The sequence below is a fragment of the Strix uralensis genome, chromosome 4 (assembly GCF_047716275.1).
Source record: "Strix uralensis isolate ZFMK-TIS-50842 chromosome 4, bStrUra1, whole genome shotgun sequence".
NCBI lineage: Eukaryota > Metazoa > Chordata > Aves > Strigiformes > Strigidae > Strix > Strix uralensis.
Window position 1 is genome coordinate 12,469,399 of NC_133975.1, and position 1,145,262 is coordinate 13,614,660.

At 39.3% G+C, this 1,145,262-nt stretch overlaps 9 protein-coding genes and 1 long non-coding RNA gene across 28 annotated transcripts; 5 read left to right on the forward strand and 5 right to left on the reverse strand.

Annotated features, from left to right (window-relative positions):
- The first annotated feature begins 877 nt into the window (after nt 1-877).
- On the forward strand, nt 878-150,810 carry ABLIM2 (actin binding LIM protein family member 2). Of its 8 annotated transcripts, none has more exons than XM_074865675.1 (21): nt 878-1,004; nt 44,363-44,506; nt 60,059-60,242; nt 70,044-70,159; nt 74,918-75,044; nt 77,058-77,151; nt 95,084-95,171; nt 98,420-98,478; nt 102,447-102,524; nt 107,152-107,298; nt 109,242-109,274; nt 111,950-112,070; nt 119,412-119,513; nt 120,767-120,820; nt 125,835-125,887; nt 126,502-126,649; nt 132,377-132,435; nt 134,795-134,849; nt 136,221-136,285; nt 136,458-136,538; nt 149,059-150,810. In XM_074865675.1, the coding sequence occupies exons 1-21, from the start codon at nt 989-991 to the stop codon at nt 149,170-149,172; spliced, it is 1,938 nt and encodes a 645-aa protein (XP_074721776.1). In that variant the 5' UTR covers nt 878-988; the 3' UTR covers nt 149,173-150,810. The 8 variants fall into 8 exon arrangements, with proteins under 8 accessions (XP_074721776.1, XP_074721778.1, XP_074721779.1 ...); XM_074865677.1 differs by having other exon boundaries at nt 125,838-125,887; XM_074865676.1 differs by lacking the exon at nt 878-1,004 and adding an exon at nt 35,968-36,229.
- Nucleotides 150,811-161,682: 10,872 nt separating this feature from the next.
- Nucleotides 161,683-286,543, forward strand: AFAP1 (actin filament associated protein 1). 5 transcript variants are annotated; one of them, XM_074865684.1, is made up of 19 exons: nt 161,683-161,795; nt 215,408-215,536; nt 220,722-220,819; nt 234,098-234,206; nt 237,341-237,552; nt 240,582-240,761; nt 252,576-252,668; nt 254,243-254,327; nt 257,474-257,623; nt 262,283-262,494; nt 263,969-264,114; nt 267,585-267,702; nt 269,137-269,394; nt 271,176-271,290; nt 276,360-276,524; nt 277,122-277,312; nt 278,046-278,207; nt 280,146-280,196; nt 282,849-286,543. In XM_074865684.1, exons 2-19 carry the CDS (start codon nt 215,410-215,412, stop codon nt 282,873-282,875), a joined length of 2,499 nt encoding a protein of 832 aa, XP_074721785.1. In that variant the 5' UTR covers nt 161,683-161,795; nt 215,408-215,409; the 3' UTR covers nt 282,876-286,543. The 5 variants fall into 5 exon arrangements, with proteins under 5 accessions (XP_074721785.1, XP_074721787.1, XP_074721788.1 ...); XM_074865685.1 differs by lacking the exon at nt 161,683-161,795 and adding an exon at nt 162,618-162,717; XM_074865686.1 differs by lacking the exon at nt 280,146-280,196.
- A 15,943-nt stretch (nt 286,544-302,486) lies between these two features.
- SORCS2 (sortilin related VPS10 domain containing receptor 2) lies at nt 302,487-875,514 on the reverse strand. Its single transcript, XM_074865689.1, has 28 exons — nt 875,161-875,514; nt 684,151-684,218; nt 547,312-547,411; nt 408,414-408,578; nt 403,154-403,227; nt 391,634-391,698; nt 389,341-389,459; nt 385,145-385,234; nt 373,667-373,846; nt 370,245-370,391; nt 368,757-368,859; nt 358,746-358,822; nt 352,514-352,605; nt 350,937-351,044; nt 337,538-337,658; nt 336,062-336,195; nt 335,352-335,480; nt 333,787-333,958; nt 330,183-330,369; nt 326,180-326,313; nt 324,726-324,849; nt 322,844-322,956; nt 321,095-321,220; nt 316,305-316,404; nt 314,731-314,833; nt 305,097-305,254; nt 302,863-302,942; nt 302,487-302,523 (listed from the first exon to the last, which is right to left on the reverse strand). Exons 1-28 carry the CDS (start codon nt 875,512-875,514, stop codon nt 302,500-302,502), a joined length of 3,447 nt encoding a protein of 1,148 aa, XP_074721790.1. The 3' UTR covers nt 302,487-302,499.
- A 46,031-nt stretch (nt 875,515-921,545) lies between these two features.
- On the forward strand, nt 921,546-928,028 carry GRPEL1 (GrpE like 1, mitochondrial). The gene is made up of 4 exons (XM_074865714.1): nt 921,546-921,683; nt 922,655-922,823; nt 924,711-924,792; nt 927,129-928,028. The coding sequence occupies exons 1-4, from the start codon at nt 921,610-921,612 to the stop codon at nt 927,473-927,475; spliced, it is 672 nt and encodes a 223-aa protein (XP_074721815.1). The 5' UTR covers nt 921,546-921,609; the 3' UTR covers nt 927,476-928,028.
- Nucleotides 928,029-929,870: 1,842 nt separating this feature from the next.
- TADA2B (transcriptional adaptor 2B) lies at nt 929,871-936,060 on the reverse strand. The gene is made up of 2 exons (XM_074865713.1): nt 935,769-936,060; nt 929,871-934,592 (listed from the first exon to the last, which is right to left on the reverse strand). The coding sequence occupies exons 1-2, from the start codon at nt 936,036-936,038 to the stop codon at nt 933,600-933,602; spliced, it is 1,263 nt and encodes a 420-aa protein (XP_074721814.1). The 5' UTR covers nt 936,039-936,060; the 3' UTR covers nt 929,871-933,599.
- Nucleotides 936,061-936,436: 376 nt separating this feature from the next.
- On the forward strand, nt 936,437-938,160 carry CFAP184 (cilia and flagella associated protein 184). The gene is made up of 2 exons (XM_074864927.1): nt 936,437-937,291; nt 937,555-938,160. The coding sequence occupies exons 1-2, from the start codon at nt 936,437-936,439 to the stop codon at nt 938,107-938,109; spliced, it is 1,410 nt and encodes a 469-aa protein (XP_074721028.1). The 3' UTR covers nt 938,110-938,160.
- Nucleotides 938,161-941,494: 3,334 nt separating this feature from the next.
- On the reverse strand, nt 941,495-1,017,421 carry TBC1D14 (TBC1 domain family member 14). 3 transcript variants are annotated; one of them, XM_074865698.1, is made up of 14 exons: nt 1,017,400-1,017,421; nt 1,010,846-1,011,581; nt 995,320-995,440; nt 973,172-973,290; nt 970,446-970,528; nt 968,203-968,320; nt 966,735-966,841; nt 965,744-965,824; nt 964,244-964,338; nt 963,208-963,279; nt 961,758-961,886; nt 958,691-958,800; nt 948,816-949,074; nt 941,495-944,838 (listed from the first exon to the last, which is right to left on the reverse strand). In XM_074865698.1, the coding sequence occupies exons 2-14, from the start codon at nt 1,011,517-1,011,519 to the stop codon at nt 944,773-944,775; spliced, it is 2,034 nt and encodes a 677-aa protein (XP_074721799.1). In that variant the 5' UTR covers nt 1,011,520-1,011,581; nt 1,017,400-1,017,421; the 3' UTR covers nt 941,495-944,772. The 3 variants fall into 3 exon arrangements, with proteins under 3 accessions (XP_074721799.1, XP_074721798.1, XP_074721800.1); XM_074865697.1 differs by having other exon boundaries at nt 1,017,138-1,017,400; XM_074865699.1 differs by lacking the exons at nt 995,320-995,440; nt 1,010,846-1,011,581; nt 1,017,400-1,017,421 and adding an exon at nt 977,744-977,864.
- Nucleotides 1,017,422-1,017,474: 53 nt separating this feature from the next.
- On the forward strand, nt 1,017,475-1,057,114 carry LOC141942458 (uncharacterized). The gene is made up of 3 exons (XR_012628628.1): nt 1,017,475-1,017,678; nt 1,018,274-1,020,440; nt 1,057,006-1,057,114. It is a non-coding gene; the product is annotated as an uncharacterized LOC141942458 (long non-coding RNA).
- KIAA0232 (KIAA0232 ortholog) lies at nt 1,025,773-1,091,203 on the reverse strand. 6 transcript variants are annotated; one of them, XM_074865693.1, is made up of 9 exons: nt 1,090,949-1,091,203; nt 1,071,796-1,072,299; nt 1,057,569-1,057,706; nt 1,043,949-1,044,015; nt 1,042,480-1,042,561; nt 1,037,600-1,040,897; nt 1,031,394-1,031,475; nt 1,029,355-1,029,452; nt 1,025,773-1,028,560 (listed from the first exon to the last, which is right to left on the reverse strand). In XM_074865693.1, exons 2-9 carry the CDS (start codon nt 1,072,024-1,072,026, stop codon nt 1,028,510-1,028,512), a joined length of 4,047 nt encoding a protein of 1,348 aa, XP_074721794.1. In that variant the 5' UTR covers nt 1,072,027-1,072,299; nt 1,090,949-1,091,203; the 3' UTR covers nt 1,025,773-1,028,509. The 6 variants fall into 6 exon arrangements, with proteins under 6 accessions (XP_074721794.1, XP_074721796.1, XP_074721792.1 ...); XM_074865695.1 differs by having other exon boundaries at nt 1,025,773-1,028,400; nt 1,072,258-1,072,299; nt 1,090,949-1,091,202; XM_074865691.1 differs by having other exon boundaries at nt 1,025,773-1,028,400; nt 1,090,949-1,091,201.
- A 41,929-nt stretch (nt 1,091,204-1,133,132) lies between these two features.
- On the reverse strand, nt 1,133,133-1,136,616 carry S100P (S100 calcium binding protein P). The gene is made up of 2 exons (XM_074865033.1): nt 1,136,479-1,136,616; nt 1,133,133-1,133,337 (listed from the first exon to the last, which is right to left on the reverse strand). The coding sequence occupies exons 1-2, from the start codon at nt 1,136,614-1,136,616 to the stop codon at nt 1,133,188-1,133,190; spliced, it is 288 nt and encodes a 95-aa protein (XP_074721134.1). The 3' UTR covers nt 1,133,133-1,133,187.
- Between the last annotated feature and the right edge of the window lie 8,646 nt (nt 1,136,617-1,145,262).

Sequence of the window (1,145,262 nt, forward strand, 5' to 3'; positions counted from 1 at the left end):
ACTTTTAGATAACTGTTGGTGGAAAAAGAGCATAATAAGCACACTGCTATAAATGCAAGGCAAGGCTTCACACCCCTGTTTCCTCCTGCTGTCACTGTAACTCCAACCCAGCCTGAACTCAGCATCAGAGAAGCTGTGCTATACTTATGTAACCATGGCTGGCTCCTTCTGGGTTTGTTGAAACAGAGGTTTTCTTTTTTAGAAAACATTATTTCTTCCAGAACTATAGTAGATTTTCGGATTGATCGAATATGAAATAAGCTGGCTTTAATGAAACATTGCGTGTCCTTGTACCTTCAAATAGGAAGGCTCAGTGAGAGTTCACCTGCTCCAGAAAGCACTGCCTTCCCCTCCTAAACAACCAGACTTGCTGCCAAACATCTGTGCGGCGCAGCGCTGCCTGGAGTCCAGGCTGAGCCCAGGAGCAAGGCAAACACCCTCCTCGTCATTCCCTGGGCGCGCTGGGGACACGCCAAAGCACCTGTGCACCCGTTTGCTTTGCTCGGGCATCAGACAAACCGAGCGCGGGTAGGGCAGGAAAATGCAGCGGCAGACCTCACCGCCGGCGCACGGCGGGGCTGGAGGGAGAGCTGGCGGGCGAGCAGGTGAGGGCTCTCGCCCAGACGGCGGGGAAGCCTCCGCCGGCGGACGGCGGGGGGGGAGCGCTGCAGCCGCTCCGCCCGCAGAACCGGCGGGGCCGGAGCCTCCCCCGCGGCCGCAGCAGGGCACGGAGGGGGATGTAGTCCGCGGGCGGCTGCGCGGGGCGGCGCGGAGCTGCCTACACTTCCCAAGGTGCCCGCCGCGCCGCGCCGCGGCTGTGGGTGCGCGGCACCTGCCGGGGGGGGCGGGGGGGCGGCGCCTGCCCCGCTGCGCGGCCGCGGCGGCGGGCGGGGATGGTGCCGGTGGCGGTGCCGCCCGCGGGGGCGCGGTGACGGGCGGCGGCGGGAGCGGCGGGGAGCGGCGGCAGGCGCGGCTCCTCCTGCGCGCCATGAGCACCGGCACAGGTAGGCGGGCGCGGGGCGCAGCCCAGGAGCCCCCTCGGTGTTTGGGAAGGGGACGTGGCCGCTGCCCCGCTGTGGGGTCTGTCACGTCACGTTGCGGCGCGGCTGCTCTGCGGGGTGCGGGCAGGGGGAGCCGGCTGAAAATTGGTAACCTAAAAAAAACCCAACCAAAGAGAAAATACGCGCCTGTATGTATCTCGGGGCGGGGGGGGGGGAAGAAGAGCTGCTCCTGCCGCAGCCGCGGACGCTGCCGGGCGGGAGGAGCTGCGGCTGCCGCCGCCGTGCCGGGGCGGCCGGACCCTGCGCGGCATCGCCCCGGGCGCCGCCCGCGCCCCGGCGGGAGCCCTGCGGGACGGGCCGGGCCGGCCGCGGCGGGAGGAGCCCCGGGTCCGTGTACCGCCGCGGCCGGTAGCCCAGGGCACGGCTCGGCGGGGAGGAGGGTGTCTCGCTGCTGCCTCTCTCCCCGCCCGGTGTCCCGGGGGGTGGGAGCACGCGGCTCCGCAGACGGGGATATTTGGGTTAAAATCCCGGCCTTTTCTGCTGGCCGAGATACCGTGGTGACTGATGGAGAAGGTGAAAATCACGGAGGGTTCATGGAGCCCTCGCTAGCTAGCGGTCCTACCCGGAGGGATCCAGTTGCCCAGGGCAATACAAAAGTAATTTATCCTGTGATACATGAAAAATTTGAGAACTGACTTGGAATTGTGTTTTCCAGCGATTCAGCATTCATCTGCGTTGTGTGGCAGCGGGGGGTGGTTGCTCAAGAGCACAGCTGATCGCGAAATATTACAGTCTTTAACGCAAATACAGGGTTGGGCATAGGGGGAAGGTGGAGGCTTTGAGAGTTGACTGTGTATTTTGTCTCTGAGGGTAACTGTAGCTGCTAAATATACCCTCTGCCACAACAACAGGGAGACATTGAATAGCTACAATTACGTGGTGACTCTGTATGTCAACATGCTTAATCATATCACATCCTCATAGCGAGCCAAATGAGAGCCTAGGGCAAACAAAGAGGAAAACGAGCTCCTTGTAAGAACAGTGCGAGACCTGAGGTCAGACACCTGCCAGAGACTTCAGCTAAAAACCTAGTTTGGCATTTCCTTATGTCTGTTGAAGGTGTAAATATTTCCATGTGTGCCAATCATCCACGTTCCCACGTGGGCTGTGGATGAAACATTCACTGCCAGCACGCCAGTCCTCTCCAGAGAAGTGCCCAGGCCAGGGCAGGTGTCTGGGGGTGCAGGTGAGAGCAGAGTTTCAGGGTGAATCGAATAGTGTGCTGGAAATCCCGTCTGTTGTCCATCTCTAAGGGGAATGGAGATGGTTAATGCAGCTGGCGACATCTGCACTGGAGATGATTAAACTCCAGCACAGAATCCTATCTTTGGCTACTCGTCTGTAATTTCTAACTGAAGAACATGAAATACTGTGAAACATTTAAATTCTGTAGCAGTAGAACGGATGTTGGCAGAGGGTGTGTTAAAGTCCAAAGTTGTATCTTTATAATATTTAAAATGCCTGTAAATAGATTGTAAAGTTATAAACCCAATAGAAAAGTTAGTGGATAACAGTCTAGTGCAGGGGAGACTTGACACAATTCTATCTCAGTAATTGCACCAAACATGGTGTAAATGAAATAGCAAAAATGAACCATGCCAAGATAAAAATAACATCCTGGGAAAAAAGAGAGTGGAAAAAACCCCTGAGAGTTCTTAGCTCTCATTTGAAAGTATAACTGGCAGTTTTAGGAATATTGGTTTTAAGTGTAGGTTTAGCTTTGATGTTTCCAAATTTTGATTTTGCATGTCTGTGTGGACTATGTAAACAATTTACAACCAATTTTCATGATAAATTAAATGTGAGGAGCCCACATCTACTCTGCAAAATCAATGGAAATTTTCCATTAACGTCAGTGGGGCAAGTATTGTACAGCAAATTTAATGCCACAATTTGACTAAAATCCCTGTTTCCAAAAGATTTCCACCAAAATTACTATGGAAAGGCTTTAATTCAGAGTTTTGTGTTTACTGTACAGAAGGATGTTTCTGGTTCTGCAAAGAAAATAAGGGTGCAATGAGGTATTAAAATCAGCCCCACAGAAGGTACGAGGAATTTCTGCACTGTTTTCATAATCCAGGAGAAATCTCCGCTCTTCCTGTTACTGTTGAGATGGAGTAAGCTGTTGTGGATCTGTCCTTGTCACTCCAGAAACCTTTGCTCAGTCAGTCCCCCCTCTTGTGCCGATGCAACACATCATTAGCTATCTCTATCAAGAGGGTTTTAGGCAACCCTGCGACCCTGCCTTGCCATTTTAACCCTAAGATTTGGCTTTAGATATACAAATGCTTATGTTTAGTAAACATGATTTAGTTTGTAATACATAGATACAGGCAATAAAATTTGAAGTGGCTCAGTAGTACATGCTTTGAACCATCATTCTGTATTAATGGATTGCAGACTCATGCTGTAATTTAAAATCTAGAAAGCATATGATCATGTGGCATAGTAAAACACAGCTCAAATGTGTTATTACATACGTTGTAATTAGATTTTTCCACACATGATTTTCCTCAGCTGCCTTCCATATTCCAATCCATTGATCTTGGCTGAAACTTTCTGAGAAAGAATCCATTCACTGCTTTTTTATACCTAGGAGATTTGTATAACATGGCTGTACTTTTAGGATTCTATATGTACTTTTTAAGAGTTTATAATATGGTTATGACTCTGATATTTCAGTTCTTTGCCATCTTGAAATCATAGCAAGAAGAACAGAGTATGTTACAAATTTGAAATTGAGAAAACTAGGTTCCCATCAATTCCCAGAAATAGGATATCATGGTGTCTATTATTTAAGTGCAAAAAAAGAGGAATCGCAGAGCTAATTACGTACTAGGTGAATTATCTTAGATTAGATTAAATTAAATGTCATGACACAAATTCACACAGCTATTTAGTCTTTAAACTATTATATTAGAGGAAAAATTTGATTGTCTGGATCAGAGAACAGCTAATGGGAGTGTCGCAGCCCAAATGAAGCAGGAACATAGTGATTCTGGTTACAGAAGAGGTTACACAGGTTGGTCACACAGGGTGCTGCTCTGCTTGGGAGATGCTTAATTCCTTTTCAAAGTTCACATGCAAATATGCTGACAGGAATCTTCTCTGGAGACAATAGTATGACTGTTTCAGTGTGTAGTATATTTTATAGTTAGATACAGTGTTTTGCTTTCAGCCCTTCATTTTGAGCACTAGTAGAAGAGAGTGTTGAATTACTAGATAGGAGCAGTAAGAGGTTGACTTGCTTTGGAGTTCTCCAAGAAATGAACGTGTACAGATTATAGCATGCAGTCCTCCAAATTTTGTAATTAAACAGAACTAGAACTACTTCATTTCATTGCCATTTTAGCCATGTTTCCCGGGGCGGGGGGGCGGCGTGCGGGGAAGGCAATGACACGTATTTCCTAATGGTATTTTCTTCCTCTGAAGTTGAATTGCATAGACTGTATATAATTTCTTAGACTGTAAAAAAGAGGAAGCCATATCTTAGGATTCTTTAAGGTTTTTGGTTGAAGATTCTGAAAAGGATCTCAGCTCAGTGTATGACATCTGTTAAATGGCATCCTGTTCTTGGATTGTAAGAATGTACAGCACAGTTACGAGAGGATGAAATAGGTCAGAAGAGATTATCAGGTGATGGTGCATCAGCTGGTAGCTTCTGACTGCAGGACATCCCGTCTGCCACAGGCCTTCATGTGCTGCCCCACGCTGCAGGAGATCTCTGGAAAGTGGCTAGTTCTGCTTTAAAAAACCCAGACATTTGGCTTTGTGAGCAAGATCTATTTCTTGCCAAGTTGCCTGTTTGCAGTGCAGCATCTGTACGGTAATGAGCATCCTCCATGGCTGGTATCTGTACACACCTGACTGTCATTTCAATGCAACGTTAAAGTCAGTATACTTTCAGTTTTGCTTCTCAGGACATTAATGGCTTATGTATTTAATGCCCAATAATCAACTTTGTCATAAAAACCTCATAAAAAAAAAAGAAATGCAAAGAAAACTGAAAAATTAATCAAAGCATGGCTACTGAGGTAACCTTTTCCCTCTTACCCTCTTCTATGCAATGGGCTGGCCTACATTCAAGGAGAAGTGAGGAAACTGATTTTAATTCTGCCTAATTTTATAAATCATTCCCCCTCTACACTACAGAAACTCGGGCTTTTAGCAATGGAAACACATAGCTCTTGACTGTTGTTAACTTTAAGCTCATCACTGCATTTTCCAGTCCTCCTAGGGGATTGCTGGTGCCATTAACTCACCTTCAGACCTTGGGTTCCCAAACAAAGCATCCACCACTTTCAGTAATGAATTAAACACATTTGTGTGGAAATGGGCTGCGCTGCTTGGGGCTTTTCGAAGCAGAGCTCTGTAAGCGCCGGGATGAGAGGGGACACAGCCAGCAGAGCTGTGCCTCTGCACAAAGCCCAGCGTCAGATGCAGGGCAGCGGATGGGCCTTTGAGATTCTTGGACAATTTGCTGGCTTGCTGTCTGCATCCAATGAATATAACCTTAAGGCAAATATTTCTGAATTTAGATTATTCCCCATGTCAAGATCCATTAGCAGTGTGTCAAGGTCCTTAACTGTTACTGTCTGAAATGTTGGAATGTTTTTTTCACAGCTTATTAGTTGATGGTCGTGCTCTGAAATCTAGATGGAGTATTGTTTTGCACGAAGCACGGTTACTTATTTTTCCATTTCAGAAAAGCTATGTGACAGGAATATAAACACCATTCAGTGAATATTTCTGTCCGCTTTAGGAGCCGTTCTTCTCCCTTTCTCTGTAAAAGCAAATCATTCTTCTACTGGCATTAATCAAATTGGTCAATAACTCTATTTTGGAGATTCTCTTGATCCTATAGGACAAGTTGTTTGATTTGTTGTTGAAGGAAAACAAAGTCTAAATGCAATTGGCCATGAAAAATAAACATTCCTGAATTGTGAGGTATCACTAGTGATATTTTAAAGACTTTAATGTTCTTGTAATACAGATTTTTTTTTTTGCTATTTAGAAACTGTTATTTTTAGACTTAAGTAATACTGTAATTGTAAAAGAGTAACAGACTGCAGTTGCTTCTCATGGTGGATATGAGGAACAAGTGTGGTATCTCGGTTGTTACTGCATAGCAGGTGCTCACAAATAACAGCATCCGGTTTCTTCGAAGTTTTCGAGTACCTCTCATTTCTAGAATGGGGAACTCTCTGATACTTCAGAAGAGGATGAAATGTGATGGTCCCACATTCTTCCTCTTCTCGCCAAATTAATTTGAGCTTCAGGGAAAAAAAAAATTAGAATTCATCAGCTGTACTGGTTTATGGAGTGAAATAACTGTGTATAGTATAAACGTGAAGCACTAAGCATACAGTAGTTGCGTTCCTTCAAGTCTGTTTCAGAGGATGACAAAGTAAAATTGAATCCCTGTGACATTGTTCATATGTTGAAATCCTTGGTGAAGTAGAAGGAGTTAAAGTTTGATACATATTATATGAAGAAGAAGCCACAGAACCTGTCATACAAGAACTTTTGCCACTTTAGAAAATAGGTCATATACCTCCCGCCCTTCACGGGTATGTGACTTGAGGATTCATGGTTAGAAGGGCATTTCAGAAGTAATACATAAAGCAGTTTACTAGTTGTTGTCTGAATATATACTGGCATCTTCTCTGCTGAGCAGCGCTAAGTGGGAGTAAATGAATAGGCAGCCTTATGCAGTGATTAATTTGGAGAGTTCTTGATCACAGACCACTTCGGTTTTTGCTTGACTTATTTTTACCTCTGTCAAGAGAGTTTATTGAAGTACATTTTTAAATCCCAGATTGCTGCAAATATTGCTGTTTAAAAGGATGTGAATGCTCTAGAAGTCATGAAAAATATTTTTACAGTTTCATCTTTATTTTCATCTCAGTTACTTTCATTTGCTTTGCTCTGTTTACAAATTCTTTACCTCTCTTTTCCTGTTGATGTTCTCAGTATTGCAAACTTAGCTGGGATCTGCAAGTCAAACAGGAAATTCTGTTCTTTACCTTGTAACAGACTGCTGAGGATTTTTGATAGAGTTCAGCTAAGTTGGGCTTTACAGAGTCTTGTAGGGTTTGCCTTGCTTTGGTGTTTGGTTTGCAATGCCAGCAGCACTGAAGCAATCACTGGGTTACACTTTTAGATGCAACACAGACACAGAGGATCTGATCTTTAAGGTTGCATATATAATTGTGTAGGGCACAGAGACCAAAGGAAACCATAGATATGGACCATATTGCCACTATTACCCTTGATGACAGGAAGACAGGAATGGAAAAGGGTTTGCAGCCAAATCCCGCAACTGGGATACAAGGCAGTCGGGAACAGCTGGGGCTGCGTATGTCTGCACCGCGAGTTGTAGCGAGTGTCTGGCAGCAACTTGAACACCTCACCCCTGTGACTTGCACATATGCTCTCCGTTCTGCTATCTGTTAACCTGGCTGTAAGTCAGGCTCAAAGAGTGCCAGTTGTAGGGTTTCTGCTTGTGTTCTGAGCCTCGCTGTACTTAGCGGCTTCTGCCCTGCTCAGACTAAATTAAACCCCATGTTCTGCCATTGGCTTTGGAGCAGTGACAGAAGTGTGCCTGAGCCCAGACAGTAGGTAAATACTGGTGATAAGAGGGCAGCACTGGTTTGCATGCTGTCTTGAAGCTCTCCATGACTAATAGTGTAGACTTAGGTACAGTGTTCCCACCCAATTGGTCAACAAAGTCCAGCCCCAAATCCTACCGGGGTTCGTGCAGCGAGAGGAGTTGCTGTGTGCATCCCTCGAGTGTGTGGCCTGCAAGGGGAGGTGGAGAGATCTGGTTTTGTTCCACCTGGAGAAGAGAAGGCCAAGGGGAATTGAATTGCGGTCTTCAACCTCTTAATGGGTGGGTACAGGGAAGGTGGATCCAAGCTCCTCTCACAGGTGCGTGGAAAAAGGGCAAGAGGCAGCAGTCAGGAGGTGTAGCAAGGGAAATTCTCACTGGTTGTAAGGAAAAAAAAAAAAGCACAATGCGAGTGCCTGAACCCTGGAGGGATGATGCCTGGAGAGGCTGTGAAATCTCCAGCCTCAGAGATTTTCAAAATTTGTTTGGCAAATGCCTGAGCAACCTGACCTAACTTTGAAGATTGACCTGCTGTGAGCTGGACCTCTGGACATCTGGTCCAAAATTTTTTGTGGGTATCTGAAGCCAAACTTAAGCATGACTGCAGAGCTCCTGTTGAGCTGCCACAGAGATCTACAGGTAGATGAATCTTGCATGTTTTGTGTGGCCATTTACCAGCCAGTCTTCCTGGCTATGCTTTGATGGCTCATTCCTGCCTTGGAAAATTGGAGAAAAACTAGTGTCAGCTTCATGTGTGAACGTTTGTAAGCTCTATTGCACCAGGCCCTGTGGAGAAACAGGGTTTATGTACCACAAATCTGTTGAACAGTTGCCGAAAGATGCAGACCTCCCCTGGGGGTTATGTATGTATGTATGTGCAGCTGCAGAGCTCCCCCTCAACTGGGACAGAGAGTTTAGTGTGAACATCCGACTTCTCCATCAGTGCTGGGACTTTGAAGAGTGCTAAGCATCCGTCGCCCATGGGTGAAATCACTGTGAACTGCAGAGTGTTCTGTCACTCTGAAACCAGGGCATTTATTTATGTGCCTTAGTACAGAATTAGATGTAAAAATTTTAACTTTTTTATTCTAATAGCTATGGCTTTTTATGGTACAAGACTAAGATAACAAGCATCTCAAAGACTGTCTTAATTGTTGGCTGTGAGAAGAATCAAAGCTTTTCTAGCATCTTCTTTAAGGCTTCTGTCCTTATGAACCATAAGACCTTTAGTAATAAGCATTTATGTTTCGGCTTGCTGTATGCCACATCTATTGTCATTATTTAAGATCATAACGCTGTCTGTAGCAGCTCAGATTAAATGTCTGTGTGGTCCAGTAGCCTGTGTCCAGCTGTGCCCATCATCCTGACCTGGGAACTAATGACCACAAGTGGCTAATTGTGTCCATTTTGGTCTTGAATGTTTTTCAAGATGGTACTGATGCATCACCTCAAATGCCAAATTTTAGCTCATTTTTAGTAGCGTGACCTAGATTTCATTGCAAAAAGCCAGCCTAACAATAAAGTTCTGCTTATATATTAATAGAGCTTAAAATCGTAATAGAGCTACCCAGTTATGCTGCTGTATCTTTGACTGTTGTGCTGGGTTTGTGTGTGTGGCAGGGTTTTGGTAGCAGGGGAGGGGGCTACAGTGGCGGCCCCTGTGAGAAGCTTCTTGAAGCTCCCCTGGCTCCAAGTCGGACCCGCCTCTGGCTAAGGCCAGGCCAATTAGTGATGGTGGCCATGCCTCTGCGATGATCTATTTAAGAAGGGGAACCTGAGAGGATTGGGACTTGTGAGGAGGAGTTGCGAGGAGGACATCTATGCAAACACTGAGGTCAGTGGAAGAAAGGAGGAGGAGGGGGGGAGGTACGCCGGAGCAGAGACCCCCGTGCAGCCCGTGGTGAGAGGGCAGGCTGTGCCCCTGCAGCCCATGGAGGCCACCGGTGGAGCAGATGCCCCCCTGCAGCCTGTGGAGGACCCCAGGCCACAGCAGGTGGCTGCACCCAAAGAAGGCCGGGACTCTGTGAGAAGCCCGTGCTGTTGTGGTTTGGTGCTGGGAGAATCGCAGCATGCGGGAGGGACCCACACCGGAGCAGCATGGGAGCAGCTGCATCCCATGGGAAGGACTCACACCGAGGAAAGTTTGTGGAGGACTGTCTCCCATGAGAGGGGAATCACGCTGGAGCAGGAGAAAAATGTGAGGATTTCCACCCCACCCACCCACGCACCCCCCTGAGGAAGAAGGAGCAGCAGGACTGTCCTCACTCCCCATCCCCTGCCCCCCTGCACTGCTGGGCAGAGGAGGAGGTAGAGATATCGGGAGCAAAGCTGAGCCTAGGAAGAAGGGAGGGATGGAGGAAAGGTGTTCTTAAGATATGGTAATGCTTCTCACTGTTCTACTCTGTTAAGTGTTGTTGTTGTTAGTGTCTGAATTAGTTTTATGTTCTTTTTTTCTTCCCCTAATGAGTCTGTCTTTTGCCCATGATCATTATGGATTAGTCATTCCTCTCTGTCCTTATCTCAATTCCTGAGCCTTTTGCTTTATTTTCTCCTTCCCAGTCCTGAGTGGGGAAAGGGGGAGTGAGTGGCTGCGTGGTACTCAGTTGCCCTCTGAGCTCAAACTGTGGCAATTGTGTCTATATTATTAATTGGATTTGACCTAAGACTGAAACCTAGGTTGTGCTGAGGACCCTTACCTCCTGTTACTTCTAAACTTTGGGGTTAAACAATCTTTCTGGACTGAAGTGATATGCTACAGTTTCAGGAAAACTACTGAAACAATAGGCACCCATTTCACGTTTCTTTCCATAGATTTATAATTTTAATTTGCGATATGCCTGAGTTTTTTTACCAAGGTCAAGGCTGATTTTCCGTGGGAACAACATGGTCTGTGTCCTGTAAAGAATATGAGACTGACATTAGGGTAATGCTGCCAGCTCTGAAGAAATGCTCGACTGGGCTTTCTGCATCTTGTCTCTGAAGCACATAAGGTCTACATAGATCTAGAAGCATGCCATAGTTATGCCTATTTTAGAAAGCAGCAAACAGCACGAGCTGCAAATTTAAGTTGGCAGAAGAAGCCTGACTGTTAATCTAAAGCTGTCAGAAACTGCCGTAACGTTGGTTGGATACTTGCTTGATTTACCCGTCCTGTTATGAATTAGAAAAAGGAAACTTCTTAGAGCCTTTCTAAATACAAGGGTACTTAATATTTTTGGAAATAGATAGGAATGCTATATATTGGAGGCAGTCCCAGCTTCAATTCTGGTAATTTTGGTCTCATACATGTGTTTCCTAAGGTCAGTAATTATGTATTTAATAGCGATGGATGCTTTCAGTATAGCTGCCTGCACTGTGGCCATCAAAAAGCTCACCAATATTAGTTCTGAAATTAATTTTTAGTTATCTGTTTAAACTATTTTTATGACATTGTCTAGGTTATAGGTCAAATTCAGTTGCTAAACCATCCAATCTTCTACTATGCTATATAACTGGTTGTTTTCACTCACATATCCCAATATTAAGTTGTCTGCAAAGTCAGAGCTGTCTTCCCTCAAGATAATAAAAAATAATGAACCTATTGCTTCTCCTGGTGGTTCATTTCTGTACTAATCACTCTGCTTGCTTAGAAAATGCTGTACTGGTTTATATTTTTTTTAATAAAAAAATAATTTTCTATTTTCTCTAATTGAACCTATTTTCCATAAATGAATCTGTGAATGTATTTTAAGGAGTCGTGCATCCAGTGTCGCTTACAGAGACTTTAGCAGTGAGTGAAGAGCAAACCTTGGCCTGTTAAAACAAGCTTCCTACTCTTAGTCTGCCCTGTGGCTCCGTGCTGTGGATCTGGGAGGCAGGTGATGACTATTGTGCTAGAAGGCAAAAGACTGAAGTTTAACAGGTAGCCCCTATGAATTTTCTAGGGAGATTATGGTAATTATGCTATGGAAAAAAAAATTATAATATGGGAAGTATTTCCACTGCATTGATATTACGGTACTACAAGGAATTAACAGTTACCAAAGAACCTATATTAGTCACAGTCTATTTGGCATTTCAACTTGATAGCTATGTATAGCACTTGAGCAGTAGGGAGGAAGGACTTTGGATGGACAATAAGAGCTATCCAGGAGAGCTGTTGTACTGACCCGTAAACAAGTCACCCTACGTGTTTCACTCCTTGCTGTCTCTAGGCTGCCGTCTCTTCTGCTGCTTCTGAGATGACCATTGCATCTTGCTGTCAGAGTTAAAGTCTCTTTTTATAAATTTATTTAGACTTTTTGTTGTATGCTTCTGTGTAAGCATCTTAAAATGTTATGCCTTAAATTATTAATGCAATAAAAATCAGAAAACTTTTAAATACAAATAATGTAATTAAGAAGGTAATCACTGTTATATTAATATTCCCTATATTGCGTCTGACTGCAGTTTATGTTGTTTGTAAACTTTTGGGAGGAGGTGCTGTCTCTGGCTTTGTGTACTGTATAAACAAACGTATTATTTTTGGTCCCAAGCTGGAAGATAACATCATCTCTTTGGGAAAGCTCTGCCATATTTTGCAGGAACTCCTCGCTTTTTTGGTAGTGTGTATCACTCTTTACATTTATGTTCTTTGATGTCAGGGTTTCTTTTTAGTAGAATTCAATGACTATATTGTTGGTGCTGTGTATTTTTGTAAATATATTTAGCTTTTTAATAGTATTTTTGGTTAATCGACTGCAGAGCTCTCACAAGAGAAGGGAATTTGTTTGTACACACAGGAGAATTGAGAAGACATTTGTGACTTGTGTTTGGTAGGATTTGTCAAGAGGAAGAGAATCTGAAATACCGAAGTCTGAATTAAATGTTGCATCCATTAGGTCACTCTGACTTCATGTGCGTAAGGCTTAACGCGGTTTGAGTTATTTTTGGCACTGGCATGAGTGGTTGACATTTGTCTACAGAAGTAAGAAAGGAAAATGAAAGCTTAATTTGTTTGCCATCTTCCACTAAGTTTTGAAAAATAATATCTGGTCCTTAGCTTCTATAGTGGCTCAAGGAGGGAGGGAAGGGTTGGGATTGTAAAAACCAACTGCAATAAAGCCAGTTTCCTGCTGTTAACTCCATGCCCCAGGCAGCCTAAATATTTCCCTCCCCCTCCCCCCGCCCCCCCCCCCCCCCCCCAGTTTTTTGTTTCTGTCTGGATCATATCCATGAGGAAATTCACTTGAAAAAGAAATCAAGATTGCAGCTGGTGTCACCCATCAGATAAGACTGCACACGTACAATACGTTAAAAAGAAATCCCACAAGAACCTAATCCAGAAAATGTTCTTTTAGTTTTACATGGTAGGAAAAGGCTGCACATACTGGCACCCGAGCTGCAAGTGTGCAGCCCCACCAAGGAATCTGTGCAGCCCACAGTGATGACTCTCCCAGCAGACCCTTGCCAGCAGCTGCCACTGTCACTTGCCAGTTGTTTAAAGCTCTCTAAAGGTGACGTAACGCAGCAAAGAGATAAGATGCAGCTCTTTCCTCTAGAGGCAGGCTTAAGTTAATAGTTCCCCAAAGGCCAGTGTTACAGATACATACAGAAAAGTGGAAAAGCCCCAGCTTTTCTCTCTGCTCGCCCATCTCCTTTTCCTAGCCCAGTAGGGAAGCTGGGGATGGAGGCAGCTTTCCAATTTTTCAATTTTTGCAGCTTTCATCAGTCATAAGCACATAAATACAGTAGGTAATTTGGAAAAATATCTGTGATCCATTCCAGATCAGACTGATAACAGGTGTCAGTGACCTGAAAGCTTAGTTATTGGGGTGGAGATTATTTCAGTCCTGAAGACTTGTACTGAGTCGAGCTTGTTTACTGGGTACATTTGTATAAAGTGGACCTACTCCAAGCCACACATAGCACTTCTGTTCAAAAGACATCGAAACAACCAAGTTCATTTTATGAAAAATCTGACCGAAGTGCATCACACTGATTGTCCCCTAATGCTCTCTGTATGGCAGCATCAAGTGCCTATATTCTTGTGTTTGCCATCACCTTGTGATCATTTCATAGTTCCAGAAGAGTGTAACCACTGGTATAGTAAGACTGTAACCACTGGGGCTCGTACACCTCCCTTATGAGGACAAGCTGAGAGACTTGGGGGTGTTCAGTCTGGAGAAGAGAAGGCTCTGGGGGGACCTTATAGCAGCCTTCCAGTACTTAAAGGGGCTACAGGAAAGGTGGGGAGGGACTATTGATCAGGGAGTGTAGTGATAGGATGAGGGGTAACTGTTTCAAACTGAAAGAGGGTAGGTTTAGATTAAATATGAGGAAGAAAATTCTTTACTGTGAGGGTGGTGAGACACTGGAACAGGTTGCCCAGAGAAGCTGTGGCTGCCCCCTCCCTGGCAGTGTTCAAGGTCAGGTTGGACGGGGCTTTGAGCAACCTGGTCTAGTGGAAGGTGTCCCTGCCCATGGCAGGGGGGGTGCAACTATATGATCTTTAAGGTCCCTTCCAACCCAAACCATTCTATGATTCTATGATAATTTAATACTGGGGGAAAGACCATCTGCATAACAAGAACCATGTAAATGAAACGTGGAGCAGACAGGTCAGACCAGGGGGTGTCCACTGGGGACCAGTGCAGCACCAGCACTGGGTAGTTACGAAGAACTGCACTGTTGAACAAACTCATTTCAGCTTTTGTGTTGTTTGAAGCCTTTCTCCAGTGGGTTGTGCCTACACTTGTCATGCATATGGGTCATTGCAGTTTTGTTGATGAGGAGTGGTTGTTTGACCTCCATCAAGTTCAATGGGCCTGGTGTAAGGAAAAGTGCTGACATGTGTTTCTTTGCAGGAAATCCTCAATATCATACAATAATGGGCTTTAACTGGGCTTCAGACCACAGAAGCGTATGTTTTAGAAGCTATATTTTGAAAAGGGTACTCCAAAATTTGTTCAATTTTATAGTTTATTTTAAGAAAGTCGTAAGGGTTATTTTCAGAGCTGTTGACATGAAGCCACAGATGAAACAGCAGCCAGCCCTGAAGCCTACAGCCCCCATAGGGAATGCCTGTCAAAATGTGTCATGGCAGAGCATCAGGGTAGGGCACTGGCAAATTAAATTTCTCTTACACGTGCCCAGAGAGTCTCAAGAAACCAGAAGTGCTAATGCTAGGGATGCTGGCTTATCAAAGCAGTGCAGCTACATGCAAGAGGATTAATTGTACTAATACACGCTTATAGTTCATCAAGCTAATAAGGCTCTGCAACATCTGATGCAAATCCACAAAAGAGCTAAAGTTCATAGGCATTATATTGAGGCTTTAGTTTGAAATGGACATTATTCATGTTTACGGCTTGGAATTCCTCATCTGTAGTGCTCATCATAATGTTATAAAAGTTATTCTAATACTGATTCCTTAAATGTTTTGAGGTGAATAATTTTCTAATTCAAGACTAGATACACTCTTTGTCACATATAGTCCCACTGAAGCATAAAGAACTACGTACCAATATAAGAAATAAAACTGTAATATGCTGTAGTTATTAAAAGCTGCCCCTTACCTTACAATTGAAAATTTGAAGAATCATTTTTTGAAAAAGTTTGATTCAAATAAGAATATTTTAGATTTCAGAGATTTTTATTGATAATATTACTCAGAGACCAATTCCAGATACAGCTTTGGTCAGCTTTCTTGTGCAGACATAGATACTAAAATATTGCTCAAAGTTGAGCCCCCAGAGCCCACTCATCTATGAACTATTGTGCTGCAAATTATTAATGGAATACGTTATTCTGGAAGTTCTCATCTATTTTGTGTAAATTTTAATGCAAATGAATTGTAGATAAAATATGCTAGGACATTAAATGTTTATTTGAGATAATAGTTCTGTTTATTCAGCTTGGGAAAACTGAAGGTGAAGTTAAGAGTACACTTAAAAAATGTAGATAGGAAGCAAGAAAACAGGTTTTAATTATGATTTAAAATAAAATCAGTAAGCAAATAGGTCTAGAATAAAATTATGAAAGATTACTGTAGGTTGCTACTAAACTATTTGAAGTGTGCCGCATTTGCCACGTTAGAATTAAACAAATAGCAGCTTAATGCGTTAAGTCATTTCAGTGACATCTTGCTTATGGGTTGGAAAATTAAGTGTTATGACAAAAGGTACATGGACAGATCCAGCAGCTCAGGATTGGCTCCAAGGGGTGGAAGGCTGGAGGACAGTTTTGGGTCCCTTGTTACCAGTCACGTCGGGGAGATGCTTTTGGCCCCTGCCTTGGATTGGTGGGAGATTCTCAGCTACATTTCTCAGGGCATTGTCACCGCCATCCTATTTCCCCCACCACAGCAGCAGAATTGGTGAGTGGAATGAAGGGACCATTTCTGGTGTTTCCGAGAGGAATATCATTTGCTGTGGGAGTATTTTTTTCTCTTTTTCCCTAATATTTTTGCCTGCGATTGGGGCTACACTGGTGAGTGGAAGTGCCCTGCTTACTTTGTCTGCTCTTCCTCGCACCATGGAAAGGTGGCTTCACAACAAAACCCACGTGATTAGCATTCTTGCTCCAAAGCAAGGTATTGTAGTGTAGCTTTAGGACTTTAAATAATCTTATACTATTTTTTTTTAGTTACTGTAATATCATCAGTTTACCAGATAGTATACAAACAGCAGCAAAAACCTTATGAGTATCTCTGAGATCTATCAATTAGGCCATGTATACTCACAAGAAAATTAAGGGAGAAATTGCAAGCAGTAGCACCCATGTTCATAAATCAGAATACAAGTTGGAGCTTCTTTTTTACCATTTAGATTTTGTTTATGTTGTTCACACAGGAAAGGAATGATGAGACTTTTTAAAATGTTAAAAACCTTTAACCTTTTTCTGCAACTATGACAAATAGAACCAAATTAAAACAATAAAAAAATAGAGAACAGATTGCTGCATAATCACTTATCTCCCAGTGATGGTACTTAATTTAAAACGTCAAGTATTTCAAGGCTGTGATAAAATTGTGAGACTTAACAATGCTTATATTGCAGTCAGAACTCCCAGAGCTTCCATGTCAAACAGTCAGCCAAAATGGAAAATGCAACCAGATTAGAGGTGTTAATCACATCGCCTGTTCTTTAAATTGTAAGGAACCTGTGCGGGGTGTAGAGTCTGGAAACTGGGTACCTGTGCAGTAAGGCCTCAGACCCATCGGATATGTGGTTAGGTGGGATTGGTATTTACTGTCTCAACAAAATCCCTACTTCTAAGGTAAATTACGATGCCAAATGTGTAATTTTGTAAACCAGGTTGGTTTCTTTGTATGTTTGGTGTATGCATAGATGTAAAAAGACATCTTGACTTCTCTGCTTCACTATGACTTTTTGGTGGTGGGATCACCAGGGTCACTGTATGTCTAATATTTGGTTTGTAGGATTGTAATGAAATTCCTCCTGAATTCTTGGGGTCAGTCCTTGGGCCAGGCTGCTGCAAATCTGAAGGTAGGAGGTGTAAATGGAAATAGGCACATTCATTGTGATTGATAGCACCATGGGACAAGAAATTTATTCTGACATTTATATCTGAAAAAAAAAAAAAAGTCATTCATTTAGCCATCTATACATGAGTGTGCCTAAAATTAGCTTCTACTCTGTTAGAATCCAGTGGTCTACAGCTACATGCTCAAATCAGAAATGTTGATCCCCCAGGACATCCCAAGTTCGTTATGGCAGATCCAGAGAGAAAAGTTTTGCTTTATAACTTATGTAATATGATATTATCATGGAAGGTGGTATGTAGTATGATATTATGATGTAGTATGATATTATGATGGAAGGTTTTGTAAAGAAACCTGGATGGGCAAAGATGCTGCAAGTTAAAGGTGTTCAGCAGCACTGAACACCAGGTTACTTTTTGATAGATGCTAAATATGAGTTAGGAAGGCTAATTTTAATCACCCTGCTTTAAAGTGTGTGTCCTCACTCACTTGTGATGATGTTCATGTTAGGAATTTTTGACAGGTCTGTTTTGCTGTCGTGCCAGGGTCCTGCCACTGTGTCCTAGTTTAACCAGGATAGGGTTAAGTTTCCCCAGCAGTGGGGGGGGAGCTCTAGCCGGGTTATTCAGATACCATGCCACGTCACATCCTGGCAGGTCACATTTTTCCTGGCGGGAGCGCGGTGCACTCGTGGTCTTGTACATCGTGCTTCAAACTGCTGTATTTGGTAGCTATTTTGCTCTGTTCATTGCTGTCACTATTACTGTTATTGCTGTTGCTTGTTGTGTTGCTATTGCACTGTTGTATTAAACCTCTCCTTATTTCAGTCTTGGGGCTTTGTATTTCACTCCCTTTGTGGGGGAGGGGCAGTGGCCGCGTGGTCTCAGACCCCGGCAGGGGCTAAACCACCACAACTTTGGCGCTCCAACGTGAGGCTGGAGAAGACTGAAATAAGGACAAAAGGAGATTACCCAGGCAGTGGCTCTCGGGCCAGTCCGGATTGGGCAGGAGATTAAGAACGTGCTCTACACCGCAGCCGGGGAGAATGGCCCTTCCTGGAGCCTTTGGCAGAGAGCAGATGGGGAATCCCGAGGCCAACCTCTAGGCTTTTGGAGCCGGGGATACAAAGGCTCTGAAGCTAACTATACCCTGACTGAGAAGGAGATACTGGCAGCGTATGAAGGAATTCGAGCTGCCTCAGAAGTGGTCGGCACTGAGACACAGCTCCTCCTGGCACCTCGACTGCCGGTGCTGGGATGGATGTTCAAAGGAAAGGCTCCCTCCACACATCATGCAACAGATGCCACGTGGAGTAAATGGGTTGCGTTGATAACACAACGGGCTCGAATAGGGAACCGCGACCCCCCAGGATTAGTGGAAATGATCATGAACTGGCCAGAGAGCAAAGATGCTGGGATGTCACCAGAACAAGAGGTGAAACGTGCTGAGGAGGCCCCACCATATAACGAGCTGCCAGAGGAAGAAAAACAATATGCCCTGTTCACTGATGGGTCTTGCCGCATTGTGGGAAAACATCGACGGTGGAATGCTGCAGTGTGGCATCCCACACGAGAAACCACTGAAGCTGTTGAGGGACAAGGGGAATCGAGCCAGTTCGCAGAGGTGAAAGCCATCCAGTTAGCTTTGGAGATTGCTGAATGAGAAAAGTGGCCGAGGCTCTATATCTACACTGACTCGTGGGTGATGGCAAGTGCCCTGTGGATGTGGTTGCAGCAATGGAAACAGAACAACTGGCAACGCAAGGGCAGACCCATCTGGTCCGCTGAAGTATGGCAGGACATTGCAGCCTGGGTGGAGAACCTCGTTGTGAAGGTGCGCCATGTGGATGCCCATATACCCAAGAGTCGAGCCACTGATGAACATCAGCATAACCAGCAGGCAGACCAAGCTGCTAAGATTGAGGTGGCTCAGGTGGACTTGGACTGGCAGCGTAAAGGTGAACTGTTCATAGCCCGGTGGGCCCATGAGACCTCGGGCCACCAAGGCAGAGATGCAACATATAGGTGGGCTCGAGATCGAGGGGTGGACCTCACCATTGACACCATTGCAGAGATCATCCACGGATGTGAGATATGTGCTGCAATCAAACAAGCCAAACGGGTGAAGCCCCAGCAGAATGAAGATCGATGGATGAAATATAAATATGGAGAGGCCTGGCAGATCGACTACATCACACTACCACAGACCCGCCGAGGCAAGCGCCATGTGCTCACAATGGTGGAAGCAACCACTGGGTGGCTCGAAACTTATCCAGTGTCCCACGCCACCGCCCGAAGTACCATCCTGGGCCTTGAAGAGCGAGTCCTGTGGCGACACGGCACCCCAGAGAGGATTGAGTCGGACAACGGGACTCACTTCCAAAATAACCTCATAGATGCCTGGGCAGAAGAACACGGCATCGAGTGGGTCTACCACATCCCCTACCACGCACCAGCCTCCGGGAAGATTGAGCGCTACAATGGACTGTTAAAAACTACATTGAGAGCAATGAGGGGTGGAACCTTCAAACACTGGGACACACATCTGACAAAGGCCACTTGGTTAGTGAACACAAGAGGATCTGCCAATCGAGCTGGCCCGGCTCAGTCAAAACTTCCACGTGTTGTGGACGGGGATAGAGTCCCTGTGGTGCGCATGAGGGACCTGCTGGGAAAAATGGTCTGGGTTAGTCCTGCGCCGGGCAAAGGCAAACCCATCCACGGGATTGTTTTTGCTCAAGGACCTGGGTGCACCTGGTGGGTGATGCAGAAGGATGGAGAGGTCCGATGCATGCCACAAGGGGACTTGATTGTGGGTGAAAACACACCATGAGTTATACTGTGCTTTTGTCAATTTTTTCTTTGTCAGTGCTAATTGCTAAGTGGCAGCTGGATGTGACGCACATGGTATAGAATAAAGGGGTGGATTATGTCCTGGTTTAACCAGGATAGGGTTAAGTTTCCCCAGCAGTGGGGGGGGAGCTCTAGCCGGGTTATTCAGATACCATGCCACGTCACATCCTGGCAGGTCACATTTTTCCTGGCGCGGGAGCGCGGTGCACTCGTGGTCTTGTACATCGTGCTTCAAACTGCTGTATTTGGTAGCTATTTTGCTCTGTTCATTGCTGTCACTATTACTGTTATTGTTATTGCTGTTGCTTGTTGTGTTGCTATTGCATTGTTGTATTAAACCTTTCCTTATTTCAGTCTTGGGGCTTTGTATTTCACTCCCTTTGTGGGGGAGGGGCAGTGGCCGCGTGGTCTCAGACCCTGGCAGGGGCTAAACCACCACACACTGGGATGAAGTGGAGCAGGTCCATGGACAGGCTACCTGGACTGTCAGAGGCTGGGTGTGCAAGGAGGGGCTGTGGGAGCCAGGCTCCTGCACAAGCCTGAGGAAGAAAATCACAGAATCACAGAATCATCTAGGTTGGAAAGGACCTTGAAGATCATCTAGTCCAACCGTTAACCTAGCACTGACAGTTCCCAACTACACCATATCCCTCAGCGCTATGTCGACTCTACTCTTAAACACCTCCAGGGATAGAGACTCCACCACCTCCCTGGGCAGCCCATTCCAACACCTAACAACCCGTTCTGTAAAGAAATGCTTCCTAATATCCAGTCTAAACCTTCCCTGGCGCAACTTGAGGCCATTCCCTCTTGTTCTATCACTTATTACTTGGTTAAAGAGACTCATCCCCAGCTCTCTGCAACCTCCTTTCAGGTAGTTGTAGAGGGCGATGAGTTCTCCCCTCAGCCTCCTCTTCTCCAGACTAAACAACCCCAGTTCCCTCAGCCGCTCCTCGTACGACATGTGCTCCAGACCCTTCACCAGCTTCGTTGCCCTTCTCTGGACACGCTCAAGTAATTCAATGTCCTTTTTGTAGTGAGGGGCCCAAAACTGAACACAGGAATTGAGGTGCGGCCTCACCAGTGCCGAGTACAGGGGTAAGATCACTTCCCTGTCCCTGCTGGCCACGCTATTTCTGATACAAAAAAAATCACTGTCTTCGTGTTTGTACTGGTGGGCTGTAGAAAAGATGGACCTGGACTCTTCTTGAGGTGTATGGCAAAAGGACGAGTCACCATGACAGCTTGTGACATGGCAAGTTCTGACTAGGTATAACGGAAAACAACATTCCCAAGAAGGTGGTATAGCACTGGAACAGGTTGCCCAGGGAAGTGGTGGCCTTCCATCCTTGGAGGTTTTCAGATCTGGACAGAACAAGGCCCTCGGCAACCTGATCTAATGGGATCTGTGCTGAGCAGGAGGCTGGACTATATGACCTCCAGAGGTGCCTTCCAACCTAAATTATTCTGTGGTTCTAAATATAGCACGTGGGAGTGCTAAACTTGACTTTGGCGTGATTAAAATTGCATTTAAAGCTGGAGCAGGGCAGCAAGGCAATGCTTCTGGGACTCTCATGCAGCACTTCCAAAAAATATAGACACACCTACATTTTCAATGGAAACTCAGTTATTCTGTAGCATAATGATATACCAACTGAGAGTTATATGAGTGTTTTAAAACCATAGCTATGTCTCAGGGTGTCCATGATGCTTAGATGTACTTTGGAAGAGGTCAGATTTAATTCTCCAGGTCATAAACTGAACAGCTGAATGGATTCAAGGCTTCTATTTCCCATTCTGTGACAGATAATTAAAAGATCTAATCTCTTGTACAGCTGACCTGAGAATAAAGACAATACATTGCTAATATTGTATAGATTTTCTGCATAGTAGAGTACTCAGCTTCTCATTTTTAATTTAATATGTGGCTACTACAACTAGGCCAATTTTAAGATAGTGTCTCGATTTCAAGTTGAATCTTGGGACCGTTATTTTCTTGTGGACTGAATGTAAAATATAGTGAATTCCTAGATAGGAGAGGTAGAATCTCATTAGTATAAAACTGCCTGTAAAACGATTATAAAAGGTAATGAAGAAAAGGAATTTTTTTAATGATTCCAAGTTTGAAAAAGCAAAATTTATTTTATTACATTTTCTAATTATGTCCATACTTCATCATAGGACTAATAAAAGGATTGATACATACCAGACTCTAGGATTAGCATATAAGCATTAAAGCCTTTGAGCAGGTCTGAGTGTGTTTGAAAGGTTTTTGGATCAGTGCTTTAAGTAAAATAATTAAATCTTACTCTGTGAGTAGAAGAACACACTTTAATGTGATTGTTAGAATTCTACCTTTGTACAGATGTAATCTCACTGTTTGAAAAGGGAACATAGAGAATGAATGAAAAACTCCATCTCAGTAGCTTTCAGATTGGTTATAATCAGATTATTTTCTGTCTTTTCCCAATCTCTGTTAATTATTAACAGACCAAATGTGGAAGTGGGAAATATGTCAGTCTGCTGGAGGATCCTTGGGGACTGCTGTTACAGTGCTACAGTGTCGGACGCATAGGCTGCCTATCTGGAGGACAAGATGATTTAAAGCAATTTTCCTTTACCCTTCCCTGCTGCTAAGTGGAACTCACAACTGGAATTGGCCTAATCAATTTGTAAATACGTGTTGATTACATTGGTATAGGTATAACCTTACTGGCAGACTGTCAGTAATTGTTCTGATGATGAATTAGGTGACAGATTTGACCTGCAGTTGGAAAGAAAGTTAAATGAAGGCTTAAAAGAAGCAAGTTGTAAAGCATAACAGAAAGTTGTTCTTGAATTAGAGGTGCAGGGATTTTGCTGCCTTCTCAAGTGCCATACTGAATGGCACTGTGTTAGTGGTGTATTTATTAATGAAGATAATATTATTACTATGTGTATAGAAAACCTCCATGACACTATCTTGACCAAAGAATATTTTATCAAAAGATCTTAGATTTTCAGATAATACATAGTAATCATAGAATGACAAAGCATTGCTCCTTTTTTCACAAATGGTTAGCTGGCATTTTGGGAACTTTTTATTATTCTGGTTAGAAGGAAGAATTGACAACAAATGCAGATATTCCTTGCAAAATTAAATTTTCTTAAAAAAAGAACATGAAGAAGGGCCATTTTTTTCGTTGCCTCCTGTTCTTTGGACCTGCACAAAAAGGAAGAAAATGGTACAGTGTATTGCTGAAGTAATGGATTGATACTTGATACTGAAGTGTTACCAGTCTCCCCAAATTGTTAGAAAATCTAATTTCCAAAAAAATTGTATTTGTTTAAAATTATTATACACAATTCTCAAGTAATTTTGGATTAGAAAGCTGTATTTTTCTTTTCCTAATGAAGGATAAGATTTTCACATGTTTACAGGACTCCCATGCTGGAATCACAAGAAGCATTGATGAGGAGGATCAGGAGAGCTGTCAGCTGAGTGACAGGGAGATGTGGGAGATTCAGACATGGTTTGCATAGGAAACAAACTCACAGCCCCAACAAGAATTTTCAACAAGCACAGAAAACAGAGCGAGCAATTATGTGCTCAGGTTTGAATTTATCTCATCTGACTTTAGATATCTCAACATTAGGTGTCTAGCCTGAGCTAGTCCAACGTTGAGTGGAAAGGAGGCACTTCCAGAGGATGTTCCGTGCCAGCCTATGGTGACGGACTTAATGGTGGGAAGTTTCTGTCTCTTTCATGATAGTGGGAACCTACTTTAACTACTTTCCTGATTTCTGGATGCTTGGAGTTGTGTGAGATGACTCCCACCTAGCAAACAAGGGAAGACTGAGGTTTTACCTGATCTCTGTATTTGTATAAAGTTCATGTTTTCATAGAGTGAAGAACTGAAAACTTGTTCCTTTGATGATTACAACTGCTGTTGGAAAAGGTGCCGTGTTAGTCTTGCTCATAGTGCTTTGAAAATACAAAGCTGTCTAAAAGCATTGTTGTTATGATATCAGTGATATGATGCATGGTGTTAAAACCTGTCTGCCTTGGGTTGTCAGTGTGGTGTCAGACGGTGAAACTGTGACATGATGGGGGTTATCAAGCTGTATGGCTTGGGGCATAAGTGCATGTCATTCCCATCTTCCAGACTGAAATTCAGACCAGGCTTTTCAACTCTGTTTCAGCTCAGTGTTAGAAGAAGGACTAAAATTGAGATAGCGCTGGGATTTCTAATGCTTAGTTATACAGGAAAGTATTACTAATAGAATAGTTTAAAGACATGGGACTGGTTTGTGATTGACAGTATGAAAAATGTTGTTAGAATGACTGAGTCTGAAAGTTAGGTCAAATTAAGGGTTTCTGCAAGTCATGGTGGCTAATTTAGAGATTTATGCTTTTGGTGCCTAATGTCTCACTGGGGTGTGCAAGCAACTTGGATAATCAGCAGACAGAAGCACTTTCAGAAGATGTTTCATTTTGCACAACCCCAATGACAGTTGTAGCTAAAATTATTGCAAATGTAAGGATTGGATTGCATTAAGGAATTGCTCCTAGTTCTCTGCTTATTTAACATGTTAGCCCTTACTGTGTCCTTTTTCTAGCTCTTATGTAAGAAACTATTGCTGAGATAATTCAATCACATCCTATCATTTTTCATACCCTGAGGACCTCATCAGTCTTTTCATGGAGTTGGATATCATCCTTTGAATATGAAATTGATGCCTGCTTCTTCCAGCTTGATCAGATTAACTTCATTAGACTATGTTTTTCTATGTTTTACTTAGTGCTATGTTCACGTCCATGTTTTAACAGTACCCAGGAAAGCAAAATAACTTGTTGAAATTCAGGCTTGCTCCTACAGAAACACTATTAAAAACAAAAGGTTTTGAAGTACAGGTACTGATAGTGCTTAGCAGTGCAGAAAAACAAGTCATACTAGAGCAAATGTTGATTTCATTCATTACAAAGCAGAATTGTCCTTTTTTAATTCAGTGAGAGCAGGGCTGTCACTCTAAATGATAGAGAGCTTTGGGATGCTATAGAAAAGGTATTTACCATCTGAGTCATCATTTACTTTATGAGTATTTGGACTGGGAGGACAATTATCTTTGCTTATGTTCTGTTTTAGAAATAAACACTGGAAATGTGCTGTGGTAGCATGGATCACTTGTTCTTTCTGTGTGTCACATTAAACTAAAGTTGGGCTTCTCTCTCATTAAAACCAGTGTTTTTGTGTGATGCTTTGGGAGTAGAGCAGAGCCAGATTGTGGCCTGATGCTCCTTTGGTATATGGTCTGCAGTGGGGAAGAGTAAAAAAGAGGTCCCATGTTTTGCAGCCCTGCAAAACAGTAAGGGAGAATCACCTCCTCCAGCTCCACAGGGAGCCCTAGGGCTGGTGGAAGGAAAGCATGAAGAAACTGTGCACCCAGGAGAAGGGAGATGTCCAGCAGAAGGTTCGAAGGTGGGGAAAGGAGGCATCAGGGTGGGTCAGGGAGGAGCATTTGTGAGAAAATGGAGAGAAATTAGGTATAAATTGGGATGGTTGCAAGTAAGTTGGCTGCTGGGCAGTGTCCTCCTCTGGCCAAGCCCAGTACCTGGTGGCCACAGTTTGTCCTGTCTTCTTCTTAAACTGTGTGTGGGTTTGGTGGGGGACTCTGTGCTTATTGGGACTGGCACCCACCGTCCTTGCTGGCTGTGTGTGGGAGGCATCCCTGTGTCCCATGGTCACCCAGATTTGACTATGCATAGTTTATCCTGCTTCTACATAATGCCAAGTGGCCGAACAGCAGTCATCAATGCATAGACCAAAACCATATATAAGCAGTTGTCCCTTTTGCAGAAACAGAAGGAAGTCTGAAGTGGTTAAGGAGGAATGACTGTGAATACAAACAGCCTCAGAGCCACATACACAGCAAGAAGGGGATGCAGTAAAACATGTAGTGTCACAAGATGAGTCCGTGAGCAGGATGGGTTTGTCAATGATGGCTCAACAGACCGAGTCTTGCTTCAGTGGCATAAGGGTCAAGGAGTGGCATTCTAAGTAATTGTCATGTTAGTAGGTTGTTATTAAAGACTTGAATTGTTAGGATTATTGTCAATTGGAGCAGCTTGCAGCCAGATGAAACTCCCCGTTTCCTTCACCTTGCACAGAGGAGTGGCCTACATCTGCCCAGTGGGGTGTACAGTGAGGCTGCCAACCTCCATGTTGCAGCAGCTCACTAGGCTTTTCTGTGTTAGGGACAGAGATAAAGTCTTCTTGAGTCCAGTCTTCTTGAGTCCAAGGAAAATAAAGGTTTTTCTAATGCTTCTGCAAAGGTAGCTGGTGTTACCACACCTTGGTTACAATTTCAGATTAATTGTGTTTTTTGCATGGAATGTGAGGATTTACCAGGTTAGTCCCAGTGAAACTAAAAGCCAATTTAGGTTAAGAAAGTACTCCAAAACAGTTTCTTTTGCTTTCTCTTCACTTGAAAAGCATTCTTTGGTGCTTTCCTCCAAATATATTTTACAGTTTCCCCCCATGGTGAACAGAAATGAATTTCTGAATCACACTTTTCATCATGCAGGGCTGCATCTATTCACAGAATCATAGAACAACTCAGGTTGGAAGGGACCTTGAAAGATGACCCAGTCCAACCTTTAGTGGGAAAGGGAGCCTGGATGAAATTTCCTAGCACCCTTTCTAATTGCATCTTGAAAACCTCCAGCAACGGGGACTCCAGCATGTCCCTGGGAAGTTTGTTCCAGGGCATTATTGTTCTCACTGTGAGAAATTTCTTTCTTATGTCAGGATGAAACCTCTCCCAGTGCCACTTGTAGCCGTTGTCCCTTGTCTTCTCTGTGTGGCTTCTTGTGAAGAGAGGGCCTCCGTCCTTTTCATAGAAGTTCTTTAAATACTGCAGTACTGTGTTAAGGTCCACCCTGAGCCTACTCTTCCTCCTTTTCCAGTGAGTTGGGACTAAGTAAATACAGGGAATGTGAAGTCTGGCAACTCCTGTTTGTGCTCACCACAGGCTCACCCTGACATAGCACTGGGACCAGACCTTGGCCACCAGTTCCCCTCGCCTCCTCTAAACAAAGGTCTCCATGCAAAAGCAACCTGGGTACAGAAGATGGATGGGGACTAGTGGGTTCCAGCATCTCCTGCCCCTTGACCACACGTATTCCACTATTGTTCCCTTGGCCAATGAACATCTTTTGTCTGTGTTTCAACCCTGTTGAAATCAGGGGAGTGAGTGTAACGTGGGATTTGGCATTGCATTTTCATCTGTCCTTCACTGAATTGCATTTCTGTATATTAACTGGGAAAAATGGTGTGTGGTATCTTTCTTTTATAAATAAGACAGAGTTTTACCAGATTATGTTGCTTCTTCCCCTTCTATCTGCAAAAGGGAATATTGAACTTCAGACCAAAATACTCAATTTGACATAAAACTCATTTGCTGTCTGAATAAGGTGGCAGGTTGCAAATTAAGCAACCCGAAACTGAGTCAAAAAGCATGTTGTATAGATAGCTTAAAAATGAATCTGTCAACAGTAGAACTGTTAGTTGCAGAACTGTGCAAGTAGCACAGTGGCTGGAGGCTCCAGGGTTGTGTTTGTGTGAATATAACACATTTCTTCTATGAATGTGGTGTGGAAAGATAATTGATTGCAGAAATTGTATAGCCTGAATGTGAAAAGGGAGGAAACATGCTGATGTGTCTGATGGGGATGAAGCACAATTAGATTTGCATGGGTGTAATTTAATCTAAGAAGAAATCTTCATGCTGTGACAACTTCACCAAAGTTAACAAATTTGCACCTGTGTAAGGTAGTGTGACTTCAGCACCAGCACTTCAGTAACGTCAATACCTATATATATTTGAAGTAACTGTATGATTGCAATAAAACAGCAGCTAATCCTTTGCAAATTAAACAGAGCAAGTAAAACCAGGAGTTCAGTATTATATTTCAGAATAATTATTTACGACATTTTTATATGCTGTAGAATACAACATAAAAAAGAAAGAACCTTTGGAAAGGTCCTTAAATTATTGTTTGTATCCTTTTAGAAACACCATTTCATATAGTGTTAGTGGAAAGTTAGTAAATTATAATTTAATTAATGATTGGGGGTGATTCATCATGGCTTGGCTAGCAAAATGAACTGTTATTTTCTACATTACTTTATCTTGCCTTTGCTTTAACAAGCAGGCATTGTTATTATTATTCTGTTTGTACCAGGAATGGAAAGAAATGAGCCATGGAAATTCCTTCTAAACTGTTTTTCCACAGTTGCAAACATTTGCTCATTTCCGAGCCAGGGAATGTGCTTGTTCCCCTCCTCCATTTGATGACACAGATGGAGCAAATACCAGCATGAAGAGTGATGCCGAGCAGGGGTGCTGCCCAGTCAGTGTTACAGACTTGGGGGGAGGAAATAACATTGAAATGCCAGTTTCTGATCTAGGGTCACAGCTCTCTATAGCTTAATGCCCTGAAGAGGAGAGAAGTGGCAGGAATATGGCTTGAGTAACTGGTGGAGGTGCTAGAAGTGATTATGAGGCAGCCAGGGAGCTGCAGAGCAGTAACAGACAGAGTCCACTGATTTTTTTAATTGATTCTTAAAATTTTGGAGCTACTTATGCTAGAACTGAGCAATAAAGACTATTAATTAATTTAGATAATACTCTGAGAAAAAAGAAAAATCTTTCTGCTTTGTTTCTTGGTATTAAAATGAGCTAAGAGACATAATTTAATTTCAGATACTACTGACGAGAAACTGTAACCTTAGGCAAACAGGGGAGAGGCTGAACTTTCTGGTAGTGATGAGTAAATTGCTAAGATCAAAACTTGGCTGAATTCAGGTCAGAAATTAATGCTGTTGGAAGTCTTCCACTGAGATCAATAGTAGTTTTACTGGTGGGCTTCACTGGGAACAGGGTGAAGTCCAACAGCATCACATTTCCACTTACTTCTTTTTTACCTTTTTTTTCTTTCAAAACAGCACTCCATGTTGTTGACAAATTCCTCAGTGATCATCAACCAAAATGAATGTATTTAAGTAGGCTTTGGATCTGACCTGCTGCTTTGCAGCTACATCCCTTTATAGAGAAAGGGATTTGAAAAGCAGGCAGAAAAATGTTTTCTGGCATGATCACTGTGGGCTAAATGCAAGGATTAAAGCTCTGGGAGTCAGGCGCACGCGCATGGGATGTGGAGAGCTGAAGATAAGGTCGTGTCTGAAATCCCCTCTGCCCTCTGGGGAAGGTTTCTTGCTCAGGGCTTCACAGTCTGGATCCTGAACTTGATTTCAGTGTCTCTCTCTCCTCGCCTTTGTAAACCTAACAGAGCTGTTTGTGCAAGGGCTGGGGTTAGACTCGGAGCCGCTCGAGTTCCTGAGTAAGTGGGATTTGCAGCTGTGGTTTCCTGTTGGATCTATCAGGGTTAAATTTACCTTGCCACTTTTTTGGATTGCCCTAATCCGGAGATGATAGCCAATTTTTTGCAAAGAGTGGTTTCTGCATGTGTTTTTGGCCATGCATGCCTGTCCTGGTAGTGCTATGCATCAGAGGTGGGCTGAGATGCACGGCCTTGCAGCAAGGCAGCCCAGGCTCAGGGTGGGAAGTGTCTCTCTGGGTTTCCTCCAAAAAATGTGTCAAGGATCTGGAAAGGTCTCTTAAGTCATGTTTTCCTGGGAAACAAGGTAACTCTTCAGATGGAAGATTCTCAGATCTGCTGGATGACACCAAGTAAAGCGCTCGGTACTCCACACTCACCCAAAGGATATAAGCTGCAAACAAGCACATATAACTGCTTTACCATCCACTACATATGGAAAAGGGGGGGAAGCTGAAGGCACTTTCTTTCAGTCCTCTGTGGACAGCTGGGAAATGAGAAGTGAAAAATCAGCTCGCTCTGCCTTTGAACGTGCTGAGGAGCAGGCGTGAGAAAGGGGTTTTCAGTCTTCCAGCTTTGGACTTAACGTGTGTGGTATTTCAGGCACATCAGTCTTTCCTTAGACTTAGTTCCAGGTCTCTTAACTCTCAAAATCTTCCATTTTTTTGGGGGGTTTTGTGTACATTCTTTGATTTGTCTTTTTCTTTGAGACACCTCCAAAATTAAATTTCTGGATTCTAATTAACACACATGAGAGCTTGAATCTTTTTTCTAAATAGCATGCAACCCACATTAACATTTGATAATTTTGTACGATGGGTAGTTGGTGATTGCAAAATTATGGCAGTGGCAGTGTCTGTGTAACTTTTCAGAAGAGAGCGAAGCAATGAAGATCCTTTAAGTCTATCTAATTACTTTGTTAATACTTCAGTTTATTCTCTAGGCACTCTAAATTTCCATTGATTAAAAATCCAGACAATTTAAATGGTAATTTTGTATGTAAAACAATGATAACATTTAGTGATCTTTTTCTCTCTTTGTGTGCATGTACATCAGTCCACACAGAAAAATCCATCCTTAAAAACCTGCTCCATGCATTAATTTACTCCCAGAAGAAATACCCAAAAATGATCTTGGCATCTTTGCAATGCCTGTCATCTTTCTCTCACCATTCACGATCCCTTAAATGTCAAATTTGTATTGTAGTTGAATTCCTCCCGTATTAAAGGATATAAATGAGCTTTTCTAACTTTTATGCGTACTACGTGTGTGCAATTTTTGGCCACACCAACTGACATTTATTGCCTCATTCTGCTTCTTCAATTTCCCTCCCATAAAATGCCAGGCTTGGATTCTAGGTTTTATCTTGGTGGTTCTTGTTACAGTACTGTTTCTACTGCAGCCAGCATGCCTTCCCTTAATACAATACATCCCCTTATCCTGTTCACTTTCCCAGTTTACAGCTAGGTATTCAGCAGACGGTTTAAGTTTCCCTCTTGCACTCTCAAGTCCTTTCTCTGATTAGTCCATTGTAGTGCCTGACCTTTTAGAAACTAATACCTTATGTTAATTGCTTGCCTTATCCTTACTACAGGGCAGTTTTTTCTGCGCTAAATGGTAGCCTATGACCTCTACTTAAGCAGATCTTTCCTTATCTGACATCTACTCCATTTTTACTGGCCATCCGTATCAATTTCATCAGGTGAGCAGATTCCCAGTGTGGCAGGTTCATTTCTGAAGGCGTGTGACCTGTGGTACCACTGCTGTGGCTCATTGTCTCTTCACTGCTAACCAGACCATATCCCTGTATCTCTCTAACCTGTGTTACTTTGCAAATGGCTTTCTGGATGTGCCAGTACTCTGTCCCCTCATTATGAGACAGGTTTGGTTTTTTTTTTTTTTTCTCAATCCTCTAAGAATTTTCTTGCACCCTAATTATGGGTTTGATATACCACTTTTTCCCATTATAAAATCTCTGCTAAAGGCTTTGCAGGCAATATGTTTGAATTCTGCTCAGTATTTCATGTGTACAGTTTTCCGAAGAATACTGGATGGTGCTTTTATTCTAGTTGGGCGAGTAAAAGGGGATAATGCACCCTTCGGTCTGGATATGTGTCTGCTGTAGAGAGGTCCCCTCTGGGAGAAAGGAGCTGAGAGTGGGAGAAGTTCTGGTTTCATTCATCCAACTTGCTGGCCAGCAGACAAGGGCTGTCATCATGAATTTCAGGGCTGAAGGAATCTCTTTATTCCCAAGAGATAGCAGGGAGCAGAGAAGGACTCATGACCCAGTTACCTCTGGAGGAAGCACAGCTGCCTGCTCTCCATTGTGTAGAGCTCAGAGTGGATTCTCAGCCTGATTTCACATTTTCAGTTTTCCTGCTTCATAAATATGCAGCATTGTCAGTTGTCTTATACTTCAGTGTCTTGTACTACAAAACCCCACGAATTGTTATTCTTCTTTGACTTGCTTGTGTGTGTGTTTCAGTTGAAGATGACCATGTATACAGCTCGTGACTCTGTGGGTGATGGGAAATGTTTTCTCATGCATGGACTTGAGGATGGAGGTGTCTAAGAGCCAGAAGTTTAAGTTCAGGCTGTTTCTGAGCAGGATGGATTTTGGCAGGGTGCCACTGGTCACTGAGGGCATGATTGGGTGACTGTAAGTCCATTGTCAGCAGGAGTGGGATTGATGCAAGAGAGGGCAGAAAGTTGGAAGACATGGGTTTAGTTGTAGAGACACTATTTATCCAACTCCATCTCATTAAACCTTTACCCTTTTACTGTTAGTTTTCACTTCTACCATGGGTTTCTCCTCTTTATTTGGATTGTAAGTGCTTGAGGGCAAGGACCATTCAGCAGTAGTGCCAACTTTGAACCCAACCACTAAGGATTGCTTCAGTTCAGCTAATGACAGTTAAAAGGAAACATCCGTTTCTTAATTTTTTTTTTTTTGTTCTAGTGATCAAGCATCTGCATTGTTACATACAGACATAAAATAATTTTGTGGCATTTTTTTGTTTGGGATCATATTATATAGTATCTCTGATATTATCCTTAATAGGAAATCTGAATAAGCACTAACCTGGATCAAACCCACTGTAAGTCAAAATGAACATGAAGCAGCACTACAGCCAGTTTTTACAATTTAGAAGGAAAGGTACCTTAATGCATACTAAGAAAAATCTGTGAAATATGATGACTTCTTGTATTTTCCAGCATTTTCAAAGTAAAATTCATTAATTATAGATTGGTTTTTTTGAAAAGTAAATTTCTTAACCTGTATTGAGACTGGACTCTGTAGTCTCCATTTGCTGTTAAACAGTCCTACATGCATTTGGTTAGAAACTTAGCGAGTGACTTCAGAGTTCAGGGACATAGAATGATAAAATAGTAGAAGATCCTGAGTTGGAAGGGACTCACCAAGGTCGTCAAGTCCGACTTCTGACTCCACACAGGGCAACCTAAAATTAAACCAATATGCAGATCGCAAGCAGCATGAGAATTGCTGTATGCGAGTAGGTACGTACATGTAGTATATTGTGAAGTCCCTGAATCTCAGGGGCTGTTTTAGCTCTGGTTTTTAAAAATTCTTGATTAGAAAGTACTTCATATTTTATAGTGAAGAAGAACATCTATGTTCTTCCATATTTAATAAAATAAATAGTTGTTTCTAAACCTTTTCAAAAGACAGGCTATGGAAAAAGCTCAAAATGGGTCTGGTGAGGTGCTATGATCGTGGGAGAAAGGAACAGGATTAGACTGTATACCTTTGCCTTCAGTTACTATTGACATTCACTTTAACTTTTGGTGAGAAGATGATGCTAGAACAGGAAAAAACATGAGTTAATTAGGAGCGAATCTGAAATCTTTTAAAAATGCTGTTTACAACCAATGGTACCATTGGCTATAAAGAGTTTGCAGCCAGCTAATCCATTTCGGCGCAGCCTAAATGCATTGCTAAGCTGTCTGGCTGCTGCTTGCAAAGACATCAGTAAAGGCGTTGACCTTGGTAATGTAACCTTGGTGAAAAGAAACCTGAAACAGAGGATGGGTGAGGGCATTGCTGTGGCTACCAGAACTTCGCTTGGAGTTGTAAGAGGAGCCAAGTGCCTCATCCTTTTTGAAAGCAAGGGCAGTGTACTGTTACTACTTTTAAAACAGGGTAGTTACAGGTGTTTGCTTTGTGTTGATTTGAGAAATCGGGCGTTCTGCTTTCTGGATCGTTTGCAGCAGGAGTGTCAGCAGGCAGTGCCTGAGCTGTCTCGCCTGTGCTGCCATCACTGCTGTCTCTTGTCATGCTCCCCCGAGTCAGTCCATCTCACTAATGAAGTGCAGTAGTCTCATACTTTGTGCCCCTGAAGCCCGTGACTGGTGCTGGAGTTTCACAGCAACACCATCAAAACCCTTGGAGTTTGATTTTTTCTTTGCTGTAGCCAAGCGGTGAGGCCACAGGGGGGGCTTAGGGATTACATCTAGAATTGTAACTACAAATTAGTACACTATGTGACTGCATTATGATCATATAATGTCAAAATGTGGGTTATATAGCATTTAGCCTTGAAAGGGAGAAAGCCTGGCGAGCGGAGGGGAAGGCTGTGTTATAATGAAAGCGCTTTCACTTTTCCTGCCTATTAATTTACGTTCCTTTAGAGCGTTGCTATTTAGCAAAGTGCCTTCTGCATTTCTGCCAAGCTGAAGTAGCCGCTGGGAAAAACTAAGTAGGCCAAATCCTGCAAATATCTGGAGAGCTTGGCCAGTGTGGTTGATGATGATCCAAAAAGAGTGCAGGGACAAATTTGATCGAACACAGACAGCATAACAGTATTGAACAAAATAAAATATTGCCATAAGGTTTTAATGCTGAAAGTCAGTTGCTGCAAGATAGCATATATATAACAATTTAAAAAAATGGAATAATTCATAGTTTTGATTTAATGTGCAAAATCTGGGATCTTCAGATCTGCTCTCTGGGTCTCAGGCCATGTCAGCCAGGGGCTATTTAAAGTTACAGACCATGTGTGGCATGGCCCAGGACAGTGGTGTACTCACCGTGTAGATTTCTGAAGTCAGAGCTCCTCAACTGTCCTTATAGAATGCTCATTCTGTCCAGTTCCAGTCAATACTGGACAAGGAATGTTTTGTTTTGTATCCATTAAAAAATGTAAAGATGTTTTCTCGAAGTAATAAACAAAAGGGAAACATTCTGAAACTCAGAGGAAATTCTTGATTTCTGCTTTAGGTGATGGGCATTTCTGTAAGATCTACAAACTATCAGCTGTTTCTGGTTTCTCATGATGAAATGCTTTCAAACCTGATCCTAATTGCATACAGAAGCTTTTGAAGCATTGATCCTTTTTGTTTTCAAAAAACTCAAAGAGCCTCCACCCCCTTTTTATATAGTTTTTATAACAACAATTCATCCATAGTGAGCTGGTTAAAGCTTAAAAAAATTCGTAAGAGCTTCACTAAGCCATAAAACTCCCACCTTATTCTATACAAATAAGGTCTTTTTTTTTTCCCCCAAACAAAAAAAAAAAGAAGTGTTTCGAGTTTTAAACAGAAGTTTGTTTTTTGATGGAGGTTGGAAGGTATTGAACTTTCTGTGAAATGATTTGGCATTGACTGTTGAGGTCGATGGAGACTCACCCTTCAACATGCATGCAGATTGTATCAGTTCAATAGATTTTAATATGGTTCAGTGCAAACTATTCTTCAACTTCTGCGGCAGAGTGATTTTACTGTGCTTTTTGCGCATGGTGCTACACAAGCTGTGCTGCTTTCACAGCCCTCCCTCTGCAGCATCAGAAGCTGCAGAGACCCGTTTTCACATTTACACCCCTGACTAGTTTCTGTTTGCTGAAGGAGAGAAAAAGCTGCTTCTTTGCTGGTTTGTAACCAAGTAGTCGATGACTGGGTAAAGGATGATGAGCGATGGAGAGTGGAAAGTGTTTTGGCTTCTGTGAAGCCTGCAGGGAAAAAAGTGATCTGCATTGTGAAAAAGGGAGGTGCAATCCTGTTCCTGTCCCAACACTTTACTCCAGGTTTAGCCAGTTTGTTCTCCAAGCCATCAGTCCCCTTTCCAGTGCGCAAGCCACGTTGCTACCTTCATACAAATTTAGTCCAAAGCAAGTAAGAGCTACAGATTTTAATCCTCGTGGAATATTCACATGGTAACTGGGCAAGCAAGTATTGCTTTAAATAGCTCAACACATTGCTGTTATTCCAGTGATACACAGTCCAACTCCATATGAGCAATCAGGGGAGAGATTTTTGGCTGCCAGGTATCTATCTCACTGACCACCCTGGGGAGAGATGAGCTTACAGCATCTCCTTCTGACATCAGTGCAGTGCCCTCCTGCCCCAGGGGGAAGGGAACGCCTGGACTCAGGGGATGGCTAGAGGGGTTTCCCAGCTACCTCATCTTGTATTTTTAATTTGTAGCCGGGCAGTTTGCAGGTTTTCCTTCTTCGACCCTTTTTCCCCTGGTGCCCAGCACCACCCTGCAGTGGCCATGGAAGGTGGCATCACCTGATGCAAAGCCAGCCATCGCTGGCACGTCCTGCGTCCGGGACCCTGCCAGCAGTGGCCTACCCTGAGGACGTGACAATATTTAGGCTTCTGCCGGATGCTATTTTTACACGGCGGCGAGGTGTTGGCTCACCTCCCGCCTGTGAGTGGGTGCAGCAGGAGTCATCTGACCCCTGGGTGCGTTGGTGTCGGAACGGCTGCCGGGACGGCACGCTGCCGCAGCTCCCTCGACGCTCCGGCGGAGCACCTCGCCGCCGGCCGGCCTCGCAGCAGCCCTGCTTCTGGTGACATTTCCCTTCTGGAAGGGAATTACCACGGGAATGCCGGAAGATACAGGTACAGTGTGATGACTCCATATTTTGGAGAGCCTAGACCTGAAATGACTTGTTTTTCACCTGGAGCTGCGGTAACTAAATCACTGATACTATCATGAGAATAATTATTCTGTGTTTATGTGGAAATGCAGCAGAGTGGAGGAAAATGGTTAAACATTGATTTTAAATTATGCTTCATATTCTTTTAATTATGTGAGTGATGATTTGGGAATTATAATGATATTGTCACTTTGCTGACAGCTAAATTTGAAAACTTTTCTCCTTTTATTTAATTTAAATTGACTTTAGAGTTTATATTAGATTGTAATGAAAAAAACCCCTATTGCTTTATGTAGATATATTGGAGTGCTGTTCCCATATCCTTTCTCATCGTAATCTTGCTAAACCCATACAAAAATAGCCTTTACATTGCTGCAGTAGCGTTTGCTAAAATTCAGCAGAGATTTTTGCTAACTGCCTTTGGATTTGGTAAATATTTTATTATAATAATGTGGGCAGGAGGTTAGCTCGTGCTAGGCTTGTTTATGTGATGTGAATTTTGCACTGAGCATATGGAAATTTGGGGGTCTTATGTGCCGAGTACTTGGGCTGTGCTGCATCTCATGCATGGTTGTATTCACATTCTGCTGAATAACACCTCTCCTTCGCCTCTGATCCCATAAAATCTGTAATTAGCAGTGAAAGCAGAGCTTGCTTCAGTTGTGCTGTCTGCCTGCTGTCCTGTATCAGCTATAGGCTTCTGTTTTGATTATGATCCATAGGAAGTGCTAGAAAAGGCATGCAATCCTTTCCCCAGTGCCAAAGGAAAGGCACTGTAAAAGCTGTTGTTTATAAGTAGTAAAAGCAGGTATACACTTCAAAAAGGAAAGTGATTCTTGAGCTGTGTTACTTTGTATTTTTGGACTATGTGATAGAATTCAATTAAATAGAGATCTCTTGACATAAAGATTTATTGAATTTGCTGAATTGCCTGTCTTACGGTATAGGAACTAAAGAGAGAAGCAGTAATAGTGCTTTGCTGTAGGGAGCTGCAGCAGAGGTCTTGGAAAGAACAGCGAGCATTTCTGGGGGTGCGGCTGGACCCACTTGGTGCAGAAAATCCCTGTCGGGGAAGTGAGCGAGCTCACGTACACTGGCATGAGGACAGCTTAGCCCTCTGTACGGCCAACTGGAGGGCTTGAGGGACTACGAAAAAGTCATTGTGTTATAATGAAAAGGCACCGTAAGGCATGCAAACATGTTTGAAATGGCTTTTAACACAAGCTGCTAATTGAGAAATAAGATACACCAGGTTACCACTAGTTATTTAACATGCTGTTGTGGAACGTCTAACATGTCTGCTCCTGAGCAGGTTCAGTGCCTGTCCATTTGGGCATACTGTGCTCCCTCCTGCCCCAGTGGTCCAGACAGGGCTGGGCCTGGGGAATTGGTCTTGCCTGCTGCCAAGTTCAGTTGGAAGGAGGGATGGGGAAAGCTTGTGGAGTTACTCTTTCACAATCACTCTTATTCTTTCTGTGGAAAGGACCATGGAGGTCTCAGGCCCCCACAAGGCTCCATGATGAATCACCAGTTCTTAGGAAAAAAAACAACCAACCAAAACTGAAATATCCCTTATCTAACGTAAATTTATAGCTCACACCCATGTAGTTCTCTGAACACCGCATGTATTACTGTATTACTTTTTACTGTGTTATATTACCCTTACTCCCACACTAGCACTGGAAGAACCCCTAGTCACTGTATTTTGCAGACACAAGACAGGGAGGGAAGCAGGGGCCAGCTTTAGGCACTTAAAACCAGGAATAATGCTTCACGGGATATTAAGAGGCACTTAAATGCTTGTTTTCTTTGCTTTCATCTGGGTGTTTTTAAATCCAACCCCAAGTGTTTTGACTGAGGCAACACAAGAAGGGTTTGACAAAAAAACAACTTTAACTCCAATCTCTAATTCCAGTTGGGTGCTGCTGCACTCATCTCCTCCTCCTTTAATCCTGCTCGGAGAAGACTGCAAATTTAATTCCCCTTGGGGTTGCTGTGAATCACACCCTCCCTAAATCGCTTGGTACAGAATTTCAACAATCAATACTTCTGTTCTGTTTCTCAAATACTTAGTGAGTAAATGGCATTTGGGTCTCATATTTGTTTATATTTATTTTCAGTGACCACCTCTAGCTATAGAGATGAAACGTTTCTGTGTCAACACAGAAATAATTTTCTGCTAATTCCTCCATGCAGAATAATATCTGTTGTCGGAAGTGTGCATTTTTGATTCAGAGTTGGAGTGTGGCCTTTGCCTTTGTTGAAAAAGCTGAACATTTTAACGAACTAAGCAGCTGATATTGATAATTTTAGATACTAATGTCTTTCTAATAATTTTTTTTCCCCTCAAACAAAATGTTCTCATCTCATGAAGCAAGTGTAATGGATTGTGAAGAATGGATGTTCCTGGTGAATTTATAGGGACGCCAGTAGCACCGATAGTTGCTAAAGAAAATTGATGTAGCTTTTCTGCTAATGTTGTTGAAGGCAAATGATACTATATTTGTGTTATCCTGAAATGAAAGGCTTGCACTCTTTTAACCCAACCTCCAGAGCACAATGAAAAAACCCCAAACAAGCCACAAAAAGAACAGGGGAGGTGATCACCCTCCCTAACCAACCCCTTTGGTTTTTCTTTTACTGTTGCCTTCACGATCTGGTTCCGCACTGTCCATCCAGGAACCTTGATGAGGAATTAGCACTTTCCCTGCATTGAGGGGTAATTGTTGTGATTACAAAAACTTGTTCTTTAGGAATAAAATACTTATTCACATAAATGTTGTCCCTCCATTCAAATTACACCTTAGTTTAGTTCACAGTACTCTTTAAAATGTCTGTATGAAATATCACATAAGGCCAGGTTGGACGGGGCTTTGAGCAACCTGGTCTAGTGGAAGGTGTCCCTGCCCATGCCAGGGGGGTTGGAACTAGATGATCTTTAAAGGACCCTTTCAACCCAAACCATTCTATGATTCTAATATTAAATTGTGTCATTTGGCCCTTTGTCATTTCAGGTTTCTGTAACCACCAAGAGCAGTAAATCTAATAAACTGTTTTTTCGTAACAGGGTTAAATAATGTGGAGTAAGTGGGATACGTGGCCTTATTTCTGTCCATATATTGAACGAAGCAGGTGAAAGTCTTTATTATTAAACTTCATATTTGAGGTTTGATCCAAGATTGAATGTATATTCTTAAGCATGACACTTCTTCGCTTTTCAGTACTCTATTTCTAAGCTCAGTGAGGACTTCTATGGGTTCTTATGCTAAGTTAAAACAAAATGCACCAAACTGGAAAAAGCATTAGGACTGTGTCAAATTCTGCAGTTTCTGGCCATATGTTTCTCGATTAGGTCTGTGGTCCACCATGAAGATTTCTCTCATTTGGCTGTCAGAGAGCCTGATAGCAAAGGGGTTTGTTATCCTCTGTGTGGACCAGTCCTAGATGGGATCTTCTGGTAAGGGTTTAATTTCCCTCAGCAGTTTGCTCACAGCAGAGACAAGGTGACATTTTCCATCCAAGGCTCCAGAGTGGAGCATGACCAGAGACTTGCGATTCTTCCCCTTTCTGCCACCGCTATCAGCTTGTCTTGAGCTGCTTCCAGAACACTCCTGTCTCAGCCAAATCTTGTCCTCATCCCTGGCACCTCATCCTGGTCCCCATTGCTGTTAAATCCTGCTTAGTATGGCAATGCCAAAGGAGATGTGCTTGTTCAAAGGTGCTTTTTTGACCACATATTGTGGATTTTCATGGATACAGTGTACCTATCACAACATCCGTCTCTGTCAGGCTTCAGCCTTTACTCCCAAGTACTTCCCAAAAAAAGGTGCTATGCTTTCTTTTTAACATTGAAAACCACTATATTGTATCCTATCCTTTTTTTTTTTTCACCTTTATAAAAAGCTTAAAGAGGTTGTCTGAAATTTTCCCTGAAGAAATGAGCTTGAGCACACCAAATGTCAATAATGTCTATTTAAATGGTTGAAGTTCGGCAAAGTTACAAGCACCCTGAAGACATCACTTTACGTTGCCATAAGGTGTGTAATGCAGCTATAATAACAAGTGATACCACTGTCCCCTTTTCACCATACTTGCAGCAAGTGCATATGTCTCGAGAAAGCAGTATAGAAGTAAATCTGAGGAATGTATCTTATTTGACATTCTTTTAATAAACCATTGCTAATTCAGTAAGCCCTACTTTATCCAGAACAGCAGAGTTATGTACTGTGTAGCCTGTTGGAGAGAGGCAGAGTGTTGACATCAGTAGTATGTGAGCACTGAACATTTGGCAAGATTATTGGCAGAGATGTCCCTAGCAGACAGGTCTTGCACACCAAAGTGCTGTGGAAAGTGTTTGGTAGTTCATTTCTTGCCAGTTTTTGTCCTTGTCAAAAAGTAAATGCAGTCAGGTCTTTTTAGGGTTTAAGGATTGGTGGCGGTATCTCTGCTAGAGGAGAATGCAGTCTGGGAGAAAGGGACGTTTGGAGAATCAGGTGTTCATTTGTATCTCTGTTTAGAATAAGTCATTTAAAGGTAAGGGGAAATTTCTAGTTTCATTAAATTCTATAAATCAGGGTATAATATAAGCATTTAATTTTTAATGAGCTCTTTAGTTATGATCCGATGAGTAGTCTCAGATCATTACATTCCATCAGTAATTCACTATTTCACTCATTAAATATGTCAATTGTATCTTCTGCTGCTCCAAAGACTGATTTTTATACATAAAGGCATAAAAGTAGAATGCTTAAAATTACCGTGTAAACCTATTTCCTTAAATATGATTTGAAACATGAAATGTTAAGTTCACTAGTATAGTTACTCAGAAATATCAGCAGTTGCAATTTCAACATAAAACACAATATATTTTAAAATATTGAAACTTAAACTAATATATCATTAATTACATCATTTTGTTGTGTTGGATGAAAGAATAAGTATTTAAAACTCTCTTCAGAAGCACAGTTTTATAATGAGCCCAAAGGCACTGTATTCCCACTGGGGTTTTGTGTGAAATACTGAATATCTTAGTTCTGAACTGAGAGAAAAGCAAAATAATTGTTCATCTGTCTACCATGCATATTTTAAATATGATTTGTGTTACTTCAAGATTAATGGAAGAATTCCAAGAGAAATACTACATCTTTTTGTTTTTAATTTATTTTATAGCTGAGTTTGGTTTTTTTGAATTCTAAACCTTGACCCAGAGACCTGAAGAGAAGCAAATATGTGAAGTTGTCCTGCCCTGTAGCTCTGGACACTGACCACCACGTGTACCGTGGAAAGCAAAACTTTGTTTTCTGCCACTTTGCAACAGTTTTCAGTTTGCAACAGTTTTCACAATTCAAAAAACTTATTTCCAACAATTTTCAGTTTCATGCTTCTATGCGATAAAACCATCATAGAACTTCCAGGTGCAAGAAAACAAAGAGAAAAATTAATTTTTCTCTGGAAATGTTACAATATTTTCAGTTTAGGGAAAGGAGGTATGTTTAGCATGGAGGGGTGCCTTCAGGGCTCTGCAGCAGTGCATCTGAGTCCCTCCGCTGCAGCTGGGGCTCCTCAGCCAGGTTACTGCCCTGCCCATGGGACAACACCACTGTATGAGACTGTGGCCGTCTGCATGCCTCCGCACCGGCCAGGCATTGATGCCTCTGGAGAGATGCTGTTCAGAAAGCCTCAGCCATGGGAAGAGCTGAACGTGAGAAAAAGGCAAATGTTTAATCGTTGCAATCAGAATTTTATATTTCAAATTTAAGCCAAACTGTTCTGGGTGTGGTCAGCTCTTAAATCAAGTCTTCCATGAATTAAATGCTGTAAATCTCATGCTTGTTAGTAATTCTGGAGGGAGCAAACTTTCTTCACCCATAGTTATAAACTTTTAGCAGCTACTCTACTAAGTAACTCAGGAAAATACTGTTTTGGTTTCTTACAGGGTTGATTCTTTTTCAGGGTGGGTAGTTTGTTTTGGGCAGGTTACAGTAAAGAGAAATTCTCATGTCAGAAGTTAAGTATTGCAAAGTTCAGAGTTCCCTCTGTTTTCATTTGAAGAATCGGTCAGACCCTCGTATTAGCTTGAACCTTGTGTGCTGTTTGCTCTGTTGTAAATTTGGGCATCTGCCTTTCTCTAAGCTTCTAATTGCCTGTCATGCTGTGTTGTTTTTATTGGACATGTACTTAATTATAACCAGGGCTTCAGTAATAGCTCCAAAGTTCATATTGCCTTGAGCAGGACTTTTTTCACAATCCCAGAATGCATAATTTCAACAGACAAGGCAGAATGCTAATGTATGGTGAATAATTCTATGGGCAGCTCAATCCCATATATCTTCTTGGGAAAAAAAAACACTTATAAGAGTAGAAAGTGGCAGTTTGGGCAAAACTTGCAAAAACTCCCCTGGAAGACTGGGTGAAAGGCTCAGCATCTCATTGAAATACTGACTCCTTAAAGCTGGTGGATGTGGAAAGACCTTTTAGGTATCATCACAAGGTGCCAGTGGTGGGGCTGAGGTGAGAATAGAGGAAAAAGAGCATCAAGGTCAGATGTTAAAGAACAAGAGCTGGGTGACGCTCACTTACTGATACTTACTGATTTTGGTATTGTCTTGTTATCATATATGTTCATAGTGACAGTACCATCACTGCCTCTTTTTATCATCCCTACCTATGTGAAGGTATAGACGTTACTGTTGTTTTGTTGTTGTTCTTTTTTAAATTAAATTCAATGTTGTGGGTTTTTTCCCTCTTTTTTTTCTTTTTTTTTCCTTTAGAAGTCTTTTTTCTGAAATTGCAACTCTGATATTACAGTAGGAATAGAAACTAAAGATCTTGGCTGGTCTGAGTTTAACTCAGCCTCTTACAAAGTTATTAACTGTTTTGCAGCAGTCTCATACAAAAAGTAACTTCCGTTTTTTGTTTTTTGGTTTTTTTTTTTTTGAATGTTGATGAAAGAAAAGGGTTACACAGCAGTGGCATTATCCCTTGACTAAACCCTGAAGGGAAACACATCTGATTCCCATTTATACTTAGTCTATTGGCCTATGAGAGGTTTGTCCATCTTGGCTGGTTGGTTCATAAGTTTATTTTGAAGCTAAATTTTAAAAAAATTAAATCCCTTTGAAATAAGCAGTCCAACCTTAGAATAACCATGCCACATTACAGAAGAAGAATGTAATTAAATATGTAATTTACTTAAAATGTTTGATGTATTTTCCTGTTGTTAGTTGTTCTTAACACAGAAAAAAAGCCAAGTCTATTGACATATAGTTCAGCCCCTTTATAATTAACTGCCTTCATGTTTGCTCTTTAGGCTCTTAAGTACACTGCAATAAAAAATTGATGCAAGTACCGCAGCAGAATTCTCAGAATAAGGTCCTATCTTACCTGTTCCACATAACACATTGGGATGCCAATTTATATTGTTATTATCAACAGCCCAATAAATGCAATTTCTAATTTACATCACAAGGTGGCAGCAGATTTTTAATTCACTTAATGTTTTGCTAACCTAGATAAACCTAATTATTGTTTTCTTACGAAACGACAGCAACCTTTGTTTAATGATCCGATGTACATGGTATTTACAGAGATGTCAATGTTTCAGAAGTATGAACTCAAAACATCTACAGAAGTGTATTTCTAGCTTAAAATGAGTTAAAAAGGCGATTACCTTGAACTTTAAAGATCAGTAGCCCACAGTGTAATAGTTGCTAAATCCCATTAAAGGTATTTTGGGTAAAAACAATAGCTTTTATCTATAGTCTTTGACTTCTTGAAGAGAAAATGTGACAAAGCATTTTTTGAAATTCAGGTAGAGGCTCTCAAGACTTGATCATGTGGATTCTTTCCTCTATAAGCAATTCAGATTTATGTTTGAAATGTTTGCAGGCATGAGCTTCGAAAGTTATGAAATGAGAAGCTTGGCTCAGCTCCTTTAGCAGATTTTTTTATCCTGTGCTGGCCAATACCAGAAGTTAGAACTGTTTAATCTGCTTGTCCTGTTTCGTCCCAGGTGTTAACTGTCATTATTTGTAGGTCTTGCAGAAGATGCATCTTATGACCTTTAAAATGCTCTACCTTTTGTTTTTCCTTGCAGTTTCACAACCACAGGCTGTACACAGCCAACTGGAGAAGCCATCAAGTACTGCAATTCTCTGCAATAACTGTGGAAACCCGTGCAAGGGAGAAGTTTTGAGAGTTCAGAACAAATATTTCCATATTAAGTGCTTTGTTTGCAAAGGTAAGTGTTTGTGACAGCTGTTCCTATGAGTAGGTTTTAGCACTGGGAATGTGACTTACTGGTCCTGGAAACTTCACAAACATTTTACAATCCAATCCATGTCTGAAAGGATTTACTGTAAACTCGATGACTGCTTACTGTAAGATTATAAACATCCTAAGTCCTAAGAGTGGAGTATGTTTTAAACCGATATAAACCTGTGGAGTTTACTATAGAGTTGGGACCTGAGGAAGAAGAGGTTGGGAGAACTGCTAGTGAAACACGGTGCAGGGTTAGGAGACAATTAACATTTACAAAGAAATGCGGCAGTTATCCCTCTCCCAGCTTTCTAATGCATGCCATGGCGTGGGCCATGGCCATGTCTGTTCAGACTCTTGTGTTGGACTGTGATGTTTGAATCCCAGTGTGATCCTCTGTGCTTTCCCATTTTTGGGGGATAACTACTTGGTTTGCTTCAGGTTGGTGCCTGATCTAATATTGACACATTGTGAATGGCAGAAGGATGGTCAAGGAAATAGGGAATTCACCAATACACCACCCCTTCTGTAGATACGTGGTTGTTTGAAAGATTCTCAGGCCCTCAACATAAGAAGGACATGGACTTGTTGGAGCAAGTCCAGAGGAGGCCACAAAGATGATCGGGGAGCTGGAACACCTCTCCTATGAGGACAGGCTGAGAGAGTTGGGGTTGTTCAGCCTGGGGAAGAGAAGGCTCCAGGGAGACCTTATAGCAGCCTTCCAGTACTTAAAGGGGCTACAGGAAAGGTGGGGAGGGACTTTTTACAAGGGCATGTAGTGATAGGACAAGGGGTAATGGCTTTAAACTGAAAGAGGGGAGATTTAGATTAGATGTAGGGAAGAAATTCTTTACTGTGAGGGTGGTGAGACACTGGAACAGGTTGCCCAGAGAAGCTGTGGCTGCCCCCTCCCTGGCAGTGTTCAAGGCCAGGTTGGACGGGGCTTTGAGCAACCTGGTCTAGTGGAAGGTGTCCCTGCCCATGGCGGGGGGGGTGCAACTAGATGATCTTTAAGGTCCCTTCCAACCCAAACTGAAAGTTGCAAAGATCTAATTTTTTTTTTGAATATACAAATGAGTAAATGTTAACTGATGTTTACTGGACAACCTGCTAACTTTATTACTAAGCAGTATTTCAAATGACATTTATTAATCCTTGTAGCACAGCCTAGAAACACAAGCATGGCTCTGGTCCCAGCTGTGTTAATGTGACTATCTCCATTTCTGTTTAGAGGAAACTATCAGAAAAAAACCCTGTTCTTATTTTTATAAATATTTTTATAAATCCCATGGGATTAAGTATATAGTGTTCAATACCTGACTCAATCTTTAATGAGTTATATAGACAGGATTAAATGTTCAGCTCAATAATTGTGTTCTTTGCAAAATCACAAAGCAAGAAAAATAAGCATAGTGCAGTATCCTAAATATCAAAAATATTTTGGTCACCTATTCAGAACCAGAATGGTATTTAAAGCAGAACACAGCTCATACATACATCTTTCAAACTCTTTTAAAGCCACCTGTTGTTATGGCAAATTTTATTATCAAATTAGTGTTTCAGACCTGACTCAGGAGGAAAGCAGCTATTTTGTTATTCAGGAGTCTTGTTTCCTGCTTGAAGTCTCAGTAATATACTGGTATGTGCTTCATATAATTATCTTAATGAAATGCAAGTCCCCTTTTATAGAGATCTGCTATGAGAAGACATTGACAAGTCCTATGGAAGGAACATGACAACTATACATCCACGTTTTCATTTCATAGGGTATCTCCTTTTAGAGGTTGACAGGTCACCTGCAGATACAGCAAGCAGATTCTGAAACTATTCACTGATCACAAATTTAAGCAGTGTGGAGGTTTTTTTTTTCTCCCACCCTCATGCAGAAGATGATGGTGAATGTATTGTAGAAGCTGCATTGCCCCTACCTCTCTGTAAGATGTAAGGAGTTTGTTTGCTTCAGGCAGTTCTTGGATAAAATGAGAAAAAAAATCACTATGTTAACAAGGAAGAAGCAGAGTAGCATCTGTCAGCAACCCATCAGACTCTCAGCTGGCAGAGGAGATAGTGTCAGAGATGCGTGGTTAAACTGCATCTTGGTGTCAGGGCTCTTGGAGTACTTACACTCCTTACTAATCATTTTGCTAAGTGCTAAATTTGCGCACATGGTTGTGGGGTTTTTTTCCCTCTTTATTTAAATGTCATAATTTCTTTTATCACTTTTCAAGGGTTTCCATCAATTTGCTGGCATCCTTCTGGTATCTGTTTTTGTTTTGTTTCTGGGTTTTATTTGTTACTTAAGAAGCATAAGTTGCGTTCTAGTGTGGATTTACCGTGTTGTTACATGAGAAGAACTTAGGAACAGAACAGAGCACTGAACATACATTTCACTAGCTAGCATAAAGGGGGGAAAAAAAACAGGTTAGACATATGTGAATTGGGTTTTTAATCATGCTCAAATCAGTGGATGAAAAAATATAGTTAATTTAGCAAAACATGGTACTCAGTTCTCCTGGTCAGTTGACCACTTACCTCATTTCAGCCTTGGAGGAGAGGTTTGTGCCACCACCCCTTTTCTGAACCCCTTTTCTTGTCATGCTGTTGTGCATGGGCAGGGTGATAATTCTGGGAATGTATTTACCTTACAGTTGACTCCTCCCTGCAGTGCATTTATTTTGATGGTAGTCCGTGATGCAATTTGTCCCCTCTCACCTCATCTGCCAACGACAGCACCTTGAAAGAAGCTCTGTGTGTCCAGTGTACAGTGCAGCCTCAGGACAGCCCCAGGACAAATAATCCCACATGTGACCTGGCTATGTTTCCCTGATAAGCTGCGTGCCTGATAGGTTGACTGCCTCTGTGTTAATTCATGTCATAACTTTTGTCAGAAAACCTTAGGTACTTGTAAAACTGCAGAAGATTATGTTCCTTCTCATAGTATTTACAGATGTACAATGATGGAGACCACAAACTGACAAAGAGCCCATGAAGAAGAATGACAAATGACTGTGTCTTGAGAGGGTGTCTGGAGGTATTTGAGGTCTGTTTGAATGACTTGAATAGTGACACAGGATACTACACTGGAAGAAGTCACACTTACCTTTTTGAATATGTGTGAAATCTGAAACCGTTTATTTGATAGTGTTGGTTAAATTATGAGGTTTCAGGGGCGCAGAGACATTTAACTGTTTCTTTTTTGTTAGGGTAGAAAGGTACTTTTGCATATTGCCATACAGCTGTCTGATTATTCCTCTGGGGACTGTGAGTTTCAGAATGGTAACAGCAAGTATGTAGGTGCCTTTTGTATTTAAATTAAATTGTATAACCAATGAAAGTTAGTATAAAGTCACTCATTCCCATCCAGTTCTTCTTGTGTTCCCCGGATAATGGTTGTAAACAATTCTGAGAAAAGATTTAAAAATCAAACAATTCTTATTATTCAAGATTGAGATGCACATTCAGATTAAAAATATTAATAGCAGTACTGTGAACATCTGGTAGTTTTGCTAAGTGTCAAAGTTTAATAGGATTTATGGAGGTAAATAGGCAGCATAAACAAGGTTTTTACTCATAGTGATTTGTGTATATTATTTCTTGTTAAGGTACACACCTAATCTGCTAGTAAAAGGCTATAGGGAACATGCCATCTAGCCTCACTTCAAATTTTACTTTAAAATATCTCCCATTTTAATTGAGTTTAATGAAAATGCAGTTATAATAGAAGTAGATGCCTTTGAAATACTGAGGCAAACACTTCAAGGGCTTTGATTCCCATGTTTGTGAATTCTCTTAGTATTTCTTACCACTATAATGAAAGCACCAAGGAAAAAGACAAAAGGTGATAAAATATTGATGACTCAGTCTATCAAATTAAAACAAATTGTGTTGTCTAGTTCATTCTGTCAGGTCAGGACTGCTTCTCATACAGGGTATGATATTAAGCAAATCCTCACTTGAAGCTCAATTACAACAGTATAATTTAGTGAGCCAGTGCAGACACAGACTAACGTAGAATTGTAGGTAGGAGAGATGTAGGTGCTGCAGTTATATTATCCTGGGTAGCCTCTTTGGTCTTTCATAAAGATAGAATTACCTTGTTTTAGGAATGTTTGTCAAGTATTTCTTTTTCTGTGATGTCATAGCATCCTGGCACTTCCAAAGTAGCAGTATTCCACGTCAGATAGAGTATTTAGGAAATACTGGAAGTGTGAGTCAAAGCCCCATGTTTCTAGGGGGTCTGGATAATTGAATTACTATAGCTTTATATAAAATCAGAAAGTACACTTTACAGTGTTTTATATAGTCACTCTAGCAGACCAAATAATGGACAATCCGTAACACATTCGCAAATATATTTGCATACAGAAATCCTGCAGCCTCCACCCTAATTAAATGGAAAAATCTGTGCAATCCTGCAAAAAAATGTTCTTTGTACAAGATTACTAATACATGAGAAGAACCCTAACTCCTATCTTTGTCCCTTACTGGTTTGGTCTTGATGAAATGGAGTAAGCTTGCAGTCTGAGCCACAGATGTAAAAAACATGACCATTGTACTATAGCAGCTTTGCTATGTATGTGTCTGTCCTGTTTTACCCCTAATCAAAATTCCCTGGATTGCTGTCTTGTTATGGATTCAACACATGCAGTCTTCCACACTGGCACAGCTAGCAGTTTCAAGTATACTTTTCCCCCATGAATTTTCATTTATTTGTTTAATTAATCTGTTAGAACATATCACATCTTCAGCTTACATTGGGTATGTGGTTCTGTGGGTCAGTGTTTCTGATTCTTGTGGCACTACAGTTTCCTGGGAATTGTGAAGAAGCCCTGGGCTGGATATATCACTTCTGTACCATTTTTTCAGTAGAACATACAACACAACCCAGAGTTATGTCATTTGTTGTGAAGCCATGTTAATGGGGAGGGCTAAGACAGAATATGTGGTGAAAAAGTTAAAAGCATCAAGTAACTTCGTAATAGGAGTGATTTGTTTGTTGGATCAAACGCATCTGCTAGGATATAAATATGTTAAAAGCTACGCTGAGTGACCTGAGGGACTTGCGTTTGAACATAGCTACAGGGTTTCACGTTTCGGAGTGGGAGTCATTTACAGGAAGCTCAGTAGTAAGATCTCTGAGTCCCAACTTTTGGCCAAGCAGTAGCGGCTGATGGCATGTGTGGCATCTTAGGCGCTGGGGGTGGGCGTAGGCGTTCTTGTTCATCAGGTGCTCTCAGCAATGTGCCCATCGCTTCCCAAGTCCTTCAGGAGTCTGCAACCCCGGATCATATTAACTCAGTATAATAGGAAAAACTATGCTTCTGATGCAATGCTCATAGGGTCTAGCTTGGATAGTATGGTAGGTTTGGGGCTGACTTGTCAATGTCACATGAGCTTAATGTTTTATTTCACTGAAATAATGATGATAATCACTTTTGCCTGTGCAAAAGTAATTTAATGCAGTGGCCAGTGGTTCTGTGTTGTGGTTTTGATATGTTTAAACTTAAACTTTAAAAATAATTAATCACTAACTTTCTAAAAGCAACTCAATAATTAATGAATGAAAAAAAATTTTGGTCAGTTAGTGAACTCTCACAATTACAGAGTAATTGTTAATTTTTCTTTTGTTTTAATCACATTCTTGTTGCAACCTTTCTTTGTATTCATAAAGACCTTTCTGCAGTCCCTCATGTCTTTGTCATATACCAATGAAATCAATACTTTAGCGAAAGCTTTGTTTCATAGTATATGTTTCATCCAGAGTCTAATTAATTTTTTTAAGAGTATCTTTCATGAATTTACATAATTAGTACAGTGTGATAAAAGGGACAAGTGAGGAATCATGGTTACAAGCACTGGTAAAGGAATATCTTCCTAACATTTCAATAAAGGTTAGCTAACTATCTACTACTACAGGAAGCCAAGCTTCTGTTATTTCTGGTTTCCAACTTGATTTATTTCATTTAAAGATACAGAGTTTCTGGGGTTTAGATTTTTAGGGCATAGTAAAGCTGTACATACTTTTGTCTTTATACCCCAAATATTACATAATACCCCTGCTTTATTTTCTTACTAATTATATTTTTCTTTAGTTTTTTAATTGCCTTGCTTTTCTCCTTATTTACATCCTTCTAGTCCAAAGACTGAGAAGTTATACTAGGCAGTTAAGTGCTCATTAAAAACATGGATAGGATTTTCAAAGAAGTAATTGCTGAAATTTCTGGGGGATGATCCAAACTGCAGATACAGCTATGTGCAGAAGATGTTTGCATTGTGGGGGGCTGGTTCCTAACTGGGAAGAGAGAGGTACCTGGGAGAGGTGCTTAACTGTGCTGGAAATGCTGAGGTAAATTTAAACAAAGACATCAAACAAGTGGAGAATAGTAAAACTCATCCTGGTTGAAATCAAAGTAGAACTGGGACAAAACTGAGTGCATTTACAAATTATGCCTGATGTTCATTAAATAAAGTTTTGGGTGGTAACATAAACTTTGCAGGAAGTAAAGGTACTATTCATATAAAGAAGAGCATACATAATTTCAGTCCACATTAGATAATGTTATGCCCGTGAAGAGCCTGTAATTCTTTTGATTTACTCAAATTCTCTTTTTAGGGTAAAGTTTTTCCCCACACAAAAAATGTCAGTGAAAGGATGCCTTTATGCAGGGGGACTTTCTGTCTGTATCATGCCTTTTCACATGGGGATATAGCAGGGATACAGCCAACATGCTGGAGTAGTTACTGGGCATTTTGATGCACTAAGGTGTTGTGAAGCCTGCATGGAGACCCAGAGAGAGTTGTTGCATGAAATTCATCACTGCCACGGTGGTGTTATTCCACCTCCTGCTTTCTGCGACTCATTAACATGAGACCATCTGCCATATCTGTGCACAATCAGAGCAAGCACTTAATTTGCAAACCTGTAACTGGCACCCAAAGCGTCATTATGAAAAATCAGAAAATATTTAATGTTGTTACTTTACATGTGTTGGTTTTTTTTTTTAAAAAGCAAACAGTTTTAATTAGTCTGGCAAATGACAGCAGTATTTTATCATAAACACTTAAAATGCTATTAGGTTGAAAATGAATTAAAGCACATTAATATGTTTCTTAAATCTCTTTAACATGCGTGTAGATTTTAAATAACTAGATTGATACCTTAAAATAATAAATCAATATAAACCAGTCAGCTTCTTCAGTTTTCCTGGGGGTTGTTTTGTTAGCTTGGACCAGGCATGTACATAGCACTGTGAGGATCTCTCTTACCCTGAACAGTATAGGAGAGCTTTTATAAGGCAGTAACACTGTCTTTAAGCTACTGGGAAGTTCTGCTTTCCAGAAGGGAAATGGAAAATGGAAATGCACTTTCTAATGCAAAAATTACTAGATGTGTAGTTCCCATAAATTATAGGAGTCAAGTTACATAGTGCACAAGAAACTCCCCAGACTCCTTCATTTTAATTAGTACACCTGAGTCATTAATGTTTTGTCAGTCTCATAAGAGCATTCTGAATCTCTAAGGGTTTTCCTCTGCTGAAGTGTGTACTCCACAAATTAATTTATGGGTATCATGGCCAGTCTAGCCTGAGAGCTTGTGTAGGTGTGCCGTATGCTGTATCCTTTATAGCTTTATCAATGCTACACATGCATGGTGAAGTGTTGTAAGATGGATAAGATAGAGCCCATGGTTCTCTGTCTTACCCATTCCAGAAAGTTGGTGTGGTTTTCCTCTGGCAGAACTGTCTGCCTTCCTGCAATTCCTGGTTGGGAGCTGAGGAAGGGCCCAGCAGGTCTGCCCCAGACTTTCCTGGTGTTGCATACCGCTATTTTTCTTTACCCTGGACTGTAACAAAATGTGGTGAGATTCCAGTCCTTGAGATTATAGCTGGTATTTCAGATATTATAGCTAAAATGCTGCCAGTGACTGACAAGCTTCGGTGTTCTTGGTTTCATGGACATCTGCTTGGAAAGACTTAGATGTAATCATTCCTGCCTAGGAAGAGTGATTGCATTATATGAATTATATACCATCGCAAGGTTCCTTCTGTCTTGGTGCTGCCTCACCTATAGACAGAAGTTACAGGTGTGAATTGTCCAAGAGGTCAAGCGAGATGATATTACCATGCAGACCTTACATGGTAAGCGAGCTTCCAGCTGGGGAAGACTTCCCCAAAACGTTTGTGAAAATCTTAACCTGGACTCATCCACACCAGAGCATGCAACAGAAAGACTATCACAGTGACAGTTATCTTCTGGAAACGGGCTTAGACTGCTTCAAATTAGTTGCAGGTGAGTTTGAAGTTAAATTAAAGCTGTAGTGATGGAAGTTTGCCAGGTGGTTGCTATTGCTTCTCACAGGCATAGTGGCCAGGAGGAATGTTCCGGATATAATCATGGGCTTTTGGAGAATGGGCTCCCAGACTGCATCAGCAGTGTATGAAGGCATGCAGTTTAGCTGCCAAAAGAGAATTATGTTAACAGCACACTACGTGTCATAATTGGGATCTTAGTCAGCCACCAGCGTCCATCTCGGAGATGGAGGAAAATACTAGAAATGGACAAAAAGCTACAGTGCTGAGGAAGAAAACTTTTATTTAGCTCTGAGCAAGCAGAGATCTTTTTCTTGCTTTCTCTATAACAATGTTATGAATGGGTCTTTGTTCCTTCTTTTATTTTCAGGGTCTCTGCCTCTCTTTCCTGTGTTGGATTCACGCCTGGTTGCTTACATCAGGCAACAAAGGGATCAAAAAAAAAGACTTCATACATGCAGTTGCAGGTTGAAAGGCAGAACATTTGGCTGTCTGGCAGGCTGAAAGCAAAATGACACTGTTTGGATGGCAAGATGACCAGTGCATTTTACTGTTTCAACCTGCTGTAGTGTACGGCAGCACAGCGAGCATAGCATCCCCCGAGTCTTTCAGTACACAGCTGATTTTCAGGCCCAGCACACAGACAAAAAATTAATCTACTTTCAGTAGGCTTATTTTCCAGCAAGGAAAATAGAGATGCATTTTATATTCGTACAGTGCAAATGGAATACTGATGACATACAATAGTGGGCTAGCAACGTGATTAAAGTGCATTAATTAATTACTGTTGCTGCTATTTATTTTTGTAGGCTGTAGGCAATAAAGAATTATGAAGTTAGATTAACTGTGAAATCACACAGCATAAATGACAGTGCTCCAGGTACTGTTACAGACACCAGGCTGGGGTAAAAAGTAGCCTGTTCCTAAGCAAGTAGAGGAACCTCAGATCTGTATGAGGTACTTTGATGTCAGGTAACTGCAAATCATTTTAATGAGTGGAATTACTAAATTGTCAGAGAAGCCATCCTGAGGTACCCCCCTCAGAAATGGTGTGGGTATCTTCCACTTCAAGTTCCACAGCATGTCCAGGTACTGGCTTGCGGCCAAATACCATAAGAGGAGACAAACACTTATTTATTCACTACTTTAAAATTACTCCTACAGCTCATAACTGTTCAGGATAGGGCATTGGCTTGGTATGCAGGGTGATACCAAGACAAACAGCTGAGGTAGTATTAGTCTCTTCGTTATCATAAGTGCTATGTTTGCAGTGCTTTTCTTGTTTCACTAGGATGAGTGTCAGTAATGGTTGGAAACTGTTTCTAGGTTTTAAATAACCCTACCTCCAGATACTCATTTTGGATGACAAGTGTTGGGTAGGAGTGGATCTGTGACATAACGCTGGTTTCCTATCCTAGGAGAGTAAGATCTGGTAGTTGCCTTCGAACATGCTCCCTAGACTTCCTACAGCTTTCCTTTCCCTGATTTGTTGTCTCTTCAGGTGTGCAGGATCATCTCAGCTGGGCAGTGTCTCTGTCCATGTAAGTAGCAGGCAAGGGGCACAGCATCTCACCCGAGGGATGGTACATAGGTCTGTTTTCAGAGCTACTCTTCTCAGCTTTAAAATGGGAGTGTTTTAATATCCAGGCCAGTATTTAACTGGAATCCCTGTGTTCTCCTCTAGTCAGCTGGTTGTCACTTTAAATCATATCATATGGTTTGAAGAGTACGGGAGAACGCAAGGGTTCGTGACTCAAGTTGTGGCTGGTGGAGCATAGCTGGTGGTGGATGATGTGTGAAGAGCATGGGAGGAGTATTTGACTTGTGGGAAAGCAGTGACTTCCCCCATCCTGCAGTCAGTGGGAGAGAGGGAGAGTATAAACAAGACTCCTCCTGTGCTCCAGATTCACTTGTGAGCTAGATTTTTCTTCATTCATGAATAAATATAAAGACTTTGCAGAGTGTAGCACCTCTGTGAACTGTCATGTATGTGGTCTCTGTTATGGGTGTGTACCAAAACAAGATGGAAAGAAAGGGCCAACAGCCCACTCTGTTTGGTTTTCTGTGCCAAAAAATGCATTAATGCATCTTTCTTAGGAGTTTTGCTTCTGGCTAATCAGTTTGGAGGGAACTCTAGAGGAAATAAAGACCATTGACACAAATTGAGAATAAGGGGCCAAATGTGGCATCAAGGTTTGACACAAATGATTATTGGAACCTCTTGGAATGCTAAAACACTGAAAACCTGTGTCAAAAGAGGTATCACTAATACAAATAAAAACTTGTGTGATGGCTATGCCTGTTTGAAATCTTTTCATCCCAGCTTTTTTCTCTGAAGAAATATTTTACAATGTACCTAACATTTTTGCATGAAAAGCCTGTTTTCATTTAAAAGCTGTAATGGAAAACATTTTTCTTTAATATGGTGCATGTAAGATTGCTTCAGCTAAAATCTTCACAAGTTATGTTTTTAGTGACATAAAAGTGGCTGGCTTTATAAAAGAAATATTCAAGAAAATTACAATCCTCTGCCTAAAAATGTTCTGGCACTGAACTGAATCAGTAGTCATACTGATGTGCATCAGGAGATTTAATAGCCTTGCTGAGCGGAAGAGGTTATCAAATCTCTGAAGAAGAATAAGCATGTCGGGCACTAGTCTCAATTCAATTTGTTACGCATCTAATTGGTTCCAAATAAATTTATGCTATAAACTGTTTATATGTCAGTTTATTTCTACTACTGTATTACTCAGAAAGTAGTACTGTCAGTGAAAAAGAGCTTCTTTCCTTATTTCCCATGCATTTTGTGCTGTAACCAGAGAATACAAGAACTCGAAATTTCATGCAGTATTGGGGAACAGTTGAATAAAACTGTTCAGGTATTTGTTATATTGTCATGTTTGCTAAGTACTGATTTTATGGAGGATGACAGATGCATCTACTTAATTAAGCAGAAGCTCTGTGATTTGGAATGTTGATATTTACATTTTATGGATGGTATTGGGTTTAAGGTACCCAAACCCTAAGAAATTTTAAAAGATTTTTTTTTTTCTAATTTCATCCAAGCTTGTTTCACATTTGATGCTTTTTATAGTTCTATGATACCTCTTTCATTATCCTTTAAAAGGTAGTCTCTTTGGGCTGATGTTTTAACCATATCTCTTAATCCCTTTTAAACATTGCTCAGACTTCATTCCGAAGCTATAGAGATCTGAGGCCTTTTTTTCCATCTTCTTTCATTCTTACTGGGATGCTGTTCCACAACCTCTTTCCTGTGATGTTAAAACGATTTTTATTAATTTGCAGCCTCCATTTATTCATAGCCAGGGTTTGTTCTTGTGACAACATTCTCAGTGTATTTAAATAGCTCTTCATCTTTTCTTTAACTTGCTCTGTTTAAACCTCAGACGTATGTTGAGATACTAGTTGTTTCCCAAGGTTGGTTTTTTTTTGTTAGACTAAACAAGCCAAGTTCTACTTGTCTCTTAACACAGACTTTCGTCCTGTAGGTCATCCTGATAGTCCTGCTCTGCTGTGAATCAGTCTTTTGTGGAAATATCTGAGGAAGTTATACCCTGTGCACTAGATGAGAGCTCACAAGGTTTATTGTCTTTAGTATTAGCTAGCTCTGTGGGACCTGTTTGGCCCACTGCATCCTTTCTTGTTCCTTCAAAATATTAATGACTTGTGGTTGTCCCGTGATTGTCGATACTTGAAGGTCTTTCTTTCCTTCTGCCACTCAGAAGGGAATTTTTTGTTGCTCCTGTCTGAATGGAAGATGTTTCACCTTGTACATTTAAAGTAAATCCCTTTTCCATGTCTCAAGGTATCCAACTCCCCTTCTATCCAAATCTCTGTCTGCACTGATAGTGCCTGTGGGCTCTGGGTCATTGACACAATTCATTGCCATGTGTCTGCTTTGTTGTGGCAAGAACATTATTCCTACTGGCATTTCCGTTAGTCATTAATCAGCTGCACTAATAGCCTTTCTTGGTTCTGTGCTTCCCCCTTCTTCTCAAACCACTGTCATCGGCCCCTTGGCCAATTACATAATTATGATCTTAACCTGTTAATATTTTCTATCCTATCTGTTGCTCTAGAGCTACAGGTTGGTGAGATTTGCAACACTTTGTTTATCTAGAAAGTCATTTATCTTGAAATAGCTCTTTGCAGGAGTGAAATCATTGACTCTGTATTGTGGAGCAAGTAAGTTGATAAGTTATTTTTCCTTTTCACAGGCCACTTTATTTCTTGCATTTCTTGTATGAATGTCACTGTAGTGTGGTGTGTAGCGAAAGCCACTAGAAGAACCCATTACTTTGGCATGCACTTCACTTGCAGTGTACCTGTTATGACTGTCAGGCTGTTAATATTAATTGGAAAGTACAGTAACAGGTGTTAGAACAACTTAGGTAGCAAACAATTCTTAATCTTCATTCTGCCGTTCAGATGAACGTGGAGCAATTTGTGTTCCTCCTTACTGAATTCAGGCACTCTGTGTACAGGGAGGCTGAAATGACAGCAATGCAGAAGGGGGCCTGATCAGAGGATGCTGAACTCAGCTTTTATTTTGCAGTCCAAATATCTTGTTTTTCTGTCTCTCTTTGGGTGAACAGTTTCACTGCAGGGTTTCCTGAGAAGCCAGAATTAAGTGCATTGGTGCAAACTGCTTTAGAGTAATACACAACAAGCAGAGTAATTGTAACCTTGGTGGCAGCAGAGAGAAAGGCAAGTACCTTCAAGGTGAGACAGAGTGTTATCAACCGCCAGTGGCGGGGCTGTTGCCAACCCCACCTGCCCCAAACCTCACACGGGGGCCCTGTTAGCAGCAGTGAGACAGGGCCTGCCTGGCCTCCCTTAAGGACCCACGTCAGCCGTAAAAACATACAGATTTGCTCATGCTTACAGCCCAATTTAGCAGGTGAGTAGTGGCAAGAGTATGTGACAGAGCAGTGGCAGATAATTTGTGGGTACGCTATCGACTCCTCGTCTTCCTCTTGTTATGAAGCCCAGCTCCAAGTCCCTCTTGGATGGCACAGACCAAAATGTGTAGGTCAGTGCCTGCCCTGTAGCTCAAAGTGGTTCTTGGTGGCTTGTTCAGGTGCACTGCAATAAGATGTTCCACTACTGGCATAACGAAATACTCTATAGGGACATAACCCCTCCCTGCTTACTTTCAGAAATCCAATTGTCCTTTAACTTTTTTCTCTTATGATCCACTCTGCAAATTTAAACACTGTATGATACAATTTAGAACTGCTCTAGTGCCTCATTTTATCAGCTCAGCATGCTGTTCAGCATCATCTTAAATCCATAGTTGATTTGTGCTTCTGTCACACCAATATGTACCTAGATGAAATATATAGACTGAAAGAAACTCATAATATTCAGCAAATCATGCCATATTTTTGGAAAGTCTGTACAAAAAGCATGTCCTTAGTAAAAATTAGAGCAAGAGTGAAAAAGAAAAATATTCAAGTGAATGTATTAAGCCTGTGAGATAAAGCACAGGAACAATGTATTGCAAGATAAATCATCTAGTCCATAGTTGTTGTCCATGACAAATGCAATATAATTGAAATTATTTTGCCTTATAAGAAAAGTTAATTAACCCATGGTTCTTCAGTTCTTGGTCATATGCTAATACAGTTTCAGAATGATTGTTGTTTTCCATCACTTAGTGGTTAGGACCATCTCCAGGGAGAAAGATCAGGATTTAAATGCCCACTCAGGGTTTAAAGAGGGCCTTAAGCCCAGGCCTCCTGTATTGTGGTCTCTACTAAGAGACAGTAAAAAAAGGGCGAGTGATTGGATGTGTTTTTGAATGAATGCTCAGGATCCTATGCTTTCTTGGGATTTCTGTGCTGTGACTATGTGTTATTTTGTGCCTTGAACATGCCTGCTGTGCTCATTTCTCATAGTTTAGATGCAAGATGACTGATTCTGGCATTGCAGGCAGGCTTTGGTGTGAGTTGGGAGGCTTTACGTTTGAAAACTGAAGTACCTGTGCACTCTCAGGTACCTAAGCAGAAATCTCAGTCTTGAACTTAAATGTTTAGGTACCTCTGTTATTTTGGGACCAAGGCAAGCTCTTCAGTGTTTTGTACATGCAATCCACATTTCATAAGCAACGTTCCCATTTTTCTGTGTGCTGGATGTGAGTAGTGATACTGCTGTGGTTGTCTCCTCAGCCTCGTTTGTCTTTAAGCACGGTTTGCTGCTGGAAATACTTCCTTAACATGCACACCTCCGGGAGCAGAAGTACATAATAACAAGTTAGATGCTGTGACTTAAAGTAGTAATCAGCACAGCAGCAGAATCACCATTTTGAATTCCAGTTCTCCTTATAAATCAATTCAAGTCTGTTTTCAAAGATCCTGATCAGTATGGATCAGCATCATCATCTGCATCTCGGTCTACTTCTGTATGACTTCAGCCAGTCTGTTGTATCTCTCCTTTCCCATCTTACATGTTCACAAAATGCCAGCCTAGCTCCATCCTGGTGAAATGGAGAAAGCCCCTGAAAAGTCTCGCAAGGCTTTGGTTAATCAACTTTAACCCTTTCCTACAGATTTAGCTTTAAAAATATAAATTGACAGATAGGATTAAAAACTCTACTTTTGCCAGGAGCAGATGGTTATGGAGATCCCTCCAATTCATGCTTGGTGAGTGATGTTTATCAGGTAAACATAAGATCTGATTTTAAAAAAGGATCTTGTAAATTTGTGGAAGTTTACAGCAGTTGCCATGCTCATAAAACCCCATGTTTGGAGGGAGCAATATTTGAACCACTTTTTTGTCCAGGAGGAATATCAGACAATTGTAATCTCTCAGAGATGTTTCTTTGTAACATTGGTGCTTTAGATTTTCAAGCTTTATATCCTTCATGCATTTCCTTTAACCTATTAAATATGACAGATGTCGTATATACTAGCCCTGAACTCAACTCCTAAAGACTTAACTCTGTACTAGCAGCCTCTGCACTGAGGTTAATATTTTTACATGGAATAAATCCAAACCATTAGTGTACGAAATACATCACTGATGTAATTTACTATAAAAGTAGTTTTTCAGATGCACAGCTGCTCTGTGATCATAAGCCCATATACTGAATGCTCAAATACTCCACCAGGAACCATACTGACCATAGGTGAAAAATCAGCATCGTCTGAAAGAGCAAGCTTTGCTTTTCCAGCCTTCTGAGTCTGCCTTTTCTCTTCCTGCAGCTTGTGGATGTGACCTGGCTCAAGGAGGATTTTTTGTGAGACAGGGAGACTACATCTGTACTTTGGACTACCAGAGACTCTATGGCACACGGTGCTTCAGTTGTGATGAATTCATTGAGGGAGAAGTGGTCTCAGCACTGGGCAAAACCTATCACCCAGACTGTTTTGTGTGTGCTGTCTGCAGGTATGTTTTCTACATGAAGTTGTGTTTCATTTAAAAACTAGATTTTTAAAGACCAATGCCAGGCTTCAAACTTATAGCCTATAGATGGAAAAATAACCCAGTTGTTTTCTATTATCCACTCCTTAAAAAGTAGCAGAATTTGGGGGGGAAAAAAAAAAAAAGGCAAATTCTGAGTTGCCACTTTTTGTTGCCACTTTTTCTTTCAAATACTTTTTCTGGTTTATGGTATCTTATGTGTGAGGTTTTCAAAGTATTTGAGAAACTGCCACTGCCTCTACTGTCAGACCTTTTACTCCAAATGTTGCTTTATTTTTCCGATGTCTGCTATTTTGTCTTTTGTTGACTGAAGTTACAAAGGATAGAAATGCCAGTGGCTGAGTCTTCAGCAAGCTGAGTAGTTACTGTATTAATAGATTTGAACTGAAGTTTCGCAGTGCTGCTTCCCAGAAACTCCGATAGTCATTTAAAGTAGGACAGAAAGGTCCTGGACTCACAGACATGTACGTCTTGGATTTCACTGAGGATCTCCAGCAGCCATGGAGGTGACAAGTGATACAACACACAAGATTCTCCCCCGCTACAGCCCAGGGTATTCGGTGGGATCATTTCTCACACGGGTATGTGTGACGTTGTGACCCAGTGTTGGTGGGGATGTTTGCAGACTCTGCAGTACAAGTGATTGAAGTCTGTTTGACCTGCATCTTAATCCTTTTCTGTGGAAAGAACACAAACAAAACTGTTGAAGACTTCAGGAAGAAACTTTTAAATCCACCAGACCTTCAGGAAATGCACTGTTACAGCAGTTTGGAGCACATGGAAATGCTGTAATAATTCCTCTGGCTAAACTTCAGCCTTTAGCAGTACAAGAAAAGTAATCCCATGTTCAAAGGGAAAGCACAATGGGGCACTGATGCACCGCATTGTAGGTGCTGTATATGCTGGTGCCTCATTCAGGTGACTGTGCAGTCCAAAACCAGCGTGTCTGTGTTGCGGAGGCTGTCTGCCAGCCAAATCTACCCAGCTCATTGGGCCACTGAGCTCAGATGTCCTCCTGCACTGATGCAGATGCAGGCCTTCAAATTCCAGAACAGCCATGGTACATGGCAGGATCTCGATTTAACGTATCAAGTGCAGGAAAAATTAAATAGCCATATTAAGGGGAAGACTCTGAGACTGACAAGCCTTTATTACATTAAATTCTGTCTGTTCCAAGTTTTGCTATGTTTAATAGGAGATTTTTTCCTTTTGGATACTTTAGACAAACATGAAGAGTGAAGAACAAAAAAGCCTAAAATAATTTTCTTTTTTTTTTTGAATAGGATGAGAAATTATTTAATTGGGTAATCGGAGATCTCATGAGTTAACTGCTGGCTGCACATCCTCTTGGCCTGCAGCCTGTCAGTATTACAGCTCTTCTGCTAATTCTTGGTACCTTTCTTCTTAGCACTAGTACCTTCTGTAAAGTGAGGTACTTCTTCATTTAAAAGAAGAAGAACTGGTTGACTCCATTTACCTGCTAAATGTGCTTGTATCCTCAGCCACACCATTAGGGTTTAGCATTCAGGCATAAATTATTTACCTGTGTGTTACTGTACTTGGCAGCTTGGTACATAACTTAGGTTTCAGTCAGGCCATTGGATATACTAACCACCTGCTGTATTTAGTCAGTTGTTCAGCTGATAATTTAGAGCTTGGTGGTACAATTTATTTGGTCTCCCTGGAAATTCAGAATAATTATGACTAAGCTATTTATCCTTAAGTACCTAGCAATTCAGGTGAGCTGAATTGCAATACAGTGAAAATACTCACTAGAACGCTACAAATACTATATGTAGTGAACACATGCTAAAGCTTTTAAAAATTAAGTTCCTGATACAACAGGATTTCATATTAAAAAAAAATCTGAGATGTTCCTTAACCTTCTGTATAACTAAATAGTTGGGTTAAAAGCTATTCCATTGATGAAGTTTCTAATTGCTGCTATGTAAAACTTCGGTAGGAAGATCTGTATCTGCTTCCATTGCTTTGCTTAGAAGGACACACAAATTCATGTGGTGTTTGTCAGAGCCAACTAATGCCCTGCTGACTAGCAGGATTCAATTAGTGTCTCCCAGGGGGGTTGTAACACTGAATTTGGTGCAGAGCAACAGAACAATCCTATCATCTGTTTATAGTAAAAAAAAATTGACCAGGTCCTCAGCTGCTTTAAATCAGCATTGCTTCAATTACCCATGTCTTTGCAAGTGAGACATAATTTATGTTTTCTATGGGAAAGAGTGTCCTATCTAAACATCAGCAGCATTTATTTTATTGAGTGATATCCTTAGTAAAAATAAGGTGGGTAGACTGTAAATGCATGTGGTTTAACTACAAACAAGAACTTTTTTCTTTTGTTTTAAAAAAATAAATATTAAAAGGCAAAAAAAACAGAACCATTTGATTTGAGGTACGTGATTGTAAAGCACTCTACCTTGGCATTTTCTTTGGTGGGAAATCAGGAGTACCATTTGTGTCCTCATTTCTCACAGATGGCCAGAAACCTTAAATAATGGGCCGAAAGCATGCCGTCTGAGGCAGTTGGCTGATCGCACAAACTGCATCTGACATTACCTTTTACAGCTGTACTTTAATGTGGGTGCTCTAGAAATCTGATTTCTAGAAGGGTGTGAACTCAAGAGGTGATGACGGACTGACAGTGGGGCTGATCCTGCTCTAATGGAAACCAAGCAAGGCTCTTACCAACTTCAGCAGGGAGAACATTGGCAGCAGAAGGCAGTCTGCACTCATGGCGTGGGTCTTCAGAGTGGTGCAGGATCAAGTGCTTTAAATGAGCACTTTTATAACCTGTATTTCTGTAGCTCTGAAGTATCTCTTTTAAACTGTTGCTGTGTTGCCACTGTGACTGGTTTACTATTCAACTCCTTTTTTTCTTATTTTCAGAGAAGATAAGATTTGAATAGAAACTGGTGGGAAGTGTATATTGCTTCAGAGGGTAAAATCAGTGAGAAGAATCGAATGTGTGCATACTGCTAGTTGGAGGAGTGAGAAAAAGCCAGTAACACAAGCCCATTTGTTTTCTAGAGCTCCTGATATTACTGCTTTTGAATGCCACATGACCTGGTGTCTCGGAAATGAGCTGTGTTCCCTGGTGCCCTCTACACTGTGTTCATAAGCTGCTGCCCTCTGTGAAAAAGCTGGGTGTCAGAAACCCAGCTCATCCTTGGGACTCAGATGCTATTGCGCAGAGCTGCCACAGGTCAAAGTGTGAAAAAAAATGAATTCAGAGAAAAACTATTAAAAGCACAGTCAAATGTATCATTCTGTGTGATTGTTTATCTTGCATTGACCAGTTGGCTTCTAAACAAATTTTGGTTTCAATTGTGTGTTTGTTCTGGTGGCATAAAGATTGAGGGTTTGGCCCCTTCTTCTTCCAGTGCTGTTTATAGTCCAATGGAACAGTTTTCTGCTGTTGTGTTTCGTGATGATAATGTCTAAAACTAGGAACGAGTAGAAGAATAATAATATAGATTAAAAAACATTGCATATTAACTAAATTTTCAGGAAGTGGGTGAACAATCTTATTCTTACAGTTTCATTAATTGGAAGGGGCTGTGTCCTCCAGAGGCCTACCGGAGACATTTCCTCCAAAAGGTTCACATGTTTGTAAAAGTGAAATAGAAAGAGGGAGAAAATTAAGTCTATCTGTATCAATAGAAGCTGAGTTTTATTAAAATTGTGCATGCAGCTCTTATATGGATGTCAGAAACAGGACTGTACGGCTCCCAGGAGTATCTTATGCAGGATGGGAAGGGGCAGGAAATGGAGTCTTTCAAAAAGCAATGGGTAATCATATCTGTGATAATACCTTTGAAAATTGAATTTTCAGGAGAAGGCTTAGTGTGGTAAGTTATATAAATATACATCTGTGCAGACCATGCATACATAAGATTCATGGTCTGCATAAGGTTGTACTATATATAGCCTCTATATTTGATTTCAATGTTACTGACATGCTGTGTATGCATAGGGTATCAAAATTCTGGGTTTTGGTTTTAAGGGTTAATGTAATTAGTAAAGTTGGGGGTGTTGTTTATTTCATCCAGTTGGAGGAATGTATATAATAGCCCTTTAATGTCAATATTCTTTCAATTAAAGGTTGGAGAAATACAGCTTTTTGTGCCATGTAAATGATGAGAGAAGGACAATTTGACTCTTACTTAGCTGGGGGGGTAAATTAGCACATATGTTCCAGGTTAATAAAAAAACAGGTACATGTTTGCTTTACAGAATTTGGATATCTGAGGTCAGTATTTTGACTGAATTTGGGAAGCTTTGTCTTGAAACAGCATATTGACGGAAGTTGAATATGTGCCATGCAGACATGAATAATGTGTGGAGGGGCAAAAGGCAGTTACATATTCAAAGAGTTTTGTGCCAAATCCAGATCTAAAACTTCTCTCAATCCGTTTTGTATTTTTGTTATCTTCAAGAAGGTAATTCACTGTGGTCAGGCAGCTGAATATAAAAATTCAGAAAACTGAAAACTTTTTTTTTTCCCCAGCAAAGGGTTTTATAGTCCTACACTGCTATTTCTAGAAATAAGCTGGGGGCTTTTGTGTATGTATGTCTTAAGAAATTAAGACAATACTGAAAATTAGAAGTTAAAATTCAGTTTATTCTGGAACATAGCAATTATGTCAGACTTCTTGAATATGCTAAACCTTTTTAATTGCTCACTTTTTTTAATACTGCTGAATTTTGAAAGAGTTTGGTTCCCATTTAAGCAGTACTGGGTACTTCTCAAAACATCTCATGATGCAGGCTTCTTCATCAGGATGTTGAGGCCAAAGTTTTGAAATCAGACTGAACGTTCTTGGCATTTTGATTCTGAAACAAATACGTTTATCAATATATGGTGCTTCCTGAACAAAGGAGTCTTGCTATCCTGCTCTTCAGGTTTATGCATGGAGCATACCTATTGCCCTAGAGTCATGTAAAATGGAGGGGACCTGTGGAGGTCCTGTGGTCCAGCCCCTGGCTCAAGGCAAGTCCAGTTCAAACAGGGCATTGCCCAGTCACATTTTAAATATCTCCAAGGATGGAGATCCCACAGACTCTCTGGACAATCTGTTCCAGCATTTGAGCACACTTGTGGTAGGTTTCTTTTCTCCTTACAGTGAGTTGGCATTTCCCATGTTCCAGCTTATATCTGCTGCTTCTTGTCCTTTCACTCTGTACCTCTGGCAAGAGCCTGACTCCAACTTCATATACACATCATCAGGTAGTTTTAGACAGCAATAAGATCTCCCCTGAGCATTTTAAGTCTGAACAAGTCCATCTCCTTCAGCTCCTGCTCATGTGTCCTGTGCTCCAGCTCTGGATGTAGCCACCTCCACTGGTCTCCCTCCAGTAAGCCTTGTCCTGAGGAGCCCCAAATGGTACACACTGCTCCAGATGCAATCTCTCAAATGATGAGCAGAGGGAAAGCTCACTTCCCTGGACCTGCTGACTACACTAATGCAGCCCAGTGTGCAGTTGGCCTTTTTTGCTGCAGGGATACTCTGCTGACTCATGTTCAGCCAATGTCATGTGACACCAGTCCACCAGAACCCAACATCTTTTTATGCTTTCCAGCTGATATTGGTGTATGGGGTTATTCCTCCCTGGATGCAGGACAGTATTTGCCCTTATTGATATTCATGAAGGCAACAAAAAGCAGGTAATGTCCACTTTGTCTCATGACGTTTAACACCCTGGATCAAATTCGTCCCTATGGAGCAACCTTGAGGGATGTGATTGTACTAGGTACAAATTAGAGTGCAATTTGATCCTGTGGGTCCTTACGTTGCAGTCTGACATTACACCCGACCCAGTGTAACTTCAGTCTGCTACTGAAATTAATAGATTTGCTCTCCCCACAACCCTGACCGTATGCATATGTTAATTTTCTTATATCAAATTTAGTTGACTGTTCAGCCACAGAGTCAGATGAGCAACTTAAAGAACAGAAGGACATCCAGCTGCTCTGAAAAAATTGAATGTTTTCATTTGGCCCAGAAAGCTTGAATGATTTGCCCAAAGCTGTATAGGTTGAGGCATGGTGTGGAGAAGGACAAAACCAGGACCAAACCTTTCAGTGTCACACAGTTACCCTGGATTAGGCTGACAGTTGTTTGATGTTTTACAGTATAATTTTGTTGGTCAGCTCCAGTCATTGCTGTGTTTTACAAATATTGTAGGCAGGTGGATAAAACAAAATTCATTGGGAAGTGAATCATAGAAGATGTATTACAATCCTACAAGTCATTTCAGAGAGCTCCTTTAAAGATGCTCTTAATTCTCATTTTAAACATAGATTAGCCAACTGTGAAAATCACACTGAATATTTTTAAAAGGATATGTAGCTAATTAAAACCCATACCTAGCAATGTTCAGTGGGTGACTGGTTGTGAGATATCATTATATTCAAAGACAGATACACTGCTCTTAACCTACAATGCTATATATAGTCCTGCTCACAAGTTAAAGAGCTCAGAAACTGAAACCTTGGTAATTGACTGTTATCACCTTCTGTTGTGCCTTCACTCGTATTGGCGCTGAAATCCTCAAGCAGGGCTGCTTGTGAAAGGGAGCGGTCAGATGTTACAGAAATACTAGCAAATGTGTTGTGTACGAATTCTGGATTCCCAGTGAACGAAATAGTGAAGCAAACGCTGACACTTAATTACAGGTTTAGAAGACCAATGAGGGCAGGCAACGTCTGCCTGTATCTTTGGATGGACAACTTCCAAGGAGGATTTCCCTGTTTTTATAGAGCAAGATATCTTGCAGACGTGGAAAACTTAATTGAGAAGTGGAATTGTTACCCTCTCCCTTCTGAATGGAAGGGCACAGTGGCTAGTTACTAAATTTTCAGAAAACAAGCCAAATATTGTATGTTTGTAGAGTAGGAAAGCCCCCACATGCCTCCCCCCACCCTTTCCCCGTAAGGAGGCTCTGTGGCATGCTGTGGTGCCTGTGAGCTTTGGCACGTTTTCTGGGCATCATCTACCTGGCTCTGTCTTTGTGCCATAAGAGGTCAATTATCCTGTTCTTCTCTAGCTTTAATTTATTTTCTTTCAGATTGTCCAGTTGCCTAACGTAGATGAGCCAATTCAAAGTGATCAGTCCCTGCTTCTACTTTACTTAATGCTTGGTGCATCTGTTTGAGATGGGCTTCTGTGTTCAGCTGGAAGTTCAGCTGCATTTTTGTTAGGTGAATCACCTAGTCAAAAAATATATTAACCTTCTCTCTGGCTACTGCTCCTAATATACTAGAGACAAGAATGCTCAGTAGTTGCAGTACTTCTTCAGAGTAGTGAATTGTTCATGGCTTACAGTACATCACCATCTCCAGGATTATTAGTGGTGCAAAGCCTGCTGTTTTACTGAGACATCTCATGAGAGTCCAGCTGGGTCATTAACTGAGTCTCAGTCTTGGTCCCTATAAAGACACTGGCAAAACATACTTGATGGTAATATCCTGCCCAGGGCGTGCAACTGTCGATGAGAATGAAAGATGTTGGGGTGGTTGTACAGCGGTGTACAACAGTAGTTGTGTGATTGTATCTGTGGAACAGGTTACCATTTTTGTGGGGGGTTAATTTGGAGCAGATTATCAGTGGTCATAAGTCATCTATGGGTTCTGTAAATCAAGATGAGATGTCTTCCTAAAAACACGTAGGAGATCGATTACAAGTTCTTGTCTCAGTTCTGGAACAGTTGAAATTCCTTGTCTTGTGCCTTTCCAGATCAGTCAATAATACTAAGTTCTAGACTTGATTTTGTAATAGTTTGTTAAAATGAAAACATGATTAAATGGTTTCTTTCACATTGGCAGTAGAAAACTAGGACAGCATTTGAATTATATCACTCCATTTTTGAGACAGTTTTTGGTAATTAGTCATTAGTTTTTATTATCTATATAGAAGTGTATCACATTTACTAATTTTTATTCAAATGTATGTATGTTCATTTGAATAAACTTATGGGTTGGACCAGATGACCTCCAGAGGTCCTTTCCAACCTCAACTGTTCTGTGATATTCATGAAACTCTTTTATTTATTACATATATTAGAAGGCTCCATGACTTCAAGCAGTACAAAAATTCATTGTGAGTAACAGTTATTATCTAAAAAGAACATTTTTTTTTTATACATGACACAGGAGCTTGCTGCTGCTGGATTGCTGCAAGATGGGTCAGACTGAGTGCAGCTCCATCATATCCTGTCTGTACACTAGAGACAGTGTTGTCATCTTCTGATCGGGTTATTGAGTAAAGTTCATGGTAGAAAATCCTCTCTTGAACAGGTGGAAACTTAGGACTCCTGGATCTGTACTAATATGGTGTTGGGCCTGTTTGTACCAGAATCACACATGGAGCATTTAGTTGTGTCAAAGAGCAAGGCAGTTTCAAAGGCTATTTCCATAAAATATTTTTCCATATCTTAACTTTAGGTAAGTAAGAAGGTAGCGAGTACTTGGAGTATAAAGTCATTAGTGAAGAAAAAAAAGGTGAAAAGCAGAATTAATTATCAGATATCCAAAGATATAACAATATTAAACTCCGTGTGTCCTCGTAATTTTTAAAGTATTGCCTGTGGTCCAAAATGGATGACAGTGTTGAACACTTACTTAGGTGGTTTAAAATAGATTTTAGTAACATTATTTAGAAACAAAGGACAGTATTGCTTTTATTATCTTTTTAAGTAATAAAAATTTTATTTTAAATGCAACACAAATGTAGAATAAGCCACTTTTGGATGGTTTAGGGAGCAAAATAATATTTATGCTTAGAAAGAAGTGTCTATGCAGCTGTTTTAGTGAAGATAACCTCTCAGTTGGTATGAATTTGTTTGTGGGGAAATATGCAGAGTTTTAATGAAATGTTAATGAAGTGATCAGATGGACTTCACAATGAGGCAGAAGGCCTGTGTTATATTTGTGCCCCACTTAAGCCATGTTTTGATAGCTCGCTTGGGATTTAGTTGGGCCTGAGCTTTGGGTGGAGGAAAATGTGTTTCTAAATCCTCACCATCTTTTGCTGCATTATGAAGTGATTTGTCCATCTGGTCCTCTTACAGAAAAAAACCTCAGCAGTGCCCAGACAAGAAAGCCCATGGCGGAAAGCTTTTTGTTTTAAGGACATTGATAAAAAGGAAGGATTTAATTAAGCATAAGGAGAGCTGTTGTTGAGTAGAGCAAACAAGTAATGTAGATGCTTTGGGTTTTATAATTGGGGTAGATTTTCTCTTATGAGAGAGTTCACTGGAATTTGCTTTCTGAGCATATAGATTAAGAGGGCTTTGATGTGATCAAAGTTGGGAGGACAAGTGCTGGTTTTATAATGTATAAAAGTCATCACTCTCATGCAGCATTTTAACAACATAACAGCAGCTGCATTTGCCTGTACTTACTCCCCTGTAATGCCAAGTTCACTTTGATTCTGTAGCCAATCCTGTTAGTGATCAATGCTTGCTGATACTACATTTCTTAGATACACAAGGATTTGGACTTGCTCAGTGTGTTGTTGTATCTTTAGGTATTATTTTTTTACTAAGTAGATGTAACATCTGCATTTAAAATTGTCTGATGTGTCCCTTCAGTACTTTGGCCTCCAAGTGGCTGAAAAATTGTGAATGAGAATTGGGCAAGCAGAGAAAAAGAAACCAGACTAATAAGCAGTTCCGTTATGGAAAGATGTTTCATTTCGATAAAGGCGTGAGCCTGTAACCTGTTTGCTTTTGCTTCCTCTGTTGTAGGCTGCCTTTCCCCGCTGGTGACCGAGTAACATTTAATGGGAAGGAGTGCATCTGCCAGAAATGTTCCCTGCCCCCTTCCAGTAGCACCGGCTCTTTCCCTGTACAGAACCTGCGAAGTAAGTTTATGCTCTTTTCTGTTGGTACTTCTTACTCTGCAGAGGTTTAAAGAATACAGTTTTACACCAGTATGTGTTAACTGGAACTTCTACCACTATGCTGCATAAAAGAAATATAGTGTAGCCATGTGAAAAAGTATATGGTACCTTTCCAGGAAAGTGATATTAAAAAGAAACGCAAATGGTGCCATTATAGGGTTAACAATACACAGAACCTCTCAATACATTTGATTAAAATTGGAGGAAATCAAATTATTTGCAGAAAAGTGTAATGTAGATGTTAATATTTTTGAGGATTTACTCCACCTCCAGCTAAAATAAAATCCAATGTGAGATTTAATAATTTGTACATGTTTTGGTATTGCTTCAGAAAATATCAGTGACAGGATCACATGGCTAAATACTACACAGGAAGGGTTAATGTATGCAATGTGACCAGAGGGACATGTGCCTTGACCTCAGTACTATCGTGTGCTATTAGAAGATACAAACACTGCAGAGAAGAAATGTGGTCTTTTCATACCATCTTTTTTGCAGCAGATCAGAGTGCTGTTATTGCTTTGAACTCTGTTCCTCTGCTTTAACAGTCAATCACTGCCTTTATGTAATTAAACAGTAACAGCAATTCAGGTAAACAGCAATGACAGAAATATGTTTAATGACTGTCACATCACATTGAGCTGGATTCAGCAAGGAAGGACCCCATAGATTGCTCTTCTTTGTATATAAGGAATCCAGCCCACTTCAGGAAGAAGCTTCTCTTTTTTTTTTTCTTTTTTCTTTGTTTTTCCCTGCATCTGTCTTTTTACAGAGGTTTTCACTCTCTCCTTTCTGCAGTTTTTCAGCAAAAGCTGCTGTGTGAATGCAGTGAGAGATGCTGTGCTGATTCCTCTCTTGCTAATGCTGTTCTCTTCTGGGGGGGCGATGTCCCTCTTTTTGGTGCTTTCTCTTGTCACTTATTCAAGAGATGGATCATCCTCAGCCATCTTGGCTGGCAGCATTTGCAGATCTGTACTTTAATGGCCTATCATCTGTTTGTCTCCTTGTCTCTTGGAAAAGTGGCTTTGACTTTAATGGAAATTATTTGCCTGGTTGAGTACTGACAGAACAACTTTATTTGATTATCTGTGATACAGAATCCTTTAATGTATTTACATTCCCTTTCTCTGTACACACACACATACACCCTATGGAGAGTTTTTCTTGCATTGCATTTCCCCAGCCGAGTCTCCCCAATGCACAGGTACCTGGAAACCTCAGCAAACCACTTGCCTCAAAGGGAAGCAGCACTGGAAGCATATCTTTGTGGCAAAAACTGACCTTGGAAACCAAAAGTTTAGCTTTTCCACAAATAAAATCTCAAACGTATGTATTTAAACCTCAAATACAGATCTGCTTTAAATCTCATCAGAAATGGATGAAGCCTTTCCACAGGTTTCAGTGGAATTGGTTAAGAGTCTTGGTTCAAAGTTGGATGATATCTGTCACACTTGTAGACTGGACTTCTAAAGGAATTTGATCTCGTCTTCACCTGAGACTAACCAGCTCTGCTTTTCAAATGATATACTGGTGGGAGTGAGCTGATAGACATAATGATTTTTCAGAGGGCAAAACTGAAGTCTATATCTGGCCTGCAAGTAAATTGTACCACGATTCTAGATTGTTTCCAGGATTCTAGACAAATATCATCCTTACCTGTGTAGACTATATCCTTTCTCATCTCTTCCTTGCTCCATTTCCCCAGCGTCTTGCAGCGCAGCTGCAGGCCAGCATCTTTTGGTTTCATGGTGATGTGCAGCACCCAGCTGACCCAAGAGCTTTGAGCTCATGGGACTCAGGAAATTGGATAGCAATTGTATAACCCCTCCTTGGTGTGGGGAATAGAGCTTTGATGGGTCAGTGAGAAGCACTGCAGCCACAAATACATGTGTATGTAGCAACATATGTAAGAGCCTGACCAATGACAATACACAGAAAATTAAATATCTAAAAAGATAATAAAGATTTTGAGAACCATTCAGATTAATATATAATATGTAAAAGACCAATATGCAATACAAGCTGTTTTCCAACCACATTAATCCTTAGGCTAGAACCAGTGTTTCAGGAATAAACAAGCAGCATCAGAGACATCTTCGTTGAACTGGAAAATGGAAAGTCCAGAATGGCACTCTGTAGCTAGGCTACATATTACACAAAGCAATAAATGGCATGTCTCCTTGTTTTAAGAACAGTCTTCTTGGAAAAAACCTTAATGTTTTAAACAATTCTTTTCATAAAAGAGCACTAGTGCACAAAAGCGTGTGACTTAAAGCAAGCTGAGGCAAGGACCAAGTAATATGTTGATCCACTGTTATGTTGGTTTTGCTTCTGGCTCAGAACTGCCTGATATGTACAATGTATGTTATTCATCAGCCTATTTATCTCTGACTTGAGCTCAAGAATGCTTTCAGGAGATCTCTTGGGACTCACTGAGCTCCCAGCATCACTGCCCCCTCTGACCAGTCCTTCTGTTTTTGACTTCTGACTTTGGTTTTGACCTCCTTTATGCATTACATTTGGAAGAAAGGAAGAATATCAAATAGTAGCTTTTTGTTTGAGTCCTTGAATTTTTTATTATTATATAAATACCTACCTATCTGTTCTGTTTTGTTCATAAGTGCTAGCTGTGAAAACCTCTTGTGGCAGTATTGATGATGAAAGAGTACTCAGGAAAGAATATCAACATGTAGCATCAAATTGATGTGTTCTGCAGAGTTATTGGTTGAAATTAGGTGAGTCACCAAAGGATGCTGCATCCAAGATAGGAAGACAAGGACGTTGCATCAGTAGGCATGTGTTGGCATAGCAACCAGAATATTTGGTTTTAATTATCGGGAATTTAACAGAGAAAATGGCAGTTGGAAGTAAAAAAGTAGCTCACAAAATCCTGCATTTCTGCCCACTGAAGCTTAAAACAGATGAAAGGTGAATGACATCTGAGCATATGGTGTCGTATTAAGTTTGTGAAATAAACTCTCAACCAGTGAGATTAAATTAGATTACCAAATGAACCCCAGTGCAGGGGAGATCACAAACAAATTTCTGATTGCAGTTAAAGAATAGATACTGCAGAATGCAGCAGTATTTATTCTCTTGTGGGACTAAATCCAGGCACACACCCAAATGTTCTCTTTTATTAGCAAAACTCAAATGTTCTGATCTGTGGTGCACATGCTTTTGCACTGGGCTTGTTTCCACATATTGGTGCTCTACAGGGTGACATTAGAGAGACATGTTATTACTCTCATAATCCGTTCCAAATCCACTAAGGGAAAATAAGAACTATCCTTTATTGTTGTGCGCTCAGAAATGAAACATTTACAATTGTACTAACAGAGTGTCTCATTAGTGTCACGTAACCAACTAAATAGAATCTTAAATCAGAAAGTTTTTAAGAGGACTGTTTAAATCTTTTAATGAGATCCTGTGTTTGGAGTTCTTTCTTAGTAACTAGATAAATCTTTTTTAATGCTTTGTGTATCTTTCTCTTCCATGCAAGACATTGTTGTGTTCTTTTTCTCTTCTGACATCTCTAAATGTTTCTTCAAGTTTCTTTCAGGGTTTGTGTTCTCTCTATGAAATTGTTGGTATACATGAAAAATTCCTAAAAAATGTATTTATATATGGTTTCACATAAGATGGAAGATATAATCATATGGAGGATTACAAGGGTTACTGAGATATTGATACTAGAATCAGTTTGTTACTGATATTTATCCCTATTTTTCCACATGTTCTGACTATTTTAACATTTAACATTTTGTAAGGAAAGTTATACATAGACAGGAATCTACAGAGTAAAGAGTGAATGAGAGATGGACCCTGAAGGGTATTAGACAATTCATTTGGGATATAGAGAACCAGGTTCAAATTCTATGTCTATGTAGCATCTCTAATCATTGGTGGACTGTTGATATGGAAACTGAGAGTAGATTTGACTTTTACTAGCATAATCAAAAGCTTCCATTGTTAAAAAAGCCCAAAAAGCAACCAACCCCCCCCAAAAGTCTTGTCCTCAATTACTTTTTCTGGGGAGTATAGGTAGTTCACGTATAGCCTGTTTAACCAACATAGTCTAGCCTATGTTATCCAGTTATGACATATTTTGCATTTAATTTTCGTTACCACTTTTTGGAGCTTTATATAAGTGAATTTCTATAAATAATATGTAGCCAGCCATCACTTTCACATATTGTCACTACTACTCAGGAATTTGTAATGCCTCAGATATTGGTGTATTTTTCCTGGTTACGGAACTTCAGTATTTAATCTTAGCTTTTTTTCACGGTTGTAAAAAGAATTTTGAAATAATAAGTAAAGCTTTCAGATCCAGAAGCAAAGTCTAGTATGAAGGTTCAATTATTTCTTTTAATCTCATGACTTCACGCCTTTTTTATTAACCTTAGTGGGCTGATTTGTGATGCTTGAAAACGTAATCAGCAAAACTTCGTATCTTTTAAACACAGTATAAATTAATTAAAATAAAACCTAGGTCTCTAGGAAACCTAAGTCATTAGGTTTTTTTCTTTGAATGATTCATGTATTCTAGCAATGTTAGGACAATATTAGGGCCGCACCACTCGTCACCCATCAGTGAGCAGCAAGCTTTAGAGCCTGTTACTAGGACACCGATGGATCCTTGCACTGCAGTAACCAGTATTGTTGCGTGACCACCTGAAGTGTGTGATTCACTCCTACTGGATTTTTCTCTTGCAGATTGTGGGGGCTGTGGTTCAGAAATAAAAAACGGGCAGTCATTGGTTGCCTTGGACAAACACTGGCATTTGGGCTGTTTTAAGTGCCATACATGCGGCAAGCTACTGAATGCAGAGTACATAAGCAAGTAAGTTGAGGAGCATTTTCACTCATTTTCAGCATTCTTTTAATACCAGATAAGTAACTTAGTATTGCATATCCTTTAGTTTTTGTTTATGTATGTTTGGAGATATATAAAAGATTAGAGATTATTATCTAAATTGTATTAAAAGCAGAAAAAATCCAATGAAGAAAAGTAGAAGTCAAATTTGTCCGTTTACCTGGAATGGGACTTGACAAAACAGATATGCTATGGAAAGGCAATGGGTGGAGTATGCTTCAGAGCCCTGTAGATACACCCTTAGTTTTGTATGTTTGACTTTGCTCTATGCAATGCTGTAATGTGAACAAGCAGGTATTATCCTTTCTATGTGTTTCACATGAGCAAAAATGTTCTCAAAAAGTTCATTGAGGAGGTACGTATCATGCTTTTGTGCTGCTCCAGCACCTTGTGCTGTCCGATTTGGACTGCATGTGATGACAGCAATGAGAGGCAGCACGAAGTACACACACAGACCAAGTCCCATGTCAACACTCGTATCAGTCTGATGAGATACAGGGCTTTCACTGGCCAAGGCACCTGGGATTAATTTCTGCTTCAGAGAAGTGTGTTGATATGATGAAATTTTCCTAAACAGCTAAGTAACTCAGTCAGCAGTGCCCAGAGATGATGGAATTTCAGAGCCGGTGTCCCACTGACTTTCAGTAATTCTTTGGATTTGGATTAATAAGAGTATAACATTTAATTTCACAGCTTGCAGTGGAGAAACAATATTTAACAAAAGGGTGTTCTTAAATAAGGTTTTGCATTATCTCAAATGTTATGCTACTCTGTTGTATTTTGGTACAGTGCTTTTTTTGCTTGTCATTTAATAATAAAAAAACCCTCATAAATTGCAAAGATATAGTTATGGTGAAATCCTCTTTTTAAAAACAAATGCCAAGCAAAATAACTCAAGAGAAGAAACATCCTGGCTTCAGTTAATTCAATTAATTATTGTGATAACTTATAGATTAGTCTCTAAGCAATTTAACTTGTATGCTGTAAAATTAATTTTTATGTTTCTCCAGAGAAATGTCCAATAAATTTATGCCTCTGCTAATAAATCTGTCCAATCATGAGCTATTTTAGCATAACACACTAAACATATTTAACTATGTTTAACATGCACTTTGAAACAGAAGAGTCTCCAGTTTCTTCTAGAGCGATTTATTTTCATGCAACTTTTTAATGGTCTAAGTGTAAAACTTCGTAAAATTGTGATCTAAATGTAAAATTAACAATTAGGTTCATTTCAGAGCAATAGCCCAAGAGTTCTGGTTCTGACTTTTTAGAATAAAAGCTAAGACTTCTGTTTTTATTATTCATATTTTTAAATTGTAGATTATCTTAAATCACTTGTGGTGGTGAAATAACTGTTTGCATCATGCATATGGAAAGATTTCTTCTGCTGCTCAGGTTGAATTCCTGTAGTCATTACTGGCTTCTATGGAGCAGGATCAATCCATAACTGTCTTTAAGGAAGTCAAGAATGTCAGTAGACTTAAATGTTAATCAAAACTTGGTTTATAGTCAAGATACTCAGTTGAGAAATTACTCTGCAGTCTAAGCTAAAAAATTAGATGATATATGTATAGATGATACATATATTAGGCGAATTAGATGATAAGAGGGAAAGAATAATATGTAGAAATAACTTTTTTTTCCAAAGAGGGGTAAACATGTGGAAGAAGTTAATAAGTAACACTATCAAAACAAATTGTGTGAGGGTCTCAGAGACTGAGCGTTGTGACAAGGGGGGAGTCAATGACTGAATTTGTTGACAAAGCAGGAAAGTGGGATCGTGGTAGAATTGGAAGGGCCAGAATAGTTCCTTAACTATTCAGTTCTTTAGAAAATTAATAAAACCAATTATTTGGTAGGTGGGAAAGTCCATAAACACCCTATGAATTGTTGAAACATTAACAAATTTTAGCTGTATAATCTCCCAGTAAGAGCCTACATAAAGCAATCTCTGTATGGCCTGTTGTTCTTCCCTAGGGATGGTGTTCCATACTGCGAAACAGACTATCATGCAAAGTTTGGTATCAGATGTGACAATTGTGAAAAGTATATCACAGGAAGAGTGCTCGAGGTAAGGAGAACCTGTCATTCAAACACATCTCAAAGTGTACAAAGAGACTTGCTCTTTTGGATGTAGTTGTATGCTCACAAGTGAGTGTTAACGCAACAGTTTAATGTTGTTTTTATGAAATACTACAAACTTTTTCTATAATTCTTTTTTGTTTCTTCTGTTACTGATTAGATAATACACACACTCCGTAAATGGATATTTGTGGTGCTGGAGAGTGTTCAGTTAGCAGAAGTAATATGTGAATGGGTTGTTGGGCACATTTTAATACTTGTGCTAAATTCCTTTGTCATTTCTGCTTGTTGATTCTGTATCATATCCCCAAAGTTAGGATGAAGCTGTTCAAAAACTAAAATGAATCATTTGAAATGTATTTTTGCGCCCAGAAATGAGCTATGTTGCAGGGATTTTTTTGAGTTTGATGTTCTAAAAAGCAAGGAGGTTGTTTAGGTGCATGTTTATGCTTTATGAAAAAGAGATTTCCACATAACTGATCCAGAGTCAGAAATTAATATATTCCTTTGATCTGAATAGAATTCATCCTTGCATCTAAGTGTATTGTTATCCTATCAATGTCATCGATTATCCACTTTTTCTCTCTGCACTTTCCCTGTGTCTGGTGAAGCCTTAGCAGTATTGGCGTTAGGAAGAGGTTCCCCAGGTCACATAGTTCACTTCTTGCTCCTCCCCAGTTACGAAAGCCTGGAGAAGTCCCATAGGACTTCCACCAGAGAACAATCTGCGATGAGCTCTACAAAGACTTAACTATCCAAATGATGGACAATTATAGCTAGGTAGGAACTGAGAAGCAAGTGGAAGGAAACAGTGAGTCCATACTAAGGTGTTAGGGTTAGACAGGGGAGGCCTTCTCATTAACAGATGTTTTTACAGACATCTCAGAAAACAGACTTCTAATAAGGGATTTGAAAGAGTATAAAAACAGCTTTCTCACTTTTTACAGATGGCTCTCTCAAGTGGGAGAGGCAAAACAGAAGAAAACATTTTAAAACTTTAAAAAATGTAAGAGGTGACCAGTGGAAGCTGCTACATGTTTTCAGAGTGGGAGAGGCAAATCAGAAGTGTGGTGGTGTGTTGACACGAGTGGTGTCCCCCAGGGCTCGTTTTTGGGGCCACTCCTGTTTAACATCTTTATTGATGATCTAGACGAGGGGATCGAGTGCACCCTCAGTAAGTTTGCAGATGACACCAAGTTGGGTGGGAGTGTTGATCAGCTCGAGGGTAGGGAGGCTCTGCAGAGAGACCTGGACAGGCTGGAGCGATGGGCTAAGGCCAACTGTATGAGCTTCAATAAGGCCAAATGCCGGGTGCTGCACTTGGGCCATAACAACCCCCAGCAGCGCTACAGGCTTGGGGAGGAGTGGCTGGAGAGCTGCCAGTCAGAGAGGGACCTGGGGGTGTTGATTGACATCTGGCTGAACATGAGCCAGCAGTGTGCCCAGGTGGCCAAGAAGGCCAATGGCATCCTGGCTTGTATCAGAAATAGTGTAGCCAGCAGGGACAGGGAAGGGATCTTACCCCTGTGCTCGGCACTGGTGAGGCCGCACCTCGATTCCTGTGTTCAGTTTTGGGCCCCTCACTACAAAAAGGACATTGAATTACTTGAGCGTGTCCAGAGAAGGGCAATGAAGCTGGTGAAGGGTCTGGAGCACATGTCGTACGAGGAGCGGCTGAGGGAACTGGGGTTGTTTAGTCTGGAGAAGAGGAGGCTGAGGGGAGACCTCATCGCCCTCTATAACTACCTGAAAGGAGGTTGCAGAGAGCTGGGGATGAGTCTCTTTAATGAAGTAACAAGTGATAGGACAAGAGGTAATGGCCTCAAGTTGCGCCAGGGAGGGTTTAGACTAGATATTAGGAAGCATTTCTTTACAGAATGGGTTGTTAGGTGTTGGAATGGGCTGCCCAGGGAGGTGGTGGAGTCTCTATCCCTGGAGGTGTTTAAGAGTAGAGTCGACATAGCGCTGAGGGATATGGTGTAGTTGGGAACTGTCAGGTTAATGGTTGGACTAGATGATCTTCAAGGTCTTTTCCAACCTAGACGATTCTGTGATTCTGTGGAGAAAACTTTAAAAAACATTAAAAATGCAAGAGGTGACCAGTGGAAGCTGCTACATGTTTTCAGTGTCAGCCTTTGACACTGAATGAAAGGTAGTAAGAGGGGGGTGGGCTTTGAAGGTAAAGCTAATTAAGTTATATTTGACACGATAAGAGAGGTGAATGCAGAGAGGAGTGTCATGGTCAAAGGTAGAGCAGATTTAGGGTACACTTACTCATAGCAGATTACAGGGAACAATTAATACTGAGATGGGAGAACAGAAGCTCCAATTTCTGTACTGACTCTTGGTTTCACAATATTGTGTTTTTCTGTCCTGGTTCTTGCCCTGAAATAACTGTACAAAAATACTCTCTTTATTTGGTGCTATTTTACCTGCAATAGGGTTAAACAATAGCATGTGGTGTGATGTGATTAAGAACTAAGTCCTTACTGTCTCTGTGGATGATGAAATGAAAAAAAAAAAAGTTGAAAAGATTTGCATAGTAACAGCACTGAGTTGGATTTGTGGGACCTGGGGGGACGTGTGGCTGTGTCTTTTTCTTCTGTTTGGTGGGAACATACTGAACAGGAGGAGAGTTCCTTGTTTTTGTTATAGATGGACCAATAATAAACTTGAGAAAACTGATTTCTTTAAAGCTGTTGTAGGAGTTTTACCAATACTGATTACGTATGTCATTGTAGTTCTAGGTGATGTTTTCAGTTAGTGCATGTGTGCCCTCCTCCTCTCCCCTTCCCCTGTGTTGCTCTGATGACAGTGCTGTAGCACTGATTCTCTTCTTACTTTGGAACTGATGCAGACTGGGAGTGACTTCAGTTGAAGTCTGTGGCATTTAACTGTGGAAAAAATACTCATGCAAGATTCTGAAACTTTTTTTAAAGAAAATTTAGGAGAAAGGACTTTCACGATCTGTAAAAGCACATCAGTGTCAGATAATGTCACTGTCAAATAGGAAAGATAGGATGAAGTTAGTATGAAGCAGGCAATGGATTTGAACAGGTACAATGATATTTAATGTCTGAAGGCTTGTTACAACAGCCTGGAAACTTTATGGTCTCTAATGTTGTTTCCATAAGATTGTATAAAACTATTTGGTGTTTTGCGTGCAGCAAAACTAATGAAGTTTGAATATGGGTGCGTGTCCTCTATCCTAGCATTCTGCTGTCATGACAGATCCTATTCCTCATGACATCTCCCAAATACCTGCTCTCATCCCCTCTTTCTCCATGAAGTATCTCGGAAGCTTTCTTTACATTTCCACTGCCTGTTTACATGATCAAGAGGTGACAACACAGTGTGAAGCTCCCGTAGTGATCAGTATGTGATTTCCATGAGCCTTTGGACCTCTGTAAGGGACTGCTTTAAATGGCTGTTGAGCTTCAGTGTTGACCGTGGAGAGCGGTCAGATGAAGGAGGTAGTGTGCACACCTCATTTTATTAGGAAGCTAGACTAGAAGTCATGACCTAAGCAAACAGATTTAAAAGAATGCAGAGAGCTGACACAGTTAAGTCATTTGTTGTTTGTCTGCAGCAGACGGACTTGTTCAAAAGACGTGGACTTGTGGCTGATATCTTCCATCTGTCTGGTATTGAACTCGGCGTGTGTTTGTCACTGGCCAACTTGTTATGTTTGTGTATCTCAGGGTCAGAAGGACAGAAAAAAAAAAAAAAAGAAAAGCAGCCATGGCTATTTTTTGTTGTAGGATATATTGTTTTTGTGGAATTGTCTGGAATCCTGAAACATTTTTCAAAACTTCAGTATCTCTTTTTATCATCTTGAATATAATAATTTCTGACGATGCACAGAAATAATAGGGCAAATTGCTATTAAAGTGGGGGAGAATCCTGACAGCAATACTTACTAAGCAGAATAGTCTCCCATTTTAGTCTCTGGAAGCCCTCATTTAGATAGTATTAAAACAAGATTGGACAAGGCACTGGAAAGTCTACGTTAGGGAACAGTCCTGCAATGACAACGGGAGGGACTATATGACCTAATAGGATTTTTTCCATCTCTGATTTCTGTGATAATGTCAGGAGGACAGCTGCTTCCACAATCACTCTGTGCCCAGATTTTATAATATTGTCTCCCTTTCCAACACTTGTTCATTTTGTATATTCAGCAGAGGAGGAAGGGAGAGTCAACTAGTGTGAGTTACTGATAACTTATAAAAATATGGCTGTTTTTGTAGGTTAAAAGCCAAATACAATGATGATTTAGTTACTTAAATTCTTCCTTCAGTCCATTTTCTGAGGGTCAGATTCATTCCATGTAGTAAATGGGCTTAAACACAGGATAGCTGTTTATAATTCCTTTCTTGTTTCTTTCTTCCCCTCAAGTCCACCTTGGCTTGCCCCCAGTCTCCCAGGGAACTTGTACTGGAAAAGCTACAAAGAGGCTGAGCAGCTAATTTACGGAGACCATAAATTCTTCTAGTGCTTTTAAAAGCAACAGTTTTGCTGTTCGTTTTACAAAACCCTTGCCCATCAGTGCTTTTATGGGCAAAGTTTGCTTTGCTTGTGAACTATACAGAGCACTGTTTAATGCAACATCAGTCCTCTCCTAGGAGTTGCTCCATTTTGTCCCTGCCCATATACCCCTGACCATCTTAAATGGGGAGCAAGAGGTGGCTGAAGTTAACTTTATAGTTTGACTTAAGATGCAGTGCAACTAAAAAACTTTAGGGAGAAAAAGGGTTTATTTTAGTGCTTATGCTATAGCTCTGTTGCCAATCCATCAATAGTTAAAATCATGCAATAACACAGAAAAGAAACACATTTAAAAATAACAGGCTGTTGATTTTTATAACCAGCCATTTCCCTTTTGTTGTGTTGCAATCTATTTCTCTGCATTTAGCACTAAAAATATTTTTTTCTCTCTTCTTCTATCACAAGCAGTTATTTATTAATTAAAATCTCAACTTGTGCTAAGGAGCATATCATAAAAATAGACAAAATAAGTGTAATTGCCTTTTTTCTAAAAATATACTGTATTTTGCATGATAATTCAGAGCCGGATACAGACCCCTTTCAATCAAGAAAACACTTTCCATTTGTTTTGTGATTTTTTTAATCAGTCTTCTAGCTGTGTTTTGCTCAGAGGCAGTAGAGATGGGTTGACTACCTAGTCCTGCTCCTTCCCACGTGACAGGCCATTCAGAGGCTTGGAAGGCTCTTCAGGTGTGTCGAGGAGCTGTGTGGCAGCCACTGAGTCTTTCTGGTCCCCTCCTGGGGAACATGCCTGGGTTTCCTTAACATCCTTAATGTATTTAGAAACTGAATTCCAGCACCTCTCTATTTTGAAGTCGTCTGTATATAATTACCGATTCTTTGGGTACAGATTGATTTCTAGCTTTTTTTATCTTCTCCCCTTTAATTGATGAACTCTTAAGAAGAATTTATAGAGAAGTCTTAGTTCTTCTCAAGTTCTATTTTGCAAAACTGAACGAACGAAATTCTCTGCTGCTCATAATCATTTCCAGGCTTTTCTGGTGACGCTGGTGGACCTTCTCACTCTCTATTCCAAGCTGGAACCACCTTCTCTCAGCATGGATGGACATTGTACTCCAGATGATGCCTTACCACTGCCTTGTGCAGTAATAGTAACCCCTTCCACTGTTTCTGAAGAAAGTACTTTCCCTGGTGTATCTTGCACTAAGTGTGGTTTATTTCTGTGGCTTCGTTAACATTTACGGCCCATAGTGAGATATGACTTGGGGGATTTTCTCTTCATCTGCCGTTTCAGATAGTGATACCCTGCGTCATTAGAGGAAACCTTCATATCCAAAGATAACCTCCTGGGGATGTTTTGATGGCAAATGCAGTATATGCTGTAAGGGGGTCAGGTGTGATTGCTTGGATAGGCAACTGCAGCCCAGTAATGGCCAGGCGGAGCTGCCTCATAGCAGGCCTCCACGACCAACTGTACTGGTAGCCGATGAACAAGCTGGCTCTCCACCACTACTTGCTGGTGTTTTGGATTTCATGTGAATAAAATTTGACAGTGTAGCACATTGGAAGTTATGCTTTTGGAAAGGTCTCTTGGGGGTTATTTACATGCAACCCAACTGCTTCAGTAAGCAGTGAGGGCTATTTTCAGGACTTGACTAGACTTCTGTCTACAACCATCCCATTATTTACAGTTACATGGCTGTGGTGTGTATGCGTCCTACAAGCGCTGGTGAAAGTGGCTGTATCACTTACTAAACATAAAGATGGGTCCAACTGCTGTAGCAGGCATCCTAACGTGACAGTGTGGCACTAAGTATATGTGGGGGAAGAAAGGGTTAACATTTTCTGCTTTACATGTCTGTGTAAATGTCTGGGAAAGCATAATCAATATATTTTTTTAAAAATCTATTAATCACAACCATATGTTACTTTAAAATAAGGGAGCAAATACAGTAGGCACTAGGCAGGAATGAGACTAGAAATGTCAATAATTTATATGTCACTTAAATGCCACTTATACCTCAGTGACTTATTAATTAAAGCGTGAATCTTAATTTTTGTAGTTCATTTTTTGCTTTGCCCTAGTGTTGAGCTGCTTTTGTTTACAGCCACATATACTTTGGAAATCAATTGCCTTTCCCTTTGCAAAAGTCTCGGTATAGCAGAGAGACGAGACTAATTCTTTACAGCAGGGTGTACAGATTTCTGCCTGCAGCGTGGAAGAATGGTTCATTCTGAAATGTCTGTTACCCTGCTGTTTCACTAACAACAAAACCTAGTGATGTGTGAAAGGTACTTGAGCAGCTTATAATATAGGCATTAATACTGAAACGTGCAATAAAAGCAGCTTGGTCTATACGAACGAAGGGTTTCCTGTAGCATGGGCAGCCTTGCGAAGGCTGTCAGAGCAGCAAAAGGATCCAAGTTTCAGTACTGATCTTCAGTTAGAAACTGCTCTCTGCGCCAGTTTTCTCCTATCAAAAGAGAAGAAGGAAAACTGTTGGAAAAGATACATCTAAATAAATCAGCATTAGTTCTTGCAAAAGGAAACCATCTAAGGTAGGAAACATTAACTCGCACTTTCAATGCATGGATGCAAGGCATTTTGCAGCTTGAGAATGGTCTGCGTTTTGGTGCCACTTGCATTCGTCTGGGACTGATGGTTTGCAAAGGCAGGTTAATCATCAGTGTATCTGAACTTGGCTGGGTAAGTGTTAACTGACAGTTGACTTAAACTTTCTGCTTTAAAACAGGGAGTTGGGCTGGGGATGGGTCCCTTCCAACTTGAGATATTATGTGATTCTATGATCATTAAAAATACTACCAGCAAGCTTATAAATAGCAATGCAAATGTTTTGACCTTAGCTTTTAGCCTTTTCTGTAGCCCAGGTGTATTGTTTTAGATGCATTCGCTTTATCTTCCACCCTCATCCCTTCCCTTTTTCAACCACCTCTTCTCTTCAGAAAGAGATACAGCTACACCTTTCCATATTTATTGTCTGAACTGTTAAAATCTCACAATTGTTGACATGTCAGGAAAAAACAATACACATTAAAAGGAACTGTTTGCATAGATTTACCCTCTAAATCGGTTTTTAGGTTTATTGAGGAAGAGCACTGAGTAGGATTTGGTGATAAGCTTAAGCCTGTTATATTTTTACCAAAGCAAGGGATTCTGCAAGCTATTTCTGAATAACACAAAAGAGAAGTTTAGAATTTGAGGGAAACTGGTTGATAGAGAAGAAAGAATGACTATTGCAGGTTTTGTGGGTTTTTTTCAGTTACTTGCTTGCTTTTCTGTTGAGGATTTCTCAGGAAAACTCCCCGGTAGTGTTGCTGTGCATTTGTGCCTGTGTGGGTTTGTATGTGTTAGAGTTTTAGTGCATAGTTTGACTCTTGAGTCTGGCAGACAGGTGAATGGTGTCCACTGCCTTTTTCCATTATGCAGAAATGTAGTACCAGTTGTCTTAAACTATCTTAATTGATTAGTCAAAGCATCAAAGCAGTGATTCCAGTAGTCATCTTACACCTTCTGAGCCTCAGACACAAACAGCATACAGTATGCCAGTTACAATGGCTCTCTAAGTGATATGTTGCTGTGGTGATGCATTATTGTCTAGTGCAATTTGCCAGCATTTGAATATTTTGACAGTGTGAAACGCTGCACTTTTTGGATCTGTTCAGTTCCTCATCCTATTACTTTGATAATTTATTTAATTCCTTGTGGTCTTCTGACTCCTGCCTGGGGCATGCTGCAGTCGACCAGACCACTGCTCTGCAGTGCCCTGGACCTACCCACGATCCAGTCGACAGCACAAGCGCCTCCCTCCAGCTTTCTCCTGTAACCATGACAGTGGTGCAGCAGTAAGTGCACTTAGTGACAATTGACTTTGTTGATAAAGTATCTCCAGAATGCTCTGGCCCATGTCACAATGGTTCTGTGTGTCTGCTAATAGCAGGAAAGCAGCCTATGTGACTCATTTCTTGTATCTTTAAGATTTTTCATCCTGCCAACCTTCAGCATTTTTATTGCTTCTTCAAATTTCTTTTTCTCCCCGCAGTAAGAAATTCTGAATGGTACCTTGAACTGGAAATGTGTGGATGAGTCTGAAAATAGCAACTTCCTACTTCCAGGAAGGACTATTAATGTGAGTTCTGCATATGACAGCAGCATTTCCAGTCCCAGCTAAATTTGGGGATCCAAAATATCAGTCCTTATTCAGGCACAGAATGAGAGTCAGCTTCTGTCCTCAGATGTTTGCAGCCTGGATCACCATGACCAGTGTGAAAAGAGCTGTGCTGGCTTCATCTGATAAATCATGCTGCCTCTCCAGGGCTGTACAGTGTTAGCTGCAGCTTCATTCTTCCCATCTGAAATGGGTGGGCTAAATGCACAGCTGCAAAGTCAAAAAAGAAGGGGAATATGTCTGCAAGTCATCTTTCTCCTTCTTCACTCCCTCTCCCCTATCAAGGGATGACAGAAGTGAGAGCCAGCTGCAGCTTGTCTTGGCCCGTAAGTGGGTTTTAAGGAGTGGGAGAGAAAAGTGGAAAAGAAATGAAGGGGATTGTTGAGCAAAATGAAAACAGAAGCCTCTTCCAGTCTCAGTGGGTGGCAAGAAAAATTTGCAAAGCTGAGAAGAAAAAGACAAAGGGGGCAGATCACACATTGCATAAAAAAAGCAACTGAGTGCAAAATCAGTGAATTTAGGCACGACAGACTACTTTGATTTACAGAATCATGTACCAAATCCTGTAGAAAAAATGTGCTATTGGCCTTTTCCAGCTTTTGCCTGACTGCAGCAGGGCTGAATTTGCTCCTGAGTCAGAACTTGTTTGCAGATGTCACAGAATGAGATGACAGTTTATAATAGTGCTGATTTTTCTTCCTATTCTTTCTTTTTCTGAATTTTTCCCTTTAGGGATTTTTAATTATTTTTTTATTTCTCCCACAAGCATCAGAAACTTCTCCTTCTGAGAGTCCAGTATATAGTAGATTACTATCATTCTGAGATAAATGTCCCTGTTGGTACATTCAAACTGCACTTTATACCTGGGAGAATAAAGAGTGTGTGGGAGGCAGTAAAAATGACTCAGATGTGGGTGGGAAGTCTCAAGGCTCTGCAAAGTACAGCGGGATGAGCCAGAACCAAGACAATATGAAATAACTGTACATGTGAGACAGCTAGAGCTGTAAGTAATGCTGCAGGTGCATATATTGAACATTTCACATGACTGTTTCTTGGCATCCAGTGGGGTGATAAATGAATCCAGTAAGGAGAATATGAGGAGAAGGATTGATTCAAAACATTACACTACATTTACGCTGGTGTAAACCCCGTTGAAAATGGTTCGTTTGCCCTGGCACACTGCTGAAGTGACTCAGTGGTGAGTCAGGTCCACTGTGACTAAGAGAATTAGCAAGAACTTTCCTCTACATAATTCTCTGTCTCCTGGCTCTCACATTTTTCTCTCCTCGGCACTGTTTTGCCAGTAGATATTTTGCCAAATACCTCTGTCTTGATAATGTTGTATGCCCCTTCGTACCCAGTAGATGACATGATAGCTGTTTATGAAATTAGCCGTTATTGTATACAATTATCACTGTGTAATCCTTGAAGTTACTTTGTAGCATATGCAAAACTGACTTTGCTAGGACCATGAATGGAGATTTATGTAGTTACACTTAAAACTGGTAACTGAGGACAGTATTCTACTGCAAGCACCAAAGGTTATCAGATTTTCTGAATATTGTCACTCTAATTTGAAAATATCCCACAGAATCCATTTTATGGAGCCAGTATAGTCCACATAATATGCCACTCTGTGGATGCAGTGGCAGAGTTAATGAGCACGTGGCCATTGAACAACACTTGATGGTGCAGTGCTGTGCACCTTCTCCATGGTACTCTTGAGATAAAGACAGAAGGACAAACACCTGGGCCCTAGATTTTACACAGCTTTTAGGATTAAATTCACATTGCACAATCCCATGTTGATGTGCTGGCCAAGAACAGGAGGGTTGTGCTACCAGGTGGGAATAAGCAAGAACAACCCCCGATTTCAGCCTAGTAGGTGGAGTAACTTCATGGGAAGATTTTCTGGGCCAGTTCTGTGCTGCTAGGTCAGAGTTATTAAATAATAACTAATTTAGCTCTGGGAGCAGGAACTAAAACCTTAGCTCAGCCGAAGTTAGGGAACTGCATTTACTTACGGAAATTGTGAATTTGCCTCCATAAATCAATGCAATGACTGGTTGGGCCATTTAATGTCAAAATGCTATATCTTGTTCAAAAACTGTATTAAATTTCATAAAGGTAAATATCCAGAGTTCCTTTTTATACCTGTATTTCGTTATCAGTTTCTTGTAAATTTCTGGCACCCAAGAAAAAGGACAGTTCATTCACATAATAGTTTACTATACCAGTAAAAACAGTCATTTGAGGAATGAATGAGGAGGTATAAACAGGATGAATTAAATATCCACTAAAGGAGTTTAGTAGTTTTCCGCCTTCTTTGACTTGCATACTCTGAAAAAAAATTCCTAGTGAAAGTACATACTCCTCAATTTTGAATTTAAAATTGTACATAATGAACTTCCCTTACCCAGTGTTAAGATGGCTTTCTCCCCAGATCTACTCATATGAACGCATTCAACACAAACTGAAAGCAGTAGTGGATTCATTTATCAGGGAATTATGTCTTGATTTTATGTTCTGTTTCAGTATGATGTATGTACCTCAAGCACATCTTGATTTAGTTTAATGTCTTATATTCAATTATCAGTGCTTGGAAATGCATATGGGATATGGTGGACAGTCAGCTAAACATGAGAGCAGTGTGCCCTGGCAGCGACGAAGGCCACCAGCCTAGAGGGCAATTTCAACAAGTAGATATCCCTCTTCTATTCAGCATTTGCTAGACCACATGAAGGATACTGCATCCAGCTTTGTGCCCTCCTATAGCAAAAGATGCTGGTTAACTGAAACGAGTTTGGTGAAGGACCACCATGATAGTTGAGGGGCTGGAGCACATACCCTGTGAGGAGATGCTCAGGGAGTTGGACTTGCTCAGACTGGGGAAGGGATGGCTTTAGGGGGACCTAATAGCATTTTCATACCTTTGAGGAGGCCCTCAAGGATGTGGAGACAAGCTCCTTACTGAGGTGCATGGTGGGAGAGCAGGAGACAACTGTCATAAATTAGAAGAGGGGAAGTTCTGACTGGATATAAAGAAGTAAAAAATCACTGTAAGGATAACAAAGCATTGGAGCCATGTTCTCAGAGGTGGTGCAGTCTCCATCCTTGGAGGTTTTCAGTACCCAACTGGACAAATTCCTGAGCAGACTGATCTGAACTGAGCATCAACCCTGCTTTGAGCAGGAGGTTGGATTAGATGACCTCCTGAGGTCATTCCCAACCTGAATTATTCTATCATTCTGTGGTGCACTTGAACACCTCCTGACTTTAAACTGAATTGTAATTCTACTATTAGATGTATTAACAATGGGCACTTGAAGAAATCTCAGTGCCCTTTAATGAATGAATGTGAATGTCCATGTGAATGAAAGTTATTCAGGTAATTGAGACAACAGAGACAACAAATAGAAAAAGGAAGAAGAATTTATTGTCTAAATTGAAGTTTTAAACTTTTGCCCATCACTACAGTGTTATGGAGGCTCTCAAATAAACAACCACCAAAAATTAAAAATTTCATTGTCAACACAGTTAACTAGCCCTGCACAAATTACAGGTTCAAATGTCTGTGAGAGGAGAACAGAGCAACTCCTGAGGGTTTAATGACAACCCAAAACGCAGAACAAAGCCCCACTCCCTAGGGTTTAACGACAACCCAAAACTCTCTATCACTCACCTAACAAGTGAGGGCTTTCAGCCTTGAGGACCTTCTCAGGGCAGTGTCCTGACCTAAGTCACCTCAAGGAGTTTCCTTGGGCAGTGTCCCGACCCAAGGGAAGAGTCCTCAACCACAGCATGCTGCTCCAGGGGACAAGCTCAAAATGGCTCCCCCAGGGGACTCCATTTATACCTGTGCTCAATAGCAGCTCCCATTGGCCAAAGGCCCCAACTACCATCAAGCCCCAAGAGCAAAGGCAGTCAGGAGCTGCTACACTTCAGCAGCCAAGAAGCCCTATTTTCATTGGGTGGGTACACCTGCCACATACAGTATCTAAGTATTTTTCCCCTTCCCATCCCAAACAAATAGTAACTCCCTTCCACTTAAACAGATAGCAGCAGTCAAGTCATATGTCTTTCACAAGAGCTTTAGCCCTTCATTTCAGGGTGAGAAGCTGCCAGATGGAAAGGCTTATTGGTTGTTGGCAGTTTTGTGCTTTATTCTGTTTCCCTTTGCTTGGACAGGTGGTTGTCTGATGATGACCCAACTCTCCAACAAATTTGTTCCATGTGAAAAGCTTTTAACTAAGAATGCTTTATACCAGTTCTGTGGGCTTTGTTTCTGGGTCATGCAACTGCACCATGCCTTGGCATACCAGCAGGCTCAGTGTTTTGTAGGCTGACTTCCATTACCTTTGTTCAGGATAGGATACAGTTAGGACTTCATTTGGAGATTTTAGAGTATGAGGGTGTCAGGGTTTGGACCTACCTCGATAGATAACACTCAGTAGTAATGCACTGTTACAGCAATCTATATTGTATTCTACCCTTAAAATGGAAAATACGCTTTGATATGATTGAATCATTGCAGCAGTCTAACCCTTTCTCACTTCCACAAACTCTTTATTCCCAGCAGTAAAAGGTGTCAGTTACTACTGTGCATTTTTATAACAAGATAGATTTTTTTATTACTATTTTTTTATTTTAACAGGAAAAAGTTTACTGAAAACTTTTCATTCTCATGAAAGGAACCAAGTAGCTATGTATGAGTTTATTTAACATATTAAATGACTTTGTCTACTTTCTTTCTTCCCTTTACTAGCCACTTTACTGAGGAATGCAGTGAGGTAGGATGTACTTAGACTTCACTGGTGAAAGAGTCATCAGAAATGTTGAGTATTCTTTCCAGGACTCAGCTTGCACTTTGAGCTTTAGGCTGCTCTGGTTCAATCCCTCCCTCCCTCCCTCCTTCATCCGTAGGCAGTTGTCACTCATCAACTGCAGTAAAAAAATTACATCAGTCACACTCCTAGCAATGGCATGAGAGGCCAGATGAGCAATGTCATTGTAATAGAGTTACAATTATTATACATATCATCTTTTATCTATTCTTACCAATTCATCAGTTATTGCAGCCATAGCCAGAGAATGAGCAGAGGTTTTTGCTGAGCTGTCTGCAGTAATGTAGTATCTTTTTCCTGAGTGATGACAGCTAATTTAAAACCCAACCTTAACTAGGTAAGGTTATTCATTCTGGTATGAATTACTCCGGTTTTGCTAGCATTGCATGTTTTCCATGCCTGGTGTTCATAATGCTCTGCAGACTTTAGGATAACACCCCTTACTGTCTTCAACTTGTGCTTTAAATGATGTGATTCACATCTGTCACATCACATTCATTCCTCTTTTATCTAGTTCAAGCCCTGAAGTTATGAGAAATGAGAAAAAGCAGGTTTATGTACTTTGTTTCAGACCTTTCTTGTCCTGTTTTATGTGAAGCATGGGTTTACTTGTCAATGTGCTGCGGGACAGGTAGCAACACTGTGGTGCCCCCATGCGTAGGGCAGGGAGTGCGGGGAGGTCCTTGGCTCTGCTGGGAAGAACATTCCTCATGTTGACCCAGCCCAGAAGGCTCTGCTTGCTGTGCAGAGGAGATTTGCCATTCAAAGCAGTCCCTCATACCTAAAGGGAATGAAGTAATTCATGATTCTTTGTCTCGGAGTATTAAGGACTGTTTTGACTCCACGTTTAAGTTATACACCAAAACTTTCCCTTGGTGATTGTGGAAATCTGGTGTAGTCACTTGAAGAGAAATTAAGCTGTTGGTAGTGTACCGTGTTGCTAAGGCCATACTTTGCTCTACATGTTTGAGGAAATCTCAGTTGAGAATCAATCTTTAAATTGATCTTTATAATACTACTGTCTTCACATGTGGATGCTTGAGCACAAAGACCTGATGCGGTCTTGAAGCAAATGTAGGATATTGAGAAGGTTTCTTACAATCTATAACTTGAATCATAAGAAATCTCTCAGAGATGAATGTTACTTTTTCAGTGCTATGTGTGTGTTGGTATTTTATTAAACACTGAGACAACAATCTGTCAAACTAAGCTTTCAAACTGTGCAAAGAAGAAGTAACCATATGGTTATGAATTTGTTGCTGCATTAAACTCCCTCACAACATTATAACCAAGAAAAGAAAAGATAATGAGGCCATCATTACAACTAAACTGAAAACATAAAACAGTTGCTGCCCTAAGCTTATAAAATTTCTGGGTTCTGCTGGAACTGATTGTTCATCCATGAGATGAAGCCTCTGAAATAGTCTGAAGAGAGAGGAGAAAAGGGTACTGATTAAAGCCTCCTTGGCATGTACCCAAGTGAGGCTGATTCACATTCAGATTCATCACATCCAGGTCCTAGGTTTGAATATAATTTATAGTATCTAATCAGGCTAACTGTATAAACATATCAGGGAATATTATTGATTAATTCCCTCATCAAGTCTCTAGCATCAGATTCAGCTATCACCTCACATTTAGAAAGATGGTGAGATCTGTTTTAAACACTTAGTGATGAAGAGTCTGCCATGTCTTGTCTTCTGTGCTTTGGTTAGAAAAGGAACAAAAGAAGTTTTAAAAAAGGGGGAACAAAACCCACTGTCAGCACTTAGAGTTATATGAAAAGTTTGAGTATGCCCCATTTTAATTCAGAAGTAATTATGGAAAATCCATTGGAGTTATCCTGCTGTGAGCATCTGCAAAAGGATCACTACACCTTTGTCCCCTGATTTTTCTGTTGTAATCATATCTAAGCTATAAAAGAGGTCTATCTGTGTAATTCTACAGCTAGTTGATATTACATACTATACAGAGTGAATTAAAATGATGTATTTGGTTGTACTGTTAAATTTGGGGAAATAGATTTTATTCTGTGATGCATCCAGGTTATCTGAGAATGTGTTCTGACATTCTGACATAGCAAAGGAGTAATTGAATTCCCCTAGAGAGTGTTAGCCTGGGAATTGTATCAGCTGTGCTAAATCAATTGAATTATTGAGGCTATGCATTGCATTAGCAATGCTTGTGCAGTAGCAATCTTCCAAGGGAAATGATATTTCTTTTCAGCTTGATATTTCAAACCTGAGTTTATCTGGTAATAGCTAAATACCCTTCTGTGCTTAAACACCTGCACTCAGGCAAACAATTTTAAACCTGATGTTTAAGCCTTATGCTGATACTTCATGGTCTGATACTTTAAGGTGTCAACACAGTTAGTAGTGACCATCTCCCATGTCTAAAGTTGCAAAAATCACTCAGTGGTCTGCACGAATGGCACCATAAAATAAAGAGTGAACTGGAACAAGCTGTTTTCAAAATAGCAGTTCTGATGTGATGCATTGCTCTTCCTCATTGCTGATTTTAAATGCAGCAACAGGTTTTCAGGAGTGAATCAAGTTAACACTGATGAAGTAAAACCAGAGAGCCTTTAACCTAAATTTACCACACTCCTATGTTTGATATTGAGAAAAGCAAAATAGCCCCCAAACACAGATTATGTTCTTTAGTATAAATACCTCTGAAAGTTTTGAAATTCAGTCAGTGAAAAAGAGTAAGACAAATCATCCCTGTATTAACAGTGTTAAATTTCTAGATTAATAGAAGGGAATTTACAGTACAATGCTGTGAGAGCATATTTACATGCTGAAGACAGTGGGGCAATACTTGATAGTAATTTCTTAAAGGCACACACAATCCTAGTAGCACTTTCAACCTTTTTCAGATAAGCAGGTTGTGAGACATTCTACATGGACCAAAATTTGCTTATTTTTAACTCCAGGAGAATTTCTACTGTAGTCAGACTTAGCTTAACTTTAAATTAAACTTAGTTTAATTTAGCTCTAAGCTTTAGAGTTACTTGGTCTCCTGGCTTTTGTTCATAATGGAAGTAGCCTTAAGCCACTTAAACCATGGGCCATTCTGTCTAGCACAGAAGAGTGCAGGGTCAAAGAGGAGGTAGGAGATGCCAAGATTTGGCTTTCAGTTCTGTAAGGGTTTTGAAGAATGAGGAGTGCTGGGAGCATGCACAAGAGCCGGCTTTGGGCTGTTGAACTCTGTTTTGTGAGTGTTATCTGAAAGATGGGGTAGGGGTGCAATTTTGAGGGGTGGGCCCACGTCATTCACTCAGAAGAGCACACAGAGTGCTATTTTTGTTACTGACTTAAGCCAACATAGCTTTGTGGTGCTGCTGTCCTTGCCTCTGGGAACTGGAGCTAACAAGTTTGCCCACAGTCAGCCATAGTACTGAATTTTGGACGAGCTACCAAAATTGAGTCCTGCATAAACACCTTGATCCAAGAATCTTGGCTTTTTTTTCTGATAGTTGTTTGAGGTTAACTTCACCCTTGTTTGTGTTACACATTGATGTTTTGACATAGACAAGCACTTGCTCCTTTCTAGCAGGTAGATGTCTCCTCTTGAAAAATACACTGAGGTCAAGGGTGAAACAGTTTAAATTAATGGGGTTATAAGGTAATTGGAAATTTAAATTTATGAAAATTGATGAGTTACTAAGATGTTCTGAGCAAATATAGGGCTCAGTCCTGTGCTTCTTCCAGCAATGAAAATGGTGGTATTAAATTATATGGATTAATCTCAGAATAATTGGCAAAGCTCCTGGCAAAGCTCCTGGCTTTGAGGAAGTTAGTGCACAGTACCCAGAAGTGTCAGCTCAGAACTTACAGTCCTGTAGGCACACCACACACATTCCTTATGGAAACCCTTTAGTACCTGTTACCTGCAAAACATTTCCAAAGCAGATACAAACATTCTTTGCACAAGATGGTTCTTGCTATGCATTAAGATTATAAATTCAGTGGGATCATGACGACCATACAGCTGAGTTACAAATCCATGCTCAAGGTTATGACCTCCCAACTTCCTTGTGCAGGTAACTCCTCAGCTACCTTACACTTGATGCACAGTATGGTTGTTTACAGGGAAAATGTGTTCACTATATAAAATCATTTCCATTCTGTGAATTCAGAGACTTAACTATTGCACATTAACTTTTCTGTGTAGGTGAGGCCTTAATTACATTTTAAATTATGAATTGTCTATAATCAAAAATAAGCCTTGTGGTTGTAGGAGATTGTTGAACTAATTGGCATTAACTCATTTATTCTAATTAGTCATATCCTAGAAGATGAAAGAAAAACTCCTCATAGTGAAGCTGTTAAATTAATCAGTATACTTAATCATCTGTACTTTTTTTCCCAAACAGGCAGGAGAAAAACATTATCACCCAACGTGCGCACGATGTGTCAGGTGCAGTCAGATGTTTGCAGAAGGAGAAGAAATGTATCTTCAAGGTAAAAACAAAAACAAACAAGCAAAAAACCGAAACTCAAACCAGTTACACTTGGCAGTATGGCAGTCTTGCCCATACCTGCTAGCATAGCTGAGCTGCTTTGCACATATTCTCACTTGATAACTACCAAAGAAAGTGACGAATGCAATGTGTAGGCTAAGAAAAAGCAAAAACAAACCTTTGTTGCTTCTTACTCACCTATTACTTCTCTCTCAGTTCAAATCCAATAAATAGCAAGAGTGAGTCACAGAAACGATGAGTGGAGGCACTTATTTCCTGCAGATGGAACTAATTGACAGAGAAGATTATAAAATTTCCCATTTATTAAAAAAATGTGATTTTTTTGCATTGATAAATGGTCCAGATGAAAGTCAACACGCATGTGGGACAGCAGGTTCTCTAAGGCTGCTGTTGCTGTCCTAAGACCAGATCTGTACCCATTGCCCATTTGGGTATGAGGAGAAAATCTTAAGGTCATTACCTGAATTCCCCTCAGACAGACCTAAGTGCTCTCAGAGAGTGGAGAAGAGAATGCCATGGAGCTCAAGCCCTTACCATGCAATATGCTTATACCTTATGCAGCCATAAGCTTGCATAGGAGAAATTCAACGTGTCTTGTCAGGTAATAGAGAAGGATTTGCACAATAATTTATTCAATAGAAAAAAGAGTTATTTAACATAGTTATGAGCTAAAATCTATATTTCATATGTAGCAACTTCTAGCTGTACTAAACTGATCAAAGAAAACAACGTCTACACAGTTAAATACAGGGTTGGACACCAGAGAAAATGAAGGCTTTTGCGTATGTCTTTGACTGGCAGTATCTATTCAAAGGAAAACAGAATTGAGAAACTCAGTAGGATGTGGGAGCTGCAAGTCTGGTTTATTATCTTAAAATCACATGCTTGCCCAGATCGGTATTACAACTTTGCAATTGTCCTTAGTTTTCTAGAAGCTTACTTTGAAATTATTCATTAAGCCAGAAGAGTTAGACTTTATTTAAAACACAACAGTGGTCTCAGTAAGATCTAATTATAATTTAGTATGTTATTTAAAATGACAGTTTTATTGTCACTTTGGTTTGCAACAAGAACTGGCTCGTTAAAGGACATAATGATCCTTGTCTTTGCTCATGGATTCTCCCTCAGGAGCCAGAAAATGCTGTGGTTCTTCCAGTTGAAAAGTAGCTTAGCAGTAGTAAAATCCCCTGGGAAATCAATGCTTTAAAAAAAGATACCAAACTACAAATTTGTTTCCAGATTTCAAACCCTTTGAAACTGGGTTGCTAGTGAATCTTCTCTTTTAAGTTCAGTTTGTTATAAGGGTGGATATTTGTTATGTTTTGTGCTGATTTTTAGTTCAAATAATCGCAAAGTATGCTCAGGTCCTGTTAATTTGGACCCATCTTACTTTATTTTCTGGTCATGAAACACTGCTACTGGCTTCCTATCATACGCTTTTTGTCTTCACATGAAGAACAGTTTTCATTAGAAACTGGTGTTAACTTCATAAAAGATCTGTGATTAGGTATTTGGACTGCCTCACCTGATATGTTAGATAATAAAAAATGTCAGTGTCCAGGGTTTTATAACTTGTTCTTTATCCTCTTAATAAAGTACTGTAAAGTTCTTTAGGTGTTGCATGTTCCTTAGCAGAAATTGAGTCATCAGTGGTTGTTCAGCAGATGACTTTTGGGTGAAAGGACTCTTTTTCTTCTGTGAAAAAGTTTCCCAGATAGTTTTGCTTGATCATAGGTGGGAGTAATTAAAAAAAAAAATTACCTAAGTACTTCTTAAAACCATTGGGAAGATTTACATCAACTTATGCAGCAGTTGGGACAAACGCTTTCAGTGGGCAAGCTCAGACCCCCTTGTAATTGGAAGATAAATTACCATTGAATTAAAGGTGTTATAAAGATGTTCCTTAGTGGTTCAGTCCCAAAAAACTTCAGTAACTTAGTAAACAAAATCTGTCTGGTCTGTACTTATAGATAGTCTTTTACTGCTGGAGTTTGGGTTCATCTGGGTTATTTTTGCGAAATAAATTCTAATGATCTCCATCTGTCTTCTGGGAAATAGACTTTCTGTTTCTATCATGTTTCCAAAATCCACTGGTTAGAAAACTATCAAACTGCTGTGAAAACAAAGTATTTCCGATAACTCTTCTTGGTGCTCTCCACCCAGTATAAACATTAAACATTTATAAGACAAAGGTTCTCAACTTCCCATTTAGTGAGGCAGAAGTTGCAGTGCACTCACACTGTTTAACTGTGCGGAGCTTTAGTTTGTGGCTTGTCCAAGCTCAGACTGGCATAAACATAGAGGTTCTTTTTTACTATTAAAATTTGTAAATATTTCTTTTGTTTATATAGTTACACACATTCCACTTCCATTGAAGACTAAGTACTTCTTAAAAGATTTTTCTTTTCCTTTTGTGACTAATGCAAAACTATTAAGTTTCTTTCTCACACTTAATGTTTATTTCTATCTCTGTTGTTCATAATCCTCTGTTTAATACTTACATGCAGTAGATAATTGGTTCATTCTGTATTTCCTGCTTCCTCTAGGATATTCTCCTGAATTTATGCAGTTATTAATATTTGACTTATGAGAGACAAACATATAGGAAGTGCAAAATCAGTACAGTGAATAATTCAGAAAGAAAGTCTGGATTTTCAGCTAGTGTTAAATGCCACAATGCTATTCCATCCCATCACAGTGTGCTACTTAGTATGACCTGGGCCAGACTGTTAAAAGACTATGTAAAGTAAGAGTACAGGTAATTCTAATTACATATAAGAAAAAAAAAAATTGCCATGAAAGTGGAACGGGTTGCCCAGAGATGCTGTGGCATCTCCATTCTTAGAGATACGCAGAACGCCACTGGGCACAGCACAGCCCTGAGCTGCCTGCTGCAATGGAACCTGCTCGGAGCAGGAGGTTGGGCTGGAGGAGCTCCAGAGATCCTGTACCACACTTCTTAGGACTCAGGTTTTGATGTTGATCTCACATAGTGAAGTACATGTAACTTTCTGTAGTGCATCTAGTCTCTAAAATGTATGTGATCAAGCTTTCTGATGTTGAGAAGCTGTCCGTTTTAGCTTTGAATGTATCCATGAAATAGTGACTGCGGTGGAATCATCTGTCTTACAAAACCTTATAGGAAGGTTTAATAAGGTTCTTATTTTAAACATTTTAAGGTTCTTATTGGGGAGCTAAACTAAGCAGAACTTTAAATTTACTTTCCAGGTACATCCATTTGGCACCCAGTTTGTAGACAGGCTGCAAAGGCTGAAGAAAAAAACAAGGTAAAAAGACCATTTTTACCCAGTGTTGTTCCATTGTTGTGTTATTCTCTATCCCTTTTTTTGCAGTGTGCATGAAGGGAAGGATTTGGAATTTTTTCACTATTGTAATTTTAAATTTTAAATGACAGAAATCTAGTAGGTTAATGTAATAATGTAATATAAATATCCTGCTTTTACTTAGTGATTAAAGCTACAGCTTCAGGAGAATGCTGACCTAAGAGTTATATGTATAAGCTGAATAAGGAAAAATGTGAAAATATGAGTAAGAAAAAAAAATTAATTTTAAACTTCTGTCTGATTATGATGTGATCAGTGCATGACCTCTTTTTATGTGGCTCTGCACTTAAAAGTTCAGAGGACTTTCGCGTTATTTGTTTTACAAAAAAATCTCTCCTTGGAATTTCTTTTTTATTATTTGTTTGTAAAATGTTGGCAAGCCAGCCCCAACTTAATTTAATCTCTGGCTTTAAGTACCTCCTTAATTGGATGATTTGTGCATCTGTCTGTGTGCAAGGGGAAAGGGGGGGAGTTCTGGCAACCTTAATAATTACAAGGTTAGGAGATGAATAAGCTGGCCCTAGGAAATGAAGAATGGATCTGTAGCTGGGGAAGTGATCCCTCTGAAGTGGTGGGACTGAGATAGAACTATCTCATTTAATGCAGAGGCCAAGTATGGGGTTTTTCAGTTCTGATGTTCTCTGATGCTCCAGCTGGTACCCTTGGTATCCTTGTTTGAAAAAGCTCTGCTTTGATTTATCAAGGCTTAGACAGAAGGCACATGGGACAAGTCAGAACAGCAGGCAGCAGCTATAAAAAGAGTGTTTACAAATCTGGTGTGTTAGCAAGTGCAACTTTGACTAAATCACAGTTTTGAAAAAAATTTGGTTTGGGCTTTACCCTGAAAGATCTTGGCTGTATTTTCTTGTACCCATGTGCTTGGGAAGCAACTGCCCTGGTATTCTTCATGGCAAGCTCTGAATATCAAGCAAGTAGCATTTCAGTATAAAATGTATTTTTTAATACATGTATATTTAAAATTGTCAAAATACTTTAATAAGTGCTGTGATTCAGCCTAATACTATTAAGCAGTATTTCAGGCTTCCTAAGGATTTTATTCTGGCTGAATATACTGAAACTGAAAGGCTAAAACCCAGTGTAATTTATTGAAATTTTTTTCCCCTCCTTCAAAGACAGACCGCGGACAAGATTGTACTTGGCTGCCTTTTTCTCACAAAGGCAAATAAAGTGTACTTTTAAGATACTGTGTAAAGGCTAACTCATTTATAACACATCTCTCCTGAGTGCTGGGAGTTTGCCCCTTCCTCAGCAGAGAGGAAGACATCTGTATCTGAAAGTCAGTGGGAGTTTTGCCTGAGTAGGAAAAAAACCCCAAATGGAGCTCAAAGAATTTTCCCAAGTCTAGTCATTTTTCCTTTTCTTTGAATTTTTCCTCTTTTTTTAGTCTTTACATGCATTACGGAAAAAAAGGATGTCACTTCAAAGAGGGTAGTAATGGACTTTTCAACGTAACTTGTAAAGTCAGAAATGGGATGTACTGGTTGAGTTTGTTGGTTTTAAAAACCTTGTTGGTTTTAAAACTTTGTTGGTTTTAAAAGTTACCTTTCTATATATTTATATAGATATATGCACAGCATGTAATTAAAGTAGGTGACAAAGGCAGAAGGAGTAAGTGGCAGCACACTCCAAAACTTTGGAGATGGAGTGCAAGGGAAAAAGAAGTTGTGAAAGAGAGTGACAACAAAAAGAAAAATGATGGGAGAGTGAGATTGTAAACAAAAGGGATAAAGCTGGAGAAGACAGGAGAAATCAAAGTAGTAACAGAAAGAATAATGATTATTAAAAGGCATAAAGGAAAAAGAGATAGATGGAGGAAGAATAAAAATGTGTGTTAGAGAACTGAACAGAAGCAATGGAGTCAACTGAGATGTGAGTTTTTATTGCAGAAGCTAGGAGATTATGTGTAGCAGTCATGGACTGAGGATGCTAAAAAAGGGTAATGGATCATGCAGGGAATAAAGAGTATGTGTGAGATGTGGAATGAGCAGGTTTTAATCACTAAGAGGAGAAATGGGAAAATTTGTGAGAGTAATCATAGTAAGGAATCATGGAAGCGATCTGCAGAAGTACCTTAGAAAGATGAGACTCTACACTTTGACTGCAAAAGCTAGAAATTTTAATGAATTGTAGATCTTCCTAAAAACAAGATGGCACCTCTAAGTTGAGGAAAGTCCATGAAAAAACTCCAGGAATTTATTAAGATTTATTAAATATGTTCAGCCAGGTATTTTATGTGTTTTAAGGTCATGCTACACTGTGTGACCTTAAAACACACTCCACTGATGCACGTGACACACAAAGAAGCTCTGAAGCTTTATCTAGGAAATCCTGAGGTTAATCCAAAACTGTCATTTGACTTAACAGGGTTTAAAACATTGGAACAGTGCAGTTTTCTTCTTTTTTTTTTTTTTTTTTTTTTTTTTTCCTCTACTGCATTGGGCCTCCTGTAAGGACATCATGAAGGAGAATTATGGTTTGCACATGACATCAGTACATTGATGACACTTTCATGTCATTTACACAAGTTCTGGAAAACTGCAGTGTGCTTTAACTATGCAGAAGAGCAGTGCAATTACACTGTCTGTGTTAAATGGTCATCTCAGCAGCAGCCACAAGTATTTCTGTCATTTCCTTGCTTGTCCCCTTGGACCTGTGTGTATACAGAGCCTCAGTGTGAGACAAGTGAAAATGAGAGGGAGAAAATTCGAAAATCCCAGTCAGACATGCCAGAACAATTGAACTGAATCTTTTTTATGTGGATAAGTATCTCCACATATTGTCTCAGAGGAGCCACAGGAATATTTGGACTAAAGAAAGTCAGTGGAAGGATAGTTGTGATCGTTTACTTTGTTTGCTCTGCTAACAGTACAGGTATATTCACATATTGCTTGTAAAAGCTGGTAAATACTTCAAGTAAAGACTGGAGTAGTAGGAAGAGTGTTACCTTGACCTGACAGCTTAATAATGCTAAAATCCTTTTAAGGGTTTGAACCGTTGTAACCTCCAGGTAAGAAGTGTCAGCTTCCAGTGGGACAGTATATGATGGTCATTCTGACCATATGGAAAAATATGTACTTTTTTGCTATCAGGGACGTGTTTTTCCATAGATGAGAAAGAATATTTACCCAGAATTAACATACCTGGATAAAAGAGGGTATAAACCGATTGATTTCGTAGTAAGATTTGTTTAAACTTCAATTATGAATGTCAGGTCTGTTCACTCATGGTTAATACCACTGTGTCTCACAACCCTTTGTTATTTAAAAGTAATTATATTTTTCATCATAAAGGAATCTACCAAAAAGAAAGCAATAAAAGTCTGCCAGTCTGAATGCCAAAATGATTGCAAACAGAGCTAAACCAGTTGAGTATTAAAGTTAATCTGGTAGTGTTATGATCAGAGAGGGGAAAGCTAACCTCTTGGGTGTGATTCAGGATGCTCTGCAGGTTGTTGTGCTGTTTGTCGTGAGTGAATGGCACCACAATGTGACACGTTCCAGAAGCAATGTAGATTGGCTTGATGGTATAACCTTAGAGTAAAAATGCTGCCACTGTATCATCTTGTAATTTGACCTGTCCCTGGTAGTGCCCAGAGGCTGTCCTGGCAGCTCAGAAGTGGTCCAGGCCATTTTGTTCTGAAGGGAGGGGAAAAGAAAGTAAAATGTAAAATAATGCTTGCATTTCAAAAGTTAATTTGATTGTCTAAAAGTGCTCTTTCATTTTTAACTCCTTGGTATGCCTGTATGTTTCGAGCTAGCTGTAATATGCCATTTTTGAGTGGTAAAGGTTAAATTAAATGAAATGTCTGGCATATTCTCTTTGAAGTAACAGTTACATTTTCTCCCTCTCCTCTATTTCTTATCTGTTTCACTTCTCTTCTCCTGCAATAGGAAACAAGGACTTCCTCTGAGAGTATTATTTCTGTACCTGCTTCAAGTACATCAGGTTCCCCAAGCCGTGTGATCTATGTGAGTATTTCACAGTGAAATTTGTTCTGTGGGATGGGGAGAACCCTATGCTTCCTCCTACAACTTAGCACATTGTGTGGAATGTTAGTGTCTGCAAACCACTGCAGTTGGTGATTCCTCTAAAATGGGATTTACTTTCTCACATTTAAAATGTTTGAATACTGCATTTGCCATAACAGAATTCTGGCAGTTTCCTCTTATTTTTTGTGGTGTATTTATAGCACTTACATTATGACTAGAGCTGGCTTATACCAAAGCGTGCAAAATACTGCAGTGCGTTCTAAAAAGAAAAGTTTAAATAAACAGTACAGCCCACAGGTAGATTACAAGCTTAGATTTGAATGCAACTTGTCTAAATCGAGCTCTTGAGCCTGCATCTGATTGCTTATGAAAATACTCATGCATGTGATTGCAGGACTTGGGCCTTGACAAATGCCAGTCCCTAACCTCAGAGGACCTTTGATGTGTTTATGGTTTAAGAAGTGCTGGCTCTGGAAAGCTCATAGAGAGAATTTAAAATAACAAGTATGATGAAAGTTTATGCTGAGTATTTTTTCAATACCAGGTGTACCTTGCTTGTCATAATTGCTGTAGCTAATGTTCATGGCCAAATTCTCAAGGCTACCACCAGTAGGTAAAAAATATCCACGAGTATCATGATCCATACAAACATCTCTTGGAGAGCTCCAGTATTCCCAGGCCTCTTTGTCCTGTCCAAGTATCCCTCAGGTAGGCAGGTCGTTCTCATTGGATAGGACCATATGTAGAAGAAATTGCTGAAAATACGATTGACTGCCAGAGAGGTTATTACACAAAGATTAAGAGATTTTATCTACTACACTAAGACAAGTAAAAGAGTGCCTTGGAGACAAACTTGTCTTTTTTCTTCAAGTAAAAATTATTTTGAACTCAATATACCCTTTATCTGAGTAAGATTGAACTAGAAGTGAAGGAACCACCCCTTATCTAAATGCTTATTGGTGTTTCTGAGTTCTCTTTCCAGTAGAGCTCCATGCTGGTGAATATCAGTGGTATATTCCCAGTAAAAAAAAAAAAAAAAGTCATTGCCTCAACTCCTGTGAAGACAATTCATTGTGCTAGGAGCCTGTTATCATGTAATATAATACTATTTTGGCCAGATGGTCTCTATCTCTCCAGCCATGTACTACTTCATTGTTTTTATAAACATGAGCATCCTTCTAAGATTTATATGTTTTTAGTGACATTTATCTAACTGTTGGATGGTACTGTTTTTCTTGATGTTTGTGATTACAGCTTTAAATATGCTTCACAGGCTGTTAAAAGTCAAGGACAAACCTTCCTTCTCTTTTTCTGTTTCTTTCAAAGGATATCATTAAATCGGCACACAACTCTAATGTTTGTTACTGTACTATTCCTTTAGAAGCAGCTGGGACTGTGAAAGAATAAAGTTGTCTCACAAATATGAGTCAATTAGGAAAAAAGATTTCCCAGAGGCGTGCAAGTTCTTGCTATATCTGTCTCATCTCTGACTGCTTAATTGTCAAAGCTGTGAGATTGATTAAATCCTATTTTGGCTTTCACGAACAGGAAAGTAAAAAGAATTAAAAACATGTTACTGGACTTCTATATTATCAAAATGTTTCTTTGGCTATCTTTTGCATCTGTTTTCTATTACAGGAGTGTTATGACTTACAGACATGCTCAAGATTTGTCTTGGGTGCTTTCGTGATTGGTTTTACCAAACCTAAAATTCATGCTGCCACTGAAAGGAAGGTCCCACCCACACATAGCCCTGTCCGTCTGTGGCCATGTCTTCCCATCTCCTCTTTGGTGCTGGTGGGTGCACAGAGGTATGATCGGTCAGATTTGAGACCAGATTCAGTTAAAAAATAACCCAGAAAAAAACTCCAGCCAACCAAAGAGGCAAAAAGAGACCCAGCCATCTACATGTCTTCTAATGCTAACATAGAAGACAGAGCAGAGTGGGAAGTGGCACACAGGACAGCCACTTTCAGTAGCATGGATTCCGATCATTAAAACCAGCAGTAAAACTGTACTTTAACAACTGGTGAGCTCTGTGAAGTATTGTGTTGGGACAAAAGAGAATTTAGAGGAAACAGTTAAAGCTTAGGAACCATGCATTCATGGTGCTCTTACTTTCAAAGGCATCAAGTCAGAGCAATGCAATCATTCTGAACAACGCACCATCTCATGGGAGACATGTTTCTGGGTCGTGTTGAGCGGTCAGCTAGGGAAAGATGGAAGAAAGCATGTTTTGTCTAAACCTGAATGTGGTTCATACAGATGGCTTACTAAAGCCATACAGCTTTTTCTTCATCTGTTAATATCAGACTTTGGTATCTTCTTGCACTCTGAGAGAGCACTGGCCAATGCCCTTTGAAGTTAATGGACATCTTTTCATGACCTTTGGTGATGGCTTCATTATATCCAGACTGAAATTTACCCTGGTGCTGACATCCCCTCGGAGTCCCTAAATACTACTTAAAAATTAGTTGATTTCTAAATTATGCCATTAAATAAGGCTTAAATAAAAGTCCTTCTTTATCCTTAGCTAAATTTTATGAAGAGAGAATTAGGTGCTCCAATCTAATATATCAAACCAGAAGGTTTAGGTTAGGTTGCATAGCTGTGTTGTATGTTCTTATACTAGAAACAGAAATCACATTATATTTTTATACAGATCATATTTACAATTATACAATTGTAAAATTACATATTCCAAATTAAACAGATACTCTAAGCTTGGAGCATGGTTTTAACAGACTCCAAAATACCAGATTATTGAAGAAATGGCTTAAAGCTTTTTAACTGCAATTTGAGCTTTCCCTAGCATATTTGAATTCCACTCACATATTTGAAACTAGGTGAAACAAATAAAATAAAAACCAATGTAGGCTGAAAGTAGAATTGAGTGTTTAGAGAGCTACTGTATCTCTAAGGTGTTTTTTCATCCAAATTTGCCTACATTTTGTGTAACTAGATAAGTTTTACTCCTGACAGTTCTGAAGTCTAGTGGGAGAATCTCAAGTTGCACATCTAGATGGAGAGATAGGGGCTAAAATTACTGTAATTAAATAGTCCCAATTCTGAACTTCTTTGGGTTCACTAGAATAATCTCCACAACCCTGGATACCTTAAAAAAAGAAATTATCACAGCCTCCTTTGCCTTCCTTGTAGGTACAGTGCTGCCCAAAGTCTTCCTGGAACAGACCTGATGGACAGATTCCTCCTTACCTTTGCATGACCTGTCTCTGCATCAGATCTTGCCACTGGCTTCTCAGTAGGGAGGGATTTATTTTCTTTAAGGGGCTATTTAATTTCTCTTCAATTTCTTAAAGTAGCTGCAAGGAAGGTGAGATCCGTAGCTCACCGAAGAATCACATATTTGATTAAAACACATTTTTTCCTGAGTTTTGAGGATGAGAATATGCGATGGTTATGGAAGCTTTGTTCCACTTTCATAGTTAAGAGGAATCTTTCTCCTTTGCATGTTGCTTACATTTGCACAAATTCATACATTGTTTTAGAAAAAGAGATAACTGAAAGTTGTCACACTAAATTTTTCCTGTATGACTAACCTAATAGAAAACTTCCCTGGAAAATATAATTTTTCTTAGCTCATCCTAAGAAAAACTATAATCACTGCACACAAATCCTGGGTACTTTAATATTTTTACATGTGGAAAACATTATTACGGTTTTATAGCTGATCATACCAAGATTTTCAGAGAATAGCAAGTTTCACTCATCATTTTGTTGCCAACAAAGAGCTTATAATTATGCAGAGCCTGAACCGAGAATGAGACAATTACGCTGCCCATTTCTCCACTCTCAATGTGGCCAATCTGTCGTTGTATCTAAAAGACAGTACATACTGGATACATTTTTGGTGCAAGTTACCATTATCCTAAAGATAATCTGTGCAAATGTGGCATTTTGATAATTATACTCTTGGAATAAGTGTAGTAAGAGGAGAATGGGGAGAGACACAGCCCTTTCTCTCTGTTGGCTGTGTGAGTCTCATGAAAGGATTTGAACTTTCCTTAAGTGGCATCTGTGATCTTTCAACTAATCCACCATGGTGCAAATCCATCATCTGCTGGTTTGTGACCCATAATTAAGGGATACTTAGACATAGTCAGGAAAGGAGTTGAAGCTGTGGGACACAGCTGAATGGGAAAAATAAAAGATCTGATTAATGTTTTTACGTTGGAAATACATATTTGCTTATTCACTACTGCTTATGGTAGGAAACCCTGCACACCAAAACTACTTTAAAATGAAGGGTGTTTTGCCTGGAAAAGACTACAATATCTGTCCCCCATGTGTCTCTGTGCAGCTAGCAGTAAGCAGGATATAACCAAGGGAAGTAGAATGATGCCATGCTACTTCTATTAACCAAATGTGAGTGACAAAGAAAAGGAGAAAGCACCAGTATATAAAAGGAAAGCGGCGGTAATATTTAGCATTGTGTAGCAAGTACAAGAGATTGTATTACAAGATTGTATACAAGAAATACAAGAGATGATGATGACTTTTCTACCTACGCTTACTTGTCCTTTTCTGATTGCATCCTGATCATATTCTTTCTTATTCTCACTGCTTTCTTTCCTCCTTTTCTTAGGCAAAGCTTGGAGATGAAATTCTTGACTACAGGGATTTGGCTGCTCTTCCTAAAAATAAAGCCATCTATAACATTGACCGCCCAGATATGATCTCCTATTCTCCATATATCAGTTACTCTTCAGATGACAGGCATAGTTACGGGGAGGTACTGAAACATGGGTATTTTTTTTTACAATGAATTTGAGATTATCCGTGCATCATTAAACATGTTGCTGAACACTCTTTAACATGTTCATAATTTAAAAAAACCGCAACTTTTGTATCTTCAGTTAATTGAGTCATGTCATCCATTCATTCACACCTTCCAAAAAACAAGCGAGATATTCATTTCACTTTTTAGCTTGTGGAAATTAAAGAATTGTTTTCTGTGATCATTTTTTTAAACAGATGACATGCAATTAAAATATGTTTTTCTGTGAGAGGAGTTCTACATGCATGCAGTAGGAAACAGGAGCCATTGCTAATTATAATGCAGAAATCAGAAGCAAAGCCAAATGTCTTTCGTGATTTTTAAATTTTTTTTAAAGTTTACCATGTTATTTTGGTAACACAACAATGGTATCACTTTCCTATGTGTAAATTTCTTTCAGCTGTCCCTAAAGTTCATTCTCATGTCATTCATGCATTTCAACCTATTCATATGCAGAGCTAATATTACGCAGTTTGTGCTAATGAAATCTAATTTAACATAATCTTACTAATTCTGGTTTTTGTGAAGCATATTTGTATATAACCTGTCATGCAAGTTAGCTTTTCTTCCCTAGCCATATCTACCTTTCCTTTGAATTTCTGATTTCTTTTATAATTTTAGATACATTTTTACAAATCAAACCTCTTAGATATACTAGGTATATTAGCAAGATAATATATAGTATATTAGCAAGGGTCTAGAATGGAAGTCTGCTTTGTTCTCTATAGGTGTAAGTGAATGGGTAGAAATAAATGTTACAAATAATAGCCATACTATTTATAATAGCCGTAGTCCTGCTATCACTTACACCATTTACACTTTATCAGTACCACTAAAGTCTCAGTACTTCTCCCAGGTGAAGTGCAGCCCATATTTTAGGTTTTGCAGACTCTTTTCCAACCCCTCTCTGTACTATGCTGAACCACAGTAGCTCCATTATAATGCATCCTAAAAGAATTAAGACTGTATCTGGTAAAGGGTTTAAATGGTATTTAGGTTTCTGATTTCACAAAACCGAAAGTTGCTGCCTAGCCCTGAACTTATGGACTATAAACACTTCCTTTCTGTGTCAAAATTCGTGGGTGCTGATAATGTTTGTGGGCCTCCTCAACTGCTCATTTTCATCTAGACTTGGCAGAGGTGCATAGACTAAACAACCTTCCACCCAGCTCCTGTGAGGACTCAGTCATTGCACCCGCTCTGAGGTGATTTTGGGCGGTGCTCGCAATCCAACATACACATTTTCGTGGTGCTCCAAATATTTATATCCTTGATATTGGCAGGGGAAAAAAAAGATCCTGTCTTCCAAATTTCAGCATCCTGGCTACTACCTGCAGTTGCACTAGTTTCGGTAGATTTGCTCAACTCACAAAACATAGCGTTTAATTTTGAAAGGAAAATGACTAAACAGCAAATTGTCAAATTACATGATGTTTAATTAAAAATGAAATAGTACCTGGCATTTAGCCAAGGTCAAACCACCACAATAGTACAGATATTTTACTTTCCCTTAGAACAATCAGCTCTGAACAACAAAGTTCTAGTCTAGATTTGCTTCAAAGCAGATTTAGCTGGGGCTTATGTGTAGTTTCAGGCAGTTGCTTTAAATGGGAGTTTCCCTACTAGCAGTACTCTGTGACACAGGACTGGCCTCACCAGACCCAGGATTTTGTAGTAGAGAAATCAACAAAAGCTTCATATGAAATTATTTATATCTTATTCCTTATTTACTTATTAAAAAACAAATACAAAGAAAAATTGCCCTGACTTAATTGACAGGTGTTTTTCCTAAGTCTATCATGTGTTATACATGGATATTGATATTTTAAAAGTAGTTCTCACAAGTAACATCATGCATGAATTTGTATCACTAATTTGTTGTGTGTTGCTGTTTGCAGTCACCTCAGTTGCTCTCTCCAACACCTACTGAGGTAATCCCCAATGCCTTTGTTCTCCTGTTCTGACCCATTTTGTGATGCATAAACCCAGTCATATTGATTACCAGCAGCATCTGAAATGTGGGGTTTGCCTCCTACCTCTACAGTGCATGGGGTTTTATCATTTATGTTTTTCACAGTGTTACTTGTGTTGAATACGTGCTCTGCTTCTGGATTGTCATCTGTATGCATCTACCTCCATGGTCATCCATCTTTCTGCTTTCCAAAATAAAGGTTGTATGGTGGTCACTTCTCCAAGCTCTACTAAATAAATTACATTGGGAAATATGATTTAAGTTTACATTTAAAGCTGCCAGCTTGAGTTGGATTAATGCTTGGCATAGCTTTCTCTTCTTTTTTTCTTTTTTTTTTTAATTCCACAAATAGTTAAACTACTTATACTATTTGTGCACACATAATGTTAAATCATTTGTGCATACCTGAACTTCTAGGTCTGTGTATTTTATTGAATGTGTATTAATGATCAAAGCCAGTCATTGTTTCAAGAAACATCACCTTGGAAGCAGGGATAGCATTTCACATCATTTCCCAGATAGTAGCTCAATTACATATCACAGGCCTGGCTAATTTCTCCATTATCCCAATTTTATGTATTGCAAAATTTTGGTATTGGTGGAGAATGGAGAATTTCTGTTAAGGATTATAAATCACAAACTGTGACTATAACCACTGGTTAAACAGAGAAGTTAACCAATAGAGATGTAATGTTATTGATAGTTTAAAAATAAAAACGTGCTTTATTTAATAATGGATGTCATGAACATGATTGACTGTTCCTTACAGAGACACAAAGTACACAAAAGGTAAGTTCTGAAACAATCAATATGAAATCTTGATGTTTTGGAAGATTATAATAATTTTGTTTAAATTAGCTACCAGTTATCAAATTGTCAATACTGTTAAATTCCAAAAGTGACTGGTATGGAGGTTGGTGCTGCCATGACTTGTGTTATGTGAATGCTCCCACATTATCCAGATTTGCCATGCTTGCTGTCTTTCTCTAAAGAGTCTATGATCAGGGGCTCAGGAATCATCATCTGCAAACTTGTCACCAATTTTGTTGCAGGATTTTTATTAGGGGAAAATTCCACTGTATCATACAATCAGACACATCATCAACCATTAGCTAACACTCATATAATATTTAAATATCGTTACAAGACTTTCTAGAGGCATTGCTATAGTGCTTATAAATCTCTTCACAAGGGTTATAGTGGGTATTAACTAATGTAGTTACTTTGTGAAGGAAACATCTCAAACTGGGCATAGAGGGGTTGGTGGCAGAATGCCTGCAAAACTGCATGCTTGGGAAGACATCATTTGTTCTCACTTTTTTGTATAATTTCTTCTGAAATGGATATTAAAGCAATAATGCTACTTACCACTCTACAAAACTGATTTTCTGTTTCTGAAAATGCAGTCAGTGACTTTAGGGTGAGGTGGAAGGGATGGAGCATACCTGAAGATGAGAAAAAACAATGATGGAAGAACATTCTACATCTCTGTGGAGTCAAGGAGAAGCTGAATAGGAAACCGCATTCATCTAAAAATGAATGGATGGATATAATTAAGTTGTCCTGATAGGAATCTGGGAGATGATGATGGGGCTAAGTAGGATATCCTATGTTTAAATGATGAATGATCCAGTGGGAGTCATGCAGATGCCTAAAGAAGTCCCAGTATTCATGACAGGTGACTAATACCTGCTATGGTATAGCCTGTCTTCACTCACTCCTACTGGAACAGGAGAGGGGAAACATTTTTTGGAGCATGACTTTCCATAAGGGAGCATCTGCAGGTTACATTGGTTTGTTCTAATTTGTAGTTAACTCAAGCCAGTTCTTGCTTGTCTTAAAAGAAACAAGAAATTTGAATTTCCTTTTATAGCTAGTTTACAAAAAGTAATTTCCACATCTGATTCACTCAGTAATGCTTTTACTGTTAAGAAGACACTACATGCAAATTGCAATTGTAATTTAACTAGCTATAGGGAGTGACGAGATTGGAATGGGTGTACATGGTTTTAAGTGGTTAAAGCTAAGGGTTTAGTGGGAATGGGTTGTATGACTTGCTTTGCACAATGCTGCGGTATTAATGCTAATGCTATATATGAGTGTTTATATCACTTCCCTAGCTAGTAATGACCATGTTGTAATATGGTACGCTGGGCAATTTGTACAGCAGACACAGTTGTTTCTGTGATGTAATGAAGCCAACAAATGCTGATTTTTGTGTTGCCTGTAGCCATTATGCGTCCATTCATATGAGTACAAAGTGACCATAGCAGTATCACGCTAACCTGATTTCATCTTCCACCCACTGGTGTGTGTTCAGGGAACTATACTGTCCTGAAACAACACTTCTACCGTGTTATGTTCTTTTCAGATTACATTGTCATTTTAAATTCATGTATGTGCTGACTTTCCTGGGAACATGACTGTTCTCTGATACTTGGCAGAGCTCTTTCAGTCACACTGTGGTAGAGGTGCTTACAGCTGAAAGCAACCTCATTTCATTGAGATTGCATGGAGTGTTGACAGCATTGACTTCCATCTACACTGCACAGAAACGTACGAAATGTCATATTGTGCCTGTTTCAGAAGTTATTTCTCTTCCCTGATGACATATATTTCCTTTCTTCCTCTCAGGGTGACCAAGATGACAGATCTTTCAAGCAGTACAGGACTTCAAGTCCTAGCTCTGCTGGCTCACTGGGCTATGGTCGCTACACTCCAACCTCCCATTCTCCTCAGCATTACAGCAGACCAGGTAATTGAAAAGCAGCCCTACTTATTCTCTAGATTTTTCCACTACTTTGTCTTATAAGTAGAGCAGACTCTTGTAGACAGGGGTTTAAGGTGGAGTAGCAGTTCATTGCAGTGATTTATTTATGGTGAACAGAGTCCTATGGGGAGAAAGGAAACAAGTACTTCAGGAATGAGCATCTAAGAAAATGAAAACAAGTATCTAGAAAGATTGATTTTATGTATCTGTAAGCAGAAGATAGAAGAGTTTAAAGGGCTTAATTGTGGTCCCATCCTGCCTGAAGCTACACATTCAATCCACAGCTCTTTCAAGGTACAGCATGGTAGCAGTGAATGCACGCAAAGCCAAGAGGGTGACCAAGTGACTTCATCTCCTTTTTTGTACCTCAGGGTTATGGTCTGTATGTCCTCTCCATAGTGCAAGAGCTGGAGGAGTGACTAGGGGTTCTAATGACTGGGTTTTGAAGGCCAAGTTGCCTTAATTGAGAACTTACAGCAATGTTTATTGCAGCTTTGGGCTGTAGTAGCAGTTGTGTTGGTGCTCTTATCACACAGAGAGGAGGGGTCACCTCCTTTTGATCTTTGCATGGGAGTCCCTTACAAAAGCCCATTCATATTTGGGCACTGTACAGAGTTTTATCCTTAGAAATAATCAACTAAACTGCTCAAAATTCATTCTAATTTTTCTCCACTCCCATCATTTGGGTGGAGAATACAGAGCATTTATATTATTTTCTTGGTGTCTTTTAATTTCATTGGGGATACATTATAATGATAAACTAGTTTGGAAATTGGGAGTTCTTAATCTTTCCAATGGAAATGAAAATTTTACGGGTAACAGAAACAGTTTTTACAGGAATTGAGTATTTGTACTGCATAAAGTCTTTGACAAAGTGAAAATGAGATTGAGTATCAAAGATCTATTAAAGAGAGGAAAGATTAGTCTCCGCTGAAAGTTTGGCAGCTGTGTGATGCTTAAGCTTAGCTGCACACTGTTAAAGCAAGGAGGAAGGAGGAAAGAATTTCCAAATTCTAATGTTTTACAGCTAGATGATAGTCATCATAATTGCCACTTTTATTAATTGCCATTAGTCCTCCAAAATATGTTATCAGGATGTTATTACAACAAAGCAAATAGAGATGACTTTTGAGAACATTTTTTAAAGTACTTAATAACATGTCTAACTCTCAGAGCTCAAATAACTTCATGATGTTTCTTCAAATGCTTAAACTAGCCATGCACTTGAGTGCTCTGGTGCATTGTGAACTAAATGCTACCAGCGTGCACTGACGGCAGTGAGAACTGGACCCACTCATAGCACAGTTCTCAGCAGAGACAAGGCTCTCCCCATTTCATTTCATTAGATCCATTATGAGCATATATCATTCCCTCTTGCAGCTTTTGAAAAATGCAGGTTTTCCCCTGAGTGCAGCTATGCTTTTTGTGGTGCCTTTTCTGGAATATTTTCTGATGCGTTACATTATCAGCATTTCTGTCTGCAGAAGGCCCATGTCCCTTGGCCAACCACATAGTATGGCCACTGTGATGTTTTTAGCAATAACTAGAGAAAGATGAAGTCTTAAATATAAACTATATGTTTTCTAAGCATCGGGAGGAAAATGTTCCTGAAAAAAAAGGATGGCATTGTAATTTGTGGCTTTCAGTAAGTGAACTAAATAGTTTATTTTCACTTACTCTCTGTTGCCCCCAGCTGGTACTCAGAGTCTTGGTACCAGTAGCTGCATCTCCCTGCCCCAACACCCAAGCCCTACATCTACATTCAGACATCATTACATCCCTTTCTTCAAAGGTAAGGTCCAGGAATGCAAAACCGTGCTGTGATACTGTAGACTTATTCAGATGTGTTCCACTTTTATGTCTGTGCAAGCATGGCTTCCACTTGGATAAAATTTGTCTTAATTTTGTGCAAGTGCTTTCTTGATGTACTGTGTAAGTTTTAAGAACTGAGTGGGTATGGGTTGTTTTATTTTTGCTTTTTTTCAGTAAGTGTTAAGTGTCTTTCAAAGGGGTGGAGGGAAGGAATTAGCTTTTATAATGAAAATGAGGGAGGGAATAATTTAAAAGTCTGTTCTAAAATACAGTGCTTACCCTATTTTGGTGATGCTAAATAAATATTATAACAAGCTTATACATGGGATCCAACATTGGATGATCAGTTATCTATAACCATCTAACCTACATTTATCCTACATTTAGATATCTTCATATTATTTGTAGCATTACCAAAAATGATGCTAGATAATCTAGTTAAATCAATATAACTGCACTGATTAGTAAATAATCTGTGCCACACATTATAACAGAATAACTGAATCTATTCTCCTTGCCATTATTTTTTTTTTTTTGTAGTGGATATTAACTTTTAATCACCTTCATGTTGCAGATGTGAGACAGTACTGAGGAATGCCAAAAGCCTTTGAGGCAAAGGCTTTTTTTTTTAGCTAGTTAGTTAAATGTCAGAAAGAGAAGACATTCAGCTACCACATGTCTTCCCCTGTGTCTGTCCTCTCTAGTAACAATATGAACTGGAAGGAGACATGAATGGCAAATATTTTCAATGCCTGTTCCTTGACTCTCATGTACTGTTTGATTTAATAAAGCAAAACTGTTGTTCTTGCCCTCGTAACCATAACAGAAAAGGAGGTGACCCTCTGCAGGAACCAGACTTGCAAACTCAAGTGAATAGCAGGCACTCATTGCCCTTGGAAAAATAACTAATGCATCTTCATTGGGCACTAATGCATCAGTTCTGCCAAAGTCAGCTGAATGTCACTAGTATAACAGGAACAGAATCAGGCTTGAGTCTTCCAAATATGATCCCCGAGAGAAAATTTTGGAGGAAAAATCTGATAAGATTAAACTGTTTGTTGTCATTTTAAAGTCTACCTGCAAAGCTTCTTCCCACAACCACAAGCAGTCACCCCCACTGCATTTCTTGGAAGGCTGGCACACACCCTGGTATTCTCTGAGGCACTGCTTGAACAGTTTTTTGATCTGTCCTCTAGATTTGGATGATATTATCCAACCCGATATACTGAGTAAGAAAAACCTTTTTTGTGTGCCTCAGTGCACGATTTCACGTTATGGAAAGCTCTTGTTTGAAAGCCCGCCTGCAGTTGCTTAGCAGCACTCCTGTTAAAATGAGTTTCTGTTCGGCGCTACCTGTTGTTGCTCAGAGCAGCAGCAATTACTTAGTGCTGCTGTTTGGAGGAAGAAATCCTCAAGTGGCAGCTCTTTGTGCCCAAACAATTATTAATAGTGTGCTCAAAATTATAATATTTTGCAATTCTGCAGCACTTTTTATCAAGCAGCTAAAATGTTTTGCAAGCAGTAACTTACAGTGCCTCACAGCAATCCTATGAGGCAGATGGGTCCGTTTATAATTTTCCTATATAGGTAATCCTGAGCCCTGCAGAGGTTGTATAGATTATCCACTGTTTTACACTGAGTTAACATCTCAGTCTGAAACGAGTCTGATTTGCCCCCATCCTCTTCAAGGTCTCTGAATTCTTTTCTTTGAGTTGCAGACTTTTTTCCTTATCTGGAGAAGTCTTTTGAGGGTGTCAATGTACTACTTTTTTCATTTCAAATTGGTTAGTGTGGGAAGAGTAGGATTGTACCAATAGTGGCTTTGTATCCAGACCAAGGATTATGTTGCCACTTCAGTTTTAACAAAGTGAAATCATGCTCATTTAAAAAAATGTGATTAAATCCAAAAATAATACACAGCTTAATAATGCTAGAAGTAATCTTTGTAAAACCAGCGCTCCACAATTGTCATAAAAATATTTCTTTTAAGCTTCCAGGAGACAGAAATGTTACAACCCTAGGGAAATTAAAACAGGCAGAATCTTCCTTTTGAATTCACTGAGTTTGCTTCATATTCTTCCTGAGAATGACATGGTTCATCATTTTTCCAGTGAAAATATGATTACCGAGTTCCTGTTCTTTCTTCAGTATACTGTAGTCTAGCTCCCATGAAGGGTAATAGTATGAGCTATTCTTTATCATGCAGACAAATGATTTGCTTGTGCTCTTTTAAGGATTTTTGTCTTCAGAATGTCTTAAAAATAAATCCTGCGACAGCCTCACTTCAAGAAATCTTTACTGTTCATGCCTTGTGAATCATAGGGTGTGATATTCCAAGTACCTACACTTGGTGTAACTCTTCCTTTTGAGGTGATGGAGTCAGTGAGTGACCAGGCTGTGCTGAGTCCTGCTGAGAAAATGCTTACTTAAAATGTGGTGGAAAGTATCTTGCCTTTCTAGTGCAGGAGCACAGCTTGCAAAGCCCATTTATTTGGCTTTGAAAGCTTGAAAAGAATTAGTCATCAAACTTCAAAAAACTTTGTCTAGTTTAATGCACCATGTGCAGAGATATTAAAGGATTCAGTTTCAGGAGTCGGCGTCTGACATCTCTCTCATTAGGCCAGTGGTATCTGTTTGTTCAATCCTGAACTTAGACAGCTCTTACTGTATCTTGTTAGCAAATTTCCCATCCTCCCAGATAAGATAAAAGCTGACTAGAAAGGAGGTATAAACAATATCATGCTTTTGCTGACAATCCCTTGAAAAGGGAGCATGGTCTGAGCTCTGGTCAGTTGGCTCCACACACAGAAGGTTAAAAGAGCAGCCTACCCCGTCAGCAGCCAAAAGACACAAGGAAGTTTTTGTGGTTGACACTCAAGTTCAAAGTAAACCTTTCCAGATTCTTTCCAAGTTAAACAAAATCCAAGGAAGAGTTCATGATTCTGGTTTTTGGCTCTGCACTGACCAGTAGAGCAGATCACAGCCTTTAGCTGCTTGTGGCAGAAGGCAAAACCAAAAGTTTGAAAAATCAGTCTGGTAGTTGTATTTTCTCTGAGACCTTATTTGAAGTTCTTCTTCAGTGTATACCAGGCAAACCTTGAAAGAGACAAATTCTTGGCAAAGTCTCATTTTAGCGACTTTAATTATAGGCTAGTTTAAATGACTGACTGTAGTTCCTCCACATGAACTTTCTACACGGGTTTTCAGTTTGTATTCTTGTTGAATACTTATTTTTGTATGCAAAATGTGAAATACAACTACTCTTGTGGGTTTTGTCCAAATCAGTGACAGAATTAAAGTTTAAATGTGCATCGGCTTGTACGACTGGGCTGCAGGAAGAACCTTTTCCCTCATTTCATCCTTAATTCTTCCCTTTTGAGCAAGATAGAGGTGATGGCTATGCAAACTGCTCCACACAGATGACCCTTGCATTCAGCAGTTTGCAGATTTGCTGTCCTCTGGTGCTTGTGCTTGCATCCTGTTTTCTTACAAGTTTATTCCTCTTAATCAATGCTTCTTCATGATTCCTCACTGACACTCTACCTTATCCCTGAAGAACGACTCGCTATGTGTGTAAGATACCAGCACCTTGGGGTCACTGCTCAATTAAGTGATTGTTCAGGCAGGTCATATATGAATATATTTTATATATTAATAATATATAATTAACATATAATTTTTAAGTAAATGAGGAATGAATACACTGTGAAAATCACTTGAAAAATTTCCTTTTCTTTTTCAAATAAAAAATTCCAATAGTAACATCACATTTGGATGAATGACATTACAAGATTTTTTAAGGTTTTTGGAGTTGTAAGGGACCTTACTTAAGTGTCTCCTACTGCTCTTTGCATTCAAACTGGCTTCTTCCATTTAGTAAGGATGATCACGCATCTGGGCAGCAAGCAGCAAAGAAAGAGGAAATTAATAAATGTGCAGTGAAAACCTGTCACCACTTCTTTCCTTCCAAGAGCAAAGCAGGAATCAAGAAACTGAATAATTGTCTGGTTCCTTGTCTGAGGACAACTTGACTGCAAGCTGGTGGTGATGCACCAGATTTTTAGTAATTCCATAATTCTTCCCTTACTTTTTGGAAGGACCATTGGCTATCAGCATGTGCAGTTGAGATTTCAGTTTCTCAGCTGCTCAGATTACATTTTTTCAACAAGAAATCACTGTTATTTGGTATACAGTGGTAACAGCTGAATAGTTTCTGAGTTTTAATTTTTCACCAACTGTGAAAATAACAGACACAAAATGTAGAGCTGATTAGTTAGTGTATCATCATGAGATGCACAGCATTCTCTTCTGATGTCGTCTGGCCTGTTTCTGCTCCCGCTGAGCTCAGTTGCGGTACCCAGCTGACTTCAGTGGTGCATGTCAAGTCTGGCTTTGGTGACAGACCGATGACCATGCATCCACTGCTTGTCAGCAGAGGCAGAGACCACCTCCATGGGCATGGCCTAGACAGTTAGGGTAATCCAGCAGTTTTATGGTTATAAAACTTCTCCTCCCTGAAGGCAGAACTCAGTTACAGATCTCGTGCTCTGAGCTGCTGCACTTTCTTTATCCCCAAAAAACTTGCTATAATTTCATTGTTACTAGCCATTAAATTTGTGCTTCATCCACACTAAAACAATAACAGTGAATTAACAACCATTTTATGTTAGAATAAATGTCATGTTTGGCTTCCAGTTGCTTAACAGTGCTGTAAATTAATAGGATTTTACAAGTCCCAAAAAAGTAGAGCTTTACTTTTTTGTTTGCCAAGCAGCACTATAATGCCATAGAGTATGCTTCAGGGAAATAAGCTAAGAGGAAATGAATGACACCTAATAAGCATTTGACAAAACAAGTGGAAAAATGGATACGGATAAATCCTATGTATATCTTGAAATCTGGTGAAGTGACTATGGCATTATAGAACCATGACTTGATAATCCAACTTTGTTTGCATAAATAAAAAATGCTGTGGCATGTTACTTGTGGGAAAAGTTTGCAATTAAGAACCAAATTTCAACATCTGTTTTTGTCACTGATATATGCAGGAATGTTTGACTTAACCGTAACATCTGTTTTTTGGTCTAGTCCTGCTTTGAGATAACTTAAACACTACTGAATTATTTCATTACTGGTTTCAGGGGCAGGCCATGAGCCATAGCATTAAGCTTTTAAAAATATTCAGTTAAGGCTATGCAAAACACATTACAAGACTGTGGATGTTCTTATCCTTTTTTTTTTTTTTTTCTTTCCATTAAAGTGTTGTTGAAAGAGGAACTTCAGTTTCAAAGTGGGGCAGTTTAATCTGATATTATCGATCAGGTATTCATTATTGATGAGATGTTTGGAGATTCAAGCTAGTACATTGTGCTGAAAAATAATGGGTTTTACGAAAACCATATATTTAAAACTGTTGGATTAACAAGTCATTCTGGACAAGCTTTTATGCTTGAAATACTCTACTTTGCCTTCCATTTTTTCTTTTATCTGCTTTCTTTGCTCTTCCCCTTGGAGGCAGTGAAAGTGGTCGGAGCACTCCAAGCTTATCCATGTACTCAGACAGCAAATCTTCACCTTCTGTCTATCAGCAGGCTCCTAGGCATTTCCATATTCCAGGTAGGCATTCACTGCTTAGCTTTTGATCTTCAATTGCTGACACCTGTTTATTCTCTTCTGAATGTATTTTTTTTTTTGCACTGATTTGTGAATTTCAAACTGCAAGAGAAGAAAATGTCTAAGTGAAAAATCTGTTACCTGTTAAACTTCATGTCAGAAATAAAGGAGTGAGAGAGCTGTGTGCTTATGTGTATATAAAAAAAATTGCATTAGAGGAGGCACACAGTGACAAATGTTATTAAGCCTACAAAGATACAATTATTTATAGTGCCATGGCTGCATAGGTCTGTTGAATACGTGTGCAGGAGGGAAGGCTGAAGGTGTTTTGGTTTTGGCTTTTTCCTTATCCGTCTACTCTCTGAATTAAAGAGTCATATTAACATAGACTTTGAAAATAGCTGGAAGACTTAGAACTCCAGGAAGCTCACTGTGGCTGTGTCTTTGTATAAGTACTATACTGTTTTCGAGTTACATTCAGTCAACAAGCACATTAAATTTATGTCCACACTGTTTAGCTTTTTGACTGCTAAGCACATCTACCTGTTCAGTGGAATAGTCTATGTATGTTTAGCTTCTGGGGTTAACATTTGTGTAAATGTACTGTAATTAGGAATTGTATCTGCTCAGGTCTGTAGTACTAAGTAAATCTGATATCTGTACAACATGGTATGGGAACCCTGGACTGTGCCTCTGGGGGCTTTCAAAAAACTCCTCGAAGGCCGTGTTAACAATACAATTCAAAATATAGACAAACTATAAGATTTCCTATAAGAATATTGGACATTTCCAGTATAGACATCCAAATCTGAACATGTACACTTTCTTCATCATTAATGGAGAAAGTGCCTTTTCAAGCGTGACTATTATAGTAGTCTGTTGTACCTGTATATGAATTTTATTTTAAGTAGTGACAAGCAGAGCCAGTTCCTCTTTGATGTCTATACATTGGCAGTGCAGATGTAACAACCTACATTTCAGTAAATAAATGCCATTCAGGGTGCCTTAAAGCATTTTGAATGACTTAGGGAGGATTATGCTGCATAGGTGGATATAGCCAATGTTTTAAATGTATAAAGATGATGAATAAAACTTCACTATCTTGTAATAACCAGTGAATGACAAACCACTGAATGAATGCATAGTCTTTTCTGAAGCGTTTGCATTTTTAGTGTTATTGAGAGGAGACAAGAGCAGCATGGTCTGAACTGCTTGCTTACTCTCTTATTCTTTCCTTTCTCTTTCCTCTTCCTCAGACACTGGCGTAAAAGATAACATCTATAGGAAACCTCCTATCTACAAACAGCATGGTACAGTCTGCTTTTCTCTTGCAGTTTTCTCTACATGTTTTCGTAAAGAAATGCTTATTGACTTCCAAATTAATTTGCTGTAGTCTTTGCATTCCATTATGTTCCTGTAATCTCAAATAGAAATGAAAAAAAAGTAACGTGAAAATTAAATAGCATTTTGTATAACATTCTGTCCAAGGATTCAGTAAGTTCTCTAAGACTAGGGTAATGATAGTTTTATTTGTCTTGGTAATTCAGAGCTGTTAGTAATTTAGTTAGTTTTCTTACTTACGGAATTATATAACACATGTAAATGTTGAAATTTTCTCTCCTGTTTTCAGACCATGACTTGGGGTATCTAGTTTTTGCAAATAATTCTGACTTCTACATTGCTGGGGAAAAAAAATGTGCATTGATAAGTTGTGTATATGAAATATCTACTTTTCATCTGCAAGTTCTTCAAGCTGTAAAATATGAAGAACAAATGTAGTCACACCATGGCAGTTAGAAACAAAGTCAGTAACTGATAACATTGGCAAGATGTAGTTGGAAAACCTTTGGTAGACCCAGCACTAAGATTGCTGTCTGAGTTTCTAAACAACAGAAAGAAATATGTGATGTTTTATCTGTCTGAAAATCTGACTTAAGACCCTAGTAAATATGAAAAATAGAAATATAAAGTCTGCATTCTTCTGTTCTTGCTTTATATTTCACTAATTAACATCAGTGCAATTTTCGTGTTGGTTTTGTGTGTTCTCAGTGATGTTTGACAACGGCCTTGGTTCATGATACAAGATTAGTAATAGGGAAATCATTTTTTTAAACTGAATTCCACTATTAATCTTTAGAAACAAATATGTAGTGATTTTGCTGCAGTAAGGGTGCCTGAAAAGTGCAGAAGTACATTTCTGGTTAAAAGAGTCATGATTGGGGTACTCTTGTACCCAGAAGCAAAGGACAAAAATAAAAATAAAATAGGTAATATAAATCTGCCCCACACCAAAAACTTTATTTTAATCATGACTGCACCCCTGCTTGGGAACAAATGAGAATAAAATAAACATGAGAGGTGTTCATCACACTGTGAGCTAAGGCACTTTGGGGATGTAAGCATGTATCTTCAGGGATACAGGAGTGAGAGCGAAGCTACACCACTCCTCATGGCGAGGGAAGGTCCAGGCTGTGCCTGTAAGCAGTGTCTCTGCTGGAGCAGCTCCTCCCATCCTACTGCCTTCTGCAGCACTGTCCACACAGAGGTGACTTCCCATGTTGATGTAAGAGTGAGAAAGCTCCATGTGTCTGTTCTCCCGTGCTCTGGGTTTAGCTGATAGCTGGTAACTTTCCCTGAGTGAAAGGTTAGGGAACTGCAGATACATCACTGCCCTCATGGTTGGAACAAGATAAATACATTTAACATTTTTCTTTAGTGGTAACAGGGCACTTTAACTGATTTTAAAATATCCAGTTAACCCAGTTTTAAAAATTATGCTTTTATGTAGTTATCATTTGTATACTATCTTTCGTGGAAAACAACAGTTATTTCTGTTTTGGATGAAGTTCTAGTTTGGATCTGATACAGTAATAGGAGAAAGAAAATTGTCAACTGATGTCTCCCAACTGAGTGAGTCAGCCTGTGCACATTCACTGTAACTGGTGCTTCATGATAAAATAACTGCACGTTCAGATCATTCAGATTTAGATAACCTCTGTGTTTTTTCTGGGTATGGTTTTGAGCAAAGTCAGACTTGCTGATGTTTCAGTGCACTTTAGGTCTGGGTAGACATTTTCTGCTCACAATATCCTAATATTGGACAAACTAGTATGTTACCTCTAAGGCAAAAAGATAGTATCTGTTCGGTTTAGTGCTTGATTTCATGTAATCTGCCAACTTTATAGTCTGCCCAAGCTCTCTAATTTCTTCTTGTCCTTAGATATACAAATCATTTGAGGCAACTACTCAGGCTGAGCAAAACAAAAAGTTACTGACAAAGGAAAAAGTTGAATAGTGTAGTGGTGTTTGGAAAGATCACGAGCGAATGCAAAAGTGCAATCATCTGGTGTAAATCAGCATAGCTTCACTGATTTACACAAACTGATGAAATGGCTCTGATGTCCGGTATCCTGGCTGTGTCATTTAATTTTATAGATATTTTGGGTTTGCAAAGAGGATTCTAAGCAGCAGCTTTTTCTTCTTCCAGGCCAGGCATTTTTATAGCAATTTTTTTGTCCCTCAGATATGCAGTCAAAGTCTGGATTATGTCAGTTTTGCTCTGCTGTATGGAGTAATCACTGGAGTGAGCGGAGAATTAAATTATCAAGTCAGCAATCTCTATAAATTAACAAGGATATATGTTTTAAACTTTCTTTTATAGATTATAGGTGTTCTGAAAGATTGTGTTGAAAATACATGCTCGTTGTTTTTCTACTGAAGAGAAAAACATCATTAACTCAAAAAAAACCCCCCAAAATCAATGAACTTTCTTTCCAATAAAATAAATTTTAAGATAAAAATATGAATAAAATTTACCTTTTGTTCTGGAAAAACTCCCAGCTAAAGCATGAACACATGAGCAGCTGATGATTCAGCTCCTCAAGCTAACAGGACACTGAACTAATACATGTTGAAAAGGAGCCAGAGAACATTCCTTCACTGAAGAGACCAAGTTTGAACAAACAAGCACAAAAATGTTCTTTAAAACAAAACGTGCAAGAAGCTCTTCCAAAACATTTGCCTTTAAAAGGTTTCAGTTACAGCAGTGCCCAACAGACTTGCTGTAGCTACAGCTTCTGTGTTTCTATTATAAACACCCAACTTCAGAATGAAAAAAAAAAAAAGGTGGTGGAAAAATGGGACATATGAGAGATCAGACTGAGAGCTGGGGTCAGAAAGTGAGGAGTGCGGGAGCCTGTGTTCATGTTTCAGAAATATTTGAACATCATTCAAAGTTTAAAAAAAAAATAATTTAAGAGGTTTGCTCTTGGGCAATATTAGCATTGATCCGTGTGAAACTTGCAGTTCACATTGGGGTTCCCAGCAGAACCAAGTATCCCTTGTAGTGGTGAAGCTAATGCTCAGTACTGAATGAAATTCATGCCACTTGGATTGTATAAAGCCCTCTCGGGAACTTGGGAGGAGCAGGCCTTCATGGCCCTATTGGTTTTGGTTGTACTCTTCTTCATCTCTTTGAAGTCAGATGCTCTCAAGATCCTGTGGAACATTTGAAATCTCTGAATAACGGCTTTGAATTAAACTTGGTTTTTTCCTTTGAAAACATCAACATCTTGAAACAAAAACAATTTCCAAAAATACATTAGATTCTCTATATGGATTTCTGATTTAGTGAGAGCAAGATCCATACATATAACCTAGAACACCTGGTTGACTGGTGATTTAAGGTATGCTCCCAAAATAATCAGTGAACCAGGTTTAAGTCCTTCTTGCAATGTAGGGACTTTATTCTTCACCTGTCATATATGGATATTTCTTTCTATTTATTTCTCAGACAAGCAGCTTCCCATCTTGGGAAAATGCCCTCATCAGGGTGCTATTAGTTTACTGTGAAAACCTTGAGGTTTTTTCATAATGCTGTTTTTATTTTATGACCCAGCTTTGTTTTGCCACATTAAATTGAGAAAAAAACAACTCTACAGTTAGAGATTTTCACCTCTAACCCATAGATGTTTTCCTTACTGCAATTTGTCATTTTGTAAGTATCACATCCTCGACAAAACCAGTTAAGGTCTGTATGTGAGCTGTGTGATGGCACCAGGAAATGAAGCAGAATAGCATTGAAATGCTGATGATGGTGGCCTTTTCCCCATGTGGTTTAGATGTAGGGCAGATCCTCTGCAAACATGCTGGCTGGGGAAACAGAGAGGGCAGAGTTGGTCCCAACTTGCTGGGAGTGTTGCAGTACTTCTGCAACTTCTGCAGTGGTGCAACTTAATCTCCTCTCCACCTCTAAGAATCTAGTCTGAGACTTAACTTTTGTACCATCATACTATTTTTATTGTTAATAAATATGTTTTCTGGCTACACTGCGTTGCATGGGGCTCTTTGTGTTGCCCTTTTCCTCAGGCATTGCAGACACCACCCTTGTTACGATGACTTCTCATGGGCTTAAAATCATGGGCTAGATCATTGCATTACTCCAGATTTGTACCATTAAAACTCTCCTCAAAACAACACAGAGTGATATGAAGGCAAGTAGGACTCTGATTTTGGAAATTTATCTGAAATTGTGTGAAATTTGGCACAAAAAAAACCTTTCTGTAAGATCCTGAGGTTTAACTCAGTGTCTGTAACAATAGACAAGGAAAAACACATTTGATGGTTGGGAACTATCTAATGAATAGCTTTTAGGTTTACAGTTTTGAGTTTTCTTCTCAGCAAGTTGGAAAGTTACAAGAAAATAAACCAACAGTAAAATAGCAACGATACTTTTTTGTTAAAAGACTCTTTAATGGGAAAAAGAAAAGTGGTTGGTCAAAGAATTGTGAATTTTGGAGTCTGACACAGCCTCTCTTGCAGATTACATAAAGAGGTAATACCAGATTTGTTCTTCTTTACCATCATTGCCTGTCCTTTTTGGGAGTGTAGGTGGCCCAGGTGTGCAGAAAACTAAAGTATCTGTGCAACCATATGTACTTTTCAGGATCATAGTAACACAGAAGAATGGGGAAATGACTGCACTGTGACTGTATAAATGTGTCCCTAAGTTATGATGTAGGTTTCTTCCCACCAATCATTCCCCAAAAGTAGTTTCTTCCTAAAAAGATAGGTTCAAAATCCAGGAAGAATAGATTGTCTAAATTCACTGTATACCTAAAGGATGAGTGTTACTGTAATAATTTCAAAACTATTTTAAGTAATTCTGTGAAACCATAGCTCTACACATCAAATTTCCTGCCCAGCTCTGTGGGTTTTTTTGGTTTTATTCCCCTCTTAAAAATACTTGGAACATAACCACAGTGAAAGCAGAAGACAAAAAAGATGTAATCTGTTCTACTTTTTAAAATTAACTTAATCTTTCAGCAGCAAGACGATCAGAAGGAGAGGATGGAAGCTTGGATCAGGACAGTAAGAAGGTAATGATCAGAAAGAACAAAAGAGTAGTTTATTGATCTCTCTTAAGCAGCTGTTTTTTAAAACACATTCATACGTAAAGATATTCTTTCATATAACTGAAATAATCATTACTACTTTTAGGTCTTTCCAGGAAGATATAGAAAAGCTTAATCTCTCACTCAGAGGGTTTAGAATATACATTCTACAGTAAAGAAAGTAGTAGCAATATTGAGATTAAGAGCAATAAGCTTGTGGGTTTTCACTCAGTCTCGGTATATACATTGGTGATTCAGCTAAACCTGCGGACTTTTACTTAGGGTGCATATTAACATACCAGAAAAAAGTTAACAGCAGATTAATTTTAAGAAAATGACAGTGCATCTTCTAAAGTGGGGCACAGTGGGCAGATTAATTAACAGAGGAACTATCCTCAGCCCAGCTGAAAGTTAAAAGTTTTTGATAACTGTGATGTCTAAGTCATGATATAGTCAACTTTTGTAATCTGACAAAGGATGGTACAAGTTGCAATGAGCATAAACATACAGTCAGTTCACAAGACTTCCTGGACAGGTGAAGTAGAACTGCATTTGGATGTTAAATTCTGAATCTTGTAATAGGCTTTTACTCTCTCCAGCTAAAGACCAGTTGGCTTATTCTGAAAGGGGATATGGACACCAGAACTAATTCCCCGGATTCGGACACACGGTCCCTGTCTCTTACTGCCGGAACTGACAGAGAAAACTTCCCAAGGGCACAGGAGGGCATGACTGCTGGCTACTCCCGTGAGTACTGCATCTCCTTGCCCACCGGCACTATCAAGTGGGAATGTGGCAAAGGAAGGTGACCCTGCTGCAGCCACATCCACATAGATCTCTAGTTGGCTTTATGCTTCATTATCGTAGTTACACCTATTTCTCAGTTTGTTTTGCTATGGCTTGTAAACGTTCAGTGCCTTCAGACTTCAATAATGAAACTATTTATAGTTTCATATTAGTGAAAGAAGAAACACTGCTTGTATAAAGAAAGTGTATTGTCTCTTTGGAGACTGAGCAGAGATTCCTTACCACAAAAACCTGCCTCTCATTAATACATGAAGGTGCCTATTTATTATATGCTATTTTCAATAGACAGGATAGTAGTATCAGGCAGATTGTTGACTTGTGCTAATTACTCCTGGATACAAACTATGCATTTTGAATATTGGTAGAGCCATTTCTTCCATATCGTGATAAGCATAAAGAACACTTTGCTCCAAAGACTAACTTAGAATATGCCTTTTTTGTTACTGCTCACATTATACCTATAAGCTCACAGAAATCTTCCAGGTGGAATAATGGTATAATTTTCTTACTAAATACTGGTCTGAAGACCATATGTCAGTACCTGTCAGTACCAAAAGCGTATTCTGCACATTTCTTACTCCACATTTCAGCAAGTCAGGAAGTGAAGGAAATGGTCATCAGAATCGGGTCTGAATTTTACTTTTAGATTGCATAAATGACAAAAAATAGATTAAATTAATTTTAACAGATAACTGGGCCATTTCTCTCCCTGCCTCCTCCACTTTACACCATAGAGCAGTAGCAGGTCATCTGGGGTAAACAAGTTGGGGATGCAGTTTTCCAAAAGAATGTATCCAATGCAAGGCATGTCTGGCAGCAGGGCTAGGATGTCAGTCTTGTGGGCATTTTGGTAACGTGATAGCTGGCTCCATCAACTTATATTAAGGAAATTATGGCTTAGCTATGCAAGGAAGAGGAAAAACAGATGGTACAAAGTCTGTCACAAGGCTGTAACAAGATAAAGAAGAAAAGTTATTTTGGATCATCAGTCTTACTGGTCTGCCTTGAAGGGATTTCATGCCTTAGTCCTCACCAGACATCGCATACATGTGCACAAGGTGTATTGTAGGATTCCCTGTGCAGGGGACACCAAGTCTGGCCACCTCACCTAACATCTATAAGTCATTGCTCCGAAATGAACACCTAAACCTGTCATTGTAATGTGCACATTGGGTATGTTTGGAAGCTTTCTGGAGCTGATCTGATGCTTTTCTCCATATGTATTGAGAGAATACTCCTTGAGTGCAGATTTTAAGTAGGAGAAGTATGTGGCACACCAAGAACTGTGTTATACCGGAACAACATACAGTGTCAGTTTTTTTCATGAGAATATTGCTATACCTGTCACTCTTCTATGCCAGCATTTCTTTTATGTTTTTGATTATCTTGGAAATGTGGACTTATTAAAACTAGAAATGCAAAAGGTGGTTCACACCTCTGTCAGGGTCAATATCACCTCTGTGCCATATGTTGTGTAGTTCATTTTCATTTTTGTCAGCATTTCTCTGTCCCTTGTGAAAGTTTGCCCTGTTACCCAATTAGCAGCTACACAGAAATGACATTGAGGAAGTTTTCTTTTCATGACATTTACACTGCTTTTTATCTTCCTTTCTTTATGATTTTATTCAGCCCCCTGACTGTTTTAATACCTATGGACATCCAAAATAATTCCTTCTTTACTCAGTGTTTCCCTTTTTAGTTCTGAATATTTGTAGTCTGTCACATGCCCCGTTGGCCATGGAAGAGTAGCTTCTCTGCCGCTTGCACTTAGGGTTGAGAACTCTGACATTCAGCCCCATCTCTGTGGCACAGACAGTGAGTATCAGAGAAAATAAACTTTTCAGATACAGGTTTGGTGCCAAGTGGTTACATGCAGAGTGGAGAGGGTTAGAAGGTATCAGACTGTGGAACTCTGATGCTGTGTCCAGACATACTGTGCAAACAGCCCTATATTCATCCGTCCAGCCTCTGAGCAAACCAGAGAAGGGTTATTCTGCTCTGGAAGATATTTAGCCACATTACATTAGCTGTATGTCCAGAGGAATGCATCTAACAACAAAGCACATCACTACAAGGTTTGTGTAATTAGCAGGCATCTAGAGTGGAGCTTGCATCTCCTTACATCCATGTGTGTAAATGCGTCTTGTTTCTGTGGATGTAGATGTTTAATAGCTAATAATTTACCATAACTGATGATTTAAAATGTCACATATTTAGAAAAGCAAACATCCAGCAAGGTGTGTAACCCTTGCTGTTCATGTCTCCCTGATGTGCTGAGAGGCAACCTCAGAATATCCAGGTTGGAGTGAATATCATATTGGAAAAAGCAGAAGCCATATCCTTGCAGAGAGTATCTGATGTTCAGATAGTGCCTAATTAGAGAGAAATACTGCTTTATCTTGGCCAGTTACTCCAAAAAATTCACTCTAACAGTACAACTGCAGTTGGATGTGATAATGAACAGTATGTGGTTGTTGGCTTTTAGTGTTGTATTTTTCCTTTATATTAAAAAAAAGAAGCAAAATAAGATGTGTTTAACTTTGTAACTAAGTTAATGGGAAACAGAAGCTAAGTGAAGTACAGTTCCCACTGGATTCAGTGGCTCTTGATAGCTTATTTTGGGCTATTTCGGCTTTATTTGCCTCTTGGATTTTTTCCAGCCAGCCACACGATGTCGCTTGAGCCCGCGAATGTGGCTCAGCCCTGGCAGCCTGGGAGGCAGCTCCTCCACTGCTACGTGCTAAAGTGAATTGTGTTTGTTTTCAAAGTGGTCTTTAACTTAGTGCATTTTTCCTTGGTAACAGTAGTATTGTTTGGCGATAGAACAAAACTGTCTCACCCATCCTCTCTGTAGCCAAGAGGCCAAGAAATTGAACTCTGCACTGATGTTCGACACCAGCATCTTTTTCCAGGCAGGAGCAGAGATGATAGTTTTGTTGCAGATACATTCATTCTATCTCACAGGTATTATACTCTTTGGCCTCTGGTGTTGCTACCATTCGGATAACAGGCAGTGATAAGTTTCTAGTTTCCAAACTGGAATAGCTAAGTGATCCATCTAATTCAGCATTCATCACTATATCCCTGTATCAGATGTGGAAACCCCCTGTGGGACTGAAAACAAAAGTTCTGCTTGTATTTTATACCACTCGTCAGATGGTGGTTGATTATATTTCTAAAACATCTCTTGCTTTTATAGATCATCTCCATTTTACTAGATTAAGTAAGTCAAGTTTATCAAGCCTTCTTTCCTGCGATGAGCTTTCACTGCCCCAGTTATCCGGTAGGCTACTGGTCTGGTGGAGTTAATTTAACCTTCTTGAACACTGATGAACAAGAACAGCACAAAGGATTTCTACAGGATCTCCTGTCACTGCCTGAAAATACTGTTCTTTCTGTATCTTACATGTATCAGGACAGACATTTCCAACTTTTGGGGTTTTTTACACTTATATTAGCAACTCAAGGTCATCATGTAGTTGAGCTGTATATCTAAGCCTGTCTGCTTCTCCATCATTTCTAATTATGAGCTCTCAACTTAAATAGTAGAAGTTTGGGGTATTTATGAGTCCCCAAGTGCATGACTTCTCCCATGAATTACTAAATTTTATCCCATTTCTATTACTCTAATGTTCAAGGTTATCCCAGTTCTTTATGATAATCCCAGTCCTCCTCTCTATTGTCAGTGCTTTATAACTCTGTGTAGACAGCAAAGTTTATTAGCCCATTACTATTTTTGGTGTCCAGATTATTAGAGAAAACATGAGTGAATTTCAACTCAACACCAGTCCATGCTGACACTTTCATCTATGAGCTCTGCTCAGTTCTCACTACCCATTTCTTACATTTCATTATTTCCTTACTGACCTTGTAATTCCTCTGATAAACTTCATCTTCTCCAGATTTGCATTAATTCCATATGCAGCCCAATACCAAACACAGTAATGATACCACATTAGATAAGATCCAGTAAAGTTTATGTTGTGCAGAAGTCATTTTTCTTACAAAGAAAGCTACCAAGCCAGCCTGGTACGGTGTCCTTAACTTATGTCAATCCAGTTAAAATCTATGTGAATATAATTGATTTTCTGTTTATTTTGATATTTTTGTTCAGTTTTTCCTTAAGTTTTTTGTTGGAAGCAAACTGGTAGCTCCTCATTATCTTTTCCCCTCTTAAATATAAAAACTATAGTTGCTGTTCTGAAACGGTAAGAGGTATTGGACTTGTAATTTGATGTAAGTACATTAAGTGCTTTGAATTATGTTTCCATCACGACTGTGATACAATGGCGTACCCTTATTCCGTTAGTTTTCCCTCCTTATTCAGTAGTCTACATTTTGTTCCTAAAACCAGAGGTGAAATACTCCTTCAGTGTTGGACCCCTACCTAGGTTATCTTTTACCTCTGCTGTGTACTGACATAGTGTAACTCCCAATGATCCCATTTCTTCTTTCCTTGTTCTTTTTTTATTTGGATAGCTGGAAAACCTTTTGCTATTTGTTGTAATATCATTTTCAGTGTTTAACTCAGCTTGACTTCTGGCAGTTCTCTCTTTATCTCAGCACATTGTGAGCTCTTTGCTGATCCATCTTTTGTTTTTTCTTTCTGTATGCTTATTCTTAACCATCTCCTTGGGGTATTTATTAATCCAGTGGGGTCTGGATTCCCTTCCCTCATTCCCCTTTGGACACAGATTGCTAACATTTTTGACAGGAAGAAGCTTTGTACATTCAGTTCTTTGAGCTAACTGACTTCTGTATAACTCTTTGCATCAATTTATCAAAGTTTCCTTTAGTGGAATCAAGAATGTTTATTACACAAGTGTTTGTTCATCTTCTGTTTAATTTAAACTGATTCAGCTTCTCACTTCTATTCAGCATTATTTTTATTAACCAAAAACTAATCAGAAACACTTTCTGTCCTTTCACTCACAAAAGGAACTTCCAAAGTTTCTTATTAGACTGTCAATATTAAAAGTAGGCTTTTCAGTTGTTTTATAGTGACAGCACACGGTTTCATCACCATATTACACCCAGTTTGTTCATCATGACACCACTTTGACAATTTTGTCTATGTTGAAACTTTCTTTCTCTTGAGTGTTTATACTCTCACTGATTTACTTTATCCATTGTCATATCTTCATTTATGCTTTTTTCCACTTGAAGCAGTAGAAGTTTTAAAGAAAGAAATTTTTGTGGGTTAAGTGGTAGAATACTGACACTTCTTTTTAAAAAAAATAACCAAAACCAGACCACATACATCATGGTCAGAAGTGATGTAAGTCTAAAATGATGGTACTTTTAATCCATTTTCAAGTCATGGTTTAACACCAAGTTGGAGGGCAGAGATTTCACAAGCTCTCAAATCTGCTTTGCATCATGTAGCTGCATAAGGCTTCTGTAACATGAGTCCCACACCTCTCTTCACGTCCTGCCCAGTAAGGTGAGTGCATCCTGGCGTGCTGTTATTTATAGACATTGTTACACGTGTTCATGTACATCAAATATGGAGAAAAGATGAGCATTGCTTAGTTATATTTCATCCCGCTAATAGAATGTACATATTGCTATTGTAATTGCTACTTTTGGATGTTTTCTTGAATTCTGTGTTTTAGTAGGCTGTAAAGGATTCACAAAACATATAGCTGTATGTTATATCTTTTACAGGATTTCCATATTCTAAATCTGCTTCTCTACCTGGCTATGGAAGGAATGGCTTACATCAGGTAGGTATACATTTGAATGCATTCTCCAGGCAAAAGTGTACCATAAATAGGCAGCTTAGTAACTAGGTTGAAAATTTACACAGTAATAACACTTCAAAGGTGTTTTGGCTGCCAGCCCTCTCTGACAGATTCATGCCCTATGTGGGTTACAGTTTGTCTGTCTGCAAGAGTAAGACAGACTGAGGCTTCTCCTTTTAATTGTGTGCATCATGAGCATTAGGAATCTTGATTCTCCTCCCAAAACAAACGAAGGTCCAAAATGTACAGGCTGCACATATTAATAGATCACGGTATAGTTTGAATTAATGATAGAGAGGGTTGGGCTTGTAATTAGGCAAGTAATGATCTTAGAGCAAAGGTGGAACAGCCTATGTCCATTGCATTTCTTGAACCGTCTGTTCTGTTTTTTTCCAGTATGCTTGTGTGTATATATATTTATATATATGTGTATATACACACACAGTCATCGTACTTTTAAGGCGTGGAGAGAGTGATACAGAGGGAACGGCAGGCAGCAATCTAAAAACCAAAATGCATAACAAAATTACGATCAGATCAGACAAGGCATTATTTTTCTAATCCTTTTTTATAACTTTTGTAAGTCTTTAGGAAAAAGGCATCTTTGACACTGTGGGCTCTCTTTTTCTCTGGCATCTACCATTATGGGTTCTCTGTTCATATTTTTAGGTACAAAACCATGATGGTTAGTAGTGATAAGCTGGCAATACATAGATGCACATGCACTTATATTTTGAAGATTAATTTGTGTCTAAATTACAAGGGCAGGACCTCATTACAAATTTCCTCCTTTCTCCAAAGGAAGATGTGAAAGCTGCAAAAGTACATGAGCAGGATTAAACTTCCCCAATGGTAAGAGTCAAACTGCAGGTCATTCATTGGAAGAAGCTACAAGAAAGCTTCAGAGAGTAGCTAAATGAATTTTTCAGTAGCTACTGAATGTCCATCCCTTTGAATTAATATTACAAGACTAATTGTGCCCGTGTTGCTTCAATACCTGACTGCTTGAATTCCTCTCTGAAGGAACCAGTGGCACTGCAACTTGATCAACTGAGATTTAGGAATTTGAAAGGGTCTAGATAAACCTGTCCCCACCAGCGAGTCAACAGCTTTTTTCTGACTTTTCAGAATAACTGTTACCAGTAACCTGAAGCGAGTGAGGTACCAGCTTGCGCCCAGCCGTTGCGCTGATGAGGCACCAAAGCCATCAGAAGGCTTCACACAGAGGAGGCCAAAGCAAACTCCATCAGCAGTGGAGTTGGCCGCGCTTGTGGGCTGAAGCTGTGCAATCTAATATGAAAGCAGCAGATGGCAGCATTTGTCCCGCCTAAAGAGTCCAACCTCGCAGGCGAAAACTGTAGGAAAGTTGAAAAGGTTGCTCATGGTCAAATCCTTGAGGCCAAAGTTCTTCTCAGAATGGATGTCCTCTGTTTGGATTGCAGGTTCTTACCAGCTTTTGTGGTTTGTTATTTTTAATCATCCATCCCAGTGCTGCGTAACAAAATAAACCAAAACCAAACAATAAGGAGCTTTGCAGGTTATTGTGAGCATAGCTGTGCACGCCGTTGATATACCCTAACAGGCAAAAATGAGAGTTGGGGAAAAAAAGTCATATAACAGTGCTTTTCTGATCTCCTGTAATGTTTTTCATCATAGCATTGGCCAGCAAAGGAAAAAGACAGTGGGTCAAACAAAGCTATGGCACGTATTCACAGTTCTTCCTGGTCTTAGTGGGATCAGCATTGTGAAGCAGAAAGCAGAATGAGACAAGTTTCAGTGCAGCATAAGTGATTTGTGATGATGGCACTAAGACGTCTGCATCACAGGGAAAAGCATATGACAATTTCAGTCTTACCTTACTGCCAGGTCTTCAAACAGGGGTGGCTGGTGTCTTTCTGACACCTTTCTGCATCATTAAAAGCTGCAAGGATTCAGAGCTCAAAAACGTCCAAAGGGCTTGGGGGTGAGGTGGGTTGATACGACACTGTAATTGCCTCCCTGAGTGACATCCAAGCTCCAGCTTTTGCTGGTCTGTGGGAGTTCACGGTAGGCAGCAAACTGCACCTGCAGTGCCTATGAGGACCCAGGCACTCACTTGGCACTCCATCCTCTTCTACAGACAGAGCTCCATCTCTGCAATCATAGATTGATGGGTGTTGTGAACGCTCAGGATGCCTGCTTGGAGCAATTAGGTCAAGTTCAAATGAGACTTTATTCTCCTCCTCTCTTGCAAGGATCTATATTTTGATTGTGTGGTACCAGCTGGTTTTCTTTTTTCTCTCAACAATGTGCAGAGTGGTTATGTGGTGTATTTTGCTACTACATTGTTTCTTTCTTTCAGCCTGAAAACATGGGCCAATACGACATGGACCAGGAGGCAAGCTGGGGGATGAAAGGTACATTGCAATATCATTTCCACTCCACTTCATGTTTTCTTCCTTTGAGGATGCTCGTTAATATATTACCATAAAGGTTACTGTTCTGAGGTCTTCCCATACTTCATATAATAATGACTAGAGAGACCCAGCTCAGTATCATGTTTATCACAGGGAATCTTCTTTTTATCTAAGCAAGCATAAAAGCTTGACTGAAGTCCTGCATCATAAAGTGGTGCAACCAGGCTGAGTCAATTCCAGTATCCTTAATATGTGGCAACAGCTTCTGTGGTGGTGTTCTTATATCAAAGAGAAGAAGTAATTTAAGATAATCACTCCTTCAAGACATATCTAATTAAAAAAAAAAATGTCCATTGTGCTTCTTGTTTGTGCTACAGTGTGGTTAAAATGTACAGAATTCAAAAAGCAGAATTTATTTGCATTCATTTTTTTTATTACAGTTTAAGTGGACTGTGAACTTAATATGGAACTTGGGTTGGAATTTTCAAAAGAGCTGAGCAATTTAGGAACATGCATCTACTCATGGGGAAGAGTAGGATTTTGTTTCCAAGACACTTAATCTCATTTTAAATATGTTACTCTAATGCTTCACTTCGTGCCTCTTGTTGATACAAATCTTTGTCTCTATGTCTAAATAGTTTAAAGTACAGAATTTGAAAAGTAGATTTATCTCTGATTTCATTTCAGACCATAAAAAGGTCTATGAAAACATACTGGCTATCCTGGTTGCATTTAATCATCGTTGTGAATAGATGACCTTGTGGTAGTCATATCATATATAGTCATATACTGACCTAACTGGAATACTCTTGTGCTAGTTTAGATCCAGGAGTCTTTGTCCCCACACCTTCAGATCATCTTTTCTTTACTATCGTTATTCCCACTGCAGTCAGCCCAAGTCATTCCAAGTGCAGGATGTTGGCATCTTGGAATATTGTATTAACTCAATGGTATATGTTCCCAAACTGACATGCCTGTAATAATCCATATATTTTAACTATTTTCAGTAAAGAACAATAAGGGCAGGACTTTTGGATAAAAGACTGATCTAACTCTGCACAAAAGCCTCCTGTAAAAAGAAATTCCCACTTTTGCCAGACATGCTCACTGTGTAACCCAATGGCATCAGGAGATGGATTTTTTGTAATAAGCCTTTGATTTTAAGGACTGTTGCTTTGGTAATAGACATTATTATACGCATTCAGAGCATGGGGGTCAAATGCTTACTATGCATGCAGTTATCCAACAACTACTGAGAAGAGAGAAATATAGTAGCATAAGAAATTGCCGATGTACCTAAATATTCATTGTGATGACTCCAAAAGAATCCTATAAATTCTAAACTGTGACCCTGTTCTCATTCTTTTGCAGAATACAAGGTAAGAAGGGCTTTTCCAACACTGGAAGAACAATCAGATTCAGCACTTCCTAGCAAGGTTACATGTGTTCCTTTTTTTATTTTATTTTGTTAATTTTTGTGCCAGTGAAATAGTTGTCAAATCAGGATGCAAGTATGTACCGTTTAAATTAGTAAGTTCCCCACACTGTCATTTCCACACATCAGAATCAGATTTGTCTGGAGTTCATATGCTTTTGTCTTTTTAACAGATTTATCCTTATGAAACACTTATTGTAACAAACCGAGTTCGTGTGAAATTGCCTAAGGATGTGGACAGGACCAGGCTCGAGGTATGAATGAGATTTGTTTGATGGCTTTGCAAGTCTTTGTCCTGTTTGTTTACCATCTTAGATGTTCCTGTGCCCAAGTAATAGCAATGAAAGGAGAGAGGAGAGAGGAATAACATTATATATTATATTTTATTTCAAAACACTAGTATTTAGGCAATTTAATAAAATAAGAACAGCCAAAAACCCTGGCAAATGTCTGACCTAATGGTGTTTTACAAAGGTACTGATGAAAGCCATTAGTTTTGGATGTTTATACAGGATATTGAAAGTGGGTGGGTGGAAACTTTTTTTTCTAATTCCTATGAAAAACACCCTCCTAGAATAAACTGAGTATTATTAAAAAGCTCCATTTATGCTGCAAATACATGGACCTATGTTTCTGGTCCATTGTCTTATTCAGCCTTTCCTTTGGCTGTGTGATCCATGATCACTGTGCTACAGATTTGCTGCAGCATCCACCTCTCTCAAAGAGTAGTATTATAAGCTGGAGAAAGCGGATACAATTTATCATAAATAAAACCTTAGTTTCCAAAGGCCAAATCCTGAAGTTGATGTTCAGGCAAAATATATGAGGTTGATTTTTTTGACTCAGTAATGACAGGACTGAATAAAGACTCAACTAAACTATTAAACTAATGTATCTTTGTGTGAATTACTATTAAGAAGAGGAGATAGTTCAATAAAAATTATGCAATAACAATATTTGGCTTTGGGGAAGATTTATATTTAGATAAATTTATTGTATTTTTAACTTGGTCATGTGACAAGAAGAAAGAAACTTTAGTCTTAAAAAAAAGAAGAAAAACTATGAAGTAGCAGAACATTCCTCATTAAAGATCAGTTTTTAAAAACCAAGTAATTTACCAAATTCTTATACATGTAGTATATTTTGGAAATGGTGTTATGTTCTTAAATACTTCAATGTGTTTGTTTCTTGATTACCCAGCAAGTGGTATTGATTTGATTGTAAGGAAAAAAGAGCCTCAAATGTATGCTGTTTTAAGCCTGGGGTATAGCAGGGCATTATAGCAATAATAAAAAGCATAGTGAGTCCAGAAAAAGGAGCAGGGAGTTGGGGGGATACTCATCTGGACACATCCTATAAAGGATTCTTTTATATATATACATATAAGTCTGTGTGTATTAAAGAAGAGAGCCTTTGTTTAAACACATCAGACTGGTCTGAATAGCAAATGCAGCTCCAAATTGCTTTTTTAAGACAATGTATAGTTTGCTTTGGATGATCATGCCTGCCCTGGCTGCCATTATCCATAACTCATGCACTGTCCTCAGCTGGGATTGCTGTTTGTTTAATGTTGGACTTGCTCAGTCTGCCTCGCACCAGGTGCAGCCCAGTGCCTGATGGCTCAAGGAGCCCAACCACTTCAAAGATCTCACAGAGGTTTGCAAAAAAGAACAATAAACAAGATCTGCTTCAAACCTACACCAGAAAAGCGATAAGGGGACCAGGCTAATTAATCCTGCTGATTGCTGCACTATGTTAAACATGTGTGTCTGCAGGAAGGACTCCTTTGTAGACCATCTTACATTTATTAGGGATTAGTAGTTTTTTAAACAATTAAATTAGCAGCGTTTTAATAGGATTATAACTACTGGAAAAACAGAGGTAGCAGCTCATCTACACATTGAAACCATATGCAGCAGAGTGACAGGCACAAACTTGCCTTCCCTGCCAGCCTCTTCCCCTCCTCTCCATCCCTTCTTTCTGCCTTACAGAATTGCTGGAAGTAAGAAGCTTTGGGTGGAAAAGCATTTTATCATCACTTCCTCTTGCAGCAGCAGAAGAAAAAGATTGTAACTTAGTTGCTGACTTGTGCATTCAGCAGATTTCAGGCTTGGGCAAACCCAGGGCTCAGGGAGCCCAAGACTGTGGGTTTATAGGTTTGCACAGGAGTAGACACGCAGACACAGACACAGACACCATCTGTTAGTAGAGGACCCATTTAGCATATCTTGGTATCTTAAAGCTTTTGTGGGCAACACTTGGGAATACTGGAAGCAGGTACTAAGGTTAGATTTAACCTTGAGCTCCGTTTCACATTCTCTAGAGGGTGTGATTCAATGCTCATGAATCTCTGGGAGGGAAGTGCTCTCTCCGAGCAGAACTGGTTGCTGACTGACCTGTTTTCCCTCTGCACAGCCAATATCACTTGTGAAAGGGCTGGATTGTGGCTACAGAAATGGTGAAGGTGATAGCGCTGCTAAGCCCATGTATTATCCAAACTATAGAGTGATTTATCTAGGAAAATATTTTACAAAAAAATCCATGTTCTAATATTCTAATTTTATTATGATCTGTTTTGCGGGCTGAAGCCTCACCTTCCTCTCACCGCTGCAAATCAGAACAAGCTCCTGGGTGTGATGGCTGTGGATGGGATATGAATGGTGTCAGTGAAAGGAGACCTAGAACTGTTGTGTTTTGTATCAGCTGTCAAACCTGAAAATGGTCTTACCATGTCTAGTATGATTAGAATATCTCACACGTGATGTTTCTGATTTCCTGTTCTACTTAGGAGCAATAAGGTGACTAAATCTTCATGAGCTATATTTATTTAACAGCCTTCTTGCAAGTTGACTTGAAGCAGGCTCCTGTTTGTAGAGTTTGTTATGAACTTTGAATGATCTGGCATAGATGTCATGGAGAAGGCACTGATCTTTGATTCCCTCTTCCAAGGGAAGTCTCCTATATTGAGTGTTCCTGTCATGAAAAGTGAACTCAAGTAAATGGTCTTTGGGTCTTTGGGTCAAATTAAGGGAGACCGCAATGAAGGCCTCGGCTAATGGTCAAGAACCACAGGAGGGTGGGGTTTTAATGGGTGGTAGTGTTTTTCTAACTTTTCTCCCATTGTGAGTATTTTTTAGATTATGCTGTTGTGTAAGAAATTTATTTTAAGGATTATAAAAAATACTTCCTTGTAAAAATGCATATTTTTCTAAGCCCAAGAGGTATCTAGAGATTAGGAAGGCTCAACTGGTAATAAATGCATTCAAATAGTAGGAATTCTTTCTTCAAAAGCACATATATCTAAGCATAGAAACACTCGGCATGTTTTTGTTAGCTTGTTTTAACTCAACAGTGAGGCAGAAGTACTCAGCTCCTTGTGCTCCTCCAGGAGATGTTTATGCCAACAGTGAACTAATACATGCAGCATTGAGACCTAGTTATAATAAATGACCTGCTGATTTTTAAATACATTACTGGCACTCTGGCTTTTGAACGAATAGCCTGGATCTTTGTTTAGTATAAACTGATCAGAAATGTAAGGAATTTACACGAGATAAGGATTTGGCCCAGGACTTTTTTTAGAAGTTTCTGTCTACCACAGTGCTGTTTATTCTGACATTAGATGAACAGAGAAGCATTCCTGTGAGCTATTCTAATGGGAAATGGTGAAGATCGTGTTAATTCACATAGTGTTGCAGAACAATAAAGCAGTAGCACAGGGTTGGATTATACTATCTGTGTGAAGAAGAGAAATCACACCCTCACGGCGTCTGCAGATGACACAAACTTGAGGGAACAGCAGTTGATGCTCCAGTGAGCGGAGCCTCTGTTCAGAAGGACACGTCCAGGCTAGAGGAATGGGTTGACAGGGACTTCATGAAGTTCAATGAAGGTAAATCCAGATTCCTGCACTTGTGACAGAATAACACCGTTTGTCAGCACAAGATGGGGGAACAGCTCTGCAGAAAAGTACCTGATGGTCCTGATGGAAAACAAGCTGAACATGAGTCAGCAGCTCACCTTTGCAGTAGAGGGGTTATAGAGGAAAACATAGCCTTCTCAGAAGTAGACACTGGAAGGCCAAGAGGCTACAGTCACAAGTTGCAGGAAGGGAAAAAGATGTAAGGCAGAAGTTCTTCACTGGGAAAGTAGTACACTGGAACAGGTTGTCCAGGAGGCTGTAGAGTCTCCATCCCTGGAGGCATGCAAAACTCAGCTGGACAGAGCTTTGAGGAGCATGGTCTAATTTTAAAAGTTGGCCCTGCTTTGAAGACCTCCGTAAGCTCTAATTTGCTTAGGTTGGTATATTCTGTGAAGACAAAGCCTTAACATAATATAATTGCAAAATAGGATTCTTTGGTGCTCTTGCTACAATAGCATTTGAAAAAATACATCATTTGGTCTATCTTGGAACATTTTATCAAAAGGATTGTTTTATTATGCAGGGACTTAAATATAAGTGTCCTCGAGCAAACTTCCCTGTTTTGAACAGCTTATGTCCTGAGTTTCCAAGGACTAAGACATCACCTTCGGATGGTACACGTGAGCACATTCCTTACCTGCTGGGTTCCCAGTGGTGTTCTACATGACCTGTTTTTATTTTTTCCAAAGGAAGGTGGGCATGTGGACACTTTTGAAAATCTTGATACCTCTTTTACGTACTTGAATACCTTTTATGATTTAGGCCTAGGGCTCCTAAAAGCATGCACTTGATACATTTATCTTAGATTGAATATTGTTTGCCTGTTGTCCAGTCACAGCAATGTGGTTCAGTGCTTGCACACCCAAACTGATAGTTCATGCCCAGCTGCACAGATTTTTTTTTTCCCTCCTGAAGTTGCTTTTATCACAGAGTATAAGATTTCTTTTGTGGTCACAGGCTGGTAGTTTTGAAAGGCAACATAGTTAGAGTCTTACATTTGGAAACCATCTTTTAGTGTTTCCATTTGATTTTCTTATCTTAATGTATCAGAGTTTCTTTAGCCTTTTCTTTTAAATGTCAGAGAGTTAAAAGCATTATTCATTCATGCCTATCAAATACAGTACAAAGTAAATTATTCCACTTTTGTTTGAGCCTGTTCATTCTTTGTTTAACAAGGATACACTGAAACAATTGCTAAGGAAAAAAATATTCTGGAATGTCAAGTAGCAAACCTTCATCTGCCACCTTGTTCTCTTGTAAACAGAAATGAGAGATTTAAACATGGGTGCGGTCTTGTTTGAATAGAGCACTCACATTAATTCAAACATGCTTTTCCTCCTGAAACTGCTTGTCTGGATTTGTTTTAGGGATGACATTTTTTCCACTAGTTTTTATTCAACAGTCACTCTGTGTTCTAGCCATTTGGGCTGCAACCATTTAGGACTGGTTTCCAGTAATTGAGCCTGAATTTATAACAGCCCCAGCTCCTAGATGTCATTCATACAAGTAGTGTTGTGTGTCCCACCTCCTCTTAAGCTCAGATGGGGAACATCAGAGCAAGACTGGAATGCTGTGTTTTAACAGAGAAGTGCAATTTGTAGTTTGGGGCTGGATTTGAGGTTAGGGACTCACTTCACGATGAAGCTCATAACCTGGAGTGAAAATGTGCAGGTTACTGACTTCAGTGGAACTTCACACTGTTTAACTTGAAAAATGTTTGTGTCGTGTTTCTTATAGTAGGCATATGCTTGTGTTGTGATCAGTGCTGGATGTCTATATCATCTTTCAAAGCCCTTATGAAAGAAGTCATTATAAAATGAAAATATGCATTAGAAATTATGTGATATGTACGAAAGCTAATTCCTATCAGAGTGGGAACACTGTGGGAGTGAACAGAAATTAGATGTGGAGCATTCATATTACAGATGCACTAAAGCCCAAACTAAGGGAAACTGGAAAATCTGCTTTAAGAATAAGGTATTTTGTGCCTAAATAAAATGAAATTTTTGGATCTCAAAATCTTTTATATATTTTAATAATCCATTATGGATTCATAGTTTTAGTTTTATTTATGAATTATTTTCTTAATTATGTAATTTTTTTATCAGCAGTCTGCTGAAGGCAATTACTTATGTCAGTGTCAGTATGAAAAAGCTCATTTGGCTGAATGACAGAATGATGGCACAGGTTATTCTCAGAGATGTGTACCACTGTGTAGGTAATATATTGATATCCCTGAGAGAAATACTTGTATCTTTTCAGCTTCTTGCATATTTATGGATGACTCAGCTGGGGAAAATATTGAATGTACAACGGTACTACAGAATATTTTGTGTGCCCTGTGATATTTCACAAGAGGTTAGATTGTAAGTACCCCACAGTAGTAGTGCTGAGTGGAATGCAGCTTCTCTGTGAAGTTTCATGATACCCTGAGATACTAAACAAGATACATCGACAGATCCAGGAACCTTGTATAGATGCTTGGGGTGACATGGGCATGGGGAAGGACTTCAGACTCCTTTCCTTGCTCCTTCTGTTACACTACTTCTCCTGGGAGCCTTTTTGGGGACCCACATTGCTATGTGGAAGCAGAGGAGAGAGGGGGATCTATACCTCCTGCCAAGGTTCGGTTGGACAAGTGCTCCAGCGGTTCAGTGTTGTGACTAAGTGCCCTCGTGTAGTGTAACCACAATTGTAGCACCTACTGCCTCATCCCCTGATCACTGGAGCTGCTCTAGTTATCTTTTGATACCTTTTGAAGTTCATTAGGTAGAAACTCAGACCCTTTCTTAACTTTCCCTCCCCTATCACATAATTACTTAATAGTTTGAAAGATTTATTGAGCATGAAGCTTAATTACTCCATAGATGAGCATAACATTCAATACTCCCTTGGGAACGTGGCACAGTAGGCTTAGAATGGAGGGGGAGAGGTGAGGAGAAAAACTGGACAAGGGAGGAGGCTATTAATTGTTCCAATGTTGAGATACTTCTAACATCCTAAATCTTAATACAGGAAAAATCTATGTCCCACCAGCAAAGCCTCTTTAGTACACTAAAGAGCAAAGATTTGGTTATTTACATGAATGCTTGCTTACCTGTGAAAAAAACATTCCCAGTAAATCCCTGTTTAGTTTGAGTATTTTGCATTTTGAAGACTCTGGAAAAGATCCTGTAGCTTTTACTTCTGGATTTTGTTGAAAGTGTTGGAAGTGTTACAGGGACTCTGAAAAAAAATGAAGTGGACAACTATTTAAAGTTACACTCTATAAAATAGAGTTCACGGTAGTGCTTCAGAGAGAGACTAGCTGAAAGATTCACTATGGATTCAAGCAAAGGCAATATAATGCTCAGCTGTCATTTCCTATGAACATAATGTAACAAAAAGCAAACCAGAAACAAATACGAAGTTTTAAATAACCTCTAGGAATTAGGACTTTGAATTGTCTAGTCTTCAACTCATCACCTCCTGCCATCCACTGTGTTGGTTCCTTGGTTCAATATTGACTCATGAGGAAGTATGATATCCTCTAAATTTTCTACATTAGCAGGTTTTCACATGAGGACTCCCATCCAATTACTAACACAGAATAAACATGCTTGTGCAGCATGACCTGGTCACAGCTTACTGCAGTATGGCTGTAGGTTAATTGCAATTTTCCTTTCCTTTGACTTACACTAATGCCATATTTCTAAGTATTAGTTTTCATGATCTCTGAATTTCATTAAAAGCACAATTATTCTCGGGGAAAAGAAATCTCATTGAATTAAATAAACATTGTAACTCTATTTAGAATGATTAGTGCCTTTTTAGCAGGCCACAGAAAAAGAGAGACAAGCCTTATTAATTTACAGCGAAAAGCATCACTTCTTTCTGAGATAACACTGTGAAGCAAGTATTTTAATGTGCAATTAATTACTTCTGTTCTGTACTTTTTTTTACCTACCACTCATTTTAATAATCATGTTTCGTAGAGCATGAGGATTTTTCATTATAGTGCTTGCATTGCAGTAGAGAGGTTTAGCTCAGCCCTTGCTTAGTTTTGTGCATCTTAATAAGAAACATTTGCATTTTAATTCTTCCAGTGTGCGTTTGTATGTTTTAGGAGAGCTAGCTATGTAATTACAGCAAGGTGTGGTGACCCTTCTTACACAATGCTGTGCCCTAGAGGAAACATCCAGGTGAGGAATTCCAGCAGCAACATTCATTGGGTTCTCAAGCTGCAGGCCACCTTCGGGCTTCCCAAAATGGGATCCCAAGGTTGTGATCCCATATCTCTGTTCCAAAATGCTGTCAGTGCAGGTGAGAGATTGTGCTTCTGGAGACACGACTCTCCTCTTCCATACAAAGCCACTGCTGTGACCCGTGGACAAATCTGGTGGATCCTCAGCACTGTACTGAGCTTGAGTCTCACTGTCTTTTTCTGATTTCCCATGCAAGCTGACACAAAATGCTATCCAGAACAAAAGACTGAGCACTATTGACTTTATAAGCCTCGGATTAATAAAATTTTATCCAAAAAAAAAAAAAAGGAGTAGTCCTTTCTAGTGTGGCAATTTCACACTTGAACATCATCATTTTGGATATATTTTAATGCTGCGAGCTCCAGTATAGTAGTCTTTTTAGTGAAGAACCATCTCTAAACTGTTTACCTTATCTTTTAGCAAGGTCTTCAGGTAGCATCATGTTAACATCATTATGCAGCTTCCAGACTAAGCTCACTTAAATACAGTCGTTTCAGAGAGTGGGCAGAAAGGGACCTTAATCTGGTCCTCTGTACTCTCCTCAGTGTCTGCAACGTGCCCAGCTTTGCCGTTGATGCAGAGCAGAGAAGTAGATTGAGTTAAGCTGCCTGAATATGGCCAAATTGTCACAAAGGGAATTAAGAATCAGTTACTAGCACACTGTAAAACACCCAGACTTCCTATGTAAACAAGGCCAACATAGTAAAAAAAAAAAAAAAGGAATGAATGTTACTTTTACTAATAAGTTTGGCCATTCCTTTAATGGCCCAATGATGCACTATTAACATAGCTGGATATTTTAAGCTGATCCAATCCTAAAAAAAAAGAAATAATGTTCTTGGCCTTGTAAAGCATAGCTTTACACACACATCTTCTTTCATACCTCAAAATGAATATCCTCCCTATTCCCTATGCATAATTTTCAATTTCCCTTCTTTTGTTTGACTAATGAGACGAGGTAACACTTCAGTTAAGACAAATTAATATTCAAATAGCTGAGAAGGAAGATAAATCAATCTAAGATTTCTTAGTGGTGCATTTTCTCTGCCTGTGTTTGGGAAGAGCTCTAGGTCTTAAAGCTATAAGGTTTAGGAAAGTCTCAGCAATAGTGCAGACAAAATTTAACATCACACATACAATGAAAAGTATGAACATAAACTTCCCACACTGGCTTATTCCCATGGTGTTTAGACCCTTCAAATACTTGTAGACATTTACCATATTTTCCCTTAATCATCATTTGGCTAAGCTTACACATACTTAAGCCTTTTAATCTTTCCTCATAAATCAAACTCTGCAACCCATGATTACTTTTGTTACTTTTATCTGAAGCTTTGCCAGTTTGATGACATCTTTCTGGGATCAAGGTTTATTCCAAAATTTGTAGACAGAACTGTAATTATTGCTGCTTCTAGGGTCAAAGCTGAAGCCCATGATGCTTAAGAAAGGGATGGTGAAAGTTTCTGAGATCCAGGGAAAACAGTGGGAATTATGCTACACTGGGCACACACTGGTGTCCTCAGAGAGAGTTCACACCAACGGGGAAGTGTTCCCTTCTACTAGAATTAATTTTGCGTGTGGATAATGCATTGATGGAGTAAGAAACTTTGCTAATATTGCAGTCTGGTTGTTAGTCCTTCAGATGAGGAACAGTATGTGGAGGAGAATTAAAAGCAAAGAAACTGCCCAGCAGAATGAGAGGTGGAAATAGGTGAGCTCATGCTTTACCTGTCTCAATCTCTGCTACTGTGTCCTTGGGCTGGAAACTCTCAACTGCTTTTGGACCAGGTGGCGCCAACTGAGAACTTCTGGGAGGAAAAAAACCATGGTGCTGGTGTAAAACAAAACTTCAGCATAATTAGAAAATGAGTGCATGCAAGGAATGAAGGTGATGTCATCCGGATACACAAAGAGGAGCAGAGGGCACATCTAATTCATACTGGCTTGGATAGATGTGTGTGGACTGAAAGTTCACTAAGCCTGAGGACAAAGCAAAATGATAAATGGCAAAGTACAGCCTTAGAGAGGAAAGGGCAAATTTTAGAGCTTGTACTGAGATTGGCGACAAGCTTCATTGGGAGGTGAAGGTGTAGCAAGTATTAGGCACCCTGCAGAAAAGGCTTGAGGCCTGATGTAGGGCTTGCTGGCTCTCCCTCCATTGACCTTCGGTATTGAAACAGATGAGACCACAGCAGTTTCTAGGAAGGCATGGTGTAATTTACCACCAAAAAAAAAATGGTAAAAACATTCCTTTTAAAGTTTTACATTTCCTGTGGTTTTGGATGATTGACAACATGGATTTACCTACAGAGTATAGGCTTTCTGATTTTCTGTTTGAGTATGAACTAGAGTTTGTGACTGCTTTCTCCCAAGTGAGGGGACCTCTCAAGTCTTATCCACAGTCTAGAAAGTAAGATAAAACACAATATGATACACTTTGCTCATCCAGACTTCTTTTTCAGTCCCACAATTTACAGACGTGTTCCTTGCTGTGAGAAATTATTGAAGTTAAGCTTTCTCACATTCGTCCATTGGATTACCAGGAAAATATTTTTTAAAAATTAATGCAGAGAGAAGTTACTTTTTATTTCCAAACCCAGTAGAATTAAATCTCTCAGTGAGAGATTGTTTCTAAAATACATTGTCAGATGTTGCTCATTTCCATGCGAAACAGGATCTCCTTTGCCAAATATGCATGGTGTGTTTGTTCTGTGCTATGCATCGTGCTTAAGTTGTGTTGCTATCATTGGTCAAATGAAAAATGAAGGCACAGTTCCAAACTCTTAGTCACTGTTCTTCTGAATATGTGGAATCTCAAGGGAAAAAAAACCAAGGCTGTCCTTTTTTAAGAAACCACAAGGGCCCATGATGACCACTCAAGGTAATTAAATGTAGTGATTTCTTACAAACAATTTCATTAATTTTCCTTGAGTAATTTACATTACAAAGATAAATTCATTGTTAATAAGTGGAATGTAAAGCTTTGCTTTCAAATTTGTCAAAAAAATAGGTTTATAAGATAGGGCCAATGGGACTGTGTCCATCCTGGTCAGGTAAACCATTGTGGGATTACCAGGGCATGTTAGTATGCTCCCTGCCACAATTTTGGCTAATAGCAGCAAGTGCTCTTCCAGCCTGGGCCTATTTGAATTACCAGTAAAAACATAGTCTAAAGAACCCAGTGCCTCTCTCTCCCCTGGGGAGTGCTGTGCTCCCCACTACCTCCATCATCTTGCACTCAACATTTGCTGGTAACATTATTCACATTCATGAGGACTGTATCTCCTTTAAAATTAGCCTCGTGGCTGGCTTGCTGGAATGTGTTTTGAGAGTGAGTAATGTGGACTAGATGGTGGTTTTGAGCCTCCTCCAAATGATGAGGACATTGAACCCAGGTTTCTCACCTCCTGGGGAGTCCTGACCAGGAGGCAGTGAGATGAAAGGAAAGGGCTAATATCCTTCCCTTGAAATAATGCAGTTGTCTAATGTGTGATGAGCCTAATTCTGCTGTGTCCAAGCATTTCTTGCATTTAGCAGGTTTAAGGGGGGACCTAATTTTTGGATGCAGGTGGTGGTTCAGCAGGAACCAAGGCGCTCAGGCTGGGGCTGCCCGGTTATGCCTGGAAGGAGAGCTGCGTCTGGGGAGCTTCAACTCAAAAGCTCGGCTGGGGAGGAGTGGGTTAGATTGCAGGGCTGGTCCCGTGTTTCAAGGAATCTTTGTGCAAGAGGAGAGTCCATGTTTAAAAATTGCAATTTGTAATTCTCATTGCACTGAATCTGTCCCTTTCAGTGTGTGCTTAACACATCAGAAACAGAGAACCATGACTGGTACTACTGAAATGCTTGAGCAAGAGTTAGTCCACAATTATCAGAAGAATTTTATATGCTACTCATTTCTAATTCCCACATTTATCTTTTCTGCCTTTTCTGTGCGTATACTAATAATTGTTAGGCAATTGTTAGCCTACCTCCTTCCAACTCTTATCTTGGTATTCTCCCCTTTCTTTCTCTCTCTTTTTAAAATATTGAATCATGAAAACATCAAATAGAAGCATAGTTCTTGGCATTTAAAAAACCCCAACTTTATCCAGCTTGGACTTCTGATGTGAGTCTATCCCCATGCATAAGCACATTCTGGACTTAAGAATTTAGCAATGTGCTCTCTCCTTTGTTACAAGCCTGCTATTACTGGACCAGTGTGGTGTCCACTGCTCTCATTAAAGATCAAGGCAAAACAAATCCAACTCTGAAATTACATTGTTATCAATCTCTTTAAAGTCCTGAAATAGCTTAAATTTATCTCAGTGTGCTCTGTCATCAAGCACTGTGTATAAATGCATCTTATTACTGAAAAACCATAGCTTCTGCTCAGTTGGAACTATATTGAAAAGATCATATTTTTTTGAAAGTCACTACTGCCATCAATAATTTCATTTCCTGGCTACTCTGAGCTCAGTTGGTTTTGATGCACTCTTTTCTACAACCAGTTTGGGAATTTAAATGCAAATCCTAATGCATTATTTTGTGATGTGTTTTAAAACTTAGGAAAGACAAATATTCCTGTGCACAGACGAGCTTAATGATACCTTTTGTATTTTCATTTTCAAGAGGCATTTATCCCCTGAAGAGTTCCAGGAAGTCTTCAAAATGAGCATTGAGGAATTTGATCGTCTGGCACTTTGGAAGCGGAATGACCTGAAGAAAAAGGCCCTGCTTTTCTAGCCCCTCCCGGATAAAATATGTGCTTAATCAAAACAAAAATAGTCTTGCCAGAACTATCATATGCACTAGCTGTTGAACCATTGTCCAGCTTCATTGTGTTAGTATGTGTCAGGGGAAACAGGACAGAATAGATGGCAATGCATTGGAATACAGAGAATTTGCTAATCTTGCATGACCAGCTGGTTTTGTCAGTAACTCCTGGTCCTACCCAGTTTACAACGTGCAGAAAATCTAGCTTTAAATTTATTGTTGCTTGCAGTTATTGCTTGATGCAAATGGAAATTCTGAAAGGAAGAGAAAAAAGTGTAGCTGTGACAAAGGAAATGCATCCAACATTTTGTTCCATTAAGTTTTACAACACAATTTTTACAAAATCAAGTAAGTAATTAATATAAAATTCTCCAACAGGGGATCACATGCTATTAAAAATATGGTAAAAGCCAAAGAAAAGCATGTCCGCAAGCAATTATTGCAATTGTTTATGTGTGGTACTTTTTAAGAATGAAAACAAAAATATGGAAGCACCTTAATTCTACTTATATTTAGACACAGCCTACTCTCTAAAAGGTCATATTTGTCTAGAAGGTAACTAGCTATCTTTACAACACAAGAGTTTTTATTTTGTTAAGAATATATTGTGACATAAAACAGTTATAATGACTAAAATGTATACAGACCTACCTAAAAATTTAGTCCCATTCATCAGGAAAACTGAAGCCTTATACAAAACTGGTTTAAGAGTGTATTGTGCCAGTTGACTGTGTTTTCCTACTAGTTTGGGGTGTTTGGAGAACTTTTTTTTTACATTTCATGCTGATAAAAATACCACGTAATCTTAATTATATGTAGATAGATATATCTATCTATAAAAGTATTATTTTCATTAATATATGTCCTAAATAAAGACATTTTTACTTTCTCCATTTTCTGGCTTTACATGGTAAGCCATGAGAACTGTACTGGCAATTGGTAGGTGTGGAAATGGAACAGTTCAGCATAAAATGTAACAAAAAAAGCTTGGTGTGCTCTATCAGTAATACATCCAATTATAATCAAATATATAAAACCCTCATGCATTACTAATTGCATGTTTCTGTACAAATCAATTTAAAAAAACCCCAAACTTATGTAATACTGATGCAGTACCTTGAAACTGTCTTAAATAACAAGCAAAGCTAACAAAATCTAAGCGTTTGATATGAGTGTTAGACCTTAGTATCTCTTCCAGCTGAAAGACTGTATTAAATTTAATAATTTCATACGGTCAGAAGTATGGTTGCTGACAAAGAATGTTTTAAAGTGAGTTGCTAGTTTTGTGTGATACTAAAAGAGCATTGCAAAAAGTACATTTTTCAGCCATGTGTCAGTATTCTGCATTTTTACTGCCTTGAATGTTTGTACTCACTTCCTACTTCACTATGTCTTTTTGCATTTCCGTAAAGTAACTGATTAATATATGCACTACAACACACTATTTCAACTGACCCAGCATTGGAAAAATCATAGCATTGAACATGCCTTCTTCCAACTACCTTTCGAAGTCCATGCTGTTGGAAATAAATATTTTCTCATGACCTAAATGTTTTGTCTGATGATACAAATGTTCAGAAAAGTCATTAAAACAAAGACATAACTGGATGACTTTGCTAATGTGTGTATAATTTTTAGATTGTACTGCTGCTCTGGATAGGGTCTTCCCATGATATTAATGTAAATAATATGCAATTTGCATTAGATTTGCTCACTGAGAGCGCTCAGTGTACTTCTGAATGTCAAGTTACTGTAAAGTTGATCATGAGTTAAACGATCCATCTAGCAACTGTCACGTCTCACTAAGGAAAAGCTGCTTCAGTGGTGATGTTCAGTGTACATAACCATTAGGCAGTCTTAACTGGGAGCTCCTCATCACCTGTAGACCACATCCATAATGCTCAGAACCTCGGAATAGCATGTTATGTTTTGTCTACATGTGAAAACTGGCAGTGCACTGAAAGGGGCAAATCCAAAACGTGATCAGCAAGGTACTGTGAAAATCTTATTCCAGGAGAACGCTTGGTTGGAGAATGATGATGAGTAAGTTTGATGTTGGTGAAAACCACTACACCTTTCTGGGACATCAGATTGATTACAGGTATCTTCTCAATGAGTAAAAAAATTGCAGGTTGATCAAAGAAATCCATATACCGGTGCAGATCAGGTTCAGTGTGGATTTTCATAAATAATTTTAAAATTGCTTAACCACAGCAGCTATTGTACTGATGTAGTATTCAGCCTGTGCTGTAAGGAAAATGTGCATTACTAAGCAATACATGTGATCAACAGCTTCATGCTACTGTACTGTATTATGCAGATGTATGGCTGGTGACAAGTGAGGACAGTGAGGGCATGTGAGCTCTGTTCAACCCATTTATGCTGTTTTGAGCCACTTAGTCTATTATAGTGTCAGCAACCTTAAAAGTGTTTCCTGAAGGTCATTGTCCTACCTGAGCTAAATCAGATACAACTCTTGTTTTACATACCCCCATGTAGACCTTTTAGCACATGAGCATCAGTTATCACAGTGCACAACTGTACCTCGTAGTGGTACCTCATCCTCTTATCTATGTTTGCTTACAAGTCAGTTTGTCATTCTGTGCCCCCTAAAATGGTCAGTGAAGAGAAAAGCACTTCAGTCATATCCTAATGTTCAAAACTAGTTATATGAATTGCACCTATCATATTTCTGTCCACTGGATACAAAGAAAGCCAATCCAGCTGCAGAAGTGTACATTGCAAGCTGTCTAATCTTAGATGTATGCCTACAGTCTGTAAGTGACAATAATTTGAGAAATTTTACCAAGTTGGTGGAATACCAGTCTTACAACCACTGGCAGTTCCTAGACCAAATTACCAAATCACTTTCAAGCCATCAGGACAGTACTTTGAATTGCACACAACGCTTTAACACAGTAATTCTTCATGTTCATTATACGATTCACCAAATGTATTCGATGCCAAACACGCAAAAATGTTTTAGAAGACAGTTTATCAACTCAGCTTCCTATTACCAGCCAAAACCAAAAAGGAATTTTGGCTTCCATACACAAAACCTTTGCTGACGTTAGATGAACAAGTACTCTTGTGTGTCCTTCTTATTTCGTTTTCCTGAAAGTTTGAAATGATTTGTAGATATATGTTCTGTGCAAAGTAACGTAACTCAATAAGCTGTTCTGTTTTTCAGATGATACATGTTGGTGTATCACTATATTTAAAGCATCTACTGTCATATGGTGTAGTGACCTATTTAGTTATGCTTTCTAGACTGACTAAATTCTCATTTACAGTATGATACTGTATGCAGGATTTGGCACCAGTCAAATATACCAGTGTAAAAGGGCCATAAAAGTGAGTAGTGTAATTCACTTCACTGCTAAAGTTTCTGTACATCACCTCAACTCCGTAAACCAGAACATGGCATACCAGAGAATACAACATTTCTGTTTCTAAAATTTATCATATTTTCCCTATTTAAAAACTGCAAATTTGAATTTTAGTCATGTAGTTTTCATTCAGGAACTTAGAGTGTCTTATTAAATGTGACTGGACTAATATGGGCATAATCAATATTCCGGTTTCTTTCTAGAGTTCTATATGCTAATCTTAAATGGAAAATGCATTTCAGAGTAATGAGATAAATCTTTGCCAGAATATTTCATCTGATAGTGTGGTCTGGCGCTGGCAGTAACAAATGGAGAGTCTTGATAAATCATTGGTTGTTTTTTAGATAATGCTCTTTAGAGTTCTTAACATGCTGTTCCATAGTCTTGTTTTCAAGGAAATGCGGTCTTTCAGCATTTTGGTAAATACGGATATGTCTGTGCAGCTCAAAAGGATCAGTATAGCTCTTGAAGGAACCTATTTTGATATGTATACAAGAAGCAAGGGAATGCTGTCAGAGATTTCATTTTCATACTGGGATCTGAGTTGTATGTCTCAGCTGTTCATGACAACCCTGATGTATGACCTAATTCTCACCTCATGTATTTTAAAGAAGGCATGTCTCAAACACAGCAATGAAAGAGCCGGTTTATTTCATCATCATAGTCTTTGAGACAAAGGAACACATGGATTTTTGTGGTTGCTGAGGAATATCTGACCAACAGTTCCAGATAGGAAACCACGCATGCCAGATTACCATTATAGCTGTCTGAGAAGGCTGGACATTTTTGTCTGACCTTCTGCTATTTCTTTTCCTTGTGGTTCAGAGGAGAACTCTGAAAACTCGATTTGCAGAAACAAGAAGATACATAGTTGTGAGAAGCTACCTGGAATCTTATAACTCTCTGAGACAAGGTTAGTTTTACATGAAGCAAAAAAAGTTCAGACTGAGAGAGATGCCTTGTCTTACATTCCTCATTTTGATGAGGTGCCATCTATTTGACATTTCCGAAGTGTGACCAAGCCAGACCATTAATTTTATTAGCCTTTTTGTAGATCTGCAGGAAAATGCAGTTCTGCTATTTGCAGGTGAGCAAGGTGAGATCCCAGGCACTGCCATCTGTATGGCACATGGGGTTCAGAGTGTCCTTATAGTGTCCTGCTCTTTGACTTGTATGTGAGGGAAAGGGTCATGTTATTCTAAGCTTTCTAAGGTCTAGACTGACCCTTGACCAGTGTGATTACTTACAGGCCTGACTATCATTTTTCAGATATCTTGAATATCTGAAAAAAAAAGACAACTTCTTCATATCACAGTGACAGACTGCAACCCTCTTGTAGATGTAAAATTAGACTGGAGGCTTGCATTTCTTCTTCATATCCAGGCCACCTCTGAGGTATGGCCATATCCTCACAGGCTCATGGGAGGTGCTGGCTCAGGCTTTTGGAATCTTTGTATCCCTTTTCACATTTTCTGTTCTGTGAAAAGCCATGTTAGAAGAGGTGGTACTCAGTAAAAATGCGTGTCTTTGAAACATATCAATGTTTACTTCTCTGGTCATGAAGCACACACAACAAATTGAAGTTTGTTGGGTTATTGCAGTTGGTTACCATTTCCTCCTCACAACCATGATCTCTGTGAGTTACGGCTAAGAGAAGTAAGTAGTTTTGTGTTTTTCTAAGCACTCTTATTTTTCAAGATTTAGCACGTTTTCTTCCTACCACTCGCTGTTTAACATCTTGACTACTATGCACACATGTATTTGTAAGTACGTAGGTTCCATATTTTTTTAAATGGTTGAACAACTCTATGCAGCATTCCAGCAGTTTGGACCAGTCACTAGTCCTTCCGTGCCAGACGGCCCAACAGCAGCAGCTCCAGAGTGATCGGTAGGACAACAAAGATAGGCAAAAGCAACATGTCCCACATATCTAAATGTATAATGGTTCAAGGCTTTAAGGAGGAGGTTTATTGTCTCGGCTATGATGTATTTACCATTTGTTAGAAGAAGTCAGGATATCCTTGATTTCTTTTTCTGAATCTTGTTACATTTGTGTCCTGAATGATTTGCTGTTGACCTGTTTTCTCCACTTAACTATGATGTACTCCTTTATTATATCCTCTAACTCTTGCCTCCACTAAAAATTGCAATGTTTTCAATTTCTTTTGAGATAAAAAACTTTCTTTGCCCTCGATAATTCTTCTGCAAGCTCCTTTCAGTCCATTGTAACTTGTATGCAGGAGATTGTCTGACAGAATAAAGGCACTACAGGATTTGCTTTATATTCACTGTGTTAGGTCAAACATAACATCTTTTGTTACAGGAGAAGAAGAAAGGTAAGAATAACTTTGACTTTTTCAGTACAAATATATATTATGCTGAAGCCCTGCTAGAGCTATTCTCACTATTGCACGCTGCTGTTTTGTTTTGTTTTTTTTTTTTCCCTGAATGGACATGCTTCTGAACTCTGACATGAGTAATTTCAATTTTTTGTACTAGTATCTATACATTTTTCTGTTAACTGATAATTAAATAAGTAGCATGATTGATAGCAAATTAAACAACTGAATTTGGTAATGGTCTGTCAATTTTCCCTCTGGCCTAGATGAATTCAGTTGTGTAACCAGGTTAATACTCTTCATGTCACTTGACAATTTTGCTAGTCAGACTTAAAAAAAAAAAAATCATCTCAAGTTAAGGATGTGGAATACAGACCCTTTGGACTTACCGGTTTTTGCCAGTTTTATACTAGATATTTTTCATCTCCAAGTTATTGTTTGATAGATGGCAGTGCCTGCAGGACTTTATGAGTCATTGTATAAGCATCATATTATTCAAATTGCATTTTTTTCTTAATCCTTTTTTTCAGTGTAATAACTGGTTATTTTTATAGTACAATAGAAAAAACACAATAATCAAAGGCTACTGTGATACTTTATTCCATTTTAAATGAGCCAGAAGACAATATAAATACAGAATAGAAGCTAAAATGTATCTTTTTATTGAGTAGTGTCTAAAATTAAAGGGTTCTACAGAAGAACATACTCCTGTTGTCATCAATAGGAGGACTGTGCTGCTGTATGTTATTACGAGGTGCCAAATTTCAAGGCAGGCACCTTCCTCCAGGGTCTGTAAATGTTTTTGAAAATGTTCTATAAAAATATAAATATCAGATTATGTGCTTTCACATTTACTTTACATTTGTACCTCTGAAACAGGATCGCACAAATTAGCATATTTCAGGCCTTCTACTCTGGTGAGATGATGAAAAATAGTATTTCTATACTAATATCAGTTTGACAACAGTTATTCTGAAATTAGAAGTATTTATGAAAGTTATCTTGCTTACTAAAAAAAGGCAAAACATCTACTGTAAGAAATTCAGACACCTAATACTTGCAAAGCAAACCTTATAAAGATAGTTACTCTACATCATCAGACCTTGATTTTCAAACATTGTACAGAGGGCAAGCATTAAAGTAGCATGAGCCCAACCATAAATACAGTCTTTTTCTTTCAAAATTCTTCTGATACATTTTCTTAAAGGAAAAATTGGAAAGGGTTTTTGGAGCAGAAAAAGTATGGTTTTCTAACTTGTGAAAGTAGCATTAAAAGTGAACCTGGCCAAGCTTTCTTGAAGGTATAAGAAAATTACTCATGTATAAAAGTGACATTGTAGCACAGTGAGTCAACTCAAAAGTAAATAAGGTGTAAATATGGAGTAACTTGAAGTAGCTTTTTCAGTGCTTATGTAAATGTGCTTCTGTAGGAAAAAAAGTGCAAAGTAATTGTATCATAGAAGAACGCAGTGTCTTTATCTGAATAGTTGAGATTTTCAACAGAATTACCCAGGCTCCCTAATCTTGATGATAGAGGAGAAGGAAGGTATAGAGTTTCATACCTTGTTGAACAATGTGGGGGGAAGGGGGGAATAAGAGGCAGAGAAGGGCTGAGATTCCATTTTTGGCTCAATCCTGCTTGAATTCCAAGAAAGCAGGGGCAAGGAGGTGAGATTTACAGCATATCTTGTCCCAGTGTGTTCAACCTTAATAATATAAAAATAAAAATAGCAAGATAAGATTTAAAAAAAAAACCAAAATATTGCACTACCCAAAGGTAGAGCTACTTTTCAGTGATGCTGGGGGTTTAATATGCAACTAATAAAAGGATGTTAGCATAGCATTTTGAAAATGTCAGGTGCTGAATGCTAAGCCCACTGAAATCACTGGCAATCTTACTTGCACAAGACTGCAAAGGTCAGGTTATATAGAATTTCTTCTAAAACTGAAATCAGAAGGAGGAAATGTTTATGTTTAGCTCAAACAGAAGAATATGAATGGGAAGTAACCATTTTTTACCCCTTTGTATGTATCCCTCCTTCACCCAGATTCAAAATCAATTTGTAGTGGAATGAAGAAGCTCATTTAAGATATTTTACATCTCTGTGAAGAGGAGTTAGTTGCAAATAGTTTTGTTATACAGGAGAATACCTATCTGTGTAGGAAGTAAGGAGAAGCACATGCATTATGTAAAAGCTGCATGAGCCCTCTCTTTGAAGTTTCTATGATGCACACTTTTTCAGATTAGATTTCTGCAGAAAGGTGAATGGCATTTCTATAAAAGTAAGTCTTTCCTGTGTAAGAAGTCCTTTTGGGATGCATACATACTCATCAACTGTGAGATTCCTGAAACAAATTTTAAAAGTATATGTAAAATACGATTTTTTTTTCCCCAGTGAACCTGGAAAATACATGGGACCCAAGGAAAAACAACTCACTGAACAGATGCTTCAAAAAGATACTCTTAAAAACCAATCAGAAAGATGCTGAGAATTAGAGTGTCAATAACAATAGAGTCTGCCATAACAGGATCACAGTATATGATAAAAAAGAAAGAAAAAAAACTCCAACCTTTATCAAGAGCTTTCTGCTGTGGGTAAAAGACATTTATTCCTGGTTTATAAATGCTTCAAGCATCTGAGACAGCTGTAGAAACACTGATGTTTTCCTTACAGAAATATCACAGTCTCAAAGTAACAGAAGAAGATTTTTGTTCTAAAAAGCTATAACTTGACTTCTGTTTTTGAAATCCTGCCATCATTATGTTTTACTGAAGAGAGTGGCAATTACTGTAATGTCACTCCATCTCTTGACAGCCCAGATTGCACAGTACTTTTGCCTGCTTTTCACTATTCCCTGAGACCATCCATTCCCCCATGCCAACACAATGCAAGGGCAGGAGGTTGGATATGGGAGGCAGCCGCAGCAAGGCTCGCTCCAGGGACCCCTCGTCTCCCCTGCCTGACATGCCAGTGTCTTCTGCACAGGGCAGTGTCTGGTCTCCACACAAAGTCAACATTTTGCCAACTAGGTTTTTGATGTCTGTTCAAACAACAAAAAACCCCCAACCTCCCCCCCCCCACCCCCCGCCCCAAAAAACCCTACAGAGGCAGGTTGTTTTGACAGCGTTTTTGGTACCAAATGACAAGAACATACAGGCTCTTTCTTACAGCTATGATTTCACTTTACGATACTGAAAAAAAACAATCATATTCTTTTAGAGGCATCTTGAAAGGTCTTACTGAGAAGTATTGAGCAGACTTTCAGGGGATACCAGTCATCACATCATCCAATAGCTTTTCTTGTTTTCTCACCAGGATGTTGCTGAGGTTTTGGGGCCTCTTAAACTAGTGAGTTGTCTGCTTATGGACTCAGTCCAAGGCAGATTTGAAGTGGAATTGAGTGTATCTTTAAAAACTGACCTATACTTTTAAATGTTTAAAGTACTGTTTTCCTGCCTTTTTACATTAAGTCAGCCAAATCCAAATTGCTTGGAGTTCCTTACAAGACATAAATCACAACAAATGGTTGGAGATTTTATTTCTCATGCCTGTGTTTCTCAGATTTCATCCAATGCTGATTTTCCAAGGGAAAAAAAAATCTTAAAACATGCATAATAACTCTTCTAAGCACATCCTAAAGATAATAAATACGGCCTGTCATTGTAATGACTTTTCTCCTTCAAAACACTAGGGATTATCTGATGTTAAAGTCCCAAACTTGTAAACAACCATATTTGGGTACCTTACTGCTGGGACTATTAGATTATTTTCTTTTTCTTTGTTCTGATCCTTTTTTGTGATAACCAGTGGTAAGAAGATTACAGGAAGATAATGGCATCCGTATGACCTAGGCTTTATCGCCTAAAGCTTGTGAAGACAGTTTCTATAGTAATGAAGTTGCCCTTGATAGAGTGGAAATGTATTATGAATTATTGAGAACAAAGACAGTATTTGGAACATTGAATGGATGTTTGGTCTTAAAGCTACAAGGCACTTTTTCAAGCATGGAGGATGTGTGTTTCAAACAGGGACATTTATACAAATTTGCCTTCTACTGCTTTGTGTTAGAAGATGAATAGTTTAAGAAGTTTATTGGGTGCAAAGTATGACGTACAGTTACTGTGAACCACAGATTTTCTATTAATGATGTGACTTCAGTTTCCATGCAAGAAACTCCTTAATAATCAATTGATTTATTTTGATGATATTGTGTTCAAGGTGAGTTATATGCTGTTCCTTTTAATTCTATAAAACAGAATTCGTATTTAAATAGTGTCATTACAGACTCATGGGAAAGAAATTCACTGAATCGCTAAGGTCTATTTTGCAGCTGAAGTAGCTTATGGAATGCATATGGCCAAACTCAGAACTGGGGCTGGGGGGGGGGGGGGGGGGGGGGCAGGTGGGGAATGCAGCATTGTGGAAACTAAGAATTTGAATAAGAAAAAAGTTCTTTTGAGCCCTTCAGCTTTAGAAAGAGTTTGTCTTCAAGAACTGTTTGTTGCTGTCTGATGTTGTCTCTGTGATAGATGGCTCATTCTTTAGTCCCTATGGAGTTACCTCCAAAACACAAGAAGTCCTTACCAATCTCTCCAACAGCCTAAGGACAAACCCTTCTTATCTCACTTTATCATCTGGCTAAGGGCATAAAGTATTTATTTTCTTGCCGGTCTTGTGATTATTTCTCATCTTCGTTTCTTTGCTGATCAGCTTCCTAACATCTTCAGGACATTTCTGTGAAAGAAATACTCTGCAGTATTGCTAGAACCAAGCATGCTGCTTACAGACTGCAGAGTTGACACACAACATCGTAGGGCAGGCAGAGGCTATACACTGAAATGTTACTTAATGTAATGTGTCCATTAAAATTTATCAAACTAGAGGCAGTAAAGCCAGCAAATCCTGGAAGTGCTCACTTGAAGCATACAAATCAGTGGTACTATGCACGGATTACACTGCATTCGCCAGAGCAGCCAACGGCTGTGCTTTTACAGCAAACTTTTGGACTGTTCTCTCTAGTGATCATATTTTACAGGTCATGATACAAATCAAGGAGCTCTAAGGCAGCAATAGCTGAAAGCAATTGAACTGTGGAGAAGAGGAGCTGTGGTTTAATTTTTCAAGGCCGACTAAGCCCTTTAATATTGCCAGAAAAATAACTACTTCTAAGTACTCCAAACCTGACTCCTGCCAGCTCCCAACAAGCAAAATGAAAAAAGGCAGGTAGGAGCAGGCTGCTGCTGTTAGAGGAGCTCATCCAGTAGGCAAGTCCTTCCCTGCCCATACCCAAAGGCATACAAGAAAGAGAACAGCTGAAAGTGAGATTTTAGGCTAAATAATTTGTCCTGACAAGGTTGAGCTGTGAATTCAGCACTCCTGGCTTAGGCTACAGAGATCTCATGCATATCCTAGCTGGCCATGCAGTGTAAATGCTGAATAAACAGTATTTTCCCTGGTTGAACCTGTTACTTTGGGTATCACCCTATTGGAATGACTGAGGATGATGAAACAAGGCAGAAAGCCACATTAAATGTGTCCAGATCAAACCAAATTTTAATCACCAAAAGATGCTCAATAAGTTGTATGCTCAAAGACGTTCAACAACATAAGCTACAAGTTTGTAGAGAATGGTGAACTTGCATGTAGAATGCTCCACAAATACTTCTCACAAGAGAACATTTGTGCATCCAACTGTTGAAGTAAAAGAAAAGATGCACTAACACCCAGCTGGACTACAGATAAAGAAATATTGTTGCCTTAAATAATGCCCTTCCTTTAGTAACATTTTTCTGTGACCTCAGTTTTCCAATTTCTTTATGGACAGAGAAGAAAATAAATACATGAACTTGCCAAAGTTAGAATATGTTTACCCACCTTGTCCATGTGCAAGTTTGCACTGGTTCAACCTGCAATTTTGTTAAAAACTGAAGCCTGCTTTAAGCTGTTGGAGGGCACTTTTAATCAATATAAATGTTAATCAACATAAACTTGCACTCTTGATTTAAATTTGGTTTATATCAAGCTAAACTAAGATGATGGAACCCAGTTTTAAATCCATGTCGGGTCTGTGCATGGTTTTACACCATTTTAACAAAAGGGCTTAAATTGTAACGTTAGATAAATGGCAAGATGCTCAGTATGCTCCAATTCCACGCTTTGGGTTATTCCCCCCACAGCTGAATGCCGGAGTGACAGCATCTCCTGGGCATAAATGGGAAGGGGATGGATTGAAGCTGCAGGTGTGATACCTGATAATAGTAGTATCTGGTTGTACTGAAGCTCCAGGGATGATACCAGAGTATTTCAGCATTTACTCGGGGAAAAAGCTTCCACCCACCGAGGATGCTTGACTCGGGGGAAGGGACTTTGAACTGGCAGCATCCGCCTCGCCGGGGGAGCACTTCGGCTCGCCTGCCCCTGCCCGGCGGGTCGCCGCGTCCCCCGGAGCCCCCTGCCCGGGGGCTGCCGCACACACTGCCCGCCCCCCCCCCATCGCCCGACACCCGGGGTCCACCGCCCCTCCTGGGGGATGCTGCAGAGGCACACCGCGCCACCCCCCCCCCCCGCCTTTGTTCCGCTCGCTCCGCCTGGGCCCTGTCCCCTCCCCGCGGGGCGGGGGCTGCGGGACCAGGGGCGGTGGGACCGGGGGAGCCGGCGCCTCCTCCCCTCCCCTCCCCTCCCCTCCCCTCCCCTCCCCTCCCCTCCCCTCCCCTCCCCGTCCCGCCCCGCCTCTCCCCGCCCCCGGCGCGGCGCGGTGCTGGGTGCGCTCCGCGGCGCTGCGCTGCGCGGCCGGAGCTGCGCCCGCCCCCGGTGCTGCGCGGAGCCCGCTTTGTGCCGGCAGCCGCGGCAGGACGGCTGGAAAGGTAGGGGGGCTCCCGCATCTCTCCCGAGTTCCGCGGGCGGGCAGGGAAAAGAGGAGGAAGAAGGAGGGAGGGGAAGGGCTGGAATCAGAAAGGGGCTTTTTCTGCCGAGGCTCCGCTGCCGCTCCAGGCAGCCCTGTGCTAGGAAAGCTGCGGGCTTACTGGAAAAAAGCCTAAAAAAAAAAAAAAAAAAAGTCTCGCTCGTTTTCTTGGCTGGGAGAAGCACATGGAAAAAGCTGCGAGGGAGCCCGAGCATCAGGCAGCGGCAGCTCCGGGGGCTGCCGCCCCTCGCGGCTCCCCGCCGGGCTCCGGCATCGCGGCACGCTGCGGCCCGTGCCCGGGCTTTGAAAGAGCAAAAAATCTGGCTGAGCTCCTCCGGAATGACACCCTCTGCGATCCCGAAACTCGCATCCCTTCCCGGGGAAAGGCACCAGCCTGGCAGCCGCGCTGCTGCTTTGTACAGCTGAGAGTTTCATTATTGTCTGCCTTTTAGGGTGGGAAGAGGTGGTCTCTCTCCAGACTTTGCCATTTGAACCCGTTTCATCATAGCCGAGAGATTGCATCATGTTACAGCCCTGGATTCAGTAAGGGCAAAGGCGAAGAAGCCATCCCTCCAGATCTGTCCCACTGGCTTCCCCATCCGACCCCCTCCTTTTTATTTCCTGTTTAACAGAGAGGTTAAGGCTAAAAAGCAGCCTGCCATTGGTAGGCGGCGGTTCAGTTCACAGCGACGTATTTTGATTTCTTCCAGTGAGGGTTTTTTTGGAAACTCAGTTTTAACTTTGTTGGTTCTGTGCGCGTTATGTGTCTTGTGTGGGGCGATAGAGGAAACTTGCCAAAGATTTAGCCGGTAGAAAAATAATAGGCAGCGAAAGAGCCAGATAAACAGCCAAAGGCAGGCGGCACTTTATAAACTACAGAGGAGGTGAGTGGATTCAGGCGGGCATCCCTCAGAAACCGAGGCGTTCACCTGCCCGGAAAGGCTGTGTAGGTGAGTGAACACACACTTCTGAAAGGCAAGACATCTGTCTGATGTCAGGAACAGGGAATATTTGGCTAATTTCCCCTCTGGATCCTATATGATCAATCTGATGCAAACACTTGGTGTGTCCTTGCCTGTTTTATTTATCACACCTTTGCAATGATTGATCTTTACAGCTGAGATCTGACTATAAAATAATACATCTCAAAGACAGAAAGATCCAATTAAATGTTGTACTGCACTGCAGGGCTTCCTAAGCCGACGGATTCTGCAGTTCTTTGTGCAGTTCTTTGTTTTGTTCCACGGGGAAAAAAATGTCACAGCACGTCTTGGTTCGGCTCTCAGAGGTATTTTCCATAACTAGTATCTTGCCGTTGCAGGTGCTCTGTCACTGTTTGCTCTGAGTGTTACAGGGACATTTTTTTCTTTCGTGAAAACAGCGGTATTAGGAAGTTCTTTTTCTCTGTTTTTCTGGGAAGGGTCGGTGCAGGGGGACAAGGGAACAGCTTGGCAGCCAGATGGATCCATCCATCAGCGCTCTCCTATATGGGCACTTGGTGCCCTTCAGTCATCCCGTATGCCTCCTGGTGGTTTCCATGGGAAGAACTGCACAATTACTTTCTCCTTTTGAAAAATCCATTTTTCCTTTTGGAACTGGGGTGGAAGAGGAGCAAATTCTGCATTAGAGCCAGAGGGAGAGCAGTCCTGTCTTTCTGCAGCTATGGGCACCAGATGGGTTTAGGAAGAATTTGAAACGGATTCTGAAAAGAAGCATCTACAGTTTTCTTTGTGTGTCTGGATACCCAGTGATTGCAGTGACAAGCCTGTGCACAGAACAATAAGCAGATATTCACTGCCTTTGGTGATATGTGGCACTGTTCGGTGTTTCCCAGGAAATATGTCAGCCGAATTCAAAGTGTTAAGTGGTGTTCCTGGGTCTCAGGTAGATTTTTAGATGAAGGGATTGGGAAGATCTGTGAGGTTGAAATTGCAGTGTTTGTTGAAGGAGTGCTAACAAGGAGGGGTAAAATGCAATGACACTTCAGTAGGTCAGCCACTTACACTATTTTAAAATCTTCCAAGCTTAGTGAGGAGTTTTTCATTTCCTGAAGCTCTCAAAATTGAAGAGGTACTGTGAGAGACATTAAAAAAAAAAAATAATTGAAATCTCAATGGGGGCAGGCTGTATTTGGTACACATATGACTAATTGTGCTATTCCTTTCAGTGTTGCAAAGAGAACCTGCTGTAAGGTCACATCAGGAATTGTCTTGCCCTGCTGCTCGCTGTAGACTTCCTTGAGACATTGCCCCAGGACAAAAAGCCAGCGGTTCAGGGCTGGTTTATGCAATCTGGAGTCGACCAATTTAATTTCCGTCCATTTTCAAAAATTTCGTATCTGATACATCAGTCAGCGGGAGTATGGTATCCAGGAGCCTGCCTGGTTAACTGCATTGTTCAAAGCTGCACTCTTTGTTTTGCAGGGAGGGGGTGAGGAGGAGGAGTGGATGTGCTTTATGTTCATTTGCAAGAGATCTCTTGCTGAAGTGGGAGGGTGGGATGCAAGGACTTAACGCTTCCAAACTCCCATATCACTCTATGCTACTATGGTTTTACTCACACTAAAGCCTGCTGTGTCAACTTTTCAAAAAATGTATGCATCCCTTCCAGATATGTAATTCAACTTGGTTTAGATGTGAATGACACCTGGCTACTGGTATGACCCTGAATTTCCTCTGATTCATCAGTTTATTGACAAATACAGTGTTTCATCTGGCACAGGAACTGTCTGTCTGGGCTGGGCAGGTGAGTGTGTTACATACTCAGTAGATACTATTCTAGGTTAATATAATATAAAATGTTCTTAGGCTCCCAGTTGAACTCTTAAGAGTCAAACCCAACAAAAATAATAGAATAGTGGAAGTCAACCAAAGGACTACAGAGTTACTGTGAACTCTGAGCCAAGACTGAAAAAGCTAAGTCTTGAATATACTCCTATTCTACGTCTATTAAGGTTATCTATTGAAATTTAGGAAGAGTTAGCTTTTCTACTGTAAAGCAGCCTAAGCTGGACTTAGACCAAGGTTAAATTTTTAATATCATACTAGGTGTCTTTTTGGGGAGTGTCTGTATAAAGCAATACCCAGAATAGTTTGTCAGCACTATTAGCAGGTGTGAAAACACGTAGCTGCAATCGCATGGGGGTGACTGTGAGTGCAGTGTGCAGGTGTTACACCAGCATGACTGTTGGACTGCACCTATCCAGCTACATGTGAAGGTCTTGTATTTGTATTGCATATGCAACAGCAGTGTAAAATACTACGTATAGATTAAATTGCTCTTACTCTATGATTAAAAGTTAACTCTTGACTCTCCAGGTCATGAAACACGTGCTAATGCTAGTAATGCTAATAAATAGTATTGCGGGAACATAATTGGGGTTTGTGGAAAGGGAGATATCTCACAGCAGATAACAAATGAAGCTTCTGGGACATAAGCCCTATTTTCCAGAGATATGGTAAAAGATGTAGTCCTGAATGGCAAAAAAAAAAAAAAAAAAAGATTGTCTGCCATCCATTACCGCTCTGCCACCTTAACAGAAAGTCAGTCATGACATGTGGTGTGTGGTAAGGTTTGACTGCTCAGGGTGCTGAGCACCCTTAACACACAGCAACATCCAAATGAGATGATGATGAGCACCTCTCTTAGAGTAGCCTGGGAGAATACACTAGGCTGTGAAAATGATGAATCAATGTCTGTTGTATATTTTACCAGTCTACATCAAGAAATCTAGGAAAGAAACCCCTAAGAGAACTTTATAGGTTTGGTTTTGTGCAGATACTGCTCTTTACCGTGTAGTGGTGTGTTAAAAGTTGATTGTGTATGTCTGGCAGTAAAATAAGCAAAACTGCATAGAACTGTCTTCTTTAAATCTCTTTCCTAAACTGAAAAAGAAATAAAACTTTTTAAAAAAATCAGTGCATTATTCCTTTCATGGTGACATAGTGGTGAGATTTTTTGACTATGTGGGGGTTTTTTGCTGCCAGCATCTCTGCCATCATATTTTTGAGCTGAGTGATAAAGGCTGTCTTTCTCTAGGACAGATGTTGGTAATGGCCTTATTGTGCCAAAATCTTTGAGTAGAAAATGCTGAATAAAAATATTTCCATCCATTAATAATAAGTCCCAGAAAAGAGTACACAAGTGGTTTCAAATTTAATCTGTAATATAGCTCATGTCTTGAAGATAACAGCATTTGACCCCCAAGAAATGCAGCACTTTGTGTATGTGAGGTAATTGCTATGAGTTGCACTAAATATATATTATTCATTAGGGGACTGTCATTGTATCATGTTTGTGAATTCCCCAAAGTCTCTTACCCCTGTCCTAATCACATCTAAACATTTATGGAAAACAAGATTTTGGTGTCCTGCTTGACTGGCTGATGTTCTGATTTATTGAATTTATCCTGAGCTGGTAGCCACTTTTAATGAGCATGCTTGCTTGGTTCATTTAAAATGAATGAAGTTTGGGAGAGGAGCTTAATTCATGTATTCACATTATGAGAGATAGCACTCCTTCGCAGAGAATATGTAGTGGTATGTTATCTCAGTTTTGCAGAGAAGCAAATAGAAAAAAAAGCTCTTTAATGTGCCCCTTTTGTGCTAAACTACTATGGGCTGTCTTCAAATGTATAAAGACTCAATATTTGGCCAGTTGCTGTGGGTGGATTTTTTCTTTTGTCTATTAAAGTATGTTTAAGTATCTCTTTGAAACTTACCTGATCTCTCATCGGTTAAACGAGCTTATGGTATCGTGTTGTTCAAAACTGGAAGAGAAGGCAAGGTAAGGATGGACTTTCCCTGTTATTAGCAATTAGCGGATCCAGATTCTATTTTGCTGTACCATTTCTTACCAGGAGCAGCTGCAAAGAGAGAATTACAGTGTGACCTTCATAGCATTTCCTAGTGCTGTCATCAATCAGATCTGGCAGGAGCTTTATCGCATCTATCAGTGTGGCTCATAAGCCACATGCTGTCTAGTCTGGGGGGAAAAACAAACAAACAATGGAAGCTACTGTAGGTTTTGTGTAAAATAAAACAACCAGGAGTGAGCTTTTCCCATATGTACCAGCTTTGTAGGCAGATTTCAATTTTTACCGTGTGCTGTTGGGCTGATTAATAAAGTATAATGATTGTAAAGCAGTGGAAGAGACTTCCACTACGTCTCAATGGCATTGGCAAATCATTCACAAGCTATTGCAGCTTCAGCCTTTCGCAGTTGATGCTCTCCAGTCTCACTGTAATCCTCAGCATTAGTTTTACGAAGAAGCTGATGCAGTTAGATTACTTTAGGTGTTTTCTGCACACATAAATGTGAGGGAATAACAAAGCTTTTTCAGACTTCTCTGCTTCTTGTATGAAATAACACAGTTTTCTCAGATTAACCAGTTTGCTATTTTTTTTGTGGGAACATGTGTGCCTTCACAGGCTGTTCTAGGGCTTTTTTGGAGGCAAGTTTATAATGAAGTGGCCAAGGTCAGCGGATTAGCTCCAACATCCCACTTTTAAGCATGCAGAACATTAGTAACAGCCTCTAAGTGTTTCCTTTGTTTGCTTTGTGTTTGGTTGGTTGGTTTTCAGTACTGATCTTGGTCTGGTTTTGGAGTTTTACTGAAATTTAAAACATTTTGTATTCTTAGATTTTTTTTCATTGTTACACCAAGTTCACTGCCACTTTCAGATTGCTTTGCTCTCCTTTTCTTGCCAGCTGCAGTAAGTACAACTTTATTGCCTTCCTTTCCAGGGCTCAGTACAGTGACAGGTTGTCACTTTGTGTCTGGCTTTCTTGCAGGCAAAGTCCTAGCTAACAGGTAGATGGGAGAGCAAAAAGCAATGGTGACAGGCAGAACTGCTAGTGTGTAATTCTAACTTCATGGGCATATGTTTGTGTGTATATATGATAGATATGTAGACAGATATAGAGAGAGTGTGTATGTATAGTTGATATATATTAGAGCTGTCTTTGTCACACAGATCTTCTGAGAAAAATGACTAATCTAATAAATATATGGCTATGCACTGTTCTACTATCAAGTAAAAGGTTAAGGCCCTGAGCTTCTAACAGGTAATGTTGATGGCGAACAGCAGGGTATGATCTATAATTTCTGTGGTTTTTAACCAGTTGATTCTTGATATAAGTTACCTTGGTACCAGATTTGGGCAAGGAATCTTGAAATGCCGTAAGAAATGTGCAATAGCAAGTGCAAGGAAAATGCTCATAAAATGTGAAATACGTTTAGCAAAAATGGTTATCTGTCAGGAAAAAAAATCACGTGAATTGGCTAGCTGGCTATGGAAAGAATGACTGTTGTGGTTTTCCTCTGTGTGTGCCTTGTCAGTTTGACAGGTTTTATGGCCCCAGCTGCTGAACTGGCACTGGGCAGGGCAGCAGCTACAGCTCCCAGTCCCTGCCCCAGAGACCAGCAAACCCGAATGAAAAGGAGCCTGCCCAAAACGATGCTGCACGTCATCTGTCTTCAAACACTGGGGCTGTCCCTGAGGATTCTGCCAGCCGAGGGGAAGGGTTTGACAGACAGACATCCTTGGGTGGTTTCAGATGGTGCTGTCAGCCCCTGCGTGCCAGTGGTGCCCATCCTCACTGTTGAGCTGGCATCAGCCCCTGGGTCCCAGCCCAGCATCTCTGCCTGAGCAGGGGATGGGACCAGGAGGGGCTGAAACTCTGGACCATGAGCTCCAGCAGCCAGGCACCACAGCTGCACTTGGTAGAGGGGTTTTAAGAGGCCAAAGCCATAAGCAGTCCTGTTCCAGCAGGAGGAGAGGAGAAGCTGCCCGCAGGAATCGGCCTCAGGAGCTGAGTCCTGTGTCATCGTTTGGGGGCTCCTGCTTCATAAGCACACAGCAAACCAGCTGGCTGCCTGCTGCTGGCACAGACTGAACAAAAAGATATCACTTCAGCCCTGCAAGTAGGGTGGGCTGCAATGAGAAAATGATAAAATGGCAGGAGTTGAAAATAAGATAGGTAATGTAAAAGACAAAGTCATTAGATAAGAAGCAGGGCTGCTGAGTGTCATTGGGGCAGTGGTGGCCAGGAGCTGAGCTGCAGAGGGGCCACTTTTTGATGCTTTTTCTGGCACTTGGGCTTAGCATAGATCAAACCAAAAGAAATTGCCCTTGTGGAGAGTGGGATTTATTCTTGTAAGCCAAGTCCATGCTAGAGAATAGAGTGAAATACTTAACTGGATGTCGTTGCTGACTGTAGGAGACACAGACAGAAGAAAATAAATACCTGAAAATGTTAGGAGCTAACTGATTTTCAACTCTGTTAACACACAACATTATCAAAGAATACCCATTGGAAAATGAAAAGATTTACTTCTCAGAGGGGGGAAAAATAGTCAGGCTGAGGACCTTCTGTGAATATACTGAGCTCTTCTCCTCGCCTGATCCCTCTGTCCGCACCATGTGTTTGCCATTAGGACCATGAAAAACTGTGAGTTTCCTTGGGCAGGGGATGATGGGTGCATGGTGGGTCCTTCAGGAAGAACCAGGAGAGCTGAAAGGAGATAGAGGCTAGGTCAGACCACGGCATTTTGTTTTGAGCTTAACAGGAATGAGATCCACCCTGAAGAGTCTTGGGGAAAATTCTGGATGCAGGCCAGTGTGAATAATGCTGACTGCAGATGGGTGGGACCCCACCTGGTTACAAAAACAATCCTATTTCCAAGGTTAGTTAGTTCTTCTGAAAAAAAGCAGCTTTAACAAGTAAGGTCTCATTTAAAAGGAAAAAAGACAGTTGGAGACCTTAAAAAAAAAAAAAAAAAGGCAAACCCAAAAAACCTAAAGGTCTGTCACTTCAGAAATTAATGGATACAAGCCCCCAAACATGTGGACAGCTGAAAGCACACACCAAAAACCTCAGATAAACAAAACAAGTGAAAACAAGTGTCCTCTGGGGAAAGGAAGAGATGTTCCCTCTCTGGGAAAGTTTGTCTGTTCCTGTGGCTTGTGAACTTTTCATCTTCTCTGGGACTTTCTGCTGTCCTTGGTTCACTTTTTGCAGCTTCTTGGTCTCCTGCACTCCTTTCCCTGGGGCTCAGAGAAGTGTTTATGCAAGTGCTCAGCTTTAAATAAATGAATCATCTTATTTGATGTTAGTAAGATTAGCGCTTGGGGTTGCGTGCGTGTTTACGCTGGTCTGCTGAATGGGAACCCCTGCCAGCAGGAGTCATCTCGGAGGGTGTGTAAGTGTGCTGACCCCACATCAACCTTTCTGCCCCCAAAAGGAGCCCTCCCACCAACCTCCACTGCTGCGCCTTGGAGCCACCAAGACACCTTTTCCCTTGTGACAGCCACATCCTGAGCCTGATCCCGGAGCTGATCTGGATCAAACTGTATCCAACAAGCCAAAAAGACACAACAGTTAATTTCAACCTGACTCAAGTCCCAATTAGTCTCTTGGTGACTGCTGTTCCCATCTGTCTGTCTGTAGTGCATGAGCTTCTCAGCCTCTCAATGCTGCAATTTCCTTCACATCCCTTTGGATCTTCTCCTTTATTACTGTTTATAAAACACCGAGTCTGGATTTTGCATGTGAGAAAAATCTTGCTGAGAGCTGTCACCCCTTTGACCTCATATTCTCTCATTTTTCTGTCCTCTTACTTGTAGTCCAACTATGTAACTTTTCAAAGTAATTTGAGTGTAAAAAATAAGCTATGCTGAAGGCTTCCCTGTAAACGGTGGCTCTCTCTACAACCGAAGGGCGATTACAGGTATGTGTAGAAGGCCCATGTGACAGTCTCACCCAAAGAAACAACTGAAATATTGATTAAATTGCAAGAAGAGCAAAAGCTGTCTTGAAGAGGTGTGATGTTTGGGATTTTTAGACTTCTTCAAGCCTTTTCAACTCATTCAACTTCTTTTTCCTACCACAGTAATATCTTTTTAAGAATTATGGGACTAGCTCTGCTGTACTTGCACTTGGGGATTCCTTTCTGTTTATGGTCAGCACATCTACGGGCTCCAAGATCTAAGTGCAAACTCAGATTGCCCTAAAGTTTATTCTACTTTATGGGAGCAAAGGGTGAAATCTCTTTTTGAGACTTGGGGTCATTTGGGCTAGGTTTCCTGACATATCAGCCCTTACAAAAACCCAGCTGTTCTGGGGTTGTCATTCTGCCAGCTTTAAAGAGAAACAACCAAATAAAGAAAAAATACTCTGCCAAATAGGGATCAAACCTTAGCTTGGTTTGAGTGTGCTTTAAGTAGTCTCGGTCTTTGCATTTGCACTAGTTAAGTTCTTTCCCTTCAGGGAGGTGACTTGGAAGCAGTATTTATGAAAGAGTCCAGCCCTTTCCCTGTACATCACTGTAGGGAAGGGCTGCTTCCTACTGAGGTCTAAGTGCTTTCCTCTGTGAGTCAGGATCTGGACAACCCAGAGCAAGATCTAAATGTAAATATGTGAAAGTAAAGATACATGAAATGAAGGTACGCAGCTTTCCTAGGTGTGACTGGGGAGTTGTTCTTGGCCAGGAGGCATCACCTGGATGGTCCAGTCACCTGACTGAGCCAGGACCAAAGTTGCCCAGAGACAACATAGCAGGAAAGTGCCCTTGCTCAAGCTATAGCTTGAGCTGTACATATAGCTAAAGAAGTGTGTGCCCTTCTAGCAAGTTGTCATCAGTGACTTATGGAGCACTTGGTACCCTAGAGCAGCTCTTTACATGTTAATAACTCATAAAAAATTAATGACTTCAAGAGATGGGATGGGGAATAGGAAATGGAAATGACAGATGCTCAGAGTGCAGAGGGAAGGAGAGAATGGACTTAGTCTGCCTCACTGCTTGAAAGAAACGGATAATAAAGTTGTAAGGATTTTGGTACACTGGTCATCTCCCTCATCAGTCCTGCTAGTGCCTCAACGCTCCCAAGATTTCAGTACAAAACCATAATCTTCACTTTAATGAAGTGCATAGGAGGGAGAGAAGCGCATAAGAATCCTATAGCATCTTTTCCCTTTTCTGCTATAGTCACCCCTCATTTATAAGCTTTCATCTTAACTCCTGCAACTCAAGTGAGTTTAGGAACACTTCTAAACTCTGGGATAAACAAGCATTTATCTATTTACCTGGGTAACTTAATTTTTGGAATAATGCTGGGTGTTATATCCATAAGACCATTTGTCACACCACTTCTGAACTTCAGTTTACACGGGTTAGCTCACCTGCTCCTTCTGTCAAGCTGTCTATGGAGCAAACATCTCATCTGTTTTACAGCCTTGTACTCCTTACGTGAGCAGTGTCACGTAATGCTATACTATTTGCTATTAAAATTACAGACTGGGATCTTCTCCCAGTGAGCCAGTGGAGAAGAGCTGTGCAAGTTAGGTCATTGACGTGAGACATGCTGGGACTCTCCACACATATGTGCACTTCTCTTTGATTGCATTCACTAAGGTCAGCTATAGGGGGTCATGACCATCCCAGATCATTTCACTTCATTATAATAGTCTGCCAAAATAATCCTTCCCTTATTCAACTAAAAGTGTGTGTATAATTCTAGAAGGCTCTTGCCAGCTCTGGGAGGGGTGGAACAAAGCATGGCTCTGTGTGTACCATAGCACTTGACAGGGTGGTTTTGCTACAGTCAGTAATAAAGAACATTTTTCAATAGTTCAGAAAGGCACAAAATAATATTGAGCAATTGTACCTTGTGATAATAGAGTCTGTCAGGGTATAACTACATGAAAGCAGGCAAAGGGTGTGACAAGAAGTTTTTTCCTTGGATTGGAGAAGTCATTATTGGTGGCATAATTCTCAAAAATTGTAATTAATGGACATTTTCTGAGATAAGTATACCTAGGAAAATGTTAAATTCCTTTTGTCATTGTTTCTTTATGAAACTGAGAATTTCTTTCCAATGAGATTTTTGTAAGGAGGAAACAGATATTCCACATTCACCAGTGGAAGTTGTCCAAAGCAGGAGAAAATGCCATTTCAAACTGTTAAGAACAGAATGATAAAAGCCACCTGGAAAAATAAATGTTCAGTCATTGCTGATTTCACATGTAAAGTGCATTGTCCTATGGAATTACTATTTATACAGTAGTAAACCTAATACAGCATTTAATAATTTTATTTGGTGTTAGAGTGATGCCTTTTTCTTCCTGTGCCTAAGAAATAGCATCCATGCCTACAATGACTATTCCTCTGCCTGTAGGCAAGTGAATTTTTGTCACTGACTAATAACAGAAAGATCAGGGATTTGGGACCCTAATAATAGGACTGCTGGGAAATCACTGAATGCCAGCAGAGAGCCCTTTGAGTGAGAATTTTCATTGTCTGCTACCTTTATCTTGTTTTACATTCAGCTTGTCTGACAGCTTGTGACTAGTAGTGAAGATTAGTAGGATCTGTGCTTCTGAGGATACCATTATTTTCCTTTCTTTATCTGATTGCACCATGGAATGATGTCACTGAATTAAAATTGTGATGGTGGTAGAGTGTGTGTCCTGGATGATTAAAAGTTTAGTCAGCATGAAGTTGCGTGTTCTTTAATTTAAGGATCAGAGGGCTGCATCTCATCTGTTCCAAGTGTGAGGGCTAAGGAATGGCATTATTAAGCTAGCTAAACAACTGTAAAATGTGTATTAAGACTAGCAGAGGGATTGATTCGGGTAGTTTTGTATTGTCCTAGGTTCTTTCTCTTCCCAGAGGCTTTTTTGTACCTTCTTCATATGTGCACCCATTTTCAGAATCTTTCAAGGCAAAAATTGTGTATTCTGTAAGGTAAGTAATAAATAATGTGTCGCAATTCATTTGCTGTATTGTTACTGTAAGATTTTTACTAAGATGCTTGTTAGGTCAGATTGCTATCAGTTTCTAGATTAAAAATATTAATTTATGAAGGGATTTAAAGTGGCTTATTGATTGTGACTGATAGCTGCTTTTCCAAACACATTTCCAAATTATCATCTATCAGCATCTACTCATACAGGGCACTTTACAATGTAGGATGAGCTCAATCCAACTCCCATCTTCCAAAGATGACAATATTTCTGCTGGACTTGGAAAACATTAAACTGGTGTGTCTCCACAGTGAAATCACTTCACTTGTAAATATCCTACCCCAGAAGAATCATATCAATTATTATTTATGTTTATGCTTGTTCTTAAGCAAAAGCCTGCCCCATACTGGAGTTTTTTTAGACTTGGCATATGTTCATGGCTGGATGGTACCCTATCCTCTATATAATTGTCTGTCATGCTTTTGTTTGGCCTTGTCTTATGCTTTATTTGATTGAGTACCTGCATTTGTTGTGAATTTTCATGTGAGAGGAGATTATGATAGAGTTTGTATCCTAACAAATTGCTTTAGAAGACAAATGGTGCAAAAGTCACTCCTTGTAAGAAATGAGACTGAGGTGCTCCTGCATGGTAATTTTCAGTCCCACGATACAGTCCTGCCAATGGGAATTTGTTGGGGTCTGCTTTCTTATCAAAAGGCCATGGGTAGAAATTATGTAGGGGATTTAATTTCAGATTATTTTCAATCACTCTCCTTCAAGGACAGAGTGTGACTTGACGTGTGCAACCAAAGGCAAAGTGAAGCAGAGGACAACCAACTTGGACATTGATTGAAGAGGAGAATGATTTCAAATAGTAACAAGATTTGTGAAATAAATACATTGATGTTTATCTACATCGGGTGTAGAAAAGTAGTAATGGGATATAGAAGAGCAGTGATGGGATATATAACTGCATTATTCAGTGCACTGCAGGGGCTGGAGCTAAATCGACAAACTGAACTGGTGTTGATAGGTTAGGAAAAGCAAAGGGACTGAGTGCAGTGCAAACCCTTACCCTGCTTATCTGTGGGATTTGAAGGCACAGGCATGCTGTTTGTTAAAACAATTTTCATTATGTGTGTGGTGGCTTGTCTCATTGGCTGTTCTTGATACACGGATGACAGCTATGAGCCAGAAGTGCTTCCTTTCCCTCCTTCCTTCTCTTGGGGTAGTGGGATGAAATCTTTCATTCGTATGTCAAATCTGTTAGTTTTTCACACCAGAGTTTTGAGGCTGGGAGAAAAAGACCCGTGATGAGGCTGTGACAGGGGGAAGCTGAAGTTAGAGTGAAATGAGAATGCATTTTTATGAAGTAATGTTACATTTACTAATCTAGAAGATTAGCATTTGGAAATGTGCTTTCTAACTGAGGAGAAACTGTTTTAATCTGTTCACTTCTAAATTAGGACTCTACTATTGATACTTGCAAAGCACTGAGAAAAGCACTCAATCGGACCATCTGTATTGAAAAAATGGGAATATGAAGCTAAGTGTCATCACATGTTCACAAGTCCTGTCTGTCCTTGGTGCTTGTAACAGCAGCCTCATGTGCATGCTGAGTGAGTCAGAAACCAAGGAGACTCTATGTGAGCTCCGCTGTGGCTCCCAGGAGTGCCAGTTAATAGGTACTTCAGAAAATGTAAGTCTAGATATTTCTTTTGCTTCTGTTCTCAGTAAAGCTGGTTAACCACAGGTAAAAGATAACTTAAAAATGACAAGAATGGCACTTTTAAATATGTGTGTGAATATAACATGACTATTTAAACAGCTCCTTAACTGTATTTAAATAGATTTACTGTAATGAGAAAGCTCCTTTTCACTTTTCTTTTAGTAAATATGGGATCAGATTTTCAAACTAAAGGCATGTGAAAGCAGATAGGCTCTTAGAATGGTGTACATCCTGCTAGACTTCAGCCACACACAGGAGAGCAGGTCTACAGCTGAGCTTATTCCCTGTAGACTTCCTTTATGATCAGGGGATAGAAATCTGCTTCTCTAGGATGTAATTAATCTGATCTGTTCTAGATGTCTATTTTAGGAAGCCTACATTTCTCCATTGAGCCTAGGGCAACTAGCTGAGATACAGATGACTACATTGTAAGCATTGGCAGTCAGTCAGAGGAATGTCAGTCACCTCTAAAGCTCAAGTGGGCTGCCTCCCTGCTTTCAACCCTATAAAATAAACCCTAAAAGAAAAAGAATATATTCAGGAGACTTCTTAAAAGAAGATGATCGTTGTTTGGATTTGCACAGATAGGTGGATTATTTGTACTCTTAATTTGGGTTTACTCAGTGCTTACAGTAAAGCCTGTCACAACATCTTTGCATGGCTACTTCAATGCTTTGAAGGCTCATGGGACTCAATGAAAACATCCTTGAAAAGAAGCTGGAAATGCAGGAATGGTGACTGAGATAGATTCTTGGAAAATGAGTTTTATGATATAAAATTCTTAGCAGCGTATTTCTGAGCATTGTTGTATAATTTTAGTTCTCTGCTTTATGAGTAATTTGCCATATTGGTCTCCTATAAGATCATTTGTATACCAAATGTCGGTTCATTCAGCTGTGAGATTTTTATTTAGACTGGTGTGCTCAGTGCCTTACTAATTAAGGTGTCTTGTGTTTGGGTCACTGAGGTTCTTAATCTGAAATGTTATTACCACTATTTAAAATCAAAAAAGAAAAAAATGTGCTGTCAAATCACAGAAAAGCATGCTCTGAAGACAGAAAAAGTCAAAAAGAAACTGGCTGTAGTGGCTTAGGAGCCATCACAAGAGAAACTACAGCTAGAGTTTGGGAAAATTTTGTTGCTTGTGTTCTTGAAAAGGTGCGCATTAGAGGCTATAATTTCTGGGTAATGTCAGGGATTTGGGATTTTGAAAGGATGTCCAGGGAGATCCAGTGGGTTGAATTTTTTTATATTTTAAATTTGGACAGAAAGTACCGATATAGATAATTGAGAAATGTGGCTTTCTTTAGCAGAAATCCATATATAAAGTATTGTATTGCAAGTTGATCTCCTTAAAGGCTGTTTTTTAACCAAACTTTTGTTTTTTATGATATACTATATTATATTACATATTAAATACAATATATATTATATATATATTTACTATTCTCAGGTAGCTTAGTAGAGCAATAATTTCCATAGAATTTAGTGAGGAGATTTACACAGAGATGGCTGGAAACTGTAAACCCGCAACAGCACTCAAATGACACCAGTAGGAAATGAACACCTATAAAAATAGGTTTTTGCCCATGAGACTCAATCAAGCAAGAGTTCTTTACACGTGTGTGTTTGCATTGAAGTCAATGGGAAAATTCAGAGACTTAAATATGTCTATTAACGTGCCAGAAGGTCAAGTAAAACTGCAGACACAGAAGATGCAGAGTGCCTTGTGAAGCTCCTTTGTCCTGGGGTTAACTTCACCCCTAAGGCAAACAGTGTACATAACCCATGTTCTGTATTTCTTTTCCTGTTGACATTTGTTTACTGGTATCAGCCTTCGTCTGAGTTTTTGTTGCTGTTTAAGCCTTAAAAATAGTTTAAAGACTTAAAAATAGTTTAAGCTATTTTTATAAAGAATGTAGGTCTTCAACACTGCTTCAGGCTGAATAATTGCTGCCTGGCTATATCTTGCTCGTATTACCTATTGTAGGTGACCTCCCAGGATTCATTGTTGTTTGAAACATGATGATTATTGCTGTATTGTTTTACCTAAATAATTTTTATTGAAAGAAAGAGATATGTTAAATATTTTTAAGAACTGGTGAGGTAGAACATTTATTATAAAGTGCTATTCATAAACACATCACATTCACTCAAGTGTAGACCACCACGTGGTTGCTGTTTACTTTAGGCAGCGTGCATTTACATCTTCTTTACAAGGTCTTATGACATTCTGAGCAGCTGGAGTTTATGTTAACGTTCTGTGTTAACCAGAAAGGCAAGATAGAGCTGAATGAAGGCATCAAGCCCTGGTAGATATTTCTGTGCTTTCCCCAAAACTGTATCCAGATCTCTAGCAAAGCATCACAAGCTGCTACAGATGTTGGTAGGAAGAGATCTGTTGCCGATATTCATAGAATCCACCTTACCTTACTATCCACAGAACTGCTGATATCTCTTACAGGTTGTAGTGGTTTAACCCCAGCTGGCAACTTAAGCACTATGGAGCTGCTCACTTACTCCTCCCCACTCCAGCCCGGTGGGATGCAGAGGAGAATCGAAAACAAGTAAAACTCATGGATTGAGATAAGAACTGTTTAATAATTGAAATAAAATTTAATAATTATAGTAATAATAATAATAATAATTGTAATGAAAAGGAACATAACAAAAAGAGAGTGAAATAAAACCCAAGAAAGACAAGTGATGCACAATGCAGTTTCTCACCACCTGCTGATCAATGACCAGTCAGTTCCCAAGCAGTGATCTGCCCCTCCCGGCCAGTTCTCCCCAGTTTATGGGGCTTGACATCACTTGGTATGCAATATTCCTGTGCCCAGTTTGGGTCATTTGTCTTGGCTGTGTACCCTTCCAACTTCTTGTGCCCCTCCAGCCTTCTTGCTGTCAGGGCATAAGAAGTTGAAAAATCCTTGTCTTAGTATAAACACTACTTAGCAACAACTGAAAACATCAGTGTGTTATCAACATTATTCTCATACTCAATCCAAAACATAACACTATACCACCTACTAGGAAGAAAATTAACTATCCCAGCTGAAACCAGGATACAGATAAAGACTTTAGATGCAACAAAATTTAAAGGATTGGGCAGTCATTAAGAATCCAAGTGCAAGGAACAACCTTCTGGAGATGCCTCGCTTTCACTATTGACATTGATTTGGAAGAAACTGGTAGGTACCTGCAACCATATAGTACATAGGTGCTTATATTGCTTCGCTTCATGAGGGTATTAATAAATCCTGCTTTGGATAGGATTACTTGACTTAAAACTAATTTGCAGCTGGTCTTCTGCCCTGGGAAGTAGTGAGGTCTGACCTAGTAATCTAGTAGTGTATTGCAAGTGTAGTTCTGGAATAAAACCATATACTGTTCAGCAAGCCTAGATCAGGAGACCACAGGCTCTCAGTTTCAAAAGGGTGGAAACATCTACATTTTTTTTCTTCAAGCAGTCTCATTTGCTGACCATAAATATATTTGGGGAGAATTGGTCCCAGCTTCTTAAATAGATGACTAGCTGGTACACATTACTCCTCCCCTTTCTGTTGCTATCCTACTGATGTCCTACAGAATATGTATATATATATATCTATCTGTGTGTGTGTATATATATATATATATATATCTAAAACAAAATATATACTCCAGGTGCTCTTCTTGGATCAATGGAGGTTGGCTGGAAGAAACCACACTCTGAAATGACACTCAACTCTATGTCTACCCTTGCACTGCACTGCCTCATCCCTGGCACTGAGATTCCTGAGTAACATCTTTGGGTCTTTGCAGTGGACCTGATTCTTGTCATCTTAATTTAGTCAAGCTTGCCCACTTTCTGTGAGTCCATGATGGAGCTGTGGGATTTTGGTGCGGAAACAGTAGCACTAAGTAGAGCTGTGTAGTGCTTCCAGTTGATGAATAGGTTTAGCTGTGGGATAGGAAAGACACAGTTACTTAAACTGTGTTATGAACAGCTGGTTTTACATATGAATGGATGTGTTTGTGGTGTCTTGCATTAACACTTCTGTATGCATTTATACTCTGTAACAGACATCCATAGATAAGCAACTAGGAATACAATGTCATGTATAACCCATTGCAGGGAAATTCTGAAAGCCTTCAGGAGACATTTCTTCCTATCAGTTCAAATACATTTCCATTTTCTTGTATACTGGAAGCACCAAAGCTTTCCATACTCTATCCTTAAAGGGTATGGGTTCTTTTTGTTTGTTTGAGTGTTGGTTGGGTTTTTTTTCTTTTTTTTTTTTTTTTACTGCATTCATTTGCTGTCCCGTTTGTGGATTCCAAAACCTTGCCAGGAGGTGCTTCAAAAATTGCTGACTTCTCTTGGTTGTTACATGTCAGCACAAATCAAAATACTTGTCAACTATTCTTCCAGTAAATAGTTTTATTAAATTCATCTTACAGTGTAAGAATATGTATGTATTTTCTATTATTACTGCTTCTGTAAGGGTTTAATAATATGGTTGAACCATACTTATGGGAAAAAAGAGTGTAGAAGGAACTGTATTGTACTCAATTTCACCTGGAGAACAATGTCCTGATAGTTAAAATACATCAAAAAATTAAATAAGTCCCCTTCAAATGTAAGATGTGAGTAACTGTGTGCGTTCCTCCATTATGACATTTGCTTATCCGATTTCAGTCTGTTCTGTTTAATTATCGGGTAGAAGCACAAAGTCAGAAGGATAAAAAGTAAAGGGTAGGTGTGGTAGCCCACTTGTTCATTATTTTCGTCAAAAAAAAATATCTCTACTGATGTTGTATTTATTGACCTTAAGCCAAATTTCAGAAGGGAAAATAAACAATGTCCCTAATGTAAAACATGAAATACTACTGGACTGTTTAATTCTCACAGAAATGTTCAGAATGAACTTTACTACTCTTTGCATGGTTGCTTTGTAGTCTTGAAAAGCACAGAGCTGCATTGTTATCAGAGCAGTTAATGCTTTCCACAGAGATGCAGGATAACACCCCTGCTAGGAATGCACTGCCCCAGGGAGAAGAAAGCTAAATGTGAGTCTACTTGGAGCTATTGCTTTCCTTTGAAAATAATTATAACATTTAGGCTATTGGTGACATTGCCTCCAGTATTTTCAGCAGTTTAGAGTGCCTGAGTGTATTTCACATATAATATACAGAAGTATTTTGCATATGTGTTTAATAAATACCATTTTTTACCTTCAGGTCTTTTGTTACAATATGGCTATGCAGCCCAAAATTTCTATGGCCAAGTCATGTGTGCTCCAAGAAGCTAAGTGTACTGCATAATAAAAACATCCTTATTTTTGCTTCCACATAGCTACTGAGTCCTACACATAAACAAATGAAACCCCACAGGACTAGGGACTCTTCTCGGAGGAGCTTGGGGTGAGCTGCAGCCTTCCTGCCATACCCCGAGTGCCTGACCCAGTAGACAGAGATGTTTTCTCCCACCACAGATAGCTGTCACGCTTCCACCGAGGAAGCTGTCACGCTTCCACCTAAGGACAGTCACGTATGTATGTGTGTATTTTTTTGTGTGTGTATATATACACACATATATATAGGACTAGACCATGTGGAGAGGTACCTTCCAACATTAACCACTGTGTGACATCTACACCAGAGACTGTTGTTTCACAATAGCTTTAAATCTAAATGTAAGCTGCAACTAAAAGAGATCATCCAACTCATCCTCCATTCCTTGCTCTTGCCTTGCCTTGGCACCAGCAGAAACTCCTGCAGGCACATGGTGAGCTGGCTCTATGCCCTCCTCTGGCTCACCCCGTGGCCCAGAAATGCTAAAGTTGGCCCAAAGGAAGGCATGAAAATGAGTGATCAGAGAGGAGATCAGCACCTCTCAGCAGCAGCCCAGACATAGGTTAACTTAAATTTTTTGTAAAACCGCAGCTTGCAGGAAAAGCAGGGAGGAAAAAAGCAGAATAACCATCTAATTTGAAATACAAACATATCTGCACACTTATACGTGGTTCTTTCACTTGTGCAGAGTGTGCTTAAAGTCAACTCAGTATCTCAGAAAGTGACTCCCCAGTTACTGTTTTCTCAGAGTACTGGTAACTGTTGTTAAGGAGAACATCCAGCCTGGTCTGAGGATCACAGTTTCTCCAGGAAATAGTTAAGCTGAAAGCACACTGTGAGCATCTTGGAAGGGAAGGAGGGAAGTGGAGAGAGCATCAACAAGAGTTTTTTATTTACGTTTAATTGTACATGTCATTCTCTCACAGAGCATATTATTTATCTGTTACAAATCTAAAGAGAAGTAGATGAATGCCTTTTGAATTTAAACTCTTAGCAACATCAAAACTACCTTTTTCTGGTGTTTCCAGGTATATTATTTGGATGATATGTTACAGCTAATGTCTAAATAACTGCTACTCCTTGACAAGCATTTGACAAATTCCTTAAGAACTTGATTTCTTCCTACTTAAACAGCACTTGTCATGATTAGATCTAAATCATTAATGAGAAGCACTTATTTCCTGTGAAAATTATATCATGTGATAAACTAGCAAGAAAGGAGTGTCTTAGGAAAAGATTGGTTACTTGAAGATCTGCTCAGGCTTTTTTAGTGGTAAGCCTTTGAAACCCTACTTGGTTAAGAGCTCTGGTGTACCCTTCACAGTCAACTGAAGTTAATACTACCTGTGCATGGCTGAACTACTTGTGACTCAGCTGCTGGACTGCGGTGGCATTTAAATACTAACCAGAATTAGGGATCTTCTGCATTAATATGACTCTTCAGCCACAGTGGCCCATCAGCTGAAATAAGACCGATGCAGCTTCCATGTGTGGGGAAGAGGGAGAGTGATATCCTTGGCAACTGTGCAAAGGTTCGGTCAAGTCCTAAGAGAACTGTGTCATTCTTTTGAGCTGACCTGATTGTGAGGGGCCTGTATAATGTTTCATCCTGTAAATATCCTGCCTCTTTTTTCCTCCTGCCTGAACTTTTGTAATAATTCAGGACAGACAGAAAGGAGCCTATAACCTATTATCTCCACTCCATAATTAGGCTTTGTCATGTGTCCACTTCTTTAGAACCTACTAATTTGTCATATTGGCAAAGGAATGTTTCCTCATCACAAGCTTTTTTATTATGAAAAGATAAGGTCAGCTGGGCTATGTATTTATTGTCACTGTTGATACTTCAGACATACACAGGCTGTTTTTCTCTGATTAAAATGATGTGCAGTAGTATCAGGAGGTGATAGATTATGTCATGTTCTTTCCCCCAGCTGACACTGTTACTCAAACACTGCTTAAGCAGAAAAGTAACAAGTCCAGGCTAAAAGCTGTTTGTGGACTCCTATGCACCTCATTTGTATCATCCATTTACAATCCTTCCTTTTTCCATCTTTCTGCTTCTCATAAAACTGACTTTTATAACATGGAGGAGGAGTTAGCAGGTCTTCTCCAAAATCTTAGCATGTGGGAAGGGGTCTGTCAACCTGGAGCAAAGTGGTTTCTTCAGACAGCTGCCAGCTGGGACATTTGCAGCTCTTTTGTCATCTTTTCTCATGCCCAGATGACAAAAAGATCTATTATTCTAGGCAATTAGGGTGAGTTTTCTCCACTCCTTTTTCATCTTTGATATGATAAATGTCATGAAGAAACCCTTAAGACTTCTTTCTCTTTGTATTGCTTATGCAGAGACTGAAGGCCAGCATCATTATAAAATGTCATTCCTGCCCCTCCCCTCTCTGTATTTAAGTAATAAGAGACAATTATTTAGACAAAAGGTGAAAGTAAGTGGTATCTTTTATTTTGTTGCATTACTTATAGCAAGAATAAAACAACTATATGCACTGCAAGATACGTAGATGTGACAGCCACATCTTGGCCAAGCCTGAAGGACTGGTGTCATGCCTTTGCCAGAAAATCAGGCAAACATTTTACTGGGAATGTTGTCTGGACGAGGTGTGAAATAATCCCCTGGGCCCAAATAACCTTAGGAAGGCCTCAGCTGAAGCAGTGTGTCATGTGGGGTGCTGTACGTGAGGGATAATATGGACTGTTGGAGAGATTTCAGAGAAAACAACAGGCATAATCAGAAGGCTAGAAGATGCAACCTGTGAGAGAATGGTGATGGGATTTCAGTTGTTCAGCAGAGAGAAAACTGAGGAGAGACATGATAATAGTCAATTATGTTAAGGCTGCTACAAAGAAAAAGGGAATGTGTTCCCCATGTCTTCTGTGGACAGAACCAGAAGAAAATGGGCTTCAAACTCAGCAAAGGAAATTGATATTAGAAGCACTCTTTCTTATGTTAACAATGATCAGGGTCGGACTTGATTGCCAGCAGACATCAAAGGTTGGACTGACTTCCATGAGGAATGAGATAGGTATAGTTGATCTCACCTTGGATGAGAATGATGAACAATATCACCTCCTCAATGTTTCTTTCAGCCATATTCTTTGATTGAACAAGAACTATTTATTTTGTGTGCATTCTCATATTTTTCTAACCTTCTCCCACCCAAAAGATCGGTTTTTCCTCTGTCTTTTAGTAATGGCTTTCCTCAGGCTAATGTTTAATGATGTCTTAACAAAGTGAACTTAAACATAGTAAAGAACATTTTTCACGATGGTAACTTGGATTTCCTGGCTGCTCTCTTCAGACAATGACCTGACAGCTTCTGTTTCTCCATCTTAAATAGAGTATGATGGTCATACAGTAACTAATGCAAAATGGTTTTGACATCTTGGAGGAGGCTTTAGTTGCAAAACACCATTGCTTCACTTTCATATCCTTAGTTCTGTCTTCTCAGATCACAGTTTCATATTCACCCAAGTTTTCCATATAATTTTAGAATTGGAATTATTCTGTTCTTTTTTCTTCTTTTATTGTATTGAAAATGAATTCTGCAATTCTTAGCAAAACTGACACGGACTCTTCACATTTGGTAGCAGCTGCAGGATTAGTTGCTTTGTCACCTCTTCTTGACAGCAATACCTTCCCTTTCTCTCCCTGCAATTTTCATCTCAAATGGGCATAAATTGAAGAAAACCATCTGATGAAGCTGCTGTCAGGCTGGGACACGTTTACTGTCCCCTTCTTTCAGTTTTTAGTGGCTGGCACTTCTCACTTCCTGATGAGAGTACACCGTTGTACTGAGTCAGCCCACCACTCATCCTTATGAGATGCAGCCTCTGAGGGATATGACTTACAACAGACAGTCCTTTCAAAGTAATGTAGAAGTCTGTGATTATTAAAGCCTAACTTTTTAGGAGGAAAGTATCCAGCTGAGCATTTAAAGGAACGAACGTTGGAGAGGGGACATCTCATTCTGCTGTTGTGTTCTGTCCTTCCTCCCCTCTGCCTCTGTTGTCTCATCCTGCTGCTTCTGATTGCTGCGGCTTTAGAAGTGGCTTTAGTACAAAAAAGGTTTTCTTTGAAGTATTGTGGAAATACCATTTATAAGAAAACATGACCAGCAAATGTTCAACTTTCTTTTTCAGCTGTCTTGTTAGAATACAGCACCAGTATTTGTGTTTTTCCCCCTCTGGTGTAACATGAAAACTTCCAGTGACTTTTACGGTTCAATTACTTTTGGCAGTCTTCGGTTCCCCATGTTAGACCCACGCACTTGTATAAACATAACTGGCTTCAAGCTGTGTTACATATAATCACTTAGCTACAAAAACAAAAAAACAGAGATAATGATTAAGATTCCACTTTTTATAAACATTTTTGGGCTGAAAATGATGATTTGGAGTTGCCATCACACCGTACTTGCTAGTATTTTTCCCTTTTGCTTCTTTAGCTCTTGCATCTTTCCCTATTGTCATCCTCTTTGTCTTTGCTAAAAGTGCATTTTTCCTACTCTGAACCCCACAGAAATAGATTCTGCCTAAACTGTGTCTTAAAAAACACAAGAAGACACATGACAAGGGGAAATATAAAGCAAAAGCTGAAATATGATACCACCATTCCTTAGGGAGAGGAATACTGAATATTTAAGTGAAATCCTAAAGTTCCTTGTGCTGCTGCCTAAAACCAGCTTGATACGGGTGGTGAGCATTAAAAAACAAAATATATTGTGGAAGGGACAGAAATCAGTAAAAGAATTCAAAGAATACATTTGCTTTATGTTGATGTTTGAGAGTAAATATATGTTCTACAGTACAGCCAAATAAGAAGAAACTAAAAAATTTTTTAAAAATCAGTGTTCAGTCAAAAAACCCATCAGGATGGGACAGAAGAGATTGCGGGTTTTATTTTTAAAGAGGATCTTGGGGTGTTTGTTAAAAATGCCTCCCTTCCACACAGTCCTCCAAAGCAATGGATCGCTTTAGTCTTTGTTTGAAAGTTAAAAAATTACCCAAAAGAAAAAAAATATCCTCTGCTTTTTTGAAAACTGACACTAAAAGAATGGAAATGTTTTTCCTTACGAACGAGGTCAAAACAGCCTCATCACTCCCCCAGCACTGCCCAGGCTTGAACTCTCTAAAAGACACTTCCTGAAATTCAGAAAACCCAGTTGCACATTACACAAACATCACAAGCTGTAATAAGAATTTAACTTGCTTTATATCTGTCTTTGTAATTCCAGCCTTTAGTTTAGAGAAAAAAAATAACTGTGCCAAACAGTATTGTTAAGCCTTGAGTTACCTCCCATTAAGCTGCAGCTCTGGGACTGCTCAGACTCCAGGAAGGACTGATGGACATGAATTAGCTGCTGCTTCTTCTGCAGACTTCACTCCTACACTTGCCCAGGTGTGAAGTTGTCTAGTTCACTTCCCAAACACACTTTAAAACCTCTGAACAGAGCTTGGTGCTGCTTTCAGTGTAGGCAGGCAGGTTGACATGAGCAGATAAGCTAATAGCTGACTGGGTCATTGGTGCAGGCTGCTATTCTTGCTTCTTCCCAGCAAGGATTGGGCCAAGCTACAGAGGAGTTGTTCTTCCTGTGCGTTCCCAGAATTTCCTATATGTGCCTGATAGGATGTGGTGAACCTGTGGAGATATGCTCCCAGAAGCTCTTGCAAAACCCATCTAGAAAGGCAAGAGGTATCTTGTGTATACTTGGTAGGCCTCCCACACCTGAACTGGGTAAGTCTGTTGAGCAATAAAGCAGATGTTCTTTCAGCAAAATACATGTTTTAGCAGATATTTAAATATGAGTTTCATGATGATTGGTTGGTCAATTATATGGAAGGTATTAACTGCTGAACAGCCTCTAAAGATTTGTTTAAACTGCAAAACTCACAGAGAACTTCACTGAAACATTCTGAGTAAGAATAAAAAAAATATATTTGAGGATTCTTTCTAGCTGTTTGTACGTGGTTGTAAATTCAACTGTAAGTTACATTATTGTCATCTCAAAAGGATAAAATACTTCAAATTTCATAGTAATGTAGCTGAATTTTTGAGAAGTCCAAAGGGTCGTTTTCTCTGTCATCTAATTTGCTCTGCTGATGAAGAGGAAAGCGTGTGGTTACTATTACTAGAGAAAGTACACACTTTTATTGATGGCACTACTTTAGTTTACTTGGTTTTGTAAGACATGGATTCACTTAGGGAAAATCCAGATGCAGATGATTAGATGAAAGGGAAAACTACCAAAAACAATAGGATGAGACTAAATCTGTGGAGCCACCATAATATATCTGCGTATCAGGATCGCTATTTTCTCATAATGAGTAACAGGACCCGGAAACCCTTTAACATATGTTACATTCACAGTGAATCAACCCATGGTTTTACTCATATCCTTTTTATACTTTTATAAAACAAAATTTGGATCTGGTTCCAGCAATTTAGAAACATTTTATGGCAACTGAGTCAAAGAATTTGGCAGGTTTTGCAGTTTGGAAGGCCACTGGAATGTTTTGCAAAGCCATGCTAATGTCTTAGTAATAAGGAGGTAAGAGTAATAAATTTTTCTGTGTTGCAAAAAGTAGGATTAATTCTAATTTATATTTGAATATTTAGAGGCTATTCACTCTCTGGGAGATTCCTGTAGTTTTTCCCTTTCAAATGATAGATTCTCTGGAAGAGTAATGCTGGAGGAGTCCATGGGGAGCCTTCTTTTTATTATATTTACATGGGGATGGATGGTTTGATTTGATTTGGCAGAGATGGACTGCGCTGTTTTGTTAATGTCTTTCTTTAGAATAGTTTGTTTAGAAATGATTGCAAAAATTTGTGGTCTCTTTACTTACAAAATGAGAAAAAAATAATTATACGTATTTACTGGTTTTCTAATCCCAAACTTAGTTTTTCAGGGAAGTAACTGAGAAACAGTGGAGGATAGAGTTTGTATGTTTAATATAAGGGTCAAGAAGGTACACAGTGCTCCCTAGAAATTGTGAGAGTGTAGTAACATCAAAAAAATCTCACCACTCTTCCTTAGATATTTTAATGTCAGTGTGAACCACCATGTCCAAACGTTTAATGTGGCCTACATGATATTGGCATAAATAACATGATGTTTTTTCTATTAAATTTGCTCCCTAGCTTTTTTTGGTATGTGTGTTTTTTGGCAGTAAGTATTAACAATTCCCGACAAGCAGAATCTGTCACTGATACTGCACTTTTCCAGAAGCGCTGAGATGAACAAAGGGACGAGGAACGAGGTTTTTTGCTGCCACTGTACTGTGCTAAGGATTTTAGGAATATAGCTGGATCTTCTGGTAGACGGGACTAAAGCAAGGAATAAATGCATCAATGTTAACAGAATATTATGTGTTTAAAATCAGTGTGTTAAAAGTGTTGTTATTTACTCCATTGATACCAGCTGATGTGGCATATGAGGTCCTAATTGTACAGGAGCTGCTGGATAATTTTGTATCTGTAGAAGTTATATTATCAGTAGGTTGGTTCTGGTGTCCTTTCTGAGAAGCAGACTGTTAAATGTTTGATGTGATGGTTGGAAGGGGCATGTTGGCAGTCTGACGACTTCCATCGCTTTTATCAGAGGACTTCCACGTATTGCAATACTTGTGAAAAGAAGGTGGCAATGTGTTAGTGTTTTCAGAGACCTTAAATAATGTCAATATAGGCTGTACTGGAAGACCGTGAAGAACCTGAGACTAAAATGTTGCAGTCTAAATTTCCAGCCTCCCCTATCTGATAATTGAAACCACTGGTTCCTGATTTATAGAGGAATGAATCTTGAAAACCACCAGGAATGCAGCAGTGTTATTCCATCTTTAGATCAGCTTAAGCGGAGTGGGAGTTACATGGAATTCTTGTCTTGTACCCACCCTGAGGGTCACTCCTTAGTTACCAGTAGAGAAAAGATCCTTTTTTGGCTCTGTTAGACCTTGAGACTCAACAAAAACCTTGAGATTTTGATTTCCTTGTTATCTGGTATCTGTCTGATATGTATGCTGCTGGGACATGTACAAGATGTCTTTGGGGTTTAATAGACCTTCCCCTATACTGTGATTAAAATACACCTGTGGCATTCTGGTGTGCAGAGCAGGTGTCCCATCTACTGGGGACAGCAAAGGCAGGCAACAGGGACTTGGGTTTCATAAGCAACAAATGTGCATGAACATAACTATGCAATAAGGAGGAGTGGCTTCTCCTTCGTGTTTCTTAGAATTAACAGAACTTCAGGGAAAACCAGTGTATGTTCAGCATATTCATATTTTGTTATAAATTATTAACTCCTTTATTCCAGTTATGATCATAAGTGGTTAATTTATCACTTTTTTGTACTCTTCTGTGTCTTCACAGAGTGTGTTTATTTGTAGGATAGGAATCACATTCTCACTTGAGCATTGAGAAGGAAATAGATCTGGTAATAGCAATAGACTTGCATAAATTTGAAACAAAGAATTTAGGGAAAACAGAAGAGCAAGCAGTCTTAGACTAACCTTTAGTGTTTAAAGAAAGCTGTATTTACTTCAAAACCTATAATTTAACATAATGTCTTTGTTTTTGTTGTATTTTTAGTTTTGATTACTCTTTTTGGTGCCATATAATCTGCAGTTATTTTAACTAGCACTGACATGATAAACAGTCTCTACAGGTTTTTCATTCTTGGAATTCGTATTTACCAAATACTGCTTTTTCTGTTAAAGCAGTTTACTCATAAATTATTTACTTGTATCAAAACAGAATGTGAAATAGTCTGTGTACTTCTTCAGTAGATGCTCAAGAACGAGAAAGGAAAGTTGGACCACACACCCAGCACCGGGAACTGTTACAACTATTATCCTGCATTACAAATTGCTTTTACTGAATATCTTTTTGATTGGCCACCAAGCCTTTCCTGGACTTTTAAGATTTGAAAACTGAGTCAGGGATGTCATTTGAAAGATTACAGTCAAAATTTGGAGTAAGATTACAATTTTCTGTGTGTTGACTTCATGGCAATTCTAATTTTTAGACTATTCTTTAAACCCATAAATCTACTATTTAGTTCATACAGTTGCCAGATAAAGGGTTTCTGCTAGCCTGGCTAAGAATTTTTTCCTTTTTGCTCTCTGAATACAAAGATGAGTATCCAGTTAGTGTCCATTTGAAGGGACTCAGTTAGTAATTGGATACTTAAGATTGTTCATCTTTAGGTAATTAGCTGAAATCCAGCCAACCTCGAAGTCATTAACATGGCTGAGGCTGTTTCTAGCTAGTGTGAAATGAGCTGGAAGTTTCATCCAGTTATTGATAGGCATCTATAGTAAAATGCTTTTGCTGCAACTGGTGCAGAAAATATATTTCTAGTGGGTGTAATTAAATACATAAATAACAAAATAATGCAACTTCCTAGGATGTGAAAAGGTTTTTACCTAGAAAATTCTTTCTCCGTATCATGTTTGAGGTGTGTTAGTGGAGCATCCTCTGGAGTTTTTTATTGCGTTACCATGCTATACCTGCTGGGCTTTTAGAAAGAAGAGTTCAGTTTTCATGACTGAGGTATATTTCAGACACAGTAGAATAACCCTCACTATAATTACTGTGTCTGAATGAAACCTTGAGATGAATGTAACTTTCATCCAGAATGGAAAGGATGTAAGAACTGACTCTCTCCTAACACTAAAATGAATACTTGAGGCAGATGAGATTATATGTGGGAAAACCAAATTGAGCATCCAATCCTGCAAGTAGTGGTACTGTCTTCTTAGCTTTAAAAAAACTTCAGTTAATTTCACCCCATTTTGCAATCTTGGGTATTAGCATAATGAAAATAATAAGAGTATTGTCAATATGCTATAAGTTGCCAGTAAATGTTACTGAGCCTCTGGCTCTTCATTAAAAGGCTTGTCTGAGCCTTCTGCAGAAAGATCTGTGTGTGTAATTCACAGCACATCACTGGCATTCAGTTAAATGAATTTAAACAGATTAAACTGAAAAAAAAAAAAACCAGCATTTGCCATTGTAGTTGCGAAAAGGTAGAATTAAATGTCTTTTGAAGTTTAGACTGATTAACAGGATGGGATCTTTTCCAGCCATAGACGGTAGAGAGAAAATCGATTTACAAGTTGGATGTGGCTTTCATTCAATTTACAGAGAAATTTTTACATACAGATATAGTCTAATAGCAGCGATGCGGAGAGAGTGTATTAAGCTTGAGGACAGTCTGTGACATGGGATGGGAGGATTGAACCACGTGAAAGAGTCTTGCAGTAGTTTTCAACCACCAAGACTAGAGGACATGGGGAAAACCTGTAGCATTAAGCACTGCCTCCACTGAGACAGCAGAGAAAGGTTTCAGCTCCCTGGCTTCACCCTTTCCTTGGAGTGTGAGTGAGGGGGAGTCCATACAGCCCAATGCAGTTTAGTCCTGGGCTGTGGAGGGGAGCATGGGGAGCTTTGCGCCCTGCTCCAACTTCAGGCAGCATCTGATGGCCTCAGGCTCTCCAGACCAGCACTTACTTTCTGCTCCTTTCATTTACTTAAAATGTGAGTACTATGGTGATACATTTTGTGCATTAGCTGTCCTTGAGGGGATGACAGGGTGACTACAGAAAAGAATGGGAATGAATCTCTGGCAATATGTGTCCTGCTACACTTGGATGCCTTCATGCCAGAGTATGTACCAGTCCTCTGAGGACCCAAGAGAAGGGTTTAATCTCCATGAATTCAGATAATAATGCATGTGTGTGGTGTATTTTGCTTAGTATCTTGTAGGAGCAAACCTTAAAAGAGAGTAAAGATGAGGGTTGAGGGTTCCCTAGCTGCCATCCACCCTGCAGCAGTTCTCCCCCAAAACATCTCAGGTCTAATTCTATTTCTGATTTGAAACTATGTTTTTGACTTTTAGAAACCTTTTTTTTTTTTTTTTTTCTTCCCCTTAACTACTTAAGCACCAGGAAAAAAAGCAAGCACTGGCCCTGCAGCACAAAGGGTGGTTTCAAGGCATGGCTTTGTCTATGGACACATTTGCACAGAGCACTCAGAGAGCTCTGTAGGAGAGGCTCAGACACTGGCAGAGTTGTTTTGTGCCTTGGGAGATGCAACCTGTACCAAGATCAGGCCTGTAGTTTCCAACAAACAGTGACCTAATACAGAACTGCTAGCAGGAAGTATTTAATAAAGAATTAGAAATCAGTTCCATGAAGACAGCTCCTAATTTTATGTTTCTCCATGTTAGCAAAACATAAGAGTGACCTGCTGAGCTGCTTCTGGCTGCCCTCTGTTGTAAATTATCTGACAAAATTCAGGGCAGTACAATTGAGCAAATATCGGAGAAATGCACTTTTTAAATATAAATGGGTTTTGTGATTAAACCCAACTATCGAAAGTTTGCATTCTTGACTTCAGACATTAGCAAGCAGAACAAAAAGTGGTTGTAAATTGAGTAGCTGCAGAATCATCGTAAAATTAAAGTCACCAGCCCTTGAAGATTACAGCACCTGACTAGATGGCTTTACCAGTGACTTGGTTGAATTCATGATGGATGCACCAGGTCTAACAGTTGTGCAGCTGTAGGGTGAGATGGCTCTTAGTCAAGGAAAAGGAATCCTTCCTTTTGCACTGAATAGAGGCACTCTGCAACTGCTCAGTCTAGTCCTTAATGCAGGAAAAAGCCAGAAAGCCACAGCAGAAAGTGGAGGGCAGAGCAGCTCCATCCTTTCCCAGCAGCCCACAATCATACTGAAGTAGGAGCAGCAAGGAATTGCATTTCCAGCTAGATGTGCCATGAGAAGATGGTTCAAGTTAACTTTTGGGTTCTGCAGATCTGTTCAGAGCAACATTTCCCACATGCCTGAAGAAAGAGAAGGCTTTTTAGGACTATATCTTCTCTTATAATTGTCTCTTTGATATAGTGGGGATTTTTTTTTTTTCACATTAAACCATATAAAAATAGTACATTATGGTATTGGCACTAATACTATGTCCAAATTAATGTTTTTATTTTATTTAGAAAATGTTCCAAGCCAAAGGCAAAATGCCCCAAATTAGCTTAAAAAAATACAACCCAAAGAAAAAATTGTCCCCTGGATAAAGCCCAGCTCTGGGAACAGAGGGAATTAGATTATCGTCCTAACTGGCACCAGCTCCAGTGCAGCATTTGGAAGATTACTTAGGTCAGACTTTAGCTGTAGTGTTTATGATTAAGTGGAGAGGCTCCGGTTTCCGAACAGGTTAATATATAATGATATTTTAACTGATATCAGGGGCCAGTTCTTAAAAGTGCTGAAAACTTTGAACTTTTGGGGAATTTCAAAATGAATCAATGAGATTCATTTTTAAAAAGATATATAACATAGTGATGTAAAGACAGAGACTTCAGTATCTTTCTATTTACAAAATTATGTAAAGGTATTGTAATGCCAAAAATTAATAGGCATTTGAAAATAAGGAAATATATTGCTCTTAAAAAGACACAAAATAGCCAAAAATAACCAGACTGTTCATTTTTTGCCCTCCAAAAATAATAACTTCTGTTCATTACAAACACTACGGTTAGGGAGGTAGTGCAAATTACAAAATCTTTTATATACTTTGTTTTGAAGTACAATTGAAATCGATTTCTGCTTCAGAACAAAAGTTTAGAGGAAAAAAAAAGAAGGTTCTTATAACAGACGATTTTAATTTATTTCTAATGAATATGATTCGTAGCATACTCATTCTTCTGGGCTCTTATTGGAAACTGCCTGAGCAGAAAGTTCATTTTTCCTGAAAAGTCACACTTCCTTCTGGATGTGAGTAATAACGTGTGTATGTTTATTTAGTAAAAGGTTCTTTTTTCTTTAAAATGAAATAAAAGACCTCTCCAAATACAAAAGGCTGCCAAGAAGTGGGTATTTGCTGGTAACCTACATGGTAAGTTTCCAGAACATCTTTTTCTAACATTTAATACTGTATTATTCTGAGGTGAAATAAAATGTTCTTGTGCCTTGAAGGCATGAAGAAATGTCTCTGGAGCACTGTTTGTAAATGAGGGGACCCTCTGATTCTATCTCAGTATCTCAGGCTGGTAGGGCCTTATGTTTTGTCCTGGTAGAAGACTTCTGAACAGGTCCAGTTCTCAGAGGAGGCCTTTCACCACCCCTTGTGATCCTGTCTATGCTTGGTATGTTGCAAATCTCTTGGTGTGGCAACTTCTCATGCTCTCGAAGAGAAAAGAGAAGGATGGTTGAGGAAGGGCAGAAGATCACCTGTTCCTTGTCACAGCATGCAGTTCCTGATGAGAAAATGGTTGTGTAACCCTTCACAACCTCCTCCTTCTAGTACACCAAGACATACCTCCATCAGAATGGGATATGAGGCTGAATTCAAATGATTCTGAAGCTCCTGAAGACCCTTGGCAGTGATCTAATATGTATGTGTTTATATAAAACTTGTCTTTCACTGGAGGGTCTCACAACAGCTCATTTAACAGGAATGTGATGTTACAAACTGGGTAACTTTGCATTTCTGGGATGGGTCTCCTTTTCTTCCATCCCTCTTGCTGCCATGGCGAAGCCGGTGGCTATCGCATACAGTTCAGCATGTCTTTTTTGTGAAGAGCACAGACGAACAGCTGCATTCCCACTAGGCTACTACATAAATGCTTGTCAAAATTACACTTTACCTGCTTTAACATACCTAAATCCTACTGTAGAGGAGACTTCTGTTTTCAGGAACACAGCATATTCTTTTACAATGCCAAAATAAATAGGGGGTAGGAGACGGGGATAAAACAGAGCTAACGAGAATTTTCTGCTGAGTGAATGTTTGGATTGTAAACTCTATGGGGGTTTGGACTGTGTCCACGCTTGTGTTCTGAGGAGGCTGATCTCACTACCAGTGTCCAACAATAAATAGGGTCTTGCAAAGAGAATAAATAAAGTTCTGCAAAGGGAGATGAGGCTGCAGCCTGTCTAAAGCCAAAAGGCAGCAAAGAGGCTCGTTAAGAGGTGCAGAATCTATAATAAAACACAGAGAGGCAATGCTCTTGGAAAACATGAAAATTCGAAAAGCATTTCATAGAATTAAGTGAAACACAAAGTAATAAACAAATTATGACCCAGACTATTCCTTGCACTCAGCTTCTCCCTTGTCTTCTCTGCTGATTCACTGGTGCCAGGGCATGCTTGAAGTGTAGGGGCAGAAATAAGGACAATTAGTGATGATGGAATCAAATATTGCTAAGATGCTCCCAAAGCAAATGCAACCCTTTATTACTATCTTCCCTTATTTGAGTGCACTGTTGCCAGAGATCCACCTCATCTAACAAATGCACAAAAAGAGGATGCCTCACCCCATCTGTTTGCCCATCTTGGCATAACATGCCCTTCCAAAAAGTTTCTCCTTAACCCCTGAGAAATAGATAGCCCTGTTAGGTCTTTGTCTACCCAGTGATCCAGAATTAATAGCAAAAAATACATTCTTTGCATCCTTGCTTATATGTTATATCCATACTTGTCACATGACAATTTTGTATAATTTCCTTTTATCTGTTTATTGTCTTTCAGTTTTGCTACCTTCTTGCTGTTTCACTATCAAAAGGAGTAAATAGAATCCCAGTCTTACATCATTATCTTGACACTTTTTCCTTTCCTAAGACAAATAGATTATGTTTTTGTTTTTTCTCTGTAGCAAGTCTGCCTGATCTTTTAAGTGTTAATAATAATGAATAAATTATTAATTAATAATTTTAATCATCTATACATGAGTTCTGCCTGATCTTTTAAGTGTTAATAATAATGAATAAATTATTAATTAATAATTTTAATAATCTATACATGAGTTCTGTGAGAAGCATGTAGCATTATAAAAATGTTGTTTCTGTCTCACCATTTATACATTCCCTGTTCTGCTGCTGCTCATGGTACATGAAGTAGATGTGTTCACTCAATTTTTCTTTTTGTCACATGGGATGGAGTGTGGAGTCAACATGGCAGGAACAGGAGGAGACTGGGGAGGTTCAGTGGGGCCCACTGGGAGGTGCTGGGGTGTCACTGAGAAGTGACATGGTGCTTTCTCCTCCATGTGGGCCATGCTGGGGAAGAACAGGAGAGAATGACGTGGGACCCCACAGCCTAGCAGAGCTGATGGGAATGGGCATTTCTTGGATTCTGTGTCAGCTCGTGGGTGAAAAATGGCAGTGACATTTCCCATCAGCATCATGCAACCTGGCAGTTAAGGCACCCTGTATGAAAATGCAGTGTAGAAAGCAGCTTGTCAGAGCTCCTTCCTAAACTTTCTTCCCAATTTTCCCTTTCCTAGACATCACATTTTTCAGGTTTCTACCATCTGTATTGCCTCAGTGTTTTTCTTTGATTTGTTTTTACCCTGATTAAAGTTCTTGTGTTACTTAGCTTCATATTGTTTACTTTTAAGTGGGAAAGGTTTGAAGATACATATTTATTTGTTTATTTGGAAAAACTTTCCCATTACTTAGACCACCTAGAAGATTAAACCCTGCCAGAGTACCAATGATCCTTGCTGTGTCCTTTACTCAAAGGAATATACTGTAGATGAGGATAAATAGCAACTTCTTTTTTTCTAATGCAGGGAAAGTTAGAAATTACTGAAGAAATAAGACATATTTCATTGCTTGCTGGCAGACCTTTGGGATCATACTCTGGTTAGCTAGCTTTGTAGCACTTTTTCTTCTTGTCATGCTTTCAGATTTGCATGGTTGCAAAACCATTAAACTGTTAGATGGCATACGCAAGAATTCTTATGTTGCTTTCATATGTGTGTTTTAAAAAACATGATGTAATGAGACTTAACTCTAATGCAGTGTCTTTCTTTAGTGGATATCAAGGCTCAAAACAAAAGCGATTAAAGTTATTATCTTTATGTCCAGCTATGTGGAACCTTGAAGACAGAGAGGAGAAAACAGTTGCTTCAGTGCACCTGACAGATCCATGAAGAACGAGAAGAAGCAGGTCTACTGAGTCCTCTAGTATCTTCCTTTTTAGTCCTCTAGTTTTTGGGGGGCAAAAGTGTTGGGGCACAGCATATCATGTGACTGCTTCCTAGGCGTTCCACACAGACTTTGCAGCCAGGATTGTTTCTTCTCTAAATAGGTTTTTGAGATGTTACTGAAACTTCTTGAAGCAAAACTTTTTGCCCCAGTGTTTGGCTGAAAAATGCAGATTCTCTAACTTACACTTAAATAGATGCCCATCTCTAACTTACACTTAGGGAGGTGTTCGCCGTGGTAGTCCTCAACTGCAAATCAAAATATTCAGGGATAGCAAGACACTCCCTGACAAAATGTTATTTTCCAAATGAGATATTTTCTGAAAAACACCATCTGACTGTGATAATTGCCAAAGAGCAATGTTTTTGAGACACCGTTGCTGAACCTAAAATTTATGTCAAGAGCTCAGTGAACCCTTTTCTTTTAGCTTTTAATTTGAAGCTCTGCTGACAGCACTGCTCCATTGATCAGCTGCATGGATCATTGAACTGTGGCCTCACAGAGCACGCTTTGGGAAACTGCTACCAGAGCTCGTAAGAGTGATATTAGCTCATGATTTGCTACACTTCAGTAGTGTTCCCAAAGGGCCAGGGTACTGGACTGAGTTTTCAGAGCTCTGAATTCATCTCTGGCTTTGCCATTTATTTTTGTAGTGGTTTTAGGCAATTGCTTTTCTCCACAGTCACTTAGTTGTTGCTCTTTCTACCTTAAAGAAAGATAATTCTTAAAAGACTTGATGAGGCTATGGAGAAACTACAATCCTCAAGTTCCACTTAGCTGTCTGAAGCTGGGCTTTTATGCTTTGTTTTTTCTTCCATAAAGGGAAGATATCAACACTCCGATCTGAAACCTCCTAAGCTGGGAGGCTTAATGAATATTCATGCAGTGCTCTGAAGAATAAGTGCATAAGAATTTTCCAAATAATCATCACACCTGCTGACTTTTATTCCAAACCCCCTTCCACCCTTGCTCTTTCATTATTTCAAAATATAGTCTCTCTGTGCCGCAGAACTGAGACCATTGCTTGGAATTTTATAATGAACGTTTCAGAGTTGTGCATGTGGTTTGCTTGAATATGATGACAATTTTCACGTCTTGTTTTACTTCTCCGTGTTCTTCTTGTTTCAGTCTTGTAGGCTAAGCAGATACAGTGGGGTACAATTTCACCTAGCCTGTGAAATAATTTTTGTCAGTGTCATTGTGTCAGAGAATTACGCTAGCCACATATGGCCGGGCTGCGCCCTGGCACATGCAGCAATCAGTTGGTGGCATTGGTGGGGGAGATGTATTGGCTTGGTTGAGCATTTTTATTGTGAAGCATTTATTCTTTCTCAGTATGGGAGAGTAAAAAGTGAAATCCAAGTAGTTTTAATTAATCCATGCTGCAAATAATCTCTGTCTTGGCTTGAAATCCAATCCTCCTCCTCACTACTCCTGGATTTAGGTAAGCCATTTGCCTGCAGGCTAGTGCAAGCCAGGAATGTAGATCTGGGGGCCCAATGTGGCCTGTGATTGTCCTCCCAGACCAGACTCCTTGGGTTCCGTGCAGAGCATCATATGCTAAAATTGGGTGTCCCTCTGAGCCTGCACCTCCCCGCTTGGCAGCAGCACAGCATCCTTCTGCTCCATGTCAGGCTAATTAGGTGAGGGGCCCCGGGGGCTGAGAGCGCTGCCAGGATGGCTGTCAGCATCTGACTTCTCGCCAGCCATCTGAGGCAGTTTGGCGTTATAGATCGAGTTGAGGCTGGAAACTAGAAAATCATGAACGCTTACATGGTTCTGCCATCATCATCATCGTTATTATTATTTATTAGATCTGCACATCTGGTCAAGCCATGCTGCAGCATGCTCAGAGGCAGGGTCTGCCCCCATTCACAGGGGCTGTGGCCCTGGGACAGCCCTGCAATGCCAGGGATACCTGCAAAGTGGTGTAGAAATTTATTAATAAAATGAATTATTATTAAAGTTATTAATAGTGTAATAGTAAATTCTATTTGAACAATTGTTTCTAATTCTCTAGTAGAATTGTCTAATCATTTACTATGTAGGGGTTTGGACTTTTTTAGGCTATAGGAAAATTTATCTCTTCTTCAAAAAGTCCTTAAGGACTTTCCACTGCATCCAAGTCAGATGATTTAGATCCACATTTTAATTACAAAAGCCAAAGACAAAAATAGACAACACTGTCAAAAAAGGATAAAACTATTCGGATTATCTTGAGAGGGCCACAGCTTGATTTGGGTTTTCAGATGTGCTAAGGGTTAGATCTCAGCAGCCGTTGACATTGGGAGATCTTTGCCATTAATGGCAATCGTTAGACAAATGCTGTTTGGATCTGAGGTTTTGTGTCAGACATTCAGTGTTAGACATTCAATGTGTATATATTTGGTCCATAGGGCTGATTTGATGTTGTAGTACACAAATGATGTTGATGCCAAATTTGTAGATTAAGAGAACTGCAGAACCTGCAATTTTCCCCATCTTTTGCTGGTGTCCCCAGGAGGGAAGTATCAGGTATTCCTGCTTTAGCATGTGCACAGAACTGCTCAGTGTGCAGTGTGGATGGGACACCAGCCCTCAATGTGTCCTGTCTGTCCTTGTGATATGTCAGGGAATTGGACACAGAGGACCACCTGATTCTTTCCTACTAAGATCCTCCACTATTGCCTGATCCTAGGATAAAAGGGATTTCTAAACAGCTGGAGTTTGAGACTACAGGCCCATGGAGCTCCACAGAGCATTAATTTAGGTACAAATAGACCTATGGTAGTGTTCCAGCATAAAGTTACTCTAGCATAACTAGATATTGCACCTAAAACCTGTATCAGTCCTCTGCTCCAGTCCATCCTGTGGCTGCACAAGCACACATGCCAGCCCAGAGAAGGGGCAGGAATGACAGCCTGGGTTTGGGAAGGGTGCATGTGGCTGCTCCTTTTGATGGAAGCCCCGACTTCTGTTCCGTGAAGGGCTTTGTGGTACTAAGCCTGCCTCAGTTTCCCAGCTGTAAATCAGGGAGAGTGCTACTTACGTAACCCAAAAGGGTGGTAGGAAAATTTAATAGTTAATGGGTCTACAGTGCCTTGAGAATGTAAATGACTTTCTAAAAGTTAACGTCGTATTTGCTCTGCTGCTTTTTTCACTTGAAAAATTGCAAAGGTTTGTTTGTTTTTTTTTTTTTAGAATCCATGCCTTCATCATAATTCATTTCTTGATTTGGCTATTAGTCAGTTTTTATCAGTTTGCCATCCGGAATGAAAAGAAAGCATAAACTGATTTTGCCTTTCTTTGTATGTCTCTTAAGAAAAATTGGGGGCAAAAAGGTGTAATCATGGGAAAACAGATTAAAGGAGCATAGAGGAGAAAAAAACTTTACCACAAGTGCATGTTTGCATCTTTCATAAAAAGAAACTATTTAACTGAGATAACCCTTTTTGTTTTTCTTCAAGGAATACTGTTAAGGTTCATGGACTCGAAATGATTCATCTCTTTCTTGTTTTTCTTCTCATGCTCCTTCCTATTCACAGGACAGCCTGGCCTTTTTGAAGCACCTTTCTGCCATTCTCAAATGCTTCAAAGCAAAGGCTTATTTAAATAGTTTCCATTTTTCCACCCGCCTTTTCTGCCTTTTGCCAATTGTCTGTCATTGTCTTGCTGTTAGGAGGTGCAGGAGGTCATCTTGCAGTAGTATCTCATTGCTAGTGTGTATATATGTTGTGAGCCTCTGCAAATAGAGGGACAGAACTGGAAAGGACGTCATGGAGCATTTTATCCTTTCTTACATTTTTTTTAGTTTTAACAGCTTATTTGCTATAACCACGGTGCTTGAACTACAGCTTATGAAAAAAATGGTTGCAGACTCTTCTTAGAAGTTTGTTGACTGCATTTTCAACATGCTTTGAACAGGAGGGAAGGGGTTTTTTGGTTTGTGGGTGGTTTGGTTTTTTTTTTTTTTTTTAGATATATACATTTCTCTAGAATTCCCCTAAAAACTATCAAAAGTGGATTTGACTGCTTGCGTTCTTATTGTAAATAATTTCTAACTTGAATGATAAAAAGTATATGTAGGGTAACATCATTTTTACTAGGAGGCTTTTAAAAATACTCATTTTGATAATGTTCCTATAAGCAGTTTACACTGTGTTTTCCATGGGCAAGAGAACAGATTTCTGTCTCAGAGTTTTTCTGTTAAAGCCTGTGACATTAGTCCTCTAAAACCAATATGTTGCAATTTGTATATAGGGAGTACTTCTTTGAGACTTTCTCTGGATTAAAGGCCACAGAATTAAGATTTGTATGAGTATGCTAACCTCAAGGACTTTATGGCAGTATATACTTGGTTCTTCTCACATTTCTGCTTTTCTTCATGCAGTGCAAATCAGATGCAAATAGGAAACTATTAGGAATAGATGATCAAGATGATAAAATGCAATTTTAGTTGTTTCCTTAATGTCCATGATTGGTGAACAGCCCCTAGAAATTAGGCTAGGAGATGTAATTTATACAAGCAATACCAGCCCTGAGTTTTCCATGCATTTGCTTGTGAAAGACCTTTTTATGTTCTTTGAAAGAGGTTTACACTTTTATTAATTTAGTTCTTAGCTGTGATGAAAATGTATGGGGGAAGAAGGGAAAATAGGGAACACAGACTACGAGGAGAAAGATTGAGTCTGATTTGTTTCAGGGTCTACGATTGCAAATGAAGCATTTTGGTCCTTCTTGATGAAGGACAGATCCTGTCAGATTAGAGGCCACTTGCCCCATTTGAGTTGCGAAAAGGGTTGCGTGTGTAGTCTAATAATTATTGGTAATGCTAAGGAAAACAGATGTAGCATTAGCTTTTGATTCAAGCAACCACCGTATTAATTTTCAAGTGAGCAGCAGCAGAAGCAGATGGTGAGGCAAGGATGCAAATGTCTGCCATCGATAGCTTTTACCTTTAATAGCTGTGGCTGGTGCTGGGCTGAGCTGGCAGGGCCTGATCGCTGCCCGGCTGCACCAGCTGGTCCTTCCCCAGCCTGGCTGCAGCGGGATGCTGCACAGGGCTCATCTGTGCACGGCTACAGGCATGACATGGGTTGTTTGTGCTATGATGCAATGGGATAACTTTTATATAGAGTCAGCACATTTTTGATAATGACTGAGACCAACAGATGCAGCAGTCTGTGGTTTTTCTAGTTAGGTTATGAGTCTGTGAAAAACAAAGCACATAAACCCAGGAAAATATGCAAACTTGCTATAAACTGAAATCCTTGCTGTTTTTTTTTTCTTGGGGGAGGGTGCTGGATTTTTGCCTTTGAGATCTCAGTGGGAGGACATTTGGCAGTGCATCTTCTTTGTTACTCAGGAATACAGGAAGAACTGGGAAGCACCTTTTGGCAAATATTGTTAAACAAGCCATCCAGGACCTTATCCAGAGATACAAGGCTCGAGATCTATGCCACACCCAACCCTTGGTGAAGCTCATGTTGATCAGGATATTCCCTCAGCTGTGACAGAAGTCTGGTGAGGACAAATGGAGTCACAGTGATTCTCCTAAATGTGGCTTCCTTGCCCAAGTGATATTGTTGAAGTATGCTCAGAGGTAGCTGCCTAATTTGAATAGAGGGTTTTGTTCTGGATCCAGTGGTCCATTTTTATCTTTATAGTATCCATCAGCTGATGCAAGTGGGCAATCATGGGGAGAATATGCTGAGGATATGTGTAAAGTGCATTTTTTTCTCTATCTGTGGCCAGATATGAAGTTTTTAGATGCTGTAACAGTGAGAAACTGGTGTTGTTTGTGCTGTTCCGATCTGTGGCAGCACATTTTACAAACGGCAAATTACCTCATTGACCTCAAAAAATGCACCCAGACCCAGGGTGAGTGAGAGCCTCTGGTAACAGTAACATTTTGGACATACGTCCTCAGAGCTTTGAAATACTCTTGTATAGAATAAGAATTTTTTTTTTTTTTTTTAATATCACCTCCCTGTTGGAAGGGGCCAGCTGTGAAGGGGGAGGATGGGGCAGGGGCGGCCAGCTGGTCAGTGCCCATCCTGGTGCCAGGGTACGTCCAGGCAGCTGCCCTGTTCTCCCATCCTCAGTGCTGCATCCTCCCACTGCTGGCAGGAGGAACAGACATGTGACTTTGTCTACTTTGCTCCTGTTGCACAGGAATGAAATTACTGCCTTTTAAATGTTAATAGCTAAAACACGGAATTTTTTTTTTCTCTGAACTCATCCTGTTGTTGTAGTTAATGAAACCAATCAGAAGGATTGGGACTTTTTTTTGTGCCCTGGGAAAATGTTTACAAGGTCTGGCCTAAAGGTAGATAAAAAAACCAGCTGCATGACGAGACACGGCGCAACTGTTAGGCGAGGGGGAATGTGAGGATTATTGTTGAAGGGACTGCTGAAAGAAAGAGGGATTTCATAGGAGAGAGGGAGGTTGCTTGGCAGGGAGAAGGGAGGTTGTTCCAAACATATGGGGCAGCGTAACCAGATGTAGAAAAACTGGATAATGTGCAGAAAACAGAAAGCGGCCAAGGGGAGTGAAAACCATGGAGGTGACTTTTCCCTGAGATCTTGTAGGTAAGTCTGTCGAGCACAGTCTGTATTCCAAAGAGGTGCAAGGGTGATTGCATAGAAGAGGAAAGGTGGCTGGAGCAGCCTCAGAGAAAGGTGTTGGCAGCGGTTTATTACTCTTTGTTAAAACATATGTTTTCTGGTTTCATGATAAATGCAAAGCACATCTATAATTAAAATGAAATCTCTGTAACATAGAAGTATTAGCTGTATGTCCTAGGTTGCAGTGAATTAGTTGAGCATCACTGAAACCATGAGAACTACAGCAGAGAAGGACCCAAAGGGTTTTTTGTATTTTGTTTTAAGCTGAATTTGCTTATTTTATTCTGTATCCTTAGAATATAAATATAGATTACTGTTTATTTTGTTTGATGAGGGAAATTCAATTTTAAGTCCAAGGTTTGTATTCAGGCAAATTATAGATAAAAAACCCAAACTACAAACAGTAATTAAACAAATTTGTCAGAATCTGCGTTTTTTCAGGCAAGGGTTCCTAGCAGAACTTTGTACTCTGAAGAAACATCCCAGCAAACAGAACTAAGAACACAATAGTCTACTTCAGTGTCCAGCCTTGCAATTCATATTTCTGAAGATCCTGCTCATCATAAGTCTTCAGAATAACTGTTGGTAGTATGAGAAGGATGGAGTTTTCTTTGAAAGCTTGTCCAGTATCCAGTATTTAATGTTTCAGGGATCTGACTGTGCATTTTGAAGGCTACCATGAAGAAATAACTTCACTAATTTCAGTGGTCCTGTCCATTTTATGTCACACTATACAGTCAGTAATTACAACGATGTATCACTTACTGATTTTTAAAGGAAGAGTTCATGGTTTGTATTTCATGCCATGAAATGCCCAAGTCTCTTGAAATGTAGTGGTCTGATACCTTGTTTTCTGCCCAGTCAGTGCTAGAGCCAAGAACCACCATGTATCAGTACTCTGGTTATTGAAAATATTTGGTTTTACAGTTAGTGTATTTCATATGGTTCATTGGGTGGCTGTTAGTGACACAGTGACAACTTGTTACGTCAGGTTTTTGAGGTCTGAATCCATTTATGAAAATTGTTCCAGAGCGTTTGTGATCCTTCCTCTACATCATGCTCAGATTTAGGCCCCATCACGATAATACTGCCCGTGTTTTGCCAGGGCAGTGAACCTTACGTGCATACACCTGCATTTCTTTAAAACTCTCATAGGCACCTCCAGCATTGTACTAGAATATTTAAATAAGGAAGTTTCTGCGTATTTTTAAAGGCAGCGGTATGAGATTTTGTGACAAAATAGCATTTAAAATTCCAGCAGAGTCCTTAGCTCAACTGGCAAAATTTCTGTTGTCTTATTGAACCAGCTTATTACTAGTGTATTCTTTAGCACCTGTTCTCTAACAAATACATAAAAATGCACCTTTTTGATTTCTAATCCTCCTCTTTGAAGGAAATATAATTTAGTTTCTGGGACCTAAGCTTTCATAGATTTCTAAAAGGTACTTGCAAAATTTATCTGCATTTAAGAAGAAAGTGTAACTTTCACTTATCAACACATTTATAGAGACAAAAAAGGGGCCTTGAAGGTTGCTCTGTGGAGCTTCATTGCCAAGTGTGAATCCCACTCTTAGCTGATCCCTAAGAGTGGGATTGGTGTGTCTGTCCTTTCGACCAGTCTCTGTCCAAGCCCAGAGGCACCCAGACCAAATCCAGGCTCCCAGCACTCACTGTGCCAGCCAGCACAGTGCGGTTACATAGGGAACCAACCTTTGGTCAGTCTTGGTTTGTCTGATGTGGAGGTGTGCTGGGTGAAGGAACTCAAAGGAATAATTTGCCTCTGTGTGGCTGAGGTTGATTTTTTTTTGTCAGAAACCATAAAATTAAAAGTTTATTTAATTTTCCTGTCTACATATTAATCGTGAAGCAGAACCATAAAGAAGAAATTAGAGAGACATTGATGTATTTTGGAGAATTAGCTTGAGGACTACAGGAACAAAAGGAATTGAAATACTCCATTTCAGAATTACAACTTTCCTACTTTATCACAGCTAGCTGAATCCAGTGTTGAAATGCATATATTGCTGTTTACAGTATTTGTCTATATTTCTATATTCTGTATTTCAATAGAGAATATATTTCATGTTTACATTCAGAGATCATGTGTGTCAGCCAGGTCCAAGTGAATGCTAAACCGAAGAAGTTCAGCAAAGTGGTGATCAAAGTGGTGTGTGTGCATGCTGGAGAAAAAGCTCTGAAGGCGTAGCTTAGGAGGAGAGCTGTTCCATGTCACCCGTTGATGGATTTGCTTAGCACATAGGCTCTGCCACCACCCCTACCTGTGTGTCACCAAACAGTAGGTCCTCACTTTTCATTACCTGCCTAGTGCCTCAAACCCTGCTCTCTATTATCCACTGCAGACTGGTGTCAGATCTGGTACCGAAAAATTTCTCCATTGGTACCACACAATTCCAGTGCCAGGGGCTACATACCAAATATTATATTATTATTATTGTTACTACATTGTATATGCTTCTTTGTGAACACTTTATTTACTGTTACCTTGACTATGTCTTGGTTTATGAGCTGGTTTCAAAATGTTCATTTTCAGTTCTCCATAAAACTATGAATGTCCTGGGACAACTTGCTTAAGACATTGTTCCTTTTTGAGCATCAGACTGTGAAAAGCTCTTTTAGATGTGTGCTTGTGAGGGAGGGCCAGTGTTATGAAAGAAGATGCTTACTGCAGGATATTCTCCCTTAAAGTCCCATACATTTGCAACTGCTTCTCAGTTTGGTCTCTAAAAGTCTATGTTTGAGATGTAGCAAAGCTCACTTTCTAGCCTGAAAAATATGTTTAGAGGTACAGACTATTTAACTGGGAAGTTTTATGATGATATTTATCGCAATGGTGGGATTTTATGAAATTTCGGTTGCATTTATGTCCTTATTCAGAACAGAGGTCCATATCCCACTTGCATAGTGGGAGAATCCGTTGATTTTAGGGCACCTGTTTATGTGCCCTCCAGGTTTTTGAAGGAGACCAAGAATTGCAGCAGAGAAAGGATACTCTTGTTTTTCTGGCAGTTAGAACATTGGCAGTTAGAACATTGCCTTAGAACACTGAATCCTCTGTGTATTCAGAGTTGCATGATGATCCAAGCATTTTAGACTTGACTTCCCAGGAGGCTGATAGTGACCAGGTATTCCTCATTCCCTACACATGGAAATCAAGGTCCTGTGAGCCACCTGATAGAAGTGCAGAGCACTCCCAATCAGGTGGTGTCCAGGAGAGCTCTGCTTGCATGAGTCAAGTTCTGCATGGTTTCAAGCACTTCGAAAAATTGGTTATTTCAATCAGTGTCCAGAATCAGGAGCTCCTTCCATCTCTACTCTTTCTTTACCTTAGTTCCTTATCTAAAATGAGGTAATACTGCCTGTGCAATCGTGCGTTGTAGCAAACTTAATTTGTGAATCACTTGGACAATCTAAGGGTGAATGACACTGACAATTATTCTGCTAATATTTCTGCATTTCATGGAACACATAAAAGACTGTGAAGTCCCTAAGGCCCAGAGCCACCCCTGGATAAGGAACAGAGCACAGAAGATACTAAATAAGTGGTATATATCTCCATGATATTCACAGGGTTCAAGCATTTTTTGCTATGAAGGATTTGTTGAAAGTTTGTGGAATATTCTCTACAGATTTTTTTTTCTTTTAAATTCCATTTTTATGTTAATAGTTCTTCACCTATGGGGTGCCTTTTTTTTTTTTTTCTATTGACTATGATCTACTTCTCACATAATGAAATTCTTCAAAATAAGAATAAGGGGTGACACTAAAGGAGACAGAAGTTTCTCAGGGAACTGTTGTAAGGTGGGAAGTGATGTATTTTCTACATGAAGAGAGATTTCAGCTCTCGCTATTCTACTCTGTCAGTGTAAAGAATGTTTCTTTAGTCTTACTTTCTTAACATAAATCTGTATCAACGTGTACATTTATTTAAAGAAGTTTTTATTTAAAAACATTTATTTAAAGAAGTTTTCAAAAGCCTGACAGAAAAAGCAGAACATGCTTCTCTCCTTGGGAAGAGCATCAGACAGTAACCAATGCATGGTAGAAGTTACTCATTGCATAATGGACCCAGCAGTGAGAACTGTGGTATAAAGAAGTGTTGTAGGATACAAAACCAATTGTTTTTTTTCCATCTTCATGCACAAATGTGAGGACTTCTGGATCTGTTCTTATAAAACACAGTATTATCTCATTTCTGGCTTTAAATTAACTGCAAATTGGAAGACTAGAGCACCAGATTCACAGAGTGCAAACTGTTCTTGGATTGTACTGCACGTATGGCTGACATGATCAGACTCAGGACTTCTTGAACAATTTTTTAAGTTTGGTATTTGAAATATATAATAAAATTTGTGTTGATGAATACAAAAAAATGCCAAATTATAACATGCAGTTCCTTCCATTGCCATATTTGTATTTCTTTGTCAGTGTTTTGCTATTCTGTTTCTCCATTCCATTAACTTAATTAATTTACTGTCTCACATTTCTGCCTGATATGTAATTATTCTTAACTTTGAAAGAAATCCTGACCTAAAAAAGGATCTGTGTGCAGCTGAGGGCCCGAGTGAAGAACTCACAAGGTGCACTGCAACACTTCTCTTTCTTTTTACTACCACAGGTAATCTGCTTCTGTGTGTCTCAGCCTTAACTGAGCCCCATCTCCTCCTGGGACTTGGAGTCTGGGGCAGACTTTCACCCCCTACCACAGATTTTCTGTTACCTTTTTGCATCATGAGAGAACCGCTTTTCTTTTGTGGAATCAGAGCCCGTTTATTAATTCTGTAGTGGCTGCTTATCTTTTGTGGTTTGGAGTAATGGAGGAGTTGAGCTAATGCAGGAGCCAGCGAGCAAGACCTGGAATGTCTTGTCCTGACGAGATGATGTCAGCTGATACATTTGGAAATGGTTAAATGCAAGAAATTTCCATTTTCTGCCCTAGTAGGTAATGGGAGTCTGAAAAGAAAACTCAGCCTGAATGTCCACAGTGAGCACAGAGATGGGAGGGTGAGACTCTTGCCCAGCCTACTGGGCATGCAGTTGGAGTGAAATCCATGTTCATTTGCCTTACAAGGTATGTTACATTTGTTTTGGGAACAAAGAAACGTCATGTGGAAAATATACTTTTAGAGAAAGCCTTCAGCAACTTGATAAAGTCCACTGTGAGTTTCTGTAGTTAGTTATCAGCATTTAATTTTTTTTTTGGCTAACATGAGTTCACTGTAGATAATTAGTACTTAAATAAAAATGTAATACTATTTTTTCTTTTTTCTTTTTCTTTTCTTCTTTCTTTTTTCTTTTTCTCTTTATTTCTTCTACATGATTATTTTTTTTCTTTTTTACCTTTTCCTCTTTTTCTTTCTTTTTTATTTTTTATTTTTTCTTTCTTCTTTTTTTCTCTGAGTCTGTGAACTTGCTTGAAGGGAGGCATTCCTCTCCAAAGTCTGTGGCAATGCTCAAACACTGGTCTGGACTTCAAAAAATAAACTCTTTATCCAGCTACCTTATGCTAATGGCTTACACTCTTGCATTGCTGTCACTCATTGCATGACTCTAGCTGATTGAGTAGGATTTTTGGCTGCTTGTTTCTTGTCCAAACATTCCTTAATGCTCTCCCACCTCTTGTTTTATCACCGAAGTATTGCAATAGCAGCAGTTGGAGCTCTGATAGCTTTTTTGGAAAGCTGTTTTTTTAAAAGCCAATTCCTTGAAAACTGAAGCAGAGGGAAGAAAGAAAAAGAGGAATACATGTGGGTTGTGGCTGAAATGATCCCTTGACACTCATTGAAGTTGATCATAAATATGCATGAGACAGGAGGAGTTTTTAGTAGCTGTGTTTTGCCTCTCTTGCCCCAAGCTGTCTGGAAAGAGAGTTTGTGACAGTCTGGGGAGTTCCAGATTTTAAACAAAAGATCGTTGTTATGAGTTTTTAGAGAGGCTTAAATATCATTATTTTTATGTTAAAACACTCTGATGACAATAATTGTATGTGTGTTACTTGCTCCATGCTAATTCTTCATCTTTAGGACTTCATCCACTATTTAAGGTTCAGTCCTTTTTCATACACTTTTACCATTCCTTCCTGTAAGGCCATGTAACCCCGAGATTATAATCTCTACTTTCTGGAGCATATTTTTAGCCTACACCTTGTATTATTGTTTGGGCAACAAAGAAGGACCAGTGCAACCAAGAGAAAACTCTCCTAGTGAAAAGTCTTTTCACTCTGTGTTCTTCAAACAGCATGCCTTTTCATTTCTTGATGGATAGGATTTTGATACAGTTTTCAAATAGGTCATCTAGTTTCTGGTAGCATATTGAAAAAAGTAAAAATTTTTCCTTGTGCTAAATGTGCTATCACTGCCTGCTTCCAGATTTTCTGTATTTCTGTGTGAATTCTTTTCCTGAATAATGATAATGTAGTCATGAAAGGAACTTTTTCATTAATGACTGGATTTTTGTAACTGCATTATAGGATTGAGTGGAAGCAAGTCAAAGTGATTTTGTGGTTTTTTTTTTCATAAAGATTTTTGTCTCCCTATGGCTCTATATTTTTCATAGTGTCTCTGATATTTATATCCTTATAAAATACAGACATGGTTTCCCCAGCAATATTCAGTTATGAGCTTTTTAATGAAATATTCAAATGACGACATCGAAAACTAAGGATGATGACACTATTTCAATAGAAATGAGTATAAACATGCAGTTCACACTCTGGTTTTGATTCAAAACGAGATCATTTATCTGGTTTCTCCACTGTTGCTTGTGTACCCAAATGCCAATGAGGCTTTTTTGGCAGGGTGGGAGAGTCTGTGTTTCCAGAAGTTTTTACACATTGGATCTTAGTAGGCTTTAATCAGATTTTGAAGCAGAATAATTTTTAATCATTCAGCCAGCCATCCATCACCAGCTTTAACTTTTTTCTGAAGTCCCGATGTTTTATACTGCTAACAGAACATGAAAGCTTAGATTTTTGAGAAGTGAAAACATAGATGCATTGAAATTGGCCCATGAGGTGTATGACTTAAAGAACATCTTCTTTAAGTAGTACAAAATTGCAGCATGAATATTTTTCAGAGAATAAATACTATTATAGAATAAGGTATGTATTTCATTTAATATAGCCTTGCATAAAACAACCATAAAAGCAAGGTTAAGGCAGAGACATCCACTTTGAAAACCTCTCAGTGGTTACCAAATATAGTGCTTGTGTGTGTGTGTGCGCACGTGCGTGCGCACACGTGCATGTGTGTGCTTGAATTATTGGGTTGTATTCGGATTGTAGCACCCCTATTCTCAACACCTGATTTTCATCTATAGCTTGAAGATTAGAGTCAATATTATCCATAAATCCAGTCAAATTTGCTTCGGGAAGTTAAATGGGACATAGATTTTTGGCTTTCCTGGAAGATGTGCTTTAGGTAAATACAAGTCTCTCTACTAACAGGAGTAGATAAATGAAAGCCTCTGGCCTGTATTGTACAGAAAGTCAGATGAGGTGATTTCTTCTGGGGGATCTCATTGACATGGTCTGTTCTGGCCTTTAACATCTGTAAATGACAAACTAAACAGAGAACAGAAAATTTAAGCCCAGAGAAATTTGACTCAGCAATGTGCAAGGAACTGATCGAGAGGATCTTCTGAAAATTTGAAGCTCAATTTTAATTGATATTTCTATGATAGATTTGTATACTGACATATTTGTATACATGCATTTATAATAGACATGCAAGCATGGAAGTGCATTTACTTTGTGTGGGGTTTGTGTTGCATGAACAAGACAATAGTTAATAAAAATACTTCTTGTCCTCCTTCCTGGATTTGTATTTATTTTTCTTTAAAAGTTCTTCAGCATATATTAGTCAACTGGAAAACACTTTTGTGTCATTTGGGTCATGGTACAGTTAAGATATACTGTAACAGCTGTGAGTGACTAAAAAACAGACTGACCATTCTTTTAATGAGCTCATCCTTGTCTTTTCTTCTGGGTTAAGCAACCTTGAAATCATGTGTGTGATATAGCATTGCTCCTATGATTTTTTTTAATCAATTGGAAGTGAAAACTTTATATTCTTTAAAAAATGGTTATAGGCTAGTGCCCATAAATGTAGATTTGGAATAACTGCATCATCATGCTCTTTCAATCCCAGTTGGTTTTAGTTCTTGTTTGGAACAAAAACTGCAGTGTGATGTAATTGCCTTCCTCTGATTATTTTTACCTTGGTGTATTCCATTGCTGGCTTGTGTATATAGTTTTTATGTGCTGTCATTTGAAAAACTTTAAAACTCTTGAGAGCCACTCTTGGAAACCCTTCTGGATGTATCATTGTTTTTTTATTTGTGCATGGCAATTGCAGCAGCCCATTAGGGGCCTATAATTCCTATTGAGCATAGAATGGACTTCTCATCATTTAATATGGAATGTGATTTTGCTCCTCAGTCAAGCTGAAATCTGCTTACTGTTGTGATTATCATCCCTGGGCTCCACCCTGCCTTTCACCACCTGCCACTTACATGTAATTCTTTTGGCAATGAGAATACAGCCAAAACTGTCAAATAAATTGGCCCCTTTTTGAGAGCCTTCTGATTATTATTCTTATTTTGTGGTGATGTCAGATTTCCAAGGGTAATCTCTCACTGAAGGAGTATGTTTTTCTTTGGGACTTGCATCACCCTCTCATTTTTAGTCTCCATTTCAGAAGTAATGATTGCTTACTGAAAATATGCATTATGTGGATTTTCTATTATTTAGTTCCATTAATTTTTGTGAGCACATCATTACATTTCTAGGAAGGAGAAAAGAAGATTCTTTAATTCAGAGAATAAGCCAAGGATTGACAACAGGCAAACTTGTTTTTTTCCTGTGTACATACAAGTTTTTTTGTTGTCATCTTCAGAAAAAGAGTTTTCAGCTCCTTATTTTAAGTACTTGAAATTCACTCCATGCACTATTTCTGTTCTCTGCTTAAGCAGCAAAAGTATTAAAAAAGTGCACTTTTAATATATGTGGAATGAGTGTTTCTTACTAGCTGGGAACAGTGTTTCTTTTCTTTCTTTTGAGATGTTTGACATCATTACATACATATAAAGTGAAGTTCGAAATTTCCTTCCTTCACACTTTGATGTTTATGATACTATTAACTCCCACAAAAGAAAATACACCCCCAATTTAATTCTGGTAGAAAAATAAGAGAAGTGATGTTTAAATGTTCATGCCTAGCATTTTACAACAGCTGCTAATAATTTTATTCTGTTGTCATACTAAAATTTTAAACTGTCATTTATGATGGCTAGCTTGAGGTCAGTGTCACATATCTGTAAGCTTACAAAGGCAGGAAGAGCAAGTCTTCTCACACTCTTTATTCCTTTATGATGCACTATTAGATGTTGGAACCACAGTGCTGGACACCAGGCCAAATGTAAATGCAGTTATGGTGAATGCGTTACTACGGCAGCAGTTTTGAGATTTTCTAAGCATTGTCTCACTGGTATCAGTTTCATCTTGTCATCCTCTATCAGTCTTGACCAAGGCTTTTTTTTTTAAATCCTCTGCTGGGACAGTGAAAATGATTCCAGTAACTTAGGTGGCTTGGTAATTGTAGGTCAGTGGACTGTGGTCACCAGGAAGGCCACACATTTATGGGATGAGGCCTCAGGAGAGGTTTGGGCTGATACCAGCTCCCAGGAGTCTCTCCAGCAGCAGTTTCCTGTGTCCTCTTCTCTTGCTTCCCTGTCTCTTTGCCTCATAATATATACAATTACTGACAATAATTTATATGGCTGTAGAATTACTTGAAAAACATACATTTCTTGTACGGTATACTGATTATATGACTGCCTAGATTCTGTGGTAATGATGGCATTTGAAATCCATGTATTAAATAAGTAAATATTAGAAGATTCATATATTCCATAATTAAAATAAATCTCATAACAACAATAGTAATACATCTAACATTCAAAGCATACTTAAAAACAGGAGAACACTATACACTTAATGGCATATACATCTTATTTCTAAAGTGTATCATATAGCAAAACTCTAAGAGCTGATTATTTGGGTATTACTGGTTTTTTTAGGTCATAGGTCCTCTTTTGTTTTTCCTCCTTGAGTCTTGTGATCACTTACTGCTTTGTAAATCTGAACCTATACCTTTTTGCTTCAGAAAGCTGTACACTGTAGATATATATGTTGTTGTTGTTGTTCCATAATCTGAACACCACTGAAATTAATAGCAGTATTGTGAAATATTTTGGATTTCTGACAGAGTTCTAGACAGCTTAGCTACAAGTGTGATGGCAAAAAAAAAATTATCTGTAGCCAAGGGATGTTTTTCATGAGCTACATTGTGAAGTGATGTAGACAGTTTTGCTGTCATTTTGGATACCCTCTTCCTGTCTATATATTGTAAAAAACTTTGAGAAACATATTTCCTGAAAATTTGGACAGTTTATATAATGGCAGTGCTACTGCTCAGTTGAATAGAAGAACATATTCACCAAGAAAAAACTTGGGCAGGATTGATGTGTATGTGCAAATTAATGGTGTCTTTCAGAAAATATTTGCCCAAGTGTACTTCTTCAGGGATTTCTTTGTTAAGACACTATCGTTCCTTGGTATTGTGAACTGGCATGTCTTCTGTGCCTGCTGTGAGTATGTCAGGTTTGCCAGAGCAGCCTGAGCGTGCTTGCAGGTACAATCTGCAAGTAAGTGGGAAAATCTGCATCCACTGGAGACAAGAAGGGGGCCAACAGCCTCTAGTAGGGGTGTAGCTGGCATCTGCAGGTTTCCCTGCACAGTGCTATTTTCAAGTGTAGGATAAAACAAGTGCATCTTGACCAAGGATTGTTTAAACATCTGGACACGTTCTTAGAAATGGAAAAAAGGATTGCAGGTTCGGTTGGGTAAACAACTGTATCAGAAAAGGTTTTAGCGGTAGGGAAGAGCTGGTAAGGAAGTAAGCAGCAAAAATGTACTTTTTAGAGGTCTGAAGAGGCTTAGCAGCGGTCACCCTGTTAGGCCTTGAAAAGATTATAAAACCAAATGTGATTAAGTAGAGAAAAATTTAAGTAAAGGCATTTTGGAATGAAGATAGGACTGCAATTAATCCTAGGTGTGGCACTGAAATGAAATGGATGTTTCTCCTCATCTTTTAATGAGGATAATGACATCAGATACAGAAAGTATGGAAATGGGAACTATTCCATCCAAGATGAAACCAAAACTAAAAATAGCGAGTCCGCTTAAGCAAAGGGACCAGAGAATCTCAGAATTATGAGAGAACTGAAGCATGAAAATGAGGTTCAGTACCATGGGCTTCTCATACACCTGCTGAATAGGTATCACATGATTAGGCTGTAACAAATATGTTTATATATATGGTCTGAGCTACTGCAGGTATTAAGACAATGCAAGACTTTAGAGGTAATTTGAAAGGAAAAACATAGAAATGTGCTTATAAAGTTTGTTGATAAAATAATGGAGAAGCATTGGGAATACAGAGAAGGAATGTATTTTTTTCTAGAACAAATTGGAAAGCCATGTGATCTGGAATAATAGAAATAGGATGAAATATGAAGTGCATCATCAGGAATCTGAGGAGTAATAAGAAATTATAAGACAATAAGAAATTTTAAGACAAATCACTGTAAAAAAGGAATACCCACTCTTTTTTATCACAGCAAACAGCAGAAATAAGATGAGGAAAGAGAGACTGTCCCCAAAGATTTATGAAAATATTGATGTGTCTAGAAGCTTTGTCAAACTTTAAATTTGTTCTGCAGTTAGAAATTATTTGTTAAAGGGAGAGAACCAGAGTGGCAATGGTAGAAAAGCAGATGGCCACAACTTCTGCACTTACTTTTGTCTAGTGCTGGCTTGATGATGTGGTATGTGAAAAGAACTGTCTTTTCTGCATCAAGTTTGAGATAACCTCTACAAATGTCAGTAGTGCTCACTAATGGACTATTCTGTTGGTTTTACTAATGAATAGTCTGTTTCCAGCAGGGAGGACCATACATTTTTAAGGAATGCTAGAAAATAGCTATGAATGTGAATAAATGAGAATTTGTCTTTTTTTTACTGGGACTTTTTAGAAAAAGTAATTTTCTTTTTTTGTCTTTCAGCCATGGAAGAGTTAATAGTTGAGCTGCGCCTGTTTCTTGAACTTCTGGACCATGAATATCTAACTTCCACTGTCAGGGAGAAGAAGGCAGTAATAACTAACATTCTCCTGAGGATACAGTCATCAAAAGGTCAGTGTCAGGGGTGGGTTTTCTTGCTTGCAGAATGCATAGAATAAGTCTGTGCTCAGTGAAATAGCTTTAAGAGCTAAAGACAAGCCCTAAATTGAAGCAGGACAGAGAGGGTGAAGCCGAAGTGTAACTTTCCTGAATGCTTTCCTTCATGTTCTGCAGTAAAATAGAGCAAAAGGCATACTGGAAGTATCTTGGGTGCACATGGGTGAATCCAACCACAAAATTACGTGCTAGATAGAATGTTTTCACTTCTGCTGATAGAGTGGTTATTTTATTTTATTTGTGGCAGCAATGCTATTTATGAGTTTTGATGAAGAAGTAATACTGCGTCAGGCAGTGCTGGCCACAGCACCATTTTATAGATGCGTGGGTGCTGCATGCTGCATCTCAGTCAAATGACCCAAATCCATTAAAAGGCTTGATATTGAGGTGGTCTCTGGTGCATGGCTGATACAGGAGTGCCAAGCCAGAGTTGAGAAATGGCTGTCAGCATGTTTGGTTTGCATTTTGCAATTAGCGTTATATTCACTTTCCCCTTTTCTTCCTATCTAAAACCATTTTGATAGTGCAATTGCTTTTGTCTCTGTCTGGATTATGGCACTGAAATACAATATAAATGATTCACTGTGTACATCAACCTTTCCACAGAGCTTATACAAACAATATTCCTCACAGTTTTCACTAATAGTACTCTTACTTCCTTACAGCACCTTTCTGTATGAAGTGGCATCTGGGCTATGAGACCTCTGTCTCTCCTACATGTGACAGAAATACTGTCAGTGTAAACCCTCAGTGTTTAGATTTTTTGAAAAATTACCAGAGTGTGTTGAAGAAAAATGCCACATTGTGAGCAGATGCATTTTTCATGATTTGTTTCTTTTCCAGTGCTAAAAAAACATGTTCTTGTTTGATGCAGTGTTTCTCCTCTTCAGTAATCATTTTTGCCACAGGATTCAAGTCCAAGGGGATCAGCTTGAAAATAGTGATTGTCTTCCTTTCCATTTTGACATTCTTAAAGACCTATCACTATTTTTACTTCACCACTGAGAGAAGGAGGCAGGTACCAATTTCACATATTGTGGAAGGAGGCTTCATGTTCCAAAGTTGATCAAAATACACCAAACTCCCCAAAACCAAACTCTGTAGGTGAGAACCTGCAATTTGATATGTTCAGAAACAGCTGTATTTTACAGGAGTTCAAAATAACCTCAACAATACTGATCTGACACTGTATGTTCTTCTTGTAATCTTTTCAACTAGATTTATTAAGACAAACATTTGACTTCCTCAAGAAGTCAGATGATATTCTGTTGCCAACTTTGCAAACACAGGGAAGGGTTGTCATATCCTTTCCTTTTGGATTGTAGATGATGTTTCAAGACACAAAAGCTACAGCTCTACTAGTAGATTAAACAGTGCTGGGTATGTTTCTGGACCCTAGAACTCAATTATTTATGCTGTTAAATTAATGGAGTGGTCCTTGGCATGGGTTTGAGCTGAGCTGACTCATCTCCTCCATCAGTTTCTAAGCATGATTTGGGAGTTAGCACAGGCAAGGATCTGTTCCCAACAGACAGCTCACCTTGGTTTTGAGAAGTGAGAGATTTTAACCGTATGGATACCAATTTCTCTGTACCAGAGCACCTTCCTAGGTGTGTTTAATTTATGACTCTAGATGTGGCCAAGGATTAAAAAACCCAAGGACCATAGCTTTCTGCTTTTCAGCACTCACCATTTAGGTTTTAAAGCCTGTTACAGGATCTATAACAAGATCCATTACATCCTATTACAGGATCCATCCATTAGCAAGATCCATACAAGATCCACATATTAAGTGGTAGAGCTTAGCTCAGTGCAGTTGTTACTGGAACATTTTACCCACTTCTAGCACCTATATTCAAGGAGATAAAATTTAGACATTTCGAAGGAAAGTCATAAAAGTGATTAAAGGATGCAGAAATATGCCTTCAAATTACCCAAAATGAGGTATCATAATTAATCTTGATGTAGAGAAGGAATGACTAAAAACGAGCTCTTAAGACTTATAACAGTAAGTGCAATGGCTGAATGTTTGTTTCAAAGTGGAAATAAAGCACATGTTGTGAGCACTGAAGCTATGAACTAATGGAAGAACTTCATACGGTCTGCATGCCATTGCTGGCATTTTATCAAGATGGAATATTTTGCTAAAAGATATGCTCTAGTTCAAACAAGAATTAATTCAAGGAAATCCCATAGTTCAGTTAAGCAAGAGGTCATAGGACTATGCTTTATGTGTCTATAAACTCTAGTTTATGGAACTGCAGTTTAAATAGAGTTTAAGCCAGCATGGCCTCTAAAAAAGCATCCTGTTTCTCTCCCCAGGCTACTCATTCTTGCTCATCATGTACTGCATCCTCCTTTCTGCTAGCACAAGCATTATTTGATTTTTTTTGCTGGTTTGGTCTTAACCAGTGTCACTTCCTTGGTCTGGTTCAACCTGAGGCCACACACATGCTTACGCTGGCACAAAGGAGAGGTTGGTGCAGGGACAGGAACAAGGCAGGGAAGGAGAGGATCTGCATCCTTGGGAGTACTGCCATCCCATGCTGGCTTCAAGTGTGTGTGAAACTACCTGGGGAGTCATGTTCTTTACTGGAACTGACCCTGCTGGTTTTTTTATCAGTACTCCCATCCCTTTGAAACTATTCATCTCTTCATTAAAATTAAAAGTAATAAAAGATGCATAAACCCACAGTACTTTGTAACTAAGCTGAACTGTCATTTGGAGTCTGTTTTTCAAAATGTTGTTTTACTCCACCCACATAACTCCACAAGAGCTCTTGGGTTGCTGGCACAGTTTAAGAGGCCTGAGGACTATGCTGAGTTCAGACTCTATATGCATTTGCAAAAATCAACTGTGTGAATCCAACAGGATATTTCAGTTGCTGGAGCAAACCATTTAAGATCAATGTGGAATGGCAATGAAGGATCTGGGCAACTGGGAACTGGCTGGGTTCTTTATAACATCTGGAAATGGACAATTATATTTTTCTTTGTAAGGTGTGGAAATTATAATGGGCTGGTTAGCTTTTAGTAAAACACTTTAAACTCTGTAAGTTCTTACTTGGGGAATTCTTTAGAAGACTTTTGCCTTCTTTTACTCCATCTCCCAAATGCACAGTGTTTTCTTCATTTATAATAACTATCAAGCAGAGAGTACTGGGCTAGGCAGATGTGTTCTTCAGGTCGTAGCTGCCTGTCCTTGACCTGCCCCACATCCAAACCAGTGATTACTCTGAATAGCTGGCAAAACTATAAACTTTATTTTTCTTCCTGAGCCTTGGCATGCCCAGTGGATTGTAGGTCTGAAGAAAACACTTGGCATTTCCTTCTGAAACTCAGACTTTCTTCTAGAAAACAAAGACACAGTTTATTTTGGAGTAAGAACTGTTGCTGGATTTAGTCATTTAATATGACTGTCAACATTGCCTGTTTTCCTTAAAGGGACCTGATGCAGTAAACCTATAGTGCTCAGTTTGCTGTGTGATTTGGTAGAAGAAAATAAATGTTAGAGCAGGGTCTTGCTGAAACACACATAGTTTAAAACTGGGGAAAAACTAGTTTTACAGTGTCATTAGAATTCACTTGGAATACTTCTTTTTTGCAGTAAAAACCCCTTCATATCTGACTTCTGGTTGTTATGGAAAGCATGGGAGACAGATATGGATGGCAGTCATAATATGGATTCATCCTTCATAAGGAGGAACAAGTGAAAGTTATACTGAAAAGAAAAATTGGAATGTTTCCCAAGACTAATCCCCCTCTTGATTTGTGTGAAGAAAGAAGAATCTGTGGCCCTTGGAGCTAGTTTATTTTATCAGTGTTGTTTTTCAATCCATGACTTCACAGCCAGTGGGACTGGGGTATTATGACAAGAAACATTTCATCATTGATTACATTTTTGAGAATTACATGATCTTGACCAAAAGATACCCATTTGACTATGTAAATATATATTTTAAAAACTAAACACTGGGAGCTAAATTCAGTCTGTGGGTAAGCAGGGTACCATCCATTGACTGAATTTTTGCCAGAACGTTGTGGAGATGCACCCTGATCTCCCTTTTGATATTTAGAAAAATAAACTATTTCATGTTCCTGTGAAGTGAGTGCAACTGTGATTTAAATTATTGTGCCAAAAACTCAGAACGAGTGGGTCGCTCCTCTTTTCCCCTGGGAGGGAGATGCAATAGTGATACAAAGGACCCTCAAAGCAGCTTCTACATTCAGATTCTTTTCCCTTTTCAAATTCACCTGGCAAACTATGGGATTATTTTAAAAAAATGAGAGAAAGAAGGAAATGGTGGGAAAACATGCTTGGTATGTGGTTCTGTTAACAGTGAGTTGCTTAGGGCAATGTCCCCCCAGCAGCAGCGTGCTCCAGATTGGGGTGTCACAGCATCCTGCATCTCCCAGGACTTGGGCAGACTCACACCACGGCTCCATGATCAGAGGTGGTGGCAGCAGGGACTGCAGGGAACATGGGTGCTGTGGGCTTGGCCAAATAGCTGTCACCATCGCTGCCAGGAAGGGAGGCAGGCAGGGTCTCTTCTGCCCTCTACCTCACTCTTGTGGCATGAAGGGTTGTTTTGGCCTTATTTCTGCATGACGGCCTTGCCCATCCAAAATGTGCCATGGGAGCAACAGTTGCTCGTCTCCACTGGTAAAAGGCAGACAGCCATATACTGCCCACAGGCTGACCGGGTTTTATTCACAGTATGGTGCCCTTAGGAAATACCACAAGTGTGGTATTTTTCCCCCCATAAATGGTTTTATCTGTATGGTAGACGCCTGGCAACATATTTGAATGTTAGTTGTTTAAGTCTTTCAGTTCCAGATGGATAGGCAGTTCAGAATGATTTCCTGAAAATTTTTTCTATGTCTGGTGTTTGTTGATCCAAATAGCATATATGTCATTATCATATAGAGTAAGTATGTGTTTGTTCTGCTTGATTAAATTCCTGAATTCCCAGCATTCTTCTTGTCCTGCCTCAGTAACCGCGCCTGGGAGGTGGGCTGTGAACAGAGCTGTGTGCCAGATCTCGGTGTGTGACAGTCAGACATGGTGTCCACATGTGGAAAAAAAATGTCCCATTTACATCCACGGAAATGTTAAGTGATGTCTGTTGCTCTTCCACAGGTTTTGAAATAAAAGAACATGTACAGAAACAAGAAGTCGCCAACAGTTTGCCGGCACCTCCTCAAATGCCTCTGCCAGAAATACCTCAGCAGTGGCTGGTGAGTGTTAATTTAAATATATAACTATATATAAGAGAGAATATATTTGTGATAAACACTAACAGAAATGGTTACAAGGGGAAGGAGCCTGCAGGTCCAGCGAAACGATTCTCCTCTCACCTCTGCCATGGCTGAGGGAATTATGTTCAATTTGCAGAAGAGAAGGCAAAAAATTCTATATGGTGAAATAAGCCTGGGAACAGGTCATCTGCAAAGGCTGTGGAATTGCAATCTTTGGTGATTTTCAAAATTCAAGCAGCAAAAGACTGACAACTTAATCTTAACTTCAAAGGTTGACTGGTCTTGTGTTGGAGGTTGGCCTGGCCAAGCCCACAGGTCCCAGCCAGATTCTTATGATTTTAATGATCAGCTTTTCCTGGAGCAAGGAGGGAAAGACTTATGAGAAGACTTCCTCTTGATAGCTGATAAATGAAGATTCAGAGTTTTAAAATGAAAGAAGAATACTTCCTTTTTTTTTTTTTTAATAAAGTCTTTAGTGCCCTTCTGTGCCCAGTCTCTGTGTAGGAAATTCCCTGCAGAACAAGTAGAAGTGCATGTTGTTGGAGATGTTTATAGCAGAGATACTGATTGAGATCTGTAATTCAGTTCCTCCAGTTGAGAGCAGCTGTCTTATTATAGAATAAACTATAAACAAGTTTTAATGCTCCTCTGTTACTGACTTTACAGTAGATTAGAAGAAAACATTTTCAACATTTTTTTTAGGTGAGCGTAAGCAAATAATGATTTAACCTCTTGAAAGGTGAACATGGCCTTAGCCCTAATACTGATAAATTATCCATCTTTGTATTCATTTGTGGAAAATTTTTTTCATGGTAGTAAGGACAATCCTTGGAAACCTACATTGATTGGCTGAAGCAGGAAGTACAGATGCAGTTTACAGGGGCAGAACAATTGGATGGCTGATGTTCTGCTTCATTTGTTGCTCTGTTACCACATTTATGCCCAAGTCTAAGGATATATAAACCAATAGCATTTTATGAACATAAGAACTAATTTATCAGATCAAACTCTAGGTCAGCCTCTCATAATAACCTTTATTTGATGGTGAATAATGCTATGTATTGCAGAACAAAGTAAAAAACCCCAGCAAGCATGTATTATATAGAATACCTTAATCATAGTTTCTCCCTAAGCACTGACATCTTTTGGTTTGTGACCTGAACATGATTTTTCTTTTTAATTTTAATTCTACCTAATGTAATCGGGTATGCTGAAATCATTATAGGAAGGGAATGTTTGTGCTAGAAACATTCATATCCAGAGTTGGTATATATACTGTAGCAAAATTCAGCTAAAAGGGATGCTGTAAAGTAATTATGCATAGTTTCGAATGGATGCAAAAGTGGTGTTATTAATATGCAGTGAAACTTGGAGAATCCATTTCATGGTTAACAGTGCCTGAAAATGATTATTTTTCTTTAATTCAAGATGCATATAGCATAAATTACAAGGGAAAGGGTTGATGAGAGGCAGAAAAATTATGCAAAATGCACATGCCTTTGAAATGTAGACTTAAGGTGCTAGCTTCGTAAGCTGAAGCCAGTTGAGATCCTCATTCTTTCATATTTATATAGGTTCAGGTTAATAATTTGGCTCTGAAGATTCAAGTTGTTTTTCTAAAGACAACTGACCTACTTTTCCTTTCTCATACACTAATGTGTAAATTCCCTTAAAGTTGGTACAGCTGCAGTGAGTGAAATGGTGTGAAGTATGAATTAGGTCCGGGAGGTCAGCACTGTTTTTTGCAGTAGTTCGGTTTGGTTTGTTGAATAACAAAAATACTTCTATGAGATATAGTGGAAATTACTGTAGAAGTTGACACAGTTAGAGCTGGCTGGTCTGGAGCATGGTCTTCCCATGTTGAGCCTGGCAAAGTGGAGTTTGAACATGGCCCTCCCCTCTGACCTGCCCATAATGCTGCAGACACTTTCATCTCTGTGAAGTCACCAAGCTGAGCAAGTTTTTCCATAGCGGTGGAAGCTGATTTTTGCCAGTTTTTTTGCAATTCTGTTGCTGCTGTCAGGCAGTGGTAGTTTTCATCTTCCTTTCTGGTGTCAGTGCCACTTTGAGATCAGCCAGGAAATGTCCCAGGACTCTCGTTGTCTTGCATTATCCAAATACAGGTTACAAGTGGTGCTATTTTAAGCTGGTAGCACATCATAATTTGTGAAAAAGATGACAGACTGCTGCTGTCCTGCAGAAGACCAGGTGGAGTCAGAAGGAAAGGACAAAACTGTCAGCTTTTTGACCTTTGAACACTAGGGAAGCTCAAACCCCAGTCTGACTGTTTAAAAACTTCACCTGAGATCACGTTGAACTAATGGAATTGATCATTAGCTGATTTTTGGAAACCTTTCTCTGTTAGATACCTCTTTGTTAGCCCCTCATTGTTATTAGATATGATCAGAGACTGTCATATTATCTTTCTTTTTATACCAAGCTGGACATCAGTGGTAGTGGCCAAGATTTAATTTTCCCTTCCCTTAATGCTCCTGCATGGTGATCTTCAACCTACCCTGAATCAATGGACTGCTAAAAATTTGTAGCTGATGATGCCAATCTCTATAAAAACTGTACATGATTACATTGCTCAGTGACACAAATACTGAGCTACCTTTCCTAGCCACTTTTCATACACCGTGCTTTCATAGTCAAGTGGAAGAAATCCCCTGGGCCCACCAGAGGCTAGGAAATTCTGCTCCAGGTTGCCCTTCTTCACATGGCAAGTTGGAAGTCATGTTGTATGGCATCTCTTTTTGCCAGCCATTCAGGACAGAAACTTTTTTCCATTTGCTGAATAACATCTAGTGGTGGTCCCAGCCTCCAGTGGAAACACAGTGTGCTGCTGGAACACAGGAATTTACTGGAAGTGGGAATCAATAACTTTAAATAAACTATGCACTGTTTTAAAATCTATGTTTTTAGCACATCAGTTATTGAGCGTGATGGAAATTAAAGTTTCATTTACACCACTGTTTCTCTTTATGGCACTCAAGGGATTCTGCATTCAAAAATGTTTAGTCTGAATTATGTTTAAGCTTTTACTTATGTAAAGATGTGTGGGTGGGAAGGAATTCAATACTCCTTAAAGTAGTGCCAGGAGCCAGAATTATATGTGGGCAGGTGCTGTGCAAGGTTTCCTTTGTAAATCTGTAAACAGACCTGCATATTTTCTCAGGCCAAATCTTGTATCAGTTTTGTTACTCATCCACCCATGAACAAAGAGTATAAAATTCATATTATTTAGAGACATGCTGTTAATAGTTTAAATGAAGTCTCCAGTTATTAAAACACATTAAAGCCCAGAGAGTTTTCCTGGACTCAGTGGGCTTTGGACCAGGTCTTAAAATTGAGGGACAAAGTTGGACCTTGCATATACTTGAATGAAGCGAATCACTAAGCACACAGTCATTTAGTAATTCTGTATGCATGCCCTTGCCTACATCTGGTCTAGCAGACTTTCTGTCAGGCTTAGAAAGCACAAATCCTCGCTTGCTTTAGCCTGTGCCTACAGCTCCTTCAGATGGCCGGCAAAGTAAAAGCTGCAGATAAAGGATGTGAGTTTAAGGGCAACTCGGAGTCCTGCTGCAGAACTGAAATGCCACTTGCCTGCTTCCTAGCATGAACACAGTGCCAGCAGCTAGGGTAGCTTTGCCTGCATCAGCAGCAGAGGAGGGGATCACCATGTCTGAAATAGAGTTATATTGGTTCTCCCCTCTTGAATCTGCTTACTACGAGGGCTTGTGTCTTTTAGCCTTCTTTCTCCATCTCTACATCAGCAGCCACTTTTGTGATATTTCCCTGCTCTTGAAAGGCAAGAAGCAGTGCCAGATGATGGATTTGGAGGAGTAACAGAGCCAGTGCTCTGTGCATACCTCAAAGTGCTGCTGATGGTTTAACACCTGGGATCCCATCACTGCACTATCACCAAGTTGCCTTAAAGTACATTTTCCACTGAGGCAGGAGGATAACATCCGGTGTGTCCTGCTGCTCAGATGTGCCTGAGGATTACTGGCATAAATTATCCACAGCATGACAGTGACAGAATACTTCTAGCCTCCAAGCATTTGGTTGTCATATTACATGTGACAGTTGGTGATTTCAGTGCACTGTGCACTCCAACAAAATAAAACACAGCGCACTTAGCTATTTTGCATGATTTTCACAGTAAAATTGAGTAAATGTTTTGTTTTTCTTGGAATATTGACAATTTAATAGTTATTTAACTGCAGCAAGTGTCCAGCAAGATGCCAGAACCCCTGTAGATATAAATCAAAAGGATAGGTCATCTTCCTCGAACCCTTTGCTGCAATGTACAGAGTCACTCTGTAGGAGTGTTTCACATAAATGGGTTTCCTATTGTGGAGAAGTGATTTGACAGCCTCCCTTTATCTGACTGCCTGTCAGGTATACCCTTAGAAAATGCTGAAAGGAGACAGTGTCCTTGGAGAAGAAAAAAAATCATCCTGAAATCAAAGGGATTTTTGAGGTGATACATCACCAGTTACATTAATCATTCTTTGAATAACAACCAAAAAAGTGCCAGTCTTAAAGCTTTTTCTAAAATGTGCAGCGAGAGTAGTGCCATAGCAAAAGCAAGGGGCTCGTGTGCCAGGTGGGTACTTATGAATCTTACATCATCTTGCTTTTTCTTCTAACACTGAAAATCAGTTGTTATTTTCTGTTCTTAAAAGATAATCTTAAGTTAGTATTAGCCTTGGGCTTTTTTCCTTGCAGGAAATTTTTAAAAGCCACAAAAATAAATTCAACAAAAATTCAGTTGTTTCATTCAGAGCTGGCTAATAGTTTCAGTTTGCAGAGATCTCAACAAGTTCTTCAGTAATGAAGAAACAACTAAACGGGCCTTTATGATCATTCAGTGCAGTCACTTTTACTGAAGGCAATTATAAAATATTAACCCTTTCAGAAACTTACCAAAATCTATTCACTAGCATATAGGTTTCTTTAACCCACTATTTTAATTTGAAAGGCTGTTCTGCCATCTCAGTGTTCGTTGTCAGCCTTTTCCTTGTGTTTAAGTAGCTTTTTCTTCCTCACCTTGATACCTGTGCCTCAGATATCCTTTGAAGTCACAATCATATTCCTCTCAGGTTTCATTTCAATCCATTACACATAAGAAAGGCTCTGTCAGTTTCATTTTGAGCTATAGTTTAATTCTAGTGAACTATATCAGTATTTCTCCCATGAACCTACAGTAAGGTTCATGGGAGGTTTGGTCACGAGTGACCAGAACAGCAGAGTCTTCTGGACATACAATCACAGAATCGTAGAATCATTTAGTTTGGAAAAGATCCTTAAGATCATCAAGTGCAACCTTTAACACTGCCAAATCCACCACTAAACCATGTCCCTACGTGTCACATCTACACATCTTTTAAATACCTCTAGGGATGGTGACTCAACTGTTTTGCTGGACAGTCTGTTCCAGTGCTTGACAACTCTTTCGGTGAAGAAATTTTGCTAATATCCAATCTAAACCTCACCTGGAGCAACTTGAGTCCGTTTTCCTCTTGTCCTATCACTTGTTACTTGAGAGAGGAGACCAGCACCCACCTAGCTACAACCTTCTTTCAGGTAATTGTTGTAGAGATTGATAAGGTGCCCCTTGAGCCTCCTTTTCTCCAGGCTAAACAACCCCAGTTCCCTCAGCTGCTGCTCATAAGACTCATGCTCTAGACCCTTCACCAGTTTCATTGCTCTTCTTTGGACATGCTCCAGTACCTCATTGTCTTTCTTGTAGTGAGGGGCCCAAAACAACACAGTATTCAAGGTGTGGCCTCACCAGTGCCAAGTACAGGGGTAAGATCACTTCCCTAGTCCTGCTGGCCACGCTATTTCTGATACAAGCCAGGATGCTAATGGCCTTCTTGGCCACCTGGGCACACTGCAGTTGTGGAATACCTCCAGTCATCATATGTGTTTGCATAAGGAATAAGGATAAAGAAATGGTTGCAACCTCTTTTTTATGTTGGTCATGTCTTGCAGGACACTGTAGTTGTCATTGCCATTTCCCCTGGGTGGGGTTGGTGCATTATTATTGATGATTTATTTCACATTTGCAAATATTATCACAAAATGTTTTAGTTAATTTCCTTCTCAGTTCATTTATAGTATACCTTTATAATGATGCATATCACCATATTTCAAAACTTTCTTCATATCTAAGCTGCCAGAATGAACCGTTCCCAACTGCCTTTAACTGGAATTTGCATTTAAACTGGATGAGTTCAGGTCAGGTTCAGAGTAGGATTGAACTGCTTTACCAGATTCTTTCTGTGATCATTGTGAAGCTATATGCCCTCTTTCCTGCTCTTACTAGATACTGATGATCTTTGACCTTCATATAAGAAAGCTATTAAATTACTAATGCCACAGATTTGATAGGATATTGTCCCACTATTTTTCATAACATGCTCACACTTCTGGCCTCAGGTTTTTCATTTCTTGTTTCTGTGCTATACCTGTCCATAAAACACCCTCTCTGTGCTGATAGTTAGGGACCAGCCTATTTGCTTTCCTAACCATGCTCATGTTCTGTGCACAGACACATGGAAAAGGAGTTAGGCCAGTAAGTAGCAAGTCTTCTCTTGTTTTTGTTTGATGCAGGGCTCAGGCTCTTAGAGAATATTGTTCTGGTGGAAATGGTGTTGCTCACACTTTTCTCACTGTACTGCCTTGTCTTGTCCTCACTGTCATATTAGGTACCTGGATGAGCTTATTATTAACTCCTGGAAGAGGAAGGTGATTTTGTTTTTGCTGGGGAATACAGACACTTCTTTGAGCTGTTACAATAACCACCTCTGACTGAGGGCCCCATGCTGCTTAAAATTCAGATTCATCTTTCTCATGCAATATGCATGAAAGTGTTCCCTAGTATTAATTAAAGCCCATTTCTTCTCTTGGTACACCCAGACTCTTTGCTTGGTATGAGTCAACTCTATTGTTTTGTCTGAGTGATGCTTCCAACTGGCTGTGTAATAATCTTTTATTATAAAATCTGAATGATACAGAAATACCATGTTTTTGTTTCTAGCTCATTCTTTTTCACTTCCGAATTATTTTGTTAGATCTTCTGTTACTTCCATGGAGTCTGGAGTTTGCTTCCTCTCCTGTCTTCCATAAGAGTTTGGGTGTGACTCCTTACAGCTATCTGTCCTTTCAGTGGTGCAGTGTGTGCTCCAGTCTCTTCAGTTTTATTTAATAAATGTTAATTAAATACAATAGCAAGAATTGACACTTAAGCTTATGCTGGGTTCTGCCGCAGGCTGATGTTGCCATGAGAGAGATGCAAGAACCATGTGTGTTCTCTGTTCAGTCGATATACTGTGTTGGTTTCTTACTGCTTCCATTTGGTCCTCTTCATTGCCATCTTTAGCTTCTTGTTGCTTAGGTAAAGGGGTTATTGGGTTATCTAAGCAGAAATCAGATGTGTAACTCAGTTCCTGGTGAGGTTCCTGTATAAATGCTCTCCAGACAATCTTCAGATCAAACTGTGGAGACATAGTATGCTCTGATTCATTCTTTAAATGCAAACAAGTCTGTTCAGATCCCTTTCCCATCATCAGGCTGTGCCTTCTGAGGCTGTGATCTGTTTGTAGCCACTATACATACTAAGCACTTTTCCAGAGATACCTTTAATTAGGCATTCACCCCTGAGTCAGCAGACACGCTCTTAGGCTGTGTGAGATGTACCTCCACTCCCTGGAGGACAGCTTGCAAAGCGTGTACCTTCTTTTGTTCTTAGTCTTAAACTTGCTCAAGTCACTGTTCAGGATCACCCTAAGGAAAGGCTTTGCTTATGCTTATACTCATCCACCACCTGGTAATTACTTCCACTAGCATTTCCTCCTTGCCCTCATCTGTTCAGCACTGCAGTAGAAACTGGTGGGTTACCAGCTGCTGAGTGTTGCTCGGCTTCCCATCATGCCTGACTCTGGCTGTTGATTTCTTGGGCAATTCCTTTTGTTTTTTTCCTGGTAGCACCAGTGTCCCAGAGGTGTGTGCTGTAATTGCATGGGTACACTCAGCGATGCTTGTGTGAGACTATGCCAACAGCCTGTCATGCAGTGGTGTTACCCACCTTGTGGTGGGACTGACAGGGTTACTCTGTTCCAAAAAGCTGAGTTTTGTGTCTGACTGGATGGTTTGCTGTCTTTTGTCAGATGTGCTGAGAAGCTGAAAAGAGAAGTTGAAAAGAGAAGCTGAAAAGAGAACTTCTTTCACATTTGGCTCCCAGTTTTGTAGCATCCAGCTGACAAGCTGAGAAATGAATAACCTTAGAATATGGAGCTGAGGTCAAATGAAGAGTTATTCTCAGCTTTTCCTTGTCTACACTCAGGCTAATATTTCCTTCCTGCACAGCTCAATATGGTCTTAACATCCCATATAGTCAGCACTTTTGTCCTGAATAAATCTAAGGTCCATCCAGGTCCTCAACTGCTGGCAATAGATTTGTGTCTTAGTGATTTTGAGTTTATCTAAAGGCTTAGACTTTCATACCAAGTGCGTGGCAAGTACTTACGCGCAATTTCCATCCTTTGCAGTGGTACAACGAAGCCTGGTTGAAATGTGCGGTCAGTAATTTTGCCAATTGTATTGATACCCTGTTGATTCATCTTACTTTCTGGACATCGATTTTTTTGCATGTGGGGAGAGGGATCATAAATGTTTGAGCACTCTTCCCCCTCCAGGCTAAGGATGTGGTGGGGTTGTACAGAGGTCAGGTCTAAGCTTGCTCCAAAGCAAATGGCATGTGCATGTGTCAAGGTTTCTTCTTGACAGCCCGCATTTGCCTGCTGGCTTCTGAATAGCTTTATTATGCATTACCAATGTGTGACCACTTTTCCAGTCTCATGTTGCTGCTTTCAGTGTTGAGGGGTTACGTAGCAGCTGGCTCCACAGTCTGGCTGGATCTGAATTGGTGGTTGATCTAATAACACACATGCGAGCATGGCCTTTGAATTGCTGGCAGCCTTTGCCTGCAGCACGAGTGTACTGACAGTCTTTGCTAAAGTCACTGCTTTGCACTGGAAATCTCCAAGTCCTAAATCATTGCATAAAGGGAGGTGTTTCTATTTCCTACAGAGTGTAAGTCTTCACTGGGGTGTCAAGTGATTTTATATCCGCAGGCCCCTATATGATGACATTTATTTTCCTTTGTCTTTCATATTGCTTTCCACACGATATACTTCCATATCGTCAGCAGATCTCAGCTAGACTATCCCTAAAAAAAAAGTTACTGTCTTGTGAGGGACCCTTGGACAGGAGGGGGAAATAAAGTAATTTATCTCCTAGCATAAAGAAAGAGTTCATTTGTGGTCTGTGGAACACAGACAGGCAAGTGGAGGGGAATATCATGATACGCCATAAAATTAATATTTCCATTAAGTCTGTTTCATAGAGTCCGATAGAATAATGAGTTTCACTGTCCAGGTAAATACTGCTTATTATTTGGAGGTTCTTGTTTCTTACTCTCAACAATCCTTCCTGTAAACTGGAGTTGGACGTCCTGTGCACGATCCAGTCTTTAATGTCTTCAGAGGTCTCAACTCTGAGGTATAATTATCACCCCATCCGCTTCTTGGTTTCAAATAAAGCATCTCTCACTTGGTCTCAGACCCAACACCTTCATTGGTATTTTTTCAGTATTACTGGTATTATTCTGGGCAACAATCTCACTCATCTTTGTCCCTTTTCCTCCTTCTAACTGTTCCTATTCCTGTGATTGAACAAGATTATTTGTCTTGAAAGGCAGCATTCTCTAGTTTTCTTCCCTGTTGGCTGTTATAAAAAAAGTAAAGGTAGAAATCTGCGCTAATGACTTCTTTGCAGGTTGCCAGGTCTTTCCTCATGATACCATTCAAACTACACATGTTCTAGGGTTTTTTGAGATTTAATCCTTTTATAGAATACGTAAATAGTTTTGCGGGTTTTATGGCCTTTCTATTTTTCAGGTAAACTATTGAACACTTACTGAACCAAGAATTATTTCAGTTCATAATTCATAACTGCATCAAAATTCTTCCACTCAAAATTGCCAAGTTGAAAGACTTAAACCATACAGCTAGCAACAGTAAAAAAATTAAAGCACTGTAAATATTAGTAAGTAATACCAGAATGTTCAGATGTACTTTTTACATTTCTTTATGCTCAAACTCTTACATATTCCATAGCTCCCAGAAGATGAGGTTGTTTATGGTACAGATTTGAGTGAGATATTTTTATTTTGTTTTTAATCAGATGGATTTTCCTTCAATATTAAAGCAGCCTTGCTTTAATCAGAAAGTATTTAATGTTGGATGTTTCTGTTTCTCCTAATAATTTTTTTTAAAAAAATCTCTTTTATAATTGTTTTCAACTTTGCTATGGCAAGCACTGCAAAATGCATTTCAGAGAGGAGGGCCTGGCTAATTCAGCAATGGATTCCATCTGTGTTGACGTTGGCTGCACAGCCCAGCCCGCCCCAACTGTATGAAGTAACTGGTGCTCCAGCAGGGTCGAATTCAGACAAGCACCATTTGTGTTTCATTTCCTTTTTTCTTTCTTTCTGAATAACATTTTGTCTAAAAACAAGGATTTCCCCCCCCCCCCCCCCCCCCCCCGATCTTTATTGGAACCTCTTATTTGTTTCTGGATAAAAGATAGCTTTGAAACCTCAGTACTGTGTCAAGTCAAAATTGGAATGACTCTCGGATGGGTATTTCCTGGGTGAATTACATTTAATAATGATAGGAATTTCATATACTGTATATACACCTGACGGGAAAAATAGTTTAAGGCTAGACCAAGATATTAATATATCTGTCTAATGAAAGGAGTGGTATGAATCTCCACTGCCCTAGGAACAAACCTTGACCCCAGCTCACTTGAGCAAGGCTCTGCTCACCTGCATGAAGGGAGAAAATACAAACTCTTTGGGGGCAGTTCCACCTATTGTGTGTAGCAGTTCAGGCCACACGGAGCTGATGTGTGCAGGTGTGTAGGGCAAAATTAATAATTGCTGACAAATTTCCAATATTAACATGTAATATTTTTTAATGTCACTTATGCCTGTTGCGCAGCAGCAGCTAACTTTGAAAGATTCATTTCTTTTGTGATGATGTGCAGATTTGCTGTTCGGGGGGTGTTTTTCAGCAGAATAACAGGGACACTATGCTAAAAGCCATTTTTTCATTATTTTAATTCTTTGACAGCTAATTTTTCTAGCAAAACTGATGAGGAAAACTCATTTGGCTGACATAGATAACAGTAATTGCCATCTCTTATCTGTAATTGAGTGTGACATATGAAGTTGGCTATATCATTTGATATAGTAATATTAGTGTAAATCTCAATCTGACCAAGAATTTCTGTGTTCAGTCACGAATTGGTTCATTGTTCATGAGGAAGTTTCTGATTTTACTAGGTGCACAAAGGGAAGTCAGTGCTGGATGAGCTGAAGGGCAAGTTTAATCACTAGCTTCTGGCCTTCCTGCACATTGGGAATACACAAGCACTTACCTGCAAGGTGGAATGACCTACTCAATATGAATTTAACTACAGAGCACACTAAGGGTGGAGCTCGTCTAGCTGATATTGTTAAGAATTAGGTGTCTGGCGTAGGTGTGTAATCAGTAATGAGATTTGGAGATGTGTAGCTTTGAAATATGCAAAGGTGAATCCAGACCTGAAAGCACCCACAGAACTAATTTCATTACAGCTAATGCCACGTGCTATTAAAGCTCAAGTTCCTCCTGGGTAACTTTAGGTCTGTAGGAAAAGAGGAGTGTAGTCATTGTGGCTTCATCTGTATTATGTGAAAGAAAGCTCTATGCCTCTGCTAGACTGTTCAGCCCACCTGAGTAACAGTCTAGAAGTGTCTGTATCTGACCATGAGCAAAGCCCACCCTAACTAGTTTCTTATTTCAGTATCTCTGTTTGTTCTCTATTCTCTGAGTTTAGACAAACAGTGTTACATCTCTTTCATTACATGAAAAAAGAGAAAGGTGTATTGAAAAAATGTTACTGCAGAAATGAGACTCTGCTTAGAAGTTACATTTTTGTGATCATACAATAAACCACTGGTGCTGGAAAAAGACCAGTATTTTCTGTAATACAAAAATATGGAACTCAAAGCCTGTGGCATATATGAGTGAGTTCTATAAAATACAGTTGGTTTGGTACTTGTTAAGGAAATAGAACAGTAAAGTCATATGGAAGAAGTCACAGAGTACTAAATTTACTTTGTTACTATATCAACATACCAGCAGTCGGTCAGTTTTAAATTTAAAACAGGTTTATATTTAGAAAAGAAGCATTTTAGAATTTGACCTGGTATTTGAAATATTTATTTTATCATATAATCGTTTCTTGATGTTCCAGTCTTTTCATTGGTTGTAGCTCTGTTTTCGCTATGTAGAAATAGCATTTTAAAAATTAATGTCTATATTAAGACTTGATTTGCCATTGAAAAACAAAATGCATCATGAAAATATGGTCTAAATTACCTAAATGTCCTTGATCTCTGCCAGCCCAGGCTATTTAACTTTTCTGAAGTGTCCAACATTGTTTGCTGCAGTAGTATGAATTATTTTAGGTGTAAAACACCAATAAATAAGCCTTAACACTGTAAATTGGTCTATGCACAGAAATCTCTTTCTGATGTAGACCCTTTAGATTTCTAGTTCTTAAAGAGAGAACTGTATCTTTTCAACATTTTTACCACTTAATGCTGTTGTAGAAAGAACTTCTTTTAATGTAGCTATCTTGATTTTGCCATCTTTAACAATGGCAAGTAGGATCCTACTGTCCTTATATTACCAAAGGACTCAGTTGGAGACGTGCAAGAAGGTTTTGCTTCCTTATCTCGAGTGGAGGTAAAGGTCTTGAGAATAATGATACATTTAAAAATGTATCATTATGTTATAATGCATAATTAAGTCACTTTATTGCATCAAATCTCAACCTATACATATTATTGTTTAATTATAACAACATAAGAGGAACTTGAGATTTAGGCTTGTTTTCCTTCTAAAAGATGCTACCCTGAAGAACATGCCTTATTCAAAGGTCAACATCTAATTCACCCCTCTAGAGCCTTGCCTTTAGAGATAGTTAACATAAGAAATAGTCACAGGACCAGCCACTGGGTTTATAAGGCTGGTAACATTAGCACTGATCATGAGCAGATGTTCTGACCATGTTAAATTTAACACCTTGTTGGTCTGTAATCACTTTTTTCTTTTTTTCTTCATTTAGCCACCAGATAACGGGCCTCCACCATTACCAACATCTTCCCTTCCTGAAGGCTATTACGAAGAGGCAGTGCCACTTAGCCCTGGCAAAGCTCCTGAGTATATCACTTCCAGTGAGTAATATATTTCCAGATCAGTTTCTGAGCAATTGGTAATTCCAGTGTCCTTCAACTTTTTTAGTATTTGACAGCTACATTTCTATCAGTGCTGTGGTGACATGTTGTAAGTGTGGCTATGACCATTTGGGGCCAGTTCTGGTTATCCTCACTGGCTGTGCATTGGCTTGGTTTGCAGAACTGTTTTGGTGTGCATAAACCAGGCTCCTTTTAGAGGAAACTAAACCTGAAGCTTAAGTTAGGAGCACATGAATATGTTTCAGCTGCTATTGGAGACAGAGGGTCCAAATCAGCCACTGGTCTTTTGAACAGCTTTGAACCATGAACGTGGTTGGGGGCATTGGGCCAGGAGTCCAGAGTTAAGTATCATCCAGAGTAAACTCCTCTAGAACTGGCGATACTGTAAATGTAGAGGTAAACTGGTAAAACTTGCTGTAAGGGGGGAAAAAAAAAAGGTTCAATGCTATGAGGAAAAAGCAATGATTTAACCCAGTAACTTTGCTGAAAAGAAGGTGAGATTATTGCATGGGGTTTATGGTAAGAAAAACTTCTTTTTGACATATGGCAAAGAGATGACCTGTAATTTTATCCAACGTGAAACCTTCTTTTCTGCAATATGAAAAAGCTAAATCATGTCCTAATGAGGAAGAAAAAACAGTGTGTTAAAACAGATTCAGTTTTTGCATCCTTTTGATTGATGCACTTAAAAATGCAGATGGAGAAGGCATGTTTGATAGGTTATCCTCTGATAGGAAAGTCTTTGACACTGTCGTGCTAACATCCCTTCTTCAGTGTGTACTCAGAGTGTAGAAAAATGACCCAACTCTACTCTCTTGGGAAGACTATATTTGAGGAGAGTCCCCCCTGTACACTCATGTTTTAAGTTGATCTGATGAAAATTAACCCCCAGACACTTACATTGAAAATGTGCTTTCTTAATTTTGGAGGAAAAATCTCGTTAGTAATTAAACAGAAAAATTCTACCAGAATAGTATTTCCATGTCTCAGTATATGAGTAGTGACTTCTTACTTCTGCTTCTTACCTCAAAAAAATTAAAGTTTCAGAATAATATTATTGTGAAAACTAGAATAAAGTAACAAAAGAGGTAAAATAGTATTGTAGAAAGGGAGCAAACATCAAGGTGAACATTGTGACAGTGGCATAGCTGCAACAAAGATCACTGCTAAATTCGAGGAAGGGCTGAGGAGGTTATGGGCACCTAAGTATTAATTTTTTGAAAAGGCAAGGGCATGAGTTAAAGATGAAGTTTGCAGAGAGACAGCAACTTCAGATTATGGCAGCTTGCCCCTTAGCCCGTGCCTTTGGGAGAAGGCCTTCTTGAAGATGCTGATTTAATGACTAGACCTTGCATCTTCATATTTGGTAACACCACATGAATCATTCTGCCTCTGCTTCGAACAGGCTGACATGCTACTGTGTGTTTGAGATTGGTCAGTGATCTCTCAAACATTTCCTGATGTTTCTCTGTGAAAGTTTGGGGATAGCCTCTCTGAGAGGAGGTTGGAGGAGAGAGAATGTTTTGCTTTGGTTCTGGTTTTGGTGGGGTTTTAGACTTTTTTCCTGCTTCATGGGGAAGAAGGAGGAAGAGATGGATGAAGCGGCAAACTGCCAGATCTTACACATTCTTTTAAACAAATATGCAAAAATACTCTGAAATAAATGTTTCCAAATCTGTCAGTTTAAACATCTACTCTAATTTTTTCCATCTTTCTCTTGATTTTTGTAAAGCAAGTAAAAAATTGTAGTGTTTTCCCATTGATAATGGTCTGAGGCTTTTACCACTTGCCCATATGGAGCTGCCCCAAACCAAACACTCTGTAGCAGAATTGACCAGAAGAGGGCAATTAAGTTAAAAAAAAAAAAAATAAAAAAAGTTGCCAAAGCTTCAAATTTTATTTTCATTTCATTTTGGAATGAATAAGTGCTGTTTCATACACTTCTGTGAAAACACAAATCGGATCAGAATATCTAGTCTTGATTCAGAGATGTGAGGTCTGGGTACATCTCATTCTGACTATGCACATAGGGAGGAACTGATATAGAATGAGCTTTCCAGCAATCCACTCTCTTGTCCTCTTCCCAATAGTCCCAGGTCTCTTTCCTACGTATCATCTGTGTCCTAAATACCTAGCTAAAGCGAATGAGAGATTTTCTTCCAATTTCTGGCCTAAAAATGTATCAAAATCTACTTGAAATATTCTGATGAAATTTCAGCTGTTAAAAATATTCCGATTGATTCTCCTCCATGGAAGCATGTGCCAGTAGATAACAGACATGCCTTCAGGTGTTATTGTCTGAAGGGCTTTATATATATACACCCACATAAATAAATAAGTATGAATAGTGGATGAGGGGGTTCTGTGATAATGACAGATTAGTTTTGTAGTTGATGGCACTTGTAGAGCTCACTGCATTGTTGAAAATGAAAGGCCTGAACAAAGATTATTTAATAAAAAGGAATCTTGCCATTCCATCACCAGACTTGGAGCAGGATTAAGCTGTTTAGGCTAAGCACATAACAAAACGTTTTTTTCAGAATGCCTTTTACCCCAGCAGAATCTGTAGTTCAAGGAACAGCATTGTCTATTCAACGTTAATTGTATCAGTTCAGGTGCTGTATTTGAGAATTATATGAAACGTTATGATAGGTAGATAGCGCCCCATAATGTACTCTTTGTCATATTCAGTGTTTGTTTCTTGATACGCTGTACTAATATTGACATTTCTGTGCCTACATGTTGCATTATGCAATAGGGCAAGATGAAGATGTTTCTCTGTAAAAGAATTACAGAAGATTAAGGTATTTGCAAAATAATATTTTGAAGATAATAGAACACTACCTAAGATTCTAGCTATGTATTGCCAGTTTATTCTTTCAATTAAAATTCCCAAAGTATCAGTATGGGTCTTCTATAAAGTTTCATAATCAACACCATCTCTTACTCAATTAACTTAATGTATTGATACTACTAAGCACTGAAACAGTAACTTGTTCATGGCTGACTTTCAAAAGACTTAACTTAAAATGAACCCTGTTGAGATTTTTAGTTATTTCAGTACACTTCGTGGCTAAATGTTTTAACTTGACACTTTTATGCTTTTCTTAAAGATTATGACTCAGATGCTATGAGCAGCTCTTATGAATCCTATGATGAAGAGGAGGAGGATGGAAAGGGGAAGAAAATGAGACATCAGTGGCCTTCTGAGGAGGCCTCTATGGATCTGGTGAAGGATGCCAAAATCTGTGCCTTCCTCCTTAGAAAGAAACGATTTGGGCAATGGACCAAACTACTGTGTGTTATCAAAGAAAACAAACTACTGGTAATTTTTATTTTTATCTAGCTATATTTTCTTTGTACCTTTTAGGTGATGTATTTATTTTTACAGGAATCTAGTTTTTGGAATATTTTCTGCAAACAGTGGCCAAGTCTACAGTAACCTTACCAAAAAGTTCAGTCATTATTTGCCTAAGAAACAGAGAAGCACTGAAAGTGTATCATTTAGCCACTTAGAACTTTGATTTTTATTGCACTTAAACACAAGCAGTTCCCTAATATTGGAAAGAAAGTCTGGCCTATTATCTTCTAACATATTTCATTTGGGAAAAAAAATTGCTGAAACTGTAAATCCAATCTTTCATTCCCTGTGGACAAAAAATCTCATAGGGAGCTTTGTGTATGAACTGTTGGATCAGACCGCTGGAGAGAACAGTCCCTTGTTAGACTGAGAATTCACTTGGCAGCATATGCCGTGGTAATGTATACACTTTAAACTAAACCTTTGCCATCTGTTCTGCGGTAATTACAGATGCAGTATTCACATGATGCACAGCTGCATTATAGAAAGGAAAGAAACAAGTGGATATATTTGTTCCTTAAGCAAATCTGTTCTGTTTCTTTCTGATTGGAGACACCAGTAAAAGATTCCATACGTTAGTAAATTATCTGCTCATAGATGTCTTTTTATTTTCTGAAAAGAGAGCATAATTGAGGGAAACATTTCTGTGTCATTATAAGCAAACTAATGCTTACAGTAATAAATAAGTTGGGGTCTTAGGCACTCTGTGCCTTCCTTTCTGGTGCCTCCAACAGTTGTGACTAATTATGGAACTAGTAATTACTGCAATATCCCAAATGTTAAAAGCTGATTAACAGGTGATAGAACATTTTCTGTAGAACCTCATTATTCTACACTAGTACAGTGTAGCTTAGGTGTGTTCACTTTCCAAGTATATTTGTGCTTATGGCAGTATAGGAAATGACAGGATATGAAATAGAGGTAAGAGATTTCTGAAAATATAGTTGGAATGAATTTGCTAGTTTTCACTGGTTACTGAGGATTTAATTTTTGTATCGTCCTCTATTTAAATGTTAAAAAGAATGTTGATTCTGATTCAGTTTTTATTATATTGTTACACTGCCATTATCCTTAGTCCACATTTTTATCACTATATATCAGGATCATATCAGGTTTCAGGACTGTCTGATAATAGCTTGAACAAAAGAAAGAAAGAAAGAAGGAAGGAAAGAAACAGATTTTTCTCTGAAGTCACACAATATTTCTTCTACATTTATGTTTGTTGTTCTGTATAAAAATGTTGTTTTTTCTATTTTCATTTCCTTTAGCCACATGTGTGGTCTGAAAAGCTTTTTTTTTTTCCTTATATGGATTGTCTTTCAGTAAATCAGTAAAGGGGATTAAGAAAACAAAAATCACAATAGGAGTCTAACGACCAAGTTACACAAGATTGGTTTATTGTTTGAAGGAGGACTTAGACATTTAACTTATGAGATATGCAAGTAAAACAAATATATGTTCTTAGGGATTAGTAATTGCTTGTGTTATAAATGCAGCTGTCATCGTAAAACCAAAATATTTCAATTAGATTTAGACATTAGAAATAACTTGTAGTAGGGTATCGTTTTTCACTTAATGTCCTTTAAATACTTCAGTTTTAGTAATGTATAATTATAAATAAAATTTTTAAATTAATATAAAGGGAATTATATGCTGTTTATTGCTTCTTAAAGTGACTAATGTTGTATGTTTTCAAGATTTCGTAGTTTGAAAACTTTTTTTTTTTTTAATGTTACAAACTTGAAAGCTGTGACCAAGCTAGGGAAACTTTGAGTTAATGGGCTTTGAAGAGGGAAGGAGGATTATGAGTCATTTGCAGAGGCCGGTTTTGCAGGGTGCCTGTATTTGCTCAGCCTAAGTTATAGTGTTTATAACATTCTTTTAACAGCTACTGTCTTCCTGACAGTTGCATCGTGACATGAATACTGCTGTAGACATGCAAAAGTTCACATGCTTGTCGCTGTCACATTTATACTCAGCTATTCTATGTATGCATATACTAATTAGTCTTCTTTATTAGCAGATACATTCTTTATTATCAGATATCTCTTTATCTGTCGTGCTTACTTGTATGAATGAAAGCCCAATTTACAAAAGTACATAAAATAACTGGGCATTCATATACACAGTTAAACATTCTGTAGTCTGGCACTACGACAGCTATAGGAACCTTAGCTGCACTGACGTGTTGGAAGGTGAGAGTAGGGACGGGATCTATAGGACAAGTGATGTAATGTGGAACCCTTCGTCTTTAGATCACCAATTCAAACATAGAGCACGTCATCAGTGGTCCAGCATGAAATGGCTGTTCAATGACAGCATTTACTAATGAGGGAAAAAAACATCACGTAAGTCATATAGTTTTAGCCAGGAGCTTACAAAGAAAACTAACATGCAGATTTATGCAGTTTTGTGCAGTGACTATTAAACTGTGTTAGGTGAAAAAGTGGGACTTTACCCCCCTTTCCACACTGTGACAATTTTTTTTACTTATCTCAAGAAAAAGAACAGCTGAGTAAAGCATGTGCCAGTGTCTTTGCAAGAGCAGCATGTAGGCACTGATGTAGATTTGCCTTGATATGCTGGGCTGTTGCTGGAGGGCAGGGTAAACATCTGGGCTTTAAAGTCGTTAACTGTACAAGTTTATTCTGCTGTTACAAGTGAATAGATATCCTAAATCACCCTCTTCCTACCTCATCAAGGTCAAGGTTGAGTCATAAGGATAACACAGAGAAGCTTAATGCTCTCCATATGTTGTACCTGTCCTGCAATAAAAGATGTCTATTAATGTCAGTCTGGAAGTAATTTTGCTTTACAGAGGGAATAAGAAGGAGATAAGCAAAGCTGGCGTTGGCTGAGCAATGTGGTATGTGGTAAAGGGGTGCATGAAAAATATTAAAAATTAAAAAGTAGCATTTCTATATAGTAACAGCTTTCCCCCAAGGTTCAGAAAGGTGATAGCTAACTTTTGAACTTTCCTTACATTTATTTAGTGTTACAAAAGTTCCAAGGACCAGCAGCCCCAGATGGAGCTGCTCCTGAATGACTGCAGTATCACATACATTCCCAAAGACAGCAAAAAGAAGAAACATGAGCTGAAAATCTCTCACCAAGGAGCAGATGCCCTGGTTTTGGCAGTGCAGAGCAAAGAGCAGGCAGAACAGTGGCTAAAGGTAAGGGGGGATTTCTGACTAGGAGCTTTTCCACCCACAGACTGCTTCCATTACCTGCTCAGTTGCTGTTAAAAACTGAGATACAGACAGCAACTTTCAGGTAAATCCAGAACACTTAAATCCCATCTAATTTGGGACTGCAAAAATACAGACTTAATGTTCAGGCCTCAAAGCAACTTCTTGGGCAACCAGAAGCTGAGTATTACACAGCTGCTGCTGCTGCGTATGGTTTTCACTGAAAATTACACAGTAATCTGGCACTGAGAGGGGAGGTGACAAATTCCCTTCCATCTTCATCTCCAGCTTATTCTCAGAATGCTTTGGTGGTTAGGGCACACTGGTAAGGAGCTGAAGGTTCAAATTACCTAAGGTGGAGGGGGCTGACGGACAGGTTGCTTTTTGGAATGGCCTGTACTGTAGGCCTATGGCTACCACTGTAGCCTACTGCCATAGGCTACCCTTCAAAAATTGGGCATACCAACATCACAGTCACCTTTTTAAAAAGGAGCTCCAAGGAGATACCTTTTTGAATTGTCTGGATGGAGAAAAATCCTTCAGCTTCCTGAAGTCAATTCAAGTTTGCTAATCCTGGTTGAGCAGTGTATTATCTGTTATGGCTTGTTCTGGGAATGCAGACTTCTGAGAAATACAATTTTGTCATAGAGTCATAGAATAAGTCATAGTATGGTTTTGGTTGGAAGGGACCTTAATGATCATCTAGTTCCAACCCCCCTGTCATGGACAGGGACACCTTCCACTAGACCAGGTTGCTCAAAGCCCTGTCCAACCTGGCCTTGAACACTGCCAGGGAGGGGGCAGCCACAGCTTCTCTGGGCAACCTGTTCCAGTGCCTCACCACCCTCACATTAAAGAATTTCTTCCTTATATCTAATCTAAATCTACCCCTTTCCAGTTTAAAACTGTTACTCTTTGTCCTATTACTACCCTCCCTGATGAAGAGTACCTCTCCAACTTTCTTGTAGGCGCCCTTTAGGTACTGGAAGGCCGCTATAAGGTCTCTCCAGGCTGAACAACCTCAACTCTCTCAGCCTGTCCTCACAGGAGAGGTGCTCCAGCCCCCTGATCATCTTTGTGGTCCCCCTCTGGACCCATTCCAACAGGTCTGTGTCTTTCTTATGTTGGGGGCCCCAGCGCTGGACACAGCACTGCAGGTGGGGTCTCAGAAGAGTGGAGTACAGGGGGAGAATCACCTCCCTCCACCTGCTGGTCACACTTCTTTTGATGCAGCCCAGGATACAGTTGGCTTTCTGGGCTGCGAGCGCACATTGCTGGCTCATAGTCAGTTTTCCATCCACTAATACCCCCAAGTCCTTCTCCACAGGGCTTCTTCTCTCAATCCACTCATCACCCAGCCTGTATTTGTGCTTGGGATTGCCCCAACCCATGTGCAGGACCTTGCACTTGGCCTTGTTGAACTTCATGAGGTTTTCATGGGCCCACCTCTCAAGCCTGTCAAGGTCTCTCTGGATGGCACATCCCTTCCCTCCAGCACATTGACCGCACCACACAGCTTGGTGTTGTTGGCAAAATTGCTGAGGGTGCATGCAATCCCACTGTCCATGCTGCTAAAAAAAGATGTTAAACAGCACTGGTTCCTCCACAGACTCCTGAGGAACACCACTCATCACTGCTCTCCACTTGGGACACTGAGCTGTTGACTCTTTGAGTGCGACCATCCAGCCAATTCTTTATCCACCGAGTGGTCCATCCATCAAATCCATGTCTTTCCAATTTAGAGACAAGGAGGGTGTCATGTGGGACAGTGTCAGACACTTTGCACAAGTCCAGATAGATGACATCTGTTGCTCTTCCCTTATCCACCAGCACTGTAACCCCATCGTAGAAGTCCACCAAATTTGTCAGACATGATTTGCCCTTAGTGAAGCCATGTCGGCTGTCACCAAACACCTCGTTATTTTCCATGTGCCTGAGCATAGTTTCCAGGAGTATCTACTCTATGATCTTGCCAGGCACAGAGGTGAGACTGACTGGCCTGTAGTTCCCCAGGTCTTCCTTTTTTCCTTTCTTAAAAATCATCTTCCACTCCTTTGTGTTCATTTTGCAAATGTGGAAAATCCCAACACAAGGGCTGCAGTTTTAGATCCTAGCCAGATTACTAGTATTTATGTTGGACTTTGCTGGTTTCAAATGTGGAGGTCAGTGAAGTAGTGTGGGAAACTATCACTGCAGTTTCAGTAGCTTGTTTTAAGACCTTGAAATGCAGCCTTTTAAATGCATGTAAAAGTCTGAATGCGTAAGACTCATCAGGCATTCCCCATGCTGTGCTGTGATCTAACCTTATAAGGTACTTCTTTTGTATTTTCCAAATACTATCGAATTAAACATGTAGGAATTTCCTGATGGCAGATAGTTTTTCTGCAGAAGAAGGAGACATAAATTGCAGCTTAAGAGATACAAGTTCTGCTGTGGGCTGTTCTACTAAATGGAAAATTAATCTATAATATCTTATTTTGCAATATTTGAATATACCTTTTGGGGGTTTGCAGTTTGTGTATGTGTGTGTTTGGTTTTGACTGTGAGTTTGTATCTTAGGTTAGAAAATGCACTCCCTGTGGTCTTTTAATAGAAACTAATCACAGCTATGTATTTGTTTGTTAGGCTTCTTCTAACATCAGTATCTTGTTTTAAGTCTTAAAATCTAACGCCATCTAAGTGTCCTACTAACTCACCTAGAGTTTCAGAAACACTGACTGGAATGAAAAGAAATTCAGAAGTCATATTCTTTCTCAAGGGAATTCCACTCTAATTAGATCATAGTAACTGCACCATTATTTCCTGTGTTGTTCTAAACGGGTTTGGTAATGCTGAATTCATTGGTATTTATCAGACTTTCATTCATAAAAATGAAAGAAAATGTTTAAAATTTTTTTTTTTTTTAAGTTGTATATCAAACATTCCCCACACAGGCACACAAAGCAGTGCTAGATTTTTCCATATCCCAGATGCACTCCTGCTACTTTAAAAAAACAAATTATTTTGTACAGTTGCATGTTAACAAAGTTGCGTGTGCCGAGGGTGTATGGCAGGACAGTATGTTATCTGCAAAGCACTTGGAGTCAGTCTGACAGCACTTTATTTAGTTCCTTCATGCTGCAAAGCTCTCTATTAATAAAAGCTCTTTCAAGTCCATGGCAACGCTACTGTACGCTCAACTTCCAAGTACTCAGCACTGCTGCAGCACTCTGTTCTGTTTAGTACAGATTGCCTATCCAGCAGTATCCAAAAATGGCCTGTGCAGCCCTTAAAACAGCTCCAGTGTTTTCAAGAAGTATAGCTTTTTGAGGAAAAAACCACTGTTTTTTGTATTTTTAAATGTAGCAAAATTTAAGAGATTTTTTCTTATTATGAAAATAATCATCTTTTTGCTCATTCAAACCTTACTTAAAATGAGCTTCTGAAAATCATGTGTAGGAGTGCTTTGTGTAGGGAGTTCCTATACTGAGAAAGAGATCACTGCTTGGGAGAATTGGTTTGAGCTGTGCCTCCCTGTCACTCAGAGGGCCAGGGTCCACTCCAGCACTCTGTCACCTACATGTGATTTCTGTAGTTAATAAAATGAGCAGATTCAGAGACTGACAATGAGAAAGTCCGCTGCAACCACATTTTTAAATCATATGATTCCTTGTTTGTCAAAAATACTGTACCAATATGTGCCAGTGGAGACAGGTTAGCACTCAGGAACAATGGGTTCTCATGAATGTATATATAAGTGTCAAATTGAAGCTTTACTCTTGAGCCTGAAAAGCTCAGAATGGTTTGGAGGCCAGATTTTACCATGAAAGCTAAACCAGATGATGTTTTTTAAAGTCAGATATAATCAGTATGTAATACATTTACTTAAGCAAATAATTTTAAAATATCTATTGGAAGACAAGTGCAAAATAAATGCAGAATATTTTAGACCTTTTTTGTAAAGATGACACCAAAAAACCCCAGCTGATAAACCTAGTGCAAATTGAAGTCTAGACTGGAAACCACAAAGGGAGTTTCAGTTTTACCAGCTAACAAATGCTTGATGAAAAAAAGATAGCTGATGTCACCAAAGAGCCTGTCAGGATTTCAGAGCTGGGAGCGTAACTAGTATAAATTCAGGATAGAGCTGAGATCATAGCAGTAATATGGTGGGCAACATAAAGTGGTGGAATTTTCCAGACTTGAGTCCTAAAATGTTCCCACAAAAATGTACATGAAAAAATGTGTGCAGTTACACGCTGACCCCAAAATAAGCTTTTTCCATACACGCTTGAGTATATGTGCATCTGTGTGTGCTTTTGTGCATTTGTGGTCAAGTAAGGTCTTAAATCTGCCTGTTTGTCTCAGCACATCCAACGGACTGGTGAAACTATACTTACTTGTCAGCATCCCTGGGAAATGCTACATTAAAAACAAAAAGACTACTTAGAACATGGTATTACAAGAAGATGCTTGTTTAGTGGCTTCATTCATACAGATGAATGTGTCCTGTGTGCAGGACCTTCAGACTAGGCCACAGAAAACTGCTCTTAATATTAAAAATACATGGATGCCAAAGAAATTAAGTTCTGAAGTAGCTTCTTGTAGAAGACCTGTAGAAGAAGGAAATGGTCATGGTGTCTGGTCGCAAGGCCTTCCCCTTAGCATTGCTTCCTGCAAAAATGTATTTCTGATTTATCATGCCAGAGAGATAATCTATCATTTTGGAGTACTGGCCTTGATTTTCATTTTTCCCTAATGTTAGGCACCCTTTGTTAACTTTTCTTCATTTTATGGTGTGCAGCTATTTTGCAGCAATCTCTTCAGCTGAGGGCCTGTAATTGAGCAGTGAATCTTTTAGGCATGTTTCTGCATCTATCATTTTGACAACGTTCAGTCAGTTCTGAACTTGTTGTAATAAGAGGGATTTTTTGCCCTGAAGAGAGAAGAAAGCCAAGGCTGTGACTATATCCAGTCATCCAGAGACCCTGCAACATTCCTCATAAGGCTGTTAATCTGGTTGTCTTAATGAGCTTCCATCTCTGATAACTGCATGTTGTCTCCCATAAAAGTCTTTGAAAACATTGTTTTTTTCACTGCCCTGAGCTTAGTGAGGGGAGTCAAGTAACTTCTGGGCTCCAGTCTTACTGTGGACTGAGTTTTACTGAAGAATAAACTACTGACAGCTTTTCTTTTACCAGTTTAAATCAGCACAAAACTGTGCTTGTAACTGTAAACACTGTGTGGCTGGTTTTACTTTCTATGGGAATTTCCAGCTAGAGCTCTCAAAACACTTCATACATTACTTTCTTGTCTTAAGTAATGTTCCCCAAAGAGGTTATTATCTCCATTTTGTAGCTGAGTAGAGTCACGTGCTGAATGATCATGCCTTAAAACTGAGTGGAAAAAGTGTGTTTGGGGATGCATGCTCAGTACAAGTGATTTCCATATAGCGTTTATTAGTTTATAAGTAACTTCAGGAACATACTGTGTCCCAAGATAGTTGGGCTGGGTTCTTTCTCCACTGCACATCAACACCAACAGTGAAGGGTTTGCAAACTAAATTAAACCTCCCAGGATTTACACCTCTATTGTCTCAAAGAGATGGTTTTAGATACCTTGGTTCAAATCACAGCAAGGTCATTATACTTGCATAAGAGCTATTTAGGGACTAACCTGGAGATGCGATGGACCGAGTGTGTGTCAGAGCTTTGATGAGCCTGCAGGGCTGCTGCCAGCGTGCTTTGACAGAGCCAGAGGACCCCAGCTTGACTGTGAACCAGTGTGTGACTGGCACCATGGAAAACAATATGTTACTTAAAAAAACAGATGCATATGTAAATTTAAAAAAAAAAACCCAAAAAAACAACACACCAATGAATACAGAACCACAAACATCCTATTTACTTGTTTTATCAGGGATAAGTTTTCTTTAGGTTCCCAGCTAAAATGACAAATACAAGCTGTAGCAGGTCTCAGCAGAACCCAGGAGGGCCAACCCACTTGGTCCCCTGCTTTCACAACTAGATAGTCTTCCTCCTCTCTCCTACTCACAGCTTTGGATGGAAAATTTTTAAAATCATACCTAGCTCAGATTTATGGCCTAAAGTGTGGTCTGCATCTCTGCACCGCCTGGGCTCGCCTTGCGTAGGGTGCCTCTCCCCTTGCAGCAACAATGCCCCCAGTCGCCCTCCCAGGCCACCCAACACCTCCTTCCCTGGGCTCTGCCCGATCCAGTGGCCATATATGGCAATAGACTTCATGGTAATAATGCAGGAGGAGAAATGATACATGGGTTGTCTTGGTTGAATATGTCAGCAAAGTATTTTTAAGGGGATATGCAGACATTAAAGATAGGCTTGCTGGCTGCTAGTCTGCTAGAATCTCATCCCCACTTTCCTCAGACAAATGGCAATAAGGCAGAAAGATTAATCTTTTCAGGCTAGGGGATGCTTGAGAATGACATTTTCCAGTAGAGAAGGTAAAGGGGGTTTCTTTTTGAGACTTAAAGCACAAGCTATGATGAGAATAATGCCTGCTTTTCCTCTAATTTATCTAATTAAACTCCTTGGGTCTTTTCTTCACTGCAAAATTCTAAGAGAGTTTTGGTGCTCTCTTAAGGAGGAGGAGATTGACATTAACATATGTAATGTGTAAGGATCCAAAAGAGAGAGAAAATGAGAATTCAGTCATGCCAAAATGACAAGGAGCCTCAGAAAGTCAGTACTCCTCCAGCACTGAAAAAGGAGTGTTTCAGGAATGAGAAATACTAAGTTAGGTCTGGAGCCAAACCCTTTTCCCTCTGCTGTGTTGTGTTGTGCATAAGCAGATTTCAGCTTTACCATATTCCTATCTTCAGAGTTAAGCAGCAGAGGTAGGGGATACAGCCCATCCCATTTCTAGCAAATCCTGTATTTGCAAAACATTTGGGTAGATGGGGACGAGGGGGTGGAGTGGCTGGATGGAGTTCTAGCCCGGTTACATACGGAAGTGAAGCAAATGTGCAGTCAGGCTGTCCGCTTTCTCCCTAGTCACTTCTGAAATCCATCATATTAAGTGTGAGTTTGTCCTCTGAGTTTCATGAAAACTCTACACAGATGCTGTAATCACACCCCTGTGGTAGCACAGCCTGTAGCCTGAACTCATCCCACAGTACCCACCAGGAGAGAGGTCTGCCAGCTCCTCGAACGCAGAATGACTTTCAGTCTTATTTCCTTATCAGGTCCCAAAGAGATCAACCACAAGGAGCTATCTACAAGTTTAGTACTTCCACTCATAATTTGTTGTGTTGCTGTGTGGCAGGGTCTCGCTAGTAAGCTGCTGGCTTTCTGATTTTACTTCATAGCCTGTGCCTTTTATCTGAAGCCTGTATCTTTGAAGGTAGCTGTAAAAATCTAATTTGATTCTTCTGACGTTGAATGTAGAAAGAATAAATGTCAGGCAAGTATATTGCCTCCAGTCCTGGTGTGTCATTTAAAATAAGGTACAAGAATTATAGAAATTTGTAGGTGAGTGCAGATACGAAGGTTTTATAGTAAATGTTAGTGCTTGTGTAGTAAGATAGTTTTAAGGAGAGAAATATTCCAGAGACACCACGTGGCAGAAATTCCACTGACTTCAGCCGTCATTGTCAAGGGTTTGGGGCAGGGAACCTTTCCAGCTTTCTACCAGCAAATATTTCCCCTCTATGCCTCATGTCACTACACTCAGTACAATACACTGGTATATATCCTCATCCAGCTGGGGATTCAAGACCTTCCTATACCATAAATAAGGAAGAATAATATAGTTCAGGCTGCACAAGCTTCTTCCAGGTCTGCATTTGAAAGAGGCAGTTCTGAAGTCTATTAATTGTAACATTGTAATGGTAATTGTGGTATTTAAAATTCTTGCAAAGGAATAACAGAAGATTATTTTAAATGTATGTAGCTTTGAGGGCTATACAAAGAAATGAAAGGTCTTCATTCTTCTGATTACATTTGCTCGTATATTTTAAATATTTGAATACATAGTCTGTTTATGATCTCAGTTTGATTTTCCTGGCAGATCACCCTGTGTGTATACGTAATGCACAAAGGCATTTGTGGTGAGAAAAAGAGAATGATTTCCTTTTTCTAATGTATGAGAAAACTTAAACTATTAATGAAGTATGTGCCATTACGAAGTATTTTCAGTACAGCCTACCAGATTATGCCATTTTATTAAAAAGAACACATTTGGGGATTCCTTTTATTTGCTTTCTAGTTTTGGAGCCATTGAGATACATTTATTCAGTTTCACACATTTCATTGCAGTGGATAAAAGTTTGCTGACCTCCTTTCCCCACTCTGTCACAAGTATTTTTTAACAAAAATAGTGATCTTTTGTTTTCATATGGCTCCAGGAGATGGAACATAGAAAAAATTGACAAGAACTCTGAGTCTTGTGATTGAAATTATGCAAGTTGGCAACACGGGTGGAATGTTTTATCCTTAAAATTTTGAGTTAAAGCTATAAGCATGTGAAAACCACATTTATAATGGCAGCTGTCTGCAAACGTAATTATAGAGAGTGCATCCAGGCAACCATTATATATTAAAGGCGTTTCATCCTGGTGAGCTGTAGAAGTATGAGTTTTATGCTGTGCATCGAACACAATTACATTGCACATAGAAGGTGATGAGCAAGTCTTTGCCAGTGAACCCCTTGAACCTAAATGAAGTGTTGGATCCTTGAATATGCATTTACTTCAGATCTTGCCACAAACTTCCATTTGATAGTGTGTAATTTTTTTAATCAAAATTTAATTACAACCCAATTAAACACTTTAAATTCTCCTTAAATATGTGAGGTATGATAAGAACCGGATTTACTTGAGTGCATGACTTTGCACATACTATTCAGTTAGTTCTGCCAAATCATTTCCCTCTGTTCTGTCTGTAACTCCCATTACTATCTGCCTTTGCCAAAGTTAACTAACTGTGTGGTGGGAGCAGATGCTGAAAACATGAGCCATTGAATCAGGGTCATGCAGGAGACAGAAATGAATGTTCCCAGAAACCGTACAGTCACATTTCTCTAGGAAGAAAACAGCAGTGTATTTACACCATACTGAGGACCAGCAAGTGAAAATAAAACAACACACCTAAAAAAACCTCTTATGATTTTGGGAAATTTAGGGCTATGTTTAACTTTGAGGTGCAAATGCTCTGCAACAGATACATCTAAATTTTCTGTTACAAAGGACACCAAGTGCCACAAAATACTGTTCTTATGTTTCTGGGACAAGATACAGGGAAGTTCAGACAGTCAGGAAAAGATGCTAAAGTGTTTCAAGATACTAGCTCAGAAATAAAAGTGTAGGTTCATTTCCCTGCTCTGCTTAGATTTTTTTTATGTGACACTGAGTTGAGTGATTTAATCTTTCTTTTGTTTCCGAGTTCTCCATCTGTAAAATGGGGCTGGTGCTCTTTCTTTATGGCATATAATGCCTGTAATTTATGATGTGCTCATGAGTTGTAGCAGTAGGGTCTTTGTAAGCCCATAAACATTCAATTTGTTTAGCTTCACCCTTAAAGGGAACTGTGAAAGGACTGTTTGGTGCCACCTTTAGCTCTTTAATAGTTTTCACATCAAAATTGTTCAGTTCAAAACTAAAAAGATGTTGTTTGTTGTTTTTCTTTTCCTCTCCTTGAAAGAAATCTGGATTTTGACAGTTAGCTAATTGCTGTTTTCCCTGGAACTAGGAATTCTCAGGCCAGATCCTCCTCTGCCAGCGGGCTGTGCTATAAACAGTGTAAAGGGAGGAGCTGGATATGTAAACACATACATGTACATGTACAGAGAAAAGTTTGCATGTCTAGTGGTAATGCTTCCAGCAGAGCAGGATGCCTTTCTTAGCTTGCTTGGCTCTGCCATCCTTGCTTGGCTGCATGGTTGTAATCAGTGGTATAGAGTTGAGCACCCCTCAGCATGAGTCTGGATGGAGAGTTGGAACCTGTTCTCATCAGCACAAGCAATTTCAAACTGATGGTCTGGTCATACCAGGGCTGGTGGTAACCTCACAAGAGATAAAAAACTTAATTATGTCCATGGGAATCATCAAATATCTTTATTCATCAAGTATTTATACATTTATATAGTCTCATGTTTTTAAGTTATCATAGAATCATAGAATGGTTTAGATTGGAAGGGACCTTAAAGATATCTAGTTCCAGCCCCCCCCTGCCATGGGCAGGGACACCTTCCACTAGACCAGGTTGCTCAAAGCCCCGTCCAACCTGGCCTTGAACACTGCCAGGGAGAGGACATCCACAACTTCATTGGGCAACCTGTTCCAGTGCCTCACCACCCTCACATTAAAGAATTTCTTCCTTATATCTAATCTAAATCTACCCTCTTTCAGTTTAAAACCATTACCCCTTGTCATATCACTACACTCCCTGATAAAGACTCCCTCTCTGGCTTTCTTGTAAGCCCCCTTTAGGTACTGGAAGGCCACTATAAGGTCTCCCCAGAGTCTTCTCTTCTCCAGGCTGAACAACCACAACTCTCTCAGCCTGTCCTCATAAGGGAGGTGCTCCAGCCCCCCGATCATCTTCGTGGCCCACTTGAGCAGGTCCCTGTCTGTCTTATGTGGGGGACCCCAGCGCTGGACACAGCACTGCAGGTGGGGTCTCATGAGAGCAAAGTAGAGGGGGAGAGTCACCTCCCTTGACCTGCTGGTTAGCTTTCTGGGCTGTAGGTGCACATGGCTGGGTCATTTTGAGCTTCTCATCACCCAGCACCCCCCAGGTCATTCTCTGCAGGGTTGCTCTCAATCCACTCATCGCCCAGCCTGTATTTGTGTTTGGGATTGCCCCAACCCATGTGCAGGACCTTGCACTTGGCCTTGTTGAATTTCATGAGGTTTGCACAGGCCCACCTCTCAAACCTGTCCAAGTCCCTCTGGATGGCACATCCCTTCCCTCCAGCGTGTCGACCGCACCACACAGCTTGGTGTCATCATCAAACTCGCTGAGGGTGCACTCAATCCCACTGTCCATGCTGCTAAAAAAGATGTTAAATCCTATACAGACCCCTGAGGAACACCACTTGTCTCTGCTCTCCTCTTGGACACTGAGCCATTGACCGCAACTCGAGTGTGACCATCCAGCCAATTCCTTATCCACTGAGTGGTCCATCCATCAAATCCGTGTCTCTCCAATTTAGAGACAAGGTCTTCAAATTCTATCAAAATCTGAGTGAATTCAAGGTTCTGGATTTTTCTTCAACTTTTTAAAAGCAGACTGCCATTCCCATTTCCTTTGAACACATTTACATTTACGTTGTAAATGTGCAATTATAATACAAAAATGCCATGAAATACCCCTACACAGTATTAACTGTAAGTTGATCAGCACTTGATTAGTTCTCCAATAGCAAAAAAGCAGCTGGGTAGTGTATTATGCAAAACTCTTGTCCTTTGACTTGCGGGACCTTGGATTTGATCCTACTTTTTCATCATCATAATGAAATTAATTTGGTTGTGTCAGCTGAGTTCATATTGCAAAACTAGCACATGGAAATCAGCAGCACTGTTGGTTTCTTTACTCAGGAGAGTCTTGGAGCTTTTCTTGTCTGGAAACTGAAACCTTCCACCTCTAGACATTATGTCTCCTCCAGGTCGTACGTGAAATGACTTAGGGAGGCAGTGTGGAGAGGTTGGTGTAGTGACAGCCTGCCTGACACCTGCCAGTCTAACAAATGTCCACATGATTTTCCTTCTCCCTTCCTATTCATATATAATTTTTCTGATTTGTATTTTATGAATAATTAACAAGTTTTGCATTGTCTCCTAAGGTTATCAAAGATGTATGCAGCAACTGCACGGGAGCTGTAGACTCTGATGGGCCATTGTCTAGTTCTCCAGTACACAAGACAGAGCTGGAAAAGGTAAATTCATGAAAATGATGAATGCAGAATTCCTTATGATTACTTACTAAAGAGGCACTGCTAGACGCTGTATGTAAATACTTGCTGACTTTTGCTACTGTTTCAGACTATTAGTCGCTGTGTTGTTTTTGTTTGGCTGGTTATGCACACACATCCTACAGAGTTAAGACTTCTGCCATGTCTATTAATTTGGACACAGCCAACCATCAGACTGGCTCGTATCCATTAGCAGCTTCTCTTTAGGCATTTACAAGGGTGTAGACTAAGGGGGTCTGATACATGTGCTGTGATGCAGAGCCGCTCTCTGTCAAGTGCAAAGAGCAAGCAGGGATGTGCCAGTCAGAGAAGAATAGCTGAAGATTATACAAAAGTTTTAAGGGAAAGTCTTTTATTTTGAGGAATTTAGTTCTTGAAGAGGGCATGCTGAGGTCACTGTTTTGGCAGACCCTTTCAAGCATTCGTGCCTCAATACAGAAACTTGTATATTCACATACGGTTGTCTCTGCTGCCTTGACTCAGCAGAGTCAAGGATTAGGAAGAATTAGAGAGCAAGAATTAGGAAAGAGAGCAGCTCTGCAGTGAATGACCACTACATTACCAGCACCAATTTAAGCGCCTGCTCTGTTACGGCATCCATGTGAACAGACCCCTCTGTGGGCCCTGCTTAAAAGTCCCACTGTAAAGGTTTTGTCACCAAATTCCTGATGGCAAGTTCTACCCCGGTGGTGGAAGGACGACACCACTGTCAGTAGTGTCATATTGCTTTGTACCTGGGAATCCAAGAGCAAAGCATGTTCCATGACAGCTCAGACCTCCTGATCTCACAAGGGAAAAGATGTTGTGTTTGCATGCTTGCACACACTTGCACAGTATTAACAAAGTAACTGAAAGTGTCGTAAAACAGTTGTTTTCTAAAATGCATGCCATAAAAAAGTGTAGCAAAACTTCTCATTTGTTTTTGTGATAATCTGTGCATCTTCTTCATGGCTTCACAACTCATGAGTAATGTTACCAAAACTGTGCTGACATAAGCTCTATACTGCTTCATCCCGTTTCTCATACACAACCCTTATGGAATAGAATAATCAATGCTAAAAATTTATTTCAAAAGCCTCTTTTTTTGCACCTATTGAAAGTATTGAAGCACCTTGTGGGAATGCAGTATTTTCTGATAGATTGTAATTGTAAATGCATATATGAAGCCTTATTTAAAGAAATAATTTAAAAATTATTCTTATCTGATCCATGTAATTGTTCACTGCTTAGTGGATTAATAAACAGCAACATTTAGAGTCTAGAAATTCATGAAAAATATATTGTGTAATAAGAGGTATTGAATTGTGATTGCTTCACCATTTTGACTACACTTTCAAATACAGACCTATTTTGTGATTTCCATGCTTTTCTGAAGCCTCTAAAACTGATTTTTCTACTATCTTCCGTTTGTCTTCCAAGTGGATGAGAGCTTGAAATGTGTTTTACTTCGTAATAAGCATACTTTTAAATTCACTCATGACACTGCATTTGACAAAGGTGCCAACACTGTATGTCAGCTAATCTCTTTGCCCCTGCAGAAGTTGTCATTTGAGAGGCCAAGCTCAGATGGGGAGGGTGCTGTGGAAAATGGCATCACTACCGTCTGCAATGGGAAAGAACAAGGTATGTCTTAGATGCTTGGTGTAAATAATATGTGCATATAGGGAGTGATAGGTAGTGAAATGCCTGGCCATTGTCTTAAAAATAGGCAGTAAAGTTTTTGAATATTTTTATTAGGATTCAGTTTAACTGAATTATGTCAGGAGTGATTCCTTAAAATTTTGCAGTTAGAGAAGACATGTGATGTTATTGTGCAGGAAAGATCAGTGTAATTAGTATAAAGAAACAGAATATAGAAATTTTGACTTGGCCTTTTGTGTGTTCAAAAGTACAGTTTTTCAGAGGTTGGGCAACCACTATAGGCAACTAACGGTTGTTTTTAGTAACTGTATAGTGGCAACATAAATAGTGGGTGTATAGCTTCTAAGCAAAAAAGCTATCAGTGAATACTAGAAGGAAAGAACCATGCATATTTTATATCTATATGTATGTATACATACACATACATACACAGTTTATATATGTGTGTGTGTGTATACACAGATAGTTACATATATAAACTGTTATGTATGATTATTTATATTAACATACTAAAATGTATATAATCATGTAATATCAGTGGGTTTGTGAGTATATATGTATATAATTTTACATGTGCTACTTCAGAGCCATGCGTGTTTTATAGTCCTTATAATCTAACAAAGGCAAATCCCAAACCCAGAGGGAATTTTGCCTGGGTTATATCTAAAACTCTCAACCCCTGTGCTCTCTTCCCTGTCCCATTCACTCCTCCCCAGAGTGGAAGAAATTCTGTGACTTCGTTAACTTGCCATATAGCAATGGTATCGTTTAGATAAGACATTTTTCTGCAGCTGTCAAGATGAAGGGTAATGTGAGCTGCAGTGAGCACAATGTCAATACTAGCCTTGGTGCCAGCACTGTCTCACCTTTTGACTCATTTCCTTTATCGTCTCCCCGGATCATTTTCCAGTACTTCCTGACTATACCGATTTCTGACATACCCAACAGTATGGAACATCATCAGGTTTTGTGGTTTCTAGAAGTTGTGGTACATGGTTAGATTTCACCCTATAAAATCTACTGAGCTTTCAAAAAGCGCAGTCCTGTTTTAGTCTCTGAAACTGCTGAAAAACACCTGTGACCAAAAAACTGTGTTGTCTATGATGTCCAAAAGTGCCTGGTGGCTCAGATGCCCTGCGGGAGGCATGCTGATGGCCCGTGTGCTGCTGGAAAACCAGCCCAGCTTAGATCTCTTGAGAGTAATTTAAAATACCAATTGCTTTTGAAAATTATGACCTTCAATATGTAGTAATAAAAATAATAGGCATCAATGACTGCAAGGAGATCAAAATACGCCTGGCATCATTTTAAGGGGTTCTGGATGAAGTTACACTATCTTTTAAACAATGGATAGGAAACGCTTAGGGAGTACATGGTAAGGGGGATTCCGGAGAATGGTCATTGCCAGCTGTCACCCACCAGCCAGCCTCTGTTCTGCTCTTAACCAGCTGCTCATTTTGCTGTGAGGAAAGAAATGAGAAGAAAATACTTTTGTGAAAAAAAAATGACTGGCAGTCAGGCAATCAGTATATTTTTTTGACTCAAAAAGATTAAGTCATGAAGGCCTTATTTCTATTGCCTCTCAGTTCTGCAGGAGGATAAAACAACAGTATGAAGGGAAGATAGGACAGAAAAGTAAAAAAACACTGAAAACATGAGCAGATGGGACGGGTGGCCTTCCTCCCTCAAACATGGGAGCTTGTTGCTTGTTTAGAGAGCACAATATATGTTGTGAACACCCTTCCGTTAGGAAGAGAATTAGACTCTTGCTTGCACATGTGCATCTCTGTTTTGGCGTTTGCTGGTAAACAGCTATCCGCACCTGAAAAGTTGCCTTTCCCCCTCAGCGCCGCACACAGCAGGTGACAGATTTATACAGTGTTGGCTACAGATACAATTTCTAAATAATGTTCTATGAATCCTAACAAACTAAATATGATAAATTATCCCATTGTGAGTCCCAAACTGTTTCTCTATTTTCCGTGCATTCTTCTTCCCAGTTCATCAGTTCATACAGTCATTTTTCATTTTGTCCTCTTTTCCTCAGTTTACACAAGTCCGTAACCACTAAATGTTCCTCGTTGAAGGGAATTGTTGCGTCAGGGATGAAGATACAGCAGCTCAATCAGTAACTCTCCTAAATGTATTTTTCATCAAAATCATGTATCAGGGCAAGTTGATGGATATTTTTGCTGCCCTGTCAGTTAGCAGAGAGACTTTTGCTCTGCTGATGGAATTCAAATTAGGCCACTGAATGCAATTTCTGAAAGTTTATTTCATTTACTCTGTTCTGCAAATAGAAAGTCTTTTTTTCTGATTCTGTTTATTCTTAGATACTTTTTTTTTTTAATTTGTTAGGATTTTAGTCAGGTAGGCACTTCTAAAAATGATATCCATTGCCCTTGCCATGTTACGTTCAGCAGTTCAACATGACTCAGTGCACAGAGCCATAGTATTACTAGTATCATATTAAGTTAATGGAAGCATAGACGATGTTAGCAAAACACCTTTTCAGCAGAGCTTTTTCTTTCCAAGCCCTCATGATCACAAGAAAGTGCCAACTTCGAACCATTGAATGCTTATACTGATCCCACTAATTTAATTGTTAGCAGTCAATTTATAATTCTTGTCTTTCTAAAAGGTCCATTGTGGTAAGATACCTTAACCTAATTGTACATGGCAGGAGAATTTTTGATAGCAAGCATATTCTGTCTTTGTTATGTACTTAACTGTTGAAGTATTTTGAGGTAAATACTTAGTAACAATGAAGGATCATCTGACTGGATTTTTAGTCTTGTGTATATGCAGGTACCTCAGTCATACTGATAAATTAGGTGGTGGCTGCTGTGGAAGGGGACTTTCAGCTTGATTAGATCAAATTAAATTAGAAGCTTGATTTTTGTTTTTCTTATCCTTCTGAATGCCATGATTTTTAGAGCGTAGAGGTTATTTATAGGCATCTGCATTAGAGACAGCATATAATGTTTATCTCTTTGCAGTCTGCAATTTTTGTACAAATGGTCATCTTGCACAGGGTTGTTTGTCTGAACTACTATTTTTATTCAGGTTCTCTCTTTTCATTGGTTAATTCAAACACACTAAAATACACACTTTTGCTTTCTTGATAGTGAAGAGGAAAAAAAGTTCGAAATCAGAAGCCAAGGGCACTGTGACTAAAGTAACAGGGAAAAAAATAACAAAGATCATTAGTTTAGGAAAGAAAAAGCCATCAACAGATGAACAAACCTCATCAGCTGAAGAAGATGTTCCAACATGTGGTAAGTGATTTTTCTCCTTGAGTCTTAAATGCACATTGCTACTAAAACTTTATAAAATTCTTGCCTATAAATTCCTCTAAAATTGCTTTTACTGCTATAATTCTTCCCCCAACATCAGAAGAATGCACTCAGATTGGAAGAGGAGTAATCGAGAGCTTTAATTTGGAAAGAGACTAAAAGAACTTGACTTTTTAAATAAAATGGTAGCACAGGCTCAGAAGGAATATCATTGCTCTTTGCAAAGGTGAGGGGAAAGAGGAGTGTAGACAAAAATCAGAAAGAAACGGGAGCTGTTTTCAAACAAATGGATATAAAATTAATATAGGCTGGACTATGAAATAAATTTAGTCTAGGAATTAGAAGAAGGTTCTTGGGAGGGATCAAGTCTTTTATGATGGCTCGTGGATAGATTTTATGGGATAGCAATCAAGGTATCAGTAGACTGGCCTCAGCCAAAGTGATTTGAGTTTAATTGTGAGTTCCTAAAGTGACCTCGGTGCCAGGGAAGGTCATGGAGCAGGTCATCTCAAGTGCCATTAAAAGTCATATAATGAACAACCAGGGGATCAGGCCCAGTCAGCATGGGTTTATGAAAGGCGGGTCCTGCTTGACAAACCTGATCTCCCCTTCTATGACAGGGCGACCTGCTTATTGGATGAGGGAAAGGCTGTGGATGTTGTTTACCTTGACTTCAGTAAGACCTTTGACACCGTTTCCCACAGCATTCTCCTGGCGAAACTGGCTGCTCGAGGCTTGGATGGGCACACACTTTGCTGGGTAAAAAACTGGCTGGATGGCCGGGCCCAAAGAGTTGTGGTGAATGGAGTTAAATCCAGTTGGCGGCCGGTCACGAGTGGTGTCCCCCAGGGCTCGGTTTTGGGGCCACTCCTGTTTAACATCTTTATTGATGATCTAGACGAGGGGATCGAGTGCACCCTCAGTAAGTTTGCAGATGACACCAAGTTGGGTGGGAGTGTTGATCTGCTCGAGGGTAGGGAGGCTCTGCAGAGAGATCTGGACAGGCTGGAGCGATGGGCTAAGGCCAACTGTAGGAGTTTCAATAAGGCCAAATGCCGGGTGCTGCACTTGGGCCACAACAACCCCCAGCAGCGCTACAGGCTTGGGGAGGAGTGGCTGGAGAGCTGCCAGTCAGAGAGGGACCTGGGGGTGTTGATTGACAGCCGGCTGAGCATGAACCAGCAGTGTGCCCAGGTGGCCAAGAAGGCCAATGGCATCCTGGCTTGTATCCGAAATAGCGTGGCCAGCAGGGACAGGGAAGTGATCTTACCCCTGTACTCAGCGCTGGTGAGGCCGCACCTCGATTCCTGTGTTCAGTTTTGGGCCCCTCACTACAAAAAGGACATTGAATTACTTGAGCGTATCCAGAGAAGGGCAACGAAGCTGGTGAAGGGTCTGGAGCACATGTCGTACGAGGAGCGGCTGAGGGAACTGGGGTTGTTTAGTCTAGAGAAGAGGAGGCTGAGGGGAGACCTCATCGCCCTCTACAACTACCTGAAAGGAGGTTGCAGAGATCTGGGGATGAGCCTCTTTAACAAAGTAATAATTGATAGGACAAGAGGTAATGGGCTCAAGTTGCTCCAGGGAAGGTTTAGACTGGATATTAGGAAGCGTTTCTTTACAGAACGGGTTGTTAGGTGTTGGAATGGGCTACCCAGGGAGGTGGTGGAGTCCCCATCCCTGGAGGTGTTCAAGAGGTGGGTTGACATAGCGCTGAGGGTTATGGTGTAGTTGGGATCTGTCAGTGCTAGGTTAACGGTTGGACTAGATGATCTTCAAGGTCCTTTCCAACCTAGATGATTCTGTGATACATATTGGGCAAAACTTGAATGAAGTAACAAATTTCTAGTAAGCTATTTTAACTCCTAATGTTGATCACTCCATATATCAGCTGTGGTGCTTGGCTGCACCAAGGAAGTCTATAAAAAGGCATGCAGAAAATGTTTCTGTTTTGTATCTTAGCTGTTAAAGTTTCCTCACAATTTGGGAGTTTGTGCAATGCACTTAGCTGATGTCCTCACAGCTCTGGTATTTTCAAACAATGCCATGTATTTACATTCTCCTGTTTGCCTTTTGTGGCTGCAGTATTAAGTAACACTTCCATACATGAATAAGGTCTAACCCACCCTTCTCCCAGTGTCTTCCAAAAGAAATTTCCATAGAAAGAAAGCTGTGAAGCACTCGCACAGGATTCTGAATTTGGATTTGCCTTTTCCCCTTTAATTGACTAGGAACATTTTGGGAAATGCAGAAATCTGTGATTAGGCAGCAGTTGGCAGAACTCATCGATGCATTAAGTGTGATAGATGCTTGCCCACTGTGAAAGAAGCAGATCCATGGACCACCAGCAAGAACTTAAGTGGCTCTCAAACCACACTATGGGAATCATTCACATAAGCAATCTTTGATTAAATAAGTGTGTGTGTGTATGTGTGTATATCTATATCTATACATCAGCTAAGTACAGATGTGATTTATCAACCAAAAGAACAGCTGGGAAAAGCTGTGTCCAGCCAGATGCATTGTCCGAAGCATCTGGCTTCCATAAAAGTTCAAACTTCCGGGGTCTCATACTCCATTGATTAATCTGTATTATGTGAGACATTAACCACAGCTGTACAGTCTAATTCCTAGTATTTCTGTCATTATTTTGGATATGGACATAAACATAGCCATTATTATTGCCTGCATTTGATTCTACTCAACACCACTTGCAGGTTTTATAGGAAAATGTGTAAGTGTCTAGGCTTTGGTCACTGCAGGAAGTCTTTGCAGAAGGAGTTTCTCACCACCAGAAATTTGGCTCAGTTCAGTGCCCTCTGGGAGGCTGCTCCATAGTTGAAGGCTTTTACACTTTTGAAGGCTCTACCTCCCATGAACAAAGGGAGAAGCCCAGCGGGGCTACAGGGGACACCCAGCTAGAGTGGAAACTAAAACCCACCTGCACTTGGAGTCATGGCAAAGCTCTTCCCTAGAGCATCACTGGTCTTTGACCACCTGGCCTAAGATGAAGTGCTAATCCCCCAACTGGGACACTCAAGGCATTTTGGTCATGTTAACTGTTGAAGGTTTAAGTATGGATATGTGGGAGGAAAAGCATGGGTTCCTGCTTAGTTCAACTGAAGTAGGAGGGTTTGGAAGAGCTTTTCTGAGAGGTGCATTGGGAGCAGAGGGGAAAAAAACAAGTACTGTCTGAAGAAAAGGACTCTCACTCCAAAACAAGCCAGCTGGCTTGCACGTGAAGGGTTTTCCATTTCTAGGGATTATAGTATAATGCACAGCTATACAGGGTTTTGTTATGAGAAGAGGGAGAGGAGCTGGAGAGTGTGATAATCACAAGGAGCCAAAATCAGAGGATTGTGTACATCCTCCTCTTTTTATGGCACCTTCCAAGATGTGTGCAATTCTGATCTGCTATATCCTGTTGGATCAAGCTTTGACATTTGAACCATAATGTTGGAAGGGAAACCCAGAAAATTAATGATAAGTCATCGTTTTAATGAAAACCAAAGAGATCGCTATCCAACAGGATTAAATGAAAATCATACCTGAGATAGAAGACAATTTTTTTACATAAATTCTAGCCTGTGTAAGATATAATTTGTTTCCCTTCTCATATCCTGTTTGGAAGCAGCAACATGCTGAATTCATGTACCGTTCATAATGTGGAAGCAAAAGATTTTTTTTTTTTTCATTCCCAAAATAAATAAGGCAGGAGAATTGGGCATTGTCTTGATTTTAAGGTTTGAGTATGGAATGATTGTTGCTGTGGGACAGAGAAGGAAAAACACAAAACACTGCCCATTTAATGTTATTATATGCCTAGACACTGTATCCGATATAGAGCATGATAAGAGAAGCGGGGTTTTTTAAAAGGCAGTTTGTTCATGAAATTTTGATTTGTTGTAAGGGCACTGTGTTATCTCTGGAAAAAAAAAGATAATCTTTGTTTAAACTTTTGTATTAAAATTTAGCTAAATTTCATATACAGTTACTTCTTGAATTTTAAACCAATATGAATTTTATTTTTATTGGCATCAATAGCTATCTTTTGAATTCTGATTTAAAAGTGTTGCAAACCAAACATGCATTCTTCTTTCTATATGAAATTAGAACACATAACATCAATGCTTAGCAGGTCTTTAAAACACTGATTTTGGATGTTACAGAAGGTAGCTCATCACTTAATTATAAAATCTGAACTGTAATTTTCCCAGAAGTTTTTGGTCAGTCACAGTTACCAAAGCCATTACACACAAAGAAGGTGGGTCTTCTGTATGAGCACATCAGCTGTGTACATACATTTTTATCACTGCCCCTCTCCTGTTCTTACTAAAGTCTTGTGAATCGGTGTGCTGCTGCTCATCCAGCTGCTGCAGTGACTAACACAGAACAGCCATTTGCACATGAGCATGATCACATCTTTATATGCTGTTTTCTAGGTTATTGGCACAGTGAAAGTTTTCATTAAAAGAAGTGAGGCAGGATCATTTACTTGTGTTCCTAAAATCCATCTGGACTTTCTATTATAAGAGGAATAAGTTGTTTAAGTGCTAGCATTACATTGAAAAGTAAGTTTCTTTTTTTTTCTTTTCAAAAAAAAGTCGGGAGTAAAATATCTCACATTTCATTTTATTGCAGGATATCTCAATGTGCTCTCAAATAACCGTTGGCGTGAGCGCTGGTGCAGAGTGAAAGATAATAAACTCATTTTCCACAAGGACAGGACAGATCTGAAGACACACATTGTTTCTATCCCTCTCCGTGGCTGCGAAGTCATCCTAGGACTGGATTCGAAGCATCCCCTGACCTTCCGCCTGCTCCGAAATGGGCAGGAGGTCGCTGTGCTCGAGGTGTGGTGGTTGCTAAGGGCTGTGACTTGTAGGAACACCCACACGCTAAATTAGAGAAGCACTTTCATACAACCTGGCCGTTAAAAAAAAGTCTTTGGAATAATATTACAGAGCTGGATAGTAAATACTGGAAGGAGAAAAGAAATACTAAGAGTTGCAGGCAAAGAGAGAACTGAGATTTAATGCAGTTCAGAAATCTCAGTAAGATGCTTTTCTCTACACTGACCTTCCCTTGACCTGTTACTAAAATATCCCTGCTGCTTCTCTAGGCACACTTTTACATCAGGGATATAATTAGTTTGGGTAAATAAGTTAGCAATAATTAAATAATGGATCACTGTTGATGGGAACTCTAGAGCTCTTAATTCTCAGTTGTCTGCTACTTATGTGAACTCCTTTTGCTCAGTCTGTATCCATATTAAGGTAATTCTGCAGTAAGAAAATAGTGTGCCAGCAACCTGGTGAGTCTCTTGAGACACTGCACGTGTACACACTGGCATGCTCCTTGCACTACGCAGGTTATACCTTCACCTGTGTTAGGTGGGCCAGGATTTTTTGAGAGGCTTTCTTCATCATATTTTGAAAGCTGAAATGAGAAGATACTTAAAGCCGAATATAGTGAAGATATAAGAGGAGACACGCTTTTGCTTTTGGTGGCAGGATGGACACTATGACCACTTTGCATTGCCAACTGCAAGTCACATCAGTCTCCTGTCCTGACAACCAAGCCTGTTGTATGTGAGCAGTTCAGAGCTGAAAAACTACAAAGCAGCTCAAGGGGCTGCGAAAGGGAATGAAGTATTTAAAAAGAACAACAAATTTAGAAACCGCACAGTTTCCTTCTACCCCCCCTTTTCCCATTAGTTATTTTGCTACTGTTTAACTTCACAATTGGTGACTTGAAGAAAAATATGAAAAATTTAAAAATATTTTAATAGTATTCATATGTGTACTTGGGCCATTAGGAAAATGAATGCAATCATCTAGACAAATTTAGTGGAATTTTACAAAAAACAACATTAAAATCTCTTCTACTATTTAGTTCCCACCCACCTCGTTTCTACTTAGCACTAACGTTTTCTTCTCAGGAGTCATGCTAACTAAAATCCCCCAGCCTAGCATAGGAAAATAATTCTGTTATAGCTTTCAATTTTCTGAAGTCTAAAATAAGCATGACTTGAATCTAAATCCACTAGCCTTAAATGATTAGGTTTTTTTCTTTTTTTGAGATTGCCTGCTTTGTATTATTACATCATAACTGATGAGCACATAGCTTTCTTAAAGTGCACTTCTTCTAGCAAAGCAGATTTAATAAGAAATCCTGGGGTTTTTAGGAGCTCAGCAGAGAGAAACCAGAGCTTCTCATACAGTGTGGTAGCAATTTGTCAGCCAGGAAGAATGCACCTTTTTGCAATAATGCTCAGCTCAGTGACAGAGTAAGTATCTGACCTATGTTCTTGCCCTCTCCTTGCAGGCATCCTCCTCTGAAGACATGGGCAGATGGATAGGAATTTTGCTGGCGGAAACAGGGTCTTCGACAGACCCCGGAGCTCTGCACTACGACTACATCGATGTGGAAATGACGGCAAGCGTCATCCAGGCTGCAAAACAGACCTTCTGGTGAGAGGCGTTCAGCTACCCGGCTGTTTCCAGTACTCTGAGAATTTATATTCATATGTTAACTCTGGTGCCAAGACAGTTTATCAAAATCCACCTCTGCCTTTGCCATATATTGAACTCCTGAAGTGTTTCAGCATCACAGCATGTTAGATGTGTTTATGATTATTGTGTTGGCATCCTGCTAAGTTTGTAAAAGATGCAGACACTATCCAACTTTATTCATCTTTTCAGTATATCAAATGCTATATTTTAAACTTTTATTTTGGCCGAGGACTTAGAACTATCTCTGGAAGAGCACAAATATGCTGAAATATGCAGCTATGTAGTTCATGTTTTACACTAAAAATGTATAGCAAATTTAAGTCTTCAGTAGTCACATTCTCAGTGTTACCTTCTCAAGTTCTTTATGATTAATTAAAAACTTCATCAAGCTCACACCAGTCGGATTAATTTCTGGGTTTTAATTAGGAGGTGGAAATTGGGAAGGTGTCTAGGGTGCCGCACAGGATCTCTCTTTAAATTGCAAATCAGTACAGTGAATTCTCCATTACTGATCCTGTGCTAAGTAATGCATACTTAGCATATATAGTGCTATACGTGTTCAAATCAGTTTAGGAATTAAAGCAGTCTTCGGTGGGAAGAGATAGTCATTTTTCCTTCGCTAGATGAGGTTGTTTAGAAACGGGAGCGAAGGAACAGTTGGGACAGGTGGGATGCCCTGCTGCAGACCTTCCCCATGGTTTCCCATGGTCAGAAAGTGAATGGCCTGAGAAGACAGCTGGCAAAGGCGTTATCCCTCATCTCGCTGCAAAATGAGACTCCATACACAAATTTGGAATTTGTGTGACTTAATACATTAGAGAATCACACCCCATCTGCATGTCATAACTCTAAACAGCCTGAAAATGCAAAAAAAAAAAAAAGCTTCAGAGTTTTCCAAAAGAAGATTCTGCTGCCATTAGTGAGGTGTTAAGAGAGCTTTAACGAGGGAAAATGCACAGCTTCAGTCAGGAACTGGTTTGAATGCCTTCTGATAGAAATCAAAGTGACTCAGTGTTACCACAAGCCCAGTTTTGTAAAAACCAGATAATTTTGATAGAATCAAAATGCACTTAGCTTACAGACTTATGTTAATACTTGTTTTGAAGTTAATAGGGCTCAAAAGGTTTATCCTGTGTTGACATGTATTTTTGCTTCAGTCAGCATCTAGCAATAACCACATTTAAGAAAGAAATAGAATGGAAACCTTTTCCCCCTGAATACTGCGTGGCTTTCCTTTTCTGAACAAATCTGATATTAATTGGAGCCAAGTGAAAAAACATATGCAACTAGACCACATGTTAAAAAAGGAATGTCAAACAACTTGCAAAATAGCAGAATTCCCCTGTTAAGAATTAGTTAACATTCATTGGGTGTCTTTAAAAGACTGGAAGAGCTTGTTGATAAACAACTAGAGTAGCTGTCTGCTGATTTTCAACTGCTCCTAGAAAATGAGGAGAAATTAAATGATACTTAAGTGTTAATAAAATACTATTGTACTTTATAGAATGAATATCAGTATTCCAAATTAACTGCAGTTATCATTACAGCTTTGATTATTGCACAGTCACTTCAGGATTATTGGCTATTTGTTTACTGAGACTGCATTTGCAAAATGATCAGCTCTTCATTAATAGTCCAATCAATTTTCTTCATCTGAATCACTAGGTATTTTGGAAAGGCTGAAGAAAAAAATGCTTCCAAGCAGGTTTTCTCCATTTCCTTTCCTATTTAGCAGTTTCAGAATACAGTTAGCTTATGTGGATGCATTTGTAAACAGGATTAATGAGGCTTAATGAAATAATGCTTATGAAGTGTTTGCAGATACTTAGATAAATCTTAGCTTCCTTTGGTGGTAGAAATAGTTACTACAGGTGCATCAGATGTCATTAATGAATATCACAGTTTTCAGACATGGTTATTATGCATCACTCTCATTGAAGCTACTTAAATAGAAAGAAATACAGTAATGACTCCAATGCAGTCATTCAGACTAACCAGAAACACTTGAGTAATGCTCTTCATTAAGAGGAATGGTAAATAAATGCAGCCCTTTAATAATGTCTAATAAAGTATGAGATATGATAAAGTTAAAAACATTTTTACCATGGAATTTATCTTGGGCTTTTTGTTGTTTGTTTGTTTGAAGTAAGAAAAGCTTCTGTCTAATGATTATTCCACCCCTGCACTGCCCTAAAAGGTTCACACCCAACTGGGTAGGTTCGGCCCTCCTGTGAGCCTGGGTCTCCTGCAGCTCAGGTGAGCCACAGTTGGATGAGGTCTGTCTCCTGCTGAAGGAGAAATTCAATGGTCTCCATGTTATTCCAAAGCCAAAAGAAAGCAACTGTTGAAACCACAGCATTCTTGAGCTCCAGCCAGCGCTACAGAAGACCCACTCTGCTTTAGTAGGGCTTTATCATATTTTATGAATGTCAGCACAGAGTCTGAATAGTTCCATTGTTTGGGACGGAAAGCTTTGTTTTCCCATTCATGTACACCTGAAGCTATAGGAATTATTAGGGATCTCACTCTATACCTCATTCAATTTTAGCAGTTGCTACAAAGGAAAGCTCACCCTTGGGGTGGTTATCACTACAGGGCATGATTCTGCCATTTTCTGCGTTATTAGACCTTTGCAAACCCATTGTAGTCCATGATATCTTGCATGTGTTCTGCGGAATTCCAGTAAAACAAGCTACAATGTTGATTGAGGGGGTGGGGGAATACATATATGTATATCTATATGTATATCCTTTTTGAAGTTTCCAGAAGACTCAGATCCACTGTGTGAAACATAGCAAGAATGAGCAGAGAGAGTATTTTGCGTGCAGTTACCCAGACAGAGTTGGGAAGTATAGTGCCATTGTGCACACTTTACCCAGCCAAAACTTCTGATATGAAAAAGAAAAATTCCCAGATTTTGAGGAAGTAATTATTCAGCAAATTTTGATAGATATGTTAACTTAGACTTCATCAAAGTTCCACTTTTTTTTCAAATTTTTGCTGGATTTGATCCTTGTTTCTCTCGGTTCCTAAGTTCACATACCTCCTGAGAATGCATGCACCCAGAAACACCTGCTTCTCCCCAGTGCAGACAACAAGGGAACTTTTATGAGACACTGGCAAGCTGATTTATAAGATAGATCAGCAGGTTCCCATGTAAACATGCCACTGAGCAGTTACAGCTGTTGCCCTCCTGGCTTTTACACAGTCATATCCCCACTGTAAGAATGGAGTACAGGAACATATGGTGTAATATTGGCTGCTAGCAGCAACATGTGAGTAGCAAAAGAAGGAAAACTGTCCTGCAGAAAGTGAGAAGATATGTGCTTCCAGGCTACATAATCAGATACAGGGAATGTACCACTGAATCATCATTTAGACTTAGGTTAAAGCACTGCTTTTTATTATTTTTATTTTGCTTTACTCAGTTTCATGAACAGGCGAGTTATTTCTACAAATCCGTATCGGGGAAGCACTGCCAATGGCTACGCCTGTCCGAGTGGAATGGCACTTCATTACGATGATGTTCCCTGCATAAATGGATCGGTAAGAATTGAATTTGCACAGAACAAATGGTTTGCATGTGTTGAATGCATGGACATCTGAAAATTGTATTATCTAAAAAGCCGCACTGGGCAATTCCCAAATGAACTCCTATTTTTTTGGTTGAAGGCTGCAAACTTCACTCACACCTACAGAGTATTAGGAGTATAGGACATACTCTTTACATTAGCCTGCACATGAGCCAATGTGCATTTAGAAAGGAGTTGCGTGTTGACAGTTTGTTGCTAAGTCCTTGAATATAATACTCACTTGAGGGGGTATTTTTTAGATCACACTGGACCTGGCAAAATTAAGGACTCACTTACACCAGGCACTTTTTGGTGTCTGTTGAAAAAAAACCCAAAAACCAAACACTTCTTAATCCCTGGGGCTGCATTGCTTATGACAGCAGGTACTGCTCATCCCAAAGGAGAACAACAGTGATTACTTCCATCTTCATAAATTGCAGAGCTGATCCGTAGGCCTATGTGTAATAGGATTTAACACATAGTGGATGTTTACGCATAAAAATATGTGGTCCTCAGGAAGATTTACAGGGGAGCTACAGCCCGTTTCAGCTCTTAAATGGGTCTGCTCCATTATGGCTTAGTAATGTCAGAAGGATGGTAGAAAGCCCCTTTTGGGAACAGCACACAACCACATGTGTGGTGAGTAGTCTGTTTGTGTAGTTCTTGGATGTGCTCGTGCCTTTGTATGAGTAGCGTACTGCCACAGCCAGAATGGATTAAGGAAGGATATTTGGCAACCAGGTTGGTTTCTTTTAAGATGAATTGAATGAATCACTGAAGTATTGTTGTTGAGCTTTTCTTTTTCCTGAAAAGACAAAAAAAAAAAAAAAAAGAATGGCCTGTAGCTATTTTAGCTGACTAGCTCAGAATAATAATTCTCCAGCAAATAAAATGCTAGCATACCAGCAGCTGGTATTCACTGGAAAGACATAGCCTGAAGAAAGAAAGAAAAAAAAAAAAAGAAAAAAAAAGAAAAAACCCTCTTGGCTTCTGCTGTTAGGCCATATTACTTTTAACAACTCATGTACCAGATGTAATCCCACAGATTCACCTGTGTAGCCTGTGAGTATCCCCCTGTTAACACAGTCTGCTTGTGCCCCCTCAGTGCTAAAGCTAGTAACTGAAGGTGCAGTCTGTGAAACAGCAAGGTTGATAGGATAGTACCAGTTTGCTCATACTATGGAAAATGCACAAGACTGAGGCTACAAGCCATGTAATGCAATGCTTCCTTTCCACGCTGTGTCCTTCCACACTTTCTAAATAGTTTGACTCAAGTGTAAGCAATAAGCATATGCTTGCTAAACACCAGGGGCTTGCTACAGTCTAAAGAATTACTAATGTTTTAATTTCACTTAGGAGGTTCTGCATGGTGTATTGTTTACTAACTGCCAAAGTGTATGTGTTGCAGTGGGAACCAGAAGATGGCTTTCCTTCTTCTCGTAGCAGGAACATTGGAGAAGAAATGCTTTATGATAACGCAGGCCTGTACGATAACTTGCCATCTCCAAAAATCTTTGCGCGCTATCCGCCAGCTGACAGAAAACCCAATAGGCTATCTACTGACAAACTCTCCTCTAACCATTACAAATACCCTGTCTCATCCAATCTGTCTTCTGCTCAGTCTGTCACTAATACCTCTGCTGTGGGGAGGGGATCTGGCTCGCAGGTACTGTACTATTTAATACTTAACAAAGCTTTTTATTTTTTGGCTGTTGGGTTTATCTGGTTGTTATCTTAAGGGCCTTGGGCTATTTCAGTCCCTTAGTGTTAGCACTGAAGTGCGTGGACTTAAGTCATGAGCCCACTGCAAATGAAACAGGTTTGCTAAGTTGTAAATTCTGATGTGGAAGTATTGGCACCTGGGAAAGGCTTTCCCACAAGTTCTTGATGATTTACAGATTGCGGATAATAACAAAAAAATAGATGTGACTTTCCAAATTTAACCTGAATGCATATCTAGCCGCCTAGTGATGACTTAAAAAAAAAAAGTGAAGTATGACCTGTCTGTGACAGCAAATTTGCCCCTCTAGAATTTTACTAATCTGTATATTGTATATACTATGGTTATATATATTGTCAATATAGATATATATCATAACATATATTATATATATACTAAATTATATTATTTATAGTGTATGTACCATATTTAAATTACTGCCTGTTATTTTCTTCCCCTGAAAAAAACTAAGACTATGTCTGTGCTGCTTTCTGAGTGTGGCCTCAGGCTTCTGGATCTCAGCTGAAATGCGAAGCTACGGAGCAGATGAAATCCTGTGTTCTCAGACTCAGGAGCAGACAGGCAGACCCCAGCAAGGGGGGGTAGAGCAAGCCTTGCTCACAGCCACACCAGGGACCTTCTTGAGAGCCTGTAGCCAGTCTCCAAAAGCTGGTCACTGGCATAAGCCTGTGAATATACCACAAAGATGGGGGGTTTTCAATCTAATCTGAAATTGAACAGTTAGATAAGTGTTTCCCTTGTATAAGGTACCTGTCATATTGCATGTTAACTCACTTAACCCTTACAAAAACTTAATATTGGGATATTAAAATTCAGTAAAGTTGCAGAATTTGTAGAATTCAGTAAAGTTGCAGTGGACCTAAGCAATAAATTGCCCTGATCCTTGACTGAAGCAGCAGGCTTCTCATTGCACTCCCAGTTTAGTCCTCAAAAGCTTTTGAAAGCAGGTGAACAGAGCATGGCACAGGCATCCTGTGCTCAGCTAGGGCATCCCCATGGAAACACTACGATTAGTCAGGACAGTGTTGCTCTTCCCAAGGTTCAGTTCATTGCAGGGGAGCCCTCTAAATGGAAACCCCTCAGACATAAAATGTGCTGTTTCTGGTAATCTTGTGAGCTTGTCTGGCCATCATGAGAGGTTTTTTTAGGTAAGAAAAGCTTTTAATTAGTAGTTAGAGGTTGTATAAGAGGAAATTGATATTTTAAAATATGTAATAATTATATTGTGTAAAAAAAAATCTATGCACCACAAGGATGGCAAGGTCATATAATAAATAAGAAACAGTGTTGAATTTTTGTATGGCAAACCCTGTTGGGTTTTTCTGTATGAAATTAACTCTGACAAACCTGTGTTTCAGGAGTCTTCACTGTATAAAATTATTCGAAGGTACAACTCTTCTGCCTCACGATGGCTTTTTTAATACAGTAAATGCAAGGGTTTTAAATAACTTGGAGACCATGATGCCACCAGAGATGGGGAGTTCATCCCCTTGTTATCCTGTGGTTGCTGGTGCAGCTCCTGATGAGCAGGCAGCTCTCAGAGACAACATCTCTGGAGGAGGCACAATCTCCAGCTCAATCAAAGTGCTCTATTAAGGCTCTCCAAGCAGGTGGCTTTTTGTCAAGCTTTGCCCTTGATGGAAGGGTGACTGATGCCAGTGGCACAGGACTAGCTGGAGCCCATTTGTACTTTTGTTTTCAAACAGTTTAAAGGTAAGAAGCCTCCTGCGACTGCTAACGGGATCACTGGAAAAGGGAGAACTTTAAATAGCCAGCCAAAGAAATCTGAATCGGTATCATGTGTGAAGCGCACTGCATCCAGTAAGTATCTCTCCTTACTGCTGCCTCACTTGTGAATGGAGTCATGAGGATACCCAAAATAGCTGTCTTAGCAAACAAGATAAAGAACCATTGTGGCTCTTCTGTGGCTGAGAAGCTGAGCAGGAGACTTTAAGCAGGAGATACTTTGTGCATTAGTGACTCATTAGTACTCCAGCTATGCCAAGACATAAAAGGTTGTCATATGGGAACAAGAAATATGAAATGTGGACCTGTAGCTGCAAAGTCATGAGGGCACCAGGAAAAAAAAAAAAAGGGTAATGATTCTTCATTTGGAGCAGAGAGTAGTTCTGTATTCCTATTGGAAGAGGAGAATGAGCTGGGAAAGACATGAGAACATTAGTTTGCTCAAAAGTGGACTTACTATTATCACTAATGTGAAAGAAAAAGTTATAACAAAATAATGAAGACAACCACACAGCTCAAAAGCTTCCTCAGAGAGAGGAGATTTCAATTGGTGAGTAGCATGATCAGAAAGAGGGTTCATCTGGTCAGCTGGTTTGCCTCTAGGAAATCCCTAACAGGGATTGCTTTGTGTAAAGAAGATGACAAAAAAGAGCTATAATCATATTTTTAAATACGGAATCAAAAGTATGGCTTCTAGAGAAGGAGTGAATGTGTTTGTTTCATTCCATGATAAATTTTTAAGAAATCATGGATTTAATGGCAACAAGAGAAATTTGGGATACGCTTCAGGAAAAAAAGTATGTATATTTCTAACTATGCAGGTCAATTGGTACTGGTATAGATGGTTGTGGGAGTAAAGGCATCTCAGTTACTAAAGAGGAGCTGAAACTGGTTTGACAACTATTTGTCAGGAATGGCTTAGTCTCCTTGAGTTTGCTTTCAGTTAGGCAGACAGATAAAGTGATCTGGTAGCTGACCTATTTTCTTTGAGTCTGCAACTGAAGCATAGGTAGAGGGGAGGCTGTGATTATAAATTAGACCACAGATACATAGAATCATAGAATGGTTTGGGTTGGAAGGGACCTTAAAGATCGTCTAGTTCCAGCCGCCCTGTCACGGGCAAGGACACCTTCCACTAGACCAGGCTGATCAAAGCCCCATCCAGCCTGGCCTTGAGCACTTCCAGGGAGGGGACAGCCACAGCTTCTCTGGGCAACCTCTTCCAGTGTCTCACCACCCTCACAGTAAAGAACTCCTTTTTTATATCTAATCTAAATCTACCCCTTTCCAGTTTAAAACTGTTACTCTTTGTCCTATCGCTACATGCCCTTGTAAAAAGTCCCTCTCTGGCTTTCTTGTAAGCCCCCTTTAGGTACTGGAAGGCCACTATAAGGTCTCCCCAGAGCCTTCTCTTCTGGACAACTTCAACTTTCTCAGCCTGTCTTTGTAGGAGAGGTGCTCCAGCCCCCTGATCATCTTCATGGCCCCCCCTCTGCACTCACTTCAACAGGTTCATATCCTTATTGGGGAAAGGTTCAGGGCCCCAGAGCTGAACAAAGTACTCCAGGTGGGGTCTCACGAGAGTGGAGTAAAGTGGTAGAATCACCTCCCTCCACCTGCTGGTCACACTTCTCTTGATGTAGCCCAGGACACGGTTGGCTTTCTGGTCTGCAGGTGCACATTGCTGGCTTATAGTCAGTTTTCCATCCACTAATACCCCCAAGTCCTTCTCCGCAGTGCTGCTTTCAATCCACTCATCACCCAGCCTGTATTTGTGTTTGGGATTGCCCCAATCCATGGGCAGGACCTTGCACTTGGCCTTGTTGAACTTCATGAGGTTTTCATGGGCCCACCTCTCAAGCCTGTCAAGGTCTCTCTGGATGGCACATCCCTTCCCTCCAGCATGTTGACCGCACCACACAGCTTGGTGTTGTTGGCAAAATTGCTGAGGGTGCACTCAATCCCACTGTCCATGCTGCTAAAAAAGATGTTAAACAGCACTGGTTCCTATATAGACCCCTGAGGAATGCCACTCATCACTGCTTTCCACTTGGACATCAAGCCGTTGACCGCAACTCTTTGAATGTGATCATCGAGTGCACCCTCAGTAAGTTTGCAGATGACACCAAGTTGGGTGGGAGTGTTGATCTGCTCGAGGGTAGGGAGGCTCTGCAGAGAGATCTGGACAGGCTGGAGCGATGGGCTAAGGCCAACTGTATGAGCTTCAATAAGGCCAAATGCCGGGTGCTGCACTTGGGCCACAACAACCCCCAGCAGCGCTACAGGCTTGGGGAGGAGTGGCTGGAGAGCTGCCAGTCAGAGAGGGACCTGGGGGTGTTGATTGACAGCTGGCTGAACATGAGCCAGCAGTGTGCCCAGGTGGCCAAGAAGGCCAATGGCATCCTGGCTTGTATCAGAAATAGAGTGGCCAGCAGGGGCAGGGAAGGGATCTTACCCCTGTGCTCGGCACTGGTGAGATCGCACCTCAATTCCTGTGTTCAGTTTTGGGCCCCTCACTACAAAAAGGACATTGAATGACTCGAGCGTGTCCAGAGAAGGGCAACGAAGCTGGTGAAGGGTCTGGAGCACATGTCGTACGAGGAGCGGCTGAGGGAACTGGGGTTGTTTAGTCTGGAGAAGAGGAGGCTGAGGGGAGACCTCATCGCCCTCCACAACTACCTGAAAGGAGGTTGCAGAGAGGTGGGGATGAGCCTCTTTAACAAAGTAATAAGTGATAGAACAAGAGGTAATGGCAAGAGGTAATGGGCTCAAGTTGCTCCAGGGAAGGTTTAGACTGGATATTAGGAAGTATTTCTTTACAGAACGGGTTGTTAGGCATTGGAATGGGCTGCCCAGGGAGGTGGTGGAGTCCCCATCCCTGGAGGTGTTTAAGAGTAGAGTTGACATAGTGCTGAGGGATATGGTGTAGTTGGGAACTGTTAGTGCTAGGTTAACGGTTGGACTAGATGATCTTCAAGGTCCTTTCCAACCTAGATGATTCTGTGTTTCTGTGATTCTGTGATCCAGCCAATTCCTTATCCACCGAGTGGTCCATCCATCAAATCCATGTCTCTCCAATTTAGAGACAAGGATGTCACGTGGGACAGTGTCAGATGCTTTGCACAAGTCCACGTAGATGACATCAGTTGCTCTTCCCTTATCTACCAATGATGTAACCGCATCGTAGAAGTCCACCAAATTTGTTAGGCACAATTTGCCCTTAGTGAAGCCATGTTGGCTGTCACCCGTCACCTCCTTATTTCCCATGTGCCTGAGCATAGTTTCCAGGAGGGTCTGCTCTATGATCTTGCCAGACACAGAGGTGAGACTGACTGACCTGTAGTTCCCCATGTCTTCCTTTTTTCCCTTTTTAAAAATGGGGGTTATGTTTTCCCTTTTCCAGTTAGTGGGAACTTCACCAGACTGCCACGACTTCTCAGATATGATGGATAGTGGCTTAGCCACTTCATCCGCCAGTTCCCTCAGGGCTCAGGGGTATGTCCCATCAGGTCCCATGGACTTGTGCACCTTCAGGTTCCTCAGATGGTTTCAAACCTGATCTCCTACAGTGGGCAGTTCTTCATTCTCCCAGTCCCCGCCTTTGCCTTCTGTGTCTTGGGCGGTGTGGTTGGAGCACTTGTCAGTGAAGACTGAGGCAAAATGTCATTGAATACCTCTGCCTTCTCTGTGTCCCGGGTAGCCAGGTCTCCCGTTTCCTTCTGGAAAGGGCCCACGTTTTCCCTAGTACTTCCTTTTATCACCAACATACCTATAGAAGCTTTTCTTGTTGCCCTTGACGTCTCTGGCCAGAGTTAATTCTATCAGGACTTTGGCCTTCTTAATGTATCCCTGTCCTCTCAGACAGTTTCTCTGTATTCCTCCCAGGCTGCCTGCCCTTGCTTCCACCCTCTGTAGGCTTCCTTTTTGTGTTTGAGTTTGTCCAGGAGCTCCTTGTTCATCTGTGCAGGCCTGCTGGCGTTCTTACCCGACTCCGTCTTTGTCAGGATGCATCTCTCCTGAGCCTGGAGGAGGTGTTCCTTGAATATTAACCAGCTTTCTTGGGCCAGTCCTCCTTCCAGGGCTTTATCCCATGGTACTGTACCAAGCAGATCCCTGAAGAGGCTGAAGCCTGCTCTCCTGAAGTCTAGGGTAGTGAGCTTGCTGTGTGCCCTCCTCGCTGCCCTAAGGATCTTGAACTCCACCATTTCATGAGCTAGGGCAGCTTTGGCTGCCCTTGAGCTTCACAGTCCCCACCAGCCCCTCCTCGTTGGTGAGAACAAGGTCCAGCATAGTACCTCTCCTCCTTGGCTCCTCTGTCACTCAGAGAAGGAAGTTACCATGAGCATGTTTCAGGAACATCCTGGATTACTTATGCCTTGCTGTGTTGTCCCTCCTGCAGATACCGGAGTAGTTGATGTCCCCGTGAGGACCAGGGCTTGTGAACATGAGGCTGCTCCTATCTGTCTATAGATGGCTTCATCTGCTTGGTCTTCCTGATTGAGTGGTCTGCAACAGACCCCCACTATAATGTCACCTGACCCTGCCCTCCCTTTAATCCTGACCCATAATCTCTCAGTCAGCTCCTCATCCATCCCCAGGCGGAGGTCCTGTCATGTGAACCATGAAATGAAAGCATTTATATGGGAAACTAAAAAAAGAAAGCTCTCAAGTATCAAAAAAATGAGAACATCTTTGTATTCTGTCATGTCAGGTGAGAAAAGACATTTGCATTAAGCACCTGAAGTAAGAATGGAAACAAGGCAAAAGGGCAAATGAGTTTTTCCTCTGACCCTTTCCAATTAAAAATCAAGGGTTCATAGCTAAAGAGGAGCCTTATTTCCTTCCTCTGAACTCCATAGAAAGGCAAGGCCATTTTTCAAAACCAGTGTAGTATAAGGTAACTGGTATTTCTCATCTTCCCCATATAAATGTAGAGGAGAAGCTATCTATCCCATACTATTTCCGTAGCTGTGCTGCAGAACTGAGCAGGAATCATGGACCTTGAGAAAAAGACAGTGGAAGAGGGATGGCAAACCAGTTTCTCAAACCATGACATGCTTCATGTGATGTTCAGTCTCAGGGAATAGTTTATAGAGTTTTACTGTTAATTTCAACCATAAATAACTACAAACCAATACATACAGATGCAGAGCAGTACAAATACGGCAAAAATCGGGTGGAGGCAGATGCAAAGAGGTTACAAAGCAAAGAGGAGGAGCTGCTAAAGAGGAAAGAAGCACTCCGGAATAGGCTGGCCCAGCTCCGAAAAGAAAGAAAAGATCTACGCGCTGCCATTGAAGTCAATGCTGGTATGAGGTGCTTTTTTGCGCTGAATTCTGCCCTGGGTAGCCTTAATTATCCAAATACCTTTGTATTCTATGCTGAAGACATGCCACTACATGAGGTTTGGGTTTGATGTTAAACAATACTCTGTAATGTACATTTGCTTTCTATATAGATATAAAATATATAAATATTTGTTTATATTATATATATGTGTAGGTGTATATACTTATATACATACTTTATATATATGTGTGTGTGTGTGTATATATATATATATATACACACTCCCCTATGAAATTACACTGATGGGGACTTCAGACAAGCAGAACATGGGAATAATTTTATTGTGACTGGCTAATTATATTTTCATGACATGGAAAAATAAAAAAACAAATCCTGATTTGAAACTAGACTAGAAACCTAGGGAAGACACTGAAAGAAAGCATTTGATTTCTGTTACTAAGCTTACTACATGAAAAAAGTGTTTTTTGCGAAGTACATAATGTTTTTGTGGTGTCACTGATTTTTAAAGACCTTGTTCCTTTTTTTAAAAGACAATAATTTCTGTAAGTGTCAATTTAAGCTTCTTACTGAAATAATAACATTGCTGTGGATGACAGGTAGGAAGACCCAAGTGATTCTTGAAGACAAGTTAAAGAAGTTGGAAGAGGAGTGTAAGCAGAAGGAGGCTGAGCGTGTAAACCTGGAGCTAGAACTGACCGAGGTGAAGGAGAGCCTTAAGAAAGCCTTGGCTGGTGGCATCACACTGGGCTTGGCTATTGAGCCCAAGTCGGGAACATCAAGCCCACAGGTATGCAAAGCCATTAAACACAGAAATCCCAGTACCATGGGCTGGGAGTCTTCTGCCTTCTGAGCTCCAGTAAAATGAGTGGGTACTGAGAGTTTTCAAAAGGTTTATTAAGACCAGGAAATAAGAACATAACTAAATGTCTTTGTCCATTATTTGCCTTCTTCATCTACATCTGGTGTACTTTCTACAGCAAAAGGGAGCAGGTAGACATGGGAATCACAGGCAGTATGTGTTAGGATAATGTGCAAAAGTGAACACCTCATTGTCCTCAGTGATTCTAAAAGTGCATGAACTGAGACATTGCTCCATCCCAGGGAGATTTGGGTGCACCAAGTCATCATGCAGTGATGGAGACCTACTTGTGCTGATCCCCTATCAGTCACTGTCACTTTTGGCAAGGGCTGCATCTCACATGTTCATGATGGAGCATGGCAGTCCTGGCTTATGCTATAGATCTGTGTCTGAGTAGCTGCAGCAGAAGGATCAGAGAGGGATGTGTCAGTTCCTCCAGATGACCCAATATTGTTTAATCACAGAAAACAAACTCTAATTTTCATCGCAGAACACACACTTTGTTTTGTTTTCTTTTGTTCTAACCTCTTACTCATTTATCCATCATTATTACGAATACGGTTTCTTTAAAAAAAAATCTGCAGTTCTAAGTCTAGATAGAAAACATTGCCCGTGTGACTACTTGGAGGAAACTCATTGTAGGCTTTTCACTCTTCATTAGTCTCCAATTTTCAAGCACCGAACTTTGGAAAACTCTCCAATCTCCAGTTGTGATACCAGTGATACGGAATGCTCAATACCTGTGAACAGCGCAGCGGCTCTGAAGCGACCTCCCTCATCAAATAATTCTCCATGTCGAGGCCATGTCCTTCGAAAAGCAAAGGTGAGAAGACTTATGTCTAGTTTTCTTTTTCTGTCCTTGTTATTACTTCATTAAAAATCTTATTTGCTTGTGGAGAGACAGAGTCAGAAAAGGAGGGAGGGAAAGATTGGTTCCTGCTGCTTCTGTGGGTGAAATTTAGCCTTAAGACGAGAATGTGCCGTATCTAAATTTATGTATTACTACATAAATACTGCTGATTTTGGGGAACCTTTTGCAGAAAAATTGGTAAGTAGTTTTGGAGACAGATTTTACTCTACTGTCTCATTCTTTATTTTTCTCTGTTCCTGTATAGATTTAATTTGCAAGGTAAGTGGTCTGTGGTGTGGACAGTCCATCTAAAATTTGTAAAGTGACACTAATCTGTGTAGCAGAGCAGTGGTTAAAAGAGCACAGTTATAGTAAGTGTTCTGAAACAACACAAGATTGGGTCTCTTCTTTGCCAGCTGGTGCAAGAACAGAGTAGTTATACATTAAAATAATCAACAATTTGTTGTGCAAGTATCTACTTTTAATGTACACCTAAAGTAGAAATTTAATTAATTTAATATAATCTGAGAAGTACCAGCCTGAAGTTTGCAGTCCTGTTGTGTTGTTACAGTTTTCTAATTTTTGTGCTTTAGTTTAAATGGGATTTGCATGACCGTTCTTCTGGGCTAAATTTGCTAGCAACATAAGCATGTGGGCAGCACGTAACCAAGGGTGACAGTAATAGTGTTGGCCCAAGCTTTTGCTGATTTAGGAGTTTACTGCTAATTGTAATTATAAACAATAATAATCATAGACATTTGTCTTTCATGCAGTCCCTTTGTTTTTTCAAAACAATGAAGTATTCAGTATAGGGGGTTTTTTAAGTAACTTTTGTCTTCATTGATGATATACATTTACAGTGACTGAGCATGAGCCTGGCACCTAAATGTAGTAGATACTGAAGAATGATAATCTCAACAAATTACTTGGTTTTCTGGCACATCCTAATCTCTCCATTTCCTCCCCCCCAGCCCCTTTACCTCTCTACATTGCCCAGGCCATGAATTACTTCTCCTGCTATACCTTATGTGAGAGCTTTCTCCCCCTTCTTCTACTACCATTTCCCCCATCCTTTCCATGGACACCAACTGCTTTTCCTGTCAGTTAGCTTGATTCATTTAAATTCAGATAAGACTAATTAAACTCAGCATAATAGGTTTCAGTTCTATTTAACTTTGAAGTTTGCTGCTTGTATTTCAAACCTGAAGAAGGATTCATGTGCTCTAAAGCTTATCTGTATTCCAGTTATCCCCTAATTTGTCTTATTAAGATATCATCTCTAACTATACACTGTGTCTTAGATTTGCATGTTAGGACAGTGTTACTCAGGGAATGTGGTCTAGCAGAGCACAGTCCCTACAAAAGGGAGCATGGGTTTGTGCTACGTGCTGGACAGGCACATTAAAGCCAGCCATTTAATCTTTACAGCTGGATAAACCAGGGCACTATAAAAACCTAAACATTTTTGGTGTAAAGAATACCTTCCAGCTGTAGTACATTTTTCATGTTCAGCATATACCATACAGGAAAAACCCTGCTGTGTTGTTTGGTATCGCTGTGCTTTGGATGGCATGATAGGTTAGTCAAGCTCTTTTGTAGAGGAATCTTGGATATAAGCTCAGGCTAATCAAAAAGGATATGCTACTAAGCATATTTCCCATCCTGGGAAAAACAACTCAAAGTATCCAATTCAGCTTTAACAGCTTTTTCCTAAAACCTCATGCACTAAATATTGAGTGAAATTCTGCTGAATTAGATAGTGCAACCCAAGCTGTACTCAGCCCATTTGCAAGGAGCTGCAGCCAAAGTCTGCCATCAGGTATGCATCTGCAGCACACCCTGCTTTCGGGGGGGGTAACTGTACATGTGCGAGGGTGGAATTTGGCTCTCAATTCTTTTGGCCTTTTACAGTTGCAAGTGAGCCCAGGCCTTATAGATGTGGCTAAGGAAAGGGCGTCACACGTGAGTATCCCAGAGCAGAACTTTCTTGGCTCTCCATGCATGGATGTCAGTGCAATATGTGGGAGTGAAGCAGATTTCATGTCTGTGCTTGCGCTTGCATCTTCAGCAACTGGCAAATCTCCCAACTTTATGAGGGAGTTGTATAAGTGTTCAAAATGTCAGGGGTTTTTTTCCCCTCCACTATGTATTTGAGTGCACTGAATGCCTCCCTTCTTGCTCTTTCCTTTCACAAAGGTTGCTGAGTCTGTCACCAGCCAGCCTTGTGTTTGCAGCCACCCTCGTGTCACCATCGTGCTAATGAGCCGCACGACCGTGCCGCACTCTGCTAGGGCAGCAGCTGTCAGAGCTGTGTGCGCACCAGTGCCTCGTGGGAGAGGCAAGGCACCTGACACAGCAGGTTTGGAAGGTGCTCCACCAAAACCTCTTCTCCTCTCAGATGCACTGACATGAGAAGGAAATATAGACAGAAGCAAGAGGACACATCTAGTGCTAAATCTAAGAAGTAGCTGCAATTTGGGGACTGTTTAGGACATACACTGCATACATATATGCATACATATATTTTGATTTTTTAACTTTTCTGTTTGTAACATATGCTTTTAATTTTTTTCATAAAATAATAACGCATATTTTTAATAAGTCAGAAGGCATTTTAATTGCGGTTTTGTTAAATCTCTACTTGGCTGGAAATGGAGAATGTATTAAAATGTGGAAAACAATATTCTGCATTAGCATTCCTAGAGAATGATCCAAATATCCTTGCTGTACAAGAAAAACAATTATTTAAACATTTCACATTTCAAATTACTTTCTAAAACCAAATTGTTATGTATAACAAGGAAACTACAATGATTATTTCTGATTTGTTTTCAAAACTGGTGGACTGGTGAATGTCAGCAGCTTACATTTTGCTTATGTTCAGCGACTGGAGAGGAAAAGGAGCTTTCCTAGTTTCCCAGCTCCCAGTCAGTCTGTCAGTGTTGACTTAAACATTCTTTCATTGGTGTGAACCTGCTGGTGAAATGGAAACACAGAAAAAGTTCCTTCTGCACCTGCAAAAGAAGCTACTGCTTTCAAGGCTTATTTAACACTTTACAAAATTCTCCTCCCAGTTGCTTAGCCAAGGACCTCCTTTAGAGTTTTAGTAGCATATACGTAGGGAATATATATTTAAAAGCCTTCTTAAGCTAGTTTTTGCTAACACTGTGGTTTAAGTTTAGGTTTACCATAATTTGAAGGGTAAAAGTGAATATTTAAAATACATTGTATTTTAATAAAAGCACCATTTAAATGAAGGAAAAAACCCCCCACAAGATTAAAAAAAAAAAATTTCATGTCTACCTGCTTTAAACCCAAGATTTTTTTCTTACATTGCTAAAGCAGCCTCCATGACCTTTACTGCTGCTTTACAGGGGTTGAAGAGGTGTTACGGTCATGCAGCTGTTCAGCCAAGCTAATGCTATTACTGCTTTCAGCCACAGAAACAGATATTTACATGCATAAGTAACGGTTTTCAGTCAGAGCTCTTAAATGTTGTGGAATGAGTGTTAAATTCAGGAATTCAGGTTGGGAGCCAAGTCAGCAGGCTGCCTGGAGAGTATTATCTGCAGAGTAGATGGGTGTGAGAAGAATCTGTAGATCCCAGTGCCTGGCTAGGAACAGCTGGGTGGTTGCTCCATGGGGATTACTTCAGCAAGAGGCCAACTCCTTCATATCTTCATTGGTTCTGGATCGCTGTAAGGGTGTGATTCAGGGAGGATGTACAGTGTGGATGTCCTAAGATGAGCTCATCCCTCTTCAGCTCTTCTGCTCCTGTGTACTGTTAAGAAATACTGTAGGTACACTCAATAGCCACAAGTTTGATTTAACTGGGTGTTTAGCTGTAGCAATCTCATCATTTTCACTTATGTGGCAGAAGACATGGCAATACCTTGCTCTGAGACACATGGATGAAAGCATTACAGATTACGTGCTTTGCTGTGGATGGTAGGTGTCATTGTCCTCAGCTAACATGTGTGGAAACTGAGGCACAGAAAGGCACAATGATTTCTTTAACTTGCTGAGAATAGCTCAACTTGGATTATGTATATGGGAAACAAATGCAGTGTAAACTAACTTGTTTTTCTTTACCCTGCCTGTAAGTCTCTCTGCCTCAGTAAGTTGCCTTTTTTAGCCATAGAAACATGTGTCTGCCATAATAAAAAATTGAAGATTAGTAAAGCAATCAGTTGGTGCCAGCTATGAGAGATATTGAGTGCTTTCTGCTGTCTCCTGCAAGTTAAGTTAGAAAGCCCTATATGCTAAATCAGCCTCTCCCTTATTCAGCTCTAGCTGAGTGCTTTCCACCAACTGCGGGGTGAGAATTTGCTCCGTAAGTAACCTTTACAGAAAACAAACGTGGCTTATTTGCTTTGCACTAGGAAAAAAGGTTGCCGTACGTAGTTGCGGAGGTGTGGAAGCACAGACACTACCAGGACATACTTGTTACCATTCCCTAACTCATTGTGGGCAGAAGGCTGCATCCAGTGAAGTCAATGGAAAAACTGTTACTGACCTCAGATGGCTTTGGCTTAGGAGATCTGATGACATCAGTAGAATATCCTGATTTCTCTAACATTTTTCATATCTTTTTTTTCTTTAATACCCTTCCAGGAATGGGAGATGAAAAATGGAACATAAATATAGAAAAACCACTCGCTTTCCATAAAGGCCTTACCTATTATGGACCAAGACATAGGCTGCAAAAGACTCATCTGAAAGGTGGTATCAAGCGATACGACAGAAGAGTTTTTATAATTCTGTTAAGTTAATGGTAGCTTGGCGCTAATTTGCCTGTATTCCCTCTACTGTATTGCTGTGTAACTACATGTGCCCCTTTTTATTAGCTGTAACTCTTTATTTCCAACTTCACTGGTAAAGAAAATGAAAACCAAAAAAACCAAACCAACCATAGTAATTGAAAAGGAGCATAAAGTCACAGTTGAAAAGTTTACTTTGCTGAAACAGCATAGACCAACAATGTTAATTATATCACATCAGGTGGCCTGAACACCGCTGAAGACTGGTGTGTTAAGACCAAGGTGAAACCATAACTCTTACAGCTTAAAACTGACTTTTGAGGTCTGCCACAGAGGTGGCTGAGCGACTTCTTGTTCGTTAGCAGTCACTTTGCTGTTAGCTGTTCATGTGGCAAAGAAAACTGAAGAAATGTATTCACAGAAATGTCGTGGCTTGTTTGGCCAGGAAGGCAGGAGCTCTTCAGTGTCGCTGTCCTCTATGCTGGTGTAAGACCGTGGGATAACACAATTCAGCTGTGAAGCATTTCTGGATACTTTTTAGACAGATGCTTTTGTCATTGGAAGATGAAAAGCTGCCATACTTTGAACAAAATTCATTTTAGTACGTTCTCTTTAGTATTATTCTGAAGCACCAGTCATTTTCAAAGGTCATGTTGTTGAACTATGACTTGTTCCTGATTTTTTTAAAAGGCAAACAGGTATTTTTAGATACTGCTTCGTTTCTATACTTTTTGAAAATAAGAAAGAAAACATAATTGAAATTAATCCTCAACAGATAATGGCAACTCAGAATAGCTTATGCAGTCAGTCTTGTTTTGTTTTTTTATAATATAGTATTGTTAAACTTGAGTTATAGAACACTGCTGTACTTAAGTTTCTTTCATCTTTTCAGACCTCAGCTATTATTTTTGAGGAAGACGGACTGAAAAGATGATAATTTCCTGACTCTTCTATAAGCAATTTTACAAAGAATTGGGGATTTTCTCAGACAGGAGTCCATTTCTGTTTACTAGGAAACAGCGTCTTGCATTTTAGTCTGTAAAATTAGAGAAATCTGTTCTTTGTTTCCATTCGTGTCATTCGTAAGAACTTACATGCAGTAAATTGCCAACTAAAGTCCTTCAAAAGCTCAAGATTGGCTTTAAAAAATCAAGAGAGAGGGAAAAAAAACATTTAATCAGTTGGGTTCTTTTAATTTTTTCTCTGCGTTTTTTTTTTAAGCCTTTGGAGAGCCTTCAATCACATTCTCAAGATTTTTTTCCTCCTCAACTGTGAGGACTAGAAAATTAAAAAAATTAAAATACTACTCATATTTTGAGATAATCACAGATGTTAGGGCTGGAATCTTGATAATTAGTTAAGATTTGCAATTAAAACCACAGAAGTTGGCAAGACAGCAGTTATCAAGGATCACATCCCTTTGTGGCCCAGCCTACGGTTTGTCTCCTACCTTTAGGAATGAATGGGTGTGCATAACTCCTGCAGGGAACACTGGGATTCCCAGCTGAGCTGGACTCCAGAGGACTTCCTGCAGGATCTAGTGGGATTTGAAGGCACAGAGCTATCAGAAAGACCTGATAGCTGCTAGGACACAGGGCTGTGTCCTGTTCCCAAATGCAATTAGTGCCAAGGATCCCATTGACCTTAGCAGAGTAGAAATAGGGCCCAACATGAGAAAAGGCTCTTTGCTTCTTGGGACTGTGCTTTGTACAAAGTGCCGCAGGAATGCAGATACAGTAGGGAAACAAGTGTCAGTGTGGTTTTCACTGAAAACAGGATTTTTTTATATTATTTTAGGTCATCTGCTTAATTACTAACTCTATAAGTAGAGGGCACATCCTGTGCTCTATGACTATGGACTAAACAGTATCAAGTTCCCATAAATATTAGCAGAAACAAATTTGAAGCAAAAGTAAGTTCATTTAGGCTTTTTATTTCAAATTAAGTTATTTATTTGTATATTTCAATAAATATTTAATTTATATCTGTACATATTTATGATGCAAATTAGGCTTCTAGTCAACGTTTGCAATGATGTAACAGTTGCCATTAAGAAGTGGTCCCACATTAAGTAATGCAGAGTACTCAAAAGCCAAATCACTTGTCTTGTTTACCCAATATTGGCATTTTATCTTCCACCCCTATATCCCATGGAAGAAAAAATAGTTCCTTGGCAAGGACAGGTTTTAATCCATGCCTGATACAGAAGCGTGCAAATTTCTGTCCAAGCAAACAGAAATCGCATGGTGCTGGGGCCATGCACACAGCCCCAGCCCCAGTGCTGCAGCCTTCTGCTCTGCTACAGACGCCGGTCACCCTCGGCACCTATAGTGCCCTCGGCACCTATAGCACCCACTGCAGCAGGAGCTGCTGGCAAAATTAAGCCTCTTTCGCCCTTCTTCCAGCAAATACCACCACCCTCTCACCCCCCAACCCAGCACGTACTGTAATTGTATGTCTCTAATGGTTGAGTACATCGGTACCATTGCAATTTGCATTAGTGGCATGTCTATTCTGTATAATGGCCAAGGTTTTGAAAGGAGGAAAACAAAAAACCTCTGGAAATAACCTCTCTGTAGACCACATTCAGTGCTGTGAAATGTACTCTGTTTTCTTGAATAGTACTATTGCTGCACAGTTTTTTATAAAAAGCGACAGAGCTTGTATTTTCACCATTTTTAGATTTCAGGATCACCAGGCAAAGTCAGCAATAGAGCGGCATGACTTCTGTTTTAAAGAAAAACTCTTGTATTTTAAACCATTTCTGTCTTTTAAGAAAATGTTACACTTGTGCTTCCTCAGCAAACTCCTGTTACCGTACCAGGTGCTTTTTTAAATTGTTTTTTTATGGGTGATGCTTTTTTTAAAAAAAAACAGATCATAACTTTGGGGGATCAAAGCTGTTTTTTTTAATGAGATGATTGTGGCAATTTTTTAATTTTTCAAATGGAGAATACTTAATTTAGTATCAATTTTTGTTAAAGACACTTTCAAATTAATTGGCCCAGGCTGTATGTTGTAAGATAATGTTCTCATATTAAGAATGTAATTATTTCCTTATTGTATTTTTAAAAAACAAAATCATATTTAAAAAAAATCTCTGTGAAAAAAGCATGAAAGAAACATGAAAAAAGTTTTTGTTTTATTTTTGTTATTGGATATGTTGGCAGTGCCCATTATAATTGACTGTAAATATAGTCTTTCTACTGTATTTCTCACTGTATTTAAGTTTTTTGACACACATTCATGGAAACTTCTGTTAAAAAAAAAAAGTCCAAAAGAGACCCACCTTGTGTGTCTCTCACACCCACAATGTGTGTCGTAGTAGCTTCAACTAACTTTATGCCTTTCTAGTTTGTTCTTCAGAAAGTCTTGCAGAGTGTGAAAAAAGACTGGCACCTGGTAGGTGCGACAGATCCAAGACCATTATTAATAAAGTTACCTGTCAAAAAAAGAAGTATTTGCATTGTTGTTTCTTGGTATTTGTCAGTATAAGTAGGTGGGCACCTTAGCAGGACACCTGCAATAGTCAACCTCAGCCAAGTACCAATCTCCCATGCCGGTCAGTTGAGAAATGCTTGGACAGGTTATAATTAGTGGGTTTTTTTGATAACAGTTCTGTCCCCTTTTAACTGGGCGATGACCTTCTGCAATTTGAATGCAGTCTATCTAAGGGCTTGCCTGGCAATGGAAAATGGAAGTTCAATGTATTCAGAGCTCATAGCAGAAGTTGTCACTTATCTAGTGTTACTGTATCAGTTTGCTTACATGTCAACCCCGTTCATAAATAATGTAAAATGTAAAACATTAAAAATTACCCCTAAGAAATTAATGTGGTTCAAAAGCAAACTGAGCCAATTATCAGGCTACTTAATGATGAATATAGCAATTCCTTATAGATGACTGACAGATGAGATTGAAAAGTGATAATAATTACTCCTCGTGACTTTTCTTAGATTTAGCTGTTGCTCCTATTACACTAAATTATTACCAAATGTCATGCTTAAGTAGAAAATACATTTAATTTTACCAAACTCAGGGAAGCACTATTATAAAGAAGTACAATTGGTTTCCCTTCTGTACTCACTGCCTCCTTGACCTCAGGAGAGAGAAGTGGTCAACATTTGTAAATTGTCATGGTAGTACAACTAGGAAGAATTGTCTCTCAAGTAGACACAGCTTTTGCTCTGCTTAATCAAAGCTTATAACCCTTCTCTGCCTTTTGACAAGTAAAAGCCTTCAAAAGCAAAGCAAATTATTAGTATTTCTCTAGAGAAAGAAAGGTCAGTAGAAAAGATACATATAGGACAGGTTGTATAAATACATATATGTTATATGTAAAAATATATATTTAGAATAGTACTATATAATATTATTATAGTATAATAGTATATATGCAAAAATGAGAAAATTAATACCTTAAGTTACTCAGGCTCATAGCCTAGAAAAGCCTTAAAGAGAATCTTAGTGTTTTTCTGTAAGCTACATTTAATATTTGGTCTACCCAGTTGCATCCCAAAGGCATTCAATATGAAACACGCCACCTAACTTACTCCATTGTGGTTTATTCCTGCAGGTGGGCACCCACATTGTAAGCATCACAGTGCTTTACTGTTAAGTTATTCTCTTATTTTTTATTTAAATTTGTGCAGAAGTTGAGCACCATCAGACCCCTCATTACTGTATTTGAGCACAGGGTTTTATAAAGAAATGCTCCTGGCTAGAGAATGAAGGATGGCAAATGTGGAGAGGGAAGAATCACTCACTTTTACAGCCATATTGGGCAAATTGACAGATGGTATAATAAAGTGAAGAATTAGTGAACAGACTGAGAAATCACTGTACTGGATAGAGTCAACACAGGTTTTCTACTGGGGTGTCATTGCTCATGAAGTGCTAAGAGATCTGTGAGGCTGTTAGGGAGCATCCAGGAAAAGAATATACTATGGTTGGATTACTTCAACACGCTTTTGACAAGGGCCGTCACTAAAGAGGTTGAAGTAGCTACTGGAGAAAAGGAGAAGGCCCAATAGGATAACTAACTGGTTGATAAACAAACAAAAAATAGGGCATAAATTCTCTCTTTTCAGTCAGCCTTGGGATCCCAACAGGGCTGGGGTCTGAACCTTGTGCATACCAGAATATTCAGAAATAATGGGGGGAAAAAAAGCAATGAAAAATTTGCTGTTAGTAATATATTCAGGATAGTAACAGTAAAAGCCAACTACAGGGATTCGCAGAAATACCTTTCACAGCTTCACCAGTGATTAAAATGGCAGAAGAAGCTCAATGTAGAGGAATATAGAAAAAGTTACCTGTGGTAAGAAAGAAGAAAAAAACCTCCAAAAACCCCAATCTAAACAATTATGAGTGCCAAAATAGCACTACACCCAAGGTGATCATGGAGTTTTAATAGTTAGGTCTATGTACTGCATAGTAACAATAATTAGGAAAAAACCCCATAAACCCCAAACCCTACCAAAACCCTTGCAAATACCTTGTGGTCTAAAATGCAGCAAATAGCTCTAGACCCTGTCTGACCTGCACAACTTGCACAAGCAAGTGGTAAAAAAAGAAAACCGCCCATCTATCATCGCTGATACCTCCATTTTCTACTTTAGGACATAGAAAACATTATCCAAAGTCTGGCCACTGACTGTCAGAAATAGATCAACTCATATGGACAATGGTACAAGGGGTACAAGGGGTACAAGGGTACAAGGGAAGAAAGAAATCCAGAAGCATAGCAACCCCTCCATACAAGGAAAAATATTTTTGATATTACAATGGAATTCAAGGGGAAAGCAAAGATAAGGCCTTTTCAGTGTGAAAAAAAAATCTTGAGGAGGGAAAGGAATATGTGAAACAGTCATAAAAATCAGCAGCAGAATGGGGACTGAAATAGTCCCTGTCACTAACAGGGTCAGTGTTAGGTTAATGGTTGGACTAGATGATCTTTCAAGGTCTTTTCCAACCTAGATGATTCTGTGATTCTGTAACAGTACAAACTATTGCGAGTATCAAAATTAATGGAGCGGGTTCAGAACAACTGCACAGAGGTACTTTCATTCACTGCCCAATTCAGCTATGGAATTTGTTGCCACAGAATTTTATGGATGCTAAAAGCTTACATGGGTCCATAAACAATAAACAAAATTCATGGCAGAAAAGAATTGCTTAAGGCTATCAAACACAAAGCTACCAGTTCCAAAGCAGAAAGGTCCAGCTCCAGGGTGGACGGAGGCTGAAAGCGCATACTGGGTAAGTGTCCTCGCGTGCTCCCGCCCTTGCCCTGCCATACTGCTATTGATAAATGAAGCTGGTTTCTTTCATAGACGACTATTTAATTTTTCCCACCAGCAGTTACAAAAGCGTTCTCTCCTATAAAATAATGTATCATATTCTTTTTAATTTGATTTTTAAAGCAAGCATCTGTCTTAAGATCGAGACAATGCAGTACCATTCCTTCACAATATATTAGATAACTGAAATAATTAAATTACATCAAGGATATTCCTCTTCAATAATCTGTCCTGATGACAAGGAAATAATTTTTCTATTAGGTTTTGTAGAATTACAGCTCAGTAGAATTAAAGCTACATAGTCCTGAGTGGAACATAAGTGAAAAGCTTCATTCTTCGTTTCATTATTAATTTTAAAATAGACTGATAATTGCTGTCACTGAATTATTCCTTGGAATTATCACTTTTTTAACCTTTTTTTAAGCATGTACTGCTGTTTTTAATTTTTTTGGAGATCACCTTTCGGTGTGATGCTGTAACAGTGAGAACAGATCCTTGTGTCATGTTAAAAATACACTAAGCTGCATTTGCAGCATTTTACTTCAGCTTTTGTAAACCATGAGGATCAGAATACAGTAACATTTTCACCACAGCAGCTGGATTCATATGAAAGCAAAGCATCTTTCAAGGCATAAATCACAGACAGAAAAAAATGGAAAAGAAATCACTGTCTTAATGGAAAACAGGAAAAAATATTGGATGGTGTTTATGACTCAGAAGTTTTATTATAGAGACATAATTTATGATGATGTTGAAAACAGGCTTAAAAATAGTGTAGCAATTAATATGGCTTTGATGAGGACAGCAAAGGATACAGAAGTGAAGTGATTATCTTATTTTTTCCATGGAAATTGGTTTTTGAAGTAAAGCATCCCTTCAGGTTAAATATTAGCAAGTTTCACGTGGTGTCTCATTTATGGGAACAACTTGTCTGTGTCTGTTCTCACTCCTGCCCTTTCAACTCAGGAGCTTTCCTCAGAAAGAACTATTGTAACATCATTGAAAATAAGAGACTTTAGGGTCTTTTTAGTTCTTTTGCTTTTTATTTGTATCAGAGCACGAAATTTGGAAAATGAAACCCAGTCACTTGAGATTCAATAGGCTGCTTTTTTTAGTGATAAATTGCAGTTTAAAGTCTCACCTAGCCACGATATAGGATTAGAGGACCTGAAATGACCATCATCAGAATGTTTTCTAGCTGAGTTACACAAGTAGGGAAAGCCTCAAGCTTCATTTCTGAACCCAGTCTCACATTTAGCATGATGTGCCTGTCACAGGGTAGGATCATACAGCCCATACCGTGGGGTTCCTCTGGCTGCTAGGTCTTTCAGCAGGGACTATGAGAAAGTGCTGAACTAGGACAGACTGAGAAAATTAAGTTTAAACTTATATTTTGGAAATTTTTCCTTCTCATTTCCCATGTTCTGATCCTCAAAATATACCCACTCGATGAATAAATAATGCATTCATTCTCCCATTAAAACTTCATTGTAGACTATAAAATTTCTATGGCTAATTAAAAAATTGGTAGATAATAGTTTATGTTGCTGCTTTGTCCCAGTATGAGGTTTCATAAGAGTTCACATTGCACATCCACAACCACAAGGCTTAGCAATATCTCTGTTCTTCCCTGTTGTGAGTGTTAGGTAGTGAAAAGAACCATGAAGTTTTTCTTTTACCAGAGTCAGACTTTCCCTGGGAAGGCCAAGCTGCTGTACCAAGCTGCTGTACCAAGCTGCACAGCAGCAGCTTTGTGTCGGCGAACCATAAACTGCATTCTAGCCCTCAACCTGAGCTAAGCCAGTAGCAGCTTGCCTCAAATTTCTGAATCAGGGAAGAATGTACAAATTGCAGGGATGCACGGCATAGTCTGACTTCAGCAGTTCAGTGACCTTTGCAAAGATAGAGAGCACTTGCCAGGATCAGTAACAGTGTTTTGAGCGCCAGGGCCACATCCTTGCATACAGATAGCTTAAGGACAAGGTTTTATTTCCAGACCCCTCAATTTCACAAGGTGGATGCAACTGCTATACAGCACGGGCAACTCTTCAGGAAGAGAGTGGGATAAAGGAAAGACAACACAGTTAATAAAGAAAAAAGAATAAATAAGGAGCAAGTAGTGTGTGAAGCCAATGAAAATGGAACAGATTGGAATAAAAACACAGAAAGGGCAGAAGAGCACACACAGCTTAATTTTGTTTATGTCTTTCTATTATAGAGAGATCAAGGTTGAACCCTGCTAAATTCTTTAATTCTTTAGCCAGACAGAAATATTCAGCCTTTGATGCAGCAGAGTTCCAGATTTATTTTTCAACTGCAGCTGCATGGCTTCCGTCTCACCACAGAGTGTCACTCTCATGCCAGTTATACTGCAGCAACTCTACTTCTAGGAGTGGCGTTGAGCTGCAGTATAGGAGGATGAAGCTTTGCTGCAGCCTTTGAGTTCAGTGCTGCTGACGTTGAGTAGTTTGACACTAATTACTGACAAATCAAAACATACACACAAACTCTGGGGACTGGTTAAACCATTTCCCTTCCACAAATCCCATGAAGCCCTCCACAAGAAAAACAAAGCAACCAATAGTTTAGAGCCAAATTTTATTAAAGAAAAACCTGTAGTGCAGGTTCTCAGGACAAATGCATACCTTTGGATGCAGTGGAGTACACAGGTACGTATACAGTAGTTTGCCTGCTACATGTTTGGAAGCTGAAAGAGACCGTGATAATCTGTACTGCACAGTTCATCACCATCATCAAAAGTTGCCAAAAACTTGGTTGTGGATCACTAACAGACACTTGGTTATGTGTGTGCACTACATATTGCACAAGACTTTTGATTAAGCTATTAATTGTGCAATTGAATCACAGTTAAGTGTTACATTAAGCATATTCAAACATATATTTGTGGGTTTTTTCTTTTCAAAAACGGCACGTCACTACAAAACTGCCATTAAATGTTACATATTTACAAAAATATACAAATAACACTTTTCCCCATTTATGACAATGCACCAGTTATGGATTAATTTCATTCTTCCCTTGAGCCCTGATACTGTATACAAAGAAACCTGCTCAAAGTCAAGGTCTCCTGAAACAAAATTAGGAAAAGTCATGTACCGTTTTCACAAATACTAGAATGTGCAAAGGCAGAAGGAGAGGACTGCGTAGCCATGTATGTTAAAGGTATGGACTACAGCATACTGATGACCGCTGAGAGCTTCTACATGGATTGGAAGGGCCCCTTTGTCAGAAATCCAATTAGAAACACAGTGTTAAGCATTTGCTGATCATGAAATGCTTTCTGGAAAAGCAGTTGCAAGTAGTTCAAAAACTAAGTTCTACCTTGGCTGTAATTAGCTTACACTAGCTGATGTACTCTTGTGTTAGCCACGGGAATTACAGATGAAAATCAGCCGGGCACCTCTGTGAGTACAGACGCAGTGAGATGACCAGCGATTTCAGCCTACGGCTGCATTTCAGATTCATCATGGCTGAGCACCTTTCTTCCATAACACAAAGCTGAATTGACAAAGTCTGTGGAACTGCATGGTCATAAATTAGGGTAGAATTTGGCCCTGCAGTGGCAAATAAATAATGCTCCACATGAACAACAGGAGAAATACTTTGTGAATCTTCAAGTGTAGTTTTTATTTTATTGGCTTTCATATCTTTACCAAGAGCTGTAGTGCTAATTAGCCAAAAAATATGATTTGGGTTTGGTTTAATTACCAATTTTTTCTCCTTTTTTTCACATGGGTAATCTATATGCTTTATCTGTCTGAGCTAGAATGAGAGATTTTGGACCCACCTGTGCTGAAACAGCCACAGATGCATTGTAAATATACCAGTATTCATCCTTTACTCTTAAAATGGAAAATGCTCCCATTCCAATTCTCATTATCTCTCCAAAGCTTTCTTCAATACTTAATCCAGGGTGAATTGATATTCCTAGTGCAGCTTCATACAGAGCAATGCTATATGATCATTTCACTTAGGTGAGGAAGGGTGGATAGTTGATGTCTCCTAAAACCACACTTGCAATGCACTAGTGTGGTATTCTTTAGAACCACCTCCCCTTTTGCAAAGAAACATATCTATGGTTAATGGAAAGGTAAATCAGGTAAATTATTTGTCAAAATAAGAGGGTGGAAGCTTCCCAAAGCGGCCTGCCAGTTGATAAGTGTCCCACCTCTTCCAATCTGCTATTCCTCTGCAAAATTTTTCTTGTATTTTTCTCTCAGCCACACAGAAGAGGATAAAAATGTGTTAATCTTCTTTTGACATCAACCCACCTTACTGGCAGAACTACAATCAGAGAAAAGCAACTCAGAAGAGACTGGGATCAAGAAGGGAGAATTCAAGTATACTTCTCCATTTGATAACATTTTCCCTCCAGAGGCTTCTGCACTGCAGCAAGCGCAGCCCATGACTTATACCCATGAGGAAATAAATCATAGCTTGTCAATGACAAATAAAAAAAGGAGCTGTACTCAAATGCCTAGTGTGTATATGAAATGGAGGAACTCCGTGTTCCTAAAATTAACATTTCTAGTTACATGTTCAGTAAACTCCAGTGGCTGGTGTTTACCCTCAGGAATACTATACCAACTCCATTCATCCTCTCTAAACATTATAAAATTACAGCTCATAGAGGGATTTTAGCAAATTATATTTAAGCAGTATAAATCCAAGACACAGACCCTATAAAATAATTCTTCTTCCTTGCATCCTCAGTGCTGTGCTAAGGAGGAACACCATTAGTAAATGCCCTACAATCACCTCAGAAATAAACCTACATTGGGAGCTACCTCTGGAGCACACATACATGCATCCTGACTCCTGGGAAGCAACCTCTTTTCCATGCACCTCAAGTGGGATGTTGCTGTGAGTCAGATCCCTCTTAAATTATAGGTAGAAATGATGATAATTTTGCACGCTCCTGATGTTGTGTCAGTTTAGACTCATGGTTTAAAGTCTCTGTATGCATCCAACAAAATTGAAAATAGTTGCCATGACGAATTAAACTCCAGGGCTTAAGCAAAACAAAATCAACAACTCGTGGCAAAACCATAGACACTGGTAACGCTTTCTCCCTGTTCTTCCTTGTCCTGTTTAGTCTTGTGCTTCTCTTCCCTCCTGCACCTCTCTCACATACACTCCCTCTCTGACAGAGGCTCTACCCTTTAAAGGTACCGCTGAGCTTTTCAGTTACCTTATTCCCATCAACTTCTCCAAACTCCTCCAACAAGAAGATTCTGTCAAACCCATCTGGTGACTTTACTTAAACTTTTATTTTATGGAACTTGAAAGCAAGCCATTTGCCTCTGCCTCTAGGAAAGATTGCGCATAGACCTGTCCCACAAACATGGTAAGTCAAATGGCTCCCAAGAGGAATGATCCCTGGTCCTGCTCCTCTGTTAAGAATGGACCCTCTTTACCTCACCTATTCTTCAGCTCCAGGTTGTAACAATTTATCTAAAAGGCTATGTACTAGCTTGGGCCTCAGTATTTCCCCTACTGAAATACAAGCGCAGCCCAATGGTCTAGCAAGGTGTCTCTGCCCAACCTTGCTGCAATTCTGTAACTGCCAGATTGAAGGGCTAGCAAAGCCAGCCAGCCCTTGCTGTCCTCCAGGAAACTCATGCAAACACCATGTCTCATCCCCATAACCCAAAATGAGGCAGAAGGAGGCATTTGGGAGATAATGGGCATAGCTGTCTCAATTAAATATATATTTTCCACTGCAGACCAACAACAAGGTCAATATACACATGGATGAGAGAGGAAGTTACTTATTCTTCCAGGGAGTACAACACTCATCTACATTGCAGACTAGAGGTATTTGCTCTCTGGGACAAGCAGCTGAGAGGAAAGGCAAGAGGGAAGAGTTCTAGAAAGATTTAGAGAAAATGAGAGCCAAAATTAAAAGTGAAAGGATTAAAAGAATCAAAAGTGGGAAAGAAACAGGAAGGATGAGTGAGGAAGGTAGTGAGACAAAGCACAGGGGATCTACATCAACCCAGATAATACAGCAGAGCTCAGAGGAGAGACAGGGATGGGGAAGAGATCATGATTCTTGTTATCACATAGTAGGGTGCATATCTAAATAAAAACACAGATAAAAACAGAACATAAAGCAAAACAAAAAGCAAGGAAGAAAAAAGTGGACTACAGAGAATGTCATCAGGAGGAGGAGGCAGGCAAGGCAGAACAACAAACAGCAGCAATAATGAAAACAAAAATACAAAAAAAGGAGGAGGGAAGAAACAAGGACAAACACGATTGGAAATTCAGAAATTTTTTTCTCTAAAGTGTTAATTACTTAGCAAAAAGTTGGAAACATTAAATAATGCAGGTCACTTCTCTGAAGAGTTCAGCATATCAAAACTCCAAGAAGAGTGTATTTACAAGCAAATGGAGCCAGTGAATTGGGTAACTTTTGATGTTTATGATGATATTCTGTAATCTTAAACATTTAAATGCCCTTCTGTGAATCAGGGACATATAAGCAGTGTATTAAAATATTCTCATTTAGACTAGTTTTATCATTTGCAAATTGCCTATATGCATGTCACTGATGTTTGGGGTGTACACTTCTCCTTCTGCATAGTCCTGCACTACTCAGAATCCATAACAAGAATGCCTCAAAAACCGTATGGATACAAGTCTGATGTTTTCCTATATGAGCTGTTCTCGTTAAAAATCATCTCCTTTGCCATTTCAGAAAGATTTGCTTTTTAAACTGCTTTAATTAATAAGCAAACGGTGTGAATTAATACTTTTTTTTTTTAAAAAAAAGAGACTAAGCCAATTCTTGCCCTTTGATCTGCAAGAGCAGATGCTGTCAGTAAGAACTAAATATAAGTATCAAAAGCTGGCTAAAATTAGCAACAAATAACATAGAAATATAAGACATGCTAAGAAAGTTATTTGGAATGCCTGGCCTTCCTGGTGATTAATATACTCATTACACCATTAAAAATATGTGCAACAAAGGCATATTATTTAAGTAGCACCATGTACTGCTGCATGTATTATTGCTGCCCAATAGGGCTTTATGTCCACTGTATTGCAACAAATCAGTGTAAAAATGCAAATTCTACAGAAACTCAGAAATCAAGTCCGATCAATAAAGCTCAAGTTTGTGTAATGCTTTCAGGTGTTGCAAGGAAATAATTTTAAACAGAATTACTTGTGTAAGGGAAAGAAACCACTTTTTTCAGGGCTAGTAAATGTTGCTGCTAAAAGAAAATCAATCTGCGAGGAGAGAGAGAGAGAAAAGAGTATGCAATTAAGAACATGTATTTTTAAAGATACTATTAAAAATCTACTTTAATACAAACCATAACAGCTCTTTGATAGGGATTTTGTTCACATAGCTTTATCATTGGACTCCAGAGTACGTATTTCTAAGCCTTCCAGTATTTCTTGTCTTAGATACTGTCTTCCAGAAGACCATCTCAGCTACCAGCTCATAAACTAGCTGAAAACAGCAATTCTGACAAAGTTCACATAAGGAAAAAAAAGATATGAAAAAAGTGAAAATCCTTCATTCACAATTTGTATTTTAAGTAATATGCCACTCCATTCAACAGGAGGAAAAAGGCTGGGACTGAAGACTTAAAGAAATGAGATCTCACATATTAAAAATCATGAAACTAACTTGCTGTATGTATCATTTTCAGAGGGGGAAAAAAAAAAAAAAAAAAAAAAGGACATTTCTAAGAGGAATGCATTCTTTAGTCTTCACATCACCCTGAAGTACCATTACAGGTCCTTATTTCCCTGATGGTATCTATAATCCTATCTGCTCTATGCAACATACTTGAAAAGAAAGGAAAAATAAAAACTTTGTCCACACGACATTCCCGTTCAGATTTGAGAAATGAGCTGGTTTAGTCCATCTTGACATTGAGAAACCCTTCTGCACACCCTCCAGCTTAAGGTTACAAAAAGAATTGGAGGAAGAGCTGCTGAGGTGATCAATCTGGTAGAAGGGCTGACTTAGGAAAGAAGATTAAAAAATTAAGAGTGCACGGATGGACATTTCCCAAAGACTGCGGGTTGGGCTTTTAATTGCAAAAGTTAACTGGGAGGCTGAGTTATTTCAAAATTTGTCACTTTGACGATTATAGTCTGAAAATAAGTGAAAAACATTACATTCCATGACAGGAATAAACAGGCACTTAAATGTCACTGAAAGGGCTAATACTGAAAGGAAATAAAGAATATGAAAATACATACTTAAAATTAAGAAAATGGTCTGAGCAGATCCTGTAACTACTTCTAGGCAATTCGATGCTATTCTAATGGAAGTTTTAGAAAGACTCTCAGACTAGTAAGATTAGGTTATATGCCAGTCTCATAAAGAAAGTTGTAGAAGCAATGTGCAATTGGGACTAGAACAGAGAAAATGAACCAGGAAGCAGCTTTTTGTATAGACTTAGAAAACACAACAAAATTTTGCATCTCAAAAATCAATATTTATAAAGGTAGATGCTTATAAATTTCTTTCTGGTGGAAAGCCAATATTTTGAGAGAAATGTGCACTTACTTTCATCTAAAACTCAAATAAAAATGAAGATGGAAACAATACAGTGGTATCAATCAATATACAATAACAACTCCAACTGTCAGGGATTGCACAATGAAATAAAAATGTTAGTCTCTCTTTTCCCCCCAAAGTCTCATTAATGAAAAATTACAAAACACTCTTTTATAGGAAACATAGGAAAAATCTAAAACTGAAATTGTCACCGATTCTATCAACTTAGCAACACTGTATTTGACTTGAAATAACACTAGAAATTCAAAGCTTATCAGAACCACTGGTTCATCATCAAAAAGTTACTGCAAACAAATGCATGTATTTAATTTCTTAAAAATAATTTTAAAACCCCACATTTCTTTAAGCATGTATTTGTGTAAGGAGGATGGAAACCACTGCAGTTCCATTTTACTGACCTCTATTAAAGAGACAGCATACAGTAGTAGAGTATTCCAACTAAAGGGATGTCTCATTGGACCTAAAACACAGTTAAGCATCATAATCATGTCAGATGAAATCTGCTTTGCACTAGGAACTACTAATGGCAAAGTGCTGATTTGTCTATGTCTGTCCAGAAGACAGTAACTTAACAAATCATCTACTTCATATGAATAAACACTTCGATCTTTACACTGGTCATTGAAAGCAGAAAACTGATCAAGAAGGATATAATTCAATGAGAATATCCTAAAAGAGTTCAGAGAAATTGGACGTGAATTGGAGATAACAACAACATCTTGCCTCAGGCTGGCACCTTCTAATTCTTCACAGCCATTTCCACCACTCTCTTCTACAGGATATAAAAACATACATTGGTTTATATTGCTTTTATTTTTGAGAAATTAATTTATAATCTGTGTGAATTTTCCATAAATGTCTTCTGAGCATTTCTGAGCACTTTGTATGGATGGGCCACTCCAAAGCTATATAAAACATTCAATGTCAAAAGGAAAAGCAAAGATAGCTGTAAATTTTGATGGCTCTGTTAGAATATTTCAAATCAGTACTGCTTGGAGCACTGTTGAAAGTACAGGGTGTTTTTGAAATTGAGAATACATCAGAGTTTAAGAAGGCCAAAAGATGTAAATGAGGCCAATACACCACCAATTTTGTCGGTTTCAGTAAAGTTCAATATCAATGTTGATAAGTATCACTGTACCCATTATTATAGGGCTTTTGACCAAATAACACGCAGAAAAGTAAGTTTAAGATACTAGTGTGTAACAGCAAAATCACAGCCAGTGTTGCAATGCTCACCACGTAGCCATATGTTCCAACAACAGGTTTTAAATAAAATTACCTTTTTTTTTCAAAAAAAAAAAAAGTGATGTACCTTTTTTGGGTTATGCATTTTTTATATTTATACGTAATTGCAGCTGGTTTCAGTAGACTACCTTTAATAACACTAATAATTACAAGTAAAATAATGAGAGTGAAACTATTAATAATTTATACTCACAAAATTATTTCACTCTGAAGATCCTGAACAAACAGTAATTAATTTAGCCTCACAATACCCCTGTGAGGTAGGTAATTACTATCAGCCCCATTTTACAGGTGGGGAAACTGAGGCACGTACAGGTTAAGTAACTTACCCAAAGTCTGGGTACAGAATCCAGGTACCTGACAGCCATCTTCTGTTTCTTAGCCATCAAATTACCCTTCCTCACTAACAAATTTAACTGGAATATGTACAAATACTGCATGTGTGTGTGCATGCATGTGTGACTAGCTTTTGTGCATAGAAACAATTCTGTGTTTCTGTATACACCTGTATCACCATTTTGGATACATATAAAGTATAAAATGCTAAGATGTCGTGGATGTACTTCAAGAGATTCAAAACCTAGCACTAGTGAGACTTTTCATTTAAAGATAAACCAAGACACCATGAATGGGAAAATGGTAATGATATTTTCTCAGTTTTAATATAATTCATTTTAAAGTTATTCTTGCCAGGGAATCAAAGGCTTCCTTTATTATCTGCTGGGTATTATTAATACAGTTACGGCAATACTGACATCTCTTAGAAAAAAGTGTTTTTAAGACATGACAAACCAACCTTGCAGGAGTGCTGCATGAATCAAATTAATAAGCATCGAAAAATATTATTACAGGCACTATATTGTGCTAAGTGTTAATTAGAGTACCAAGTGGTTAAATATTTTACAGTGTTCCAAAAGACTCCTGTTATCAGAGACACAAATCACCCTGTATTAAATGTATGAAAGTAGCTGTTAAAACATAAATTAGATGTGTGACCTAGTTCCAACAGTGTCCTTTGCCAATCAGACAAAGTGTGGGAGAACAACCCCAAGCCAGAATTTCCATCCCATCCCTTGTCCATGAGGCTAATCTGCCACTCACCTGCCCTATACTAATAACCCCCTTCAGATTTATTTCACAGGAAGAAGTAAGCTGTTTGCAATACTATTCTATTCTCTGCTCTAGCTCATTTCCATTAGAAAAAGCCTAAAGAGCTGATGAGGAGGGAAAGCCTCTGGTGCAACAACCCCAAGAATTTCCAATGCACAGCACATTTTGTATTTGCACTTCCTTTCAAGAAACCCAGACTTAGATACATGTCACACTTTAGATTTCTACACAGTCAGACACACAACAGTCAGCTAGAGCACTGCTGCTCCATAAATCTGTTTGCATGGCACTCTACAACTAAATAGGCAGAAATTTTAGAACAATTTTTGAAATTATTTTCCTGAGCAGTTTACAAGCACTTTTCAGAATCTTCACTTTAAATTTTCCACCTAGTTCCTTACAGTAAATTTATAATCTAGATTTTCTTGTGCTTTACACATATATCCTGTGGTGTTTCAAGAGCCTACAGTACTACACTGAATTATTACATGCCAGTCCGTTGTATTTGATGACAATATGCTCTAGGATATCCACAGATACATGGAAAAAAGACTCCAATGAATACAGTAATTTTAAGACAGTGTTTTTCTGTCTTACCAGCATTCATTATTTTTTGTTTGTTTATTCAGAAAGATGTAGTTAGCTATCTGTACCCTCATTCAGCAAGGTGGTGTGCGAGCTTGCCACTAGCATCAGTATGACATTCAGTGAGCAAAGAGCTATTTATTCTCTATCAAAGGCAAAAAGTGAAGAGATTATATAGGTTTCTGAGAGAAACATCCTAATCCCAGGCAGCTGGGACACATAGGATGCCAGATGTTTAAACTCATCACACCACAGTCCGTTTCCTACACAACTCCATAAACCACAGGGAGAAGACCAGAGGGGTGTGGGTTCACCACACTGCTGCTTCCCTAGGGATGCAGAGGTCAGGACTAGGAAACTCTGACCCAACTAGCAAAATTGGGATTAGAAGACTCTGACCTGACTCACAAGCCTTTCTGCAGCCAGCTCCTTCAGAAGCCTCGCTGCCCTCCCTGCAGAAACAGGGGCCAGCAGTGGTAGGGACTGAGTGACACCCTGCAGTGATGGAAAGGAAATATGAACCCCTAAATCCCAGCCCATCCTCCCCATGGCCCTCCAGATTGTCAAACCTACCCGAGCGGAAAACGTCAGGTCACAGTTTGCCCACACCTGCCTGCAAGACAAACAGCCAGGGAAAAATCCCAAAGAGGGATGTGGGTGGGAAGGGGTGGCAGTGCACTACCCAGTCCTGCCTGGAGGAGAGCTCTGACCTGCCCGGCACCTCTGCCCTAATAGGAAGTTTTAAAAAAATAACCATATAAAGAAAGTGACTTAAAAGAGGTATTTACACACTCTGGAAATTTAAAAAGAGACAGGCCACCAGCATGGGGTTTTACAGGATAACTCATCTATCATCCTAGAGGTGCTCGCTCAGGAGACAAGAGAACAACTGAAATAACTGTCCACAAGTGAAGGCACCTGGTCTGGAAATAGCATCAAGCTGGTGTTTTACTTTCACACAGGGTGGGATTGGGGGAGATAGTGGTGCTGATGGTTTGTCAGGACTTGCTACACTTACAAGTGCTTTATCCTATATTATGAGATACCTTAATTAACACTTTACTTCCTTTAATTGACAGAAGGGCCTAAGCCTAAATTAATTAGATTGTCTCACATATGTTTAAGTGAAGAGCTTGTGTCAACTAGGAGTGCATTTGTCTCCTCGCTCAGTCCTCTCCCAGAACAGAAACACTTGGCCTCCTAAAAGAAGTCGTTGTGATCAACCAACCATCTGTTCTGGTCTAGTCACTTGTGTAAAAATCACCTTTTTGGGCTAAAGAGTCCCAGCCTTCCGCTGAATACCCCAATTAAAAATATAATTAAAAAGTTACAGTCAATCCTTCTAAAAATAAACATAAAGAACTAGAGCATATACAGAAAAGAAATAAGGTGGCATTGAAGGTGCCTAGGGCTACAAATTTGCTACCATAGTTTGAGTTTCAATCGTAATGAGTTCCCAGGCCATAGAGTGAACACACGACGTATTATCCTTCTCCCTTGGTAACTGATGATGGATGCTTTTTTCCATGGGAGTGATAAGAAACCTCCTCTCCACCAGCACTTACAGCCATATTTGCAATTTTGTGACATCACCAGGGAAAAATAAAACGATACAGAGAAGAGTCTTTCGTTTTTTGTGTTCAGCTGTAAATATCAGCTAACCAGGTAACTGTGCATCTCTCTGGAGTTGATGCTCAAAACCACGCCTGAGTGATTGCCTATGAAAATATAGAAACAAAAGGCCAGCATTAGTGTATCTCAGGCACTTCACAATAAATGCCTCTTTTATTGCAGGGACAAGTCAATCGCATAAAGAGAGTGGCTTTATCAAACAACAGGTCAGGTGAAGGTTGGTGCAACAGCTCCATGTACCTACAACATACTTTCGCGCAAAGTTTTTGCTCATGGTGGTGAATTTGTGGTGAATTCCTAGGGTTTCTATCCCAGTGACAGCATAAGTTGGTTCTCTTTGTGGCTTAAAAAGGTGTAGTTGTCTCGAGGGGTGCAGGTGAGGGAGGAGAATGGAACCTGAGGCGTCCATTCGACATGCCACTGACCTGGGACTGGACACTGACCGGCATCAGCAATAAGGGAACTCTGTAGCTGTTCAAGTTGCCACTTCTCCCAGAAGGAGTCACTGCAAGGTAATGGTGTTGAGGAGTCCCAAGGTGGGGGTTGCGATAAAGTAGGCAACATAAAATATATAGAAAACAAAAAAAGTGGATGGGTGAGTCTGGAAATACTGTACTGTGGAAATTCAAAAGTTATGAGAAGAGAGAGAACAAACAGAAACCCAGGCCTGTAACTCCCTGCTGTGCATGGAGTGGCGGCTGCTACTGACATCTCCCAACAGGGAGGGAGAAAGCTCACCAGAACTAGAAGGGGTCTCCATAGCATAGGAACCTTCTGCAAATAACGTCGTAAACCAGAATTTAATATAAAGCAGGGATTATAACATGTTTCATACTCTAGTCAGATAAAATAGAGGACTATCATTAACAGGAATATTTTCTTGGCAGTACTGAGCAATACCAGAGCTAGTGGAAAGAAAATAACAAAATAGTACAGCGACCAGAAGTATAGTTTTATGTCTTAAATAAAGTCTTGTGTCTAAAAGCTGTACAGTAGCTGACAAATATGGATGATTATGATTCACAGAAATGAACTGTTTATGCTCCGCTGGAAATGTTGCTGGTGTTGACAACCTGGCAGTAGCACAAACCATCTCAAGATCTGCATTTGTTGACTGTCTTAAGTTTCACATCAAAACATCATGATCTTGCACTCTTTAACCCTAGTAATGCTCTGCCCAGATAGAAGATTTTTTTTTTCTCTGAGTAAGCAGTGCATGGCAACTAGAGATTATTTATGAATGCATTACAAATCAAGGTAGCATTTTTTTATTCCAGAATCCCAAGCTGCTTTATATAAATAGGCCATAAGGGGTTTTCTGCCATTAAAAGAAGTTATGCTTTTGTACATTACTAGAGGTGTTTGAATGCTCCACTTTAATAGGTATGTCTGCAAGGACTTTGTCAGCATTCAGCCTTCTCCTCTAAAGACCCTGGAGATGAGTTGATCAAACAATTTTAACACAAACTTTGTTTTTCCAGGGTTGTTGTCAACTACTCCGGTAAAGTCAGGAGTGCAGTCAAGGTCATCTTGCACTATCTGAATGAAAATACAGTGATACTCATACACAAAGGTTGTCAAAGAAAAGATAGAAATACACAAAGTAAAGCAGGAGGCTGAATTATTCCTTTGTGCTCAAAGCTAACACCTCCAAGACCTAGAAGCGGCACACAGCTCAGCAAATGAAAATAAAGACATCGACAACAAATGATAAGGTGAAATCCAAGATAAAGAAATCTTTCCTCTGCCAAAGTTCTGTCCTTCCCCAGGCTATCTCTGGTGCAGCTAAAACACATCTTCTGTGGGTTCATGAAAACATTACAGTTGCCTGTTACACATGAATCTACTGCTACAAATCTCAAAGGCTTTGGGTTATCTGATTTATTTTCACAAAATGTGTGGAAATGGAACTGGGGAGCTTTTTCCATTGTCCTACACTTTTCAGACTGTGACCTGAAAGCAGTCTGAACACAATGTTAAATTTTACAAGAAATAAACTTTATAGATCAGCACTCCATGTTACATTAAAAATAACCAGAGTGTGCCAGGATACACACTTCCACCTGACACTGAAATCATCTGCACCAAGAGATATTCACAGAAAGTTTCCCTCATCGGTTCCTTCTTACCAGTCCATGAATACTAGAAAGTTACCAGCTAAATTAGGGAAGATTTGTCATATTTTTATACAGAAATAAATTTAATGTTTCTAATCACGAAAACTTTAAATGACACTGGAATATGATGGCAAATATAGCAATGGGTCTAGATACAATTCACCTGAAATCGTGGAAACATTGACTCTACAAATCCTTCCGGCCCAAACTCCATTTTCCACTAATTCAGAGGATTATTGAGTTAATTCAACTGTTACCTATTATATCCTGTTCTACCAATATAATTTCTCTCTAAAATTGCCGAAGTAAGTCTCCTGACATTAAACTGTACCACCTCTGCACTCATGCTCTATATAGCATGTCATCAATACATTAGCCTGTATTACAAGCAAGCCAAAAGATAATTGAGATAATCCTTTGTTAGTGGTGTACTATTTACTTCTTCCTGAGACTGAGCAGAAAATGAAAAAAGATAAAATGAAAACAAACATCAATTAAAAATCAATTACTTATGAAAATTTATAAACTAAAAATGAAGTTACCTCTTGCGTTACCTAGTGTTTGAGAGTCCAGATCATCATCAATAAACTCCTCACCCTGAATGATGTTCTGGGTATCCTCACTGTGATTAACAGGGCTCGTCATCTCCTGCTCTTTTTCATTGTGCATCTGGGCATAGACATTTCTGCCTGGCAGTTTCCTAAATTGGACAAGGAGAAAAAGTTTTGTGATGGAGTTCCTTCGTTTTGCACACATGCTGGCATGAGAGCAGAGCTCCAGCAGAGGAAAATCATTCCAGAATCACAAAACAACACCGATCCCACCCTTCCTTAATTTTGTGTTCATAACCTAAACTTATCAACTCCTTATTCTCAGTCACAGTTTTATGTAACTGCCTTATCATGATGTTCATACCGATGTAATAATTAAGCATCAATTTCTGACGAAGACTGATAGACAATGAATGATAACTGAGAAAAAAAATTACTAAGACCACAAAATAACTATTTTAAGAACTCAAGCACTAAAAAAGCCCAACAGGAATCCATTCCTGGTTCAAGGTGTCTTCACAAACATTAAGCTGGGTCCTAGTCATCATCACATCTCACTGGTGAGGTGGGCTGACACTGAAGGAAGGGTGTTAGCATCAAATGTCACTCTCATACTCCATCAGGGTTGAGAAGAAAGAAGCAGGAGAAATCCAGGAGACAGGGAATGTAAAGGGAGCAGAGTGTGAAGAACCAGGAGGCCAGGATCAAGGTGTAAGTAGTAAGGAGGTAAACAGGCATCAGTAAGGGCAAAGAAGATGAGAGGGGAGGTGTAAGGGACTGTGTTGGACTGTATCTGTCTCAGCATTGCTGTTGCACCGTCACCACTTCCTGGACTCAGCATCCTGTCGCCGTGGAGGAGTACGCTCTGAAGGAGACGAATTGTCCCCGACGAAACCACGATATCCGCCCGAAGTTAAATCGGGGTGAGGAAGACGTGCAGGCCGGCATGACCACCGTGAATGCCTGGGCATGCGCACATGGAAGACCACGGGGCAGCACATATTACAATGAGCTCCGTGGAAATGGGCGGACTCTTCGGAGAAATAGTGGGGACTGGAACAATAAAAGGACTGCATACTCCTCTCTTGGGTTGCTTGTCATCACTCTTGTCACTCTTGGAGCACCATCACCTGCACTGAGACTGAGCCAACAGTACGTCACTGGATTCGTGGTGGTGGAAATTAATCTTGATGCATCTCTACCATTTGCTTGCTTAGGGATTCTGATTTTTCTTTTCCTTTTCTTTCTGTCCTATCACTATTACCAGTTGTTTGTATAATAAAGTTCACAAGGTTGTATGGCATCTGACCTCATCTTAATCTCGCTCTTGGGATCGTTTAAGAACCCTCCCCGATATCGGATTGGGACAGGAGGTTGGTGAAGTCAAGCAGGCAGCACTTGAAGCAGACAATGTAAAGCTTGGCCCAGGATTACTGGGAACTGCTGAATTAGACAAAATTCTCTGTAGCAGAGAGTGTTTAATTCATTCATTCTGATCTGAATCTAGAAAAACCCAAAGCAAGTTATTAAATGGTTCTGTTGGCTCTAATGAACAATTAGCACCGTGGCTGAGACTGGGAGGCTTAAGACTTAGTATTGATAAACAGTTCTTAACTAGATTATCTTAAATTAGACTTTGTAAAATCAAAGGGAATAATCAGGGACTTCTAACTTTGCAGCAGAATTTATGGTTTAAACATTTATTGAGAGCCATACACTTTGGTTTAGCTGCATTCACCTGAAATCTGCCTGGGGACATACGGACATCCTTTCCTAGCCACCAAGCAGACACTTCTGATTAGGGAGTTCAAAGTTGTGAGCTCCGTTTCTTACATTTCAAGAAGCAGCTTGACAGCTTGATCAGCATGACAGCAGATCATGGCTGTCAAAGTTGGTGCTTAAACACAAATTATTGCAACAGGCAGACAACGAGAAGAAAAGAGAAAACGGGGTTGAACTTCTAAGGTTAAGCTGCAGTTTCTGCTGAGCTCGTTTAGACAGTGAGAAGATAGAAAAAGTGACACTAATTTTTAGGCATCTCTCTAAAAACAATCACCTTCTGCTCCATATTCTGGCAGCAGTTTGAAAGCTGGATAAATACACAGGTTGCTCTATTTTCTCTAGGCTTTTGAAGATGACCTGTCTTTAAATGTAATTTCAAAAGAAAGATTCTTTACCAGGTGGCACCATCTTAGTTTGAGATAAAAGTTACTGCAGCAAACTATTTTGAACAGCACCTTCCATTGTATCAAAGTAATTAGAATAAATAGAAATTGTTAAATAATGAAAGATGACTGAAAAGGATCTCCTCCCTTTAATTTGAACTATCCAAGGGATGAATTGCATCCTATATACCTATGTATGTACACACACATGCAAATCTGTATGGGCATGTGTATACACTCCCCTCCCATTAAATGGATAAAGAAAGCCACATTGAAAGGGGGAAGGACATTCCTCATTAACAAAATATATACATTAGGTAATTAATTTTGATTTTTTTCTTTAGGGCCAGTAACTCCAGACTATTTTTAATGTGTCTGCTAATGAAACTGGTCATGTGGAAAACAATATCCCTCTCAATCAGACCTGCATCAAACCTGTCAAATTGCTCACTTTCAGTCCACTGCCAAATGCCTAAGGGAAACAAAACCCAGAAGAATGTCTTTGCAACACATCTGCAAAATTAGCACATATGTTTCTGCAATAATTAGGGGACCTTCTTAAAACTGTATTTCTGACAGGTTGTAGAAGTATCAATGGCATTATCAAAATATTTTTGACATAATAAAAATGTTACCCATCTCAAATCCATATGGCACATCAGACCTTTGCAGTTAAGTAAAGGGAGCAGAGCTGCTAGTCTAACTGTTGTCCGCCCAGGCCGAAGGTCCTGTCAGAAACCAGGTCAACAAGGTGTGTCCTTTGGTATAAATCCTGAGGCTTCAGCTCACGTCTCTGGTCAGACTTACTAGTTAGAGATCACAACACATACTACTAAACATATTAAGGGGTTCCTGAATGAAGAAACCTCAAAAGTACACAAATAACCATTAAACATATTGTTGTTAAGAGCACTGCTTTATGGCTAACAGGTAAAAGGCAAAAAGGTGTAAGCTTTATTTCTCACTCACTTAAATCTCATAAACCCAGTCCTGCTAAGTACAGATCCTTTTTCAGAGGTATAAAGTTGAGGTACTTCCATACTTTGCTCTGGTCCTCACACTTAGAGAGGAAAGTGGAGTATGGATGGGAGTATGGATTTACATACATGGAGTAAGGATGGGAGGAATGAGAATATTACAGGTCTTGTGAAGGCATACAATGTAGACTTTTGACCTTTTATACATTGTAGAGATCTCTATGTATTTCATATTGGTTCAGTTTTACAGGGAAGAGACTCAACCAGATTGAAGAAAATGATAGTCTAAGCCTTTTCAAGTGACATTTCTAACACACGTGCCAGATGTTCTGTTTATAAGGGACAACTGCTCTGTGCGATGAAACAGGATGCGGATACTGAATCCTTGCTGAAGATGGGCCTGATTCTCACAATTTTCCAGTCACTCCTCACTGCTCTAACATGTAGGGAGGAAGCTGCTACCCCTAATTATACAGAGAGAAACTCTTGTGTACCCTGATGTGCTTTGCTCTTCTTAAGGAAGCAATTTATGTTGAGTCCAATGTAACTGTTTGAAGTAGGCAGAGCTGAAACGCTTGGGTCTACATAAAAGACTACTGTGAAAACATGACAAGACATGAAATTTGACCCAAGAGATTTATATCAGCAATATGAAAATTGAAAGCACATTTATAAGAACCAAGAAAAAGATTATGCAATAGTTTCTTTTGAGGGTTTAGTCTTCAGCTGCAAAATGCATGTGCTCACATCCATCACTGGAGACAATTACCTCTGCTGAGTAGCACTCCATAGTTTACATTTTTAGTTCTTTTTGTTTTCTCTGTGGCATTTTATTTCAATCATGAAGAAGAAGAAATATTCATGCCTGCTTTGAGGACCATAAAAATATGAACTGGAGACTTAATTTTGCACAGAACTACTAACAAACATCACAGCACATGGCTTTCACCAAGATCTCTAGGTCCCACACTTAGAATATATTCCAGAAAGTACTATTTTTCTTCCCTATATTCACAAATTCTAAACAGTTCATACCCGAAACTGTTTACACTTAAAAACGTTCAGCAGTAAGGAACAGCAGGAGGGAGATGAGCTATTGATTCCCACTCATTTAAACTCTCTAGTTTATTTGACTTTCAATTCCTTCCTTTTGGAGACAATATTCATTGGCCTTTATGCAACTTCATTTGTTTTCCAGAGGCTTCATTAAGATTCTGTTTACTATAAAAAATAGGAACATATTCACATGGCAAAGGATATGGAATAATGTACCATTCTCTTGGAACTTAAATAAAACTAACAACAATAATAATTCATTAAATAGAATACTTTATTGTGGTGTTGGCTTTATTATGTTTGGATTAATGTTCAGATGACTGACTTCTTTGTGCTTTAAGGCACTCCTGATTTACGTGCCTCCTTCATTTCAGAAATCTTTTCTACATGCTATTACTTTGATTTCTGAGGAAGTTTTTATGAAATATTATGGGTCATTAAATTAGTGCCTGTTTTTTTATAACTAAATGGCATGGATTGGGACTAAACTTGCTCTCATGGAACATAAAAGTAGTATAAGCAAGGTGGAGAGAAAAGATAGCTTTTCTTCGGAGACTGAAAATGAGATAGTAAGTCAATGAGGCAGAAAGATAACACAGTTCTGCTCCAGATTGTGGAAATGACCCAGGAGGGGGTTCATTTACCAAAAGTGGCACTTGATAGTAGTGGGGAAAAAAAATGAATACACAAAAAATGGTGTAAATTTGGCTGAAGAAGATCACGGCAATTTGTGAAAACAATGTAAGCAGCTTTAACTATGCTGGCAGTAGTTTGCATACAAATTAAAAGATGAAGATTTTCATACTCTTTTAGAAAATTAAATTTGCTATTATCAACCAGGTAAAATACTGAAGGAAAAAAGCCAACTATTTGCTCTGGTTTGGCTACTCTAATATCCTGTTGTTATACAGAAGTGAAAAATAAGAAAAGGATGATTTCAGATCTTCCACTAGTAACATAATGATTACATGGCAGCTTTGATGCGGCTAAAAAATAATTCTCCTTTCCTCCACTTTGACTAGTGCAGACAGCTATTTGTCTTCTGTATACTGTTGCTTAGGACCCCACACCATAGAAGCTTACTCTGAAAGGATAAGAACTCTGTTCTGGATAGCAACTGGAAACCCACAAAAAAATATAAATATTATTTCAAAGGGAATGGAAGAAATTTATTTTTACTGAACCAAATTTAGAAAGGTGGCATGGTATAGAAAAAATATATGCAGGTCCCAGAGCGGCATTAAAAAATAGACCTGATTTCTCAAAAATATTTACCAGCTGCTTCATATTTTTCAGTTCAAAAGAATCACCTGTAGTCCATTTTATCTGGATGCTTAAACAACTGAAGCATACTCGTGAGTATTGTACATGCTGTTTGCTTGAGGCATCAGATTAGCGATTTCCATACTCAGAAAGTACAAACAAAGAAAAGGCAAATTATTCTTGGTTTGCCCACCATTCATGTTCGTTGTCTGCACTGCCACAGCCACAGTCAGATTTAGCAGCTGAGGTATTATCTCTTGCTCCTTGCTGCCATGCTGAGAATTCAACCCCTCCCAAACTATCTAAACCAATCTTTGTTCATTTGTGGGATACAGCTAGAATTAGTTTTTCAAGCCATCAGCATTTATAATTTAAAATTTACTTTTAATTTACTACTCTGAATTGCTTACCTACTTTGATCACAAAGGATCAGAACTCTGCATGTCTCAAGATTTTCTGGCTTTCTATTTTTTTTGTCTAAAGCAACCAACCCCTCTCAGGATTGCCAGGAGTCGCTCCACGAGCTCTGGGGACTCCAGTACCAGTTTTATGAGCACATGTTCCTGGTGAGAAGTGGCTGGATGCACAAATAGGCCATTAGATAAAACGGGGGTGGGGGTGGGGTTGGGGAGGGCAAGGAGATGAAATGATAAACGCTTGCAATTTTACTGCATATAAGAACAGAGGGGAGCAGTCTTCCTAGTCAGTGTTCAAGTATCTGGGATTAGGCCAACCAGAACGGATGTAACCTACAGTCACCTAATCATTAGCCAGACAGCCATGACAGCTCTGATTATCCAGCAGACATTACTATTTTAGTTTTGATTAGGGTAGTGGGAAATCATACAATTTTAATCTTTTCTTTTTAATGGGCATCCCTTCAGGAGAGATGAGATGGCATTGGTTTTTACTATGCATATAACCAATCAGCCAAAATCCCAGTACCTCTCTATGAATCTGCCTCTGTTTTCCCCCTACCCTGCTACTTAACTAAATAAAACACTCTGTTTGTTTTCTGCATATGAGGCATCTGACACAGAATCTTATGCAGGATTGTTATTTTCAGATTACTGTTCTACCCCAAACTAGTTTTGTGAGATTTACTTCTTGTGAGGGATACCAGTTTTTAGTGCTGGGTATTGCAGTTTTCAGAAAATGGGAAATTAAACAGGACCAGCAAGTTTTATCACAGCTGTCCTGATTGCCTTGAAAGATTCATAAAAAAGAGGTACTAGATTAGTCCCTTATGGCTTGTCAACACCGTCTTTCATCTCTCAATTCTGCCTGACAAAAATTAGTGTAAATTAAGATCCAAGTTCTTATGACATTAACTTCAGAAATAATCTGGGCAGGTAGGACAGGTGACCATGCATGGGTACAAGGGGCTTCGGCACTCAGGAACCATTGGGCAGTTTGTGCAGGTTTCTCCATTTTCTATTGAACCTATAAGATGGTCTACACAGAAGTCCTCTATTTTCTCTTTACTTTTCATCACAAGTCCTGAACGGTGCCTCTGCTCGTTGCAAATGGATGAAATGCTCTCACATATGAAGCCGTAACCTCCCTGCCAGTCCAGTCACCATCTTATCTGCAAGCAAGTCTTTCCATCTTAACCTCAAGAACTGTCCTTTGGGCTGGCAAAGAGAGAGAAAGAGAGAAAGAATAGTCCAAGGCATGTCCATGCAGTCTTTTGCAGATTATCTGCTTTGCCTGAGCCCCAATGCCAACTGCAATTCCTGTAGACACAATTACTATAGTGATAAAACTAAGATTAATAAACATTTCTGTGACTTGGGGAAAAAATGAGTTTTAACCCTTTTCTGAAGGGAGTATCTGACTATCAACTTACTTAAATGAAAGGAAAGCACCACCAAATGTCTTTCATCTCCTCCTTAATTTTGTGACTCATACATAAAAATTATGGACAGTATTAACATTTCAACACCTTATACATGTCTGTAATTTCTATGTGGAAATAATTCATATTTGTATTTGTATGTGTTGTCTGAGTTACCATATGGCCTAGTGTTATTCTGCTGAAATTATCTCCTAAAATTGAACAATTTTTTTTGCCTACGGCATTCTTCCAGCAAATTAATTTTTAACATACAGGCAGATAATATTGACAGCCTGCCTTTGTGCATTACAACTTGCAACCTTTATATCTATAAAGGACACTCAGTTTCATAGCCTCAGTCCCTATGGACCAGTTTGTAAACTTACATACTCACTGTACTGACTTTAAAGTGACTATACTTGCAAGTAAGTATTCCGTGGGGATCCAGCATTTCACCATCCGTCTTTATAAACACAGGAAAGGCTTTTTTTAAGGGATTAAAGATTTGGGTGGGAGAGGAGTTCACAGGGAGCACATGGAGAAAAAGTGATTTTTCAAACATAGCACCGATTAGACACTCAATATTCTCTGAAGATCAAATTGCAAATGAAGGATGCAACCAAAAAAAATTGTCATCTTGGAAAAGCTTAGCAGGAATATTTAGAAATAATTCTGTCAAATATATCAGAAACAGATATGATACGGACTAAAATTGAATACTACCGCATGGTCATCCATCAATGCCAACAGCAGTTTTCAGGCTACTGAGAAACATTTGAATATATCTCACAGTTCTCCTCACTTGCACCTAAATTAAACCCCCACAAAATTTAAATGAAAATTATTTTCACAAATTATAAATCGAAGTGTGAGAGACATTAAAGTTCGCAATCTGCAAATTGTACTATAGTTTCCTCCTTAATAAAAGCTCTATTTATAAAGCAATGGTTCATTGGGCATTTTAGAAAGAACTCAAAGAAAATAATTTTTTTTCTCCCTTTCTTGAATATTTTATAGTTTTGCCATGCAGTAATTGTGTCTGTTATTTAATTGTTCTCATTTAAGAGCTAATAAAAGATATAAATCATACAGCTTTCGGAAGATAACACAAGCAAGCTTTATGATCCCACACTACAGTCAGCAAATCCTCCATGTATTGCTGCTGAAATAATATAATTACATCACATCAACCATTTTTATGCTTTTCCTTGCTGCAGGCACCTAAAATAATGAAATGAATTTTTATTCAGTTGTAGACAGTCTGATACGGCATTCTGTGCTTTGTCCTTTAGAGCAATCAGCCACTCTGAGCTCTAAGAAACAGGTGCTGCAGCAAGAAAATTAAGAGATTCTTGGAAAAAAAGGTTTTCTCTATTCACTTAAAAACTCTTTAACTAAACAAACTCTTACTTAAATGCTACCTATGCTTACAGCTATCACAAACTCAGTGTCGCACCCACTTCTATAAACTTACATTTATTTCAAATAAAAATCTATCTTTAAAGAGTAAGACAAATCAGTAGGAATCCTCAATGAGTGAGGACATCAGGATTTGACGATGATGAAGGCTTGTTTCCAGTATGATCAAACCCAATAGCTTCTAAATGCTCCAGAGATACAAACTAACAAGAGCACAGCCAATGATTACACAAACATGTCAACAAAACCAAAATTCTTTAAATTGCACAGCACCCTAGTAGCTACGATTAAAATAAATTGCAGACTAAAGACCTATCAGACCATCAAAGACTGGCATGGTATCCCCTGTCAATTTTGAGAATGCATCTCTCATAAAGGCCATTTTCAGAATTATTTCTTCCCTCAACATGCTCTAGTGTCAAATTAACGCTAATCTGTTTCCATCACTCATGTATGAGTATTACATCACAAATGTAATGTGTGCAAAGAGAAACTCCAGAGCTATGCATTTTGATAAAACTACTTTTTTTTAAGCAAATCAGCATTGCAGATGCACTCACTGTCCTGATAGCTTTAGTTTGTTCATAACTGCTAGGAGTAATGAGGGAGGAATTAATCAGGAATAATACTTTAGCTCAGCTCTCTTTCTTCATGGTATTATTTAGACAAGCTGAACAAACTCTCCATAGTTCCCATATCACTGCTATTTATCTTGGAACACAGCAAGTGAAAGCAAGCCTCAGTGAAGTACCTTGATATCTGAAAAGTTCAGAAAAACATAATTTTCAAAGCAGTGGACTCTTTGCAATTCTTCCAAGAAATCTCCTTTTCAAATAAACTCTGTTTTGCTGATCTGCGGACAATTCTAATTCTTAAAATGTATATGTTGTTGATTAAGGTTTACTTGCCTTTTGAACTTGTAGAGGATGAAAGCCCCAACTGCGACTAGACAGATAACAAAGAGAACCACAATAGCCCAGTAGCCACTGCCTCCTCCAATCCTCTGAGAGTCTGAAATACAAAATAAGACAGCTTAGCATGTCCTCTTTCAGGTCAGTCACATTCTTGGGCTTTCTTTTCTATCTAATTGTCAGGTCAAAACCATTTTTTGCTATTTGTGTAACCTCCTCTTTTCACTCCATCCGCAGCCTCTTCAAAAAGGCAACAACACAAAATTAATTGGTGCCTTGTGCCTGAAGGACAGAGGACCAATTAAAAACCCAAAAACCAAAGCCCCGAGGTCTTAATTATTTGCATACTCACTGTTTGGTTTTTTTTCTGAGAATCTAGTTATCGTAGGAAATGATGACATACCCTAAGTACATGCATGGCAAAAGCAGGGCTGTATTAATTCACAGATGAACTAAGATCGTACATTGGTAAAGGCTGGAATGAACATGGGCTTCTTCCAATCCCAGCCTTTTCTGCTGGCTAACAAAAGTTAGCCCTTTAAACCAGAGAAGGTAACACAGCAAAACTGCAGCACGATTATACACTAGAGACCAGATAAAAGAGCTCTGTCTTCTACAGAGAGCCGACAGATAAAATATCACACCAGTATTTACAGAAATTGATTGTGGTCAGCTAAGCTGTTCTCCCACAACACACTGAAACAAGAAAGAAGGATATATTATGGGATATGATACACAAACAAAAATTACAGGACATTCTAATACAAGCTTCATGTCAAAGCTGAACCTTCTGTTTAAAACATCTTTTTAACGTATTTCTGTTCAAAATACACACACATATATGCACACATACTCTCTTCAACCAGTTTCCAGGTACATAGTGAATACAGAGATGCAGGAAATGCATGCAACCCCCCTGTTTCCATTTGTTTTAAACACATATAGGCATATAATTTATCTCAGGACAGGATTAGCTATGTGGAGACCCTACAGCAAGCTTCACGTCAGTTGATTTGAAGATCTCAAACTGACTTCCACTGCAAGGCAGAGATGCAAGGCTATGTCCCAGATCCCTGGAGTTATATCTGCAGAGTTAATGGCTGAAGTAAAGAAACTCTGCTTCCTTGGCAGCCAAGGCAGCCGAAGTGCTTCACCAGATGTTTTTTTTGAAGCCTGGTTGGCTCTTCCTTCAGAGCACTGTTTTCTATAATATAGGTGTTTAGTTAATCTCACGGTTACACAGAAAAAAGCAAGAACCTTCTGAAACAAATCATGATGTATGACAAAAATGGAAATATGTAACAAATATTTATTTGGTGATTGTTAACAAGTACCAAATGAAAATATACCCATATATACGTGTGTGTGTGTATGTATATACACATTTACATACATATATATACACATACATATTTATGTGTGTATCTACACCTAACAAGTACCAAGTAAATATATCTGTATGTGTGTATATGTACACATCTATACTGATACAAAGAACTTCTCCTTAACTTATCAGAACTCAGACAGGCATCCAAAGGTTGGTCTGTTGGAAGCTTTGTTTATATATTTACCTGATCTGGAGTCAGCTAAAGTCACTAGGACCCAGTATCCTCCCCTCAGAAAGAAACTGATGTTGTGTGCATTCAAGGCCTGCTTTATAGCCGCTATTCTCTGAAAATACAAGAGAGAATTTCAGATGTCTTGCACTCTGTTCCACTTTGAGAGACTCAATGCTCTAAAAAGGAAAACCTCTGGTTCATTAAATGGTGAGAAACTCATAAAACATTTGTCAGCAGTGAGCTGAAATCTTAAAGAAATTCCATATTTAAAAATCATGCAAAACTCCACAAGCCATAAAAGCTGAAAATGTCAAATCTTTACAGCCAAATCTTTCTTTCTGCTTCCCAAAGCCTTTACATTTACCCAGGATGTGACAGACAGCATGTCATTTGCATGCGCTATTGGGTTTACCTTAGTCATAACTCACACAGTGCATAATCCATATTAAAAACTCTCCATTCTTCTAACCTATCAGAAGAAAACCTGTGATGTCACTTTAGATTTCTTGCTATGAAAAGTAACTGCTATTTGATAATGAACTGCACATCGTAATTTACCTCATCTCCTTACCTATAATGGGATGAATTCCATTTATACCTCATTTTTAACAATACTCTGTAGAAATATATACATCCATCCATGTGGAAAAAATCAGGATTCCTCCTATTTTTCTCCAGTGGATAGAGCAGAGTAAAATATGGTCTCTCACATTTTTATGGAGCAGAACCATTAAATATACCATCATATCCTAACCCCAGATGACAAATTGTCTGAATTTTCCCTTCTACTTGCTTGTGTCTTCAACATGAGTAATTTTCTAAAAGATCAAAGCTAGTTTTATACTCTATGCCTTATAATTTAGGATACGACTTCCCACAGGATGCCAAATTAGAAATACGCTTTATATCCATGAAACCTTCACGAGTAACTCGTTTTATGATATTATCAATTACGGTGCTCATCTTTGACAAGCCTTTGCAGTATAATAGATAGAAATCTCTGTAGTCTCTCTCATGTTATGGACAGAGACAGTACAGAAGTTGAAATTCAAATATCCTTACTCATATTGAGGAATATCTAACTTCTGAAGCCATTCAACTGACTATTACTTTTTCCTGTGGGTAAATGACTCAACATAAGGGTGATGTGAGCATGGCCTCAATTATTTTACAAGACAGCTACTCCAGATAGCTCCTTAGTATTTATCTTTTTGCCCAAAGTCTGAAAAGAGAATGGATATGACAACTATACTGATTAGCAGCCTTTAAAATGATGCAGGCACCACTGAAATAGAGTTACTTTGTCTCAGTCCAGGTTAATTCACATGTTCATGGTATACAATGCAAGAGGGACCAGTACTTTAGGCTAATCTGACTTTCAGCCAGTAAATGAAATGACTGAGCCCCACAGCTTTGGATACATCATATTATCCTGGCAGGAGTTTGAAGAATCCAACATTTGCTCTGGTTTTTGCTTAAGTGACTAACACTTGTTCGTTATTTCTCTCTCCACCCCTGGGCTCCCATCCAAGCCTATACAAACTACACTTCCACAGGTCAAAAATTTGAACCTCATGTGAATCCAGACAAAGGTTCTGGCTTATTTATTTCACTGTTAGATTTATGGTTGTTTCAGTACTCATGGTTTTTTGGTTTGTTTTTTTTTTTTTTTCTGTCCCAAGGTATTTATTGAGCACAGTGCTGCGACCTCTTCAAGTTTTTAAAAAACAAATCCAGTGTTTGGAGTTCCTCCCTAGACTCTCTAAGTTAAGGTTCTTATACCAGCATTTGAATTTTCTATCATCTTTTTCTACGTCCTTTCCAATGCTGATATTTGAAGATGTGATCACAATGGTTCCTGCACTGTGGTATAAGAATGCAAAAATAATGACTCTATTCAAACTCTTACCCACTTATACATCTGGATGTCTGACTTGCCCTTTTTGCCAAAGTAACTCACTGGGAATTTTCATGTAGTAGTTTGTCTAGATAGAGCCCCAAATATTCCTCAGAGCCACTGCTTTCCAGGCTATAGTTTAAATGAACTTTAATTAACCCTTTCAACTGGAGTCATCCCACCTGACATTAGACATGTAACAGATGTGCATAAATTAAGCAACTGAGTCTTCCTCTAGAGTCAATGATTAGAATGAAATAATTTTGAAATTGCTGTGTTCTTAAAACCAGGTTAAGGCACACTCAGCTTTTATTTCTACATGCATAGATTTGAAAGAAAAAGGGCTTTTGTCAGAATGGAATCAAATTTCAGAATCATTCAAAGGGCTCCTAATATTACACTACCAACTTACTTATGATCTTTGTTATTGCTGGCTACTTTTACCAGTAATAACTCCTATTCCAGATCACTAGCTTAATAAATAGCATCACATCACAACACTCCATGTAAAACACCAATAGAAACTCCACCAAGCAGGTGTTCTCTGCCTAACGAACAAATTATTGCCTTTAACAATCCTTCTGAAATCACATCCCAAATCTAAAAGGTTTTCAGCCAAGAACAAATAGGTTCTCTTTAAGGGAAGACATTTCATAAGTATGTCTAAGTTAAGGATTTTAGGAACACCTCCTCCAAACGTGCAGAAAACATTTTGCATTGGTGAGTCTTCACAACAGTGTCACAACACTGACTTTGAGAACTGGCACTAGCAGGATGACAAAACACATCCTTCCAGTGAAACATGATGAAGACCTTCAAGATTCTACTCTGGTAACAGTGACACTATGAGTATTTTCCTGTTGAGTTAGCCAGTTACTGCTTCTAAGTTTATTTACATAGGCTATATTTTCAGGATATTTCCTGACTCATAATGGATTCCAATACAACACACATTTTATCAAAATTTATGCCATTCAATTCTAAATCAACAAATTTATATGCACATATCAACAGCTAAAGTAGTGTCCCTTGACAATAATACAAAAATAGAAATGTAGGCAGCTGACACTAGAAGTCTGGCTCTACAGCATTATAGTCTTATATAAAACAATTGGTGTTGAAGTGTGATACTAGTGTACCTTATCACTGAATAGCACAGGTCACTGTAATTGCTTCTGTTTCCCTTTGTTCCTGCTCCAACGAAATGTAGGTTGTACCATATTTGGTATTTCCATACATGTAATCCCCAACTACCACTGGTCTGACCTGGTACATCCTAACAATGTCAGAAATGTACATCTATTCTCCAGATTATACAATTACTTTCACCTTTCAGTGCTCCTCTAGTTTCAGAAAACCTTTGCAAGGTCTTACCAGAGGACTACTTGTTACAGAAACTGTGTCCTGCTAAACTACTGTAATTTCCCCATAGCCCCACTGAACAGAAGTTTTCGCAAATCATTTGCAATATGTGATTGTTCTTCTTTATGCTTTGGAGTAACTCACAGGATATTTCAGACACAAACATGAAAAAAACCTTGCAACAGCATTAATTATAATTGATGATATTCTTTAAGCTGCCTTGAAGCACAGTGCTAATATAACATTTGAGATTTAAAGGGAACTAATATGCATAACACCACTTTGAACTGAAATGAAATGTTTGCACAACCTATGATCTATCACCATCAGTTCCCTTAAATCATTAAAGACGTCCATTCCATATATGCTCAGAATGAAGAGAAACAAATTCCTTCAGAGGCTACACCTTGCTTCTTCAAGAAGTGGAAGGACACAAATAATTTTGAAGTGGTAATAGTCGCCCGTCTGAAAGCCATAGTTCATGACTGACTCTCTACTAAAGAAACAACCCATTAAAATTAACCATTTCCTGTCATATATTCAGGATTTCAGACTTCCAGGAATTCCCACTGTGATAACAGAGGGAGAGCAGTAGGGGTTTGGGGTTGCCTCAAAGCAGAAAATTTGGTACATTTACACTGTATTCTGTGCATTTTAAAGACACCTGTTGGAGTACTTCCACATCAACATACTGCTTTGGACCTTCCAAAGTGTGCCCCATCAATTCCAAACACAATCTACTGGTTTTGTGTTAATAGGAAGAGCTTAGTTTTACCTACTTCTCCAGCTCTTTGGATACTGTGACCTCGTCTCAAAAATGCCTTTCAAAACTAACAATAGCTTACACTGGTATTCTTTGTAACTGGCAGGACTTGAACTGCAAGATACAGGCACAGTGTTGGGATCTGTTCCTTCTCTATCACAGCAAAAGGACAAATATCATAAATTGTAAGTGTCAGTCTTCTGATTTTCAACTGGCATAAGGTCTTTTATTATGGAAGAAATATGGTTTGGAAATAAGTAGGGAGAAACTAATGTTTGATTTTCATTCCTGTGTTCACTATATTTGATTCCTGCGGATTGAAAAGGACATTTGCTCATAAAGGCAGAAACTACTGCTTGATGCTCTTTACATTATAGGTCAACTATTAAGGTTCTGTTTCTGTTTGACCTGAAATGTAAATCTAAAGACAGTGCAGAGATGGTTCATCCTTCTTCAGAAATATCAGTGTTCTAAATACACTCTTTGCTCTACCAGATCTTCATAGACTGACATGCCATCACTGTTGTTTCTGTTTAAAAAACAGATCATTATTGTTTATTCTTGAGTAACACACTAATACCAGTAAGCAGTAGATTATGCTGTGTCCAGCACAGCAGTCATAGCTGTTGCTAGCTTTTACATGTCTCTTGTCAGGTGGGAGTGAGATCTTCACATAGTTAGGAAGCACCTTTTAATTTCACATAAAGACAAAGAGAGTACAGCCACTGATTGAAGAACAGGATGGAACTGTCCTAACCAGAAATACATTGCTCTGGTTACCTTATCACTAGTTACACTTCTCTTCCTTTTTGGTTGGTTTGCTGGTAGTAGCACATGCAAGTCAGCAGTTGTGGGCAGACCAGGTTTCACGACTGTCATGAGTGTTTCTTTGGGTATATTGGTTTCCTGTGAAGACAAAGGCATATGACCAATTATAGGACAGCGTCCTTTATATGTAATAGAAAATACATAAGGAAACTCCACACGTCTTTTGGTTTTTGGTGTTCAGATCCTTAATATTTAGAGGGGATTCCAACAGAAGCTAAAACATGAACAAAGCCAAACATAAATTAACTGAAATGTGAGCTGCTCTTTGAAGATTGGAAGAGCTAAGCATTGTTATCACATTAAAGCAATTTAGTGGCATCATGGAAAGAAGCAAAATGAAGTGGTATGCAGTTTTAGCAAAACTCTGCAATGGTTGTGCATTTCCAGGGTAACATAAAAAAAAATTCCTATGTGATTTAGGAACCTTTGTGTGCCATTCAGACATTTAGTAGACTTAGAAGGGCACATTCATTACAGCTAACTTTAGCTTAAGGAGGCTACTTTTCCATCTGTGTTTGATGGATGGAAAAAAGTCTTCCAGGGTGAGATTAAGAGCACTAAATTGAGTTCCTGAAATTGTAATGAATACCTTCATCCCCCACTGAAAGTCAAGTGTATTCCTTTTCAAAATAGTTTGGCCAAATTTTGCTTTTAGTCCCAAATTCCTCCATCCAATGTATAAAACAGCCACACAATTCTAATGACAACACCCTGGGCACTTCCTGTAGCCTTCCTCAAACAGATTCTGAAATTGCATTAAATCATTCATATGTGTTTGCAAATCATTTAACAATTATTAAAATGCAAGGGCTATTTTATAAGGGAGTAAAATATTTGTTTGACTGACACTGTTTATGGAATGGGTTTAAGTTGATAAAAGAGGGAAATTAATTTGACATTTGATATGAACCATTAAAAAAAGGCAGAAAACGGTATAAAGTCAAAATTGTAGAACTGATTTGCACAACTACAAATGCAGGAAAAGTCAAGTGATTTCAAATGCAAGTATTTTAAAAACATTATCAACCTGCACCTCAGTGCTATTGCCCTCACAAAAGTCAGTGTGTGCACACTCGGTTGCTTGCAGCATGTGTACCTGAAAGGCACAGCTCTAAAGCTCACAGTTTTCACGGGGTGCTCTTTACTTACCTCACAGCAGTGCTGCATGACTTTGTCCTTGATTTAACCTACAGGGTTCAGCTGCTCCCAATCCACATTTCTTTTGTGAATGTGATCTAAAAAACCAGCTGTACGATCTGTGGGTCTACATCTTATATAGTATTTCCAAAGTTACACTACTGACATTGTAAATTCTTTCTGCTTTGCTATTACACAAAGACTATGTCTTTTATATTACACAGCATCCTTTGCTTAACTTCTAAATATATCACATTTAAGCTACTCTTCCTGTTTTGGAGTCAGCAGTATTTGCCAATATGTCTATCCCTAATCCCAGAGAGCAATATTTAGCATTAATTGCCAATTAGGCTGTGTTAGTTCTGAACTGTCTATGCTACAATATCATCATCTACAGCCTGCATGTAAAAGCAACACTAGGCTCAAACTTGTTTGAAATGTGGCTCATGAGGTTCACTTTATTATTTTGCTCTGCCTCCTTTTTTCTAAATGAGAAGGCATTAACTTAACCTTCAAGCTTTACAACTGGTGAGGGAACATTTTACGAGCAATCTGAAAGAGCACCTTTGCAAGAAGTCGTGTTACTACCCGCCCTATGTCTTCCCTCCACTCTGGTATGTCGGGGTTGTACATGTCCAGGTGCTTAGTAAACTTCAGAGGAAGAACATGAAAATGATCTAGAAAAAAAAAACAAAACAAACAGCCAAACATTTTTGAACAAGTAATAAACCACATTGCAAAAACAGTTTTGTAGAAATAAAAGCTGAAAATATGTGTTTGGCATTATTTGCTGTGCAGCACAGCAGTATCTAGGAACCCCACTACTCTTGCATGGAGCAAGAGTACGGTCCTGTCAGGCACTCTATTTCTTTCTGTATTTTCATCAACATCATCTAATTTGTGCCTAAAGATAAAAAAGTAGGAAGAAAAAAAATAACAAAGCAGATTTACATACATGCTCTGGGGTCATAACCTTCCCAATAATTTTTCCTTAGGACAATACACCACACAGACATGGTTAGTTTCTTTTATGTGTAATGGGTATGCGCCAATGGATTTCATTCTCACTGAATCATAAACATATGTTTTTTGCCCATTACATGTTCCTGTTTTTCATGTAAAATGAATACTTTACATACTCCATAAACTAGCTACAAAAATAAGAACATAAATGAGATGACAAAGGCTAAGTACTGCCCTCTTTGAAAAAAATAAAAACAAGGTACACCCACAACATTTCTTTGGATATTGTCAAAAATGTCTGAAATACTGGAAATGGGCTGTTCCTCAGTAAACAGTAAAATCTTCCCTTTCCCTTTATAGGCTCTTGGATGAACACCTGGGGAACTTCATGCAAAGCAGAGAAAGAGATCCTCTGGAATTCATGAGTCAAACCTGGCCTCCCCAACACTTCCAACAGAATTGTATTTTAATGTGGTTTTCTTTTCCAAAGGTTTCTTTATTTCCCTCATGGCCAGTACTTTCTTGCTCTTGGTATCAGGATTGGTCAATACTAAGAGCAGAAGAAGCATTGCAAAGCCAAAGTCATTGATCTAGTCACCCTTAAGAGGGTTATACTACTAAAGATTTCTAAAAAAGTGGATGTACTTATAAGTGGTATCCGAAACATTAAATCCATTTATCTTAGGAAAGGAGAAGGTTTGTAAAAGCTCCATTTAGCATGAGTGTGATTTTTACCATTATTTTAAGTAAATAAGTACGCTAAAAGCAAAAATAACAGACAATAGAGATGTATCATGTTATGTATTTCATGATATCTGAAGGCTTTTAGCTCTGCATTAAAAAGAAGGTTTTTCACTTATCAGAATTCCCACATGTGACAGCACAAATACAAATGTAAATAATCTGTCGGCACTACATTTTTCACAGTATATTCTGCCTTGTCACCACATTGTAAGACACAACAAAACACACCAGGGCATAATGTGAAACAAGAGCTGAAGGGTTATTCAATAATTACAACGGAGCTATATTTGATCCAAACTCTCAGATAAACATCAAAGGAACAGTGATATATTGAGATAAAAAGCAATTATTTCACATAGTTTTTAATGCTGAGAGCATATATATAACTAATTTTTTTTTTCAGAGATATTTAAACTACTTTATTTAGAAATTCTAAGAAACTTTCTAATCATAGGCCAAAATACTACTTAAGCACTAGTGCTACATATAGCAGTTGGGAACCACAGTAACATTTAAAATAAGCAAAGGAAACAGAATGTTTTGGATAAAACCCTTCCATACAATCACACTGTTCAACTTCACAGAGTTACCTAGTGACAGTTCACCCCTCTAATTTTAAGAATTAAATGCGGCATTAGATATAATTTTACAACAGGTTCAGTGGTGTCAGGGTTGATTTAAGAGGTATAAGAAACAAGTACTCATGAAACAAAAAAAATTAAGAAGAGGAATGTCTCACCAAAAACGTGGACAACTTTTGAGTCCTGAAGCATGGAGCTCCCACAGGAAGCTTGGACAGTAACTCTGATGTCACCTGTCTCAGCAAAGTTTGTCACCAGAAAACTCTCCAATGTAAGGAGTGGCTTTAAAAAACAAGGAAAAATTGAAAATAGAATTTCAGCAAGAACCATGAGAACAGTGTCTGAAGAAAATGTCATTAAAATTTTATCAAAAATTCACATCAATTACACAGTCAACATTTTATCAAACTCTTCAATTATAAGTTTCAATACAGGATTTCTTTCCCTAAATGAATCCTTTATAAACAGAATAGCTGACAGATGAGGCAAACATTTCTTTTAGAATAATCATTAGAATATTAGGTTTTCATTCAGATCCCACTGAAATAAATGGATTTTGAGGCAGGCTCAACAATCCCAACAAGATCATATGTAGCAAGTCATTTGCCTCAAATAATGTAGGGTATGTCAGGGTCAAAAGGATTAATTCTGTTGATTTAGAGCATGACCCATGAAGTACACCAGTCCACCATAACCTCCAAGATGGAACTGAAATACTCTGTTCCTTGATCACATCTGTATGAATTACAAAACCCTTCACAACACTACACTGATCTGCAGTGCCTGTTCTAGCAATGGCAAAGTCAACAATAATGAACAGATACAGGCTGGGATTATGGTAGACAGCACATTTACAAGAAGAAAGTTCATTGTGCTTATCTGAAGCATTCCTCTGTCACACTTGGTCTATCCCATAAAGAAAATATTTTACTTATCTGTTATTGAAAGAATTATCTTAAAAGAAATTAATCCAGATTGACAAGAAATATTGCCAATAGAAATACTTGGATATTTATTGCTCTAGGATATGTTTATCCAGATTTTCTATCCCCAAATTAATATCATTAGATTGTCTGAGTGCTCTCGCTGTTTTGATATCTTTTTAGATATCTCAGTTATTTTTGACATGTCAGTTTATTTTAGACTCCCAGAAAATATTTTTCTATATAATGAATATATATATTTCTGTATAGCACATAAATTTACAGTACTCACATTATCAACATGAAAGTGCATAAATCTAAGTTTCATCATTCACCAATGCTATGATCCCAAATGCATTCCCCTCCACAAGTTTTTTTCCACAGGTAATGAAATAGAATGAATTTTTGTGCACCCCAAAGAAAATAGTTTAGAAATACAAACCAACTCTATGAGAGAAATTTCCATTTCCACATAATTAGCAATAAAGGGAAATTAATATCTTAAACATATGTGATAAAACAGAGGAAGTTTGATAACACTTGCCATGAGACATAACTGGCTATTTGGAATGAAAGATGGTCTAAAAGAAGTAATGCAACATGGTAGCATTTCTATTAAAGTAAAAGGTGACACTCAACTTTTATTGGAAAGAGACTGAAAATAATATCAGTAAAAAATGATCATCTACCTGAAGATTGTTTCCTATCCACCAGTAGAATACAGTCAAATTAGGGTTCTTAGGCAGTATGATGGCTGTCAGGTTGACCTCCTGGTTTCTCCCAACGACTGGAACCACTTCTAAATTTAAAGCCTGCAGTGGAGCTGAATAAAAGTTCCAAAAACATCATTGGACAAGCATCCATCAATTTATTAATGCCTCTTTCCCCAGAAGTCTCTCACCTACACACCATAACGTCCTGAATTGATTCTTCCCTCCCTCCTGCTTTTACATCTGCACTGAAAGCTATGGGCATAATTGGAAGGACCTCATTTCAACTAAAAAAACCCTTCAAAAAACCCACAAAGAAAATCCTAGAGCAATGAGACCAATGACCAAAATGCACCTCTGATGCACTTTTTTTTTGGTGCATGTCCAGTTCTATAAAACATAAGCAAACATCCTAGGTTAAAATATGGAAAAGGCGATCTCAGCTTTTTTTTTTTAAAAAAAGTAATAAAAGATCAAATTAATAGAAATCTAAAAAATCTCAAACTGCTAAGGGAAAAGCAGAAAACTGAAAAAGAATGTTGCTGACTACTCATTTTATTATAAAATATCAGCTGTTAGGCTCACACCACACAAACTCTCATTAATGTATGCTTTAAAATACATGTGTACATCAGCAGAGCGTTTATTTGCAAATCAAAACAGATAACCTCTGTACCTCAAAATGTGCCTTAGACTAAGTTTATACCTTTCTGAACTTTTGCCTACAGATGCTGTAAACATTATTATTTGTATAAAAGAAATGCGTCATTACGGTGATTTTATCTGCTTCTTAATGTTGTATTTTGCTTCATAGTACAACAACTTTACTAATAGAAAATCTTTCCCTTGGAGGTTTCCGAGTATATCTTTTTCAGAATGTCTGAAGGTAAAAGCTTTATAATAGTATAATGTGATAACTGGAATTTCTTAACTTCAGCTGCACCATCTATCCAGGATACCAAACCACTGGATGGTCCAAAAGGCATTCGTTACATAGAATGAATACTAATCCATCCATTTTGGTTTCATTTTAAATATCTTTTAACTCATTCAAAAGTCTTTCATCTCAGTGCAAACTTAAAGGTAATTAACACTGATCCAAAGTCTTTCTCTTACTCTCTTTCATGAATTGAATCATTGCCCGTTCACTTCTAATTCACTTTGACTAAACTGATTGAACTTGAGACCAAGTTGATTGAGCTGTGCACACCCTCTTTTTCCACCTCACTTCAACCATCCTGTCTGCTGCTTCATCCAAAGCGCTTTCATTTTGTTTTCTCCGATAACTCTTTAACCGCCCAGATGAATTCAAGACATGTTGGGTCTTTAAACAAATGGTTACTTCAATAGTTTCTTTACCAAAACAGAGTTAAAATGTTCCTCCTGTTGCTGGTGTTTTGAGGAAAATTCAGAATTTATAGGAATTAAATTTGTTCCTCCTAGAAACAGATTTTCCTTCTGACAAGGCAAATCAAAGAAGTCTGGAGGGATCTGCATCACTGTTTTTATTTTGCCATAAATTTACATTTTCCCAGAGGAAACTGATAGTTTTGAGATATGGTTTTGCTCCTGAAGAAGGTTACTTTCTTTTCCAAAATTTTTAGAGAAGTTGTTTGGTACTTGAATGATGACTGTTATTTCAAGTTTACCATTCCTATATATTAAAGACCTAAAAGTAATTATTGTGAGTCCTTCTGCTTGTTTCAGCCACACAATTCCATAATTCATTTGAACAAGCTACATAGCACCCTTAAGTGTGTACAATAAGGAATGAAGTTGACTTACTTGATTTCTGTTTAATGAAGCTACAATTTCAGTACAGTTTTCAAAGCTCCATGACTATTCGCACACTATGGAGACTACTGTTTCATGATGAAGAATATATATGCCTGGTTCTTCTTCAGGTCTTTTTATTTTGGGTTACCTACTACATTTATACTACCAGATTTGCTCTAATTTCTCTTACAGTTCATTGACAAGTTGTACATTGTGTGATCTGGATCAGAAAGCATAATCTGGACAACAGGACAAAGTTCATATAATTGTCCTACATTACAGAGCATCCCATAGCAACAGAACTTGGCAGGAGTACAAAATATTCCCTTTATCATCTGTTCCTGAAAAAATTCCCTGAGAATACACCAGCTGGAGACAGAGTGAAAGCAGGACTCTACAGATGTTTCTGCTTTCATGGTATTCCACAGTAAAAAATGTAACTGAATGCTATTAGCGTTCCTCTAGAATGTAGAAATAGCAGTTTAATTAGTGCCAGCTAATTTCCTCAGATCTTGTAATTTACTTAAAAAAATTAAACAGAATAAATCACATAGAAAGGATTTATTCAAGTGGGCTGAGTAACACGCTTCCATGAGTCTTTTAGACCATGTGCGGCACCCATGGACAAGCTCAGAATTGGACCACATGTGCTTTCAGTGCTCTGCTGCCTCTGCACTTCGACACCAAAAACCTCTTAATGCACCAGTCATTTTATTTGTGAAAAATACCTCTGGCTTCTACAATTTGTAAATCCACTGCATAAAACACAATCAACATATTTTATTTTTAATGCTTATCCTGATGTAGGTCACACCAGAAGCACATTTTGAGAAAACGCCTGTTCCGCTTTCCGTCAGGGCTTGCTACTGCTTGTCATTCTCTGAACAGTAAGAAGTTGTTCTCGCTGGAGAGAAGGTTGTTACACAGAGTTTTTTGCTGTTCATTGCTTGTACAGATCTGTTCCTGTGCTTAATCTACTTCTCAGTACCTAGAAGCTCCTAAAAATAAAAGTAATGGTGAAGCCTTAAGTAATTTATCTGAGCTCCCTGGACTTGTCAAATGATTTAAAAACCAAACACAACAAAGAAAGAGATAATGAAACAGAGGTGGAGAATTTAATTCTGATCCTTTCCATTTGATTTTAATAGGAGATTGACCATTAGCATCAATGGGTTCCGCTCCATCTGCTAATCAAAGCAGAACTGGAAACTCTGGACTCAAGGACTCTGACTAGTAAAATACATAAATATCAGCTGTCACTAAACAGGCTGACATAAAGCACATGAATCTGTGCATAGCCTTGTATGTGGCTCCAGCAGTTTCCATTGCTTTGGGATTAGGATGGAAGACACGCCACTCACAACAGATGGAAACAGACACCTGGAGAATGCAAGATGAGTATCTTTTCTTTTGATGTTACTTGTCTCTGAATTTTTGACACATCTGAAAACAGGCAAAGCAATAGCTCTCTTGAATCTCAAAAGAAGAAGAAAATTCAGTTCCATTTATGAGTATCCTTCTTCATTTCAATTATGAGATAACTGAGGTACATTAAGTTTGCGATGGTGCATGATATTCCTTGTGCCATGCTATTCTTTTCTTTTAAATCTATTTGATGGGGTTTTTTAGGTCTTAATTAAGGAGAGGAAGAGAAGTCAAGTAATACTGCCTGCCAACATAAAGTTATACCTAAGTGCCACTTTAAAACTTTGTGAGAATTAACTACCTCAGATCTTGATTCTAGTACTTTAATAAGTAGCCTGACTTTTAGAAACACTGAGATTTTGATTATTTTTTAAAATAATTCAAGAGCTAATACATTTCTCAACACAGCTCTTCACTTGCTTTGCAGCAACTAGAAGCTCCTAAGAAGACATAGCTTGAAGTGTTAAATTTTATCTGCTAAGACTGCCAATGAGGTATTGAGTCAGGAATATGGATCAAATCTGAGATTTGAACTGAGGTATGCTTGCTATATAATGATTAATACACCATCCTCCCAAATCCAAACAAAACTAACTCTGACCTCCTAATACATTAGGTTTACAAGTCTCTGCATTAACATACAGCACTGCAAGACTGCATGAGGTTATTGAAAAAATATACATTTTTCCTAATTGTAATTAGTAATTTTCCTTACTACTTCACAGTTGTCATGAGGCTTTTACCCAGCAGCAAAAGTAAGAAAAAAAAAGAGCTGATTTACAGTTGACTTGGATGAACACCACAGCCTCATCATGCCCAGCCACATTCTCAGCCTTCACTGATACACGGTAAATCCCAGGATTCTCATAGCGGTGACGGATGGGTTCTCCAGTCATCGTAAGGTTCACATATATCGCCTTAAAGCCATCTCCAAGATCTACCTGGTATTTGGTATTCAGTGTATCACCCTAAAAGGAAAATAGATCAAAAATATTTTAAATGGTCAGAACTGAAATAGACAGGACACATGATTACAACCATTTCCTGAATCACAACAGCATCTCCAGCCCCAGCCAGATATTTTGACTTAATTGCAATAGTTGCAATAAAAGCGCTACACCCATGGCAAAGATTTTAGTGCAACAGATGTTGTGTGCATTAGTAGATATAATAGCACCTTACTGTGGAAATTTGGTATCTTAAAATAAGACACCCCAGATCACTAACCAAGTTGTGTGACACAGAAGCCATCACTCTTGTCTCAATGCAGCTGGACATTAACTAACATAATGAACGGTGCAGGGCAACACCACATTCAGTTGCAAACAACTGAATATTGTTATTTTAGTGAATTACCACTCATCCAGTGAATCTCTAGCCTATGCAATTATAAAGTAAAATCAATTGGTTTAGACCTTCTTCAGAGCACCTTTGAACCACACCCTCTGAGTGTCAACCATATCGCCTTCAAGATCCAAGCTGGGATCTTCACACAGAGTTGTACTGCATTATACAGAGCTACCAGCATGTCTAGAACTAACATGCTCTACTGCAAAATTAGATGCATGCTTAATGAAGCAGATTATTGAGCTGAGTTTGGGAAAGGGTTTAAAAGACTAGCTAAATAATTCTGTCATGTCAAGCATCTCACAGAATTTATAATTCACTGCACTTCTGCTAAGTGCTCCTTTAAGTGACACTGTCTTCCCAAACTCAGGCCTAAAATACTGCAAGAGTGATTCTACTGTCAGAGGATGAACATATGCCCATCACTCATGTTGTCACAGTGTGGCTGTCTGGGAGAGAAGTCAGGCCTGTGCTACATGGACTGGTGATGGGGATGGAGTCAAAGAAAAATTCATTTTAGCTGCGAGCAGCAACACTTTCTCAATAGTACTGGGAGCACTGTCTTAGCAAGCTGTCCTGCTTCCCTGGTCTTCAGTAATACGTTCCTGCTCCCTTGCCACAGTACACGGCCATGACAATCATGCAATTAAAACAGGCTGCAGGGCCAGGCTTGGTAGAAAATCCTCCATATCATGAAAACAGATATGCCTCTAAGAAAGGAACACATACATCCATATGCTAGTCAGGTGACCTGAATGGCCATCAGATCAGAGAAGGATTGTCACCCATCAAAGTATTCAAAAATCACTTCACTTCCCATAGGCCACTCTCTGAAATAGGTTTATATCAAAATCTAAACCCAGAAGGCAGCACTAATGTGATATCAAAGGAAGCAACAAAGCCTAGAACTTACATACCCTGGCTTTACAAAGGGAAGGAAAACATACTATTATTTCCTCTTTTTATTATTTTGCAGTTTGGTTGATTTTCTTCCATGTTTTATCGGATGAAAGAGCATTGCTTATAATGTAAAAGAATACCCATAATAAGGAACCCTACAGGTTATCAAATATGTAAACACCATATTTCAACACACATAAAGGACCTTGAAAGCTTCTTCACTGTGAATATTTTTTTCCAAATAACATATTTCTTTTGACAACAGATGGGTAGAATTTAGCAGAGGAGATAATATGTTATTAAAGTTTAAAGCAAAAGAGATGCCTTCTTGACAGCAATATGCCAGTAAGTGGAATCTCTTTAGATGACATTAGCTTGCAAACAGTTCTTGTTCGCTCTTCCTTATGTTAACAAGTATACATGCATTTTTTCTTTCTAGGTGAGACAGAAATCAGTGTTGAAAGCCAGTAGATGCAAGCTTCTCTTGATGTTTTATTCTAATAGCTTCTCTAGTGTAAAGATGAGAGTGCTGTCTTCAAAACACTAAGGCACTTCTGTTTCCCTGACTAGGAAAGACAGAGAGCAGTAGACAGATAACAAAAGTCACATATGGAAAAGGCAGCTAATTTTAAAAGGAATTGAGGCTTCCACTTCCATGCAAAATAAATGACTGTCATGACATTATTTATTCATACATTCAGCCAACAGAATTTGGGAAAAAATAATTACAATTACAATTATAATTATAAATTATTATTTTTTTAAGGTCACTTACAAACTGCCCAAACATATCCAAAGTCTGCTTTCTTTACTCCCTGATGTCTGGCATTCTTGCACCTAGTAACATGCATCCACATAAACTAGTAAATTAATTTTGTTCAGCAGAGAAAGGGGCATGTTTTGGTTTATCCTAGTAGAGCTGTTTCTTAAACGCAGTAATTGTTATGAATTCTTACTAGACCTTGTTGTATAGATTAAATCCTAAACAACGCTCAGGACATTTGAGTATAAATATTCTTCTCAGCCATAGGGGGCAGCAAACTGCTACACTTCTAAATCTGCCTTCCACGTCAATGTACCGAGCAACGACTGCATCAGAAAACACAACACGGGATTCCCTTCAAGATCCTTCACTTCTGAAGATTTTTGAATAGTTTTAAATGTTTTACATATTGCCACAGAGATTCATGAAAGCTTCAGTAGGAAAGTAAAACTGCCAATGAAAATCATTAGAGTCCAAATTGCAACCAAATGCTCTAGTCTTACAATAAACATTTCTAAACAAATTATAAAAAGAGAAGGCAGCGCAACTTGCCACATAAACCGTTGGGGCACTGCAAGCATTGGGGTGCAGAGCTGTGAAGCGTTAAGCAGCCTGGTGTTCTGCATGTAACCTTGATTCCATTACAGAAATAAATCCCAAGTGTCTGATTTATATTGCACAGGTTTGCCAAAATGTGTGAACTTTCTTCAAGTTCTTGCAAATCAGTGGGGTTAGCCAGGAAGTACAATAGTCCAGTAACATGAACACAGGAGTTATAGCCTAATGCTAAAAAACTAGCTTTAGGAAACATACGCATGGCAAACAATTCATCCAAAAGTTACTCACTGCTGTTGGTCAGGGCCTTAGGGCATTGTCTTTCTCAATAAACAGAAGAAAACATACCTTTGGCGATACAACTAATATATAATAAATGTTCTTATGCTGTGCTCTTTGCTGATTTCTGTAAAGCTTTACCTCATTCCTGTCTGAAAGGCAGATTCTCAAAAACACTTAAACCAGAATACTAAATGTTCTCTGCATTTCTGTTCTTCTCTGATACAGCAGCTGAAATTTTCAGTCCAAGGAGACCTTCATAATTTACTTCCCTTGATTTTCCAAGAAGCCATTGCCTTTAAGGAATAATGACTGGCTAAGCTGCTGAGGAGACAAATTCCATTCTCTGGACAGAACTTGGTGGTTCACTGAGCTTACTAGATCGTCCAATTCACTTGAAAACAGAAGTTGCAATATTTAGAGAGTCATTCATCTTTGTCTCAAGCACAAATTAATCTTCAGTCAGCAGCAAAGCAGGTAGGAGAGAAATGAACCCTAAAAATAGAAAGGAAACTTTCATAAAGCCAATGTTCATTACTACCTGCTCTTGTCTGACGATGAAGGTGATGTCTTCCCCAGGCTTAACAGCCAGGCTTTCTTCTCTGATGCTGATCTGAAGTCCCTTGGGAGCAATCAATGGACACATATGCTGTGCTAAGTTCTGCTGCAGGTCTATGCCACCTTCACACACATTAGAAACAACTTTCCTGTATCTGCAAAAACAATAAGCAGTGAGCACAGTGAATCGGAGGTGAGCAGAAGAATGCCATCAGGGCCACCAAATGCAAGTGTGATGGTAGCTAATGAACATTCCTTTGGTTCACAGACAAGATCGCAGATGCTCAAAACCGACTCATGATGCAAATACTTTGATGAGGGACATTGCCTTTACTGAGTAAAACCTGTTGAAGAAAGGATGTGAAGCATGAGCAGGATTCCACTTGCATGCACTGCAAGAGTCTGCCTTTTCAAATTTAGAAACATTCCTGACCAGCCCTCCAGGAGCTAGACACTCTCCTGTCCTCTCTGCCATACCCCTTCCTAGTATTCAACAGTCTTCAGTGTTCTAGAGTTCTTGGTTCAAACCCCAAAGATCAGGAAGAAATTAGATCAAGCAGCTTCTGCATTAACCCAGAACCAATTGCTTAACTGCTGCTCTCAAATCTATGTCTTTATTAAAACACTGAAAGTATTTATTTAATGTAACAGTATAAAAGAGTGAAAGGCCTAACACTTTTAAAGAACTAATAATGAAATACTTGGATGTGTACAGATTTATTTACAGATCAGTTTCACTCAGGTATGTTATTTTTAAACATCCTTTAAAATCAGAGTCAGATTTCACTCTTTTGAATTCCTATTCTGTATATCACAGCTGTCAGGCGCAGCCCAAAAGGCATCATTTTCCTCGGTAAGGCAAATATACACAGAGACCATGATTCTAGTGCCAGATTTGACATTTCATCATTTGGTTCTCATCTCCGCAGCCGACAGAGATGATGTTATGATAAGCCAGAATAGATGCCAGCTGCAAGTTATTCTCAGCACAGACGTCAGACTATATTGTAATGTATATTCTATGTGGTATTGTTTACAGTTACTAGTGCTTTCCTTTGATTCTGAGTGTCCCATATGGTCAGGAAAAGAATCTATTCTCCACAGAACTCCTTACCCCTATGGAAGTGAAAGGCTGGGAAGTTCCGTGAGATGTTACTGGCTTCTTAGAGTAATTAATTGGATTCAGTCTGAAAATTGGTCTGACCCCAAGCAATGGGCTAAAAGAAAAAGCTCTGAATGGACTTTCCTATAAGAAGTGTAACAATGGCTACAAAACATTACAAAAAAAATAGCAAGAACAAGACAGCTCCCCCTCTTCTCAAATGGATTCATTTTTGATCTCCTGTGAACATGCAAAGTTACAATTTCTCTTTCATTAGTCTGTAGGAAACTTCTGCACGTGCTCTAAGTCAGAGTCAGAACTTTTACATTTCCCAGTTTTTACTGTTTGCCTACAGCTCCTTCAAACCACTTTTGCGGCCCTTAGTCAGAATGTTCTCCTCTTCTCTGGAAGGCTTTGCAAGCCAGCTGAAAGCAAAATCAGCTTACCCAGTGCTGCTGGTGTATGCCTGCCCCAGCATGCAGTCCTCAGGAGGCGCTTCTGGGTTAAACCAAAAGTCAGCAAAGCATTTGCTAGACTCCGACTTCAGAGGTACAGAGCGCTCAAACCCATAATCACTGAAAAATATCAACACCGAGTATGTTACTATCCCCACTTCATTTAGCAGTCTAATTTGGGGTGGATGAGATGATGTTTTTAACAGTAAAAAGATTTTGTTAGTATTATTCTACCAATTGAACATACAAGTTGATGAAGCCAGTTCTGTTCTAAGTCTAATTTCAACGGGAGTTGTGTACTCTTGGGAAAAACTTGTTGTAATTACTTTGTCAGTTCTGCAAATTAATTCTCTTGATAGCTTAGATTTTTAAAAGGTTTATTTTGCTACTCAGACCAACACATTTCTTCTGGTTTTTTTTGCTTCATTTACAAATAGAAGGGGTTTGCTTGCCTTATGAATCAATCCAATGGTCATTTTTTAAGTCTTGATCAACACAGAAAAACATCAAGATTTGTTCAGTCAGGTGAAACAAATACTCAAAACATGGCAATGTTTTTAAACAAAGGCAAATGCAAAAGCAACCTGCCTATTTGTTTATACACAGCTATCTGGGGAGAAGGGCAAAAGGAGGAAAATAAATCCATCTGAAATTCTAAGTAACTATTTACTAGCAATAAATCAAAAGGTCCACAGACTCACCATAAGAAATCAGAGTTCACACATTCACAAACTTTGGATGTGAGAGCTGATGTGAAACTTCTCCCTTTAATGCACCATGATGAAATCTTCCTCTTTCGAAAGCTCCTCTGCTGGCCCATGATGCAACGATCACCCTGAACATCAAAGCACCGGACTTAATGCACACCATAACTTACACCACACAGACGTGACCTTATGTTGTACTGAAAAAGGCTGGTCTTGCTGCCAAGACTGTAAACTTGTATCGACTCTCTCATATTCAAAGGTATAGGCATAGAAAACTGTCATATCCGCTGCTGTCCATTAATGGGCCCTTACACAGTTGCAGCATATGCTGTATTTCAGGGCATAAATCCAAAGATGTACATGAAAATTCAAGCGCAATTTAACCCATGTTTCATCTGTGCACAATCTAGGCACAACCCTACAACTGGCCATTTAAAACTTCTGTGTGGATGCAGATGGCTGAAGTTCTATCTGAATCACCGTGTCTCTTGTCAGCAGTCAACACAAAGCACCAACCATGTGGACACAAGTAGAACGAAGACTATCTGAACACACTCCACTGGTAATTGGGCAGCTGCAAGTACTCTGTCAAAGTCATTTTAGCAGTTTCTAATTTCTGAAAGGCATTTCAATGCCAATATCCAAAGAAACTGTTATTCTTTAGGCTCAGATCTGCATAACATTCTTTGTAAATACACAGCATTCCCAAACAAGAAGTGTAAAATTAGGCATGAGAACCAGCAAATGAGAGCCGGAGAGCTGAAGTAACATAGAGTAAGTAGTATGCAAAAAAACCCCAACCCTGCAGAGAGTAAGAGAACAAATGTACTGGAAGAAGCAAAACATAATAATCAGAATAATTATGAATAAATATGACATATTCCCTTTAATGTAAAAAAACCCCTCACATTGGTCTATTTAATCAATACATTGAATAGAGAATGTAGCTTCCCAAAATTGGATTTGGCCAGAGCACCAGGATTAGCACAGCCTTAATGCATTATTGCAGAAATGGTATTGCCCAAAACAACTGGACCCCATTACATGATTGGTCCACCGAGATCCTAAATTACTTCTGGAATGGGCTTTACTTATAACAATTTATATATGAGTACAGTATGTGGTCAGGAAGTTGGCAGAACACATAAAGTGCATGTTGAAATTGCTTCGACCAATATTACACATTTTAGTTTATGGTATATGCTTCACAATCCAGCAGGACCACCTATTATTGTGGCAGACCACCAGATGTACTTGCGCCTTTTGCAGGACACAGATCACACAACCAAAAGGAACACGGAATCCTCTCCCATTTTAAAGTATTGTAAAATCAGCAAATACTAACATAAGGAGATCAAAGCTGGGGATGCAGCATCCAAACTCTATTTGAAAACATTTTCCTAGCACACAGGAAACGTGAATCTGAAAGCTACAGAAAAGTTGTGGCACTTAACATAAGACCAAGAATACCTGTAGATTTGTGAGCTCCCAAGACTCGTAGTCATCATCCATGCACTCCCTGGGGAAGGATGGTCTGAAGTCCACCTTCACCAGTTCCCAGTCCGAACGGTAACTAATATGTCCAAAGACTCTGAACAAAAGGATCAAAAGGAAAATCTTACTGCAAAGAAATATACATCTTACATTCAAATTTTCAGTTCTATCTTTTCCTTTCCACAGTCATGGTTTCCTACTAAAAGGTTCCTGGTTAATTTTTCTTTTATTCCTCTTCATATAAATGTGTCTAGTTAGAAAACATTTGATAATTGTCTATGAACCCTTACAAAGTAAAAATAATAGTTTGTAGATTAGAGATTTTTTTTTTCCCAGCAAACTATCCAGAAATTTAATGGGAAATGTACTACCTTTTATAAACCCAATATTTTTGTCTATTATCTTGTTATATGAAACATACAGAGCTCTCAGATTTTGATGGGGAGCTCAGATCCGGGAGCAGAACCCAGGATCACCAGATTCAATTTCCAGATCTGTCACTCATTCCTTATAATTATAGTGCAACTTCTTCAGTTGTTTTTGTTGTTGGGGTTTTTTTTTTAACTTCTACAGATTTCAGATGGCAATTTGCTATTGTTTAAACTCACAGCAGTATAATGAAATTGTATTCATTTCTAAGGAATACACTGCATCTGCACATTGTGCTGAAGAACTCTGAGTCTCCATTTCAGATAGTCCAATGTACAACAAAAACCAGCCACTAACTAAATTTCCTTTTTTTAAAAAAATAAAAGGAAATTTCATTGCTTTAAAAACCAAGCTGCACTTTCAAAGCAGCCAACATTTTCAGTCAGAATATTTATTTCCAAAACAAAATGGGTAAGTATGACATCCAGCAACAAATTAGAAAGGATAAGGACTCTATTTGGGCAAAAGTCAAATATATTTGTGGTTTGTATCAGGCTTACGTGGCTTACTTGCCAAAGAATTTAAGGTTGATTCTGAAGCCAACAATCTCTGTGCAGTTTATACTGCACAGAGTTCATTTTCCAAGCTTTAGTAGCATTCTCCAAACTAATTCATTCCTTTTGTTTTGTCCTCAGTTTTGTCCAAATCCAGACACAGCAGGAATGGTACAGTTTTGCTAAAAGCATTCTGCTGTGCACAGTCATTTCTCTTGTCCTTAATACCAGGTTCAAAGTGGAACTAGGGTAGACCAGAAGTGAGGAAATGGTGGATTCTCTGCAGCACAGAGAAATCATCATCATGCTAAGCACCTTCTCTGGCAGATGGATGTAGAGCTCTAAAGTCTACCAAAGAGGCTGAAAACCAGTTGCAGAGACTAAAGGTGTACAGTGATTTCCTCCTTTCCTTTCTGGTGTCTTTGCTTCCCAGCCATAGCACAAAGATGTAGATATCTATAGATTATTGCCCATGCTACTCATTATAATAACTAAGTAATCCGTGGTCACAGGAAACTTCACCATCAGAAGTGCACTTAATTAAACAGAAACATGTGCATATAGTTTGTATGTCTTACACTTTTCTTGTAAGGCTCTGAGATTAAAGGACTTGGATCATCTACTTTCTTTCCTTCTAAATGTACCCATGGCTCAGAGACAATACACAAAAACTAAAAAATGTGGCTCAGTCCACTGGCTGTATGTGCACATAGGTGTGTGGTCCCACTTCTCTCCTTGAGACCTACAGGTTTGATTCCTTCTTCTGGTTCAGCTGGATCCTGAAAGCTGCTGTCACCATATAATCTTATTCACTTGTAGTTACACACCCAGTAAAGCAACTACTTAGGTGGTCTCATGCTTTTTCCACAATGCTTGCTTCAATATGACTGGCTTTGCTGACAGGCATGAAGTGTCTTTTGCATGCTAAATACTTGCACTTTTTTATTTTAAATATTTTTTTCTCCATACAAGGTACTAACATAAGGCAGACTTCACCATGTGCTTATGCATCTACCTACCTCTGTGAATGCTTCTTTATACACCACAAAACTTTACAAAATGGTTACATTTCTTTTATTAACTCATTTATCAACAAATATGTTCAAGTGCAAGGAGCCAAGTCCTGTCAAAGATTCACTCCTGCCTCAAGAAAAGTATTTGCTACAGAACAAATGAAATTTTCTTCATTCATGTTAGCTATCAGGCAGATTAGTCAGGAAAGGAGAAGAAAGGAGATGGTTGTTTGAGTTCAGTGCAGAACAGAATAATGAAATTCTCCTGTAAGTATAAAACAAAATCTCTGAACTATTAATCATCATCTTTGAGACCTCACAGAGGATGAGGGTGATTCCAGATGACTATGGAAAAGGAAACATTTTGAATATATTTTTTTATATATATATATACACACATATCTATATATACACACACTTACACACATATATATGTGTGTATATATAACCACATACATAAACCAGCAAAACAGAGCCCAGGGAGTTACAGAATTAATTTTGATAACCACAAAGATACCAAACAATTAAGCTATCCAGTTATAAGTACCTTGGAGATAATTAAGATGATAACAAACAGCCACCATGGATTTGACAAAACCAAATCATGTCAAACTAATGTAATTTACTTCTTTTACAGGGTAACTGGTTTAGTGGATAAAGAAAGGAGAAAGTGTAGCATATTTTGACCTTTGTTGACTGTTACAGAGTTCTAGTTGACATTGTCTCAATGTAAAAAAGAAAACTGTGCAGATAAAATCATTGTCATGAGGAATGCGAGCACATATCCAATTAGAAGAATCCATTTTCAAAAATAATTATCAAACAAGGAAGTATTTTGAGATATCTATCACAAAGACATGATGGGTCCACAGTCAATATTTTCATTAACACCCATGTGGTCAAATAGCAAACACAGAAAATTTTGCAGATAACACAGAAGGAAGGGTGAGGACACTGACTGATGGAAGCAATGTTCAGAAATCAACATGATGAAATACCCATGACCAATTGCAAAAAGTACACCTAGAGAAAAAAAAAAAAAAAAAAAAAAAAACAAACCAAAAACCAAAACACAACAAAGGTGCAAAACCACAATGGAGAATAACTTTCAAATATTGAAGAAAAGGCTTGGGAAATTGTGGGGAATTAAAACGAGAATACAATGTTGCTGCAAAAGAAGAAAGACTAATTCTAGGCTGTACTCAGAACTGGAAAACAGAAGACATGGAGGTAATTATTTTGATGAACCTGGCACTGGTGGAGCCTCTGGAAGAATATGGTGTCTAATTTTGGATGTTATATGCATATTTACACACACACTAAAAAGGAATTTGAAAAAGGGCACGGGTGACTCATAAGCTGCTTTGAAAATGTAACCAATAAAGAAAGATTGAAAGAACTGGGCTTTTCTCTGGAAAAAATAAAGCTGAAAAGTACAACAAAATGTTTCCATCTTCAAAGAGATCAATAAACTTAAAAGACACAGCTGCGCAATTCCTTCTCTTCAGCATTGGTGAGGCCACTCCTGGAGTACTGTGTCCAGTTCTGGGCTCCTCAGTACGAGAGAGACATGGACAGACTGGAGGGAGTCCAACAAAAGGCCGTGAAGGTGAGGAAGGGACAAGAGCATCTCTCCTATGGGGAAAGGCTGAAGGAGCTGGGGCTGTTCAAGCCTGGAGAAGAGAAGGCTCGGAGGGATCTTACCAATGTATATAAATACCTGAAGGGAGTGTGCAAAAAAGATGAAGCCAGGTTGTTTTCAGTGGTGCCCAGTGACAGGACCAGAGTCAAAGGTCATAAACTGAAACACAGGAGGTTCCCTCTGAATGTCAGGAAACATTTTTTTACTGTGAGGGTGACTAAGCACTGGCACAGGTTGCCCAGAGAGGTTGTGGAGACTCCATCCTTGGAGATACTCAAAAGCTGTCTGGAAATGATCCTGGGTGACTGACTCTTGGTGGCTCTGCTTGAGTAGGGGGTTCGGACAAGATGACCTCCAGAGGTCGCTTCCAACATCAACCATTTTGTGATTCTGTGATGGTAATGCTACAAGATATTGAGATTGTTTCCTCTCCCTCACTAGAGCAAGAAATTAGTGAAACATCAGGATTAGAGCTAGAGATTAGATAAATTTTTGAGATATTGCCCAGTCCCAGATCTTATAATGTTATAAAAATTATAGAAATTACTCTAGAAATTATGCAAATTCTACTAGAGTAATATGGGAGCTATGTGCAAACTCTCTATATATACAGCAAAGGCACTGCTTCAGTGGGTGAACTATAGGCCTCTCTGTGGATTTTTAGCAAAAGACAGAAATAACTTTTCTGCCTGTTGGTCCAGTCTCTTGTAAAAAAAGTACTCATTTCCATCATGGCTATTCTGATTCTACAGACTGAAAACCATGTTTTGACAGAGCACAGTAACTGCACCACTGATTTCACCATTCTTTGGCTTAAGTAAAATTCCTGAGATTCAAGAAAGTGTCCCAGCACAGTCACAAATCCCATGAAAAATGCAGCCATGCAGCTTTGTAATTCCTACGGTAAATTTCCTAAGGAATCTAGTACTTTACAGCACCCAGTTTAGCAAACTGTTTGAAAAAACCACAATGATTATTAATGCTGTTGCTGCAGTAACGCTTGTTGCCCTATTGAGGACAGGGTTTTCAAGACACATCAGAAGACCCCATTTAAAAGTATTGCCAAATATCACTAGAATAAAAAAGAACTATTTTTCCAAAGTAAGAAAGAAAGGCACGTATTAAGTAGGATTCAATGGATTAGATGAAAGCGTGAGCTACAATAAAGCAATACATAACAGCAATCACAATCTAATTGCTCAGGTGCAAAACATGTATGCCCAATAAAATCATACGAATGGAAAAAACTGGAATGGTGCAGCAAGTGTAACTGATGATTAGAAGTTAAATATCAAGATGATAGTAATTCATAAGCTACTAAAACCTTCCTCTTGATTAATTAAATTTCATTAGAAAGCCATCAAATCAATTCTGTTGGAACTATGAAAGATGATGCTGTGATAAATAATTTTTGAAAGAAATTCCAATTACCTTGGAAATTAATTTACTTTTATTTGTAAGAATTTGGGATCCATAATTTTTACTTCAGTGTTTCAGTTGCCATAACAACTTTGTACATTTGTTCCTAGTTCATCTATGAGCACATCATTTTTTAATTTGATTGCATCATTTGATAGATAAGACAGTTTAATGCAGTTTTTAAGCTAACTCATTTAAACTATTTGCTGGAGGATTGCTGGTTATTTCTGTTCCTGATAAAGCTCATAATCAGGGGAGCTAATTTAATAGAAATTATATGCAATGATAATCTTTTCCAGTAAATTCATGTTTCTATTCAAGAGAAAAGAGCATCTATTCATTAGATGTTCCTATTTCAGGTGAGCAGTCATAGCTGTCGGCTGCTGTCTGCGTCACTTGCAAACCACCTGACTGCAGCTATGATGGTGCTGATGCTGGAGACTCCCAGAGACTCATCAGGTAAACATGCAGCTTCCATGACTTCATTCAGGAGAAATGAGGCTGATTTTGACAACACACTGCTCATCTCAGATGTCACAGACATAGCTTTTTATAAACACTGCTCATCTCAGATGTCACAGACATAGCTTTTTATAACCACCACACTTCCCTTCCTCTTTAGCTTTTCTGCTGTGTTCTTCAGGATTTTGTTCATAGGCTGTCACAGCATCAAAACATTATTTGCCAGAGCAGATGGATTTTTAGCTAGTGTCCCATACCATGGATCTCACGCCATATACATTAAGACACCTTGAGCAACCTTTTGTAGTATTATGCTAGTTTACCTTTGAACTGTTTGGCATATTGTCTCCAGACAAAGAAAATGGCTTTGAGCAGCCTGATGTCTGGATCCTCAGAGCAGCACAGCTGAACCTGCAACTGTTTTGCTTTATTGATGAATGTCTGAGAATGCTCAAAGATGTCAGAGTGGCGGCAGTGATCCTGCTGTACTACCCCACCAAGGTTATAAAGACAGCACATATGGAATTTATTCAGATATTTAATGTAGCAACTTAAATTCTTCAAGTTTTGCAGTCATACTGAAGACCAGTGATGATAACTGCATGATGCACAGCTACTTTTGTTTGAAATCAGATGCCTCTTTCATTCTAGACATGCTGCTTTAATCTCCCAAGTGCTGCGTTGGCTTTTGCTCTCTTCTATATGACTTTGTCATCAACCGTAATGTTAGAAACAGCATACAGCCAAGGTAGCAGAAATTGTCTTCACAGTGCTGTACTGCCTTGTTGACACATTCTGCTAAGTTGACATGCCATCTGGGGGTGGAACAGGACCTCTATTTTTTTGGGACAGTCTTCAAATGTGTAAAACTACTGACAATAAAACCTAGGGTTTGAATCAGTATCAATTGAGGATCCCACATACAGGTGATATGGGCAGTCTGAGTGGCTCTATCCTGGATAACATGTCTAAATTCCTCTGGGTAGCACTTAAGCAAAGATGTCCAAACATGTGCAAAGAGGCAGGTACCTGAAATTCTTTATGGATCTAAACCTCAATATCCAACAGTGAGTATGTGACCAAGCTGGTAAAGGAAACTAGACTCTCAGAGATGCTAGTTAATTATTTTAACAACTCTCAGTCTGTCTCTTGGAAAGTATTCATTTAAATGGAAACTATCATAGACTATGCTAAGAAGTTATACTTAGATCTTGTTCTCCATATAAGGCTTCCTTTCCTGTAGTAAATCATATTAGTAGGAAATATAATTGTCAGTGAACTTACTGTACTGTTAAAATATTTTTTTAACTGTCACACCTCCCTGATTATTTTCATAACACAATTGCAGTTGCAATTTCAGACTGAATACTTAATCCACCTTACAGTTCACTAGATATCAGAAGCCATTTACATTAAAACAGCAGCACCTTTCTTGGTTTTACATAAAGGACTAGCATTTTAGAAGTTTCTTGTCAATTTACAGTGAGATCAAAGAGCTGAATCCTTTGCTTCACTTAGGCCTTTACTACAAAAGATGGCAATATAACTGAAAAAGCAAATATGACAATCTTCTTTTTGTGTGGTCTAATGTAGTTCATATTATTACAGTGCCTCTGAACATACAGCAAGACACATGACCTCCCCATGCCAAAATCTGTAAAGAAATTACCCAGTTGAGGGAGTAAAGTGATGAGGTTGTGGCATGGAAGGATGCACTTCATCTCTAGTGTAACCACTGCCAACAGGTAGTGTTCTTAAGTCACAGAGCAGTAACATTACTAATGAAAGATTTTCCAAGGGGATACTTGGGTTGGAAGAGTGGGTTACTCATGACTGTGTCCTACAGTGCTATTTAAAGCCTACCATTTCCAAAAAGAAAATGACAGATGAATCTTTATAGACATGTCTTCCTCCTAACAGTTGTCTTTGCTTCCTTTACACCATTGTAAAATCAACAAAAACTAGATAAGTCAAAGGGTTCATACCAGTAAAATGGATGAAAGTAATGTAAGATTCAAGCTGCAATCTGTTACACATCAAGATTATAATTCAGCATATTTTTCTAATTCTCCAAAAGAACGTAACAGAGGTCACATTTTCTTCCCAAATTGCAACTACAGAAATGATGAATGCTTCCACGTGCAAAAGTAGACACCTGTCTACATAAAGCAACTGCACATAAACAGTGTTTGTGTACACAACAGATCATGTGCAAGTATACTGAGACACTTATGATTTAAGTGCCTTAAACTACAAACACATGCATATACTTAATGCACTAAAGAGAAGAGTAGTTTTGGGTTGGTGGTTTGGTTTTTGTTTTTTTTTTTTTTTGTTTAACTGCCAAAGTGAAAAATGAAGGGAGGAAACAATTTAGTTAAAATTGAACCAAAATATGTTTTTTCATTGTTTCCTGCCCCCAAAAAATAATAATTGCCATTCATTCTTTTATGCCAAAACATCTTGATTTCAGCTCTTCTGGGGAAAAAGAACGGAAATGAATGCTTAGATTCTGAGAAGTGCTGGGGAGGAGCAGGATGAGCATGTTCCCATTTATCCAGAAGCTCAGTGGCTCCATGATGTTTGTGAATTACCTCCAACATTTTTTCCATCTATTTGGTAAATTCCTGTCCAAGAACAACCTTTTAACATGTAAGCTGTTTGGAAAAAATTGCAGATTTAATGCCTAGCCTGCTGCGTTATACAGAAGTATATACAAGTGAACAGTGAACAAAATGCATTAATTTAAAGAGAAACATATGACATTCTAGAGGATAGCTTTGCATCATTCAGCTCTCTTGTGTCATTTTACTTAAAATCAAATTCATTTGGGATACTTACAAAACTGTATAATTAATTCTTTAGCTAATAATTCTTTTTTTTTTTTTTTTTCTTCCCTACTCACACATTTAAAAATCTGGTCTCTTTTGTCACAGGTAGGAAATTCTTCATTCAGACTTGACCTGGCAGACCCAGAGTAAATAGCCTATGGTCATCTATACTATGGCTCCTTCATTTTGAGAGCAAAATATAGCAAAATGGAGTTCAAGACCCCCCACAAAATTAAGTAAAGTGCTGAACAATTTTATTGTTGGCCTAAGTTTCTAATATCTACCTCATCACCACCATTTATTAGAACTAGAAACTAAAATGGAACTGTCTCCCTGAAAGAGAAGTTAGAGCACCACAGCTATAGGCACTCGGTCAGTGACAGGGGCTCAAACTGACACAAAGACTCTATCTGAATGACCAAGTCACGTGTCACCCTTTTTCTGTCCCTCTCTTGTCCTTTAAATAGGGACAAGATGATAAAAGATACTTACAGAACATGGATTCCTAACCTTTCAGCTCCTCTTATTCAAATATATTTCCAGGTCTGCCCTCAAAATGTACTAAATATGGGCTTTAGCAAGTCACTGAAAGTATCATGCTTCTGCATATATTATGAAAACTTTACAGAAAGAAAAGCAAAAAATGAAGCTTTACCCACTGAACAACTTCTGAACAGAGGGAGAGACAGGAGCAGTCCCATGGCTCCAAGACCACAGGTTGGCAGTGACACTACAATAAACTGACTTGCTCTGCTAACATCTGTGTCCACAGAGATGCCAGCAAAAGCATTAACTTGCCATTAAACAGGCATCTGTACATCTGTATTAGACAATATCTAGATTAGATTGAAACAGAGTAACCAGTTTGCTTTTTCAATGCTTTTTTCACCATTCTCTTCCCATCTTTCTGTGTGTTTCCTCCATCAATTGGCAGACATATATGTTCCTCATTACGCAGAGAGCAGAACAATCATTTCATAACTGAGCAATGCTTCTCAAACAAGAGATTAACTAGCTGCAAATAAAACCTAGAATTTGCCTTGGGAAATCAGCTATTCTCTTACATAATGAAGCTTTATCTACCTTTTTTAGGGGTTGAAATATGAGAAAGTTAGTAGTGAAGAATTCACAACTCAGAGAAGTATCTCCACCTAGTAAGATGTTATCTCTACTAATTTATGCAAATTTTGACATTGGACTCTTTACTCAAAGTCCTTACTCAAAGACAACAGGAAAGGTAGCATGCTGCCACGTGTGGCACAGCAATATGCCCCACAAAGTACACGTAGTGTTGACAGTGATATTGTTAAAGTTGAGGTTGACATTCCTAACAGAATCGACAATTGCAAAAATCCAGATGGTTTTCTGTAATATCTAACACCTGTTAATATCATATCCACTTTGTTTTGAGTAAGTTTAAACTAGACTATTTTCTTGCCTTTCATTATCACCTAGGAACTCAACAGGAATGCAACGGACTTTCAAGACAGTAAAACACACATGCAGGAGTACTGCAGTTCAGAGGTGTAATAAAGTTCCCAGCAGCATCTTAAGTTGTTACTCTATGAGACCTTAGGAAAAAAAAAACCTCTGGAAAAAAATACAATTACCCATAAGGAGGATTTTGATTCTACCTGACATAAAGAAAAGCAGTCCTTTTATGTAACCTCTTATTGGCCTTTTAAAAGGCGTCAAGGTCTGCAGGATCGCATGATAACCATGGTTATTGCTCCTACTGGGTTTACACTGCAATCTAAATAACCTGGTTTGTGAAACACTCTCAGAAGCTGAACTGTGATTTAGAAGTCATTTTAACAGGTTTGAAACTTTCATTATATGAACTACTTCCTCTGAAAAGGAACATCAATATTTCAGACACACAAAAATTCTTCCTTTTTCCACTGAGTTAGGCCATTACTCAACCCAGCGTTATTAAGTCATTTTTCCTACATATAATCTATTGTTAAGTATAACACTGGCTTGCAGTAACTTTCATTCTTAAAAAATTTAGAACAAAATAAAGCCTACTAGACCACGCACTATTTTGATGAATATATATCAATTAGTTGAGAAAATTTCTTAGCAAACCTTACTTATTCATTTAGCAATAAATGGTGAATTTAAGCTCTTCATTTAGAAATTGATTTTTACACAGATCGAGCTTCCTAAACTTTATGAATACTTTATTGCTTATCTTCCCTAAAACTCTTAACTAGGTCTATTCAGAAATTGATTATTACATAGAATCAGTTTCCTAAAGTTTTTAATACTTTACCACTTAAAACTCCTACAAATCTTAACTAGGTCTATGGCAGAGAACAATGGAATAAAATACATTTTCATTGGCATTTGAGTCTACATATTTTGAATACTGCAGGGGATTTGGATGAATGATTTAGATTAATGTTGACTGGTAGATAATAACTCAGTTTTATGAAAACTTTTGACAAGTCAACGTTTGTTTTTTCTCTGTTTTGGAGAAAACACAAAACTTTCTGAAATGAAGACTTAAGGCTACCAGTTTCACATTCCCCTGTTTCTTCAGTAAAGCTTTCCAGACCACTTCATTTTGGATAAGTTAGGACAGAACAGGAATTCAAATGGAAGTCCCCTATGAGTCATGTTAACATCCCAGTAACCATGCTAGAGAATGAGAAGTCTCTCTTACACACAGTGTTAATAGGTCCCTTAAATGTCTTTCCCAAATAATATTTTTTGTGGATTTTTTTTTAATAAAAATTAAAAACCTTGAGGGAAATCCCTAACCTTAAGAGAACCTTAGGAAATCCCTAAGGAACCAGGATTTTACCCTACAGTAACAGCTGCTTTCCGTACAAGTAGAATATTCTTTGACTCTTTTGTGAGTTTACTCTAGAAGCCTTAAATAAAACACTCTTTGCTCCATAATTCTGCTGTATGCTTTTTCATTTATTACCTTCCCGCCTCAGAATTATGTTATCTCTACTAATTTATGCAGATTTTGACATTGGACTCTTTACTCAAAGTCCTTACTCAAACAAACTCTCTACCAAAGGGAGAAAATTAAATTCCTGTAGAAGTAAAAAATGTCAGACTAGGTCTTTAGTAATGGATTTGGAGATTCTTCAGGGTGAAAGACAGTTAGTTTATTCCCATTACTATACACAAGTTCACCTTACCATGTTCTACCCAGAAAAAAAACCCACCTTTTATCTAATAAAATGCAAAAGATGGCATAGTTGATTTTTTTTTTTTCCCCAGGGAGTGCATATCAGTGGATGACAGTTCTCAGAAGAAGCAGATCACTGTAGATTAAGTCATGCACAGAAACTTAATACAAGTGTGAAGGTTTGAGAGAAAAAAACTTAAGCCAGACAGATCTTGATGTAAAGTCAGACAGAGTGTCACTGGGCAGACAACGTCATCCTGAAGGTAAAACCCAATCCAAAGCAGTAGGAAGCTGATATAACAGCAACAAGGAAACACATACTGTAAATTTATTCTTCCCATTATCTTTAGAGTCTGGTAGGAAGGTGGAAGTCTTCTCAGGGCCAGTCTGTGACAGTAAGTGGTTGATGTCCTCTATGTTCAGTAGAACTAGCTGCAAAGTAAGATCCTACAAGCCTGGCATTGAGATGCTGGAGTCAGACTCTTGTTCTGCCCTTAGAAACATGCAAATCACATGATGCTTTTTGTCAATCTAGCCTCAAGTACCAAATCTAGATACAGTTTTATATATTTCAGATGGATGACTTCAAAAAGGTAATCATTTTACATGAGCTCTTTAGCCTATTCAGCCAGATATTTAAATACATCTTCACAAAATCACTGGTTTTAATGATACTTAATAGTAAAAATATCCACAGAGCATATAGTCATCACACACCTTTTTATCTGACAGTAAGTACAGTTTAGGATAAGCTTTTGATCCCTCTACTTCCACTGAAATCAATGGAAATCCTTCATTCAGAGGCATAACTATCTCTGTGTGGCATATATTATACCATAAAAAACCCCTATGCATGACAGAAGGGGAAGATGGTGGAGTAATACTGTTCTTCTCAGGTCATATACATATAAGAGAGGATAAATGTAACAGTGAAAGAACTAACAGACCAAATTCACCCCTACACAGTATAGCATTATGAACTTGGCACAATGCTTTTAAGTACATTGGGTGGGATTTCTGTTTTGCTGAGGAACCTTTACACAACTCCACACTGGGCTATTTATTTTTTTTTCCTGGGGAAAATGCTACTGGTACACATCAAAGGCTCCTAGGAGAAAAAGCTTGTCATGAACACACTGAGCTCCAATACAAAGGATCACACAAGCTGTTCTGATAGGAGCACATGTAACAACCTGCACATCTCTGAGTGCATTCCCCTTTCCTGCTGCAGTCAGCATGTGCCTTTCTCCCTAATTGGGCAGGTGTTTTTTACAGTCACTTCTGAAATAATAGCATTTATCCTAGAGACAGAGCAAAACCTGCAGCCCAGATCCAGATGTCCTTGACCCTTTGGAAAAAAAAAAAAAACGATAAACAGGGGATTGCATTGCAGAATTTGGTTATTTTTAACTCTATTCACAGCATCTGCCTCAGTCACTGCACAGAATAAAAATGTGCATTTGTTAGCCCAATGTTTGGTTATACAAAGTACTGTAATGCTAGTTACTAGGACAACAATATAGTTGTTTACAACATGAAAACAATTTTCACAAAAAGAAAGGATAGCTATTTAACATCTTTGAAGTCTGCCTAAGAATCTCTAGAAAACAGAAAAACTGTAGGAAATAGTTATTTTTTGACCTATGTTTCTCAGATTTGTATTTGCAGTCCTATTATTCCACTCTCCCCGGTGGTAACTTTGCAAAATTTCATATGAACATAACAGTTCATCTTTACAATGTGAAATACCTCACTCAGGTAATTTCAAAGACAGGTTGCATACTAGGGCTGTTTGGACATCAGTGTAAGAGTCTATGTGACTGCAAGAAGCAAAAGCCAATGACTCGAGGACCATCTCAAACATCCACAACTAAAAATATGCTCAAGTGCATAAGCAGAGAGAGCCCTGAAAAAAAGAGCTGAAACCAGGAACTTACGTCATGACTAGTGTCTCATCTCCAGGTTCACTAAGTAATCCATCTACAAAGACTGAAGTGCTGGTAAAATTATGTGTACTCCAAGTCTGGCCTTCATCTATGCTGAACCTGTAAAAAAGCAGGAATGGTTTTCATTAACAAATATTATTATACAAAACAGAATTAATTTATTCAAAAAAACATCCCCTCACTACTAAAGCCCAGGATTTATGATCACAAAAATACAATATGCCAGGACAGTATATCATATTAATGTGATTTTTTTTCTCAACAATGTATCCAGGAGCTCACGTCTTTATTAGAAGTTGTATAATAAATTTGCCACAACAATGGAAATTCTCAGGCAGATAAAAACTAAGGTCTGTCAACAAACTATCTTGCTACCTTCTAGGTTCAAGAGTAAGTGAATTTACACTTTATTCTTTCTAGTAGTCTCTGAATTACAGACCTGTTAAGCAGAGTTGAAACATGAGAGGCAAAACAGCCCAATTGCTACAACATGTGGGAGGTGCAGTAAATGCAGGCACCAAGATGATGGCCCTTCACAACCCATACCATCCATTTAAAAAATTTGCAAAAGATGCTGATGAATCAGGAAAACATACTCCAAATACTCCGTGCACCCAACATTTATAAATCAAAGTCTCTTTCCTTCTGCACATTTCATCCACATCTTTTGGATAGTAGGTTAGTGATGACTTTCATTCTAGCTAAGCAAGTACAGAGCCTAGTTCCTACTAGTGCACACAGTATTACGTAAAAACGAACCTAGTCACAACTGTTAAAGGTCTCTCACATTTTTCATGCTGAAGATGATAGTTTTGTATGCCATTACATAAGGTTACGATATTTTGCTTCACTATCATGCAGTTTAAATCTTGGTATTTTATAATAAAATGTTTTGCAGCAAACCTTTCCTGCCAAACTAGCTGAGAAGGCCATTTACTATGTTATCACTATATGGCAAGATCTACGCATACTTCAGTTAATTTGTGCATGAGTATCTCAGATGAACTGGGCTTCTTGTATACTGTGTTACACAGTACATAAGCACTCCTAAGTCCTTTCCCCACTGGCTCCAAAGTCCACATGATATTGCTCTTGCCAGAGCAACTTAAGGCTATTCTCCAATGTCTTCACTCACTGTGGCCCTTGAAAGGGACAGAGTTTTACTACAGTATGAATGAACTATCATGACTCGATATCTAAGCCATATATGCATGATAGGTTGAGCATCATTGCCATATACTGCTGGTACAAACCAGTAGCAGATAACAATTATGCTGAACATGTCTTGTAGTGTAGAGTTCCAGGACAGACTTTTAAGCCAAAACACCTACACACTGACGCAAGAAAATTTTATTATGATTAATGCATTATGCCATGGTACCTTAAGCACCATGAAGTGATCTTTAAGAAAACATCCACCTGCATTTTGTTGACTTAATGAATGTTAAATTAAGCTGACTCCACCTGCATTTCATACATGATCACATTGAAATGCACATCTCAAACTCTGAACTTTGCCTGAGGTCTTGAATACACCATAGCTCTACTCTAATTAACTGTAGGATTACTTGAGTATTTTCAGAGGGATAGATGTGTCTTTGATGGCCACAATAACTCCACCATGGTCCAGGTACAAGATATGGTGCTCTTCTTCAAAGACCTACAAGGCAGACAAAAAAAATGCCAGCTAAGCAAATGTAAAAACAGCAGAGATAAAATGTACAAGCAAACCAGGATTAAAAGACTTATATCTTTTACAATGTCCACACTTAAAATTGAAAAGGACATAAAAGTCAGTTTAACTCTTATATTTCTCTCAGCTGTGGAAAAAAAGAAAGTTAAGAAGGTGAATCAGAAAACGTTCAGGTTCAAATCACAGTCAGATTAAACTGTCTAAAGTGATTTTAGCCCAAGCTTGTATTTCTCACAGTATGCATTATGCAATCCTTCCTGTTATATATCACCAAGTGACCTATCACCTTACTTCGGTATTTGCCATATTCTGTGTATCTTGCAGAATAAAATGCTTTGTAGTCTAATTCTAATAAAAATAGGAAAAGTACTGCTGTCTGTGACTTTCTCACATGTTCTCCATATTCTGCAGAACTGGAAATAATTGGTGCAAGCATGTTTTCTGCATTTCCAGTGTCAATGTTTTATTTAAATTCAAACTCTCTGTGATTCCACAGAGGTGCTCTGAGTTCTGAACCAAAATACATGTAATATTGATTTAATGATGTAAAGGATTTGAAATTTCCTGAATTATTTTCATTCATTTTCTAGAGTTCAGCAGCAGTACTAAAATAAACAAACAGGTAGATATCTTCCCTTTTTTACATCTGAAATCTGTTTTAAGACAGGGTTTACTCGTGTTATTAACCAATGAAAGTTCATTTAACATAAGCACAGGTGATAAAGTGAGAGTTACTACACACACTTAGCAGTTAATGGACAAACATGCAGCCTCCTACATGCTTTGACAAAGCAAAGGTGAAAAACATAAAGGTTAGCTTTACTTTGCCTTGTGAATGAAAACTTACAATACTAAATGCTTCTTTTTTTGGCAATACTAAATGCTACATTTAGAGGATTTATCAGCAAGACTGAATTGGAGTGGGGAAAAAGTATCTTACAGCACATTCACAATTACTTCAAAAAGAGTAAGCATGTAATTTGGGTTGAGTCTTCCTCTCATCTAGTAAGAACATATTTTATGTGAATCCTAGGGCTTCAAGTGTCTGATCAGTTTTTCAGTGTTGCCAATTTACAGGCAAAACCCTGATATGAGGCATTTTACAGTCCTATCTACTTGTTCCACACAGCTGCATATTTTAGAAGAGAATTCAGTAAAGGACAGACATTAATTTTAGATGCATTTCAAAAGGATGAGATCAGCTGGAGTCAGATAAGCAAGCAGAGTTTTGATCCTCCTCTAAACTTTGAACTTTTGTTCAAATAAAAATGAAACAGTATATGCTGGTTCAGGAAGTCTCCAAAAGCTTCACCATCATACTGATGATAAAGGAAGCTGGTATCTGCATCACTTGATCCAAATTAGGTTTTCCCAGAAAAGCACCATGGCAGTTCCTCATGCAGCATTTTAGTACCCCAGTTTTAGCACGCCATAAAGCACAGCCGACACATTACAGGCACATTAATGCCATCTTTATATCATGCTCTTCTTGCACACATTTCAAACATTTTATAACCAAAATTTATTAAACTCCTTATGAAATATCTTCATCTTTAGTACATTGAAAAGAATTAACGATTTCATGCTTGTGGAGTGCAGCACAATACCAAACATCTCTACTTTCTGGAAACAAAACCAAGACAGTTTGCAAAGAATTCAGGTAAAGGTGGTCCCAGTGTCAGAACAAGTTCAAACCCAGGAACAAGAGACATGTGTTCAGTCAGCCACAAATTCTGATGTATGTCTCTCCACTAGCTAAAGCCAGGTAATAAATTTATTATGATCCTTGCTAGTAGCCAGCCACTCCAGAACTAGATTTTTATAACCTATTTCTATTTTTTTCCTTCTTCTGTAATTTTTCGAGCACATTATGTGCTTTATAATCATAATGTCAACTTCTTGTCCGTCCCTCTCTTCCCTCTAATCTAAATATTTTTCCTGTGTCTGTCCTAACAACTTCAGCAGCTATTTTAGGACAGAATATCTGCTGGGGGAGCAATTAGGAGAGCTCCATGAAATCAATGAAAACATGTTTAAATTATCTTAGAGAAATTTGCTCCACACAATTTTACTCTCAGATACAGAAGTTTCAAAAGTAATCAAAAATGCCCAAAGTCACTCGCTTCTCTCACCAAGTGACATCCATTTCTAAATTCAAATCTGGAAACAGAAGTCTTCCTACACAGAATGAGCCAGTTAGACCTTCCCAGGGGTGAGAGGCTGGGATCGCAGCCCTTCCTGTTGTGCTTAAAAGGTGTTAACCATCTACCTCTTAAGATGTCTGCAGAAAAACAAGTATTCTCACTTAAACAAAGGTTTCCCAAATTGCTTTGATACAAAAGGATTTGACATAGAAAAATAATATTTCAACAAAGCACTGGACTAAAGCTCCAGAGGTCTAGATTCAGTTCCTAGATATACAACAGACTTTCTGTGTAACCTTATTAGTTTAATTGAGCGTTTTGTTGCTACACTAGCTACTTTGGTAGCAGATCAAATATGAAAGGCTTTTTGCTGCTGATTTTTTCCGTTTATTTAAGCCATTTCTTTTGAAGGCCAGACCTTTCTCTTAGTCTGTTTGCCCTATTTCAAGCACAGTGCTTTAACAGATGCTGTTGAAATAGCAATGGCAACCATAACTGTGAACATAAATCATTTTTTTAAAAAATAAATAAAATAAACTCATATCTATACAAAGGTCATCCTTAGCATATGACAGTGTATTGTAATATTTTAAAAATCAGGACTGAAGAAACAGGCCCCACAGGGGAAAAAATAGTTTAAAACCTGTATGGTCTGAAATTGTGTTCAAAGGTAGCCCATTTCTCCCAAGATGCAAGATTTATTTATCTATCTGACTTGGTATCATGTTTATTAATGAATTTTATGATATTGTTTGTCTGGTGTAATAGACAGAGAAACCTTCCAAATAGACATATCTGTCCCAGGAGTTCACCTTTAGGCTGCATCTTCATGGTTCACTTAAGATGATCTAAGCCCACATAGTTCATGATAATGTCAAGGTGAGATTCTCTTCTCTTACAGGCCAGATCACGGCTGCTGCATGGACATTTAAGCTACTTGTCAATCAGCTCCTAAACTACTGCTATTTACAGTGCAATGTTGTACAATACGCAGTCACAAATTTCAGTTTGCCTTAAAATGGTACGCAGTGGGGTGATGGTTTCAGGAGATACCAACAAGCAGCTCAGGTATCATGCAACAGAAAGCCAGAACAACAACTGGAGCCAGCCGAAGTGGTATTGTGGCTACTTATAATCACAGTCCTTGTTTTTACTTTTCCATTTATCACCAGTATTTACTTAATTTCACAAAACTCTCATTTGGGAATTTTTATTTCTACCTATAAACACTGGCTGTATATCCTACCATAGTAGGATATGAACTCTCATATGACCTTACCATATGCAAGCTACGGAAATAAGGGTTCCATCGAAATCTTTAAGTGTATACAGCTGGTTAAGAACTCATGGAACGAAAATGATCACTAGGTCATTGTTAAATTGAGAATGTATTACAAATTCAGGAACTCGGGGACTGGTCCCAGTTAGAATCACAAACTGAATCTGAGTCTGTGATGGTAGTGCAAAGAAGAGAAATCTTCTGAAATGAGGTGCCAGCAATGTCAAGACATCAAGGGCAATCATTTCATTCTGTTTAGTACTGATAAAATTTTTAATTTTGCATTCAGTTTTACATGCTTCAGGAGAGGGATGTAATGTTACACAGTCCAGTTAACGAGCAACAAAAAGTAAAAGTGTTTTAGAAATTTGATCCGTTAAGAAAATAAATGGATTTGAGTTTGCTGTTTTCCAAGGGGGAAAACCCTATACTCTGGGTAGAAATGGTAATCACCTTTCAACATCTGAAAAGGTATTCAAAGGTGACAGGAAACTACTACTCTCCAGAGACAAGGAGAAATCAACTTATCTTGCAGAACTTGTAAAACTGCAAGAACAACAGCAAAAAGCATAGTCTGCTTATGTTAAATATTCAGAAAAATCTATGAAGAGTGGTGACACACCACACAGTCAGACTGAATAATCTCTTACAGTGAAGGGTTAACAAATAGGCCTGGCAAACCTCTTTAGAGATGTTCCTAGTATGTTTGATGTCTCAGAGCAGATGTTTGAATTACATGATCTTGGACCTTCCTCCCACTCCTATGAACCAATACTGCTATTATTTCAGTAAAGCTTTTAATTAATTTCTTGAACTACCTGTTCTTCTAAGTCTTTTATATTTACTTTTCTGTGTTGCTCTGTCACTCTATGCAAGCACAGACTGCTTCTCTTCTAGTCTGTAGACAGCTCTGCAACATGATGTCTGGCATGTGAGAAAGGTTACAGGCATTCACTCGTGGCAACCACAAAGTTTCCAAGTCAAGTGACTTAAACCCACCTGAAGACTAGTGCCAAAACATGAGCTTTGCTCTGCTTTTACCAGCTCACAAGACCTGTAATATACTGTCTAAATAACTCCCATCTCAGACTGAAGCCTTTTCTTTTGTTGCATGAACTCCGACAGAGAAAGGAAATGTACTGCTGTCCATTGAAAGAACTGTTTGATCATGAACAGTGAGGCCATGAAATACATACAATAATCTACATTTTCACTCTGATAACATATATTAAGATTGAGTAAGCCCCTTCAAATGCCTTGTAGCAGTTTTAATTAAAATAAAACTAGCAATGGTGTTTTTCATTTTGACTGTCATAATGAGGGATCAGGTTGTGGTTGGTTTTACAGCAGGAATAGTCATCTTAAGGTCAAGTTTCATCACATATCATTTGCCTGAGTGTCTCTCAAACAAAAAGCAGCAAAAATGTGAATTTGATTCCCTTAACTCTTTTCTTCTTATTTTTCACCCCAGAAAAACTATAGAACTTTGGCAAATTGTGACAATAAATTATTAGAGAGTCCTCTGTGAAGTATCAGACAACACAGTACCCACTATAAATCCTGGAAGGCTTTTGCATTTAAACACCTATTTATCATATGCTAGATTTCAAGAAGGAATTTGGCATAACATTTTATCTTTTAAACCTCAAAGGACATTATCATGACAAAAATAATGTATTTCTTTTAAAGTCTTTCTGCGGAGTACTAATAGCACCCTACAATAGCAATATAAGAAACTGTATTTTCCTCTTTTAATCTCAAACTCCTCAAGCTTGGTAACACTGGTGAGAACATTTTCACACTTACTTGCTCTCAGAAAATAACACAACTTAGTTTTATTTCAGCTGAACACTAAACCACTATTTTAACTGAAATTAATTGTCTTTTTGACACACTTTGGTCCTTTGAGGGTGTTTTGGTTTTTTTTCCTGGATATACATTATAAGTGGATTCCAGATCATACTGTCTGTTGTTGCTATATACACACAGAAAGAAAATATCCCTGTGATTAAGCATTGCTGAGACAGAGCAATTTAGGAAGAAATACATAACAAAGGTGCAGTGCTTAAATTTACACTAGGCATTGGAAGCAAAAGACATCCAGGATTCAAATGGCATTACCCCTACTACATGACTGTTCTTTTTTAATGCTTCGGTGTTTGTAGTCACAGAATTGATTAAATCATATTAAAAGACATTCAAAGGTTTATTGTTTTTTTAAAAACATTTTTTTACTTTCTCAGTTTCAATGAAGAACAAAGTTTAAGCTTCAGTACCAGTTTTCAGACTATGAAGCAAAAGAATTTCTGCCTTCGTACCTAAACCATGTCTTTCAACTTGGAATATTTGTACTGCAAAGTCTAGCCCAAGTCCACTGCTTCATTAGCATAGGAAGATTACTTAAATTACTAAAAACCTAAACAGACTCTATGATTTTATGCAAGATGCTTATAATATTTTTAAAGATACAAAAATATTCAAGTTTTAGCTGAACCTGATAGCCAAATCAATATGAGTCTTTGCAAATCATCTTCTTAATCTCTCCCAGTTTCCAAAAGAAATGGGGATAATAACAGCCACTCCCTCAAAAGAGTGGGTATATAAAGACAAATTAAGCATTATAAAATTAATCACATTTGGTACATTAAAATTTCCAGATACCTTTGATGATTTTTGTTTCCTACCTGACGCCACGTGTTCCCACAGTCAGATGTTATGTACATCTCTTCTTTATACTCAACCAGCTGAGACCCCAGGTTACCTGTCACAAAACAGGAGGAAACAAGAGTTGCACCCACATGAGCACTTTAAACTGTTTCCTTTACATTGCTAGCTATCCATAGGTGTGAGCAATAAGTCTTAATTCTAATACTGAAATGCAGATGCCAAACCAACATTTTAGTTTTGTTGCTGCATGCTGAAAAATTATTATAAAAGATCACGTATAAGATATAAGTCTGAAACCGATAAACTCAGAAGCCATACCTTAACCTTAATCACATTCTATAAAATTATTCATCTTGGACTTAAATTGTTGAAATAAAAAATATTTTATCTGTAAGAGTTTATGAAGTGGTAGCAAAATCTAGGATCCGGAGAAATACGTAACACTGAAAAGATGGGTCATGGGGTTTGAAAAAGTGTGTAAATACAAAAGAATCTAAAGTAGAATTATTTGATTTACCTAAATATTGACAAGGAAGCTACTGAATATTTTGACAAAAAGCACTGAGGAGCAGTAGCTAGCATTCAGCATGCTGCAAAGCAAACAGAAGTGTTAAAACAAACTTGTGGAAGATGATCTTGGCAGATACAATCCCAAATACTGTAATCTCCATGTTTTGAAATGTAGTATTTCAAATAACAAACTATTAAACTACTAGGCAGTTTGCAGTGTTCTAGAGGAGAAGCAATCATAGCACAATATTCCTTCTAAATTATGTCCTCCAGGGGATTTTGACTTAAATATATGGTTTACATGTTTTTACAGTAGAAATAAAAGTTAGCAGATCCTCTCAAGCTGAAGAGAAGAGGAAAGAAAACACTTGAGATTACGATAGCAGTATGAAATTTCACTTGTGTTATATAAATAGCTGTTTTTAAACACCAAACCAGATCTGTTTATGCAGAACGTGCTCACTAGTGCTGAAAGGTTCCTGAGAGGAATGACAGCACCCACTGCTCAAAATACATGCTCCGTTTGGACCATCAAGATTGCACGTTCTCCACTGTTTAATGGTATAACTCTACATTATTTAACCCTAAATACAGTCTAGACAGGATTAGGAAATTTATGTTGTATCAGGGAATTTATAGGAGTCAGTTCATTTCTTTCAACTGCCTCTAACATTTCAGAAGATGTCACTGCCCCCTCTTGGGTTTTCATCTTTCCAACCCACTTCACATGCTGTCATTTATCAAATAATTCAGCACAGATTTAGTTGGTCATGTCATTTTGAAAATAAGACCCTATTCCTGTAGGCACTGAGGAGATTTGATAAGGTCAGTACAGTATGGACAAAGGTGATGTGGACTGAACACCTACTTAAGAACCAGGCTTGTATGGATGAAGTAGATGTATGACCTGCAAGACTAGAAATGTGCCAAAACCAGTTTAGCCTTAAAGTGCAGGGATGACCCTCATGACTACTACTGGATGTGACAGCAGTTGTGCCAAGTGAGAAGAAAAGAGAAAGGTAACTGTGGAGTGAACAGCCCCTGTTCTTTCCCTGAAACATCTTCATCTTTGAGAAGCAGCCCACCCCTAAGTCAGCACCGAGGCTGTGGGGTGCTTGCCTGGCAGACATGGGGTCTCACTTTCCCACTGCTCTGCCTGCTGAGTTGGTCGCTGCAGCTGGGGTAGCAAGGGCCATCATATGGCTTCATAAAAGGGTTATCATTTTCACATGTCTAGCTTTAAGAAACAAAGGCTCTAGTGATACCAGCAATCAAAACGAAACCTCGGTGACAGAAATTGGCAGAAAGTTACAACTATACCATCAGAATTAAGGACAAAGGACCATAGGCCTAACAAAAGTTTCAATTTATGTTTAAGAACAGATTCAACTTTAGGTTTTATTCTGTCCAGTAGTCCTTGGAAAATTACATATTTTAGTTACAGTCATGTTGCATTCATTTAGGCAGATAATCCAACATAAGAGAAAAAAACCCAACAACTAAACAAATTAAATTTATATTAATGAAATTAAATGAATATTACCTAATGAGACAGTTCTGAAATGGAAGCATCACACTTGAATTCAGTTATATTTTCTCCCCAAATACAGGTTTATTTAAAACCGTTTGGTTAATGTCCATTTTGAACTTACTATCACTTTGAATCCTAAAAACCCATATGAGCAAAGATCAGGAAAAATTATCTTAACTAGAAGGAGGTATGGATGAGAAATGACCTTCTCAGGATTGAAGGAAGGGAAGTGAGGTTTGATTTGCTGTTTATAAAAAACATATTTCTTTTACAATTCTTACTTTTCTCTGTATAGTTTTCACTGATATATATTTCTGCAAACAGGTATGTTCTCGTGCTTCTGCAATTACTTGCAGATCTCTTTCTTTGGGATAGCTGAGGATAGAAGTATTTATTTGCTTGCTAGAATCTAAAGTATTGCTGTCAGTCCACACCCTTCTTTGCTCAGATACCTTTAATGAATGCATTATTAGTTTTGCTCCAGAACAAAGCTGTTTATTCTACCTCTTTACATCACTTACTGAAATCTACTTACATGAGTAGGTCTTTATTTTGAGAATTACTATGGATCTGAACTTTAAAAAGTGCAGTGGTAAATTGCCTTAGCTAATGGAGAATTAGTCTGTAAACTAAACAGCATCAACTTGTGCTCCATTAGAAAGCCTTTTATATCCAGCTGATATGGTAATGACTGAAAGATATTAGCAACAGCTTTGTAATTGCAGCTCTGCAACAAGACAGGCTTGACTTCTCCTAGTTTTGGTTTTACCTTTATTGCCTTTTCTTGGTAAATGAGCAAAAGGAGTTGGTGGACACAGTTATAATTACAGAGAAATGCTATTCTGTCAAAAAACACAACTGATGACAAACTTGGCATAGAGGCTGGTGTACTGCTTTGGGAAAAAGGACTTCACTGCTCTCTGACCTTTGAAAGTAGTCCATTCACAAGCAAAGGGTGAAAACCTAGAAGTGGTGCACACAGGAATTTCTGATAGCTGACATAATGTTCTGCACATTACAGAACACTGTCATTTCCACTAGTTTCAGATTTTTTAGGAGATGCAATTATATTCCATAATTTTGCAGACTTTATAAAGTCAAGCCTTCAAGAACATAATATAACCTTTTCTGTAAGGGAAGATATAACTTGTCAATTTAATTGCAGTTTGCTACGTGGGTACTGTAGACAACGTCTTGTTGAAAAACAGCATCAGTGGATTCAGAAGGAAAAAGCAGGTGAGACAGGGAGCAGGAAACGTGCATGACCAATGGAGACAGGGAGGCTCCTGCAAAGCACAGCGGGTTATTTGAAGTGGGAAGCAACCTCGCAGCCAAACCTCAGAGGTGACAGGCAGAAGGGAATTTCCATAGGAACACGTGTGACGAGTTTGTTAAACCAATGATATCTTTGAAAGCTGTTAGCCTAAAAAAGTAAAACCAGAATAAAACTAAGTCCTTCAAAGAACTTATCAGACTCACTACAGTTTTATGTGCAAACCTTTCTATTTAACATGTGTCACACAAGAGTTATGAGTTTTCTCTATTTAAAGAGTTATATTGTTTTATCTTTATTTTTTATGATCTAATAAAAAATAACTTCAAAGGTTTGGTGCATTCCGTTCTTCTTGAGATGTAAAATAAAGCACGTGATTTTAGCCTGCAGCTAGATCACAGTCTGTCACATTACTGGATTAAGCCAGCTAACTAAACAAAGCACATGCAATAGCACCCTGTAAACCCCTTTACATCCAATTCACATCAAATGAAATGCAAAAAATCCTGACCTTAATAACATTACAAACAAACAACTGCGAAGTCACGGAACCACTCAAAGTAGAACTGAGACATCCTGAAATTTTCCGTGCCGTATCTGAGAATTATGAACCGTATTTTGGTAAGTGCGGCAGCCAATAACACACATGCACAACTGACATCTCAATCAAATGATACAGAAGGTGAGAAACAGGCAAATTATGCTCAGCCCTGACTGGAAGCCAACACTTCCAGTGTGTAAGTACCATTCCCACCACATCCTGAAACATTTGGACTATACCTCACACCCACAAACATCAGTGTGCTGTTTGTCTGGCGAATCACACCAAAACCTGTGCTCCTTATTACAGCTGTAAATATCTGCAGTAACTCTTCAGGTGTACCATTACAACATGGAAACTTTTCTATCATTTTAGTGGGTCTGTGTTAGATCTCAAAATCCACCTGTGGTAACAAGTAAAGGTAATCTAATACACTGAAGGCAATTCAGGTTCATACTGAAAAAGTTACTGTAGCTGGAATGGGTAATCCGCTGCAGACTCGTCCTGGTTTTGGCTGGGGTTGAGTTAATTTTCCTCATAGCAGCTAGAATGGGGCTACGTTTTGGATTTGTGCTGGAAACAATGTTGATAATACAGAGATGTTTTTGTAATTGCTGAGCAGTGCTTACACAGCATCAAGGCCTTTTCTGCTCCTCACACCACCCCGCCATGGAGTAGGTTGGGCGTGCACAAGAAGTTGGGAGGGGACCCAGACAAGATAGCTGACCCAACTGACCAAAGGGATATTTCTTACCATATGACGTTGTGTTCAGCAATAAACCTAGTGGGGAGGTTGGCAGGCAGAGTGGGGTGGGTGGGTGTGTGGGATTATTAAACTATTCTTACCTCAACCCATGAGTTTCTCACTTTTACCCTTCCAACTCTTTTCCCACGCTGTGGGGGTGGGGGGGGAGCAAGCGAGCAGCTGTGTAGCGCTTAGTGGCCAGCTGGGGTTAAACCATGACAAGGCTATTTTAGCCAGAGCTATAAATATTATCATTTTAACATCACTTTTTGATCTAAAGGGCCTGAAAACTCCTCCGACATGACACAGACTGTTTTGCCATCTAGTTTCAAGAAGTTTTGTTTGTAATACAGAAGTTTCTCAAGTTTGTCTTATTTTATATTCTTTTTGTAGATAAATGATAGGAACAGGAAAGAAGACCCTTCAATTACTGTTTGCTTTAACTTTGCTTTCTACATTTCTCATCCAATTTAAATATATTGTTGTTAAAGGCATTGTTAGATGTTCATACTTTGTCCCTAATAAAGGGATGGCATTGTTGCAAACACCACATATACATCAAATAAGAGAAGACTGTCCTGCAGCCAAGGCCAGCTGGCATGACCTGACCATGTTCACACCACATAGTGCTCAGCCCTGGCTCTCCCCAGGTGGTGTGCCATGGCCAAAAGATGTATTTTTGTGAGGTTCCCTCTTCCCCACTCAGTTCAAATTACCTGAAATAACATGAGAGATATGTTATAGGCCATGAAAATTTTGTTTTCATGTGATGAAACTAAGGATGTGTGTGGCATGCCCCTAGTCATGAGGGGATGTGTCTGAGGGCAGAAGGCCAAGGTATGCTAGTTTTCTTGAGCTGTGTAGGTTAGGAGAGGTAAACCTTGATGCTGTCTTGACCTTATTGTCTTGCACTTATCAGAAACAGTCTCATGTGTGTGCCTTCTCCCAAAACATGGCCTGGGGGACCATATACATGTGAATTGTTCTTAAACACTTCCCCAAAAGCTTTTGTCACCAACAGAGCTAGGGTACTGTGCTAGATGGACTCTTGGCCTGATTCTGTATGACTTTCCTGCTGTTAAGTTCTGGCACCTTGTTTCTTCAATTTAGGAAACATTTTATTCTGCATTTTGGATTTTTTGATTCAGCACAGTCATTTTTCATTCCTGTTACTTGCATTCTTATAAACTTTTTCAGACTGTGCTTTGGGATAGAGGAAATGCTCTTTTGTTTTTTTAATTGTCCTGAGTAAAGGGTAATTTTAAAGTAACTGGGTAAAATCAGACATTCCATCCTGTGGGGATGGAAGTCCCTAAAACTAGAATACAGGGGTACTAACTACCATGCAAGATCGTTCTTCAAGCTATTTGTAACTTCACACACGCCAGTTTAGTAGTTGGTAGCACAAGGATGTGAAAGAAAGCAATGTATTTTAGTGATGACTGATGGCCAACCAAGCTCTATGGAAAGGTGCTATAGCTGTGAAAAACACATACAGATCTCAAGAGAGTAATTAAAAGTTTGTCTTTGCTCAGGTATTTTGGCAGGTTCCTCCTGGGTCACATAAATATGGGAGATTACTTTCATTACAATTTACTATTAATTTACATGGTTTAAGTGCATTTTTCACTGCATTTACCCATATTTTTATATGTGATTTTAGACATGCTTACCGTGAGAAGAAATAATCCCCATATGCAACACTTTGATAATCTTTCCAATATGGAAAATCTTTTCCAGCTACTTAAATTTAGCATACAGCCAGACACCTACTCCAAAAAGAGATGTGCCTTGCCTAGATTACTGGTAATTAATACAGTCGTAATATCCCTTCAGTCAATGCACAATAAACTGAAATTTCATGGTATGTAAACTTGTAGTCACAGCGTAGAACAAACATACTACCAATTTGTGTTTAAATGTCCCAGATAGACATTTTTGGCCTGGCAGTCTGAAGAAGTGTTCAGCTGAGGGCTGAGGGAGCAATTCACACCATCAGAATGGGGGAACATGTTGACATGACAAAAATCCAAGGGAACTGCGGGATCTTCACTCCAAAATGCACTGGGAAATGCTCAATAATCTCCCTGTTCCCTCATCCTTTTTATAGTGACATCCTAGTATGCTACTTGTGTGAAAAATGACAGAAATTTATCACAATGTATGCAATGTATTTGGGCCTGACATGACAAAGAGTAAACGGAACTTTTCCAGCACTTCCTCAGTTCCTGTGAATGTGCAGAATCTACTGCTTGCTTGATTTGCCATCTGGATTGGAAGCTAAGCAGACAATTACTGTAAACTAGCACCTGAAAAATCTACACTGCTCTAAACATTTTTCATAGAAAACTCCTTTGCAATTTTATAGTAAAAATTTACACATCAATTGACACACATTTCATAGCTGATGCTGTGAGAAATAGAAGCTGTTGCCAAGATTAAAATGCATGAAAATCAAATGTAAATGCAAAATCCTATTACATTTCTTAAAGAGAGCAAAGCAGTTATTTAAAAGAACACTTTAATATGCAGCTATAAAATGTAGTATTCTGTCTGTACAATTTATATATACACATAAGCCAAAAATATGCATTCCTCAGAACTATTTATGCAACTTTAATAGAGTAGAATTTTTATTTGTAAATATGAGTTTAAAAAGATGCAATTTTAACATCCTATTATTGCATTTTTCCCAAATGCTCTAACCATTAATGCTGTTCAGCATTTAATTATCTGTTAAATTAAAACAATATTCAGTAGTCTCCGTGCTCTTGATATTCAAGCACAGTATCAAAACTATCCTTAAATCACAGGTTAGGTTTTCCATTACCACAAGCTTCCTATAAAGTAGACAAACTCCATGTTAAAGGGATTTTTAATTTTTTTTTTCTTTTTTGATTGATAGTCACACTGCTCTTATTGAGAGGATGAACTTCATGGAGCTTACGGTTATAAACTGTTTTCTAATTTCTAGTTCTTATCCACTTGTTTACATCACTTGTTTCTACTCCATGGTTACACTTTCATGAAAAAAAATCAGATTCTTTATTGTCCTTTATTTTTCTCAGCTAATGAGGTTTCTCTTGTAAATATTCTCTATTTCCATCAACTGCCAAGTAGTCCTTCTCAGCACCTGCTCACTGGTCCTGAAAATTGATGATCAAAATTGTACACATTTTTATTAATAAGGTCACTGTACAGTATTTTGCCAGAGTATTAATATTTCACTCTCTCCACTGGCAATTATTTACCCACTTCACCCTCAGAATACATTTCCCTTTTTCACAGCAAAAGGCACTGATGTTTCCTAGACACACTGTGATGAACTGACATTCCACAGATCTTTATCATCTTCAGTCATTTCCAGAAGATGTGCTCTACCTAAACCTAACACTAGAACTCCAATAGTGCGTGATGCAGCCCAAATAATCTGATTTCTCTATGGGCTAAGAACCTAGTACTTCTGTTGATTTGCATAGGATTATCAGTTTCAAGAATCAGGCCAGAAGAAATTCAAGCTCATTGTATGTAAATTATTTCTGATAGGAAGTGTAAGTTTACAAGGATATCAGGTTTGCCAGATAGGACTGAACATGAGCACTGAATCCAGTAATGTAAATGCAAGTCAAAATCAAAGTTGATTCAGGTTGTCTGTTAGCAAGGGGATGCAGTTGCTCTTTAAGATTTTTAAGACTCCAAAATAAGTCCTTTGGCTCTGTTTGCAACTACATGACCTTCTACCTGAGAAAGAACATACTGCACTACTCTCGGGCAAATTTTTCCCAGTTCCATAGCATCCCTCCCAGGTTTTTAGCCAGCTGCTATGAGGGAGGGTGCCTCTCTACCATTTCCATTACATTACAGGTTTCTCCACAATCAAGTCAAATTTAACATCAGTCCAGTTCTTAATGATATCTGGACGTCATCGCTCTCATATTCAAATTGAGGAAAGCTGTTGATGAATTTACCTACCGCTACAGTAAAAAAAGGTCACAGTGACAAAATATTGCCTGATTCTAGGAAAGAATTAAGGGCAAAATACCCTTCTCCAACCTGCCATCCCTGATAACCTCTCAGAAAATAGTGCACTTAAACTCCACAAAACCGAACCAAATGAAAACAACCCAATATCTCAAAGAATATCAGTTCACCACATCAGATTATAATGCAAGGACAGAGAAAAATGCAATAGAAGTAATGGACTAATTAATTAAACCTCACTGCTTAATTTGCTACTAGAAGGCATTCCAGGTACAGTACGGTGAGGCTAAAATTAAGAACCTATATTAAAATGTAGGAAGAAGATCCCTGAAATGGATCATTGGAATTCATAAAATGTGAATTAAACACCTAACAGAAATGTATCTACAAGGGCACTGCATAAATTCTTAGTCTCATCAGCATCAATAAAAAGAGTAGCATTTTACCAGTTAGGCCTGCCTCCAGTAAAACACATTAAACTCATTTACACTAGGGGAAACTTCAGACCTTCAGTTATATTGACATAATGGCAGCTGTCAGTCTCTTTCAGCACCAAATATGCTCATCTTGATATTCTCAGAAAATTTTCAGTTTAGCAAGCCGTTTATATGGGACTAGTGTAAGCTAGAGCAGAAAGCACTACTGGTTACAAACAGATATACTTTTAGGAAAAGAGAAGCAGTTACATGTGTGTATTTCACCTAAACATAATCCATAACATAAGAATAAAAGAATGCAATTTAAAAAAACCTTGGAACAGTTAACATTTCAATAATTTTGAAACAAAGAAACTGAAAATTAAATGAAGTTAATAGATGAATCACAAGGATACAAAGTAAAACAGAGTTATGAGAATATTTTTCTGGATGAGTAGTCAACAATACAATGGAATTCCTTTTATTAAATGCCACTTCACAGTACCATGGCTCCATGTGTATGTTATAATGGAGAAGTCACAACCAGCATTGATCCCATCACAGAGACGCCTTTGCCTTTTTCACTTCATCTCTCTTTAGGCAAAAAGGGAACTAATAAAAACTTCAAGACAATTATCTGTATCTTAGCATAAAGAACAAAGGCTTGGCCACTGTTTATATCACTTTATTGGATTTGCTGGGCTACTCATGATGCTGGAGGCCCTACACCTCACTTCTAGAGAAAAAGAGTGCAGGACAAGTCCTTCACACCACACTGATGGGGAAGGAGATACTACACAGCACAAGGAAGCATAATGTATCCTGTTATGTATCTATCCTAGAAGACACAACTCTGGGACTTTAATTTGTTATTAAATTGTATGATCAAGAGATCCCATGAAGGCTTATCCTGCAGGGAAAGCCTTATATTGGCAATGTTTCTAGCATGGTATTGTTATAAACCAGAATACTAGATCTACAAAGAACTGCTGCCACATTTCAGACCTCAAAAAATAATTTTATGCATTTACCTGCCCCCATTATGAGCCCTGGTGCAGTGTCCTTCGTATGGACTGTTCCTGACACATAGGGATTGTCTGCCCAGCGGAGATGGAGGTGAAGGTAGCAATCAGGCTTGTGGGGGAAGAAGACAACAGGTTTAAAAAAAAACCAAGTGGTAACAGTTATGGTCCTACAATAATGGAAGCACAGTCAGAGAGCAGCTTCAGCAATGTATGTCTTCGTAGAGAAAGAGAATGGCTGTTCCCCATGGAGCAAAAGTCCAGTCTGAAATATCCAGTTAATATTAGCCATCTAACTAACAAGAATCACTGGTGATGTCTGTGTAGTCTGCCACTGTCTCAGCAAAAAGATATCCAAACTCAAAAAAGTCAGGATGAAATGATTGTACAAAAAACCCTTCTGACAAAACAGTTGCTTAAAAATTATAACTAACAACAACAAGTATTGCATGGTTTTAGGTCCCAGGTAACTGGTAAAATGATGATTAAAAACAACTGTTTGTACTGAAATTTATTTTTGAGAAAAAAAAAGTGCTATGAAAAATAGCATAATGACTTTTGGACACATCCCCCATCTCTCCTTGTTAAACAACTCCCTGCTGCTTGCTTTTTGTGCACCGTCACTCAGAGGTCACATTGCTCACAGCAATCTGACCATGAACTTTACCAGGAGCGGGCTGCCAGCACCATCTGGGAGCTGCTGCCACGGTGATGCCTCCGCTCCCCTCAGAAAGCTCTGGATCAGGCCCTGCAGGCTTGAACCACGTAGCAGAGTCTTGAACTCTTCAAAAGGGAGCCAGCAGCTCCAGCCCTCCACTTCTGGAGAGGAACCAAAGCTCTGTCAGTGGCAGGACTAAAAGCATTTACTTCACCCAGCAATGCAGAACTCGAAGTCCCAAGGAACAGAGAGTCAGTGAGAAAAACACAAGGTTTTCAGTACAGGTTCGCAAATAACAAAATATTATGGGTAGCTGGGACATCTACACAAACTGACATATCATCTTAGAAAAGGATTTTTTTGATGCAGTTAACTGTGGCATTTATTTCCAAGCAACTGTCAAGAGTTCCCTTTAACAGGGAACCAAGGGTTACCTTAGTTTAAGATGAAACAAAAATACGAAGATGGAAAGAGAAAAGGTATTGATGAGCTCTATTTGACTGATGATGTGCCCCTTATATCCAGACACAAATGACTGTTGTCATGATTATTCTGAACTGGGTTGTGTGGGTGACACACAAGAAAAAATGTCCTCTTTGTGTCAAAGTGATCTAAAATATGAAATGCAGTGCAACAGAGTCCAGACTAGTCACTCTACAGGATGACTGGATTACCAGCTTGTGAAACCACTACTCATGCGATGCAAATAGATTTGCCTACTAGTTTGGCTGGTAAACTCAGTACAAAGCTCTATGGGGCTGTTGGAACCACTGTAAATCCTACCATACAAATAATTCTCGTGCACTTTAGAAAAAGATAGGCTAAAAAGAGCCACTTACAGGTTTGCAGTTTGTTGGTTTGCCATTCATATCAATGTCTGGAGGGTTTAGAAAATCCCAGTCACGGCCTTTGTTGTAGGTTATCAGAGTTGTAACTTTCCCATCAATTTTCTGGTTGGCCAAAAAGACTCCTTTTACACCTCTGACCTGAAGCATACAGGAGAGAGGGTTAATGACCAGCACTTACACATTTTTTTCAACAAGGATTATCCCTGATTAACTGCTCTTTTGTGGCTCAGAACTGTGTACCCTCAGGTACTTTCTCCACTAGGAAAGTGAATGATACCTTAAAAAAAAAAATAAGGCAAAAGGATAAGAGGAAAGCGAGAAAGGGGAGGACAATTACTAACTGATTTGTATTTCTAAATGTATTTAAAAAGGATATACAGTTCTCTCAGTGTCAGAAAGCTAATCAAATTACATGTAGTTTATACAGCAAAATACAAAAATTACAATAGCATGGTATTACTGCATATTACTGTTAAAATTACAGCTCTGCATTTTTTTTTTTAAAACATGGACATCTCTAAAATGTTATTCTACAAATGATGTAAGCAATTTATAACAGCAACCTGACTTTTACACAGAAGTCATGTGACCCACATATAAATAGCACACAAATAGGTTACAGTAACAAAATACAGTATAATATCCTTTAAAATAACACTGAATTAGGCAGCACAATTGCCTTTTGTAGGAAATAAATGCAGACAGATCATCCAGGGAAGAAACAGTGAGGGCTGAATCAACCTCTCAAGCATCTGAAATGCTTCCACACCCAGTCCACCTCCACACATTTAGCCTCCCTTCACCTGTTAAACCTCTGGGGGGGGTGGGGGGGGGGGGTGGGGGGGGCGGAATGTTTACAGGCTCTCTCTTCTCTTGGGCAAACTTAGTTATTTTATTTCAAAACAATCCGTATTAGAACATGATTACAACTCAGATTGTCAAAGTTAATGAGTATAATTTTTAGAAGCAACCTGACAGTAATCACACGTTAATATGTTTAGTTCTGTTAATATTTCACCCAATGGCATGAGATAAAAATCTTGTATTATACTTGAAGGCTTCCTTAAGAGTGCTATAGTTTTCCTTGAGATTATTTATGAGGGTCCTTGAATTTCTGAAAAATTCTTGACAATGTATATCAACTCATACACCATTTTTACCATAGGACAGCTCTCTAATCTACCTTCCAGATTCAACTGTGATGCAAGCCACCCAAATTCTTCTCTATTTTCTGCTCCTTAACTCAGTTCCCTAATCTAAAATTGGGAGATTAGTATCTTTATACCAAGAAGGGAAAAGCTCCACACTAATAATAAGGTGCTATGGAAAAGAAAACATTTCAACATTGTGGAGTGTTCAGTTACTCTGATGAACAGTCCAGTAGCTACCCAAAGCCAGATGAACACAAAGAAATTCAAAATTACCTTTCCTTTGATTTTCTTTGGACTTTTGGATTAGTTCTCAGAGCACCTATTTTCCAAAACAGTTCAGGGGTTAGTTGTTCCCCAGTATTCTTAGAAAAGCACTTTGTACCTTATAAACCTATTTTCTAAACAGGTTTTCTGCTATGACTATGTATTCTGTGACACATTAATTGCCGCATTGTTACATTACTGATTTTACAGCTAAATATTCTATACTAGTAGGTAGCAAGAAGCACAGTTCAGATGGCCCTACAGTATTTATTAGCAGCAGTTACTGAAATACAAAAATATTACTATATAATAAAAGTTTGTGATTAGCATTTAAATAAATACAATTTGTTGTTTGGAAAAAAAGCATGAAGAATGCGTACTGCAACTTGTGTAGCTCTTATCTATATGAGGAGTCACAGCAAGATCCAATCTAGAAGTATTACATTAGTATGCCCATTTTGCAAACATGTCTATGTCAAATTTGTGAGTGGTTCACACTGGCAGAACTTGATACAATTTCAAGAATATACTCCTTTTGTATAGTCACAAATTTCAAGGGCGTGTTCCTTTTGGACAGTCACTTAATACTTTACCTTTCATTTTCTTTCCTTCTTTGAACAATTATTTGGGAATTATTCCCCTTTCACACATGCAACGTGAAAAGAAATATGGTACCAAAAAAAGATAAAGTATATAAAAGAAAATGAATGTAGATAGTAGAAACCTATAAAAGATTTTATAGCAAATGTACAAGTGAAAGATGAAGTGAGGCTAGCAGATGATAATGACAGTGCAAATTTTAAGGAGAATTACATGTTGGTGGAAAGGGAAATTGTCAATCATTTAGGACTGTCTCTTCCCAAGATGGGATGCTTGCATTAAAATGCCCAGAGAGAAAACCTAGACTAGACCAAAAAAATCCCATCCTCAAGGACTGCAATATGTGTTACATTTCTAAAAAGGTAGAGTTTAGACAGTAATCATTGGTAATGATAGACCTTTTTGTTGTACTACAGACATTTGGAAAGAAAAAGCTAAACAAAGATGGAGGAGATAAGGAGGAAAAAACTACCATTGTTTTCCCCCACCAAGAAGAGTCATTTAACAGCTCTGTAAGTGCATGACTACAAACCTTTTCCAAAGAAGTCTGGTGCACGTATAAAGATATTTTATTTTTAAAACTGATACCAGTCAGATTAGAGTGTAACAGTGGCCAAACTGTGTCAGACCAAAGGTCCATTAGTTTAATGTCTTGATAATGGCCAGTCCTATGTCCTACACAAAAGAACAGAACCAGAGCAAATGTACACCTTATTACATTCAAATATTGTCATCAACAGGAACAGAATTGAGAACAGTTTGTGCTACTCTTCCAAAACACTATATTCTTCAGTCTTTTATTTTGCCAAGTGCACTCATGTTAAAATCCAAGATAGATTTGTTTACAGGAGAGTTTGTCTCATAGCAAATGCTACTGGCACAAGACACCTACTGAAAGCAAGTGGATTTGCTGTCCAATATCTAATTTTGTTGATTCTTTGCTTGTCAGAGCTGACACAACCTAGCACAAGGCTCACAGGATTACTATTTAAGACCCTACTGGCTAAAAGATGTTCTGCTCTAAGTCAGGAAGTGTATCAGAGTCACCTAAAAGAAAAAAGCTGTATGTAGGCAGCTGCATAACTTCTTACTTCAGTAATAAATTGTGCTGCCAACTTCACTTTCCAATATCTTAAAAAAAAAAAAAAAACAACAAAAAACAACCCTCAGCCAATTCTGGTTTTGTACATCCATGGAACCCCATACCTAGAATCTAGTTCTTAAAGCACACAGCACGTTAGCAGGGCAAGAGGGAAAAATGTAAGTAGTAAAAATAGATACTAGTAAAGATAGTAGTAAAAATAACTGTGAAAATATATCAATGTAAAATTAATTATACTCATAATCAAAATTAAAACTCTACACAGACTACACACCTTGGAAGAGATAAAGACCTACCTCCAGAATATCTATCAGGACATTCTCTTCTGGCTGCTTTGTGCTCCGGACATTCTCCAGCAGGATAGAGTAGTAAACACCTTGCGGGTCAGACTGGTAGAGATTATACGTGTCTGTCTGGTACCATTCCTGAACAGCCACAAACACCTGGTTTTCATCTGTACTGATTATCTGTAAATCCTGTAGAAAAATAAGGTACAAATTGACTAATTTTTCCATCGTTTCTATTTTACAAACAAGTTGGCCCGGACAGTTTAATACCACAGGCAGGGCTGGGGCGGGGGGGAAGAAATGTATCTGAAAGTTCAGTAACAGTAATCTCTCAACATAATACTGATGCAACATGCTGCATCCCACCACTCTGAGGTGGTCAGTCACTGCCTTTTGGCTACAGGTTATTAGAGTGCAAATAGCTTAGTGGAGACCAAAATCATGAAAGTGCAACAGCTGTGATCTGCTTTTACTCTTATGGGGAATGACTTCTTGAAAAGAAGTAAAAAAAAAAAAAAAAGGAAAGGAAAAAAAGAAGTAAATTATTTTCCAAAATCTGGATGACAGTCAATGAAAGATTGAAACAATATAAACAAAGCTAATCTAAAAAATAATCCTCAGATACCTAGAGAATTAAGAAATATTTTGTCCAGGGTAAAGCATAGCATAGCACAAAGAGGATCAGATGTAATTTACAGCAGTTACACACAGAAGTAGTACATATCATGCACACAGTTCATGTATATTATATACATAACACTAATTTATCTATCTATGTAGACAGATCTGCTTAAATATTCAACAGTAACAACATGGGAGTCAACATTCTGCATTTATTTCTCAAGAATTTCAGGCTTGGATATTGCAAGAGCTTGCTTTCAGTTTTCCCAGCTTCTTCACTCCAAACTTCTCAGACAAACAATGCACAGCTGGGGAAAATAATTTAACACTAATATTAAACAGAAGAAATAAATCAGGAACTAGCAACACTGAACTAAGCTTAGCAAACAGAAAAAAGGACATGAGTTGGCAATAGGATATGGCAGCATAAAGGCAGATGTTGGGACTACACGTGAAATGACATCTAGTTACGGAGACTGAAAGCTTGTAAACTCTTTATGACCTTGGTACTTAACTGGAATACTGTATCCAGTTCTGGTCACCTTATTACTGTAAAAATAACTAAGGCAATGGAGTGAATATTAAATAAAGCTACCAAAATGTAAAAAGAATATGAATTGGGGGCAAATTGGCTTTAAAAAAAAATTTAAAAAAATAAATCAGGAAATCAACTTTGTAGAACTCTAAGAGAGAAAGAAAACAAATTTTGTAAGAATCCAGTTAAGACTGAAGAAAATGTGAGTAACAGAGCAATACTGAATACTTGGTAAAGCATGGCAGTCATGCTTTAGGCAACATGTATGATGTGATTGAGGCACTTAGATTAAAAAAGACATGAATAGAAATAATACAAGAGAAAGACTTTTATTATGAACAAATATGTTTATTAAATAACTAATCATTTAGTTAAAGTATTTTTACATATATGACACATCTCAATACAAAAGAGCCTAAGTGAAGTTTCTTGTCAATGACAGCTCAATGCTGTTTTCAAAGACTTTCATGTTGAACTATGTACTAAAGTAGATTTTTGTTTAGCATCGCATGAATAGTTCTCTTTTTCCTTATACTCACAAATTACTCAGAAGCAGGGAGTCTGGCAGAAATACCAGCAAAACACAGCAACTGATCCCAACAGGTTCTTTAAAAAGCCTTTGAAATGTACAGAATGCTTCATCTCCTGCCTTAAACCATGGCAATGCGAGGCTGGGTAGCCCACATTACACCACATCTAATACTGAATTCACCTCTTCTTTTGCAGTGTGAGAAAAGCTCCCCTGATTATCCGATAAGTAAGGATGGAAGTGAAGCAGAAAGTCAAAAGAGGGAATAAAGAAACAGTTCTCTATTTTATGTGAAAACCTCTAGAAAACCCTTACTCTCCTGTGATGCCAGGAACTTTCAGTAAAATTATCACCTATATTTATATATAATTATATGTTATGCAAATATAACATATAAAATAATTTATTATATATACTAGATGATATATAATACCAATATGTATTTGTAAAAAATATAATAAAACATTTATACAGTGCCATAAACAAATGCAAATCTCCAGTGAATGTAGGTAAGGTGCTCTCCTTGCCCCAAGCGCTGCTGGGGTGGCAGTGGTTGCACGGGTGGCCCATGTGGCAGGGGTGAGAGCTGGGAGGATGGGCACAGCTGCGGTTCTTGGATCTCAGGGTGGGGTAGGAGCTGCTGGGTCAGCAGAAGCAACACACAAAGAGCCAAAATGTGTGGTGTAGAAATACAGGAAAATTAATTTGGGGCAGATTGGAGGGATCAGGTGAAAGAGAGAGGGACTGGACTGCAGAAATTTACTGAAGCAGATGAGAGTTTACTTTTATCTTGGCAGCAACTGTTACGAAGAAAGAGGTTTGTACACTCAGACTGCTAGATGCCAATTATTTTCTGAGGCAAGAACTTAACAGATTCTGGTTTTAGCTGCCTTGGACTTTGTTCCTTCCGTTCAGAATTTACACTTTCAGATTTCCAGTTCAGTGTTACTGCTATTTTCCTTTCACAGTGATTTCTTTTCCCTCAAGAAGCAAATCAGTCCTTCAGTTCTACTACCTTGCATTAATCCTGCACAACATTTTCTGTCTAGTCATGATATAATCCTCCAGGAAAATTAATTGACAAAGTAAGGAAAACTGCAAATTTCATGCCCGAATCTTAAATTTATCTTAAAAAAAATCCCGGATGACACAGACTGCTGGAAATCTAACTAAAACAAAGCTAAACTGTCATGTCAGTCTTACACTATTCCTATCCTGGAAAGGTGAATTTAAAAAGAGGAAAAAGAAATTGATTGACAAACACAGAGGCTGTGTCTTCAGTGTGCTAAGTCTAACCCTTCACCCCAGCTACCCACTGTTCAACAGATGATAGCACATAAAGATGGGATGTCAGCAAATATTGCTAGTCAGAACTTACTGTCACTGAAGAGTTAGCTAGTAAGGACATCTGAGAAAGAAGAAATATCTTGATGAAGGGAATGCAAGTTATTATTGCTTTATTTAATTCATGGCCACAGATACTAGTTTAGGCTGTAATCTCGGCAGATCCTATAAGGAAAGCATTTATTCTTTGATGATTTCATGCCTGAACTACTGCAATTGCCTTCTTGCTGGACCTCCTGCTTTCCCCCTCTGCATTTTGCAGGCTACTCAAAGTCCTGCTGATCATCTAATTTTTCTGTAATTATGCTATTCACACATGATTTCTTCAAATTAATTTATAAAGATCATCTTTACTGATGTTAGAGATCTTCAGGATTTGGAACATTCCTTATTGTCACTAATCAGATTTTTGTTTATCTCCAGGCTGGTTTTTCTGTATACGTTCCATATTTGAGCTCTTGTGCTTTCCTTTCATTTCCATGCTCAAATGATAGAGTCTGTGTACTTTCAGGTGTCCCAAGACAGAATCTTCTCCCAGATTTGGCACAGAAACCATGTCATTTCCTTTATGGCATGCCCATTCCTCCATGGACATCCTTTCTCTCATCTTTACTACTTTACTTTTGCTCTGTACAGTATGACATGTCTGCTTTGTTCCATGTCTTGCTGATCCAAGCACCCATGCTCACCATTCTCACTTCTCTCTCTTTTTTTTTTTTTTTTTTCCCAAAGCTCACCAATGGTAATTTGTATCAGTGATGGAATGTGATTCCCAAGTACCAGTGTTCTCCATTTACTTTATCTCATCATCTCAGGTTGTAAGTTTCTACAGTTCTGAGATGCTACTAGCTGTATTGTCCAAAACTCCATGAGATCTCTGTGTTCTGTTTGCTAAGGTACTTCCTGTGCACCATATTCTATGAACTTCTTTGTCACAATGTTTCCTTCGTTTTCCTCTCTTTACTGGGTAATGTTATACCTCACTAAGCATAGATGTCTAAGTTAATCACTAAAAATCTGTGGAACAACTCATAGATCCAAGACAATGGACCAACCCAGGGCCATAGATAGGTCTACCTACAGGTACAATCAAAGTAGCCTGAAAGTGCTGTAAAATCCACTATGTAATCAAGTCCACAGAGTCGTTTTCCCATGGGTGGATGAAAGTAGACAGAAACTAGCCTTCAAATGATGTAAACAGTCACCTCAAGGGAAATGGAAGAAACTGTCTTCTAAGTCTACTTGGAGTTAAATACTGGGTATAAATCACAGCTAAGGAGATTCAGGTTAGACATCAGAATATCCTTCTATAGTAGGGCCTGGTCATACACACTGAGGATATATGCTTAGGGAGGTAAAGTAATCTTCATCCCTGGGTGCTGTTAAGAGTAGATTAGACAAATATCTGTCTAGGCAGATGACCATACTTTGGAAAAGGACCTCTCAGGATCCTTTCCATGTCTACTGTCTATGATACTGTGAAAACAGAGGAAAATAAAAACACATATTACTGAGTTTGCTTGAAATGTTACACATACAATTAAAAATATTATTAAAAAGACAGGATTTGGATTTTTGGGTTTTGCGGGTTTTTTGTTTGTTTGGGTTTTTTTTTTTTCAATTCAAGCTTCTTAACTATGCTAATGAAAGTAAACAATTTCCAGACAAATAAATATTTCCACTTTGCAATCTTTTAATACTGTGGTTGGGCAACAGGTTAACCTGAAGCAAGTGATAAATTAAACACAGAATCATGAGGAATAAATGTATCAGAAGTGCAACAGATGTAAGCATTCAAGGCTGTGTAGTCTCAGCCATGACCTCCAGATGCACCACATTTATACCCCTGTAATCTCTTAAACACAATCAAGGCAACTACATAGCACATAAAGGTAATCTTTCTAATCTTCCTTGCCTGGCCAAGTAAAACAGTGCAAGGAGAGAAATCAATAAAATTTACACTCTGAAGAAAAGAACAGTTCCTTGAATCCACCTCGGATGGATTTGCACAACCAGGGAGCCAGACACCTGCTACAGCTCAGGTTTCACTGGCTACTGCCTTGACACCTCCTGGAAAAGGAATACTTCTCCTGCATCAAATGCCACTGCTACCTGTATTTCTATTTTGTTCCCCTTTATTCTTTGTTTAGCAGCCATTCCAATGGACTTTCAGAATAGGAAAGTACTCCTGCTGCAGCTGCAAATGGCTCTTCTGCCTGGCACAGAGGAACAACCACAGCTGAAGCCTCCTGAGGCAGCAGACAGCAAAGGTGGTGAAGGAGCTACCCAAATGGAGAAACAATTCTCGGGAGACTAAGAGCCTTGCTAAATGAGCTCTCATAGTCTCAGTACTTCATAATCCAACCATCATGCAGCCAGAGCCCCTAGAGAACTTTGAGGACAAAAGGGCTGCAGGAACCTCTCCTGCCATTTCTGCTGTTAATGAATGGGCCCATTTAAAAAATCCTTGAAAAAGTTATGGCAAGAAGGAGCTCGATAAAGGAATACATGCTTCAAAAGACTGATGGCTATTTAGGGAGAACGAGTAAAACTGCTCAAAATAATTTACTCCTGATAGTGTTATATCTATTATTGAATGATACAAGTTTGGGAAAAAACCTATGGTTAAAACAGCAATGTATATCTCAGACTGAGGCAAGGAAGAGGTGGGCCTGTTTTGAGCCCCTCAGAAGGGCACTAGGTGATAATCAAAATAAAGAGAATATATGGAGTTGATTAAAGGCATGTATAGAAGATTGGTATTACCATTAATACGTTAAAGACCAACTTATTTCTAAGGCAATAGGATCTTTTTCTTCTTTTATTTTTGTTTATTTTTCCCCTGTACTCTCTTTTATCTTAGTTACCTGAAAAATTTTACATTATTGCCTATTTCACAAGATTGAAAAAAAAATGCAGAGATAAAAATAGACAAAAGAAGCTTTTACCACACCGTATCTTTTCAGAACTAAACTTTGTGAATTGCAGTAGGATATAACAGACAACAGAGCTCTCGCATTGAGATTTTGTAGCCGGCATGAACAAATCCAGAATCAATGAATGTCTTGTATCAATTCATAAAAGGAGATCATTAACAATGGAGTTTACTTTACCAGAGGTGGGAAGGGGACTCAGAATAATTAAATTCTCCCAAATTGCAACAGTAAAACTACCATTATTTGTAGGAGATCCTTGGTTTGGTCAGCAATTTTGTTAACAAATACTTTGCTTAAACTCTCTGAATGAACTAGTTCCAAGTTTTTTTTTGTTAGTCACATTAGAGCATGACTCAAAATCCTGAATAAGGACCAGAACCCAACATAATCCTTCTCCACACCACACTTCTCTAGGCAAAGCCAATCAGAACTTCAAAAACTTTTGTGCAATACAAGTGTGATGACTCTCCAGATGGGGCTGCAGCCTGTGCCGCTCGGCAGACCTGCTCTCCCAGCAATGGCACCTGAACCCTTGCTCTAGGCTGAAAACAGCCCAAGGGGGATTGCTAGATCTCTCTGGAACACTCCTGCATGCCTAGCCAGCCATCTTGACACACAAATGCAATCCTTCTTCTCTTGGCTTGGTTTTGGTATTCCCTTCCTACAAGTTATTAACTTCTGATCTAGTTTTAGCAGCAGAGAACAAGCAATCTTGGTAAAATGGAATGTAGTATTAAAACCAATTTATTTTTAAAACAACAGCTCCAGATTTCCTCTTCTGTTTTGGGAAGCATATAGGCAACCTTTAATATGGTCTCACCAACCTTTGCTACCACCCTGCTTGGCAGCAGCCAGTACTTGACTACTGTCAATCGCAGGAGACAGCTATGTGATTCAAATGCAGTGTCAGTATCAAACAGGCTACTAAAATAAAAAAATATCTCAACAGCATGGAAAAAGCTGAAAAAAGAAATCTGAATTCTGTTCATTACATGGCCCCCAACAGCTCTTCTCTCTGTACATATGTGGAGCTATGGTATGCTACAAAAAGGTGACCTAAGTGGCACTGTGGAGCTGGAGCCTAGAAACTTAGCACATGTAAAGCTTGGCTGGAAGCTGCTTTTAGCAGCCTTTGATTCATAAGTAAGGAGGACTTGAGATATGTCCAAAGACAAACACTTATCCTTTTCTAGGTTCCTCCTTGGTGATACATTTGGACAAATACAAACACAAATGCAAATACAAACAATATAAAAAGAATTGAATAATCTTTTTTTGCAGATTTTCAACCTCTTCATATCGAAAGGAAAACAAGACATCATTAACATTTGTTAATTACTCAGTCTGAAAATGTTCATTCTATCTCTGTACATAAAATCACCATGAAATGCATTTGTGCAGCAAAAGAATACTATCTGAAGAGGCCAGCACTGTTCCCTCAGGCTACAGCCTCCTGTTCCATCACAGCTCTCCTAATGTTGTTAGACACATTCTTGACCAGCCTGTAGAATCTTCTGACTTGGCTACAGGTTTCCTTCCCTGTACACAATCACTGCTCAAAAACTCTGGCCAGTGACATGAAGCACTTGAAAGGAGATTTTTTGAAGCCTTGTTCAATTCTTTGGAGAAAAATGAAATACAGACTATTTCAGACCCACTTCAATCTCCTGGTTAGGAGAAATCTAAAACCTAAAAAACCTGGAAACTCAGTTCTTTCAAAAGCTAGTTTTTAATCTTTAAAAAAATGTCTTTGTAAATTCTTTCATTCTGTTTATCTCCTACCACCGTAAAAGTAGCAACTCCACATTCACATGTTCTAGATGTACTCTTAATGTGCCAGCGTCTTTGCTGATATTCTGCTTCTTTGCAGGATTTCATCAGTAATTTGCTGATATGAATCTTTTCCCTTCTGTTCAAATTGTATTGGAAGATACACTTCTACTGCACTCGGATGATTCCTACTGAAATACAGTCTGATGAAAAACTTCAGAGCTGTGTTCTTACTTCAGTATCTAAAATTTCTGCTGTAATGCAGGTACCAAATCACTTTTTAAAAAAAAGTATCTTTTAAAGAAGTTAAAATCTCTCACATTCACTAGTGTTCTAATGGATGTCTGGCTTCCAGGCCCTCTAAGTGAAATTTTCAGCTCTGTTGTGTGCAGATACCAAAGAAACTTCTCTTGGAGGCACCATCAAAATACTGAAGAGATACATTTTATTTCGTTCCACTCATCGGGTACTGCCTGAACTAGGAAGAACACAAAAACATCCCTTTCCAAATGACACAGTCATCCTGTTCCTAGCTAGCTATTGACGCTATCCAAAATGAAACCATTAACTTCTAATTTATTTATTCAGTCAAGCCTGGAGTTAATCTGCTTAGCAATAAAAAAAAAAAAAAAAAAAAAAAAAAAGACAAATAAACAAAAAACATATTTTCCAAGACAAAGAATTCAGCATGCAGAACTATTTCAAACAATCCAGACTACATACGACAGAAATACAAGGGAGTTATACCTGACACTTTTTGAATATGTCAGAAACGTACTCAGTAAGAGCATATGCCCAGTAAACTAAGCACCCTTTGCAGATTAATGCATTTTAAGGCTAGAAGTGATGATTAGATCCTGTAGTCGCTCTCTCCAATCTTTCCAACCAGAGAATTTCCAACAATTATTTCTGCATATTTTATAAGATTCACGAGGAGCAAATAACTTCTATATGGTTAGAGCAAACCTCCCAGAAAGGCACTCAGTTACGATTTGAAAATTTCAAAACCTAGAATATCTGTCACTTTCCTTGGCACTTTTTTAAATACATAATTGCCAACACCATTAAGAAGTTGAGCTCAGTTTCGAATTTGGAATCAGCTCCCAGCTACAGTGGGTCTTCCTCTACTAAAGTACTTTTAAGACTCAGTATTTTCTCCTCAAGAGGAGGCTTCTTCATTACTATCAAGTTGCCTCTTGATCTGCTTTTTGAAAAACAAATTACACATTTTTCAGGGTTATTTTTCACTGAGATCACTACACTGATGTTGTTTATAGTGTGTTTTCTCAAACACAGCAGAGATCATCGTGAAGTGTTGAAGAGCAGTAGAAATACGTGACTGTGGAGAACTTCTTGAACTGATTTTGCTGCCAAGGAAAGCTCCACGGGACAGAGATCTAGGTTACCCACTGTGTGCTGTTATCTCTACCCCTCCCATAACATTTGCTGCTCTTCACAACTGATGCAAGCTCACCTATTACAAACATGGATGCCTACAAGACAATAGTCTCATATAGTTCTTGAGTTCTGACAACCTCCACTGGTTTATTCAGATCTGTCAGACAGCTATATCTGAACCCAAATAACATGCCCTTTATTAATCAGGGTACTGTGATATTGATATTTAAATCAGAAGCATGTGTTATTAAGGAGGTACAGTACACATCCAACTTGTTAAAAATAATTCACTGTCCTGAATGCTTGAAGTAATCATCCACACATCAAATATTAACTACCATCTATAATAATAGCACTCTGTACAACTACTAAAAACTTGAGTTAGCATGTCCATCTTCTACATGATGGCAGTATCAGGAAGGACAAACAGCGCTGCCTCGGTCAAATGCAGCAGATTATTGGGCGTGAGAAGGAAATTGCATTGGAAAGGTACAGATTCTTCCTGTACAAGCTATCCAGAAGCAGAAGGAAGAAATGCCCTTGTCTCTCTTACAAGATTTCTGCCCTTCCATTTCCCAAGACACAACATTTTCCCACACAAGTTAGCATAGTCAACACTTGCACTAATGTGCTGACACTTCAGGAAATTTGTCATGGGCAAAACTTGGGGAATGTTACCTGATTTAATTTATTGCCAGCTAACACACACCTCAAATTACTGATTTGGGTATTGAGAAAAAAAAAAAAAAAACAAACCAAAACAAACGTATAAACAAACACTTAGGGAAACATCCTTCCTCCCCATTCTCTAGGTTCAGCTTAATCAAATACCTCTTCTCCACCCTTCCTACTCTCAACTCCCTTGTTCCAGCTTGTGTTAATCTGGTTCCTCTCAACTCCTTCAGTGAGGCAGTCGGCTGTGCAGGAGGTTGGGGTCATCTGTGGAAGTTTTTCTTTCTCAATCCTTGCTTATTCTTTGCTTTCCTCCCTTGCTCCTTGCTTTCTTCTGTCCCAGTGTGGGCCATCCATGGCCTGCAGTGCCTTGGGATGTCTACATTTGGCATGGTTTAACATTTTAAACTGGCTATTCTTCTGCTGTTTTCCTACTTACAAATGCCCCCAAGAAAGCATAAAGGCTACTTTGAAGGCCTTAAAAAACCTGAAATAATATGTGGAAGGGTTGATGTATTTACCTGTCCTTGGCTATACATTTTGTGTCAAAACAGATAGATTGATAGATAAATACATAGCTATTTCTATAGTGCTAGTAGGAGCATATCCAAGTTTTAGATTCTTGTTCAACTGATATCTGAGGATTTGATTTGAGGATTTTGTTAATATGTTGTACATTTTAAACCAGAATACTTCAGACCACCACTTAGACTAAAATAAAAATAATTAAAATAAAATCAAAGGCAAAAAAACCAATATTAAACACATTCTTTACTTCATAACAATAACAGCAGAAGGAAATACATTGTACTCCACTGTCCTTCATCAGATGAGCAATGAATTAAACCCGTGCAATTCAACACATGCAGAGGTAACATGTCTTAGTTCTCTGCTAAGAAACAGAATCACATGAAAAGGCAGGAACCTCAACAGGTCTCCAGACTGACCTCCTGCTGGGAGCAGGATGAGCTGTGAGGCCAGACCAGGTTACTAAGAGCTTTATCCAGCTGGGTCTTTAAAACTTCTAAGTCATTATTCTTCAGGACTGCAGAAGCCTTCTAACTATAAAGTTAGGAAACACACTGTGTGCAGCACAAAAATTCAATTGCATCAGTTAGACAATATGTAAATATCTGTGTTTTATTGCTGATTTATTATGCAAATATAGAAACCCTGTCACTATAAAAATATGCTAGACTGAAGGAACCTCTCAACAAGCCTTGCGATTTTGTAAGTAATCAAAGTTCATATTGGGATTCTTTAATGAAATAAAGCACCATCAGCTGGTAAAATTCTCATATATTACTTTTCATGCTTATACCAGAAAGGACCATGTGGGATTAAATTGTAATTGATTCTTGAAAGAACACTCGATCAGTACCATTACATTGCCATTGGGTGTGAAGCACTGCTTCATGGAAGCAAAGCTCAAAAACTGTTGTGGTAACTGATAACAAATAAGCTATCGTACATTCTTGCCCTCTATGATTTATGAGATACTACATTCCTAGAATAAAAACAGTAGGGTAAGAATATACCACAAATGGGATTCAGAAATCTTTGCAAGGAGAAATTGTAATCTCAGAATAATGAGGTTTAAAAAATAAAAGAACAAAACTAGTTTAGGCAGAAAGAGAAGATGAGAAATATATATAAATAGAAAGAAAAACGTGTATACTTACTTTTGGCAGTGCATATTTTGGCAACTTCATCTGTACAAAGCCATTTCGGCGGTAAGACACATAATACTTAGTCCGATTTGCTGATGTTGTCTATACAAAGGAAAAACAGAACCCTGTGACAGTTTATGTTAAATCTAAAGAGTCTGAGATGGAAGATTTTTTTCTTTTTAACCTGCAACTGAAATACCTAGCTAATACTTTTACTGCATGCAATTAATTTGCACAGTGTACTCCCAAAAGAATAAATCAAAAAGTTGTGACAAAATAGTGTCCAAGTAGACTCAAACTCTTCTTCTCTCCTCCTCTTTAGGAAGAAAAAAGTGATTTACTTCCTTCTTTTGCCATTTCAGCTGTCTTGGGTGATACCTGAGACTTCAGCATCTCATTTTCCCCAATCCTTACTGGTATCTCTGATATGTACTGGCCTCCCACATCTTTGCCCTTTCATAGAAGTCCAGGCAGCAGAACCCTCCAGGTAAGAGGTACGGAAGAGATACACTGCCTATGAACACCAGGTACATTAAGGGCAAGTGGTACTCCAACAGCACAACTCAAAGCAGAGCTCAAAAACCTGGATAAATCATGCTCACACATGTAAAGCATTCACTATATTTGACTAATATTTTCTACAGAGGATAAAACTTTCCAGTGCAAGATGCTGACATGCCACATGGAAGATAATGCTGCAATTTTGAATCCATTGGTTGGTCAGTTTACAAGTCAGTGATGTGTCCTGAAGACACAGTTATATGCTTAAATAGAGAGGTAAAACACAAATTTCAACTGCTTGCATGTGTGGAACTGAAGACAGATCAGGTTTTAGGTAAAACACTTGGGGGTTTATGGAGATTTTCACTAAAGAAAGCCAACAGAAACACATATTGAAAGAAACACTGCTGTATGACTATTACCCGTTAGCCTCTTTCTCCTCTGTAATAGCAGATACACTGGTCATTTTAAGACTTTTCCCTGATTCACAAAAAAAAATAATAACGCAAATAATGTTGCAAAGTACCAAAAGGAAGATTCTAAATAAATGTCAATGAAAATACTCAACTAACAGCCTCCCTAGCTTTTTATAGTCAGAAACATAATGCCAAAATCTTTGCTGGTATATAAAGAGGCATATTTCCAACTAAGCCTCTTGAGAACCATCAGATTAAATTAGCAAAGGTTTTAGCTTTTGGTAAATAATATTTCATATTTTTTTCCACATTATTTTCCCCCAGAAAATCAGCTAGGTAATGGCTAGTCAGTCATTTTCCCTAAGTTTATAAAGTGTGGCTGCTTTGCAGGAATGGACTGGTCAAAAAAAAAAAAAAAAAAAGTAAGAAGTGAAATGAAACGTCCAAAATTTTTCTCTGGTTGTCCATGACAAATCAGATGGTGGAACAGAAGCACAGACTCATCTTCTTTCGTTGATTTAGGAAATCCATTTAAAATCCTACCCCAATCTCACTGCTTTTCTCCTCAACTTTTGTGTTTAAAAAGGGAAGCTGATTTGAAAGACAGGCTACCCTGCAGCATGCAAACTTGGCTTGGCTTGGTAAAAATAAAGTTGATGCATTACAGCAGGTCCACCTGCCTGAATATTTTAAAGATATCAAACTATTTAATATTGTAATCATTTTCACTCTTTCTTTAAACCAATTTCCTTTTTTGTGGTAGAAAGAATGTGATGCCCTTTAGGAATCTGATTTGTTAAATGATGGATTAAACCAAAACCTTCACCATCTATTTAATTAGTGTTAAATAGCAGTCTTATCCATCTTTTCATAGCCTTCTTTTTCATTATGCATTTTTTTTATGTCACTCATTTTAAATGACTGAAGATTATGCAAGACAGCAAAGAATCGGAGTTAAGTAACTAGTTTTGTCAAGCCTCACTGACATTAAAGGCTGGTCTGTGCTTAAAAACAGTATTGAAACTTTAATCCTCCTACTAAAATCACCTCTGAAACTGACTGTCAGTACAAACTGGAAATGAGTATTAGAAAGTTCCTGTTCTTTGTGGATAGAGACATACTAAAGAAATGGGGTTGAAATCTTCCTCTAAGATGTTAAAAGTTTGAGAGCTGGGCCAGGATTAGCAGCACAGACCTGCATCTGATTCACAGCTGCACAGCTCAGGGGATGAGACATGCTAGAGGCAATAAGACAGTCTCAAACTCCCCTCTCTTTTTGCACAGATGATTCTGTCCTATCTTCTTTCTCACAGATATTGCTGTGATATTAAGAGAAGTCCCTGGTCTGCTTCTAACTTACATGGCAATATTTTAGTGTAGTGATAAAAGAATTTTCACATGGTTTTGAAAGTATGCTGTTTCTCAGATGTGCAGCTCTGTGTGCTTTCACTGGAGCAGGTAAGTAGTGTCCTGCATCACACCTCAGGGGGCAGCTACGCTTCAGATGTGACTACAGGATCCCAGTTATCTTCTAGCCTCCAGTAATATAGAAATGTCTAACTGTAAACCAATTTAGTAATAAGAGAGATTTATGTTACATACTGTGATTTACTGCAGAGAAGTTGGAAAGGAGAAGACTAGAGATGTTTCCCCTTTATATGGAATACACGCGCATCTCATCTACTGGCATTGACAGATCTCAAATCTACAGAGACTACTTTACCAATGGCATAATTTTCCTAGTAACAACTGTCTATTACTTTATGAGCACGTTTCCAGGTTGCACTTCCATTTTATGTCTGCCCATGCCTGGCATGAGACTGAATAACAACAGCTCGAGTTGCAATTGTACAAGACGTCTGGCAAAACAAAATGCTTGAAGAGGAAGCAGCTGGTGTTTTGCTGAGCACAGCACTCTGGAAGTTCACATGGTGAGAAGCACTTCTCACTGTCTACACACCGTGAAATAGATTTTAGAGTGTGCCTGGGAGAAGCCACAGGTAATAATACCTTTGAGCAAAAAGAGTGCCATGAGTGCTAGACCTGAGCTGAAAAATGCCTACTTTAATTCAAAAGCTCTTTCCCAAATCCACTTTGCTGTTCCTTTGTGGTGCTTAATGTTCTAAGCCATATGGACGCTTGAAACGGCTGTGACAATCAAGAGGAGGACAGATCTTTGGTGTCTCCATTAATTTACAGATACTTTTGGAAGAAACAGCCACAAGTGGAGGAAAGCTGCAAAGAAGCCAATCCGATGTACATCGAGGCAACGGTGGGAAGACCTATCCATTGCCATGATATTGCTTTCCTGCAAAAGTCAATAAATAGACAAGCCTTGAAACAAGCAAATCATAGCAAAGTATGGGAAAATTGTACCAACCGTTGAGGAAAGTACAAGCAACTTCCCTAGTAAAATCTTAAAAAACAGGGAGGACATAATTATTCATTGAAAAATTTGCAGCTCTGAGAGATTCAGATCACAAGCACTCCCAAGCACATAAAATGGAATTTTCAAGTGTGCCCGAGTTGTACTGGTGCCATAAGGCTGACAGAATTCGAGCCCAGGTTTCTGCACGCAGGTCTTGTAGTTTGGGAATGAAATAACCCCAATGTAATTCAGACCATCACAAGTTGTAGACTTAGCATTTAGAGACATGGTTTAGTAGTGGACTTGGCAGTGTTTGGTTTATGGTTGGACTCAATGATCTTAAGGGTCTTTTCCAACCTAAATGATTCTATGATTGTATTCTAAGTTGCTCCCCAGCTATGGTCATTTTACCCTTTTGGTTCCTACACACAGCCAGGTAAGTTCTTCCCCAGCAAAACCTCTTCAGAGAAGAATCCACATGAAGAAGCTGAGCCACTACTCTGTCAGTGTCTTTCCTTGGATGCTTTTCTTAGGGAACCTTTTTGTGTTATGGTGGTACTGGAAAGGACCCAGAAGAGGTTGTAAGCATAAGAACAAAAGGGTAGCATTTTGCCTAACACAAAACAGTATTTATAAAAAGTAACTTTGCACTACACAATCCACTGGAAAATTTTATATAGTTAAAGCTAGGTCAGTGAGAAATTAAAATCAACCATATGAATAGGGAACTGTCCACACAAATGAAAGATGTATTGTCTTTTTTGACTGATAAAGGAATGCTTTGTTCCATGTAAAAATTCATAAATCAACATTCATACTCTGGAACAGGTTTCTCCATGCTCCTAAATTACAGTGTTGCTGCACTGTTTAAAATTTTGTTTTTGAATTTGAAAATGGGCCGTCTCTCCAGAAAGTGGCAGTACCTGAAGAAATATGTAGTCATCCTGCACAGTCAGGGAATCCCGATCAGTGCCACCAGCAAACTGGACTGTCATTGTCTTATCAGAGCAATTTTGAATCTGGCAAGTGATGTAGCGATAACCTGAGGGAAGAGAGACAGAAACATATGACAGGGCTATCAAGGGAAGAAGCAGCAAGCAGTAGAAAATGTTATTCATGTAGGGAAAGTGCTGCCTTTGCCAGGTGAGTTAGTTGTAAAATTATTATATTAAACCCTCATACAAGAGTTTTTCAATTTCCAATGTACTGAGAATATATTAACTGCTTAAAGTTCAGATCATTCCCGGGAGGCAGCCTGTTATTATCCAAATTTTGCTGGTCCAGAGAGATTAGGGGTTAGATGAATGAGACATTCATGGGTGGGGATAATAGAAGGAGCCTCTTTTCTCACTTAACCTATGCACACAGACAAATTATTCACTTGGAGAAATGGCAGCCTGACACAACATAACCGAAATCAATAGATCAACCCCAGTATAAAATTGTGATAAGTGAGAAGAGAATCAGACTCTGTTTAATAGACAGTGCAGAATTTTAAAGGCTATTTTCAAAGCTCTGTAGGTGAGTTAAGACACGTTATTAACATGTTATTGGAACTGCTCTGTTGGGGCAGGACTTCTATATTCAGAGCTAAAACTTTACTGAAAAAGCCTGTATTAATTTATATCAGTGGAGGCTGTGGCATCTCCCTTTCTCTCCAGTTATCAATGGACAAGGAATACCCTCTCTGCCTGGGCTGTTAGAACAGTATCACCACATCTTTGATGCAATCTGCTCTTATCAGAGAGAGCAGAGCCAATAATCATATCTCACACCAGGTATGGCCCAAAGACCTTCTCCTAGATTCAAACCCTTGTACAGCTCACCCTTCGTCACAAGCTTCTGAGCACAAAGTACTTGGGTGACTTTCCCAAGCGTAGCGAGAAAAATGTTATATACACAAGCCTATCTATAGATCACTAATTCTCCCCACACTCCAGATACAGTATAAAAGAGCAAATAATGCACGCCCATGATCTTCATTACTTTTGCAGTGTGATAGTAAATGCATTCCACACTTTATGACTTTCAATTAGAAAAGTCCAAACCAGTATACTAGATACAAATCTTTGTTTTAAAATCTGGATCTGTTTAAGAGATAGAGTCAATCGAAGTTCTCCTGCTTATGTCCAAATCATCACCACAAGGATATTGTAGCAAGCACAGCCATGGGGCATCAAGAAGTCTTGCAGTCATTCATAATTCACATGACAAGCATTATAGCTCTTCATCAGATAGGTAGTACAAAGATGCTGTTTCCACTAAAATCAATGCCAATGCTTGTACTGGCTATAAGTCAGTTTGTTGAGAACTCATCCAGGAGATAGTTCATGAGAGTTTTTCTTTTTCTGCTGTTTCTGTTAAATAAATAATAATTAAAAAATCTCCATCCAGCTCCTGAAGAATCTTCTTATGCTGTCTCTAAACAGAGCAGCTGGTGGGGCTGCATAGGGGTCACCACATCTCAGAAATCTCACGACTAAAAGATTTAGAAACTTCATCATCCAAATTTTAACATGGTAACTGATTCTTTAGTAGGGTTGAAATGAAGAAAAGCTACTGGATATGGGGAAATCAGACTGTGCAGTCTTTACAACTCATTTTTAAGACTGCACAGGAGCTTAGATGATCTGATTCAAGGAATTAAATTGTCTTTCAAGAGTACAGTTGGTAACAAGAAACTATTCAAGTTTCTTGGAATTCTTTGGAATCATGGAGACTGTTTAATACAGCACATTTTGACTGCTAATCTGCTTTTTCATTTCTTTGCCTTTTGAAGTCTCAAAGTATACTGGATACTATAACATGAGGAAATTCTGGTAGATGGTGGTTAGTGCAGTAAGGCTGTCATACGCAACGATTCACTTCAACAGACACTTACCCAGCACTAACACTGTATTGCCAGTTTTATTTGCAAATCAGGGAAAAATGTTCAATGTTTAACTGCCAGAATAAATTGCACTGTTAATGGACATTTTCAACGGAGCATAGCATCTTGACGTCAATTCATCTTAGAGTGGAAAACAAGTAAATTTAAAAATATACTATATTTTTATACAACAGGACAGCTTTGCTGACTACAGATAAACAAAAAGAATCTGACTTGCATAATTTCTCTTCTGACTAGTTTTAAAAACAATCCAAAAAGTACTCTCTAAAACAAAGAGAAATTACTATACACGAGGGTATCAACTGATAACATTTTCATTTGCATACCTCCACTGGGGTCCTGGATTTCCATATGAACTAAATCAGAGTCTCCGTCAACTCCAGCAACGGCCCTGAGAACATAATATAATCAAGTTATGCAGAGCCAGCTACAGAATAGTAATTATGTGGATGGAAGAAAAGAGAGGATTTCATACTAACCAGCTTTAACATTCTAGCTGGGAAATTAAAATAACCCCATTTATTATGTCCTGTTACTAATGTCTAGATGGAAACTATTTTTTCTGTACTTGACATTATGTTTTTCCTTAAATTTCTTTAGAATCTCTTTAACTAAAATATGCATACAAATAGGACCAACTGGAGAAAAAACAGAAATAGGTATGAAATTGGAAACAAAACTTCATAATCATAAATTGATATATATAGATACATATACACACACAGAGATACACACACACTCACTGGCAAGCGCTACAGCATCTTTTTACAATTACATTTGACATTTGAGACTACAAGGCAGATTTAGTGCTAAAAAAGACTTAGATTCCATCCTTATTAGAAATATCTTGAACTTGACACATGGCTTCCATAGCGAATTGATATATCTTTGGTTAGTATATTCAAGAGAAGAGTAGATTCCACTCTGATGAAGGAAGAGTGAAGAATAATTTTGAGAAGAACATCCTGAGAAGGTAATTCAGTCAGAATTGATCAGGGTGCAGTTTAACTTTGAAAAGGTGTAATGGGAATAAAGGCTGATTTTCTCTTAATATCTCCCATGTCAAATACACTAAGTAAAAAGATGAGTTTTCTACCCCCAGGGCTTCCATCCCAACCTGGGAACAGCAGCCCCAGCTGCACTGTTTTCTGGCCCTTCCATTGTCATTAGTCAGGTAGATGCTGCAGAGAAAGTTTTGAGCTGACAGTTGTGCTGTCACTAAACAAAGCAGAATCCGGACCCACTCCCAGAGCTCTTCACAAGGCTCTTCACTGGCACGGTAAGAGTCCATCAAGTCGGCAGTTGTGAGTTGAAGACACGCAGAGGAGATACATTGAGTGATAAAGTGCAGCTGGATGCACATATTAAAAAAGCCCATTAAAATACTTAAGAGAAAATTATCATTTTGATACAATTATTAATAATCAAATGCAATAAAGCTATACTTTGGATTGAAATTACATCATTGTTTAATGATTATAACAGCACTGATTTATGAGGAGCGGTTAAAACTCAGACTTGCTAATTGGTGGCTCCTTGGGAACGCAGGCCAGGGGGAAGAGACTGGATGATTTCCACTGCTGCATAACAACCAGAAATAATCACATATGCTGTTTTTCCCTAATAAGATAAATGATCAGTCTAAAGGAGGAAGAGGAGGGGGAGGGATGAGCCCCCGCCAAGCCATTAGATGTGAAGGAAACTTCTAGTGGGAATTTTTTAGTAAATGCATGGAAAAATCTTGCATTTACTAAGAAATAGGTCCCGAAACACAAACTATTCTAGCATTTCAGAGGCAACACATTAAGTCAGAGAAGATGTTATATTCACTGCAGTCTGATAAGAATATATATGAGCAGAGGGAAGGATCTCTGAACTTTTTTGCTGTGTGAGCTGTATATATTTTTCTAGATATTCACAACACCAAATCAAACCTGCTATCAACTCTGCAGTCAGAGTTTTGAGGGAAGAAAATGATGTTTGCTGAATATTTTACTTCTTGCGCTGGACCTCATGCAGCTGAACCACAAGCTAACAGAAACTTTAGGGCTGAAATTTTCTGAGGCTCAGCCTGACAGCATCAATAATGCAAAGATAGTTTTTGGGTACTTTTGAAACAACATCTTGCATCTATAATTTATCATACATGATTTCACAGCACAGTTTGAGATATTTGTCAATATCTTTACCTTCTCATACTTGTTTCGACAGCTCAGAAGTGACAATGATCTCACATCTACCATGTTCCAACAGTGGCAGCTGGCACAAGTAGCCTCTAATCTTGTTTCCAGTGTAATCTTTTAGTGCAAGGGGTTGTAACTGATCTGTTTTCATGAGCACTGCATGGACACAGAAAATGGAAGTTTCCAACCCAGACTACTTTTCTCCTTTAGACTTTTATTTGAGTACATGTTAATAAGTCACAGGGAAGGTTTTTTTTTAATGCAGCCAGGAAAAAGTAATACCTCTTTTCCCCTGAAGTTCAGAGATTTCCCCTACCCCTCCTTTTAAAACTACCCTTCGTTAACCAGGAAAACAGTTACTTCCAAAACGTAAGTCCTCTATTCCTAAACTAGCTGGATCCCCTCTCATGGTGTCCATTGACTATAAAGAAGGTTTAGGATGACAGCTCCATGCTGCAGTTTGACAAGCATTTCTTCTCACTCCTCTAACAGATTAAGCCACACCATTCTGTGTCCCCAGTCTTGCCTCTCCTTCACAACCTCAGATGTCCCATTGAACTTGCCAGGTCCCAGCGTTGGGAATTGCCTAATTTAGAGGTGACCCTTAAAAGATGTAAGTCCCAAGGCTGCCAAAAGAAATTATCATTAAGCATACCTGTAGATCTCTAACTTCAGACAAGTCTAACACGTGAGATGCACCCTTTAAGTGCAGACTTTATCCTTTCTGAAAGGCATAAATTAAGTAAGCAGAATATTTCAAAAATGTTTTGAGTTTTTCAGTACTTGAATTGTACAGATGAGCTGTTAATAGCAGAAACTCAGTTTACTCACCGAAGATGTTACACCCTCAAAGTCTACTTTTGAGTGTCAGCTATATAGCAGAATTTCTGAACTCTGAAGTCCCTTCACCCAGCCTTGCAAACACCTAGGAACAGTTCATTCTTCTTTTATTGAAAAAAAGATGCCATCTATCATGGTTGTTAAGAAAATCTTCAGAACAGAGTACAAGTAATGCAGGGAACTTGAAGCTATATCCCCGAAGAGTAAACTAATCTACTCATTTCAGTTGACTCTTCTGCCAATAGTACTTTAAAAAGCAATACTGTTATTTCTCTTGTGCTTACATCATGAATGAAACGAAAAGTCGTATGACACTGTGCAGGCTAAACACAGTCTAGGTCTCTCTGCCCATGCAACACAGCTTTCTTAAAATGATGGGCAAATGATGTACATACAGGAACACATATAGTAAATGATCCACTTAAAAGAAAGGTTCAGTTATATGTTTTTTTTCATACTGAGGGAGAAATTTTGCATTTTCATTTACAAACTTACTACTACCACAACATAAATGCATTGTACCAGTGTGAGGATTGTGTGCACACATCCTCTCACAAGGACAGTTCACTGTTTCTCAGCTGGCTTTAGGATAGGAACTCTTCTGTCTTATAAAGCAGAGACACAATCCAACAGCTTCCTTTTTAGTTGATGTTTCAGCACAGTTTTTAAACTTTTTTTCCTCAAACAGAAGAAGAGCTTTCTCAGAAACTATCTATTTTTCTCAATTTCAGCAGGGTTTTTGGTTTGGTTTGGTTAGAATCCCCCCACTTTTCTTCTCACAGTAGTTTGCAATGAAAACGTTCATATCTGAACGATCTAGGACCATTTCTTAGTTTATTTGTTTTACTTGGTAAAGGAGAGCTTGCCACTGAATTTAGAGTTTTCTGGTTTGGGTTGTTTTAGCATTTTATATGCAACCATTGAAATTTCCAGTGAAATTCAGACTAACTTTAATTTTTCATCAGACAAGTCTTCCTCTAAGAAAAGAAATATCTCTTGACCAAGCATACCATGCTGGATAAAGCAAGTGCAACACACCAGCACTTCAGATCATGTAACAGCATGGTTACAACACTTCAGAACTAAAATAGCCTAACTTGATTGTAGGGTGGTGTAAATATATGCAGCCTCAATATGCTCCTTCCCTTTCCTGTGAATATAAGTTCCCATTATCTTCCTTGTGCTTGTCTAACACCATGTTGAGCCTCTTTGGAAAACTAGTCCTACAGGGATTAGTTTTGTTTCCTAAATTACCTGATCATGCCAGAAGTTAAGCACCAATCCTGCAGAAGAAAAGCAGAAACATAGCTCTTTTGATGGTGCAGAGGTGAAACTGCCTCAGCCTCGGTGCAGCCTTTGTGCGTGTCTAATGTTGCTAATGTAAAGCTGCATCTAATAAAACATGATGAAAAGCAGAGGGAAATCAGGGCACCTTTGTTTCCATTCAGGCATGAATTTGGTCTCCTGAGGGACAGTAGACCCCTTTCTCATGCATATGGTTTTTTAGACCTTAGGGAAGTTCTCCTGAAAGAGTAGCATTGTATGACCTAATTCTTCACATATCTGCATTAGTGCTCTGCCATGTAATTCCACTGACCTTAACAGCATTATATCAGCATGAAGATGGTGCAGCAGAGGGGACTAACAAGCCCTCTGCATCTGCCTTGGTCTGTGTATAAATGTATACTCCATGATACAACCGTTAGGTATTTTATATTTTTAAATAACTATGCTAAAATTCTAAGAGTTTCAAATTTTCTGTTAAGAATTCCAATTATGAGACCTTTGGCATTATTTTACTAATTATTTTTCTTTTATTCAGCTACCTCTCTTCTTCACAAACTGCCAGAGTATTTTCTTACTGTAGTTGCATGCAGTGTTATAAAGACACGAATAGTCACCTGAAATTTGATATTTATGTAATATACATGAACAAAAATTACCACTGACATGTAACACTATGTATCTCAAAATGTGAACTGTAAGCATCAGTCCCTTATATGATAATTATGATTCATATTTTACTTCAAGCAGGAAACACTTATTTGTTTACAGTAGTCCAGGCTCATTTTGTAGGGGAGTAGTTGTCTGCAAACACTAATCAAGTAGAGTCTGCTATGGACATATATTTTCTCTACCTCCAATGGATCCCTTCATTGTTAAATATTTGATGCGGTTAACTTGGGTGCATATTAATGAAGAGACATCTTCAAACTGGACATCTGAAAACAAAACCAAATCAAAACAAACCTACTTGCTCCTAGCTCCATCAAAGGCCACCTGAAAAGTTGCCAGTCTCCTCAGTCTGCTCCTATCATAATCTCTGAATATGAAGTTTATCCAAAAAGAAACAAGTTCCCAGTTTATACTGACTGATTTCTAGTGATTGGCTTAAGGGCACTGCCTTCCTTAGAAAGCAAGTCAAAAGCATGCAAGTGTTTTCACTGAATAGCTTAAAATGGCATTGACTCTTGGCAACCTGTTTACTCAGGGACACAAAACTATGATTTGATTCATACAAGCTAAAAATACGTTTGATTATGACTGATTTGTCTTTCAGGCCTTGCTGCCTTCGCATCTGCTTTGAAAGACAGACCTTCAATGATTCAGTCGATGCCCTACACAGCCAATGTGTGCTGCTACTTATTTACTCCCTGTGCTTAAATGCTTTTTAACAAAATCATTTTTCCTGCCACCTTTATCCAAACATCAGAGCTGGAGTGGTTTGTCATTGCCATGGCTTGACCCTGGCTGGCTACCAGGTGCCCAGCAAGCGGCTTGTTAATCCCCCTTTTAACAGGACAGGACAGGGGGAGAAAAAAAAATGAAAAGCTCATGGGTCAAGATAATGGAGATTGCTCACCAGTTACTGTCACTGGTGAAACAGATTTGATTTGGGAAAGATTAATTTAATTTATTGACAATTAATAACAGAGTAGGATGGTGAGAAACAAAAAACAAACTAAAAACCCACCTTCCCCCCACCCCTCCCTTCTTCCCAGGCTCAGCTTTGCTCCCGATTGCTCTACCTCCACCCCCACAGCCATGCAGGGGGGCAGGGAATAGTGGTTGTGGTCAGTTCATCACACATTGTCTCTGTCACTCCTTCCTCCTCACACTCTTCCCCTGCTCCAGCGTGGGGTGCCTCCCATGGGAGACAGTCCTTCATGAACATCTCCAACATGAGTCCTTCCCATGGGCTGCAGTTCTTCACAAACTGCTCCAGCATGGGTCCTTTCCATGGGGTGAAATCCTTCAAGGAACAGACTGCTCCATGGATCCCCCATGGGGCCACAGGTCTTGCCAGAGAACCTGCTCCAGAATGGGCTCCTCTCCATGGGGTCACAGATCCTGCAGATCCTCACAGAGCCTGCTCCTGCATGGGCTCTTTGCAGGATCACAGCCTTCTTTGGGCATCCACCTGCTCTGGCACAGGGTTCTCCATGGGCTGCAGGTGGAGATCTGCTCCACCATTAACTTCCATGGGTGCAGGGCAGAGCTCCCTCACCATGGGCTGCACCACGGGCTGCAGGGGAATCTCTGCTCTGACACCTGGAGCACCTCCTCCCCCTCCTGCTTCACTGACCTGGGTGTCTGCAGGGCTGTTTCTCACATTTTTCTCACTCTTCTCTCCCATATGCTGTTGTGCAGCTTTTTTACCCTTTCTTAAATACATCATCACAGAGGTGCCACCAGTGTCAGTGATGGGCTCAGCTTTGGTCAGCAGTGGGTCTGCCTTGGAGCTGGCTGGAACAGGCTCTGTCTGACAGGGGGCAGCTTCTGGTCTTTTCTCATAGAAGCCCTGCCTGCTTCTGCTACCAGACCTTGCCATATAAACCCAGTACAGTCATACACATCACCACACAGATAGAAATAGAAACAAATACCATCCCAAGTGATTAAGTCAAACATAAGAATGACTGCCCACACAGATTCTTGGCTTTGCACACAAGTGCCTTTCACACAAAATTCAATGTTGAAGGCTCAGTGAAATCCTCTTTGCATTTCTCTCTCCTTCAGGGCATAACATTGCTGAAATTCCCCCTTTCAGCTGACACTTGAATAGCCAGAACCCACTACACTTGACGTTAATGGGTACAGCTGTGATTGATTACTCGTATGGGATTTCACGATGAGAACAGCACTTTGGTCCCCTGAGAACAACTGCTCTACCCAAATAAACTCGTCATTTTTTATTTTTATGTTCTCACCTCTCATGAAAATGGAGAACCTATAGCTAAAAATAAGACTAACAGATACCCATAGCATAGGATCCACATATCCTAGTGAGTCGAGCATAAAGCATTGCTAAGGCTCTAGACAGATTCATATAGGAAATGTGCTGGGCCTAATTCTCTGGTAATTACCGATTCATGACTTACTGTCCTGGGGTATATTTTTGCTGGTGTAGACAGCTGATTCACAATCTGTTCTTTGCTTATGTATTACTATCTCTATTTTGAGAAACCAAAAGGAACTTAACTGGCGCATAAGCCTTGGGGACTGAGAAGAATAGCAGCAGAGCCAGAGGAATCCCAAACTGCACTGCTCTTTCTTCTTCTCAAGGATTACCACATAATACACCATTCTTTTTTAAAAATGGACTTGATGTATAAAACCAGTTATATACCGTGTGATGTGTGGGTGTTTAATGTTTGGCTGGGATAGGTCATATCTCTTTGCATTACCTCCTACAAATACACCAGGAACTAGAAAAAGTACTTATAAAAGATGGGTACTGTAACATCTCTTAAACAGAAATCATCACATTGGGGCAATACTGCATGTCCAGTTGCAGTTTATATGCAGCAGTAAATCTTGTCATGGTAATCGAAGTTTCTTAATTTTAAAGCACAAGAATTTGCTCAAAATTAAAACTTTTCACATTAAAAAAAAAGGATTTGAATCTCCCTAGCTAGTATTTATACACAAATAAAACATTTATTTTCTAAATGTCCATAAAAAATGAAATTTTTTGTTTTTAATTACAGTGTGACAATATTTCATTTTATTAAGTTAATTTCAAATCCATATTTCATGATTTTGCTTTGAAAAACTAAGAAAAGCTTGTCAATGAACAACGTTAGAGCATTTATTTTCAGTATTTCTATATTTTCTGAACAGGTGTTTTTTCTATACTTTGATTTTATCATTTCAACTTGAATGAGAAAACAAGCAAAGAAAAATAAATTTCTAGAATGCATCTGTTTTGCTACCACCTTTACATCTATCTGCAGCCTTACAGCTCTTTTGTTTTTAGAATAGAATCGAATATTTTCAGTTGAAAGAAACCTACAATGATCATCTAGTCCAACTGACCGACCACTTCAGGGCTAAGCAAAAGTTAAAGCATGGTATTAAGGGCATTGTCCAAATGGTTCAAGCACTGACAGGCTTGGGGCATTGACCATCTCTCTAGGAAGCCTGTTTTACCTCCTAAGATGCTAAGAGAAGAAAAACTGTTATGAAGGATCAGTAAACTTCCCTTTCTGAATGAATAAATGAAACAAATTGGGAAAACAGCTGGGAGGGGTTAAGAAAATGCCACACTATATCACAGATGGGAAGAAAATATTCCATGCTCCTAAAATAGAGATGGTAGTATACACTATCCACTGATACCAATAATCTCTGCATTAGTTCCACTATCATGAAAGACCAAATTCCATACATTAAATCTCCAAAGATACTTAAGGGATGGTCCAGAACACTTGAAAAGCAAATAAATCCTAGAAGATTATTTTAATGTATTGCTCATAAACCTACAGTGTAAGATCTGAATATAAATAGTTTAAAATACTCAGTCCCTACTGACCTTCCCTTAATATAAATACATAAGGCATCCCATTAAATTAATTCCATTCAGATTTTCACGGAGTAAAAAAAAAAAAGCTTCTTCAGGAAATACATGAAGATCTGGCTGCTGCTGAAGGCACAGGAAAAAATTGTTTTTACAAACCACAGGAAAATATTATGACTGATATTTGTAGTTACCAGGCTGAAATAAAAGTCCTGGACTGTTTTATCAGCCTCAGTGACAAAGCTTGACTGAAATCAGAGAAGAAACATCTGCTAAAGATCTGCACAGTGAAATGTTCTTGGCACAAGCAGCCAGTACCAGCAAGACCCATGCCCTCATTTATAGTTGGATGTACAATTAATTTGAATTACTTTCACCTATCAGATGTTATATATTGCCAAGAAATCAATACTGGACTTAGTGTGCTAATAGTCAAGGTATGAAAAAGCCCACATTCTCACATCTGTTGAAAACTACATTTCTATCTACTATTTCTATTTAGCACTCGGATAACTTAGGTGATGAAGGCCATAAAGTAGTGGAAAGTTGCGTATGATGACAGACAAACTCCCACTGGAAGGCCATCGCGTTCAACTCTCCACCTGCAGCAGATTCTTTATATATTGCAGTGTCTCATATGATATTGGAAGTAAAATATATTTATATAGTTTTATTTCTATGGAAGTTTAAGAGAAGGATCATTTGGTACTGATTAGGCACTAAATGTCTGCTCCCAAATCCTTGCTGTTGCTGGCTGAAATACTCCTTGAGAGAAATCAGAACGGTCTATATACAGAAAAGGGGAAAACAAAAACCTAGAAAATATTTCTAACAGTTGTAAATGTACAGACTCTTAGAATTTATTATTCTTATCTGAGAGGAATGTGACATTTATGAACAACCATTACTTTGAAGTACTACATGGGAGTTATTTCTATCGAAGATCCAGGACACTTCCCTGATTGTGTCTGAATGATATAAGGCAACATAAGGATTTTGAAACACAGCAAAATACAGACTTAATATTAAACATGCACTTGCTGGCTTTAATTCTTACATACAAAAACCACTGGCAGATTGATCGAGTCAGAGTAAAACTGACATATATTTCAGTGGTATGCTATGTTTTTCATAATTTAAGTGTGCTAAATATACCTAGACTCAGATAAGAAAACCATCATTAAAGATGTCTGCAAGAGAGAGGCTTCCACTGTTCTTTCTTACATGTTAGTGACTTTGATGTTTTTCAGACCTAACACATTTTAAAAAAAATTTTGGTTAAAGACAGAGAACCACATGTCCTCCTGATTTACACCCTATATAATCTTGTAAGGAAAAATCAGTTATAAGGCGGACATTTCTGACCCACTGTGTTATTTCTACATGATTATATCCTTTCACATGGTAGTTAAGAGACCTGTAAAGTGTATTGCCTATGAAACTCCAGCTGCTGTGTAGAAATAAGTTCATCAATAAGGCTATATTTTGTAGGAGCAAGTAAGCAGAAAGTGTCAGGCTGACTCAAGTATTTAAGCAGAAAAGGTTGAGACAAACTGGAGTAAATCAGATGGGTGTTACTACAAACCAACTGCAGGCTGGTTTTCTAAAAGTAGGTTGCAGATTGAAAAAGAGATTGACTTGGAAGTATGAAAAACCTCCCTTGATATGTCCAGGGATAATTATACCAACAGAGCAGCAGGGCAGGTTAGATCTTGTGCACCCAGATCTTTTAAACAGGGTTTAATCTGTCCACATATCCCTGACCTGGGTCACAACCTCCCCCCTGGCCAGCTTCAGCAGCAGCACACTTGCCAGCACACCTTTGGACTCCCCAAGTTCCATTTTCAGCCAGGGGCCAATGTATCTGTAGGTACTGTAACAGCTCTGCATGCTTTAACCTCTACACCAGCAGTTTAAGCAGGTTGGGATTTTGTTTGGTTTGTTTTTGCCAGAGTATGGCCAGGACGAGTATCTATTTCAGCTTAAGAGAAAAGCAACTACACGAAGAAGGAGAATCACAGCATCAAGGCCAAACACATTGCAAATCTTGCAACCAAGATCAGGTATATCCATTTCAATACTGGCAACACCAATAGCAAACCATAAAATATTGCTGGAAGCTAGATATTGCTCCATAGACATACAGATAATTACACTTTACACAAATGACATTGATCAGAGTTCTTCTACAACCAAAATCAAAAGTCACTTAGGGAACAGAAGTGTCTAGCATATTATGACTAATCCTGTAATAAAAAATACTGATTATTGGTAATGATACAGATATGCACAGTCCATACTTACATACAGAAGTAAAAGTGAAAGAGGGAATTCTCTTGCTTTTTCAATAGAAATCAGAAAAATATTGAGTGTGCAAACTGACCATTCTAAAATATAAAATTAATTAAAACTCTATTGAATGGTTAATTTTGGTGTAGAAGTTGTTACACACTTTTCAAATTAATTTCATTTGTATAAAAAGCAGGCACTGACTTATTCTTCAAACATTCTGTCAACCTGCTTAAATCACTTTGTCAACATTTTGAGAGCGTAAAATATTTGATCTAAAAATGAAATCATTTGATGTATGTGTACTCGATAAAGCCATATTTTTCACCAGTTTCTTTAATAGTATAAGTTTATATATGACTCCAGTTAATAGGTCTGATTCAACCTCTCTTAAAAAAATGTTATAGATTTTTCTCTGAAAAAAGACTGCTCTCCTTTCTAAAGATCAATTTCACCAGTAAAACGAAGAGCAATTTCATTGGACATTACAGCTCTCTTTAAATCTTGGGCTCCATAGATTCAGACCTATAACCCTCATACGTGCTGACACTCAGTATGATCACCGGCATGAGTATGAATTTGTAATAGTGGATGCAGCAACGCTGACATACTCAATCTGTAAAAGATGCCAAGGCTCATACTGCCCCCATCAATACCTCTGGAAACATCTTTCTTGATCAGAATGGAATACTTCTGCTGTTCATTTTTTATTTGGAAAATAGCAGGCTTCTTACCAAAAAATATGATCTTTTGAAACTCTTTCCTGCAGAAGGATCCATTTTTTCCCCAAGTCAATGGATACATAAACCTACAAAAGAAAAAAAGAAAAATTAGATGATAGGAAACTGTTAATGTTGTACATCTTCAAAGACAGGTCCTATGTCACTATTAAAATGACAGATTGCACACCAATTAAAAAAAATAAAATCATTACCAGGAACTCTCTACAATGTTTTTCAGAGTAATAACCCTTCCCAGAGAAAATATTTTAAAGTATAATATATAATGAACAAAACTCAGTGACAATGTCTTCTTGTTTACCATGAAAACAAATCACACTTCATTGTGGGTCAGATTCTTTTTTACCTCAGCAGGGTTACACAAGAGGGATGGTAAAATGACACTTTTCTTCTCCTTCTTCCCATTCATTGACCAAACAAACACAAACATTCCCTTTACGCTTCAAGCCTTAATTCACCAAAATACTTAAGCCAAGAAGTCAGTGGACTTAAAAATCTTCTAAAATAGGACTGATAGTAGAGAAATGTTTAAGAGATTTGATGAGGAAAGGTGCCCTTAAGGGCATGAATACCAATTTGTCACCCATGAGAAATGGTCACTCAGCACAGAATCAGAAGATGACCTGGAGGAGGAGGACTCCAGATCCAGCTTCCCTCTGAAGAGTTTACCCTGGTAAAAAAGCCAAATGCTAATGATATGGATGGATATCAAGAGTGCGGATGAAAGCTGTTTTCCCCCAGAATAAAGTGGGATATAAAACACCTATTCAAAAATCTCCCTCCTTCAGCATTTGCCTTCGTTATGTGTTTCCTCTAGTTAAAATAGGAAATACCTATCAGACTTCTAAAGAGACAAATATAAAGTCCCCTGCTGTTTGCATGCATTTCTTATTTGTTCCAATTTACATATGATGAGTTTTCTTTTAATATCTCTAATAGCGAAAAAAAAGACAAGCAAAACTGTTCTCTGATGTGGGAATAAGTCATCGGTTCAGTCGCTGATAGCTCTGGGAGAAAGTGTCTTATGAGGACTAGTGAATATTTTTTTTTAAAATGACGAGTTCAATAACAAATAAAAAAACCCCAAAACCTGATTATGTATTATGTTTTACTACAGAAAACAGGAAATATTAATATGTAAAGATAAAGGCTGAGGTAACATATCAGCATAAACTCTATGGAAAAGTTTACTAAAATTTGAATTAAAGATAAAACAGTATTTCTCATTCTGCACTTCACAATGACTGGGCTTTGTTCCACTGTGCACACAATTAAAAGAGGTAGACCACAGTTTGGGTAAGAAACTACAAACGGGACTTGGATTGCTTACTTTAACATTCACCCAGTCAATGCAGAGACAGAAATGATCAGGGAGCAGAAAGTCTTTGCCCTCAGAGCTAAATGGGTTAATGAGAGGGCTGCAGAGCCAAGCTCCTGATTTGCCTGCTAACTTTCTGATCTTAGTTTTATTAAGTGGGTTAGGGTTTGCTGCAGCCAGTGTATTTTATAAGCATATAGCTTAGAGCAACCTCCTGGGAGAGAGGGATGTACCTTTGATTGGGCTGTGAATGGGCTTTGAATGCAGGACAGAGAACCTAAGCTTCTTACTTCAAACATTTGTCACCACAGGCATTGCAGAAAAAATAACCATTGGTCTGACCATCTTTCTAAAAGGGCGGACCCTGGTCAGCTAGATACCTGCCTCAGCAGACTGCTATAAATGTGAAAGAGATGATCGTTTAATGTGCTGCCCTAACCCTGGTGTTCAAGCTGCAAAGAAAGCCAAGAATTCAGAGGTTCCTGGCAAGAGGGGAAAGAGCTATTTAGGGTAAGGCACATGAACAAAGGTATATAGTTTTGTCATGGAGGAATATCAGAAGAAAATGAGAGAAGAACCAGTCATTAGAACAGTGACGCCTGTGCAGTAGGGGCCAAAACAGACCAAACCAAACCCAAACCCTCGCCACCAAACCCAAACTACCTCCCCTCACACACATTTAAGACTTAAGTCTGGGAGCTTATGAATGAACAGTTTGGCTTAATGTAGGGGGAAGCCCTTGCAATATTACTGTAAGGCAGAGTGAGGTAGGATTAATAAGACATATTCAAACTGAGAGGAATTTTTAACTGATGCAGTATTTGAAACAAATAGTTTCAAATCACCCCTCACTACAAAAAGGACATTGAATTACTCAAGCATGTCCAAAGAAGGGCAACAAAGCTGGTGAAGGGTCTGGAGCACATGTCGTACGAGGAGCAGCTGAGGGAACTGGGGTTGTTTAGTCTGGAGAAGAGGAGGCTGAGGGGAGACCTCATCACCCTCTACAACTACCTGAAAGGAGGTTGCAGAGAGCTGGGGATGAGTCTCTTTAACCAAGTAATAAGTGATAGAACAAGAGGGAATGGCCTCAAGTTGTGCCAGGGAAGGTTTAGACTGGATATTAGGAAGCATTTCTTTACAGAACGGGTTGTTAGGTGTTGGAATGGGCTGCCCAGGAAGGTGGTGGAGTCCCCATCCCTGGAGGTGTTTAAGAGTCGGGCTGACATAGTGCTGAGGGATATGGTGTAGCTGGGAACTGTTAATGTTAGTTTAATGGTTGGACTAGATGATCTTCAAGGTCTTTTCCAACCTAGATGATTCTGTGAAATAAAAAATAATGTGTAACTAATGTACACATTCAATTGCCTTTAATTAAAATATGACCCATATGTGTTTTGGTTTTTAACAGGTAGATATGATAAAACTACTAAATAAGATCAGATATGAGGTGAAAACAGTTATATTAGTGGACAGCTAAAATCTCTGGCTTCAGCAAATACATCTAATAGATCTTACAATTCTGTTTATTACCACCCATTTTATAAATGTGTGGAATCACTTTTCTAAAAAATTGAAAATGCTTTTCTCAGTTTTGCCATTTTTTCATCCTTTCAGATTCCAAATGAATAAAATCTACTGCATCTCTGTTGAGTTTTTAAAAAATCTAGAAGCATTTATATACAGTCAGTGAATAGCTGATTGTATTCCTTATAATTGAGGCAGCCAGAAAAAGAGAGTATAGATTTGAGGCAGTAAATGGATTAATCCAGCCATGTTGACTGTCTTTGCATTCATTTATAGTGTCAACTGGAGGCTAGAGCTTTATTTAAACAAAATATAGGGTTCTGAATGAAAGAACAACGCATATTTTGCAATATAAAATAAGCCCTAAATCAAATCAGAAGTGAGAAAGGCTGTGATGCTCCAGTAGACAGAAAAGCCTTGCTGATAGCTATTTATGATGGACATGATCCCATATTCTCAAAAGTGCCTTTGTAAGAAATCATTTGAGTAACAGAAGGTAACGGCTTCTCCTGAGTTTTAGATTATGTTACATCCTGATACTACTTTATTTCAGTGAAGGTAAAGTTACTTAATTCAAAAATCTAGAGTATATCATCTCCCTAGGCCAAATTCAGATCAACACTGTCTCTCAAGACTGTTGATTTTAGTACAGCAACCTTTTCTTATATCAAGTTGCAATTTTGGTTTTCAACTCCTCCTTTGTCAACATCACTTCATCTTCCTCTCCCTCCTATGCCAAATATATCAGATCTTATATAAAATGTAAGCATGCTACTGACCCAGTTATAGTCAAAAGCAGCCTTCATTCCTACACATCTCAGGTAAAGATGTAGGACTTGTCCCATTAGTCTTTATGGTTGACTCCTTTTACTGTCATATTAAAAGTCTGTGAAAAATCCATCAGATTACCTAACCCTTCCTGTTACTCCTGCAGTTATTCTTTACTGAATATTTTGTATTTTTTTTTTTTGTCCAGTCACATTTGAAGAGTGGCAAATAATAGCATCACTCCTTTTTGGAAGATTATCCAAGTATAAAATGCCTGAAATCTCCCTATCATACATATTTCATCAAAACACAAAGCAAATGCTTTACTTTGTGCTTCTACCTCCTTCACTCCCCCGGCAAATATTTCTACCCACTTGTTATGGGCTGGTCAACTTCTTGAATACATTTCTTCAGACTCTTACAATTAAAGGTTCTGCCATTCCATAATTAGACAGAATTCAGGAATTATATCATAAACAAAAGTCAAACTGAAAAAAGAGGTTTTCATAACAGGCATTTCATAACTTCAGGCTTCCCTGAAGTATTTTGTTTACATAACATGCATTCAACATATCTGTAATTGTGTTAGGATTTCAAATTGAAGATGCTAAATAAAATATTTAACGTGATTTGTGACTGAGTTTGGTTTGCTATGTTTTTTTGTTCTAGTTCTATCCTTATTTGCAAATGCCTGCAAATGTGAATTGTATAGGGATCAGCTATTAACTTACATATCTCAGAAAATATCCCAACAAATGACTTGATATAACATCACTGAAATCAGTGCAGTATTTGGCTTCAGGATGAGCAACTTTCTCTGACTAATCTCACCACCTAAATATACGCCTTATGCAAAGTCCGACAAGGATTAAAATGGACTAGAGTTTACAAATTTCAGTTTAAAACAGGAGAAATGATGGGAGCCAAGACCACTACCAAGACCAGAATCACAGTGATTTTACAGCTGCAGTTTTGTCACCATGAAAAAGAGATGAACTACACACTTACAGACTGTGTGCACACTCATCAGTCCTTTGCCTAACCCATCCAGAAAAATGACTTTATAATTTAACCAGAAGAAATCTGAAAGATGGTCAGTATTTACAAACATGATACAACTGAATCTGAAAGTGGTATAAATACATTGTAAGAGAGAAAATTATTCTACATTTCTGCAAATTCACTGTATATTCACTGATTCTCCAAATCCTCTTCTGCTGAACGACTGTGCCATTTATTTTATATTACTTTATTTTACATCCAATGAATGGCCTTTGGAGGCACTATTTCAGCTTCATTAACTTTCTACTACACTATAAATTACAGAGCAGTTGCTTATGGTCGGTTTCTAGGGAGAAGCACAATTCAGAGGTACTATTTAACTATATTATGCAGGAGGATAAATATTACCAATATCCATATCAACTGAAAATGCCAAGATTGAATTTACTGTAAAAACAAAGATTTGGACACAAAGACAATAAATATTTAAATAAACCTCAAAACCAGAATATGATTCCCTTCTGGGCAACTGATATTTCATAAAACCCAACACTAATCAGCACATATCAGAACTGTTTTATATCTCCTTAGCAAAGTAATTCCTAAATTTCAAACAAATGCAGTATATTCAAACTTTACCTTTCCTTCCTTGGTGTAAGCGAGTACTTTATCTTCTTCTTTTGGGTGAAAGAGGAGAGTTTCCACACAGAAAGTAATGGGTTGTTTCTGGAAAGTGGCTCCTTCATCCGTGCTTATGAAAAGGCTTTGGTCACGGTCATTATGGGAAGAACTTACAAGAATTATCTAAAAGACAAAAGTGACAACATATATTCAGTAGACTGTTTTCTCTGTAACAGACAATACAGCCTTACTTTTCTTGTGTAAATGTCAGATTTAGTACATACCTTATCTATTAAAATTTTGTGGACAAGAAACTCAAAAGCATCTAAGAGATAAGGACTGCAAGATCCTGTTAATCTTTCCTGAACAAATCTGTGAATGTTAAATTCTATAACTTTTCTTGCAAATCACACCAAATTGACCATGCTCCTCATCTCTACTCAAAACTACTGTCTTAGATTTTGGTCCTTGTGCAAGGTTCATGAGGCCACATGAGAAAATCTCCAGACTAGCCAAAAAAGAATTAATACTAGTATTGACTCATTCTAACATGTCCTTATAAATACATCACTTTATCTAGTAGGGCTGCCTTTATAAATACTAAATGTAAAAATAATCACTGCTATAGTTGTATCAGAAGAATGTCTGAGGAGACAGAACTAGTTTATAATGTCTCTCTATTGCTTCACCATTCTTCTGCTGACACATTTTGGATAAAAAGACAATTCGCTTTGATGCAGAAAAATATGCCAATCAATTATTTGCATTTCCTTCTCAGGTCCAAATAATACCTTGACTCAAATATAGTAAGAGCTTGAGCTATCTCCTTGTGTGAGCTTCATGTCAGGCTTTCAGCAACAAAGAAACTCTCCCCACATAATTTAATCAGAATTTCACTTTTTTCAACCTCTTCACCTTTTGCAGTTAGCTAGTGTGTTATAGCATGGTTCTAAAAAACCCAATGTGAGCATGCATTTTTATTGTCTTTCCAGATCAAACAGGCCCAGTTTGCATTCAAAAAGGTGCCTTTATCAACTGATAGCCTATAAACAAAACATGGATTTTCAAAGCCCAGCTGGGGTCTATTTGGCTCACACTTCAAAAACAACTAAAAAAATAATCCTGAATTCAAAATGTATTTAGACTATTCAGCAAATGATGCAGAAGACAACACTAAATGCTGATCACTGTGATACAGTGACTGCAAATTGCTTACAGAGATAAATGTCAACAAGTTATGCAAACAATTACAATGATGTGAATATAGAGAAGGAAATAGATAAAACAGTACAATTTTTATGTAGTCACTTTTTTAGAGTAAAGCCGAAGTTAAAAATTTAAAATTTCTAATGAGTTACACAGATACAATGGCTGGACTGAGCTTTAACTGCAACTGGTCTTGGAGGAAAAGCTAGAAATACCACATTTGTCGATGGTCTGATTTGACAGGTTACTTAAGCATGTGCACTTGTACCTGAAGCTCATACAGAGTTGCACTAATTTCTGTGTAGTTTTCATATAACTAAAATGGGGCACATATTGAAGTATATTGCTGAACAAGAGAGAGAATTACACATACTTCAGGGTCCACGGTCCACTGCTGAAACTCTACACTAAAGCATATATTAAGCCAAATCTACTTCTATTAGCTGTGTGACTAAGAGCAGAAAGATAATAGCCCATAACCTTGCTATGATCTTGTATTTTTTTAATGATATACTTTACCCAAGAGTAGGAAACTGTGTCATTTTTATCAGAAAGCCTCTATAAATGACACCTTCACAAATGCCATCTCTTATTCCTACTGCATCCAATAGCTTCCTGACTCTTGGTAAACTCTTTCAAACAGTGTCTGTTTAATTTATTACTATATACACTCCAAGTATGCTGCTGGTGACCTAGATAAAACATTCAAATATTCTTGTAACACACTTATTTGGCAGGTTTTCTGCAGAGGGTATGGCTGCCATGTGCTGCCCTATCTGCTTGCTTCTATTACAAGATGGAGTGAAGAAGTGTTTATGCCCAGCACAGAGACTTGTACCTTCCTTGACACACTATCATCTGCAACTCAGGCTCAAAATACTTAGTTTTTCTTGGAAATAAATGAATTCAAACTGTCTGCATGCTGAGTGAGCTATACAGTGCTCATTCCTGTTGATCCCTGATCAGATCACAGAAGGAAGGACCCACTCCTCTGCTAAAGTAAACTCCACAAGCAAGGTGTGGTGGTGCAATTCTTACCACCCCCACCCCCCCCCCTCTTTGTTGGGCTGCTTGGTGCTAGGTGCGATTTCACCCACATTCCCTGAGCTATACACCAATCTGTGGAGATAAGGACTGACAATGTTAACGAGCCTGGCTTCTGCCCCTCCCGATTGCTCGGAAATGGTTAAAATGGCCCATCAACTCCTAAGGGCCTGGCACACCTGTGCCTGGGATGTGGTCAAATGGGAACAATAACAGAGTCGCACATTAATCAAATTCTTGTGTAACTGCTGGAAGGCACCAGAAGGTATTTGACAAAAGTCAATTATCTTGGACCCTATAAATGGCGACCACCAGGGAGACCCTTTGAGCTCTCCTGGATCGCAGTGGGCCTGTGACCAGCATCTCCCCTGAGCTGGGACGCCTCTCAGGTACCAAACCCTTAAGGTGTCGTCTGCTCCAGACGGAAGGCCAGGGCGAAGTCCCCCGCTTGAGTCTCAATTATCGCCCGTTGAGAAATGCCAAGGCATTGTGAGTATTTGCTCTAATCTCGAGAGGGAAATTTTCTTTGAGCTAGCTTCTCTTTACTCTGTGTGTGTGTGTGTGGGTACGTACCCTTGTTTCTCTGTGTGTGTCCGTTCTGTGTTCATTCTACTGAATCCAAACACCTTTGTTTCTGTATGTTTGTCCATTTTGTTATGTGCATGCATGTGTGTATATATATAGGTACCGTTAAGTAAGTTAGTGTGAATCTTGTCATTTTAGAATCTGAATAAGTCGCTTTTCTTTCTTTTAGTATTTCTGAATTATTTTATAATTGCTGTTATTAATAAACCTAGATTTCTTACTAAATATTACCGTGTCAATACTTTCATCCGTGACACAAGGCTGCCATGTAGGCTCCACAATCCCTGATGAAGCTTACGTCCAGGCATGTCCTCACATTTCAACACATGCACAAGGCTGGTGCCAAGACCCACGCTTAGCCTGCAGTGTGTACAAGTCCTTCCATGATGTATCACTAGAAGCAGTACGGTAGTATTTCCATACAGAAAGCTTAATATCTTTGGATACAGTCTTCTAGTCCAAATAACACTTTCTGTAAATATCATTATCTTAATTCTCTCCTGTTAATGTTTTTTAAAATGTATACAACTGAGACAACAAATCAGTATAGTATATACTCCAGAAAAGGCATGAACTGCATGTGTACAGAAGGGTAATCTCTGGGCTACAGCGCTATTGTTTCCTTTCTTTTTTTTGGCCCAGTAAATCTTACACTTCCAAAAATACCAAAATATTGGCTTCAAAATAATAAAGGAATGAGGTTTACAAATTTGGGAGTGACTTTCACTGTTAATGAGCCTTGAGTATAGGCACGTCTAAGTTTCATAATGAGGACCCAAGAGCAGCTTGCAGAGAATATAATTCTAGAAACTGAGTCATAAAAAAAATACTAGCTATAATGAAATGCAAACACATGGTGATATTTGCTAATGCTGTCCTTCAAAAATATTATGTATCATTCGGAGTTAAATCTCTCAGAAAAAACATAGCCTAAAGACTGTAGACATCTAAGCATATATGGCAGAGTCCCTAACTATACTTTTATTCACACACACATCATAATTCATTTAATGAATTATTCTGAATTTCACTCAGTGTTCTGATTTATATTTCAATAGTTTAAACTGATCATTATATGCCAGGCATACAGATTTGCTTCCCACAGCTAACACACTGGGTGCTCAGACTTGCCTGCTGGCTAACAATTCTTATTGAGGAAAATATTCCAGAGTAAATATTGTACCCACATTAAATGCTTTCCATAGCAAGTTTTATTTACTTTGTAAGTGGAACAAATAGCAAAACCTTCCTGCTAGCAACTGATGAAGGGGTGCAACTGGGACATACTATCTGGAGAGACGACTAACAGTGATTGCTGAGGGTTTTAACTCAAAATAAACAACTACTTGCTTGAATAATTTTATATCCAGAAACAGATTCTAATCACATCTAAATTTCACTTAAGCTTTTTTTAAACAACTTCTTACAGAGCATTTCTCCCTCCTGTGAGACTCTTCTAATATTTTTTAGTAAATTGCAACTTTATATTATGCTGTTTATCCCTGACCTCGCTACTTAATCTCCCATCAGCTAAATCAACAACAATAACACATGTGTATACATTGAGATAGATGTAAATCTGCAAATACCAGTAGTTAAGCAGAGGTAAAAAAAAATATTTCAAGGAGATAAACTATTCCATGGATTGTAAAGAAAATGAGTGAAAATAGAGTATGTTATAGATCAAGAGGGAGGAAAGCAAAAAAGATTTCTAATAAAAATGAAAAATACTACATCATGCCAACATATGAGTTAAAGCATTCCAAAAATAAAGAAAAGCTATGCTTTTCCTCATTTCAGGAAAGTTAGTGAGGCAGGAGGTAATATAAAAGCCAAATAAGTCTGAAAACAAAAAATGAAAAAAAAATTAAGCCCATTTATTTAATCTCTCTTTCAGGACTGATTGGCCAATGTGCATGTCTAACCATTCCCTTTACTGGGTGGAATGACAATCTGAGCCCCAAAGGATGAAAAGACTCTGACAGCTTGGGCTACAGTAGCTTGCATATCATACTTCTTCCGCTATTACCATGAAGACTTGGAATAATCATAGTGATTACTAGGGAGTCTTAACTGTAGATTTGGCAGCAATTCAAAGCAATGCTGTAATTTCAAGTGGCAATAAACACAGGATATTAACATGCATCATTTGCACTGTGTCTGAAATATAACCACCCTCCCCTCAGTTTAGGTCCAATCAAAATGTAAACTCAAGATAAATTTGATCTTAATCAGCACTTTCTTTAAAACAAGGCAATCTTCTAACACATTACAATTGTGCCATCTCTTTCAGCTACAGCAACTGATCTTAATTTTAATTCTAGCTTTTATTTTCCTTTCTGTTTCTCTATTATTTAAAAAGGAAAATAAAAAGTCAAAATGTCCATCACAAAGAAATTTCTAGACTCACAGCATCTGACCTACCACAGGAAATTTCTGCATTAAGTGGTGAGAGAGGAGACACATTTTTTAATTCTATAATCCTGCATATGGTCAGAAATCAAGACACCTCATATTCCTCAGCACTCTAAACTGACCTTAAAGGAAGAAACCTCGTTCGGGCTGAGTAAGAAATCAAAACTCTTCATTTAAGCAGACAGCAGCCATGCACTGAGAGGCCAAGCATGCCCAGAAAGCACCTACACCTCTTCAGTCACCTCCAGTAGACTGAACTCCCACTGGACATAGAGGATTTTGCTATGGGGATTCAAAACTAAAGAGTGCTGGACTCGCTCTAGCAAAAACTTTAAAGGTGCAGACTTATGAGCCATCCCCATTAAGGTCAAATAATTTCCATTAAGAACATGTAATGTTAACGCTTAGATGAAGGTTCTTAGCTAAACTGAAGATAAGGCTGCTGGGCACAGGGGAGCACCAAACTCCTAGTGATACCATCACATAAACCTGTATGCCTACGTGTGTTTTGAAGATAAATATTCTTTGTGGCAGTACTGCCAGTCTCAGGGCAGTATTCATAGATCTTCACAGCATTGCAGTCACACCCTCAACATTTTTGAGATTAAGTAACGAACTCAACTATTTTTCTTGGGTTTACAATTTACATTATTTATGTGTTATTAGATATGCTTGGCTGATACAGAAATTACTCTAGCTCCTCATCCCAATTGTAAATGCAATGTTGCTTCTCAGGCAGCATTCATAAAATACACAAAGTGGATTGCCAAGGGTTATGATTTTTATCTTGGATGGTATGAAAGACCTGATAACTCAAGAGCGGCAAAGCTACAGAGTGAAATATAGTCCCTTTACTCTCATAGTGGTAAAAACAATATCTAAAGAATCAACCCAGGGTAATTCCAAGCAGACTGTAAAATAAAATGCCTTCCAGATAGCAGTTGAATCTTGTAGATTTTTCCTGGAAGTTGCACCCAAAAATCACTCCTCACAAATGTTAGTTATTAGTGAATCTAATCACTAACGAATCACTGAAATTTAACAAGAGTTAGAAAATCAGCTTCTGTGTACAACTGATTTGTGTAAATAAACATCGATGGAACACATATGTACATGAATGTACACACACCCCAGACAATGTATTATTTTTCACAGTAGGCATTCACAACTTCCTCTAGAATTTGTATTTACTTTCTCTTGAAGAGCCCCTTTCAAGCTGTCACACAGATGCATTTCAAAACAGCAACTAGTCTCTATGCGTACTGCCATAAGGGAAGTGAAGGTGGGAATGTTAAGGATGGTTCCCAAGAAATATCCGCTACACTGATCACATTATCTCAGGAGACAAGCAAAGGCCATCTGAAGCAATCCTGGTGGGGCTAACAGAAAGCATGTATTACAGTTTCATCTCCCCTGTGTTATGGTCAGCTCATTAATCATTTGGAATATCACAACTGAAACTGTAATATTATTTATCTAGTACCAGCAACATATTAGGCACTCTAGGATGTGGAGTGAATATTAAGAGGTTAGGATCTTAAAATGAGCTAGTTACCAACTGGGGCAGCTGATAACATAAGACATGCTGAAGAGGCAATGAACATCAGAGTTAGCACCTTAACAGAAAAATGTGTTCAGAGCAACTGGACAGAGAACAACTGGCTCACACTGCACCTAGGCAAGTCTGAAATTATATAATCTGATCATAAAAGGAAATAGTTTTGAAATAGTTGGCTTTTCTCTAGGGCATTCAATATAGTGGAAGCAAGTTTAAGGGTGGTTACATATCATAATAATGATGCCCACAGAGAAACAGCTACAAAAGTTCTGACTGATTTTGATGACCAGCCTGAAAATCCTGCCCTGTTGCACTTGTTGGCAACCTGTATATATCTAAATCTGCCAGATCTGTACAAGTGAACACCTCAAAGGTTCTGTGTACGCCAGCTCCCTAGGGGATACCAATTACAGCTCAGTTCTTCAGTCTTCTTATTTAGAGAAGTGTCAGGTAGGATAAGCAAACTGATCATTAGCTCTTCCTGCACAGGAACAAATCTTATCCATCTATAACCTGCTGGAACCAAAAAATTATTGCCACTTGACTAGCATGGCAGGCCAAATTTTCATGAGGAATTGTTATGGTTTGAGCTCAGAGGGCAACTGAGCAGCACGCAGCCGCTCGCTCAATCCTTCCCTCCTAGGAAGGGGAAGGAGAAAATACAACAAAAGGCTTGGGAATCAAGTTAAGGACAGAGAGAGATGACTCAACCATTATGGTCACAGGCAAAAACCAGACTTGTTAGGGGAAAAAAAAAAAGAACATCAATTTAACCACCACTTAACAGAGTAGGACAGTGAGAAATACAACCACATCTTAAGAACACCTTTCCCCCAATCCCTCCCTTCTTCCCCAGCTCAGCTTTTCTCCAAATTTCTCTACCTGCTCCCACCCAGCAGCACAGGGGGCAGGGGATGGGGTTTGCGGTCAGTTCATCACATGTTGTTTCTGCCGCTCCTTCCTCCTCAGGGTGGGGACTCCTTGCACTCTTCCCCTGCTCCAGCGTGGGGTCCCTCTCATGGGGGACAGTCCTCCATGAACTCTCTCCAACATGAGTCCTTCCCACAGGCTTTAGCTCTTCACAAACTGCTCCAGCGTGGGTTCCTCCCACACATTGCAATCCTCTCAGTGACAAACTGCCTCAGCATGGGCTTTCTACAGAGTCTTGGCCTTCTTTGGGTGCAGTCACCTGCTCTGGCGTAGGGTCCTCCATGGGCTGCAGGTGGGTATCTGCTTCATGTGGACCTCCATGGGCTGCAGGGGCACAGCCTGCCCTCTCACCATGGGCTGCAGGGGGGTCTCTGCTCCGGTGAACCTTGCCCCACCCTCCTCCTCCTTTCTTCCACTGACTTCAGTATTTGCATAGGTGTCCTCCTCACAATTCCTCCTCACAACTGCAACTCCTCTTCCCAGGTTCCCCTTCTTAAATATGTTACCACAGAGGTGCAACCACCGTCACTAATTGGCTCAGCCTTGGCCAGAGACGGGTCCAACTTGGAGCTGGTGGAGCTTCTTGAAGTTTCTCACAGGGGCCACGACTGTAACCCCCTCTCCTGCTACCAAAACCCCACCACACACACAAACCCAACACAGGAATGCTCTGTTCAAAACCATTTCAGAGCAGTAACTCATGCCACCAGCCCAAGAATTCTAAAAAAAAAAAATGGCACATGTTAAGCAGATTTGGTATTCCTTCAGTATACTGAGAGAGGTGTGAATATGTCAAAGGTCACAGCAAAAGGAGAGGAGAAACAGTACTTCAACATCTTCATAGACAGTCCTTTCTTTAATAGCTAATTTTTCTAGTGTTATTTGCACCTATCTTGCAGAGCTAAGATACGCATACGTTGTTCATCTTCTGCAAAATACATTGGTATTGTTATGAGCAAGTAGTTAATTAATAACGAATATCCTTAATATATGCAATGGATCTCTTGGCACAGGTTGAACTTACACTGACAGGAACAGAAGCTTTACTAGGTACCTAAAGTTGACATAAAGGAACCTAATACTATTTGTTACAGATACTACTTTTTCGTCTCTGTTTAAAGTGAAAACAGAAGAGTTCTTTGGTCTCCTTGCAAGGTCCAATGTTAGCCTGGCTATTGCTAATTCTTTAGCAAAAGTGATCCTTTAATGTACTCTTTGTACAGTTCCTACATCTAAAAAGAGCAAAACTTAATGCTGAGCTGTTTTGTGGGATGATCATCATATTGATATCTTTACATATTCAAATGGTTTAATTTAAAACTATGCACTACAGTGTACCAGGAACTAAATCAGATAGTCTTTCCCAGTATGGCCTCAATCAGCAGTTTGAGCAGTGAACAGCACTAGGGGAGGCATAGCGCCGATTCTTGTCACAGCAGGGGAATGTTCTCTAACCAGGTTTTATATTGCCCATAAAATAAGGACATATTGTATGTCTTGGAGGAAAAAATAAGGAAGTTGGATTGCACAGCAGAAATGGACAAGTTTCACTCTTTCTCACCAACATCTCCACAAACATTAGTAGTTCCCAGACAGAACATTCACACAGTGATCTTTTTAGCTTGGGCATTCACAGACTAATCTAATTCAAGAAGTTATTTCGCAGACCTCCAATAAACCTGCAAATTTTTTCTGCTTGAATACATCACAGAGCAAAAATATAAAACAATGTTTCCCAAACAGGATAATGCACAATAAATGACTGCATATGTGTGTTGATCTAATTTAATGAAGAAACAGGTCAAACAGTTCCTAGTTGCCAGCCATTAATTTGTCAGCAGCAAAAACTGCACTAAGCTCAAAGAAAAAGTCACATGGATGGTAATTAGTGGATGGGGAGAAAATATGAAGGAAACAAATGCAGTTGTGGTGATTAAAAATACCAGTCATATGGGATTTATCAGGACCTCGCTGTCTTGTGTAATACGTAAACACTTGTCTGCCTTAAAAATATTACAGGCATGCCTTTTTGTCTTTTTTATGAAACTCAGTTCTATCATAAGTCTGCATAATAATTTTCCGAGAAAACTGGAAAAGGAAGCTCTCAAAGCATTACTTTGGGGAATCTCACTTTGCACAAATTGTCCCCTCCAGTTGCAAATACTCAACAGGTTCCTGGTGTTCTCACAGCCAAAGGCCTTCCCATAATATTCCCAATATACCCCTACCATCACTTGAGGTATCAACTTCAAGCACCTCTGCTCCTCTCTCTCCCAATTCTATAGAGCACTTCTTATGGAGATCAATGTACTTAACGACTCCGTTAATCATGAAGAATAAGTAGCATTTTCAAAACCTGAAGACATGTGTGTGCATATATAGGGGTGTGTGTGTACACATCTGCAAATACACACAGGTTCATGAAACCAGATGGGCTACATTCCCAAAGTTGCTGGAGCAACTGGCTGAAATCACAGAGAGCTTTGAAAGGCTTCAGTGATTGGGAGAGGTTCCTGAAGACTGGAAAACAAAAAAAATCATGCCCATCTTAGCATCATCTACAAAGTCTGAGATGTGTCTCACACTGTATTTTGAATTTGTCCGTTCCCATATCTAAAGAGGTAGCTGGCACTATGAAGTGAGTTGTTAATGTCCTTACCCTTCAGGAAGCACCTGCTTCCTTTTGCGACCTGTAGGCACTCTCCTTAATGGAGGTCTGGGTATAGTTAAAGATTGAACAGCTGTTCTCTCCTAGACCTCAGGGAAAAACCCAAACCTGGGGGAAAGAGCAGCGTTGAGCAAGTCTTTCATACATAAGGCACAACTGATTATGTGGTTTTGAAGGGGAAAATGGAAGGGGGAGAAGAAAGGGAGGCAGAACAGCAGTAGCAAGTGCTGGAAAAACAGTAATTATTTTTCACTTGAATTTGGCCATATCTCCATTATGTAGGCTACAAAGCTTAATTATAAAAGCTCTTGCTATTGAAATATTTCCCCTTATCTTTGATATCCAGTCCAAATGGACTGGAAAAAAGCCCTTGAAAAGCAGAAAGGAAATGTCTTTTAAAGTAATTTTTGGTCCCATTAGGGTGAATCTCATTAATAGAAAAAGGACTTCACTGAAGAATAGAGCTTTTATATTCAGAAGCATACCGTACTGCTGTGCCTGATTCTAGCAGCACTGTAGATAATAAACCTTTCTCCATCAGGGCTTAGATTTTTGAAGTTGTAAAGTACCCATTTTATACTGAGGTAGGGTTTTAGTAAATGCACATGCCTGGCACTCATTGCACTAGTTTTCTCCAGATGTAATTGGGATGGGTGTTGATTGGAGCTTTTGAAAGATGATGTATAAAACATTTTTTCTATTGAAAAGCATCATTTTGCCATAACTGAAATGTATTGCTGAAAACTTACATCAGAAGATTTACCAGCATGATTCCTAAGGCCCATGAGGGAATTAGGGGGAGAGGGTATTCCTTCCGGGGCTGTTCCACCTTATGCACATAGGTAGAAAATATTTGTTGGGACAGAGACACTGACTTTGTGGATCAGTTCTTAGAGCACTCTCATGTGTTGTTGCAGGAACAAGTCTTGGTATCTTCCCAGTTGAATGCTGTGATTACTAAACTTCAGGCAATTCCGTACCTATTTTCATATATATGACACACAAAAAGCTGCATGTCACCAAAACCAAGACAGAAATAGAAACAATGTTCTTTTGCTCATTTGTTTGACGGGTAATATTTAGAGGGGCAAGGGTTAGTGTTAGCTATATTTGTTCCCAAGTATGTTACTCTGGCTCTTTTTCAGTACATTTTAATGAAAAGTTGAAAAATGAATAGGAAAGAAAATTAAATAAATGCACAAACATTTCTAATAATCCCCTTTCTTTCACTTTCACTAACATTTAATCCTCATGAAAAGTTTGTAATTAATCCAGTGGATTTTCTTTTTTTTTCCAAGCATAATATTTTACTGAAAATGAGAAGTTGGAGAGCTCGGATCCTGGCAGTGTGTTTACAGACACAGAGGGCATCTAGGAAGATTTCAGGAGCTTTCTCTTTTGGCAAGAATATTGCTAGAGATTCAGCTATGAATTATGGCTGATACTAAAAAAGAAAATCCAGGTGATATTGTTATTTTTCCTTCTAATACAGACAGCTACACAGAGCTCCAAAACTATCAGACCGAGGTTAGTCTTGGGGTACCAATTCTGTTCTCAGTCAGCAGGAACTTTGCAAACTGACCGTTTTGCAGACCCTGGGACTGTCGCCATCTGAAGCAGAATCCAAACAAAACATTAGTCTTACCACCACGTTGGCACTTAGAAGACTTTACAGTAGTTCTTGAGGCTGTAGACAAATGTCTTATGAGACTTTACATATATAACAGTTCTCTACATTTCATATCAGTACCAACAAGACAGGAATAAAAATATGTATGTGCTTACAGGTGGTGTTAAAATGGAAATGAAGGAAGTGCAAAACCAGAGAAATTTGGGAATGGGAACAAAATACTGAAGAAGATATATTGGCAGGAACAATTGCATTTCAACAAAGAAAGGAGGAAATAAACCTCTCCGCTATTCCCCAAATCTCTGTATTGTTCATATTTTGATTTCATTAGCAGAACTTACCAGATACTATACAAGTCACTGGATTGTCTCAAGCATATTGGAAGTAAATATGGGGCTATTGGAAGCAGCCCCGTATTAACAAAATTAATTTTAGGAGTAAATAAAAAAGAAACTTCTCCCACTTATATACCACCCCCCACCCCAACGCTGTCAATGAAATAAATATCAATAATGAAAAAATGTTCATATTTATACCAGGAGTTGTTCTTATGAAAAAAAAAGAATCCAAACCAATTGCAGTGTAACTTCAGACTTTCAGTTTAAGGTACCGTCCACTTCCAACAACTGAATAATAAATTTCATCCCTTTACTGCACATTACGACCACATTATACTGATACATATCAGTATCTTAGAGTTAACTTTCATGAGGGAAGAATGCCTTACTGCTCCAGAGCCAATTTCTAATCTCAGCTGTGCAGATGTGTATGTTTTTGATTAAATCTACTGGTCAATTGGCATGCACGTACACAGCAAACAGAACACGGACCTGTATGTCTTTGGATTTGAACAGGCAGTCTTAAATAAACTGGGTTAGACAGAAAGGATAAAAGCAATTCATCTCAGTCGGTAATTAGGTATCATTCTGAGACGCAGTTCTAGTGTTCGATAGACCCAAATGGATACTGCCCAGGCATTGCATTAGAATGCAACTCTGAGTTGGAAGTTGCATGTTTTTACAGCCTTTTCCTTCAAATGAACACGTTCTTATTCCTAGGTAAGAACTTCAGCTCATCTCACTGTTTTTCCCCTCAGATCATCTATTGTGCTAAGGGACAGGCTAATGTGGCTACTGGGAGTTATTTGTCCAGTGTAACTCCCAGAAAGCTGAAGAGAAGGGAATAGTACAAACATATAGGTAGGAAGGGACTTATGGAAGTCATCTAATCCAACCTCCTCCTCCAAGCAAGGCCAAGTAGAATATGTAGCTCAGGATCACATTCCTTCCAGTCCCAAATATCTCTAAGGATAGACATCCCACAGTCTGGATGGCCTGTTTCAGTGTTCAGCTTGCCCTCATCACAAAAATTGGTTTCCTTGTAAGCCACTGGAGTTTTCTGTATTCTGGCTGGTGATGTTGGTCCAGACCACACCGCTGAGGAGAGTCTGACTCCAGCTTCATGCACAGCCAGTTTGAGGCAGCAACAAGATCTCCCCTGAGCTTTGTTAAGGCTGAACCAGCCCAGCTCTCTCAGCCTCTCTTTGTGTCTCTTGTGCCACAGCTCTGGATCTAGCTGCCCCTCCACTGGGCTCCCTATGGTATGTCAATGCCTTTCTTGTCCCAAGGAGCCCAAAACTGGAGTATCTATTCCAGATGCAGTCTCAAAACTCCTAAATAGAGAGGAAGGATCACCTCCCTGGGCCTGCTGGCTACACTCTTTCCAGGGTATGCAGTTGGGTTTCTTTGCTGCAAAGGCACACTGCTCTGCACTTGAGTGTTCAGTGAGGAACCCCGGATCTTTCCCGCAAAGCTGCTTTCTAGCCAGTCAGTCCCATTCATACAGTTGTTGGAGTTATTCCATCCCAGATAAGGACTTTTTTTTGTATTTGCCTTTGTTGAAATTCACATGTTTCCTCCCAGCAGATTTCTCCAACCTGCATAGTGAACATGACTCTGAAAGTACCATCCTGAAAAAAAAAAAAAGTGTGTAGATGGAGGCACCTAATAATTGCTGTTGACTCAACACCAACCACCTTGTCCCCCACAAACACTGCTCCCTGTACAACCCATAGCAAAGGGCAAGCACTGAAGCTGGGAAGACTAGAAACCTCTGAAAAATCCAGAGAGCAATCCAACTATCTTATTGGAGAAAGCTAAATGCTTAGGTAAAGATGGGTCAATTGCCCCAAGTAGTCCAAGCCCCTAACACTTTGATAAGGTAGGATCTCAGATTCCTAAATTAGAAGGATGTGATTCCACCCTTGATTTTCTAGCCTCAGTTATAATGAGGAATGTTGAACTGCTCATCTCTGTTCTACAATATATTCAAATGACCTTTTCTGGTCCTCAGATTTGTTTCAAAATTTCTTTTTGTTCCTTTTTTTTTTTTTTTTTTTCTTCCCCCTGTTGGTATTATCCCTGCAAACAACATAGTGTACTTTTTAAAATTTATAAAATCCTTTCCAGTATAACTTTCCAGGATGCCTTGTCCTTCACCTCTTATGTTTTAATCCATTGCAGCCCTGGACCATAGTTAGCCACTGATAAAAAGTGTAAGATTTATAGTCTTTTATATAAATTATATTTGAGGTAATGCTCCTAAAAACTTGGAAGCACCATCAAATTCACTGTGATAAAACACAACTTATAGGGTGGAGGCTGGGTGGTGTGAGTTAGCCATAAAGGATGAGACATAAAAAAATAAACACTAGGAGATATGAAGAGCCTCTTTCACACAATTAAAAGTTAATTAAAAACTCAGTATAATCTATATCCAGAAAAAATGGCCTTTTGTCATTTCTACAAATGAGTTTCCAGAAAGAAGCACTCATCTGAGACTGCAGCCCATTCCAGAAAAGTAAATAGGAATCACACAATAATCAACAGCCTGTCCCAGGTGGCATACTAATTTACTAACAGTTCTTGATAATTTATTGCAATTTAAACAGTCAGTGACAGGCGGGGGGGGGGGGGGAATAAATAAATAAAAAAGATAGGTTTATTTACTCTCTTGCCTGACAGTGTCTCACAGTCAAATCTACCTCGCTTCATCAGCTTGCTCCTAGGAACTTCTTTGAGAGAATTAATAAGCAGACAAGAAAAAGTTTGTAGTGAAACTCATTTATTGCTACTGAAAACAAAAGGGTCTATGGGACTTAAAAAGACATCAAAGATGCTACATTTACAAAAAAACCCCACCAACCCCCCCAAAAACCAAGAGATAAAAAATAAGCCTCATTCAAGAAGAAAGATTGCCCAGGTGGATGGTTAGTCTTCCCAAATTGCCTCCAAACAGATCTCTGTGGTCTGTGAAATAATTTGTCTTTGTTAACTAAATAATATCGCATGTTTATATAGAATCCTAAATCAATCTGAAATTACTTCAGAAAGTAATAACTAAAATTTCTGTGAGTTTTAGCTGTATAAATCAAGGTGGTGATACTGAAGTTAGAATTCATAAACAAAGCAGCAAGAAGATCCCACCATCTAAAATGTGGTCAGCATGCCTATAGTCCTATCTATGTTTTCAAAGGGCTTCAGCATATCCATTTATCTGTCAACCTGATTACAAGTTGCCCAGGGGAAGACTCTGTCTCTGCTTTACATCTGGACAGTGCCAAGCTCAATCATACCTTTCCCTGTAGGTGCAACCACGACAAAAGTAAACACAGCTGCAAAAATCAGACTGCTCACGCAGAGTGCTGAGAGCTGTTGAGTGTTTTTTGAACTAAGTTCTATTTTTTTAACCCCTAAATGAGAACTTGACGATTTTTAGAGATATCAAATCTTTATGGCAAATTAATTCAAATGAGCTACAACACGGCCCTCATTTCCACCATCATATACAGAAAGCAGCTCCATTAATTTCATTCACTGTACTACTGCTGATACACTAGTGGTGTGATTTGCAAACTGCTCAGCATCAGAAATTCCCAATTGTATCATCTTCTTTCAAGCTTTCAACAATTTTCAAAGATTTTAGATCTATGCCTACAGAGAAGCCAGAGTCCGCTTAGCCTCCTATTCCAAGCTTCTTTTCCAAGGTTTATCACTAGGAAGAGTTTTCAGTATCCTGGAGCTATGAATGTCATTTTGCAACCAATCATGACAGCGGGTATTAATGAAAGGTTACATGTGATTCAGGCTTTTATAATCACTGCAGCCAAAGAGGAAAAGGGAACAACGCAGGTTCACAACTGAACAACCTGTTGTTGTACCATGCTAACTGACAGGAATCACTGCAAGCCATTCAGAAACTGAACTGTTCACCTGGAAAACAAGCTCTGACTAAGGAACGTCATATTGCCAACAGCTAGTTGAAACAGGATGAAACAAGCTATGTTTTTGGAATGGACCATATCAATTCTGGGGAATGGCAAATCTCTGCAAATCCTCAACATACCCAACCTGTCAAGTCAAGTCTCAGGTAAGACCTGCTCATCTGATTCCCATCTCTCTCTTGGTGACACTGGGGGACTCTCAGGTCCCTCTGCTGAACAGGCACGTCATCAGTACAAGTTTTCACAGAAATCCAACCAGGTAGGGCAGCTACAGCATGATGTCAATGTTTTTCTAATACAAAACAATTGTTGACATCTTTCTTATCCACATTCAAATTTACAGTTAGTATGTTTAGTCTTTGGTTTTATGACAGAATTTGTGAATTCAGATTTAGGCCACAGTTTCTTATGGAGTATGGAACCTACATCCACTACAGAGAAACACTTTTCAGTGAACTGGGGACATATGGCTCAACCATAACCTGGTTCCAACTAAAACCAGTTCTATAATCAAACAATCCCACTGAAAAACATCTGTCTCATATTGAGACATTTCTCAGAAAGACATGAAACAGCTACACTTTGCAGCCTACCCACATGTTCACACCATAACCTATTAACCAGAGGTTATCTCTAGTTTTCACCAGTAAAATAAAAATGGACAGAGTCTTTACATGTCTGCAAGGCTTTGGAAACATTCATGGGATGCAGATCACGTTACGATAAGTTTGTATTGTCATAAGTGTCCAAGATTTAGCATGGTCAGGCTGGGAATTTATGTATTTTGTTCCCCCAAACCCCAAGTACATCTTTTGACTTCTCTCCATTATTCATGTTTAAGTGAAACTGAAGTTGATGAACTATCACTGAAGGAGAAGGAGAATGAGCAGGGTAGGTTATAGGTAATACAGACATTCATATAAGCATCTCCATGAAAAGTTGCCGTTAAAGTGATTTGTGCTGCTCTGTATCTTTATCAGATCTGGGCCCCCCAGGAAAGCATTTGTTGGTCTGTAGTTCCCATTACGTAGCACAATAGCAATGGCTGATCCTGTGATACTCCACATTCTCATACAATGAAAAATGGTTTGATTTTATACCAGTATTCTGTCTACACTTGTCTTCAGAACTTAGGAATGCATTGTATTTTTTTGTATCTATTCCCAAATTCAGCTGTTTTATTTTTAGGCAAAATAATCAGCTGTGACTTTATTAATACATACTCACTTTGTTAAATATAAGGGGGAAAAAAATCACCTTCAAAAGTTTACTTCACTGAAGAGTAGTTTTTGCAATAGAGTGATGGTAACAAAACAATTTGCTGTGAATGCTGTAACATAATGCAAGCTGACAAGGTACAGTAAATGTTTCCCAAAGCACATCACACTCTGCAAACATAGATCACAGCTGCACAAACTACACAGCCTTTTCTTAATAGAAGATTTGTAATAAAACTACATGCTCACAAAGACCTCCCCTCAGCCCAAGACCCTAAAGCTATTCCAACACTGCTGTATTTTGAGATGGATGTCTGCAACCTCTCTGCCAAAGGTTATGTTCTAGAAAAGGAATGCTAAAAATGCCTGCTCTGGTCACAGACCAGTATATTACAAGAAACCATGACATTGATAGTTAAACAAGACTCACCAGAAGATGACTCTTAGATCTCAACAAGGAGGTGGCTGTGATGGGCAGGCAGCAAAACCAGGCATTAGAGAGTCAGGATCCCAAGGTGTATTTGAGATTTTCTCAGCAATTCACTATAAGACTTGGGGGACTGTTTACCCCACCTCTCTGTGCTTTACAGTACCCATCAACACAATGGAGATAATACTTATTTGCAATGTAGGTCTAAGATGATGGAATTAAAGTATGGTTTAACATTAAACTGTCCTCTGCTCTAAGTATTTCAGAATATCCCTACTTACACTTCTCAAAAAAGTACACAGGTTTCATGTTTATTTTCCATGATGGCATTTTGACCATTTAATGTAAAACCATTTAATGTTGTAATGGGCATAATGTAGATCAAAATAGTAGCCACTGAACAAGGAAACAAACAGTATAGTGAAGAAAAATAAACCTCATCTGTGCTGTCAAAAGAAGTCTCAAAAGCAGATTTTCCATAAAGTAAGTGTAACCTCCACCCATTCAACTTCACAGATCCCTCCAGAAATGACAAAGCCAAATATGAAGACCATTAAATCTGCTGAAGCTCAATCTAGGAGATATGAATCTTTACCCTGAGAAATAAAATCCTTTGCTATAAAAACTGGTTCAATCACATCTGCTAGTGTAAAAATTGTGGCTAAACCTATGAAGTCCATATCTATTTTGACCTTTCCAAACAATGGAGAGCTGGAGGTAGGAGTCTGTACAGTCCTTCTTCACTTTAATATATGAGGTGTTTTAGTGAAATAAGTAATCCTTTCTCATGTAAGAGAAGGCTGCAGAATCAGGTTTGCTGTGACCATCTGTTGAAGAAAACTTCAACTTTGTGATGACTGCCTTGGTTTTCAGAGGTCTAAGAATTCAGGCCTTGGAACTGTTTTATCCTCTATAGCACACCAATATTCCATGACTTTCATATTATCAAGAGGTCCTCAATTCGGCATGAAAAGTTAACACTTGTCTTAGCACTCCATTTCCCCTCCCCCTATTTCTGATCAAAAAGTTAGATAAAATATCTGTTTTTAGGTCTAGTAATTACCACTAGCAGTCTCACCACTCTAAAGAAAAAGCAGAATCACAGCATTCACCATTATATTACAAATTCTGAATGAACGTACTTGACTTACTCAGAAAAAGGTATCAAAAGTCACATCATGTCAAATCATGCTGACTACAAGTCAGTATAAACCAGTCTTTGCCTCAGAAGACTCCATCAGCATTGTCAGTTACCGCTGTTTCTGGATGTTGAGTTCTGTATTGGTCTATTTGAATAAATGGAATGATACAGTCTGATCACAGAGAGATCCTTAAAAATATTTTTCAAGGACGCATTTGTGCACAGACTTGATCTGCAGTTTTATTAAAATATACACACTTCTGTACTCTGGAGAATACCAGATCAAGAGTGCCCCTTGTAGACAGAGAGAAGTCACAGAGCTTGCTGAGGATTCCCTCAGACCAAATCCCAAGAAAGCTTTGTTTTCTTCAAAGACAAGCTTCCCCATTGGGCTAGGGAGTAATATGATAAAGAAGTACTTCAATACCCATGGAGACCCACTGCAAATAAATAAATACACAATTTGCAAATACTGCTGAATTATCAGAATATTTGTCTCCCTCACTCCCCAACATTTCTCTTGAATTCAAACCATTCAATTCTGAATAGCAATTTGGAAAGCATTAACTGTGTACTTAATGTGTGCCTTCCACCTTGAAATGGTCATCTTGTAAAAAAAACCCAAAATGGCTAAAATGAAGGAAAATCACGTATGATTCTTACTTCAAAGCAGTAGTAGTTGTGTACTAGTATTTGCATTGGAATGCAAGTGGGAATATATACCATGGCAGCAAAATATGGCAAAGAAATACAGCAATGCAAATCATTCTAAGATTTAAGTTATTTTGGTTTTATCTACATAGAAAATGTATTTACTAGAGTAATTTTAAGAACCTTTGAAGAACAGTATTTGGCTGCTTGAGAAATATTATATCCCAGAGTGGCTTTTGTATAATTTGGGCAGACAAAAATTGCAGGAAACCTTACAAGTCCTGCTGCCTTCTGAGTAATCACAGGGGATATGATCATTAGTCACATCACACAGCCAGCTTCTCCCAAGTCATAAACAACTGTAATTAAGGAATGATTGGAAAGTGTCAAAATTTATCTTCAGACTGGACTACCAAAATGATTTTCTTAACCACCTCAAGAGAAGTATAAAAAAACCCATTGCCAGTAATAGAAAAGATTTTTTTTTCTCATTTCCTACTCTATACATAAATAATTCCATTTTCACCAAACTGGATGTCTATTTGCCTTGTTTTCTGTAACAAATACAGATACAAACTGAATCTCAGTCTTACCTGAAAACAATACGGGTGCTTTTTTCCCTCCTTCATCTGCTCTTTACTATCTGTCAGCCTTGCTTATTTAATTACATCCAGAACAGAACTTGCTACATTTTACAGGGTCAAACATTTTTTACATTTCAATAGAGGCTTTTAGTAGTTCAACCCAGCTCCCTGCTAGTCAGACACATTTATTTCTTTATTTTCATTACAATGCTGAATGAACATACATCCCAACATTCAACAAGGAGCAGCACTGTAGGTGGCTTGGTTCAACGTGGCTGAATTACTGACATGACAGTTGCTTCCTAAATCACTTGTCAAAAGCAATCTCTAGCTTCTACAACTTCCTGCTCCTTCTCCTCCTTTCTCGCCCTGCTCTTGCACCTTTCTTGATTGCCCTTGGAGGGAAAGTCTTCCTTTTTAAACCCACCCTGGCTTGGTTGCTCCCCTGTTAGAAGCAAATCTAAGACTCCCACTCCTCCTGACTTTGACTGGCACACATATTGGCCATATTCTCAGAAATCCCCAACAATTAAAAGCAGTGTAATCCTGTCCCAGAAGGCTAAAATACAACAGATAGATCTGAAGGACCTCTGAACACTTCTATGACTCTGTACCAACCACAGCAGATCAGAAATGAGAGCACAAAGGAGAGGAAATAGATCCAGACCATCATTTGCAATGTAAAAAAGAAAAACAGACTGAAGTAGAAGGGAAGAATATTATCATCATTCTCCATGTTGTGAATTGATGGAGAAAAACAAAGACCAGCTTTCGAAAAACCTTACCTTCTATTGAAGCATATAAATAAAGACATGGTTTTCAAAAATGATGAGCATACAACAACTCCTGCTGTGACCCCATGAGTACATTTTCCAATTATGTCAAAACTCGGTACTCTGAGCTCTTGAAAATCTGATCTTCATCATAGGCACTAATCAGTTCGATCCTTTCTCTCCTCTCCCACCATCTCCCAAATCTGCTCCCAAAATGATTCTGTAAATGTGAATTCAGTTGCAGAGATGGGTATTAATACAGTGCATTTTCTGTTTCACTCAAGAATTTCATACAACACATTTCTTAGTTTCATATATATATATATGTTAATAGTTATGGCAGTTAAATATCTGTTCTCAACATGTACCACTAATACCAAGCACCTGCAGTCTGGAGACATCACTTCAGAACACCACACTGTTCTTATGAGTAACAACTCATCCCTCCCATCAGATGAAAGAGAAATAATAGTTTCTGATCTCAGATTACAGCTGTGATGTTGCTGGTGGAAGAATACTCTGTGTAATAGAATGACCTGTGTTACCTTTCGTTAGGTAAGTGTCAATTGTGAAAGACTTCATTAAAAAGGGAGAATGAACGAGCAAGACAGAAAAGCCCTTTAAGAAAGTTGGGCTGTCAGGTTTTCTCCAAGGGAAGTAACAGTTCTTTTCACACTGCTGTGTGAACTGAATTATATTTGACATTTATTCCAACTCAAACCAATGTAAAAGTTACACAGTCAATCAACATTCATTAGATTCAAGAGTTAGGATTTATTAAAGTGTTTTTCTCTTCTGAATTTCACCCCCCTTTACAGATCCTCCATCAATAACTTTCCAACTCAGCATCATACAAGACAGTCAATTTTTTACTGAGCTCTGTGCATGGAATATCCTTATCCTTGTTTAGTATATTTTATGAAGGTGGTATGTACCCATGAAACTTCAGGGATAAGCGTAATTGAGAGGGAGGTATCACTGCTGATACACAGCTGACACAGATGTGCACCACTGCCCTTTACTGGACCTGTTCAAGCCTTTGCAATAGCAACCTACTGCTATCAGCTATTTGCCACTAGCATTTTTCAAGTGAGAGTTCAAAAGGTGTAGCATTTGAGATTCCTATCCTGTCTCCCCAGTTTCTACCTCTTAATCAAGTTTTGATAAGCTATCACTTGTATAGCAGGTTGTGAATTTACAGATTAGACAACAGAACTGGCTCAGCTGTGCTCAAATCATGACAGTGTTGGTTTTAGTGCAATGAGCTTGGATTGCAGTATGATAGCGTTAAGCAGTGTTCCTGTTCAAATGCAGGGCATGTTTGAGAAAGAAAAACCTGAAGGACAGAACCCTTTATCTCTCCTTCTGTGATATAAAAAAAGACAATGAAGCCCTGTAAGAAAATAATAAAATGTTTTGCTGCGTGTTGTGCACAAACTCTGAGCACCAGACAGTGTGAAAACATATCTATTACGAGGCTTCTATCTGTTGGAGGAATTGATCTAAAAGTCAGACTGCAACCCATATGTAAACAGCTGAGTCAGCTATGCATTAAATTACTGACACCAAACAATTTTTAGAAGTACTTATTCACCATAAAAATACAGAGCAATTGCTATATTTTCCCTAACTTTAAAAAAATCTCACAGATTCATACCTTCTAAGGCTAAAAGAGGCCACTACAACAGTCTCTTAGGAGTGCAACACTGCTGAAACTGTGTGTAGTAATATTGTAGATTTCTAACATCACTTTTACACTGGCATAATTTTGCTGGCTTGCTGGATTTTCCCCAAATCTCTACTAAATATCTCTTTAATATTATGCTGCTTATACCTATTACATAAAAACACTGCAATGTAGAGTAAAACTAGAAAATGGTGCAACTCTATTTCCTAGATTAGGGTTCACTGCATGAGTTCTGCTTTGCTGTAAAATGAAGTTTATCTCATGAAGCAGAACCATCCAAAGATCAAGAGGGGCTGGTGAGAGTGATACTAACACCATCCTACTCAACATCATAGCAAATTAATCCCCTGTGGGGGTATGTAGGAATACATCAGGTCTTATCAGGAGGTATTGGGAAAATATTAGTATCCAAGTAACCTCAATGCATCTCTACATTAATGGAATCATATTTTAACTGAGGAAAGGTCTGCAGCTGTCAAGGAAGAGCATTACCCACATTAGGAATTGCAAAGGTAGCCATGACAAATAAATGGTGCTCCTGAATTGTGCTATATTTTTTGCCTGTGGTCTATTTCCAAGAAATTTTTCAGTGCCATTAATGACACCAACAAAATGAAATACTTTGTTTATATCAGACCTGAAATTCACACTTTAAAACAAACAAAAATTCCACTTTGCATCATAGCTCCTTTCTTTAATCTGTATCTCAGATAAGGACCTCTGCACAATCACCCAAAAACATTCTCTCTGGCTTTAGAGCATCTGAGGGGAAAAAAAAAAAAAAATGTGTACAGTGAGATGCCAGACACATATGATTGTTTGCCATCTGAACTGTTCGCTAAACACCGTATCTTGGTTGAAATCCAAAGACTTTCCATTAATTTTAATGTAGTGACTTTGGAATTAAACTAACATGAGAGCACAATTCATCCCTTAATGACAGTTATTTGCAAAAGGGAAGCTGTTTTACGTAATCAATCTGAACACCTGTTTTTGTAATCAGCCTATGTAATCAGACAGATTACATGATTACTACCAAATATTGTGCAGATACATTCTGAGAGAAGAATTCATTGCCATTTCACATTTTTAATCAAGGTGTCAGGAAAAAAAAAAAAAAGCATTGAAGAAATAAAAATAAAATTCCATCTCAGCAGGTACTCATAAAAGGAGGATGGAAGAAGCGTAAATTTTGGCTGAAGCATGTTTTTGGAATAGGTTTAAAACCTTTAAATCTAATTTTCCCCAAAAAATTCCAGAGAAAAATTCATCATTTGATACATAGAAGCTACACACAGGGCCTGAAATCAACCAGCAATCCACTGAGCACATCCTTAACTTTAACACCATTTTAGAATAGAAAGGGAAAAAAATTGGCAGTGGGCAGGATGTCCCCTCAGACTCACAGCAGGATATGAAGGACTTGCACAAATAATAAAAATTAAGACACCAAGATCTTCAGAGCCAGCTCTGCTATAAGAATTCACCCTTGAGTAGAAACACTTGCTAGAAAACATGAAAAGTATAACTTTGGCACAGCCTCCACCGAGTTACTGGGCCTTACTATCATTTTTGTTGCTCTTTTTAATTTCTAATTCTGTTGTAAAAACAATTTCCTGCAAAGACCACACTCATTAATAACTGGGTAAAATATCTGACATCAAATAAGTTGAGAAATAACACCAATTCAAAAACCTTGCAGATAGTAAACTTCATGTTTGATATGTATAATAATTAGCTCAGAAGTAAGGAATCAGACTGCGTAAAATGCTTCAGCATATTCATAAACAGGCTGGAAAATTACTGAAGGAAAAATAAATCTGCAATCTATTATCCTGATACACTGCAGCAATATGGAGAATCAACTAAGATATCTGATGGGATGCAACTCAATCGCAGTAACAGTTATGAATATTTTCAATATGAGGAACTGAACTCTGTACCTTATATACAATAGAAACATTCCTTGTATAAGAAGAATGTTATTGTCTTGAAGGTAGAGGATGACTCAAATCTTCAAAATTATATTATGAGCTTATCTTAGCATTTTGAAAAAATCTTTGTGTGATGTTTGAGCCAAATTACTTTGCTTAGAAAATTAAGCAAAATGCAAGTCTTGGAGCTTGTTGATTTGTTGCAGACAAAAGTTTTTCAGTAAGAAAGATCCTTGGAAAAAACACTGGTTATTTTAAGCATTTTAAGAAAATTCCTCTAGTTATAAAAAAACATGAGCAGATTCTAGCCTTTTTTTCAGCTTGGTTAGGGACTATGGCATGGAAATGCTACTTTTCTGCACCTTTTTCATGAAAAAAAAACCAAAAAACCAAAACCAAGCAAATGATGGTTCTCCAAAGAACTGGTCCCCAAAGAACACATACTATTCCAACAGCTGAGTTCAGCACAGAAGGACTTAGGTTCTCATGCTTCCAAAGTGCTGCTGGCACTATCTACAATATATCAGCTTTCCCAGTTATCTGGGGACTGAAGTGCTTTTGTAATCATAAACTTGCCAACTATATTACACAAATGGACATATTGTCAAGCATGCTCTTGAAATATTAAGATAAATGATCATTTTGTGAGTGGCAGAGTAACCATAATTATGAATGACTTAATTTTTAAAAAGTTGTATGCATAATTATGCATGCAAGTAGATGCAGATATGTAACTGGATGTTTATAGGAGCAACTACTGAATTTTCATCATCACTATGAACACAGGTTAGAGCTTTGTACTCACAGAGATCTATATACTTTTATAAATTCATGTTCCAAAAACATGAATAAAGTCACTGAAGACTGTTACTGAAAACAAAATATAGTCTTCTGGTTTCATATGCTAAGATTAAGATTAAATGACAATGCATATTTGATTGGATAGTGATTTGAGGTTTATAAAATGAAACATGTTTGACTTGACAGAAAAATGGATGCACAGACATCAAGCAGAAATATAGTTACAGTATATTTTCCTTAGTATTTTACCACAGAACCACTCAATTTCCTCTACCAAAAGCATTTCTAGGTTGATTACTGGCCCATGCAATATGGCATGATGAAACCACACATCATGTCTTGCTGGAAAGGAACACGTCATGTGTCACCACTGCATCAGGTTGACCGAGCACAATTATATTTGTTTGGTCACCCATGCCCATAACTGCTCACATGGCTTGTGTGTTGCTATATTTGCAGTGTGCTGAGCTATTAGTATCAAAATATCTCTTTTTTTCCCTTACCAAGAGAAGCCAAATCTTGATATGCTACCTCTGTATTCATTTCCTCCACATTCCTATGAATTCTTGCTAGCTTTAACAGAACGTAGATGTCAAAATTACAAAGAAATAATGAAATTTTTTTTTTTTTTTTCTTGCCAGATCTTCTGTCTGGTCCAATGTTAGATAACCACTTCTCTGCGTTCACTCATGGTGACAGACCTCTTGCTCTATGAACAGACCCAATGAATCCAGTCAGGCTACTTCTGGAGCTACATGCTAATGTACATGATGAGTAAAGCCATTGAAATTGCGCTCCAACATGTTATTTGTTGACAATAAAACCACACTTGTTTTCACTTCTACTTCATGGGGAAGATTAAAGAGGTAACATGTCTACCACATAACTGTCCTCACATGTCAAAAGGCTAAATCGATCAACAAGGGACATATTCTTCAGAAAACAGAGTCAAGTCTCCGATTTTGGAAGTGGGAGGAAGGAGGAGGAAGGAAAACCAAGTAATACTTCTATTGCCACACATGCACAGGAGGGTGAACCACATACAGCACATGAAGAGAGATCCACGGAATTTGGCACTACCTTCCCTGGCACTCCAAGGAACAGGGAATACCTCTTGGTTATCTCAGGCGCAGTGTGACACTTGAGCTGATTGAGCCCTCCAGGATTTACTTGTTTAGTGAACAAGCACACAAATAACTGATTCAGAGTTGAATTCACATGGGCCCCCACTGACATGTTTACTCAGCCCTTAATATTCCAGCACTCCTGTCCCTGAGATACTGACCAGAAATTCTGGAGCTGTAATTGCCAAAACTTATACTGACGTTGCTTGTGCAACTTTGGCTCATCTTCTTAAGTATCTATTACAAATGAGTCCGAGCATATGTTCCTTTCCTTTTTGCACATAGTTCCACATATCTCTTTCATTCACTGGCAAAAGATGTACACCTAATCTTCAAAGGCCATTTACTGCCTATTATTACAAAAAAATGCTAGAACTTTCACAGTTAATTAAAACAATGACATAACAGACACATAACATAAAAATTCAGTCTAAATTTTACCAAACTAAAGCCAGGCAGAATTATAAGTAACTGAAAAGTAAGTCCCATATTAGGAATCACTAGGCAACTTTAATGACAACCACAAATACTTGGATCATCCCTTTGACAAAACAGACAGCATGATCCCATGGTTCCAGTACCTGTACATTTTATTTTCTAATGCCATGGTATCTGCTGGCAATAATGCATTGCCATTAATGGGTTATGAAATATGTCTGGTATGATTTGCTTCAAACCCTTGCTATCTAGTCTGTACATGATATTAGCAGGAGGTTTGTTTAGGATGCTGTTGTTTGGTGTTTTGTACATGAGCCAATTCTCAGCTCCATCACCTTGCAGGGAACCCAGAGAGAGGACTCTTACTTTGCACCACCAAAATCCTTTACCAGCTTCTTCACTTCCACTTAAGGTAAAATTAAATTTTTAGCTGATTTTCCCATCTTTAGAGCCTGCAATATGTTTCTCCTTTCACACGGACTGGCTTTGTTTCAGGATTATTTTATGTCTTCCTTACTGGCCCTTTCACGGACATGTTAGGGCCAGACCACATTTTGGCTAGCAAGAACTTGAGTCTAATTTATGGCTATCATGCTGAAAAAAACCCTTTATCTACCATTGCTGTCAATATGACACCATTTCTGGTTTTTGTTTGATTGCTGAGTATATAACCTGGTGCATACTCTGTACATAACACGCTACATTTGGTGAAGCTCAAGTTCGAGAGGACTCATGACTTTTGTTCTCCCGTTTGAGTGCTCCTGTCCTAGAGCATGTCCATAGGGAGGATGATGTTTCTACCCTCTAGCTGTGTTTGTTCTTTATCATGTTCTTGTTGTAGAGCTAGAGGTTTAGGCAGGGAACACCATGCTTTTTGGGGGGCATTTTCATTTTAATGGATTCCACCTATTCTTCTGTTTTAAGTCATCAGAAGCCTTTAAGTTACAAGCCTCCAGTAATCCAGTTAAACATTGGGAAAGTGCTACATAAGCATTAAATGCAATTGTTAATATCTTCTGGGGGCTGCAAACAGCTCAGATCACTCTTAACTGGCCCCTCTGGCTGCCACACAGGGCTGTATTATTCATCTCTGGAGGGAGATGTGTCCAACTGACTTTATCCACAGCCAAATATGTTTATTTATTGCAGCACTTCAGTATGTTCTCTAAGCTCTTCTGTTCAATTCTCAGGCATTGCTGGTGTAAGAGGCAGGATTAAAAGAATGCTTCTCAGCATCTTTGGTTATCTTTAAATTTTTCTGCAAAGACGTGTACAGAGACAGAAGCTACCCCATGGCTCTTAGGAGCACAGATGATAAGTGATCCTCTTTGGCTTTAAAACATACCTTGCAGCTGTCCCTGATTTTTACCTCAAAAGTTCACTATCCTCCTTGATCTCAATTGTACTTTACTGAAAAAGTGAGGCAAAGAAACGTCAGATAATAAAACAAGGGAACATCCTTTTGGCAACAATTTTCTGTTTAAATAAAACTACAACAAAAAGGAAGGATTTCATGGCTTAGTGCAGAGTTTAAGAGTATCTCTGCTTCCAAGCAAAAGCATATTAAATTTTGTTTAAACAATTTTTCTGATGTTACAGGCTCTTAAGGTATTCTCTACATGGAAGGGGCAGAGAAAGCAGGAAGCCAAGCATCTTTGAAGGTACTCACTAGTAAGTGAAAATTAATGTGTCACTTTTTTCCTTTCTTAACATGCCCATAGGGACTGCTCTACAAGCCAGAATACTGCCAACTGGTTTCACTATTCCAAACATCATCACCATGTGAAAGCACAGGTTTCCTCTGAATAGCCTCCAAGTCCAGCCCTCTCCTGTCTTCATCATCCTCTCTTTCTGGCTTCCTCCCACAAAGGGAATCCTTCAGATTCAAAGGTGGCATATAATGAGTGGAAACCCAAATGCAAGGGGGCTGTACTTATTTGATTTATGGAATAAACTGTCTTTTACAAGAGCTAACCTGAAAGTATCTCACTCCATGATGTCACCTTACTCTTACAGCTGGTCTTTAGACATGTTTGCAAATAAATCTTCTGCCTGTCTAAAATAGCTTAGGTAAGACAAAAATTCACTAGCTAGCCTAAATCCAGATAACAAAGCACCAAAATAGAAGCACTCACCTTGAATCCCTAATATTTAGCATAATCCAACAATATTTTATCTATACATTAGCTCAATGGGAGTAATTTTTTCCCCAAAGAAGCAGTTCATTCTTATTAAAGACCAGTAAAACCATACTCATGGGGTACAAGGAGCGTGAAACGGTTGTCTTCTCAGAGGCTGCCACTCATTAAATATTCTGGAAGGCTTATTTCAGATAGGATAGATTTATTGGATAAGGAAGATTAAAGAGGCTAGAGCTCCTCAATTATCACTAAACACAGTGGTATATATTCCTGAATCACGTGACATGGTCACAGTTGTGTAGATATGTAGCTTACCTCAACCCTTCACCCTTCCTTCTCTCCATCTATACTTGGACTACAGGCGCTTCTAAATACCGCATATTCACTGGGTAGGGATTACCTTACATTTTCTGTGGGTGGCACAAACATTAGCTTATTAACCTTCATAATAGCCATGGGAGATTCATCTGAAACCTATGAAAAACCCAGTGGAGGACAGAGGAAGATTCAGCTTCAAATGAGGCTCTCATATAACAGATAAGTAAAGCAAAACATAAGATTCTGTTTAGCTTAAGACCATATAGAAATCCAAACTTCAGTCAAGGTCAATTCCATTCTCTCAATTATTTATGGATGTTCCAACTCCTCTGGCTGTTCAAAACATTCCTGTTACTTCGACTGACACAGAGTGCTACAGCAAATCTCACAGAGATGACAAAACGTTCAAGGCTACCTTGTGGTTTCATTAACCATTTTTAATATCTTTAAAGCAGTGCTTATGCTCTGAAAATGCAGATTTTATCAAAATCATTACTGAAGGCATCGGCGTGCTTGATTTGACTGTAGCACGTTTTGCCCTATGCATTTATAAAGTAATTTAGTCACTTAAAAAAATTCTCCTTGTTATGGTTAATTAAGATGAGCAATAGAAAAATCAATCAGGGTGAGTATATCTGCTGTGATTATTTAATGAAGTTTTTAAAACTTAAAATGCACCTAATATTTAAAGTACTTAAGTCCTAATGTAAAGGCCTTTTCTCATTTTTTCTTTTGTTTTGGATTTGGGGTTCTTTTGCAATCAATGGTAGGAATTCTTAAACTGAATGCATGTCACTAAATAAAAAAGATGCTAAACCATGATATTATCTTAAAAGGCACAAAGAGACACATTGATTCTGCTTGGTAAGGCATATCACTTTGTGCCAAACAGTTAAATTCTTCAGGTTCAATATGAAAATCCAGCATTTATTTCCCAAATGACCAAACAACTAGCACAAACTCCCAAAATCAGGTAACACTAAGGAAACCAGCCCGTCATGAAATGGGCCACTGTGACACTTCCCTTTAAATGTTAGTACATAGAAAAAGGAAAACTACATAATGATTATGTATCATTAAACTAAGTGGCATTGTACTCATGTATTTCCCCAATGCTTTGTTCAGAATTCACAAACCAAAACGACAGGACTGAGATAAACCGAACCCAGGTTCAGAGTGAAAAAGTTCTCTTGAAAACTCAAACAGCCATCTGGTAGTTGAAAGGCTTTAAAATGTTCTAGCAGGACTTACTATCAGAGGAGAACAGATGCCTGCAGTATACATTAGACATGTCATCTAAGGTTTCCCTGCCAAAAAATCAATTATGAAAAGCAAACTTTCAACTAGAGGTCAGATTTGAAAACGAAACAAACATTTGGAGAAAAATAAACCACCTTTGCAAGAAGAGCAAAAGAAAAGCTCATCTGCTTTTCCACGCTCTTACCACTACTCTATACTACTGCAATGATTATTCATTCCCTTCTCTTTCAGTGATGATTATTTTGAGAAAATCTGAAATTTCTTCAGTAGACAGTTGTACAATGGATAAGTGGCTCAGGCAGGAAAACACTGCTGTAAAAATCCTTCTGTTGGAAGATCTGTATTTCTGATTCATTGGCAAAGAATGTGCCTATTAGAACAAGAACACAAGGCTCAGTGTAAAGTATAATATAAGAGGAGTTATTGAAAAACTTCTATATATCATCTGCAAGTTAAACACTGTATCATAAACATAGATAAAGTCAAGTTCCAACCCTGAGCAGCTGGTAAAAACAAGTATGATCAGTACTTCAACAAATATACTGATGCCCTCCTGCAGCTCCTGGTTTAAGATTTTCTCACAATCAGTGATAAAACAAATTTTCCATTAGACTATATCAGAAATTTGGTAGATTGGATGACCTTGACCCACAGCATGAGATGCTATCCTGTCACAAACCCACAGTCACGATTTTAGGCAACTGTTTTGACCTCAAACTACAGAACTATGTAGTTCAAACTACCATCCTAGGGTAGGAGGTTCTACTTTATTTCATCCCTTGACTTTTCTCACACACACAAGCTTGTCAAAGACTGAAGTAGTTGAATGCTCTATTATCTGACAACTACAGCTACAATGGGGATTGGGGAAGAATTTCAGCTGGGTAATTTTTTTGATGATAAAATTTCACTATACAAAGTCCTTAGGACTTCTCATCTACAGGAATCCAAAACTCCACACACAACTTTATATTCCCCTTCAGCTTTTCTCTTTTAATATGGTACACATTTGACAGGCTTATCTTTTACAGAAAGGTACATTATGCAGCTAATTTGCTAATAATTTTTTGTCATGTTGGTCAAACCAGATAGGGGGGCTTAAGTGGGCTTGAGTCTGAAAACAGACAAGACAGTAAATGAACATGAGCTACTAAGGCTACAGTCTTCAGAAGAGTGAAGGAGAAGATGGAATATTGCTACTTTCAGAGAGAAGTAATTGCTTTAAATTAGTGAGACAATAAAAAATACTCATTTCTATAGCTGGTATGAGGTAAAACAAATTCTTTAGAGCAAAATTAGCAAAGATTTAAATAGAAGGAGATCTGTAGACAGTAAAGGGAAATGAGTAGATTTCATGACCCATGTCTTGAGTAAAGGAATTTCATACTTCTGTAGTCCAAAATCCACAGCTGTAGAATCCCAAAATCACACTTGTTTTCACTTCTCTTACACACATGAACAGAAGAAAACCAAAATGTGTCATACACAAAATGCAGAAGACAGGAAGAGACCAAAAAAATGTTTATTTTTCAACCCAAGTTCGAGTGTTTGATTTCCATGTATCAGTAGTCTTCAGTTCCTTATTTCTTTACATATCAGTGACAAAAATATTCACTGTAACACAACAACAGACTGAAGGCTAGTGTGAATTGGAAGAAATCTCCTTAAGCAGGATCTCATCGGAGTCACAAAATACATTTGATGTCCAATCAGATTTCTTACTTAAAAAGTTAGTCTCACTAAAGCTGAAACAAAACCACTTCTGAAAAATCTAACTGGAAACTGGTCACCTACTGGATGGATTCAACGCAGAAAAATAGGACGAGGGCAATGAGGAATTACTGAGATGCGATGGCTATGCTTGATGCATGCCCTGCAGAAGAAAACAGAATAGTTTCTTGGAACTAAAAATGGACATTATATTCAGAGATTTAGCTCCAAACAGATTGCACAGCCCCCTTAACTGTATAGAAATAATTAGAAATCTGGCTGAATATTTATGCTTTCACTTCCCTGGCAAGGAAATACAGCAGCTATATGCATCTTGCAATAAATACTGCCTCATTTCCTAATGTAGCTGTCTCTGGCTACCTAGCAGTTCTTATTAAATCCTTTCTTACCTCTCCTCCCGGCAAGGAAGCACAGTTCAGTAGTCAGAATTGCACACTAGTGACCATCCGCTCTACTCTGGGCATTGTCATTATCTAGGGCTGACTCTCTGCCAGTGAATCATGATGAAGAAGCCTCTTCACTTTCCTGTCTGTTAGACTTTTTTGTAAAGATGATGATGATGATAATACCTTTCTCATCACAAAAATGAAAGGGAAATGACAAGGACTGTTAATGATTTGTACATCACTGATAATGTGGAGCATAAAGCGTATTTCAGTTATGTCAGCTATGAAAAAGAGATCACAAAGGCATATTGGAGCATGGAGTAACATTTTATGCTAATTATTCGTGGAGAGAGAATGAAGAAACTGGCCTTCCTATATCCAGCGCTAATGAGACTCAATTTATGCCTGCTTTTACATAATCTACTTATGAGAGCAAAGAAAATCCCCACCCTATCTGCTAGATGCATACTGGAATAAATCTCCTCCCACAGAGATTTACCTCAATCATGGAAGCAATCAGAATGTTTAGACTTTGATGTGAAGAAGGAGGCCAAAGAGGAAAATCACTCTACAAATTAAAAACTGTGCCTTCTAAAATAACAGAAAAATTTCTATAATCCACACAGTGTGAATGGTCGATATCAATGTCCCAGACCACAAGCCAGCCAACACTTTTCTTGGGCACAATTGCTTTGTTTTTGAAAGCACTTATATATGCTCTGAATAAACTTTCTTTGAAGTTAATACACTAGTTTGTCCTTTTTTCCCCCAAAAAACCTTACACACATAAGGTTGTATGTTGACAACTATGGTTAAGTGAATCATTCTTTCACGTGCATGTATTGGAACAAATTGAAGAGTGTGAGAGAAAATATTCTCTTGTAGTATCAATACCTTTCCTAGTCAGATTTTACTTAACCATTTTCTACAGAATAAAGCTCACTAGTTCTATCAAGCTCATAATCAAGCTACTGCTCTTATCTGTCTGTTTAAAAGCATACATTGCTTTTTAGCCTCAGAACAAAAATACTAAACTACAGAAGTTCACAGAGTAGCTACAATGTAACACTAAAAAACACTGAAAAAGGAAGTGGAGACAACATCCTATACACTTGGAGGACAGTATAACCAGCAAAGATGGTTTATCACACGTTTGTTGAAGGATTAAGCCAAAGGTAGACTGGGTATAGTCAACGACAGATTTTCTCCAAAGAATTTTTCCAACCAGAAATCAAAACAAGTATATACAATAATAATAGCTAATATAAAAACCTTGTTCTGTTCTGGCACCATTCCACACACTAATCTTTTTGCCAAGGTATATTCCCTTCAGGTACTTACCTAATGGCGATGTTCTCTGAAGTGGGACTCAGAGCTGTCAGGGACCAAAGCTACAGGATTTCTTGGCCAAACATCTGATCACTTTCAGAGATTAACCAATTTCTTCTCTTATATGACCCCAATATAATTTTGAGATTCATATATATATATATTTATATGTGTGGATATATACCTATCCGTATACATACACACATGCATAATATGTCAATAGTATTTACTGACATCAGTGCTAGCTAGGCAACTTAATGAAAACAACAGCATTGTAAATTCATATCTGGTGCATGAAAGTTGACTCATTACATACACCTAGATGATTTTAAGGCACTTGCTTGCATCTACTAACTTATCTGCTACTACTACTTGCATCTACAACATCTACATGCATCTACTACTGATTTAAAAGCATGTAAATGATTGTGTCAGTGTCTAATATGGCAATCAAATTTGAAATCATATAAAATTTACCTGATTTGTAAACACAAAATTTATCTATTTTGAGCAAATCAAATGAACCTGAAACACATTATGCAATTACCCCTAAACATAAATTCCAAATAGAAGATGATGTGCTACAAATATGCTAAGAATTAGAAGATCTTTGTTCCTGAAGTAACCTGAGTGGAGACAACCTCAGTGATTTTTTTCTTTAAAATCACTTTAACTACATATTTTGGTGCTAACTCAGGTAAGTTGAGCAGTTTTGAATTTTACTATAAGGGTCTGTGGGTTTTTTCCTACTAGAACATTAAGAGAAAGTTGTTTATTGTTACACTTCAGATCCAAAAATTAGGATAAAGTCTTTAAACAGATGCAGAAGAAATAAAATCACTGAGATTTACTCAGCTATAGCTGCAAAGCAATTGATAAGTTATCTTACTTGTAAAGTGTTATCTCTAAATATACATCTTTTTTGCATGCCATCCCTGGATGTCTCTGCATATTACCCTATACTCTTTGCTTTCACCAGTTAGTTCTGCATAGAGAAATAGTCAGGGTGAAAACTTACTGACCAACACTTCCACAGTAAAGCAAAAAGACCAAGGTAAATTTTAGCTATTTTCTGTTAAAGTTTTAGCTGATTAAGGTAAGTGATGACACGATTTGACCTCCCATTAAGAAATGTGAGCAAGTGTTTCTTTGCAGACAAATTATCAATAACATTTTAATTAAGGTTTGATTGAGCCAAAGCAATTATCACATGGCAGCAGGTAGTGAGCAACGAAGTGCTTGGGGTATCATTCTTTCCCTACAAGGGCTGGTGGAAGAAGGAGTATTTACTGTTGATGAGACTAATCTTCCAGTCTTCTAACATCAGGCATGCTCAGATGAGACAAATCCCACTCAGCATTCCTTGTCTACAAATTGGTCATTTACATAAACATGTTTTCTAGCCAACATATGCTATTGTGGTAGATTACTCAAAGATGGCAGCAGGCCAGCCACTTACTCAGCAGCCAGTGTTCATATCTTTTGCATAAACATATGTGCTGTTCTAGCCTTTACATACAAGTTTGGAGACTAAACCTTACTAAGGGCAAGTGGAGCTTTGGGTCAAAACCTATTGCCTTTGAAGTCACTCCCTATCACCATAACAGCACACAGCTATAATGCTTTTTTTTCTGCTTGACATATCCTGTCCCCCCAAGGAAACTTTGAAAGTTTTTGGAAGTAAAATTACTGTTAGACAGACCATACACCAATTTTTACACACTGGTTTAGCTGTCCAAAAGCATTACTTCAACACTGCATCTACATTATTCACACAAAGCAGTAACCCATGGCATGCCTTCCCCACGTTGTTTCAACACAGCTTACACATTTGTTTTCCAGATACCAAACTAAAACTGGGGAATGGCATTATTTTGTTCACACATTTTTTCATGTGCAGATGCCATATTTATTACTATTCACCTCCTCATCCCCACAAAGGTCAGACTGACTCCATTCTCAAGGGATGAGAGCACCCTGCCAGGATGGTTACCTGCAATGTGACTATTGTAGATTATTTCAGTAACAATTACTTGTAATAGCAACTGTCCATCCAGCTCCTTCATATTTCTGTGGTCCTGTACTTGGCTTACTCTGTTCTGTGTGAAGGGACAAGGTATTGGAGCGGCGGGGGGGAAGGAATTTACAGAAAATCCCCACATCTACCTCTTATTCTGCCTTTATTTCTTTTTTTCAAGACTAAACAGACTCAAATGCTGCAGTATAAACTAAATGTCTACAGAAAAACGTTGACACAACTTAGACAGATTTTTAAAAAGTGACCTCCGTCACGCCCTTCATACTGCTAGCTGTCGCTGATGATGAGCAGCTATCACATCTCACAAGGCTTCAATCCCACTAAAAACAGGATATCTAACTATTCTGTATCCATTACCGGAATGATCTAAGCTTGGACTAAGAAATAAGCACCAAGCTGTCTCATTTCATAGTAGATATATTTAAAAGACTGATCTCTACAAAACAGATTTCCTCGTACAAAAAAAAAAAAAAACAAAACCACACCACCAAATAATCATTTCTCTGCAACCAATTTAAACATTCTGCATCTTCTTAATTATTTCCACAAGGAAATTTGCAAATGCATTTACAAATTGTGATTACAGTCTTCCAAAGTCTAAAATTTCAATTGTCTTATATGATTTTTTTCCTACTCTGCTGAGTAAATTTCTCTGACCAAGTGTCCCTGACTTCTCACAGCAGATCAGGTGAAACTTTGTTAGTATTTATCACATGCACAATGTCATAAAGAAACAGTAATGTACTTCCTACAGAAAGCTAGACAGTATTCTGAAGGGCATAAAATCAAACTAGGTAAAGAAAGAAAAAGAGAACTGATAAAAGCGTGGCTAAGCTCAGTACACATTTTGTTAGCTCAACTATATTTGCTTTTCCTTCCACATCTGCACACATTTCTTCATAAATAAAGTCATTGCATGTTAAAAAGGTAGGCAGCAATGTGGATGAATCCTGCAATATACACTCCTCTCTGGTATCATCCATGCTGGGACTAAATGTTAGAATGTACAATGGGCTAAATGTTAGAATGTAGAATAGTACATTCCCAGGCTGTCTATTATGACAAAAAAACCCCTGTGTTTTGCTCAGGTTACATTACTAAGGATTTTACCTACATTTTACACTATGAAAGCAAAAACTCACCGAATGGGTCTTTGCTTTCAAAAGGAAATTGTAAAAATTCAGTATGGTGACCAGTGTAACAAAGATACCAGGTATATTTGGATACAGTTAGTATCAAGGATACAGGTAGTCCTGTGAGAAGCAGGGAGTTGGACTTGATGATCCTTATGGGTCCCTTTCAACTCAAGATATTGTATTATTATATGTGTCATGGCTTAACCCCAGCCAGCAACTAAGTTCCACACAGCTGCTTGTTCATTCCGCCCCCCCCCAGTGGGATGGGGGAGTAAAAGCGAGGAAACTCATGGGTTGAGATAAATACAGTTTAATAGGTTAAGCAGAAGTCATGCACACAAGCAAAGCAACATAAGGAATTCATTCACTACTTCCCATCAGCAGGCAGGTGTTCAGCCATCTCCAGGGAAGCAGGGCTCCATCACATGTAACAGTTACTTGGGAAGACAAACGTCATAACTCTGAACATACCCCCTTCCTCTTTCTTCCCCCAGGTTTATATGCAGAGCATGACAGCTTATGGTATGGAACATCCCTTTGGTCAGCTGGGTTCCGCTGTCCTGGCTGTGTCTCCCTCCAGCTTCTTGTGCACCCCCAGCCTACTCACTGGTGGGGTGGTGTGAGAGGCTGAAAAGGCCTTGACACTGTGTAAGCACTGCTTAGTAGTAAGGAAAACATCCCTGTGTTATCAACACTGTTTCCAGCACAAATCCAAACCATAGCCCCATACTAGCTGCTATGAAGAAAATTAACTCTATCCCAGCCAAAACCAGTACATTATGATACTCAACAAGTAAAAATGGAAAAAGTAACTACCTCAAATATAAGATGTATTTATTAAACTTCACCTGACAATTCAATCTCTTTTGTCCTTGAAAAGTTTAGTTACAGCTTAAAGATGACAGCTGTAGATTTCCCTCCATGGTGTTTCAGAGAGGTTTTCTCTCAATATATTCATCACACACTGATACCTTTATAGGGCTAACGCGGAGATTACACTTTCTCATATCTGTTGTCAGATACCAATAAAAAGGATTCTAGTAAGTCTGGAAGGATTTGGTCTGAAACTTTTTACTCTGTGTAGCAGTTCCTTAACAGACTCTTGGGGATGGGGTCAAACAGAAGGAAGGGATAACGCACTGGCTCCTCATAAACCAAGAGTCGCCTCAGTGGCAGGCACAGGTAGATGCAATTAGTCACCATGCAGCTCCTGGAGCTCTGCATTTACCAACATGACTGTAATTAACCTTTCAGCGAACACATTGCTGTTGCCATGGGAATCCACCCTGGACATAAAGACAGTTTCATTATGTACTGCATACGGTGAGAAAAAGTTATGCTTCTGACAACGGCATCATCACGAAAGGGTGTCAAAGCAGTTGTGAGCATCATCACTTCGTGGAGAGACAGGTTGACAGCTCAATAGGAAAGTCATGATCAATCTAGAGAAATTAAGGCCACAAGAGGTGCCGGGGAACCCAGAAAGCCATGTCACAGCAGTTCAAATCACCTTTTTTTCCACTTCTCCAGAGTAAGTAATCACTGCAAAAAATAAAAATTTCAGAGCAGAAAGAAAGAGGAAAGGAGGGCTCTCTTCTGTATCTCTACATATAAATGGAATCATACTAAACAACCTCACAAATTTAAAAAAAAAAATTAGCGCTTTAACCTAATGTACAATAGGCACAAAAACTCCATAAGACTATTTATTTTTAAAATGAATGCAGTAGGTTTATCTGAGAAAATAAGAATCATAAAATCTAAACAGAATAGCACCTTACTAGCTAATATTTAGATTGCACTCCACAATTTGCATTATAATCACTGTCTGCTTTCTTCTCAGAAAGGATTTCTAAAGACTGACATAATGAGATTGGCAATTTACTGTATATTACATCTCAAGGTTTACTGAAATTTATGAAATAGTAGTTATTAGTATTCTAGGAAGCCTTTAATTCCATATTCATCTACTTTTGTCAAATAAGGAACTAAAATACATTTTGAATTGCATTATCTTTTCTTTTAAAAAAATGAATTTGTATATTCACTAATTTGCAAAATTCAGTGCCTATTACATCTTTAGATCATTAGCTCCTATTGGATCCCAATACACTTCTAATGAAAAAGAAGGTAAAAAAAAAAATCCATCTGTAAATTTGAGAACTAATTTTTAACATAAAACATTCTATAGCAGTGTAAACGTACTATTTGTGTGCCTCAATTTTCCCCAGACATACTTTTTCTGTCCATATTTAGGGGGGAAAAAAAAAAGCTCTCAGACATCCAAAATCCATACCAGGCAAAATTTAAGTAGAGTCTAGATGCGAGAGCTACAAAATAGTTATCATTGTAACACCTTCCATACCTAAAGATCCCTGAGAACTTCTGTTTTCCCCAGAAGAATTACTGGGTGCTTTGAGTTTGCTGTTGTGCATTTGCCATCTTTCCTCAGCTGTGTATGTAAATGCACGCTAACTCCAGCTCAGAATCATAAATTTAAGCATCCATGAGTCTAAAATTTCTGTCTACTAATCTGGAAGATGTACTTAGCACATGCCCCTAAGCATGGACAGCACCAAGCACAAAAAGGAGGAAAACAAAGAGCAGAAGACAGCAGCAGTGCTTACATTTCCCTAATAGCGTGGGGTGGCTGAGGCTCCTGCCCAGGAAATACAGACCTGGCTTCTAGATCTTCACCTGAAAACTACTTATTCATTTTTCATTGAAGAGTAAAAATATAAAATGCATAAACCACAGTCAGACAGAAGCTGCAGCCCGATTTCTTCACTACCCTCTCTCCTGCCAGCCGGCCTAGCTTTCGCAGGGAGGCAGGGCTGCACTGCCGAGACAGGGGATGCAACTGAATCCAGCTGCCTGGTCGCGGAGAGGGCATACAGTCATGAGGCCATTGCACAAATGGCAGAATCTTCTTTCTTTACATCCCGACAAATTAAGAAAAAAGTGATAAACATGATTAAATTCCTGAAATTCGAAACAACGAATACCTACCCCAGAAACAGTCCAGTCAGACCACAGACATATTTTTGCACCCTTTGCTCACCTTTTCCTGTCAAATGACTCACGGGTGATTCCAGGTTTCAGTATTGTTAGCAATTCAATTTTGAAGTGGCAACACAGTGGTTTACGAACCACAGAAAAGGCAGAAGCAGGCATCAGCATTTCAAGGGCTAGAGAGGCTGATGGGGCTTGTGTGGGAAAGGCTGACGGCAGGAAGAGTACTGGGATCTGCCCGATTTGGAGGAACTGCGTTTGAGGGACCTGGGATCACAGTTAGTCAAGCTGCAAATAGGTGCAGATCTCTTTCTTTCTCTCCCCCCAAACCATGTCCCTTCTGGGATCTCACTCTCTCCCCTCACTTCGTGATACAGCTGACAGCCTGCAGTTGCTGCTGAGACATATTAGCATTACCTCCTGCTGCCCCAGGCAACTGGCTACAGCTTTGAGCTCACTTAGACAGTCCTGCACAGCTCACGTGCTTGGACACCTGACAGTCTCCATGCGCTTTATAAAGAGCAGGTGCTGGAAGGTGGGCTTGTGGGCTCTGTTCCTGGAGCTGGTTATTCAAAAAAATGACTGTGATGATGTTCAGCGATGTTACAAGTCCTCTTTCAGCTCATCTGCAGACCCGCTGGGTGATATGATATGCTCTGAAGGAATAAAGGTGAGGATGCCTCATTGTCCCTTTAGGGGATTCAAGACTTCAAGGTCCTTATTCCAAACTTGTTTCAGTCAAGATGAAAATTGCTTTTCTGCTCTTTTTGTTATTTGTTTTTGTTTTTTTTTTTGGTTTTTTTTTTTTTTTCTGCTAGGGACCTGCTCCCATTCTCATGGGGTTGGTCCAAAATTCAGAGGTCAGTAGGAAGTCCCGTAGTGACAACAGTTTCTTCAAGCAGGCTATTTGTTATTGACCTCAACAGTGGTGGGATCAGGCCTCCCCCCCCATTCCATCTCCCAGTACAATGAAAAAACAGCCATAACAAAGAGTTAAAGTTGCTCTCTGTGCCAAAATGAAATTGAAAGGAAATATATGCTATTGCCTTCATTACTTCACAAATACATAAAACACCCCAAACCATGGTATTACTCTTCAAATGAAGAAACTGATAAGAACATGGTTCATCTGCAGAATTTACTGTCTGATAATCTGGTTTATGGACTCATGAGAAGCAAATCAGCAACAATCAATCCCTCTCTAGGCTTTTTGAAGTGTGTTCAATGGCTGCCTGGTTCAGGCCAAAAGCTTTGCAGAGTTTTTTTACCTTGTCCAGCACAGACACCATTCATGCTTAAGAACAGTTACTAGAGAGCAGGTATCAAAGCAGTCCTATCACCTCAATTACTAAAAGATAGAGAAAGGATTTCTATATGTTGTTGCTTCCAGCTCATTTTTAATGAGACCATGCAATCAGGTACTTAAACCAGAGGATAAAAAGCCTAGGGAAAATTAGGCACTGAACCATGAACTTTACTGGGTAATATTAGACAACTTTTCCTTGTGATTCATCCAATTTATATATTTAAAAGAAAAAAAAAAAAAAAGACCCCTGTAAAAACATTTCAGGTCTTGCAGAAAATTGGAGGTGACATGTCAGCTGATCTTACCTTCCAACACCATTCTATTGTGGGGCTGAGCACATTCCTGGGATTTCAATTTTATAAATTATGTGTGCTGTAAACTGCAAGAAGATGTAAGTGCAATCCTGAGAAGTCAGCAGTGCCAGCTTGCTAAATCACTATATTTCTTTAAACTTACATTCTGAACGTAGAAATCACCATGAGAATTTCAATTATTGCTAACTATACTGTACTAAAAAGCTGAGTACAAGTAAACATCCTTCTAGTTTGCAGTTTTGGTGTAACAAATTCATGAGCTTACCAGTGAAACACAAATAACGTTGTTAAATAACAGATGTATCACAGAGAAATCAATCTAATACAGAATTTACTCAGTTAACACTGCAGAGCCTTTTTTGAAGCCATGTGTGCAATGTCTCTTTAAAAGGTGCAGCAAAGATTTAGAACATCATAACATGACCCATCGTTTCCAATCCATGACTTGAAAAGATGTCCTATTTCTGGAAATATGTTTGCTGCTATTTCTTTCCCTATGTATCCCCACTTCTTCATCACCTGGGTTTTAAAAATTTATTGCTTATCCTCTATTCCTCCAAATGTCATTTTCTATCACTCCCTGCTTTCTTCCTCTGCACTTGTCTGGAGCTCTGAGTTGAAATGGATTATCTGAACTCAGCACTATCTCCAGAGGAGTCACCACAATGACAAAATCCAAGGAAATAAAAACATCTCAGTCACTGATTAGCAGGAGAAAAGGGTCAGACAGGACAGGTGGGGAGGAAAGGGAGATGATGACAGATTATTATAAATGTCCCAAGTGAGTCATGATGAATAAAACCCTGTGCCCAGCTGAGAACTAGGAATTTAGGAATCATGGATGACATACTTCAGTAAACTGATTTACAGTGTTTCCCATACAAATGTCTCCCCTTGAAGCACAACAGAGTTGCAAAGGAAGTATTTCTGAATTGTACCTTGTACACTGACAAGTACACAGCAACACACGTTCACAATTCATCTGTTTGCATTAATTTACCAAGAAAAACCATAAAATGAAGGAATTCTGGGTTCTACTGCTGTGTAAAAATGATGGAGCTCATTTCCAAAACCAACTGCGGTCAGGTGGAAACAGACCCCTCAGCCTTGTTGAGAATGACAAGCAGTTGGAAAGAAAGCTTATAGATAAAACCACAGACTGCATCCCTTTGCTCTAAATGGGGGTCAATACTGTGCTCTGCAAAGGGTGAGGGGAAAAAAAAGAAAAGAAGTTGTCAGGGACTGAGGGAGCAGCACTGATTCAGTATCAATTTAAAAAACAAACAAACAAAAAGAAAACGTCTTTGTACAGATGTATAGCTTGGTGCTGGATTTTGTCCTAAAATAGACAATTTCCAGATATAACAGCCTAGCAGTACCAGGAAATCACTTTTGTGAGAAACTTCTTGTTTGGTTATTACGGATTTTTTTTTCTATTGAAATTATAGATGTTCTGATTTACAGAAACCTCTATAATAAAATTCTATTTAAACATAAAAATAAATTATTTTAAAACCTAAACAAATGCCTGCAATGAGCAGGAAGTGTCTCTTACTGAAGAACAGCTATTATAATTATTATTGTCTCATGCTATAGCAGACATTTTTATAATCCTTATGTATATTACCCAAAGTACTTCTGCATTTTAGGTATTATATGCCTCATAAATCAGAATATTTTAGTAAAAGTTTCTGAATTAATAATCTAATATTTTGATAATACTCAAGGCATCTTGTGAACAAACTGCTTTGCCTACAAACACCTGACAAGTTGCTTCAGCTCATCACACTGGCGACATTCTGTGATCTGTATTACATAAAAAAGTTCAACGGACTTTCAGGCCTAAGATTTATGCATTTGCCTTAAAAAGCAACACAACAGCAGCAGCAGTTACAGCTTCCTCACAAATTGGTTCAGGTCTCCTATTCTTCACTGATTGTAAGTAACTCCCTCTACCCCAAAAAGGTCTGAGTTTGACCTGGTAACTTGGTGAATTCTAATAGTCAAAAGCTATCTTCTGCTAAAAAAGAAGAGAGAGTTCTGACATACTTCACTAGTTCTTTTAATACACAGCATGAGAAAGGTGGAGAACCCTCCTCCCCTTCTCTTGATGTCTTTATTGAATGACCATCACTTCATTTCATTTCTTGGACAGCTTTTGTTAGACACAAGCATTTCCTTAAGAAATTTGCTCTACGTCTGTTATCTCCTGGGATATTCTGCTCTTCATTCTATTCATTTAGTATCATTTGCCCTAACCTTCACAGAATCAAAAAATTTCAATCAAACCATTCACAAATTAGCAGGCAACTAATAAATCACAACATTATTACGATAGTTTACAGGAGAAATATCCCTGTTCAGGGTGATCAATATGAAGAAACACCTATGAATGTCAGAAAGTGACCCAAACTTGATGGATTGACAGGCCTATTCTAGCAGCTGCAACTCAAGCAATATTACCCTTGTAAAGCTGGTAACATCTGCATGAATGAGGGCAGGGGGAAGTTAAACCCTGAGGAAAAGATCAGGTCCAGCACCTAGTAATGAGAGTGACAGCCATGCTATTACAGGATCAAGTCTTAACATTATCATTAGCTCAGATAAGAATCAGAAGAACATAATTTCTAAAAGAGAAAATTTGGACAAATTTGCAGCCATCCATTTAAGGTAGAGTTGGTCAAGTCTGACAGAAAACTAATTAAGAGTAAGAGATAGCTCACCATTAGACTTGGAAAATTTAAAAATGAAAACAAAATTTTCAGTCAGTTCTAAAGAACTGGATACAAAGTTTGGGATAGAGTCCACTAACAGTGACATAGACAGCTCCACTTATGGTAACAAAGATGATGTGCCAACTGTTTATTCTGTTTGGGATGTAGGAGTGTAGAACAAGCCAGATGTAACTGCCAAGATCTCATGAAACGTTTATGATTTTCAAGTCCCCTGTTTTTCCAGATTGCAGGTTTTCTTTCTGAAATGAAGCTTAGTTTCATTTTTTGGTCTAACTTTGCCAATTTATTTTTAATAAGTATTTGAGAGGTCAACATTACCTTAATTTTGCCAGAGATTTTTATTACTTGGGAACCACTGATTCACTCCTAGCCTAAAATAAGTGCAGTAAAGACTATGCAATGCCACTTCTCAAGTTCAACTAGTATTTGCCTATATTATATTTTATATTATAGAATAAGTCACTAGTTTCAAGCCAGAAACCTCAAGAGGTTAAAGTCACAAACCATTAAAATTTGCATGCAGTATGAAGCTTAAATTGTCTGGCTTCATGTTTCTTGAAAACTGTCTCTGGTTACCATACTCATAAATCATAGTCATGCCATATCTTGGGTATTTCTTTTGATAATCTAATGAGATTGCACTACTTGAAAATTGTTTTAAAACTATACTATATATATAATGTTCCCAAAAATATGCAGCTTTCTAGCAGCAAAACAGTCACATAATTTGTGATAATCTGGACTTTTTTTATTATGCTGCAAAAGATTCCAGCTCTGCATGAACTCATGAGCTACAAGGTGTAACTGAAAACTGTCATCTAACTCCCAAGTCCACTGAACGGTACTGGAGGTTACTAGTGATTTTTAATCACTTGAGAGGATTACCTCTACAGTTTAAAAAAAAATTTGCAGGCATTCAATCTAAGTGCCTCTCTTATATCTTGCTTTCTGAGACAAATAAAACAAAAATATGCATGTCTTTCCCTGATGCCAAAGAAAACAATGAATTGATCTCGTTTAGAGTAGGAGGAAATATTGGAGTATTGCCTTTGATTTAATTGCTGGCATTAGATGCTGATAAGGTTTTAGTACACTGGTATTGCTTAAAAGCCTGAGAAGCCATCACCAGGATGGATAACTGCAGCTATGAGAGAGAATGTGAATGAGGGTGAATACTTAGAGATCCTGATAACAACACACAAAATCCACTTGAAAAATACACTTGAAAGGTTGATTGTTAACCTGACAGGACTGAAGAAGCACTGCATCCTCAACTGGTGTTGAACATTCAAAGCATACATGCAGGACATCTTGAGTACCTCTCCTTCTCCTACAGCCTGAGGGCCACAACTGTTACATGCTCACCGCCCAGTTGCATAATGCATTCTTACTGCTCTGACAAATGATTTGGCTACGCTCAGGTTCTGAATCCTCCTGCATTTCCCATCTGCCTTCTCCCTTACCCCTCTGCAATCTTCCCTTACCAAATGCCCAACAGAAAATCCATCAACTACCAAGTGCAAAAACACCCTTCCAGCAGAGTAATAATTTTTTTCATTTTTCTAATCCAGCTCTAGAGATGATCAGTGTTCAGTATGATGTGCCTTGAACCCAGCTGAAGATTTAACGGTTAATATCCTGTCATCATGCACCCGGATCCCCAAAAAATCAAATCACATAGCATCCGAATTCCTGCATGTAGTTTGCAGATGTGATGTCGTACAAGCTGTGATACTCTCATGCCCATAAGGAATTGTAGCTCCTTTGACTTCTCTCCAACACACTCCTTTTAGTTGAAGCTGTAGCTTACACCAGTAGAAAAGAGTTGTTAAGGGAGGAGAAGAAATAAAACACCTGCCAATATGTCTGACAGAACATGTTAAGATAAGCCCTAAGCACAAGACTACACTGTGGCATTTTTGTTGAGTATGTGCCACAAAAGGATCATTTAAGATATGCTGGTCTCAGAACACTGCCTTTTTTACTTACTTATTTTTTAAAAGAAACAAGACACAGAAGTCACAGTAAAAAATTCTTCAGGTTGAAGAAACTGTATCTTCCCACCAGTAACACTGCTCATTGTAAGGCAAAGTCATGATAAAGCATCCAGTCTGCAGAAAAATTTCCTTAATGTTCTTATGAAGAATATGACCAAGCTACATTTAGTTATTTTTTATGTTTAACTGCCATATATCAAGTACTCAAAACTGAATTCTGCATCTTCATTAAAAAGTAATAAAGAGAGGAAAGACTACAATAAGGATAACTTTATCAAATTCTCAAAAGACTATGCATACATATTTCTCAATGCTACTGCCAATTAAAAAGAAATTGTATTTCTGTAGTAATGAGCCACCAAGCTCCTCTTTATCTACAATTTATTTTATACAATAAAACTTCTAGAAGATCTTCTATTCCTTACCCTGAGAACACACTGAGAACACTGATAGGAGGAAAGGATAGAGATGTCATATATCCTCTAAAATAACCACATGTAAACACACAGAAAACCAGATGACAGAATAGCACAAACTTTTATCAGAATTCCATCATGAGTGTACAGAACACAATGGGGACTCAAGTGTCAAATCTCTCAGTGGTGGACTTCATCAAAGAAAGAATTACAGCTTTGTGTCTTCTTTGAATAGTAGACCAGGATTTTCTTCAAAGCTTTCCATGAAATCCACTTCTAACGACTCCAGAAGTCACCTTTAATCTTTAAAGTCAGAACCAAAAAAAGGTGCAATTTTAGCAATGTTACAGATACAAGAATTCTTTAACCAGTTGACCATTTTTACTAACACAATTGAATTTTAACACAACTTCCTCTAAACCTAAGCAATAATGAGATCTAAGAATTCAAGCTTTCTCATTAAAGGAACATATCTCAAGGCTTTGCCTTGAAAACAATACACTCAATGAGATCTACTGCAAGCACATTTGTTCTCCAGAAGAAAACAAAATCTGTTGTTGCTGTAATGTGATTGATAATACCTTGTTACCACAGAAAAAACAGTGTGATAAGATAAAGGGATTTCCCTGTAGCATAGGATAAATCTGTCTGTACAAGGAAAGAACATTCCTGCTTATCCTGAAGTACACATATTTAGTGAAATTTGCCTTATAAATATGACTGCAAAATTTCATAACAAAAGACATTCTCTTTCAGAGATTTTCACAACTATTTACTGGTCCTCCACTCCAAACTCAAGCTGGGATCTCACAGTCAAGCTGAATTGCTCAGAAGTTTGTCATCACCAGAAATACAGCTTCATGTATTAAATTATGATTTTATTTATTCAAACACATAGTACTCAACCCTGACTTTACTAATATGTCAAACCAACTGCTTTCAATGTATTTTTGTAAGTACAACTGCTTTCAGGTCAGTAAATAATCTGACTAACATATAAACTGAAACATTAATGAGTTTTCATGAAGATAGTAAAATTTAGTATGATACAGTATAAGACTGATGCTATAAATGTGACTGTTTAACCTGGAGAAGAGAAGGCTCAGGAGGGATCTTATCAATGTATGTAAATACCTGAAAGGAAAGTGCAAAGAAGACAGAGCCAGGCTCTTTGCTGTGGTGCCCAGTGACCAGACCAGAAGCAGTGGGCACAAACTGAAACACAGGATGTTCCCTCTGAACATCAGGAAATACTTTCTTACTGTGAGGGTGACCAAATATTGGCACAGGCTGCCTGGAGATGTTGTCGAGTCTCCCTCCTTAGACATACTCAAAAACTGTCTGGACACGGTCCTGAGCAACCGGCTTGAGCAGGGGATTGGCCCAGATGACCTCTGGAGGTCCCGTCCAACCTCAACCATTCTGTGATCACTACCAAGAGTAACTATAACCCTGAACTAGTGCTTGGGCATGAAACTTTTCATTACACATCTGACAACGCAAGATCTTCCCGAAGTCAAAGCTTCATCGAGACAGACCACCCAACACACAGATGTTAGGGCACTCATTTGCTGTATGGGAAGTAAACATTCCTATCTCAGGAATATTCTATATGCAGAAAAAAACTCAGACCTCAGTCTCTCAAATTACATTCCAACTTTGTTGTTTTGGTTTTGTTTTTGTTTTTTTGTTTGTTTGTTTTTGGTGGGGTTTTTTGTGGGTTTTTTTTGTTGTTTGTTTGTTTTTTGGTTTTTTTTTTTTTTGTTTTTTTTTTTTTTACACGTTTTATCATAAGTGAGCTGCGAAATACATTTCTGTTAAAGGCTATTGACATAGCATGACCGGAACAACTTAATTCCAGATTTCCTTATCCAGTGAACAGGAGCTCTTAATTCTGAGATTAAACAGAATTTTGCATAATGATGAAAAGCTCTATCTTTAAAAGCAAAGTTTATTCTGAAATTTAGAAAGACTAAAGACAGTCACAGGGGGTCATGAAGTCTCAGATGAACAGTGTCAGCAAAACATCAAAATTTGTCATATATATTCTGAAAAAAACCCACATGCCAATTTCAGTGAAAGACCCAATGTTAGTTACATAAAAAATATTTCCTACTACTTCTCTCACCTTCCTCGAACAAAGAAAGTTTGTATTTGCCAAAGGACTTGATGTATTTATCCTAGACTAATTCCAGTACCTTGAAGTGTCACCACTGAAGGATATTGCAGTAGAGGCTCAGCTACATACTACGGATCAGTTCAAAATCAGAAACTCAGTGAAGCAGCACCCATCCACCTCCTTCTTGCCTTTGAGTCACTTCTGAACAGCCCAGGTTTCACTAGCAATTCTGTCACAGGTTATGATGCATACAGCACTAGCTAAGCTAGTGACAAATTGAATTACGACGCAAGTAAGTATTTAGAAGATATGAAATGTGATAAATTCATTCTGGGTTTTAAAATAAAGTCTGTTTTGGATTAGAAGAAAAAGCCTTATATTTTGGATCTATACTAATATTTAAGTAGGCTAATAGTGATTATTCTGGCTAATACTGAAATTAATGAGGTTTTCCTATTGCAATGCTTTTTTTTTTTTTTTTTTTTTAAATTATTCACTGCATTAAGCTGTTTTACAAATATGCCAAAACTACTGCTTTGAATGGCTTTAACAACACAGGAGCTCTTGATTTTTGCACCCAATTCCAAGAGCTGATGAATGTCCTCTTTCCACTTAAGGAGAAGAGAGATGACAGCTCTTCCATCTGTTGGGACTGAGAACCTTTGTGACTGAAAAACAGCTAGGTCTTTTTTTCCTCCTGAGGGAGGAAAACAAGAAAAAACTGGCCATGTAGATGTTCTTTAATAGGCAGTGCTTAAATTGAGAGTCTGTAGCAACATGAACTGCTTTCTATAGCTGGTTTGTTTATGTCTCAGGCACAGGAGCCAAGGGAGACGGCTGCATTATTTTCTGGATGTTGCTGTTACTGCAAGATAAATACAGCATTCTTCTTTTTATCTCTGAAGTGCCTTTCAGATAAACAGTGTGACCTGAAGTGAAGCCCTTCACTGTTTAAAAACAAAACCAGAAGAGATCTCTTTTCCCAACAAAAGCAGGACCAAGCAGAGAGGTGGCTTTGGACCTGATGTTTAAGAACACCATTTGATAGCATCCCAGCCAGGGTTACACAAGCAAGAGGGGAAGAAAAGGAAAAAAAAAAAAAACCACACCACCACAAAAAAAAAAAAAAAACAACAAAAAAACCCCCCAAAAAACCCAGCTTAGTGCCCACTAAAGAAGTTATGAGACATAGAAACAAGCCTATAACAAGGCTGGAATTTGCAGGACCTTTCCTGTCAGGTTCTGCAAAATCAAAGTCAATAACAAGCAGTGGCCGAGAAGCATTGGGCCCAGTGGTGCCATTAGGACGGGGTTAGAACAGACCTACAGCTCTCCAGTGGAAATGTCATGCTCTGAGCTGACAAGTGCTGAACCAGCATTTTAGTACAAAAACATCTGTAAGAAAAGCAGTTCAGATTTGTTCTCTACTTCACCTCTGAAAGACTTAACAGGTAGAAATGCCTTTGCACAGAAGAATGAAAGAACAAAGGAATAAGTTATGCTCCTTTTCTCAGGTTCAACTCATATTTAACAACATTACATCCTAGCATCATACATATCAATATCATACAACAAACATTCAATTACAAAGACGCTGCTTCCAAGAATCCAACATAAAGCTAATAGATGTTACTCAATGAATCAAATTCATATACATCTATTACCATAGGTCAAAGATATCCCCATGTTCCTGCTGTATTCCCCCAATACCAAATAGAGATATTTGTTCTTGAAACCTCAAATAATGGAAACCTCACATTCTCTCTAGGCTACCTGTTTCAAAGCTTTACCATCCTTATTGTTAGAAGTTTTTTTCTGATGTATAACCTAAATCTTCCTTGCTGCAATTCAAGTCTGTTTTTCACTGATCTCCCTGTGAAAGACTGTGAATATATTCTCTACCTCTTTGCAACAGCCTTTTAGATATTTGAAAGCTGTTATCATGACACCTTAGTCTTACCTTCTCTGTATTCAAAAAAATCCAGTTCCTCCAACCTTTTCTTGTTAGGTTTGGTTTGGTTTTTTTTTTCCAAACAGACTTCTGAGGACTTTCATCATTTTTCTCTGAACTCTCCTAAATTGGTCCATATCCTTTTTGACCTTAGGAGGTTCAAGAAGGGCTAAAGAATTCCTTCTGCTGTTTAACACAATGTTGCCATCACACACTCCAGATGGTGTTTGACATCATTGACGAGGTGTTGTTTACCTAAATTCAGCTTAAAATTGACTATTAACCCACATTTTTTTCTTGTATTGCTGGTGCCTAAGGAGTCATTACCCATCTTGTGCTTGTACAGTTAATTATTCCTATCTAAATACAGAAGTTTAAATCTGTCCTTTCTACATAGCAACCCAGCTAAGCTTATTTTATTTTTCCCAGAGTGTTTCAGTAACAGAACAGCTAGAATGGTCTTATGTTCACAGAATTCAGACCTTGCCTCCCAAACATCCTTGTACGTTTTCTAACGTTGTCACCTGAAGACTGAATAAGCAGTCTCTATCCTTTGTTCCAAGTATTTAATGAAAATACAGCATAGTAACTGGGCTGAAGTCAGGTTCCGGAAAAGTCCCACTTGATGTATCTGTCCATTCTGACAGGTTTTCTAATGTGTACATATACAGACATCTACGGCTTCTGTTCTATCTACCAGAACTGTTAAACTGTCAGAATAGAGAATTTAATTCATATGACACTTCTTTATCTTGATTAACCTTTATTTCTTGATTACAGTTATTACACATAGTTGTAATCTTCTAGTTGCTTGCAAAGAATTTATTTATTTGTTCCAATGCTTTTCAAGAAAAATTAGTTAAACTAACAACCTTGTAATGCCAATATTCTTCCTCCTTCCCCTGTTTTACAGATGGCCCTTTCCACTCAGGTTTTGCTGAAAAAGTATTGTGGCACTGAAGACCAGCCAGTTTCAAAAAAACTAGGTAATTTCTTGTCTATATGCCTCTGGAGTCTCAGTCTGGTAGGTGTTCTCAAAGTACTAGTAACATTTACCACCATCATAAAAACCAGCACAAAATGCAGTTGTGAGAGAGTAAAAGATTGAAGTCCAATGTCTTCCTCCACCTGAAAGGATTCAGATCCAAATCTCCTACCAAAGCGCCTGTAACTATGAGATTACCTCTGGGGAAGATAGAGCAGGGAGGAACAGTGATTATGAAGCCTTAAGTCCCTGCTTACAAGACCACTCATATATTTTATAGTAAACAGTCTTTGCTTAATACAGAAGCTGAGTCAGAAGGATTCATATCACTCCTGTGTCTTCCTTCCTCCCCACTTGCTTTCTCTCTTGTTTCTTGTGCCCCTATGCTCGGCACAATGGGACAGTTTCAACAGGAGTGGAGAGTCTCATTGCTGTTTTGCTGATGACAAAATGGAATCGGTCTCTGTCATCTCTTAAGCAAATGCACCACTAACATAAGACATGAGTATCTTCAGAAGATTCCTCTAAACTACAGTTAGAAGACCACTGTCTGATTCAAGACTTATTTTCCTCACTTTTCTCTTATTAGTCTGTGCAAAGGAACTGACAAGTGAACATGTAGCAACTCCTCCTGCCCAAATGCTTGATACTTCGTTTGGAACAATTAGCTCTTTCTATTTCCTTAGTCTGCCTATGGTGCACCCATCAGTACGGCTTCTGTGACAGATGAGGAGATTGAACGTGAGGTGCTAGGGCTCAGCTCTCACCCTCAACCTTTCTGCACCTGGCCCCATTTCCACTGAGCAGACTGCTGCAGCAACTATTGCAGTGTTATTTCAGACTAAGCAAGACATTCAGACGTGGTTATTGCACTGGCCAAACTCAGTGAGTGCAAATACTGCAATGTATGGTAGCCTGCTTAAGCACTTTCTTAGCAATCCTGGTATTGATTCTTGACAGTTCTTTCATTTACAGTAATGGAGGCTAGGTACTTAAAGAATCCTAAAAGTTCAAGTTCTTGCTACAGTGTGGGTGTCTAATAAGGTTTCACATGTTATGTGGTCTGTCTAAATTATTATAATTGACAATGTTTTAAAATATCAATTATTATACATATATATTCTTACAGTTAATGCTAATATTTAGGAAATCCCTTTAGAACAGTATTTTCTATTTCACCCCAGTGTATTAGATTCATTTAAGTCAGCAGAACTGAAATCATCTTGCTAGAAAAAGCAAGTGAAGCCATGCACTTAAAAGTAAAGGCTTTTATTTTGTGTGCCTAAAAACTTCTTCCAGAATGCTTACTTGTTCCTTAGATAAACCTCAAGAACAGAGACTGTATTAATTTCCTAATCCATAAAAATACCTAACTCATACACACAAACCAGTGATCACATTCAACAAGCATAGCCTAAAAAGTAGTTAATTGACAAAAAAACCCACAAGCCCTATCCCCCCCCCCAAAAAAACAGCTTTTGATGTTATCTGTCTACAGTATTTTTAATATGCTTCGTAACAGTGACAAAAAAACCCTGCATTCAACACAGCAATTTTCTGAACACCAGTCATCGTCCATGCTGGATTGCTTTAAATCTTAAAAAAACCCCATGATTACACTTATTGAAACAAAAGTATGTGGAAACTATTCAAGGTTCCTTACTTCAGGATGGACAGATTTAGTGCAGGCAGAGCAAGGAAAGCAGGTAACATAAGCACTGAAATTTACTGTAACTAAGTTAGAAAACAGTAAAAATGGCTACATGATAAGGTACAAAGCATCAGTAATTGATTAGAAAAGACGCTTGCAAAAGACACTATCCTGATGGTCACGGAATCACATTACAGGGGAATGTCTGTGGGTGTTCCCCTTATACCTCTGTGATTTAGCAGCAATAAAATGAATACAAATAAAGGAATAAGAATCTTCTTCCAACTTTGGTTTAGTCCCGCATGGCCTCCTCTGTCACTCGACCTGATCAACTGGCTTTTAGTGTTAGTGAAAGCTTATCTTGGATTGCATTTGCATGTTGGCAGGTTTATTCAAACTGTACTACAGTAGCACCTTTGAAGCAAGAAGTTGACAATCTTTTTGGAAGTAACCATGAGATATATATAGCTACATAGTTTATAAATCCAGGCCAATTATAAGTTCTTTGGGCTGTTTTATCCATTCCTCTTTGAAGTCTATTCTAAAAACCTTTAGCAGCAATTTAACAAAAAGTAAGTTTCCTCTTAAATTAATGGCTCAGACGGAGAATATCTTCAACACACAACAGCACAGGAACACAATCTTGCCTTTGAATTCCACACACAGAGCAACACTTCTGAGTGCAGCAAGAAAGTCCCAAACCTGAGAAGAACACTATCTTCATAATGCAATGGATGAAGAAATGACCACATTTGTTTTGCAGAATATAGACATGCATATTGCCATATACACACACTAGTTCCTCTGCTTTTCTGCAGTTCCTTTAAAATGCTGAAGTTAACTCAGGTTCACCATCACTTAATTCATAACACACAGGGTTTTTTGGGAATAAAAGCCCCAACAAAATTAAACAAAAAACAAACAAACAAAACCACACAAAAAAACTTCAAACCTACAAACCAAAAAAATCCCCAACCACCTTGGGAGCAGTAAAGTCAGCAAATCCCAGTTTACGTACTGCCTGATCCCACACAGCATGCTCAGTACTCCAAACAGAAGGCTGGCAGTAGCCCCATTTAACTCAAGGGAATTGGTAGCACAGCTGGAGTTGAGCTGATGACTAGGGACTATGCTGGAGTGAGGCCTTAGTCCCTCAAAATGTTATTAAAATCAATTAGGTATAAGTAGAATCAAAGGTAGCTCTGGCCTCAGGGTAGATCCCGACCAAGTGGGTTTGAATCCACTCATTTCCTTCCGCTCTGTAATACAACAGAGTCTAAAATTCAGAGCAAACTAATTTTTCTTTAAGCAAATGCCTACAGGACTTCATCAACTTTATACTGAAACAGAACTCTAGATGCACAAAATGATCCAAAAGGAGCCTTCCACTCAATGACTTTATGTTCTCTGTTAACAGAAATACTGTCCACGAAACAACAGGCTGCATGCAAGGGGTTACTGAGCTCCAACACCAACTTTCACTGAATGGGAAAAGTCACTGACTTCACTTAAGTGCAGTAACCCACTAGAGGTCAACAAAAAAGTCTCTGATATAAATGTTGAGTACCTGTGAGCAGATAAAACACACTGTCATATTTCCTAAATTTACAAAGAGCAATTAACATAGAAGCAACTTTCTTTTAAAAAGATAGTTTACATTTCTACAGTCTTAACCTCCTTCTCCCTGGAGAGAACAACTCAGCCTTTTCCACTCCATCCACAAGTACCAAACTACCTTCTCCCAATGGTCTAGCTGGTATCAACATAACTAAACCCCAGAAAACTTTTCTTTTTGAAAAAAAATGTTTTGAACTGGAAGGCCTAAAAGCTTGTCCACGTTTTCCCAACTGAGCACAACAAAAAGTAACCCAGATATGCTCTTTTCACAGAGCATCCAGCCCCCATGAGAGCTGGAATGTACAGCTTTTTCATGGAGTTAACATACAAACTCAGGGCACTTTAGTTTATCATTTGAAGACTGATTGCTGACAATATTAAAATCAACTACCAATATATTCATGCTATCTCCTTTGTAAGTCTTGGATAGAAGAGACAGAAGGCTAGGTCTGTAGTTCACCAAGGCAGGCTTTCAAGTTTTAAGTAGAATTCCTGTTTCCAAGCTCAGACCATGTCAGTTCTGCAACTCGGATCTTTGAAGCAACAATGCAAAAATTATCACAGTAGTTTATCAATCAATTGAAGAGTAAATCAGCGCTTGAATACAACAGAAACATTATGACAGGTAGATAAACAGATAAAATTTGCAATTTTGCTAATTTCTCCTAGGAAATTAGAACACATGGTATAATAACCCAGGCTTCACCACAGCTTAAAACAATCAGCTTCTCCAGCAATACTAATTTCACACTGTCTATTAAATGTATCAAAGGGGAAAAAAAAATAATCTATGGTCTGACTAACCAGAATTTTTCCTTTCTTCTTATTATGAATAATGTTGAAAATGCTACAATAAATTCAAATACCAGGATCTATCAAAAACTCCTTGCTTGAAGAGGTTTGATTTTTAAGGGAAAGAAATCCATAGAGATCTGACTTATTAATGGTTTATTAAAAATTAATTCATGCCAAGAGCACATTATTCAGGAAAATATAATGATTTCAGTGAAGATAAAATAATCTTACTAAGAAAAAGATGGTAAAACATATTTATGGGATTAATATTAAAGATGTATTGTCTAGAAACACAACAAATGAAATGTTAACATGGTAATGAAACAGCAGTTTTATATTAATATATATATTCTCCATAGTTATTTTGAAGTTAAGCAAATTTCAGAAGCATTTATTTTGCTGAGACTTGATCACTTAAGCCCAATAATTTTGATACAAGGAAAAGAAACTGTTCAGAAATCCTTTACTTAACCCCACAGTGCTCCTACACTTAACAGAATTTCTTTAATGAGGTTAACACAATGTTACTAAGGAAACTGGTGTTTGAATTCCAGCCCTTCATATTTCTTTTGTAAATGTAAGTAAATAATTTTCTTAAAATAATAATAGCTTTCTAAAAGAGGGTTTAAGGATAGAGTTTTGCAAAATGTAAGGCTCTCAGGTATGATTAACATGCATATAGAGACAGAGGTATAGACAGTAAGTATATTAAGACACGCATACAGATGTTAGTATACTTCTATCAGAAGCAAAATAAGGTATAAAAACAAAGTTACAGAGTAGATTACATCCTTTTAACAACAATATTCAAATATGATGCTAAACTACTTTTACCAAGAATATTTGCTTTCTCATTGTTACACAGAGATGAAAATTGCCTTATTACAGAACTTCTATTCTGATCTTTTCAAATGATCAATTAAATGATATTTTACCCATTTAAATGATAAAACATCATTTAATACAAGAAAAAGTTTACGGCTAGGTAGAACAGATATATTAGTTGTAACGCTGAAGTTGAAGTTTTAGCCAGTTGTGACATAAAATATCTTTAACATTTTATATAAAAGATTTGCACTTTTCTCAAACAGATATTATGTCCCCTTTCATCTGCATGGACTCTTTAATCCAAATCATTAGACAGAAATATCACACCTTAAGTCCTAAAATGGGCACCGAAAATCAAATCTTTTTCAATTATAATCATCAAGAAAAATCGCAAACTCAGTGATCTGCCATGCTTTTTATTCAGCCACAATTTATTTTAAACTTTAGGAAGACTGAGGCATTCTTCACTTATTGCAACATCATTACATTTTCCAGGTACCTCTCCCCATGTAGTCATATTATAACTTTTTTCCTGATCTGCTGCTGCACTATTTTCCAAGTACTTACAGTACTTCTCAGTTTGGCGTCATCTACAGATTTAATAAGCACATTCTTGACACACGCTTCTTTTTGACAGTGAAATATTAATAACACTCCCCTATTATAGCTTTTTCAACAGTTTTCTATCCACCTACAATAATTTCTTCTGCTGAAGTCAAAACATACAACATCTACTGCCTGTCCTTTACCCACAAGACCTGTTATTCTACGGAGAATAAAATTAAATTGGTTTGACACATTTTGTTCTTGGCAAATGTATGTTTACCATCACTCATCTCCTTTATTTTTCTAGGTGCTAACAGGTACTTTTAGTGACTTCTTCCAGTATTTTTCCAGGAATTGAAGTCAAGTATGGAATAAATCTCACTGAATTGCTGAAGTCCTGTGTAGAATGGATATATCAGCTATTAATTTTAAATGAGGAACACTTCTAAATGCTTAGTTGATTCAATTTTCATGCAACCTAAAATACTTAGGCTTCTTAATCCCAGACTATTTTCTTCTTAGAAATACAGTTGCGACATTTGAAGCATTGGAGAAAATTACCTTATTCAAATACTTCACTTATTTAAACATAATAAAAACATAACACTCAAAAACTTATCCAATTTTCAGTGACACAGGTTTCAGCATGCTGCAGCAAATTATTTGATGAACTTTTTAATGGATTGATTGTATTGAGTTCTCAATTACTATGAATTTTATTAAACCCAGCACAGTCTTTGAATGTACTAATACTGTAGACATGTGAGATTATATGCATATTGTCTGCCCTACAGCAGACCAAACAGCTGTTATCACACTATGGCTTCGAACAGAGGTGTAATTAGCACAAAAAGTAGCTCAGGTGATATGTTTTGCATCAGTTGTAATCACTTATCGTTCATGAGAGACAATGCTCACCTTGCTTTGTTTACAAGATCTGTAAAAGAGCTGTACTAAAAAGATGTCAGCAGAATTGTATTTCTACAAAATACGGTGAGGCAAATCACTTCCTCCCAATATTTAAAAACAAAACAAAGCACCAAAACCCCCAAAATACCCCGTTCCTTGGAAGTTTAAGATACTAAACCAGGGACATCATAAGAACAAACACACAGTTTTTCCATTTTCTGCTTTATGACCTCCTTCCTCAGCAAGCCACCTAACTGCATGCTTGACAGAGAATGTTTAACACATTCTCTACTTCAACTTACAGCAAGACCCTTCATACTACATTGGCCAAAATGCTGCTGTAACTTCTGATATTATTATATCATCACTTCTTCAAGTGAAGAAAAGAAAGTAAATCTGGAGAACTTGTACTATTAGATTGTTCACAAAACCATCAAGTTTTCATATTAAATGGCATAACTGCATATTGACAACTGGTATTTCACTTACTCTCCAATGCTTACAGTGAGAGGAAAAAAAGATCACGCGAACATGATCTTTCTGTTCACTTGAGTAACGTTTTCACATATACAAAATCTGTCTTATTTTCAGTAGACCATGACTTATGTATTGTATTGATATGTAACATGCTTAAGTCACACAGTTTACTACAGACTTACAACTGCAAATAAAAGCAGTTAGGTGACTGTCTTCAGTGTAAAACTGGGGAAAGGAGATTATATTCCTAGCAGAAATATCCCTATTCACAACTAAATTGTGTCTTTCAGGCTAAGAGCTTTAAGAAAACGCATATGCCTTTTCACAGCACCAGGATTTGACGCTGTGATGGTTGTATTAATACCAAGCTGTCAGAAGTGATTAGTAACCTCCTGTGGGTGCAATCAGCCCTGCTCACACTCACGTCATCCAGAATGGGAAGGACAAGTGAAAAGAGTATTACCCCTTACCCTGTGGAGCAGGGGAGGGAACAGCTTTACAGAGCAGCTGAAGACCTAAAGGGGCCTGGTTTGTGTCGGATACCTGCCTAGTATAGCTAAGTCTGTGACTGAACACTGCTGCTACATAAGCCAGTTCACAGAGAGAGGTAGCAACATACACATGTTCTTGTTTTGCTTTTAACCAAGGACTCTGTATCCCCTTTAAAAAAACAAATCACCAGCAGCAAAAGCTTCCAGAGAATGACCTAGAAAGCCCCAAAGTTAGCAAGGAGAAACCTACAGCTACACGAGGGTTGCCTCCAAATTCCTGCCATGCTCTGAAGCAAAGGCACCTGAGTAAGGGCTTAGTAGCTCCTTCCACTTGAGATCCAGGTGCCACACTTGCAGGTAGGACTTGTATCTGTAAGCCATGTCCAATAATGGGTGACAACAGTTGCTTACACAGTGTCCTGTAGGTTAGCATATAAAACCAGGAACGGAAGACGTGGGATCTGGGTTTTCCCTTGGGTAGCAGAAACTCACACCCACCTGTCATGCTTCTCAGAGAGGCAAGTCTTCCTCCATCTAATTCTAAGCTGCTTTCCTAAACTTGGAGAGAATTTGTTGTGGATCTCTCTGGGTTGAGAGGGCATATAAATAGGTGTGTACATCCCATGGGCAATTTACCTGTAAATAAGTTTGATGGAGAACTGCTTCTTTTTCCATTCGTTATTGAGGTAATATCCTGAACTCTTTCTTACATTTCAGTTACGCATCTAGAATTTAGTGGGAGGAATACAAAGCAGAGAACCTGTCTACCAGGCTACAGGAGAGCCTGGTGAACTTGCATTTCATGGCTGCACATTAGAGGGGTGAAGGTATTTGCAGGAAGAGTGAGCTGTTTCTATGGCCTCGTACTCAGTGGGAGAAACCAGATTATACTCCCTGCTTAGTTTATGCGTTGTACATTACACAGCCACCATACGAAAAACAGAAATAATTCCAGAAGCAGGGCTCTTAAGTCAGGTCTGAGTCCCCTGACATTTTACTATGGAGCAGCTTGTGAAGGTGACATAAGTCGCACCACATTTCCATTACGTATTTGTGACTGAGGTGCATGAAGCAGAACAGAGTAAAAGAATTACATTGCATCCCTCACTTCCTATTAAAGGATAACAACAACAAAAAATAAATCTGTCTCACACTTTGTATTGCAGTCTGCCAAACATTTAATTTTTGGAATACCATTTGTCCAAGGTAAAAACAGAAATCTATTAAATAAATGTACTCATTTAATGGCTGCAAATGTTAAATGAATATTTTTCTGGGAATTGTTACACTAAGTGCCACAGATCATCCTCATCTGTTTCCAGCTGTGGTCTAATGCTTTAGAGGAATGCATAAAACCTCATGCACCTGGAGATTAGGAGATTTCTCTTACTCCAGTTGATCTGCTTGCAAACCCAAAGTTTACGTCATTTGTACTTTATATTAACAATAGTACATGATGATTTCACATTCAGTAAATTTTACTGTACTACTTTTCACATTCCAAACAATTCTTCATGTTATTTTCAGATTACTAGTTACAATTCATACCTTTCTAAGAGGTGGAGAGGGTAAGAGGCATCTTGCAAAACAAGCCTGGTATTGTTGCTGTCACAGAAGGGTTCCTCCCCTCCTTGGGTCTATTTAATAGATTAAGTCACTCTACTGAGACTAGAGAGTACCATAACAATATTAATGACTTCTAAGAGAGTTCTGAAAGATCAAAATGGCTTGTAAATAAAAAAAAAAAAAAAGAGAGTGGGGGGAGGGGGGAACAAAAAAACCCACAAAACTATTTTTACTGATGTGCTCACACTTACTTTATCCTCATTTTTAATGCATACTTGGTGAAATATTGCCTTATGGAAGCTGATGGCAAAACTCCTTTGATGAGATATATGTAGGAGGAGAGGTTAAAAAAAAAAGAACAAAACCTGCATTTTTCTAAGCTTGTGACTGTTACTGGAATGTTGTGGTGGAATGAGGTTATGCAGAAATAAACTGGGATGTGTTAGAGTTAAATGCAGTGCTCAGAAAACACAAAAGAAACTGGAATGTTAATGAACCAGAGAGCACAGCTAGAATGCAGAATTAATTTGTAGTCAAGTGAAGCCTGAAATTTGCTATTGGATTCTGCTATTTGTTGACTGCGTTTTGTGTTAGGTTCTGAGATTTGCTTGCTTACTTTTTTCTTCACTCTACTGGGATTCAGCATTAAAGAATAAACAAAACTTAAGTATATGAGTCACACATATGGCCAAGAAGGACGAGGCTTTAAAAATCGCTGTTTCTTGTCCAACTGAGGTTGATTATACTCAATCTTTTGATAATAAATAAATAAATGAACATAAAGAGAAGAAAGTCCTTTAAATCGAAAAAGCACAGGGTAGACGTGATGAACAAGAAGCTCCATATAGTTCCAGGCACACCAATACAATCGTACTTATCTGCAGTTCTTCACAAAACTGTAAATTTTCCTCATATTTTTCAAGTTTAGTGTACGTAGCAATACCAGACATACCCATCCATATGTTATGCTTCTACATATAACTTTACTTTCCCAAGCACAGCGTTCAAATGTACCTGTCTCATTTCTGCAGTGGCACTACTGGACTACTTATTCATGCTAATTTATTCACCCTTTCTTAGCAGTACCAGCATCTTGTGTATTATCAGCACCAATTTCCTATTTTACCACCCTGGGCTCACTCATAGATGCTCATTCCACAAACAAAAGGTACTAGAGATTCTGAATTAAAAAACATACACTGGCTGCTGCAGGGCCTTGTGGCCCTTGGAAGCATCAGTATTTCACACCATTGCCTCTTTGTTCTGTGACTAGATAGATGTAGAACCCCTCTAGCACCCTGAATCCATGGAGGTAGGCCCTCTCCTCATGGACATAATTTGCAATATCTGAACATGATGAAGTGTTGCCCTCAAGCTTTGTCATTGCACATGTCCCCTGAAGGTTATCCTTGCTCTCCATGGTGAGCTGCATGGCACATCTCTGCAGCTTGCTTACAGGATTGGCAGTTGATATGCAAAACACTGCTTGCTGCCTGGTGTTTAGCTACCCCCTGCTTCTGCTGCAGCCCTACAACCACTGCCAGGTTCTGCTAGGTATGCAGATCTGTTTCTTTTCTTCTGTGACTACGTGTCCAAGACAACAGTCTTGTGTCTTACCCATTGGTGAACATGCTGCGATGTCCTTGCTCAACTTGTGCAGTCAGACTGTCTGAAGTTTCATAACCTGATAACCTTATCTTTTTATCTCAATTCTCAATTATTTAAATTCATGGTATAAATGTTTGCTGTCAAATATGGTTCACATTTAAATTAATGGAATCCCCAAAAGAAAACTATAGCCATTAATTTTTATAGGTTGTTCATGTTGAATGGTACTTGATAGTACAACTCATTCCCACCACTCACTCATACTGATTGGCAACGGCAGGAAGACAAATCAACTACAAAATCTGGGAACTGACCTCAGCGTGGAGAACCTGAGCAAGCATTCAGACTAGTGAAAATGATCTGGCAATGAAAGAAAACCCTTCACAGATTACTCAGGACTATAGCTACTCACGATTTCGCTAATAGGTTCCATTTCATATTCTTAGCAGAGAACCATGTAACAATTACTAGGTGAAGAAGAGAAGCTAAGAATGGGAACACAATAATTTAAGATATTTTTCATAGAATTTCACAGAATCATCTAGGTTGGAAAGGACCTTGAAGATCATCCAGTCCAACCGTTAACCTAGCACTGACAGTTCCCAACTACACCATATCCCTCAGCACTATGTCAACCCGCCTCTTGAACACCTCCAGGGATAGGGACTCCACCACCTCCCTGGGCAGCCCATTCCAATACCTAACTACCTGTTCTGTAAAGAAATACTTCTTAATAGCCAGTCTAAACCCTCCCTGGTGCAACTTGAGGCCATTCCCTCTTGTCCTATCAATTATTACTTGGTTAAAGAGACTCATCCCCAGGTCTCTGCAACCTCCTTTCAGGTAGTTGTAGAGGGTGATGAGGTCTCCCCTCAGCCTCCTCTTCTCCAGACTAAACAACCCCAGTTCCCTCAGCCGCTCCTTGTACGACATGTGCTCCAGACCCTTCACCAGCTTCGTTGCCCTTCTCTGGACACGCTCGAGTAATTCAATGTCGTTTTTGTAGTGAGGGGCCCAGAACTGAAAACAGGAATCGAGGTGCGCCCTCACCAGTGCCGAGGACAGGGGTAAGATCACTTCCCTGTCCCTGCTGGCCACGCTATTTCTGATACAAGCCAGGATGCCATTGGCCTTCTTGGCCACCTGGGCACACTGCTGGCTCATGTTCAGCCAGCTGTCAATCAACACCCCCAGGTCCCTCTCTGACTGGCAGCTCTCCAGCCACTCCTCCCCAAGCCTGTAGCGCTGCTGGGGGTTGTTGTGGCCCAAGTGCAGCACCCAGCATTTGGCCTTATTGAAACTCCTACAGTTGGCCTGAGCCCATCGCTCCAGCCTGTCCAGGTCTCTCTGCAGAGCCTCCCTACCCTCGAGCAGATCAACACTCCCACCCAACTTGGTGTCATCTGCAAACTTACTGAGGGTGCACTTGATCCCCTCGTCTAGATCATCAATAAAGATGTTAAACAGGAGTGGCCCCAAAACCAAGACCTGGGGGACACCACTCGTGACCGGCCGCCAACTGGATTTAACTCCATTCACCACAACTCTTTGGGCCCGGCCATCCAGCCAGTTTTTTACCCAGCAAAGCGTGAGCTCATCCAAGCCTCAAGCAGCCAGTTTTGCCAGGAGAATGCTGTGGGAAACTGTGTCAAAGGCCTTACTGAAGTCGAGGTAAACAACATCCACAGCCTTTCCCTCATCCAATAAGCGGGTCACCCTGTCATAGAAGGAGATCAGGTTTGTCAAGCAGGACCTGCCTTTCATAAACCCATGCTGACTGGGCCTGATCATCTGGTTGTCCCGCATGTGTTGTATGATGGTACTCAGGATGAGCTGCTCCATCAGCTTCCCGGGCACCGACGTCAACCTGACAGACCTGTAATTTCCTGGATCATCCTTCCGACCCTTCTTATAGATGGGCATCACGTTGGCCAATTTCCAATCTGTTGGGACCTCCCCAGTCAGCCAGGACTGCTGGTAAATGATGGAAAGTGGCTTGGCGAGCACCCCAGCCAGCTCCTTCAGCACCCTCGGGTGTATCCCGTCTGGTCCCATAGACTTGTGTATGTCTACGTGATGCAGTAGGTCACTGACTATCTCCTCCTGGATTGCGGGGGGGTCGTTCTCCCAGTCTCTGTCTTCTGGCTGAGGAGGCTGGATTCCCTCAATACAACAGTCTTGTTATTAAAGATTGAGGCAAAGAAAGCATTAAGGACCTCAGCCTTCTCCTTATCACTTGTTACCATGTTTCCTCCTGCATCTAGCAGGGGATGGAGACTCTCCCTGGTCTTTCTTTTGCTACCCACATACTTACAGAAACATTTCTTGTTGTCCTTGATTGCTGAAGCCAGAGTAATTCCCAGCTGGGCTTTAGACCTCCTGATTTCCGCCCTGCATAGCCTCACAGCCTCTTTGTAATCACTGTGAGTCTCTAGCCCCTTCTTCCAAAAGCTGTAAACTCTCCTTTTCTCCCTGAGTTCCAGCCAAAGCTCCCTGTTCAGCCAGGGTGGTCTTCTCTGACGCCGGCTTCTGTTACAGCACCTGGGGACCGCCTGCTCCTGAGCCATTAACACTTCCTTCTTAAAGAGCGCCCAGCCTTCCTGGACCCCTATACCCTTCAGGATCATCTCCCAAGGGATCCTTTCAAGCAGGTGCCTAAACAAGACAAAGACAGCCCTTTGGAAGTCCAGGATGTCAATTCTGCTTCCCCCTCTCCTGGCCTCTCTAAGAATAGAAAACTCTATTATTTCATGATCGCTGTGTCCTAGTCGGCCTCCGACCGCCACATCATCCACCAGTCCTTCTCTGTTCACAAAGACGAGATCCAGCAGGGCACCTTCTCTGGTCGGTTCACTCACCAGCTGCATCAGGAAGTTATCTGCCACACATTCCAGGAATATTGGGGACTGGTCCTGCTCTGCTGTGTTGTATTTCCAGCAGATGTCTGGGAAGTTGAAGTCTCCCACAAGAACAAGGGCAAGCAATCGTGAGATTTCTCCTAAGTGCCTATAGAATATTTCATCCACCTCTCTGTCCTGGGTGGACGGCCTATAGTAGACTCCTACTACAACATCTGCCCTGTTGGCCTTCCCCCTGATTCTAACGCAGACACTCTACCCTGTCTTCACTACACTTGTATTCAAAGCACTCATAAGAGCCCCTAACATACAGCGCCACCCCACTGCCTCTCCTTCCTTGCCTGTCCCTCCTAAAGAGCTTGTAGCCATCAATTGGCCACTCCAGTCATGGGAGACATCCCACCATGTTTCTGTAATAGCCACATCATCTTAATTTTCCTGCTTCATCACGGCTTCAAGCTCCTCCTGTTTGTTACCCGTGCTGTGTGCATTGGTATACATGCACTTTAGATGGGCTGATGTTTTGCCCCCTTCCCCCTTCAGATCTAGTTTAAATATAATGAGTTCATAATGAGTTCTTCCATTTTTTAATATATTTTTCCAATAATAAATATCAGAAAAATGTTGGCAACATCTTCTTTCAGCTAAATATTTCAAGCAATGCATATTGCTTTTGGAACAGAAAAGAAATAATGGGAAACTTAAGTCCTATCCTGGTCTTCCTTTATCTGTAAACTGTTATTGAATTTCCATGTTTGCAAACAATAAATAATAATAATAAAACTGAGCATTTTTATGGCTGTTTTCATCCATAAACTCTGAGGTACTCTTTAGTACACTTGTCTAACTGAAGCCAATAATTTTCCCCTGTTGACTGGTGTGGAATTCTAAATGCAAGTGTAGTCCATTAAAAGGAAATGAGGAGAAAGATTGTCTTGTAGTTAGTGCCTGTGACAGGGAGTAATAATTCTTCAGTTTTATTTCCACCTCTGCCATTGACTCACAGAGCAACCCTGGGCAAGTCACTAAGGCCAAGAGACAAAAAAAAGAACAGAGTTAAGCTCCTACATTTGATTTAACCATCAATCAGAAGTTTGATTTTCATAACTGCCAACTATCTGCAAACTCTCTTTGTGGAAAAACTTTGCCCTAATCTCTTGTTCCAGTAGTTGACCCATCTGAAATTCGATCTTCATGAGAAATTGAACTGGTTTGACTTGAATCAATTTTAAGTTGATTTCATTAATTTGTTATAAATCTCAACTGTATACATGCTTAAACCATCTAAACTCTCTGTTAAGTAACACTGAGGCTTATTTGGTAAAATATATGTTTTATTAAACAAATCTCAGCAAAGTTCAGCATTTGAGAGCTTCTGGATTAGGAGATGGCACTGTTTTATCCTGGTTCAGACCCAACTTTCCACTCAGACACCTTTTTATCAGGCATCTACATTTTGCAGACACTGTGTGCCAAATCTAAGATATGACTTTCCTTTAATATTATTCAGTCCTGTTCAGTATATTACATTGTCAAACTGTTACTGCAGATTCCTTTTTCCTGGCCTTTGCAAATGCAGTCTTCTCCCACTGATACTCATCTAAACCATTTTCTTATCCTCCTCTTTGCTCCCCTCTCTGGCTCCTTTTTTCCTGTTCCTGTGAATTACAGCATTCCTGGCTTCACTTTTGAGTTTTAACTACCTTTTGCTCAACTTTGACCATTAAATGACTCCTGGGATGTCTGCTCCCAACTCCCAAATCTTCCTTTGCAAATGTCTTTGGAAAAAAAAAAAAAATATCAACAATCACACCTGGAAAAGATTCTAACTGGTAACATCAGTCTGACAAAGCCTTCTGTTGCTTAATTTACTGTCAGACGTAAGAATAGTGAGGACCTGTCAACAATTTATGTTTTTTAGATCAAAATGTAAACAATTTGTTTTCTCAATAAATGGAAAAGCAAAGCAAAGCCATGTGCTAATATAAGTGACATTGCTGCCAACCTTTTCTATTGATTACTAGTAAAACCCAACAGAATATCAATGGCACCTAATTGAAATTATCTCTACCCACTCAGAGACAGAGTGCCTTGTGTGTTTAATACATTTAAAAGGAAATTATCATTAATGAGTGCATACAATTTACAATCAAATTATCCACAAATAGAACCTTCCTGATTTTCATAGTTTAACCAAAATTGTCACATTTATTAACATTTCAACACAGTGAAATATTGTCTGCAGCAGAATTACTTCCTCTCCTTCCTTGCAATGTACTGCAGTTGGCAGAAAAAGTTCATGCACTGAATGCAGTGGGTATCACTGCAGACCCTGGTTTGAGAAAGAAACTGCCACCTTGAATTTTTCTAGATGCCTTTTAGATCTTGCTGTCCTCAAATCATACATATAACAAAGTAATTTGTTTGTTAATTGACATGGCACTATCCCCAGTAAAATCGATGATCTTTACTTCATTAATTCTGAGGTCAGCAGACCCTTTCAAGACATTTAATTTCTTCATTTTGAATTCTTGAAAGTCAATTTGTCAAATTGCAGAAGAGAAAAGAAATAATACAGAAATATATGAATCATTTACCTTTTTGACTAATGGCAGTATATCATGCTGGATATTTGTGCAAACAGGGTAAAGAAATTTTCCTTAAAGCTACAAGCAGCAAAGAAACACCATTCCTAAAGAGAGAATACAGGGCTGAATGTCCAACTACTCCGCAGATGGGTCAAACGGGAATATCTGTGAATATGTTAAGTGGAGAACAGGAATTTTACTTCTACCTCCCTCCACTGTAGTGGGTGCAAATTTGTCATTTTTCTGTAAATTCACAACTCCAAATAGAATGTGAAAACTATGAGTAGGCTGTGGAAGATTAGGCTGTTTTTACAGGAATGGAAATTCTGTAGACAGAAAAGATGACAAACGGCAGAGGACAGAAGCTGGTGGTCAGAAAGGTATGGGCACCACACAAGAGAAGCAGCAGTGGTAAGGACAGATAGGAAGAGAGAGACTTGAGATAAAAGAACTGAAATACTAAACAGAATTCTGTTCCACAAAACCAACAGCCTTCTTAAGGATTAATTTGCTCATTGAGCAGTTTTACAATAGGATGGAAAGTAGCATATAAATTACTGAACACCTTTGTGAATAAAAAAGATTGAAAAGATACCCATCTGTTAGGCTTTCTACATAAAAAAACATGTGCCTATAACACTGCAAGAGCATGTTGACATTAGAACTTCACCAGGAAGAAAAGCATTACTTTATAATACTTAACATTCATAAGATCACAGAGTCATTCAGCCTTTCCGATATATACATATAGCAGTTTCAAAAACTGTAACTACCAATATATTTTATATCATTATCGAAAATGAGTGAACTCCTTTCACCAAATTTGAACCCTCTCCATCATGATGGTTTGATCTTGAATATCGCAGCACTTACCTGGTCTATAAGAAAGGGGAGGAAAGATGAAAGAAAATATCTGAAACATTAGGAGTAACACTGGGCAATAATATAAAAGAACAAAAATTAAGTTCAGTGTTACTCTTCTAGCTAGGTTTAACAGTAAAACAGGCACAGAAGCTACAGACTTTAATGGCAAACAGATGACAAGAGGGTATCTCGAGTCTGTACTATGTTATTACTATGCTACTATTACTACTGTCATCACACAAAACCTACAGTAATTATACCTAATTTGCATTTTTTCGATATGTTGCAGGTTCCTCAGGTAAGGACCATGTGTTTTCCTGTGGCTTGTGTTGTGTTAAGTTTAAAGACAATGAATGGTACTGTAAGAATTTAAAACCCTAATACAAGTGAGCATGTGGAGAGAACTGTCTTGGCTCCTCTCCTAGCAATCATTCTTTTATGAGCATTTCCACTGATCTGCATGCAGCTATGGACTGTAAATGAGAATAATAAAAAAAAAAAACCAACAAAAAACCCAACCAAACAAAAAAACCCCCCAAACCCCCAAAAGTATACATTTATTGGAGGTTTAAGCTCCTGTAGTCAGATTTATGAAGATATTGAAACTTCTCAAATATAAATATGTGCTTAGAATGAGCTACAGCAGTGCCCACAATGGTTTAGCTAAACTTTGGTTTTAATCACCAAATTGTTTAAGCATTCATGCAAATTCTGGAAGAAGTCTGCTTCCTTTGGTCCTTATAAACCTTAACCACAGTCTCCAGTTCTGTTCACATGGCCTTAAAGCTTCATGAAATCCTAAAAAGAAAATCAACAGATCTACACAGAAGGGAGCCAGATCTAATTCCAGAATCACTACTGAACTATTTGATTCTCCATATATGGCATGATATATATTTAAAAACAAACAAACAAACCCAAACAAAAAAAAAAAACCCACACCAAAAAAGCAGCCTGTGGTTTGTCCCTACAACATTATCCCAACTTTGTCCAGGACTGACAAGACACTTCATTATACAAAACAGCATGTGTACAAATTACATATGGTCACAGAGATGACATTGATAAGCTCTGCATGAAATTTTCAGTGGAAAGCCCAAGGGAGAAGCCCATGTTATTTGCTATGGTTTGGAACAAATTTAGTTCATTTTTAAGCAACTACTGGGTCATGTTGCATGGTAGATTACCTTTTTCCTTCTAATCTAGGTAGCATCTGGTTAATGAACAATTCAAATACACTGGGGATATGCTAAATCACTGAGAAAGAAGAATGGAGATAGGAATGCTCTAATTTCTTTAGAAAAAAGTTCTAAGGTAAGAAAATGGTAATTACCCTTACAGCACAGAATCATCAGCATCTATGCTTGAATAGCTGTGAAAAATTGTCTAAAAAGTGGTTGTACTTAAACAGTCAAGACAATACCTACTACATGCTCTCTTTGGGGTTCAGACCTAAGTGGGACAAGTGAAAGTGAACAAACAAACATAAGAGTATAGTATTCCAATTATAACAGCATGTCTTAATTACTTCCAGCCTTTTCTCCTGCCCCTTCCCTACATAGCACAAATTCCAAAGTCAGGCGGATTTCAAAGATTCCCAATATGTCACTTGACTTACACCTGCTGTGAGATATTCATCACCACTTTACAGTACCTTTTTTTTCCCCCTTGGTTTTCTTTTTCTCCTTTTTTTTTTTTTTTTTTTTAAAAAAACAAACTGCAATTTGGTACTTCAATTGGAATTAATCTGATTTCAGCCTAGCGATCTAAAAATACAAAACACCTAGTTTCTCTATAATGTCATAGCAGAGAGGTAGGCATCTTGAAAGGGCAACTTCAGCTAGTCATCTTAGACATCTATTTTAGGACAGAACAAATCCTCCTCTGTAGATGCATCTGTCCATTGACTAGACAGAAACACTAGAAAATCAGCTCTAGCTGGATGCATAACATTTATACTGCTAATGCTAAGCCAGATACATTCCAACCTTTAACATTTGATGTTGAGAATGCTGATGTTTATGGACTATTAGTTCTAGTAACAGATGTTAAAGCCCTAATTGATATTAAACTCAAGCTTGCCTTTTTTTAAAAAAAAAAACCAAACCTGAAGAGATAAAGCTCTTCCACGATTTTTGTAGATATCCAGATGGCTGGAAATATTCTCAAAGGCCATCCAATTAATTGCAGTATATGGTACATAATGGAGAGCAGATAGTCACTTTAAGCATGTACGGCTAATTTTGAATGCCTTGAAATACCATCATAGTCTCATTTAATGAACCTCTCTCCTAATATTGCCAGTTTGTGATGTCTCTATTTGGAAAGTGATGAAAAAAGAATCACCTCACTTGCAGGCAAAGACAAAGGTGATAAAGGAAAGCTTTGGTCACCATTTCAAAGAGAGTAAACAATAATTTTGAAGTTTTTACTAGTGCCACCATGAACATATCTATGACTATTTCTGCTGAGTCTCAAAACTTAGATATTAAAAAAGCAAAGTTTGGATGAAATTTCCATTCCTGAGCCCAATCCTTTTTTTTTTTTTTTTTTGAAATTAATGTAACACAATTTTAGAGCTACAGTCACTGGTACTCTGTGGGTGACAACAATGACATAGGAATAGGTGCCATTTTACTTTAAACTCACTTTAAACTAGGCTTCCATTCAGTTTGCATCATTGGAGCATACCAGGCACTAAGAAGGTACAGTGATATTCTGCTTTCTCATCAAATTTACATCAGTATCATTTACATTTTAAAATAGTGTCAAAAAAAAAAAGAATTAAATCCAGCTATTTGGAAATAAAACCTTCATTCTGCACCAGCCATATGTTTTTATTGCTCCTACTTTCACTTCTGAAGTCACGTTGATATTTTTTCCTGTTTTTCTCCGCACTGGCTGTGACCACTTTGTGTGCTCTGCAAATCCGCCCATAGTTGAACTGGCACCAAAAGAATACTTAGACAATCACAAAGCAGGCATATATATAGGTAATATCAAAAAGCTTCAATATTAAGTGGTCCAAAAAAACCTCCAAAAAACTCTATGCCAGGGTTCCATTCAACAGCAATTAGCAAGAAGCATCATTTGAAAAAGACAGACAGATGCTTCACTGGCTCGACAGACCAAGTGGACGTGCTCTGTGGTCTGCCAGTCACTGTGATACATAGAGCAGCACTGACAATTTAAGATAACCATCTCCCAATACCTAAAACTTGCCATGACACACTTATCTCTCAGCCTATCTGTGACAAAGCACAGGTTATTACAGGACGTTGTTCTTTTATTTTGCTCTGACTCAACTCTATTTTTTTAAAATGCATGTTTCCTAAATCTTCATTCTGAAACATTTCTTCTGCTACAGATGTAAAGCTTTCATTCATTTATCTATCTATATACACATACTGATTATAGACACTTTCTGGCTGCCTATTAGGCAAAATAGATTTACTCTGATTAATACATGCCTATACTGATATATATGCATGAAAAAAACTTTGCCAAGTATCCTCATTAGTTTCAGAGTTTGAGCTTTGTGCAGAGTTATAATCCTTCAAATTCTTTCCCCCTGCATTATCTAAACACACTTTCTCCTCAAGAACTAGAATACAAAGAGCTGCCACGAATCTAGTGGTCTATATTCAGTTCTTGCAGAATTCAAACCAAGTTCAATTTAAATATGCATCCACTCTTTTTTCATTTGGCAGCTATGAAGTAAATACAATGTCTTATACAGTGATGATATTTAAATCTCCATCACTTAGGACCTGAATGCAGGAATATTTATAGTTTTTGTATTTTGAATAATTACATTATTATCACTGTTAATAATGGAGCATAATAGAAAAATGTACATGAAATATATTTTGTTGTGAGAATTAAGTCATTCAAAGGAAATTATTATTGTTACTTTAGAAATGATGCATCTGGCAGCAAGAAGGTTAAGAAATCTCAAGCAGAGGCTCCCACTAAGTCTAACATATTTGCATTAAGGTCTGGAAACATAAGGACTGATTTTCGGGGGAGATAACCAGCATCACGTTCCATGGAAGTCCTAAGAAACAAGACCTCCTCAGGACCCTTGCAGATCAAGGCATTACTTGCTATGTGCCCACCCCCAAATGGATTTAAGAGATTTAACATAAGGCCCCAAGACAGGTTTGCAGTGCACAAAGATAAAGAGCTACTGTGCTGGATTGTTTTGCCCTGACAGGTGTCATTTTACCCATATCAACAGTATGAAGACACATAAGAAAGAACTACAGCCAGAATGGCTGGAGAGACACTATAGAAGCAGCTGGGAGGGGCTGTGACAAGGGGGAAACCAGAAGCACTCAGGCAAAAAATTCTGTACTACTACAGCTTTTGTTGTTGTTCTTCTGTTTTAAATTTAAGATTAAGAGAGAATGCCAGTAAATACATATGGACTCTGGTCCCCTGTGCTATGGAGAAGGGCACAAATTTCTGCCCAGCCACGTGGAAATGCTTTCTGGGTTGGTTTAAGAGAGCATAATTATACTGCTTATTCCAATACCACAATAAAAAAAGAATGTTAAAAAAATAACACACTTCATCAGTGAATATATGAGAGTTTGCAAGCTCTTCATTTTAAACCTGTTTTATGAAAAAAGAAGTGAATAGAAAGAACATCAGTGAAATTGGAGGGGGAAAAAAAAGAAAAATTCATTTCAGCAAATGGTTTCTAAGGTGTTTGGGGCACAGCTATCTGTGGTACGCACATACAGTATCCAGCACAATCTTTACAGGCACTCTCGAGTTTTTACTGCAAGTCTGTGAAAAATAATAGTACTCTCAGTGACATTCATTTTTCCAGAGTTTAACAAAATAAATCTGAAAGATGAATGGCCTTCCTTTTTCAAACCAGTCTCAAAATTAGAGGGATTCACCAATACAATACAGCAGTCTCTTTGAAAGCAAGAGAAAGCAGCCATAAACCTAGTTTAATCTCATGATCTGATGATGTGTTCATACCCTTCACATCAACACAGAGCAGCTGGTATGCACTAATGAATACAGACCCATCAGTCCCAGTTTTGAACTCCTCCTTGCTCATTCCAAGTCACATTCTAACCCAATTTGACACTCACAGCAGCAGCAGCTTCATGAAAATTTTCAGTTAGTAACAACATTAAGGGTAGGACCACAGAAAACTACACTGAGAAAGGGAAGAGAAGTGCACATAGCCAGAATATCATTCCAGATTAGGAAGCAAAACCCCACATTGTTTATTTCCAAGCAGCTCCTTTTTTGTTGCTTCCTACCACCCCTAATCAGTGTGCTACCTCATACGTTATTGTCATACCCTTCTGGAAGTGGTCTCCCCATACTTTTTCCCCCATGGACCACAGAATGACTGCAGGAAGCTGCTGTGTTGCCTTCTCATGTCAATCCCATACAGCCCCAACTCCATCTCAGCTTGAGGTGAGAATCAGGGAATTGCACAGCACAATGCAATGCCACCAAGGGGAGAGGGCAATGAGACAAGGACAGAAATTCCAGATCTCCTTGGCCAAAAAAGTCACAGAGGCACTTAAGAGAGGGTTCAAGGAGCACCTTGATGGGAGGTCCTGGTTAAAACAAACTTTAGGCTTTCAGAAAACTTTGTTCTTAGCTCAGAGAAACAGGACTTCATATAATCCTTGTGGAATAGACCAAAGTGGACATAGAAATGGACTGCATTGCTACTTTTCATCCCACAACCAGAGCAATCAACGACAGCTCATGTTTTTGCTACCTGCTTAAGTAAAAAAAAACCACCAATATTTGCAACAGATATTTAATGACTTTCAAACAGAACAAAATCTAAAACATTACATTGACCACTAGACACAAGATTGAAATGAGCGAAATTGGTTTGATAAATCTAGACTTCAGTAAGAAAAAGTATAGCTCCCTTTAATTCACTTCCTCTTCCTTAGGTTATTCACATAAAGAATAATGAATTCTCATTCTCTTCCTTTGAGGCTCTATCAATAACATTGCAGACAAACCCAATTAGCATTTAAAGGCTGCAACCTGCTTGAATTGCTTTGAGATTCCTTTGAGCTCATCTCCCAGCCAGACAATATACTGAAACTGATTTAGCCCACTCTTTTTAAAATATTGCTGCTATTTTGCCCTTAATATATCACAAACAAAAATATGCCTTCATTCTCATAGAGGGCCACAACGGATTTTGCATAAAGTTGAATAAATGAGAGCAGATGATAACCAAGCATATTCAATCTGATGGTTCTAAATAGTACATTTATTTTGCATAAACAAATTAACTAGTAAAAAAAAAAAAAATCCTCGAAACCATTTACTGTCTACTTGGTTCAAAAGTGGTGAAATCTAAATCATCCCAAAGTCATGTTGTTTTAGGAGCATTGAAATTGCTTTGAAAACATTCAAAGCTCCTCTCTTGTTTTTGAGGGGGGATGTTGAATATTATCAGCACTGCAGATGTTTCTCTTGTTCCCATATATACATTTCCAGACCCTTTTTCCAAGGCTGGTACAACACTAGCCTCAGTGCCATTTTAGGGAAATGACTGTCATAGGTTAATTACAAAAATGTGTGAATAAAGTGTTGTCTTCCATCAGTTTTCAATTTCCCCCTTCCAGATTCAGTCAGTATTTCCTTGTTCTTCTATTCAAGCTTTAAAAATAAAATACAAAATTCTCATCCTGTTTTTCTTTACTGTAATCATTACTTCGGTTAGTTTTACTGTTTCCTTTTTATTCACCTCTTCCTAAATAATCCAAGTCTTTTCAATCTCTTTTCCTATAAGAACATTTTTCCCCATACCCCCATCATTCTCATCTTCTCTCTCAACCTCTCTATTTGTCTAATGTGTCTTTCTGATGCAGCAATTGGAACCAAACAAAATATCCCAGGTGAGGGTACAGCACTGACTTTTCTTGTTTTTTAATAAAATCATAGCCATAGTGTTCTCAGTATTTTTCTCTCTCCCATTCTTTTAAATTTTGAATATTTGTTTATTCCTTGGCAGCTGTTGCACAATACATAGAAGCCTGAATTCAGCTGTCTACACTGATGTCAAGGTCTATTTTTGACTGCATGCTGTCAAGTTAGAGCACAAAATTAATTTCTAAATTTAAACATTTACATAAATACCTAGATCTGAGTTAGTTATCCAAGCTTCTCTAAGCAACCAAGAGAAATAGGTACAAATTCAGACATCCAGTCTATGAATTGAACTGCATCTTAAAAGTGCAATTACTTCCACCAATTATAATTAACTGAGATGTTACCATCTATGCCTTAGGCCTGAGGAATCCCACCCAAAAATTTAACCATTCTTAATTTTTACAGTTCCATCCATTCATATTTCTAAAAATGTAAAAAAAAAAAAAAAGTAACAAAAAAGCATGTTAAAACAAAAAATCACAATAATAATTTTAGGGGATTTTCTTCCCAGGCTTGAAGCCAGTTTTGTGAAATGGTCATTACCAAACCAAAGAAAAAGAGGATTAGCAGAATAGGTCATCAATGTTTATTTTGATGACAACATTTCAAAATCAATGTTGTTCCAATTCACAAATTATCACAACTTTGTCACATTTTTCTGAGGAATTGTTCAAACGAATTTTTTCTTTCCTTAGAAAAAAAGATTCCATTTCTGTTTGACAATTTCCAGCTTGTATTAGAGAGTTGCATTCTCTGTTACTTTGTTGAGTCGGTAACACCTTCTGAGTGCAGGAAGGCACACAGATAAGACACTCAAAGTGCAAACCAAAGAGATCAAGAGTTTTTCTGAGAAAATGTCATTTAAGAATACTCCACTTCTTTGCAATTTGGTTGACATTTATGCCATTGTAAAGAAGTGGAGTTGGGGATGGAAGTGGAAGAAGAAAAGAGGAAAGGGAGCAAGAACATAGAGCTGAATTTAAAAAAAAAAAAAAAAAAGAAAGAAATAAAAGAGAGAGAAAAAAAGGAAAACCTTTCCAAGTAGAAATTACTGCATTGGTACAGCACATACAAGAATATGTGATTTATTTTCGACAAAAATGAAGAAATGAAGTAGGCTGTGCTTTCTGTAAAAAAAAATTTTAGAAAGGTCCCAAAAAGAAGTCAAATTCAGTGTAAAACTCTAATGGCATTGCTGCCCTTCTGTGCGAATGCTGAAAGTTGAAGGAAGATTTCGCTTCCCAATGGCAATGTAAGCAGCTGCGTTCAGGAGCTTTCCTGGGTTTTCATTTTGCTTGTTTGTTTTCCAATAAAGTACTATTGATTCCGAGTCAGGTGGTACAAGAGGGCTGTATAAAACAGTCTTTGAGAAAACAACCACAATATCTTTATTCACCTCCCCTGTCTCCTTCCACCCAACTTAAACAAAGGAGATTTAATGATTGTCCTGCTTGATGCTTTGGAGAATTGGAAACTGCACTTAAAACAGCAACTGCTGTTTGCTTACCAAGTCTTTTATCTTAAATGCAGGCCCTTTAAGAATATGTTGAGCTGATTTAAAAAACTACAGAAAAAATTTAGAAGCTCCTTCTGTATAATCAGACATCAAAGTTTGATGTGGAATATGGTTTTGCAATAAAATTTCGTCCTCTCTCATTTGCATTTCAAATAAACCATTAGTATCTTACAAAAGGACTGAGAACTGAGATAAAATCTACTTTATGCTTTGATATGTCAGCTGTTGTTCATCCCTGTGGCTTCAACTTTTTTCTGCTACTAGAGTTACTAGAACTTCACACCACTTTTTTTTTTTTTTTTTTTTTTTTAATTTAACCTTATGCCATCACCAGTATCTGAAGCTGAAAAAGCTGATCTGACATGGGTTTCTAAACACCGCAAAAACCTGTAACAGAGGATTATGGCTTCAAAAGCTTTCCAAATGGACTTACAGCTTATTTTTCTCTTTATCCCCATTTAGTGTCCTCAAACTCCATTCCAGCCCCCTTTTGTAGCAGGCAGCATCTGCTGCTGGACTCTGCATCCGTCTCCTATTGTAACCTTCTGTAATTTGAAAACAAATTTAACAAAGATTAAAAAATCCCATATACAACCTAAATTATTAGCCTGAGTTGCTTCAACCAATGCTGCCAAGTGTGCTGCTGTATGTAATTTAGGAATGCCACCAGGAATAGAGGTCTGGTCATCATGGTGGTGCTCATTCCCACTGTCACCACACGTTGTCTGAAATACAAGGGAGTTCTTATCAGTAAGGTCCTAAAGCAGCAGCTATAAGTTCACATCACTAATTTACACCTGATTATGCACACCACATTAAGGAGGGGAGAGCAGGAAAGGCAACACAATAATGATCCAGAAAAGATCTGCTTCTTGCCTATGAGACTTGCTTTTTTTTTAAAAAAAAAAAAAACAAACCACCAAACATTTTTAGGTTATAAAGATCGTGAGACTACCTCGTGAGTCTGCCTTTGATTCAGTGAAAGGTCATTTCCGTTTTGTGTGCAGAACAGACAGTCTTGTGAGAGAGATGCACATCTTAGAAACACTAATAGAAAGATGCTTGCAGTGCATTAGAAGAAAAAAAAAAAAAGACAAATACAGTCGCACCTCATCCATGTTTCCCAGGTGAACAACCTCTGGTCTCCCCACTAAACAACTACAACCTGACTCTCACCATCGCAAATAGAGATCATTACCATCATCAACAACAAAACTTCTGCCAGCATATTTCTAGCCAAAGCCTATATTATCAGAAATCCATCAGCCATAATGAGGATGCAGACTGCAGAGAGCTTTGGCATGCCAGGCATTAGGTTAAAATAAAACTTTACAAAGTTAAACCCACCAAAACCATTCACAGAGCATCATCTGGGGATGAACGTTAAAGGTCAAGTTGAAATAGCCTTTTTTACTTCTAACTGGGTCTTTTCCATCATGTATACCTCCTCAAAAAGCATGCATCTGGGACGATCTTTCTTCTGCCTGGTCTTGGTTCCAAAAGAAAATACTGTGGGAAGAGTAACACAAAATCATCTTGCCAGTCTTGAGTTATGTGTGCTTTAAAAAAAAAAAAAAAATTCTGTACTTTTCTGCACACTGACAAATCTAAACCTGGTATTTTCTGTGTAGTTACTACTTACTGTTTGTTTAGAGTGCTGACGATATGCTCTGCACTGTCATGGATGAGAAGTAATCCTTTCCCCAGAGAATGAGGATGATGCGCAGTCTTAAACTCACAGGTAGTCCCCACTGAATTAAGAAAGCTTACTCGTGTGTGTAAAGTTACCACTTATATTAAAGGGAACAGATATTCAGAGTTTAAATGCTGACAAAACACCCCAAACCAAACAGCCAAAAAAGACACTGCAAAAAGGCAGAGGATGGAGTGGAAAAGGGAAAATCGGAAAGAACTTCCTACCCCTAAAGAAACCACCTGAGAGCCTGAGCCTGCACCACTGTTCAGTTATTCTGTAGCATAATTAGCCACAAACCTTGATGTTAATAAGACTGTTCACATGGATACGGTTTCCCCAGCTGAGCTCAGGTATTTTCAGCAAAACATACAGAAAAAAACTAATGGTTGGAAAGTATGCTTTATTTAAAGTAATAATAAAAATTGTTCTTTAAGGGAGCATTTTCATACTGTTGGTATTGCATATAATCTAACTCCTGATGCTTGTATTTGTGAAAAAAGCAAACTGGAAATTATTATCCTTGCTTATACATATAGTCCCACATGAGACACATCTCCCAAGTCAAGGACAGAATTAGGCTTTAACATGCTGTGTTTGGAAACCACCTATTTCTCTGCATTAGGAAGGTGTTGTATCACCTTCTCACATGAAACTCCCAGTAGCGTTACCAGGACTAAGATCCCTCAGGATAATACAGGAGAGCTATATGGTTTTCTGCAAACCAAAAAAATTTAAAACATTACTTTTTGTGCATACATACTAAACAACATACTCTGAGATCACAAAGGCCATCTTTGGATCAAAATTACTCTTGTATCAGTTATGTATTTCAGATAAAAGGTTTGCATTTCTTTTGCCTCTTTACCAACTCAAACACATACTGTATCTACACAAAAATTCGGAGTGCCTCTCTCCCATCATATTTCCAGATGAAATATGATGTGTCTGCTCTCCAGTTCCAGTGTGTTTTGTATTTACATGATGTCATTACTTTCTAATTCCTGATCATGAATTTCTAAATCTCTCTGATTTGGTAATGTTATGAAAAACAAATGGTTCTGAGACATGTTTCCTTTATTCCCAAATATTTAAAGTAAAAACTGTGCATAAAAGCTGTGTGGTGCAGTCGACACACTCAAGGGAAGGGATGCCATTCAGAGGGACCTTGACAGGCTTGAGAGGTGGGCCCATACAAACCTTATGAAGTACAACGAGGTCAAATGCAAGGTCCTGCACATGGGCCAAGGCAATCCCAAGCACAGATACAGGCTGGGCACTGAGTGGATTGAGAGCAGCCCTGCAGAAAAGGACTTGAGCCAGCAATGTGTGCTCACAACCCAGAAAGACAACCATATCCTGGACTGCATCAAGAGAAGTGTGGCCAGCAGGTCAAGGGAGGGGATTCTCCCCCTCTACTCTGCTCTTGTGAGACCCCACCTGCAGTGCTGTGTCCAGCTCTGGGGCCTTCAGTATAAGACAGACAGGAACCTGCTCAAGCAGGTCCAGAGGAGGCCACAAAGATGGTCAGGGGACTGGAGCACCTCCCTTATGAGGACAAACTGAAAGAGTTGAGGTTGTTCAGCACTGAAAGAGGATAGATTTAGATTAGATGTAGAGAAGAAATTCTTCACTCTGAGGGTGGTGAGGCACTGGAACATGTTGCCCAGAGAAGCTGTGGCTGCCCCCTCCCTGGCAGTGTTCAAGGTCAGGTTGGACGGGGCTTTGAGCAACCTGGTCTAGTGGAAGGTGTCCCTGCCCATGGCAGGGGGGTTGGAACTAGATGAACTTTAAGGTCCCTTCCAACCCAAACCATTCTATAATTCTATCTTAATGCTTTTTCTTTTTTTTTCTTCCCAGTTAGGACAACTTAAAAATTAAACTCAATTTTAAAAAAATAAATCAGTACCTCACCACCTTTTTCTACCTGTTATATAACAACGGTATTAATTCAACACAAATTTAAAAGTAGCTTTATTAAGCAAAGTTCTGCATTTTTCACTGGATACAATTATTATAAGCAACATAACACTTCCCAACTTTACTAAACTGTCATAAAAAAGATTGCAGAGGGGCTGACATGATTTAAGCATTGTACAGGGAGAATGAACTATAGTTCCATCTGGACTTGAACAGAGAGTTTTAATAACCAATACTGTCAACCTGAAGAGATGTTGCTAAATTCAAGTAAAGCGAAAAAATGAAAATCAATATTATTATAAATTATATGTTTTCTTGGAATTTGCAGTCATCAGGAGATATTTCTAGAAAGCCAGATATCCATTTGTTTGTAGTGCAGGCCCTTGCGCAACAAGGGTGATACTAATAAAACACGTATGTGTGTCAATACCTGAATAAGTAGTTACTAAAAAGGTTACAAGTGCAACAATTCTAATCCAATTATAAAAGTAAAAAAAAAGTCCATAAAATCTATATCAAAAACTGAGGTATTAGTCTAAAACTTCCTTTCATTCCACAGTGACGGATGAACGTGATATCGTTCTTAGCAGCATCTACCAAGAGATGCATTTTTTGCTATCATTTAATAGTCTAGTTATATAAAATCAATACTCCCACACATGCTGTCATTCTTCTCCTTCTGTCCCATTCAGGGCTGTGGAAGCAAAGAATCCCCATATGTAATTATAAATCCATTTAAAACAAAATATTGAACCATGTCTTCAAATTTTCTTCATACTATATGGCATTTTCAATGTAATTAGTTTTAAAACTTCCACAGCTTAAGTTACTTTCCTTATAAAAGGCTTAGGAATACTTTAGAAATGCAGAAGAGGATGAAAATACAGGTTGAATTCTAACATAGGTATCAACATGGTCCTTTGGTCATGTCCGCAAGGGGAGTCAAGACACCTACTTGTCAAAGAAGAATTAACAACCCTGCTTTTTCAGAAGCATAAAAGTTTGTCTAACCAAGAGCCCTAACAGGGCTTTCTGAGCCAGCCCTGTAAGCAGAAGAATGATGCAGACACTCTTACTTATCATGCAAACAGACATATTGATACTAGAGGTAAAAAAGGTAAATATGTGTATATTGCATCTTGGTACTTGGGTCTCCCTTGGCTCTGTGCTAATTCTTCTAATATCTTTTTTTAAACCCACTCTATTTTGAACATAGGACTGAGGTACCTAGAACGGAATTCAACTACTATTAGTACACTGAAAAGGGCAGAGGATTAAGAATGCACCTCAAGTAACTGAGATAAAATGGTCAAAAATACCACCTCTTTCTAGAGATTATATGCTGAGGAAAAGCCTCCAGTTTGATACCGACAGAAGACTGGGATTATCAGCTTTCCCCTAAATTAAAAGTTTCACTTTGTATAGACAAAAGTGACATATGTTCTTCTTTTTAAATTGGAGGAAGGGGTGTAAGAAATGTTATTTACTATACTATATGATAAGCTACTCACAACGTTAAGGAGCATGTCACCTATCAACTTTCAGCCAAGCTGGACAAGGGCACACGTTAATGCTTGACCATTGAGTCAGGAAGAAGAGGAGATTTAGGGAGGCAAGAAGGGGAGAATAGCAGGATCCTCTCTCTAGGTCCCCTCTTTTGGGAATCATCTGGGAAGGCAAAGTTCTGGATTTGGCCCTGGTTTTCAGAAGTACATTCACTGATCACTTAGTATAAAACAGAAAATCTCATAGGAGAATGGAAATTTAGGGGGCACTTTTCAAAGTGCGAGCTCTGTCTTGAATTCCCTCTAACTAAAGCAGTCCTAATATCCTGGTTTTCCATTCCCTGGACAGATGCTTTTATCACTTACTTACAGGTATAACCACCACTCGTAGCAATTACACTAGTCATAGCTTTGCAGCACTTTCAATATAGGTTAGACATGGGCTGAATATACTTATTAGATTATTTGTTTAGGGGATTAAGCAGTGAGATGCCAGCAGTGTGAACCACACACTGCCTCAGACACCAAGTAGGTGCCAAGGCATTCAGCTCAACTGGGACTGAGGCACCCGTGGGTTTGCATGTCAGTAAAAGCCTAGGCACTTTAGTTACTCCACTCATAAAACAAGTTGGACTTCCAGGGATTGTAACTCACTCAGTGACATTCTCAGGATTATTCTCCTGCACTTTGATTCCATCAAAATTGTATTTAGATGCTAAATTTTGAGCTAGGCTTAAGAGAAAGATGATGAATGTGCTATAAGAAGCAACAAAGAAATGAATAACTGAGGAGAGGCATGTGTGTCATTCGCATAGACGATTGTATCTATATCTATCTGCTGAAAGAAATGAGAAGATTTAGAAAGTGATGAGAAAGTTTAGCACCAAATATCATGTTCATCCATTGAATCCATTGCTTAACAAAGACAATATATAGAAAACATTATATGATAAACCTATAAGGGAATTCCATTCAGAATATTGAGAAAGAGTATGTGGAATCATTTCAGGAGCATTCAGGTGTATTCTGGTACACCTTCTTCTGAACAGAATCATACATTGTGTGATACATATTTCATACTACTGGAATAGTTTTAAATTAAGTATTTTCAGTTATAGGAGAGTAAATGTTCAATAATAATCTATTCAGAGAACAACTATAATATTTAACTTAAAAAATATATTGGGTGCATTTATCATTTCACTTTAAAAAAAACAGCCACGGGGAGCACTGGCCAGTGGATGATGCAGATACTATGCCGGGGCTTTTGCAGTTTTATACTCTTCAAATATTCATAAGATTAGCCGCAATGGTGCTGGCAGAGGTTTCACATCAATGTCTTTTCTCTAGGACTGGAGAGAAACAGTTTTCTGAGAAAAAATACTATAGGAAAGTAAATCTTTGCCTGACACTTTTTGCCCTGCAGATTTTCTACACTGTCATCTTCCACCAACTCACAGTTCAGTAGTTTCCAAGACAAGAGTAGCAGCTTTGTGTGTAACAGTCTAGATGCACTTTTCCTCCATGAATTTCTTAATCCCTTTTTAAACCACTGCAAATGTTTAGCTTACACAGACTCCTGTGCCAGTACTGAAATACACAAAGCAGCTGTAGAAGGAAAGTAGGACCACTAGAAAATCCAAGTAGACTATCAAATAAAACTTTCTTGTTCAAATATTGGTTGGTTCCTCAAAAAACCCTCTAACATATTTTTGAGACATTCAGATTCATATAGAATCCCTTCAATATGAATTTTGTTTATTATTTTTACTGTTTGAAAGTGTTTTTAATGATTAGTTATGGGTATTTGGCTTACCGGGTAGTTCCACAGATCACACATTCCCCCTTTTCTCTCCCCTCCAATTCTGAGGTATATTTGACACCCTGTAGTCCTCTGGTGGCATGTAAGATTTCAGTAACAGGTACCAGGGACAACTATTTCATCCCTAAGTTCCTTTTGCCTCCTGGGTGATTACCATCAGCTCCTGCTAATTTATTTTATTATCTCCTCTACTGGCACTTCAGTTTCATCCTCTCAGATGTCCCCTGTGAACAAGGGTGATGGTAGGAGGACTTTTGACTCATTTCAGGCATTCTCTTGATTATTTCAAAGTTTACACCTGACAACAGACACAATCAAACCAATTGATTATCTTCAATGTACATCTGTGAAGTAGTGAACACCACAATGCCTACCTTCCCATTGATGGTTATAATTTAAAATCAGAGTAATTGTTAACTGTTCTCACTCTAAGATGCTATTTTACTGCAAAAAGGACATTATGTATTACAGTACAGCAGAAAACAAGTAACTATCCTGAACAGCAATTAAGTTCTTTCACAAGCTCAAGTTAAAAATCTCTTTCATTCATGCTACATTAAAAGCATTAAGGAAATGGGCCCAATCTGATTGGGAAGGGAGAGATCAGTTTTCTTATTCTTTGCTGTCAAGGCATATAGGAAACACTACAATGCCCACAGACATGTTGTGGCAGCTTTCTCTCCTGAACTACTACTTGCTCTATATGTTTGGACAAAGCAATTACGCTAACTGCACTCTTACTCTGGTTCCATGTATTCAAAATGATTGAAGAAAGACATTAAATGAGTTACTCGGATGTAAAACTGGAGACAGTCCTGAACTGAGTAGCTTGGTTTGGACACATCAGTAGCTTGGAGGGCTTAAATACAAAGTTTCATCTCAACCAGGGAGTATTATTTAAAAAAAAAAAAACAAAACAAAACAAAAAACCCAAAACCAAACAACTGGATTTGACCTTTGTAAAGGTATTTCCATTAAAAAAAAAAAAAAAAAAAATCACGTTTAAGCCATTTAAGCCAATATATTATGTTTAATTTAGGGGGAAAAAAAATTGAAAAAACAGGTGTTCTGTTTTGGTTTTTTAATCATAAAATTTAACCTTTCTTCTGTTAGAAGATTTCTGGACTTCTTGGATTTTTCCCAAGAAATCCAATGGCCTATGGAATCCTTTAGTTTCTGCAGCAGATTTAACTATATAAAGTTCTCTAATGATATTACTGTAAAGCCATGTTATTTTATACGGGGGAGTTTGTTTGCTATATGTTTTTGTAAAGCCAAACACTTTCTCTGGCAAGGCTGCAGCTCACCCTACAAAATGTTTATTCCCTTTAAAAAACACTTTATCACATTAGTAAACTTAAATTGGAGCCGTCAGATTTCTTCAAAGCATCCTGAAGAATCTGTCAGCAGTGTGACCAAGTGCATAAATTCTGGCATTTCTTTTCACAGTAGATAAAAGGAGAGATGGATGAATGATCTGAAACTATTATATGTGTGCTGCTGTCTGAAAGAGTTGAGCTGTTTGTTTTAATGCCAGACAAATGTTCTTCCAGCTGCACTTATATGACATAATCGTGATGTACAGTCAATGGTCATATTTATGGTCTGTGATATAACACTTTTAGATATGTGAAAGCACCAAGCAGCACACTGCCCATTCAAGTTTTTAGTTTTAAAAAGCAGCCTTCAGTCAAATAATTTTCACAACAGACACAGTTCTCTAATGCAAAGGTCTGCACCAGCCATCAGCAAGGAGATGGTTAGAAGACTTGGTTTGGACATTGAGAGGTTGGTCCTGCCATTAGCCCTTGGTGTCAAATGGTGATTTCAGGGAACCATGCCTGCATTTACTTCTAGAGTAGAACAAATAGAAAAACATGCTCATTGAAGTGCATTCAAATACAACAAACATTTACTGCAATCACAAACGGCTTGTTGATCAAGTTCAACAGCAAGCGTGCCTTCAAGTGTATCATCTTGACCATCAGAAGTATATGGCAGTGCAACCAGAAAGGAATTGCAAAAAGAATAGAAAGAGAAAAGGTGAGTCGCCAAATGTTATCAGTAAGATTTAAATATATTTGATCTTACAGAGAATTTTGACAAATCAACACTTCATATAAAGGAAGATACATGAGTAGAGCAGCACACAACAGCAACCTGCTGTGGGGTTAGCAAGCACTGTGCACTTTAAATGCTGGGTTTAGGCTTTTGCTACTCAATTGTACTAACTGTGATCTGGCCTCTCTTCATCTGGCCTCTGCTCAGAGAAACTGATTCAATCACTTTAAAATTGTCCAGCCATGGAGGAAAGTGCTCCAAGCTGAACTAATTGCTGTCGCTTTTCTTCTTTTTCTTTTAAAAAAGTTCTCTGTTTTCTCCCTGTTTCAGAATTCCAAAAATTGTTACCAAAGTTTCAATTCCTGTAGCTGCTGGTTAGCAGTGCTGAAGTCTCAGAAAAGAAGGAAAAAAAAAAAAAAGAAAAAATTATAACTGGAATTACATTCTTAGATATCTTAACTACTATCATATTGAAGTATATCAAACGCATTATACTTTGCTATAGACTAAAAACTATTCTAAAGTCTCCTACTACCAATGTTACGTAATTTCTTGAGCATTTCCATACAGCTTCAGTATCTTTTAAATCATTAAGTAACTGGGTAATTTCTAGAAGAACTGTTCAAAATCTCAGACTATCTTGGGAAACGTTTGAAGTTGCAATGATTTCTCCAACACTAAAAGGAGATACACCCATGAGAAGCTCTAGCGCTATCCTTGGGATCTTTATAGCAATTATTGCTCATTTCTTTAGATGGCAGAAATGGAACACTGATCCTTCAATTTAAATGGCAGCCAGACATCAGCTACATCATCCTATGTCCTAGACCCAAATATGTGAACTAATACGGAAGCAGACTGCCATGGCTTCTTTCCCAAATAAAGGACAGCTGCATGACAATGGATTAATGTAACTGTACAATTGTGTGTACTGAATGTCTCGCCTAATGTAGTATCAATGAGCAAGGAAGTGCAAGATTTAGTAAAGGGATCTTTGCTAAACTTAAGTTAATTAGAGAATATGCAAAATTGTAATTTATTCAGCCTTTATATATTAAATGGAGGACACCCATTTTGCATTTTCCCAGACTAACTTTGATCGTGTTTTTATTTTCACTGACAGAAGAGAAAGATTTCTTGTTCTCCTTCAAGAATTATTTTCTTGCAGCAAGATAATACTAATAAATATAATGAAAAGCCTAGAAAAATCCATATTAAAAGTTGAATTACATTTACAGAACACAAGTTGGAACATGGTCTACTTTGCACCCATTTTATCTGAATTTCCCTAACGTAATACAAAATTCAAGCAATCTCTACTGTTTTTCTACAGTGGCAACAGCAATCCATTGCAGATTACAGTGGGAATGTATACTCTGAGACACAGTAAAGATTAAGTCCTTTGCTCTCTTCTTTACTATGTAAAGACTACTCAAACAATGTATGTGCAGTCCCTGCTGCACACAGCCATGGTCTGGCAGCACAGACACTAGTTAAAAAACATAATCCCCTTTGTAGCATCTTCTGACTCCTTGACAAACAATAAAAAGCAGTATATAGGCAGATGTACCAACAACTTTTGACTTACCCATGGGCTGGTCGTGAGTTGCCTCTTTCTGACATACCTTTTTGTAATAGTTACCCGGTTTTGACTAAGACTTCATTACATGGAGTTTGACAGTCTGAAACATTTTTTTAAATGAACGCCGATATATGGAAACAACTGCTCCTATCAAACTTGCTTTTTCAATCTTTTTTACATAAAATCTGTTTCATCAAGTTGTCAGATAGCTCAGATCTATCTCCCAAACTGAAAGCCAAGTTTTGAGATGTACTTAAATCTAATCATTTTCCAGGATGCGATAACTGTTAGGCCACAGTTCTGCAAGGACTCAGCAAGTTTATGTTTAATTTTATACCCCATAATTAATTCCAATGACTTTATTTGTATTGTAAAACAAGTCATCTATTGCTATGCAAGAAATATATTAAGCTGTAAAACCTAATTTAAAATTACTCTAATGCCTTGGTCCTTTCAGAATATCATTGTGCCTGTGCAACAGCAAACTAAACAAATCTTGTGATTTGAAGAACATCCTGACATGCATTCTAATGCTCTTGAATGCTCCTTCTCATCTGCAATAATAAATTGAGTGCCAGTGCTCGAGTAAAAAAAAAAAACTTATCTAAAAGACCACCATTGTCATAAGAGACTTCCAACTGAAATACTAAAGTTGCGAGGTGTGAAAAAAGTCAGGTTTTTACAGAGGAGCCTCTTTTCTGTTCAAATTCCTGATATATACACCCTCATCCACCCTCAAGGTCACATAGCTCTCACTGCTCATTCCATAGAACACTTGAGTTCTAACTCTGGTGTTCTGATTCATACCTACCTTACAGGTCCTCAATATACCAAAAGGTTGCCTAAGGCAAACACTACTAAGCATATTCATATCATCTCTGAGTATGTTGAAATCATTAAGCAACATAATGTTTAAAAAAAAATAATATGTTTAAGTATGAAAAAAGATGTCTAGACAACATGGATGAGGATGACTTCACCAGTATTAATTAAGAAACAGATGAAGACAGATAAAAAGGGATTCTATAATTGGAAGAAGCAACTGAGACAGCAAAAAGTAGTTGAAATGTTGTCCTTATTTATTCTCATAAATATGTAGATTGTCTTTGTTCCTCCAGTGACTGCATTGCCTGGTTTATGCTTCCCTTTGTTATCTGTTTCTAACACACTGCTGAGGAACTGAGCAGTCCAGCATCTCTATTCAAAAACCCAAAAACACACAAACTGTAGATTTAATAGGAAATATGTTGCCATCTCCCTATCCTCCAAAACATAACAAGATAGATTTTCTCACATCAACTCCAGCAATCTTCAGTCTAAAGGTAGCAGCACCAGGTCAATGAACAGAAAGGGCATTATTTTCTGACTATCTTGTTCCACAATGCTTTGTTGTAATAGTAATGTCACATTTATCACATAGTTTGTGTCTGGAAGATACTTTTAAGGTTAGCCATATTTTAAGGAATTCTTTGTAAACAGAGCTTCTTCCTTTGAAGTGGGATTTGAAAACATTGATAGTGTTTATCCCAGAAGGGAAATAAACAAGATGATGCATAATTAATATATGAAAAATAATGAGTTACATTGAGAGGGAGCTTTAGTTCTCTGTCTTATAACAGAAGAGTAAGGGTCATTCAGCGAAACTGACTAGTGGTATATTTAGGGGGGAAAAAAAAGATAGGAAACATTTTCCCTTTCACTCCTTATTGTGAGCTACTGATATTTTTCACAAATTTCTTTTGGAGACAGGATATTAACCTAAGCAGATCACATCTGTCTACCTTAGATCACAGCTACTAATGCAATTCTTGGTTTCTTAGCACACAGATACTTCAATAAAGAAGTTCAATAACAGTAATACTCTTCATGCACTCATTCAGCCTGAGATTAAATTCCAAATCCGGTTGTTATAGTTTATTCAGCTACCAAATATCACCTGACCCATGGCATAGGTGTGCATAGTCTTAGACCATAATAAATGCAAATTAATGCACTATAACTTAATATGCAGTGAGAGATTGTTAAAGATAACTTGCATGACTTTGTCAGAGGCAATTTGTTAGCACAGTAACTTGATGCATGTTTGAGCTGTTAACACCAAATCCATCCCACCTAATTGTAGACAACCAAGGGTAATACTTAATATACACGTATGAAATGGCATATGGTCCTTCTACACTAAGTGAAAAGACCAAGCACAGGATTATTCACATCCTAGATGGAAGGAAATGCACCCTCAAAATGCCAGTCCTTCTCTACAGGGAAAGACACCTGTCAGGTTAGAAAGGTAAAACAAAGATAGTTATGCAGGTTTTGAAACGAATCTGAATCCCAATGTACAAATCTCACCCTCTCCAACTTTCTTCTCCAAGATTAAAATAAACCAGGAAAACAATGAAGGCTGGCATTTCCTATGGCTACATGTTTCTACAAGGTGCAGGCCTTTCCCTTGTACAAGTTCTCTGCTAACTCTTTGGCTGGAGATGACCCCTCCTACTGTTGATTGAGGAATTGATTGTATAAACATCCCACCTCTTCATCAGCACAGATTCAAATGGCTTGACTTGGATAACTAGTGAGACCTGATTAAACAAAGATAGTTGATTTTGCACAAAAGCTGCTGAACAGCATCTGGACGATTTGTTCTGTTACCTCAACTGCCTTCCAGCCCAACCTCTGGTGCAAAGGGTGAACAATTCAGGGATGATACCATTGCAGCCCACTACAGATGTTTCTTGAAGGTCATCTGACCCCACCTGAAATCCCACTGATTTCACAGAACAAAGTATCATTCCTTCAAGGAGGACGGGACCAACCATGGATTACAGGCACACTGAACTGGCAGCATCTCTGTTAAAAACTGTTAATAATTCATTATCGCCATTTTATACCAGTCAGCCCCTGGAGAAGTACAAATTAATAATGCTGCTTGAAATATCATCCTTAACGGCAATACTGGGAAAAAATGCAACTCCTTTTCCCTACTTACTGCATGCAAACACACAAATAAAATGGCCTTCTTTAAAAGAAAACAGTTGCTGACATTTTACATTTCTGTTCTTACTTTATTTACAGAGGACTCTGTCTACTGGGAAATGACATTTTCCTTCAGCTAAGAAAATGAAAATATATAGAAAAGAGCTGACATTTACAGGAAATACAACCAGAAAATTACAGGGGACAAATAACCACCTATGTTTTCTATAATTATACAAAAATATGAATTAGAATTCGTATTATTGTGGTATATTTAGGATTCTATTTGTGACCTCCAGAAAGCAAGAACGGAATCCTTTTCGTAATCTACCTTTTATAGCACCAGTCAACAATGACTACCGCAAAGAACATTTCTTGAAATTACAGTCTTAGAGTGCAATTATAAGTTTCTGTAATATGGTGACAAAAACTTTACATTGCATAATGATGAATACACGTAAGCATAGATCTGAACAGTTGATCAAAATCACCAATTAATTCTTATGTCTTATCCAGGAATTACCATAGATTTTCATTGTAAGATAATGTTCAAATTATAACATCAATTTATCTATAGCCGTGAAAATACAGGCAGAAAGATGAAATACTAAACTCAAAACAAAATTATTCAATCAAATCTATTATATTCCACCCAGAAGTAGGAAATCATGCTAACAGTATACTGGGGTTAGACAGCACAATTTGACTAAAAATGTGTATTTTAATTCATGACTTCTACAAACTGTCAGCAGCTGTAGGAATACAGACTTCATGTTGCCAATGATAGCTGACAGCACAAGCGAAGTAACCAGCTTTCCCTTCTCTACATGCTTTAAGAATTGTAATATCATCTATCCACTGAAAAAGTTTACAAAGGCTTGACAGAGTGAGATTAATATGCTTCTTTATGAAGCAAACATCAATGTTTACATCCTTCCTTCTCCCCGAGTAGCATCTGACTGCAAACCCTTTGTATGATCAGGCTTTGTGGGCGTTACTGGACACTCAAAGTAAAATAAATGCAGAAGTCACACTGTAAAACAAATGGGAGAGTATTAACTCTTTGTGGAAGAACTACAGAATTCAAGCAGCGTCTGCTATATTTCTGGCTTTCAATTTACCTTACATTATATGGCCGGCTTTTCCAGCAGAACAGTAGCAGAGCATTGCAGACATCCCCATGCATTTGCTCTGCAAGACCAATGATACCCACCCTGAAAAGCGGAAAGACTGTATTCTCAAGACCTTCAACTCAACACATGAGAAAAACTTTTCTGCACACTTGCCAGATAAACTCTGAAAACAACCAACAAGTGACACACTCGGTCTCCTAGGAGGAAAAAACCAGATGCCTTTTACCCACAGGAACTTTGCTACTTCATTCCCAAGTGACATATTCATCAGCCTCCTACGATGCTACAGCAAGGGGGAGATGAACTACTAGGAGTCACAAGTCACCAGCAACGTGAGTGCTGAACCTTGTTAATCCACCCATGAGTAAAGAAAGCAATAGGACACCACAGGTTATATTGTGCTTTCACATAAACGCACAATGAAGTTAGTACGGATTTAGTAAATTTAGTGGAGCTGATCAGGATCAACTCTGGTTTAAGGGTTAAGCGCAGCACAGTCCTGTGTATGTTGCTCTCCTTACAAAGCAACACATCAGACTCCTTCTGAAAATCCAGCTTTCTCTGCAGTTCTGATGACAGCAATTTACTTGCTTATATCAACAGTCTCACTATTTTGTAAACTGTAACTAAAAGATTTCCAACAACTTAGCTAACAATAGTCAAAGAATTGCACTACTTTAGGTATTACCTGTTAAAAAAAATGTAATAAGGATTCTGCAGAAGAGAGTAACACAGACTCTTGAGTAAATGTTTCTAATTCATCCCAAGCAGGGCAAAAATTTACAGTTTCTGTGTATACATCCAGAGCACACAGGCACATGCTTATATGCACATATTCTCTTTCCAAAGCATCCAACACTTGTTCCTCAGCCCTGGAGGTCCAGAAATGACAGGCCTATAACTGCATCTTTGTTGAGGCATAAAATCATAGAATCATCTGGGTCGGAAAATACCTTTAAGATCAGAGTCCAACTGTTAACCTAGCACCACCAAGTCCACCACTAGACCATGTCCCTAAGCACCAGATCTACACATCTTTTAAATACCTCCAGGGATGGTGACTCAATCACTTCCCTAGGCAGCCTGTTCCAGTGCTTGATAACCCTTTTGGTGAGGACTTTTTTCCTAATATCCAATCTAAACCTCCCCTGGCACAACTTGAGGCTGTTTCCTCTCACCCTATCACTTGTTACTTGGAAAAGAGACTGACACCCACCTCACTACAATCTCCTTTCAGGTAGTTGTAGAGCACGATAAGGTCTCCCCTGAGCCTGCTTTTCTCCAGACTAAACAATCCCAGTTCCCACAGCTGCTCCTCATAAGACTTGCTCTCTTATGAAAAAGAGCTCCTCTAAGTTATTTTTAGGGTGAATTCCTCCCTCCTCCCCAATCATCTTGAGTCCTACAGAATCAAACTCCCAGTGGGTGGCTTTGCTTTAAAAAAAGAAACCAAAGACAACCATACGCTAGAAAATTATTTTTGGTTGTAATTGTAGGGTGCGATTTTCTAAAGCTCTCATTGCCTGCCTAACTTTGCTCCCACTGGCTAGGAAGAGAAGTTTACTATGGTCTCCAGCAGGAGCAGAACTAGGCCAACAAAAAAAAAAAAAAAATCTCTGAAAAGCCAACCTCACAAATACAATTACATATTTTGTAAGGACCTGAAGAAAGAGTCAACTGCCGCAGTTGTAGCCTATATAGTTAAGCAGCATTAAAGGTTCTTTATCTCCTAGTAACTAGTCACCATCACTGATCATATAAATTCTTTACATAGATTCTTTGCTGATACCATTTGTAGGTGACAAGAAAAACCTGATACAGAGTATTAGGTAGGTAGAGCAGGTATATAGTTAGCAAATAAATTTGCTCAAATGTAAAATGTGATAATGTCACAGAACTATAAGGAAAAAAAGCCACAGAAATGCTCTCAGGGCTGAAAAGTCAGCTTTACCATGTAAGGCCTCCAGAGCTCAAGTTGTTCAGCAAGAGCAATCTGTTGGTACCCAGACAGGGTAAAGATGTAATGAAAGAGAAATGCTCAGTTTCGATGATGTGTGTATGTTATGATATGATAACTGAAAACAGAAATAAAAAGACACGATGTTGTGGCAGCAAAAATAAACCAATTTTTAAGTTCATGGTTTTGTTTTCTCCATGTTCACATGAGATTTAGGATTAGAAGGAATCTTACCCCAGACCATGCTGACAAAGAACTGTTCAGCCAAGGTGTGCAGTGCAGACATGGAGCATCTTCTGACACTTCTGAGGCTTCAGGCACTGGCCATGACTGAGCCTCCCCTGTTTGCTTGTAGCGTGCAGTGCTTTGGGGCAGCACTGGTTTGAGCAAATCTCTTGGGTCCAGTACAACACTACTCAACACAATTTAATAGACAGCCCGCACTTTGCATGATGTCATTCTCCCCTTTCTGGTCTCAGGCCATGTGAAATAAGGATGAGTCTACAGTCAGTCACTCTCCAATATGTAGCCCTGTGCTTCCTGTGCTAACAGTATCAGTGCTCTGGTTCTTCTTACACATCTAGCCTGGCTTTTTTCCACCTCCTTTCAACTGCAATTTTACTCATTTCTAAATACAGAGATGAACTTTTTGCCTATGGCTTCCTGCCAAGTGCTCTTTCTTTCATGTTCTTGGCCCTGGCTTTATTAGCCTTGTCTATCAGTATGTCCAGAAGATGCTCTCACCAATGCACCTGACAGGCTGTTTCTAACATTTCCTAAAGTACCATCAGCAATGAATTGTCTTGTTTCTTACTCTGAAAGAATTTTAAGTTTCCCCTCTCTCCTTTAGTCTGTCAGTGTGAAATATTCCCTCGCTGGCATTAGGCATTCTGGTGACTGATCCAGTGCAAAGAAGAATTACAAATGTTTGGAAACTGAGTTATTTAAAAGTTCAGTAATTTTTGAATATGAAAGTTTGACTACAGTAATTCTTTAAAATTTTCTTTAAAGATGTTAATAAAAGCAGCAGCTGCAGTTGGCATTAAGATTATAATTAATACATTTGTATTTTGGTGCAGATTTTTACAGTAGTCCAGATGCAATCAGGGTTCCCCTCTGCCAGGCATTCAGTCAAAATTTGACACTGGGGACTCCTGAATCCAACAGTCATGCGTTAATATGCAAAATCACTGCTTTCCAATAGATTTGCTCTAAGGAGGATTTGCTGAAGGGTGATGCTGGGTTAGTTATTTGAGAAGTGAGAGGTTCTGGCTACTTACAGGTGATCTAGCAACCAGCCACAGACCATGGACAGCAAGGGTGGTACACTGCCCACTTTGCTGTGCCCCCATTTGCTCTTGTTGCCTCAGCAAAAGGATGCGTTTTTTTCACATGGAAACTTCAGTAGGTTGGCTTGTACTCTGCATACAACTTTTAATCCAAGAGGAAATGTCCACCAAATACCCCACCATGCAACCCTCCCCACCCTCCCCACACCTCCCGAAGTGACACAAGCTTTTTACTGGCATCTCTGACACCAGTAAATCCTAGCCCTCTTACTTACATGAGGTTTTCACCTTGCTTCCTAATTTTTCATTTCTGCACTTTGTCTTTTATCTAACATGACAAGACTTTCTATAACCATTCAGATAAACACTCACAATTCTCTTTAAGAGGTACTCTTCCTCTACGTTGGATATGATATTTTTGTAGCAAATATGAGGTCAGTTTAATTCAGCCTTTTTTTTTTTTTTTTTTTTCCCCCTTTATCAGAGACCTGAATACATCTGGAAAAACAAGCTTAAGATAAAGCCATTTGAGTATTGGTATACACCTGTCTTCTCTTCTTATAAGATGAGCTGGTATGCATCCATGCATACAGCAAAGACCCTGCCCTGGTCCCTCTCTCTAGTTTTTTTTCAAGCCTTTACATTTAGATGCCTTCCAATTTCTTTTATAACCAGTCAGTATCAATTTGTGGTACCTGTCTTCTCCTTAGAGCCTTTACGTCTTCCCTCCTCCAGGAGCTCAGGTTCAACACGTGCACCAAGGGATGGACACGTAGCAGATCCATGAGGTGCTGCTTCCACAGATCCAGAGGGGCATCAACAATGGGCTCGGCCACCTCACAGAAAACAGCACCAAGGGGATTAGCCTTTCGGCAGGAATAACAGATCTGTCTGTGTTTTTGTCGTCAGTACTCCAGTAGTCAGGCTTTGCCACAGAAACTGCTGATCCAATTGCCAAACTGAAGTAACTGAATCTCCGTCATATGCGCATTTGTTGAAGAGAGAAAAATTAACATCTTCCAAGTGACAAAGTTCATTCTTTCATATCACTGTTGTGGTAGAAATTCATATCTTTGCCTGCTTTATCACTGAGTAACCTCTTGAATGTCCAAGAATATCACTCACTCACCTCCCAGTATAAGCCTTGAAGCTTTCTGAAATCCCTATTGATCCAGCGCTAACTCCCCTGAATTCATAAGTCAACAGCAGCAGGGGAAACTATAGCTTGCAGGCCTTACTGCAGAAACCCATCTGTCAAAAGCCTGGTAGCACACACAACTGTTTTCTCAAAGAATTGTTAATTTGCCTCTCTGCCATCTGTGACACTTTGAAGAGTCAAAAGCCAATGTTACTTATCTCAATACCCAAATCTCTATTGCTGATGCTTCTCACAAAAGGTTCACCATGTAGGATCTGCACATTCTGCAGATCTGAAATTCCCTCGATAACGTGTCTTTTGGTATTTACATTTTTATTAGCAATACTTTAACACAGCAGTTCTGCTCACCCCAGAAGGCTTCAAAGTCACGTAAAGTGCCAATGAAAAGCTCCAGCTTCTGCAGAGTGACAGCTGACAGCTAAAGAATGTGCCTAACAATTACAGACTTCAGCAGATTGTAATCTTAATGGCAGAAAAAAAATCTACCTTTACTAAAAGAGCCATGGAATCTAAATATCCTCATCAAGCAGGTAGCACTCTGATATTTCACCTTCAGAGGAAAATATATATGTGTTAAATTGAACAACTGACAATTAACTTGCTTCAGAAAGGAGATGATAATCACACCTGCTGCCAAATCTGACGTGTACCACACTGAAGTAGTCCACTGATTATGTATTTCAGAAAGCATGTATTGGTATGCAACTGAGGAAGCCACTGAAGTTCTACAAATATATCACAGTAATTTTCAGTACATCTTGAGTGTTAAAACCATTAACATATAACCTTTATGAAGAATCTCCTTTCTTCATTAATCACATTGAGACTTTCATTAAAGGTTCATTCTAAATGCATTTAATTACTTCAATCATACCTTATTGACCATAGTTTCTTGTTAGAATTACCACCTTTCTCAGGCACTGTACCATTATACTCTATTAAAACAATACCCACTGCAAATTCTTACCTAGATCAAAATGACCTGAAAATGGTCTGGATCTACAAATATAGACTTATCTTTATCAGGAGACCACCGGCCTATTCATTTTTAACATCTCTATATGATTAATATTAGACACAAAACTGTTATTGTCCTCTATTTGCCATGTCTACAGGAAAACCTGCTTAATATTAATACCACCATGGTCTTGAAAAAGAAACAGACTGTACTTCAGTAGAGCCCTTCTAATGGGAACATGGAGCAAACACCCTTATGTCCTTTTAATGGACAGAAAATGGCCATGGACAATGAAGACTATTTAGAATGATGTGACATCATCTAGCTGCATATTTTCTATTAAATTTTTTTTAAAAAACAACCAAATTACTGTTAGTAGGAGTGAAGAGTCACTTCAGGAGCTCAGGTCTAATCTGCCATGTGTGTACATAATTCTGACTTTTTTCAGGTAGTTTCTTGCTGAAGTTTAAGTGTGCACAAAACTGAGAAAGAACATAGCTTTTCCAAAGACAAAAAGACCTGGACTGTAGGAAGATCAGCTATTAACAGACTAAAAGTTAACACAGATATCCCCACTTCACTTTGTTCATCTCCAGGCGTGCTATGATCTTGCCAAATAAAGGGACCCTTCTAGTTTTACTATTTTTTCTGTACTGCAGCACCCTCATTGCACCAGTTTGTAATCTGTATCACAGTTCTCCAGGTTCAGAAGTAATATTTTACTGCTTTAGGAGGTGTTCGACATGTCTCTTGATGCAAGGAGAAGTACCAACAGCAATGGACATCCAAACACCCACCTAACATACTCTTAAGAGTAATGATAACAGCAATTTATACTAGAAGACATGAATGACTGAGCAACCAAGAGCATCGATCTATCATTTCAAACCAGTTTATGATGCACAGTAGAAATGCAGATGGAAATCAGGACTTCTTCGTTAATAGTTTTGATTTGTCAGACATGGAGTAAACTCTGCAAGCAAAATTCTGCTTTGGTAGTATTGATTTAGAAATGCAAACTTAACACGAGATTAACTTAACACTTAAGGTTTTAACAGCAAACACACACAAAGTAGTAGTCAATAATGACAATGAAAGGCCAGTTTCTAAATCTTCACTGGTTATTTCTAACAACCTGCCTCTCAGTGAAGATCTCCTCAGTCTCTAGACAAAGCTGGTCAGCTCCGTACTTTCTATATTCAATGATGTATTTCAACTTTCTCTCACTCCAATTCTATGATGTGTCATGTTGAGATGCCATTGGCTTTTCATTAATTTCGACAACTAAAATGCACTAATGCCTAACTTTTTGGAGTGCTACAGTTGAAGGAAGAGAGTTCCTCCTCTCTTCTAGATTACTAGTATGTAGTTAACCAGTATCACTTTTAGGTCTGGCCTACTGTGTACAATATGTCAGAACTACAGCAGCAATAATTTTATTTTTTCCTTCTTAGCAATCATTGAATCAAAGAATCATGAGGGAAAAATGACATTCTTTAAAAAAAAAACAAACCAAAAATCATATACAGTTGAAAAATTTCTCCTTTTCCTAAATCATGAGGAATTAGAGCTGCAGTTTAACAAGCAAATTTTGCTTTCCCCCCATTCATCTTTTCTTTAATATTTTGCAAGCTACTTCTCTGTTCAATACACTTGATCAGTCAGGACCACTGAGTCCTTGCAGTGATTACAAGTGAAGGACAGGGGAGTCTCAATAACTATGTTTAAAAACTGCGAAGTTAAATGAGCCATAAACACTGGACTGTTATATAGCAACCCTTGAGTTCAATTTAAGGATAACACAGCACACAGATTTTAATACAATAAATGGTGTAGCAGGAAACAAGATGAGCAACACTCATTACTGTGACTATAAAACCAAATACAGGAGCAAGCTGGAAACACTGGACGCACACTGCTGGTGTAGACAACACATTCCAATGGAATCAAACCAGCACCAGGAGACCCAAGTTATAATATCTGCCTCCACAACCCAGCTCCTGTCTGACTTCAGGGAGATCAGTCTCAACTTCAAAAGTAAACACTGTAACATTTAGAGAGGGGGAAAAAAACCATCTCTAAAATGGTTTGATTACTGTTTAATAGAAAGGTTTGGGGTTTTGCTTTAAATGAATGGACAGTTGAACCTATGAGTCAAGTTCTGAAGTCGGTGAGTGCATGGGAAGGTGACAAACATGAAGCATTTTGAGTAGTGCTTGCCTTGCATTTAATGCAGGGAAGGTAAGAGCCACCAAGGTCAGGTCTGCTTTCCCCTGATTGTCATGAAGGTGGAAGCTGTCAGATTTTCACTGGTTGTACATATATACTTAAGCGACTTTACAGTGATAACGGCTGAAACATCAGTCTCTGTTCCCGCCACATAAGTAGCTGTTTGCTAACTGAACGCTTAAAAAATCCAATGACCTTTTATAGTTGCAGCAACGGCTATGTTATCCTGCCAATATCTACTCTCTCATGAACACCATGCTCATTAGTTGACATTAAGCGTGATTGCCATAAAGGTGATGTAGCTGAGCTTTAAATGGTACCTGCATTGTCCTATGGATACTTATTCCACAGCTACTCTGTAATTAAAGGCTTTATCATGTCCTTTGAGAAATTCACTTACAAATAGAGTTAAAGAAATGTGAGTTGTTCTAAATTACTGTATTTTCACCAAGCAATTCAGCAGACTGCCAGAAAACACAGCCAAAAATCTCAAACACTTTTTAGACCAGGAAATGAGATTAGCAACAATCAGATCACACAACTACTAAGTTATTTTCAGACCATTCAAGGTACTGACCTAAACATCAATTACCCTTCTGCCTCACATGCATACAAATAAGTGTCTTGAATCCCACAATTTGGAAAACACAGCTGGCGATTCTGATGGTTGAACAATACATTATGTTCAGGAAAAACCTCCAGAATGCTTCCTTGCAGCAAAACAGAATGAAGTCTACAGTTCCCACTCAACCAAAATGTTGCTGCTCCAACAGCTGAGAGACAGAGCTAAGCTCAGTCAATAACTCTTTTTGATACGTTATCTGGGTAACAGTTAAACCCACTTCCTATCCGTTCATAGATAATTCTTTCCATTTTAAGTGTGGCTAAAATAAATCCACAGCAAATCAACCCAATATAAACATGAGATATCACATAAAGACAGATCACCTGAAATCGACAAAGCTCTGCCCTACAAATCAACTCATTGTCCCAGCCCTTGATTTTAGAAGTAGTGACACAGGTTAAATGTGAGGAGGCAGACACACAGAACGTTGTATCTCCATTTTAATCTTTCTTAAAGGGCAGTAAACTCAGTTATTTCAGTGAAGTATGCCATACAGATTTAAAAGATTTATTTCTTTCAACATCCATCAACGCTCATTTTTAGTGTAATTAAACTGCTCTCATGGATCGATGAGCACAGATAACAACTGAAAGTAGAGCGAGTGCATCCACCAGCAATCTTTTTCATGAAGTACATAACCAAATACTATTTGTTAGGCTGAAACACAAAATGCATCCAAAGGATCTCGTTTTGTTTGAAACCTGAGGGACAGCAGAACATGTGACCTTCTGAGAGATGAGGACATACAACTGAAGCATTCAGGAACAAATAAGTCAGTCCTTAGTACTGCCATGAGGTTTAAATCTAATTTCTACAGATGAGGCTCCAATGAAAATATAAACCAAATGAAAATGGTAGCTCTTAGAATTTGGCCCTTAGCAATAACATCATGACGGAATAAAATAAATCCAAAAGTTTTAACAAAAAAAAATATTTTGGATGTGTATAAACAAATCTAATTTTCAAGTTTTGTCAAGTTGACAGCTCTTTAAAATCATCATATAATCAGGAAATTCAGTAGGACGTATCATTTAGGAAGCAGAGGAAGAGTAATGAAAGAGAGTGCAGAGAAAGTAATGTTTGGTTTTTTTAATCCAGCCCCTTGACATGTTATTTTTTTCTGTGTGTTGCTTAAAATATTATCAGCACTAGTTGCAACACAAAAATCTGCTTTATACTAAAAACAACAGAAAGAACACCCACCAAAACAACAAAAAATTACTTCTAAATACCTAGGACACCATTTTTTCTCTGGGGAACAAGGACATTTTTAAGTTAGTTCACCTACCAAAAGCTTCTGTCTTTAGAGACCCTGAATTTGGACTTCGGCGTTCTTTTCTGGCTCTGTCCCAGTATTAAACCAATTCTTGCCCAGACCTATCTTATAAAGGTCTGTGTCTTAAAAAAACCTCCACATTGGGTACAGATCCTGCATGATCAGCCTTTATACCTAGGATAGTGACAGTGGAGTCAGCAGAGAAAGCACAAAGCATCACAGCTACACAGTACATAAACCAGTGAGTGATGATGTCCATTTAGTAAATCTTGTGATTGCTCTATTTCTTCATAACAACAAAAGCCATTTCAGTCAATTCTAGAACAGCAATATTTCAGTTTTCAGACAATCCTGGCCAGAGATACATATTTTAGATGAGCTTGCATGGTTTTTACATTTGAGTACCGGCAGAATTTAAAAGCATTAGCATCATTGGTATTAATAGACCTTGCATGCTTAAATCCCACAAAGAGAAGAGGGACTATTTCCCTTAACTTTCATTATTCAATGCTTTGACTGCTAAAAGTGTCCCTGTTCCAGTGCCCCTGCAAGAATAACTGTACTAGGCAAGAGACTATTAGAGTTTTAGAAATCTCAAGAGGCATCCTATTCAGTTACATCATCTGAAGATATTCACACTTTACCTGTGAATGACACGGAGGCCAAGACAAGGTTAGGACAATGATCTACCATTGACTCATTAATGGCCCTGCATCACATCTGTGGCAGAAGTGGTTATTCAATTTTTCAGTATGATTGGAAGCTTCATATTCCAGGTGTAAAAAGCAAGTCTCAGTCCTCAGTATTGCTTACATTTCTAATTATCATAAAAATATTCTTCTGCTTTTCTGAAGAGGAGAACTGTAGCTGACAGGGTAATCCCAATGAGCAATACAATTACCTGTGTTGGTCCTCTCTTCCTTAACAGTTGCTCATTAAGTGTCTTGATGCTAGTGAAAATTGTGTCAACATTTTCCCTTAATACAAAGCAGTAGCTTTCCAGTCACTGACTATTTTGACATTTCTAGATGAAAGAAAAAACATTTCAAAGTCTGTATTGTCTGTAAGGGATACAGAGAGTGGACAATCTGTTTATTCATGCACATTTGCTTTCAAGGTTTATCACTTAGTCCATGTATGAAGAAAGAAAAAAGCAAAACATGCAAGGAAATCACAAAGGGAATACAAGAAAGGAGCTTATCGGCTTACGTACGCTGTGAACAAACTGTACAATTAGAGCAAAGGGGGGATACAGAGAATACGGGACATTGACCCCATTGCCTTCCTCTCATCCAAAGCCGGAGCCAATCTGGACAGAAACTTTCCACTGCTAGGTGGGCTAAAGATCCGACTCTGCTCCCTTAGTATATCGTATATAGACTACAGACAGTATCTCCCATAGGGTAACATGCATCAGCGGTCTCCACAACACCCCTGTGAAGGTAACTTACAGGACACATTTTGTGACTCTACACTGAGAAATCTTCTGCAATCAAAAGAATACATGTCTCCCAAAGGCAAGGATGCTGTGGTGCCCACCACAAGGCTGCCATGCTGAGCCGCACAGGGGAATATGGAGAAAGCCTCCCACAGGCTGGGTTCTGCATCTGCCTCACATCCTTGGACAGCCCCAAATGAGTCTCCTAACCTCTCTGAATGACACTTTCTCAATGTAATGTTTGAAAGTTGTACCAAAATGCTTGGGTGGGAAGTGCCACAGACAAGCTGATACTGGCAGTCTGCAATAAGTACACGTGCATCGGGTTTCCTGCCACAGGACTTCACGTGCTAGCTTACCCCTTGAATGTGGGGACCTATGGAGAAGGCAACAAAATGCTAGGCAATAAATGGCTTAGTTTCTTTGCACTAACGTATTTTCATTTTTTACCATCTTTTTCAGCATTTCTGTCTCCTACTCTTTATTCTGGCCTGTTCTTTTGTGCTGCCCTTGATGCTTTCTCAGACATGGCTAAGGAAATATTACTCAAATATATAAAGCTGTTTCTGCCACTATTACTAATACTAAACAATACCATATAACATATAATTCTTCCTCTATAGCCTTATTCAGTATAAACAAAGGAAATAAATCCCAATCCGTATAATTTAGTAGAGTATTTTCTTTCAAAATAGTTTTCAAATTTACCTATAAAATTTTATATAAGGAATAGAATTTATCTAATACAGTACAATTACTCCACAGAGAGACGTCAAAGGGTAAGGAAAAGTAAGAAAGTAAACCCTGTCAGGATAGGCTTAGATCTCACCCTGCAACTTGTCCCACACATAAAAAAAACCATAGCCACAGAAATCAACATATACTATACAATATTTATTATCAGTTTATTGATATAAACATAAAACTATTCATTTTAAGAAAGGATATATCCATAAGTTTTGCTTTTATGAACAGTTAACATCTAACTGAACTTTATTTTAACAGAAAAATCAATGATTTCAAAAGGGTTAGTCTTGCAGTGACTGTTTTGTTTATTATTAGATATCCTAATCTTACTTTCCTACCCATGATGCATCTCAGAGTAGTCAGTGGTGGATGTCAGCTACCCCATACCTCTGAGCCCATGGAAGTCTCAGTAAAGCAGCTGACCACTTGTGACAAAAATCTCAAACATGGTGAGTCACCACAGCTCCCCTGACTCCATCAACGCCACCAAAAAGGGGTCTGGTTCTCCTGACGCAGATATATTTGACACACAACTCTGCTATGACAGTGGCCTTATTAAGCTCTCCAGCATGCCTCCTCATCCTCACCAGCATGACCTCCTCTTCTCTGATGCAGCTCTCATTGCCACCACTCTTCTCTTAACCTTCAAGTCACCAAATCAGCTTGGAGACAGCCCTACTTTATTTTGCTGCACAGTAGTGCAGACATGGGTGCCTTTTGTACATCATCTGCTGACGGCTCAGAGGTGTACCACTCTCCTTCTTTCTAATTACCTTGGGCTAAACGATAAACTAGTTCTGAAAAAAAGATTCAGTGTGGGAATGACTATTAATGCGTAACAAGAAACTTAGTATCTGTACCCATACTCTTAAAATTAGTCTCACTTTCAACAATCAGTCTCTTCGTGCAACACTAAGCATCCATTCTTAAAGAAGAAGCAGCTCCAACTATGACAATGCAGCTATCATGCCTATTCACCAGTTAATATGCTGCAAAGACCTACAGAGATATTTTATCTTCTTTCGCAAAACAACTACCTGCTCCATCTATTCATTCAATCTCCAGTTTAGCATCATTGCCTCTCTAATATTTCTAGTACTGAATTAACCAGCCTCTTTAGTCCCCACAAATGCATTAACAGAGCTTTCCATCAAAGTATTACCCAAAGTACTATTATTAGCTTAGCTTTAATATAGCACAGAAATTAAGAATGGCTGCAGCTAGAAAAAGTCTATGTAGATGTTACTCATCTGACAGCTTCAGGCTTATCCTAAACATGTTAAATAACTCAAAAATGATTCAGCCAGCTATTCACTGACATCAACCCCTGCACAGCTGACTAAGTAATGTTAAGGCCCTGTAAATGGAAGGAAATCCTATTATGAATGCCAGGAGGGGCATCAGTCTTTCTTCCAAGCCACTGCTCCCTAAGAATGAGGGGAACACACTAAGAACCAAACACAAAGCCTGATCTCCAGCAGCTACAGTAAAGCCATACATTCTTCAAAGGTGGGGACACTGGGGAAAAAGGTCCAAAAGACTCAGGAGCTGCTGAAATACTGACAGTTTCAGAGGCAAATCTTAAACATTAGAATTTCTACAGCAATAGAAACTTCACAGAGACTATACTGGGTAAACAACACCTGGCTGTTCAAGCTTCTTGCAGTGCTTGGCTTTTTTAATTTGCTTTTGTCGTTTTTTTTCCTTCAGGTCCTAAGAACCCCAATGCATCGGCCAGTCTGCAGCTGGGCAGGCAGGGCAAAGCTGGGCTCTACAGCCCTTGGTCTGCAGCTGAACCATCTATAGTGCGAGTTATCTTTTATAAAGAAAAGTAAATTGTATTTCTGGGATGTCTCTATCTGCAATGCCGCCTTCTGCTGGATACAGCCCATCCAGAAACCCAGCAGATGTCTTACATGTCTCCAAATAGACAGAAAAAAAAAAAAAAAGGGGGGGGGGGGGGGGGGGGGAGTAAATGGATACACAAAGAGAAACTTTTAGTCACCACAAAATGTCCTGCCAGGGAACATTTGGCCAATACTGTTATTGAGGTGCATGTAAGCATAAGCAGATCCTTTCTGTCACTTCAGTGACTGAGGAGAGGGAGGCTAAAGGAGGTCTTACAGAAGGGAATATCCTTGCAGAAATGGCAGCTAGTCTGGGCTAACCGGAAAACACTAGCTCAACCTCAAAGCCAAAGTGTAACTCACCATTCAGAGCAAAGGAATCAAATTCCATTCTGGTTTGATCTTGGCACAGATCCTTTAGTTCAACCTCCGAGTTATACCATTTTCTGTGATTAGGACTCAGTGCCATGATTTCTGTCCTTTAAAAAAAGGACTGAACTGAGCTGAGAGTAACTATATCTCACATTAATACAAGTTGGGCAATGGGTAAGCTTTAACTCAGATATATTTATCAAAGAAAATTAAAGCAATGTAAAAACATCTGACAATACACAAATTAGTGAGACTAAATGTCTCACTTCTCACACTAATTACTTCTGGGATTAATGAAGGAGCTTTCTCTCCTCTCAACTGTCCTGGAAAGGTTTGCATTTTCCTCCTTTCTTTGAATCCCTCTAAGGTACTGCTACAATGAACATTTGCCCTGGAGACTGCTGGACAGATATGCAGCATGTTTTGTGGTAGACTTGACAGTGTTAGGTCAATGGTTACACTTGATGGTCTTGAAGGTTTTTTCCAACCTAAGTGATTCTATGATTCTATGTTTTGGCTACCATTTCCATGTGACTACTAAATTTCATCAGGCAAGCTCACAGGAGCACCACTGCAACACTTGCTGGACTTGACCACAGTGCAGTGATGTGTTAAAAATGGGAATGTTTCAGCTCATCCCCTCTGAGGCTTCTGCTATCTCAGGAGTGCAGAGATCAGCCCTGTGACACAACACTTCCCTGTAGGCAATCAAACAGCCTTTATATTATTTTCCTCATTAACTGTAAAAAGAGAGAGCTGCCCATATAAGCCCAAGGAGAGTCATATTTCTTTATAGATTCACTAGGAAAAGAAGGAAAAAAAGCATCTGGAGTGGATTACATGTTTTATAATGGCATCTATTTCTCTGTCACAAGCAGCCTGACTGAGGCTTTTCCTCTTTACAGAAATTATAAAATACTGGTGGCATAGTCCCTTAAAATAACTCTACCCTTGGCTCTTGCTACAAGAATTTCATTCTTCCAGTGCTCACACACAGCTTAAGCTTTATTTTCACCAGTAAAAATGAAGAATATTTAATTTCAAGATTATCTGAATCATACTGAAAATAGTCCATGTAACTGAAACTAAATCACAGACATGGTCTCAGTCACACTTCAAATTTTGGTGTAACTTACATGAAGTAACATCAGAAGACATCATCTCTGAGCAAGACACTCAGACTCTCAGTTTACTCCTCATTTACCACTAGAGGCCAGCAGTTCACCTGCTGCTGCTACACCAAGGAGTACCTGGCCACCTGAAGGTAATTGTGCTCCCTCTTCCACCTGCTAAACCATATTGAAATAGGCTAGAAGCACATAACAAATAGCTCCCCTTGGTCATAAGGGATGCTATATATTGGGAGAGAGAAGTAACTTAGGCAATCATAGATTTAAAGGAGGTACACACACAAATCTTTAAAGATAAATATAAAAGTATTGCATTGGGAGGGGGGGAGGAATTCTTGGGTTTTGGTTGATTGTTGTTTCCCCCCCCCCCCCCCCCCCCCCCCCACACACACACACTTAAAGATATCAGTCCAAGGAAAGGTACTAATATTTTATGAATTTTAATGCTGTCTCTGAAACCACTATCTATGGCCTGAGACATGTCATTTAACATTTGGCTGCCCTTCCCTCTATCTTAACAGGCTGCTTAAGAAACAAAGACAAAACGGATCTGATATCTCATTCCAGCACATCCACTTGGAGACAGTCCCTACTTTAGAAAATGGCAAGTAGTAATCATCGGAAAAAATGTCTCAGTTTAGATCTCTAAAAAAGTAAAGATGGTCTAAATGTCTTTAGCATGTATTTATTTACCTTTATTTCTTCTGAAGACTTTTACTTCTACATATAGGAGTAAGCAAGGGTTACTAAATATCACCACTATCACAGAGCTATTACTTCACAGTGCCAAAATAACAAGGGAAAAACCTCAGCTTATCAGACACCTTGCACTATTGTAGACAGACATTGAAAAATGCAGTTTTGGATGAAAGCAGCTTAGCACATTTTTCAGGTCCTTCTGGACTAGCACCCATCTCCCAGGAATTCTATAATGTAAAATTGCTACAAGAAAACTACTTAAAGAAATTAAGCTATTAATTAAAAACTTTATCTGATATTAAAAAGCAATCAATTGACTGATTTTTAGTGGAGACAAATCTGTCTGAAGGAGAAAGCTTTAGTTATAATTTTCCTAATGAGTAGGCAACCTGGAAAAGATGAGCCCACCAATTTCTTCTCCTTATTTCCACCTACCTGCAAGCTAGTGGGTAAGACCACAATGCAGATGCTGCGCATGTGTAAGTATCTTCAACTTGTTACAGTACAGTTTCTCCTTGAAAACAGGGCCTCCTTTTCAAGTGTTTTTACACTATGAAGTGTAATAACATATCACATGTATTTATGCCTACCTCAGGGAGGTTCCATATCTGTGACCAGCAGGTGCACTTCCAGACAAGCAAACAGTTTTTGGCTGAGCTCTTCAAGAGCTGGGAAGCATTAGAGGTGGCAAAAGGTTGAATTCAGGAGACTCTTCAAAATCCAAAAGATCAATCTCTAAGACTAAACCTAGATATTTGCACCTTCTCACAAGAAGCAAAATAGCACAGCACATGGGGAAAACAGCAATCACATGCTGCATACAGCCCCAGAAAAGCCCCAAATACCAGACCCACAGGTTCATATAATGAGCAGAGCTCCCCTGAACACAATGTAATTGCATCAATTTATACCAGCTGTGAATCCAGGACATGTTTTTTTCTAACTCTCTATTAACAGCTGGTATAATTCTGTTAAAACTGTGTCTTAGCACAGTTCAGCTGCAGGTCAGTCTGTTTCAAAGAAAGCGAAGATGATAATTTTGTTGAAACGGTTGTCTGAAATGCAATAAAATACTCATTAGGAAACTCAGGCTGTTTCTACCCTTGAGAACGTTTATTAACCCTTGTATTAGGATCTTCAAATCCTTTCTGTTTGCTGTGTAAAACCAGCCCTGTTTCTCAGATGCCTCCATTTTGTACTGTCACAGAGTTGATGGGAGTACTTGTGTGCTTGAAGCTTCTCCTCAGTTTTAGAAGTCACTAAGTAGGTTTCAGGACAGTGGAGCATCAAGCCCCAAGAATGATTTAGAAATGATTTAGAAAAAAAGACATAATCCCTAAGAGAAGGCAATTACAGCCATTCTGCATCATTGAGTCCTTCCCCTCTTTTTCCATGGATTTTCCAGGGGTGTCAGGTTTGCACACCCAGCAAGAGGGATGGTCAAGCTATTGCATTTACCAAAAGAAATTATGCAAGCTGGCAAGAAAAGTTTCTTGCAGAAGTAACAACCAAAGTGCAGGAGAAGGCATAGAAAAGACAGGGCTCAAAATTGAGTGTTGTTATCAATGAAGCTATGTCTGTTCATGTCAACAGAGAATCTGTGCTCCAGAAGAAAGGAAGCAGGGAGGGAATGGCTGTAATTCCCTAGCAGCCAGCCAAATTAAAGAAGGACATACCTCTAACAGAGCTACTTAGGAAGTACTTCAGAAATACGCCTTAGTCCAGTAATTGCAGCATTCTTACAACAGTAAACAGATTACTAAAAAACAACAGCAATTCTGTGGAAAATGTGATTACAGGAATGGAAGTTCTCGTCTAACTGTTTTGTGTTATTTAACACATATTTTTCAAGTCGTACATGACCTGCATTTTCAAAGAGGAGAATAAGTTCTTTACCAAACCTAGGGAGAAAAAGGCAGTTTGAGAGACTTGTCCATTACCATGTACTATAGTGGTTTGCAGATATCTAGATAGGCTGGATTAAATGAATGAATTACCCTCAGCTCCAAGACTTTAACTATCAGTTTTTCTTGACTGGTATTTAGTTTGCATGAGAGGCCCAACACTTAGACTAAGCCTAGAGTTTTTATGTGTACTGGAGACTTAAGACTCCCAAAACTAAAGAGTGACATGTCTGCCAATGTACAGGTGACATAATGCATTTCAGAGTTCCTAGCATAGTCTTGGAAAATTAAAATCAGTGATAGTGTAGGTCAGTTGGATGTACTATAATAACTTCATTTATTATTAATTTGTAGGATTAGTATGCTATATAAAGACAGTCTATCTCTTTTTTAAGGTAGCTCACTCAGCTGTCACAATCTACCCTTGTAAAATCTCAAAACATTTGTTTCATATTATGGTCGCTGCTCTGAAGACTGCAGTGAAAGGCTCAGATTGTAAAAAGCATGTTTCTCCTTTTCTGTTGAAGAAGGTCCACCAGCTCTCAGCAGTGTGGGAGAAGAAAGAGATCTGAAGTGATCTGAATCCTGTCTTGTGACACATGTAAACTGACAGGTGTGGTTGGATATAGCTGCTAGAAAATGTAGTACACTGAGCAATTACAAACTCGCTGTTTGTCTCTGGAAAAGAGAATTGTGTAATCAGTAAATCTAACTGAGTTTTATTGATTGAGCTAGCCAGAAACCTGATGAAAATGCCAACACAAAGTCCATCAATAGGTGCTCTACTGTTTACAGGGAGAGCTGAAAGGGGTTACCAAATGTCCTGTACAGAACATACTTTGCCTATAGGTACTCTGCAGATTCTCACAGCTTGCCCGCTTTAAAAAGACTTCAGGAAAAAAAAAGAAAAAAAGTCCTATACAGGTCTACCTTCAATACCCTGTGTGAACAGCCCAAGACCCAGCAGTTAATGCACTAACAGTGAGGATATACACCTAAGAAACTCAAGGCTGAGAATATGGTCTATTAATTGTCATGCAATCAGCACTCTGTGAGCAATCTCTGATGTTGTCACACATGGGGTGTGACCCACCTTGATGGACTCTATCTTCCTCTATCTCTTCTTCCATGATTTGGAGTTGCATTCCAGTACCTCATACTCAGTTTTGCCATGGGTTTAGACAAATTTGTAGCATGCTTTGATGTTTTTGAATGAACAACCTGAAGTGAAAAGTATAAACCAGTTTACCCAGATAGCCAATTTCTAAACAAAATTACGTGGAACAGGTGAAAAAGATCCATCAATAAACAGCAAAGTATGTAATGTATAGTAGAAGAAAAAAATCTACAGAAGAGTGGGCTGCTCTGGAAGGGGGTAAATACTCCATGTGTACACTGTCTTTCTCTTTTACCAATGAACTTGGTACAAAGGCCTTTGCAAACCTTTTGCTTAGAGGGAAACCATAACTAATGGCATCCGCCACAGGAACTGATCAACATTCACTGAATTGCAAATCACAGCTTCAGACACTCTTAACTCCCACACAATAGATCACCAGTGTCTCTTGGGTTTAACTGGTCTCCAGTGTGCTACTAGAGTTCAACACAGGAAGGTTGTTGAGTGACAAGTCAGCCAAAGGACAAAAGAACCAATATCAATATACATAATGCAACAAAACTAACTGAACTTGTGTCGTCTTGCTTACAAGAGCATGGCTTTCCATCCCTCAAGACTTTGGGATGCTCTCAGCCTTACAAGGCACTGATTCTTGTCTCAGTAGGGCTCCGTGGGACACAACAGGAGCAATCTTTTGTCCCATCGGGGAAGGGGAGGAAGGAAATGCCACAATCTTGAACAACTTTGTTCAGATACTTAAAAAAGGGAAAGGATATCAAGGAAATGAGAAAGAGATGTTTAAAATGGGGTCTGTGACCAACTGGAAGATTGAACCAACACATTTTTGTACAGTGACCAGTGAGAAATTGGTGACTTTGAGACTCAGAGGATCCATTTCAAGGATTTATACTGCATGCTCATATAATTTTCCTTTCTCATGGTGTCTTAAACTCTGCAATATATAACCAGATTGTATACATAAACGGCCCAATTCATACTGCTCATCTTACCCAAAAAAGAGTCTTAAGCAATTTTGAATTTAAGTTAAACAACTAGACATGTAAAATAAAAACACATTAAGTAAATCATAACCTCTGACTGGAAAAACCATGAAACTGAATTCTGAACATGTGTGGCATTCAGTAACCCCAGAAGCCCAGCAGACCTCAGGAGGTCTCCACTCCAGTCCCTTGCTCAAGCAGACCAGCCTGGGGGCTGTCCGATGGGATTAGCAGAACAGCTATCTGAGGTTGAAAATATTTGTGAAAATTTTGGTGTGGGAGGGAGGAAGAGGCTCCCAGATGTCCTGTGGGGAGGCCACAGCTAGGGCTGACCCCCTTGACTGTGGCCTCCTCACCATGGATGTGCCTGACAATCTCTGTCCCTGCCCCACCGGCCACAGGATGCCCCTCGGCTCCCAGCTCCCCATCCCACAGGGAGCAGCCGCCCCGCGCTGCACCCTGACACTGAGCATTGAAGCTGGAATAAGTTATATAGACTTCCTTAAGTCAAAGCTGTTGCTCTGTATGGTGGAAATAAAAACTAAGTAGCACTCTGTAGAATTTAAGTATTAATAGGAGGCTTAAAAAGATGACAGTATAACTACAATAAGTAATCAAGTGGCTCCCCCAAACCTGTGTGCAAAGGCAAGAGCAAGGTCTATTGTTTAAGATCTAACAAAAGTTTCAAAGTGAAAGAATTGCTTTTTAGAAAATATTTTAAAAAATATATTATAAAATAAGATATTAGTTCATAGAAGGTATTTTAAATAATGCAAAGAACTTAAAGCAACTTGAGTCTGGTTCATCAGCATTAGACAATACATGCTGTGGTGCAGAACCACATCTCTACTTACTGATTCACGTTAGTAATTTACCCAAAGGTAATAAAATAAACCTCTATTTTGCAGATTGGATACATTACCAGACCAGTAAAAAACATGTAGATGTGTTCCAGGCTTTCTAGGGCAAGGCATGTAGTCTACTTATAAATGGCATTTATGATTACCTAACCAAAAAAATAAAACTAACGGTATATTTCTTTTTAATAATCTTATTTCGATTATTGAACAAATACCACATTCATAGAAAAACAGTTGCACTTCTATAACAGGCAGCTTTAATGAGTCTATTTCCATAAATATGCTTGATTTCCAGCTTCAAACCACTCCAGTGCCCTCCCTTAACTCCCTTGTTAGGCATCTTATTAAAAAGAAATATTATTAAAAATAGTCACTATTTTATTTAAGGTTTATTCCAGGACTATTCCCTGATATTAGCCTTACTTATTTCACAATGAAATACTCCACGCATCCATTGCTGCTAAACAGACACATGCACACACACACCCCCCACCCCACTTCAAAGAACATGGATTGAGTTATGGATTGCAAAATGGTCTAATATTGCTTACAAAATCTCCTAGCTTCTACTGCAATGAAAGTAAACAAAGAGTCACCTTCACAATAGAGACTATTATTTGCCACTTCCACAAGAAATGGAGGTTTCTTTTCTCTACTCTCTGACTTTCAATTTAGCCATTCACAGCTATGCAAAGCTAAATACACACCACTCTGCCCTCTCACCAAAAACTGCTGGATCCCTGCCAAGCTCCTGCAGTGTAAGCAGAGTAGCCAGCCTCATCTGCACCATCCCAGGCAAAAAGCACCACCTCTTGCAGGAAGGCTGCTGCATCAGGCTTTATTTTAAAGCCAAACAGAAGAAACACCATGACTCAATCCATTTAAGAACCCTTGGTCTGAAACTTTGCCTTTCCGTCATTTGGGGGACATATATTTCTCTTTGTGAGAAGAGCTCCTTTGAGGCCAACCTGATGCTCCCCCTTTTTAGGAGAGAGGGAGAGGGGGAAAATCCTTTTCTGGAACTCTGTGCTGGCCTAAAACCATATTTAAACTCACTGACTAGGCCCTGGAACAGATCCCAAGCATATACATGTCCCTTCATTACAGACCAGCCGTGGCACCTCTGCGTGGTCCAAAGCCAGTCATCTTCCCTATTTTGGCAGTGCTTCTAGTAACAGTACCTTAAAGCCTGCCCTTACTATTGGCAGCATTTCAAACTCCTTCACATTAGATTTGCCTGAGTTTAAACAGCACTGAGCCACGCAGTGAAGATACAGCCCAAAATTCAAGCTCTTCCAGAAGAGCCCCAATGAACAACCAACCAGGAACGTAATGACATTACAATACTCCTTAAATTCCTCAAGAAAAAATAAACACTTTTTCTCAATCATTACTATGATCTTTACCTATACTACCATATTTTAAGATTTAACATTGCCCTGATTCACAAGCAATACATGAGGAACAACGAACAGCAAGAGCTCTGTCAGGTCTGCTGGTCTGGTTTGGGTTCTTTTCTGGAGTGTGCAGTTGCTTTTAGAGCAATGAACTGCCTATTGCTGCTGAAGACGCTGCTTCAGGAAAATCCACAGTAGTTTTAGTCCTTTTATCTCAGCAGAGGTCACCCTGAAAGCTGCACTGAAGAAGCAAAACAAAATCACATCTGATGTAATAAGTCTGGCTACTGAGAAGGAAAAGCCCCACAAGCTTGAAACAAAGCCTCCAGCAAAAGATTTCTGTGTGCCCTGTGGCACAAGCAGTCATAAGCAATTTATGACTTCTAAAAAAGTGCTAAGGGAAGTCTTCAGATAAACTGCATTTTGCTCTAAAACAGTAACTTCATTTGCTTGGAAAAAAGCTACTTTTCTCATTTATAAATTAAGATATTGAGAGGTTACTGTCCCGCTCCTCTGGTAAAGGCTAATTTTTGTGCATTCCATTTTATTCCCCAGTTCCCAAATGCAATTGTGCAAATGCTTAACGTTACGCACTGAACTGAAGTCAATAGCATCATCCATGTGCTTAATGCCAAACATGAACAGTTTAAATTTCTGTCGAAGCAGAACACAGAAACCAACCTGAAGTTCAGGTCTCCATTATTCAGTTTTGACAAAACTCCAACTGATGCTGGAGGCTGCAGGACGAAGGGACCATTAAGAAGACTGTCCTTAAAACCCATCTTAGAGATACAAAATGACACAGCAGCAGAACAGAGAAAGGACCCAAGGATTTGTAGCTCCTATTCATTTCAGACTGAATCTTTAATTTCTCAGACCTATATGCTAATGGAGTAGTTTGTTGAGCTGTTTCAGTCCTGATCCAGACGTGCATATCTTATTCCAGACCTTCGCTGAAGCTGCTTGAATTAAGCTCAATGTAAGTGACATGAGAAGCAGAGAGTAACAAAAATGTATCACAGGTTCCTTAAGCCAAATTCTTACTGATTTTACAGGACATGTGAAAAGCTGAAAACCTAATTAAGAAATTACATATATGGATGCTATATAAGTAGTATATGTTTAATAACTGAACTCTCTTAAAAATTTGTATTAGCCCAATTTTACAATTTGAACATATGAAAATACATACTGCAGTCTGTGTGTACGTGCTGTATAAAGCTATCTGACACACAAATATGACTTTCTGAGGCCATGAACAGCAATTATTTCCAGAGAAGCCAATGGGAAGAGATGCCGCACAGCATCTGTGGGAGATGAGGCTCATGATCCACAGGATCACCTCCCTGGAGCTCCAAGAGCCTCACACCCCTTTTCCCATGAGTTTCTAGATCAAACCTGGGGTAAGGATATGTCTTTTCTAAATAGCAAACCCTGTTCTGAGATGGCAATGGGTAAGGGGTGCTAAGCAGGACCCTTTCATTAGCAGTGGTTACAAGACATAACACTGTTACACAATGCACCGCAGCAACAGCGTACAAGCAGGCTTAAAACATCCAAATATAAAGCTAGTTTACGCTATAGGTGAGCTTAATATTACTAAGCAAGTAAAGATATTGAAAATTGAATTTATAGCCATTTCAAAATATTCTTTTCCAATAGACAGGACAAAACTTTCAACCTTAGCACAAGCAAAAAAATTACTGCATTTCAGTACAAATACTTGTTCACAAGTAACTGAATACTTGCAGTTCTTCTCCCCTTCTTTTACTGAAAAATCAATTGTTTGCTGTGGAAAAACATGTGCAAGAAAAACATTTGAATCCCTATTAATAAAAGTGCATAGCATTTAACTTTCATAGAAAAATGCTATTCCTTGCAAAGATTTATAAATCAGCTAGAGATTGTTGTCACGGCAGGCATAAAACAATCTTACTGCACTTAGAGGCTCAGGAATGCTTTTGTTTGAGCACAGAACTTTTCTAAACACACTGAAGCTCTGCTAACAGCCACCAGCCCTCAAGTGAAAGCCCTTGGAGAGGTATTACCCTGAAAGCTATTTATCTTTTACTTCAATTTGCAAGCAAACACCAACACAGAGAGCCATTAGAGAACAAGTGCTCTCTGGATGCTGAAAATCAATGGAGGAAAATTAAAAATCAACAAAGCTCTCACATACAGCCTCCTAAATGAAATGGCCTGTGATCCAGTCAATCCTTGTTAAGAGGAGAGTAAAATAAATTCTTAATCAAGGATGAGATCTAGTGACACTTCTTATCATATTTATATTGCGTATCATACATCTCTAGCTGTATTCTGTGTCATAAGGATATAATCTGATAATAAAGATACTCATAGTGCATAAAACAATTAAGAAACTATTTTCAACACTCAAGTTCTAGAGGCAAACAAAAGGTTTAGGCTCCAAGAGGGGTGATGACATGTGAATGAAGTGACCCAAGTAAACACAGCAGAAGTTTTGTATGATATTTTGATAAATGCCCCTTCGCTTACATCCTGAAGAGTAAATCTACCTAATTTACATCATTCCTCTTTTTTTTTTTTTTTTACAGTATTCAACTAGTTATCAATCTCTTTCAGTCAGCTCATAAAGCAGCACTGGGAGCAACACACTGCCTGTGATGCTCTGCCATGTTGCTCACAGCCATGGAAAAGTCAAAAAAGAAAACACTAAAAATATTTAAAAGATGTGTCTATGTTGTCATACCTACTAATCACTGTCACCCATGAACCAGTCAAACCACTGCTCCTGAGAACTTGACCAAGTATTGATATAAAGATGTGACCTGGTTTGAGTGAGTGGCAGGTTTTTTCGTAGCATGGGAGGGGGCTACAGTGGTGGTCCCCTGTGAGAAGCTTCTGGAAGCTCCCCCAGCTCCAAGTCAGACCCACCTTTGCACCAAGGCCGGGCCAATCAGCTGTGCCTCTGCAATATCATATTTAAGAAGGGTAACCTGGGAGGAGGTGTGGGAGTTGTGAAGTGAAGTGGCGAGAACATCTGTGCAAACACCAAGGTCAGTGGAAGAAAGGAGAAGAAGGGGGGGAGGTGCGCTGGAGCAGAGACTCCCCTGTATCCCATGGTGAGACGGGAGGGCCATCCCCACCGCAACCCATGGAGGTCCATGGTGGAGCGGAGGCTGATTTGCAGCCTGTGGGGGACCCCACACTGCACCAGGTGACTGCAACCAAAGAAGGCCGGGACCCCATGAGAAGAAGGCCCCATTGTTGTAGTTCAGCGCTGGGAGGATTGCAACACATGGGGGTGACCCACATGCCCGTGGGAGTGACTCATGTCATGACAGAGAACTGTCTCGTGTGAGAAGAGGACTGTGCTGGAACAGGGGAGGAATGCCAGAAGATCCAACCAAAACACATAACCCCTCCACACACTTGATCGTTACCTCTTTTGACCAGGCTGTTTTTCTCAGCAGCAAATGAAGTCCCTCATCCTTGCCTAGCATTGGTGATGAAGGTTGTCGACCTTCTAGAAACATATGGACTTTGAAAACAATTTCACACACCTTTCATCTTTATCTTGTACAAGGACTGACTATTTTCCACAGTGTTTGCAAGCTGCTGGGCATAAAAAGTCTCTAATGATTACAATCTTGTCTTTTTACTAGTGTGAGGGTGCTAAAAATGTGGGCATTGCTGGTATCTTCTACCACAAAATACAAACTCTAAACTTCCCAAGGGTTACATATAATAGATTTCTTATAATCATGAAGACAGATGGCATGGCCTATCTGAACACAAACATGACAAATTTAGGACTACATACATCTGCAGAATTGACTCTTCAGGACATTTGTTTGGCAGGCAAAGTGTTCTTCAAAATTATAAAAAATGAAAACTGACAATTTATTTTTACCAGAATAAAGCTAGATTCGGCAGGTGTCCCCTCTGGTGACCAACTCAGTAAATCTTAGGTGAGAAACTCAGTAATTTTTAATAGGTAAGAGAACAGAAGCTAAAATACAAACTGTATTTTAACATTTTATTTTTTCACTTCTGAGGTTAAAATTTCAAGACAGTTGGGTGAGAGAGAGAGAATAGCTCAGGGCATCTTTCTTTACTGTAAAGCTCAAGAAAACTTTTGAGAAATCACAGTAGATTTTCTCTGATTAAAAAAGGCAAAGGTAAAATGGCAGTTGCCAAATTCTTGAATATGTTGCTTGCTCTTCCCTAGCAAGGTTCATTTGACTGCAACTTGACTCATCAGATGTTGTTTTAACACCTCTTGAGATGCACAAAGTTGATGTCTATGCTCCCCTGAAGACAAGAACATATTTTTCAAGGCTCTAGGCTGCCAGACACACTGCAGTGAAACATATGCTGTCCTGTTACTTCAGATAACAAATGACTTCTCTTTTGTTCAGCAATTCAGCCACACAAATAACTTACTTTGTCTCCTGAGACTTTTGAAATGAGTGAGGTCTCTTCAAATAGGTATCAACTGCACTGTGTTTACTGGGTAACATACTTCTAATGCAGGGCTAGATTATTCCAACCAAGGTATGCTAACTGAGCTGTAAGTAGCAGCTGAGGCAATTGGCTGCTGACTCTGAATCCACTATTCCCAATGGTAATCCTTATGTTGACTATAAATATTGCATAGCCACCATTACATGTGATGAAAAAATATTGACAACATACTGTATTCTGAAATGGTTGTTAAGTAAGATCATTCACATAAGAGAACCCCATTTACAAAGAGTTTTTTAGAATGAGTATTCAAGATTACAAAGACATCTGGTGACACAGCTTTAGAAACATGGAGTACTGACAACAGTCACCAGCTCAACCCCATGAAGCACCACTTCTCCCCATACTGTTGTTCCTTTGGCATGGAGAGCATTTAGTCTACATCAGAGGTTCTTTGCATAGAACTAGTGTCATATAAAGAGGATCATAAGGGGATTAAGAACACCACAGCAACCATCATCACACTTTTTGTCTTTGGTATTTGGAAACCACCCATCACCATGGTGCACTTAATCCCCTCATCCAGATCATTAATATCTTTATCAATGATCTGGACGAGGGGATCGAGTGCACCCTCAGTAAGTTTGAAGAGGACACCAAGTTGGGTGGACTGTTAATCTGCTTGAGGGTATAAAGGCTCTACAGAGGGATCTGGACAGGTTGGATTGATGGGCTGAAGCCAATTGTATGAGATTCAACAAGGGCAAGTGCCAGATCCTGCACTTGGGTCACAACAACCCCATGCAACACTACAGGCTTGGGGAAGAGTGGCTAGAAAGCTGTCTGATGAAAAAGGACGCTGGGGTGTTGATCAATAACCAGCTGAACATGAGCCAGCAGTGTGCCCAGGTGGCTAAGAAGGCCAATAACATCCTGGCTTGTATCAGAACTAGTGTGGCCAGCAGGACTAGGGAAGTGATCATCCCCCTGTACTCGGCACTGGTGAGGCCACAATTCAAATACTGTGTTCAGTTTTGGGCCCTTCACTACAAGAAAGGCATTGAGGTGCTGGAGCGTGTCCAAAGAAGGGCAGTGAAGCTGCTGAAGGGGCTAGTGAACAAGTCTCATGAGGGAACTGGAGTTGTTTAGCCTGGAGAAAAGGAATCTCAGGGGAGACCTTATTGCACTATGACTACCTGAAAGGTCTCTTCTCTCAAGTAACAAGCAATAGGGCAAGAGGAAACAGCCTCAAGTTGCACCAGGGGAGGTTTAGATTGGATATTTTAAAAAAATTCTTCACCAGAAGGGTTATCAAGCATTGGAACAGGCTGCCCAGGGAAGTGGTTGGGTCACCATCCCTGGAGGTATTTAAAAGATGTGTAGATGTGCTGCTTAAGGACATGGTTTAGTGGTGCACTTGGCAGTGTTACAGGTTTACAGTTGGACTCGATGATGTTAAAGGCCTTTTCCAAGCTAAATGATTCTATGATTCTATAGCACCCCAGTGTGAACAAAATTCATACCCCAAAGTTTTAGAAAGGGAAGAAGTGAATTTACATAGAGATTCAAACATGACAATGCCAGCACATTTCTTCATCCAAAGCAAAGAAACAATACGTAATGAAAGCAGAGCACCATTTTGAGTTGATTCTTGACCAAAACTGCATCTGATAAGTAATTCTGCATCTGACATGCAACTCCCTTCACTTCCAATGCTGCATCCTCTAGCAGTGCCGGTGCAAGGCTGCCCAACAATAGAGGCTGAGCTGAATGCTGCTGCTCCTGGGGTGAGGGTGCTGGGAAAGGCCCCTTCCAGGCCGACCTGCAACTCAAAGGGTGGGAGGAGAAAAAGAGAAGGAAATTAAGCTGGAAAGCTGAAGGGAGATCCAGTTACACCAGGGAAACACTTTTTCAGGGCTTTCACAAAATCAAAGGAGAGATGTGCCATTTCCAGCAGCCCACCGCTCCCGGGAACTGACCACTTTCCTAGAGCTATACAGGATAAAAACAAACCAGGTCACAGTGATGCCAGACCTCCACACGTTATTATTGCAGTTCTCCCTATCTGGAAAATCAATACTCAAAACACATGAAAGCCCAGATTACAGCAATGTACACTGTTAAACAACAGCCCTAGATGAAAGGTCATCAAGCTGGAGAACCCCTGGTTACCATATACTGTACTATAACAGAGCTAGGCGAGTCTAAATTGGAGGTTTCCTCCTGATTTCTGTGGTTCCTTAAGAAATCAAAATAATCTGGAATTTCAAACCCTTCAGAGAAAAAGCACAATAATGTCTTACTGTGCAGCCATCAACATATTATGGATTAAAACATATATGGATTAAAAACTGGAGTGAAAATTTATTGTGCATTCTTATCTTATTCTTCACCTTTCTAAGATCTACTAAAAAATGGTTACAGCTTTGAGAACAGACCTTCTTCTGAGATTTCTGATAAAAGCCTGTAGCCCCTCCCACATTAGATGTCATTGCCAGTTTACAACCACAGTGTTCTCTCGGGATAATTTTGTTAGTTGAAGTTTATAAACTGCAGAGAAGGCAGAAAGGGGGACTCTTGGGTTCTGCCACCGCACCACTGGTGATTTTTAAATGAACTTATTTTGCTAGCATGAATATCTAGAGATTTAGCCTTTTTCTGGTTTCTACCTGGGTGATATTTAGCTTACGTTTGTGAACATGGCTTAAATGTAGTGGCAGGTGACACAGTAGTATTTAGGAACAGTGAAGTATCCAACCTCAGCCACTGACAAGCTGCAGTAGTTTCTCCAGTCAAAGAGAGCAGACAAGAGACAGGGTAAAAATCCACCACAAACAAAAGTCAGTGTGCTATCAAAATATTCAAAAAAACCCCCAAAACTTGGCAATTACCTAAACCATGGACGACTGAATACAGGAAAAAAGAAAAACATAGCAGTGTCACCTGCAGATTGTGAGCATCAGCCTAATGAATTTACCTCTTAACATCTGAATTTAAAAAAAAAGAGGGCAAGAGGATAATCCCCTTATTAACAAATCAAAGAATCCCATGGAGAGAAAAACATATAAGTAAAACAGAATACATTATAGCTTTTAGATAAATTCAGAGTTATAAATATTATGTAAATCAAAAATTTACCAGCTATCAGAGAAAAAAATGTACAGGATTCTGGCACTTTACTGGCTATTAAAATGCCAGGGCACTTTCAGAAAAAATAAATTTTGGTCAGAAAATGCTGAAGTGACAAAGGCAATGTTTTCCAAAGCACATTTTAATTTTGACAAGTTTCCAAATTCAAATATTAATTTTAATTAGGAGTATTTATTATTTTTATAAGTAAACCCTGACATACTTTTAAAACACTACATTTAAGAGGGTCACAATTTAAACAAAATATTTCACTTAATCTCATCTGGTTTTCCTTATCTTGGCTCCATCAACTCTTTTTCAAGTTCTTTATTTTCATCTGTAAGCCAGAATATAATTTTTTCTGAAATTTTCAGAGTATTGATAAACATTGTCCTAACCCAGCCATGTTTTACATGGTCACTAGTTTATAGTAGACAAGCATTAATAAAAAGTGAATTCTATGAATTGTGCAGAAACACAGGGCCAATATTTTCCAACAGACTGTCTAAAATTAAGGTCCTAGATGTAAATTCAGCTCCCTTTTTTGTTTTCAAGTATAACTTTTTGAAGTTGTAGTTCAAATTGCCTCTAACACTTTAGAAAAGCTTTAAAACTTCTTGTTATCATCACAGATTAGCTTTCTATAAAGTTATCAAGAAATTTGGCTCAGAAGTCACATCTTCAGTCTTAGAAGAGATATTGCTGAATATTTTATCAAATTCTGTGTATACACCAATTTAATGTACCAAAATGATAACACAAAAAAGTGTAAAAATCTACTTTGTCCTTGCTTAAAGCTAATTATGATCTTACCATTGAAAATACTTCCCAAATTTCAGTCCTTCATTCTGAAAGTATTAACCATTCTGATTTTTTTTCCAAAAAAAATCTTTAATATATTTGACTACTAATAGTATTTATGGTATTGATAGACCTTCCACAAACCCATACTCTCCCTTGAATTGGTAAAAATGGATTTAAATAATCTGTTATTTTGTTGAGGGGCAAAAGGGTAGTTTCATGCTTCAAGCATAGAGGCTGGCTTAGACATGTGGCATATTATTAAATTTCTCTCATTTCTTTCCCAGGCAAGACATTTACATCTTTCTGTTTCCACATCTGTAAAAGGGAAATCATATAACCTCTTCAGAATTCCCAAAGCTATTAACAGGAGACACCAAATCATCTACACACATATAAAATTTTGAGATCTTATGGCAGAGTACAACTCACAAGTGGTTTTAATATGGTCTTACAATATACCAAGTAATATTAAAATGGAACATTACTACCTCCTGAACAGCATTTTATTCCGGAAAGGACAGTTTTATAGACTTTGTCTGCTTAAGTCAAGTGAAAAGTTATGGCTGGAACTTGCAATAATATACAGGACAGGAGAGTTTCAGAGGAGACTTAGGGCTTCGCAATCCCAAAGTCCAGCAGAAACACTGTATCCCTGAGCTCTTCGTAGCAAAAGTGTAAAAAAGGGAGCCCCAGATTTCCTGCTCCTGTGTTTTAGCATCTTGCAGAGCAGAAAAGCATTTCTCCAACCTTCAGCTGCAGCAAGTAAGAGAGCCATTGTCTTTGCTGGAGTCCACAGAAAGAACAAAGTGCGAGACGCTTATTCTCAAGGACAGTCTGGAACCTTTAATCACTCCACACACACCCCACACCCCCCCCCCCCCCCCCAATTTATGCCTGCCTGCACTGCACCACAAACTGTAAAAGCATTTAAGCACAGAAAATCCTGTAAAGTGATGCAATGTAAAAAAAAACTTAGTTCACAAGCATGGCTGAATGAAACAAACATTACATATATTAGCATTAAAGAACAACTCCAGTGCATTTAATATCTTAAATTGACATGAGATGTTTGCTTATTCCCAAGGATCCCAGTCTGGTTCCTGTAGTCATAGTTACACTGAAAGCACAGCTTCTTATGCAACTAGCAGTTGTCCGTTTTTGGCACCAAGCTTTACAAGATAAACACTCCACAGTCCCTCAGTGCTACCTGAGCCACTTCCCTCACCAGACCTTTCCACCAGATCTCCTTGTGTCAACTTAGTGTCTTCTAGAAAAGAACAAGAGCATTTTGAAGTCAAATCTGAATGCCATTTCAATGTCCACACTGATAATATTGTTTAGAGGACTGAGAATAAGATCGTAAACCTGTAAATTGTAGATCCAGCAATTTCAGCAGAAATTAATCCTGCTCCATTTGGGGCAAACAGCTTCATTTCCTCATTTATGTGAGAAATAAGTCACCATCTTCAAAGTATTACCTATGTCCTGAACCAGACATGCCTGATAAACACTAAACAGTCTGGAAAAACATAGGAACGTACTTATAACTGTTATTTTCAGCATGCTGCAGATCTTAAGATGCTGTTCAATACTGCAGGGATGTGACACTAAAAATACCTTATAAATATGCATTCCTCTTGAAATGGGATCATAAAAATACTTAGCATTTACTTAGGGATCACAGGTGCTCTGCAGACTTCAGTATTATTGTCTTAAGTTTATAAATAGGGAAACTAAACCAGACTAATTCTGTCCTTTTTGCAAAACCTTGTAATTTGACCTCAAGGTAGACTGTCAAATCATGTCATGTCACTGTTTTTGCACAAGGCAAATGATATTACAAGGTGCGAGGCAATGAGAAGTCAGGCTTCAGGGAGGCTCAGGCTTGCTCAAGGTCACAGAAACTGAAATCAGGTCTCCTGGCTAACAGCCCCCTGATCAAATCATCCTGCTACCGCTGTTGAAGAGATTCATTTTATGAATTATAGTTCGGGATGTGTCAGCAGTTTTATTATGATCCCAAGAAAACTGTGATATTTTTAATAGAAACATAGACCATTAGCTACATTCTTCTGAATATTTTTCTTTAGTAATTGTAACTATGAAAGAAAAAGGTTTAATTCGGTCCAGAATCTACTTGTGAGGTGTAGAAAGGAGTAATGCTCAGAAATGGAAGAAAGAAAAGCAGGAAAACAAGAAAGCCTTGGAAAGAGATTAAGAGACAGAAGGACAAAAAGAGGTGATAAAAGGCTGCAAAGAATCATTATGAAAAAAAGTGGGAAGAGAAAAATACCGGTTAGGCACAAAACAAAACAAGCTTGCAGAAGATCCCTCCTCAAAGCCAAATCAGGAATTATGAAGAATCCACCATAGAAGAATCTTCTGCTATGAAGGGACGATAGCAACCCAGTGTGTTACTCCCACAGATGGAAAAAATCTGTCTCTAGCATGAGCCTGAAAGAGGCTACCATCAAGAAGGCTTCAGAGGCGGCTTTGTTAAACATGAGACATTTCAGTTTCCAGGACCAGGAATCTTCCTCTGCCTGACAGAAACACATAGTGTAAAATCAAAAAAAAAAAAATCTTGTTTTATGTTTGCATGAATTTTTGCTGACTGTATGCAAATAAATAGGTACAGGCTGCATGAGAAGAATATGATTAAAACATATTTGTCACACAGGTCCTGCCTTTTGAGTAGAAGTTTGTTGCTGCAGGCTGCTGGGACTACTGGGAATCAGGGCTCATTTCAGAATTAGAAACAGGTAAGAAAACACTTGCATTCATCCCTTCTAGTAAATACCACAAAGAGAGTGGAATAAACAAAATGACTGGAATACTTAACTTTCACAGTAGTTTAGGAGTCCTGTAGAAAATATTTGTGCCATGACAGCAAGACTGCGACTGGTTTAGGCAGCAGTTTTACTCCTGGCAGTGTAGGGGGGCAGCCACGGGGATTCTCAGTGGGGCAAGCACACTGCCAGCCCTGCAAAATGGCCATGGCAGCAATTTAAACCCTGCTCACTTCCACTGTGCTTCCATGCCAACCCTGGGGAAAAAAATCCTGCTGCATCTCTGCTCCTGAGAGAGCCAGAGGAGTTTGTGTGGTCAGCATGAGTGGAGAGAAGTCGAACAGCTGCAGTGAAAAGAAGCAGAATTTGACACATCAGTAGATTGGAAAATACTAGCAGAGCATGAAGTGTGGAAGCTGGGACTTGTGCTGCCATTCCATCATTGGGGAAATGAGGAGGAAATGCACAGGTCTCCAGGAGATGCAGAAGATCCATCAGTAAGCATGATGAATATGTTTCAAACACACTACACCATTATTTTCGGGCTGTCTGGGGAATACGCCTACTGTATATTGTCCTTGCAGACATTCTGAACAGTATTACTCATCTTTCTTCAGATACTATTTAGTAAAGTTTAGAAGTTTTCATACAACCTCCTTACCACTGCCCTATTGGTTAGCTGTTGCTGTGGTTAAAGTCTGAGTTAAGGTGAAGGAGTTCCTGATTTCCCCCCTTCTGTAACTCAGGAACACTGATACATGCATCTAAGCATGTTGTGATGTTCAGTAAATAATTAGGTGAATGTAATCTCAATATACAGGATAATTGCAATAGATATAAATAATCTAAATTAATCACAAAAACCCTTATGTTGTGTATGCCAGTTTTGCAGAAACCCGACTCTGTTCTATAGACTTACCTGGACTCATTTCATCCCACTGTACTGGGCAAGCAATTAAATACTTATTAAGTACCATAAGATGCTTGTTACTAATCCTTTACCATTTCCTCTTTACAAATAGCTTCTCTCTCTTTTCTTCTCCTTCCTTTTTCAGGATTCAGCACTGCTAATATAACCAGCTCTTCTTTTCTGGTTTTATCTGTCACAGATTTCATGCAACCCAGAATCAGTAACTCTCTATTCACTCTTCATATGGATACCTTCTCCTTCTGACACTATCCCATATATTATAATTTGCATTCTTGTTATATTGAATTCTGCAAGCTCCATATTGCATCAGTAAATCTTCCAGGATGATATTCCCAAGGAAATGCATAGACTTAAAAAAATATGTGCATGATCCTCATAGCTATTGATTACAGAATCACAGAATCACAGAATTGTCTAGGTTGGAAAAGACCTTGAAGATCATCCAGTCCAACCATCAACCCAACATTAACAGTTCCCAACCACACCATACCACTCAGCACTATGTCGACTCTACTCTTAAACACCTCCAGGGATGGGGACTCCACCACCTCCCTGGGCAGCCCATTCCAACACCCAACAACCCGTTCTGTAAAGAAATACTTCCTAATATCTGATCTAAACCTTCCCTGGCGCAACTTGAAGCCATTACCTCTTGTCCTATCAATTATTACTTGGTTAAAGAGACTCATCCCCAGATCTCTGCAACCTCCTTTCAGGTAGTTGTAGAGGGCGATGAGGTCTCCCCTCAGCCTCCTCTTCTCTAGACTAAACAACCCCAGTTCCCTCAGCCGCTCCTCGTACGACATGTGCTCCGGACCCTTCACCAGCTTCGTTGCCCTTCTCTGGACACGCTCAAGTAATTCAATGTCCTTTTTGTAGTGAGGGGCCCAAAACTGAACACAGGAATCGAGGTGCGGCCTCACCAGTGCTGAGTACAGGGGCAAGATCACTGCCCTGTCCCTGCTGGCCACGCTATTTCTGATACAAGACAGGATGCCATTGGCCTTCTTGGCCACCTGGGCACACTGCTGGCTCATGTTCAGCCGGCTGTCAATCCACACTCCCAAGTCCATCTCTGACTGGCAGCTCTCCAGCCACTCCTCCCCAAGCCTGTAGCGCTGCTGGGGGTTGTTGTGGCCCAAGTGCAGCACCCAGCATTTGGTCTTATTGAAACTCCTACAGTTGGCCTTAGCCCATCGCTCCAGCCTGTCCAGGTCTCTCTGCAGAGCCTCCCTACCCTCGAGCAGATCAACACTCCCACCCAACTTGGTGTCATCTGCAAACTTACTGAGGGTGCACTCGATCCCCTCATCTAGATCATCAATAAAGATGTTAAACAGGAGTGGCCCCAAAACCAAGCCCTGAGGGACACCACTCGTGACTGGCCGCCAACTGGATTTAACTCCATTCACCACAACTCTCTGGGCCCGGCCATCCAGCCAGTTTTTTACCCAGCAAAGCGTGCGCTCATCCAAGCCTCGAGCAGCCAGTTTTGCCAGGAGAATGCTGTGGGAAACTGTGTCAAAGGCCTTACTGAAGTCAAGGTAAACAACATCCACAGCCTTTCCCTCATCCAATAAGCAGGTCACCCTGTCATAGAAGGAGATCAGGTTTGTCAAGCAGAACCTGTCTTTCTTAAACCCATGTTGACTGAGCCTGATCATTTGGTTGTCCCGCATGTGTTGTATGATGGTACTCAGGATGAGCTGCTCCATCAGCTTCCCGGGCACCGACATCAAGCTGACAGGCCTGTAATTTCCCGGATCATCCTTCCGACCCTTCTTATAGATGGGCGTCACATTGGCCAATTTCCAATCTGTCGGGACCTCCCCGGTCAGCCAGGACTGCTGGTAAATGATGGAAAGCGGCTTGGCGAGCACCCCAGCCAGCTCCTTCAGCACCCTCGGGTGTATCTCGTCTGGTCCCATGGACTTGTGTATGTCTATATGATGCAGTAGGTCACTGACTGTCTCCTCCTAGATTGCGGGGGGGTCGTTCTCCCAGTCTCTGTCTTCTGGCTGAGGAGGCTGGATTCCCTCAATACAACTAGTCTTGTTATTAAAGACTGAGGCAAAGGACCTCAGCCTTCTCCTCATCACTTGTTACCATGTTTCCTCCTGCATCTAGCAGGGGATGGAGACTCTCCCTGGTCTTTCTTTTGCTACCCACATACTTACAGAAACATTTCTTGTTGTCCTTGATTGCTGAAGCCAGAGTAATTCCCAGCTGGGCTTTAGACCTCCTGATTTCCACCCTTCATAGCCTCACAGCCTCTTTGTAATCACTGTGAGTCTCTAGCCCCTTCTTCCAAAAGCTGTAAACTCTCCTTTTCTCCCTGAGTTCCAGCCAAAGCTCCCTGTTCAGCCAGGGTGGTCTTCTCTGACGCCGGCTTCTGTTACAGCACCTGGGGACCGCCTGCTCCTGAGCCATTAACACTTCCTTCTTAAAGAGCGCCCAGCCTTCCTGGACCCCTATACCCTTCAGGATCATCTCCCAAGGGATCCTTTCAAGCAGGTGCCTAAACAAGACAAAGACAGCCCTTTGGAAGTCCAGGATGTCAATTCTGCTTCCCCCTCTCCTGGCCTCTCTAAGAATAGAGAACTCTATTATTTCATGATCGCTGTGTCCTAGTCGGCCTCCGACCGCCACATCATCCACCAGTCCTTCTCTGTTCACAAAGACGAGATCCAGCAGGGCACCTTCTCTGGTCGGTTCACTCACCAGCTGCATCAGGAAGTTATCTGCCACACATTCCAGGAATATTGGGGACTGGTCCTGCTCTGCTGTGTTGTATTTCCAGCAGATGTCTGGGAAGTTGAAGTCTCCCACAAGAACAAGGGCAAGCGATCGTGAGATTTCTCCTAAGTGCCTACAGAATATTTCATCCACCTCTCTGTCCTGGGTGGACGGCCTATAGTAGATTCCTACTACAACATCTGCCCTGTTGGCCTTCCCCCTGATTCTAACACAAAGACACTCTGCCCTGTCTTCACTACACTTGTACTCAAAGCAATCATAAGAGCCCCTAACATACAGCACCACTCCACCACCTCTCCTTCCTTGTCTATCCCTCCTAAAGAGCTTGTAGCCATCAATTGGCCACTCCAGTCATGGGAGACATCCCACCATGTTTCTGTAATAGCCACATCATCTTATTTTCCTGCTTCATCACAGCTTCAAGCTCCTCCTATTTGTTACCCGTGCTGTGTGCATTGGTATAGATACACTTCAGATGGGCTGATGTTTTGCCCCCTTCCCCCTTCGAATCTAATTTAAAGCTCTGTCAATGAGCCCAGCTAACTCCTGCCCCAAGATCCTCTTCCCTCTCTGGGACAGGTGCATCCCATCTAATGCCAAAAGGTCTGGCGTCCTCTATACCAATCCATGATTGAAAAATCCAAAGCCCTGATGCTAACACCAGTCTTAGAGTCACAAGTTCATTTGTTGAGTTCTCCTGTATTCTTCTTCATCTATCCCCGCAACTGAAGGGATGGAGGACAACACAATTTGTGCCCCCGACCCCTTAATCAGTTTCCCCAAGGACCTGAAATCTCTCTTCATAGCTTTAGGACTTCTCCTGGTAATGTCGTCACTACCTACCTGAAAAACCAAGAGAGGGTAGTAGTCCTTGGGTCTCACCAGAGCGGGGAGTTTTGTCATGAGGTCCTTGACCCGGGCAGCAGGGAGGCAGCAGACTTCCCTATGAAGTGGGTCTGGTCTGCATACTGGGCCTTCGACACCCCTCAGAATGGAGTCACCCACTACAATGACTCTTCTGGGGTGCTTTTTAGAACTAGTTTTAATACCTGGTCTGGAATGACCCAGCCTTGGTGGACCTTGGTCTTCCTCCTTGTTTGTCTCATTTTCTTCCTCCTTCTCTTCTTCACTCAAAAGTTCCAGGGCCCCAAATCTATTGTGAAGGGACACCATGGAGGGTGAGGGTGGTTGGGAGAGGATTTTCCTGCCTCTGTGAGCACGGACCTGTTTCCAGCCTCCCCCATCTCTTAGGTCCCCTCCTTCTGCCTGGTAGCAAGAGGATGAGGGATTGCCTGCTTCGTTTGGAGCCTCCATTTGCTCCTGTTGCTTCATTGGTGCTAAGGTGCTACTCCACGAACCAATTTCCCTTTTGCACTCCCTAATACTTCTTAATCTTTCGACCTCTTCTTTGAGTTCCGCCACCAGGCTGAGCAGGTCATCCAGCTGATCACAGCACACACAGGTGTTGTCACTGCTGCCCTCCAGCAGGATTGACAGGCTCAGGCACTCCCTGCAGGCCGAGACCTGAACCGCTGCATGTTTGTGTGGCAGCTCCGTCTGGGTCGCCGCATTCTTTCTGGTGGTGGTTTTGACACGAGTGGAGACCGTGGTTCAGTCCACTCGTGGAGGACGATAAGATGAAACTAGCTTAGATAAGTTCTAGAGCCAGATGGACTGCGCCCTGTCCGCTCGCCCTGCCTGCGCGAACTGCCTCACAAACTACCGTGCCTCACCCTTCTGACGCGCCAGGCCCTGTTTGCCCGTCTTGTTCACTGCGTTTCTGGTCGCTCATGCTCCCTGGGGGAGGCGACTTGAGTCTCTCCCTCTTCCCTGGGCTTCTTCCTTCTCGTCATGCGGTTTTGCCATGGGTTTTTGATGCTTTCAGAAGGGTCCCCTGCTGCTATCCTCCTCTTCGAAGCCCCTCCTCTAGCTAGGACATGAGAAAGTCTCTGTCATGCTGGAGAAAAGCCTAGGTCTCACTCAGGTCTAGAGACCTATAGAAAATAATTTTTGTTGATTAGTTGATTTTGGTTTTTCCTCTAGTTGTTATCTCAAGCACGGGAGGAATTAAGAAGTACTTTCAGGTCAATGAGCCCATGGGCAGGCTGGACTAGGGAAACGCATGACTTGCTTAGTGTCCTGCACAGCAAATCTACCGCCACCCCCCTAGATTTTTCTCTGGCATATGGCTCAGATTTAGATTTGGGACTAAGTATAATATATACATAATATATACAATATATAATATACATTTTAAAATAACGAGCTTTGAAATGACAGCCTGGTCTAAATTTTGCAAAATTGACCTTATTTTCAGACATACCCAGATCTTAAAATCCCTCTAGTGTGGAACATTATGCTTTCCTGTTTACAGCTCCTCTCGAACCAACCACCCGCTCAGCAGCACACATCACCACAGGTGCTGAGGGTAACTTCAGACCTGCTTTCTACTATATGCTCTTGATTGACTATTCCTATTTCTCCAAGCAATGACCCCTGCTCGTCATAATAGGAAATAAAACCTTGCTGAAAATATGACGCTTGGATTCCTTCTCTTCCCAGAATTACCAGCAGGGAAATGGATGTCTCTCAAGTGCAGAATCATATGCACAATGGTCTCTTAACACTTGCTCACAGGTCTTTTCCATTATCACATAAATCTTTTTTATGTTGTACTCCCACCAACTAGTCTTTTTATTTTTGGCTTCACTACAGTAAACTTAATTTAACATTACAGCTTTTTGGTAGTTGTTGGTCTGCTTTTATGATTAATGAGTTTTAGACGGGAAATTCATAAAAACAGAACAAAAGAATCTATAATAAACGTGCAGTAAAGACAGGACTATTTTTCCTCAGAATAATTGTATGCCTGAGCACAAAAGAACGGGAAAGTTGCACATTACGCTACACAATCACAGCAAAAGGTCAATCTCAAAAACTTCAATTGAAATCTCTACATTAAGCATCAAATAACTTATAGGATAGAATAATAACACAGAATGTCTGTTCAAGTAGGCACCCATTTAGCCCACACACCCTTTACCTTGATGAGTAATCTACATATGGCAAATCTACACACTAGTCAGGGCAGTCTACTGTTCACTCATACTGTTAGACATGCTTGTTCGTTTTGGTTTTTTTGTGTGTTGTTTTTGGGTTTTTTTAAATAGAGGTGCAGCCTTTGACAAAGTCTACTACAGGTGCTGGACCATAAAACATTTATAGGTCAAAGGAAGCAGAACTGAAACAAAAAGGTTTAGAGGCAACTTCAGTCTGCATGGTTCATTGTTTTGGTAGACATACATGCAAAAAAGTATTCAAAGACAACAATGCCTTTAATCAACTAGAGCTGGGGACTCCATTCTAACTTCATATGTAGAAGACTAGCATGGAGAAATGCACAGAAAGTGTCTGCAAAATTTTTATGGAAACCAAACCGAACCTTTCCCCGTCACACTGTATAGAAAAATGCATTCATAGTCTACTGTTTAAGAGAGAGGCCATACCTAAAACAGTAACACTGCTACTACATTTGACTTATTGGAGGAGTTACAAGGAGCTGGAATATGAAAATCACATAAGAGCTACACATTTTTGATACAGCCCTGTTTACATACAAAGTGTGAAAAAGCCCTGATTTCTCAAACATAGCAGAAATCAGTCAGGGAAAACAAAAGCCTCCATTTAGCCAGTAAATAGCTCAAATACTTTTCTAATAGCCAGATTCCTAGTGATTGTTCCATATATGTTTTTAATTTTCAATGTTCCACTCTCTGTTTCTCAAAGCTTTATCATACTTTTTCCACATATACATACTCACACCCCATCAAATAGCATCCATCACATCTTCCCCCTGTATGGCTTGGTTTCATCAGTGCTACATGAACCTCTGGTGACTCCTAGCTAACAGCTCAGTGAAAACTCTGACTGTTTTAACCTGTTGAGTTCCACTTGCATTTAATAGATTCCTGGCTGTCAACTAGGCAACTGCTCATCAGCTGTGTGTGAATAAAACCTGGGATTTCTGCATAGGACTGCCTCCCACAGCAATCCACTTACTAGCAAACTGTGGGTGGAAAAAAAATTCAATTACTGGGCATACTTCTGGAAGCATTTGGAAAAGCTGAAGATGAGCTGAACAGTCCTGGACAGAAGTCTTAAGCAAAATGATGCAGTCAGGTTACATCAGTGCTCTGGTGGTGGGTGCATCACTAGAATAAAACTGAATGGTGACACTGCTTATAATGAAAGAATGCATCGTGGTAGAGAGATGATGCATCACAACATACAGACTCATATTCTGCAACTTCACAGTGAAACCTTCCCAGAGTAACTACTCAGGTTATTGAAAGGAATATTCCATAGTTGACAACTTCTACTAATAAAAGTGTAATGTAATTCTGCTCTCTATGTTTGCAGACATTCTGGTATGGTCTCTAAGGAAACTGATACCTGAATAGAATTATTCCTTACAACTAAATATAGTCATACTGCATTTTGAAAACTTCCACTAACAATTGTTTTGCTCTGAAAAACAAATGTCAAAATGTGGTAGGACTGCATTTACCTGTAAGTGCTTACAAACATTGCTCAAGCCAGTTGCATCTCAGGAAGTGCTTTTACAGCTGTGGCAAATACCCTTTTGCAATCATATATAAATTATACTCTTTTAAAGTATCAGGAGTTAAAATGTTGTACAGGATAGCCTATATCCTTATTACTATCTTAAGTGTTCTGTATGGTTTGTCAAGCAAAAGTACACATTTGTCATCTCGCCTTTTAGTTTGGAAAAACATGCAGCTATTGGTTACTGTGACAGCTGGGAAATATAAGTGGTCAATCCATTTGACTAATAAGTCAGTGTATGCACAATCAACATTTATTTTCTCTTAATATGAAAAGCCTGAGTACACATTGCTGAGCTGCCTCTTTTCCAGAAGCATATAAACAGAAAGATGGATGCATCAGTTGCATAAGCGCCAATGAAAATTAAAATATGCACTGAATGTGGGAAAAAATCACTGTGTTCATTCAACTCTCCAGCAACATTATACAAACAGAATTAAAGCAAATACGTAAATTCTACATCCAATGGTATATATGCTCTACAAAAACGTTAAACATTTTGTTGATAATTTAGCTTAGAGAACCTGATGTCTGCTAACTTTTGTCTTCTGTAGAAAGAATTTACTTTGTTCAGCTGTCTTCAGTTTGACACTATGGAAAGCATAATGCCATACTCCATGAGTCATGGGCATCACTTTCAAATCACAATTATAATGCTGTTTTGGAAAACAAAAGATACAAATAATTTTTCCCACATGGAACATTATGGGATGCCTGCACTATTTGACGCTATCGGTATAGAGCAATTACTGAAAAGGAGATAATTAGTAAATTCTGGTTTAAAGTGCAGGAACATCCTTTATCAATGCACAGCAGTTCAAGGCCTGCATAGAATAAGGCTATTTTATGTCACAGATCAATGACAATGTGCTTTGAATGGAGAAGTTAGCATCACAGAGCTCACACAGGATAACTCACCTTCATTACTCTTCTTTCCAAAACCATATCAGAATAACAGTTTCAGTGTCTTTGGTTGCAGGTTTGTACTACACTAAAAACAGCCCGAATACAAAACAAATATTAATGCATTCTTAGGAAGCGTGAACTCTTAATAACAGCATGAACACTTAATGACAGCGTTATCTCACCTATTTATTGTTTCATAGCATTTCGGGTGAGCTTACATGGTCTTTTGCAGGTAGGTGCAAATGTCTTCTGTTTGTGCTGCTGGCTGACTGCAATTCAGCTCTGAATCACTAACAATACAGCCACGGTTCACGCCTCCATCTCACGATTCCATCAGAAAGACTCGTTGAGAGCGATACATGAAACCCTCTAAAGCTCTACCCTCAGAGGTTTGTCATCATTTCTTGTTAAAACTGGGTTTCGTAGCTTGAGTCCTGTGGTAACCGCAGCAACACAATTTCCGCATCAGAATTCTGCTGTGTTCAGCCAGAAAAAGACCCAGACTGAGTGAATTTACCTCCATCATCAAGAAGACTGTGTAGATATGACCTTGATACAACTCCTTCCCAATTTGTCTCTTAGACCTATGAACAGTACTTACCACAACTTGTTCGTAGAAGGGTAAGAGAGAAAAGGAATGTGTCACTTTGTTGCATGGATTTAGTGGGTTTTATAAACAATTTCCATTCTTCCACCAGCTACTTCAAAGTCACCAGCGTTCCTATATTTTACCTTGTAATTTTGTTCTTTTTTAATACAATCTCTTTTCCATGTACCGCTATGTGAAAAGGATGCTGTTGTACCTTCTGCATCTGCTAATGCACTTCTTCATGAGCAACATTATAATTCTATTGAATTTTAACTTTCTTAAACAATGGGGTAGAGAAGAAATAGCACCTTTTTTTTTTTTTTTCTTTTCAAAGCATCTTAAGAAAATGCAAACTAAAGTAATTCACAGGGAGTGAAAATTTCTAGTACAGTTTCACATTTGCTGTATAAAGCTCATTTATAAGTCCATTGGTCTGTATGGTATAATTGCAGCTCACAGAGTGGAGGCATGTTGAGTGAAACTCTTAAGTCACTCCAGGAGCTGGTATACTGGCAGAGATAAACTGAAGAAATAATGTCAATCCAAGAACTAGACTGAAGCCTTCCAGCAAATATTTAATCTAATTGCATTGCAAAACAAAACAAAATCTTCCATCTTGTGCTGGTTTTGGCTGGGGTGTAGTTAATTTTTTTCATAGTAGCTAGTATGCAGATATGGTTTGGATTTGTGCTGGAAACAATGTTGATAACACAGGGATGTTTCAGTTACTGCTGAGCAGTACTGCACAGAGTCAAGGCCTCTTCTGCTCCTCACCCCACCCCACCAGCGAGTAGGCTGGGGGTGCACAAGAAGCTGGGAGGGGACACAGACAGGACAGCTGACCCTAACTGACCAAAGGGATATTCCATATCATATGATGTCATGCTCAGCAATAAAACTAGGGGTGGGTTTGGCAGGTGGGCTGCTGCCCAGGGCTGGGCATCGGTAAGTTGATGGTGAGCAATTGTTTCCATTTGAATCACTTGTCCTTCTTGGGATTTATTTCTCTATTTTCCTTTCCATTATAATTTTTAAAAAGTATTATTATTAGTACTACTACTATTTTATTTTATTTCAATTATTAAACTGTTCTTATCTCAACCCACAAGATTTCTTACTTTTACTCTTCCAGTGCTCTTCCCTCCATGCCGCTGTGGGGCGAGTGAGCCCGTGACTGTGATACTTAGTTGCCGCCTGGGGTTAAACCACAACTCATCTCTTTGTATGTCTGTAGGAAGCTGCAGTGAGACTCTGTTCAGACCCACAATAGTGACAAGTAATTTAAAGGAACCTCCACAAGATCATTCAGTCTTATTCTTGTAAGTGATTTTATGGTTTTAACGAGATGAAATGCCTGGAGGTACCCACATTTCTCCTTTGACTATAGAGGGAGGGGGCATGACTAGACACCTAAATTCCACAGAGCTAAAATCAGGTGAGGTTAATGCTCTGATAACATTGAGGTGGAAATGATGAGCATTAAATTTGCAGTTCTTCCACAGATGAGGTCTACAATGGGTAAATGAAATGAATGCACAGAACAATGGTTAATATGCAAAGTATTCAAAAAATCCTCATCAATGTCTTTTGTCTTTTCTTTCATGCATATTCCCAGTCCCTAAATGCTAAGTGGTAGCATGGGATTACTTATGCTTTAAATTTAAAGTGCATGCTCAGTTCTAGTACACATGGTCAGCACTCCAGTTTCCATTTCCAGCATATTTCAGAAGATGTGAATGGGTTGAAGAAAACCCACACCATAATGATCTGAAGTCTGGTAACATCAGGAATGAGTGAAACCCCAAGACTTCTGCTCAGTTAGAAAAGAGAGTCAGAGCTCTAAATGTTCTATTCCATCCCAATGCAATTGTGATGAAATGGACAGATAGGGAGACATGTTCTTCCATCTTTCTAAAGAGCCTTTGTGAAATAAGCTTGTAGTCTTAGTTAGTGTCCTAATCAAATGTCCATCACCAGAAAAGTTCCCATTACAACTGACAAAGTTCTTATGACATGGAGAATTCCCCCTTACCTGCCATGTGTGACTGCAACACCTCCAAGACCACTCTGAAGCTGTTGGCTACAGCATTTAACCCCAATTTTTTCACCATTTTTGTACCATATATGCCTGTATGTATGTACATTTGCACATATAAATGTATCTCCCACTGGCATCATTTACAGGCCCTTGAAATCCTTTCTGTTCTGCTGTTTTTGTTGTTTATATACTATTGAACATCTTCACAGAAGCAAATCTGAGCATAAAAATTGTGTATTTAATGACTCAAAGGGACTTTCTGCAACAGATGGATTCCAATATGATATTCGTTTACTAAGGCAGGGTTTGTATCTCTAAGAACTTCAACTTGTCTTGAGCAGAGTATAGATTTTTCTAAGATAGGGTTAACATGAGATTTTTTTGTGAACACTGGTGTGTCCTTCAGGCTTGATATTCAGCAGTGATCTTACCACTGTTTATTTTGCCAGACAACTGGTAAAACCACATTGTCACTGACTACCTTGTGCTTGTGCAGGCTTTTATATTGTAGCTGGATGAGCTGGGAAAAATCCTCCACAGAGCTCTCATACATCTCATACTTTCAGCCTTTATTCCAGAAACTGAGATGGGTAAAGATTTTTGTTTTTATTCTTTTTGATGTGAAATCACCAGTAGATCTTATCTCTGAGACACACAATCTGCAGAAACATTGTGCTTGGTGGTAGTTCCACTTCAAGAAACAAAAAAATAATTTTTGTCTTTGCAGCAGATTAGGAATATATTACCAAGCTCGGGCATAGCATAGCTTGGGCACAAAAACTCCAGTGACAATTGCAAGAGAAATAAAATATGTGCTTAATCATCCAGGCAACCTCACCGAGTTCCACTGATTTTTGATTAAGCAGAACAGACAGATAAACACAACTAACATTGTCCTTCCAATCAGTGGCCTCTGCATGAAATCAATGCTTCTGTATAATACTGGAGTTAAAAGGCCTTTATCAAGAGAAAATTCTTATTTCATGAAAGACCTACTGTGCTTGTGTTATTCACAATGTATTTCACAATTCTTGCCGTTTAAATCCCAGGCATTTTGCAGACATAGAAGGGTTGTTATTTTTTTTTTTTTCCTCATAATCACTCTTCCTGTTGCTTCTAATATAACATCCATTGTAAATATACTCAATGGGTCGATTTCACTCTCACTTATAAAGTCCACTGAATCTTCCTAGGCTCCATGAAAAGCTTTTCGGTTCAGTAATGATGCAGGAACATTTTTTAAGAAAGAGTTTCAAGGAGAGGGTTTTTTATTTTTTAATTAAGGTTTTACACAGGATAAACATCATTCTCAATGACAGCCTGCCCAATGTCTATGCTATATTTTAAGGAATGTGCAAAGGACTTTGTGCATAAAGGATGAAGAGGTTGAATGTTAGTCCCAGAATTTGTGTGGATGTGTGAAAACCAACAGAAAACTCCATGGAAGCTCAGTTACTAGGAGTTAATGACTTCAAAAGTTTTCAGAGTCCATCAAGGCATTTTTTCCTTTCTATATTATTCAGAAAGAATAAATATCCCACTTCCTTGTGTCACAAATGCACCAAAGGTGACCTTCAACTTTGTGAAAACCACTTCCCTATATTTTGAAAACCTGTAAAACACACTTCACATAGTTGCAGAATCTCAGCTGCACTATAAAAAGTCATTTTTTTGCCACATACCTTTTTTTTGTTGGTGGGACAAATGTAGAAATTGTCAATAACAGTGGCTATCCCAGGCTGTAGATTCAACTTTGTGTATAACGTCCCAAAATCTGAGGACCTGAAAGAAATCAAACATCTGTAAGTGCTCTCTTCTAAAGGCTTCAGCATTGAAACTCTGCAAAAAGAGCTCACTTTGTAGCACTAGCTATCCATTTTCAATGTTTCTCTGCCATCCCTTTGTTCTTTTCAGTGCTCATTAGCTACCGAAAGAAACCTGCCACTGTTAAGAATATTTTTCTAGGTTTGAAAAAACATGGCTAGTTCTTTCTGTATTTTGCAGTTCTGTGTGGTGTTGGTTTTCATCCTGACACTGCACTGTGCAGTGACTGAAACCCAACATGTATACCTTTCCATCACCACCCACGAGGTGGGAAAAAAGAGCTAAGCAGAGCAAAGGCTCATCAGCAAGTACTAACAGCACCTCCTCAGCTATGCAGAAAAAGAAGAGCTGACTTCACAGCCTGGTGTTGCATAAGAGAACAATTTGGCCTGAGATCTGGAAGACTTGCAATGGACCTCTACCAGACTTCGAACTTCATAAGGGTATCCATCCAATTCTCCAGCTCATTTTTCAGAGGATCACTAATGAATGAATAAAGTCAGTACTTGGACATCAGCATGTCATACACACAAATCTATGAATATTTCCAATGTGGGCACTCTGCAGGAATTGTTTCATATTCCTGAAAAACCTACAGTGAAAATAGCATCTGTGCCACACACCTGTATTGGCAATGTCTAGTATAAGAAGAACTCACGAGTCAAATGTTAGTTTAGGAAAACATTAGTTAGTGAAACTCAAAGCAAGTTACATCCAAAATTAAAACACGTTGGATGAAGCCTCGTTTGTTCTATATAGGATCAAATTGCACCATATGGTCTCTCCTTATTTACAGTTTTTCCTTTCGCATTTGGAAGGGGACTAAGACACATCTAAGGCACCTGTCCCTTCTTCACCAAGAAGCCCTCCCTAGGACAGACGGTTGGTGGGAGGACTTCTACTCTGTACTCCCTTTTTTTTTCACTCGAATAACAATCTCCTTTAACAAAGCGGGCTGAAGATGTGCTGCCCGGTATCTCTGCATTATTCAAATCGGGAACATGCAACAGCTCTCATGTCCAAGAGAACCAGGATGAGACCTCTCTCCCTCCCAGTGTGACATTGAGGACTGCCTGTGCAGTCATTTCCGCCCTATTGCCCCATTCTACCATGTTCATTGCTTCCCACTGGACTCTGTTGTCTCATACTCCTCACCCAGGGGAGTCACTGCTGACATTCATAAGAACACTACTGAGTACAGCAAGACAGTAAAGTGAGAAACCAAATCCCTGGCTGAGTGTATACACCTTGGCAGGTAGCCCACAGTCTAAGGTCTCCTCCAAGCCACATGGTCCCCAAGGGACTGGTGCCTGCAGGAGGCTGCCATGAGCACTGTGTGCCCACCCTCCACCCACCTGTGTCCCAGTGACACCAAGGATGTGAGAGGGCATGTGGTACAAAGCCAGAGGAGGCAACTTTGCTTTTACACATCCAGCTTTCCACATGATATGAGAACTTTCAGCTGTGATTGTGGAGCAGCTTTCTATGTCTTTGGCATCACTAAGCATATTGAGCACAGAATGATATGCCTGGATCAGGTCCTAAGGGACACTAAGTAAAGAAGGGTTCATATTTACCTCGCTTTTCTTCCCTCTCTACCACTCAAAAAATGACTGGGCATAAGCCTACGACACACAGACCACATTCACAGCCTAAAGTTGAGAGCTTATCTATTTCACAGTGACATCTGAATGGATTTGATCCGTTATTTTCCCCCCATAATATTGCTTCGCCTGCAGATATACAGCAATGCATTACAAAAGCTAATGGAATCATAGCAATTTAGTTTTGACAAATAATTTTGTAGAAATCAAATACATACAATTGCACTGCACTAGGTATTCAGCACTGAGCTAATTAAAATTCTAAGGGGAATAGGATGGACAGAGCTAAACCTAATTTGCCAGAGGTGTTTGACAGAAAAGAAATTAAAGCAAAGACTAAAATACTGACTTCAGCCAGATGTACTGAAATCATGCAGAACATGTATGATGGAAACAGAACCTAGTCCATTCTCTTTGAGGAAAGAATATCAGGTCAGTGGCTTGCCCAGTAATAACATCCAGAAATAATTCTCTGAACCTTAAAGATGATCCAATTTACTGTGAAGAGGCAGTTCCAGGATTAATACAATGGGACCACTGGAGAGTGACACTGCGGGAGGGATGGTGGCAGCAACTGTATCAAGGTATGAAAAGAGTACAGGCAGGAAGCCCGAAGAGGATAAGCCATTTCAAAGATAAAAAGTTCCAGGCTAAAACTTCCTCTTCTAAATCTCATGACTTATAAAAAGTACTACAAGAAAAGAATAAAATTGTAACAAAAAGAGTACACTAAGGGAACTAAGGTATTTTCAGACCTTTCAGTAGAAAAACTATATAGTCAAAAATCTTTTATTTTCTGCTACAAATCAAAAAAATCCAATTCCAACCTGAGACAACAGGCTAATGCATATCCATAAAGGTACACCATGTCTAAACAGGAAGACCTGGATTGGCAGAAGATCTGTGGATCTATGGAGAAATTCATTCAGACTCCCAAATCTTTTTTGCTATAACCCAACCTTGAGGGAGTCCAGGAATGTCAGCTACTCTTTGAGACATTTACGTACAAGAGGACATAGTTCAAGTACATCATTCAAGGGAAGCACTGTCCAAAATAAATGGTTTTCCAAATCTGCTATAATCCAGAGAAAACAGGTCACCACAACTTTTTTACACGAGATATAAATTCCAAGTTCCTGACTCTGCATATATAAAGAATTAACATTTTGTAGCACACAGCTAGAAGAGAATTCCCTGTAATTGCACTACTGGGCTACAGATAGGGTTGGGGATGATGAATCTCAGATGGATCTCAGTGCATGCCTGTTTCAAGAATATATTAAATAGAAGCACAAAATGTATTTTGTACCAAATTCAGGAGAGGAAAAGCCCTTTATGCTCTTCCAGTCACAAAGAGATTTTTGTGTGTGTGTTAAAAACCAAACTTGGCCTGTGTCAAAAGTGTTAAGGAGAAGAAAAAAAAACAAAACAAAACCCACAAATGAAATTTCTGTGTTTATCGGGATAAATACATTATCTTTCCTCCCTAAAAATTCATGAAAAGATATTTCAAGGTGCAATGGAAAGAGGATACACATGTACCTGGTAAGAAGAGTAAAACATCCTTCTATAGTATGGTTTATTTGCAGTGGTAGCACAACAGGAGAACTCCATAAAACAGAGCAAGAAGTGTAAAGTCTGATTTCTTAAAGATGGGCCTGACCTGCAGTTCTGAGTGATCTGGATGCAGTTAGTGAGCATTTGGAATACAGCAAGCTATCCACAGGCTGCTTCCTGCTGCTGCTTATCCACCTGTGCACTACAGACTACAGATGGTATGGATGTTTCTTAGTAGAGCAAAACTCAGTGGAGAACTCACAGGAAACTCATCTTCCAGTATTCAAGTGATGGGCCATTCAAGAGCAGTAGGACCACTGGATGCTGGAACGACATGATTACTCATGTACTGATACAGACATCACACAACCTGTGTCTGACAGGGCTTGCAGCTGCATAATAACTTCTTTGAAAGTGTGTACATCTGCTGAAATATGTGCCACTCTTTTTTTTTTTTTCTTTAAGGAAAAATCACTTGTCACTGTAACAATGGTATGTTCAAGTAACATGTAAACATATATGTAAATCATACAATGATATTGCAGCACAGATAGAATTATGTCTTTTTAGCTTGTTTTAATTCTGTGAGCTGAAATAATAGTTGGGAAAACTTTGAAGTGGTACGGAAATGTACCATCATAAAACGAAACTCCCAAAGCCCCTAAACTCTGAGGAAATTTGGTTCTTGTCCTTAAAAATGTAATTTTTTTGTAGTTGAGCTAAAATAAATGTATGCCTAACATAATTTGGAACTGTATCTAAATGTTGAGTTTGGACATCTTCCAACAGAAATATTGAAAAAGAAGGTAGAAAATTAACAGATACCAAAAGAGAAACGAACCAAATGTCTGCCTGTCTAAACTTCACTATGATTATACAGATGATGACTCACACCTATGATTCAGTATTGCTCATTGTTATTTTTCCAGACTATATTTACAAGTATATATTAATATATATAAGAAATATTAAAATATATATAGTAAGAGGTTAATGAAAAATTTTAGAGAGATTAAAATTGCATTCCCAAGTCAAATTTAATACTCAAAGAAAATGTCAACTGCAAATGCTTCCTTCCCTGTTTTCTTTTATTTTTAATGAATTGAGAGAGGCACTGGAAAGAGAATGGTTGGACCACATAACACACATGTTCATCGGATTTCCTCTACCTTTTCTTCTTCAAGATTAACTCAAGCTTTATGCTAGCCAAATGAGCCATACTGTACAAGCCCTATTAACTGAAAATCCTAGAAGGCAACAATGAAGAGATTTCAATTGACTCACAGATTACTTAACTAGCAAAACAAAAAGAAAGCCTTTGACAAACAACATGCAAAACATCTGCTGGCTTAGATTACTGATAAATTGTTGAAAAAACAAAGATTCAATTGAGATGCATGTTACAGAATCAAGGAAGAGTGGATCTGTGCATAACACCCACTGGACTTCTTCCCACTGAATTTTCTCCAAACTGTATGCAAATGTCATCTTCTCACCTTCCTGTCCTTTTGGTCAGAAGAACAATTCAGTATTTACACTATAAACTTTGAAGTGCAAGAGAAATTAATTTAGGTTCTTGCTCTATCACAGACTTATGTCTAACACCAGGATTTCCTTTGTTTTCTGGCCCCTCACCAGAAAATAGAGAAAACACTATTTCCTATACCTCAAATGTCTGTAAGGAAACCAGATATTTATACAGTAGAGAACTGGCTGATGGAGTATCTAAAACAGATAAATCAGAAGTTCCAACAAATGCCAGGACAAACCTACTGAAAGGGAAGCAAACAGAGGAATATCATTAAAGCAGTGGTACACTAATGTATCTTCTTTACTTAAACAGCACAGAAGATTTCAAGGGCTCTTACACATACAATGTGGAAATTGCAGAGACTTTAGTTAGCCTCATAAAATCCTTTTAAACAGAAACAAAAAACCTCCAAAACCCCAAAGCCTTTCTTCAGAGTAGAAACACATTGTAACGCTGGGTTCCAATACCTGACTCATGTATTGAGGAATTCATGAAGATGAAAGTTTCTTCAAAGGCTGTAGAAGAGCGTGACTCCTAGCAATTCAATTAACAGATTACTCATCAGCTATCAGCTCTGCTGGAGTACTTTCTGAAAATACCTCTCTCTCTGCTTTCCAGAAAAGTTGAGCCTTTTTGAAGTTACATATTTTTCCTCTCAAAACCAGAAAATGTTTCTTCCTTAATCCAGTTTTACACTAAAGAATCAACAGTGTAGGCAAGAGCCAACATAAACAGTTAAGCAACTTCACATTTAGGCAATATAGTGTTTACGTTTTTTTCCAAAAGCACTACAAAGATGAATGCATCCTGTTTTTACTTACCAATCTAGTACTGATAACATATATTGATCACATATGCTGATAACATAGATATTTTTAAGAACTGTGGATTATCATGACAGCCTTTTTAGCTGAAGTGACCTGCTCTGTAATGCTCTGATGAGTACAGAACATGATGCAACTCTGCATTTATACAGTTACAGACATTTATTCCCATTTTTACGGGTATTATGTGCACATGAAGAGCCCTACAGTCTTGGTCACTCCACGGGAGCACAATAAAGGACAGACAACCATTCGTAGTGGGTTTTTAGTGACCTGTAAATATATATTTGCTTGTAAAATACTGACCTAAAAAATCCACAGAAAAAAACCCAAATAAAACCAAAACACTGAACAGCTGCATTCATACTGAGTGAGAACTCAATGAGGATCAAAAGGTCACAAATTCTAGAACTGGACTTTTATTCAATGCATTGAATACAGCCAAAACTGGCTGCACTGAAAGGGAAAACCAGTCCTCTGTAGCCGATAATAAAAGCAAGGATTACCTTGCTAGGTGACTTTAGGGAGTCAGATCCCTCCTCAGGAACAATGGTTACTAACTTCACAGTGAGAAATAGGACATGGCCTTCTTTTGCAATGTATTTAAAAATCACAGAAGACAAATCCTAAACAATGCTACATGTTGAGTTGTCCCCTGAGGGTTTGACAGCAAATTCACCTGAGGCTACAGGTACCTGGGCTGATTGTGCCCCATAGTGGCATGCCAGGCTACAACTTTCTATCCTGATGTTGCAATTACCTTTGCAGCAAGTGTTTCAAAGCCCATGTTTTCCAGGAATTACCCTGTCTCAGAGCTGTCTGGACACAAAATTTCGCATGGTACAGGGACCATTCATGTTTTCTTATGAGGGAACATGGAAGGTGATAAACAGAGCTCTGTGTACAGATGGTGGTGTTACTTGCCACAGAACTTCAAGTCTATAATACGTACTTATGTACTGTATCGTGTTTTCCCTTACTGGTATCTTCTGTCATGCATTTATCATGTACTGGTTTTGGTTAATTATCTGATCTGTACAATATACATACACACTTAAACCCCTAGAGTTAGCAGCACTGTGTCTTTAGTATATACTACATATCTTTCAGTGCTGTATTTAAACATTCCTGCTCTGCATAGTCTCACTGTACACAACCACAGTTATCTTTTGCAGACCTTCATTAGTCCTTCAGTATACCACAAACATCCTGCTCATTAGCCTATAATCGTGCTGCCTATCAGTTACATTTTCAAGCTCCTCATTACGTTGCTTCACAGCTCCAATAATTAGCCTTTATATTTTACAGGCCCGCAAAATATCACATTAGCTTCTATTACCTGCAGCCATCACCTTTTCTCCCAGAAACTGTTTAGGTAAGACACCTATTTTGAAACTCCTGCCCTGGTATATTAATTCCATCACCAACACACAGCACTCGCTGACAGCACGTCTTGGAAGGTACAGCCTGTAGCCACAGTTGCAGTACACAGATATTTGTGATGAATCTGTTCAACCATGAAACAAGCAGTGTCACAGTGACAAAGCAGACAAGAAACTGCCAGGAAGACAGGGTTATGTCTTACTTTTGTAAAAAGTAAAAGCGCTGTGTTATTTCTTCCTTCTTGGAAGACCTAGGCAGGGCTGGGGCAGGCAGCAAAGATGCAGCCCTTGAAGTGCAGCTGCTGGACACAGCTGGGCCTGGGGGCACCTTAAAACCCCCCCACCATTGTTCTACCCCAGTTATTTGCTTCTGTTAAAAACAAAACGACTGAAATGATCCACGATCAAATTAATGGTTTTAAAGACTTGCTTTTAACCTGGATCATTTCAGTAATCCTGTTTAGAACTCAGTCCCACAAAGTTGTAGTGACCTAAATAAGGGAATAGAAAATGAGAATGAAATTGTGGGAAAAGGGAAAGATCATTTTTTTACCACACTTTCTTCATTGAATTCAACATATCATGTAACTAACCATTAGTGTGCAAGCATTTATCCTAAGAAAAGTCTTGTGTAGATTTAGTTTCAGCAGCTGCAAATCCAGCATTGCATTAGTAGATGTCAGCAAGGAATGGCATATATCATGAGGCATTTGAGGGGTTTGCTACTGAGAGACAGCTCTGGCATATTAGAAACATAAATAAAATGCCATAACTGATATCTCACACAGTGCTACAAAAATGATTAATATTAATTTGGGGGGTTTGTACACTAAAAATGTTAGCTGGATTAGAGTACAGGAAGAATTTTACTGTTAGGTGTATATTTTTTAATAAAAGGCTTTCCTTCACAAGTTCAATTTATTATTTCTGAAAGTACTGTGTTGGAAAAAAAAACAGTGGCTTCATTTAACTATTTAATTACTACCTACAAAAGAAATGAATACTTTACTTCCTAGATAGCGTTAACTTCCTTCCACCAATTTGAACAAGCAACAACATTTGAAAAAAATGTGTGTTTGTTGAAAATTTAGGGAAAAGAAAAAAGAAAGAAAAGCCTTTGGTATTAAAATGCAATTTTCCAAAATTGTGCTTACTAAATGTATTGCCAGAAGTGGAAACATCCTTATATCACTTCCAGTACAATTCCTTTTTTATGAGTGCTGTGATTGGAAATGAGTAATTACAAAGGAAAATTTCTCATCTCACATACTTGTGTTCTTTGGGGAAAGGGGATGGTTTAGGAACATTTTCTTGAGGTTTTCAAGGAACATTAAAATTCTCCACCATGGAAAAATGCTAGGTATTTACCACAGCCCAGTCTTTTTATTTAAACAACTACACGCAGCTGAAATATTTCTGAAACAACTTTATTCTCAGTCAGGCAGCTCCTTGGAAGGCAAGAAGGATGTTGGGATCTATGAGAAGAGAGAATCTGGCCTTGTGCTTTCTGACCAGAACTGCAAATTTTCTTGTAATCACTGGATAGATCTAGCTGCAACAAGAACATTTATGAAATTAAAAAAGAACTAATAATAATTTAATAAATGTATGTGCACATTCACATGGGATTATGTATTTCTCCAACAATGGGCTCTGCCAACTATAATAGTCAGCTACTTACTCTTAGGTAAGTGGAACTCTTCTTTAACTCCATTTGCAGAAGTTTTTGCTTTTGCTGTTAAAGTGCTGACCTCAACTTTATGATTGCTCCGGGGGAGGTGGGAGGGGGAGTGAATTATATGGCCAGGTTGTAGCACTTTATAAAAAGGTAAATGAAGTCAGTGTTTTGTCAGTAATTTGACTGTGGTACTCTGCACCCGAAGCCAAATGCTTGGCAGAACTAAGGGAGTAACTGGACATTTTTATAAAGAATTAAAATATCCTGAACATTAAGTAAATACAGATAAACATACTCTGGAAGGTATCAAGCCTTATGCTGCATGCATTAGAGACCCATCAACTGCCCCACAGCTGTCTGTGGTGGGTTTTCTGGCATGCTTGTGCAAAACTGCTAGTACACATCATGGATGGAGGCTGGGCAGTGCTCAGATACAGCACAAGTTCATCCAGGATATCAGTTCCCATGTCCCCAGTGTCAATGGAATCATTATTCTAAGTTATTACAACTGGATTGCGAACAAGACCATTACAAGGAATTTTAAGGCATCATTTTGAATTCTTCTCCTGCTACAGAAGTTCACTGTCCATGCTGAAAACAGCACCTACCTCACCATGTCTGCCCATGAACAAGGTTGCCACGATGTGTCTGAAGTCATGAAAACGTTCTGACAAGATCAGGTTTTCTTAACAGCCTTTAAAACCACTGTGTGTCTGTGCCACCTGAAGATGCAGTTTGCAGAACAGTGGGAAAGCCTGCAGTTAGGGATGGGAGGAGGCACACCTGAGGGTGCTGCAGTAATCAGGGCACCAAGGGAATTCAGATGCTCACAACCACTTCAGCAGGATTTGTTTCTGTTACTTGCTAATGACCCCAGTTGTAATCTCCTAATAGCCTTCTACAATTGCTGAACCTTTTTAAAAATTTATTTTTTTTAGAGCTTTCAGTAGCCAAATTTCCCTTGCAGTCATTCTCCTGTAACTGCAATGACATTGGGGGAGGGCCGAGCCCATCAGCTGCAGTTTGGCCTGCTGTTGAACTTGGCAAGCCAGCAGCACATAAAGCCCCAGCAGATGTTTCTGCTTTTATAGCAGCTCTTCCAAACCCTTGGCCAGACATAAATCCAAAATAGATCCAGAAAGGAGACAAACAGTGCCACCATCATGGCTCTTAAAATTAGGAGGCAGAACCAGTCTTTTCTGCAGGACTCTGAGAGACCAGCAGCAGCAGAAGGTGCCATGAAGTGTTCCCATAAATTATCATGACAGATTATGAGGGCCAGCCACAGAAAATGCAGCACATTTTGCACGGCATCGCAGTTTGCTAGGAAACAGAATCGTAAGACAAATACATGCATTTACCCAGGAGTTTCCAAACTGACATCACACTTTATAACAATAAGTCCAGGAAGCAGGCGGTTTTATGGCCATTTACACTTTCACATGGATCTACAGTGCTTCCGTGCCATGCTACTGTTCTAAAAATAAAACAGTAAGGAGATGATCTTTGGTAGAAGACCTCTGAATACATGCCATGCTGGATCTCTTCTGTAAAAAGAAAGTTGCACTGAGCATGTTCACAGCTGACACTGTGCTTTATAGGAGAGAGGGTTGATATATACCAGGGTGACATGCTAATACATTAATTCACTTGATGATGACTAACCGCTCTTACAGAAGCTTGGTCCATTATAAATTGTTGCCATGTAATATCAAATGCAAGTGAAAACAACCCCCACAGAGGAGCTGAAAACCTCAATCACATTCTTATCTAGCATTAAGAGAGACTAGGAAGAGAAAAAAGTGACCCTACATCTGAAAATGAGTTCTTTTTGTAGGAGTGAAGGTTATTACATGTTCTTCTGCTTCCTCTACCATTCAAGTTCAGATGGAGCTGCCAGTAGAGGATGCAGCTCCACAGGTCTGGGGCTGTTGGGGTGTCTGGGGTCTCTCACTGAGGCTGGGACAGCAGGAAATGGGGCTCCTTCCTTGCAGGAGACTTGTGGTGGTGGAAGATCTGGGTCACTAAGTGAAGACCTGCAAAATGGACGTCAGCAGACTTCACAGCTTCTGAGATGAGAGGAAAGAGATCCAGATGATGATGACAGCAAGTTTGTAGATGATACAAAACTGTGAGGAGTGGCTCATACATCAGTGATACATCTTGGGGAGATATGGGCAAACAGGAATCTCATGAAGCCTAACAAAGGGAGGTGCAAAGTACTCCACCAGGAGAGGAATAACCCCATGCACCAGTACATACTGGAGGCCAACAGGCTGGAAAGCAACTTTGCAGAAAAGGCCCTGGGGGTCCTGATGGACATCAAGTTGAATGTAAGGCAGCAATGTGCCGTTGCAACAAAGAAGGCCAGCAGTCTCTCAGATTGCGTCAGGAAGAGCATTGCCAGCAGGTCAAGGGAGGTGATCCCTCTCACTCAGCAGCAGTGACATACACCTGCAGTACTGTGGCCCAGTACAGTATGAGAGAGGTATGGACTCAGTGGAGTAAGAACAGCAAAGAGCCACAAAGATGATTAGAGACTGGAGCATCTACCACATAGGGCAAGGCTGAGAGAGCTGGGACTGTTCAGCCTGGAGAAGAGAAGGCTCAGGGGAAACCTTATCAATGTGCATAAATACCTGATGGGAGGGAGTAAAGATGGAGCCAGACTCTTATTGGTAGCGCTCAGTGACAAGAGGCAATGGGCACAAATTGAAATACATTAAACTCCATTTAAACATAAGAAAAAAAAATATCTTTTTTACCACAAGGGTGGGTGAACACTGGAGCAGTTTGCCCAGAGAGGTTGTGGAATTTCCATCCTTGGAGATACTCAAAACTCAACTGGACAAGGTCTAGAGCACCGTGCTTTGGGTAAGGGAGGTATATTCAATGATGTCAAGAGTTCCCTTCCAACATCTATCCATTTGTGATTCTGCAGTTACTGAAAATTATGTAACATGATTTGTCTTTGTTGAAGATACTGTGTAAAAAAAATAATTTTCTCTAGACAACCAACACAATTAGAACATCACCAAGTCACAGAAGGAACTTATCTTAATATTTTCTAGGAAATCCACAAATTCACATAAAGTCTTGATCATACTAAAAACAAAAGCTTTATCATTTTGTCTTGTCTCTAAATTCAGTGGAATCAGATCTCTGCCTGCAGTTCGCTTGTGCCAAAGAAGTGCCCAACTGTGCAGCAGTGTTGGTTAAGCCGATAAAAGATACCCTCACATTTACTGATAAGCAAAGTACAACATAAGTCCTGCACAATCTTTGGATATGAAGTCTGAAACTATAGTCATATCCCAAACTCTACATGAAAGGTGGCACAGAAGCATTTTATCTACATTTCTCTTTGCAATCATATAACTCTTATTCAACTGCCCAAAGCAGTCAAGCTTACATGAAAAAAAAAATGTGGTTTTGCCCAATGAAAGCTTTCCTTTTTTCTTTTCTGCTGTTGTTGACTTCACTCAAAACCACCACTTTGGGGAATTTAACCTATGAAACCTTTGGCAAACCTTTTGGTATGTGCAGTCAAGCCTCAGGTTCATAGTGAAGTTCAGCACAACACCACTACTCTACAAAGAAATGTACAGATCCCAAATGCTAGCCACTAGTCCCACCAGGCATATTTTATTAAGTACCTTTTATACATGACTCAAAAAACAGCTTTATCTTACACCAATAAAATGAAAACCAACATGTCACTGTTTGGGGAGAGACTAAGATACCTTTGCTGTTCTTATTTCCAAATCACATTCACTCCAAGGCAATATTTTTCTAAAAAATCAAGACTCCAGCTATTATTGGAGAAAGCAAAAGGAGTGGGGTTAGGAGGAGTCACTCAATGCAATGCCTATTGCCCCACATTCGTAGGTAATCCCATGGAACATATCAGACTGAAGTCTGCTTCCTATAGTAAAGTAAATTTACATGTAAATGTATCTTGTGTTCAGACTGGATCTTCAGGTATGAACTGACTTGACTTTTGTTTTCTGTTTGCTGAGACAAACTCTCATTGTCATCGAGATAATGACCAAGTGAAAAAACCTCACAATGTATCTTAAAGACACATGCAATATCTTGACTACTGAACACATCTGAAGTCCTTTCACATGTAGGCATTTAAATTTTCTCTAATTTCTAATATCCTGTGTTAATAAAAATGAGATATCTGAGTCATAATTTTGTTGTTCCTATACATTTAGTTAGTAGATAAAGGGAATTCCTTCTTCCAAAGCCATGTGTGTAACTTTAGACCTTGTCCTACTATTAAGCTGGCAGACTGGCTGTATTTAACATTACCACTGATTAACCTATCTGTAACATCTAACCCTGAAGAATAAATGCCACAGAAGATTTAAGGAAATGAAACATAGCGGTACCACAGGGCAGGCTAAGAAGTTCCAAAAACTTTCCACAGAACGTTAGAGGAAAATGACCTAGCTTGTGAGCTGTGCATTTGCCAAATGCATTGACAGTGAAGCTTGCAGACTCATACAAAATAGTACTTAATAAATGAAATAAAATTGTATTTAATGGCTGTAAATGACCATCTTTGAGTTATCAATACTAAAACCCGACAATTCTTAAATGAAATTTAACCATCTTTCTTATTTTAGTTACTTTAATATATCATGTTCAGAAAGTTTTGGCATAATAGGTTTTTTCAATTTCTGAATTTCAGAAATTTTAAACTGCAGAAGAGGTTCTCCTACAGGAGACTAATATATTTCCAAACTATTTATAATAGTTGTTCATCATTAACTACTAGTCCAAGGATACCAAAATGGATGTCAAGCACATATATTTTCCAAGATACTATTTTGTCATGTTCTGATCTCTTTTCTCTATTAAGAAGTTGCTAGTAAAACTGATTGATGGGTAGTCTTATTGTACCAGGAGGACTTGCCATTCAACTCTTTGACCTTGTCTTCACACTAACGGTCGAGTGTCTTTGAAATCTGTTTACTTCGGAATACAAGAGTATTAATGACAAGATGTCAGCACTTCTCAGGTTTGAAAAGATCTAAAAATAGTAAATGAGTTTGGACAGTAGGGTCATCTGTAATGTACTTTTAGAAAGAGAGACAAATTTCATTATTCCACCTTATGATTAAGGACAAGTAAAACAATCCTTAAACCACTTTTTATTCTTTGGTGTTTTTTTTAATTGAAGAACATTCTTCATTTCTTTAAGGTCAGCATAGACCGCATTACGTGAGAAAAAGAAAAAAGCTATACTGTCAAATAAAGGACTTGACAGATGCAACACCCGTTCCAGAAACAGCTAGAGAACCTAAAAAGCTTAGTCACCTCTTATTGGGCAAGCTTTGGGCAAGTTTGAGAAGCAGCCTACATGACTTAAACCTGTTTTACTCTTTCATCATTATGTACAATGTATAAAAACAGGCTATTTTTCCCCATGTCACTAGCATGGGGCCTGCACTCCTTCACATTCATGAAAATGAGACATTTAGACTTAAGGAGGGGTATGGTGGAAGGAAATATTTTCCAGTGGTAATACCTTCCTTCCTTCATTAGCAATATTACATAAAAAATTACATATGGCAATAATTTTCTCTTGTGCTTGCTAAAGGCTCTTTGCTTTGCTGCATAACTGTCTCATGAGAAAAAGTGATCTTTTGTTCCAACTCCTTCCAATATAGTTGCACTCTCCATATTTACCTGATCACAAATTCATCTACTCTACAGCATGAGATTAGTAAGAATAATACAAAATATGATAATCAGATGACCCATCAAATCCCAGAGAAATTGTCCTCCAACATTCGTGCTGTGGCTTCAGGAACAGACTAATCTAGCAGAACAATGAACAGTCATGTCACACCTGTATTTGCATTGGCCACATACGGCCTATTTGGAAGCTATGTGTGGACAGCATTTTGATTAGCACTTAAAGTTTCTAATTTTTTTTGTTGGTTATAGCTTTTGGATCTGTCTTACTCCTAACATTTTGCATATTTTACATAGATGAATAAATGTACATTCAACACAACTGAGTTTCAGATTCCTCAAATTTCCTCAAATATTATAAGAGGTCAGAGAAACTTCTGGTTTTGCCTCAATAAAGCATAAAAATAGAACAAAGTTGTTACCTGTTGCCTCTAAGACACTGAAGGATGTAAAAGTGAAGAATATTACCATATGATCAAAGGAAGCTGTAAATGGTTATAAAAAGAAGTAAAATAAGAAGTAGCTTTGAGTCACTCTGTTAAGAATGCAAATTATAAGTAAGGGATATTAGCTGATGGACTCATAAGAAATTTTAAGTGATTCCAAACCATTAAGTTATTCACACTGATATTCAGAATGTAATTACTTTCAAACCACATGATAGAGTTGGATTAATGGAGCAAATACTTTATGAGCAACCCATGAGTCATGCCTACTCATTATTATGAGGTTTTGGTTACTTATCATTTCAGCTCTGTGGCTTTACTAAATAACAACAACAACAATAATAATATATAACACCACATTCAGACTCACATCTTTACACACATGCTGTCAAGTGTAAGAGGAAAGAAAAGAAGAACATTTATGTCATATTTTCAATGGAGTATCTTCAAGAAAATACAGCTTGGGTTACACATACTGTAGGTAGATGTTCAGGCTTCAATTTTATGCTTTGCAGTTGTGTCTTCAAGTCTTTATATATAGATTTTTTTGGGGGAAAAAAAAAAAAGGTGGTATTTGTTAGTAAAAGTGTCAAATGGCATAGAACAATGTGGGAGGGAATTACTTCTGCTGTTCCCCCATCCCTCGAGCAGCAAATACACAAAGGCAGAGGTATAATGAAACAGGAATGGAGCAGGGTGATCCATGCCTTGAAACCGTAGTGAATAAGCAATACTGTCAGGTATATGATAACTAGAGATGTATGTGATTTCATCATTAGAAGATCTAAGGTCCCGAGGAGGAAAAGATGATCTGCTATCTTCTTCGGCCCACCCTATCCCTACCTGTTACTTCCTGTAAGCCTTTCCCTCTCCGCACTTACAAGTCCATGAGCAGCAGCGCAAAATTTGCCTTTGGAGATGGCTGACCTTTAGTAATTACTTTTCAAATTATTATCACAGCACCAATTGCACATACAATCTTTCTTTTATACCTATCTTTTTTTCTTTCTCCATCAGAACAGCATTGGTTTTTGCTACTTTTTCTTCCCATTTCATTCTTATCTTTTGGCAGAGATTACACAAGACTCTGTGTGTAGCATCAGCAAGGAGGGAGAAATGCATTATTCTTTATTTTGAAAGCTGGACATGCTAGGCAGAGATTTCATCTAAATTGCAGTTAGAGCATCACTAATATTACTGATAGCAACATCATACATCCTTGGCACACAGACAAGAAGGCCTATTTGTATTTGCTTTGGAATTTTCTGTTATGTTCTCTTTTAGCATATCAGTACTCAGTGTCAATTTACTCTCCCATCATAGAGAAGAGAAAACACAAATGCCTTAAATATCAGTTATGCTGTCTGCAGACAACTGGTTCCAAAATTTTTGGATAAATGGAACTCTGTCAGAATATTTCAAATATCACTGTACTTTACACTTCCAATGGGAAACAACACACCTGCAATATAGTTCCACAGCTCAGCTGTGAAGCATCGGCCCATGAACTTGCAGACCACTAGTGGTCCATACCCACTATCTGTGAACCACTATATAGGGAGCTTACAGATACCCCTAACAGCTATCGCTAACTATTCAACAGTTTTGATGCTCTGCCATCAATTCTGGAGAGAAAAATAGGACAGATGGCTGGAAAATTGTTCATCTAAACCTACATTAGTTTGTTTATTTAACTGCATCATTTCCATGTACTAACTCTAGATTTAGCCTATCCTCCTTGAATTCACTTGCCACCCTCACCACCCTGGTTTCCATTATAACAGAGAAAAGCTGAAGCTCTGAGAATGGTGAGACAAATTGAATTTCCTGAAAATGGTAAAGATTCTGCAAAGATGCATACAGGAAAGGAAGAGATGCTGAGAGGTTGAGAACAGTCTATCCTCTAAGTCCTCAATAAAAAGACACCTAAGTGTCACTTGGAATTCACTTGGAATCAAGCCCTGTGCTTTCTATGTATATGAGCACTAAATTCATCTCAATACACAAGAACATCACAGAACATTGCATTACATTATTTATTCAGACAAATTACTCTTCTGTTTGTAAATTATCTGAAAAAACAACAATAATTGTCTCAGATTATTTGTAAAGTCATTCTTGACTTGTAGCTTCTTAGGTATAAAATACCTGAGCTCTGACAGGGCATAAGGTAATATGTTAAGTTCGTTTTTCCCTGATCAACTTGTGACTTGTAGAATAAACTTCGTTCTTAAGAATTTGTGGTTATAAATTCCAATTACCATCCTCAACTATTCTGTAATGTATAGTTAAAATGCTATGATTTGTCAAATACCGCCATTTGCTGGTCTGTTTGTAGAAAATGAACACAGGACCAGTCTAGACAGGATTGAAATAAATTAATTCTCAAATATGAGCTAATATTCACAGAAAACTTGCAATATTCTGTTGCTCGACTCAAGCAGAACAAGAGATTAAATTCCTCGTGCAGCTTCTTTGGGTGTTCTGTGTCCCAGCAGTGTCTCGTCTCCCCAGCCCACTGCCATATGCTTCCTGTCCGAAGTCAAGCTCTATCGCAACCTCAAACACACTCAAACATAGGGAAGACTTCCAAGGGAAAACTAATGGCCATAGTCACATCTCTGGGTTTCACCTTCACTGGTTCCACAAAGGTATCATTTGGCTTGTCAATTAATCTTTGGTGTGAGAGGAACACTAACATTTTTGCTGCTGGTTTTGCTAATAGGCTCTGTGTTGCAGGGAATATTGTCCATCAAATCACACCATTCACAGAACAAAACGATGCCAGCTCCTAACCTCAGAAGGAACACCTGCAAACAGAAGCAGAGTACCAACACTTGCTCCAGTCTGCTCCTAGAAAACACTCAGTTTCGAAAAACAGTAATACAAAAAATTGAATTGGCTCTACATGCCATAAAGTTACATGGGAATAACTACTAGCAGGGCTGATTCTGTTTAAATGCCACACTGTGAAACCTGAGTACACATAGGAGCTTGGCAGAACTTGTAGCAGACGAGATCTACTGACAGCAGCCCTTCTCAGTCACAGAGGTTTATCATAGGAGCCAGAGCTCCTGGTCACTTTGTGCTCCAGAGGAAAGCCACTTGCTCGTCCAGAGCCAAGTAAATATTCCAGCGTTACCCTTCCATTTCCCCACCAGCTACCACTATCCCTACTGACATAGAACAACAATAGTTTTTAAGTTACAATTCATTCTCTAAAGAGTGCTTCAAAATGTAAATGTTATTTTCCTGTTGTCATTCAATATAGACATTTCTAAATACATGATTTCATCCTGAAATCCGCTTATCCAAGTGGTTAAAAATCATTTCAATTCAGAATATACTACCATTCAAAGCAAAAGTTATTTCCATAATCAAAAATCATTGTTTCTCCTCTCCAACAACTTGAGTCCAACTCAACCGAAGTGTGTAGGGGGAGCAGTTTAAAAGGTTTCTTAGTTCACCTGATGAACCCCTTGCAACAGAACTTTCTACCCTTAAATGAGGCCTCTAAATTAATCCTTGCACACTGTGTATGTACTAAATAATGCATGCCCTTTTGCCTAAGTCCTCCTCAAACATGCTGCTTCTCTCTCTGAAACTAATAGTGACTGAACAGAACTATAAGCAATAACATGACTGAACAGAACTGTAAGACACACGAGTGATGTGTGCTGCATTTATGGGAGACTAAATACTGTCACCGTACCTGTCCCAGCAAACCTAACCACAGAACAAGTTCTTCTTCATCTGGTCTATGCTTCTGTCTTTTTGGCAATGTTTTGCCACTTGGAAACATCCCGATTTCAATCTTAACCTTGGAATTACTTGTTCTAACATATTTTTGAACCTCCAGCTTTCATGAAAATTTCACTGCAGAACATTACAAATGTCATCAGTCAGTACCACAAACACTTCTTGGCTCCTCTTCTTCACATACTTTTGGAGAGTGTTCATATTTGTCTGAAAATGTTTTCAAGTTGTATAGTTGTATAAACCAAGCTCCAATGCTAGTCCTGCAAGCGTTGCCATGCACGATGCTTACAACCTCCAGTAATTGCAGCAGGCTACTGTTAATACTAAAGCCATTGACTGCTTTCCTTTTTTTAAAAAATGATAGTGAATGTTAGTCTCAGTGATAACAGGATCTGATTTCACTGTTCTACCTTTATAATGGAGCTAACACCTGCATACGATATCAAATTCATTTACAACTTTGCATGGGGATCCAGGAGTGTTTACTATATTTGATGGGATAAAACCACGAAGTAATGCTGCAACTCAGAACAAACAAGTCTGGTGGAAATTGTCCATTCTTCCAAATCTAAAAGATGTAACGAAAAGAATTGAAAATGCATTATGGCAGAAATGTGAACAACCGCAAAGCATGAAAAATCTAAAAGAAGCTTCTTGATTTGAGCATAAATCACAATTAGCAGTCAGAATTCCAGTTTCCTGTCACAGTGCCTATAAATATTTCTCTCTTGTATACAACTACTGTAAAAATAACTTTTTTCTCAGTGAAAGTGTTTCAGTCCTTGATCCTTCCATTACTGAACTGTGGATCTAAACACATTTCCCACATACCTGTAATCCACAATGAAGGAAGCACCTACAGGATCAAAAGTTTGCTTTCTCTATGAAAAATGAAAGGTCCTGAGGCCAGGCAGAACAGCTGCCGACCACTGGATTACTGGTGAACTGCTCACCTCTGCAGAGGATTAATTCAGGTGTCACATCCTCCTTAAACATCATAGGGCATCCCGTCTGCTCTGCCATGCCCATCTCCACTGTGGGAAAGGACTTACAGGGAAAAAGAAATGGAATCCTTTGCCTCTCCCAAATTCCCATCAGATCCTTTTGTAGGTTATTCCTCTGTGTGATAAAGATGTCACATTTCTTTCCAATCTCAGTTTATACTACTTGACACAGAAGTATCATGCCACATAGAACAGCACATCAGTACAAATGAGACCAAAGGCACTGAGGCAAATTCTGCTTTATTGTACAGACTTCTACTGAAGTTAGAAATAAACTCTAAATAAACTCTAATGCCACATATGCTAATGTGCCTGTGGAGCCTATTAACATTCTTACTGTGTTTTCCAAATTACCACTTTCAGGAGGTCACAGTAGTAATCAGAATACAGCTGACACTTAAAAAAGAGCTATAATACTAACAATATATTTTATTTACCATCAAGATGTCAGAGCAGATAAAAGGGTTTATTCAAGGCATGGTCATAAAAGGAAATTCTCCAGAAGGAATATACAATTTACCACATACTGAAATGATAATAACATCTGATTTTAATCTATTGCAGATATATTAAATAATTATTGATCAGCATACCAGTATTGATCTGCTTAATTTAAGAAACTCTCTTATCACTTAAATATAAGCAATATTACCTGTAGGTGTGAAATTTTTCAGGCTGTAAGTACATAAAGAAGTAGTCCTAAACCCCAAAATTTATTTTCTGATATCAATTTGCCATAAGAATCACAACAAACAAACAAAACCAGAAAGAAATCCAGAAAACAGGTCTGCAAATTTCTTCAAAGAAGCTTACTTCATTTCTACCACTGCCAAGGTAGGTGAATTATACTTCTGTCATCCCTAACAAATATTTTTATATATATTTATTAACCTCCAGTAATGAAGATTTTATAATCTCCTCAGGCAAATAATCCAAATGGCATATCATTTTATAAAGTCTTCCCTAATTTCTAATTTGTGTTTTCTTTGCTAACATGTAAGCCTGTTACTCATCACCTAGAACTATGCATTTGGAGACTGTATCCTCTTTGCTGACATTTTTTAAAATATTTGAAGACTCTTAACACACCGCCCATTGACTGTTCTTCTCTAAAATAAATAACCCACATTCTTCTGGTCTTTGCCACAGGTCACGTGTTAGACCCTCCTGCATCCCTGATGCTCTTCTCCAGGATCACTCCCATCTGATGCCCTACAAAGTTGAATTGACCAGAAGGACTAATTTGTATCTTCTGAATGCAAACTCAGACAAACTTATATTCAGTGTGAAGTCTGGCTTTTCTGCATCACCAAGAAAGGACTGAAGTTCATTGTGGTCCATTTTAATACTCAAATTTTATTTCTGTAAAATTTCCACTTAATCAGTAGCTGTGAAGCTGTCAGTTCCTGTTGAAGTGCAATAATTTGCACTTATACCTACTAATTAATACCCTCTCTTTTTCTGATCACTTCCTCCATTTTCCAAGATCATTCTGAATTTCAATTCTGTCTTCCAATATGCTTACAACCCCTTAAGATTACATGACATCGACAAATTTAATATATACACTGCCTACGCCATCAGTCAGATCACTAATAAAAATTGATTTACCCTGAACACACAGATCTCTAGAGAATCCCATTCATTTCACTTTTCTGTTTTCCCAGTGAAACAGTAATGACTCTTCAGAGAGTCTTCAGACCAGCTTTCTACCACCTCTGTAGCAGCTGCATTTGATTATCAAGCCCTAGATGTTGGGTTTTTTTCAGGAGGCCATCAGAATCTTGTGACAAAAATAAAGAACTGGATACTCCAAAATTACTTCATGGAAAATCACTGAGTAAGGCAATAAAACATAACAATGCTTTTTACTGAACTCGTACTGATAATCCCATCATCCTACATGCCAAGTTTTCATTGACTTCAATGCTCAGCGTTGGAATATTAACTATTCACATTATAATTCTGGTGCTGTACTTACAAGAGAGATATGGTACACAACAGCAAAGGAGATGACTTACTTTAGTCCTTTGCATGCTAACCACAGAAAGAGAAATTAGAAACTGTAGCAACTGTAGAGAAAATATGTTTTCTAGATACTAACTCAACTAAGCCTCGTGACTAGAACTATTTTTGGTAGAGAAATCTTATAGCAGAGTATATAGTTGTCACTTGTAACAAGTATAATCCCTTGCAGTGTGAGCTCAGGAGATTTCAGATTTGTGACTGCAGAACAATCCAGCTCCATATGCATGAGAGCCCTGTGCCCCTGGCCAAAAGAACTGTAGTCTTGCACATTCAGAAGCCAATTTTGAATGTAATCAGTCTGCATTAGAGTATCTACATGAGCTAAACTTCCACAGTTCACATTCCAGATGCATCACTTTTCTTGTGCTGGTTTTATTCAAAATAATTATTCACATTACTTTGTTTATATCAATGCTTGTAGGATGCATAACAGAAGATATAGCAAGACATTTGGAAAAAAAATAGAGAGCAGATGTAGTTCATCCTAAAACTAAATAGAACAAACAAATATGAAGCCAGACCTGAAGAGCTGAATTCATATAGCTTGGGAAACAACGAGCGGCAGAGGATTTTGACAGAGCAAATACAACAATGCCAGCCAGTATAGCATGCCAACTATTTAACAAAAGCAAACAGCCTCCAATGTTGACATATTTGGGCCTCATTAAATCCAAAATACCAAAGCTTCTCCATATTTAAAGCAGAGGTGGTTTATTCAGCATTAAAAAGACATCTCTCACTTCATCTTTACTGGGAGAGAGTTTCCCAGGTTTCCACAGCGCCACCAGCATATGCTCAAACTAGAAAGCTTAAACAATTCTAAATACTTTTTCAGCTTACAACTTTCTGTACATCTGGGCAGAGGGTAGGGTATCTGTCTCACAACTAAGGGGAAAGTAAGGATTTTTTCATATGTCATGACAAAAATTTAAAAGTGATTTATAAGAAAGTGTTTCATGATACAAATTCAGGAAAAGGCAACTTTCTTCTTTTAGCTTCCTACCGAATTCTTTAAGGGGGTGTCTATGATGATGCAAACCTTGTGTTATGTTTGATAATGTTCCACCATATCCAGAAATCCAAACTAATAGAAAGAATTAACAGAAACCAAATTTAATAAATGAGAGAACACTGCAAGGAAATATTTCTGTAGTGCATCTCGTGCTTACCTTCTCATATGACAGAACACAGCACAGTGCAACACTTTTTGGCAAATAAAATAACATACATAAATAAATGCATGTAAATATGTCATCTCTGGCTATGACCTGAGAGGAAACAGTTGGAAACAGATAACAACTCCCTAGAACATATGAACAAATGACTGAACAAATGGCAACTGCATTTCTGAAATAATACAAATCCAGAGCTATCACATGGCAATAGCGGCACAGTTTGAAATTCTTGATCCCCACTATACTTATACACCAGAGGATGCATCCTACTTGATTTATAATGTGTGAGACAAGCTTAGATACACATCTTTAATCTGGCTCCCTAAGGAAACTAGACTTACATGATCATTCGTTTTGTCTTCCAGTTCCTTTCCCCTTCCAAAATGGCATTTGGACCCAGATTTCAGATGAAGAGCAACCTCAAAAATCCTGAACTCCTACGAGTTTTATGAATAGCAATTGCTGGATAAAGGATACAGACCAAATTAGCATTTCCACTGAGGGAAAGGCAAATGGAAGAGGCTATCAGGGGTTGTGGCAGGCAGCAGCCAGCCAGCTCACTAGCATCATCACCAACAGCTCATAATCGGTGACAGTATATACTGCCTCTTGCCCTTCCAAGAAGCACATGGAGATGGCACCATGGGGTATTGCAGGAGTCAAAGAGAAAGGTCAGGGGAACGTAGCAAGGAAGTTTGTTATTACAGTGGATAGAAGAAAAACCCATAAGCAAAGTGTTCTGTGATTTCAGTATCAGAGCTACTTCCATGTGAATATGGTGTAAATGACTATACAGTGCAGACATGTACTAGAATAAAAAGTAGAATGCCTTAAGATATGGGGAGAAACTTCCATGGCCTTTCTCTGCAGTGTGTGGGGTTATCCAATGTCCCACATGTACACAGCAGTCTATAAGCACAAATAGTAGAAGTTGAGCATTCTCTTCTTATTTGTTTGTGATCTCCCCGTTAATAAGTAATTGCAAAAACAGCTATAGCAAAATCCAGAAATAAGCAGTTCACCTGTATTTAGTCATCTCTTCCAAAAAGTAGTTTATTTCACTTCTTATTAAAAATACCCTCTTAAAACAAAACATTCATACACTGTTTTGCTGATTAAGTACCACTTATAATCCCATGAGGAAAAAAACCACAAAGAAACAAAAACTGACTTATGAACAGTTTCTAAAAGATGAGTTTTCTTTTCCTTTCTTTTTCTTTTTTTTTTGTTTTTTAAATCCAGTCCAGAGTACCACAGTATGATGGGTCTTCTGTACAAGTTACTTAGTGTAGCACATTGAACATACTAAGCTTCTTTAGGCTAATTCAGTGTTACACCACGTATCCATCTGAGTGGTTCTTCTTGATCAGAATCTCACAGCAAGGTGGTCTATACTTTTATTATTAATTTGGAAATTGGGTCAACCTACCCATACACACTTCATTTACTGAGATTGTATAATTTCCTTTACTAATATTTCATAATCTTTCTCACCTTACAACGATGCCTCTCACAGCTCGGCAGGAGACCATTTTCTTGTTATATGAAAGTTTTGAGACTCCATAAATTGCCATGGTTTGAATTATGATGAAAATAAGGATGAAATAAGACATGCCATGTTTTTTCTCAAAAAAACCCAACCCAAAACAACAAAAACCACAGAATGAGCAACATCCCAGAAGAGAAAAAAGCCTTATGGTGAAGATACCCACTAGTCCTGTGGGAACCTCTGATTCAAGTTCTTGATCCTACACTGCCTACAGGACGACCTTGCTTTTTCTGAGATAGGTGTTTGCCTGTCTATATGTGGCTCCCACTCCTTTCAGGGTGGAAATTCCAGTCATAAACCAGAAAAGCTTGTAAAAGCATTCTTGGTGAAACCAGTACATTCCTGGAAAAAGCTTTCATTTCAGTAAATGTAAATGTACTTTCTAAAAAAGTGACCGTCAGCCACTTTCAGACTGACCTTCATTTTATGTTCTTACTAAAAGCTGGTGAAAGCACAGAACCAAGAAGACAGTACACACACATTTTCCCAGCATAACTGTTGGCATAGTACAAGTAAATTCAAACGGGAAAAACATCTCTGTTTAAGTCTGTAACTCATTATTTTGCTTTAAACCTATTCACAGTAACTGACTGATAACAAGGAAACAAACATGGTTTTAGTTCAATTACTAAAATATTTGAGTTTTAATATAGTGCTTTTTAACCTATTTATTTATTGTTAGCTTCCAAACCTGTACAATCTTTATTTGTGAGCTTTTTTATTTTAATCACCCTAGCCATCTGCAGCACATCTGTTACTTGCTAGTATACAGTAATTAACTTAAATGTGGACTGGGTGCTCTTCTGCATCAACAGATATCAAAGCACTTGCTTTGATAAGAGACCAGCACCTCTTTATCAGCTACAATAGTTGGTCAGGTTAGAGTTAGATTTACTATCCATCCCCTAAACTTATGTGATATATCTCAATGTAGTCATTGAAAGCAATGTCTGGGTTTTTTAATGTTCTCCATTCTAGTGGCAAAATGTTGTTTCTTGAGAAAGAGATCTCACATTAAAAGACAGATACTCTGATACCAGTATGTATTTGGTTTTAAACACAGTCACTCAATTAGAAATCTTGTGTTACAGCAGATTTTCTGCTGAGAGTGGAGAAAGGGATATATCTCTCTTTGTGATCTCTACTGGAGAGATAACATTTAATGAATCCATTACAAAAGTTCTTAGAATCGTAACCAATTCATTAGGTTTTGAAAAACTCCTCAGGATCATGCTGAATCCACATAACTACCACCACTTGGGAACTTTGCAGGCAGCCTTGAACTGGCCACACGACTGCAGCCATTAGACTTCCAGGCCAACTGGATCTGTCTTTAATTGCATACTTAGTACAAGTCAGTTTTGACAATCCTGTTACATTTTAAACAAGACATAACTGAATCCATCATGAATCCCTGGATAATTGCATTTAGTTACCTTAGAGGTCTGTGGCTCCTATAATTAATTGCATTCTTTTTAAAGTCAGCCCAGAAAAGAATGGCTTTCTGCCAAGAAAGTTTTTATAATGTTCAAAGACTCATTCTGAGGAACAGCAGGTGCTCTTTGTTTTTATTTCTCAGTGTGCTAATGCCAGAGAAGCAGGGCATTCAATTGCCATGTGTCCACAACCTAATGCTCTCTCCATCTCCATAAAAGAGAGGGATTATTGTATCATTCCGAGCAATACCCCAATAAACACAGTAAGGATCGGACTATTAGGTAGGCTGTTTCGGGAAGTTGTTCTCTTGGGGAAACACAGTTCGTAGGTGCATGTGAAGAAAGTCTGCTACAGCATTTGTGCATCAAACCTTTCATCGCATGTGTTACATCCTTAGTGAGGGTCCTCAGACTGTTAGTTCTCTGAACACAAAGCATTTCAGTCTGCCTTCCCTGGGCAGCAGGGAGCTCATTAGTATCACCAGCTCACCATCTGTCTCTGAAGGAGGAAGAGAGGGAATTAATATATGATGGAGGGGAAAGAAAAAAAAAAAAAAAGAAAAAAGAGGCAAACAAAAAATGGTTGGGAAGCAGCAGGATGTCATCCAGAAAGGCACAGAATTTTTCTTTTGAAACCACCTCTCCTTGTCTGCACAAAACATGGAGAATGGCTTGGGCATGGCTATGAAATGTTCACAAAAGCGTTTGTACAGACTGAATTATGATAATTTTAACTACAGGATCTTCCAAAATCCACAGAAAACCATCATTAAATACAGTTGTTCACAGATGAGTCCTGTGAAACCTTCCTGGTTCTGTACTGCCTGAACCACAGCAGCAGACAGCGGCTGAAATGATGCCTTTTCTAGCTTCAAGGCATAATGAGAGAAAAGGTAACAAAAGAGAGCAGCTCCTGGTATGGACCAAGCAGCCATCCTGCAGCACAGACCACATGTGGGGTGAGTGACAGAGGAGAAAAATGATCTACAACTGGGAGGCATCATGTCTGGTCTGCACACCTGAAATGAAAGCTGTAATCACCCAAACGTAGAACAGTCTCCTTCCCAACTCCAGCCCTTACAAGTGATTGGGAGAGCAAAAGGCCACAGGAGAAAGCCAGGGTGGGACTGAGTCACTGAAGACAATGACAGGAAGGAAAGGGCTGTAGAGGAAGACTCCACAGGGCAAACACAAGGCAGAGCACAAAGCTGTGAGATAAAGGACCAACCTTCTGAATAGTGAATTAATCGCAATATTCCTAAAACATCTCTTTTATTATATGTTAGTAATTTTAACAATACAATTATCTTTATAAGAATATTGTATAAATACACATAATACAATATAAACCAATGCAAATTCTAGAATACCCAGCTAATAGGACAATATCTCTCTTGAGTACCTGAGAATTTTAAAAAATCGTATTTAAAAAAACCTCAATTTATTTGGAGAAGTTTTTCAATTACTAGCAATTATGTTTGTAACTATGCTTACTCTGTATCTACATTGTGTCTTAAAACTCTAAGGAACAATGAAGACTTCAAATCTGAAACACACTTAAACTAACCTACTTTGTTAGTATAGTCATAAATGGTCACAGCTAAAACATCTGAAATCACAAAATAAAAGTCCAGGGCAGCCCGAAAGTCAGTCACTGAGTGAATTGTCTACCATCTAGTCCTTCAGGAATCTCAATATAAATATTCAGAAAGAGAATACATCTTACTGAACATCAGGAATGGTTGCACAAAGCATTTAGGGCTTTTTTAAGAATGCGAAACAAATATCAGCCTTTCAACTGATCCCACAGACATTTGGGTCAGTGCAGCAACTTCACAGATGGACAAAGATGAACAGCTCAGATATTAAATGTCCAAAATCTGAGAATCCTTCACTTTTGTGGTGCTTTATACTTATACACTCAGATGTGAGTATGTTTTCTTTGGTTATTAACTTCTGTGTCAGGGAAAAGACCCTCAGGCCATAAAGAAATTATGGAAAAAAAAATACAGATAACACAGAATCCTTAAGTCAGACAGTGGCATTTACACTCATGTACCTAAGCCTTTATTTTCAGAATGGTTGAGCCGCTGCCAACAGGTATTGTCAGACACCACCATTTTTTGGAAAACCAAATTGTTGACCTACAAGGTACTACAATTTGGTTCAGGGTTATTTACTTTATTTATTTCAAAGTCGCGTTCAGTTAAAAGGGGGAAAAATGCATCTAGCTATGAATGCCAAAAAATGTTAATGGTATGACCTCAGTTTTCTGCTGATCGTGAACTATGTGGAACACATCCAATAAACATAATAGAGTGGGAAAATGAGTAACCGAGTTCTTGAAAAAACAAAGTGACTATGTCATCAGCACACAGAGTAAATGCACTTCTGTGCTACATTCTGGGACACAGACGCTCTCACAGCCCACAATAGCCTCTTCTTGACTATCTCATACACTTCCATGGGTCCAACCTACCTTGACAGTATGTCATTGCCATCCACGCAACTTCAAAGAAATGAATGCAGTTACAAAAGCAGCACATTACAGTAGCACATCAGCAAAATCTAATCTTACATCTGAAGAATTCAGCTTACATCAGTCAAATTCATCTCTATTTTACAAAGCTGTACAGCTGGAGTAGTTCCCTGAACTTCATTGGAACTGCCCCAGAAATGTAACCACAGAACCCTTTTCAACATTGGTGTAAGAAAGAGGTGAATCCAGTTCACGGCACAAGTGCTCTTACATGTCCTTGAGAAAAGGGTATCCAGGTTAGTTATGGAAAACAAATATTTTCATTTCTGAAGTTCTACTGTCAGCGACGAGCAGATTATTTTGTTGCATTACATTATTTTCTGCTTCTCATGGCAGGATATATAGCAATGGGATACAGGTATGGCAACTATTGAATGCAAATCCCCTGGCATAGAAGAAAATACAGATATACTAATCCCAGGACAGTAAGACAAGACACAACTGTTCATACTGTTTTTTTATCAAGGAATGGAGTGGCTACAGCACTGGAAGGCATATGTTTACAGGGTGAGGTATATAAAATTTGAAATCACAGAAATCATAAATAGGGAGACACAGGTCAGATCAGGTCAGGAAATACAATTGTGCTTGTTACAAACAGTCATTTGCTTCTTCTGAAGACATTAACATAAGGTTTATTCATGTCATTGCTGTACACTCCACTTTCATTGTTTAAGTGCTGATGTTTGTTCATAAAAAAAATAAATAAATGAATACTGGCTTTCATGATATATTTAACAAGTCTCTCAAGATCTGTAATCAATAATCTTAGTGCTACCCAACTAAATTGCCACACTGCCTGCCTCTAACACAGAACTGTTAAGATTCTCTACATACAGTAGTTGACCGTGACAGCTGATAAACACCTAAATCTCTTGTATCTGTTGGCACACAAAAAGCAGCTCTGTAGTAATTTATGACAACTGATGTCCCCATAATTAGCATTTTGGTTCTGCTCAATAAGTAGTCTGTTAGGTAACAAATGCAACATGGAAAATGATGTATGAAAATGAACCTTCCCCTTTTGGTTAATTATGACAGAGAGCGATTTTGAAGAAGGTTGTTGCACTTTTTGAGTAGGGAGTTTGACTAGATAGATGACCTCCAGAGATCCCTGTAAGGGCCTGGAAAGCAGCCATCCTTCTGAAAAAGAAGAAGAGCATGGGCCAACCCAGAACCAACTTCCCAGAGTAATCACTGTTGTTGCAGATTTTTATCTGCTGAGTAGTATAGATGGGTGCCCCAAAGCTGGAAATACAATCAAACACACAAGAAAGAAGACAGAACTACTGCCAGTCCTGAAAGTAGAAGATGTTTACAAAGAGATTCATATACAGGTTCACAACATATTTTGTTTTGATGAACCTCCAGAAAGCAAAAAACTATATATACACTTATAGACCATTAACATATTGCTAACATACCTCGCATTTTTCAAAAGGGGAAGGTACTCTCCACTTTACTGGTACAGTCTCAAAGTAGAGTCCATTCTTTTTGTTTGATGAGCTCTTGCCTTGAAGCATTTTTCAAGGTTTTTTGTTTCTTTATAATAATGCTCGGCCTCCTAAAGGTTTGGAATCTTGTTTGTTCTAACAAATTGCACTCATAATTAATAAATGTGCTAAACCTGCTGTCAACCTAACTGATAAGGAAAATTTGACTGGATCCTAGCAGGGAAGGATTTTTCCCTATTGTGCCTTTTTTAAAAGAAAAAATCTACTTCTGGTTGAGAACAGAGTTATTGAAATGAGAGGAATTATGTAGAAACATTTTAAAACCCCAGAGAAGTTAAAAAATAATAGGATTTTAATATTAAAGTCAAACTTAGGGCAAAATTTAAATCATTATTGGAATCAGATTATGTCCTTAGAGGGCATTAAAATGGCAAGTTGAAAACAGGAAATGGTTGTCCTGGTTTATGTATTGTCTCTTCAAGAAACAAACTTCTACCTGATCTGGTCTGCTGATAGCCCACCATATTCTTGTTAGCATTTCTTTCTCATGGACATCTATAACTACTTTTCCCAAAACTACCTAATACCCACCTATGAGTTTTGTGGAAAAGGGGGGTATTATCTCCATTTGGTTACCCAGTGCCCAGAACTTTGTTCACAGAGCAAATGAAAAGCCGACAGACCTGGCTGATATTGCAAAGGCACTAACTAACATAACTGAATCAAAAAGTGATGGTGTGTTTTTTAACCTTGTGCTTGACTTGCCTGTTTGACAAGGTAAGCCTATCTTGGTACAGCTCCCTATATATAATCTCATTTTATATACTGCACTGATTGCTGCACCAAGGAAGCTGATGTAAAGTTAATACACAATCACAGTGAAGACTCTCAGACTTCATCAAAAGAAGCTCACCAAGACCTACACCTGATAATATATTTGGGCTCCATAAAACCAACAGTAACTTAGGAACATCCATAGGTGCTAGCAGGCTAACACACAGTTGTGTAGAAGTGCCTTGCAAAGGAAAACTTCCTAGCAGTACACCAACATAACTCAGTTTTTCAGTGTTAAGGGAGTGAACTGTGAAGTTCTCAAAGAAAAAATAACAGGTTAATACGAGTGGTTTCATCATCGATGATTTTAGTAGAACCATGCCAGCCCAACCATTTGCCAGTTCAAAATGCAATGCAAAGCTTGAGAAGGAAGTAACACCAAGCGCTTTGGGGGTAAGGAGACATACAAATTTTCTACCCTCATAATAACAATTACCCTCATTTCTAGGGTGAAGGAAAAAGAAAATAAAAGGGAAAAGGAAACATAACATGAAAACCTGACACTCTATATCAGGTGTCCCATGTGCTAAAAGCCCAAAAGCACCTTTCTTGGCTGTTAAACTTGTTAGGATTTTCACCAAACGTAGTGCAATAACCAGTCATCAATAGATAACCATGCTGAACACTTAGGATTCTAAAATATGAGGACAGCATATGCTAACTTACCCATTATTTAGATATTATTTAATTGGTAAATAACTTATTACATTAATTAGGTGGACTTTAGACCAGGGTTCCAGTGGTAATTGTATTTGTCAGGACAAAGAGAGCCATACTCCACAATTTCAGTATAACATTCTTCACAAGAATGGGTATTGATTCAATCTAACTGTGCTTATCTAATTGTAGCTATAGGAATTATGACGCCGTTTTCAGAATAGACTGTAAGTAAATGAAGAATATGCCTGTGATAAGAAAACAAAACCAATAATGCTATTAGGTTGCACACAATGCGTTAGAAGCTTGCCTGGAGAATTCCCTGAAGTGAAGCTGGGGATAATATTAAAACCAGTGAATCATAACAGCTGCCATAGGGGAATTATCTGGTACGCTATCCAGTTCTGGTAACCTTGCACCCCATGGACAGCTAAGTACATGAAACCACCCTCTGGGGGAAAATACTCTATTTCTCTATGTGCTATTTTGAAAAAGCCAGAAGTGACAATTTATATTTGTTGTTCTACCTTTTTTCCCCCCTTCTTAACACTAAGCCTCTCTGATTTCACTTGCTATCGATGATGCTTAGCTCAGGGCCATAGAAATTAAATTCTTTAAGGATTTCCTTCACCTGGAATTTCCGTAATTAAAGGTATGCCTTTGCTGGGAAAGTTGGTGTGAGTTTCTGACTTCCTAGTCACACTACTGTACACATACTATTTGCATCTCCTCAAGCTTCATAGCAATACCTTGAGTCAAAATAAACCATTGCATCTGACAGCAGTGTTTAGACATCCGTGTAAGTATTGCCCAAATCCGCATGAAAGATATAGGGTCCCAAGCTCCAAAGTATCCAAGTTTCTAAACAGAAAGGTAGCTGAGCAATATGATATCTTCATACACCCCAGAATACATATATTAAAAAACTGTTAAGCACAAAGGTTACGCTGTATTTCTACCAGTTTTATTCAGCATGGTCTATCCCTGCTAAGAATAACTCTCTGCTCCAGTAACCGAGAAAGTGGAACAACATAGTCTGCTTTAGCCCTACAGCTAGTTATCCCATGCGGCATTTACACAGGCTTGTGTTTAATCTCTTTGCTCATATACTACATTCTCAAATGAAATAGGGTAGTGAAAGCAGAACAGATGTGACAGGAGACAGCAAAAAACAGGAAAAAAAATGGTATTTTCCCCATAAAAGCAAGAAGCAACTATAGGTAAGAAAGGAAAAAAAATTTAAGAAAAAAATTACTCCGCTGTACTGAAGCTGTAAAATTTGCTGCAAGCTCTTGAGAATCTACTTTGAAATTCCTTTTTTTATTAACTTTCTCAGCAGCTTAAAACATTTTTCCAGTATAATTTTATGGCTAATAAATTATCATTATTTTGAATTGCCTGAAAATCATGAATCAATTTAGTCACAAAGCAGATCTGTTCAATTTAATGTTCTTGTTACTTACTGCCTCAGTGTTGCAATTTCCCCCCATCGCTTCCTTTATTTCTCTGCGTCTCCTCACATCACCCTGTTGTAACGCCTTTAATATAAAAGATGGCCTTCATTCTCATGTACTATTTAAATTCATCATGTCTGACCTCTTCAAATGCAATGAATGCATAATTAATTTTCATTATAAATTTAGAACACTTCCTCTCTTCTTGCCACTTTAAGCTTCCCTTAGCTTTCAACAGCTATCATGTTTTATTTTATATTCCTTAAAAAATTCTTTCTTGCTGTCTTCTTTCCAAATTTGAGTTCACATACAATTTGACTCTTTGGTACACACACACAGCAGGAACCTGCCCAGAACCCAATGCAAGAATCACTGGTAAAAGAATGGGTGTTTGGTCCATCACTAAAAACACAGACTGTACTCATCTGGCTGGAAAAACAGCTGGCATAGCAACCTCTGTGTGCATCATCTTCCCAATAAAGAGAGGTTTTAGGATTAATATGCAGAGCCCCTACTGCTAATACAAAGTATTTAAGAAACAGCTAGACCACAGATCTAAAAGTATACATTTATTCCTCTCTTTGAATTGTGTCATTACTTCAGCATTTTTTCTTTTTCACAGTCAATAGGAATGCTCTTACTTCATACTCACACGCGTTTCCAAAATCCTGGTACACGGGCTTTATTTGGATATTGGTTCTATTGTTAAAGTAAGTTAACAATTCTATTTCTCCGAAATGCTCCCAATTGCATCTTCAGCATGACAATAGGTGAGTAACACGAATTTATGGAGACAGGGTTATCAGCCAGAGACTATAGGAAAGGAAAGCAGCTTGCTCAATTTTGATTTCAGCACCCTCCATGTCATGGAGACTACTGCTTAAGGGAACTTTCTTGCAACTTTATGGTACTAAAAATTAAGAACTTTGCTGAGCAACACCAGGCTTATCTAATTGACCAGAACAGTTTTGAAATGTACTTCAAGCTGAACAAATAGACTTGTGGAACTGCAGCACTTAAAATGTTTTCCCATGAAGGACACAGAGTGGAAGACTTGGTTAGTACACATTTATTTCTGCTCAATATTCCCAGTTTGTAGGATAAGCATAACAGTACACTCCAAAAAGTTTTATGATTTGACTAAACCAACATATTTCTTTTATGACAACTGCATTAACTTTAGTTTCTGGATTTCTTTTTTCCTGCGAAATAGTCTTCAAAAAAGTCTTTCAGAAGATCTAAAACTATTGCCAAAGGAAAAATAAACAAACCTTACAAACTGGTGACTAGTCATCACTAAAAGATCAGGAGACCTCTAGAAACATTGGTCAGTTTAGCTGCCTTCCACTCTGTAAAACAAACCATTTTAAGACTGGTGCTTTAGTTGATGTGTCAGAGCTACTGTAACTTCACAGGAAAGCTCTCTATATGCAAATTAAACTACCATTTAATTACTTTCCAGTTTACTTGTACTGCTTTTTCAGGACACTCCTCTATTATACCCCTTCATCTCTACTAGCTCACTGACTTGAAGAGAGCCCTGTTTCAGATCAGTAAAGCGTGAATTGTCCTTGAAGTCTTTCCAGGCTTGTTCTGTTAAACCACTTTTTGTGGAAAATACGTCATTTTGCTGGCATTTCCACCCTACTGTCCAAACATATCAAATTCTAATGTATAGGCAAATTCTTGCCAAACAAGGTCTCAGTGACATGACATCAAGGCAGAAAGGTCACACACTGAGAATGCAATAGAGGCTGCATTGTAATTGTTGTTTTGATGGATTGTCTTCGGAGTGGTTTTGTTAAGGCTTGAAGTGTTGAATTTTCCTGTTTATCCATTTAAAGAAAAAAAAAAAAAAACAACAAAGAGACTGCAAAAATACTGTGAACTTTACCTTCTCAGTACAATTCAGATAAACTGATCACTTCCTAATGGAAAGCTATCTGCTATGCGCACTATATTGCTGTTCCTATCTACTTTGCTTGGATTTAGAAAAGCTGTAACGTGGAACTGAGTGGCGTTAAAAGCAAGCAAACAGTACAAGGTCCAGAGATTTAACTTATGCAATGAACATTACTGGAAAAATGGCAAGACCGTTATTTCATGCATAGTATCTGTTACAATGAATGGATATAATTCCCTTCAAAAAACACCCTAAACAAAAGAGCCCTTAAAAAAGTTATCCCAGTCTCTTAATCACGGTCTTGACAAAACACAAACACACTACATAGACTGCAAGCCTGAAGTATGACTATGTGCCAGGAGTACCTTGTATCATTTTCCTGGTTCTATGAAGAGATAGTGAAGTGCTTCATATGGAAAATGGCATTTCTTTAAGGTTAGATATTGACAAAACTACCCTGGAAAATATCCTGGGTAGAAGGAGGAGAAAGAAGGGAAATCCTTGAGTGGCAAGAAGATTTATTGGATAATTTAGTAGGATTTTCTCATCACTAAATTCTATTTTTCTTCTGTCCCTAATCACCTTTCTTCTACCTCATTAAATCCAATTTCATTTCATCATATCTTTCTTTCCTCTCTAATTTCATAGATCATCATGTAATTTTTCTCTCGCCAAACAGCATACTTTCTTTTTTGCATCATTCTTTCCACATCTACTCTTTTCCACCTTATCATTTTGCTGCCTCATTTCCTGCTCATTACCTCTCTTGTCATAAACTGGTCACTCCTATAATGCTGTCCAGTCTGCTTTCTGCAGCATTGTGAAAACATTGCGAGAAAAAGTGCATCTCTACTTTGCTCAATTTCTTCCTTCCTTTGTTGACTGAGCCATTTTGAATTTCTTCTTTTTTTTTTTTTTTTATTTCTAGAAACATATACATACAGAAATTATAAAACCAAGCTATGCAATCATTAAATCATATTACAGGGAGCTGTATCCATGCTGCTGCACACATTGTTAACTATACTGAGGGTTCACTGCACAGGAGTAAAAATAAATTTAGTACTTCCATGTAGTTTGGACCAATCCACATTGTATTCATGCCCCTGAATTACGCTTTACATTTCAGAAATGAACACTTAAGTAATTCTGCACATTTTCTGATTTTACATAAAGAATGAGACTAGTTGAACATTATGTCATCTTGCAAAGATTCAACGACATACTTGAAGCAGCATTCAATCTTGACTGCATTGGAAAGACTGAATCCTGTCAATGTCTTGATACCATATTTTGTAATGTCCCCCATATATTTTTAATGAAAGTGAAAATGTCTCTTTACATACACACAAAAAAAACCCCTTCTTAGGCCCTGCTCCACATCTCTCAAGGTTGTAAAGGAAAATATGACAAAAGAGAATAACTACCAGCACCAGTAATTCTTTTTATCACCTTTGAAAGAGTCCCTAGTCTATAATTTTAACAGATCCTTTAAATGAGCCAATTATCATCGAAGGCAAGGAAGGGGGCTGGCACACTCCCAAGAAGGGCAAAACCCCAAATAAACAGACACTGTAGGAGGTTTGACTTGTTCTTGTAATAAATACATCTGTCTGTAGGAAGCCAGCTTGGCTTGGGTATTTGCACTACATTACCATAGGCACAGTATCGTGAAAGAGAGCAAACGAAAATCCTCCTAGAAATGGGAGCATGGGAATGGATGCAGAGAAACCCCAGCAGGACCTGGGTAAGTATCAGCTTTGTGACATTTGGCTCATGCATCACAAAGGGAGGGCTTATAAACTAGAAGATGAAGCCCCACCAAAGGCCCCCAGATCAGGGGCTGGGGCAGAAGGAAAGGCTTCATCTGGTCAGGTCAGGACTGAGGTGGAGTTTGCAACCTGTCTTTGACCCAAGCTGGTCATAGACTACACAGCATCAGTTTGAAGTCAGGTGTGCCTCACCACCCAAAAAGTATAGATGCATTTGTGCAATGTGCTCCTGAAGTCCTAAACTTTGATTGAGCTGAGCTGTCCCTGCACAAAGCCAGTTACCAGAAGATAACACCAATCACCAACAAGCCTGCCAGCTCTTCAGAAGACTGTATATTCAATCAATCATCCCCAGTGGTATGGGCAACCTGGGAAAGAGAGTATGTACTAACCACTTCCCTAACTATACTTAATGAAAGAGGGAATAGATGTTCAGGGGACAACATTACCAGCAAGTATTAATTAGGGATGACAAATTAATAAAAGATATTGAGCCCTTCTGATTTAAAACCAAAAAAGACCTAGGGATGTCCAATCATCAGATAATCAACAGAATATTTTCAGTAGCACAAGCAGTATTGTCTGGAACTGGGCCTATTCTCAGTTTGTCTTTGGCAAAAGGCTAAAATGTAAAATATTAATAGCCAGATATTGTCAATGTGTTTGGATGTTCACAGAGGACAGTTTAAACTGTATCTCTCTGTATTTACTAACAGAAATTGGCATGAAATGTTTAAACATACCAATTTCAAAATAAACACTGCACAACTTTTGCAAGAAGCCCCCAAGAAACCCTAACTTCTCTTAGATCCTTCTGATGAATCTGTTTTGTATACAGAGGACTGATGACACAGCTACAGAAGGATGCAAGTCCAAAGCATCTGCAGAGATGTAAAATGGTTTCCAGAACATAATAATAAGTGAAGTTAAAATAAATTTTAGTCAAATTCATAGGTTCAAAACGACAGTATGTGAATAAATGGAGTTCTGGGGCAGGCATGCCATTCCCACTGTTCTTTCTTCCTGCTGAAAGTGCCCCATCTTCATATTTTACTATTTATTGACTGTCAAGAGAAAATTTTACTATTATTAGCATCCCTGGTAACATACCATCTCCTTAAAAATCAATGCTCAAATTCCCTGGTTCTCAGAGACAGTGTTACAACCTTGATGAAGAGACAACCAATGACCATTAGAAGGGCTTACTACACAGTACATACAATTAATTCACTTTACTATTCTTTTTCCCTTGAGTTTTCTGCAAGGAGGTTTTAAGGAATGACACTCCAGTATCACTTGTTACTTTCATGTTCCCAGTTGTTTCTGAATGGGATACATTCAGCCAGTAACAAATCTAATAAAATGACACTGCAGAAATGCAAGCTAGCCAGCTGTCTGGCAAAGGCTGTACCTGCAGGAAGCTGATCCAGAGGTAAACATTTTATTTAAGTGAGAAATAACAATGTCAATGCTAAACATACCATTGATATTGGTTAAAATCAATGTCGACATGTAAAAAAAGCTACACTGTGACACTGGCAATCCCAAATATGTACAATTACCGGTCAGATTTCTCAAAAGTAGGATTTTATAGAACTGTTTTTAATAATGAATTTGCGGCCTAGTTTGTTTAATTCTTTAGTTTATTTTTGTTGCATTTAAAGCGTTTCATCTTCTCAAGCTTCCATCACCACAATCACAACACCTATCAATTCCTTAAGACTCTATGATAATAATACAGTGTAAGAGCAGAGAGTATTGGGATATGTTTGACAGAAAAAAACCTCCAAAACCAAGATCACAAAGCAAGGACCACCAATAAACCAAAAGAAGGCAGGATCATGAAGGCAGGACAGGGTGCCAGATATCAAAGTAGTAAAAAAATTCTTATAAAAAAAAAAATCTTATTTACTATTGTGTACTTGGTGTCTGTCTGCTGGGTAGGCAATGTGTTTGTAGCAGGCTTAGTATGACCACCGGTTAATGAGAACAATTTATCTCATAGTTGTATTTGCACTTAAAAATAAATATTGGAGAAAAACTCCTATTTTGGTAATATCTCTGTAAGATTTTAAGTTAATTCATATAAAATCATGCTGATCATATAAAAAATGTGAGTGCAGAAAAAAACACACAAAAATCAATTTCAGTTTTGCTGTACTGTATTTTCCAGTCAAGGGTCTAATGTTATGTTTTATCATATTTAACAATGTATGACTCTATTGAAATCAACTTAACTAATGAGATGTCAAAAATGTACTTTGTTGCATTTATCTAAGTCAGTGAGAAATTTAAAATTCCTTTAATGACAAACTAATATATTTTCATTTTGCTATCAAAGAGTCTTTGAGGTTCTATATAAGTGAATGTATCTGTTGCATTAAAATTCTTGTGTAAAGTTACATTCATCATTTACTTTGGAAAAAAAACCTCTCAACCATAAAACTGCTTCATCTGGACATAAAAATGTAGAGCACCAAGAACAGAAATAGGAAGAAGAAATCATTTAGAAACAAAGATAAAATAGTGAAAACTGATGCACTGCTACATTAAAACGTATCAGTGTTCAACTTTATTTTTGAGTTCACTGTACCAGTAGCTAGTGATTAAAAAGCTAAAAATAAAGTTTCATTACATTTGAATACTATACACCAAAAAAGCAATATAATTCCACATATCTCTGCTCCTGATTTTATCTATATAATAAAGAAAACTTCCATATTTCAGGTCATAAGCACATAGAGCATGTGAAAATCAACATACAGATGGCATCAGTCAATTCAGAGCCAGTACATCGACAGCTTCTCTGAAGAATGGATTTTGTCTGGAGACAGATACTAGATTACACAATCTCAGAGAAATTCTTATACAGGACCAAGAAGATGGAAACCTACTCCATGGGACTTTGAATTGCATTTGTACAGAGAACATAAAAATTCAGTGAAACAAATGCAACATCTGTGCTTCAGCATTGGAAAATATTTTGGATTTAGGGCTTGAGAGTACCAGTCCATATTCAAACATCATACAAAAGTCCTCTAGCCTATCAGCATGGGAACTGGCAGTCAATACTGTGGCAACCACTGAATGAAATGAGTGAAAATACAGAAGCAAATGGGTTCTCATTTGTCACAAGCATAAGAAGATGGCAGAATTTTAACACCACCATTTTAATATTTTAACATGTAATTTAGATTTCCTCAAGAATACAGAAACATTGAAGTCTACTACAGAAAAAATGTTAATTGATGTAAAGCATTAACTTGTCACTGCTGTTTTCTAAAAGCATGTGAGCAAAATATCAGTGGGGAGAAGGGGAGGGATTCAATTTTCATTCTGCAAGATGTACATTAAATCAATTCTCCTTTCAGGTCATCTTCTTTGTACTTTTAAAGCTTCATTCATAGTTGTCTATATTCTGCTTTCCTTTCAAAGCCTTTTTTTTCAGCCACAACTTTATATGCCTCTGGTACATCAACATTTTAGTAACAGCATAGGACTGGCATTTGCTATTTTCATTCATTCTGTGCAGTATCTCGTTATTCAAACATGGTCATGAATCCCTTTGGGCCTGCTCACAGTCTTAACTGAGAGTAGGGCTATAAGTATTTAAGTGTCTGAAACTGTCAATTTATTTGGAGAAAACTGATGATAAAATACACAATTTATGCCATTTGAGGCTCCTTATTTTCCATAAAGAATTTACATGAGCACTGAAACAATAAGCTAATGTTCCCTAAACCAAGGGTAATTAAAAACACAAAGTCTATAAGGAGTACCAATCTCATATTAAAGACAAGTTTAGATTAAGCAAGTCACTGAAGAGATGGGAGGCAAAATGACAACACTGAGGATGATGTTGTTTCCTAGAAGTTGAGTATTTTGTGATATGAATCTTAATAGCCCTGTAGTGTGCCTCATAGACAAGATTAGTCCAGGGCTTGTAGTTCAGTGTAGAGCAGGATGAGTGGCAGCAATAACATTCCTGCTATGGAGGGAAGTTCTGGGCCCAGAAGGTCCTAGTTCTGTCACCGGACATTAGTTCTGTGGCCTCAAATTGCTTAATTTCTCTGTTCTTCAGCTTTTCAGCTGTAAATGGGGGTAAAATTTTGTTTTTTTCCCAAACACAACTCCTCTTGCCTGATGAGAATACAAAGTCAAGAGTTGCACACAGACATACACATAATATTTGCACACACCTAAACACTCTGGCATAGAGGACTCCCTCTCCCACAGAGAAGCACTTCATGTCAATGTATACTAGGAAATATTAACTATCGGACATGAATTTAGTAGTACAACACATAGGAATCAACATTGTTTTCACAGCTATCAAAACTATTTTTCTCAGATTATAGCTCTACTCTACTATGAAAACAAAATAATATTAAATGAGTTAATTGCATATGGTTATATTTCTTCCTCTTGAGATGAGTGTCTAGTTTGGTGATCTTCTCTGCCTTCCAATCAATACTGCTTTTCTCCATCTGTGAAAATATGTTATTTTGGATGGCTACGGTGTAATGATGGCCAGACTGATGTGCCTTGGAAAGAAGAAAGGCTGTATTTTAAAAGAACACAGCTAGAATACTTAAGAGGGTATTACAGAAAAGAAGGACCCTGTAGAACTGTATAACTGAGGACGTATCTCCTTTGGTACTATTATCACTATGTCTAGAAAGAGGAATTTATAAACATGACAGATATTGAAGGATTCAGTTCTACCATTCCTCCTGTTACATACCCTGCTTTCATCTACCCTTACACACTAATCTCCTTCTAAATCTTCCTTCTTTTTCCCTGTTTCACCTCTACAGTTGAAATAACATCACCTTTTGGAATAGAGTGTGTGTTAAACTATACTTTGTATGGAGTACTGCTGTCTCCCTCTGTAATTGCATTCTTTTACTTCAACTGTAGAGAAAATGGTGTGTTGGCTTATAAATGGACAATATTTTGTTCCACCACAACAGTCAAATGTAATAAAAATATTACATACCGTACACAAAAAGTAAATGAAATGTTAAAGAGGCCAACATGCTTTTTTGCATATTTGTATTGCATATGTAATTTTTTCAGAACTATTCTAGTCAGTGGATTTCAAAAAGAGTGACATTTCTGCTTATTCTTGTGTCAGTGTTATGCCTTTTTCCTTTCTTCACAACCAATTAGTTCATGTAACAAAGTTCTTTGCCCCTGCAGAGCTTAAGTGTAAAGTCCTACAGAATACAGAACTGCACAAATATTCAGATGACAAGTATTATTTAAAGTTGTAACATTAAGAATCAAGCTAACATTTTCAAGAGACCAGACTTCATAACTCTTCAGCAATAACTGGAATGTATTTCCAGCTTCCTAGGTAAATGCTATCTTTATCAACATTTAACTTTTTTTAATGGCACAAGTTATATTACCCCATTAATCAAATTAATAGTGGTGGGTTGAATTTCACATTAAAATCAAAAGTAATAACTATACAACTGTGAAGACATTCTAGATTGCATGTCAGTCATTCTCTGAAGCAAACATAGCATATAATTCACGGCACTTCATTTAGAAATCATTCAAAATGTCTGTTCTAAAATCTTCTAAATCAAGATTCAGGAGTCATTCCAACAGTACATATTATCTAAAAAGCTTCTGCTGACAAAATACCTTGTTTGATTCCATTGGTCTGAGAATAAATGTAGCTGTAAGATCATTTTTAAACAGTTAAAAAAGGGAATCACCTTTCACAGAGATTCAAATTAAGAAAACAGAGAAGTGAAACACCCCATCTATTAGTCAAGAATACCATGACTTGTTTAGTGAGGGTAACATGATCAGAGCTGCATGCAAGAGAAAGGAAGACAGGAACCCTGCCCCAAGGCAGCTATAATCACATACAAGACAGACACATAAAGCATTACAGAGCTGAATATGACTTTATCTCAAACTGTAAATCATTTTAAGAATACCTAAAATAATTTTCATGGCTTATCAGTATCAATCATACACAGGAGACAAGTTCTCAGAAAGGGGATGAGTGAAGAGAGCTCATTTCCCCACTGAATGAGGAAAATCTTCCAGGTGTAAATAAGAGATCAAAGTTCAGAGTGGAAAAATAAAACAAAGAGAAATGATTTAATATGAAGAGCATGCTGTGGAAATAGAAAGTGAGAAAATCAGAAATGTAAACAGCAGCAGAGAACAGAATATAGATGGATGACATTAGTTTTGCTAGCAAGAAGATCCAGGGAAAAAGAGAGTAGTGGTGAGGACTGGAGGAGGGATGAAGAACAGAGAGAGGTCAAGGGCACACCAACAGAAATAAAGATAAGGAAAAGAAGTTCTAATTTTGGGAACAGAAACTCAATTCCACACAAGAAATTACAGTCCAAAAAAAAAAATGCAAAAAAATACAAGAGGGGGAAGAGAAAGAACTTAAAAAGAAACTCCTCTTGTATATAGGACCTTTCTCTTAGTATTTATTGCCACAACAGGAGACTCATCTGTAGATATTGATCCATAGGTATGTTAGGTAATTGAAACTTTAGTTTACAATTATTGTTCCTTTTATTAGAAAGGTCACTTAATCTATGTCAGCTTCTGCTTTCTCCAACATTATTTACACTTGTTTTCAACAGCTGGAGAATATTTTTTGTACATAGCAAACAGAGTAGATTAAGATTTATTGTACATGGGCCTAATAAGTTAAAAACTATCTACTATGAACAGAGGAGCGTGTAGGTGCTATATTTGAATTTTTATCAAAATTTTATATTTCATACAGCAATTTATATGAGTCCAGAGAGAATTAGTAAGTACCTATTATGCTTTAGCATAAAACAGAGCTAATGACTGTGTACAGCTGCTAAGACCATGAAAAAGACTACTTCATATGAGAGTGCTATTTTCTAGGGGAGAATTATATTGTTTGGACCAATGGCTACAATAAATTCAATAAATTAATATATTTTAAAGCTTCTTTTCAATGCCTCATTTTTTCTATTCCTCCATAAGGTATTGATCTTTCCTGGAGAAAGGAAACCGGGCTGGGAGGACCCCTGCCCTGAGCAGCAGTTCTTATGTTCATTCCTGAGCAAAATTAGGACATTCTGAGAAAAAAAAAAAAAAAAAAAGATGACACATTCTGGAGAGAAAGGCTGCTTAAAGGCTGTTAAACTTCATATTTACTAGAAGGGGAAGGAAGAAGTGGCCAATGCCCTTGCTAGTGTTCTTGCAGTTTTACTGAAATGGGTCAGGATATTTATAAATCTTTAAAAAGTAGAGGTATTCCAAAGAAGAGCAAACATGAGGCCAAGAGAAACAGATACCAAGTCCTATACCAGTTTACTGCTAATGAGCACACACAAATTCTCCAGCTATAAAAGGGAACTCAAGGAAACAAACAGTATGTGCCAAAGAATCATCCAACCTAGAAATTGAAAAAAACCCACAAATTAGGAAGTCATTCATATTTCCAATATAGTTTTCTAAAACATGTTTTCTGATATTTCAGTGCTATATCAAGTTCAGACTACTAAGATACCCTGTCCAGGTCTATCCCTTCCCTTTTGAGATCACTGGTAAGTATTAAGCCTAGAGAAACCACTGAAGTGACTAACAGAAGAGTCAAGCAGGGGTACTTTAAACATTTTTCCCCTTCCCAAAGGACAGGGATTACAAACTATGGATTGGTTTTGACAGTCACCCAGGGAATGCATGTAAATCCCAGCCCAAAGCCCCATTTCCCTAATTACAGTAAAGAGGTATCCTGTGTCTTTCAGAATGAATGGTATCCTAAAGCCTAAAATGAAAATACAGCCTTCTGATTAAAATTGCAAGGATAGAAAAAGGTGTTGAATAGCGAACTTAGATTAGAAAAAGTCAGCCTTCCCAAAACAAAAACGTGGCTGGAGCTCATTAATAAAGGTGGAAAGAATTTCATATATCTGACAGGATAGTGGTTTCACTTGAATTTTAAAAGAGGGAATGAAAATTTACTGTTGACTGACTTCAGCTGTCTCAGGTTAGGACTTTGTCAGTTTTAAGAAAAGATGGAGTCTAGGTATAGAATATAGCAACTGGTATTACATGACTAACTGGATGTAGTTAAACAAGGAAAATCTATCAGTAACTTATTTCATAAAGGTCAGCCAGAACCTCCTCTGTATCTGGATTTTACCCACAACATTGTTCTTCATTTTAGAAATTCCAGCTGCAGTTGAATTTCATACAGTTGAATGCCATTTTTGTTATGAATGGGTATGACTGGCATTTCTGAAAGGAGAGTCTAACTGTTCAAGTCTTCCTGTTACTTAGAGTTTTGACAACTTTGCTTGGTTTGCTGCAGGTAATGGTCTTTGTGGATATTGGTCTAAGAAGCTCTTACTTGCGTGGCACTGTGGCCAGCGGCTCTCACATCATAGCTGCTTTGCAACTTCTTGCGCAGACATGATTCCCCACTGGTTTAGAGCCTTAATAAGTGAACTCAAAGTCACTCTTCTGTAAAACATGTTATGAGACGCAGTCCATTTCAACACAAGTGCAGTGTGTCACTGCAATAAATTACCTTGCAATTTATATTCTGTGTGGCCTTGATATAGCCTTCTCGGCTGAGAATTGAGCTTGCATATTAAAATCAGAAATCAGGTAAGGTTTGGGGGTTTCTGACTTCGCCATGCCAATGGTGGGACTCATCTTGCCAAACATTATACCTCTACAATGTAAATGCCAACATCTGAGACAGTCACCTGGGCTCACTTTATCACCAATGAGGAGAAACAGGCATACGACGGCTCTGGTTTGGAAAACTGCTTTGGGATTATGTGACTAGCACACAATCTTTATACAAACACATATAAAACAGAAATCCAGACAACGTACATGGACATCTACATTGCCGACATTTAGATTAGATCACGAAGTATCTGATGGCAATACCCTTACACCAAAAATCAGGTTTTGGCCAATATTGGCAATTTATTCCTTATTTAAATTAATTAGCAGAGTAAAAATACCAAAACATGGCTTTGAATAACTTTGACCGTTTTATATTTAGAAACTTCCTATGCCTGCAATACTTTCCTACACCACTACCACCCACGAGTTATTTCCCTATTCTGAAAATCCAGTGGGAGCTGTTGCCTGGATGTTGACAGTGAGCCCTAGAAACATGGTACACGTTAGCAGGCTCTCCGGAGTCAATCCACAGACGCTTCTTTCTCAGAAGCACTTGCAAAGAAGATCCACTCTCAAGGACTGGATAATTTTACAATTACAATTCTCAGCCATTTGTGAGCTGCCTGCTTCAGTTACACTGAGAGCATTTTGCTTATTAAAGCAACTGGATGAAGTGCAGTGTAAGAAGCTTAACTCTCATTTCATTTCCATCACGCTATTGCATGAACACTACCGACCTTGCAGTGAATCATGCCCTGATCCTCAAAGGGATGAAGTTAAAGAATCTGGACCTTAGATGTTTTAGTAAAATGCAGATTACTTAAAATGCTGTTAGGAAGTGGAATAAAACACATATTCCACAAAAACATAGGAGAAATATTTCAATATTTGTAAGGATATTTCTGTAAGTGAAAATACAAAAAGAAGGCTGCCAAATAACCATGATACTGAATATTTGTTTGATCTCTAAAACAGGTAAAAAAGTAAATCTATGCCTTAAAAGACCTACACAGAGGGCATTGAAAACTAAATTACAGTAGGCTTGAAAATGTGTACTACACTGAGATGTGTAACTAGAATTTTTAATGCTAGGAAGGCTTACATCACCAGATGGCTTAAAACCTCAATCCTTTTATCATTCCATGGCATCTATTACAGACATCTGGAAGAACTAATGGAGGTGGAAAAACAGAGAGACAGAGAGTTCAGTGAAGAATTAAAGCCTTTCTCCATCATAGTAAGACACAACAGAAGGAAGGTGTTAAATTATTAGTAGTGTACATAGACATCTTTAACTGAATTATAACTGAAGGTATGTCCAGAAGAAGGTAATTCTTCTCTGAGTGGTAATCCCATGACTATAAAATTATTTTCTAAGACCTTTTCCCATCTGGGATTATAAACATTTATTCCCTAAAATCATGACCCCTGTATAAATTAGAGCTCTTGTATGTTGCACAGACTTTTGACAAGCCATTTTCATGGACTTCTCCCTTCTCTCCAAGACAGAACAAATGTAATTTATACTTTAATTGTTTAAAAGGTAGATACGATTTTAGTTCAATTTATGGATCCATTTGAAACTTGAGTGTGGTGACTCTAAACCCATGTGTAGATTAGATTAGGGCAAGCAGACTCCTGTAAAGCACAACTGTTTTTCCATTTGGAAACTATGAAGGCAGAAGTCAGTAATCTGTTTATAGACTTTAAAAAGGATACAACATTCTAAATGCCTATCCCAACCCTCTCCTAAACACTCTCCATCTGCCTTCTCAGTTCTTTGCTTTCTATCTCACAATTTTAGGAATACCATAGTTATCTTTCCTTTCTTGAAACTAGATAAAAAGTAAACAGAAAGAACAATATTACCTGCAACTGGTAATCGTGACAAAGTTGAAATGTCTTCACAGGTGACAGATGAGTCTCCTCAGACAGAAATAAATTCTTCTTACTAAGAGCTGAAAAACAGAATTCCTGTCTTCCAACCACACGATGCTTAGAGCTTCTCTCTCCAAATAATGTGTTTTTTAATGAGAGAGAAGTATGGAATAAAATGCACAACCCACAATATGTGCTGGTAAAAAGAAAGTAGAAATAAGTCTTAAAGCCAAGTAATTTTTGCATCAATCTAATTCCTGTTGAAATTAATGAGGAATCTCTCCACTGGCTTCTAAAGGTGACAGACATGTTAGACTTCAAGGCATTTTAGGAACAAATTCCCAGGGATCAATATTGGGCCCAACGCTGTTTAATATCTTCATAAGTGATCTGGATTATGGGATCAAGGGTACCCTGATGAATTTTGCTGATGGTACCAAACTGAGTGGGGAAGTGGACACTTCAGAAGGAAGAGCCACCCTGCAAGAAGACCTGGATAGGCTGGAAGAGTGGGCTAACAAGAACCTTATGAAGCTCATCAAGGACAAGTGTAAGGTCTTGCACCTGGGAAACATAATCCAGGAGTGCAGCACAGACTGGGATCTACCTGGCTGGGGAGCAACTCTGTGGAAAGGGACCTGGGTGTCCTGGTGGACAACAAGCTCAATATGAGTGAACAGAGTGCTGTTGTGGCAAATAAAGCCAACAGGATGCCAGGCTGCATCAGCAAAGGCATCACCAGAAGAGGTAAAGAAGTCATGATCCCAGTCTACCCAGCGCTTGTCAGGCTGCACCTGGAATAGTGTGTTCAGTTTTTGTCCCCGCTATGCAAAAAAGATGTGGATGGGCTGGGGAGGGTCCAGGGGAGGGCCACAAAGATGATCAAAGGACTGTGAAGCCTGTCATAGGAGGAAATGCTGAGAGAACTGGGTTTGTCCGCCCTGAGAAAAGAAGGCTTGGGGGACACTTTATCACCATGTTCCAGAATTTAAAGGGTGGCTACAAAGAAGAGGGAGACTCCCTTTTTACAAGGAGTGAGATGGAAAAGATGAGGGGTAATGGGTACAAGTTACTCCCGGGGAAATTCCAATTGGACACAAGAGGAAAATTTTTCACAGTGGGAAAAATTAGCCACTGGAATAATCTCCTCAAGGAAGTGATGGATTCCCCAACATTGGACACTTTCAAGATTTGGCTGGACAGGGGGCTGGGCCATCTTGCCTAGACTGTGCTTTTGCCAAGAAAGGTTGGATCAGATGATCCTTTCCTACCTGGTATTCTGTGATTCTATGATATTGCATCTTACCACAGTTTTGGCAGTCAAACAAACGGAAACATGCATAAATGACAAGTCTAATTGGAAACAAATTAATCAATTATCGATGTCTTAGCAATACAGCAACTGATGGAAACTTACTCTCTTTTGAAATTACAGCCAAATTAATGGGAAACATTAATGTTTCTTACTAAATTACAATAGCTATGTCCTTATAACTTTAATTCATAAAGGACCATTCAGGGGAATTATGAATGAGGGCCATACTCCTCTATCCATGCTCATGGATTACAGATCCTGAAACTGGTTTGCAGTAAAATTAAAACTGCCTGAAGGGTATATTTTATAACACATGACATAAAAATAAGTGAAATTATCCTTAAAATATACAAATGAAAGAAAGTGGTCTTGTCCCATAACCACCGTGTTTGGAATGCAGGGTGCACAGCCATTAGGGTTGGGCATTCTCATAATTTCTTCTTTCATTTGATGCTGAATAGTGTATTTCACAAAAGAAACCTTCGCAATCATTATAAGCTACTGACATAATTATAATGTGACTTCTTAACAGCAGAGATTTACAGAGAGTTACATGTTATCAGTATCAGCGTTACTGAAAATGACTGCATTCTTAACAGGCAATAAACTACACATTAGTAGAAATGTGAAGTACAAGCAAATGAGTGTGAGAGAAAACCAGAAAAAGTTCTGTGTGTCCAGGCTAGTAGGACTGGAAAGTTTCTGCCTAACAGTACAATGAAGACACAACAAGTTCATATTTAAATCCTCTGCAATTTCAATTTCAAAAATATTTTTCAAGTTTTTTTTTCTTTAAAAAAAAAAGTCCTCTGTAAACACCTCACATTTTTGAAGCTTGTTAGGCTAATTACAGGTTCAAAAGCAAATTTCTAGTGCATGTTTCTGATCCTTTGATAGTGTTTCCTCATAATATCCTAATACAATGGCACTTCCTTTGAGCATTTCTCATATTCTTCAAGTAAAGTTATTCCTAATACCACATTTCCAATGTCTGCATCCGGAGAATTTCATTTTCATAATGAGGAATCTGAGAATTCAGAAGTCTGAATAATGCCTGCAAATTTATATTCATCTTAACTTATTTTTTACATCTGATTCAAGGTGAATATCTTATTAATCATAGGACTATAGTGGAAAAAAAAAAAAAAAAAAAAAACAGTTGAAAGACAGGAGTGGTTCTTAGGACTTTCACATATGATAGAGAGTGAGGAAAAAGTGGTGCAATTACCTGACTTGAGACAGGTGTCTTCCTAATAATAGGCCTTGAGATGGTTCATAGGGAGCCTCTGTTGAAAAGATTCATCAGGATGCTATACACGAGCTTCTACAAAGGGTATCTCTTGTTATTGTTCTAAATACTTCTAATAAAATTCCTAAAACTGCCCAATGATAATGAGACATGAGATCCTATTGTACGCTTGCCAATATTAAACAGGGAATCTCCTGGAGCTGTGAAAAAAGCATTATGCTTCACTTTATCCCACAAGACTAGGGTCTGAAATTAAAGGTCAGACCCATTATTTCACATCAGTGCTAAAGGCAGGAGAATTTATTCACTACAGAATTAAAGATTAACCAGATGCCTCACCAGCCATATGACTGCTCATAACTTACCAGACAGTAAGAGAAAGTAGAAATCTGAGAGCACCCTGTAAAAGCTGATGCTGTCTCCAATCTTTTGCTGGACTACAGAAAGAGGCCGGAAGAGCTATAATAGCAAAGACGTTATTTGTATTTTCAAAGCCAACCTTTTTAGCATCACCCGACTCTGGCTGCAGTTTGTGCAGTACATCAACCATCAGGACAAAGAAGGTTCATCTGCATATTTTGACAAGTGGCAAGATGGCACAAAACCTAAAAGTACTCGAGTTACCTTTATATGTAGTACGGTTAAACAAAATGAACTCGTCATGTTTTCCCTCCTTCTTTCACTTGGAAGATGAGCAAATAGAGCAGTAAAATAATCTGTGTTGTCTAAAAATGCTATACTTCAGGTGTTGCTTCACTCTCTTTCTTTTGTTTTTCTTTGCCTACTAGATCCATATGGTCTAAATAGTTTTGAATCTAACTAGTCTGCCACCTAGCTTTTGCCCAAACTTTCCACAGTATTCCACAGGCCCCTTGTAGCCTAGATACTGAACCACTGAGATCAATGTGATCAGATTTAGGCCAAAACCAGTAATATCATTCTCTACACAGTCATCTCAGCCTGTTTTCAGCTGGATTGCTTTCTTCATCTTCCCATTTATCCAGCCTATCAAATTCAGTCCCATGCTAGCCTTTGCTTGGGTTAAAGGCCAGAATTTTAGAAAACTTAATCTAATGCAATTTTACAAATTTAGAAGGATTACCTCCTTCCTGTTAACATTCTTGTTCTTATGCTCTGACAAGAGCATCATTTCACACAACTGCCCTCTTCTGCATTCAAATGTATAACATCCATAGAGGCCAGACATTGCTTCAGTTGCCTTACTAGAAACAACAAGTAACTCTACTGAACTAAACTGATCGACACTAAATTTGCATCAAGTTAAATGAAAGGATAATCAAGGCATGTAAGATTTTAACAAAAAAACCCTTCAACTTATATTTTGCAAAATGTGTACAAAAGGACTCAACACCAAGGCCTTAGCATAGGAGATCTTTACACAGTATGTAACTCTTCATTCCCTTCAGTTATTGTTGCACCTGTCTTCTCTTGCTCTTGAAAAGTGATTTATTTGCTTTCTGCTCCAATGGATGAGCAGAGCTGCTCTATCCATAACTGTGTCATTATATTTCCAGCTCTTAGACGCTTCTTGGATACTCCCTCAGGCATTACATATTGTTGCAGAGCATGACCCATTTCCATAATCTGTTTTTTCCACCATCTCTCCAAATGGGACACGTTCTCCTTTTGCCTGAGAATCCGCAGTAGATCTCCCATGCATATCCAAAATTCTCTTCTTGCTTACAGGTTTCATCACTGGCTCACTCATAATGATGTACCAGCAGCACTACTCTGACAAGCAAAAGGACTTTTGTGACAGTCAAAGGTTTCCCTACTGATCTAAGGCTGACTTAGCCTTAGTCCCAAACATGTAGATTGTGAAATGATGACAAATTGATTCTGTACCAATGCACGTACATCATGCATAGCATCTTAATAGTGTGTTTTCAAAAGCAATCACCTAGGTATTCCATTGATTTTTACAGATAAACTTTGAAATCAATTAAGAAAACATTTTTACCCTTAAAAACATATCAGAAAACATGAGGGTTTCTCATCAAGACAAGTAAGGTACATGCATCCAAATGTGATTTAACAGAGAACACTTGGTAACTCTTCTCATTCTAGGGCCGAGTTCTGCCTTTCTCCCATGTAATGCTATCAGAGTGTCATTATTCATGCACTATAGCAGGTCTCGAAACGACCATGCGCAGGCAGGAGTACACATGTGCAGTGCAACGTACCCCAACCTGCCTCACCACCAGATGTGATTGCAGAACACGTTTTGGTCTGGAAACGAAGAGCATGAGGATTTAAGATGGCAGTTTTACTCACAGCTTCTTCACTTACAGGGAACTGGACATCAGTCTTTGTGACATTAAAGGCAGGGTCTATCTGCTGTTTAATTTTTCCTCTCAATATATCTTCCAGCTCATTAATCCGTTTCCCAGCAACCTGTCCCCACTTTCTATTCTTACATGCAACTCTTCTCTGATCTCCTGCTGGGAGGCATCCATCTTTCAAAGCAGCCAAGCTTTAATTTCTTCTTGTCTAGCTTGAGCTTCATCAATCCTCCTCCTTTTTTTCTGTCCTGCAAATTCAAGACTTGTTCTCAGATTAAGATGATGGTACTGGAACAGGGACAACTAGCCTGAGTAATGGACACCCTTCCTTAGAGAATAAGCTTCCAAGTAGCTAGAAAAGGAACACCCCATTTTCTAGTAGAAAAATGCTAACACCTCAATAAATAGAGCTTCATTTAGCATAGCAATTCTTCAAAGAACAGAGCAAGTGTCTTCAGCAGCAAAGAACCTTCTAGAACACAATATATAAAAACATTTTTAAATGATCCCATCTAAAAAGCTAACATATATCCTATCAGGTTCCCACATTTGAAGCTTTTCATTTATCTAGAAGACAACTAAACAATTCAGATGTTATTAGTTTCAATTCCCACCACACTGATATCAGTGAATATAAATAAATGAAAACTTTTTAGAGAATTTGCATATACTGCCAATGCACATTAGGATGTTGGCTGCTGTGCTACTTTTGCTATGCTTATGCCAACAGTGGAAAATATTTCTAACACAAAGTGCTCCAGGTCACTTCTTGTACCTGATGCAGAGAGAGATAATAAAAGGTGTTCTCATAAAGACTCCTTCACTTTCAGTCCCAGCTCAATTAAGAGATGTGTCTTCTTCACACACAGTTTTCTTCTCTGTCCCCATATCTCATTTTGCACACTTAGGGACAGCTGCCAGACTAACCAAGACAGTCCTACTGCTATCATAATGACTGTAGGGAAGGTAACGCGACTCCTGCTTGCTTCAGTAAAAGATACTGCTGCTGCAACACTTCGCTATCTCCCTCTTGTGCTACTATTTATATTGTACTATTTAGGCAGACACATGCCATATATTTGGAGGTAAATTTAACAGCAAAAAACATTGTGGTTTTTTTTTTAATTTAGGGGATTTTTTTTCCTTGCTAGCAATAACTCCAATGTAGGGCTATGCCTACAAACAAAAGATGGTTTGGATAAGAGTTAACAGATAAGATTAAGGGAAAAGATTGATTTCCCTCTCCAGTACTCCTTTTTTATTACTATTTTAGAGATTGAGGCATGAAGTAATTCCCTTATCTGGACCAATATATTTGACCAGAAGTAGCTCAAATAATAGAAGCGGCAAGGAAAGCTACACTAAAGAATACAGAGCAAAACTGTTGGAGACAATACACCTGGGGAGGCTCTACAAAGGCAGAGAGATCGTGGATGGGGAAATCCACAGGAGATATCATATTGAAAATGAAAAAAATGAGAGAAGAGGAATAAGAAGCAACAACCTAGCTTGAACCTTTTTGTATTTCCTCTATACTCCAAGGCCTGATGGCACACAGCCTCTCACCACCAATTCCTTCTTTATTATTGTTTTTTCTATTTCATCAAAGATTCTGGTCCCACTAGAGGTGCTCTGGCCATGCCTATACTTAGGCTTGCACCATCCTTCCACATTTTCTTTGTGGACAGTCTGAACTGCTACCGCAGAAATCCATCTACATTTTTGGCACATAAACTTGGTGGCCATTTAAGAAGTACTGCATGAATGTCTGTTACATGTGTGCCAGAGGCACAGGAGACTGCCAGGCTGCATACAAATAAATACACACTTGAGTGTGAGCTGAAACAGGAGTTCCCAGAAACACTACTGTGATACCTCAGAGGCAACCCTGAAGGCATTGGAGAAAATTAAGTATATAGATGATGAATTTGGCCTCAAGTCTGGCCTCAAGGCTGCTCCTGCACAGCAAGAAGGATGCAACCTGCATGTAGAAATGCTTCCTGCTGTATAAGTGGTATCACATACTTATAATGCAAAATTTTTTGCAACTCCAGGCACTATAAAGGGATGCAGCGTCTTTCAACATTGCACAGCTTAGTCAGCCTCCAATGTTGGGTGACAAACAGTGTTAACCATGACTAATATGAAGACAGGAATACGACTTCGATAGAAGACTTTTTTTTTCCATGTATCTAAGCTAAATGATAATTCACAGAGTATGCTGGGCCATGTTTAGAGATATAAACTATTAAGATGCTAACAGCATCTACATTAGAGAATACTTTTTTCCACAGCTAACTAGCATTAGATGATTCACTGACCTTGTGTTATGAACAGTTCACTGCCAGTTTCATTTGGAATGTTGTTACTACGAACGAGCAGTTTCTGGGGAAATTTTGAGCAAAAAGTCTCTCCAATACTCCTTAAAAGTTGCAAGGTCATAATTATAACTAAGATGGATGTCCCGATTTCTATTCATTTTTCACTACAGTCCTCTGGAGAAGACTTCTTTGCTATGAACAACAAAAGAATGAACAGATGAGCCAAAGACCTGGGAAGTATGACAGAGTACAGGATTCAGCAGCCTGAAACAGTATAGACTAAGCAAGCATGCTGGAGAACAAGTTTATTTCAGTGCTTGATGGAGTGACTCTCACAAGCTCTGTATCTTAATTTTTCCTTTTTCCTGCTTGTCTTCCTTTTACTGTTTGTTATAAACCTTTTCATGCTTGATATTCAGTATCTCTCTTTTCTCCTCCAAAGGTATTTTTTTGTACGATGTGGAACCAACTTACCCTCATATAATCTGTAAAGAAAACCAACAGAAGTCCGTGATTCAAGCTGTGAGTCTTTGAAACAGCACAGCATCAAATATTTATAACACAACAGTGTGCTCACATCTATATATTTCATCATGTGACAATATCGTAAGTTTATTATAGAGCAACTATCACTCCACAGTAGCAGCTGAGACTGGCTTTCAGCTGTATGTCCCATAAAATATTTTTTATAGAAATAAAAGTTGAACAGTTCATCTACCTCTCTACTACAATATAATAAGTTTTTTGCTTTGCACACACATTATGTCCCCTCAAAAATGGCAAAATACATGTGCCAACTTCAGTAGAGCTAATTACTAGATCGCAAATAAATATACTTCCAGTTGAAGGTTAAAGTCTACTGGAGGCATGAAACATTTCTATCAATAACTTATGTAAGCCTGGAAGGACACTATGTGGCCACTAAACCATGCATTAGTCAAATTTCTATTTGCTTACATGCAATCAGTGTATTTCTTAGCATCACCAGCTGAACTACTGCCATTTCATTAATCAAAACCGATTTCTGGCCCATGTGAAAATCTGTGGCTCATGAATGTAAAGCACATCTTGGGACTACGTCCTTTTTAATATTTATTTAGGATCAAATCCAGACCTTATTAAAATCTTGGAAAGATTCTTATCTAGTTTTACGGTGCCCATTTAACCCATTGGGCAGTATGCACTGGCCCAGTCCACAGCTGCTACAGCTAAAGACCCCGGCTCAAGCTCAAGTCAAAAGTGTGAAGATTTCCATTACCATCTCCTGCACAAGCCAACAGAGAGCCATCACACTTCGATCAGACTTATAAGAAACTCTCCATGCTATGTTCCAAAGTGTAACTGTATATTAAAAAGAAAAAAGGATGAAAGGTAAGCCTTGACAGATGATGTATTTCATTGGCATAAAATGTAATGTAAGAGCACGTAATAATGAAAAACTGGCTGGATCCCTCAAAGCCCAGACATCTCTAGAATAAGTTTATTTCATCTGATTTTTACGATTAAAAAAAATAAATTAGAGAGAGAAGAACCAGAGCATTATCCACCTCGAAATACAAATACACTGAACTAGCAGAAGACAAGAGCTAATTGTTAGTGCCTGATAATGAGCTAACCATCACCTTGGGCAGAGAACAAGTGAGGAAGAAACTTTCTATATATTAACAACATAAACTCTGAACTAGTTTAAAGACTATAAATGTATTTTGGCTTTGGCTCAGAGAACTGAGATATTGCTTTTTAACATTCTCAGATCATAAAGCAAACCATAGAACAAGAATACTGTTATCTTTGCTATAATCATCCCAACCTTGAGTTTCAGAACAAACTATGGAGTTATTCTCAAACTCTCATGGGCTCTCAGATTGTGGTCTCAAGCCTGCTTATGGGTTGGCAACAGAAACATGGCAAGTTTCCACAGCTGATTCAGAAAACTGTGTTAAATGGTCATTTCTAATTTAAAAAAAAAAAAAAAAAAAAAAAAAAAAAAAGGTGTTCATAAGGCAGCCCAAGTCAGATGAAAAAGAAAACACCCTGAAAATACAATTTCAAGCATTACATACAGCAAGATTCAAACATTACACTGATTCTTGTCTTACTCTCTTAAATAGCCCAGGTGAAAGCAACAGGATGACTTTATATAAGGTACAAGCAATATGATCTTCAGGTTAATAAAAGACACACATTCTTCTAGGTATTCTCTTATAAAGATGAAGCTCAAAAAGAGATTAAGTGATTCTGAGAGGCCTTTCTTCCCTCTTCCAAAATTCATATTCCTCTTTTCAATTTCACTTGAAGTTGCACACTTAATACATTCAATTTATGAATATGAATGTGGTCTCTACACTCTTACACTACAGATCATGGCCCCTCTGGAGCGGGGGCAAAGGAGCTGAAAGAAGATTGAGAGTAGTTAAGCAGCAGTAATCTGCAAAAACTCAGTTCTTCCAAGGCGGAGAAGCGAGAGCAGGCTGTGATAAGTGACTGCACATGGTTTTGCTAGCAGGGGAAGCACTCACCTAATGTAATTGTTTACAACAGCTCGGATCCTCCAAAATGTTTGAGTGAGCCAGTAATTACAGCTGTATCTCAGTCTTCACATTGTAGAGGAAATAAGTCATTGTCGACTCAGGGGGTCACAAAGACAGATAAGCCAAAAAGAGGTCAGGTATTTCAGTCTGAAAACACCAAGTAGTCAGATCAAATATGCTGGAAGTCTACAACAGAATTTTTTTTTGGCCATACAAAGTGATTCAGATTTCCATAAGCAGAAGTGACAGGGGCTGAAAGTCAATGGGAGCTAGGCTGCAATTACACATTCACCAGCAGCACTGCCTATAGCAGCTTAAGTAATCACCTCCTCAGTCCCAGCTGCTTATTCCTGCCCTTGCATGGCATGCAGCGCTGTGCTCAAGGAAGTGTTTGTGTGCCCATCTCATGACTAGAATGGGGAAATTTGGTCAAGCTGTAAAACAATGACAGTAGAAAAATAACAGTGATTGTTATTACAATGGCAATGGCAGAACATGGAGAGAATCAAGGAGATAACCCAGAGAAGGAATCGATGAAGTTATGCTGCTACCACAGCGTTGTTCAGCAGCTACATCCTTCAAAGAAGAGTTGTTGTGTCTTCCTGAAAAGCTCTACCACATCATGTGCCAGTGTCCTGGATGCCAAATTTCCCGTTCTTGTTTTAACAGGAATATAAGAATAAAGAGTAAAAACAAGTAGCACACTGAAGATGCCTGCGGCTCAATATATTGGTCTTTACATATTCACCTATCAAAATATCCACGTATTAGGCTAAGAATTTATCAGTATTTACCTGGATTAGAAGGTATGCTGTATCTTCTACTATAAATCAGCTTAAATTAGCAGGATAAATGTACAGTCTCTTTGCAAAACTGCTTAATCATTTGCTTTTCTTTCATAACAGAAACCTCTCTCTGTGTTTTTTGTGTTTGTTTGGTTGGTTGGGGTTTTTCTTCAGAAACAAAATCAAAGCCAACATTCCAATGGGTTTACAGAGTCACACAACAAGATAGCAGAAAAATGATAGAGGCAAAATACCCTGTAAAGAAAAAAGTTCAAGCATCCCTGGCACTTATTTATGTAACAGATGCCATTTTTTACTTACTGCAGTTTCAATATGGGAAAATAAGTCTTTGACTATGATCTTCTGAAACTCTTCAGCCCAGTGTATTCTCTATCTCCAGATGGGTTGATCTCTGTTCGTTCTCAGATTTGTGTTCCAGAAACCAGCAGAACACACGGCGCTTTTCTCAGAAGGAAGTTAATCATCAGCATAAGGAAAAGTGGTTCTTCAGACTTCCATTTTCAGATAGGACATTCTCTTTAAATTGTTTTGCAGAGGCAGGCAACAGAGCGTGTAGCTTGTGTATTTTGTGTTCTTTCCTCCCTCCCCAGGATTTATAATAGAATGAACTTAAGACAACTACTGAAACACTGGATTGCAGTGTTTGAATTCATGCAGAGGTTGTTCTTACTGTTCTAAAATACATGGAATAATCCTTAATTTGTCAAGGAGTAACAAGGGGTGACTGCTCCCTGAAGCACAAGGTCAGCAGGGCTAGAATCTCACTGACCAGGACCCCATTTTACCATGTCAAGTGAAGTTAGCTGGACACACCGCAGATGGTGGCCAGGGCCAATCATGAGTCCAGATCATAAGGCAATGTCACGGCAATGAGGCAGGTCTGAGATCCAGCCAACAAGTCAGCCTGCATGGTGGGGTCCAGATCATCAAGGCTCATGGCCAGGCAGGGGCATGTGGTGGCAGAGCTGAGACAGGTACAGCTGTGTCATGGCTCAGGCAGGGCCAATGATCCCAGGATGAGCTGAAATGGGGCTCCTGGGCCCACATGCAGGGGATGAGAGATGTCCCAGGAGAGGTTGGTCAGGGCCACCAAGGCCCATTGGTACCTTCAGAGCACACAGTTCTAGGAGAATTGAATGGTTTTTGCTGTTGTTTTGATTTTGGTTTTAAAAATACTGAAGGCTGAGGAGATCATGCTTAAGCTCTTCTGAGTGCTTTCCTGAACTGAGTTCTTAACATCCATCTAAGCTGGAGGATTCAATTTGCTTTGCTTTTAGAATATGTTATAATCTAGAAATAACAAAAGGATATATGTGTTTTCCTACAGAAGATGCTACTATTTGTTATTCTCAGTTCATGATTACATAACACAATCACTACAAAATTTCAAAGATTTTATTGTGAAAATAACTCACATACCATCAGGTCTTTAAAAGATAATCATGGGGCATTAAATAAATATTATCTTTAATCAGGGGAGAAGTCTTGCATAATTGTCATTCTACATTTGAAAGTCCATGTTTACCTGCTATTAAAAAGATTCTCCAAATGACACTGAATCAGTTACAGTCTACAGGGACTACAGAATTGGGCCCAGTGGGCAAAAAGTAGAAAATAACTTTGACACAAGTACATTAGCTAATTTTCTGTCACCTACTTACACCAGTTTGCCAAATAATCTTGATCAAAAATCTATGCATTAACAGTAATTATTTTTATCATCATCAAACACAAATAATTCCAAAAAAGCTGAGTTCTAGTGTGCTGGGAGCTGCATGCCACCACAGATATGCTAAAGCAAACCTTTGAAGTGTTTTTTTAAAGATCTCAAATAACTATAAAAGGATTCAAATGTTGTTCTGTTTTACTTCTGCTATTTCTGAACACTTTAAAGGTTCACCTTTTTTCTCCTTCAAGTTTTTTTGCTTTTCTCTATTTGTTAAATCCTAATAAAGCCAAGGTACAGTTTTGTACTAAAATTCACCGTAATATGCTTGGTTTTCATTATACCCATCTGAAGTTTCTCAGGAACTATTTGTAGAACAGCTCTCAGTTATTTAATTCCTCTTGGTCCAACCGTGAATACCTCTTTGTACTCCATCCTACATCTTCTTTTGATATAGTTTCTCATCTTTATGCCTTAGAGCAGACTTTTGTGTACTTGCCAACACTTTTTCAAGTTTTTAAGCTATCCACACTTCCTTCAGGCACAATGACCAAGACACAAAGTACTTCTTGGGACATTTAACCTTTGTTGACAATCGATTCCACAGAAATTACTTTTACTCACTTTATTGCTGTTATAAAAAAAATTAAATGTGATAGACATATGGCTATTTTTAAGCAATGTGTTTTAAATTAACTCTAAAGAAGAAGTAATAAGCTGTACACTAGCCAATCAAATACCTTGATATGACTCCAGATATTCTATTAATTCTGAATTATAGTTCTCCTTACTAAATCTTCTTTCAGATCTCATGTCCTTAATATACAATAGAAGAGCACTTATGGGAATTGGAAATAGAGAGTTCATAGTTATGGCTGCAATTCATTTTTTTACTAGAAGTCAAAATTAGTCCATCAGTCAAAGAAATGCCATCCCCTATAACTGTTTGTGAGGATGGGATAGAATTTTTCTACTACTTTTGAAATGCACTTTAAATGGCTTCCTTTATTGAGAAATCCTAAAATCAGAGATAGTAACCAAGACCAGAATGATGTTTCAATTTGCAGAAAGAGGAATTACAACTGATTTGCCTACCTGAAATCCAATCTTCATGACCAAAGTCTGTGGAATCTTCCCTTCAGAATATAGTATCAGAGATATTTCATCTCTAAATTTAGATATATTACATGCTACAAGACTGTTTTAAATCTAGACTTTGATATTCTGAATTTTTTTATTTAGAGTGGCTGAATTAAAAAATACAAATTATCTATAGAGCTAAACTAATATAGAATTTCAGTACTACTATGTATCTGTATCACTACATTATCTGTATCACCCAACCTGAGGCAGACATCAAAGCATAGAAGAGGAAAATGGTCTTGACATAAGGTCTTACAGTCAAGGCAATTAAGCCATTGAATATGAAGTCAAAATAACAAATTGCTTGTTAAATAATTTTAAGTGATACTTTCCTTAGAATATTCTTGTGAGAGCTTGTTACAAGATTCAATGTCCCTGTCAAAATTCAATGTCTCCAGTCTCACAGACTGTGGCAAGCAGATTAATAACAGAAAACGTTATCCTTCGTTGACTCACTGACAAATGATGAGGTCCCAGCTACATCTTTTTTTAAATCTTGTATTTTAAAAATGATTTAATCATCAGTGAAACCACTCCAAATTTTACTCTTGACACAATCTGTGAAAGACTATGTTTACATTGTTAGATGTTGCTTCTGTTTTAATTCTTGGAACAGGATTCTGATTATGATTATTGGAACAGATAAAGGATTCTGGTGATAACTCCTGTATTTGCCTGTCTTAGCAGGACTGCCTTGGTTTCTTTTCACTGAATGGCACTCCATAATCCTATTTTCTTGCAATTTCACTCTTGCAATCCTGGCACACGGACAGGACTGGATTGCAGAATGGCATTGCACTTCTGCAAGGTGTTTGTATCTGCTCTCACTTCAGCTTAAGACATGTATTTATTTCAATTTAGCTGAAGTTGCTTAGGAACACATTTAGGGTAAATTAAGTTTAGACATGCAACCAAGAATACAGACGTACGTGCTGAAAATTTGTGAGCAGTAACAGCTGTATTCAGTCTTAGATTAAACCTGTGTATCTGAAGGGGAGGCAAAAATCTCGTTTCACATTTGTGATGGACAAAGATCATAGATTCTGTTTATGAAAATGAGCTGATGACCTGAACTTGTAACACTACTAGTACTCAAGAGCACGTTAAAGTCCTTTTAAGACATAAGCCCTTTGCACCACTTTAACTAAGGAAGATTATGGTAAAACAAGACCTTATGTTAATAGTCATATACCACCAAAACCAAACAGCTGAACTATTCAAGATCACATCACCTGTAATTTGTTTGCACAAACAATTTGGTGCACTTACAAACAATGGATGCTTCTGTGAAGGCAGGATAAGTTCATTAACAGAGCATGGACTGAATTATTTATAGAAAATAAATTATTTAGCACCTGTGCTTTTAAGTACTGCATGCCATTTTGGGCACTTATTACAAAAAGGACATTAATAAATTAGAGAAAATTTAAAGTAGGCAAGCAAAACAATGAAAGGGTTGTAAAGGTAAAGCTCAGATGAGAAGGAATGAGAATGCTTTATTTACACCTGGCAGGAAAGGTGAGAGTACACCTTTTAAGAATAATCCCTTGTAGTAAGGCATTATTTACAGTAGTAGAAGAGAGAACTAAATGGAGTAGTAGCTTGAGTCTAAAAGTGGTCAATATTAAAGCTGATCAAAGACTCAGAAAGCTAAATAGGTTAAAAAATTACTGATAATATAAACCTACAGTTAATAGAAACAGAGAAGTAATGAAATTGTTAATGACTTAGAAATACAGAGATGTGGTGAGATAGGTATTTCAGATATTCTCCTGTACTCTACAGAGAAATGCAAGCTACAAAGCCTAGGTTACAAATAAATAAATACCCATGGAAGAGTAATAACCTTAGTAATCATCTGCCACAAGACACTGGGGAGAAGAATCTAAGTGACAAAAGCCTAAAACGAACAGATCAGTCTGAATCAGTGTCATACTGAATAAAAGGAGACATGTTGTGAAAGAAGGGGGGAACCTGGCCACAAAAGGCATCAGAGGGATTCATTCTGCACAAAGACTTGTCTGAACAACATATAGAATAGGCTGTCGGGTAGCTATAGGATCTCATATAAGGTGTTTAAAACATAGTATCACAAAATATACTGGGTCATTAAAACTAGTAATACAGCTCAATCAGGGAGGGAAGGGGAGGGGAGCAAATCACCAGGCTACAAATTCACTTCTTTCATAAGAAATCTCTTGTTCTGCAAACTTTCCCAGTGGGTCTGGGATCTAGTGAGAGGTGACAAAATCCTCCACTCTCTTACAAACTGTAGTCCCCTTTACTTGACTATAATAATTACTTCCATCAAAAAAGTTTTGGGATGCAAATAAAATTGTCTTTATAAAACAGATTGAATTCCTGAGACGACTTTTTATTGCAAGTTCGATACCTCTATTAATGCTCTAGCATTAACAGCAAAAATCACTTTCAACAGTGTTACCTTACCCCATTCTTACAATCTGACAATAAATTTTTGTTTGGATTGTCTAGAGTGCTTTTCTTTTCCTCTTTCAGACAGAAATTGTGCTACTCTGAGTTTGATTCATTCTAATATTAACACAGTCCAATTAAAAAGCAGTGTTCTGATGTCTCTTCAAAGAATGGGACTTGAGTCTTGTTTTTCCCACTGTACTCTATTTACATCGGGAGAAATGCTGCCCCACCACCATGGAGCAGTTTGCATTCTGAGTAGTATAAAGAACGAATGAGTCATTTAATCATTTAATGCACCCAAAATTTGATAGAGCAGATCAAGAAATGTAATATTATGAGGTAAGTCTGTTCAGTTCGGTGTTACAGAGTAGGTATGGCTGAAAAATCATTAGAAACACTTAGCTAATTCTCAGTCTGGCTCAAATTTTCCAGTCGGGAAAGGTCTTGCCCTATTAAAAAGGCCCTGACTATGCATTAGAGCACCAGAGTTGTGAAATGAAATTCCCTGCTGCTCCCAGAGCGTCACAGCAGCAATGTATGATGGTTCTTAAGAATGGTCCTGATACATCAGCTTGGTGAAAACTGTTTGATCCCTTTGCCTGACAAGATGAATTCTTATTGCCAGAAAGATTTACAAAAGACATTTCCTCAATATTCCAAACCATTCCATATCAGCCAGTTAAGCAACAGGGGAAGTTTCTAAAGAAGACATAGAGAAAGGCTGCGAGTGAGCTAGAAACCACTCTTTTCCTAGAGGATGCTGAAAATGTTGACACTGAAATTTGTATTGTGCTATACATTTCTAACACCTGAGCTTGCATTCAGTGAAATCGATAACAGTTATTTCACTAACACCCAAAATTTAACAATTCTGTTCCATTCTGTGGTTGGACTGTTCAACATCCTCAAATCTTTGAGCCAAATGTCTGCTGTGGTATATATCAATAGCAAGTCACCCCATTCTTGAGAAACATGAGATTACAGCAGCAGATTGCAGAGTAAGCACTCTGACACAAGCAGGGGAAGAAAAAGACTTTGTAATTGCTCCAAGTCTGGACAAATCATCCCAGAGGATGCAGCCAAGCCATGGACTGTAATTTAGACATTCTGCTAGGGCCTAAACACAATTTAGTCAACTCATAGAGACACAAATATGTCCACTCTAAATTAGTTCCAAGTTATTTTAATATAAGACCTACAGAAAGATTTTCTTTGGTGTAAGGTGGGAACCTCATCAACTTCTAATTCTGCAGACTCTACTTTTGTCCCAGGAAAAGTATGCAGAGCCATATCAAAGGGAAGTGCAAAGTAATTGACAACGAGAAGCCCTGTACCAACATTTTTATACTCTATCCTCTGGCAGTAACACTGCTTTTCCGCCTTCTCATGCTTCATCATCCAAATGGGCTAATGGGCTAAGTCCATAGTGGATATGCAGAGGCATAGCCTCAATGACTTGAAGTTTTAGCTATCATGACTCATTTATTATTTTACCACATTTTTCTGTTGTAAAAACATTTCAGAAAATTTATCCTCCCTATCATCAGAATGATCAATTCAGCTTCCTGCTGTACAGAAATTTCACATACATTTCAGCTTTTCACTGCATTTGAAAAAAATTAAATGGAAAGAAGTAGCATTAACAGCTGCAGCCTTTAACTACCTCTTGGAGCTTTTTAAAGCCTTATTATCTTGAATATTGCAGCCTGATAAAAGAAAATAAAGTATTCTGAGTCTTTGTTCATTAATAGGAACTCTACAGATCTTTAAAGAGAGTTTCACAAAACAACAAAGTCTTATTGTTATTAAAAATCTCACATTAAACCTGCTCTACTGACAAATACTGTTTGACAACCAACAAGTTCAGCGCATTTAAAGACTATCGTTGCCTAGAGCTCGCCGCCAATCCTGACTCAAGCACCACAGTAATCCTTCCATTTGTTACAGACTGATCATAGCTTAATTTACCTAAAGTAAAAAATCAGAAAATTACATTTCAATTTCATACATTTCCAAAGTAAGTAACAGGTAAAACCAGAATGATACATTTTCCCATTTTTAATGCTCTCAGTCAATGAGACTGCAGATCCAAGAAGTGCTGATTGCATAACAACTTTCTACACACATTATAATTCCCTGCAGCAATGCCTCTTGCTCCCAGTATAGCAATAGTGTAACCAATTTCATGCCAGTGTTGGAAGAATCAGTATGCATGAAGTGTTGGTTTCCTACTGAAAAATTAATTAGTGCTATTTGTATGCATCACTCAACTTTTTGTAACAGTGAACAAGAACTGCATAGCGATTTCCTAAATTCTGCTCTAACTTTTTTGTGCTGTTTTAAAATTCAATAAGCACAAATCACTGCTGTTTTATACAGCTAAACAACAAATTGCTTTGCTATGACTCCTACATCTATTTACTTAATGGAGACACTTATAATGGAAAGTCCTTTGAATACCAATGCTTGTTTCCATAGATGATCTGTTGTAATTATAAAGGTTGTGAACGAAGTATTACAAAAGAAAAATATAAATTACACTGTACCCTAAATTCCTCTACACTTTCCATATATTATGCCTGTAATTTCAGAATTCGCACTTCAAACATGGATATGGCTCAACACCTCATGCAAAACACCAGACACCATGTCAAGATGTTGAGACAATTGATGTCCATGTCTCTAACTGGGATTTTGATCTGGGATCATTTGGCACAAAGAAAAGAATGATGCCAATAGACTGATGAAACTCTGCACAAAGCAGCAGTATTTTTATTTTACACTTATTAAAAAATAATTCCCACCTCACTTAGCATTATTAACATCCACAACATTATAAGTAGTACAATAAAATACTGGATAGCCAAAATAAGCAGCCTTCCCAAGTTTCTCAGCAAACAGACAAAACTCCCAGCAGTGAGAAGCATTTCAATAATGAAATTTAAATACAGTACCTAGAAGTACTATGTATGACTGATTGTTATATTAACACAACTATAAGACATGAGTTATTTATTTAAGTCTTTAGTAATTCTGTATCATATCACTGATGGCCTTATCCTATTCAAGATCAATCTCAAATGCTTAAACCTTTCAGATGGGTTAATGTTGCCTCTCAGTCTTCATTACAGTGGGAATGAAGGGCAAACTAAATGATTAATGGAGCATTTTCTTAGTTTTTTTATCACAGACTGTGAATAGGAGTTTCCATTTGACTGCCCAATTTCAGCCCATTTGGAAAAAGGAGACGATATTGGCTAGATCAGTTGGGACACATGGTGAGTAGCGATTCACATGCAATGTGTTTGTGGAGAGAGAAACTCAGTGAACCAAGACAAAGCCATCGACCAGAGGAGTAACAACCATCATTCTTTTACCACCCACTACCTGAAGTCCAAAGTGGCAGAATTTCTGCAAGGAATATTAATGTTTGGCTATCCAAGGACTTCCAGTATTCAGTTTTTTCAAATATGGTATTATAAGAAAATGCTGCTAACATATTCGCACACAAAGCAGGTTTAACTCCCTAGACACAGGATACTACAGATTTCAAAAGCAATCTCTAGTCTGAAACATATCCACGCAAGCAACACAAAAATTAAAATCCTTACCATTAGAAAGTCCTTAAATTTGTAAAATTCTGAATATACCAGCTGAAAGTTTTGTCCATGAAGGCAACTGGCAAAGCAAGTATGGGTGAAGTTAAATATTTGCTTAACTCTGTATTGGCAATATGTAAATGGCTGAGCTGATAACAATATTTTGTAACAAAACAATTCAGTGACTGATAATATCATGTCTCTTTTCTGAATATCAAGTTCAGCAACAGTTCTGGAAGATAAAAAATTAACAGTTAAGGCAAACCTCTGAAAAGCTAAATTCTACTCCTATTAGATCAGAATACTAGGAATAATCTGCCGGTGTTCCAGATACAGTCAGTATTTAAGCAATCACCAGGTACGGCACCTTATCAAATCAAGCTCCAAAATTACAAAGATGTTAGGAATAATCTGTGGTCCCATATGCCTGTGGTGGTATCTGTAATTTCCAATAAATTAATATTGAGATAGATACGGGGCTAATTCAAGAGGGTTTAAGGTTTGAGTTCCCCCCACCCTCACTGCTACAAACTTTAATATTAACATCAGGAAGAAGAGGAAAGTATGTGCTACATCCTGCATGTAAAGCTCCAAGTGTTATTTATCAGCAAAAATGAACAGCTCTTTTTGGAAGACGTCTCAAACTCAGTTCAGATTTAAATGGCACTTATACCTGACAGACAAAATGAGTATTTCAAATTCTTATTAGGAAGTGTTTGTATCTCATGAGAGGAGACCCTATAAGACCATCAAAGACTCAGATGACATAGATAAACATGTGACCACATGTTTACAGTCACTTCCTTTTCTGTATGCATTTTAAATCATGTTGTCCCTCCATAAAACACATTCGTATGTGTTGCTTGCTTTCCGTACAGCTATTTGGTACTGGCTGGCACCTGTCTATTGGATATTAGATGCTTCTCTCCAGGATCCCTTAAGTTTTACCCAAATGGAAGGCTATTGGCATAAATTCACTTCATTCTAGGCTTGGCCACTTTGTCTTTCTAAACCACTTTTAAAATTCCCAGAGCAGAGGAACAAGCAAGCTGACCACACAGCACAGCACCATCTTGCAAGTAAAGCTCTCATACTGCCCACACTGCCCTGTGATTCCTCAGTTGTCTCCTACCCAGATCCAGCTGACCACTGGAAGCTCTCACAGTTCCAACTTCTTCCTTTCATTTGCAAAACATCCCCTTACTTCCATGGGATGTTTTATCACCCCAGACTGGTGAGGCTCTCACTAGTGCTTTCAGATTTTAAAAGATTTTTGGCCAAGAACAAAAGCCAGCCTTTATGCAATTCTGAAATGCTCCACTAAGATGTGGGGTTAAAGCAGGGCACTCTGCTGTGAGAGTCATTATCACAGGACCCTGAAAGCATTACGTTGTCCCTTCTTCCTTCACGCCAAGATTTAAAACACAAGAAGAGAGCAAACTGATCTTGACTGAGCTGGCTGCATTGAGAATGCTTAAACAGGATGACCACCAGTGTGCTGTATCTCCCTTCATGCTGGCCACACACTTCCACTCTATCTTCCCTTGTTTCTGGTCCATACTGGTCAACTGGAATATGGCTCAGCTTGGGGGATGGATTCAGTCTTTCCTAAGACCTGCTCCAAACCTCTATTTTTGTGCTCCCAGGCACCTGCCACTGCCTGGTTTTCATCAGAGAAGTCAAGACCTTAGTGCTGAGAACACATAGTTACAGACTTGCTACTTGAAGAGGCACTTGAGCACACCCCCATAGCTTAGATAGGAATTTCACTATCAGAACCAACTCTAACCCACAGGTGAAGGAAGGGTCTGGAGCACAGGTCTTACAAGGAGCGGCTGAGGGAACTGGGGTTGTTTAGTCTGGAGAAGAGGAGGCTGAGGGGAGACCTCATCGCCCTCTCCAACTACCTGAAAGGAGGTTGCAGAGAACTGGGGATGAGCCTCTTTAACCAAGTAACAAGCAATAGGACAAGATGTAATGGCCTCAAGTTGCACCAGGGAAGGTTTAGACTAGATATTAGGAAGTATTTCTTTACAGAACGGGTTGTTAGGCGTTGGAATGGGCTGCCCAGGGAGGTGGTGGAGTCCCCATCCCTGGAGGTGTTTAAGTTGGGTATGACATAGCACTGAGGGACATGGTGTAGTTGGGAACTTCAGTGTTAGGTTAATGGTTGGACTAGATGATCTTCAAGGTCTGTTCCAACCTTGACGATTCTGTGATTCTGTGAACTGCAAAACTGCAGATTTGCTATTTTGAGGACTTAGGACCTAAACTCCTCCCCATCCGTTGCCAGTAACTCCAAATATCAGCACTAAAATCTGGGGGAACACCTGGAACAGTCTTATGGACAGAAATACCTAATGAGTATTTCTAGCACTACAGCAGCCTTGGTTGGATTAATTTTCAAAGTGACTTTTATTGGTGAAGACTAGGGACTGCTAATTAAGAAATATTAATTCAGGCTTATTATTTTGTTCACAGAAAAGGGCTAAGAAAATTCAACTATGTTCAGCTGAGCCATAAAGCACGTTTAATACCTATACAGAGGACAAAAACTAATTTCATAGCAAGTAAAACAAGGTGATACTTACTCCTCCTGGAATATGAACTAGCAGAGCATCATTATAACTTTGAAAAAAGCTCAGATGAAACACTGCTACCTGATCAAGAATGTATGTGCTGAGAGGTACAGAAATACTTCTAAAGAGATCAAAAGAACGTGCATGAAACTCAAGCAAATAGCTACAAAACAGAGTCCCAAATCAGAGGAGATCCTGCGCCACTTTCCACTCGAATACACCAGAGGAGATGTAGGAATAAGAATATCAAAATTGCCAAAGCATTATTTTTTTCTGTCAAACAATACATTAAAATACCACTCAAGCAAATCATGCATCAATCTTAATCAGTATCTAAATTCATTAGCACTAATACAGTCCTAAACATTCTGTTACCCATCCTTTCAGTGGCCTTTGACAAATGGCAATGCTATCCTGCTTATCGAAATAAACTGCTGCTTGCTGATGCCTTCAGAAGTAGATACACAGGCTGTCTGTAGCCCTGCTTCCCTGCCACAGGCCACTGCTCCCACATTTGTACCAAAACCCCCAGCAAGAGAAGTGAGCCAAAGCAAGAAACTGCTGCAAAAAAACCTGGCTGTAAACTGCTCCCCTTCCCAAAGCCGGTGACCAGCCCCACGCTCTGCCCTGCTCATCTGCAGCTGCACCAACATGAATGCCTGCACAGGGGACAATTTGAGTACAAGTGGCCCATAGCTGGGGAGGGAGAAGGAAAGGAGTTGCTCCTTTCTGTGCCAGAGGAATTTCTGATCATTAAAATGCCTGTGCAACCCCAGCCCTAAGATACCAGCACCAAGCACATGGAACGTAACACGGACTAAGAAACCAAACACAGCACCTAAAGTGTACTCCAGTTTTGCATCTGCAGTCCACTTACAAATAATTTGAAACTATTCGTAGTAGAGTTTTTATCTTTTTTTTAAAATGTACAGCAACGTGAAGGCAGTGCTGCTGTGCGGAACATGTCCACTGCCTTCTAGAAGGGAAGCTGTGTGACATATTACAGTCAAAGACAACTGACTGCACATTCATCTAATCCACATGACTACCCTTTCATAGGCGGCTCCCCCAAATATATATGTACGTAACAAAGCAAAATCTCCACATTCATCACACAAGCAAGATTATATTCAAAGTCAGACTTCTTTTTCAAAAAGATTAATTTTAATGAACTTACAAATAAAACCAACGAAGGCCAGACAAATTGAAGAGATTAAAGTGTAAGACCAAGATGGGCTAGAGAAATTGTGCTGTGAATAATTAATCACAAATCAAAAGTCTTCTGAAGCCAATTATTTTCCTAGGATTCTTTCAGTTGTGAACATCCACTACTGAACAACCTATGCCTTTCTCATTTATGCTTCTCTGAAGCACATTACAGGTACCACTAGCTGTATCAAAGAACCCCCAATTCAGGACAAAAATCCTTGTGGTAGCAGGGGTGGGGGGGGATTGCTGCTGATTGATAAATCTTACAATTAACTCCTTTGCAGAGATTTTCAGCTGTGAAAAATCTGTGAGCACAATAAATCTCGGGATATCCCATCAGTTCTCAATGATAGGATGGACAGAGGCTGAATGAAACAATTTTATCTAAGTAGAACGATGCTGGAAGCCTCCTAATTTCAGCAGTACAGAGGGGTATTACACACTGCCATGTAAGCACATGGATTTCTAATGCAAACATGCACAACTGTACTCAGGTTCTCAACGGCAAATTGGGAACACTGACCTTTTTTGCATTGCTCACTTTTTTTTACAACACACATTTGCTTAAGCAATTACTATCTGCTGTCTTCTGTGTACTAAGCATTTGGAGTAGCCTGCTTTTTTACCTCTCCTGTACATCTTCAAAAACAAGGTCTCAGCAGAATCTTCCCTCTTTTAATTGCCTAGTTCGATGCTTTAGTCTTTTCAAAGTGCTCCCTGCGTTCTTTAAATATTTAAGGAGGATACAAACCCCTTAATCTTTTGAAAAGGCCAGACTGTCATCTGAAATTCTTCATTCCAGTTTGAAACTCCATTGAACTTGGAGCAGAAAGTCCAGGAAACTATCCTAATCACTCATGAAGTTGCTCCTGTCTCCCTCCTTCACCGACAACGTGACTTCCCTTCCCTCCTTCCCATGTCTGTTACACATGAGAAGCTCTCTTAAGCAAATGATTCCTCTACAGATTTCTCATTGCTCACATCCCTCCTGAAGACCCACTACTGCCATTTACACTATTAAAAAAAAAAAAAAAAAAAAATCTTTCTTTTCTATTAAGGGCTTTGTTTGTCCAACATATTGTGCCTGTACATGACAACCTCTTTAACTGATTGCTTTCTCCAGTGGTGCTTTTCAGTCTGTAAGTTCTCTGAGGAAGTGTCTCTACCAAAGCACACAGCCCCAACAAAACAAGGCAGGCTAAATACTGAAACTCAGAAAGATGCATTTATCAATACATTGGGCTCTTTCTTCTGTTGTTTTGTTTCATTTCTGACATTAGGGGATCTCAGAGGAGGATTGCTCCTGAAAGGTTTTACAGAATGAGGGTAAGGATGCAGGTGAGGCTATTTGATGCTGAAAGAGAACAAAGGAATTCAAATTAGAAAGGACAGGGGGAAAAGACATAGAAAAAGACACAAGTACATATAGAAAAGATATATTTGGGAAGGAAATATGAAGGCTGAGCAGGCAGGGAGATAAGAATAGGAAATGCAAATAGTAATCTTAGCAAACCACTGAACATTAGAAGAAACTGTTCATAATTGAAGAGCTTGTCCAAACACTTTGAAAGGTCAGTAAAAATTGGCTCATCATGTTTTAGCTATAGGACAAAGCTCACATCCTATCTATGATTTTTTTCCTGAGTCGGAATCATGTAGGTGAAATCAAATGTTGTTGCACAACACTTGAACTAACTCCACTCACTGCATCACTGGACCTACATAGAAAAAATATGCTGCTAAAGGCATGATTAGGAAAGGATGTGTATGAAATATGTTTATTTAACTGTTTAAAATATTGATATAGGATCTACTGTTGTTTTCTTTATTTTTCTGTTATTAAAGTACCTGACTTTTGAGTGATCAATAACTCAGATCCACTCTAGGTTTGTGAAGATGCTTACAGCAGCAGCAAGTAGGCTTTAGATAAATACATAAACTGAAGTTGGTTTTGCCTTACCGATATAGGGCCAGCATGGGGGAATGTGATGATTTCACAGTATGGCAACACTTCTCTCAGCGATTCACAAAGCTACTATTATTGAATCAAAAAACTGCAGACTTCACAGCTTTTTTCATTAGCTTTCCTGTAATTAAAACACACATTGCCTGATACGTTTTCCACACTGTGGAAAATTTTCACTTCTACTTCTAGTATCACTTCTGAAGGTTTATTTCATTGTCAAAGCTTTTTTTTTTTCAAGTGTTTACTGAGGAAAAAGAAAACAATTCTCACCTTTCAGCCTCCTACAAGGTTCCTCTGTGAAAACCTTTCACAGCCAGCAAGCCCAGCTTGCATCCGCTCCCCTTAACAGCAGCTCTTGGGAGGCAGCTCGGGAGGGAAGGCAGAGGGCAGACACAGGAAACAAGGTAGAAAGAAAAAGGAAAACAGGGAGAAAAAGAGCAGGTTCAGAAAACTGAAGACCTGGCTCCGTGCACACCAGTTGAGACTATCAGCCCAGTGGCAAGCAGGTTCAGGAGGGCACCGCAACACTTGCTGGACATGGGTTGCATGAGGGAAGGCCAGAAGCAGAAGGTGTCCCCGCTGTCCCCTCAGCACATCACCTGCCCAGCATCCCTACTGACAGTAGCCTCCACAAGCAGCTCTTTGGTAAGTATAAATAGAATGAAGTGCAGAGACAAAATAAAGGGTAAAGAACAAAGGAATTAAAGGGAATGTGCTGGATTTACTAAATGGTATTTTTAAAAGAATATATTATGTGTACAACCTGTCAGTCACTGGTGAAAGGAATTAAACACACACTCAAAAACACTACAGAGAGAGAGAGAGAACTCATCATGAGCTTCACAGGTGCTTGAAAGTGGTTTCTTGCAATGACTGGACCCAGACTTACCTCTCCCCCACTCCTTTTTCACTCCTCTCCCTTAGCATTTCTTGTGAAATTCGAGTCTGGTTAGTACTGCTCAACCCTGTGCACTGAGTGACATGAACTGTCCAGGAATCGGGGCACCCTTCGTATCTGCTAGTTCACTGCTGACTATGAACAGAAGAACAGATTGACAAGAGTTCCTCCTACAATTGCAGCATTGACTGAGAAGCTCCTAACACTTTTAGAAGGTTTCAGACCCTATTCCTAAGCCTCACAGTGACAGGGCTGGGGGACAGAGGCTGTCCTCTACGGACTGACTGCTACACAGCTTTTCAGCAACCACCTCCTCTGGAGTGGTTGTTCAAGACAAAACCAGTTAGAATTAATAAAAGACAGATAGGGAGAAATCTCTTAGAGTGAAGGTTTTGATTGAGCTAAACCCAGATGAAACAAATCAGTGAGGGATATGCTTGTAGTTAGTTACTGTTGTGATTAATATTGAAGCTAAGTATGATATCATCTTGGTTTTTGCCTCCTTAGTATGCTTAGAAACCCTAAACTGGAATAGAAACACATACAATGTCCTGCCTATCCTAGATACACAGAATTTGAAAATATATGACAACGTGATGTAGTATTTCTATGGCAGTATTAGCAAAAAGATTGAGATACTTACTAAAAAAATCCCTTTAATGAAGTATTTTGATTAAAACAGACCTCTCATGGGAAAGAAGCCACCAAGACATAAGGTCATTTTTAAAAAATTGATTAAAATAAGAAATATGAACAATCATCAGACATAATAAGGGAATCCATTAATCCAATCATAGAGATCTCGTCCTTCAGAGGCATTGCCAAAACAGGAGTATCCTACCTGAGGATGCACAAGAAGCCAGAAGCAGAGAGTAGTGACTCAGAAAGTTGACCAAGTCGTACAAGGGGTCTTGGCAACATGTTGAAGATCTCCAAATACATTTGTCAGCATTACTCTTTTTGTCACTCATTAGTGGGTGACTCAAATAGAGAAAAAAAATAAAAAAAGAACAGTGCAGATGGGCAATGCTCAGTATTTGAATAATGGATCATTTCCATTAAGTTGTAAAAAGAATGTAAAATTGTATGGTGATCTATTAATCTGATTTAGTGATGGATAACTAAAATGATGAATATGGATTATATATTTTTAATGAGTGTTACATTTAACGAGCATGAACATTGGTGAGTGTGAACATTAGTGAATGAATAGCAAGGCTTATAAAGTTTTGGATCTGACAAATCTAACTAGAGCTCTTTTTAGCATGCATATTATTAGTATCTTCAGACTGAACAGTACCTGTTGGAGCACGTAATTGTTGACAGATAAAGAAATCTTAAGTCATGTTAAGTGGTATGTTTCCTCGTTTGATGAATATATTTTAGTGCCCATGTTGCACTGCAGCATATTAAACCATGCTGATCTCTTTCCTGTCATTTACCACGCTGGCAGTGAAAAGAAGAATGAAAAAAGCAGGGGTTGCTCAAATATTAGTATAAGCCAATTATGAGGTATGAAAGGAAAACTCAGGAGAGGCAATGAAGTTGAGACTAAGTTTCATTACAAGACAACCAGATGTCAGGCTGTCCATGCTCCAAGTAAACAAGTCCTGGAAGACAGACTGCCCCACACCAATCCAGCCACCCTTCCAGCTGCCAAGCTCTCCTACAGCTGTTGATTACCACATCTCACCTCCTCCACAATCTCCCAAGCTGCTCATATCCCAATTCAAGCATGTTATTTTTCATCTATTCATGCACAGTGCAATAAAGATCTTTCCTAGTAGAGCTCCACTAGCTCTCTACCCACTTTTGTAGCAAACACAAAATACACTTTTTTATCACCTATTAACTGCTTCACTTTGTGGAATCACTCCTCCTAGAAAAGCCTAGACTTAAGCCTGTTCAACACTGCCTTCTTTCCTTTTTTCTCCTTTTTGCAGTCCTCCTCCTCCTCAAAGCTCCAATGATCACTTTTGAAGCTGTACCAAATAAATAACATGTGTTTCTAGACAGCTTGATGGTAATAAATTGCAAAGAACTTCTTACATGTACAGTTACTATTTCACTTCAGATATTTATCCTTCACCAGTCCTTTCATCTCTGTTACTCTCGCTACTTTTTTGGTATCATGGTGGTTGTACACTACGAGATGAAGGCATGAAAGCAACGATATTATGTTATACAATGGAAAATACTTCTTTAAAAGAGAGAGACAAAGAGCTCTTTAGGCAAAAGGTGGAAAAATATTTCCTCTTTGCAGACAGAGAGTACCAGAAACAAGGCATGACAGGTCATGAGAGGAGCCTCTTGTGAAGCCAGAGATCAAAATCCAGATTTCTTGGCTTTTTGTAGCAGGATCTCATCACTTGACACTCTTGCACAGTCCCTTTATATTGCAGCTGACGTGTTTGAGGCTACTTCTCTGGTTTGCTACTACAGAGCTTTCTAGCCCATCCTTCCTCTCAAGTGTTCCCATGGATTTTGATCTTAAGTCCCTTTTTTCCCCCCATCATCTACCTCAGTCAGCCAAAAAGAAGTTAGTTACAAAGAGCAGTAAGACTTGGCTAAACACCATGACCAATAACATACCAACTTTGCTTGGTTCCCCAATTTTGTTCATTCAGCCACAGAGCCCACTATGTAATGATAACTACGGTGCAGTTCTTTGTTTCATGTATCAGTGAATACTGCTTTCAAGAAGGTGATTTTCATTTTCTTTAGCACAACTGAGGATTGTTTCTTTTTTGTTTTCCCACCGTAGGAAGAACAGTCTGCCCTGAACCTCACTGGTAAGCAATTAAAATCTGGAAGCTTGCCAGCCTCTGTGGTACTGTGAATTCATTTCCCAAGTAGACATGTAATTCTTGGAGCTGAAGTTGAGACAATAAAATGTGTAAAACCTGACTATAATATGACTCCTCACTAAACGACAAAGCTCCTTTCATATAAAGAAATCGGAGCAAACCAGTCCATAATGAGAAAGTGCAGGCACTAATTATTTTATTACAAATCTGGAAATGATGCATAATTTAATTTTCAGAAATTAAATGTTCTACTGATAGAATAATAATTTTTTTCAGGCCTGACATCATTAGGAGTCCAGTTATCTTTAATATCTCTCAATAACATACTTATTCTCACCATTAAAGCTGAGCAATATTCCAAATGTCTGGACTTCAAAAGCTCATAGTCAGTTTGCAACTATCAGTTTGATACTCTCCAGATACTGCAGAAAAGGGGAAGAAAACAGTGGATGAAGGGAAAGGACATTGTAAAAGCAATGTTTTAAAGGTAGCATAGCCCAGCAAATGCAGTTAGTGAATCTTTGCCGCGTATATTGAATGAAATGCAGAAAAATGGTAATAGACTTGTTAGAGGGTTCACAGGAAGGTCACAGCCACAGATGTCAGAGCCCCAGACCAGTCACGTTTCCCTGGAAGGCTAATCGACTCCCAGCAACTTATCCCTGTGGATTGGATGTGGATTTGGGAAAGCTTCAGGTTTCGGGCTGGGAACCAAAGAAAAAAAGGGGAGGGAGCAGGGGAGAAAATGAGACCCATCAGCCAAACAATATTACATTTCCCACTGTACTCCCACTGCACAGGCAGCTCAGGCCTTGAAAGGAGGTAATCCTAACAAATCCACGTTGTAAAACTTTTTTCACCTAATTCATACAATCATTTTATTGTTTGTGTATGTGTACCTATCCCTCGCAAAGATTTAAACTGTGGTGTGCCTTACATATATTGGAAGATTAACAAAGCTGCTACAGCATGTGGCTTGTTGGAACCAAAGGCAACAGATTTGTTCCAATGTTCTAAACTGTTTTAACGTAAATTATTTCATCTGAAATCCTATATGGTGTATAGTCATGATCATGACATTATCATTAAAGGTCAGTCAGGGTTTCTTTTATAGCCTTTGATAAGGGGAGGACTTATTTTCTCAAATGCTTTATATGCTAAAATGTATGATTTGGATCGTTCACTAAATGCACGTTTGTTTCTGAAATGTGGTGATGATCCATTAAGGAGCAAAAGAAAACAAGATCTGAAAAAAACACATATTTAGATGACAGTGCACAAGAGTAAAAATATTAGAAATAGTCCTTCATGAAATGCTCAGTAATTTTATTTAACTTAATCCAAAAATAGCTAATAAGAAATTAATATTCATTCACCAGTGTCTGCATACTAATTAAGAAACACTTCTGATTTAACCAATGTATTAATTTAGGCCAAGGTTCAGCAAAACATTAAAGTACAAGTTTAAATCCATTTCTAGCTGCAGAATTAGTCTGCTTTGTGAAACCAAATGGCTAAATCCTTTCACTGAGCTGAAGGGGGTTCAGGAAGGGGGGTATAAGATTGATTATAATGAGATAGTAGTAGTCCCTCAAAAAGAGTAATTTAAAAGACTGAAAGATTATTTTACAAAGATAAAATTAGAAGAAACATGATAAGCATGCTGTATAACAAAAGTACAGGCTATGGAGGGTTGATCTGACACTTTTCTTAATGCAGCACCATGACAAAAGGTACAACGAACGAAATAAAGAATGTATCAAATCAAACCTGATCAAGCAAAACAATCTTTCTCAAGCAACCAATCCATGGATTTCCCTGTCACATAGTAAAGAAATCAAGCAGAGAAAGACTAAGAATGATATTTAGGTCATGGCATGATATTTAGAGAAATAACAATTTCTAGAGTCACTGGCAAGTGTTCCAGCACATTTTGGAAACCTTATCGAACCCAATTCTTCAGGGTGTCAACCAGCTGAGATACCAGAGAAACCTCTTAACACATTCTGAACTACTTCTTAAGCATTTGGTACTCAGATGTTATACACTGGACTAGCTGGATCATTGGTCATCACCTAGTAATCACAAGCTGCTTGAAGTTAAACATACAGATTTTCCTATATCAGCAAGAAAAAGTAATTTGGTTACTTGAAAATGTAACTGCAGTGTTGTAAAATTCTCCCTTCCTCTTTCTCTTCTTATGCTTATCCACAATTTTGTATCTGTTACTCTTAAATACTTGACTTTTCTTCCAAGGTATATCTCTGAAAGGGAAATTTTTTTGTTGTTGATGTTCTTTTCTTTTGACTATGGAAAAATAGCTGCTATTCAGACACAGACCACAGACATACAACAGTCTCCAAACAAGATGTTTACAAAGATCAGTGGTCACTATATCAGGTATGTTCAAGTCAACATTTAGATTTTGTCATGACGACAGCATGCCTTGCAACTAATATTATTTCTCCTGAAGTAGGTCTGACAGCTTTACTCATAATATATTCAATCTATAATGTTTCATGCAGCACTGCAGACTGAATACTGATTTGGAAAATCTGAATTCCAACAGCTTGTTTCTCATAAGCTAAAGTCAGCACAGAACCAGTTATAGTGTGTTTCACAGAGTTTCTTTTCAGAAAGGTGCCCAACCCTACAGAAAGAGACCAAAGCCATCACTGAGCATATTTTTATTTTTATATTAATTTTTTAAATTCAGTATTTTTCCTGTTACAAAGCATGACAGTAGTGCAAATAGCATTTTTCCAAAACCACTAACAGCACAAAAAAGATTAGTGTTAGCACAGGTCTAAGGACCCAAGGAGCAGAGCATCCTCCTAGGCTATTTTCTCCACGGGGGCTATAAAATAGTCTTCGTTTCCTGTTGTATCACTACAGTAATTTAATGCAATGAAATTGTCCAAGATGTACATTAGAAACCAATAGAGCACCAGGCACCTTTCCTTCAACAACGAAGGCAGAAGATCTTAAGTGCAGTTGGGTTGCACCTTTCTTACCTTCCAAAATGGAAAAACCATCAATATTATTTCAGTATAGTACAGACCATGGAAAGGATGTGAATAATCTCTCTTTGCCGAGTAGAAATTGGGGATAAAACTGCCCTGTGCTAGATGAAGAAAGGAAACTTCAGACACATCATTCTCTTCATGATATTTATTTCCTTTTTAATACAGAACTGCTTTTTTGTGACATGAAGCTAATCTTTAAGTTATACTTCCTGAGAAACTGATATAAAAACTTCAAGCTAAGCTATACACTTGATTTACAGCAGAATGTTAATTATTAAAACCATAATATTAACTTGACCTTTCACATTTTTATAGCTCTAAATAAAGAAAAATTCTTACATCCAGGGGAAAAAAAAAAAGCTACAGTACCGTAATTTTGGTTATGTAAATAAAACTTTTTATATTCAAGGACTAAGCTTGACTCAGTTAAAAGTGTCTATTCTCATATGGCTGATATCCGTTCAAATATAGTTTATTCTACACAGGCTAATGGTTTGAATCTCCTCAGAGGTGCAAAAATTGCATTGTTCTATATTTCCATATCACTTGTGTCAGCCCTGGTTGGTAGTGCTTGATATCATTGCAACTGAACAGTTAAATACTAATTTACAATTCAAATGTTCACAAACGCACTGCATGTATTTTTATTTTTTGTAATAACATAGCAAAAAAAAATACAGAAGATAATCATTCTTATATAGCCCTATTAGCAAATTCTACTTCTACTCTTTCAAAAAGATCTAAAAAAATAGTTATGAGAAAGAGTTCAAGAAAATTAGTACATAATTCCATAAGCACTCACTCATAAAACCTACCCATCTATCCTATTCCCCCTGTTCATTTAAAGGAATTCCCATGCAGTGAAAAACATTTCCCTGTTTTAGAAGATTTATTTCACTTCTCAGAGATCAGGACCCATAGGTTATATTGTCACTCTGCCATTGGTTTGTTCTGTAACCTAGGGCAAATGACTCAGTGTCTCTGTCTTCTTTTATATGGAAACTGGGGCAGTGAATACTTCCTTTAAGAGGGCAGTTGCAAGGATTATTAATGCTTTGTGAAATCCTTTAAGGTCTTCCAATCAAAAACATTGAATAAATGCTCTCCAGAGCATAGTGTTATAGTGTAACAATTGCACACTAGTATTATAAATTGAAATTATTATTATTTTGAGAACTAACAACCATAATATCATGAAGATTTAAATTACATCTTTAAAGGAGCGTTGTGAATAGCTTTATTTGAGAAACTAGGCAAGTATCGTTTATGATCACTTGGCTTCCTAGGTTGCTTTAAGTGTAAATTGTCTCAACGAATTTGTCAATAATTTACTGTTCTCAAACCAAGCTCAAATCACAGAATCAAAAGCAAACAACGTCCCAGACCCCTGCCAATGACAACCAAAATCAAAGCTTTGTGTTAGGAAAACACATATTGGGCTAATGCGAAGCATGCTTTTGTTTTGATCTTCTGTTGGGCATTTTTTGGTATCAATTTTGCCCATTAGGCAAACTACTAGGGAGATCTGAAGGGTGTTTCCCTTAGTGAACTGTAAAAACCCACCACATTTTGGAAACTTTGTAAAGCTTAAGAAAAAATTCTAGGAAACCTGTCATCCTAGAGTCACAGTCTTCAGACCTAATGCCTTCCTGTCCTACAGAAGTTATTCAAACCTCACTGGCCAGCCCCTTCTTTAAGGTCCACAGGAACAGAGAAGTTTCAGAGTCCGCCTTCTCACCTGTTCTTCAAGCACGACCCTTGCTTTGATGGGGTCCTGCTGCCACAGGACCACTCAGAATAACATTTCTAAGGAGAAATGGGCCTGAGTCCTGAGCAGAAGGCATGGTCAGAGATCTGGACACACAATGGGTAGATTGCTCTGTACTGAGGCAAACAGCCAAGCAAAGGTCTTAATTTAATTTTCTTTTTCCCTTGGTCTGAGAAAAACACCCTATATATGCATAAGAAACAATATGACTAGAAGTACATCACAAAACAAGCAAGGTTCATGACCTGTGTAGAATGATACTCGAGCATGTGTACTTGAGCCAGATCTCACTAGGAACAATATATGAGGGTAAAAAGAGCTGTATCAGTCAACACAAAAATGAACATTTTCTCACTGCTGAACCTAATCAAAACACCCCACTATCATTCCAAGGAAAGGATTTTTCAACCCCAAATTTTAACTTTTGCTCATGTTTTATTTAGGCTTTTCAAATTTTCCTAATTCTGTATAACGACAGCTGGGACAATTGTTTTCTTTAGTTTTCTCATGTCTCTGTATAATGACTAAATGATTTTGGCTTGAGTTAAAAAACAAAAGCAGATAGATCTCCCTGGAAAGGAGGAATCAGAATATAAATAATTTGCAACCATTAGTAGAACTTTCTTCTCTGCTCTCTGCATAACTACTTTACATCTTCCATCAAGGAATTTATTAGGTAGTGCAGTTGCACTAAAATGTTATCTCCTCTTGCAGTAATGTATGGAAAATTAAGATCTTCTGAAGGTGCTTTAACCAATACATTGCACTACTCAAAAGACAATAAAATAACTGCAAAATAACTGATCTGGAAGCCATATCAGACTATCTCTGTATCTGGAGTGATATAATAAAACCTAACAAGTGATACAGGACCATGATAAATCAATTCATAATCATGCTACACACAGCACTAGAAACATAATCCATATAGCACTGGTGAGATTCCACTAGAGCCCTTGCAGGTGATGGAACATATTTCACCTCTGGAGACCTTTATTACCCATTTCCACTGACACACAATGGTCACTATGGGTTCCAGAGCCTGACCTCAACTACGTACACCAGAAGTAACAAATGGTCATACCTGAACAAGACACAATGGTTTCATTCTCTTCACTGGGGAGCTTCAGAGAAACCTAGTGTGTAATGCTGGAATAAACACAGTCAGCAATTTGATAATTCACAGTTGAATGTATTCTTTAGTATCTGGATTAAATTCTACTTTGACCTATTGCTACACTCTGATGTTCAGTTATCAAAATTGCATGTAAAATTTTGCCTAAAAGCCACACCTACAGAAAGACATGTTTTCTGGGAAACTACATGTAATTCACTTACCTTTTAAATTACTTTACGAGCCTGCTCTAATCTCTCATGTCTAGAGCAGCTTTTTGCCTTACCTCTTCCCATAGAGGACAGAGAATTAAGAGAATAATTTGTGTTTTTTCATATTATTGATAAGAAGGACACTGCACTGCCTTGACTTCAAATCCAGACAAGGAAACATTTGTCCACGTTAGAAAAAAACACCCTTAAAACTTAGTTTGATCAGCACTTGGAAAGACTCAAGAACTAATACAAATGATGAAAAAAAACAATTATAGCAGTTCCCTACTGTGGCTTAGTCACCTACAGCAGCTGCAGGCACTCCCTGTCACAGTGTGTGTGTTTTCAAGGTTTGAGTTCTTAGCAGACATGAGCATTCGTATGTCCTCTTGGTGAGAGTTCAGGCCACTCACATTTAAATGAATTACATTCCCCTTTTTAAACACTATATCTACAAAATAAAACCTGCCAGATCCATTTAATACCATGTACATTATGAAAATGATTAAATGCAACAAAAATAAGTATTCACCGATCAATAGCTTCTTTTTTTTCCCCCAAATATCTTCAGCACTTTCCTGTCCAAGTTTGAGCCATCTACTCTACATCTCTATAAGCTGCATGTCAGATAATGTCTTATCCATCTACATCACCAGAGGTTACAGTAGCCAGCATAAAAACCATCATCTAATTCAACAATCACCATTAAATCCTGCAGCAAGCCATGCTTTTTCTAGATAATTAGATCAAATGTTACTTTGATGTAACTTACAGCCTAATTTACAAAAGATTTGTAAAGCATTTATGAAGTTTTCCCTGCAGAGCTCTCAACCTGCCAAGACCAAAATCAGGAGCAAAGATGCAGGGGAAAAAAAAAAAAAAAAAAAAAAAAAAAAAAAAAAAGTGGTTTAGCACACGTACAAGTCAATCTACACCAGTTCTTCACTACTTAGCAAAACAGCATTTGCACTACTTTGAAGATACAAAACAGCTTTTAAAATGAGGTATCCAGTACATATTTTCTCATCGTATTGAACTTGACCCAGAGAAGAACTGCAAATACTTTATTATGGAAACCTGTGTTTTGTCCTGGTGCATACAAAATTCTTTGATTATCTAATGAGGGATTAAAACTTCATGCATTTGGCATTAAAGAGACACTAATAAGAAGGTCAGATGAACCAATGGACTTAAGGGGGTGCAACAAAAATATAGAAGATGAAAGGAGAAGAGATGCCATCAAACAATGATGACTACTTATTATAATAAATTGCTGTTAAAGCACATCAGTTTGTTATTATCTACAGTTCTGGCCCCATGAATCGATAAGCACAGTATGGCAGGGGACATTATAAGTTAATGCACCAGCTTTTTCACTGTGAAGGTCAACAATTAAAACATTTCTCAGTTTTGTTCATGGAGAACTTGAAAACAGAGACTGTTCAGTGTAGTTCAGTCCTGAGCTGGCACAGAGAAACTGCACAGCAGCAGCTTTGCACTATTCCCGACTACATTGTTTGCTGCATTTAAACTCAGTGTTATCATTTAAGGAAAGTAGTATCATTTCAGAAAAAAAACCAAAACAGGATAGATTAGGACAGGATACGATTGGATAGAATGCATCATTTGTAATAATATAAGGAGAAACAATACAATTTTTACTCATTTACTACAGCAGTACATTTATTTTTAGCATAGTTATTTTTCAGTTAATTTACACCATGACAGAGGATAAATATTCATTATAAAACAGCCAAACAGGAGATTGATCTTTCTTTCTGATGTCATGTTCTATATTTTTCCAATCTTCTAAAAAATGTTGCCATCATATAAAAGAATCACCCCATGAGGCAGGAGGTGGAAGCAGCAGCAGCTATAAGGAGATAACATCCTTTCCACATTTCTGATTAGGGAGAATGGATTCCTACAGGAACCTTATAGCATAATAGAGGTTTTTCTTATTATTATGTTTCAGTAGTTAATTTTAGAAGCATTTCATCATCACTGCCCACATACAAGTAGCCACTTATGTCAGTTAATGGGAATAATTTTCTCTGTGCATCGCAAGCACACACCCATTTTAGTGTGTGCTTTAGACCAGAAGAAATCATGACGAGAACCAGCCTCTTGCACTGTACTTCATCTTGGAAATAAATGCAATAAATCACTATTTCTCTGACACGTTACAAGGCAAAAAATATAGCTTGGCTCTTTCAACAGTTTCTAGAAGAGCTGGAATCAGCAAACTGACTTTGGCATGCCAGGTTGGGTAAGCAGGCAAATATGGACAGTGCAAGCGGATGGAACCAAAGGGCTTTTTACATTTTAAGAATGACAGCAAAGCCTGAAAGAAAAGGGGTTTAACACCTCATAAGAAAATTTAGAGCACATTTAACCATCGTTCCATAGGAATCAAGTTCTTTGCAAGTACAGATATGACATAAAGAACTTCTACTGAAAAGAAATCCACAATGAAGTGTTGTTTAAGGAAAAAGCTCAGTGTATTTCAGATGTATATTTCTGAAATGCCAGACAGAGCTATTCAGCTGTGTACTGAATTTTCACCACTAGGTAAATTTAAGCTGGCTCCCAAGCAATATCTCATGATCTCACTGTACTATAAGCTTTATTCACTGTCCGGTTCATGAATAAAATATTATGATATAGTGTGGACCTAGTAGTACAGTATCTTTAAACATTAAAAAACTTTAAACTCATTTCTATAGAAAAATATTATTACCTCTGCTTCCACAAAGTAGATAAACAGTCTTGTCCAAAATCAAAGCGATTCATTGGCAGAGTTGGGAATGAAGCCAAACCTCTGCCTTTAAAGAAAAGATTAATCCTGTTGAAAAAATGTGATTTGGAAGATGAGGTTTCACAGAGGTAGTGTAGCAAAATTTGTATGCATAAAAGAGGGATGATAAAAAAAAGTAGGTTATAGAAAAAGGTGGACAACTTTCCAAAAGATGTGCTCATAACAGAGGCAGCAGATTCATACGCCTGTGAGTAATCCTGGAAGTGCAGAAGACAGACTTGGACCTTGCTTTCGTAGGTCTTCTTCCTTTGTATTGCATCAGCAAAGGAGGATTTGCAAATGGCTGCAGTTATCCTGATGCAACCTCTGGTTCAATGAGTCTAAAACATTGATTGGTGGCAGGGGCAGGAGGAGCCTCTGCATGTATAACCTATGTCTGTTTTCATACTATTTCCTAAGCATCTGTTGTCAGACACTGTTAGTGAGAGGACACCGGGCCTCAAAAACCTTTGTGCTGTACATTTTCCAGTTTTCACAAGGATTTATGTTTCTTAAATCACTTACAATTTTGTTGCCTTAGTTTGGTAAAAATGAACTTCCTATGAAATTGGGCATAAGGCAAAGTTTGTAATTCTCTTGCACACTCAATTTCTGCTATATAATTCCATTTAAGTATCAAGACCATTTAGGGACAGTATCATGAGGTTAACAATTCTGTTATAAGGAACAAGAGTGTGATTCAGAAGAACTGCTGAGAAGAAATTAAGACACCTTTTCATATCAAAATTGACACAGCTGTAATCATATCTGCAGTTACTCAATATTACCTTCTGCAAGAGTAGCACTAGATTTATAGCTAACTAACTCAAAAAAACACATCTCCTGATTATGAAACTTCTTTTTCCCGGGAAAAGGTTATCCCAAGATGTAACAGCAATTGCTGGAGCACAGAAAGCATTTGCTCCATAGATATCTTAATCTGTATCAAGACTTCAGCATATAAAAAGTCTGTTACAAACTGTTGGGAGATGCAAATGTAATGGCCCTAAGTGCTATGTGCTTGTACGAAGACACTAAATAACAGGCCAAAACCTACATCTAAAAACAACTGTTCAAGATCACCACCTGACTCCTGTTCAACTTAAAACCTGGCTGGATTTTCAAACCGATGGTATTAACACACTGCCTTCCTGCAGAACACCAAGCACAGCAGAGCCAACAGCCATTTGCGCAAATCTATGAGATGTAACACCATCTTCTCACGACCCAGATGATTCTGTGCTCTCACATGCCCTGCTCCACTCATAAGCGATATCACCCTGAAATTTGGTGCCACCATCCTTCCATCTTCCTCGTGCTCTGCTTGCTTCAACAGTTGCTACCAAAGGCTGCTACTTCTGAGCTATGCAAAACACACATACTGTTTTTTTAATTATTATTTTTTGTGGAAAGCTACACCGAATGGCAGCCTACCCCAATGCGCATACTGCACCACAGAATTTCATCTTCCACTCCTAGGAATACATTTAGCCACCAACACCCAACTATTTCAACATTTGTGCTTTGGCTTTGTAGAAAGCAATTTCACAGACCGTGAGTTATCTTACCATTGTCTCCTAGACCAATCCATCATCGATATGCACAGTCTGTTTTGTAGCTTTGTGGGCCACCATGTTCCCACTATGCATGGGACCCCTTCAGTCCTCCCTGCTCTAATAGAAACAGGAATGACATACTAAGAGTTAAGTGAACAGAATGTGTGGACAATGGGTGGTGGTAAATTCTGTGAAATACAAAACATCATTTGTGTCTTGGCTGTACATTAAAACTCAGAGTTTTTCATTAAATGCTTAGTTTACTTCAATAGAAGTTTGGTTAGACTTAATCCAGTAAAAGGGATTCACCAGCACATGCAGGTTGTGGAATACACTGGAAAGTATTTATAGTCCTTGTATAGTCCATTTGCCATGACTAGGACACTGAAAGAATAATGTCGATTCCTTCATCAACTGAATTAAACACCAACTGATTTTGTCACCACAAGTATTCTAAAACCATAAAACAAGACCTCAAAGAAATCAAAATAAATGGGAACTACCATTTAGGGACCATGTTTACACACAAGTGTGTGCACTTCAGAATTCTGCACAGAACTCAGATTCACAAATTTCTGCTTAATCTGTGTCCAATTCACATTTTATTACAGAGAATATGTGTGCATTCACTAGATCTTTCATATCTTTCCAACTCCCAAACCTAAGATCAAAAACATTAATGGATGACTCTCAGGCTAGATAGGCTCTCAAGGCTTACATGTAAGTTGTTGGCAATGCATTAATAGAAAAATAGAGGAACTGGGTAAGTTTGTTCAAAGTGAACTCATTTTTACGTATTTACATTTTTTCAAAACTAGCTGTGTATAGCACACTGACCATTTTTTTTCCATTACAAGCAGGCTTTATATGAAGGGCAGGGGGTGGAGAAAAACAGAAGCAGATCACAGGTCAACATTAGAACAGGTTTCATTCCCAGATTTGAGCAAAAGTATCAGCACCAATTTTAAAAGATTATTGAATCAGAGGGAGGCCTCAGAAGGCAGTCATTTTCCAGATACATACCTCCTATTTGTAAGACATCAAAGGACAAAGCCCAACTTTTGTCTTTCTATTTTGACCTTTATTTTTATTTCCTTTTAAACCAAAAGCTCTTAGTAACAATTCTGGAACATCAGAAATATTTACTTATAATAAAAATCTATATCCATATCCATATACAGATGTAGATAATGATAATGTACAAGGGTATGATATTATCTTCATCCTTTATGGTCTAAATTCCAAGAACATTAATTTCTTTTTATTAATGGAATAAGGAGGAAGAAGGGAAGGCAGTATCATAAAACTAACAGGAAAGAAAATGTGTCAACTTTAATCAGTAAACTTATTTACATAAACATATGTAAATAATGCTATACAATAATGCCCAAATAAGACCAAAAATCATGAACTATGGAAGACACACTTTTGACAGGGATTTGCTTAGGGCAACAGTATACATGTAGAAGAGTTTTTCCCTTTTTCACCATTACTGCTGCCTTACACCAGGCTTTCAGAGAAAGGAAGCTTTCTGACTTCCTAACTTTCCCTCTTTTCCTCTCATTAGTACAAAGTCAGCTAAAGGTCCTGCAAAGACGACGTATTCTGGATGCCGTATTTGAACAATGGTTTCTGCACCAGGCAGAGCAGCTCACTTCTCTGAGCTGCAAGCACTCTGAACTCCTGTCTGCAGTGTCTGTAAAGCAGGAATCTCAGACAAATCAACCAAAATAAGAAACTCCAACAAAACTGAATTTTTAAACAAAAAAGCCAGCTTTTTCCAGGAAATCTCATTTAGGCAGGAGCCTGACCTACACAGTAGCAAACCACAATGTTTCAGGAGAAGGCTTCCCACTATGTCTGTGTGCCTGAACATCCCTTGCATTAGCACACCCTGCAACCCTTCTCCCTCCCCTCCTACAGCTATTTTCAAAGGGGGGGACCTGCAAAAGGCATTTTCTTCTGCTTGCTTGTTCTCCACACGTAGCTGAAGTGAGTCACAACAGATTTCACTGGTTTCACCAGCAGAAGACCTATAAAGGCAGTAAGAGTTACTGGCAGCTTGCCCAAAATTAGTTTGGGATTGTGACTGCCCTGCCCCAGCATGGGGAACTCGTGGTCTCGGTGCAGCATTTCTGCTATGACCAGGCACCATGCACCAGCTGCAGGTACCACAGAGGACCTGTGGTGCCTATAGAGCCCATCTGCAGCCTCATGTTGCTATACGGCCTGCCAGAGGCTCTCACATCCCCTGACTCCCTGACTCTCTCACATCATACCAAGTCTCCAAGATTAACCTGAACATCACTTCAAACTTTCATGTTAAAATAATCAGTAATTACTAATACATTCCAAACATTAAATATAATTTCCTATATTAAATATTGAGTTAGGTTTTTAGTTTTAAGAAATGAATGCTATTTTAAAGGCCCTAAGTCTGCTGAATGCAACTTTAAAGAATGTAAAAGTTTCACAGACTGACTCGTTTTCTCTTGCCTATGAATGAAATTTTCTATTGCCCTCAAAGCCGGCAATAAAGCTAAAACCAGGGCAATGTATGATGTATCTGACAATCATAACTTTTTATAGCACAATCAATTTTATTATATAAGTAGTCAGTGCTACAAAGTGACACATATCTTACTGCAAATACAACCTGTGTCAAATTAGAGATGGATATTCAAGTTTTAGTTTCAACTTCTTGATGTTTATGTATGTTCTTTTTCACCCCTACTGAACAGAAGTCATGAGTGTGCGACTTGTTTATTTAACAATACCATGAGTGCGCAGAAGTGAGCAAAACCTAGAGAAAAGAAAAAAAAACACCCACAAGCCAACACATTATGAAATAAATAGGAAAGGAAAAAAGAAGTCTCAACTGTTCTTCTTGCAGAACAAACTACCCTGGCCTTCACAGGCAGGAGATATAAATATCTTGAGCGAGAACATTCAGACTTGAGGAGCTTATAAGAGCCTTGAACCGGAACTATTCAGTTTGCAGCAATTTGAGCTAAGTCATCCTGAACTGAACTTATAACTTCTATGACACAATAAACTCACTTGACAATATATAGCTCATGGTACACAGAAGCATAATGAGACAAACTCTTTGAAGAGATCAGTGTCTCTCTGTAATAAATCCAATCTTATTTCATACTTGTAATATAGCTATAAAATATAGTAATGTTTCCTTTAGAAAATCCAGGACAGTTTGGTAGAAATATATCCTTTCTTTAATTTCAAAAAGATTTCCCTCTTTTTAAAATTAAGGTTAGTCAAAGCAGCACAACATCACTCCTGGTTTTCCAATAGCTAGGCATATCCAAAGCAGCCAGGAGGGCCATGAAGGCATTTCAGACGGAAAGCAGCTGTACTGAATGAGCTGCTTTGCCACTCAATGAAGCACTTGCAGTAACAGCAGTAGCCCTGTGCTATTCAGAAAGGAGAGAAGGAATCAAAGATTTTTAGGAAGAAAATGTCCCATACCCTCCTCAGAGGTATAGCTTTTATATCTGATCTATAAAGTTCACCTGCTAAAGATGCTGAAGTGAGAGAATAATAACCTTGTTTAGGGCTAGAAGTGAATTGCAGCTCAAGTTAGCGAGTGTCCATTGCTGCCCACCCCAGCCCTGCACACAGGGAATAACCTTGCTGCATGCAAGCACCACTTACTGTGGGGAAAATGCCTCAATTCAGATAGGAGTCTTGCATTTACTGTAATGTAGGGGAAAAGCTTGTAGCACACTGAAAAATAAAATGTTAAAGTGAACTAAATATTAAATGATCGGGTCTGCATTTACTCCCATTTTAATTTTATACTACATCTGATTAACTTGTGTGACTTTGAAGATTTAAATGGCAACACGGAGAAAGTTTTGCACTGAAAATGCATAAGGACATTATAAATCCTGTCAGGAAAGGCTATAGGAAAAGCAGAAAATTTGACAGATAGAGAGGAAATACTGGAAGGTTTAGATACCCGAGGAAGCTGTCTGAGTTTGGAAATCAAGCATATTATTTAGTTAATTATTCCACTGCCTAATCTAGGCAATGAAATAATTAATTAAAGTTGAAAGGGCTGCTATTCACACTGGTATCATTTGATTTTTTTCAAAGTTTGGCATCTCGGTGAAATATCACCCCTTAAAGACTAATCTTACAGTCAGGCTTGAAAAATCAGACAAGCAAAGAGTTGTTGGTTTAAACTTCTAACAACTGAAAGAAATTACTGAAGAAAGAGGAGCTTGATTGGTCTTGGGGTTTTTTTGCTGTTGTTTTGGTTTAGGGGTTTTTTGTTCGTTGGTGGTGGTTTGTTTTTTTTAAAATAAAGGCTTAGCTACGGGACCAGATTTAACCCAAGGAATCAACTGCAGCATATTATGTGTTGCACAAAGACTTGTAGAAAGTGACTGAATTATCCATACATGCACATACACTCTGACTCCAAAGCATTTACAGGTCAAAACAACCTTTTTGTCATTCCTGTGGAGGAAGTGGGAGGCAAGGGCAGAATCTTCTCCTGAACTCCAACATACAAAGAAGATAAAATCAATGAGATTTAGAATCATGCGGCTGATGTCTTGCAGCTCCTTTCCATTTCACTCCCATGTCCCAGGCACTGAATTTTACCACTGACTTTGACTCTCAGCCTTACTTCAAACATTTGCATTGAGGCAAGAAATGGAACAGCACAGGAGATTTTCCGTGCTTGGGGCTGCAAGAAGAACAAAGACCTCTGTTGAGTACACTACATTCAAGGGGCCAGGACTCTAGTTTTAATTTTCTTCTTCTACCTTACTTGTATAGCAAAAACACTGCAAAGTGAGCCCCTCCAACAAATCAGAAACTCCCTCTTAATGAAATAAGAAACATTATATAAAGCTATTTTGCCTATATCTATAGGTTATCACACCACCAAGGCAGGTGTTGGTTGCTTCCTAAAACTTTTCTTTACTAAGTTAATTAGAATAAATAGGTTTTCCATATTTTCCTCACCTCCCTGATGCCCACAAGCACTTTAGTGAATTCCTAGCTGGATTTTATCAATTAGTTGATCAATCAATTTTCTATTAGAGACACAAACATTGAAGATGTGATTGAAGTACAAGGTTATTTAGTCTTCATGCATTCTGTGACAGCTAGAAAACAAAGTCCACCTGTCAGCAGCCAGCAACTCAGGGAAGGGAACTGATTAAAGTGATTAGAAAGGGTCAAACAAACCATAAAGAACACTTGTAGTTGTATTCATAATAAAGTCATCTTTGCCACAGCAGTCAGAGCAGTCGAGGATGCACCGATATCTGCAGGAGTACTAATGAGCAAGGGAAGAAAGCACAGGACTTGGAGTCAAAATATGAAGAAATCGATGAGATGTATAAAAAATTCTGTGGTAAACGTCTCAGATTTTAAAGGTGGGAATTACACTTAGGACATCAAGTCTGCACTGTCTTAAGTCTCTACATTTGAAACCCTAGATTTTATCCCCAACTGCTCTCTTGGGACAAAGAACAACATACAGCTATGTGAGCCGCTTCTATATGAAATAGGTATTAACGATATGTACCCACAACTCAGATATTGGAAGCAATCCAACTGGTGTTACAGGAAGATTTGTGAGACCAAGCTGCTGTGTGCACGTGAGCTTCTCCAGTTCAGATGTACCCTCTACCCTCAACTATCAGCCCCTAACTTTTCTGCTCCTCTCTGCTGCTTAAAAAATCTCAGCATGTCCTTTCTCTGAGGAGTGAATTTCCTAATCAGCCTCACAAAACCTCCCTGCACGTAGCCCTTTCTCACCATGGCAGCATCCTGACCCCGAGGAGACAGAAAGAAGGGTGATCAGAGCCCTATCACGAACAGACTCTGCCGCACGGTGGCCATGCCTTCTGTCTTGTGTTCACACCGGGCATCAACTGCTTCAGGGTATTTATTTTCCCTCTATAGCATTTTCTAAATGTAAATCTAAATCTGGGGGCTACAGAGCTCTTTGCTGCCAAAAAGACTAAACACTGCTGAGGGCAGAAGCGGGCACCAGAGCAGCACATAAAAGATGCCAGAGGGAGCCAATACAGCTTATTAAGACCCAAAACAATACCTCCTCAAACACTAGGAGAGTAGGAAGTAATATTAATGTCATTGCAGTTGTAACATAGAAGGGACAGCAAGCAGGAGATCTAGCATGTTGCATTAACAGCTCATGCATGAGAGGGCCTGAATGAACAGTTTTCACTGTAATATTGTGCAAATACCACTGAGTATCATTAAAAGAACGTCATATTTGCAGCTACCAGCTGCTGGAATTCACTGATGACATGGAGCCTCCATGCTGGCACAGCGGCACAGCTCTCCACGGGCCCTGCACCAGCCGATTTGCTCAGTTCCACAGAGAAATGTAAAGGAAACTCTAGCAAAGACAAATATTTGCCTTCATCCATTGACAAAATCAGCATGTCAGAACCCCAAAAACTCCAGGTTCATCACCCATGATCTGTTTCAGATATCTGAATGTGAAACACTGTTTGAAAAAAACATGTGCTCAACATCAGACTGCGATACTCATGATCATGATTTCACTGCACTTACATTGTGCAAAACACCTCCATATAGAAAAACAAATTCTATCTAAAAGCACAAGCATGTATTTTACAGGAAATTTGAGAACTCTAGAGGATGATTTTTCCAAAATTAAAAGCAACTGTTGGCATAAAAACTGAAAACCAACAAAATAAGTTGTAAGTTTTAACAAAATATGAGGGTGTCTTCACATGTAAAAACTTCTAAATTCCCAAGTAGTCATCATTACCCAGATGCACACAAAAAAAGGCCAAGAAAGTATCTTGCTTAAAATGAGACATGAAGTTAGCAATGACAAGAGAAAAAAAATAGAACATATAAAACACACATAGGAAAAAAGATATGGATGTATAAGGCTGAAGAAAGGTAAGTGAAAGACTGCATAAAAGATAATAGTGGGAAGAAAAGATATAGATTTACAAGAGGTGAGTGGTAAAACTGTACAGGATGATGATAAGTACACAGAAATGCTCAAATTTTTTTTTTTTCCTGTTCTATATTCAAAATGAAGCAGCAGGATTCGTTCACCTCATGCAACCTTGTGGATGGAATAGAAAGTTTGCCATATGCGATAAAGAGGGATGTTAGACAACATCTGCTAAAATTAAACAATGTTCAAATCAGCAGCCTGGATAACACATACCCCTGAGTGTTAAAAGGACATGCTGAGGAGCTTCCCTGAATTGCTAATATTAATTTTTAAACAAATCTTTGAAAACTGGGGAAATTCCAAAGAAATAAAGGACTGCCAAAAAAGATCCAATATTTAAACAGCAATAAAAGAGATGGGCCACAGACCTCTAGAATAGTTATTTAGCATTCAGTAAAAGGAGTGATTAATTTGGAATTTCATCAACAAAGAACTAGAGGCTAAAAATCTAATTAATGTCAATCAGTTAGTTTAATGGAAGGTTGGTCTTGTAAAACAAACCTATTGTCGTTTTGTGAAGAGATAACAGGTCTGGTTGACAAAGGCAATTGTATGCTATAGTGCACTTGATTTCTCCATGGCATTTGACTTAGTACAACATGACATCTCAATTAAAAAATGATGATGTGGAATTAACAGAGTGTACTTCAGTTGGATTCAATTGTAGTATACTCACAGGTCTCAAAGTGTTCTTGACACTGACAACTCCTCATTTAGTAAAGCTGTAAGGGATTCATTCTTCATCTGAAGATATTTTTATCAAATATATAAGATCTCCTGTGGTAACAGTGGTAGGTGAGACAGTTTCAGTCTTCAGGAAGAAAATGTGGTGTCTGAGAAGCGATCTGAGTTGCTGCCTACAAGGAGAACCAAATGCAAGGCAACACACGGGGAATTAAGAATGGAGTTTTTATATGCCTAATGGGAACTTCAGGATTGTACTTGACTTGCCTACTTAAGGAATTTAGTTTAGATAGTTAAAGTTTTTAAAACAAGAGCCTATGTTTCCTACAGAATTACAGAAAAAAGAACAGGTACTTCCAGAGTTGGATGCCTGAAGGCTATCAGTTGGTCACTGCCATGGCAGCCACCCACTTTGGGAACTTAGAGAAGAGCTTCGGTGGAAGTGAGATAAAAAAGAGAAGCTGGAGGAAAGAGAAGGATGAGAACTTTAGGATAAACTCTTGAAAGACTTCCTTAGTGAAAAGCATCTATGACATTCTGGGGGAAGGGGGAGGAATCAAATAAAGGTTAGGGAAATAGAAATTATCTCACTTTTTTTATATTATTTGTGAGACCTCTGACAGAATACCAGCATAATGTTCACAATTGAAGAAACATGTGGAAATACTGGAAAACATTCAAAGGAGGGCCACAGAAATGACTCAAGCCTAGAAAACATGATTTATGATGTGAGACTTCAGAAGCGCAACATATTCAGATCACCAAAGAGAATGTTATAGGCCGACTTCATCACCACGTACAGGTATTTTCACACATAAAAGCTATCTGATAACAGGATGGAAATAGTTAATCATGCAGACAATGGCATAACTAACTTCCAGTCACTGGATCTCATTAGCAAGTTAAACCTTGAAAGAAGCTTTTGATTACTTTCACAGCTGGGAAAATCAAATTGAAATATTTTACCTAGAGACTCTGCATTGCTTGAAGTCTTTAAAAGAAAATTATGCTATCCTTCTAGAATATATTTCTCTTCTTTTTCATTTTTTCCTGCAGATTCTTGAAGAAATTCTCTGCAGTTAACATGCTTTGTTGGACTGGACAGGAAAGATCATGTTTTGACTTTCAGAGGCAGAAAGACTATAAAGGTAAACAGGCCCCAAAACCTCTGCCTGCTCATCTCTCTTCCTTCACATATCACAGGAAAAGAGCATTTCTTGTCTTTCTCCCAAAAGAGTCAGAATTACTTCTGTTCTCTATTAAGAAAATAATTTTATTGAAATCTCATATTTTAGGGCTTCCAAAATCACCCACTGAGGTCAGAAACACCACCTCCCTCCCATGCAGCTATCTAGACTTACTCCAAAGGCAGGAGAGGAAAGAACTCTATTTAGCTTACTCTGCATTAGAAATTAAGCACAAGCAAAAGATAAAAGTAAAAAAACGGTGCTATGAACTCATTCTTTTCTGATAGAGTCATGTAATCATACCTAATAAATTCCCTGTCATTCCAAGGGTATCAAGTATTGGAGGTTTTGTGGTCTCTCCTGCTCTCTGGCACAAAGAATTTAGTCTCCAGAAGACAAAAATTATTTAATCTGAACAAAGGAGTATTTGGTTATAACAAAAAAATGTTTTTTTCTATGATTTCCTCTAAAGAAAATTAGAACTAAATCCTCTAGTGTTTCCTTTGGGCCTGAAACCCTGTGAAGTTCAGCTTATATCTTCATAGAAAACATGGTGCTTCCCCTGGTTTTTGTATCAAGTTTCAGCATGTCAAAATATAACATGAAAGATAGGTAACATTTTCCAAGTGACCCTGGTGGAGATTAGATCATACTGAGACTATGACAATTATAAGCAGAGAATAGTGTTCAAAAAGATAGGATTGCACAAAAGTGAGCACTTTGCATGGGATTTGAGAAATGCAGTATCTGTGTACCACTTAAACTGCCAGTGAAGAGAGCTGTGTACCCAGCCCATGGAATCGCTTTCCCAGAGACACAATTGACCTTGAAGCTTCATGTTTCCTAAATGTACAAAATTGGTCACTGAGATCCTCCGTAAATGCCTGGAGAAAGCTCCTTGAACAGCCTCTGAGAGCACCAGGTATGAACTTTATAGCAGAGCCAAACCCAAGATTTATGCCTGAACTAGAAGATTATCCATCTATTCTATCTCCCAGAATACAAGGCAAAAAATAGACTGCATTTTGTTCTCATCTGATTCATTTTCATTATTCAGGGCTAGGCACAATCCTGTGATACATCTCTTAACCTAGCAGACTGTTTTTGCAGGCTATTTAGCAACCTTTAGTGTCTTTAAAAGCAGTAAAAAAACCCTCAATGAAAACTCCAAGCAACAAAAACATTAGTCATCACATACAAAGAAATCTTTCAAAAAAAACAAAGAAGATGTGTGCCTTGATTCTAAGACTAATAAAAGCATCATTACTAGCAAAGATTAGCATATACAACAGGTATTTAATGCCTTCATTTGGTAGTTTCCAGAGCCATCTGCCTACTCAACAGGATGCTAATGCTCTGAGTTACAGGGAGATACTCTTCATTGCATTTACACTAGAAAATTATACAGCATCTGTTATTGAAGGGCTCCATTATGACTGGATCTCCACAAGTCTTAGTCATAGTCCCTGTCATCTGTCCACAATATCAGATCACCCATCTGGCATCTTCTAATATTTTCACCACGTCACCAAGATGTGCATAACACACTCTGAACTGTGAAGTTATCCCAGTGTTTCAAACACCAACAAAGTTTCAAAGAAAGGTGCTAGCCTATTGCTAAATACTCACTTCTGAAAACCAGATCACCTAATCTTGAACTACCTTTAAAAAAATAAAAAAGACACCACAAGGCATAAGGATTGCCAAGAAGCTTCTACACCCTGTCTGAGCTGCGAGGCCCTGCTCTGTGTTTCCCCAGGAAATGTCCTGTCACAAGGAAAACACTCCCAGCTCTTGCCAAAATTGCTGCACTAGAATTTAAGTGTAGCAAGAATGTGGGTTTCTTCATATACACCGGAAATGTCTTTTTTTTTTTTTTCCTTCACTAAGTCATTTCCTGAGGTTCAAAAAAGCACCAGAATGATTTTGTCTTTATCACAGTTATAAAATACGGTGCAGATGCAATGACCATTCTTCTCTCTGTAAATGTTTGGATACTCCCCACATACTGTTTCTTCCAGTCAGTAAATGTTTGTATGCCAGGAAAAGACACTTGACTTTCTTATCTGTTTTGTCACTGAGACACCAAAAAGCATAAGGTTTCTTGCAAAACCCACTGTGCCTTGATCTAGTCCTATTTTACAGGGGAAAAAAAAAAAAAAAAAAAAATCATGTGGAGAAAGGCAGGGAAGGAGCATCAGCTTGGGCAGCAAAACCTTCCAAAAGCAAATAAAGCAGTCTTGGTTGTTACTGGAAAGTGTCTATGTAGCTGCCAGGCAAATTTTGGTGCAAAGATTATTTTTGATATCAGAACTGTTTCTAAGAGAATGCATATTCCCATGATCAAATCTAACACAACACCATCAGGATTTGGCTCTAGACAACATTCATGACATTTTATAGTACTTATCAGCACCACAGTTAAGTGTTGCTGACAGGGTCTGTAAGAAAGCGCACTGGCCAGTAAAGTTACACTGGAAACTTTTAGGCTCCCAGGGTCTGCTTCTGCCAGGATCTATGTCCATCTCCAGATCACCACAATGTTGTCTGCAATGGCTCTAATGCTCTCTCTTCCCACAAGCTGACAGCCTTCACTCACTGGGGTGGGTGGGAAAGCAAAGCAAGCAGTAAATCACACAGACACTTTAAAAACAATAAAAGTTACTGCAAAAACCATGCATCCTTACACTTAGCAGCAACACATGGTGGGAATTTGCAGCTCCCATATGCTGCATATTTTTTAAGTCCTATTCAACTTAAAAAAACAACAACAAAAACCACCCTGGAACATCCAGATGTTTTTAAAAAGTCCACAACTGTTTCCCATTTCACTGCATATATTATTTCATAATCCAGAAGTTTTATGATACTTTTCGTATTACCTTTTCAGATCAGCAGTTTTTTCTAGCTTAGATCAGTGAGCCACAGGTCTGTGGGCTCAGAGCCTTTAACACCTCTGCAAGTCTTCCAGTTTGACTTTCTCCCATGATTGGTCACCATCCAAATACCCAACTTCTAGCTCAGGACTGCCCTCCTACCCCTGGTTTCCATTCTTTAGTTCTGATTCTGTCCCATGTCAGGCCAAGTGAAAGGGGAAAAAAAAAAAAAAAGTCAAGGTTGAAGTTAAATATTCAAAAGGGATTCTGTGGTTTCTTTAAAGTTTAATTTAATTCTGTAATTTTCCTAAAGGAAGTATATTCATTTCAGACTGTTCTGGCAGGACAGATAATTCACTCCAACACCTATGAGAGAACAAAAGGACTGAGTCTTGGGAATGAATTCAGAGAGCACCAGTTACTACATTAAAGTTGAACTCTTACTTTCACAGGACAAATGTGCCACCAGTTCCAACACAATGCTCTGGACTGTTAATTCCCACAGGGCATGACTGAAAGCAGCCCGCTTCCTCCACTGGCATTAGGATCAGCTCTGTCATGCCTGCAGAGCAGCTCACAGGAGGAGGAGGTTCCCAATAAAAACATCCTGCTATTCTAAACAGCACTGACCCTTCCATCTTCAACTCCTACGGAGGGAGACGTGAAAGATGGCCAACCTTCTCTATAACAACTACGCATTTTGCCAGTGACATTACATAAGATAATATAACCCTTCTGGTCTTACCATGCACCCGACTCCAACCCATGCATTAGAGAGTCATTCTGTCAGAATAGAGAAACAAATGTATTAACAATCTTTTATGATTAGTGCAATCTACTTGTCTGTTTTCTCCTATTACGAGATCAAACAGAAACCTCAGCCTGGATACATTACAGTCTCATTAAGCCTTAAAGCCAGAATGGAACAAACCATTGCTCACAAATTCATTTACTCCTGAAATTCAACCCAGTCAGTCATCACGGGATAGGAAGGACAAGCAAATAACAGGCTTTCATAGGCAGTAAATTATGGACAAATGGGTTTACATGGCAGAAGATCTCAGTTTTTAAAACCTAGACTCAACTAAAGCAACTCATGCTAAATACCAGACAAAGAGATTTCATTTTTTTCCTTTTACTGCATGGAACGTACATCTGCTGATGTACACAAGTAAACTAAATGTGTTATTATAACATTAAAATAAATAAGGCCACTGTCTCCCAAAGTCTTCTGCATACAAACCAAGCAAAAAAGATGATGTCATTTAGGAAAGAATGCCAACTGAGCAAGTAATTGCAGGTACTCATTTACTATAAATTACATATGTCAGTATGAAACTGCACAAGAGAAGAGGATTTAGAAGGATATCTTCAATAGTCTACTCCCATTTGGGCTTTGTTAAGCAGACTGTATAAAATCTAATATTAAGTTCATTAGTATAAGAATGCATAGTTTTGCAAGCTCAGACCAGTCGTGGAAGGAGACCTGCTTAGCACCCACAACAAACATAAAAACATAGCTAATATTTCCGCAACAGACATTACTTCTTTAAATCAAAAGAACCAAAAGATGCAAACATTTAGAAAGTGCTGCTGGTGAATTAACGCTATTCCATTCTAGCACTTCCTGTTCAGCTTTTGGAAGTAAGAGTATTCAAGTACCACTGCATAAAATAAGTAATGAACAACGAGAAGTTAAAATCTTCTTCAGAGGCTTCATTTTTAATAAATAACATACAATGTATTACTACATGATGTCATAATACACAATTGAGTAAAAACATGGTAATTTGTCTTAAAAAACTAATTAAATTTTAAACTTCATTTTTGTTCTATGAAGAGAAAAGAAGATACATACATATAGATATATTAGAAACAACTTTATGTATGGAAAGTGTGTTTTAAAATAACATTAGCTGGTAAAGAATATGTATTAAAAATTACACATTCTATTCAGATTTGCATTTTGTAAACATTTGGAATAATCTATCTTTATAAACACAAACATATAACATTATAATGTATATGGGAATGCATCTAAAAGTGCTGTCCTTTACATCCTTACTGATTTCTGGATTTGGGATTGCAAACCTTAAGTACATGCAACTCATCAGTCATTGCAGGGAACTGCAGTGTCCTGAACCTAGAACATCATGTCTGCCAGGTGAATGAAGGAAAACAAGATTCTGCACCAGATCTGCTTGAGCAAGACCCTACCCGTCTGATACTCAAAGTTTACAGGGAATCCAATAGCATGAATCCAATTGCTTGCTCCTAATCTAGGGGGGTTTTGCATGTTTTTAAAAATATATATGTAATTGTGAATTCATACTTGTATTCTAAAAATGTAGTTTTACCTCTGGCACTCAGTAATTTCAGATGTTACACAGCTTCAGTTGCATTCTCAGAGCTTAGCCTAGACATTGCTACTCCCACTTTAATGCAGTTAGGAAAAAGACAATTTAAACCCACTGTTGTATGTGCTTTGCTCTTAAGTTCCCTGTATTGACTACTCAAAAAAATAACCTTTTTTTTTTTCCCTTCTGATGCAAAACATAGATCCTGAATAATTTTTCAATCAGTCATTTGATTCCTATAGTGTGAAACAAACAATAACTCAGGGGGAAACATCACATGCCTACACAGACTATAAAAACCTAGACTTCTTGCATGGTGCAAGAGCCATCACACCAATACTCTATTTCTGGAGAAATGCTCAGTGACAAGATCTATATGTAGACCTTGCTATCTAAAACTTTCAAGTCCTTACCATCTCTGTGCATGTGACAGCCCTGTACCAGGACACATTACAAGGCCAGAGATATTTGGGTTCAGGAGGGAGGATGGCGGCAGGTGAAGTGACCTGGAGCATGAGTTGTAGCTGGATTCTGAATGTCTTCCTATGGTCCTGCTGCATAAGAACCCACTAGAATAGGAAATACCTGCGCCACGACACAGCACATCTTGGCTGCACCAGGTGCGGAGCATTGCGGAGAGAAGGGAACCTTGTCCTGGGAACAGGCAAGACACAGGTCTAGCTGTGGGAATGATCTTCTGCTTCACACTGTGAAATCTTATGACAGATCTGACTACCACCCTGAGACTTAAGATCACTTCTTAAATTTTTTCTTTTAATGGTTTTTCCATTTAAATGAACTTTTTCCTTTCAGGAAGATACATAATCACCCGAAAATTCCAGCTTTGTCCCTTTTTCTTTTTTTCTTTTTTTAAAGCATTGCGAAAGAAAATTTCTGTTCTTTGTAAACATAGACAAAACCTTCAAAGTACAGGTCCTAAAGGCAAAAATGCCAGAAGACAAGCAAAATATTTCAAAATTGATTAAGTCAAGCTTGTTTCCAACTTCTGAATGCATTGTACTGACAATACTGCTGAGAGTCCTGTATGACCCCAAAGATTTAGGTCATGATGCATCCTTGTATACAAATATAATTAATTAAAAAATATATACTTTGCCAGTAAGGCAGGAAAGATTTCAGTGTTCACTTATTTCTAATGCCACTTGAATTATTATTATTCACTTCTGAAATCTGTTCCTCAATCTAATTCACATGTTGATTCAAACAACTGGTCTTTCTAAATAATCCAGACTTTCACTAACAAAAGTGATGAGAATCCTGTATTGCATATGATAAAGCCATTTTGCATATTTATGATGTTAAAGTTACATCAGTAAAACTGGAATTTGAGGTTTCATTGAAAACTAATGCAATATGCTCTGCACTCAAAGAAAATTTGCATTATGACCTGCTTGGAGTCTACCTGCTATTCTGGTATCTCATCAGGGAATGGGAAGCACTCACCAAAATTTGCTACTTAATGAACACAGAATACAGGTTCCCAGTGATTATTAATATCTAAATTTTCATTATATTCGAGTACATCATTAAATTCGGGGATTTGTTCTGATCCTCTAGAGACAGGAAATCCAAAAGCAAAGTCTGAATCTAGCTTTGCTCCATTTCCTTCCTTAAATCCCACCACTGGGAAATATTACCAAGGAAAGTACAAACAGACTGCAAGCTACCAGAAGAGTCATTGTGAAGGAAAAACTGCCTATATTAAGACACATGCTCCAACTGTACATTAATCAGATCAATACACATATATTTAGCTAACCATGATGTCCATGCAATATTATAATAAAACATAATAATCAAATGAAAAAGAAATAAACTCAGTAATGGAATTCTGGATTACAATACATGTTCTCTGTGTCTAAACAGGCATTTAGAAGCTTTTTAGAGGGATAAGAGGAAAGAAATGGAGAATATTGCAAATGTAGACTTGAAATGAAATCTACGGAGAATTACACATGGACACACACGAAAAAACTGTGCAGGCCTTGCACATGAGTTCTTTAGTTTTAAAGGCAGTTTAGTTAATAGCAAGAGATTTTATATTTTCCAGGGAGACTTTAAAAGTAATTATTGTCTGTATGTTCTTTGTCCATAAGTCTTAAGTGGCAGCCAGCAGAATTTCATTTTCTTCCCTTATTTCAGCAATAAATTTCTTTAAAGAAACTCTCTTGTGCCCTGACAGCAAAAGCAGTATTCATAAAGGGAAAAAAAAAAAAAGGGAAAAAAAAAAAGGGGGGGGGGGGGGGGAAGAAAATTTCCCCAGTTGACTCATTTCCACAAAATAAGCCCAAGGACTAGAAGAACTGCTGAGAGCAAGGCAAAACCCCAGAATTTTTAAAGGTTCTCAAAATCTGACAGTAGAGGAGACAGATCCCTGGGCTCAAGCCCATGTTCTGAACATGTCCTCAGTCCTTAAACACTATGTCTTTAAGGACTCAGTATCAGGTCCACGGGCTTTAGCAGTACAAAAAGGATGTTCACAAACTGCATTTGGATCCAGGGTTAAATTTTTCATTTTGGCTAGATCACTACTTAGAAAGAACAAGTGTAACAGGAATTTAGTTCATCTAAAAAACATGTTCAAACAAGGAACTTCATACACTTTCTAGTTCCTTTATTCATTTTTAAACTGTTCATAAGTACAATGCCAATGGATATTTATATTTCAGTGATATCTTTCCTCAAAGATCAACTAAACAGGCTTTTCACCTCTTACTGTAACAGCTTTCTATGGAACAAGAGTTTTACACTTGGTTCTATTAAGGACATAAAGCCAGAATATATCAAGTTCTGAATACACAGCAAGTTAATCTAAGGAACATAAAGGTTCACCACTTCCTAAAGCAAAATAACATTTTTCTTTCCATCCAGCACTGTATAGCCAAATAAAAGGTAGGAAATATTTCATTCTGCTTATGACTTGCAATGCTGAGCTCCTGGGTTACTTGTGACTGGCAGTGCTGTCTCTAGCTTGAGACAACAGGTACTGTTGGAAAAAACAGCATTGAAAGAAAGAGGTAGAACTAATCTCCCCTGCTGGAGCAGGAAAGAGGAAACAGATGACCCCCTGGGGTTTCTTTCAGTGTGGGAACTTCCTGCAGCTTTAAAACATTTATTTGAAAAATTAGTATTACTTTGCAGATTAGACTCAAATGAAAGTTAGTAAATGGCTACACGCCAGAGCACTCAGTTGAGCACTCCTGTCAACATGGGGATCTCTCCAATAACCAAGAAAAATCTTGAACTACATTAAGAAGCAGAAGACTAACAGCTGGCACCCTCCCCCCTGCCCCAAAATCTCACTTTTATATCCTGGAAATTCTCAGTATGTATAGAAACATAAACACACTCTTACGCCACTCCAAGACAAATCCTTAGGTAATGAAAATTAAAGAAAAACTCAGATCTCATGGAGGCAAACTCACACCTTCAAAGACATAGTCCATCACCTATCTCTAGTTGCTTATAATAATATTGGCTTAAGTGAGTTGGTGGGCAAATGCTGGGAGAGAAGATGGACTTGTTAATACCTGCAAGTGTTGACTGTGTAGAGAAGTCCACAATGAAAAATGAGAAAACTGAATTATTATTCCTACATGCTGTCAGTGTTTATTTCCATCCAGGTACTCCTAAGTCACAAGCATCAGTTTTCAACAAGGTGTAGCCATTAAACCATCTAATTTGGCACCAATGCCACATAAGCATAAATGTCTTCTCACAGGCTGTGGGTAACAATAAATAATCCAGCAAGACCGAGGAAAGCAATATGAATAGCTTGAAAAATTTAATTAGACTCACAGAAACTACCAACACAATTAGTACTAATTGACAGCCTTGTTGGCAATCACACACTACATTGTTAGTGGTTCAACGGGCAACAGCAATCGAGGCTGCACCCTCCCTCTGCTAGACCCTTCGAAACAGCATTGAGCTGAGAAATGGTTCCTACCATGACCTTCACTGAACCAGTTCTGCAGATAAAACGTGTCCTTTACTTCCGAACACCATGATCCTCTCATATTTCAAAACCTCTAGGTGTTTCTTAAATATTTAGCCTTCAGATACTGTAAGATATTTTAGAAACAGGTCAAGAGGGCATTCTCAGCTATTATCTATCTTCAAAATAACATTAAGGGATAAATGTATATTATGCATAATAAATCCTGGAGTGCCCTGTGAGTATGCAAGCCTGATTTCCAGTTCCATATTACTTCCCTTATCACTTCATATATACACTGCTATTGCTTATATGGACAGACTAAAACCAGCTTGTCTTCGCCTAACAGGTGTTGGTGAAATACTGCCATTGTCCCTTCCAAAAAAACACCTCCCAAAATCCAGTTTCATTCAAAGTCAAATGTCTGGAGCCAAGTCCTGAAATTCTTGTTTAGAGTAGTGTTGTAAGCGACAAAGGTGGAAGGATGCAAACATCCAAGGGTTTTTACTTATATGAGTACACCTCAGTGGCTTGATCTCTCTCATAAACCCTGTATAAGGTACCTTTATTACAAGGAAAAGAAACAGTACTAAAATAAGAAAATGCTAAAACATATGCATACATATAAGCTAAATACCCAGCCCACATATACGTCAGCAATAATCCCTCACCTCAGTTTGCACAGCTGCTGATGGTAATATTTCCCAATGCAAAGATCTCAGGAGGCTGCACTACATAATCTCCAAAAGTCACTTCCAGCCAACATGCCTGTGATTCTATGATCTGGCTTCTACAGCTCACTTACCCCTTCCTGTGAACTTTAAACTGGTTAATGAAGTCTCAGAGACTAGACCACACACAAAAAAATCCATTTCACTCCCTTACAGATGGAAATTGTATTCATCTGAGGTCAAGAGACTTCTTGCACTACCTCTGTGCCATGCCATCTCTCCTTAAACCACCATCACTGATCATGGGGCAGTTTGGAGATGTCTAGCTTCATTCTGACATCTGCTGCCTCCATTGCACTCTGTAGCATGTGGACATAGAAGTCTCTCTCACTTGGTAGGAGGTCCAGTTTCCCCAGATCCCCAAGCCAAAGACATAACAACAAGAGTTACAAACATACTTCTTCCAAGGAAAGACAGCAATAAGAAGAGAAACTCGAGCATTGTACACTCAGTTCTGGCACTGAACGGAGGAAGAAATTCAACAGCATAAAGGACCCTTGGGAAAGTTCCTTTCCTTCCCTGTCACCTCTTTATTTACATCAGCTCCATAACAGCCATGTGACGCAGTGATCCTCCGGTGCCTTCTCATTCTCAGAGCTGAGGCTTCATTCTAGTCACCATTTCCAAAGGTGAGAATCCTGCCTCTGGTCTGCCCAGCCAAGATGACACCAGATATCATGCAAGTGGGCAACTCCAGCTGAAATCCTGATCTGGGGTAGAGCTTCCCCTCCAGAGGACTTCACAAAAAGCACTTGGTATGTGGCATACTAAATATGGTTAGCCTCTTTTAGATATCACCCAAACTCTATATCCTCACCTGAAATAAACCCAAGACAAAGGAAAAAAACCTTCAGTGCTATCACCCCTGCAGGAAGGACCTTATAGAGAGATATGGGTCATTTGTTCAAATAATCTATGGCTTGAAGAATGGCTTAAGAGTTCAAAAGCCTGAGGGGTATTGCAAGAATGAATTTTACTTTCCAGAAAAGACATCAAAACCAGATATTTCTGTGGCAGACATACCAGCATATCCTTTCAGATCCCTCTGAGTATATTTTCTGCCCTTTGGATTTGAAATCATGGAGTAATAGAACAAGCTCTCATTTTTTAATTAAGTTTCCTGTAGGCAAGGCTGAAGAAGGAATATCAGTGAGTGTCTCTGAAGTGGGAGACAGCACAAAGCCCCACTAATAGGCCCATTGACCCAAAATTCACAGGCTTTATCATTGCTGAAATATTTTCCAACAATCCAGGCAGCAACAAATAAAATGTTTTGAAGTTCTTAGTATTGGTATGTTATCAGGGAATATACAATCAACTGCTATATGAAAAGGTTGACTCTTATTTCTCTTCAGAATTCATTCTACATTCTTGCTTGCAGTACCAGGATACATACTGCATATTCTAACAGGATGAAACGGCTGCTCCTGGTTATTCAAACTCTATTTGGGCTGAATTTTTTTTAAGACAGAAACAGTTTCTTAATCAAAGGTGTGCTTACTGAGAGAAAATACTTATTATGAAGGCAAAACTACCTCCTCCTCCCACAGGAGAGAAACTCAAATGGGGTAAAAGGATGTATATCAGATGACCATCTGTAGAAGACTTCATGAACAGTGCAATTCCTTTTGATACCGGATATATATTCTTGCCACTCACAGTGTACAAACTGGCAAAGATTGGACAGAGAAACTTATCTAAGGATAACCAGCTCTTAAGGAATGAATAACCGATCAGGTTTACACCAACTCCTTCCCGTATCCTGCTGCTTTTGGAAGAACTACTCATAGGAAATAGACTGAAAACTAAGCATCAGTGATTTCAAGTACAAACACTTAACATTTCCTTAATGCATGAAGTTTTTGTATTCTAGTTATACCAAACTATTAATGTTACGTGTTGCAATTACATAATACTAACTACATTGTCTACCACTCTGGAAGAGGAGAAACAGAAAGCAAAGCACAAAGTTTATTTAAATTTATACCTACCACAATAACTTTTTAATTTGCTCCTTACTTAGAGTTAACAACAGTTTGGCCTATACCTCAAACATTTTCCAAAATACTAAAACACTCACTGTTTTGGTTTGGTTTGATTTTTTTAATTTAGTCCTCCAGTATAAAAAAACCCAACATCAAAACCCAACAAATAATTACATTACTTCTGTCCTCAACTGTGTGGTTAATATACATTGCCTGCACTTAAGACCTGCTGGACTCTCACTGTTTTCAAATCAATGGATTCAGTAGAGATGAAGCCACACTCTTTTTCTGTCAAAAAGTCACTATGATATCCAGATGCAAACCCATGACCCTAAACAGAGAAGTCAGGAGATGATGACAGTAATTGCTCTTGTATCACTTTGGTTTTCTTTTCATTGAAATGTGCAACTGAGAAATTCACGCCTCGCTCCACCTCTCCATGTAGTTACATAATCACACACATACAAAAAACCACGTTTGAATAAAGGGATAGATCAATATCAAGGTAACTGTATTCCTTGGAAATAAGGAAAGGATAGTGCTTATAGAAGTTTTACCTTTTTTTTGCTTTGAATATAGATTAAAACAACAGGAGGGAAACTACACTGATATAATGTTATGCTGAAGATCCAAATGCTAAAACTTCAGGGATGTACTTGCAGTACACACACACACATATATGAATTTAAAAACATGTAAATATGCACCTCTTAATGATTGAACTCCAAAGTTACAAATCATGATTTAATTAATACACTATTTTAATGAAGTCAGCCTGCCAAGGAAACTTGCCAGCTGGTAGAGCTCACCTCTAACCTTTTTAAGGTTTCTAGTCTGATTCAGGAAAGACTTGAATGTGCACCTCCCTTATTCGGGCACAGAAGAAATCCCTTTGCCCTGAGGGTTATCAGCCTGCCACTCAAACTATTTTATGTACTAAAGTCTGAAAAAGAAAACACATTTCCTAAGTTTAAGCACATTTCAAATGATGAAGTGTAGCAACAGTAAGTGAATACTTCAATGACAACCAGTTTAAAAATGAGAACTTCCTCTGCTCTGTACAGAACAGAAAATATTTAACACAAGTACTTAGGTAATACATTTTTTCAGGTGGGCTGAACATTTTCATTAGCAATTAAGTAATTTTACACCCAAAGGATAACAATGAAACTATCAAACACATTGTCAAAAACTAAACACCCAGAGTTTGTAAAATATACAATTTATATAATCGCTTTACACATGGTTGAATCTTAAAACAAACCACGATACTTTCTCCAAGATGCCTATTTTACTATATTTTCAGTAGTATAGATATACTGATATGCCTGTATCAATCAAGTTTTATTCTACAGTAATATCTTATGCAATTAATCAAACAACATGTAATTGTATCCCTGCCATGAAAATACAGAAGATTATTTAACTCATCCAAGGGAAGGCTGTAATTTTTAATGTCTTGTTGATTCAATTCCATTTCTCAGTGAGGGTTAAAGTGTATATTATGTTTTCTACTTTCTTATTCATATTTTCCAATGCGTTAATTCTCTTTCTTCTGAAATCAGTTCAGATACTCCTGTTGCCAATCTGCTCAACCAGCAGATGGAGATGGCACACTAAACTGATTCTTTCCATGAGAAAAGGAAGTCTCCCTACTCAGACAGCCAGGAATTTGTTGGGGAGGACTGCAATGTCCATTTCTTTTGGATACTTCTTCTTGCAAGGAAAAATCTAGCAACTCACTGAACAAGGCACTAAGTGATAGCAGCAACACCCCTGTTGCATCAAAAAGACTACAGTTGTGGTTATCATCACCCACCTATAGCAACACCTCCGAGTATACAATATACAATCAGCAAATCTTTCCCTACTCAAGAAATGTCCAGCATGGACTAAGCAATGGGAGTGAACCAGGCATGAGCATCATCTGAAAGGTATTCTGAAAGCATGAATTTGATCTGCTACTGTTTTTCTCACTCTGTGACTGAGTCAGTCTCCTATTGTATCCCTCCCACCTTCTTTACTGTTTCTTGCTCAACAAGGCATCAAGCTGAACTTCACCAATCCCACTTCCCCAGAATTGTTCATGTTGTATTTTTGCTTCCTCCTTTCCCCTAAATGTATCTTAGGTCATCATCTCCGATTCCAAAACAAGAGAACTGGAGAGCTAGTACCTACTGACTCCTCCTTTCCCAATGGGACTCTTATGATCCAGATCCACTTAACGTTCACCTTGCAGAAATCAGTGGACAGAGAAGGGAAACTGCCATGGTCAGGTCATCACTCCTGTCTTCCCAATCATCCTCTGGAGGCCTCTACTTATCTCCATTAGCTATACATATGACCTCAGGCAGTTAGTATCTAATTTATGCCTTTAGGTTAATAGGAACGTCTAGGGCTCACAGGAAGAGGACAGCTCTTCCTTTAAAAAGAAACCTATGTGGGGAGGATAAAAGAGAAATGGAGTTAGTTACAACTCTTCTTATTAAAGCTTAATTATCTGTATTTTCCTGGTTTTCTTCTTTGTTCCTAGTAGCACTGGTAAATATTTTAGATAGTTTCTGCTGGGCAGAACAAATGGATTCAAGCCCCTACTAATAAGTTCCCCAACTCCAAATTACTCTTTGACTGTAAGAAAAGTAGCAAAAAGGGCAATTTAAAAATGTGTATCTTCCTTAATATTGTGTACAGTCTTCACAAAAATACACAGAAAACCTAAAAGGCAGTTAAGTAACTGCGGTCCATTTGCCATATACAGAAAAGGCACTTAAGAGAATGATTATTTCTGTTTAGCTCCAGCTGTCCGTAGTTTGTGGTGCTTTTCTCACATAGGCAAAGGGGAATTCAGCCAGAAATCTGAAACCTGTTACATTTAGGAACACATTTATGTGTAGTAACTAGGTGACTGATGACTTCATAGGAAGCTTTGAAAACTATTGAAATTTTGGGAAAACAGCTGGAAGGGTATTTTTACTGTGTAATCTGTATACCAGAGGAAAAAAAGAGAGAAGAGGGAAGGGGGGGGGGAGGGAGAGGGAGAGAGGGGGGAGGGAGAGAGAGGGGAGGGAGAGGGAGAGAGAGGGGAGGGAGAGGGAGAGAGAGGGGAGGGAGAGGGAGAGAGGGGGGGAGGGAGAGGGAGAGAGGGGGGAGGGAGAGGGAGAGAGGGGGGAGGGAGAGGGAGCGGGGGGAGAAGAGAGAGAGAGGGGGAGAGGGAGAGAGAGGGGAGGGGGGCGGGGGGGAGGGGGGTGAGAGGGGGAGGGGGAGAGGGGGAGAGGGGGGTAGGGGGGTAGGGGGGGGAGGGGGGGAGAGGGGGGGAGAGGGGGGGAGAGGGGGGGAGAGGGGGGGAGAGGGGGGGAGAGGGGGGGAGAGGGGGGGAGAGGGGGGGAGAGGGGGGGAGAGGGGGGGAGAGGGGGGGGAGAGGGGGGGGAGAGGGGGGGAGAGGGGGGGAGAGGGGGGGAGAGGGGGGGAGAGGGGGGGAGGGGAGGAGGGGGGAGAAGGGGGGAGGAGGGGGAGGAGGGGGGGAGGAGGGGGGGAGGAGGGGGGGAGGAGGGGGGGAGGAGGGGGGGAGGAGGGGGGAGGGGGGAGGAGGGGGGGAGGAGGGGGGGGGAGGGGGGGGAGGGGGGGAGGGGGGGGAGGGGGGGAGAGGGGGAGAGGGGAGAGAGGGGAGAGAGGGGGAGAGAGGGGAGAGAGGGGAGAGAGGGGAGAGGGGGAGAGAGGGGAGAGGGGGAGAGAGGGGAGAGGGGGAGAGGGGGAGGTGAGAGGGGGAGAGGGGGAGCGGGGGAGAGGGGGAGAGGGGGAGAGGGGAGGGGGGAGGGGGGGAGGGGGGGAGGGGGGAGGGGGGGGAGGGGGGGAGGGGGGGGGAGGGGGGGTGGGGGGGGAGGGGGGGGAGGGGGGGGGGAGGGGGGGGGAGGGGGGGGAGGGGGGGGGGGAGAGGGGGGGAGAGGGGGGGAGAGGGGGGGAGGGGGGTGGGGAGGGGGGGGAGAGGGGGGGAGGGGGGGGGGGGGGGGGAGGGGGGGGGAGGAGGGGGGGAGGGGGGGGAGGGGGGGGGGAGGGGGGGGGGAGAGAGGAAGAAAGAAGCAAAAGAATTTAAAAATAAAAATAATAATAAAAAAACTCACAACAGACATCCCCCCAAGATATCCTATACCTTTCATAGTCTCCCAGAGTACCACATACATAAAAATCTTGAATAGTGTAGTACTAAGGGCTATACGATATCTTCCTGTGGCTTTAACAAAATGCATTCAAAAACAAATTTTTGAAACTAGGAAGATAGATGCTTTGGGTGGCTGAGATCTACAACTGCTGAAAGTTGATCGTGTCCATGTAATCTCAAGGCAGGATTTCTCCTCCCCCTCCAGGGGATGCCAGCAGGCCCTGGCTGCCAATACACTGTCAGGCAGAACAGTGAGTGTTACAGGAAGGAACAAGAAAAACAGTTAAAAATGCGTGTTGAAACCTTATTTCCCTTCATTCCTGCAAGACATACAGAGTCAGAGTTTGCCAGAATAGAAGGACAATCATTACAATTTCCTCAGAGGCTGGCACAGTTCAGTTCTTTCAGCATTCCCTGTCCCCACCTTGCTGGCACGCTGCTTCTTCCTTCTGACATTAAGGCTAATGGAGCAGCCAGTGTAGGAAATGGATAAGCTGTCTCCTCCAGTGTAAGACCACTGGAAATTTCTCATACGCATTGTCTGATTTTCTACTTCAAGCTTCTGGATGATGCAGAAGACACAGATTAATAACAAATAGAAGGATACAACTTCCACAACACAACAGAAAAAGCACTGAGAAAAATATTCCTATGTCTACATGTGAAAAGGGTCAAATGTGCCAAAAACAGGAAGGAAAATAAATTCTATTTTAATTTGCTGCTCTTTCCTTTTCATCGGAAAACAAAAGCATCTTAGTATCCCCCAGTCCAACCAATGACAAAAGTACATTAAGAAATGCACTTAGATCCCAACTTGTAAAGCTGTTCTACATTAAATTATTTGCCAGCATGGGTAAAGAACATGCCCATGAAAAGGGGAAAAAAAAATAAACATACTACAAACAGAGCTAGAAATGAGGAATTTAAACTATGATTTTGACATGAGCCTTCCTTTAACACTTACCCCTCTACATTTTAACAAGACTGCTTTTTTCCAGTTCTAGATACATCTGTCTCACAACAATACTGTTAATGTTTAGACTCACTTAGTTTTAATCTGGAAAGAAGCATTAGAGTCTCTAGCCCAACCTGTTGCACAAAACTTGCCAGAGCATATCGCTCATGTACAGTTACAGAAGAGGATGGTAATTCTTGTCTGACGCACGTCTTTCTAAAAGCCACCCAATCTTGACTAGAGTAATCTACCACTTACTCTGGTTGGTTTGTTTCAGCATATAATTAAGCTTCCAATTAAAAATGTGTGCCTGATTTCCAATTTGAATTTGTCCTACTTCAATTCCCAGCTTCTATTCATGCCTTTTTTTGTTAGCGTGTAGAGCTCTGCAGTACTTGGTATTTCCTCTGTTTGAGAGTACAATTAATTTCCTCTAAATGGTATACATGTGTGAATATGAAACACACACGTATAAACACAAAGGGTATCACATCACCGCTACCTGTGATCAACATCTCTACAAAGTCTGAAAAATGGGCATGTAGCAGTTAAAGTGTGACCAGGATAACAGGGTTAAGTCCTCTCCTTTTCTAAAGACTAGCTTACCAATAACAAAAGATAATGATTTTATTTAGTGCCTTATCAAAATGCAGCACTGGCATTAATTTTGGTCACTCAGAGGGGCAGTAGAGTTAGTCAGTGGCCACCTCTTCTCCCTATTATGCTTAACATGTAGCTCTGGGTTTGATATAGCATTAGGGAATCCTGGCCCGGCCCTGCTCGCTTGGTGATGGGGTCCAACAAGACCAGAGCTTGAAGTGATTATGGCTTCACTACTGAATGACAGAACAGATTTCCACCTCGTGGCAGACAAGTTCATTTTCTGTACATACCTGGCACATCCTGAAGTTCCATCCTAAACCACTGACACTGGCAGTAAAAGTCAATTAAAAAGCACTCCTTGGTGCTTAGACCTTGTTTTAATCTTGATGATGAGGAACATTGCAAAATCCCAAAGGTATGACAATCAGTCCTTGCTTACAAAGCACTTCACATTCCCAAGTAGCCTCTTTGTGCAACCATATCCCCCTAAATACACACAGTTGAGTTGACATACACAAGCTGGCAATCTAAGGGTGATGTAAGCCTTAATACACAGTTTAGCTGGCGTGCAACATTTATTTATATTTTGTGTATTAGTATTTTCTGCAGAGAAAGAGAGAAATTATGAAATAGTCTCCTAGGAATTCCTCCCACCTCTCTTCTTTTTTTTCAAGTTTTCACCTCCTACTATCCTCTCCTCTTCCTCTGAGGTAGAATACACCTGATGAAAGATATGCAGGGACAAAAGGACAAGGCTTCCTCCTTTTCTTTTTCTGACACGTCTGATACAAAGACTTGTTCTTGTAACGGGCTCCTTAGCAAGAAAAGGATGTTCCACTGTACAGGAAGGTCATGGACAGAGTTTTGCTACTGCAAAAACAAACAAAAGCCCTTTTCTTAAAAACATATGGAATCATGTTTGGAAATGCATGGAAATCTTAGAAATTTCTAGGAAATTTGATCCATGATTACCCTTTTAGAAACTATCAAGAATTGTATTTATTTTTGGAAATGCTGATCTTCTGTATTAACATTTCTGCTTATATTTTAAAACACCCTGAAAAAGGAAAGACAGGGAGACATCTCTTCTTGGGTGAAAGAACATATGAGATGTCTCCCTATAAAGGGGAAGACAGAAGCAAGAGGCATGGATGGCAAGGAAAGGACTACCAAACATCACTGCTCAAATCACAGACAGACAGGATCTCTTACAAGCACAAGTGGTAGTGAGATAAACTACAATCCAGATGACTAAGCTGTTTCTAGCCGTAAAAATTAATGAATAATAATGTTCTGGAGGTAATGTCTATGAGGCATTAAACAGCAGTTTTATTTTAAATGATGCAAATCCGTCCCTATGCATAGAGCTTTAATTGAAAAGCCAATGGAAAGTGTTGGCTGCTAGATGGACGGAGTGTGGGAAGCTGCTGCAGACACGCAAAGTCTGTTTTATTCATGTGCGCTATCTTTGTTTTTATTCACCAGAAAAGTCAAAGCCTCTGAATTCTGGTTAGTTTCAACTTGGTTTTACACCAAATATGTATAACTAAAAGAAAAAAAGAAAGAGGGGAAAAAAAAAAAAAAAGAAAAAAGGAAAAGGCCAGATGACAAATGTACACAAAACACATGGCCAAGGATTTTACAAAGGCTTCCTCGCTCTGAGTGAGAATTTTCCCAGGGAAGCCACTGGAGTGAGGGAGAAAGGCAGGAATGCTTTTGAGTTAAGGACCCTCTTCCCTAAAAAGAAATGTAGTGCTGCCTCATTTTTGACATCTCCAATGTGTGAACTCACAGTCGTAGAAAAAAGAGAAAATAAAAGAACCCCAACAAATATATTGATAGTAAAAAAATTTAATGTATGTGCATCACTGGGTGTGTGTGTGTGTGTGTGTGTGTCTGTTAAACAGATAAATTAATGCCGATTTCTTCCTCTCATCTTTCTACTTACTAGTAGATTTGAAAATAATGTTGATAGACATGATCAAAAAGCAAATAAAGAAAAAGACATAAAAAAGAATGCTGAAAGACACAGAAAGACATGCAGTTTGGGACAATGCATCTTTCTGAGAAGGGAGTCAAACACTGTATTCTTAAGCAAAGAACAGGAGAGATGTTGGCAAATCTGAAATAGATGATAAAGAGCAGTCTAATAAAATACAATCCCATTTAATCAAGCATGGAAAAAAATAGAAAATCAGACTAGAGGATAAAGTAATTAAATGTCCTTCTATATAAATGTTAGATATCAAAGAAATTGCTTAAATACTGGGAGGGGGAATACCGAAAAAATAGAATAGCTAGCAAGGGTACTATCCATCAGGAAAAGCTTAAAGCTAAATCAAATAACTAAGTTAACTGTACAAAGTATCCACTGGAAGTTCAGTCCCACACAGGGCTGGGGTGCTGTATGCAGTATTTAGCATATCACCACCAGGCTGGCCTGGATGGGAGCAGTGACTCTGATTTGCTTCATGAACTCAACGACCGCAAGATCAGGAAACAGAGCAGTAACGAGAGATTGCAATGACCCCATGTAGATTGCTTCAATGTTATATCGGGGCACAATGCCAAAAGCAAATTTTCAGACTCTGCTTCATGAGCAGCTAGCCAGGAAACTCTGAGGGGAAGCAACTCTTCACTGGGTCTCAGCAGGGCTGTCAGTGAGTCACTCTGCAACCCTGATCAGCGCAGACGCAGACTCAACATCTGTGCACAAACAAGGAAGCCAAAATATCCACAGTGGGAAGGAGTTCAACAGGATTCTTGCACAAAAAGAAGAAAGCTTGCTTAAAAAAAAAAAGCTAAAAGAAGCAATGATATAGGTAAAATATCAGAAATCACTTTTTAAAGGCATGAGATCAAACTTCCATGCAAGTGCATACTACCTAAAGCAGACAAAAAAAAAACCACCAAAAAAAAAACCCCAAAAAACCCAAACCAAAACAAACAAAAAAGGCATGATTAAAAAGAAACACTACATGAAAAAAGAAAGTCAACTATAACAAGTTTTTCTGTCCAGCTCAAGATTACAGGGGGAAAGAAATCCTCAGAAGGATAACACTATAATACAATAGGCCAAAATAAAAATCTTTGAAACACAACTTGAAAAAGTTTACACTGTAATAATAAATCTTCTGCCAACCTACCAAAAGATGTGAAGCCTGCCACAGCAATCTGTGAAGCCAACACATTAACAAGGTGAGAAAAGAGCATCCATAGACAACGCCACAGGAGAGAAAACAAACTAATGTTTGGCATCTTTGCTCACCCTGGAGCTGCTTTGAAATGTTCCAACGTCAAAGCTCTTCTTTGCTGTCACTGTATTAAGATACGTCTCATATTAAAGTGTCAGTGAAAGACATTTTCCACAAATCAACACTACTCATCTGCCCAAACCAGATGGTATTCATCCAAATGTTCTAAAGGAACTCAAGGATGAAATCACTAAGCCATTAATTACAGAGAATGTCTTTTCATTTAAATAATGTTTGTATTAGAGAAATGGACATTGCAAATATGGATTCCAATTTTTTAAAGGTCTCAAAGAGCAATTTAGAGAGGTACTTCAGGGCATTGAAGTTTGATGACAGCACTAGGCAAATTAGTAAAAACTACTCCAATTCATTAATTTGACACATGGAGAAATAAGAGATACCAAGTGAAAGTCCACGTCTTTGGCAAGGGACGGCATGACTCATTAACATCATCGGGTTTTGACAGAATCAATGCATATATAGAAAGGAAAATTCAACCAAATAGACTACTCTAAAAATCTTTTAGAAAGTTCCCCCACAAAACGTGCTCAAGAAACTATATTGCTAGAGGGTAAGAGCACAAGAGGACAGGTCTTCATTTGGAGGAATAGTTATTCTAAAAACAGGAAACATAAGGTTTGATTTATTTTTGCAATTGAGAAAAGTCATCAAAGGAGTCCCACAAGGTGCTTCAGTCAGTCCCATTTAACGTATTCATATGATAGAAACGGGCAGACAGTGACAAAAGTCTGCTGATAACCCTATATCACTCAAAAGAGTAAAACAAAGACAGTAAATATCAAGTAAAATAGTAAGTATGAACAGTTGTAGATGAAACTCATGATATGGAGTGACTGGTCATTAAAATGGCAAAACAAATTCACAGTAGATAAATTAAAAGGGATGATTTAACATTATGTACAAAATCAAGGCTTTTGCACAAATTATTACCATTCTGTAAAGGTACCTGAGCAGTATGATGCAGTGTAGCATGAAAACATCAATCTGCCATTCAACAGCGATTCAAAAAACAAATAAATTGAGAAATTTTTAGGAAGGTAACAGAACAAAACAGAAAATGTCAGTATAGCACTGTATTAGCCCATTCATTGTGCCCGTACATTTAACACTGTGTTCAATACTGCTCGACTTATCTCAAACAGGACACAAGGGAAGCCCAAGAAATACACATAAGACAGACAAAGACAAGCAAAGGAGTGAAATGACTTCTCTTCAAGGACCAAAAGCTGTAGTGTCCATAAAATCAAAAGCTTACAGGATAAAGTGGAGGAGGTGTTTCATCACAACTCACAGTTGTGGTGAAAAAATGTGCCCAAATTAAAAAAAAAAAAAAAAGGAATCCCAGATGGGGGTGGGGGGTGGGATCTGTAAGTGATATTAAACAAAGGGACTGCACCTCATGCTCAGGAACTGCCTGAGTCAAAAATTGTTTAAGGCTGGGAGAGTGTTCATGGAAGAATGAATGTCCCACCTATTTTCAAGGAGGATCTGGGGAACCACAGGCATGTCCACCTCACCTTCATCCCTGGGAAGAATAGAGCAAATAATCCTGAAACCCTTTTCTACATACAGGAACAAGGAGTTTTGGGAACAGTCAGCATGGATTTATGAAGGGGAAAATCATGCTTAGCCAAACTGATAACCTTCTAAGTAGCTCACAGGATGAGGAGAGAGCAGCAGATATTGTTTATTTAGACACCGTCTCCCATAACGTAAGTATGGGCTAGTAAGGGGATAGGCTGAAATCCTAGGCTCAGCGGGTTGTGATTAGAAGAATGAAGTCCAGCTGGAGGTGAGACATTACTAATGTACCCTATGGGCTGACATGGGGCCAATACTGCTTAACATATTCATTAATGACCTGAATGATGTCACAGACTGTAACCTCAGCATGTTTGCAGATGATACAAAACTGGGAGGAGTAACTGATACCTCAGATGGCTGCGCTGCTATTCAGGGGGACCTCCACAGGCTGGAGAAATGGGCTAACAGGAATCTCATGAAACTCAGCAAGAGTGGACAATATGTTGAACATGAGCCAGCAATGTGCCCTTGTAACAAAGAAGGGCAACAGTCTCCTGGGCTGCATTAGGAAGAGTGTGGTCAGCATGTCGAGGGAGGTGATCCTTCCCGGTCAGCACTGGTGAATAAGTCTGAAGTGCTGGGTCCTGGTCTGGTCTCACCAGTACAAGAGAGACATACTGAAGCAAGTCAGCTAAGGGTCTTGAGAATGGTTAAGGGACTGGAGCATCTGACACATGAGGAGAGACAGAGCTGGGAGTGTTTACCCTGGTGAAAAAAAGACTCAGGGGCAACCTTATTAATGTGCACTCTGATGGGGTGGTTGTAAAGAAAACTGAGCCAGACTCTTCTCTGTGATGCCCTTGACAGGACAAGAGGCAATGGGTACACATTGAAACACAGGAAATTCCATTTAAGCATCAGAAAAAGATATTTTAATGTGAAGAGGGTCAAACACTGGCACAGGTTGCCCAGAGACGTTTTGGACCCTCCACCCTTGGAGATATTCAAACCCCCTGAGCATGGCCCTGGACAACCTGCTATAGTGGATAATGCTTTGAGCAGGGGGCCTGGACTAGATGATCTTGAGAGGTTCCTTCCACCCCTGATCATTCTGTGAAACTCCACTACAGACATTTGTCCTTTTCGTACAGTTTCATAAGTATTTGGTATGAGCTACTGGCAGAGACAAAGGACTGTCCAGGTCAGTACTCTGCTGTGACATACTACAGTCATTCTCATTTTCTAGATGATAAACTATTTTAATTTAAAAGTTGTAAAATGTATCATTTTAATCTGGAATTAGTTTATGTTGATGAAGAGCACTCAATTTGATTAATATTTTCCAAAGCCTTCTAAGTTAAGAAAAAGAAAGAAAAAAAAAAAAAAAAGAACATCACACACAACACACCTTTCTTCTTGCACGGAAGAATCAACAGTAGAGCAAATCACAAATTAAAGCATAAACCTAATGTTTGCTTTCTTTCACCTCATCTGATTAGAGCCATTAAATTTGCATCATCCTTAGCAGTGCAATTATTATTACGGAAAGCTTAGCCTGTTAGATTCAATTCTCACATTCCAAAAGCTTTCCAGGGAGTGATTCTCCTTTTAATATAACTTCGACAGGATTTACATGGAGGTTATGTTGTTTGAAGAATCTATTTTTCTTCCTTATCTTCCTCCTAAAGGAAAAGGTGCTCAGAGCTGACTCATAAGGACCCAATGGCTCCTCATCCCAATTCAAATATAGGGCTGAAAATGATGAACGTGTAGCTGAGGAGGACTCCAATAGTGCTTTGTACTACACCACTCTAACTCTTACCATACTCAGTGAGTATATTCTCATCTTCCCTCACTCCTCATCTGATAGAAAAAAAAAAAAAAAAAAAAAGAACGGCAAGAAAGGAAAAAAGTGTAAAAGAAGATTTTTCTAAAGCAATGATCTCCTAAAAAGCCTTCTCTGCATGTACAAGGTGTTTTGGAGGGTATTTATAGTAGGAATTTTCAAAACTATATCCTCTAATAGAGAATTCATCTTGATTTATTTTTCCCCTTCCTGTCCATTTATTTTAAATTACAATAATTTTCAATCCATCTAAATATAACAATGCAATTCAGAACAAAACTTGAATAATTTTTCAAATTAGAGAAGACTGCTTACCCAGCATGGAAGCTACTCAAATTGACCATTAAAATCTACCAAAGACATACAATCTCTGCTTAGAGAAATGCCCCACATCCAAGCTGTTTAACATCCTTTTGTAACATCTCTATTTAAACCTAAACGAAATCCGCATTTACTAATTTACAGTATCTCTGAATCATGTAAGTCAATCTGTTCTCTCTTCAAGTACCAACCCCTCTCCTTCTTACAAGTACGTGGGTAATTAGAGTATTTCAAATTGTTAAATGCCACCAATCTAAACCATTGGGCGTTTTGTTTCTTTCTGTGGATTGTTTCTATAAGCAGTCGTGACACAGAAGACATGCAGGAGATTCACTTATTTAATGTTTTCATTCACGCAGCATCTGCTGAAAACCTTTCAATTTGAAATATTTTGTTTCCTTTTAATTAACACTCTCTTGGGAAAACATTCCCATTCAAAATGATGGAATACGTGGATGACAAGCAAACAAAACAGGAATAATATCCTTGCCTCTGCTCTCAGAAGGAAATCCCAAAGCCTGAGAGTGCATAGGCACCTGAAGGCATACAGAAAAGGTCTGTACACGCTGCACTTTGCTATGACACCTTAGTTACACAGGCTCTCTGTGAACATCACCATGCTCGAGTCTGGATTCCTTCCTGTCTCTCTATTACACAAAGGTGATACTTTTTTACTTCACATGGTCTTTAAAAGGATCACCTGACAAGGTTTCAGAGTTTCAAAACCTAATATTGATTAAACTAAACAGACAAGAAAATAAAACCAATCTTCGTGCTTATGGCTGAAGCTCCGATCTGAATCATCCACATCCAAGGAGAAGAGCACATTCCACAACTATATTTATATCACTTCCCTGGTCCTTCTGCAGCTGTCTACAGGAACATACATCAGCATCAACTCTGGCAGAGCTTCTGATCATTTTAACAACTCTGCTGTGAGCAATCAGACTGAGATTACCAATTGGTGCTGTGTAATCTTTGGCCTTCCTTCCTTCTATCCCACCTCTGCAAAAACAATTGGAGAACAAACATGCTCATCCAACAGAGCAGTTACTGCCTCCCTTTCTTTTTTATGAAAAACTACCAGAAAATAGTTTACAGAGAAATCTGTTTGGCTAAGGAACGAGGATCCAGAAAGGTATTTTTGGTCAAAACAGATAATATGGGGGATATCAGAAAGAGAAAACAAATTAATAGACACAGCCATCTTTTCCCTGCAGCCTACTGATTACAGCCAGGGTCACCTAGGGTTGAGCAGAGTAAACATCAAGCCCTCTTGTAAACTTAACCATTTGATTAAAGAGCCCTTTACTTCCCTTTGATAACCTGAAAGACTGAACTCTGTGCATCTCTCACAGCAGGCCATTTTCTCCAGCTTTCAAACGCTCCCATGACTCTCTTCCCCTTTTCTATATGTGTCTGAATGTATGGACAAGAGGCCCTGACGTATTTCAGCATCACCTTTGCAGCAACATGCACAGAAAGCAAGATACTGCTGTTCTCCCTACTCAAGAGCGTGGTTTACATGAAGTTCATAATTACCCAAGACAAAACCATGGAGGTCACCTCTCTGATCCCCTCAGCCTTTTTACTATCACGATTTTCCACCATATGCCAACATATTTCATACATCATATCCCACATTTCTTCTCCCCAGATAAATAGCATTCCATTAGGCTGAACTTGGCTTTAATAGGCCAACTTAAAGCTCTTCTATCAGTCCAGTTCTCATAACTCTGTCAATTCTTTTTTGTCACCCGTAACTGTAATCAGCAATAATTTGTATTTACTGCCAAATAAGTGGATAAAATGTTGACTAGAAGTAAGGCTAATACTGATCACTCCAGGCAGTTACTCAATGTTAATTAAATTTAAAAGATCTGTGAATTAACCAGTTTTTAATATATTTAGCCTGTGCCTTATTGATATTGCATAGTGCTTTCACCCCACCCCCTCAAACAGAGAACAAGTATCAGGAAACTTCAATTTAAAAAGATAGCAACCTCCCAGAATATGATACAGAAAAGAATCAGTGAATCAGAATATATCAGTTTAAAAACTTCCAGACTAATTTCAAAAAAAAAAAAAAAAAAAGCAAAAAAAAAAAAAAAGCTTAAGCACAAATTTGGTAACGATGTGGAAAAACAAAGTGGAAATCAACAAAACTGGTTCAACTTTTCAATTTCTTTTTGGTGATAATTCTTGTTCTATTGCATAAACAAAACAGCTGTCATTCTTACCAGTTCCCAAGAGTTCTGGGTGCTCAGTAACTAAAACACAAAACTTGCTTAATAGTACCTTTTTTTTGTTTATCATATTTTTTTTTTTCCCATGGGCATCTCACCATTTAATTTCAAAGATGATAAAAATTTTAGGTAAATCCCATTCTGAGTGCTCAGAGGGAAGAACTTAGTAGCTAGAAAGTACTGAAGACACACCCTCTGAAAATTAGGTGGGTTATCAGTAATTACTTATCATTTATGGAAATATTGCATTAATTTATTTAGCATGTGAACAAATACAGTGACCAACTTAAGGCACATGATAACAGCTTTGGTGAGACTTACAAGACTCTGGGTGAGTCACATGCTGATTTCAGAATAAAATATGAGAGCACTAGATGCCACATCAAGTGTGCACCCTACCACTGACCAAATTCTGAGCAATGGCCCCAGACAGCTGAAGGCAATCAGATCTCTTACACTTACATTTTGATATTCATATTGACTTGCGGAACCACGACTTCACAACCTATAAGGTTACCAAGTAGGTCCGTTTATTCAGCGCTGGGTGCACCGAGGATCGCTCCTCCACAAGCGTGCACACCTTGGAGCGAAAAGCAGCTCCTTTCTATAGCGTAAAGCGTTTACATATTCTTTATAATTCCGAGAATAGGGAGAGATATTACAGTTAGTTTTGAGAAATCATTAACATAAATCCCACCCCAAGTCCCTCCCCATTGCGCCTGCGCAGTGCTCCTGGTGGTCTTGGGCAGGGGTCTTCAGGATGAAGATTGAAGATGCCTCCTCTTCCTCTCGTGACTTTTCACCCAATTAGGTCTTTTCAGCATTTCCATAGTCATGACAACTCAGCATTAGTTGAATCCCCATTCCTTATCTTGAGACTCAGTAGTTGCAGCTCCTTCCTTATCTCAAGAGCCCATCCTGCTGAGAGCCCTGCATCCATTTTGTTAAGGTTCCTCACTTCAATATCTTTAAACAGAGGTGGGACTGATGCATTTGCTTGTTTTCAATATTGAGCTAAGCCAGTGTTGTGAGCAAACTGTGACAGACAGAAACTATTGCCTTTCTGCAACCGGCTGTCTTGCTGCCGTTCAGCTGCCTAAGCAGGATTGAGCTAACCCTGGTTGGGGAAGGAGGACTCAGTTCAACACTGGGACTCTTGCCATTTGCTATCAAGCACAGAAGGAAACCAGAGCCAAGAGTCTACTCCAGAGCCACTCTGCCTCCAGTGTGTCTCCTCAAAATCTTCTGCCCATTACACTAAGTGACAAAATGAGTGATAAGGGATGAGGCTCAACAAAGATCCTTGCTTGTGACAGAGCAAAGAATAGGTCAGGTAGCTGAGAACAAATGGATGAGGAGACTTCATTCCGTTATGTCAATTCTCTCCACTTTAACACCCAGACCAACACAATCATTGTCAGACATATGGAGGAAGCCCAAGGCCTTTCAAGCCTACAGTTTTTACTCAGAATAATTTAAACTGTACACAATCGATATTGCCTTCGTCCCACCCTCCCACCCCAAGTAAGATCACCCAATTTCTGCCTAGATGAAAATGCTTTGTGGTGCAAAAAAAAAAATGCTGTGCAAACTGTCAGGATGAGAAAAATCCTTCTATTGAGCTCAAGTTTAACCCCTTTTCTGCTGCAGGGCTTCATCTGTGGAACAGATACTCCAACGATCAAAGGAATGCCTCCTGGGAGGCTACCAAGCAGAGGGAAAAAAAGAATGGGAACAGATAATTCCTACTTCCATAATAAATAACGCACTCCACAACGTTTGCTCTAAAATATACACAATTGGTACAAACTGCAGTTGAAGTCTATCGTTAGTTTTAGGACCTGACTTGTAACCTGTGCAAATCTTCACAGCCCAACTGCTTCCAAAAGTACTAGCCCTCTTTATACCAATTAAGCCAATTTATTGCCTTGTCCCCCAGTAGGGCACATGCATTTGTGCCGTAAAATACGGTTTGTTTTCAAGGAGAGAAGGTGGAGGCCATGCAGGTTAGCTTGTCCCCAAGGGTGACACCACACAGTTCACTTCTTCTGGAGTGACTGTTTTCTGATAGAGAAAGCACTCTGTGACTTACTGACAGGGAAATCCAGTTCACTGTGAGCACAGCAGCAACAACAGCTGCTACTTCTCATGGGAATTTTACAGAAAGGGTGCAAAGGAAAATTAAATACTGAATATGCAGCACTCTGGAGCAAAAATGAAAATGGGAATAATCCCTGCCTGATCTAGGCTCTGCTTCAGTGTCATCTCAACACTTGCTTTGTAATGTGCAACACAGTAATTCACTTTGCTTCGCCACCTGCAAGAGAACAGACTAGAGCCTCTTCGTAAACACCGTTCCCCATTAGTCAGTCAAACTGAACGTATAGATTCAAAACAGAATGATAAAAGAGAAAAGCTTTGACCCTTTGTTCTTTAATTTCTCTCCTAACAAAACACTATGGTAAAATAACATGTTCAAGGGAACAACCTTCAATGGAGCAAATGCGATTTGACTCCCTTTTTTGTTTCCCATCCCCAGTCCTGAATGCTCTCATGGCAAAGACTGTTTCACAAGCATGCTGCATGAACTGAGGCAAATCCGTTAGCTTCTCATAGATTTTGGGGTGGCTACTGTATATTCTGATTTTCAGAGCTAATGCTGAATTTCATCCCATATCCTTTGCATCGTTTCCAGTTAATTTGTATCCCTCACATATTCCACAAAAGAATTCAGCTTTGATGGGAAGATGCCAAGAGACAAGAAATCCACTAAATTGCACCTTTTACAATTTCTTCTCAGTTCATAATCACTTTTTAAAGCAATCAGCAGTTTTTACTTCAGCAGTTTCATTTATCTACATTTGACCTTTGAAACCCTGTCAATCAAGAATATACATGTGTGAAAGTGTAGGTCAAGCTAAAGATGACTCAGAATTGTCAAAAATGTCGTCAATCCAATAGCAGTAAAAACTGCTGTATGATGTCCACTCTTTGAACAAGACTTTAGATTTACTCACATCCTAGGATTAGTATGTGAATTCTTGCCCTCAAAAACTCTGCTTTGCATATTTCAATATTCTCACTTAAAAGAGCTCTCTTCTAAGTGAAGGATCATTTTTTAAAAAAGCACATAATTCTCCTTCCTTTCTTGGCAAAATTAATCTTCCTAATGTTTGTGGCCACAATGTTTACTTGTGGTAGACAAATCTTCAAAAGAAAAAAAGAAAACCACTTTAATCTGTCAATCAGTCTGATTAATGCTTTATTTAGAAGAGCCCATGTTACAACCAATTACAGCACATCCTGTCTAATTACCTGGGAGTTGCTCTACAACAAACTACAAATCTATACCTAGAAACAATGGGCTTGGCTTTGGTTCGTGGATTACAGCAGCTGCAGCCAAGAGATGTCATAAATAATGTACCAGCAACTAAATCAAAACCTATCAATAATTCATACTGCATAAGAAAAGTGAGGACAAAAAGTTAATGCTGGCATCCCCACTGTTCTTATGCTGAGAGGTTCAGTGCAAACAAGACCAGTGTTATGTTTTTCAAGAGGTAATGAAGTGACTTTTGAAGTAATTTTTAAAGAACTGAATTTCCCCTGTTAATGATTTTGGCATTTAGGGATTTTCACATATATTTATATTCAGATAAATAAGGTAGCTGTTCTAAACCATTCAACCAAACACAGTCTATTTTATGGGGGGAGAGCAGCAGATACGGACCCCCACAGGACAGATCAACCCAATTCTACAAATGGGATAAAATAATTTTGTGTCACTTCACAGAAGAGACCGATCAGCAGCCTGGAGCAAGTCTGGTGGAGGGTCACTAAGATGGGAGGGAACTGGAGCACACAGTGTACAAGGATTGGCTGAGGGAGCTGGGTTAGGCTAGTCTGGGAAGCAAGGCTAATGAGGAATCTGATTTCAGTCTTCCAGTATCTAAAGGGAGGTTATAAATGAGACAGGTATACAGTGAAAAGGCAACAGATGGCAAGCACAAGTTGCAATATGGGAAATTCCAGCTGACATAACCCCTCGCAATGAGAGCAGCAAAGCATGGGCAGAGGTTGCCCAGCGAAGCTGTGGGATCTCCAGCCTGGAAGATTATCAGAACTGGATGGGACGAGGCCATAAGCAACCTGCTTAATTTCTGCAACAAGCCCTGCTTTGAGCAGGGGTTGTACTTGATGACCACCAGAGCTCCTTTGCAACCAAAATCCTTCTCTGAATGTATCCAATATGGGACAAACTTCCCAGTAAAGCAGTTACGTAAGTGAACAACTGGGAATCAGAAAACTTATCTACTATTCCCAGCCCTATAAAACATGCTAAAGAAAAATGAAATAATCATGTTTATTATAATATCCATGTGTATCAATTCCAAAGAAGAAATCTCAAAAAATTTTATAAAACCTCAAGCATTTGGAAGTACCAAGACCAAGACTTACAGTTAACATGGAAATAAAAATAATTTGATACTTAAATATTTACTCATATTTACCTACTGAACTACTTTACAAATGTTATCATGCCTTTTGAGAAGCTAAATCCTATTATCACTGTGAAGTTCTTGGAAATCCAACCCTGCATTTCACGTACCAGTGCACATTAAGAGATGTTGTACCTGAAGCATATTTAAGCAAGAAGTCGAGGTCTCCTCTAACTGTGACCTATCAAGGTAATGCTGTGATAGGTCATGGTGCTTTATCCGCCATACTAGTAACATACTTTCCTGATCTTTAAATAATTAACTTTCTTTCCTTCTTTAATTTTATTTAAATGTGCTTCTTGGATGCTCTCCACTCTGCAACACCAACAGATTCATATATTCACCTAAGACCGTATGGAAAGCCAAGACACTCTGGGCCCCTGGACTTTGCCAGAAAGTGTTGCCCTCTCACAGTGCAGAGGAATAATATTTAACTGGTGTGTCTTTCCCATTAGCACAGAGCACTCTGAACTAAACTGAAAATTGCACCAAAATACCACCGAGAGTTTAAGTATTACACACCCACAAACTTCACACATACAAAACTCCATCACATGTGTATTTTGCTTCCAATTATTTTTAAATGAGACTAAAAAGTAATCTATTACTGGTTTTCTAATTTTACATGTCAGGCTGAAGAAAAAGCAAATTAAAAACTTCTGAAACCTGAGAGACTGGTATTTAGCACAGACACTGCCTAGGGGTAGGGTAAAGGGAGAGAAATCTCAAACACTAGCCAGTGTACTTCAGAACAGCACAACTTTATTTTTAAATTCTATCCCAAAGAGACATTACAAAATTAAGGAGTGGATAGCATATGGTAAGAATTAAGATAAAACACTGATAAGTCTCCACATTCTTGGAAGAGAATAAAATTTAAAATCATTTTCTCTCCCATGTGTTAATATTTTATGTTGAAGTCTTCAGAACAGCCAGTGATCCTAAGGACGGATCAGCGTTACAGAAAAGTATCTGAATCACACAGAAAGCATGACCATACATCCTCTTCCTGCCAGAAAGGAAAGCTTGAAAGACTGGATATCAAAAGGTTGAATAATGTAGATGCTTTTGAGCTGAACTGTTAGTCTTTTTGATATTAAGAAAGCACACTTTACTGCGTGTCTGCTTTAGTTGTTTCCCTGGCTTTTGCCCAGAGGTGGCTGTATTTCACCAATACCACAATGTCTTTTTATCAAGGGGCATAATTTGAACTGCATGCACCCTCCTCAAGAAAAACGATATCCATTTGGCAAAGAAAGTACATACCAGATTTGAAAAAAAAAGAAATTAACACAGACAGGTGCTTTTCAACAAATAGGCATTGGCAGGTATTTCCCCCCACCTCAGATTGAAATTACAATTTCAGATCCTATGATAGAAAATTGGGAGCAAATGTGCCTCATAGGTCATGAAAATGTCTACAGTCTGTCAAAGCAACTACAGGGGAAAAACCTGCTATCAGAAGGATGTCAGCTCTAAAACAGCTTCAAAAGCCAGCTTTGGAGCTGACACTAGGCAAAAATGCAAAAACTTTTGGTAGACACTTAACACCTCATCCAAAAAGCAGTTTCTTCAGCCTGGACTGGAGAAGTCAGGCCTGGAATATACAAAAACCCAGTCCTACGAAAGAGGGAGGGTAATAGCTAGCAAGAAAAGACTACTAGGAGAGAAAATTGTTGAGAAAGTGAAATATCTTTTTTGAAGATTAGCTCAAGAATGGCTCTTTGTTGAAGCAAAAGAAGTTGCTATCCTTGCTCTATATGCAATAGGAGGAAATGATAAAGGGGAGAGAGGGGGAGCAGAAGTAGGAAGAGACAAAACCAAATATCATATGAAAACAAATCAAAACAAACAAAAAAAAACCCAAAACAAAAGTAGCTGGAACAGAGATTTTATTGACTAATTGACCAATCAGTCATCTGTTCAATGAGAGGTTGCAGGGAGAAGAAGGAAAAACTCTCAACTAAACTTCCAATATTTCAGAACACCAACAAGAATCAAGAATTTCAATTGTACTATAAAATGGGTTTAATGTTTGTAAACTACCCACACCCCCAAATTCTTCAGCATATAAGATTATATTTACATTTTAAAAACTGGCCTGTATGGAGTTTTTAACTGTCCTAATCCCTACCAGATTAAAGCAGAGAAAGCTGCCTAACAATACAAAGTTCCTAATACATAAATTATGTGGGAAATACTGCCTTTGTTATTTTCACACTGAAAAATATATTCCATACTGCAGAGATAATGAGAGTATAAAACATTAACACTACATTTTTCTATACCGTTCTGCATAATTAACTATATAGCTGTTTATTCATTCAGCCCCAACAACCAAATTAATTTGCAATCAGTTCACAGGGGATGCAGTAGAGCAGACTACGCATACTACAGAAGCAAGTGAAGCTGTTTGCATGACACATACCACATCAGTGACACAAGGTGCCCAACACTAAGAGAAGCAACGGGGGGTTGCAAAACAGCATTTTCAAAACAGCAGATGAGAAAAGGCACTTCATCTTTAGCTGCCTTGTAGCGAAAATACAGGTAAGTGGTTTTGGATGAGTCTCATGGTATGTCAGTGTTCTCTGATGGTCTCCAGTCCTTCTCAGGCTCAAGCCAAAAACATTAAGGAGACAAACATTAAATGTCCATAAATGTTACAGCTCCTTTGTATCATTTGTATTAATGCAGCATTACAGCCCCAGCACTGACGGGGGTTCCACTGCGCTTGTACAATTAGTTCTCCAAATTACTTATATCCAGAGAAACAAACTGGGCAAAGACCAAGCACAAGAGGAAAGCAAAGGTTCTTCAAACAAGGTCACACAGTAGGCTGAAGGTAGAACCAGCAGCATCACTGGTTGCTGAGTGCAATGGCATATCTACTTTACCATATGCTCCTCTAAACCATGACTTCACCCTTTTCAGGTTTCAAAAATATATCCTATTCAGGTTTTTATACCTCATTAATCATCACAAAAATGTGATGAGCAATGAAACTAGCTGCTTTGATTGTGGTTTCTTATTTATTCCATTTTGCAGAGGGGCAAAAGAAACATCGCTTAATATATATATGGTGTCATTCCATCTGCCCCTAGGTTATGGGCTCTGCACCTCCCTGCTGCGCTGGCCTGCTGACAGCAGGAGTTAATGGATGACAATGCTGCAAAGTACTTCTGATTAGCTAAAAACTGATGGCTCAACTGTTTTTATATGAATTTAGTACAGAGGAATCACACCACAATAAAAGCTCCAAGATTGCAATTCTCAGATTGATTGTATAGAAGTGGATTGTGGGCAGTGCCAATGCAAGCTCACCTCATTATGCTGGGAGGGAGGGCAAAAGCAACACACACACAAAATTACAAACCCCACAGATGACTAATGCATAGAAGGACATTGTTTTTCTACTTCTCATCTTAAACCTGTCTGCTGAGGCTAGCAAGAAAGATGATCATTTCTTGTAAGGAGGCTTATGCAATAAGATACCATGACAGATCTGAGGAAACACCAGTGAAGTGGCTTTCCTGAACTTCCTACTGCTACTGACCTGGATGGGTTTTGGGTAGAAAAGATTGCTTATTCTATTACCATCAGTCCCAGCCAAAAGGAATCTACTTAAAACAAGAACCTGTGGTACAATTTCCACACAGTCTGTGACTATAAAAAATGTTTATGATACCAGTTCCAGTTAAAGCAATCAGAAATTCTATGACTTAAGTTCAAGTTACTCAAACAATGGGACAGAATTCTTAAACCATTTAAAATAAATGGTTATTCTTTCTTAATAAATTGACAATTGACTCACTTATTATGAGTTAATTCCTTTTCCAGAAGAAGAAGGGGGGGGGGGGGGGGGGAGAAACAGAGAGAGGCAAGACATCAACCTGTGAAGTAGCAAAATTCCCATGCTCCAAGATATATTTGACATGCTCAGCAGCAATGCTGCAACCAGCTCCAATAAACACAAGTGTACTTCAAGCAAGAGCCTTTTCCTAACTATACAAATCACAGCTTTCCAACTGGATCTTAATCCATATGTCAGATATTCTTTGTGTATTTACAAACTAGTGTAGAAACATGTAAACATTCAAAATCATCATCACCACTTCAAGTTGCCGAAGACTTGGAAGAGTAGTTATGACACAGCACTCTCATCTGTGAGCAACCAATATTCAGTAAAGAATTTCAGATAGACTTCTTTGGTAGCTTTTATTTGCTTGTGGGATTTATTTTTTTTCAGTTCAGAACTTCATACATACTAGACATAAAAATATTTTGTAAATGTTATTATAGTAACATAGACATAAAAGGACCTCCTTAAGCTAAGTCCCATGCCCTGGAGAGCCCTTTAGAAGACATCTCCTTCAGAGGGGTCTACAGATCACAACTCAGAGAATGGTTTCCAACATCCACAACCAAATTTCATTCCTTTACTGAATGGTCAAAAGCTATAGCCAAAACATGTGTCAGGATGAGTGCAGCACCAAGGTAATGGCAAGGTTATTGCCAATGTGATGGGTCTGAGTCTTAGGAAAGACTATGGTGGTTTGTGTGGCCACTAGAGCACATGCTACAGAAGCACACTGCAACATCAGCACCTTTTAGGTCCCTAAATCAATACCACTGCCTGTTAAATCAATAATCAGCTCTTTAATATCTTGCACATTCCAAGGTTTGTCAAGACATGTTCCTTTCATTTCCTTTGTCTTTTATGTATTTTTCCTACTCAATACCCATAATAAAACATTGCTGATAGGCTGACATCCACTACATTCACTTTCTAACTATAGTTTTACAGCTCATTTTAAATGTCCAAAGTAAATTTAAAATAGAAACTATCCTGCACAATGCAATTTATAATGATGCACTGTAGAGTATTAGCAAGACAGAAATTGCAGAAAAGATAATGAAAGTCTTTGTAATGCTATTAGGTGAATATGGAAATATGATCAAAGACAGCATAAAAATCTGTTGTTCAATAAGAGAAATAAAATTCTAATTGTACGACTGTCTTTTCAACAGCACTGCCCAAAACCTTTTCACGGTGGAACAGGTGTAAATAAGGATATAATAAGAGGACAGAAGAGCTGCACAGGTATAATTGAGAGCAGTCTATTTTGATTGCAGAACCTGCATTACTCAGGATGATGCATTAGCCAGAGAAAGCACAGCTAGACATTAGATCCCAAGCTGAGTTCGCTGGGCTAATAATTAGAAAGCCATTTCTTTTTTTGTTTTTACTTGGAAAGAGAGCAAATTTGATATGGAAATCACAGACTCAGTAACTCCATCCCTTGGGGCCATTTCTACAAAGTCACTTTTCAAAACAGAACCACAATATAAGACCATCTGGAAGTGCACATTGCTGCAGAATACAGTTGCTCACTTATTAAGCTGCACTTCACTTTCACTGGGGCACCAGACTCTATATTGGTATTTTGATTTGTTTTTTAAATTAATTTCAGGAAATAGGTGAAATGAGTTTCACCTACAAGTCCAAAGAGTTTGGAAACAAATGCCCATACTCATTTTCTCACACTCTGTGAGCCACACAAGGCCTGAAAATTTTACTTTGAGTGGTATGTTGTCCACTGTGTCTACCTTAAAAGAATGTCCTGCTCTTTGTAGTCTGGATTTTAACCTTAGTGTAGGCTTGCACCTTAGTGTAAATGCCCAGAGGACCATGCGGTCACTGTGCATTGATCGCTAATGACAGTCAGTGGTCTTGTACCAATGGATCTTGCCCTGAATACATGGCTTTTTGTGGGTGCAGAAAGAAACAGCTGTACCACCAAAGACAGGATTTTCCTGACTCCGTGAGGTTTGACAACTCTCATGCTGTCCCTGAGGCTCACCCAATTGCTCTCACCTCCAGCTACCCAGACACTGACCTGGACTCACAACCTCCTCGCACAGCGCTGCAACTTCGTTCCCTCCTCAGGCTGCATTTGGAGTAAGGAGTCCCATGAACCTCAGCTAGGATATCCAACCCTATTTAAGCAGGCTGGGAAGTCTGTTTCTTCATTTAGCAGTTCATTATTGACAACATGGGGCAAAATGTCCCAACATCTCTGAAAACAAGCCTGCCTATGGTTCAGCATGCAATGCTAAGAGGAGTTAACAGTGCAGTTAACATCAAATAATGCCGTTTGTTTTGCTGTGGTGAAGCAATAACAACATGGTGATGCCACTGGGAACAATGGCAATTACACAGCAAGTCGCTTTAGCACTACCGTATCATTACAGCTTGATAATATGCAATCAAAACTTTATTAGCAATCATCAGCAGCATCTATTATTCATTGCTTAGATCAAGCTAAGAAGGGGAAGGCTGCATGCACACCACAAACAGGACTCTGAGCCAGTCTAAGCACAGAATTGGAAGCCAATTCCATGGCCATACAGTGCTGAGTCACTGCATAACCTTCAGCAATCAGTTACCATCTCGGTTGTCCCGTGTATAAAATAGAATAATAATCATAATATACATATATATATTTCCAAGAGACATTATTAGGACTAATTAACTTGGGTGTGCAGATAAGTGTTAGCATTATTTTTTTAGCGGCTACCAATTCAAAGTTAAAATATTTGATTGTAAGATTCAAGTGCATACATCTAAAACTTCAAGCATGCAACATATGCAAGCAGGCACCTGAGGTTGTAAAATATGTGCACCTATATATTTATGCACATACTGGTCCATAAAGCATATGAAAACACATACTCAAGTATCTGTTATCCTAAATGGTCTGTTTGATTCAAGTCCTTCATACTGTAAACATGCTGGATAAAGATGTGTGTGGACTCTGACAGGAACAGTGCTAGTATGCAAAGTATCTTCAATATATGCACAATGTGTGAAGATAATTTTAGTACCTGAATTTCAAGTTTTAGTCACAGTATCAATTTTTGCATTATGCTAATGAGGCCTAACATGACAACCAACCTGTATTCCCAATACGTACTGCAGTTTAGAAACTCTAAAAATAAACCTGAAGACAATCCTCTGTTCCTTCTCAATAAGTTATTTTAATTTCTATTCAAGATGCAACCAATGTAATCTGTTTATTTCCCTACCTTATTTTGAGTCAAATAACTATACAATTTACCCCAACCTTAACAATTACTTAATAAGCAAATTAGCAAAGTATCATAAATAGCTGACTAGAGAAGCACACCCTGGTGTTTTCTAACTACATGCTTCCACCGAGATTTATGCCTCCACCTCTTCAGTGTAACCAGACATGACTGCTATTAGTAAAAAGTTGTTAAGACTTTCATTATCCAGCACCATTTTCCCTGTTTATTCAACAATGAAAAAATTCCAAGGTAATTAAAATTTAGGCCTCCCAATCCTGTAACCTGACTTGTGTAGGCAGGCATAAATTACCTACACAAATTAACAATGCTCTGCAGAGGCACAAAAATTCGTCTTCCAAAAAAAAAAAAAAAAGAAAAAAAAAAGAAAATCTATCTTCTTCACATAAAGCCCACCTCAGGCATGTACCTCTGACTGGTGTTTTTCCTCACCATTTGCATTACTTTTAAAAGTCTGACTGCAACTCTAAGGTCACTAAGAACAAATAAGCATCCCTGGACCACTGAGTCACCTTCCCTTCTCATTCTCTGTTCCACTAAGCAAGGAAAAAAAAAAAAAATTCTTTTGAGTAACAGGAGAAAAAGAGAAAGAGAAGAAGAGGAAATATGTTTTAGAGGAAGAAAAGAGCAATGCAGTTTCAAGAAACAAAAGAACCAATAAATGCCAAGCTAGAATAATATTTACTCATTGGCGAGATAAAAGTGGGAGATTAACAACATTAAAAATTAACCTGGTGGGGATTGATCAGGTTATAAAACAAGTTTATTTTCACTTAGAGACTTAAGAGAATATGAAGTGTCTAGTATGATCTAGGCAGACAAGATAGGAAGAAGAAAAATATTAGACTGATTCTGTGAATAACTGGACAGGATCCATTCGCACAAGGGCAGAGAAACCACAAAAAATTAATGGCTTTTGTCCACTGACAAAAAACCCTACCCCATTCTTCACACCTGTTTTACTGTATATTTGTTCTGATGCAAATGAGAGGAATGCAAAACAGAATCAAACAAGTTTAAAAATATACACTGTGCATTCTGGGCAGGCTGCCAATGTGAGTACAACAGCCCAGCTCCATCAGCAAACATGGAACTTCAATTTACACCCAACCATTTTACACACAGAAAAACATGAAAGTTCCCTGACTTCACAGGCAGTATTTATTTTTATTTTATTTAATACAAATAATGAGCTACATCTCAACAGAGAGAGGCACTATTTGATATTTTTGCACCAGTTGGTGCCATTTGTGTTTTTCCAGAGCCCAGAACTTTGTAACTCCCCCAGTCTGACAACCACACATGCTGCTTTTACACCACAGTGGGCAAAGGTGGAGGAAGGAGGTGAGCCCGGAGCAGAACATATCTAGGGATGGATCAGCTACGTGCCCTGGCCCAAGTGATAATCTTAAGCACTTGCTTCCTTTCAGTTTTTCCATCCTAGTTTTATAAACAACCCAAGCATCTGGCACATCTATTACTTGTAAGTAAAAGGCCCTGATTTCCCTATGATGCATATGCTAGCATCAATTTTATTTCAATGCAGTTCACACCAGTTCTTCTTTACACCAGCTGTCAGCAAGGTCTGAATGACCTTGTTTAAAGTGTTTATGTTCTCAAAAGAAAGCAACATTATCTGAAGCCTGTTTTATGTTTATTTTGAAAGACCAGAGAATTTATTTTGAAGAGTCTGACTGAATAAGTTTAAAAGACTTCTATGACAGATTACACTGAAGTGCGTATAGCAAAACCTGAAACATACTGCACATGTTGTGTAGGCCAGGGGCTTGTAACAGGAAGCAATGTGTGCTTACGCAATTATGGGAGTATCCAAATTGCCATTTGGTTGTCTTCTTTGCACAAGATGTGGGACAAAAATTAAAACAGAAACAAATGTGCAATTCATTTCACATCTTGTAAGTTTAAAGGATAATTACAAATGAACCACCATAGCCCTAAGAAAGCGAATCCTGACCAATACCAAGCAGTCTTCATTTGATCTTACCATCTTTCCTTTTTATGACTAGAAGTTAATTTTTTACTTGAGAATACCCTTGTGCTGCATGGACCACTGCCCCTGGCCAGCGTGTACTGCTCAGCCCCTAGTATGACAACAAGGTGTTGCAAAGATACACTGTCACTATGAGAAATTCCACAAGGTTAAAACAATGCAGCCTCCTTCAAAGCAAGTAACAAGGCTGGTGTGCAGCACGTCCTGGTCACAGACTTTTCCAGCTCTCGATTCCCTTGCCCACTCCTTTTCTTGCATTGTCTCTGTAAAGCTCCTTACTCACACAGATGAAGGTTGAGACCCCATACAAGCCGGTATGAAGTTTACAAGTGCCTAAGCCACAGGCTATTAGACAACTCATTTGTTTCTAGACCTGAAGCTTATGGGCTACATAACTTCACATAAGACTCCTCAAGAAAGTCTCCTGTCATTTATAACAACTATTTAGATATCCCAGCAGAATATTTCAAGAATATTTCTACTCCTACAGATAACCCAGCAAAACTACCATAGCAAACATTGGTGCAATATTATATTTATTGATAACAGTGAAATATTTTCACTTTTGAAGTGTACATAAATGGGTCTAGCAAAAATTTTTGGTGGAAGATTTATACAGATACACAGAAAAATTGAGCACAAAAAGCCCACTTAGCAAAACAAAACTAACACACAAGAAGATAACCGGTATGACTGATATCTTAATTCACGAATGTTAAGGAAATAAGAATCAATTTAGAATTTTATTTGATTACTACATATTGTTGTCATAAGACACAATATAAGCTGCACTGGTACTACATTTCATCCAGTCGTGACTCCTTCCAAATCAAGATTATTTACTAACCTCAATACAGTACTCAAGAGCAGTAAGAACTCCCAACAAACACATCCCAAAACAATAAGTATTTCTAAGTTTTTAAGTAACTTTGATGCAAAATTTCTAAGAAAAGGAAAAGAACAGCATCTTGCAAAGTGGCATCAGGAAGGTACCTCATACTCTCTTATCACTGTTTGTCTCTACTGTTAAAACTCATTTCAAACTCCTTGCTATTGAACATCAGGAACTGCATTTAAAGAAGAGGATTAAGAGCTGATGACAATCTAGATAATCTTTCTATATTAGCATCAGTCAGCTAACAACTCAATTCAGCAGCAGTTTCAAAAGGGAAAAGAGACAGATCTATTCTGAGAACAGAGGGGAAAGGTTACAGGAAAAGCAGAAAACTTACCTCCACAATGAGCTCTCCAGCACTTTCCCCATGTCAGTATGATAATACTTGGTAAGGATCAGGATCACCTAAAAAGCAAGTGAAAATAAATATATTTATATACATAAATTGATATAAGAAACAGAAGTATAATCATGGGCAGCATTACTCTGGTGAATGCAAAGTTGGGGGTCCTGAAAATCTGAACTGTATTTCACTTTATTTTTACCTCTTACCAGTTTTACTTTTGGACTGGGTTTTTTTTTCCCTTTCTCTTTCTGAGATGAGTGATTTCAGCACTCAAAGTTTTCTGCAAACTTGGGGACTTTGTAAAAGATTGCCCATTTCACATGAGCAGTGGAGTTGGAATAGTCATATAAATCCCCCCCACACATGACAGCCCCAAGCAATTTGTATGACTTTCTCAGCAGGAAGAACCAATCTGATTGATACTTTAAATTTAGGAGGCAACTCTCTTGGACATCTACACATTTTTTTCTTTTAATCCAAAGTGTTAAACAATGGTGTTTAACTTTGATTATCCAGATAAATTCAGGCAGAAAATGAGCTCTGGTCTTCCCTACAAGATGAGAAATGCAACTTTCATGTCTGTCATTTTTCATTCCTAGAAGTATCACTTTTTTTTTTTCCTTCAAGAACCAGCTCTGTGCTCTGTAAATTACTCATCTACATCACCAACAGCCAGCAAAATACACAAGCAAATTTTATCCATAAAACATCTTCAACCTAGGAGAAGAGTCAGCAAGAATCACTTTCCATTCACTCATCATGTGACAAATTCACTCGTCAAACAACGTAAAGCACTAGTCCATGACTGGTGTATCAAGCTGAATGTTTTATATTTAGATCATTTAAAACAGATTTCTTTCACTTGCTTCCAGTCCATACTAGTGGTTCTTATACCCACGTTCCCATAGCAACCCCACAGAGGTAGAACGTGAAGAACCTCTGGTTTCTTGCACAGCTGTTGGCTTGCTTTAATGCGGGGTCAACGTCAGTCTCCAACAGTTTGGAGCATGCTGTTATTTAGCTGGTACTTCGTCTGCTCCTGACCAATGGATGAAATCTCCAGCAAACAACAACTGTAGGCATTCACTTTGATTATTCAGATAATTAATATGCTGATGATACATTTATGCTGCAGTCTCTGTATGCCAGAGCTTGTGAGGGAACAGAATTCCAGACCATGGGTGTTATGCACAAGGCGTTTTGGAAATAACACAATGTTTTGCAGAACTGAGATATAATGCCAGCCTCACTCAAGGCTATCTAAGCCTAATAAATTCACAACACATATTGCTAGATGTATATTGATATAAGTAAAAGCAGAATCAATCCATAATTCACAAATAGTATTAATCTCCCCTATTCTCAAAAGAGTCAGAATCTACCAGACCACTTTGTTGGAATTTGATGATTTATAAAAATACAGGCTTGGTTTAAAATAAAGCAAGAAACTAAAAAAAAAATAAAATCTTTTACTTTCAAAGAGGTTACTACAAGACTTACAAAGCCAAGAGAAAGAACCAGTTCCCAAAGGAGAGAGTATCTACTGATGAGATTCCTGGCTACAGCCCAAGCACACTCCATCAGGTCAGCTATTTATTCTATTGTCAGTGTCTTAACTACAGCTTTCTGCTGGTGCTTGCAATTAAGGAGAAAAAGAGAGAAACTTCACTACTGGGAGCATATATTGGCTCCAATTATTAAAGAAAAAGTTTCAGACTGTGCTTTTCTGAACAATTGATATCCCTCTTAGGCCACAAAGATTGACCCGGAAGGTTTTTTTAAGAGATACCAGAATGCATATTTAGTGCACGAAGATAATAAAGAAAATATCCAAAGACATAAGAGATTACACTTTGTTTCCTTACATTCATGCAGAACCGAAAACTGAATCCCGAAATTAGTGAGCCAGCTTTTTTCATCCCTGTACAACCTACAGTCATAACTTTCAAAATTCAGGTGATTTTCAGCAATGTATGTTGGAACCCCCTTGCTGCAGGGTAAACCCAATGTCTCATTCCTGAATTAAACTGGTTACTATCACACAGAGAAGATCCTACTGGGTTACCATCAGTCCACCTGCTTTCAACTTAACCTTTATGGAAGCATCAACAAAGCACCTGCCAGATAAGCCATTTCTGTAACTCAGCACCTGTTCTAAGTGTTAAAGACTTTCAGAAGCAAGAGGTGGGCTCACTGTACTGGTTGCTAGCGGTAGTTCATCTAGGGGATGCACACACCAAATGGGAAAGCTACTGTTGTTCCACACACTTCAAATTAACGGCTTTCAGGTAACTGCAAACTGCATTGGGGAGCAGCCATATGGAGCAAGATGTCTTATTTACACTGCAGGATCAGTGCCTTAATCTGAGTCATAGCTCTGAAAACAGCTGTCAGTATTTTCCATTCTGACTGGTAAATTCATTCAGAAATTAAAATACTTTATTTTGCATTTCAGGAGTATGGAGAATGACTTAGTAGGAAAAAACAAAGCTGTAATGAAACATCTTTGAATTCTTAAACACTGTTATCAGATTTCTGTCACAATCTAAGAAGTACGAGGTTGCCAGGGCACCGACCACTGTTTCAACTATGCTACTGGATTTTGTCCCAATATCCGAAAAATGTAGGTCAGCTATTTAACAGATTTTAAAGCATTGTCCTCTGGATTGTGGGCATCTTTTCAGGCTAAATAGCAATCCTGCTAACCAGAATTCCTCAATTAATAAACAGATCCAAGGAATAGGAGGAATCATTTCACAATAAAAACATAAAAGTCATCAGGATCTCTGGATTCTGTGCATCATTTGTAAGAGCAGAGCCCTGTTTCACTGATTTCCTTTCAATGGGACTCTGTAATTACAAGCATTTTACAGGTTGGATGGAAGCACTTGGGTGGCCTGGAGATGGAGAGAGGCTTGAAGCACAGCAGCAACTGAGCAACGATCAAGGGTATGATTCTGAACCAGCTCATACTACCATCAGTCATGGACAGCTAAAATAAATTTTTTGTGTTATTATTTGATAGCTAAAATAAATTTAGGCAATGGAGGAGAATTAGACCCACCAGATTCTTTATTTAAAGATGGATTTACAGGGTTACCTAGAGATTTCCTAGTCCATCCAGTGTCCTGTTTTATGAGAAGACTTGTGAAACCATTTTAAACCATTTCATCTTAAATTCACCCTCAATTCTTTGAGTTAATACCCACTGTATGTCAATGGAGGTGGCAACAACAATTCACTGCTGTGTGCTAGAGATCTATGAACACCTGGTGGTGCTTCTGGTCAAATACACCTAAGAAATGTATCCCTTCTGCTTTCATTGCCCTGAAACAAAAGTCCCTAAGAATTCCTCCTTCTCAGATCCCTTAGACATGTTTGTTACCAATAACATCATCAAGGCCTTTCTACCTGCAACCCCTAAAGGAGGAAAATGTTAATGAAGCTCAAAGATTGGAATTTGGGTTGTTTGGGGTTTTTAAGTAAATACAAGTAAAAATACGTACATACTTTGGTCCAAAATAAAGACATGCTTGTCTGGTACAGATCCCTTGCTCAGTATTTGAGTGTCACAGACTTCTCTTAGGAGCAGTTCTTACTGCACCTTACCACTTTTTGATTACCTTTCTACTGCTTGCTCTCATCCCAGCACCTTCTGCCCCTTTGCAGCAAGACGGCAGACCACTGCAGTTTCACCTCCCTCCAGGAACATTAGAATAAACAGAGCATTGTATCTCCAGTTCCCTGCCTGGTTCCCCGCATAGAATTCAGGAGACAATATTTTCACCCTTTCCTTTCCAATAAATTTTATTTTGATACTACATGACAGGCATACACCAACCATGTCACACAGTACAAATTTAAAATAATAAATGAAAAATGGAAAATGAAAGCTTTCAGCTTTTGTCATGAAAGCACTGCTCTCTTATTTGTTTCTTAACTAAAGGCCTTGACCTCTCCATACAGCCAGAGTTGGCCAGTATTTCTCCATATGGACCAACGAATGGAAGATAAATCCCTTAGGATTCCAAAAGTCATATGCAATGTGTATTGGAAGTAAGTTTTTGTGGAAGTAGTAACTGTAATTCTGGTAATTTGTCCAGTCTTGGAGACCCTGAAGTTCAGAAATTTTTCTACTTCTACTTTTTCATCTTCCTCCCACCTTTTTTTTTTTTTTTTTCATGGGGGGGGAGGGGGGTGGGCAGGCAGGAGGGGGTGCACAGAGAGGGTTTTGATTCTCACATGCCATTCCCCTGCTTTCATAACTTAATTCCTGCCTGGAATTCCTGCCTCCTGCATTCTCACTGTTATGGTAGTTACAGCTCAAAAGTGTTCTCCAAACGAAAGAGTTGTAGCAGTTTCTGACCCAAAAATCCTTTCTGAATATAGACATGTCTTCAGTTTTCAGTGAATGATGGACAGGAAAAACAATAGCATCTGTGGAATTTTCCATTTATCTGTGAATAATTAAAGTTAGAATGATCTATGCTTTTCCCCCCTCCTTTTCTCTTGCTTTATTCTGAAAATGCTCTGCAGCAAGGCTGGACCAAAAAGAGCAAACATTCACTTTAAGACATACAATGTGCTTTTAATCATTTCCTAATAAAATTTTGCCTTTAAAGAAACCCATTTTAATCCTCTCTTTTCATCACCATGTCACCTAAGAGATGCGAGAAAGGAAAAAGGGACAAATTCTAGATCAATCACTTTCTCTGGTGTTTATATTTTATCTTTGTTGTTTGATTGTTTGTTTGTTTGGTTTTTTTTTCCTTTTCTGTGAAGGATTTGCTAGGATCCTTCTCTTTTTCATAAACATTGACTTATGGAAAAAATTCTTTTTTTTTTCCATGCTCCCTCCACGATGTTTTCTTTCATGGACCATTCTTAACATAGATCTCTATTTTTCTATCTGCATGGAGATTCTTATGTATTATTTTGATGCCTGCCATTTGTCATTTGAAGTAAATTTCTTGGTCATCTATTCAGAAGTTTAATAGCAAAAGACTCATACTTTCAAATGTATAATTGCAAGTATGATTTCAAGTTTTTGTGTTTTCCCAAGATTATTAGAAAGTGAGAGCACACTGTAAAAACTTCCGTGCAGTCAGAGCTATCAGGGAAATATACTGCTCAGACACACTCAAGTTCCTGAAAACTTTTTAGCATCTGCTTAATTTAGTTCATGTGAATGAACCCACTGAAATCAAGAGAAGTGTTTATGAGAGTCACTTGAATAGGCACTTAATACTCTGTATGACCGGAACATATGCTGCTGTTTTGTTCAAGAAAACAGTCTAACTCACTTTTTCAGCTATTAAACTATAACTATTTCACTGTAAACTGTAACTATTTCAGGAGATCAAGATGTTCTAGCCTATTAATTCATCACCACCACCCCCTGTACTTCCAAAACTTTCTTGACAACTAATAATCAGAAAACTCCCTAACAGATTATAGGCAACCACCTACTGCTCCAATCCCTCAAGCCATTTCCAATTTTGCAGCAGCAGGCTCTTCAACCATCATGCTAAGGTCGACATTAGTTTTTATAGTCATTATTTGAAACAAAGACTCTTACCAAAAAAGTAAAACCAAGAGATTATTAATATGAAGGTATATTACCACAGGTCTATCATATGGACCAACTGTCATAATACTATTAACAACTTCAGAATAATTTGATTACACCAGGAGAACTGTAAATGGAAAAAGAACGTTTAGCTTTACTCTGTTGCAGCGTTATGATGAAACGTGCAAAAGGAGACATTTAGACCATTACTAAAGCTAGTAAGAATTCACTGTATAAGCTTTCACTCCTCTCTGGTGATAAAGTTCATAAAAACAACCCATGACTTAACATGAAAGACTTAAAGAATTAGATTTATAGTTCTTCCAACAAAATTGTATTCGAAGAAGAGAGAACTTAGTGTGTATGAAGTCACTGATTGGACCAGTGCACTTGTCTTAAGCATTAGTAATAATTCTGTATAGCGAATTTGTTCATAATTCAAGGCAAGACACAATAATGGCTCAATTCCTATTCTCTAAGAAGTATTTCTATCCACAAGAGCTGAGTAAGTGCATGGTCTTCAAAGTGGTGGCTGTGATTGCTTCCGGATTCAAAGCCATGTTAAATATAGTACTTTACACATTGACCCTGCAAACATTTATACAGAAGAGTAACTTTAAGATATCTAATATATTTAATCCACTATCTAGCACAGAACAGGATTATATTCTGTTAGCACTGTACAAACACAGAACAGAAAGACAACCTACTGCCTTTAGGAGCCTACAATGCAAGTTCAGAAAAAGAGAAGTCTTCACATCATCAAAACTGATGTCAGATTTTCAGTGCAAGCTCCTGAGAAAATTGTTTATGTGATGGCACTGCACGTACACTGCATATATACGCTTTTGGTTACTCATACCTACCTTATAGTTCTAAATCCACTGACTGATTTCAATCATATTTGACAGAGAGATGAGATAACCATATGGCTGAAGTAGCCATACCAGTTCATACCAGAGGTCCATCTAGATCAGTAACCTTTCTCCAACATTAGCAAACAAAAAACTGTAAGAATGGGGGAAGCATATAAATAAAGATACTTCCCAAATATATTTTCCAGCCTTCAGCAATTTGCAACTCAGGCAGTTGGGCTGTTACTTCAGTTTTTAGTAGTTGGCTGCTTGGATAAGCACAGGCTTCTAGATGGTACTGCCTGACCCATCAACACAACAATAGAGACTGTTGTGTTTGTAACTTTTAACGTTTAGCCTTTAAAAATCAAAGCATATGTAAAATTGGTCAACCTATCTGGATTGCTCCTACTCTAACATATTCATGTCGCTGCTCATTTCTATAACTATTAGATGCAGCTCTAAGATTTTTGGGCACCCAGCAGATGCAGAGCTTACTCAAGCAAACAGGAACTCAGTTTGAAGGCCACAGAATTATAGTTCTAGATTAAATCTGCAGCTTGGGAAACAGTGTCTAATATTTTAACTACTAGTTCAGTTAAACTTTCTGTTCTTTTTCAAAGAGCCCAAAACAATGTCATCTCTGACAAAAATCTGCAGTTGTCTGCCACTGCCTTTTTCTACACAACCAGAGTATTTTTTAGGTCTAAATATTTAACATTGCATTTGATAAGCTCTTAAAACCACATCTCCAAACATGCCAAGAGAATAAATTTCTAAAGCATGAAGCAATATACTTTTTTCCTAGTCTGGCTTGACTCCTAATTGTAATTTTTTTTGAAATATAGACTAGCTTTACTTATCTCCTAAATTAGTGTATTCTAAATTGGATTAACAATCCTTCCTGCAGAAGCAAACCTATTGTCTGAATATTCTTTTCCATTTCCATGAAAATTCAAGAGGAAGCAGAGCTGACATCCAAATAAGACATATGTAAAACATCTTTACTGTCTTCTAGATATTTCAGGAATCCAGTATTATGAATAGGCAATTCACCTTAGTCATCAATGTTATATAGCTATTCACTACCAGAAAAGAAAGATCAAATTTTAAGTACTGTTTGTGAAATATTCCCAATCTGTCATGCAGTATTACTGCCCAATAGTAAAACATAAAAACTGAAAGTGAGCTTTCATTCTGCATCACTAAATCCCTTTTCAAAGCCAGAACTTCTTTTTTGACATTACCATATAAAAATAATTACGCTCTTCATTTCAAAAAAGACAGCATTATGCAAGACATATGGAAACATCTACAGAGGATACCACAAGCTGGGAAAACTGATCATTTGACGCAGGGCTGTTGGCAGATATTTTCATACTGGTTACTCTCCCTCACAGCTTCTCTGTCTTCACCAGATTAAATATCATTGTACCAGATAACATCATATTTATCACAGGTTGCATCAACCTATGCTGACATCAAAATTACATTTATTTATCTCTGAGAATGGCTTACAGTGTTCAAATAAGACTTAATTGTCTATCATAAAGAGGCTTTGTAAGACTGTACATGGAAGCAAGGACTTTGACACTGTATCAAGACCAGCCAAAGAGTCACAAAGTTTAATATCCTTCTTATTATGAGCAAGGACTGGACTTTATATTTCCTGAATATTGTAGACACCTGAATTTGTGCTTCATAAATGAGAATGGCCACACGATCTACAGAAGGGGGCAACAGCACACTCCTACCTGAAAGGCACACTGCCAGGACAAATGTGCTAAAGATCAAAGCACTTATATTATAGTGACAGAGTGATGCTGATTAATATTTTAGTCAAAAGACCAGAGATATAGCAGAGGCAGATGTAAAACTTGTTTTGCACTTTTTGTGAAACAGAGCATGCATGTTACATTAACAGCATTAAAATTGTCCGAGCAGCCAGGGATCAGGTTAGGAAAGCTAAAACCCCGATAGAATTCAAGCTGGCCAGGGATGTCAAGAGCAACAAGAAAAGCATCTATAGGTATGTTGGTGATAAAAGGAAGACTAGGGGAAATGTGGGCCCTCTCCAGAAGGAAGGAGGAGACCTGGTTACGTGGGATATTGGAGAGGCTGAGATTCTCAATGACTTTTTTGCCTCAGTCTTCACCAGCAAGGGCTCCAGCCACACCACCCAAGATGCAGAAGGCAAAGCAGGAACTGGGAGAAAAAAACACCCACTATAGGAGAAGATCAGGTTTGAGACCATCTGAGGAACCTGAAGGTGCACAAGTCCATGGGACCCGATGAGATGCATCTACGGGTCCTGAGGGAACTGGCGGATGAAGTCCTATATATATTTGATGATTTGATGATTTGATATATATGATAGGATGAAGTCCTATCATATTTGAGAACTTGTGGCAGTCTGAGTGGAAAAGGGGAAACATAACTCCCAATTTTAAAAAGGGAAAAAAGGAAGATGCAGGGAACTGCAGGTCAGTCAGTCTCACACCTGCACCCAGCAAGATCATAGAGTGGATCCTCCTGGAAACTATGCTGAGGCACATGGAAAATAAGGAGCTGATTGGTGACAGCCAGCATGGCTTCACTAAGGACAAAGTATGCCTGACAAATTTGGTGGTCTTCTACGACACCAAGCTGTGTGGTGCAGTCAACAGGCTGGAGGGAAGGGATGTGCCATCCAGAGGGACCTTGACAGGCTTGAGAGGTGGGTCTGTGCAAACTTCATGAAGTTCAACAAGGCCAAATGCAAGGTTCTGCACATGGGTTGGGGCAATCCCAGGCACAAATACAGGCTGGGCAATGAGTGGATTGATAACAGCCCTGCACAGAAGGACTTTGGGGTGTTGGTTGAGAAGCAGCTCAACATGACCTGCCAATGTGTCCTTGCAGCCCAGAAAGCCAACTGTATCCTAGGCTGCGTCAGAAGAAGTGTGACCAGCAGGTCATGGGAGGTGATTCTCCCACTCTACTCCGCTCTCATGAGACCCCACCTGCAGTGCTGTGTCCAGCTCTGGGGCTCCCAACATAAGAAGGACATGGAGCTGTTGAAGCGAGTCCAGAGGAGGGTCACGAAGATGATCAGGGGGCTGGAGCACCTTCCCTGTGAGGCAGGCTGAGAAAGTTGGAGTTGATCAGCCTGGAGAAGAGAAGGCTCTGGAGAGACCTGGAGAGATCTGGACAGGCTGGAGCGATGGGCTAAGGTCAACTGTAGGATTTTCAATAAGGTCAAATGCTGGGTGCTGCACTTGGACCACAACAACCCCGAGCAGCGCGACAGGCTTGGGGAGGAGTGGCTGGAGAGCTGCCAGTCAGAGAGGGACCTGGGGGTGTTGATTGACAGCCGGCTGAACATGAGCCAGCAGTGTGCCCAGGTGGCCAAGAAGGCCAATGGCATCCTGGCTTGTATCAGAAATAGCGTGGCCAGCAGGGACAGGGAAGGGATCTTACCCCTGTACTCGGCACTGGTGAGGCCGCACCTCGATTCCTGTGTTCAGTTTTGGGCCCCTCACTACAAAAAGGACATTGAATTACTCAAGCATGTCCAAAGAAGGGCAACGAAGCTGGTGAAGGGTCTGGAGCACATGTCGTACGAGGAGCGGCTGAGGGAACTGGGGTTGTTTAGTCTAGAGAAGAGGAGGCTGAGGGGAGACCTCATCGCCCCCTACAAGTACCTGAAAGGAGGTTGCAGAGAGCTGGGGATGAGCCTCTTTAACCAAGTAATAAGTGATAGGACAAGGGGGAATGGCCTCAAGTTGCGCCAGGGAAGGTTTAGACTGGATATTAGGAAGTATTTCTTTACAGAACGGGTTGTTGGGTGTTGGAATGGGCTGCCCAGGGAGGTGGTGGAGTCCCCATCCCTGGAGGTGTTCAAGAGGCAGGTTGACATAGCACTTAGGGATATGGTGTAGTTGGGATCCATCAGTGCTAGGTTAATGGTTGGACTAGATGACCTTCAAGGTCCCTTCCAACCTAGATGATTCTGTGATTCTGTGACCTTATAGCAGTCTTCCAGTACCTAAAGGGGGCCTACAAGAAAGCTCGAGAGGGACTTTTTACAAGGGCATGTCATGATAGGACAAGTGGTAATGGCTTTAAACTGAAAGAGGGTAGATTTAGATTAGATGTAAGGAAGAAGTTCTTTATTGTGAGGGTGGTGAGGCACTGGAACAGGTTGTGCAGAGAAGTTGTAGATGCCTCCTCCCTGGAAGTGTTCAAGGCCAGGTTGGACGGGGCTTTGAGTAACCTGGTCTAGTAGAAGGTGTCCCTGCCCATGGCAGGTGGGTTGGAACTAGATGATCTTTAAGGTCCCTTTCAACTGAAGCCATTCCATGATTCCAACATGCTCAGGGATACTTTAACACCTCTGTTCCAAAGACAAAAACAGGCCTGGACAATGACACAAAAACAGAGTTAGAGGGGAAAAGAAAAATTCAGGGGTTTACCTAGTAAAACAGGAATAACACAAAACACATCCAGGCATGTTACTTCAAATGCTGTCTAAAAAAAATCCTCTAGTCACCCTGCATGATCACTCTCCCAGTGGAGTGGGTTGAGGTGTCTCTCCAAACAAGGACCATTTGCTCTGCAGCTTCATACAGGGACAGACTAGGCCCAATGCCACCCCGTCATTGTCCTTTTACTGGGTGGAAGTTGGGCTCTCTACATCTGCCTTTCATTTTAACTGTTTCATCTCTATTTATCTTGCTAAAATAATTAATTTCAGCAGAAGTACCAACACACTGACCCTAGTATGGTGTGAAAGAGGACCATTCCCACTCAAATGCCAAGCCCGTCTGCTCTCTTTGGCCACATTCACAATAAATTTGAAACACCTCAGATGACATTAACAGAATTCAGCTACTGTAAAATAGTGGGAATGACCCTCTTTGAGAGGAAGAAGGATGAAAGCACATTTATCTTCAGCATTATCCCTGAAGCAGCAGAACTTCATATCCGTGCCAATAGAGAGGGCATAAAGGAGCAGAGGGAACATCCAACTGGGTTAGGAAGCTATTAGAAAGGGCTTGGGAGCAGTTGGGAAAATTGGTTAGAGGCCAAATATGTCAGAGAAAACATTGGAAGGGGCCAGGGGAGTGCTGGATAGTTCTCCACATTCAGTCCAAAGCCAAGCCAGGAGGTTTCCAATCTGTGAGCACTGAGTTTTCGCCAGCTTTTAGTATTCCCTCACCCAGCCTCTGCCCTAGGTGTTCATTACTTTAAGAGCCATGGGGCCACTAAAGCTAAGTGGAATTATACAGCACTATCTGTGAAAAGAAACAGCTATTTCACCAGGCAATGCCACATCATTTTGGATCCCTAGTTAATGCTGTGCTGTCACGTGAACACTATGCTTTAGTTTAACCACTATGAAGAATATTAACAAAATTGGTCATCTTAGATCTTAGGTTTCAAATTAGCCTCGCATTCCAATCTTAAACCTCTAATACATTTTAAATGACCTTCAGATCAAGTAGATACAAGCAGGAAAAGATTGTAGGCCCTGATAAATGAGGTCTATATTTCTTTATTTTACTCCAGCAAAGACTTAGGCGTTCAACAGATTCTTTGGAGACAGTTTTTGTATGTCAGCATTTAGCAGGCTGTAGCTAGGGCTGCAAAACAGTTTCAGTAACAAACTCGTAATATGAAATTCTCCCCCTTAGAGACTGACGTTTTTCATGCTTGGACTCTCCCCTGTGATCCCAGATTGTTTTAGAAATATGTTAAGAAATTCTTTCTTCATGTTATGAGAACTACTATTTTCTGTCTTCATAGATATAAGGATAGGTACAACAGTTAAGCAGCACAAGACTTGGAAGAAAAACATTTTTAATTCATGCCTATAACACTTCTGAACAGTTACCGCTAACACACCTTCTCATGTGTCTTTTCTGTAGAAATGCAGTCATTTCAGGCTTCTCACACCCCCTTAACATAAGGTAGCAGTACTGTATATTTTACAGTTGGGAAATGGAAGCAGAGATGTATCACTCTGATTTAACCCACCTAACTTTAGGATGTACCAGTCCCTAGGGACAGAGACAGATACCTCAGTTTTGACTATCTAGATCTGAATAGCCATTTAGAAGTCCTTTTTTCCCTATTGATTTATCATGCTAGGGACCTACACTTCCAGATTGACCCTCTCAGAAGACTGAATGAATCTGTGCTTAAATGAGTTGCAGAAGTCCAGGCATAGGGGAAAAAAAAAAAAAAAAAAAAAAAAAAAACAAATAAAAAGAGGGCAAACTGAGAAGCAGGATCAAGAGACACGACATAAATTCTGTGTGCCCCTAACCTTTAGGATCTTCTTTTCCAGCACATGATGCTTCCAGACCCAAGTCTTGCACCCATTCTAGACCTCTTACACTAAGGCTGGTACCTGCGACTTACAGCAATGCACCAGCACTTTGCAGAGCTGGGAGGTCTGATGTACAGTTATGTGCTTCTATATCACATATGTCCTATATGACATGTAATATAAAAAGTCAACATTTTCAATATGGGAAAAATTAACTTTTTCCCTTACCTGCCTTTCCATCAATAAGTGGAAATCCAAGGAAAGAGAAGAAACTTATGCAACTATATATCATCTCAGAAGGTGCAGCAGACTAGCTTTGTAACTACTAAAAAACCACCTTTCATGTCTTCAAAATGTCATGTATGACTTTGATGTGTTTCATACCAACATACTTTATTACAGAACTATAATAATATTAAACAGTTAAAACTTCTGCACAGTGTACGTAACATTTACTGTTGTCCTTCATTATACTGAGCATCTCTCTAGAACTGCTATTTATTTTCCAATGTTTTTTTCTAATGAGTTTGCTCTATATTTGTATTGTAAATGCCTGTCTCTATTTATATTCTATTTCTGAAAATTACAACACAACCTTCTCTGTTTACAAGTCATAGTCTTTTTCTTATGGAAATTACCTTATTCCAAAACAAAGAAAAAAAATCTGAATCTTTTAATTCCTGCAAATTGTTTTGCTTGAGTTTGGAGTTTGAGGTTTAACTGATGCCATGACAGAAAGGCACTAATAACCAGAGTGCAGAGGATACAGCCCAAACCCAATAGCAATTTTTCAGCTTCATGTTGTTAGCAAACGGGTGTTTTTCTTGCTCCCTCCTCACTCTTCCATACGCTTGCATTTATTTTGAGTCTGATCTAAAGTCTGTTTAAACCAATGGGAATCTGGATTAAGCCCATTCTAAACATATTAAATCAGATCCTGAAATTTCTTTCATGAAGGGAAGGATCCAATTTTGATAAAACCAATATTTGCAAAAATCTCATACATTCTGTGCACAAGAGAAACAACCACGCTGTATTTTCCACAAAATGCATGTAGTTGTACTAATTTATTACTTTAAATGTCAAGTTATAAAGGACATGAGACTACCCGAAGAGAACAGCTAGGGTTACACTTAAGGATGTAGTTTTTCTATCCTATAGGGGGAACTCACACTTCTGAAGATCTCTCTAAATAGACACTTCTTGAAGTAAAAGTTTACTCACAATGTAGAATAGAAAGTGAGCAGAGGTAGAATACTGGAAATTACTTCAGATCTATTATGTCAATCCATGATCACCTACATATATTTGGTTTTTAAGAAATAGTGTATTTTGCAAGAATTTCACAAGATTAAAGGCTACAGGAAAATGTATCACCCATACATCTAAAACAACATTCAACTCCTTTAATTTCCCCACTTTGGAACAAAAAAATATCTTTTTGTGAGCACAAAAAGAATATTCCAACCTCTCCCAATCCCATTATTTTCTCAGATAGAGCAGTAGGCCTGTATTTTTCAACATCAAGTAGAAGGGAAAAGATGCTTTCAATCCAGCCCAAGAAATAGCTTGTAGAAGTGTATTTTGTAGACACAGCAAAATGAATAAAACATCCATTCAAGATTACTCAGCCACCTCCTGAAGACAGAAGCACGTCACAAGCTGATCAACGTTTAGGAAAAAAAAAAATAAAAAAAAAAACCCTTCTATTGTCCCTGCTAAATCTTCAATGAACTCTTTCTCCTAATGGGAGAACCGTGACATTTCTTCAGAAAGAGCACTGTCAAGAGTAAGGAAACAAGAGTTTATTTCAGCTAAAATTTGACTTTCAACAGTCAAACATGCGAATGGTAACCCAATGAAAACTCTTGTGCACATTATAGGAAAAATACAGATCAAAATGGCTCAGGCTTTCTTTCAGAAACAAAATGAGCAAGCATAACACATTACACTATCAGCTAATTAATACAGCATCATTATTACTGCTATATGAAGAAAGAAATTTTAAATGTTAAAGTTCAGTGCTGGGAGTCAGTCCAGACATTTCCTACCTATATTCACAAACCAACCAGCCCAGAGACCTATCCACAGAAATCTATGCAATTTCAAGGGCATTGATTCCCCATCAGCTGGGAAAGAAATCAAGTTTCCTCCATATTCCCTGGTCCAGAGAAGGTGAAAGCATCCTTTAATCTCTGTGACAACAAATAGACAGCAATTTACCTGAAGCGATACGTTTTTGTAGCTTCCCTCTCCTTTCCCCAAGTCACGACACAAGCAGCCTGAAGTGCATTTCTCAGGGAGGACATGTAACACATACTGGTTTTAATCAGTTGCACTAATTAACTAAGGCACAACAGGATGATGATCAAAAAATTTTTGAATGACAGAAAGGTCTAGAATACGGATGTAAAGGACATAGAGGACTACAGTGAAAAAAGCAGGCATCGTCAGATACCTGGAAATAATGTGAATTCCCCATGAATGAAATAAAAAGGCAGTAAATGTGCTACCAGTTAAATGCATCAACCAGGAAGGGGAAAACAGATGCTCAAGCACGTCAGTTCAGTTCTTTGGTTCCTATCCAACTCAAACAGCGTCCTTTTTCTCAGCGGGTTAAGCTATTTGGAGAACTGTCAGTCCCTAAGAAATATTTACTCCTCGGTGCCTTAAGAGAAATAGATTAGGGAAATGTTCAGGGTCTCTGATCACAGCTCAGGCAAGTCTTTGTTTTGGTTTTAGTACCCTGGTACCTAGGGTTGTCCTTCCTTATTTTTTTATTTTTTTTATTTATTTTCTCAGAGCAAGGAATACTAACCATCTGTGACTGTGCATGACCAGCTAATATGAACAAGGACTGAGAGATCTGCAAACTGAATACCTAACTCACTGTACCCAGGAGCAGTGTTATGACTAATAAGAAGCTTAGTCTGAAGTTTGCAAAATGGATTTGTGTCTAAAATCAAGACTAGCTGCTAAGTCTTTCTTTTCTTTATAAAAAAGAAAAAGCAACTTACATACTCCTCCCACCACAAATCAATGCATTATAGATACTTTTCTCTGGATCTGCCTTTAATTATTAACTACCATTCAGCTTTGCAGTGACTCTCATGGTTATTTCACACTGACAGACTAGAGAAAAGGGTCCATCCCACTTCAGCTAGAAAAGGGGTAGGGGGATGGACAGAAGTAAAAAGGAGGGGGGGGAAATCAGTAAGCCTCTAAGACAATCTGTTTATTTTATAGTTTCAGAAGATGATGCTGTTTAAAATTTTATTTTTGACACCAAAGGAAAAGGACAGAAATAAAAAATTAAATAACTGCCTGTAGCTAAATGTTTCCTACCCAGAATGCTCAGAATTGTGCTGCAAATCCACAGAGATAGATATTTCTTAAAGGAATTGCAACTCAGCCCTAATTCCAGTAATGTTCAATATGGTAAAGTATAATCGTCCTCATAGCAGGTAATGGCAGATAATGATCACAAAAGCTAAATGTTTTCTGCCTAAATTCATAATGAATCCAAGTGGATAAAGGCTACAAGGTAAATGTTTACTAGGGTGGTAGACAAGGTAATTCTTTCCTGAACTAAAAAGAAATTGAAGAAAATGAAAAACAAAACAAACAAAAAAAAAAAAGAAAAAGAAAAAGAAACAACAATACATTTTTTTACAGAAATAAAACATTTTGCTTCCTGGTGGCGGTTCCTTTTTACTGTAAAGTGAATGATTTCTGTACTTAGGCATCTCAAACAGCTTGTAAGGTATTTTGTAGTCTAGCTTTTAGATTCATTAAAATGTAGGTTCCAGCTCCTAAGATGTACCCATAGTCTAACTTACCCTAACACTTATATTTTGTGTAAGCTTTATGCATCAGTAACAGGCATGATATTCTGATTTATTCTCAATTATTAATTTGATACTTTGCTCTTATATTGGGAAGAGGCATCAGGGACAAAAGTCCTACAGTCAAGACTGTTTGCCTGTGACCCAGAAGTAAGGAGAAGATGGTCTCTCGATGGAGCAATGAGGCAGCAACATTTCTGGGCAGTGGAAATGGCCCTTGTAAAGCACAAAGCACAATGATATTTCCTAAAAAGGCTCTCTTTATAAAGACGTGGTAAGCCAAAGGTCTAGGTTCTTTGCATCCATTATCTCAGGCACTGCGTCATCCCAGGCTGTGGCTCTCCTCATCTCCCTGTAGGAACATACACTTGCTGGGAGGTGCACTCGGGCAGGGGGACTGCAGCTAGAGCCAACCATGAGTACAGGAGGAAATGGGATCTCTCCTGACCTCCTGCAGATTGATGCTATGAGGTGTCAGATAACTATCATCTTGCTTGAGATTTGCAGCCATTATGAACACTCAACACTCAAATGGCCCTCAAATGAAAGGAATAAACTGAAGACATCTCAGATGCAAAGTCCAAAGCTAGAAGTGATCATCTGGTCATTCCTGTCCAGCTTCCTCTCCTCCTTCCCTTCCAGACCCAAATACATGTAACTCAGAAACATGTTAAAGCACATCACTCAAAATACAGCTTAATATTTCAAAATACATTTCAAAAAACGTTAGAGTCCCAGCACTTCTGCGGACAGCCAAGTAATGATGACTTATTTCTACACTAAATTTGTCTGCCTTCAATCTTTAGCTATGGGATCTTGTCATGTCCTTGTATAGGAGATTAAAAGGTCCCTGCTGACAAATACATTCTCCATACATAAGTACTTATAAGCAACAATTACATTACCTCTTGACCTTTTCTCTTTGGTAAGATTAATGACTGGCCTCTCTACAACTCACCTCATAAAGCTTACTTTCCAGCATCTGGACCATTTTTTGTGGGTCTTCTCCCCACCCCTCATCCCTTATCTTCAGACTATGTCCTTTAGAACTGAGGACACTTCTGAGGTGAGGGCACCAGATCTGAACAACAGAAGCTACCAGAGGCAAAGGCAAGTCAATTTTCTGACTTGTTCTTGGTATACCCTTTGCAGACACCCCACAAACAGCTTACAGGAGCCTCATCACAGGTTTCCATGGATAGCGATTCTGAGATAAGCCAACACAGTGCTGCTGTTGGAGAGCTATGTTAAACATTTTGTTCTTCCTTCCCTAAAAGAGAAAGATCACCTGGCAAACACGCCTAATAAAATTAGGGCATGCATAGGGGGGAGTAGATGAATGCAGATACACACAAAAATAATCAGCATTTTTTCATCCACACTACCAGGTTCTCCCCAAGAATCCAAGAACTTTCCAAGTCCAGACATTATTCATCTCTCAGACTCCAAAGAGCTATTTCTAATCTGTCTCCTCTTGTTTAGCCTTAGGCTTTGCAGACCTCCACCTACACCTTCAGCAATAATTATTCTAACTAGTCTCTGCTTCCCTGGGCTAACTGCCAGTAGACTCCAACTGATTTTCTGCAGAAGAGCAAGTTTGTCAAGAAAAAGTCTGCAGCCAGAGATGAGGAGGGGAAAAAAAACAAGAAAAATGTATGAGAGAGAACAATCTTCCACGTTCAGTTCACAAACATGGGTAGGAATTTCAGCACCAAGAACAAGCCTCATGAGCCCTCTCTGCCATACCAATTCAGTTTAAGTACATGTTGAGCAAGCTACTCTTAATAACCTTAAGTCGACTTCTGGGTTGCTACTTCCCAAAGCAGCCTTCCACCCTGAGAGTCTTATATCTATTTTTTTTTTTTTACTTCCTGATGTACAACTCTTCATCTGGCTCTATTAAATTTAATTTTGGTAGAACTTTGTCATCTATCAGCCTTTACAACAATCTTCATTATTTTAGCAATTTTTATGCCATCTACAAACTTAACAGCAAAGTTCACGTCAGTGTCTGTGTAAGTGATTGAAAATACAGAAATAGTGACTAGCACTGGATTCAGAACTAAAGCCTAGAAACTAAGGTAATGGATTTTCACAAAATTGTAAATTAAGTCCCCACTGCTTCCCCAAGGGAGATTTTTTTTTTTTCCTGGCACCTGCCCCAGTCAGACTATTCTAGCTGGTGGAAAACACGCTCCAACTTCTGTAGCTGACAGACCTGCCTTAGATTGTAAACACCCAAGATCATTTTTTTCAACACTAAGCCATCATTTGAATTCACAGCTTTTAAGGAAACACCATGTGTTCCAACTGTCATATTTACCCAACATTAAAAAGCCTACCAGGAAAAATAAATTTTATTCTCATAACAATGGGTTACATTCCTAATTGCAGAACTCAAAACATTTAAAAAAGGAAACTGTTCACTGTATTACATCATGCTTAGCACTAAAGTGGCTCCAGTGTTTTAGTCAGCTTGAGGGCTTGCAATGCACTTCTTCCAATCAAATGACATACATATTCTCACTCATCTCTCCATAACTCACTTTTTCTAACTCACTTCTCTGTCAAAATGAAGCTTTAGAGTTTGTATTTAATATCACCATTATAACTGAGAACTCTCTACCCTCCTCTCTTCTTTCAAACTGGGTTTCCATCCTATCCCTTTCTTCTCAGAACTGGAATGCAAGGTGCAAAGGCAATGATCTATGTAACTCATCCTTTCAGGTTGCATTCAGCTTCTCACAGCAAGTTTGGCATATAAACTAAGTCCCCTAACATCCAGGTAGTTGTAGGGATCCTACCATTGGTATTTATCATTCAGCAACTCCTTAGCAAGAGCTACATACAAAATCTAGAATACTGTGCCCATTTTGGGGATCCTGCCACAACAAAGACTGACAGACTGGAGTGAGTCCAGTAGAGGGTCATGGTTAGAGAGCTGAAGCACATGACAGATAAGGAAAAGAGAAGAAAGAGACAGACTCTTCCCAGAGTCTGAGAACAAAAGAGGAAAAACCACATGCTGGAGGATAAATTCCAGTAGGATATAAAAAGAAAAATATTTTCACCATGAGAGTAGTTAAGTACTCGGACTGGTTGCCCAGTGAGGCTGAGGATTCTCTACCTTGGAGACAGAATGTGCCTGGACCACACCTTTAACAACTTGATCTCACTTTTGATATAAGCCCTACTTTGAGCAGGAAGGTGGGCCACATGTCTTCCAGATGTCCCTTCCAACCTCAATTATTCTGCAATTCTATGTCACATGAACTGCTTTTAAAGTAATCTCATGTGCCTTAATATCTCATGTGAATATCATATTTTAAGACAAAAGATTTCTTGATCAATTTTCTAAGTCCAAAACTTCAGAGGAAATCAAGTCTATTTTAATACCATAACCCTTTTCACCACTTTGTAAAGAAAACAAAGTTTTTATTCTCCTTTTAATAATGACTTCATAAAAACACACTTGAATAATTTATAACATATCAACTCTACTACTGCTGTTGCAGTTAGCTCTTCTCACTATGATAAGCAGACAGTAAAAAGTCTTATTTTTCCTGAGATAAAGCAAGTTCAGAAATAGCATTTCTACTCGGACTTTACAATCTCTAACTCAGTTACATGGCATAATTCATGAGCAGAGTACTGAGTACATTGCTAGGTTTCCACTCTTTCTTACCTTTGCTGTTTTCATATCCTTTCTCATTATACCAGTACGGCAACAGAAGCCCTATAGCTACAGTAACTACATCTTAACTTAAACCCCTTGAAAAACTTTTAGTATGAACATACTCACTTACTAATGAGTATGACTATAACAGTCTCTTCCTCCCCCAAAATTACTTTCTTTAATACACCAATAGTTGTACCCAGCGATTTGGTCCCAGTCATTAGGCAGGTTAGTGGCAGAGCCAGGACTAGAGCCGAGGCCTTTACCACCTTTACTACATCTCAACCACATTTTCCAGTGAGATACAACTCATTTGTATATATGGTTAAATAAATTAATAAATATCAACAAAAGGCTTTAATAATTTGTGATATTAAACATTATTAATTTAGGCATATCTGTTACAGACTAGCAAGTATATTTTTAGTTGTGATGCTTAGAGTTTAGTCAATAATTTTCCGCAGAGAAGGAACAAGAAATAGTCTCACTTCTTTTCCTAAGCACTGTTATATACACTCTGCAAAGGGGGGTCACTATATAACAGTGACAAACAAATGATCTTCCAATACACAGTCTATAAAACATTCTGAAATATTCTGGATGAAACACTGCATTGAAATATAATCCCACATCATATGCTGTCATTTCAGAGGTAAAACTATATGCTGTTGCAGTATGCCTTTCACTCAAACTCATATAACTGAAAAGCAAGGGTAGAAAGGTAGTGGCAGGATGGCTCATTTTGACAAAGTACCCTGTAGCAACCATATCAATTAGGTTTGCATAGAACTCCAAGTGTGAGGCAGTTAATGAAACACTGATCATTCTCCCCAACTCTAACTTAGACATGTTAATTAAAAATTAGAGGAAATCATCATCATATAAAATGAGTTCACTGAGAGGAGTATAAAAATACCTACCAGGCAGTGCTCTGTACACGAGACTTCTTTTCAACACTAATTAAAATGGATATTTCTGCACATGCGAGTCTACCCAATGAAACGCAAATAATAGTGTGAGTTTAACATTTAATGATTTCTCTGTTAAAGAGGAGACTTTCATTCAGGAATTCTATAATTTACTCTGAGTATGATCCACTTAATCATCATGTTTACAGCCTCCTTTTTCTTCCCACATTTACTTTTTCTAGCCAGCCATGCAATTGGCAATTTAAGATTTAAATTCTGACCACTTAAGCCTTTATCTATTGCATTTCCCAACACCCATCTTTATTCTCCTCCTTGTACCACAGATGATCTAGCTGAAAATCTTCCATAGCTGACAAAATGAGCCAGTCCCACTGGTGAGTAAAACACTGACGAGTCCAGCTTCATCCCCCAGCAGCAGGATGAGTTCAGCTCAGCTGCGCAAGTCAAAAGAAACGGGGTTACGGAAAGCTTTGCAGAGGGAGAAGAAAGAAGACAAGTCAAAGGGAATAAGCAGAAGAGGGAAACTGATCTGGAGGCTCACATCCTGAACACAGAAAATTCAGGTCAAGTTCCTCTGACAGTAAATTTTCTGCCTCTTAAGGAAATCACCTTAACTCCCCATGAGCAAAGATACAATAATTGTTTGTTTTCCTCACCCAGTCCTCAGTTTGCTAAAACTTTACAGTTTTTGAGACAAAGGCTTTCTCTCATACATGTGTAAAGCATTTAGTGGGACGAAATTCTGACCTTGACTGAGATCTTCAGGAAATACACAGTGGTTAGCAAAATTAAAGAATGTAACATCAAGCACTCCATAGACTGGCAATGCTAGGATTAAAACCACTACATCTTTGTCATCTCTGGCTTTCTCCTGTCTGTCTCTTCCCAGATAGCCCTGGTTCCCAGTCTACCATGGGAATCTCTTATTACCCAAATCACTTCTCATGCCTGTGTATTCACAAGCAAAGCTGCTAACTTTGAGGAGACTGTTTTTAGCTAGGGTGCCTAGTTTCCCAGAGCGACCAGAGCTATAGCTGCAAAGCATGTCTTTCACATCTCCTAATGCAATGAGGTGAAGCAGCCAGACCAGACAGCAGGACTTCTGTAGCAGGATGAGTGAGCTGGATCTGCCCCGAGCACTCACTTGGCTCTAAGAGAACATTAACTATTTTGAACACATTTGCTTAAATGAAAAATTTAACAGACTGCAAAGACAAGACTGAATCTACACCCTACATTCATAACAAAACAATTAAACAAACTTATTAAGAGGTACATGAGTGGATGAGCAAGGGGAGATGAGTCACTTTTCTTTTTGAGCCCAGAGATATTTCTGTTAAATCCATCCTGCTACTGCAGCAGAAGTGGAAGGAGTCTGGGCTAGTAGCCCACCATGAAGAAGAAAGAAAATAATGGTGTATTGTGAAAACCACAATGGAGGGTAATGGCCAAAAATGTCATGAATTGCTGTCTTAATCAACGCTGCTAATAAAAAAAGAAAAAAAGCAACCAACAACAAAAGCCACTGACAAAGTATTTTTATTGTTAAACTGCACACAAACACACAGAGAAGACCTCAGAACCTTTCACAGCACAAGGACCCATAGCTTAAGAAAAAAATACCCTAAAGAAAAGCAACGCAGCTGCAGCAAGCGGCCACAGCTCACTGCAACAAGCACGGACTTGTTCAGCTGCATGAGCAACGTTTTCCGAGCCTGAATGGTGACTTTCTCAAATACTCATCATAAACTCAAAATGACCCTTCCCTACCACCCTGTGCAGGGTGCTCAAAGGGGACGAAATCATGACCTTTAAGAAGCACAGAAACACAGGCTTCGATTTAACAAAAGGAGTATAATATATTAGTTGTGCTACAGAAGGGACAGGCAAGTTCACATAGTTCCCCACTGTACAAGACATTCCCTCAACAAAAAAATCTCAGCCTGAGTGTGCAGGATTCCCAGAATCAGAATCCCATCTAGCCAATGCTCTGCAACAGCCCAAAGGGGAGTCAATTAGGAGGAGCCAAGCCTGGACTTCCAGCACAGAAACCATGATTCAGCAAAGCACCCAGCCACATACCAAGTATTCATCACATTAGGGCTCAACTCCTAAAGCTCCTTTTCTAAAGGACAACTGTGTTGCTGACTTAGCAATTTGCTCCAAACCAACTTTTATCCCATTCATACCATGAGCTAGCTAACATCATTGATCAGCTGCAATTTAGAGTTAAAGATAAAATGCACTGCAACAGGTTTTTTTACTAGTCTATCTTTTAATTCTTATATTCCTACTGCAGGAGTCAATTCTTCAAACATGACTGAATTTTAACGTAAAAAAGAAGAGTGCCATTTAACTCATGCTCAAATAAGATTTCTTTTATAATGCACAAAATTTTTTTAATTATCTCCTACATGCCTGTAGGACCTTGCAAGCACCCAATATTTTGAATCTATTTATAGTATTAAACTGTAATTGGATAAGGTGTGAGGTTGTTTCTGTTACGCTTCTGTAAATATCAGAGGTGTCATGGGCTTTTTTTTAAAAAACAGACACTTCATTTTGGCATCTAATTCTTGCCCCCACAAGGATGACTGTATGTTCATTACACTAATGAATTTCTGCTTTTAAGAATGTCTCCCTGTGAAAGAATAAGACTGGCAGTTGCCGTTAGGATAAAATTCTTTCCACAAAACCAAAATTGGCTGGTCTGATTATTTTATCTTTCCTTCTCTATAGACTCAGCCAGTGTAATATGAGTATCTCATGTTACATGAATGTGATCACTTATACAGCCCATTGTCATGCATCAGAATAAGTCCCATTAGATTCTACATGAATATATCAAAAACCCTATACCTTGTTAAAGCTGCATCTCCTTTTCTGAACCAGATCATTTAATTTTAAACAGAAAGCATTGACGGCTTGAAAAATACTTTAAAAAGTCGTCTGTGCACAAGCCATTCAGCATATCTATAGATTATATTTTAAAATAATCTCAAATAATATGATATATTCTACTGTTGTAACATCTGGTAACTGAAAAGTATTGTAAGTCACACTAGAAAAAAGATAACAATAGCCTGTCTCCAAGAGGATAATGCCAGATATGTTAAAGCAAGAAGTCTCCCCTTAATGGTTATAACTTCACAGTAGTACATTACACCATGAAAAGAAGTCCTTCCTCTACTCATCCTTTAAGACCAATTTATATCCTTGAGACAATGTTCTGATAGTTTCTGTAGTTTCAGCATAGAAAATGAACTCATTTTGTAAAGAATAAGCCTTAAAATTTACACAAATTGTCTGCACCAGTGAGATCCTGCTATGTATGTCTACCTCACAGAGATTACTTTCTAGCAGCTTCTTCTACAGACTATAAAATCATCATCTGTTGAAACAATGCTTCATTGCTGCAGATCAGGACTTGGAAGTGAGAGTATTAACTGGCTATAAACTATTAAACAGCTCTTAAAATCATGCAAATAATTTGCACCAACTTACAACCAGATTTTCCTCACAAAAGTCAGTGTAATATGCACTTCTGTTATTTTTTATTTTGGTAGAAAGCCAAATTTCCAAGCATTCCTTTCTTTTATGAACATACCTAACAAATTGCTAGACTACAAACATTGCCCGTAAAATGGCAAATTGTGTTGCTGATAATGTGAAGGAAAGACTCATTTTTCTGTAATCCCCTTCTCCCAATGTGGAAAAGAAGAAAGAAATAGGAAGAAGCTCAACATAATAATAACATTTCCTAAAAAATTTAAAGCTAAGGAAGAAAAATGAAGTATTCAGCAATGTGCTTAATTGTGCCTCATCTGCAGTTCATTTCGTTGAATGGCATTGCATACAGGCGGCACATTGGTAGCCAGGCTCAGACTGCTTCCTTTAAATCTAAAATTAAGGTAAGCCAAGTCCAATAGTTGGTTAGGAAGAGCCACAGTGATCACTATGTGCAAACCTCTCTCATGATAAGGTTTCAAAAGCAGTCAAGGACATTTTCTTTTAAAGTTTCACCACCAGCTTTACATAAACAGCTGTTGAGCGAGTTAGGCTGTAGTTTGACACTACAACAGAGCTACCCCTCAGGCTCCTAAAAAAAAACACCAAAGCACTGCTTTAGTCTTAACTCACCCTGAGAGTTCAAATCTGATGAGCAAATGCTGAAAAGTTAATTTTCTATTGTCAGGCTTTATGTTGGCTCAGGTATTATCTGCCTGCACTGTTCCAACCACCCCTATGGATCAGGTAACATCTGTCTTCCAGCATCAGGCACAGAGCCAGCACGAATTTCATGCTGTGCTGCCTGGCTAATTTGACAGCGCTGCTCCAGATCACACTTGGGCTGCTGGATGATGAAGGAGCACCTGGTCTGGGATTAACGATCACAGAGCCGGACTCTCATTTCTGGTTCACACCGACCTGGGAGAAGCAACAGACTCCTGGAGAGGACAGGAAAACAGTGTGCTGGCTAACACACTCCTGTCCTGCAGGATCGCACAGCCCATGGACTAAGGGGAAGAGAGCACGCAGGGCCATGCCTCGAGCCTGCAGGAAAACCTTCTCCCAGGACTGTGCGCTGAGGTGACCCTGGTCATGGGCATCTGAAGGCAGTCAGAGCCCGTTCACTGGTATGCAGCTCCAGCAGCGAAATTTCTCTTACCTAAGGTGGGCACACTTACAGAGCAACAGTTTCACAGCAATCTGCTCAATGCAGAGCCATAAGTGTGGGTGAATTCTCTCCCCAGCCATCCTTGATTCAGCAGAATTGTACAGTTGTAATTCTGACTAGACCAGTCTGGATCATGCGGCATTACAAAATGCAGCTGTGTATTTCAGATGCCATCCAGGTTATTTGCCATTCGGTGGAAAACTTTGAGACATCGTGTCAGTCTGGAACCCCATTACTGGATCCAATTTAATGGTGTCCAAAACTGATAACAAAGATCCCTGGCATTTAAATTTCTTTTTTCTTAAAACCTCCAAGGCAGGAATGGCAACAAACTGAGTCAATAACAAACTTATGTGAACCATGAATGCATTTAAAGAGAGATAGCATAACCTCCATAGGGGATACAGGAAGCAGCAGTTTGGTGTAACTATGTTTGTTGACGCTCTCGTTTTCCCCCAAGGACCACTTCCATTGCAAAATTTATTTTATGTTACCAATAAGCAGAAAGTTTATAACAATTGAAATGTAAATTATTCATTTTTACATAATATTCTGAGTAAAATCAATTCCACAACAGTTCCCCTGTGCCTCTCTGCTAAGGTGACTGACCATGACTTGTCCTCCAAAAACACAAGTTCCTGTACCCATCTGCTTTCCATAGTACAGCAAGAATGAAGGCGACTCAGACACATCACTTAATCCAGTGATAAGTGGCTTGTTAATATAAAGACAGTCTTACTCCTACCATGGAGTTTTTCATGTTAGGATGACATAGTTTTTTGCTAGTAAACAAATAAGCTTCACTGAAACCTTCCCTAATTGCTTTAACTTAAACATGTGCAACATCAGAAAAAAAATCCTGAAGTTCTTCCTTCAACAGTGACTGACCACCTCAAATCCTCCCTGTTTCAGAGACATACATGAACTAAAGGAACATCTCCATTCTCAACATGATATGAAAACAGTGCCTCAAGCTATACACTATTACAGAGTCCTGCAATACACACACACTGTCCGATGTTCATATATTTCTTAAATTCTTGCAAAGAGGGGGGAGAAATGTTTTTACCAGGGTTGGTTTGTTGGTTTTTTTGATGACCCACACATTTGTTTTTCTGATAAACCTAAATATGAAGCACAACTCTAAATGCTATTAAGTAGAAGAGAGGAGGTGATTCAGTATGTGAGATAATAAAATTAAGAAGCAACAAACTGTAAAAAGAGATCGAAAAAGATGTACAAAATATGTACAAAATACAAACAAAAACTGTAATATAGGCTCTAGAATCATTTAGATGCAACCGAGGAAATAACAAACAAGTAAGAAAAATTTAAAAGCTTTCCTTACTATTTACTAAGTGTGGTTGTGTTCTCCCTGCCCCACTCACCCCCCTTTTCTGCTTAAGGAATAGCAGCCACCAGTGGTGGTCTAATGGCTGCATCCGGCTTAAGTTGGACTCTGGGGAGACAGATAACAGCACAATAGCTAAGGGTTATAAATCTTGCTCAACAGCTGAGGGCTAGTTGAGCATGCACCAAATGAAATACAGCTGGTATGCAAATATGACTATAAGTTAATCATCTTACTCCATAAACAGTGGACAGCCCAGGGCCCATTGAGATCTCCTGCACAGCAGCAGGCTGCACACCAGGATCTCCCCTCAAGTAGGGACACCTCTCAAGGTTACTCCTCAAGGTTGAGAGAATCCTTATCGAATCAGATATGCAGTAAGTGAATTGGAAATAAGTACACTGAAACTTTGATATCTTCAATAAATGATATAAAGGATTGATTGTGCATATAAAATCCTTTAGACATAAACCATTGACCAGACTGAGAAGGCGTTTAGAAAGCAAGGGGGTCCCTTCTGAACCTCATGACTCAACGGGACGGTCTCACTGACAGTTTTGTCTGACCCTGTCCTCTATGCAGTAAATAATCAAGTGTACCTTGCCATCGAATCTTGTTAAACCACTGTCGCAGTTACTGTTCAACTTTGTTAACTCACTGTCTTATCTCAATAAAATATATCGTTGCCTCTCTCTTGCAAGTGAAGTACATGACTCCAACTGTGACACTAAAAAGACAGATGTATCAGAAATCTTTATACTACTGTTAGATAAAGAGATGTTCATTTGTCCATTGTCAGAGCACTACTCAGCTTGCTGCAAAACAAGCAAATTGAGATATTACTTGGAGTGGTTTTCTTCATGTACCACTAGTGAATCATGGTGCTTTTAAAGCAACATAAAATTAGGAACAGATGTATTAAGTGTCCATGGATGTTAACACCAGGTAGTATAGGCAACTTCACATTTATGCATTTGTGACAGCACCATAACTGAGCCTACGTTTCAGCAGTGCTCTCTAAACTCTGCCTGCTGTAATATCACTGCCCCTCTGCTTTAAAAGCTAAGGGAAGCAGAACAGAACTCCCCTGTGAATTACCATGGTTCCCTCTAAAGAGATACCACCACAGAACCACACAAACAGTCAGATTTTCATTTAGCATGGTGTTTGAGAAATGTAACTGTCTTCACTCTGTACCCAGCACAACAGCCTTTGATAGACACCAGGAGTTTACATGCTGAGGCAGAAGAGACCCTACACATAAGAGCTGCCCCAGTGGGGTCAGAACAATTGACAGAGTGACAACCAACTGCTAGTCACTAAGACTGGGACTACGTGACAAAGGTGCAAAATGTTAGCAACTCTGTCAGTTATGCCCAGATGTGGTCAAATTATTCAAGCTGCCAATTAACTGTACTGGGTTATGGATGTAGCTCTCTGCAGAGCACGCTAAGGTTTATTAGCTCAGGTGCAGCAACAACTCTTTTTTGCTGCTTCTTGCTCAGGTTTTGTCTAGAAGCAGAACAGAGGTATTTTATGCTCACAACCTGAGCTAATTAGCCTTTCCAGAAACCTGGGTTGCTCAGTAGAGTGATTCAAGGGTCTTTAAATTGCACTCCAAGCATGTCCTGCATGAGGTACATTATCCAAAGCCTGTGCTAACATCCCAATACCCTGGATAATGGAGAAATTACTACAATAATGATCTCTTGACTTATAATGCAAGGATTTAATCATTATACCAAGTGATGAGAAAGGCTACCTAAGACCCTCATACTGCTACAGATTCTCAGAAGAGTAAATTAAATCAAACACAGGCACAAATACTACATATGCAGCAACGTTGAGCTTTGCATGAAGATTTCATTTGCACTGTCCATTTAAACATAGGTGAGAATACTGATCAGACATAGCTTTTCCAAAAAGAAAACAAATTTCCTTCTTCCCAATGCCAAGGCTTTGCTTCCATTTCCAAGGCACTTCATACAGCTACAATCAGCATTTAACACTCTGTTGTCTCTTCTGCTCTGGTTTTAATTCATATCATCTGAAGGTGCCACCTGAGCATGTTAAATTATCTACTGGCTGTTTAAGTACATTTTATTTGATTCCCATTTTGTTTGTTCAACACAGGCCATTTATACCACACTCCTGAAAACAGCATCTGAGCACATTACAGAAGTGTATTAAACTGCAATTAAAACCTGCTACGCATGAGCCTTCTCTGAGCTTCCTCTGGCCAGAATTCTGTATGACACCAAGAATTTTATTTGAGAAATTTGAAAAAATAAAGTAAGTCTAAGCTGCTGTGTGTTTGCTTTTAGAAAGGCAATCAGAAAAAGTATGTCTTGTACAGGGAAAAGAACTTGAATGAGCTTTGAAATGGTCCAATATTACACAGAAAGATATATATTTCCGCAGCCTACCATGTTATTCCATACTAGTATGGAAGAGTAGCCATCCCATACTGCACAAGTCCAAGAAACTCCTTTAGCCAAAGGATATCTATCCCCAAATATTTTGATGGGGGATGCTTCTGTGCTGACCCCCCTTAGTCATACCCCTCTGGGGTGTTGCCTTTATCTAAAGTCTGAGGCAATTAATGTTCCTTAGTGGTGAGACTTGTGACTGCATCACATCCTCAACAATGAATTCATTTGCCTTCTTGCACCTGAGATATATCACCCAATCCACTGAAACCCACTTATATAACTATTTTGTTTTGCTTAGAAGCCTGGTAACCCTAGCAATGAAAGCCATCATACCGATGAGGTCAAAGAAGAAAAAAACCAACTAAGTTTCTGTGCATGATTCAGCAATTGAGAATCCAATTTAAATCATAAAAATCTTTCTTTCCTTTTTGTTCTCCTTTTCCTCCCTCCCCCCCCCCCGCCCCATGCAACAAATAAAGTTCCTGACCTCAGGATTTTTTCCTAGGGAATATATCCTTAAACTCATTTCAGAATACAGTCAAGTCTCAACTGGGAAACAGCATCACTCATCTGTGACAACATGACAATTCAGGATGTTTCCATCAAGTTGACAAAGATGCATAACTTAGATAAAAATTCATGTTCAAATTATCAACAAATGAAAGTTAATGATGGATCAAATTTGGCAGAACTATTCTAACATGTAACACAATTTGGTCCCCAGCTATGAGATGTGAAATGTAAGTGATAAATGGTTGCTGGAGACCTTTTCAAGATAATTGACATGTTACGGTGCATTAATATTTCTTTCATTAGTATCAATCTGGAGCACTCATCTGTTGGCAGAAGGCCAAGTGCATTGTGTAAAAAAATACCCCTACCACAAGAGTCTTCTCCCTGAAAGACAAATGACTTGGGAAACCAAATATTTCTACTATTAGTCAGATAGCATTAAGAATCTGATTTTTGACCTTGGTTCTTCACTGCCATCTCCTTTTGCATCCATATCTTTTACAGAAACAATAATACCAGCAATTTATTTATTAAGTACTTGATTTCTGTCTGAAATCAGGTATTTTGATATGAATATGACCAGAGTATCCCCTGCAGTTCTTTTCCCAGATCAAAAGCACAAAAAGATTTTGAAAAGCCAGTCTTTTCTAGCAAGTGTGACGTAAGTACATTGATTGTTTTCAGAGTAATTCAGTTATAATCATTAACTTTTTTAGCTGTTCTAAGAAATATACTTGTTCTCTTCCCTTGCCAGGCTCCTCTATTGTACAAGAAGTCTTGGTAAGAGAGGGCACAAGCTGGAATCATAGGTCTCTGTGGGTTTCATCCAGCCTGCTGTTGCAATGATATTATCTCCTCTCCATTTTTCCTCATAATTGCTCCATTTGAAAACCAGCATTCACTCATCACAAGCTCCTCAAGCTTATTCTCAACATAGCCAGCATCATCCACCTTTCAGCTCTACCAGGCACTTCTAACTTGGTCAGAGCGACTTTAGCCATAAGATTCGCCCTGTAAACTCTTTAAGAAAATTGAGTTTGTCAGGGTCCTGAGAGCACCAATAGGTCTTGTTTGCCCTGGACAGCCTCACCTTAGACCCCAAGACATACACCCTCTTGTCCAGAGCCCTAGAATCTTCATTTCAACTCCGGCACAGGGTCCTAGTCTGAGCTGTGTTATAGGTGCGCCTGTTGCCACTCCCGTTCCCTGATGTTCCTGAATCATTGCTTAGATCTCCAGGCTTGACTTTAGACCTGACTTATTACCTTGCCTGCAACTAGGGAAATTTTCATTTTACATCGTTTTTAGTCTAGGTTTGCTATTCTCACATCAAATTTAAAAAGCAAGAAAAAAATTAAAAGGTTTAAAAATTTTCAGACACCGGTTGACATGCTCTTCCTAGCTTGTTCTACAATATTCTTCCAGGTTCTGACAGGTGGTTACAGCATATGCTGGCAGCTGAGGTAGAGAGATAGCACTACAATTCAATTAATGTTAAAAAGCTAATAAAAATACTTTCAAACCAATCATTGGTATGAAGTCAAATAAGTACAAAAGAAAGAGAGAAAAAGATAAATCCTGTGGATTCCCCTGAGCCAGACAAGCCTTGCATTCCCAGCATCAATAAAAGGAACAGAAAAAGAAAAAAGAAATGTAGTTGTCCCTTGTGTCATCATATAGAAGTTAAAAAGCACAAGACCCTTTTCACCCTGCACAATCACAGTTCGCTTCTTTTTGAAAAGATCTAAAGATCTTTTGAGAGATGAAAATACATCTATTTTCTGCTATTACAACCACAGTAGAGTGATCCTTGCATGGGTTTTATGCCCACACACAGGCAGATAAAAACAGATAGTGAAGCAAGCAGCTGCTACCCGAGAACAGTAATACAAATTAAAAAAAGACAACACCATAGGGTAACTTTCTGGCTGCCAAAGCAAATAGCTGCTAATGGTGTGGTGCAGTTACTGCTTCGGGACCCACCTGCTGCCAACCAGTTCAGCCACAGAAACTTCTGTTGTCTGGAAGAAGAGCATGAGAAGCCAAGTTTTTTCTATCACAAATCCATAGCATCACATATGGATTTCAAGGGAATAATAGTGGAGTAAACGTGGAGTATCCTGGAGAAGATTATTTTAGTGTAGGAGACTTAATTACTTCTACCACAGAAAGAAATTTTTTTCCCAAAAGAAAACAGAACTGAACTAATGGCCTGGGAGAAAAAGCTAAACAAGCAGGCAGCAAGTGGAAGTACAAACGAAGATTATGCTAAACGCATGTGGGACAGAATTCAGAAAAGTAGGAATGTTACTGAACAAACAGCATAAATCCACCATGCTAGACAGCCACTCAAGGGACAGAAATCAGAAAAGAGCCTAAATTAGAAAGAAAATGGGGTAGAATAGCATATATAGAGATGAGAAAGGCATTAATAAAAAAGAGCATACTGTCCTTCTCAGTTATACAAACATTGTTGTCACCCTGCTTAATTCATGTATAATTCCATGGGATATGAATTAATCCTGGGATCCACACACATCAGTCTTCTTCATGTCCCATTTCTTCTTCAGTTTTAGCATCTATTACCTACTAAAATAAACACATCACTTGCTTCCAGCCACACAGATAACTTCCTTTCCCTGAATGTTTTCTATATGCACCTTCCCCCATACAGTTGTTGCCCATTTGAAAATTCAGTAATCCCACCTGGAATCTTTTCCTTTTTACCTTATTCAGTAATGATTTTTTCCTGCTGCTTAGAAACTCTAGCAGTCTGTCTGATTCCACAGAGTTTTCAGGATGTGATCTGTATCAGAAACAGCATCATTCATCTGTATGAATAATTCCTGAGCAGAAAGGCATTTAGCAATACAGACCTTTGAACTGAGGCTGCTTAGGGCTACACATCTCACAAAACATACAAATTCCACATATGCTGGTGATCAAGGTTACAAGGGCAATGCCATACTGCAGGTAGGAGAACAAAATCCAGAGGGAATAAGACCACGTAATCAGTGGGAATATTGCACCAAAGGACCAAGAGGCCATACTCATCTCTGATCAGAGCAGCCCTCAAAGGGATGTACAGAGAGAGTGGGAAGCAATATAGAGATGCCCAAAACAGTGACAACCCCACAGAAACACCTTGATCCTTACAGAAAATTCAACCACCACACGAACTTTGTCAAATGTAGAGAAATGAAGGGAACATTGATCAACTAATACTGCTTTATGGTTTCTTTCTGTTACATATATCACAGAAACAGCAAACTGTCTCAGTTGGGGTTCATTCCCTATTAAGTCACATTATGGAGGCTTAGCCCAACTGGACTTCTCATACTAGATTTCAGCAGCATCTTGCTCAACATAACATCCACCATGGCTGACAAGCTGCTTTTCATAAGTGTGTAAATTCCACTTGGTTGGGTGCAGCTGCTCTTGATTTTGCCAAGGTGAACAGCCTGTGCTTCTCTAGCTTAGTGACCCATAACAAAACTAAATATAAGTTTTGTAAGTCTTTGATACAGAGCAATGATCAGAGAGGGTACCAATAAAGCAGCAGGAATCTTCATTAGTCCTGTGGGGGAAAGGTATATATTTATTCTGGTTTCCATCAGATAGTGGAAAAAACAGACCAACAATATAGGAATTCCAGTTCTTGAGTAAGAGCATCTGTAAAATCAAAGACTGCAATGGGCAAAAGAAAAGAAGATTAAAAGGCCTCGTGTACCTCTGAAGTACAATAATTTGAGGCAGGAAATTGGTATCACTATAGCAACCAACATAGTGTCATGAATGACTGAAAGGAATTTTTTAATACTACAGGGGTAGGAAACTACGGATGTTCAGGACACGAGAGGAACGTTTTATTTACAGTTAAGCAATAAAAACTATCAGCCATATATTACATTGTATTTCTAACAAGTTCTTCCTCAAACTTGGCATTATGCATCTTTGTTATATCTAACTAGTGGGAAGTCTAATTATAGATCACAGATGGTGAATTCTTCAACTGGAATACAAAAAGTCTACTTCTAATCAGTCAGCATCTTACTTTGGTAAGTCTGCAGGCACAATATCCAGGTATAAAGTTTAAGGTGCCAAAACATCTCCTGGAAGGAATGACTTGCAGGAGCCATCAGGAAATGAAAGCTTGCAGTAATAAGACCAAATTTATATGAACCCCAGTATGAGGTACATACAGGTACTAGCCTTGTGCAATGGGTTGGAAATTTCTTTTCCAAACCACCAGCAAGAAAACAATTACAATATCTCCTGTCAGTCAAATTCTCAGTTAGTGATGAAAGCCCAATCAAGGGTAAGGAAAATTGTCCTAAACCCAAGAAAACAATGATAGGCCTCTAACAACAGGTTGGGAGTTCAGAACTGTTCTGACAGGAAAAAGGAAATAACTCATTTTCAAATTGATGGGGAAGGGTGAAAGCAATCTGAAAGCATGTGAAAATAAATAGGAATGACAGGGAAGACAGTCAGAATGGTTAGTCTGACGAGTAGTATGAAGCCCTGTGTCTTCTCTATAATTGTTCTGTATATTCTGCCTGATTTTTCTGGAGCTATTTAAATGCAAAGATTCTCTGAGAAGACAGTGAGCCTAAAGTTTTGCACAAGACAGGTAAAGAGAGACATCTATTTTTTTTACTTAAGCTGTCCCCTGAACTTTAACAGACCATTAGTTTTCACAATGATACTGCACATCACTTCTCTAATTAAACCCACTGTGCTAGATGCTGCACAAACACCAAGCTGTGTTGGGTTTGTGTGTGTGGCAGGGTTTTGGTAGCAGGGGAGGAGGTTACAGCAGTGGCCCCCTGTGAGAAGCTTCAAGAAGCTCCCCCAGCTCCAAGTCAGACCCGCCTCTGGCCAAGGTTGAGCCAATTAGCAACAGTGGCTGTACCTCTGTGATAACATATTTAAGAAAGGGAACCTGAGAGGAGTTGCAAAGGAGACATCTCTGCCATCACCAAGGCCAGTGGAAGAAAGGAGGAAGGGTGTAGGAGGTTCGCCAGAGCAGACACCACCCTGCAGCCCGTGGCGAGAGGGCAGGCTGTGCCCCTGCAGCCCATGGAGGCCACCGGTGGAGCAGAGACCCCCTGCAGCCCATGGAGGACCCCACGCCGGAGCAGGTGGCTGTGTCTGAAGAAGGCCGGGACCCTGAGGGAAGCCTGCACTGGAGCAGTCTGTCATTGGGAGGATTGTGACCTGTGGGAGGGACCCACGCTGGAGCAGTTCGTGAAGAGCTGCAGCCCGTGGGAAGGACTCCCATTGGAGAAAGTTCATGGAGGACTGTATCCTGTGAGAGGGACCCCACGCTGGAGCAAGGGAAGAGTGTGAGGAGTTCTCCCCCTCAGGAGGAAGGAGCAGCAGAAACAATGAGTGATGAACTGACTGCAACCCCCATCCTCTGCCCCCCCTGCACTGCTGAGTGGGGGGAGGTAGAGAAATCGGGAGCAAAGCTGAGCCTGGGAAGAAGGGAGGGGTGAGGAAAATGTGTTTTTAAGATGTGGTTGTATTTTTCACTGTCATACTCTGGTTTGATTGGAAAATTAAGTGGTGGTGGTGTTTAAATTAAATTGTTGTTCTTTTTCTTCCACTAATGAGTCTGTCTTTTGCCTGTGACCATAATGGGCGAATCATCCCTCCCTGTCCTTATCTCAATTCCCAAGTTTTTGTTTTGTTTTCTCCTTCCCATTCCCAAGGGGGAAGGAGTGAGCGATTGGCTGCATGGTGCTCAGTTGTCCTTCTGGACTCAAATCTTAACACGAGCCCAAAAGATCCCCACCCCAAAGAACTTACAAATCTAGATAATCCCATATAAAATGTATATACAGCACATTCAACAATATTGCAGGACCCTAAAGCCAGGGTGCTTAACCCATGAACTGATGTGGCATGAAGAGGAGGGAAGAAGAAATTCATTTTACATGTATGGAAATAACTTTGGATTGCTCTGTCTTTGCTTAGTCAAAAAATGTGCTTTCTCAAATACAGCAAACTCTCCAGCTGAAAAAGCCAAGCCAACCTCTCCAAACTGGCCATGAAGTAGGCACCCAAGGGACAGCAGCTTTCATCAACCATCTTCAGGGTCCCAGGGAAGCCATCAAACCTGTACATCCACATGGAGCATAAAGGACATCGCTCATCTTCTAGGAGAAAAACAGCTCTACCTGTATGATTCAGATTGCAAAAATGAATCAGAAAATCTCAAAGACTGAGTACAAGTTTCCTTCTTATTCCATAAGCAATTATTTCAGCATGCTAACAGCCTGAACAAAACACAACACCCCTCTAGAAGGGTATCCTCAAGATCAAACATTGTGCCCAGTGGTGAGATGGAAAAGCAGCGTTCACCAGGCCTTCTCAGAAGCTTAACCAGTGCATAATTACAGGGAAAAAAAAAAAAAAAAAGAAAATTCTCTAAGACTGTAAACTGTAACACTGTAAACACTAGAATGGGGACCTGGAGGGGAAATCTCTCCAAAACCGAGGAGTTATGGAGATTCTTGATAGCAAAGAAACAAAGGCAGTGGCTCAAGAATCTCGGTTTACCTAGAATTTTGCAAACTCTACTTCTCCACACTTACCAAATGTAGACAGCCGACAGATCAGGCAACTGCAGCATTCACCACTACAGAAAATATGTTTTTAGTAACAGAAAAGACAGGTTTACAACTGACAGACAGAAGCTGATTAATTTCTTTGTATGCAACTCCTACAATATAAACAGAAGGGAGCCTTTAATTACTATAGTAGGGGTTTAAAATGAAAACCAAAAAAAAACCCAGGACAGATATTTCTGCTACAGCCAGCAAGATTCTGCAGGATGCATTCAGATGAGACTTTTGTACACTAGGTCTTGTACCAATTAAGGAAGTCTGAAATGGGGAGAAAAAAAGAAGATGGAAAGACTGCTTAAGATGAAAAGCTGGGAAAGAATCTGTGAGACAAAGTGTTTTTGCAAATATTGCAGTCATGAGATGGGTCATGTTGTTAAGCTTGCAAAGCCCAAGACAGCACTGAAATAATTTTCTACTCTCTTGCTTATGATATTTTCTTAGAGGACAAAGTATCTTTCATTATCATTATGGCTTACATGATTGCAGCTTGAAAATAATCAGGATCAGAACAGAGGATTCCTGGCAGGAGAATACAGAAAGCTGTAGAAACTACTAAGAATCCATTTTTAAATGTGCATTTCTTGGCTAAGATGTGGTGAGAAGTATTTGTGGTCTTTTACTGTCTGAGTTAGCAGAAAGATAATAACAGCAATACAAAATTAAAAGCTTTATTTTACAGTCCTGTTTTGATTGGAAAAGTAGGGGAAGTGCCTGAAAACTCAGTATTTTGATCACTATATATTTACCACACCTGATGCTATCAATACTACATCTGATAGTATCCTCACGTATTTTCTTGTTACCATAAATATTCCTAATCCCTTATGACTTTAGGTTATGCAAAATTATATTTAAATTGCAAGACACAAAACGCCAGAGATAAACGATAACCAAACCTGCTCTAACAGGAGTCTGATAGATCTTTCAGCTATTCTTTCTTCCCTTATCTCCATTTATTTTAATGGAGCTCTGCATTTCCACTACAGGTAACTGTAAACCTTAGTGACAAATCAAACTATAAGGTGCTTTTTTTTAAGAAAAAGACTCAAAAAAAATTATTTTTCCAATTTAATCAGCATGCATCCATTTTCACTTCAAATGTCTGAGTCACATTACATTATTGAAAGGACAATTTTAGTAGGGTTACTATTTTGCTTCTGTCTCCTCAGTGTTATTACTAATTGCAATGATTAATATCTATTGTAAATATTAATAAAGACACTTCAGGGTTACATTCAGGCCAAACTGTGATTCAAATCTACATTTTATTACATTTAATTGTGTTTCTCTGATACACGGTTCAGCTATCAGATCTACACGGGATGCGTTATGTCTTGAATTACTTAGAGCTGGTAACGAATTTAAGTAAATTCGAGATTCTCCTTTCCTCTTGAAACACAGATATTTCCTATTAAGGCAAAATCAGTCCTGACTGCTCATTCTGATGTGAGGTGCAGAGGGACATGTAGAATCTGAACAACTCATTAGAGATCCTGTAGGAAAAGCCTTTCATCCTTTTTTACAGGGGGAGGAGAAAAATGAGGGGAAATTAGCTCAGGTTTTTGTGTTCCTGCAACACCCTTCATGCAGAATTTCACAGCTGAAAGTTCACCACCCATGAAACATGTTTGGCAGAAAGATTGCAGGCTCCAAAGTTAAGAAATCACTACAACTGCATTTCAAAAGGGAATTAGGAAAAAAGGCCAGCCTTAGCTGGCATGGACAGCATGGACTCCGAGAAGTTCAAGTCAACCCTTCCAACCCACAGATCCAGACTAACACAAACCACAATATACTATTTTCCTCTGCAAATAAAAAGCTCCATGCTGTAAGATGACAAAGCTACTTTAGTTTGTCCTTGGCATGACTATCCTTCATTTTCCAGCAACTGAACTTCTTCACCCACAAAAATCCTCAAGGGGCATGTAACTTCTATATAAAAAAAAAAAAAAAAATCAGAGCATGTCTGTGGTCGCAGTAGAGCCTGCCTGCATCTAGCTCACAGCAGCCATGCACATCTACAGGGGCTCTCAAGTGTGCGATGCTGGAGTGGGATTGAAGGCAAAGGGAAGAACATTACCCAAGACAACCTAGTACTGCAAGAGAACTGTGGGTATCAGTTTGTTTATAGCATCATGCATGGACCTTAGCTTCAATAGAAACAGTGATGTCTCCAATATTTCTCTACCAATAAAACTTATTAACATTATTTGTAAAAAAAAATAAATAATGCTGGAGCATAGAGTGAATTTGAACTCCGAATATCCTGAAATTACTCTGAACTGCATGGCAATTTCCCTAGATATGCTCAGAATATGAAAGCTCTGCAGCTTGAAATAAAAATGTGAAGAAGACAGCAACAGGTAACAGCCCTCTTAGTGATGTTATCTAGTAGATTTCTTTTTCTAAATAGTCTATTCTTTCTTTAGAATGATAACTACATTTAAAAAAATGTAGAAATGTGTAAAAAAATGACAGAACATGTCAGCAACATTTTCCTAGAAGATATTTAACACACTTGAAATGGATCTCTGTTCAATCTTTATGCCCATTTCAAGCATTTCTTTTACTACCACTGGAATACAAAGCTGCTGCTGTGCAATTTGCTATTTACTTCATGAAACACGAGGCCTAATAAAATCCTCTTTTTAAAGTTTTGCCTCCCGTTTAAAAATAGGGATTAGTGCTCTCAAGGGAAATCCGAGGAACATTTTCTTTGTGTTCTAGATCATGAGATTTATTTTCCATCTCAAAGCCAGTGGATGCCAATAACTGATGAGGACATGAGAGGAACTTGCATTAAAGATATTCCCATCAGAACATCTTACTTCACAGCTGAAATGGGAAGCACTGGACCCCGGCAGGAAAAGCCGTCTCTCCTGGGGAAAAGAGTTTGATTGTGGCCATTTGGGATGAGTGATCAATGTGCACTTGCTGTTTTGTATGATTTCGAGTACTTCTCATTCGAAAGGGCTTGAGATTTTCATCCCCTGTGTAGACATTGAATGCACTCAGTGTCTGAAATAAAATGAAAGAGTAGGAGGAGGTCTCATCGCATCTGCAGGAAACACCGTACAGCCAAGAAGTGAGACACAATAGCGAGTTCTCTTTAGACTTCCAAAAAAAAAAAAAAAAAAAAGGTGAGTTTTCTCATCTCTGTCTCCCATTTCACCTAAGTTCTTGTAAATATTACAGTTCCACATCAATAAAATGCAAATCAGAGAGAAGTTTTAAGTGACCTTTCTAAATGGAAAGGAATTGAGCATCAATGATTTATAACTACTATTTTTAACTTTCAGGATTTTATTGCAATTAAACTCTTATTACAGAAAATTATTTATTTTTTAAATTCTAACCACTTGCGTCATAATATTTAAGCTCAAAGAAGTTAAAAAAACTTCATCAAGTAAACTCTAGCTGTTCAGAGGTCAAAAAGTAAACACAGATAGAAATACCATATACACTGATTATATGTTTATATCTGCACTGATTGTATATAATGTACTGATCGCATAAAGAGAATGTTAAGATGCTTACTGACTTCTTAATAAGTCCAATCTCCTGCTTTTTGATCGCCTGCAGTTTGCAGAATACCACAACCACTCTGCTTTCACATCAGTCCTCTACCTATATGGTGATCCTGTTGTGCTCCTTATGAACATTTGCTGCTGTTGAGAGACTACATTCATGCTTGCATCTTAGCATGCCAGGCTGGAGATATTTTTACCTGAAAGAATAGCTTTTTTTAAGACCTTCTCTCTACAGAAGTAGTACACTGTGTTATTAAAAGAAAAAATTATTTACAACTGATTTACAAGAATCTGATACTTTTTTCTTCTTCTTTAATATTGTCTGACTTAGAATCCAATTCTGAGCTAAAGCTAAAGGGCCGACAACTCCAGCCTCCATTCTCATTACCGTAAAAATAAAGAAAAAAAAAAATCAGGGCTGATCATCAACATGGATTTTCAGCCTTAATTCTGAATTTACTTGAATTTTTGAGCTCAAGCCAGACTCTTTACTATTACTTAAATGTTGGTTTATGTTCCTTAGTGGAATTTCCTTTTTTTTTGTTGGTTTTGGGTTTTTTTCCTCCTTCAGCCATGTGTAAAGCCTTACAAGTAAAAAATGCTTTTCAAATTCTACACATGCTTTAACAGTGTCTTAACTACCTAATTACTCTGTAAGAGTATCTAACAGCTCCAGGCAATGCAATTCTAAGAAATGTGTTTAAGTGTGTTGTTTTAATGAATAAAAATATAATTAGGACTTAAAGCATGTGATGAGTAAAAATAAAAAAACTGAACAGCTCCTTCACAGCTGTAAGCAAGCAGGCTCTTCAGACCACTGTCTCATGCTTCTGTACCTTCTAACAGATTCAAGTCACCAACCTCTGTGTGCATTAAAAATCTAGAAATTTAAAGGGAACATTTCAAACAAATCATAAAACAGTGGGTATAGACAACAGTGGGTTTTTGTCAATATATGAACCAAGTTCCCTCATGAAGATGTTGGCTAACTATGTCAAGAGAGTATTTCAAAGTCATGGGAGTTTGTTTGTGCCTCTGCTAATTCCTGCTGTCCATCCTTCCCTCAGTGTTAACCCCCCGAAGTGGAGCTAGCTTCTGAGCTTAGGAGAAGAGGAATTTCATCAAGATGTGCAGTGTTGAAACCATGCTCACATTTGTGAGTTTTTTCACTGTATATTATGAACTATGCACAGCAGCCCTCTCACAAACAGGAAAACTAAGCTAAGTCCAAGGCCATGTGCACTAGCAATGCATCCTGAACCAATTGAGACCTTCCGCTCTCTAAAGCTGAATGACTGCGGGCAGGATGCACAGCTTTTCAAAGCTAAATTGTTTCAGAAGAGCTGGATCACATTTTAGCTTCTGGGAAGCGTAGACTAAACTGCATTTGGCCATGCCAGTGGAGGAACCCCCAGCCTTTCTCACAGTCAGCACCTGCCTTCTTCACCCCCAGCCTCCACCAGTGCTGGGAGCACCCTGTCTTCCCAGCCGAGGGCACACCACTCGCCAAGGCGATGGCAGACAGTGTTGGTTCCAGCCCTGTGCTCCTCTTCAGCATGATGGGAAGCCTCCGTCTGCCAGCTTCTGCCCACTGCGACATTGAGGAGATGCTGGCAGGCTGTGCGGACAAGCTGGGTCCTTAAGCAGCAGGAGCCACAGTTATGTGTATGGATATGGGCTAGGAAGCCCATTCAGGCTTGGCTCTGAGCCGCATTAGGATGGCACCTGGCAGAACATCGCAGTGATTTTGTTACCTCCATCAGCCTGCTCTCCAAACACCTACTCTGCCTTCACCAAGGCACAGAAACCCATCCGGCTTTCAGGTTTTCTGCAACAGGGTTCAGTACAACCCACGAGCATATGGTGCAATTTTCCCAGACTATGCTCCATCCTTGGCTAGTTTGTTTTTAGGAGAGTAAAAGGTGCTGTTTCTCTTGTTAAGAGTACTTTATGCATCACAACTGCCTGACACAAAGAACTCTGTCCTAATGGCTGGGCAATTGGGATTACTGCTAATGATGTAATGACCACCAACACCCAGATTTCTGTCCTCTCCTTTCCTAGCTTATTTATTTCACTCATTGCTAAATCTAGTTTTCTCAAGTGCAGGGTTTCCAATGCTATATGGTTACACGTGTATAATAAGGATGCAACTTGGTTGCACTCTCTTCGTGTAACAGGAAAATATTGTTATTCTGCCACAGAATTATACTAACACGAACCCCAAGCTGACTTGGCCCTTTGCCTTTACACCTTTGCAATACAAAGCACAGACAGATCACATTTTTGAGTAAACAGTAACCTTTTATAGAAATTACTCTTCTTCCCTCTTTCTCCTTTTACATTCTGAAATTTTTCACTTTTTCCATATCATATTGGCTGTGATTACCAGTATAATCTGCTGTGTCACTTCTGGGTGAACTAAAACAGCAACCCCTCTGCATTTGCCAAGTAAAACAATACCTACCTAGCCAAAAAACCCAGTAGGCCTGTATGTTAGTGTTAAAGCTGGATAACAAGACAGTGGTTATCTATTACAGTAGATAACAGATAGCTGCATCCTCCCTGTATATGTTGAAATTGTAAATTTTTGTGTTCAAAAATTCTGATCTTTCAAATAAGTGCTGCCAGAGGATTCAGATGGCAAAAGCATTTCCACATGTACTTGAATTTTGGAGTTATTGCTTTCCATATATGAAAATGTTAAAGAAAAAGCTGCATTGTATCTATCAGAATTTTCAGCAGTGATACCAAAACCTCTCGCTTGTGGTTTCTCAGTGGGTCTTAGAGATAGCTGTGCAAGCTTACAGCACTTCCAAGCAGGAGAGGAGGCAGAAAAGACCAGCTTTCTGAAACATCGAAAGCAATGGCAAGCCAGACGGCAGACAGGAGGAGTAATTCTGTATGCCTATTTGTATGCACTGCAAATACTTTCATGCAGTTTTCCTCGTGCCAGTTGTCTTAAGAGACAGCTCAAGTGAAGAGAAGCCAGCTGTGCCAGACCTGGCAAGGGCATCCCAGCCAGAGTTCTGTGCCCAGATGTAAGACATAGGAGATCGTCTGTGAAAAGTCAGTTTGCAAACAATTAGCAAGGGAGCTTCCTTCCACTGGGGAGCAATGCAAACACATTGCACAAACCTGCAGACCAAGTTATATGCAGACTTATAAAGTAAACACTGAAGCTGGGGTTTTCTTAAAGATATCAGCTCTAATTCTTAGCCTCAGGGCAACTACTTCACACCAGATGTAACAATTCAAGAAACGACTGCTAGGGAAGTGGATAAAAAAAATTGGAAAAGGTCCATGTGCCAGATAGTCATTGGTATCCTGAGGATCAGATGAGAAAGATCATTTACAAGGCAAGTCCCCAACCAGCTGACATTTAGAGATAATGTGAAGTCAAAGAACACCAGAGATTGAACTGCAGAGTCAAGTCATGCCAGGAAACTGAGAAGTGGCTGATGCAGAAGGGTAACCAGTGGCAATTAATAGAGCAGCCTACATGAGGAGTTACCCAGATACCTGTTGCTAGACACAGGGAGATGCTGAGGGCTGTAAAACCACAGTGTGGTCTGATACGAGGCCCCGAAGCAAGTCTATGCAAGGAGTAAAACTCCTGAACTGGGAATGAATTGAAATTTGTCTCTTTACTTTTCCAAAAGTTAAAAATTAGTCATAACTCATCACCAGCCTCTACAATAAAGAAGGAAAATTTATTTTCAGTAGAATAAGAAGTCTCTGCTCACTGTATATATACATATACACATTTAAAAAACAGTACTTCTAATACTGCTGTACTAAAAAGAAAGCTCACTCCTTGATGACAGCATCAGAGGAATTCCTAGCATATTAACAGAAGAAACATGTTTTTGGGTGATGTTTAAGGTGGTCCCACCAGATACCCCTCCAAAGCAGTCCTCTTTCATTCTTAGACTTTTTAGCATGCTTACTAAGTGATCAATTGCTCTCTCTGGTGGTTCAGACAAGCTCCGTGTAGTGTAATCAAGTCATGTCCCTAAGGATATTGTTGCAATGAACCTGGAAGAGTGTTTTTAAGCTAAAAAGCTCCAGCTAAGACTGCTGTTTCTACCAATTTTTGATGCCGGGTAGACAAAGATAAAGGCTAGGTAAGGGAAACTAGTGCAAGTGATCAGTAGGTGCAGCTGGAGGGGGGGATTGAAACACTAGGACAGCAGCTGACACTAGCTGAATACATGTTTTTCAGTGTAATACTAGCTTGGAAAGAAAAATGCAGTTTAGTGTTCTCTCAGCCTTCTGAAAGGAGTGAAAAAGCATTAGATTGGTCTTCTGACATGAAGCATAAACAGATTGAGGAGTTAGTGTTCGCTCATCAATATATCTACAAAAGGAAACCAAGGCTGCTGAGCCTGGAGTAGTTCAATGGCAGTTCAGTCTACTGATCTAATTAACAATTCGCTTCTGTTCACAGATTTTACAGGACTGTGTTCTCAGTAAGATCACCCAAAACAATACAGGGAAGTTTCCATAAGACAGCAGAGGTTTTTGTTGGGGAAAGTACCATGCAGATACTCAATGCAGATCTCAGTATCTGTATCTATTCAGATATGGCTATCAGGTGGTTGTTGTTTTGTTTTGGGCTTTTTGGGAAGTGTTTATGTTGGTTTTTTAAGAAAAATATCTTTTCCGAGCCCCTATCAGGTCATCTAAGCTGGTTTGAAAGGCCTGCTATCTTCTCCAAGCATGCAGTGGAACAGCTGCAGAAGAATAAATGGGCTAAAACAATTACATGTTTCGCTCCTGTATCTGTAATACTTCAGACTGGTCCACTAATCTTCATACAATAAATGAAGAGGAATTTGAACTACTGTATGAAGCATGCCTGTCCAGAGTCAGGACTAAAACTGCCTTCAGTGAAAGTAGCTTGGGATGGGAGATGATAAACTGTTTTATTCCAGGCTTTGAGTCTGAAGGACACCAACAAGATGTTAACAGAGGGACTTTTGCCATCTCTTCCAGACACCAGCCAGTACAGCACAGGCTGCTCCCCTACCTCATAGATTATTTTTGGCCTCTCTAAATATACGTTCCACTGTGATTTAACTATTCAGGCAACAAGGGTGGGAAAGGTCCTTTCTGCTCACAGGCAAATAACACAGTGCCTCGTGGCTTAAGGACAGCACTCCTGAATATGAAAAAACAGTGTTAGAGAATAGAAATGCAGGCCTTACTAGGAAGAAGAGGTGGCCCTGCAACTGAAAAAGTAAGTAACTGGGGAGGGGGGTGGGAAGGGAGGGAATGGAATATAGTCTCCTTTTTTTTTTTTTTTCTTTTTTTTTAAGAAAGCTTTCACATAGGAAACTAGTTAGATTATTCTCGGTGATTAAAAACATGGAGGAGTTCATACATCAAAAACCATCTCTAGATTCTCTGAAAGGAAGGGGAAGATGAAGCATCCCACAGGGACACAAGAAGGAAATGCTTCACCCCGGCATGCTTCACTACAAAGCACTGGGGAATCAGTTCTGAAGAACTGGCAGAATAAATGCAGACCCTCAACTCATGGAAGTTTCAAAAAGCCTTTTTGCTGCCTAACCATGATCTCTTTGCTCTTCCTCATACTAGCAGGCAGATATACACACCTCTGTATATGTGATAGACTAAAGTAGTTGGATTCGTGTAAGTAACAAAAATTATAGAACTTCTAGTTTTGCTTTCAAACTCTTACTAAACAAATGTAGATATATGACCTGGTGAAAACAGTCTGCACCATTAGATGCTACTGCTCCTTTATCTTCAGGGTCTTTGATGTTACATTGTTACGGATGAGGATCAAGGATTTAAAGAATGTTAATTACTGCTGATACATAGCAGCAATTGCTGCTTCTTGAACTCCAATAAACCCTTTGATATCAATGTATGAATATTATAGGAAACGTCCCATTGAAATGACTAAAAAGTCTGATAAAAGAGGAAAGCATATGGAGATGAGCAGGCAAGTAGGATGAATAGGCTGAAGAGGAAGCTACCATAACTCTTGTCAACTCTGTTCCTTTTGATCTAGGTCACTTAGGAAATGCAGAGGCACATCCTCATATCCCCAGCAAGTCGGGGGAAAGAGTGGGAATTCTTTGGGAGGAAAAAACAACTGAGGAAGTCATCTGGCACACAGGGAGATAGCTACATCATGGATGGCTGTTCAGAAGCAAATGGAACTTCAGATGCAGGGGAAAAAAATGGGAACTATTTATAAAACAGGTTTTAGCAGTGTGAAAGTGGAAAGAAATTCATATCTATATTGACCTGGGAGGATGGCAGGGCAGAAGAACCTGACTGAGGCATATCATCTCTTTATTCTGAGTAGAAAGGAACTAAAGAGAGAATCCCATATGTTAAAAATGGAGAGGCTGAAGTCTCTATTACAAAGATAGATCAATCAGTTTCCACTTTGATAACTGTTTCAACCACTACATCCACAATGTCTTCAGCTTTTGTCTTTCTTGCCAGCTCTACTAGGGTATTTTTCAGTTTAACCATGTATCCAAGTGCTTACTGGTACTTAAGCAAGACCCCTGTCTTTGTAGCCAACCTACCTAGAGAAACCTGGTGGGCTGCTCTCTTGTCAGAAGAAAGGTGCTCCACCACTCCACACCCCAGACTGGTTCTAACCCATAGTTCAAGACTCGCTGAGTGCAGCAAGTGCACAGCAAGAACTTCAAGCCCCTGTCACCACTGCAGAAAGGGCAGTTGGGGACCTCCCCTCCAGCTGCCTAATGCTCACTAGCAAAGGCCACCGGGACGTGGAAGCACCGCCATCAGGTTGAGCGTCTACTTAGCAGTCTCATGTTCTTCTAAATCCAGCTGTACCACACACCTCTCAAGCACCAAGTACCCTAAACACTTACTTGCTTTTCTATCCAAAGTAGCCCAAATCCCCATTATTTATGTGTTCTTCCAATAGCAACCCCAGTTTCCACAAACACCTACTTGTCAAATACCCACAAAACCTATATGATCTCAATACACACAACCAGTCTCACAAACCATCTTCAGTGCCACCCACCTCCTGGTGACTAAGTTGTCCATCCACATACAGCTTTCCTGTCAGATGCCTCAGGTACTCCCCTTGCTTGCAGGAGATATCAGTCAGGGTTTGAATTTCTGGCACACAGAACACAGGGTCTGATGTCTCCAGTCCTTCCCCTACATGTACAATATTTTGAGCAAGATTCACTGACGAAAATCTGGATTTTTATTGTAAATGCACTTACAAATAGATGGATTTTACTTTGGAAACCCTGACAGAACAACCTGCGCAACGACAGTAATTTTTTGGCTTTACCTAGCTAAAAAAGAAAAAAATCATCTTTTTTACTGTGGGTGGATGCAGATGTGTGTTGAAGTGATATTTTCCCAAAGAAATCTTAACAAGTATAGCATTACAGCTATTTATAAAGTTAAATTCTGTTGTTGACAGTTTTTCTGCAAGCTCAATGTTTTCTATGGTTAAGACTGCTATGCTGAAGTCAGAAGTTCTATACTAACAAAGTCACAGATGGAAACAGAAGTATAGCACTAAAAAGTATTGATATTCACCACTATTAGCTCAGATTAAAACAACTAACATGTTTTTCCAAAGATGGACAGGTTATCGACAGTGGGAGTGAATAAAAAACAAAATTGCATGTACTTAAAGATACAGTGACAGGACTCCTCAGTTCCAGCTACAAAAAAAAAAAAAACCCATGCCCAGGTTGAAGTTTGCTACATAAACCACCATGACCACTTCTAATACAAGCTATGCTTCTGACAAAAGACCTGTTGAAATTAAGATTCTGGAAATTCAGGTATCATCATAATTGATGTGTGTTTGCATCAGAAACTGAGGTCATGTTCATGTCTAATTCACAACCTTCCACTTCTTTACTGGTCAGCAGGACATGGGCATGCTCTTCTCACTAAAAATTCATGGAATTATTTAAGCTAGGATAAAGGACATTTATATCTGTTCAGAGGGTTTTTAGTTTGTTTGTTTGCTAGCTTTATTTATTGATTGATTTACAACTGGATATGGGGGCATGGGGGCAGGGGAACACTTTCCCCTACTATTTGTCAGCATCTGGTTTTGGTCAAGATATAAGCCTGCTGTTGTAAAACTCCATGTCCATCAGCAGTGCAGCTCTGGGAGCCCTGCCCTTCATGCTGTATATAGTCCTGTATAAATTTTGATGACTCTAGGTTTCTAATGGCTTTCATTCATTAGTAAGGGCACAAGGACAAACCTGCTGATGATAACGACAGCAAAGAAATTAGAAAGATTCTATGGCTTTCAATGAAAGGAAAAAAAAAAGCCACATTTACACTAAGTGAAGGTCCATAAAAACAAAGTTATGTCCTTATATAAAAGGATAAAAGAAAAATCATTCACCTATAAATACCTTCAGTATCTACAATATTTAGAGCATTTGCTATAGGACATATCTGCATGCACAAAGGAATAATAGAGATTCTTAAGACAGCTTTATTGTTTTACTTTATGTAAAACTGGTAAGACAGAGATCAACAAATCTTCATGTTTAGTCATTTATGATCACATGTTCTTCCTAGTAATTTATAGGCAACTGTTTTTATTATCACATGCCCAATGTCCCTTTTAAATATGCAAGTCAGACACTTTATAGACACTTCTCTTTCTAGCCAAAACATATTCAACATATTCCAAATGGAGAGATTAGTAAAAGCCTATCCTGTCATTTAACCAGCAATCAGCCTGAATTCAAAATGCAATAAATAATCTCTTCTCTCACTGAATTCAGTCAGAAGTGCAAGTTATCAGCATTCAAGAGATCTAAGTGGTTTCTGTTTAGCAACCTAAGTTAATTTGAAAATGTTTACCTGCTGGGTCCAAACCTCGAGTAAATTGTGACTTGTGACTTGAACAATGTCTTCCAGAACATAATTAAGAACATTCACTGGTAACAGAGCACTTAACGAGGCACCAGGGGGCCTATATGTAGCCAACAAATGGGGGAATTTCAATTACTAAATTGTAACTTCATGCAACCTACAAGCAAATATCTGGTGGACAGGAAGATTAGCCAAAAAAAGGAAGAGGGCAGGGAGAAATTTGCTGCAAAGAAAGGTTATTTGGATAGATTCTGTTATTTATAAATGGATCTTTATTTTAAGCTCAGGACTTCTCTACTCCACCCTCTGAGGTCCTCTTTGTTAGGCTTCACTGTAACCAAGCTTTCGTACCATCTCCTTTCTATACAAAGAAGCAGCAGCCAAAACAGTACCAGCACCAAAGCAGCACACTTAAACTGAACGTGAGCTGCTGGACTTTGTGGTTTGAAGAGTAAAAGTGTCAAAGAAAGCAAGCTACCTGGCGATGAAAACTTCTGCCACTGATTAACAGTTAGATCAGCATGGCCTCCCCTCCAGAAATCAGTGGAGACTTCCAAAAAGGCTTTCAGAAAGTTGAAAAACTCACCTCAATGTATACAGCAAAAATCAGACCTGTGCCTGGCTCCTCAAACGCTTCAGTCTCTGCTGGAGCCCTCTCCACTCCCACTGATGCAATGCACCAGTGATTCTCAATACTGTCATAAATAGCTTATGCTGGAACTCCACTAGAACTGGAGGAGGGGATGAAACCATTGTTCTAGATTTCCAGCAGAAAGCAGAAAAACCTTAACTCACAGAACAAAGTCTGAAGTAGCAGGGAAAAAAAAGGCATTTCTAAGGATATACAGTCAAATCTGTAATATTAGGAAACTCATGCCTGCTTTACAGACAGAAATTGTTGTCATTTATTCTCTCACACACAATGAGAAAAGAAGTCAGTGATTATTCCACATAGTACACTACAAATGCCGGTCACCACGGAAAATATAATTGGGCAACAGAAAAGACAACTGTCCATCCAGGACAAATCCTACGAGGACCCAGCATCTAACACAGCCACACTGAATGCCCTTGGTTCTCACTGACACAATCCCTCAGGTGTCCCCTGCAAAGCACAGAAGCAAGTCCTCAATCTTTATTTTTTCCTCCAAACTAACAAGAAGTGTTTCCTACACAGAAATACAGTATGGGAAAAGTATGTATTACCTAACACTTTTAGTTCAGTTTTCCATCATGCACCTCTTTTTAATGGTTAAATAGTGTTCCAAGAGTTCATTGACTAATACTTGTAAAAAGTTTTGAAGATGAACATTAGTAGATAAGGACAACTGTTATTATCCAAGAACAGACCAGAGGTGATCAAGTGTGTAGCAGATTTGTGCTGCATGATAAGAGCTTTATTAATTCTTTTTCCTCTCTCTACAAATTCTCTCATTTCAGGAAAAGGTATTGCAGCAGAGACATACTACTTGTCAAGCTCTTCCAACTCTATTTACTGACACAAAAACATAACACCAAAGAAGGTTGTGGAGGGAAAAAAAAGGGTCAAAACCAAAAACTTATTCTTCCATTTAAATCTAGCACCAGATTTATACTGAAAATGTACATTTTGAAAATGTTGATGGATAGAAACACATCAACCTTATCTGTGACTGAGGTCGTACCTGTCTGGTTCTACCAGTCTATTAATTCTGTTCATTGGTGACATCCATACATATCTCTCTACCTGTATAACAAAACTGAATTGAAACAGATCTGCAATAGTTGTCACTTCAATTTATTACAACATAAAACTCAACAATAAAGCAATACATCTGTTGAGAGAACAGATAGGAAAATGTTAATGTTGTCGCAAAGACCCAAATCCTCCAAGTTCAGGATGATTTCTCACTGCAGCAAGACCACATGGACATGCAAAGAACATCCTAATTTGAGCTGATCAGTAGGCAGCTTGCTCCTCTCCCACAGCAAGGAATCAGGATTTATCACAATTCCCTCAGTCTATTCTTTAAACAGAGAGAAAAATGGTACAGGAACCTGAAAATGCATCTCCTAACAATTGCAGCTAATTACCATTCAAGCTCCTGCTTCTATCCCAGCTGCTCAAGGATAATTACCCTTAATGAAAGTGGTGGTTGCAGGCTTCTTGGCTCTGCTAACTTGCCTTATAATAACAGACTGCCGAATACATTTGGCATTCTGTACACCTTGTCACAGAGGAACAGTATTGATCCATGCACCATGGCATCACATTCAGACTAAGAAATTCATTTGTGAAAAACATGATATACTCAAAAGCAGAGGAAAACATCACTTCCCGAGACCAGACAGCTCCTCTGTGCCAAGACACTGTCTGAAATGCAGCTTGCCAATAGGACAGCACAATTCCTTAACACAAAAGCCATTTCACATGACAGAAAAGTAATGCTCTTGTTTACAGAGGAGCGAGGACAGGTGAGGGTGCTAACAGACACAGCAAGTTCAGGTAGGGCTGGGGCAGACCCTGGCCTCTTTGGCCACATCTGTACAGGGAAAGTTTTGCTGCTACAGCTATTCTGCTGTATTACAGCAAAAAATTGCTCATGGTGAAGACGTTGTTCAAAGGTACCCGAGGTTTTTGTCAACAGGGCTTATTCCAGCTCAAATTTCCTTTCAGCTCTATATTGGCTCCTTCAGCAAAACCACTTTTTGGTCTTTACCCAGGTTGCTACTGGTGCAGACACCTCAGCTGCCAACCTTTTCTCCAGCCAGCAGTACTTTGTCTCAGAGACCTCACCTAAGGACACACTGTCAATGGCCACAGACAGCTGTCCAAAGGGCATGAAACCTACCATGCACCTGATGATACAGTCCACACTGACCTTTATTTTGTATTGTGGAAACAGGGAATAATCACAAGAAACACTTAAATTCATTCTGCTCACATTCAATTCTGAAAGTGTTTCCAAAGATTTCAATCAAACTAAATTCAACAGTACAAACAGGATTCAACAACACTGGTTTGGTGCAAGAGACATCAGTAACACACCGTATTAAAGTTTCGGCTCTAAAAAAATGCTATCAGTATTTCCTGATCAAGATATTTTCCTGTGATGGCCTTTTCCTTACATGTGCTACACAGCAAATGGCTGCATAACACTTGCTCATGGTTTTGAGAAGGAATGATTCTCATATGGTTTAACAGGAATAGTAGAAAAATAAGGCTGCTCACCCTCCCTTTCTACATAACCAGATAAGCCAACCTCAAGATGCAGCTTTACATGACAGAACTGGGAGCTAATAGGGAACACTTCCAGAAACTCAGCCTCATTTTTGCAGGGAGAGAAGCAGCCTGGGGAATTAATAGAATAAAGCAAATATTATACAACTTCATCTTACACTGAGTTTTTCAAACAAACTGTGCTCTTACTGTTTTTTACTTTGAAATTGTACAATTAATGGCTGTAAACCAAGACAGAAAAGAATGACAAAGACAAGGGTGAAAGATATGTTCTTAGAGGACATGTGAAGCACAAGGGACAGTCAATAAGGTGGGTTGATGAGGTGGAGAGATGTGAAGAAATTGTTCCAAATAATAGAAGCCAGAAATAAGGAGTTTCTCTGACAGCAGGAAGACTTTTTGATTTGCCAGGGAAGTGGTCATCAAGATGCTGGCACAGGAGGCTGGAGAAAGTGATACAGAAAAATACAAATTGAGAATGTGGAGGATTTGGGGAACTTCTCAGGCTTTTCAGTTTTTATGAATGCAAAAATCATCAAGTCCTATTGTTATTGAGATGAAATGACATTTTTGCCTCGAAGTATGAAAAAGAAAAGCAACGAGGAAAGGAATAAGTACTGTGATGAATAGCTAAGAACATAAAGTCAATAAAAACACTGGTTGAGAGGATATCCAATCAATACAGCAGCTAATGTTATAAATAATGTTTTGGAGAGAATATTATACAACTTTTTTGGGTTTGCCTATGATAAGCCTCGGTAACGTTGAAATTTATGTTTATTTGGCAGTTACCCATTACGGGCCATTTTCTATCCCTGCCTTTGGAAAATCAAGTACTACCTCTCAATACAGACTATAGGGATCACACTGTTGTTTTGATGCAGCATTATAAGTTTTGCATTCTCCCTGTGTTTTGTTTACAGTCATGTTCAGAGTTTTGCCTAGAGAGATGTCCAGGTGGATGGTCCCTAATTACACAAATCTGAATATCACATTGCTAACTTTTGCTTACACTTCCCAAATGCTGAGAATTATAATCTGAGGCCCCAGAGACTGTAGGTTCCTACCACAGCTGAATTGTAGGACCCTAAATTATGACTACACATTGTCACCTACAGGATTAAAGAACACGTAAGCAATTTGTAATTAAAAACAAACATTTTGAGATAAGGTCATACCTATAAGGCCCATGACAAAAATGGAAAGAAATTCAAAATCAATGCTAGGAATCCATTCTTGGTGCTTCTTCCAGTGTTTGGATAATAAGTGATCTCAAAGCACTGGATGACCTCAGTAAGAAGTGACATGGCTAAATTGCAGAGCATTTCCATTTTTACGACATTATACATAGAGCATCTGCAGACAATATAGCACAACAGAAACTAATTTAAGTCTTAATTCTGCAGTTCCCTGATATGGTAGATTTATATTTGTCTTTGCTGGAATTTAGGAAATTATTTGAATACTATTCCAAATCCCAGCCCTGTGCTTTAGACAAACACCTTGTACTTAGAGAATTTCAGGATGCACACCAAACACACCCATACCCACCCCTACTTAGAAACAACTTAATCTGCTCTTACAGTACTCACACTTAAGTCTTTTTCTTTCTCTGAACAAAGCTGTCAATGACTGACTGATAAAACTTTCTTTGCTGTCCCTTGGAGATTAACAGTTTATCTCAGATTCTCCTCAATTACAGGCATAAAAGAACTCCCCGAGCCCTCTCACATTTGCTACATCCATCTAGCGTGACAACCGTCCCCTGCTCTAGTTACGAAGAAAAGAGGATCTTTACACTTGCCAGGTTCTGCACAGAGGGTGATATGTGACATTGCCACCTAGTCCTCAATAAAGATCACCCACTCCACTGCACTCAATTTGCTTCCCATCAGCTGTAACAAACGTCACTTTACTTTTCTCATGATTTCTCTTCTCTAGGGGAGAAAACAACAACCGTAACTAAATTGGGGCTGATGGTAGGAAGCCATGAACTCCAAACAACAAGGAGACCCAATGATCCTCCTTTTAACCTTATTCTCTCCTACAGTCCTACCACAAAACTCGGTGATCTGAAAAGTGAGATGTAACCTGCAGATCTCTGCACTATTCAGCTGGCAGTGAATTCTCCCTCGAAACCCTTATGTAGGTACTTACTGCTTCAGTCACAGCCTCATTTGATCTGAATGGCAAGGGATGAAAATTAAAGGATCGACAGCATTCAAAATTACAGTCTTCTGTGTCAGCTAAGTGCAAGGCAAGGCAATAGCTCCAGACCACTCATCTATTCTTCAATTAGTTTAATTCTCATTTGGAGAGCACCCGCCCTCAATCTCAGTGAAAGGCTCTGCTGGCTTGTCTCTCTGCCAGACTACTTGGCCTTCTTACATGATGATACACATGGAGAAGGGTGATTTCTAGGATACGAACCACAAGGTACCCGGTTTATTTTACTACAAATAATCATGGCTTTATCAAGGACTCTGAACTCCCACACACAAGTAGGTTTGTCCTGTTTCATGACACTACCTAAGCCTAATTTAACACATCATTTTAATTATTGCTAAAAATCAAATAAGCAGCACACTTTTTCTGTCTCCTGGGAGAGATGACAATTTACATCTCCAAAAATAATATAATTCACAGCAAAATTAAAGTCCCAATGCTTATAATAATCTTCTAAAATATACCCACCACTGTCAATCAACCAAGCCTATCTAAATCATTCTCTAATGCACCAGATAATTTGAGCACTAAAATATCCTTTAAAATCCCATAGAATAAATACAATACCTCATCCAAGACAAAGTGATTATAATTTTCATTTCACTTCTTAGACGGTTCCTATTAGGGTCTATTCTCCTAATATATGTATGCAACATCCATTAAGGATAATGAGAACAATGCGCATGAATCAAATGGGAGACTACAATTCACGTTTACTGGTTGGGACCAGACTGTGATCTCCTTTACCACACAAGTCTATAATAGTTCAGCTGAGCACAGTTACTCCAGACCTTGGCAAATGAAAAGAGACCACAATCTTACCCTAGATTGCTAGTATTTATGTAAGACTAACTAGATCAAATATTTAAGGAAACAGCTTGAAAGGAACCTCAGAAATCTGTGTGCAAAGCAGAGAAGTAAAGGAAAATACTGTGACCACTGAAGACAAGAGAATACAAATCTACTGCAAGTTTACATCCTAATAGACAGATATATTTCCACATAACCTACAGAGCAGGTATGAGTTATTCCTATTATTTTTGTATGACTAGATACTACCATTTACACATAAATATTTTTAATATTTTTTTCATATCGTTTTCACTGGACAGCAAAGGGCCAACAACGGCCTTGATCAAGGAACGGAATGGCTATTAGGCACTTCAGAAAAGGAGTATTACACCAATAACTGGACTTGTCCTTTCACGGCTGCGGTGGACAGTTAATCTAGGCACCTGAAAAGGTCTACAAAATCATAGTACATTCTCTGAATTAATGCAAAGATCTCATTCATTAGGATTCAGTGTCGAGCTTTTGTTTTGTTATTTCAAACAATAGTATGAAGGTCAGTTTTTATAAAGCTCCACATCTGCTGGTGGTGTCATTCTCCTTAGTGTTCTGAGTGGCAATATCAATTTAAGCCAGCCCAGTCTTTTGTAATAGATGCTAATGCCAAAGTTAAATCATACAGCCCCCTGCAATACACACACTACAAAAATGCTACCCTTAAGCAGCAGAGTCTCCAATACAATTATAACAACAGTGTCCAGTGATGTGTCATTATTATAGTCCATCCACAGTCTACAGATACCAAGCAGGAATACATCAGCCTATTTGACAAGCTACTCTTTCTACTGTGGAGATGGTTTATACAGAGTCCCATTACACTTGATGCAGGGAAATGATATAAGGAGCAAGAAATCTTGATGTAGTATGAGAGAAATTATTCTTTTTTTGCAGGCTGAACTCAGCTCCAAATCTCCTCATGTCACCTTTTATTTACTTAACAAAAAACCTGATGCCAGAACTAGCAGAATGTGATGCAGAGTTTCATTTGTGGAGCCATGGTGTTAGCAATGGTTCATTGAGACTAGTTCTCATAAACTATCACTAAAGTACTCTTTGTAATTATGTTGAACAATTAAACACAAATTAATTTACCAAAAATTACATTGGGCAAAAACATTTGCATGGATTAACTCTGCTGACCCCCATGACTTTACACAGGATAAAATTTGGAACTAAAAAAATATGACTTGACAGGCAACTTGGAGCTGGGCAGAAAAAATAAATTAATATTTCAATCTAATTTAATTTAAAATACATTTATTAAAGACATTCATCCTAATCCAGACTCTTTTAAATTATTTATTGAATATCAAACTATCGTGAATTAGAAAAGCCATTTTAAAACAGTCACCTTCCTGAAGTAAAACAAAGGCATTGCTACACATATGGCAAAAATCTGCTGGAATTGTTGTTGTCCTGTTGCAAACACAGCCCTTTCTGCTGAATAACAAGGAAGATAATCTGGCCTTTCTTTAAAATCTCTGTACAGATTATAAGAAGGTTGATTTTGTTTCCAAATGTTGAGGGTTTACATATACATGCCACCACTGTAGATTAATATATGCTCTAAACCATCTGTAGAAAATTGAAGAATCTTTCATGGCTTTCAGTGCAAAAACTAAATTAATACTTAGAATCACTTTCCTCTCTTCCCTGTCTACATTTCCCATTTTCAAAAGGGATGGGTACCATAAACCTGAAATGCAGACATAGCATTTAAGAAATAATGAACAAATGTTTTCTAAAAACTTGTGTAAATTAATTATTTCCAATACTTTTTTAAGATTCCATGAAAAATACCATATTTAAAATAAGCTTCCTCTTCAAGAGAAGAGTGGATAAAACTAAAACTCCACTTAGTTTGAGAAAAAAATGCCACAAGATAAACAATATACATTTTAAAAATGGAAATCAAAAGTATTTCTAGTAACTTAAACATCATAAGCACTAGAGAAAAAGCCAAAGTATTTTCCCCCTAAAATAGGGAAACATTTGCTGGGCCTATTCCACTGAAGTCAATGGAAGTGACAGTCAGATTATACTAAATCTACAGTCTTTAAAGTCTCCAAAACAATAAAAATACTTATCATCAGTCATCAGCATTTTGTTTAAATCCACAAGTGAATTGGTACTTTGATACAGTTGAAAACATCTGTCAAGAAATTTATGTAATCACCAATTATCCTTTTAACAAACTGTACTGTATCAGCTAGGAAGCCTTCTCCGGTAAGCGTAGCTCCACATCCCCTGATCGAGTTACAGGAATCACATATAAGTGCTCAACAGATCTTACTGTTCTACAAAATCCTAACTTTCGTTAGTAGGTTTCATGAAATATTTTCATGTCTTTAGACTATTGCTCCCATGTTGATTACAGTTGCTGATACATTACTCTATTGAATGTACATGCCCCTGAACATCATCTGAAGAAAACAGTAGTATGAATCTTGCTTTATTCAACAAGCGTTTGTTGGAAGGCACTGAGATTTTCACTTAAGGCTTTATCTTGTTGCAAAGATTCTGTGCATTTCACAAAAACTGGCTAATAGCTTAATAGCAGTGTGCAATGCCAATTTGATGACTGTCAAGAAAAAGTAGTATGTGTTCAGAATCGAATACCATCCCTGGAGACTTCCCAGGTCATGCATAGAGTCATTTGGGACATGCATGATGATTTCTTCAGCTATTTTCCATCCACTCCAAAAAGAGCAGGATTGACAGATGTGAACATTTAACACATATCAGTTTTTTCTTATGACCTCTGATATGGCCACCCCCATTCTTTATTATTCTAGTATGTGCAGAAACTGTGTGTTGACTGAAAACCATTTGTGGTGACTTAACTCGTGGATGGATTCTATTCCATCCTGCTCCGATCCCTTCTACATCCACAAATAGCTGAAGACATTCAACACCTTTTACCTCTCACTGATTTACCTCCAAGGAGAAGCCACTCAGTGAAGTATTCGGGAACTGCCAATATAAGGCTCTAGCTTTTCTCCGATTTATTCACTTGCTATAAAGACATATCAAGTTTCTAAACACTCAAACACAGGAGTTCCAGCAACACAGAGAAAATAAATTCCATCTTTGACCTTTTTAAACTGCTCACATAGCATCATTCTGTAAGACTGAATTTATTTTTCTACTCAATATATTCCATTCAATGGCTGCAAGACATTAGCTAGGATTAAAATCAGGTCAACAGGACTAAGAATAAATAGCACTTTAACCTGAAGAATACAAAGGCACCAAAACACCCAAAAATGGCCATAACTGATCTGTTTGCTCTAAGATTCAATATTCTCAGTGGCAAGTCAATGTTTCTCTTGCAGTCTTTATGAGGAGTAACAACGAACACCATTTAAAAGACAGATATTTCATAGAAGAACATGATGTGGTCATCACAGGCCTTAAAGGTAGAAATGACATTACTGTTATTCATGACATGATAATGCCCAGGGGCTCTGATCACAACCTGGGAAACACTGTGCTAGTCATTTTACAAAGTATGGGACATAAATGGAGCCATCACACAAAAACTATATTAAATATACAGGTAGCAGAAAACGGGCCAGGTTCTCAGGGCCACATATGAGAATTCAGGTCCATACAGTTGATCAATTAATTTACTGACCTGTCCACAACACAAAACACCCCTTTTAAATTAGTTCCTCCCTTGCAGGTAGTATGTCTGTATATTAAATATACATGACACCATCTAGGCAAGTACAGATGCCACAGAACAGCTATACCTAAAACCTTAATCAATGAGGACAGAAGTACAGTATCTTCAGTTAGGTCCATCTCCATCTTGACAGGTAGCTAAACTATACAAGAAATGTAATGTTTTTCCCCCTTCCCCACCTAATCTCTAAATATGGATGTCCCAATTATGGATGCATGGATATCCCAATTCATTACCTGCAGATATTATTTGTTATTTCAGCAGAAAATCCTCTATCACAAGAACTATCATCCTGGTTGTCAATGAAGTTAGAAGAAGACTTCCTGACCTAAAGCATGAGGTCTACAATACGTGCTGAAGAACTAAATACACTTGCTGGTAGCTCAAACAGACCTAAACTATTGGTAGGTAAAGCACTGTGGTGAGAAATGCAACATATTTTTGGCAGCTAGTCAAACCAAGTTGTGTGGGTTTATTTGGGCTCTCATGGAAAGTGAATGCATAGCTCTGTACTATATAGACATCTACCAGTGCCCTCTACTGGCTGTCATCACAAAAAATAAACAGCACTTAATAAGAGGTTTGAGTCAGATATCTTCTCACGTATATTACTTTATGCTGACTTGTCAGGTAGAGCTCTGTCATTTTAGTATTGAAGAACTTAGATAAGGTTCTTCATGGGGTCTGTAGTTATCCAGTGGCAGACATATTAGCTTGTGACTGACCGTAGATAACCACATGCATTTTTTGTGTGAGCTATGCATGCACAATGTTTCTAAATCTAACTATTATGCTGGCCTTGCTTTCAGCAAATGCATGGCTGCTTTTCTGTAGCATTTTCCTTGGACATCAATATAATGTCAATGATGAAAACCAACACTAGGGAGATGAAAACCAACACTAGGGAGGCAGTCCAGCCTAGCAGCCAGGAAAACTGGCCCTGGAGCCTGGGCTCCGTTCCCCCTCCCCCAACCTCACCAGGTGAGCTGCTGGTATACATTATTTTCATTACAGTAGCATCTGGAGACCTCAGGACCAGGGCAGGGTGTGGGCACTACTATGGTATGAAGCATTAACAAAAAACAAGCTTGGCTTTCCCAGGTAGCAAGATAAAAATAAATAAATATATTGTAATAGGGAGCCAGAAGTACCATGTCATTAATCTGTGCTCCAGTTTCCCTATCTGACAAGCACTTTGGGATGTTCACATGAAAGGTGAACATGGATTTTTAAACACTGGTATTATATAGGGGGGGGGGGGGGGGGGGTGGAGTTGACACATTTTCTCACATTGGGTTTTGCCAGTGGAACAAGTAAGATGGAAACTTTCTGTAGACTGTGTTTCCATGATGACTAGATACAGGACTGTGCAATACATTAATTAAATGCTTGCTTTATAGCTAGCAGTAAAAAGTGCATTTGATACCTTCATCCTTGGTACTTTGCTCCTCCAAAGTTGCAAATGATCACTTATAAGTGAGATTCAGGGACAGGACTTCCACACAAGGGTTTTGTTACTTAAAGAGATGCCCACTGAGCTGACAGGAGAGCGAAAACCTCAGAAGTTTAAAAAATAAAAAAAAAAAAAATATCACAGCAGGTTTTCTTTCTTTTGATTTAACCCTCTGCAACGGCTGCTTACTAGGCATGTGTGTCCACAGTTCCCTTCTTTTGCCTGCACACACACAAAACTCAGAAATCTAATCCTCAGTATCAGGCTGTCATCGCACTAAAATGAAACTGCTCATTTTTAACCAAAGGAAGCTTTTTTATGACTTGTTCCCTAGTAAAGCCATCATCCCATGCTAACGAGGTGCTGTGAGATAGCTCGCGTGGTCAAGCCAAAGCGCTGCTCCTCGGGCTGAGCAGGAGGAGCGTGAGGAGGCTCAGTGCAGCTTGATCTGCCTGCTCCCTCATACGCAGGGAGAAGTCACCTCCTCTTGACCCTGTTCTTTGAGCAAAAGCAAGAGTCTTTCCACTGGAATGCAGCACTACAAGCAAACATGCCCTAAGGAAATAAGAAAAGCTATTCAAATGAGTAAAGCTTTGCAGGATGAGACCCTGATACTCTTATTTATATCTTTCCCTGATACTCTTATTTCCAGTTCTCAAAAGCTGTGTCACTACCAAACCTCAAACTGCAGCTTCCACATCACTGATGTTCAAATGAAGGGGCTTGTGGGTTTTGTTTAGTTAACCACAACGAATACACCTTAAGCTAAATATTAATTTGCCACTTATTTGCAGTTTGTTAACATGTTCCTAAACACAGGTTGAAAAAAACTCTGCTTTAATTTCATTTTTTCTAAAATTATCTCAACAAGATTCCTAAAGGGCAGCTAGAACTGAAAAGGATAAAATCTTACATTTGTCATATCCACAAAGAATAGAATTAAGGGGAGTCACACAATTAAATAGAGTGGCAGCTCTGATTTTTTTTTTTAGCTGGTGGAGCTCTCTGCAGAAGACTTTGCATCTTCTGCAAAGTGTGTGCATGCACACATACATAAAGCAATGGAGTTTTAAGAGAACAGTATCATACCAACAAGGTCGATTTTCATTACTGTTATGAAGATAATATTATGAAAAAAATAGAATATTTGGATGTAATATGGTAGAAAACATACAATATGGCAATGATCTTTAATAGACCTTATAACAGTTTCACATGTGCTACTTTGGCACAGTCTGCATCTTGTCTGGCTGTGATCTTGGGAATAGCCACCAAAATCCTCACTAAGGGCTAGCATCACAGCAGCATGTGTGCTATCCATGCTTAGCACAGCAGGGAACTAAGACTCAGAGATTTTACCAAGGATTATAAATGTCTGATAGGGATGGACCCCACTTTTTCCAAGGTAAGAGCCACACCTTTGAGGAAGTTAATCCATCTAGCTTGATGGACCATGTTTTGTAGTAATCCACAAGAAACTCTGCTGCTCTGTTCACCATTCAGGTGCAGAACTACTACCACTGCTGAGCTTGAATTTTGTCATTCCAGCAATCATATTGGAAATAGGACAGGTATGAAATGCCATAAGTCTGGACTGAAGGGTTGCTGCTGTAAAGCCAAGGCTCCTTAAAATGCCCCTACTCATCCCCTGAACTCTTGCAGGACTGAGTCCATAATTTAGTACAGGTCTAAAATATTGCTTTGATCAGCCAACATGCCCTGGAGACATCTTCTCTCAAATAGGCCTGACCTGCACGTGACTGCAAAAACACACCTGAGAACTGCTGATTTATGAAGCTAACTGAAGAACTGCTTCATTTCTAATACAACAAGCAATCACAACTCCAGATATATGTGCTCTGAGGAAACAATTCCCAGGTAAAGTAAGTAAGTATCTCACATACACCTCCTCCAATCCAACAGTCTGTGATCCTCACTGTTCCTTATTTTATTTGGGACCCAAAACTGCAACATGTAAACACACTTCTAGCTTTATACCCCCGGGATGTCCCAATCTATTTAATGGGAAACACCAAATCCAGCTGGACGACTTGCAAGTATCATGTTATGCATGTGTTTACAAATGGCAAAATTAGGAGCTGCCAATCCATAATACAGTTTAGGACAACAAATCACCTTCTATCATGAAGGTCAACCGACTTGGATTCTGTGAGACTAAGGGTAGTAGAAAGTTTTTAGACATAGATATGTGTGTGATGTCTAACACAGAGCCTATGCTTTGTGCCTGTTAATAAATGTGTCCTTGTAAAATCCCTGTGAAGTAGAAAAGTAGTGTTATTCTGATTTTTCACAGATGGAAAATGGAGACACGGAGAAATTAAAGGGGAGAGGCTGTCTCTAGGGTAAGCATGACGCAAACCAGCCAAATCTTTATAGGTCAAAACTGCCACTTTGAATTGCACCTAGCAACAGATGGGAAGCCAGATTCATTCCATTATGTGTCCTTTTCAGTAAGAAGACAGAAAATAACCAGTGTAAAAAATACGCCTTATTTTTGCTATTATTGTTTGTTAGGCACTGCTAGAACAGAATGTGCTGTGGAGGAGATGGAGGGGAAATGGCAATTATTGCAAGGGTAACATTTACCTACAGATCTTGTAATCAAGGAGTTGCTTTTTGCACCAGTTTATTCCCAGCAGCTCTGAAATCTCCCAGATGAGTAAAGACATTTGGTCTCTAGCCCAGTGTTCGCTCAAAGGCAGTATAAACAGAAAGCCGGCAAAACGGGAAAAGCCATGCTTATCAGGCTGTTGCTGCCCTATCTCTCTCTTGCTGCCTTCCACAGTTTGCAAGGCACATGAAAAGTAAAATAAATACCCAGTTACATTTTGCTTATCATCTGACACATTTCACAAAAAAAATAAAGGCATCCACTGAGGGTTTTCTCTTTTTAATTCTGTCTGCTGCTGACAGAAGGGGTGCTTAGAATTAGACAGAGAAGATAAAACGGTTTTAAATATGTATATATTTAAGAGGTTATCTCAAAGGAAAAAATATTTTTCTGCTGTGGTTGGCTGCTGTCTTAGCCCCGCTTTAAACATTTATCTGATTAAATCATTGCATTCCTCAAAAGAGACAGTTCATGAATCCTCAGATTCTTATGGCTAACAAATAATTAAAGAGCCCAAACTCTGCACTTTAACAGTAAAGTGTCTGACTCATGATGCCTACTTAAAAACCCAGCAGGTTCAGCATGCCATCCCAGCCTGGCTCTGGTGATGTACTCTCACGCTGCAGACAGCACGATGGGATTTTGGCGAGCCACCTCAGCTCAGGGTTCCCACAGCATTTCAGCCAGCTCCTGCAAACAGCATACAAGCAGATTCATCACAGAGTCACACCAACAGACAGGACAAGAGGCATTAACACTGCAGAAATTACAGTGAGATGAATTAAGGACATCGGCTTTTGTTTGGGATTAGCTGGTTTTATAGACCTTGGGAAAAGCGTCAGTTTTTTAAAACTCCTCCTCATTTGAGATCCTGTTTGAGAGTCTGTTTTTAAAGCTACAGTGGTGACCCCAGTTCAGGCAGTGGTACAAATGCTCTAGGTATTAGAGTATTTGCTAATATTTATAGTTCTTTGGCATCCAGGTGTCTCACAGCATTTTAGAGACATTCATGAGAGGAATTTCTAGAAACTGTAAATCACACGGGTGATCGCAAACAAGATATAAGCAGGTACAGAAAAGTTAAATGACTTCCATGAGGTTGGCTGAACATCTGAAAGTCTAAATTAAGTCCGTTACACTCCAATTCCATGTGTTTTTATTTCATAGTAATTTAAAAGTCCTGTCCATTCATTCAGTGGTACAGCAGTGTCAAACACAATGTGCTGGCAACTGCTGCTATTGTTTCAGTGGCATTTTTATTTTAGCATTTATTTTAGCATCAACCTGTCAAATTGCAGGGGAGGCAGGAATGCACTTTCTAAGAGGAATCACAAGTAATTAGATCATTTCTACATGTACCCAAAAGTAGGAGGGAAAATTACTTTTAAAATAATTACATTAGATTAATTCAATCTGGAACAAGCCATGTAAGGGAGGAATAATATGACTTGTCATCACTTTACAAGCATTCTCAACAATAAGTTAAGGACAGCTGTCTGACTGATGGAAAACCAGAAGGATTAACATGAGACAACCGCAATGACATTTTCTATCCAAAGAAACCTCTGATGTCAACCAATTTACAGTCACTCTAACGCATTTAAAAATTTTCCCCTTTATACACATAATGGTCTGCATGGTTTAGAAACACCAACTGTTGATTTGAGATGCTAGTAGTTTTCCACGGTGCCTCTTTTCCCTGACAGTGTGAACAGCCACAACTTCAATTACCTGTGAGGACATAATTCTAGATGACGTTGTCTTCAGAGTGAAAAACATATGCCATTTCTTAGGCCCCAACCAATTCTAGGTTTAACATGACAAGAGAAAGCTAAAAAATCTGCAAGATGATCTGAGTGAGATACAAACTCAGGTATCTTTCAGAAATTGGTGGGAGGAGGGAAAGATCTTGATCTAGATTAATTTAATTTAAAATAATCTATTAGTATGCAGTTGATGGAGGTAAACACTAATAAGCCCCATGAGAATTAAAAAGGCTTGAAGTCAAGTATCATAGTTCATCTGACAGGGCAGAATGCCTGCCTGCCTGCTCTAGAAGGACAATTCCATTTCCTAACAGGTACTACGGAGAACTTTACAAATTAATTACAAGATAATAAAAATTTTAGCTCCATGAAGGACATGATGCCTTAGATGGTATCAAGATCTCTTACATCCAGCATCAGTTCAGTGTAGCATTCAGGAAGGGATCTGCAGGAAAACACAGAAGAGAAATTGAGGACAACTTCTTGCAGTGTATGGACTTGTAAAGTGATCAGTCCAACTCTGCCACATCTCACCATGTAGAAATGATCTAGCACCTTTCCATGTGCCTTTGCCTCGCTTCCCTAAGCATGGCAGCAGCAGTAATCTGACGGATGGGGGAGCAGGGGAAATAACAGTGCCTCTGAAGTTGACAGAAGGTCCATAAAGAGCAACTCAAGCCTTGAACACTACAAGTAAAACTTCAGTGGTTTTCATGGGGTAAGAGGTACCACCTGGGATGAAAAGGAGGGATTCTGTGTTCTGCACTTTAGACATGCAAACAGCTCACTGCCAACCTGAAGGCCAACAATTATTAAGAGCTACAACTGTTTATTCATTTCCACATTATCATCTACAACATTATTGATATCCAAGATGCACTTGTTCTAAGATCATAACTCTCACTCGCTGCAAAATGTTCATTATCAGAGATATACAATATGGCAATAGCACAGGAGTGGAGTTTGGACTCCTGCTTCTGTAGCTCAGCCCGGGCAGGGTAGGCTCTGCACAGCTCTGATGCTGCTTGGGAGGAGCTGAAGATGAGCCATGACCGTGAGGAATGGACAAAGCAGGTCTCTATCAGCTTTTCTTTCCCAAAAAGCATTCTCACTAGGAGAAAACGTTAAAAGCAGCTGCGCAACATGGAGCCGGAACCAGGTAGTTCTGGATATTCACAAGTCTGAAAATCACTCGTATTTTGAGCATATCTCCATAACAGTAATTCTCAGTACACCAAGGCCATCACAGTGTATGTCTTCTGACTGTAATTTTGAATACAGCTCACTTATCAAGAATTAACTTGAAAACTGTGCCTTTAGGCTAACTTGACCAGTTCTGATCCATCTGCAGTGCCTGAAAGTTGTTCAAAAGCATACACTATATATCTAGAAGCTCTTAAGTTGTCCAATCTAATGGAAAAATTTCATAGTCCTCTTTTATAAATTGTAACATCCCAAACAAATTTTAATCATTCTCCCCTTGTATGAGCTCCCATTTGTAGCTAATTAAAAAAAAAGGGTCCCAGATTGCCTGCCCTTGTAATACCATACTAGGAAAAGAAGAAGAAAAAAAAAAAAAAAAGACAAAATTGCTCAAACACTTCTGGAAATTACCTCTGCAAATGTGGCCCCTGAGTGCAAATATGGACAGAACAGAAATAAAGTCAAGTCGAAATAGACAAGCCAGGTCTCTGGGAAATAACTTTTCTCCTCCATTGCTGTGTAAACATATAATGGAGGGAATCTAACACCTGGAGATCACAGTGAAAAGCCTAACAGAGGGGGAGTAGAGTGAATGATTCCCAGAATCTGTGTCAAAGAAAGAATACAACATTTGTTTCCATCCCAAGTGAACAGGTTCTGGAGTTGTCCTGACTTCAGTCCATTAACAAACTTGTAATAAAAATATATTTTAGACTACTAAAATGCCTTAATGAATCTATGCAAGAGTGGAGTTTTTCCACGTTTGCTCTTATTTAATCAAGTGAAAAATTTCATTTCACTTGTTTACTCTGTATGATTTCATCAACGCACAGCAGTAGCAAGTAGCTTAAACGTATGTGTTTCACAGATCTTAATCTTTACAATGTAGTTTTTAAATCTACCACTTTCCTATTCTGAGGGTCCTAACAACAGAGTGCATTCATTCAGTCCTTTCCCAACCAAGCAAAACACTCGCTGGGATTTCCTTTTCAAGCCTGCTAATTGAAAACATTCTGCAGCTTATTAGTCACTATACAGATTATCTGCTGACATGCAAACTCTCACTCATACCAGACTTGTTAATTAACACGTAATTACTGATCCCACAGGGACTGGACTGCAGGTGTGATGCTCTGGGTCCTGCTCTAATAACCATTCCTCTCAAATGCCGGCACAGACAGAATACACGGCAATTGCATTTTCCCAGAGCACCATCCCACCCTCCCCAAAAGTGCTCAGGCTCTGTTTTGGTTTTAGTACGTCGGGGCTTTTTTTATCCGGGTTCATTATGTCCAACATTCACCCACAACTTATCACAGAAAAGCAACAAAAATCTGCACTCTCCCATCAGCCTGGCTCAGCAGGAGCTGGCCCAGGCCAGTTGTTCTGCATGGTGAATTTGAATAGGAAGACCTAGAGAAAAAGAATGGCAGAGAATGAAGGAGAGAATAACAAGGAGACAGATATGTCCAGTCATTTCTGTGACTACCTAAATTATGATCTCACCTACTGGTTTATTCAATGCAAGGCGATACTCAGTCAAGTCTTTTATACAGCATAAATCTTACCATTAAAATACTACCTCTTCCATTCAATTATGCTCATACTAATCCTCATGGTACCATAACTATTCCCTCTATGTATTCTTTGGATAATAGAATGTTCAAGAAGAAACCTTTTTCAAATTCTTTACACTGAATTTCCTTCAAGACTTCAAATGTTTTAAAAGAGTCTTTGCACAAGTAAGGCAAAAATGTTATCAAATACTAAAAGTGAGAGTATAAAGGTACGGCCATGGAAAGCTAGGTCAGATAAAATCACAAGTTTATAATTCCTTATTAGCAAGGGTATACTGGTCATGCGATACGGTCAAGAACCAAGTCCAGAAGGAATTTTATTAAGCAAAGTACATTTGTCAGGGATAAGTGTATCCAAATTTAAAACAACCAGGGAACTGGATTGTTAAAAGCATGTAGAACAGGCACGTAATTCTATTCTCACTGAAGTCAGAGGTAAAACTAACTTTGATGCCCCAGTGGGAGCAGACTATATTAGACAGTTTTGAAAATCCATCCTACATATATAGTGATTAAAACCAAACAATTCCATATCTCTGCCACAGAATCTCTGATATAAACATGACCAGAAGTCATGAAAATTACTATCTTAGATGGAATCCCAAAATTTATTGCACTACAGTTCATTATGAACCACTGAATATGAACATGACAAATGAGCTTTCTATACTCTTTCACTACCATATTAAAGGAAGCAAAAGACTAAACTGTTCTAGGTAGCAGCCGCATTCAGTTTGAAAGCTCCAGTTTCATTTATTGGATTTCAACAACAACTAAACCTTTATAACAAGAACACTGTGCCACTATTAGGACCTTCTGAATCTGCATCAACTCATTTATGCATTTGTTGTCAATTCACTGTCAACTACACTGTTAGTTTATGAATCTTTTTAGAAGGAAATGGATAAGAAAGAAGGTGCCACTAGAGAGAGTCACTAATGAAATGTCAAAAGGGACTTCCAGAATTAATAAATCTTTTTTATGGGATAGAGATAATATCTGAAAAGTGGCTGTACATTTGCATCAGAGAGCAACTCTGGAACAAAGGTGCAGAACCTGCCAACAGGAGGAGATGGGAAACTCCTGTGTGATAGATGATTCTGAGATTGTCAGATCTGGTTCGGGGTACTAAACTGGAACAGAAGTAGTTACTTGTATTAAACATCATGCATTAACAACATTAAAGGCCAACAATGCCTCAACAGCCATGGAATTGGTAGAGAGCTGTAGCAACATCAGACTTTCTGTACCAGAGCAGCAATACGTTTCACGTGGTCTTGCATGTGGACATTATAGGACATAACTTTTCAAATCACTGGCTTCAAAAGACTTGGCATGTAAAGACTAAGCAATAATATAGGTCACTGCTCAGTTATCACATAGCAACAACCTTCTGAAACTGATGATTCTCAGCAAAATCCAGGTTCAGTCCAACATTGGATCCACAGTCACTACCTGGCACTGACCTTGCCAACTGCTCTCTCAACTAGTGATTTGAGAAGGGCTTGTTGACAAACCTCCCACCAGTAAATGGTTTAGTATAGACTCCGTGCCATGTACTTCACACAACTAAATTTGCTGATATCACTGGACACGTGATGTACTGTAGGAAAGTTTATGCACTGGAATTTTATGATAATTCCTACTTTGGCTACAAGAAAGACTTCTTATGCAAGTCAGTAACTAAAGTGAACCAAAAAGAAAACTAAAACTCTGAAGAAGGGAAATGTAAGATAGTTGTTCACAAAGTGATGATAGGTGGGAAGAAACAGATTTATATAACCAGTGATGAAGGTGATGTGTTCAGCTCAGCAGTAGACATTTTCTGTGAACAGCTCCACAAAAGTCAGCTGAAAATACTGCATACAGAGCAGAAGTTGGAGCAAAATTCAGTTCCTCAAGAGTTAACTTAATTCTATGAGAATGAAGCAAATTCTGCTTCTGACCCTGTCTGTGATACATCAGTCTTCATCATCTTTAAGTGGCCTGACCTCTTCCTCCTAGCAGAATGATGAAAGACAGCTACTAAAGCTACTCAATTTCACATCTCAGCTTCTAGGAAAGAGGCAGTTTTCACCCTTTCTGAACAAGAAAACATGGAAAAGAATTACCAGAAAAAGTCACACTCAACCACATCTATAAAAGGGTTCAAAGGCTTTTTCATACCTGGATAACATTGAAACAGGCTTGTCAATAGAGCAACAGCACTGTACAGTGCCGCTGAGCGCCTTCCAGGCTCTAGTTTCCTGCTGAAAAACTAGGACAAGAAATGGTGAAAGGAAACAAGTCAGGTGCAGTCCTACTTCTCTTTACTTTGCTGACACCATTATTCACAGGCACTGGCCTGAAAGGGCTCCTCTACACTTCTGATTCCAACACTCACATGGGTTTTTACAACCATTCTCCCACCTTAATTTACTTTCAAATAATATCAAAATAAGCCCATCAGCCTTTTGAAAAGATGATTAAAGAGACTGTCTACCAACAAACAGAACTACATAATGGCATTTGCAGCACATACTCTTAAACCTGTGCTCTCAGGTAATGCCTTGGACCCTTTCTCCTGTAGATTGTAAGGTTAATATAAAAAAGTATCCCTCGGAAGAGGAGGAAAACAGATGACACCAAAAGAAAATGCAAGCACATTTCAATCTTCTAAAATAAGGCCAGAGAGGACCTGAGCTGGAAGTGAAATACATACAGAGGGTCCTCAAGTCAAAATTACTTTTATAAGTGAAAAGAGGAAAAGCCTCAGATAAGGATTGATTAGAAACTATTATTTCTTTAATCTTCTATCATCTCTTCCTTATTTGTTAACCTCAGGAAAAGAAATATGTTAAATAATTTATGTGGATTTTTTCTTCCTGAGACGATATTCACCTGTGGAAAAGTTACAATAAAGCTTGGTTAGTCTGGTATTTCTGCTCAATAATTCATGAAAGTAAGTGAAATCTGGGAAGAAAAAGAGAACAACAAACAACCCCTCTACTTTACCCAGGCTGGGGTTGTTACCTAAACTGTGTTCATAAGATAGAGAGACTTGTCTTATTTAGCTGCTGTTTCAGTCTTAATATTTACAGATTGCTACAGTATCACAGAAATTTTTCAATATTAAATACGCAATTCTGACTCATTCCAAGACACTTCCCAACTGTGTGTGCTCACTCAATGTGTTCCACAGCAGAGCTATCCTTTTGAACTAGCATGGTACACAGACGTTATTATAGAGTCTACGAACACGGTGACCATAATAATGAATTGAAATTTACATCAAATGTAATCTCATTAATTGTCTGATCATATCTGAGTTTGACTATTTAAATATATTAATAAAAAATATTCTATTACATGACAGTAAAGATCCTATCTTGGTTAATTTCCTAAAAAATATCATTCTAGCTTACTAATTCATCTTGATTTTATGTATCTTAATTTTAAACACATAGTACTTAGACTTGGAAAGAAGTTTAATCAAAGAAACAGAAAACCTGAGCATTGCCCTAAATTGCTGAAGTCTCAAAAGAGTGCTCTAGATTTCTACTTACTTGCTTCCCCATACGCTCCGATAGACAGGACACCAGAGACCCAAATGGACAGAGATGACAGAGTGCCAGCGTGAAGCCTGCCATCCTCAGGCTATCAACAGAGCAGGTTCAGCATGCCCAGCTGCGAGCCTCTGAGCTCACCTGAAGGGTCTTCAACAGAAGAGGGCTTGGTTTGGCTCTTGCCACTGGTGCAGCACCATCAGATTGCCACAGCTTTGTAAGGCAAGATAAATGCACATGCAGAAAGAATTATACTAAGATCTTAATGTGTACTTCATATCACCCAGTCAACTGGGAAAATAACAGTACTCTACACCAGCTTGGCCTGTATTAACTAAAATGACCAGAGGATGGGAGGATGCCTGCAGTCCTGATGTCCTGATTTCTTTTCCTTCTTCAAATTAAGCCCTATGCGAACAAACTTACTTTAGACTACTTTTTGACAATGCTGGGAAACAGAACATGAGTTGGGAGCACTGTTTCAGCTCACAGAGAGGAGCCCAAGTCAAAATATTGGTTTTAAATATCTTTTAGAAGAATTCTGAAGAGATGTTACATCTGTAAATAACAGAAATGCTACCAATTACACAGAGTCTGCATTTTCGCCTGTTGACCTGTATTCTACAGACTTCAGTTTCTGAACAATTCTTTAACCTGAGTCACTGGTTTGTTTTGTATATCTACACAGAGGCGATTGCTGTATGTGAATACCTCCCCAGAAGCCCTTCCATTGCAGTATGAGGTATTCTTAAAAAAAAAAAAGTTATGTTTAAACATGCAGTAATAGCTCAGAATCAATTACAGATTGAGTTAATCTCTTTAAGATAAATGGAAGGTATCTTATTAATGTAATAGACTTTGAACTATATCCTGAGGGTGCTAAAACTAGGCTCACACATTTTATTAAGAGCCGAAACACGTGGCTTGTTTTTAAAAGGTGCTCAACCTGTAGCAACTTCCAATGATTTGAAAGTTCAACATTTTTGAAAAACATCAAAGTATATAATTTAAACTTCTAAATACAGGCTTAATGGAATTTGCAAAGAAAATTCAAATAAATACCTTTGTAACTCATTTATGGGCTTTGGAGAGTACCACAAGAATAATTCTACTACAGATGCTTCATTTACAAACTGGTGGCTGTAATCCACTGAGGTTTTTTAATGCACTAGGAAAAACACAGAAACACTTATCCCTACGCACTATTCAATACTGCCTCAAATTCACATTACCACAACTCCGTTATCTTTATGCACACTCTTAGCCCACAGCCAGGTAATCCCATGTAGCTCAAACCTCTTACGCTGAGATTTAAGGTAGATTATGTTGCTGGGCTTTCACTACTGTGCCTCAGATGATGCACGGTAATTTATTAAGCAGTAATAAACTGATTACAAGTCTGAGCCGTAAATTTCTCCTGAAGATATAGACACTTAACAGAGTCATGGAGTTACGATCACTTAAGAAGTTACCACTTACCAACTGTACTTGTATTAAGCATCACTACAGGCAGTTTAAATCAATTTGCTTTACCTTCCAATTAGAGTCATTCCATACTCAGTTGCGTCCATACCATAAACAAAGTAATTTCAAACTGCATTATTAAACCCCATGCGGTTGTCCTTAAAAAATAAATCTGACTCTGGTAGGTTTAATTTCCATAAGTAAACATTCAAATGCAAATTAAATTGATGTAACTGGTTTTCTAAAACAATATACAGTTGTGCATGGAAGAATATGCATCCGTTTAAATACATCCGTTTCTTTTTACCCATTCTTAAATAAAAGTAAATTTCAAACTAAATTTAGAAGTACTTAAACCATTAGATAAACATAACAGAGCTCTAAAATACCCAATTAGTTTCACATAGCTTCTTGGATCTTTAAGGATTAACAACCATAATAATTATCAAAGAGTCAAACAGCACCTATTCACATTATTCTTTAAATCATATTATTTTATATACAACTTTATAGGGGAACCTTCATTATACTAACATAAGAGATGAAAGCTAATCCAGCCAGGAAATGTTGAATTAAATTTAAAAATCCTTCAGGAACTGCCCGTTAGTGATTTGTTGTAAGGTTTGTATTTAACACGCTGTTCCACAATTTCATAGAATCATTTAGGTTGGAAAAGACCTTTAAGATCTTCAAGTCCAACCATCAACCTAGCACTGCCAAGTCTACCACTAAACCATGTCCCAAAGCACCATGTCTACATGACTTTTAAATACCTCCAGGGATGGTGACTCAACCACTTCCCTGAGCAGCCTGTTCCAGTGTTTGATAACCCTTTCAGCAAAGACTTTTTTCCTAATATCCAATCTAAACCTTCCCTGATGCAACTTGAGGCTGTTTCCTCTCATCCTACGACTTGTTACTTGGGAAAAGAGACTGACAACCACCTCGCTACAACCTCCTTTCAGGTAGTTGTAGAGAGCAATGAGGTCTCCCCTGAGCCTCCTTTTCTCCAGGCTAAACAACCCCAGTTCCCTCAGCCACTCCTCATAAGACTTGTGCTCTACACCCCTCACCAGCTTCAGTGCCCTTCTTTGGACACACTCCAGCACCTCAATGTCTTTCTTGTTGTGAGGGGCCCAAAACTGAAAACAGTATTTGAGTTGTGGCCTCACAAGTGCCGAGTACAGGGGGATGATCACTTCCCTAGTCCTGCTGGCCACACTAGTTCTGATACAAGCCAAGATGTCATTGGCCTTCTTGGCCACCTGGGCACACTGCTGACTCATATTCAGCCGGCTGTCGACCCACACCCCAGGGTCCTTTTCCACCAGCAGCTTTCCAGCTACTGTTCCCCAGGCCTGTAGTGTTGCATGGGGTTGTTGTGACCCAAGTGCAGGACCTGGTACTTGGCCTTGTTGAACCTCTAACAAACAGCCTCAGCCCATGTATCAAGCCTGTCCAGATCCCTCTGTAGAGCCTTTCTACCCTCAAGCAGATCAACACTCAACCCAACTTGGTGTTATCTTCAAATTTATTGAGGATGCACTCGATCCCCTCATCCAGATCACTGATAACAGTATTAATTTCAATAGCACAAGCAGAAAATCCAAAATTTTAAATGGATATACATGCAAATAAACCAGGAAAGCTACATATTTTTATGACAGTCTGTGGGTTTCTGCTCCACAAGTACTGATGATACAGTAAAAAGTGACTGGTGTCAGAGCTACTTGTCTGTAAATTTACATTTGTTATCGCTCCAGAAGGAAAAAACCTAGAGAAAGTACAGGCAAATCCATGACTTTCACAAGAAACATGAACATCTGCTCTTTTCTAGAACAGCTTTTATCAGCTGCAGAACTGGAAACATGAAGAGAATTTGGGACCAAGGATTCTCTAATGTTTCTATATAAACTATCAAAATACCATGCCAGTGGTACCCGGCAGCACTTCTCAACCGAATGCTACAGTCAGCACTGGTAAGAAAAGGTCCATAGGGGAGAAACTGGAAAATGAAATGTTTGTTATTTATTTAGCACCTGTCTAAACAACAATTGATGATTTATCAACACAAATGTCTGCAGTCAAAGGTGAATTTATCTAGTAGCATCCAAATGCTGCAAAAGGGCATTTATCAGATTGTCTTACGTATATTACAAATGATTATGAAACAAAAATCATTGTCATTTAAAAACCTTCCTCAGGTGGAAAGGAACAATGACAGAAGTCTGCACACAATGTAATTAATATTTGCCTAATTCTTTTCAGAATCAAGTCATAAAGTTACAGATTTAGAAAGTATTCAGATTTTATAGTATTTAAACAAGGTTTTGAGCTGTTCATCTGTTGTACCTAATCTTGTATCTCTGTAAGACAAGGACCATAATGATGAACTGCAACTGAGCTTACCACTTGGAAATTAATTTAAATGTTATCCAAACACTAAAGATTATAATAGAGCAGCACATATTTCGTTATGCTAGTCTAGATTCTGGTTGACAGGATACCAAGCAAAGACTGCCTGCTTTATCAGAAGAAGCAGGATAATATCTCCTGGATTTTGGCAGAAGATCAGTCCAGAGTTCTTGGAGTATAAAACTATTTGCAAAGCATCTGCAAGAATCCTACAGACTGCAAATTAAAAAGTCTGACTTTTCCAACTCTCCAGAATCCAATAAAAAACTCCATGCTAGTAGAAGAGGAACCAAAATATGTATATTATCTATATAATTTCTATCTCTCCTCAATCTGTGTGGACATTTAAGTCCATAGTTTGGGTCAAAACTTCATTATTCTATGAACTTAGAACCCAAAAGGTTAACCCAAAATTAGAGGAATCCTAGAATCCAGGTGGAATCATGCCTGAATCCAGAAGATGTAATAATGGCAAGGAAATGACACAGAGTACGTAGAAAAGGAACAGTTTTCTTTGTACCTGCGCAGTCTATACCTGTCACTCCAGTGTACAGAGCCCTATGAAAAATGTTTTTTTTAAGAATTATTCAGGAGCCTTGTTTCAACACTGTCAGAGTTTGCAAAGTAGATGTCCCAAATTACTGAACTCCTAAATGCAGTTATATAGCATTAAAAAACAGAATCTGTGTGTGAGAGGAGTGTAGGCACTAAAAAACAGAATCTGTGTGTGAGAGGAGTGTAGAGACTGCAGTGGCATCATCAGCAGGGAGCTGTTATTCCCCCCGTCTGCTGCAGAACATGTCAGGTAGTCAAGGCACAGGAAAATGAGTATTGATGAATCCATGTAACACTTCCTTGAAGTGATGGCAAGTTAACACACAGGTCCAATCAAAGCTTTCAGCATGCAAAACCAAAATCAAAGCAGGGCTCTTGAGGTACTAAATATAGCTCTAACTCTAAACTTTCTGAGAAATGTTACTGTATAAGAAAATTGATTTATCCTAATACAGAGTCTGGAGCTACATCTGATCTTTGGACACCTGCCTATCAAGCCACATTTTAACCAATTGCCTCCAGTGTTTTAGTTCATGTCTTTCATTTCTCCTTAAAATGTCTATTACAACAACTACTATCAATTTGAATCTGGCAGTACAACCCACAGTCTGGTGCTATTAAAAAAATACATTAAACAGGATTACATACTAGATCACACTACACACCCTGAAAGCATTTGCTGAGAAACTATGGCATTATAGCTTCGAAAACACTGTAGCACGTGCGTTCTCACAGACATACATTCATGAGCTCATATGCATGCACACACTTTGCAATGTCTCATGTATACAAAAATGTACGGGTATTCACACTGTAAGAGAAAAGGACAGCATGAAACAGTGTTTGATCTGTGAGTAAAATAACACGACTGTGATTTTTTTTAGCAACAGATAAAGTCAAGGAAAAGTGAAAGGAGAAAAGAACAACTACATCACATCTGCAGTGCAGACAATTTGCACTTGGAAAGCACTACATTAGGCTGCAACTTCATTTTTTTAAAAAAATTAGGAGCAGGTAGAACAGCTCAGCAGGCATGTGGCAGAACCCTCCCAGCTCTGGCTGCAGCACAGTGCGGTTGGTTGTTACTCCCAGCAGAGTGCCTTCCCTCGATTTATTTCACAACCCACACCTCCTGGACCACGCGCCTGCTGGTTTGGTGATAGATTTGATTTGGCATTTCCTCTGCCAGGCTTGCTCTATTCCGATAGGCACTGAACTTTTGCTACAGCTGAAGTCTCGGGGCATTATGTACATATGATCAGATTGATGATTACAATTGTAAGAGGAAGGAGGAGAAGGAAAAGGATAGAAATCAATGACTTACTGTACCAAGAAAGAACCAATTATTCAGTAAATCTGCTTTTGCTAATTCTGTCACACAACCTCATCTATTAAAGTTCCATCATTATTTGAATTAACTGCTACTGTCACAGCAATAATATTCACAATCAGCTACATTCTGCAGCTACCTAGTTTATATTAGAACCAATCCAGTGATACTGCCTGCATCTAATGAACTGGTTTGTAGTTTAATTATAGTGCTTACCAGATAATTTATTAGACAGCAATAAAGTTTAGATTTACTTCTCATGCAATACCGCTGCATTATTAGAAGATGTATACATGAAGCTGCATTTTGCTCTCAATTACACAAGTATAAATCTTGAACAACTTTACTGAAGTCAACAGTTATTTTAAATCAACATGCAGCTACTTTGCATTCAAAAATCTGTAATAAAGAGCAGAGTTGTTCCATGTATGCGCATTACTTATAGCACTCCAGGTGGTTACTTTGATAATGATACAGAACATTTTTGTACTGTTGAAATAAATGGCAATCGTGTTACAGAAAGTGGTTTTATAATAAGGAGGGAAATGAACTAAATGTTTAGTGCAAGAAGCAGCATTCAGACAGTTCCTGGTATACAGTCAAAGATGATTAACTAAAAAGGAAAACCAATCCTAAATAGGTAGATTTGCCTTAAAGCCAACTCAGTGAAATATTAGCAAGCAGAACCTGTTGCATAAAAATCTGCCTTTGAGATCAATTAATGTATTAACATAGCTAACAGTAAAAACAGGATTGAATTTTGCATACAGATAGGAATAAATACAATAGCAAGACAAATTATAATTAAAAATTTAATACTATTTATCAATTACAATACTGTGTGGTTTAGTTCTAAGGCTATACAGGACTGAAACTCAATGTTTTCACAGTGTGAACCTGGAAAAATTCAACACTAACAGATACAACTTCATTTTGTATAAAGTAGTGGAACTTTATAGCTGCTTTTATCACATATAAGCGTATAGCAGCTTGCAGTGTTTCACGCACCTGCCTTCTAACTAAGCAGAGGCATTTATTACCAAAGACTGGAATTCTGATTGTATCGCGGTGGTGAAAGCTGAGCAGGGGGCTACTGTGAAAGCAAGAGAATTCCTACATTAGCCTTATAATCCCTCTTTGGGATGTCTTGCTTGAGAATGCCATAGAAAGCCCAATTCACTTCTCTATCAGTTCTCCTTTCGGTAAAACAGGGGTTAGAATGCTGATGGTTAACTTACATTGTGGATATCTGACTAACTTCTGCACAATTTTTAAGTAATTCTGTCCTGTTCAATGGCAGACCCAGTCATATAAAACAGATTCATATTTTCAGAGATTTTGGAAAATGTGGGCTCTGTTCCTGGAATCCAGGCTTGGAGCAGATGCAGAACTTGTAAGTCCAAATCACTGAATTTCCTCGTGCCTATACCCCCTATATGCAAAAGAGAGACACTAACATGTCCTTCACCTACTGCTAATACTTATAGATTTAGGCTGCAAACCTATTCAATCACAGTGGTTTCTCAGTTCGTTTCTGTAACAGAAAAAGTACTAATTATGGTGGAACAACTAGATGTCACCAACATAAAAATAACTAATTACAGAAATAGTAAAATAGGTTCTTCTAAATGCTGCATGATATTTTTTAACATTGGGAAAACCCAATAAAATGTACTAATTTTAAAAATTTAGGAAGCATGAAATACCTAGACTTTTAAAAAACATTACACATTCTTTCCCATGGCTTGCTTTTAACTCTCCACTTCAATTTTTAATGAACAAGAGCCTTTTGGCTAGAACACCCCACGAGATCTCAAAGCCCACAGCAGCTTCCACCGTATCAGTAACTTCATCCCAAGCTGTGAAACTTTTGCAGGCAGAATGACTTTGAAGTAGCTGGAGTTCTCTGAGAAACATGGTTTTGACCTAAAATTTGAAATTTTAGAAAGGATAAGCTGAAGAAAAATCCGAACGGCATCCAACCTCTGCCTCAGTCCTTGAAAGTGTGAGTTTTATTTCTCAAACACTGCCTTTCCTCTGAAGCTGGCTTTCTCCTCAAACTAGAGTGCTTTCAAATGGCCCGTGCATCTGCCCACACAGCAGGTAGAGAGCAGACTGCTGGTTTAAGGTGCTTACCTCTATGTGGATTTTTATTTCATAGCACCCTGTATGTCTTAGAAATGGCAGAAAGGCCTTGGATGAAATAGAAGGAAAGAAAAATTACAGAAAAGAGAATCCTAAAATACTTGGTTGGTAGGGCAACGAAGTATGTAGGTATGCACACTTTCACATACATACACACAAAATCAATACTAACTTATTTACATTTCAAAGCCGTAGCTGATAGGAAACCAGGAAGATTTCTGTCCTGAGGTTTTAAGCCGGCCTACTCCAGACTTAGGGGCTCTTTGCTGATCAGATGTGAGTCTGGATTTCTGATATATACAAAAGCTCAGGAGCTGGGCTCACCAGATGAAGAAGAAACGTCTGCCACACACACATTTTCTGTCTGCATATTCAGCATGTCAGACTCCCTACCTCTTTAACCAAATTCCCAAAAGCCTTCAATGTAAATGCCATTCCTTGGTGTCATATAGCAATGAAAGGAGAATTAATAAAAGGAAAATAGATTAATTAATAAAAGTAAAATAGATGAGAGAGAAAAGAGATAGAAGAAAGTCTGTAGGGGGGGGTGAATGGAACAGTTCATTTTCACCTCTTCGCATCATACACCCACATGACAAAATGGCAAGGATGCCACTCACAGACCACTAAACACAGAAGAAAGGGATCAAAAAGAACTGAAAAAAGTGAATTCAGTCTATCCTCCTACCTCCAACCACTGATGAACTAGAAGTATACCAGCCCTGGTGAGACTGCAGTTGGTACTTGCTAGTACAACTAACCTTGCTGAACCTTCACTAAAGAAAAAACATTAAATTGGATTTTATCATTGTAGCTTAAGCTCCCACACATGAGACCACAAAAATTATGTTCATCCATCAATCCCTAAAAGCCACCTATATATTGCACTTGGCAAGAAGCAGCCAAGTATTCAAGAACACTAGTTATTCTTGCCGTTCTTGTCTGCCCTGCATTTATATATTGATCGTTCATGTTAAGTGACCACATGGCTTTAGCATGTTCCAGTCACCAGTGATCTGTGTCAAATCATTTACAAAAATGCAATGATCAAAGGTATTATTGATCTTTCTTTCCACACTGAAGACAAATTCTTGTCTTTTCTTTACTGAACTCCCCCACCTCTTGCTACCTCTCCCTTTAGGCTGCCAACTCCCAGTATTTGTCACAGACAGAAAGCATACATTTAGATATAAGATGCCTAGAGAAAGCTGAATAAATTCTTAAAAAGCTGAAAAGAGCCACTCCATCATATCAAATGCAAAATAAATGTAACCTCATACTGATACCAACAAATGAAGTAGGACAAATTAGAAGTGCACACAAAGAAAGCAAAAGCTTTCTCCCACTGTCCCATTGCCAAGTCCTCTACTGAGTCCTGTGTTGGCCTCTGAGCTCTTTCAAACCTCCCCTGAGTGTGCAAGAAAGATTTTGACAGTGATGTCTGTCATCCCTGATGCTGCACTGAGCCTAGTTCCACTTTCCTGCAGCAATCCAGAACACCTCAGAAATATTAATCCCTTCTGCCTTAGGCTAAACCAAACTATAGGATCTCTTGGTTTGAGTTTCTTAGTCCACCACAAGCCCCAGGAGCCACAGCTGTCAGTGGACTCCCCAGTAATATCCATAAGGAAAGTCAGTATTAATGGACAGTTAACACCTCTTCATTCACTTTTGACCTATCTGCAATTTAGGCTTGACCCAAAGTGGCAAAGCCAAGAAATACGTACAGTCAAGTTCCACAAATTGAGTTAGAATTTGTTATCTGAAATATTTTGGTACTACAGAGATATTAATGACAAAAATATGTCAGCCTTCAAGATAAATAAGGAAAACAATTCAAGTAAGAAACTAAGATAAGGCTTGCACAGCTTTGGGGTTTGGGGCACCAGTGTGTTCCACACACATACAAGCTATATTTGAGTTACTTAAATACAAGACAACAGTCACTTTTAATATGTCATATCCCTAGTTTTTTTTATTTCGGTCAGAATAGTTGGATTTGTTGTCATATAAAACATAAAGCTAATTAGTCATAAATACTTATAGCAGCAGCAGAGACCCTCTGTATGACTATTGCATAAAATCTCTCTTGATTTGAGCCATATTGAATTTAACTATTTTAAGGATAACCACCCTCACCAGGAGGTCATGCAATAACATTTCTCAGTCTGTAGGGAGAGACTACAGTTCAACTGAAACAACAGCACCAATAGTTTTCTGCTCCCCTGCTTCATACTTTCAAGGAGGCATCTCTTTCACACAGTTTACCTGTTAAATACCATGCAAAGATGACACTAATTTGACTGAAAAAGTACACAGCATAAGGCAGGCTTACACTACAAATGCACTAATTTTAATTTAAGTTACTGAAGACCTCTTCAGCGGTTTGGTTGTTTTAATTTGGCCACTTGTTTTTACTCCCTCATAGAACACAACACGCCAAGCACAAAGCTACTGATAGCACCGTGTATCCTGAATGTATAATTGTTGGTAAATTCAGTGAGTTTGATAAAAGGACTGTGGCAAACCTACCGATGCCTTGGCAAATCTGGAAGACCACCACTGAAGTCAGCACCCCTTTTTGTTCACCAGTTTTATAGACAAGTGCAATGTCATCAATCCAGTAGATGTGCATGAGTTTAAGAGAGACACAAGGCAATGGCTGGACCACTGTAAGCAAGATGAGGATTGGGTTTGTGGTCCCAGCCTATACACATTTTTTAGTTCATTTTGACAAGTAGCCCATCTTACCAATAAAGCAAGAACCTCTCCTCTGAAATTTAAAACAAACAAGTGTACTTTTACAAATATTCTGTGTACCACAATGTACTAAAAAACATATTTAAAAAAAACCCAGCACATTACTTACTGTCAAACTAACACTGAACAAACAGAGAAACAATGACAGTAGATATGCAATAATTTTATTTTCTACTAAGATGGTTCATACTAGACTTCTGCAAAAATTAATTTTCAAAACTTCTTGACAAGCCAGAAGCACTTTGGAGAGTTTTCCTACTCCTCCAAATATTGGATGCATGCAACTGACCATGACAACTGGAAAAAAAAGTATTATTTATGCTTGAGTAGGACCAAAAGTGTATACAGTAAACATTTCCGACTTCTGACAAGATCAGGCTTATTCCTGAATAAGCATGCCATGAAATTGGAGTGGAAAGTGAGAGCTCATCTTCAGGTCTTGTACAGAGGTTAGCAACTATCCCTAATCCTTTCCAGAGCAGAGGAAAGCATGAGGACTGGGAAGATCTAGAGTCAAATGATGATCCCAATGATTTCAGATGAGTCAATATTTCATTCAACAGTGAATATGTGAGAATTACTTTGTAAGGAAACACAAAGCAAGTAAAGAAATGCAGCCTCGAATGTGATTGCTGACAACCAACCTCCCGAGTCTGCAGGACTCTCCAGAGGTGTTTTATTAGCCTTGATCATCCAGCACCTAATACCTAGAGGGGCCCCAGACTGTCCTATATACAGCACTGGCATAATACAGGTCACTTCTCAGTGATAAACAGCCCAGCAAATTGCCAGAAGCACTAATGGGAGTACACATTGCTATAAACTCAACAGTTAGAGCAACCAAAAAGGGATTCTAAGCTGGATATCATCAGCCAGCAGTTAAGACTGTTACCAGGTTAAGATTTTGTAACTCTTTCGTTCCAGCATCTATACTGCTATAATCCACTCCACGATGCGCAGGCAGTGACGACAGACACTGGCTGCAGCAGAACGACACGAATGCCACAGGCTGGCTCCCACTTCCTGTACAGCAAGTGTTTGGGGTTTTAATCCTCATTAATGCTATGCTCATTGAAAATCCCTCTGGGAGAAAGAAGCAGACTTCCCTTTAGGTCTCTACTTTCTGCATTGTGAATGGAAACACATAAAAAATTTTACTTATACCTTTAATTTCTAATGGTCCTGCGTTGTCACTTGTTTGCAAGTCTTAGTAAAAGACATCGTGCAATTTGCATCAACCTGCCAAGGCTCTGTCCATCTCAGCACACCACAGATCTCTCCTAGATGTACTTAGCGCAGGCAGCAATTTATTTCAAAACATGTAAAGTGACCGCATTTGTTTGTTTGTCTTCATAACCTTTACCTCTGTCCTACTCATTCCTGGTGAATTAATCTCACACTGAGTAACCACATACCTGGTTCTCTGGGCACGCATGGAACTGCACACACAAGGCAGGGTTGCTAAGCTGTGACTTCAACAGCTGACTTAATTTCCTTAATGTACACACTGTGCGTACCTAGATTTGAAAAGAGGGATGAGATGGCACGAATATAAGGTCAATCACAGAAGAGTTGGAAATTATTCCAAGTGAGGATATCTTGAGTTAGGGGCCAGCGCAAAGTTCAGACCTCACGCTGCCACAAGCCCTGGGTTAACACTTTACCTTACTATGTGTCAATGAAGCAAATAGCTTAAATGAATTGCATGTAAGAGGACACACAGCTGTGTAAATCTGCACCCTCCGGGCATACAGTGCTTACAGCAGTAAATACCTGGAACAAAATACAGGTGCCTGAAGTACACATGGGGAATGAGCTATACCTTTGTTTGACCTGAGATACTACTCAGTGCAACTGAAGATCGCAGAGTTCAGGTTTTACCAAGAAAGGAACACATTTGACTTGGAGAGCATTATTCAGCATGTCATGGTAGTCATTAAGTGTAAATCTACAGTAATTCTAGTAGAGATGCTGGAACAACACCAGTTTTAAAAAGGTTGGATTAAGAAGAGAACTAGGCAATCTCCTTGCTTTGTTTTGCATGGACTAATTAAAAATAACTGCAAACTGCACTAATGAGGCAGGCTTTAGTTAAGTGTAAGCAGCAGAAAACAACCTCCTAGCAATTCCCTGCCTAAACATTAGGTCTTCCTCAAACTTAAAAATGCATTCCATACCAATTTATTTTAATTACCCATAAGCAACAGGGGGGAAAACCACTCATATTTTAGTCATTTAAGTCCAAATTTCACTAGTACACAGATGAGTTACAAAGACCTCCACAACACGTCTTAGGATGGAAATGCTGACAAGCTGTTGAATCTAACGATGCAATAGAGAGATTAAATTTACCTCACAAACCATTTGAATCTAGACAGAGATGGATGGAGAAAGTATATCAAATGTCGGTATTTCAGGGGGGAAATTTGAAACAGTGAAAACATAATTACAAAATCAATTTACAAAACATAAAATCTATTAAGGTCTGAATCCTCTAGTCCACAGAGGTCTCAAATGCAACTGCTGAAGGATCAATGCTACAATTTAATTGTGCAGATACTCTGAATATGTATATTACAAATAATAGATGTTTCTACCCAGCTGCTCCGTAGCCCATGAAAAGAGAGCCGAGCCTCATTGTCCAACCACAGGACCTGGCTTCAAATGCTGAATGCTGGCTTCAAATCCTGGCTCTGATTCCACTCCTTTCTGAGACTCTGGGAAAATAATTTAACTCCTAATGACCCAGTATTAATGTTGACTAATCCCGCAAAAACTCTCTGCTGTATCAGGATTTAACTAATGAATTTTTTTGGAGCATATAATTTAACCTGATGTTACTTTCCTCTTGCCCACCGGGATAGCAAAAATGCAGCCATGAAAAGGTCTCCTGTCTCCTCCCAAAAGCAAGTCTTGAGCAGGCACAAAGTCACCATCTCACCTCTACCCAACTCTCCTTCTTCTGTCCTTGGGAAGACTTGGGCCCTGGCAGACAGGACCCTGCTCCATCATGCAGGCATAAATTTGGGCAAACCAGGAGCTGGAGCCACCTGCAGCTGACTCTAGCATAGGATAGGTTCCTCTCTTGGCCAAATATTGTACTGAGAAAAACTACAATAAATTTCAGTTGTCTTAATCTCCCCCCTTTACAATGTGAACCTAAAATTACTTTTCTTTATCCGCTCAATAACTATGAAGCCATGTTATTTAATGAGTGGGAACTGCATATCCTAGTCCACAGATCTGTAATACTATCCTGGTTCTTGTCACTGCATTTGAAGTGATAGAGAACCAAGAAAAAGCGAGCAAAATTCTTCTCCCATTTGCACTTCTTCAGCTACTAGCCCTGCATATCCTTAAATAACTTTTCCAACTCTTCAGTCATTTTCATATGATTAAAGTAGAGCCTTGCTGTTCACACACAACAGCCTCTTTTTCTCAGGGAATGTTCACCCTCTGCTCAATATCTTTATTTTCATGCTGCTAAACTCAGTAACTAATGATGGCAGCTAAGTCTGACTCTTCCACCTATTCTTTGCCTGGAATTACAGGATGTGACCTGCACGGTACATTTCTGTAGGGACAGAAGTGCTAGTGACACCACATCTAAATCCATGCAACATTAAAACCAGGTGAAAAATGCACCTCCTCCAGTGCTGACCTCGGCTCGCAGCAGGACACCTTTTGCTCATCAGTAAAGAGCTGCCCACCTCACAGAAACGACCCTAATCTTCCTCTCCCTACCTTTGTGATTAATATCCTTGGTAAAAGCTACAAAAGAGACCAGAAACTGTTGGGCTCAAAAATTCCTTTTCCCAAATGAAGGTTTCTTCAAGAAGTGGATTGCAGCAACATAAGAAATACATTCTTTCTGTGACAGAGACACTGCTATGTGTTTACCAGCTGGTTGGGGATGAGGTGGAAATTAGTATAAAGAGGAGAGAAGCACATACAGAGGAGCAATGAGGGTGTCCCAGCTGTATGCATTTACAAGCCGACACACACAGCTGTCAACTGGTTCACAGACGACATGGCAGCCCTGACTGTACCACATGCTGTACTGGATTATGTGGGTCTTCTGAACTGTCCCCTTGAAGTGGTCAGATAAGCCTTTCTCTGCAAGGCTTCTGGTTCCTCCAGCTCAGCACGTAGGATGAATCTCACAGCCATAGAGGAGAGACTCACAAAGCTGTCTGAAAATATGTTTCATAGATTCTGACTCTAAGCCCAGAAGGACTGCTGTGATATCTCATCTGACTTTGTCTCTGACAGAATGGAGTATATAAATCCCAGAAATCTCTCAATTCCTTCCAGAACATCTTTTAGAAAGCCTCCTACCAATGTGACACCGCAAGTGGTAGAGATAGAGCACCATTGCCTCATTGGACATTCCTATGGATAACACGCACACACTCACCCGTTAAAAACCTGTGCTTTTACCTTCTGCTTGAATTTGTGTAGCTTCGGTTTCAAGCCACTTGATCTTGCCATGTCTTTGACACCTGCACTGAAGATCCCTTTACCCTCAAAAATTATTCCCTGTGTGGGTAATTATAGTTGTCACACCATTCAGAAACATGCTAGATGTTCTCACTTCTACCATAATAATTTAACAAATAGAACTAGTCAATTTTTTTTCAAAGTAGGTGTTTGTAGGCAAAAATGGACTTCTCCATAACTAAAAATATGGGAAAAAATTGGAAATTTTGTTTAATTGCTTTGACAGGACTTATAGGTCTCCTTTTTTTGTTTCTCCACAGTTGTTTTTAACTTCTCCTTTTTCCAAATCTTTCCACATCCTCTCATTTTTCAGTAGTGAAATAAAGAGGGAGGCAGCTAAATCAAAATGGCATTTAAAATTTAAACACTTAATTATAAACCCACAAAATTTAATACTTTCTGTTGAAATTTTCAAACTTAAAATAGTGTAGAAGCTGCAAGAACAAAAGGTTTCCTTTTCTCTTTGTTTAGGCAACTCTGTATCTTGGCAGGTTACAGTCTCCTATTAAAATGATATTCTTGAAATTAAAATATATAAAAATTTATTTTTGAAGGAGCATTCTCCTCTGCTACCCATCCTCTGCAATGTTCCTTGCCTCCTCTCTTTTCTTACATTTTCCTTCTATCTTCATTGTTTCTGTGTTTTTACAGTACGTTTTGTTGGTTTAAGACACAAAGAAAAAAATTCAAATGCCATTGAAGGATAAATATATACAGAAAACCAATCATGAGCAGTATAAATTTATTACTTCTAGCTGTTTAAAAAGATGACCTTATCTGCAATATATCACATTCGTTGGCTGTTACATAGTGTCTTTTTCAAATCTGTTAATTCTGCAATAATGTCTTACTAATATCAAACTCTGTGTATTACATAGCATATATATTATCTCATGTATTGAAATAATTTCTCATTACAGCATTTCCTAACTCCTACATCCTCATTTGACAAACATTTAAACAATTTTACCTCGTATTCTAAAGTATGGCTGACAAATGCAGAAGATGAATACTTGCAGGAAAATAGGGGAATACTAATGAGTATACTTTTTATCTATGACATTGCATTTTTCTGTTTTCATTGTTCACAGTGCTAATACAGCCTGGGGAAGACAGTGCTTCTTCAAAATGCAGCTACTGATAGAAACAAATCATTAATAATGGCATATTCTTTTCTCCAGGTATCTCCTCCCTTAAATCTTGAGTATTTTTAAAACTAAATTATATTTTAAATATGAGTAGAAAGCCAATGAAGAGAAGACAGCTAGGCTTTATTTCTTCTGTTTCCTCACCCAGCAAAATTGTCATTTGGTACCTCTCAGAAAAAAAAAAAAAAAAAATCACTCTCCTGTTAACAGTAATAGGAAGAAGAGAGCTTGATTTTCCAATCCAAAATTAAATTTTAAGAGCAGAAAGTAGAGGAAGAGAATAAATATGAAGCCACACAAGTAATTTTTGCAGTCACCTTCTGAACCACACACCAATTTTTCTGACAACAAACCTACTCTAATCTAGAATAGAAGCTGACAATGATGTTCCTGTGGTCACAACACTCCATTATATCAGGCAAATAAGTGTTTCTTTTATTCATAATGTCCTTGTGTTTTACTGTCCAAAGTCACTCAGGTGAATTTGCTGAATAAATTTTCACAACAGTAGATCAATTGGAAAAGCTTAGAAACACGTAATTATTCCATATCATTGTATTTTACTGCTGTGATGGGATAAAGTTATCCAATGGGGGGAAAAGAAAAATATCCATTCCAGAGCACAGAGGGTTTATTTCCTTCTATTTCTCTTTTTTCTTCCCAAATGTCCCTAGCTCTTATACTTCATAAGCAAAATGATTCACTGCAGGAAATGAAGCGTTAATGCAGCTTCACGACATTTTGAAGCTACAGCTGTTACAATAGACAAGATTTTTAGCCCTGAATGTACTAGTAGCACTTGGAGTTGAAAGCATCTATTGAGTGAAGAAGGGCTTGACCCTTTGCTCAGTGACTTCAAAGTTGTGAGTCATATGGCCCGGAAAGAATCCCTGAAGTCTTCAGAAATAAAAGTGCAACATAACCATTGTGCTACAAATGGCTTCTGTAAAAAAGTGTATTTATCATTATGCACCAAACTACATAAATGAGTCTGAACATTTTAACTGCACTTTTCAAAGGATAAGTGCAAAGAAAGAGGAAGCTGCAGGCCTGGACAGCTAGGTCTCACTGATCTGAGAGGAGCTGGTTCAGCTCCCACTGCCATCTGCAGCACAGGTTGGCTCTGGGCTGTGCCCTCCTCACCTCCTACGAGCAAATCCAGGCAAGGAGCCAACGGTATGTGCATGAGGGATCTCTGTGACTCCAAGAAGTCCAGTGTACCTAGAACGCCATTTGATAACGTCTACATAAATTGCTTTGTCAAAGAAAAGGGGTAGGAATCACAACTGCCAACAACTGTACTGTCTTTAATCTTCTTCAGCAGATTGCTTCATTTACCAGTTGCAGAATACTCTCTTCTTTGCCTCTTATCAATTGTTTTTTAATAGCTTCAGTGAGAGGTCCCATCTCTCAGAGCTTCAGTCAGGACCAATAGGCAATGAATAAGTCTCTAAAAAGGAAGTTAGCAGGTATTGCTAACAACTGTACATGAGGTAACAGCTACTACAAGCACCATCTCATGTCCAATATAATCAAGGTAGATTGGGGAAACGTATTTGAATACCTGCATAAAATATAACTGAGATGAAGGAAAGAACCCCTCAATAAACAAAAAGAGAGAGAGCATAAAAAAAAAAAAAATGAGACGGAAAAAAAAAAAGCTGAGGAAATCAACTGTCTAGGAAAAACTGAGCAATTATTGGTTCCAATGACAGAAGGGGGGGATAACTGGAAAGGAGAAAAATACTGCAGGCAGTAATATCAAAGAAGACAGGAAAACTGGTAGGAAACAAAATAGAGGAGAACCTGGGGAACAAAGGATGTGAATGAATGCTTATTCACCCAAGAGCTGTGAACACTAGGTATTGGCCTAAACAGATAGTACCAATGATTAGTAAATATGTAAAGCATTTATATAAGAAATTAATCAATAGACATGCTTGCATGGTCTTAGTAACTTTGTGTTTATGCAACATCTTCATTAGAATGCTAAATAGTTAAAACATATGTCTGTGGGTGACACAGTACCATTTAGGTTGGACTCTGAAATGACCTGGGGAAACTACTAAAACCAAGCAAAGCAAAGTGTTCCAGCAATGTAACAAAGGAAAGCGACCATAATGAAATGTACTTTGGAAAGATTCAAAAATCAGCCTTGACTCCCCAAGAAAAAAGATCATCTCTTTATGGTCATACGGGCAGCTCAAGTAAAATCTTTTGGTCACTATTACAGGAAAGATGCACTTTGATCTGTCAACCAACCTCCTTTCCAGTGAAGAGGCATTAGTTAACTGTCTCCCAAAGTACCTTCGTTCTAACAGACCCTGAGTAATTCATGATTCTTCCAAGACATACAACAAGAATGAATACTAGAGGAAACAACATAAACTTTGTCTTCCTTTAGATAGGTCTTTTAATTCAACAAATCCACACAAAAAAGTGATAAACAAAGCTGAACCTGATGTGAAAAGAACTGTTTTGCAGATAGATGATGAATAATAAAACAGTCCCCAAAAAGACTGGCTTGCCAGACATGTAAGGGCCACATGAACCTGTCTGGTGACAGTCCATCCTTAATTTTCCTGCCTACAGCTGGTGTAGCACTTCCCTGGGTCTGCAGATTCTACAGGGTTAACTACATGAGGGTTTTTTCCTATTCAAAACTCCATGCAACCTATTTCCTTACGCAGAACATCTCGTGCATTGTGCTAGCACACAATGAAACTCTTCAGAAATTCTTATGATTCAATCTTTTTCTGTCACTGGCTTTAAGCTTCTGGCTAGGAAAGTGTTACTGTGGAATAACACAAGGGCTCTGCTTAAAATTACTTTGGGTTTTTAATTCATCTCTTCCAGACTTAGAGTGGCACAAGCTAAAGCAGAATCTGGCCTCTTCTATTTCTCACATCCTTAAAATAAATCCATGAAACGTGGCTTCATTACTTTCTTCCTCAGATATAGGAACAATACTGGGTTAGATCATTAATGTCAGAGGGTCGCTAAAGCCCAAAGCAATACAATGATTTTGGCCAGCTGAGGGAGCAGGTCTATTGTTCCTTAACGATTCAATAGGTGATAAATCTTTTCATTCTGGAAGGATGCTGCTATCAAATGTGCATTGGCTTCTTCTGATTTAAACGTCCATTTGCATCTGAAAAGATACTCTTCCTAAATCATGTGTGTGCTCCACATGTAATGCTTCACAGTAATCAAACAACAGGGCTAAGAATGACAATGGACATTTGAATTCTACACATCAGTGCTTACGGCTATTGATACCACAAAGTTAACCCATCTGTAATTGAAGATGATAAAGAAAACCACTGCAAGCCCCTGTGGCCCCAGAAGAGTTTAGAGATTAAGTTAATACAACAAGCATGGGCAGAAAAGTGTCTCATGGAAAGGTAGTTTGTGGCTCCACCTCAGCTTGCCAGGCCTCTAATTATGACCTACACAATCTTGCTCCTGGGTCAGGTATCCACAATAAAGAATAATCTGAATTGTAAGGGTCTGGTTTGTTTTATTTAGAAAATGCCAGAAAAAAAAAAAAAATCTCTATGAAAACAAAACTACAGAGGGTGGAGTTAATTCTTTCCAGGTTTGGATCCAGGCTGATCCAACAAACCTAGCTTTGTCCCACATCTGTCGGAAAGATGGAAAATTTGCTTACACTTGCCCTCAGGAGGGGTGAAATGGGTAGCAAAATGTTGGTGGCTGAGCAAAATAAGGGCTTGTGTCCAACTTGTTCCTCAGACTGCAGAAGCCAAAGCTCTAAAAGATTATGGTATCTCCTTGCTGGAAGACCAAAACAATGTTCTTTAATAAAAGATGCTCTATCACAGAGGATTTGCCACCACATGCATACATCCTTCCAGTTTTGATGAAAGTCTCATAAACAAATTTAACAAAACTGTCTCTCTCCCTGGCAGGTCATTTTTTATTGTAGCCAAATTTCTTAGCAAGTAGCAATTACCAAGCCACGTTGCCTGTAAGTGCACCCAACAGTCACAGACTACAGGATGACATATTATATCCATGAATACCTCACAATTGAAATACATTTTCCCTATGGGACTACATCACTGCTTGATTTAATTTTTCCTGACATTTGGCCTGGAGCTTCTTTAAAGAAATGAACTTAGGATGGCTTTGCTGACAGCAAAGGACAAACCACGGCTATATACTCAAATCCTACTTAAATCATGCACACTACCCTTTTAAAATACTAATCCTGCATAAATTGCAGGATAGTCACAGAGATCTATTAGTCAGAGTTCATCTTCTACTGTTTGAGGATGAGCTATAGGTCCACACATGCAGTACAAAAGGTCCAGCATAAATCAGACAACTGCAAAGGAATAAACACTTTCACCAGTGACAAATTTATCGATGTGGAAGGAGATATGCCAACTCGTCAGAATCCCTACCAGGGTTTTTTACAGCCTCAATAGTTCTTACTATGAATCATACATATTCTGGTTTGGATTGGTTTCCTCTTCCTTTTCCTCCACAATGTTCTCTAAAAATCAGGTACATAAAAAGATGCCATTTCAAGAGTACTCCTAAAACAGAGAGGCAAATGGAGTAACTTACTGTAAACTGTGGGAGAGGAGACAGGTTAGGAACTAAGAGTACTACAGTGTTTCTAATAAATCTCCTGCCTGAAGAGCAGCCAAAAAAGTCTACATTCATTCTCCAATTAGGTTATATCTTTCTCTTTGAACATTATGAAGCTGTTATTAATATTACAAAGTTGTGTGTCTCTCCAAATATTAAATTTAATGACTATTATAAGTGACACATTGACAAGTTCAGAGAGGGAAGTGCTCTGGCTGTGATACAGGCATAACAACACCTATGCAGTATTTCCAATGGTTCCCTGAGAGCACATCTCAGTCCTGTGCCTGAGGACCACCCTACAGCTGTACAATCTCCAGTTCTGTTTGAATCCTTGGTTTCAGTGTTGAGGTGAGCCAAATATACTATAAGGAAAACTACATAGTTTTAACGGTGTAAAGCTCTAACAAATTACTTGTCATTTCATTAACTTAGAAATCAGGCTTGGCCCCAGTCTCATTCCTCCAAGGACAGTTCTTGCTGAGCTCCATCCACATCTTTACCTCTGAGTGGTCAAATAGTGAATGCTCCTCAACACAAACTGATCTGAGGTTGGTGTTCAGTCAGGACAGCAAGTAAATGCCTACATCCCAACAGCAGTGGAAAGTACTTCAGCCCCAAGAAGACTGGTCACACAGGAACCAGTGAAACAGTGAGACAAGTGAAAGCAGGACAAACATCAGCGGTTTGCAGTTACTGTTACACTAGATACACCTTAGATTTTGTGACCTTCCTTTGACATTTTGAAGCACCTCACCCAAATACAGAAGTTTTTCAGGCATTATATAATCTGTTCCATACAAATATCTCTAAACTCCATTACTTCACACACTCTTTTATTGTCCTCCCAATCCTCTTTTCTTCCTGCCTTCTAGAGTTATAACCCATTTCTGGGTTAAAACCGGTCAGTACAGGATTAAAATCAGCCATGTTGACCAGTCTTTGAATATGTGAATCTTTGAATAATTGGCAGAATGCTTAAAAGCGGCTTAGATCTGCCCCATGTATAGCAAAACAGAGAAATCAGGCGTAAGTTTATCACACTTTCAAATGCCCATTATTCACATTTTTCACTCTTCCAAATGCACAGCCTGCTTGCTTGTGGAAACCATGGGACAATATGCTCCAGGCTTAAGATGCCTTAAGAAACATCTCTTTCCTTTTTCATGCATCTACAGGATTATTTCTATACCTGTTGTCAGGGTATCTTTTGTGCCCTGAGCAATTTTTAAGAATGTGGAGAAACAATCACAAGCAACTGAGTTTATCATACGAACCTTGGTCACTAACCAATCAAATGTTCTCACTGAAAAAGTGAAGTGAAATGAACTACCATAAAGTAAAGAAATAGAAAGGTTTCCTAGATAGAACAATGGCCTACATGAGCCATGTTTCATACAGTGTTGGTGAAATGTTTTGGGGGAAAAAAAAAAAAAATCTCCCCACTTTCAAAATTAGGTGAAAAAGTCTCAATTCAATCTTTGAAAATACTACATTTTGGAAAGGCCAAAAATGCCTTTTAAGCCTTTAGGCTTGCACAAAGAGACTAGTGTGAATCATATATCTCAAGAACAATCAACAGCTCCTTACAGTTCAAATTAACTGAATTCTTTTTCCAGAAATCAATTATTTTTGTTGAGCTCTTACTCTCTGCTCTGTCCCTCTAACACACCTTATCCACATCTCCCTTTGCCCATGTTACTCTCAATAATAATGATTTTTACTCTCCAATACTGTAACTCAAGCTCCTAGACTTGTCCTAGGTTTCTTTTGCTTGAGGTAGTCAGAATTAAAAAACAGATCATCTGTCTTAAGACCTGCATTTTTCCTAGGTATGTAGCAGATACTTGGTGTGACCAAAGCAAGTCATTTAGTTCTCTGGTTTTGTCTCACACATTTAGAGGAGAACATCAGGCAGGGAAAGTCCCTCCATCACAACTCTTCACGCTCAAACCATGACTTCATTAAAGGACCCAAACTGTAATATTTCTGTGTTGGATTTTAAATTCAAACATGTCTTGGTTTGCAAAATGCTAAGTAAACTTGTTTCTTAACAACATTGTAAACCTTTTAAATCATGTATAAGCAGCAGAACAAAACCTCTACATTGCTAGGGCAGAACAAGATATTTTAGTGCCAACTCTGGTCCATTAGATTTTAATTGGCTCCAGCTGGCAGTCCCATAAACTATAACATTTTTTACCTGCAGCTGAGCAGCTGTCCACACAAAGAGAAGAAAAAAAATTCCTACCCAGAAAAAAGAAGAAAATATGTTGCCTGTAACTTCTTCCTTATAGCCTAATACAGAGCTAAGTACAGTCAGTGTACCAGATTAAAAAGCTCTTTCAGAGTTCCTTTTCATCCAAAATCCAAATAACCTCAGATCCTTAAATTATGCAGTATATTTACACAAGGGGAATCAGTCATTCAAACAAAATTCTCCAAGGAATCTGTATAATGCTGTACTAGTGAGAGAGTTAAGTTTAACTCAGAAACTTAGTATAAACTCAGAAGAGGTAATCAGGATTTTTCCAAATCTCTGCCTCTGCTTCACCTGCCAGGCTGGATGCACTACCAGGACAGAACACCTCACTGCTTCTCGCTGGCAAACTCAACAGGCACTACAGCTCAGACTGGACAATTTCTTAAAAGTTTTCCCACTCTGGTAAAAAGGATTTAGTTACAGAAACCGCAGAACTGAATTTGTTCTACCACTACAACAATGAAGTACAATTTTAGTCAAGTACAGGCAACCATCCACTTATTGCCTATGTATGAGTAGATAGATAGACATATAGATATCAAATAAAAATAGTTCATAAAAGTTATAGCAGCTTGATCAATTCTAATCTCATTGCAGTAAATCCAGAGTAACAAGCAAACCAAAGAGAGATTCCAGATTTTCACTGGAAGACAAAGATCACGACTTGGTCTGCCAGATTTCAATTGCAATGCTACCTTTTCCTATCATTTATTCCCCTTAGAGAATGAACAAGGAGTAAAAAACCAGAATTTCAGTCTGATCTGCAGATCAGTCTTTTCAACTAAATAGTCTCACCTGTATTACCGCCAGCAGCGGTAGTAACAGACACAATACTGTTTCCTGCAATGACACAGAAAAACATCTTCCATCCCTCAGAGGAGAAGACACTTCAGAGGAGCTGGACAAGCCTTTCAGAAACACCATAGCATTCCTCAGCACCACTGCTGAGCTTCCTCTCTACCACAAGCAGCATGAGGTCAAATGATCAGCACACAAAGAACTGCAAAAATCCCCCTTTGCTAATTGGTATATGCAACACCTGTAAGAAGAGGGATGGCACAGACTCCCCTTTAAAACCTTGAAATGGGTGTCCCATTGTCTTACTGCTGCGCATACAAGCCCTGCTCTTCTGTCTCCCCTGCCTTGTTCTTTTGCTGTCACAAAGGTCTTTTGAGGAACTAGAAACACCACACTGAAACACGTACGCCTGCAGTGGTGTGCAGGCCTTCAGAGATTGAAGCCTCAAAGATTTTCTCTGCTCAGGGAGCACCTGGGAGGACACGAGGCTCAGCTTCCCGCTCCACTCAGAACGAGCAGCCCTCGTGCTCTAGCATCCCTCCTCCCAACACTCGTGCCAGCAATAAAGCAAACAGACAGGGCTATTTAAAAAATGACGCTAATGATGTAAATTAGACAAACATTAATAAACTCAGCAGGTTATTTCCCTACTGGAAAAACCACCATAGATCAGAACAGCTCTCATGTCAGTGATTCATATTGTTATACAAGGCCTGTGTCTGAAAATAAAGGTTCCACATGAGACTTGCATTGAAAACACCTTATCCGCCAGGATCGCCTTTATTATTTCTGAACTACAAAGAGGCCAATAAAAGAGCTGTATTAAAACAGGCCCCCTGTTACCAGAATGCTGTGTTTAAATGTTTGACTTACAGTTTGCTTTATTAAGCAAAGCAAACACCGGCAACTTTCCAGATTTCTGAACTTTGAGTCATTTTCTAACATCAGGGCTGACCCAAACCTGTTCACATCCTACAAGCCTGGAAACTGCACATAATACAAACCTGCATCTTATATTTTATCCTACTGTAAAGTGCTAGATGCCTGATTATGTAAGGATTAATTTCCCATTACAGGGATCTGTTAAAGCTACACGACAGACTGATTAAAGAATTGCAGGTTTTGCCCTTGACGGCAGAAGGCTTATGCCAGACTACAGCTTTTAATTTTAATTTTAAAAGAAAAATATAATCTTATACTAAAATCTAGTCTAAGAATTCTCATATTCCTAATATTTTTGGTTAATGATGTCATTTCTGTATGTGAAACAATACATGATACTCAAAAGAAAAACACTAAGGGACGACAGATTAACAGCCAAAAGACTGGAAACACCAGTAAGCAATCCTTTTTTACCTTCATACTGGAGAAAAACTTAAGCATGAAGAGAAGCTCCTTAAACACCTGTAACAGAACCCAGATCAATGGGACTATCAGAATGACAGTGGTGGATGAGGCACCACCCAAGCTCCACCCTTCCAAGGCCTTCTCCAAATATACTGGTACAGTTGATCCTGACTTTGGAGATATGATGGCGATTTTAGCACTTGAGATGTCTCCCGGCACTGTCTTCTTCAATATCCTAATATGAATGATTAATATCATATAACACAATCACTTATTTCTATGCTAGCAATAAAAAATATGGAAGCAGACCAAACTACCACTCCAAACACTGTTTTTAAATATGATGTCAGCAAGCAGTGCACAATGCCAACACCCAAATCCTCAAAGATATTTAGACATTAACCTCTGTTTCAGTACCTACATTTATTGTTGAAGCCCTGTGACAGCCTCAAAATCCTACAGCTCAGCTGTTCCTTCAGTGCCTCGCGTACATGGATGTTAAAGCCCGTGCAAGTCTGTACACAGAAAACAATCCACCTTCGACCCTGGGTTTGCCCAACCCTGACAGCTCTATCTCAACAAGCCAAACCCTCCTCATCTGTTGTGCTGCAAGGGTTTAGTTTGTTCCATGGATCATGAGAAGGCATACTCATCTCGTTGTAAACTGTACAAAATGACGCTTGGATCTAACTCACAGATGGACACCTAAAAGTAGGTGCCACACACAGGCATTCACATGTGAAGAAATCACCTGAGCACTCATTGCAGTCAACAGAGTCCATGTCAGCAGCTCAGCTCATCCTAAAATAGTCACTTAAATTTGATTAGCTGAACAGCCCTAGACTGCTTTGCTTTAGAAGCTGAATAGCTTTAGACTCTTATAATGAGATCTTTACTGGCTTTATAAAAGCAGCTTAGACTCCTGATTCACATGTAGACGATTCTATTCAGATATTTAAATTCACAAACAGAATCTTACCCCAAAGTCTAAAGAGATGATGCAGGTTCGGGTTTTACTGAATATGTTGTCATCCAGTCCTTCCCACCCCAGAGGGACGAGAGCCTTCATGAGGAGTGTGGGAAAGCTTACACAGAGGCAGAGTTTACAATATAGCAGTTTGTTAGTTTCAAATTGGACAGATTGGAAATTGGCCAATGTGACGCCCATCTATAAGAAGGGTCGGAAGGATGATCCAGGAAATTACAGGCCTGTCAGCTTGACTTCGGTGCCCGGGAAGCTGATGGAGCAGATCATCCAGAGTACCATCATACAACACATGTGGGACAACCAGATGATCAGGCCCAGTCAGCATGGGTTTAAGAAAGACAGGTCCTGCTTGACAAACCTGATCTTCTTCTACAAAAGGGCAACCAGCTTATTGGATGAGGGAAAGGCTGTGGAAGCTGTTTATCTTGACTTCAGTAAGGCCTTTGACACCGTTTCCCACAGCACTCTCCTGGCAAAACTGGCTGCTTGAGGCTTGGATGGGCACACGCTTTGCTGGGTAAAAACCTGGCGGGATGGCCGGGATGGCTGGGCCCAAAGAGTTGTGGTGAATGGAGTTAAATCCAGTTGGCGGCCGGTCACGAGTGGTGTCCCCCAGGTCTTGGTTTTGGGGCCACTCCTGTTTAACATCTTTATTGATGATCTAGATGAGGGGATCGAGTGCACCCTCAGTAAGTTTGCAGATGACACCAAGTTGGGTGGGAGTGTTGATCTGCTCGAGGGTAGGGAGGCTCTGCAGAGAGATCTGGACAGGCTGGAGCGATGGGCTAAGGCCAGCTGCATGATCTTCAATAAGGCCAAATGCCGGGTGCTACACTTGGGCCACAACAACCCCCAGCAGCGCGACAGGCTTGGGGAGGAGTGGCTGGAGAGCTGCCAGTCAGAGAGGGACCTGGGGGTGTTGATTGACAGCCGGCTGAACATGAGCCAGCAGTGTGCCCAGGTGGCCAAGAAGGCCAATGGCATCCTGGCTTGTATCAGAAATAGCGTGGCCAGCAGGGACAGGGAAGGGATCTTACCCCTGTACTCGGCACTGGTGAGGCCGCACCTCGATTCCTGTGTTCAGTTTTGGGCCCCTCACTACAAAAAGGACATTGAATTATTCAAGCGTGTCCAGAGAAGGGCAACGAAGCTGGTGAAGGGTCTGGAGCACATGTCGTACGAGGAGCGGCTGAGGGAACTGGGGTTGTTTAGTCTGGAGAAGAGGAGGCTGAGGGGAGACCTCATCGCCCTCTACAACTACCTGAAAGGAGGTTGCAGAGAGCTGGGGATGAGCCTCTTTAACCAAGTAACAAGCAATAGGACAAGAGGTAATGGCCTCAAGTTGCACCAGGGAAGGTTTAGACTGGATATTAGGAAGTATTTCTTTACAGAACGGGTTGTTAGGCGTTGGAATGGGCTGCCCAAGGAGGTGGTGGAGTCCCCATCCCTGGAGGTGTTCAAGAGTAGGGTTGACATAGCGCTTAGGGACATGGTGTAGTTGGGAACGGTCAATGTTAGGTTAACGGCTGGACTGGATGATCTTCAAGGTCTTTTCCAACCTAGACAATTCTGTGATTCTGTGATTCTGTGAAATGAAAATAGTGCATGCTGTTCCTTCTGCCTGCAACTTATAAGTATAAACTAAAATTTCGATACATAACTTAGCCATTGTTCCTCACTTAAGGTATAGTTGTTCTGTTCCACTGTATCACTCAGTACCATCAAACCTGTGAGGCCACAAAGGATTTAAGCATGTCATTTAATCATTCTCCAAAAGGCAAGCTGAACAATGTCACATCTTTATCATTGCATACGGCATCACTTACTCTGATAGCTGTAAAAGCAAGAATCACTGTTAAGCATTTAATCCTGTCAGGCAGAGATATTAACCTGCTATTTTAGAAGCCATTGCCATCTGATCTGTGCAGTACTGACAATGATGGCTTCCCAAGGAACAATTCTTTCTGCCAAAAGAAAGAAAGGTACAAATAGCTTTGACAGAGATGGAACTCTAGACCTGGTGGAGAAAACTTTTGATGGAAGTTATTTCAGTAAAGACAGCGTGGGGAAAAAAATGAGTTCTTTAAAACATTCATTAACTTCCTATAATACATAACAAATTCATCTCTTTCTCTCATTTGTAAGTAAACAGACATATATTATTCACTTATCTGTGCCTACAATGATAAAATCAAAGAATGACCTCATGCCACAGATGTTCTAGCAAGGATCTCAAACCTAAAGTACACTTAAAGGGGGAGAAAGAGAATAAACAGAAGATTTCAAATCACAAATTAGACATTTGCTTGAACAAGTACTAAGATAAGATTAAGCACAACTGAAGGAAGCAACTGGACTCTGGATTCTGGGCAGAATACTGTCATACCAGCTGGACTCAGCTGACAATGACTCTTTCAGACATGAGATGTTTCATTCATATTTCACACAATGACTACATGAGTAATGAACCATCTGGTTTTGCTATTCACACCACTTAGTGGAGCATGAAATGATGCACTGACAGGTAGGAGAAAGAAGAATTCGAAGCAGGTGTTGTAGTAATACTATGGCAGCATACAGTATGTCAAAACCCAGGGTGCAAAATACTTAACAAAAATGTATTCAGAGGCTCAAAATTTTTTCACTTTTTTTTTTTTTTAAGCTCAGAGGGCAAAAATTATAATAAGCAAGGACATTTTAGAGTAACTAATCCATTCAGGCCTGTATGTTCTTCTGTACTAATGGAAGAGCAACAAGGATCATCCATATATATATATGACCTCAAAGCAGTGCACAATGCATGGGACCGAAAGCTAGACGTCTAAACAAACTCCAGCTGGTGTAACAGGCAGCTGCCCAATTAGTAATGGATGCACTGTCTCACAGATGCGTTGATGCTCTGGTCACTTTACCAACTGATGAGAATAAAATAAAAAAATAAAAAAATAAAAATGAAAATTTTTCTCTTGAAATACAGCCTACTATTTGACCCTCAACTGGAAACTCCAGCACTGATTTTCTGCCATCATATGATGGTGTCTGGGGCTAGAATTTGACTTGTCCTCCTCATGCAGACAACCCAAAGCAATGTTTCAGAGCACCCCTGATTTCTCTTGCAGTAAGTCAAACCATGCAGAGCCTCACTCAGAAGCCAAAAAAACCCAACTTCAAAATACATTTGGGATTATTTTTAAGTCTCATGAGTGACTTTTTAAGTCTAATTCATTAATTTAGGACTGAAAGTTCTCAATATTTTAACACAAAATCTAGCAATACATACCAAATTTTATTTCTTCCTAAAATATTTTCATTAAATATTAATGATTAAATTAAATATTAGCAACAAAACACAAAGTAAATTATTTTCGGTGTTATACTGATCACAGTGCAGGTTTTTGCTGCAACTATTGCAATATGCATGAAATAAAAGAGCTTCTATTCCATGAGGACATTTGTCTCTATGAGAAGCTGCACTCAGGAGCAGCACACCTCCTCATAAGTCATTTGTCATTAGGGTTTTACCCATATTACTTACCTTCATGGGCCTTTTCTCATATTTTTGGACAAACATCTTGCTAAAGAGAACAGGTTGGGATTGACCCTCTTCCACTTCCAAACGTGAATGAAGAGCAGCTCCACTGTAAGCAGTTATGTAAGGCTACCTTTAGAGAGACAAGGCTTGGATCTCATGTCTGTCTTGTTTCCAAACTTTATGGTATAATAAAAATAGCAACTGTTAACTTGGTAAGATGAGATGTAATTATGAGAGCTATAGCCTACTGGGGTGGAACACAACTACTTTCTTGAAATCTGTGCAACAATCCTGACTGACTCCAGTTCACCACGGTGTGGGCTTTATATCTTCTTCAAATGAGGCCCTCTGAAGAACCGCCTTGCAGCTCCAGCTCACTGCCTCTCTTTGCTGACTCGGAGGAAAGAGACTGCCATCTACTGAGTTAACCCCTCTATTAGCAAAAAGGGAGCTAAAGCAACAAAGAGGAGGTTCATGGTTAAGGCAACAAGGTTAGAGAGTTTCCACAGACATCAGCTGTTCACGTTAACAAGGATTCAACAGGGAACAACAATTTTAAGTAAGCCTTTTTTTTCTCTTCTCTTCCTCCCCGGCTACTTTCCCTTAGTCAACAAACTGATTTTCTAATGGGAATTATTCATTCGATGTATACTTTTACAACATCTAACCCCTGTAATCCTTTTGCTCTGAAGGACAGAGATTGTTGTGCCTGCTCTTTTGCTGCACTGAAGAAGCAAAGCAAAAAGGTGGAGTATCAGAAAAGGAAAACAGAAACGGATAGTGGTGAGTTGCAAGAAGGGAGGCTTTTGAGCACTCTCAGAGTTCATCAAAATATTTATATGAAGCAGTCAGTGGAAAAGATCAGAGAAAAAGTAGTAAAACATATCATGAATAAAAGAACATTGCCACAAACAGCTAGTCCCCACTGACAGTGCAGTAGGCTGCTAGCATTAAGGTGGAGCTTAATAAGCCTTAGTACTCAAAGAACATCTCAAAGCAAAGATCTCAAAGCAAGCACAAATATTAAGATCCCTTCTTGCACCAGGTGCCCTGCATGCTCATCTATTAATATCCATCAGAGCCGATGATGTTCAATATCTTGCAGTACCCAATTCTAATTGATTAAAAGCCTCAAAACAACGCAATGATATATGAATTATTGCCTCCAATTTAACCAGGAAGAAACTAAGAAATAAAATAAATTATTTCAGAAGATGCTGCATAGCTCTAGGTTCCACTAATTTTCCTTGCAACCCAGACAGCTCCTACAGCAAAAATAAAGCTGAAACCTTCAGTCCCAAATGCCTCTGTCAGTATGCCGTTAATTACCCAAATAGCAAGTGCTGGGAACACTGGGTGTCCAGAATGAAAATCAGAGTTGTGGGTTTACCTTAAGAACCTAGGTGGCTTATATAAGCACCTGGTTGTAGACCAAGAAAACTCAAAATTTTGTCCGTGTGACTTTTCAAATGTCATGCAGCAAGCTGATATCAAGGCTGGGATGAGAATATATAGCTTTTTATTCCTAGCCAAAAATGCCATCCCGTTTCTCTTGCAATGGAAAGAGAGCCAAAACTGAGAGGGTAATTATTTTATCCCAGGATATCTCAATTCCATTCCAACTCTGCCCTGAAGGAAATAAAACTTTGCTGCTTTACTCTGTCCCAGTGCTGTTACAACAAGCATTACCACCTAATTTCAGATGGCTGCACCTGTTCTTGACAATGTCACTTTCCAACTGTGCAGAGATTTGGAAATGGTTATTAAACACTCATCAAAGAATAAAAACAAAATTGAATCTAAATGGACTGTGCTACACTCCATAGAAGAGAGACAGCTGGCAGAGCTACACTGCACCAAGGCATCCTGTCAGGCTCCACAAGGAATGTCATCCGGCTCCACTGGTGGCATCACGGCTGTAGTGGCAGACTCCCACATTCCAGGCTATCGGCTCAAATCGATTCTCCATACATAGAAAGAAATGTCTTGCTTGGTTTCCTTCTAACAGCCTCCTGAATATGGCCATACCCAGGAGCACCTGAACAGAATTTAGCTGGTTTCTTTAAAAAAAAAAAAAAATATATATATATATATCTATCTCAGTATCGCTGTTTCCTTTTTTATCTTATGCCCTTTTAAGTAGAATCACCCATTCTCACTCACCATTCAAGGCAGAAATGCATGGAATAAAGGTAATTTCCTACACTAGATGCCCTCTGGCAAAAAAGAATAAGGCTCCACTATTTGCTTACCACAGCCAACATTATTTTTATTGAAACAAATAATCTCTTGCATGCACTCGGAGATGCTACTCTTCCATTTCCCAGGGAGGTCATGTCATTGGCTAGGTGGTCTAGCAGTGAAGTGTCTACAAACATGATGTGGCTACACCCCATTCCCAAACTGCAAGCTGCCTTGCAGGCATGTTAGAGCAGGCTCCAGCACCCCACAATTTTAAGGAGATGCACTCTAAGACCTGCGCTTCCACGTGCCAGCTTGCTGTCGGTACTGCCTACAGGTTTGGTTTGAAAGGCAGCTCCTGGGTTGCCTTTAGCAACGGACTGGAACCATAACCACTGTCTCAGAGCAGAAAACACCAAGATAATTACACCACTTTTTTTAATTGGTCAGATTTCTAGCTGATACAGCCAGTTCAGAAGTTAGTCCCACTCAACTCTGGACTAACAAACCTCGGCAGCACCTGCCAGTAATAAAAAGGGTTACACAACTAGTGATTGTAAAACTGTGAGAACTGCAAAGGATAGACCCAAGCAGCCAAATTTTCTTCCCCATGCTAATAAAACCTACAAGAATGATCAGCCTACAAGTAGCAAAAATACTGCTCTCAAAATAGAAGAGCTGCAAATATTAGGAAATACTCATCTTGATTGCAAAGCTCTTAGCTACAATTTTTCTGCTTGCTGCAGTCATGCATATTTCCAGCCATTTCAAAGCAGTGTCTTGCACAATTTGGAGCTAAAGACTATATTAGAGAGATGTTGTGACATTTTTCCCCTCAACTACTGTAAAATGTTAGTAAATAACTGATTTCTTCACTATCCAAACTGTCGAGCTATAAGCGAGGAGGGAGAGGGAGGAAACCTCAGGGGAATGGGTTTGATCTCATTTTTTATCAACGGCTCACTTCTGTCAAATGCAGCCATCAGAGAAAATGCGGCAATCCTTAAACAGTTAAAATTGGAAAGACTGAACATCCCCCAGAGAATAGCTAATGGGATATAGAGCTTTTCACCTCCGGGTCACTGGCTCAAATCTGGCTCTTCTCAGGAGCAATGAGACTGCCGGGCAAGCTTCTGGGCTGGGTAGAAGGATGCTCTTAAACCAGCCAAGGGCTTCCTGCTAGTCAGCAAGTTTTGAAAAATAATCCATTGCACACCAGCCCTACTCTTAGAAGAGGCTGTAACTTCTGCATACAGAATCTTACTGTCACAGCTGAGGCATATTAGCGTTGAGGACAAAGTAGAAATACACTGCCCAGGATGCTTATTTAAATTTCAACACTTTCATTGTCTGTCATGGTCGACAGATCCCAATCCAGTGTTACGTACTAAGTTCTTTTATTCAATATGGGGTTTGTACTGTTTCTGCTTCATATAAATGCTCTGACAAACTCGGAGGATCTTACAAACTGCAGAGGGAAGGCAATGGGAAGGAATGCAAATAAAAAAGTAGATAAACTTTTAGGCTACAAAATAGGGTTTTTCTCATACAGTGATACTGTGGAACTGCCTCCCACACACTGTGATAGATGTCACATGTATAAATGGATTAGAGAAATTAGTGAAATGAATTAGAGTCATAGAAGGTCTGATTTAATGGGCACTGGAACAGGACTACAGAGACACAGAACATGTACTAATTCCAACTGAAGTCAAAATTAACATCTCCACCTGCTGTAATGGCATGCGGACAGATCTTTTACATAGAATTTAGTGAAGTTAGTGGAATAACAAGTGATAAATTCATCTCCAAATATCCAGATGCGTATTTAGAATCATGGAATATAAGGGAAAGAATCTCTGGAGGTCATCACGTCCAATGCCTTGCTAAAAGCAGGGTCAACTTCCAAGCTAGAGCAGGTGGTGAGGGTTGTACCTAGGCAAACAGTGGTGAGCCCACAACTTGTCTGGGCACCTGTTCTAATGGTTAACCACCAATGGTTTTCATGTTGAAAAAATTTTTACTAATATCTAATGTAATTTTATTTTCTTTATAGCAGCAAAGGATCAAGAATGTCCCTGAACTGTTGTTAGTCCCACCTCGATTGCAGGGACTCATGATCTTATGACAGGACTCAGATCTGATGACATACTGTATCATCTCCTCTTTTTTTTTTTCCTCTTTAACAGGAAAAAATGCAGCTGAAAAGGGGAAAAAAATCTGCTTATTTGGCATCTCAGAATCCGTGACATTAACTACTGTGATTCTTCCTGACACCAGAAAGCAAAGTCTGTGTAAGCAGTCAACAATATCAACATCAGATTTAAAGATGGTGAAGCTGTCTCTAGGTATCCTCAGAGTCACAATATATATCTCTCTAATCCCATTAATATCTACCCTATGCTTTTGGAAATTTTCATCCTGAAGTTCCACTCCTGTTATTCAAGAAACCACAGAAATTATGCCTGAAGAGGTTATTTCCACAATGGCAGCATGGTTTTGGTGACAACACAGTTTGCCGCAGGTGATGTTATAAGATGTAAAATCTCTGCTATATTAACTTCATCATGGTAGTCCCTTGGGATGCATTACTAGATGGCCTTCTTACAATAAAACTCAATTTTTAAAATAAAAATGACCAGAGCTATATTTAGTCCTCTGTTCTAACTGAGCAGCTTAAGATGCTGTCAGTACTACACCTCCAATGTCTTCAGGAATTTGGTACTTAGCAGTAATACACAGCAGAGCATACACATGACAAAATACAGTTCTCACAAAGCGTTTGATGGAATAAAAAGTAACACCATTTTCCTCAAACTAGAATCTGTTACAGCATTAATGATTTAGATATTCAAAGCTTTCAGCTAACACTCAGGCAACACAGTGGAACATAATGTCAATATTTATAAATATATGAATACATTAAGATAATAGCAACGAGAATTCTCTCCTACTAATTGACTCCTTTCCAATAAAGACAGCATGAACTGCAGTTCTCCCTGATTCTTCTCTGACAGGAAGATACACATATTCTCAGGCAAATTCAGCATTATTGGAGGGGAGGAGGTGGTATTTTGTCAAAAAGAGAGTCTTTATTTTTTTGATAAATGCTTTGAAATTTACCAGTAAACAAAACCCACCCAGAAATTGCTGAATTTCTGCTGAAAGCTTAATTTTTCCAAAATAACTGGTGATTTCACATGCTTAATTTAACAAGAAATACTGAAAGGACTTGATTTTCCCTAAGTGTTGAGGATGTGCTCTCTCAGAACTGGATGTTTTTATAGGGCAACAAGATAGACAGATAAAATCATTAGTGATTTTTCAAAGGGTAAATCAGCAATCAGCTCCTAGGCCCAGCAGACTGAGCAACTAATATTACGCACTCATGTAGGAGAAGACTTGAATACAATACCTTACCTAGTGGAAGCTGCTAACAGAAGTCAGTGAGACAACACATAATTACCCAAGCTGGAATTTTGCCCAGATACCCAAGTTAACAACCTAGAACATACATACCATGGATCTTTAATTACCACCAGTGTTCATGACCTAAGTTTTATGCATTATCTGAAGTCTGCCCTGGAAATAAGCAAAGCCTCCAGTATATACAATTGAATGAAAACCAGTAAAAATCTTTCTGATTCATAGGGAAAAAGGGAAAGTGCTGGTCAGATCTGCAAAGGAAGGTAATATGGATGCACAACCTGATTTTTGTCTCAGATGACTTGCAGCTAGCATGATCTCTTGGAGAAAAAAAAGGGTTAGGCTCAGACAACTACCCCTTTTTTTTCATCAGTCAAAGCAAGTTTGATGATGCTGTCTCTTGATTTAATGTCGCTTTACCCAGGTATGCAAAGGAATTTCAAAGCTACTCCACTATTTAAACAAAATTACTGCCTTAAAGCTTTTAGAGAATATATTGATTGCATTTCCAAGAGACAAGAAACACTGGCTTTTAAAGAACTTCTGTTGTTACCATCTTCATCTGACTGAGTTTCTTCTGTTTTTCATTTTCTTGTGTGTTGTGATACTTACAAACAGTGAAATGTTAGATATACTTCCCTTTGTTGAAAAAGCTTTTATTTGTTCAGGCCTCTTAAAAAACATGTTGAGGCACTCTTTTTAATATGTTAAATTATTTTATGTAAAACACTGTTTAGAAAAGAGCTCTACCAGAGAGATTATGAAAGGCAGAACAGAAAGATGTTTTTCTTTAGCATCTACTGTAATTCTGCAGTGAGCTGGCTACTTTTTAATCAGATAGGACTCTCTTGCTGCTGCCTGTCTGTTCATACCATCCCAATGCAACAGTACCCACACACCACTGAATTTACTCTCACATGAGAAAAGGGACAAATAGGCAGGAAAAAAAATCTATGGCTTTAACCTGGTTTAAAACATTTTATGTGGTCTCCAATTTTTAAAATTCATTTTAGCCAGGAAATTGGAAAAATCCTTATTATTCATTCAAATGTACTCATAAGACCTAGGTCTTTGGCCACAAGACCATTCATCTTATGTATGCTGAAGTTAAGGAGGTAGCAAACCAGGCACTGGTACAACCACACGAGCCTGTGTCAGAATCTGACCCCCTTCTCTGACACTGTGCTGAATTACACAGGCTACAAGGTAAAACAATGTGTTCGTTTCCTTACCTTTTCCTTGTTAATGTGTCGTTCTTGAGTTATTTTTCTTAGTATATTTTGGCTACAGCACAGATGACCCATTGTAATTTGCCTGTGAAGTCTCACTTTGAAGGTCTCAGATGTTTGGTTTTACTCAGAAATGTGACTGCATAAAGATTTCACATTTTTATTGCTATTTTTCTTTTACTCTACTGCCCATGTAGTCTGAGTGAAATCTGTTCAGTGGATGAAATCTGTTCAGCGGAATAACACATGCAGGGCATGCTGCTTTCTGCTTCTGCTCGTCCTGCAAATCTAACTCGGCAAACAGAGGAGGAACTGGATTTTATTCTGGCTCACACTTCATCAGCAAGACTGTTAATGAAGTCCCAGCATTTTCACCTGCACCACCACATTAACAGAAACTTGTTTAGCACCACAGCAACAAAGAGCAAAAGTACAGTAGAAACCCGCAGTGCTGCTCTGGCATTCACTTTATCCAGTTCTCTTTGAAGAAAGGATTAAATCCACAGCTGAAATAAACGTCTCTCTTGGGAATAAAAAAAAAAAAAAGGGGGGGGCAAAAAAACCCCCAACAGACAGAATCCCTCTTAACTGTGTTAAATCCGGTTTTTCAATAGCATTACCCTCTGCTGTAAAATCAAATAGGATCTACAAATCGCAGTAATTCCTCAAAAAAGGAGATTTGTTATTTGTTAGTTGTTTATAATTTGTGTTACTACTCAGAAATACACCCTGTTAAAATAAGAAGTTGACAGCTTTGACACCACAAACATTTTTTTCAGTTTCTGGTTTTGCAAATAAATAAATCACAAGGTGGCAAAGACTCTGACGATTTTCAGGTAACAGACATTTTAATAGGGTCTGGGGGCCTTTTGTTTTTTTCAGGATTTTGGTTTGGGTTGTTTGGGGTTTTTTTTAGGATTTCCTATATTAAACCATGGTATCAGTAACAGAGCTCTTTTGTTACCTGAAAAAAACAGGTCAAATTTTTATCTTAATTAAGATGCAAGAACACCACTAATGTTCAAGAAGATATTTGGGATTCAAAACACAAATGGAGGTGCATGTCTAAAAGCAAGCAGACTGACAAAGTTCTCTTATGTATGGACTAAAGGACAGGAAAAAAAAATCTGGGAACTATAAAGTTAAGTCACCTGTCGCCAAACGCATTTAAATGCTTGTACAGGCAATCAGAGATCTAACAAGCAACCAATAGCAACTGAATAAGTACCATAATTCTGATACCCTCTTTGGCTTTTAGGCACATATTAGAAGCTTAAAGTTTTTGTGAGAGCTTTTCCTACAATAAGCCTTAACATCTGCAAGCTGTGTTCAAAATCCTATTCATTACCAATGCCAAGAATATGAAAGGACATTACCCAGCACACATAGAGGCAGGAGCCAATTCATCTAAACTCAGCATGAAAATGTGCTGTTACTATTCAAACCAGAGGGCACAACAGGCAATGAGGCACTGGCTGGCCTTTGTTGCTGCAGCGTTGATCAAATTATCAAGTAATATACATTCTGATTTAAAATTTTAGAAAAAAAAAAATTAAAAAGGACAATAAGCTGAATCTTAAGATGAACATAAAGAAAGCTTTCTCCTGGACCAGCAACTGATTTAAAACTTCAAGCATATTTCTGACTTGAGTACTAATACATCATTGAAAAATGAAGAGAGCAGATAGCAAGCTAGTGCAGTAAGTTAAATCACTGAGATCTGACTGGAGATCTCTGTGAAGCAATTAGGGCATACTTAAGGTCTGAGACTCATCAAGAAGCACTCACAGAAAGTCACCATGGCTCAGCTGATTTACAGTAACTGGTTAAGCAACAATACCTATGGTGAGTTTGAGTCCTTTTAAGAACTATAGTAAAAAGAAAAATGACACTCAATTCCCAGAAAGCCCAAATCTGGGAAGTCATCACCTAAATATCAGCAGGAGCCTGGAACAGCTAGAGCAGGGACCTATCCTTCCCCCACTTTGAAGCAAGACTCCTGGGAGACATTCACAAAGCAAATTATGGTCTGGGGAGAGAAAGTCAACTTTGAACACAGCCATGGATGATAGTGTCCAGAAGAGAAACAAAGCCTCCAGAAGGTAATACAGAATCACAAGCTCTTTCTTTTTGAAAGAGGCAGACAAGTATGAAAACTGGCTCCTCAGCATCAAGTTAGCTCATGAATGCATCTTCAATACCATTTGTTGACTGTTACCTAACCACAGGGCCACAGATGTGCAGAGAGATGTCACAGCAAGGAGGCCAGAGATAGTTCCCCCTTCAGGCAACCCACACTCCAGACACATGCCAGAACACCTGAAACGAAAAAGACTGAAAAAATCTTCAGCAATCAAAAGGTTATTTTCAACCTTAATTGACCAGAACATTGTGTGTGATCCGTAATTTTATCCTGATGAACATTGCATGTAGGGACCCTCTGTTCTCAGCTCTGCTATTGGCACAGCCAGACACCATAGTCCCTCGCTCTGAGGATACTGAAAGTTAATCCCAGCTCTGTGACTAGCCCAGTAGCTACAGCATGTCATTTAACCTTCCTGCGATTCAGCTAATTCACCTATGCGTTACTTTAAATACGAAGATATATCTTGTATATAATCTTTAACTAATGTATCTAAAGCACTGTTACCTCCTTACATGTAGGATGATAATCATATAACTTACATTTACATCACACTTACATACATCATATATACTCCCTTCATTGCACTTTCATTAGATAATCCAAGTATAAACCTACAGTGTAGCTGGGCAGTGATTTTAATCTCTCCTTTTAGCACTTCATACCCTCCTGTAATAATCTTTTACCCTGCAGTTTGTCAGGGATTTTTTTCTTCTTTTTTTCCTTTTTTTTCTGCTCCTTATTACCTTGGCAGCCCAAGGGAAGCAGGGTTTGGATTAACTTTCAGAGACTCCATGGAAGAAGTACAAAATATTAGAAATCATCCAGCCCAATACATATTTCATTTAATGTTCACTGGAGTATTTATAGGTCACGGCACTTTGTTAAATGTGAGACTGTATGCAAGGCACTTTATCTTAAAAATAAATCTGCTCAGGATAAGGACATGAGTTTGGATACATTATACTTACAGGCTTTTTTTTCATAATATTAACATATTTGTCTCCTACAAGCAATGGCTAAAGAATACAGGAAAGTACAGAGAGCACTTACAAAATCGAATGTCATTTTGTTTTGCAAATCATTATTAAAAAGTCACTCTTGAAAAATAAAAGAAAGAGCAGGAAAGGGGTCAGGTGTAATGTAACCTAGCTGCTCAGGAAGAAAATTCCCATAGTGAATGCAATGTTAAATCAATGAAGCTTAGCAGATCTTAAAGAGGAACATTTAGTTACTTCTTCATAAAGTAATTGAAATGTGTTTGCAGCACCCTCTTCCCTCGCCTTAACTTTCTTTTTGCTCATCTCAGAGAGGGCTATGGAAGATGATTTGGTATAAACAGGGGATTAGTTTCCTCTCTCATTGCTCACTCCCCATTTGCTCTGTTTTGACAGTGCAGCCCATTACTAAAGCAATAACACAAATACGATTCTGCTTCCTTCCTGGTACACAGGGGCCACAGGTACTTTTACTTACAGAAATTTAAGTAGAAAGGGATGATCAGCAAGCCAGGTCATTCCCCGGTTCTATTCAGACTCTCAAAAGCCAGAAGAGGGAATGAAGATGACGAATCTTTTTATGTACTCCTGTCCTCCTCTGCACAGTGGGGCTGGGCCAGATCAGCATCGCCCACTGCACCAAAGCCCCAGGGGTAGGAAGGAAAGGGTCATGGCACTGCTCTCCTTTCTGTGGACCCACACACAGGGAGTGCAACAACCACATGCCCTTTCTTGGAAGCAGTCTGACTGTTAATGCTGCCTTTGAAATTTTCTAACTTCATGTTACAGCTCCAGCTGAGCTGTAATTCTACTGCTAAGTCCTAGGAATTCAGAAAATTAATACATTTTCATAAATCATGTCAAGCTTTCAAATTCTCCCTCCTGCACTCAGCCTGGTCTTGAAAACAACAACCAGTTCCATTTCCTAGGCTGGGTACAGTTGTTTGTGACAGCTACATAAATCTGGAAGATGTCCACGTCGCTTTAGATTTACACCACCAGAAACAAGAGCAGAATTCAGCCCTATGGTTTCACCCTTTGAAGTGTTTTCTGGTGTGTTTCATTTTGCTGAACTGCTTTTGATTTTGGATTTCCAGTGCCGCAAAGACTCAGACAAAAAAAAAAAAAGGATTTAGCAAAATTGAAATCGTAGCAAAATTTCTAATAATGTTGGGTTTCATATCACCTTCTTTTCCTTTCAACCCTACTTGCTGAACAATGCCTACATTTAGGACACAGACAATATAGTCTAAAGATGCCAAGTGAAGAATCCTACTGATATCAAAAAATATTTTCACACAAGCAAGGTGAACAGGATTTGGCCCAGAAGCCCTAACAGGGGAAGAGGCTGAAGGCAAAGAAACCAAAAATGAGAAATTGAATTCCCCAAGGCTCAGTGTCGCCATGTCAGCATCAATGTGGGCACTGCTCCATTTTATTTTACACACAGACGTGAACTTTAGCTACATTAAAAGCCAGCTCTATCTACAGCTGTTCTTTGATGTTTAAGGCCAGATGGTTTCCAAAAAAGACTTATTCAAGCCATTGTAATCCACACCAAAATGGAAGCCGGTAATGCTAATAGTAGGATAATGTGAGAGAATGTGCAGTGAAAAATGGGAAAGAAAAAGCAAAGCTGATCTGAATCGGTTGCTCTGCTCCATCTATTTGATGTACGGCTGCTGCTTAGCCATCACAAGTTCTGTTATAACATGTTCCCTTAGTGTAATTCCTATTTTTTAACTTTCTTTTTTTTAATCATGTAGGCTGTGAAGGCCCAACTTAATTGTTTCTCTGCAGTAAGTACCATTTTGTCTGATTATCACTGATGTTCTGACAACAAAAAAGAAGAAATTAACTCCTGACAGCATCGCACTTACAGAGTTGGCCTCGGTATTTGGTTTCAGCTTCCCTCTTGTCCTTTCCATTTCAATTTTTATTCTCTTGCATATTCAGCAACATGCTTTGCAATGTGTCCTGTCCCCCCACCCTGCTTTCTAACCAAGCTTTGACAGTGTTCATTGCTAATCCAACAGTTAGCACAAGTCCATAGCAGAAGGTCAAGTCTAATTATCTTCTCCACTTTTCCCCCACTCCCTCAAGGCAATAATAGCTTCAGGGAATTAAATACAGGATCAAAAATGAGAACTCTGCTTCTATTAATTGACCTGCATTTTCAGCAGCACAAGGGGAATGTCAGGGTCTCAGGTGCAGCAGAATAAAGATATTAGCACCCGCTGTCACATGTTAGGCCTCCTTGCTCCATTCGTAATGTCTGGAGCTCATATGCAGAGTTATGCCTAAGTGAGCTTTCATTTGATAAGAATTTTTCAGTCCAACTTTGTTCCAGATACTCTGTTCCATCTTTCTCTGCATATGTATAATTCCTCATCTTCCTTGCCCATACCCTTCTTACAGAGACAATTACAAGGCATCCAAAGTTCACCAAGTACCTTAAAGAAGGCAGAAAGACAAAGCTAACAGTCTTACTCTCCTATGGTTTAAATAAAGAGAAGACTATAGGAGGAACACATACTGAGAACAAGTAAGAAGAAATTAAGGAAAGGTCAGATTTTCAAGATTATGAATTTCCTTGTTTGCTCTGGAGGCAAGTCATGTTCTGCCAGAAGCATGCTATAAGCAATTTCACGGTGTCAGGATTAGAATTCATGTTTAAAGAGTAGTAGCATATATTAAAGACAGCAAGTAGTTATTTTATTAAAAAATAAGAGACATAAGACCCCCTAAAAAGAGCCAGCAAGCTAAAATTTAGAAAAGTATCTCGTATCTTTTCTACAACCATGGAGAGAGGTCTCTAGGATATCTCCCCACAGATATCAGCAAATCTGTTAAATTTATAAAATTTTCTCCAGATCTGCTGCTGCCATATTCTGCCACAGATTGTATCCTCCTCACAGAGGAGGAGTATGCACCCAGCATGCATACTTGCTATTTTCATAACACCCAGCTCATCTCCATGAGGACCATCATAAAGCCCTGATACATCATTCTTACCATTGAAGTCTCTCCACTGTCTCTCACTGAAGGACACCTTCCTTGTCCCCTGCAGTAAACATTTGTGCAGCCTTTGTTTCTGCTACTCGTCTCACTCCAGCATGCTCCAACATACCAATAATGGCAACCTCAACTAGCCATTTGTCCTCTGTTGCCTCAAACTCTTCCTCTGACACATCTAGCCCTAAAAATGCTGTCTCAGGACCAGCTGAAGAGGTTCCTCTCTAAAATCGATCTCTCTTAAAGGTTAACTGTGGTCAGACACCATCTCCTTCTGCTTACCCTTGTAGGGACTGATTTTTATCTAGCCAGCCATGGACCATACCATGGTTGCCCTCACCACTTTCCATCCCTTCATATGCTTTGAAACATCTTATTTTGATCAAGGTCACAAACTCCCTGGAACATAATTTCTCATTTACTATGTGTTTGCACATTCTCAGAACACCATGGACTAGATCCGATTAAGAGTGCCCAGTGCAACTAGAATATAACAACAGCAACAACAGTTCTCAATTCCTATTTATATTAAGAGTACCAGAGAACACAAATGCCATACCGAGTCTTCTTTTTAATCAGCACTTTAACATGTTTGTTCTATTATCCTCAGTTCTCATGTAAACACTCCATCCATACTCAAGACAGAAATCCTCTACCTTACTCTTTTCTGCTTTGGAAGGTACGTCTCATGTTGGTTTAGGGTGAGCAGCACTCCTCTCTCTGTTCCATAGGTAAAAAGAGACCTGCCACTGTCCTCTCTGATCTCTTGGTAGAGCCTCCACCTAGGTGTCAGGGAGGGAAGAGACAATACTAAAATTTCCGTTGACAAGAGCAGACACAAAGAGCTGCTGCAGAGGAAACAGCACCGCAGAGGACTGGGATACAGGAGGAGGAGGAGGGAGGTTAGTGCTCTTCTCCCACCAACACTAACAAAACCATAGCAGAACAGAAGATACTTTTGTTCTGTGTATGCAGACTCAGCTGATGCCTCTATCCCCAGACTGTTCAACTGCAAGACAGAGAAATTGTTGGACCAAGCCTGCCACAACCTGCACAGCCAGGAGCCTGGAGAAGCAGCTGCAGAGGGAAGCCTGGGCATCAGTGTGTCATCAGCATCTGTTCTGCACAGCTTTTACTCATCACATGCCTTGCCTGGGATGGGCTGTTAGCCCCTTCGCTCTGCAGTCCCCAGAGGACACCCAGGGCACTGGTGTGGAAGGAGTTAAGATAAGGAAAGCCATCAAAGCTACAGGGACTCTTTCAAATTGCTTCTTGTGGGGCAAAACACAAATGTTAAAATACACGTTAATTTTCTTCCCCATAGCAGGAGCTTTGCAGATATTGACAACTCTCTCAGGATGAAGCTTACAGCAGCTGCATTAATTTATACTATTGAGCTATAATGCTTTTAATTTATTTTCTAATTTGCTTCACATCCCCAAATTCCCTAAACTGCTTCTGTCTGTTTAATATGAAGGTTAGCCAAGGCTCCACCAGATAAATCCACCTTAAGGCTATCAGAAACCTTTTGTGAAGCAAGAGCATTCTCCTTCCAAAGAGGCCTTTCTTCTGTTCATGAAAAGACTATTAATAACACAATTATTCCTGTTGAAAGAAAAGGCCATAATTAATAGACTCAAGAGCAAAACATCCATCCTACAGGAAAAGAGACTTTCTGCTCCTGGAGGCAATATTTTAAATCCAGAGTATTCCTTTGGATTTAGAAGCAGCTAAATCTAGAGAATAATGGAAAATAATAGAGACTAAGAAAAAAAAAAAAAAAAAAGTTGCAGATTCCATGAATAGCTCGGCACTTAACAGAGAAAATGAGAGGCTACATTTCCTATTTCCCAGCAGTCAACTAGAATTACCTTTCACACCATGGCTTGAGCTAAGCGATCTGCAAACATATTTTACACGTTATACCAAGGCTCAGCATTTTAAGTATACAGGTATTTATTTTTAAGGATACAGCTACTTCAGAAAGTGTATTTCCCTTATTTGCAACTTCATTCTCTTAGCTTGTAGCTGAACAAAATATTAACAAGCTTTCTGTACAGGGCTAGAGGGAAAAAATAGAAAAGAGGAGCGAGAGAAATGAAGAGCACAAAGCAGAGATATACCAAAACTGCTTGAAAACTAGTGGTCTCCAAACTTTTGTAGCTATTAGCTGATCAGCGCTGCACTTATACCAGTGATAATCTACCCAATCTCAGTTGTGCCTGAGAACAGTTGAAGTCTGCTCCACAACTTACCAACTTACAAAACACAGGCTTGCAGAAACTGAGTCCTGTTTTGATTTAAAGTGAACCTAATTAAATGGAATGCATGCAGGAAGATAGAGAGACTCATTGACTAGGTAAAGAGTAGGAGCCTGGAGCAGCAGTGATAAAAGTGAAGTATGAGGGGTGGCACCCCAACCAGCTGTAAGTTCATTTCAATTCCATAATATTTCATTGGTATGACAGCTGTTCATCTGTGGTGCTTCTAATCAGCTGCAAATGTCTGGGGGGCTCTCACGTGTCCATTTGTCTTCTTTCGATTCACATACAGGAATGTCAGCATCTCTGCTTTTTTGACATGTTAATCAGAGTGTGGATTTTTGTTAGGTCTTTTTGTTTCACTTTTCTTCCTCCTGTTCCTTTATAGCTCTGGCACTGAAGATATGATCCCTGTTTCATTATCTCTCCTATCATGGTTTACCATTATTATCTTACCCTGTGCAGTGTTTTGGCTATCCCACTTCCCACCATTACTGTATGATTATGCTAGTAGACACCAAAAAAAAGTGAACCGTTGAGAAGTTACTGTTATTTAATCTTAACTGTGTTGCTGGAGGAGATTTCTTCAGGGGAGACAGTGATTCAGCATCTTTCTTTATCAAAATCATGCCAGGGTGTTTTGCACCTCTCTGCCTGAGCCCCCGTTGGCTGTAGTGTATGTCACCCAACACTTACCAAATTGAAATGGTGTGAAGTCACATCACAAGTGCAACAACTCACTCCTCAGAGTAAAATGCATAAATGGGGACAAATCATTTCACTTGTGCGGCAAAAATAAAGCTGCTGTTCTCGACAAGCGTGACCTTTAAGTGTTCACTGTACAAAGCAGAAAAAGGATATCTTGCCACCACCTTTACAATAAAAGATTCCTATTATGTTCTACAGAGTGTCCAAAACCAGAGCTTTCAGTGGTGAAACTGCTGTGTTAGTATTGTTAATTGTACAGAGACACATGCCTACATATAAACTTATACACAAATATACTGAGGGATGCTGTAGCATATGGTCCTTTAAAATAAATCAGGCTGTTACCTATTTCATTCCTATACTACTATTTATCAGGTACTATACCATCAAAAACAAATCAACACAGAGCACTGCATGAATTACTTTGGGATGACAGAAACTAAGAAACAATCTGAAAGGCAAGGAGACGCCTTGGTACATGTTTGGTTTTGAGTATGTATTTTGTGAGGACAAATTATTTAATATTTATAAAGTGGTTTGCATATAAAACCCCATAACTGTAGATATTTTTATTATTTTTCTACAGCAAAAAGTCAAAAAGCAGTGACGGTATTGCTGGGTCTGCTCTTGGTTTGGTTGCACCAAAAATGAATGCTTCACTTGCAAAATCTCATACGACAACAGCTATCATTAAAATCTGCTTATTCTTTATAATGAAGTGTTGTTTCAGGCTTAGTGCATATCCTCCAAAGTGACAGGCTACACAGGCACCCTTCAGGGAAAAATCTGCAGAGTATTATTACATTTGGATAGCCAGGCTTAAGGGAAAAACACTCATCAGTATAAGCTTGTTACCTTATAAATCTGCTACCATTTGCAATAAGGCTAAAACAACTCCTTAGAGGAGTTCAGTTGATGTATGCTGAACTCAGAAGACAGCATCTATCATAGGAAAAGGTAGGTGAAACACATTTTGCATTAATTCGGCACACAGTCCCCACAGACTTCCCCGGCAGGAGCTATTCTGCCATCACGCCAGGGGGCAAAATGGCAAAACAAGACTCCCAGGCTTGCCCTGTGCCCTCCTTCTCTCACACACAGACACACATCTGCCATTAACCTCACCATGCAAGTCATTGCCCAGCAGCTGCAACACGAATCTGTGGGACAAAGTAGCAAACTGGAGTTAAGGAGACACATGGAGGTTGTCCATGCCTTACCTCCAGCAATTCCATCCTTTGCATTTCCAAACGCCAACCTTTTAGCCTTCTCCCTACAGCTCCTGGCTATCCCTGTTCTGAGGGATCTGACATCCACATTTTCCACACACAAGCACATGCAAGCCAAGCTTTTAGAGCTCATGAGCTTTCTTTCGCAGATCTTTACAGAATTCTGGCTATCTAGAAGTCTGTGAAATACTTTATTTACCACCAGGAGGAAAAGGAGGAAAAAAAACCCCTATCTGTCCCTACTAGATTAACTCCTATAGATTTCTCTATTCATGGACCTTTAGTGAATTTATATACACATAAATCAAGAGACCGCTGCTGTTAACCCTCTATAAAAGAATGAGCCTCTTTTATCTTTCAGCCAAGGATTGGCAAGACATTCTGATGTTCCTAGTTTTCCCACTTCCAATGCGAGTGCAGCCGACTGCATTGAGGTCAGAGCTTAGCTCACCTCAGCTACATCTAAGACAAGAGCGCTCCTTCGACTGGCAAAAAAAAGATGGAAAGCAGCACCCAGGAGAATGAAAAAATCTTTCATTTTGTATTCTAATTTTTGGTCATTGGAAGCTGCTTCTCTATGGTGATGTTAATTTGTTTTTTTAAAAATGAGACTCCCCCCTGGGATGAAAATCTCCTCAGAGGGCTCTGGCCTTTTGTTTCAAATTCCTTGTGAAGTCCTTAGGGTTGAAAATGCGGCTGCCGCTTAATACATTCAATTTTCCATGCATTAGGGTCAGTAATCCAGTCCCGTGCAGAGCAGGATCTCCCAGTTGGCTCTGAGCTTCCATGACGACAGTGAGCAGGGAGATAAACATGATGGAGACACAGAGAGCCCCCATCAGCAGTACCTCACAAAAACACTACCCAGCCTGCCTTTTCTTCTTTTCTTTTTTCTTTAAATAAACCATCAGTGATTATCTGGATTGTGATTATGCTCCTATGAGAAGCCATCTGACAAACCATAATTAAAAACCATACGAAAAATCATTCACCGCATTTTAACATCTGCTTATAAATCCCCTTTTAGACTTTCCTACCTATTTTGGGTGCACAGTGTATGTAAAACCCAGCACGCTATGGGAGAAGCGTTCATCTCACACCACTTTATCTTTCAAGTGCTGATAAGAGGACCTAAAAATGTTAATACATTTGGAAATTCCCCACAGAGCCATAATGAACAGATTTATATAAACCTCGGTATTCTGCCAGTGTCTCGGGTGTGAGTATTCTTCATTAAACGTCGTTTTCTTCCTCATCCATGCTGCAAGCTTCAGACAACAAGCAAGTAGAAGAGCAACGCTTTACAAAATCTACATTTACTCTCCCTTTCTGTATGTATGTATTAAGAGGTTATACCTTTAAATTCATGCAGCCTTCAAACTGTCCAGTTGCCATACTACTGGGAGGGGGAGGATAAAAGCAAGAGCTAAATCAACTTTAGCTCAGTACAGAGCAGTGGTCCATACAAGTACAAATGTGAGAGAAAGTGGATCAGCCTAACCTGAGGGCAGCATGAGATTCCCTAGCAACCACAAGCAGCAGATGGCTTTTTCATCCCTTTCTCTCTTACAAAGGGTAGCAAAGTTGTCTAGCGATTAAAGCTGCCGGGAGAGAGGCACCTGGACCACTGAGCAAGATGTATAATCTCCAAGAAGGATCTTACTCTTTATAGATTCTCCATTGCTACATCTGCAAAATGGAGTCAATGTTATCCCACGATCTTTCTAAAGTACTAGAAGGTTCCTGGATGTAAGGCATATATATACACAAAATTTTTGGAGGAAAAAAAGGAGAACAGGTTGGAGAAGGGCTTCATGTTCTCAGGGAAAACAGTATACTAATGACCTCACTTGGATGATAACAAAAACTTGGAAATAGCATAGCATTTTTCATCAAGAGATGTCAAAGCATTGTGAAATGGATCTCTGCCTCCTTATCTTTATCTTACAAATGAGGACAAGAAACAGAAAAGATTTGCCAAGGTTATCCAGTAAGTCAAAACTAAGACTAGAGAACCAGACTGTTATTAGCTACCAGCCATCCCAGGAGAAACACTTTGTCCAAGAGAACAAACTTGACCTGGACTTAAGTATATTTAATTGCTTTCCTAAAATTCTGGTGTGAATAAGGTACTATTTCAGAGTGGAGTGGAAGCTGAATTTAATATAGTAAAACAATTTTAAATGCACATGATTTTTTGTCCCAGAGCATTTCATGGCTTTTAATATGCCTTACCTGCAACACGAAGAAAATGAGGTGGCAGAGGGATATAGCACCAATGTAACTCCTGCGAAAATGTTTGAAAGTGATGGAAAAAATGTGGCCAAGAAGTCTAAGACAAACTTACATTATTACAGGATTGTGTGATTTTAATAAGGGTACAGCAAACACAGGAACTGTGTCATATAAACAATCAATTCATGTGCCGCAGTCCTTTCCTCCTACACACACTAGCACTACATATACAGGCACAGTGCATAACCTGCCAGATATAGAAGTTGTGTTGATTCTATGTGATGTCTTTGAACCATAAGGCCCTTAAGCTGAACAGACCCTAACCCATGAAGTTTTACTTGTTGTATTTAAATGGCATGTTTCTGTGTTTATTTTGTACTACATGTTTGCTTTGCTATGTTTTGTGCCTAAATATTTCTGCCCAACCAAATTTTGTTTATATTTAGGGGTTTCTTTAATTATTTTTCCAAGTAAAGGAATTAGAGAAATAAATATTAAACATAAAATCCAACACATTTATGGAAAACTATTTTCCACAAACACTGAAGCACTAAGAGACTGAAAAAAAAGGATTCTCAGCTCCAGCCCCTGAGCCAGGAATCACCTCTGCGGTTAGCATAGAGTTCAACAGCCTTTCCTCCAGAATTCCTTGGAACAGTATTGTCTAAGCTCTACTTTATTTGAGGATGCAGAATAGGGTGTAAGAAGAAGAAAATAACATTTAAACACTAAAATTTAAGTGCTGACTATGACAACATTGCCTAACTCCTACTCATGGATGTTCCAAAGCACAATGCACTGACCATTTCTACTATGACAGATGCAGCATTTCAGTACCAACAAGATCAAGGTGTGCTTGGCACTTGAAAATCTCTAGCCCTAAATTCCTGCCCCTCTGGTGCTGGTCGCTGACAGGGATAGATATAGCAAGGATCTCTCTAGAGGTCATCTGGGTGCATAAGAGAAAAGAATAGTTCCTAAAAAGGCAGAATAAACAAATCCATTTGCTTAAACTTCTCTTAATTAATTTTAGGTTTATTTTCAGATGATATAGTTATAAATGCCTGAGCAAGGAGATAGACACATGGGCTGTCTGCTGATTCAGACTTCTGCAGAGCGAAACTGCATTATCTCTACTGCATTAAGGCCTTACACAACTGCCTAAATGGCCTTGGGATTAGGTCCTATGGGAAGTGAAAACAAAAGTAAAATACTTGAGTGCAAAACTAAATCAATAATCCTGAAGCTTTTTATTCCTCTCAGTCAAGAGTCAAATGAAAGACAATCAATACAATTATTGTAACTTCTTCTTGAAAAAGCAACAGATAATCTATTCTGCGGAGTCGGAGGAACCCAAAGCACAGTGCAAAAGATCAGTCCTCTTCATCATAAGAATAGCAAAGGATGCTCAGTGCTTTTCTAGCCTGTTCTGTCAAATTCACAGAAAATAGAAACAAATGCCAGGTTAGTGCCATTATTGTCAACATCTGCTTTCTAAAAGATGCTACATTTCTCCACATCATTTAAATCTGCATGCCAAATGGAAAAGCTTGTGTGCACAAAGCTCAAAACAGATTTTCTGCAGAGTAAAATTTTCATCAATAATTATTTTATGCTGCAGGACAAGAAATGTTCAACAATCCAATTTCTCTGTTCACATTCACAACATCTTCGATTTCTTCACCACCTCCCCATTTTTTTCAATTTGCACCTACAGCCGACCATGCAGAATTCCCTTTGCACAGATGGCAGCTGCACTAACAAGAACCGAGCATCTCACATTATTAGACCTTTTTCTGCTACAGGTCCTTTATAGAGACTAAATAGCCTACAAGCAATACACAGCCATGAAATGTAAACAACCTTGGCAGAGAAGGGGAAAAAACAAAGCACCAAAAAAGGAACTGAAGAGGAAATCTGGGAGTTTTGAGCAGAGTCTTTAAAACTGGTGACAAGTATAGTGGCTTTGTAGAAGGGATGCCTCTTTTTTGAAGGCAGTTTTCAAAGTAGCAGTTTCCCAAGTGTAAGAACCACACATATTTCCCCTACAAAGATCTGTCCTGCTAGTCCCAGCCTAGCCAACCACCCCGACAGCTCTGCAGTATTCAGAGCTGACAAGCGTGAGAGGCTCAGGTGCACACACACACCTGCTAACTGGGAAAACTGCTCCAAGCTGCACCTCCACTGCTGCTGGGAATTAGCCTAAAATCTGAGGACTCTGTTTCTCGTGACAACTGGTTCTAGCAACAGCATGGGTGGAGGGTGTAACAGGAGTGTTTCCCAACCACCCAGACAGATCTCTACTCTGTCACTAGAAAGCACTAGTGGGTTCCCCACTGCCATATATACTGAACCTCCTCTCGCCTTATATAGCTACAATATTGCTTTAGCATCTAATTTAGAAAGATCAGCTATGATGTCTCTGCCAGATTTGTGCCTTTTTGTCTTCCTCACAGGTGAGTCAGTTTTAGTCTTCCATCTCTGTCTAGCACATCCCATCATCGTGGCAGCAAGAGAACAATTCTTCCGACAGGTTGCCCCAGTGTCTTGCACTTCAGTCCTCCTGCATTACCTTCCAAAAAATGTCTGTTTGTTTCCAACATTACTTCTGTCATTATGGCCCCTCTACAGGTTCTATTTTATAGATAGGTTTTATAAATAGGCAGGTTTCCCAAAAGCATTTTCCCAAGGACTCTGAGGAGAGCACTCCATCCCAGCGGCAAAGGCTCCCATTCAAATCAGTTTCTCTTCCTCTTTTCACTAGAAGTTGTACAGAACAAGTTTTATGTGGTAAACCTAAATCACTGAATGCAACAAGGAAAATGCAAAGCTTCCTGGCAGAAGAGTTAATGCTTCATTCAGTTATGCACTTACTTACATTTATTATTCTCATCTTTTTTACTGTCATTCACTACTCTCAGTTATTCACAATTCTGTGTGTTAATACAAAGGAGAAAACATTTATCCAGTAGATATTGGTCCTACAGTGAAATCTGCATCTCTTGCTTTGGTAGAAGGTCCTCTAACCACCAGGTCATTAAAAAGACTGGAACAGAGATATTTTCCAACACTTCTACTGCCAGCGTAAGGGACTACTTAAGTATTTTACAATTAAAAAAGAAAAAAAAAAAACAAAGGGGAGAGGGGAAATAAACAGCACAAGAAGAAAGTACTAGGACCCAAGTCCTTTTATGAGCCTAAAAGACTTGCCCACAGTTGCACAGAAAACCTGTGGAAGAAAAAAAAATTGAGTCATAGTCTCTCAATTTTCATAGGCACAAGGTAGTCTTCCCTTCCTGTGAACAGCACAGCTTCTGTATTTTCAGCAACAAACAGCTATTGTGATTGATATTCTGAGTTAATGCATTAAGCCATCACCTCTAAAAACAGCCTGGAGATCTACATTTGTTTGAAGACCTGTGTAATTAGAAACTAATATATTATGTTGGACAGGAGTTAAAACACAGTGGTATAGACCAAATTGCACCAAAACAAAGAGGAAGTGTGCATGAGAGTATTCAGGAAGACTTCACTGCCTCCTTGATACACAGATATTTTCCATTTGCTCACTATTTGCATACCAAGATCAGAAGCTTGTAGTATCTCTAATGCTCCAGGATATCATTACAAGAGATAGTCCAGGCTTTGTCTTCATCCTTGTACTATTTTAAAAATAATATTAATAATGAGGAACAACATGTAATTTTGTGCTTGGAAGCAGATGAAATCAGAAGTGTGTGTCTCTGTGCTTTAACGTGCAATTGGAACAGACCTGTGAGTTAGTCACACACAATGCAGCATCAGCTGTTACATTTATTGTAAGAGACTTTCTCCCAGGAATTTAACTGGCTATTTGATTACGGGTATGTAAGTAAAAGGGGTTTATCATAGTCCAAAATCTTGACTTTGAGAACCACACCTCAAAGCCTGCTCCTCTCCAACAGCAGGAGGTTTATTTCTGACATACTGACAGGTTAAAAAAAAAAAAAAAAAAAAAGGTTAATCCCAGGAGACTTACTTGTAGAAACACTTTGGTAACAATGAATAAAATATAAGAAAAAATAGGCTGCAAGCTCACTAAATATAGAGATAGAATTGTGTGAGGAATTTTGTCTTGGATTCACAGCCAAATTTTTCCTTGCTGTACAGTTTCATGGACTATACCAATACATCTGAACTTCTCTGAAATACAAGAAGAGAGGTAATACAAGGAGAATAGAGATATCAATTTCAGGTCCACACACCAGACTGAAATGTTTTCCTTTATTTTAAACCAGAGATGAGTTATGCTTTATGCTATCTTGCTTAATTAATCAAAACACATTTTGAGACAATGAAAAGACCCACAATGTCAGTTTGTATTCAAAAATTAATACTATTAAGTCATTAATTAAGACAATTATAATTCTCATCAGAAACCAATTAATTGTTGTTTCCCATAAAACTTCACTATCTGTGAAGGTCTCAGTGAGGATAGGGCCTTCTCTACCATAAAGTCCTCCTATGCTTGTATGAATTCATGCAGAATGGCAGAAGTAAATAGCACTCCCTTAAAGTCACAGCTGAAATAGGAAGAGAATATATAAAAGTCTGTGCAATATAGAAATGTATTTGCCAATATACTACTGATCAAATTTGTATTAACATATTAACACAACTGAAAACATTTAAATCACTTATTAACAGGCTGTATTAATACAGATCTAGTCGGCTAAGCAGCACTTCTATGAATAATATTATTTGTAAGATGTAGATAAACTGGAGCGCTCTCACAGAGGGTAACAAAACATGATAAGAGCTGGAGGGATTCGCCTACAATGAAATAACAAAGCAAGAAAAACCTCTGAGGCTTGAGCTGAAGGAAAGAGAAGGAAACATCGATGTAGCTGATGATTAACTATGTATGTGAAAAGTAAAAAGGAAGGACGGGAATGATTTAGTACACCTAAAATTGAGTGCAAAAGGAGAAACTGTTCGAACAGCTAGAAAGTGTATAATGATCTTCCTATAAAAATGACAGTAAACATGACTTTTTAGATACTCGAAAGTACTGTTCTGTTCTGAAGAGCTTCAAAATAAAATGACACCTTTTCCATGGCATCTGCTCCTTGAAGAGACCTAACTGAACAAAATGAAATATTACTGCTTTCATTCCTCATAACCTTGCTCACTTCACAGTCCCATCGCCTTCAGTAGGTGAGGTCACTGAAGACATAATCTGAAAAAAGTGGATTTTTTTTCTGATGATAGTCACTGAACTTGCCTGAAGAAGCCTATCTCTTACTGGAGATAGATTTAAGCACACACACACACACACACACGCAGAAAAAGGAGGGACATAACTTAATTCTCACATTTCTAATTCAGTTTATAGGTCTAGCTGAAAAAAAATGCTAGTTTTTCACCAGTAAATTTGATACTTAAAACATTGAGAAGTTGCAAGTGTAGAACCTGAGGATGTACTGATAAAGGCATTATTTGAGAAAGTAATTTAGGACTAAACAAAACTCCAAAGTAACATACAATGTTAGAGTAAACATACGCAAGAAATCACAATGCTCGAATGATATCCTCAATGGTATGAAAGAAGTTACAGCAAGGAGCATACAATAAACCAAAAAAGGTCCACATTCATGACAACAGTTCCTGTCAGCGCAGTAACAGCAATTCACAGGCATGTTGTAACTATACATAGGTAAGATGACAGTATTATTACATAATTTTTTTAAAACCTTCCAAAACCATTTGCTTATGTAGCCTTAAGATACTTGTTTGTGCCTGAAACCAAAAATACCAATATATTAAATAATTTTTAGAATATTTTAAGCAGAGTATGATTTTATAAAACAGATTTACAGCCTGTGGCAGATAACCACAGAAGAACAATTTCTTCTTATATTAAGAGTTTGAAGCAGAGTTTGTACTGATATAAATTTCCAAGGTTAAGGGTATGAGTAAAATCTAAATTTCTTTTAATTGGGACTCCTATTGAAGGAAGTTTATTAATATCTATTTAATAGTCTGGATTTATATCGAGCAGGTATCAGACCACATTCCACAATTAATGCTTTGTTCAAAAAGGCCAGTTAGAGCCATATTTTCTGAATGGAAAGTCCCCATTTTGAGTGCAATAAATGTCAATTAAAAAACTAAGGAAAAAAAAAAAAACAACAAAAAAACCCCAACCACCCAGAAGGGTTGGGATCCTAACCCCTCACAGTATTGATTCTCTTGCCACATTTTAAAAGAAATTAAGAGGAAGAAGATATTGATGATGATATTGACACACTTGAAAATCTATTCTCAATGCCACTAGCAGCAAAACCATCAATGTAAACCAAAGTGTGCATTTCTATTAAGTTAACATAAAGTGGAGTTAGGCCTTTCTCAAAGATTCTACTGATATTATAGTGGAATATGGGAATTCATAAATGAAATATAAAATTACTGCTATTTGGTTTTGCAACCAAAACTGACAGGATTATTTCTATGTATTTTTTTTTTTATTCTTGCTTCTTGTGATTATTGCTACTGATTATTTGATCCCAAAAGCGCAAGCATATAGAGAGGAGAATGAAAAGAAATGAATGGGTAGACAATTATACTCCATCAGATGTACTTGAAATCAATCACGATGCAGTTTACTCAGGCTGTTTTCCTGAGCTTGCTGTCTCTGTGAACTGTTCAAGGGAAAACCTCAGTAATGATCCGGCTTTCTGCACATTGATTTTTAACAGCATTGCCATTTCAGCCAATAGAACTCAGGTAAAGACTAAGTGAAAACGTTTTCTTTTATTGGGGAACTAACAAGTGCATGTAGGAATTTCCCCACAAAATACAAAAGGGAAAGAAAACAAAAGGGATGTCTACTCACAAAATTACTGGGCAGTGCTGCAATGTAAAAATAAGTGAAGGGGTAAGACTATCAGTGGAAAGAAAAAGGGAGTATTTCTGGTTTTATTAACGAGGTTTTTAAATATTGCAATTTATGCTTGCATTTTTTTGTATATATGAAGCATTCTCCAGATAGATAGTAATTAGAAATGTCATCAGTCAGAATATTCTCATGTCTGTTTGCCAGCTGCATAAAGTTCATCCACTGGGTTCCAATGGGGGACTATAGTATGGTTCAGTTTCTGGCTCATCTATACATTAAAATTTCGTGACATTGGGGAAGCTTCACTAAATTGAAAATGAGGATAAAATAATTTAGTATTTATTTTTTCATTAAATAAAGATTTTTTGTAAACAACAGAATCACACAAGGCAAATAATATGTGTAATAATTGACCCATCTTTTGCTGTTTATGTAAAAGAAATTATAGTATAAAGTATGAACAGTAGTAGGCAAACTTAATTTTTAAAAACATTTTCCAGTTTCATAATGTAAGTTACAGACATAAAACCAAAGGAAAATGCTATTTTTAAACCACCTATCTGTTTAAGCAATCACTTCAGGAGAGGAAGATGTTTGCTACAGCAACTGATTTCATTTTACCATTTTAATAACCAGTAAACTCAAATTGTCTCAGCAAGTAAAACTGTTCAGGAAGCTGCACATTTCAGTTAAGAGTTTTGCCAGTGCAATGGGTGATACTCTCCTAATTTTCTGAATCTGAAGTTCCATTAATTACAAAACAGATTCTGTACCCAGAAGGCTTTCAGGATTGGATCTTCACTTCCAAGTGAAAACATTCAGAAACTCTGCACGTTTTACTTGTACAGACTATTGAACTCAACAGTAATATGATTACTAGAGAACATTTGTTATATTGGTAGTATGAGACTGATTTTATATTTGAAGGGTCAGATATCAGGACGATTGATGTAATGTACATAATCTAAATCTAAATAATACATTTACTTCGAGTGCGCAAATTTAATGTTGTTATTACATAGCACTGCTAGCATCTAGGCACTTCAAGTTCTAATCCAGTAATTCTTCTTCCATTTCAGTTTCCCCATCTGTAAAACAGGGATAAAACTTACCTTCCCCACTCAGCAAATGTGTGGATTAGCTAGAAAGGCTGAAAACCCTTTGAAGATGAAAAGTGCTCATCATTATTATCCAACGGCAGCATTCCAATTACAGGCTCTCGTCCTTCTTCCTTTAGAAGCTGTCAAACATAATATGCTGCTCCATGCGTCACAAAGATTAAATATGTCTAATATGACAGGTTTAAGATGGACAGGATATTATCTTAACAAGGTTACATGCAAATATAATTACTTGTTTGCTAATTCATTTCATTTAACCTACAAATGCTGTCAGTCTGCTTCCTGCAAAGGAGGACCCCAGAGTTCTGCCATCAAGGGGATGTTATTTCTTTAGAGGGTGTGTGGAACAACCTTTTCTTCCTTACTACCTCCACCATGTCAGACCTATGTACTTCATATTGGTCTTATAAAGGCATTATGTGAATATCATATTTCTTGGATTGCTTGAGTTCTTGGAAGTTACTTTTGTCCTCAGCAGACTGTCCAACTGCCACACATTTTCCATTAGTGAATTAATCCTGATTATCTTTTCATTTTACTGAAGGAATATCTAGAGTAGAGAAGCCACAGGGCAAATTTTAAAGGCATTTAGGCACCTGTAATAACTGCAGGCTAATAATAGGTTGTTTTTTAAAATTTCACAAGGTCTCTGCCTGAATATTTAAGTACCTACACACTCTTTAAAAACCTTCTTGAAGCCAGAGAAAAAATGTCTAAACAAGAACTAGAATTCATGTGTTTTGATATCAGCAGAATGCATCTTCTGAGGAGTCCTACAGACAGCTGATTCATTACACTGACTTCCAGAGAAACAAGTATCACTTCATGACAGCAAAAAAAGGTACTGTCACCAGCAAAGTATATATAGTCCCAAAAAGTCCTTCAGCGCAAAGGTGATCCTTTCAGAGGACAGATTTTCTGTGCTAACAAGCATGAATTTGGTGTTTTGCTTCTGCACAACCCAGGCAAAACTGCTGTATCCAGGCCTCAGCTCCATGGAGTTAACATCACTTCTGGCCTTGCCGCTTCACTCCCTCCCTTGCCACTGGTAGCTCCTGCTCAGCTGGATGCACCCAACACTGGCAACACACCAGCAACCACGGTCTCCTCAGCACGGTAGTCAATACACTCATTAGCAGCAGAATGAGGCCACACGGCCAGGTGCCCTGCACTGCTAAATGACAGGCAGTTAAGCTCGATTTTGCAATGTAATGAAGTGAAGCAAATGAGAAGAGCTAAAAAGGCATGTGAATAGGGTAAAAAGAACACAGAATTTTTTCTTTGCTTCTTCTCAAAAGTTTTATGTCAGCCTAAGTCAAGATGAAGGCACCAGCTGTCAATTCTCAGTTAACCTGCTGGAAGTTGAGTTTTAGTGGTTAAATTCAATGAGTATTTTAGAAACCCACTGGATTCCTTATAGCAATCTAACTTTATTAAAGAGTTTCCAAACATACTATAGCTTTGAAAAAACAGGTGACAGCACCTCTAGCTTCTGACCTAGATACTCATCTTTACAGAACTGGATTTACAAAAAGCCCTGCAAAAGGTATTGGTCTTCTAATCAGTTTAAGCAATAAAGAATGGGATTTTTAAGGCTCACTTTGCTATGAAACTACCACCATGCCCTTTTATGTGGCCCTGTAGGTCAATCCTACAGCATGTGCAAAGGCAGTCAAGATCCCCGTTTGCTGCATCGAGACACACAAACTCACAGGAACCTGTTACCTTGTCAAAAATGGTGAGCAATACTGCATTTTGACCTATTTTGGACACCCCTGCTACATTGTCAAGCCAATCAATTTTATAGAAACTTTCTTCCCATTGATAAGGACAGCTTGCTAGAGAAATCTGGGCAACAAACGGATTTGGGGTCTTAGGAGGGTGGTTGCAATTTTTGTAGAGAAGCCCTTCTCTGTTAACAATTGTTAATTTTTAAAAACCAATTTTTAAAACCAAGTTTAATTCTTGTTCATGACTTTATAAAGACACAAAGTGTTATGGGTGAAGGAGAGTGCTCACTAGAATTACAATTTTCAAACCATCTGAAACCTATTTTTGCAGAGAAGCACACAGACTCACTTAGAAGTCTGATGTACAGACCTACAATTAATTTGCTATCATCTCATGACAGCAACAAAAGAGGCTGAGAAATGATTGATAGATTATGCTTCAGAGAAACTGGGGGATGTCTGTTTGAGCAACTTATATTTGTCTTGTTGGTTACTTTGCAAGAGATTGACCTTTTTAATTCCCATATGAACCTGAAGCTAACTTAGAGCTGAAAAGGCCTGCTACACACACTGCACTGACAGCTAGAAACACTTTTTTTTTTCTTCAAACTAGAACACACATTCCTTTATCTTAAATTCTTCAAGGGTGAGGCAGTTAGGCTTCAGCCAAAAGAGAGATGGCTGGGATAGAGACAGCAGCCCTGGGGCTACAGCTGGAGCGGTATGGCCAAACCAGAGCGTAATTTCTCTGCCTGCATCCTTCACACTCCTGTGTGGCTCAGCGAGGCTGGAGATCCAATTTCACAGCCATCCATCTTGATCTGATCGATGAAGGTAGAGTCCCCTACAACTGCAAGCCTCAACAGGCAATACTACTTTCTGATTTAAGTAGCTTCCAACTCTGACCAACTGTCTCAGTGGCCACATCTCTATATTAAAGACAGCAAAACACTACAACGCCAAGGGCTGTATCTGGCAGAAGACCAAACGCAATAATGACGTATCTATATGGGCTTATTTCTATCATTACGTTTCCATTTCCTTAATGGCTTAAATATCTTCTTTATCTCAGATAAATGCACAAGCTATACTCCTTGTCCACATAAACTACAAGTTTCTTTATTGGTATGCACACATCCAGAGTAATCTTTGCAAACGTCTACAATTAAAAAAGCAACAAAGGCAGCACAAAATAATCTGAAGTCTTTGCTGTTTCCCTGAAATACAGAGTGGCTAATTTTCTTTAACCATCTGCTCTGTCCGCCTTAAACTAATCCTAATCCCCCATCTCATCTGAAGACAAACTTTTGTGGTATCCAAAGCTCTGCTACACCAAGCAATAGGTGTAAGAGATTTTCATTCCCATGCTAGCTGCCACCATTAAGACCCATTTACTTGAACTGCTCATATAGAGCAGCTGTCTTGATTTAAGATCTCTGCTCCAGCTCAGCCCTGATCAGAGGAGCCTCAGAAAACTGGCAGTATATTTAAAGTTATTCACTGTAATGAAGCCATACCACACACTTTAGAAGTCTATTGTCAAAGCATAACTGCCACTGCTGCTACACCTTAGGACCTCCGGACTGGATTACTGTATTGATTTTTACACGGAGCAGCTGTGGATCACTTAAGAGTTGCAAGCAATGGAGAAAGCAGCTATCCACAAGGAACAAAACATAACAATTTTTCAGACCATATGACTGCCCTGTTAACTCTAATATAGTTCAAGATGTTGATGCTGAGCTATGAAAGTCTTTACATGGGTTAGGTCCAAGCTATTTTTAAGATCACCTTTCTTCCTCTGAGTGCCTTAACTCTTATGGGAAGCCTCCTAGTTTTAATTAATAATGCCAAACTGCAGGACATTTTTATTGGAGTAAATTTGACAGTGGACTATTGTTCCTGCACAGATCTGATACAGCCCTATCTGTCTACATTTAGCGCAAGGTATATGACTATGAAGACACACATGGCAAACAGGAGTCTACGCAAACACACCTCACCAGTACATGAATGCTTCTTTTTACTTTTAGAAATATTTTAAAGCCTTGTCTTAAATTTGCAAAGCCTTTAACCAAGCTGCCTCTACAATCCCCTCATTTTCCATGATCTTGCACGATAGCTGTGCTCTTGAGGAACAATGCAGCTTTGAGCAAAGCAGCAAGGACTGTGTATTTTCAATGGCTGGATGCCAAATATTAAAGTCCTTGTCAAAAGAAATTTGCCAAAGCCTGCTGTTTAACTCCAAACACAAACTATGTTTTGGAGAAAACTTCTTCTAGGTGAAGCATCAATAAAAATCATCACCACAAGCAGGAAAAAGAAAATTTCATTCATATGCTTATGAATGCAAAGAAATAATGATCCTAATCAGAATACGTGCTGATATTCTTACTTTTATAAACATAAAGGTTAATAAACATCTTAGCTTCATACTTTGTTGGAAACTTAATTGGATTTGTAAATCTCTACCTATAAATCTTGAAAGTACTCAGCATCTGATGTCAGGAGATCCAGTATTCAGTGCCTTGAAAAAGAAATGTGTATTTCAAAACCCAGAGAAGATTTAAGAAGGCAAATTTAAAAAAAAAAAAAAAAAAAAAAAAAAACCACCACTCCAAAAACCAAACAAACTTGAAAATCTACCCTTCAAATCATACATGCCCAAAGAAAGGAAGAGTTGCATGATGTCTGTGTGCCTTAATCCTGACATGCATATATTTATTTCTACTGCCTTTGATCAATAAGCAGTAGAAATCCATACACCTGGGAAGTTAAAACAGAAATTACAACCTGACTCTGCAAGTCCTCCCTCACGCAAAGTTGTACTTCCAGAGAGGGTCCTGCAAAGCCAGGATTACGTGCAAGAAAGGACTGCTCAACACAGGAAAAGGCTAAGGGATCGAGACCAATATATCACTTGGGAAAGATTAAGGCAAACAGTAGCATCCACTATAGCATGGGAGGCACGTGGCTTATGTGCATTTCCATGGGTAGCTCGGATTAACTGCTTACAGCACAGTAAAAAAATATGAACCATGAAAACTGTAATGGACTGGTATCATTTCTGGCTACTTAGTGGCTTTACCCTCTCAGCCTTTTCCCCACACACTGAAAAATAAACAAGTACAGGTGCAAGCTCCTTGTAAATGGGAACAAGCAAAGCTTCCGTAACAGCTGCTTTATCTGCTGTCTCTGAGATAATATTGCAAGCCAAAGCCCTAACTAATCCAACCGCTGTAATAAAAAGGCTGATGCCATCATTTTTCTAATCACTTCAACAAGCTACATATACACAAAGTGATTATTACATACACTATGCTCTGTTTGCTTGCAGAAAACTGATCATCCTATTGATTGCAGCTTTATATTTAGATTCCAACAATTCAAGTATCTTAAGCTTAGAAAGCAACAGCCTGGCTTTCTGGTTGGGTAGTTCCCTATCAGATAATTAGTAGAGACAGCCAGAAAAAAAAATCAGTATCTACATTAATATCTATGACTCACTAGAAAATTCCCCCCCTTTAAAGATTTCCATTCTGGACAGCTATGCAGTACCTCCACTAAGAAGTACAACTTCTTTCTTCTCTGCCCAAGACAGAAGAAGCTGCATTTCCAAGCACAACCCTATCAGCAAACCCAGCTGGAGCATTATGGCAATTGCATAATTCTATCCCTTGAAGAAGAAAAGCGTTATTTTGAATGAACAGGCACCACTGAAAGACCTCAGTGTTAATGAAGAAAAAGAAAAGAGAGAGCTCATGCTCATGCTCTGAAACTAGTATTTAAATATGGCTTCATCCTTAGCCATATGCCTTTGCATTTGGATGGTACCAGATCCTGAATGCCACAAATCACAGACCTGAAATGATGTGGGGAACAGCTTCAGGCTTGCCACAAGTGCAGCAAGCACTCCCAACATGAGACCAAGCAATATGAGATGCCACTATTTTGGTAGAAATCAATCATTTATTCTTCCAAAATGCTATTATGTTTATTTGAGGGCATTGGCGAAACATGTAAGACAGGAATGTATTAGAGAACAAGCACTCTGTAAAACTCTTGGTGTAACCCCCAGGTGAAACCAGCAAGTTTATATTCTGCTCTTTTTTATTCTACTATTTCCTATTATGTTCCTCCCAAATAGTAGCTATTACGTGAAGGTTGACATTGCAGGTGTGCAGCACAGGCCTCTGCGTTATCAAGGCATTATGGAATTACATAAAACGAATAATTTAATTGAAATAATCAAAAATTACTTACTAGAATTGAAGCCAAATACGAGCAGAGCTTGGCTTTTCTCCAAGATGTGCTAGCAACAATATTCCAGCCTTGTTAACATATTGCAATCTTTTGTATAGGCAAGAGATCACAAGATAAATCAGTTCCTCTCTTTCTGCAGTACACAAATCAGGTACTCATTCAATACATACCAAATCCTTCACAGAGATCTTGAAGTTTTCATTCTAAGAATACACCAGGCTGCTTAATAAATTAAAAGTGTCTTCCATGAATGGGCCAAATTCCCGGTGGAGCTTACAGAGTTCAGGTACATCATAAAGCAGATCCTTTCAAAGAGTTAAGCAAAGCTAGAGAAAGCCATGAAAGAAATTCAACTATTTGTTTTGCAAATTTCACACAGAATTTGATTAATATATTTGAAATATTCCTTTTTTGGTAATGAACATGAAAGAGTCCTTTAAATTATTTGTTCAAACAATTAACATTTTATATCAATTCAATTTTTTCCATTTACCTTGTCACTTTGCATATCAACATATAAAAAGATAAGAAAGTAGACAATTTTAACATTAGCACATACAAAAAAACACATGAAAACTGCTACTTCAGTGAATCAGGTCAGACCTCCACTATTACTTGTACAACACAAATGCTGGGTTAGCAAATCTACATATAAATGAACTGTTCTCTCCACCTTAAAAGACTGAACCAGCTAGGTTGTCTATGGAGAGGTGTCCTTGCAAACGGAAATCCCCATAGTATCAAAAGTACTGTTAGTCATGCAAAGCATCTACGTGGTAAGGAGCAAAATCACACAACAAAGACATCTCTGTACTCTGAAGCTTAAAAATGAACTTTGCTTCAATATAATGGCCTCAGCCTCTAAACACAGGCAGAGGCACAACAGCATGGAGCTGCTGGAACCCTGGAAGATAGTAACATGAAGTTTCTAACTGTACCTACACATGGACGTTCAGATCATCCCTGCTCTTTGAGGCAGCTCTTGAGTAAAATACCAGGTTGGAGAGGAATTATGGTTATGTGTTCATCCATCAGTATTCACTACGGCTGACTCAGTGCACGAACAGCAGCTGTAACTGCTCAGGGGATTGCAGATGAGAGGGATAGGAGGAGGGAGGGAAGGTGTGAGTGGCCAAAGAGATGATGCATGTAAAAGACTATTCCAGAAAGCTGCACTGAGCCTACGATCAAGTCATTGAAATAAAGGCTAAAACACTGAAAACTTCATTTTAAAGCTGGAAAACATTTATCTAAGTAACTTGTTTCCAAATGATGAACACCATGAAGCTTATAAAAGTTATTAGATGCTACAGGTGCTTAGCACTGATATAGATTAGGTCACTTGGTTATTTAAGAGGCAGTGATGAAATCTCATATATAAAAGGGACTACACATCCCATATTTGGGCGTCTTCTCATAGGCCAGGCTGTTGCAGGAGTGACACATCTGAGTGCCTTTCCATGTATAGGAAGATCTAATCGCCATCTCCTCTGATTCCTCTCAGGGAAACAGAAAGCAAGCAGTAGAAGTAGTCCAAAGACTACCAATTAAATTATGCTGATTTAGGGATGTACCCTTTAGATGTGCCTGGGATTTGAAAATTTTGTTTGCTGTTACTTCATACATGAGCAAAAGCACTCCTCTTTCCAACCCTTAGGATTGGAAATATAGAATAAAATAGAATATAGAATAAAAAACTTAACAAACCAATAGCTGCCATTAAATATGAAACTATTTCTGAATCCTCACAGTAAATAGAGAACCCATGTCTTACTTAGCCCTCAATCTAAAAGGATATCAAATTCTTGAGGTCATATTTTACACTCCCCTGATACCACATGGTACAAGGTATTAGTTTGTGGACTGCAAAGAATATCTTATGATATATTAGTGTAGGCAGACAATAACCCAGCTCTGCCAGTTAGACCCAGAAGGCACTCAGAACTTTATTTTCCTCCAGCATCTTCCATTCTGAAGACCCCAGAAAATGTGAATCCAGCTGATTCCACTGACTCATCTTCTCCACATAAACAGCAATTTAGAAGACAGAAATGTTAAAAGGCTGCTGTCTGTTGAGCTCAATATATCACATCTGGAGAGAAGGCCATTATTGACCTGATAAATTGAAACTGATAAATCTTAGGCTGTATCCATGTCATGAGAAAAAATTAATCATGTGGACTGAAAAGAAAACCATAACGTTATATTACATTTGCCCCATCTCCAGGAATATACCTAGAAATGTACATTTCAGGAATTAAACATGAACTATTCAGTAACCCTTATATTGTGACTGGAAAGGACTACTCTACTTCAAAAAATTACTATAATGTGTATATCAAAAGAGGAATGAAAGCTCTAAGAGTTTATGCAGTATTTAAATGTTTCTGAACTATAAATGTAATGGCTAATTCAAGACAAAAAAGTTATCTATTTCTTCAAGACTGAGCAGCCATAAGGGTCTTGACTGGTTCAAATGATCAAAACCAACAATGGAAGTGTGTCTTTTGAGCAGTACAGCTAACACATCATCTGTTTTGCAGAGTAACAAGCTACAGGCTATATTACCTGAGGAAAATGTCCTCTTATGTGTTCTCTAATTCTCCTGTGCATTTTTGTATTAACAGATTTGTACCACACAGCTTTTTCCACCCTTTATTTCACATCTATTAACACAGAGGAGAGTGTTCTCAGGAATGGAAGTGTTCTCTTTTTTTTTAACTGATTAAAAAAAAAAGGTATGATAGATAGCAAATTTTACAAATATTTAGTCATGGGGGACAAACACATTGTGTAGCACATCCAGCACTTAAAAATTCAAAATAGCAACTATAAATATAGTCAGTAAGCAAACCGTAAGAATTTGCAAGTTGGATAAAATCTTGTTCCCAGAACTAAAATGCAGAGCTGACATGTGCTTAACACTTATATTGTAGAAGTACCACCAGGTCAAAGACAGCTGAAGCTTATTAAGTCAGTAAACTCCAAAGACTGTATCATATTAAAAACAGTATATGTTTGGAAGAGTTGGGCAGAGCATTTGGAAAGGCTTCTCAGCACTAGCTGGCACTCTTCTGCACAAAATCTTAGCTTAAGTTTAACAGAGACTGATGTAAACATAAACCATTAAGTTGAACAATATTCATCCAGAAAGGAAGCTTCTTATTCTTTATGGGGACACCCACAAAATAGCACTTATTTCCTGCAAGATGGACAGAAGGTTACAACTTCTAGATAACACTGCCCCCATTCACCCCAAACTGTCTCAAGTAATTTAATTATGAGAGCACAGAATCAGGACTGAAATTACTCTACCCCATTAACTTACAATTATAGATGGATATAAATCTTGGGAAATGAGCCTAGTCAGATCCACAACATAACTGCCAGGACAAAGACAGATGAGCTGGTCAGACATTTGTCTATTTTCTCCCCTATTCAATAACAAATTCTTTCAGTTTTTGTTGTGGGTTGGTTTGTTGTTTTTTTTTTATTTACAAGTGTCTCTACTATGTCCACATAAACTTCTTGAGGTAGAGAACAACATAAGACATATAGTTGCACGAGCCAGCAACTGATGAATAGTTACTGCGTTATCTTCTCAGTGTAGTTTTTAATATTCTCTTCCTCCTGCTGTTTTTCAGGAATAGAAGAAACCTCAAACCATAATTACCACAACAAATGAAAGAATATTGGCCAACTCTTCATATGGGTGCCCAACCTTGCTATGACTGCAATGCCTTCCTGCTTGCAAGCAGTCATGAATCTCCTCTCTGCTGCCATCAAGAGCTCTATTATCAAAATAAATACTAGGGGGGAAAAAAAGGACTCCCACGATGGTCATCTCATTGTAACCCCTCTTCTGACCCTTGCTCTGAGTTCAGCCTCAAGTGCCTTCATCCATATCAAAAAAAGTATACAGGAGCCAAAAAGCCTCATAAATCATTTGTCTCATCATGGTTATTAAATCATTTTAAAGCACCAAGTTGAAAACAGAACCCTACGCCTTTTTTTTAAGAACTCAACAAAGCAGAGAATATTACATGACTGATGGGTGTTTGACAAACTACGTCCCATAAGGAATCTCAGACTGACTACAGATCACTATGCAAAGAATCAAAAAGTATCTTTTCTTTTTAGACTCTTCACAGAAACATTTGTATCCATGTTATTGAGAATAGGACAACACCAAATTCATTCTAGAAAGTTCATCGCCCTGCTGGAGACTAGAAGGGATACCAGAAAGTGAGGCTGGTAGTCATACAAATCACAAATTAGGTAAAAATTGGTTCACTCTGAACATTTGCATGCTCTCAAAATAATCAATTTATGTTGCTATTTAAAAAAAAAGCACTTCAGATGTCTGCTTCAGTGAGCAAACTCTCTGAATGGAAAACACACACAGGAAGATGGGTCCTCCCCTTGGCTGGTTTACATCGTTGTAATTAATTCAGGTACTGAATCTCACCAGTTGAGAATCTGGTATATCAAATAATTTAATTTCATGGATGGCCCTACATGGCACAGTTAGATGTAGCTGCTGCTGATACACAAATGTTTGTGGGTTTAACAAAGATTGATCCTTTCTAGATTGCAGGCGGGTGCCAGGGAGCAGCAGGGTACTCAGTGCCCCTCTCCTCACACGTCCATCAGCACGGGGACGGCCGCAGCTTTCCACAAGTGCATGAGAGCACCAGGGCAGCCTCTGGGAGGCAACTACAGGACTTGAAGCCCAAACTGAGATCTCCTATACAAAGCAAAGCAGAGTTGCTGGTTGATCTTCAACACGTGCAAGCCTCCCTGCTCGGTTCACTTCAATAAAAACCTCCTTACTGCTCTATCAAGTTGGTGTAACAAGAGATTCTGTCTCACAAGATACAAAGGTTTTGAGTATTAAGAAATTTGTTGCTGTGGTGATATTGATGATTCACCCTTAGTTGTGGCTTTATACCTAACTACCATGGCACAAACATCACACACACAACACTATCAGACTCTTGCACTTATGTGTAGTATAGACTCCAAGTCAGGAAAGCACGTACGCCCACACTCACCTCTCATGGTAAAGCAGTGGGACTTAGTCATGCATTTAAGTGAGCTGTTGACTAAAAATGGATTAAACCCATGTCTGTAGTCAAACACATGCTGAAGTGCTTGGCTGAAGAGGGACATAAATCTGCCTTGAGTTTAACTTGCTTTGCTTCCTTCATCTGTGTAGATTTGTGGTGGTGGTAGTTTTTACAGGTTCATAGACAGAGGGATAAAGATTCTTCTACTGTTATAACATCTCCCAGGACTAGCTGGGGGATCCCAGGCTGGAAGAGAGTGTACCAATAATACAAATCATAGATCATAAGCAGAGTTTTGCAAAATGCATTCAAATTAGCTTGCACAATTTTGTTTTCAAAATAAAACTGTTCAAAGATAGGAAAGACTCCCAAACCACCAAGCAATACTTTGGCTCCCTTGAAATTTTTCAAGCAGCTGAATATCATTACATGGATTCTAGTAAAGAAAAAGAAAAAATAGGGCTCCAAACACCAACAACCTGACTCTGATCTTAGTTATTCAGGTGTAAATGGAAGGGAACTCCACTGAGGCCACTAGAATAAGAGCAGTGTCACCTCCTTAATCTCAGTACACTACACAAGCCACATTTAAGATCAAAGGTCTGAGACTTATCTAGAAGAGTGCAGAACTCAGCCTGGAGAATCCAAACTGAAGATTATTAAATAAATATGCAAACAAAAGCTCAATAATTACACTACCGCCCAGCACAATCATTATTTTGTAGACAGTTACAATGGCAAGCAATGGCCTGATGCTTGCATATTTAGAATCCAAATGGAGCAACATTAAGAAAGTTGATGTTAAGAGTCATTATATTCTATCTCCCACATCCCAAAATAGATATATGTTATCATTCTTATGCAGTACATAGTTAGACATAATCCATTCCATCAGCTGCAACAGGAACATCTTTTTATGGGGGGTTGTCGAAGTAGGCAAAGCATTCAGCAATCACTCTGCACATGAATCCCCAGTGAAAAGACCTGGTTTGTTTTGTGTGGCCTCTAATATGTCCACTATGAGAAGATTTTGGTGGCACCCTCTATAAACTATCTGGAAGAGCCTGCTCTCAAGCAAAGATTTAAAGGATCTTTAAGAAGAAAGAAACAGGCAGACACATACAAACCACGACAGTTTTGGTTCTGGACTGCTGCCAGCATTCAGCTCAGCTTTAATGTTAAGATACACAAAATTTTTCTGCATGTAGATTTTATAACATGTTTCTTACTCATGGGATCCATATATCACACTCAGACATATGTAATACAAACAAACACGTATACAACTTTTTTCAAGGAATGAAATGCAAATTGCATTTCATACATAACAAATTCCCTGATTATACACAGATCTACTGCACCGGACATTTGTGTTTCAGTCACGTCATCTGAGAACATTTGGAGGAGAGAGGAGTTTGCATGTATGTGCTTTCGTTTGTTCCCAAGCAGCTAGTTCATTGCTAAGAAACGCTGATGAAATAGATTTTATTGATCAGCTTCATGCTTCATCTAACATACTAGGATGTTTGGTGCCTGATCCACAGTAATTGAATAATCAATTTCTTGCTTCCTTAAAAAATTAATTTATTAAATGCAAAATATGTACAGCTGATATTTCAAGAAGCCAATTTGCAAACTAAGGCAATGGTGGGATTCTTTAAGAAGATATCCTCTGTGTTTCAAAAGTCTGGGGATATATATAGTAAAAAAGGGACACAAAAAAAGTAATCAAATATTTTAAATATAGTTGTTTGAATTTAGACAATATAATTTTATTATCTGCCTTAGAAAAATGAGCCTGAAAGAAACATACTCACTAATAAAGAATGTCATTTTTTTCATCTATTTATTTTTTTATTCCAATATGTATGTTAGCCGAGCCTCCCCTGCATTCTCAGAACTACCGGCAGTTTTATTTTAAACCATAAATCACAGAACAAAAGGATTAATACAACAGTCACTACATGACAAAAGCAAACCCATCAACTGTTATCATCATCACCTCTGGATTAGTGTTTATCCTTCTGAAAATGGAAGAGAAAATGCCGACATCCAACTTGTTTTAAACTGGGGAGGAGAAGAGAGGTTAGTGCAATTGTCTTTTCTTCTTTTTTAAACTCTTGCCAAGAGATTCCAGTTACAGCTCTCCACGACGGATCTCAAAAGCACTGTCATGTCTAACACTTACTGGAATGATGCCAGCAGGTATACATCCTCCAGAAAAAACCCAGCTTCTCATCGGTGGAGAACCCACACAGAAGTGGGCTGACTGGAGGGTAGGAGAGAGGGAAGAGTTTTAGAGCCCTCTCTTCCCTTCCTCTCCTCTCCAAAATTGCCTCTCCAGCTGCAGAGCAGGTAGTCCCAAGTCAGACAATGCAGCAAGGGGCCAGGTGGGCACCAACCAGCCTCGTTGCAGTGTGGCGGGGTCTGCTGAAGTTAGCACAGCCTCACTGATTCCAGCATACACATAAGCCAGCTTCTGTGAGTACCGCAGCCTTTTAAAGGTTTAGATACAAAACCTGTATCTGAAAGAAAATGTTCTTATGGTGCTAGTTGCCACAGGCACTAAAATGTCATTGCAAATTCAGCTATTAGAGAACAGATAAATATCTTCAGGGCAAGCAGTGGTTATATTCTCTGCAATAACTTGCTGGTAATCTATTTAAATGGTCTCTGCTCCTCCTCATCTATGTTAGGCCTTAACCACCTAGTCCCTAGCTGAGCTCCAGTATCAACCCATTTTGACAAAGAAACCTGGTCACATCAGCTATGCTAGAAGAGAGTCACATATCTTGATGCCAGGGGTGCTTAAATCAGACTAAAACATGAGGGAGAGCCTTTGCATTAGCAGGAAGAGTACCAGCCCCACCAGAGTGACACTGAGAAGATGCTGCCTTGCTTTCGGCAGAGCAACTAGCAAGTAGCTTTCCCCTATCTTCTGTGTTAGCCCCAAGCCTCAATATGATGATGATAACTGCAGTCTGTGCTTCTTCCCAACAACCATACAGTTATCATCAGGAGGGATGAGATTAAAACTTGGGGAATGCCGTGTGAAAAAAAATACCTTTGCAAGGTGTTGTGATAGTTATGAAAATCTGTTCCTGCTGTCTGCTCTTGTTCTCACAGAGACTTCTGGACAAATCTTCACCACAACATGAGCAGGTAGCAGTGACAAAGACAAACGGGAGATGTACTGCTGTACAACTGGTACTTAATCTACAATCTGCACCTGCCAACAGAAGCAGTGTGCCTTCACACTGTATCAGACTAACAAGCATGACAGGAAACCTAAAGCACCTAGATACTGTAAGCTGCTGCAAACTTCCAAACAATCTTAGCCCAAAATAGAGTACTAGCGATTTAATGGACAGTGGAGATTTTTAATGATCACATGTGATTGACTTGGCACTCTCAGTCGGGCATGGTAGCTGGCAATCTACACTCCCTAGTCTTTTGCAGTGCAAAATAAAACAAGGACATTTAAAGCACCTTCACAGGAATTTTTAAAAATATGGCCAATATGGCCACTTGATTGCTTGCAAATAGCTCTTCATGTGGGGATGCTTACTCTGGAATCAGAGGAGAATATTTCAGTTTAGTCACAAATTTCATTTGTCACTCTAGGAAAAAAGGAAAAAAGAAAAGATCATTGCAGAGCAAGGGTATCCCCATAGGGACATATACCAGTAAAACTGCAATTGTTAAAAATCACACTTTAATTTTTTCAGTAAAGCTTTTTACAAGCTATATCATTAACTACCCATGTACAAGACACTGACTGGTCAGAGTGTGTGAAATGAATCATAAGACCTTGAAATACAGTCATAATAAATTAATACAGCCATTGCTCAATTAACCATGATTCACATTTTCTTATAGAATTAGCATAATTTCAAAAAACATGGGTAAACACCAATGAACACAAGAGCTGTGAGCTCTCCCAAGGCATTAACCAGCCAGGAAAAACAGAAGCTTGGAAGAAAATTCTTCCAACATTCCTGGCATATATTTGTGCAACAAAACTGGAGTTCATGGAGATAGTCCTTATTTACATGTCCCATTAAAATGTCACCCTAATATCATGGAACTAGCATAATTTTGAAAAAATTGAAAGAAAAAATAAGTCAGGTTTTCTTAGGATGGGAAAAACATGAATTACCCGTTCGTCCAAGGCAGACAAATTTGATCAGCAGTTGGTATGGCACCCAAATAAACCTGCTGAGCAAAAGTTTGCAGGAGGTTTTCTATGGGCAAACAAATTGTTTCCAGTCCCACCCTTTCTCCTCCTTGTCCATTTATACCGAGAACTCTTCTATTACATTCTATTTTGTAGAAAACAAAAATGTCAAATTATTTTTAAAAATGCTGAAACGGGACTTTGCAAGTATATTTAGGAATAAATCTCAGAAGATTTGCAGTGTCTCAGCATTTTTATGTCAATTTTACTGAATTTGTACTGATATCATTAAGCATTTTATCTGGCAGAATTTAGATGTAAGCATCTCATAACAGAATATTTTGAAATAATGTAACACATTAACTAGAACTTTCAGTTACACCATACAATTTGTCAAATTGCCAACAGAACAACTCATTTGAAAAGACAGATTGTTGCTTATTCTTTAGCTGTCACTTGTGTTACTTCACTTCAGGTACTTTTGCCTGACACTTGGCGCAGAGTTAGTCAATCATGCTGACGGCTGCCTGATGATCTCTGATAAAATGCACAAACAAAACAGAGATTCTAGTGACTCATCCATCAGTCCAGAGAGTAACTTGATACCCCAGATAGTGGTTCCAGGGAAGAAACCCCTGCCAGCCACACAAGCTGGTAGGTATTACTGACACAATCTAGTCATGGCATCCTTCCCAAGACTGGGAAATTGCTGGGATAAATTACTTGGATTTGCTGGATTAAATCTTGAGATTCTGAATCTGTACATCTTCTAAGTATTTTTGCAAACTCTGCCTGCTAAGGACTTCTTTTGAAGTTAAGACATTTAAAACGTATCCAACATGAAAAAAACCCTAAACCAAACCAAACAACTTTGCCGTGTAGATATTCTCTGGGCTTGGCCCAAACACCTCTGGGGATCCAACCAGACATCTTCTGCCAGAGACTCCACTGAGACCACCACCGACTTCTGTATTAGCCACCCAACAGTTACGATGCAACATGAGCATCCTGCCACTCTCCCTTCTCAGAGGCTTAATTTTCCTTTCATATGTTTAACTTGTCCATATATTTTTATACCCCACCTAGCATTCCACAGGTGGAACACAAATAAGACCATATAAACTGATGCCCTTGTTACAGAAATAATGAGTATGTCCACTGTCTGCCACTCTCCCTCTCCCTTTTATATGCACATACACAGCAATAACCTTCATGCATCTTAAAGCTGCAGCTGCTCACTCGTGTGTGAAAATGAACGTCAGACTTCTACCAGTGATGAGGACAGAAGCCTAATGGTTTCATCCAAATTAGCTCTTCAATTGGGTCATATATATTTTAATGAAGTAGAAGCTAATGTGGGGGCTGGAGTCAGGAAGCTGGATGCTAGATGAGTGCCTGTGATTGCTTTTGCCCTTGGTTTGATTAGTTTGGCAATCACAATCATTTACATAAATTGTGAATATCTTACAAAGGGGGAATCACATCCCAAGGGGGCAGGAGAAAGGAATGTAGAGCCTATTCATAAAAAGATTTTAATGTGCAAATAAATACCAGGTAATTTTATTTTCTGCCCATGTGTTCCTCATTGAGAAAGCAACTCAGGTGGCTCAGACAGAGCTGCACTGTCCAGGACTGCCTCACAGGCCTAAGCACGGATTACTGTGAGAAACACGATGAACATCAGGTGAAAAGAGACGGAGAGTTTTCCCTCTTATCCCAATAAACAGTATGTAGTTCTAGCAACAGTTATAATCCATCAAACACACCACTAAACAAACATTTAAAATTTTCCCTAGTTTGTCAACACAGCCTTGCCTCAGCAGATTCACCCTTCTCGAGCACCACTGCAATTCACTGACTTGGTCACAAAGCACAGATGTGCACAGAAAATGATGGTATCCAGAGTTATACAGTTTATAATCTAGCATGAACCCCAATGGTATTACACAAGCATTAGGATGTAAAAAACTTTCATTTGCCCACAGAACTGATGCAGGCTGCAAGCTTTTCCACTGGCCGGAGTGCTTTCAGATATGAACTCAACCCATTCACCTCAGAGAACACATAATGTGCATCCTGATGCTCCCTCCTGGTCATTTCAGCTGAGCACACCAACGGAGAATTTAATTACCCTTCATTGGCTTATGAAAAGGGTCCTTTCACATTTTTCTTTCACATACTGTACTGAAACAACCAAAAAATTTCATCTTTGTTGAGCAGTAGCTAGCAGGTGTTACCAGCTTCATGATACTTCCAATTCTTCAGGGAAGCCTTTTCTCCAATATCTTATCTGTTGCATACGTAAGTCAACATTATGTAAAAATATATATTAATAAAAATAATGACAATAGGCCACAGATGACTGGACTGGGCATTAAACCTGATTCAATGGAATTATGCATTTATGCAGACTAAATAAGCACTATCATCTCTTCTAGGAAATTATCAACTTCCTGAAACCCCCAGAGGTTGAAAATGCTGATCTGGGAATATCACAGAAGGCATCATGGCTGCACCTCCTTCTGTAAATTAAAGAGTGCCAGGGAACACCCCCAAGCACTGGAACTCACCTGCCCATGCTGGGAGCCGTTGAGGTGTCCCACACTGATTTGACTCATGCCAACATGGCCAGCAATCCCAAGACACAGCCTGAGAGCCATGGTGAGCCAGGGAGCAGTCCCAACAGGAGGAGCAGTTGGAGCTACCCTGGTTTGGAGGGAACACTCATTGAGCAGAGGTATGACAGTCCTGGGCTGCTCCCACAATTGTCATCCTCTGGGCCAGCATGGTCCCAGGCCTGTTCATGTTGGTACTATAGGTCTGTCCTGCCTATGGACTTCATGATAATCCCAAGTAGGAAAACTCTGGGACTCCTTGCCAAAAGATGACATGAACACCAGGATTTTACATGGCCACCAGGATAGTACTTGAGTTGGACAAGTACTTAAGAGACCCATTGAGAGTTACTGTGTAAATGAACTGGATCAGGCTCAAGAAATCCCCTGAGCGAAACATTGTTTGAGGCTGAGGGACCATTCATGGAAGTATCAGACGTGCTTGTCCCTTTCTTACCTCCTGGGTCTGCTAATTATGGCCACTGTTGGAGACAGGATATTAGGCTAGATGAAATCTTTGTCTGAACCAGTACAGCTGTTCTGTTATTATGCAGAAGTGGTAACATTCATAAGAGTTTACTGTAACAGAGCAGATGTGAGGAAATGTTCAAGAAAACACAGGAGCTGAGAAGTAATTTGGCAAGTAACGTTTTGGCAGCAGTGCTGGCTTAAATAGCCTCCCTCCTCCCTGACCTCACCCACTTACTCCCACTACTCCCTTCTTTGTGCTTGTACAGCTGTTTGTGTATCCACATCATGAACCAGGCTAGAAAAATTATTTGGACGAGACACCTCTCTTCTTTTCCTTTTTTCCCTCCTTTCTCTGGGTTATTTTTCAGCCAGATCAGTATCCAGATTTAGCTGCTGCACAGCTGAACAAAGAGTTTGCCAGGACAACACAAGAAGCAGCACAAATCAGGAGCATGTGTCCAGGGCCAGGAGGTGTTTATGCTCAGCATAAGCAAATGATGGACCACCACTGTCACCACCACCAGCCCACAGCCTGAGACTCCTCAGGGTAATGGAAAAAGTGGCTCTGCCTGGAGCCAGAGCAGGGCTTGCTACCCAGCCACAGCAACAGTTGGGAGGACACTCTGCCTACCTGGTCTAGAAAAGATAGAGCTCCAATACAGATTAGATAGTGAGATAAGTTGTTTGTACAGACATTCCCTGCATCATAACTCAAGACAAAAATAAGAGCTCTCCTAGGAGAAACCAGGCCACGTTCACTTTAAAAATGGGATGTGGCCCAGGTACCTGTAAATCACCTGAATATGTTCCTGCTAAGCAAAATTACTGTGTCTCTTAAACAGTAGTTATTGAGTACATTTGGCTTTATTAGTTCTCTGGGCAATTTCCCGATTAGGAACATCCTGATTAAGTGGAAAACGATACACTGCCTTTGCATTCTCTATAAGCAACATATGGTAGTTTACTACCTAGGTGCACACAGAGACTGAGCAGAACACAAAGCAGACGAGGGGTTTGGGTACTACTAATAGCTGCTTTCTGAACATGGGCAGTAAATGACAACTTGGCCTCCATCTCCCTGCGCAATCCAGTCTGACACCTTTGCCTCACAGGAAACAGGAATAATGCATTAGGGAACAGCAAGATGCCATAAAAAGCACATGCCTTTTCTTTCTCATGTACACAGCATTTAAAGGCAGGCACCACTGTTCACATTGTTTTCCTAACAGGCTGCCAGAACTAGGAACCAGCTCCTGCCAGAGGTTGCATTACTTTGATACAGGTGGACCAACATAGCAAAATGTTGTATTCAACCAAATACCGTTACCGCCTTAGAATAACAGTAGCAGCCACTAAACAGTGGCATGAGTGCTGGCAGCCAGATTATGCAGCCTGAATGACTGGAGGGCTCTGACAGCATATACTAAACTCCTCTCAAACTATATACTGCCACACCTTCCAGGATATTATTTCCCAGGTCAGCTAGAGGAAACCAGCAGAGGCTGAGTATGGATAAAATTAACAAACGAACTGGGATGCTACAGGCAGCTTAAACTCCGGACTTCATTATGTTCAAAATACAAACAGAAGTCAAACACATACCAAACAAGCATCAATCAAAGTATTGATGTTGTCACTCTAGATTGTCTCCTTCTGATAAACTCCTGGAAAGTGAAGGAATTAGGTGTTCCAATGTAAAGGTCATATAATATGACTGTACAAAACCACAAGAGAAGAAACAGTTCAGACACAAAAGCTGATTTCCAAGAAGCCTGAAAACTAAATTCACTTCACCTCTCTCAACTCTTGAGATGCAACTGTCTCTTGTAGATTCTCCCAATACATACATACCAGCTAAAATTAGGCTTATGATTGTGACTCATCCGAGTGTCTGCCAATCTCTTAGTTAAAAAAAGAAACAATTCCAGCAGTTGTGTACTGCATACAGCCCTGTGCTGCACAAGACACTTGAATCCAAACTGGAGCAAAGCAGCTTCATGGCTTTGGAGTGAAAAAACAATACAGGCAGTGCATTTCTTAAAAGTCAAGATCCTTTCTGATACATTATTTAAAACTGCAGAAAACACAATTGCCTGTGTTGATTCTGCTCAACAGCTGGATTTTGAAAGATTGATCATGTATCTGATAAACCCATTTGCTTGAAGAACCTTTTTCTGGCAGTCAAAATGATTTGGTGTCTGTACTGGTTCTCTACCTGTTAAAAAAAACCCTGCATTATGTTAATCAAAATTGACAGCACTTTCAGTGTTAACCCAATTACATGAAAAGCACTGTCACACCTCTGTATCAAAGCACACCAAACCAAACCAAGCCTGACTTAAGACAGTCCCATCAAGAGCCAAGGGAAAAATTGTTTCTGAACAATTATGTTTAAACTGGAATCTTCTTCAGCGAAGAAATCCACCTTCCAAGGATGATAAGTAGTCAGCTCATGTTTAAGTCACTGGAAGCAAGAGGCGGTCAGTACTTCTGGATATAAAGTCCCTAAAGAATAAATTATAACAGAAGGAATCCAACAGGGCTGCCACTACATTTAAAGACAAAATTCCCATTGAATTCAGCAAGACAAAAGTAGGCTTTGATACACGTTCCACACAAAGTTGCAGCAGACTTTGGTCTGTCCCCAAAAGGGGCAGAGTTGTGACAGCACTCACAAAACGGAAGGGAGAGGGATACCGGAATTGAAGATGCTTCTGCCTGCAAACAATATTATATTCACTGGGAACTTCTTTTTTAACATGCACACTCTGGAGCTTAATCATGTAACAAGCTGAAAGCTGCAACTGCACTTACTACCATCAAAACTAGTCCTTTCAAGTATGCCACGGAACTCACTCTCTTTATAATACAAAGCAAGATTAACTTGTCCTTGCCACTGTAAACCTGGACTAGAGGAATTTAAAAGGAGAGCTCTACACTTTGGTCCCCGCGTGATGAAAAGGAAGTTAGCCCCCAGTGTAGCTGTAAGCTCCTCTGTTCTCTATGCCAGAGGTATGTGATGAAAATGAGATTGGAATGTGGCCCCAAAACTTTACCAAAACAGTGGATTTTTTTTTTTTAATAAAATGCTTAAACATTCTGCCCTAGCCCATGGCGCCAGCATGCTTATGAATCCAGAGTACCACAAAGGAGCCCTTATCTCATCAGTATGATATTGCACATGTCTCTAAGAATCTATCTAACTGCTCATTAAGAAACTGCAGTTCATCTGTTCTGGTGTAGGGTGGATCAAACCAGGCTGTGTTTAACAGCACAGTCTTGATATTCAGAAATGTATTAGATTGCTACATTTGCATGTGACAACTGCACTGTGTTCGGGCAATGGGTCTGAAGAAATCTCCATCCTTGTATTGTAACAATAACTGTCTTTATTCATAAACCAGAAAATATCAGATACTAGTTGATCAAAACACTTCCCTTATCAGAAAACTCACTGTCCATCAGTCCTCCTGGCATCCTTTTCAGTCAGGTAAGCCTTACTAGGTTAGTTTAACAGAGGGGCAAACAATTAAGTTTGTGTAGGTCAAGGCTGACATTCTCAAACTTGGCTATCTTATGGTATGCTCCTAAATTCACATTTAGTTTTCAGTAATGCTGCAAACCCCCACACAATATAACACATAAAGACACAGTGGGAGTCAGTGTCTATAAAAATCAGAGCAGTCCTACTTACATGCTTAACTACAAGTTTGGATGTCTAACTTCAGACATTGACATTCAAAAAATGTTGGCCTAAGTGATTTATTTAAGGCTGCAAAGACAGTCAGGGTTAAGGACTGGACATGAAAACAGATGACCTCACTTATGGTGTCTCTGCCTAACCAAAGCCTTCTCAGCGCACAAATGCATGGTTATCTGTGAGCTTCTAGCACAGAACTAAAAGTTAGAAAAGACAGACAGCTGTGGAGAGAGGTTTTCCATCTGCATGAAAAGGATCGTGCATGGAAAGCTCTCTTTCCTTCCGTATAGAAGCTTAATAAGCAGGGCCCTGAAATGAATATATCCACTTCTCAAAGGCAATAACATTCAGTTTCTCCATCAATGAACTTCCAGAGAACACTTTACTCACTCTACACTCCTACAGTGTGCAACTTACATTAGGAGATGCACCCAACTCCAGCACCCAAAAGAAAAGAAACCAGTTGCTGTTCAGTATATTTTTCACTCTGTATTTTATCAACATCCAGGACAATAACAACTGATAAATCTGCAATCTGGGTGTTCTGCAGAAGAGGTGGCCATGAATAGCTGCTGCAACATAAGCTGGCAATGCACCGCTTCTTGTCGGCCCTGCCGTGCTCTCCAGGAGGAAAGAGGCACATGGGGCATCGGGGAAGCCTTGGTGCCTTCCCTCTCAGCACGCATAATATGCATGTGTGAATCAGCACCAACACAGTTACACTCTGTCTATCGCAAAACCATGGAAAATTCAAATTTAAGGCCATAACTCTGCTTGCCCCTGCGCCACCGTGCTTAGCTGAGGTAGTGCATGTTGTGTGTCATGTTTGATCACTGTACTCTCAAGGACATCGGCAAGAGCCAAGCATGAGAAAGTGGGTTAAAAGCCATGCATTGCTGATATGCCACAGAACATCCTTGCTTCTCGGACTTCAAATTGGATCCACACTGTTTCCCTAGCACAGTCTATTATTTCCCAGGGTCCAGAAGGTAGGGTGGGGCCCAGCCCCCTGGCAAACTACTGGAATCCCCCACCCTCCGAAGGACTTGCAGCTTAATGTAATGATTCAACAGAGATTCAGACAAACAAAGGAGGGAGGATCTGTGGATAAAAACAACAGTACAATGCTTAGTTTGGCTGAACAATCTTTAACACCACCCATTTCTCATAAGTATATGCATATTAATTAAAGATATTTCATAAACTGGTAATGTTTTGCTCAAATGGCTTCTGGCAAGCACTGTGATATGCCTGAGTTTTTAGGGGATAAGGCAATGAAAAAATATTGCAGGTATCAGGTTCAGTACTGAAAGGGGCTGACACAAAAACAGCCAAACAACACAGCTTAAAAAGAGAAGATGGGAGGAATGTAGTAAGAAGAATCAAGTACTCTTCATATTATTTTAAGGTGGTAACATGGGGTTTATTTCTTCAAAAGACAGGATTGTTTCTCAAGGAACTGAGCCAAATCCAACAAAAAGCTAACAAGACACAGACAATAAAGTACTGCCAGTGAGTATAACAGCTGTTTTTCAGCTCACTTAGTTTAACCTGCCTTTGGCAGAAGACTTTTGGTTTTAGCAAGACAACTAGGATTTCATAGCAATGCTGAACAAACATTTTGTAGAGAACATAGAGAAAAGATGTTTCTGCATTCTCTCTGCACTGTTTATCCAAGATGGACACTGGGTGTTTCCCTCACCTTCCTCCATTTGAAGTGAAGGATAAAATCCCCAGAGCAGAGTTAAGCCACTGCAAACTGCTTCTGAAAATCTCACCCTTAGTAATTCCAGTGCTTTTCTTTACACTCCCCTGAGGTGGTAATTTATTTTATTAAATAAATAGTCTACACTGGAACTAAAAGAAATTATTGCAGGTATTTCTTAATCAGCTTCATCAAGCTCAAGTGAAAAAATATTTAGCTTGTTTTAAAGAGTTCCAATATTTGCATTTAGAGGATTATTAAGTAGGAATTAAATCATGTTCCGGACATATCTGGGATTTGATTAATAACTAATAAAAATGTCTATATTACATCTTAACAAAATCCAGAGTTGCTGCCTTAATAAAATACTATCATGCAATTTAAGCTTGCAGAATATTTTGCTGATTTTAAAATACTATACCCAGTCCTTGTGCTAGGTATGCATTAAATCACAAAATATATATTGCTTCTCTCCTGAAAGGAAGATGAAAGGGGCAGCTGGGCTAACGTTAAGAGTCACCTGGTCAGACCAGCAAAAAAGCAGAATATTCTCCTGGAAGTTCAGGGTTCCTCCACTGTAAACGTTTCTTCTGGTGCCAATAAAGGGGAGGATGTGTCACAAGGGGAATATCTGACACTTCAGCTGTAATTAAACTTGTTACTGAGTATGATCCACATAAAAGTAATTCTTGATCCACTTCAGCTGGTGATTATTTCCCCATGGAAAAATGAAGGACTTTTAGCAGGCAGTGACAAAGGCATGGGGTTGAATACAAGCACAAAAGAGCCGCTTGGACAGGAATAGGCATGTTGGAGGTATTATTCTTTGGAAGTGGTTTAAAACAGGGTACAAGAATCTGCCTCCTTGTAAGACTTTCAAAACAAGTCAATTGCACCTCCTCAACAGGGGTCAAAATTGCATCTTTCCTATGGCTTTTCCCTGATAACTGGTATTTACCACATTACTTATTACAGCTAAATCATTCTTTCATGTACAACTTTCTGCATTTAATCTCTAAATATGCTCAATAAAAGGCTAGTGAGCTTGGTATCTTTCCCAAGCACAGGTGTGCAGCCAGGTATGAGCTAACTGTCCATAGATGGTGCCAGTGGAGTTCCAGGCATTACGACTGCAATGAAAATAAGTGTTTAGTGTAATTTCAGATGCCTTAGTGTACCCCACCTGGCTGATCTAGGATGACATGTATTTTTCCCAGGCCCAGTATTCTGTCAATTTGATGTATATTCACAGACCATTGGGCTTTCAGACAGCCAAAGTGGCCCTGGCTCAGTATGTTAAACATCTGAACTGCTCCCCAGTGTTTAGACACTACATTTATTTGTCTGCACCCTCATGCACCCTCCACCTCCCACTGCCCCAGCCCTGACAGCAAGGAGGAGGCTGAGGGGAGGTGGGATGGGCTGGGGATGATGAGGGGCTGTGATGTGACCACACAGACAGCAGCAACAGTGGGCTGTCTGTGTTGGCCATTTTCCTCATAGGGCTGAGTTATCATCTGTCCCACCACATTTGAGTAAATCTGAAGAGCAACAGCCCTTATTTCCCGGGCAGCCAAGGGCTGGGCCTTGTGTCAGCCCCTGACACCTCTCTGCCACCAGTTCTATAGCGGCTCTGTCACAGCAGGCAGAATGTGGGCAGGGGATGTGTCACAGGGGGGTCGGTAACACAGCTGGCCCAGGGAGAGTACAGAAAAGGCTGCACTGTGAGCCAGCCAAGGCTGAAGGAGAGCCAGTGAGTGAGCAAAACCTGAGGTGAGAGGACAGGGAAGAGGGCAGGGGAGGGAATGGCTGGGCCACAGGCAGGGAGGCAGAGGTTGCCTCTGGTGCAACAGCTAGTGGCTGCTGTTCCTTTGCCTTCTAGGGTCACAGGCCCCAAAGATGATGCAACCAGACCATGGAGCATCCTGTCCTCAGCCGCTCAGCTGGAGAGATTTGCGACTTTCTACAAGGACACTGACATAAAGATAAAGAATCAAAATAACACCTGGCCAGTGCCGTTTTGGAGCTATCTGCTCCTGGCACCAGCCCCAACAACGTAGTGGCCATGTCACAGTGGGCAGCAGGCTGGTGGTGGGGTTGGTGACATGGCCACCCCTGGACAGGTGTCTGCAGGCTGTCAGGGAGACGTGGGACTGACAGCCTTGGCCTGAGGCTGGGAGAGCCCTGGGCAGGGATTGCCCATGGTGACTGGGGGTGGCTGCTCCCGTTGTTTAGGCATACTGTCCTGTTTTTCACAGTCTCAGGCCTGAACAGGGACACAACTGGACCCTAGCGTACTCCTGTCAACTCCCTCCTTAGCCACTCAGTTGGAGATTCCTACATCTTTCTGCAAAGTCCTTGTCCTGAGGACAAGGAAACACACACAACCCCAGTTTACACCACATCACAGTCTCACAGGCAGCTGGAAGTTCCCCACAACCATACACAAGAGGAGCTCTTCAATACCCACCTTCTCTGAAACTTAGCTTGAAATAAAGCTTCTGATCTATGGAGAAAAAAAAAAAAAAACCACCACCACAAAAAAACCCACAAACATTTGTAGTGAATGGGGCTACAACTGTCTGGCAACCAGTCAAGAGCAGTGTTCCTCAGGGCTCAATTCTAGGGCCAGTTCTTCTCAATACATCTATCAGTGATCTGGACGGAGGAGTTGAATGTGCCACTAGCAAGTTGGCTGATGATACCAAACTGGGAGGTGCTGTTGACTCTCTTGAGGGACAGGATGCCTCGCAGAGGGATCTAGATAGGTTGGAGCACTGGGCAATGATTAATGGGATGAAATTTAACAAGCCAAAATGTCAGATTCTGCACCTAGGACGGAGTAAGGCCAGGCACAGGTATAAACTGGGAGAGGAGCAGCTGCAGAGCAGCCCTGCAGAAAGGGATCTGGGGGGCTGGCCGGCACCAGGCTCAACGCGAGTCAGCAGTGTGCCCTGGCAGCCAAGAGGGCAAACCACATCCCGGGGTGCGTCAAACACAGCATAACCAGCCGGGCAAAAGAGGCGATTGTCCTGCTGTGTTCAGTGCTGGCGTGGCCTCACCTGGAGTGCTGCGTGCAGTTCTGGGCCCCACAATTTAAGAAGGATGTTCAGGTACTTGAATGTGTCCAGAGCAGGGCAACAAAGCTGGTGAAAGGACTGGAAGGCGTGTTCTGTGAGGAGCGACTAAGGACTCTGGGTTTGCCTAGTTTGGAGAGGAGGAGGCTGACGGCAGACCTCATTGCTCTCCACAGCTTCCTGAGGAGGAGAAGTGCAGAGGGAGGTGCTGAACTCTTCTTGGTATCCAGTGACAGGACACATGGGAATGGTTCAAAGCTGTGCCAAGGGAGGTTCAGACTGGACATTATGAAGCATTTTTTTACCAAAAGGGTGGTCAAACATTGGAACAGGCTTCTTAGAGAGGTGGTTGGTGCCCCAAGCCTGTCAGTGTTTAAGAGGCATTTGGACAATACCCTTAATAACATGCTTTAACTTTTGGTCGGCCCTGATTTGGTCAGGCAGTTGGACTGGATGGTTGTTGTAGGTCCCTTCCAAGTGAAGTAGACTATTCTAGTCTAGTCTAGTCTAGTCTAGGTCATAAGCGCCTTTTGCACTTCTTTTGTTTTTTAATAATCAACATATTTTGCTTAATAAACAAATAAAATGTAGTTCAAAAGCAGTCAGTTCATGTTCATATTTCAACTAAAATGAACCCATCATCTTGCAATAATCTTGCAGCAGATACATTAACCACAGCCAGACATGAGAAAGAAAAGGAGAGGCACTGGCAACTAAACTCTCAGCTAGCAGCAATAAACCAGAAATAATTCCACCGAAGTCAATACAGACTCATTGGTATAAAAAAGCATGGGCAAATCCTTAGACTATTTCTCTTTTTAGAACAGCAGTAGTTAATGCAGGCTGTGGAAATCAGCTCTGGTTTAAAACATGCCATTGCCGACAGGCTACGCTCAACATCACCTGAGGGTCAGATGTCATCAACATACACTTTAAAAGCTAATTTATTCTTACAGGTATTTTCTTAGAGAACATGAGTTCACTAGGGCACAGACACATTAGCCAAAGGTGAGGAGGACATCACTAGAAGACATCAATATACTTCTGCGGTCCCACATTCCCACTGCCCATTGGACATCTTCCCTCATCTGACCCTTTGTTCAGAAAACTACTGAAGACATTTCATCTCTTGCTGTGCTGCTCAAGCATATGGTATAACTTTAAGCCTAGCTTAAACAATCTCCTAACTTGTGTATCAGTATCACACCTTTATTAATTCTCTCTTAGTTTGAACAGAGAAGACTAGATACTTACGGGAAAAGTGACTCTTTGGTAATGGCATTAGCACAGGACTTCAGATCAAGCCCTTGCTCTGTAGACTTCTTGTGAAAATCCCCGCATCTTCCTGTTTGTGAGTTAGGTCTATTGGCACTTCTGTAAGGGCATGGTGAAAAATAACGTATGCTAAAAAGCAGAGCTTATGGTAACTGGGGCCATGCAAGTACCCATGATAACAAATATGAGATGTTAGAGATGATGCATAAAGCTTATGAGAAATAGCTGACTTCTAATCATATGTTGCTTTTTCTGGCACAATAGTTCAGATAATAGGCATTTGGGAAGTGAAAAGGAGAAGGTGAGTAAAACTTAAATTTGGAATTGTTTTGACTGCTATTGCTTGTGGTAATTGCTTTAAAAAGGATTTTGTTTGATTGTTTAGATAGCATTTTAGAAGACAAAAATTCAGCACAGAGACAGGTCTTTCAGCACTTAAACATTTCCAGAGGGTTTTAGGGACAAAATCTTTGCTGATCAAGAACAATCAATTACAATCCAATCCCTGAATCAAAACGCTAGCCTACTTAGGGCTTTTCATCTCCCTTGAGAAACCATGGTCCCTTGAAAGACTTTGGCAGACCTGGCTGGATACTTTGGTACTTAATATGCAACAGCAAGAGCGAACAAGCTTGTGAACAGCCATTAAATCACAATCAAGGATAGAGTCTAATCAAGTCTAAAAAGAGCAACATTACGTTTGAGCATGCAGTTTGTTATCAGCTGAACACATTAAACCATTAAAAGCATTCACACAGGAATCTGATGAATAATTTCATAGATAGATGATACTAAAATTTGAATATGAATAAAAGCCACAAACTCACTCTGGGTTGAAATGCCTGCACCTCTCAGCTACACAGCAGCACCAGATATAATGCAGGACACAAACCGGATGTTAATAGGAATATTTTACAAAGCAGGCATCAAAATGAGTGAGGGAAACAGCTTAAAATTTCAGCTTAAGGGGACAGCAATGTAGCAGAGAGAACTCTTAAGCTACAAAATCTGCAAAGGGGGAGCTCATCAGAATTTCTTACCTCCATCAACTGGTTTCCATTCCCCACGGGAAAAAGACAGATTAATACCATATAATACTGTTGTGCTCATTTTAGAGAGATATAAATACAGAAAGGCAAAGTATGTCTCCACCAGGGGCCACAATAATAAATAAATTCATACTTTAGAGGTGTAATTTGCAAAGTGTTCAGAGTCTTTTGAAGTATTAAGTCTGGCAGCAACATGACGAGGTGTATCTTTTTTAGTCCTCTGTACAGAGGGATTAAATTAAGCTAGGGGAAAAAAAAGAAAAAAAAAGGCATCGGTGTTTCCAAACAGGGACCTCAAATTAGGTTCCTCAATATCAGATAGACATCGATTTTCAAAAGTGACTTGTGAGCTGACTTGCGAGCTGACTTGCACTCATCTCCATTTTAGGCAACCTTAACTAGACCTAATTTTCAGAAAATACTGTGTTCTCAGTCCTTTCAAATGATCTTTTTAAAAAGACCCTCAAAATGGGTATCCAAAAATCTTAAATATTTGAAAGAATTAAATAGCTGTAAATATATTATTACAATTAATCACTTTTAAAACTCTTTGTTTTGCCATCTTAATTTATTTCAGTAACAGCTAGGCCCTTGGTCTTTATATGGGCGAAAAAGCAGCCTATCACTTCTGGGAAAAAAAACAAAACAGCCAAGATCATCTAAATACTTTAGCATAAATTTTAGAAAATTAATTTTATTCATACACCTTTGTAAAGTGTTCCCCAAACCACATTTAGTGGTGTGTGTACAGAGCACATAGAAGAAAGATGTTCAGCTCCCTGCCTGGGGTGCTTAGACCCTGTGGTAACACAATAGCACAGCAACAACAAATCAGCAGGACAGCCAGCACCAGCATTCAAAAGTCTGCGCTCCCAGCCTCTTACAAATCTGCCTAGAAAACTGAACCCAGGAGTGCCAGCTCCTGCTCCGTGATCGTACACTTTGCATTATTCCACACTAAATGTGAAAGTTAAGTTAAGTTAGGTATGGCACTTTCTTAAAACTTCTTCTGCTTTGGAGTATGTCAGCCGACAGAACAGCAGCATCCTACCCATGACAGCACACCAGGGATGCATGTAGTTTCACTGAACTGTCAGTGTTCACCAGCTTAAATGATCACCAACGCAATCCACTCTTACTAAATAAAACTTAATGAAGTAGCACCAGTGCATTTGAAGGTCTAAATCAAAAAATCAAAAAAAGATGCACAGTGACTGCTAAAGGGAAATGCGTTTGGGATGGAACAAAGGGTGAGTCTCATACACTCTGACATGTAAGCTGCTAGACACTGAATGAATGTGCCATTAAAAATTAATTTGGTTACACAAAGTCTTCTTGGCCCATCAGATCTCCACAGATTGAAAGTTTCTACTCCTACATAGAAGGCTTCCTATTAGGGAATACGAGGTAGACAGGTAGTGGAAAACTTCATTAACAACTCAATTATGGACCTGAGAATATTCAGAGCCCAAAGCCAGATGAAGAGAACAATAACAAAGGAGAGGGAATCAGAAAACAGTATAATGAAAATATAAATATTGAGCACTGCAATGTATTTCAGCTTGGTTACATAGCCCTAAGGGACACATTGAACACTCTGTGCCATGGTAAGGGCACTGAGAACAGGCAGGAGTGTCCAGCATGCTGCAGGACTGAGATCTTTAACACAAACCAGAGCTATTGCCATCATATGCATTTTATAACACAATCAAGGCATAGGAACGTATCCAATGCATGTCCAGTGCCTACTGGGAGACAATGGAAAACATTATTTCACTTTTGTTTTAACTTGGGCTGTGGTTGGAAAGAACAAAGTCTCAGGTTCCAAAGGAAGTCATGTGAACTGATAGCATTGAAGAAAAACAAGAACTTCAGATTCCACTTTTGCCCTCATCTCAGCGCAGTCTTTAGAAAACTAAGTACTAATCTTTAGAAATCCTCAAAAATATCACTATGTATTCCATGGAATCCAACTGGATATAGTAGGTATGTAACCATATCCAATACCTATACTCCCACCACATACTTGTAGGCCTCCCATCACCAGCAACTGGACGTTAATGAAGTAATTCTCAGGATAACTATACAAATGTAAGGAACCATAATTTTTCCCATTTTACAGATTCAATACAGAAGCTCAAGATCCTGGAGACTGGCCACTTTGATCTGGCTTCTGTTGATCTAAAACTATGACATCCATCGTCAAACACAAAGGATCGCTATTACTATGACTTAAACGATTCCATTTAAGTCAAGCTTGTAACCAAAATTCTCAAGAAATTCCATATAAATATTTCAGGAAAAAATGAATACACTTTACGGCACAGTCTAAACTTAGAATATTCTGCAGTTGTTCCATGGGATGGTAAAAATCATCCCTAATATCTAGTTTAATTCTCCTTGCAGTCCTAATACATCCACACTGTGGATCAACGAATGTAGTCAGTCCCTGTGATCCCAGGACTAAACATGCTTCAGCTTAAATTCATATTTACTTCTTAATTAGGTTGTAGCATTTTTTTGACAGCAGATGTTTATAACCCTCACAAGATGGAAGGCCACTGCAATGACAGCTAAATGACAAAAAAATAACTAATAATCAGGCTAGCAAGAAAGATGACATGGATGCATCCAAAATCACCACTTCTAAAAATTCTGTCCTACAGTTCTTAGCCAGGGAGGTAGTGGATCACTTCATTTGAGACAAGTATCAACACCACAACTATAGACATTAAATCCACTGCTTTAATCACCATTTATGCACTTTAACGATCCTTAGGAAAAAGTTATAAATAATGCCTACAACAAGCACCTGAAGCACCCTCCATCCTCCCAGCATCCATGCTCCTATAGCATCCTGCCTTCTCTTGCTTATTCTGCATCTGGCCCCCTTAGAACTCTTTACCCAGCAGCAAAAGCTCAACCAGAGCTCCTTCCAGCCTCATCTATTACTTCGTTAGGAAGTAGCTGGCAGTGAATAGAACTGGATACTTGTCAAAGAGCAAGTATGCTGAGTGAACGCAATACAGTAAATTACAGGCATATTTACTTTAATTTAATCCTTATGCATCTTCTTAAATCAGAAGGTGGGAAGCATAACCTTTTCTGTATTCAAAATATTCATACTGGTTCCTAATCATCATTCTAATAAAATAATAACAGTAAGCTTGTGGAAGGTATTTCTTGCAGTTTTTATGTGCTCAGCCATTCCCCTTCTTCTCATTTAAGATCAGGTCACATAAAATCTAAAATTTTATTGTATTTTCATAGGTAGCACAGACAAATATCTCATGATACTTCTGCAAATAAACTCTTTTTTTTATTTATGCTATGCAATATAAAAGACAAGACAATCAGTTGGCTACTGAACCTAGAATAGTTATTGGGCTTTCTCTGTGAAATGATGCAAGGATAGAAAAATGGAGTTAGATGGCAAAAGCAAGAGCCAGACCATCTCCTCTAATTAACGTCACACTAGCTTTCTGGTTTCCTGGCAACTTTGGAGTTTCAGCCTTGTCAGATGGAAAGTATTTGCTTGATAAAATTTTCAGAAATTCTCATCACTCTAATTTGCCAGTAAAACAGATTTTTACAGGGAGGAGGAAGGGAAATTAAATTAGATCCTGTTTTCTTCTTTAATCAAACTGATGAAAAAAAAAGGGGGGGGGGGGTGTGATAAAATATTATGCCAATTCTGTCGTTTTTCTAAGACCTACTTCTCGTTTCACATGAAAGACCCAGTGGTTCAACCTGGGTGTATACAACCCCCTTGGACATACTGTAATAAGACCTTAATCTGCATGAGTGAATCTGACTCCCTGGTTTTGCCAAAAATCTGTACACTCATTTGTGAACATAACAACAAGCATTTAATGTCTCAGCCATTGGTACAATAATGAGAAATGCCCTTTCCACTTGGCTGTTAGAAAGCTTGTAAACTTCTGAGGAACAACACGAATATAACCCCACACAGATGGTCCAAATTTAGAGCACCACAATCAAAAAGATGACAAGAAGCCAACTTCATAATATGGCCAGAGACTTTGTTGTCATATAAAGAAATTAATTCAGTCCAGTTCAGATTACTATACTGCACTTCACAGTACAGTATCTGAGCATGTCTGCACCATAAAATGGTAATAACTCCACTGTAGTCACAGAAAGAGATTAGATCCCTGAAGAAAACCCTTCACAATCCCCCTGTTCTGCTTCTGTGCCATATGGCCCAACTCACATCGCAATTTAATAAACGCGAGTCTATGCGATCCCTTTGGTCTCTGAATCAGGCTCTGCATCCAAAAGTTTCCAGCTTGCAATAGGATGAAAACAAATCTGCTTGAAAAACCTTTTGGAAGAGCATGACCGTTCCCAATTTCTATTTATCCCATTCAGCTTGTCCAGGCTCACTCCAGTGAAAGCACAGCATGCCTGGGCCAAATCACAGGAAAAGGTGCTCCTGGAATCGTGCCAAAACTCACTTTGTGGTAATCCAAGCACAAATCATGCTGTTAAAAATATGGTGCTCCTAAGATGACTTTGCTAAATACCTCTTCTACCAGCATCTAAGTACTGCTGAGAGACCTTGAATGTTAGCTTGATACTGTTATATGGAGCCTTGGTTGTAATCAAATTCCTTTATTTTTCAGAATCGCATGATTAAATGGTCAGAATATCCTAAAGGTACTTTTGAAGCTTTACATCCGTCAGCCCAGCATATACCATCAATGGTAAAAATATTAACTATCCTTCCACCAGACACAGAATGACGGGTTATTCTCATTTCAATTATCCCAAGGGCCAAATCTTTACTTTGTTTTGTTCTGTTTCCCAGCTACAAAGAGCAAAACATGTCCTTTCAGTCTGGCTGACTTTCATCAGTGATTAAGGGGAGAAATCAGAAAACCTATCAAATCTAAGGGACATGCAGCAAAAGCCAAAATGTTCATTCCTTAGTGCCATGCTCGGACTAGATGTGTACTCAGTGCCATGGCAGACCACCAGCTTTCATACCACACTGTCCAGGGGAACTGCCACGAGCTGAATGATGCCAGGAACTCAGGGAGGGAAGAGAGAGGCAGAGGTTCACTTGCTTCTGGCAAGGCAGCAGCTCCTTGTCTTACAGGCACTGTTTGGTGCAGAAAGCCACTATCTTCCCAAAGGTGACATAAGACTGAGCGAGACTGTAGCAGAAGGCAGCTTGCTCTAAAGAGGCTGGAGGAGGAGGGAGCTGCTGCTCCAGCAGAACATAAGCAGAGATTTCTGTCTTTCTGTGATTTCTGTCTTTCAGCTTCCATTGAGTTCACATGCCAATGCTTCACATTTTTATTTTGCAGCTTTGAGCATCACCCAACTATGAGAGATCTTTCTGGGGGGAAATAAAAGTGCAGAAACTGTTATTTAACATGTAGAATATACAAAATGGAATCATACAGAAATTACTTTCCAGCTGGCCTTGTTCTCCCATTCATATGACAGTTTTTATATTCTTCTGGACTTCTGCTTATTCAAATTGCTGGAATATGGATGCTGGCCACTTTAACAGAGCAAGCAAACTCAGCACCCATCATGGAACTGCAGAAAAGGCATCCTCTGATAAACACAAAGTTACTTTGAAAAATCCATCAAATGTAAAGACATTCAAAGCAGCATCTCTCCTGAAATTTTTCATTTTCCACTAGTTTGTTTGCTTTTATTTCTTTATTTATTGCAGAAAACTGGGTTCTGCATAGTTAGGAAAATGGCAACTTTTCCTTTAATTTATCCCACACAGCACAGACATTCAAACTGGTGGTTCAGCAGAAAGGAGGTCAATGTACTAATGGAATCAATAAACTTAAGTGTGATGAAGTAACTGCCACTTCAATTACTGTATAAATCGTAAATCATTTTCAAACTCAAGAAATGTCCTTCTATCAATAAACTATATCTGTTTAAGCAATTGTTTAAAAATCAAACTGTGATCTTGTAAACATTTTGGGGCTCGGTTACACTGTACATATTACTCATAACTTCTGCTTATTCCTTATTGCTTATTCCTTATTGACTCAGATTCAGGACAAAGACAAACTAAAGGAGTATTTACAATTAGAAATTATGATAATGGTCTCCTCCTCCCGACTTGTTCCCTTTACTCCTTAGTTAGTCACAACTGGATGCTGTGACAGTAAACATTTCTCCCAAGAAAACTGGGAGCATGGAGCCATACCTGTGCCCACTCCAAGCCACTGGTGCTGTCTAGACGCAGAGAGCACCATCTTCAGACAAGCTCTCTGCCAGCCACCACCAAGTTACCAGAAACTCTACAGGCTGATCTGCTGTATGCTGATGTGGACCAATGGCTAAATACTCCTGTTAAGCTCTATATGCTGCATTGCTCTGTATGACATGTCTCTAACTCAGGAAGCAAAGGCACAGGCATTTTTTCCCACCTTGGAAGTTTAAAATATGCTCCCTAGGTGGCAGGAAGTCTTGTCTGGCCAAGATACAGAAATACTGTAGCATGATATAGTGTGACCTCCTCTTAACAGTCCTCATTCCCCAGTGAAGTGTATCACCCACTCACTCTCTCTCTCTCAAACCCTGAAAGATGCTCACTGGCACGGAAAAGCAAGAGTGAGAAAGTCCAGAGAGAGAGATTATTACTGTTTAAGTAGTATATATACAGTGGCATGAGGATGCACAGCAACCCTTAGATGGAACAAAAGCTTATCATCCTCTAGTCCAGCACAGATATGAGTTATTACATAGAAAGTGATAACCACTGGCAACACTAATTATCTAGTCTGAAGCAGAACATACATGGGATCACAAACTACTGAAGCATAGATTATTAGACAAGTGGAGCCAATGGTCTCTCTTCTGTAAACTCTTCCTAAAGATCTGCTACAGCTCAGCAAACAAAATAATTTGCATCAACTCTGCTTCTGGTGAACTGCTCTCTCTGCACTATAGAACTTCAAAACTCTGTTCAAATTTGGGATTCCTCTGCTTTGTGCTACAGAAATGCATGGTAAGAAACTGCCTTTTCCCTGAAGTTTTGTCTGAATAGACAAAAAGGATCAAAAAGAAAATAAAAGGTAGATTATCAAAGGTCAGGAAAGAGATTGATTATAGGAGTTGTTCAAAAACCAAATCTGGCTCTAGTAAAGCCAAAGTGAAAAACTGAGCCTGATGGCCATAACACAGTATCACTTTTCCCCATCACAAAGCTCCCACATCTCTAAATATACTCACACTTTCAACATGACCCTGCATTATCACAGAGCTCAACTTCCTGGCTTTCAGAGAGGTGGCAGACTTAAAATCGCAATGGCAACTCCCACTGGCACAATCTCCTCTGTTCTTTGTTTCCAGACCTCTCCAAAATTATTTTCAGAGCCTTTGTTACATATTTATGAACTTCACCTTTACTTCTACCGACATCAAGAACACCATGCACTCCAAAAACTCACTGGTATATATTTTAAAATTATTTTAAAATATGGTCCAAGCAGTAACAATGTCAAATTCAGAGCCCTCTTTAATATTCAGTGAAACTACCTAACATCAAGTATTTCAGGATGTCTTTTGAAGACCCAGGACCTCTCTCTCCTGGCATGCTAAGCCTTCCTTCAGCACTCTCCTAAAGAGCACTGGCTTTGCACAGCCCTCAGCTAGTGAATTCTTTGGATCCTACCAGTGGTAATTCTCATATTACAGCTCTTAGTGATTCTTTACAACACAGGTCCCTCAGGACAGTGTACACAACTGCTGATACAGCTTCACTGACCTCTGTAGAAATACATGGGAAATACACAGTTCCATACCTTCAGCGTTCCAGTTTCCTCGCACTTAGTGCAAGCCCTGCCCATTTTCAGTCGTCTTCTACCTACACAAATGCCATTAGTAGTCTATGAAACCTACTCAGCTTGCAAAGTAGAGCACACAAGACAGTGGGGCATTTTGCTACACATGAACTGCACCAGAAACAGTCATCTAATGTTGTGTGTAACTGCCACACCATTCCAGTGTGCACAGCAGACACACTTTGCTTACTAGCACCCTTTATACTATTGGTTACTCTTCAAAAGACTTTCCTCAACAGCTTCATCACACTGACTGCAGTGACAGCTTGGTATGAGCACCAGTAATGTTTCCTCTTTGTTCTGTTCAGCAAGCTATGCACTTCTGTTTGTCTGAAAAATCAGTTTAATTCTTGTAGACATAAAGCTCATTAACATTCTGATATTTTTCTTCTCCTGTCTGAATGTCTCTGTAAGAAATTGTGCAGCTCTGAGGGTTTAACCAAATGCTTGGTTTTACTGTAACTCACAGTGGCTGGCCTTGGTCATAACTTAATTTCATATTGCTCTCAAAAGCTGTTTTGGATTCACCAGCAGGAACGGAATCATGTAATTGTCAATGTTATCAAATCACATTTGTCACTTCTGCCTGTAAACACCCAGAAGGAATTTACTCCACTCAATAAATTCCAGATATCTGCCTAGGAAAACACAGGGACACTTAAAAGCTGTGCAGTAATAATAATAAAAGTGAGAAGCCTGCCTCTGAACTCCTATGTTTAATGCATTAACATCTGCTGAATATTATTACCTGCTTTACCGTAGCACCTATATGTCCTACTCCAAGATCAAAATCAAAATTCTACTAAGTGACATATAAGGTACTATTCCAGAAGCATAGATTTCACATTGGCCACACGGGCAAAGGGACAGGGAAAAGTAAACATATAAGCAAGGCAACAAAGGTCATTATTTGTAAACATTTCAAAGATTTTCTGGGGAGAACATAAATGAGAGGTTAACCTACAAAGTATTTCAAGTGAGACATAAGTATGTATACATACATGCACACAGAGCTTCTGATCCTTCCCTGATTTTAATAGAACTTATTTTTACCAGTTGTGTATTTTGCTCATACAAAATTTACCTATAAACATCTATAATTCAGAAATGTATTATGAAGCTCATGCAGGTTGAAGAATTAAGAATGTGGAGGGAGAAAGAAAGAAATTGCTAGCAGTGTCAGGAAAATAAAAAGAAGAAATAAAGAAAAAACAAATTAAAGATGACCAAGAGAATGCCCAGCAGTAAAAGTGCAGTGAAACAGAGGTGGGAGGAGGTGTGGGAGGCCATATGCTGTGTGCCCATATGCCAGTGTGGAAGAACATCCAGGCAATGGCATGCAAAACCCAATGACACTATGCAGGCCTTAAAGCAGATGCACTAATTCAAAGCAGAGTTTGCCACATGAAGTATAAGCCACAGAAATATAGAAATTCGTGTTTTTCTGAAAGATTCCTCTCTTTCTACGTTATTTTGATCAGCAAGAAAAACAATACAACTCATGGAGTTTACCAATAAAGTGAACAATACTACCCGAAGACATATTTTGGAAAAGGAACACAGCAGGACATAGCCTGTTTGGCAGACCAAAATTTCCTGCTAGTCACTTCTGGATACAGACTTCTCCACATGTGATTCTTTCAACGTGGGGGCGGGGGTGTCATTCAGACCATCAAAAGGAAAGACATTGTGGAGAATGACTACAGAGCTACTCTTACCCAAATCATTTCACTCATCTGCTTTACCACGAAGTCGCACAAAGAACTGCGGTTTAAAGCAAAGTGAAATGCGTTGAAAAGTAACTGGTGCCTGGAGATGGAGAAAGGTGAAAGAATTCAGGTGATATTTTAACAAAAGCATACTGGTAGATAAGGTGGAGATGAACATCATCTTCAGATTCTCAAACACTTCCATAACTTCTGATGTTGTTTCACTAAGTTCTTAAAGAACTAATGGAAACTGTCAGATGACCAGAAAAGGACACACATTGAACTTAGTTTTATAAAAAGAGGAGAGGGGTAGAAGGAGTCTGGGAAGCACCAACTAATCAGTATAGCTTCAATCCCCAGAAAAATTCTAGAAACTATCACTAAATAAACTGTGTGCAAGCAATGAGTGAAGTCCAATTTGAAATTCTCAAAAGCAAATACTATCAAAATTATCTAATTCCCTCATACAGCAGAGTAACAGGCCTCAGGGATAACAGAGAGGCAACAGATACCCCGTCTATCAAGTGGGTTTGCAAGGGAACACGTCCACAGTCTGGTATTATTTAACATCTGTGTGAAGTGGTTATGCTTATTAAATCTGAGGATGACACCAAGCTGAAACATACAGACTGAGGTACAGGATGAGAACTCAAAGTGATCTTCACAAATTGGAAAAAAGATCACAAATGGCAGGGTACCATTCAGAAAGAACGATGGCAGTCAATGAGCATAAATACTAAAGTGCACATAATCAGAATAGGCAAGAGCAAAGTACACTCAGCAGAGTTGGGAGTGTTAATGAATCATGAGACACTAATGTCTGCCTTTTTCGTAGCAGCATGGCACCATAAGGTCATGGATAAAGAGGCTGCAAGACACATACAGACTGTGAGTCTCAAAAAGGAAACTCCTACTCCAGCCTGAAGACCTCAGTTGGAAGAGCATGTTCATGCCAGAGCATCACAGGACTAATGTGGATTAATTGGAGACAGCCTGGAAGAATGCAGTAAAAATGATGAGAAGTATAGAAAAGCAGCACCAAGTGAGCAACAAGGGAAGGATGACAAAGCTGAGGTTATTAAATCTAAACAATGCAAGACATGGGAGAAGCGTAATAAGGCTTTCAGATATATTAAAACTTGATTAAAAGAGACAGGGAATAAACTTTTCTCCATATTGCTAGTGGATAGGGAAAGAAGTAAACTGAAGCAAGGCAGACATTGAAGAAAATAGTCTAACCCAGCTGTCCATGTTCTTCTTATCACAATCAATTCTCCAGTTCTCCACAAACAACTACACTAACACCAGCTGAGAGGGTTTGTATGGACCTGGAAATACTCTGTGGCTGCTTAAGACAGCACTGCTGCACAGAGAAATAGGTAGCAAACTACACATTAAGGAATCTGTTTCACAATACACTGATTTAGCAGTAAAACTGCTTCCCAAAGTTGCTGTTTCCCTACTGCTCTGGCCACTTGTTCTCAGCCCCTTGCCTGTGCCTGATGCCCTTTCAGTTGAGTCAGTGAAATGGTTGCAGAGCTGCACCATGCACCAGTACAGTGAAATGAGCCAACTTAAAAACAATCCTGGTTTAAGAGGGCTCTAACCTGGGAGAATGCAAAATCAGCATATTGCAAAGCATCTAAAGCCATACAATAGACAGGTGAACCTGGGTCACTCACATAAATGGGCCATGCATAACACTTTCTACACTCAGAAGTTGCTTAGATCCAGAACCTAGATAAGCCCTCATCAAGCAAAACTGAGCTGGGGATTATACACCCACCATAAACTTCCATGTTTTCTTATAGCTTTGTACCACGATACTTACAGGACTGTTTCATGTCCTGTGCATCTCTACTGAGACCAAACAACTCACATTTCAGTAATGGAAGTGGAACACTATGACAACATATTCTAAAATTAAAACATTAACATGACTTTCTCCTAGACACTCCCAAGTGAATGGTGGCACTTCCACTATTCTGCAGTAATTTTCAAAGCAGGTATCCTTTGAAGCTAAAAACATGACCATTAGCGATGCTAATGCAATGCCCATTAAATAAATGCATTTTCTACAGATTATAAATAAAAATCCCTTCCAAAAATAGAAAGATATCAAGGAAAATATTGAGGTTTTTTAGGGTTATAATTATAAGCAGAAGGTTAGCTAACACCATCTAAATATTTAACCTTTCAGAGCTCATTGCTGGAGTACAATGGTCCATGTTGTACGACATGCATGTAGATTCCAGGCCTTCCAGAGTACCAATTACAGTGATTACATAGCAGGTAGGTTAAATTTGTTGTCTAAGTAGCTTAACAATTGACCCTGAAATTAACTAAATATGAAGGCACACTTAATTTTAAAGACACAGAGATTACATTGTTAATACAGCTCTAACAACCGGAACAGGAACAAAGAGCATTGCCCCAAATTACAATGACAGTCATGTGAAAGATTCAGGAATTAAACCAGGGTCCTACTATGTCGAGTTTTAAGCTCACTTTGCTAGAACACAGATATCCCTCATTATATCCTGAAGACCTCATATGGCAATTATTTTAGCCCAAAGGAAAATTCTGCAGTGCTCCACTGATTTGTAATTCTTCTGCTCTGGAACAACAGTCATATTCTTTTGCAAACAGTTTAAATATCACAGAATCACAGAATCATTCGGGTTGGAAAAGACCCTTGGGATCATCGAGTCCAACCATCAGCCCTACTCTACAAAGTTCTCCCATTGACTTTTGTCAGATACTTCTCACTCCGGCCAAGCTCGGACAATGAGGTATTCTGGTGTCTTCTGCCAGCTGTGCAAGAACTTGCTGGGTGTGCAATTCTCTTATTGTTCTCCCAGGCCCTTAGGAGGTGAGGGGCTGTTATAACCCTCCGCAGCTGATAAGGAGGGCAGAGCCAGAAAGCAGCGTCTTAACACTCTGTTTAGTTCCATCAGCAGGACTTAACTCCTCAGGTTGGTCTATGGCCCAGGAGTGAGGGAGGAATCACACTAATCCCCAAGTGGCAGAGGAGGGGGGAGAGGGGGGGAATTGCACCACCACAGTGAAGTTCGGGGCATCTGAGGGGGCTGAAGACACAGCCAAGGCCTTGGCGACTGGCATGAAACACCAGTGGCAAGCAGAAGACAGAGCTGAGGAGAGGGAGAGGAAAGTGGGGTTGCGGTAGCCCCAGAGGTGTGTGTGGAGGCACGAGTGCTGCGGCGGTAGATGTCCAGTCACCAAGTGGTGGGCTGTAACATCAGCAGGCAGATCATCAGTCCAGTCAGGCTTGAGCCTGGACTCTGGCAGCGAGCCTGCAAGGTCTGAAGGGCCGAGCGAGGCTGCTCCCAGTGCTGGGTGGTGCTCTGGGGGCTGCCGTGGGCAGCTCTCGGTGCCCATCCCCAAGCCATCCCCTGTGTTTCCCCGGCTCTGCCTGGGTCAGGCAGCCGGGCACCACTGGGTACCCTTGCAGCAGCGGAGGTGAGCTGGGCAGGGAAGCATCCCCCTGGGGCAGCCCTGGGGCGGGTGATTGGACTTGGGGAGCCGTGAGAGTGTCCTTTGCCAGGGGCCTGGGCATTTCTTCCTCCCCTTCCTCCCCTCCCCTTGCTGGGACAGCGAGTGACCGCTCTCATTTTTGCAGCACGTGACACCCTTTGGCGGTGCAGGTGCCAGCGAGCGGGAGCAGCTCCTCGTCCTCAGCGCTCCCCAACCAGCTGCGGCACGAGAACATGGCCTCAGAGACAGAGAAGATCTGCCCCATCTGCTGCAACGCTCGAGGTGATGTCGCTTATGTGATGCCCTGTTGCCACCGGTTCTGCCTGGGCTGCATCCTGCGGTGGATACAGATGAAACCAGAGTGCCCTCTCTGCAGAGGACTGGTGGACTTTGTGCAGTTTCCCGGGCAGGGAAGATCTGGTGGCCACCAGTATGTTGTGACACTCCTTGAAGTGTCTCCAGAAGCCAGCAGCCAGGCAGGCCCAGCTCCCAGCCGCCGGGCCGAGAACAGCCCCCGTCACCCCACGGTGTCCCCTCCATCTTCTCCACAGGGAACACTGTCCCCACACCAGCAGGGGGCTGCAGAGCCAGAGGCCGTGGGTGGCCTCCTGCCCGAGGTCTGGGCAGAACTCTTCCAGAGGCAAGCACGTCTCCTCGATCCCGTGCTGGCCTGGCTGCGCCAGGAGCTCTGGACGATACACGGGCCAACGTGGTGGCACACGCGTCATGCAACGGGCAACATCACGCACGCCCTGTGCGTCAGTGGCCCGGTGGAGGAGGCCGTGGTCCAGGTGCTGCAGCTGGGCCTTGGGGAACGTGCAGCACCTCTGGCCCGTGGCCTCATCGACGTCATCGCGAGCCAGTGCAGCGAGGAGGCCCGGAGGCTGCTGCGCTCCCCGGCTGTGGGGGTGGAGGACGACAGGTCTGAGGCCAACTCCAGCCCCATCTTCTTCAGCTGCAACTGCTCCTGGTGCAGGTCTGGCAGCCCTGCACAATACTAATTATTTCTTTGCTGAACCCTGCAGTGAAACTCATATCTAGAACAGGCCATGTAAAAGCACTTCTAATATTTCTGCTGCTCAAAGAGCAATACTCTTCACCCGCTTCAGCGATTTTCTACCCAACAGGTACAACACTGAAGTAATGAGCATTATAAAACTTAATACAGTGCCATATATATTTTACGGCTCTGTAGATCCAGATCAGAGAACATCCAGATTGTTTTTACAGAACTAATGCCAGACATATTTCAAATTATTTTGTATGCAATGATTCTAAGAAATTTATAACTCTTACTAAATTAAAATTAAAAAACATATAGTCGAGAAAAAGCATTCTAAAAATCCCAAACATTCTTTAAGGAAGGTAAAAGTTCCCAATGATATTTTAAGTAGATATTATTATGAAAGAAAATAAAATATATCAAAATAAAAAGTGGCCTGGTAAGAAGCATATTTCACTAATGCAAGTATGGGACATTAAAAATGAAAAATCATGCATAATGCTCTACTGTTTTTACAGGACAGCATTTAAAAGCAGTATCATGTAGGACGTAAAGCCACATGAAAGCTCTGGATAAGGGACTGTAAAATGAGATTCCTTATATCAGACTAACATCAAAAAAATAACTTTCCTGTGTAGTTTGCCTCTCTTTTCCCTTGTTTACCTATGGTAACATGATCACAGAAATTTTCAAAGTATCCAAACACTTCATGATCTTTGATGTGGCCCTTATAACTGAAGAGGTGGAATAAGACTTCCGTATGTGACATTTAGATACAGAAAGATTCAAGTTACCTGCTCGAGGTTGAACAGAAAGCCTCTGGCAGCCCCACAAACCAGAAGTGGTTCTCCTGAAACCCAAGAGATACAAAAACAACTGGACCCACCTTGTTTGCCATTTCTGCAGGAACCGCATCATGTTGCAACCACTGACAGTCCTCTGTAGAGAAATCACAACTCATCTGGAGTCTGTCTTTGAACTGACACAGAAACTACGGAAACAGAGGCTTATGCTGTTGGTAATCTGAGCAAAAATGTCCTACTTTAGGAATTTGCTCAAGAGAAAGACTGGCTTTGGATCAGTTCCAGACCAAATGGTTTGGAAAATGTACCCAATGTCCAAATATCTTGATTAGAAAGCTGTTCAAAGTTTGTTCAACACTGTTCATTTCCATCAAACACAGTTTTTCCTTTATTCAATTTCTCTTCCTTAGCAGCAAGTTATAGCCTGCTGTAATCATGGAGCATTAGCTCAATATTGGCCAAGTATAGCAAGAAGAATCCGCATGAGCACGGTTGTCTGACAGTAGCGCCATAGTAAAGTTGACATAAGTGAACAGGCTTCCCCCAGCTCCTGGGGCAGAGTGATCCAGGGACTGCTCATCCCAGCCCCACTTAGAAAATTTTACAAGAGAACACACTATTTTATTTATATTTATCTGTGTTTTCAAAAAACAGCAGCTCAAACTTCTGTATTAAATCTACAAACTGTACAGGCAGAGTAGGTGCCTGAAATCACCTGCATATATAGTTTCACATACAGCACATACACAAAACTGAATTTCTGTGAGAACACAAAGTTGAGAACATACAGACTTGGAAAGCACAAATTTCATTAGAACTTTTTTCCAAATCAAGTGGAAAGCAGTTTCATACAAAATCACTTATTCAAAGTCCAGCTTAGAATGAGCACACAGCTCTTCGGGAAGAGAGCAGGATACTGCCCATTACTGCTATTACATGTTGCTTTTCTGACCCATGTTTAACAGAATAAGCCTGCATGCTGCCACCACCCTGACGTATGAGTAGGCCTGTCTAAGACCAAATTTCACCATTAAAAACAGAAACATCTCACCTGAAGAGTAAATCTATGATTTAACTATTCTGTTCTTGGAAAAAAAAAATAATCCATTGAGTCTATTGATATAGAAGCAGAAATCTACTATTTCCACAGAAAAAGCTGCAGCCTTCAGTTCTCGCTAGAATATTTCCTTTCTATTTAAGAAACCCGATTGACATTCTCAAAGGCTTTGATTCCAGTGCAAGTTACATGTCTTCATTTTATTTAAAATGTCTTCTGGAAACTATTGAACATCCTCTCCTTCAATTTCTTACACTATGTCTCAGGCATACATGGGGGCTGCTCAGGAATACACTGCAATACCAAAGATACTTCTGGTTCAGTTTAGTTATGTTAACAAAGCACAGCCATCCCTGCTGAATTTGCCTTGTAGATAAGGTATGAGCAGCATGCTTAGTATGCTTCACAATTGCCTCTAACAAGGTTTGAATGAAGGACAGAACAAATACAAACAAAATTATCTTACTTCCTATTGCACTTAAGTTTTGACAGACTGGAAACTTTCCAAATTCTCCTACTATTTTGTGGTTATAATAGGAAAATCCAGTCTGCTACAAATGAAGAAAGGTCCAGTTAAACACGTTAGCTACTGAAGAATTGTCATCTCTGGAGCTGCCTTGAAGCACGATGAGTCAACAAATTTGCCTGCTAAGTAAGCATCATGTATATAATGACTAAAGTTTGTGACATTAGCAAAGACCCTTCAAGGAAGAAAAGAGATACAAATTGCTGCAAGCTTTGCTTTCTAAACTTCTGACTGTTCCTAAATATGACGCAAATAAAATCAGTCTAAACCTATTCATTTTTTCAGCATCCGTTAAGGTCTCTTAAAAAGTCTATCCTTAGGGACAATTTGTCACATCACAAAATGATGACATTTGCACCACGACATGCTGACATTATACTATCCTATCAACAAGCAAATGTCACAATTTGTGACATAAACACTGCCCTATGACAACCTTTCGTTAGCCTCAATGATACTACATACAAATATTTGACCGTGTAATGCAAATAGAATCAATGACACCTTAGGGACCAAAGCAGAGCAAGTCGGTTCCCTTGTGTAACCCAATGTCAGCTTGTTTGCTCCTAATTCCACAGTATCAGAAAAGCCACAAGTGCTATATGCTGGGATCCAGCGACACAAAAACCCTACTTCATATCTGAACAAGAACAGTCTGACACACAAGGAGTTAGGTCACTGCAATAGTCAAGCTAAATGAAGCAGTAACAGAACTCTACAGTCAACATCTTTAAGCGGTAATAGGGAAGGGTGAATCCAAATTAGCCTTCTAATTATTTTCTCTTTAACTTGACTATTTAAGCTATTACCTATGTTATACAGTATAGTGCTCTGAAAATTTTTATTATAGAACAGACCTGCTTTGCTGCACTACTGTTCCTTCACCAAAAAAGTGAGGGAGGAGAATGAAAATACCATGTTTTTTCCCCATGTAGATATAATCATGATGCCTACTAAAACTGCATGTCATTCCTCAGAATTATGGGCATGCACATGATTCAGAAATAACACAGAGCAGCTGGGTATACTAAAAAATTAAAAATTAAATTGGTCCTGCTTTGTTATTGGGATGAGCCTCACGCTGTTCTCAATGAGAGATGAGAGATCCCTCAGAATGCTTTTGGGGCTTAAATACCTCTTAACTAATATGGTGACTAGTATGGTTGTAGCACTAGCCCAAGGATCTGATCCAAACCACACTGAAGCCTGCTGTTGCCTTTTAGAGGCTTTGGGTTGAGTAATACTGTATGGAGTACCATTGCTCTCATAGCTAAGTGATAGCAGTGTACATCAGCGAATTCAGAAGGAGACTCTGATATAGGGAGCCTTCTACAACAGGAAAGTGATGAGGACTCCGGCCTCGTTTCTCTCTGTTGAATTGATTGCCTGTGCAAGGAGATTGATGCAGAAATCAATTCACTTGTGCCAGCTGCTTTCCCTCTATCTGCAGTGATGGTAAACTGATCAGGATATTAGTTTCCTTCAGCTGATTTGCCTTCCATATGCAACATTCTGACCCTAGCAATGCTGAACAAACCAATAGAGCAGATCAAAAGATTAAATTAACCAAACCATAGAAAGGAAGGTAGAGGACTAAGAGTAAGAAGACAAAGAAAGGCAAAAACCAACAAACCTCTGCTTGAGCTAACAAGCTTGGTCTTTCTAGATAAACTTGATAATATAGAAATGACTAGGCAAAAAATTGAAGAGGAAAATCAGTAAGAAAGAACAGTCTGGAATTCAACATTTAAAATATAATTCTTGTGATATTACCTGCTTCTGTTTACTTTTTCCCATTTTATAGGCTTCTGTATTTTTTCTTTTCCATTACTGTGAACATTCTACTAACTGTGAGACAAATCGAAGCTAAGAATCCTTCCATAATGGGTGAAATTTAAGTCAATGAAATGGTGCTGCTTTACTCTAGCTGAGAAATCAAATCACAGCATGGGTTCCTGTGGAGTGTATAGACAGTCCACTATACTTGAATGTTTTTATTGATATTCTTCAATCCAATATTAAAAATGAAAAGAAAGCGCTAGAAATCTTTATTTAAAAATCATGAACTAGTTGTAAATAAGGATGAGCAAGAATTTCAAAATTCACCTTCAGCACTTCTTAAAATCTAAGAAACATGACCATGCCTGTTTAATAATTGGCCTTAAAGCAACTTAAGAGAAAAGGATTGATTTTCACTTTAACAGAATCACCAATTTTACTGAACAAAAACCTAGCTTAATTATGCCATGCAAACTTGGAATGAACAAGCAGAATTTCTTGTATGTATCAAAACAACTTTATTATACAGCACACCAGAAGATCAGCTGTGTTAAAGTCAAACACTGAGACATCAAAGGCATTTTTTAATACTTGGAAAGGGTGAGACATTTGAATACTCTCAGGTAAACTTTCATAAATTAAAAATGAGACTCACTTGTTGATAAGAGCATAAACTGTATTGGTTATGTACCAAGAGAATAATGGTTTGAATTTAAAATTAATCCTGGCTCAGATGAGGTTGTCTATTTAACGAACATTTACTCAACTTTAAATAACCAAGGAAAACATTCAGGAATCTTAGTACTTTTTCATATGACAGTACCATCATCCAACACTTTTAAAAAGATGCTTTAATAAATTCCATATAAACAAAAAGACCTAAAAACTACTTTTGCCATGTATCTTTCTAGAAACAGCATTCACTCAAGAGAAATAGTACCCTTTATACTTCCCAAACTGGTGAGAAACGTAGAGAAAAGTAATTTGTAAATGTGTTGATATCTCTACTTGTTATTTTATATAGTATGTTGGAATTTAAATACTATTTAAATCAGTATAGTAAGAAATGGTTTTGAAATTCTAAAATGTAGCTACAAATCCAGAAAATTTAAATCACTCAGAGAACATACCCCAAAATTTGAATTCATTTAGGTTTGGGGAAAGGATGATGTAATCAATAGAAATTCAGTACTAGCATTTTGGCTAGCTGCTGCATTTAAGTATATAAGCTCATCTTCCCTCTCATTTTCATGTTTATAAACAAGGTGTGTTTCTTGCACCTGGAAAGCTTTTACAGTTACCCCTGAATCACAAATTGCTGTTGGTCAGAAAAGCTGCCTGGTGAAGGATCACAAAATACTCATCTGAGTCTGAATCTCTTCCCTAGATATCCACGGGTCTAGCCTAATACAGACATTCTTATGTTCTTCTTAGAAGTCATTCCCATAAGACAGTATCAATTTCATGTTAGATAAAAGCACTCTAAATCTGTTCATCTTGTTTCAGTCCATGAACTGTAGTGACTGCACAGCAAGCGTACTTGCATCAGAGAAACAAGCTATGCCAGAAACCAAGACCTTAGCGCTTTCCTGCTTTTGACTCCCATGTTTTCAAGGCTCAGCTAAAGCCACAGAGCTTGCATATATGAGCTGCAGAGCTTCCCTCCTATGACAGCTTCACACCCATTTACTGTCTCTGCTTTCCTCAGCTTGCATTTGTTTTCAAAAGAAGCTTCATTCATTTAAATTTCTGCAATAAGCAACAGCTTGTAAATATTTAATTTCGTTTAAAGGAAAAAGAATTCATTGCTTATAGGTTGTGAAAAGTAATAATGAGGCATACTTGGCAAAGTCGCATACCAGAATGACATCACCCAAATATCATAATGACGTGCACTAATATCTGAACTTAATCCTGACAATAAAATCCACAGTAATACATATTTCAGAACTTTTGTTTTGCTCACAATACCTGATTTATGCATTAAATCCAACACTGAACAGATTATGATTATTTTTCAATTAAACCTGGATGAGCAGCACACTAATTCCAGTGATGGGTAGTATACAAATTCTTATTAGATGGCATGTGCAGATTATAGAACTGGACGACTGGAAATGAGATTTTGAGTCTTTTACTTCTAATTACAATCATTTAAACTCACACAGAAGCACAGAGCAGTGTATTTCACTTGATGTCCCCAATCTAAAACTCACCCTAGGCAAGTTTAAGAGACCACTTCACAGCTTTAGGCTGGGGGCCTGAGGTGAAATACACTGCTTCTGGGCCAGTTTCAATTTAGATGATACATTTTGGGGACAATGGTTTTTTTAAACATCTGCTATTGCTATCCTCTAGGGCTACAGATACTGCCATCAATGCAAAACTTCCTTAAGCAATGCCACGCTATCTGTCCAAGCCTGCAGACAACATGTGACCAGGTGTGAACATCTATATTCACTGGAATCGCAACTCCCAAACTGATGACATATCTGTGTCATTACTAACCATGTCTTTGAAGATCTTTTTTTCCAGATGGAACCAGGAAGATGATGCTATTTAAGCCGTCAGGGGTGAGAAAGGTGATTTAATACAGTGAAGGAAATGAAGGGAGAATAACAAAGGAGACACACAGAGACAGAGAAAAGAAAGGAGGGAGGAGGAATGAGAGACATACAAAAAGGCAGACAGAAAAGTAACAGAAACAAAGGACAGACACAGAAGTCGCCTAAAGGGGAGCAGAGTTTCTCACTGAGGGATAGTGACTGTGACGATCAGGTTCAGTTAATAAATACAAGCCCATTCAGTTGCTACAAAAAATAAAAAGCTTGCATATTTTGTACAAACCCTCCACATACAACAGACCGTGGATCAAAGACTATGAACTCTTTATATTATTTCCTGGCACACAGTCTATGCCTAAACGTGAATTTCAGTGCTGTCATCTGAATGTGCTTGACTTCTGAGCTACCGACCCCTGTGAAACATCATGCTGGACTGAGTCCTGCTCCCTCAGGGAGCTTCGATATACTTCACAAAATACAGCAATGAAATAACCAGACTTGGTGGCAGTTTCTGCAAACAAGATAAAGATTATATCCTTCTCTAGCCTTACATTCCCATCTTCAGGAACAGTCTCTTCGCAGTCACGAACATCAGAGCCAAGATGTAATCCCTCACAATAATATGGACATTGATTCGAACAGGAAGTGGAGGGTCTTCTTTTCATGCAGCTCCAGCGTTCATAAAACATCTCTTGCCTCAGTAGCACACACAAAAGCAGCTCAAACATTCCTGCATGCTTGCAGACTGACCAAGCTGAACCTAGTCCATTCGCTGATGAAGAAGCTTGCCTTTCATTCAATTCTTAAGTTGTGCCAGTTCGTGACAGTTTAAGAAGTGGCTTTTCTGCAGTTAGCTAAACTAAAAAAAAATATTTTATATTGCTAACAACCTAGCTCTCACACTGATTATATATGGTAGCCTGATATCAATCATCTCCCTCCTCTCTCCCAAGGGTTTTTTAAATAAAGAAATGGAACATAGGGCACAAGGTGCTTATACAATGAATTTTAAAAATGCTGGCTCTTAAAGTTCTCCAGGAGCAATGAGATTGTTAAAAGGAATACCAAGGTTCAAAGCCCTCTAAATGTAGCCCACTTTATAAAAAAAAATCTGATTTAAAGCAGTTGGAAGAAGAGGAAGGAAGGAAGGAAGGAAAAGGAGATCTTGTTAGTGGCCCTCAGTGCTCCGCACAGTAGCCCTTGAGAGATGGTGCACGAAGATGAACATATGTATTGCATTACGAACTAAAAACGTGCTTGCAGAGCTACATCTTACAATTTTTAAGCAGAGGTGCCTGATTCAGCCTATATGCAGAGGAATGCATTCTTCTGCACCCTCCTTTGCAGAAGCTGGTGGGAGCCAACAGCTTAATCAGTGAATCACAAAGCAGATTTCACAGAACTACAAAGATGCTGTTCAGATGATGCGCAACATACTTTCTTGCTTCTCTTCTTTACAGTGGCTTTAGACAGAGTTTAATAATAATATCTGTGACCCAAGAGAAATTTAAAACATTGATAGTGGGCTGCTTGCTCCAAAAATATGGGCACTTTTGGTCCATCCACACATCCTCCTCCCTTCTGCATGTGCTCAGCAGCACCTTGGTGGATGACACATACAAGAGCGGAAAAAAAAACCCTCTGGATTCTTTCATATTTGTTTTTCCTATCAGGTTGGGAAAACTCAAAAAGAACAGGATCAGGTCTCAGCTGACTCCACCAGTATTGGCCTCCCTCATCCAGGGGGAAAGAAAAGCTCAGAACCACCAATAGTAACAACTTCCCAATCTCTACCCCCAACACAGCCAAGGGCAACCAGGGACTTTAATGTCAGTCGTCCATAGTCTGTCACTGGTGCTCAGGACACAGCTCCCACTCTAAAGCCAGTCTCCCAACATAGATGTTTTGCATAGTTCCTGTTCAGTTTGTACTTCTCACTCAGGGCAAAGAGCACATTTCAAGACTGCTCTCAAGGCAGCTGAGACCTTTTGACATACTTGCCATTATGTGGTTGGGTAACAGGCAGGGAAACATAGGAAACCACTGATTAAAAGCCAAACAAATTAGCAAAATAGGAAATGGCCCTCTAAATCAAAAGCTGCCATTCTGACAAAGTCCTAGTGCCTGGGGGGGGGGGGGCATCTGAGCCTCGGAGAGGAAAGCTTTTTAATTCATATGCCTGCTTGCTTCTATGCTTTAACTACATGAAATACTACAATACCCAAGACTCTAAAGTCCTGTACATATCAATTAAACTTTGCGGTTTACAAGACTAAAATGAGAGAGGCCAGAAGGAATGATGTTCACGTAGCGTATCTGCAAACCAATATGTAGCAGCCAAATCTAATGTGAACCCTTACTAGCCTCAACAGGGCCCCATAAAGTGCTCAGAAAGAGCACAGGGGAATCACTCTAAAAATCAGCTGGGAACTTACGAGGCAGAAGTATGTTAATACCAACCTGTCGTGAAGTAGGATACTGGGGTTTATTTAGCTAAGAATCATCAAGATTAGAGCCTGCAAGTACAAACACACAAACACATAGCAGATCCCATTCATTTGATTTTAACTTCCTTTCCCACTGGGGAGACACTGCAGGTTGAGGTGAGTTGTGCAAAAGAGCGTTAGAGTTTCTGTGTCACCCGACTGCATGTGGTTATGGGTCTCCAGCATCACCAGCCAGGTCCCTGGGCATCTCCAGGCATGTGTTGCTACAGATGTCCCGGGAGTTCACCTCACGAGCTCTGTAACAGGCTGAATGTTGGAGCACTGCCTATGTGCACTACATCCCAATGGGTCTCCATTGCCTTGTGGCAGTAATTGATTGGCAAAGATATCTCTATGCACCCAGAAAGTAATCTACCTGTCACTAGCATGTGTTGCTTTTGTTTGTTTTATTTCTGTTTTTATGCCTCATCCACGGAGCCTCAAGGAGTGATTCCAACACATTCTTCTAACCCTCCAGCTCCATCCCCTTGGGCATCTGTCTTGCAGTGACAATTGCTGGTGGAGGCAAGAACAGGAATGCACTAACCATAAACAGGCTGTTCTTCAATACCTGAGAAAAGCAACTTTTCTTCACTGTAGCTCAGTTAGGGAGGCCAGGCTACACACTTCTAGAATTTACAGGTGGAACAGCTCAATCCTCAGTCATCATCATTATTATTTATTGGTATTACAGAAACACCTAAGTGCCACCAACTCAGAGCAAAGTCCCAGTATACCTCACCTTGCTCATACATGTGGGAGGGGAAGACAGCTCTTTCCCTGTGGCACTTTTCAGTCTGGCGAGCAAAGAAGGGACAGGAAGAGTGATAAAAAATGTGTTTTAACAGAGTGTAGCTTGCTATGTGCTAAAACTGAACATGCTGGCCAGTAAACATAGGACTACTGCTCAGTAGGAATAAGGACACATCACAGTAGTTGGTGCTTGCAAATATGCTTCTACAACACTTCATGAAGTTTTACCATACCTCCAATGAGCTTCCAAAGACCATGAAAGAAACAAATTTCATAAAGTGAATGGGGGGGAAAAAGCCATTAAATACATCTAATTCATCTACGAGAACAAAGTTTCAACAATGTTACTGCACAGAAACCACAGAAATTAGCTTTTTTTTTGCTAATAACTTATCTTAAAAAAAAGCCCAACAACAACAACAACTATTTACTGTTCTGTGGTTTTCTTTTTAGAAAACAGAGATAATCACAAGGATATTAGAGGAAAGCCAGAAATGAACAATAAACTCTGTGTGTATGTACATTTTTTAAAAATGTGCCAATCAAATACACTGTAGGTAGGTACTATTATACATAAGCGCTGTCGTACCCAGATGGTGCAATTAAAGAGCTAGCAAAAGTGAGTTATAAAAGAAAATTTTAAAGGCCAAAATAAATGTCATTCAGAGAAATAATTACTAGTCTACAAGAATTGGAAAAGTACAAACACTGAGAAAGAAGCACAGTTATTTCAGTATACTCATAAACGAAGACAGAAAAAAATAATGTTAAATACAGGTTAAGTTTCACTGAAAATGTTTTCAGCCACATAATCTTAAGTCTGTTCAATGACCTTGAATGCCAGAGTCTAGGCATTTAAATTAAACTGGACTACACATTAAAAGGAGCCCTGATCAAAACAAACATCAGAACAAGCAGAGAAGTTTGCATGACCTGTGAGAGCCTTTTCTTCTCTAATTCCTAGACTGTGCTGTGAAACAGTCAAAGGAACAAAGAAACCATAGATGCGATTTTCCACGGTCCCGCCTCTTTTAGGTGTTATGGTGATAACCGTTACTTTAATATCAAAGTACACAGCTTATTTAGAGCAACAGCAATCCGAAGACATAGGGAAGTACCATTATTCTCAAACTTCAGGTAGGGAAGTGAGGCACAAAATCACCTATATAATGCAAGTGCTATCTCAGAGGATACCGGTGAGGTAAATGGCAAAGCTCCTCGGTACCCCATAGCTTTAATTTAACCCAACAGTCGTCCATTTAGAACATCATGCTTTACCTCTGGTCAAGCCTCAAATTTCCCCAAGGTATCACCATGAACACCCCAGCTCTGCTTCAGAGCTTGCAGACGCAGTGACGGGGCAGCGCAGAGCATCACCAGCTCTGCCAAGGGTGGCACGCACGCTCTCAGTCCTGCAAGACAGCAGCACCTCAGCATCAATCCTCTTTCCACAACAGGCCTGACGAAATACAATAGGATCCATAAACACGGCACTTCACTCATCTTACCAAAGCCAGTGACTCCAGCAGATGTGCCAGCACACACCTACAACACTGAGCATTTCACAGCACGCAGTGGCAGCTCTCTTTGAAACACGGCTTTGTGCGGGAGGTGACACTGCCCTCCTCCTCACCCTTGCACGACAGCACTGGGGCTAGAGTGCTCACCCAGCAAAAGTGTCTAATTGCCCCTTCTGCATGAATAGTTGAAATACATATCTCCTGCCAGAACAGAGACTCACAACCCTTACTGCTAAAACTGTTCCACTTTTTCTTGACACACTGCATATCTACTGGTTTGGACAAAAGAGAGAGAGACAGAAAAACATACCTACATACATACGCACAGAGTGCACACATTTCTAAACTCCTGATTAACTCTCAACTCAGAGAGGAAATTTTAGGCCTTGCCCCAATGACTGCTTATGTCTAAATATTCCAAGCCATTAGAAAAAAAAAAAATACTTAAACAGCTGTTGGAGCATCCCTTGGACTGAAACTTGGACCTTTGTGTAATTTCTGTCAAGGTACATCCTTTAGGCATAGACTTCTGCTTCTCAGGGATGTATGCAGGTAGAACTGTAATTATAAAATCTTTAGAGCTGCACTTGTATTTTTGCATTGCGGTTGTGCAATACCTACCACAACAGAGTCTTAATCCATAACTGAAACTCTAACTTCCAGGCTACACTAAGTAAGGAAGGAAATAACTGCAGCAGCAATAAACTCCATGGATTTGGGTTAGGGATAACTTTAAATAAATTCTGTGTTTTATCAAAGTTTGTCATCTAGGCCCCTCTACAATAAGCAGAGAGAGAGAGATACATGCTTTCAGAAGTCAACTCATCCAAGCTTTCTCAAGTACGGATGTTAAGATTGTCAGGGGAGAGATCAATCCAGGAACCATCTCCACCTCCTTCCCACTGCAGAAGTCCAAACTCAGACTTGAAGGCTGAAGTTAGGCATGACAAAAGATCCCATCCATTATTTCTTTTAAAAGTGGTTTTGTCATTGGTGATTTGTTAGGGTTTTAAATTATTATTACTGGGGCAGGGGGTTGAGGATGGGAATGTTTGGTAAAGAATGTGAGACTATGGGAATAAAAATGCCAAAGGAATGTTGCTGGTCATCAAGTTTCGTCCTGAGCTACGGCAAGCAGTCATATACTACAGACTACTTTCAACCTACACTTTCAGCTGGTGCTTCAATGAATTTGTGCTTTCAGGAACTAGAAGGATCTCACTTGCATTGTACTGCAGAATATTTCCCCTTATGCTAACATGCTTTGGTCTTAGTTTGACAGGACTGTAGCAGACTTGGCAGTGTTGGTGGACTTGGCAGTGTTAGGTTTACGGTTGGACTCAATGATCTTAAAGGTCTTTTACAACCAAAATGATTCTATGAAAATATTTTACTTGGACAAAGGGCTTGGCATAAAAACTTCCGTAATCTAGGCAGTTTCATGTTTTAAATTCATAAATCTGTACACACCTCACAGAACTTCACATTTTCGCAGAACAATTACAGTTTTTCTGAAAAACTCATCATTTTCCCCTTCTGTTCGTTCAGAAAGAATCTACTAGTCTATCGAATTTTAATAAAATCAGAAGGGGTGTCCTCATTTCTTTCTTCAAAGATCTGTATCAGTAGATTCCTAACACTGTAAAGCTTGGGAAGAATGCATTATGTTCCCACTGTGATATGTGAACCTGCTATCAAGAGCCTAAACACGTATCTAATGATTGGTATTAAGCCAGACTTGGTTTATCATGCATATCAGCAGTATCAGAGCTAGGATTTCAATCTGGTGTCTGTCTTTAGTGTTCATTGCTAAATTTCCCTCCTAGACTTAAAGTCTCTGAGCTCGTCCCAATGTCAGCACAGCAGTACCTAATCCTGCTAAGGCTGCTAGTAGCTTGCTCCTAAGCAATCCAGATGACGCCAGTTAAACCAGCAAACCAGGTAAAACCAGGTATGACTGCAGGTGTGGAGGGCTGCGCATGGAGGAAGACTTTTAAACATGTTTGAAACACACACTGACTAATTAAAGTATGTATCAATTTTAAGTGTCTACTTAGGGGATGAGAAGAGGTGCTTTCTCTTTAGCAGCGAGAATTTGCAGAAATGTGGAGAGAGCTCAGCAGGCAGCAACGTGACTAGCAAGCTGTAGGGCTGGAAGAAAGGGAAAACAGAGGCTGGTAGAAGCAAATGGATGAAGTAAGCCACAAACTTTATACCATTAAAAAAAAAAGAAAAAAAAAGAAAAAAAAAGATGTTAAATTTCAGAGTTAGTTCAGTCAGATTAAAATCATTCTGCTTTCCATGTGGGATTCTGCTCTTCCATTCAAATATGATTATTGGGTTTGGTTTCTGTTTGTTTTTTATCACACTATCATCTTAAGGTATTTTTTAAAAAAACCTCCCTATGGGAAATCTGCCTTTCACTTTGCAATATATCTGCCATTTATCAAAGGTCTGAGCCGTCAGGATTTTTGACCTCATGCTCCCTTTCATTTCATAAGAAGTAGTCTGGCTACTCTGGAGAAACAGCACCAGAACCTTACCATAAACGGACTTTTGCCCAGTTTGGACAGATAATTACATTTATTCTTACAGATACTGCTATAGTAATATTGAAGTCAATGCCTTTTATAGATCCCCTCAGCAAAATTTATTGCAAACTGAACAAAACAGAAAACCAATTAAATAAAATATCTGCCAGAAGAATACATTTAGTGATCACTGGGCTGTATAAATCATATATGATGAAACTGTATCGCAAAGAGTAATATTTTTTAAATTAAACAAAGTATCTGTATATCAGATACAGAAAAGTCTGAATCAGCTAAAATTTTTGTGCATAGCAATTTCTGTACATGTGCAATAAACCTTCCTTTCTGATAAGGTGCTGCTAAATATTATGTGTGGAAAAAATTGTGTGCATTTATGTTTATTTTCCATAACAAAGAGCAACATGTTTATGAGGGATCATGACATCAAATAAGGACAAATAAGTGCCTGCATGGACTTAATATTCTGACAACAAACAAAAAAAGGAAATACTGACACCATGAAACTGCAGACTTAGAACTAGTTGGCCAAAGTCCTGTTCACAACACTTTAGCAGTCTGCACACAGCATGAAGAGTAGCCCATGAATCAAAATCAATTGTGAATACAAGTCTCATTCTCCCCATATTTCTGGCTTGGTCTTGATTTTTTTCTTAAATCAGATAGTATTAATGAACAATGGGAATTCTCCATAAGGGTCAAAAAGAATGTAGTTTGGCAAAGAAAGTTGTTTGTCTAGCACAAAAAAGCCCCTGGGACAACTATAAGGTCTCTTCTAAGGAAAAGTAGGATTTTTAAAAGCTGTCATCAATTGACTATTTTTCCCCAAATCAAAGAAAGGGTAGCGTATTTTTAGTAAATCTGGGAACATACATATTCAGCTTAACACAGTAAGAGGTTATTCCGTGAGCATGCTGCCTATATATACTCCAATGCACAACTCCATGTTATTTATCAGTTACACAAATGTCGATCACTAACTCTTACCAGAGTAAATGGTGCACTGCACCACCCACCTGTCATGTCTTCAGTTTATGATATTTTAAGACTGGAAAGGAAATTAGTTCCACTTGCATGAGCCTTTGTTTGAAAGTAATAGTGCACAACAGATTTCCGTGGGCATAGGGGACAAAGAGCAAAAATACTAATTGTAGGAATTCACTAACTGGATACACTCTTGATACAAGGACTAGCTTTGCAAGACTTGCATCTCTACCGATGGTTTTAACGATACATGCCACTGTCGAGAAAGGTCAGAGACAGGCCTATCGTTTATGGAATTTATAAATAATTAATTATTAGAATACAGAATAAAAGTAATGAGGACACAAAACAGGAAGCAATTTGCATACCTCCCTGCACAGCTCTCTCTTGACAAGGCAAGGAACTGTACAGATGATCTTCCCAGTTATTCAAGCTCACTTTACCATCAATGCAACCATATACTCTGCTGTGCTCTCAAATCCACCTTCTTACTAATTCACAAAACCAACAGCATTATGAGATGATAATAAAGTACGTGTCAGACTTCTACAGTACAGAAAAGAAGGGGAAGGAGAAAGGATTTAATTTATAGCCTCCTTAGTTTCTTTTAAGACATCTCATGCAACCAAAAAATGACATACTCCTATTATTGCAGCACAGGAGGATTTACAAGATGTAAATACATTTTTAAAAGCTCCATGTGCACATGAACCTAACCTCTGCCCCTTTCAAATTTATTTATTTATTTGCCCTTAATCCACACACTAGTATTCCATGGTGGCACCTTCAATGAACTATTCATGCAGGTGAACATCCCTCAGAGAAGCAGCTGCCCCCTCAGCTTTTACGGTTATTTGTCTCTCCATCACAGAGCTCAAAGGAATAATCCCACTGCATACTTCTTCTTCATTTATTTTACTAGGTGAGGTGTTTAAGAGGATATACGGTCATCTGGAGCTCATCACTGTCAAATTTTCAGCCATGCAGCTGTAAAGGGTAAAGCAACTAGTTTAGCTCCTTGGTTTACAAAGTGCTGAGTACCTCCAATGAGGTGCCAAATGTGGGTGGTGACACTTTAAGATTGCTTAGTGCCTCCAGAGGTTCGAAGGGCTGGATCCAAAACCCCAGTGTTAGGAATGATAGTCCTTCCCTTGACTGTAGTGTGTCTGGGACAGAACAGCACTTCACGGGTCAAGCCTGTGCTTCTGAGGCAAGGCAAGATTTGCCATGGATTTAAGAACAAAGGGTAAGGTGCCAGGTTTGAAAAGCACTAGATCTTAGCGTTCCTACCTCCAAACACTCAACCCAGAGTAAAATAAATAAATACATACATACATACCTATATAAACAAAGAAACATTCAAGACTACCTTAAATATGTTTTGGATCAGATACTTATTTTCAATTCTTTTAATCTGACATACATACAGGCAGCAAAATTCTCTCCAAACCCTTTAAGCCCATCCTTCTTCCAATGGGCTTAATGTATTTCTTCCACTTCTTTTTTATATATATATAAAAAAAAAAAAAAAAAAAAAAAAAAAAAAAAAAAAAAAAAAAAAAAAAAAAGGGTCTACAGACAGTCCTTACAAATCATTTTTCTCTGGAAGCCTGTGTTAAAATCAGCTCTTCTGCTGGAAGCATGCAATAAAACAAAGCTAACAAGAAAAAAAGGTGCAAAAAAAATGCTGACAGTCATACTGTAAAACATCCAGTGCCAAAAGACTGGCTGCTCTCATTTGGGCAGCAACGAGTCTTTCATTACCAGGTCACTCCTTTAAACCCAGCCTTGCTTGACGGTAATCACCTGATGGCAGGCAGAGTAAGCAACATACTTTTAAAGTAACTCTGCAAAAGTATTTTTTATTGAATGCATAAATACTGTAGAGAACGTCTGCAGGCGTTCATGATGAGAGTATCATCCTGCAAGACTGAATTAGTAGATAGTAACTAAGCAAACAAAAAAAAGAACTAAGTTGCAGCAAAGACTGTAAACACTTTCATTTATTCTGACAGTTGCCATTTATCTTTGCTTTTGAAGAGGCTACTTGGTAGTATTCTAGTAAGTGAACTGTGGCACACTGTGAAAAAAAATAATAACATTTTAGCAATACAAACCCTCACTGCAGCATCTGTTATTAAATCTTTGCAGAGAGGCGAGGAGAGACCACTAGTCATAAATGTGGATTAGCAAGGTTCTACTATATTCGTTTTAGAGTGCAGAGCGCTTTGCATGAAAGCTGTTACTTGCCTTTTATGTGAAAAAATGAACTTATGCCAACTTTTCAATACTGAATTCTTCAAGGAAGTAGTCCTAACAGCCTGCAAACACCGTCCGCAAAAAAACGGCAGCAGTCTAACAGCAGAGAAATGGAGGAAGGACAGAATCAGAATAGCTGATGCTGATTTGCAACATTTTCTTTTCACAGAAAATGGCCAGCATCTTACGCTTCCTTCCTGAGCAAATCAAAAACTGCCTTTGAAAGTGTCAAGCTTTATGATGCTGACTCCAACTCTGACACCTGATTATACAAGAGCATTAACACAAGCGCTCAGTGTGCTCAAGGGAATCACTGCATCCTCACCGGTGGAGCCTTAGCAGCTCCACGTCCTGGGTGACTCCCTAGCAAAACAGGCAAAAACCAGGACTTGAGATCCTAGAGAAAGGATGATAATTCACATACTTATGAGAAGTACAACTCAAGCTCTCTGAACTGAGACAAGTTTAAGTAAACTTTATGCTAAATTCACAAAGTTCAAGCAGAGTCAGAGCTTAGCCGAACTGTAGTAAAAACACTCAAGAGTTTTCCAGAAACACTAAAATCCTCCAGGAGAAAGTTGATCTTGAGCCTTCATAACGGTATTTTCCTGTCAATTAAGTTACACAGACAGTGCAAGGTGCTATGTAATATTTACCTATGACGCCCACTGTTATGATATAATGTTTCAGTGAAGGACAAATTAGGAGCAGCAAATCCCTGAAATCACCCGTGCAAATACACAACCATTAACGGGTCGATACATGAAGAAATGACGCCTAGCTGAAATTGAAAATGAGTTACAAATAGACTATGGGCGCTCACCGTGACAGCTCCTGTCTAAAATAGATAATTAACTAATAAAGGCAAGGCACGCTGCTTTAACTGCGAAAAGTTGTGAACACCGATGCTCTGATGCAGTAACACTGGCCCCAGCGCGCGATGTTGATCCATCGACGAGGCTGTGAAAACCCTCGGAGAGCTGCTGCTGCTGCTCCCGGACCTTTGCGGGACCCCCCGCCCCGCGGCGCGCAGCCGGTCCAGCGGGGGGAAGCCCCGCTCCGTGCGGAGGGAGCCCGCCCGGCCCCAGCCCTCCCCGCGCACCGCCCGCGCCGGCGCGGAGGCTCCGCGCCCGCCGGGCCGATGCCCCGCGGGGCCACCGCCCCGCTCCGCCGCTCCCATCCACCTCAACCCCGGGGCTGGGTTTGATTTGATTTTCGTTTGGGGTTTTTCTTTCCCTGGCGCTTGAGCCAGAGCGCGGCGCGGGGGAGATTACACGGGGATGACTGAATCGAGGCGAATCGATTAAGCCTCGACAATTTCATCTGGGACTTTATGCGGGGCTGGAGGGGATAATCCCCGCACCGCGGCTCGCCCCCTGCCTCTCCTTTACCCGGAGACACTCGCACAGCCCCGGGGGCACGCCGATCCCCCACGGACACCGCCTCGCCGCTCCGGGGCCGAGCCCTCCTCCTCCTCTTCCTCCTTCTCCTCCTCTTCATCTTCCTCCTCCTCCTCGCAGCGCGGAGCGCATCGCGCACCCGGCCCCTCTGCAAGATGCGCGCTCGCAAACTTTCCAAACTTCTGGGGAAGTGGCGGAGGGTGCGCGGGGCCGGCCCGACCCCGGCGGCGTTTCGCCTCCCGGCGGCACCTCAGCGGCCGTCGGGTCGCTGCTCGCCCCGAGCGCAGCCCGCGGGGACCCCCGCGCCCCCGGCCGGGCAGCGGGCGGCGGGAGTAGCGCGCTCCGGCCGCAGCGAGCCCAGCGGAGCGCAGGCGGCAGCGGCAGGCTGCGCCCCGCAAGTTGGGGGGAGCAAAGCAGTGGCAAGGGCAGGGGTAAGGGCGGGGACCCCCCCACACACCCCGCCCGCACTGCCCCTCGCACTCACGCTGCTGTTCTCGCCCGTCCAGTGCACCATCGCCTGGTTGTGAGACGCGTCCCCCTTGAGCACGAAGGAGGTGCTGACGAGGGAGACCTGCTCCCGGCCCGCCGCCGGGGATGCTCTCCTGGAGCGGCTGCCCCCCGCCGCCGCCCCGCCGCCGCGCCGCAGCTCCGGCGGGCTGCGCGCCCCGCGGGTCAGGGCTCCGGGGCGCGGGCGGCCGCAGGGCTCCGCGCAGCGCAGCGCGGCAGCGGCGGCGCCCAGCAGAGGCGGCAGCAGCAGCAGCAGCAGGAGCAGCGGCGGCAGGCGGGCGGCCCCGCGCGGAGCGGCAGCGGCGGACACGCGTGGCCCGCCGCGCGCCATGGTGGCTCTCCGGCGTGGTAGTGACAGGCGGGGAGGCGGCGGGGAGGGAGACACCGCCGCGGAGGGCGGGGGCGGGGGAGGGTTGTAACCGGAGCGGGGCTCGCGCGGCAGCGGCGTGCGCGGGGCTGCGCGCCCAGCCGGGGCGGCGCCGCCATCTGCTGGCCCGCGCCGAAACGCCGGGCGGCGGCGGCGGCGGAGGGGGCGGGGGGGCGCGGTGGCAACGCGCGGACGGACGGACGGACACACACACGCGGGGTCACGGTCACACTCGCCCGCGCCACGGGGGAGCAGCGGCGGGGACAGGGCTCTCGCCCGGGGAGGAGCCGCGCTCGGCAGAGCCCGCTGCGTGTGAAGTTTCAGGCGGAGCTCCAGGGAGAGCTCCAGGTTTTCGCGAGCGCTCCGAGGAACGTTCACGCAGCTCGCGGGGTCGCTGGGGACCGAGGGGCGCTGGATGGGGCGAGCAGGCAAGCCCTGCCTCTGCCGGCACAGCGGCGGGGCCCTGGTTTGGCCGTGCGTGAGTCCCAGGAGGCTGCAGTGAAAAAGTCAGAAGGGGTCTGTTTGTCCGCCGCTGGAAGCCGAGGAACAAATGAAGCAGGTGCAAAAATAGGATTCTTGTGAGTAAGACGAGAAGCGGCTCCGTGGAGCACGGGAGCCTGTCCTTTCTGCTGCCCCTCGGCTCCTAGGAGCCACCAGGCTCGTCACCTGCATTGTCCAGAGCCAACTGCTAATCCAGCATCGCCCACTGTGGGGACATGGGACTTGTAAATTGCAGCTGACCCATGGAAGCACCAGGAAATGCTGAGGGCAGTGTGGTCACGGCCAGAGGGGCAACGGCGGGGTCTGTGCGGGGTGGCATAACTCAAAACAGACCCGTGAAGGGGTGGAAGAAGATTTAAGCATCACAGATGGGATGCTCTTCCTGCTCCACTGCAGCGTGCTGTGTAACTGTGACTAAACGGGGCTTGTGAAGCAGTTTGATGCAGTGAGAGGGAGCAGGTTGGAATCACAGGGTAACTGGGGTTGGTGGGGACCTCCGGAGCATCCCTGGTCCAACCTGCTGCGCAGTCCAGGGCCAACTCTGAAGCTGAATTTAACTTCACAATAAGATAAGGTTGCTCAGGCCTAAATGTCAGAAAACATCTTAGAAAGACCACCGAGGGAAGTAATGACTCCAGCTACAGGTGCACACGTTAGATGACACCTAACAGAAGAAATCTGGGCTGGGTAAAACCAAGGTGAGTAAAGTCAGTAAACCAGCTTTAGTTGTAATCTGCCTTTACCCTAATGGTTTAGCAAATTAGGATTACAAAGGCTTTTCTAGGAAGATTAATAGAAAAAATAGTATCCACTGGTTTAACTATACCATTTACAGGCCTGGGATGACTGCCATAATGACCTAAAGTAACCTGGTTGTCCCAAATTCATGTAAAAATGACTTTCAGCCAGCTACATGATTACATACTAGCTGTACACCTTCAGTGCTAGGAGACTTATGGTAACCTGCCCTGTTATTATTGTAGTGGCTCAAACTGTAAGCTTCAAATTCAGGGTGACTCACATTTCAAAAGGAATAAAGATTTAAAAATAATTTTTAAAAATAATCCCTGGTGCTTTTTCTGCCAATTTCTCCCAATAAAGTCCTCTTTCAGAGTTCCCAGCACAGCCCCACACCCTTAAAACGGTCTCTGCACAACCATCCCCCTCGTTCCTCCAGCACGGTGTCTGAATTAACAGAAGAAACTGCCCCTCCTCTGGGAATCTCCAGCTGCCAGTTTTGGAGATTCTGCCCTGAATGCCCTGCCAGCAGGAGCCTGGGCAGCCACAGGCAGCACCACCTGGCCCAGGTCACCAGAAGCTGCCCTTGGGACTCTTGAAGGGGCTGCATATTCAATTCATTCCTGAAGTACTTTGTAAAAAGCAAGTAATTTTTTTTTTTTTTTCCAAATCTTGATTTCTGGAGATGATACTGAAAGCTCAGAAGGCCTGGGAGAAGCTATAGGGAGTCTTCTAAAGGAAGTGAAACACGAGCGTGAGATAAGAATGATCTTTGCATGCAGCTAGTTTCCTCACAGTGTCTTATCCCTCTGAAACACTACCCTTGTGAGGGGAAAACCACCTGGTTTTAAGCAGGCAGAAAGTTAGTTCTCCAGACAGAACCCCCTTGACTCTTGCAAACTGGTCTCAGTGACAGCTGGTGGTCAAACATTTGTTTGAATTATTGCTGTCTGGACATGTTCTTTAGGGGCACAAAAGTTAGGCAGTAATTCAACCGCTTGCAGAAGATACATGAATGGAAAGTCATTCCTGCTGGACTAATGCTTGCATGTTGAGTGTGTCACCTTCCATCTTTTGCACCTCTGCACAAAAGGGAACAGGATAAAAATGCAATGCTGAATTGTTAAGAAAACACTGACCAACCACAATCATATTGACCACCATGAAGGGTGATTTGTCCATTATTGGGAAGTGAATAATTTTGATTCTGACATCATGGCCTTTCTCCCATGAAATTGTGAAGATTATTCAACGTTTGTAGGATATCAGAAAAATACTTAGAGTAGATGGAAGGGCCTGAGTCCCTAACAGATTAAAACTGACACGCAAACACTAATACTTCATCTGAATGAATACAATTGGGCTTTGTTGTGCTTATCCATTTTGCATTCACCATTGTGTTCCACAGGTAGGGCTCCCAGTGAGCAGCAGATAAGAGATGATAACATCCACATTCCTAAGAGTCAAGCTCTTTGTATCTGTCAGTAATTGACATTTCCCACAGTGAGACTGAAAAAGAAAAACAAGCACTAGTTCTAGAACTGATGAAGCCTGGTTTCCTCCAGCCCGTAGTAGTCAACTGCAAGGTCTGCTTGAATCTTTTCCCACCGTGAGAATTCTTTCCCATGTATCTTCCAGGAACCTTACAAATCCATTAATAAAGTTGTCCTTGTCTGTCCAATCACAAAACTGGCTATTTATTTTTGTGACCTCCCCCTGTTTGCCAGTTTAGTTGAAATTGTCTTACAGGTTCAGAAGATGTTGATCAAGGTGGATGGACAGACACACAGCCCAACTGATTGCTCACTTGCAAAGAAGGATTCACAGGCCTTTTATTCTTAGGCAAGTCAATTAAAAATCTAGCCTGAAGGAAGCTAAAGCAGAGAGAAATGGGTGTAATTCTTATTTCTCTGTATGAATTGTTAGATTTGAATACACGGGAATGAATCACTCAACCTACCACTGTACTCATCACTAATTGAATCCCTTAGTGTCAGGCTCTTGAGAGGTCAAGGATTATATGGAATCACAAGTAACTTCTCTATTTTCCCTCCTTTAAAGGTTAGCATAACCAAGACAGATGTGTGGGCAATGCTATGAAAATATTTGCACCATCTCTTGTCTCTCCATTCTCAGGATAGATAGAGAACTTCTGCCACTAAGTGAAAGGCTTTTACCTGGCCACTTCTTCAACGGCTGTTGAAGATGGTTTTGCATCAAGCAGATTAATACACACTTACTGAATCTTGCAATCTAATAAAAAATGCATATTTAATATATCAGTAATTCACAATAATAAAATGTTGTAACTCTAGACTAGGGATATGGTAGCAGCAATACCTGCATTGCATTATATCACTACTGTGTACGCTTAATGACAGTATAGTTTCGAAATATGAGTATTGAGCAGATTGGATGAGAAGGCTGAGGTATGCAAAACTAGAAAGGAAGCTTCATTATATAATTCCCATTAATGTCATTCAAAGTCCTGTAGCTAAATCACCTAAGAAATAAAACTATGTATTTGTTTTGTCCAAAGCCAGGGGACCACATCACAGATCAGGGTCCAATTGCATGAGGTAGGTACTCTACAAAAAGAGAAAACACAGGTTGATCCAGCCACATAGAAATGTTTGGTTAGGTAAAGGACAATCAAAATAACATACTTCTAGTCCAAAGTATGACCTGAATATTTAATTACTTCTTACTCTGTTGTGACTATTCCAGCTGAAACACCAACAGAAGAGAACAGATTGCTACTGATTTTTCTAGGTTTGTTAACATCAAGCATGTTAATAAAGGAAGGAATCTAATTTATAGACCAGTGAGCATAATTTTGTCCAGAAAGCCCAAGCAAGCTAAGCAATGTGTAAGAGACCAACTCTGAGAAGTGAAGGGCTTTCCCAGTTTCAAAGCTTGTTTAACTGGAACTTTTTAAGGGTTGCCGAAAAGCTAGTTTAGACTGAGTTTAAGGATTCGTAAAACAAAGAGGTTTCCCTAAATTTCTGTCACCTTTTATGTCTCCTATAAACTCTGGCTCAGCAAACACATACAAGCAGACAAAAAGACAAATAACCTAGTATCAGACACCTCTGAGCTCCTCTAGTCCCAGAATAGGAATAGAAAAAGCTTGAGAAAGAATTAGTGTGTTGTAAATCCAAGGCAAGTTTCTTCCTGTTAATGGCAGAATTATTAGTGCTATACAAATAAAGTCTACTCACATTTTTATTGACTGTCAGATTATATTAAGATTAAAAAGGCTTCAATTAACCCACTTTATTTTTACCAGGTTCATTTCTGATTAAACACTGAAAGTATTACAGAAAGCCGCAAGTTCTGCTGGAGCAGAAACCAAGATGCAGCGCTAATATTCTTTTTGCTACTGGACATAAGAAGTACTCTTACAAATGAAAAGATCGGTAACAATTTGTTATATGTTTTATACTCACAGCCTTCTTAGGCTGATAACACAAGATGACTGCAGATGCACAATATGGTAGAAAAACATGAATTACCCATTTAAACATGCTCCTTATAGATTGTTTACCTCTTTTAAAGGCTGATTTAAATTAATGTATCAAGATGGATTTAGTATACCTTATTCTATTCATTAGATATAAAACAATTTTCATTTACATTGTTTTTATGTTAACAACATCATTAAGAGCACAGTGACCTGCAGGGTTTTTGACAAAATGCTCACGCATGAAAATAACTTAGTCTCACACGAGTCTTATCAAAATGCCTGACTCCAAAACAGCCTTATTACTCACTCTGACCACATTCTAAGCTAACAAATTAATAAATGGCAAAGCTTTATTGCCTTGTTACCCAATTAACAAAAAACAAATGCTTTGTTCTACATTAAATGCAAATTATTATATATAATGTCATACCCTCATTTCCCTTATGCCAAGCAGCCTAAGTTTTGATTTAGTTAGGCCTCTCAGGGTCCAAAATTATTTCTATTTGTATTACTACAATTACGAAAAAAAATCTTTCTATAGTCAACAAATCTAGGTGTCTTAACACTTTCCATTTGAGAGAATAAAAGATCAAGCAGATGTCAGATTGTTTTGTTCACATTAATTCACTGATACGTTGCTGTCAGCAGCTGGCCCAGAAGCCCACAGAAGAAAGCCTAATTAATAGGAAGCAATACTTGTCACTAGAAAAACAAAACTCTACTTCTGTAGGCAGTTCTGAAGTCAAAAAAGTGAGTAGCTGCCTTTGCTCCATGAAGGACTGACTAAGCTACAAAGTACATGTTCAATTATCCTATTCAAATTTGAACAATATAAAAGAGAGAGGATTTCAGTATAGTGTATTATCTCTGATTATTACAGAGAGCTGTGTTCAGGTATGAGTATACTAACTGACATACACCTATGAGAAACAATTTGGAAGAGCTGCAAATGATTTGAGGGAAAGCTAAATAGCTTCTAATTTTATCAGTATCAAGCTAGCAAACAGTATGCGGAAAAAACTGACACAACCATCCATGTTTATATAGGCCAGTAACAAGAAGTCATAAACAAGAAGTCACTGAAGTAGACTAGAAACCTCATCCTTTGAGCATCTTCTGCTCTCATCTAATTCAATGAAAGCAACTGAACAGCTCAGCACCTTGCAGGATTTTTAGTAGTAAGTAGGTAAAATATACACTATGATTTTCCCTAGTTCTAGCTCATGAAATTGAAGAGAAAAAAGTTGTAAAATGACTGTCACTTACAAAACAGGCTGAGAATGAATACAAGTTGCCTTGAGCCCCTGAAGTTTTATCTTCCATCAACTAGAAAAAAAACAAAAATACAACTAACCTGTATAAATTTGTTATGCCACAGAGCCTGAAACAGTGGCTTAGTGTGAAACAGAAAACATATAGTGAAGCATAATGTTGTGGTGGCTATTGTAAGATTATCTGTCTTCAGCCTTCATAACTTCTCACCAACAATTAAAGAGGAGAGTTCTGAAAACATGAGAGAGTTGGATTAATTGTCTACACCTTAAGAGCTCAGAACAGCACAAGAAAAGCTTTTTCTTTCATGTGGCTAGCAAGACTGTGGGAATTTGGTTTTCACAGAATAGCTTTGCACTTGTGCTTCTTCTGTCCTAAAACTTCATGAAGCTTATTTGAGAAAATATGGAAAGCTGGGAAAGATTTGGGTATTTAGGTAAGTAAAATATGGTGTGAAGGATGTAATTCTCAGGTTTACATTCAGCTTCATATAGGTACAGATATGCAGTTCCTTTTATTTAAAAAAATACTGTTAATGTCTTACCAACCAATTACTTTCTGATCTAATCGTACCAGTATTTTTACTAGTGTAATTTTATTAATCAGTTTGCTAATATAGTTGTATTTCTGAGAAAATGGTATCAGAAAAATAAATAAATAAATATTAAGCTCAACTAAAACCAATCCATTCTAAATCAGTCTTTTGGTCTTTTGCAAAGGATCCCTAAAGGCACCATTTTTCTAACAGGAGATCTTCCCATCTGGTAAACATTTAGTGGGAAGCCAGTATGACATGTTTACAGCTACCTCGATCCTCTTGAATTCTTCATGGAAGGAGCTTAAGCAATGTATGCAGATGTGAGTAGGCTCCAATTTATGGTTAATAGGTTTTGCCCAACAGAGCAAATCCTTTCTATTGCAAGCAATCAAGCTTAAGTTGGTGTGGGACTGGGTACTAACTTTGTGGTCTTATGTGCCTATTTGAAGGGGTTGGGAAGGATTTTGCTGTAAGTTTTCCAGGGAGTTTGCTAAATTTTGTCTCATGGCTGAGGTATGCAGATATAGCACTGGCTGGTTCAAAGCCAAACCAACAAAAATGAGGGAGTTTTGTGTAGAAGACACATTCAACTAAAATATCATAGAAGACCACACTATTTTCAATCTGTGAAATAGATTTACTTAAGGAAACAACCTTCAGGAATAGATGCTTTAAATAATTAACAGAACAGTATATTCATTTTGTTTAGGTAGTGGTTTTTTTCTGAGCTGGCTTATTCTTTTTCATGTCTTTTTTTTTTTCCTCGTTTGTTTGCAATATAGATTTGCATGGTCTTCCTCCCCTCTCCCCAAAAGAGCAAGTTACTGGAAGTAATGTACCACTGTGAAAAATGTGTACTATCATCAGATGCCAGGGAACCTGACTATTACACATTTTGGAGAAGACCATTTTCAAAAAAAACCCTGTATGGGTAATAGAGAAAATTAAAGTAATAGAAACATAAAAGACAACTGGAACCAATTCCTCTCCTACAAGCTATTGTTCCTGAAAACGGAACAGCTGAAGGCAGATGTTTTGCGTAAGAAAAAGGCTGGAGGGCGTTGGAATCACAAGCTGGAGAAATACAAAGGTCTTTCCAATTTCCCCTTATCAATTCTATTTCTACATGTAAACATTATTTTCTTTTAAATCATTCTTGCTATGTATTTGAGCTAGAAAAACAACAACAAACCCCCCCCTGTTTTGTAACATCTTAAAGTATTGTTTTATGCACCAAGCCAGGTTACTTATATCAAGACAATATACTACTTTTCCAAAAGAGAAGGTGCCTTTTAGTACTGTCCTGTGAATATAGAATGACCTAACTAACTTTAAAAAAACCAAACTGGTGCATAAATATCAAACTGTTCTGAAGAGCCCTCTATAAATTCCATTATCAGTACCTCTTATAAACACACAGGATGAAAAAATATCCAAAAGAAAAGCATTTCTCTACCTTTTTTTCTTTCCCATGCAATATTTTCTCTCCAATCCCAAACAATTGCAGCCTACCCTGAGGTTCCCTTTGATCCAGAATCTTGAAAGAGCCTAAATCTGTAAAGATACAGGTAAGCATTTTCAATGCTTTTGGGCCCTAACTTCTATGAAGATCAATGGGAGCTAAGAGCCCAAATACTTCAGAAAATTAATTTGCCTTTAGAAATCTGGCATGAGTGACTGTTTCAATTTTCTTTGGGATTATCAAAAAGCAGGGAAGTCTGGGAAACTTGTATGTTTTTCCATATGCCTGCTATATCATTCACTTGGAAACTGGGAATAAGTACTGTGTGAGAGGTAAATAAGAGCAAATATGTATCCAATATATACAGGAAACAATATATAAAGCTTATGCAGCTGCTTATAGATTCACAATATTTTTCTTAGAGCTCCAGCTGTTGGAATCAGAAGACTTCATAAAAATCCCAGTGCTGGCATTTAGGAAGTTAGATAGTCCTCATGTTTTCAAAGAAAGACTGAAAACACAGAATAAATTAATCCTCTAGACTAAGGATATTGGAAGACAAAGAAATTGAAGACAAGAATTTATTTTAATGTCACATTCTTCAGGACGTCCTCATGATTTTTCAACATTTTAGTTTTTTTCCAGTGCTGTGGCAGAAGGGTCTGGTATGATTTTTCTCACCATCTTCTTCTCCTGCCTGACTAAACTTGCAAAAGCTTTTAGTGGTTATTACATTACAGGACCTGAGATAATTTCATCTGGTTTTGAAATGATACTTGGGAAATAATTTTTAAGAAAAAAGGACCTTAACTAGTATTTTTCTTTTTCCATCTTTAGTTGGAAATTCTGTATCCCTGATCTACAGAAGATGGAACCAGAAATCTGGGAAAGATGGATGTTAGAAACACCTAACAAAACAAATCTGCTTAGGGCTCATGAAAGAGCATATGAAATCTGAATTTGCATCACCTAAACTGTAAAAATTGACAAAGAAACAGAGAATGACTTTTATATATATTTTAGTGACAAACCTACTGCTAAATTCCCATACTTCACTCTAATTTCATATATGATTCAGAGTGTAGTACCCAGAAAAGTAGTACATTTATCCACCAAAAAAATTAAATACAAATGAGGAAAAAAAAAATCAATCAAATAGAATGATCAGATCTTTTCTCCCAAGACAACTTGCTCAAGAAAAATACAGTAAGGCCACAGATTTGTTTCTGCTATTGTAAAGATTCTGCAGTTTGAGACTGCTGTAATCATATAAATTCATCCAGCAATAAATATAACTACTCTAAGTCTTATTCAAGAAAAGCCATTAAAAATACCTGAATGGTAGAGCAAAGATAGCAGTCTGAAAAGCAAACATACCATCCATAGCTATTTTTATAAGACCTAAACCACCTACACCACACTGTCAAAAATTAGTTTTTCCCATGAATTTTAGAACTGTTTCATGTGGCAAAAATAATCACCCTTTGTGCCTATAGTGCAGTGTTTATGTGTTTTTCCTTGTTCAGCTTTCAACCCAGGAATAAATCATTGTTCCTGCAATTTTCCAGCAGTGCTCTTGTAGTTTTAGCCTGCATAGAACTGCATCACAGGGCACAAATCTTCTGTTTTGGGAAGAAAAAAAGACTTCTCATGGGGTCTCTTGTTGTCAGCAGAAAAAAAAATATATTAGTGAAGATATTCAGTTGTAACTGGCTTGATGCAGAATTTTTCTCATCTTTAGTTTATTTCTACCACTTTATTTTCAAAGCACCTTCATTTTCTAGGTTTTCCACCTTAGCTGTATTAGTAGTTATTCCTAGGGATATGAGTATTACTGTAAATAGGGTGCATATTTGATCTTTTTTTATACTAGCTGAGTCTCCTCCCATCTCCACAAACAGCCTAATTCTTCACCAAGCTGTGGAATATTGCACATGGCCCCTGGACTTCATTAGTTCAATCAGTCATTACAGCAGCATTTGATACAGTGCTTGTCACTGTTGGGTTATAAATTATGGAAAATATGTTGAATACATTACTGACTGCAATGACAAAAAAGAGCAATAAAAGAAGGTCCTACGCCAAGGCTCACAAATCAGCACAGACCTTGAGCACACATTTAATTTGTCATACAAGTGGATCCCCTGATTTCACTAGGAATCTTCCTTTGCACCCCCTGAAACAAAAAAATTTTGTACACTTTTAAAAAGGGTTAAATATGGACATAATCCCGATTTCGTGTCCATTGCATTCACTAAGCATTAGCATTTCAAAGGAGAAGGATTGACTTCATAGTAGTATTTTCCATACTGATGATGGCCCATTGCAAGCTGTCATATTTGTCATCTGGACTTTCCATTTCCAGCTTACTCTAAAGTCTTACTCATGCTGTGACCCCTAACTGAGGTTGGAAAACTATCTGCAGCACAGTTGAAAGGAGTGGCCACTCAGTAATCTGAGTCAGTAGGTCTTGAAGGGCTGAAACCTTAGAGATACCTGGATTCCAGGAATGCCATCAGGTCAACAGACCAGCCAAATTAAAGGGCATTTCTGTGTGTGGGTTATACAGAGGATGCTAATCTAGGGCAGGCCATGCAATGCCTCAGAAATACAGCTGCTAGTTCTGGTCACCAAACATCTACCAGAGAATAAAAGTAGCCTCTAGCCATTCAGAAGTTAACCACCTCTGACATTCACATCAAATTTAATCATGTCTTAACAGCTACTGCCATTCACTTATTTGTTCTCCTACTATAAACATTGTTTCTGAACCTTAGATAGACTTACTACCATGCAAACCAAGCCTACAGTGATCTTTTTAGGTGAATGTATGCCTTAAATGAGGTCAAGTGTAAGAAAATGCAACTCCATTTGAGCCACAAAGCAAATGAGATACGTTTCCTAACAGTTTTGCTTTGACTTGGTTCCATTATTTCCATTTAGTTAGATATAGTTCCAATCTCTCTGAAAAGTTTAATTGTTTCCCTTCATGATGTTTATTCCCTTTAAATAGTTCTGCCAATATTCCCCATTGTCATCTTGTAATTGGGGTATCCCCAAGTTTTACACATTAAGCCAGATTCACGTCTGCTGTTGAAAGAGATAACCAAACTAGCTCTAAACAAGTTCAGTCATGCTTTCCCCAGCTATGCTACCAAGGTTGCTGTGCTTATGCTCACTTGCACAGCTGAAACTCCAACAGTAACTGCACTAACTCCTTCTGTAATCACTTGTCTCACTGGACACCAGGAAGAGATTCACACACACACTCGCTTTTTCCTTTGGGAGCTCCCTGGGAGAGCAAGTCAGGATCCAACTTCTCTTCATAAAAAGTTTATTGATCTAAAGAGGATACTTTTGATCTTCTTATCTCCTCCTTGACCTCTGGAAGATACATATTAGGCATCTGTGTATCCTGTACTACAAGAAGACCTTGCTTTTAAGCAGCAGAGCTTTCATGAAGGTCTGTGCAACTTTCAGGGAATATAATCCCCTGTGTGATAGATTCTATTCACAAGTACACTTTACCAAATTCCGATTTCATTTTGAACTAACATCTTCAAAAATACAGTGCCTCAAGCAGTGTTCAAAGTAGGTTTTCTTACAAAAACTGAGATTATTAATATCAGATTTTGCATTTTGCCAGATTTTGCCATGCAGATTATGCATTTATAACTTTACAGAAATCAGTAGAGTAACTCCTGTAGTTATTTTGACTCTGTAATTTTGAGTATTAAAAAACATATGAACCTACAATAAGATAACAATAAAATGCAGAAGGCAGGTGGAAATGTTTAAGTGTCTCCAAACAAGCAAACAAACAAACAAACAAGAAAGGAGATATTTGCAAAGATTTTAATTGGAACCTCATGTATGTGAACTACAGTCTCATGAAGTGTTGCCAAGGGGTGACCCACTAATGACAAGATGAAAATACTGGCATTGACTGCAGAGGGAGCAAGATGAGGCTTTTTAGATAAACATATACAAGTCTACTGAGCCAGGACCAGACTCTGCAGGTAATCAAATACCTCCTACAAGCTGCTGTTCTGATGAGCATGAGTAGATGACATCAACGTCTGAGCAATATGCATGCTTTACTTCTCAGAATAGCTTCTGCTTCTTTTATGTATGTGTGCATGTCTTGCAAGTGTTTGGGTACGGAATCCTTGGATGATAATATTTTAGAAGAGCTTTTGTTGGCTATATTTATTTTCCAAACATGTACAGGTATGAGAGGTGGAAAGGTTTGGCTTTTAATGCCAAAACATTCCTCATTTGCACACCTGCACTTCTGGCTAAAGATCAAAAGCCAAGAGCCTGTAAGTGGCACTGCTGTATGATTAATATTAATGTTTAGCATTTACTAGCCCTGTGCATTGACTGAGCTAATCAAAACTAAATAATGTGTGGCACTATCCAGCTGGCTAAAATCAGAGCAAACTACATCAAATTCTTCTCCCTCTTGAAGTCAACACAGTTAATTGTTCCAAACACCATGTGTTGAGAAGCTTAGGCTTGGTTATAGACCAAGTACAGCTGTAGCACTGACCAGTATAGCAAAGGCATTCATCGGCCATGTTGTCTGAACATTCTTCCTTCCAAGTCCTCAAGGAACCAGGTTGGATGAGATACTTAAAAACAGTCTTCTCCTCAGTCAAAATGTCAACATAGCATCTGCTGCTTTACTCTATTCAACAGCAGCCAGATCATCAATAAACACCAAATCTATAAAACCACCACAGGATTCCACTGTGATACACATGTGATTCACTCACTCAGAATACTTTGTCACATGGCTGGACTGTGGTGCTAAGCTTTCTTTTTAGACCACTTTTTATTGCTGAACTATTTTTATTGCTAACTATTGCTAAATTAGACAAGTGAACACTTGTCTAATTCTAGAAAAGCACTGGGAGCAACTTTTTCAGTCATTGTTCCATATGAGAACTGAAATTGCCTCTCTGCTATTTTTATTATGTATTTCTCAAATAATTATCAGTAAGCACTCCATTGTCAGAACACTTTAGACTAAGCACATTCAAACTAGAATTCACCAGCTGTGAATGTTTCCCTCCCAGGTTGTATTCCCACGGATTTCTCTAAGATGTGTTCTCCTTTTGAAGCCAGGATTTTCTTCCAGGCTTAATATGGAAGATTCACACATTTGTGATTGGCTGCTAGATATCCAGGGTATCAGTCAAAATAGTAGCTACCAGTAACTATCAGGCCAATGTGCAAATATTTCTGTGCAAATAACTTAGACAGAAATATGGCACCTGTAGCATTTTGTCAATGACCTAAGTTCCCTGTCTACAGAGGTGAGTGAGTCACTCCAGACCGGAGCCCAAGGGTATCATACAGACATTAGGGATGACTCTGGGAGCACAGAAATGAAGCCTGGGATTCAAGCTAATACAGCAGCAACTTCTCATTCTTGTCAGCTAAGGATGTGGCTAGAAGTAAAGGGTCCAAAGTGCAGAAAGAAATATTAAGGTGAGGTATCAGGAAAACTTCCCTAAGGTGAATTGCCAACACCTGGAAGAGAATGCCTCTGGTGACTGCAGATCCCCATGCAGGCTTTTAAGGACCAGTAGAACAACGCTTTGTAAGAATGGCTGAGGTACAACTGATCCTGGTTTGGAGCCAAGAATTCACCTGATGACTGCTACTAGCCATCTTTTGTATGTGTATAGGCCTTATGTTAAATCAAAACACCACAGATGGAAATTTAGCCCTCAGCTGCACGGATGCCATGCATCCAGAGCAAAAGCCCTCAGTAACACCTCTGGCTCTGGTCTTCCTTGACCACTTTTCAACCAGATATTCATTGTACTCCCTTCAAGCTACAATCCTTCATGTATACATTAGTTTCCTGGCCCATTTGCATAGTTTTTCAAAGCTCTTCTACACTTCAGGCTTATTTAGTTTTCCAGTCACTCTGGTTGCCAGCTTCTTTACCCTCCATTACCTTGTCTGATAGAATTTAGATTGCTGTTCCAGTATCTACTTCAACGAACCATTTAAAAGTCATTCTTAAGCACTCCTGTGTTATTTCTATAGCAGCTTTCATTTATTATTCTCAAAACGCCTTACATGTTGTACATACAGGTCTACAATAGCACCTTACGTTAAGACACTATAAAAAATTATGAGGATAAAAATATATCAGGTAGAAGTTTGTTAGTAGTGGAATATTTTGTAGCTTTTTTTAAGCAGGTGATTCATCTATCAATAATAACTTATCATGTCATGGGTACAAAAGACTTCCTGTGCATAAAACCATGAATATAACACTATGATAGGGAGTGCTTGTATTAACTTTACAGTGTATTTACTGTTTTTATTTAGTATTTTTATTGCTGTAGTTGCAGAGACTTTTTTCTTTTAAAGTCTTCACTTGAACATGGGTCTGAGGCACAAGAAAATATTGTCTCAATTTTAACACTCTCTTATCTTAGTGCTTAGTGGTACCTGAATCAAAGGTTTGATCCTGTCTACTATAAACACAAGGACAATTCCTTCCACACCACATTTTAGAACTATAGGTCTGTCCCGATCCAATATCGGGGCGGGTTCTTAAACGATCCCAAGAGCGAGATTAAGACACAAACGAGGTCAAATGCTGTATAACCTTGTGAACTTTATTTCCCGTAACAATTAGTAATAGCGATAGGACAGAGAGAAAAGGAAAGAGAAAGTCAGAATCCCTAAGCCAGAAAACGGTAGAGATGCAGCTAATTACCGCCACCACCAGGGATCCAACGATGTTCCGTAGACTCGGCCTCGGTGCAGGTGGTGGTGCTCCAAGCTCCGCCGAGGTCCCAGCTCCAGGTAACAGGTGTCGAAGCAGGTTGCAAAGACGGTGGCACCAAGAGAGGAGTACGCAGTCCTTTAGTCCCCACGATTTCCCCGAAGAGTCCGCCCATTTCCACGGAGCTCATTGTAATATGTGCCGCCCCGTGGTCCTCCATACACGCATGCCCAGGTGTTCGTGGTGGCCGTGCTGGGGGGGGTGGGGGGGGGGGTCGACCTGCGGTCCCTTCAGCTTTTGCACGTCTTCCTCGCCCTGCACCCAGCTTGCGCGCAGGTACGGCTTGGCAGGCACTGCCAAGGCTGTCATTGTTCTCACTTTGAGCGGACGTCGTGGTTTTGTCGGGGACTCTGTAGCGTACTCCTTTAGAACAACAGGATGCTGGGGGTGGGAAGTGGTGGTCGCGGAGCAGCAATGTTGAGACAAACAATGTCTAACACAGTTCCTTACAAGGTCTCCAGGTTCGACTGAGACTTACATCTACATGTAGGGCCATTGTGACTACCTCTGGTTTTTACAGTTCACTGCTCTGCTCCATTTCCCTTGTCACAGCCCCTCCTTACCTTTAACTTATATAGTAAGCTCTTATGAACTAAGATTACCTTTTCTGTCAAGTTTGTATGCTGCTTGACAAAATGGGCCACTGACCTCCAATCTCCCATCACATTAAATTCTCACCATTGATTTCTGAAAAAGATCAGAAGGTGAAAAATAATACAAGCAAAGTAATGTAGAAGTGGAAGACCCTGAAAGGGGAGCAGGTAGTGAAGGAAGAACATGGCACTCCATGCATGTGAAAACAGTAGGAGCCAGATAAACCAATGGAGAAGGAGACTGCTGGCATGTATAAACTGGGAAGCACCTTTGCATACATCACACGGAGCAGCAGTTTCACCAAGCAAGCAGGCAGCAGTAGCTGTTTGTGAGGCTCAGAAGTGAAAGGGCTAAAGGAATTACAGGTCAGAGAAGTATTTGCTCCAGAGCTAGTCATATCCAGTAAAGAGAATCTGGCCATTTGGGAGCTCTGAAACTCTTTAAGACCAGGAAAGGGTGCATTAGAAGAGATCGAAGGGGTAAGGTCTGGTCTTCCTGGATGAACTGCACAGCTGATTGTAAATGGCATGACAAGGTGTTCAAACACTCTCTTTCTCCTATGATGGCCACATTTTTAGAAAAGAAATTGAGAACAGATGCGAAGACAGTTTTCACTATTGTACATATATATATATATGGTGTGCGTACACTTTAAATACTGTGTGGAGCGCTGATCTTCCCATCTCAGAAAGGATGTAACAGACCTAGAAGAAGGAAATGTGCAACAATGATGATTGGAAGTATGAGCAACGTCTGTATGAGAAGATGCTAGTCAGACTCTTGGCTTGGATGAAGAACTTGGAGGAGTACACTATAGTCTATGAAATAATTGGTAGGGAGAAAGCTGCTTGTGAATTCAGCATGCAGCAGGTCTAAAACATACAAAATGAAACACTTCTTAAGAAAATTAAATTCCACATGAGATGCTGTTGAAGCCAGAAGTATAAAGAGACATTAGAGAGAGGTAACAGCACACCAAGGCTTTTGAGCATCATGGTACAGATGAAACATCCAGGTCTGAAAGTCCCTAAGTTGCCATTTACATAAAGGTTGGATGGCACCAGGGAAAGATTGTTCAGTATTTGCCCTGTTTCTTTTATTTTTCCCAAAACATCTGTTACTGTATATTGAGAGACAGTGCTCTATTTATATCCCTTTGCTCTGTTTGTATCACCATTTTAACTTTTAAAATGCAAAGTAACTTAACTGTAAAAGGCAAGAGCAGCAAGCTCACCTTTCTGTCTCTATGAAGCTACACTCAGATATGGAGCAATAACAAAATAACAACACAGGCTGTGAAATTCAATTATCTACATGTCATTTTCCACTACTTTCAGATGGCATTACCAAACTAGCCAGACAGCTACTAGAATTATGTCCTAGTCCCATTAATTTCATGAAATAGAATTCACTTTTGCAAGACATTAAGCAAGTCTGCCACGTGACCATCTGGTTCCCAAGAAACTTGGTGCAAAAGCACCAAGCTTAGTTACAGTCTCCCTCTTATTGAATATGTTACTTCAGTGAGGGAAATGGTGCAAGATTACTGAGTTACATGAATTCATCATCTAGTCACAGAGGGATTTAGAGAAATCAAATGATTCAGTGTCTCAGAAATTGTGAGGGTGGACTGGAGTATGTGTTCTGGACAAATAGGATTAAAGACACAATGGCAAAAACAGAACTGCAGAAAGAAAGTCTGTATCTGTTGGATAGATTACTATTAGTTACTGGACATTTTCAGCAACAATTTTGGTTAAAATGTATCAAACTCTTCCTAGTGCATACTGATGGTCAACTTCTAATAACGCTCACCAGGGAAAAGGACCTGCAAACTATTAACTTTCTGAACAATGAGTTCTAGCCCTGTGCAGGGTGACAACTTCAGTTTTAGAGTTTTTGCTGCGCACCAATCTTCTCTATATTGCCTACTGTTCTAAAACATCACATGGTCCCTACCTGCTCCTTTGCTTTATAATAAGGTGCAAAGTCTGTTCCAGCTTGATTTGGGAAAAGTCACCAACTGATAACACCAGAAATTATGGTCTCTACCATATAATTAATACCCACCTGAAGGTGTGGTTACTACCTGTTAAAAATCCTAGATCTAAAAGATTAAGAACATGCATAATTAATTTCATAGAAAGAAAGCACATTCTACTAAAATCAAGTGCCCTCTCATTAGAGTGGTGGTGAATGTTCTGTTACTTATGGTCTGCATATGACTTTGCTTAATTGATCCTCATTACTGAAGCTTTTATTATCCTAATTTACAATCTTAACATACAAAAAGTGTTGGAAGCTTTGATTTTACTCTATTTAATGACTACTTATTAAATGTTCTTAAACATATCTGCTTTGTTGTTTGAATTACAGCTTCTGTGTATGAAGTTCAGAGTTTTTACCTTCATGCACATTTAGACCCTTAGCTTACCTGTTGAAAGACTGAAGAGTAAATTATGGAGTAAGACTAAGTTTATTCCTGCATCTAATACTTATGTACATGTACTAGACATATCAATCTACTATGTATCTACTATCTGTACCAATTTAAAGTATACTCATATACTGATAATTCATGTACCCAGTGTGTTGTGTCTGTTCAATTCTTTGAATATGCTCTGTACATTCTTGCCATGAAATGAGATTTCCGTATCTATATGCACATCAGGACTCAACCAGGTAATAGGCTGTACACTATATCGCTCCTGTACAGACATATATTTATTATCTATTTTAAGTGTTTTGAGGCAATGGGATGTAAATGGTAATTTTCTTCAGATTTTTCTCATCCTGCGCTCTTGGGCATATTTCAGCTTGTTGCATATTCATGCTAATTGCAGCTAATGAAGCTATAATCCTCAGGCGTAGGTGCCTCCTAATCAGAATTTATTATTACTGCTGGATCCTTTGGCCATGGCCACAGTGCCCAGCACATCTTTAGGCTGAGTTTGGTTAGGTTATTAAAGGAATTATGTAACATAGTGGCCTGAACCAAGGAGCAAAAGACACTCAGGACATCACTCTGGGGAGGGCTGAAATACCATTTAAGTCTCTGACTGACTAAAAAAATACTTTCTTGCCCTTCCCTGGGGTCTTTTTAGAATTAATAATGTAGAGCGAGCAGCAGTGTCAGCTTCTTCACTCCAGCCCACCTCTCAGAGACACCTGCACAGACCATCCTTGGCCTCTTGGTGAAGATTTCCTAAAAACATAGCAATTATGAAAAAAATACCAAGTTGACACCACCACAATCTCCATTCACATCAGTGGAAATTTTTGGTCACTACCACATCAAACTGCCTTAGAACTGAATGGCATTGCATGCTTTCACAAATCTGCTCAGCAATCCAACACATGAGGATTTTAATACAGACACAGTTCACTATACATTAATCCTGTCTGAATTACTTAGACACTGATAAATTCTAAACTAATTAGAACCTTTCAGGAAAGAGACAGGAGCACTACAGTAAACAGATTGAATACAAATCACACACAACACACAACTGCAAATAAAGGGACAAACTGTGTTAGGATTATGGGAGAAGGAGGGGAAAAGATGATTCCTAAGATTCTCAGCCTTATTTTCTGTAACAGAATGATACAGAAAAGAATAAAAATAATGTCAGCATGCCATTTAATTCTAGTCATTAATATGCCTTCAGCTGAAATAGTGCATTTAGTTCTGGGCATCGTATTTTCAAAAATAATGGAGGTAACTAAGTGCTTTGGCAAGATGCCAACAAGAAGACATATGATGGAGATATATAAAGTAATCAGTGGTATAGCCACAATCAGTCAGGGTTTAGAATACCTTCAATCAGCGAAGTAGTGAAGGTAAAAAGCAGAAATATTTAAAATATAAAAATCGTCAGGTTAAGCTCTGAAACTCATCACTATAAGACATTAAAAGAAAAGCGTATATGCTTATATAAACAGGATGAATACATAAATTATACAGCAGGATTAAAAAAAATTAAATCTCCTATTTGGGTGGATTTCTCAGTGACAGCCATTAGAAAAATGCCTTTCCCAGAGGAAGGTCACTGTGTGATGATTCAGAGAAGAGTTTCTTAAACCTCTGGAACAGGACATTGTCAAACCTAGGATACTGGACTAGACACACAATATTTTGCCCTACATGGCAATTCTTGTATTCATATACTTCATCGTTCACTAAACCGGTAGTTTATTTAGGCAAGGATATTAATCTTCAGTAATGTGGTAGAAGATAAAAGAAGTATCATCAATTTTATCTTTTTTATCCATTGTCATGCAGTAAGAGGCACAAAGCTGCATCAGTCTGTTAAAGGGATTATACGATCAAATTGCCTGCAAGACCAGGGGACATGATTCACTGATGAACTAGGACCATTCTGGTCCTAAATTACTAAATGCCTATTGTACTGGAAAAGCAAAGAATTTCAGGGTTTTTACATCAGGACCACAATCACCATTCAAGAAAATCCACATCAGCTATGCCTGAATATCAACTAGTTTGATTCTGCATGCAAGGCACATACATAGAAAGATCTCTATACCTTTATGTTTGAGCCCACAAAAAGTGATGCAGTGATGCTTGACAGAGCCTGAGCCACTGGCAAGACATCTGTGCTTATTAAAAGCAAGAAAATATGAAATTCATATTAATTTTTTGTTTGATCAGAATTTGAATTTCATATTAGTTATGTTTGTTCAGATTTAGAAGCATCTGTCATCCAAAACCACCAATCAATATTTTATTCATCACATACCATTTAAATCCATTGAGAAACAACCTGAAGTAACAGCACAGAATTTAGAAGTGTTACAATTAAAAATATAGCTCAGCCTTTTCAGTCCAGATTCTGAGTCTTCTGAGGGCTTTTGTTGTTGTTTCTCCATTAAGTTCATATCCAAAGGTAAAATACTTTTGTTGGCTCAATTTCCTTATGGTGGTCAGTTTATTTTTATCTACTTGCAGCTAAAAATACAGAGAAAATTTACAAGCAGTAAGAAAGAAGAAACTAAAAAAGCAAAAGACCATCCTTAGTCTTAGACTGACTAACCACCACATTACTGAACATGATGCTGAAATGAATGTGATTTCCTGTAGAGTAAGTTAGCATTTCAATATATGTAGCCACATTTCAATTCAGCTTTAACTGCTGGATAAGCATTTTACCACTGAGGAATTACTGAAAACATAATCATCAGTGTCATTCCACAGATCTTTCTTTTATTTCCCATTTTGCCACAGAAATTTCTATCTTCGAATACTGAGACTGTCTGAAGAGTAAAGAAAGTTCTGCTGCTGCCTTTGAATTACTGACAATTTGTAGCTATGCTGATTGATAGTCACAGATTTTAATGATAAATTGAATTACCAAGTAGAAAACCTTAAATAATTGTATTCTTTAATTTTTATTGGTGGCGTGCATTGTTATTTTCTCTCTGTTGACAAAAATAAATTAATTTAAGATCTTATTTGAGTAATACACAATTATTTTGACTCTTCATGGTCTTAGAGTCAGACTCGTGAATAGCATCTGTCTTGTTTATGAAATGTCTGCTTTTGTGTAACTTCTGTCAAACCAAATTGAATTAAAAATTCTAATTCACCCCAAATGCCTAACACAGCATTTGAAGCTATTTTATAAGTTAAGTAAAAATCTTCAATCTGCTGCATACCTGAAGAAAAATGTTTGTCAACTCACATTTTCTTTTCAAAATTTTCTAATTGATAAACAAGGCTTTACTAATCTGTGGTCAACAGCAGCAAACATCAAGGCATACTTGCCATATGGGCCTTTATATAGCACTAGGAGTACTTTCTGAGTGCTGCACAAACTCTTAATTGTCCAAGAGCCTTTTGTTGGTGTGCATTTGCTTCATGCGGGGAAACATCACTGTGCTGAGGGCAATTCATGGTTTCAGTCCTCATTATTAGGGATTGGGGCATATTTAGTACATACCCACAGTGGATCTTCTGGTTTAGCTTCATCTGAAAGCAATCTAGCTCATCCAAACTGCAGATGCTCTGTGATGCAAAGAAATGTGCAGTAAGTGTTGACAACTGGGAGATCTGCTTCAAAACTACTCTCCTCCTTCGAAGTGGGCTAACAGTGAACCCACCAAATGACATGACACTGAGCCTGGATCTTCCTTCTACCCACACCGTCATGCTGGTCCTGCCATGTGGTAGGCTGTCAAAGCACAGGAGGAAGAGGAGGAACACTGCTTCATGTACAACATCACACAGAGGCTTAACTCCCAATTTCATACGCTGTGAGATGGGAGCCCTTCACATCAGGATTGCATGTGCCTCTTTTGGGACAGGCAACATTCATTCTGGCATTTCCTGAACTGATCTTTCGGAAGCCATTCATAATACTTGTGCGCGTTATTAAACACATTTGCACAATTCCACAGTAGCATGGCAATACTAACCTAAAGAAAATCCTCTCTTCTTACATACAGGCAGATGGGGGAATACAAGGAAGCAATAAGACAATATTGATCTGCACAATAAGCAGCATGCTGCAGAGTGGAAACCAAAGACACAAAATATGGGCTATACTTACAATAAGGTTCCATTTATAAATATTTTATAAAGGTTAAATGGCTATAACATGTTATAAATATGGTATAGTTATAAGATTTACATATTACAGCTGACAATATCATTAGGTTTAACGTATAGTTAAAGGCAATGATCATAAGCAACCTATTGGATGTAATTGCCAATTTGTCTTTTATTCAAATATCTATTAAGTCTTTTATTAACCCTCTGTATGACCCTCACTATAAATTATGATCATAATAAGGATTTCTGGGGTTTTGGGTCCGCTCCACTTGACAATTTCCCTAGGTTAGAAAAGCCATTTTAGACAGTGCTTCTAAGTAGGTGTTATCAACACACTGTGCTATGCCATTGGAAGAAAACACAAGTTTATTGCAGTTCTCCTCAATAGTTAAGCCCTTTGCCACTTGGGAGGACAACATTGCTTACAGAAAGCATGTTTCAAAGCAGTTTAAAATAAGTTCCTTCTTTCTGCTATTATAGTTTACTGGCATTCTCTCCTTTCTCTTTTCCTTTTCCTGTGTTCCCCTTGGGATAGATGGAGTGAGTAACAGTGAATAAAATGATACAATTAAATTAAATGCAGCAAGCTTCAGCAGGCACAATTCCTGATCCTGCAAGATGCCAAGTGCTCTCAAGTCAAGTTCAGGTACTTAGAGCTCTACTATAAATGAAACAAGCATAAAAGACTAAGTATGAAACTCATTAATATGGAACAGGCACCAAAGAAGGGCACCTCTTCCCTTACCTCCAGGACTACTACCAAACCACTTAAATGGTCAATTACCCAGGACATCACTATCACTGCAATATCAATTTACATTTTTGACTCCCATGGTCCCATGAAAATCAATGACTATACCATTGGTGCATACTGGTTTTCGTGTACTTTGGCACTCCCATTTCCCAAAACTGCTGAAGCCAGTAATTGATATTACAGTCTGTTCTTTATAGGATGCTTAATAACAAAATATATTTCTAATGAGCCCAGTCACACCCCATTGTTTTATTTATTTTTTCATAAAGCCAAGTAATGATATGAGAATAATTCCATGGGGCACATTCAAAGCAATGCCTGTTTTCCCTGGCATTGCCAAAGAACAGCTTTTCACTTTTACACCACCATTCATATGTGGATTTCAAAGCACCTGATAAACACCAATAACACCTCCTGTTAATAAAAAAATTTAAAGGAAGACACAGGAATCACAAGCAAACACATGGAGTGGGACACAGCAGCTGATTAACAGCACACAGCTATGCTATTCTATGTCAAAGCTTAGAACAACATTCATGTCAAACTGCATCGAGAAGTGGACTGCACTACTTTAGATTCAATCTAAAAGCCCCTAAACCCATCAGAAATCTTGAGTCTTGTGACAAATTCCACTGAAATTAATTAGACCACTTGTAAAAAACAGGAGTAAGGAGTTATCCTTGTGGAGTGTGAATATGTCAGGGTTAGTATCTGTTCTCAAATCCAACTTTTATCAACACAAATTTCAATGAATTTCAATGAATTTCAATGAACTAGGACAGGCACGTAAAGGTATCAGAACCATAAGCTTAAGGAAAATATTTTACTCAGCCTTTTCTATGCTACAAGTCAATCCATTAGTCCTATACACTTTTAAGAAAACTACAAAATCCTTAAAAATACAGAAACATTAAAGGCTTATTTAAAAATCATCATACCAAAAAAAATGTATTCAGGAATCAGAATTCTCCATACTGCAGTTAAATGGATGTGTGACTCCAGCATACAGTTTGGGATCAGTACAGTTCAACTGATCTTTCTGGCTCTCTTTATCACTTTATCTCCCTCTCTTTATCACATAGAAATACACTACTCATAAAAGTCCAACTAAATTTTACAGAAGTATGTGCACAGATATTTCTTTTTCAGCAAACATAACAGTAAGATATATCACAAGTATGTTTCAACAAAAAAAGAAAAATGATAGATTATGCTTTGTAATAGTCTCTCTTTTAGCTATTTCCCAGGTGTCACCGTGCACAGCAGTTATCATAGTCTATAACAGAACAAACTAACCACAAAAATCCTTAATCAATAGGAATGCTGTCTTTGATAAAGACATCAGGTTACTTCTGGCCATCTATTAATCTATTGTTTTGTGTGCAGAATTAAGCTGTAGATCAGTTTTCCCAGGATTATTACAGGTCAAGAATTTTCTGTCAGAAAATTTGCTATTGGAAGACATCTCTTCTCAACTATGTATTCAGTCAAGATACTCAGATTATAGCCTATTAATTTCAGAAGGATATACATTCCTCTTCTGAAGCTACACTATAATACTGACCATCATAAAAACACTTATTGTTACTACAGATAGCAACGTTGGTACAACATAAAGGTGGAAGGTGCATTGTATCATATCTCCTCAGTTCAGGCATTGTTGCTATTTTTCCTGCCTTGCATGCACTTTAAGCCAGTTTCCAAACAACAGAATGAAGAGCAGCAATGTTTTCACCAGAAACATGCTACCTGGGTGAGCTCTAAATTTTGGGTTGAGATCTACAAAATCATACCATTAACTATCACACAACGGTCCATTAAAAGTTCACCAAATCTATATAAATACTGAGTCTCTGTTGTACTTGACAGGGCTTCTGAGCCCACTTAAGCAGATAGGTACTGTAAGACACCAAAATCCAGTGGCTTGCTGGAGGCCACAAAACTAATGAAGCTGAAAGAACATACATCTCTTGCCATCAGGTCCTGTGATTTATCTGCAAGACCAGCATTACCTTTCTAGTCACATGTAATTACAAATTACTCATAGATCACATCCTGGAACTTCATGAGGAATAATGAGACAAGCAGGGGCAGCAACAAAATAAAATTCAGAGCTTTCTAAGTCACCTGCCATATGTTCACAGTAGCTCTATCAGAGCAAAACTGAGCAAAAGACAAGTTAATATAAACCTAAGACTAGTATTTATTTTAGAAATACCATCTCCAGAGTAATTTAAATTACAACTTTATACTCTCAGTAGGTAAGAATCCTTTTTTCTTTTTTTTTTTTTTAAAGAAAACAGTGAATTCTGACAAATAATTGCTAGGAACAAATATTTTTAAAAGCTTCAGCCCTGTCCCGTGCTGTCTCGGATGTAGGCTTTCAGTTTGGGAAAGGTAAGGAAATCAGCAAACATGGTTCACAGTTCCCTTATCCAATGGTCAGAAATTAGCTTGGCAGATGTTGTATGTGGGAGCAAAGGGGGGCTATTCAGGCATTTAACACTGCTGAAGCACCATATCATGTCCCAGCCATACCCACAGTTGCATGGCCCAGAAGAAAGTAGTAACACAGCGCTCTTCCACAGCAGAGTTAATCTGTCCCTGGCGATGGAGTGGGCTTTATGGTTGTTCTTCTATTGCCTCATGGGTGGCAACACAACCAGAACTATTCACTGGGCCTCTGAACGCTTCATTTCAACAGTTGTTCCAGCTGCTTTTGTAAGAAGCTGCAGGGAACATGTACACACGGCGTGATCAGACATTTCCTTCCATCTTGGGAAAGGAAAGAAAGGAAGCTGCAGTGCTTTGCCAGAAACAATTTTAGTGGCAGCAAAGTTGGCTACAAGAGAATCTCAAGAGCCTATGGCAGCAGTCCACATCAGTTATTTTTCTTAATTCTGGCCCGTAAATCCTGTGAGCACTTTACATCAACATTAATTGGAAGTCAAGGGTTCACAGTACCCTCCAGGAATTAACACTACAGAATCAACAGAAAGTTTTCCACCAAGTCACATAAGGATTTCAGCCCCAAATAAAGCCCTGTGGGTTTATTTTTATTTTGGGAGGAGGGAAGAAAAGGGAGCCAAGGGACAAGCAGAGTCTTATGAGTAAATACAAATTCTTCTCTGTTGTCTTGCCCCATTAATTGTAACAAGACTCTTCAGCCTCTCTCCTCCAGATTACTCTAATTCAATACCAGTCTCCAGTCATCATTGCTAACATTTCCATTTATAATATGAGCTCAAGTCTCTCACTGGGAGCAGTACAGCATTGAGGACTTTCATTTTCTCTCAGTGTTACACAACAAATAGTCTGAGAGAAATTCCAGCTATAACACTTTGCATTTTTACAACATTGTTCACCTCAGATGGTGTTTTACAAAAAATTGCACTTACATATTGGCCTACCCAATATGAGGTCCTGGCATGCTGTGTGTGAAACAACTAGCAAAAATTAACTTCCTGATCCAAGAAGTTTGCAGTCTAAATAGGGAAGGAATGGGAGGGGAAAACAAACTAGTGACTTGTACATTATCAAGGCAGCAGCATGGTCAAATCCAGAAGCCAGCTCAGTCTTGTGTCCTGCACACTGGACCATGATGCTATTCAGGCATTACCTGAGCTCTGTGATACTTCTAAGGATCAACACACCCATGGAAATCAGGAGAGCTGACTCGAGGACTAACCTAAAATCTAAAAAAATCTACAAAAGCACACAGAATAACTTCCAAACCTCACAATTCTTTCCCATCTCCTTGCTACATCTCCTACATTTCAGAAGAATGTCATGTCCAGAGATGAAGACTTATTACAGAATGGGGTACTTAGAGAATAGCTAGGTTGGAAAAGACTTCTGAAGATTGACAAGCCCAACCTCCTCCTCAAAACGTGGTCATTCCAAAGTGAAATAGGTTACTCAGGGATGTAACAAGTTACAATATCGGCAAGAATGGAGAATCCACAACCTCTATGGGCAACCTGTTCCAGTACTTAAGCAGCCCCCCTGTGAAATAAAATTATCTTATATCTAAGACATTTTCCTAATGCCTTTGAATTTTCTATGTAGCAACTTGTATCCACTGCATCTTGTCCTTTTACTGTGCAGTTCTGAGTTCCGTCCTCTCTATATCCCTCCTCAAGGTACTGGAAGACTGCAGTTCAATCCTCCCTTAGCTTTAACTTGTCCAGGGTAAACAAGTACAGTGCTCTCAACTTTGCCTTGCACTGCCTTAACTTTCCTTAATTTTCGTATGCTGCAGCTCCTTAACCATCTTACTCACTCCCTACTGGACTTGCTCCAGTTTATTCATCTCTCTCTTGCACAGGAGGTCAAAACTGAAAACACTTCTCTACATGCAGTCTTGTAAGTAACGAACAGAGGGGAATAACCATTTGACCTGCTGGCTTGACAGGGCAGCCCAGTATGCAATTGGCTTTCATTGCTCTGAGAGTGTTCCTACTGACTCGTGATCACCACCAGAACCCCCCAGGTCTTTCTGCAGAGCTGCTTTCTAGCCAGCTGGCCCCCAGCCTGTACTAATCTGTCTTGGCAGAACAGTGTGTTTGCATTGTGAACATTATGAGGCTTCTACCAGCCCATTCCTCCCACTTGTTGAGGTCCCTCTGTACAGAAGCTCTGCTCCAATCCAGCATATCAACTGCTCCCCTCCCACACACACAATTTGGCATCATACATGAACCTGCTGAGGGTGCATGTTGCCCCTTTGTGCTGATGAAGCTGTTCAACAGTATCAGCCCCAATACTGATCGCTGAGGAAGATCACTTGTAGTTGCCTGCCAGTTTTATTCCAAACCACTGATCACTCTTTGAGCCAACAGTCCAATTTTTCATTCACTACCCAATCCATGTCTCACCAGTTTAGCTGCAAAGATGGTATGGGAGACCATGTCAGAAGCCTTGTCAAGGTAAAAAAAATCCATGGCTATTCCTTCAACCACAGAGCACTCATTTCATTCTAGAAGGTAATGAATTGGTCAGGCATCATTTGTCCCAGTAAATCTGTGCTGTTCTCAATTACCTTCTGGCTCTTCAAATGTGTAGAAAGTAGCTTCCAACATGACTTGCTCCATAATCTCTTCAGGACTGAAGTGATGCTACCAAGCCTGCAGTTCACATAGTTCTCCTTCTTGCATTTTTGTAGAACCTCACTCATTCAAGAAACTTTTAGAAGGCTGGATGGGTGGTAAAATAGGAGTAATGAGAATGAAAAACAGCACACTGGAACATGAAACCACCAAATCCTTACAACATTTTCTGTGCCTGAATCAGTAGCAGAGGGAGGAAGAATTCTGAGTATCCTGAGCTGACACCTGCTGTGCCAATTTTCCACATGGAATGCTATTTACAGCCAAAGTACACAGCTTTCAAAACAGTTATTAACTGCCAGATCTTTTCTATGGTGTCATACAGGAGAACACTATAATCAAGCACGGTTAGAACCGAAACAAGACAAAATATTTCTGCTTCTTCAACTCCTGTTGTAGACTTAAAGATGGTTGTCTAAAATCTCTCTCATGTTCACAAAAAAGTCAGGAAAAATACTTAAAATTGTGGAAAGAAAACTGGATGCGAGATTCTAATCTCAGAGGATGATTCTCTTTTTCTTTGAGAAGTCCAACTGCTATTAATCAACAGAATACTTCCTACTGCTTTCAGTATGTGTTTGAGCCATTGATTGCACTGAGTACAAGACTAACGTGAAGGAAGAGTAGAGACCAGGACATATACAATCTGATGTTGTTTGTTCTGACAGAACCAGAAAACCAACTTTCCTTTATAAAACAACCTGGAATTCAAAGTTAACAGCTATTTGACAACCAAAACCATCTGTGTTATTTTGAGGACACTTAAGCAGAGTTTAGAGAGAGGAAAAACTGGAAAACACTATAGTATTCAGCTCAGTAAATTAAAGATGTTTATTTTAACATAAATACAACTTCCGTGAAACATTTCCTGGAAAACTGTAAGTACATATGAAACCCTCTTTCAGACCCGAACTACACTTAAAGAGCTGCAAGTGTGTCTGCCTCTGTATGTAACAGTCCTGTCTCAGAATTCATAGGGCATTTGACACCTTTGGTTTCTTTGCCATAAATCCTTACTAGGCATTCAGATAATTTTTAGTTTACGAGACATTTTTTCTCTTAGACCCCTTGCAGCGTTATCAATATTTAAAGAATGAAAAATTCAGAAATGGATGGCCAGAGAGGGACTGCTCCTTTCATGGGCATTAGTTTAATCTAGACTATTTCCCAAGAAGATTCAGTAACATGTACAAAATGAGTCACTATTTAGTACAGAGCATGACATTTAAAATAACACAGGTTACCCAGGAGCCAAGTCTTATTGACTTTCCATGACATTTATTCTTTCCAATGCCTGAGTTGATTTAGACAGTGGGGCTTAGTAATTTTTGTAATGTAGCACCCTTTCTTCCCCCCCAGATCTCTCTGTGACTTGCATGGGCTTAATGAATGATATTTTGAAGTATTATACATGAATATTATGATTCTTGCGTTACATCTAATCTGGTTTACACCCATGTAGTTTGCATCTGCTTCTTAGAGTTTATATGTTTATGGTTCAAAACTAACAAATATAAACTAGATTTTTAGCAGTTGACTGGAGCAGTTACTACCCTAACATTGCCTTAAGCGGTGTCACTGTCCTAAAGCTGCATGTTGCCATCTCTTAGCTGGAAGGTATTCCCCTCGCGTCAAAGCCAAGAAGCCAGAATGTGTGAGTCCTCCTCATTTCTTCAGGGCAAGGTCAAAGCTCATCTTAAACCACACCAGTCATGGCTGGAGCTACACTGGCTGGTTTTGCATCATGTTGCACATTTACCAATCTGAAGCTCTGCATCAGGTGTACTAACCTCTAGCTGAAGAGTGTATTTGTTCCTTTACTCACCTTCTAGATAGCAGGTCTACCTACATTTCATCAACATTATACAGATGCATTGATTCAAATACTGGTTCAATGGTGCCCTTTTAAGTCAAACCAAAATTGACAAAGCAGGTAGACCAGTTCTTGTGCAGAAGCTAAAATTTCAAAAAGCACAATGATACCTTGTAATTGCTACCTTAAAAACAAACAAAATTATGTCTGCTATATAAAAACAGGCTGTGTACGTACCATATAACCATTAGGTTTTTTACATCTTATTTATCACAGAGTTAGCACAAGTCCCTTTACCAACTATGGAAAGATCCCAAAGCCCCATAATCCACAGCCCTGCATAATTTTCATCAATTTAAAATAAGGCAGAAGTGTTCAGTGCTATTAGCTCACAATAAAATTTTTTGCATTCACATGATACTGGTAGAGACAACCTTCATCACAATCTATACTGCAATGTTACCAAAAAAATGAGCATATTCATAACGCTAGAAGTTGTTCTTCTATTCCAAAATAAGACTGAAGTATCATTGAACAAGTGAAATGGAAGTTCAGGTCATGATCCACATTCATGTCTCAAGGAAGCACGTATCAGATATCAGTAATCTACAGTGGCTTGTTACTATCCCCTGTCACAGGCTACTGCCCCCAAACCTTTGCTACTAGAAGAAACAAGTAAATGCTTCTCCTTTCCTTCAATGCAAACCTGGCTGTCTCAGCTGACTTTGCCAGGACATGGTTTGAGAGCACCTGCACAATGCAGAGCGTAGGACACAGTGGTGTCATCTCCAGGGGCTGTGGTGATGACTTTAATTGATGCAGCTTGATCCAGATGACCATGCATATCTAGCAACATTCTCCTTGCCTATGCTCTATCTGTCCTAAGAACAAACACAGAATTTTGCCTGCAAGATTGCCAACTTTTATAAATACTAATTTCATTAAGGAAAAATTCCTAAATTAATATGGTGACTAAAATTTCTGTGGAGAAGGAAAGCCTGTAAAACATTTAAAACAGCAACAAAGCTGTTAATTTCACATTAGAACTCAAGTTAAGTGGAAGAAATAATAAGCTGACTAAGCCGTACCCTTCTCTGTAATGTCTGAATTACTTTCAAGTGACATGCATTTGACATAATTAGGAGTTCCACATTTTAATTCAACATTCAGGGCTTGGAAAAATGTGGGAGTTTCAGCCCTGCGCAGCTGTGGAAGATTCAATATGTTAAGAGGCAAATCAACATCGGCTGGTCAGCTCTGCGCAGGCCCGGAGAAGCAGCAAGGCTTTTGAGGAGAAACAGGCCTTGGAAGAAAGAGAAGAAACTGCCAGGCTGTGCTAAGGTGGCAGGGAAAAACAACGGACAGCTGCAACGCTGAGCTGTGGAAAAGTACGGAACTGTCTGATGGGAGAGAGGGTTGATGGCTGCCTAGTTGTTGATTTGCTTATTATGAAGTAAGAGCTTGAATGAGAGCATAAGTATGTATTATTGTATAAGTATGTATTATTGTAAGAAGAAAAAGAGAGTTTAAAGAAAATAAACGTTCCCTGCCCTGCAGAAAGAAAGAACACTTTGACTTGTTTTTTTGGCCGCTACAGAAAAACATCAAAAAGTGTCTATCTATTTATTTTATATAATTGCTAGAATTTAAATGAAAGTGGTAGAATACCAATTTAGGTGCCAGCCTAGTTACTGTAAAAGTGCTGAGAGACTGCTGCCATTTTACAATCAAGAAGTAATTCCACATGGAGATACTGACAGCGAGCACAATAATGTTCCTGGATTTGTTGTTGTTATAATACGCTAGGACCTCCATTTTTATTAAGCGGGTAGGGAATTCTGCTGACTGAAATTTTTCCATTCCATTTCCAAAATGGAACCCATTACAGTCTAATTTATATATAAAAATAAACATCACTAGACTTCACAAATTGCGTGCTGCTTTATAATTTCTTTATTTAGAAATAGGAAAGGGAGAGGAATTTGACAGAGAGAGTGACCTTTGCCTATATCTGTAATTAAGGTTTTTAGAGTTTAGCTTTTCAAGTGCATTTATTGATTTGTGGACTACAAAGAGTGCAACACTACTGGGTTGCATATAACATTCTTCTGTCGTAAGATGTTGCTGGAACCATTAATGAAATCAACTAACACAAAGCAAATCAGAACCTTGTGAAAAACTGAAATGTGGGTCTGTTAGAAGTCAAATCACTTAAGACATAATTTTTGCATACTGACAAAAGAAGAATGTGAAATGTTGTCGCTTCTTATCAAATACACTCAACAGAAATAAAAAAACTTACTGGGTTTGTCAAATGTTTTAGGACAAGAAATCAACCAGCATCACATAGCCAAAACAAACTTTAGTTCTAGATACACAGTAAGTCAGAACACATAAACCATGAGTCTGCAAAACTAAGCATCTCAGCTGGGAATGCACAGAACCAACAGAAAGACACAGGGTTTTGGGATCCACCTCAAAGGCACAGGCCACTAGCAGTAAAAGGTTATATTTCAGTAGGTTACCAATCGGCAATCATGAGAGTAGCAGAAAGGAAGCCTTCTTAACTTTGAAATCACTACTGAAATGCATCAAGGAGAAAAGCATACAGTACAGTGAACAGAGTATGGAGGAGAGAGATGCACCCAAAACCAAAACTTTCCTAAATCCTGTTCTTGTAAAATGGGTTATAAGATTTCAGTCTGCTAGGAATCTGAGAGGACTATGCTTTTTAACATCTCAGCTGAAAGAACCGAAAGACACTGAACTATTTGTACTGTTTATCCGTATTTTAAAAAAAAAGATCCCCAACATGATTCAAACCAAGAAACTAACAATCTAAAAGTGTCTAATGCTGCAACCACTAAGGTGTGCTATATGGCAACATTTGTGACACATTTGGAGTCTTAATTGTGTCCAAGGTGAAACGGAGTTGAGAGTGCTTTTATTTTTACAAAATAATGTAGTTACTAAGTTCCATTTCCTTTTAATATAAGGAACTTCAGTCCTTTAAACAGAAGGAATCTGAAAGTTTTTCTTGAAAGTATGAAGCTTTACTAGTCTCCTGTCTTTCTGCTAGCAGCACTGTTCTAGCAAAGGGTGAATAGAGCTGTTAAATCAGTGTATGTATAATGTGACCTTCAGTATGGAGTGCTTTTTCCAGCAACCATGAAGTGCCTACAGTGGTGACAAGTTATTTTCTGAGTAATCTTGTGTGTATATATATCACAAGATGATGTAAGATTTCATGTAGTAATCTTACTCTGCTCAGTGGAGTTAGCGTGACATATGCTGCTTCATGATATAGAACGGAGTAAAATTGAGTTTTATAATATAAGTCCTGACAAAAATAGTAAGTGAAATACCAGTAGTGCAATGAAGATGGGGCAAACAGAGCCACCATTATGGGCTTCATAATACCTCAGACACAGTCCTTGATTTTTAGAATAAATTTCTCTGGGAAATGGAATGTCTGACAAGACACAGAAGTGATTTTTAAGAGGGCCATTGACAGAAGCGACCTCAATTTAACATATCAGCTGAAAGATAGTACCTCTCATCATGTAGCTTCTTCTAAAATCACTCTTCAGTGACACCATCAAATACGAGTCAAAGTCCCAGGGCAAGACAACAAACAACCTCATAACTTTCTGCTCTAAAAGTGAATCCATAGTGAAAAAATTAACACTCTGTCATAACACCAGGGACTTCATGGATGAATAGAAATTCATCTGGAATCACAGGTTATGCAGAAAATTTTTTCCATTGGACAAAACTAGCACCAATCCAAAAATACTTCCGCTTCTTCATCTCCCAAAAAAGAAAGCAGCATTGGACTCATTTCACAAAAAATCACAAGGCTGAAGGACATGAGTTTTAGAGATATATTATGTCTAGAAAGGTGAATTTTCAAGAACTTCCTGGCAGGTAACTCCCATTGAGTCCAACGAAATTTGGGTAACTGGGAGTTTTCAAAAATCTGCCTAAAATTACTTGTTTAGCACAGCAAGTTAGATGTAAAGTCATAAATGAAACTTTGGGAGGCCAGCCCTGTGCCCCTCCCTGCCTTGAAGCTAACTGCGTCTCTTCACACTCCCTTTTTTATATTGGATTCAGCTGAGCCAATTGGTCATACTCTGATGCAAAGAACTGACTGCAAATGATCCAGAAATGGAAGGAAGGAATTTAAAACTTGAACCTTGGTTCCATGTCATCCCTACTATTAACTTTCAGCAGCTGATGTCTGACCACCTATTGTCTTTGCTTCACAGTCCAAATATCCTACATTTCTGTGCCCTTAGGCTGCTGTACTATCACTACAGGACCTCCTTCCCAAGACACGTTGCTTTTCACATTTTTAATCCCATATATACTTTCTATCACCTCAGGAGCAGGAAAATCTCCAAAGCAGTGTTAACATCTCAGTTACCAGCTTCTCATGTTTTAAATTAATATTTACAACGTTAATAAAAAATTCATATTTACCATGGCAACCTGTATCATACATACGCTACTGATGAGAGTGAGAGAATCCATTAAAAATAAATAAAAATAAGCAGACACAGAAATGAACCCTATACATTTCTGGACACATGATACTTCCAAGGGAGGAGAAAAAAAATTAGTCAGTTCTATTAGAAATCCAGATTTTCACATCAATACAAAGGGAGACTGGAACATGAAACATTGGGAGTGAAACATGAATCTTCAGTTTACAGGGAACTTGCTCATTTTGGGTCTGTACAGCCTAATAGGGAGAAAATGAATAATCTCAAAACAGAAACTGGATGTCAAATCCCAGTTTGGACCTACTTCTGTGTAAACCTTATATTCCTCTATTCCTTTCTGACACATTTATTTCATTAAAATACAAGCTTTGGAAAAACTCCCATCAGCCTATTTTCTTTTGCACCAACTTTTTTTTTTATATATATATATAACTATAAAATATTCCAATACAACACTAGAAACATATTTATTAAAAAAATCTAAGCTCCTTCCCCCCACCCTTGATTTCAGTATACTCTGTAGGAAATACCAAGCCTGAACATCTCATGAGTACCAACCCCAGTTTGATTCTAAAGAAGGCTTCTGCCTAACCAGATATGTGGTGAAGCATTTCAGATGAAGTACGATATGGAACAGCATTTTTCCTCTGAAACAACAAAAGCTTATCTCATCCACCTGAGAGCCACAGATTCAAGTTACTGTGCTCTTCTATCTGTGCTGGCTATAATCATACAAGCAGTTGCAGAGAGAAACACAATTTACGTGTACACGTGTATTCAACTGAAGTGAAAAAACCCTGCTGGAGTGTAGTCTGTCCTAGAACAGCAATACAATCAGAGCAGGTCACTCTCATGCCTAGCAGAAGTAACTCTGCCAATTTCAGAAAAATTACAGCAAGGATAAATTTAGCTCTGCACAATAAAAATGAGAACTTTACTGCAGCTGAACAATTGTCTGTACCCTATCTTCTCTGAGTAGACATAAAACATCAGAGGAGGAATACTCAGTATGGCTTATATTTTTTTTACTGTTATTCTTGATGCCAGTTACTGTCAAAAAATAGAAATATTTTCATAGCAGTAAAGAACAACCACTCCTATACTTCATACTCTTCTTTAACTAGGGGAAAAAGATATTAAAACATCATGAATTACTATTTTTAATATAGGATTTTTATGTGCAATGACTTTTTCCAAACATTAATAAATCAGAGGGAAAGGCTTGCCCTCCTTGCAAAATACAGAACACATTAGGTACAATTTGTTTTTATTGATTTTCAGAAGCATTTACAGAACACAAGGTACAGTATAAGAAGAATATATTACTTAAATATTTTCACAGGCATGTTCTTTTCACTTCACAACTTTAGAAAAATAATAGAAGATCTTTCCAATCTGCTGTATGCTGGCTGCCACTTCTGTGTGGCATTTGGGGGTAGCATTTTTTGTTAAATACAATGGGGTTTATTTTCAATATGGTCCAAGCACCAGGTAAGTAGTTATAGTTAAATCATATAAATCAACATTATCTTTTTTTAAGAAGTAGGAACAAATGAACCAACTCTGACATGACTGAAAAGAGATCTTTGTAACGCCATTACTAGCACCACATGCTTTCTAATCAAGGAAATAAATGTTAAGCATTCAGTTCAGTCTGTGATACGCATCAATATGCTCATCAGACATGGTAGTATACTGACACTACGTTAACCTGACCATTACACATATTTCTGTATGTACTATATATACACTTCATCTCTGGCACCAACGTAGAGAGCCCAAGAAACATCAAGGATAAGCAATGAGCATTTGGCTCATCACAAATCTTGCTGAAGAAAGAAGATCTGATATTGAAATAGCAAACCCAACTTTCGCTAAGGTTTATGAAGTCCTTCCTGCAGTTAAACTACTTTTTCACTCATCCCAAACAGTTGATCTTCCTTCCTAATCACTTAGAAGGAATTAGTTATCCAAAGCTACAGAAGGAGGCTCTTAAGGAGCATCCCAAGCCTTCTTAGGCCAACAGTTTGGTTTAAAAGTCTGTCTCCTGAGGTGTCTTAGGGTTCAAAGCAAGAAGAACATGCTGGTTTATAGTTAGGAATATAACATGAGACACAGGGATGCATTCAGATGACTCAAATCAAGGTTATGGTGACCCTCACATACCTGGCCAGCTCACAAGACAGAGCACAAAATGCAAGAGTCAAAAGACAGGATATCTCCTGAAATAGCTGGGTAAACCACTGACAAGAGTCACAGTCATAAGAAATACTGAGTGAAGCAGATGAGAGTAGAGCCAGGGAAAACAGACTGAAGACCAGAAGACTGAGCCAAAGGCCTCAGGATGATTCTGGAAGGCAGACTGGAAAGGGCATAAATAATTTTGCCAAGAGCCAAGTAGACACACAAACACATGGGATGCACAGGCAGACAAGCCCCAATGATGTAAAGCTGCATACTGACATGCACAGAGGAGCTTGTACACCAGTTACAATGGTATAGCTGATATACCAGGTGTAGAACTGTGGCTTACAGGATTTTTGTAGACTTATTTGCTAGAACCGATGTTTCAAGAGTGATTCAGGTGCCTAAAGATAGATACCTAAAAACATTTTAAATGAGACATCAGTATGGGGCTGGTGGAAACAAAACAAGGCTTACTAAGGCTTGTGCACTTCTGGAACAGCTGCTGGAGGCCAGGTGGGATATGTGGGGTGTCTACAAGGGGACTGCATACATTTAGCACCTGAATCACTTGCTTTGTAATTTACATGGTGAAAAAAACAGAGGACTCCGATGCCACCCCAAAAGACAGGTAGAAAAGTTCCAGAGTGGTATTACTGGCCAAACAAAATGAAGCCTGATGCTCAGTTTATCCCTTGACCCTTTGTAGGTCAAAACACTGCTTGGTTTTAATAATGTATTACTGTCTCCAGCCTCATACCACCTCCATCTCACATCACATGTCATCTCAGCTCCTCTGCTCAAAGTGATCTTCCATTCCACAAATAAATGCAAAAAATTTCACATAGAAACAGGAATTCAAGTAAAGTAGGAATACTTACAGGGCAAATGCAGGAATGATAGAAATGACATTTCAGAAAGTCCCTAAAGAGTGAAATTTCACCACAGGGCATGGACTTTTCTAGAAGAAAACAGAGACAGTTCTATAGGAACAAGTTTCTCTAAACCAGAGGTTTATATTTATCTAGGTTACAGATTTATCTAAAGTAGAATTTCAACTAGATATACAATGAAAATATATCACAAAATGCAAGCAAAACCTGATGAATATAAAACCCCTGTAAAATGAAGACTACTACAAATTTTCTGGGACTGCAAGTGAAGAACACGTCTGAAGACCAAAATATTTATGTGCATAAACAGAGATCAGATGCACAATTTCAGCCATTCCATTTGAAAATTTTGCTTATAGCTTTCATAAAATTTGTTAGGAGTTTAAGATACAGGTATTTCTCAGTGTCAACTGGATACATGTCATTAACACAAACTAAAGAAAATAAGAACAAATGCAGTCAAGTTGTATTTATAGTTAGCACAGTGTTATCCCACTGTAGGGTCAGGGCTATATATTATTGTACGTATGGGCTCTGGCTGGGATGGAGTTAATTTTCTTCACAGCAGCCTGTATGATGCTGTGTTTTAGATTTATGACTAAAACAGTGTTGTTAACACACTGATGTTATTGCTGAACGGTGCTTACAAAGCGCCAAGGCCTTCTCTGGTTTTCACCACCAGCAAACAGGCTGGGGGCAGACAGGAGGTTGGAAGGAGACATGGCTGGGACAGCTGACCCAAACTGACCCAAGGGTCATTCCATGCCATATGTCATGCTCAGCAATAAAACTGGGGAGGGAGTCCTTCCAAGGCAGTCATTGCTCAGAGGCTGGCTGGGCATCAGTCTCTTCATGAAGAGGTGGTGATTGCTTTTGCATCACTTAGTGGGGTTTTTTTTCAAATTTTCCTTCACTTATTAAACTGTCTTCTTCTTGACCCATGAATTTTTCTTGCTTTTGCCCTTCCGATTCCCTCCCCTGTTCCTGCTATGGGGGAACATAAGCAAGCGGCTGGTGGATGCTTTGTTGCTGGCCGGGGTCAACCCATCACATTGTGCCAACAGAGGAAGATGAACGTACCCTGTCTCTCCCATTCAGTGACTGACTGAAAAGCTGAGACTGCCTTAAGTCATCACCTAACTTTATCAGCATTTTGCATTTACTTAATGATCTGCAGAGCCCTTACAAATGCAGGTAAAATCTGAAAAGTAAAAAGCTCGGTAAATTTGATTGCTGCTTCAGAATTGCCCCCAACTGTGAATTTATTCCTTACAAACCATGAGCTGTAACAAGGAAATTGCCACTAATGCATAAATATTTCCTGTGCTATGCTCTTGCTTGACCTTGCCTGTAGCTGCACTGGCCAACTGCTTACACGATCTACATAGTTTAACTGGAGTTTACTGAAGAGCTGGCTCTGAAACACAGTTATTTGCAATGTGGAGAACCATGAGAATAGATCCTGAGTCTGTCATGCTGTCTTCTGGCAGAAGAGTACAGCATCTACTTTACAGCTCTCAGAGTTGTCTCTGAAGCCTCAACTTCTCGTTTGTACATCTTTTATTCACTTGGTGTTGTACCAAGGTATTAATAATTGTTATTGAAAAACAACCAGCAGCTCAAAACAGCTCCTTCTTTTCCAAACAATAGAAAGCTGTCAAATCAATGTGTAGACAGTCACTAATGCGTCTGCAGAGCAGTACAGAGCTGTATGAGATACAAGGTGCCTCAGACACAAGCTGTCTTCCAACAGCACAACCAGCTCAAGATCTCATTAGCATAACAATGTATTGTGACACTCAAGCAGGTTTTCTAGCACATACAGAATTTTTGGTACTTCCAGACTACTGTTAGCGTTCAACTTCTACAAAGTTAGCCTGGGTGGATCTGTCCTACAGAGCAAACATCACTGTAATAATAAAGGTACAGATGCACCATTTGGTTTATGTGCACAATGTAGAGTTAGGAAGATCAACACATTAACAGTTCATAACTGCAAAATAATTTTACAAACATTTTTTCTATGTATTTATCCTATTACACCTAAAATAACTCCAAGATAACTATACTTCTCATTTTCCTCAGCTTCTTCAAGCTTGCATGTCCCATTCCAAGGAGGGAGTGGATTTTTATAGCTAAAACATGACAGTAATTTTATTCATTAAGACTTTGCCAGCCAAGGCACTTGGGGAGTCATAGAAAAGTAATAAACACACATTTAAAAAGACACAATAGAAATATCATTTTTAAAATAGACTTAACATGGAAATTAAGCAAGCAGAAAAAGGTGGCCTAATAAACCACAGACAGCACTAGTCATAAAAAAGCGATAAGCTCTTTGAAATGGAAGAGTCTGCTTTGTTCAGTAATAAAGATGAATTAAAAGAGAAGCCACGGCGGGGCAGGGATTCTCCACCTTGATGCTTTACCACAGCACAAGCATAATTATCAACCAACGCTAATATCATGAACCAGTGCAGGGGGTACCAGTCACACCATCTGTAGAAATGAACACAGTGCTGTTGAAACAATATTTAATACTGAAAAAGTGAAGGTGTTCTTGATCATAAATCATGATGAGATCTTAAGCAAGGATAGCTTCAGCAAAACCCGAGAATGAGTGAGTAAGCAGAGATGGAAGCAGCATGTTAAAAAGGCTCTTCCACTCTAAACAGAGCAGACGTGGTGATGGAAAGTGCAAAGCAGAAGGTAAAAGAGGAAGAAGCAGGAAGAACAGCATAAGCTTGGGCAAAATCCAAAGACCAACAATGGCTGGCAAAGGCAATGAGAAGCAGCTTGTCCAGTCAGATCAGAGAATAGTGCAGGGACCAGGAGGTGGTAATGGAGTCAGAGGGAAAGACTATGTTGTTTCAGAATTCCTATTTAACACATAGCATGGAAGTAGAGTCCCTTCCTTGTATTTTGTTTTACAAGCACCTAGCACACGAGCATTGACAGTACTGAACCAATAATTTTCAACCAGTTTCTGATTGATTAATAACACATTAACCTGAGGTGATTCATAAAGCTGAGGTGACCTTTAAAACAGCAGTGAAAGTACTCTGGGTGACAGCTATTAGAAAACTTAAAGCAGCCATGCTCTTGCTTTCTGAACAAGGTCCAAGTACTGTGGATGTAAAACAAGGACTCACATTCAGTTCTGTCTGTACCTGCCTGGCACATGTTTTACATTCAAATAAACTCCCAAAACTGGAGTTATATCATAGATATCAGCAAGAGAACCCAACTGATTTTGAGGAAAATCTGACAAAACCACACACATCCCCCCCCCTTAAATTTCACCAGTCTAATGATGATATAAGCTCCTATAACAGGGTTGAAGTTGTGCCTTCACAGATGCTTTTGGGAAGGGAACAAAGTGTGAAGCACTCTTTTTAGGGACAGGTTTAAGTCCAGGTTCAGAGACTGTGACCTCCACATAAAGCACCAAAAAGGTGTTAGGTAGATTTTATTTATGTGGCAATCAGATTTTTGGAAGTTTTTATTCCCTCCCACTCCAGCTATTTTTAGCTGAGCTCTTTGTCTCCATTCTGGCCAGACTCACCTAGCCAGATTAGGATTGAATGGAGCACAGCAATGGTCCCACAGGAGTGTTCACCCGCTCATTAATTACACATAAAAACACAATTAAAAGCTCTTGCTGCTTTCTAGAGGCATTGAATAAAAGCAGAAGATAACCTTTTTAAATTTTGTTTTATGTTTCTTTCATTCACAGCTTTTTCAATACCCTTGCACGATGTCAGCAGAATGAGCATTCCTCCTTTGTTAGCCAGCTGGGTGCTCGAAGAACAGCCTCAGCCTACCTATGAGACTGAACTGTGAATCAGAGCACTAAACCATCATGCCTAAACAGAGCTGTGTGCACTGGCCCAACCAACCATGCTGTTCAACATCCTGTCAGTCATCAGAAAAAAAAGGTAAAAAGCAAGAGATAAACATTTGCACAAGTCACGCTTGAGCAATGAATAGCCAGGCCTCAGGCTTTTACAGCGCTACTGGCAGCCTATTTGCCTAGCACCTGGCTTGGCAGTCCTTCACCATACAACATTCCCGTTGACTAATACAAATCACTTGTACACAAGGGCAGCAGAAATGGGCCCACAGCAACTAATTCATCAAATCTTAAAGAAAAATTAAGAAAGAAAGAAAAATGTAGCTCTGAATGTCAGAATATCATTCCAATAACAGCACTTCCATTGTTGGCCTTTGTATAGAAACAGATACCAACAACTGCTGTCTTCTTGGCAAATCTGAATGTGACAAGAGAGAGCTGACCTCCTCTTCCATCAACTTGTTCTGGTAAGTAGAAAGGCAACAATTTATTTTTATGATAAATATTAAGAAAATCCATGACACCACACTAAGAGAATCACAATTGATTTGAAAACTCTTCTCTCAAAGCTCAATAAATTTGTCTCTAGGTGGAAAGCCATATCAGCATGACAGATTATTTCTGTGCATTATGCACAGCTTCGTTCTGACTGGTAACTAGACTAAAGTAAGACAGACAATGCTTGATTGACAGAGGTTTTCCATTTTTATATCTCCAGGAATGTTACAAGACATACACGAGTGCCCCTGATAACATGAGGGCTAACAGAACAAACCATAATAGATAGACAGATTTGTAAATCCTTGGGATACCAGATGACTTATGCAGGAATATTACAATAAATTGTCTCTGAAATTGTGGCATGTTGCTCTGGGGAAGGATCTCTTCAGTGTCCTCCCAGAACAGAACTTTTGTTATTCTAAATTGCTCTAATTAGCTCTCTTCAGAGCCCTGTGGCTATAGCTATTAGACTTCCAACACAGCGACAACGTTCTCCAGGCAACAAGATCGTTACAAAATGTACCTTTCAAACTGGTTAGCAAAAAGCTATGGGAACTCACAGGGTACTCTTTATAATCAGAGCAAGATGTATGATTCTATATTTTCAGCCTAAGGAGAAACTAGGCAGAAAGTAGGTATTACACATTCTCTCTTGGGAGAGATTTCTTAAAATGTTTGTATTAAAAATTATAAATTCTGAATGTACAGATTAACCATTTTAGTACTGATATAATTAAAGGAAAGTAAGGTTATCTCCCTCCCACACCCCAACCTGCATTTCAGGATTTAAAGTTTCTGGATTCAAGTAATGATTTAATCTTTATTGTCATCTGTCTGAAACAGATCCAGAGTGTAGCTCATCCTCAGTCTCAATAATCCTTATAGAATAAATTTTTTAAATTATTTTATACACAAGGATCAGTCCCTTAATTTTACACTAGACATCTTCCCACAATGGACTATGGAATACTACGGCTAAGTGGTCTTATCTGCGATCTTTTCTAAAGGGCACAGGTATGAATAACAAATTTGTCTTCACTGCTATATAGTTCAGTAACAATCTTACAGCTAAATTAACATTCTGTAATTCGATGTAGGTATTTCCTGGTAACTGGCCTGAAAGGTCACTGCTAGAATATTTACAAAGATATTTTTTGATATTTTTCCTTTTCCACTTGCTCCCACCATAGGTCAATATCTAGTTCTGATTAGGATGACATATAACATACCTGATAGGAGAAGATATGATACCCTTTTACTTTCATCCACAAAACATTAATAATACAGTTCATATTAAAAACACAAATGTGATGGCATTCTGTTTGCTGGTTGAGTATCAATAGACTATATCTTAGCATTAGGAGACAGAACTAGCTTTTTTTTTGTGAGAAACAGAAGCACCTTAATTTTTCATTTACCTTTTCAAGCACAAATCTTGCATTTATGGCATTTTCCATCTCAAAGGATTACAAGTCTCTTTACTACAAGTGCAATGTTAATAATAAAAAAAGAGACTTATCATTCAGTTGCCATTTTGAATTTTCAAAATATCACAGAAATTCCCTTGTGCTCTCAAAACAACTTTCTTGTAAGGTACCGAAAGATTACTACCCTTAATTTGTAGTTGTAGAAATGTGGAAATTAGGTTAAATAACTGCGTAAGACCACCAAGTGAATCACTAGAGGAACCAGGAATTATATCTAGACTACCTGATTCTATCACTAGTCCACAGAAATTGGAGGTTAGAGTCACTTTCAACCACATCATGTTGAAAAGTAGCAGCTGGTTAATGTTTTAGAATTCAGGATAAGCATTACTTATCATCAAATCATATTCAAACTCGGTATTTATGTGAAGAGCAAAAGACCGATTGATATGGAGAGGACTGCTCAAGAACAAAACTATGCTTGTTACTGAACACCTGTGACTGCCAATCAGGTCAAGGAACACATGCTGAATACTCATTAGTTGAGTTTAAAAAAAAAAACCAACCCACTAGGTGGCACTACAATTAAATCAGAACAGACTGCAATAGCGTGAGCCAGAACAAAGCATGAAAAAGTCTTTTTTTTTTTTTTTGACAGAGTGGGACAGTACTTACAGCCAACATCAATCATGATGCAAACAAGTTCCATGTAAACTTGCATGCTCTTCTTTTGTGCTGCATGTGCTGCTTAGTCTTGACCCATCAATATCTGTGCTAGCTGTGGGTTTTTCTTGACAGCTGTTCAAGTTGAGAAAATCACAACAAAATTCATTTTCTCTGTGGAGTATCTTGAAAATTTGCTTGCAAAAGGCCTATGAACTGTCATTTGAGGTAAATGGGTCCTAATACAAGAAAGAACTTGTTTCAGAAATCTTGAATCCAATATATTTTACTCAGTTGTTAATGAGACATGCTGTCAATAGGCTTTTCTCAACCTTTTGTTATCACTTCTGTGATTTTGTGATCAATCATTCATCAAGCACCACTTCCAAAGATGGTAGGCAGCAGAGAATGATAGGAAGCTACATGCTAACAGTGTGAGGGAAAAACAATAGACAAGAAAGATGAGACAGGCAGACTACTTGTCTAGGTTTTGTAAGGAACCAATAATCTTTCCAGGAAACATTTTAAGAACATCAGACCTAATGATCCACTTAACCTTCTCAGTCTCATTTCTTCATGGCTTTCTGTGGGCATTGTCCTTTATGGTTATTCCTATTTTTCTCTGTGTTCTCTCTGCTCCTTCCTCAGCATTATCAGCATCTTTAACAGATTTTCTCTACTACTTCTTTCAGTATATCTGAGGATGAAGCCTGGAATTTGTGGCTTACCTACTTTCCAGAAAGCACATACTGACAGCATTACAGCCACTCCATGTATGGACAGCACATGGCATACGCTCTTTTTCTTTGCTGTGTTCTGTACAGGCAAGCCATTGGACTGTACCAGTGTCACATCACAAAACAGCAGTAACCAAAATATAAAGCCATGAACTGCAAAACCATTTGGCTCTTATCTTAGAGCTGTTGCCTGTTGTCACCGAAGAGTGTTTATTGGTACGCTTCTAGCTCTTCCAAATCTTCTCATGGGAGGAGAAATCCAAATCCATATAACTGTAAGAAACAGTGACACTCCTTGGGATCTAACAGCTGTTACAGTATGAGGCCACTGGCCTCATTATACCATTTATCCTGCTTTCTGCAGAGGCTGTGAAGCAACACATCATAGACAAGCAAACCTGCCAAATAAAGGCCATGCTGAAAAACTAGTGCACTCTGCCAAAGTTTGACTGAACTTAACAAGGTCCTAACTTCTGCAGGATTCTCATGTGGCAAGCCAGCAATTTCTTCTGCAGCTTCTTCTTTTAGTAATACTTTAATTATATACTTGGATATAACATTTACTGAGTTTGCATTACGGAATTTGCATCTTCTCTCTCCTTCAGATTTTGTTTGGAAAGTGTACAAATGCATGCAAAAATCAGGTTAACAGCTGGTGTTCAGGCATCTGTGAGTAATCTAGCATTCACTTTGGGACCGTACAATAAATCCATGACCTTTATTTTTTTTTCCCCTCCTTTTAACAGGATAGCGACAAACTAATTGCTGAAGTTAAGAAGTCATCCAAGGATCACCAAGCAGGGTCTCCATAGCCTCCAGTTACACAGGCCACTTGCAAACACAGGTTGCACAAGCAGGTGGCCAAATTTTGAAGCCATGGATTACCAACATTATCCCTTTTAAGAAAAGCCTAAGATTTTCGATCACAATTATCCAGCAAGAGTGTATACAGCAGTTATAGTGAGCATGTATAGACACATGATGAAAATCTCTACATGGAGGTTTGCACATTGATAAGATGCTACAAGGTATTACTAATAACAGAGTTATTCAGCAGTTTTAAAAAAAAGAGGCTGCAATCTTCAAACTTTTCCAGTCACAGCTTGCACGGGAAAGATGCAGATCCTCAGACTGGACCACCTGCAGCCACCAAACTGCCTCCAGCTTGTGTTGACCAGTTTTGACAGGAAAATACCAATGCCTGACCTTAACCAGTGCCCTGCTAACTCTCGCAGGTTTTCGTTCCTGACATTATGCTTTAACACCCCGCGGAGGGGCAGCAAGGACCCGACAGGACCCACACTTTAGGCAAACACAGCCTCTCCCTCCCGCCTCCCTCACAAGACAAAATGGCCCTCACGGCTCGAGACACGGAGCGGGACACGGCGCGAGCCCCGCCCCTTCACCCCGCCTCAGGCCACGCCCACCCGCGCGTCACCCGCCGCTAGGAGGCGGGAGGAGCACTCCTCGCCGGGGCTCTCCGCGGCGCCCCGGAAGACCTACAGGCCCCACCTCCCGCCTCCGTCTGTTTGGCCTGCGGCGTGCATGTGCCTTGAGGATTGGTCCTCGGACGCGTCACTCTTAGCGTGACCGCTTGCCGATTGGCGGAGGTCTCGCGGAGTCTCGGAGGGGCGGGCTGAGGCGGTCGGCGGGCAGGAAGGCGCTATGGCGGCGGCGGTGGCTCAGTGCGTGCGGGGCGCGCTCCGTCCGCGGTACCCGCTGCTGAGCTTCTCCCTGAGGTGAGGGTCGCGCCGCGCCGCCTGGCCCAGATCGGGCGCGTCGGGAAGGGTCTCCCTCTGGTCCGCACTCACCTCCTCGCCAGCGCCCGCCCGGCTCGAGCCAAAGGGAGAGCGGGGCCCGGCCCCGCCGCGCTGGGGTGCTTCACCCCCCGAGCCCCGGCCCTCCGGCTCTGCGCCGAGGAGCCCCTTCCTACAGCCGGGACGGGCTGATGCCGGCCGCCCATGCCCCGCTGCCCTTTGCTGGCTTCCCTTACTCTCCCCCGGGTGAGTGGCCCGGCCAGGCATGGCGGGGCCCTCCTGGCCCGGCCTTGCGTCTGAAGGCCTCCAGGCCTGACGCCTTGATGTGGCGTGCAGGGATCGGAAGCATTTTGTCGTTGCGGCACTGATCCACCCGCCTCGTCCGTAAACCGGTTTGCTCAGGAAGCTCCGCTAGTTCAGCCTAAGAAGCGTTAGGAAGGGATAAATACTCAGCTTCATGGAGACTGGCCCGTGCTTGACATGATATTTGCGATATAGCAGTGACACAGAAGGTGCTTTTCAGTTGCTCTCTAGCAGTCAGCAGCAAACCAGTGTTCTCGTTGGTGTGTTTTCTGTGAGACTGTTGCAGATGATTGCATCATGTAAACTGGATTTGCTTCTTGATGAGTGCTGTGTTGAAAACAAGCTTATATTCCCCTTAAACGTGCTGCAACTTCGTAAACTGAATATAATGGACACTTGCAAGCTGCTGCCCAGTGGTTGTTACCTTGCGGGAAAGTTACTTCTTGCAACAGTTTAGATGGTCTTAGTTCAGTTACTTCTGATGAGAGATTCTGCAAACAGTTTTCACAGATCTAGAATTGTATTGATTCGTGTTTTAATGTGAGAATTCTGTAGACATTGAAGTGTCAAAGTGTCCAGCATGTCCAGAAAATGCTAACATTTTACAAATTAAGCAACTGATTAATATTATCTGCATGTTTTTGCCTTAGGACTTCTCCACGACTGCTTTGTGTAGCAACACAACAGAAAAATACTGGCCAGAACTTGGAAGAGGACCAGAGTCAGAGCCAAAATGAGCAGAAAATTGAACCCAGCACAGCTGAAAAAATCTTAACTGAAGAAAAGGGCAAACTGGAAGAACAACTAAAAGAAGTTACTGTAAGTGTCTTTTGGTCATCAGGTTGCATACCTTACAAACTGCATACCTAAGAGCATTCATTACGGGTTCTCAGTGCACAGTCTGGATACAGATGTGTGACTGCTACAAGACCTGAAGTCCCTGGTCCAAAATTAAGATTTTGGATAGTTTCTTTCCGGTTTCTGGATGAAATTAGACCTTCTTCCACCTGAAGATTTGTTACTGAGTTTCACTGACTTAAGTTCACTTAAGTTTTGCTCGGCAGAGGAATGATTTTTGGAAGCCCATGGAAGGGTTTGAATGTGTCTTTGATGTGCGTATTTGTGCGTGCTAAGAGTAGGCTTTCCGAAAACAGCTGCTGACTTTTCAAAGGTCAGGGTTAATGATGCTTATCTTTTATATAATAGCATACTTACTACATACTCAGGAAGTGGAACTTTCAAACCTTCTCTGTTGGAGACCCCTTCAAACATAAGGCTGAAGTGTCACGTTCCCTCTGTCTGGCCTAATGTATCTTGCATTCCCTTCCATGTGTGACTTCAGCAGAGGGTGAAGGATGCCCTGAGAGGTGGGAGGCATGGATTAAGCAAAGGTATTGCTTTTCAGGATCAGTGCTTTATATGAGATGTTTCTCTAGAGTGTTTGAGACTTTGAGAGGTAGCCCAGAGCCTTCTATAGAAGCAGTATGTATGGATCATAAGTGGATTGAATTTCCTATCTGTTGCTCTTCCCAAAGCACTGAAGGACAAAGCAGAGATGTTATTTAACGTCTCTGTTGGCAGCATTTCATAGAACCATAGAATGGTTTGGGCTGGAAGGAACCTTCAAGATCATCTAGTTCCAACCCCCCCTGCCATGGGCAGGGACACCTTCCACTAGACCAGGTTGCTCAAAGCTCCGTCCAGCCTGGCCTTGAACACTGCCAGGGAGGGGGCAGCCACAGCTTCTCTGGGCAACCTGTTCCAGTGTCTCACCACCCTCACACTAAAGAATTTTTTTCCTTATATTTAATCTAAACCTACCCTCTTTCAGTTTAAAACAGTTACCCCTCATCCTATCATTACACTCCCTGATAACGAGCCCCTCCCCATCTTTCCTGTAGCCCCTTTAAGTACTGGAGGCTGCTATAAGGTCTCCCCAGAGCCTTCTCTTCTCCAGGCTGAACAACCCCAACTCTCTCAGCCTGTCTTCGTAGGAGAGGTGCTCCAGCCCCCTGATCATCTTTGTGGCCCCCCTCTGGACCCGCTTGAGCAGGTCCCTGTCTGTCTTATGTTGGTGCCCCCAGAGCTGGACACAGCACTGCAGGTGGGGTCTCACGAGAGCAGAGTAGAGGGGGAGAATCCCCTCCCTCAACCTGCTGGCCACACTTCTCTTGATGCAGCCCAGGATACAGTTCCTGAACAACAGAGGAACTAGACTTCATAGTTTGTAAAACTTGAAAAAAATGGAGGACATTCTGTGGTATGTATGGAGAGGGAAGAGATGGTTTGAAAGTCATGGCTGGGTTGAATCTTGTTTGTCAGAGTGTCAAAATACCTTGTGACTGATGAAGGCTTTCTGTGAACACATCAGAAAAAGCAGAAGTCTTTGATTCATAAAACCTGACATATCCATAGAGTTAAAAATTTCTTCCAGCTAATCTGTTGACAAATAGGGAGAGTCTGGAAACCCATCTTACTTCCTTTCCCTCACTTCTGTCTGCACTAAAGTGAAGCAAACATCTGCCCTAGTAGGAAGGATGCTGTGATAATTGGCATGTTATCTTCAGATTACTCTTCAGATGGTGGCTTTAGGCTATGTAACTGTTGGAAAATGCTGTTTTATACTGAATATGCTGGTTTGAAGTATTGTCAACTACCCAACCACCAGGAATGAAATCTCTTCTGTTACTGGTTTTTCTTCTTTAGGACAAGTACAAGCGTGCCTTGGCAGATGCAGAAAACGTGAGGCAAAGAAGCCAGAAACTGGTAGAAGAGGCAAAGTTATACGGTCAGTGGGGGCTCCTTTTGTGTATATTCATAAGACCCAGGAAATGCAGCGCCTGGAAGATTGAGCTGCCTGGCCCCCACTTTTGACAAATTGTACTTCCCAGTGATTCTGACTACTTGGTTAAAAAATGTATTTGGCGCAGAGATGTTTGACCAGTTCCTCACTTTGCATCAGGATTGTAATCATCTTGCTAGACAAGGGCAATACTTTAACTGCTGAAGTCATCAACTTGAAATTTTCTTTAAATTTGGTGTCTGATTTCCTACAATATGTACTACACTAGCAGATTTTTCAGTAAGGTTTGTGGCCTGAAGTTTGCCTTTTTCACGCACCTTGGTCTCAGAATTGACTGCGTAAAAACTGAACCAAGAGCATGGAATACTAGCTTTCCTTCTGGTTTAGGTTTTTTTGTTCTTGGTGTTTGTTTTGGGTTTGGTTCTTTTTTGTTGGGTGGGGTTTTTTTAGCCTCTTATATTCAAATAATGTTTCTGTTCTGTTGAAGGCCATAGCTTTCAAATTGAAGTAACACATTTAGATGGGTTGGATTCTTTTCAGGAATGTACAATCACTGGCTACGAGGAGTGCTAGAAACACATCTTTATTCAAGAGCGAGGCTACTGACATCTGATTTAGCTTTTTGACAGTTTAAACACAAATCTGTAAAACAGAAATTGTGTGCAAATACTGCAGCAGAAGAGTGCTGTCATCTTCATGGCTTGAAAAATGAGTTGACCTTTTTTGCCACACAATACACAGCTGTAGAGTTTAATTCTGAATACAGAAGTTTTAATTTCTGAATAGAGCGTCATCAGCTAATGTGTACTGTAAGAAAAAGCACTTCTCAGTTACATAGTATTCTGGTACCATTTTAATGGATGTTTGAATGCTTCATCCTGAAGTTGATTTTCAGTAAGCATTGTTTCACTAATCTGCTACTTAGTGCAGAAGGACTTTGAGTGATGTCTGATCTCAGAGATGCTACAATAGAAATAAATATTCAAATAAAATTTTTCATTAAAACAATTACAGATAATCTGCATGATTGTAAGTTTTATCATTCGTACATGAGTGCCTTTTCTGTTGGAAGAAGATAAACTAATTTCTGAGACTTGCATAAATTCACAGAGATGCAGTCACAGGTATTTGCAGAGGTAACTATGCAAAAAAACCCAAACCAGAACAAACCACCTTCTGAAGAGTTTGGTTCTTTAGTTTGATCCAGATCACTAGACAACTGATTAGTCTGAGACACTTCAGCCCTAACCACAGTTTTAATTTAAAACCTTCATTCATTTGTTCATATTTGTGAACTCTTTGGACACTGTTAGTTACTGCTCTATAAAGAGTTCAAGTCTCTATAGACTTGTGCAGTTATTAAAGTGATCCCTTCCTGAGAACTAGCTGATCCCTATAGGTCTTGCAAGGTGCTTCTGCAGGTTTTTTTTGTTCAAACCAAAGACATGTGCTCTTATATTGCTTCTTGGTAAGGAAAAAAAAAAAAATATCTAAACTGTGAGCTAGAATTAAAAAGGCTGTCTGGCAAAAAAAAAAAAAAAAAAGAACAAGGCTACCAAAATGCAGCGCAGTTTGTCACTGGCTTACTTTTACTTCTGTGTAAAAATGTGTTACTCTACTGAGTTGTTTTGATTTTTCATGATTAGCTAGAGACAGTTTGTCTTAAGTAAGATTAGTCCACACTCTTTTAGTGTGAGCCAGAGAACAGCTTCAGGACACGGACTATTGTTGGCTTAGGAATTACTCAGTCTTTACAAGGCACAGCTTCTGACTGTGAAAGTAGTTTTCAGTGAGAGGGAGAGGTGTGAGTTCTTTTCCTTCAAGTATGAATCCCTGTTCATCTCTCGGATTTCTCATCAGTCTGACTACATGCTGCTGCTTCTGCAGATACCTTTAGCACATCAGATTAAAGGGTAAGAATAGGGCAGCGTAATACTTTGAACTTTAGGTGAATCCTGGGATGGGGGAGACATGAGGAAATTACATTAAGCCATCTCAAGGTTTTAGTAACTTTGGTTAGAATTTTAACTGATAATGTCAGGTCATCAGCATAGCCTTAGCTCTTTTAAGTTGAAATACAATTCTTCCATAGAACTAGAGGAGGTGGTGTGGATTTCAGGGTATCTGTAATAGTTCTGTATCATCAAGTAAAATTGGAAAGTACATTTTACCCAGATGTTTACAGTACCGTATATCTTGTTAAAAAATCTACAAGAGTACAGATTATTGCTGTAGGTTTTGGGGTTGTGTGTTTGGGGTTTTTTAACACTTGTTTCCCTCAGTGGACTAATCCCATTCCCTCCTCTTTTACTTCTTTTTAGGGATTCAGAGCTTCTGTAAGGACTTACTAGAAGTTGCAGACATTTTGGAGAAAGCAACAGAAAGTGTTCCAAAAGAAGAAATTAAGGATGAAAATCCTCACTTGAAGAGTTTATATGAAGGTCTTGTTATGACAGAAGTACAGATTCAAAAAGTGTTTAAAAAACATGGCCTGCTCAGACTGAATCCTGTCGGAGCCAAGTTCGATCCCTATGAACACGAAGCGTTGTTCCACGCTCCCATGGAAGGGAAGGAGCCTGGCACTATTGCGCTGGTATCCAAGATTGGCTACAAGCTGCACGGGCGTACGCTGAGGCCTGCCTTGGTGGGTGTTGTGAAAGATGCTTAGCTGCTTAATGTGAGAATTTAAAATGCCATACAACTATTAAACACCTGGATGGTTTTTCTCTTACACCATGCTTTCCTCATTCTTCTGCCCCCTGAGAGGTTTAAATGAATTGATTGAGGTGTCTCAGTGAAAATGAAGCAACCAATGAATTTCTCCTGCTTAGTGGCCTTCAACATCACTATTCCGTAATTCTTAAGTGTGAAATACAAGAGCCATTAAGCCCTCTAATGCTTTAAATTAGATATTTTTTACAACTATTGCTACTAAAGGTGCAAGGAATGAAATGCTTACAAGAATTCTGCAGTCTCAAGTTTATCACTGTGTGTAGATTGAAAATCCAAATGGTTCGAACACTTCCTTTTGTTTTGTAGAATCTAACATTGCAGAAGTGGGTGAAGTAGTACAATAACCTGTTTTCTGCCAGCATCCATCAGCTTTACACACCAATATCATAAATGCCCTTTTTTGTCTATTCAGAAATAATCTCTCTCAACAACTGAAATGGAAACCTTGGTGAATTCTGACCTGTAAATAAAAGGTAATGAAGAGTAGACATCTTTTGTAATTGCTCAACCCTTTTTGTTCTGTAGTAATGTTGACTCAAGAAAACCATCTAATACTTGTATGGCATTGAAGAACGAATAGAATTTATCCTATCTCTGGATTTTTAATTTAATATTGTATAAATTGGTTTAAACAATTTTGATAGTCTTGTAATTTCCAAGCTTTACAATCAGTTTGTTATGCAAACTGTAGTTACAACCCTTCCAAAAGACACAACACCCAAAGAAGTGAGTAGCTGAGAGTTTGGTATATACTGTCTTTCAGAATTACATAAATAATTGCATGTAAGTGGCTCAAAACAAAAAATGTGATCTTAGTTTCATCTTCATTTCTTGCATTGACTCAGCTTGGATCTTAAGTTGCAACGGAACTTTTCCCATACGCAGCTCTTGCCATGTCTAACTCCACCTGCTGCTCCCAGTCCTGCAGAATCAGGCTGAAATACAGTACGTGATTCACTGAATGCTTTGTCCTACGTTTGTCTGGTCACCTGGACAGGAGTGGATGGAACTGGGCAAATTACACAACTGACAAAGCATCTGTCCTCTTGTATCCTCACAGTCCATACATTTAACACACAGGACAGAAACTTCAAACTCATGCATGTATTAGGACCTGGTAAACAGTAAGTAGTTCTGAATTTTTCACCATTTCTGGTTGTGGTAGATTAAGGAGCTTCTTACTTTAAGGTCAAGTATTGATTTTTTTTTTTTTTTTGGTTCAGATGTAGAGGTGCCAACAGTTTACTGAACACTAGACTTAACTCGCAGTGAGAAGTGATTACTTGTTCTTTAAGACTTTTTTCCCAGTGCTAGTTTGCCTCACGGCAATCAGACAGTTAACTAGGAACAACCTAAGTGCATACTGTTTGGGGGTTAAGGATTCATTCATTCTTAGCTCCAGGAAAGAAAATCAATGCTTTGACTGGGCAGGGAGAATAAGACAACTGCAGTGTTAATTTTTTAAAACTAACCAAGTATAGGGATCAAAATGCAAAAATAGATGTAAAACTACAGGGAAAAAAACAGGGGATTCCACATACTTAAGTAGAATTTGGAAGTAATTTTCTTCCATCTGAGTTGGATCACACTAACTGCTTCCATCTGGGTTAGATCAAGCTGTGGCTGTGTGAAGTAGGACTGAAGAGTTTTGCTGCACTTTGGCTGGAACCTGTGCTCAACTGATACACCATATAGGGACCAGGGTTGATTTATATACCTTTTAAGAACTGTTATGTATTGTTCTACCTTCTCCCACCCCCTCTGCATCTAAACTAAAACTAATAATCACTTCACAAGTATAGAAGTTTTTCTAGCAGGGCAATTAAAGGGACAGCTTCTTCCCTAGCAGATTAAGATCTTGTTAATGAGCTTCCTAGCTCCTCACACAAACTGTCTCTTTTGGACTGCATTACTTCATTGAGGGGGTTCTTAAACACAAGTTACTGATAATGTTCAGGGCAAGACTCAAACCAGTATCTTTAAAGCTGGTAACTGAGTATCTCATTTAAGTGGTTCTTTTTCCTTGGCCTGCCCTTTCAGAGAGGCTTTCGGCAGGGAGAGCTTCAGTCTGTACTGAGAGCTCAGAGCACCTCTACACGCAGCCATACCACAGTCAGAAGCACTGAAGAAATCAAACAGGGAGGTAGTTCTGAAATTGAAGCATAAGAGCAGCCAGCAAAGCTACCACCAGCTACCTCTGGCTTAGCTATTTCATAAAGACCACTTCTCCACCCGTGATCATTTAGCTATAATGCATCTCTGTTCTTGCAAAGGCTTCAGCCATTTTCCTCATTACACAAGCTATGTTACCATTAAATCAATAATGGAAAGAAACTTTAATACAAGTTTATTTACCAATATACAATGCAAAAACCTAGTAAAATGCTGAGTGTGCACAACATCAGTTAGGTTTTACATGATTTCAGCACAGGCATTTGCGTGTCTGGCACAGCTACACCAGTACACGATTCAAATGAGTGCAACATTCCCTTTAAGGAAGAAGCTGATGAGCTGAACAGGCTCACCACGTGCCTTCCTTCACAGTATTCAATGTGTCATCACGTAAGAGCAACTGGGGCACATGCAAAAACATTTTGCAAGAAGAGATAGTAAACTGAAAGGCTAATGAAGTCCATTACAGTTGCAAAGAAATTTGATGCAGCCGCCGCACAAGAGAATAATTGGCAGAGTGCTTAGTTTGTGTGATTTACAAGGCAGTTCATGGTCAAAGACTCGTGCAAACCTACTAATGCTGTTCCTAATGCTTTGCTGGGACTGCAGCGGAACACAGGGCAGGAGGGTCTGTGTCCAGAACACTCTGTAACAAGCCCTTCTGCACCAGGTAGTACACACAGAATGGAGATTATCGCTCCCTTGTTACCTAGTGAACAAATATTACTGTAAAACATCACTGGGACTGGACTGATTGAAGTAAACATACAGCGTTAAAACAGACTTATTGCTGTAGCAGAAGATCAGTATTTTGAACAGCTTACAGAGTGTCACTTTTTCATAGGCTTACATCAATGCTGTTAGGACAGATACTATCATTAGTAATATCTTTAATTAGAAAAGTCAAGAGCATTAAGCATATAAAACACCTTTTCATTAGCAACATGAAGGCTAGGTTATTTGTACAGTACAGGAAGCGCTTCCAGATCAACAAAAGATACAAGTTGAAGAGCTCTTTGCCATGTTTTTTCTCAGCCCCTTCACCACAGAAGAGAAGCAGCGTAGCTCTAGTAAGTTGCTGGATTAACATAACTGCATCTCAACTTAAAAACAAACAAACAAAAAAACAGCAGCTCATAACAAAGGAATGCTTAGACTAGATCAGTTCCATGTGAAAAATATGGAACAGCAGCATCCTCTAGTGCAAGTCACCTTTAAAATTAAAAGCATAGCTGACAATGAGACATTGCTTCTAGGGAAGCCCTTTCCAAGGGACTAGTATTTGCTAAAGCAAACATTTACCACCTTGAATTTGCTTGCAAGTATAAAATAAATATTGATATCCATATTTCATACATTAAAAATACTTTATTTTACATTCATTTTGATGTTCAATAAGTTACGTCTAGCACCAAAGAAACATTTTGGAGGGGCTGAGGAGTTAAACTACAAAGTTTAAATGCAGAATTCACTTCAACATTTAAATGACTCATTGGTGCCTAAGATTATTTTTTTTAAGTTATTGTTCAGATGGGCTTTAGACTATTGCTTCAGTTAGACTTAGATGTGCCAAAACAGTGTAGAAATATAAAAATCACAGATTTGAGAAAAAACTAAAAGAAGAACCAAATCAATTCTTTTAAACTCTCAGCTACATGCAGAGTTGAGGATCCAGAACACTTATCAGTAATGGTATGTTATGGCAGTTAGGTAACAAGTTCCAGGAAGAACCAAATTGCATAACTAGAATACTAGAAAGAAAGGCTGAGCTTCCTTTCCACAGGAGTAGGACAGAGAAAATAACCACGGGTTTACACCTTATGAACTTGTGTGCTGTTTGTACATGCATATAGGGTGGAAGTGGTTCTTAAAGCTACTCAGCACATTGCAGTTAGTGCCACTGCTGCCAAGGAGAGACAGTTTTGTCTCAAGTATTCCACAACAAGCCACTTACAGGTAAGCCAAACAAAGCATTACATCCAAGAGGACATAGCCCTTACCTTTTTGAAGGGACATAACATCACAAGCTCACAAGAAAAAGGCACTAGAGTTTTGGTTTCTTCTTCCTTAGAAATGCTGGCTTTGTAATTGTACCCTTTTATTCTAAACTCACTGGTAACACTATTTTGGTAATGCTGGATACATTAACTAAAACCCAGTTTTGATCAGTATACCTCTGCCAAGTTGCAGAATTGATACTGTTTTAAGTATCCTCACTGACTACAGCCCAAAGCATCAAACCAAAGTGACATTTCCAGTGCTTGCACTTGTTCTGAAGCCAGTTAAGTTCCATGTTTTGGCACACCTGCGCTCCAGAGGACCTGCCCACCTGGCCTGAGGCCACAGCTTCCCGCTCCAGACACAACCAGCAGAGGCTTAGGCACAAGTAACACTGTGCTGTCTTCCACATGGCAACCACCATTTTTTATTCATTTTGGTTAAATACCAGCACGGGAATTTAAGGATGAAATGAGCATTAAAATCTTTTCTAGTCTTCCTTCAACATCTTTCCCTTAATCTTACTAGAACAGTGCTGTGGGTCTGGCATTTCCGCCACACGCTGTGTTACATCACCAGCTCAGACTAGTCGTCAGAGTCGTGACAAGTTCCCTCTCCAGGTGCACTGTTCTCACTACGGTGGGCTGCAGTCACTGTTCTGCCACATCAGTAATTTCAACTTCAACGTGTTTAGTCCAGTATGTTTCAAGGTATGTGCCATCAGAAGCTGGTAATGGCTTGATTTACAGCTCTGTACTTCAGAAGCACATTAGCTGTGCATCTTGACCTAATCTCTATCACTTCTTATTTTTGTTTTTAAAAACCAATCTCAGTGATCGCTCTTCACTTGAGAATCTCACTCTCTTTCCCTGTCCCTCCCAATCAAATTCAGGATTTGGCAGCTACACCTCCTCATCCCATACAAGCTCAGAAGTTACAGATGCCAAAGAAGGCGTAACCTCCCCCAACAAGAGGAAACGGTGATTTTGCTGCCTGATGCTCCCAACAGCTACAAGACAACTCACTGCCTATTTTCCCAAACCCCATTTCTAGCCCAAATCAGCCACTTCACAGTAGTGCTGACCCTTCCTCTGGAACAGAGCACCACAGCTGCCACGTACTCCTGCAACTCTGCTACTAATTAGTTAACATCGAAGCTTCAGCGGAGTCTGTTTCAGCAAAAACTGAAGTCAAAGCTATGTCCGGATCAGCTGGGTGTGAAGGTAGCTCTTCAAGAACCCTTTCCACAGCACAAGTACCTGAAGGCATCTCACCTACCGCATTTCTTTCCTTCCACTCCCTGCCATGGCTCATCCCTGCTGTATTCTCGACAGAAACTCTCACCTTGCTGTCCCAGCGCCTTGGCTGTAGTTACTAAGGAGAATGTTCTGAAAGCTTAGCAACGGTCACAAAAATCCCTGCTCACCATGCTCAGGACTTTTGTAAGCTTCACTTTGCTGCCAGCATTACACCAAAAAACGAAACAAAGGGAGAAGAAAGTTTCCAGCAAATGAAACTATCTCCTACCTTCAAAGAAAAGCAAGGATTACACTGATACTCATTTGTCCAATAGTAAGGAGTAAAGTAACTACTCTGGGACTACTGGACTTGAGTAAGTTCACATGAAAGAAATCTGTTCTAATAATGTACCAAAAGCAGTGAAATCCAATGTAGAAGATCACAATTAAGTATTTTCCATGATCCAAAGCAGAAGTCTATTTGAACCATGGATCATGAATACTGTGGGGATTTATGTATTTCCTTTTTTTTTTCTTTTTTTTTTTTTTAAGTGACATAATTTCTGTATCTTTGGGGAGGGAAGGAAAAAAATAACGGAGTCCTTGAGGCTATAATGGGCCTCTGCTGTGTTTTTTCAGATCAGCTGAGTTTCATGAAGCATCCCTGGATATCCAACCACTTTCTGTTAGAAAGTTTAAAATCCTTTTCTTCAGTACCTTATCTAAGTAACTGGGAAGGCGACTCTTTGAAGGAATTCCTTGTCTTTTTTGGAGATGGTCTTTAATGATTATAGTTTTTACCGTCACATAACGTGCAGGACTCAAATTTAGAGAGCTGCAGAGCACCTTTTCCCTGTCCGATAAGAGTTCAAAGCCAGGCAGGTTTTCAATGGCAGCAAATTCACCTTCTTTACCATCTTCCTTCCCTCTCTTGGAACTAGCTATGTTTTTGTTCTCCTTCCTCTTTTCCCGTTTGTGCCTGGCTGCCTCGTATTCTGCTGACTCTTCCATTTTGGTGATTCCATTTCGACGATACCGCTGCAGCTCCCGAATCTTTGCTCTAAGTATCCTCTCTTTGTGCATGTTCTCAAAGAAGTCTTCAAACTCCTTACAAGACATGAACTGGTACAGAGGCCTCAGTTTCAGCCTCAACTCCTTCTCCTCTTTTGTGATCTTTCGTTTGGGAGCCTTCTCCTTGTCCTTTTTATCCTTCCCCAGAAAGGCCGGTACCAAGTTATAATCTCGTGCAATGTTCTTCCGTCGTTGCCTCTCCTTGAGTTTCCTTACATACATGTCTACGTGAGCTCTTTTTAACTCTATTTCCACATCGTCGTCGTCATAGTTCACCGAAAGGCCACTGATCAGAGTCTCCGCATCTTGATCGTATTCGATCTCGTAGTCGTCCCGAAGCGGCATGTATCCCAACTGCTGCTGTTCAGCCACCGATATATCCAATGGTGGGAGCGGCGTGGTCAAGCTGGGAGAAAGCGGGCCACCGCTGGGACACGTGTGATCCGTTACTCTGTTCGGAATAGTGTCAGGGATGCAGGCTTTTCCCAGGTTACCATGGATATACATGCTCACATAGTGCTCCATCACCTCCTGAGGTGTTCGGGATGCTCCCACGTGAGCAGCCATGTCCTCCTAAACGGAAAATAAGGAGGAGTGATAAAATGATTCCCGTTACATCTCCAGCATAACGTGCACTCAGGTAAGAGCATGACTTCCTTCCTGCTCTCAAAAGCCAACTCAATACCTAAACTCTTCTAGCAATACTGAAGTTAGCCATGTTTCAATCAGATCTGCATTTTTAGGTCCAGATAAGCATTTACAAGGTGTTCAGGAGCGTGCAGGCCACGAAAACAGCGCCAGAAACATCATTAAGGCAAGCTGCATCAGATCCTTTAGGCACAGGAACACCATCGAGACGCTGGATCCACATGGTGATTCCTGAGCATCCTTCGCTCTCTCAAAAAGTGAGCTTACCATCACCGGGAAGCTTCCTGTGTCCCAAGCCAGCACTGAGATCGCTACATCATTTGGCTTTTGCTCACTTATATTGCATTGGTGAAGTACTTTTAGAACAATATAAAGAAATACAGTATTTACAGTAAGAAAGGTAGTATTTACTTGTTCTCTAGTTAAGAACTTAAACAAGCTATAATGATCACAAACTTTAAAGATTTTGAAAAAGCCCTCACGTTTAATGAAGCAAATCACAATCGAGTCACAATTAATGAATCAGATAATGCTGCTTTTTACTGCTATTTTTTAAAAACGAGCCTGACTGTGTACTGACACAGAAGGCAAGCAGCAAGTTTACAGCTGTGCCATACTGAGGGAAAAGGAGGGTATAGGAGCAGTAACACAGAAGCTGAGGGGGAAGGCACATGCTGGAACGGAAGGCAGTGACAGCTCTGCGAAGCCTGAAGAGCTCCTCGGAGCAGCAGCTCTCCCGCAGGTAGCCCGCGAACGGCCGAAAGGCCCCATCCCGGCAGGGAGGCGCGTGCACCCGCCGGCCAGAGGCTGCCCCCTCCGCGGAGCGGGACGCGACACCGGGGCCTCCTCTCAGCTCCGCGCACGTCCCCCGCCTACAGCAGGCCCGCGGGCTGCCCGCGGCCCAGGCCGGCGAGTCCCTCGGACCGGTCAGCGGCGGCCCGTGGCCCCACGCACCCGCGGCCGACGCGCCCTGGGCTCGGGGGAGCGCCCGCCGCAGAGGGCGGGCCCGCTCGCGGCCTGAGGGGCGGCGCTGCCCCGGGCTCCCTCGCTGTCAGGCGGGACGCGGGCCCCGCCGCCGGCAGCCCGCCCCGCCGCCCTTACCCAGTTGCCGAAGCCGAACTGCTCGATGGCGTCCAGCAGCAGCTGCTCCTCCCGGCTGCTCCAGCCACCCTCGGCCTCGGCGCCCCAGAGGGTGAAGCGGCCCCCGTCGACGAGCTGGTAGCCGTGCCATCGGCGGTGCGGGCCGATCTCGGCGCCCGCCGAGAAGCAGTCGGGGCAGAGCTCGATGTCGGCGCACTCGGTGCAGCGGAAGCGCAGGGAGCTCACCTCGGCCAGGCAGTACACGCAGTACTTCTTCCCCAGTTCCGCCATCTTACCCCGCCCGCCGACAGGCCGCGCGCACGCGCCGGCACGCCCCCGCAGCGGCCCCGCCAATGGCGGCGCGCCCGACGGGCGGAGCCCCGCGAAGGACGGCCAATGAGCGCTGAGGGCTTGGCCCTCCTCTCGGGCTCCCGACCAATGGGACCAACGCGCCTGGGCTCAGGGGCTATTAAAATGAACGAACGGCTGCGATTGGCCACCCGGGATCCGTCTTCCTTTCCCGCGGCCAATCGGAGAGGCGACCCCAAGCGACCCCGTCGCTGAGTGGTAGTCAGAGGTGAGGGGGCGTGGCCCAGCCGGCGCCACGGGTGAGGGGCGGGGCCGCCCGCCGGCCGGCGGAGCCGAGTCCCGTTGCCCGGGCAACGGGGGAAGCGGGGAGCGGCTAGGCCATGGAGGCGGCGGCAGGGCTGGGGCGCCCCGAGGGGCCGGCGGAGCTGAGCCCGGGTGCCCCCGGGGAGTCGCCGGGGCCCGAGGCGCAAGTCGGGCCAGGGGAGCCCGCGGAACCGAGGGCGGAGGTCCCAGCGGGGCCGCCACCTGAAGAGCCGCCGGGGCTTTCAGAGCCAGAGAAGCTGGGGCCGGAGGCGATGGAGCCGCCGGGGCCCTCAGAGCCGGAGGTCGCGGCGGGGCCGCCGGGGCCGTCGAACTCGGGGCCCGCCGTGGCCGCGCCAGCAGCCGGCGGTGCCGGGGAGGAGGAGGCGAGCGGCAGGGACGGTGCCGCGGGAGAGGCGCCTCCCGCCGCGCGGGCTGAAGAGGCCCCGGGCCCCCCGGCGCCGGCCGCCCCCGGCGGAGCCGAGCGGAGGAGCGGCGAGGAGGAGCGGCGGGAGCGGGCGGCGCTGCTGGAGCTGCACCGCGGGCTGGCGGGCGAGGGGGAGCGGCTGCGGCAGGCCAGCGCCCGCCTGCAGCTGCGGCTGGGCGAGCGGCTGCGTCTGCGGCAGGGCGAGAGGCGGCTGCCGGCGGGGCTGGGCGCGGCCGGGCCGCAGCTGTACGGCCAGCGCCTGCGGGAGCTGCGGGGGCTGTGGCAGCTGCGGGAGCGAGAGGCCGCCGCCTGCCAGGAGCGGGTGGCGGCCCGCCAGCGGGGCGGCCAGGAGCGGCAGGCCCGGGCCCAGGCCGAGTGGGCCGCCTTCCAGCGCCGTACGAAGGCGGTGGCCGCCTTCAGCCCAGGGCGGCGGCGGGACGGCGGGGCGGCAGCGGCGGCCGCCCGCATCCAGGCCCAGGAACGGGACAAAGAGCAGCGGGTGCGCGAGGTGAGGCTCCGGCCGCGGTCGTCCCGCTCCTCCCTCTCTCTTCTCCTGCCGAAAAGATTTCTGACAAGGCCAGCGCTTCCCTCTCGCAGCCAGGGCACTGTCTCCCCCCTAACATCTACCGCTCGCTATTGAAGAACAGAAGCTGTACGATGCTCTTCTCCCCTTGAGGCTTGCTTATTGTCATGACTTACTTTAAACGGAAGCACTTCTTCCCTGGCAAGGCAGGGATTAAAGATGTAATTCTTTTATTTCTACTCCTCTAGGCCCGTGTGGAACACATCAAGCTGAAGCATGAAATCCAAAACCTTGAAACCGTCTTGAAAGCTCAGGGAGAGCTGGTAGAGAGTCAACGTTTTGTGGACTTTGAGCACGTGAGGAAAGAGAATCAGAAACACAACAAAAAGATTGATGACCTCAGTGATGAAATCCAGAAGCTCAAAAAGAAGGTATCAAACACAGTACATATTTTCAGCCAGTTCAGGGAAAAACTACAGTTTGTGGAAGCTGAAAATCAAGGCCGGAAGGCTGAACTGATGGACATCGAGACCGTCTTGTCACAGGAGAGAGACGTTCTGACCAAAACAAAACAGGCCAGAGACAGGCTGCGGAGAAACAATTTGAAATTGCAGCAGAAATGTGGGTTGCTTGGAAATGAGATACTGCTTCGGGACTTTGAGGAAAAGGTAGATACTGCAGAGCTGCTAAGCCAGCAACTGGAAACACTGAAACATCACCATGCTGGGCTGATCCTTACTTGTAGGGGAATTCAGAAAAAAATCAGGGAAGCCAATTCCTCTTTCCTTGCTGAGAATGACTGAAGAAAAGAAAGCATGGAAAAGAAATAAACAAAGGAGTTTTCCATAATTCTAATTCTTAACATGCTTTTTGATAAGTCTTTAATATGTTACACGTACTCCTGAGAAAGCCTTTTCTAAGTGACCTGTCAGTATTATTCATTCAGCGAAGAGATTACAGTAGTTACTCAGTTTGAATGAAACCACATACATGTGCCTGTCTTAAAAAAAAAAAAAACCTCAGTCGAAAGTCTGCACTTTCAGAAAACCATCTTAGCATTCACTCCTTTAAGGCCACAGCAGTGTTGTATAAGCACAGCACTCCCCATACCCTAACTCAAATCCTGATTCTGCAACCATCTGTATGGATTTTGTAACTTGGTATTGACTTCATCTGTACAATAAATATTGTACAATAAATACTGCCCCATCACAAGGGGCAATTTTCACAGATGGGGCTAAGAACTGGAGAGCAGCTTATTGTCAATACCTGACATGACCTGCATACAGCCAATATACTACAGAAGCACTAAATCATTCACCCATTCTGTAAATGCTGCCAATTTTGCCCTGGTAGTGCACAAGACAAAATGTTTATTACTTTAAGAACTATTTTGACAGTATAAATATATACATGAATCTTACCACTCAAAACTAGTTTTGAATTATTTTGGTCTTTCAGCTTTTACAGTTTTTAGGGGGTACTCAACCTTGTTCTCCTCATTCATGTCTGTGAAGAGGTAGAGAATAGCAGAAGCCCCATCAGTGTTTCAGTCCCCTCTGCACTGCTCAACTATAGTGCATCTGAATTCCAGAAAAAAAGACTGAAGGGGAGGCAGCAAAAAACATTTACACATTTATGACTGTACAGCTCACAGAGCTTTAGTAACAGGAAGCAGCTTACCCTTTCAAAATAGTATGTTCTTTAAACTCTAATTCTCCCATGGCAAACAGTGGCTATGAGACTGATCTATATCCCACAGCTCTTGCTGCTGCTGTTGTAGCATTATTTTTGATTTAAGGCACAGGATGGATGTCAAGAACATAGAAACATCTTAGGCCAGTAAAATGGTGGAGCTCTGACATACTATGTTCTCATTACTGAAGGAATTGCAACTTTCTCCGCTCCTTATAGGCCATCACTAGCTGACGTGCCCAATTATTGAATCAGTCCCACCTTATTAATTGTTGATTTCTATGTATGATACCACTACTTTGCTTAGACCAGTAAACTTTAGTCCCATTTCTGGCAGTCAGAGTTGGGTATTAAAGGCCCAGATTGAAGTGTTCAACGGTTGTGAATTTTGCAGGAAAGGCAGCACATCCCAGTGGGAAAGAGTAAGAATGGAGTCTTTTGGTTTTCCACCGCAGGTTGGAATTACACCCCATAGGACCAGTATTGATGAGCTGTATTTGAGCTGCTGGTTCTAGTTCTAAATTAAGTTGCCTAAGCAACTTAAGAAGCAAAGAACACAATTAAGAAGCAAAGCACACAAGCCACTGAATGCACTTATATGGGGATAAAAAGTAGGTGAACTTACATAAAGACGTTTCTAGGAATGGCTTACACCTTTCTCTTTTAAATCATCTCTGAACTAGGTTTTCTGAATTGCCAGGATATTTAAAAGACAAAACATAACTGAAGTGGTTATTACACTATTGAAGGTTTAAATCTTGTTCTGATGTCGCAGTGAAATGAGAGAAGAGATCATCAATTTCTTACTGCAATTAGGCAGTAGCAATTTGGTTATAGTCTTCCAAGGTCCTCACAGTTTTGCAGAACAACTGCATATGGACCAGCACAGGCTCTTGTTCTGCTCACGAAGGGAGTACTCAGCAGCTCAAACACTCTGTTCATGAAGAGACATTACACAACTAGTATTCAGAAACTTTTCACAAAATACTAGTAGATCTACCTCTGTCTGTTGTTGCTGGATAGTAAAAGGAGACAACTGCCAACCACTTACTTTAAAAAAAGACACCGAAATCGGTACCTTTCATCTTAAGCTTTGTTACTGAAAGTGAGCTCTTCTCCTGCTGAAAGAGTGGCTATCGCATAAGTCGAGTAGCTGCCTGGTGTTCCACAAAACTGTTTTCATAAATAATTAAGAATTAAGGATGATCAGCAGTCATCTCCCTAAGAGAAGTTACTTTTACCTGGTTTGACTTCTTACAAATTCCTGCCAGGAAAATTCTTGTGCTTCTTGCTGCTTTTGGCTTAAGAGATATAAACTGTCCTTTAACTTCTTAAACACTATTAAGAAACAAATGTAGACAGATACAGGGAGAAGCAGGGAAAGTAAATCTTAGATGCTTTTCATTGCTGCATGTTTGACATCTGGAGAATGCAAGAATTTAGGGTCCCAATGAGGTTGATGGCATATTCCCTGAACTGAGTATTTCTACTAAACAAATACTGAAACATTTACTTAAACTTCACACACTGTCTCTAGGACTTTTTTTTCAGCACCAAGTTGTTGAGACAACCTGCCGCTACCCCAGCCTTCCAAAGCACCCTGAGATTGAAGATCAAACTTTCCTCCATTTTCCTCCTATAAATACAGGAAGACATTCCATCAGGAAGCAGTACAGACAAATGTCTTTTTACTTCCTTATCTCATGTGCTGGCATGCAGGAAAGTATTTCACTTCTCTTCAAACAGACTGAAATTAGTACTGAGAAACAGGTAAGTAAAAGAATCTAATTTTGAACAATTTTGTGCAACTCCTGTAATATAGACAACAGAAAGCTCTATCGGTATCAAACTGGTATAGGCCCATATAAAGTAAGTACAAGGAAGTGAGAAACTAGAATCGTGGCAGCCTAGTCTTTGACTGCATTCCCCACGCAGTCCTGTTGCACAGGTACTATCTTCTCTCCCCTGCTTTTATTTACATTTTATTTGGTGCTGTAACCCCTTTTCAGTTAAGTAAGCAACAGGAAGCATCTCCATTTTAATCTGAAGTTAGGACAACATAAATATTAAAACAATAAAATGCTGTAAATTGAGCACAAAAATGCCTTGTGATTATGAAACTTGCAATAGACCAGGATTTCTTCTTTTAAAACACAGAAAAGATTCAGGCATTTCTGAGTTCTGCACATCTCACAAAAATGTATTTACATCTATTTTTTGTATAAATTTATCAGATCTCAGACCTCCTCCAGAGAAAGGCATATGAAATGGATTAAACTATGAGGACCATAAGAAATCTTCCAAATGTCACATGTAATATAACAGGTATTTTAACAGGAGAACTTGGAAAGCATCACCAAGAAGTCCTCCACCTGCAATACTTAAACGTCCCAAAGTCCTGATTTTGGACAGACAAAAATTGCTAAAGAAGCCTGTGAAGAAACAGACGGGTACTTGAATTTTTAATTTCTGAATTACAATGAAAATAGGTGATTAAGGTAACTTTACATGACTTTATTTAACAAAACCATATATTTACAGTTGAAAAAAGTTCCAGTTTGATACATGTATCTAAACAAAACAAACCTGATAACTACATAAAACCGCTTCAAACATGATGTACAGGGGATGTATCAACACTTAATATGTCATTCTAGTTTTAAAACATTCAAAAATAAGCTGTTACAAGGTACCTCTTTTTTTTTCAAATTAAATTCTTTACTGAATGAAATAACATTAATGATTGTTTGCTGATTGAAGTTGCAAAACGGCTTTATAATAAAGTGCAGGTCATACAGAATTCCAAACCTGGTTGAAGTTTTCTTGTTTCTCTAATCTGCTGCATGTACAGTGGTAGTTGCAGACTTCTGATGTACTGCAGCATTTTTATTTTTCCTTAAACCCATGAAGAAAAAGTTTGCTTGATGGGGACACTTCCTCAATGAAAGAAAATCTCATGCATCTTGTTACAGATACTCTCAAGCACCTGAACAATAAAATTGTCTGAATTTTTTATGCAATCCCTGAATTTATTACAGAAACATTTAAGAGCTAATTAAGAGATTTGGTATGCTGCAAGAAACTTAAAAAGCTCAGTGGCAAGTAATTCTATGCCCTTACTAGTCATCTCTGTTTTTAATCAAAATTCAAGCGTTACCTTCAAGTCAAGTTACCGAGAAGTTGAAACAATTGCATCTTTAGGCAGGTGATTTTTTTTTTTCAAATGTATTTTGTTTGAGAACGAACTGTGCAAAGCTCCTTATTGCATTGCTTTTCTTCATTAAAGAACATACCTTATATACACAAAGAAATCATTTAGAAAATATATACATCTTCTAAGAACAGAAAGATCAAATCACAAAAAAAATAATTACATTGCAAGTAACAAACAGTGCACAAGTGTTGCAGCAGGCCTTTTCCCCACAACTATGCCTATTTTCACTGTTACATTCAACATCTTACTGAGAAGAGAAAAAGGAGAACAGGCTGTGGATGGCTGAAAAGATACCTAGTAGCTAAAGAATGCATTTTAACCAGACAAATGAGCCACACTTGTGGACTTGGTTTAAAAGGAAATACAAATCTAGTCGCAATGAAGACTTAAATCACAAAGCCAGTTACAGTACCACCTAAAAATGTATACTGAGGAAGAAGTTGTCTCTGTTTAATAAAACGTTTTATAGCATAGTGCAAATGTTTCAGATGGTAGGCCTCTCATACTCTTCATGGAAAGGCATATTTGTTGTAGTAACAGAAAAAGTAGTATTAAGAAACACTTACTGACCTTCCAGCTTTCTATTGCACTTCAAAGCAATGTAGCATACAAGTACCGGTCACTGAAAAACCAAAGCTATACAAATTCTGGGAGAATTAACACGTGTTTCATACCAACATCTTAATGTCTATTTTCAGTAAGTGATGACCTAGAAGAAGTCTTATGGAGGAATTAAGATGGCCAACAAAAAACCACATCCATTACACCAGGTACACAAAGTGGACAGGAAAAGAGGCCAATGAGGTATCAGACTTGCAAGCTGCATTAGCATTACACATCTTCCAAAGTGATTATGAGTCCTCACTTACCGGGGAATCTTGCTCTTGCTCTTTTTAATATTACAATCAAACTATCCCTTGCAGAAACAATGTTTGTACTAAAGGGCAGCAGTTTGATTATATCCCACAGTCCTTTACAAGTTGAGTTGAGCAGTGTGCAACTATTATTCTCATTTTTTTATTCACACAGTGCCAAAATAATTAGCATAAAACAGACTGAAGAGCACTGGGAAACTGCTGACCATACAACTAGAGGATTTAGTAACACCTGTTTACAGTTAACACAAATATTGCTTCACTTAGCTTCCCTTTTCAATGATCGTCATTATTTATAAAATAGATTTTGCATTATACACTATGCAATAAACATTCTTGTAAATCAGAGGCACTCATGATTTACAGTTCAACATTCATCTGAATGCAGGGGGGATCTAACCTGTATAACAGAATTATGCAACCGCAGTTGGCCGCCTCTGTAACTTGCTCCCATGTATTAGAAGCTGGGTAAAACGCTAGGAAATGACAGCTTGTACTTATCCTGATGGTATTTGTCTGGCACATTCCCCAATAAACTTCTTTCACTTGTCACTACATACAGATCAGCTCCACATAATGCTCTCCCACTGTGGCAGCAGCAGCTTCAGGAGATCCCACATAACCTTTTCTTTCCAGCAGCAACGCTGGCTTATGTAACTGCTCCCCTACACCCTTCCTCCTCAGTTCTGCCAGTGAACAGAGCTGGGTTTAAAGTAACCATAAAAACCGCTTTTAACCGTTTCTCAGTCTATCTGCTCAGCCCACAGTTATCAGCGTGACTGGGGAGATGGTACAGGAATAAGTAGCTGGTAGGCAACACCCCCAAACAGCACTGCTCCAGAAAGAGGGAGACACGGAAACATACATTTAGTACTGTGTGACCCTGGCTTTAAACAGGAAAGAGAGTACAGTTGGGAGATGATGCCAGATAAATACTAGAAACCCCCTGGTGAGTTTGGAATCTATTCTAATTATGCACCCAGATTGGAAACACAGATTTCCAAGGCATCTTGAAGAATAATTGGTTTTGCACTGCTAGCATGACTTCTCTTCCAAGTTTACTTTCTACTTAACTTTTTCTTATTAAAGAAAGGAATGTAGTTCTATGTCTACATGATTTCTTTGGTAAATGGGACCCACAGCCTATAAAACAAGAAACATTTCTGAAGCAATGGTCCTTACATCATTTAACTATAAATTTCAGCACCAGTTATTTAAAATCCAGATCCAGCTACTGTTAATAGGTATGGGAAGTATATCCTGCCTAAGAATGAAACTGGAGAATAGCTTTCAAAGCAACCGACATTGCCGAATGCCCAGTCTTTTAAAACATCAAAGAAAAAAAAACACCTTAAAAAAACCCTTAATATTGTTTAGTTTCACTGCCCTCATCAGAAGTACAGAATGTGTAACGCTGTCCACAGCAAATGCTCATTCCACTAAAAGTTTAAGGCTAAGCCTAAATTTAATTTATAAGGGTTTTATCCCCTGATTTCCTTCCTTCCTTTTTTTTTTTTTTTCCCCTCCTTCTCTTTTTTCCTCTCTCCCATTTAAGGCTATCCTACTACTAAACAAAACTCTGAAATAACACTTTGATTTGCAGGCTCATACATGTCAAACAATACTCAATACTTTTGCCACTTTAGCTCTTTTCCCGTGAGTCACTGGAGGCAACCATAATTTTAACGTTTGAGTGAAGGACTTCCTTTTTCCATTTCTCTGTTATCTTTCTGCAGAGCAGCCAGTATCTAGACATTTCAAGGAATGAGAGAGAAAAGTGTTAGATTTAAAAAGTGACTCAATAAATCAGTGTCTGAAGAGTTTCCAATTTAATTATCTCTGAGCAATACCATTTTAACTGTTAAATGTAATCAAATTTAGAGAGGCTCTCCACTGATGGAGACCTCTCCCATAAGTCCTTGTGGCATGGTGGATACAAATGGATTTAACATTTAAATTCAATCTCTCCCCAACACACACTTTGAAGCCCGGAAGTGAGATTCTTACCCAGATTACACAAGTTTAGCGCTATTAAAGGATGCTGCCTGAGAGGAAGTTATACTTCTCAAGATAAATGGAATGTCTAAAAACACAGCAAGTGAGCAGCCTGAGCAATATGACATTACCTAAGAGTTCAGGACAGAACTACCTTAGTGCTGACTGGTGCTTGTCTAGAGCACATCACTGTCTCCAGATCTGCTTACATTTTTTTCTGAAGCAAAAAGTCTACATTTGTATCCTCACTGAAAATCTGTATTTCCTAGTATCCAATGCACAATTTTGTTTTATTAGCCCTTGCGTAGAGGGCAAAGTAAGAGTCAGTTTCTCATGCTGCTTAACATGCTCCCTGCCCTATAGTTAGTCTCTGCTGAAGAAATCCAGCAGCATCCTCAAGAATCACCTTGGAACAGAATGTACTGAGGGACACTTCATCTCAAAGAACTGCAGTTACGAGTAAGGAACCTTATTTTCTCCCTCTGACTGACTTCAAACAAACCTCAGCCTACCAGAATTAACAGGAGGTGGGGCTAAATCACTCACGGGGCAATCACACACCACCGCCTACACTTCAGTGCAAAAGCACCCATAGCTGTTGCAAGGAGAGTTCAACATGGGTCTGAACAGAGCCACAGCTGGCTGGCTGTTCAGCGATTTCTAGAGTTGGAGAGAGATCTCAGTGAGGTCCTCTTCATAGAGACTCAGGGTAAATCAACAGCTACTCAAACAGGCTTATGAGAGTTTCAACTGCCATAGTAACAATGTCCTTGGTGGTAAAAAGTTACCCTTTTTAAGGGACATGAGAATGACACAAAAATACTGATCCAGAAAAGCATAGACCTTAAGCCAACTAATGGAGCTCATATTCTGTAGTTATCTGGAAAACTTTATGGAGCTAAAATTTGAAGCATACAGATTACAGAAATGCTAAGCCAACAGTCTAGTCTGTTCTATCATCTCTTTTCCTCTGCTGCTGCTGACAAACACCCACTCACATTTCAGGCTAATGCTGTATTGGCACAAGGCCCTGGAGTTCTTTGTAGGTAATTCCAGAAGAACACCAGAGCTTGCAGGTTTCCTATTAATAACCAGAGTCCTTGTAACTAGAGGTGCTGTGTCCATGATTTACCAGGACTCCTTTCAGTCTTCAGTTTCCTGATCACATTGTCAGTGACCAAGGGAAAATGGAGTGAAATGGAAAACATACACCAGCCCATCTGATGAAGGAAGCAGGACTGTGGGATTCAGCTTCATAAGCAGCCCCTTAACATTTCAGATGAGGTCCTACATATATCATCTCTAGACAACATCAGGTCAGAATGTGACTCAGAGGATAAAAGGACCATAATTACCATGGTACAGCAAGGTGAAAGGTTCAGTAAGCAGGTGTTTTTCTGAGTGCCAAGTACACCTACTGCTGAGATGTGCAGCTGAATTGACTTCTGAGTTCTACAGTCAAATATACTCCTACAAAGAAGTAGTACCTCAAGCTCTGCTGCTTGCTTGTGCAGTACAGTTACTGTAACCAAATGAGATGATGCTAGAGATGAGAACACAAAGCCCACTTTTCTAAGCTCAAGAGCATCCTGCATCCTCTGGGAACTAGTGCGCCTGGTCAGTCAGTCCACCTAGGAGTTTATCTTCAAAGTTGTGCATCCATCGCTCTTGACATCCATTTTGCTAATTTGAAAAGGTATTTCCCTACAGAAAATACATGGATAACACAGCAAAGCATCTGACTTTTACAGCAATAGTCACGGTCAGAAACTTATCTAGCTAGGAACCATCCCAACCACAGACAGACTTCTCAGGCATACTGTGTGGGACTTATACCCAGCACTCCACCTCTGCAACCAAGTTACACACTACCAAAAGCCTGTCTGTCCTAGAAAAGCAAAGTTAGGTTTCCGAGTACAAACTCTTCCTGGTGAACTTTAAAGACAAGAGAGGTAAGAAGCCGTCACAGGCAGCATCTTAGTAAGAGAAAACAAATTCCTATACCCTCTTGGTCTTGTTAACGTTTCTAGGTCAGTTCCAACAGCCAACAGTAGTACCTCAACAACTGAGCAGTCCCAGTAAGAGCACAACATGAGCAGACTCATAGCCCCTACCCACTTCTGCCTTGGAAAAGGATGGCAGGCTAGAGAGAGAACAGGCTTTCCTGATGGAAACTTACTCAGCAGTGGAACTACCTGGTGAAGAAAGCCAGCTGGTGCAGAAGTTAAGATAGGTAAGATGTCAGCCAACACCAACCCCACAGCATGCTCACTCTCTTTGAGATGTATTTGCACCACGGTTCAGCACCATTTTTTTCTTCAGTTTGCCACAACAAGCAAAAACAATCTGGCAAATTCCAGTGTAGTCAGAATGAAGATGATGAGGAGACTGAGGAAGACTGCTTGGGCTAAGTTACTTTGAAGTCCTCCTCCTGTTGTGATAATCATCACTAAATCTTCACATGTGTCACAGACTGAAAACCACTGGCTAAGAAAGCCTGTTACTTGGGATGCTTGGCAGAATAGGACCCCTACGTCTCCTTCTCTGCGACCCTCATCCACACATGATGTGTTCAAAGAAAGTGAGCCATCTGAACAAGGAACAAGACTGGGAGTTCACTAGTAGACACACTACTGGCTGAAAAATGTTCTTGAGGGTGGAAACAAAGCTGGATCTGTACTAGCAACTTATGACCAAGACCAGAAGGGAAATGCAAACTAAGCTGTGATGAGAGCTGTGTCAGGGAGGAAATGCTGGCAGTGTGCTGCTCTTAGCTGGGCAGCACAGGTTGTGCTCCTCCTTATATACGAGATAAAGCTCAGAAGGTTACAACTGACTCCTACTGTGAAGGTTAGAAATTCTCATCTCAAATAGCAAGCTGGCAGCCCCCAGCATCTACAGGCAGACTATTACTCCAGGAAAGAACCATAAACTCCCATTTGCAGCTGAATTGCCATAACCACTATGTTTAACATCACCTTTCAGTTTCACTGCAAAACCGAATTTGGGTAAAATGGTCAGAGCTCTATTACAGCATGACCATGAAGCAGGTTGTATTAGTGCTTCAAAGAAAGAAAGAAAGGAAAAAAAAAAGTTTCCACTCCAAACGCTGTGGAGTACAATTGACCTAACTCTCCAGCATGAATGGCTGTTACACCCACTTAATGATTTCCACATTCAGATGACACACTTCCATCTTTTTTCTTTAAACCAGAATTTAGTTGAAATTACAGTGATGAGACACAATTTCTGAAATAAGGGCTTCAGTGCTAAATTCCAATAAAGAAGTCAGAGATACAATCGCTTCTGTACAGCCCAAAATTAGGCAAAATAGATCCTCAAGAATATTAAGATGACTGTATGATAATGTGTCCTGACAAACTGTCATCTCCTCCCGAAGAGTGAGTTTCTGCTTTTAAATATCAAGTTGTAGTGCTGCCAGCAGCCTTTATAATTAATAAATGTAAAAGCTGCATGATACCTTACTTCTTCAACTCCACTCAACATTTCAATATTGAATGTTGACTGAGCTCGCCCTTTCCAGAGGAGATTAAGCTCAGGGAATCCACTCTCCTGAATGTACACTAAAAGCATGGAGTGAGCTACATAGTCCTACCTACCTGTAAAATCAAACTCTAGCTCTGCTAAAACATTCTTCCAGGTGTTGCCAAACCCCATTTTCATGAGTACAGTACAATCATCTGTTATCAAAGACTAACATCTTCTTTACCTGAGCCCATTTTTTGTTTCTACTTTGCATCTGAATGGCAGCAATAGATGTGAAGAATTCTTCTGAAGGCAAGTCCTCTGGTAGCTTTGTTAAAAACTGGGCTATATGAATGAAGTCCATTTTGGTCAAAATATCTTCAAAAAGTTTTAATATTCCCAGGGCTGTCCGGAATAAGAACTCTTCTCCATCACGGCAGAACACATCCCAGACACGACATGCCAAGTCTAGCGGCAAAGATTTGCTGTACAATGTGAATATCCTGAAAAACAGAATAAAATTTTCAGTTACTGAATAAGAAAAATTTCTTAGATACTCACAGAAGTACACAGACTGACCATCAGTAAGTTTGAGGCTTCTCAAATACTTATAACCAAGTTTTTTTTTTTTAAATTTCAAAAGCACTTCTACTAGTTGCAGCATGAAACAATATAAAAACGTACAACCATTAAGGCATCTTGCTATCAATCTGAGTCTCCAAGTTCAATTTTCTTGGATCACATCAGAGAAACAATATACGTGGTTTTATGATGGACATGCACTAGCCACAGGTCTAATCAAAGACACATTTAATCATCACATTGATGCTGAAGATTGATGCAGTTTTAGCTTTGAGAACACAAAAAGCTGAACCTTAAGACATACTGCAAAGGGAATTTTGTTAATCAGATGAAGAAGATGTGTAAAATTAACTCTGTGTTCCAGGCTTGATTGACTGGCAAAGTAATAATAGCATGAGTTTTAGAGAAAAGATCAGTTTAAACTCTCATGAGTTGAGAAACAGGCAAGATGTCCAGAGACAATGTGTAGATAGCTGTGATAAGATGGTGGTTCAGCGTGCTTGGACAAATGTGATCCCCAAAGAGTAAGGGTAACAGCAGAAGCAAGAACCTCCTCACAGTTGCTAAAACTGTATTTTCATTGACTGCCAAGAGCACATTTCTTCCTTCATCAAAATGCTGACAGCCTTGCAGCCAGGAACACGAAGATGCTCTCTACTCCCTCCTCTATGCAACACTTTGCTACAAGGCAGAGCAGTTTTCATTGCCTTTAACAATGTCATAACAGCAAGTGAGGAGAATTAAGTTTCCTGGAATCACATTATAGTATATAAGGGAAAAGAGTTACAGTGGTATTTTTCCTTCAGAATTTAGAGAGAACATTTCTCCACAGGTGCACTGTATAAAAGAACTCTGTAAAACTGCAAATAATTATTTCTCCACCAGAGGTCAGCAAAGCCTCAAATTTAAATAAAACCTTCCCACATCTTTTAAAACAAAATTTATTTTCAAGTATGCTGAATCAAACAGTAGTTGTCTTCTGTTTAAGACTCCCCACTATGCCCTCTGATTTTTTATTTAGGAAATTTGGGTTTACATTAAAAAAACAATGGAACAGATACGTATATATATGTATACACACACATATATATACATATAGAATATGAATTAGTATATTTTCACAGCAAATTCTAATAATCAAAGGTTTTCTGCAGTATCTGCTTTTTACTACGTAAGATTATTTGAATGATGTGTCATCAAGTATCCAGCTTCTCTGTGAATCAGCGCACTTTAGGAAAATGAGAAAATATATTCATTTTAACAAGCATCAAGATGAAACTAAACCATTTGCACAAATTCAGGTGACAAGCAAACTGCAGGTTTAGTATCCTTAGGATTTTATTTTTTTCTGTTTTTACATCTCATTGCAATGTTTTTATAACAAGCGAAAATAGTTTAAATTCTGTTCTCCAAAAGGCTAAATTAGAAGTATAAAAATAAGCAAATTTTTATTTGAGTCTGGGATGAAAAAAACCCACTATTGTTCATATATGTATTTTGCATACATACATGAACGTATAAGAATAGCACAATACAAGCCCCTTCTTTGGGTTGCAGCTTTGTATACACTTTAAACATTTTTGTACAGTCACACACCATATAAAAATGTCTTGCTACAGAATACCTACACAGCAGAGTTAAGACTTTGTCTATACACACACACACAGGAAACAGCAACAGCTTTTCCATTTAAAAAGAATAGTGTAATAGGAAGCAATTCAACTGAGTCCTTTCCTGGTCACCATGTAGCAGGCAAACACTCAGCCAGAAACTAGGCCTGGTTAAAGATAGGTAACAATGCCCATTTTTTTGATCTGTTTTTATTCACAAGAGCTATTATTCTGTCATGATTCAGGCCTAACCTGAATAACACATGTACTAAATCTGCGACTATGCAGAAAATTAACTGTCAGAAAAAATAGTCAGAACTATTTATCAGAACGCTACTTTTTGTAGGAAAAGATTTACTTGCATCAAAAAAGCTGTCACATCAAATAAGGTATTTGACGCTGATCTCTTCATAATTTGGAAGGAAGTGCAATTTGCAGCAAATCCACAAGGCAATTAATTTTCATTAATACTAGCATAGAATTAAATGCATCAAGTCCTAAGAATGGAGACTGGGCCCCCTAGAATAAGCAATGAAACAACAGTAGGAATCATTACTGCTAAGAAGGATACAGCATTTGCTCCCTTCAAACATTTCCTCCAGGAAGATTTTTTTTTAGACATCTGAGCTACTGGTCTGAAACCCAGCTGAAATTTATTATAGTAATAAAGCAGCTGCTAGACTAGAACAGTTACAGCAGCAGCGCTAGCACACTACTTGCACATGATCTGCTCTCACTGTACTGCAGGATGATTTTCTGTCCGCAGCTCTCTTCCAACTCACTAGAAGTCCCAGGTGCAGACAACACAGCTAACTACCACAGAGTTGTCCAGTGTCAGAGTGACCCAGTACACGCAGGCTACTGGCTGCTATCTGTTTGGAAGAGGGGAAAAAAACTGAAGTGCCAGATGCTCCTGCTCCTGCCAGCCCTGCTTACAATGGAAGTGTACTTTGAGGTAGATGCATGAAATCCTGGCTGGTTTGCTACTCACAGGGAAAGCGTATGACCATAATGTTATCAAGAAAGCACTGTTACCACGATAATCACAGGCTCTGTGCCTTCTTTCCTTTGTTCCTTCTTCCCCACTTTTTTCTCCTTTCTTTTTTAATTAAAAAGTCTTCATAGGCTATCATTAGCAACAGCACTGAAGACAGGTATGTCAGATTCTGGATTGACAACTCATGCACAACAGTGCTGATGCAAATCAGACCTTCTATATTCTTGCACTACACATTCTTTTCCCATGTCTGTAACAGCACAAAAATATTTCTGCAACTTCTGAGTTCAGCTGTGGAAACTGATGACCTAATTCAGCTTTTTAACTTATTCTTGGATCCTCCCTCCTCCATCCTGGTACAGACTTTTAGTTGCTACATTTTATATCAATTTCAACTACAGCTGCTTTGAGACAAAGATTGCATCCTTCTAAGTGTTCATGCATTACTGTATTGTATAGTGGCATCTCTGTTCTCATTAGCACCTTTATAGAGTTATTGCACTAAGCTTGTTGGTAACAGTTTATTTAGTACAATTTAAAAATCGTTACAGTCAAAAAAAAATTCGAAGCATACTTTGTTCCTTATTAGGAAAAGAAAAAAATATTATGTGCTATACAATACTGACTGCAACAGAGCAACTTCTTAGCACTCAGCGAATCTGACTGCATTGTAAAATGTATCAATATAATACAAATACTGTGTCAGTTTCTGAGCAATTTCCAATCAGTCAGCAGCACCCAAAAAGCCCTGCTCTCTCACCTAGGACTACTACACAGCAGTGCAATATTTCACTTGATTTTACCCTAAACTGCAGCAACATACGGATGATCACACTGTAAACTGGGCTGAAGACGGTTATGTTTTGGAGTCTAGTAACAACTCCAATACAAAAAATCTGTATGTCACCAGAAACCTTTGGACAGAATTACAGTCCATTTTTTTCTTTGAAAAGGAGGCATGCAATTTAAAGCATCATCTCAAGCTTCATATTTTTGGGGGGGTGAAGAGTTACTGGCATGACATGGATTTTGTTTTTCTTAATGTAACAGATCAGAAGCTTATAAATACTTCACTGGAGGTGTCTACACTACAAACATCCACACAAAGTGGCTTGGACCTTTATCACAAGCAAATGGTATCAATAGAAAGTTAGTGCTCACAGACACAGCCAATACTAAAGAACCACTGATCAATCCATCAGTACAAACAAAGCCCTTGGCTATAATTATTGCCAAAATCATTTTTCTGAGTGGGGATAAAGAGGTGTTTGCATAGCAGCAGCAGGCCATAAATAGACAGCATGTGTCCTCTGCAAATCCGCATTCCGCTCTGCTCACAAGAGCCTGCGGTACATCAGCTGACAGAGCCGAGAGGCCAAAACTGGGCTATTCAGACACACTACTTCCCCTCTATTCTCTGTGAACCTGACTGCACGTTGCTTTTTACACCCCTCTCACACTTGATTCCCTTTATATTCTTCAAAAAAAGTAAAAACCTGTCTAGGTTTTGAATTCTTACCACGAGATTTATCAGCTGAATTTGGGGCTTGAAGCACATGGGTCCTTTTTAAAAGAGATGCCTGCCTTCTGGCAGGTATCCACTGATAATCATGCCACTGTAGCTTTTAATTAAATTCTTAAGTCCTTGGCGTTTTCCCATCACAGAAGGCAGTGGTGGAACTGAACTGGCAGGGGAGTTCCCCTCCCTAAATCGTCTACCAGCCCCAAGAAAATCCAAAGCAGCACTGCATCACCTGCATAGCTGGGCCCATCTATATGCACAGCATTTCTTTTTCTTGGAACATATTTTTTCAACAAATGATTTAAGCATACCAATTTTACTGCCATTCCCTGTGGCGCTGGTTACAGGAAGCAGCACAAAGGAGACTAGTTGATTCCACTGTAATTGTGGTAGGAGCAGGAGGGTTTCCCAGCAACTGGTCTGTGCAGCAGTGGCTACTGGAGCCCTCCCAGAGCTGGCACCGACTGAGATTTACTGCACACATGCCTGCACAGTAACCATGCCAGCCACCCAAACAGCAGCAGGCATCCCTCTGGAGATCAGAACAAAGGCACATCTAAATAAAAGTAATGTTGGTAGATCAAGGCTGTTCCACAGAGATTTTTACCTACAAACCAAAAAGTCTGTCTATTCAGAGCGACACTGTACCATATTCTTTCCTGACTTTAAACACACTGAAACCACATTCTTATCGTTCCGGAAACAGTTTTTAATGGAGTGGTATCTGTACTACAGCAAAGTCACTGTCAGCCATGACCCACAGGCAACCTTATAAACAACATTTTCCAAAGTCCTTAGCTTTAACAGTTTCTCACTTGTGAGAACACAGACCCACCAGATTTTTCTTCACATCTTTTCTATCTTATTTCTTGGAAGTAACAGAAGGACAGCACATATAAAGCCCAATTCACTAAGTTTCCAGTGGCCACTTAAAAAAAAATAAAATCTAAATCTGCTTCCTACAGGAGAGTATTTTAAAGTATATATATATATATGTATGTGCACACACATATATATACATATATACACATGCACAGACACACGCATATGTTTAAATATTATACCTAAATCTTAACACAGTTAAATACCAACTCCACTGTCTAACAAAATTAAAGACGGAGTGGGACAAGCTGTCTAGCTCAAGACAAGTGTGAAAAAGTTTAATATAGGATTGGGCAGGACTACCTCAACTAGCCTACATTCCTGTGCAAGATCACAGCGTTGTGACTCTCTAGGGATGGGGAGGAACGCAGTAAATTGTCCTTGGGATTCAAATAAACAGCTTTAATAGGATACAGGTAGTCAGCAAGAAATGCTAAGGGTTGCCAGTCCATTTGTGCAAAGACCTGGAGAAGCACCACCCACAAGCACTCCTGACAGAAGTTTCTTTCAATGCTCTTAACACCCACAAAAGGAACAAAAGGGAGGCCCCACACAGACTTCAACACTTTGCTCCTAAGTCAGGCATTTTTTTCTTTTTTTTTTAGCCTATAAATGTGCCTAGAGAGAATAACTGATCACATAAATGTTTACTCAAGAAAATACAATAAAGACTAGTCTATCAAAGTGAAATTGCTGAGGGGAAAGTAATCCTTCCATATTTCATCGAAAGTCTTTTTCTAAATCTCCCATTTCTGGTGTTGTTCCTCAGGATTTGAGCTTTACATTGTAAAGAAGAAAGTTAGACAACAGAGTGATAACAACATGCCCGCACCATGAAGACACTTGTTTTTAGTCTCTCCTACATCAAAAAATCCCCTTATTTACAACAGCATCATATTAAACTAGTAATCCATTAAAGATGATAACCTGGTGATTTTAATGTTGTTTATCCAGTTATTCTCCAGCACGTTTACAGTCTTTCCATTCTGATATCCCCTTTATTCAATTGCTTCCTCCACACACAGGCTTTTCACAACACTGAGGTAATATAATTTCAACATATTTCCTCTTATCATTGAACATACCAGTCTCTACCTTCTTCCTTCCCTTCTATCCTATTCCAGTATTTTTTCTAGCATCCTCCTGCTCTGTGCATAGATCTAGTTCAGTTTAATATTCTCACCCTTCAGTCATAAAAATCCTTCCAAATTTCTTCCAGCAAATGTTGGGAGAAATGAGCCTATACATTACACACCCCTCATTCTCCTACTCATGCTGCATTAAAATTTAATCCGAGTGTAAAAGCCAAGTCAAACAAAGCCCATGTTACACTATCCTCTGTGCAAGAGGCATATGAAAATCAATGAACTCAAGCAAAGGCAGCAGGAGGCCTGTACAGATGAACAAGAACCTCCTGACAGAACTCAAATACAAAAAGGAAGCATACAAGAGGCTGAAGGAGGTGCAGATGACCCTGGAGAAACACAGAAACATTATCTGACTATGCAGGGAAGGGGCTAGGAAAGCCAAAGCCTGTCTGGAGTTGAATATGGCAATGGATGTTAAGGACAACGAGAAGGGTTTTCCACAGGTACATTAGTGGAAAAAAAAAAGACTCAGGAAAACACGAGCCTGTTGTTGAATAGGACAGGGACCTTGGTGACAAAGTACATGCAGAAGGCTGTGGTATTCACTGCTGCCTTCATCTCAGCCTTTATCAAGAAGACTAACCTTCAGGAATCCCAGATCCTCCAGACCAGTGGGAAAGCCTAGTGCAAGGAGGATCACATTAGAGAACATTTAAACAAATTGGGCATATACAAGTGCATGTGACCTGGTGAGATACACACGTGAATGCAGAGGAAGAAGTGCCTAGTGTCATTGAGGCCCCCCTCAATTATCTTTGAAAGGTCCCAGTAGTCAGGGGAGGTTCCTGAGGACTAGAAGAAAACAAATGTTACTTCTATCTTCAAGGAGGAGGATTCAGAGAAGTACAGGCTGGTCAGCCTCACCTCTGTCCTTGGCAAAGTAATGGAAGACAAATTCCTGGAGATCATTTCAAAACATATGATGGGCAACAAGGTAATTGGGAGAAGTCAGTATGGATTTATGAAAGCAAAATCATGCCTGACCAGCCTGAAAGCCTTCTACAATGAGATGAGGGGAGAGCAATGGATATTGTTTGTCTTGACGTTAGCAAGGTTTTCAATGCTGTATGCCATAAAACCCTTGTTGATTAACTGATGAAGTATGGACTAGATAAATGGACAGTGAACAGGACTGAAAACTGACTGGAACTGCCAAGCTCAGAAGGTTGTCACTAGTGGCATGAAGTACAGCTCCAGGCCAATCCACTGGTTGAACAATGGTAGAGTACTCCAGAGTTTGATACTCATCCAATACTTTTAAACGTCTTCATTAAGAACCTAGATGATGGGTCTGACTGTACCCTCAGCAAGTTTGCAGGTGATACAAAACCAGGAGGATTGGTTGATACGCCACTCCATAGGGACCTTGAGACAATGGAGAAATGAGCTGATGTGAGCTTCATGAAGTTCCACATAGGGAAATGCCAATTCCTGCACCTGAGGAGGAAATAAGCCCAGGTACCAATACATGTGGAAGGCCAGTGGGCTGCAAAGCAGCTTGGCAGAAAAGGACATGGAGGTCCCAGTGGACAACAAGTTGAATGTAAGCCAGCAACATGCCTTTGCAGCAAAAAACGTCCACAAACTCCTGGGCTGCATTAGGAACAGCACTGCCAGCAGGCCAAAGCAGGTCATTCCTCCTCTTTACTCAGCAACGGTGAGCCAGCTCTGGACTTCCCAGTACAAGAGAGACATGGATTAACTGGAGCAAATCCAGCTTGCCATGAATATGATTAAAGGCTTGGAGCATCTGATACACAGGAGAGGCTGAGAAAGCTGGTACTGTTTAGCTGGGAGAAGAGATGGCTCAGACCTAAATGTGTAAAAATACTTGATAGGAGGGCGTAAAGATGACAGAGCCAGACTCTTCTCAGTTGTATTCAGTGAAAGGACAAGACCCCGTGGGCACAAACTGAAATACAGGAAATTCCATTCACACATAAGAAAATAAAAAACTTGTTCACTGTGAAGGTGGTTGAACAATGGAACAGAATGGCCTAGAGAGGTTGTGGAGTCTCCTTCCTTGAAGCTATTCAAAACCCAATTGGACAAGGTCCTAGGCAACCTGCTCTAGTTGACCCTGCTTTTAGCAGTGGGTTTAAATTAGATGATCTCCAGAGGTCCCTTCCAATGCCCCAGCAATTTTATGAACCTATGAAAACTCATATATTCAGACTTGGAACTGTTGAATTGGACTGAATTACTTTAAATGGATTTCTGTCCAATGGATCAGCAAGATATCCAATCCTAACAACTAGGTCTTAAAGATCACCAGGGTATCAAGAGCTTGGTTCAGGTAGAATTTCATTAACAGTACAAATGCTTTCCAAAATAATAACTTATGAAGCTCAGAAAAAAATGCTGTTACTACTGGGAATTGAAACTTTTACTGAAGGTATTTAGTCAGACACCTGAAAACAGAAGAAGTTGTCAACAATTTAATGGCAAGCCAATTTTTCACAAAAAAGATTTCATATCATCCTGAAACTGCCAACAAAGTCTTGCTTGACGAGAAGAGACATTTTCGCTGCCCCAAACCAAAGTCTGACATGCACAAATGCAAATACTCAATTTGAAGTGCCTTATACCACACTGAAATTTGTCGGGAGCATAAATAAGATCCTTGCCTTTCTTTCCTCTCTAAGGAAAAAGGTTCTAACTACACTAGAACTAAAAGGGAAGGCAGTTTCACCAAATAAAAAGACTGTAATTGCCTGTCTGCAAAGTGGAATAGGTGCAGTAATTAAAAACATGCTACTGCCCTTTAGCTACTCAGTTGGACTGTATCAAGATCAGTTTTTAAACAACCTGTACTGGCATCCTCTAAACAGGATCTAGGACCACCTAACATATGAGTGAGATACTGCCCAGGAGCCACAGTTAATCCTGCCAAAAGCCTATGTGTTTGCTTTTCTGTAGCTTCTAGGTTTTTGTTGTATGGACAGAAACACTATGTTTTAAGTATGCTTTTCCTGTTCTGTGCAAGAGGACAAACTGTAACTTTCAAATGCAAGACTAGCAATACCGTCTGGATATACACCCTTGGTACACACCTGCATATAAAGTAGAAAAACTAACAGATTTTCTCAGAAGATCAATCCAAACACACACTAAATATGGATAAACACTGCTATACAGCTGTATTTTAAAATAAGCTTCAAACTCAACAGAAGTACAATAATAAAGGTTAGGCAAATGTTAAACATCACAGAAGTATGTGGGAATGATCTGGATTGAGAAACTCAAGTACTGAACAAAAGATAAAGCCTTTACCTTAAAAGAATACTACACCAGGTAAGAGCACTTCAGCTTCTGTCATGAATACTGACATGGAGCTATATGCTAGTATACACATTCATTATACTTTCAATGGCTTACCAATCAATAAGATAGATGTCTGGAGTTAAGTTATTTTTTTTGAAGTGAGCAAATAACTTTGGCAGATTTTCTTCAAAGAATACCTCAAATGCGGCAAAGTAAGTCAACATCTGGGAAAACACAATGGGGAGAAAAAAGCAGTTAGCTATATTCATAGGCTTAAATGTATTACATGTTGTTGGTTTAACGCCCTTCAAAAACAGGATTATATGAGTTACATGATACAATAAAGAGATAAACATTTACATAAAGGACAGCATCTGCAAGCACACAGAGTTTAAGACCTACCTATATACTGCTCTCATACTAAACAATATAATTATTGTTTTGGGTCTTGGCCAACTTCCTTTGGAAAGAAAAATACCAGCAGGAGATAAGTTATTTGCTGATTTCTCAAAAAAACTATGGTAACAGAATGGTGCTTTATGCTTGTGGCAGTAATTTAATATTATACTGAATAAAATCCAAGGCTCAATGGATTATAAAATGAAATATGAAACTAAAATAATTTAATAGTCCATGGCAAGAGTGAAGCGTCCAGTTGGCTCCAATGATAACTCATATTCTAATACCAAAGCTTCTTTTATACCATACCTTTTTAAATAAGATAATAGCATTTCTATTGCAAAGAGGGAAAGACGAAGTTCACAAAAAAGGCAGAGATCAAGATGAAATACCTACATAAACAGATTGTAACTCCCATCTGATACCGTAACCCCTGAACTGTACTGCTTTTAACACAAAGACTTTCACGTTATTTTAAAAATTGAGTATTTAGGTCAAATTTCATAACAGAGGGCACAGAAAATCTTTCAATCCAAGTAAGAGTTAAAAATAAAAGGCTTTTTAGCTCCATCCTGCCCTGTCCTCTTAATACTATAGGGAGAAAAACTAAGCAGAGTCCTTGAATGACTCAGTAATTTTAATTACAATATCCCAATAAAAGCAGTAAGGAATAGCTGTGATTTCTTCAAAGTATGAGCTGTATCAGTATGCTTCTCCCCAAAACACCATGACAGTAAAGGGAAAAAAGGAGCCTTTTAGAGCCTTTTGTCTGAAAACCTTTTAAAGGATGACAGATTTGTTTCCCAGTTTTTTTAATGACTTTACAGAAACTTTTTCTGTTTCATCTGAATGAAGTGACAGATGGTGGACTACCTTCATTAACAATGGCAAACAAAAATTGAGCCTGGTAATCAGTAAGAGTGTAAGGCTTCAAAACCAATCAGAGATGGGTGTATGGGTGTATGCTACAGCAATAGCCATACAAAGTTTAAATGCATGAAATCCAAGCATCACATGAGATCTGTGATTATAAAGAAGGAAGCAGGTAATGCAACAGACAGTCCTACTTCCAAAATTATCTGTTTACATGCCAATACCATGGTGAGAGGGTTCTACTAAAGCATTTCAGAAGTACTTTAGAGAAGGAATCTTACAAATAACTGCTACAATCACATCTACTAATAGTAATGCAGGCAGCTCTATTAAAAATGTAATAGCAGTTCAGGTATTCAACAAGACATTTACTTAGTAGTAATTAAAAAAATTTCTAGTTTAATGAAACTATAACCAACACAAGAGATCAAGAGAAATAAGTATAAATTACTATTACTTCAACAACTAATTTATTCTTGTTTTGTTTTTTAAAAAAATTTATTATATGTTACGACAAATCAGCATTTGGTTATTAAAAGCTGTAAAACTGACACAAAAAGGTGAGGGTCATCTACTCCTCATCTGCTGAGCAGATCAGTGTATTAACCACAGGAAGCCCAAACTCTCTTACTTTATGTCTCACTACTCTCTGAAATATTAGGTACAAAGTTTTCCTTGTGGTGTGAATCATGGCTCTGTAATTTCCACAATATGTTAATATTCTTTCATGTGTCACCATCTCTACTCTTCTATAAGCATTCATTTATCATGTAGCCTCTATCTAGCCAGGCTAATGGAACTAAATGACACTATCCAAGAGCACAGAAAAACCCACTATTTCAGCTAAAAAAAAAATAAAAATCTTATTCTAGCAAATTTAATTCCAAAATCATCTTCACAAGAACCATATTTACAAACTGAATGCATAAGCATGTCCTCTTTTTCCAAGTACAGTAATGGAGATGACTGATACTGCTTCTAGAAATGTTGTCTGCGCTGTGGTACATCTCCCCATGGGCATTTACAACTGCTGAGATTCAGGGGCTGCAACAGGGAATTACATACTGCTTTTCCAGCAGGAAATACCGACAGGATCCCTAGGACAGGATGTCCTACTCTTTAAGCAGCAAAAGTGATTGTTGTTGATGTCATCCATTTCCTTGCTTTATTTTTCCCATTTGAGTTCTTGAGAAGCAGATCCTATTTTCATAGTGTTAAAAGGCAAATAAACAAGAAAGAAATACAGAATGCCATATATTTTACAAAAAAATACTTTTAAAGTAAACTAAAAACATTTCAGGAGATGTGTCTTGTTTTGCTATGGTACACAAGTAGCCCAGTGTACATGCGAACAAAGAGTTTTAGACACTCCAGAGAAAATCAGGCAACCAGCTCCCACTAAAGAATGGAGGGGTCTGCTCATCTGATTGCCCCAGACTCCTTTTCAAACACAGCTGCTACAATAAGAGATGGGAAACCTGGTTTCCACTACAACAGTCTATTTTTAGCACCTTCAAGACACTTCTAATATTAAGGTGTTTTCAGCTTTCACCTACAGTGCTCCATTTGAAAAACACCTACAATATTATTCTCATAACTATCCTCTGAGCATCATAAAACACTTTCATTCACCTGCCAGTTCAAAAAGGTTAGTGGGGTGGGTTTTGGTTAGGTTCGGTTTTTTTGAGGGGGTGTGCACATGTGTGTGTGTTGGAGGTTTTTTTGTTTATCAAGTATGCTTTAAAATAAATTTCTGACTTTCCAAGCTACTGAGTTGTGCTGGTTTTGGCTGGGATAGAGTTCATTTTCTTCATAGTAGAACCATGACATGAGCCCACTATTTTTTTAAAAAAAATCTTCCCCTACACATATCTACAACATGTAGATTACAGTTTTCTTGCATACTTACAAGGCCATGGTCCACACGGAAGAACGCCATCTGACAGGGTTTATTTAAAAGGTTAGAAAAAGCAATGAAGGCATCTGCAGTATCCAAGTTCAAGATCAATACTGCTGCTATGAATGACATGCCCTGTACCTGAAGAAAGGATAAGTGTTACTATTCAACCATAACTGTATTCTTTCAAGAATACTGACCCATTTTGTCTTCGTAATCACTAGTGTTTAATGCACTTGCTAAACTGCTGAATTTTGCAAAAAGTTCAGAAAGGCAGGATTTTTAAACCCACGTGACCCTTTGGTATTGAATGTTCAGAGCATGGAAGCTAATGATGCCCATGTCGCCTCCTTTCAAAGACTCCAAGTAAAACTCCTAAGACAGGCTAGGATGACGGCACTTTCAAATACACAGAAGATTTTTTTGATGAATAAGTTGTTTCGAAGTAATTTCTCTTCTCCTAGGGATGGGTCATAGATACCCTTATTTGTGAAAAGCTGGACTAGGACACTAGAGACAAAGCCTGCTCTTTCCTTTTTCAATCAATTACCAGCAGCTACAGACAACTGCAAACTGCAACGACTCATTTATAAGCAGTAGCATTTTAAGATTAAGCTCTTTCATTTACCGTAATTTCATGATGCTGTTGCATTTTTCTACAAAGTATGCTATGGAATCAATGCTGAATCTAGGCAAAGCTTGCTCACTCAAAGGGTGTAGCACTGCCATTGCAGAGTCACGTGGACCAAGGTGTGACAGTCCTTCCTGCAAACCTGAGGAACAAGCTCCTTCCCAACACAACAACAGGTTCCATGCCAAATGAAGCACACCACCCAATCTGCCCTTCTCCTGGTTTCCCAGCAGTCACACTCAGCAGTTTTTGTCAAGCATCGCATGCTACTCACAGAATAGGAACATTATTCTACATTTGCCTTCTCTAAAACAAGTGCTCCCAAATAAAGAATAAGCTCCTATATGTATGCCCCTGCTCTAGGAAAAAAGACTAAATGAAGTATCTGAAATCCACTCAGTCCTCTCATAATCACTACTTCAAATACTTTGAGGGAGCTCACGGAGCCTCAATAGGCATTGCCTTAAAGACTGTTCCAGAAGCTCACAGTGCTAAGGCACAGAAACGCGTATCGAGAGGAGTAAGATACTCAACAGAAGAGTCTCAGTAAGACTGCCATTAACAACAGTATGTACTCCAAAGGACCAATTTAACTACATCTTCCGACTCCAATTTACAAGCACTACAAACATGTAGAGTTTTCCAATTAACCTGTAAAAAGCTTAAATCTAGCCACAGAACCATTATATATATATCTCAAGAATGTACTGGAACAGAAGAAAGCACACAGAAACTCCACAAGTATTCACAAAATCATTTAATACTGGTCTACAAAGGACTGATTAACACAATCCTCCCTCCCCACCCCTGAAAAAGAAATTCTTCACTTACATAGCCTACATCAGGTCTGTAACAAGTATAGGCTCCTAAAATACTGTGCAATGTGTCATGGTAAGGACCACCCTATAATTAAAACAAAAACAAGACAATACATCCAAGTATATAACAAACATGTTAAAAACCCTTCAGTGCTACAGACAGTATCTATTACTTCCGATGGACACACTAGTTTCCCATGCAGCTTTGAACAGCCTCAAGTCTTTCAAAATAATTTTGGCTTTAAAAGCACTAAACAGCCCTCCATACCATATTTACTACAAATGCATACAGTTCATACATCAATTACATTCTAAATCTTTATACAGGAGGAATATAAGCCTAAAATATTCCTTATCGCTTAGCAGCACTTTGACAATAATGCCAAGAAAGCAGAAAATAGTTAAAACAACAATATGCCATAACACACACAGAGCATATCAAGAATGACATGTAGAGCTAAAAAGAATTTCACATTGTTGACTATTAACAGCTGCTGTATCTTACACTATGTACTGTAACGGGCTGAGAATTTCCAAAGAATTTCCAAAAATGTTCATTTATGACAATCTGAACTTTTTACAAGGCTGCTGAAATTTGTGTACAGAAGGACAAAATATCTAGTTAAAATGAGTCATGAAAGCATACCAAAACCATACAAGTTAAATTGGTCTTGCATGGAACCAAAATAAGGCCCCCAAATCTTGCCTGCTTGAGCTGTGCTCTCTCTCACTTACGTGTCTTTGCAACCCAGCATTGTTGATTCACTGACTTGGAAACACTCACCTGCATCACTGCATCAGACAGAAACCAGCATGAACAGGGCTAGATGAATCATGATGATTAGCCAACAGATTGGTTTTCTGCCTCTTCCAAATGTATAGTACCTTGAGGTTACTCTTTTCTAGATTATTTATAGTTTTCCATTTGTCCTCTCAAGATGTGTACTCCTTCAGATTTGAACTCAATGGGCTGTTTCAACCAAGGGACAGGCAAGATTACGTAAACTTAATTTCTCTGAGAAGTCAAGACAAAAGTTAACATCGCTTACTTGCTGGAATATGCAGAGATTAGGAAATGTTCTTGAGATATCCAGTTTTATTAACTCCAAGCTTGCTTCTCTGTCAGCTGCAGAAAATCCAGCATCTACAAAAGCCAAAGTTACTGCATTTATTACATGGATCAGTGTATGCTTCCCCCCGCCCCCCCCAGTAAGAGTTAGCTTTTGCACAGTTCATTTAATTCAATGCGAATGCTAGAGAATAAGGGTATAGACATGACAATTCTCTGAATTCAGCAGAGGCTAAGAAGCATGTATGTCCTGACTCAGAGCAACCCCACAGTGCATGTTGACCCTCAGTATGTTTTGAAGCGATGGGGGGAAAGACGCAGGGCAAGGCAGGCCAGGCATTTTACTGGTATCTGCTGACAAATCATTAGACAGACACAAGGCTGTTAACCCACGATGCCCTGGCCCTCAACAAGGCTTCCCAGTGGCTCCTGAAGTAGCTGCCTCTGTGGAAAGGCTGTGGTGGGAGAGAGAAGTTCTAGCAGTGGCATTTGATGGATTCCACCGTACTGTCAGTTCTTCCAAAATTGTGTTTATTTACTCCTTGCATGTGTTGTTAAAGATTACGGACACTGCAATACACTCTCTGTAACTGAAATGGATCTCATAATGAAGTAAGTTTCTAAAGTATTAGCTTTCTTTCTGATATCAAGAAGTTTTATTTTTATTTTGTCTGTTCTGGTAAGTATAGTTGGGAATTACCTACTGCTACTTACTGAGCAATCAAAAAGAAGAGTTGTCACTAGTCAATGCTTACACCAATCACATGAGCACCTACATTCCAGAAAATGAACTGCAAGAGGAAGTTGGAAACATACTAGATGTCATCTTATTTAAAATGCAGACAATGTTAAGAAAACAAAGTAGGGGTTTTCCAATCAAAAATATTTTTCTGTTGATAAATGCCAGTATGTATGTTCTCCTTTTCTGCTCAGCATAATTACTTACCAAAGGCAATTTCAAGCATCTGCAAGTAGTTTTACACTCTCTCAAAAACAGACAACTCTTCCAATCAATTAGTAAATCTCAAACCACTTTGTCTGCAAAAATAAATTGCTGCTCTCTGAAACACACCCAAGAGATAGGCTCAAAGCTGCAGTAAGGGACTAAAACGCAATTTTCTGCTATAATTTGAGTTTCAATTCCAAAACTACAGATGCAGCAAAGTATTTTAGTGTTGCAATTTCGAATTATAATCCACAAACTTTCTTAGTTTTCCTTCAAATTGACATCAAGTAAGAACTGTATCTAGAGACAGTTTATAAAGAAAAATGAACAAGTGTGTTTTATAAGAGACCATAGTTTCATTAAGAAGAAAGAACACAGCTATTTCTTGCTTCCACAAAAAGCAGCTTTCTTTTTACCAGACACATATTTATAGCTGATTTTTTTTTGTTTAAAATCCATGATTTCATTTTAAGGAACAATTTTACAAAATCTCTTACGCTGTAACACAGCACGAATCATTCATGAAAAGTGTACCTTCACATTCTACTTCAGCCCCTCCTGTGCTAAGTGATCGCCATTTCTCTTTGGCACGAGCCAAGCAAATATCATACAATTCTGGAAAAAGAGAAACAGAGAAAACCAAGTCCACTATTTGTATATGCTCACGTCCACTGTCAGCTACTACCTAACATATGAGCAATGCTACCCCAGTCATTACAAGTAACAGTGACTCTAACATAGTAGTTGAACGTCTTCAAGAAGGTTATGGTTCTGAAACACTTGTTCCACTGACCTATAACTTAAGATTATGTGAAAAGGAAAAACAATCTAGGCAAAGTTGCATTTTATGTTCAAGCATTTACTTTTCTTACAGAGCACTGATGTTCAAAATTATAGTCTGAATGGATAATTGGGATAAGTCTAGTAAATTCTGCGTAAGAACTACACCCAAGGTAACTAAGTCAAGCACAGAAAAGCAGCACAATGCAGCAGGAGTACAGGCAATCTACCACACTTCTATGTTGGAATTAATTACGTATGTTAGTCTTTCAGAGCTGTGTTTTTCTGCACTCTGAAGTAGCACATTATTTCTATTTTCACAAACACACACATAAACGAAAATACAAATTTTCCCATGGGTCTTTTTAATCTCTCACAAACCTGATGTCTTGCTCTAAATCAAAGGAAGCACACTATATGCATACTCATAGGCACTACAAAAAAACCCAACAATTCCAAGTTTCAAAAAGAAAAAAAAAGCTTGAGTCATTAATTCTGACCATCTCCATCTAACATCAAAGCAAGACACAGTAACAGCAATAATCAGAAACAATTCACAGCAGCAGTCCTGGGGCAGCTACAAGATAAAAAGACACTGTATTTTTGAACAAAATATGTCAAAGCACCACAAAAAAAAGCGTAACTAGATAACATCTCCTCACACCCACACCTCAGGTTCTGATACACCATAATAAATACAAGACTGTCCCCCCTACCCTTTCTCTTTGCAAAACAACAGTCTTACCATGGGTGATGTTTAACTCGTTGCCAATTGCCAAGCTCCAGACTTTGCCTCTCACACTCGGCGGAATGCCCTGCCACCATAGCTCTCGAACTTTACGGGAACAACACCTGTTTAAAGTAAAACAGATTATTCTAGGAAATATTCCATTGCCAGCTGAATTGCAAATGTTTCCTCCTACCAGTACTAAAGGGATCCAAATCAAAATAAACATTAACAGGCCAGGAAGTCAAACACGATTTGCACATATCCATTCCTTAGTATTATTTTGCTTTGAACTGTAACGGAAAGCTTACTTCTTCCAAGTTAATGGCTTATTTTGACAGGAGCACTACAATCACAGTATTTGTAATCTGCAACCACACCTGACCAGCAAGAATCATAGGGGACAGAAAAAAATGAAAAGAAAGCCTGTATCTATGCCACTGCCTATGCTAAAGACTGGACATCTCCATGTAAGATTAAACACAGAAACAAGTTATGGAAGTCTACCCTCTCCCCTCTGTCATCACCCTGCTGTGCAAATAAGACATACAGTTTCCCCCTCAGCTTTGCAGCTCTAACCCTCCAGAAAAATGCATGAAGATGTAACAAGTAATAACTTTTAGGTGGCAGCACGAAAGATGTTTTAGCAGAACACAGGCTTGGAAATGGCTGCAACTGATGTTCATCAGTCTGAATGCCCAGAAGGAGGACCAGAATAGCACCTAAGCACCAATGAAAGTTTGTGGTAGTGACAAAAACCATAACAATCCATTTATTTAAAAGCAGAATCTGAATTAAAATGTGTAATAGTGAATACAACTGCAATTGTGAGTGCTGTGGAGGTTGGTTTATGTTGTTGATGTGGTGGTTATATGGGGGGTGGGCGGGCAGCAGCAAGGGGTGCCTAGTTTTTTTTAAGATGACTAGCAAAGTCCATGAAAAACTAGACAGTGAAGGTAGTTTACCAACTGCCTGTGCTGCGTCTTTGTAGGAAATCTTTTAGCACTGAGTACTTTTTTAAAATAACTTCTCCCCTGCTTCTCTTTGCCATCACTTGATTATCCCAGCAGGTATACCACTCTATAATTAAAGAGGCTTCATAATACCATACACGTATTTCAAGCTACATTAACATCAACAGCTCAAGTAGTCAAGGAAAGCTCATTTCTGATAAATGCATGGCATTCAAGCATTATGCTTTCTGCTCTTACATTCTCTACCAGAGATCACTTCCCAGTGTTTCAGTTTCTGAATACCCTGAACCTCCATTAAAGACAAATAGTAAAAACTAGAACTGCATCCCTTCCAGCCACCTTATAGAAATAATGAAATGTATGTTGCTCATTTGATTTGTAGCTGTCCAAAAGTCACTTTCAAACAAAAGCTTTCCAGACCATTTAAAATATTACTTGCTAACTTTGTAATTTCTCTTCAGGATACAGACTCAGCAATTTTAATTAAAACTCAATATAACATACTGTCTTACATAGTTTCCCAGTTGGGCAAGATTTCATTGTTCCAAGTTAAAACAGCATTGCCAATGCTCTCTTCCAGTTTACAGCGTTCTTCCAGTTGTTTCTTTCTCTTCTGAGCTTCTTTAAGCTCTGCAGAAAAGTAATTTCCTTTTTAAGTTAATAAAACCAGAAACCAAATATTCAGAGTTAGGTAGTCATTACATTATAGTTATATAGCCATGTAAAAGCACACTATATTCACCTAAATGTACAGTGGACTGTTCAAATTCTAAAAATCTCCCAGACATACAGCAAGCCAAGCAGTGAGACCAAATGTGAATAAAGAACAAAGTGGAACTATGCATGAGGCTCTCATTTTCTGTAGATGGGACAAAGGGAGTTGGATAATACATGGCTCCTTTGATCCTTCAAATCTAACCACATTAGTAACTTTGAATTTGCATCTCTGACAACCAACAGCCCCACCTAGCAGGCCAGGTCAGAGTATTTCCTAATAAAGCCTCACCCCCTTTTTTGTCAGACTCAAAAATGCAGGCTAAAATAATACAAATTTTGTATTTTGTTTTCACTCTTACATGTTGTCTTTGTAAATTATGATTTAGATACATTGTCAGGAAAACACAAGAGCCACCATTTTTTGATGCTACTTATCGTATGGTTAATCTAAATGTCATACATCACAAAAGTATATACATACTGAAAACCTTCAGTTCATTAAAAAGACAACATTTTTCATGCTTAGTTTAAACATATTTTACATTTTTGCATTATCACTCAGTATTCCTTCTTGCATCATCAACTACTATTTTTTCCACCGGCAAATTTGTTAGACATGCAATTTAACAAATGCAGGCAGACAGTCTTTATAGCAGCACAGTGGAAATACAGGACACGCGTGCACGCACACACTGTCTACAATATGGGGAGGTACTGACCTGGCAAAGAAAACTAACTGAAGAACAGCAGTACCATGAACAAGGTCTTTGGAACAAACACATACAATCTGATGGGTCCACTTTAAAACCCAGAAGCAGCTGTGTCTGAGCAGAAGCATACAAACTGCCTCATAGTATTTTCAGCTTTGATACAAGCTCTTTGTAAGCCTGCCTAATGCAAGCTTTGAATTTTTCTCTAAACAAAAAGAGGGTGTTTACATTCTTTGATTTCCTGACCTCTACACAATACATCACTCTGCAAAGCTGTTCATCTGGAGTGGCTTTAGGGGAAATGGGTTTGCCAGGTTATTTATCAGCACAGAATGACATACTCCAGTCCAGTGCAGACAGCACAAGGACCTGCCCCATTGCCTAACCTGAGCATCAACCCATTTCTCCCAAACTATCCGCCCTACGTGCAAAGAAAGAACAGAAGAACTCATCTGAACTACTACATGTTAAGTGAATATACTAACATGGGAGTCACATGAAGTCAGAACTTCACTGGTAGGTATGGTTCAAAACCACAAGAAGATACTTTTATTAATATGTCAACCACAGGAAGAAAGCAAGTGCTGTGTTCATATCTCCTTTCCACTGTTTCATATGCCTCAGGGGTCTGGCCAGCTGGAAAAAAAAAATATTTCCAGTAGCTCTCACTGGACACAAAACTTCTATGAGTCCAGATTTTCTATTATTGCAATGGCTGTTTTTAATTAGAAAACCCAGATGCTCAAATTTATCAGCCGAAGGAAACCACTACTGTCAGCTCTACCTGATGTGCATGGTACAGTGCTGCTGAGAAACTTCTGTGAACAATGTCAGATAAGAAATTATGACCAAAACCTTGGGAAATCTGTAAATTTTAAGTGGGAGAGATTATCAGATGAACATAACTATGTACATTTTCCTATGTGGAAAATTATGTATTTATGTACTACAGGCTCAACAGGTTGTTCCCAACAAAACTATCAAATATCCTGTAGTTATCTAAACAAGTCTATCAGTCAAATTAGTGAAGATTAATCTACTTCAATATATTGATAAGTTTTTAAACCCACAAACAGATGCTAGTCAATTATTTGAGTTACAAATTAAAATTTTTTCCTGCTGGATTCTAGTACTGTTTTCTTCTTCAGCTTGGAGTGGGGTTTTTTAGTGAAACTACTTCATTCCTCTCTCTCCTCTGCGTTGATTCTTCTTTGAGAGGAGGTACAAATCCCTCACATTACAGAGCAACAAACTGACACAGTGCATTTCAGGTCAAGAAATACCCCTTAACTCTACTGCTCTCCTCTGAAGACAAGAAATTCCATCACCTCTTTTTTTTGCTTGAACCACCATTTCTTCGTACTGTTGTCTGTGTTTCTGAGCTTCTTCTGCTGGTTTTGCAGGGAGGTTCCTTAAATTTAAAAAAAAAATAAAAATCAGTATTTAAACTTGGCATGCCTATATAAAGAAAATTCCAGACACTTCTAAAAGAAAAGCATATACTGCTTCTTGTCAAAATATTTGATCAAAGAGTAGAGCAGCAGATCCTTGGAAAGATTTTTTTTTAGCCAGAGTCAGCAGAAAAGAAGGAAAGAACACTGACCAGCTACGACTACTTTTATACACAAACTATGCTGAGTAATTTCCTTATGTTTGGTAATTTCAGCATTTTTATTATTAAACTAACTGAAACCACGGGCTGATCTTCATAAATTAAGGGACTACACTGGTATATACCAAATTGGTAGTTCTGATTTAAACTGATCTCTACAGATAACATACAACATGCACCATGTTTAAGAGTTATACCCACAACTTTCTTCACACATGCAGTAATGACTCCCTACACCAGCTTCCTTTTTCCCTCTGCTGAGACCCCATTTCTCTTTTAAAGGCTTAACTTCTCCCCCTCACTTCTACACCAACAAGTGGCACTGGAATCATCCTCTATATTCTCCAGTTATCAATACCAACACAGCCATCTTGATTTGTGATTAAAGACTGGACTGGTAAGATCTCTGCCATACAAATACACGTGCTCGTATGTCAGACCACATTAACTTTAAGCTAATCATATCTGTAATTAACATAACCACACTACATATCTCATTCAACTACAGGATCACCAAAACATCAGAACAGGAAATGACTAAGTATTTTGTTCTTCTGTATTGTAGAACACTATTGTATTCCTAGGACAGTTTATATCTTTGATTACTAAAAAAGATATGCTAAAATTCACTTTCACATTCCTGTAAGGTGTCACACAAGGCAGCTGCTAGCCATTAACACAGTCACCACTAATAGTAGTATGCTTTACTATTTACATAATCATATAACCTGTACAGTGTGCATAGCCATGTGATACATGCCTATGAGTATTTTTTAAAATCAAGATTGTTACAAGAACAAGAAAAATGGATTTTCACATTAGTGTCATTGTTAAATTACAGAGAACGATCTACTTACTCTTTTCCAGTTTTATTTATATAACTTGACCAGCATATTTTTTAAATCCAAGTCTTTAGAAATGGTGTAAGTTAGGGAAAGTTTGGAAAGGAAAACAGATGAAACAATGCATGTTCCGTTAACCTAAATTCCACCACTTAAATTATTTGTCCTGTCTCTTAACAACATCACCATACATGTGAGATGATGTTTAGTATCTATTAAGATTCAACACTTTTTTCAGTTAAAGCTAGAGGGACTACGGAATATTTATTAATTTTTTCCCAGAAAGTTTTACCTAAACCCTACAAATGAGTGCAAGATCAAGAGCAACCATTTTGGAAAAAGTCTCATGGCATTTTTGCTCCAGAAGTCTTAAATCTTTTTGTCATAGGAAATCAAAAATAAATTACTTAAAGCCTAACAGGTTAAAAAAAATAGTACGCAAACTATAAGTAAACAATTAAAGATTCTTTAGAAAGATTAATCAGAGGACGGCACTGTTGTCCAGAGCAATTTTCCCTACTAGACAAAAGAAATGATGACTCAAGTGGTTAGAATCTTAAAAATACCTTTTCTGCTAGAACTTCCTCAGTCTATCAACAGTAGGAAAAGCAAGCAAAATCTGAATGTTATCCTCTAATGTATCACTAATTCAATCTATCTGAACACTGTACTTTTCACATTATCTCACAAAGAATGATTTTTAACAGACAGGTTTTAAATACAAAAATAAACTAGTATTTATTGTTTCCAGCTATACACAATAAAACCCGCTCTAACAAATAAACACTCTTACATTGTTCTAGATGTCCCAAGAAATCTTGTCACGTAGCCTACCAATCAAGCCAAAAAGTGTCTTAAATAACCCTACAACTTTGATACGAGCATTCTTCATACGGATTTGTTGATGAAAACATGGACCTATGTTATGCCAGTTCTTTACATCAATACACAGCTATATTAAAAATGCAGATGCCATGCCTGTAAAGCTGGGTAACATTCATAAATTGACTAAACATGACTGAATTTGTGTAATTCAGGAACAATTCATGGTGAAGCAGCTGCCAGTAAATTGTTATGGAGTTAGTCTGCAGATGCAAGAATCTCCCTGCAGTAACAGAAGCATGAAACAACTTACCAAGTACTTGACAACCTTTAAAATGCAATGCTAAACCCACTGCAGAACAATCATTGTATTGTTTCATTATTTATGGAGGTGTGGTCTTTCTCTGTCTAAACAGGACACTGTATCCTTGCTTCTCAATTTCTTTAGCAAATACCAGCTTCATTTTTATGCTTATGTCCTCTCAGGGAAAATAAAAATCCCTTATTTGTGTTTAGAAGGTAGAATTACTCAAAAGTAGAGCTCTGCTCTCCTGATTACTTCCTTTCATACAAAGCCATTGCTTTTATTATAAAATAAGCTTACTTTCGCGTGAATAATTTTTCTCATAATCATCCCACTTTCATTTTCACTAGCCTGAAAAAAAAAACCCTTTAAATTTTAAATCATCTGTCTAAGTTAATCAAACACACACAGTAAGAAAAGCTTTGCTAGCCTAATTTTAAAGAGACCCTCACTGTGGTATTTCCCAAAACTTACGCTGGTCTGTCCTCTAAAATAAGTGCTGTTGTGGAGAGTGGTTCAAAATCAAGATTCTTCCTCACATTCTGTTTAGGAGAGAGTGGTCTGTGAGCTCGTCCAGTTTTTTCTTCATATTCCTAAAGAAAAAGACAGGGCAAATTACAAGAGTGGAGAACACCGAGATGATGCACATGAGAATTTTAAAAGGGTCTACTAAAGTCTTCAAGATAATGATTTCACGTCTCTGCCCAACTGCAGTCCCTTTAAAGCTTTTCAACTAGAGGAACCTCAGAATTGAAAACAATGTTAAAATTTATGTTCTGGAGTGAGTTTTGATGGGTTTTTCCATTCCTTCTATTTGCAGAAACATCTTAAGTTCCTCTGAGTGCCAGCCTGCTAAGAATGAGCTTACAAACAGCAGATACTATCTGAGGTATAAAATAAGACCTATTTAAAATATTTTTGTTTTGATTTACACAGTTTAGAAATTGAAGTCAAAACTGACAAGCTCCTTGTCTTAAAATCTCATCATAAGATTTCTCCTACCCAAGCTATTTTCAGATACAATAGTTCAACAATGGCAAAAAAAAGTTAAAATCATGGTTAGTCAGGAACCCCACACTTGTTCTTATGCCTTGAGGTATGACAATCCTAAATCATAACAGAGCATAACGTATTAATTTGCGCTTGTAATGCAGACACTGACACACCGGAGCAAGACTAGCAAGAGGCACCAAGATGACTGGGGTCTCTAGAGCAAGCAACACACGAGGTGAGGCTGACAGAACTGGGCTTGTTCGGCCTTCAGAGCAGAAGGCTTTGTAGGGATCTTTGGTAGACAGCAATAACAGGATGGTGAAGGTTGAGTACAAGTCTCAGGTGCTTGTATAAAGAACACGAAGACAACAGGCACAAACTGCTACAAGGGAAATTCTGGTCTCAGGAAAAAAAAAAAAAAAAAATCACTAGGAGGTAGTCAAACACTGGGACAAATTTCCTGAGTCGTGGTGAAACCTCTGACCTGGAGGGCATTCAAAGCTCACGTGGGTGAGCCCTGGGAACCTGGTCTAAGCAGACTCTGCTCTGAGAGGGGAGTTAGCTCCTCAGCAGCCCTTCCGCCCTTAATTATTGTATCACTATGATCTACATTAGAGAACTTGGCATTACATGTACCATGCTATTTTTATTTTTCCTACAAACACTGTTTTGGAAGAAAATGTACCAAAACCATGACCTAATGGGATAAAACAACCTTTACACAACTCCCATCTACTCCAAAGCTTGAAGTGCTATAGCAAACATTAAGTACTCAAAGTATCAGTGATATGCAAACAATAAACACGGTCAAACAGTCCAAGAGAAAAATCAAGTCCATATTATAGATACTTTCACATTCAACTTTATAATGAATTTTGCCACTTCCAAAACCCACCTGCTTACATGTATACCTTATGACATTTATATTAAAATTTTTAAAAAAGGAAACTATATTGTGAAAACTAATCATTATAAATGAGCGCTACGAACAGTGTTCCAGCCATAGACTTTTTCCTGCTAGCACAAACCGCTCCTCAAAAGGTACTGATCTCTTTCGCTCAACCTAACCTGTCACTTATGAAAAAACTTCCTTGGGCAACAGATCCAACCTTTCCAACACAATCAGAACAGCCAGGATCATTCAGAAACTAAACCAGGATCTTTACCACTTCCAGAAATGCCTTCTCCTCCAACCCCACCTTAAAAAAAAGGATGGATGAAAAACACACATGAATGCAGAGCAACACGGCTTGTGGTTTTCTACTCTGGGTCGTGTAATTCGCACTCTAGTTCAAGCTAGTTCTGTGGGACTCATGGGTGCAGGTCTGTGAAGTGCTCGGGACACAGAAAACCCCTCTTTTTTCTTGTTTGTTAACCAGGCACTGTCTCAACAATCAATCCTATGATGCCTGCATTGCTGTGACGGGAAACACGGTCATGAATTTGGAATGTCTGGCTCATTAATACCAGTTAATACTGCTATGCATGACATCAGTTTGAAAACAAGGAAAAGAACCAAGAAAAACGTATTTCAACTACCGAATAATACTTAGTTTTGTTTAGTAAAGGGATAGTGTTCATGCTGACAAAGCTATTCACTAAAAAAAAAAAGTCCTGCGAGAAAATAAGCAAAGAAATATAACAAAAAAGGTACTGTGATTGACAGCATATTCAGAAAGCCAAGACATTATTCTTGCATTAGTAACTCCTTGCAAGCAGCCGATAGTGACCAGCGTATGAGTGCACCATCACAACGTGCTTCAGCTGCACCATCAACTGCAGAGCATATCCACTGTGCTGGCAGGAATGAAGCAAATGGCCATTCTTTCTTCCAGTTTCTATTAGGAGACTGATTTTTTTATTAACTATTTTTCACAAATTAACATAGTCAAATATTAACTTCTATCACTGCCTCCACAGACAAGGTGAACCTTGTCCCCAAATCTGTTTTTACTCCTTTGAGACACTACTACTGAAAGAAAAACTATTCAGCATCCATAAGAAACTGCTAATATGCAGAGATCATCATATATTGATCTCCCTAAAGCATCACAGAACTTGACATTAAAACACATGCAACCAATGCTTATTACAGTACAAGTTCCAGAAAAACTGCTTGATTTTGGCTTATGAATATGATTTTCAGGGTCTTCTTTCATTGAAAGCCAACTGCAGAGCAAAATTGCTTTTGGAAGATAAGAAAAACTGTGCACACTGGGCTACAATGGGGATTTTATTCTGTACAGAAGAATTAATTTAGAAATCTCATTCAGCTAAGCACAAAGTTTTCCAGATCAGCACTGTGCATATCATTCTTCCATGAATTTCTTGGTCAAGGAATGTTTTATTTTAGAATATGGGTGGCTAGTTACAAGCACTGGCATATTAGTACAGTTATTCAAACCTCTTAAGGAGCAAAAGCCCACCCTGCATTTCAGCAAGTATTCACTGACGTGTTCTACTCTGCACTACCCTACAGTAAAGAAGCCAGACCAGCATAAAAATGGGAGTGGCACATTTTATCAGATTGAGTCCTTTGTAGTACTTCCATCCTTTTCAGTGGCAGCCAAAAAAGAATAAAGATGTCTGCTGGTGACAGTCATTATCTACAAGACCGGGGTTTTTTATTAGGAAAAACTGAAAAACAAACCAAAACCAAAACCCTACTCCACCCCCAAAAAAATCCCAATAAACCAAAAAAAACCAAAACACCCAAAATTCACAGAAGACAAAAGCTAGTGAAAATGATCTTTTATTCTAGTAAGAAGAGAATGCAATTTTGAACAGAGCACAATGTATGATACAGCAACGAAGCAGACTGAAGCCCCCACAAACTCATATTAAGAGTATCTGCTGACAGAGCAAGTAGAAGTATTTGCACATACAGACATACTGCAATAGGCTGAACCACACAATAGCTCATTTTAAGATTTTTCTTTTTTTTTTTAAACCACTCAAATCTCTCACAGGTACATATAATTCAGCATCTATTTAAATCCTATACTGTAATTAAGGGTTACGAACCTGATATGGTTGCAAGTTAATTTTAGGATCAATTTAGGATGAGCTGATCGTTTACAATTTAGACTACATCCTTATCACTGAGATCACTTAGGCTTTCTTCCAGGTTTCGTCTTAACCTATTCAGCTTTCAGCCACAATAACTGAACCAGGGTTTGAAGATGTTCTAAAGGAACGTGCTGTAGATTAAAGCACTGATTTAAAAAAACCCAAACAAACAAAAAACCCCACAGAAACACACTCCTCCGAAACCGAGTTTAATTCTGGGTGGAAACTGGCAGCTTTGTAGTTGAAATGCAAGAAGCTCAAGTTGTGATGATCCTCTGCAATTCTTCAAGAAAGAGAAGCTAACCTGCAAAGGGATCCTAAACCACCTCTACGGAGACATACAAATAACCCACCAGAACACAGGGTAAGTGCTAAAAGATCAACTGCGCTAACCAGGAGAGGGCTGTGTGACTTCTCACACGCACCGAGCCTCCCCGAGGAGCAGCAGCACAGCATAACTGAACCTACAATAACATAAACCGCTCTATCAAGGTCATCTTGTTTCGTCCCTGTTTGTTTAAAGGTAACCACTCTCCGAGGGAGTCGAACATGAAATATTCATGCTAGGTACCACAGAGGCAGACACCGGACGGCTCGACTCTTGCTCCGCGGCCGGCAGCTCTGCACGGGCCGGGAGATGACCGGCCGTGAGCGCTCCCGCCGGTTCCCAGCCAGCAGCCTCAGCGCTGAAGCAGCCCGAGCCCCCGGGCGGGCCTGTGTCGCCGGCCGGTCCTTGCCGCTGCCCTCCGCCCCCGGCGGGGTCTCGCCGCCCCGCCCGGCACAAAGGGGATCCCCTTCCCGGAAAGTTGGTTCTCTACCAGACCCAGCACGGCGACTTAAACGGGGACGAGGCTGAGTTTACCGATACGCGGCGAGGTCCGCGCCCACCCATCCCGTCTCCCCCCGACCCGCGCGCCCAGCAGCCGCCCTGCCCGCCGGCGGCACGGCTGCCCGCACCCGCACGCCCAGCGCGGCCTCGCTCACCATGAAAGCTGCGGCCCTTCACAGGCAGCGGCGCCGGAGCCCCATGCCCGCCCCACACCGCGGGCCTGGCTCCCCGCCCCGGCGCCGCCCGGGCCCGCACGGCCTCGCGGGCCGCCCGCCCCGACCCTGCCCTGCCCGGGCCGCCCTCCGCGGGCGCAGCGCCTCCGCCCGCCCGCCCCGCCCCGCCCCGCCAGCCCCGCTAATCACCCGCGGAGCCGCCGCGCCCGATCGGTGCGCTCCGTCTCGCCCAGCGCTGCCTGAGCACGCACGGCGCGCCCGGCGGCGGCCCCAGGGGAGGGGCGGCCCCACGGGAGAGGCCTCGCCGCGCCGGGGCCTCGGCCAGCCGGCCGCACGCCTCCCGGACGCCGCGGGGAGGCCAGCGCCTGCCCTGCCCGGCGCCGCGCTCTGCCTGGCACAAGCTCTCCGGCCCTCGTGCCGCCCGAGCGGCTCCTCCCAGCGCGGCTCGGATCGATGACCGAGACCCTGCACCAGCTCCCGTCCCTTCGCCACAACCATCTTTAACCCAGAACAGCCCGGAGTTAGACGCGCTGCTTAGGGCGCAGCTGCATTCCTGATACACCGGGACGCCGCTCTGTTGGTTTCCCACACTCGCGCTCCCCCTCCCCGCGTCCCCGGCTCCAGGTCGGGCGTTTGCGGGTAGCGGGCAGGGTACGGAGCCGTGCCGAGACAGCCTCCGTAACAGCCCTGAGCGCAAGGGCAGCTGAACCTCGGCAGCCCTGAAATCAATCCCCAAGGAACCGCAGCAGTCTTACGCTGAAAACACTTCCTACAGCATAAGCGTTTTAGTTCAACTCATGCTCGGTCCTCTTCAGACAGCTCTAAAACAGAGAGATACAGATCGCTTGCACAGTGCAGAAAACTTCCAAATCACATCTCGTTAAATATTTTGCCTCAATCCAGATCAATTAAATTTGCCATTTTTCCTTTGTCCAAAAGCTCTGTTACCTAACTCAGGGGAGGTACGCAAGTTGCTGTGGTACCATCTTCAGAAGAGCCACACTTTATCCTATTATCTACTCATCTGCAACCGTTAGTTGTCCTTTTCTCAGCACTCTACTAAGGATTTCATATTCCTTAATCTCATTGACGACTGTTTGCAGCTGCCAGGCTGCATTGCTCACGGCCTTTATCAAAGCCTGATCCTGAATCACAAAATGAGCAGCAGGGACAGACTTGAAAACAACCAAAGTCATTTAAGTATTCTGCTTTCAAGAGGTGGCTTTGTAAAGGCTGAGATAACTTATTTTCTTAAAAGTGCTAGCTGTTGTATCAGCTATTGTTTTCAACCTGGGACTTCTCATCTAATTCATGGATGCAGCAGTATAATATCCAATAAGGACCACCTCACTGTTTAAAAGTATCTCAGCTTCATTCCCACCACCACCGATTAATTACAGACATCTGGCATCCAAGCATCTAGGGTCAGAGCACTAATAATTACCACAACGGCAAGTCAACATAGCTCATGAAAAGCACTACAGCCTCCAATGCTAATGCTTTTTCTCATAAGCTATCTGAAGCAGTAAATTTTTGCATGTATCAAAAAACATTTATTTAATATTACAGCTATTAACACAGAAAAAACTTCAGATCACAAGGAAGAGCAACCTTAGGTGGACAACAGTATTCTTGTGGTAAATCTCCGTGGTTTCACAGGCTGAAAATAGAACAATACTGCAGCTCTTCTGGACATAGGAAATAGCCATTTGTCAATCCACAAAAAGAGGAGCTCAACCAACTATGGATTCTACAAAACACTGATTGGGAGAAAGTGATGCTGGTGACATAGGAAGACACTTCCGTGGGGTGAAAAGCCAAGTATGCTCTGTAACTCAAACCATAGCTAGCCACACATTACACAGTTGGTAGCAATCACTATTTCTAGGCTGCTGCAATTATGAAAGTACCTGAGGCTACTCAAACAAGTTATGCACAAGCTTTAATTACATGGTATTTTTTCCACTGGAATTTCCACGAGACAGCAACTGCACCAGGTCTGCACAAACAACAGACAATTGTTTTTCCTGGGTTTTGATTCTGACTGCTACTTAAATATTGCTTCAACATTCCCTTCTGTTGCTTCATAGCTTTCTACTGCATGTTCATCTGTCCATCTGCAATCTCTTGCCTTTTATTTATGAAGTGGTTTAACAGACAAATTTAAGCTGGTACACACCCAGCACTTCACTGCTCTCCCCTGCCCTTCTGGCCCCTCACATTTTTTTGTGCCCCCATTAAGTAGTTGTGTGACTAGTACACCACTACTTGTACAACAACTAGTACAATGCACTGGATTAGGGAAATGATACTGCTAAAAACTAACCTTTTGTTTTGCTGTATTAGTTTGGTTACTCTGGTTATGTCTGCTGTGGGGCAGTGTAAATGTGGAAGTAAAAGGAAGGAAAAAGGAGCAAGCAGCAGGACTGTTTCTTTCAGAACCTTAACTGAAACCAGCAGACCATGAAACTTGTGATGATCTTTGGGTCAGGAAACTAACATCGGATACTTGACATGGCACCAGGCCATAATAAAGCAATTTTAGTGGAGGCTCTTACATATACAGTAATCAAAGAGAACTTAAGGAGACTGGCACCTCAGGCAAAGATTGGATTATGAGAATATCCTTCAAAACTTAACAGAAAGAGAATACAAACTTCTGAGTTCAGATATTAAACTTTCAAACAACTCCTTAAGGGATATATATGAGGGCTTTTTATATAACTTCAAAACAAGTACAGAACTACTCTGAAACGCAATTAGTCTATTAGTTACTGATCTAACAACCTGAGAAAGCCAAGGTGCACACTCAACCTGTACACTTTGCCAAAGTGATCTGGCAAGTTCTACAATTAATTAGTGGTTCAAGAACTATCAGTCCTACTTGCTTTACTCATCTATATATATATTTAATCCTCTTATGTTACAGAAAGGATACTAGAGCAGAAGATATCAATGTGATGACAGAACTTGATTGAAATAACATCGTGTGTGTGAAGTTTTATCTTCCACCAAGATATCCTTCTTGTCTTTAGTACCACAGTATTCCCCTGTTCCCTACTTAACAATCGAGGAATGCTTAAACAATGTAAGGGTAAGACGCTATGGCCAGTTCACATGAGGAAAACCTCACACTACCTGTTTTTAGGCATCACTTCAAGTGCTCTGAAATTTCCCCCTTTTCCCCTGAGAAGCATCTACTTGTCTCTTCTGATTACAGGTGATTCAGAGCTTGGGCTTGCAACTGTGGTCTCACACACTTACACTGAAGTTAAACGAATAAAATAACGCACAGAACTTCCAAAAGGTTAACAGTAAAGAGAGAACTGGAAGCCACATACTCTGCTTTGCAGTCCTGTGCTCCAGCCACTGGGCTATTTTAACACTTTTTATGTGTATGTATTTTTATAGCATCATATTTTGAGCAACAGAGGCATCAAATTAAGGAACATTTAAAACCTAAGCCTAGATAAGGCCAAGTTAGGTCTTCCAAGAAAGAATAACAGTTTGCTGTTTTGGAGTCTGTCACCTCTAATCATGCAGCGTGCTACGTATCAGATGATTCTCACCCTCAGGGTTCACATTTCATTTGTGCTGTATGTAAATAATTTAAGTGCTTTTTGCTTCATATAGAGTGACATGCTTTATTAAAAATCAAGGAACCTAGAATATTTCCTTGTATTTGAAGTACTCTGAGAGACAAAGCTTACCTATGAACCACGCAGCTTAAGAACAGCTCTTTATTGTCAAATGTGGGATCTTTAATGAGATTGTACAGCATGCTGTTACAAGAGACTCCGATATGAGTCACAGTAACAAAAAAACCCTACTACTGAAAAGGAGGTAATGTAATCTGCATATATAAGCATGTGCACAGTCTGCCTATATACTGATATACTGCAGTATCAAACAAGTGGAAACACCTACCAGAAAGGCTTCCGGCAGGGCAAGCACCTGGTAAATGCTTGAGCAAGAGAATACAAGCTAAATGATTTTTTTTTTTTTTTAAATGAACATCTGTCAGAATAAAATACTACCAACACCTGTTTTCAGCATATCCCTTAAATGTCACTTCCAGGGACTGCGATTACACTGGATATGGACTTCATGTAAAAACATAATTTTACATAAACTGTATGTCCACTCACTGATCTCCCCACCTCAGTTTTCTGTATAGCCTCAGCACCATACCCTTCCAAATAATCTCTCAGCAACTTCTTCCAACCATTTCACACTAGTGCTGATGTTGCAGAAGAAAACTTATCTTTCCTATCTAGTCTCAAATAACATGCTCTTCAGTCTGGCTGAAGAGCGTGTCAGAAATATCCCCCTCATTCTGAGTGAGACACAAATAAAAGGACTCTCTATGCCGCACCAGCTTCATGCTGACACCATTCTGAAGTGGCCAAAGGATCGGGTTAACTCCAGGATATAGGAAAGGAGTCACAGGAATATGGCATTTTATCTTGCAAATATGACCTCAGGTACTTGCAATCTTCAAGACAGCATAAAGTCATCCAAGAATGGGTGTGCCCATGCACAACTCCTCATATTATTATGCTGTTCAGATATCCACCACAGCACAGTTACTATTTTTGTTTGCAAACAGCTGTCTATGTAGGCAAGTATGTGCAGGCTTGTATTCAGCTACATGACTTCAGTAGGTACACCAAACCAGTGTGAGAAAAGGTACTTTGCTTGATACTTTTAACCATTCCACTTCCCTCCCTGCTTTTCAAATCCCTCCACTAATTTTGATTCTGCTTCCTTATCAAGATTTGTGCATCTCTAAGGATTTCTGACCTTTTCAAGTTTGATACTTGTCTACCCTTTGAAATGACAGAAAATTGAGGTGACAAGTCTATTGCACTGAAGCTTCTGAGTGGTTTTCTACATCCATGTTTACTTCTCTGATCCCTGAAACTACCCTTGAAGCAGTTACTGGTGCCAATTTCTTACATGTCTAACAAAAGCTTCTTTTGTACTTACACTGACAGTATGTTTCGTATGTCTCATCATCTGTTCGGATTGGTGGACTTCTGTGCATATTATGTTTAATTGTACAAAAAAACTGTATCAGCATGTAACTTTTCCTGAATATAATCTTCTTTAAAAAGCTGCAGTCTCATCTCTTCTCATAACTGAACCTTAAGTTGTAAAGCTACACACAAATATAAATAAAATGTGTGAAGGAAGGCAACATATCTTCATAGTCTATCTTAAAGCGATGACCATTTCCAGGCTTTAATATTCATAAAACTGTTTCGACTGAACTTTGTCATGCGAAAGAGAACTTCTCAGTAGAGTAAAAGAAAATTTTTATGTGGAGATTACTAACAGGCACAAAAAATGTGTAATAAAATCATATTGAAAAATGAGATCAAGTGTCCTCTGAGAAAGAGAGGGAGAATGAGAACATAAAATTTGACAAAATATTTTTACAGTCTTACTTCAGAAAGACACTTAAGGAAAAAGTACCAGTCTGGCTTTTTAAAATCCTTACATCTGGATCCTCAGAGTTTCCAGTAACATGCATACAGTAACTTCATTCATTTGCAGAGCCAAAGAACATCAGCTTTGTTTGCTGTTGCTAGTGAGCATGGTAAGAGCCTTTCAAAACCTTCACCTCCCCCCATTCTTTAATTTTAGATGAAGTTTGAATGTATAAACTGGAAGACAGACAAAGAAAACCTTTGGGTCAGGTTTCTTGGGAGCTTGCTTCTGCTTAACACAAAAATAAAATATTGCAGTCTAGCAAAGTTTTCTCAATTTTACATTTTAGCAATGCAAATTCTAGTCTCCTGTTAGGATAGGGAGTCCCACCACAACATTTGGAGGCTAACACACCTGTAAGGATTTATCTCCAGCTTTGCTTCATAGTAAATGTTTTGCCAAGTGTTTGTGTGATGCAACTTTCTGGAGTATGTGCCAATATTTCCAGGCTCGCTCTCTCTACAGGACTTCTATTTGCATTCAAAAAACCCATGGGGGAAAAAAAAAAATTCCAAAAACCTCCTGTGTGTTATTTATCAGCATGGATGGTGGAAGGTTACTACACTGAAAAAACTTACTGGCTACACAACGATGTAGGTGTTTAAGTATCTATCTGTAAGCACTAGCAGACACACAAATGACAGCTGCATGTTGGATTCTCATTTAATAAAAAATGAGAACAAACTTCCACCAATGTATCAGGTTCTGAAAAGTTGTCTTCCCTGGCCTTGAAATTTTGGGGGTAGGAAGAGCTGTGTACTTCATCCTCAGAAGTGAAGCACTTTTCCATGAATTTGTGGCTTCCTGCATTTAAAAATAATCTTGTGCCATGTGAATTTATATTCCACCTAATGCTAAGCATCAACTTGGGCTACAAAGTAACTGTTTCAGTTACAACAGACAAAGTTTACCATCTCACTGGACAACTTTAAACTTACTCCATTTCCCCTGAAACATACCACTGGCAATGAAACAGGCCCTTCAGTACAGAGTAGTCAGCTGATATTTTAACTGCAATAGCCATCTAACAAAGCTTATGCTTCTATTTAGTATCTTCATGCCAGAAAGAAGAACACCTATCCTTAAACACCACCTGTTACACCTATTTAGGATCCCTCCAGCTTCCAAGGCCTTTTGACCCGGACAATTTGTGAGGAGTTTTAAAGAGAGATAAAACTAAAACAAGAGCTTTAAAACTGGAAAAGGAAGAAAACCAACTTCTCACTTCCTTTCAAAACATATTTTGTAGCTTGTCATAACTGTTAAAACTGATAGTCAAAGCTTGTACTTTCTATTAGCATGACATTCGTAACCTATTTTGTGCTTTCACAGGTTCACAACATAAGGGAAGAAGTTCCAATAGCATCAAAAGCAGCACTTTGGCAGCTAGAGTCTGCTAGATTATGATACTTGGGTGGGTCATATTACATTCTTTTATTATTAAAATACTCAGGAACAATCCCCTTCTGCCATAGTATTAAATTAGCCCTTCATTTACTGAGGATGGGAGCTATTACTCTTGCTTTATCTGTTTAAATATGATAGTAGATTTATTTGAGGCAGGTAATTTTCAAGTCAAGGGCAACACACTCTTTGTAGAGTAATACAGTCAACTGGAATTGCTGAATAATCTATCTAGCACAGTTCTTGGAAAAAAAAATATTTTAGGACTTCAGTGACAAACCAGGTTTCTTTTCTCTATTTTTGTTTACTTTCACAATAATTAGATGCTCTCTACATATGATTACAATAAAATAATATTTTTAATTCGATCAGAAGACAGACATGAAATAGCAGTGCATTAAGGCAACTTGCAAGTTTTGGGTTATAATCCTTAAGTGGAAAGATTAGAGTTATGCCTTTATTTCTAGAAATTGCAACAAGAATAAGCATAGGTCAGTTTTAAACTAACCACAGTAAGTATGCCTTCTTGCACTGCAACTATGCTTTTGTTTCTTTGTTCTTAAAAAAAGGAACTCAGGCACACTATGACAGATCTAAATCCTGCCTTTTTTGAAGGCTGACGAGTAGAAATGAACCCAGAGGAGGAGAACACAGGAAATGACTCATTTACACCCTAGGACTTCTACTGCAGAACAGAAAAAATGCACTACACCTTTTATAGCCTAGAATGCTTTAAAGTGTGAAAGAAGTCTACATGCAAACACTCACCCCATCATTAACAGCTATAGCCATTAGTCACAATGATTTATCCAGTGATCTGTCCAAAGACAAGCTCGTATGAGCAGAAGACAATGCATTATGCAAAATCATAGATCTAGCTCCCCCCAGAATCAGCAGCCAGCTTGAACCAACCACTTCCTCTTCAAAAAGCCCTGAATGGACCATCTGAACACAAAACGCTTAGAAAAGCTCAGTATTTTTAGACAACTGCCACCCATCAGCAGAGGGCTGCAGATGTAGAACATGTGGCACCAGCCAGCCATGCTGCACAGCTTCCATCTGGAGTGCCCTTGCACACGGAGCTGCACAAGAACCTCCACGTCAGCAGTCAGAAGACTTTTCTCTGGTTTGGTGGGGTTTTTTTTTCCACCCTGGATAAAACATGCAGCTCTCAACAGGAGCTTTCATCACTGCCTGTCTGAAGCATGGGTTGTAATTTCTTTCAGTATTTCTTGCTGGGTGCAACACTTTTCCACCTAATAGGTTCAAGCCAAAAAACAGACTTTGAGTAAAGTGGTCTTATCAATCATTTAGGACTATTGTTTAAAAAAAAAAAAAAAAAGAAAATCAAGTGAAGAGCAACCTGAGTGATAACTGACCCAAATCAACTTATGAAGATTCTTCCTAGAGTACTGTTATAGGCTCAACTATTTATCCCATAAAAAAGCATCACCTATGAGCCAAGCAATGTATTTAGCTGTTTCAAGAGCTCATTTTCACTTTATCATATGGTGCAGAGCAAGCCTCTTAAGTACAATTGATTTTAATCGACTGGAATGGTGATCCCATGTATAGTCATGATCTAATTATTACAGAAAAATATAATTGGTAAATCATTATTTCCTGTTAGTGCACCACTCCTAAAAGAAAGCCTGTTGTGTCTCCAGCTGAAGACAGCCCAGTTGGGAAATTTTAGCATTGGTACCAAAAAAGAATAAGACTTCTCCATCTCCCCCCTCCTCAAAAGAAACAAATACAGGAATGATCAGAAAAAAAAAACCAAAACAAAACAAAACCAAACCAGTTTGGTAGGAGGGAGTGAGAACACACTGCTGGGCAGGTTGTATGATAGAAGCAATATTGTATTAATGTGATCATCAAGGCTGAACAGTCTGGCTCAAATGACTTTGTTGTAGTGGTAAGGGCAGAACAGGCAAGGTGTGCTGGAAAGCCTGACGATGAGCTCTTATGCTGCCACTCCACCTACAGCATGCCTGGAATCTGCTCCCTGGGCCTCACACAAACTTGTTACCCACAGCTGCACATAAACCCCGGTAGTTTTCCACTGCACCTGAGGTGGGCAGACTGTTTTCATCATTGGTGGCTTCATGGCAGGAATCCAACCGACCAGTAATTAATTTATTTGAATCCTAAAAGAAAAAGTCTCCCCACCCCCCACAAGAGAGCACTGTGGCTTTCAAAAAATAAATCCTTGAAAGTTTGGGAAGGTGACAATCCCTAGGTTAAAAATCATAGCTACTTTTTATTAGTAAGGAACTGCCATTAGAAATTCTAAATATTCTGATACGGAATGTCAGCAAATGAGATCCTAAAATATTTAGACCTGAATTTATGGGTAAAGATTGTTACTGAAAGGCCTCAAGTGTTGTATGTGCTGAATTTTTCTGGTATTGAAACTCAAAGAAAACAAAGACATTCCATTGAGCTCTTACTCTTATGGAATTCATACAGTTAAATTGAACAGTCTTCATAGGGTCACAGATTTGGAAGGGAAAAAAATTACACTGATTGAAAAATTGATTTTCCTATTACAGAAAAAAAGAAGGTATATATGCTATTAAAAAAAGTAATTTCATTTAAACTGCTCCTTTGGGAAAGACAGCTGTAACATGTCTCTTGGATATAGCTAAAATATGACTTTTCTCTATATACATTAGTCTGTTAATACACAAGATCCCGACTGGCCAGTTGCAAACAAGTTCTGTGAAGACTGATCACATGAGAGCAGACAACCAAATGATATGCTGAGAACAATTTTACCTCTTCTTGAATATTTAAAGGAATTTATTTTTCAAGAACGTTCACTAACAAAACCACTGGGAAAAAAAAGAAAGAAGTTGCAAACATACAGTATTTATATCTGCTGTTCTTACTAATCTTGAAAAGAGTTCCTGAAAGAAAGTGGCTGCAAAGTCTAGCTCAGTTCTATAGTCCACTGGAAGGGAAGATAATTTAACTTCAGTGTTTATTCTCAGTGAAGTACTGTCATCTGTCTTTTAGTGCATTTTCACACATCAATTACAAAAGCAACTGACATAACCGGTTCTGCTCGAGCAGGATTCCTAAAGATAATTGATACAAAAAATTAATCATGTAAACCTGCACTGTAAATGCACTTCCAGCTTCTCGGATGAGATTACTTTTTTCTGACAGCTTTTAAGCTTTAAAAATTTAACTGGAAAAAAGCTGTACAAAAGCTCTTAGTAACCATGCAAAGCAATTCAACTTTAGCATATGCCAATATTGATTCTTAACCAAAAGACTAATATTCATGTATATTGTCATCATTAAAAATAGGACAAACAACAACTTAGCTGGAGTGATTTTAATTCCCACATTGTTAAAATACAATACGATGCTATGCCATATATACATTAGTTCAACAAATGAGGGCTGTCAGAAGAGTTTTTATAGGACTTGAGAAAAGGCTTATGAGCTCAAAAACCTGTCTGACTATTCTTTTGGTCAGAGGAAAAAAAAAATGCTACTTTTCCTTTCATATTGTGCCTGGCTCAGTTCTGTACGTACAGCCATCTCCAGTCATAGTATAACAACATTCAACTTGTGAACAGCAAGAGAAGTTTGAGGGTCTGGAGTTTTCATCATTTATTTATTTATTTTACAAGTAGAAGGCAAGAAGGAAGTAAAAACTGGTTATTTCTAAGATCAATTTTTACCCACTTTGCAGTTCAATTACTTTTTTCTGCTTCTTTCTTGCAAATTTCTTTCAATCTCAGACAAGATTATTAGGGGGAAGTATTGGAACAATGTACAGTAAGAATGTATTTTAAAGATTGTTCCCTTTATGTAAGTTCAAAAAATGTGCACAGAAACACATCATCCTTACCTTTCACAAGACTATTTAAGTTTGCAGTCAACTTTGTTCATCTTGTTGTGGAAAAAAAATAATCTTTCCTCCATATGATAAAGGTATCAGAAGATGGAATGATGAACATACCAATGAACTCCCTACAGGACTCTACAGCCAAATTAATGGGACAGTGACAGGGCTCTAATTAGTGACCTGGCACAAAGGATTTCTTTAATGTCTGTCCAGAAGCAAAAGAAGCTGACCTGAGAAAGGACTGCTTGGTGGCTCAGTCATGTTAGTTCCTGTGCACAAAGAGCTTCATACCAAGCAAGTACAATCAAATAGATGTCCCCAGGTACGTGAAACTCGAGGACTGATACAAACAGAAAATGATAACCATAGCTACTACTATGGTCAGGCTATTTTGTGGCATCTTTGATAATCCAAAGAACTTCTGATAGCCTAAACAAGTTACATGCCACTTCAATTTTATTTCTTCCTTTTTTCAAGATGGGAAACCACAACCAAGTAAAAATCACAATGAAGAATTTATGACCTTTCCTTTAAGTTGCCTTTCAGAATAAACTTAGACCAAGATTTTGCTAATAGAAACACTATTCAAGAGCCTCTGCAATTAGATAGATTGAGTCTCCTACAACCTATGGGCTAATGAGTGTTTCACCACATAAACAATAACATCACTCTGAGCAGACAATTTGCAGTAAGACCTGAACTCTATGGTATGAATAAGTTTGGATTTTTTCTTTTCCCCTGAAAAGAATCAATGAGTCAAGCCTGAGCACTCAGACAGTGGAAAGGCTCTTACTCGATAAACAACCCCTGTTTCAAGTACCAGCATCAACAGAGGCAGGAAATGGAACAGGAGGCAGAGGCTCAAGCTCAAAAGCACAGCACAGTCTGTATCTCCACCCTTTCCCAAACGTGAGGCATCTCACGTAACACTCTCAGAAGCCCGACCGTTTCCTGCCACCAGCAAATAGGTACGAAAACCCTTTAAGGGCACCGAGTATCTCTTCAGTACAAATCCAGATGAATACTCAAGAGGCAGAGTGATGAAAAGTTAGTTACAAAAGGGCATACCAACACACAATTCTTTTGTACATCACGTCAGCAGCACAAAACATTAGAAAATAAGTCTGTCAGAGTACTGAATCCTATGAATCAAGACAGATAAACCTGCACATACAGAAGATAGAATAAAATGTACTACAGAAAGAAACAATACTCACGAAAATTGTGGCCAGCAGCACATGAGCAATGTCTAATTATTTCTCATCAAGTCTGCACAAGTCCAGTTGTTAATATATCAGAAATGTATGGTATGGAGTGACAGGTGACTGCTGCTATGAATCACTATGTTAGCTCAAGAGATCAACAGACAGTTGGTTTCAAAACCCTGCTGACTGCCCACAATGTCCCAAAAACTGACCCTCCCTTTTCTCCCTCCAGTTTCATTTTCCTGAAGTGTATAGGAACTTAACACACAGTGCTGTGTTAAAAGAATACTTATGAATTAGTCCCTTCTGTCTGGGTGGCATTTTCCACTAGAACTGTGTCCTCTACACACTTCACTCAATCGTAGAGCTGACAATTACAATGTTGCCACCATTGTTCACGGCCTAGTCCTCAAGACCCAGCTCCCATACTGACAAGTTCCTGTAAGAATGTTCCACAATGTTTTTCACATCTAAGACAGTGTGGTAGTCAAGTCATGAAACGCTGGTGATCAAGATATGGAGTCTCAAGCTCCAAAACTGTCACCAACGTTGCATCCCCAATCAATCAGCTTCTCAGGGCACCTAGTGGTTATAGTGGATTTCACATAATGCAAGTGTAACTCCCATTGCACTGAGCTTTAAGGAAGGCCCCAGCACTTCTGGAAAGAAAATTAATTTAAAAAAAAAAAAATCAAGCCTAATTTCAAGTAAAGCATACATAAAGCACAGACAATTACATAATCACAGAATCGTCTAGGTTGGAAAAGACCTTGAAGATCATCCAGTCCAACCATCAACCCAACACTGACAGTTCCCAACTACACCATATCCCTCAGCGCTATGTCGACCCTACTCTTAAACACCTCCAGGGATGGGGACTCCACCACCTCCCCGGGCAGCCCATTCCAACGCCTAACAACCCGTTCTGGAAAGAAATGCTTCCTAATATCCAGTCTAAACCTTCCCTGGTGATTACCTCTTGTTCTATCACTTATTACTTGGTTAAAGAGACTCATCCCCAGCTCTCTGCAACCTCCTTTCAGGTAGTTGTAGAGGGCGATGAGGTCTCCCCTCAGCCTCCTCTTCTCCAGACTAAACAACCCCAGTTCCCTCAGCCGCTCCTCGTACGACATGTGCTCCAGACCCTTCACCAGCTTCGTTGCCCTTCTCTGGACACGCTCGAGTCATTCAATGTCCTTTTTGTAGTGAGGGGCCCAAAACTGAACACAGGAATCGAGGTGCGGCCTCACCAGTGCCAAATACAGGGGTAAGATCCCTTCCCTGCCCCTGCTGGCCACTCTATTTCTGATACAAGCCAGGATGCCATTGGCCTTCTTGGCCACCTGGGCACACTGCTGGCTCATGTTCAGCCGGCTGTCAGTCAACACCCCCAGGTCCCTCTCTGACTGGCAGCTCTCCAGCCACTCCTCCCCAAGCCTGTAGCGCTGCTGGGGGTTGTTGTGGCCCAAGTGCAGCACCCGGCATTTGGCCTTATTGAAGCTCATACAGTTGGCCTTAGCCCATCGCTCCAGCCTGTCCAGGTCTCTCTGCAGAGCCTCCCTACCCTCAAGCAGATCAAAACCCCCAACTTGGTGTCATCTGCAAACTTACTGAGGGTGCACTCGATCCCCTTGTCCAGATCATCAATAAAGATGTTAAAACAGGACTGGCCCCAAAATCACAGTGATTACAAAGAGGCTGTGAGGCTATGCAGGGTGGAAATCAGGAGGTCTAAAGCCCAGCTGGAAATTACTCTGGCTTCAGCAATCAAGGACAACAAGAAATGTTTCTATAAGTATGTGAGCAGCAGAAGAAAGACCAGGGAGAGCCTCCATCCCCTGCTAGACACAGGAGGAAACATGGTAACAAGTGATGAGGAAAAGGCTGAGGTGCTTAATGCCTTCTTTGCCTCAGTCTTTAATAGCAAGACTAGTTGTATTGAGGGAATCCAGCCTCCTCAGCCAGAGGACAGAGACTGGGAGAATGACAATAGACACCTGTAAAAAAAAAAATACTTTAGGCACCTTGTTTCATGCCCCACAGGAAAAAGTGCAGACACTGAAACAATTTACTACAACACCAACCATTTACCTTGACCACAGCCATCTTCTTCCCTGACTTCTACATTTCACTGCCTACCCCCAAATTCTTCAATACCTAAGATAAGGATCTTTCAAGCGCCTACTTTTCTGACCTTGGACATAAAATACATGCCTCAAGGCAGAAATAGAGCCAGAACATTTATTCTTCTGGCCTAGTACCCCTTCTTCCAGAAAGGAGAAGGAACTGGTGTTGGCCAACAGGCAGCATTCCAATAGCCATATGCTGTCACCTCCTACACTTACACATATGCAAGTTCTTTAGGCACAAATCAAAAGGCTAAAAGCATGCCTCCAAATGGGCAGAAAACTCTGCAACACAAGTGCTACTTTGTCATTGTCAAAGCAACCTGGGGGGGTAACTAAATCAGGATGTGCTTTTGGATGCTGGTGAGGCTCGATTAGTTTTTTTACAACATTACTCATGTCTCAAAGTCTACATGTCAAAAATAACTTCAGGAAAGTGCCAAATAAATTAGGAAGGATTAGTTATTGTTATCCAAGAGGTATGGGAGACAATTGTTTCAGACTTGCAATCTTGCCAGAAACTCACCAATGGCTGGATGCCATACCACATAATTCTTTAATAGCTACTTTTTTCTAACAAATTTAATACAACCAAAGCTGTAATGTTCCTGAACACTCACGAAGTAAGATAGTTTGGATGTAAAAGAAAAATATTCACAGTACCAGCAATAATCACAAAAATGTTAAATTGTTTATCCACTTATCAAAGAACGGATGAGTAATGTAGAGTACTGCAGTTACTAAGCTTCTTCAATCGTGTCATTAAAAATCTTTGGTGAACGCTTCGGAACTGTCAATTGTATCAAGACAAGCTGTAGATAAAGTCGGAATGGTTGATCATAGTGACAACTTCAAAAAGCTGCTTCAACTTCACTTTAACAGCCTGGCTACAGCTAAGAACAGTCACATGACACACCCGGATTTCCAGGGCGCTTTACCCTGAAATAATCAGCACAGTCCTTCAAATCACCATTCTCCTTTCACACACAGCAGCTGGTTTTGAAGTTCTTACTACATGGTATCTCTCCACACAAACCTCCCTACTCTTACAGTGGTTTGAACAAGGAAGCAAGAACTGAATGAAATACGACAAAAGCCCCAAACACATAAAATGCATATGTGCAATCCAAAAATCCCAGACCAAGTGAGACAGTGTCGTGGCTTAACCCCTGCCAACAGCTAAGCATCACACAGCTGCTTGCTCACTCCCCCCCTCCCAGTGGAATGGGGAGCAGATCAAAAAAAAAGGGTAAAACTCACAGGTTGAGATAACAACAGCTTAATAGCTAAAATAAAACATAGTAATAATAGTAATGAAAAGAAATATAATTAAAAGAGAGATATATATATAAAACCCAAGAAAAGACAAGTGATGCCAATGCAATTGCTCACCACCCACTGACCAATGCCCCAGCAGCCAACTCCCCCCAGTTTATACACTGAGCACAACATTCTATGGTATGGAATATCCCTGTGGCTAGCCCGGGTCAGCTGTCCTGGCCATGCTCCCTCCCAGCTTCTTGTGCACCTGCTTGCTGGCAGAGCATGGGAAACTGAAAAAAATCTTAACTTCCGATAAGCACTACTTAGCTACAACTAAAATGTCAGTGTGTTATCAACATTATTCTCACACTAAATCCTAAACACAGCACTGTACCAGCTACCAGGAGCAAAATTAACTCTATCCCAGCCAAAACCAGGACAGACAGATTGAAAGAGAATGTTTTTTTATCACTAGAGGAGCTCAAACTACTGACCACATAGTTGGATTTCACAAGATTTTTCCCCATTGGGAAGGCAGGTAATTTGATTCACTAGCACTGTGATTGGGTTGATCTGTAGTAGAACTGATGTCTGCTAGCTGATGCCTGCAAGCAGTTGGTGCTAATTGCTGTAAGGGGCCTCAGACAAGAATGCACCCAAGGACATAATTGCTGTAAAGGGCCTCAGACAAGAATGCACCCAAGGACATAATTGCTGTAAGGGGCCTCAGATAAGAATGCACCCAAGGACATCATTTTTGCAACTGTGATGGGTACATCCTGGGGAGGGCAGAGAAACCAACAGACACCTGTGGTAGTCAAAGATAAGAAAGCTGAGAAACTTCACAGACAGAGCAATGAGTCAAGATGAGGCCATATATTAAAAAAAAAAAACACCTCAGAGTTCATGGAAAGGACACTAAGACACCTCTTCAGCAACCACTAGGGACCATCACAGACCACCGAAAACCCGCATGGAAGCCCCTCTGAGACCCTTCCCCAAATTTTAGTACGCTTGCACAATGTATTAACATATGCATTAGATCCTCTGGAAATAGGTGTGTACTTCTCAGAAATTACATGAATATTCGTTTCCTTTATTGTATCTAAGTGTGCTTTTGTCTTTTGGTATGCACATCAGGTGGAATGATCCCCTGTGCATCCAGTGCTGCAATAAAGAATACCTGCCTTCTTCAACCTGAGTCTTAGGGGGTTCTTTTGAGACCAAATTTACGGTAACAGAATCAGTCCTCTGAAATGTTATGTTGACAACAATGTGATGATGCTATAGCTATAACCTCTTCACTCCCTTCCCCCACCCCCAAAAACAGCCACTAAAGTTTGACAAATCATGGATCTAACTACTGGCAAATATAAGCAATGGACACACACATAAAAACCAAGACAAAAACTAGTCAAGCAGCAATGAAGGGAGAGAGAAATCCAAATTCTTTGGTGTTTCTGATGCTTGTAAAGTTTCTCTCTATTCAAGGATCCACTTCAACAAACAATTTCAATACACACTCTCTTTTGAACTATACTGTACAAGGAAAAAAAAAATAATTATTCCATTCACTTTTCCTGAACTATGTTGTATTGTTCCAACATTCCAAGTCAGTAACCAAATTTTCATCAAGGCCCACACATGGAGAATTTAAATTCCAAACAGCAAATACTTCAGAAAACAAGAAATGGGTGAAACTAGCTTTCCAACACAAGTTTCTGGCACTCTACCATGTTCACTCTATCTTGAACTTCTGTATTTTTCATTACTATTTTAACACAAATAAGCCAAGGCCCGGTAGAACACAACTGCCCTTCAAAGTGCATGGGTCTATGACACAAAGGCCATAAACCAGTGAAAGCTAGAACAAGATAAAGAAATTTGAAAGATTTTCAAAATACCTACTAAGCTTGATTATAAAAAACAAACACACATTCATGTACTTTGAATCTTTACATGAAATGCTTTATACCAAAGTCGTACATGTTTTTATGGAGCACTCAATTCAATAGCCATGTAGAATACATTCTTTCGAATGACGCTATTATAATGGAAGTAAAATTTCAATTAAGAACTTTCTTTGATACTCTCCAAGAAATTGTGCGCAACTCAAACACGCTTCACAGTCATATATGCAGATCATAAACTTACCTGGCTTCTACATTCACCACTAATCCTAACACAGAATTAAACAAATACCTTTTGTATTTTCTTTGGATCTTTTTGTGAGTTTTCTCTGAGAGGTACTTTTCCAAACAACTTCCATCCCACATCATTTTGTTTTTCAAATCTTGCACTTTGCTTTCTGGTAAACAAATTCCTACAAAAAAAAAGTTTGATTAAGAAAAAGAGTTGATTAATTATAATAAACAGAAGGACAGACAAGTTGCTTATATATCCCAATCACATATTCCAAATCCTCTTGTTGTTGGCAGGCATTGTTTCCTATCCTTAAGAGGTACACCATGCAGTATGATCACCATACTAGAAAGTGGACTTCATTAAATAAGAATTTTTAGTAGATAAAAAAGTTCACTTGTAACTTTCTAGAAGTGGCCTTCTTTAGACTCCCTCTCGATCACTCAGCCTCATTCTTTTCACGTAAGACTAAGACACTGAATCTCTTGCTGCATCAACATTCTCCACCCGTTACAACACACTACTAACAAACCTCACAAAAAAGTTGCAGACATAGTAGCCTTTTACTGTATTTGATCTGCTTTCATAAGATCATTGTTCCTGAATAACCTTAAAAGCAGCTATCAAAACACATTAATTCTGAAGTCTCTCTGAAATGTCTCAAATTAACCAGCTTAAACACTGTAGTAACAGTCATAAAGCTAGACAAAGCCACTGAAAATTAAGGTATTTTATTGACATTGCTAGTTTTTACATCATAAAGTGATATGCCAGACTTAGGTCTTCTCACCATAACTATGTTTTTCCAAAACTGGACACACAGTACAGACCAGTCTTCATGCCTTTGGCAGCACTCAGCTCTTCCAAGAGCACAACAGGTATTCTACACCCATGGCGTGTCTGGATTATTAAAGTAACAGATTTTCTTTTGTCCTACTGTCTAAATTCAGCAAATATTCAAAATATGTCCAGGTTAGCTCAATTATTTACATGCCTTGTGGTAGGTTTTCCTGGGAACTCGACTATATGCTTTTACTCCCTCATTTAAAAGAAAAAAAAAACCAAAACCCAAACAATTCCACTGAGACAAAAGCATTTTTGCTACTTCAATCAGCAGGCAACTATACCACAGATGCTTCCAGTCTGGCATTACTGCTTTTCCTTAGTTACTTACTACCTTAATGCCCAGGGGGTTGACCCACCAAGTACAAACTCATTCATAGAGTGTGGCAGTTTGGGAAATAAAACTATATTGAGCTTCATGTTCTAAAAGGATTGAATACACATCTGCAATAGGAATGACCTGGTCACTAAAAAGTTGTTTTTCCCGGCCACTTTGGATCAGCTAACATGAACAGTATCATAAACACACCAACCAATTCCTGTGCTTGGAATACAGGAGAAATGTTTAATATGAGAAAATTGAGGCACAAACATCAGAGTGGGCTGGAACGTACTGTAAGGTTAAGAGGGTGCGCTGTGATTCTTAAATATTTATGTATTTACACAAATGATCACATGCTTCTATATCACAAGGGTACAGTTACCTTGAAACCCAAACCAGGAACAGATTATCATATTAAAAGATAAGAACAAAATGTTTAGGTCCAGAAATCACACAAGTCAGTACAACTGACGTCAAAGCTAAGCAGTAACTGTACTTCTACAAACTCCTTTCAGTTTTCCCCTACCCCACCTCACATAAAATAAAAAATAGTATAAAGATGTAGGGGAAACAATTGTAAGGAAAGCACTAAAGAACAGCAACATGGAAAACGTTGAAACATACTGCCATGTTTTCCCCCTTGCCACTTTTTTCAAAGCATGAAATTATAATTCTACAGGTAGACTACTCTGTCAAAACCAAAGATTTGCTTTGTCTCTAACTAGCATACTCCATTTCAGCGTTATGAAGCTCTCCAGTAGCTCATAATCACAGTTGTAATGCTACTTAGAAATTTATAAGCTAACTAGAGCATTAATCAACGCGTTTGACTACACTGCTACCGCTGCAACTGCTAGTGCTGGGAAAAAGATACCTTCATAAAAACAACTTCCAAGAAACATATCTCAGTTGAATTTGCTTTATTTTCACCAGCAATTCCTTCACCTTGGCAATATAAAGAATTCATTTTGTTTGAGCATTTAGCACCCTGAAGGGCTTCTGCATGTAATTATGTTTTTACTTCTGCCCAAATTCATAACATGTATGTAACACAGCCTGAGATGAAGGATTTATAGGATCGTTTGAGACAGCTACCAGGGAAATAAATGTAAAGAGAAACAGACATGAGATTAATTGTGTATCTATATGTTTAGTTAACTTAAAATGGAGAAATTTTAAGTTCTAAAATATATCTAAGAATAAAAAGGAAAACGTGACAGGAATAACATCATCAAAACCACTGAAGGTAAATAGGATACACAATGAAAGACAGGCTGGCTGTTCCTGCAAAAGGTTTTCTTTCAGGTTGTTACTACTTCAGAAGCAAGCAAACTAAATTCCAGACCACATACTGTCTTCAGAGAAAACAAGAACTTCTAGCATCCAGGACACCTGGAAGAGGCTCATAAGGAGGCACACCTGTGTGACACTTCCGTGCACATTCTAATGCTCTTTTGCAAGTAAAAGGCTTTCACCGCAGTTCATTAGCACTGCAATAACAGGAAAATTAAAGGACTAACAGGCAATTTTCTCTCACTATCTATCCACATTAGAGGTTGCTAGCACAATCCCCCCAATCTCCTCTGAGGGATTTTAAGAGCAGCAATACCTCGGAGAAAAATAAAGATGAATTGGAATGATAAAGTATAATAGCCCTCTGCTGCAAGTGCCTGCATAAGATAACCTAAACCTGAAAACTCAATCTCACACTTTTAATTCAATTATGCAATCCTAACTGTTTTCCCTTTAGAGGGAGCATCATAATAAGTAATCTGTTCTACAGCTTATCTAGCAGATGGCACAGCACTTGCTCAGCTCACTCTTTTCTGTCTGCATGATTACTACTGTATGTTCTAGAGCACCAGACATCTCTTCCTCTCTTTGTACTATGGCAGGGATTTTCAGTTTCACTTTTTTCAAAAATTTAAAATATATATTGAACTGAGAGCACCGGGCATGGTCAATATACACTCCCATTCTGTACTGAGCAACTTACTCTTTTTCCCTGCTCTCTCTCTGCCTAAGGCCTGGTGTTTTGCTGATCTCCACACTCTTCATGCACTCCAAAAACTCTCAAAACTCCCAAAAGGCATAACGTTATCAAAAGCCACAAACTGGCACAGTTAGAGGTAGAACCACAAAATACTATCTATTCTTGCTTTGACTGAGGACACACCACATTGTTAAACCCTGATCTGCCCCAGACTGGAACAAACCAAAGGTAAACCACATAACAGTTGGGCTGGCACAGAAGATGCAGAAGAGATGCTGCTCCTTTTGCACCTGATTTTAGAAAAAAACTTAAGGAAAAAAAATACTGTGGAATGTTCTTTGGTCTAATTTCTGCAGATCTTTGCAATAAATGAAGACAACACCACAGGATCCTGATAAAGCCACTACTTGAGACTACTGGACTGAAAGTAGACCCTTAATATATGTAACTCCTGTAAAATTTCTGCCATATGTATATATCAGAGCAAATAATTCATAGCAAAAGCTTTCATTTTTCTGCTGCCACAGCAGAAAAAGGAATTCCCTTCCTCCCATGTTTACACAGCTTTCAAAAAAAAGTATTTAAAAAAAAAATTTTCAAAAAAAGTACTAAGCAGTCTTACTTCTGAGTAAATGAAAGTCATCAAAAAAAAATTCCTCTCTAAAGGTAATTTCAGGATATCTTACCTAATGGAAAATACAGGTTAATAAGGAGCAAAAATTTTCTATTTTTTTTAAAAAAAACCCAACACAACAAACAAACATCTTCACTCCAAAGACGAGCTCAGAAATCCTAGGGTAGAATACCTCAAAGTTGAATTACAAGTGCTTTAAGATACAAAAATTAATTTGAGATCTTGAATGTAAAAAGGGTTGACATGTCTGGAAAGCAAAGATCACATGCTGGTCATTATCTCAGTCTCACTGTCCTCTTCACAACCATTAGAGCACATCATGCTGATTTACAACAGGGATATTAACAGAAATATCCGACATGATACATCACGTCTGCAGTATCATTAGTGTGAAGCCATTAAAGAATCATGGGTTACATCTGCAATCCTATTGAACACGTTAACTATTTTACACAGTGTCTGCAGCTGCTTATTTCAGGAAAACCAAGCATGGAAGTTAAATTGAGATCACATTTCAAACAGGAAATTACTTTTGCACAATCCCCTAAAAAAAGTATTTGGCACCAAACAGCTGTTTTAACCTTGTTATTTCAATTGAGCTGTGGAGAGGAATTATCTGCCTGAAGAGAATTTAATTCTAACTCCAGAGTTAACGTTTACATACATACAAATAGCATCCTGTGATACAGGAGAGAGACTGAACAATCTTTTGCTTCAACATACACATACTGCACCACTACTGTATACTGATCTGCCCAACTGCCTTGTGGGGAAGAGAGGAAGTTAATACCAGTTAGATAAGTTCAGCAGTATGAGGAAACCTTATTTTTTAGTAAAACTTAAGAATCATTTCGTTTTGTTTCCGTAAGCACTGCTAAGATCAACTTACTGAACAGCTGCCATATATACATATGGCACATTCATATATTGCCAGTATTTATGTAGCCTTATGTGCTGTCATGGTCAGGCTAAAGCCTCAGTCAAAAAAAAAAAATTAGAACCACATCAATAACAAGTAAGGAAGCCAAACCTCTCCATATAGCATCTATTACAGCTTTTTCAAGTTTATGCTTTTAAATAAAGTCCTGCATCACCATTGAAGCTGAAAGTTTATCTAGTTCAGTCCAATCCTCTTTCTAAAAAGACAGGAAGGCTCTAACACAACTGCCAGCCACTACTGCCACATGATGAGTTCATAGGCTGCTCCACAAGTGTTCAAGTATTCACTTTTTCTGTATTTCAGCTGTGGTTTGTCCAAACAGAAAAGTTAGCCGCTTCTGTGGTCACCTCTCAAAAGGTCATCCCTCCCCACCACTCCCCCCAGTTCAGTATACAAACCTATCCACTAAAAGGAACAGAAACAGTGCTGCCATGGTTTCTGCTGCCAATTTACTCCAGACCTCAAAGTCAGCTGAAAACCTCCTCCCTGAAAAGTCTCAAAGTCTTCTCTAGCCGGCTGGGCTCAACACCGTACAGGTGAGATAACTCTTGAGATACCTCTCGAGTTCTGCACCACCAGAGGCAAGTAACTTTCTCCTGCACATGTCACTTGAACAACACGTAAAAAGGATGGGCTCCAACACAGTAGCTGTCAGAGGGTGGAGTCGAGCAAGGCAGACACACACACCCCCACTGACACCTGTTGGTGCACACACACACACCCTACACCTGGACTTCCAGGCAGTGCACAGCTTGTTTGTTTTTTTTCCCCAGAACTCCCAAGATGTACCAGTTGCCTGAAATAAAAGGGTATGAGAGCTTAGGACTTAGGACTTTTCATGATTAGAGTATTTGGGTTCTTCAGAAAATCTGAAATTGATGATTTTTAGCTATTTTGCTGTGGATCCTTAGATGAAGTTCCACAGTACGTGAACTACCGGCATATTGCTGCTCTGTGGTAGGCTACTTTACACCTATAATCTCTATGCTAGGTCAGTGTTAAAGAAATGGGTTCCTTACTCTTAAAAAAGGCAATCGTAAAGAAACATGTATAAGAACTAACTAGAAACTGAACCAACTCATGCACAGACTGATGCAATTTTTTATCTCCATTTACCCAAAACTAATGTGCAATTGCAAGTAAATTTGTTACAAGTGTTAAAAACACATACAACATTTCCTGCTCTCAAGATGCATGCTCACATCCAAATTTTAATTAGTTTTTCAATTACAAAGGTTATTTCCAGAAGACAAAACAATTTAAATAGTCATGCGAATTAACAACTGGAAGGACTTACCAGTCTCATGAGTAGAGCTGATGAAAAATAGGGACAGTGGAGAAAGTTCAACAGGTTCAGATTTTGTAGAACAAAATTATCTTGAAAAACAATTTCAAATGAGTGTAAGACTTGCATGTATTCTTAAGAAGCAGGAAAGAAACAGAGGCAAGTCAAAGTTCATTTCAGCTGCTTCTGGAAAAAGACCCTGAAACTTCCTGATAATTCTAAACTATATGAGGAGACACCACTAAGGTCTTGAGCCCCTCCGCCTATGCAAAGGCAGTCATACTGGAGCGTATAACAGCATTTACATAAAGAGTTTGACAGTAAGCATATATTAATCATAAGAACTAGGTAAATCCATGTCAAGCACGTAAACACAGTGTAAGAGATGTCTCCACAGACATTCCACAAAGTATCAGAAACCTACATTGAAAGAAGACATTTTAAGTAACATACAGTACCTATTAAGAAAAATATATATTAAGATAAATTTTATTAAGTATTTGCTGCATTGTGAGCAAATGTGTCCAGCCATCTTACCTGAAATGGTACCAATTAACACTATCTAGGAAACATTCTCACACTACTATGGAATTTAGGTAAGAGGTGTGACAACATTGTCTTCTTCTCATCCTTCAATGACCTTCTGTATTCTGTACTAATCATAACCTTCACAACTTACCCTGAACAGAAGAAAGATTCTCACCTCTAGATGTTCCCAATTTGCACTCTGTCCACTTAAACAATTTCCAGAGCCACAGAGAATAAACCCTGAAAAAATCAGTAATATATTCTATCACAGGAATTCCAGTTACCCGATTAGCAGAGGAACAAGACTCTGACATATAAATCATGATGACTGTGATGGACTTGAGAAGAAATTCTTGTCAGAAGACCTACCAAAATCTCCTGAAAAGCCCTAAATCTACATTCTCAACAGGTAAACGCCAACAGTTAGTACCCACGACCAGACAACACTGGGTTCTAGAAATAATTCACTACATGCAGTGATAGTCAGTTCTTGCATTCCCTTCTCCCAACCCCACATCACCTCTCAGTCAGCCTACACTTTTATTTAACAAAAAACAAACCAAAAAAACACCACAAAGCATCACCAAAAAAGTCCAAGTATTTAGCTATGGTGAAGAACCTTCATCAGCAAGTCAGAAGTTATTCCAAAATTACATACAAATGCAAGGTTTGCAAAATTTTATCTCTGAGGGATTGCCAAACATCAGGGTAAAGGAAGAACAATGCCTGGTTTATAGATAAACAAATGCAACAGAAGTAGAGCCAGACAGCCTAGAAGTTGACCTACCTATGAAAGAAATAACTAATGACAAATCCTGTTTTATAAATCCCTGTCACATTTTATAAATAAAGTTTTCCAACCACTGACATTCCAGTATATTCAGTAAGAACCAAGAATAATGACACTTTACAGTGTAACAAACACCTGCAGGTCTGAAGGTTGAGGAATACAGTAATACAGTACAAGTCAGCAGTACAGGATACCTGATAGCTTGCAATAGGGTAACTTGGAAATCTCTCTTTAGATTTCTGGGGAAAAAAAAATAGGGTTTGATAAATACTCATCATGACTACAATGTTCTGCATTTACCTTTTTTTCCTAGAGGGTAGCCCCCATTTCAGAGGGGAACAAAGTAGAGCTGCCTGCACTAGTGTCAAAGACATGAAAAGATAAATCAGACAGTAATCCTGCATGTTTAGCAGTTAGGACTGGTTGCAGCAAACCAAGAACTAATTTACATGTTGATGATGCACAGTGCTAGCCTACCATGCGAATACTGCAGAATTCTTAGAAACAGGAGTTTCAGCAAGTTAGGACTCTCACACAACAGCAGTATTTGGGTCCAAGTTCAAACTACTAAGAGTCAACAAGCTATACATAATGGTTCTTTTCTAGCTGGCAATATTTCTAGTTATCCCAATGTTATTGGAAAAACCCAAAATTCTATTCCCAGAGTCTAAAAGCAGATTTCTTCATTGATCTTAAGTACTATTACCATACAAATCAAAACTGGAATGAATACCTGAAACGTCATTGTGGGAAAAAGCTGAACCTGAGTCAGCAATAAGACCTCACAGCAATAAAGATTAAACATGGACTGGATTGTATTAGCAAGATCAAGGGGAAAAAAATATTAAAAGCTCTACCTGGTATCCATGAGACTACCTGTATCCAGTTTGGGGCCCCTGGGTTAAAATAAAGAAAGATCAAGATCTGGAGGAAGCCCAATGGCTGACCACTATGATGACTGGCTGCCAAGGCCTACGACATACAAGTGGGGATGCTGAGAGATCATTCTGCCTGGATGACCATTCCCAGAGACGCAAACAGAAGAAACAAGAGGCAAAGCAGTGAACTGCTGCAAGGGAAATTCCAACTGGATAAAAGGGGAGCCAAAAAAAAAAAAAAAAAAATCACAGTGGTAGGGGATAAATCCTGGACCATGTATCTTAGAGAAGGCATGGTAACTATATCCTTGGATATACTCACAATTGACTGGACAAGGTCCTGAGGAATGTGATCTAGTACTGAAGCCAGCCCTGCACTGAGCAGGAGGTTACACCAGATGGCTCCAGACTTCTGAGGCACTTAACGACAGAGAGGTTTAATATGGATATCTCCTTAAAACAACAATGTAACTAATGCCCAAATTGCGATTAACAGTTCATAAAGAATTCATAGATTTTTTTTTTTTCCTGCCAGCAAACTCAACATTTATTTAACAGAACTCTGAATATCCAGAGCAAGGCATAAAAACACATACTCCTGCTCCAGAAAATCCATGGTCTCCATATACTATTTCTGTTAAACAAGCATTCATCCATACATAGAATTTTATTAATAGGCCACTTCTTGTCTGAGCCTTTATAAAGATGTTACAAAACAAAAGTTAATGTTGACTCCAACTTCCCCACAGATTACATAACACAGGAAGGGAGACGGTATCGAAAGGAGCACAAATTGGTATTTATTCCATCTAATTTCACCTTGCTCACTGCATTTTTCAGAATCTCTAAGCATGCATAATATTCCATCAGTGTTGACCCTGAATTAAGTACTCTTTACAGTCAGAGTAATTTTTTTTTAATCATTTCTGTACTTGCAGTAACTTACAACAGTTAATATTGGTGATACAGAAGGGAGGAAGCAAAAAGTCAGTTGAACATTAAATGGTATTTTGATTAGATAGAGAGTGTGTCACACAGCAGTGATCATGCCGATATTCTCCCTCTTCCCCAGTGTCCATCCACTCAGCCTCACAGCTCCTTTTCACAAAGGGAAACGTATCAGGAAAGTTATTGCAATTTAACTGAAGATACAAAGACTAACTCACTAATGCAAGGTCAAAACAGACCTTAATTTCATTCACTTGAATTAGTTCCTGAAGTCTTGTATGTATCTATCAAAACGTATGTAACTCTTTCTATTCAAAAGCAAGCATGTAGAATGTGTAGAACTGAACAACTGCAAGCTTTCCAAAAGGCAGCCTCACACGGCAGATGAAGGAATTGGGGGGAAAGCATTATAGCTGAATGCTGCAAGCAACATAGAACACCCATCTACGCTACAAATCTCCTTCACTAGCCGGTGTGAGACTTTGTAATGCTTCCCACCAGCTGCTAGAAAAGAAACATACACATCTGACTTTCTTTTAAATAGTAACTGGACCACATTAAGTCCTCACTTACTGCATAATGTTGTACCACTACTAAAAAAACCCCACCCAAAACTCAAAGTACTGCTGAGCAGATTTTCATTTAACTTCCATAATGAACAAATAACTTCAACAAGCCTCTTAGTTTTGCTGTTGAGTAACTGAAAACAGTTCTGCACAAATAGGACTTTATTTAAAGCAGGCTTTATCTACAAAAGCAACTTCCCTTTATTCTAAAGAGCCACATCTCAAATAAGATTTAGTGCAAAATTTAAGGAAGAACTAACAGAACAGTAATTCTAAACAAAATTACATTACTCCACACATAAATGGAAAATAGGGATTAAAATTAATGTGGACAGTTTCAGTTCAACACCTAGTGGAGAACAGGCCACATGACAAAGTTCAAAACTTCACACACTGAATTAGAGGATATGAATTCTGAAAAGTGTATCATATAATTTTCAACCTTTATCAAAAGGCTGTTATCTTTGTAGAACTCCAACTTTGCACCTATGGAAGATTTGCTTTGGGAGAATGTTTATTTCAGAAAAATTCTGCAACTTTTCTTTGGTTCTACACAGAGACATGCTGGTTGAGTCCAGACGAGGGGAGGACCACTAGTCTTTCCTTTCAAGTAGACAGAAAGTAGCTTTCAAATAAGTAGTATCCAAAACCATATTGTGAAGACCGAAGCACCCATCAGATAAGCATACCTGAACACCTCAGAAGCTTCTGAAATACTGTTTTCACCATCATCTGTTAGGACAGATCCTCAGTGTCTATCTTCTTCCCACGCCACTGAAACAAGCTTCTTTGCCTTCCTTTCTCCCCAGCCCTTTTAGATGCCCATTATTGATAACAATTAGCTTTTCCCTCCAAGAGGAGAGTGAATCTCAGGGATCGGGCAACCGCAGCACTGGGGAGCCCAGCCTGCCCACAGGGCAGTGAAGCAGCCTGGGCTGGGTGTCCATGCAGATTCCCTCGGTCAGAGACAGAGTTTCTGCAGTCCTTACTCCCAGCTTCTGGACAACTCCACCTGCAGCTCAGCTAGTTTTTGTTCATTTGTGCTTAAAAGCAGTGCACGCATATCCTCCCCCACAGTGCATCCAGCTCTTTCTGTCCCTTGTCCTACACACTTCAGTCCTGTTCTTAGCCTGTCTCCTCCTGAACAGCCTATACTCCATCTAATAGGCTTCATTTAACATAAAACATGCACAGAAGTTGAGACATCATATATAAAGTTTAATATCTCAGCTTACTCAAATCATAACTATTTTCATCCTTTCTCTTCCCTTCTATGGTCAGTGAATTCCCTTTTTGGAAAGATGAAAGGGAAATCAACACTATAATGCTCCTTGTTGTTCTACCTTTCTTTTAACATCAAAACTAGAGAAGCAAAATAAACTGTCCTCTCATTAAAAGCAACAAACAGCATTATGAAAGAGTCCTATTCATTAACACAGGTGACTTATCTATGCTATAGATGATGGATCTAATTCCTAAATTCAGAACTCTGAATTATGTGTGACCAGTCACCTCATAACGTGTGACAAACATATCAAAATCACATGATTTCAGGCTCACTGCTGAAACCAGTAGCTATTATTTTGAAACTTAAGCCCTTCTTCTATCAGACTACAAGTAAGGCCACAGTCTGAACTAGATTTGTGCTTCTATGTATGATACAGGATGCCAATCCTGCTTCAGAAGCTTTCTCTCAGAAACAGAGATTCTCTGGTAACAGTAAAATGTAATATTCTTCTTAAAGCCCTTCATTTCATGTGTAGTCCCTGTTCTCTGTAGAGGTTTCGTGAGATCCTGCTACCTAGAGCATTTGGATCAAAAACTTCTAGGAGTAGCCTGAAAAGAAAAAGAATCCATATTCCTGGAAAAATAGACAATATCCACAGCAGTGGACTAAGTAAAGACTTTGGATTCTTGTAGTCCATTAAAAAGAAAGGGAACTGCATGGCTTATTATTTAACTGAACATAGTCCTAGTCTGTTTTATGGTCACTCTACGTGTAACCGTAAAAGCCTCATCCTCAGTCTCAAAAATGATAGATGAAAAAGATAAGTGGGAAGTACGACTTCTACAGTAAGTTCACAACAGTCCTGATTCAGCAAAGCTGTTTAAAACCCAAGCATTTAAAAAGTCTGTGTTTCAGCAGTACTGTAGAGAAGCAAAGTCCAAAGGTAAAACACATTAACCCATGCTATTCTAGGTCACTAAGGTAAAGGGACAGACAAGCCACTGACTCTTTAGTCTCCCAGCCAATTATTTGCTCACTCTATTTCTCAAACCAAGTTCCTGAATATATTCAAATGAAGGAAATTAATTCAAACTCATGCTTTACGTGAAAGACCTCTGGCCTTTTAGAGCTGATACAAGTATGCATGACACTTGAAAACAACTAACATGACAGGTTTCTTTGTCAGCAGTCAGCCTTTCAGAAGCCATAATCCCATTTTCATGTGCTAACCTGGAGCCTAATGAGAGCACTAGTACTCCACCTAGCATTGTACCTGTGATGCCTTAAGCTTTTTCAACAGGAAGGCTATGGGTAAACAAGCAGGAAAGTGGCTTCTTTTTCTCACTTTGGATCTTCCTGCCACACCCAAAGCAGCATCTAACAGCCTGAGGAAACAACCAGCCCTTTCGGAGCCTCAAACTGCTGGAGACAGCAACTGAGGCAGAGAACCAGTCCAGGAAACTTTCTTCCCCATAGTGCTCCAGAAGGCAGGGCAGGAGCACTCTATTCCCAAGTGCCCTTGAAGGTGCTGGGATTGACAGGCAACAAGCCAACACGGTTCTCCTTTCTTTGATCTCCTCTACAACTCAATTTTCACCTGCAGCCCCAAGCCAAGACCAACACTTTGTAACACACCACAGATATTGCTACAACCGATACAGAACACACAACTTCATGCACAGCGAACGTGCACACATGCACACAGTCTTGCACAGAAAAACAAATCTACAGAGTGCTAAGAAATAATTTTATATTTCAAAGCAGATGTTTCTCTAAGCATTTTCTTGATACTATAGAAGATTTACCCTTAATTGATAATAAGCAGCTTAGGTGCATGTGACCAAGCACTGGAGGCATCTCATTTTTGTCAGCATTATCTCTACAGGCAGCCACAAATCTTAACTGACATATCCAGAGCAAACTCAGTCTTGACAAGTTCGGAGAAACTAACACATTCTCAGATGACAGACGGGGTTCAATACAAGCACAGCTGCTGTTTCAAGAAACAAGGTTTCTCCTTTTACCGAATGTCAACAACTTGAGCAAAAACTAAGCTGATTCATCTTCACTCCTAGTGGTTCAAACCTGTATCCCATTACTCAGAGTCCTCAAAGAGCTAAACCTGCAGATCAAGGCTGAGAGCCTTAGCCCATGACCATCAGGCCGCTGGAAGGTAGAAAGGCTGCGTACAAACCACTCAGGTGCTTGTTTTTCCATGTTGTACACAAGTGTGCCAGCCACTGACCAAAGACAAAGTAATTTGGCTTTCTTCTGCCGTAGTTTGTCCTTGGTTTTCAAAAAGGAAGGTTTACACACTTAACCTGCAAGACTGAATCTCAAGTGAAACTCGTTTCAGCACCAAGTGCTAAGAGCATGCTCCTCTCTGGGACTTTGTTTATGCCTACCACCGCAGCACTTTTTACAAACTACTTTAAGAAGCTCCCTTCTCAGCAAGCTGGTCTTCAAATATACCATTCCAAATGCCTCCTCCTTGTCTAACACCATACACAAACCCTGGCACACAGCTCAGGGTAAGCTAGGTGGGAAGGCCCCTAGAAGTCAGTTACTTTCAAACAAAACACTGCAGGGCCCAAGTTCGTTTACTGAAGTACTCGTTTAAACCCTGGGAATCCAAGGAGCCCACAGGAACAGGGACTGTATAGGATCATTAGAGGAAGCAATTACAACTCCACCAACAGCAGATTGCAAGTATCAACAAAAACTAGTAACAGCATGTTTTGATCTTTAACAATGTTGACAGCATAAATATAGATAGTAGTCCCTGTGGCACAGAAGGACCTTCAGATGCTCCCTACTTGTTCAATACCTGTGAAACTCACCACGAGGTCACACGACATAAGAGAACAGATGCATAAAAAATTAGGGTGTGGTGTGCAAGTGCAGACAAAAAGTGAGCAGCTCCTGTCTTCAAAACAGAGTAGAAAGTGGATGTTAAAGGGAAGGATATTAAAGGCCAGGTTACAGACAGAGCATCTGGAACTTCAAGCCAATCACCTAGTTTGAACTTAATCCTCATATTCTCATGACGACATCATGTGGTGACCAAGATAACCTGTTCCCCATTTGAAAGGCAAGAAGGAAATCTTTGTTCTCTGAAAATCAATGTACCTGAAAAAAATCAGGTTAAAAAGCTCAGTCTAGTGAGTACCACTGTTTCTGTAACACTGGAAAAACCACTAGAGGCTATACTAGAACAGAATTTGGACAGATGGCTTTATTTTGTTGGATGAGAAAAGTTGAGAAGTGGTTAAACATCCTACTTTGAGCAGGGTTTAAATGCATCTGTTCCACTGAGCTCCCTCCAGGCTGAAGGACAGCATTTGTTTGAGTTAGCAGTTGTGATACCAGAATGGTAACAAAAGTTCATGCTTTGAAGTGCCGAGAAGCCTCCTGCTCCAGAATTAAGTCTGGTTCCATGGCAACAAACAGACAGGTCCACAAAAACTTCAGTACCTCAAACATGACTGATGACTAGAGTTCTGCTGCACAGTACTCTAACTTAAGAATAAAAATCAATGAAGGCTTCAGCCAGTTTAGCAGATCTAAAGAAACTGATCTCTAAAGCTTTGCAAGTAAGGCAGCCTTTCAAAGAATGATGTTTGCCAATTCTCCAAGTATTTTATCAGTCTATTCGTACCAGCCTATTCTTCTCATGCAGGAAAAACGAGATTAGCTGAAGCAATCGTATGTTCAAAACAGACTAGATGCAGCCAACTCTGTTGTCTAAAGTTCACTTCTAGAACTGTTTCTTGAAAATACATCATACTTCGGACATTATAACCTAAAAGCAAGAAACATTATGAAGGCCTTAAATAAACCGAAGCCAAAAAACCACAATAAACAACCCGAACCTCAAGAAGTAACTAGTCCTTTTCCTCATTCACTACTTTCACTGGGTATCTGCATTTAGAACACCTTATCGTTCATACAAAGGCTGTGTTTAGAAGAGGTCATATAACTGCTTTGAGTGGCCAGTGCTTTCATTTCAACAACTGAATGACAAAATGTTAGATGTTTTCATTCCATACAAAAATGAAGGAAAAAAACGTATTCACAAAACTGTAACTGAGATTTGGAAAAATCATAGTAGTCACGTGTTCGGCAAATATTTGTAATTTAAGCTTCACATACTTACAGTGATCAATAAAATACTCCATCACTACTAGACCACTTATGAACCCTTAGATGTCAAAGCTCTTCAATACAGGTATGGATCCTACCTATATTTACCTATTTATGTGTCATGAGATTAAGGACCTTGGCCAACAATCACAAAAGGCATCACTAGAGAAGCCAGGAAGGAAACCTTGTTCAGATGAAAAAAAACCTTATTCATAACTCCTTTTACTGTAATGTAGAAGGAATCTTTTTAGGAAGATTTAAAATGCTTCCATATATCATAAAGATAATACAGAGTAGGATTCAGAGCCTTAGTTCATTGCAATATTTGCCTACTCACTCAGAACAGAAAAAATATGTTGTTAATAGCAATTTAAATTAAAACAGCGAGCTATTATCTCTTTCAAAGTAAAATATCACACAAGACCTTTCTCCTATGATCTTACTTAATGTCACGGTTAAAATACAAATATATTTTACAGAAACATTACCTGGCAAAGAAGTTTGTAAAAGGTCCCAGTATTTTTCTTTTACTGTCCACATCTGTCTCTTGACAACACTCCTGCTGGCTCTGATCATTGGTCTCTTTAGTGGAATTCAGGGTAACATCCGAGAAGTGTGCCTCATCAGTCTCAAGATTCACAATTGCACTTGAACTGCTTGTGACCACAAAGTCCAAAATGTCTTCGTTGCTAACTGATAAAGTTGTTGACAGTTCTGTGCTAAGACTAGAAACACTACAGACAGAGATATCATCACTTCGATTCAGAGTTTTTGAAGTTGGACTATAAAGTTTGACAGTGTCATACCCAGTTCTTGGGAAAGTAGAGGATTTTCGCACAGCATGGTCATGTTCAGAAGTCAGGGACTGTGGAGGCACATAAGATGGCAGTGCGCACGCGCTCTGAAAAGCCCTGTCAGGCACAATTTCAGGTTCTGACTGCTTTCTCTTCACATTTAACACACTGCAGTGAACAGGCTCTGGATTTCCTATTTCAAGAGTTGGAATACCAGAATCCACTGATTTAAGGCTATGACAATCTTCCAAAGCACTGGACAGCTGTCCAGGCCCATACTCAGGCAATGAGAGAGATCTTGGGGTCCCCGAGTTCAAGTTTTGAAGGCCCTGGATACCGCTGCCCACTCTTGCGTCCAGAATTCCCATGAAGCTCAAACCATTTAAGGAGCTGGATAAATTTACATCAGTTGTCTTGGCCCAACTGGAAACTGGTTAAAAAGAAAGAAAAGACAAAATTATAAGTTTGCAGGAAGGTTGTGGTTTGTTCTTGACTGTTTGCTGGCGTGTTTTTTTAGTGGGTTTTTTTAATACACTCAGTCCCATCATAATTTAGATTTTTAATTAAAAGTTATTCATCTTCTCTTCCACATGATTACTATCCCTTCCCCCTGCTTGAACAAGCAGGACAATGGCAACTTAAATTAGGCTTCTAGAAAATGTCAAGCATGAAAAGCTTTTCAGAAGCAGTTTGTGTGCCAGTGTTTGCTTTGTCTACATCTCCTGAGAGTGAAATTACATACTATAAAAACTGCGGTACTTTAATGTTCCATGTCAATATTAAGACAAGTATTTGAAATTTATTTTTATCCAGTCATAAATCCATATTTACTGATGTTGGTGGTTACAAAACTTGTTTCCATATACTTAAACCAAAATTCTAAAATGTTCATTTAAACAGAATTTCTTGGCATTCTTCCGGAAACCATAAAACTTATAATAAATTTGTCACTGAAATAGAATGCATAAGGTATCAGTTTTGCATTAAGCAAGAGATGCAAAATCAGAATATCTATAAAGCTATCCATGTAGTCAACATTTTGACAACGCACATGATGCACTTCATCACTGCAGGTGCGGTAAAACCGACACTTGCAAATATACCGTACCTACTGCACTCAGGGATCACTATCCTTCATATTTGCAATATGTATTCACACTGCCTCCCCAGGGGCTGCCAGCAGGTTAGTTAATCCAGTCAGTGCCCCAATTCCAGTCTAAATCTGAGTGACCCTCAGAGGGCAGTTAAGTATGAGCTGCAGGTCAGACGCACTGTCCTCGTGTGCAATTGCAGCCTTTCATAAACGACCATCAGGACTGCTGCCCTGGCTCCCAAGAACTGCTACCGACCCTTTAAAACACTACATGATTATTATTGTGACATTACATACATTGACTCTTTCTATATGAATAGTTACATTATCTACAGCTCTGCTGAAGTTTGCAGTGTAATTAAGCTGCAGCAGTTGGCAGAACAAATATGCACATATTGCTTTGGTTTCTTCACTCTGAAACACTCTGGGCTAAGTGTGAAGGAGTGAAGAATACTCCTCCCGTCTTGCAAGCAGCTCAATTTCTAGACAGATATTTCTCCAGTTCCTGAAGCCTGGTCTCCTACTTCTGGTATCCTATTCTCTCTCAAGTGTAGCACTTAATTAAAGGTGCCAGTTGTCCTGTAGGAGGTCCTCCCCACATTCTACTTTTAAAAAACAAACAACACCCACCACCGCCAACCTCTACACCAAAACAAAACCCAAACATCTCATTTGGGAAAGCTGGTTCCTCCCAGCAGTTCCAAACCACTGGCTAATGGTACTTAAGCCCTGGTAAACACCAGGGTTTGACACACTGTCCATTCCTAGATCTAAGCCCATCAATACACTTTGGCTTTGTGATACTGACAGGCACTAAGTGACAGGAAACAAATTTCAAACATATTCCACTGGTCCAAACCATAACAATTTTTTCCACAAGCTTTCAGTCACATAACAAGCTGATGAATCCAAACATACTTCGTATGCTATACCAACCCTTCAGCTTACTACACAAATGCTATTCACCAGCTGACCTGACACTCCAGTTCGATCCACTCCTAAGTGTAGGCAAAAGTCAAGGAGAAACAACTTGGAATATCTCATCTTTTAGACCATTTCAGAACTTTAACAGTCCACTACATACTCCACATCGGAATCAATCAATGCATCAATTGCCTAATCCTTTAGATAAACAAGGTTTCAAATATATTGTTTTGACTAAAAAGCTTGCGAAGATGTACACTTTTCTCACAGAGTTGCTATAGCAACTTTTCTTTTTTCACATTACCATGATTTGAAAAGTTTACATCCCCTGCAATTTAAAGAGGTGATGTCTTGAGATAGCTAGCATACCAACTACAAACATTACAAACCCCTCTGTTCACTAAATTAAAATTGCAAGGATAAGCAAAAAAACCCAAACAAAAAACCCTAAACAACGATCTTTGAATACAGGCAACAAACTATTCTACTTCATGAAGGCAACTGCGACAGTCGAAGTGTACAAACATGACGTAACATGGAGCATTAGATATAATTACTGTTGCATCTGCTCTCGGACCTTCCTGCTTGGATTCACTTATTTTTCTAAGGTAAGCCTGACTGTTTCCTCTTCCCCATGCTTACCCACCCCTTCATACACACTATATTACTCTTTAAAACAACAGCCCACCCAGCCCCAACGTTACTCTAAAACATATACACACACACGCTATGGAACTGTATAAGCAAGGGTGCAGGTGTTTGCTTTATCACAATTCATATTCATTAATGCATCTAGAAAATGCAGTCCAGAAAACGGAGTACAGTAATGTAATCAGCCAGGAATAACTTTGATGATGGTTGGGTAAACAGCACAAGCATGTCCCATAATGAATTCCTACAGTGACTGCCTTCACTTCTGCTCAGTGATCTTCCCAAGAAGCAGACTGTCCTTAGTTTAACTGCATGGCTCTTATTGACTAGGTTTACAAATGGTAAGCAATCAAGCAGCCCTGGAAGAGCCAGTAAACACAGCAGCTCAAGAGGCCAAATAAGGAGCAAGAGAGTTCAAAGAGAAGTGAAAATAAATTTCCACATGGAGTACTGAAGCTATTTTAATTTGGCTCGGTATTTTTTTAAGCAAGAAATTTAACAGGAAGAGATCCTTTAAATGTGCAACCAGCAAATGCAAAATATATAACAGTTATAGCTTGCTGGAGCAAATTATGCAATAACAAGCTACAAAGGTTTTACACAGTTCAGCGAAACTGTGGGAAGCTTTGAAGTATACCCATCAAGGGCTTTAAATGAAAGCGTGAGATGTAATCAGCTGTCAAAAACATACATGAGAACACCTTGATTCATTTTGCATTAGATTGTTGTAGCATTGTTTTTAAGGATGTAGTGAAGTGATATTTATACTCCTTATTTTAGCTGCCTCACCGCTAAGTGCAAAATCTGACAACTGAGGTCAAACATTCTAAGTGTCATGTGCTCCAATACTAACTTCTTTCCATAAATAATTTATTAACATAGCACTGTAACATTATAATCATAATAAACATAGCATTATTAAAGTACTAGTAGTATGATAAACTATTGAGAAAGAATAAGCAATTTTGTCTGCACAACATTCATAATCCCCATGGTTTACTTAAATATATTATCATCTAAAAAAACCTGATATTTGTAAAGTCTTAACATCCTACATTTTATAGGAACCCTGATCTCATAAGTGTGAATATCCCAGAAGAGAGATAACAAGGGAAAGTGAGACAGGAAAATACAGCAAAGGTCACAAGTAGCAGTGAGAGGCTAGGTACATATTATTTACACATTACCTCTTCCAGCATAAGCACTAAGGGGCACCAGATAAGTTTTGTAGCCAGCTTCAAAATTAACATCAGGACCTAGCTATTCATGCAAAGGGTAGTTGAACTGCTTAACTCCTTGCTGACAGTACACTGTGGATGCCAGAAGTTTACATGTAAGCTCAGAGAAGAAAAAAAAATAAATCACTGACAACTAAACAAACTCAGGAAGTCCCTGAACTGCAAGTGTCAGAATTTCATGGAATTACCAAGATGCATTAGTCTCACTTTCAGGCTCTCTCCCAGGTAAATCCTTTTGTCTGACAGGTGGAGTTTTGGTCCATCCTAGTACAGCCATCCCTGTGGCCTCACATTCCCCAGATTCTGATCATGGCATGCAAGAATGAGTGTTTTGACAATAACCAGAGGCTTTAAAACAGATTTTGACTTTGCATATCACTCAACCACACAGAGGGAACAAGTCGTATTCGATTATAATTTCTAAGACCTAGAATAAAACAGCTTTTCAACACATTTTAATGTAAAATTTAAAGAAACTTAACAGCAATGCCAAACCATTAGAGTAAAACAAAGATCAGAAAGATGCCAATTCAAGCCACCGTCTTCCAAGTTTGCTGTGAACTGCAGTGCAATTTAGGCAACTAACCTGTTTCGAAGGAAGGGTAAGACAGGTACCTACAAAACAGGCTTATACTTCTTGCCTCACAGAAATAAGAAGAGGAATGAGAACTGAGCAGTATATGTAAACCAAAGAGTTAATATCTCTATTTTTATCACAGATCTTGTCTCTTTCAACACTTACCTCTGCCAACGATTTTTTTTTTAAGTTTTTAAGAGCAAGGAATTTCCTCAATTACAAAGTTGCAACCCTTTTTTTAATTCTTAAAGGAAAATTATTTTTTAAAAAATCAAGGGATTATACTCCCCATGCATTTGACAATATTTTTGTTGCATATAGCAAGAAACACATTGCTCGAGAGCAACTGCAGTTGCTGACCTCAGTGCACAAAAGCATCAAACCCAGTTTTGTTTATTAAACATTTCTTGGTTCAGATTGTTTATGTTCACATTCTAACAGCCACAGCACTGCCAACAGTGAAGAATTCCTGAGGCTACAGAAGTCGAGCTTTCGACAAAGCATGGCATATAGCAAATAAGGCTACATACATAAACGCTGCCAAAACTTTAATGGCAAAATAAAAGAAGCAAGTTAGGATTTTTTTTTTATTTAGAAGTCTTTTATCTAACTCACAGCTGGTGCCCTTCATGAAGCATGAGCTTTACAAATCTGCCTTGTGAACGGAGAGCTTGGAAGAGTGATCGTAAGTAAACCATTCACCACTTCTCCCCTTTTTTGCTACGTCAGGCAAGCAATATAAATGAGTCACAATGTTCTTTTAAAGTCTCTGCTCCAGAAGCAGTTTACAGGGCTTTTTTCCTCTCGCATCAATACTACTGAAAAATCTGAGGCCACATTAAATTAGCAGCAGCGCCACAAGAACTTCAGCTCATGTTTGTTGTAGTTTTGTTTGGTCTTTGGGAATCGCCTAGGAGACTGACTAGAAAGAGAGGCAGAGAGAGAAATGAAAGTCGACTCCTTTTCACGGGCTTTGAGGCTGACCCGGCACTGCGAAGGTTTCCTAGCTGGTGGCCTTCATTAAAAAAACAACAACAACAACAACAAAAAACCCCAAACAAACAAGAAAACCCAAAAAAGCTCCCCAAAACAAAACACTAAAAACCAATAAAAGAAACAAACCCCCACAACCAATACCTTCCCCAAAGCCTTGAGGAAGCAACGCTCACCCTCCTCTGTGGTCTCCAAACCACTCGGTGAAGACTCCGGCGGCGCCGCGCCTCTAACTTTTTAAGGCGGCCACGGCCGGGCCCCGCCAGCAGCCGCCCCCCCAGCCGCGGCCCGGCCGGCCCCCCCCGAGCCCCTCACCGCCGGGCTCCGCTCCCGCCACCCCGCCCGGCCCGGCCGCAGGCCGTTCGCCCCCCCGGGCTCTACCCCTCACCCCAACAGGTGCCACCGAACGCCACCCCTCCCCGGCCCCCCAGCGCGGGCCGAGCCCCGGCAGGACTGCGAGGCGCCGCCCGAGGAGGAAAAGCCACGCAGAAACTTCGACGCCTCACCCACCGGGGTAGCGCTGCCCTCCGTCGCTCTCCTCACGCTGGGCCATGCCCAACCCGCCCCACAGCTGCTGCTGCGGGACTAGGAGGCGGCCGGCGGCTGCGGCGGGCGGTCCATATCGCTGCCCGGTCCCCGCGGAGGAGCGGCGGGCTCAGCGGAGGGGAGGCGGCGCAGCCCCCGCCCGCTGGGCGCCCTCTCCGCGCGGCACGGGGCCTCCCATGGCGCCCGCCCCCGCGGCGGGCACGGCACGGCGCGGTGCAGCGCACACCTGGCTGCGGGCGCAGCGGCGGACTCTGCCGGCGGGACAGGTGCCGGGCTCCTCCCGGGACGCTCCGGTCCCTGCCGCTCAGCCCCCTCGCCTCGCCTCTCGTCTTCTCTCCTCCCCTCCCGCCCCGCCGCCACTCCGCTCCCCCTCCTCAGCGCGGCGGAGCGAGGCGCCGCCCGCCGGGGAAGGAAACGCCTGCGCGGCGGGGGGCGGGGAGGCACGCGGAGAGCGGCCGCCATTTTGAATCGCCTCAGCGCGCCCCGGGGAGGGGTAGCGGCGGGGGTGGGTTGTGCGCGCACGGCTCAGCCGTGGCGGAGGCGGTGGGGTGGCCCCGGGGAGCGGGGCGGGTGGAATAGGCGGTGGGCTTTAAGCGAGGGCACTCAGTCAGCGGGCTTGCACGCTGGAGGGGAGCAGCTCTTTCGCTACCGGGCGGCTGCAGCCCGTCCTGCGGTACTGCCAGTGGCAGCGCGGGAGGCCGGGGCGGCCAGGCCCTGCGCGCTGGCGGCCCCCGGGGGGAGCAGGTCTGCGGCGGGGCTGCCCGTGCGTTCCCAGCTGCGTTTAAGAGGAAAACAAAATTTAGTGGTTTTCACAAGTGTGGAAGGTCTGGGGCATCAAGCGAAGGTGCATCCTTCGCTGTGTGGAACTGATCTGTAACGCTAGAAGTGGAGGTTCTAGGCGTGGTTTATCTTTTCATTCGTTTACCTTCCATCTCAAAAGTGCTCCCTTCTGGCGTTAGCGTAGTGAACCTGCCGTGCACACCCTTTCTCTCCACCCCCATACTGAAATGAAAGGAGTTATGAGCAGTCAGTACCTTACAGGAGCAGAGCTCTCATGTTTCCTTACCACCTTTGAAACTCATTGCTTTTTTTGTACAAAGGTCATATGGGTTTTGCACCTAGACTCGGTGATAACATCTCCGGTAGGTAAGAAAGTTGTCTCCCGTCTTAACTGAGGATGTAAGTACAAGCCTTTTGTCACCTCACACCTTTTATGTCTACCCTGAAGCTGCAAGTATGAGTGCAGCAAATGCAGAAATATCTGAACTTGTGTTAACGTATCAAGATTATTCTAGCTTTGATATGGGCAAGTTACACGTGAATAAATTGCGAGAGTCTGAGTAAACTTGCATGGAAGTACTTGCCACCATGACCCCATTGACACCAGTTCCATGCTATCAAGATGAGAATTGGGTCATTATCAAAATGAGAAGTAGGCATCAACCAAAAATTACACCTCTGCAGATACTTTCTGCAACTGGGTCAGAGACTGATAAATATCAGCACTTACTCTCCTGGATTTCTAAGATACCAATATAAACCAATTAAGATTGGCACTAATTTCTCCATATCTCTCTTTGAAAATCACTGCTATCTCTCCAAGACAGTGTAGTATTATTAAGAGAGGTAAATAAAAGCAATATAAACTTGTTTATATACAAGAGACATACTGTTTTGGAGCATATACTGTCACTAATTCCTTTTGCAGTATTAACATTTTCCTTTTGGTTTTGAGAGTGGGAATCAGTTCTTCTGTTGGAGCAACCGTAAGAGTGTATTGTCATCATGGTATCATCCAACTGGAGTCAAAGTTATTAGGTTCCTAGGGTAAATAACAGAATAGAAATATAGTCATGAATTCTCTAAGTCTGCAGAGTGTCTCCAAAGGAAATAATGATACTCCCATCTTTGTAATATTTAGGCTGAAGAAGCTATTAAAAAAATCTGCAGGAAGTATTTCAGCAGCAGCAGAGTGTAGAGTACAGTTTCAAATAACACAGGGAGTTAAGCGCTTAAACACTTTTTGAGTCAGCAGTTATTTAAGGATAGAATTTTGCCTAACAATCATAACACCTTTAAGTTCCCATTCTAAGTGATTTATTTTAGTGGACATTTTCCATTTCCAACCCACAGATGACTCCCTATTCAGCTGGTAGGTTTTTTGATACCCACTCTCAACAAAATTCTTACTGTTCTTTGCACTGAAGAAAAACAGAACCACCAGGGTCCCAACGTGCTAGGCAGTGTGAAAATACCAGGGTGGGCCTCAGAATGCTTACAGAAAATCACAGCCAAGACAGTATAAAAAAAATTCTGTTGCATGTGAATGACTGTGTAACTTGTGGAAAAGGGGAAATGGCATTTCTGATTGTTGTGAGCTATCAGCAAAAGTTGACTTTTTGCATTAGCAGTTAGCATCAGTTCTGCTAAAGCCACCTCCATCTGAGATAACATAGATTCTGTCTGCAAGTATTGTGTAAAAGCTGAAGGGCTGACATTATGTGACTAAATACAGCATCACACCAGTAGCTGTCACAGAAGCGTGGCATGTCCTAATTATTGAAAGGAAACAGAACAGGTACTATGAGGTATGGGAGGTATAAATGCATAACTAAGTGCAAAGGGGACCTTTTGTGCAAAATTTAAAGTTCATCCAGAAGGGCATGCTGAGAAATCATCTTCCTGTTTTAACAGATGGGTTCTAAGTAAATCCTCAAAAGCTTGATAAGTTAGTTGTGGCACTTAGCGTGGTTATCATCAGTCCTCTGCCATTGATTCAGAGTCGGGTAAAGCTGTAAACCTGTAAAATACTCTAATAATAGATCAGTGATAGAGAATTTATTTTTTTTGAAAACATTCAATCGAAAAACTCTTATCATACGTGCCAGCAGGATTCGATATACCAGTTTTATGTTTATAAGAAAGCATGTTCTGTCTCACTGATTTCTCCAAAATATACTACATATGAAAAAAGTATGCAAAGTCCTTCCTTTGTTCCTTTAGAGTTAAGGAACAGAAACGCAAGCTCCCCTCACACTGCTTATGTGTGCAGATGGGGGAAATCATTCTCCGCTTAGGCTTTCAGTTCTGTTTTGAAGCTTCAGCAATTTTGCAATTGATACGACTTTTAATTTAATTTTTTTTAAGATGGGAACATCTCGATTGAATTTTCATTCATCAGAAGCCAAGTATGATGCAAGCAGCTTTCAGAGACTGCCAAGCTGAGCTTCATTTGAATTGGCTGTGCAGCTCCCTACCCATCTTGAGGTCAGTTAATTCTCTGTCATAAACTAGAAAACATTTCAATGTAATATTTTTTTCTTTAGTTAACCAAAGATTTGCATATTGTGAAGGTACAACACACATTATTGAATACTAGCTGACCAATAGCTCCTGCCTCCCTTTCCCATCACTGTTATTTAACGTAGTTTTGGCTCGCACAAGCGAGAGTGCAAGTGTACTAAGTGTAGCAAGTGATGGATAATCTCTGTTATCGTCCATCATGGTAGGAGACAGAAAAGTGCTCTCTTGAAGGTAAGTGTTAGAGCAGAGATGAGACATAGATCTTTTTCCTCCTTGCTTTACAGAATTACTTGTATGTATGGTAAAGTAACGAATGCATGTTTTATGGCACAGGAAAAGGGAGCAATGAATAAATTCAGGTTTCTACTGACTTGCAGCAATCAGCAGGATGATTATTTCATCAAAAATACCAGTACCTCACAAGCAAATGGTGATGTTTTTGACAAATGGAGACTACTATGCTCTTCTACTTCAAATTCATCACCAATTAATTATGTTCACACAATGTAGTATTTGTCTGTCTTTTGCACATCTGTTTGATAGCAGTCCATTTCCAGCTCAGCCACTATCTGCACCGCCATGCCTACTAGCAGCGGCACCTCTGTGCACCAAACCATTTTAATAGGTTTGGGATGAATCAGGAACAGCTGGAGAACATGCCATTTCATTCTCTCCAAAGGCCTCCGCCTCCTATAGGTACTTAAACCTGATAAAGGATGAGGAGAATGAAGCCAGGTCTCTAACTACCATTACTGTTAACCCTTCGGTTACCACTGGGTAAGAATAGACTTACATAGTTAAAGTTCCCCTCCATGAGACAGCAAGAAAACGAAGAGCAGGGAAGGTGGGGAAAGATAGTGTGAGACCTCCCAGCACATCCAAACTGATATTCCTGAAACATGATGCATGTGACTGGATTGTTTCTATCACTGTCTACAAGCTGTTTAGGAAAGGCAAAATGAGTAATAAGGTGAGAAGGAGTAAGACTACAAATGTTGCTACTTGTATTAATATCTCAGAATTGCAGAATCTTAAGTGCCCATAAATAATTCCTAACAAAGCCTCCACGGTACTTCTGTTATGGGTCTTCACTCATCACTAAATCATACCAGAGAAGGAAACAAGGTTTTTATTATGCACAGCTGTGTAATGAAAAGTTGAGATGCTATAGCAGATTTATTTTCTTAAGCAAGCACAATTTAAATTACATTTCCAAACCCAAATATATTAATTCTGTAACACCAAAGGCATTGCACCCAACATATGGTAACTTTCTATTGGAACTTGGTAGGAAAAAAACGAAGTATTGCGCTGAAAATTAGTTGTCTGGAACTAGTAATGATGAATGAAACCAAGTAACATTCAATTTGGGCAGATAACATCCATTTATTATGTCTCGATGGATCTGCAGTGCTTCAAAGGATTTATTATTTTTGTATTGAATAAAATTATAAGAAAAATGGAGGAAAAATATTGAAAAAGCATAAATAACAATCGAGACTTCTTGAAGTAGACTTTGTTGTCAAATAGATAATGGTTCCAGAGTCAAAAGGCTATGGGCTAAAACCCCATCGCGAAGCAAAGACAATTAAAAGCCAAACATCAGTACAAAATTTAGAAGTTACCAAACGTAGAAAAAATAGTGAAAGGGAAAAATCTTACCAAAAGGGTATCAGGAACAAGAAAGATGCTAACAGTCCTTAATGTTCATTATTGCATGAATAAAGTAACTGTGCAAAAAAGAAAAATGCAGACCCCATTTCTGTCCTGTATCTGGAAGGGTGGGCCTACCATACCAGGCAGGGATTAATGAGGCAAATTACTCTTTGGATGATGGGCTTAAACTACACGCAAGTTGTACTTTTTTTCAAACACAAGTTTGGGATCAATAAAGGAAAAACTGCACAAATTTTTATGTCCCATAGGCAATCTAATGGTTCTTTTTTCTCTGTAAACTATGAATCAATTTAATCACCCTCCTGGATACAAGCTGTTCCTGTATGGAAACAAATTCAGAGAAATCTGAAGATCACTTAGTTCCTCATTTTTCCCCTGAAGCAGGACATACGTATACATACCTACATGATTGCTGACACATTTGTCTAATCTGTTCCTGAAAATCTCTTAACAGTGGAAGTAGCATGCCTTTTTTAGGCAGTCTATTCTAGTGCTTATGTATTTGCTTTCAGTACTGCTACTGTACTGTAGTGCCCTTTGCTCAGGCGTTTCTGTGGCTATGAACAAGAAAAGCACTGAAATGAATATGAAAATATACTCATTTATACTTTTTAACAGGCTTCATTGCTTACATTGATTTTAGACGAAATTTAAGAATTTGAGACTGCTCAGCTCAGTGATAAGGAATCACAGAATCGTCTAGGTTGGAAAAGACCTTGAAAATCATCCAGTCCAACCATTAACCTAACATTGGCAGTTCCCAACTACACCATATCCCTCAGCGCTATGTCAACTCTACTCTTAAACACCTCCAGGGATGGGGACTCCACCACCTCCCTGGGCAGCCCATTCCAACGCCTAACAACCCGTTCTGTAAAGAAATACTTCCTAATATCCAGTCTAAACCTTCCCTGGCGCAACCTGAGGCCATTACCTCTTGTCCTATCACATATTACTTGGTTAAAGAGACTCATCCCCAGCTCTCTGCAACCTCCTTTCAGGTAGCTGTAGAGGGCGATGAGGTCTCCCCTCAGCCTCCTCTTCTCCAGACTAAACAACCCCAGTTCCCTCAGCCGCTCCTCGTACGACATGTGCTCCAGACCCTGCACCAGCTTCGTTGCCCTTCTCTGGACACGCTCGAGTCATTCAATGTCCTTTTTGTAGTGAGGGGCCCAAAACTGAACACAGGAATCGAGGTGCGGCCTCACCAGTGCCGAGTACAGGGGTAAGATCCCTTCCCTGCCCCTGCTGGCCACGCTATTTCTGATACAAGCCAGGATGCCATTGGCCTTCTTGGCCACCTGGGCACACTGCTGGCTCATGTTCAGCCGGCTGTCAATCAACACCCCCAGGTCCCTCTCTGACTGGCAGCTCTCCAGCCACTCCTCCCCAAGCCTGTAGCGCTGCTGGGGGTTGTTGTGGCCCAAGTGCAGCACCCGGCATTTGGCCTTATTGAAGCTCATACAGTTGGCCTTGGCCCATCGCTCCAGCCTGTCCAGATCTCTCTGCAGAGCCTCCCTACCCTCGAGCTGATCAACACTCCCACTCAACTTGGTGTCATCTGCAAACTTACTGAGTTGCCACATCTGTGTCTCCATTTACTTGTAGTGAGTAAAATAAGGTCTACACAGAAATGATGGGCAGTTAAGCCTTCTTCATTAATAATTTCTAAAATCTTTATGTGAAAAGCAATTGTAGCAATATTATATAGCTGTTACTGCTGTTAATAAAAGTGACCCTACATTGTACTGTAGACTTATTACTGCTTTCGTACCTCCTGTTCTTGGATTAACTGGGTTCTGCAGTTCAAATACATTACAGTAACAGGTACAGTTCTTCGAGAAGCACCTGCCCTAGAGGAGAGGTGCTGGGTAGAAGGCAGCATACACAGAAGTCTCTCATCTCAGTCTCTGTCCTTGGTGCATTCCTTATAGGTGAAGCTATGCACATACACAATGAAGCAGGGCAGGGAAACAAGTGTTTTGCCACCCAGTCCCTTTTTCTCGGCAGCATGCTGACCCACTGCCAGCTCAGTCAGCTTTGTTTTTCCTTTTAATCCCATTATCATCACATTGGAGCGTAGAGGTAGCTCCTAAAATTTATAGGCGCTTGCATGTTACAATACATTTTAAGAACAACTTGAACAATGGAAAAGAGAGCTTACTGTAGAGCACTAAAATGTATCAGTTAAGTCTCCTTTGTTCCAAACCTCTGGAGTCTTGCTACTAGTTTCACAGGTCATAAAAGAAAATTGTGTGAGATGCTGTGTGTGAAAGATAGATAACTGATTGGGGATGATACTTAAATATGCTGGTCCTGGCAGGAAAAGAATGAGTTACTGTCAGGGAATCCTGGGAAGACTGGCTCTCCAGGAGCTGCAGGACCTTTCCCTGTATGTTCACTGCAGACAGCACTCCCCTGAAGTCACAGTCTGACAAGTCTGACATCCACTAAAGCCTGCCCTGCCACTGGCAGATGCAATTGCTGCCTAGGTCTATACAGTGTTTTTTGCAAAAACCAAAGCTTTGTTTACACTGGAAACTAATTCTTTAGGATAAGTAGAGTTAATATTAATTCAGATACAGTAACTGAAAGGCCTGGCTGATTAAATTTAGTTCTTTTATTAAGCATCTTCTATAAACACAATGAAAATATGCTCCTGCTGTATTTAAGAAATAATTTAAAAGAATTTATGCCTTTGAAAGTTTTAACTATCAAGTTTAAAGCATGCTAGATACTAATGAACAAAAGTATTCACCCAACTGTTTTCCATTATTTCTCAAGTGTGTATCTATGTGTTGTTTTCATTGCACTTCTAATTCAGGGGAGCCTGAATCATTCTACACAGAATCCCAAGTCACTATGGCTGTAAACGTACAGCAACATAATGCACGTCTGCACCAAGCTGAAATGTGAGCTGTTGAAAACTGGGTTGGTTGTTTTTTTCCTTTTTATAAAAAGAGGTACAGCCACAGAGTTAAGAGTATGCATTTTCTTGTCACAGGTGCAGTTTTTCTAAAAGTAGAAGTGAGATACTGACCATTTGATGGCTGAACACAGTTGAAAACAGAAATAAAAGTCTGCTATTTTATAAAAGTCTGCTATTTTATAAAAGTCTGCTATTTTATAAAAGTCTGCTATTTTATAAAAGTCTGCTATTTTATAAAAGTCTGCTATTTTATAAAAGTCTGCTATTTTAGATCTGGCACTATATAAAAAAAGGTCTTTAGCTGTGATGTCAGAGAGGGTCTGGGTTTGCATGGGTTGTTTTGTGGGTTTGTGGGTGGTTTTTTTGTTTTGTTTTTTAGAGGTCTCATGTTCTCTCAACATGAAGTTGTGATTACAAATTAATTTTTGAAATGAGATGATATTTTCTACAGAAAATGTGGGTTTTTGTTCACTTGTCTTTTTTTTTTAAAGAACATATAGAATGTATTTAATTTTTCTGCCTTGTATTGAAAAAGAATAAAAAATAGATTAACAAATTATGGCAATGAATATGACTCCCAAATTAGATACCTCATACTATCTCTCCAGAATGTTTAATGCTTAACTGCCATGTTGTATCTAAGTTATATACATTAGCCAAACAAAATGAACACGCACACACACCATCCAATTGTCCTTTTATATTTTTATTCGGTGTTAAGTAACTCCACAAGAAAACAAAATCAGTTACTCTGGTGTACGTGAAATCAGAACAATACAACCACTTGAAGCAAAAAGTAGAAACAAATTTCAGCCCAGGAATGGAAAACTGATACTTCAGTGCTATGGATATGCAATGCGCTTCATACCACAGTGCGGTTCAGCGTATGCCAACCTTTAATGCTTTTGTTGTTGTTGTGTGTGTTTCTATCCATACAGAAAAACTAAAAACCACACTTCAACTCTCACTGAAAGCTTTAGAGCTTTAGCCATTAAACTATGAAAACAAGTAAAGACAATTTGTTATTGCCCAAGCTCAATATATGATCTCATTTTCCCCAAAGGTGCTGGAATTATTACATGCCACAATGTAACTATAAGCAACACCTTTGTTATTTTTGAGCCCTTTCTTACCAAAGAAGCAGCTCTAGCCAAAATTAACTGAGCTGAAGTTTGTGTTTGAAATATGTCCATTTGGTCATTTCTTGTTCTCAAATTAAGTTCTATTCCATTCTTCACTGTAGTGATTTGAAGAATTTGTGTGTAAAGTTGTTTTTTACTTTCATGTTACAGTTATCTAGTTCTCAGTGCAGGTGCTAAACAACCTCTCAAGGAAGCTCCAGAAGAAAGTAAAATATATAAAAATCTATCCAAAGTCTGCAAATAAATTAAGAAACTGTAAAGTGTCAAAAGAGTCGTATGAATACAAACCCTAAAACATAGTCTAAGAGGAGGACCAAAAGAAAGTCCCTGGGTAAGGACAAACCAAGCCAATTTTAAGTAAAGATCTCAACAAAAGCGTTGCACAAAGAATAGCATGGTTTTCCAAACACGTATTTAAATTCTTACATTATCAATTGAATAAAGGCAACAAAACCCAGTTATACTCTGAAAACCTTTCTAGCACAGAACATATTTCAAAGGCAGTTCAGCTCACATTTCAAACAGCTATAGTTCTCATGAGGTTTATTGCCTGTCAAAATTAATGGTTAAGCTTTTCAAGTCAGTATTGGACTTTCTGCACTTCCTGATGTTATAGACATGCTGCTATTGTATAGACTAGTTAGTTGTTGTTGTTGTTTAAACTATGAGTTGGTAAAAACTTAGAATGTTTAGTTTTGCAAATATTGCTCCTCCTGGCTTATACATTTTGCATAATGTGTTAAAAGCACAAGGAGTTGATAGTCTTGTACAGATGCAACTTGACGATGTATTGACTTTCTAAGTTAACAAAATAAAATTTAAAAGCAAGTCACATAAAGCAACAATCACTACTGCAATCACACATGTATGTTGTAAGTCATCACTTTCCCTACCCCCACCCACCACACACATAACTTGCCCCACACATTCTCTCAGAAACACAAAATGAACTACGAGATTTACTAAATTACAGCCACAACAGCAGCTAACTGCAGCAGCCACAGGATATCTTTCAAGTGAAGCACTGACCCTTTGCATTTAAACATTGAACACTCTGAGCATTTTAGATAGTTTCAGTCATTCAGGCTCAAGTTCAGTACGGGATGCTTTTGCAGGCTACATGAATGCCATCATCTGCAACAAGACAACATTCTCATTACTCGTTACAAAATTCACAACAATCCACACATCACCCCAGTGGTTTATTATTTTTGGTGTTACTTTTTAAACTTCTGCCCCACATTGGCAAGTTGCTAAAAAGGACAAAAAAAAAGAAAAAAAGGAAAAAAACCCCACATAGCCTCCATACCTACAAAAAAATCCTTGGCTTCTCCAGTTAGCAAAAATACAAACCATGGTATCCTCGGTGTTGGTTTGCGGGAGGGGGGAATCATAGGATAGAAAACACAGTTTCTGTAAGTCTCTAAAGCACAACCCTGTTGTTCCTACTTCAAAGTTACGAGATTTACTGAATGAAGACTGGACAAGTCATTCATGCTTTTCTCCTGCATTCAGAAAGGCACTGATAGATTACAGTGTTAAGTATTTATCTCCCAGTTCTTAAAGAACAAAGCCTAATGTGCAGAAAGCTGAAGTCTCTGAATAGCAGAAGTAGTTGTAGACACTGCGATGCTAAGAAGATAGTAATAGTGGTAGGGCTACAGTTACGAATGAAAATAACTGCAATTAAGATGCAAAAAAGCAGTGGTACTACTAAGACAAGCACATGCACATCCATTCTTGATTTGACAACACAATCTAGTCTAGTTCAAATAGCCAAGAATTTAACAGTTTTTTTGGGGGGGAAAAAAAAAAATCTTCAACGGGACAGCTGTGTCCTCATCTATAAAATAAGCAAGAAGAGAAAGATAAATACACATCTGAATCCATTAACTGAAGAGGAAACTCAAGTTGTTGTTTTAGAGCTACAGACCCTCAGGAAGGATAGTTTTCCATCTCATGTTACTTTTAAATCATCTGTTCTACTCTGCAGTTTTTATAGTTGAGTTCGAGAAAAAAGCTCCTCCTCACACGGATCAGCCCATTCACTTCCACCTTCTGAAGCTGTGTCTTCAGAGCTGGAGCTATCACTGGAGTAGATCTTCTTCCTGAAGCCATTTGGTTTTGCCTCAGCATTTATATCATCTGCACATCTTGCTTCATAAACAGAAGAAACCTAAGGATTTAAACTGACAGTGTTGATGGGGAACAATAAAGAACATGCTTGCTTTTTTCTGGGCTGGGAGGTTATACAGGTTTGTAGTTGTTCAAGAGAGATGTCACAATTACAGGGCAAGTCCTCCTCTTTCCTGATTTAGTCCACTATGTAGAAAGGACTGCAGAACAGCAGAAAAAAAAGGTGGGGCTTTTATTATTTTTTCCTATTCCTTAATTTTAGGATTTGCACAAACCAACAAGAGAATCAGTCCGAATACATCATTATCACAGTTCATGGTAGAAAATTACTGTACAAGTTATCTCCAAAATTTGGTAGTGTTAAATACCAAGAAAACACAGCACAGATCTGACTAAACCTCAAGCAAACCCAATATATTTTCAGCTGAATCAGTAAATCTATAGCATGTCACAAGTGTAAATTTAAGTGCTATCATCATTATAAAGTTTAAAAGTGTATCAGTAAGTGCACATGTACATGGAATTTTTTTCCCTACAGACAAAGATCAGGGTTTTTGCTTGTAAGCAGGACAGAATTCAGCATACATTATGTTTATGCCTTTAGTTGCTGGTCCTTTCTGCCCTCATAGTGCACATCAGCCCACTCTACACTTACTGAAATTAGAAGTTGAGGAAAAGAAGGATCATGTTTAACACACAAGACAAGCAAAAGCCAAGTGTTCCCAAAGGAAACTGAATTTGCTTAACAACTAGAAGTGCAACTGTTTGTACAAAGGGTTGTACTCCCCAAAGTACAACACTGAGGAGTTTTCAGAAGAATGCTCAAGACACAGAGGAGATTAAAAAACAAAGTAAGGAAAGAAAAGCTTTTGAAGGTTTTCACAGGAATTTCATTTGAGGCCAGACTGAAATCTGTGATGAAAGGAAAGATGTAGTAGCACACCCTTATAAAATAAACAAAAGAACTCCTCCCCCAAACCAATGACAAACTTACCATATTAAAATCTAAAAGATGTTCATCATCATTGGATATTTCCTTTACATCTGCAAATTCTCCTACACCATTCTCTCCCTTGGCATTTGTATAACACTCTTACATTGTGTTTGTGGGGGTGTTTCAGAAGAAGGAAGAAAAAACAGAATTGAAGAACACTGTTATTTACATTGAGCCAAACCGAAATAATCTAGAGAAGTATTTTTGAAATTCACACTCTAAGCCATGTAAACTCTGTGCTTGTGGGGGATTTTATAGTCTGACATCCTTAAAAAGATAAGCACAATACCTTCACAAAAATCTTACCTGGATAACCAAATAATTAAAAAAAAAAAAGAAGCTACTTAGTTGAAGAAAACATCTAAAACAGTAAGGGACAAAGAGCAAGAATTACTTTTTTTATTATAAATGCTTCAGTACATTTTTCAGTTCTGATACTGCACGGTGTTCAGACCATTCCTATTTCTATACTCATACAAAATATAGTACAATAGCAGCCTGATCCCAACTGAACTCAAAAAAAAAAAAGTTGATGTGAATTGCTGCGATTTCTATTTACCAGAGTAAACTTCCATATATAATATCAACACATATCATACAGATATATATGGATCACATGCATCAATATCCATAATTAAAAAATACCCATACAGAAAACTGGATACAGCTAACGATTTGTGAAAGAATAACATTAGCTCTGAGAATAAAGCTCTGTTTTTGTTAAAAAGAGGAAATCCTGGAACTATTCTCTTCACAGAAATTCAGCCACTGTACCAAGCAGGTTCTGGACTTCATAGTATTTTATACTGTATATTGTCTTCCTCTGATGAAATAAGGTGGTGAAACGCTTGCACAGTTATGGAGGTTCACCAGCAGATGTCAGCAAAAAGATGACAACTCACTCACAGGAGTTCAAGGATTACTCTGTGTAAAACATGTACTCAAGTGCAGGTCACTGCATTTGCTATTAGACCAATAATATCTCTGCAATTATCACCATGAAAAAACCCCAAAACTTTACAAAAGGACACTAAATATCTTTACTTTGTAATACTGAGTATTTTACTAATATGGGAAGTTCTGTGACCAGTCCAGGAGGCAAATCAAAGTCCTGTAGACATGAATCTATTATACTCTCTCACTATGCAAATGCACTTCCATAGTTGGGAGTGAAGTAAGTTAAGATGTTCTTGAAAGTAACCCAAACTGTGGTAAACAGCAAAGTAAGGCCATTTAGGCACCGAGAACACAGTTTAGTTTATCGCACTTTAAAGTGCCCTCCAAAAGTAGTTCAGTAATAATTACTGGCTAATCTTCTTCCAGATTATTTAGGAACCAGGTCTCTGATCAAAAGTTTATGGCACTGAGCCTCTGCCAACAGAAAGCATCAGACAGCCTGTCAATTCGGTATACAGAATGTTCTTATGTAGCTTCTTGCCTTCTCCCCAGAAAAGGTAAATTGGTATGCAGGCAAAAAAAAAAGCTGTCTGGATTCTTGCCCGTCCACTGAAAACCTGGGCCTGGGCCTGGGCCAGCTGTCAGATGCTACAAATTCTTGGGAGGCAACAGAGAGTGCTGGAGGCACACCTGCTTCCGCCTGCGAGCAGCCTGCCTACCAGCACTGGGCGTACTCGCTGTGCGGGACAGAAGAACTCCCAGACTGTCACTGCGAAAGGAGTGCCCAAGAGGCAAATCCCTCTCCTTCCCAGCTTGAGAGAAATTCCACACATTCACTGAATAGTTGGCATGTTATTTATGTGAAACCATAAAAGGTAATTATCATGTTTTCACATTCTTATAAAATTAGCTACCTAGTAATATTATTCAGGTTGAAACATATTCAAAAATGTAATTAAGTATTTTCAGAGTCAGATATTCTACTTACTTAATTCCAGAGCCTGGAATTAAGTAAATTTGCATAAATATTAAGACTATTTTAAAAGTACTTTCAAACTGTTTAGAAGCATGCTAGAGATTACAAATGCAACTGAAGCATCCCAATTCTCTCACAGATAAGAGAATTTATTATGGCTTCTTACCTTCACACTGTGATGCAGGAAAAAGGGGAGAATAGAGCGCCTTTTCCCACCAGCATTGCTTTTCCTGGCTGCCACTCATTCTCTGCAGATTAGTATTTAATATAGGAAAGTGTTTAGACAATAATCATGCTTCATTATGCCATAAATAATATACTTACATGTAAAGGAGGAAACTCTGGTATTACAACCAATTTGCTAGATCTTATCGGTCACACGGTTCAATTTCTAATACTAATGGGAGGACTGTCAAATTACAATAGAATATCCATTATCTGAACTCTTATAATCAATATGCACTCCACACAGGGGCTCATACTTTGTCGATATAAAGTTGTACAAGTCCAGAACAAAAAGACGAGTTCCAGCCCTACACTTTAAGTACAAAACAGAAGAGAACAGATGGCTACCCAAGAGATGAAAATACAGTGAAACATTAGTCAACATGACAAACAGTTCAGTGTAAAACAAAGCAGAAAAGAAAGCAAAGTGGCAAAATTTAATGCTTGAAGTACCATCAATGCAATAACATAAAATTAAACTACAGAACTAATGTATCAACGTGAAGACAAATTGGTTATGAGGATGATTAATAATTTGTCTTTTTGCTAAAAATCATCTCAATCTACTCACTAAAGACACCTAAATACTCCCCACCACTATCATATTTTAATGCTAATTTAAGTTAACAAGAGCCCTTTCCTTATGAAATTAATGGATGTGGCTGAAATACCAAAGGCTTGTCACAACAGACATGTCCCTAGTTTTATAACTGCCCTGTGGTAATCCCATTAACCTTCAAAAGATGATGCCAGCTTGTAACATCCCTTATAGATATTAGACAATGATTAAAAAACAGACTATAGTGCAACTAGCTACTAAAAACCAGTGACAAATGAGCTTCAACACTGAGCTTCTATCCAGTCTCCTCCTCTGTAAACCTGAGAACATTTAAGCATGGAAAATTAACAACCCTCCTTTTGTTCCTCCTTAAGCTACTGCAGAACTACAAACCTATAGAACCTAAACTTACAAACGCTTATTGCTTAATAAAGAGGAGCTCCCCTCAAACCAAATGAGCAACTTAAGAGCTGTATTCAGAAGTGTGGTGCCAGATTAAACTTTTTTTCTCATGAAATTCTGCTATAATGAATATTGAACTTGTCCATTCTGCTTTCCTCTCCTAACAATGAGGAACAGTCCTTTTGGAACCACCTTCCAAAAGCTCAAACTCCGGAAGGGAGGAAGGGGCTCAAGGGTATTTGAAGCAGGACTTAGTAAGAAATACATGCATTTACAAATAAATTCATGTAACTATGAACATAGCTTCTACAAAACTGATGGGTTTTTCTTCAAGTTTCTCTTTTTTGGAGATAAAACAATCCCAGTTAATTCACTCTGTTTTCAAAAGTAGTGATCTTTCTTGATACAAGGTAATGGGAGCTGAGCCCAGTACTCCAGCAGAAGGCTTTCCAGTTCCAACTACAGAGCAGCAATTACTTCCCCTCTTACAGAAGGGCATTCCTATTTATATATCACAATGTTCCTGTATTCTGCAGTGTGTCATTCCTGATTTATGCTCAACTTATGACCTACTTGAAGATGCTTTTGTGTTTCACATAATTTCCTCGCCTGTCACTGCTCACACTGTTTGTAAAGAGGATTATTCTCTTCAGAAGTTTGTATTTGTCCCTGCTGAACTGCATTTTTCAGACCATTTCTCCAATTTAACAACCTTTTCATTCTAATCCTGTCTTCCAGTGTAACTGAAGACTTTCCCAGTTTGCTATCATCAGGGATTTTCACAAACACGTATTTTATGCCCGAGATCAGAAAAAAATAATCATCTCCCTTGTCCTCTATTAAGCTACTGACTTATTTTGATAGTGCAATCTTTTTGCCAAACCAACACTTAGAAACATTCTCATTTTTTTGTGCATCTATGCCATTTACAGTTTAAAACATTTCTTTGAGGAATTTAAGTGTCATTGGTAATACCCCAAGTTCCATTTTCCTCTTTAAAAAGATGGAAATGTGTTTCCCTTTATATATTTTCTACCTTCTGTGTGTTCTCAAACAAGTATTCTACTAGGCTTTTTTCAAATTTGCTGCTTCTCATGATACTTAGCCAAATACTCCTACAACTAGCTGAAGGAGTGTAATTTATCTGTACTACTCCTTTGCTTAGTTGCCTTTTCACCAATTCAAACAATGACAAAAAAACGCACTAAACAACACCTTTTCAACATTATCTTTTCATAGCTTGTTAGTTCTGTCTCTCAGAAATACCCTTCAGTCATCTTTGTATTTCTGATTTACTTATAAGACATTCAGGTGTACCAAATCTTTTATTGGCTTAGAAATTGTTTTTGTCCTCACGATTTTTATACTGTCATTGTGAACTCTACCTTTTTAAGATCCCTCTCATACAAGATACTTTCACTCTTCAAAATCTCAGCAAATTAATGTCTTATTAATTAGAAAGTTAGAGCTCAGAGTCTTTGTAGCTGTTTTTATCATCTGCTGTGATCAGCACATATCAAGAACTATCTGGACCAACTCTCTCCGATAACCCCCTACTCTCTCTTTTTCAATGAAGTCCTTTGCTTTGTATGTGGATCACTCTACATGTTCTTTGATGTTTTTCCCACTGGATTCTCCTGATTTTAAGGCACAATGCAGATCCCTCTGAATTTTGTCTCCCTCTTATCACCACCTAGATTTATAGCAGGTTATCTATGTCCTACACTATTGACCTCAGAACCAATGTATGTAAGGCACTCCCCTTCCTCTCTTGCCAGCCCTTCCTAAAGGAGTTACACACTTACATTGCGTTACTCCAGTCAAGTGAAGTACCTCACCAAATCTAATGGGCCAGTTAAATCGTGAGATCCACAAATATGGTTTTTGCCAGCAAAATCTCCTCATCCCCAAGTGCACTGTCCTAGGCATGTTCAGACCTTAAAAGTTTGGTGCCGATCCCAACAAAACCCGCAAGTCCCTTTATCTATCTCAAGGACTCAATAGGATAAGCATTCTTAGGACACACTTACTAGATCAGAGCCCATCTAAAATTTGTTGATAAGAGATTCAGCATTGTTATATTCAGAGAACATTAACTGGACCAGATTGTATACTTACCTACAACTCCACAGCTAAATGGCAAGAGCATTTACTTGGAGGAGAAAGGACTGTACTTCAGAGGGCATTTTTTGTGGGGTTTTTTTGTTGTTGTTTGGGGTGGATCGGGGGGGTTTTGGGGGGGTTGGTTTGTTTGCTTTGTGGGATTTTTTGTAGTGTGGGATTTTGGATTTTTTTAATCCTAAGGCTAGGTATATAATTATAATTCACTTTTGAAGAACTGCAGGAGCTATCAGCAAATTCCTGCTGCAAAATATGCTATAATTCTAGAAGTGCTCTAATATAGAAGGTAAGAGGGAGGAAACCGAACCAGATTCTCCTACAGTCTTATAAATAGGAGATATTCAAAGATGTGTGTTTGCACAGCACATATAAAAGTCAAGTTTATGTAATGCAAAACAGAATGTGTTACTATTACACTGTGGTCTACATTCCTATTTTCACAGCCTTTATTTATGCAAAAATATCAGAGATACCTCAGAACACAAACTTTATGTTAGATAGCAGTAAGTTAAACAGTAACTTTAATTTTTATCGTAAGTCAATAAAAGGAAGCACAGAAGTTTCATTTAAAAACATTCTTTACAAATATTGATCTATACTATCAGCCAATTCCATAGCCTCTGTTCAAGTTAAAACTATTTTTCCCATGCATGTATGTGTGGGGTGTCCAGGAAGAATGTTTCTCCTAAACTGTTCTAATTCTAGGTATTTTTTATTGATTTTGTTTAATGCTCATGAAAATAAATAGTATCACTATTATTAATGCATGACATTTGTACCCCTTCCTGAACATGATATAGTAATCATCTTTACTGATTAAGGTTTACTTCATAACCAACATATTAGAATTGTTTTAATGCTTAAAAAAAACCCCTCTTCTTTTACAGATAGACTTAAGTACATTAATAAATTTAGACAAATGTTCTCAAGCCAAAAAGCCAGTTATCTTCAGATGCACACTAATGGCGATTAAAAAAAAGCCCAGAGTGTACACACATCCTCTTGAGACATGCTAGATGCAGGAGGGCTAGTTAACCCAGTCTTTCTGAGCTTAGGTTGTAATCAGGCTCCTCAAGCCCCCTAGGAAGAGCTTAATTGCAAACCAAATTGGAGTCTAGACTGCTGAGACGGTTGTTGGCCCTTTGTACTTCTCAGTGGCTTATAATTTTGAAGCTGTGAAAATGCCTACAAAATCATGTAACCCAAGCAAGGGAAGCAGTTAGTTTTCCTGTTGCACTGAGGGACTGAAACAAAATAAAATACCAGAGCTTTTTGAGCACTCTTCAGTACCACAGGTTTTTTTTTCAAGTCTCATCACTACCATAAACTAAAGAACCACTGTAAACTTACACCAGACAATTAATACTTTCTTGAATGGGTAAGTGGTTGATGCAAAGATGAGAGTAAACATCCTTACAGAGCACTATGCATACAGAAAGGAGATCTGGAAAGGACTAGAAGGAACTTGAGAATCTTGCTGTCACAAATAACTGTATTATACCATTTGTTCATTCATTATGTCCTACTGCATGATGAAGTTAGATTCTGCTTACTCCTGGTAAAAGGGAATTCCAGAATCTGTTCTGACTTACAGGCTAAGTTTATTAATTTTTTTGGTGACTCCTTCTGCAAGGCCTGGCACAAACACAGAAACCTCCCAGACTCCAGAAAAGATTTTTGGAGCCACTTTATCTCTGTTAACAAAGCAGCAGGAACCAAGATGTCTAGAAAGGGTCTGGAAAGGTCACAAATTTGATTCATGTGCAAGCAGCAGACATCAACTTACTGACACTGGGAAGAGAAGCTGCGATAGTAATTAAAGTAGGATAAAAGGAGAAACAATGGGGAAGAAGGAAAATAAGGAACTCTGATTTTGTTCAACAAAAAGGTTAGCTTTAGTTTTAGCAAGAGAAAGGTTAGCTTTCCCATACATGAATTAGCGTTTCAAACTTGTAATTAAGGAATATAAAATTGCGCAACACAAGCTGGGTGCAACTCTTCAGCTGAAAATGAAAAAAATTCCCTCCTGACATAGATACAACTGTTGAGTATGTGAAAGAGCAAAAGAAAATGTAAGATGCAACTTGTAACTACCCAGACAATACCTCTGGGCTGGCCACACAATTAAATTATTTTGTTGGTCAAATATTTCTTCTCAAGAACAGAGTGAGCTCATAGTAAGAAAAACTTGGGTATTTTTGGCTGGAAAGGATTTTTGCTCTTGATCATTACTTAACCTAAGCCTACAATTACCTAAAAGAAAACTCTGAGCTTAACCCATAGTTACCATTAGGCCTCCTTACAGTACTACTGATGGAAATTTTGCATCCATGTTTTATTTCTTTTTGTGTCTATGCTGACAAGAGAACATTTTAACTTCCAGACAATTAAGCCTTTCTACAAACCTTTCTTTGCTGAAGTTGACATCCAATAATTCAACTTCAGATTCTTCTACTTGGAAGTAACTATATTGAAAAGACACTTCAAATCTTCCTCTTCAAAATTTTAAAATAAGTTTGAATCAAAATCAGTAATATCTCATTACTCAAACTTTATGCACATTTTAACATATTATATGTAAATCAGGTAAGCCAAAAACCTAAGGTAAAGAGGTTTTAAAGTCACATGAGTGTACATATGCATATATTTCTAAAGGTATGCAAGATGACACCATAATGCCTGAAGACAGTTAATTTTTCACAGAATCACAGAATGATTGAGGTTCGAAGGGAACTCTGGAGGTCATCATGTCCAACTCCCCCTACTCAAGCTGGGCCACCTACAGGAGGCTGTCCAGGACCACATCCAGATGGCTTTTGACTATTTCCAAGGATGGAGGAGACTCCACAACCTTTCTGGGCAACCTGTGCCACTGCCAGGGCACTGGGCCACTAGGTCAGTAAAAAAGCTTTTTCTTATGCTCAGATGGAACCTCCAGTGTTTCTGCAAAACTGTATTTTCTAGAGAGCTATACAATTACAAACATTTAAATTATACTATCACATGACAAATAGTTGGTTATCAGCTGCCAGCTACAAATCCTGTAATTTTATATATCCACATACCTCTTCAAGCTCTCCTGAAGAAACGGGATTATCCTCGTACGTGGGGAAATGGCACCCTGCTTTACAACTGCAAAACCTGCTAGTTTCCTCACGCGGTTCCACTATTCTGCAGTTTACTTTAGAGCTCTCCATCGCCCGCCCATCTAGAGATTCTTTCATACTGCATTCTAAACAGGGATCTTGGTTTCCTACTGGCAACATCCCAGCCGACTCTTCTTGGGAATCCAATGATGTTTGTGCACTCTTCTCCATTCCAGACTTTTTTAATCTGGGAAGGAATTTTCCAGATTCAAGCTCTGATTTTCCATAATAATGCCCTTCTTTTTCTGCATCTTCTTCCAGAGGTTTGAGATCTGCTTGTGGATCCTCAAATACATCTACTTGAGAAGGGACAGCAATACCTCCCTCATCTTTTTCTGACTCAAATTCTGACTCACTTCCACCACCTGGAGAAAGTTCAGATGCAGAAATTGGGCGAAAGTGAGTCCTTGGAGAAATCCGTATAGCCCTGTACTGCGTTCGATCAACACCACATATCCTGGGGTGTAAAACCTCACTGTCTGAATCAGAGCACAGAATTGATTTAGGTTTAAAACTAGGGCTGAAAGATGCAATTCCTTCTGGCTCAAAAGAACACTCTACATGAAGAACTTGTGAAAATGGATTGTTCAGGTCAAAGGAAGAGAATGAGTATTCAAGCCCTGGTTCTTCAACTTGAAAGTTACCACAAGCTCCCAGTAAGTCTTCATGGAAGATAAAAGAAAAACCCTTATTTAATCCGTTATCTCCACTCTTTGATTGCTCATTCTGTTCAAATGATACAAATGGCCTCCATAATTGCCTATGACCAGGGGCAAAGCTATTACCTGGAGTCATAAAAACATCTGTACCAGCTATTGTCACTACATCAGAAGCTGCACATTGTAATAAGCTCCCTTTTGAGTGACTAGGTGGCACCACTGCCCATTCTCCATCACTGTTAAATGTTTTGAGCTCCCCATACACACCACCAAGTATAAATGAGTTTTCTTTATCCTGGTTAACATCCCAAGGTTTTGATGGTGTAGTGTAGTCACCACCATCTACTTTTGATAGATCATTTGAGACAAAGGCTCTCTTCTCTAAGTTCTCCTTCTGACCTTCCCAAAGATGATACTCTGATCTCTGCACTGCTTTATTGGGCTCCTGGAGGGTTTCAACTTTTGCTTCTGTATCCAAACAGCAGCAATAGTTATTTACATCAGTTGAAAACAATTCATCTTCTATTCCTTCTATTTCTACCATTGCTGCAGAATTTCTGTCTGTCATATTTGTCCAAATATCTTTAATAACCCCTGAGCTGTAGCCATCTCCATGTGGACTGCTTTCACTACACCCTTGTGTAGTTTCATAGTCTTTACTTTCTGCTTTTTGTTCTAGCTGAATACCACAGACAGATTCTAGCTTAGATTTTTTTTTGAAAATCAAAGTGGGCATTTCTCCTAAAGTTCTAGCTTGTTGCTGGCAGGTTTCTTCTGGCAAAAAATCTAGAATTTCTTCATCTACATAACTCGAAGACACTCTAGGAACTACATAATTAATATCTTCTGCATTAAATTGCGTGGATTCTTCATATGGAATATTTAAAGTCTCATTGTCTGAACGTGTTTCTTCCGAGTGTGACCATGGACTACAGGTTCTTGTTGAAAGATTGGAACAGTGTTCATTTTCATCAAAGGCACTATTTTTGGTCCATATTAGCAATCTAGACTGTGTTTTCCCAAGAATATTAGCAGTGCTACTAGAATCTGCATTTTCATTTCCCAAGTTGAGTGTTTCAAAAGAAAATGGTAAAACAGAGTTACTGCATTGCACTTCAAACACTGAAAAACAAGAGTTTATACCAGACCCTTCATTAATATCTGAAAAGAGCTCTTGATTGCCAGCAAGCATGTGTGAGTTAAGCATTGTGCTGTCTAAGATGGGGGAGAATCTGATCGGAGAATCTCCTCCAAAACTTTCCCCATCTGCATCACCAGAACTAGAAGATGAACAGCACTCCCAAAATTGAGCTAAATTACTAAGGTCTTGCAAGAACCACCCTTCAGCACCAACAGAGCTGGTCGAATCTGTCCATATTGCACTTTCCCCTTGCAACTCCATTCCATCTAACACTATGCAACATTCTGCCTCAAAATCAGTTTTTTCTTTACTCTTTTGTCGAATCATATTTAAAATCCGACTCTCCCCTTGCATCTTATCTGAGGCACCAGGATCCAACATGGATTGATCAATATCCACTTCATAGAAGTGTGTTAGTTCTGAGAGATGAACATCATCTAAATATTTGTCGTCCTCTGGTTGAGAACATATTGAGGTCCCAGCGAGGTCAATATCCTCATTTAGAACTGCAGGCATTTCTACAAAGTGACCATCGATGAAAGTACCTGCTGCGAGGTATGTTTTATGAATATTATTGTTGCTAATACAAAGACCATGCACTGATTCAGACAACTCTTCTACAGCCTCTGATGTTACGCCACGTATATCTTCTCTGTTGCGGTATGTAGTCTCCAGCTTGCTTTTTCTGCTAAGAGGAACAAAGTACTCTGTAATCGGTTCAGTATACCACAAGGGTTCTTCTTTATATTCCTTCTCATTTCTGCTGTCTAAATACAAATCTTTTCCATCACTACCGCCAGCTTCTTTTCTTCCAATTTCTTTTAATGGCCTTTTACCTCTTTTGCACAGCTGTTTGATGGACCCGCTGCTACTGCTGCTACTGCTTCCGCTGTGGACTTTTCTATCGGCCTTTTCACCAGGTTTCACTGAAAGCCTGCTTTGCCCATTCCGCCCTTTTTTATTTCGAACCTCTCTTGTTTTGTGTCTTACTTTAATACATTTCATTGATGCCTTGTATTCACCTTGATTACCACTAGAACTTGAGCCAGCCTCACTGGATCCAGATGACCAGGAGCGAGGACGCATCTTTCCCTCAGACTTATGTCGGACTTGCTTTTTGTACAAAACGGGCTTTTCTTCAACAGTGTTGTTACTAAACTTGTTTTCTTTCTCATTTTTACTTTTCTTTTGCTGGGTTCTTTCCTGTACAGTGGCAGATACTTTATTACTTCTATCTTTAGTTACTTCACTTTCACTATTGCAGTCCTTTGGAGAAGATGTATCTGTGCTAGTTGGTGGAGCAGTGGATGAAGATGAGGAGCTAGAGTAAGAGCATACTTTGGATTTATTCCATACAGTCATAATTTCCTGCAGGCAAACTGGCTTTTCAGAAAGAGGAGGAAATGCTTCATAGTACCTAAAAGGAAAACAAAAAGGTGACATTGAGATCGTAGGACTTCAGACAGGCATTAAGATTAGAAATTATTACTAAAAACACATCAAAACAGTACCAATCTAACTGCCAAAAAATCTAGTTTGTTCTACATATGCACATTCACTCATTGCACTGGTTATTTGAATGATAACAAAAGGGGAGATTAAGATAAGCTTTAAAAGTGATTATATTAATATAGGTTTAAAAATATACTGCCAAGTAAAACAATCCCATTTTTAGGGACTACTAAACTTCACTGTAGACAGAAATTGTGGATGCTTAGAACAGTGGAAGGCTGACTCCAGATTGATTAGATAATGTAGCAATTCACTGCAGTCTTCTTAAACATGTTTGATTTAAAGTATAAATGAGGAAGTCCTGAATTCCAGTCAGTTCAGTCCCGAATTTTGTTTTTTTTAATACTCCTTTGTGAAATAAGACACTAGCTGTCAAGTTCTACATAGTTTCATCGTTCAGTTATTAAAAAAAAACTATTGCAAAACAAGATTAATTCTTGAATGGTTCAAGATGCTTAACTTTGTGCAACAGGGACAAAATTAAAATACAGTTTTCTGCAACATTTAAAGTAGTATATGTTTGACAGTAAAGACATTTATACTGAATCACAGATATTTCAATGAAAACGTATTAAAAAACATTCGGAAGTCAGTTACGTTAAATGCACATTAGCACAATCAGTTCCCTGAAGAAGTATCATCCATTTAGCGACACTTCTACTACACTGTTGCTACCAATTAAGAGATACAGTCTCTTTTTTTTACCATTCTCCAAGAGAATGATAAAACTCCTGGGTACTTCAGTAACACTGGACACAGGTACTTGGTAGCTAGTAGACCACTTTGGTTATAAAGAGTTTAAAGGTTATAAAAGAGTTTCAGTTTCCCGTTTCTGCAACAGAAGACAAAGAATTCTGAACAAGATAGGACAAGGGGTAATGGTTTTAAAACTAAAAGAGGGTAGATTTAGACTAGACATAACAAAGAAATTTTTTTACAATGAGGGCGGGTGAAACACTGGAACGGGTTGCCCAGAGAGATGGTAGATGCCCCATCCCTGGAAACATTCAAGGCCAGGTTGGACGGGGCTCTGAGCAACCTGATCTAGTTAAAGATGTCCCTGCCCATGGCAGGGGGGTTGGACTAGATGAATGTTCAAGGTCCCTTCCAACCCAAACCATTCTATGAACCCAGGAAACTGATTCTGTCCCTGAAGGTCTAACGTGTCAATTAATGCTGTTTTAAAGGCTTTTGGTCTTAAGGAAACTAAAATACAGTATGTTTTGAGTTCTGCATATAGTCAAAAGAAAGCAGTAAGGACTTTGCCAGAAATTAAACTAGCCCATGACACCAAATGCTCATTCTTAAATATGTATGAGTAACAAAATAAGACAGCGGGCAAAAAATTTATTTCTTAATTTCCACAAAACTTCAGATTCCCCACAAAGTTAACTTCACTGTGTTAAAATATGGAAGTAAAAGGAGAAAAGACAAAAGCATCTTAGATAATAATAACAATAATAATAATAATAATTTAAAAAGCATACATTTCTACTTGATCCTTTGCTGTGGGAGATAAATCAGTCTCAGGAGACAAAGAGCCTTCTAACTTTTTGTGAATCTTCTCCTCTGTTTTGGAAGAAAATTCCAAATGCTTAACAGAAAAATTCAAAAAGCCAGTGAATTTAATAACAGTATTTAACAAAAAGCACCAGGATGTATAGCTGTAATAGTAGCAAATTTCCATAGAGCACTGTAAATAAGAGAACAATTTATAGTCTGATTATTATACATAAAGATTCAAGTTTTCCACAGTTGTCTTGTTAAGCCCTGCAAATTTCACCAAAGATGACTAGCTAGCAGCTGCATGCAACTTCATGGTTAGCAGTGCTCCCACTAGGAGACTTCCTATTGAATTTTTAGTTATTTCATATCCAAATCCTTCTCTCTTCCTGCATTGCTACATATGAAAAAAGATTTTTTTTAAAAAAAAATCAATTATTTAACTAAATATTCTTACAAATGGTTGCATCGAACTTCTCATGTGTATCACTAAAGGAAATACCCCTGCAGGAGTTGTTGTGCTTTGGGTGGATGTAAAGGCATATTTCCTGTGTGAGAGGTGGCTCTAAATATTTCTAATTCTTTATTTTAAAATCTGTAGAACACAAAAAAAATGCTGTGAGATACACACTAATTTTACTTTTTTTTTTTTGTTGTTCAAAATAAATGGTCAGCATCACCTTGGCTCAGTAAGAAAATGTCACAGCATAACACTGAAATACTAAGAGCTGCCTAGTAATTACTGTTTAGAAACAGAAAAACGGAATGGTAACTGCTAAAATCATGCTCTGAGCAGGTAAATATCCCTTATTTATTGCTATTTATACTACATGATAAGCATATTAACTTTACTGTAAGTGTCAAAGGCTGCTGCTATGCACCTGAACAAACATTTATGTGCAATGAACTTTCACTGGAGACACCACAATCTTATATTACGCTCCCTGCTCTAAGTCTGACAACATGAAGTCCCCATTATCATCCCCTAAAGCCCAGAAATTTTAGGCACACCTCTCTGTGATGGCTACTTGGATGCTTTTTACAGGAATAGTTAGCATATAACAATTTTAAGGCCAATCTACTCTTTGCAAGTATCAATACACAAAAGGAACAGAACCAAGCTTACTTTATTTTTTTTCTTTTGGTGGAGAGGGCAGATGCTGAATATGTAATATTGACTAAAAAAGCAGACATAGCTGGATATGAACAGTTACAGGTTTTCATGATGAAAACTTCATTTGTGAATGACTATTTCTTAGGTAAACAAAACATACTAGCACAGAATTGCTTAAACAACTATTTGAATGAAATTATTCAAACGTATTTTAAAATTGCATGGCCTATATTAAAAGCTACTTAATTAACAGCCTGTTCCCCACCTCCAGGTCTCAGATTGTTACACAGTAGATAAATACAATATATGGCCTCAGAAGTTTAAAGATTTATTCCTCACCTTGCTTACTCTGAAGGTCTTTCAGTCTGGAGCAAAGCTCCTCCACTAACGTTTCAATCCCAGAGCTCTGCATAACAACAAAAGCACAGGGGGAAAAAGGAGAAAAAAAAGAAGAAAGAAAATATAACTTACTAAAACAAATATTCATTTTATAGAAAGACATCAATACTGTAAGCATATCTTAGCAGACATGTATTTTTCTTTTTGCATGGTAGCTACACATTAAAAAGCAACAAATACTACTATTAGGTATAAATCCATTCCTCTAAATACATTAGAGGTCAAAACGACTCCACAAAACACATAGATACACTCACACAGAGATTTCAAACTACAAGTTACATTGTTGCATTATTGTATATCCAAGGTTTTGCAAACCCTGTCACACATACTGCACTGTATCACTTAGGATTTAGCCAAGAGTCTCAGGATAAAAGTTCAAGAATCAACTGATCACTAAGATGCATTTAAAAAAGCTAAGCCTGACCCTTTTGGTTGCACAATTTATACCTGTGAGAAAGGGACTGTTAAAAGGATACAGAAACTCAGGAGTGAAGGTGAAAACATAGGAAGCATGAAAACATACAGGTATAGGTGGCAGAGATGGAAAGGAAGAGGAAACGCTTCCACAGTATCTTCATGCAAAACTTATCCCATAGTATTGCCAGTTTACAATGCTCAGTTTTTTCTTTTTAAATATTGTGTTGTTTGCTCAGGAGAGCAGAGGGAAAAATAAACACCTTACTCATCTTCTCTAGAATCCTCTATTTTCCTCCTTTATTTCTCCACATAAACCTTCCATACACTCAAGCTTCCTCTTAAATCCCATTTTTGTGTTATTCCCACATGCTTCTGCTTTTACTATCTGCCTAGACTTGCAAGCACCAGAACAGCAAAATACTGAAAAATAAACACACACACACGATACAATATACTACCAACTGTCCCACAGGAGAAAACCCCGTGCTATTCTAATGGAAAGTTGAATTCCAGCCAGTGAAATACTAAATACCAACCTACAGCCTGAAATGACCATTCCTGTTGGAAGGAAAACTACATGAGGTGGCTACTGCATAAATATTTGTGTTCTTAGTATTTCAATGCTCAGGGATCACGCTTGGAAATTACACTTTGTACTTTCCATAACTGCAAACAGAAGGCTGGAATCACAGTGAAACACAGCAATCCAAAACCAGTGAGGAGGCTGCAAGTCCCCTGCACATTTCCATACAGCTGGGAATGGTAACAAGGGAGAACTGGGCAGCTTCTTGTATCCTATGCAGTTTCCTCAATAACAACTCTGGCATCTTGTCCCCATCATGCTTGCAGATGCTGAGACTTATACAAACCTCCTACAAAATCATCTCACCTTCTGAGTTTGACATGATCATGTGTGCACGTAGTCATGGAATACGCATTCTCTCCAAACATAACGCAGATGAAATATCAAGTTACAGAAACGCATAAAAAACGAGTTTGATTTGCTGTGTCACCATGGTGGTATAAAGATTTTGTTTTTCCAAAATCTAAGAGTTTCTCCTCTCTGCTGATTATTGGCTAGAAATTGCTGAGAAATGTGACTATATGTTGCTAAAGCACAAGAAAAATTATGTAAAAGGGAATACTAATTTATACAGTGAAACTAGCTTGTTTAATTCTGTCAGAAACACACACTTGAAAAATCATATACTGAAGCAACGACTTATATGCTAACTTCTAAATTTTAATTATTTGCAGTCAAGTGAGAAAGCAATTTTCTATTCCTAACTGCATTGCTGCACTGAAGTGCTAAATATAAACCTTTATGCCACATACTTAACGGAGAATGACTTAGCAATATTAAACTTTAGAAGGCATCTTCTGTATCAGTAAATTTACCAACATGAATTGAATTGTTTAGAAAGAACCAAGCAGCACAGTAATATGGACAAACCTAAGTAGTTATAATAATCATCACTTTATGCCTATACCACTCCTGACTCCCCCCTCGTCCCCCCAAAAGGGCAACAGAGGAGGAGCTGGCCTTGTTTATGCCTAGCTCTCTGAACTGTCTAATCAAAAGGACACCTGTAGCAAATACTCAGATCTAAGGAATACGGATTCACTTCCTTAATCATAACATCACGTTAAAAAAAAAAAAAACAAACAACAAAATCAATCCCCAAAACCAGCAACAATATGCTCACCATTACACCGAAGAAGTGAAAACTTTTGGAATCAAACGCTTCATTTCCTCCTGTACCATGAAACTAATACTTGCATCAGCTGACATGCTCCACGCTGTCCTGCATAGCACACTGATGTAGCTAGCGGTAGCTTTTTTTAAAAAAAAAAAAAAAAAAAAAAAAGGGGGGGGGGGGACGGGGGGGACACAGGACGGGGACAGAGGGACGGGACGGGACATGAAGCCACTGTGCAGAATGCCAAGTCCCTAGAGACCACTTGCTCAACCTCTTACTGCAATATATAAAAACAAGCTGCAGACTTAATGTAACGAATGTCTCAGCAATTCTTTCGTATATGACAGTGTTGTTTTCTGACTGCAAGATTTAATTACTGTATTTTTTCATTGTTTAGGTTAATGCATTGTAGTTGCAGCAGCCTTGCTGTCAGAAGGTAAGATATTCCAGGCACTGGCTTGGTTCAATACAACACAATCAGTTAAACAAAATCAGGTGATCTGCCTGAACCGCTTTGCTTATGTTCATATTTAAAGACAGTCCCCAAATAATACAAATACTGGAGTACTTTAAGACCATTTTTCAACATGGAAGTCTTAGTGCCTAATTACAATTGCTTTTGTAATTCCAGCAGGAAAGGCTTAAATCTCACGATTATCTCTACGATTACTTAAACTACTGGCCCAGATTTCTACTAACCTTCTTCTCTCATTCAAATTACAAAGGGCAGCACGTCATTTTTTTAATTCATATTTTTCATTTTGCATAACAAAACTTCCTCCACACCAAACACATTCTATTCTGTTCTACTGTTTCCAACATATTTCTATTTCCTTCCCCTGCTTTAACTTACATCCAGTTCCATAAAAAGTTGTTCTTTTTGGCTTTTCATCAGCTGATTGAAGCAAGGGAAGGATTACATAAAGGACAGGTGTTACGTTACTGGCATAGGAGCGACCGCGCTAACAGATAAATTAAGCTTCTGAACTCAGTCAGCATGAACAAGAACAATCTGACTGCTGGAGTTACAGGACGCTAAGTCTTCCCTACTGACCAACATGACTCTACTCAGAGCCAAACTAATGTAGTTCTGCATAACAACAAATGAGAGGAATTTAAAAAAAACAAAGCTCACACACATTTTTATATATACAGCTATGTAAAAGTTTGTTGGTGTTTTGTTTGGGATTTTTGGGTGGGGTTTTTTCTTTAATACACTTGCACATATATATATATAATGTCAAATCTTAAATCAAAGTTCTTTTTAACATGCTCTACTTTGGACGTACAGCAGTGAGAGATAACAAATGGTAACTCATTAGCTTAAAGCAACTCAACAGCTTTTCTAGGTACATTCACACCCCTATATAGCTGCAGAAAATGTTCCCAGAAGATATCAAATATGTAAATTTAGTTACTTCTGAAATATTTTTAGAAAGTTAAAATAGTCAGTTTAATTGTGAACCATGGAAACAAAATAGTATTATGTACACCATATCAAACTCTCTAAAAACTGTCGCCTATTTTAACAGTGGGCACTGGCTTCTATGTTCTGAGAGGTTTTAGTGAGAAGCTGTGAAACATCAGCTCCTCTCAGATTCTTGACAAATCACTTTAATCTTTGTTGACATTCATCTCTGCTAACAGGTTACTTCTGAATGTTGCAAACAAGCACTGGGCAGTCAACATCCAGGAGATTTAACAAGTCTTTCCTGAATTTGACCACAAATGTTCCTGCACCACTATTATGTCACATAGTTGTTCTATGGAACTGAGGATAGCATTGGTCAGCAAAACTTTTTGTTTTCACCAAGCTTTCACCCTTTTCCATCACCCAGTCATGTCTAGTTACGGCTCTCGTACTTCCATCCAAAAAAATGCAACACAAATGTATACTTTGTTCTGCAGATCTGTACATACGCAACAGATAAAAATTCTGGGGAAAAAAAAAAAAAAGGAAAACCAAGCTCTGATAGCCACTCTTTAGAATGAGATTTCCACATCTGATGTACCATAAACATACACAGAAACTGAAAAATTCCACTGATTAAAGGGGGGTTTCGGTTTGGGTTCGGTTTTTGGGGGTTTCTTATTTTTTTTTGCTTCTAGCCTAACATAAGTTAATAGCTTCCTCCAGAAGCTTTGAACTGTGTAGTGTAAAAATATTTACTAAATATAGCTTGTTACTTCACACCTGTAAGGTATGAGGAAAGTTCCTTGTTCCTCTTTAAGCTTTTTGCAAAGACAAAAGCATTACACTTCATCTTACTTTAACAATTAAAATAATCACTCACTTGCTTTTAGGTTTTTGAGAGCTTTCTAGCTTACACTTTTAAAATAAATCCTCATTTCACTTTCCCAGACACACAGAACCATTAGGTTGGAAAGGACCTCTGGAGATCATCTAGTCCAAACCCCTGCTGAAGCAGGATCAACTAGAGCAGAATACAGATGCTTCTTTCACAGAATACAAGTTCAAACAATCTAGAAATTAAAGTAAATCAATATATTCATGGATTCGAATCATTCTTTTAACGGGTCATGAGACTCTCCAGACAGAGATGGTACTCTGACTGTAGTGTACCAGGACTGTTTTCTTGGCATGTAGCCTGTCACCAAGAGCAGGATTAGGTAGCTGTTCTATATGAATCAGCTGCTAAGCCACATGAACTGAATAAGGCATAAAATGTGATTCATTGCAACCACACATCTATTTCTATATTTTGTAGGATGATGAGAGCTAGATAAAAGTCTAGGTTTTCATTTTCTAACATTCTGATACAGTATAATTCATCTGATTACAAGTACTCTCAAAAGAGGTGCTCAAAACTAAAAAAAATCCCTAACCCAAAGATCAGCACTGCATAAATAAATGAATAAATAAATAAATCCACCAAAACAGCAGCCCCGAGATCAGCACTATATAGATAAATGAATAAATAAATAAATCCACCAAAACAGCAGCCTCCCTGGGGTGCTCAATCCAGGTAGAGTTGAAAGGAATAAAACAAGGTTCCAGTTTGCATTATGGGATCTTCCTCCAGCATAGTAAGGTGGATGACACTAAGAAACATTTCATAGTATGTATTTGTTCAACAACTTTTTGATCCTTCAGTACTGAGAACACAATTAGATCTTTATTTTTCACTTGAATACATAATGATTTACAACAAAGACACTGGACCAGTCAGAAAAACAAATTCTATTTATTAAGTTCTCTTCTGGGGCTCGTGAACACTCAATTCAACAGATGTGTGACCTTAGAACATCAAGTTTTCAAGCAGACAAACTGACAATATCACAAAAAAATTCAAGCAATCTCAAGCAATACAAGAGCAATCGCTCTCCAACAAGGAGATCAAAATACTTTCTTGCAAGTCTCTTAGCCCTGTCTTCTGTATTAAAACAGCATTAGGAAAGGTAAATCACGTATCTAGGTACATGCTCAGATTTCAGAGCTGTAATTCACCACTTCACACTGCACATTCTAAAACAGAGAGATATTAGCACATGTTATTTACTAATTCTAGATAAAAGAGGTCAACTACCAGCTCAAATTAACTTAAAATTAACACGCTATCCCTAAATGTAGGTTACTAGAGCAGCTAATCAGACTTCTGTTATTTAAAACTCTGTTCTTGTAGCTCTCTCCCATAGCAGACTACACTGAGATAAGTCATCCACCCAAGAAAGGTAACTCCTCTCTAGAAACTATTCTTCTTTATTATTATGTATTGCTTATGAACAATCATGCTGACTTCAAAGCCAGAGAAGACTTACTATCCTTGTAAGCAGTGCTGCTGTAAGATTTCACTTAACCACAGTACTTCGGCTTGCAGATGCTGGAATGTTCTTATTTATATTATCAGTGAAATGGGAGAAACTTTTTAAAGTGTGTTCCCACCAATTATGCAGAAGTTATTTTCTGCATCAAATGAAATGCAGAAAGGACACTTGAAATTTCCTCAGTAGGTACTCTGCCATACTCATTGAAGTTTGCTTGTGCGTATGATAAAAATTCATAATGGACCTCAAATCAAATTTTTGGTGAAAATTATTGTTCTACATTAAGGAAAATTATTATCTAATAACATTGTTCTGTGACGAAACACAATGCATTATTCAGGATAGGTCTGTAACCAACTTCTCTGGCATTTTCATGGCCATGCTTGTGTATCTGAAAGATTGTGCCACCTTCTCTAAGATGTGCATATGCAAACTTTCTTTCTGTCTCAGACTTATCAGAGAAGCTGCTGCCAAGAGAATTACCTTGCCCCATTTTGCTCCCATGCTCATTGGGAGTGCATGCAAGATGAAATAACTTTCAGTCATACTGAACACTTACTTTCAGCCTCCAAAACAAAATTGTCTATGGGAATAAATACAAGAAATACAAGATAAGTATTAATTTACTTTTGCTAGCTTGATGTAAAATGAGTAAAAAAATGCCCAAAAAAGTACTATGAAGCAACTTCTGTGTAGACTAAGCTCCCACAAAGAACTTCTCCAGTTCAATATATACTTTTTCTGTATCAGGAAAAACCATACAAAAATTGGAATAAATTAAACTTCTGTCAACTTCCATTAAACTTACTGTTATACTGATGGTAGCAGCTTCAGTAACCTGACAAACCAGGTACTATGAATATCTATTTAAATGCCAAAGTCATAAGGAAAAAAGAATTGATTTACTGTAAATATTTTATTCTGTGATGGTTACCTTGGCAAGACAAACTCACCTCAATTTTCTATATGGTATCTGAAGCTATAAAACACAGGCTAATACAGTTTGCAAAATTCAATACCACACAGCTTACTTAGTATGAGTGGAAAAAGGAAAAAACTTTAGAAGCCAATGGATTTGATAATACAGAGCCAATACAAATTCTCTTAAAACATACAAATTAAATTATCATAAAAAAAACACAGACTTGTTGGAAATAATAAAACTCTATGCTGCCTTCTCACAAAAGAAGCTGAGTGACATCAGTCCTACCTTCATTTTAGTTTTCAAAACATACATCCTGTCTAAAATTCTTCTCAGGTCCTGAAAAATTTCAAATTTGTTTCCTAAATATTGATGTACGTTCTGGAAACAGCTAGTATATCCCTTTCCAGAAGGCCAACTGGATACAACCCAGAAGAAAAGATAACATTCACTAGTTTTGGGCATTTTTTGGCATTTCCTGTAAAAAATCCTGAACAATCCTCCTCAGACACACAGACATGCTTACTACTGAGGCAGACAGGATATATGCCCCAAGAAGCATTACAGTAGTTTTGGAACCTTAACTTCATTTTTTTGTTTTAATAAATTTGGACTTTTCAACAGCAACTTCAGCATTTCATCTTTCTGATCTGTTAAGATGGCTTTTACACAGTGTGCTTCATTCTTGTGCTGTCCTTTACATTAACAGTATTCATCCTAGCACTTTGTTACCCTCCTTACAGGGCTTTATGACTTTCACTTATTTTTAAAAAGAAGTTAAAAGAATATTGGGCACTTGGTTTGAGGGTTTGTTTTGGTTTGGTTTTTTACACATCTCTTGTTCATGTAACTTCTAGTTATATAAAGATGCGTAAGTTAAATCACTAAATCACTTAACAAACCACCTAATGTTTACCAGCTGATTCCCTAATACCCCAGCATAGTGGTCAGAGTCTATTACCAAATTAATATTGGTTTACATCAGAGAAGCAGAGAACAGCAGAAATAGATCAGTGATTAAAATGAATTTTAAATAATCTAGTTAACTTGGCATCCTACAGAGGAAGAAACGAAACATAGTCCTTGCGCTACAGGCTCCACAAGTCTTTTTGCCTCAGTTCTTGCACATCACTATTGCCAAGTGCAAAACAGATTATGCAATAGTGCCTTGGTCTAACAGGCACACAGATACCATCATCTCTGGAGACTACAATAGCTGGCCACCAATAAAAACATGCTCAGACATGGAATCATGACCAACTGATTAATTTGGCCTGATTAGGAGCCTAATTCTTCAAATGAGGTTTATGTATAACTGCATAGAAAGCTTGACAGTTCTGCACTTAAGAGTAAGAAAGATGACAAACGCTAAATTTGCAACAGAATCTTATTTCAGACACATCTCAAATTTGTTCTGAAAGCAAGGTACATTTGAGAATAAGATTACCATTTCAAATTTTTAACAACACTGTTCACTAGAGCCACACTTGTTCCTCTAAGTGCTCCCATACAATAACACAGCTATCAGAAGGGTCATATTCCCCCTCATAATTCAATGTAAGCAAAGCCAATGCTCCAAATAATAGCATGCCCACACCTGACTACATTTCAAAGAAATCACTGTTATGATGTTTCACCAATTGTTTCAGTGTTACCCCCAAGCAGTAAATTCTTAGAACAGTAGGATGGAAGGCACTGTTTGCTTTTGTCAAGTATCTTAGAGCAGTGCTCTTTCAAAATTCATTATGGAATCTATCAACCAAGACTAATTCTTACTTTAACGTGTTGTACACTGTTTCACATGGCAGTTAGCAGATTTTGAGAGCCTGGTTAGTTCAGAAATGGACCACATTGCCCCATTAGGACATGCCTTGAGAGATGAGGAGCATTAGACACTAGCACTGTCTCGGTATGTGCTGTGGAACAGCTTAGGTGAAGTGGCCGTCTATAGGCAGAGAAGGAAAGAGTCTGGGACATCTGGCTTCATCAGTGCTGAAAGTAAGATACATATGAAGTAGACTCCTTTGCTCATTCTTAAAATGTCCACATACAGTTCAGCAGAATAAAGATACACCGGTTGCTTTAACTGAAACTCTAGCACCATCTTGGGGTGGAATTCCACATGTAATACTACAAGTGTTCAGTGGATGAACTATATTATATAGGAACTGCAATAACACAGCTGAAAATCTGCTTACTCTATTGAGCAATGAAACTTTTAGCAGAAAACTACTCAAGTAAAAGTTAATTAAGCTTGAATTTATGATCAAATGGACAGGCAATACGAGTAATTTCAATATTATTACTAGAAAATATACCTACTGAAAAGCCTTACACATATCAGTCTTATCAAGTAACCTCTAGTTCCAATCTTGCTGAGACAGTATCCACCTTTCAAAAACACAAACACAGGTGAATTTCTAAACTCATACTTTTTTACTAAACTTCTGAGTCTCAAAAATACTGCTTTCTGTGTTGTTACTGACAAGTTTGATTATTCAAAACGAAAATAATTTACAGACTTTCAGAATTAGGAGGCTTAAAAAAAAGCATCAGCACAGAAATCACACATGAACAGACTGACCTTCTCAGTTTTAGGTGTACCAGACAGGAATTAAAAAAACAACAACAAAACTAACAAAAGAAAGTTTTAATGCTGACAGAAACAGCTGTTTTAACTTAAAATTTCAGGCAGTAATTTCAAAATAAATTTTATTTTCCTCAAAGGACTTTTACATAAATACTGCACAGTCTTAAACAGGTGGAGTTTTTACCCAACATTTCATTAGAATGGATACCCCTACTTTGCCAGTTAATGGCAAACCAACATTTTAAGATTTTTTCTACAATTCAGCAGGATAAGAATTAAGATAAAGTCTCTACTCAAGGTCAATATTAACAATTCTTCAGCATGTCTTTGAACTGCTATTTATACTCTATTCAAGTGTTTTCGAAAAAACTTCAGAACTGCAGTAAGAATAGCAATTGATTGCTACATTAAAGCACTTGTCTTAAAAGTTCTTCTCACCATCATTCTGTCTTCATTTTCTGGCAAGTTGCAACATACTTATCTTTTCTCTGCTTCTGACTGCATCAAGAGCATCTGCAGCCAAAGATTCATATGAATATAGACAATCTGAGACATCAAAATGCTTGTCACAAAAAACACTGCCCTCAAAACATACGTACATTAACAATTTGCGTTCTTGTATATACCAGATAGTATCTGTCAAAATCAGACTTCCTCTCACAAAAGCACTTCGTCCACAACATGCTTTGCCACTGCAAGACACAGTTGACACACAGCAGTCACAAGACTGCAGCTTCTCTGACTTGTCACATTCCATAACTTAGGAAGCGTTTTAGAAACACCAAACTGTAGTCTTTTTGAAGTCAAACGTTGGTTTTCTCCACCATAAAACTGGAACTAGAATCTTGGATTTCTGTTTCAGACTAGTGTTTTACAACATTACTCTTTTTAATGAGACAAAAAAAACTAATTCAAACCAAATTAAACTACCAAATAAAGTAACCCCTAAGAATGAATACTATATAATGAAAATCCACAAAAGATAAGATTTCAAAATATTTATTTCACTCATTAAATGAAAGACTGACAAAACAGTGTTTACTGTTATCAAGTCAATTTTCACTTAATCTATTTTATGACTTCCTCTGCCCATCAAGCATCTTTTTGAAGTGATCACCCAATTTTAGGGCCTTTGATTACTGGTAGAGAGGGAGGAGATAGACTGTGCAATTTCTCAACACATTGCTGGTTTAAGTAATGAAACATAAACATCACAATCATGGTACCTGAATCTCTGTCATTTCCTATAAGAGTTAGAAAAGTTATTATTAACCCTCAATACCTTTTCATCCTCTGCACATTTTTCCCCCTAAAATAGATTAGGCTGCAAAATCCTAAAGTCTTCATTTAATCGTCTCCCTAGTTTTTTCTTTTGTTTGTGTGTGTATACACACACGTGTGTGCATATACTCTCTCTACAGACACACACAGGGTAAACATTCTAACCATTTCACTTAAATACAGTTTTATTTAAATACATTAAGACTTCTTTCAATTATTCCCAATAATGGGGCTACCTCAACCTTGCCTGCTTTGCTCCAATGATAAGGTGGAAAGTAGGGGTTAGGCTGGAAGAGCAAGTGTTCCATATATGTGTGAGGATATTGGTATTTCTGTATCCACCTACTTTGAAAAAAGGATCACAGAAAGACAGCAAAACTATAAGCAAGCTCCAGAACTGCCCACATGGACTACTGCCAGACCCACTGCAAGAAGAAAAAAACCTGTGAGAACAAAGCTGCTAGTTGACATATTTATGAAGATCCTAATGAACACATCTACCTATTTGACCAAAAAAAAATCTCTACAGGTAAACATTTTCAGATGATTCAGAAAGCAATTTTAAAAAATTCAAGTGGCATTGGAAAAAAAGTATTTATTCGTATCTCAACAGTTTTTATAAGTGCTCCTCACTCACACACCACTAATCAATTTTGGCTACAGTTGACAGAGTATTTTTGTCTTTTTGTAGAGATGAAATCATGAACATTGCATGGAGCAGCTTGAATGCCTTAGCAGAAATAGTATTTTAACATTATGTTTCACAGTCCAAAAACTAATGATTATTCCCATCAGATCAGCTCATAAACATAAGTGCAGAAACCAGCCAACATAAGAAATGTGTTTGAAAAGAAGAAAGAAAACATACCTTACAAGTAACTTTAAAATATCACTAGCATCAAAGTAGGATCACCCTTCCCACCCAAAACTCCAGGGTAAAAAAAAAAAAATTAAAAAAAAAAAATCTGTGTTTCTCTCTTATGCAATACCCATGGTAAACTACCTACAGAACAGCTTTATGTAACAACTTTTTTTTTTTTAAAGGTTCCACCCTGTATTTGAAAATACATTAAAAAAATTATGTCCTACAATTTCATTAAGGACAACAAATGTGCAAGCTTAGTTGTCTGAGCATGCAACAGAAGTCAAAATAGCCCTGAAATAACACAAGTCTACAGGTTGTAGATTATAGGTTAATGTTGAAGAATAAAAATCTGACGTGGCAGGAATCAAAGTAGGAAGTTACTTGTTTAACCTTTCAGATCACACATATTTTTATTCTTTCAAAACTCTAGTTAAAGGGTTTTTTCCCTTCTGTTTTAGATTATATGAACTTTCAAGTGTTGGCAGACCAGGGATTATTACTAAATTGACCTCCTTCCTTTTTCTTTTCAACTAGATTTCTCTACATAATATAAATTTAGCTCTAAGTGATGCTCTTTGATTTTCAGCTATGTGAAGATGCATAAAGAGAGGAATTTCATCAGTATTCCTGTGGTCTATGTATAAGACTACTACTTCTTCTTGTTCATAAAATGAGTATACAAAAATTGTCATGTCCTCAAGAAAGACATTACTTCTTGCAATTATTCCTTCATATTTGCTTCATATTTAAATTAACTTTTAGGGTAGTCAGAGTGCCAGCCTCAATATTCTGTAACTATGAGAGCAAAGCAAATTACGAACAAAATTATATTTTGCATCACTTTGTTAGGATAATAAGTAATGGGAAAACGGTAATTCAGAAATCTCCCAATTAGTCAATTAGCACTTTAGTAACTGAACAAATGCTCAAGTAGCTTCACGAATGGTAAACCAGTATAGGAAGGCAATGCTGCTAAAGGTGGTGGTGGGACCACACAGATCAACCCCACTTCCTTCATTATTCTTGGCCACATACCTTCCTCACTCTTGCTGGCACAAGTGTCTGTGCTACAAATCTGACCAGGAAACCTCTCTGGGTTAACATTTCCTCCACCCCAATCAGGTTAATCTCAGGAAACTGATTCACTTTCCCAATCCTGTTCTCCACACAACCACACAAATGCTTGTGCAAGCACAAACTGTGACTAGGAAGCTGTATGGAGCAATAACGCAACCAGGCTGCATAGGCAGCGTAGAGTTTCTTCTTGCAGTAGTGACAGATCAGAGTATTTGTAGTTCTGTAAACTAAAAGATAGACTTTCTCATTTCTGCTGGCTGAAAAATCTCCCTGAAGAGCTTTCACTGACCTGTGCTACAGATTATTTTTTCTTTTTAAACATTTGCTTTAATAGTCTTTCTCCATTCTTCCTTTAGCTACATCGTATCTGCTGCCTCTGGTATCTTCCTTCAACCTGTTGACTTCACCTCTCCTCACCTTCTCCAGTCAGTGCACTTCAACTCCAACTCCACTCAGTGATGTAATCTGGAAAGTGAACATTTGCTACTATACATTGCATTTTATTCAGCAATTCTGGATTACACATACAGCACACACAAAGCAAGATGGCTTTCCGCCCAAATATTCCATTCCTTGCTGCTTGCACACCACACAAAGTAAATACAGAATTTTAAGAAATACCTTTATGCAAAGCTTTGTGGTAATTTCAACACAAACTGGTGCATTGCAACTGTCCCTGACAAGAATAGGTGAGGGCTTACAGAAAGGAAAGCATGATAGTACAGAATCTTTTGTGAAATCCTCCTGCCATACACAGATTTCATAATTTCCTAAAGAAAAATAAAGAACTCTCAGAGAACTCTGGTCGAACTTGCATTTTAAGAAGCCACAAATTAAAAGATAAACATCACAAGCTAAATATATTTAACACAAAGAAGGGCATAAAGTCTTAAGAATCTATTAAATAGTCCAAACTTACTTCATCAGAAGCAGAGCGAAGACACTGGACAGCAGCCTGTTTTTTCATTTCCTCTAGTGTTAGATCAGAGCACTTTTTCTTACTCTTTCCCCATTTCTTGTAAGCTCCCTTTTCCCAGCCCAGGAAGATGTCATTCTCCTAAAATCAAAATAAAGAAATTACATTATTTAAAATACATTAATATTCCAGTACTATAGCAGAACAGGACTACAAATAACATACTGTTCAAAATAAAACCAACCTCATCCTATCTACTAAAAACTACTTTTTGCCAAATGAAAGACTAGTTTGATTACAGAAAACTTGCGCTCACTATTCAGAATAGCACATATATTTTTTCACAGGACGGAGGCTACTCACACTTCACTGCAATATTTTCCAATTGCAAAGCATATCCATAAAGTTCATTTTATGGCCAACTTAAGGTTGAGTGTGTTACTGTAATTTACACAAAATATGTTAGAGATTTTCACTGATCTCTGAAATAATAAGGATGAAAAGCAAGTAGTCCAGAGTTAGGATCAAACTTAAGAGAAAGCTAAACAAACCAAAAGAAGAAAATGCAATGATAGATCCCAAAGCCTCACAGTCTCACAATGAACACGATTATGACTAGAGATAGCAGTGCCTATCTTAAAATGAAACTGAATTTATTTCAGAAGAAAATTAAACACTGGGAGGGAGGGACGGGAGGGACAGGGGCACACGGGGTTGGGTTCCCATACATATAAGAACAATAAAATCAAAGAACAATGTTCCTGTATTATGTGTAATGATCTGAAGACATGTAAGCCTCTGTTTGATATCACTTTACAGAATTTACAAAATTTATTATCAGATTTGATGATAATGAATCACATGATGCTTTTCAACATACCTGTTTCAACCTTTTCAACATATCCATCACCACTTCTAATGAAATCCAGGCTAAGCCCTACAGTCATTTAAAACAAATCGCAGTTCCTCATGGCTTCAAAATGAAGTAAAAACAAGTTGTCAGTGAAACTAGTTGTGTCTGTGCAATCAAAGAATAAGATGGGAAAAAAAGGGGGTGGAGAGGGACCAATCATCTCCAGAAGTAGCCACTGAAATGGCTGCTGTCCATGGTTTTACATGACTGAGTCCTTCAGGAAAGAGTAGAGCAATTTATTGGACTTATTTCTTAAAGTCTTATTTGATCACCAAAACTGAAGAAATGGATTTAGTTCTGAACAAACAAAAGGCTACCAGTCACTCTGTTTTTCCTTATACTTGTGCAAGATGCCAGTGATTCACTTAGAACAAGAAATTTGAACAGGCTACTGTTCTTAGAAGGTCTAACAGAAAGAAATAATAGGGGAAAAAAAGAAAATAATATCAGAAAATAGGTTCAATAGACTGTGCACATATACATTCCATTTTTAAAAAATAAGTTCATCAGTCTTTTCCAAAATTGTAGTTTATATATTTCTTTATATACAATGAGTCTGTACAGCACTCCAACTCCTCCCAAAATTCACATGAAAGTATACAAACTGTTGAGACCCAGGCACACCAGCAAATGTGCCCTGGGTTAACCTAATTTATTCTGCTTTTAGGTGAAAAGTTGTTTAAGGCAACATCTACACTAGGAAAACGTCACCAAAATGCTATATGTTAAAGTACTTTGTTTTATCTATACCAACAAAGCTTTCCTTTGTACTGGTACATTAAAGCTAACCTCTGCAAAAGCAGCTTTACTAGCCATACATGCTTGCAGTCAGCAGAGCAGTAAGAACCTTCATGCTTACAGAAATTTATAAAGCTCTTTGCTCAGTTCTCCACAGACATAATCTGAAAGATAATCTAATACTTGTCTACAAAACTTTGGTACTTTTCAATTTTTAAAAATTTAATCCTTGCAACAAATACCCAGTTTTTTAAACGGGGGTAGGGAGGCTAAATGGAATTCTCTCTCAGGCCCACACCCCAGAGCTGCATGTATCACAGTCTCACCCCTCCTTCCACAGTAAGCATATTGTTTGTGCACTCTGGAAACAACTCATCATGTAGGATGCAGCAACTGAGGACAGAGCTCCAGTAGAATCCTCTCCTTTCTACCTCTTTATACAATATACAGAAAATTTGTTTCTGAACATATGGTTTTCAGTCACACCTGGCTGCCAGGGCTTCACACCGCCATTTTAGGTTTTATAGGAAAAAGCCCGTTGAAAACTTGGAGGTTTGAAATTTTTTTCCTGGACAAACTTGCTGTTTTTTTAGCCTCAGATTTTATAAGATTAGCAAACACCATGGATTACAGCTATTCCACACAAAATTTTGAAACTTTAAAACCCTCATTCTGTTTTTATGACAACTAAATTGATTTAAAAAAAAAAAAAAAAAAAAAAGAAAAATAGACAATCCTGTAGTTTCAAATGGTTTAAATTAATCTCTTGCTTTTTCCCCCTGCTTTTTTTTTTTGTCTTTGTATCCGGTGGTCAGGAGCCCATTAGTAGGTTTACTCCTTAGACTGGAAAATATTAAGTCCATGACAAACAGGAAAGAAAACAGTTCAACAAAACATTCTGTATGCATGAAGGCAAGTAAACTAGTTACTTCACATGGAAAGAATCACTAAGGACTTCTGTACTCTTCAGCCACTAGATGCCTTTGTCTACCTTTGTTTCCTAACAGAACTAGAGATTATATGATAATGCTTATTTTAATGCAAGAGCTCTACCATAACTTTGAATTTTCACAATTCTATTTAGTGGTCACTGAATATTTCATGAAAGCAACGCCACCCCAAACTTATAGATCTAAAAAGCATGCATACACACAGAATTAAAACTGAGATTTGGCTCACAAGATTCTATTTAAAACACACTACCACTACTTAAATTTTTATATTGATATTAAATAAATATCAACAGCAAGCTGAGGCCATCTGGATAGCGAAAAAAATTCAAGTTTGAATGTCTCAACTGCTATTTAAACATCTATTCTTCAGAGTCCTACTGTACCTACCTACTAAGTAACTAGATAATTCTATATTAAGAGATTTTTAATTGTAAAGTCACTGAAAGCACGAAGTTTCATGACGACTGAGCTGGGTTTGTGTGTGTGGTGGGGTTTTGGTAGTGAGGAAGGGGGGCTACAGCAGTGGCCCCCTGTAAGAAGCTTCTCAAAGCTCCCCGGCTCCCAGTCAGACCCACCCCTGGCCAAAGCCAAACCAATTAGTGATGGTGGCTGCACCTCTGCAGTAACGTATGTAAGAAGGGGAACCTGGTAGGAGGAGTTGGAGTTGTGAGGAGCAGTTGTGAAGGAAACACCTCTGCAAACACCGAGGTCAGTGGGAGAAAGGAGGAGGAGGGGGGGAGGTACACTGTAGCAGAGACCCCCCCTGCAGCCTGTGGTGAGAGGACAGGCTGTGCCCCTGCAGCCCATGGAGGCCACTGGTGGAGCAGATGCCCCCCTGCAGCCTGTGGAGGACCCCACGCCGGAGCAGGTGGCTGTGCCTGAAGAAGGCCGGGACTCTGAGGGAAGCTCATGCTGGAGCAGTTCAGCACTGGGAGGACTGCAACATGCAGGAGGGACCCATGCTGGAGCAGCCTCAGAAGAGTTTGCAGCCCATGGGAATGAGTCATGTCAGAGAAAGTTCGTGGAGGACTGTCTCCCTTGAGAAGGGCCCCACGCTGGAGCACAAGGAGTCCTCCCCTTGAGGAGGAAGGAGCATGAGACTGACTGCAACCCCCCACCCACTGCACCACTGGTGGGGAGGAGGTAGAGAAATCGGGAGCAAAACTGAGCCGGGAAGAAGGGAGGGGTGGGGGGGAAATGTTTTTAAGAGGTGGTTATACTTCTCACTGTCCTACTCCATTAAGTGGTGGTGGTGTTAGTGTTTGAATTAAACTGATGTTCTTTTTCTTTTCCTAAGGAGTCCGTCTTTTGCCCATGACCATAATGGGCAAGTCATCCCTCCCTGTCCTTATCTTGATTCCTGAGCCTTTTGCTTTATCTTCACCTTCCATCTCTGAGAGAGAAGGGGTGAGCAAGTGGCTGCCTGGTACTCAGTTTCTCTCTGGGATCAAACCATAACACAAGAATAACTTAAGAATCATAAATGTGGATAAAAAAAAGTTGGTGAAGTATCTGTATTCTTTATGCTAATGCTACCTCAAGAAATCCTGGAGTGCATAATTCAATCCTAAATTCATATACAGGTACAAATTTTATAAAGAGATTTCTGAACTGTTTCTCCTGCTCAACTACACAAAAGCAGCAATTCCACCACTTCCCTTCCCACTACCAAGAAATTGGAGAATCAAAAGAAAAGCAAGTTTGGTAGTGGTTTCTCTTACCTTAATTTATTAGAAAGGTAGCAGAGAAGTATATACTGTGAGTAGGAGAACAAACATGACACCTTGTGATAACACTGAAAATAGTTTTGAAGCTCATAGTCTACATAAACAGCAAATCAATGTTAAAACATACTTCAAGAATCTTGCAGGAACTACCCATATTTCTTAAAAGCTGAAGTCAAGTGTACTGATGCAGAAACTAGATGACTCAAGGTCCCAGTTTCTATTCAGGTAAGTAAACAGGCTTAAATTTTGCCTTATCAGCAGAACACACAGGAAAGTAATCAGATTTAATAACCTGATCAACAAACTCCCCAAATGGGGAAATCAAATCAGCAGAAAAACATGTTTTAAAAAGATCAGATTTTTTTTTTTCTTAAAGTAAGTTCAGGGAAACTGATTCCCTAAGACTGTCCCTGTATAAATGCACTACAGACACGCAACAAGAGGATCAACAGACAAGTACACTTTGAGAGAGCAGCACAAGTTTTCTCCGTATCAAAAGCCATGCTACCACAGAATGGAAAAGACTGAAAAACATTCTTTAATGTTAGATAATTACTCCAAATCCGGATATTACCAGAGAAAGAATTCATCTCAGACTTTTTGTGAAAAGCCTGAGAACCATGTAACCACTACAGTCACCTCTTTCCCAGCTGCTGTAACTGAAACATCACAATCCTATGCTGATGGACTGTAACGGAACAGTTGATAATATATCAGACCACATCACGCACTGCTACAACTTCAAGGTCCTCAAGGCATTCAGGACTGATGATTCCACTATCTGCAGGCAGGGAAGAACTCTACCTATCAAAACCAATCAATCTGAGCACAAAATCCTGTAATGCGAGTTTCTGTCAATTATGAACTCTTGCTTATAATCCTACCAACTTGAAAGTGCAGTCTATGTGTTGTTCACTAATTAGAAGTTACTCTAGTCTGAAACCAAGCAAAAGAAATTTGATCACACCCACTCCCAAGACCGAGAGAACATGCAAATGCAGCATCTGTTGAAATCCTATGTTTGTTGAGCAGGCTGCCTTTAGAGTTTTCCCATTACAGTAAAAACAGAAAAGAAGAAAATTTAGCAAGGTTATAGCTATTAAGACATCATTGTACTTGCACATCTTACCTACACGGCAGAAAACAAAGCCAAGAACTCACCAGACACTGCCACAACAGAGTCCAGATACCTGAAAGAGTCACATTATGACTGGAGAAGTTATTTCACAGCATTTACAGTAGCTCTCTTGGACTTAGGGATAAAGTTGCACAGCAAGCATCACAGACCACTGTAATCATCTGCCTTCAAAGAATATAGGCAGTGCACCCCTATGCTTGGAGATATGTGGGGAGCGTACCGTCACGCAATGGTCTACTGTACAAAGAACACTATGGAGGTATCTCAGCTAGCCCCAGAATTTGAAACAATACAATTATACCAGCAGAGAGATAGCTGCAAATAAATCCCGACTGTTAGGAGGACTAACCCGCTTTGCACTTGAGCCTGTATCTCTGGTTTGCATTATGTAAGCCTTTGTGGGAATACAGTAGTAGTTGTAACAATAAAAAAGTGTTTCTGTTATTCTTTCGGCATGACTGTGAGAGATACACCATAACTAAGCATTAGGTGCTATTTAGAAAGTCACAAAAGGTAATATAGTACTGTTTTAAAAGATAGCTTTGGTTACTCAGAGCAGAAGCTAATGATAGCATTTTAACTTTATTACATAGACATGCCTACTTCAATAGGATAGTACATAAGATAGGCACCACAGACCCTACGTAAGTTTGATGTCCTGAAATGGATGTTTCACATATTGGAACAGACATGTTTGCAAAGGAATCAGCATTTCAACATGATCGCTCACACTGGTACAAAGGCAGAAAGTTTGAAAGAAAAATTTATCAGATAATCACAGTCCTTGAGAACAAATGTTTTTCTTTTCCAGTAACATATCAGCTGAAGCTGACTACCCCGAAACCTGTTCAGTTTGCACAAATACAATAACCCTGAGACCCTAGCTGCTGAGCTCCAATCCCTGCCACCGCAAATCCTGCCCCTAAAAGAGCATAAAGAATACAAATGCATAGTCCATCATATTGCAAAATCTACCCCATGTCTAACCAAGACAGAAATACAGAACAGAACAGTTATCTCATAATTAACAAGTCAAATGCCAAATAAAGATTAATAAATTTTTTTAAAAAAAGAAGAAAATACTAAGTCCCAGAGACACTGCACAAGCAAGAACTTGAGTTGCATTGGTCAGAACTGTTACATGAGCTTTGGCTGGAAGCTCTTGTATGGACAGCACTTGAAAAGGAACCCAACTGAAACCACTGCAGGACCTGCAGTTGTAGCTGAACTACAGATGCTTTCACAGGACAGAGCCCATTGCACTGGGGGAAATCACAAGTCTGCTCTAAGACTGAAAACAAGAGGCCCTACTCTGCTGCACATGCAGCAGTTCAGAGAGAACATCTGGGAGTTTCCTGAGGCACGTGCCTTTACAGTAATGTCATTTCAGTCATTTTCCACTGCTTAACTGAAGAGGACTCCACATCTCCCCAGTTTTTCTCACCAAGTTATTTTCCAAAGTTTAAATATGACAGTGTGAGTTATATAGTCCTCAGCTAGCCACTCCTGAAAGGGGTGGAGGGGGAGCACAGCTAAGTTTTCCTCTGTGAACTTTTTAACTTAGTTGCCTGAGATTTTACAGAAGTTAAACTATTTTCTATTAGTACGTAAGGTTTATGGGGCATATTAACTTGAGGATATAGCACTGTTTTCTAAATATGATAAATCTGCTTTTTCTTTGGTTTACATGTTTATGTATGAGAAAAAAAGAGGGATTTTATTCCCAACCCTGCATACATGTACACATTTGAATACTCTAAGGACTTCAAATTAATCATATAAAAAAGTTAGGCAGAAGTCTTGGTCTCACAGTTCCCTTTCCCATGTAACTACTCTTTTCTTCATACACACATTTCCACAACTTGAATTTTACATACTTAGTTTGGGTAATGATTAAAAAAGGACAGAAAAATTTAAAAATTGTTCTTACAGGAATATTGCACAACTTAATAAGCAGAAACACAAATACAAACTAAACTGAAAATGTCTTGCACTCAAGAAATTTACGTGTTGCTGGTGATCTTTGAAACTTAATGACACTTGTGTGCAGCAGTCACAAAACATTACCACAGTGTAACTGAACTATACTCTGCATATTTTAAAGCGTTAAAAAAAGGGTTTGAATGACCCACAGTTATTTCTTAGGGATGATAAAAGAGCAGTTGTAATTACACTAGAATCTGCATCATCATCTTTTGTTAAATAGGCATGTCAGCCAGATTAACATTTAATACAGGGCTAGTATAGTACAGAAGACCAAATCCTCATTTCTCCTCCTATCTTTAGGTTATGGATGAGATTTTCACTTCAGAACACACATAACAAATCACATCCTCTTCTCCCTAAAATATACCTGTGAAAAACAAAATATCTATTACTAGAAAATAAATCTAGACATCAGGTCCCTCTACTGGGTCAACATGGCATGGCACAGATAATAAATGCCCCACATTTGACTGGATCTTGGAACCTAGCGAGTGCATCACATGTGATGTCAACAAAAAGTGTCCCGTGTCACCAGCACACACTAGCCAAATGCAGAAGAGCTGCCAATGATATCCCCACCCCAGTTCAAAGTGTGATAGGCCAAAAGCATTTGTGGAGATAAAACAACCAAGTAAAGACCTAAAATTTATCATATGTAGGCGGCGGTCTCTTTTCCACCCCTCTGTTCTTAGTATAAAAAACTACATTTTGGACTTTAAATATGTATGTGCTAATGATGAAAAAGCAAGAATAAAAACTATGAGCAGAGAGTCAGCAGAAGTGCAGCTATCATTCTGAAGACTTTTTCTATTTCTCCACATAAAAGATTACCTGAATGGAACTATTTCAAATCAGTCTGCAAATCAGTCTTCCAGAATGAAACCCTCCCTCATATAAACTGAAAAATCAAAAGGAAAAATCTCATGCTGGCCACAGAATAACAGTTTGCAGTACAACAGCTACTTAACTCTGAGAGTCAGGAAAATATTATCTTTTAGAAAAAACTCTTTTAGGATTTTTTCTTCTGAGAGTCAAAAAAAAGGTAAACTTCCAAAAACAAGTTGAAAGAAGTAGATCAAAAGCAACAGAAGACACTTGATATGGAAAGTATGCATAACAAATGCATTTAGACCTTCATGCTGCATGACCAAAGGCTCACAAACAAAGCCTTTATCTTGCAGAGTGTCTAACTGGTAGGTTTGGAGGGGGGTTTTTTGGGTATTTTGTGTTTTTTTAAATAAAGGCTCTATCCCTTCAAAAGGGAGAATAGTCTGCAGGCAAAAAAACATGAACTTGTTATATTCAGAAACAGCTATGCTCACAAATAGTATATAAAAGATACAACACAGAACACTGGTTTTAATACTGTACAAATAAAGATCAATGAAAAAATGTTTCACACAAAATATATTTTAAGGCAATGCCTTCTGCTTCGCACAGATTATACTATATTAATGCAATATTTACTGTATCACAAACTGGTTTGAGAACACATGTATCTACAAATATACTTTTAACTAGCACTTAAATAACAATCAGAAATCTTAAAAGCACCTAGTTGGTTTAACATTAGGAAACTAAGAGGAAGACATTCTGATTAAAAAATCAATCTATTTTGAAGTCTAAAGGCTGTCTCACAATGTTCAGAACAGCAGTTCTGTGGGTCCCCAAAAGTTAAAGATTTGTCAGTAATTTCATGGGGTTTTCTCCTTAATTTATCCTTTATTCTAAAATAAGAAAAATCAGTTATAAAATGTAAATGATGAAAGCATATACACTTAACAGAAACATTCTGCACTTTAGTTACCATAACAGTCTTTAAATCCATACCAATTTTATGAGGTTTTCCTTAACAGACCAAAAGCATCTAAAAGGTCATCTACCTCAGAACAAAATACCAGTGGTTTCCAAACATTCTGAACAGAGACCATTGATAGGACTCAAATCTTAAAAAACAAAACAACCAACCAACCAAAAACCGCAACACACCTAAATAATGAATATAATGTGTTATATAACATGGTTCAACAGATTCCTTTAGTAATTTTGACCATGTAGACACCTAATTTATATGTAAATCAATTTGAGAATCATGTTCTCTAGAAAGTTTGTAAGCAAGAAACATCGGGGGAAGGGGAGGCAAATCTACCACTGAAGTCCTTACTCGTCTTTTGATATGACAGACCTAAGTTAATTAGCCACAAAACCCCCAAACTACTTCTGTGAACATCCTGTGTCACAGTAATTAAGGAAAATATGCAAACCCAGTTCATATTCTCTTTGTATTCTCTCCTCCATCAGTCAACGCTGGGGGAAAATCCTAAAGAGCGTCTTCCCTTCGGCCCTCTTACACCCTCCCACCAGCAATATAATTGTCGCAAAAAGCAAGGGGAGGGGAGAGAGGGAAATAAAAAAAAAAAAGAAGAAAGAAAAATGTGCACACACTAAGAATGAAGGACTGCTTAAGAACTTCTACATCTTCAGCTTTTAGACTCATTTCCAAAAGTAGCAAGTAGTAGCAAGGCTTGAATAAGAATTGTGCTATAAACACCAATGATTAAATTCAGTACTTGAGTATTTTTTAAAAAACATTTGAAGTGTGTATATTCAGGAGGTGTTACGATAATTCTTAATAGGTACATATAACACATGTATAATCATAGCAGCTCTGGAAGATCTTGGAACCACAGTGCAATTTACCATAAATAAAATTCCTTTCTTGAAAGCTCTCTAGTACCTTGAAACACAGCTGGGCAAAACAAACCTGCTTATCAATTTTCCCAATATTTTGATTTCAGTTTAAGCCAATGAATCAGAATAGACTGCAAATATTCCAGTAAAATTTGATTGCAGCATATTAGGGTTTTACTTTCACGTGTGTTTTCCTTACTGCGCCTCCAGCCACAGCCCCCCACACAAGTCTTGCAAAAAGCCCCTATCAACTCTCCAAAAACTCATGACTTACTGATCTATCATTTCGCAATATTAAGCCTAAGTTCATATAATGATACCCAACAGAGACCACTCTAATTGGGCAAGGCATGGAATTAACAGTAATAATAAAAACAAAAACCAAACAAAACCAGAAAAGACTCCCAAAAAACCAGCCTTATGCACAAAAATCCCAAAACAAACAAAAAAATGAAAAAAACCAAACTAACCAAAACCAACCCCCCACACCAGAACCTTAAACACATTTTATCTTCTATCCACATATCAAACTACCTCACCATACAGAGACAGATAATACTGGAGGAAGAGAGGTCAAGTGACCAAAGCCACAGAAGTCTGCAGCAGAATCAAGACCAGAAACCACATATTACGTATTACTAACACACCAGAAGGGAACATCCTGCCTCTTCTCGAAAACAACCCTCAGGACCTAGTCAATCAAGACTCCCATATTCTTTTGAAATATTTATTTTAAACGTAAACAGAAGTGTCTGGTAACACGGCACTAATATTTTCAATAGCTGGGTATGCCTAGTAAGGTTGGGGATGTTTTTTCAATAATTTTTCAATAATTTTTTATTTCAAGTCTTTCTGTACTTACCTGACAGAACCTCAGTCCAGGACTTCAGAGTTCCATTTGCCTGCTACAGTTGATGACATCAGAACACTATAAAGAAAGCACGGAAGGAGGCTCCCTGAAGCAACTAAAACAGTGCTAATGATGTCATCAACATTCTGAGGTAGAAAGATCTTAATGGCCATCTTAACTTCAGTTTGCAATATTTCTAATGAAGATGATTTATACAGTAACCATAAGATTAAGACTTCATAAATTTGCCCTCTTCCCCACCTGCAAAAAAAGTGCATTGCAATGGATTGTTCATATGTGTAATCCTGTTCTGGGTGTTCAGAGACCACACATTCCTTCTTAACCAGTTCAAAACAGTCATTGCTGTATTTTGGGGAAGAAGTAATGGCTAAACACTTCCAGAGAAACAGAGCTCTAGAACAGCCCAGGTTGGAAGGGACCGCAAAAGACGATCTGGTCCACCCTTTCAAGGGAAAGGGAGCCTAGATAAGATTATCTAGCACCCTGTCCTACTGCATTTTGAAAACCTCCAGCAATGGGGACTCATCACATTCCTGAGGAGGATTGTTCTCACTACTAAAAAAAGAAAAATAAAAAAGGAATTTCTTTCTTATAACAAGACAAAGCTTCACCTGTTGTCCCTTGTCCTCTCCATGTGGCTCCTTGTGAAGAGAGAGCCTCCCACCCTCTTTGTGGCTATCCTCCAAGTTGGGGAGAAATCATTGGAATAAACCCACTATTGAGAACAGTTCTTTCCCTGGAAATTCTGTCATCTTTCTCAAGAACCAAAGGAATCGTATGGGAGAAAAAATTCCTGAGATGTCAACAGCCACCTCTTCCATGGTAATTAATCCGAATTAAAAGGAGCTCAGCAGCTCTCAGTATTTTCCTCCTAAATTATTTCTCATTTAAATGTTTAATTGCTGCACTCTTCCCTGATTTCTATTTGTAAACACCACTAGTATTTGTTTTTCCCCTTTGTCTTAATGCTGTACCCATCAGCAAAATTGGATTGAAACTGCTTATTTGCAAACATATGCTTTAGAGTACAGATTTTCTTGTTTCTGAATGACTTAACTAAACCAAAATTAATTTTAAAATATCAGGTCATAAAAATAACCAGTAGGCAATAAGAAATAAATAAATGAACAAGCACATGTGGTTTAAGATTTCCTCAATTCTCCGTATGTATTTGCAGTCTCTAAAGTCTATTTGAGAAAGGAATTAGGTAGCAGTATGTTTCACAACATATGCATCCAATCACGATTATAGAATAACATCCCAAAACTAAGTTGATATTAGGTCTCAAAACTTAGAAAACAGTTATTTGAAGTAGAGGGAACAAATGCGATAAAAGTATGTTATAAGCAGGATCAAACTGGAGGAGGTGGAAAAGAAACTTCCAGCTTCTTCAAATCTTGATGTCCTTCAGAAGACATCCTGTACGTTTGTACTACAGCACCCGCTCAGCAACACAGGTTTTGGCTACACTATCAGCATGTGGTATTCTTCTCTCTTTGGCTCATTAGGTTCAGATAATCAACTTGGAAAAAGAACAGACACATTCCTTAATGCTCGGCTATCAACCCACAAAGCACCCAGTTAAGGTATCTAAACGAGAAATAAACTGAATGAGGTTTTCATAACATAGTTACCCTGCTTCATGCAAAGCCTGATAAAAAGAAAACAGTAGTGAATTCACAGTATGACTATACTCTAAAACGGACTGAAAAGAAATTAAGTCTTCATTTTTCCCTAAGGCCACAGGGCTATCTATAAAGCTCCTCATATTCTGGTGTGGTTTCACTTGGTTTCTTTCTTCTGTCCTCACCCTACACCCTCCTTTCAAACAGGTTTTAAAACTTTATTCTGTCCCCTTCTAAAATACAGCTATTCATGTCTGATCAAGACCTACAAGTTCACTGTCAAGGTACATTCTAAAGAGTGCTTACAGCAGTGGTTTTTTTAATGATGATTATTATTATTAGTTGTTTCTAGTGACTTCCACTGCTTCCTAGATAAACTTCTGAACAAAAATTACTTTTGCACATAAAGTTTTCTGGTTTGGACAATGGAAGCAGGAAGGCTTTTATGCACAGTAATGGTTGCTAAGAGTTCAGAAACTGGCAGCATCTGACATGAATTTTTTTATGCTTCAGCTACATTTACATCTATTCCACAATACCCTGCCTTGCTCTTGCTGGATTTTTAAAACGGTAAGCTAGAAAACAATGAAAGTTCTGAAGCAGTTAGGTGGCAATGTGTGAAGTGTAACCAAAACAACAGCAACAAAAAAGAACTAACAATTAAGCCACCAAATAAGAGGTATTTGCTTTCCTTCCTTCCCACTGTAATCAGAAACCACCTTATAGGATGAAGTCTATGATCAACAGCATCCTCATCCTTTCTTGAAAACACCAGAACTTCCCCGAGTCCTACATCCAGAAAACTCCACTATTAGAAGTATTTTGATATAGGCTGATGATACAGAGAAATTAAAATTTAGAAAATTAAAAAGAAAAAAAAGAGGTGAAATCAGAACTGAAAACTATGTTCTAGGGACATGTAAAATCTATAGCAATAAAGACACATGAAAACAGAGTTGTACGTAGCTTCACCTTTCTTTCCCTGCCCTTTCTGAATTACAGCCATGTATAGCGACTCACTGTTCCACTACTCTTTTGCAACCCTTTTATCAGGATTCAGCACTAACATTCTTTTAGAAGAGATGAATAATGTATGTGCAATAATGTATTTCAAATACTTGAATACTAAAAAAAAAAGTGGTGGGTTTTTTTATTCTTTACTGAAAATAACACAAGATGAAATCCATGAGAAGTGATGGGGAGTCTACAAACTACTGTGAAGTAGGCCAATTTGACACACAGTTTACAAGAATTACATTAGTTTACTAATGGTTCCAGTATTAAATTAACCTTATAATCATGAGTACTGAAGGTCTGCATTTCTGATACAGAACATTCCAGTGGTAATAATTCTGATATCAATGGTAGCAGTGTGAAAATTTTGTTTAATGTAATTGCTCCTACAGCAAACTAACTACGTTAATCTCAGTCCACCCATCAAATTTGATTCCCCCTGTTGTTTATACCTCCCTTCCACCCACACATTGAAAGACAACCGCCCCCCAGTCTGAGCCATACCCATAATACACAAAACATAACTGATACAAAAACTCACTTTCACTGGACAACATCTAAAATATGTAAATACCTGTTCCTGCAGGTCGTAGTCATAGCTATCATGCAGCAGAAGACTGAGGACATACCGAGTATAAATCATGGCATCAATGCCACACTTCTCTAGCTCTTGTCCCAGCCAGGTCTGCACTGGACCCAAAGCATGTAGCAGAGACATTTCAGAAACAGATACAGGGCCTGGATAAGAGCTTGAGGAGCTTTCAGATGGCAAACCATCCACAACAACTGTACAGATAGGGCGCATGAATCTAGGTGGTTGGCATCCTTATAACGTGAAGCATTTTCTGTAGTTGATATTCCGTCGATATCTGGAGGTGATTTTCACTCCAGTAAATAGGAGAGAGGCTTGACTTCTAGGACAATCATTTATATTTCCTGGCAGTTAGCCGTCTAGAGACGAACATCACTCTTCAGGCATGACCAGTGAATAAACTAAATCCTACTAGCAAACACATATGTAGATGTGTTTTTCTACCTTAATTTCACATTGAGGCCAGATGCAAGTCCCCAGCAGGACCTATAAAGAGGAAAAAACGATAAGTTGTGATAATATGTATCCATACATAAATAATATTAAACAGTGAAAAAAACACCCAATGTAGAAAGCAGTCATTACATACTGCTTACTCCACATATATAGTACACCTATTCAGTGTCATATTGAAGAGTAACAGGAATTATTCCAAATTTAAAGGTGACTTTTAGAAAAGTACTTTTTAATGCAGGAAGAGACACTCTTTCATCAAAGACTTCACAACTAATCCGTTGATTGAAACACATTTGACCCAGCTTTATGGGAAAGATGAGATTTTATTACTTTCACTATCAGCTAAAAAAACCCACTTTGATTAAAAAAACCCCAATCTATGTTAGTCTGCATAAAGACTGACTATATTTTGCATCACTAGAAGACAATATAATCCTACTGTTTTGCAGTGATTTCCGTTTGTGGAATAGAAAAAAAGTGTCTCTGTTATAAAACACTGAATTTATGAAATTCATCTGGCCAGAAGTTTCATAAATCCTACCACTAAATAGTTGCTATCTTCAGGCTTGGGTTTGGGGGATTTTTTTAGTTTCAATATTTGCCTTGCCTCAGGACAGCAAAGCATTTTATTATCCAAAATCTGTCCTCATAAAAATATAAATCTCTGGAGTAACTTAAAAAAATTTGAGCAGAACATAATTTATCAGTGCCAGAATTAACATTTAACCCTCTTTACAGAAAGCATACACCAGTCTTACCTGAAGCTTACACTCTAAATCATATCCTAAAATAGACAAACCATCTTAAGACTTATACCACAATCCCAAATCAATCTCGGTAAGTAAGGGGTAGAAGGTGCAAGCACCACACACATAAGCATTTTGCCCTCTAACCCAAAAGCAGCCAGTTCAAAAAAAGGCATTTTTGGACTCGTCTGACCATCAACCACATGCCAATCTGGCATTTGTGTAGGCCTCCTCTCTCCAGCTTCTCAGCAAGAGAAAACAAAGCTCAAATCCTAGCTGTTTCCTTTCAGTGGAAAGTAAAACTAAAGGATCTAAGCAAAAATCTACTGTTTTGTTTCAACCCCACCACAAGATGACCAACACACTCAAAACAGACATCACCTAATATAACTATCTAAACTATATACTGTGTGCAGCACTTCATGTGGGCAGCATGTGTTTTGTGGCCAAACAAAATTGAAAGATGACCTTACAGTTGATAACTATGTCCACACAACAGAGTATCATAGTTTTTAGAAGCTTTCTTTGCATCACCACCCAGGTACAACTGTATATTCTGATCTTTACTGAGTCAATTGCAACATCATTGAAAAGAAACCCATTATAATCAGTTGCTATAGAGCTGCCAAAACCCTACACCTAAAGTCACCTTACTTCTCTGATTGCAATGCTCACTTTGAGAAAGTAGGCAATACAAGAGTATTCAATCTTTGTCAGTAACATGTTTGTATTAGTCAGAATCTCGTAAGCATAGATATCAGTAGGTAGAAACATCCTGCAAAGGGCCCAGAGGTTACTGTTTCATCACATAATCAGAGAACAGAACATATGATAAAAGTCTAATATTGTGACCAAAATACTTCAAATCAAGAGCCACAAGTCCAACTATTATGCAGCCCATATTCTCTTAACTGTTGAAGAACAGCATTCAACTCAAATATCTACTTCATCCTTCTCCTGCTGGTACTCCACATCACAACATGTGATGAACACTGTCCCCAAGTCAATGCCACGATCCCAGTCAGCCCCACAAACCCCATGTTTCAAAGATCTGTGAAAACTGACTCTCTTGATTTGTCTTTTTTGAGACATGGAGTAGAACTACCTGAATGTTCAGGGAACAAACAATTTTTTGACAGAGTTGACATAAAGTTCCACTGGAAAGGGGAATTATGAAAGGGTGGATGGGGAGGAAAATCAGGGGAAAAAAAGTGAGAAAGTGACCAAACAAGAAATTAATTTATTCTAATTCAGCAGGTCTCCCATCTATTTTATCCCATAATCTTTTCTTTTACAAAGCGTATGGAGAATGGAGAGGGACAGCAAACACACGTTCCTAGTAGTCTTTGGTCTGCAAAGACACCATCAACACCAGTCAAGAGAGGCAGGATGGAGAGGGTTTGGTTAAGGTGATCATATTTTTCCTTGAAAGTTTTGAGTATCCAATATAGCAAAGCAATGGGTATTGGAAGTTCAACAGAAATGCTATAGTTGTCACCTACCTAGACTTCTGTAAGGCCTTTGACACGGTCCCACACAACATCCTTACTGCTAAATTGGAGAGATACGGATTTGATGACTGGACTATTAGATGGATAAGGAAATGGCTGGATGGCCATGTCCAAAGAGTTACAGTCAATGGCTCAATGTCCAAGTGGAAACCAGTAATGAGTGCTGTCCCTCTAAGGTCCATACTGGGACCAATACTATTTATTATCTTCATCAATTAAACAGACAGTGGGATTGAGCGCACCCTCAGCAAACCTGCAGATGACACCAAGCTGAGTGGTGCAATTGCTTTGCTTGAGGGATGCCATCCAGAGGGACCTTGACAGACTGGAGGAGTGGGTCCATGTGAAACTCATGAAGTTCAACAAGGCCAAGTGCAAGGTCCTACACCTGGGTCAGTGCAATCCCCAGTATCAATTCAGATTGGGGGATGAAGGGATTGAGAGCAGCCCGGCAGAGGAGGACTTAGGGATACTGGTGGATGAAAAATTGGACATGAGCCAGAGCTTGCAGTCCAGAAAGCCAACCATATCCTGAGCTGCATAAAAAGAACCATAGCCAGAAGGTTGAGGGAGGTGATTCTCCCCCTCCACTCCACTCTTGTGAGATCCCACCTGGAGTGCTGTGTTCAGCTCTGGGGTCCCCAGTATAAGACAGACATGGACTTGTTAAAAGTGGATCCATAGAAGGGCCATGAAAATCAGAGGGATGGAAGACCTCTGCTATGAAGAAAGGTTGAGAGCTGTAGGGTTGTTCAGCCCGGAGAGGAAAAGGCTCTGGGGAGACCTTATAGTGGCCTATGGGGACAGATTTTTTATGAGGGCCTGTACTGACAGAACAAGGGGCAATGGTTTTAAACTGAAAGAGGGGAGATTTAGAATGGACATAAGGAAAACATTTTTTACTATGAGGGTGGAACAGCTTGTCCAGAGAAGTTGTGGATGACCTACTTGAAGTGTTCAAGGTCAGGCTAGACAGGGCTTTGAGCAACCTGATCTGGTGAAAGATGTCCCTGTCCACAGTAGGGGGGGTTGGACTAGATGATCTTTAAAGGCTCATTCCAACCCAAACCATTCTGATTCTGGATACTGAGTAACTTCAATCAAACTTACTTAGACACGTGGTTTAGATCCTCCACACCTAGTAAGGACTGAGTTTATGCTTCAGCTTTTCCCTGAATGAGGTAACGTGGCCTCTCTTTTCTATCTTTACACTTACTTTCACGAGACATTTAAGAAACTCAACTCTTGAGATCTAGGCTGACAAAATCTGATTGACTTTGGCTGACCAGTTAAAGCCTGTCTTGCTTTTTCCAGATGAGGAGGAAAGGGGAGAGACAGCAAGAGAGAGACAGGTTATCACAGGAATTAAGAAATGAGAGAACAAAATTTCTGTCACGTTCAAGTATTATAGTCCAGCTTTTCTGAATATCATATTCAATTACCTATTTTAACATTATTTTAAGTTTCAAAATATATACATGATATAAAAAAAACCTGGAAATCTGAATAAAATTCTGAAATAATATTTGACAGTTCTCATTTTACAACTGTCTCAAGTACTTTATTTTACATAAAGTCTTAAACATATTTCCATTATAGTTTAGAATTAACAAAATTTAATGCAAACTGAGTATTTTCCCATCCCAGTACTAGAGAGAAGCTTTCCATATCAAATTAATACAAGTCAGAGAGCAAACATTTCTGCTCAATTTCAGACATATCATTTTCTGACAAATAAATTATCATCCCTTCTTAATCTTTTTCACATTGTTGTTAAAAATTACTTTATTCTCACAATGACCATGGCTAATCTGAACAGGGAGACTACATTACAGCCTAAGTAATTAGTGCCAGGCTAGTTATTTTAACTATCAAGTCAGAAAGAATTCTCCATTCTCAGCTATAAAATATGATGGAGGGACACGCCTTACCAAATTAAAGAATTACCAAATTAAAATTTACACATCTCTAATCATATATTTTTGACTTTACGATTGGTGAGTAATCTGTAGTTTTCACAAACTATTGATAAATTCTTTCAAAAGAATTTATACTTACTCCACTTCCTATTAGAATTTTTCCTTTTAAGTAACCTTCAGTTTCTGTAATACTAATCAATGACCTGAACAAGGTCAATGTTAGATAAACTGTCAACAGCTTAACAATTAGAGGCACAAAAGCCAGTTTGTGAAGCGTCTTGTAAAGGAATGACAATACAATATTGTGTAAACACTAAGATTTTACAATTTAGACTATCTTAGAATAGATACTTTTTCTCAAAATTCTAAGTGTGATAGTCACTAAACATTCCTTTGACCTAAAATAGACAGCAGAAGACAATAACTGAGTTTTAGTCTCCTGAGGTTGAGTTACAGAGAAGTGACAACTTTAAATTATCTATAGCAAGAAACAAGAAGGGAGGATCAACAGTACAGAAACTGAAGCTCGAACACTTCAGGTCCATTGCCTACAACGGAGTTGTTCTGGCATCATAAATAACCTTTTCTAAAGACTAAAAAAAACCTAGTCTTCCCCATAAGTGAAATGGAATATGGGTATTGTAATAACAAATAGTCAATATAATTTTTTTAAAAAAGTGGCTTGGTACTGCAATAGTGAGTGCCACACAAACACCTTCTTTTGACAGCTGTGTCTACGGGAATATAGCATGACAGTGTAAAATTACACTGAGATTACCAAAGAGTGCAGTAAAAGAAATGTGTAATTAAATCACTTTTCAATTAATTTCTTATTGGACTATCAACAGAAATGGTAGATTGGCTAAAAGCTCATACCAGGCAAGACATTTTCAAGTCTTCAACAGCTTTTTTTCTTCATAATTCCCCTTCATACAAAAAAAGTTGTTCTTTTAAGGAGCTTAAAAGTAAGGCCTTTTTTTCCCAATTGTTTCTAATCTTGGAAAACAGTGACCAAAGCCAAACCACAAAACCCACTGAATTAATCTAAGGTAACCTCATCTGTATTTTATCAGCACCAAGAGGCCTCTGAAAATTATGTATCCACACAGAAAGGTTCTCAACAACCATTTTTTGTAAATGAAAAAAAAAAAAAAGTCAACTTAATGCTTTAACAAGCTTTCAAGCTTTCTTAAAGATATACCTACTATCAGCTCTTAAAGTAACAGAAAATATTTTAATAGGAGACTAAAAAACATACCCTTACTGTTCTTTCAGGTAGACTAAAGGTCCACAGACTATTTCTTGGAGATCATAAAAAGGTAACTTAAAAAGAAAATTGCCTGCAGGCTTGAATTCATACACTGGTGTCTATACTCTCAGTGGAAAAAAAAAAAAATACAGGATCTACATAGAGAAGGAAGTTGAAAACACGTACTATTTTTTTGTATAATCTGCAAATGAAGTCTCTCAAGCCTCAAAGTTACTCTTTATACATTTTTATACATCTACTACATAGAAGTCGATCTCTGGGATAAAGCTACAGTTGCTACCTTTTTCCTTCCTTCCATTCCCAAAGGGGATAACATCTGTGTTTCCAGTGCTTCATTCTGCCTACTGTTATATGTTAACAATTAGACCAGACAAATTCTCACACAACAGTTAAGTCGCAACTGCTGTTTTATACAAAGTCTCCTCTATTATTCTTCAAAATATGCCAGTACATTATATAGTTTACAATTAACAGCTCTCATTTTCAAAAGTTTCCCCACTAGGGTCTTTGACAATGTATGACAATTTTTCAATGCACAGAGAAAAAGAAAGATTATAGATTTTTTTTTTTATTTTTTTAAATTTATTTAACATGGATATAAGTGTCCACATTTTTTTAGTCAGGACAAAGTTTTTTAGCAGCAGTATTTTTTCCCAGAATGGTTCTATTAAAAGAAAACAATCCTTCCTCTCCCTGACAACTACATGTAGCAAAAATATGCAAATCCTGATTTGTATAAATCAAAGTGAAAATTTCGTCAATTTTGGTAATATACTAAAATCACATATTCACTTCAGTAAATTTCAATCCCCTCTAGAAGACTGATAACCAAAAGCACAGTTATATCATATGATGGTAACAGAAATCCAAAATTGTTCTTATATATTATGGAGGAATCAGCAATTTTACCATCATTTGTTTTTTTCAGTGAAAAATCTAAACAAACCCTCAACATACAAACCAAACAGCCACACACTGGGGAGGGCACTGTCAAAGCCCAGAAACAAAGCCTGTTTAAAATCTAACAAACAATGGAATCTGTGTCCTTAATGAATTTCACATGGCATTTAAAAGACATGTGAATTCAGAAGTAAAAGGAAGTTAACACTTTTTCATCACATTCCTCGATAATCTAAGAAATTTGGCTGTCTAGTCTTCAGAGCAAGGACAGCTTTTTTATGTGTTGGTGATGTTTGATGTTATTGTACAATAAACAGCAGAGCAGGGACTTGATTCATGACCAAGGCACTGAAACACTATCATAAAACAAAAAAATTGATAATGCCTACACTATAAACAAACCTCTCCCTCCATCTGAGTTCAGACAATTTCTGCCACAAAGCTTCAGAAGCTTTCTTGTGCCATGAGAAACACAGATTAAAACACCTGGCTGGAATCAAAGCAAGGAACACTACAAGTGGTCAGAAGTGTAAAAGCAGCTCTGTGAATTAACTTTTAGATATACAGAGAATTTCCTTTTATTAAGAACTATTATCGGGAACTGCAAGAGTGATACAATCTCATTTGTAATGGATATATGTTTTATGGCTGACTGATACCTAACAAGGCTGGGCTTATGCTATGGTTCTGGTGTAACACCAGTCAAGTTAGAGAACCCAGAGAGGAGACAGAAACCAGTGTGTGGGTGTTACTGCAGGATTTTTTTCTCTTGTAAATCTGCAAGCTTATTTTCATAACACTTATCCAAATGAAAATCTGAAGCTGCTAACCCTGTATAAAAGCTTACTGGAATTACTCAAAAGGATTCAAGAGCTACCATATAAGCTTCATTTACTTAGGTTAGCAAAGAAAAAGAACAGAGACATAACCAAGATGACACCAGGGACATCACCAGCACAGTTCTGTAGGATTCTGCACTGGGACCTGCATTGCTTAACTTCATAAGTGACCAGGAAGATGAGATGACACAGTTAAGAAACCACCAAACAGTAAGCTATCAGGGATAGTGAACACAAAATAACTGAAAAAATGCAGAAGGACCTTATGAAACTGGACTGGCGAATTAAAAGGCAAACAAAACTCATCATAGGTAGACCTGAAATGAGACAGGGAAGAATAATAACCCCATGCTATTAAGACATAGAAAAACAAGTTGTGAGCTGACTAATAATCCCAGGATCTATTTCCCAGGTCGTATGTTAGATATTCCATGAAACTATAAGATCAAACCCAGCAATAGTCAAATCACAGAACAAAACTAATCTTTGCATCACTGAATTAATGTTTTTGCACACATATTGTACATAACATGCAACCCTGGTCCTGTAATATCAAAGATGACATGCCTCTCCATGGATAGACAGACTGCCCAATGTCGTTTTTAAACAGAACTTACCAACCAGCTAGTAAGAGCTATGCACAAAACTTCACACAACAGCTACCAGAAATTCCTTGCCAAAAGATACTGAAGACCCAAAGGAAATTGAACAAGAGAGATCCCTTGAGAGTTTCCTACTAGACAAACTACATCAGGCTCAGGAAATCCCCTAGAATGAACAGGGTGTGAGGCTGAGGGGGTATTCAGGAGAGGTACCACATATACTCTCCCCATCCTCTGTTGTCCTTAACAACTCACTCACAGATGCTGTTGCAGACAAGTACCTGATTTGACAAAGCCTTTGTCTGAACCACTACAGCTGTTCTTATAAAACATTCATGTTCACCATAATACAAGAACAACACTTCAAAAAACAGTAGCTGGAGGAGTTCAGTTAGCTGATGCACTCACAGGGCTGCACACTATTAACATATATGAACTTTGTTACAAGATGCCAGAACACCAATCCTATCAGAGAGCAAAAACGGAGCTACAGGAAACAATTATTAATGGACTGCAGAATTAGCTGGTGAGGCACCTACACTAGGGCTTCAGCTGTGTATCCAAAACCCCAGATTCTCAGTAACCTGAGTATTCTCACTTCCTCAAAATGAACATGTAATATAAGATGGAAAATTGTAAGATGTACAATTTGTAAGTTAGGAAAAAACCTCAAGATGGAAAGAGGAAAAAGCATGACCTAGCAGCAAAACCTCCAAACACTGTGAAGAACAGCCACAGCATACTATGTCCACCACAAACAAAACCTTCATCACTTCATAGATTTATAAGAAGGTCTGACAGAGGCTTCATACACAGACTCTTTTGAAAGGGTTCCTATTACATATAGCAGACTTGTAAAGAAGCATCTCTAGGAAGTGCTTCTTCACTACATGTAATATGTCTTAAAAATTTAATTAATAAGCCCTAGTAGTTGGCAAGTTTTGAAGATCATGGTTCAATAGGTGTCTTGGTAATTTAGAAAGCAAATTTTACCTTCAAGACAGAAGTATTGTTATTTCATAGCATCACTCAGGAAACCATTTCAGAAGGTCAAGACTCAACATTAAAGATGCATAAGAAAAATCAAAGGCAAGCACTTCATTATGCAGCACATAGCCACCACTTCCATTTCAACAAACACAATGGAGTCCAAAGCATTTCTGACAAGATAAAACACAAGAAATAAAACAATCTCAAAACAATTTCTGGTACCACAGTTTGTTGTGCAGCTGTACCATGTAAGTCTGTGTACAGTATATCTGTAACCTGCACTCCCCCAACCCAAAGCATTATGTCTCCAAAAATTTCATTATTAATTTTAAGAAGGACTTACAACTCTTCAAAACACTTTCAAGCATTGATCAAATTTAATAAATTGAAAGATATTTATAGACTGTCTGAATCTAGGAGTCAAATACCACTTCACCAATTTCTAATGCCCAGCTGCCATTAACAATGGCAACATTTACATTATTTTAGTAAGAATTTGTCCAAACAAGGCTATCCAGCTACCAGTACAGTCCAAGTAATTCCATTCTATTCTTTAAAAAGAGGAACATAAACTGCCAGGAGAAAATTTTTTTCCAGTTTGGTTTGTTACTGTCCAGACTAGATTTTGAAATAAATTTCTAGGATGCTTAAAACCGGTGTTTGAATTAAATTTTAATCCTTTGTTTAAACAAGTCTACTTTTTAAAAAAATCCTATCTGAAAAAAGGAAAATGTACACATATCACATAACTTAGAAATATGTTAATTTTTTGTAAGTTTAAAAATACAAATAGACATCTAATGATAATGAGTTTAAGTAAATATTTTTCACATTAAAAATGAACTTAATGCTGCATATAACTGACAAAAGTTGAAGTAATTACTACTATTGCCAGCACATATACCAGTTTGCAGAAGTGATGGTCTTTATACCAGCAGTAAGTAACTTTCAAGAGACCACCAGCAGCAGCATCTTGACAGAGGAACCTGTGTGGCTGACTCAAAGGCTAGTTAGCATAAGACAAACTGCACTGCAACCACATACTGCCACCGAGAAAGGACATTCTACTGTGTCTCACATCGTCCCTTCCTGGCCCTCTCACCCTTTTGTTCTTGTACTTAACCCATCCACTGTGTGGTTGCAAGAACAAACTAGATCAGTTTGTTCTAAATGGAAAAAATGCAATTTTGGGGGGCCAGTCTTCAAAAAATACAAATAAGCAATCAACTTGCTTCGTTGCCACAAAATTTCTACATCTGGCATAAGAGATGAAGTGGGGTTGCCCCTTTCAGCAGCGGCCCACTGTTAGATACACTTAAGTAGAACAAGAAAACATTAGGAAGGCAGAGTTCTGAAACTACATTTTAGCTAACTCAGATGCAAGTCTTTCAAACCAGCATTATTCTTTGGAACACGAAGTGTGGAAGCCAATCCAGGTACTTCAATAGATATGATATGTACTTCCAACATTTTTACAGAAATTCCCTGCTGACCCATGCAACTGTACCCCATACTTATATCATTCAGCAGATTCAGCCTCAAAACAAACAGAATCCCACTGCAACAGTAACCTGGAGATGGCAAAGAAATTACCGGTTGCTTCAAGTTGTAAGAGAGAGGCAGGTGTTGCACTGTAGCTAGCCTAGAATATTAAGGATTACCAAAGTGTGGAGAACCCAAGAGAAAGTGAGTGCTAATGCAGAAGGTGGGCACATGTACACCTCAAAAACATAGATGTTGTCTCAGCTCATACTTTACATTACTCCCCAACCATTGTTGTAATTTCAGTATCACTGACATCAGATTGTTCCAAAACATTTCTTTTTACCATTGAAGACATTGGCATGATTTAAGTTTTTCAATTTAAAATTGCAGATCTTATCAGCATACCAGAGTAAAGCTAATGACAAGCATCTCACTCTCTCCTGTTTCCCTCAGGTTTGATACACACAAGGATTGCCTGGATGGACTGCTACAGGGCCTGAGAGGTCCTGGGGAGAAATACTTGTCTAGATGGGGAGAAACACTTGTCTAGCAGTAACCTCAAAGAGGAAACAGTTACAGCCTTTTTTGTTCAGTCCCATGAGAATCTTCACAGGGACACTATTTATCAAAAGCTGTATCTTTCACTATGTACACAAGCAACAGAACATGCATCATTGATTCAATTACTCTTTTTCAGATTTAAGGAAACATAAATGGCATTAATAAAAACCAAAACCAAATATAACTAAGATCACAAAGGATGCACACATTTTAAGCTGAGACATTTATCTTCAGGACTTTTGGCATGTAAAATCTGTAAGCTTTCTACTACTTGTGTCTCACGATATTCACTAGCCTTTCTAGCACCTAGACTGCATGTGGGGGGGCTTAACAACGCAACAGAGGATGCAGTCAAGTAACGCAAAGATCAGATACATTCTCTCAACTGCTCTGATCACTCTCTTTCCTGCCCTCCTGATGCTATAAAAGTTGCAGTTCAACTTTTAGAGCAGTTCAAACCACCTGTTACTAACAGCTATTTGCCTGTGTTTGATGTTCCTTCCCAGGCGGGATGGTAACGGCTTGGAGGCCAAGTTACATGTGCGTCCATTAAAACAGACTTGCCTCTCGTTTCATAATGTCTCCGTGCACCGACACGACCACCAGTGTGCCCAACAAGTGTTGCCAGCCTCCTCCAAGGCACAGGCAGCCACCATACAGAATCATTCCCTGGGCTGCCAGTGGGGCCACCCTGATAAAATACTCAGTGCCCTTCACATCAGCTGGAATGCTACTGCAGTACCAAGTAGCCCAGTGGCCACTCTCTCCATGCAACCACATAGGATTTATTTCAATTAATATACAATTTATTCTTAGGCATATATTGCATCTTTTGGCTGGGGAGAGAAAAGGAGAATGAATTATGAATGCCAAAGATCCAATAACTACTGTCCATTTAAAGGCTATGGTATTTCTCCAGCTATTTATACTTCAGGTGTATATAAACATCTAACTAGTTAATGACCACACTATACATTTTAACTTCTTTATTTTGTATGAAGGTCATCTCTGAATGCTTACTATTGAAGTTTTCCATACTTGGTCTGCAATTCAAGGAGTTAATTACTACCTTTTTGAAATGCTTAAAACAGCCTCATGAAGGGTTTAAAACCAAATACAACTATTGCCTAACCATATAGTCTTTTCAACAGCGCTCTTTATAAAAAAAAGATGTTATCACAAATTCAGTTGGAAGTCACATATAGACAATGTTTTCATTAGTAACTCTGTAAAAATGTACAATGTGTCAGCCACAAGAGGTTCAGTAATCACAAAGAGTTCTGACAAGTTGAATTTGTAAGCTCTATGACTTAACCAGCAGAGAAGATACCAACTTTGCAGCAAAGAAAATATGGCAGACCTACAAAGGAAATTGTTTCAAGTTCTTTTCTCCTGTACTTCTACCACCTCTAATTTTTAATCCATAATGTTATTAAATAAAATTCTATGTATTTATGAAATTGAGATCAGAAGCAGAACTCTGCAATTCTGAACAGTTCACATGAAAGAATATTTATTTTATCATTTGAGTGCATTTGCATATGCATTGTTTGTTCCATTTACATTGTAAGACTGCCAGAAAAATGTCTTTTTCTTCTTTTTCTTAAAAACAGTGGTGATATTTATTGTCATATCATACCTCCACTTTTATGATTAAGTATGTGGCCTGAAATGCTACTGCTTATTAAAAAAAAAAAAAGTTTACAAACTGAACAGGTAGGACAGATTAATATTGCTCTTAAAATAATAAATTTGCTGTTTGCTACTTCAAATGACAGTTGGAAATCTTATTTTACTAAAATACAAAATATTTAACTATCACCACCAGAAAACCTCTTACAAAAACCAGCAGGTTAGCATCATATTACTTCTCTTCAAGGAAGTTACTGCACTGTTAACCAAGGCATTTCTTTCACAACTCAAGAACAAAGTTACTAAAAACTGGAACTCTGAGGTTTCTCTCAAGCTGATAAGATATCCTGTTCAGAGAAGCTGGGCAAAAAATGATCTATGTAAATATGAAAATTAAACTAATATCTGGACTTACACAATCATTCTAAAACTCTTGTGTCACCCTGCACAAATCAACATGACTTCCAGCAAAGCAGCTATGAAAACTGCAATGAAACAAAAATTAGTATAGATAATTCAATTTCACTGTTAAATGCAATAGTTGAATAAGCAGCGGAGTGAACTTCTACCCCAGAAGACAGAACCAGGATAATAGGAATTCACTCAACAGAGACCTTTAGCTAATTAGTAACAGTCATTAACTCAAAATCTTCAGCCAGCAAAATTGAAATATCATGAAACAGTAAAAAGTTTTTCCTGAAGTTTCGTAAGTAATCAGTCCAACAAATCACTGGAAGCTGGCTCCGTTTCTTTCAAGATAAGCCAGTGGCCTAAATTCAATGCAGTGTTTTAATGTTGCACTCCCACTCAGCCACAGAGTCTTCAAATTTGTTTCAAGTTTGTAATAACAGATTACAGTGTCACAAGGATTTAGTGAGAATTAATCACTCAGCCAATGGCAGCAATACGCATTACTGATTTCTTCATTAGTGATGCTTCAAGCAGCCTTTTTTCTTTATGCTAATAAAACACTATTTTCTTTAAAAGCACACATGACATGCTAAATGATCAAAATAATTTCCTTAATCACTCTACGTATGTTTTAACATGTTTTCCCACTTTACTGTTGAAGGTTATCATCTCAGTCTAAATCCTGACTAAGCTAACGCTACCTGGAATAACTCTGCAGAGTATACGTATCTTGCAACTCAACTCTGCTGTTCTGATGTTAAAACTATACAATCTTAAGAAAAGTTGCTTTATTTTTTTCTGGCCTTCCGCTGCCCCTAGCCTCTTACTCTCTTTTCTCTCTGTGTACTTTCTTCCCCAGTCTATATATGCAAAATCTCATCTGCAGTGCAACTATGGCGACCTTCAGAATTCTTCTGTGACCAAGCTAGTTCATCTAACCAAACTATAGAAACAACAAAAAACCCACACTCACACAATTTAATAACATATAAAAAGCGTAACAGCTCCTCCTTTCCATACAGCACCTTAAACACAGGCACACTAAAATGAAACAATTTGCTTGAATCCACTCAGTGACAGAGCTGATAGAAAACTGCAGGTCTCTTCAGTCCTAGTCCAGCGTTCTATCCAGCAGACCTTGTTCCTTATATAAATTTGATAAATAACTAGGGGAAGATTTTTAAAAGCTACAAAAAGAACACAAGGCTATTCAGATTTCATCCCTGTTAAAATCTATTTTTATTTATTCACAAGTTTTTTGCACAGAGTATACATTTTCACATGCAATCCTTTCTAGAATAAGGCCTAGGAAGTTACAGACAAAAGTAAGATTAGCATGGACCGCATATTTGAAAATTCTTCCTCAATACAGTAAAAAAGACAAATTTAAACATTCCCCAAGTTATATTAAAAATGAAAACTGTTATAGCAAGCCTGAGCACAGACTATGCACAAACTTAGCAAAATATAATTCATCTATTACATGCAATACCACAACAATGAAAAATGAATTTAAATCCTTTATAATTGAGATTTTCACACTACTGCCTTAGAAATATATCTCTTGGAAAGACAGATACCAAAGTGGATATACAGAAACTAAGTTACGAACAGAATCTACATAATGCAGAAATAATCAATGAATAGTTTTATGCAAGTAAATCCAAACACTTGCATGTGAAATTATAAAGCAAATAGAAGATTAAAAATTTAAAATATTCAGTAGGTTCCAGTAAAGCTGGAGAAATAACTTATAGAAAGAAGTCTGCAAAAGAATAATCTTTGTCCTGAATGTTCAAACTACTGAACCCTTCCCTCCACCCCCCAACCACCACCGTGGCCCAATAAAATACACATTCAGTCCCTCAGCATCCATTATAAATGCACACAACTAACTTTCAGGAAAGTAGAACAAGATGCCTTTTAGTAAAAATATTATAACTAGTTCATCGAGATCTTGTTCTGCTAAAACACTCTGACAGCCCTGCAGTTACCTGGCACTTCTGCCTACAAAAATCTGGTAAATTATTTCCAAATTCTTTAAAAAACATACTTTTTTGTCCTATCAGCCAATTTTCTTTTTGTCTGTGTACTGAAATGCAACTGAGCATTCAAATATTCATTTGAACATTTTTATACTGTATCATGAAATTTGAAAAAATTCTTGGGGTGGGGTTGGGGAGACGGACACAACACAACTCCTTTCTATAGTTACATTTACAAATGACCCAACCAGCCTGTCATCGTTGTTGGACTAAAACGAAAGATTTCAATCTCTGTTTCCACAATTCAGAAGAAACTATCCCAATAAACAGAGCATATTAAATAGCTTCTAGAAGATAATTCTTATTCCAAGCTCCACTAGCAGTGCAGATAACTAGAATAGTTCCTGCTACCTCTCTTTGCCTACAGGAATTGTAAGTCTTGCTGTCTTCATCAGATTCTGCTTTACCAGACATTGTTACTCATTATAGTAGTAAGTTATTACTTTTAGTTATTAGCTATTGGTTCTTATTACCATTATACAATGTTAGGGACTTCACCCTATCAGTCTATCAGACAGGTATGAAATCCATGCTATAAATGAATGTTTTAAGAAAAAGAAAGAAGAAAAATAAGCTGCAATGGAGTAACAAGAAATAAGGGTCTTTTACTCTCGCAAACTACAAAAACAAAACAGATTTTAAAAAACCCTCCAATTTCTTATTTTGAACACATGAACATTTAGATGGCTTTAAAGGAAATATTTAACACATACGTACTACTTTCAACATCCATCACTACAAATTTTGTATGCTGCTTTACGCAAAGCTTAAAGGAGAAGCAGACTGATAGATGATTTTGCTAGGATTCTAGCTAGGTAGCTAGAAAGTCTATTCTGACTCTACAGCACAATGCCTAAAACCCAATAGAATTCCACTGAAAATTCACCCACGGTAAGTATAAAACCAGCCTCTTGGCTTCCTTCATTCCCCTTAATCACCTAGAAACAAGATGCTCAAGAAGGACAAATAACAAAGTTATGAGCAGTATCTAGCTCTTCCCCTGTCCCTATTCCTGCTAGAATGCACAGCAAACGAGCGAAGGAAAATGCTGACATCATTTTACCCCTATGGAATTTCTCTTACTTGGAAGACTAACGAATAGCAACAACAACAAAAGCAGTGGGGAATGCAGACTATGAAGTCAGCATATTAAGATAAGAAAAGTTCAAGGCCTCTAATTTTTCCTTTTGGGTCACATACTGATCTGTTTGCTCCTTCCTTTCCTTCTGATTCCCCTGCTGATAAGCAGAAAAGCTAGAGGGTCATGTATCCAATCCAAATTTGCAAAATCTGTGGCCTCAAGGAATCATTACCCCCATGGTGCACAAAACAAATTAACTGATAAAGTTCTGTGACTGTACATGTGGGAATATCTGCTAAACAGAATATGGCGGGGATATAAACTGCTGATGCTTTCAATGGAGTGAACAAACCGGGATTTCCCCTGTAATTCTTAAGTCTTTGAAAATGAAGAACATTATAAATACATCATGTGCTACTCATTTTATTCAAGTTACCTACATCCCCCTTTTATATCTCAGTGATCAAAATAGACGATTTTGATACCTATACGATATGCTTTATTGATTGGGAGGGGTTGTACACTACCATTTTAGCATATCCATACTGACAAGAAACAGCAGATGGAGGATTAGTACAAAATAAAATCTGTACAGTTACATGTCAAGTAACAATCAAGTTCCATGTCATTTACTTTTATAAGGCATATTTTTGTCTTAAATGATAAAAAAAAATGTCAATTTCAGACTCCCATGGATTGTGAGAAGCCTGCAATACTTGGGTTTTAAGCACTGCAGTAGTTTGTTTTACACAATTATCTACTGAATCATCACGAGCTCACTTTTGACAGCTAAGAAACCAGATTTGATCTACGATTCCCACCTCATCCCAGGAACACAGAAGTAATATGCCATGTGCCACTGAAGGTAAAAACCTAAACATTTAAAAGGGTTTGCATGAGGAAAATCAACTACCGGTACCACAGTGTCCTCTGATCCCAGGCCTACAAACTACAACCCGAATTACTTATATTTGGAAAACATCGAAATACAGGAATACCTTTTACTTGAATGGACAAGCAAATCGTACTATTTTCACCCTTCAGATCAGTATCAGGTACTGCAATGAGTAATTAAAACAAAGGCAAAACCGAAAAAAGCACCGCACTTTCGCTTTTCTCAAAGTTTCATAACACAACTTAGCAAATGTATACTTTTAATCCAGAAGACACGAGGAGAAGATAGAAATGAGTTTGCTGGAATGAAGTGTCAGTTTGTGTCACTTCTGCATTCAGCTGTAACCTTCGCCAAACCTTGTCTGTCCGTGTCCCCCCCTCCCCCCCGCCCATTGCCGACGAGAGGCTGCGGCCCTGCCGGGCCCGCCCAGGCGCGCAGCTCCGAGCGGCCATAGGATGCGGCTCCCATCCGTCTCCTATCAGCCCAGCTCCTCCTCCTGAAACAGCAGCAGCCCTAGCCCTTCCATCCGCCTTTTGCCTTCAATAGGCCCTAAAGGACAATGCTATTGGAAAGGGGGGGAGATAAAAAAAAAAAAAAAAAAAAAAAAAAAAAAAAGGAGGGGAACGAGTCCCACCAGCTAGCTCGGCCCCCAGGGTAACCCCGGAACGCCGCAGCTGAGCCAGCGGTGGTACCCATTTACCGCGATCCCGAGGCATTTCGCCCGGTCTCCCGACTCCTCCTCACCGGTCAGCAGCCGCTGTCTGCGCTTTGTACAACTACGCACAGATGAAAGGTCACGGCGTGAGCCGTTCCCGCACGCCAGCCGGGCCTGCCGGGAGGCGGGGGGGTGCGCAAAGCCCCGTCACTTCAACCTCACGGTCAGGCTGGGCACGGAAGGGGCTGCCAGGCTCAGGCTCTCGCTACCCCGACCCGAAGCGCCGCATCCGCCGGTTTCCCGTCCACTGCGCCGGGTGACATCGGCGCCGGCCGGCACCCACGACGGGTGGGTGCTGGGTGCCACCTCCCTCTCCCTCCTCCTCTCCTCCCGGGCGTGACCCTGCCCGAAGGCACGGAGCCCCGGCTCCCGCTCTAGGCCGGTGCCTCCCTCCCTCCCTCCCCCGCCCCGACACAAGCCGCTCACCTGACGCTGGGACCCCGGGGGCCGGACCGGGATGGAGGAGCGCGGGGGGGGCGGGGGGGGCGGGGGGGGCTCAGCTCCCAGGCAGGCGCTCGGACCGGGGCACCCCGGCCGGGCCCCCGGCCCCGCCCCCGAGCCCTGCCTCGCCGCCGGCCCGTAGCCAGCCCCCCCGGCCGGCCCCTCGCGCTCCCTGTCACCCCCTCCCCGGCCCCTCTCCTCCCGTCGCCGCGCTTCCTCCCCTCTCCCCCCGGCCCTGCCCCCGGCCTCCCCGGCACGCTCCCGCCGCGCTGCGGCAGGCGCAGTCGAGAAGCGGGACGCGCCGTCCCGGGAAACCGTCCTCCCAGCGCCGGCCAGGCCCGGCCCCGCAACTCCTCCTCTTCCCAGGCTGTTAGCGGAGAGGGGAGGGAAGAGCGGGCCGGCGCGGGCCTCCTCGGCCGGGCCCTGAGCCGCCGGCCCGACCCTCCCCGGGGGTCGAGCCTGCCCGTCCCTCAGCGCAGCGGCGGGAAGGAGGAGGACGGGGCGGGGGGGGGGCTGGGGGGCACACCGGCCGCCGCCTCCCGGCTCCGTTCTCCCGTTGCCACGGGAAGGGCGGCAGCCGCCCTCCCTCCAGCCCTGCCCCTCCCTCTGCTCCCCGGGCCCGCGGCGGGTATTTACCTGCCGTGGCGGCGCAGAGCGGGGCCCTGGGGCCTCTGGCAGCCGGAGGAGGCGGCGGACTCCGTCCCGCTGCTGCCGTCCCCGAGTGAGGCGGGCGGGACGGAGCCGGGACCTGCCCTGGGAGGCGTTACGTAAACCGGCGGCGGCAGCGGCGGCTCCGAGCGCCACGGGGAGGGAGGGGGGCCGGCCGCTCCGTCACCCGGCAACAGGACTCAGCGCCCCGGCGGACTGCGCCGCAGGCTCCTCCCCATATCCTTCCGCCCAGAGGGCGGCCCAGATCCCGCCGCCCAGGCGCGCGGGCCGGGCTGTGGGGCCGCGCCGGGGGGCTGCGGGCGGCGAGGGGCGCGCTGAGCTCTCGACCGCGGCGGGGGGGGGTGTGCCGCGCCGCGTCGCTCTGTCCCGTCCCCCTCCGGTAGTGCCCGGGCGCCAGCGAGCCGGCTCCATGGCGAGCCGCCGCGCAGGAAGGGCGGGGGGGCAGAGGGGAAGTATCCCTTTGCCCTGGTTGTACAGCCTCGGCCCGGCCCCGCCCGCCGAAAGAGGGCCGCGCTGTCCGCCGGGCGCCTGAGGAGAAAAGGGGCGGGCGAGGCGTTTGAAAGTCACCGGCCGGCCGGCGGGGAGAGCGCCGCCGAGGGCCGCCTCAGCGGCGGGCCAGGGCAGCGGCGCCCTCGTCGTCGTCGTCCCTCATGCCTGCGGCAGCCGTCACCCGGGCGGGGAGGCGGGCGGCGGCCCCTCGCCTCGCCTCGCCTCCCTCAGCCAGCTGCCGGCGGGAGCCACCCTGGCCCCCTCGGGAGGGCTGGCTGCGTGGTAGCGACGGGGAGGGAAACACCCAGGGCCGGGGCAGGAATGCGAAGGAGGAAATGGGGGATAATGATGGAGTGTGGCGGTGTTGGTAATGTGAGGTCCTTTTGAAATCCTTCACGACTCCGAGGGCAAGGTTAGCAATAGTTTATTTTGCTGCTAAATGAAAGCCCGTCTGGAAGGAAAGTTGTCTTTTAGAAGATTGATGCTATTGAAAGTCGGTTTTAGTAGGTGAGCTCCTCAGGAGCCGGGAGAATTTTATTCCCATTGATTAAATGCCAGCTTAATCAGAACTGTTTACACAACTGTAGAGTAATGAAAGAGCGACATTTTTAGCATAGTAGATGGGTGAAAATGGGCCACTGTAAGACTGAAAATATGACAAGACACACCAAAGTACTAATTAAGCTGCTTAATTGGGAAAATAATAATGCCCTTTTCAGGTGTACACTAGCACCTTACATTTCTCAAATATACGAACACGTATGGGTCTAAGGAAAGTCAATATTATGTAAGATGTCAAAGTAAGACCTCTGTCTGTGCGTAATCCTAAGGGTTTTCTTCCTTTTATTCACTGCTAAATGTGGCTCCTAGAGTTCCAAAATGCGGTATGTCATCTACGTTGGCTAACACTGTTCCTTCTGTGCAAACAACGTGACTGGAACCAGGCTCATCTTTGAAAAGGTGATTACCCCCCCACCCCGGATGTAGCCCCATTTAGGCCTTTCACCAAGTTAAGCCTGTATATAAAAATACATATCATAAGAAACATGAACACAAGCCAAGATAGTAACCACTGCCTCCCAGCCTATATCCTCATTTCCTGATACAGGAGCAGCATTACTCTTATTTTTGATTTAGCTAGGTTTTGCTTTCCTTAGCGCCTAATTTGGTCATAAATGTGATTTAGGCTAGTCAAAAGTTAAATATGCAGGATTCTGTAGCTACAATGGACTACTAACATTCTCTTAACCACCACGGAGGCAGTAATTGATGTCATGAATGTGCAGTTAATAGTTTGGCTTTCTCCAAACCTTGAAGGAGTATTATGGGAAAGCTCTAAAGAGAAAGTAGTGCTAGAAACCCCATGATAGAGGGACAGCATCATTCTGGGAACCATTTAATTACTGTTCACTTTATTTTCTTGTTATGAAAAGCTGAAACTGAAAAGCTTTGGGGGAAAAATCCTGCTGACAGTTTTCTGCTGAGTCATTCCACTGGTTTATCAGAAGCATTTCACCAACACTGTAAAACGACTCCCGCCAATCGCAATCAAATCTCCTTTTGTTCATGAGCTCAGAATCTGAATTCCCCTTTCAAGGTAGAAATAAAATATAGTGAAATGTGGGACACCTGGAACTGGTCTCTAATATGAATTGGCACCAATTTAAATCAATCTGCATTCGGTCTTCTGAACGTATTCTAAATGTATTAGTAGTGTATATCACTAATACGAGTCCACTTACCATATTTTACCGTTTCTAGAATTTTTTTTTTCTCTGAAAGCTCTGCAGAAGGGACAGATGCTCAGAACATCAGTGTTCTAATGGAGCAAGTCAGAGCATGCAAGCCAGTGACAGATTACTCTGAATATCCACGTAGTTGCTGTGTGACATTTCAAATTGACAGTTCTGGTTTTGTGGTCAGATCTCAGGAATCCCGACAGTGGAATTTTTGGTTTGCTTGTTGGTTTTGGGGGGTTTTATTTTCCTAACAGCCAACCTGATTCTGATCTCCATTTGGCAAGCGTTTCAGAAACAGCTGGTACACGACCATATGCCGTGCTGGCACTGCTGTGAGCTTATTTCCCACTTGTCCTCCTGGTCAATCAGAGCTGCTCCATGTGCTGAAGGACAGCTGGTCCCTTGGCATGCGAAGCAGCTAATGAACTTTTCCTCCAAAAATTCGTAGGGATAGAGCATGCTAACTCCAATCAGTCCTTTCCTTTCTGAACTACTATCAAAGATGGAAGTTCTCTATGGGAATCCTGTTTGTTGGCCCGTGTGACAGCCTACACACAGGGAGAACAATTAGGTGGGTGTGCATTGTAGGTGACAGCACTTGTTTGGAAAACCAAGGTTAAATGATCTGTGTTGAAAAGAATGCTAAACAACATCTGAGTGACTGATGGGCTTGTGCTTTTAGCTGTGGGCCTCCCCAAGTACCGGTTTCCCTTTTTCATTCTGACCCCTGCTGGAAAGGGTCTCCAATAAATTTCTAAAATTGTATCAATCTCATCATATACTATTTTTTTTCCTATTAAGGAACATACTTAAGAAGGAATTGCACAGCAGTTCAGTATTACATAGCCACAGCTTGTAAGCATTTTACAGTCAGCCATCCATCTTACTTCCTTAAAATGGGTGAGTTTATAATATTCCCTAAAATTTCCTGCCAGGTGCAATAAAAAAACCCTGATTTTCCCTGAGCAGGGGTTCTGTATCAGTTAACTTTGAAAGTCATGATAACCAATCATGAGACAGTCCTCTATGTTCACACTTCATAAACTGTTCATATGAAATGCTTGATAGAAACAATCTGCCCATTCAGCGTTTTAGAAATGGAGATAGAGCAACATTCATGAGGGAATAAATGTAGTTTAAGAACAAAAAAGATCATCTAAGTTTGCAGGATCTAAATATATACATAAATTCATAGATATTTTTAAAATGCATGAAATGGATGGACCTTAATTTAAGGTGAAACAAGGAACATCCAATAGATACATGATGCATTTTATTGGATATCTTGATGTACAGCTTCAGAAGTATATAATTATCTCTTTGAAACTATTTTGCTTAATTGCATGAAGGCTTGCATAACTTTTTTACTACTTTTCACGGTCCATTTCAGGTTTTGAGCAAAGACTCATGCAAAACGTTCACACCTCCCAGAAGTAATAACTAGGTTCAAATGACACATTCAAAAGGCATTCCTCAGCACTAGATCAGGTTTCAGATTCCTTTTTACTGATCCCTCTTTCCTAATAATATCCCCACGCAGTGGAAAAGCAAGCTGTAGATACCCACAGCATCAGAGGGCCACTTTGTTGTCAGCATCAAGGATACCTCAGCTACCGCAGTGAATGGAAAGTAACATTAAATTTTAGTAGGATCTGCATTAGACCACAGTTTGACCTTTTCCCTTTCAGACTCCTCTCTAACAGGTTTCAATATCTTTAATAGGAACACGCTAGCGTGGTGAGTTTGGAAAATCTGAGTCATTTGAAAAATCAGTTACTTAATTCAAAGCAAAATTATGTTCTATTTAATACAACTCTATCACTATAACCTCAAAATGCATTTTTGCTTTCTTTGAACACAAACTGCACACAGGGAACTGTCACAGAAATTGCAGGTCAGGCAGTGCGGTTTTGTAACAAGACTGTCTGGACTTGGTGTTGGCATTTCTTTGCGACTTTTTTTTTTTTAAGTTATTCTGCTTCGGTGTACTCTTACCCCTTTTCATCCTGCAGTACTAACAATTGGGAAACCCTAATAATACCTTGAGAAACCTTTAGAAAGTCCAAAATAATACATGAACGGGACTCTGTCTCAACATGCTGCTGTGCATAAAACAGACCACCTGAAGACTACTGTAAGAAATGCTCAGAGAAGATGTGAAAGATCCGCTATAATTGCCTACACCGCTTTGGACAAACAGCCAAGCAGTACAAAAGATAAAGAAAATGAAAGCTTTATACTACATAATGGATGTAAAAGTCCAAGAACCTAGATAGCGCATTTGAAACAATAAACCAAGGAACAGCTTTCACTAGTGGTATAATGAAAAGACTACAGAAAGTACAGTGCTATAAAAATGAAATAATTTTCACAAGTGATGAAATACAAAGCAAGTATTACATGTGATTGCATTTTAAAGACAGTAGTCACCATCAAATATACCAATGTCTCAAAATCTGATCTTTTTTTGTAATGCATATGTAGAAGTATTTGATGTCATAATGAGGTACTAATTTAATTGCATTATATTTGTTGCTACATCAGCTATTGTCGAGCCATTAAGTTAATTACATGTTAAGTTTTAAACTAGATGAAACACATTATGACATCTGTTTTTTCCTATTTACTACAGCATTCCAGAATTACCATGTTGGAAATGTCTGAGGTTTTGGCAGCTTGCTGTCTTACAAATAGTTCATGAATACAATTAACCATCCTTGAGTAGCCTGCAGCATCAGCATCCAGTCTCCTTGCCTTACTCGTCAGAAATACAATTATTGTTCCACACTAATTCCTCCAAACATTTTTTTCAGATATTGGCCATATTCTCAGTCAGCGAAAATGCTGAGAAGAGAGTTGATCGCATTATACTAGCTGACGATCTGGCCACGGATTTTGGAATGAATATATTAAAAGAGTCATTCCGTCTTTATTAATGGTTTATATGAAACAAAAAGTGAAACACATGAAAATATATCAAGTTCTTAAACTAATCGCATTGAAGGTATTATTCTTTCATCCAATGCATCAGCATTTTCTTAACATGTTATTCTGTTGCAGACCCTAGTAAAAGAAAAGATCCTTTGTCTATTAATGGGTTATTGTCCTGGCACTTTGACATGTTTTGACTGATCAAAAAAGCTTTCTTATCTGATCCCATGTTAAAAAAACTGGAAAGCAAAAAGAGCGCATGTTTTCAGAGGCTTAAAAAAAAGAAACTAACATGTTTTGAAAGCTCTGGCAGGTAAGGGAATTTGTGTGCATGACTTACAGGCTGTAATAAACTTACGTATATTTGTGTGTGTGAACTGTTTTATCTGTGTGGGAGTAGAAGGAAAAATGGCCATTGCTGCTTTCTGATAAAACTGATAAGCTGAGAAGTGCTGCCATTAAAAATAACTAATTCCATAGATATTGAAGAACCATTAAGAGTGGCTGATTAACACCAGCAGCCGTTATAAAGAGCTCATATAGAATAGGGAATAAAAGTCAAGTTTGACAAAAGCAGCTTTTAAAATAGGGTGCTGAATCCCAACCAAAAAAATTACTATTTTGATCTTAGAAAAAAATTGTTTGGAAATACGTTCTGAGATCTAGTACCTGCATTTCCAAACCTGTAACTGCACTAAGGAGAGATTTCTAGCTAGTGTGATTGACTACAGGGCTGTCAGCCTGAAATAGAAAGCATTGAGCAGCACAAGAGAAGGAAAGGATACTTTTCTGTCAAGAAGTAGCTATTATTTCAATACTTTGCAACTACACTGATATGCTCTCTAAGTATCTTTCATGATATTTTGGCCTGTAATTTTAACTGAATGATATTTAGATGTTCATTTGCAGTATTACTCACTGGAACTTGTTAATGGGAAACAAACTATCTCGCTTTCCAAGGCCAATTTCTGTATTTATATTATAAAGGTGTTTTGTCTCAAGAAAGTTATCTCTGTTGAGATGAAAACTACTTGTTTTCTGGTTTCATTAGGATTTTGTGTTGAAATAGGTGTGTCTTTGTGTTCGATACGATTTCAATATCAACTGCCCAGAGACAAAAAAACACACATAGTTGACTGGCTGAATGAAAATTGCTGTCTTGATGTTAAAAGAACCCCACACAGTTCGACAATTGAAGAGGTCATGAAATAAAGAAATGGTTAAATGTCTAGACCCAGCCAGCTTTTCCAGGTGTGGGGAAGATGGAGGTCATTTCCACTAAGAAAGCAACTTTTTTTTTCTCTGAGGCTGATTGTAGGCCCCGATAGAGCTAAATAATGAACCTACTGTGATCAGATAACACAAGGAGGAGACACATGAGATCAAGATAATCCAGTGGTGGCATATCAGAGGAGAATATTACATGCCAGGTGAGGGCCACAACTACAGATCACAGATGGGAGTATAATCCTATGAGATGAATTGCTTGGACTTTATTTGTTAAAGGGGAAAAATGAATGCAGTATCATTAAATAAGAGAATAGTTTATTTCTCAGAACAAATATTTTCTTCCTAAATGTCAATGTCAGTATTCACAACAGTGAATAAAAACTGGCAGCCAAGGGCATTGCTTTTTGGCTTGTTGCAGTATTTTGATTTTACAGATTTTTATTTCTGGGAGCATACTGTCACAGCTGCACGTGCTCCTGTACACTGAACAGTACTTAATTGAAAAGTTCTGCAGGTAGGAGATGATATCCTTAGAAGCAAGCTGAAAATTCCATGCTTCACTGTTGTGCATAAAAAAGATATCTGAAATTGGAGCACTGATGTGCCAAAAAAATATTATGGCAACATTACTTCCGCAGTCAGTGGAAAACTGAAAGCCACCGTAAAAACGGATTCAGGGCACCTGTATGAGGCACCAGCTTCCCTGCCCTGATTGCCTAGGGCTGCCAGCTGATCCGGGACTGCCATATGCTGAAACGGAATACTGCTTAGAGCTCATCAGTAGAAAATACTACTGAAAACCATCTGAAGAATCATCAGGTTCGGCTTTGCCAGAAATAACTCTGGACACCAAGACTTTTTTACAAGTAGGGGCTGTGAGGGGCCTCCACTTCACATCTGCATGATTACACTTCCTTCTCACTCCCTGAAACCAGTGTGGCTGCATCCAGGTTTCCTATTGGAGATGGTTCTTGGCACGTGCTATCTCCAGACGATGCTAAGCAGTTGCTACTGGCCAACTATGCTAATAGTTATGTACTATGTAGTCCTGCATTCAAGTCCATACCCTGGTCTTGGTTTATATGCCAGTGTAAACGTAACTTCAGAGTTCAAAATACTGATTTGTGTCTTCATTGCAGGCAGGTAACAGTGGAGGATGTAGCTGTGGCAGCCCTGTACACAGTAATCTGTAGATTTGAACATTTGTCTTGGAAGACAGAAATGTTTCTTCTAGGATCTTTTCAGTCTTGAGTAAGCTGAACCCACTAATTCTGATTTTTCAAAGGAATGAGCAAATGGTAGAATCCCCTAGGATACAGGCCACTCTCCATCCATCTTGTTGCGACTAGATTATTGTTCAGACAGGAAAGGCAGATCCAAGAAGAATATAAAACCAGACCCAAACTCCCTATATCTTCTTGCTGAAGATACTCCTTTGAAATGAAAAGTCTAGAAGTTTTGGAATTCAAACTCTATTTCCTTTTATATGTATGCAGTTTACCCAGCTCTGTAATGCAAAATGTAAATACTATCTCTATCTCATGAGTGAGTTACTGAGAGTTAAGAGGAAGGAGGATACAGACGTCATCCTAAGCTACAATCTACGCTGCTGATTAGAGCAGTCTTCTGGAAGAGCTTGCTCCACAGGCGGGATAAGAGTGCTAATGTCAGCTGAGGGTACTAAATGGATTTTGAGCTAAATTCAGTGCTATTCATGGATGCTAGGTGTGGGAATAGGCTCTCTGGGGATGAGTTTAGAGTTTAGGCACTTCTTTCTCGATTAAAGCTTTAAGAGTTCACTTTGGGATACTTTTAAGTAGGAGGGGGGGTGTGTATTCGTAGCAAATTTTGCAGTCCGACGTGGAAACTCTAGTAAATTTTAAGCTCTTCCATGGATAATAGGTGACCTGAATAGCACTCTTGAATTTTAGGCATCATGCAGACTGGAACTATTACAAAGCTGGTAGAAGACCAATGAGCAGAGATAGGCTCTTATAACTGAAATGTGTTATTTGCTCTCTCATCTTCAAGACATGCACATATGGAAAAGTAAAGAAGGCAGCTTCCCTGCTTACAGTCACCCAACTTTTGAATGAGGGGGTAAATTCCCATAGTTTGGATTCAATTCCTTAAGATATTTGATACATTTTCTGGGTGTCTGCACAGTATTTCTTCTGTGAATGAGGTTAACCATATATGTGATACTAGTCTTCATGTTCCTTGTTTCTTGGGTTTATCACCATCTGATAATGTATCGTGCAGTGAAAGTGAGGTATCCAGCTGCAGTTTCTTTTCAGCAAACTCACTGACTTTTCTAGACAGTAACTGCTTGTCATTATTTGTGACAAGGAAGTTTTGAAAACTGTTACACAAGCTGGTGGTAGAAGGAAGTACTTCCAATGTACGTTAAAAGTACTGCCCCATTTGTTTTACAAAGAAAACCTTACCAATAGCTCAGCTGAAATTTAATAACTGCCTAGTTTCACTGCTCTTAGTGGTCTCATCCAACGTCAATGGTAAGTGCTTACTTTTTTCTGTGATTGGTCTCAAAATTTGAGCGTGTGATTGTTTGCATCAACTATTCTGCTTTCTATAGTTACGTGAGATGATAACAGGCTTCCATGATTTGTTAAATTTTTTTTACACATAGATGCAGTGAATATTTTAACTGCATACCTTTTTCTGTCTCACCATCCCATTGCAGGAGTTCACCCGAGACATGTCTCATTGGGGGCAGCCAGGTTTTGGGTTTATGTAGTGGCACATAAATCAGCATACTTCTTTGCTTGTGATGTTGATTTGGGGAGGATTTTCTTTTAATTCTGTAATGATTAGGTTCTCCAGTGCCCTTCTCTTATTTTTCATGGTGGTAGGTTTTGTAATGTCAACTGATATTATATTCCTTTGGCACACCTATCATTTGCATGCACATAAGGCACTGAAGGTGCTCATTATTTTCAGCTAACAAGTAATCTTGTTCCCACTTAATTTGAAATACATTGTTCTCTCTCTCCTAATTTTGGCTTTTACAGTTACTTGCCTCATTGCATTTGGATTACACTGCACCATGTTTTAATACATCATATTTAAAACCCGTAAGATAAAACATCGCAATAAATAGATACATAGATATAATTGCAGTGGAAACATTATGGCAGCTAGGGAGGTTGACATGATTTATCACATGTCAAGGGTACATCATCATAGTTATAGTGGACAGTATGGTGCTGCTCCACTGAGTAGAAGCTCAGTTGTTCCACTGGTCTCACCAGCCTCTCAGCCTTCCCAGGGCTGAATAGAGAGGTTGTACCAACATGTTTCTGCACTCAGCACACAGCAGTGGCAGAACTCTCTACAGACAGGCTCTTGTGATAATGTTACTGCTGCAGCAACCCATTCCCAGAAGGATCTGAGAAGGTTTATCAGAGGTTCATGCACATGCATGCTCCGCTTTTTTAACCCTGGAGCTGCTGCTGGACAAATATGCCAGTGTCTGCTTGCCAAGCAATGGCAAACCACTCCTTCATGTGGAAGCAGCAACTTCTGATGAGATTCATGCACCTCCTGAATTAGTCATTTCCTGTTATCTCCACTCCAAGATGTACTAGATGGTAATGACGGTATGAGAGGAATTGTCTTGTGGGCTGTATTTGGCTTGTATAACACCCATGGTAGTGTATCATATTTGCATACAAATATCAGTTACTATTTGCAGTGGCAAAATGTCTTGGTAAGAGATTGATGTAATGCCAATGAAAAAAATAAACTTCGTAATTTACATTATCTCTTTGGGGAAGTTTTACCACATACAACTATGAATACTCATTTTGTCTTGCATAAGGTTTGTTTCTTTCACTTTTGGTCCCTTTTCCATGTGACAGATAATCAAAAAAACCGTTTGTACACTACAATATAAGGGAGTCCACTAGAAGTCACAGCAGAATATTTATATTTATTTATATTTATTTATATTTATGTATATTTCATTTCATTTCATTTCATTTCATTTCATTTCATTTCATTTCATTTCATTTCACTTTATTGGAAAACCTGTTTCTGAAGATAAAGCAGTAGTTAAACATTATGGGGTACATTTAGTTTTCCAGAAGGGAACATACCCTCTAAGCCCCAGTGCCTGGAAGGGCTCTGGGGAAGGACCATAGGAGCTCTGACACACTTTGACAGGATATAGCATATATAGTATATATGTGTGTGTGTATATATATAGCATATATATATGCTATACCAGCATGCTCCAACATGCTGACAGTTCAGTTGTGGACTTCTAGAAAGCACGGAATAACAATGATGCAGATGATTTTTCAGTTTAGCAAAATGTCGGAGAAGACACTATACAGAGATGAATCTATGTTTAGCTGGTTAATATACACAAATCCCTTACTTCCCTGGGAAGAATGAAATACTGGTGTTGCAAAGTTTGTTGCACGAGTTCATAAAAGTAAAAGCAGAAATCCATAAATGTATGCTGATATATATTCGTGTCTCTAAATTGTACTGTTTTTTCAGATAGGAGCGCTGAATGGTATGTCTCTGCATTTCTCAGTATAAGCATACACCATCTCCATGCATGTTTCAAGAGATTGACTGAATTCGTGAAGGTGAATGATAAGGGAGTGTGGGTTGTGGAGCACTGAGATAATGCCAAGAGTCACCTGCAGGGTATGGAAGGGGTGGAGCTACCAAACTTACTACATCAGACCTCACAGAAGTTGAATATTTAATACTGTCTCAGTGTTATTTAATAAATTTTTCAGTGTCTCATGATCTCTTAGATCTCTTTTGGTGGATTGCCTGGACACTGTGTCCCAATCACAGGGAAATACTGGTTTACCATGATAAATATTCCTTCAGGAATGCATGTTGTTAAGCTGCTCTTTTGAACACTACGTGTAAGCTAAGCCTTAAATGTGTGCTGAGATCTTGATTTCACTGGTATTTAATCACAGGTTAAAGTGGTTTCCTATGTTAGGGCCAGAAAGATACACGATTTACGACTAATTGAACAGGAATAACACAACCTGTTAAGATCCTAGACTGCTCTCATCATCCATATATACATGTTTACAATATTATTTTTATACAAATCCGTGCAAAATTAGAGCTTTTTAAAAAGCGTTCATAATTTGCACAGGGTTTTCAGATAACTGCATGGGACCAGATGAAGGGACATAGGTGGGAAATTTGTAAGAGAAGGGAGTACATCAGAGCCTCCCTCTGAATTCCTTGAACTGAGAAGTCATTGAATTTGGAGAATTAATTCAAACCCATCTCTAGTGAGCATGATTTGGAATGGCCAGAGATGCTGGGATGATATCCAAAAGATAATAAAACAAAAGCTATTCATGTATTTCATCACATGCATCCTGGCAGATAGCTCAGTAAAACTGATATTGATAAAACCAGTGGGGCCTGGATCACCGGTATTCAAGACAATAACTTCAGATATTGGAAAGATTTACCAGGAATTGTGGAATGAACCATTCTCATACCTAGGAAGTTTCTGTCTTACAGGAAATAATGAATTATTATAATTCAAAGATTCAATGCCATATGAAGAGAATTCTTACATATACCAAGAACACAAGAAATACAAAAAAAAAGTAAAGGAGTAGTCCATTATGAAATAGATACAATGACTTGACAAATAATATTATTGAAATATATGCTTTAGATTATTCTCTGTGCTATATCAACACTATATAATAATATAAACATTTCAGATATAAAATGTGTAAATAATATGCATAAATTTAGCTAGCATATACAAAATAGAGACAACTGTAAACCAGAAGTAGAGCCAATTTCAATTAAGCAAGAGTAGCTATTCTCCCACACCCAGTACACAAACAGCCGAGACTAGCTTCTGCTTCCTTTATTCCAGTTTAACTCTACTTATATTTGATCCTTTACAGAACTAAAGCTGTAAAACTGACACCAAATACGATCTTACAGTGAGAGCACGCACTGCCTGGAACTTACATATGGGAACACCTGTTCCAAGGGCAAGTCCTGCCTGACCAACCTAATGGCCTTCTGTGATGGAATGACTGCATCAGTTGGCAAGGGAAGAGCTACAGATGTCATCTATCTGGGCTTGTGTAAGGCCTTTGACATGGTCTCCCACAACATCCTTCTCTCTAAATTTGATGGATGAACTGTTTAGTGGACAAGGAATTGGCTGGATGGTAGCATCCAGAGAGTAGTAGTCAACAGCTCAATGTCCAAGTGGAGAGCAGTGACTAGTGGTGTCCCTCAGAGATCCTTATTGGGACCAGTACTGTTTAATAACTTCCTCAATGACATAGATCATGTGATCGAGTGCACCCTCAACAAGCTTGCAGCTGACACCAACCTGAGTGGTGTGGTTGACATGCCCGAGGGAAGGAATGTGCCATCCAGAGGGACCTGGACAAGCTTGAGAAGTGGGCACATGTGAAACTCATGAAGTTCAACAAGGCCAAGTGCAAGGTCCTGAACCGGGGTCAGGGCAACCCCCAGTATCAATACAGGCTGGGGATGAAGGGATTAAGAGCAGCCCTGCGGAGAAGGAGTTGGGGTTACTGGTGGATGGAAGACTGAATATGAGACAGCAAAGTGTGCTCACAACCAACTGTGTCCTGGGCTGCCTAAAAAAGAAGCGTGGCCAGCAGGTCAAGGGACGTGATTCTCCCCCTCTACTCTGCTCTTGTGAGACCCCACCTGGAGTACTGTGTCCAGCTCTGGGGGCACCAACATAAGAAAGACAGAACAAGTTGGTTTTAAACTAAAGGAGAGTGGATTCAAGCTAGATATAAGGAAGAAATTTTTTATGATGAGGGTGGTGAAACACTGGACCAGGTTGCCTGGAGAGGTGGTAGATGCCCCATCCCTGGAAAAATTCAAGTTCAGGCTGGATGGGGCTTTGAGCAACCTGATCTAGTTGAAGATGTCCCTGCTTATAGCAAGGAGGTTGGACTAGATGACCTTTAAAGGTCCCTTCCAACCCGAACCATTCTATGATTCAATGATTTATGATATCAGTTTTGATCCTGAAAATATTTTGACATGTGAATAGTTTTATTTCCATATTTGAGACTTTATGTAAAAGATGTGCCATGTGCCGGATAATTATGCTAATCGATTTTTTTTTTTTTAAAGTTTAATTCTAGTAAGTTTGCTGGTAAGATACAGCAAGAAACAATGGGCTCCAAATCCTACCTCAATTTGTTAGATCCCATGTCTGTATGCTATTTTTTCCTAATTTTCAGTATATCCTTCTCAGCAGCCACCCAGTGCATGATGCATTCAGTTCACTACTTCATGTGATATATCTGGTTATAGTGTCAGAAACGAGGTTACTCAGTGATTCAGCTTAATGGAATTACTGGTAGCAATTGGTAATGGAATTACTTGTAGCAAATTCTCTATAAATACATAATGAGGGGAATCTTCAAAAAGAGGTAGCATTGCTGAGCAGATCGATTGTGTCCATTTGGGTACTTGAGATAATAAATAGGAAAAAAAATGTGTTTTCTTGAAGTATTCTGCATGAAAGTTTGCATTTTCTGTAACATGAAACTGAAAAATCATATTCAATAATTTGAAGCTTTGAACTTCATGTGAAATCTGAATTCAGATTTGGGTCCAAAATTAGTAAATTATTAAGCAATCAAAGCTGAAATTTCTGTCTTTAATGCTGGCTATTGCATAAGAAAAGAACTTATAGAAACTAATAACAATTCCACCCAACTAATATATAGCACTTGTTTGTCATTGTTATTTCTCAAAGTTTGACCTTCTCTCATTTTGTAAAGGAAGAAACTGAGACACAGAGAGAGAAGGTGATTTACCAAAGGTTTTACAGCAGGACAGAGGCAGGGTCCCAAGCAGAAGCTCAGTCTCTGCCGCCTGGTCCTGCTGTCTGTCCACTAGCACCGTGGTGTTCATCAGAGATCACTGGAAAATAAAAATCTTCTTCAGAGAGTATTAACCAGCTTCCACCATAATGCAGTGCATTTCTTATTCATATATATGCATTACTTTCTCTGACTGGAAGAACAAGGAAAAATCCCTTCAATTTTCAAGATGAGAAACTGGAACATTATAGTAAAATTAATGCTGGCAGAAACATTTATCCCTCTGTGACCTTTTGCTGTTTTCTTAAATGAGCAGCTTCTCTCCCTCCAGCCATAGTGATTCCCTCTTCGTTCCTATTCAGAGAATCAGTGTACTTTTACAGGCAGCCACCAAATGAATACATTGCATTTCACTGAGTTGCAAATGCTGGTTAGGTCACAAGATGCTCAGGCATAAAAGGCTCTATCCTAAACACTGGACATTTTCACTTCTCTGTTCTCCTCCTCCTTGCACACAGGAGGGGTGAGATTCATTGATTCACATTTATTTGTGAAATAGAGAGTCTGGTCTCTTCATATATCATACACCAGTTTAACTATGTTTTCTGAGCTGTGTGACTTTTTACAACCCATTTAATTGTACTATTTAAAATGATGCATGCTTATACTGGTACAAAGGTGTTTTACACTGCTGCTGTTTTTCCTTCTGCTAAGAAACCATAAGCTGTTCTGATACAGCTCCTCCTAAACTGGAGATGCACAGCTTTAACTGTAGTAATATAGTTACGTCAGCACAACTTTCTATTGTAAACAAGGCCTATATTGCACGTCTAAGGCTAGAGTACTCAGTTTTTCAAAAGGTCTGCCTACAGAATACGCACAACCAGTGTAACTAGTTGTGTTTTAATAAATACTAATAACGTGTCTAATTACGACAGTTCATCTCGGCATTTCCTGCGTGCCTCTCTCGGAATGACTAAGCGCTTCTCATCTCACCACTGAGCCAATTACTGACTACAGGCTGTTATTAGGGGCAGTCCTATATAATTTTCACAATTATAATATATGTCATTTCATAGTTGTGGACTGCCAATGATTGAGCACAGTCCATCTAGGAGGAAAATATTGCTTTCAATTGCTTTCAAGGGCTGAGAAAGGCGAGTGTTTACTCACAGGCACAGCTTTTCTGACCGTGAATAGTCCTCCTGATTTCAAAGGGATTAAGCCTGGTAGTAAGTATTTGCAGAATCAATGCCTTAATCAGCATGCTTAAATGTTTAATTTTGCTCTCTCCAAATGTATTTGCAGGATGCTAAAGTAGTCTCATGATTCTACACATGCAGGTTAGCTCCTCTTTTGGGATTGCATTCCAATTTTAAAAATTCTCAGGCAAGCAAAACCCACTGTTACACTTACTCCAAGGTGTGTTTTAGGATGGATGTAGTGGTCAGAATGTCACACAGACGAATACTTCAGTAGAAGTGTGCAAATAATCAGATAGAAATGTTCAAATAATCAAATGACAAAGTTCCAAAATCTCGTTAAATAGTGGGATCTAGAAGCTGTGTGTTAGATTTATTGATAGAAAGAACAGAGGCCATTCACTGACATCAAAGGCTAAGGTAAAATGTAAAAAGTCAAGTAGAAAATAGGGCTTTTATGGAAATAAAATTGATGTTAATATATATTTTGCCTTCTTTTCACTCTCATTCTCTTAACATGCAGCCAGCTCCTACTCTGTTTTTGCCCTGTGGTCTTGCTGTCATCTTTTCCTGTCTACGCCCTTTTCATACTTCTGTGTAGCACTAGATCCAAGAAATCAGTTTTGCCTGCTATTACCAAATCTGTGGGGTTTTTGAGTGCTCCTCTCTGCCAAAAATCAATTACAGAACTTTAGCTCTTCTTGTTTCCCCCTAATGCTTAATCCTTTATAGATCACTAAGGAGTTTAGCCATGGAGGTTCTCACTTTCTCTCTTGTAAGGGGAAATGCCCTTGAAGGTGTCTTGAGCCCTTTCCAAGGAGCTCTGGGAAGATAAATAGCATGTCTGTACTGTCCACATTGATCTGCTGCAAATTTTGCACCTAGTTCTTATCTTTGGTCGTCCACAATGCCTGCCTGTCACTCTGTGCACTTGCATATTCAGTCTGGCACCTGATAGCTGGCTCTGTAGATGAGAAATTCAGGTGTAGGTGATTGATAGCTGTGTCCATACCTGAGCTTCACCTCTTTGCAAGCATGGGTGATGCCCCTGCACTCCAAAAAGGTCTTGAGACCTCCACACTGAAGATGTACTTGGTGTACAGCACCTGAATTATGACTGCAGTTTTATATTTTGGCAGTGTGATTGAAAACAGAGTCACTTCGTAGAGAAACGGTTTTCTAGAAAATGTTGCAAAGAAGATAAAGTTATTCCACAGCAGTAGTATAATGCATGAACTTAATTATGTCATTGTTCTACGAACTGTAATAAAATCTAATCCACAGTACAATCAATACATGTTGCTGTAGCTTTCACTAATGTATGCACATAAATAAGACTATAGGGAGAAGCTGTAAGTACATGTGATGAGGTTAATGAAGCCTTTGATAATACTTCACTTAGCATTCTTATAGCTGAGGTACATTTAGGTACGGATAAATATAATTTAATGTTAATAATTTAAAATTATTAATTAAGAAATGGGAACTGCTTACTAGCAGCAGTTCAGTAGAACAATGTTTAAAGATTATAGAATTTTAAAAAAGCACATATGAATCAACAATGTCATACTGCTGCATAAAAATAAACATCCTATGAGGATGTCTTAGGAGGAGTGTTGCATGTAAATAAAACTAAGCAATCCTTCCACACTTGAAGATCTGAACTTAAAAACTACTCATGTTATTTTTTGCAGATCAGTGAGACTAAAAAGTCCAAGGAAAAGCAATGAGATTGATTGATTCTCTTCCCTGGCAGTTCAGGACCAGAACCACTAATTGAGATGCTGCAGAGAAACTCACTGCGCACATTTTTGGGTCTACATCATGTGCGTAAGTGTTGCATGTTTATAAACTAAGAGGGGAGTTGTATATTATTGACCTGCATGCCACTGAAATCATGTACACTCGGTGAAAAATGTAATGATTTCCTGATTAACAAAGCAGCATGTGACTTGCATAAACTGTAGCTGAAAATGTAAGGGTCTGCATAACAAGAGAACTTAAAAAGAGATTATTTAGGGCAGTATTGAAATAGTAAGGCATCTCTCTCCTGACCAGGATTGTCAGAAGCAGCAGCATACAATGCAAGATTAGACTAGGAGCCAACAGACTGAGTTCAAATACTTCTGTTCTTGATCTGCTCAACAGTTGTGGGGAGGTTGGTGTATCTATCTGTTTCCCTTCCCACTGTAGTTCTTGGTTTTTCCTTTATGTGTTTTGACCTTTTTGCTACCTTTGACTTTTATCTCTTTGGAGCAGGACCATCTTTCCCAGTGTTTCTCTAAAGTTTAGTACAATGTGTCTCTGGATCTGTGTGCGAGACTTTAGACGCTACTGCAATAGTAATTTAACAGGGAGGAAATTAATTTCTTTCTTAGGCAGAGAAATGATCCCAAATATATGTTAACATCTCAGGCTTGAATTTTAACAAATGGCTCTTTGGTTCTGTGGCATCTACTTTAGCATGCCATTGACTTCACAGTAAGTATGCTGCAGACTGAAGCTATACATATGCTGCAGACAACTTTCCTTTGGCTGCAGACTACAGAAAGCTAGACTGGCATTAACAGCTGCCTCAAGCACAGGTTACAGTAAAGTATATCATATTCATATCATCATTACATACCTTGGATTCCACTGTAAGCCTGAAGTCTGGGGGTGAGGAGAGCTCTTTGGACCATAAATACATTATCTTGGCATGATGAACTATGCAACTCTGTCCTTCAGCTAAGAGAAAAAAAAATACTCTTAGTCCACAGACATTCTTGAGACTGCTGAAAAGCAAATCAAGACAGGATTTTCTCCCTTGTTACAGAAAACTTGAGACATTTCTGTCTGTCACAGATATTACTGATACTCTTAATGCATGTATGTGTATGTCTGAGGCAAGGTTAAGTGTAAATATTCATTCACAATCAAACTTAGATAATTCATGAGTGTGCTTACAGCTAAGTGTGCAATAAAATACTTCATTATTATTCATTATTCAGTTTGTAGAGTGTTGGCAATTTTCTTAAAGGGAATAGGAGAGAGACTGTAGAAACAAGTAAGAGATAATTATCAGAAACCTAGGGAAAAGAGAATTGAAGCTTTTATGATGCTTGAAGACTGTGGAGAAGAAATGAACCAAAGGGACAGAGAATCAAGGATGAGGAAAAAAAGAGGCATGCTGCTTTTACGAGGAGAGGACTTTGCAGCAAAAGAAATGTTTCATTTTCTTTAATACAGAAACCTTCATAAAGCCAAAATGAACATGAGGAAAAAAATAAACCCAGAGGTAGAAATCCATCTGACTAAGAATGGATCCAAGAGAATCTTTTTTCATCAAAGGTCAATATGTAGTTGAGAGATAAAGATTTTTAAAAAGAGTACATATTTGAAACTAATTGTATCCATAACTACCAGGAGTAAATTCAGCATAAACAGAAATGCTTCATTGCCTTCCCTAATAAGGGAAAAAGGGCATGGCGTGATGTCTCTGTTTGAAAACAAGTTCTCTTTTTTCTCTCATTTGCTGTCAAAGTTTAACAAACTTATTTGCATTCACTTCTCCCAAATTTTCTGATAGTTTTGTCACTTGCAGCCAAACCTCTGTGTGATGAAACGCAGTGTTGACAGCTCATCCAAACAAGCTCTGAGCTGCACCATTTACTGTACAAAAATTGAGATTAAATAAACAAATTCTGAATATAGCCATTAGGGTGTTTGTTTGTACTTGGAAATCATCATTGTTTTTGAATCTTACTGGAGAAATTGCTCCGCAAAGCGATTTCCGACCCTTGATTCAGCATGCTGCTTCTGCATCGTTCCCAATCCCTGTTAATCCTGGGCATAAAAACCACCCGAGGCTACTGCGTGCTGCTGCAGAGCACTACACTGTGGGTCAAAGGGGTAGCCCTCTTCACCTTTCTTTATTGCCCTCTATCAAACAAATAACTTATAGATGTTAAAAGCATTTTGAGTTAATAGAAGAGACCCTACTACCACGTGCAAAGTGTTTTGCAGGAAATGGCACGGGGCTATGCAGGTTTAACCTGTGCATGAGCTCATCAGCGTGCAGTACCAGCAAGGCTAAGGACATGAGGCCCCTCTAGTAGGGCTTGCAAAAGCTAATCCACAAAGTGTTCCTGCTAATTGCTTAATGTACTTGAACGTGTGGAAATTAGAAAGTAGCTCTACTTTTTTATCTAATTCCTAAATTCAGCTTTGTGTACTTCAGCTGAAAGTAGCTGAGAGGAACATCCGCCTGAGCAATGTAGTTAGACTGTTATATGGGCTGAACAGGCAGTTTAAAAACAGGTATTTTTTTAGTGTATTTCTCTGATAGAGTATATTTGGTGTATTTCTCTTCTTTAATTCTTATACTGTGTTTCATGTGTATTTGTGCATGTTTCAATAATATTTTATTATGAGCATCTTGAGGATATTTTTGTACAAATGCAGGAGCATTCATATTCACAGATTTGAATGTTTGAAAATAGGAAATACCAATGGAATTTATTTCTGTAAATACAAGTAATTTAAAGAAAGATCCTCTGTGGATGTTATCAGTTTGTGGTACGGTAACTATTACTATCAAATTAAGTATGTGCATTGCAGTAGCTCCTGAAGGCACTAGTCATAAATCAGGTCTGTGCTGCAAGAATATCAGTGGCTCTGGAAAAATGTGTTCTGCTGGGAGACGGGGGAGGACGCCAGAGATAGCTGTTTGCTCTTTCTGGTTGATTAGACGTCCAGACCCCTACTAGTACAGCTGACCTTGTCATATGCAACATGCCAAAACCAAACATGGCTGAGCATGGAGAGCTGTTCTTAACTCATGAAGTATGGTCCTAGTCCTGCAAGGGATCTGCAAGCACAAGCTTTCTGATCTGTACAAGAGTATATGAGTAATGTCTAAGTCATCTAGTAGTAGACATGGAGCTGGATTAAACATTTAGGTACCCACATGAGGTTTTTTTATCTGTTGGCAAATGTCTAAAATTTGAGCAGGAATTAAGGTATTAAAAATGGAAACCCTTTTATAAGCAATAAAGAAGGCATTGAACTAGTATGAAACAGAGCTTTGAAAGTGAATGTACACTGCTACCCAGAGCCCTGCCAAGGCAGGTGGTGGGGCTCAGGCTGAAGGATCAGCCCAAGCACAGATGAAACTACACAGTGAAGGCCCACGCACTTTCATAGTGAGTTATCACTGTGCTGCAGCGTTACAACTGCAGACAAAAATAGCCCCCCTACAGCGAGTATAAGGTGAGTGAAGCTATGCAGTTATTGACGTAATCTTGGAAGTGCCAGCAGTGCCTGAGGTTTTCCTTTTGGTTTCTCTGTGCAGGATCTGGGTCTGAGAGACCTGGACATTTAATTCTGAAACTCCCCCTGTGACATTCACCTACTTCCCTAAACTGGAGAGTTGCACAATGTGGAACAAGCGTCTCTGCTTCACTGATCATTCCGTGGGAAAATATGTCTGATAAAAAAGTTTACTTCCTTTATTTCCCTCAATTCTCTCTATTTTTACTAGATTTTGCAAAAGCAAAATCCCAAACACTATATTCTCTTGAAAATACCTTTTTCCCCCCCACTCAGACCTTAAATTTCTACTCATGGTCACTGTTTCCTGTTTAAATATTCCGTGAAGAATTAAATATCTCAAAAGTTGAAGCTGAGAAAGTCAGACTCCAAAACATCGACAGCTTTCGCAGCTGTTTTCGCAGCCCGAACCTGTGTCCCTTTTGTGTTTACGAAAACACACTTTATCCGGTTTTATTATGACTAAACTCCTGCAGATTGTCCGCTTCAGAGAAGTATTGCCCCGTGACCTGGCAGGAGTCCCCGCCGGCGATAACCCTGTCCCTGCTGGGGGCCCTGGCTAATCGCACCTCCCCACCCTGCCTGCCTTCCCCCCACCTTCCCAAAGCCTCCTGCAAAACCCGCCCTGTGCAACCGTGACATCTGTATTTCCTATTTAACTTAGTTATTCTTAACAGCAGCTCATTTTCAATATCTCCTTACAGTTTTGCTGGAGTATGAAGGTTGTCGCAGCTTTCCGTGGTTACTTCACGTTAACTCAGAACTGTTTCTGTAAATACATAGACTGAAAATACTCGGTTACAAACTCACGTCTATGCAAAGCTGTGACTGAATTTGCAAAAATGTGTGGAAAGAAAGATGAAAATTTTCAAGATTCCTTTACTGCTGCTCAAAATGAATCATCTATACATTAAAATTACAAAAACTTAAAAAATGGCACATTAACATACATATAAAGAAGAAGTGCATAACGATGTAAATACTAAGTCTCTACCAAGATCTAAAATATAATTACAGACTTAATTTTCTGAGACATGAAAGAGACAATTTTTCAGAAATTTGGTTATGTCTAGCCCTCAAAGATACTGAATAAAACCCTTGTTTTTTGGTCCTGCTACATTGTTCCTACTAATCAGGAAAGTTCAATTTTTTTCATAATGTCTTCAGTAATACAATTGCCTCTTGGAGAATTATGGCAATAACAAGATATTTCAACCTTGATGACTAAGTAGTACTAAAATATGGATATGGTACAGTAATTCAGATTATTGCAGGTATAATGAGCAATTTTCTCCTGACTGTTTAAAATTTTAACTCTTTTTTTGTCTAAGGATGTGTCTTTACAGTAAAGGGCTACTAAATTTTTTGCTACTACTGCCTTGAGCCATGTGACTATGAGCCTAGTGTAAGGCAATTTATTCTGAAAGTAAATCTGAAGACAGTCACCTCATTTAAACTGTTTTCTTGAAGACTTTGTATACATCTTTTAAGTGTTAGTTTCCTCCCTCAAGAGCAAACGAAGGAGACAGACAGGATTTTTTTCTTCAAATAAAAGTAAGCAGTTCTCAGGGCTTGTCACCGAACTTGGATATTCCCACTGATTTTCAGTCTTCTAGATGCCCATTCTAGCTGTTTCCTCTTCATGTGGACTAGCAGTGTGGCGATCACTAACACTTTAATTTGATTCTTGTATTTTATGCTGCATTTTTATTTACTTTTGTGATAGATATATCAAACAATGCATCAGTCCAGGTTTTGCATGAAGCAGCCAGCAGCCACTCTCAGGTTGGCATTAAATGGCTGTGTGGGCTGGATTCCTGAAACCACCTGAGAAGTGTGCTGGTGCCTAGATATTTAAAATATTTACGTATAGCTCTGCTGAGTGTGACAAGGCTTATATGAACTAAATGACTAAGCGGCATTTCCGAAGTGGCATAGATGCTGCCAGGTCTCAAGATGTAGTGTGACAGCATGCAAAGATACCCAAATTAGAGGCAAACAAGGTCACAACTAGAAAACAAGCCAGCTCTGGAACTGAATTAACCCACCAGCCTACCCTGGCTAATTGTCTCTGCTGAGAGTGAGTGTGCTCATTAATCTGCTTGCAGCATCATCCTCATACTTCAAGACCAAAGCTACTATTTTTGACAGGCAGATCACTGTGATATGTAGACGTAGTAATTTGTGCAGAGGCTCCTGACACGGTATGGCATGGCTGGAGGGAATGCTGCCGTGGATCCCTGTTGGCTTTGGGTGACATTGAGGCACCTCAATGCCCACATTGCCTCAGACAGCAGAGACACGCCCTGCTGGCGAGGTATGTCAGCCCCAGCAGGGGCCAAGACCTGTTGTTGACAGATCCTGAGCTGATAAACTCCGCTAAGGCTGCTTGGCTTGGCTCCAGCCCTGACTGCAGGAGATTCAGGCAGGAGCAAGGTGTTGTGGGGCAAAGTGGTGGTGGTAGACGTCAGGGAGAGGCTCAGGGCAAGGAGGCAGCAGGAAGGTGTAGGGAAGGGAGTGAAGACAGAGAGGTGGTAGTGATGGAGCCTGAGCTTGAAAAGTAAACTCTTGGAGGCCTTTCAGAGAGAGCAATGAACACCCATCAATTAACCTTCAGGAGTACCTGGTGGACTCATTGCATGGACTAGCAGGCTTCGTCTTCTCTGTTCATCAAAAGCCTCATCAAAACCAAGATTAGGTTCTTTTGAAAATCCATCCATGCTACACTGGGATGGGGTATTCCACTCAGCACAAAAATATGCTTTGATAATTCATCTAATCAGATGGAGAAAGGCAGAAGGCAGTGAAAGCTGGGAGATAAAAGGGAAAGGCAAATCTGCTCAGGGGTAGGACTAATCTGACAGTCCATCAGTTCATCTGTAAGCTGGGAGGAAAATCTGTAATCTTAAAGCTATCCTGTTAGGGTACCCAAAGAAAGTGTCACACAGTTGGGGGCTGATTGTCACCTTGCCTTGCAGCTCTGCCCCTCCATTGCATACTTTTTAAAAATTCCTTCTAAACCACATCCTATTACATCAGTAAACAGTGTTGGAAACTTTTCAATATCATTTTACCCTGTTGTGGAAGCACACAGTAACCATCCAACTAGTATTAACACATAGTGGTTTGGGGCTCCTAAGACTAAGACAACTTTGTACTTCTCAACAGAGAACTTTTGAACTTCTTAATATCCTTTTATTCATGGTATCAGGATAGAATTTGTATTACTTTTGGATATTAACTAAGTTCTACACTCCTCTGAAGTCCATATCTCTCTTGAATTTCACTATGATTGTTGCTGGGTCTCTTGTAGGCTGACCTTTAAATCTGTGTTGCATCCATGACCAGGATGACCCTCTGATGTACAGTTCAGGTGACAATAGACTTGTTAGAAAGAATAAAAGTTATTAGCGTGGCTCCAGCATGGCCTCTTGCTCCCATGGAAAATTGCATTCTTAACTGTAAATTAGATTATTCCAATCTCATCATATTCCTACAGTATCTGGTTTTATGCCATTTGGTTTTGCTTACTACTTCATCAGTTTCTTGCTTTGGGGAGTTTCTTCTTTTGTTTCTTTTTTTTGCATGCATGTGCGCATTGCATGCAGAACGAGCAATGGTCGTCACTATTCTGCAGAAAAGATGCTGGTATGTGTTGGTGAGACAAACAGTGACTCGTTTCTTAGGAGAAATGGAGTCGGTATGTGTCCACAGCTAAATTTGCTTGAGCTGAAGTGCACATATACAGTATAAAGGCAACACTTTCACTCTTGCCTTTGTATTCAAAGAACTGTCCGGACAGCAGGCATGCAGCAAGAGTCAGACCACAGTGGAAACCTTGATGCTGGTCAGCTATCTATTCTTGTTAGCTTCTTAGAGTACAGGTGTTTTTTTCAGTTTAAAATGATGAGATTAATATAGATTCCTTGGCATCATATTTCAACCAGCAAGAGACCAATATATTTACCTTGAAAGAAGAAAAGATATTGGTTGTGAAAAATACTCACTGGAGAACCACGGAAAAAGAAAACTCTTTTACTTCTTGTTCTGTTATTAAAAATAATCAAGCACAGGCTCCCTTCCCTGCTCTGTCACAAAAAAAATGGCTTCAGTTCCGATTTGAAGAGACTAGATTTAGGCAGCACTTTCTCAGGTAATAGGTCCAGGTACCAGCAAAGGAATTTCATGAGACTTGAATGATTTTAGAATTGAGTGGGTAATTTATATTGCATGTGCATGACTTATTTGCACTTTTGTTTAGTTCTGACATACTAAATAAACAATTAATTGAAGAGACATCAGATATCAGGCTTTTAAAAAGTCCTCCTGCAATGGAGCTACACCACAACTGTTTTCCTAAAATGGAAACTCAAACTTTTCAACCAAAAGGAATTGAGTGTTAGATGTCTCAAAGATAGTCTTCTTTCAAAGCTTTACAAAACTTAGGTGGGAGGACAGATGAAAATGAGCACCCCTTGCAGAAAGCCAGATCACACTGTGAAAGCAAATGTGTGAGTGAGTACCAGGGAACTCACACGAGGGAGGAGAGAGCTGCAGGGAATACTTCAGTCACTGCCTGTACATTATTACACACATAATAATCCAACCTGGCAAACAAAGCCCTCTGAAATCAGCCTTCACATGTTCTGTCATTCAAAAATTGTTTATTTGTAAGACATGTCTTGATTCTTGCTCACAGGCCGATGAAGCTGAAGCGTCCTCTGGAGCACAGATGTATTCCTCAGCCGTATTCTGCACACACACATTGAGTACCTGCTTTGCGAGGCAGGCAGGAGTGATTACAGGCTGCTGGGGGACCCACAGCCTGCTGTGCAAACACAGCATGTCTCCTGCATTTTCAACCCTGTCTCCCCCTCCCTCATCATATTTTTCCCTAGAGTTGCAGCACTACCAGTGTCAGTTAAGCCCAAATATTTTCTAGCTACAGAAAAATTATTTTAGAGGTCCAGGTGACACTGTAAGCAAACTGATGAGTTCTCTTCCACAGCAGCTGGCCATCAGTTTACTGTTGAGAGAGAAAATGCCAGGCAGCAACTGTTCTTTTTAATCTTCTGTGCAGCTTCAAGAATTTTGCTTTCTGTCTTCCACTGGAGACATTCCCCTGCAGCTCCCGATCTCCCTCTTCCCTGCAGCAGCAGAAGCCATCACTGTGCTCATCGGAGCTCTGCCCCTTCCCTCCTGCCCTCAGCCCCATGGACCAGCTTGGGTTTTGTCTCTGGCCCCCAGATATGAGCATGCAGGGGATGTGACACACTTCCAGCACTTTTCAGACAATATTAGAAGATGGTGACTGGGATGCTAGTGAATTAATCTCAACCTGTGAGCAGTCTACAGTTTGGGTGCAGTTACCTGGGCAAGGGCCACAGACACCTTGAGTTCTAGATTATAATATTGTGCAAGGTTGTCCCAGATATTACTTTGCCAATATGAAGGATGTGTTTCTTCATCAGGGTACCCTTTGACACACATACAGTGCTGCTAATTCAGAATATCTCAATGACTGTTATTGGCCCTGGAGCTGCTTTAAGAAGCTTCTCAGCCCTGTGCAAGTTGTAGTCCTGTCCCTTTGATTTCTTTATTTCTACAGTTTGCTTTCAGGGAAATAAATATCAGTGAGGGCCAGAGCAGAAGATATATAGAGCCTTCTTCCCTCCCTCGAAGAGGGAGCTTCTTGTTTAAGAACATACAGCAGAAATCCCATAGGGCTGGGGACCTGGGAAGTTATCTCCTCCATGGCCTCATCACCCATTGAGTACAATGGTCTTGCTAATCTGTGCACCTCCATTTCTCTACCCCTGCAAAACCAGTCCTGAAAAAGCAAGTGTGTGTGTGTGTGTGTGTGTGTTTCAAGGCAGATGGATGGCAACGTGAAAAACCCCAGAAGCTTTAGATGGGAGAAGGGGTGGTCAAATGAATTACCAGGCTGGAGGGGAAAGGGAAACCCAGAAGAGCAGCAGTTGATTCACACATAAATCAGCAGAGTCCGCTATCACCCAGCCAGATTACTGAGTTATCCATCCTGAACTTGGACAGTTTCCAAATTCTACATTGCAGATTCAGCTCATCTAATTAAATGTGTTTCAGAGGCTTTGCTTCTCTGCATGCCTCCCCAGAGTTATTTTGCAAAAAGTGTAGAAAAAAGAGGCAGCTACCATCCACACCATGAATCCTGATCCTGCTGTACTTGGGAGTGCTGTATAACCACCAGCCGATAATTAGTTAATAGATGCCTTTATTAAATAGAATAGCCAAGATTGTATTCAAGGCAAGATATTTGTCATCTGTGTTTGAGACTTGGCTGCAGTTGTCATGTAAGGCTGCAGTTATTTCTGGTTACTTCTTTCAGAGCTCCATGTCCTCTAAAGCCAAGCAGCAGCCCCCAAAGGCAGGGTGTACACCCACCCCTCAACAGAAGATATTATCTGAAGAGCTTGAGTCAAAATGGCTCTAAGAACAGGTCACAACAGCCTGTACAGATTCTGTAGGGGTCTTACAGCATGAGTAAATGCTCTCACCTGCCTTGGGCCATGCTCAGAAGCATGTTGTAGTGGGAGCCCATGCACTATGGGGAGTGCAGGAAATTTTTGATGTGACTGAGTGACAGTCCTTTTCCCAGGAGGGCTTTGACAGACCTCTGTCCTGTGTCAGCCAGCTGAGTTAGTGAGCTGTTTAATGGCTTGCTCCTTGCAGTGTCTTCAGCAAAGCCCATGGGTGTCCCTTGAACATCTCCTGGGCCTCCACCAGCAGCAACCTGCACAAAGCTCCTCTTTTGCACTTTTGTATCACCCCTTCACAGGCCCTTCAGAAATCGGGCTGGTACAGTGTCTTCTGAGGAAAGAAATATTCCTCAGTTATGTCCTGCCAGGGGAAGAAGTATGGTCTTTAAATGTAAAAGCAGATTTATTACATGAGAAAAATGCAGGGTGCATTTTGACAGTATGTTTTTAATATTTTCTGATTTGAAGGGAGAATGTTTTATTACAGCAAGAGTTGCCAAGTCAACTGCTGCATCCCAGCCATCCCCACGGAGGGGGCAGCATGTCACCTAGATGTGGGCACAGAGGATGAGGGCAATGATAGCTTTTTTTAATCACATATCACCAGTTTTAATACAGCCCAGGTTTTCAGCGATTATTTACAGGCTGTTTTATGACCCCCATGACATTACTCTGGATTTACTCCAATTTTTAGTAGATAAGAACTCACATGTTTTGTTATTTTGTTATTCTCAACCAAAAGGCCTGAAAAGGCACCGAAGGTGGACTCCCAAATCACCGTGGCATAGCCTGCACATACCACTGATGATGAAAAAATTTGTTCGCACCTTTCTCATAGCCTCGGAAAGAAATCCTGGTCATTTGGTCACTGTATCCACTCTCAGGTTTCAGGATGTATTTGCCAGGATTCCTAGTACAAGCTCAACCAGGTGAAGTGCTTAAGGACTTTTTAAAGCCCATGCCATAGTAGAAAAGCTTGGCTGGTATACCTATACCAGTTAATCTTTGAGTTGCAATTTATAGCAGTAGGCACGGGCATTTGCTGTTGTTTTGCTGTCTGTCTCCTTATTTATAACCTTTTCCTCATACTCAGCACTAGAAATTCTGTCTCTAACTCTTCTATATATCAGCCTGAACAGTCTTTTCAAAAATTTTTGTTCTATATTCTGTTACCACAACTTGGCTCTGCAAGAAGAAACCTCTTCCATTCATGGATGACTATGGGGTGTAAGTCCTGGGCCCTCTTGGGAACTCCCCAAGTATCCAGCTTCAGGAGTTTTTTGCCTTAGTATCCTTGCTTCATTATTTCTTAGCATGTGCATAGTAGGTACATCATTGCCTCACCACTGCCTCCGCACTCAAGACTGCTGGCAGCAGGTCACCTGCAGAGGTGAACTTGGCCCAGGGGAATGAGATACTTCAGTTCCTTTCCTCTGAGCTGGGAGCATGGATAGGTATAGTCACAAGGATAGTATGTCCTGCTAAGCATTCAGCAGTCACCATAGTCGTGCAACATCTTGTGTTTGTCAGCAACAACAATGATATGTTTTTAAGGGATCTGTCACTTGTCTGGGTGAACTGGGGACAGAAATGCAGTGTGACCAGTGTCACTTATGGCTCTGATCAGGATACTACTGTGATGCGACCAGTAAGCCATTCCCCCACCATCCTGAAGCTTCAGTTTACTAAGCCCAGCATCTATAAACGTGAGTATATAACTCTTCCCCCTCTTATATAGAGGGGAAGAATTAAATTACTTCCCCTTTCACTTTGGAAAAAAAAAAATCAGACTGTTCTCTTAAACTCAATAACAAAAAAGCACTAAGAATGTGGAACATCAAGTCTGGTCTCCTCAATTTCTCTGAAAATCTCCCTATGCATGAACCAGGAGAATAAACTGAGAATGTGCTTTTATCCAACTTCTTTTAGCACTTAAGTTTGCACAGTATATTGGTCTGTAGTGAATGTGCTTGCTTATTACTGGATATCTCCTTTCCCCCCACATATTGTAGAAAGCAATACTTTAAGCAATAAAAGCATAGCACAACCTAGTTCTACCTGGTACTGGAAAAAAAAAGTTATCCTCGCCCCTAGACTACAAGCTTTATCTTGGGGCTAGGATAAGTGGGCTTGAGAGAGCCCTGTGAGAAGAGAAAAAAGGTACAGAAAACAGCTCTTGGGTCATATCAGTATCAGAACTGCTAGTACTCAAGTTTGTTTAATATTCTATTATGTTTTTTATTTTTTATCAAGCACAGATTTTGGGGGTTTTGTTGTTTTGTTTTGGTTTTGGTTTTGTTTTTTTAAATCACACAAATAGGGGGATTGTAGATAATGGGCTCCATTTGGGAAATAATCAGCTATTGCTCAAAGTAGGCATGATTATGCACTACTCTAGCAGGTACCTGTTTGGGGAAAAAAAAAAAAAAAAGTGTGTGCAAGTACATATACCACAAAAGCATGAGGTAGAGTCTGGGAATTAGGGCAAGAAGAGAAGATCATGGATGGTTGGCCTTTCTGGCTATAACAGTTACTTCAAGTCCTAGTTTCTCATTAACTGATAAAAGGGAAGAGAGCTGGAGGAAAAAGATGAAGTATCCCATCAAGTTGTTGAGGGGCACAGCATCCAAAGAAGTCCTCCATTCTGTAGTGGTGGGGGCACCTTCTGGTTTGGGCTGAGAAAGAAACAGTCAGTTGACCCATGGGATGGCTGAGCAGAGTACGGCTGCTGAACAGGGAAGAGACTCTTCCCCTTTCTGATTAATTTTAACGTTCTGCTCTGAATATTAGAAAGTACATTTGCAACAGATGTTTCATGGGGAGAAACCTCTTTAATCCCTTCCTTCAGGCTAAATAGCTTTACAAAATCCTCCCCAGGGCTTTGATAACCCAGTAAAAATAACAGCTGAGCTACGGATGATCACTAATCTTGCTGTATGCGTTCGATCACAAAATGGACGGCCAGTAATTTCTCACATGTAAGGGGTTTTTTACTTAGATGTGACATAAGTTGCACTTTTAGAATCTCCCAATACAAACTAAGAAATTGAAAGATTGACAATGTGCTTGGGGTCATCAAACATCCACCACTTTGAATAACAGCAAGATGAATACAGGATCTACCAGGATAAATTATTTCAGGGCTGGCATAAGACTGTGATTTAACAAGCAAAATATTACTCAATAAGAGTAGAAAAAAATTTACTTCTATGTCCCAAATTATATATTCATATTGGGATCTATTTTGGATACATGACTCAACCACTGGAAGCAACAAGGTCAGAGTTAGACCAACACTGAGCAGTTTGGAAAATCCCAGCCCTGAAGACTGTTAAAAGACATGTAAGCAACTAGAAACATATAATGAGTGATATTATTAACATTTTTTACTTACCTTGCCATACTACCTGGAGGCCTAGACCAGGAATTTGAACCTCCTTTGGGCTGGGCAGTATGCATAAATTAGAGCAGACTTCTTTAAATTAATACAAAATACTGTGTTTAGAGACTGTTACATATTAAGAAATATGGTTTCTTTGTGCCTCCATCTATGCCATTTGGAACTGGTAACACCTTAAACAGAGGTTTTTTTAGATGGAAAATCATCATCAGCACATGGTCTGCCAAGAGCCAGGTACAGATTAAACCACTGGCTTTCGGCTCTGCAGCTTCTGGAGTCACACAGCTACACCAGCATCTAAACTGTTTCTAAACTTAGAATATTTTTAAAAAGGAAGTTCAGCTTTGCCCTTTGTTGCATTGAGCTTTGTTGGTCTATGTAGGTCAGTGGCCAGCCTGTTGGAGCAAATAGTCCTTGATCTTGCAGAAGCCAGTCTGGAAAGAAAGCTAAGGCTCCAGACTTTGTTGGAGTGGTCTTGTTAAGTGGAGCCACTGGAGCTGTTGGCATAGCTATTAATTATCATTTTAATTCCTGAGCTTTTAAAAGGCCAAAGCCAGAGATGTATCTGCCAACATTGCCTGTCTTCTGCAGAATCATTTATCTTGAGGCCCCATCTTACTTTGTATGTCCTGAAGCATTTGCTTTCAGGATTTTCCAGGGTGGACTGGGAAGACAGAGTCCAGTCCTGTCTGGCACATCAGGCTAGAACTGATTGCAGGACAACAAGGCCACCACCTTCAGTCATTCGGCTGCTGGCTGTGCATAGCACTTCTCCTATGGCCTACGGAAATTAATACATTTGGGGTTATTTGGACAACAATGAAGGGGGTTGATCCTGACTGCACAGAAAGTATAACTGCTGTCTTGGTTTAATGCCCTGAAAGGTGATCTTCCCCATCCCCATCTCATCCCCACTCTCTCTAGAAGAGTCTTTATTTCACATCATCTTCTGCTGTCTTCCTGGGTGCTGTGGTGATTCCTAGCCCAGCTGCAGACGGTTCCTGAGGCAGAGGCAGATAAGCCCTAGACGGCACATAGGAGAGCATGGAGGGGAGAAAAGGGGCACCAGTTCTCCTGGTGGAGGATATATGATGACAAAGGTGAAGCAGAATCTCTCTGGGGAAGGAGGGGTGCAAAGGGCATAGGGGATTCAGATGTTTGAGGGACACAAACATGGCTAAAATGATTGTGCTAAGTACTGCAATGATTCTCAGAAGGTCAGGCTCATCAGTGCAAGGTAGACATACTCTGTAGATGTTTTAAAACTTGCAGCATCCATTGCAGGCATTGCAATGGGGTATTTCAGAGATGCCATCACCAGCAAAGGAGGACATGAGAAAGGGTCTAAAAGACATCATCTCTGCATCTTACCTCAAGGTGATGCAGCAAAAAAGTACTTCCTTATCATTCATGATTTCAGCTCTAAATATGGCCATAGGAATCTATTTCCTTTCTTTTATGCTGCTTTGCCCACTGTCTTGATCTTTTCTTTTCCTCTGTAAGCCCAATCTATTGTTCTCACTTGAGATCCAGAGCTGATGGCTTGTTTGCTTTCATTGTCAAGTATCGCTTTCTGTTTCACTGCTGTTATTCTTCACTTGTACTTTGAAACAAAGGCACTATATAAATAGAGAACAAATGATATCCTATAACAAAGCATCTAAGGCTCTTTTGTTTGTTATCATGAATTGTCTTCTATCACCCCGTATTGTTGACCAATTGTGAAACTTAGTACTCATCGCTATCAACTGGATTTGGGGACCCAGCACTTTTTTCAAATCACTTTGAGGGCTTTTCCAAGCAAGAATCTTAATCCCCACATCTTTTTGCTAAGGTCCATGTCTTGCTTGATGACTATGTATCAGCATTCCTGTAGCTGGGCAGGAGGAGGGCCACTGCTTCTGGTTCCCAAGTATAGCAGACGTTTGATGCCAGTTGAAAAGATTTTGGGGTTATAAAGTGTGACACTTACCAGGTCTGTATGTTCTCCTTTTCTTCTTATGTCCTTTTCTAGCTGTGCTTCAGTACTATGTATATTTTCAAAGATAAAAAAAAAATTTCAAGGGCAGGTGGGTATTTATTGCAAAACAGCTAGACCTATTAGCTCTCCCCAGGCAGTACAAAAAACAATTTTCTGGTTTATTTTTACAATGCTATATGAAGTCCAACTCTTTAGAAGAAAATTCTAAAATAAATACAGTAATAGGCTTCACAGGAGAGTAGATATACTAATAATTGATTTGTATTTATTTGAAGATGATTCTTTTAAAGAACAGGTAGATTTAAAAAAAAAGAAGAGGTCATACCACCAGTTACAGAGCCCAGCAGCTAGTAGCCACCACTAAAACCTTTGGTTGAAAGACAACCTCCTCAAGTTACAGAGAAGTCAGTGGATGGGACAGTGTGCAGTACTGCTGACTCTCAGACCAGGCATGGGGCCAGATCATAGCAGGCTCCGGACATCATCTCACAAGACAGCAGCCTTGCAGCATGTCTCGTACTGCTCTGTATGAGATGGGTCTGCCTGCACTGATTCCTTCTGCAGAAAGCATTTACAAGCACATGTATTCGATGTTTTCATCTCTGAGAGGCAAAGTATTAAAGTGGCCAAAATTATGCTTTACAATAGTAGAAACCCATATAAAGCTACCTCTTCTTCTGTCATCTTGTCCAGACTCTCAAGGCCTTGTCTGTGAGGTGGGTGGTGGGGGTGATACTTGTCTCCCCTTCCTGTTCAGGGGTTAGCAGCCTCGCTCAGTATTTTCTGAAGCACACAGTTAGCACTATCTGCACACTGCTGTCGGCAACTGTGTTCCTGATACCCCAGACAACTGGTCCAGAGGTCCCCTGAATCTCTCTAAAAAGCCTTCACCCAGCTTTCCCGAGTATATGAAACACTCCTGTGGAGGAGAACTTAATCCAAAAGTGGGGTTGCAGGAGGAGACCTAAATGGACCCTGGACTTGCTTGGTGGAGGGAAGCACCACACTCATTATCCCGAAAGAATTATTAAACAGATATTTAAAGCTGTTGAACTGTCTCTTGAAGAGCCATCCTTTCCTAATCGAAGGTATCAGGAAAACAAAATTATTTGTCCTTTTGCTTTCATTAGCACTGAGCTCTGCAGAGGACAGGCTGCCCGTAGAGAGATCTTTAGCTCACGCTTCTGTAGACAATGTTCCACAGAAAGTTAACATTGCTTTGTTTTTATTGCTCTAAAACTGGGAGGACTGCAAAACCAAACCTAAAGTACAGCTTTGTTTTATCTGAACCCTGCTGCAAACCAGTCCATTAATGAAGTAATTGGGCATAGCCTGAGCAAATTGGAAGCAAACATTGCTTATATTCAGCTCCTAATGTGCTCATTCTCTGAGGGCTGAAAGACTGAGCTGCCATGCAGCAGTGCAAGACTCACTAGAAAGGACTACGTTGTGCTGGCTGAACTGTGAGCCAAAATAGCAGCCTCCTCTGTCAAGAAGAGGACAGTTATTTTGCTTGATTTTGGGGGACTTAGGAGAGAAATGCTTTGGTTTGTTAGTTATAAAATAAACCACAGAGTGGCTTTCCACTGAAAGGCTCCTTCATATTCGGGCAGGAAGAAAACAGGAAGGAAAAGATGGAGGAAAATGGGGAAAGCAGGGAAAACCAAGGACACAGCTCAAATTCAGCTGGGGGAAATTGTCCTTTCCTGCAGGTCTGTCTCACCCTGCTGCACTGCCTTGGCTTTATCCTGTCCTTTGTTATCTTCCCTGCCTCTCCAGCTTGCAGAGATGAGACGATGTGCCTGCAGAGTCTGTTAGCAAGGGCAGGCTCTCAGCGAGGATCTGCTGCTGCCTCGTGATGTGAAAAAGCCGACAGAGTCTTCCTATTGAAAGACTGGTATGGCAGTAGCTGGGTTTGCAGGAATTGCACTTATCCCTGCCAAAACCAGACTAAAATCCTCTGCTTCCAAGAAGATGGCTGGGAACAATACCAGCCTAAGGAATGTGTGGGTTTCAGCATCCTTGTGAATTTGGAGTATAAGGTGACACATGGCCAGGCACCCAGCTCTGTGTTCAGACCCTGTATTCTGCAGCAGCAAAATCAAGCAGCAGCCCCAAGTTAGCTCTGGAAGATGTTTTCCAGCACCCTAAAACTGCAGCTCTGGGCTTTCCCCTTCTCCAGCCCCAGGCAAGGCACGTGTCTTTGCCTCTGGCTACAGATCCCTCAGTGACAAACCTAGCATCATCCCTGATTTACTTGGGATTTATTATTTACTTTAGATCCTATCCAGCTCCCCTGTAGCTGCAGCTCTGGGCTTTCTCTTTCTCTCACCTGTTTCATTTGGGAAGTCAGTGTTGGAGAGGAAGAAGTTTTTTTCAGGGGAGATTAAATATTCATTTCAGACAGCCCTCTCAGGGCTTTGACCTTTTACCTGTTCTGCAGGTTTTACTGCTCAGCTTTTTAAACCTATTAACTTGACACTGACAGACAGGAAATCTCATGGAGAGTATGGGGAGACTGAACTAGCTGAGGTCAGCACAGGTGAGGAAGTTAATTCAGAAACACAAAATTGACTTTTGTGATGTATTAGTGGCTTCCAGAACATCTTCATCTGAAACTACTTGGTCAAAATGTCACAAACTTAAGTTACAGAGTACAGTTTGGAAATGAGGAGAAAGAAGGGAGATATAATCACTATCAGAAGGATTTCATGGCGCTAAGGGAAAATAAATATTTGAATATTAAAATGCTTCCAAAGCAAACCCACAATCCTGGCATTTCAAGCCTTCATCAGATTAAAACCCTTTTAGGTAGCAAGGCTAAAACCGTGGCAATGACCTTCAGGTTGCTTCAGTCTCTCTGTGCTCGTACTTACATCCTGGAGAGGAAGTTCCTGGCTCTCACAGCACACCTCTGCTCAGCTTTCTTACCCATTTCTTTTCAGGAACATTTTGTTCTTGTTGAATTCAACAGTCAATAGCTACCTAATACTTTAGAGACCTACTTCTGCCTGTCATAAAACAAAAGAAAATGTTATTGGCAATTGCATCTAAATAGAAAGCTATAAAATTATGAGAAAAAAAGTCGGTACATTTATTTGGTTATAATGGAAAGGTTTACTAGCCAAAATCAAACCTATTTATAGAGTAGTCTGGTGCCTGGTCCTGCAGTATAATATGGTGTATGCAGCTGTTCGTCACTTGCCCAAGTGTATCAGAGCTGAGCCCTTAAAAAATGAAGTTTTGTCTCCCTTCAGACAATGAGCAGCTTCCAGAATGGAGCTGTGACCCAGAGGTTTTCAGGTTGGTACAGTAGTAAAAAAAATCATTCACTAGGAAGGAAAAGGAAAGGAATGAGTCTGGGAAAGAAAATGGCCTGAAAAAGCTGTACAAAAGCATAGTCAATTAGCTGCTGGAATGACTAATTTCCAGGTGGGTGGATCTGAGCAGACTGCAGAAACCTGTGTTAAGCCCCAAGGCTCTGCTCCCACCATATGGGAAAGGTACCTCAGAAAGGGACCCAAAAACACAAGTCCGTCTATTGGGGAGCTGCGTGCGCACAGCCCAGAGGACACCAGGCAAGCTCTGAACCTCACCTGGGCTGCAGCTGTGAACTCTCTTTAGCAAAATAGAGATCTCGATCCTTCCTTGCAGATATCTGAGCAGGAGTTAGCTTTTTTTTTTCATTTAAGAGCTTTGCTGAGCACTGCTGAGTGGTTAGGGTGAGGGAGATGTGCTGGTGGTGGGCTGAGCATCACCTGCCATTTTACAGGGCAGGAGGAGGACGAGGGGATGATCCCTCAGGGAAGAAGATGAGGCTGAGGAGGAGGAGACACTTCCTCTTCTCTGCTGAGACCTTTTCAGCCTGTTGCAGAGAACATGGTCCAAGAGAGAAGGCCGGACCAGTGACCATAGCTCTGCTATTCAATGACTTGGGAATTTGCCTTGGGGATATCTTTTCAGTTATTCCAACTGTGTATTTTGTATTAAATAGTTATTGACTAAAATACAAAATCTGCCCTTATAGCATATATGGCACACAGACACCTGCGCTGCCAGCTATATACTCCATCTACCAGGCTACAGAGATGTGCTACTTCTCATGCACTCTTTTTCAGGCCTCCTCAGCCTCTGGTCTCTTGACAGGATGCAGGGAGCTGCTGACAGGTACCCTGGGCCTCCTGCCACCCTGGCTCCTGCTATTTAGTGCACTCAGCTGGCGTGTGTGGGTTTCAGCTGAGGAAAGGTTTGAACAAAATTTCCCAGCTCCTACAAGAGCATTTCACAGTGACACTGTTGCATAAAAGATAGGTAACATCTCCTCCTCCTGCTCTACCCACCTTTTATAAGAAAACCAGCAGCTAAAATGTAGGTTGTAAAGAGCTTGATCTTGGCACTGTAAATCAAATGTTAAAGGTGCACATTGCTAGTGTGGAATGCTTGGAGGGCTTAGGGAGAGAAGTATCCAGTTTCCAGCCCCAAATGGGGTTTAGTAGGGAGATAAACACTTTGCTTGACTGAGTGCATTATTTTTTTCCATAAGCCCCAGTGAACTTGAAGGTAAAATAATGAGGAACTTTCCCAAGTAAAACCACAGTGTAAGTAACTACACATGACTTCAGGGTCAGGTAACATTATGTCTATTTTCTCCTGTATATACACTCCAAAATAAGATTTCAATATGTAATTTTAAAAACTGAAGAGCCTTGACAGTACCCCACCAAATTTCAAAAAGGGCAACTATAGATACTGAAGTATCTTACTGTATAAGATAGCAAAAATACCTTTTGACTGGTTTGCTGTTTAGCTGACTTTCTGACCTCTGCCTTTAAGCTTTGCCTAATTTGAAACTCATCGCAAATAATGATTCTTTACTGTGAGGGTGGTGAGACACTGGACCAGGTTACCCAGAGAAGCTGTGGCTGCCCCCTCCCTGGCAGTGTTCAAGGCCAGGTGGGATGAGGCTTTGAGCAACCTGGTCTAGTGGAAGGTGTCCCTGCCCTTGGCAGGGGGGTTGGAACTAGGTGATCTTGAAGGTTCCTTCCAACCCAAACCATTCTATGATTCTATGATTTCCCTTATCGTCATTTTCTGGTATTATCTTTTCACATATCCTTTATTTTCTGTCAACATAACTAAGTCAAACATGTGCTGTCCACAACTGTTAGCTCGCACTTGCTGAGCTGCTCTTTATGTTGTCTTTTCCTTTCTCTTACAGCTGCCTATAGTTTCTTAAACTATTTCATCCTACATAATACATTTAGGCCTGAGAGCTGAGTTTAAATGGTAGGTATAAAACCAGGTCTAGCATCTCTGCAGCTTGAACCCTGAATGACAAAATTTACCCAGGGAAGGAAATACACAATATATTCTGGGTAAACTGTGGGTTCATAGTGAAAATTAATAATACTGGGGAAGAAAATTAATGGATTGAAAGGTATCAAAGTGACTCTGCTCAAATGCTTTTACGTTAAATAATATATTCTGAAAAGTCACTTTTGTTCTATGGTAAGGTGGGAGCTATATGTTAATTTCTTTTATTCCTGGATCATTTTCTCTCTGAGGTGTCATCAGTTGAATTTTCAGTACTACATTGAAATGAATATTCATCACCGAGTTATAGATTTTGAAAGATCTGCAGGAAAAAAGAAAAAAAAAAAAACCAAACCCTTTTCTTCCCTGTCTTTCTACATCTCTGAACATGCACAGCTCCCTCTGGGTGGCAAAGCAGCACACAGCATCTGTGTGTGCTCCAGGGCTCAGCCTTTGAGTTCTCCAGGTGTCCCCACAGGTACCGGTAGGACCAGGGCACCTAACGAGACTTCAACACAAGTGTAAGAGTTTGTAGGGTTGGGGCCTGAAGGAACAATGAGAAAAATAACATCCCACTTGTTTCATAGCACACTTGCACTGGTGGTGAGAGGGGTAGCTCAGGTACTCCTTCATGGAAGTGAGGGTGCTTGAGCTCATCACAGTTGGTTGGTGCCCATTTTGGGAGGTGGAGTGGTTACAAAGCAGCTTTGGGCTGCTGTGAGCAGAACTGCAGATAAGCATAGTAAACCAAGTCTTCAAGTGCCCTACAAGCACAGAAAAAACCTGCACAGTATCAGGAAAATGGGCAAAATGGCATTAGAGGGTGAGTGAAATTGTGGGGGGTTTGGACATCGGGGGCAAGAAGTTTAGGACATAAGAGTGAAATGTGGTGTATATTACAGCTCTCACTGCTGAATAGCATGGTTTTAAAAATCTAGTAGGTAAAATGGAGTAGTAAGGTGAATCTCTTGGCTGACAAGACAGGAGCTTTCCACCAACATTCTCTTTAAGAGATGTGTTTTAAAAGCGATTTCAATGGGGTGTGGGATGATACTACAATAAATTGCATAAGGAATTTGCAATTTACAAACAAGAGGAAACTCTTTCACAAGAGTGAGACTGGGATGGTGCAGCTAAACCCTACCAGAAGCCCAAGAGATGGAGCCTCTGCGTGGCTGTCAGCTCCTGCTACCACCACTGCAATCAGAGAAATGCTCTTGTTGCACATACAGTATTTGTTTAGAAATAAAACTGCTGTGATGTTAAGAACACTTCTGGAATTTTAAAAATCTTAACACAAATTCTTTACATTCTGTCTCAATAATGATAAATAGAATTTTGGTCTTAGTGGGTAATAAAAAGTCTGCACTTAGTGCCACACAGTGGTAAAAAAAATAATTTCAGTGAGGATGGATATTACAAGGCAACAAAGAGGAAACCTTTTAGACATTAATGCTAAACTTGGAAAGGAAAAATACATCTAAAAAAAATTAGGATACACCAATCAGTTGATGACAGATATCACCTAAATTTTCCTCACCTGCGTATGATTTATACCACTAGCTAGCTAGATATGCAATATATGAAATTTATTTCTGTAATTTATTATTTATTATTATTGCAACAAGGAGATCACTTTGCTTATTTATAGCCTTGACAAAATAGTGAGAGATGTGATACCGGAATCTCTCAGCCCTTCCAAGGGGTGAGCTGCACAGCAGCCATTGGGCAGGGACATACTGGATTAGAGCTATAAAAATATCTCAAACAACTGAAATGGAGTAGTCTCTGAGAAAAAGGCTAATTTGGGATCCCTGGATTGGGAAGAATTTTTCACATTTGCATGTTTAGTAGTTTTCTTGCTCAGGTAGTTCAGAGAAATATTACTGTTGTCAATAAAGCAAATAATGTTACTTCTGCAAGTGTAATATATGTCATGCAATTCATCTCCAGCCATCCAAGAACTCAGCAGACCTCTGAGTGTTGCTCAGCGTGACTGTGTGCCTCAAGGATTTGGGGACTAGAAGGCAGACCCCTGCTCAAAATGGTCAGTTGCAAGAGCTCAGTCTGTAGCAGAACTAGAATGGGGACAACCCCCGGCTGTCCCTTTCAGCAGGGGACAGACATGCACACACACACAGGCAGACACATGTATGCATGCTTCCTGGCTCTTGAGCGATCTCTTGCATGCACAGATACTAGTTTATGAAGAATTTATTAGAGAATGAGGAATCATTAGTTTTTTATTGTATGTCCATGCTAAGATGGGAATCTGTTCTCAGCCAGGTGCCGGGGATAAGGCATGAATGTGGGCAACTCTCACTAGTTTTTGGTTGCATATTAGGTATGGTGTCTGATTTAACCATGACCACAAGCTAACAGCACCCATTGAAGCACTGTTTGCAGCTGCACCAGTGGCTGCTGCCACTCGTAACAGTTGTGGCTCTGATGCTTTTTGGGTGGGGGCCACCCCTCTGTGGGTGTCTGTGCCAGGTACAGTGCTGGTGGGTACACCAGCTGTGCATAGTGTGAGGGGGATAGGAGACTCTGAGGGGGTTGGACGGCTCTGGTGGGGACAGAGCCACATTCACCAAGCGAAGCCCAGCCCCTGGATCATAACTGCTTGATCTGACCCAACAGTGCTGGGGCAGAGAAGAGCAGGGCCTTTCCCAAAGCAGCCGGCAGTCACATCCATTAAAGTGCATTGGGACACTGTGCCCTTGGTGTTAGGAATAAAGTTTTAAGTGGTGTTTAGTTGGTACAGCCAAACAGAGGAACCAAAGACAGCTAGATGAAAGGACATCTGTAATGATTAAAACAGGCTGAAATAAACCCAAACTTTTCCCAGCAGGTTCCCCAAAAGATGGATACACTTAAACATATGCATGCCTATACGTGGTTGTGAATGGGTCAAACCTGTGGTTTAACTTCATACTCAGGAAGCATAATGAAACTAAGCTCTTGTTCCAGCACCAGGTATGCAACTATGGTCAACTATCTCATTGTACCAGGCTTCAGTAGGAAGATGAATATGTTTTTGCAGTTAAAGCAGTTCTCTGCACCTACAGAGCTCTTGCTCCTACATTTGCTGTGCTGCATGATCTCCCAAGGCCTCCAGCCGGACCCAGAGCCCTGCACAAAACCGATGTGGAGCTGCATGGAGAGTTGCAGCACCTCTACCTGCACAGCACGTTTGCACGTGCAGTAGGACAGGGAATGACTTAGGTCTTGGCATAAGGTAGGAATAGCACCAAACAAGACTGTTCTGAAGATAAAGGAACTAAAATTGATGTTTTTGCAGTTTGCACTGGGATGCTCACAGGCGAAGTGCTTCAAAATACAGATTGGTTCAGTCCTGCTCCAGCTGCACAGTCACAGCTGATGTCCGTTCCCTGCTCCACTGAAGGCAAACTTTTACTTCTCTGCATGGACATTTTTCAAGTAAAGAAGCAATAATTGCTGCCATTAGTCTTGCTTCAGGAAAAAGTATTATGGCATGCTATTTGGGGGGATATTTATTTAAAATAGAATGGTTATAGTGTACAACCCTACATACACTGCTGATGGTAGAGTAATATCATTGTATTGGTGCAAAAGCCTTATTGTGTTACAGGAAGTCAATCGATATAAGCTGGATGAGATGGTTCACCAGCACATAAAACTGCAAAGAATCCTCCATGCTGAAAAAAAAAAAAAAAGTGTTTGGGTTTATGTTGTTTTCTTAACCAAGAAGGAGCCTACATGGCAGCCCTGCAGCAGTCACACAGCTGAGGGTACCAAACAGGCTCAAAGGCAGCCCTGGTGAGACCAAAGCAGCCATGGTGGCACACGTGTGGATTTAGGCTGCAGCCTCTATCAGCTGAAGCTCAGCAGGCTGCATCCCAGAGATGCTGCAGTATAAAAGCAGCCTTCAGCTGATTCATGGCTCAACCAGCATTTAACCTTGTGCAGTCTCTGCACTGGGATGAATATTGAGCCTTTTGGCTAAGAATAGAATTTTAAAAAGCAGAGAAAGAGAGAAACTACTCAATATGAGTTCCTGGGAGCCATTAAACCCAGGGTCTTCCACAAAAGAGCAGAAATTAAGATTCAAGACAGGGAAGTAAGCACAGTAGGATTTATTTTTACAGCCCAGCATGCTTGTAAACTGCATGGCGATACATGGATGAAGTGACAGGATCCATACCACTAGCATATGGAGCACAGGCAAAGATTGCTTCTGTGAGCTGTTTGACAATTATTTGGCTGCTTTCTGCTCAAAATGTTTGTGACAGCAGCAAGTCAGAGATGCCACAAAGATGACAAATTCTTTGAAGTCCACTTGGGAATCACCATTTGCATCCAGGTTCTTGAAGACTTTATCAATAGCATCCTTGTCCTTCCCCGACTGCAAAAGAAAGGGAGCAGGTTGAGGTGAGAGGTGGCACAAACCCTAACGCTGCAGCATCACTACCCACACCAAAACAAGGGCCTTGGTGGGGCTCCGGGCCCTTGCCAGGGTGTGGAGGGGGGCACCCGGGGACCGTGAGGCTGACACCAGCTCGAACACATTGTACTTCTCTGTGGGGGGTTGCGGTTGAGTTGCCTGGGAGGTGGGGGCATGATGGAGGTGTAACGGCTCCTGCACGCAGCCCTGCCATAGGCCTGCCGAGAATATCTGGTTATCATGTTTTCTGCTCATGAGACTTTTATTTTTTCCTTCTCTTTGCTTGTTTTGTGCATTATATCTTTGGGTATAAAGCCATGAGTCTCTTCACATAATGTTTGGCAGAGACAACTGTTCAGTGCCCAGCACAGGATGTGGGACTGCAGTGGGAGCCGCACATCTCCTCCTCCAGCTGCCTGAAAAGCACTTCATTCCTGCAGGAACTCATGCCACCACTGGCCTCAGGCCCAGGCTGGGGGGTTTGGGTGGCAGCAGGACCAAGTGCAAGTCCCAGCATCCTCATGGCATGGGCGCAGACCCACATCTTCCCACCCTCTGCACAGCGGCAGCGAGCACATCACCTCCTCTGAAAGCACGTGCTCCTGGGTTTATTGTACTTGAGTGCTGCAGTCATGCATCGGCATGGAGAGGCATGTTTTCTATGTTTAAAACAACATTTATCATGATTAATGCTGTGTAATGGAAACCCCTGAGGACAGTACCCAGCTGAATTATATGCCATGTGTTCCCCATCTGCTCCCCTGGAAAGGCTCGGCTGGAGCTCGGGCAGTTTGAAGTTTTGCGAAATGATGCTTTCCTGGGGCAAATGTCAAATATAAGCTTCATTAAACACTGCTGCCCCAGCAAAGATGCAAACAGCCTCAGAAGTGCTTTGAGTGCTCCCTCTGGCCTTGGTGCCCCTCACAAGCTGCTCACAGAATCTGGTGCCTGGGAAGGTACCTCCTCAAGTAAGCATGATGCTAAGCTTGAATTACAGCAGTGAAAAATATCAGAAAAATCTTTTTCTTTCTAAGTTGTCATAATTCTGATGGACTGACTGAACCAGCACATCTCGAGGCTGATGATAAGCAAGGCACCACCCAAGTAAAAAGAGATTTATTTTTAAAAAGTTTTACCAAAAAATATATATATATATTAAAAAAGTTTTTTTCTAAAGTAGCTTACAGGACAGCTTTTTGGCTTGAGTCCTGGCACTGATTATCTCGTGATTTTAGAAAACGCAGTTTTAAAAATCAACAGGGGATGTCAGTAGAGACCTACCTAATATAAGAAACAACCATGTGGATTTTGAAGCTAACCAAAAAATAAATCTGATATTATACTAGAAAGAAATTATATAAACTTTTGGAAAATTTCCACGAATTTAAAATAGTTACTACCTTAATTGAAATCTGAAGGCACTTCTTGATCATGGTCTAATTAACTAAATTTCTCATTCTGTAATGTCGTGTTTCACTTTAAATATATGCACCTTTAAAATCACTAAAAATTGAACCAGTTCCCTAGATTTGTCTGATGAATGTGTCTGGAAGGTGTTATTCCTTTTCACTTTGCAAATTACAATCAGTTTTAATTTTATGAGTGAATTTTAAAAATTATTTAGTGAAATATAAAAATTAGTTTTAGCCTCTGAATTACTTCTGAAATGCACACGTAAGAATTATTTTTTGGAAACTCTTTATAACCGAGTCCAATACTTCAGTCCTGTGGCACGGATTTATTTCTGCCACTAATTATCTTCCTGGAAAATTCCAGTTTTTCCAGCAGTTTCAGGAAATCAGTAGAGCCACTAAGAGCAGCTGCTGGGGAACTGGAAAAGGTGGTGCCTGGCCAGTAAATGTAGTCAGGAATGACTTTTGAGCATCTTCCCATTTGGTAGCTGTCTAGTGCAGCGGCTCCCCACCTTTATTTAGACCAAATGTCAAGTTTCTGGGGGATTTCCATGCCCTCTTAGAATTGCGGTTTTGTTGTTGGTTTTGTTTTTCTTTATGTGGAAGTGCTATAGGTAACATACAGCTCCATGATCAGGAATAGGATGCTTCCTGTGATGCTGTTAGGTCACCACCACTGATCTGGCTTACAGTTTTTTCAGAGACATTTTCATCTATCCCCCCCAGAGCCATCCAGGTTCTTATTCTGAATATTGCATCTGTGTTTCATTTGTGAGTCATAAATTCAGCAGGCATGGATTTCATACAGTGATTTTGTATAGCTTGCATGGAAAGATACTAAATTGTATCAAGTACCCTGGCTTCAGTGCCCTGAAATAGTTGTTAAAAAATTGAATTATGCTGGATACAAAATGTGGTAGCCACATTTGGAACATCTGATTCTAGGCTTTTGCAATTAAGAATAAAACTGTACAGATAGATAAACATTACTCCTGTGTGGAAAGAACAAGCCCTTTAGAAGTGTTTTCTGGATTTTAGTGAAGGGAAGCAAATAAAAAACAATTGAAAGTGAAAAGCACTTTGTCTCCCAGGCAGCTAAAGCTTTTACTACAATATATTAAGCATTCTGAATACCCACTAAGAGATATTTTATATATATATATAAACCTACTTAAATGCACCTGATGATTACATGCAAATCTATGTTGTAGAATACTTTTTCAGGTTTTTACTATTAAAGACAAAGGCAAGCCAGTTTGCTCTGAGTTCATCTGCTGTTCTTGTTTATGCATCATTTTGACGAGCACACTGAGTATATGGTATAAATACCTAGAGAAAGTAAGTGTATAAATATTTAGAGAGATTCCCCATCTGCAGTCAAGATCTTCAACAACATAACTACCTTCACAGCAGTTGTGACATGATGTGAGGTGGTAAATCTGGGGATAAACAGAAGTAGATGAATTCTGAAGATGAAACTCAATCTGTTTCAAAGCCATTGTCCTGATAACTCGAGTGATGAATTTAGTAAACAGGGAATGGCCCTGAATATTAGAATCAGTTTTACACAGTATGTGCAAACACTTTTTTATTTAAAATTTTTCTACAAACCATTGTATATACTAAAACCTTTGTCTGTAGGCAGCCCTTGCACCCGCTACATGGAAATGATGTCACACTGTTGTCTTACCGACAGGAAGTTTGGGAGCTCTTTTTGCAGGAGGTTCTTTAGTTCTGCTTTGGTGAGGGTTTGCCTGTTGCCGTCAGTCTTTGCATACTTGTCAAAGACAGCAATGGTCATTCCCATCGCAGTTTCCAGCTGAGACATGTTGCTGCTGGAGTCCGGCTTTCTTCTGAACAGGAACGGCCTCAGGGCTCTCTCGGAGGATGGAGACTGGTCTTACTCTGGGTTTTTTATGCAACTGTCCCATCCAATCAGTGGTTGCACACCAGAGGGACAGTAATCCCTTAGCAAACATCCGTATCTGAGCACTGTTTGGTGTACACACCTCTGTGCTGACAGCTATTCAAAACTCAAGCTTTATCACCCTGGTGTGGCTGGTACAACCAGTTGCTCACCAGCAGAAACCAGCCTCTCCTTCAAGATACACAGTGTGACTAACAAATTAAAATCAGATTTTGATACTGTCTGTTTGCTCAAGAATCAGATTTGTTCCCTCAGATATCCCCATCTGAGCAGAGGGTTGATAGCCCAGCAGAATATTTGCTAGCCTGCTCAGGAGGAAGAGGAACATGTCACTTCACTACCATAGTTAGGGACTCTGCGAGGTGCTGCCTGTACTGAGCCAAGAGCAGACATAGACTGCCCTCTCTGCCATGCAGAGGACCTTGTCGCAGACCAGATGGCTCACTAGCACACACTGGGGGTGGGATTCACTGGATCAAAAGTAGAGGTCTGCCACACAGACAGCTAACTTGGTCCCCTGGGCTTGCCCTCCATCCATAGTGGATGTCTGAAACAGGTCTGATGAACCAGCATCTCTCCAGGGCTGGTAAAGGGAGCCTCGCAGAGCTGCTCCACAGAGAACTTGCTCAGATGGGGATATCTGAAGGAATAAATCTGATACTTGAGCAAACAGCCAGTACCAAAATCCATCTTGATCTGAAGTGAAATAACTTGTTATTGACCCTATGCAGCATCAAACCTTGCAATAAAATTGACTGTATTGAAAACAAAAGGTCACTTTGAAGTTCTGTGGTCCTCTGGCTTCTGATGAACCCTGTGATTTGCTTGAAAACTGTGGTGCCCCATCATTAAAATGCCAAACACACTGGACCCACATCTGCACACAACAGAGCTGTTCGAGGATCTGTGCTGGGAGCTGAGTGGTACATGGACGACGTTATCTCAGGTGTTGGAAGCTGATCAGCTACAGCTACACTGAGTTTTGAACAATTTAAAATTTCTGGCCAAGCAGCAGGGTAACTTGGCCTCTGTCAAACTCCAGGTGGCTGTGCTAGAACTGGAAGAGCTCATTTAAGGTGAGTTACATCTACACTAGATGCAGAGTGGACACACTGAGCAAATTATTTGCGGGAACCTATCAAAACTAGGGCATCATCCATGAATCATGCTGATGAACCCCAGGGTGCAGTGTTCTCTGTAGAAGACCCTGAGTATGGATTCCCAAAATTAAACCTGAGTTTGGATGTCTTTGGACATACCTCTGCATGCTTGAAGATAAGTTTCCACTCATGTTATGCTATAGACAAGTTATCAAAAAATGGTTTTAATTGAGAAAAATTTTAAAAATTAAACTCCTTTCTCCCAGATGTCTATAGCCACCTGTTCACCAGGCAAAATCTGTCCTGTAAGAGCTACAACATCTCAGAGCAAGACTACACATCACAAGTACATGGAAATCCAGCACCTTTCTGAAACAAAGACCCCATGATTTTCTGTCTTACATTCTCCAACAAGGGATTTTGCATTTCTCAGAAAATCACAGCAACATCTCAGGCTGTATGATTTATTCAAACACTTTATGAGAACTATTTGTTCCTGTGAATTCAACCTCATAACATAGTTGCAACTGATTTGCATTAGGTGGATAAGGGTTTTAAGTAAAGTGTGATGTTTTTACATGAAAGTGCATGTTCAACCTGTGGGTTTCCTTCAGAAGAAGGAAGAAGAAGAGAGCAAACAACTGGCCCTTGTTAACAATGAACATTCATCTGGTATTTGCATACACACAATGGCAGTTGCTGGTGGGTCAAGTGCCAGGAACTTTTCTTTGTCCTTTTCTGACATATATCTGTAACATGAATATTAAACATGGCCATTAAAGAAAAAACGAGTCCTCCCTCCAAAGAAAAACTTAACAACATAAAACATCGACTTCATGCATTCTCATGACTTTGAATCATGAACATGTGTGTTAATTATGAAAAAGAAGGGCAAAAAGCACCCTGAAGAGGCAGAGGGGGAGATCATTAGCTTCAGTCAACAGGATATGTCAGTATGTTCACACTTTTGCCACATAACCTAGCAGAAAAGGTGTCCTCATTCTTGACCCATTTTCCTCTGCTTGTTTTTTTGTTTTTTTTTTTTTTAATGTATCATATTTGTACTCATGCATGTGCACACACATCAGTACTGCTCAGAGTTTTCAGTTCACACTTTTTGTATTGTTTAAATATTTTCTTACAATTTGTTTTCCATTAAAAATAGCAGTTCTGTGCACGAGGCACAGACTGTTATAACTGTTTGCAAAAACAAAGCAGAGTACAAATAAGAGGCACACACAGGAGATCAAGTGGTGTTTTGATGCAAACCCATCTGTCCAGCTTCCCAGTGAGATAATCCATTTTCTGTGGGCTTGTTTAAATTTTATACTATTATTTTAATGTAAACAATATCCATTATTTGCTTCTTTCAGGTTTCTTTCTTCGAAGAATGGTATAGGCAACAGCTTGGATGAGTATTTACTGAGGGTTTGTACAGAATTAGGTTTTGCTGTTCCTCACTTACACCAGAAGTTTAAATTATTTATGTGATACAAATGTGGGCTGTCACACAAATAATTTTCAAAAACCATTCAGATATACTCAAATTCTGTAGCATCTGGCCAGATGTTCAGGCTTACACGAGATTTGTGCGACCTTGTGCTGATTTTCTCTTAGAGAATAAATTTTATTCTATGCTCTTTGCAGCAGAGTCTGTTTTGGAAAAGTCTGAATACATACATTTATCAGCTCTAGTCTAAAGAGCCATTTGTGCCACAGCCAGTTGAATAGCTGAAATGGGATAGCTGAAATGTTCAACTTCTGTTAGAGTTTATCGTTCCATAAAGCTTATTCCAAAAGGTGCAGGAAGTTACACTAGAAGGACTTTTTGATGATTTCTACAGATCTGTTGTGTATCTGAATGGAAAAGGCACAGGAGGAAGAAAACACAACCTGAAATCATGAATTCTCTGTTTTTCTTAAGTTGTAGCTTGGCAGCAGTACAAAAAGCACTTCATTTTTCTGTTAGCAAGAGGATAACATCTGAACCTAAACAAGCATTACATGTTCCATATTGAGACAAAATTATCAAAAACCTCAAATTTTCCAGTGTCTTCGATTGTTTGTTGAACTTAAGAGTATCAACACATTCCATTTACTAAAGAGTAAGGTTTTCCTTTGCACTGTTTCTGAAATCTTGCTCTAAGCCTGGGTAACAGTTTTTAATGGTCATTTAATTTCCACAGTGCATGGTAAATTTATTTACGTCTAGTGATTAAATGATGCAATTACTACATTATTTTGCAAAACAGTTAGAAAGATTAGACTAAACAGGCACTGCCGAGGCACAGACAGAGGAGGATTTTGTACAAGCACAGTGTGATGTTCGGTGACGCTGTATAGGTTCTGTAAATTATATACATATAGTTTTAATTATTTTATTATAATTTACTTCTCAAAATATCCTTAAAATATATTTCACAAATGAAATTAATAAGCTCACATACTGTTCAAGTGAAGTTTAAAGGCAGGTAAAATGGGGAAGACCAATGTCAACTGACTGTGTGACTTCCTGAATTGAGAGTTGGGTAATAACACTGTCACCTGACAAAACTGTACCATGAGAAACATACTTTCATCGCTGTATATTGACTCTACTCAAACACATTTATTAGTGCACTAGACATAGCCATATTAGACTGTAAAATCAATGCATATATTACAGCCAATAAATTAATATTTACAGTGTAAATACTTCTGTCTAGTTTTCAATCCTTGATTCAGTGATTTCCTGGATGCTAATATTTACAGTTTTTTTTTACACTCGAGTTTTAAGGTTCATGATACTAAGGCTTCCAAGACTACTTTTTTGTTTGTTATAATGGCAGAGAAGTCACACGCTAAGGTAGCTGAATATTGTCCACTCAAGTGCTTTAGTCATGATTTCCAAATACCACAATTATTCAGTCGGTCTCACACAGGCAGTCCAATTGTCATTTGCTCTTCTTAATGCTTATAAAATCCTACTCAAATATAAGGCCATCATGCTGAGCTGTGGTCATCATCGTAAAAAGTTGTTCTATGGCATGGTCAGAAAGCATAGGAAAAAAAGACAAAGAAAAATAACACAAAGAAAAAGAGAAAGACAAAAAGAAAAAGGAAAATAAGATAAAAAAAGAAAAAGAAATGAACTGTGAGAGGATATATTTGTTTTGTAAACTTTAAAAGAGACTGAGCGAACCTTTTAAAGGAAGTGCCCATTTGTTAAAAGAGAGGTAAAGACACACAAGAGTAACTGAGTCAATGCCAAGAAAGCTTTTAAAAGACTTTCATATGCAAAGAATATTTTGGCTCTCATGAACTAAGGAATACTATTTTTCCTTTATTGTACAAAAGCATTTTCTCAGAGGGAAGTAATCCCAAAGAAAAAGTGGCCTCCAGTTGAGTGTCTGTGCAGGCAACACGTCAAGAAAAGACTTTTGTGTGCAACATAAAAATATTTTTTTTGCATTTTAAAATATTAATTTACACATACATTGAAGAAAAGAGAAGGGCTGACCTGGTATCACAGAACTGTGTGTGAAGTGAGGTGCTATCTGTATATACTGTCAAGGAGATTTACAAGGCAATTTGACCAAGTGGAAGTTCCCCAAGCACATACATTTCAGAGAGCTGGCTGCTTTTGGTTTCCAGAAAGTAATCACAGGGCGTAGTGCAACTGATAAGAAGACTTAACGGCTTTTTCAGTAGGCAAACACTGACATCCTTCTGTCATTGTTAATGGGGCAGCAAATGAGCATGCCAGCCTCAGAAATACTGAAAGGTGGGGTGGGAAATCAGAACCAGAGCATGCTTTTGTAACAGATATTTTAACTTCAGGTTTTGCTTACCAGAAAACGAGAAAACCTTCATCAAACAGGAAAATAAAAAAAGGACCTGCACAGAGCTGGAGAGTCCTTGACTGGGGCATGAGCATGAACCCAACCATGAACAGACTCTTACCTAAAGCCAGAGGATACTTGAATGTGTTGAGGAAACGTCATTGATATAAATATGGGAGTTGTATTATTCTGGACAAAATTTGTCTTTTAAATGTGTTTAAATCTATCCAGATGGACTATCTACTGGGTGTATTTAGTAGAGTAGCCATTTGTGTGACGATTGCTGGTTATGCTGTCTCAGAAATGACCTGTGCCTGTCTGAGGTCCTCACGCTCAGCACTCAGGCCCACTGCTCACATTACTTTGCTACCACACTGCAGATCTGAAGGTGAGATGAGAAACCAGTTGTTATTCTTTCTACCCAGAGGCAACTGGCTCATTTTTTCCCTGAAGAGCTTGAATGAAATGGTAGCTACTCTTTCCATTTCCTCTCTTGCTCAATAGCAGTCCCTGTTTAGATTAGACCTAGAGTTTTTAGGTTAAGATTAGTCTGTATTTTAAAAGAAATTTAAAAGGACGAATTGTATTTAATATTGTACAGCTGCTAAACTGAGAAACGAAAGTTATTCTGTCTGAGCAAGCCCAATCAGCCCACTGGTATTTTTGAAGTGTCTGTCACCTTAATACCTGACCTTTTTCTACCGTCTTCATTAGAAATGCTTATCTTGTTTTTCCTCTTTCCAGAATTAAAAGCTATAAAGTGAAAAAAATGGGAGCAATACCTATTACTTGCTTTCATGTTTTATTTCCACAGCAGTTTCAGAAGCCCCAACTGTGGACTGCAATCCTGTTATGCCAGGCAATGTACAGATACAGCATTCCTAGCTCATGGAGCCAATCATTCAGTTTAGGACAAGACAAGCACATCAGCAGGTAACAGAACATAGAGCATTTCAGAGCAGATGCACATGACAGGTCAGATTACTTGTTATTATTTTGAACCCTTACATTTTTTAGTTATAGGTCTAACCTCCATCTGTCTTTAGTCCACTAACAATGCTAAACACTTTCTCTCTGCCTTATCCTTTTTATACTCCTCTACCTCTGTGGAGTTGAATACTTCCCAAGACAAAGTTATGAAGTAGCTTTGGTAAGAGCAATTCTAGCTGTATAAGATGTTGCTGAGTCCTGCCAACTGGGTCTGCTCTAGAAAAAGGACAAGGAATTAATTGTTGTCACATCTTATCGGCCAAAAAAATCCACCAGCACCCATCACCAGACCACAGCAACACAGCCAAAGCCTTGTTCCCAGAATGTAGTAGTTCATCAGAATCCTTCCTCCCACCTCAGTATTTCATATTATGTAGAAAATGAGAAGCATTTACGTATTAGCACCTGTCTTTTCTCTTGGTCAGAGAAATCGGTTAATGCTCTTTTGATCTGAGTATTCTTTTGTCAGTTGTATTGCAGTTTCTTGTTTACGAAATACTGAGACACGACAGCTTATTAAAAGAAATAATAATTTTAAAACCCCTTTACAGCTGCCTTCATTATAACTACCCAAGATAAGCATGATGGAAAAAATAAATTCTGATCATCTGTCACATCCCATCATCTTATAGATTTACTCTCTGGTTTATTTCTGCCGTTATTTATAGAGGATGTGGCAATATATCTTGATTTGGAGTCTGATGGTGAAGTAGATGCAGCATAAAAAATTGCATTTGAGTTTGAAAGCCCAGTTCTTCAAGGCAGAATAAAACCAACATAGCAATCTCTTTAGGACAGTGGAAACATGGACCCTGTGGACCCCATGACACACTTCAGTTTCCCCTCAAGTGGTATTTTTCCTTAAATTTGGGATCTATTTGAAGATTGCAGTCTTTAAAAGAGAAGCAGGTAAAAACATTTTAGCTCAGACAGAGTATTGATTTCAACTTTTATTTCCCTAGCAATGCTGAGAACTAGGCAAGAATTACAATTCAAACAAAACCCTCCCTGTTTGCATAGATCACACTTTCTCTATAGATTTAGCCTATCTCCAGAGTTACACCTGCCTAATGGAGGAAAGTTTTTAAACTGAGTGTTCTTAAGTAGTTGAATGAAGATGTCCTTAAGTCTATTTAAGCCTAGGCTGTAGCTGTTGAGTTTTTGAGAACAGTGACAGTTTTGCAGTGGTTCTTGATGTCAGCAGAACAGAGAAACCACTTCAGATAAAATCAGGTTTCAAACAAATTTTAGTCAGCCATGTAAATGTCATTGCTGTTCTGACAGCACCGTTATCAGGCATGATATTATTAGTCATAGCATCACACACAAACATGACTATTTTACCAATACATTGGTTGGGGCGCCTCATCATCCTGCCTGCTGCTGAAGATCCTAGATGTAATGGAGCCAGGAATACCTGCTCTGTACTCTTCTTCCACAGATACTATGAGAAGAAAGAACCCAACCCAGGGCTCAAAAAAAGTGTGGTTCAAGTCAGACTGAAAGAATCTGTACCCGGTTGCTAAGACTAGCTGCCTAAGTGTTAGGTAGATTAATTAAGCTGTAACTCCTTGGATCATTGTGCAATGGAGCAGGAAGAGAGAGAGTTCAGGGCCATAGTCTGAAGTTGGCTGCACTGGCTCTACAAAACAGGGCTGTGAACATGACAGAAACAGAGAGGGAGCCTCATTTTTAGGACTATGACTAAGCCAAGTACATTGATGAGACATTAAAAGCACAGCAGAACACATACAGGGCTTTAGAAAACATTGTGCAAGTCTCTCTTTTAAATTAGCGTGTTTTAGTGTGTGCTTAACACAGGACTTTGAACCTCAAATTAAACTGAAATGGAACCATCACTTTGCAGCAGCCTGTTCAAGAGGGAATAACCACCAAAACTGGCTAGAAGTAAAGGCCCAGGATTCTCTTCAAGTTCTGTTATTAGGCAGATGGTCTTCATGATATACTGAACACTTAAACAGTTAAAACGGAGATCATACTGGACACTAGAATGTGTGCTGAGGTTAATTACAAAGGTCTTTTTTTGTTTTAAAGCTATCAAAATAACCATGAAGAAGAAAAAGCAGAAGTCTGCCTGCCCTGGAAAATCCTCATAGGGTTTGTTGTTTCCCGAGTGGTAGAGAAGCAGAGATGATATACAAGATGCATAGGTGTCAAACTCTTGTTGACTGAGTAGGACAATCAGTGGGAGCTGTGAAAATATTCTGCTGGCTCATAGCCACTGTCAGCCATAGATGAAAATAGGTCATGATAAATTGAGTGTAGTCTTCAACTGCCAGATGTTGGAAATTACCATGTTAGCATACAAAATATGACCAGCTGTTAATATGGCAGCATTCTTTGCTGGTAGGAACCACATTTAATCAAAAATGTATTGATAGTGTTTTAATGAACATACGATTTGGAGACTATTAAACTGTGACTTGGTGGCAATCTCTTCAGTTAGTGGTTTTCCTTTAACAGTTTCCTGAATACTCTACATCTCCTCATTGTGCTTAAATAGAGAAGTAACCAGTAATACATGGAAAGACCAAAATTTACCGTACTCACAGCACTGGTGCATAACTGAGAGCTTCCTTGATGAGAGACCTGAGCAGAAGGTCATTACCCCTTTT

What these genes read in the sequence shown, in the direction of transcription:
- ABLIM2 (XM_074865675.1), top strand. An exon ending in ATTCAGCACTTCCTAGCAAG is followed by an intron (nt 136,286 to 136,457) that starts GTTACATGTGTT and finishes TCTTTTTAACAG; the next exon opens with ATTTATCCTTATGAAACACT. An exon ending in TGGACAGGACCAGGCTCGAG is followed by an intron (nt 136,539 to 149,058) that starts GTATGAATGAGA and finishes TTCATTTTCAAG; the next exon opens with AGGCATTTATCCCCTGAAGA.
- AFAP1 (XM_074865684.1), top strand. Translation starts at nt 215,410, where the DNA reads ATGGAAGAGTTAATAGTTGAGCTGCGCCTGTTTCTTGAACTTCTGGAC. An exon ending in GCTGCAAAACAGACCTTCTG is followed by an intron (nt 264,115 to 267,584) that starts GTGAGAGGCGTT and finishes TGCTTTACTCAG; the next exon opens with TTTCATGAACAGGCGAGTTA. An exon ending in ATGTCCTTCGAAAAGCAAAG is followed by an intron (nt 278,208 to 280,145) that starts GTGAGAAGACTT and finishes GGCCTTTTACAG; the next exon opens with TTGCAAGTGAGCCCAGGCCT.
- SORCS2 (XM_074865689.1), bottom strand. Translation starts at nt 875,514, where the DNA reads ATGGCGCGCGGCGGGCCACGCGTGTCCGCCGCTGCCGCTCCGCGCGGG. An exon ending in GTCCCACCAACAAAAAAAAG is followed by an intron (nt 408,579 to 547,311) that starts GTATGTGGCAAA and finishes TTTGTCTTTTAG; the next exon opens with ATAATTCTTGTAAGTTCTTC. An exon ending in ATCCCTCTGAAAATACTCAA is followed by an intron (nt 351,045 to 352,513) that starts GTAATCCTACAG and finishes GCTTTTTTACAG; the next exon opens with GTTCAGCATAGATGAAGGCC.
- GRPEL1 (XM_074865714.1), top strand. Translation starts at nt 921,610, where the DNA reads ATGGCGGCGGCGGTGGCTCAGTGCGTGCGGGGCGCGCTCCGTCCGCGG. An exon ending in AACAACTAAAAGAAGTTACT is followed by an intron (nt 922,824 to 924,710) that starts GTAAGTGTCTTT and finishes TTTCTTCTTTAG; the next exon opens with GACAAGTACAAGCGTGCCTT. An exon ending in AGAAGAGGCAAAGTTATACG is followed by an intron (nt 924,793 to 927,128) that starts GTCAGTGGGGGC and finishes ACTTCTTTTTAG; the next exon opens with GGATTCAGAGCTTCTGTAAG.
- TADA2B (XM_074865713.1), bottom strand. Translation starts at nt 936,038, where the DNA reads ATGGCGGAACTGGGGAAGAAGTACTGCGTGTACTGCCTGGCCGAGGTG. An exon ending in AGTTCGGCTTCGGCAACTGG is followed by an intron (nt 934,593 to 935,768) that starts GTAAGGGCGGCG and finishes TTTTCCGTTTAG; the next exon opens with GAGGACATGGCTGCTCACGT.
- CFAP184 (XM_074864927.1), top strand. Translation starts at nt 936,437, where the DNA reads ATGGAGGCGGCGGCAGGGCTGGGGCGCCCCGAGGGGCCGGCGGAGCTG. An exon ending in AAGAGCAGCGGGTGCGCGAG is followed by an intron (nt 937,292 to 937,554) that starts GTGAGGCTCCGG and finishes CTACTCCTCTAG; the next exon opens with GCCCGTGTGGAACACATCAA.
- TBC1D14 (XM_074865697.1), bottom strand. Translation starts at nt 1,017,180, where the DNA reads ATGGCCCAGCGTGAGGAGAGCGACGGAGGGCAGCGCTACCCCG. An exon ending in TTTACAAACTTCTTTGCCAG is followed by an intron (nt 995,441 to 1,010,845) that starts GTAATGTTTCTG and finishes TTTTTTTTGTAG; the next exon opens with GAATTTGTTTACCAGAAAGC. An exon ending in GGTTCAAGCAAAAAAAAGAG is followed by an intron (nt 968,321 to 970,445) that starts GTGATGGAATTT and finishes ACTTTTCTGCAG; the next exon opens with AGCTTAAAGAAGCTCAGAAG.
- KIAA0232 (XM_074865691.1), bottom strand. Translation starts at nt 1,072,026, where the DNA reads ATGCGCCCTATCTGTACAGTTGTTGTGGATGGTTTGCCATCTGAAAGC. An exon ending in ACTACGACCTGCAGGAACAG is followed by an intron (nt 1,057,707 to 1,071,795) that starts GTATTTACATAT and finishes TTTTGATTTTAG; the next exon opens with GAGAATGACATCTTCCTGGG. An exon ending in GCAAAGGATCAAGTAGAAAT is followed by an intron (nt 1,040,898 to 1,042,479) that starts GTATGCTTTTTA and finishes TTTTCCTTTTAG; the next exon opens with GTACTATGAAGCATTTCCTC.
- S100P (XM_074865033.1), bottom strand. Translation starts at nt 1,136,616, where the DNA reads ATGTCTCAGCTGGAAACTGCGATGGGAATGACCATTGCTGTCTTTGAC. An exon ending in AGCTCCCAAACTTCCTGTCG is followed by an intron (nt 1,133,338 to 1,136,478) that starts GTAAGACAACAG and finishes TTTCTTTTGCAG; the next exon opens with TCGGGGAAGGACAAGGATGC.